Source organism: Triturus cristatus, chromosome 2_2 (genome assembly GCF_964204655.1).
Source record: "Triturus cristatus chromosome 2_2, aTriCri1.1, whole genome shotgun sequence".
NCBI lineage: Eukaryota > Metazoa > Chordata > Amphibia > Caudata > Salamandridae > Triturus > Triturus cristatus.
In genome coordinates, this window is record NC_140582.1 from 1265898393 (window position 1) to 1267022729 (window position 1124337).

At 47.2% G+C, this 1124337-nt stretch overlaps 1 protein-coding gene and 1 long non-coding RNA gene across 3 annotated transcripts; one reads left to right on the top strand and one right to left on the bottom strand.

Moving 5' to 3' along the window:
• Window positions 1-273283: 273283 nt before the first annotated feature.
• On the bottom strand, window positions 273284-927857 carry LOC146863563 (CD5 antigen-like). 2 transcript variants are annotated; one of them, XM_085643024.1, is made up of 8 exons: window positions 927734-927857; window positions 904137-904201; window positions 890056-890124; window positions 847487-847804; window positions 692128-692445; window positions 425599-425919; window positions 350389-350421; window positions 273284-275990 (listed from the first exon to the last, which is right to left on the bottom strand). In XM_085643024.1, the coding sequence occupies exons 2-8, from the start codon at window positions 904189-904191 to the stop codon at window positions 275458-275460; spliced, it is 1647 nt and encodes a 548-aa protein (XP_085499150.1). In that variant the 5' UTR covers window positions 904192-904201; window positions 927734-927857; the 3' UTR covers window positions 273284-275457. The 2 variants fall into 2 exon arrangements, with proteins under 2 accessions (XP_085499150.1, XP_085499151.1); XM_085643025.1 differs by lacking the exon at window positions 890056-890124.
• Window positions 521054-525069, top strand: LOC146863564 (uncharacterized). Its single transcript, XR_014978620.1, has 5 exons — window positions 521054-521141; window positions 521417-521509; window positions 521636-521731; window positions 521822-521884; window positions 522277-525069. It is a non-coding gene; the product is annotated as an uncharacterized LOC146863564 (long non-coding RNA).
• Window positions 927858-1124337: the final 196480 nt, after the last annotated feature.

Genomic DNA, 1124337 nt, shown 5'->3' on the forward strand with positions numbered 1-1124337 from the left:
TGGGTCTGTGCCTGGCAACCCAGGACTTCTGGGGGAGTACACCAATTCCCCCAAAGGAAAACCACTCCTCTAGAGTTGTGCAACAGTCTGCGTGGCACACCAGGACTTCCTGGGGAGCACACAGGCCTCCCTTGAGGGAAAGATACCCCTCCACCAGATCAGGGCTTCATCCTGCAACCGATCTACCAACCTGGAAAACCCCTCAGGTGGCACCGGGGTCAGAGGCAAGGACTCCCTCCCTCTGCACCCCCTTCCAGCATACTGCACCCTCCCACCTGGAGTGGTGCTCTTAGAAAAAAAAATGGTTGGGACACTGCTTACAGTTGTCCCTCCCTCCAGGTCAGACAACACCTGGACCTGACTTGCCAACCCAGGGCCCAACCCCTGCGGCAGAACAACTGCCTGGCCAACCAGAACTTCAAGGGGTGCACACAACATCAACCCCACGGGCAGGACACCACCCATCGATGTCCTTCCCTCCAGGTCAGGAATCGCCTGTACCTGGCCTTCCAACCCAGGGACCATCCCCTGCGTTTGAGCAATTGCCTGGCAAACCAGGACTTCTTGGGGAGTACCAACACCCTCCCCGAGGGTAACAAATAACTCCGGTGTTGCGGGACAGTCTGCCTGGCGCAGATCTCCCGGTCCCTGTCCACCTGACAGGGCGCGAAGATCTCCCAGGACAGAAGTGGTGTCACCATGGTCACTCCTCTGGTGCTCAGCCCTTCTGACTGGCCCCTGACCCACTGGTTCTCCCACTGGGGGCTCCTTCCCCCTCTCACCCCTCAAGCTGGACTTCTGCACCCTCCCCCTAGGAGTGGCACTGCCAGACACAAGAACTGATGGAGGCCTGACTACAGGCACTCCCAGCTCACCTAACACAGGGATATTCCCCACAACTGACGGTCCATCCTGACAGACTAGATTCCCTACCTGGTGTTCCCTCATGGAACCATCCAGTACTGGAGACTGAGGTGGGGGCACTGCGGGACCTATCCCAGTCTCACTCCTGCTCCCACGAGACAGGATGTGAGGCCCTACAACCTCCTTACAACAAGGGGACCTAGCTGCATCACTCCGGACCTCTCCCACCACTCTGGTTTGGAAGACCTCTGAACCACTCCTATTAGGGTCATTCCCTAATGCCTCTACAGAGCCTCTGGTACTCACCCAGAGGTCTGCCTCCTGTGCAAGCTTCCCATGACCAGAGAACTTGCGCTCTAACAGGTGTTGTTTTAGCTCTGGAAAACAGGAACTCACGATATGATCTCCCACAATTGGATTACACAGTTTCACGCAGGTGCTAACCTTCACCTCACAATCCAGTGCCTCACATACGTACCCCACACCACTCTCCTGAAATGGGTGAGACATTACATGACTGTCTCTATCACTCAACCCACACTCTTCTGGGTGGTTCTCACACTCATACACCAGGACTTCAACCACGGGGTAACCCTGTGAGAAGTTGACCTGGCATATGCTGGTCACTAGTTATAGTGGCCACCTTGCACCAGTCCAATTCGACTCTTATGGTAGATAGGTTTAAGACAACCTTTTAAAGAAAGCTATCCTAGTGGTAGCTGTGGAGAGCAGCCTTCAGGCTAAGTCTCTGAGGAATGTAAAGCAGCTTGTTTTACCTTAGAATCTCTTGAATTACTAAATGAAAGGATACCACACAGGTATATATATCAAATATATATGTATTTATTACTAGACACACTCTACTAATCTCTTCATGAGATTAGAAGACAAGTACACATTCAAATGTCAACAGTTCTCAATAAATTAAGCACACATATGGCTGGAGCCCTAGGGGCGTACCAGACCATATACTAAAAAAATGGTTTAACAAACTCGACTTGCAAAATGAAAAGGCCTAGGGCCTTGGGAATCGCTGGGGCTTCACTGCTGCAGTGTTAGCAGGTAAGTAATCAGCCCACGGGAGACGCGTGCAGTGTCTAAACACAGCCGCGGGTTTCCTATTGGTTTCAATGGCAAAAGTCGCGGTTTGTATTTTAAAGTTTTAGGGCACTTCTGGACAGTCAACAAGCTAGCCACTTACAAGGTAAGTATTTCGAGAGCCAACACACACTTGCGCACCGGAGTGCACGAATTACCTCACCCAGGGAAGCCGGGTGCATAGGTGTCTTTTGGTGTCGGGTCGCAGTGCTGTTGTCAATGGAGATCACTGAAGACTTGCTGCTTGTGACGACTGGAGAGGTGTCCGCTGGAATCCGAAGATGGATTGAAGATGGTGAAGACCTGAAAATTGAGGGGACAGTGTTCAAGGTCACTTGCCAGTGACCGGTGGCCAGCAAGATGGATGACCACCGATGTCGCGTCGTTTCAGGTCGCTGATGGAGTTTTGTCTCTTCGCTCACGAGGTCCAGGAGAGATCGACGATGACCAGCAGCTGGATTTGGAGGGTCCCACAACGTCTGCAGCTGATGGAGGTGTCAGCAACCGGATTGGCACCAACAAGCTTTGGCAACTGCAAGTCTCGTGTGGACTGAAGATTGACGATGGTGCAGACCAGCAAGGTCTGATGGACTTACCCAGCAAGGGTAAGTGAGGGCAGGCCCGGAGCAACCAGGAGAGCCCTTGAAGTAGATTAGAAAGTCTTTGGAGGGGTCACTAGCCAACGGGCAAGCAACCGTGAAGACGCCTTCACAGGACAAGTTTCACAGGAGCCCACGGTCACTCGGGATAGGGTAGGCCACTGATTTTCCGATACCAGACCTGCTAGGGACTTGGACTACAGATGGTCCAAAGCACAAGTTCGTAGAATGTTGTTTAGGGTTTGCACTCGAAATCAGTGCATGGATCCCTGGTATTGCTGTTCCTCGTCACCCGTAGGGTCCAGATGCCACAGCTTCGCTGGGGACTCAAAATGGCTGTCAAGAGGTCAGGAAATCTGCTTCAGGGGATGCAGGGACTTTGGACTCTGGCGGGAGCGATGAAGTTTGCAACCGTCGATTCAAGTTACTTGTGCCTGCCAAGCAGGGGAGTCACTCCTTGACTCCAAGGGAGATTCTTCAGTCTTCCAGAGATAGTGGAACGTCGAAGGGCCAGGATTCTTCTTCGTAGAGCGTCGTCCAGGGGTAATCTGAATTGCATTGGCAATGCTTAGTATCTTATAGTAAAGATATGGGAGGGACTAGCTCTATGACCACTCCTCTAGGAGGGTCAGGGTAGTGGGTGGTTACACCCACTTCCCTCAAGCCAGTTTCACGCCAGAGCAGGGGCAGGTAGCCCCTGGACCGGTTTGAACTGGCATATGCACAGAGGAGCCTTTTGCTCCCCCAGTGCAGGACTTCAAAGCACTCTAAGAGTGCACCCACCCAGCTCCAATATACTAAATCCTGTCTGGGAGGTGGTAACACCTCCCTGTGACAGGATGCCTTTTGTTGGGCTTCCTCCACTGCGAGTTTCGGTCAGCAGCAGGAGGGCAGCCCAGTGTCTGTGCTGGTGGCATCCATTTTGTGATGCCAGGGCTCTAGGAGGTTTCTACCGTTTAGTACAGTGGGTACGTCGTCCCCTCTAGAAGGGTGGTATCATACTCCCACACCAGGTACTGGTGTGGGGGTATGATTCCAAGTTGTTTGACACCAAACACGACATGTTTTGATGCAGCCATCCCAAAGTTAGCATTTACCGCGAGGTTATAATGCACTTAAGAGTATATGGTTTAACCACATCCACAAACAACAGCAGAGAATAGACTCTGCCAGCTGCAGAGGGGTCCTGCTCAGGCAAAAGCACCCCCTCACATAGTAAACCAAGCACCCTGCCCACAGGATTGATAGGGCCTGCAATAGGGGTGGCTGATAGGTTTACATGTGTGTGTATGGTGAGATATAGGAACCTATACGTCAGTGAGGAGTGCTAACACTACCTCACACAGGCTGCAGTAGCCGGCCTGTGTTGTCAGATTGAGAATGCTTCCCAGGGGTGGCATAATACATGCGCATCCCCTGGTAGGCCTGTGAAGTACCAATGCCCTAGGTACCTAAGGTACCATATACTAGGGGCTCATAAGGTACCACAGTATCCAATCACTAGTGCATCTAATATGCACACCAAGTTGTTTAGAGAGATCAGTGAGACTGGGGCCCTGATTAGCAGGGACCCAGCCAGACTGTAGCCAGAAACCAGTGTATACATCAGAAAAAAAGTGGGGGCAACATAAGTGCAGATCCTACTCTCCTACAAACCCCTCTCCCTGCACCTCACATCTAGAGTCGGTAGGGTGTCCTTCCCCCCACTAGGACTATGGGCCCCTGTGCTAGTTCCGTAATCCACCTCAGGGACCCTGCACACCAATGGAGCTACCTCATATCTTTGAATCCCCTGGTGTAGATCAACCCCCTCCTTCAAGTCAGGTGCCACATCTCTGGGTGGGTGTACTACACTGTCATCACTACATATCTCAACTTTGCTGCCACCACTGGACCTCACCCTCACTGGTGAGTCCAGACAATTAAAACTGCGCTTAGGGAACAATCTACCCTCCCAAGCTAACTTTTCCTTTACTGCTAGCTGCGCTAGGTGTGCCTCCAGCTGGGCAACCTCTATTTGGAGCCTCTCTAATTCCAGCCGCTTCTCCCTCTCCCTCTGTCTGTCTAACTCCTCTGGGGACCAGGAAGGGGATTGGGCACTGCTCTGGGCACTAGACCCCGCAAGGGACTCCCTACCTATGGGACCCTCCCACCTGTCCACCAACTCCTCTGGGGACCATAAAGGGAATCGGTCACTACCATAGGCACTAAACTCAGCAAGGGACTCCCCATCTCTGAGATATTCCATAACACTTTCTCCATCCTCTTCAAATTCTCCAGAGCCACTCTCAGACCAACTACCCTCTTGGTAAGTGTACTGGGACTCCAAGAATCTCCATCTGTCTTGTTGCCAAAGCCTCAGGGATGTCTGCAAGGATAGCTGAGTCTCCTTCCTACACCATGCTAAACCTCTCTCCTCACAGAACCCCCTTAGCTCCTCTAGACTGTAGGTCAACAGGTCATCTATGTAGAAGGTAGGTCTCATTTCAGCAAGACCCATTGTAGCAATAACTGGCAATATCAATCAAAAATAGAATCAAAACTTCAAAAAACGTATGTGGTTATGTTATGGTCTGCACTCACTAGTAGTGTACACTATAATTACTGTATGCAATCATAAATGCAAGTCCAGATCCTCACCGCTGACCACCAATGTTAGAAATGGGGGTCTCTAGTTGGCAATGGCTGGCCACTGTCCAAGTAGGGACCCTTCTTCCTAAGTCAGAGTAAGCAGCCTACACCCTTTGATAACCCCTGCTCAACCCTGTGGTAACGTAGCACGAGCAGCTAGGCTTATCTCAGAGGCAGTGTGTGAAGCATTTATGACCATACACAGTAATACAATGAGGAACACTACGAATGAACACCACTCAAGTAGTTATAAAAAATAGGTATATTTATATAGACTTAATCACAAGACCAATAACAGTAAAAATCCACAATACTAGAAAAATAGGGTTACTTTAAAAATGCTGCAAAAATAGTTCAAGATGCACAAAATGATGTTCAGTTCAAGGCAGTGGTCTCTGCGACCCTTTTACTCACAAAGTATCTGGATTCTGTAGCAAAGCAACAAAAATGGCGCTAAGGAGTTGTAGCGATAAATTTCCTCACGCTAACCAGCGATGCGTTGAATCCTTACCACAAGGGAGGATGATGCGCTGGGTTGCGGGCAGGAGAAAGCGACAAACTTCTTCACGCTAAGCCGGTGATGCGATAAAATCCTTGCCGCTAAGGGAGGATGATGCACTGAGCCTGTTGCATGTGCGATCTTGCTGCGATAGAAGAAAATGGTGCTCCGCGAGGGAGCGACGATCCTGATGCGATGCGGGGAAAATGGCGAACGCTCGGCGTCCGCACTGCGATGAGCTTGGTGCGATGATTTGGGGTTAGCGATCTTTAGCGAGCGTTTTCAGACCCGCTGATAGGTGATGCAACGATCTTCGGGATAACGGGCGTTTTCAGGCCCGCTGACAGGTGATGCGACGATCTTCGGGATAGCGGGCGTTTTCAGGCCCGCTGACAGGTGATGCGATAATCTTTGGGGTTAGCGAGCGCTTTCAGGCCCGCTGACAGGTGATGCGACGATCTTCGGGATAGCGGGCGTTTTCAGGCCCGCTGACAGGTGATGCGATAATCTTCGGGATAGCGGGCGTTTTCAGTCCCGCTGACGGGTGATGCGATCATTTTCGGGGTTAGCGAGCGCTCGGCGACAGCAGAGCGACGATTTTTCTCACGCTCACCAGCTGCAGCGGCTCGCTAACGGGGGTTAACGACGATTTTCAGCACTCTTTTCTCAGCAGTAGAACTAGAGGCCCTGGAACTCACAGGAGCCTCACCTGCAGATAGAGATCCTCGCTGGGAGGACACAGGAGGCTGGTGGTGGAGTCTGGTGTGCCTGAGACTCCTGCAGGAGGCTAGCTCTCTTCTAGCCCTTGGGCGATTGCTGTAGTCACAAAATAAAAGTTCCTTCAAAGTCCTTTTCCTCTTCTTCCAAGTCCAGTAGTAACCACTGCAGGTCAGTCCAAGAAACAGCACACAAGCACAAGGACAGTCCTTCTCCTGCAGATTCCTGTAGTCACACGGACAGAGTTTCTTCTTGTTGTCCAGGAGCAATACAAATTGTAGGGGTTTGGGCACAGATATTTATACCCCAAAAGTCTTTGTTCTTAGGAGCCACAAGTCTCTGAACCCAGCCAGAACCAGTTCTGCTCTGCCCTGGAGCACTTTGTTTACCAGGCTGCATCCTTCCTTTCAGAAAGAGGGGGTCTGCCCTCAGACGCACAGTGGGAGGTGGAGCCAGCATTCACCTTGCCAGGCACAGCCCTATTCAAGTGCAGGAGCTACCCCTCCCCTCACTCCAAGGCAGATCTCTCTATTAAACCCAGGTCTGACTCAGCCTGCCCTGTCCCTCCAAAACCAGACAGCCAATACACAAAACAGCAGAGCACACTGGAAGGCTTAGGCAAGAAAGTACCTATACTCTAAAAGTGGTAGTTTCAAACACAGAATATAAAAATAACATTCACTAAAAGATGTACTTTAATATTCTGAGCTCAGGCATACTAAATTCATTTTTCTACCATGCTCTGTGGGTCAGTTAGGACTATAGAATGTAATAGCCAAAACCTCCCATTCTGGCCTATGGAGAACAGGTAGCCTTACAGTAGTGAAAAACGAAATTGGGTGTAATTCACTACTAGGACATGCTACACACATCAGGGCATGTCCTACCTTACACATACAATGCGCCCTATCATAAAGGGGGCTTACAGGATGCCAAGGGAAGGTTTAGGGGCTGGGAAGTGGGTGCACTTCACAGCCAAGATGGCTGTTCTGGACTGCACACAGCCACTGCATTGGCAGGTCTGAGACACACTTTACAAGCTGCTTATGTGGGTGGCGCAAACCAGCACTGCAGGCCCACCAGCAGCATTTGGGTTACCAGCCCTGGGCACACACAGGCCACGCTACTAGGGACTAACAGGTAAACCAAATAAGCCAATCAGGGATATACCAATTCACATAGTCATATTTACAAAGGGAGAGCATATGCACTTTAGCACTGATCAGCAGTGGTAAAGTGCCCAGAGTCATAAAGCCAACAAAAACAGGTTAGGAAAAATACAGGAGGGAGGCGAAAAGCTTAGGGATGACCCTGCAAAAAGGGCCATTTCCAACAGCAGGTACAAATGATATCTTCCACCATGGCGTCCATGCCTGGAAACCACAACTTGCATCTAAGACAAGCCTTTGTTTTGGCGACCCCCTGATGCCTGGCATGCGTAAGGTCAATGACCCTCTTTTGCAGGCTTCGGAGAACTACGATCATGGACCCTCGCAGAACCACTCCACGTCACCCTTCACTCAACTCACTTCGTATCCTCCATAGGTGTTGCCGCGTCATCCTCTCATCATCCACTAAACTACTGGATCCATCCAGGAAGTGTTGCCAACTGCGGTCAAGCAGCTTCAAGCAGCGTCCTCTTCACCTTGGCCAGACTCTCACCCTCCACAGTTGTTCTTCCGACTTCCTCCAATGTGAGCGCTATTGGACACGCCTCTTGCGACACCAGTCGAACAAACTCCTTCGTGTGATCCTCATCACTGGACTGCCCAGCCGGTGCAGTCCTAATGGGGTGGCATGAAAAAAAGTCTGCGGGGATGTTGACGCCAGGACAGAACACTACCTCGAACTGGTAAGCCTGCAGCTGAACTGCCCATTTCTCAATCCGGGAAGCGCCGCACCTCACCATTGAACAGATGGATCAACAGCTTATGATCGTTCATGACCCAAAACTCTTGCCAAAAGAGCTACAGATGGAAATGATCGCACTCCCACATGATTGCCAGAGCCTCCTTTTCGATTTGGGCGTACCGCGTCTCCGTGTCTGTCAGGGCTCTGCTGGCATAGGCCACTGGGACCCATTCTCTGGCTGAAGTCTCCTGGAGAAGGACTGCCCCGAGCCCCACTGGACTGGCGTCCACTATCGCTTTGGTGCGTCTGTTGGGCTCAAAGTAAGCCATGATCGTTTTGTCCATGAGGGCTTTTTTGATAGCATGGAACGCCCCTTCTTCTTTTCCGGTTCACTCCCACAGAGTGCCGGTCTTCGTTAGCTTCCAGAGAGGTTCAGAGAGCGATGCCAAGTTGGGGATAAAAAGTCCACAGTATGTGGCCATACCTAGGAAGCTGCGCACCTCGGTGAGTGATGCCGGCCTCGGAGCAGAGCGTATGGCTTGGGCTTTCTTTGGGTCGACTTGGAGCCCGTTCTGTGCGAAGATATAACCGAAGAATTCTACGGACTCCTGATAGAAGGAGCACTTGGCTCGATGCAGGGTCACCCCATTGTCTGCAAGTCACTGGAGCCTGTTCCTCAAATGAACGTGATGATCCTCCAGAGTCTTCGAGAACACCAGGAAGTTGATAACCACCTGCAGCCCTGATAGTGTCTCTCTTATGGCGTTTTGAAACACCTCAGCGGCTGATGACACTCCAAAACTCAGCCTGTGGTACCTTTGCAGCCCCACGTGTGTCGAAATCATTGTGATGTTCCTGTTATCTGGGTGCAGCTCCAGTTGATGGTAGCCGGCCTTGAGGTCCAGTTTTGTGAACCATTTGGCTCCATTGAGATCCGCGACTATGTCATCCATGGTAGGCGTGAGGGGTCGCTGTTAAAGGAAATTTCGTAAGGCCCTAAGCAGGGTTAGTGGTCTATATTTTAGGAGGCTTTAGGTTAAGAGAATAGCTGGATTGTGGGTGTTTTGAATTGTTCTTGGAGGTTGATCCGATATTTCTGAGATGATCAAGTTTTGAGAATTGTGGGGGTTTCGGGGGGCAAGATCACGTTGGTGTAATTCCAAGACACTCAGGTTAATTGGGGGAGGTAAAATGTGGAAGGTGTGGTGTGGGGGAGGGGTTCCACATTTGGGGAAGGGTAGGGGTGGCGGCATAGGGGGGAAAAATGAAGTCCTTGACTTTTTGTTTTTTTCAATTCCACTGTAAAATTATAAAAGTTAGGCTGAATTTGAGGAAGGTCCATAGGTCAAACTTAAGACAAAATCCTAACTTTACTACTACTAAATGCCTTCTGTGAATACCAAAAGTAGTAAGTTTTAGTTTGTGTCTCAGAGTAGTTCTGTGAATTGGCCCCTCTCTTCTTTCACCGCCTGCGGCCGGGGTGTGCCAGTGGTGCTTGTATGGTGGTGGAGTGCAGCGTCCATCTCATCTGCCCGAGCGTTCAACAGCTTGTGTGATCTAGCAAGTGATGCAGTGCAGAGATCTGGGTAACGGGAATCAAGACAAAACTCCGTACCTAATATATCCTCTCTTCTTCACAGACCAAATATCACATTAACACATCCACTCGTACAATCATTGGTGGGGCCCATAACACCAACATTCACACTACGCTTCTCACTGGCCTGCACTTACGGGAGGAATAACTGTTTCCAAGCGCTGACATGAATGGAATACCTAGTAACCTAGAGAAAAAAAGTATTTACATTTCTATACATTTAATACCCTTATTACTGCATATCTTATCCCTAAACATCAAGATACTCCTTCCACGTGATCGACGGATCAATTTAGTTGAGTTGGTATTAACTTAGTCCAGCTAAAGCATTCTCAATGATCCTGATCTACCTCCTTTCAATAAATGACCATTTTCTTGTTAATCAATATTTCCATCTAGTAAATTTATTAATCATTACGCAAATCACAGAACACCATATTTACCTATTCTGGCTATCGGTCGTCCTCTAAGTCACCAAATTTAGTCGTCAGCACGTTACAGTCCCAAAGATCGGGTCAAGGACCAGAGACGTGCAAGTATCGATCAGTGCCCATGGATTTTCGTAAGTCTTTAGGTCATCAAGAAATTGGGCATCAATTCAGTCTGTCAAAGATTCAGGAACACAGCCGTCACGTAGCGTCACCGTCGTCCCCGTCAGCAAAAAGGGAAGTCAACGAACCACACCCTCTCTTTTCTAACGTCATTTATATAATGGAAATAAGGACTAAAAGTTACAATTTGAGAACTTGCGCTCATCCCATTGGTTGTTTGGGATCGTCCGGTGAAGTTTCACACAGTTCATGATGTCATATCATCAGGCATGATCCATCCGGTTCCTTGCATAAGTCCTTTGTTTGAACATTTGGCAAGCATCCCATCGTGACCTTGATTGGGTACACCGAGTCTGGGGTCATGACGAGGCCACTGGTACGTGGGGTTGGCGCAGGCACACTTCACCCGAAACCTCGTGGAATGGTGGCCATCGCGTCGAGCATGTCAGGAGGCCATCTTGATTTTAGGCCCAAAGGATAACTTAAGCGAAACAAACACAAAAAGTAATTCAAACATGGAAATTACGAATAAAATGTTAAACCCTCACTAATTCCCCTATATGCTTGTAATTATCTAGCATATGGCAACATTTAAACCGTTCATATTCACCCAGTGATGTCATCTGGTGCAACATACGATAACTTCACAAAAGCAACATGTATCATGCAATATTCTATTTTTCTATTATTAGTATACATACGTATGTTAATTACAAATGATTTTAGCCATGCAAAATGCAAATCCCACGTATGTTTCATACATTAGTAATGTTGATTAAATTTCACACAAACACATTAATAGTATTATAATGAATAGATTATTCTAATTAGTATGAACATGCAGAATGGGGGGGTCTACAAAATGTTGTACTACCCGCTCCATCAATCCCCCCTTTGGTGATTATATCACCACACCATCAAAATTTTTTATCATTTTTATGGAGTCGAAGTGTGTTCTTGCTTTTATTCATAACTCAGTTTCCCCAGTCTCTTCTCTTTTTGCTGTCTTATACATATTATCCTTAACTTCTTCTAATTCTATTTCTTCAAACTCCCTTTCTTGTTTCCTATCTTTTCTCCTTAAATTTTCTCTTTTTAACTTTTTCTGAATTTTCTTCTTTTTATGGCAAAGACACCCTAATCTTAATATAAATACTAGGAAAATGACACATGTTAATGGAAATAAAATTTTACCTTAAAAGGTACTACCTAGGTTTACTAAGAAATTCTTAATAGCAACTATTTTCTTTCCAATCTTCTCCCAAACACCTTCAACCTCCCGTGTTGCAATTTCGTCATGCAGTTCAGTTATATTTTTAATATACGTTTTCAAATCTTTACTTTCGTCTGGAATGTAAGTACAACAATGTTGAACTTTTAGCATTCCACAGACTCCACCCTCTTTTGCCAATAATATATCAAGGGCAAGTCGATTTTGCATTACCATGGCACGCATGGCAACCATTTCAGTGTTTAAAAATAAAAATCCTCCAGCGGTGCTTGTTGACAAGCGATCCACTACTGTTGAAAGTCTTCTAATTTTGTTTGCATTCAGAGATATTCCCACTGCTGGTATCAATGCTCCAAAGATATCACCCACAATTTCTGACCAAGATTCTCTCTTCCTACGTGCTAAATAACTACCTAAATTATGTACACCATCTTCTCCTCTATCCATATGAAAAATCTTTGGGAAAACCAGGCCTACATAACATGTGCCATACCAATGGTCTGGCAAACGATAATATGCCCTGTTCCCACAAATGAAATATAATCCAGGAAAAACTGGATCATTTCCACCTTTAAATCCCCATCCACCCATGATTCGGTATGTATCATGGCAGTCACTATCACCTACAAAGTAATTATCATATGCAGTTTGATTCCTTCTAATACACAATTTCCCTTTCTGAGGCTAATCTAAAGCCATAGTTGGACTAGCTTCTCCTTTCAAGTGTTTTTCCGTTTCTACATCCCAGACTGTCTTCTCCACTTTTCCTTCAGATACTTTCCTTTGCATTTTCAATCTCCTTTCTTCAACCATATCTAAAAATGTATTTTCTTCTTTCTTTAAACTGCAAGTCAAATTGTTTATAAATATATATTCTAATGTTAGTTCTTTAGTCTCTAAGAACAATTCACCTAATACCTTTGCAGGTTTTACTTTGTTTAGCTTGTTAATTAATTGTACTTGTGAAAATATGTTATCTACATCTGAAAAATAATACTCTAATTTCCCTGTTTGATAAAATAAACTAGCTATTACACTACAAGTTATTCCATAAGTTACTGGAAGGTGGTGATAAGTCACTCCCTCCGAAACAGATGCAGGTAACTGCATACAAACGTAGCAGTCCCATACGTCCATTGTCTTTACATATTCATACAACAATTTCGAAAACACATTATTAGAAAAATCAGTTATTGACCTGTCTTTATGCAAATAGTTTCTATCTATTCTAGTTGGAACTACCTTTTGAATCTTTTCTATATTAGTTTTGTTTTTAATATGTCCTTCTATTGTATCTATTGTAACTTTAAATGAGATCTTCAGAGCTAGTATACTCCACAGAAGCATTAGTAATCCTGTACAACAACAACACATTTTACATCATCTTTTCAAAAATATACATCTACCTTTTCTTCTATCTGTGTTTGCCATTTTTGTTAAAATGAACAGTGTCTTTTGACTTAGCCTCTTCTACTTCACAACTAGTTTGTCTAACCCAAGGCTCTAAGCACCTACTTGGTTCTACCAGTTTTTGTCTTTTTCCCATATTTTATTGTCTTTCCATTAGCAGCTTCCTTGTCTCATTCAGTTTGGCATCTCATCATCTTTCACTTTTCTTTCATGATCTGAATACAGAATGTCCTGAACATCTGCTTCTTCTCCAATATAGGACAAGATAACTCTCAGGATTTCCGATTCTTCGTCCTCCTCAACCACTTCCGGTACAATCACCTCTGGATTTTCTTGGCTATCCGCCTCTTCTTTTACTTCAGGCAGGGCCACATACGTCCATTCTGGTGATTTATACTTCTGGTTAGGTTTCCTCATTCTTTTGCTTTCTTTAGTTACAACTATTTCTTCGTCCTTTGGTTTCTCTTGACTCGTTACTTCATTCACTTGTTCAGCTCTTGGTGAATTTACTCGTGTCAGTCGATATCTCAGTCTTTTTATTTTATTTGGCCAAACGTCGTCTTTTGCTGCTCTTTTCAGTTTACTTCCTTTATCATTCTTTTCAGTTCTCCAAGCTCTCTTTCTTAGAACTCGACCTTCAGGTACTTTCAACAGCTTCTTTTTCCACCACTTTTTTCATTTTCCCTACTTCTGTCCCTCCTCGAATCTCCAGCATGCAATCTTCCTGCTGACTACTTGTCCCTACTTGTAACTGGATGTTGGAATTCCCTACACCTCCTCGGGGGTCTTCCCCAGAAATCTTTCCCTCTCTCTCTGTATCTGGCACCTGTCCATCTAAATTTGTTATTTCAGGTGGAATTTCTCTCAATCTTTCATCTGGAACTTCTCTCTCAGTAATTTCTTTAATTGCCTTTTCACTGTCTTTTTCTTTTCTAGAACATTGAGTTCCTTGTTCAGTCTCTGAGTCTGAGCTGGTATCAGAAATCTGTAGCCTTCTTCTCTAGGAAATACTTCTGGGGACAAAAGTTAGATTTGACTCTGATTCCCAACTTTCCTGGTTTTCTTTTGTTTTTGTCTCTTCGTCATCTGATTCAGTACTAGATTCTGATTCGTCAAAATATTCCTTTTCTGTGCTGTCCACTGGATTTTGAATTCTCAATGTGTGACTTGCATGAATCCAGTTCTTCAGTCCAGCACACTTCACAGCTGTTGTAGTGGTCAAAATAACCTGTCGTGGTTTTCCCCAACTTGGAACCAAACAGTTTCTTTTTCTGTGTTTCTTACCCAGTCTCCTGGGCTCAGATCATGAGCATGCTTCTTTTCAAGGGTGGTGGCATCCGCTCCAACCTGATGAAACACAGAATGAACTGCGTCAGCCAGGCTTTTACAGTAATCCAACACCATGTCATCAGTTATAGGCAACAGCTTGTTGACTGGTATGAACACATGCCGCATCGTTCTACCCATGATGATTTCATGGGAGTCAACCCTGTGGTTCTGTCTGGAATTGATCTAATAGTAATGAGCACTAGAGGCAAGACATCAGGCCATTTCATACCTGTGGCTAAACACATTTTCCCTATCCTGTTTTTAATAGTACCATTCAACTGTTCCACCACACCAGAAGCCTCTGGGCGATAGGCACAATGTAGTTTTTGCTGTACATTCAATGCTTCACAAATCAATTTTATGATCTCATTATGGAAATGTCTTCCTCGGTCTGATTCAATTGTTACTGGGAACCCGAATCTAGGGATAAATTCCCTCAAAAGTAATTTTGCCACTATCATTCCATCATTTCTCCTTGTTGGGAATGCTTAAACCCATCTAGATAATAGACAGATCATAACTAGAACATACCTCAACCTGTTACAGGGAGGCATCTCAATGAAATCCACTTGCATTCTGGTAAAAGGCCCTCCTTCTCGACCTATTGTTCCTAGGCTCACCACTGTCTTTCTTCCAGGGTTGTATTGCTGACATATTAGGCATCTCTGACAAAGACTCTCTGCTACAAGTCTAAATTTTGCATTGTACCAGGTCTGCTTAAATGACCTGATCATGGCATCTCTCCCTATGTGTCCCTGACCATGATACATCCGAGCCATGGCAGACATCATGCTATCAGGCATAATTGGTCTTCCATCCTGATAGACCCACACATGATCCTTTTCCCTTGGTGCACATCCTGCTTTTATCCACTGCTTCATTTCCTCATCTCCTGCTTCTTCCTGCAATTGCCTCACTTCCTCCCAGGTACTTACGGTGTTAGTAAACATCAAGGTGCAAGACTCACTTCCTTCTCCTTCGCCCTGTTTATCGAATTCTGATTACGTGCACAGTATTGAGCCATATAATTGGCGTACTTATTACCAATGGCGATGTAATCACCAGTCTGACTGTGGGCAGCACACTTCACAACAGCCAAATGCCTAGGCAGCTGTATTGCCTCAAGCAATTTTCCAACCACCTCAGCATTCTTAATGGGAGTTTCACTCGATGTCAAAAATCCTCTCTGTAGCCATATTTGGCCAAAGTCATGCACCACACCAAATCCGTACTGGCTGTCAGTTATCACAGTCACTCTCACACTCTTCCCAATCTTGCATGCTCTAGTCAAAGCAACAAGTTCAGCTACTTGAGCCGATTTTACTCCTTTCAGATAGGATGCTTCCATTACTGCTGCAACCGTGCATACTGCATATGCTGCACTCAAAATTCCATCATCTGTTCTCAAGCAAGACCCATCTACAAACATCACAAAATCCCTTTCTGGTAATGGTACATCTTTTATGTCAGGACGTGGTTTGGTACAGAAATCGAGTACATCTAGACAATCATGATCCGCTGCATCTCTGACTTCCACATTCTCAGCATCAGGCAGCAACGCTGAAGAACTCACATTCAAGCATCTCACAAGACTTACATTTGTTGCACCTAATATGACTTTCTCATACTTAGTCAGCCGACTATGTGTCATGTACTGAGTGCGACTCCTTGTTAAAAGGATTGCCACATCATGAGGTACACACACTATCACAGGATATCCCATCACAATTCCTACACTCTGTTCCAAAGTCCAACAGGTAGCAGCCACTGCTTTGAAGCACCCAGGTAATGCTACAGCTACTGGGTCTAGCATTGATGAGAAGTATGCAATTGGTCTCTTCAGTTTTCCATGATTCTGTATTAGCACAGAGAGTGCACATCCATTTCTCTCACTGTAATACAACTCAAATTCCTTTTCATAATCAGGCATACCTAATGCAGGTGCTTCCCACAACCCATTTCTCAAACGCATAAAAGCTGCCAGTTCTTCTTTGTTCAAATCAATGGGGTCTCTCACATCACTTCTTGTTAAACGTACCAAAGGCTTCGCAATCAAAGAGAAATTGCTAATCCACTGGCGACAGTATCCAACCATTCCAAGAAACATTCTCACCTCTCTTTGAGTCATGAAAGTTCTCATTCCTTTTATGATCCTGATTCTGTCTATTGTTATCTTTCTAAGTCCTTTTTCAATATTATGGCCCAAATATTGTACTTCCTTCTTGCAAAATTGTAATTTTGAGGGTGACACTTTAAGTCCTCCATCAGCCAGATGATTCAGCAAGGCTATAGTGTCTATTTCACATGCTTCACGGGTTTTCGACACCACAAGAAGGTCGTTGATGTATTGGACTAACACAGAATTTTCGGCCATTTCTAGACTCTCTAAGGATTTCTTCAATATCTGATTAAATATTGAGGGGCTTTCTGTAAACCCCTGTGGAATTCGGCACCAAGCCAAAATACGTTTGCCGAAACGAAATGCAAAAATCTGCTGACTGTCATGGTGCAATGGAATGGAAAAGAAAGCATGGCATAGATCAATCACTGTATACCATTCTGCATCATGGGGAATCTGATACAAAATCACAGATGGATTTGGTACAATGGGACAACAAGATACAACAATTTTGTTTATCTTTCTCACATCTTGCACTATCCTTAACTTTCCATTAGGCTTTTTCAGTCCCATAATCGGGAAATTACATGGACTACTCATTATTTCTCTCAGAATGCCTTGTTTTATCATCTTTTCAATCACAGGAGTAACTCCTTCAATTATTTCAGGTGTCAATTTATATTGAGGGACATTTGGATAGCTTACTCCTTCCTTTACTGTTATTTTTACTGGATCTACATTTCTCATTAGTCCCACATCTTCTCCTGTGAAATCCCAAACTTCTGCCTTTACGGACTGTTTCAATTCTTTAGGTAATTCATCAGGGTTAAATACAGCGTAAGCCTCAATAACCTCATTCTCTCTATTTCCCATAGTCATGTTATACAACACATCTTCATCAGGGGTCTCAAATGCTTTCCCATCAGGGGTACAGAATATAGTGCAATTCATTTTACACAGCAAATCCCTACCTAACAAATTTACAGGACTTGTATCACACACGACAAAGCGGTGCATTTCTGAGAATTTCCCTATGCTAACTTTCACTGGTTCTGTAAGATAAGTTTTAATCTGTTTGTTGGATACACCAACTACTTGGATCGTTTCATCCGAGAGAGGAAGATTCTTAACATCAGCTGACCTAACAGTTGATCGAGTAGCTCCAGTATCGACTAGGAAAGTACTATTTTCATTATTTATCTTCCCATCTACAAATGGGCCTGTCTGGTCTACTTCTAGAGTTGCGCCAAGTACGCACTCTTTTTCCTCCCTTCGGCACCATCAATAACTCTCTTCTGAATCGCTCTGATCGCGTTGTAGCCAATACTGCGAAACAGCGCTAGCGCGCGGAGCTTGGTTACCTGTTCTTCGTTGTAGAATCCTGTCTCATTACTGTATTTCTGTGAGTTTTTGCTTTGTGGAAAAGGCGGTTTTGGCACCTGATTCTGTTGGGTAACAACCTGCTGCTGTCGCTGCGGTTGACCACTCACCTCATTCTGCACCTGTGGATTCAATGATGCATTTTCATTGTTAGTATTTGGGGGAAATTTACACTCGGATTTCCAATGCCCTACTCTACCACAATTATGACATGGGAATTTCTTTTTAGCTTCTTCTATATTAAAATTTCCCTTACCTTAATTTTGGTCTTGATCCTGTATTATTCGCTTGTTCTGCTAACTGAGCCTCCTACCTCTCTGCCACTTTTACTTGTGCTCACATAGCTTTCTCTTTTAATTTGCGCTGTTTTGCTTCAATCTCATCGCTAAAATATTTTGCATGCCTCAATACTTCATCTATTTTCTTATTTTGCCAAACTACAGTATGGTGTTTGATCATCTCACTAATCTCTGGACGTAGACCATATAAAAATCTGTATACAAAATGACTTTTCATCACCATTGAACTGTTTAAAGGCCAAAATCAGCCTTTCGTATTAGGCATGTACCAACTCCTTGCTTTCCTGATGAGTTCTATCAATTTTCACCCAATCTGTTTCTTTAGGAGGTACTTTATTTTTCAGAAAAGCAATAACCTGTTCATATTTGTTCATAACCTCTGGATCAGGAGCCCCTGTTTTTGGATCCCTAGGGTATTCCTGTGTTGGCCAATTTATCATTAATTTACACTCTGTCCATAAATCTGCTGGCACTACTGTGTCAATTAGGCTATTCAGATCAATCCATAATACTTTAGATAACTTCACAAATCTGTCCACTTGCCTATAGCACTCGACAGGCTTTTCGCGTAGTCGAGGGAAATCATTTGTAAATGACAAAATATCTTGTCTAGTCCATGGAACATATACATATCCTCCTTCTGAAATTTCTCTCATGTGGCATTCTGTTACAACCTTTTCCTTTTCTCTCACCGGGAATGCTGCAAATGTTTTACCTGAGGCATCATCTCGTTTTCGGTACCACCTGCTTCTCCATTTATCTACATCTCCCCATTTACTCAACAAAATAATTATTTCCTTAATCTGTCTTATCCGTCCTGTGGTGTTCAAATTTTCAATATCTTTTTCAGTAAAATCTATTCGATATGGTTTTTGTAAAGCCTTTACCTTTTCAATATCTATACCCATTTCATTTGCTACTTCTTCTAGTCTTTCATGTAGATTTTTCGCTCTCCATGTTACACTTTTGCACAAAAATAATAACACCTCATCCTGATAAGTTTTAAAATTTTCTGTGGGGATAGTTCCTACTATTAACTCTTCCAGTACCATTCGTAGTTTGGCCACATCTATTGATTGGGATTCTTTGTCTTTTCTCTGCAAGCTCCTCAACCGTTCACTCAATTCTTCTGAAGGTGGACCTACTGGTTTCTCTACATTACTTCGTTCAGAGTCCCTTTGTGTCTCTAATAATGATTTCATGGTCATTGTATGTCTTTCCGCTACATTTGGACCTATAAATGGGTTACTCTAAACATTTGGTTCGATCATACTCATTGTCTGTCTCCATGGATTTTCATGTAGGCTCTGTTTTGGCTTCTCAGTCTGTTTATTACTGTTATAAGGAACTGTTAAACATTGTTCACTATCTTTCTGTTTATCAAAAATGGGCATCACAGGGCCTATAGTCACTGGGACAGTAACAGCTTCTAGATTCTTAGTCAGTCAGTCAGTCAGTCAGTCAAAATTACTTTATTCGGTTCAGTGACAAAAACCATAAAAGTGCAATACAGCAAATACATACATCATAAATAACGTTAAAAATAGACAATATAAATATAAAAAGTAGTATAAATAAGACTTAATCAGATTTCATAAGTTAATTAAGTTCAACACTATATCCAAATAATTTTTTTCCTTAATCTCATCGAAATAGCCAGGAATTTAGCTATATTAAATATTTCCCAGGTAGTACCCAACATCTGAAGATATAAAAGAGCAGGTTTGACTTGTCTGAATCCTTTATTTTTTATAAGGGGGATAATAAACTTTTTACGGATAGGGGACAAATGTTTATAAAAAAAGATAAAATGTGTCCTTGATGGAGAATCCGTCACAAGAACAGATCTCCAGATCCCTATCCTTCGTCCACCCCGGGGATTCAGTAAGCAGAAGATGGTATTTATTTAGTCTAAACCTGGTTAATAAAAAACGATGATTCGTGTTATTAACTATGGCCAAATATGGTTCAATACTACTGGAAGTAATAACCAACTGATGAGCCTTTACTGAAGGTTTAAGTAGCTCCTTTTCTTCCCTGGCTAACATTGTCCGCTGCTTATATATATCTTTCGCCCATTTAGCGTCCCCCTTTAATAAGTTATTTGGTTGGTCGAATAGTTCTGGGCGACCTATTGCAATGGTTAGATTCTTAACATAGTTTAACCAGGGGATGGCTTTACCGTGCTCAAGGGATAAACAGTCTTTTATGATCTCACGGTTTAGCTCAAGTTCGGGGTTTAACCAAATTGATAGCCATTTTAGTAATGGAGCTAAGGCTATCCTGTCTACTAGATGATCTATCCCACATTCTTGGTGCACTATGTAAGCGGGGGTTGTCTGAGGGAGGGATGAGATAGATTTAAGAAACTTGTCCTCTACCACCTGTAAATCCTTAACATTTTTAATTCCCCACAAATCAGCGCCATACATAGCTATGGAAATACATTTCGCTACATAAATGTTCAACATAGCCTGCATAGGCTTCACCCCCAATTTACGGCCAAAATCCAAAACTGCTAAAGTTGACCTAGCAAAAGCATTACGTTTAGCTGCCAATTGGGGAGCCCATGTGGACTTATCATCGAAAATAACCCCCAGATATGGAAATCTGGTGACACGGGATAGGACATGCCCTTCACAGAGCATGGTCTTAGCTCTCTTGGGTTTACAACCTACAATCATAACGTGGGATTTAGCAAGATTTACACTTAGATCAAGTCTTTCCATAAAATCAGCAAATGTGTCTAAAAGGCATTGCAGCCCCACTGCTGTATGTGCTAACAGGGCGGCGTCATCTGCATATAATAATGCAGGGATAAAATGCTTGCCCGCGCTTGGAATATCCTTACACGCCTCAGTTAAGGCGGGGCCCAAATCGTTGATATAAAGAGTAAAAAGCGGGGGGCTAAAATACAGCCCTGTCTAACGCCGTTAGTAATTCCGATCTTGCCCGTACAGTTGCCCAAACGGTCAAATCTAACAGTTGCGGTGAGATCTCTGTGCAAATCTGCTAGGAAATACACGATATTTTCATCTACGCCATACTGGAGGAGTAAACCCCACAGTTTCGACCGGTTCACTCGGTCAAAAGCCGAGGACAAATCCATAAAGGCAAGATACAACGTCCCTTTCTTGGCTATGGTATATTTACCTATTAATAGGTGAAGATTTAGGCTTTGATCTATGGTACCACGGCCCTTTCGGAACCCGTACTGTAGACATGAAAGGGTATTCGTGTCATCCAGCCAATCTGTTAATTTGCTCAGGACCACACGCCCCACAACCTTCACTGCCGAGTCAATGAGGGAGATAGGGCGGTAACAACTGGGATCCCCCCTGCTACCTTTCTTAAAAATGGGTATGATCACAGATTCGGACCAAGTGTCCGGAATACCTGCAACACATATCCTGTTAAAAACATTCATCAAAACTATGGCCCATATCTCAGGGTCTGATTTAAAAAGGTCCGCTGGAATGCCGCGGGACCTGGGGCCTTATTGCTCGTCATCTTTCCGATGGCCGCAGCCACCTCACTCTTGGTAACCGATAAAGTATATGAATTCAAAGTGGGGAAAGGGGTATTCAACTCCCCTTTTTTCCACTCTTCGTAGACTGACTTAAAATGTGAACGCCAGAGCTGTTCCCCAATACCACAATCTAATTGGTCATTACAAGGATCGCGAAAGAATGGTTTGTTAACCACAGACCAAAACTTAGCACTATTACGGAGGACGTCTACAGAAGCTAATTCTATCCACGCGTCCTCCCGGATCTTCTTTTTCCTGGTTTCCAGGGTTTTAGTGTATTCTTTCCTTAGCTTGGCTACGTTGGTCCGGTTCACTGGTTTGCAGCTCAAAGCTGCCCTCAGCTTTCTGTTCGCCAGTGAGCAGTTTTTATCAAACCACCCCAACTCAGCCTTATTCTTAACTTTAGCAGGACACCGAAGATCTGCTGAGATCTGCGAACAGATTACAGAATAGATTCTTAGTCAATTCTCTTATCTTTTCAGTTAATTCTAAAGTGGTTTTTGCTAATTCTGCTGAATTCTCACCATTTATCTAATTATCTGACTTTCTCTCTACCTCTCTAATGGAATTATTTTTCTCTAATTCTTGGGACACTGGTTCTGACATAATGATTCATAAAGTTTCTCTCATTGGGGCACTTGGTGTCTACATTTCTGATTCTGGTTGATACGGAGGTGGATTTTTATAAAACATGTCATCAAGCACATCATCCTCCGATTCATGCACTTCATGGCCTCCTGATTCTACATTATGTCTCTTTCTGTACATTTTCTACCTCCAACTTCTTCAGCAGTTCTTACAGGAAACAGACCTTCAGTCATACTTGCATTCCACCACCTTCTCATTCTCTCATCATGTGTGTCATGCCCGTATCTACCAAACATGTACTTATACCTTCCGCCACTCCTCTGTCTCTCTCTGTCATACATTTCATCTTCCCATTTGGTCAATGCTTCAAACTGTGCCAGTCTAGGTCTCGGTTCTAGATTCATCTCTCAAATTTCTCAAAACTGCCAAATTAAATGAACCATGCTCTGAAAATGCCAAGACTCCGTCGTTTCTAGTGTATTTTACCCAATTGTCTAACCAAATACAAGTATGATATCCGTATTTCGCAACCATGAAGGATACAGGGGTTTTCGGTGGAGGAAGTAACTGTCCTTCCCTAGTCACAATCGGTTTGTCCTGTTTAAACCACTTCTTAATTTTCTCAAACCAGGACTTCTTCTCCTTTTCTGGTGGATCGTAATACATCTTTTCTGTCTTCCGTGCATCGCTAGTCTCTCCTTACGACTGTACTGTTGTTCTTGACCAATCGTAGCGCGACTCACACTAACGCACCAATCCGGAGCGTCTACGTCACCCTGTAATTCTCCACTCCTAGCACTGCGTACACTAACGCACCAACCAGGAGCGTCTACGTCTCTAGCTGACTGGCCAATCCCAGCGCGGTCTTTCTGACGTCAGCAGCCGCTACCGCAGCTCCTGCTCCTGTTGACCCCTCCTTTACAAAATTCCTTCGGTAAGCCTTTTACGTCTTTTCAATTCACAAATCTGTTAGTAACGACATAAAAACGCCACCATTGTCCGCTTCGCTTCGCTAACCAAAGACCAGTCAATGACCTTTCTCACAAGAATTCTGTCTTTCCCGAGAGCAGCGCTTACCTCTGCCCTACTATGGAATCGTTACTTCCATTGATAAAGCAGCACATCCCTCTACCTTACCCTTCTAACAAGCCTCAGCTAACCGTTTCTCCAGAATTAAGACACCTAGTTGGAGATCCAATGCTCCTGAGAAATAAAACTAGAGTTTCAAAATTAACTTGAATGCCTTTCCATTCACACACTTTCACACGGAAAAATGTATTACATTCACTACAGAATTATGACATTCGTTAACAAAGTAGCACTTCCCTCTACTTTATCCTTCTAGCAAGCTAAGGAAAACACCTATTACCTTTCCAGTGATAAGCGTTATCGGAATACCTTCTGGACTGCTGGTACCTAAGACCAAAATTTCACAGGTGACCTTCGCTACCATACACTTCTTTCATACAGGAGATATTTCTAATTTCAACACACGACGATGTCACCGAATTGAACCCAGACAAAGCGTTGTGCAACTTCACTCGTTACACGTTTCCCCTGTGTACCTACAGGGCAACAACAATTTTGTCTTTCCCGAGAGCAGCGTTTACCTCTGCTCTACTACGGACCCGTTACAAACTTCCGACTTCCTACCTCCCAGAAGCCGTGCAAACAACATAGAACTCAACGCGACTCAACATAGAGTGTTAATACATAAACCAATACTTTTCAATAATCAATAAGCTATTTACAAGCAATAATCACCAAACCAAAATAATAAAAACCATCATCTTGCTACCAGAAAAACTGATGCAGCGCGGAGATCTGGGTAACGGGAAGCAAGAAAAAACTCCACACCTAATATATCCTCCCTTCGTCACTGACCAAATATCACATTAACACATCCACTCGTACAATCATTGGTGGGGCCCATAACACCAACATTCACACTACGCTTCTCACTGGCCTGCACTTACGGGAGGAATAACTGTTTCCAAGCACTGACATGAAAGGAATACCTAGTAACCTAGAGAGAAAAAGTATTTACATTTCTATACATCTAATACCCTTATTACTGCACATCTTAACCCTAAACATCAAGATACTCCTTCCACGTGACCGACGGATCAATTTAGTTGAGTTGGTACTGATGATTTAGTCCAGCTAAAGCATACTCAAAGATCCTGATCTATTCCCTTTCAATAAACAATCAAACACATTTTCTTGTTAATCAATATTTTTGTTTATCTAAATGATGCAAGAATTTTAGTTCCATCTAGTAAATGTATTAATCATTATGCAAATCACAGAACACCATATTTACCTATTCTGGCTATCGGTCGTCCTCTAAGTCACCAAATTTAGTCGTCAGCACGTTACAGTCCCAAAGATCGGGTCAAGGACCAGAGACTTGCAAGTATCGATCAGTGACCATGGATTTTCGTAAGTCTTTAGTTCATCAAGAAATTGGGCAGCAATTCAGTCTGTCAAAGATTCAGGAACACAGCCATCACGTAGCGTCACCATTGTCTCGGTCAGCAAAAAGGGAAGTCAACGAACCACACCCTCTCTTTTCTAACGTCATTTATATAATGGAAATAAGGACTAAAAGTTACAATTTTGAGAATTTGGGCTCATCCCATTGGTTGTTTGGGATCGTCCGGTGAAGTTTCACACAGTTCATGATGTCATATCGTCAGGCATGATCCATCCGGTTCCTTGCTTAAATCCTTTGTTTGAACATTTGGCAAGCATCCCATCGTGACCTTGCTTGGGTACTCCGAGTCTGGGGTCATGACGAGGCCACTGGTACGTGGGGTTGGCGCAGGCGCACTTCACCCGAAACCTCGTGGAATGATGGCCATCGCGTCGAGCATGTCAGGCGGCCATCTTGATTTTAGGCCCAAAGGATAACTTAAGCAAAACAAACACAAAAAGTAATTAAAACTAATTCCCCTATGTGCTTGTAATTATCTAGCATATGGCTACATTTAAAGCGTTCATATTCACCCAGTGATGTCATCTGGTGCAACATACGATAACATCACAAAAGCAACATGTATCATGCAATATTCTATTTTTCTATTATTAGCATACATACATATGTTAATTACAAATTACTTTAGCCATGCAAAATGCAAATCCCACGTATGTTTCATACATTAGTAATGTTGATTAAATTTCACACAAACACATTAATAATATTATAATTAATAGATTATTCTAATTAGTATGAACATGCAGAATGGGGGGTCTACAAAATTTTGTACTACCCGCTCCATCACAAGCACCAGGATTTCGGCCAGCGTAATCCCAGATTGCTGGAGTATCAGGCAGCGCTGCGTCATCGACTTGCAGCCCTGGATGATTTGCGCTCTTATCTCTTCCCTCTGGTCCGGGACGGTACAGGAACTTGCCAACATCTGAAGTCACGCGTAAAAGACGTTGATTGTCTCAGCCTCACCTTGCCTCGCCTTACGAATTTAAACCTCTCGAAATCAGGGTTGATCTGAGGGTCAAAGTGCCTGTTTAGGGCCGCCACTGCAGCATCATAGTTGTCGTCCACCCCAGTGTTAGGTAAAGTCTCAAACAGATCATAAAGTTCACCTCCCCCATGGCACTTGAGTAGGGACCTCTTCTCTCTTCCATCCGTCTCTCGCATTCCCACAAAGTAGTGGTCTAGCCGTCCGATCCACGACTTCCACTGCGATGCGGCCATAACCAGAACCGCCAACTCACTGAAGGGGGGCAAAGGGCTGCTGTTGCATGTCCAGGCGGCTGCGGAGCATGCTGCGGAGCAGGTTGTGGGGTCTGTAGTGGAAGTGCGGGGGCGTCTGCCCCACCTTGTTCCTGGTTACTCATCCTCCCAGGGGCACGTGTGTGTGCAGGGGCTTGCACAACAGTCAATGTGCTGATGGCAAGGTGTGATGAGCTGTGTAGGGTCTGCCACCCCTGGCTACGTTCAGATCACCCAGGTGTAGAGGATCCCTCCTATAGTGGAGCATGCACGGTCCTCGCTGCTGCCAATGCTTGTTGTGTGGAGTGCATGCTGCCTAGGCCCTTGGTCTGTTCCTTTCTACCTCATGACCGTTGTTCCACTGTGTCCTTCTCTCCTTGTTTTTTTTTCTCAGCTGCCAGTTCGTGGGGTTTGCATCGTCAGGCTGTCGTAATTGTAGCCGTTGTGCTTGGGCTGAGGCGGTGCACGTGTGCACAGAGCCAAAGGACGGTGAAAAGGCAGGCGACCCTCACACGGGCACTCACGCGCTTCCCTCGGTGATTGTGGAGTGCGCGTATGCGAGCGGGCTCTGCGCTGAGGCACTCGGGCCTCGGACGTGGGTCGGAGCTCAGCACTGACCTTCCCGGTGATGGCGCTCGATGTAGCACGGCGTGCTCCTCCATCAGGCTCGTGGGGTGGGCACCGCAGTCGCCGCTCACACCACCACCGCCAGGCCACGCGCATGATCTGTAGGGCATGCACCTGCTATCAGGACACGTGGGGTGGGCATCCGCAGCTTCTGGTGAACATAGCGCCCCAGGGGATGGCTGCACCACTCCACGGCAGGCCGGACAAGCAGTCCGCAGCTAGACGGCAGAGGCATGGGTGGGACCCACCTTCTTCGCCAATAAAGTAACCGGCAGAACACCAGGCGGCCACTCAGGAAAAAGGTAAGCCTCAGCTGCTTATTGGAATGACAGACACACACACACGTACTTCTGTAGTGTGGGCCGAGACCCCGAGCGGTCATGCGCCCTTTTATTATATACCTTTGGGCATGCCCACCCTCTGGGTGACTGTACTAGGTAACATTGTATAGTGTGGGCAGGATGGCTCCGTCACTACAGAGGGTGGCTGAAGCTGCCCTATCTAGTGACTGGAAACAAAGAGGAGTCGGGCACATGGGGGGAACAAAGCGCTGCGGAGCTCTCATAAACGTGTGCACTTTAGGACTGTGGAGTTGTTCTGATTTAACTCAATGCAAGGTCAAAACACGGTAGCATGTGCAATATGTATGGTAACATTGAGAACTTAGCAAAGGGCAAGTGGGAGTGATACTTCTCCAACCCGAGCGACCTATACATGGCAGCATTTCATTAAATATTACATAACACCCGCCGGTAGTGGAGCGATGCTAATGCTCAATGCGTTTCGTCCTATTACAGGACTTCTTCAGGGCTCATCAAGCATCAGTCTTGTACAAATAAGTGTCTCCTTTTCTTAAATCGAGCAAACATCTCACGTTCCTTCTTCGGTATCCCTACAGTACTGTGATCTTCCTGTCAATAGACGCACTTGTCTTTTTGTGCCTTTATAAGATTCTGTTCGTAATGATGCAGCTTCAAGAGCTTTATTTCTTCAATCTTTAATCTTTGGACAAGATGGAATTTGTAGACGAATCTCCTTGAACAGTATGCGGTCAATGTTGACCCATGCCTTACAAGTGTAGTACCAGGAGGGTGTTCTTCACTCAGTTCTGCACCGCCATGCCAGCAGTCACACCGGTCTTTGGAGCAAGTCCCTGTGAATGCCACTGGTTTCAGCAAAACCCTGTTCACATATAATCCACTGCTGTGGGCATGTTTCTCATTTTATTTCTGCCCTGGGCCCCGTCACAGTCCACACACGCAGTGCCTGCTGTAGAGGTGAATTAAGGTTTTCTGGCAGTGTTGTACCCTCTCTGTGCCATAGTGAGGTAACACTGAGAGACCAAAGTTTAAGTGATCTCATGGCTGGCTCTAGGGCAGTACGACCAGTACCACCAAACCGGGTGCTGATTTCAAGGAGCGCAGTGTTTGCAAATTTATTTTATTTTAAAAGCATCTGCTGTGGGGTTCCTTGTCTCCAGCAAATTTCCAGGCAACAGTAGAGATTTAAAAATAACTCAATGATTAATGTTCCTCCTGGAGAGTGATGGGAGTTGTGTCTAGTAGAGGTTTTGACTCATCATTAGCTTAAGGGTTAATATGCCTACTGTAAAGAATTCGTACCATGCAGCTGAAAAGTGCACATAATCTAAATAGGTCAGTGGGTTACTGCTTCTCTAAGAGATATCCTTTTGTTACAGTTTATAAATTGAAAATCCTAATATAGAACTGTAAATTATTAACTGTCATCAAAGAACTGCATGCACAGTTCAAAGTATAGGTTAGAGCATGGATTAATGTTGCAAGAAGGGTTAATTTGGGTAGAATTCAATTCTTAATATTAAAGAGAACCCCCAATTACGGTGTTCCATTTTCAATTCAGAGGTTGTGCTTCTCCAGATGAAGCAGTTTTAAACTATACTGTCGACCCGGATGAACAACATGGCACTCCAACAACTTGCAGTCCTCTGGGCCTGGCTTATCTAACATTTCATATAGGGTGATTTACATACGTAGGATTAATTGCTTGTGGACACAGTGGAGGAAGTGGGTGGAGCTGTAGGAAAGTGGGTGTGGCCTCCGACAATCATTTGAGCACCTGGACTTCATATTTTCCAAATTAAGCACTGGTCTAAGGCCTCTGTACCAGACCTTCCTCCCTAACCAATGTTTGATATAAGCTAAGAAGAATGCAGGCACCCAGCGTGCTTGGTAAGTACTGCAGCGTTAAAACATAAATTGAACTTAAAATTGCCACAACACGCCGTGGTAATGTAACATAACTGTAAAGTGAAAGGCATTCGGGCGCAAAAAAGATCTCGCCGCCATGACGTGATTGGAGAAAAAATAATATGTGTACCGCTTGTAGTTAAGGAAAATGAAGACAAAATACCACTTAAAACAACCCCAACAACAAACATCCTGCAAACATATATTATACAAGCAACCCCCGTAGTCTGTGCAACTGCCTCGCTGACAGAAGACGTACATTTTATGGGACAACTTCAGCCCCAACTGGCAAAAGAAAACGTTAGAAGAATACCCCACAAGACCACACTGAAAACACACGTATCCCTGCATGGAATGCGTAATGTGTTCCAAAAAGTATTGCTAAGCAGCTCCCATCTGTGCTAGACGGCTTTAGCCACCTGGTGATCTTGGCTGAGAAACTATGGGGCATATCAACAAGGGCTTTATCTCTGCTTTTTTGGCTTTAAAAGCCAAAAAAGCAGAGATAAAACTAGCACCCTATCAACAACAGGGTGCTAACATGCAAATTGGCATGTTAGCACCCTTTTACTCTACGCTTCCCCTTGCATCTCTAATGAGATGCAAAGGAGGCGTTCCAGAGTAAAATAATAGGAGAAATGTCGCTAAGCGACATTTCTCCTATTATCAAGAATATCGCTAACCCTGTTAGAGACAAAAAAAGCAGCGCTAACCTCGGTTAACGCTGCTTTTTTACGTCTGGTATTTTTCTGACTTAGCCATGATATCCTATGGAAGGAGGATATCATGGCTAAGTTTGTCTGTCCCTATCAACAATCTAACGTGAGATTATCGCTGGGCTTCCAGCGATAATCTCACGTTAGCCACTTAGCGTGAGGATTTTTCTCACTATTGAGATAAGCGTTGCTAATAGCACGCTATCTCAGCGATAAAAATCCACGCTAGCCAGCGATAATTATCCTAGCGCTAAGTGCGCTTAACGATAATTATCTCCGGTTGTTGTTGATATGCCCCATAAAGAGCAAACAGTTCAAATCACAAACTCATGGGGTTGGCAGCGTAAGAATATAAACAAGACAATGAACACATTTCCCACACTCCGGTGTGTACATATAAACGCCCTCATGCTCAGAAATATTGTCACGAAAGCCAATAAAGTTTCAGACAAAGTTATGCGCTGACACTCACGTGTACACTCAGGATTTGGCACACTCATGCATTTACACTCTCCAACTCACATATGCATGGTTACACGTTATTTTTTTAGTTGAAAAGGAAATTTATTGATATAATATAAAACATTTCAATAAAGTACAGAAATAGGAATACAATCTTAACCGCATAATCTGTTAAGGTAATATGGGAAGAGAGGGGAAGGGAAGAGGGGAGGAAATGACATTCATTTAATATTATTTTTAACATAACCACTTATACAATTATTAATGTCTAGTGAATTGCATAATGAAAGGAAGATTAACGAAAAATAAATGGTTTTGATATAAAAAACAGATATATACACAACTCAAATGAAATCATGGCGGTTTAGGTACTTCAAGTCGGGGATTATGGATTTGTGTTGTATTTGCAGATACATCTAGAAAATGAGTGATAGGAGACCATAGGTATTCTCATTTCAATGCAGGGGAAATGGGGTGAACATCTGCTCTATCTAACCTGTGGTTATAACAAGCCCCATATCACCAGGCTTTAATGGAAATATTGGTGGCATTCTTCCAAGCCCTGGTAATCCGTTGGAAACCAACTGCAAGGAGTCGGTCTATAATATGAACATTGTTTGAGGGCATTCCCTTTCAGAAGATACCCTACCTAGAAATATACTAACAAAAGTGAAAGGGATTTGTGTGTGAAAGATATTATTGATTTGTCTCCAAACTTGTTTCCAGAAGTTATACACATGGGGGCATATAAATAACATGTGTTGTAATTCTGCTGGGGATGTATTACTGGACCAGTAGGCAGGAGAGAGAGTAGGGTTTATTTTATGTAATGAGACAGGAGTCAGTAAACATCTGTTATAAATGTAATATAAAGTTCGGGTAGTATTAGCAGCCCTGGAAGATTTCCTAATTTTAATCCAGACCTTATTCCAGGTAGGAATAGAGAGGGACAGTTGGAGATCAGTTTGCCATGAGAGTTCCACCTCTGTTATATCTCGAGTTACTGAGAAGAGGATAAATGTTTATAAACTTGAGATGGGGATGGAGAAAGAGATAAGACAGAAAGAACAGTAGGAGGGGAAGATGACAAGGTAGTAATGAGTGCCAAACGATTGAAAGTTGACGTATTTAGATGCACACGAGGCAGGCAAAGAAAATCGCGCTTGAGCAACTGTAAAAGTTATACATGCATTATCTTGATAAAGTTGATGTACCCAGTGAAGCCCTTTAACATGCCAATCCTTCTAAAAAATAATTCTATTATTGATTTTAAGATGTTTATTGTTCCATATTGAAGATTTCAAAAATGTGACCTTTAGGAGAAAGTTGATTTGTAAACAAAGCCCTTCTAGATCAAAGATGGACCCTATGCTCTTGCAGCCCTGTTTTTGCCAGCGATGGAATATCGCTGATTCCTGATCCGGTGGCAAGTCCAGGTTATCCACGCTGTAGTTCGTCGGTGAGGGGAAAGAGGCCCACCCCTTCCATACTGCCACCCTGTCCAAGACCTTGTGGGTGGGCGCCCTAACCGGCAAAGAGTACAAGTCCCAGGGCCAGTGCTTATGGGCTAGCCACAGTTAGATCCAGATGTTTTTGCCCGCCACAGACTGGTCCATGAAGTTCCATTGCTTCTCCGATAGCAGCCTATTCCATTCAACTATATATCAAAGGCATGTGGCTTGTTAGTAGGAGCAATCCCAGGCCACCTTGCATTTTCGGCCGTTTAAGCTGCACAAGTGAGAGGCAAGTCCGCTTGCACTCCCTGACAGACTTATTAATGAAGGCTTGCAATTGTGTGAGTGCACGGGGGTGGGACACCATGTGTCCAAATTGACATACATAGGAAATGCATGGAAGAATCTACATTTTCACTCCCGCTATGCATCGAAACCATGGGAGGCTCAGTTTTGAGCAGGCGTCCAGCGCCTCAGTAGTCTCATCCAACAGTGTTGAATATTTGAGCTTCGCTGTACAGGCAAGAGTCGGAGCACGTTGTAGGCTTAGGTACTGTGTATCCCCCTGAACCCAACAGAATGGGAATTGTTGTTCCATAGCCAACACTTCCTCAGGGGTATACACAGACTACCTTTTATGTTCCAAGACAGTTGACATCCAAAATGGCATGTGACATTACTCATCCCCACCTCTTTTGGTAATTTCACAGACATTCATTCAAAAAGAGATGTGAATTGCAAGGGCACTACTCCCCTGGGGTGGCCTGTAGGTGATGAGTATGTGCGCAAATCAATCCGACAATAAGGGTGGGCATGATGTGCCCGACTCACATGTGAGGCTCCCAAGTCGCTGTGGGGGAGTGGGAGTGCAGCTCCGCCTCAGCCAAATAGCCATGTCTTGTCGTTGCACATGTAAGCATGCTGGGTGTGAGATTGTTTGAAGTTGACTTTCATCTCATCCATGGCTTTGCTGGCAGCGTAGGTGGCAGCTCTTCCTCTGCCTTGTGATTTTCCGATCCCGGTCAAGTCTGCAAGGGCAAGGTTGTCAGAGCAGCAGTTCATCTTGGGGATGAGGAGGTTGACTCTCTCGTGGATGTCTTTGTGCCTGATGATGTGTAGTGAATTGTAGGTGTGTGTGAGTAGTTTGCGGCTTACTTTCTCCTTGTCGGTGCTACATTGGATGTTCTGTATGTGTTGCCTCTTGTGTTTGGGATGTGGGATTCGGAAGACAGGTGTGTCTGCAGCTTTCAGGCTGTGTTAGAACTTGTGTAGTGGCCTTTTGTATCTCCCTGCGTAGAGTTTGTTGCAGTAGTCCAGTCTGCTGGGGATGAGTGCGTTTGTGACAATTTTAATGCATCCTGGGGTTATCCATTGTGATGAATTTGGTTAGATCTGTAGACAGCTGTAGCACGCAATGGAGTAGATCTGGCTGGGCAGGATGATGGTGGATTTGGGATGATGCCAAACTTGCCTGCATGGTATGTCAGTGAGGGCGGGCTCACAAGGACAGACAACCACCAGAGGTTGTCCCATGCGGATGTGGATGTAGCGGAGATGAGGAGGTCAGTCTTCTCACAGTTGATCTGTATGCAGAGGTGTGTCATCCAATCTGCTAGTTCCGACATTCATTCCTGGGAGATGTCTTTTGTGTCTTCTGTGTTATTTGTGAGGGGGAGGATGAGCTGTGTGTTGTCTGTGTGGGATGATATGCTTACCCCGTGCTGTCTAACAATGTCAGTGAGTGGGGACATGTGCATATAGCAAAACGTGTGTCTTAGTGATCCTCCATGTGGTACTCAAGCAATCAATCAATCAATCAAATAATTTTTCAAGTGCACTACGTACCCGCAAGGGTTTCAAGGTGCTGAGGGTGCGGAGAGGGGGGGTGCTGTTGCTACTGGTCGAACAGCCAGGTCTTGAGTCATCTCCTGAAGGTTAGAAGGTCTTCGGTTTGTCGTAGGTTGAGGGGGAAGGTCTTCCAGGTCTTGGCGGCGCGGTGGGAGAAGGATCTGCCTCCGGCTGTGGTTCTACGGATGTGTGGGATGGTACCAGGGAGAGGTCTGCGGAGCGGAGTTTCCTGTTGGGTACGTAGAGGGAGAGTCGACTGTTGAGATAGTCCGGGCCGGTCTTGTGGAGTGCCTTGTGTGCGTGGATCCGGAGTTTGAAGGAGATTATTTTATCGACGGGGAGCCAGTGCAGGATCCTCAGGTGGGGGGTGATGTGTTTGCGGCGTGGGACATCGAGTATCAGGCGTGCAGACGCATTCTGGATTCTTTGCAGTCTGTTGATGAGCTTGGTGGTGGCTCCGGCGTGGAGTGCGTTTCCGTAGTCGAGTCTGCTGCTGACAAGGACCTTGGTGACTGTTTTACTTGTGTCTGTCGGGATCCATCTGTAGATCTTGTTGAGCATACAGAGGGTGTTGAAGCAGGTGGAGGAGACTCGGCAGTTGTTGCCTGTGGTTTAGGACATAGGGGTGGGTGAGGGTCCTTTGGCTTATTGCGGGGAAGACGGAGTGGATCCAGATGAGGGCTGTTCCTCGCATCCCCTTGTGGTGGTGTCTGGCATCTGGGGTGTGGTGTGTGAGAGGGTGTTTGAGGCTGCATAGAGGTGTAGTAGGATGTGTTGTCCACAATGTAACACAGGTCAAGTGGCATGCATATTTAAGCATTGTCAGCATGGTGTACGTTCTTGGTGCTGTGCTTGATACCCAAACAAGACTGGGAGTGGTCCATGATGGAGTTCTCTTCAATGTAGCCAGTCAGCTGGGTGTTTATGGGTCTCTCAGTGACTTTGTCCACCATGGGTTGCAGGGAGATGGTCAGATAGTTCATCTTGTCTGTTGGGTCATACTGACAATGAGCCGATTTGTTCAATGTAGAGACCGGTCTTGACGGTCTTCATGAAGGTGTCCAGAGATGGTGTGCATGTGAGCTCTACTGGTGGCTCATTCAATGTCTTGGATGCATGCAGAGATATATTGTCAGAATTGGCACCATTTCACACCCACTTTTCATATTTGCCCCCAATTTAGGACCCATATTTCCGATGTAAGCCCCAATTTCACACCCATTTTTCTGCTTAAACCCACAGTTCACACCCACTTCTCAGATTTGAGCCCCATTCCACACCCCACTTCTCAGATTTGAGCACCATTCGACACCCAATTTTCTGATTTGTCCCCCTTTTCACGGCCTTCACAGTGAAATTTAACACCGAAGTAACCATAAAATTAATTATTTGTCACTTACAAACCCATACATTTCAATTTTTAATAATAAGTACACCCTGTGAATCATGAATTACAGACTATTTGACACAACTATTGATGAATTGTATGCCAGATTTTACTCCTTGTAAAGTCAAGTTGTGCACGATTGACACACTATTGCATCTCTGTGATGATGAAACATACACACCATGATTTTAGTTTTAGACTCTTATTTGCAATTATTATACAATGGTAAAACTTCATAGTGATATACTGATGGGTTCAGTGACTAAATATCGAGGGACATAATATAGAATGCCCAAAATATCGACGACAAAATATAGAAGGACAGAATATCGACTCCCTATCTACAAACAGGTAAGTAGTAAAATATCGATTCCAAAATATAGAGGTGCCAATTCCGATCCTGTAAAACCCGGGTACGAATGGTCGTACGGAGCGTATTCTCCGTCCGATTCGTACCCGGGTAAAACACCTTACAAACCCGCAAGTACGATTCATACAGAAATACCATTTCCGTATGAGTCGTACAAAAGACCGACCGGCAAAAAAATACCCACAATTCCGATCCGGGACATCGCATACGTGACGTTCGGACGGAGTCAGGCAGCGTTTTACGGACCCCAGAGCGTGGGTACGGTCCGTACCACCATTGTAGTGGTGATGTAGGGGTACGCGTGTACGGACCGTACCCACGCCCCAGAGCGTGGGTACGGTCCGTACCACGCATACCCCTACATCACCACTACAATGGTGGTACGGACCGTACCCACGCCCCCCGGAGCATGGCTACGGTCCGTACCACCATTGTAGTGGTGATGTAGGGGTACGCGTGTATGGACCGTACCCACGCCCCCCAGAGCGTGGGTACGGGCCGTACCACGCTTACCACTACGGCACCAGTACATCATGGAGAAAAGGCGTACACACGCCACAAATGTCTGACTAAGGCCTGGACCAGCATATTAGCCGTAGATTTGGGTGGGGGTGTATGACCACGACAGCAGTGTACTGCACCAAGGGGGTGGGTGGCTGCAGAGGACTCCCAGCAGTGTCCAGACATATGAGGTGTGGGTGCATATCACTCCCGGCAGTGTCCAGACATATGAGGTGTGGGTGCATATCACTCCCAGCAGTGGACAGAGACATATGAGGGGTGGGTGCCTATCACTCCCAGCAGTGGACAGACCTATGAGGGGTGGGTGCATATCACTCCCAGCAGTGGACAGAGACATATGAGGGGTGGGTAAAAGCTGATTGGTCGCACACTGCTACACCTACCAAGCGTGTTCCCCCAATGAAAAAGTGGTCCCTGAGGTCAGCGTCGGCGAGTACGCCTATGCCCGAGTCATGAGTGCGAGTATGCGTGGCGTGTGCCATCCCTGGACACGTGTTTCGAGGTTGTTGCCTCTCGTCAGCAGGGAGTAGGAAAAGTGTATGGGGTTGCTGTGTAAGCTGCTAAAATCAATAACAGGTAAATACCTCTCGTAGCGCGCAGGGCGTACACCATGAGCCCGTCGGCCCCACCGGCTCAAGGGAGCCTGAATATAAACTAAAAGCTGATTGGTCGCACACTGCTACACCTACCAAGCGTGTTCCCCCAATGAAAAAGTGGTCCCTGAGGTCAGCGTCGGCGAGTACGCCTATGCCCGAGTCATGAGTGCGAGTATGCGTGGCGTGTGCCATCCCTGGACACGTGTTTCGAGGTTGTTGCCTCTCGTCAGCAGGGAGTAGGAAAAGTGTATGGGGTTGCTGTGTAAGCTGCTAAAATCAATAACAGGTAAATACCTCTCGTAGCGCGCAGGGCGTACACCATGAGCCCGTCGGCCCCACCGGCTCAAGGGAGCCTGAATATAAAGTAAAAGCTGATTGGTCGCACACTGCTACACCTACCAAGCGTGTTCCCCCAATGAAAAAGTGGTCCCTGAGGTCAGGTACTCGCCGACGCTGACCTCAGGGACCACTTTTTCATTGGGGGAACACGCTTGGTAGGTGTAGCAGTGTGCGACCAATCAGCTTTAACTTTATATTCAGGCTCCCTTGAGCCGGTGGAGTCGACGGGCTCATGGTGTACGCCCTGCGCGCTACGAGAGGTATTTACCTGTTATTGATTTTAGCAGCTTACACGGCAACCCCATACACTTTTCCTACTCCCTGCTGACGAGAGGCAACAACCTCGAAACACGTGTCCAGGGATGGCACACGCCACGCATACTCGCACTCATGACTCGGGCATAGGCGTACTCGCCGACGCTGACCTCAGGGACCACTTTTTCATTGGGGGAACACGCTTGGTAGGTGTAGCAGTGTGCGACCAATCAGCTTTAACTTTATATTCAGGCTCCCTTGAGCCGGTGGAGTCGACGGGCTCATGGTGTACGCCCTGCGCGCTACGAGAGGTATTTACCTGTTATTGATTTTAGCAGCTTACACGGCAACCCCATACACTTTTCCTACTCCCTGCTGACGAGAGGCAACAACCTCGAAACACGTGTCCAGGGATGGCACACGCCACGCATACTCGCACTCATGACTCGGGCATAGGCGTACTCGCCGACGCTGACCTCAGGGACCACTTTTTCATTGGGGGAACACGCTTGGTAGGTGTAGCAGTGTGCGACCAATCAGCTTTAACTTTATATTCAGGCTCCCTTGAGCCGGTGGAGTCGACGGGCTCATGGTGTACGCCCTGCGCGCTACGAGAGGTATTTACCTGTTATTGATTTTAGCAGCTTACACGGCAACCCCATACACTTTTCCTACTCCCTGCTGACGAGAGGCAACAACCTCGAAACACGTGTCCAGGGATGGCACACGCCACGCATACTCGCACTCATGACTCGGGCATAGGCGTACTCGCCGACGCTGACCTCAGGGACCACTTTTTCATTGGGGGAACACGCTTGGTAGGTGTAGCAGTGTGCGACCAATCAGCTTTAACTTTATATTCAGGCTCCCTTGAGCCGGTGGAGTCGACGGGCTCATGGTGTACGCCCTGCGCGCTACGAGAGGTATTTACCTGTTATTGATTTTAGCAGCTTACACGGCAACCCCATACACTTTTCCTACTCCCTGCTGACGAGAGGCAACAACCTCGAAACACGTGTCCAGGGATGGCACACGCCACGCATACTCGCACTCATGACTCGGGCATAGGCGTACTCGCCGACGCTGACCTCAGGGACCACTTTTTCATTGGGGGAACACGCTTGGTAGGTGTAGCAGTGTGCGACCAATCAGCTTTAATTTTATATTCAGGCTCCCTTGAGCCGGTGGAGTCGACGGGCTCATGGTGTACGCCCTGCGCGCTACGAGAGGTATTTACCTGTTATTGATTTTAGCAGCTTACACGGCAACCCCATACACTTTTCCTACTCCCTGCTGACGAGAGGCAACAACCTCGAAACACGTGTCCAGGGATGGCACACGCCACGCATACTCGCACTCATGACTCGGGCATAGGCGTACTCGCCGACGCTGACCTCAGGGACCACTTTTTCATTGAGGGAACACGCTTGGTAGGTGTAGCAGTGTGCGACCAATCAGCTTTAACTTTATATTCAGGCTCCCTTGAGCCGGTGGAGTCGACGGGCTCATGGTGTACGCCCTGCGCGCTACGAGAGGTATTTACCTGTTATTGATTTTAGCAGCTTACACGGCAACCCCATACACTTTTCCTACTCCCTGCTGACGAGAGGCAACAACCTCGAAACACGTGTCCAGGGATGGCACACGCCACGCATACTCGCACTCATGACTCGGGCATAGGCGTACTCGCCGACGCTGACCTCAGGGACCACTTTTTCATTGGGGGAACACGCTTGGTAGGTGTAGCAGTGTGCGACCAATCAGCTTTAACTTTATATTCAGGCTCCCTTGAGCCGGTGGAGTCGACGGGCTCATGGTGTACGCCCTGCGCGCTACGAGAGGTATTTACCTGTTATTGATTTTAGCAGCTTACACGGCAACCCCATACACTTTTCCTACTCCCTGCTGACGAGAGGCAACAACCTCGAAACACGTGTCCAGGGATGGCACACGCCACGCATACTCGCACTCATGACTCGGGCATAGGCGTACTCGCCGACGCTGACCTCAGGGACCACTTTTTCATTGGGGGAACACGCTTGGTAGGTGTAGCAGTGTGCGACCAATCAGCTTTAACTTTATATTCAGGCTCCCTTGAGCCGGTGGAGTCGACGGGCTCATGGTGTACGCCCTGCGCGCTACGAGAGGTATTTACCTGTTATTGATTTTAGCAGCTTACACGGCAACCCCATACACTTTTCCTACTCCCTGCTGACGAGAGGCAACAACCTCGAAACACGTGTCCAGGGATGGCACACGCCACGCATACTCGCACTCATGACTCGGGCATAGGCGTACTCGCCGACGCTGACCTCAGGGACCACTTTTTCATTGGGGGAACACGCTTGGTAGGTGTAGCAGTGTGCGACCAATCAGCTTTAACTTTATATTCAGGCTCCCTTGAGCCGGTGGAGTCGACGGGCTCATGGTGTACGCCCTGCGCGCTACGAGAGGTATTTACCTGTTATTGATTTTAGCAGCTTACACGGCAACCCCATACACTTTTCCTACTCCCTGCTGACGAGAGGCAACAACCTCGAAACACGTGTCCAGGGATGGCACACGCCACGCATACTCGCACTCATGACTCGGGCATAGGCGTACTCGCCGACGCTGACCTCAGGGACCACTTTTTCATTGGGGGAACACGCTTGGTAGGTGTAGCAGTGTGCGACCAATCAGCTTTAACTTTATATTCAGGCTCCCTTGAGCCGGTGGAGTCGACGGGCTCATGGTGTACGCCCTGCGCGCTACGAGAGGTATTTACCTGTTATTGATTTTAGCAGCTTACACGGCAACCCCATACACTTTTCCTACTCCCTGCTGACGAGAGGCAACAACCTCGAAACACGTGTCCAGGGATGGCACACGCCACGCATACCCGCACTCATGACTCGGGCATAGGCGTACTCGCCGACGCTGACCTCAGGGACCACTTTTTCATTGGGGGAACACGCTTGGTAGGTGTAGCAGTGTGCGACCAATCAGCTTTAACTTTATATTCAGGCTCCCTTGAGCCGGTGGAGTCGACGGGCTCATGGTGTACGCCCTGCGCGCTACGAGAGGTATTTACCTGTTATTGATTTTAGCAGCTTACACGGCAACCCCATACACTTTTCCTACTCCCTGCTGACGAGAGGCAACAACCTCGAAACACGTGTCCAGGGATGGCACACACCACGCATACTCGCACTCATGACTCGGGCATAGGCGTACTCGCCGACGCTGACCTCAGGGACCACTTTTTCATTGGGGGAACACGCTTGGTAGGTGTAGCAGTGTGCGACCAATCAGCTTTAACTTTATATTCAGGCTCCCTTGAGCCGGTGGAGTCGACGGGCTCATGGTGTACGCCCTGCGCGCTACGAGAGGTATTTACCTGTTATTGATTTTAGCAGCTTACACGGCAACCCCATACACTTTTCCTACTCCCTGCTGACGTGAGGCAACAACCTCGAAACACGTGTCCAGGGATGGCACACGCCACGCATACTCGCACTCATGACTCGGGCATAGGCGTACTCGCCGACGCTGACCTCAGGGACCACTTTTTCATTGGGGGAACACGCTTGGTAGGTGTAGCAGTGTGCGACCAATCAGCTTTAACTTTATATTCAGGCTCCCTTGAGCCGGTGGAGTCGACGGGCTCATGGTGTACGCCCTGCGCGCTACGAGATGTATTTACCTGTTATTGATTTTAGCAGCTTACACGGCAACCCCATACACTTTTCCTACTCCCTGCTGACGAGAGGCAACAACCTCGAAACACGTGTCCAGGGATGGCACACGCCACGCATACTCGCACTCATGACTCGGGCATAGGCGTACTCGCCGACGCTGACCTCAGGGACCACTTTTTCATTGGGGGAACACGCTTGGTAGGTGTAGCAGTGTGCGACCAATCAGCTTTAACTTTATATTCAGGCTCCCTTGAGCCGGTGGAGTCGACGGGCTCATGGTGTACGCCCTGCGCGCTACGAGAGGTATTTACCTGTTATTGATTTTAGCAGCTTACACGGCAACCCCATACACTTTTCCTACTCCCTGCTGACGAGAGGCAACAACCTCGAAACACGTGTCCAGGGATGGCACACGCCACGCATACTCGCACTCATGACTCGGGCATAGGCGTACTCGCCGACGCTGACCTCAGGGACCACTTTTTCATTGGGGGAACACGCTTGGTAGGTGTAGCAGTGTGCGACCAATCAGCTTTAACTTTATATTCAGGCTCCCTTGAGCCGGTGGAGTCGACGGGCTCATGGTGTACGCCCTGCGCGCTACGAGAGGTATTTACAAGTTATTGATTTTAGCAGCTTACACGGCAACCCCATACACTTTTCCTACTCCCTGCTGACGAGAGGCAACAACCTCGAAACACGTGTCCAGGGATGGCACACGCCACGCATACTCGCACTCATGACTCGGGCATAGGCGTACTCGCCGACGCTGACCTCAGGGACCACTTTTTCATTGGGGGAACACGCTTGGTAGGTGTAGCAGTGTGCGACCAATCAGCTTTAACTTTATATTCAGGCTCCCTTGAGCCGGTGGAGTCGACGGGCTCATGGTGTACGCCCTGCGCGCTACGAGAGGTATTTACCTGTTATTGATTTTAGCAGCTTACACGGCAACCCCATACACTTTTCCTACTCCCTGCTGACGAGAGGCAACAACCTCGAAACACGTGTCCAGGGATGGCACACGCCACGCATACTCGCACTCATGACTCGGGCATAGGCGTACTCGCCGACGCTGACCTCAGGGACCACTTTTTCTTTGGGGGAACACGCTTGGTAGGTGTAGCAGTGTGCGACCAATCAGCTTTAACTTTATATTCAGGCTCCCTTGAGCCGGTGGAGTCGACGGGCTCATGGTGTACGCCCTGCGCGCTACGAGAGGTATTTACCTGTTATTGATTTTAGCAGCTTACACGGCAACCCCATACACTTTTCCTACTCCCTGCTGACGAGAGGCAACAACCTCGAAACACGTGTCCAGGGATGGCACACGCCACGCATACTCGCACTCATGACTCGGGCATAGGCGTACTCGCCGACGCTGACCTCAGGGACCACTTTTTCATTGGGGGAACACGCTTGGTAGGTGTAGCAGTGTGCGACCAATCAGCTTTAACTTTATATTCAGGCTCCCTTGAGCCGGTGGAGTCGACGGGCTCATGGTGTACGCCCTGCGCGCTACGAGAGGTATTTACCTGTTATTGATTTTAGCAGCTTACACGGCAACCCCATACACTTTTCCTACTCCCTGCTGACGAGAGGCAACAACCTCGAAACACGTGTCCAGGGATGGCACACGCCACGCATACTCGCACTCATGACTCGGGCATAGGCGTACTCGCCGACGCTGACCTCAGGGACCACTTTTTCATTGGGGGAACATGCTTGGTAGGTGTAGCAGTGTGCGACCAATCAGCTTTAACTTTATATTCAGGCTCCCTTGAGCCGGTGGAGTCGACGGGCTCATGGTGTACGCCCTGCGCGCTACGAGAGGTATTTACCTGTTATTGATTTTAGCAGCTTACACGGCAACCCCATACACTTTTCCTACTCCCTGCTGACGAGAGGCAACAACCTCGAAACACGTGTCCAGGGATGGCACACGCCACGCATACTCGCACTCATGACTCGGGCATAGGCCTACTCGCCGACGCTGACCTCAGGGACCACTTTTTCATTGGGGGAACACGCTTGGTAGGTGTAGCAGTGTGCGACCAATCAGCTTTAACTTTATATTCAGGCTCCCTTGAGCCGGTGGAGTCGACGGGCTCATGGTGTACGCCCTGCGCGCTACGAGAGGTATTTACCTGTTATTGATTTTAGCAGCTTACACGGCAACCCCATACACTTTTCCTACTCCCTGCTGACGAGAGGCAACAACCTCGAAACACGTGTCCAGGGATGGCACACGCCACGCATACTCGCACTCATGACTCGGGCATAGGCGTACTCGCCGACGCTGACCTCAGGGACCACTTTTTCATTGGGGGAACACGCTTGGTAGGTGTAGCAGTGTGCGACCAATCAGCTTTAACTTTATATTCAGGCTCCCTTGAGCCGGTGGAGTCGACGGGCTCATGGTGTACGCCCTGCGCGCTACGAGAGGTATTTACCTGTTATTGATTTTAGCAGCTTACACGGCAACCCCATACACTTTTCCTACTCCCTGCTGACGAGAGGCAACAACCTAGAAACACGTGTCCAGGGATGGCACACGCCACGCATACTCGCACTAATGACTCGGGCATAGGCGTACTCGCCGACGCTGACCTCAGGGACCACTTTTTCATTGGGGGAACACGCTTGGTAGGTGTAGCAGTGTGCGACCAATCAGCTTTAACTTTATATTCAGGCTCCCTTGAGCCGGTGGAGTCGACGGGCTCATGGTGTACGCCCTGCGCGCTACGAGAGGTATTTACCTGTTATTGATTTTAGCAGCTTACACGGCAACCCCATACACTTTTCCTACTCCCTGCTGACGAGAGGCAACAACCTCGAAACACGTGTCCAGGGATGGCACACGCCACGCATACTCGCACTCATGACTCGGGCATAGGCGTACTCGCCGACGCTGACCTCAGGGACCACTTTTTCATTGGGGGAACACGCTTGGTAGGTGTAGCAGTGTGCGACCAATCAGCTTTAACTTTATATTCAGGCTCCCTTGAGCCGGTGGAGTCGACGGGCTCATGGTGTACGCCCTGCGCGCTACGAGAGGTATTTACCTGTTATTGATTTTAGCAGCTTACACGGCAACCCCATACACTTTTCCTACTCCCTGCTGACGAGAGGCAACAACCTCGAAACACGTGTCCAGGGATGGCACACGCCACGCATACTCGCACTCATGACTCGGGCATAGGCGTACTCGCCGACGCTGACCTCAGGGACCACTTTTTCATTGGGGGAACACGCTTGGTAGGTGTAGCAGTGTGCGACCAATCAGCTTTAACTTTATATTCAGGCTCCCTTGAGCCGGTGGAGTCGACGGGCTCATGGTGTACGCCCTGCGCGCTACGAGAGGTATTTACCTGTTATTGATTTTAGCAGCTTACACGGCAACCCCATACACTTTTCCTACTCCCTGCTGACGAGAGGCAACAACCTCGAAACACGTGTCCAGGGATGGCACACGCCACGCATACTCGCACTCATGACTCGGGCATAGGCGTACTCGCCGACGCTGACCTCAGGGACCACTTTTTCATTGGGGGAACACGCTTGGTAGGTGTAGCAGTGTGCGACCAATCAGCTTTAACTTTATATTCAGGCTCCCTTGAGCCGGTGGAGTCGACGGGCTCATGGTGTACGCCCTGCGCGCTACGAGAGGTATTTACCTGTTATTGATTTTAGCAGCTTACACGGCAACCCCATACACTTTTCCTACTCCCTGCTGACGAGAGGCAACAACCTCGAAACACGTGTCCAGGGATGGCACACGCCACGCATACTCGCACTCATGACTCGGGCATAGGCGTACTCGCCGACGCTGACCTCAGGGACCACTTTTTCATTGGGGGAACACGCTTGGTAGGTGTAGCAGTGTGCGACCAATCAGCTTTAACTTTATATTCAGGCTCCCTTGAGCCGGTGGAGTCGACGGGCTCATGGTGTACGCCCTGCGCGCTACGAGAGGTATTTACCTGTTATTGATTTTAGCAGCTTACACGGCAACCCCATACACTTTTCCTACTCCCTGCTGACGAGAGGCAACAACCTCGAAACACGTGTCCAGGGATGGCACACGCCACGCATACTCGCACTCATGACTCGGGCATAGGCGTACTCGCCGACGCTGACCTCAGGGACCACTTTTTCATTGGGGGAACACGCTTGGTAGGTGTAGCAGTGTGCGACCAATCAGCTTTAACTTTATATTCAGGCTCCCTTGAGCCGGTGGAGTCGACGGGCTCATGGTGTACGCCCTGCGCGCTACGAGAGGTATTTACCTGTTATTGATTTTAGCAGCTTACACGGCAACCCCATACACTTTTCCTACTCCCTGCTGACGAGAGGCAACAACCTCGAAACACGTGTCCAGGGATGGCACACGCCACGCATACTCGCACTCATGACTCGGGCATAGGCGTACTCGCCGACGCTGACCTCAGGGACCACTTTTTCATTGGGGGAACACGCTTGGTAGGTGTAGCAGTGTGCGACCAATCAGCTTTAACTTTATATTCAGGCTCCCTTGAGCCGGTGGAGTCGACGGGCTCATGGTGTACGCCCTGCGCGCTACGAGAGGTATTTACCTGTTATTGATTTTAGCAGCTTACACGGCAACCCCATACACTTTTCCTACTCCCTGCTGACGAGAGGCAACAACCTCGAAACACGTGTCCAGGGATGGCACACGCCACGCATACTCGCACTCATGACTCGGGCATAGGCGTACTCGCCGACGCTGACCTCAGGGACCACTTTTTCATTGGGGGAACACGCTTGGTAGGTGTAGCAGTGTGCGACCAATCAGCTTTAACTTTATATTCAGGCTCCCTTGAGCCGGTGGAGTCGACGGGCTCATGGTGTACGCCCTGCGCGCTACGAGAGGTATTTACCTGTTATTGATTTTAGCAGCTTACACGGCAACCCCATACACTTTTCCTACTCCCTGCTGACGAGAGGCAACAACCTCGAAACACGTGTCCAGGGATGGCACACGCCACGCATACTCGCACTCATGACTCGGGCATAGGCGTACTCGCCGACGCTGACCTCAGGGACCACTTTTTCATTGGGGGAACACGCTTGGTAGGTGTAGCAGTGTGCGACCAATCAGCTTTAACTTTATATTCAGGCTCCCTTGAGCCGGTGGAGTCGACGGGCTCATGGTGTACGCCCTGCGCGCTACGAGAGGTATTTACCTGTTATTGATTTTAGCAGCTTACACGGCAACCCCATACACTTTTCCTACTCCCTGCTGACGAGAGGCAACAACCTCGAAACACGTGTCCAGGGATGGCACACGCCACGCATACTCGCACTCATGACTCGGGCATAGGCGTACTCGCCGACGCTGACCTCAGGGACCACTTTTTCATTGGGGGAACACGCTTGGTAGGTGTAGCAGTGTGCGACCAATCAGCTTTAACTTTATATTCAGGCTCCCTTGAGCCGGTGGAGTCGACGGGCTCATGGTGTACGCCCTGCGCGCTACGAGAGGTATTTACCTGTTATTGATTTTAGCAGCTTACACGGCAACCCCATACACTTTTCCTACTCCCTGCTGACGAGAGGCAACAACCTCGAAACACGTGTCCAGGGATGGCACACGCCACGCATACTCGCACTCATGACTCGGGCATAGGCGTACTCGCCGACGCTGACCTCAGGGACCACTTTTTCATTGGGGGAACACGCTTGGTAGGTGTAGCAGTGTGCGACCAATCAGCTTTAACTATATGAGGGGTGGGTGCCTATCACTCCCAGCAGTGGACAGAGACATATGAGGGGTGGGTGCCTATCACTCCCAGCAGTGGACAGAGACATGGGGGTGGGTGCCTATCACTCCCAGCAGTGGACAGAGACATGGGGGTGGGTGCAGAGGACTCCCAGCAGTGGACAGAGACATGTGAGGGGTGGGTGCAGAGGACTCCCAGCAGTGGACAGAGACATATGAGGTGTGGGTGCATATCACTCCCGGCAGTGTCCAGACATATGAGGTGTGGGTGCCTATCACTCCCAGCAGTGGACAGACCTATGAGGGGTGGGTGCATATCACTCCCAGCAGTGGACAGAGACATGTGAGGGGTGGGTGCAGAGGACTCCCAGTAGTGGACAGAGATATGGGAGTGGGTGCCTATTACTCCAGCAGTGGACAGAGGTATGGGGGTGGGTGCCTATCACTCCCAGCAGTGGACAGAGACATGTGAGGGGTGGGTGCAGAGGACTCCCAGCAGTGGACAGAGACATATGAGGGGTGGATGCCTATCACTCCCAGCAGTGGACAGAGATATGGGGGTGGGTGCCTATCACTCCCAGCAGTGGACAGAGACATGTGAGGGGTGGGTGCAGAGGACTCCCAGCAGTGGACAGAGACATATGAGGGGTGGGTGCCTATCACTCCCAGCAGTGGACAGACCTATGAGGGGTGGGTGCATATCACTCCCAGCAGTGGACAGAGACATATGAGGGGTGGGTACCTATCACTCCCAGCAGTGGACAGAGACATTGGGGTGGGTGCCTATCACTCCCAGCAGTGGACAGAGACATGGGGGTGGGTAAAGAGGACTCCCAGCAGTGGACAGAGACATGTGAGGGGAGGGTGCAGAGGACTCCCAGCAGTGGACAGAGACATATGAGGGGTGGGTGCCTATCACTCCCAGCAGTGGACAGACCTATGAGGGGTGGGTGCATATCACTCCCAGCAGTGGACAGAGACATGTGAGGGGTGGGTGCAGAGGACTCCCAGCAGTGGACAGAGACATGGGGGTGTGTACCTCATTATCAGATGACCACAACTCCATGGGTGTATGTAACCATCCCTAAATTTGAACTATGTGGATAGTGCCATAAGAACACATCACTGACAGCAGTGTCCCACTCCCATGAGGATGGATGTCTTTCCCCCACTGCATGACACACCACATGTGGGTGTGAGGACAAATGACACATGCATACCCAACCCTGACGGATGCAGCACAATACACACAGAGAGATCATGCCACAAGACTGTATAGTCATGTCAATGACCAATACACTAAGAGAGCCAAAGGGAACACACACTGTCACGCATATCCCAGGACTGATAGGGATGTACAGGTGCTGGGACAGCCACCAAGATGTTGTCTCTCATGGAAGGAGTAGTGTGGAGTTCCCACAGATACAATGCCCACAATTGTGAGTCAGGTGCCCAAATACCCTGCAGAACAAGTACCATATGTGTGCTAGGCTGGGATTACACACATGCATTGTGCGGAAAAGTGACAATTTCTCCATGAAGGCATGGCAACATACTCAATACACAAGTACAGTAAGTAGCAAGGATGGCACAGATGATGCAGCCGGAGACATTGATGAGCAGGCATGGCCATAGTTGAAGGGATCCGTCACCAACAAAGTAAATGTAGACACAGGTCAGCCACAACAATTGTGCAACTCCCTGCAGGGAAGATGTCAGGTGGCACAGAGGAAGGAACACTCCTTGGGACAATGTCTCCAAACACCAAGAGCATACACGACCATGTGATGGCACGCAGATACCAGGGTCCACCCCATGAGCAGCAGACTCCAACATTTCCCAGACACCTAACACATGTTCACCAATCCAATTCATGGAGCATCAGCAGCAACATCAATACCTGAAAAACTATAGTGGTCAAATGAAAAACAAAATGCTTTATTCAGCATGAAAAAAAGAGTGTGAAAATGTCGATATGTACATTGGCCAGTGGCCAGTCCATAGGCGTAGTCCTGGGGGGGACACATGTGAGCGCATCTCCCCGAGCTTGCCTGCACATACTAAACCTCTGGTTCAGTGACTGGGGGGGGGGCATCATGTGGGGAAGGACCAGGCACCGCAGGGACAGGAGGGGGACGGGTAGGTGTTGTGGGTGCAGGGACGGACGATTCCACCACAGGGGGTGGGGCAGCGCCAAAGGTGGAGGTCAGCATGGCGCTGCACACGTCCGCAAATTCCTCCAGCGTCTCCCCTGCACCCGAAGGAACCACAGGCCCGAAGGAGGGGGGGGTCAGAGGGATGGGTTGCAGCGCTACTGGGGGAGGTGGTGGACAGGGGTGGGGACTCAACTCCCCTACCCGTGGAGTGCCTCGCCCGTTTCCGTGCTGGTGATGCAGTGGGGCTGAGGCCCAGCCCAGCCAAGTAGGCCTCTTTCTGGGACTGTGGGCAGGGGAGCCGAGGGAAGTCACATCGGAGGGACTGGGGAGTGAGGCATGCGGACTTGGACTCTGGCTGCGTGTCTGCCTGTGTGCCCTAGACCCAGGGGGTGTGCCTTCTTCCCCTTGAGTGTGGGTGACAGGAGGTGTGCGCTTGCCCTTCCCTGTTGGTGTGCTGCCTGTGTCTGGTGGGGTGTGTGCCTGTGAATGTCTGAGTGTGCTTGGGACACTCATGGGAGTGGGAAGTGTGGATGGTGCTGGGGTAGGGGGGGGGCGCAGCGCTGCAGGAGACTCACTGCTGCCATCAGTGACGAGTCCATGGACCTCAGCAACATGCGTTGGTCAGACATCGCTGATGACATGCCCTCCATGTAAGACACCATCTGTGTCAGCAGCCTGGTGTGGCCATGGAGGACAGTCAGGATCGATGTCTGCCCAACTTGCAACTGCCGCTGAATGTCCACAGACTCGGCAGTGAGGGCAGCAGGGGGGACAGAGGCAGGGGGTGCGGTGCCTGGCACAAAGGATACACGTTGTTGCCCTACACGGACAGAAGGGACCCGAGCAAGTGGGAGGGCGGTGATGGGAATGGAGGGGGCGGTGACAGTGGGAGTGCTGCTGCCAGCTTTTGTAGCAGCCTCCGCCCCCTCAGGGAGCTCAGCTTCGGACCCGCCAGCGTCGTAGTCAGTGTTGGTACTGGACAGGTCCTCCGCCTGACTCCCCTCGCCCTCCGTGCCACTTGATTCCGCCGACTCCTCAGCAGTGGTGCACCGGTGCCCGATCCCTCCTCATGGTCCGTGCCGGTGTCTCCCTCGGTGTCCCCCGACGATGCTGTGTGCAAGGTGAAGAGACATGAAATAATCAGTCACCTGTGTACATCTGACACATGAGTCCAAACAAAATAGGTCACAGTGCATATCAGGAAATGCATCATGAGTAACATCTAGAATACTCCGCATATATGTAAGCCCTGCACTCCCCATTTGGTCCACCCACCATGCCACCAGAAAAAAAGAACATCATGACACAACAGCAAATAACTCGATATCCAATTATACTGAGAAGCTAGTGTCTGTGAACAGTGGAGCACAGCCAGACTATGAAGGTATGCCACCTCTTCTTCAATGGAAAGAAACAGTGTCGGTGCACCCAAGGCCAAATAACAGACGCCAATGCTGAAGGTGTCCCCACACTCAGAGACCTGTGAGTACTTTTGAAACCCTAAAGAAATACATTGTGATCCCTTGGGAATCACAACACTTTACACAATCGACATGTTTGGAATGTGTGAATGTGCCACTTTTGGAACAGAACACACATGTACCTGGATAACAGAAGTCGCACAAGGAGGTGCACAAATAACTACATTTACACAGTCATTGCATGAGCTGACAGCCTAATGCAAATAAGCCACTGTTAAGAAGAAATGTGGTATCAGGAAGTACATATACATGGCACCACGGTGGTCTGGATGACTTGACACCCGTAAGTTGGTATCAGCAACAACCGAGGACTAACCTAAATGCAACCACACTGTGTGAACATGTATATGTATGATCTAAAATCAATTTCGTGTACAGAACTGTGCCTTTGTGTGAAATGTGCCTGCGTGTCCACCAACAGTGTAATGGCGGTTTGTTGTGCACTTCCTTTGGAGACATCAGTCATGCAGGCATATTATTGTCCTTCAGATCCAAAAATCAAAGTCCAACATTAAAGCAATGGGACATGATGACAAGTGTAGTGAGTGCTAAGGCACAAGACATCTTGACTAACAACTTGAATCATGCCACCTGTCACATGGCCATCCGTACCATGATGACACAGTTGGCAACACATCTGACCCACTACCCGTCATGTGGAGTGGCACACATGTCCAGACACAGGACAATGCATTAGCTAATGGCCCTACAATTGTGTTGGAATAAGGAGCACCTGCACTGAGGATACACCTACATGGGAACCAAGAATGTCCACAAAGATGTCAGCACACACAGACAAAACTACGTAGCATCAGGAGCACACACCAGTGCAAAAAAGGTATGAGCAGGAAACATGTATTTTTACTTTTGACACATGCTGCAAAGCACAAACATTACACCCTGCACAACATGCCTGGGCCACTGCCCGTTGAGTGTCTTTCCAAACAATTATCACACACAGGTCAGACCTGGCAAGGAGACAATAAGGTTTGGACATGTAGACCTTTCCTGCACAAACACCCCCTACTTGAGACAATGTGATTGAGACAGAGCAAGTAGTTACACCTCTTAATCGGGCTTCACCAATATGTGCATCAAGAAATCCTATATGTACTCAACATCAGCTCGTGAGGCTGACCACACATATTTCTGACAAACAACCATCAACAGATAGTTGTACATAGCCACACAGGCACTGCCCAGTGTGAGGATGCACAAGCCTAATGGGGTCACCTTGGACAGTGGACACATGTAGCACACTTTACGTGAATAAAAATGAGGCCATGGAACAATGCCACAGAGGCCAACCTATGCTGAACACACAGAGAATGGGCACAGTGTTTGATGCCACACATGATTCCTAGGAAAAGGTGTCTCATGGGACTGTAGTGGGCACACTGCTCCATGGTCCTGGAATGATCTGACTGTAACAGGAGCAACCGTCCCGGCACTATGCATATCCCCCACTCATGCACATCATGTCTGAGGCCACTACATCTGTCATGCATGCTGCAAGTCTGTTCATTTGAAACCTCACACTCCTATGTTGAGACTCAGGACAGTGCCAACAATTATGGACCCCAAAATGAGTGAACAGGACAGGGCACAGGCAAGGTACCAACACATGTCACAGACCCACCCCCCCCGATCCTGAAAGCATTGTGCACCTTGATTAACTTGCAGCCTAGATGACCATGTGCAATAGTGATTACACACAGACCAGGGAGCACATGTCAAGGAGGGGAAGGGAGGAGGAAAAGCACCGGTTGACTTTGGGGAGCAGGATATGCACAGCACAAATAAACCCTGGCATTGTATCCAGGCGACTGAGCACTTCCAAAAGCTGCTGACACACCAAGCACACATGTACCTACCCCATTCTTGCTGCTGTCTCTCCTGTAACCACCTATCCATCTCAGGGAAGACCACCGCCAGGACACGCTTCATTTGGTGGGTCAGTCGCCGGCACCCGCCGTGTTTTCGGGGTGGTGAGTCGTCCAGCAGTACCCGGGCGTTCCTCCTGGTCCAGCACCGGATGTCCTGCCAGCGTTTCCTTACTTGTGGCAGGCGCCGACTGCGTCCCTCAACCGTATTCACGGCCCTGACGGCCCTCTTCCAAATCTTCTCCTTCTGGGAGGCGGTCACCTGTGAGGATGAGAAAGTGACACTACATCACTACACCTGCACCATGTCACAGAGACACACATTTGCACATCTTTGATTTGGTGAACAGGGCATAGTATGCTGCCAACTAATATCACCTTTGTCATAGAGACATTCGCCTCTGTGTAAACCCCAATGCACTACATGGCATTGAAAGTACACAGGTGGCATGAGGGGTTCAACACACTCCCTGATCATGGCACACACTGTGCATCACAAGCAACACCAGGCTGATGGACAGCACCTCCAAGCAGTCACATGCCCCAGGCCACTGGCGCAACCCCAGCAGTGTACACAGACACACACAGGCACAGACCAATCACCTGCCATTGGCAACAGCGGATACAAACCTCACTCTGCACATGTGCCACTTGCCTGTGGGGTGTCACAGGTGTGGGGCTAGCTCAGCAAGTCAGACACACAGCACGGCTTACTTCTCACATCAGATGGGTAGAGCTGTTGCCTCCTCCATGCAGCTGTGGTGCAACACTCCCCATAGACAAGCACCCACTTGACAAGGAACATTCACACACATCAATGTCCAGGGGGCGTACACATCATTTGGACACTCTCACCACAGCTCCACTTAACTCACACACATCTGTGGGTACAGTCACCTGTCACACCGGGGGGACCACTGATTCACCTCAGGGCAATAGAACAAGAATGCACAAGAGGATTAGCCACGCTGAATGTGCCATGCACCATGCAGTGAATGTCACAGTAAGCACAATGCAAGTGAGGAGTGCACACATGAACCACATCATGCTCTGCATGAGAGACATGAGCCATTCCCCCCCCTGGGACCCACTCTAAACAACATAGCATGTCTGTCACACCTGGACAGAGTGCCAGAAGTGACAGTCACAAAAAAAGGGGCACAGTCAAAGCTAGTGGAGTCAGCACTCACCTGCTCCCCTGGTCTCCCATACAGGCTCGGGTACTGTGGGAGGATCACGTCCAGCAACGCCTCATTCTCCTCTTGGGTGAAAGGCTGGGCCCTCTCCACAGACCTGGACATGGTGCCAGAGGAAGCAATGACAGCAGCAGTGTTCATGAATTAGAGGTTGTGCAGGCAAGTGCCCTCTCATGGGTTCTGCCTGACTTATATCTGCCTTGCTGGCCTATTTCATTTACAGGAGTACAGAGTGATTGGTCAGACTCATTTGCATCCTACGTTTCCTCCAATATCTTTAAACATACACCAGTGACAGCATTAGCATCTTTCAAATTTGCAGCAGCGGATCTCTGAGATATTATCGAAAGACACATTATCGAACTACAAAAATTTCGCAACAAAAATATCGACATCAAAATTATCGAGATTGTATACTTAATTAAAAAACTACACTAATATCGACACAACAATATCGTAATACAACTATATCGATCACACAAAAATCGCACACATCAATATCGCAATACTAAATATCGACATAAATAAATAAATATAACACATGTAAGAAATATCGATAACCAAAATATAGACATCAATAATATCGTTTTTTTACATATATCGACAATTTTAATACAAGTAAAACCAATACTTTAAACAACCTAAATACAATATTTTCCTAAAACATACATTTTCCAATTATATTCAACTTAAACATAAACATAAAATATATAACAATATAAATATTTAACAACATAATAAAAAAACACATAAATAATTATCAAATAGGCATTTCAAACTCATTCTAAAAAATTAATACACATTATAAACAATCATTTTCTATATAATTATTTAAAACTCTCCTCCTTTAAAACTAAATATACTCTTACTTAGCATTTTCCATAAAAGGAAACCAATTAAATAAAAAAAATTCAAAACATCCAATAGAAAGGCCACATACAGAAAGCAACCAATCACCTTCAAGAAACAATTTAAAATCCACTATATAAACCAATTAAAACAAGTCTTCTACTGTGCCTTAAACCAAAGCATTGAAAAAAGAAGAAACTCTGCTAAACCGAAGAAACCTAAATCCTACTACACTTCTAAAAACGTAAGTAAATTACCTTTTCTAACTAAACCGCCAAATTAAACTAAAACACTAATTTCTCTTTACTCAAAAAACTAACTAACTTATATATTCCATCTCTTTATGTTTCCACTACAGATATTACTCTAAACAGCTAAAGAAAAGATTGAACATTGCCAGAAAAGACTCACAAAAAAAGTAGGTATACTATCAAAATACTTTCTAAAATATTAATTAAATCCTACTCAAACCCCAAAACAAATCCATGTTCTCTTTTTTAAGTTTTTAAAAACCTGTATAAATTAACACCTATAGTCTATACCAAACAGCAATACCACCCCACTTAAAAAACTAAAACAACCAAAACAATATGGTGCCGATTACGATCCGGTAAAAAATTTCCCCGTGCGACTCGTATCCGGTCTTTTTACCGTACGAATCGTACAAGTGCCGTACGAACTGGCAATCACGATTCGCATGGTAAAAAGTCCATACGAACCGCATTGGGAATATTTCCCCACACGTCCTCAGGCCGGAAAATGTGTCCGACACGTCCTCGTACGATTTACCGTACAAACGTGAAAAGTCAAGTCCGACCGAGGAATCACGATCCATCCCGTGCGTCTGAGGTTACAACCGTATGGAAAAAACACCGTCCGCACCGAACTCCTATAGCAACCATGGAGACATGTGCCCGCATACGCGCCCAACACTCCCCCCAGCCCCCGTACGTCCGACACGTACCCCCCCGTGTATGTACACCCCCACCCGTCTAGGTACACCCCAGTATGTTCGAGTCGTACCCCCACCCCTGTACGTGTCATACCCCCGTGAACCTACACCCCAGTACGTTCGAGTCGTACCCCCACCCCTGTACGAGCCGTACCACCGTCTATGTACACCCCAGTACGTTCGAGTCCTACCCCCACCCCTGTACGAGCCGTACCACCGTCTATGTACACCCCAGTACGTTCGAGTCCTACCCCCACCCCTGTACGAGCCGTACCACCGTCTATGTACACCCCAGTACGTTCGAGTCCTACCCCCACCCCTGTACGAGCCGTACCATCGTCTATGTACACCCCAGTACGTTCGAGTCGTACCCCCACCCCTGTACGAGCCGTACCACCGTCTATGTACACCCCAGTACGTTCGAGTCGTACCCCCACACCTGTACGAGCCGTACCACCGTCTATGAACACCCCAGTACGTTCGAGTCGTACCCCCACCCCTGTACGAGTCGTACCACCGTCCATGTACACCCCAGTACGTTTGAGTCCTACCCCCACCCCTGTACGTGTCATACCCCCGTGTACCTACACCCCAGTACGTTCGAGTCGTACCCCCACCCCTGTACGAGCCGTACCACCGTCCATGTACACCCCAGTACGTTTGAGTCCTACCCCCACCCCTGTACGTGTCATACCCCCGTGTACCTACACCCCAGTACGTTCGAGTCGTACCCCCACCCCTGTACGAGTCGTACCACTGTCTATGTACACCCCCCACCCCTGTACGTGTCGTACCACCGTCTATGTACACCCCAGTACGTTCGAGTCGTACCCCACCCCTGTACGAGCCGTACCACCGTCTATGTACACCCCAGTACGTTCGAGCCCTACCCCCACCCCTGTACGTGTCATACCCCCGTGTACCTACACCCCAGTACGTTCGAGTCGTACCCCCACCCCTGTACGAGTCGTACCACTGTCTATGTACACCCCCCACCCCTGTACGTGTCGTACCACCGTCTATGTACACCCCAGTACGTTCGAGTCGTACCCCCACCCCTGTACGAGCCGTACCACCGTCTATGTACACCCCAGTACGTTCGAGTCGTACGCCCACCCCTGTACGAGTCGTACCACCATCCATGTACACCCCAGTACGTTTGAGTCCTACCCCCACCCCTGTACGTGTCATACCCCCGTGTACCTACACCCCAGTACGTTTGAGTCGTACCCCCACCCCTGTACGAGCCGTACCACCGTCTATGTACACCCCAGTACGTTCGAGTCCTACCCCCACCCCTGTACGTGTCATACCCCCGTGTACCTACACCCCAGTACGTTCGAGTCGTACCCCTACCCCTGTACGAGCCGTACCACCATCTATGTACACCCCAGTACGTTCGAGTCCTACCCCCACCCCTGTACGTGTCATACCCCCGTGTACCTACACCCCAGTACGTTCGAGTCGTACCCCCACCCCTGTACGAGTCGTACCACCATCTATGTACACCCCCCACCCCTGTACGTGTCGTACCACCGTCTATGTACACCCCAGTACGTTCGAGTCGTACCCCCACCCCTGTACGAGCCGTACCACCGTCTATGTACACCCCAGTATGTTCGAGTCCTACCCCCACCCCTGTACGTGTCATACCCCCGTGTACCTACACCCCAGTACGTTCGAGTCGTACCCCCACCCTTATACGAGTCGTACCACTGTCTATGTACACCCCCCACCCCTGTACGTGTCGTACCACCGTCTATGTACACCCCAGTACGTTCGAGTCATACCCCCACTCCTGTACGTGTCGTACCACCGTCTATGTACACCCCAGTACGTTCGAGTCCTACCCCCACCCCTGTACGAGCCGTACCACCGTCTATGTACACCCCAGTACGTTCGAGTCGTACCCCCACCCCTGTACGAGCTGTACCACCGTCTATGTACACCCCAGTACGTTCCGGTCCTACCCTCAACACAACCTCCTAAGTACGGAGCGCACCCCAGGCCCCAACATCACAACCGCATGTACGAGTCGTACCAACCCACACACAAGGACAGCACCGTACAACCAAATGGCCCGTGTACACACCGTACACACGCTCAAAACGCACGTACGCAACCAGGCCAAAACTAAACAACACAAGAATACACCATACGAATGGCACAAAGCCACTAAACATGGCCAACAAACCCTACAAAAACACCTTCACTGACCTGCAACTGCCAAAGACAAACAGAGGCCCAAAACACCACCACTACTTATAACACACCCACCCAAACTTCAAACACTGCCACACCCACCCATGGACCAATAAAAAGGGCCCACACACACAAACCATGAGCCTTTGCAACAGACTCACTGCTGCCAGACACCACAGAACCATACGACAAGCTACACCACATCTTACACTTGCACACCTTCACACAACCACCTTCACAGACACACCCTCATCACATTCACACACACACACCCACAACCATCCACACCCCCCCCAACATCCACACACACCCCCACCATCCACACCCACACCCCTCACCATGCCCACTACCAAGAATCCTAAGTTCAGTAACCGAGAGTTGGAGGTCCTTGTTGATCAAATCCTCAGAGTCGAGCCACAGATCTTTGGAACATTGGTCAGAAACACCAGCCTGGCAGCAAAAACAGCCATGTGGCAGACTTAATTTAATTTAATTTAATAACGATTTCTAAAGCGCCTGGTGACCCAAGGGCATCCCCGCGCTATAAGAATTGTGATCCTGTTGAGGGGGAGGGAGAGAGGAGAGACACTTATTGAGGGACTCTATTTCGGGAATAGGTGTGTCTTTAATTGAATGCTGTGAATGCTGTTGCGGACACCAGAAGGACCAGGCAGGAATGCCAGAACAGGTGGTACGATCTGCGGAGGAGGGTCCGAGCCAAGAGGCAGGAGGAACACGACCAGGCCAACGCCACCGGAGGAGGGCCCTCCCGCAGAGCCGTACACTACCATCCCTGGGAGGAGAGGGTGATGGCCATACTGCCGGTGGAGGCAGTCGAAGGATTAGAAGGACTCCGCGACCCGGCTGAGTACACAAACAACGCACCTCACATGGGGGGAACGGCATCCACAACCAAAATCACTAACAGGCACGCAACCACCACAAGCCATCGCATGACTCAACCACACTCCATGAGCACGCACATGCCACTGCTGCCACCATGCCCCATGCACCCAGCTGGACAATGTCAAGTCACAGGCCACAGAAGACAACAACACATGACACGGTAACCCGGATGGAGGGAGGCTGGGCACCAAAAATCACATAGTGCAACTCAGAAGCAGACAACAATGCACTCTGCCCATATGGCCTAGGTCACAGCCAGACAAACAGTGTGTCCCAACACAGGAATGACTTGCCAGCAAATGGCGGACGCCTTGCATCAACACATGGGGGTGAAGGCACTGTTTTGCACATGACAGCAGCTAATGAACAGCCAACATTGTGAAAGAGTGGCAGCACACACCACCACAGCAGCAGCGCACAGACACACATCACACCCAATGGGTGCCTGGAGATCAGAAACAAACTCACATCAACAAGCCAAGGGCCATTCAAAGATCTGCTAACATTGTGTGCCCAGGAAGCTGGCCTGAGGTGACAGAGGGTGACACACAGAGGGAGGGAGAGGGGGACACAGAGGGAGGGAGAGGGGGACAGAGAGGGAGGGAGAGGGGGACAGAGAGGGAGGGAGGGGGGGACAGAGAGGGAGGGAGACGGACAGAGGGAGGAGGCTGACACACGGAGGGAGGGAGAGGGGGACACAGAGGGAGGGAGAGGGGGAAACAGAGGGAGGTAGAGGGGGACAGAGAGGGAGGGAGAGGGGGACAGAGAGGGAGGGAGAGGGGGACAGAGAGGGAGGGAGACGGACAGAGGGAGGAGGCTGACACACGGAGGGAGGGAGAGGGGGACACAGAGGGAGCGAGACACAGGGAGAGCAAATCAGCCGTGTGGCGTGTGCGAATGTCTGCTCGTCAGCAGGTAGACTGCGTGCATGTAGACAAGGGTGGCCAGTGCCAGAACCCCCCCTCTTCACCATGGCAAAACACAGGGCCATGTCACAACCTGTTCACGAGCACAAGGACAGCTACCTGGATCATATAAGTGTGTGGATCCACTCCATGTGCACATGTACAGTGCTACACGGAAGGCGCCAATGCATGGCTCGCCACACCTGCCCACTCCACTGCTGACTGCAGTCACACTTGACGCAGCAAGTAAGACTGTGCCACACATAGTTAAAGGGGCCAAAGTGGTGCCCAAGGGACACACCCATGCACAAGTGCACTGTGAGTGGAATGCAAGACAGATCCTAATTCCAAGAGGAAATGTGCCAACTTTGAAACTGATGAAACATGGATGTTGCATGGACCAAAATTAACATTGTCTCTCTCACACACAGGTCAACGTCGTGGTGCACCCCCCAACACTCGGGGGGAACACTCACAGGACCTGGATCTGCAGGAGCCCGATCCCACCGGCAGCGACCACTCTCACCACTCTGTGGACGACCCCGACCAACCTGGCCCCTCTGGTGTCCAACCACCTGCAGCACCTGCGTCAGGTACAACTGTGCCAACCACCACCCCCACTCCTGCCACATCCCAGGAGACACCCAGGATCCCTGCCCCACCACCACAAAGCAGCCAGGCTGGCCAGGAGGGACACGGTGTCCCGGGCACCCAGGAGGAGGCAGGCGACAACGCCTATGCCACCCCTCAGGGGTCCCGGAGACCCGATGTGCCCACAAGGGCAGGCCAGGCGCAAGTGGGCAGGGGTGGTGGGAGTGGAGGACGGCGGAGGCGCGAGCCTGACCAGTTGGCTGGGGATCCGGTATTGTCCCATGTCCGTAACATCCTGGACTCATACCGAGAGGACACCACGGGCATGGCCCAGGTTGTGTCTGTCCTCGAGGGGATCAAGGCACAGCAGGCCCAGCAACATGCCTGTCTACTGCAACACCAACGGAGGATGGAGGACAGACAGGCTGAGCAAGTGACGGTGTTCCAGGGGATTCACGATACACTCCGTCGGATGGCCGACAACATGGGCAACCCTCCATGTGCCAGAAGGCTGAGGACATCACCACCCACAGGGAGGGATCAGGAGGAGGAGGAGGAAACATCCGACGGAGCATCCCAGACGTCGTCACGGCCTGCTGCTGAGGTTCCCCGCAGGAGGGCGGGTGGTCCACGGAAAGGACCGTGAGGGTCGGCGCTACACCACCATCTCCCAGGACACCTGGCCTGGCACCTGGCCCACTGGAGCAACAGCATCACAGCATCAAGAGACATTCTCTGCCACATGGCCCTGCTGGTCACTGGCTGACCAATGTTGACAAAGACTGTGGCATGGACTCTGAGGATTTCCAATGGCAAGGACACCAACTCCCCTACTGAACTTGGATTCCAAAATTCCGGAAAGACCCTCACTTTGCCCCCCCTCCCCCACTAATAAATCACACTATGAAGAGTAGATGCCTGCTGGTAGCATTATTACCTAACATGTGTCTTGTAAAGTCTAAACATGCCTGAGTCATCTTTTGTCTTCAACCATCCACACCCTGGGGCCTGAGTCTGGCACAGGACACATGGGTCACAGTGTATTAGGCAAGACAGACATGGAGCACCATACACACCCGTGATGGGCCCGACCAGCTGAGGGGGTTGCCGAACAACCGTGCTGACACACACATTGAGTACAGCAACAGTCATGCACAGTGGTCAGGGATCCAGTCCAGTGTCCTGGGGGGCACCCAGGTATGTGTAGACAGGTGGCAGAACCATGTCCTGCAAGCCGGAGTCCGGTGGATGCAGAGAATAGGGGCCTGGCCAACGTTGGATGCATGGGGATGGCACATGTCACAATAACAACACAGTCATGGACATCATGCCCAATACACAGTCTCAGCCCACACACACAGCTTGCATCTTGCAACTCGACACATTGACACATAGCCACAATCAGGGAATACTATGCCAGACATGCAGGATGCACCGTGGCAACACACCAGCATTGACTGAGAAGAGGCACCTTGGAGGCATAGGGACACCTTTATTAGTCATGTATTCGGGATTGCAGAGGCTACTCGAAGTACACATGAACACATCATGTGGAGTAACATGTGGGTCCAACACTGGCACCCCCCTTCTGCAGCACACATGCGTGTTTGCCATGGAACTGGCACACAAGCGTCGGCTAACAGCTAAATACCCACAGCTGCACGGAGAGCCTGCCATACACCATAGATCCGCTGATGTCGAAGTCCCACACCATGTCAAGCCAATGCTAACCATATGTGGACGAGGGCAGTGTCACACACATTGATGCCATCATCACAATCCCCTATCCCATCACTGATGCCTGTCAACCAGGCAGACCATCTATTCAGGTGTACACAGCTGCATGTCGTGTCCCATGGGGATGCGACATGGCTGCAGAGGAACAACACATCGACAGGGGCAGTGTGCATACATCGTGAACAACTGCCCCACCCAATACACCCCAGATGCATCCCTTACCCCATGGAGACTTCCAAACGTGTCCGTGCCTGTAACGCTGAGTCAGCCCACGATGTCATGTCCATGAGGAATAGCAGTGCCACAACAATGCAACCAGCAGACGGCATGCGCAGGTACCTGGGGAAGAGAGACACACAAGAAGTCAGCCACAAAAAGCACAGCCACTTGCATGTGCATTTACTCGACACATGTATGGATGACAACATGCTAGGTCACAATTATGACTGGGGAAATACTACCATCACTGCCACCATCACTCCAGTGACACACCCACACACACCTCTGACTCACGTGCCATACATGCAGGTGGAGACACACATCACAATGCATGCCACACGGGGACCAATGCGTGCACACTCAGACACTGGTACTCACCACTAAGCAAAGAAGTCGCGTATGAGCCGAGTCCGGATGTCCTCTTGCGGCTCCACATCCTCCACATCACTAGCCCCATTGCCAAGCCCTTCGTCCTCCACGGGTGGATGCTCCTCGTCATGTTGATCCAGGATGAGTGGCACAGCTCTTTCAACTGCCATGTTGTGCAGCATGCAGCAGACCATGAAGATCTTGCAGACCTTCGCCGGGGCATAAGGGAGTGCACCGCCGGTCTTGTGGAGGCACCGGAATCGGCTCTTCAGCATGCCAAACGTCCTCTCTATCACTCGCCTTGTCCGGCCATGGGCGGTGTTGTAGCGGAGCTGGGCCGGCGTGATGGGGTTGCGGAGAGGTGTCAGCAGCCAAGGCATGTTGGGATAGCCAGCGTCCCCTACATGGGAAGCACATGGTCATCTTTAGAAGTGGTGAAGCGGTCGTGCTGGTAGGCTATACAGAATACAGGACAGACAGACTGTACCCACCAACAACACATGCCCGTTCGTTGCGCAGCTGCATCATCATATCAGGCATCCCGCTACGCCTCATGATGTAGGCATCGTGTGCTGAGCCTGGAAAACGAGCACAGAGATGTGAAATCACCATGTTGGCCTGACACACCACAAGGGCATTGATGGAGTGGTAGTGCTTCCGATTGCGGTACGCCACCTCCCGTGCGTGTGGTGGTACCAAAGCTACATGTGTCCCATCTATGGACCCAATGACATGGGGCATCCCTCCCAGGGCATAGAATCCAAGCTTGACCTCAGTCATCTGTTCAGGGGTTGGGAACTTGATGAAGTCATCCAGGTGAATCAACATGGCCTCTAAGAAATCATGCAGCACACCGCTGAACATGCTCTGGGACATGCCACCAACATGAGCTATGGTATATTGAAAGGTACCCGTGGCAAGAAAATGTAGGGCAGCCATTACCTTCAGCTGGGGTGTTAGTGCCGTGGGATACCTGTGCTGCGGTTGCAGGTGTGGTGCCAGTCTCGCCGTCAACTCCAGAATCAACCGTTGGGGGAAGCGGTAGAGCCGGATGCTGTCATTCTCCTGCATGGCAGCCAAGTCTGGAATTCTCCGGGCAAGAGGCGGCGCTCTGCAGTAATTTGGAAGTGACAAGGAAGAGTGAGTGCACTACGACAACAACTCATGTGTACTGAGCACATGTTAATCTGGCAATACACACATGCTACATAGGGAGTCAGGTATGTGCTACATGGCCAGGACACGTATGGATGCAAGGTGGCACTCCTTCCAAGACCCAGCTACACACGGAGATTGAGAACCTACCCATGCCACGCCATGGGAATAGCTGTGTCCCAGTGCAAGTGAACAGCCAGACGCAAGACAGGAGTGACATACGCCCACACATCAGCAGCAGTAGGATGCCGATTGCAGAGACTGGTAGCGGAACACTGGAGCCACAGGTCACATGACATTACACTAGGACAGCCCACACACCTTGCCATGAAGGTGCACATGTAATGACTCACCACACATTCCTTGTGAGGATGCTGACATGTCCTTGTCACGCTACTCCGTGTCCCATGCATACATGTGCACCTCACATCCGATACCACATGTGGCATGGTGTGCGGAACAGTGTGCAATGACAATCTACACACAGACACATGTTGGTTGCTGCAACGGCTGCAGCTTTTGAGGGTGCTCCAACATCAACCTGATGGGAATCCCCCACACATAAATGACATAGTCACATTGTGCACTGTGGGTAGTGACAAGTCAGGTGTCATAACCCCTGTACCGGGCATCAGGGGACACTTCCGTGTGTTGGTGTCCGTGCCATGCCAGTGACGCTCACCCCAAGTGCGCAGTACGACATGCACACATGTCAAAGGAGTCAAGGCCATGCCTGGCACACATCGCACCATCACACAGTACATCTGTACACATCTCATCATACATCTGGTGCCTTCTCAACTCAGGAGTAATGTTCCACATCACAGGCCGTCACACCTGTGCCCCACACATGTAGTGATGCACAGACGATGCCTCGATGTCAATGAATGGACAAGTATGTCCATCCATGGACAAGTATGTCCACCCTATCCCTACCTGTGTGCCGCCTGTCACCACTGTGATGTGTGAAAACCGCTGTACTGCTGCGAAGAGGGCCTGTGTAAGTTCTCATATCACTATGGGAGTGCTGCCGTATGTGTACCCATCGTGATGGCGAGCGTACAGGCGTGTTTACGGCCCGTACCACTATGGGTGTCCTCGCGTATGCGTACTCGTAGTGATAGGGAGCGTACAGGCATGTGTACGGCCCGTACCACGATGAGTACGCATACGTGAGGACACCCATAGTGATAGGGAGCGTACTGGCGTGTGTACGGCCCGTACCACTATGGGTGTCCTCGCGTATGCGTACTCGTAGTGATAGGGAGCGTACAGGCATGTGTACGGCCCGTACCACGACGAGTACGCATACGTGAGGACACCCATAGTGATAGGGAGCGTACTGGCATGTGTACGGCCCGTACCACTATGGGTGTCCTCGCGTATGCGTACTCGTAGTGATAGGGAGCGTACAGGCATGTGTACGGCCCGTACCACGACGAGTACGCATACGCGAGGCCACCCATAGTGATAGTGAACGTAGTCACGCGTGTACGGGCCATTGCAATGCATTTGGGGTGCCCTAGGGCCCCGGGACGCACCGTACCTGTGTGTGAAGCACAAATTTACATAGGGGACACATGAGGGACAAGTATTAAGGCCTACATGCATGCTGGTTGTCATGGAGACCAAGTTCAAAATTTGATTTTCTTCTGGAAGGTGAACAGCAGAAGTCAGTTGGAATTAAAATACTTTGTTGCAATGTGTTTGTGGAGCTGACATCATGCAGGAGAATGAAACCGATAGAGAACACACAGACTGCTAGGTTTGAAGGGATTGGTGGAAACATAGGATGCAAATGTGAGTGACCAATCACTCTGTACTCCTGTGCATGAGACTGGGCAGAAAGGCACATATAAGGCAGCCAGGTCCCATGAGGGAGTACTTGCCTGCACATCTATGCATTCGTCGACCCATCTGCTACTACTGATTCCCTGGAACCATGTCAAGGGCTGTGGAGAGGACACAGCCATTCACCCTGGAGGAGAACATGGCTCTGCTGGATGTGATCCTCCCACAGTACTCCATGCTGTATGGGCAACCAGGGTATCAGGTGAGTGCATAGGCCACTGGCACAGACTGTCCCTATGTTGTGACTGTGACTTCTGGCATTGTGTCCTGGTGTGACACACATGCCATGTACTGTAGGGGGGGTCCCAGGGGGAGGATGCCTGATGTCTCCCAGCAGTGCCCTGAGACAGGAGGGGTGTGTGCCTATCACAACCAGCAGTGCCCTGAGACAGGAGGGGTGGGTGTGGAGCCCTCCCAGCAGTGCCCTGAGACAGGAGGGGTGGGTGTGGAGTCCTCCCAGCAGTGCCCTGAGACAGGAGGGGTGGGTGTGGAGTCCTCCCAGCAGTGCCCTGAGACAGGAGGGGTGGATGTGGAGTCCTCCCAGCAGTGCCCTGAGACAGGAGGGGTGGGTGTGGAGTCCTCCCAGCAGTGCCCTGAGACAGGAGGGGTGTGTGCCTATCACAACCAGCAGTGCCCTGAGACAGGAGGGGTGGGTGTGGAGTCCTCCCAGCAGTGCCCTGAGACAGGAGGGGTGGGTGTGGAGTCCTCACAGCAGTGCCCTGAGACATGAGGGGTGGGTGTGGAGTCCTACCAGCAGTGCCCTGAGACAGGAGGGGTGTGTGCCTATCACTAACAGCAGTGCCCTGAGACAGGAGGGGTGTGTGCCTATCACAACCAGCAGTGCCCTGAGACAGGAGGGGTGGGTGTGGAGTCCTCCCAGCAGTGCCCTGAGACAGGAGGGGTGGGTGTGGAGTCCTCCCAGCAGTGCCCTAAGACAGGAGGGGTGGGTGTGGAGTCCTCCCAGCAGTGCCCTGAGACAGGAGGGGTGTGTGCCTATCACTAACAGCAGTGCCCTGAGACAGGAGGGGTGTATGCCTATCACAACCAGCAGTGCCCTGAGACAGGAGGGGTGGGTGTGGAGTCCTCCCAGCAGTGCCCTGAGACAGGAGGGGTGTGTGCCTATCACTAACAGCAGTGCCCTTAGACAGGAGGGGAGGGTGTGATGCACAGTGTGAGCCTTGATCATTGATTGTGACATTGCCATCATTCCACCTGTGTACCCACTATGGCACGTACTGCTTGTTCCCTCACCAGAGGATCATGTCCCTATGACAAAGGTGCAATGCGTTGGCTGCATGACATGCCTTGTTGTAACCAGCTAATTTGTTCTCATATGTCTCTCTGTGACATGTTGCTGGTGTATTGATGTGGTGTCACTTGTTCTTCCTCACAGGTAGGCGCCACTGCCAAGGAGCAGATCTGGCTGACCGCCGTCAGTGCCGTGAGGGGTGTGGATGGTCGGAGGTGGAGCCTGTCCCAGGTGAGGAAACGCTGGCAGGATATCCGGTGCTGGACGTGGAGGATTGCACGGGTCCTGCTGGGGGACTCACCTGAGAGCCACAAGAACCGCGGCCGCCGCCGTCTGAGCCACCTCCACAGGCGTGTGCTGCCGGTGGTCTTTCCAGACTTGGAGAGGCGCTTACAGGCAATGCAGCAGCCGGAAGGGGGTAGGTACATGTGCGTTTGTTGTGTGTCACCGGCATTTGTAAGGGCACAGTAGCATGAATTCACTGCCAGGGTTTAAAGGTGCTGTGCAGATCCAGTTTGCCCCAGTATAGCGCTGCGCCCCTGCCACCCTTCCCCTCCTTGCAATGTGTTCCCTGGTCTGTGTGTAGTCACTCCTTCACAAGGTAATGTAGGCTGGCGCTTTGTCCACGAGAACTATGCCTGTAGCATCATGTGTGGGGGTGGTGTGTTACAGGTTTTGGGACCTTGGCTGTGCCCTGTCAAGTTCACTGCATGTGGGTTCCATGTCAGTTTGCACTGATGCTGACTCCAGACATGGGAGTTGGTCTCTCATGTGTCATGCCTTACAGCGCACATGTCCTATGTAGTGGCCTGTGACATGATGTGCATGAGTGTGCGATACGCATAGTGCAGGGATGGTGGCGTGTGTTGCAGTCATTACCATTCAGGAGCATGGAGTTGCGTGGCCACAACTGTCCCCTGGGGCACCTTTTCCTCAGTGTTGTATGTGTCATCATAAACGTGGACACTCTCAGTGTCTACAGCGTAGGTTGTGCTCTGTGCCATTGTCCCCTGGCACCATGTATATAGACGTGCTTTGTACAGGTGTCCACTGTGCAGCCTGACCTGAATGTCCTTCTTCATACTCACAGTTGCCAGTGCCTGTGTGTCTTGTTATACTCATCTGAGTATGGGCACTGGTACCTCATTATTTGTACAGGCGCACCTTGGCTGTTTGGCGTCCAATCTTGCATTTTGCCGGCCACTGTGCTTATCACCCAGACTATGAGATGTTGGTGCCACCTGTGTCTCAACAATTTGCCTCGTGTAGGGGGTGGTTGGGGCGGGCAAAGCCTATATGTCAAATCCTGATTTCTACTTGCTGGGTCTGGGCAGTGTGTGATGTTTGTCTGGACACACACGCAAGGTGCAGTGACCGAGTCATGTTGGGCATGTTTTCAGCATTACCTATGCAGCATGTGTCTCAAGTTCATGGATATGGTCCCTGGTCATCGGTATTTTCGCCAACGCTGTGTGGTGCAGATGCAGTGCTGGATTGTCCCCAGGGCCTGGGTGCTATGTCAGACTCCGTTTCCTGTCTTTAGCTATTGTCTCATGCTCTCCATGGTATTTCAGTGGCATGGTGGCTCAACCAACTGTGTGTTTAATGCCCTACATCGGTACCTTGTTTAGTAGATGTTAGGGATCTTACTTTTCAGGCTATGCAATGTTACCTATGTAGATTGGACTCATGTGACTGATGTGTACAGGTGTCTGATTAATTTCTGTCTCTCCACCCTGCCCACAGCATCGTCGGGGGACACAGAGGGAGACATGGACACAGACAAGGCGGAGGGACCGAGCACCAGTGCCAGCTGTGACATCGGGGCTGGCACATCGAGTGGGACAGAGGCGGAGGATAGTGCGGCCGAGGACCTGTCGACTGGCACGTCAGAATACGAAGCTGACAGGTCCGAGGAGGATGTCTCCGAGTGGGCGGTGGCTGCACCAGCAGCTGACAGTGGAACAACACCTCGCACCGCCCCCTCAGTTCCCATCAGCCGCCTCCCACTTGCTCGTGTCCCTTCCCAGCGTGCCCGGTCACCGCATGTCTCCTTCATGCCAGGCACCGCACCCCCTGCCCCTGTCTCCACTGCTGCCGCCAATGCCGAGTCTGTGGACATCCAGCGGCAGCTGCAGGTTGGTCAGGCTGCGATCCTTAATGTCCTCCATGCCCACGGCAAAACCCTCACCAACATCGAGGCATACTTGGAGGGCATTCATTCATCGCAGGCTGACCAACGCAACTTGCTGAGGTCCATAGACTCCACACTGACTGCAGCAGTGGGTCTCCTGCAGCGCGACCTCCCCCCACCTACCCCTGCCCCATCCACACTTCCCACTCCCATGCCTGTCCCACGTACACCCAGACGTCGGCATGCACCCACATCAACAGACACAGGCACCACACCAGCAGGGAAGGTCCACCGCACTCCTCCTGACACGCACACACAGGGTGAGGTAGGCACACCCACTGGGTCGGGGGGCAAACGTGTGACACGCAGCCATAGTGGGAGTCCGCATTCCACCCAGTCCACTCCCTCCAAATCCCCTCCCCTCAGCTCTCCTGGCCACATCTCCCCCAAGGACTCCTTCATGGCCGCTCTGTCCCTGAGCCCCACAGTGACACCACCATGCAAGCGGTCAAGGAAGTCCTCGGTCAGGGTGGTTGATTCTCCCCCCCTGTCTCCACCCTCCCCTGGTGGCGCTGCGACCCATCCCTCTGACCCCCCCCCCCTCCTTGGGGCCTGAGGTTCCTTCGGGTGCAGGGGACTCCCTGGAGGACCTTGCAAAGGTGTGTAGTGCCATCCTGGCCTCCGCCTTTGGCCCTGCCCCACCCCCTGTGGTGGAGTCCTCCATCCCTGCACCCACAACGCCTCCCCTTTGCCCTGATGCCCCTGCGGTGCCTGGTGCTTCCCCCCCCTGATGCCCTCACCAGTGTGGAAGACGATGGCATGTGACTGTGCAGGCAAGGTAGGGGACACGCATCCCACTGTGTCCCCCATCCAGCTGAGACTCATTGACTGCCCTATGGGCTTTGTGAATATTGAACAGCCTGCGATCCACGGACATTGTGCTCATGCTGAATAAAGCTTATTATTTTTTTCATTATCACACTACTGCTATGCTGGTATTGGTGTTGGTGGGGCTGCTACATGGTTTTGGGTGGTGTTTAAGGGTTTGGGTGTGTGGGATATGTAGTAGTGTGCTGCTCATTGGGGGGACCCTGGGATCTGTGTGCCATCACAAGGTGTTAGCTAACTTTCTTTGTTCATGTAAGCAGTTACTGCATGGTGCAATTGTCCCAGGGTGTATTCCTTCCTCTGTGTACCCTGATTTCTTCCCTGCAGGGTGTTCCCAATGTTTAGCGCAGAGCTGTGTCTACATGAGCTGTGTGTGTGACGGAGCCCTTCTACTTTGGCCATGCATGCAGGGCCATGTCTCCACCTGCAACGATCGTGGCATCCTTGGTGATCACTGTACTTGTGTGTGGAGTCTGTTGACATGAGTTCATGGGGACATGTTCCCTTGTAGGCAGTATGCATGTGGGTACTTCCAGCCTCACACACATGTGTTACACCCCTCCTGTCTCAGGGCACTGCTGGGAGTGATGGGCACACACCCCTCCTGTCTCAGGGCACTGCTGGGAGGACTCCACACCCACCCCTCCTGTCTCAGAGCACTGCTGGTTGTGATAGGCACACACCCCTCCTGTCTCAGGGCACTGCTGTTAGTGATAGGCACACACCCCTCCTGTCTCAGGGCACTGCTGGGAGGACTCCACACCCACCCCTCCTGTCTCAGGGCACTGCTGGGAGGACTCCACACCCACCCCTCCTGGCTCAGGGCACTGCTGTTAGTGATAGGCCCCCACCCCTCCTGTCTCAGGGCACTGCTGGGAGTGATAGGCACACACCCCTCCTGTCTCAGGGCACTGCTGGGTGGACTCTGCACACACACCTCCTGTCTCAGGGCACTGCTGTGAGGACTCCACACCCACCCCTCCTGTCTCAGGGCACTGCTGGGAGGACTCCACACCCACCCCTCCTGTCTCAGGGCACTGCTGTTAGTGATAGGCACACACCCCTCCTGTCTCAGGGCACTGCTGGGAGGACTCCACACCCACCCCTCCTGTCTCAGGGCACTGCTGGGAGTGATAGGCACCCACCCCATCTGTCTCAGGGCACTGCTGTTAGTGATAGGCACACACCCCTCCTGTCTCAGGGCACTGCTGGGAGGACTCCACACCCACCCCTCCTGTCTCAGGGCACTGCTGGGAGGACTCCACACCCACCCCTCCTGTCTCAGGGCACTGCTGGGAGGACTCCACACCCACCCCTCCTGTCTCAGGGCACTGCTGGGAGGACTCCACACCCACCCCTCCTGTCTCAGGGCACTGCTGGGAGTGATAGGCACACACCCCTTCTGTCTCAGGGCACTGCTGGTAGTGACAGGCACACACCCCTCCTGTCTCAGGGCACTGCTGGGTGGACTCTGCACACACACCTCCTATTTCTGGATATGTACGCTTGGAACATACACGGTGGGGTTACGCTCCATGCATTCGAGGTGAGGGTACGAGTCTAGTTACACTGGTGTGGTGGGGGTACGGTCCGTACGTCTGCGGGTAAGGGTACGAGTCGTACTTACACTGGTGGGGTGGGGGTACGCTCCATGCATACGGGGTGAGGGTACGAGTCTACTTACACTGGTGTGGTGGGGGTACGGTCCGTGAGTCCGCGGGTGGGGGTAGGAGTCGTACTTACACTGGTGGGGGTGGGGGTATGGTCCGTACGTCCGCGGGTGAGGGTACGAGTCGTACTTAGACAGGTGGGGTGGGGGTAGGCTCCATGCATACGGGGGTGGGGGTAGGAGTCTTACTTACACTGGTGGGGGTGGGGGTACGGTCCGTACGTCTGCGGGTGAGGGTACGGGTCGTACTTACACTGTTGGCATGGGGGGTACGCTCCGTGCATACGCGCGTGGGGGTAGGAGTCGTACTTACTCTGGTGTGGTGTTGGTACGGTCCGTACGTCCGCGGGTGGGGGTAGGAGTCGTACTTACACTGGTGGGGGTGGGGGTACGGTCCGTACGTCCGCGGGTGAGGGTACGGGTCGTACTTACACTGGTGGGGTGGGGGTACGCTCCATGCATACGGGGTGAGGGTACGAGTCGTACTTAGACAGGTGGGGTGGGGGTACGCTCCATGCATACGGGGTGAGGGTACGAGTCGTACTTAGACAGGTGGGGTGGGGGTAGGCTCCATGCATACGGGGTGAGGGTACGAGTCGTACTTACACTGGTGGGGTGGGGGTACACTCCATGCATACGGGGTGAGGGTACGAGTCGTACTTAGACAGGTGGGGTGGGGGTAGGCTCCATGCATACGGGGGTGGGGGTAGGAGTCGTACTTACACTGGTGGGGGTGGGGGTACGGTCCGTACGTCCGCGGGTGAGGGTACGGGTCGTACTTACACTGTTGGCATGGGGGGTACGCTCCATGCATACGCGGGTGGGGGTAGGAGTCGTACTTACTCTGGTGTGGTGTGGGTACGGTCCGTACGTCCGCGGGTGGGGGTAGGAGTCGTACTTACACTGGTGGGGGTGGGGGTACGGTCCGTACGTCCGCGGGTGAGGGTACGAGTCGTACTTACACTGGTGGGGTGGGGGTACGCTCCATGCATACGGGGTGAGGGTACGAGTCGTACTTAGACAGGTGGGGTGGGGGTACGCTCCATGCATACGGGGTGAGGGTACGAGTCGTACTTAGACAGGTGGGGTGGGGGTAGGCTCCATGCATACGGGGTGAGGGTACGAGTCGTGCTTACACTGGTGGGGTGGGGGTACGCTCCATGCATACGGGGTGAGGGTACGAGTCGTACTTAGACAGGTGGGGTGGGGGTAGGCTCCATGCATACGGGGGTGGGGGTAGGAGTCGTACTTACACTGGTGGGGGTGGGGGTACGGTCCGTACGTCCGCGGGTGAGGGTACGGGTCGTACTTACACTGTTGGCATGGGGGGTACACTCCATGCATACGCGGGTGGGGGTAGGAGTCGTACTTACTCTGGTGTGGTGTGGGTACGGTCCGTACGTCCGCGGGTGGGGGTAGGAGTCGTACTTACACTGGTGGGGGTGGGGGTACGGTCCGTACGTCCGCGGGTGAGGGTACGGGTCGTACTTACACTGGTGGGGTGGGGGTACGCTCCATGCATACGCGGGTGTGGGTACGGGTCGTACTTACACTGTTGGGGTGGGGGGTACGCTCCTTGCATACGCGGGTGGGGGTACGTGTCGTACTTACACTGTTGGGGTGGGGGGTACGCTCCTTGCATACGCGGGTGAGGGTACGGGTCATACTTACACTGTTGGGGTGGGGGGTACGCTCCTTGCATACGCGGGTGAGGTTACGGGTCGTACTTACACTGTTGGGGTGGGGGTACGCTCCATGCATACGGGGTGGGGGTAGGGTCCGTACATATCCGTCCCCACGCTATGTGATGCTTGTGCGGCCCGTACCCAGGCCTTTGCCACGTGGGTACGAGCCGTCCCGCCATTGTTGGGGTGACGTGGGTGTGGGCGTGGTATGACTCGTACCCACGCTCTTCAGGCGTGGGTACGGGACATACCTGTCTGGTTGTGTTGCCGGTTCGCGTCGTGACGGACTTCCGTTGTGGCGGTCGCTGGCTTATCAGGACACGCCCCCACCCCCTCGTAGTGACCAGGGCATGGGAGTCAGGTATGTCCAGGCCATGTGTGCTGTGTGACTTTGGTGGGGGTTTTGTGGCCTGCCCTGGTCCTGCCACCCCCACCCCACCCCACTTTCCCCCCTCCCTTAGTTATTCTGACCTTCTGCGGCGTCTGCGTCGTAACCTGTAGAGGAGGTGGACTGCTATGAGGGCCGGGATGACTCGTAGGTTCGGGTCCATGTCTGTCCGTCGCGTACGGGTCCTCCTTGTTCGCGTCGTCGTCTGTCCGTCGCGTACTGGTGGTCCTTGTTCGCGTCGTCCTGATTTCCCGGCAGTTTTTGGCAGCCGGAAAATATTCTCCGTGCGGGATGACGTCGGTGCGAATCGTGATTCCTGGTTCGTGAATGGCAGGCTGCGAGCGTCCCGACGTAAGGTCGGCGCTTTCCCGGATCGCATTGGTAGGTTTTTTTAGTTCGGTCGGGCTTTTTTACGATTCGTACGGAAATGGTGTTCCCGTGCGAATCGTAATTCCTTGTTTGTAAAAATTGACGACCGGGTACGCGTCGGACGGAGATTATGCTCCGTCCGACGGTTCGTACCCGGTTTTTACCGGATCGTGATCGGCACCTATATGTTCTTTAACTTTCAGAGACTACATCAACTAAACAGCATTTTGTCTACAAAGAACATCTTCATTCAAATCAAATCAAATCAAATCAAATCAAATAATCTTTATTCGGATATTAAAAAATAGCCATAAAAGATACATAATTTACAATCGGGCCTTCAAGGACACAGTATTACTTACATTAATAAATAATTCATATTAAAAACAAGCATCTTAAAAGCTAACAATCGATGTCGTCCTTAAACGGAAAAGCTGTACACTTGTGCTCGATTCATTTCAGGGTATTTTAATTCTTTAGTTACTGCTCCTTTTTAATCCGGTCAACCCAATTACTCCTCTCCCCTGGTTTTTCTCAGCTTGACTGCCAGGCGCAAGAAGTGTACCATGCTGAACAATGTAAAAGGATCAGCGGCAAGCTTGAGAAATAAAAGGGCCACTTTGGCCTGTCCAATATTGGCTCGTTTCAGTATTGTTTTTAAAAACAGTGAGCGTGGGTAAGTAAAATAGGGACACAGTAAGACAAAATGCAGGGTGTCTTGCGGAGATCTAAGATCGCAGCCGCAGCACCCTTTTGAGCTTACATCATGTACAAAACCTGCTGGGACGGCCAGAATGTGGTGCAACAAGTCTAATCTAAATCTAGACATTAGAAATCTATCATGTCTATTGTACATGTTGGCCAAATAGAATTCCATGCCCGGCTTAATTTTAATGAGCTGGTATGATCTCACTGTACTTTTGGACCCTTCTATTGCCTCTCTGGTCCTAGCCAGGTACTGCCTATATGCTTTCTTTATACTACCCTTGTCTCTATTGGCCAGCGTGCTTGGATCATTAAAGCATTTTTCCTGACCCAGCGAGGTCAGAGCATCCCTTACATATCTTAGCCATGCTATTCTAAACCACTTATCCCCTTTCATGCAATCCTGTATGATTAATCTACTCAGGGTTGCCTCAGGGTTAGTCCATATTTTTACCCAACAGGAAATTGGATTAGAGGCAGCCTGATCAGTAAGATAGTCTATGCCCAGTTCCTCGTGGGCAACATACGAAGAGACGCTTGTGGGCACCTGCAGGAACCTTTTTAAAAATGTATCTTCTTCTTTTTGAATGTTCCCCATGTCATGAAAGCCCCAAACCTCGCTTCCATAAAGGGTCTTTGAGCAGCATACTGAGCTATATAAATGGGTAATTTCGTGCGGGGACCAGCGGCCCAATCTTGTTGCGTAATTCATAATAGATCCCACAGCACTCGGAAGTTGACTGCATTTAAGGCTTACTAGGGGTTTAAAACTGAGATCTTGATCAAAAACAATTCCCAGGTAATTAAAAGTTTTTACTTTTTCCAGTGTATGGATGCCTATTGAGAAGCTATAATTCTTGGCTGGTTTTTTACCTACTTCCATGACATAAGATTTGGCTAAATTGGGCACTAAGTCTAAGTCCGCCATGAACCTGACAAACCCATTGATGAGCAACTGCAGGCTCCTTCCTGTGCGGGCCAAAAGGACTGCATCATCTGCATATAGGAGGACTGGTATGCTTCTCTTCCCTATAGAAGGGCAGTCTGCCTCCAGCCCTCCTAGTGCTTTATCTAGCCCATTTACGTAGAGCGTAAATAAAAAAGGGGCCAGGATTGGAACTCCTCTGTCAGATCACCGTCATCTGTGAATCTCAGCTGTGCCGTGGTTTCAAGGTGAAGTGACTGTAGTGCTCGTAACAAACCCAAGTCTATGCCCATCTCAGCCAACATCTCCCACAGCTTCCTTCTGTTGACGCAGTCGAAAGCTGCTGAGAGGTCCATGAACGCTAAATACACAGTGCCTTCCAGAGTGTATTTGGCCACTAGATGATAAAGGTTAAGGCACTGATCTATTGTCGAGCGCCCACTTCTAAACCCATACTGGAGATCGGTAATGATATTATATTCTTTGGCCCATTCCAAAAGGCGATTAAGAATGACTCTCCCCATGATTTTCGCCGTAACATCTATGAGGGATATTGGGCGGTAGCATTGGGGGTCATTTCTGTTGCCCTTTTTAAATATTGGGACGATAACCGCCGTAGACCATGATCTCGGCATGCCCTCCTGACAGGCAACATTTAGTACCCTGGCCAATATTGGTGCCCAAAGTTCCACCTGACTTTTGAATAGGTCTGGCGGGATCGCGTCGGGTCCAGGTGCTTTTCTTAAGGTCAGGCCATCTATTCCAAGTATCACTTCTTCCACCGTGAATGGAATGCACTCACCCTCGGGTAGTTCCAGAGATTTGGATTGCAGCGTTTCTAGGTTGCCCCGATTATATAATTTTGTAAAGTGCGCTACCCACTCCTCCGGTAGGATGTGGGATGCTACCTGAGGCTTATTCGAGTCTTGGAAACATGGGTCATTTATTGTTTTCCAAAAGCTTGTCATGTCACGATGCTCCGCTGCTTCTTTTAGTGACTCCCAAACTTGAGATTGAAGGCAATGCTTCCTTCTATTAATGGCCTTTTTGTATTATTTCCTGTATTCCATGATCGTGCCTCTATCCCTTATATTTTGAGTGCCTGCTTCAAATTTCTGTGGGCCTTCGAGCATTCCATATCGAACCATCTCGGGCAGAGATTGGTCTGCTTTTTCATCTTACGCCTTAAGAGGCTATCAATGTGTTGGGCGGTGCCCTCAAATGCTGTAATCAGGTCAACAATATAAATACAATATTTTCCTAAAACATACATTTTCCAATTATATTCAACTTAAACATAAACATAAAATATATAACAATATAAATATTTAACAACATAATAAAAAAACACAGAAATAATTATCAAATAGGCATTTCAAACTCATTCTAAAAAATTAATACACATTATAAACAATCATTTTCTATATAATTATTTAAAACTCTCCTCCTTTAAAACTAAATATACTCTTACTTAGCATTTTCCATAAAAGGAAACCAATTAAATAAAACAAATTCAAAACATCCAATAGAAAGGCCACATACAGAAAGCAACCAATCACCTTCAAGAAACAATTTAAAATCCACTATATAAACCAATTAAAACAAGTCTTCTACTGTGCCTTAAACCAAAGCATTGAAAAAAGAAGAAACTCTGCTAAACCGAAGAAACCTAAATCCTACTACACTTCTAAAAACGTAAGTAAATTACCTTTTCTAACTAAACCGCCAAATTAAACTAAAACACTAATTTCTCTTTACTCGAAAAACTAACTAACTTATATAGTCCATCTCTTTATGTTTCCACTACAGATATTACTCTAAACAGCTAAAGAAAAGATTGAACATTGCCAGAAAAGACTCACAAAAAAAGTAAGTATACTATCAAAATACTTTCTAAAATATTAATTAAATCCTACTCAAACCCCAGAACATCCTAAACCCCTAAACAAATCCATGTTATCTTTTTTAAGTTTTTAATAACCTGTATAAATTAACACCTATAGTCTATACCAAACAGCAATACCACCCCACTTAAAAAAACTAAAACAACCAAAACAATATATGTTCTTTAACTTTCAGAGACTACATCAACTAAACAGCATTTTGTCTACAAAGAACATCTTCATTCAAATACAACCAAAAACACTTGGTAAGTATATATAAAAAAAATGCTTTTTTGCTATTTTCATTTAAATATATAAAGTACTATTGCATATATTTTCATATACATTTTTTCTAGATTTCTAACACAGCACAATGACAGAAGAAGCCAATTTATATCATCGCAGAAAGGAAAATTCCTATTGTGTTACATGGGTTACACATACACCCAAGAAAAGCAGACGGAACGAAAAGTGAACTGGAAGTGTTCAAAATAATTTTCAAACAAATGCTATAGACGAGCAACAACAAGAGAAACAACTGTACTATATACTAGAGAACATAACCATCCACCCAATATCTCTGAAATAGAAATCAGATCAACCCTTGAAAATATAAAAGAATTGAGCACTGGTTCACAAACTGCTACAAGTGTTATCCTTAAAGAACTATTACCCAGAGTGCCCAAAGAAGCAAGAGGCCAATTACCATCAATTGCTTCTATAAAAAGAACAATTGCTAGGACCAAAAAATCAACCACTACAACAATACCATCACCTAAAACTTTTCAAGATATCATCATTCCACCAGAATTAACTATCACCCACAATAATGAACCTTTTATTTTTTTTGATAACAAAAGTACTGAAAGAAGAATTATAATGTTTGCTACTGCAAACAATATAACTAAACTCCAACAATGCCAAACATGGATGATGGATGGCACCTTTACAATATGCCCAAAACCATTCTACCAGCTTTACACAATACACGGTCAATATCACAACACTTGCATACCTTTAATCTATGCACTATTACCTAACAAACAAAACACAACATATAATGAAATTCTAGGAAAATTAAAACAAGAATCAAACGATTTTTCCCCTCAAAGAATTATCATAGACTTTGAGCAAGCCATGATAAATTCCATTCTAAAACTGTACCCCCATACATCTATCCAAGGATGTTACTTCCATCTAAACCAATGTCTATGGAGACATTTACAAAAATCTTCACTAGGGTGCCGATTCCGATCCTGGAAAAACTGGGTACGAACCGTCGGTCAGAGCGTTTTCTCCGTCCGACTCGTACCCGGGAAAAAAACCCTACAAACTTGCAAGTATGATTCGTACGGAAACACCATTTCCGTACGAGTCGGACAAAACACCGACCGACAGTAAAATACATACGAATGTGGTCCGGGACACCGCGGACGTGACGTCCGGACGGAGTCAGGCATGTTTTTACATACCAGCAAGTATGATTCGTACCGACAGCAGTCCGGACGGCAATATTTTTACGGCACCCAAAAAGTGCCGGAAAAGGTAAGTACGCCGCGATGCGAGCGGTATAGGGGGCCCGGTATGCACCGTCCCCCCCACAGCCCCCGTATGTACGCGCCGTACCCCCAGCCGTACCCCCATCCGTGTACGTACGAGACGTACCCCCACCCGTGTATGTACACCCGTGTACGTACGAGACGTACCCCACCCGTGTACGTACGAGACGTACCCCCACCCGTGTATGCACACCGTGTACGTACCAGACGTACCCCCACCCGTGTATGTACACCTGTGTACGTACGAGATGTACCCCCACCCATGTACGTACGAGACGTACCCCCACCCATGTATGTACAGTGCGTACCCCCAGCGTACCCCCACGGGTGGGGGTACGTCTCGTACATACACGGGTGTACATACACGGGTGGGGGTACGTCTGGTACGTACACGGGTGTACATACACGGGTGGGGGTATGTCTCGTACGTACACGGGTGGGGGTACGTCTCGTACGTACACGGGTGTACATACACGGGTGGGGGTACGTCTCATACGTACACGGGTGGGGGTACGTCTCGTACGTACACGGGTGTACATACACGGGTGGGGGTACGTCTCGTACGTACACGGGTGTACATATACGGGTGGGGGTACGTCTCGTACGTACACGGGTGTACATACACGGGTGGGGGTACGTCTCATATGTACACGGGTGGGGGGACGGCGCGTATGCGGGCACATGTCTCCATGGTTGCTATAGAAGTTCGCTCCGTACGGTGTTTTTTCCATACGGTTATACAATCGGACGCACGGGACGGATCGTACTTGCGCGCTCGGACTTCAGTTTTACGATTCGTATGGAAAATCGTCCGGGGACGTGTCGGACACTTTTCCCGACCCGGGGACGTGTCGGGGAATTTTCCCAATGCGATTCGTATGTATTTTTTCCCATACGAATCGTACTTGCCAGTTTGTACGGTACTTGTACGATTCGTATGGAAAAAAATCCGGATACGATTCATACGGGGAAAATTTCTCCAGGATCGGAATCGGCACCTAAGTGTAGAATATGCCACAAACATAACTTTTGCACATCAAATAAACCTTCTAACAGCCCTAGCTTATGTACCAACCACAGATGTTGCAGAACATTCCAATATTTTATTAGAAAGTCAATTCTACAAGCTAAATGAACTAAAGTTATCTCCCCTCTTAGATTACTTTGAGGATACCTGGGTGGGGAGACTACACAGATCAGGCCATAGACGTCAGCCAAAGTTCCAAATACCTTGGTGGAATGTATATCTAAGTACACTCAACCAACAATCCAAAACTAACAACGCAGTCGAGGGCTGGCATAATGCATTCCTAACTTCTACTGGAAGAACAACTCCAACACTAGAAAAACTACTAATTTCCATACAAAAGGAACAAAGTTTCCAAGAATTAAGAATGCAACAATCTGTCCTACAATTAAAACCAAAACAATCTAGACAAACTACTCAAATGTATAATTACCTACAACAACAGGTACAGCTATACCCATCCACAAGAGGACTTGAGTACTTAAATATAATAGCTCAAACTCTCTTCTAAACCATTTAAAAAAACTAACCCACAATTCTACTAAAACAACTATCACAACATATAGAAACCACTTTATTATATCAAATAATTATTGTGTCTAAAATATATAAATAATTTATATATACATATATTTAGACAACATAATTAAACAAAACAAGTACACAACAACAATAATAAAAATACAATATTTTCCCACCCACAATTAAAATATTTAAATCAACTTACCTGTCTAGTTGCTCCAATACAATAATGACATTTCTTCCAAATAAATCCAGGTAGTTCAAAATCCATAGATATCAAAAATAAACCCAAATAAAATGGAAAATACAACTGTTTTTCGAAAAAATAGTCTAGGCCAAAAAACGACAATCCAATAACCATAAAAATCCTGAAAAATATTAAAAAGATAAATAACCGCTCCTGGAAACCCGAACAATAAAGGAAGTGTAAAATAAATATTAGTAAACACAATTAATACACACTTCCTTTAAAAAAAAACGGTGTTTGAAAGAGACAAAAATATCTTCTCCGTAAAACCTACAAAAGAGAAACAAACATTCCCACCCACACACAAACACACATAATGCACCTAAAAACATCACTACAAACATTATTCAAACACTATAAAACTTTAACACACCTAAATAACAAAACACTAACAAAGCCGCAAACACGGAACACAACGTAAATTATAAAACCGTATACAAACTATTACTAACACCCTAACTTCTAAAACATCACTCCATACACACTTATTACAACATTACTACTTCCAGAAAACACTTAAAACTATTTAATAATAAAGAAAATAACTCTTACCTTCTCAAACGCGAAACAGCTCCCAACCGCGACCTGGATTCTACCAAAATAACCCAAAACAACAGTGAGCGGTTACTAAATAAAAGACCCAAACAAACATAACAACTAAAAAAACACCAAATAAATATCCGAACTATTTATTTAACATTACACATTACTTTAAAAATTAGTAAAACATTTGAATAAAATACTAAAAAAAGAATACCTATTTATTTTATAAACATGAACATTCTTTAAAATTATTTAACTTATAATAATAAATTAATTATATTTACTAATATAATAATAAAAATGTATATATTACAAAAAAAAATTGATGAACATGATATAATTAATATATTGTATCTAGAACATACCAGAACTAAAAATAAAAATAAACTGTTATAACATGTAAAAATTATCAATATTAATTTTCTAATATTAATATTAATAATTAAAACCTATTAATCATATATTTCAAAACATACAATTTCTTATAATTTCAAATAAAGTGTACAAATATTTACAGTATACAATATAAATTAAAAAATGTTAAACAGCTGTAAAAATCAGAATTTTTTATTTTTTTATTTTTTCTTTTAATATATTAATGTCCAAAATATACATTACAAAAATAGATATCCATTATAATATATTTCTTACAATAATACAAATGTTAAATACTAATTATTTTATTACATGTTTATTTCAAAGATTTAGGTGCCGATTCCGATCCGTAAAAAAAATTCCCCGTACGACTCGTATCCGGAGTTTTTACCGTACGAATCGTACAAGTCCCGTACAAACTGGCAAGTACGATCCGCATGGGAAAAAGTCCGGATGAATCGCATTGGGAAAATTCCCCCACACGTACTCGGGTCGGAAAACGTGTCCGACACGTCCCCGGACGTTTTTATGTACAAATGTGAAAACCGAAGTCCGAGCGCGCAAGTACGATTCGTACCGTGCGTCCGAAGTTACAACCGTATGGAAAATACACCGTACGGACCGACCTCCCATAGCAACCATGGAGACATGTGCTCGCATACGCGCCGAACACCCCCCCCCAGCCCCCGTATGTACGCGCCGAACCCCCACCCCCGTAGGTATGGTGCGGACCCACAGCCCCCCCGTAGGTACGGCGCGTGCCCCCACCCCCGTAGGTACGGCGCGTACCCCCACCCGTGTATGTACGGACCGTACCCCCACCCGTGTATGTACGGACCGTACCCCCACCTGTGTATGTATGGACCGTACCCCCACCCGTGTATGTACGGACCGTACCCCCACCCGTGTATGTACGGACCGTACCCCCACCCGTGTATGTACGGACCGTACCCCCACCCTACCTGTGTATGTACAGACCGTACCCCCACCCGTGTATGTACGGACCGTACCCCTACCCGTGTATGTACGGACCGTACCCCCACCCCACCCGTGTATGTACAGACCGTACCCCCACCCGTGTATGTACGGACCGTACCCCCACCCCACCCGTGTTTCTACGGACCGTACCCCCACCCCACCCGTGTATGTACGGACCGTACCCCCACCCGTGTATGTACGGACCGTACCCCCACCCCACCCGTGTATGTACGGACCGTACCCCCACCCGTGTATGTACGGACTGTACCCCCACCCCACCCGTGTATGTACGGACCGTACCCCCACCCGTGTATGTACGGACCGTACCCCCACCCGTGTATGTACGGACCGTACCCCCACCCGTGTATGTACGGACCGTACACCCACCCTACCCGTGTATGTACGGACCGTACCCCCACCCGTGTATGTACGGACCTTACCCCCACCCGTGTATGTACGGACCGTACCCCCACCCCACCCGTGTATGTACGGACCGTACCCCCACCCGTGTATGTACGAACCGTACCCCCACCCGTGTATGTACGGACCGTACCCCCACCCGTGTATGTACGGACCGTACCCCCACCCCACCCGTGTATGTTCGGACCGTACCCCCACCCGTGTATGTACGGACCGTACCCCCACCCGTGTATGTACGGACCGTACCCCCACCCATGTATGTACAGACCGTACCCCCACCCCACCCGTGTATGTACGGACCGTACGCCCACCCGTGTATGTACGGACCATACCCCCACCCGTGTATGTACGGGCCGTACCCCCACCCCACCCGTGTATGTACGGACCGTACCCCCACCCGTGTATGTACGGACCGTACCCCCACCCCACCCGTGTATATACGGACCGTACCCCCACCCCACCCGTGTATGTACGGACCGTACCCCCACCCCACCCGTGTATGTACAGACCGTACGCCCACCCGTGTATGTACGGACCGTACCCCCACCCGTGTATGTACAGGCCGTACCCCCACCCCACCCGTGTATGTACGGACCGTACCCCCACCCGTGTATGTACGGACCGTACCCCCACCCCACCCGTGTATGTACGGACCGTACCCCCACCCCACCCATGTATGTACGGACCGTACCCCCACCCCACCCGTGTATGTACGGAGTGTACGCCCACCCGTGTATGTACGGACTGTACCCCCACCAGTGAATATACGAGACGTACCCCCACCCCACCCGTGTATGTACGGACCGTACCCCCACCCGTGTATGTACGGACCCTACACCCAGCCCCCCTTGTATGTACCGTGCGAAACACCACCACCGATGGACGGTGCGGACCAACACCCTGCCCGTGTTCGTACGCACCCTACCCCAGGCCCACACACCAGCACCCTCACCCAACATCGGGCATGTACGAGTCGTACTAAGCCATAGGAAAAGACAGCACTGTACAATAACATGGCCCATGTACGCACCGTACAGACGCTAAAAACACTCCTACTGAACCAGAACTAACCATAAAAGCACAAGGACAGTCAATCCGAGGCACACAACACCACAAAACATATCCAACAAGGCCAAATACATCCTATACACTGACCTGCAACTGACAAACAGAGAAACAGAGGCCCAAACCACTACCACTGCTTATAACACACCCACCCCAACTTCAAACTCAGCCACACCCACAAATTGACCAATAAAAAGGCCCAACACACACAAACCATGATCCTTTGCAACAGATCCACTGCTGCCAGATCCCAGAGACAACGCACTGCACCATACTTCAACCATCAATACACCTTACACTTGCACCCCATCACACAACCACCATCACGAACATACCCTCATCACATTCACACACACACACCTGCACACCCACAACCATCCACACCCACACCCATCCACACCCCCACCCCCACAACCATCCACACCCACACCCCACACCATGCCCACCAACAAGAATCCAAAGTTCACAAAGGATGAGCTGGAGTCCCTTGTCGACGAAATCATCAGAGTCGAGCCACAGCTCTTCGGAACATTGGTCAGAAGGACCAGCATATCTGAAAAATCTGCCATGTGGGAGAGGATAGTCAATTCCGTGAATGCTGTTGGGTCCACCAGAAGGACCAGGCATGAGTGCCAAGCCAGGTGGTACGATCTGCGGAGGACAGTCCGCCGCAAAATGACAGACAAGCACAACCAGGCCAACATCACTGGAGGAGGGCCGGCCCGCAGACTGGTACACTACCATCCCTGGGAGGAGAAGGTGATGGCCACACTGCCGCTATTGGGAAAACACGGACTAGAAGAAGTCCGAGATCCTGGTGAGTACACAAACAACTCACCTCACATGGGGGGAACGCCATATACAACCCAAATACCAATCATGCACGCAACCCCCCCAAAGACAGCATCGAACACAACCACACTCCAAAAACACACACATGCCACTAGCGCCTCCATGCCCCATGCCCCAAGCAAGGCCATGCCAAGTCACAGGCCACACCAAACACCAACACAAGACAGGATGTCCATGATGCCGGGAGGGTGGGCCTCAAAACTAACATCGAGCAACTCTGAAGCACACAACAATGCCCTCAGCCCATATGGCTAAGGGCACAGCCATACAAACAGTGTGTCCCCACACAGTACTATTTTGCCTACTAATGGTGGTCGCGTTGCAGGACGACATGGGTATGAAGGCACAATTTGCACATAACAGCAGCCAATCAAGACGCAGCACACTGAAAGAGTGTCAGCACACACGCCACAGCAGCAGCGCAGACTCAGACACTCCGCCCAATGGGTGCCCGCAGAGAAGAAACACACCCACATGAACAAGCCAATGGCCTTTGCAAGACCTGCAAACTGTGTGTGCCCAGGAAGCTGGGCTGAGGTGACAGAGGGTGACACACAGAGGGAGGAAGAGGGGCAGAGAGAGGGACAGAGACAGAGGTGGACACAGGGAGACAGACAGAGGGAGGGAGGAGGCTGACAGAGGGAGGGAGAAGGAGAGACAGAGGGAGACGCACAAAGGGAGGAGGCTGACAGAGGGAGGGAGAAAGGGAGATGGACAGAGGGAGGAGGCTGACAGAGGGAGGGAGAAAGGGAGACAGAGGGAGACCAAATCACCCTTGGGTGGTGTGGCCATGTCCTCTCGTCAGCAGGTGGACTGTGAGCATGTAGACAAGGTTTGGCAGTGCCTTAACCCCCCCTTCAACCTTTGATAAACACTAGGCCACGTGTCAATCTGTGCACGAGTACATCCGTGCTGCAGGCACGAACAGAACCTTACACCCAGTATACCTACCCACTGTGTTCGTCAGAACCCTGTCACAAATAGTTAAGCTACCTACCTGCATTCTCAAATAGCATGGAAAAAACACCATTTGGCCACGTACAGTGCAACACGTAAGGCGGCTCTGCATGGCTTGCTACGCCCGCTCACTACACTGCTGACTGCATTCCCAAAAGATGCATCAACTAAGATTGTGTCACACATAGGTAAAGTGTCGACAACTGTGCCCACAGACCTATTTAGAAGAGCAACAGTCATGCGCAGAGGTCAGGGATCATGTACAGTGTCCTGGGGTGGGAGTCCCAGGTATGTGTAGACACGTGGCAGAACCATGTCCTGCATGCTTGAGTCAGGTGGATGAGGAGAATGGTGGGCCAGCCAAGGTTGGATGCATGGAGATGGCACAATTGGGTGTTTGATCACAGTGCCACAAGGTTGTGTTGTGGGTGTGGGCTGCATCCTGAGGGTGTGCGTGGATTGAGAAGGTCATCCTGCAGCTGGCAGTGATCCACTCCCCCCATCTCTGTTGGACGTTGATGTGGCCTGGTCGCCGGATGTAGTAGCAGAGCTGTGCAGATGCACCCTGGATGTGGACAAGTATCATGGGATTTCTAACGCACATGTCCGTAATATGCAGGGTAGGAGTAGACATGGATGCCATAGTTCACCTGGGGGATGGTCTCCCTCTTGCCTTGAGGTGGATGGAACTGGGGATCTTGTGCATAATGCAGAGTGTGCTGCCGCATGAGGCACAGATACTGCTGATCAGCATAGCACATGTCAGCAAGCAATCCATGATGGACACCAGCTCGTTTGCATGGACACTGGGTGCCCTTGCAGCAGGGCCTGCAGCAGCATGTGCCATGTCAAGGAAACAATGCCACAAGTAGCACACAAAGACAAGGATCTCAGGAAGGAACCATGCAAAAGGTGTATGTCAAGGAAGGAATGTCTGGTTCAACCTGGCACACACACACACAATGGATTCACATGCGGCACAGTGGCCGTCGTGGAGACTGACATGCCACAAACCTACACAGCCATGGACATCATGCACAATACAGATTCTAATCCCTGACAAACAGCTTGCATCTTGCTACTATACACATAGACTCATATGCACCATCTCTGAGAACAATGCCAGACATGCCGCATGCACAGTGGCAACAGACCACCATTGACAGAGATGAGGCACCTTGTAGGCAGAGGGACACCTTTATTACTCATGTGTGTCGGAATGCTAATGCAACTCTGTCAACACATACACAGGTCATGTGGATGAACACGTGGGACCAACACTGGCACCACCCTTAGCACCACAGATGCTGGAAATCCATGGCACTGGCACACAAGTGACGGGTTACAGCTAAACACCCCCTGCTGCTCAGGGAGAGCCTGCTATACACCATTGAGCCCCTAATGGGGAATTCACACACCATGTCAACCCGGTGCAACCCGTATGTTTCCGAGGCCAGTGTTACACACATTGATGGCTCCATCACCATCCCATTACAGATGACTGTCACCAAGTCTGACCATCAATTCAGGTGAAATCTGATCCAGGTCATGTGCCCCATGGTGATTCTACATGTATGCTAGGTAACCAAACATGAACAGGAGCAGTGCACACACATTCAAAACAAATACCACTCCCAAAAAGCCGTGCTGCATCCCTTACCCGAAGGAGATCTTCAAACTTGTCCGTGCAGTAACGCTGATTCAGCACATGTTGCTGTGTTCATGAGGAATAGCAGGAGCACAACGATGCCACCAGCAGACAGCATGTGCAAGTACCTGTGGATGGGAGACACACCAGAAGTCAGACAAAAGAAGTACATCTGCATGCATGTGCATGTACTCGACACGTATTAGGTTGTCAACATGCTAGGTGACAATGATGACTCTGGAAAAACATTCTTCTATTGCACCATCACTCGAGTGACACATCCAAACACACCTCAGACTCACTTGGAAGACATGCAGATGGACACACACATTGCAACACATGCCACACACAGCCCAATGCGTGCACACTCAGACACTGGAACTCACCACTAAGCAAAAAAGTCACGTATGAGCCGACTCCGCATGTCCTCTGCCGCATCCTCCTCCTCCACATCACTTGCCTCGTGCCCAAGCCCTTCATCCTCCACGGGTGGATGGTCCTGCTCATCTGGATCCAGGATGAGTGGCACAGCTTTCTCCACTGCCATGTTGTGCAGCATGCAGCACACGAGGAATATCTTGCAGACCTTCACCGGTGCATGTGGGAGTGCGCCACCGGTCTTGTGGAGGCAACGGAATCGGCTCTTCAGGAGGCCAAACGTCCTCTCTATCACTCGCCTGGTCCGCCCATGGGTGTTGTTGTAGCGGTGATCGGCAGCCGTGCGGGGGTTGCGGAGAGGCGTGATCAGCCATGGCATGTTGGGATAGCCAGCGTCCCCTACATGGAAACATCATGGACAAGAGTGGGTCAGGAGAAGCAGTAAGACAGGAAGATGATGTTAAATACAGGACTGCAAGAGTATACCCACCAACAATACATGCTCGTTCGTTGCACAGCTGCAGCATCATTTCAGGCACCCTGCTACGCCTCATGATGTACGCATTGTGTGCTGATCCTGGAAAACAAGCACAGACATGTGAAATCACCATGTTGGCAAGACACACCGCAAGGGCATTAATGGAGTGGTAATGCTTGCGGTTACGGAAGGCTACCTCCTGTGCCTGTGGTGGTACCAAAGCCACATGTGTTCCATCTATGGACCCAATGACATGGGGCATCCCTCCCAGGGCATAGAACTCACGCTTGACAGCTGTCAACTGCTCAGGAGTTGGGAATTTTATGAACTCATCAAGGTGCTCCAACATGGCCTCTAAAAAATCATGCAGAACACGGCTCAACATGGTTTGGGACATCCCACTGACATGGGCAATGGTATGTTGAAAGGTACCCGTGGCCAAGAAATGTAGGGCTGCCATCACCTTCACCTTGGGTGTCAGTGCACCAGGATACCTGTGTAGCGGTTGGAGGTGTGCTGCCAGCCGTGTCGTCAAGTCCACAATCAAACGTTGGGGGAAACGGTAGCGGCGTACACAGTCATTTTCCCGCATGTCAGCCAAGTCCGGAATTGCTCGAGGGAGAGGCGGAGCCCTGCAGTGAATTAGAAGGGACAACGAAGAGTGAGTACAGTACACCACCAATGTCAATGTACTGAGCACATGGTCAACAGGCAATACACATATGCTACATACAGAGTCAGGTCTGTGCAATATGCCCTGGACACGTATGCCAGCCATGTGACACTCCTACCAAGAGACAGCTCCAAACATTCATTCTCAACCTCATAATGCCATGCCATGAAACTAGCTGTGGCCCAGTGTAAGTGAGCAGGCAGACGCATTGCAGGAGTTACAGACAACCAAATATGTGCAGAGGAAGGATGTTTATTGTACAGACAGGTTGCGGAACACTAGAGGCACAGGTCACATGTCATCGAAAATGGACAGACCACACACCTTGCCATGAAGGATTACATTTCAAGAATGATCCCACATACATTGAGAGGATGCAGATATGTCCTTGTTTTGAAACTCCGTGTCGATGCATACACACACACCTTACGTCGGATTCCACATGTGGCCTGGTATGCGTAACACTGTGCCATGGCCATCTACACACAGACGCATGTTGGTTGCAGCAACTGCAGATGCATTTGACCAAACACCTACAGCAAGCTAATGGGAACACACGACACATAAATGACATAGTCACATCATGCAATGCGGGGAGTCACATGTCAGGTGTGAAAACCCCTGTAGCTGGCATCAGGGGACACTTGCGTGTGTTGTTGACTGTGCCATGGCAGTGACGCTTTTCACAAGTGTTCTGTACTACATGCACACATGTCAAAGGAGTGAAGGGGATGTCTGGCACATAGTCCACCATCACACATGACATCTGTACACATCTCATCATACATCTATTGCATTCACAACTCAGGAGTAATGTACCACATTACAGCCTGACACACCTGTGCCCCAGACATGTAGTACTGCACAGACAATGCCTTGATGTCCAGCCTTGGACAAGTATGTCAGCTCTATTCCTTTCTGTGTGCTGCCTGTCACCACTGTCAGGTGTGAAATGCAACGTACATGCGCTCTGAGGACGTGTGTACGTTCCCCATCACAATGGGAGTGCTGCCGTAGGCCTACCCATAGTGAAACGGCCCGTACACGCGCGTGTACGGGCCATTTCACTATGGCTTTGCTCGCGTATGCGTACCCATAGTGATACGCCCCGTACACACGCGTGTACGGGCCGTTTCACTATGGCTTTGCACGCGTATGCGTACCCATAGTGATACGCCCCGTACACACGCGTGTACGGGCCGTTTCACTATGGCTTTGCACGCGTATGCGTACCCATAGTGATACGCCCCGTACACGCGCGTGTACAGGCCGTTTCACTATGGCTTTGCACGCGTATGCGTACCCATAGTGATACGCCCCGTACACGCGCGTGTACGGGCCGTTTCTATGCATTTGGGGTGCTCCAGGGCCCTGGAACTCACCGTACCTGTGTGTGAATGTCCAAATTACATAGGGGACACATGAGGGACAAGTATAAAGCCCTACATGCATGCTGGTTGTCATGGACACCGAGTTGAAAGTTTGAATTTTTTTTCATCAGGTGCCCAGCAAAAGTCGGTTTGAAAGAATCTACTTTGTTGCAAAGTGGTTGTTGAGTTGACATCATGCTCAATAAAAAAAAAAGCTAATCCACTGACTGTGTTAGGTTTAAAGGGATTGGAGGAAACATAGGATGCAAATGTGAGTGACCAATCACTCTGTACTCCTGTGAATGAAACAGGGCAGCAAGGCAGATATAAGGCAGCCAGGTCCCATGAGAGAGCACCTGCCTGCACATCCTTTGATTCAACTACACTGCTGCTGCTCGTGAATCCTCTGGCACCATGTCCAGGTCTGTGGAGAGGGCCCAGCCTTTCACCCAGGAGGAGAACCAAGCCCTGCTGGATGTGATCCTCCCACAGTACCCTATGCTGTATGGTCGACCAGGGGTTCAGGTGAGTGCTGAGTCCACTAGCAAAGACTGTGCCCCTTTTTAGTGACAGTGACTTCTGCCATTGTGTCCAGGTGTAACACACATGCAATGTACTGTAGGGTGGGTCCCGGGTGGGGGAATGCCTAATGTCTCCCAGCCAGAGCATGCTGTGGTGCATGTCTGCTCTCCTCACTTGCATTATGTGTACTGTGACAATCACTGCATGTGGCATTACACATTCTGCCTGTCTTATCCTCCTGGGAATGTTGTTACTACAGTCCTTATGTGAATCTGTGGTCCCCCCAGTGTGACAGGTGGCAGTACCCACAGATGTGTGTTTGTTTAGTGTACATGTGCGGAGAGTGTCCAAATGATGTGTTCGTACTCTGGACATCGGTGTGTGTAAGTCCCATCATGTGGGTGAGTGCATATGTGGAGTGTAGCACCCCAGCTGCATGAGGGATGGATATACCCTGCCCATCTGATGTGAGCAGGGAGCAGTGCTGTGTGTCTGCGGTGATGGGCCAGCCCCACATCTGTGACACCCCCCAGTCTAGTGGCACATGTGCAGAGTGAGTTGTGTAGCTGCAGTTGGCAATGGCAGGTGATTGTCCTGTGGCTATGTGTGTCTGTGTACTCTGCTGAGGGCGCCTCAGTGGCCTGTGGCATGTGCCTGCTTTGAGGTGCTGCACATAATCCTGGTGTCGCTTGTGATGCACAGTGTGAGCCTGGATGATTGATTGTGTCGTACCCCTCATGCCACCTGTGTACTCTACAATGCCACCTAGTGCTTTTTGCCTTCCACAGAGGAAAGTGTCCCTATGACACAGGTGTCATGAGCGTGATGCATTCTATGCCCTGTTAAAACCAGCAAAATTGCTCTAATGTGTGTCTCTGTGACATGTTGCAGGTGTATTGATGTTGTCTCACTTTTACATCCTCACAGGTAGGCGCCTGTGCCAAGGAGCAGATCTGGAAGGACGCCGTCAGTGCCGTGAGGCGGACAGATGGTCGGAAGCAGCGCCTAGCCCAGGTGAAGAAACGCTGGCAGGATATCCGGTGCTGGACGCGGAGGATCGCACGGGTCCTGCTGGGGGACTCACCTGTGAGCAAAAAGAACCATGGGCGCCGCCGTCTGACCCACATCCACAAGCGTGTGCTGGCGGTCGTCTTCCCTGACATGGACAGGCGCTTACGGGAAAAGCAACAGCAGGAAGGGGGTAGGTACATGTGTGTTTGTTGTGTGTCACCAGCATTTGTGAGTGCACAGTTGCATGGATACACTGCCAGGGTTTACATGTGCAGTGCAGTTCCTGGTCCCCAAAGTGTAGCGGTGCTGTCCTTCCTCCCTTCCCCTCCTTGCCATGTGTACCCTGGTCTGTGTGTAGTCACACTTGCAAAAGGTCATCTAGACTGCCAGTTTATCGATGTGCCCAATGCTTGCAGCTTCATGTGTGGGGGTGGTGTGTTACCGGTTTTGGGACCTTGCCTGTGCCCTGTCCAGTTCAGTACTTTTGGGGTCCATGTCAGTTGTCACTGATGCTGACTCCAGACATAGGAGTGTGTCTCTCACGTGTATTGCTATACAGCATGCATCTCCTATTTTGTGGCGTGTGACATGATGTGCATGAGTGTGAGATATGCAGAGTGCAGGGATGGTGGCTTGTGTTGCAGTCATTACCATTCAGGACCATGGAGTAGTGTGGCCACTACTGTCCCCTGGGGCATCTTTTCCTAGGTGTCATGTGTGTAATCCAAAAATGTTGACAATCCCTGTGTCTACAGCATAGGTTGTGGTCTGTGCCATTGTACCCTGGCACCATTTGTGTTAACGTAAACTCTGCTACATGTGTCCACTGTACAGGCTGACCAAATGTCCCTTGTTCATACTCACGGGGGCCAGTGCCTGTGTGTCTTGGTACAATGATCTGATGATGGCCATTTGTAGATGATGTATTTGTACCGGCGCACAAGGGGTATTTTGTGTACAATCTGGATTTCTTGCAGGCCATTTGTTTTTATTCCAGACTAGGAGATGTAAGTGCCTCCTGTGTCTCAAAAATATTGCCTCATGTAGGGGGGGGGTTGGTGCGGGCAAGGCATACATGTCTAGACCTGAGGTCTCCTTGCTAGGTCTGGCCAGTGTGTGATGTTTGTCTGGACATACACTCAAGGTGCAGTGACCCATTAATGTTGGGCATGTTTTTAAGTATTGCCTTTGCAGCATGTGCCTACAGTTAATAGACATGTTTCCTGCTCATCCCTGTTTATGCCAACGCTGTGTGCTGCAGATGCTGTGCTGGATTGGCCCCAGTGCCTGGCTCCTCTGTCCAAATCCATATCATGTTATTTGCTTTTGTGTCATGCTCTCCATAGTTGGTCAGTGGCATGGTGGGTCAACCAACTGTGTGTTGCAGGGCCTACATATGTACCTTGTATTGTAGATGTTACTCATGTTGCTTTTCAGGCTATGCAATGTGACCTATGTGGATTTGACTCATGTGACATATGTATACAGGTGTCTGATTATTTCCTGTCTCTTCACCTTGCCCACAGCATCGTCGAGGGACACCGAGGGAGACACTGGCACGGACCGTGAGGAGGGAGCGAGCACCAGTGCCAGTGGTGCAGAGTTGTCTGGCACATCGAATGGCACGGAGGCCGACGGGAGTGCAGCGGAGGACCTGTCCAGTCAAAACACCACCGACTATGACGCAGACGGGTCCGTGGCTGAGCACTTCGAGGGGGCGGAGGCTGGTCCCACAGCTGACACCAGCACTCCATCACTACCTGCCCCCTCCATTCCGATCACCGGCCTCCCACTTGCTCATGTCCCTTCCCGCCGTGCTCGGTCACCACGTGTCTCCTTCTTGCCAGGCACCGCACCCCCTGCCCCTGTCTCCACTGCTGCCACCAATGCCGAGTCTGTGGACATCCTGCGGCAGTTGCGGGTTGGTCAGACTGCGACGCTTAATGTCCTCCATGGCCACAGCCGAGTGCTCGACCAGATGGAGGCATACTTGGAGGGCATTTCATCGGCGCAGTCTGACCAACGCAACTTGCAAAGGTCCATAGACTCGACACTGACTGCAGCAGTGGGTCTCCTGCAGCGCTACGTCCCACCCCCTACCCCTGCCCCATCCACACTTCCCACTCCCATGCCTGTCCCACGTACACCCAGACGTCAGCATGCACACACCCCACCCGACACAGGCACCACACCAGCAGGGCAGGGCAAGCGCACACCTCCTGGCACGCACACACAGGGTGAGGTAGGCACACCCACTGGGTCGGGGGGCAAACGTAAGTCAAGCAGCCAGAGTGGGAGTCCACATTCCTCACGACCACCACCCTCCAAATCCACTCCCCTCAGCTCTCCTGGCCAAGAGTCGGACACAGGGTCAGTCCATCAGCCCCAGTGTGGCACCACCCCGCAAGCGGTGGAGGCAGGACACCGGCAGGGGAGTTGAGGCCCCCCCCTGTCCACGACCTCCCCCGGTAGCGCTGCGACCCATCCCTGCGCCCCCCCCTCCTTGGGGCCTGTGGTTCATTCGGGTGCAGGGGAGACGTTGGGCGACCTGGCAGCAGTGTGCAGCGCCGTGCTCCAATCCACCTTTGGCGCTGCCCCACCCCCTGTGTTGGAGTCGTCCGTCCCTGCACCCACAACACCTTCCCTTGCCCCCCCTGTCCCTGCGGTGCCTGGTCCTTCCCCCCCCCATATGATGCCCCCCCCCCTGTGGAAGACAGGGTGGTCTGAACTGTGCAGGCAAGCTAGGGGACACGCGTCCCACTGTGTCCCCCTACCAGCTGTGACCAATGGACTGCCCTATGGGCTTTGTAAATATTGAACATTATCCATGCTAAATATTTTTGGATCATGCTGAATAAAGCAATATTTTTTTCCTTAGCTCACTGCTGCTTTTCTGGTATTGCTGTTGGTGGGGCTGCTACATGATTTTGGGTGGTGATCATGTGTTGGGTGTGTGGGAAATGTAGTAGTGTGCTGGTCATAGGGGGGACCCTGGTATCTGTGTGCCATCACAAGGTGTTAGCTAAGTTTCTTTGTTCATGTAAGCAGTTACTGCATGGTGACATTGTCCCAAGGTGTGTTCCTTCCTCTGTGTACCCTGACATCTTCCCTGCAGGGTGTTTCCAATATGTTGTGCTGAGCTGTGTCTACATTAGCTGGGTGTGTGACGGACACCTTCAACTTTGGCCATGCATGCAGAGCGATGTCTCCACCTGCATCATCCGTGGCATCCTTGGTGATCACTGTACTTGTGTATGTAGCCTGTTGACATGACTTCATGTGGACATGTTCCCTTTTAGGCAGTATGCATGTGTGTACTCCCAGCCTCGCACACATGTGTTACATGTACTGCAGGGTCTTTGTGCTCCTGACTGACAATTGTGGCCATTGGATCTGTGGGTACTCCACCCTTTTTCTTTCCATGGGCACTGCTGGGAGGCCTCTGCACACACCCCTCCTGTGTCTGGGCACTGCTGGGGGGACTCTGCACACACCCCTCCTGTGTCTGGGCACTGCTGGGGGACTCTGCACCCACCCCTCCTGTGTCTGGGCACTGCTGGGAGTGATAGGCACACACCCCTCCTGTGTCTGGGCACTGCTGGGGGGACTCTGAACACACCCCTCCTGTGTCTGGGCACTGCTGGGAGGACTCTGCACACACCCCTCCTATGTCTGGGCACTGCTGGGGGGACTCTGCACACACCCCTCCTGTGTCTGGGCACTGCTGGGAGTGATAGGCACACACCCCTCCTATGTCTGGGCACTGCTGGGGGGACTCTGCACACACCCCTCCTGTGTCTGGGCACTGCTGGGAGGACTCTGCACCCACCCCTCCTGTTTCTGGGCACTGCTGGGGGGACTCTGCACCCACCCCTCCTGTGTCTGGGCACTGCTGGGAGTGATAGGCACACACCCATCCTGTGTCTGGGCACTGCTGGGGGGACTCTGCACACACCCCTCCTGTGTCTGGGCACTGCTGGGAGGACTCTGCACACACCCCTCCTATGTCTGGGCACTGCTGGGGGTACTCTGCACACACCCCTCCTGTGTCTGGGCACTGCTGGGAGGACTCTGCACCCACCCCTCCTATGTCTGGGCACTGTGGGGACTCTGCACACACCCCTCCTATGTCGGGGCACTGCTGGGAGTGATAGGCACCCACCCCTCCTGTGTCTGGGCACTGCTGGGAGGACTCTGCACACACCCCTCCTATGTCTGGGCACTGCTGGGGGTACTCTGCACACACCCCTCCTGTGTCTGGGCACTGCTGGGAGGACTCTGCACCCACCCCTCCTATGTCTGGGCACTGCTGTGGGGACTCTGCACACACCCCTCCTGTGTCTGGGCACTGCTGGGAGTGATAGGCACCCACCCCTCCTGTGTCTGGGCACTGCTAGGGGGACTCTGCACACACCCCTCCTGTGTCTGGGCACTGCTGGGAGGACTCTGCACACACCCCTCCTGTGTCTGGTCACTGCTGGGGGGACTCTGCACCCACCCCTCCTGTGTCTGGGCACTGCTGGGAGTGATAGGCACACACCCCTCCTGTGTCTGGGCACTGCTGGGGGGACTCTGCACACACCCCTCCTGTGTCTGGGCACTGCTGGGAGGACTCTGCACCCACTCCTCCTATGTCTGGGCACTGCTGGGGGGACTCTGCACACACCCCTCCTGTGTCTGGGCACTGCTGGGAGTGATAGGCACCCACCCCTCCTGTGTCTGGGCACTGCTGGGGGGACTCTGCACCCACCCCTCCTGTGTCTGGGCACTGCTGGGAGTGATAGGCACACACCCCTCCTGTGTCTGGCCATGTACGCTCCATACATACACGGGTGGGGGTACGCTCCATTCATACACTGTTGGGGTGGGGGTACGCTCCATACGTACATGGGTGGGGGTACGCTCCATTCATACACTGTTGGGGTGGGGGTATGCGCCATACGTACGCGGGTGTGGGTACGGTCTGTACATACACGGGTGGGGGTACGCTCCGAACATACGCGGGTCTGGGTACGCTGCATGCATACACGGGTGGGGGTACGGTACGTACATACACTGCTGGGGTGTTGGTACGCGCCATACATACACGGGTGGGGGTACGGTCCGTACATACACTGTTGGGGTGGGGGTACGCTCCATACATACGCGGGTGTGGGTACGGTCCGCACATCCACGGGTGGGGTGTTGGTACGCGCCGTACATACACGGGTGGGGGTACGGTCCGTACATACACTGTTGGGGTGGGGGTACGCTCCATACGTACGCGGGTGTGGGTACGGTCCGTACATCCACAGGTGGGGTGTTGGTACGCGCCGTACATACACAGGAGGGGGTACGGTCCGTACATACACTGTTGGGGTGGGGGTACGCTCCATATGTACGCGGGTGTGGGTACGGTCCGTACATACACGGGTGGGGATACGCTCCGAACATACGTGGGTCTGGGTACGCTGCATGCATACACGGGTGGGGGTACGGTCCGTACATACACTGTTGGGGTGGGGGTACGCTCCATACGTATGCGGGTGTGGGTACGGTTCGTACATCCACGGGTGGGGTGTTGGTACGCGCCGTACATACACGGGTGGGGGTACGGTCCGTACATACACTGTTGGGGTGGGGGTATGCTCCATACGTACGCGGGTGTGGGTACGGTCCGTACATACACGGGTGGGGGTATGGCCCGTACCCAGGCCTTTAGAATGTGGGTACGGGCCGAACCGCCATTATTGGGGTGTCGTAGGGGTGGGCGTGGTACGACTCGTACCCACGCTCTTAAGGCGTGGGTACGGTACGTACCTGACTTGTTGTGTTGCCGGTTTGCGTCTACATCCACTTCCGTTGCTGGACACGCCCCCACCCCCTCGAAGTGACCAGGCCCTGCAGGTCAGGTATGTCCAGGGCATGTATGATGTGTGACTTGGGTGGGGGTTATGTATCCTGCCCCCCCCTTTGCCCCTGGGTGTTGTTCTGACCTTCTGTGGCGTCTGCGTCAGTGCCTGTAGAGCAGGTGGACTGCTATGAGGGCTGGGATGACACGTAGGTTCGGGTCCATTGCTGTCCGTCGCGTACAGGTGCTCCTTGTGCGCGTCGTCCTGATTTCCCGGCAGTTTTTGGCAGCCGGAAAATATAATCCGTGCGGGGTGACGTCGGTGCGGATCGTACTTCCTGGTTCGTCAACCGCAGCCTGAATGCGTCCCGACGTCATGTCGGCGCTTTCCCGGATCACATTTGTATGCATATTTTCGTCGGTCGGTGTTTTGTACGATTCATACGGAAATGGTGTTTCCCTGCGAATCGTACTTCCATGTTTGTAATGTATTTTTCCCGGGTACGAGTCGGACGGAGAAAACGCTCCGACCGACGGTTCGTACCCGTTTTTTTCCGGATCGGAATCGGCACCTTAATTGTTAAAATATGCCTAATAATAAACAATATTTTCTCTGTAATCAATATACCTTCCAACAACTATAAAAAAAATGCACATTTTCCTTTGCACTATTTAATACAAAAAATGTCAATGTACATTCTGATGTGACTTCTATGCTTTATCCAACAAAAACTAAAATCTACAGAATTATTGTAAACAAAAACAAACTAATTTAACTGTTCCTATTCAACTCTATATTTAATGATAATAACTGCTGTTTAACAAACTTAATTAATTTACTACTCCCACTACACACTTAACTTAATTAATTTACTATTCTCACTCCAGTCTATATTTAATTAGGAAAAACTGCTGGACACTGAAATTAATTAATTTACTATTCCGACTCCAAAATATATTTAATTAGGGTAGGTGCTGGACACTGAACTTAATTAATTTACTATTCCCACTCCAGTCTATATTAAATTAACATAAGTGCTAGACACTAAACTTAATTAATTTACTATTCTCACTCCAATCTAAATTGAATTGTGGTAGCTGCTGGACACTGAACTTAATTAATTTACTATTCCCACTACAAAATATATTTAATTAGGGTAGGTGCTCGACACTGAACTTAATTAATTTACTATTCCCACTCCACTCTATATTTAATTAAGATAAGTGCTGGACACTGAACTTAATTAATTTACTATTCCCACTCCAATCTATATTTAATTAAGATAAGTGCTGGACACTGAACTTAATTAATTTACTATTCCCACTCCGATCTATATTTAATTAGGGTAGGAGCTGGACACTGAACTTAATTAATTTACTATTCACACTCCAATCTATATTTAATTAGGGGAGGTGCTGGACACTGAACTTAATTAATTTACTATTCCCAATCCTAAATATATTTAATTAGACTAGATCATGTACACTGATCTTAATTAATTGACTATTCCCACTCCAATAAAAATGTAATTAGGGTAGGTGCAATATAAATATAAATATATAAAAAAATGGGTTTTTTTAATCATTATTCCAAAATTTTCATAAAACAATACCCACCCTTATCCTCTACAAATCCAACTCCCCAATCAGAAATTTATTTAAAAAAATTATATTTGAAAATATTTTTATAAATAAAAAATGACTCAATATTACAAATTTAAAATACTTTTTTAAAACACACCCCACCCTTATCCCCTATAACCCAACATCCACCTCAAAAAATTAAATATACAAATCAAAATTAATGTAAATATTTGTAAATAATTTTTATAAAATATTACAACAAAAGAAACATGTTTAAACACACCCCACCCTTATCCACTATAACCCAACATCCAACTCCTAAAATTAAATATTAAATTCGAAATTTCATTCTTATTTCTAACTTAATTTTATAAAATATTCCAACAAAAGAAACATGTTTAAAACACTCCCCATCCTTATCCCCTATAACCCAACATACAACTCCTAAATTTAAATATAATATTCAAAATTTATTTCAAAATTTCTAAATAAATGTTATAAAACATTCCAATGTAATAAAACAATTTTAAAACACTCCCCACCCTTATCCCCTATAACCCAACATCCCACTCCTAAAATTAAATATAAAATTAAAAATCTAAATCAAAATTTCTAAATAAATTTTATAAAATATTCCAAAAATTATAAACATTTTTAAAACACTGCCCACCCTTATCCCCATAACCCAACATCCCGCTCCTAAAATTAAATATAAAATTCTAAATTTATTTTTAAATTTCTAAATAAATTTTAAAAATTATTCCTAAATTAATAAACATTTTTATATGTCGATATTCTTACTAACGATATCACTTGCATCGACATATAATAAAAAAAAAACCAATATTTTTTACATCGATATTATCTATTTCGATATTTTTTACATTAGATATTTTTTACTCGATATTTAGGTCCCTCGATATTAAAAAGTCGATATTTAGACTGCTCACCTGCAGCAGCATCTCAAGTCAACAACCACTTTGCAACAGTGTATAATGTGGCCAACTGCTTTTTCCAGACCACATGATGGAAAAATTTAAACTTGAAACTCGGTATCCATGACAACCAGCATGCATTTAGGCCATAATACTTGTCCCTTCTGTGTCCCCATAGCAATTTTCTAATCCCCACACAGGTACGGTGCGTTTCACACGTACCCCTAGGGCACCACTACTATAGTGATACGGCCCGCACACGCGTGTGTACGGGTCATACCACTATGGCGTACACCTACGCCAACATCACTATAGGGATATGACCCCTACACGCGCGTGTAGGGGTCGTATCCCCATAGTGATGTTGGCGTAGGTGTACGCCATAGTGGTACGGCCCATACACGCGTGTGTAGGGGTCGTATCCCTATAGTGGTGTACGCCATAGTGGTACGGCCCGTACACGTGCGTGTAGGGGTCGTATCCCTATAGTGGTGTTGGCGTAGTTGTACGCCATAGTGGTACGGCCCGTACACACACGTGTTCGGGCCGTACCACTATGGCGTACACCTACGCCAACACCACTATAGGGATACAACCCCTACACACGCGTGTACGGGCCGTACCACTATGGTGTACACCTACGCCAACACCACTATAGGGATAGGAACAGTGTGTACACATACGTGTACACACTGGTCGTACACGTACAGCTGTACGGTCCCTACACACACACGCGTACTCCTACACAACCCCAATATAGTGATAAACGGTGCCTTTCACAGCTTACACTGGTGATATGAGGCGCACAGGCAAGGAATGGAGGTGTCAGACTCGCACAAGGCTGTACATCAAGTCATTGTCAGTGCAGTCCTTCATGTGCAGGGCCTAGGTGTGTCAGGCAGTGATGTGGCACATGTCTCCTCATGTTGTGGCACAATAGATGTCTGATGACCTGTGTACACATGTCATGTGTGATGGGGCACTACGTGGCACACTTCACCTTCACACTTTGCACATGTGTGCATGTAGTACAAACATGTCAAGCACTGCATCACGGGGATGGCACAGTCACCAACACCCGCAACTGTCCCCTGATGCCAGGTACACGGATAATTACACCTGACATGTAACTACCAGCGTGCCACGATGTGACTATGTCATGTGTGTGTCATGTGTTCCCATGAGCCTGCAGTTGGTGTTCCGTCAACTGCATCTGCTGTTGCTGCATCCAACATGTGTCTGTGTGTAGGTGTGCATGGCACACAAATACGCACACCATGCCACATGTGGAATCCCACGTGACATGTGTCTGTATGCATCGAACATGGTATTGCAACCTGAGGACATATCTGCGTTGTCTCAATGTCTGTGTTATCAGCATTTGACATGTACCCCTTCATGGAAATGTGTGTGATCTGTCCTTTTTAAATGACATGTGACCTGTGCGTCTAGCTTCCCGCCAGCTGTCTGTATGAGATAACATCCTTCAAATGCAGAAATGTGGATGTCTGTCACTCCTGTAATGTGTCTGGCTGTTCACTTACACTGGCCCACAGCTTGTTTCATGGCATGTCACGTCGACCTTGCAAATCAACTATTGTAGCTGGCTCTTCGTAGGAGTATCACCTGGCTGGCATACGTGTTCTGGATGTATTGCACAGACCAGACTCTGTATTTAGCATATGTGTATTAGCTGTTGAACATGTGCTCAGTTCATTGACATTGGTGTTGTGATGTACTCACTCTTCGTTATTCCTTCCAAATCTCTGCAGGGCACCGCCTCTCCCCCGACCAATGCCAGACCTGGGTGCCATGCGTGAACATGACTGCATCCGAAGATACCGCTTCTCGCAAGAGTTGATAGAGAACTTGACCGCCCGGCTGGAACCACACCTCCAACCGCGACACAGGTATCCTACTGCTCTGACCCCCAAGATGAAGGTGATGGCAGCCCTACATTTTTTTGCCACCGGTACGTTTCAATTCACCATAGCTGATGTCGGTGGCATGTCCCAGACAATGTTCAGCCGTGTCCTGCATGATATTTTAGAAGCCATGTTGGAGCACCTGGATGAATTCATCCATTTTCCCACTAGTGAGCAGTTGACAGGTGTCAAGGGTGAGTTCTATGCCCTGGGAGGGATGCCTCATGTAATTGGGGCCATTGATGGGACACATGTGGCTTTCGTACCACCACAGGCACAGGAGGTAGCCTATAGGAACAGAAAACATTATCACTCTATTAATGCCCTTGTGGTGTGTCTACCTAACATGTTGATTTCCCATGTCTGTGCCCGTTTTCCAGGGTCAGCACACGATGCCTACATCATGAGGTGCAGCAGGGTGCCAGAAATGATGCTGCGGCTGCACGACGAACAAGCATGTCTTGTTGGTGGGTATACTCTGTTTGTCCTCTGTTTAGCGGTATATTTGTATCTTACGGCATCTCCTGACCCACTTCTTCACATGATGTTTCCATGTAGGGGACTCTGGCTATCCCAACATGCCATGGCTGATGACGCCTCTCCGCAACCCCAGAACAGCCGCAGAACACCGTTACAACGACGCCCTTGGGCAGACCAGGCGCGTGATTGAGAGGACGTTTGGACTCCTGAAGAGCAGATTCCGGTGCCTCCACAAAACCGGTGGGTCCCTCCCATTTGCCCCGGTGAAGGTCTGCAAAATCTTCCTTGTGTGCTGCATGCTGCACAACATGGCAGTGGAGAAGGCAGTGCCACTCATCCTGGATCCCGATGAGCAGGATCATCCACCCGTGGAGGATGAAGGGCTTGGGCACGAGGAAAGTGAGGAGGAGGAGGAGGAGGAGGACATCCGGAGTCAGCTCATCCGCAACTTCTTCTCATAATGGTGAGTCCCTGTGTCTGAGTGTGCACGCTTTGAGCCTTGTGTGGCATGTGTTGCAATGTGTGTGTCCAGCTGACTGTGTGCTAAGTGACTTGGAGGTGTGTTCTGATGTGTCATTCAAGTGATGATGTCATTCCACACATTTTAGCTGGGACACTAATTTTTTAATTAGCACTATAGGCCCAAGATATAACCCTCCAATACATAGGAGAATGGAACATCTCAAACCCTTCACACCCCTAGATACCACCAACAGGTTTGAGGTGTTTAGTGGTCTGGAAGATTGCGATTGATGCCATCGAGCCACAGGGAAGAGGGAGAGGGCTTTTGGTGGCGATAGAGGGGGAGATATGGGCGGACGAACGGGGGAAAAAGGTTTAATAGATATTAATACACCCAATGGATACAATGTCACATGTAGTTCTGGGGGTAGTACACGTAATTTTGCCCAGTTTGACTGCAACCTCAAGGCTCTTTCCCCGGCTAACGGAAGTATTAGTCAGATCTTACCATCTCTAGATCCCGTGCCAGGGGAATTATCCCATGTTCACATCTTGTCCCCATCACCCACTGAGGCTGATAGTTTAATGGAACGGGGATATAAGATGGCGAGTTGGAACATTGCGGGATGGAATAACAAGCTAGAACGTCTTGGATGGTCAGAATTTATAACCCAGTTTGATATTCTGTGTCTCCAGGAGACTTGGGCGGCCGAAGATGTCTATCTTGATGGGTATGTTGCCTATAATTGCCATGCCCAACCATCCAACATGGGGAGAGCCAGTGGAGGAATGGTGATATTGCTTTCTGTGAGTCTACCGGTTCGAGTAAAAATACACCGGATAGTCGGTCAACACTCTCAGTTGTTGTGGTTACAAAATAGGAATGGGCGAAATGTTTTAGTTATAAATCACTACAACAATGCCTTTAACCACTCAAATACCGACATGGTTGATGAACTTGAAGCAGAGGTGGAAAGCCTATATGGGTGTAGTGACGTGCATTTTGATATTTTGTGGGGTGGAGATTTTAACATTTACATGTGCCCACTTGCTGGCGATAGGGTGTGTGGGTATGGGGATGATGTGGGGGAAGAACAGCCCCATTTTATGCACTCGGTTTATGGGGATTCTCTTAATTCGTTTTTGTTAAAGATGGATTTATGTATTATGATACCTAGGGTAGACAGTGAGGGTAATTCGGTACCAACCTTTATTGGTAGGAACTGTGCCACGATTATCGATTACCTCATTGTCTCTACCAGTATTGTAGCTAAGTGTTCCTTACCTGTAATAGTAGATCCGGCACTTAGTGATCATACCTGTTTAACAATGTCTCTTTCTTTGTGGGGGGTCAAAGAAATGAGGTTAAATGGTGTAGTGACAGATATAGTCCCACACAGACCCAATGGCCCTAGAATTAAATGGGGTAGGCAAAACGAGGAACAATTACTTTGTACTATCGTGTCAGCTTGTATAGATGAGGTGGAATGCTGTCTTGAACCCGGAAAGAATAATGTTGACATTCTAGTTAGTTTCGACACTATTAATAAAAATATCGCTGAAATTTTAACTGGAAGAATAAAAAAGGGCCCTAGGAGTAATGGGGGATGGTTTAACAGAGAATGCACCAAATCTTTACAAAGACTTAAAGCTGCTCTCAAGGGTAAACCTAGAGATAAGGAAGCAGTTAATACCCTCAGAAGGGAATACACAATTCATCTGAGGGATAGGAAACAGGAATTAAGGGAAGAGGCTTGGAACAATTTGACTAAAGCAGTGGACCTTAAGGATACCAAGCTTTTCTGGTCCACGGTAAATAGCCCCTTCCTTCAAAATGAAGAAGTCCCGGTAATGTCAGCCCAGGTATCTGAGGAACAATGGGTGTCTCACTTTACTAGTATTTTCAACCCCGAAGGACCAGCTGTAGGGGGGGATAATGAAAGCATGGCTTTAACCCCCATACCTCTCAATATTACAATTCTAGAGGTAGATGCAGCCATTCGGGCTAGCAAGGGGGGAAAGGCACCGGGCCCGGACGGGGTACCCGTTGACCTTTATAAAGCTGAGATCTCCATCTGGAGCCCATTGTTAACAAAGGTTTTTAATGCAGCTGCGACGATTGCGGCTCCACAGACCTGGGGGGAATCAATCATTATTCCGGTATATAAAAAAGGGGAGAGGGGCGAGGCAAAAAATTATCGCCCGATCTCCCTCCTTACTGCTTCCCTAAAAATAATGAGTAGAGTAATATTAAGTCGTCTGGAAGAATGGGCAGAAGACAATGGGATCCTTGCAGATTCACAGTATGGATTTCGCAAGGGGCTGGGCACTATAGAACAGTGCATTAACCTAGATCTCATTATATGTAAATATACACGAGCCAAACAAGGCTCGCTGTTTCTTTGTTTTGCCGATCTGTCCAGTGCCTTCGACTTGGTTGACCACGGTCTTCTGTGGTCAACCTTGTTGGACATGGGGGCACCTCAAGATATTATTTATTTCCTGGCCCAATTGTACAGGAATCTGACAGCAAAAATACGATATGGGCAATCAGGGGAGTGTACCCCTAGTGTTAAAATAGGATCAGGTATTAGGCAGGGATGTGTCCTTGCACCTCTTCTTTTCTCCCTTTTTATTAATGCAATTGAGACGGAACTTCGCTCCATAAGTGCAGATGTACCGACTGCTGGTGGCTTGCCCATCCCAATTCTGCTCTATGCAGATGACGCGGTTCTGCTCTCCCAAACCCCTTTAGGGTTGCAAAAACTAATGAATAAATTTGCAGATTTTATCAAGGGGAGAAAATTAAAAATCAATAATTCAAAAACTTTTATAATGCCCTGTGGCAAGAAAATTAAGAACTTAAGGCCCTTTACAGTTATAGATCAAACCATAACAGTGGTGGACAAATTTTGTTATTTGGGTATCACTTTTAATAGTGGGGGGATGTGGACCTCCGAAATGATAAATGTTAGAGCGAAGATGGCTAAGTGCTCTTTTGGCCTATTCAGGTTTGCATCCAAGCTAGGCTCTAGACGGATACTAGACATGTTATACTTATATCGTCATAAATGTGTTGCTCTGGCTCTATACGGATCAGGAGTGTGGGGCCACTGTAACAACAACATGCTCCAGGTAGAGGAGAACAAATTTATTAAAAAACTCCTTTGTCTGCCATCTTCTTCTTCAATAAAGTTGATCCATCAGGAGTCTGGCTTAGAACATCTATCTGACCTGATTAGATTAAGACCCCTGCTAGTATGGAGATCTATTTGGTCGAAGGAACAGACTGGTTTTACTAGAAAGATAATCTCCGATTGTCTAAACTTGGATAAATGTTCCCGTATCCCGTGGCTTAACTATATCATTCGAACATTTGATGATCTTTTTAATTTTAGGGTTTGTGATAACCCTTCCTGTGTTTTAGACATCACGAAGACTGAGATTAAACATGAATTTCTGAGGGTTAGCAGGATGAAGCGTAACGCAGCTACTGTCCAGTTCTCCACACATGTTTTTTATGACAAATATAACAAGGAAGAAATGGGGCCCCCAGGATACCTTAAAATGGTTAATATTCGTTCCCATCAATTTGTGTTAACAAGACTCCGGATGGGAACTGTTCATTTGCTTGTTGCGTATCCCGTAATGAAGACATATACTACTGCCCCTTGTCCGTGTGACGGGACTACTAAACAAAGTACGGAGCATTTTCTACTGTTATGCCCTCTTTATCTCCATCTTCGAAAAATATACCTGAAACCACTTTTTAAAAAACATAAAGTATTTAATATTGTTTCAGCCATGGGACTTTTATTTGGGCTTAACTCACAGGACATCTGTTATTTTACTGCTGTATACATTTTAAAATCGATATGTATGAGGAAAAGCACCGTTTATGAAATGTGATTAATTTAAAATTTGCTGAAACCTCATGTTTTTATACTAATGTATGTATGTACTTTTATGATCATTAATTTATGATCGAATAAAGTTTTTGAATTGAATTAATTAGCATGGTGACAACATCTTCCTGTAGAGTACATGTCCATGTCTGCCGATAACTAGCTCTTTGCTGACTTGTTGTGTGTCTTTCATCCACAGTTTCTTGCGCCTGTCGTCTGCTCCTGTCATCGTTGGCCTCCAGCTATTCCTCATGAGTATTGCAACGTGTGCTGAATCAGCGTTCCATGCACGGACATGGTGAAAAGTCATTTTGGGAAAGGAGTGCAGCAAGGCATTTTGTGGGTGGTACGTGTTTGGGATATGTGGGGACTGCTCCTGTGCATGTTTTGTTCCCATGCATACCTGTCGACTCACCATGGGGCACATGACACGTAGCATGGCTCCCATGAATTGATAGTCACCCTTCCTGACAGTCATCTGTAATGGTTTGTGGATTGTGATGAAGGCATCAGTTGTCCTTCTGACATCCTAGTCTTTGTGTGCAAATTGTGGAATATTTTCAAGGACATGCCGCCTGCTGCTGCGGACCCTGAAGCAAGGGCCCACAGAGAATCCTGATTTGGCAACACACACGCCTCAAAGATGCTCCTCACTTCCTCCCTCCACCCATTTATTTTGCTGTCCTCAGCTTGTCTATGCCACAGTTGCCCCCACGCGGTGGCAAAGGCTGGACCATCAGCACATGCAACGTGCACATTGCACGACCCTCATGTCCTTGCATAACCCACATCACACTACAGTCTGATGTAGCAGCCACACTCCAAGCAATGTCCATCCGAAAATCTACCGCCTGCTGTCAGACATACCCTAAGCGCACACATGACACGTTTGCATGCTGAGTGTGCAACTCCAACTGCCTACACAGTGCTGCCACGCCTTCCAGGCCCTGTCACACCAACCAGGTCATGTCCCTCCTACTCCCCACCGGCTCTGTACCCCAGCAAGGCCATGGGAGTGGGACTCAAGGCTTCAGCATGTGGTATGGTGTCGTCGTCTGGCACATGGCACAGGTATCATCTCTCAGCGTGTCAATCTACAATGTGTTCAGGACCCCCCTCTCCACCATCACATGCGCACAGCACCTCATCAGCTCGTATGCCATTGACAGCCAGGTGCTCCTCACCCTCACCAAAGACGCAGACATTGCCACTTGTAATATTCAGGAATGCATGAGATCCATTGATGAATGGCTGAACATCAGCCACCTGAGGCTGGACTTGTACAGGACTGAGGTAATCATCTGAGGATTGTCCCCTTACAGCTGGGTCAACTGCTTGTGTCCCACCCGCAAGAGCCCTGCACAAGCACCCAGTGGCCACGCACACAAGATGGTGTGCATCATGTATTGCTCGCACACATTTGCCATGCTAGTCCACAGCATCTGTACCTCATGCTGCAACGCCCTCTGCATTATGCACATGATCCACAGATAGATCCACTCCAAGGAAAGACAGACCATCCCCCATGTCCATGACAACATCCGTGTCAAATACTGCCCTTCCCTCTATGGAGCAAGTACATCCAAACTCCCGGGAAACTTGTCCACATCCAGGGTGCATCTGCACATCTCAGCTTCAACATCCTGCGCCCCAGCCACATCACCGTCCACCATAGATAGCTGCAATGGATCAGTGTCTGCTGCAGGATGACCTCCACACTCCCCACCCACACTCAGGAGGCAGTTCACAACCCCGACACAAAACCAACCTTGTACATCTGTCATCCGAGACCCCTTTGGGCTATCTCCATGCATCCGACCTTGCCCTGGCCACCATTCTTCACATCCACCATACTCCAGCATGCAGGACATAGTTCTCCCACCTGCCCACACATACCTGGGACTCCCTCCCCGGGAACCTCCACATGAGCCATGACCTCTACGCCTTAATGATAATCTTCCAAAGAGGTTTGTCCGCACAGTATTGCAAGCACCCCCTCAGCAGCTTGTGGAAATCACAGGTGAGTGTTGTGCTCGAGGCCTGCATTGAATGATACCTTGTGACCCATGTGTGTCCTGTACCAGACTCAGATCCCAGGGTATGGATGGCTGGAGTTAGTTCAACACTCAGGCATAGTTTGACATTTACACACACATATGTTGTGGAATTATGCAACATGACAGCAACGTCTCATGAACCAAATAATATTTTTATTTGCGGTGGGGTACGTGTTTTGGTAGGTGAAATTAGGTGCTCTACCGGGGGGATAGAATCCAAAGTTCACAGGGGGAGATGGTATCCTTGGCATTGGAAGTCATCAGAGTCCAGAGCACAGTGTTGGTCATCATTGGTCAGACTGTGACCAGCAAGTCCATGTGGCAGAGAATGTCATTGGATGAGGTGCTGCTGTTGCGCCAGAGGGCCAGGTGCCAGGCCAGGTGACCTGGGAGATGTTGATGGTCTGTTGACTCTAACGGGCTTTTCCGTGGACGACCCACCTTCCTCCGGGGACCCTCAGATGCAGGCCTTGACGATGTTTGAGATGCTCCGTCGGATGAATCCTCCTCCTCCTCCTCCCTCCCTGTGGCTGGTGCTGGTCTGCGCCTGCTGTCACAGGGAGGGTTGCCCATGTTGTCGGCAATCCGACAGAGTGAATGGCTCATGTCCCTTTGCACCGCCAGGAGCTCAGCCTGTCTTGCCTCCATCCGTCCTTGGTGTTGTTGTTGACTGGCATGTTGCTCGGCCTGCATGTTCTTGATCTCGTTGAGGGTCCCCTGCATCTCTGTGAGTCTTGACACTACCTGGCTGATGCCCCTGGTGTCACGCTGGTATGTGTCCTGGATGTGGCGTATGTGGGACATACTGGTTCCCTTAGCTGGCTGGTCAGGTTCGCGCCTCCGCCAGCCTCCACTCCCCCCACCTCTGCCCACTTGAGCCTGGCCTGCCGTTGTGGGCACATCGGGTCACTTGCGGGGTTGCCTGCCTCCTCCTGGGTGCCCGTAGAACCTTGTCCCTCATGGTCAGACTGGCTCTGTTGTTCAGTGCGAGCAGGGCCCCTGGGTGTCTCCTGGGATGTGGCAGGAATGGGGGTGGTGGTTGGCACAGATGTACCTGACGCAGGTGCTGCAGGGGCTTGGGCACCAGAGGGGCCAGGTTGGTCGGGGTCATCCACGGAGTGGTGAGAGTCGTCGCTGCCGGTGGGGTCATCTTCACGCCGAGCCGGGGACTGTGATTGTTCCCCCCCACGAAGTTGCCCTGTGTGTGAGAGAGAGACAATGTTAATGGTGTTTCATGCGACATCCATGTTTCATACATATTCAAGTTGTCACAGTTCCTTCAGGTAGTTAGATGTGCCTAGCATTCCCCTCAATGTCCACTTGGGGATGGGTATGTTGCGGGGGGCAGATTGAGATGTTCTCCTGAGTGTTTGACCTGTAGAATTTTGGCTAGGATGCTTCTTTGGCTATGGATTGGTCTTGTTGTGTCACATGTCCAGTGTGAGAGTGTGTAAATCCGTTGCCTGCCCCGGGGGTGTGTGCTTGTGTAAGGGGGGTCTGTGTGACCGGGCCTGCTGTTGGGTGTAGTGTGAGTTGGCATTGGGTCTCCCAGGTGATGTGTCTGTCCCCTCATGGTGAATGCTGGCATGACAGTGAGTGTGAGTTCCTGTGCTAGATACCTGTGCTTGTGGAGTTGGTGTTTGAGTGTACAGTGGTCCCAGGAAGGCCTTTTGCTGCATACAGCAGGGCCAAGTGTCAACTACCTTGTCAGTACTTTGCCAGTCCCTGTGCATTGTGCATGGGTATGTACTTATGCCATATGGGCTGAGGGCATTGGTGTCTGCTTCTCATTTTCACAATGTGTTGTGTGAGGCCCACCCTCCCAGACTCCCGGACATCCAGTCTTGGGTTTGTGGTTGGTGTAGCCTGGGACATGGCTTTGCCTTGATTTGTGAATGTTGCATGGAGATGTTAGTGGCATGAGCATGGTTTTTGAGTGTGGTTGTGTGCGGTGAGTGCTTGGGGGAAGTTGCGTGCATTTGGTGTATTTGTGGTGTGGACCCCATTGCCCCCATGTTACGTAAGTTGTTTGTGTACTCACCAGGCTCTGCGACTCCTTCAACTCCATGTACTCCCACCGGCGGAAGCAGGGCCATCACCTTCTCCTCCCAGGGATGGCAGTGTACGGGTCTGCGGGGCAGCCCACCTCCAGTGATGTTACTCTGGACGTATTCCTCATTCATTTTCCTCTTGACTGCCCTGCGCAGATCGTACCACCTGGCTTGGCATTCATGCCTGGTCCTTCGGATGGGCGCAACAGCATTAACCTTATCAACGATCCTCTGCCACAGGCTGGCTTTTTGGGCTATGCTGGTCTGTCTGACCAATGTTCCAAACAGATGTGGCTCGACTCTGATGACTTCGCTGACAAGGAGCTCCAGCTCCGCCCTTGTGAACTTTGGATTCTTGTCTGTGGGCATGGTGTGGGGTGTGGGTGTGGATGGTTGTGGGTGTGTGGATGTGAATGTGACGGTGTGTGTGTGAATGTGAGTGGGGGTGTTTGTGAAGGAGGTTGTGTGAAGGTGTGTGAGTTAAGGTGTATTTAAGGGGTAAGTAAGGTGCAGTTGTTTGTGTGTGGGGTCTGGCAGCAGTGGGACTGTTGCAAAGGCTCATGGGTTGTGTGTGTGGGCCCTTTTTATTGGTCCATTTTTGGGTGTGGCTGTGTTTGAATTTTGGTGGGTGTGTTATAAGAGGTGGTTGTGATTTTGGGCCTCTGTTTGCCTGTTTGGATGTGCCAGGTCAGTCATTGAGATGTATTTTGTCATGTAGACGTGTTTTGTGGTGTTGTGCGAGTCGAATTGACCCTCCTTGTGCTGTTTTACAGTGTCCTGGTTCTGTACGAGTCTTTTTTGCGTAGGTATGGTCCGTACATACGCGATGCTGGGTGAGGGTGCTGGGGTACGGTGTTGGGGTGCTGCGCGTACATGCGGTGGGGGTATGGTGCATACAGGTGCGGGCCTGGGGTACCCTCGTACATGGGGGGGTGCTGCACGTACATGCGGTGGAGGTACGGCGCATACAGGTGCGGGCCTGGGGTACCCGCGTACATGGGGGGGTGCTGCGCGTACATGCGGGGGTACGGTGCGTACTCGGGGGGGTACAGCGCATACAGGTGCGGGCCTGGGGTACCCGTGTACATTGGGGGTACGGCGCGTACATGCGGGGGTACGGTGCGTACTCGGGGGGGGGTACAGCGCATACAGGTGCGGGCCTGGGGTACAGTGCGGACATGGGGGTGTACGGTGCTGACATATTGGGGGGGTGGGGGGTGGGGGGCTGTACGGCTCGTACACGGGCACAAGTTTACCCGTGTACACATGTGCTACTACGTTGGCTCCGTACGGCGCCTTTTACATGCGGTTGTGTATTCGGACGGGCGGTACGAATCGTACTTGCGCGCTCGGACTTCTGTTTTACGATTTGCACGTAAAAATTTCCGGCTCCCTCTCGTACACTTTTCCCGACGCTATTCGGACGTAAAAATGTCCGACTCCCTCTCGTAGACTTTTCCCGACGCTATTCGTAGGTATTTTTCACGTACGAATCGTACTTGCCCGTATTTACGGTACTTGTACGATTCGTACGTAAAAAAATACGGATACGAGTCTTACGCAAAATTTTTTTACAGGATCGGAATTGGCACCAGAATGTTAAAATCTAGTTAGCTTAAATATCGAATTTTTTAAATGTATTAAAAATAATATAAAAGTAGTTAAATATTAAAAACAATCAAATAAAACATACAAAATATAAAAAAGTTTAAAATGTAAACATAATAAAAGTAATGTAAAAAAAGATTTTGTTGGATAGTGAGAGCGTAAAAATTACTATTCCCACTCCAGTGAGTGCAACAGTAGGGAAAATGTTGGATAGCATAGGGGTAAAAATGACTATTCCCACTCCAAAGAGTGCAACAGTAAGGAAAGCGTTGGATAGCGGGAAGGTAAAAATTACTATTCCCACTCCAGTGAGTGCCACAGTATGGAAAGCGTTGGATAGCGTAGGGGTAAAAATTACTATTCCCACTCCAGTGAGTGCCACAGTATGGAAAGCGTTGGATAGCGTAGGGGTAAAAATTACTATTCCCACTCCAGTGAGTGCAACAGTAGGGAAAACGTTGGATAGTGTAAGGGTAAAAATTACTATTCCCACTCCAAAGAGTGCAACAGTAGGGAAAGCATTGGATAGCGGGAGAGTAAAAATTACTATTCCCACTCCAGAGAGTGCAACAGTAGGGAAATCGTTGGATAGTGGGAAGGGAAAAATTACTATTCCCACTCCAGTGACTCCAACAGTAGGGAAAGCATTGGATAGCGTAGAGGTAAAAATCACTATTCCCACTCCAGAGAGTGCAACAGTACGGAAAGCATTGGATAGCAGGAAGAGAAAAATTACTATCCCCACTCCAATGAGTGCAACAGTAGGGAAAGCGTTGGATAGCGTAGGGGTAAAAATTACTATTCCCACTCCAGTGAATGCAACAGTAGGGAAAACGCTGGATAGTGTATGGGTAAAAATTACTATTCCCACTCCAAAGAGTGTAACAGTAGGGAAAGCGTTAGATAGCAGGAGGGTAAAAATTACTATTCCCACTCCAGTGAGTGCAACAGTAGGGAAAGCGTTGGATAGCGGGAGGGTAAAAATTACTATTCCCACTCCAGTGAGTTCAACAGTAGGGAAAGCGTTGGATAGCGGGAGGGTAAAAATTACTATTCCCACTCCAGTGAGTTCAACAGTAGGGAAAGCGTTGGATAGCGGGACGGTAAAAGTTACTATTCACACTCAAGAGAGTGCAACAGTAGGGAAAGCATTGGATAGCGGGAAGGTAAAAATTACTATTCTCACTCCAGTGAGTGCAACAGTAGGGAAAGAGTTGAATAGCAGGAGGGTAAAAATTACTATTCCCACTCCAGTGAGTGCAACAGTAGGGAAAACATTGGATAGTGTAGGGGTAAAAAATACTATTCCCACTCCAAAGAGTGTAACAGTAGGGAAAGCGTTGGATAGCGGGAGGGTAAAAATTACTATTCCCACTCTAGTGAGTGCAACAGTAGGGAAAGCGTTGGATAGCGGGTGGGTAAAAATTACTATTCCCACTCCAGTGAGTGCAACAGTAGGGAAAGAGTTGGATAGCGGGAGGGTAAAAAATACTATTCCCACTCCTGAGAGTGCTCCAGTAGGGAAAGTAATGATTTAATTTTAAAATAAGATTACATTAATTATCAATACCAATAAAAAGTTAATTAAAAATAATTACCAATTAATAAAAATGAATTACCATTGAAAAAAATTAATTACCAATTAATCAAAACTAAATTACCAATTAATAATTAATTATCAATTAATTATCAATACATATAAATAAAAATTAATATTTACTTTAGTACAATTAATTTACTTCCCACCCAATTCCCCTATAAACCCACAACCCACTCCCAATAATAAAAAATGCAATTAACATTATCAATGAATCAATTAATAAAAATTATTTAGCAATTAATAAAAATTAATTAGCAATTCATACAAATTAATTACCCATTAATACAAATTAATTACCAATTAATAATTAATTATCAATTAATTATCAATACACATAAATAAAATTGTTTTTTTTAACTTTATTACAATTAAATTACTTCCCACCCAATTCCCCTATAAACCCACAATCCGCTCCTAATAATAAAAAATACAATTAACATAATTATCAATTAATCAATTAATATAAATTAATTACCAATTAATAATTAATTATCAATCAATTAATTATCAAACCATATAAATATAATTATTATTTAATTAACCATAATTAAATTACTTCCCCTATAAACCCACAACCCGCTACGGAATTAAATCACGCAAAAATTAAATTACATAACATTCATTAGTTAAAAAAAATTAAACATACATTACAAAAATAATACATAATTTTAACACATATACTACCATACATAACACTAAAAAAAAATCGATATTATAGATATCTATATTTTTTAATTTGATATTATGGAAATCTATATTTTAAAATTCGATATTATGGAAGTCTATATTTTTAAATTCTATATTATGGAAATCGATATTTCATACCCCAATTTCGATATTCTGACCTATCTATATTTTGATAATTCGATATTCTGTCCTATCTATATTTTAGAATCGATATTCTGTCCTGTCTATATTTTGGATTCTATATTTTGGTCGTTCACCATACTGATGCAGGAGAGTAACTTGCAGACAGGGTATGTGTGTTGAGTTTGTTTATTGTCACAAACAGTTCTTGAGGTAATTTTCCATATACATGTCTTTGTTTTTGTCAGTCACAATGTGATGTATTTAAGTGAAGTATTTGTTTATTATCCTGTCCCTTCGGGCAATTCCAGCGGCAGTGGCTGTGGGGTATGGGCCACCTCGTTGATCTTCGTAATACATCCTGGTCATCACCCGGTGCAGCAGGCACTTGGATCCAGGGGACATTTGTGCGGACACAAATCTTGTGCAATACACAACATGCTAGTATGATTTTGTTTACCATTTATGGGCTGTACAGCAGTTTGCCACCTGTATTATCCAGGCAACGGAAACGTGACTTGAGCACGCCAAATGTACGCTCCACGATACCACGTGTGCGTCGATGTGCAGCATTGTACTGCCTCTGTGCCTGGGTGATGGGGTTTCGTATTGGTGTCATCATCCACGGGCAGAGAGCATATCCTTGATCACCTATGACATGTAATGGGGATATGGGTACATGATTCATTAGGCATACTATGTTGGCAGTGTTGCCATTTTTTTCTATTGTGATTTTTGCTATTTTTAGACTTAGGTTAGACATGTGTTGCTTCCGGCTATTTAGCGGCATCAATGCTGAGTACATTGCCTCAGCCATCCTTTTTGCTGGTGTTTGCTGCACGGTTGCATAAGTGTCACTACAAGTGTACAAAATGGGAATGGGACCTGCACAAAAACCACAGACACCAACAGGCAGCCTGGCTCTCCTAACATCTAGCCATGGCACTGATCCACACTCCTCGAAGTCACCGCCATGTGAATGTTCAAATGACATAGGCCACGCATGACACAGCTCACATTCAGACATGCATCTCATGCTTATGGCAGACCTGTGACACCACATAAGCCATGCAATTGTATGTCCAGAGCTAAACCAAAGGAACAGACCGCAGCCACCTCACCTGCAGGGCCCACTGGGAACAGTGAAGGTTTGCACACACCATCAACAATACCTTGTGACATAACGTAAACTAACTGTCCTGCGTCATTTGTCACTAGCAGAGCATAAGACTCACATGACACAACTTCTCAAAATCATTTTCCCTATGTGGTTTATTCGACAAGATCAGACTGCCCGCACACTTCACCATGCTGATACACATGGCAAGGCTCACCTCTGCACACTTCTTTGCATTTGTAATGGATTAGCATTTGACAGATCAATTTCAACCCGCAAGTAGTGACCGAATACACATCCACATACTCATCTGGCAACCACATGACACACCATATCACAGGGTTGTGAATGAGAAATATGTGTGGCAGAGTGAGAGAGGAGATGCTACTAGACACCATCAACAGCAGCACGAGCAACACTGCAGTCAACACCAATGGCGCTGTATGGTGGTTTCATGACACATTTTCCGGCCTATGCATGCACATTTGCCACACGCTGCACTTCCTACAATCAAAGTGCATTGTTACAACCTTGGTCAAGACAAACCTCTGAATTGACACACTGATTGTACATGTGTGAGTACTTGTGAAATGTTGGGTCACCCTAATAGGTCACCGGCAACAAGAACTGCAACATGATCATCTTCATCAACAATGCGACCACACACCTAACTGGGATATCAGTCCGGATGACTTTGATTAGGTACATAGATGGCCGGGTACTGGGGGTTACTCTACAACATGGGTACTCACATACTTTCTTTCTGGTCCCAAATTTGCTGTGTGGTTTGTGGCAGTGTGTCGCACAGGTGGGGGTGGGGTCACTGGGGGAGGGGCCGGGCTTGTGAGTAAGGGAACTGACCATGTGGTTGGTCACAGGCCCCTGGTGCGGACACCCTCGTTCACTGAGCCACCAGACCTGGCATACACACATCTCTCTCTCTCTTTCTCTCTCTCTCTCTCTCTCTCTCTCTCTCTCTCTGCCTCCCTTGCTCTGTCTCTGCCTCCCTTGCTCTATCTCTCCCTCCCTCTTTCTCCCTCCCTCGCTCTGTCTCTCCCTCCCTTGCTCTATCTCTCCCTCCCTCCCTCCCTCTGTCTCCCTCCCTCGGTCACCCTGGGTCTCCCTCCCTCTGTTGCCCTCATCCCTCTGTCTCCATCCCTCTGTCTCCCTCCCTCTGTCTCTTTGCCTCTCTCTCTCTCTGTCACCCTCTGTCACCTCCCCTCCTGGCAGCCTGGGCTGGGACAGCTTCCTGGGCACACACACACAGCCACACCCCAGTACTTCACAGGTCTTTCATGGACCATTAACTTGTTCATGAGTTTTTGTTATATTTCACCTTTAGGCGCACATGCATCTCCACTCTGACTACCACTGGACTCGCACAGCCCCCATAGTGCAGAGTCTCTCGGAGACCGCGCTGGTGCGGCAGTGTTTGGTGGCAATCTGCAGACATGGCACACAGGTACAATGTCTGCAAGGTCCACGGCCCAACAAGAAAGTCTTGCCAGGCCACTGGCAGCATGTGGGCCATACCATGAGTAGCCGTGCTCTACACAGTGGAGCTTGTATACCTCATCCTCGTACACAGTACATCAACATGTGCCCATGCTTTTTGTGCCCCCCCAATCAGTACCTAGGCAATGTATTTACATCCTCCCTCTTGATGGGTCAACATGATAGTGTTTTTTGAGCATGTGGTGGGTTCTGTTGGTACTTACCGACAAGCAATGCATTTCCATATGTGCCATCCTGGAAGCGCTGGTTTATGATGCAGTGTCGGAAGATGAATGCATCATGCACACGCCCTGGAAATTTGGCAATGACATTTGTGAACAGTCCGCGGTGGTCCACTTTTGCCTGCACATTCATTGAATGGGTGTGCTTCCTGTTACGGTAGATGTGTTCGATGTCCGCAGGGGGCACAAATGGTACGTGTGTGCAGTCAATTGCACCGATCACCTGTAGTAAGCCAGCAATGGCATGGAATCCTTGCTTAATGGCAATCTGCTCCTGCACAGTGTTGAGGAAGTGAAGGTGCTGAGAACTCAGGCTGAGTATGCCATCCAAGACAGTGGGGAGGAAGGTTGAGAAGGCTGCCTGTGATACTCCACCGACTCTGGCTGTTGTTGGTTGGAATGTCCCAGAGGCCAAAAAGTGCAGCACAGCGAGCAGTTTTGTCTGCGGAGGGATGTTGGTTGTCCGCTGTGTTGGTGGCGTCAGCCTGTGGGCAATGAGGGTGGGATGTGCTGGATGGATGTCCTTTTGAGCCTGTAGTGGGCTATGACTTCCTCTGGCCTTAAGTCTGTGAGGTAGACACGTCTGCGCAGTGCCTGCTGTCTTCTTCGTCGCTGCATGGGTGGTGGTGGTCCTGGTGGTGGTGGCATTGGCGGTGGTTGTTGTTGTTGCTGCATTGGTGGGACTCCAATCTGCATGTTGACTACCTCCATGGCTTCTGTGGCTGTTCTGGGGAAGCTCGGGCCGACTCTCCCTTATATACACCCACTTATCTCCAGTCTAAGGCAGGTTTTTATCAGGTGTTAATAACTGGAGTTAGCGGGAGTTAGCGTGCGTTTTTTTGTAGCTAAGCAGGTTGGGGATATCTTTGATAATAGTGAGCAGCTGTGTTAGCGACTTTTTTCATGGGATTTCAGTCAGGAACGCCTACTTTGCATGTAATTAATGTTAATTATCGCTGGCTTGAAAGGCGATAAAATTCCGGTCGCTATCGCCGGAAAAGTAACGCTAACAGGGGTTAGCGTCGCCTTGTTGATAGGGCGATAAAATTATCGCCGCTTTATCGCCGAAAACTGGCGCTAAGGCGGCGATAATTTTTTATCGCTGCCTTGTTGATATGCCCCTTGGTTTCCCCCTTTTCTCCACAACATGGATACATACCTTTGTTTAAGTCTTTCAGTGTTGAGGCATAGGCCTGAATTAATGTTACCACGGTTCGAGGTCTGTGTGCGCGCTTGCGGAATGCACCTAATTTCCAGAGCATGCCCTGCCAATGAACAAGAGAGCAAAGCCCGGCTGCACTCTCACACAGCACAGACGCCTAAAGTACCAAACAACTATCTTTATTGGCATAAACCATCCAATTTGGTGCATGTAACACAATTTTGTTGTACAGGAAACACAACCTTCTGCCACTGACTTAGCTGTTCTGACTGAAAATGGTCTGTTGAGGCCTGTGTACGAGGTGTAAGGGCACCCGACTCACTGACTGTAAATGAACCCCCCCTTCCCCCACAGAATGTGATGAGGCGCCGAATCTCCACTGTCTCACAGACGTTCATTGACACTGGGCTGAATGGGGGGCCCTTGAAGAGTTGAGGGGCCTGTGAACGAGGTGAAAGGGCACCCGACTCACTGACTGTAAATGAACCCCCCCCCGCAGAATGTGATGAGGCGCCGAGTCTCCACTGTCCCACAGACGTTCATTGACACTGGGCTGAATGGGGGGCCCTTAAAGAGTTGGGGGGCCTGTGTACAAGGTGAAAGGGCACCCGACTCACTGACTGTAAATGAACCCCCCCCGCAGAATGCGATGAGGCGCCGAGTCTCCACTGTCTCACAGACGTTCATTGACACTGGACTGAATGGGGGGCCCTTGAAGAGTTGGGGGGCCTGTGTTACGTTCCTGAATTAGATCATGTAACCAACACGTTACATAGAAAACTCTACAACCGCAGCTTGAACCTGCTGTCGTGTTATTGGGTTCGACCAATGTAACTTGCACAGTGTACTCCAGGGGCGTCGTACCTAGGTCCAGGAGGGCTGTACTATGGCTAGACTTGCTGTGCGAGTATCTCTATAACTGACATATATATATATATATTCCAATAACCAAGCGCTCCTTAACCTCCTTTACGGCGATAAAGACTGCGCTAACTCCTCTTGTTGGTGCAAATGTTTTTTTATTTCTCCCTCTTGTTCATGTCATAACGCGTTTCGCCTTCTTCACATACAGACTGCTTTGCAGTAAGACATTCTATATTTTTTCAACAGTGTCACGTATCCCCAAACATAGAAAAAAGACTTTTGCCATTCATATATACGTTTGTTAAAACCAGCAATTTATCACGTTTTTCCACTAGTAGTCTTCATGCACTAGCCTTCCCAAAAAGAACACTATTGACTACTAAAATTGGCATAAATTAGTCTTCGAATGCTATAAAAAGACAGGTTAACCACTTATTCGACTTCGGTAAGGGCTATTACAATGTCAGCTGACACATTTAAATTAGATGGGTCATAAATTCCATAATTCTTTGGACATGGATCTCAATTATTCATAAAATATGAGTAAAGAGCCGTAAATTACAAATATGGCCAAGTGATAAAAACATACTGCTGAAAACATATATAATCACAGCAATTTCAGGGACTCAATAGAATATGTCAATGTATAAAAATATAAATAAATATATAATATATAAATAGTAGTCTAAAACCAATATAAAAGGTCAACCAAGCATAGTTCAGTCATATGATTATTATATCTGCATAAATGCAAGCTCGCGTGCTCAGTATTGTGAGCCATCCTTTAGGCCTTTATTCCAATGGTTTGCAACACTCAAAAGGTTGATAGATAAGGAAACAAAAAGCCAGCCAAATAACCATTTTGTTAGTAGGGAAAGCTGGGATTTGTGATTAGGCCTCCTGGCGCCTAAAGTTTCCAACCCACCAGTTTGATACAATGGACTGGTGAAAGTCAACCAACAGCTTTCAGCAATGCTCACTGCACAAGATGCGAAAAATTGGAAGTGTAGAGCAACTGGAAGTGTAGGCACTGGTCACATGAGCTGGCAAGTGCACCTAATTAAGTGCTCATCTGATGATATTCAAGTAAAGATATGCAAATTATCCCTTAAACCCATGTGACAGAGAACCTGTGAACTGTACCGAAAGTTGGCCATACAAGTGGCAAACATGATCTATACAACTGCAAATAACATGGCTGCAATGGGAAAATGGAGAATTTTGAAAATGTCCTCAATGAAAATAAATTCCATATTTCAGCAGAAAGTATTAAATAAATATAACTGTTTTTTTTTCTTTTTGTCCTGAAACTCATTGTATTTTATAATTTAGTAAGTGTGCTGGGCACAAAGTACTGGGTGTAATAAAGCATTTTCCAGCACAGTATGGTGCCAATTACGATCCGGTAAAAAATTTCCCCGTACGACTCGTATCCGGTCTTTTTACCGTACGAATCGTACAAGTGCCGTACAAACTGCCAAGTACGATTCGCATGGGAAAAAGACCATACGAATCGCATTCAGAATAATTCCCCACATGTCCTCGGGTCGGAAAATGTGTCCGACACGTCCTCGGACGAATCACCGTACAAATGTGAACAGTGAAGTCCGACCGCGGAATCACGATCCATCCCGTGCGTCAGAAGTTACAACCGTATGGAAAAAACACCGTCCGCACCGAACACCCATAGCATGGAGACATGTGCCCGCATACGCGCCCAACACCCCCCCCAGCCCCCGTACGTTCGAGTCGTACCCCCGTGCATGTACACCCCCGTGTATGTACACCCCCCCTGTATGTACACCCCTGTACGTGTCGTACCCCCCGTGTATGTACACCCGTGTACGTGTCGTACCCCCGTGTATGTACACCCGTGTATGTGTCGTACCTCCGTGTATGTACACCCGTGTACGTGTCGTACCCCCCGTGTATGTACACCCGTGTATGTGTCGTACCCCCGTGTATGTACACCCGTGTACGTGTCGTACCCCCCCTGTATGTACAGCCCTGTACGTGTCGTACCCCCCCGTGTATGTACACCCGTGTACGTGTCGTACCCCCCCTGTATGTACACCCCTGTACGTGTCGTACCCCCGTGTATGTACACCCGTGTACGTGTCGTACCCCCCCTGTATGTACAGCCCTGTACGTGTCGTACCCCCCCGTGTATGTACACCCGTGTACGTGTCGTACCCCCCCTGTATGTACACCCCTGTACATGTCGTACCCCCCGTGTATGTACACCCGTGTACGCGTCGTACACCCCGTGTATGTACACCCGTGTACGTGTCGTACCCCCCGTGTATGTACACCCGTGTACGTGTCGTACCCCCCGTGTATGTACACCCCTATACGTGTCCTACCCCCGTGTATGTACACCCGTGTACGTGTCGTACCCCCCCTCTACGTTCGTGTCGTACCCCCGTGTATCTACACCCGTGTACGTTAGAGTCGTACCCCCACCCGCGTATGCATGGAGCGTACCCCCACCACAACATTCTAAGTACGGAGCGCACCCCAGGCCCCAACATCACAACCGCATTTACGAGTCGTACCAAGCCACACACAAGGACAGCACTGTACAACAAAATGGCCCATGTACACACCGTACACATGCTAAAAACGCACGTACACAACCAGGACAAACCAAAACGACACAAGAATACACCATTTGAATGGCACAAAGCCACTAAACATGTCCAACAACCACTGAAACAACACAATCACTGACCTGCAACTGCCAAAAACAAACAGAGGCCCAAAACACCACCACTCCTTATAACACACCCACCCAAAGTTCAAACACAGCCACACCCACCAATGAAGCAATAAAAAGGGCCCACACACACAAACCATGAGCCTTTGCAACAGACTCACTGCTGCCAGACCCCACAGACAACCTACAGCACCATACTAGAAGCTTTACCACACCTTACACTTGCACACCTTCACACACACACCTTCACAAACACCCCCTCATCACATTCACACACACACCTGCACAACCACACCCACACACCCACAACCATCCACACACACCCCCCCCTCCACACCCACACCCCTCACCATGCCCACTAACAAGAATCCAAAGTTCACTAGCCGAGAGTTGGAGGTCCTTGTCGATGAAATCCTCAGAGTCGAGCCACACCTCTTTGGAACATTGGTCAGACAGACCAGCACTGCAGCAAAAACAGCCATGTGGCAGACCATCGTCGATGCTGTGAATGCTGTTGCGGACACCAGAAGGAACAAGCAGGAATGCCAAGCCAGGTGGTACGATCTGCGGAGGAGGGTCCGAGCCAAGATGACGGATGAACACAACCAGGCCAACGTCACTGGAGGAGGGCCGTCCCGCAGACCCGTACACTACCAGCCCTGGGAGGAGAGGGTGATGGCCATACTGCCGGTGGAGGCAGTCGAAGGATTAGGAGGACTCCGAGACCCGGGTGAGTACACAAACAACGCACCTCATATGGGGGGAACGTCATCCACAACCAAACTCACAAACAGGCACGCAACCACCCCAAGCTATCGCATGACTCAACCACACTCCATGAACACGCACATGCCACTGGCGCCACCATGCCCCATGCACCCAGCTGGACAATGTCAAGTCACAGGCCACAGAAGACACCAACACATGACACGGTAACCTGGATGGCGGGAGGGTGGGCCCCAAAAATCACATAGTGCAACTCAGAAGCAGACAACAATGCCCTCTGCCCATATGGCCTAGGTCACAGCCAGACAAACAGTGTGTCCCCACACAGGAAAGACTTGCCAGCAAATGGCGGACGCCTTGCATTAACACATGGGGGCGAAGGCACGTTTTTGCACATGAAAGCAGCTAATGAACAGCCAACACTGTGAAAGAGTGGCAGCACACACCACCACAGCAGCAGCGCAGACACAGACACTACACCCAATGGGTGCCTGGAGATCAGAAACAAACTCACAGCAACAATACAAGGGCCATTCAAAGAACTGCTAACAGTGTGTGGCCAGGAAGCTGTGCTGAGGTGACAGAGGGTGACACACAGAGGGAGGGAGAGGGTGACACACAGAGGGAGGGAGAGGGAGACAGAGAGGGAGGGAGACACAGGGAGACGGACAGAGGGAGGAGGCCGACATACAGAGGGAGGGAGAGGGGGACAGAGAGGGAGGGAGACACAGGGAGACGGACAGAGGGAGGAGGCCGACACACAGAGGGAGGGAGAGGGGGACAGAGAGGGAGGGAGACACAGGGAGACGGACAGAGGGAGGAGGCCGACACACAGAGGGAGGGAGAGGGGGACAGAGAGGGAGGGAGACACAGGGAGACGGACAGAGGGAGGAGGCCGACACACAGAGGGAGGGAGAGGGGGACAGAGAGGGAGGGAGACACAGGGAGAGCAAATCAGCCTTGTGGTGTGTGGGAATGTCTGCTCGTCAGCAGGTGGACTGCGTGCATGTAGACAATGGTGGCCAGTGCCAGCACCCCCCCTCTCCTCCACGGCAAAACACAGGGCCATGTCACAACCTGTGCAGGAGCACAACGACAGCTACCTGCACCATTGAAGTGTGTGGAACAACTTCATGTGCCCACGTACAGTGCAACACGGAAGGCGCCAATGCACGGCTCGCCACACCTGCCCACTCCACTGCTGACTGCAGTCACACTTGACACAGCAAGTAAGACTGTGCCACACATAGTTAAAGTCGCCAAAGCTGTGCCCAAGGGACATACCCATGCACAAGTGCACTGTGAGTGGAATGCAAGACAGATCCAAATTCCCAGAGGAAATGTTCCAACTTTGAAACTAATGAAACATGGATGTTGCATGGAACTAAATTAACATTGTCTCTCTCACACACAGGTCAACGTTGTGGTTCACCCCCCAACACTGGGGGGGAAGACTCACAGGACCCGGCTCTGTGGGAGGCCGATCCCACCGGCAGCGACGACTCTCACCACTCTGTGGACGACCCCGACCAACCTGGCCCCTCTGGTGTCCAATGACCTGCAGCACCTGCGTCAGGTACAACGGGGCCAACCACCACCCCCACTCCTGCCACATCCCAGGAGACACCCAGGATCCCTGCCCCACCACCACAAAGCAGCCAGTCTGTCCAGGAGGGACAAGGTTCTCCGGGCACCCAGGAGGAGGCAGGCAACACCGCAAATGCCATCCCTCAGAGGTCCCGGAGACCCGATGTGCCCACAACGGCAGGCCAGGCGCAAGTGGGCAGGGGTGGTGGGAGTGGAGGACGGCAGAGGCGCCAGCCTGACCAGTTGGCTGGGGAACCGGTATATTCCCATGTCCGAAACATCCTGGACACATACCGGCAGGACACCACGGGCATGGCCCAGGTTGTGTCCGTCCTCGAGGGGATCAAGACCCAGCAGGCCCAGCAACATGCGGAGCTACAGACCTGTCTACTGCAACACCAACGGAGGATGGAGGACAGACAGGCTGAGCTTGTGACGGTGTTCACGGGAATTCACAGTACACTCCTTCGGATGGCCAACAACATGGGCAACCCTCCCTGTGCCACCAGGCGTAGAACATCACCACCCACAGGGAGGGATCAGGAGGAGGAGGAGGAAACATCCGATGGAGCATCCCAAACATCGTCACGGCCTGCTTCTGAGGGTCCCCGCAGGAGGCCGGGTCGTCCACGGAAAGGACCGTGACCGTCGGCGCTACAGCACCATCTCCCAGGACACCTGGCCTGGCACCTGGCCCACTGGAGCAACAGCAGCACAGCATCAAAAGACATTCTCTGCCACATGGCCTTGCTGGTCACTGCCTGACCAATGTTGCCAAAGACTGTGGCATGGACTCTGAGGATTTCAAATGGCAAGGACACCAACTCCCCTAGTGAACTTTGGATTCCACACACCCGGAAAGCCCCTCATGTCAAACCCCCCCCCCCACTAAAATAAAAAGTCACACCATGAAAGAAGATGCCTGCTGGTTGCATTATTACCTTACATGTGTCCTGTAAAGTCTAACCATGCCTGAGTTCTCTTTTGACTTCAACCATCCACACCCTGGGGCCTGAGTCTGGCACAGGACACACATGGGTCACAGTGTATTAGGCAAGACAGACATGGAGCACCATACACACCCGTGATGGGCCCAACCAGCTGAGGGGGTGGGCGCACAATTGTGCTGACAGACATATTGAGTACAGCAACAGTCATGCGCAGAGGTCAGGGATCATGTCTAGTGTCCTGGGGGGCACCCAGGTATGTGTAGACAGGTGGCAGAACCATGTCCTGCAAGCTTGAGTCAGGTGGATGCAGAGAATGGTGGCCTGGCCAACGTTGGATGCATGGGGATGGCACATGTCACAATACCCACACAGTCATGGACATCATGCACAATACACAGTCTAATCCCACACAAACAGCTTGCATCTTGCTACTCGACACATTGACACATAGCCACTATCACGGAAAACCATGCCAGACATGCCGGATGCACCGTGGCAACACACCAGCATTGACTGAGAAGAGGCACCTTGGAGGCATAGGGACACCTTTATTAGTCATGTATTCGGGATTGCAGAGGCAACTCGAAGTACACATGAACAGTTCATGTGGAGTAACATGTGGGTCCAACACTGGCACCCCCCTTCTGCAGCACAAATGCGTGATAGCTATGGAACTGGCACACAAGTGTCGGCTAACCACTAAACACCCCCAGCTGCTCACGGAGAGCCTGCCATACACCATTGATCTGCTGATGTGGAAGTCCCACAGCATGTCAAGCCAATGCAAACCGTATGTGTCCGAGGGCAGTGTTACACACATTGATGCCATCATCACATTCCACAATCCCATCACTGATGACTGTCAACAAGTCTGACCATCTATTCAGGTGTACCCAGCTGCATGTAATGTGTACCATGGTGATGCAACATGTCTGCAGAGGAACCAAACATCGACAGGGGCAGTGTGCATACATCGTGAACAACTGCCACACCCAATACACCCCTGATGCATCCCTTACCCTAAGGAGACTTCCAAACGTGTCCGTGCCTGTAACGCTGAGTCAGCACACGATGACGTGTCCATGAGGAATAGCAGTGCCACAACAATGCAACCAGCAGACGGCATGCGCAAGTACCTGGGGAAGAGAGACACACAAGAAGTCAGCCACAAAAAGCACAGCCACTTGCATGTCCATGTACTCGACACATGTATGGATGACAATATGCTAGGTCACAATTATGACTGGGGAAATACAACCATCACTGGCACCATCACTCCAGTGACACACCCACACACACCTCTGACTCACGTGCCATACATGCAGGTGGAGACACACATCGCAACACATGCCACACGGGGACCAATGCGTGCACACTCAGACACTGGTACTCACCACTGAGCAAAGAAGTCGCGTATGAGCCGAGTCCGGATGTCCTCTTGCGGCTCCACATCCTCCACATCACTAGCCCCATTGCCAAGCCCTTCGTCCTCCACGGGTGGATGGTCCTGGTCATCTTGATCCAGGATGAGTGGCACAGCTTTCTCAACTGCCATGTTGTGCAGCATGCAGCAGACCATGAAGATTTTGCAGACCTTCGCCGGGGCATATGGGAGGGTGCCGCCGGTCTTGTGGAGGCATCGGAATCGGCTCTTCAGGAGGCCAAACGTCCTCTCTATCACTCGCCTTGTCCGGCCATGGGCGGTGTTGTAGCGGAGCTGGGCCGGCGTGATGGGGTTGCGGAGAGGTGTGATCAGCCATGGCATGTTGGGATAGCCAGCGTCCCCTACATGGAAAGCACATGGACATAAGTAGGACAGGAGAAGCGGTTGTGCTGGAAGTCTACGCAAAATACAGGACAGACAGAGTGTACCCACCAACAACACATGCTCGTTCATTGCGCAGCTGCGTCATCATTTCAGGCACCCTGCTATGCCTCATGATGTAGGCATCGTGTGCTGATCCTGGAAAACGAGCACAGACATGTGAAATCACCATGTTGGACAGACACACCACAAGGGCATTGATGGAGTGGTAGTGCTTGCGATTCCGGTACGCTACCTCCTGTGCCTGTGGTGGTACCAAAGCCACATGTGTCCCATCTATGGACCCAATGACATGGGGCATCCCTCCCAAGGCATAGAATCCACGCTTGACCCCAGTCAACATTTCAGGGGTAGGAAAATGGATGAAGTCATCCAGGTGAATCAACATGGCCTCTAAGAAATCATGCAGCACACGGCAGAACATGCTCTGGGACATGCCACCAACATGAGCTATGGTATTTTGAAAGGTACCCGTGGCTAGAAAATGTAGGGCTGCCATTACCTTCAGCTTGGGTGTCAGTGCCGTAGGATACCTGTGCAGCGGTTGCAGGTGTGTTGCCAGTCTCGCTGTCAACTCCAGAATCAACCGTTGTGGGAAGCGGTAGCACCGGATACAGTCATTCTCCCCCATGGCAGCCAAGTCCGGAATTGGTCGGGGAAGAGGCGGCGCTCTGCAGTAATTTGGAAGTGACAAGGAAGAGTGAGTGCACCACGACAACAATTTATTTGTACTGAGCACATGTTAATCTGTCTATACACATATGCTACATACGGAGTCAGGTATGTGCCACATGCCCTGGACACGTATGGCTGCCAGGTGATACTCCTACCAAGACCCAGCTACACACGGAGATTGTGAACCTCAACATGCCATGGCATGGTATTAGCTGTGTCCCAGTGCAAGTGAACAGCCAGACGCAAGACAGGAGTGACATACATCCACACATCAGCAGAAGTAGGATGTCGATTGCAGAGACTGGTAGCGGAACACTAGAGCCACAGGTCACATGACATTACACTAGGACAGCCCACACACCTTGCCATGAAGGTGTACATGTCATGACTCACCACACATTCATAGAGAGGATGCAGACATGTCCTTGTTACGCTACTCCGTGTCCCATGCATACATACGCACCTTACATCCGATATCACATGTGGCATGGTGTGCGGAACAGTGTGCAATGTCAATCTACACACAGACACATATTGGTTGCTGCAACAGCTGCAGCTTTTGAGGGAGCTACAACATCAACCTAATGGGAACCCCCCACACATACATGACATAGTCACATCGTGCACCGTGGGTAGTGACATGTCAGGTGTGGTAACCCCTGTACCGGGCCTCAGGGGACACTTCCGTGTGTTGGTGTCCGTGCCATGCCAGTGACGCTCATCACAAGTGTGCAGTACGACATGCACACATGTCAAAGGAGTCAAGGGCATGCCTGGCACACATTGCACCGTCACACATTACATGTGTACACATCTCATCATACATCTGGTGCCTTCTCGACTCAGGAGTCATGTGCCACATCACAGCCTTTCACACCTGTGCCCCACACATGTAGTACTGCCCAGACAATGCCTTGATGTCCATCCATGGACAAGTATGTCAGCCCTATTCCTTCCTGTGTGCTGCCTGTCACCACTGTGATGTGTGAAAACCACCGTAATTTCGCAAAGAGGGCCTGTGTACGTTCCCGTATCACTATGGGAGTGCTGCCGTATGTGTACCCATAGTGATGGTGAGCGTACAGGCATGTGTACGGTCAGTAAGTACGCATACGCAAGAACACCCATAGTGGTACGGGCCGTACACACGCCTGTACGTTCACTATCACCATGGGTGTCCTCACGTATGCGTACTCGTAGTGATAGTGAGCGTACAGGCGTGTGTACGGGCCGTACCACTGCGAGTACGCATACGCGAGGACACCCATGGTGATAGTGAACGTACAGGCGTGTGTATGGGCCGTACACACGCCTGTACGTTCACTATCACCATGGGTGTCCTCGCGTATGCGTACTCGCAGTGGTACGGCCCGTTCACACGCCTGTACGCTCACTATCACGATGGGTGTCCTCGCGTATGCGTACTCGTAGTGATAGTGAGCGTACAGGCGTGTGTACGGGCCGTACCACTCCGAGTACGCATACGCGAGGACACCCATGGTGATAGTGAACCTACAGGCGTGTGTACGGGCCGTACCACTATGAGTACGCATACCCAAGAACACCCATAGTGGTACGGCCCGTACACGCGTGCGTACGTTCACTATCACTATGGGTGTCCTCGTGTATGCGTACTCGTAGTGGTACGGGCCGTACACACGCCTGTACGTTCACTATCAACATGGGTGTCCTCGCGTATGCGTACTCGTAGTGATAGTGAGCGTACAGGCGTGTGTACGGGCTGTACCACTGCGAGTACGCATACGCGAGGACACCCATGGTGGTAGTGAACGTACAGGCGTGTGTACGGGCCGTACCACTATGAGTACGCATACGCAAGAACACCCATAGTGGTACGGCCCGTAAACGCATGCGTACGTTCACTATCACTATGGGTGTCCTCGCGTATGCGTACTCGCAGTGGTACGGCCCGTACACACGCCTGTACGCTCACTATCACTACGAGTACGCATACGCGAGGACACCCATGGTGATAGTGAGCGTACAGGCGTGTGTATGGCCCGTACCACTACGAGTACGCATACGCGAGGACACCCATAGTGATAGTGAACGTACGCACGCGTGTACGGGCCGTACCACTATGGGTGTTCTTGCGTATGCGTACTCATGGTGGTACGGCCCGTACACACGCCTGTATGGGCCGTTGCTATGCATTTGGGGTGCCCTAGGTCCCCGGAACGCACCGTACCTGTGTGTGAAGCTCAAATTTACATAGGGGACACATGAGGGACAAGTATTAAGGCCTACATGCATGCTGGTTGTCATGGAGACCAAGTTTTAAGTTTGAATTTGTTCTGGAAGGTGCACAGCAGAAGTCAGTTGGAATGAATCTACTTTGTTGCAATGTGTTTGTGGGGTTGACATCATGCAGAAGAAAAAAACACAATAAGAACCCACTGACTGTGCTAGGTTTGAAGGGATTGGAGGAAACATAGGATGCAAATGTGAGTGCTCCTGTGCATGAAACAGGACAGCAAGGCAGATATAAGGCAGCCAGGTCCCATGAGGGATCACTTGCCTGCACATATTTCGATTCTACCACACTGCTGCTGCTCCTGATTGCCTGGAACCATGTCAAGGTCTGTGGAGAGGTCACAGCCATTCACCCTGGAGGAGAACCTGGCATTGCTGGATGTGATCCTCCCACAGTACCCCCTGCTGTATGGGCGACCAGGGTATCAGGTGAGTGCAGAGGCTACTAGCACAGACTGTGTCCCTTTTTTGTGACTGTGACTTCTGCCATTGTGTCCAGGTGTGACACACATGCTATGTACTGTAGGGGGGGTCCCAGGGGGGGGAATGCCTGATGTCTCCCAGCCAGTGCCCAGAGTCAGGAGGGGTGGGTGCAGAGTCCTCCCAGCAGTGCCCAGACGCAGGAGGGGTGGGTGCAGAGTCCTCCCAGCAGTGCCCAGAGTCAGGAGGGGTGGGTGCAGAGTCCTCCCAGCAGTGCACAGAGACAGGAGGGGTGTGTGCAGAGTCCTCCCAGCAGTGCCCAGACACAGGAGGGGTGTGTGCAGAGTCCTCCCAGCAGTGCCCAGACACAGGAGGGGTGTGTGCAGAGTCCTCCCAGCAGTGCCCAGACACAGGAGGGGTGTGTGCAGAGTCCTCCCAGCAGTGCCCAGACACAGGAGGGGTGTGTGCAGAGTCCTCCCAGCAGTGCCCAGAGACAGGAGGGGTGTGTGCAGAGTCCTCCCAGCAGTGCCCAGAGACAGGAGAGGTGTGTGCAGAGTCCTCCCAGCAGTGCCCAGACACAGGAGGGGTGTGTGCAGAGTCCTCCCAGCAGGGCCCAGATACAGGAGGGGTGGGTGCAGAGTCCTCCCAGCAGTGCCCAGATGCAGGAGGGGTGAGTGTGATGCACAGTGTGAGCCTTGATAATTGATTGTGTCTTTGCCCTCATTCCACCTGTGTACTTTCACTGGCACGTACTGCTTTTGCCCTTCCCCAGAGGAGTATGTCCCTATGGCAAAGGTGCAATGCGTTGGCTACATGACATGCCTTGTTGTAACCAGCTAATTTGTTCTCATATGTGTCTCTGTGACATGTTGCAGGTGTATTGATGTAGTGTCACTTGTTCATCGTCACAGGTTGAGGTTCTGTAGCAATCCGAACCCGTGTATTCAGTATCGTAGTACTGACACGATTGTGGTACCAATGAACCGCAAATGATCTATTATATACATGACAGTGTTTTCGCTGCGCAACTAACATGAATTCACTGAGAAATAGGGCATTATGTTGTTAAGTCATGGCATCCATTTTAGATACGGCATCCATTTTGTTTCTTGCCCTCACATAGACAATGAACGGGCGATGACCCCGGCAGAATCACCTTGTGAAGGACACGTAAGCTCGAGCCCCGAGAAAGGCTGACGCTGCATGACTAGGCAGAGTCAAGCAGCCTCCCTTGCCTGAGGCCAGTCCTGCTATACTGGTTCTCGTGTCCATTGTCCTGACTGAGAGGCCGAAGACGGTAGCCATGCCCGTTTATGATCCATAAACACCTCTTATCCTACTTTTCAATCCTTTGCACCTGGCTCTACTCCTCTCCTTCTGGGCTTTTACAATGGGGAGGTTACGATTTTTATGATGGGGAGGATCGGGCAAAGAATGGAAAACTGACAAGGGGACCTGATCGAATACCAAAAACCTACGACTAATTATTGTTTGATGTATATTTATTGTCTGTTTGGGATACCGGGTTGGGCATGAGAAATTTTCGTGTAATGTTGCCTAAAGACATATTTCGTGTTTTTAAGGCGCAACCCACTTAATGCAATTTGAACAGTCTCGTAGATTCTGCCTCTGTGTGGTTCCTATGAATTCTGTGTCCCTGCAGTAAATAAACCTTGGTCTTTGACGCCACCATCGAGAAACCCGCGTCTCTGTTTATTTTGTGCACCGAGACAGGAAGGAACTCAGGGGTCTTCGGGTGTTGTTTCCCTGACACCTCTGGACTCTTAAAAGTCCAGAACCTCAAATTGGCGCCCACGTGGGGTGACGTCATCCGGTACCGGTCCAAAGCCTGAAAAGTTCGAGGAGCTTCGTGTGAAGATTCCGGAGGGAGGTACCCCGCTTCATCGATCCCTGCATGTCGTAAAAGTGGCCCGACGATCTCTTCCACGAGGGTTCCCGTTCCCAGACGGCTACAGAGGACCGCTGCCCTGACTGTCGCCCTGTCTTGGACCCGAGGTGCAGACCTTAGTACGGCGAGACGTAGACGGGTTCTCCTTGGTGACGTCTTCCACATTTCAGTTAAGTATTAAGTGGGTCGCGCTCAGTTTGGTTGTCTAGATACGTTTGTTTTTGAATTCGTAGATTATCATTGGTTGCTTTTGTTAAGATAATCTTTGTTTTGGTATTGGTTCATTTTGGTAGGCCTAAGTTCTCTGCGCATTTTGGTTGGAATTTGGTTTTGTTTGTCATGACTAACAGTAGTAATTGTTTCTTGTCCTGGTTACGTTGCAACGGGGATTCCCGGTCGGAGGATTCGTGTACGGTTCCTCCGATTGGAACTCCTACATATGAGCTCTATTGTAAACATGGTGTAGGTCCTATCGCTTATAATGAAGTATGGGTCCGTTATACCAGAAAAGATGGTGTCCTTAGTTGGCCACCGCATGGTAGCTTCGAAAGCGAAATTCTAGACAACCTAGAAATGAAGTTGTTTAAAAGGAAAGCCCGGCCGGCAATGTTTGATTCTTTTCGCGTATGGCGTAAAGAAGCCAAACAGAGAGAAATTAGGAAGAGGAAGAAAGAACTGAAAGAGAAAGGGTTGACTTTAATGGAGTCTGCTAGGCAGCTGCATGTCAACGAGACTGAGAAAGCAATGGAGATGGCGAATAGAAAATATAATTTGGCAATTGATAAATGTTACCCTGTATTGCCATCTTGCCCTGCTAAGCCGATAGAGGACCACGAAAAAGATCCTCTGTTGTCTTACCTGTTGAGATCACCTCCACCGTATGCACAGGGTATTATTACAGCACCACAGTTACTACCTGTTGTACAACCAGCTGCTGGTCAGCCTGGAATAGTTGCTCCACTTCCTTTGATTCCAGCTCCTGTCTTTCCTGTGGTTAATGTTCCTTCGGCACCCCCTCTTCCTGGGTCGCCTGTTCCGCCTTTACCTGTCGTTTCGCAAACTGCTTTACCTGCAACACCCACCCTTACTATTTCATCTGCTCCAGCTGCCCTGTTCCCGAACCCTGTAAATATTCTGACTCCGCTTTCTGTTCGTCGGAAAATAACCGACTCTGTAACTAATATCTTAACTCCTCTCTACAGGTCTTTAATTGGGACCCCCGTTTCTGACTCTATACAGAGACGTTGGATTTAACCCAGATCTCTTGACTGGGGGAGTATGTCTGCATTGTCAGCATTCCGTCCATCATTTGTTTGTTGTAACTCTATACAGAGACGTAGCCAGCTTCCTGGTCCCCAGGAACGAGAAATGTTAGATTCGACAGCTCTTAGGTGGATGTCGAAAGCTGCGAAGTATGATGCACGAAGAGTGTTAGATACCTTTATGCAATGGAATGAACCAACTCAACGTTATGTTTTTGACGTGATTGTGCGTGAGGAATGGGATGATGATGACTTAGATTCTGTCCCCTCTGATCTGATAAATGTTCAGCAGAAATTTGCCGCAGGAATGGTGATAGGTCCAGAAGTAGGGGAAGCGATAGAACTGATTTTAGCTTATAGGGATGATTCCCCTCTTCGAGCGCCAAGGGACCCTGATGATTCACCGATTACTAGGAAAAGACGAGGTCAATATCCGATGAGGGAAGTTCCACCGATATGGCGTGATGCAGTTCAAGCTGATGGGGCCAATGGTATTGCAGCTGCTCCGGCACAATTCCAGAGAGTGTGGATACACATCCCCTGGAAGCGGGCCGAAGTATTAGCAGTAAAACAAGCGTTGCCGGACCCGCGTAAAAACCCTGCTGGTTATTATAAAGAGTTAACGCAAACAGTTCAAGCGTGTGTCATGAATTTGGCAGATATTGAAATGCTATTTGGCAATGTAGTGCCACAGCCTATATGGGCCAAGATTCGGCAAGAGAACCACCCAGTCGCCTTAGGAGGTGATTGGGCAGCTATTATAGCGGCATATGCGCAACAAGTTGGCGGTGCTAAACCTGAACCTCTGATTGCTGCCTTACCTGGCAGAATAATTAATCTGATGAAAACGGTGATGCCGGCGTTACGGGTCAACTGGGATAAACTATCAGCATGCAAGCAGAAGAAGGACGAAAGCGTCTCTGACTTCTTCACTAGATTTGAAGAGACCTTCGTAGACCACAGTGGGCAAGATATGAGTATTGAGGGAGGTCAGAGGTTGTTTGTCGACAAGTTTGTGTTTAATTTACTGCCTGAGCTTAGTAACAAGTTAAAAGATTCTGAGAGTGCATGGGCAGTATCGAAGACAGCACAGATACTTGCAACTGCTCAGTATTATGAGAATAGAGAGAAAGAAGAGAAAGAAAAGTCAGAAAAGAAGACAAAAGATTTAAAGACTAAAGTACTATTGCAACTGGCATATCCGCCTCGCTCGAATCAGTCAGATTCACAGCAGCGACCCCAGTTTCAGCAACAGCCACAATTCCAACAAGGGACGTCCCAAAGATTTAATTATGGTTTTCCCCGACAACAGTTAGCATGGAATCAGTGTGCCTATTGTAAAAAGGAGGGCCATTATAAGAACGAGTGTCCAGTACTGCACGCACAGACCAGTGGTGTCCCAGCTCAGAGAGGTAATGGCGGGTTTATGCAAGCTCCTAGAGGTAGAGGACGTGGTACTATGACACCACAGGCCGATCGCCCATCAAATTATTTCGATCAGCGAAATGTACAATCTGCGCAACCGGGTAGATCGTCGCAGTATCATGTTGAGGATTACTATGATCACAATGAAGAGATTCAGAGAAGCGAGTACTAGGACAGCCACAGGCAAAGAGAGGGAGTAGTATCAGTTCCAGTTGATCAGAGTGGACCTTATGTCGCAGTAGTTACATCAGGCGTGGTCGAACCGTTTCTGTTGGATACTGGTGTGGCAAAAAGTTCAATTATGCATGCGAAACTCCCTGGCGCACCTTTGTCTGGCTTAACGAACACTTCAGTAGGTTTCTCAGGCGCCCCTGTTCACAATCTTGTTTCTAGTCCTTTGTCATTCTCTGTTGGGCCATGCGAACTAGAAGCACCCCTTATCCTAACAACCGGTTGTAATGAGAATCTGCTTGGTTTAGATCTGTTGAAACGCCTGCATGCAACACTGTACTGTTCTCCTTCGGGAGCGCAGCTCACATTAGGCAAGAGAGTCATTTCTCCAATGTACATGTTGATGGATAAGCTCACACCGGAGCTGCGTTCTCTCCCTGAGACTCTTTGGGCGACGGGTCCTAACGATGTAGGCCTTTTGAAAATTCCCCCTTATGTGGTAAGTCTGAAAGCGAATGTTAGATTCCCACGAATCCCACAGTATCGAATTTCAAATGAAGGTGAACGTGCACTTTTACTTCTCAGGCTCATGTTATATCTGTTGGACTTGGCCCTTCTGGCAGGTTCACCCCTGAACTTTTTTGCTTTTTACTGGTGACTTGGTGTGGTAATTTTTTGGTTTCTGCGCACTTTCCCTGTGTCCCAGGGTAAAGTGCGTGCGTGCTCTGAGTGCATGTGGTGAGATAGGCCTGCCCTCCCATAGGAATGCATGGGGAATGTATGTGTCCCTAGTAGTTCCTGATGCGTGGGGTGTGCAGGCCCGAGTTTGGTATATGCGGACTCGTGGGAGTGAATGCTGCGCGATGATGTGTGCGGCGTGCATGTACCTAGTGTGGAAGTGCCACTTCTAGAAGTGGGCACTTCGGTGTGCAGTGTGAAATGTGTGCCTGGTCGCGTGATTGGCTGGTCATGTCATGTGACGGGCTAGGGATTCCCCAGAGTCAGGATGAGTCACCCAGTGGTGAATGGGGAGATCAGCAGCTAGATGGGTGGGAGGAGTACACCTGGGTCCTGAATAGGGCAGGGTTTTCCCCACACAATGCTGGCCCAGCCCCCTGTGGTGCGACTGACGACCCTAGCCCTGCCAGTGAATAGAGTGAGGGGCTGAGCACATCACGGGTGCTCCCCAACCAGCTGCGACTGGTTTTCCCCCTCACCCTGAACCCAGAACAAAGGGTTTTGCTGTATAAAAATGGGGCTGTGTCCCCACAGAAGTGGTTCTCTGCCAGGATCCTACCTGAGGGGGGCTGCTGCTGCTGCTGGACCAGAGGACCGCCACTTGGACTACCTCCCTGCCTGGAGGCCCAGTGAGCTGGCTCTGGGTCCAGCCTTGCCCCCCACCCCTGCCCTGCTGCATGCAGGGGAGAACTTTACTGGACTTTGTACCACTGGCACCCTTAACGCGCTGGGAGCGCCTTATTTGGATCTCTAAGCGCCTGGAAGCGCTGAACTGGCCGTGAGCGCTGGGAGCGCTCTCCCTTGTTTTCCTTAGCGCTTGGAGCGCGCTATTTCGAGAAGCCGGTGCCCACCCGGCATTGTGGTGCGTTGGCGGGTGCCCACCCCGCTTATTTGAAAATTTACGTTGCGGGTGCCCACCCCGTTTATTTCCCTTACGTCGCGGGTGCCCACCCCGCGACGTGAAACTATTGCCGAAATCACCGCTGCAGCCCGGTTCGTACCGGAAGTCAGGCAGCACTGACTGGGAAAACCGGAAGTAGAAGGGCGGGAGCCTACCCCGCCTTCGCCGGTGCCGGAGAGTGAGGGAGGCCGCGGTACTGAAGGAAGGAGCTGACGGGAGCCTACCCCGCGCTCCAGTGCCAAGGCAGAAGCTTGAGGAGCGTTGCTGGTCCAAGCGGGGCTCCCCGGTGACGGTGGGAGCCCCGCGCACGCCACGGAAGAAGAGAGCCTCCCGCCGCGACCCGAAGACCGGCGCCTCCTTTCCGGTAAGTGGGGCTCTGGCCGGGAAGGTGTGCAAGGCAGCCTAGGCGGCTGCTGAGCGCGTGGGTGCTCCAACGAGGCACTCCCGGTATGAAGAGAGCCCACGAGGCTCCCACCTGGACGGAGCAGTTCTTTTGGTGCTCAGAGCGCTCCAACTTGGGCACAGATGTTCTCGAGTGCGAGTAGCACTCCAACGAACGGGGGCATTTTGCATGAAAGCCAGTGAGGCTCCCACGTCCTCTGGGGGCATTATTCTTCCGTGTGCTTGAGCCCCTGAGTGGCTCCAACATCCAGGGGCATTTCTGTGGTGTGGTGAGCCCACGAGGCTCCCACGCAGCGCAAACTATTTGTTTAACGAGCCTAGAGGGCTCCCACGTCCCCGCGTTGGTTGTTTTACAGAGCTTGCACGCTCCAACGTCAAGGGGGCATTTCTGTTGTGACTAAGTGGCCCCAGATGGCAGCGGGCCACTCCCACCTTGCCCCGCAGTGATGTTCAGAGCCACGAAGGTTCTAGGGGGCATTTGGTGCATTCGGAGTCCAGGAGAGGTTCCAACCCCTGCCATATTTGTTTAGGAAGGCCCAGTGGGGCCCCAGCATCTCTCCAGTTGCCCAGCACTTAGTGGGCAACTGCTACGTGTAGGTTGTGCTGTGGGCGCCTTGGTTTGCGCAGCCTGCGCCGGCGCGCCCTGACTCTGCTGGACACAGGGCGTCCCCGCCCCTTCAAGGCCAGTTGGCCTAGGGACTGCCACAGTGGTGGATAATGTGAGTTTTTGCGCTATTATTCCTTTCCTGCACCTCTGAATGTGTTTATGCGTCATGTGCTTTGTCTTACACCTCTGAATGTTATGCATCATTTGTTTATGTGTTTAGACCCCTCCAGGTATTGTGATACTTAGGTGGTTGTTTCTCCCTAGTACAGGTGGTGCCAGTGAGGTCCTGATTCCCTGCGCAATATTTTCCTAAGGTGGTTAGGGTTGCGTAGGTGGTACTTACCGGATACCAGTAGTGACTGGTTGTGTGCTAGGTGTAATTTTGCGCAACTGTAATTTTATTTCCTATGTTCTATGTGCTATGTTCTAAGAGTGCTAATTCCGGACAGCGGTCCATGTGGCCCTGTCCCCTGTACATATAATCCCTTGTAAATTCTGCCCGTGCCTGTTGGCACATTGTAGAGTGTGTGTTTTATCTAATGTGTTGTGGTATAATACAAAGGTTACTTTTATATAATACCTTGTGTGGAGTTTCCTTTGTGGTGGGCCTTGGGTGTTGTTGCTGGGTGCGCGCGCAAACGCTTTACACATCGCCTCAGGGATAAGCCTGTCTGCTCGTGCCAAGCTACCAAGGGGGTGAGCAGGGGTTATCTTTGGCGTGTAACTTCCTTGCCCTGACTAGAGTGGTGGTTTCTGCCTGACCTTGGCGCAAGCCTTAGCCAACCAGAAATCGCCATTTCTAACATTGGTGATCAGTGGTGGGATTTGGACTTGTGTTTGCGCTGTACCGCAGCAGCAACTGGCCGCACTACAAAACTCTGCATTTAGATAAATCACATGGTATAGGGATTATTGTTCTAAGTTTGTTTTTAATTGTCATTTCTTTGGAAATGTGTTTTTGTGCACTGTGAGTTAGGTGTCCCTAGCTCGGAAGGGTAGATCATCCCCCTTAGTGCATTGTGTTTCTGGATTCACCAGAGGGTGGGATCCAGTGGTGGCAGCGTAATAGTGTCCTGTACATTTGTCCCCCGCCCTGCGCCCAGAGTTGGTACCTGTGTCACGTGGTGGTCAGGTTGAGGAATCAGAGGTGGTAGAAACTGCCTTACCAGTCCGAGGGGAGGGTTGTGTGTGTGGATAAATGGTGTGTGGCACTAGGCAAGTGAGTGTGAGTTCTCTGGGTTAGAGAGCTTGCTGAATCTTTTTGTGAATTGTGTGCTCCTGTTAGACACAGACCCCTAGGTTCCCTGTGTGATCTTTTCTCTAGAACGTCTGCCAGAATGGAGCCTGCTTTTGATCTCAGTGATCTAATTTATTACAGTATGCAGGAGTTGGAAAGGTTCTGTAGAGAGAGAGGCATAGGGGTGAGAGAGTCAGACACTATGTGTGAACTTAGGGGCCACATGATCCAGTGGGTTAAGAGGCAAAGGGATCTTGAGCGCAGTACGGAAGGGGCCCGGGCCTCACACCTGGAGGGTGGTGGGTCTGTGGGGAGCCCTGAAGATTCAGAAGAGGAGGTAGAGGATGACAATACCTGGACGCCAGTAGAGAGTGAGGACCCCATAGGTAGGGCGTCCCTTGCTGGGTCCAGCGTAGGAGGCAGCGCCTCATCCCTTTCCCTGTCCCCAGAGGAGTGGGAAGATAGGAGGAAAGAAAGGGAGCACCAGCTGGCGTTAGAGAAGCTCAGGTTAGAGCATGCTCAGGCTATGGCGCAGCTGGAGGCCAGGAAGCAACAGCGAGAGACTGAGTGGGTCTTTGCGCGGGAGAGGGTAGAGGAGGCTTAGAGGGCCTCCACCAGAGGCAAAGTAGCTCTGGAGGGTAGACTATCCCCTGCGCGCAGTTTTAATTTTCTGGGCTCCCCAGGGAGGGTTGAGTCCAGTGGTAGTAGCTATGTAGATTTCAGTGTAGGAGATCCCAGTCCCAGTTTCCCCAGTCTGGTACCTGTTCCCCAGGAGGAGGAGTTAAGGTTAAAATTCAGGGGCAGTAGGAAATTGTCTCACCATTCTTGGGAGGAGTTTTTGGGGGAATGCGATGATGCACTGTTTGATTGGGTAAGAGTTACTGCAGCAGATGATTTTGGTGAACTGTATACTCTGGTTATGAAAGAGCAGATGCTCCGTAGTTGTTCGCCAGGGTTGCGCCAACACCTGTTGAGGTATGGCTCTGTTTGTCCATGGGAACTTGCAGAGGAAGCAGACCGCTGGGAAAAGGCCAGAGGTTCTCTAGAGTCATTAGGGAGTGACTCCAAAAGTAGTGGTTCAGGTATCTTCCAACCCAGCGTGGTGGAAGAGGCTCAGTGTAGCCCAGCTAGGTCCCAGGATAGCGAGGAGGGTGTAGGGGCTCACTGCCTGGCTCAGTGGAGCAGGAGTGAGAGGGTGACCGAGGGTCCCCAGACGCACGAAACCCTGCCTCAGGACTTGGATGGTTTCTTGAGGAAAGACCAAGTTGGGGACCTAGGCTGTCCTGTTACTCCACTTGAGGAAGATCTCCTAGTGAGTAGAGGACCTGGAGCACCTGTAACCAGGGCTCCTGTGGTTCTAGAGGCTGGCAGTACAGCTCCGGTAGGGAGGGTACAGGAGTCTAGCATGAGGAGTGATTGGGGGATGAGTTCTCCAGTGGAAGAGCCTGTGGGTCAGGGACTACCCAGTTGGGCTAGGATCCCGTGTAGTGGCCAGGGTGGCACCACTTCTGTTCTGGGGGATCTCCGCGCACTGTCAGGTGAACAGGGGACGGGAGATCAGCGCCAGACAGACAGTCGCTCGACATATGTGGCATTTGATAGCCTCAGGGGGATGGAGTGTAAATCCCCCAAAGTCCTGGAGTGCCAGGCGATTATTCCACCAAAGGTTCTAGGCCGGAGGTTGGGAGGCCAGGTTCAGGATCAGCCTGACCTGAAGGGTGGGACGTCTGTAACCAGCGTCCCGACCGGTTCTTCTTCCAGAGGTACCGCCCCAGTTGGTAGGGAGCAGGGCTCTGGAAGGGGGTGCAGAGGGTGGGAGAGCCCACCTCTGGCCCCGGTACAACCTGAGGGGTTAAACCCTGGGTTGGAATGGCGTTCTAGGTGTACCCCTCGCCGGAGGAGGAGGAACCCTAGGAGAAGAGGTGGGGGGAGGAGAGCCTTCCCTGAGACTCCTGGTCCGCCTGAGGGTGTAGACCCTAGGCTGGAGAACCAGTGGCAGTCTAGTCCTGTCTTGCAGAGAGGAAGAGTGGAGAATGGCCGCTATGTGCCAGGGGTTACTACCCCCCACTCTGTGATTAGGCAAGGACCGGTGGCACCTGGGTGGCCTAGGGCCTGGTCTTGGCCGCGGACAGCTTGGGAGTACCAGTGGGGTAGCCCCGTTGGTCCAGACAGTGGTGTTAGAAAGAGTTCCATGGGTTCACCGTGGCGTAGAACCGGAGGGTGTCCCTGCAGTTGCGGGCCCGCGTCCGTGTTCTATCGCCCCAAGCAGGGAAGTCCATCACGGTGGTGATTGGTCTGCCCTGCGTTTTGGCTGGAAGGGGGTTGTGTTGGACTTGGCCCTTCTGGCAGGTTCACCCCTGAACTTTTTTGCTTTTTACTGGTGACTTGGTGTGGTAATTTTTTGGTTTCTGCGCACTTTCCCTGTGTCCCAGGGTAAAGTGCGTGCGTGCTCTGAGTGCATGTGGTGAGATAGGCCTGCCCTCCCATAGGAATGCATGGGGAATGTATGTGTCCCTAGTAGTTCCTGATGCGTGGGGTGTGCAGGCCCGAGTTTGGTATGTGCGGACTCGTGGGAGTGAATGCTGCGCGATGATGTGTGCGGCGTGCATGTACCTAGTGTGGAAGTGCCACTTCTAGAAGTGGGCACTTCGGTGTGCAGTGTGAAATGTGTGCCAGGTCGCGTGATTGGCTGGTCATGTCATGTGACGGGCTAGGGATTCCCCAGAGTCAGGATGAGTCACCCAGTGGTGAATGGGGAGATCAGCAGCTAGATGGGTGGGAGGAGTACACCTGGGTCCTGAATAGTGCAGGGTTTTCCCCACACAATGCTGGCCCCGCCCCCTGTGGTGCGACTGACGACCCTAGCCCTGCCAGTGAATAGAGTGAGGGGCTGAGCACATCACGGGTGCTCCCCAACCAGCTGCGACTGGTTTTCCCCCTCACCCTGAACCCAGAACAAAGGGTTTTGCTGTATAAAAATGGGGCTGTGTCCCCACAGAAGTGGTTCTCTGCCAGGATCCTACCTGAGGGGGGCTGCTGCTGCTGCTGGACCAGAGGACCGCCACTTGGACTACCTCCCTGCCTGGAGGCCCAGTGAGCTGGCTCTGGGTCCAGCCTTGCCCCCCACCCCTGCCCTGCTGCATGCAGGGGAGAACTTTACTGGACTTTGTACCACTGGCACCCTTAACGCGCTGGGAGCGCCTTATTTGGATCTCTAAGCGCCTGGAAGCGCTGAACTGGCCGTGAGCGATGGGAGCGCTCTCCCTTGTTTTCCTTAGCGCTTGGAGCGCGCTATTTCGAAAAGCTGGTGCCCACCCGGCATTGTGGTGCGTTGGCGGGTGCCCACCCCGCTTATTTGATAATTTACGTTGCGGGTGCCCACCCCGTTTATTTCCCTTACGTCGCGGGTGCCCACCCCGCGACGTGAAACTATTGCCGAAATCACCGCTGCAGCCCGGTTCGTACCGGAAGTCAGGCAGCACTGACTGGGACAACCGGAAGTAGAAGGGCGGGAGCCTACCCCGCCTTCGCCGGTGCGGGAGAGTGAGGGAGGCCGCGGTACTGAAGGAAGGAGCTGATGGGAGCCTACCCCGCGCTCCAGTGCCAAGGCAGAAGCTTGAGGAGCGTTGCTGGTCCAAGCGGGGCTCCCCGGTGACGGTGGGAGCCCCGCGCACGCCACGGAAGAAGAGAGCCTCCCGCCGCGACCCGAAGACCGGCGCCTCCTTCCCGGTAAGTGGGGCTCTGGCCGGGAAGGTGTGCAAGGCAGCCTAGGCGGCTGCTGAGCGCGTGGGCGCTCCAACGAGGCACTCCCGGTTTGAAGAGAGCCCACGAGGCTCCCACCTGGACGGAGCAGTTCTTTTGGTGCTCAGAGCACTCCAACTTGGGCACAGATGTTCTCGAGTGCGAGTAGCACTCCAACGAACGGGGGCATTTTGCATGAAAGCCAGTGAGGCTCCCACGTCCTCTGGGGGCATTATTCTTCCGTGTGCTTGAGCCCCTGAGTGGCTCCAACGTCCAGGGGCATTTCTGTGGTGTGGTGAGCCCACGAGGCTCCCACGCAGCGCAAACTATTTGTTTAACGAGCCTAGAGGGCTCCCACGTCCCCGCGTTGGTTGTTTTACAGAGCTTGCACACTCCAACGTCAAGGGGGCATTTCTGTTGTGACTGAGTGGCCCCAGATGGCAGCGGGCCACTCCCACCTTGCCCCGCAGTGATGTTCAGAGCCACAAAGGTTCTAGGGGGCATTTGGTGCATTCGGAGTCCAGGAGAGGTTCCAACCCCTGCCATATTTGTTTAGGAAGGCCCAGTGGGGCCCCAGCATCTCTCCAGTTGCCCAGCACTTAGTGGGCAACTGCTACGTGTAGGTTGTGCTGTGGGCGCCTTGGTTTGCACAGCCTGCGCCGGCGCACCCTGACTCTGCTGGACACAGGGCGTCCCCGCCCCTTCAAGGCCAGTTGGCCTAGGGACTGCCACAGTGTTAGCTAATGTGAGTTTTTGCGCTATTATTCCTTTCCTGCACCTCTGAATGTGTTTATGCGTCATGTGCTTTGTCTTACACCTCTGAATGTTATGCATCATGTGTTTATGTGTTTAGACCCCTCCAGGTATTGTGATACTTAGGTGGTTGTTTCTCCCTAGTACAGGTGGTGCCAGTGAGGTCCTGATTCCCTGCGCAATATTTTCCTAAGGTGGTTAGGGTTGCGTAGGTGGTACTTACCGGATACCAGTAGTGACTGGTTGTGTGCTAGGTGTAATTTTGCGCAACTGTAATTTTATTTCCTATGTTCTATGTGCTATGTTCTAAGAGTGCTAATTCCGGACAGCGGTCCATGTGGCCCTGTCCCCTGTACATATAATCCCTTGTAAATTCTGCCCGTGCCTGTTGGCACATTGTAGAGTGTGTGTTTTATCTAATGTGTTGTGGTATAATACAAAGGTTATTTTTATATAATACCTTGTGTGGAGTTTCCTTTGTGGTGGGCCTTGGGTGTTGTTGCTGGGTGCGCGCGCAAACGCTTTACACATCGCCTCAGGGATAAGCCTGTCTGCTCGTGCCAAGCTACCAAGGGGGTGAGCAGGGGTTATCTTTGGCGTGTAACTTCCTTGCCCTGACTAGAGTGGTGGTTTCTGCCTGACCTTGGCGCAAGCCTTAGCCAACCAGAAATCGCCATTTCTAACAAAATCGCTCAACTGTTACCTCTGACATACACTGCTGCACCGGACTATCACAAAACTAGAGTTGTGAGAGGTGTTTTCAGTAAAGAAGATACTGCTGGCCAAGAAGCAGGAGACTTCTTCAAAGGTTTCCTTCCATTCTTGGGGCCTATGGCCAACAGTAGAAACTTACGTCAACTAACACGGGTAGTTGAATCCACTATTACCGAAACTGCGGGTGCCCTTAGTAATCTGACAGCTGAGCTTCAAGCGGATCGCCTCATGACGCTACAGAACTGTATGGTCCTTGATGTGTTACTTGCAGATCGAGGTGGGGTATGTAAGATGATCCAATCAAGTTGCTGTGTTTTTATCCCAGATAATGCGCCAACGGTATACAAGGCCATCTCTAAGTTACACAAAATCTCTGACTCCATTCATGTGGAGGAAGGTGACTGGTCATTAATGGGATGGTTCTGGAGTCTGTTATCTGCGTGGGGATGGAAGGTTCTGATAGTCACTGGTGTTGCGTTGGTATTCTTATTCTCGTGCTGTCTCATTGTTCAGTGTGGTCCTGCCTTATGTAGTGTTTGTGTTTCGTCATGCGTAAGAGGACCACCTGTTTTTAGAGATATGCCACGGTAGAAATGGACTCTGACATAGAGTAAGTTATTGCCTATGTAAGGGCAAAAGGACGGTGTGAGGTTCTGTAGCAATCCGAACCCGTGTATTCAGTATCGTAGTACTGACACGATTTTGTACCAATGAACCGCAAATGATCCATTATATACATGACAGTGTTTTCGCTGCGCAACTAACATGAATTCACTGAGAAATAGGGCATTCTGTTGTTAAGTCATGGCATCCATTTTAGATACGGCATCCATTTTGTTTCTTGCCCTCACATAGACAATGAACGGGCGATGACCCCGGCAGAATCACCTTGTGAAGGACACGTAAGCTCGAGCCCCGAGAAAGGCTGACGCTGCATGACTAGGCAGAATCAAGCCGCCTCCCTTGCCTGAGGCCAGTCCTGCTATACTGGTTCTCGTGTCCATTGTCCTGACTGAGAGGCCGAAGACGGTAGCCATGCCCGTTTATGATCCATAAACACCTCTTATCCTACTTTTCAATCCTTTGCACCTGGCTCTACTCCTCTCCTTCTGGGCTTTTACAATGGGGAGGTTACGATTTTTATGATGGGGAGGATCGGGCAAAGAATGGAAAACTGACAAGGGGACCTGATCGAATACCGAAAACCTACGACTAATTATTGTTTGATGTATATTTATTGTCTGTTTGGGATACCGGGTTGGGCATGAGAAATATTCGTGTAATGTTGCCTAAAGACATATTTCGTGTATTTAAGGCGCAACCCACTTAATGCAATTTGAACAGTCTCGTAGATTCTGCCTCTGTGTGGTTCCTATGACTTCTGTGTCCCTGCAGTAAATAAACCTTGGTCTTTGACGCCACCATCGAGAAACCCGCGTCTCTGTTTATTTTGTGCACCGAGACAGGAAGGAACTCAGGGGTCTTCGGGTGTTGTTTCCCTGACACCTCTGGACTCTTAAAAGTCCAGAACCTCAAGGTAGGCGCCTCTGCCAAGGAGCAGATCTGACTGACCGCCGTCAGTGCTGTGAGGAGTGCAGATGGTCACAAGCGGCGCCTGTCCCAGGTGAGGAAACGCTGGCAGGATATCCGGTGCTGGACGCGGAGGATCGCACGGGTACTGCTGGGGGACTCACCTGAGAGCCATAAGAACCGCGGGCGCCGCCGTCTCTCCCACATCCACAAGCGTGTGCTGGCGGTGGTATTTCCAGACTTGGACAGGCGCTTACAGGAGATGCAGCAGCAGGAAGGGGGTAGGTACATGTGTGTTTGTTGTGTTTCACCACCATTTGTAAGTGCACTGTTCCATGGATACACTGCCAGGGTTTAATGGTGCTGTGCAGATCCTGTAACCCACAGTATTGCAGTGCTCTCCTGCCTCCCTTCCCCTCCTTGCAATGTGTTCCCTGGTCTGTGTGAAGTCACTCCGTCACAAGGTTATGTAGCCTGGCACCTTCTCCACGTGTACAATGCCTGCAGTATCATGTGTGGGGGTGGTGTGTAACAGGTTTAGGGACCTTGCCTGTGCCCTGTCCAGTTCTGGTCTTGTGGGTTCCATGTCAGTTGGCACTAATGCTGAGTCCAGACATGGGAGTTAGTCTCTCAAGTGTGAGGCCTTACAGCATGCATGTCCTATGTGGTGGCGTGTGACATGATGTGCATGAGTGTGCGGTACGCATAGTGCGGGGATGGTAGCGTGTGTTGCAGTCATTCCCATTCAGGAGCATGGAGTTGTGTGGCCACTACTGTCCCCAGGGGCATATTTTCCTAGGTATCATGTGTGTAATCCGAATATGTCGACAATCTCTGTGTCTACAGCATAGGTTGTGCTCTGTGCCATTCTCCCCTGGCCAAATGTATATTGACGTGAAATGTAGTACAAGTGTCCACTGTACAGCCTGACCTGATTTTCCTTGTTCATACTCACGGTGGACATTGCCTGTGTGTCTTGTTACAATCATCTGATGATGCCCATTTGTACATGATTATTTGGACAGGCGCACCTTGGGTATTTTGTGTGCAATCTTGAATTGTTGCATCCCATGTGTATTTCACCCAGACTAAGGGATGTAAGTGCTTCCTGTGTCTCCAAATAATTGTCTCATGTAGGGGGTGGGTGGTGAGGGCATGGCCTTCATGTCACAACCTGATATCTCCTTGCTAGGACTGGCCAGTGTGTGATGTTTGTCTGGACATGCACTCAAGGTGCAGTGAGCCAGTCATGGTGGGCATGTTTTCAGTATAACCTATGCTGCATGTGCCTCTTGTTCCTGGATATGGTCCCTGCTCATCCCTATTTCCTGCCACGTTGTGTTGTGCAGATGCAGTGCTGGATTGTCCCCAGGGCCTTGCTCCTCAGTCAAAATTCCATTCCATCTCATTTGCTATTGTGTCATGCTCTCCATAGTTTTCAGTGGCATGGTGGGTCAAACAACTGTGTCTTGCATGCCCTACATATGTACCTTGTTTTGTAGATGTAACTCGGCTTTTGTTTCAGGCTATGCACGGTAACCTATGTAGATTGGACTCATGTGACATATGTATACAGGTGTATGATTAATTTCTGTCTCTTCACCCTGCCCACAGCATCGTCGGGGGACACGGAGGGAGACATGGGCACAGACGGAGCTGAGGGACCGAGCACCAGTGCCAGCGGTGACATCGGGGCTGGCACATCAAGTGGGACTGAGGCGGAGTAGAGTGAAGCCGGGGACCTGTCGACTGGAACAACAGAGTATGAAGCTGACGGGTCCGAGGATGATCTCTCCGAGTGGGCGGAGGCTGCACAAGCAGCTGACAGCGGCACTACATCTCGCCCCGCCCCCTCCATTGCCATCAGCCGCCTCCCACTTGCTCGTGTCCCTTCCCAACGTGCCCGGTCACCACATGTCTCCTTCCTGCCAGGCACCGCACCCCCTGCCCCTGTCTCCACTGCTGCCGCCAATGCCGAGTCTGTGGATATCCAGCGGCAGTTGCAGATTGGTCAGGCTGCGATCCTTAATGTCCTCCATGGCCACAGCCAGGTCCTCAACAACATGGAGGCATACTTGGAGGGCATTCATTCATCGCAGGCTGACCAACGCAGCTTGCTGAGGTCGATAGACTCGACACTGACTGCAGCAGTGGGTCTCCTGCAGCGCTACGCCCCACCCCCTACCCCTGCCCCATCCACACTTCCCACTCCCATGCCTGTCCCACGTACACCCAGACGTCAGCATGCACCCACCACAACACACACAGGCACCACACCAGCAGGGAAGGTCCACCGCACACCTCCTGACACGCACACACAGGGTGAAGTAGGCACACCCACTGGGTCGGGGGGCAAATGTGTGACACGCAGCCAGAGTGGGAGTCCGCATTCCACTAAATCCACTCCCTCCAAATCCCCTCCCCTCAGCTCTCCTGGCCACATCTCCCCCAAAGACTCCTTCATGGCCGCTCTGTCCCTGAGCCCCACAGTGACACCACCACGCAAGCGGTCAAGGAAGTCCCCGGTCAGGGTGGTTGAGTCCCCCCCCCGTCCACACCCTCCCCCAGTGGCGCTGCGACCCATCCCTCTGACCCCTCCCCCTCCTTGGGGCCTGTGGTTCCTTCGGGTGCAGGGGATTCCCTGGAGGACCTTGCTAAGGTGTGCAGCGAGATCCTGGCCTCCGCCTTTGGCCCTGCCCCACCCCCTGTGGTGGAGTCCTTCATCCCTGCACCCACGACGCCTACCCTTCACCCTCCTGTCCCTGCGGTGCCTGGTTCTTCCCCCCCACATGATGCCCTCACCCCTGTGGAAGACGACGGAATGTAACTGTGCAGGCAAGCTAGGGGACACGCATCCCACTGTGTCCCCCATCCAGCTGTGACTTCTGGACTGCCCTATGGGCTTTGTAAATATTGAACTTCCGACAAACAAGATTTTTTGGTTCATGCTGAATAAAGCATTTTTTTTTATTTCCCTTGGAACACTACTGCTTTGCTGGTATTGCTGTTGGTGGGGCTGCTACATGGTTTTGGGTGGTGTTGGGTGTGTGGGAAATGTAGTAGTGTGCTGGTCATAGGGGGGACCCTGGGATCTGTGTGCCATCACACGGTGTTAGCTAGGTTTCTGTGTTCATGTAAGCAGTTGCTGCATGGTGAAATTGTCCAAGGGTGTATTCCTTCCTCTGTGTACCCTGACATCTTCCCTGCAGGGTGTTTCCAATATTTAGCGCTGAGCTGTGTGTACATTGGCTGGGTGTGTGACGGACTCCTTCAACTTTGCACATGCATGCTGAGCGATGTCTCCACCTGCATCATTCGTGGCATCCTTGGTAGTCATTGTACTTGTGTATGTGGACTATTGACATGACTTCATGTGGACATGTTTTCTTTTCTGCGCTATGCATGCGTATACTCCCAGCCTCGCACACATGTGTTACATGTACTGCAGGGTCTTTGTGCACCTGACTGAAATTTGTGGGCATGGTATCTGTGGCTACTCCACCCTTTGCGTTCCATGGGCACTGCTGGGAGTGATAGGCACACACCCCTCCTGCGTCTGGGCACTGCTGGGAGGACTCTGCACCCACCCCTCCTGACTCTGGGCACTGCTGGGAGGACTCTGCACACACCCCTCCTGACTCTGGGCACTGCTGGGAGTGATAGGCACCCACCCCTCCTATTTAACAATATGTACGCTTAGATCATACACGTTTGGGTACGGTTCGTACTTACACTGTTGGGGTGGGAGTAGGCTCCATACGTACGTGGGTGAGGGTACAGGTCGTACTTACACTGTTGGGGTGGGGGTACGCTCCATACGTACGTGGGTGGGGTACGGGTCGTACTTACACTGTTGGGGTGGGGGGTACGCTCCATGCATACGCGGGTGAGGGTACGGGTCGTACATACACTGTTGCGGTGGGGGTACGGTCCTTACATACACGGTTGTGGTTGGGGGTACGCTCCATACGTACGGGGGTGAGGGTACGGGTCGTACTTACACTGTTGGGGTGGGGGTATGGGTCGTACTTACACTGTTGGGGTGGGGGTACGCTCCATACGTACGCGGGTTGGGTACGGGTCGTACTTACACTGTTGGGGTGGGGGTACGGTCCGTACATACACTGTTGCGGTGGGGGTACGCTCCATGCGTACGGGGGTGAGGGTACGGGTCGTACTTACACTGTTGGGGTGGGGGGTACGCTCCATGCATACGCGGGTGAGGGTACGGGTCGTACATACACTGTTGCAGTGGGGGTACGGTCCGTACATACACGGTTGTGGTTGGGGGTATGCTCCATACGTACGGGGGTGAGGGTACGGGTCGTACTTACACTGTTGAGGTGGGGGTACGGGTCGTACTTACACTGTTGGGGTGGGGGGTACGCTCCATACGTACGCGGGTGGGGTTACGGGTCATACTTACACTGTTGGGGTTGGGGGTACGCTCCATGCATACGGGGGTGGGGGTACGGTCCGTACATATCCGTCCCCACGCTATGTGATGCTTGTGCGGGCCGTACCCAGGCCTTTGCCACGTGGGTACAGCTGTCCCGCCATTGTTGGGGTGACGTAGGTGTGGGCGTGGTACGACTCGTACCCACGCTCTTAAGGCGTGGGTACGGGACGTACCTGTAAAGTTGTGTTGCCGGTTCGCGTCGTCAGGCACTTCCGTTGTGGCGGACGCTGGCTTTGCTGGACACGCCCCCACCCCCTCGTAGTGATAGGGCCTGGGGGTCAGGTATGTCCAGGGCATGTGTGCTGTGTGACTTTGGTGGTGGTTTTGTGGCCTGCCCCTGGTCCTGCCCCCCCCCTTTCCCCCCCTCCCTTAGTTGTTCTGACCTTCTGCGGCGTCTGCGTCGGAACCTGTAGAGGAGGTCGACTGCTATGAGGGCCGGGATGACATGTAGGTTCGGGTCCATGTCTGTCCGTCGCGTACAGGTCCTCCTTGTTCGCGTCGTCCTGATTTCCCGGCAGTTTTTGGCATCAGGAAAATATTGTCCGTGCGGGATGACGTCGTTGCGAATCGTAATTCCTGGTTCGTGAATGGCAGGCTGCGTGCGTCCCGACGTCACGTCGGCGCTTTCCCGGATCGCATTTGTATGTTTATTTTCGTCGGTCGGGGTTTTGTACGAATCGTACGGAAATTGAGTTTCCGTGCGAATCGTAATTCCATGTTTGTATATTTTGACGACCGGGTACGCGTCGGACGGAAAATATTCTCCATCCGACGGTTCGTGCCCGGTTTTTGCAGGATCGTGATCGGCACCTATGTCATTTTACCTCTGAACCCGATGACATTGCTTGCTGGCAAAGTAATTCTATGATGGAAAACCTCTCCTTCCTACAATTTGTTTGCTGTCCAAGTTAGTGGAAAAATAGGGAAGGGAAGGCAGAACACACAGCTCAACTAAATCGTTGTCTGGGTCCATCAAATTGAATACTGAGAGTCTTGTTGCTTCTAAATTAGGTTTAATGAAGGGCCGCTGACATCGAGGCACTATCGCTGTCCGCATTCACCACGCTGTTTGAATTCACCAGAGTGAAAGGCTTATTTAGAGAGTCACACGCAGGAACTTGTCTCTTTGTGTAATAACGAGATTATGGTGGCAGCCGGACCCTTTAAACGAGGCTCATGTGGAGGGTACGCTGCAGGGATACAGAATGAATGTAGTGACAGGGACATCTCTCAAAACGAGAAGTCTCCGCCTGCTTCGCTCCTCCCCCCTCCGCTCCACAACAGACCCAGAGGAATAAAGCCGTTTTATTCGCCAAACCAGAGGGTGCGTATTTAAAGGATGCCCCCCTTGCCAAAAGCCACTGGTATTCCCAAAATCAAGCGCTTCTCAGAATCTTCTACTCCACATACCGGGGGGAGGGCTGTAGGGGTCTTCCATAGGCAACAACCCCCTATGTACCTCACGCATCAGAAAGAAAGTTATAACCAGCTGAAGCAGCGCACGTCATGCCTGCGCAAACAGAAACTCCTTAAAGAAAAGAGTGCTCACAAACCTAAGAACATTGTCCCAGTAACAACCGAAGTAAAGGGGCCAGTCACCATAGGAGGGTAGAACTGAAGACAAGGCAGGACCAAGGAGGGACTAACAAGCCTACTAAAGAATCAGAAGGCAGCATTTAGGAAAGACAATGACACCAGCTAATGACAGATATCGGCAGAGAGTGGGCGGGGCTTCTCTGTCGTACTCCACAACAAGAAGTTTCGCAGAGCAGCACATGCGCCCTGACTCAACCCAAAAATGGAAGCACAAACCATTTGTCTCCGAGCCATGCAGCTTCTGCCATCACCACTTCTCCTCCCTTTTTCAACAAGAGCAGTTCAAGCATGAATGGCAAAATATCCTAGTTTTGAAATGTTTTTATATAATTCTGGTTCTGCAATATTCACCGCATAATGCATCATCAGTTGCATAATTTCACAATTTTAGCTGCACGTGTGGTGCTTTTCGGGAGCAAGCGGACTACTTCGAGGGTTAATGATTGTCTTGCTACTAGAATGGCTGAGCTAGAGTGCCTGGGATGAATCAACGTGATTGGACAGAGTCACTACAAAATATTTGTTGTGCTTGGAGTCGGAAAAGGAAGGGAATCTGATGGACAAAGTGTGTTTGGCAGTGAGGGTAGAAAACCCCGGCAGAGCTGCATTTTCATTCTATTGCTGAAAGGTGTTTAATTCCCTTCTCTGTGCAGCATGCAGAGTATTCTACTGAAAGCTCTACTTGTTACTCTTGGGTTCCTGAATCACGTGCACTTGGAATTACCAATCCCATTCCCTTTCCCTGAAAACCTAAATCTTGATCCCTGAAATGATGTGCCCTCAGCAGCAGCTACCGTGTGACAAAGCAGTAAGACTGTGGCGCCCCATCCTTGTGCAGAAGGTGGTAGCTGAGGTCAGGGTTGGTTGTCAACAATCTCTGGCCAGGCTGATGCGGGGGCATAGGAGGGAACGGGCCCAGCAGGCTGTAAAACTATAACATCCTGCGCAAGAGGCTCAGGTAATGGGGGATGCGGGAAGGAACAAGAAAGCTACCACCTGCCAGTGTGTCCAATCTTCGAAGCATGTGTGTGCTTCTGGTCACCAAAAGGGTGGTGTGATTGTGGGAAAACAGCAGGCAAGACCCGCTCCATGGATCACCCTCATGATGGCTGGTACCCCCAGAGTAAACTCTAGGAAGGCTGGTTGGGGCACGGCTAATTGATCTGATAAATTCTGGCCTGCCTGCTCAGAGCTGTTTATGAATAGTCTATCTCTGACGCACAGCATTTTAAATTTGAAGGCGCAGTGGCATGCTCTCATATGTTAGACAATTTTAGCGTGCTGGTGCTGCCTCATTGGCAGTGCGCCTCAATTGCAGTATTGTCAGAGGGGCGCTAGAATGCGTGACTAATGCATTTTATTGCGGTGATGCGGACACTAGCATTAAAATGCGTTAGTCGAAAGCCTGATGTGGCCCTACCCTAACCCATGCCCGAAACTGCGAAAAGTAAAATTATAATAACGTTATTATAATTTTATTTTTCCTGATCAAAGAGAGCATTTGTTAAAGTTTTCATGTTAATCGCAGCGCCCATCATGAGCTGAAATCAACATGAAAACTTGAACAAATGCACACAATCCCCCCGCAGCCCAGCTCTATTAAGAAAAGAAATGCAGCGACATAGCTGCCTGGGTTTCAAATTGCTATGCGGGACGGGTTCAAACCTGCCTTAACACCGTTCACGTGGATCTGTACGTGAGGAAATGCACCGTCTATTCACTTTTTTAAGCAAACGTTTGGAATGATATTTGGCACTGCACCCACACGCATGCCTGGTTACTGGCGCACATAGCCTTGGTTGCAGCGCACATAGACCTTATACTGACGCACACAGAGGAAAAAAATAAGAGGGAACATTGGATAGGATGAGAAGAAACAGGGATGGGATGAGAGGAAACAAGCACGAGATGAGAAGAAACAGGGATGGGGGGATGAGAAGAGCCAGAGATGGGATGAGAAGAAACAGGGAGGGGATGAGAGGAAACAAGGATGGGATGAGAGGAAACAAGGATGGGATGAGAAGAAACAGGGAGGGGATGAGAGGAAACAAGGATGGGATGAGAGGAAACAAGGATGGGGCGAGAAGAAACAAGGATGGGATGAGAAGAAACAGGGAGGGGATGAGAGGAACCAGGGATGGGATGAGAGGAAACAAGGATGGGATGAGAGGAAACAAGGATAAGATGAGAGGAAACAAGGATGGGATGAGAAGAAATAGGTAGGGGATAAGAAGAACCAGGCATGGGATGAGAAGAACGAGGGAGGGGTGAGAAGAAACAGGGAGGAGATGAGAAGAAACAGGGAGGGGATGAGAAAAACCAGAGACGGAATGAGAAGAGCCAGAGATGGAATGAGAAGAAATAGGGAGGGAATGAGAAGAAACAGGGATGGGATGAGAGGAAACAAGCACAAGATGAGAAGAAACAGGGAGAGGATGAGAAGAACCAGGGATGGGATGAGAAGAACCAGGGATGGGATGAGAGGAAACAAGGATGGGATGAGAGGAAACAAGGATGGGATGAGAAGAAACAGTGAGGGGATGGGATGAGAGGAAACAAGGATGGGATGACAAGGGGACCTGATCGAATACCGAAAACCTACGACTAATTATTGTTTGATGTATATTTATTGTCTGTTTGGGATACCGGGTTGGGCATGAGAAATATTCGTGTAATGTTGCCTAAAGACATATTTCGTGTATTTAAGGCGCAACCCACTTAATGCAATTTGAACAGTCTCGTAGATTCTGCCTCTGTGTGGTTCCTATGACTTCTGTGTCCCTGCAGTAAATAAACCTTGGTCTTTGACGCCACCATCGAGAAACCCGCGTCTCTGTTTATTTTGTGCACCGAGACAGGAAGGAACTCAGGGGTCTTCGGGTGTTGTTTCCCTGACACGTCTGGACTCTTAAAAGTCCAGAACCTCAAGGTAAGCGCCTCTGCCAAGGAGCAGATCTGGCTGACCACCGTCAGTGCTCTGAGGAGTGCAGATGGTCGCAAGCAGCGCCTGTCCCAGGTGAGGAAACGCTGGCAGGATATCCGGTGCTGGACGCGGAGGATCGCACGGGTCCTGCTGGGGGACTCACCTGAGAGCCATAAGAACCGCGGGCGCCGCCGTCTCTCCCACATCCACAAGCGTGTGCTGGCGGTGGTATTTCCAGACTTGGACAGGCGCTTACAGGAGATGCAGCAGCAGGAAGGGGGTAGGTACATGTGTGTTTGTTGTGTTTCACCACCATTTGTAAGTGCACTGTTCCATGGATACACTGCCAGGGTTTAATGGTGCTGTGCAGATCCTGTTACCCACAGTATTGCAGTGCTCTCCTGCCTCCCTTCCCCTCCTTGCAATGTGTTCCCTGGTCTGTGTGAAGTCACTCCGTCACAAGGTTATGTAGCCTGGCACCTTCTCCACGTGTACAATGCCTGCAGCATCATGTGTGGGGGTGGTGTGTATCAGGTTTAGGGACCTTGCCTGTGCCCTGTCCAGTTCTGGTCTTGTGGGTTCCATGTCAGTTGGCACTAATGCTGAGTCCAGACATGGGAGTTAGTCTCTCAAGTGTGAGGCCTTACAGCACGCATGTCCTATGTGGTGGCGTGTGACATGATGTGCATGAGTGTGCGGTACGCATAGTGCGGGGATGGTAGCGTGTGTTGCAGTCATTCCCATTCAGGAGCATGGAGTTGTGTGGCCACTACTGTCCCCAGGGGCATATTTTCCTAGGTATCATGTGTGTAATCCGAATATGTCGACAATCTCTGTGTCTACAGCATAGGTTGTGCTCTGTGCCATTCTCCCCTGGCCAAATGTATATTGACGTGAAATGTAGTACAAGTGTCCACTGTACAGCCTGACCTGATTTTCCTTGTTCATACTCACGGTGGACATTGCCTGTGTGTCTTGTTACAATCATCTGATGATGACCATTTGTACATGATTATTTGGACAGGCGCACCTTGGGTATTTTGTGTGCAATCTTGAATTGTTGCATCCCATGTGTATTTCACCCAGACTAAGGGATGTAAGTGCTTCCTGTGTCTCCAAATAATAGTCTCATGTAGGGGGTGGGTGGTGCGGGCATGGCCTTCATGTCACAACCTGATATCTCCTTGCTAGGACTGGCCAGTGTGTGATGTTTGTCTGGACATGCACTCAAGGTGCAGTGTGCCAGTCATGGTGGGCATGTTTTCAGTATAACCTATGCTGCATGTGCCTCTTGTTCCTGGATATGGTCCCTGCTCATCCCTATTGCCTGCCACGCTGTGTGGTGCAGCTGCAGTGCTGGATTGTCCCCAGGGCCTTGCTCCTCAGTCAAAATTCCATTCCATCTCATTTGCTATTGTGTCATGCTCTCCATAGTTTTTCAGTGGCATGGTGGGTCAAACAACTGTGTCTTGCATGCCCTACATATGTACCTTGTTTTGTAGATGTAACTCGGCTTTTGTTTCAGGCTATGCATGGTAACCTATGTAGATTGGACTCATGTGACATATGTATACAGGTGTATGATTAATTTCTGTCTCTTCACCCTGCCCACAGCATCGTCGGGGGACACAGAGGGAGACATGGGCACAGACGGAGCTGAGGGACCGAGCACCAGTGCCAGCGGTGACATCGGGGCTGGCACATCAAGTGGGACTGAGGCGGAGGAGAGTGAAGCCGGGGACCTGTCGACTGGCACAACAGAGTATGAAGCTGACGGGTCCGAGGATGATCTCTCCGAGTGGGCGGAGGCTGCACAAGCAGCTGACAGCGGCACTACATCTCGCCCCGCCCCCTCCATTGCCATCAGCCGCCTCCCACTTGCTCGTGTCCCTTCCCAACGTGCCCGGTCACCACATGTCTCCTTCCTGCCAGGCACCGCACCCCCTGCCCCTGTCTCCACTGCTGCCGCCAATGCCGAGTCTGTGGATATCCAGCGGCAGTTGCAGATTGGTCAGGCTGCGATCCTTAATGTCCTCCATGGCCACAGCCAGGTCCTCAACAACATGGAGGCATACTTGGAGGGCATTCATTCATCGCAGGCTGACCAACGCAGCTTGCTGAGGTCGATAGACTCGACACTGACTGCAGCAGTGGGTCTCCTGCAGCGCTACGTCCCACCCCCTACCCCTGCCCCATCCACATTTCCCACTCCCATGCCTGTCCCACGTACACCCAGACGTCAGCATGCACCCACCACAACACACACAGGCACCACACCAGCAGGGAAGGTCCACCGCACACCTCCTGACACGCACACACAGGGTGAAGTAGGCACACCCACTGGGTCGGGGGGCAAATGTGTGACACGCAGCCAGAGTGGGAGTCCGCATTCCACCAAATCCACTCCCTCCAAATCCCCTCCCCTCAGCTCTCCTGGCCACATCTCCCCCAAAGACTCCTTCATGGCCGCTCTGTCCCTGAGCCCCACAGTGACACCACCACGCAAGCGGTCAAGGAAGTCCCCGGTCAGGGTGGTTGAGTCCCCCCCCCATCCACACCCTCCCCCAGTGGCGCTGCGACCCATCCCTCTGACCCCTCCCCCTCCTTGGGGCCTGTGGTTCCTTCGGGTGCAGGGGATTCCCTGGAGGACCTTGCTAAGGTGTGCAGCGAGATCCTGGCCTCCGCCTTTGGCCCTGCCCCACCCCCTTAGTGGAGTCCTCCATCCCTGCACCCACGACGCCTACCCTTCACCCTCCTGTCCCTGCGGTGCCTGGTTCTTCCCCCCCACATGATGCCCTCACCCCTGTGGAAGACGACGGACTGTAACTGTGCAGGCAAGCTAGGGGACACGCATCCCACTGTGTCCCCCATCCAGCTGTGACTTCTGGACTGCCCTATGGGCTTTGTAAATATTGAACTTCCTACAAACAAGATTTTTTGGTTCATGCTGAATAAAGCAATTTTTTTTATTTCCCTTGGAACACTACTGCTTTGCTGGTATTGCTGTTGGTGGGGCTGCTACATGGTTTTGGGTGGTGTTCATGTGTTGGGTGTGTGGGAAATGTAGTAGTGTGCTGGTCATAGGGGGGACCCTGGGATCTGTGTGCCATCACACGGTGTTAGCTAGGTTTCTGTGTTCATGTAAGCAGTTGCTGCATGGTGAAATTGTCCAAGGGTGTATTCCTTCCTCTGTGTACCCTGACATCTTCCCTGCAGGGTGTTTCCAATATTTAGCGCTGAGCTGTGTGTACATTGGCTGGGTGTGTGACGGACTCCTTCAACTTTGCACATGCATGCTGAGCGATGTCTCCACCTGCATCATTCGTGCATCCTTGGTAGTCATTGTACTTGTGTATGTGGACTATTGACATGACTTCATGTGGACATGTTTTCTTTTCTGCGCTATGCATGCGTATACTCCCAGCCTCGCACACATGTGTTACATGTACTGCAGGGTCTTTGTGCACCTGACTGAAATTTGTGGGCATGGTATCTGTGGCTACTCCACCCTTTGCGTTCCATGGGCACTGCTGGGAGTGATAGGCACACACCCCTCCTGCGTCTGGGCACTGCTGGGAGGACTCTGCACCCACCCCTCCTGTGTCTGGGCACTGCTGGGAGGACTCTGCACACACCCCTCCTGACTCTGGGCACTGCTGGGAGGACTCTGCACCCACCCCTCCTGTGTCTGGGCACTGCTGGGAGGACTCTGCACCCACCCCTCCTGTGTCTGGGCACTGCTGGGAGGACTCTGCACCCACCCCTCCTGACTCTGGGCACTGCTGGGAGGACTCTGCACCCACCCCTCCTGACTCTGGGCACTGCTGGGAGGACTCTGCACACACCCCTCCTGTGTCTGGGCACTGCTGGGAGGACTCTGCACTCACCCCTCCTGTGTCTGGGCACTGCTGGGAGGACTCTGCACACACCCCTCCTGACTCTGGGCACTGCTGGGAGGACTCTGCACCCACCCCTCCTGTGTCTGGGCACTGCTGGGAGGACTCTGCACCCACCCCTCCTGACTCTGGGCACTGCTGGGAGGACTCTGCACCCACCCCTCCTGACTCTGGGCACTGCTGGGAGGGATAGGCACCCACCCCTCCTATTTAACAATATGTACGCTTAGATCATACACGTTTGGGTACGGTTCGTACTTACACTGTTGGGGTGGGGGTACGCTCCATGCGTACGGGGGTGAGGGTACGGGTCGTACTGACACTGTTGGGGTGGGGGGTACGCTCCATGCATACGCGGGTGAGGGTACGGGTCGTACATACACTGTTGCGGTGGGGGTACGGTCCGTACATACACGGTTGTGGTTGGGGGTACGCTCCATACGTACGGGGGTGAGGGTATGGGTCGTACTTACACTGTTGGGGTGGGGGTACGGGTCGTACTTACACTGTTGGGGTGGGGGTACGCTCCATACGTACGCGGGTTGGGTACGGGTCGTACTTACACTGTTGGGGTGGGGGTGCGGTCCGTACATACACTGTTGCGGTGGGGGTACGCTCCATGCGTACGGGGGTGAGGGTACGGGTCGTACTGACACTGTTGGGGTGGGGGGTACGCTCCATGCATACGCGGGTGAGGGTACGGGTCGTACTTACACTGTTGGGGTGGGGGGTACGCTCCATACGTACGCGGGTGGGGGTACGGGTCATACTTACACTGTTGGGTTGGGGGGTACGCTCCATACGTACGCGGGTGGGGGTACGGGTCATACTTACACTGTTGGGGTTGGGGGTACGCTCCATGCATACGGGGTGGGGGTACGGTCCGTACATATCCGTCCCCGCGCTATGTGATGCTTGTGCGGGCCGTACCCAGGCCTTTGCCACGTGGGTACAGCTGTCCCGCCATTGTTGGGATGACGTAGGTGTGGGCGTGGTACGACTCGTACCCACGCTCTTAAGGCGTGGGTACGGGACGTACCTGTAAAGTTGTATTGCCGGTTCGCGTCGTCAGGCACTTCCGTTGTGGCGGACGCTGGCTTTGCTGGACACGCCCCCACCCCCTCGTAGTGACAGGGCCTGGGGGTCAGGTATGTCCAGGGCATGTGTGCTGTGTGACTTTGGTGGTGGTTTTGTGGCCTGCCCCTGGTCCTGCCCCCCCCCCCTCTCCCCCCCTCCCTTAGTTGTTCTGACCTTCTGCGGCGTCTGCGTCGGAACCTGTAGAGGAGGTCGACTGCTATGAGGGCCGGGATGACATGTAGGTTCGGGTCCATGTCTGTCCGTCGCGTACAGGTCCTCCTTGTTCGCGTCGTCCTGATTTCCCGGCAGTTTTTGGCAGCAGGAAAATATTGTCCGTGCGGGATGACGTCGGTGCGAATCGTAATTCCTGGTTCGTGAATGGCAGGCTGCGTGCGTCCCGACGTCACGTCGGCGCTTTCCCGGATCGCATTTGTATGTTTATTTTCGTCGGTCGGGGTTTTGTACGAATCGTACGGAAATTGAGTTTCCGTGCGAATCGTAATTCCATGTTTGTATATTTTGACGACCGGGTACGCGTCGGACGGAAAATATGCTCCGTCCGACGGTTCGTGCCCGGTTTTTGCAGGATCGTGATCGGCACCTATGTCTTTTTACCTCTGAACCCGATGACGTTGCTTGCTGGCAAAGTAATTCTATGATGGAAAACCTCTCCTTCCTACAATTTGTTTGCTGTCCAAGTTAGTGGAAAAATAGCGAAGGGAAGGCAGAATACACAGCTCAACTAAATCGTTGTCTGGGTCCATCAAATTGAATACTGAGAGTCTTGTTGCTTCTAAATTAGGTTTAATGAAGGGCCGCTGACATCGAGGCACTATCGCTGTCCGCATTCACCACGCTGTTTGAATTCACCAGAGTGAAAGGCTTATTTAGAGAGTCACACGCAGGAACTTGCCTCTTTGTGTAATAACGAGATTATGGTGGCAGCCGGACCCTTTAAACGAGGCTCATGTGGAGGGTACGCTGCAGGGATACAGAATGAATGTAGTGACAGGGACATCTCTCAAAACGAGAAGTCTCCGCCTGCTTCGCTCCTCCCCCCTCCGCTCCACAACAGACCCAGAGGAATAAAGCCGTTTTATTCGCCAAACCAGAGGGTGCGTATTTAAAGGATGCCCCCCCTGCCAAAAGCCACTGGTATTCCCAAAATCAAGCGCTTCTCAGAATCTTCTACTCCACATACCGGGGGGAGGGCTGTAGGGGTCTTCCATAGGCAACAACCCCCTATGTACCTCACGCATCAGAAAGAAAGTTATAACCAGCTGAAGCAGCGCACGTCACGCCTGCACAAACAGAAACTCCTTAAAGAAAAGCGCGCTCACAAACCTAAGCACACGGTCCCAGTAACAACCGAAGTAAAGGGGCCAGTCACCATAGGAGGGTAGAATTGAAGACAAGGCAGGACCAAGGAGGGACTAACAAGCCTACTAAAGAACCAGAAGGCAGCATTTAGGAAAGACAATGACACCAGCTAATGACAGATATCGGCAGAGAGTGGGCGGGGCTTCTCTGTCGTACTCCACAACAAGAAGTTTCGCAGAGCAGCACATGCGCCCTGACTCAACCCAAAAATGGAAGCACAAACCATTTGTCTCCGAGCCATGCAGCTTCTGCCATCAGCACTTCTCCTCCCTTTTTCAACAAGAGCAGTTCAAGCATGAATGGCAAAATATCCTAGTTTTGAAATGTTTTTATATAATTTTGGTTCTGCAATATTCACCGCATAATGCATCATCTGCTGCATAATTTCACAATTTTAGCTGCATGTGTGGTGCTTTTCGGGAGCAAGCGGACTACTTCGAGGGTTAATGATTGTCTTGCTACTAGAATGGCTGAGCTAGAGTGCCTGGGATGAATCAACGTGATTGGACAGAGTCACTACAAAATATTTGTTGTGCTTGGAGTCGGAAAAAGAAGGGAATCTGATGGACAAAGTGTGTTTGGCAGTGAGGGTAGAAAACCCCGGCAGAGCTGCATTTTCATTCTATTGCTGAAAGGTGTTTAATTCCCTTCTCTGTGCAGCATGCAGAGTATTCTACTGAAAGCTCTACTTGTTACTCTTGGGTTCCTGAATCACGTACACTTGGAATTACCAATCCCATTCCCTTTCCCTGAAAACCTAAATCTTGATCCCTGAAATGATGTGCCCTCAGCAGCAGCTAACGTGTGACAAAGCAGTAAGACTGTGGCGCCCCATCCTTGTGCAGAAGGTGGTAGCTGAGGTCAGGGTTGGTTGTCAACAATCTCTGGCCAGGCTGATGCGGGGGCATAGGAGGGAACGGGCCCAGCAGGCTGTAAAACTATAACATCCTGCGCAAGAGGCTCAGGTAATGGGGGATGCGGGAAGGAACAAGAAAGCTACCACCTGCCAGTGTGTCCAATCTTCGAAGCATGTGTGTGCTTCTGGTCACCAAAAGGGTGGTGTGATTGTGGGAAAACAGCGGGCAAGACCTGCTCCATGGATCACCCTCATGATGGCTGGTACCCCCAGAGTAAACTCTAGGAAGGCTGGTTGGGGCACGGCTAATTGATCTGATAAATTCTGGCCTGCCTGCTCAGAGCTGTTCATGAATATTCTATCTCTGACGCACAGCATTTTAAATTTGAAGGCGCAGTGGCATGCTCTCATATGTTAGACAATTTTAGCGTGCTGGTGCTGCCTCATTGGCAGTGCGCCTCAATTGCAGTATTGTCAGAGGGGCGCTAGAATGCGTGACTAATGCATTTTATTGCGGTGATGCGGACACTAGCATTAAAATGCGTTAGTCGAAAGCCTGATGTGGCCCTACCCTAACCCATGCCCGAAACTGCGAAAAGTAAAATTATAATAACGTTATTATAATTTTATTTTTCCTGATCAAAGAGAGCATTTGTTAAAGTTTTCATGTTAATCGCAGCGCCCATCATGAGCTGAAATTTACATGAAAACTTGAACAAATGCACACAATCACCCCGCAGCCCAGCTCTATTAAGAAAAGAAATGCAGCGACATAGCTGCCTGGGTTTCAAATTGCTATGCGGGACGGGTTCAAACCTGCCTTAACACCGTTCACGCGGATCTGTACGTGAGGAAATGCACCGTCTATTCACTTTTTTAAGCAAACGTTTGGAGTGATATTTGGCACTGCACCCACACGCATGCCTGGTTACTGGCGCACACAGCGTTGGTTGCAGCGCACACAGACCTTATACTGACGCACACAGAGGAAAAAAATAAGAGGGAACATTGGATAGGATGAGAAGAAACAGGGATGGGATGAGAGGAAACAAGCACGAGATGAGAAGAAACAGGGATGGGGGATGAGAAGAGCCAGAGATGGGATGAGAAGAAACAGGGAGGGGATGAGAGGAAACAAGGATGGGATGAGAGGAAACAAGGATGGGATGAGAAGAAACAGGGAGGGGATGAGAGGAAACAAGGATGGGATGAGAGGAAACAAGGATGGGGCGAGAAGAAACAAGGATGGGATGAGAAGAAACAGGGAGGGGATGAGAGGAACCAGGGATGGGATGAGAGGAAACAAGGATGGGATGAGAGGAAACAAGGATGAGATGAGAGGAAACAAGGATGGGATGAGAAGAAATAGGTAGGGGATAAGAAGAACCAGGCATGGGATGAGAAGAACGAGGGAGGGGTGAGAAGAAACAGGGAGGAGATGAGAGGAAACAGGGAGGGGATGAGAAAAACCAGAGACGGAATGAGAAGAGCCAGAGATGGAATGAGAAGAAATAGGGAGGGAATGAGAAGAAACAGGGATGGGATGAGAGGAAACAAGCACAAGATGAGAAGAAACAGGGAGAGGATGAGAAGAACCAGGGATGGGATGAGAAGAAACAGGGAGGGGATGAGAGGAAACAAGGATGGGATGAGAGGAAACAAGGATGGGATGAGAAGAAACAGGGAGGGGATGAGAGGAAACAAGGATGGGATGAGAGGAAACAAGGATGGGGCGAGAAGAAACAAGGATGGGATGAGAAGAAACAGAGAGGGGATGAGAGGAACCAGGGATGGGATGAGAGGAAACAAGGATGGGATGAGAGGAAACAAGGATGAGATGAGAGGAAACAAGGATGGGATGAGAAGAAATAGGTAGGGGATAAGAAGAACCAGGCATGGGATGAGAAGAACGAGGGAGGGGTGAGAAGAAACAGGGAGGAGATGAGAAGAAACAGGGAGGGGATGAGAAAAACCAGAGACGGAATGAGAAGAGCCAGAGATGGAATGAGAAGAAATAGGGAGGGAATGAGAAGAAACAGGGATGGGATGAGAGGAAACAAGCACAAGATGAGAAGAAACAGGGAGAGGATGAGAAGAACCAGGGATGGGATGAGAAGAACCAGGGATGGGATGAGAGGAAACAAGGATGGGATGAGAGGAAAAAAGGATGGGATGAGAAGAAACAGTGAGGGGATGGGATGAGAGGAAACAAGGATGGGATGAGAAGAACCAGGGATGGGATGAGAAGAACCAGGGAGGCAATGAGAAGAAACAGGGCAGTGTGCGGATAAGTTAATTAAACATGTGCTCTTGAAGGTTCCGCTTTAGTAGCTGGAGTCATTTTACTTTATTCTAGGGTGTGTGTCAGAATGAAAAGACAGGTATAAAGTACTATTTAATGCTTCCAGAAATATCTACTGTGCTAAAAGATGCACCAGCTGCTGGCCCAGTGTCATTTGCCTGTGGCATGCGCTTTCTCATTGATTTTACAAAATGCCAGCTGGCAAGCTCCACGTCACGCTGCAACCAAGGGCCTTTCCAAGCACAGCCCAAGGGCTCTGAAGAGGCTGTGGAAGCGCCACGTAACTGAAAACTGGAACCTGCTGCCCCAGTAATGGGCAGGAAAGTGCCATGTGTGCTCAAGCTGTTCAAAGTAAATACAATCTGGAGTCTCTGCTGAGAGCGCTGCCGGGCCTTGTCTAGCGCAACGTCTGTCTGTTCGTGTGATGTAAACAGTCTCCTCAGGAGATCAAAGGAGAACTCAACTGTCCCACAAAATGAAACCTGCCCGAAGATACTGTTCATCTTTAGTTCTATTACGTATACATTGACAGCTGTCAATCAATCATCTATACACTGCCGAGATTCAAAAGGTACACCTGAGTGTAACACCTACCGCATTAATGAATGGTCCAGAGGGCATCTATTCATGCACTTGGAGTTTGAGGCGATGGCGCACAAGGATGTAGAAAAGGCACATATCTCAATGATAATGCCCTGTGCAGCATGCATTAATTCTGGGAGCAGCAGTACTCTGGTCAATGGTTTTATTTGAAAGGTTTTTGCCTATTGGGTGGGCCTGGGTAAAGGGAAGGATTGATTTTTAATCGGGATCAATTTGAAAAGCGATATAAAGTTGCCTACGCTGGCCTCTTTATAGCGCGTTTTAGATGAAGTTTGGAGAGCCAGGAGTGGGTGGGAGAAGGAGAAGAATCAGGGACGGGATGAAAAGAAATAGGGAGGGGTGGTGATAAGTTAAACTATAAAAAAGGAAGACTAGATGGGTGGGAGATGTGAGAACAAATAGGGACAGGAGGAAGGGGTGAAGAAAGAGGGAGGTGTTGGGTAAAAATTAAATAAGATGAAAAAAGAGCTATGACACGACCAGTGTTACCCGCATCATGGCTCAAAAGTAGTACCCGACTTCCAGATCAAGCAGCAAATGGCCAGCGCAGGGTCAGTAATCAAAGAAAATGAATCTGTACTTGGTCCGTGCACCATGTGAAAAAAAAGAAGTGATGCATGGATGTGACAGTGATGTAAACAAATAATAAGCTGTGGGTGGGTTCCAAGCCCATCATTGCGTACAAGAGGCCGACGAGCGAGAGCGCATGCACTAGCACAGGCTCTCCCAGGCTCGACCTAGAAAAACAAATGAGCCTCCAGTCTTGGTCTAGAATCACATATCAACATAGATACTATTCGATGTCCATACATCCACCACACATAATATATCAAAACATCTTAACCACACTCCCACTCACCCACCATGATATGCACACACGTCCCCAGGACAATCATGTTCCTAGACAGACTCCATTATCTCCTCAAACCACCTCCATCATATTAACAGACCCCCCACCAGATATTCTCTGTAACTCTGTTTATTCTGTAAGTAACTCTGTAACTCTGCGTAGCCTGTAAGTAGCTCTGTAACTCAATGTATTATGTTAGTGTCTCTGTATCTCTGTGTACTCTATGCATAACTCTGTAACTCTGCGTAGCCTGTAAGTAGTTATGTAACTCTATGTACTCTGTTAGTGTCTCTGTAACTCTGTGTACTCCATGCATAACTCTGTAACTCTGTGTACCCTGTAAGTAGCTCTGCAACTCTGTGTACTCTGTAAGTAACTCTGTAACTCTGCTTAACCTGTAAGTAGCTCTGTAACTCAATGTATTCTGTTAGTGTCTCTGTAACTCTGTGTACTCCATGCATAACTCTGTAACTCTGTGTACCCTGTAAGTAGTTCTATAACTCTGTGTACTTTGTAAGTGTCTCTGTAACTCTGTGTTCTCTATGCATAGCTCTGAAACTCTGTGTACTCTGTAAGTAGTTCTATAACTCTGTGTACCCTGTAAGTAGTTCTATAACTCTGTGTACTTTGTAACTGTCTCTGTAACTCTGTGTTCTCTATGCATAGCTCTGAAACTCTGTGTACTCTGTAAGTAGTTCTATAACTCTGTGTACCCTATAATAATTACCTACAACTAAATGCAAATAGCATACTATTGACTTTGTTAATCCTTCAATATGAAACTCAGGGCCGGAAGAAGTGCCCCTGTCCTACTCGGTCTGCAAATAGTCTAGGCACAATATTTACAACTGAATTTAATTTCAAGATCATATTTCTAAAACAGGGGCTTGTTGCTTTCTCCTACTCAAAGTATTAAAGGAAGTCCTTTCATTCATCGTCCTGGTGCAGAGAAAAACTATACTTCAACCCAGCTGTGTGGCAAGACTAAACTACTGTAATGTGATCCGTCGTGGCCAAAAGAACAGACAAGACACTTACAACTGGCTCAAAATGTTGCGGCACGATTGCTGCTGGACCTTACCCAATGTGACTCATGACTCCTTACCCAGGAGAACAACACAGGCTTTCCTACGGAAAAATAGTATTTGCCAAGGTGCTCTTCATCTCTAGGGTCCCTCCTGCTTGCAAGCTCTGTTTCAGGAATATAAGCCTTCAAACTCACTTTGTTTTTTTCAGGATTCCTTCCCTCATATTAGGAGATCTCGACTTCGTGACCGTACCTTTGGCTATCAGACTACATCACTTTGCAGCATCCTTGTTACCATGTGACTCCCTTGCTCCAGGTGACACCCTAGGTACCATGCAATACCCTTGTTCCCATGCAATATCATTTTTCCATGCAACAAACATGTTCCCATGTGACATCCGTGCTCCAGGCGATGCCTTTGTTCCCATGCAATACCCTTGTTCCCATACAACAAACTTGTTACCAAGTGACACCCTTGTTCCAGGTGACACCCTTGTTGCCATGCAACACCCTTGTTCCATGAGACACCCGAGTTCCCATGTGATATTTGTGTCCCCATGCGACACCCTTAGTCACATGCAACACCCTTGTTTCATGCGATACTCTTCTTTGCATGCCACACCGTTATTCCCAATGCAAACCCTTGTTCCATGCGAGACCCTTGTTCTGCGCAACACCCTAGGTCACATGCGATGCCCTTGATCCCATGTGACATGCTTGTTACCATGCAACACCCTTGTTCCAGTTGACACCCTTGTTTCCATGTGACACCCTTGTTCCCACGTGACAGCCTTCTTCCCATGTGACACCTTTGTTCCATGGGACACCCATGTTCTCATGCGACACCCTTGTTCCATGCAACACCCTTGTTCCAGGTGACACTCTTGTTCCCATGCCACATCCTTGTTTATGTGACAACCATATTCAAATGCAACACTTTTGTTCCATACTACACCCTTATTCCCGTGCGACACCCTTATTTCCTTGCGACTTCCTTGTTACTATGCACACATACTTGTTGCCAAGCGACACCCTTGTTCCATTCCACACCCTTGTTCAAAGCCACACCCTTGTTCCCATGGGAGACCGTTTTTATATGCAACAGCCTAGGTTGCATGTGATGCCCTTGATCCCATGTGACACGCTTGATACCTTTCAACACCCTTGTTCCAGGTGACACCCTTGTTTCCATGTGAAAGCCTTGTTCCCATGTGACAGCCTTGTTCCCATGTGGCACCTTTGTTCCATGGGACACCCATGTTCCCATGCGACACCCATGTTCCCATGCGACACCCTTGTTCCATGCGACACCCTTGTTCCAGGTGACACTCTTGTTCCCATGCCACATCCTCGTTTAATTGACAACCATATTCAAATGCAACACACTTGTTCCATACAACACCCTTATTCCTGTGCGACACCCTTATTCCCTTGAGACTTCCTTGTTACCATGCACATATACTTGTTGCCAAGCGACACCCTTGTTACATGCCACACCCTTGTTCCAAGCCACACCCTTGTTCCAAGCCACACCATGTTCCCATACAACACCCTTGTTCCCATGCGGCACCCTTGTTCCCATGGTGCACCAGCTTCCAGTTATACAAGGAAAACCGTTTAAAGATGCTGCTTAACTCTCTCTCTACATGGAATGTCTTCCATATTTGTAGCTAGGCACATTAATCTATACGTACCTACTCGTACTTTATGCCCATTGTTGGACTTGGCCCTTTTTACAGGGTCATCCCTAAACTTTTTGCCTTCCTCCTGTATTTTCTCTGACCTGTTGTTGGCTGTTTTATGACTCTGGGCACCTTAGCACTGCTGATCAGTGCTAAGGTGCATATGCTCTCCCTATGGTAAAATGTATACATTGATTGGTGTCCATGTTTGGCTTATTCGGTTTACTATCAGCCCCTAGTAAAGTGCACCAGGAGTGCCAGGGCTTGTAAATGCGAATGCTGCTGGTGGGCTTGCAGCACTGGTTGTGCCACCCACAGAAGCGGCCTAGTAAAATGTGTCTAAGGTCTGCCACTGCAGAACCTGCGCGGTCTGGTACCGTCGCGCTGACTGCACAAGTGCACCCACTTGCCAGTCCCTAAACCTTCCCTTAACTACATATTAGTCACCCCTCTGGTAGGCCCAAGGGCAGGGTGCATTGTAGGCATAAGGTAGGACATGCCTTGATGTGTGTGGCATGTCTTAATAGTGAATTACAGCCATTTTCGTTTTTCACTATTGAAGGCTACCTGCTCTCCATAGGCCAGAATGGGCTGCTGGAGTCACTACACGCTGTGACCCCAGTGGACTCATAGAGCATGGTAGAATGTCAAGTTTAGTATGCCTGAACTCAGAATAATAAAATACTTCTTTTAGTAAAGTTTATTTTTCTATCCTGTGTTTGTAAATACTACTTTTAGAAAGTTAGTATTTACTGACCTGGCCATTTCAGTCCGCCTCTGCTGTGTGTGTGTGTTCTGCCTAGCAACCGTAAGGAGCAGGGCTGGGGAATTCCAAGAGACAGGCTGGCTGCCAGGTGGTGGGTAGAGAGATTACACCAGGATGGGTGGGAGGAGTACACCTTGACTCTGAATAGACCTGTGCCCTGCCACCACAATGCCGGCTCCGCCCCCTGTGGAGCGGCTGATGTCTCTGCCCTGCTGCTGAAAGGAAAGAGCAGAGTCACCACAACAAAGTGCTCCAAAACTGGACTGAGCCAGGCCCAGGCCCCCTGGCGCTAAAGAACAAAAGAATTGTGCTATAAAAGTAGGAGCCTGGCTCCTAAGAAATCAGATCCTGTTTACGCAACGACGAACCTCTGCCTGAAGGAGAAGGACCTGGAGAAGCTGAAGGAGGAATACTGTCTCTCTGCCTGAGAGACTGGCCTGCAGTGGGTGCCTGTCTGCTGGAAGGAGAGGAAAAGACTGAAAGGAAAGACTTTGATTCAACTTGTGCTGAACTATCTCCAAGGGCTTGCTAGAGAACTTGCCTCCTGAACTGCGCCCCAGGAACATTGGGCGCTACCCTCCCCCCCCTTGAGGAAGAAGTGACTGCCGTGGGTGATTCTGCACCGCTGACCCCGGAGCAACGCGACTTCTGCCGCTGGAGCAGCTGTGAGCATCGTGACGGCCCGCAACCCTAAACAAAGTAAGCAACTGCCCCCTCGAGCCGTAGCTCGCAAAGTAAGGAGGAGATCCCTGTGTCCAAGCATTGAGCCCTGCGACCCCCCCGGGCCGCAGAAATCACTGTGAGGACCTGTGCGCACTGTTCGCCCCAACCGGACGAAGCCGACAGCGCGCTGCGCTGAGATCTCGCCCCCAGGCTGCCCCTCTTGCCTCTGCCCTCGCTGGTGTGCTAGGAAGTTGAGGAGTGCCCCCACGAAGCATCATCGTCCACAGAGGAGCCGGGACCAAGACGCGACGTGGGACACTCATGGTTGACATCTGCAAGCCGCCGCGAACTTCCCCCGTGAAAGAACAAAGGTATTCTGCCAAAGCGCGCTGAGGTACGGTCCGTACCTGCTTTGTACGGTGCGTCCCTGCCTTTACAGTATTGAGGGCTGGGGCGCTGTAGTACGGCCTGTACTGACCTTGGTGTGGTGCGTCTCTGCCTTTGAAGGATTTTGTGCTTTGTGCCCTGGTACGGCCCGTACTCGACTCTGTTTGAGCCGTACCTGAGTTGCCGTCCGTGTACGGCGCGTCCCCATCACTGTACGGACCGTACAGTATTAAAAGCATTGCCGGTGCTCACGCAGGAAGCGTGGGACTTGGTAAGCGAGGCCTGGAAGAAGTTCGATGCGTACCTACGTAGGTACGGGCCGTCTGGTTCAAGGCCGGTGGACGCGTACCTCATGCGAGAAGCGTGAGAAACGGCACGACGTACGGAAATCGTAGTGCGAGGCGTACCTGAAGCGCTACGAAGCGCACAACCCCCCAACAGAACTGATAACAAATAGAACTGTGCCATTTTGAAACCTGTGGACTGCCCTTAAGCCTTTGCAAGTAACTGGAACCTTAATTCACCAAGAGAACTGTATTTGTGCAACCTGCCTGCATGAAACCTTTTATATAAAGACTTCTATTTTTGATAAATACAGCCTTGTGTCTTTGTGTGGTGGGGTGGTGATTATTGTGTGGGACAACTTGAACGCTTAACCTAATGCCCTCTGGAAATCTAGCCTGACTGCTCGCGCCACGTTACCTAGAGGGTGAGCAGGGGTTATTTTTAAAGAGGTGATCCTTTGCCCTGACTTAGAGGAAAGGGTCCCTGCTTGTCGCAAGTGCATTCCTGCGCCAACCAGAGACCCCGGATTCTAACACCCATCGTCAGTAAACTACTTAATAAAACGCAGATATGACAAACAGAGTTCAGGAGGTCACTGCTTCTCTGTGCACGTGCCAGCACAATGCAACTCTCACCCAGATCACTTACAAATGTACGTTTTTTAGAAAAAGGTAAAAACATGTCTCTTCCAGCTGAATCCAACTGCGCTCAGTGCTCTTCCCACTCTGCTCATTCACATGGATTTAGTGATGCACCTAGCGCCAAGAAACCAGTGGTGAACATGCTCTGTCCAAAGTCTGTGTAACAGGACACAGGTCGAGGGTACACATGGGTACACGGGGTCCACCCACTATTTTCACAGCTTGGACCCCTCCACCCTGTTAAGAAGTTGGCCCTCATTCAAATATGCTGAACTCATCCCAGTGTAATTTTCAGACACCAGGAACACGCACGTCGTCTGCTTTCATTCCCAGCAGCAAAGTGCAGGGGGCTAGGGAGCCTTGACATTTGAAATTGCAGCTGGGCCCAAAACAAAGAGGAAATTTGAGGGGCCATCAGCCCTCCTTTTGTTTAAATATCTGGCCTGGTAGCTATTTGGAGCCGCACACTTAGGTGCAAATGTAATGGAGGGGAAACTAAGGTGCCGAGCATGTTATCACTTCACTGGCGAGGTTTGACTTTGATCAGTCCCTGAATATAAGAGATGTGTAAGCACTGTAAGAATTTCAGGTGTGGTGGCCTGTCCCAGTATTCACACAAATAACAATTTAAATACAGGAATAGAATAACAGTATGCAAGGTCCGACTCCCTCTTCCTGTCGAATGAAATACCCCAGATTTCTTGCAGGTGAACACTCCGATGGGGGTTGGACCCTTTTTACGCCAATAACAAAGGGTTTGAAGTGGACAGATGGATTATGACCAGCAAGCCAGGAAAATCACCACATGCTTGTAGTGAGGGAAAACAATGCATAAAAGAGTAGCAACACAAAGTCTATTTTCTGTATCCAACAGGAATTCCATTTTACATGGTACCAGAAAAAGTGGCAGCAAGTCAACTGTTTAAGTTCATCACTACACACAACCATGTTCACCACCATATATGGACAACTCTACAAAACCACTGGTCCCTCCTCACCAGTAATCCCAACATACGGGATACCATCTTAACTTTCCCACAACTGAGATACAAACGGGCACCAAATCTGGGAGACAAATGAGCGCCCCCTTTTTTAGAGGATAAAAAGGCATCTTCTACTTTCCTCCAACAACCAAAAGGCTTCTACACCTGCAGGAATTGTGCAAAACTAAAGAACTGCTAATCAATGGTAGACTTCATAAACTGTGAAAGTACCAATGTGGTCTATCTAGTAACCTGTCCTTGTAACCAGCAGTATACAGGAAGCACCACCAGACCACTCAAAACAAGAATACAGGAGCACTACCGCAATATTCAGAAAGACGATCCCAACTACCACTAGCTGAGCATTTCATAGCACACCACTAGCATCAACGTGCTTTCCATTACTGTGGCTTACTGTAAGTGAACCAGAACCAATGTGGGGATTTGCAAAATTAAAACTGCGACAGCAAGGAAGCGCTCTGATTATCCGCTTTGGTACACTCCAGCTTGGTTTAAATAAAGACGCAGAATGGCATGATTGGCTCTAGTACAGCGATGGACGTTACCTGTCCAATCTGAAGATATGAGGCAGGATGACCTGTCAAACCTCCATAAATGAGCCTACGTGCGGCAAGGACCTTGACGTGATAAAAATAAAGGCATCCCCTATTGGTACTCCTCATGTAAAGAACCAACAAAGTAGCTTTCTTCTGTACTCCTCACATAAACAACTAATAAAGTTTCTTTCTTCCGTATTCCTTATGTAAACAATGAACAAAGTAAGTTTCTTCTGTACTCTTCATGTAAACTACCAATGAAGTAACTTTCTTCTGTACTCCTCATGTAAGCAATCAACAAAGTAACCTACTTCTGTACTCCTCATGTAAACAACCAACAAAGTAATTTTCTTCTGTACACCTCACGTAAACAACCAACAAAGTAACTTTCTTCTGTACTCCTCATGTAAACAACCAACAAAGTAACTTTCTTCTGTACACCTCACGTAAATAACCAACAAAGTAACTTTCTTCTGTACTCCTCATGTAAACAACCAACAAAGTAACCTACTTCTGTACTCCTCATGTAAACAACCAACAAAGTAACTTTCTTCTGTACACCTCACGTAAACAACCAAGAAAGTAACTTTCTTCTGTACTCCTCATGTAAAAAACCAACAAAGTAACTTTCTTCTGTACTCCTCACGTAAGCAACCAACAAAGTTAATTTCTTCTGTACTCCTCATGTAAACAACCAAAAAGTAACTTTATTCTGTACTCCTCACATAAACAACCAATGAAGTAACTTTCTTCTGTACTCCTCATGTAAACAATCAACAAAGTAAGCTTCTTCTGTACATCTCATGTAAACAACCAACAAAGTAACTTTCTTCTGTACTCTTCATGTAAACTACCAATGAAGTAATTTTTCTATGCTTTTCACATATACACCACAGGTTTGGACTGCACTATATGATAGCGGCTATTGATGGAGTATAAGTTCCACCTAGGTCAGTTTTTTACCATAAATCGATAAGCAAAAAAACTCCACAAGTGATGACATTGGATCATTTGAGTGACCACATTTCTGAGACTCATAAACCCTTGATGTCCTACAGCCTTGCATATTGCAAATCCCTGAACTGTCTTACTGTCATTCGACTCACTGTAGGAGAGCATGATCTGCTTCACATGGGTACCCCCACTTTTTGCTGGTGTTTCACTGTTTTTCGACCTTAGTCTGGCTGTGGCCCTGCTAATCAGGACCCCACCCTAGCTGCTTCCTCTCTAAAATGGTTTCCATGTACATTAGCTACATATATAATTGGATTCTGAAGTGCCTTATAAGCCCCTAGTATATGGTATACTATGTATCTAGGGCATAGGTACCTCAGAGACCTACCAGGGGCTGATGCATGTATTATGCCACCCCTGGGAAGCACTCCAAAATGGCACCACAGGTCTGCTACTGCAGCCTGGGTAAGGGTGTGCTTGCACCCCTTACAGTGGTATAGGCTACCTATATCACTACCATTGCACACACATATAAAACCTATAAGTCACTCCTATGACAGACCTTAACAATCCTGAAGGCAGAATGCTTGGTTTTTATGTGAGAGGGTGCCCCTGCATGAGCAGAGCCCCTCTGCAGCATTCAGAGTACCTGTTTGTGGTGCAGCCTGACCATATACTCTTAAGTGCAGTATAACCTCACGGTAAATGCTAACGTTGGGATGGCTGCACGGAAACATGTTGTGTTTGGTGTCAAACGTTTTGAAATACTACCCCCCACCAGTTCTAGAGGGAGAGACATGTTCACACTGGTCTAACCCGGTAGGACTTTATTTATTTATTTTATTTATTTAAAATTTTATATAGCGCACAGTTACCCTCGGGCATCCCAGCGCTTGTCCAGACGCCAATAGTTAACCAAAGGCCAGTTCAGTGCAATCAAGCAGGAAACAGATAAGTTTTGAGGCATTTCTGAAACCGCAAAGTGCAGGTCTCGGAGCGCAGCTTAAAAGGGAGCGCGTTCCACAGCATAGCTGTGTTGACCGAGAATCTTCTCCCACCAGTTCGGGCCCTTTTTACTCTGGGGATTTGGAGAAGAGATTTCAGATCGGAGCGCAACGTTCTATTGGCTTTATAAGGCACCGCTAAGTTCCTGAGAATGGGAGGGCCCTTCCCCTGAAGGATTTTGTGCGCAGTGCAGAGAGCCTTAAATTTGACCCTTTCTCGCACCGGAAGCCAATGCAGGGCCTTTAGGGCCGGTTTAGCTGACTGCATCCTAGGGACGCCCATGAGCAGCCTTGCAGCCGCATTTTGAACCTGCTGGAGTTTATTAAATATTATTTCAGGGGCGCCCAGAAAAATAGCATTACTATAATCTAGTCTCGATGTAATCAGCCCCTGAATGAGCAACTTCCTTGATGTTAGAGGAAGGAGAGGGAGAATTTTGCGGGCTGACCGGAGGAGGGCAAAACAGACTCCTGCCGTTTTTTTCGCCTGGGTCCTAAACGACAGGTCTTGCTCTAGCCAGACCCCCAAACTCTTGATCTCCTCTTTCGAACTGGGGAGCTCTCCCATACAGCTGGGCCAGCTGGTCACAGGGAGCGAAGGGGTCTTACTCCCTAACAGCATTATCTCTGTCTTCGAGCCATTCAGCTTAAGAGATGACTCACACATCCAGGAGTAGACTTCCGACAGGCAGGAGTGCAGTAGATCGGGGTTCTCCACCAGTTGGGATAGGGCGACCACCAACTGCGTATCATCCGCATAACTGACGATTTTAATGTCAAATGGGGCCACAACATCCTCCAGGGGGGCCATATATACATTGAACAATGTAGGGCTGAGGGAGGAGCCCTGTGGCACCCCACACTGGAGGGGAATAGATGTCGACCGATCACTCCCTTCCCAGACCTGGTATGTCTGGCCGCTGAGAAATGACCTAAGCCATTTCAGAGCGATCCCTGACACACCAACCTCTGACAGTCGCTGAATCAACACCAGATGGTTCACAGTGTCGAAAGCCGCACTGAGGTCCAGGAGGATCACTGCCACCGACCCTCCTGAATCCAAAATGCTTCTGGCTTCATCCACGACTGCCAGAAGGGCGGTGTCGGTGCCCTGGCCTGGCCGGTATCTGGTTTGTGAGTCTCGGAGCAGGCCATTAGTCTCGAGAAAACCTGACAGTTGTTGATTCACTAACCTTTCCGCAATTTTACCGAGTCCCGGCAGCAGGGAGATGGGCCTAAAGTTTGTCAGGTCCGAAGGCTCCAGACTTGGCTTCTTTAAAAGCACCTTTACCACTGCTGTTTTCCAGCTCGGAGGCACCAATCCATGGGCAAATGATGCGTTTATTAAGTCGGTAACAGGAACCGCAATAGAAGTTGCTACCTGTTTCAGGAACTTCATAGGGATCGGATCCCTAGGGGAGCCACTTTTCATAGAACCCAACGCCTTAAGGACTTCAGCCATTGATACTGGACCAAAAGTATCTAAATGGGTAGATGCTCCTCTTGGCTGTTTAGCTGTGTCCATTTTATGACCAGGCTGAGGCGACGTAGACTGAGGTAAGGTGCTTAAAATCTTCTCAATTTTCATGTGGAAGTAGTCTGCCAGCTCCTTACACTTCTGGTTGTCATGTGTTACCGCGGGCTCAGGAACTTTAAGAAGTTCCTTTACCACTTTAAAAGTCTCCCTGGAGGAGTTGGAGGCAGATCTTATGCGCTCCTCAAAAAAATGGGCTTTAGCATGGCGAAGAGCAGATTTATAACCCCTCATTGCAGAGCGGTATTCCTCTCGCCTGGCTACCTCCCATTCCTTTCTCCACATCCTCTCCAGCTTCTTACATCCCTTCCTGAGGGTACGTAGCTCGGGTGTATACCACGGGGCAGAGCCAATTCTCTTCTCCCTCTTTGGCACTCTCTTTTTCGGAATTATGGCGTCAAGGGAGGTGGTCAACCACTGATCGAAATTTGCGTCCCCCTTTACCGGGTCAGAATCAGGGGGAGGGCACGTGCCATCCAGTTTGGAAATCCAGTCATTAATCGATAACCTGGACCATGCTCTATCCACCAAATAGGCCTGATGGCCAGATGTAGGCAATGGATCTATTTGCCACGTTGCTGAAACCAGAAAATGGTCTGACCACGGGAGGGGATACGCAGGCCTAGCCATAAAACGGGGGATGTTAGAAAAGATTGGATCAAGTAAGTGTCCCTTATCGTGCGTAGCCTTCGCGTTAATTAAGAACAGCTCACATGCTTTCAGATCGCCCTGTAGGTCTCGAGCTACTAAATCCGCTGGGTCATTAAAATGGAGATTAAAATCTCCCATCACTATGAAATTGGTCGTAGAAGGGGCCAGGGTAGTGACTGTTTCCATTAGGGAGCTAACAAAATTACCCACGCAGCCCGGAGGACGGTAAATCAGTATACCTGACACCGATACCGTATGGGATGTCCACAAGGAGAAATGGCAGCTCTCACAGTCCGACACTAAACCATTCTGAGCCCTGCACACATATGTGTCCCTGTATAGAATCGCAATGCCACCCCCTCGCCCCACCGGTCTATCCAGATGGTATATGAGAAAGCCTGGGGGGAGGGCTTGCACAATATCAGCATCAGAGCTAGACGTTATCCAAGTTTCCGTCAGGAACAGGATATCTAAGTCCAAATCTTGTATAAGGAACTTAACTTCTAACGAGTGTCTTGGAAGAGATCTGCAATTCAGCAGACCTAACGACAGGGCGTTCTTACCTTTGTCCGGATGAATGAGCTGACTCGGCCTGCAGGCAGATAGCGGGCTAAATCCTTTGTAGGCAGGTTTACGGGCAGCGGATTGCAAAGGGCGAAATGCCATAAGATCATCCCGAGAGTATGTCATCCTTATAGCAGGATTTTGGGGCAGAGTTTCTGGCCCTAGGCCCATCTGGGCCTGGACGGGCCCAGACGGGCTGGACTCTGGCGTGACTCCGGCGCTGCCGCTGCGCGTCACCGCTGCGCGTTTCCATACTAACTTTAAATAGGGGCCGCGACTACAGTGCAAATCACTAAAGCGCTCACCAATATGGCGCCAGCGCAACGTCCCTTGACTTTATACTTTATACAGCCCTGACACCACAAAATGGATGCCTCTGCACAGACTCTGTTCTGGCCTCCTGCTGCTGACCGAAACTCTGGCAGGGGAGGCCTGGACAATAGGTTTCCTGTCCCAGGGAGGTGTAACCACCTCCCCAGACGGGCAGATGTGTATTGGGTCTGGGCGGGAGCATCTCTGGTGCTTTGAAGTCCTGCACTGGGGGCACACTTGGTGTCCCTGTGCATAGTCCAGTTCAAACCGGTTGCAGGGGCTACCTGCCCCTGCTCTGATGTGAAACTGGACAAAGGAAAGGGGTGTAACCACCCCTCTTTCCAAACCCTCCCATAGGTGGGTCCCTAGAGTATGTCCAACCCCCAAACTTTGTATAAGTATGGGAACCAAGTTCTTGCAACTTTAGATTACACTGAAGGAGTTGGCCTAACGGCTAGGGCGTTCGACCTCGGACCTGGGGAACTGGGTTCGAGTCTCGGTAATAACGCTGAACATCCTGTGATTCTGGGCAAATCACTTAATCTCCCCGTGCCTAACACAAAATGAATGTGTGTCCTCATGTAATGTAACTGGTGCTCTGTAAAGAGCTCTGATACCCGATTCGGTTGCGGGTCAAGTTCGCGCTATATAAAACTCTGCAAAAAAAACAAAAAAAAACTCTATAATACATATCCTGGACCTTCGATGTTCTATCCTGACTAGAAGACTGAAGAAATCTCCCTTGGAGTCAAGGAGTGACTCCCCTGCTTGGCAGGCACCAAAGAAGCAACTGTCCGGTCTGCAATTCCGAAGCTCCTGATGGATGCCAAAGTCTCTGCATCACCAGAGGTAGATTTTCTGACTTCTCTGAGGCTACCCTGAGTCCACAGCAAAACTGATGGCCGTGGCTTTTGTGGGTGATGAGAAACCGTGACCCCTGGGCACAGCGTACTATTGCTGGTACATTAACTTCCTGTTTATCCTTGAAGTTCTGCTTTGGACTCTGAGTAGCCCCAGCCTTGAGCACTAACTGCACCAAAGATCTCTGGCCTCCACTCCATGAGTGACCGTGGGCCGGGTTCCAGTGCGACTGCTTGAGGCTCTGAGGTTCCGTGTGAGACGGGACGGCACTTTTTGAGTGGTGACGAATATGGATGAGTTTGGTATCTACGAACCGCAAATGATGAGTATAGTGGGTGTACGCAGTTTCGCTATGCAGCCACGTATGGTTTGTCTCATTTTTGGGTTTGTTCATCCGAACCCTCGGGTTCCATTTTAGATACAGCATCCATTTTGTTTCTTGCCCTCAGGTAGCCAGCGAACGGGCTTTTTGTCCGCTTCGTGACCCTGGGACTTTCAAGCTTGCACGAAGGACACGTGTTTCTTTGAGGTGACTTTTACGATGAGGGAAATGACACGAGTAAGGCAGATGGCCCCGCTCAAGGCTCATCTTGCCGCTCCGGTCTATTGTTTCAGCCACGCATACATTAGACACGAGGTCTTTGACCCTTCTATCGAATTTCCTTTATTGCCCCTGACACTTTTTTCTAACCTGTTGTGTATTCTTGTCCTTTCCTTGCATCTGTTTTTCGTACTTCCTCTTAATGTGTTTATGGTTAGGTTGGAATGTGTTTATTGCAGAGGGAATATGTTTTTACAGTTGGGAACCGGCAAGACTGTTGTAATTATGTTCCGGCCTCCTGAAACATGAACGCGACCCTTTTGAAGTTTATTGTGGGAACTGAGTTGTAACCTTTGTTCGCCATACTGTGCTATGGCAAAAACTTGTATAAAAGGAGCGATCCACTTCTACGAATTTGAAGCAGTCTCCGAGAACCTACACGTTGTGTACTTCTTGTGACCTCTGTATCCCTGCAGTAAATAAACGCTGATCTCTGACGTCGCTGGAAGTGTCCCGTGTCTCTGTGTTTGGTACGCCAGAACAGGTAACCCACGAAGGTTTCAGGTGTTGTTCCCTGGCACCGCTGGGTCTTAAGAATAACCCAGTCCTTCAGTTGGCGCCCACGTGGGGCGACATCAACGGTACCGGTCCAAAGCCCGACGATCGTGAGGAACTTCGTGTGAAATCGCCGAGGGAAGGTGCACCCCGCTTCATCGATCCAGTTGTCGAAATAAGTGGCCCGACGTCTTTTCCCGCGAAGATCCCCGCCTCCTGACGGCTGCGACGGACCGATGCCCTGACTGTCGACCTGTTTTGGCGCCTGGCGTAGTCCTTTGTACGGCGAGACGCTCAACGGGCCTTCCTGGTGACGCCATTGTTCTCTCAGTTAAGTATTTGTGGGTCGCTCCCAGTGTTGCTTTGTTGTTTGCATGGTTCCATAGCATTCGTGGTTCTTAGTTGTTGGGTTTTATTTGACGATTGCAATTGCCAAAAACCGAGGGTCTTGCATTTTTTGCGAGGACATCGTAATTCGATAGCCCTTGAAGTTTGTATACTCGGTTAGTGTGCACGATGCCTGGCCGTAGTACTTTGTTTGGGTTTCTCAAATGTTGCAGCATGGATTCCCGGCTGGAGGATTCATGTCCGATACCTCCGGTTGGAACTCCAATTTACGAGCTCTATAGTCGTCATGGCGTGGGTCCTATCGTATATAATGAATATTGGGTCCGCTACACTAAAAATGATGGCGTCCTTAGTTGGCCATCTCATGGTAGTTTCGAGACTACCGTTTTAGATAACTTGGAAGCTAAATTATTTAAAAAGAAAGCTAGGCCGGCCATGTTTGATTCCTTCCGGTTATGGCGGAAAGAGGCCAAGCAGAAAGAAATCAAACAGAATAAGAAAAATAAAAGAGAAGGTGTTATCACGGTGATGCGCAATGCAGAACAATATCAGTTAGACAAAGATGAGAAAGAGCAGGAAGTTAGTGCTCGGCTTCACCATATGGCAGTGGATAAATGTTATCCGGTGCTACCTTCTAATATTGATAAGACAGGAGAAGAAGCGATGGAGGATTCGCTCTTGTCTTATCTGATGAAATCGCCACCTCCCTATGCTCCCGATGTTATGGGTCCCGTTCGTCCACCTCTTCCTCAACCCGCTGTTTTGGCGGCTGCTGGTCAGCCCGCCGTTCCTCCCGTACTTCCGAATCCCCTTGGGCCACAGATCGTACATCCTCTTGTTTCGGCTTCTCTCCCTACTGCGCCTTTCCAAGCCCCTCCTCAGCCTGTCATTTCCGTTGTTCCTGCTGCTGCGTCTACTTCTACTGTTTCCACCCCTATTGTTGCTACGCCTGCATCTTCTTCCTCTTCTCCTTCTGTTCGTAGTCGTCTCTTGACTGCTGTTGCTTCTCTTTATTCTCCGCTTTTCGGGCCGATACTTGGCTCGACTCTTTCAGATGTCGCTCAAAGACGCAGTCAGCTTCCTGATGGTAGAGAACGTGAATCGTTGGTGAAAACGGCACGTAGATGGATTCGTAACCCTGTTAAATACACCCCACGTGTAGTGTTTGAAACGTTTTCTCAGTTTAATGTGCCCACGCAACGATTTGTGTTCGAAGAATTGTGTAAGTCATTGAAAGAGGAGTGGGACGATGAGAAAGCTGATGGTATACCACCTGAGGTTTCCGAGCTACAGCTTCGGTTTGCCACGGGTGTAATCGTGGGTGACAAAGTTCGAGAGGCCCTAGAACGCTTGTTATCCTTTCGATGTACGGTGCAACCTCGTGCGTTGTTTAAGGACGAGACTGCGGAATGGATGGCACAACCTGGTCAATATCCCATGCGGGAAGTTCCCCCGGTATGGATGCCAGGTGATCCTGCTGCTAACCCTCCTGTCCCAGGCCATTTCCAGAGAGTGTGGATACACCTCCCTTGGAAACGATCGGAAGTTTTACAAGTGAAGCAATCCTTGCCTGATCCCCGTAAGAATCCTGCGGGTTATTACAAGGAGCTGTCCCAATTGGTGGATGCTACTGTTATGAACCTAGCCGATATTGACATGTTGTTTGGCAATGTGGTGCCTCAGCCGATTTGGGCGAAAATTCGTCACGAGAATCACGCAGCCGAGCTAGGCGGTGACTGGGCTGCCCTTACAGCGGCAGATGCCCGGCAGGTCGGTGGGGCTAAACCTGAACAGATTATTGTGGCTTTGCCTCAGAGGATAATTACCCTCATGAAAACACTTATGCCAGCGATGCGCGTCAATTGGGACAAATTATCAGCGTGCAAGCAAAAGAGGGATGAAAGCGTTTCTGATTTCTTTACGAGATTTGAGGAAGCGTTTGTTGATCATAGTGGTCAGGACATGGGTTCTGAGGGTGGTCAGCGGCTGTTCGTTGATAAGTTTGTATCGAACTTGTTGCCCGACCTTAGCAACAAGTTGAAGAATTCTGAGAGTTCGTGGGCTGTTTCTACCACTGCCCAAATATTGGCTACGGCCCAATATTACGAAAATAGAGAAAAGGAGGAAAGTGAGCGTGCAGATAAGAAAACGAAGGATCTTAAAACTAAGGTCTTATTGCAGCAAGCCTATCCTCCGCGTTCGAATTTCAGTGATACACAGCAGCTAAACAGATCACAACCACAGTTCTCCAGATCACAGACGCGAAATGTTTCGCCCGCACCTCGCTTTGTGCTGGGATATAATCAATGCGCATATTGTCGTGGGGAGGGCCATCTGAAGTTCGATTGTCCGGTTCTCCGTGATAGGACCACTGGTGTGTCGGCTCGAGGAGGACGTAGTGGTCCTCAACAGGCTTCCCGTGGTAGAGGTCGCGGAGTTACCCAGAATCAGGCCGAACGCTTTGCCACGTCTTCGGACTCGCACAATTGTTTCGATCGGCGCGAACCATCGTCCGGTCGGTCTGCACAGTATCATGTGGATAATTGCTATGTTGAGTGTGATGTTGACGCGGATGGTATCTACTAGGACAGCCATAGACAAAGGAAGGGAGAAGTATCAGTTCCGGTTGATCAGAGAGGGCCTTATGTTGCAGTAGCCACTTTGGGCGTCGTTGAGCCTTTTCTGTTGGACACTGGTGCAGCAAAAAGTTCCATCATGCATTCGAAACTCCCTGGCGCGCCTTTGTCTGGCTTAACGAATGTTTCCGTTGGATTTTCTGGCGCCCCCGTTAGCAATCCAGTTTCTAGCCCTTTGCCCCTTACAATTGGGTCTCATGAGCTAGAAGCTCCTTTGATTTTGACTACTGGTTGTGGTGAGAATCTTTTGGGCTTAGATTTGTTGAAAAGGTTACATGCGACTTTGTACTGTTCTCCTACGGGTGTGGAGCTTACGTTGGGTAAGAGCGTGATTTCCCCTATGTATTTATCGATCGACAAGCTCCCATCGGCATTGAGATCTCTTCCGGACTCCTTGTGGGCGACAGGTCCCAATGACGTGGGCCTGTTGGATATACCACCTTATGTTGTCCAACTGAAAGTTGGTGCGTGTTTGCCACGTATACCTCAGTATCGTATTTCCCTTGATGGTGAAAGGGCACTGTTAGCGATCATTTACGATCTGATCGGTAAAGATGTTATTGAGGAGACACGGGGTAATGTGTGCAATAGTCCCGTGTTGCCTATTCTGAAACGAACGGATCCCTCCAAGCCTCCTGTGTACCGTCTAGTTATCGACTTACGGGAGGTAAATAAAGTCGTTGTTCCGCAGTTTCCTGTGGTGCCAGACATTACAGCTTTACTGACTCTGATTCCAGCCACTGCATCATGGTTCTCAGTGATCGATCTGAAGAATGCGTTCTTTAGCATTCCGATTGCTGAGGAAAGCAGAGATTTGTTCGGTTTCTCATTAGGTGGTCGCAGCTTCAGATTCAAGCGCGCACCACAGGGCTACTGTGAGAGTCCATCAATTTACAGCCAAGCTCTTAAGAGTCAACTTGATGCGTTTGTGTTACCGGCTGGTGCAGCCTTGATTCAGTACGTTGATGATTTGTTGGTCGCTGCTGACACTGAACAGCTCTGTAGAGCCGCTACAGTGTCTCTGTTACAGCATCTCTGTGCTTTACATCATAAAGTGTCACCTTCCAAACTGCAATATTGTTGTCAAGAAGTTACCTATCTAGGTCACTTATTGTCAAAGGCGGGAAGAAGGTTGACCCCTGAACGAATTGCAGCAATTGCTCGAATGACTGTGCCAACAACTCAGAGAGATGTGCGTGCCTTTCTAGGTATCACGTCATACTGCAGACAGTGGATCCCGAACTTTTCACTGTTAGCGAAGCCATTGGTAGCTCTCACGTGCAAGGACGTTTCGACTCCTTTGCCTTGGACGGAGGAATGTCAGAAAAGTTTTTCTGAATTACGTAATGCACTGTGTTCGGCTCCTGTGTTAGGTACTCCTGATTACAGTAAGCCTTTCACATTATACGTCCATGAGAGGGACGGTTGTGCGTTGAGTGTTTTAACGCAACAATTTGGTGATAAGCAGCGTCCGTGTGCATATTTTTCCTCAACCTTAGACCCAGTAGCTAGAGCGTTGCCGAGTTGCTTGAGGGCGACAGCGGCAGCTGCGGCGTCTATTCGACAATCCGCGGGTTTGGTCATGGATAATATGCTCATAGTAATGGTTCCGCATGCAGTTGATACGCTCTTGAATCGGACGAGTGCAAGGTTGTCTGGGTACGAGCTGACCCTTTTGGCAAGTCATATACAGATCAAACGTTGTAATGTACTGAATCCGGCGACATTGTTGCCGATTAATATGGAATCAGATGATGTGCTGCCACATGATTGTTATTTACGGACTGAGGAAGAAACAAAAGGTCGTGTGGACCTGAAAAACACTCCCTTGGCAGATCCCGATGGTACTTTGTATGTGGATGGTTCTTGCTTCAAATTGCCGAATGGCGATGTGACGACTGCGTATGCTGTGGTGACGTTGAGCACGGTTGTGGAAACTGCGAGATTGAACTAGAATTCCGCGCAAGCGGCAGAGTTAATTGCATTGACAAGAGCGTGTGTTCTGTCGAAGGGAAAGCGAGTGAATGTGTTTACTGACAGTCAGTATGCATTTGGTGTTGCGCATAACTTTGGAAGATTGTGGAGAGAAAGAGGATTTATGACATCGCATGGTACGAAGATCCAACACGGGCATCTCGTGAATGATCTTTTGGATGCACTTACGTTGCCTAAACAAGTGGCGATCGTTAAATGCAGTGCACATCGGAAAGTGACGGATGATGTTGGTCGTGGTAATGCATTTGCGGATGAGATTGCTAAGGAAACGGCTAAGAATATTGCGACTCGAATGTATGTTACGAGTTCAGTGAGGTGGCCGACGGAGACTGGTATGTGTGAAAATACTGTTGAGAGTGTGAAAGCAATTCAGAACGAAGCTACTGAAGCTGAAAAGACCAAGTGGAAAGAAAGTACAGGGAAATTGGATATGCATGGATGTTGGGTTGACCTGACGGAATGTCAGAGGTGGATGTTACCAGATGCGTATGTATTAGCTGTTGTGACAATGGCTCATGGGTTGTCACATATTAGTGCGAAAGGAATATGTAAGTTCTTGTCCCCTGTATGGAGGAATGAGGGTATTGCTAAGTGTGCCGAAAGAGTGGTTAAGAATTGTATGGTGTGTTTGATGCATAATCCCGGAAAAGGCACCCCCACTCCGCCTGGTCATTTCGCCCCTCCTGCTTGTCCCTTTGAGGTTATCCAGCTGGACTTTATCCATATGGAGAGATGCAATAACCTGAAGTATGTTTTGGTTGTGGTTTGCGCGTTCTCCAGATGGATTGAGGCCTATCCTCTTAAGGATAACACTGCCCTGTCCACAGCAAAAATCCTGCTGAAGGAGTACTTTCCTAGGTACGGAATGCCACGGATTGTGTGGTCGGATAATGGAAGCGAGTTTGTGGGAAGTGTAATGCAGAGTGTGTGTAAGGGCCTGGGAATTCGACAGAAATTCCACAGTGCTAATCATCCTCAGGCAGCGGGTTTGGTTGAAGGGTACAATGGTACCCTGAAGCTGAAACTCGCTAAGGTTCAAGCTACGACTGGTCTGTCATGGCCTGATGCCTTGCCTCTGGCTCTCCTATCGACCAGAGCAACCGTACACTAGTCTCGAGTAGGGCTTAGCCCATATGAGATTGTGTTCGGTCGCCCTGCGAATATTTGGGGAGTCCCGAGGCCTAGGGCTTTTGATAGTCTTGAGTATCCAATGTTAATTGATTACTTGCATGATTTGACCACTAAACTACGGTTAATCCATCAACAGGTCCTTGACGCTCTACCGGCGCAGACAGAGGGTCCTGGACACCAGCTCCGGCCAGGAGACTGGGTGGTTACCCGAAATTTTGGTCGAAAGCGTAACTTGGAGCCAAGATTCGTTGGACCTTTTCAAGTCTTATTGACGACGAGGACAGCGGTTCGACTGGAGGGTCGGAAAAACTGGGTGCATGCCAGCCACACAAAGAAGGTACCGATCCCCTTACCAACTGACGGTTGGGTGAGGACTGGGATTTCGGCCGCAGAAACTGAGACTCCTTTGCACTTTGTGCCATTTAGCGACGCTCAGCTTGTGGAGGAGGATTCGTCACTGCCAGATCCACATGTGGAGTCATCAGTAGTAGAGAACCCAAGGTCTGACTCGTTGTCCACTTCATCGAACACTGTTGCGTCAGCTGAACAATTGTTTGTAGAGCAAACTCGACCTGGAAGAAGTCGATACTTTCTTCGTTCAAGGACTAATAAAAATTAACAGTACAGTGGTTTTTGACGTTACGAATATTATGGACAATTACATCCTTTCTTTTTGAGTTTTTTGTGCTTTTCCACTGCTAAGAGACTTGTAATAAATTTGAACGTTTCGTGGAAACCTCGCCATCCGGGTCACCGTAGGGCCGTGCGGGTACTCCTTTCTGTTTAGCAGGTTTCTGACGCTAGGTTGGTTACTTTTGTCGATCTCTGGGAACTCCTGGGGATTGATAATCGCTACTCAGAACGAAGTGCGTCAAGTACGTCACGGACGGTTTGGTGAGGATGGCATTCTCTAAGCTGTTGGAAGAAGAAAGGGTGTTGGCACAGAGATCAGAATTATGGAGGGTTGTACGAACAAAATGTTTTTTGTTTCAGGTGTTTCTACTGTTTCTGGCCTTATCTATGTTATTGGTGGGTGGAGTGTATTTCGGAGTGCCGTTGTTCTTGCCTTCTGTTTCACCTACTTTTTCTCCTAACCTAAGCTCCCTCACCACTGTCTCCCCACATTCCTTTCATCCTTTGCCTCAACATGAGCAGGTTAGGCGTGCGGAATTCATGAATAATTCCTTTGTTCAACTTCTACATCAGCATCAGTTGGTGGTGAATACTACCAATTGTTGGGTATGTGGGTTAATGCCACACACCATGGATAGGGGTATTCCGTATTTGGTCCTTCCATACAGCTCCCAGGGTTCAGCTCGAGCATTCCAAACTATGTTCCGTAGTGCACTAGATTCCTACCCCAGTCGAGAGCCACGGTCTGTCAATTTTGGTCCTGGGCCGTACCACAAGCCTTTGGCGATAGCCATAGCAGATCTGGACAGAGATGTTTTTGATGCATCACTCATTCCAGATGAGGAAGTGCAGGCCTATAAGGATCTGAGTGAGACTGAGTATAGTACGTCAGTGGGTGATAGACAGCTTAAGAGCTCGTCCCCAATATGGATTGTACCGCACCTTGGTAATTTCTGCTTGAAAGGTTTGGGTCGAAATCCGAGAGCACAACTTGGGAACAGTGCTTGCACTGATACGTATGTCCTACCGATGCTCTCCTCCCCTGTTTTTCTGACTGCTAAGGGCACCTATTTTGTATGTTATGAACGCGCGTATACATGGTTACCCCGCGACTTTTCGGGTACCTGTTATATTGCGAATCTTTTACCTCCGACTTTCACAGTTGCTTCGGACTACCACAAAACTAGAGTCGTGAGAGGCGTTATTAGCAAAGAGGATACTGCTGGTCAAGAAGCAGGAGACTTCTTTAAGGGTTTCTTGCCGTTTTGGGGACCTATGGTTAATAGTAGGAACCTAAGACAGTTGACCCGTGTGGTAGAGTCGACTGCTAATATTACTGCAAATGCCCTTGGTAATCTAACAGCTGAACTACAGGCGGATAGACTCATGACGTTGCAGAACCGTATGGTTCTAGACGTTGTTCTTGCAGATAGAGGGGGTGTGTGTAAAATTATCCATTCGAGTTGTTGCATTTTTATTCCTGACAATGCTCCAACTGTTTACCAAGCCATCTCGAAGTTGCACAAGATTTCCGAGTCCATACACGTGGACGAAGGTAATTGGATGCTCCTGGGATGGTTTTGGGGCCTGATGTCAACCTGGGGTTGGAAGATTCTAATGATCGTAGGGGCTGTTGTAACGTTTCTGTTCACGTGTTGTCTTTGTGTACAGTGTGGTCCTGCCTTATGTGGCCTATGTGCTGCGACGTGTATAAGGCGGCCATCTGTTACCAAGGAGACGTTGATGAATAGGATGATGTTCCAGCAGCAGCTGAACGATCTGATGAATATTGATATAGATTCCGATCTTGACTAGTGCTTGCCTACATGAGGGCAAAAGGAGCGTCTGAGGTTCCGTGTGAGACGGGACGGCACTTTTTGAGTGGTGACGAATATGGATGAGTTTGGTATCTACGAACCGCAAATGATGAGTATAGTGGGTGTACGCAGTTTCGCTATGCAGCCACGTATGGTTTGTCTCATTTTTGGGTTTGTTCATCCGAACCCTCGGGTTCCATTTTAGATACAGCATCCATTTTGTTTCTTGCCCTCAGGTAGCCAGCGAACGGGCTTTTTGTCCGCTTCGTGACCCTGGGACTTTCAAGCTTGCACGAAGGACACGTGTTTCTTTGAGGTGACTTTTACGATGAGGGAAATGACACGAGTAAGGCAGATGGCCCCGCTCAAGGCTCATCTTGCCGCTCCGGTCTATTGTTTCAGCCACGCATACATTAGACACGAGGTCTTTGACCCTTCTATCGAATTTCCTTTATTGCCCCTGACACTTTTTTCTAACCTGTTGTGTATTCTTGTCCTTTCCTTGCATCTGTTTTTCGTACTTCCTCTTAATGTGTTTATGGTTAGGTTGGAATGTGTTTATTGCGGAGGGAATATGTTTTTACAGTTGGGAACAGGCAAGACTGTTGTAATTATGTTCCGGCCTCCTGAAACATGAACGCGACCCTTTTGAAGTTTATTGTGGGAACTGAGTTGTAACCTTTGTTCGCCATACTGTGCTATGGCAAAAACTTGTATAAAAGGAGCGATCCACTTCTACGAATTTGAAGCAGTCTCCGAGAACCTACACGTTGTGTACTTCTTGTGACCTCTGTATCCCTGCAGTAAATAAACGCTGATCTCTGACGTCGCTGGAAGTGTCCCGTGTCTCTGTGTTTGGTACGCCAGAACAGGTAACCCACGAAGGTTTCAGGTGTTGTTCCCTGGCACCACTGGGTCTTAAGAATAACCCAGTCCTTCAGCTCCTTCGCGATCACTAACCTGTTGGCTAGTGGGTCCCCACAAAGGCAACTCCTCTTCTAAGTGGGCTTGCCTGGTTGCTCCAGATGTGCCCTGACTTACCCTTGCTGGGTGAGTCCCTCAAACCTTGCTGGTCTGCACCAACGTCCTTCTTCTCTTTTCACAAGACTTGCCGTTGCCAAGGCTTGTTGGGTCCATTCTGGTCGCTGACACGGCAGCACTCGACAAACTTCATAGTACAGCTTGAATCCAGCTTGTGGACTTCATCGATGCCTCCTGGACCTTGTAGCTGAAGAGTCAAGATACCTATCAACTCACCTGAAGCACCCGACATCTGTGGGCATTGGTCCATCCTGCCCTTGGTCACTGGAAAGTGACCCAGACTCTGTCCCCTTTGCTTTCAGGTTCCTTACATCCTAGATCCAGGCTTTGATCCCTTCGGATACTTCTCTTCTTCGCGGCAGCAGCAGTTCTTCACCAGCTTCCATTGTAATTGACGATGTGACCCGACACCAAAAGACACCTATGCACCCGGCTTCCCTGGGTGAGGTAACACAAGTTCTCTTGTGCTCCCGTGGGTGCTAGCCCTAGAACTTCTTAAGTCCAAAAGGGTTTGGTCCTAACTCGATTCTAAGTGTCCCTAATCTTTAAATTTCCAACCGCGACATTGTGCATAGAAGCTAAAGGGAACCCGCGGTTGTGTTTACACACTGCACACGGCCCCCGTGGGTCCCCTGTGTCACTACCTTGGGTGCTTCCTTGGGGTCCCAGTGATTCTACAGGTGCTAGGCCTTGTGTCTAATTTAGTCGTGGTTCTAATACTACTTTATTGGTATATGGTTTGGTACGCCCCTAGGGCCCAAACGTGTATTTGTGCTATTACTGTCAATTGCTAACTTGTAAATTAAGTACTTCAAACTCCAGTCTCATAAAGAGACTAGAGGGGTGTGTTTTATCTTAAATAAAAATATATTTTAAATATATACCTGGTGTGGTTGTCCTTTCATTTGATCATTCAAGAGATTATAGACTGGTAAAACAAGCTGCTTTACATTCCTTCAAGACTATGCCTGAAGGCTGCTCTCCATAGCTACCACTAGGATAGCTTTCAATAAAGGTTGTCTTTAACCTATTCACCATAAGGGGTTGCTTGGACTGATACAAGGTGCCCACTAGAGTTATTGGACAGCATATATCAGGCCAACTTCTCACACTCACCACATATCTCAGTCTGGCCATTCACTGATGACCCAAAACCCCACAAAATGCCACTCCCCAAAGTGTCTTACCAGCGGGAATTCGGATTGGATGACACTAGTCACCGCCGTTAAGGGGAACGCTTCTGATTTACTCCAATTTATTTGAAGCCCAGATAGTGTGCTGTGGTGGACTGACTCTCCAAATACTGGGGCTAGGTTTTCGCTGGCGTGTCGGATATAAAGAATGATGTAGTCTGCATAGAGTGGAATCAACAGCGGGCTGGGCTTAAATGCCAACCCCCTGTGAAGGTAGAGCTCTTGCAAGTGTCGTACTAATGGGTCAAGGGCAATGATGAATAATGGGGGCGACAGAGTGCATCCCTTTTTTTGTGCCAACGCATCAAGTAGAAGGGGGGAGTCAGAGTCCCATTCAGTCGGATTCTTGCCATGGGCTGAATATACAGCAAGGTTATGTGCAGTACCGCAAATAGCGTGCACCAGTTCAGGGCCGTTGCCGGTGTGGGATTGTTAGACCTGTCAGCCCTAGGGTGGTCTTTCCCTGTGTTTTTGCCCTTGCCTCATTTTTTTCCACCCTCTTTTTCGTTGGCCTTAGGTCTCCGAGCGCCTTCTCATTGCTAATCAATGCTAAGGTGCAGTTGCTCTCTTCTCCCAACATGGCTGCTACAGGCCCCTGCTACTGCAGAGTGGTATTTTTAGTAGCACCCTAGTTGCCAGGAGCTGGCTGGGACCCTACAACATTGTTGCCGCACCAGCCCGCCTTTTCCCCCCATAGTTAGACTATGGAAGCTCCTGGAACCTTCTAGAATAAGGGCGGGGTCTGCTTTTGCCGCCTTAGAGAGTGGTCATCTGACCTGGGCATACTTAAGGAAAGGAGGGAAACTTTTTAGTCAGTTGGGGCGACGCTGACCTGGGGGAACCTACGCAGGCGGTAGGTCCTAGTCAGGGACCTGTACCACAGGGAGTGACAGGGCTTAGGTGCTGCCTTCTAAGCTGCGTAAGGAACACTGAACTAGCTCACTGATCTGGCCCGGCGGGAGGGGAACCCAGGGACGACCTGCAGAGACTGACTAACCTATCTTCAGTCACCAACTCAAACTACCCCCCCTCAAGAAACTAACTAAGGGTGCAGGAACCAGCAAGCGCCGAAGAAGAAGACCCCCTAAAGTTACCTCAGGACTGCTGGGGGATCGACCAGGTACCGGGGCTGTGACATCCCTGCACTCCCTGTCTCCCCCTGGGACCCCTGAACTTCCCTGCCCCAGCGTGAGGGAACTGTCCTGCCTGTACTGGCGCAGTCCTGCCTGTAGTGAGCTTGCCCCCAAACTGAGGCCCGGACCGAGGAAGCCCCCACCCCTGCCGGGGGCGCTTGAGCTAAACTCACCACCGGGGCCCGCTGAAGAATTCGGGGCCCCGCCAACGCCAGCGCGTCCTGGGCGCTTGCCCCGGTGTGGGCCCAGAGTCTGTCTGCCCCCGTGACGGCCCTCAGCAAGGAGAGGGCTGCCAGAATCCCGAGAAGGCCTCGCTAGGCCTGAAGGCCGTTGCCTCATCTCATGTGACGGGGGCGGTCTGCTGAACGCCGCCCCCGCCGCCTTCTGATAGGTGTAGAGGCCGCGCCCCCGCAGGCCGCGCTGCCATTGGCGACTGCGGGCGTGCCTCTGCTGCGGACACCATCGCCGGTCTCCGGGCCCCAAGAGCCCCCGGAGGGCCCGGGTCCGGCCCCTCAATGGTGCGGGGCTCACCGGCCAACCGGGAGACCCGCTGGAGGCCCCACAACACTTCGCTCCCTGGGCGGTCCCGCAGGGCCTATCACCAAGCCCCCCTCTCGCCCGGACATCGCCGGGAGACACACGCGGCTGGAGGGAGGGGCTCCAAGGAGAGCGAGCCCCCGCCCGGCCGAAGACCGCCGCAAGGGCCCTGCGAGAGGCCGAAGATTAAGGTAACCCCTGGGGAGGAGGGCGGAAGGCCGGAGAGAGGCCCTGGACTCGCCCCTCCCCCGGGGAAGTCTCTCGTTAAGTCCGGTGGGCCCCCACTGCCCCGGAAGGGGGAATAAACCGGCCCATGGCCCACTCAACTCTCGCCCTGTGAAGGGCTAGGCGATTGCATAACAAGCAGGATATTTAGGGGCATAAGGAGTCCGCTAAAGCTACTCCGGTTGGAGAAACTGATTATCCCTGCTTAACTGTTCAATAACTGCCTTAAATGCCCTGCTGAATGCTCTAATGAAATGCCATGCTTGATGCTCTGAGGAAATGCCATGCTTGATGCTCTGAGGAAATGCCATGCTTGATGCTCTGAGGAAATGCCATGCTTGATGCTCTGAGGAAATGCCATGCTTGATGCTCTGAGGAAATGCCATGCTTGATGCTCTAAGGAAATGCCATGCTTGATGCTCTGAGGAAATGCCATGCTTGATGCTCTGAGGAAATGCCATGCTTGATGCTCTAAGGAAATGCCATGCTTGATGCTCTGAGGAAATGCCATGCTTGATGCTCTGAGGAAATGCCATGCTTGATGCTCTAGTTAAATGCTATGTTTAGCGCTTTGATTACTTGCCATGTTTAGCGCTTTGATTAGTTGCCATGTCTAGCGCTTTGATTACTTGCCATGTTTAGCGCTTTGATTAATTGCCATGCCTAGCGCTTTGATTAGTTGCTATGTGTAGCGCTCCAATGTCAATGCCATGGTTAGCGCTCTGATTGACTGCTATGTTTAGCCCTAATGCCCAGGCCGTATTTAATCCTCTAATGAAATGTTTTGGTGAGAACCTGACTTTGATCTAGATAAAGCTGTTTGATTTTTACTCAACTTTACTGGTGTGGTGTCAGTCATTGCGTGCGTTTCCTGCCTCAGTGGATGGGTGTGCTGTATGGTCACTTTACACGTAAGCCTTTGGGTGCCTACCTGCTCGCGCCAAGCTACCCCCAGGGGGACTGGTGACCCCAGTTCCTATAGGGATGAAGCCCACATTTGCGGCTGCAATTATTTGTCAAGCAGGAGGTTGAGTCGCGTGGCAATCATTTTGGCCAGAATCTTATTAGCAAAATTCAGTAGTGAAAGTGGCCTGTACGATCCAAACAACTGCGTATCCTTACCGGGTTTAGGGAGAAGTATAATTACTGTCTCTCGCAGTGTGGGGGCAGTATACCGTGTTCCAGGGCTTCCCTATATACTTTGAGGAGATGTGGTGCAAGTAAATGTTTATACGTTTTATAAAAATACCAATATATTCGTCTAGTCCTGGCGCCCTCATGCCATCCATTGCATCGATTGCTTGAATAATTTACTCCGCTGTTTAGGGTTCCCCCAGGAATTACTGGTGCGCGGAACTAAGCCACACCATTGCTATCTCCTCCAGGTACTGTGCTCTCTCCTGCATGTCATCCGTGACCTGGGTTGTGTATAGGTCCGTATAGTATGCAATAAGTTCATTTTGGATGGCTAGTGTGTCAGTTATTAGAGTGCCTTCCCCATTTTGGACACTAGCGATGTATGGATTAACCCTGGGCGTAGTTCGCAAAGTAGCGCTATGCGTAGCTACGCAAAGTGCACTTCGCATTACGCGAGCTACGTGTAGCACTTCGCGAACTGGTAGTACCCTGTTCGCACTGTGAAAGATGCCGTTTTCAATGATTGCACAGTGCGGACAAGTTTCCGGCACTGCAATCATTGAAAACGGCATCTTGCACAGTGCGAGCTGTAGTTTTCTGCCGCTCGAGTAGATTTTTACTCGAGCGGCAGCTTTCTCAAAGCGGACTGGTAGTTTCTCATCGCGAGCGGTCATGAGCATACGCGACCACTCGCAATGAGAAACCTGACCTCCCCGCGTTGAGAATCTCGCCGGGAGGTTTATTTTCCACGCTCGCAATCGCCAACTTGATGTTGCTGATCGCGAACGAGTAAAACGTCTCGCCGGTATGTCATTTTGCTTGCTCGCGGTCGTCAACTTGACGTTGAGGACCACGAGCAAGCAAAAAATGACCGCTGCACTACGCTACACGTGTTTGCACTGTGCTACGTGCAATTTGCGTAGTGCGAAGTAGCGCAAACTTCGCAAACTACGCAAGCATAGCGTAGTGCTTTGCCCAGACTTAGTATGGATGGATTCTAGGTGGTTGCAGTGATCGTTCAAGTGTACGCCCCGGCCGCTCCCCCTCACCGTATTTCCTGGTGGTAGTATATTTACTTAAAATTGGGTATCCCTATCTGCCGCTTCACGTAACTCTGTTAGTAAGGCTTCACGTCAATGTAAGGTCGCCTGTGCACCCTGGGGCATGTGCTTCCGGTTCACACCTCGAGTTGCTCCTCAAGTTAGAATAGTTTACGCCTCGGTCTTTTAGTAGCGCAGCATGCTTGGAAATGCAAACCCCTCTCACAGTGGCCTTAAATGCTTCCCATAGTGTGGCCCAGGACAACACCAACCCTTTGTTCAGGTAAAAGTACTCTACAATAGCTGCACACAGCTTAGACTGAAATACCTTATCTCTAAGTGCCAACCCCGGGAATCTCCATTGTCTTTAAACTCCGCCTGCTATAGGTATGCAAAGTTTAAGCAAAACTGGGGAATGGTCAGAGAGCGTTCTTGGGAGGTGGCGCATCTCGCTGTACCATGTCATTATATTAGAGGAGAGCAGCCAGTAATCCAATTCTGTCAATGTCTCATGGGGCCACCTAGTGTGTGTAGGATGTTTCCGCTGGATGCCTCTGTCTCCAGATATCCGCTAAATTGTGTATGTCGCAGACCTGTTCCAGCGCAAGGCATACCTGTGTCTTGGGATCTGGGGTTTTGGTCGTGTTGATGCAGCGCGTAAATCTGGGTAACGGGAATCAGAACAAAATCCCGTACCAAAATCCTCCCTTTGTCACAGACCAGATACCACACTAACACATTCGCTCAATGCATTCATTGGTGGGGCCCATAACACCAACACACATACTTCACTTTCTCACTGATCTGCACTTATGGGAAGGATGATTGTTCCAAGCGCTGACATGAAAGGAATACCTTAAGACCTATAAAGGAAAAATTATTTACATATCTACACTAAATATCCTCATTCCTGCACATCTTAGACCTGAACCTTAAGATACTCCTTCCACAATGATCGATAGATCATTTAGTTGGGTTGGAGTGGTGATTTAATCATCTCTAAAGCACATTCAAATCCTGATCTATCCCCTCTCAACAAACGACCAAACACAGTTTCTTGTTAATCAATAATTTGTTTATCTAAATAATGCAAGAATTTTGATTAATCGTTATGCAAGAACAGAACACCATATTTACCTAATCTGGCTATTAGTCGTCCTCTAAGTCATCAAATTTGGTCGTCAGTTTGTCAGAAATCAAAAGTTCTCCATGCAGCACGCTACAATCCCAAAGATTGGGTCAAGGACCAGAGACGTGCAAACATCAATGAGTGCCCATAATTTTCAGGTAGTCCAGAGTTCATCAAGAAATTGGGCAGCTATTCAGTCCATCAAAGATTCAGGATTATAGCAGTCTGGTCGCGTCACCGTCCTCTCCGTCAGCATGGAAATACGCCATTCAGCAGCAGGAAAAGAAGCTTTTTCTTTTTCCTCTCTATTCTACCGCCTTTTATAATAAAAGTAATGTCAAATGTAACATTTTCTTAATTTGGGCTCTTTTGATTGGTTGGTTGAGATCGTCCGTTTCGGTTTCACACAGTCCAATAAGTTTAGGTCATAGGACGTGATCCATCCGGTTCTCTGCATAAGTCCTTTGTTTGAACATTTTGGCACACGTCCCATCGTGTCCTTGCTAGGGTACAGGAAGGCTAGGGTCATGACAAGGCCACTGATACATGTGGTGGCGCCGAACCTCGTGGAACGCTGGCCATTACATAGTGGCATTTTGGTGGCCATCTTGATTTTAGGCCCAATGGTTAACTTAAGCAAAACAAACACAAAAAGTAATTAAAACATAGAAATAGCGAATAAAATGTTAAACCCTCACCAGTTCCCCTATGTGCTTGTAATTATCTAGCGTATAGCAACAATTAAAGCGTTTATATTCACCCAGTGATGTCATCTGATGCAACATACGATAACGTCACAAAGCAACATATATCATGCAATTATCAATAATTTTATAATATTAATATGCGTGCGTATGTTAATAATAAATTATGTTAGCCATGTAAATTGCAAATCCCGTGTATATTTGATACATTAGTAATGTTGATTAAATGTTCATGCAAAAACATTAATATTATCATAATTAATAGATTATTCTAATTAGTGTGAACATGCAAATGGGGGGGTATACAACATTTTGTACTACCAGCTCCATCAGTGTTATCCCATTTGGGGTCTAGAACTAGTTTGCAGTCACCCTCCATGCTTATGTAGTCTGCTTCTACCTGGTCTAGCTGCGCCTGTAGATTGTGAATAAATTCTGGGCTGTCAGTGTTGGGAGCATAAATGTTCATAAGGGCTATGGTGTGCCCATGAGGTGGCCCCCCACTAGAAGAAAGTAACCCTCGCTGTCTTCCCGAGACGTTAATGGTTGAAATTGTATTCGTTTGTGTATGAGGATAGCAGTCCTTCTGGCGTAAATGCTATAGCCTGCAAAATACCTATGTATCCCCCATGTGGTTATGAAGCCCGGTGATTGTGCGGGGAGAGATGTGTCTGCTGCAAAAAGACTATATCTGCCTGGTGTCTTTGCAAGTAATGTAGGATTTGCTTGCATTACGTGCAATGTTCAGTCCCCTGACATTTTAGGTTATTAATGTTAAGTCAAGGTTAGGGCTAATCCTATTGTGATCACTCATATGAGATGTCTTGTGAGTTCTGCTGTCTCCGAGAGGTACCGCTGTGCAGCAAGAACATTGTCCAGAACATATAGAATTTACCCGCAAGTGGTATATTGGAGTAATGCATGATGGTTGCCATTTTTTTTAAACAAAGGAAAAATGGAAACTTTAAGGGAATGTGCAGAGTTTATCTTATGCATCTGAGCATCCAATGTCGTTCAATTGTCCATAGCTATGGTTGGTCTTTCAAGGCTTCACTCTGTGGAGGAGAGGTCGGTTCTGGTTCCGGAGTTACTGTCAGGGGGCGACCCTCGCAGTGTTTCTTTCCTGCATGTTCCTTGAGCCCCAGAGTAGTTGTGACAGAACTCCTGTGCCTTCACTAGGGTGTTGAATAGTCGCACCTTGCCATGTACCATGATCCGAATATGAGTGGGGTATATCATGCCGTATGTGAGTCCCAGGTTGCGCAGGGTGGCCTTGACACCTGTGTATTTACTGCGCACATCCTGGTGAAATATGGATATAGAGACACCGAGGACCCCTGCCAGGTTAATTGCCCCCTTTCTCTGGCCAGCTGTAATGCTGTGTCCCTGTCCCGGTAGTTGAGCAGCTGAGCCATGATGGGTCTCGGGGGCATCCAGGGTTTTGCCGCGGTCCTTGCGTTCGGTGGGCCCTCTCCACCGCAAACATTGTTGTAAAGGGCTCCTTAGCAAATAAGTCCATGAGGAGCTTTTCTATGAAGAGGTCCAAATGACACATGTTTGTGGTCTCTGGGATTCCTAAAATGCATACATTGTTACGCTTACCCCTCGCTTCTAAGTCTTCATTCTTCATTGCGATGATTTTCACTAGTTTTTCCATACGGTCCAGCTTTTTTGTACCTTGTGCTGCTCAGTCTTCAAGATCAAACACCCTGCCTTCCACTGTGTCCAATCATTTATCGTGAGTATCCAATCATGCCCCCAGTGTGTCCACCCATCTAGTGCCTTGAAGCCTCCACGAACTCAAGCATAAGGGTATCCACCCTCGCCGGTTCCACAGTTGCAGGGCCCGCCGCTCCACCATTCTCAGCAATGGCTGCACCAGGGTCCTCTGTGAGACCTTTGAGATTTTCAAATTGTAGGTGCTTCTGCTTGGGTTCCCCCACTGGAGCATTGCCCTGTTTGCAGTTGCCTTCCTTTGACAGCACAGTCTTGAGGTTCTCCCACCACAGCTACTTATTCAAGGAGGGCCTATGCAGGCCACCTGTGTTGGCAGCCTACTCTGGGTCACTGCTGAATTTCTTCTTCTCTGGAGGGGGGCTCTCAGCTACACAGGGCCCGCTTGGCTGACCACAGCCAATCTTGGTTCCCCTAAATGGGTTTTGTGTATGGGAGCGCCTGTCTGCGCATCACCCACCCCTGTGGTCTACTCAGTTTGTCCCTGTGCCAGAGGAGGAAGGGGTGTCTTTCACCACCGATCTCTGGCTGGTCCGCTCATCCCCAACGGTTTTCAAAGGTAGGGGGGCAGGGGTGGCAGGCGGACTCTGCAGTCTACAAGCAGACCCAACGCTGTAGGCCCGCCCAGCTTCACATCCTGGGTTGAGTGCGCCCACACGCTCAGATGTTCCAGCTGAAGCACAGATGCAGGTGCGTTCCGCCGAGCATGGTGTGGAGAGTCAGCAGCTATCCAGTAGTTAGGCCCCAGGGTGTTCACGAGCCACTGTACTCGCCCATGGCCCCTGTCACCGAGGGGCCTCTGGAATTGCTTGGCTCAGCTTATCTGTGACTCGGCACGATCATCCCCACTCCTCCGTCTCTTCTGGCTCTGGGTTTTCTGCAGAGAGGCCCCATCCTCCGGGTTCCTCCACGCCGCTTATTAATTCATGTGCTTCTGCCCCCGGTGCACTGTCCCCGGCCGCCTCATTCGTAGTTGAATGTGTCTATAGGTCGCTGGAGCAGGCGCTCCCCAATTCACCGTAGGGCCCTACCACGCGGGCCGCTCACAGCCGGCCGTGGCCCGCACACAGAAGAGTCACAGCACTTGCTTTCATGGCTCATTTCCATCTGCCACTTCTGTTCCCACAGTTCTTCGCCCCGCACCATCGTCCTCCTATTGATTAGATTCCACAGGCAGGATGTTACCGAGGGGATGGCGTCTTGGCATGGATTACGGGTTGGTTGGCCAAGCTACAGTGCTACACGGACATCATGGTCGGCAACCTGCCCATGCCCTTAGATAGATGGTTATTGGTTCATTTGGCCCTTTGCATTTTCAGGCATATTTAGGATGGTTCAATGGATAAAATCCAAAATGAAAGCTTCTGCGCTTCCGACTTGGAGACTAGCAAATTTGTTTTAATTCATCGTTTTGGATGAGAGTATCTAAGGAAACGTCATGTCGTCTTTGTAATTATCATAGAGAAGCCATTTGTCACATTGTTTGCTGCTGCCCAGTCCTAATGGAAGAGCGTAATAGACATTTGAGACAGTTTTTGTAAATGTAAATTGTAAATTGATACTTGTATAGCACACTACTCACCCGCAAGGGTCTCAAGGCGCTTGTACGAATACCGCTGTGGAATCCATCCTGGCTTTCCCTGTGAGGCATCCACTCCTGGGCACCCCCAAGGTGGAGGCCAGGCATCCTTAGCGTTGTGGGGGCCGTTGTGGAGATTAAGCAAGCTATTGCCCAGAGTTGCAGAGTGGGACTCCATGATTGGAATGGCACCGAGGCGAGAATTATCAGGTCCGTGGAATATTTGAGCCCAAGACCCACCGAGGCGGGGAATTGAACCCTGGTCCCGAGCTAGACCTCTGCATCAGGGTCTGCCGCTCTAATCATTGAGCCACACTTCTCAACGTTTTTAATCTGAACATCATACGACCATGTCGGCAAGCAGTTATAGCCTGTCTCCAAGGGGGAGATTTGATATTCTGCTGTTTTTTTAAAATGTATGTCCACTGCTGAATCCAAACTTGCAACGTGTGAGCTGTAATGGCCACTGACAGGGTTACACGCAGTGTGTAGGCTTCCTATCTACATTGTGTTAGTTTTATTCCAAACAATTAATTTTACTGATATGTATTGAAGGTGCTAAACTAGATGGTTTTCAGTGCGATTATACTTTACTCTTAGGATGAAAAGGATTTTATCAAAGGCACGCGGCACTTTTCCGACTGTTTCGCACAAATTGTTGTTTGGCCAGTGATATTGCTAGTAGTGCACTCTGGGTGTAGTAACAATAAGTACGAGCACCAAGGTTGGAGAATTGTAAACATTGCAGATAGGTGCTCTCCAGATTATCTTTCACTTTCAAGCTTATGAAAATGTTCTTGAGGGTTTTTAACTGTTTGAAGATGGTTTTAAAATGCTATTTATTGATTATGTGTTATTCGGAGATTAAATGGTGCTGTATTGTAAGTCTTTATTAACTGAACAATGAAGGATCATTATTTCATTCATAACCAGGCCCTTAGTTCTGTCAGCACCTGACACCGAGTTAAACACCAATCTTTCTTCTTCCCCGCTGCGGATCACCAGTGAACTCCTATTGTGCTTTATCGCTACCAGAGGAGAATAGAATGACCAGCTATCTCTAGTCTCTGCACATGGAGAAATAGGTGCCCCCTCACATCACCCCTGGGGATAGTCATTCTGGAACATAGGACCCTAAGCTTTGACCAACTCTGTTTTTTCTCTTGTGTCTCCTGCAGCCTTGAGAAAGCCCCAGGCACATTAGCCATAGGGGGCGAAACATGTGTCGGCTGTCTACACGTCTTATTTATATCAAATGGCATATTTCACCCCTATCAGAACATGGAATTACTTACCTTAAAATAAAGGAGCACATAGCAAACAATGACGGGATACTCTTTGATGTACTCTGAAATGAAGGACACCCCTATTCTGTTTTCAAACAACTTAATGCAATTGTTTGATTTTTTTTTTAGCGCTACTCGTCACAATGCAGGGTGTCAGAGCGCTTGACATCACGCATACACTTTATACAATGACAATAAATCATATGTGTGTAAAGCAAAATATAGGATTTGTTACAAAGTGTAAGAGTCACAAGGCCTTCATAGCCCACTGTGCTATATTAGAAGTTTTACAATTTATGAACTGCAAGTAACAAAATGATCTCTGGTTAAAAACAGTAACCCGCTTATCTAGCAACATGAAAATAAAGCAAGCATTGGCATAGCCAATAGGTCTCGCCTTTGGGACCTAATAAGTTGTAAGCTAGAGGTTTTGGCTTGGCCTTTGTTTTTAAGCTATGTTGTAGAGCAGTGTGTCTGCTGTGGAGCATCATGAAAAGTTCTAATACACAGACTGGTGGTGTGCGTTGAATTTTGTAGCACGATGTGGAATTATGTGGTTTGGATTGGATGTATGTGGTGTTATGTAATTAATTATGTTGTTGCGTTGAATTATGTGGTTTGTTGGTGAATTATGCAGTGTGGAATGGAAATGTGTGGAGTTGAATTGTGTGGCGTGGAACTGTGTGATGTCAAGTGAAAAAGTAAATTGATAGATAGATAAGGGAAGGAAGGGAAGAAAAGGGGAAGGAATTAAGAGAAGGAAGGGAGGAAAGATGAGAGGATGTGATAGAGGAAGGGGGAGGGAAGAACAGAGTGAGGGAGAGAAAGCAAGAAGAAAAAAGAAAGCACTTAGTCAAAGGCAGAATTGCAAGATATGGGTGACTGGAATAGATGAAGTTGAAGTAAGGTTTGAGGAAATAAGGCTGGGTATTGGATTAAGGAGTGAAGAGAGTGATTAAGATGGGAAAGAAGGAAGAAGGAGGAAAGGAGGTAATGAAGAAAGATGGGGAGGCAGAGAGGAAGATAGGAAGAAGGGACAGTGGAAGTAAATAGGAAGGAAAGGTTTGAGGGATGGAGGAATCGAGGAAGGGGGAAGAGATTGTTTGAGTAATGAAGAGTGGGAAAAGGAGGGAGGGTGAGGAACGAAGAAAGGTAAGGAGGAAGGAAAGAAGGATGGGGATTAAGGAGGCCAATAAGGAATAGAGGAGCGATGGAATAAGGAGGAGAGAGATAAACTGTGACAGTAGGTCTGGGGTCGGCAGTCAATCAGCCAGTGCTGGAGAGCAGTGGTTGGAAACGCAGCCGTGTATTCTTGGTAAAAGGGCATGGCATACATCAGTTGATGCGCTGCTCAGCCTGTTACTGCTCTTCTGGCCTCTTGTTGCTCTGTATTGTCATTCTGTTAGCCATTGATACCGATCAATAACCTCCATAAAATATAATGAGGAGTGTATATGTTTCACTGATGCAGGAGCTGCTTTGATGCCTCTGCGAACAAACCGCATACTCTTTTCTATACATTTGTGACTTAACTGTCCAATTGCAGGGAGACTCTCTCCGGAGAGACTGTGTTAAGTGCTTGTTCTGCCGTGGCGGCACTTTCAAGTTCGGCATGGTTGTGCTATCTACCTCATATGAGGCCTCGAAAGGACATCTCATATATCTCTCTCACTCACACACACACACGCCACGCTAAATGACAAATGAACAGAAGCCCTAGGGATGAGATGACACCCATTCTGAACATTTAACCTCAAACAGCCACCTACAGCCACAACCGCTGGTACAAAACGAGGGACAGGGAAAGTAGTTCCAAAGCTAATGCTTGTAACATTGCCCCAAGTCTATTCACAAACTATCTACAGTACAGGTTTTACCAGCACACAGTACTTAATACTAAAACACACTGGGCCTTATTTATGAGCACTTGCGTCACTTTTAAGCCGCCGGTGCGTCACTTTTTGTGACACGCCAGCAGGGCAAAAAAAGTGCCATGTTGAGTCATTTTTACAAAGTGACGCATCTAGTGAGATGCGTCACTTTGTAAACCCCTGCGCCACATTATACGTGTGCCAGGTTTAATGTATGCAGGGTGGGCGTTCTGATGCAAGTAAGCCTCGTAGAAGTGACGTAGTGAAATCTATGAGATTTCTCGGCATAACGTCTAGGACGCAAATGCGTAAATATCCTACGCCTGCCTCACAGCCGGCGTAAGACTGACACAGGCACATTTGAAATGGGACTTGCCCATGTAAAAGGACCTATTGATGGAGTTGCGTCACTTTCATGATACACTCCAGCAATGTGTCATTTTTGTGCCGAAAGATATGTCAGAAATACTGACGTATCTATAACTCCTTGCGACATGATGCGTCATACTGTAAATATGACGACTCATTGTTGTTGCAAGGAGGGCACAATGAAAAGAGTGAAAACAGCGATGCGTCACTTTTCATAAATGAGGCCGAGTGTTCATATCAGAATGGAGGATACAACACAGCCGACAAACATAGAAGCTCTGGCAAAGCTACTGCCAAAGCTTTTTAAAGGCATTTCTAACAACCGGATGGAAGGAGGGACAAAAACAAGGGATCCGATTTCAATCAAGAAACACTTTGAGGGTGAAGAAAATTCCACTGTTTATATTTGTTTTCAATAGTGTAATAGTGTTACGCTGCCAAAAGAAAACGTGGACGTTGGTTTGTGGAATTTATGACGATTTTTGAGAAATAAGCTTTTGTTGCAGCTGACAGTCCTACAGGTGTCGCCTGCAGCTGCACTGGTGCAGACTTGTAAGATTGTCATCTTCCTGTCACTACTGTAATTATCCAGAGTGTCTCTCCGTAGGGCACTCAGTGGCGAGCGCCGCCCACCACACAAAGTGCAAATTATGTAACATTTGCTTAGTGACATTTTCAGTTCTAAGAAAAAACAAGCATTAGAACTGTAATAGGTTTTGCATTTGATTGTGTTAGAGCTATTGGTGTTGCAAATGACAATGTCTTTTTCCTATCTGTTTTGGAGTGTATGTATCAGGTGTGTAAAGGAAATATGTGGGTTGAATTGGAATTGTTAGTTGTGGAATTGTGTGGCGTGGAATTGTGTGGTGTGGATTTTTGTTTTGGAGTTTTGTGGGATGGTGCACAGTGGAATTATGAGAATAGTAATTATGTGGTATTGAGTGTATGGGAATTATGTGGAATGGTATTTGGTATTTTGTGTTGTGGAGTGGTATATAGTGAGTTTAATTATGTGGTGTGCTGTAGGCCTGGGTGGTAGATTCCGTTCCATTCGCGGAATTTGCGGAATTTGGGTAATTTCGCGTTCCGCGGAGAACGCGAAATTGCCCAAAAATCTGCGTTCCGCGAATTTTTTGCTTGTTCGCGTTCTCAATATGCGTGTTCGCGAGATATTTCACCCCGAGCACGCAAACAGCGATCGCGAACAGGAAAAAAGTATCGCGAACAAGCAATTCCGCGTTTTCGCGGAATTTCTGCGTGATCGCGGAGATTTTTTACCGTTTCGCGGAGATTTGCGTAACGCGATTACGCAAATTCCGCCCACCCCTAGTGTGCTGTTGAATTTTGTGGTCTGATGTGGAATTCTGTGCTGTGGATTGGATGTATGTGGTGTGTTGTGCAATTTTGTTGTTGAGTTGAATTATGATGTTTGGTGTTGAATTATGTGATGTGTATTGGAAATGTGTGAAACCAATAAATGCTAAGCAATGGGCGGGCTCAAAGTCCCGTGTACACAATATCTTGTGCGCGCTGTTGTATGCGAGACGTAACAACGTAGATCAATTACATGGACAGGAACTTACACTAACCTAATAGGATGAAAGAAGGAGTTGAACAGCACAATAACGGGTACAGTTGATCCTCCGCTCCAAGTACAGCACAGACAAGTGACAACCATGATTTAGTCCAAAAGTTCTGATTTAGAAGAGTGAATATTATGTACATCTGGTTATAGGTACAAGATCTTGGCTTGGGACTGACATGTGCTGTAGACAGTATGACTCCTCAAAGACCTGAGCTGTACAATAATACGTTCAACGCAGAGCTTTCCTCTAAAGGCTCCAGATACAAAGCGAGATGCAGTGAGACCAGTGACGTCAGCCACTGGTGATGACCTCGGGCTGCTTCCAGCCAATCATTTTAGCACATCTGTGACAGCCCTAGGCACATTAGCATCGGCCCTTAGCCAATAGGAAGAGTTCGGCCTGAACTTTTAGACCATGTCCTCACTCAGCAGTGTTTCACTTGCACTTGGCTTCCCCTGTGAAGTCCAGCTTGAGTCTGATGTCCACTGATGAGAGAAGCTGTAGAGCCCACATCTCTTCACAAATAGGCCCTCTTAAGAACAACAGAAACAAGTCGTGAAATGCATGTTTATCTGGTCCAAATATCATTTGGAAAAGAAAAGAACAATGCAGTTAATAATAGAAAATCTACACTGGATGGGATGTATATTTTTGTAAACAACATTTTGAAAACATTATTTACGTCCAAGGACATTTCTGAATATGATGTTCTGACTTACAACCATTGACAGATACAAAAAGTGCCTTGATGTCACTTATTTTAGACAGTCAAGTACCTTCAGTGCATTCAGCTGTTACTTCATAACTCCTATAGAAAATATAAGATGAACACGTTTTTATCTTTCCAATATTAAGCCCAGAAAATAAGGTAGACATGTCAGCAGTTAAAAGCTCAAACCATCGCAGTCCATGTTTAGGACTTCCAGAGATTTCCCTTAAACTAACCTGATGAAGTCAGTGAGGCAGTGTTTAATGACTTCTGTTCTCTGTGTGAGTCTGTGTGAGTTACGGTGTGTGTGTCTGTGTGCCAGTGCGTCTACATGTCAGTCTGTGCCTGTATCTGTCTGTGTGTGTTTGTCTGTGTGTGTGAGACTGTGTGTCTGTCTGTGTGTGTCTGTGTATCTCTAAGTCTGTCTGTGCCTGTGTCTGTCTGAGCGTATTTGTCTTTGTGTGTGAGACTGTGTCTGTCTGTGTGTCTGTGTGTGTGTGTCTGTATGTCAGTCTGTGCCTGTATCTGTCTGTGTGTGTTTGCCTGTGTGTGTGAGACTGTGTGTCTGTCTGTGTGTGTGTGGTTGTGTGTGTGTGTGTGTGTGTGTCTCTGTGCCTGTGAGAAAGTGCCATCTTTCTTGCATGGTATGCCCCCACTTTTTGCTGAATTGCTGAATGCACTTTGACTGGGTGTGCCCTGGACTCCTGCCAATCCGGTGCCCAGGGCCTATGTTCCTTCCCTAAAAACCTCAAACCCAAATTGGCAAACCCTGGCCACATGTCAGCCCCTGGTAAATGGTACCCTAGTTACCCAGGACCTTGTGACCAGGGAAGGCCTCTAAGGGCTGCAGCACTCATTGTGCCACCCTTAGAGGCCCTGTACCCTAACACACACACATTGCCCTTGCAGGCTGAGTGTCTGGGTACAAGACAAAACAAAGAGTCGACACGGCACACATCCCTGTGTGCCATGCCCACCACCTACACTGGCCTGGTAGACATCAGCCACCTCTCTAGCTGGGTGCTCTATGCCAGTGGTGTGGGCACAGGAGCATGAGCCCTGTGCCCCTACAGTAGCCAGGTCCATTCCTGGGCACTGTAAGTGCGGTGCTGCCATTTAAGAGTACATGGTGCTGAGAGCTCGTCAAACACGAACTCCACAGCACCATAATGGCAACACTGAAGACTGAGAAGTTTGGTATCAAACTTCTCAGCACATTAAACCCGCATTGATGCCAGTGTGGGATTTAATGTACAAAGCACCACAGAGGGCATCTTAGAGATGCCCCTGAAACCTAACCTACAATCCACGTCTGGTCTGAGAGGCTTCCTAGGCTGCCACACAGCAGACATGTTGCTGGACCCCTGGGTAGGAGAGCCCCCGCTCTCCTGGGCCTGCAACAATGCACATCCTGGGCGAGGTGCTAGGTCTCCTCCCCCAGGATGGACAGGGGGAAGCTTCAAAGGCATGCCACCTCTGTGAGCTTCCCCAGGCCACTTGCTGCCCCCACTCTGGTGGGAAGCCTATCCGGAAACCCCAAATAAGGACAGGGGATGTGCCAGCCTGCCAACCCCACCCCTCAGGTGGGGGAGGCAAGGTGAAGCACATCTCCGGGCCCTCGCCATCTTGAAGATGGGAGGCCCTGCCCAATCTGGACTAGGCTACCGCCCCCTCCAACAGTGGAGAGGTGTGGTGCAGCGGCCAGGGCAGCTGACTTCGGAGCACAGGGTTCACGGTTCGATCCCTGGCTCCAGGGGCAGCTCAACTCAGCACCATGTGACTCTGGGCAATAGTTCCCTTAATTTCCACAACGGCCCCCAGTGCCTTGAGACCCGTAAGGGTGAGTAGTTTGCACTTTACAAATACGGATTCACTTTCACAGGAGGGGGGCAGAATAGGGGGTGTACCCACCCCAGGACAGGGACCCATTGGTCCCTGCCCTTTACTTACCTGTAACACCCCTAAATCTAGTATTTAGGGGCACCCTGAACCTTCCTTCCTTAGATTCCAGATTCCAAAAAACAAAGAAGAGCAAGAAGAAAGAAGACCTGCCGTGCAGCTGCTAAGAAGAGGAATACACCAACTGCTTTGGCCCCAGCCCTACCGGCCTGCCGACCCTCAAACCTGCACCTGCTACATTCCGGCACCTCTTGTGGCCAGCAACCTCACAAACCCCGGAGGACCTGGCTACCTTTTGGCTCTAAGCACCTGGGACTCCCATGAGCAGAGGCTCTGCTCAAAATCAGCTTCTAATCCCTGGCATTAGCCCGGAACCGTGAACCCTGCACACTCTGCACCCGCCAAGCCTGGCCTGTGCCGGAGTGAACAAAGACCCCGAGGACGTCCCCCCGGTGACTGTGACCCCGAATCCGGCACCCAAGGACTCACTTCAACGCTCCTGATGACGCCTGCAGCCTCAGAACCAGGTACCCCCCCAACCACGATCAACAGAGGGTAAGATTTCCCGACACCAAAAGGCAGCCCTGCACCCGGCGCCCTGCGGCCCCCGGTGCCCAACTCCTGGGTACCTAGCTATCCTCCAGCTACCCAACTTACCTCTCGAAGTGGTGGTGGCACCCGAAGAATCTTCATCCCTGAGCTTGCAACCTTTGTTCAACCTGGATCTTTCCCTTTGAAATCCATTGAGCCCCCGAAGGCTGAAAAGCACCCTGCACCCAGCTGCCCGATTGGCCCTGGCAGTATATCCTCTACACCTATCTACTTCCCCATTTGCCCTGAGCAGGTGACCAGGAGCCTAGCTCCCACAGCCGCGTGGCCTGCTAGTCAGCAGCCACCAACCAAGGCCCCCCTGCCTCCCATAGGATAACATTGGGCCTAACTCACTCTGCACCCGGCTGCCCCTGTGCCGCTGAGGGTGTAACAACTGTACTTACCTGACCCTGGGAGACCCCTGAGTCTGTGCCCAGAACCTTAACTCTGCCAGTCGAGTACTTACCCAAAAGCCGATAACCCAATTTTCCTCCATAGGGTAACATTGACTAGCTTCTTCTGAAGTTTCTTCAAAGTGTGGAGTTTCTAAAACTTAAAATATTCACCTAAAATCAACCGAGCAACGAAAACTAAAATACTCACCTGCTATTAGGAGAGATCCCAGTGCTGGGTCTTGGTGCCCAGCACTGACCCTGAAAAATATTCACAACCGTACTTACCATTAACCCAATTTTCTTCCATAGGAAATCATTGACTGTTTTTCTGTGAAATTTCTTCTGTGTCGATTTTTGCAAACTACAAATATTCTTTGGAAATCGTACCAACTGTGAAAACGTAATTATTTACCTGTTTTAGATAGAGGTCCCAGTACTGAGTCTGGGAGCCCAATACTGGAGAACAAAAGTAACGAGAACATACTATACCTGCAACTTGAATTTTCTCCCATAGGGAATCATTTACTGTCTTCTTTGAAATTTCTTCTGTCAACTTTTAAAATAGCAAAATATTGCCTAAAAATCACAACAGTAACTAAGTAGACTTTTATCACTTGTTTCTAAGAACTGTCCCAGGACTGAATCTAGGATCCAGTCCTGGAGTTACAAACGTAAACCTGAAAGTAATCTATTGCAAATAACTTAAAACTTCCATTGAGCTCAATGCATTATTGTGATTGAAATTTTGTTGCCTATTGCAACAACCTGTAACCAGTATTTACAAAAGTAAATTGCATATTGCAAAAGTATTTACCTAAAGCATCCCATTCTGAGAAAGTATATTTTAATACCTATTGTTGGTTCTAAAATAAAACAAACATATATTTTTAATATAAAACCACTGGCCTAGAGTTCAGTTATTGAGTGTGTGAGACCATTTGCTGACTGTGTGTGTAAAACTAATGCTTTACACTGTCCTCTGATACTGCCTTACTGCTCGACCAAGCTACTACTTTAGAGAGTAAGGTTATATCTAACTTTAACCTCTGCCAAACCTCTGGGGAGTGTGGACTCTGTACACACTGTACCTATTTGGGAACAGTATATACAGAGCCACTTTCTCACATTGTTGGATCAGCGGATGGATACAAGCGTGCATTTGTTGGACTGCTTAGTTACCATCTGATCACACGACAGAACTCTTAAAATTGCCTTTAGAATTCTGATTGGTCTTTTCCAAAATACTAAAAGTCTTGTCAGGGCCTTGCTTAAGTCCCATTAGATTTTTAGAAAAATAAAAGTCACTATAGTCAGGGTAGAGGATTAGAACTGTCAGGTTAGAATGACTCAAACAAACTCAGCTATTAGTGATAATAATAACATGGACCTGGTGGAGGAGCTCGACCTCACACCTTACTTACACTTGTCTTTCAAGGAATTGAGGTCCCTATGCAAACTTAAAAATATACCAATGGGCCTGCATCCAACCAAACTAGGGCTCCAGGAGCTCTTGGCGGAGTATGCTAAGGACCCCCCATCTGAACATGGTGATGGCTAGTCAGATGAGGAAAGGGAAGAAGAGGAGGAGGAGAATGAACCCCCCCCCCGACTCACACTATTCCCTAGGGAAGAGAGGGCCCCCATACCCTTGAATCCAAAAATTAGCATCTGGGAACCTAGAGTTCACACAGGTGAACCTGGTACCAGAGAGATCACTGGGGGACCCACCAGTGAAGAGGACAGCCTTTTAGCAAGGCTGGCCAAAAGATTGGAGCTAGAGTCCAGGCTCCTGGCTCTAGAAAAAGAAAGGAGAGAGATGGGCTTAGCACCCATCAATGGTGGCAGCAATACTAAAAACAAGGATAGGGAGGAAACCTCTGATCCTAAAATCCCCAAAGGTATTGTCCCTAAATTTGAGGAAGGTGATGACATCACCAAATGGTTCACAGCCTTTGAGAGGGCTTGTGAAGAGTAAAGAAACCTCTCTGGGGGCACTCCTGTGGGAACTGTTCTCTGGTAACTGCAGAGACAGGCTGCTGACCCTCTCTGGGCCAGAGGCAGGATCCTATGACCTCATGAGGAAGACTCTGATTGAGGGATTTGGATTCACTACTGAGGAGTATAGAATTCGATTCAGGGGGGCTCACAAAACCCAGACCCAGTCCTGGATTGACTTTGTAGACTTCTCAGTAAAGACACCGAATGGTTGGTTAGCTGGACATGGTGTGCAGGATTCTACTGGATGGTACAATGTGTTCATGAAGGAACATATATAAAGTAATTGCACAAATGAAAAGTTGCATCAGCATTTGGTAGACCTAGGTCTAATTTCTCCCCAAGAATTGGGAAAGAAGGCAGACCACTGGGTCAAGACTAGGGTGACAAGGACAGCCACTGGGGGTGACCAGAAGAAGGTGGTCACAAAACGTCCCCAGGGGAAAGGTGGTGAGAATCCCCTAGATAAAAAGTCTGAGTCTTCCAAAGGGCTCCAAAAACCTGTTCAGGGGGGTGGGACCCAAACTACTCCCTATGTGCCTCAACCCTATAGGGGGAAGAACTTTGATCCCTTAACGGCCTGGTGTAATAACTGTAAGTGGTCAGGGCACCTAACTGTAGATAAATATTGCCCCCACAACAAAGCCCCTAAGGCACCCAGTACAGCTACTCCTGGGGCAGCAAGTATACAGATGGGATCAGAAGTGTACCCTGAGCAAATCTGGGAACACACTGAAGCAAGTCTAGTCTCACTGGGGGAAGTGGAGTTTGCCACTGTAGCTGTGTGGCCACCCAACTTAAAGATGTATTTGCAGTACCCCTGGTTGAATGGAACTAGGGTAGAAGCTCTGAGGGATACAGGTGCCAGTGTCACTATGGTGAAAGACACACTGGTTTCCACTGACCAATATTTGATTGGGAAGTCTTACCCAGTCACCAATGCTGACAGTGTCACCACTAGTCATCCCATGGCCATGGTGACATTAGGCTGGGGGGGGGGTTACTGGCCTGAAACAGGTAGTGGTCTCTCCAAAGTTGCCAGCTGCATGTCTGCTAGGAAATGATCTGGAAACCTCAGCCTGGGCTGAGGTTGAGCTGAAGGCCCATGCAGCCATGCTGGGCATCCCTGAATTGGTGTGTGTGCAAACCAGAGCACAGAGCAAGAGGAAGGGTGAAAAAGTAGGTCTGGAGCCTGAAATAATGGCCCAACCAACCAAGAGAAAAGGTAAGAAGACTGGGGAACCAGCTTCTGTACAGCAAAACATTCAGGACCCCTCTCCACAGGGAAAAGATTTGGATACCCCTGAGGGAACTGAGCCCATGGAGCTTGACCCTTACCAGGTTGAACTCTTGGGCCCAGGGGGACCCTCTAGGGAAGAGCTGTGCCAGGGTCAGCAAGACGGTCCCACTCTTGAAAGCCTGAGGCAGCAAGCTGTTTCAGAAGCAAAGGGAGATGTCAGTGGTTTCCACAGAGCTTATTGGAAAGAGGGATTACTGTATGCTGAGGAAAGAAATCCCACTCCTGGAACCACTAGGAGGGTGGTATTGCCAAAGAAGTACAGGGAGTTCCTCCTAACTTTGGCTCATGACATCCCCCTAGCTGGATATCTGGGGCAATCCAAAACTTGGGACAGGCTAGTTAGTCACTTTTACTGGCCCCAGATGTACCAAAAGGTGAAGGGGTTTGTCAGCTCCTGTGTTACCTGTCAAGCCAGTGGCAAGACAGGTGGCCACCCAAAGGCCCCCCTCATCCCACTACCAGTGGTGGGGGTGCATTTTGAAAGGGTAGGAGTGGACATTGTGGGTCCACTTGAACCTCCCACAGCCTCAGGGAACAACTGTATTCTAGTAGTAGTGGATCATGCTACTAGGTACCCTGAAGTAATTCCACTTAGGACTACTAGAGCCCCTGCAGGGCCCTCCTGGGTGTCTTCACCAGGGTAGGGTTTCCTAAGGAGGTGGTTTCGGACAGAGGTTCCAACTTCATGTCTGCATACCTTACACATGTGGAAGGAGTGTGGAGTGCAGTACAAGTTTACTACACCCTACCATCCACAAACCAATGGCCTTTTTGAGAGATTCAACAAGACATTGAAAGGCATGATCATGGGTCTCCCTGCAAAACTCAAAAGGAGATGGGATGTCCTGTTACCATGCCTGTCTTTTGCTTACAGAGAAGTACCACAGAAAGGGAGTAGGTTTCTCACCCTTTGAACTTCTGTTTGGTCATCCTGTGACGGGACCACTGTGTCTTGTAAAAGAGGGCTGGGAGAGGCCTCTTCAAGAGCCCAAACAAGACATAGTGGACTATGTGCTTGGCCTAAGGTCCAGAATGGCTGAGTACATGGAGAAAGCATCCAAGAACCTTGAGGCCAGCAGGAGCTTCAGAAGCACTGGTATGACCAAAAAGCTGCACTGGTTGAATTTCAACCTGGGCAACTGGTGTGGGTTTTGGAGCCAGTGGCACTAAGGGCCCTCCAAGATAGATGGAGTGGCCCCTACCCTAACCTAGAGAGAAATAGTGAGGTCACCTATTTAGTTGACCTGGGCACTAGCAGGACACCCAAAAGGGTTATCCATGTGAACCGCCTTAAGCTCTACAAAGACAGGGCTGACATCACCATGGGGATGCTGACTGATGAGGAACAGGAAGCAGAGAGTGAACCTCTCCCTGACCTCCTCTCCTACAGCCCAAAAGATGGGCCAATAGATGGTGTGGTCTTTTCAGACACCCTCTCTGCCCAACAGCAGACTGACTGCAAGCAAGTCTTGCAACAGTATGCTAGCCTCTTTTCCCTGACCCCTGGTCTGACAAACTGGTGTACCCATGATGTGGACACTGGTGACAGTGCACCTGTCAAGAACAAAATCTATCGCCAGTCAGACCAAGTCAAGGAAAGCATCAAAGCTGAGGTCAGCAAGATGCTGGAGTTAGGGGTCATTGAACCCTCTGAGAGCCCCTGGGCTAGCCCAGTGGTTCTTGTCCCTAGACCTCATCAACAGGGTGGAAAGAGAGAGATGAGGTTCTGTGTGGACTAAAGAGGGCTCATCTCTGTCACCAAGACAGATGCTCACCCTATTCCAAGAGCAGATGAGCTGATAGATAAATTAGGGGCAGCCCAATTCCTCAGTACCTTTGACCTAACTGTAGGATACTGGCAGATTAGCATGGCCCCAGGAGCAAAAGAAAAGACAGCATTCTCCACACTTGATGGGCATTACCAGTTTACTGTGATGGCTTTTGGGTTAAAGAATGCCCCTGCCACCTTCCAGAGGTTGGTGAACCATGTCCTGGCTGGGCTGGAGTCCTTTAGTGCAGCTTATCTTGATGATATTGCTGTCTTTAGCTCCACCTGGCAGGATCACCTGATCCACCTTGGGAAGGCTTTAGAGGCTCTGCAAAATGCAGGTCTCACTATCAAGGCATCCAAATGCCAGATAGGGCAGGGCACTGTTGTGTATTTCGGCCACCTTGTAGGTGGAGGCCAGGTACAACCCTTACAACCAAAGATCCAGGCCATCCTGGACTGGGTAGCTCCAACAACCCAGACCCAAGTCAGGGCATTCCTTGGCTTGACTGGGAACTACAGGAGGTTTGTGAAGGGATATGGGTCCATTGTGACTCCCCTCACAGAACTCATCTCCAAGAAGATGCCCAAGAAGGTTAACTGGACAGTTAGTTGCCAAAAGGCTTTTGACACCCTGAAAGAAGCAATGTGCTCAGCACCAATTTTAAAAGCTCCAGATTATGCCAAGCAGTTCATAGAGCAGACTGGTGCCTCTGAGCTAGGGACAGGACCGGTCCTATCCCAGACCAATGATGAAGGGAAAGACCAACCTGTTGCTTTTATAAGCAGGAGGCTTCTCCCCAGAGAGCAGCATTGGAGTGCCATAGAGAGGGAGGCCTTTGCTGTGGTTTGGTCCCTGAAGAAGTTGAGGCCATACTTGTTTGGTACTCACTTCCTGTTTCAAACTGAATACAGACCTCTCAGATGGCTAATGCAGATAAATGGGGAAAATCCAAAACTACTAAGGTGGTCCATCTCCCTACAGGGAATTGACTTTGAAGTGGAACACAGACCAGGGACTGCCCATGCCAATGCAGATGGACTTTCCAGGTTCTTCCACATAGATAATGAAGACTCCATAGGGCAAGGTTAGTGTCATCACATTTCGATTGGGGGGGGGGGGGTTGTGTGAGAAAGTGCCATCTTTCTTGCATGGTATGTCCCCACTTTTTGCTGAATTGCTGAATGTACTTTGACTGAGTGTGCCCTGCCAATCAGGTGCCCAGGGCCTATGTTCCTTCCCTAAAAACCTCAAACCCAAACCCAAATTGGCAAACCGGGGCCACATGCCAGCCCCTGGTAAATTGTACCCTAGGTACCCAGGGCCTTGTGACCAGGGAAGGCCTCTAAGGGCTGCAGCACTCATTGTGCCACCCTTAGAGGCCCTGTAACCTAACACACACACATTGCCCTTGCAGGCTCAGTGTCTGGGTACAAGACAAAACAAAGAGTCGACATGGCACACATCCCTGTGTGCCATGCCCACCACCTACACTGCCCTGGCATACATCAGCCACCCTATGCCAGTGGTGTAGGCACAGGAGAATGAGTCCTGTGCCCCTACATTACCCAGGTCCATTCCTGGGCACTGTAGGTGCGGTGCTGCCATTTAAGAGTACATGGTGCTGAGAGCTCGTCAAACACAAACTCCACAGCACCATAATGGCAACACTGAAGACTGGGCTGCCACACAGCAGACATGTTGCTGGACCCCTGGGTAGGAGAGCCCCCGCTCTCCTGGGCCTGCAACAATGCACATCCTGGGCAAGGTGCTAGGTCTCCTCCCACCCTTCAAAGGCATGCCGCCTCTGTGAGCTTCCCCAAGCCACTTGCTGTCCCCACTCTGGCGGAAAGCCTGGCTGGAAAACCCAAATAAGGACAGGGGATGTGCCAGCCTGCCAACCCCACCCCTCAGGTGGGGGAGGCGAGGTGAAGCATATCTCCTGGCCCTCGCCATCTTGAAGATGGGAGGCCCTGCCCAATCAGGACTAGGCTACTGCCCCCCTCCCACAGGAGAGTGGCAGAATAGGGGTGTACCCACCCCAGGACAGGGACCCATTGGTCCCTGCCCTTTACCTACCTGTAACGCCCCTAAATCTAGTATTTAGGGGCACCCTGAACCTTCCTTCGTTAGATTCCAGATTCCTTAAAACAAAGAAGAGCAAGAAGAAAGAAGACCTGCCGTGCAGCTGCTAAGAAGAGGAAGACACCAACTGCTTTGGCCCCAGCCCTACCGGCCTGCCGACCCTTGAACCTGCTCCTGCTACATCCCGGCACCTCATGTGGCCAGCAACCTCACAAACCCCGGAGGACCTGGCTACCTTTTGGCTCTAAGCACCTGGGACTCCCATGAGCAGAGGCTCTGATCAAAATCAGCTTCTAATCCCTGGCATCAGCTCGGAACCGCGAACCCTGCACACTTTGCACCCGCCAAGCCTGGCCTGTGCCGGAGTGAACAAAGACCCCAAGGACATCCCCCCGGCGACTATGACCCCGAATCCGGCACCCAAGGACTCACCTTGATGCTCCTGATGATGCCTGCAGCCTCACAACCAGGTACCCCCCAACCGCGATCAACATAGGGTAATATTTCCCGACACCAAAAGGCACCCCTGCTCCCGGCGCCCTGCGGCCCCCTGTGCCCAACTCCTGGGTACATACCTATCCTCCAACTACCCAACTTACCTCTCGAAGTGGTGGTGGCACCTGAAGAATCTTCGTCCCTGAGCCTGCAGCCTTTGTTCAACCAGGAGCTTTCCAATTGAAATCCATTGAGCGCCCGAAGGCTCAGAAGCACCCTGCACCCAGCCGCCCGAGTGGCCCTGGCAGTGTAACCTCTACTCTAATCTACTTCCTCATTTGCCCTGAGCAAGTGACCAGGAGCCCAGCTCCCACAGCCGCGTGGCCTGATAGTCAGCAGCCACCAACCAAGGCCCCCCTATCCCTCATAGGATAACATTGGGCCTAACTCACTCTGCACCCGGCTGCCCCTGTGCCGCTGAAGGTGTAACAACTGTACTTACCTGACCCTGGGAGACCCCCGAGTCTGTGCCCAGAACCTTAACTCTGCCAGTCGAGTACTTACCCAAAAGACGATAACCCAATTTTCCTCCATAGGGTAACATTGACTGGCTTCTGAAATTTCTTTTAAGTGTGGAGTTTCTAAAACTTAAAATTTCCACCTAAAATCAACCGAGTAACGAAATAGAAAATATTCACCTGCTATTAGGAGAGATCCCAGTGCTGGATCTTGGTGCCCAGCACTGACCCTGAAAAATATTCACAACCGTACTTACCATTAACCCAATTTTCTTCCATAGGAAGTCATTGACTGTTTTTCTGTGAAATTTCTTCTGTGTCGATTTTTGCAAAGTACAAATATTCTTTAAAAATTGTACCAACTGAGAAAACGTAATTACTATCCTGTTTTAGATAGAGGTCCCAGTACTGAGTCTGGGAGCCCAGTACTGGTTAACAAAAGTAACGAGAACATACTATACCTGCAACTTGCATTTTCTCCCATAGGGAATCATTGACTGTCGTCTATGAAATTTCTTCTGTCAGCTTTTAAAATAGCAAAATATTGCCTAAAAATCACAACAGTAACTAAGTCGACTTTTATCACTTGTTTCTAAGAACTGTCTCAGGACTGAATCTAGGATCCAGTCCTGGAGTTACAAAAGTAATCCTGAAAGTAATCTATTGCAAATAACTTTCTCACAGTGCCTGTGTTTATATGTCAGTCTGTGCCTGTATCTGTCTGTGTGTGTTTGTCTGTGTGTGTGAGACTGGGTGTCTGTCTGTTTGTATGTGTCTGTGTGTGTGAGACTGGGTGTCTGTCTGTGTGTGTGTGTTTCTAAGTCTGTTTGCGCCTGTGTCTATCTGTGACTGTGTATCTGTGTGTTTGTGTGTGTGTCTGTGTGTGTGTTTATGTAGTACTGTATGCAGACATACCATAACCTGTGATATGACACTAACTAGCCGTGTTTGAAGCCGCATTGATAGGATGTCTCCTTCCAAACGTTAGGATTGTTGTAATGTTAGAAACACTGAGGCTTGTGGTCTGTGTTAAATCTTCTTGGTCGAGAGTCCTATGTGTCTAAAGTGGTCTGTGCATATATCTACAGCCCGCACCGGGGACCTTTAATGTGTGAAAAATACAAGCTGGCGGCCGGGATGGGAAGAGTACACAAAGAGGCTGTGCTGTGCATTGTTTGGCACTACACACCTTCTCAGCACTGGCAGGCTTCAGAACTGGCATCAGAGAGAAGCGCCTGAGGTTTGAGGCCAGACAGGTGAGCAAACAAGGTACCGGCCTCGGGCAACAATTGTACCAAGTTCTGAAGTGACGCATTCTCCGTGGGTGCATATTTACCCTCTAGTGGCACACAAGAGCGGAGCTTTACACGAGAGCATCTTCCAAGCGCTACAGGCACAGAGCCCGTCACTAGAGGAGGATAATGTATGTGCTGAACCTACAAGCGCTGAGCACGTCACACGTCACTAGTGTAGGTTAATGTACATTCCTGTTCTACAGGCGCAGAGCTCATCACAAGTGTAGGTTAATGTATGTTCTGGTTCAACTAGCGCAGAGCACCTCACCGGTGTAGATTGGTGTGTGTGCTGGTCCTACAGGTGCAGAGCACGTCACTTATGTATACTAATGTGTGTGCTGGTTCTAAATGCGCAGAGCACGTCATTAGTGTAGGTTAATGTATGTGCTGGTTCTACAGGCACAAAGCTCGTCACCAGTGTAGGTTAATGTATGGGATGATCCTACTGGTGCCGAGCACCTCACTGGTGTACATTAGTGTGTGTGCTGATCTTACAGTTGCAGAGCACATCCTTAGTGTAGGTTAAAGTATGTGCTGGTCTTACAGGCATTGATCATATCATTGGTGTATAATAATGTGTGTGCTGGTCTTACAGGTGCAGAGCAAGTCACAAGTGTAGGTTAATGTATGTGCTGGGTCAATTAGCGCAGAGCAGGTCACCAGTGTAAGTTAATGTATGTTATGTTATGTTATTTAAATTTATATCTTGGCGCAACAGGTACCCACAAGGGTTTCCCGGCGCCCAACGGAGGCAACAGCAGAGTATTAGATATGAGTGTACTAATTAAAAAGCCACGTTTATAGGAATTTGTGAAATAATGTGACATTTGTCTGAGTACGAAGAGAGAGCGGGAGAGAGTTCCACAGAACAGGGCTCAAATATGAAAAGGAACGGCCGCCCTGATGGGCAAGGCGAATCCTAGGCACCTGAAATTTAACCTGAGTGGCAGATCGAAGGGTGCGAGAAGGTAAGTAAGGATGGACCAAATTATGCACATACATGGGAGCCGTGCCATGTTTAATTCTGAACATATAGTTCAGAGCTTTAAACTTGATTTGATTCTCAATTCTCAGCCAGTGAAGATCTCTCAAAGAAGCAGAATTAGATGCAGTTCTCGGAATCCGGCAAAGCAATCTGGCCGCTGAATTTTGCACTCTGAAGCTTTCGAATAACGTCTTTATTAGCTCCCAAATAGAGGATGTTACCGTAGTCCAGTCTAGATGTAATGAGAGCCTGGACTACGGTTCTCTGAGTGGGGCTAGGGAGCATCCACACAATTTTTCTCAGCCACTTTAGAATGGTAAAGCATGTTGCAACAACCTTCGTATTTTGGTGACGCATAGATAGTGAGTCGTCAATAATGAAGCCGAGGTTGCGGACCTGATGAGAAGGTTGAGGAACTGCACCCATTTCTGTGGGCCAATGTTGAGGTCCCCAGAGCTCTTTATCTTTCCCCTGTACCAGAACCTCCGTTTTTTCACCATTCAACTTGAGAAAATTGGCATGCATCCGAGATGCTACTTTGCTCAACCCAGCCCGAAGAACCGAGGGCTCTGATTTCTTTTCTGCAGAAAGTGAAAAAATAATCTGAGTGTCGTCAGCGTAAGAAAATAATGACAACCCAGCTTCCTCAACAACCGTTGCCAGGGGTCTAACATATATGTTAAAAAGTAAAGGACTAAGAATGGACCCCTGGGGAACTCCATAAGGGGATGAATGAATCTTAGACTTTGCTGCAGAAGAGAAAACCTGAAACGTACGATCAGTGAGAAAAGATGTTAACCAGTTCAGTGCCGAACCGGTGACCCCCTCTGGATTGTAGAGCCTTTATCAGGACGACATGGGACACCGTATCAAAAGCCGCACTTAAATCCAGTAGGACAAGTGCGACCGTATTGCCTGTATGTACATTTTGGCGCAGCATTTACGTTACGCCAAGAAGAGCCGTCTCCGTAGAATAACCGGTTCGAAAACGGATTGAGAGGAATGTAAAAGCTTGTTCTTTTCAATGAACTGAGATAATTGATCATTAATATGCCTCGCCAAGATTTTAGAAAATACAGGAAGCAAGGAAATTGGCCGATAGCTAGATGACACAGTAGGGTCTGCGTTGACCTTTTTCAGTAATGGAATAACCACTGCTTGCTTCCATTCCAGAGGAACCAAGGACTCCTTTAAAGAAGCATTTAGGAGATCCATAATGATTGTAAGCATTGGCAGGTCCAACTGCTGCAGCACAGAGATCGGAAGGGAGTCACGGGGAGAGCCAGATTTGATACAGCTCAGGTGCAATAATGTCCAATTCTCAATTTCATTGATGGTATTTGCATCAGTCAACTCTTTATCAACAGATGGCAAAGTTAAATGAGTAGGGGTTGATAGTGTTGACATAGAAAATGGTGCTCGATTCTCAGTCAGAGTCGAATATATTACTTCAACTTTATTAGTAAAGAATTGGGCTTGATCTTCACATTGTGTTTCATTCACATTGAGGGGAATGGGCTGAGTGCTGGCACCTGATAGTTCTTTTACCATTGTGAATAAGGTTTTAGAGCAATTCTTGGCATCGGATAAGAGTGATGAAACATAATTAGCACGTGCCGTCCTACAAAGAGAATGATATTCCCTTTTAGCGTGCAAATAGGGAGTTTTGGCTTCGGGGCATAGGCCCTTCTCCACCGTCTTTCCATGTTTTTACATTTGGTTTTCTCAGCCTTTAACAGGTCTGAGAACCGTGGGGCTGGAGGGCGGTGGTTGCTAATCTTCTTACAAGAGGCAGGTAAACAAATGTCTGTAATTTTGAGAATCCAGTCTTGAAATGATGCTAAATCAATCTCAAGATTATTTATGAGAATAGGAGCAGTGTGGCAAAGAAGTTTATTAAAATTGTCAATATCCAGCTTTTTCCAATTCCTTGTTCGCTTTGAAATACCGCAAGGCGCCACAGGCATATTGTACGTAATTGTTAATTTAAAATCAACCAAAACATGATCGGACCAGCACAAGGGGATTGCTGTAGAACATGCAATGTTGGATAAATTAGAAAAAATAGGATCCAATAGATGACCAGCTTTGTGCGCAGGTCCAGAATTGAGAAGTAAAATATTAATAGCTGCCAGATGTGAGATAAGAATATTACTATTAGTACAAGCAGGATCCTCCAAATGGAGACTAAGGTCCCCTAAGATTGAAAAATTTGCGCAAAAGGGGGGAGACTAAATCAGGGAAGTTTGGGACCCAGGGACCGGCAGGGCCAGGGCGTCTATAAACCAATATCCCCGAAAAGGTGAAGTGTGGAGTTAAAGTCAGCTTAAACAACGCAGCTTCACAGCCAGTGGCCTGTAAGTCATCGAACTTGAAGCTATATATGTTTTTATAAATGATGGCAATCCCCCACCTCTTGTATCCTCCCTATCCTTTCTAACTATAACATAGTTAGGGGGCAAAGCAGCAGCTATGTCCGGACCAGAGCTATTATTTAGCCATGTCTCAGTAAGGAACATAGCATCTGGTTGTTTATCCATTAATAAATAAAAAATATCAGCCTGATGTTTAGGAAGGGAATGACAATTAATGCTGAAAAAGAGAAATTCCTTAATAGATGGTAACTTATCTTTCAATTGCGAGTTAATGGGTTGTTTGTAAATGCCAGTTCTACAGGCAGAGAGCACGTCACTAGTGTACATTAATATATGTGCTGGCCCTACAGGTGAGGAGCACGTCACAAGTGTAGATTAATGTATGTGCTGGTCCTACAGGTGCAGAGCTTGTTACCAATGTAGGTTAGTGTAAGTGCTGGTTCTACAGGGGCAAAACACGTCACTAGTGTAAATTAATGTATGTGCTGGACCTCCAGGGTGCAGACCATGTCACAAGTGTAGGTTAATGTATGTTGTGATCCTATAGGTGCAAAGCACCTCAATGGTGTAGGTTAATGTGGTGAACAACCTTTACAACGCAACTGTTACAACGCACTACACCTACAACGAAATTTTTACAACGCAACATCCACTACAACGCATTCCATTACATAGCATGACACTACAACGCATGTTTAAAAACTACCTTTACAACGCATTCCATTACATCTCATACTACCTTTACAACGCATACCATTACAAAGCAATCCAACACTTACCCTACTGTTGCACCCCCTGGAGTTAGAATAGTAATTTTTACCCCTATACTATGCGTTGTAATGGTATGCGTTGTAAAGGTAGTATGCGATGTAATGGAATGCATTGTAAAGGTAGTTTTTAAACATGCGTTGTAGTGTCATGCTATGTAATGGAATGCGTTGTAGTGGATGTTGCGTTGTAAAAAATGCGTTGTAAGTGCATGCATTGTAAAAGTGTGTGTTGTAACAACATACATCCGGTTAATGTGTGTGCTGGTCCTGCAGGTGCTGAGCACGTCATTAGTGTAGGTGTATGTGCTGGTTTTACATGCACAGAGCACCTCACCGGTGTAGGGTAATGTGTGTGCTGGTTCTACAGGCTCAGAGCTCATCACTAGTGTAGATTAATGTATGTGCTGGTTCAACAGGTGCTGAGCACATCACTAGTGTTGGTTAATGTATGTTCTGGTTCAACTAGCGCAGAGCACGTCACCAGTGTAGGATAATGTATGTGCTCATCCTACAGGTGCCGAGCACCTCACTGGTGTAGATTAGTGTGTGTGCTGAAAAAGGCAACTAAAAACCTTGAGGCTAGCCAGGAACTGCAAAACAGAGGTTATCGTTACTTTCTTGTCGCTATGCTGCTTTGCGTGAGGCTTGATAATAGGAGAAATGTCGCTTAGCGATATTTCTCCCTTTATCCTGGGGAGGAAGGCCCACTTTGCATCTCATTAGACATGCAAAGATGGGCGTTAAGGGAAGGTTTCACGCGATAGCATGACCTTGCTGATCAGGCGATAAAATTATCGCCGCTTTTCGTCCGAAAACGGATGCAAAAGCGGCGATAATTTTCTATCGCCTGATTGCTGATGCCCCATAAGTACGTTAGCTTCCCTTCTGCGGCTTCAGTTCACTCAATAGTGAATAAATTCCACTCATGAGAGTTTCTAAAGACCAGTGGGGCATATTATCAAGCACTGCGTTAAAATTATCGGCGCTTTAGAGGCAGTAAACTGCCGCTATAAGCGGTAATAATGGGCTTGATAATATGCCCTTGTGAATTCCAATAGAATCCCATGTTCTGGTGTGAACCTGGGCTTCTATTGGAATTCTCTGCGGCATATTATCAAACCCTTTATCGCCGCATTAGCGGCAGTTTTCTGTCACTAACGCGGCGATAATTTTAACGCCATACTTGATAATATGCCCCAGTATTTTTATTTTCTGTGTTTTGCCATTCAAACAATTCTCGAGAATATTCTTGTATTCATTTGAAATTGTCTTTGAAGGCAATTTCTGGTCCATGAACACTGTTAAGGTGATGTAGACCTCAGTGGTGAATCGGGGCAGTAGCATTCTCCTTTGCTTTAGGGGCTCCAAGTTTTTTCATCTGCTTTACTGATTAGTACCAGAAATGAACAATAATGAGCCACAATGTTTGCTGTGCGCATTTTGCGTCATTTCTTGCCGCTAGCGCCATGACTTGCATGGGCAGGAATCACCAGGCGGATGGGGCTTGGCCCTAAGTGCTGCTTAACCTCTATTAAGTGCTAGTTAAAATGTGTGCAAGGGTTAATTTTGCTATATTTCAGGCTAGTGCACGGGTATAAACGGCACTAAATGAAATGTTTGGTTGGATTCATAAAGTGTATTTGATAATATAAGGGGCACTTTGAAGGACTGCCCATGGAACCAAGACAGCCCAAGAGATGGTGACTATGAGAGGAATGGTTGCAAGCACAGCGCTCTTTGAAACCTTACTTTGTCAGGGTTTTTCTTGGGCACTGCCACCAACCACAAGGTAATGGCAGAGGCTGGGGTACTGCCCATGCAATGGCACTGCCCCGGCTCTGCCACTGGCCTGCCACACTGCCATCATGTCATGATCAACCGGTATTTTCTTACATCCGGTTTCGACATGGCCTTGAAGTGCAGAAGGATGGGGGCGGGAGGTGGGGGGACCAGCAAGCTCAGAACTGGTGAAGCTGTTGAGGAGATGCTGTAAGGGGAGATGCTGTAAGGGAAGATATTGTAAGGGGAAATGCTGTAGGGGAGATGCTGTAAGGGAGATGCTGTAAGGGGAGATGCTGTAAGGGGAGATGCTGTAAGGGGAGATGCTGTAAGGGGAGATGCTGTAAGGGGAGATGCTGTAGTGGAGATGCTGTAAGGGGAGCTGCTGTAAGGGGAGCTGCTGTAAGGGGAGATGCTGTAAGGCGAGATGCTGTAAGGGGAGATGCTGTAAGGGGAGATGCTGTAGGGGAGATGCTGTAAGGGAGATGCTGTAGGGGAGATGCTGTAAGGGGAGATGCTGTAAGGGGAGATGCTGTAAGGGGAGATGCTGTAAGGGGAGATGCTGTAAGGGGAGATGCTGTAAGGCGAGATGCTGTAAGGGGAGATGCTGTAAGGGGAGATGCTGTAGGGGAGATGCTGTAGCGTTTCATAATCCCCTCAGCATGGGGCCTGTCTGTATGGCCTTTCGAAGGAACGAGTTTGGAGATGGGTTTCAGGTTCTGCATGTGCGCGGAGTCCAAAGATGATACCACCTGCTTTCCTGAGCTGGCAAGAAAATCCTTCGGATTACAGTATACTGCACATGCATGTGGTACCAGAAGCCCATTTTCTGGCCCCCATTTCTACACAGGAACAGTGGGGAATGCTGCATATTCAGAGGATTCGGATTGCCTGTCTTGCACAGCGCCCCCCCAAGCTTTCCCTGATTCAATAGATCCCAAATGCTACCCCATTATAAGTTTGTGCACCACTCGCTGGCATCCTCTCCCCACTCGATCCGGAAGGAGGGCCACCCCACGACATCCACTGTGTCTACCTGGGTGTTGTATCCACAGGCTTCGGCTCCCTTGGAGTGTCACTTGGAGGCCGGGAAGGTTCTCCTAGGCAACTTGGTTCCGGATCCTTGGGCTGTGGGACATACCCAGCGTTTCTCTTACTGGTACTGTGCATATGTGTCATCCCAGCAAAGGGAATATGTAGGAATTCCTTAGTGCCAGGGTAAAATTGCAAGGCTCCATTCCCTGAAGGCCTCTAGCATGAACAGGGACAACAGCTGGGCACCACTGGCACCACCAGGCTGATGTCCACAACCACCCCACCACTCTCCAGCCATTACCACACCACTGTTATGTTGTGCCTGTGACGCAACAGGCGCAATACGTAAGGTCATGTGACCTCAACTTAATAAAGTGGTCGCACATGAACGTACGCCAGTAGGGCTACGGCGGCGAGACCAGTAAGCACACCACCTTGGCTCCCGAGTGATTATTTCCCTCGTGAGGCCCACCAGTAATCACCCCCTCGTGTGTCTGTGCCGGCCTCGTTCCAGGTCCGGTACGCAACACAACAGCCACCCCAATAATTACCAATAGTCACCTCTGAGGGCCATAATGGGGGAGATGGGGTGGTGATGATGTTTAAACAAGGGTGGAGTCAGCGCCTTCAACCTGAGTAACAGTGGGCCTAACTTCTCCATTTGCATATATACTTAGATTTTTTTTTAAATGACAACAGATTTGTCTATATTTACAAACATACGTTTTGGGATGTTCACCTACTTCAACAGGTCAACTGACCCGGAACAGCCCACATCTCCACCCCTATTCTGGAATTTGAGAGAAAGAGATTCGACCAGACTAGGGAACGTCTGCATTCTGATGTGCACCTTATGAACTATATATTGTGCAGCAGAATTAAGATTTTAAAATTGCAAAGTCCTTTTTTGCCCACCAAAGTTAAATGTGAACGTGGCAAAATGCTTAGTGCATGCAACCCCATCAGACTTATGTATCATAACCTCATAGCATATAATTCCACAGGAACCGTTGTTTTTCCTATATAACTATTACCCTGGTTCCTTAGTGAGGAAGGGTTCCCCTGTTTTCTCTTGAACTATCAGATTTAATGGCAGATAAAGGTCAAATGGCTCCTCTATTCAGTCCTGCTCTTACATGAAAAGTTGATATGATCTTCGGCATGTAGACCTTTGCATTCTTTCTAAAATGAATCTCCTGTTTCTTTTGCAGCAATTTGTTTACTAATGTTTTGCGTGAAATCATAAGTTTTAAATTCTTCCGTTCCATTGAGTTAGTGTAAACGCGAGGCTCACATAAACGTGTCTAGAGTTGGAAATGGAATCATTTGTTTTCTTGGGATATTATTATAATAAACATTTCTTCATTAGACAAAAATGTTTCTGTCACAATTTGCGACTTTTACCGAAGACCAATTTGCAATTCTCTATTTTTCAAATGTAAATGTTAATGAACTGCATTACATACTCTTATGCGTATATACATACAGTTGATAAATTATTACTTAGAAATTGGAAAATCAATTTTTATCAAATTTAGTCTGTCAAAACTATCGATTCCCATTGCACAATATTAATGTGGGTTCAAACCGATTTTTAGTTCGATGAATTACACTTTTTGGGCAATTGTACATGTACATCCTGTGGATGTTCTGTAGGCGGTAGTAATACTGGCTGAACCAGGATATTACCACTTCAAAATTCCTGTTTTGTAATGATGCATTCTGTTTGTGAAACAGTCGGTTTTCCATGGTGATGCAGATTTTTCACAACAGGGAGAAATATTGAACTGAACATGAAAATCTACAAATACGTAAAGCAAATATTTTCACTGGTCTCTTTTTTTATTACAGTTTGAGTCAAAATGCACTCAGGGATATGTTCTTGTACAAACTGTTAATGATTGCGGACAGTAAATTTAGTAATCACATATCTTTCATCAAAATATATATTTTTTCAACCATGTTCCTTAACCCTATCGCTTCAGAGAAGTCGAATCCTGATCCATTGTCAGGACTAATGAAAGAAATTCAGTGAAGTCGAATCCTGATCCATTGTCAGGACTAGTGAAAGGAATTCAGTGAAGTCGAATCCTGATCCATTATCAGGACTAGTGAAATGAGTTCAGAGAAGTCGAATCCTGATCCATTGTCAGGACTAGTGAAAGGAGTTCAGAGAAGTCGAATCCTGATCCATTGTCAGGACTAGTGAAAGGAGTTCAGAGAAGTCGAATCCTGATCCATTATCAGGACTAATGAAATGATTTCAGAGAAGTCGAATCCTGATCCATTGTCAGGACTAGTGAAAGGAGTTCAGAGAAGTCGAATCCTGATCCATTATCAGGACTAGTGAAATGAGTTCAGAGAAGTCGAATCCTGATCCATTGTCAGGACTAGTGAAAGGAATTCAGAGAAGTCAACTCCTGATCCATTGTCCGGACTAATGAAAGGAATTCAGTGAAGTTGAATCCTGATCCATTGTCAGGACTAGTGAAAGGAATTCAGTGAAGTCGAATCCTGATCCATTGTCAGGACTAGTGAAAGGAATTCAGAGAAGTCGAATCCTGATCCATTGTCAGGACTAGTGAAAGGAGTTCAGAGAAGTCGAATCCTGATCCATTGTCCGGACTAGTGAAAGGAGTTCAGAGAAGTCAAATTGTGATCCAGCGTCAGGACTAAAAAAGTAATTTGACATATTATTGGGGAGTCATAAAACAATATTCGTCCAATTTAGTACTTTTTTGTCTTATCGACTACAAAAATATAGACCTGCACAAATACCGACTCCACAATATCGACCAATATGCCATGGTAAATACATAGAATAATGTGTAAATGTACTACTCTAACCTCACATATACTCACTATAACTATACAGTGCAAGTCGATAATGCGGAGTCAATGTTATTGCAGGTCAATATTAAAACAATGACATTATTATCCCACACCTTAAAGGACACATACAATGCATATTTACGCAGATTTTTAAAAAAATCTTTGCAGAAATATTGCATCACATATATTTGGATGATGCACATTTATTAAATATCCATTTTAAAAAACGATATGGGATCCTTGGAAGGTCAAGGTGAACTAACTTGGAATTACTCACATTTCCAGCGTATTCAGATATTGCCAAAACTATCTTACGTTTTGAAAGATTAAGATACTGTTTTTTTGGAAGAAGGTAAAGGTCTACCGCAAGGTATATATTCCAATTTCTAATCTGTGCGGCAAGGGAGTTTCTTTCAGGGTACTGCTGCATGTTTTAAATCCTGTCAGGCAGTATGGTAAGCCATCACCGTCACATAGCTTCAAAGTCTTTGGTAAAAATTTGAAAAGCTGAATTCAGCCTTGGTCTTCACTGAAGACACAGAAGGTGTTGGACTACTTCTGATGCCCATCAATGCAGATCAGTGTGAGGGAAATTCGGTTGCGTCTTCTCCGTGGTTGGCTTAAGTCTATACCACAACATGTGGATGTACCCTCTGCTTCTTCAGGGTTGTGTTTATCTTTTGTGCGAAGCTTACAATATCATTTGACGCGCACTGCTCAGGCTGCGCATTTCACTTGGAGGTTGGCATTGGGGGCACAAATAACGTTACTCTCTTCATTTTCCCATTTATTGATTTATTATTACTATTTAACAGGAGACATTCGCTTACAAAAGAGAACTCGGACACTGAAATTGTGTTTAAAAACGCGTTTCACACTTTTAACTAACCTATCTCATTTGAAACGGAAACAGCTGAACATATCATGCAACTCTTCATTTTTCATATATTTAATAAATAACCGGTATTGTTTGGAACCCAGCAGAAATAAGGGATTAGGAGAGCAAGGCTGTGCCACCAGGACCCATAATATTGGACTAGATAATTGTGTATTATGGTTAGGACAGCCGCCATCTTTAAATGTTACATGTTTAATACAACGAGATGGCATTTTACATACATCATTCAATATTAATTTATATCATTGTGGCAATGAGCGCAACCACGACCGCGATGCCGTCCACCCGGTAAGCACTGACTGTGTGTCCTACTCCCTGTCCCCTCTTTACCTTCAGCACCCTGTCTCCCGAGAAGGAAAAGATGCCTGCAGACGCACCGGAGAACCAGAGGAGTACTGTTTCTTTAACTGGGAGGTACCCAACGCCGCACACGCCCCCATTGATGACGACGAGGAGAGGGAGCAGACATATCCCGGAAGCCGAGCAGAAGAGGGGTGTGTTTTCACCAGCGAGGAGCGGAGAGAGAGAGGAGAGAATCGAGTGGAGAACGCGGAGGAAGAGACGGAGGACGAGATCGCCAGACATCGAGCAGCGGAGCCGGTAGCAGAGCCAGGAAGCCAACGACCCGGTGACTCGCCCCGCCACGTTTCCGGAGAAGCGTGGCACCAGCAGGTACGGGCTCGTATCGCGGGTTGGGCGGGCCGCCATAGTTTGCCTAGAACCTAGGAGCCGTACCTCTCACCGTACCCTTTCCTCACAACACTCGTCACTTAGGATAGGAGTACTGAGCACGGTGTATGTCCTCCACTCCCTGGCCCCTGTCACGTGATTCCGTTTGAGCACCACACTGACCCTCATCTCCCTTCTGTCCCTTCCCCCCCCCCCTCGTCTACCGGACCGGAGAGCCGCCCTTTCCCGGAGAACACGGCACCCTGGAGAGGAGGAGGAGAGAGAAGACGCCTACGATCCGTCGCCCGGCCAAAGACCCAGACGAGGAGAGCACTCTACCCTATTATCGCCCAATGACACAAAGGACAAGTGTACATAAAACTAATAAAACCTCACTAGAACACCCAGCAGCCTCCGAGCCTCCTTGCGTCCCGCAACAATCATTATGACGCCTAAGTAACTATAGGGCATATCATCAACAACCGGCAATAATTATCGCTAAGCGCACTTAGCGCTAGGATAATTATCGCCGGCTATCACTTATTTTTATGGCAGAGATAGAGCGCTATCAGCAACGCTTATCTCCAGAGCGATAAAAATACCCAAGTTAGCTGCCAAATGTGCAATTATCGCTGGGATTCCAGTGATAATCGCACAACGTTTGGTGCTATGTTGTTGATAGGGCACGGCATACTTAACCATGATATCCACCTTCCATTGGATATCATGGCTCAGTCAAACTAAAAGCAAGCGTAAGGGAAGTAGCGATAACCTCGTTTACCGCTACTTTTCTTATCGCTATGCTTTTTAGCATGCCGATTGATAATTGGAGAAATGTCGGTTAGCGACATTTCTCCAGTTATTTTCGGAAGGAATGCCCACTTAGCATCTCATTAGCGATGCGAAGCTGGGCATTGTTGTAACGGGGGCTAAGTCAGCAAAACACGCAATAGCGTGTCTTTGCTGATAAGGCGATGAAATTATCAAGCGTTGATAATTTTATAGCGCCGCCTTGATGATATGCCCCATAGATTGGAAAAAGCTAAAATGGAGCGTAATACACTATATACTTCGAAAGCAGAATATATGTTACATAGACTTAAGGCTCCAAATTACGAACAAGGAGAAAAAGCTGGCCGTTTACTAGCGGCACGATTAAAACAGAGAGAAGCTATGACAACTATTCCAGCTATTTATAATTCTGAAGGTAAGCTAATAGCTGAGACGCAGAAAATAGATAATACATTCGCAGATTATTTTGAGAAGTTATATAGCTCAGAGGGTGATGACAATCACCACAAAGATAAGGAATTTTTTGATAAAATAACAGTCCCCCGCCTCATTGAACAGAATCGACTCATACTGGCAGGCGAAATAACAAAAGATGAAATTGCACAAGCAATCTCTAATCTTCCATACAATAAAGCACCAGGAGAAGATGGTTTTCATGGGGAATTTTACCGTTGGGTAAAACCAGAAGCACTAGACGCCCCTTATGAGGCCTATAAAGAAGCAGAGGAAACTGGTAGCCTCTCCTCTCTCACAAATAAAGCTATCATAATGGTCCGTCCCAAACCTGAGAAAGATCCTTTATACTGCAGTAACTATCGTCCAATTTCCCTCTGAATACAGATTCAAAGATATTAGCCACCATTCTCGCCAAAAGACTCAAACAAGTTATCGCTAAACTCATACATAATTCTCAAGTGGGATTCATGCCAGGCAGAAATTCTCGTAAACATCTACGCACTTTGGCTCACATACTCTGGCTTTCCAAGGATGCTGGAGAAGACAGAGTAGCCTTATCCTTAGATGCCGAGAAGGCCTATGACCGTATTGAATGGAGCTATATGTTCCGTACACTACATAGGCTGGGGTTAGACAATGAATATATCGCTAAGGTCAAATGGTTGTATGAGATACCATCCGCATAAGTGGATTGTGGGGGTTTCCTTTCAAAATCTTTTTTAGTGCAAAGAGGAACCCACCAAGGTTGCTCTTTATCGCCCCTTGTGTTCCTTCTTGCACTTGAACTGCTGGCTGCGGCAATAAGACAGTGTTCACAAATAGCAGGCATTCCTACACCAGCAGGGATCTCAAAAATACTTCTTAATGCAGATGACATATTGCTCACACTTACTGATCTGCCTAATTCACTCCCTAGACTCATGTCTACCATTTCTCGCTTCTCAATCATTTCTGGCTACAAAGTCAATTGGAATGAGAGTAAAGCTCTACCATTGTCCAGGGGTACAACGAAAGCAGCTATTTTGGGCCATAATTTTCAATGGAAAGTGGACCGCCTGAATTATTTAGGTATTTACATTAACACAGGTTTAGAACGTATGATTCAAGATAACTTAGACCTACTTATTGCCAAAACGAAGTCAGAGTATGAAAAATGGTCCCATCTTAATTTGTCTTTTTGGGGTAGAGTACAGGCAGTGAAAATGATTATAGTGCCCCGTTTCACTTATGTTTTAGGTATGTTGCCTTTGACAGTTAAAATATCAATATTGGGAGATATTGACAAAGGCATTAAAACCTTTTTTTGGGGCTCCCTTAGACCAAGGCTTAAAATTTCAAATTTGATCGCTCACAGGCGATATGGGAGCCTTAGTTTTCGTGCATAGAGCAATAGTACAAGGCCCTCCATTTATCTCAATTGGTTTATCTTTGGCCCAGACAGGATGATCCCCCGCTATGGGTTCTCTTTGAAAGACAAACTGTACAGGCAACCTCAGGTTTGCACATGTTTTCCACTCATAAATCACCTGCTTTACAAACTTCCAACCCTATTATCTGATCTATGCTTAAGATTTGGATACATGCCCACAAACTCCTTAAGAGTAACCCAAGACTGCATGGAAAGGCCTCCATATGGCATAACGCTGATATTAGAATAGGTAAACAGACTATATCCTGGGATATATGGGAGAGAGCAGGTATTCTAACGTTGGATCACTTCCTCACTTTAGAAGGTGAGCTTAAAAATGCTTCAGATAGAATTTCAACTCCCCGCCTCCCAAGAAATACTTACAACTAAAACAAGCCCTATTTCGTAGACTAGGACCATTTCCTTGGATAGTTGAGGATTCCCCAGTGTTACAATACTTAAAAATTTGGGGGAAATTCAAAGGCGCAGTCTCTGGATTTTATAATCTCATAGCACATAAATTACACTCATACCCATTACTAGCACAACTTCATGTCAAATGTCAAGGGTTAATTACTGTAGCTTATTCCGATGAGGAATGGGAGGATGTTATTATGAACATGGATAAGGGAATCAGAGAGGCCAGAAAGAAATGTACTCTTTTCAAAGTTCTTCATAACTGGTACTGGTCACCACGAAAACTCAAGTCAGCAGGTTTACTGTGCCGAGCTACCTGTTGGAGGTGCCCACAGGAGGACTGCGATGTACCACACATTTTATTCCGATGCCCAATTTTGGAGGAATATTGGTCTTCCATAACTGCCTCTCTACACAGAGCTATACAAGTGTCCATTCCTTTAACGGAAAACTGTGTTCTATTACATGATGTTACTGATCTCCCAAATCTCACAAACCACACAAGACGATTAATAGCTATTGCACTCACTGAAGGAAAAAGGTGTATATTAAGACATTGGAGAACATTACAATGCCCTACACATGATGAATGGCAGATTGAAATGTATAAAATAGCATCATATGAAAAACTCATTTATAGATTGCAGGACAATGTTGGAACTTTTTCCAAATTTTGAACCCTTTCCTAGCTAATAAAAATTCTATATCTGGTAATATTTCAGATTTTTCTTCTAATTAGGAACTACAATATGGAATCACTTCTTTTTTTTCATTTCCTTATTAATTGATCACCATCATTATTTATATTCATGCTGTTGATGTTATCATTAGGCCTGTTGATGCTTTAGCCAGTAACGTTGTTTTTTGAATTAGGACCTACTGTTCACCTATTGGAAATTGTTGAGTTAGCGGGAATACCTTCGCTTGAAATATTATATTTGTATGATATTATCGCTACTATCTTTCAACTATCTATAATACATGGTTTACTTCATATCGCATACTATCTTTATCATCTCCTCCCTAGTCCACCTTTCCTATTCTTTCCTTTCCAGGTTTTATGAGTATCTCAGATATTGCATCTTTTGATATCTGTATTATCTTTTTTATATTTAGAGATCTGAGAAGTTAACATTTCATAGTAATTTACTGTGTGGCCATAATTTGATTTGTTTTTACTCCTTTTTTATTGTATTGTTCATAAACTGACATGTACTTCACAATAAAAATATTCAAAAAAAAAGAAAAACAAGAAGGGGAGGTCCTGACTCCTCAGTAAACGCAGCAATATATATATTTTATCTTCCCCTCGCCCTGCACAGAAGGGAAGGCCCTGGTGTCTCTTGTGTGAATGATCCACAAAACATAGACTTAAGCCTGCGCAAAGGAGGCAGACAGACACTGATGGTGAGGTAGTACTTTTTATATGTGCACAGCTTCTTTTAACAACACCTGTGAATTCATTCATGTACCTGCCTAAAGCACTACCAAAGAATTTGCATTATTGCACATTGACACTCATTTTAAATGAACTGCCACCCTGTAATTCTACATTGCAGATTTAGCCGGACTGTTCAAGTAAGTGTAGCCTCATCCTGAAAGTGGCATAGTCAAATAGGAACATCTGATCTAGTGAGGTCGGCTATATCCGTAGCTTACTGTATCTACACGTCAAGACCATGTCCCGTTCTTCCCATGAGAAGAGCTAGACTCCTGCTGGCTAGCTTTTACTTTCAGTTTCCATTTGATCACGTCCTCTCCTCCTCTTGCCACACTGAGAAACAAAATCTGAAAGTAGCATCAAAATCTACTGCATTTAGCAAAATGGGCTCCAACTGATCAGACTATGAACTACTGGGCCGTTGACATTGCAAATCACACTTCGGATAGTTTAAATTTTTTGCTAGCGCTTTTGTGCATTAAGTATGTGCAAGCTTCCCAAGATAGTCTGCTTTTAAGAGACATGGGCATATTCAGATCACCCCTCAACCAGTGACAGTTTGCAAAACTCCTTATAGTGGACAAGTTAGCCAACATCATCTAGAAAGGGTTCATTGTTCTTTGGTCTCAATCGTTCTCGTCTGCCGTGGCAGACTTGTCATGTCATGTGAAGAGGTATCCACCCTATAGGTCATATACTCTGAGTTTGTGGCTGAACTCTTCCAGAGACAGGGTGGCGTGGGAACCCCTCTTTCCAAATCATGTAAAAAGTCAAGTGGTTTTGGATTCTAAGTAGTTTTTGGGTGGGATACCCAAACTTTAGCTGGCACCAGAAAGATTGAGTACACAACTGGGGTCTCCATGTCCCTGCATTATGAAACTGGTTCGAGTGGTGGCTTCTTCGCTAAGGCAGAGGATCGTCGCCCCACTGCTCAAAAGGAAAAATAAATGATAATAACGTATCATTACTATCATTTTATTTTTCCTATTGCAGTCAGTGGCGTGGCGGGGCTGGACAGAGCAGAGGGAAGAGTGGTGTGCACACCCTAAGTGTGCATGAACTGTTTGGCTGGCCTTCATGGGCCGACCAAACAGTTCATGCGCACTTTGCATGTTCCCAACAGGCTCCATTACACAGCCTGGTGAGGAACATGCACAGGCTCCCTGTTCCCATCAGAGCGCCGAACCACAGCGCTCAGACCAATCACAGCGCTGCATTGCAGCATTATGATTGGCTCAGGGGAGTCTGTGGGCCCAGGTGCTTCCTGCTTCCAGCCAGGACAGGAAATTGAAGAGGACAAGGATGGAGGAATGGTTCGGCTGGCCATTAAAGGTAAGTCCATTTTTTAATTATTACATTCCTCTCTCCACCCCGTCCCACCACCCCTGTCCGATAGCTGCCGCTACTGACTGGTTCACAATTCATGATTTATAATTCATAATCACGAACCAATATTTCACTCTTATAGCCGCTTTCCACACTACTATAGAGTGTCAGGATTAAACAACTGAAGCCCGGCTGGAAACCTCTGCCATCCCTTTACATCTACACTAGGAAGCACAATGAGACATGCTGCCAGCGACAAATCTGGGATGAGAAAAGGGCAGAGAAAAACACCAGACCACAGCTCACTCCCAGATAAATTGTCTGTGGAGGAATGGCACACTGCTACCTCCGTATTGAGAAGGTAAGTGAACTCTGTACCAGCTAAAAAACAGAGGAGGTCAAGTAGGTACGTAGGCCATACAAAAGATATCAAAACACAAATGGAACTTGTGTCCGCGGTGGATGTTGCAGTGGTGAGCCTTGGACCAACCAGGAACCAAGCCATGAGCCCCAGGACACTGCGGCAAACACATCAGCCAGCATAGCAAAACAACAAAAGGTAAAACACACTAACAAAGTGAAACAACACTACAGAGGAAACTACTGGGGAAAACCAAAGGAAAACAAAAAGGGAAGAACAAATCAAACATGAGAGGCAAGACCAGGATCCAGATTTAACATTATTTATGCAATGCAGCAAGATAACCTGCTAGACTGTGCTGCATGAAAGGGAGAGGGCAGGAATGCAAGATAAGGCACATTCCTGTTCTGTGCCTGCTCTGGTGCACAATCTACAGCCTATCGCCAATACAGGCACCCTTGCTCCTTGGAGAAAGGATGCCTGCGTTACAGGCAGGATTGTTTTTGTGCAGGAAGGGACACCTTCCGGAGCAAAAGCAACCCTGGAGGCAATTTAATCTTTCTAAGTGTACTGCAGAATGCAGCACACTTAGAACGAGTAAACAACAAGAAGAACTAAAGTTATTTCTCCTTGTTGTTTTTCTGGCGGGGAGATGTACAGTTCAGGTGCATTCCCAGGTCTACCAGTGTTGGGAAATCTGGGAATGCTTCAGAATACATGGCTGAATGCATGGAACACCCACACCCTGCCCATGTAATGCCCCATTACACAGAGTAAGGCAAGGCAGTGACTTGCTGCCTTACATTATTCCAGGTCTACCAAGCCACGCAGGGTCAGCTTCACTCGACTTCACACAACTTCATTCTACAATCCCTCTATTATTCACCAAATACATCCTCTACTGTTCCTGTCAACAAGTTGGGTACTCACCCCGCCTCCCTCAAAAACCTCCCAAGTGAATCCCCAGAATCTCAAGCATGCCACCATCAACTTCACACCCAAGTGAACGTCCACCTCCCGTCTCTACATTGCCTGCGCAAAATAAATCCTTCCTGTAACACAGGCACCATTCACCATAGTGCAAAGTGTGCCTGCGTTGGCGCTGGACTGCAGATTGTGCACCAGTGCAGGCAGAGAGCAGGAATGTGCCATGTCTTGATATTTATGGTGCACTCCTGCCCCCCCCCCTTTTAAGCAGCACAGCAGCTTGTCATGCTGCATTGTATGAAAAGAGCTTCAATCTGGCCCTCTGTGTGGAGCTGCAGGTGGACATTTGCTAAATACTATAATGAGTGTATGCACTTTATGTTGGACAGACACACACATCTACACAAGCACAGCAGCACAACAGATATTAGCACTAGGGTTGGGCGGAATTTGTGTAGTCGCGCTACGCAAATCTCTGCGTAATGGTAAAAAATCTCCGCGAACACGCAGAAATTCCCCAAACACGCGGAATTGCTTGTTCGCGATGCTTTTTTCCTGTTTGTGAACTCTGTTTGTGTGTTCGGGGGAAATATCTCGCGAACACGCATTTTGAGAATGCGAACAAGCAAAAAATACCGCGAACACGCTGAACGCAGAATTTTGGGCAATTCCGCGTTCTTCGCGGAACGCGAAATTACCCAAATTCCGCAAATTCCGCGAGCGGAACGGAATTTACCGCCCAGTCCTAATTAGCACCGGAAACCAAACTAACAACCTGAAAAAACTAAACCTTTCATTCATGACTTCAAACTGGGACACACTCCCTGGTCCTCTCCCAAAGTGACTATGGAAACTCACTTCTGGCCACCACCCGCACAGTTCACTTAGCCCCAATGAGGGCAACACTCTGTGTGCCAATGAGACTAGCACCCGGAAAGGAAAGGTCTGAGCCCACAAATTAAACACCCTGCTGCTCTTCTGGGTCTGACCCACACTTTATAGAAATCACAAATAAAGAAAGAAATATCCCCGAGGCGCTGTGGGAAAACATTTACTCTCTCTATACATAAAACCCGAAGAGATAATTGAAGTGTAAGCACTAATAAATATGTGAATATAATATCATGACACAGTTCCAATTTTGAAATTAATGTATACAATTGTATAGTTTGTCAGGTCCCTGATTAATGTACATCGCTCTCTTGCTAGCCAGCTAGTTCGATACTTCATAAACACCACTATATACTAAATGAACAAGAGATTCATCCCCTTCCTGGCACAGCAAGGAAGCAAAGTTGAGAAATGACCTTTGACCTGTGATACCTATACTGCTTACCTTTGGGACAGTCACAAATGCCTTCTGTGGGTGCTCATTCAGTGAGTGCTGCCCTCGGAGAGCTCCTCCTGTGTTTACTGGAGAAACAGGACCTGCTTTCATACTCCCACTATGTACATACTTCAGTTTACAGAAGGGGGTCATACATGACTAACGAGGCGGGAACACTGCCCCTTACACCTCTGCCTCTCTTAGGGGGGTCATACATCACTAATGAGGAGCGTACACAGCCCCTTATACCCCTGACTCTTTGAGGGGGGTCATAGATCACTAATGAGGATGGAACCCAGCCCCTTACACCTCAGTATCTCTGAGGAAGGTCATACGTCACTAATGAGGAGTAAACACAGCCCCTTATGCAGCTGACTCTCTGAGGGGGGTTCATACCTCACTAACGAAGAGTGAACACTGCCCCTTCCACCTCTGCCTCTTTCAGGGGGGTCATAGATCACTAATGAAGAGTGAGCACAGCCCCATACACCTCTACCTCTATGAGGAGGGGTCATGCATCACTAATGAGGAGAGAACACAGCACCTTACACCTCTGACTCTCTGAGGGAGGTTCAAACATCACTAATGAGGAGAGAACACAGTCTCTCACGCCTCTGCCTCTCTGAAGGGGGACATTAGTCAGTAATGAGGAGTGAATACAGCCAGTTAAACCTCTGCCTCTGAAGGGGGACAGGGGTCACTAATGAGGAGTGAATACAGCCGTTAAACCTCTGTCTATCTGAGGGGGTCATCATGATATAGATTAAGGCAAGTCACAACAAACATAAGCGCTCCGACACTCCGTTTTTCCTCCAAAGTCATTTTACGTTTGTGCAACAAGGATGTGCATTGATGTCAACATCCTTTATTTACTTCTTCAGATCACTCCTCCTCTAGGGTTCACACCACATGACAGCCACGCTGTGGACTGTGTGACTTGAAAGCAAAACAAAAGAATGGTGGAAACAAAAAAGGCATGATGTGTAAATGTTATCTACTTTAGACACAGTCACCACCACTAGCGGGACTTTCTCCCACCACAAATCCCCCAGTAAAAAGTCAACGCTCAGCAAGCTGTAAATGCAGCATTCAAACATGGACTGCAACAGAAGGGCAGGAGGTCTGTTGCATAAACTCATTTAGTGATCATTACAAGGAGGCCCCAAACTGCACCAGGAAGACTCAGGTGACTCTGTATATGGGATGGCTTATCAACCAAAAGTGTGTTCGTCTATGTGAACCACACAAGATGCTCTGCATATCTACATCATTCAGGGGTAACCAGCACTGGCACCTGTGACACTAGCTTCTCTTCAACTTCTGGTACAGATTTGACGGCCCCTTGCTTTAGAGTTCACAAAGACAGCACCAAAAAAGAGGACTAAGATACTGTAATTTCCATGTTGTGTCCATTTCTGCCTGGTTCCCTTAAAAACACAGGTGCATATTTACGAGAGCTTTGCGTCATGGTTGCTCCACTCAATGTGGTACATGCACAACGTAAAGCTCCAAGTAATATTTATGAAGCAACGCAAAGCCACTTTGGGTGGCTTTGGATGTCTTCACAAATATGGAGTAATGCAACAAAATGCATATCCATGTGTTGCCTTACACTCGCAAGGAAGCTGTTCCATGTGCATGGCGGTGGGTGTTTGTTAGACCTGGCACCTTGGCGTGAGTTTCCCTTCCACTTTTTGATGGTGTGCCTCGATTGTTTTGCTGGTGTTGTCCGCTCAGGGCACTGCGCCACGGCTAATCCGTGCCGCAGTGCAAGTGCTCCCTAGGTAAAGTGTACCTGTAATTGATGTTCATGATTGGTTTATTGGATTCACTGTCAGTCCCCAGTAAAGTGCACCAGGGGTGCCAGGGCTTGTGAACGCCAATGCTGCTGGTGGGCTTGCAGCGCTGGTTGCGCCACCCACAGAAGCGGCCTTGTAAAATGTGTCTAGGGTCTGCCACCGCAGACCCTGTGCGCGGTCCGGGACCGTCGCGCTGACTGCGCAAGTGCCCCCACTTGTCAGTCCCTAAACCTTCCCTTACCTACATATTAGCCACCCCTCTGGTAGGCCCAAGGGCAGGGTGCATTGTAGGCATAAGGTAGGACATGCCCTGATGTGTGTGGCATGTCTTAGTAGTGAATTACAGCCCTTGTCGTTTTTCACTATTGAAGGCTACCTGCTCTCCATAGGCCAGAATGGGCTGCTGGGATCACGCCAACGCTGTGACCCCAGTGGACTCAGAGAGCATGGTAGAGTGTCAAGTTTAGTATGCCTGAACTCAGAATAATAAAATACTTCTTGTAGTCAAGTTTATTTTAATATCCTGGGTTTGTAAATACTACTTTTAGAAAGTTAGTATTTACTGACCTGACCATCTCAGTCCGCCTCTGCTGTGTGTGTGTGTTCTGCCTGGCAACAGTAAGGAGCAGGGTGGGGGGATCCCCAGAGACAGGTTGGCTGCCAGGGGGTGGGTAGAGAGGTGACACCTGGATGGGTGGGAGGAGTACACCTTGACTCTTGAATAGACCTGTGCTCTGCCACCACAAAGCCGGCGCCGCCCCCTGTGGAGCGGCTGATGTCTCTGCCCTGCTGCTGAAAGGAAAGAGCAGAGTCACCATAACAAAGTGCTCCAGAACTGGACTGAGCCAGGCATAGGCCCCCTGGCGCTAAAGAACAAAAGAATCATGGTATAAAAGTAGGAGCCTGGCTCCTAAGAAATCAGAATCCTGTTTACCACACAGAACCTCTGCCCGACTAGAAGGAGAAGAAGACGCCGGAGGAGCTGGCCTGCTGCTTGCCTTGCTGAGAAAGGAGAGGAAGAGACTTACTGAAAAGACTTTGCTACTTTGTGCTTGAACATTCTCCAAGGGCTTGATCTGAGCTTGCCCCCTGAACTGAACCCCAGGAACAGTGGGTTCTCTGTGCTTCTTGCTCATCCTCCAATTCGAGCCGTGTGGGCATCCCGCTGGAAAAGAGACTGCGCCCCTCATCGCCCCTCCTAGGGCCGTGACACTCAGAAGCTCGCCTGCCTCAAACCCGTGAGAGCCCCGCTCCGTCCCGAGCCGCTCTCTGTCCCCGGGCCAGGCCGCCTGCATCCCTGTCACCGCCTGCTACTGGAGCGCGCTGACCGCGCTATCACCCCTCCCGCCGGAAGCCGTCCGACGACTGTGATCTACGCCGGGTCATCCAGCTGCACTGACCGTGCCCTGTGACCCCGCTTCGCTATCCCCGGACATCTCAGGCCGCGCCGCCCCCGCTGTGGAGACCCCCCTGCACCGCCGTGCTAAAGGGTCGCTGGCCGCGCCTGCCTACGTGCCCACGCCTGCTGATTGAGGACCCAAGAACACGTCTGAAGCCGAGAGTCGCACCGACCTGTGCCGACTCTCCACATCACTAAGGAAGTTCCAGCATCGGGCTCGGGGCCCGCAACGCCTTATTTCCCCGTTCGCAGGAGTCGATCTCTGTGAGTACTGGAACCACAAGTAACATTTGCAAGAGACTACAAAGTATCCATTTGAAGCTACGAACAACGAACATTTGGCCGCTTTACAACCTGGTGGCATAGCGAAAACGTTATTGGTCTTGTGATAAGTCTGCTGAGATATATACCTATTTTTACATAAAGAAGTGTATTTTTATATATATCCAAGTCTGGTGTCCGTTTCTGGGGGGATTGATGTATTTGCTGTGTGTATGATTGTAAGTGCTTAACCAACAACGCCTGAGGAATCGCCTTGGCTGCTCACGCCACGCACCTAGAGGGTGAGCAAGGGTCATTCGCGAGGGGTTATCCTGCGCCCTGACGTGGAGGAGAGGGTTCCTGCTTGACACAAGGGCAACCTTGCGCCAACCGGAGATCCCCGACTCTAACATTGGTGGCAGCGGTGGGATTTCGGATTTGCACTTGTAATTTGCATACAGTGAATTATTAATCACCAGATAGTGAGAGCAGACCAAATAACGCAGCCACAGGTTTTTATTTGTTGAGACATCTGCCATTACTGCAACCATGCCTAGCTCACTCTCCGCTGGAAGAGCACTCTCTGTGATTTCTGGAATGGATGAGGTGGATTGGGAGAGACTGGAAGGCTACACGGTAGAGCAATTGAAAGGCTACAGTGTAAAATTCCGAGTTCCCCACGCTGGATTCAAGAAGAAGCCCCAGTACACCAAGGCGCTGAGAGCCTGGAAGGAGTCAAGAGACCCACGGAATGCGGGGGACATCGTTCCACCCGACAACCTTGAGGAGCCCAGCAGAGTCCGGTCGCCAGAGGAGCTGGCAGACAGGGCAGCAGACAGGGCGCATGCAATGGAGATGGCAAAGTTGGTAGGACAAATGGAAATGGAAAAGCAGAAGTTGGCCCTGGAGGCACAACAACGCCAAATGGATCATGATATAAGATTGAAGGAGTTGGAGCTGAAGGCGAAAAGTTTGGACACCGCTCCTTCTGGTGGCAGCACTCCACCGGTGCAGGTAGAGTCCAAGGTGTACATCCCCAAAGATGTAGTAAAGGAGTATTTTAGAAAGGATGACATAGGGCAGTGGTTTAGAGCCTACGAGGTGGCCATGTCTTCACACCGGGTCCCTGAGAAAGACTGGGGAGCGGGGTTGTGGGGAAGGTTCCTTGCTGAAGGGCGTGACACACTGTTAGATTTACCCTTAGATCTCCAAGCCTCATACCCCCATATGAAGGAAGCTTTAATGACCAGGTATGGGTTAACTCCTGAGCTATATAGACAGAGGTTCAGGGAGACTAAGAAGATCCCTGAGAGTACGTATGTGGAGTATGTAACCTTTTTCTGCAGAGCACTGGATGGTTGGGTGAAGGGTAGCAAAGTGAATGATTATCAAGGGCTGCTTGATTTAATTGCATGGGAGCACTTGTCCAGTCAATGTTTTCCTGAGCTACGCCAGCACCTGATTGATAGCAAGCTGTCCAACCCGAGGAAGCTTGCTGAGGAGGCGGACCGCTGGCTCAGCACCAGGGTCCACAAGGGTCAAGTGGGAGACTCCGCCAAAGGTGGGCAGGGTCCCCAGCAGAAGAGTGGGGGGGACAGGGGTAAACAGAAAGGGTTCCAAAAAGGCCCCCAAAGTAATCCCCAAGGGAACCAGCAGAAGGGTTCTCAGCCTCCCCCACCTCCACAGCAGAACGGGGCCCCGACAGGTAGACCTGTTCCAAAGGGGCCCTTCAATTGTTATAGGTGTGGTGACCCGGGTCACATTGCCTCTGATCCTAAGTGTCGCCTGTTTGGTAAGACCGCACCCACTGGTGCTCCACCCCGGCAAGTAGCTAGTATTAATTTTGGGGAGGAGGTAGCAGTCCAGGAGGGTGGGGGTCCCGGGCAGATGACCCTAGTCTCGCTAGGAGACAGTGAGATGGTCCCTGAAACCTACTTACCCTCTAACACTAAGAAATATGGGCAAGTAGTGACCATCAATGGAAAGAAGGTGGAGGCTCTTAGAGATACAGGAGCCAGCGTGACCTCGGTGAGGCAACACCTGGTGTCTCAAGAGCAGATTGTACCCAATGCCTACTGTAGGGTTGTCAATGCTGACAACATAGAGAGTCGTTGTCCAATGGCTCAAGTTCCCTTTGAGTGGGGGGAGGTCTCTGGTACTCTACAAGTCGCTGTGAGAACTGACATGCCTGTAGACTGTCTGCTAGGGAACGACCTGGAGAGCTCCCCTTGGGAAAAGGTGGAGAAGACCACGCATCTGAGGATGGTGGGTCTACCCGACTGGGCGTGCGTGACCACCCGGTCCATGGCAGCCAGTAGGGGTGTTGAGAGGGTCCTGGAGCCTGAGGGAGAGGTCCAGGAACCGGCCTTAGGGAGAAGGCGCAGGAGGCGCGGGAAACCGGCCCCCAAAGTTCCCACGGCCCAGGAGGAAGTAGACCCTGAGGGGGATGCTCTGGAGCCTACCGGGGAACAGATTGCCGAGCTGGGAGACCTGCCTGAGCTGACCCATTGGCAGCAAGAAGGAGGTCCCTCCAGGGAGGAATTCTGCAGGGAGCAGAAAGAATGCCCTTCTCTCGTGGGTATGCGGCAACAGGCTGCAGACCAGGCCAATGGTGTTCAGGCCAAAACACACTACGTGTACTGGGAGAGTGACCTCCTGTATTCCGAGCCTAAGGCTGCTGAACCTGGGTCAGCCCGTGTGCTGGTGGTACCCCAGAAGTTCAGAACCTTCCTACTGGGGCTGGCTCATGATGTGCCGTTAGCAGGACATTTGGGGATGGACAAGACCTATGACAGGCTTGTCACCCACTTTTACTGGCCCCAAATGCACAAGAATTCAGATTCCTACTGCAGAACCTGTCAGACTTGCCAGGCAAGTGGTAAGAGCGGAGGGAAGCACAAGGCTCCTCTGCAACCTTTCCCTGTGGTCGGTACGCCATTCCAACGAGTGGGTATTGATATTGTGGGGCCTCTGGACCCCAAGACAGCCCTGGGCAACAGGTTCATCCTGGTCTTGGTGGACCATGCCACCCGGTACCCTGAAGCCATCCCTCTGAGGACAGTGACGGCCCCCGTGGTGGGACGGGCACTGATGGGAATTTTCTCCCGAGTGGGATTCCCTCTAGAGGTGGTGAGCGACAGGGGGACCAATTTCATATCCACGTATATGAAATCCCTGTGGAAGGAGTGTGGGGTAACTTACAAGTTCACCACTCCTTACCACCCCCAAGGAAATGGGTTGGTTGAGAGATTCAACCGAACCCTCAAAGGCATGATCATGGGCCTGGACGGTCCAATGAGGCGTAAGTGGGACGTCCTCTTGCCATGCCTGCTCTTCGCTTACCGAGAGGTGCCACAGAAGTCTCTAGGATTCAGCCCCTTTGAGCTTCTGTATGGTCACCCGGTAAGAGGACCTCTGAGTTTGGTAAAGGAAGGCTGGGAGCAATCTCCCAGGAAACCTCCCCAGAATGTATACAGTTACATGCTGGCCTTCCGAAACCAGACTCGGCGTTTCAGGCAACTTGCTGAGGCAAATCTGGAAGCCAGCCAGGAGGAGATGAAGCGGTGGTACGACCGGAATGCCACTCTGGTAGAGCTTCAACCTGGACAAAAGGTGTGGGTCTTGGCCCCAGTGGAGCCTTGTGCACTTCAGGATAAGTGGACAGGTCCATTTGAGGTTGTGGAGCGCAAAAGTCCTATCACCTACTTGGTGGACATGCGGTCTCCCAGGAACCCTTTGAGGGTCCTACATGTTAACCGCCTTAAGCCCCACTTAGAGAGGACCGAAGTGGGCATGCTGCTGGCCACTGATGATGGAATGGAAGAGGAGACCGAGCCTCTTCCTGACCTCTTAGTGGCCTCTGAGAAAGATGGGTCAGTGGATGGAGTTAACCTCTCACCCACCCTGACGCCCGAAAAACAGGAAGATTGCCGCCACTTGCTGGGGCAGTTTTCAGATAGATTCTCCCTGGTTCCTGGTGTCACAGATTGGTGCGTCCATGATGTGGACACAGGAGACAGCTTACCTGTGAAGCACAAGGCTTACCGGGTAACTGACAGGGTCAGAGCTTGCATCAAGGAGGAGGTCTCCAAAATGCTTGCGCTAGGGGTGGTTGAGTCCTCCAGCAGTCCTTGGTCCAGCCCCGTGGTCTTGGTCCCCAAAGCTGCTGCGCCGGGAGCCACACCTGAACTCCGGTTCTGTGTGGACTACAGAGGACTCAATTCAGTAACGAAGACTGACGCGCACCCCATCCCCAGAGCTGATGAGCTCATTGATCGGCTGGGGGCTGCCCGGTTCCTCAGCACGTTTGATTTAACGTCTGGGTACTGGCAGATCGCCTTGACCGATGGGGCCAAAGAGAGGTCAGCATTCTCTACACCAGATGGGCACTTCCAGTTCCGAGTCATGCCATTTGGGATGAAGAATGCCCCTGCCACCTTTCAGAGGTTGGTCAACCAGGTACTGGTTGGGCTGGATGCGTTCAGTGCCGCCTACCTGGATGACATCGCAGTGTTCAGTGCCACCTGGCCCGAACACCTGCGCCACCTCTGGGAAGTGTTGATGGCTCTGCGCCGAGCAGGCCTCACGATCAAGGCAAGCAAGTGCCAGATCGGGCAGGGTTCCGTGGTGTACTTGGGACACCAAGTGGGGAGTGGCAAGGTGGCACCCTTGCAACCCAAAATTGAGACCATCCTGGCTTGGGAACCCCCCAAGACGCAGACCGCAGTGAGGGCCTTCCTGGGGCTCACTGGGTACTACAGGAGGTTTGTCAAGGGCTATGGAACGATTGTTGCCCCCTTGACAGAGCTGACTTCCAAGAAGCAGCCCAGGAACGTGATTTGGACTGACACCTGTCAGAAAGCTTTCGACACCCTGAAGACTGCCATGTGCACGGCGCCCGTGCTCTTGGCCCCTGACTTCTCCAAGGAATTCCTAGTACAGACAGACGCTTCAGAGCATGGTGTAGGGGCTGTTCTCTCACAGATGACTGAGGAGGGCTGGGACCAACCCGTAGCCTTCATCAGTAGGAGGTTACTTCCACGGGAAAGTAGGTGGAGTGCAATTGAGCGAGAAGCATTTGCTGTGGTCTGGGCGCTGAAGAAGCTGAGACCCTACTTGTTTGGGTCTCACTTCCGGGTTCAGACGGACCACAGGCCCCTCAGATGGTTGATGCAGATGAGGGGTGAGAACCCGAAGCTGTTGAGGTGGTCCATCTCCCTACAGGGTATGGACTTTACGGTGGAACACCGTCCTGGTACAGATCACGCCAACGCTGACGGTCTGTCCAGGTATTTCCGCCTTAGTGACGAGGAACCCCCTGGGCAAGGGTAGTTCTCCCCACATTTCAGCTGGAGGGGACACGTGTTAGACCTGGCACCTTGGCGTGAGTTTCCCTTCCACTTTTTGATGGTGTGCCTCGATTGTTTTGCTGGTGTTGTCCGCTCAGGGCACTGCGCCACGGCTAATCCGTGCCGCAGTGCAAGTGCTCCCTAGGTAAAGTGTACCTGTAATTGATGTTCATGATTGGTTTATTGGATTCACTGTCAGTCCCCAGTAAAGTGCACCAGGGGTGCCAGGGCTTGTGAACGCCAATGCTGCTGGTGGGCTTGCAGCGCTGGTTGCGCCACCCACAGAAGCGGCCTTGTAAAATGTGTCTAGGGTCTGCCACCGCAGACCCTGTGCGCGGTCCGGGACCGTCGCGCTGACTGCGCAAGTGCCCCCACTTGTCAGTCCCTAAACCTTCCCTTACCTACATATTAGCCACCCCTCTGGTAGGCCCAAGGGCAGGGTGCATTGTAGGCATAAGGTAGGACATGCCCTGATGTGTGTGGCATGTCTTAGTAGTGAATTACAGCCCTTGTCGTTTTTCACTATTGAAGGCTACCTGCTCTCCATAGGCCAGAATGGGCTGCTGGGATCACGCCAACGCTGTGACCCCAGTGGACTCAGAGAGCATGGTAGAGTGTCAAGTTTAGTATGCCTGAACTCAGAATAATAAAATACTTCTTGTAGTCAAGTTTATTTTAATATCCTGGGTTTGTAAATACTACTTTTAGAAAGTTAGTATTTACTGACCTGACCATCTCAGTCCGCCTCTGCTGTGTGTGTGTGTTCTGCCTGGCAACAGTAAGGAGCAGGGTGGGGGGATCCCCAGAGACAGGTTGGCTGCCAGGGGGTGGGTAGAGAGGTGACACCTGGATGGGTGGGAGGAGTACACCTTGACTCTTGAATAGACCTGTGCTCTGCCACCACAAAGCCGGCGCCGCCCCCTGTGGAGCGGCTGATGTCTCTGCCCTGCTGCTGAAAGGAAAGAGCAGAGTCACCATAACAAAGTGCTCCAGAACTGGACTGAGCCAGGCATAGGCCCCCTGGCGCTAAAGAACAAAAGAATCATGGTATAAAAGTAGGAGCCTGGCTCCTAAGAAATCAGAATCCTGTTTACCACACAGAACCTCTGCCCGACTAGAAGGAGAAGAAGACGCCGGAGGAGCTGGCCTGCTGCTTGCCTTGCTGAGAAAGGAGAGGAAGAGACTTACTGAAAAGACTTTGCTACTTTGTGCTTGAACATTCTCCAAGGGCTTGATCTGAGCTTGCCCCCTGAACTGAACCCCAGGAACAGTGGGTTCTCTGTGCTTCTTGCTCATCCTCCAATTCGAGCCGTGTGGGCATCCCGCTGGAAAAGAGACTGCGCCCCTCATCGCCCCTCCTAGGGCCGTGACACTCAGAAGCTCGCCTGCCTCAAACCCGTGAGAGCCCCGCTCCGTCCCGAGCCGCTCTCTGTCCCCGGGCCAGGCCGCCTGCATCCCTGTCACCGCCTGCTACTGGAGCGCGCTGACCGCGCTATCACCCCTCCCGCCGGAAGCCGTCCGACGACTGTGATCTACGCCGGGTCATCCAGCTGCACTGACCGTGCCCTGTGACCCCGCTTCGCTATCCCCGGACATCTCAGGCCGCGCCGCCCCCGCTGTGGAGACCCCCCTGCACCGCCGTGCTAAAGGGTCGCTGGCCGCGCCTGCCTACGTGCCCACGCCTGCTGATTGAGGACCCAAGAACACGTCTGAAGCCGAGAGTCGCACCGACCTGTGCCGACTCTCCACATCACTAAGGAAGTTCCAGCATCGGGCTCGGGGCCCGCAACGCCTTATTTCCCCGTTCGCAGGAGTCGATCTCTGTGAGTACTGGAACCACAAGTAACATTTGCAAGAGACTACAAAGTATCCATTTGAAGCTACGAACAACGAACATTTGGCCGCTTTACAACCTGGTGGCATAGCGAAAACGTTATTGGTCTTGTGATAAGTCTGCTGAGATATATACCTATTTTTACATAAAGAAGTGTATTTTTATATATATCCAAGTCTGGTGTCCGTTTCTGGGGGGATTGATGTATTTGCTGTGTGTATGATTGTAAGTGCTTAACCAACAACGCCTGAGGAATCGCCTTGGCTGCTCACGCCACGCACCTAGAGGGTGAGCAAGGGTCATTCGCGAGGGGTTATCCTGCGCCCTGACGTGGAGGAGAGGGTTCCTGCTTGACACAAGGGCAACCTTGCGCCAACCGGAGATCCCCGACTCTAACAGTGTTCACATGCATCTCCCATAACTTTTGATGCATTCGCAGGTTTACAAGGACTTGTAAACCTGAGAATTTTGCCAACATTTCACGCCTCCCCAGAGGAGGCGTAACGAGGAGAAATATCTTTATTTCTCCTTGTTTTTTCCTTTTTCTATGTGTGTTGCATTGTGCAGCACACATAGAAAGAGATAAACGCCTCTATAGATTGTTTTTCTACAGGAAGGTGCCCTTTGCTGCCCGAAAAGAATCATGCCTACAACACAAGCACACTTGCACCATGGTGCAATGGTGTCTGTGTTGGCGCTAGGCTGCCGAAATGTCACCAGCGCAGGGGGAAAGGGCAGGAGTGCACCGTATCAGAGAAATGTGGTGCATTCCTGCCCGTTCCCCGTGGCGTAGGGCAACGTAGCAAGGTAATTCTCCGCACTGTCCTGTGCCACCATTCCCGTAAATATGTCCCACAGGTGCTCCTGCCTGCGCTTGTGGAGTCAATGCAGAGTTCTAAGTGTATCTGTGGCAGTTTGTGGAATCAGCAGTGCCGAATCTGAGCCAGTGGTTGCAGGACATGGTGGGCCCCACCTGCACTCGTTCTTGTGGACCAGAACTTATTTTCAGTAAACAAAGTTTGACCCAGAGGAAGAGAGCAAATAATAATGAAGGAAGAACAAAAAGATAGGGAAATAAAGGAAATAGGAGAAAGAATTGATGAAAAATAACCTGGAAAAGAGAGATAAATGGAGACAGAGAATGCAGGGAGAAGGATGGAAGAGGCATGAGGTGAAATCAAGTCTAGACTGCCATGGTATTTTTGCAATGCTGACATTTGACAGTCCTGATGGGGGACTTCTGTGAAAAACTCTGGGTCCCAGCACTTAGGGGCAGATGTATGAAGACGTCATTCAGTACAATCCTGCAACCAAAGTACTGTGCTGAATTCCAATAGAGGGAAAGAGCAGTATTGTCCCATATCTACTTACAAATGACACTGTAAGTCTCTCTCTCTCTAGTGATCATGCACACTCAGGATGCCTAGCACCACAAAAACATCTTTGCTCCATAGTGCAACGGTATCTGCTTCATATCTAGCATATGTTTTGTACAGGAACGCCCCCCTTCCAGTGCAAAATACTATTTCTAAATGTAGGAAGTTGACTCTGTATCTGGTATCACCACTAGGTGGTTATACCAATACACAGATTCCAGGGGTTCCCCAAAAGTGTACAGGGCTCAACGTAAAACCCAAAGTGCTCTACTAGTAGTAGTGTGGGCGAGCAGCCTCAGGCCTAACATAGAGGAGTGTAAGGCATTTATTGCACAACTGTGATCAATAATGGACACACGACTCAAGAAGAAGATCCGGACCAATTTTAGAAAAATAAGCTTTGTTTGAACTTTATTTCCAGACCAAGGTCTTCGCAATCAGGTAAGTAAGTTTTCATTGAAAAATACTTTTCAGGTTCAGAAGTAAACAGTGCAATTTCAGAACGCTTCAATATTATCCAGTGGAGGAAAACAAATATGCGGTTTAGCAGGCAAGTACGCCATTTACAATTTTGACAAATGAATACAAAGGGAAAAGTTAAATTAGTATCTTACTAAATAGCTACACTGAAACTTTATGTAAAATATGTCTATATATGTGTTTTTACACTTTGTTAAACACATCCGGTATTCGCAGTGTGTCCTTGGCAATTGCACTCATAGATTTCCACAGGCACTATGTAGGAGAGTGACATCGACTGCATAGTTGCCCCCAACTTTTTGCTGATGTTTTGACTGTTTTATAACTCTAGCCAGGCTGTGGCCCTGCTATCCAGGACCACAGCCTATCTGCTTCCTCTCTAAACCGATGTGAGTACCCTAGGTACATACCAATTCGATACTGAGGACACCCTATCAGCCCCTTGTAGATAGTACCCTAGGTACCCAGGGCATGGGTCCTTCAGAGGTCTACCAGGGGCTGCAGCACTTATTGTGCCACCCCTGGGATAGCCATACAAACTGATACCACCAGACCACTACTGTAGTCTGGGTAAGGTGGTGCTTGCACCCCTTACAGGGATATAGGTACCCTGTATCCCACTGAATTACAACACATATATCCTCATAGGTCACCCCTAAAGCAGGCCTTGCTAATCCTACAAGGCAGGGTGCTGAGATATGTGTGAGGGGGAGCCCCTACCTGAGTAGGGCCCCTCTGCAACTTTCGTTAAAACTACTGCGAGGTTGTTTGTAGTGCAGTCACACCATATACTCTTAACCGCATTATAAGTAATCGCGATAGGCTGCACAGAACCATGTCGTGTTTGGTGTCAAACATGTTGGAATCATACCCCCAATCCAGCCATGGGAGTGAGGGCATGATTTTCCCCTGCTAGAGGGGTGATATGGTAAAAGCGGCAGATTTTAGACACCAATTTAAAAGAGCACACGTAATACAAAATGGATTCTACCCGCCACCCACACGACTCTGGCTGCCTGTTGCTGGGCAGAACTCCCGCCACGGCAGCTGGACAATAGGGATATTGTTGCAGGGAGGTGTCCCCACCTCCCCAGACAGACTATGTGGATTGGAACTGGTTGGGTGCACCATAGGATGCCTTTCAGACTTGCACGTAGGCATCTACAGTGCCTACTTCTGCATACACCGCCTGGAACCGGTTCAGGGGCATCCTGTCCCCTGCCCTGGTGGGAAACACACAAAGGGGAGAGGGTGTAGCCACCCTTTCCCGCCTGAACTCTCATTGGTGGGCTCTGATTTAGCTACCCCCTATACCACTGGATAAAGGTGGGTGCAGGGTCCCCAGAGCCTCAGATTAATCTTGGACTTCACAGACTTGAAACTTCAACTTGCTGCCGCACAGCTGAATGAAGAAATCTCCCTTGGGGTAAAGGAGTTACCCCCCTGCTTGGCAGGCACCTGAAACACTGCAAGTGACCCAGTTGGAACTCCGCTGCTCCTACGGACAACGGAGACACCTATCTACTCTGAGGTGGGTTTCTAAGCATCCCAGAGGCGAGTGAGTGTGCATAGCAAGGCTGAGCACCATGGACCCCGTGGGTGCCGAGATCCCCAATACCCCAGGACACCAGCCATCTCTTGCACAGCACACAAACCCGACAAGTGGGGAAGTTGTGCTTTGGTCCATTATTGAGCCTATCTCTCAGCATCATCTGTGCCAAAGGTCGATGCCCTAGCCCACTCTGGCAACCCGTGGGTGCATCTTTATGCACGCCAAATTTCTGCCTCCTGCCGTCCCTTGTCTCTCAACTGGTGGGCCCTGGCGGAGGTCAATCTTCACTTTCAAGAGTTCCCCTGGTTGCTCCAGGCCTGCTGTTCAGTCTCCTTGCTGGAGACCTCGCTCAGACCTCGTGGGTCTGCACCAGTAGCTGTTCTTGATTCTTGCATTGGGTTGCGGTTGCCAAGGCTTAGTGGATCCAATCCAGACACTAACACCGCAGCGACCCTCATCCTGAATGGGACAGTCAACCTCCAGAAGCTGGCCTTCTTTGATGCCTCCTGGAGCCCGTGGCTGCTGATCCAAGCTACCTATCTTCCACCTGGAAGCACCCGACATTGAAGGGCTCTTTCTCCTGAGCCCCCTGGTCACTGTGCCGTGACCCAGACTCTGTCCCCTCTGCTTTCAGGTCCTTCTCTTCAAGATCTACATCTTCAATCTGCACGACATCGACGACGCTTCTTGCTAGCAGCAGTTCTTCACGTTTTCCCATTGAAAACCAGACAGCGACCCGACATCGAAAACGACCTATGCACCCGGCTTCCCTGGGGCAGGTAACAGGGGTACCTCGGTATTCTCGTGGGTGTGGGCCCTCCAAGAGCTTAACTTTAAACTCCTGAACTTGAACTCCTGCTAGAAGTGTTTAGATTCTTGTAATTTCAAACCGCGACATTCTCTATAGGGTTTAATAGAGATCCTGACAGTAACTTATACCACTGCACGCGTCCCCCGTGGGTCCCCTTCCTCACTACCTTGGGTGGTTTCGTAAGGGGCCAGCGACCCTAAGTGCCCTAGGCACTGTCTGTAGAATTGGCTTGATTCTTATACCACTATTTTAATATATGGTTTGGTCCCCCCCTGGGGCGCTATGATTCCAGTGCTATTTATTGTAACTATCGATGCTTGTTTGAATTGTATCTTTACCTCCAGCCTCATAAAGAGACTAGTGGGATTGTTCTTAGAATAAATCCATATACTTTATATATATACCTGTGTGGACTACTCTTTCATTTGGTCATTCAAGAGGTTATCTATGGTAAAACAATAAGCTTAACACTCCTTCAAGACTTTGCCTGAAGGCTGCTCTTCACAGCTACCACTAGGATAGCTTTCTTTAAAGGTTGTCTTTTAACCTATCACCTTAAGAGTCGAATTGGACTGGTGCAAGGTGTCCCCTATAACTAGAGGAGAGCATATGTCAGGCCAACTTCTCACACACTACATGCACAATCATCAAGAACAATTTCTCCACCACTGTGCAAACGTGCCTCCTGGCACACTACTATTTGGGGGATGAAATCCCCTTGGCTATTGATGGTCTTTGGGGGCCAACTACCCCCCGTTACCTCCAGCAAGTCCCACACAGTTAATTTGCAAAGATGGTCTTCTGAGGCCACACCCCCTTTCTCCACCACTCTGCAAACACGTCTCCTGGCATACCACTGGTTGGAGATTTAAATTCTCTTGGATGCTAAGGGATCTTGGGGAACAAGAAGCCCTTGCGGTACTTTCTGTAAGTCCTAGCCAGTGGGATTGCTTAGAGCTGGTCAGAGACCCGCCCCCTTTCCACACCTCTCTGCAAACACCATTGCTACTTAAAAAAAACATAGAAATTCACTGAAAAACAGTCACAGGGCCGTTGCCATTAGGAAATAGAATTTTTAAAAAAAGAAAGGTGATAGTGGCTTTTTCACAATCATAAACATATCGATCTAGTTAAAACCCCCAAGGCTACCCTTAAGGTATAAAAGAACCGAACCTTCACGAGGTAGCCCTGCATGCCGAAGCTCCGACACGCAGTGGTCTGACATCCATTGCGGGTTGTCCAACTCAAGACCAAGACGGGGTCCTTCATTCTCTCAACTCAGGTAATGGGGTTGGCTCTTTCCTAGGAGATTCTTGGCTTTACACCCACATACATGCTAGGTACATTTAGGTATACTTAGATAGGGTCCGCATTGTAGGAGTACGCAAAGATTACTCTTTTTATATATGCCTGCATATATTCATTGCTTTAGCATCATGGTGGAAATGTATCTACTGTTTACTCTGTCGGTGCTTGTAATCTCTTTCATTTGCTTCTGTCTACTGATTGTTGCAGCACATATTTTATACTAGATTGACGCTGCTTCAATAAATGCTTATTGAAAGCGTCCCCAACGTTCATTCTGTGTATCTCTCTGAGATTAAGTGAGCATCAGTGACTGAGCGAAACGAACTGTACTGTTTCCACGATCTCTGAAGGGTCGAGGGTTGTCATGGTCAGTGGTTGCCAGAAACTATTCGCTCCATGGTAGCTTTCAAGAGCTTATAGTGGCATTGGGAGCTAGCTGGTCTATAGGCCAACATATCCTTAGGGGGTGCCCGGAATCAGGCTATTCACCAATCCCTTCATTTTTGTTGTCCAGAAAATGCGTGTATCCTATATTTTTATAGGAACTACACGACATGGGGCCGCCAACGTTTGTTTGGTTCTTATTTAACAGTCAAATCTGAGTAGTTTTGTTGTTCTTTCTCAGAGACCCCGACTCACATTTAACCAGAGACGTCTGGCATGGGAAGGGAAGTCTTCCTCAGCTGAGTAGGTGCACCCTATGCATTGGCGGTAGGTTAAATCAAGCTTGAAGGATTATAGCTTCCCACATTGTGCAAAACCTGATCTCTTTTCCTTACTACTTCCTCCCACGATGTCTATTTATGGAGACAGCTGTATTGGTACAGGAGTAGAAGAGCAGGAAGACGTTCTTAACGTTACAGAAAATTGCAGACATAAGAAATCATTGCAATACGGCCTCCTGGCAATGGGTGGTAGTGTTACCTTCGTGATAGAAGCACATGAAGCATTCAGAACAGAGGTATTCTATTCTTGGGTTAAATTCCCACCTGCAGACACACGCATGCACACAGTTCTTTCATACTCACATTGAAGATGACACACCTCAAGAATACTTTCCATACGTGGACATAGAAGTCCTGTTTACTTACCAAAAGCATATAAATTGGTTTAAAGTGCCCTCCCCACACCACAGCAAATGTGAGACTTGGTCCATTCAGCAGAGAAGGAGCGACTTCGCCGGTCCTAGCTGCTTATACACCTCATCCAGACATTGATACATTGTCAGAAGCATAATTACATACACTTTACAGAGAAGTAGTAAACCTTTACAGAAACCTTACACAGTTTGTAATGCAAACACTTACAATTCAATCTGCAAAGATTTCTCAAGCTGGTCAACCTCAATTGACTGAACCAGCTATCAGCTGACAAATGATGAACGTGATTATGGGAAGAATGCCCACCAATCGGGAGCAAATCCCATTCTGGATAGCACAGAAACTAGCACAGCTCGAAACAGTATTTCCCCATACGAGCCTGCAGGAAACAAACATACTAACAATTTGCTTTCCAATGGGGATGACTCCCCCGATAGAGGAGTATATCACTTTAGGGACAATTTTCGCAGCTGTTTATATCAGAATTCATGCTAGGCTCTCGATAGCAGTTTTACCGGATATATTGAAACAGATACAGAATGAGTACAGGCAGGACCTGACCTGGACTTAGGGATGAAACTGAAGGGCAATTTTGCCCAGGTATCAGCAATTATTTTAAGTAACATAAAAGGGGAGGCAGCAGCGGTAGCTATATGCCAACACCTGAGGGAAGTCACTCCTGTGCAACAGGAGCAAAAACTGCCTAGGATTATTGAAGAAACCTTTGCTTCACTAGGTAGAGATAATTTGAGAGCCACACCTGGGAAACTACAAGTGGCGGGTAATTCTGAAAAGGATGAGTCTATGCAAGCACCCGTTTCATCTCAAAAGAAATGGGATAACAAACAATCAAAAAATAATAAGCAGAATGCATCACAATCACGGGGTGTGCCTCCTCAACAGGAGCCATCTGAAAAATGATACAATCTCAAAAACCATGATAATATAAAAAAACCTGACAGGTATCAGGATACTGATACACGTTCCTCTTGTTCCTCTCAGAATTCATCAAAACACTCGGAGAGAGATGGACATTCAGAACACAGATCAGAAGAGCGAGTCAAGTCGAAAAGGGAGACACATCGCACTTCAGACTACATTATCAAACAAGAAGATAAACCCAAAACTAAAGCTCAATTTAAAAATAAGAAGGTAGCTGGCCTTAAAATAAGAAATGCCCAGGCTACTGAGGACTCTGCATCTGAACGGGGAATAGGCTTGTTGTGGAGTTACTAAAAATACATAGGATATGCACGTTTGTTGGTCAATATAAACTAAGGGCTTGATGTCAAGACTGATTCCGAACACCCCTGCAGGATGTGTCAGCCTATATACCAGCTATCTCACAGTGCCACCATAAGCCCCATAACCTTACCAAGGAACGAAAACTTTCTGGCAACCACTGAACATGACAACCCTGACCCCTCAGGGATCGTGGAAACAGTACAGTACTTTTCGCTCGGTCACTCGTTCTCACTTAGGGCCATATGTAGGTAATTTCTATTTACCGATTCCTAAATACCGAATTTTACCAATTCGGTATTTAAGAATCGGTAAATAGAATGTAGGTAAACAATCGGTAAATTTTACCGATTCGGTAATATTAGTTATTACCGATTCGGTATTTACGGAATCGGTAATAAGGAATACCTTTCCATTCATTCTTATGGGCCTTGAGGCCCATAGGAATGAATGGGAGGCCATTCACTATTACCGATTCAGTAAATACCGAATCGGTAATAGGGGGAGCATATTCAAGGGTGGCAGGGTGTCATATTGACACCCTGTTTCACCCCTGAATCGTGCATGTGTGCACATGTGGCGCACATACATGCCCTAAGGGCATGTATGTCTGCCACATGGCACTTTAAAAAAAGCACAAAATTGCTTTTTAAAAGGTATTCGGTATTTATCACCAACTTGTAGTTGGTGGTAAATAACGAATCCTTAAACCAAAAATGCACTCACTTGAGTGCTCCCTACATAGGATTTAAGGATTCGGTAATTTACCGATTCCTTATCCTTAAATCCAGCCTCCTACATCGCAAAGGGCTAAATACCGGTCGGTAACGGGAAATTTACCATTTTCGGCCGTTACCGACCGGTATTAGCCCACCTACATATGGCCCAAGGTCTTAGAGAGATACACAGATTAAACACTTGGGATGTTTTAAATAATCCTTTATTGAACCAGCTTCATTCTAGTAAAAAAGATATGTGCTGCAACGTGCTTAGACAGAAGCAAATGTAAGAGATTACAAGCATCAGTAAACAGTAGATATATTTCTACCATTGGGCTAAAACAATGAATATATGCAGGAATATATAAAACAGTAATCTCTGCATACTCCTATGATGCGGACCCTCAGTGTACCTAAATGTACCTAACGGATGTATGTCATTACATCACAAGCCATTACAACGCAGTATTTTACATCACGTTCGTTAAAATGCAAGTCCAACTCCAGTCTACGTACAGTAGGGAAGGTGTTGGAATAGTAAATTATACTATTCCTTAGGTTAGAGTGCCATCCAGCGGAAGTCATTGTAATGACTTGCGTTATAATGACCGTGATGTAATGGCATTGCGATACAATGCCCGCGTTGTAAACGATGTTTCCCGTACCTAACATGTATGTCGGTGTGAAGCATGTATGTGTGTGAAGTCAAGAATCCCCTAGGAAAGAGCCAACCCCATTACCTAATGGGAGAGAATGAAGGGCCCCGTCTTGGTCTCAAGTTGGACACCCCGCAAGGGATGTCAGACTGCTGTGTGTTGAAGTTTCAGCATGCAGGACCCAGTGTCAGCGTGGAAGAGTTTCCTCTGGTTACCCAGAGAAGGTGTGGTTCTTTTATACCAAAAAGATGCCCTCAGGGGTTCTACCCAGATCGATATGTTATGGTTGCAATTATGTGAATCAACCTGAATCAATAATTGCAATTATGTGGCCTGTCGTCCAAGGATGACGATAGCGGTGAGTTTTGTACAGAGTTATTATGCAGAGTATGTTATTCCTGTTATGTACCTTATGTGCAGGGGATTAAGATATGATACTAAGAATCCTCATACATAATAAATGAGGCTAGTTTTCAAAGATAACCACCCAACATTTATACAGCACATAACTAGGTAAAAGGTCAGCAGTAGAACCGTTATATAGAGAAAGGTAGGACGAATGTAGGTAAAGGGTCGCTTTTCTACTTAGGCCTAGCTTATGAAATATAACACCCACTCCTTATCCGAAGGTGGATATGGTCAGCTAATGCTAAAATAAGCCAGCTAAAAAGCATAAAAACATTGTTATAAAATCATTGTCTAAAACCATCTAAAAACATGTTAATCTTAAATGCGGTAAAAGGATGCTGTAAAAAATCCAAAAAGCCCTAACAGTTAATATTTGATCAGACTGACTGAGCACATCGAAAGCCATGGTGCTCAGTGAGAGCACAAAAAAGAAAACAAAAAGATGTTTCACATTCCAATATTGCTTGTTTTGGAAAAGGCCGAATTGTTACCATCAAACGGAGAGCCGAATTGTTTATGTTTCCTGTGTGGGAGACGCAACATCACTGTTGCTCTCATTGACAGACAACGGTCCCTCTAGCACCTCATATATCTGGTCAATGGAGCAAAGGTGATCTTCTCAGGTTCCCACAACAGTCGCTGAGGAAGCACTAGACACCTGTGAGCCTGTTGTAGAGCCGGTGTCCATTCGGCCAGGAGCTGAAGCATCCCATGGAGGCTCTAAGAATGCCATCATCAACATAGATACACAAGGGCCTTTAAGAGGTCCAGTAGTATGTCCATGTCTGGCAGTGCAACCGATGAAGGGTCAGACACAAGTCCAAGATGCATTCGTATCTGCAGAATATGCAGAGGAGCACAGGCAAGATGCAGTCAAACCAGACAGGTCTGAATGATAGGAACCAATGCTCACTGAGCTCCCCAAGCGGAGGTGTGCCCAGATGGAGCACCATGCATGCACGACAACGTTGCACCAGTAGGGCTCTTTTTATTTCTCGATGAACTAGGACATCAATTGTGAAGCAGAAAAATGTAAATCAGGATGCCCACTACAAGTAGTAGGACCAGCAGGAACCCTCCAAAAATGCTTCCCAATACGGACTGTATAAATGCTGGAATTACTCAGAAGATCGTCTGAAAGGTGCTAACCAGTCCAGAACCTATACATTTAAATAGGTTCACGATACTCCCCCTCAGCATCAGATATGTTTGAGATATGATGAACCATTTCCCCGAAATGGAGTGGAAAGTTTGTACGGACTAGTGCTTGCATGTCAGATGAAGACTATGCAACCTGGAGATCAAAAGTCTCTAGGGCTGAGGTTAAGGCCACATTTTTCTGAAAAAGCATGGCTTTCAGTCTGCTCAGAGAATCAAACTGTACAAAGGAAACTTTCAACATATGCCATAGTGTTGCCTCCCTAACTGTATGGGCTGGTGGAAACAATACTTCCATACAACAAGTAACCCTGGAGCTTACTGTGACCAGATATGCGATGCCCGGTCGCATCCCACAGCAGCCTTGATCATTCAGCATCAAGTAACTCCAGCTCGAACACCGGATGAATCACGGCAGCTGGGGAGCCCTTCAAATAACAGGACAAGTTTGCAACCAAAGCGTTGAAGGCTCCGTGGAGTGTAATCTCTTTGCAAACAAGAGATCCACTTAAAGCACTTTTACAGTTTGAACTGCTGAGAAATAATTCAGTGTCCCCATTCCTGTACCTAAATCTGTAGGTAATTCCCAGTAATCATGTATGTACCCTTCTCCCAGCGCTTCATACCTGCTTACCGGATGGTACTGGAGACAGAATTGAAATTGGAGAGTCGTGACTGGTAGAGTAATATAGCCACGTTTAACAGCCACTGTGAAATTCCAATGTTTCAATTTGCAACATGGTGTACTTTGCATCTCTTTGTGCCTTTGCCATCTGTCTTTCTGTTAGATTGTATGCAGAAAACAGAGTCATCCTGTTGATGTAACGCCAGGGCATGTGGCCAGATCGCAAGGATTGTAGTGTCCAGCTTAGCAATATAATTGGACCGCAATTGAGACTGCCCAAGTTGTAAAATATAGAAATCTTGTTCCTTTAAATCTATTGCAGAAGACACAATGTTGCCCAGTGAATACATTCTGGACAATAGTGTGTCATACCATTGCCGACCACTGCCAAAGCCTTTCCTAGGTTAACCCTATCTATTTCATGTAATCTCTCAGCAGCCTCCTGTTGGGAGATTTGACATAGCTAGTTGTAAATAGCATACAAGAAGCGCTTACGACGTTGCTTCTGGAGACCTAACAAAAAATCCCTGAGATCCATGTTGTCTGATAGAAGGGACAAGTGTTGCTTCACCTGAGACAGCGTCAAGGTTTTTAGTCACTCTAGGCATAGCTTACCAACACTGTAAGATGTCACCTCCCCAAGTGTTCTGACTGTACATAGCGTGGGTCTGGCCTATGAACACTAAACCCTTCGGTGGTATCCCTGAATCTTGAATGGCACCTATTTGCGTCTATTAACCAAATCAGCCATCCCTTCCAATTGGGGTATAATGAATTGTAAGATCCATTATGCATCACCGCTTCTAGTGTATCCTCACTGTGTAGTATATAATTTTGCCAACCCTCAAAGTGTGTAGGTGAGAGAATCTGAGGTTTGTTCAAGTCCTAAATCTTGGCTAACCCAAGACAAGAAGTCTGTTATGCAGTTTTGTTCAGGAAGGTTATCTGATGTGGTATGAGGCAAGCTCTAAGTAAAGCCTCAGTTCCCTGAACCCGCCAATCCTTAGTCCCCCAGACAGATTTTGTGTCTATAGTGGTCCTCCAAAAGCCGAAACCCTATAAAGACAGCTGGGAAATAAAGGATTCAGAGTATATCAGCTTGGTGTTAGTGAGCATATTTTTCTTCGCATGTGTTTGTGCAAGCCTATAGTAATAAGAAGCCGGGTCTGAAATGTTAAACCCAGAAAACTAAGCAAACTTCTGTGCAAACATTGTTGAACTACATTTTGGTGATGTTGGGCAATGTTCCCATTGATGGTAAGTGAAAACATTTTGTGGGATACTTGCTTTGTGCAATAAATGGGGACCATAGTCCTGGTAAAAAAACATGGTGTCAAAATTAGGTGTACCATTATACAATTCATCATTTTGAAATGCGCCAGATTCTTCTAAATCAGACATCATAGTATGCACAGTTTTAATGTCCTAATCATCACAGAGTGTTCTAGAGCTGATGAAATCATTTAGAGACATTTTAAATGAGTGTGGAATTTTTAAAGGTTCAGTTGGACCATACACATCATAAGAAACTCTGTCCCCAACTATTCCTTCAGTGACTGGAACTGCTGAAATGATCACTAACGACAGGTCTCTCTGATCACGGTGTGAAGATGTATGTGGTTTCAAGACCAAGTTCACATGCTGTACTACAGAGCGTTCTGGGAGGTAATGTCCATTCAGGAGCAAGACAAATACAGTCACTATACCAATCCAAAGTACTAGGAACAGTAGACCAATTGCAATCCAGAGCTGTAGCCAGGGAAAAACAAAGAAAGTATTTTTCAGCCAATGGTAGAACCTACAAATTTGTTGTTTGTAGGGAACAGGCGGTGGAGGTGACTCGGGTTCATTTGGATCCGATGAGAAGTCGCAAAAGTTAATGAAGCAAGCTAAAGCCGTCCGATCTATCTTTGGGAGCTCAGTAGGTTTTGTGGAACTGGCAGATGACTCGTTTCTAGACATATTCACATAGACTGCAGTATTTGGCCAAATTGAGATCTGTGTGTTCAGTTTCAACTGGTCCAAGTTGCATTCTGTTTTTGGTAACTCCTTCACTTTGCAGAGTGGAGTTCTCAAAAGTTATTAGTCTTTAAATCTGACATCCTGTGTGGTAGTGAGAGGAGATCGGTGGCTTTCCAGGGTCCCACGCATCCTACTGTTGAGAATCAGCCACATAGTGTGCTTTGACCAGATCAGTTGAGGCAAATCTCTTGTCTTTGCAACCTGTAAAGGGCGGAAGAAGTACTGTTATTGTTTCTTCGACAGCCAGGAAAGGTACAGGCGTTCTGTATGATGACCCAAATTCTTTCTGTCTGCAATCTTTTCTCTGACCAGATCCCCAACTTTTGGGATACAGGCAGGCCTTGCCGGAACAGGTTTCACTTCTCCAGTGGCGGTGCATTTTACTTGGAAGTTGCTTTGTAATGCCAGGCATTCATTCAGTTCCTGTGAAGCAGCCTAACAATCATTGATGTCAAATGGTTTTTCATCTGCCACTATCGAGGTCAGATACCGACATTCTTATCCTGAACAGGAGCTCATATGGAGTACGGCCCCCTAGGGATTTTCTTGGCATGTTGTTAAGTGTCCTCTGGACCCCATATAGGTGATTGACCCAACTGCCACCCAAGTCTAATACCCTAGCAGTTAAGGATTGCATTATGTCCCAGTTCTTCCTCTCCATGATCAAATTTCCTTTGGGATGATATGGGGAGGAGTACAAAGAGGCCAAACCCAAACTTCCCAAGGTTTCTTCGTAAGCCTGTCAGCTGAAAGCAGGGCCACAGTCAGAGTGTAATGTGCCAATTATGAATGTTCCTATGAAGACTTGCAAATCCTTTATAACCTTCGGGCGTCAGCCGACTGCTAAGGCTAAACCCACAGGAATGTAGAGTATGAATCCACTGCCACCAAGATGTATTTGAAAGCCCAGTAAGATTGTGGGGGGCCGCAGTGGTCCAAATAGACAGAAGCGAGAGGTCTGTCTGATATCAGTAATGGTGTTTGTGGTGGACGTGCTACGGTGAAACCCTTTATCTGCTGACAGATATTGTACTTAAGGACAAAGCTCTACGTCTGATTTGCAAGACCTGCCCACTAATAATGCTGTTTTAGTAGTGGAATAGCCACAGCGAATCCTGCGTGTGGTGTAGCCAGACCCTTGTGTGCAGCTTGAATCAATCCTAATCTGTGACCCATGTTTGGTATTACTCTATCCCTCACTCCTGGAATTTAAGTATATGGAATGTTTTGTGCATCTAACTTGTGGGAGTACATGAGTGGAAAACCTTTAGGCAAGGCAGAGCTTTTACAAATGGCGTTTACAGCTATCATTATCTGTCTGTCTATTCTTGTGCTAGAACGAGTGATTGCAGCAACTGCAGCAGTTTGCACTGTCACCTTGGCGGCTTCATCAGCAAATTAATTCCCTTCAACCTACACGTCAACACGCTGATGAATTAATGCGTGAAATACATGAGCCTGTATCAAGCATTCCTTCAGCTTCGCCACTTGTTCCCAAAGCAGCTTGTACTTTATTGTGCAACCTTTGGAATCTCTAAAGCCATTCTGGCCCCAGTAGTGAAGATATTTATTATATGACTGGACACAATAAAACAAATCACATACAATGAGTGTGGGTAATTCCCGATCCATATTTTTCAGTGCCATTATCAGGGCTTATAGTTTTGCCAGTTGTGCTGTGCAGTCTCCAAGAGACTGCGGCTGTGTATTGCTAGGACGGAACTTGCCATCCTGCATATGTCCCTTCACAATCGCACATGCTGCATAGTATGGCTGTTTACTTCCTACGGCAGGTTGAGCAGAACTGTCTCTATAAATGATCCATTCATACTGATTGAGAGGCAGGATTTCATTTGGAAAAGGATATTCTTGTTCTTAATGCAGAAATGCTTGTGTTTTCAGTGTAGGATCATATCTGTAATCTACATCTGTCGCAGTGGGAGAATTAGCCCATTGTATCCATCATGAGTGAAGTGCTTTTCGTTTGGAATACTTGCTTTGGTAACAGCCTCTAAGGTTGGGATTGAAGTCACAACAATTATGTTTTCCCTGTGATACTGCTCTTTCTCTCACTTCAGCAGTCTGTACGTCTGTGAGTATCTTTTCAGTGGATGTATAACGCATTTCAGCATTCTTGTACAAATGTTATTTGTATGCAATGGGTACAGTTTCATCTTCATTGAAAGTGATATAGGTGTACCCTGCTTCATCCACGACACACAGATCACCAGGCTCATGGAATTTACATGTGTGTGTAAGTGTTTAGAAGCTATCATATCATCCTGTACGGAACAGAGAATTTCCGTGTGTTCTTGTGTTCAATATTTGAACTGAAAAATCAGGTTGGATTTGCTCATAGAATGGTTTTACCATTTCTGCGTAAATCAAAATATATGTTTGGCCAAAATGTAGGAATCCTAAGGCGGATTGTGGAGAGGTGTGGTGCAGCGGCCAGGGCAGCTGACTTCAGACTCATGGTTCGATCACCGGCTGCAGCGCAGCTCAGCACCATGTGACTCTGGGCAATATTGCTTAATTTCCACAACGACCCCCAGGGCCTTGAGACCTGTAAGGGTGAGTAGTTTGCGCTTTAAAAATACAGATTCAGATTTAGATTGTAAACCTTTCAGAGTTTTTAGAGTTTGGAGCAGTGCGCATTTTTCTAAAAAATTTGCTGTCAGCCTTTTCCCTTCACTTGATAACTTATACCCCAAAAATAGAACATCGAGGTGGGCAATTTTCGATTTGTGATAGTTAAATTTGTAGTTCACTGTACCAATCCCCTAAATTATGTTGTTCACCGTGTTCAAGTGCTCCAATAACTCATTGTCTGTCAGATAAATTTCATTTTCATAGGGCAAAGCCTCCTCATCACAATTTTGAAGCAACTCTGATACTCTTGAGGAGAACAACCCAGGGCTATTCTTATACCTTTGGGGCAGTCTACAGAACTGGCTTTGAGTGCCTAGGGTCGAAAATGCTGTCAAATAACTGCTTTCAGGTGCTATATTTTGACAGAAGAATCCATTTGAGATATCTAGTGTTGTTTTTGTATTTTTGGCACACAATGTTATTCATTAACGAGGCACTGTGTGCATTTTGTACTGCAAAAGTTCATGTGTTCAAATGCCTGTTGTCTAAAACTAGATGGTATGAATTGTCAGGTTTCGTTACCGGAAACAAAGGACTGTTCATGGAAGAGGTGCAGTTTCCAATCAGTCCTTGATATTCAAGTTGATATAAGATCACCCTGACTAGTTTCTTTGCATCATGTTTTATTGGGTACTGCCTCTTTGGAGATGGAGTAGATTTTAATGGTATTTCATGATGAGGTGGCTCAGCATCCCACCCTACATGATTGCGGTAAAGTGCCGGAGCTTTAACCAGAGGGATCTTTACAACATGCCAAGAAAATCCCTGGGGGCTGTACTCAATATGAAGTCATGTTCGGGATAAGAATGTGGGTACCTGACCTAGATGGTGGTAGCACAGTGGCAGATGAAAACCATTTGACGTCAATGATTGTATGGCTGCTTTACAGAAACACAATGAATTCTGGGCAGTAGAAAGCAATGTCCAAGTGAAACACACTGCCACTGGAGAAGTGAAAGCTGATCCGGTAAGACCTGCCTGGATCCCAAAAGTTGGAGACATGGTCAGAGAAAAGATAGTGGACAGAAAATAATTTGGGCCATTATACAGAGCGTCTGTACATGTCCTGGCTGTCTAAGGAACAATAATAATACTTCTTCCGCCCTTTGCTGGCTGCAAAGGCAAGAGATTTGTCTCAATTGATCTGATCAAACCACACTATGTGGGCGATACTCAATAGTAGGCTGCATGGGCTCCTGGGTAGCCACTGATCTCCTTTTGCTACCATACAGGAAGTTCAGATCGAAAGACTAATAACTTTTGACGACTCCACTCCGCGAAGTGAAGGAGTTACCAACAACGGAATACAATTTTACCTGTTGAAAATGAGCAACATCAAACTACAAATGACACACAGATCTCAATTTGGCCAAATGCCGTTGTCTATGTGAATATGTCTTGAATGGAGGCATCTGCCATTTCCACAAAACTGCTGAGCTACCAAAGATGGATCGGACTGCGTCTGGCTACTTAATTGATTTACACAATTTCTCATCTGGTCCAAGTGAACCCAAGTTACCGCCACTGCAGTTCCCTACAAACAACAAATTTGTGATTTTACCTTTGGCTGAAAATACTTACTTTGTTTTTCCCTGGATTACAATTGGTCTACTGTTCCTAGTCTTTTGGATTGGTATAGTGACTGCTTTTTTCTTTCTGTTCTTCCATCACACGCACAAACTCTACTCACTAGTGACAGTCCCCACTTTAACCCCAATGCTTCCGAATCAATTACGTTTTAGACAAAGGAAAATGTTTTCTGAAAAAAAAAGCAAAGTTGCTTTTTGGATTGGGATCTGAAAGTTTTTCAACATTTTTGACTCCCATACTTTCATGTGGACCAATCTACTTGCTTTATCTGTCCAGGCCTCAATTGGGGCCATCCTCAAATTGCTCCTAGGTCTCTGTTCACGTTAACTATTGACTACAACTGGCAGTTGGTAAATGTTGGTGTTATTTTCACTCACATCTTAAAATATTCAAATCTCTGGTTCCCCTAACTGAATATTCATGTTTTCTATGTCATTTTGCTTATTAATTCTTTCTATGTAATGGGATTTTTATTGAGTTGTGAATTTGACTTTTTAAATGTTATGATTCTTCAAAATTCTTTACATATTTTCTCTAATTTAAGTCTGCTCCGTGCAATAGCTACCAAGAGCCGAGTTCAATTGTACATTACTGTAACCTTTAACTGGATATAACAAGTTTGTGACTCTTTTACTTGTGGTGGACTCCCATTCACCCAACTAATAATTCACTTTCTCACACTCTACTTTTTCCAAATGTGTGCTAACAATATTCACCTACAGATATGGCTGCACCCAGTGCCGTCACAAGGGGGACGCCCCCAATCTTTGAAGGGCCTTGCTGTACCATTGGTGAATATACTTACCCACTGTGTCCAGTGTCAAGGCCAGAGTTCTCAAGCTGCAGTCCCAATAGCCCTTACATATAGCTAAGATTCTATAGGTATCTATATCTCTTCTATTCCAAAACATGCGCTCAGTGCATTCCTGTTGACCTCAAAGACCTGGTACCTGTTACATGTGTAGCAAAACAACATTTTATCCATGGGTCTGGCAGGCTTCAAAAAGCACTAAAGACAAGTGGCACAAGTAAGATCTCTTTCCTACATAGTGGGGGAATCATTTAAGAAGGATGGAATCCCATCACTCACTGAGGTGGCATGCTTCATCATTTGGGATTTCTCCTCTCAGTTGTAACTCCTAGTGCATCTGAGGGCTACGACCCCTCACTGTGAGGGAGGAGCTCAGGGATGTATTCTTTGAGATGCTATATGAGTATTAGATCTACTAAAATCCAAACAATGTGAAGAATTTTGGTCTTCGGGTGATGGGCGTAGTGCTAGACAAAAATGTGCGGTATGTTCTAAAATTGGCTACCAAGAGAAAAATACTTTTATTAGTTAACTCTCAGTGTCAACGTTAAAAACAGTGCAAATACAGTTTAGAAATATGAACTGATTCTATCTAGTAAATAGGTCTACATGTTTCAGCCTGAGTGATCAGTGAGATCATGGCCTTCTTCAGGACCTAGATGGATATTGTTATTGCGTGATGAATAGTGATACAATGAGATACTAACAATGCATATATTAGCGCAGGCAAAACGCATACAACCAGTTTCCTTAGTTCTGGTGATGTTGCGATATCTTGATCATACCAGTAGATAATGAGTAAGACACCTCACCTCACCTGGCAGCTACTCAAAATGGGAGGCACGGCTCTGTCCGTTGGTACCTCGGATCTTCAGAAGCTGTGACCGAACCGAAACTAAGGAAACTGGTTGTATGCATTGTGAGAAGGTGGCCTGATGTATGCTGTCCACTAATTATAGTGGGCACCTTGTATCAGTCCAAACAACCCCTTATGGTGAATGGTTAAAGACAACCTTTATTGAAAGCTATCCTAGTGGTAGCTATGGAGAGCAGCCTTCAGGCTAAGTCTTGAAGGAATGTAAAGCAGCTTGTTTTACCAGTCTATACTCTCTTGAATGATCAAATGAAAGGACAACCACACCAGGTATATATTCAAAATATATGTATTTGAGATAAAACACACCCCTCTAGTCTCTTTATGAGACTGGAGTTCGAAGTACTTAAGTTATAAGTGAGCAATCATCAGTAATAGCACAAATACATGCTTGGGCCCTAGGGGCGTACTAAACCATATACCAAAAAAGTGGTATAAGAACAACGACTGAACTAGACACAAGGCCTAGAGCCTGTAGAATTGCTGGGACCCCAAGGAACCACCCAAGGTAGTGACACAGGGGACCCACGGGGACTGTATGCAGTGTGTAAACACAACCGCGGGTTCCCGTTATCTTCTATGGGCAATGACGCAGTTGGAAATTTAAAGATTAGGGACACTTAGAATCGAGTCAGGACCAAACCCTTTTGGACTTAGGAAGCTCCAGGGATAGCATCCATGGGAGCACTGGAGTACTCGAGTTACCTCACCCAGGGAAGCCGGGTGCATAGGTGTCTTTTGGTGTCGGGTCGCGTCGTCGATTTCAATGGAAGCCTGCAAAGAACTGCTGCTGCCGTGAAGAGGAGTTTGAGTTTGAGTTTAAAATTATTTATAAAGCGCATGTTCACCAGCGGTTTCATGGAGAAGTGTCCGAAGAGATCCAAGCCTGGATCTAGGATGGAAGGAACCTGAAAGCAGAGGGGACAGAGTCTGGGTCACTAGCCAGTGACCGAGGGCAGGATGGACCAATGCCCACAGATGTCGGGTGCTTCAGGTGAGGGGATGGGTGTCTTGACTCTTCAGCCACGAGGTCCAGGAGGCGTCGACGAAGTCCACGAGCCATATTCGAGCTGCCCACGAAGTTTGTCGAGTGCTGTTCTGTCGGCGACCAGATTGGACCCAACAAGCCTTGGCAACGGCAAGTTACTGGAATTCAGAGAAAGAATTGCGGTGCAGACCAGCAAGGTCTGCAGGACTCACCCAGCGAGGGTAAGTCAGGGCACGTCTGGAGCAACCAGGAAAGCCCAATTAGAAAATGAGTTGCCTTCGTGGGGACCTGCTAGCCAATGGGCTAGTGATCGCGAAGGAGCCTCAAGCGGTCACACTTGAAGCTGGCCCACGGCTCACTGGTGGAGTGGAGGCCAACAATCTTCGGGGCAGGAGGTGCTCAAGGCTGGGGCTTATCGGAGACCAAAGCACAACTTTGAGGAGGACCAGGAAGATAGTGTTGCTGCATAAGTTCACGGAGTCCAGGGGTCACTGTCCCAAGTCACCCACGAAAGTCACGGTCCGCAGCTTTGCTGTGGACTCAGGGTAGCCTCGGGGAAGTCTGGAAATCTACCTCTGGTGATGCAAAGACTTCAGCGTCCGGCGGGAGCTTCAGCGATGCAGACCGATCAAGTTGCTTCTTTGGTGCCTGCCAAGCAGGGGAGTCACTCCTTGACCCCAAGGGAGATTTCTTCAGTCTTTTAGTCAGGATATAAAGTCAAAGGTCCAGGATATATGTTGCAGAGTTTCGTCCAGGGTAATCTAAAGTCCTAGGGACTGGATTCCTATACTTATACTAAGTTTAGGGGATGGACTAACTCTAAGGCCCCACCTATGGGTGGGCTTGGAAAGAGGGGTGGTTACACCCATTTCCTTTGTCCAGTTTCATGCCAGAGCAGGAGCAGGTAGCCCCTGCAACCGGTTTGGACTGGGCTATGCACAGGGACAGCAAATGTGCCCCCAGTGCAGGACTTCAAATCACCAGAGAGTGCTCCCGCCCAGCCCCAAAACACATCTGCCTGTCTGGGGAGGTGGTCACACCTCCCTTCGATATGAAACCTATTGTCCCGGCCTCCCCTGCCGGAGTTTCGGTCAGCAGCAGGAGGCCAGACCCCTGTTTGTGGCAGAGGCATCCATTTTGTGATGCCAGGGCTCAGGAATGTCTTACCGGGTTTGACCAGTGTGAACATGTATTTCCCTCTAGAAGGGTGGAATGCTACCCTCGCCACCAGAACTGGTGGGGGGGTAGTATTCCAAAGCATTTGACACCAAACACGACACGTTTTGATGCAGCCATTCCAAAGTTAGCATTTACCGCGAGGTTATAATGCACTTAAGAGTATATGGTTTGGCTGTATCACAGAACAGCCATAAGGAAGTATTTCCGAAAGCTGCAGAGGGGCTCAGCTCATGCTTGGGCACCCTCTCACACACAACTAAGCACTCTGCCTTCATGATTGTCAAGGCCTGCCATAGGAGTGGCTTATAGGTTTATATGTGTCTGTAAATATGTGTGGATATAGGTAGCCTATACCGCTGTAAGGGGTGCAAGCACACCCTTACCCAGGCTGCAGTAGCAGACCTGTGGTGCCATTTTGGAGTGCTTCAAAGGGGTGGCATATTACATGCTGCAGCCCCTGGTAGGCCTCTGATGTACCTATACCCTAGATACATAGTATACCATATACTAGGGGCTTATAAGGCACTCCAGAATCCAAATAGATATGTACCTAATGTATATGGAAACCATTTTACAGAGAAAGCAGATAGACTGGGGCACTGAATAGCAGGATCCCAGTCCAACTAAGTCATAAACCAGCAAGACACCTGGAAAAAAGTGGGGGCAACCATATAGTCAGATTCTTCCTTCCTACATGCATTTTGCCTGCACTAATATGCACTAGGAGTTACAACTGAGAGGAGAAATCCCAATTGATGAAGCATGCCACCTCGGTGGGTGATGGGATTCTATCCTTATTAAAGGATTCCCCCACTATGTAGGAAATAGATCTTGATTGTGCCACTTGTCTTTAGTGCTTTTTGAAGCCTGCCAGACCCGCGGATAAAATGTTGTTTTGCTAGAGTTTGATAAGGGGAGTAACCTGAGCAGGTCTTTAAACATTCTCCCTTGGACCCTCCCTCGTCTGTTTGGTTTTTACCTGTTACATGTGTACCAGCTCTGCTTTGTTAAAGGTTACAGTCTATGACTGTGATACACATATTTAAACACACACCAGAGCAGTGGGGGCCTTCCCAGAGAGATTACACTCACTCTAACCCTTGTGGACTATGGACTCACATAGTCATTATAAGAGTGACGTAATGTCTTTCACACTGCTGGCGGGTACAACACACTTGTTTTAGGGAGGAATGGACTGGTGGGATGTAACCTGCATAAGCGTTCTCCTGCGCAGTGTGGGCATTGCCTCATCAATATCTTCCCCAGGTTTATGCTATTGTAGAGGCAGCACTTCCCTAGACAGAACCTTTCCTGTAGAAACACTTTGACTCATTTGCATTCTTCAACCCATAAATTACCGTCTTATATGTTCCCTGTTGACTGGAAATGTCCCTCCTCAAGAAGCCCTCCGCAGACCTTACGGACCTCAAAAACTACAGACCCATTTCTCTCCTCCACATCGCGGATAAAGTCCCTGAGAAGATCGTCAACATCCAGTTTACGGACTTCATTGAAGCAACCTCAAGCATTGACTCATCCCAATCTGGATTCTGCAGTGACTACAGCATCGAGACCACCTTCCTCGCTGCCACAGATGACATGCGCACTCTCCTCAACCAGGGCCACGCAGTGGCCCTCATCTTAAAGGACCTCTCTGAGGCCTTCAACATTGTCTCCCACCGCACACTCATCGCCAGACTGCACGACGATGGAATACAGTTAACTGCCGTCGACTAGATCCGGTCTGAAGCTCAACTCAGAGAAGACAGAAGTCCTCGTCCTTGGACCCACCCCCTCAGCATGGACAATACTTGGTGGCCCACTGCCCTCGGCAAATCCCCCCACCACCACGGACCACACCTGGAACCTCTGCCTCATACTCGACTCCTCCTTCACCATGACTCGACAGATCAACGCTGTCTCCTCCCTGTGCTTCAACACCCTATGCATCCTTCGCAAGACCTTTAAGTGGATCCCCTCAGAATCCAGAAAGACTGTCACCCACAAACTCATAACCAGCAGACTGGACTACGGAACCACCCTCTACCCTGGAACTAACAAATCCCTGCTCCGGAAACTCCAGACCACCCAGAACTCCGCTGCCTGGCTCGTCCTCGGCATCCCACAACATGAACACATCACCCAGCACCTACGAGACCTCCACAGGCTCCCCGTTGAGAAGAGAGTAACCTTCAAGCTACTTACTCATGCCTGCAAAACCATCCACAACCCTGGACCCCAATACCTCCATGAAAGAGGCTCCTTCCATGCACCCAAGAGAAACCTCCGCACCGCCGACCTCACCCGCGCCGAAACCCCATGCATCGCCAGAGCCGGAACAGGTAGAAGAGACTACTCCTACATTATGGCAAAAACCTGGAACAAACTCCCGCTGAACATCAGACGTTCCCCGACTCTGCACACCTTCAGGAAGAGCCTCAAGACCTGGCCCTTTGGCTGATTTGGAGCTGCACGCCCCACCCCCAACGCCTTGAAACGCTCACAAATCCCTGATTAATTGATTTCTATATGTTGTGCACTGACATCCAGGCATTGACTATACAGACCATCGAGTACCCCAGAGGTGACTGAGGGCGCTGCCATCTATGAGGATTAATGGATCATGGACCACTCTAAATCCCTTCTCCTAACAAGAGCATCCATTCCACTGACCGTGCCACTGCAGGCATTCACTCAATTTATGGGGAGAACCCAACACCCCACTCTGCCTCCGAGGCCATCCTGCAAGCAGCTCTTGCAAATCACCCTCACCTGCCAGGATCATTACTAGCTCTCCCTGCCAGCAGGTATCACCTTAAGGATACTCTCTGCAAGGCCCTCCACACCACTACTCTGCTCACCTAGCTGAGAAACCGTTCCTTTTAGACCGAGCCCTCTCATGAATCTGGATCTCCACAGCAAGTAGGGTGGCCATCTCCTCCTAAGGGCCCAGCTCTGAAATAATTTTCCCTTTCATATGGGGAAGATCTTTGTTTGACCCATTTTCTATTCGACCACCAATCCAACTTCAGCTTGTTATCTGTCTGTTTGTATAGGTTCTGGTAGCTTGCACCGCCTAATGAAAGTCTGCTCTGTAATATTAGTATTACACTGTACGTCTGACACCACCAGCCACCTGTAATAGGAAAATGGCATAGCCAGTCCACAGTAACACATCACATTGCCTTCTGTTAGGACTGATAGACACAGAAACGCAGGTCACTGAGCACTGAGAGTAGACACAATTAGAGACCCGTTTTTATTAACTTAATTTCCTCTAAATGCACATTCATTATTTGTTTATAATGAAGTGTTTATTCATTGCAACTGTTTAAAGAATACAAATTCCACATTCATTTCTGCATTCAGATCCTTTTTATTAGGTGGACGGAGACCGTGGATTTAACATATGGTTGTGTGGAAGAAATAGAAGGAACACAATACATCCATTACCACACATAAGGACAGAGGGAGTTTCCTCAGAGCTCACATGATAAAGGAAGTCAGCCTTCCGCCTTGTTCTACTATTTTCTAACAGAAATCCACACAGACTTACAAGATCCTCCTTACATACCGCAGGGGTCACTTATCACCTATATTGCACTTATCCTCAAGTGACATCCCCAAACACTTATAAACACACTTAATTATATTTATGGCTTTAGCCTTTACCTATTCTGAAAGCTAGCACACCTCCTGATGCATTGCTTGTTCTGTGTAGAACGCTCTGCAGCCAATGTCTGCACTATAGACCACCCCAAAGATACACAAGCCTTAAGCACAACATAAGGACTTGCTCCAACTAGAAATACTTTCCTCATTGCTTTCGATCCAGCTATTGTCAATCCATAACAACCAACAAAGAGAGCCAGAGGGAGGCAATGGGAGGCAAAGGGAGTCAAACAGAGCCAGAGAAGGCAATGGTACTCAAAGAGAGGCAGAGAGAGGCAATGGGAGGCAAAGGGAGTCAAACAGAGTCAGAGAAGGCAATGGGACTCAAAGAGAGGCAGAGAGAGGCAAGGACAGTCAGAGGGAGACAGAGGGACACAGTGGGAGGCTAGGTGAGTCAAAGAGATCCAGAGGGAGGTAAGGAGAGTCAAACAGAGTCAGAGAAGGCAATGGGACTCAAAGAGAGGCAGAGAGAGGCAAGGACAGTCAGAGGGAGACAGAGGGACACAATGAGAGGTGAGGTGAGTCAAAGAGAGCCAGAGGGAGGCAAGGAGAGTCAAAGAGAGCCTGAGGGAGGCAAAGGGAGTCACAGAGAGCCAGAGAGAGGCAATGGGAGGCAAAGGGTTTCACAGTGAGTCAGAGGGATGCATGGAGAGTCAGAGAGAGCTAGGGAGAACCAAAGAGAGTCATAAGGAGGCAAGGAGAGTCAAAGAGAGCCAGAGGATGCAAAGGGTGGAAAAGAGAGTCAGGGAGGAAAACAACCTCATAAGGAGGGAAAGGAAGGCTAGGAGATTCAAAGAGAGTCAGAAGAGGCAAAGGGAGTCAAAAAGAGTCAGAGAGAGCTAGGGAGAGTCAGAGACAGCAAGAGGGAGTAAAAGAAAGTCAGAAGGAGGCAAGGAGAGTGAAAAAGAGCCAGAGGGAGGCACAGGGAGGAAAAGAGAGTCAGGAAGGTAAAGAAACTCTGAAGGGGGGGAAGTAAGGCTAGGAGAGTCAATGAGAGCCAGAGGAGGCAAGGAGAGTCAGGCACAGTCAGAGGGAGGCAAGGAGAGTCAAACAGAGTGAGGGAAGCAAAGATCCCCAGAAGGAGGGAAAGGGATGCAAACAGAAGCAGAGGGGGCACGGAGAGGCAAAGAGAGTCAAATGAGGCAAAGGAAGACAAGGAGAGTCAGCGAGAGCAAAAGGGATTAAAAAAGAGTCAGAAGGACGCAAAGGGAGGAAAAGAGAGTCAGGAAGATAAAGAAACTCTGAAGGGGGGAAGGAAGGCTCGGATAGTCAAAGAGAGCCAGAGGAGGCAAGAAGAGTCAGGCAGAGTCAGAGGGAGGCAAGGAGAGTCAGAGGGAGTCAAAGAGAGTCACAGAGAGCCAGAGAGAGTCACAGAGAGTCACAAGGAGGCAAGGAGAGTCAGAAGGGAGACTAGGAGAGTCCAAGAGAGTCAGCGGGAGACAAAGAGCCTCAGAGGGAGGCACGGAGAGTCAGAGGGAGACAGAGAAAGTCAGAGGGAGGCAAGGAAAGTCAAAGAGAAAAGAGGGAGGCAAAGAGAGCCAGAGGACGCAAACAGAGTTAGACGGGAAGCTAGGAGAGTTAAAGAGAGCCAGAGGGAGGCACAGAGAGTCAGAGAGAAAGCTAGGAGAGTAAAAGCGAGCCAGAGGGAGGCAAAGAGAGTCAGAGGGAGGCAAAGAGAGTCAGAGGGAAGCAGAGAGAGTCAGAGGGAGGTGTAGGGATGCATCAAACATGTTTATATTTCTAGTTGCTACTGAAGCAGCTCCTTTAAAATGTATTGCATCACCATCCCTGTAATATTGCCAAATTATTATCAGCTGTATTAGGCAGAAATATTTCTACAAGCCTATCTCCTAATTGCCTAATTCAGTGTTATCGTTGATTTTCTGTAAACACACACACAAGGAAACACTCTCTCAGTGAAGGTGATGGTGTATGTGTAGAGGTGCTGCTGAGTCTCAGCATCATAAAATGACAGAACCCTCTCCTCATAGTCCAGGTAAACCCCAAACTTTCGTATTGCCATCATTTCTTTCGGTGTTAGTGGTGGACTTGGCTTCACATTCCAATGAGTTCCAAAATGTGCTAAGAACCAGATATCATTACCAGAGATCCATATGTCACGGTAGGGCTTTTGTGTAGCAGACGGAAGAGCGATTCCGAAAGACATGGAGAATAAATGAAAGAACCCTCTGGGTATTCTTGGAGGCAGGGTTACCTCCCAGTAGTGAAGTCCTGTGATGAAGCTCTGTGATGTCAGGACACATTGGATATGTAGAAACCTCTTGTCATTGATAGTTACTTCTTTCAGCTTATTAAGGAGCGTGACACTCTTTCTATCTGCAGAGATGCCGAGGGAAGAGTGTGCTGTCTCTGGATCAAAGGAGAGAGACTCTAGAAAGAGAAGAAGGGGGTTGAACGGTCTTGAATTTGAACTTTACTTGCACCACCAGCAGACAAGTAGACACAAATGCATAAACACTGCAGATACATAAATTGGAGGGTTCACTAACTGTAATCCTCCCACCAGGAGAGAAGTGAAGACTTTTGAACTTTGAGATGCACATGTGCTGAAGACCACTGTGGAGGTCCTTTAGAAGGGGATCCCTCTCTTCTAGCTTCACCCATTCACCAAGAGACTGGGTGGGAATTTTGATGCAGCCAGATCTTTCCTCCCCACTCAAACCGCTCTTTGTGGTCTCTACCTCAGTGTAAATATATCTCTCTGGAAGTGACATGGTGTTTGTTCTAGATGAGGACCATCCCTCATTGCTGCTTTAAGAGGCTTGTTGAATGGACCAATCTTAGCTTGGTCTCTGAAGGCTACCTTCATGAAGACTCCACTCTGTGTTTTATCAACTACATCACTAAAAATTTATTTATTTTGTTTATAGGGCTCATAAACACTCATGCATTGCACAGTCTCGATAACAACATCTATTTGTTAACAGTTAAAAGACACAAGCACAAAAGCATTAAGCATTACATATTGGACTGGCAGACAAATATATGTAAAAATATCAAGAAATCCATGATGTACAACATTTGAATTAACAGGGTCAACAGTAGGTTTGAGTGTAACTCGTGTAATTGCCTCTAGCCTAATTAGATATAATTACCAGGACATTACATGTAAATATGGGGAGGATTATTAGAAATTGGGTTGTTGGTTGACTGGAGTATGAACCTTAATCAAACAGAAACCACACTCCTAGTCAGGTTAAGTGTCGGGCAAAGCCTAAATTAACTGTGCTCACATCAGTCAGGCTTAACTTAGAGTGTAAAGTATTTGTGCAACACTTTAAACAGTAAAACAGTGAAAGCCCCACACAAAAAGATACCACACAAGTTAGAAAAATTGTTCTGACTTTAATAAATTAAAGAAGTCCAAAACGACTTGAAGTATTAATTTTTAAAGGTTGTAAGTAAAAATAGCGCAAGAAGAGTAAAGCGCTAAAATAAGATATCTGGTCATGTCGTATCAGGACAAAGTCAAAAGTTCAGGACGACCACAATGGAGCGCAGACTGGATACAGGGTCCCAGTTTGGTCCACTGAACGAAAATACCTTAATCCTGGATTAAAGTTGAAAATGCGTTGAGTATCCTGTCAGTGGGGCGTGCAAGGCAAAGACCAGTGTCAAGGATATGTAGAGCAATCAAGGCAATGTGTCAGCTCTGGTGAGAGGGAACGCTCCAATACAGAGATTTATCACTGTCATCAAGGCTGCCGTTGATGGGAATGTGAGGACCCTGCAGCGGGAGGAGCCTTGTGCAGTGTTTTGAGTTCAATCCTTGCAGTAGTGGCGCTGTGTGGGTTCCTATCCATGCGGTGGCGGGGATGCATCAGATCCGATCCCCACAACTCAGCGGTGCGTTGGTTCAGCAAGGAATGCGCCTGTTCAGCTGGAGCAAACACCTGAGGCCCACTTCCAAGAGTCCAGGACTAGGGTGGCTCCACTTGGCAGGGTAGGCTCACAGATGGCAGAGTTCAGGTGTAGAGGCGGGGTGGTTGGAAGTCTTTTATGTCCCTGAGACGTCAGATCAGGAGGCCAGCTAGCTAGCTCTTGGAGTTACTCTGGGTTCAAGTGATGCAGTTCCAGTCCCCCCAACACGGCAAGATGATTGCAGGCTGAAGGGCAACACAACATAGAAGGAGTTCAGCAGAACAACAGTTCAGCAGACTTGCAGTTCTTCAGCAGTACAGCAGTTCCTTTTCTTGGCAGAGTCTTCACAGATCCAGAAGTGTACTGAAGTGGCGGTTTCAGAGGTCCAGTACTTATACCCAGCAGTGCCTTTGAAGTGGCAGAGACTTCAAATACATGCCCTTTACGTGCACAAAGACCCTGCCCTTCCTGCCCTGGGTCCAGAAACAGTACAGGGGGGAATGCAGAACTGTGTGTGGGGACAGAACACCGCCTATTTAAGTGTAAGTAAGACTGGGTCCAGTTCCTCCCTCCTATCCTGCCACGATGGCCCATCAAGTCACACCTAAGCTCCCATTGTGTGTGGCAGTCTAGAGGGAATATACAAAGCCCAACTGTCACTCACTTCAGACAAGTGGTCAAAAACAGGCAATAGGCACCCCATTTCTAAAAGTAGTCTTTTCAGCATGGCAATTTAAAATCCAATTTCACCATAAACTGTGATTTTAAATTGTGATTATAGAGACACCAGATTTGGGATTTGTATCTCTTCCTAATTTGAAATTACACTTATTAAATATAATATGGTAATCCTAATGTTATCCTATGGGAGATATAAGCCTTGCTGTAATGAAACATTACTTTGAGAGTTTTTCACTACCAGAACATGTAAAACTTAAAAGTACATCTGCTGCCTTTTAAATACATTGCACCCTGCCCTCGGGGGTATCCAGGGCCTACCCTAGGTATGATTTATATGTGAAAAATATGAAGGTTTGGGCCTGGCAAGAGGTTTATTTTGCCAGGTCAAGCAAAAAAACAAGGAAAAGACATATCGCATAAAGGAGCAAGGTTTAAGGAAAGATAAAGGAGCAAGGATCAAGGAAAAAATAAAGCGAAGAAGAAGCACACAATCCTCTGGCATCCCATCCTTGCCCTTCACCCAGGCTTTTACTTTCATCCCGGGCCAGCTTTTGCAAAGGGTGCCTCTGCAGCAGTAACCGACCGGGCTTCCAGGCAGGTTTAAAGCAGGTCTCAGGTGGGTCCCTGCAAGGCACCAGCCAGCACCCACACTTCAAGCCTTACCCGGGTTGAGCCAACCACACCCGTCAAGAGATCAGGGAAAGCCAGAGGCAGAGAAAAAAACCGCAAGGTAGGCCTAAGAGGGAAAAAGTGGGACCACAAGGCATGGACCACGCCAACAAGTCACCTGGGTCAGAGCCAGCGATTTACCTAGTGACAGTTAAAACCAAAAACGGAGAACCGTCCATGTCCAAAACTACCATAACCACCGTGGACAGACCCAGTCAAAGAAGGAGACAAAGAAGGAGAGCCGTCCACACTCACTGCATACTGCACAGGTGCCAAAGCTAACAAGCGGGCACTAATCACAGAGTTTTTTAAAGTATGCCGTAGACTTTTTCCCGTGAGCCACAAGAACCACACAGACCATAGGGACTCCAAGAAAAATAATAACAACACAAACCCCCCCAAGTGAAGGCCCTGAGGTCCTCTCCCACAGTAGTTGTCACAATAAAAACAAAGAAATCCAGTGTACGGAATCAAACGATCTCCTCTCCTCATTAGAGTATACCTAAGCTTGCAATCAACCAATCAAGATTTACCAATAACTAAGGCTCTAAACTCACCTGCTATTTCCCAAAGGCACCACCATCAGCTTGTCGAGGCTCTAGTCCATATCCAGCCGGACCCGAGCTGGGATCTACTAATGAGCCAAACGTCCCCTCCAGTCAAACAGCAACCGCAAATGACAACCCAAAAAACTGAGGAAGACCCAACGCTTCTGCTATACAATATCCTAAGTCCATTCGCACCACCCTTTTCTCCATTCTCACTGGCAGCCCTACAATCACCGGAACAACCTGGGTCCGCCATACCTGCGCACAAGACTGCAACACCTTTGCCCTATCACCTGAATTACACAAAATGTTACAGCAAACGGACCGGGAATCACCTCAATACAAACTAAGTGGGTGCTCGCTACACGAAGCTAAAGAGCCCAGACCAGTCCCGGCGACTGCAGCCAGCGCGTTACATAAAAATGAACAATCAAGTAAGATCAAGAACCAATCAGACCAATCGGACCAATCAGACCGATCCCAGATGAAAGCATTGATCGGCTCTCCAACACCCTCCAAATGGCTCCACCTGCTAAATACCATGGAAACTATCGTAAAGCCAACGACATATCAGGCTGACATGGTAGACTACCAATCGAGCTTTTAAACATCTTAGCCATCCACGTTCAGGGAATAGAACAAAAGTTGCATGCTCTCAAAATCATGATTGCGAAGGTCACGCAAGACGGGACATTACAAATTCCTGCCATCGATTTCATAGGGATCGGAAATGATAAACACTAAGGACTTCACAGTCTTAGGCACAGCACAATCTAGTCTCCTCAAGAAATTGTTCTCAATTCCACGCCACACTCCTCAAGCCCAGATACGACTGGAATACAGATTAAAAAAGACAGATACCAGCAAGACAAGGAGCCCTCGTCAAATATTATTGGAAAATGAGAGCAGCAGAGGAAAACACTTTAGCCCACCACAGCTGGAAGGAGGTCGAAAAACAATCCAGGCTGAGTGAGTCAGTATTCCGAGTTTTAAAGCATTCCCTTTCAGCACTAAAGCTAGAGGTTGCTTGACTCACAATAACGGCCTACTCCGAGTTTAAACAAATAGCTAACAAAGCCATCAAGCAAAAATTGCTGTTAACAGACAGAGCCTTCTTAATCCACAAAACACACGCGTGGGCGGTGATGACATCCTACAAATAGTTGAAACCTCAACCGTATTTGTCAGAACACTTCCCAGAACAATATAAGCGGAATCTGACCCTACTGAGACTGGCGTCCTTCCCCTCGAAAGATCTCACCCCAAAATGGAAACGGACTTGGTCGACAAAGGAATGCCGTCCTTGTGGTCACAGAGATGAGTCACTACTCCACATATTATGCATTTGTTCTGCGCTGCTAAACACTCGGAAAACTCTCTTATGGCCAACACTGAGGAGAGAACAAGTAAGGACCTTCAGAGAGGCCGTTATAAATTGCCTGGGAGGCTCGTCTCTCCAATTGTCTTGCAAGGCAATATAGGTTTTGAACCTAGCGGCAAAAGAATTAGACAGGAATAAAAGATGAACTGAACTTGACTATACAAAATCGTCTCGTTCATCTATTTTAAACTCTGCAGTCCATACACCCTCAGCACGAGCACTTTATTATATCCCGGAGAAATATGGATGCCAGTGTGTGGTAAATATTTCATTACCGGTACTATTTTTTATGCGGTAATGAAATATTCACCACATAAATTGGCGCCCGAATAGGGACACTTTCTCATCTCACGCGCCGGAGGTGCGTTGCAGGCCCGGTCTCCTGCCACAGCTGGACGGACAACAACGCGTACCCGCAGGATTTCCTGTATCTCCCTCCGGCCAAGCGGGGGTGACTGAGGCTGCGATCAACACCCAGACGAGGCGGTGAGAAGTGCGAAGTATCCCGACCAGAGCCTAGCTGAGAGAGCAAGATCCGAGGTATACAGAGGCCCACCAGGTTCCGAAGTTCCGAGTCGAGTCGAGTCCAGTCGAGTCCAGTCCGGTCCAGTTCAGTTCAGTTCCGAGGCCTTCCGTTCCGTGCTACCCGGTGAGTACCGTTGCCGGGGAGGCATTCAGACGTGCACATAGGTTGTGCCGGTCAAGACGGGTTTGGGTACACAAATCCGGTCTGCACTGTTTCAGCAGTGTATCTGTACTGTTTAGCAGTATATCTAGTATGTCTTGCATATAATTCAGTATTATCTAGTGTTAGTATTATGTCAGTAACTAGTTTCCTATTAGTTATCATCGTTCGTTAAATGTTAAATGTTAAATGTTTTAATACGTTCTACATATTGTGGTGTGAATGACTGTTCATTATTGTGTTTATTGTATTAAGTGTGTTCAAAATTAAGTAATAAGGTCTAAAAATGCCGCTCTTTTCAAAATTAAGACAGATCAAAACCAGAAAAGGGGTACTCGAAGAAGCTGTTCCCATTCCACCTAGGGACACTCCAGGGTACTTTATGTATCATAAACATGGCTTAGATGCCGTATTATTTCTTGATTTATGAGTGGACTACACCAAAGATTTACCAGAAAGTCAGAGATGGCCCGCAGCTGGGACCTGGGATGCAGATTGCATCATGAGAGTAGAAGAAGAATTATGGAAAAAGAAAGCCAGACAGTCACAGAAAGATGCCATTGAATTATGGCGTAAAGAATCATATAGACGTACAGAAAAAGCGCTCAGACAGGAAGAGAAAGGTAGGGAGAATTCGAATAAAACCCGAGAAAATGTATTAATTGAAGAAGGTACCCGAGTAAAGGCAGAACAAGTAGACAGACAACGAAACACTCTTATGAATGGTATGTATCCTCTTCTGGCCGAAGGGTTACCTCAGGCCACCCCGGAAATACCGAAAAACTTGACACCCCCATTGCTCCCGATAAAAGCACATCCCAAAACAGCAAAAGATATTTTCCTTTCTTCCTATTTAGATGATGTAGCTCCGGAATATGCTAATGTTCCGCCACACGCACCGCCCACTGATGGTGCTCAACGCCAAGATCATCCGTCCGTATCCCCGCAACAACAAACTCCTACGCACATTCCCACAGGTCCATCTGTTTCTACCGTTTTTCCTACATCTGCAGTTTCTATCTTACATCCAACAAATCCTTTCGTGCCTAGCACCTCAGACGGTGCGACAGGAGGTACGACAGAAATTTTTGCCACGCCACCTCGAGGAAATAAATTTTCCCTTAGAGATTTAGCGTACGAACGTACACCCCAACTAGCAACTTCAGACTTGTTTAAAGAGCATCTAGTGGATTGTAGATATGATCCTGTGCCCGGTAGACGGGACGGTATGCTGCTGTCATCACTACGTATACGACGAGCTTCAAGGTATTTAGCGACGCTACCAGGAATGGTGGCACATTTAGACAACATATATCACTTTGTCCAATCAGGGCGAGGCCCTGAAAGTATTGACGAAGCCATGGAATACCAGAAAGTGGATGTACAGAGACAACTGTTACGCTTCTTCATAAACTGTGTGATCAGAAACCAAGACAGGCCCGAGGTAGAACAGAAGGAAATACAAGTACTTACTAGTCCTGGGCAAAAATTTCGTTCCGTTCGCGGAAATTGCGATAATTTGACATTTTTGCGTTCCGCGGAGAGCGCGAAAATGTCAAAAATTCCGGTTTCAGCAGCTTGGCGATAATTTGTTTCTTGCTCGCGCTGTAAAATGATACATTCTCGCGCGCGCGCGATCGCCTTACCTGAATCCCTGCGTTCGCCGACGAGTTTTCTTGATCCGGTCGCGTTCTCCATGAGATGTTGTATTGTTTTTAGCCATTTGCGCTGTCTCGCGACAGTTCGCGCCCGCAGTGACGTCATGCGTCGCGCGATCACGTCTTTCTTCTCGCGATCATGCACCGCGAGAACAACTCAAAACAAGATGGCCGCGCCCGCAAGCAACCACATGGGTAAGTTGGCGACCCGCAACCATGCAGAAAATCTCGCGAACATGCCGGAAAAAAACTTCCGCATCTTCGCGATATTTCTGCTTGTTTGCGATAATTTTAAACATTCTCGCGATAATTTGCGAAGGTTAATTCCGCAAATTCCGCCCACCCCTAGTACTTACCAAATGGGGTCAGAATATATCAGAAGGGAAACACGATAAACAGACATGTGTAGTAGTTATGTGCCGAAAGATCCGCAAAGAAGTAGAACGAATACATACAGAAAGATTAGAGTCAGATCTACATGAATCAGAGGGAGAGGAGGACGAAATGCCTATAGGACAATTAGAAACGATGGCTTATGTAGGTAAAGGAAGATCTTTTAATAAAACCAGATGCTTTAATGATCCGATACATCCGGTACGTCCAGAATGTAACAGAAATGTTCAAGCCCCTATGTTAAATACAAGGTCTCTTGAACACCTATTCCAAGCTGCTGATAAATTACTCCGAGACCAAAGGGGGTACCATATGCTCGATTCCATGGATGAACAAGAATTAGCCAGGTCAGCAGTACAATGGGCTGACAGTCCCAGCAAATACAGTGAAGATGCACTAGCACACACGTTTCAGAACCTTACCCCATACGAACAGCGTTTAGCTGGTATATACATGATTCAACACCTCCTTATATTATATAAAAGCCAACACTCCGATCCTGGACTCTTACCCGACATATTGACCGAATTACTCACGAATAAATGGAGAGGGTCAGGTACTGATTTAATTAAAGAAATTCTAGAATTTCGAAACCAGTATATAGTTTTCGTATGCCCAGAACACGTTCCAATTCCCAATATGGGAAGAAAAATGTATCACATAGATAGACAGAATCCCTTCCGCGAAGTACACCCAATCAGAGGTGAAGATAATAACTTTACACGCGTGTTTGTGTACACGCCTATAACTAAAATTGAATTATTAGAAATGAAGAAAGTAGTACCCAGCCATGACAAGGATCCAGCAGGTTTCCACCGTGAGATAAAGGACATGTTACTTATGGGAGAGTATACCTACCCCGACATTATGAAAATATTGAAAGTGTTAATGCCTGCCGGTGTTTACGAGAAACTCAAAGAAAAGGAATGGGAGGTGGGAGACCAAAAGATAGATTGGACAGCGTCAGAAAACGAAGAAAAGGCCCGAGCTGCAGGATCAGGGCTTGGGGAAAAGACTACAGCACTACCAGGATTACTAGTGCAGGTACTGCCACGTTTATTAACTACGAAAAAGGAGGACTGGGGTGCAATCTCAGCCTGTAAACAAAAGCAAGATGAAGACACTAGTGATTTCTATTCCCGATTTGAAAAATGTTTTGGTATTAATAGTGGCATAAAAGCAAGTAGTGAGTCATATCCACATCTGTTTGTGACAAAATTAGTTGAAAATTCCCTGCCACAAGTTAAGAATAGAGTATTGAAATTTGAGAGTACCTGGCAAGGTAACACCCCGTCACAGATGTTACAGATGTTACAATATCACCACAATAGAATTAGAGAAGAACAAGAACATGAACAAAGACGTATGAAAGATACGAAAATGAAAATGCTTGTTGCTCAGTCAGCTCCAGCTGATGGTCATAAAAAGGGTGATTCCGCAGGTCCGACGAAAGGGACATGCAACTATTGTAAACAACAAGGTCATTATATACACGACTGTCCAGTTCTGAAACATAATATCGCCACGGGTAGAACCCAGGAAAGACCACGTCCACCTAGACAGGATCAGAATCAACAACAAATACCTCAGCATGCACAATCTAGGCCAGCTCCGCAACAGGCAGCTCCACAACAGATCGTAGCACCACCACAAGTGCAGCCTATTGCTGCAACACAAGCAACGACACAACAGATGTACCAGTATGCACAAAATGACTATCCCGATTATCAGCGATACACATGAAATAGCCTAGAGAGGGAAGTTGGCTTACCCCTTATCGAGGTTCCTGTAGATCAAGAGGGACCTTATGTTCATAGTGAACTGTTAGGGGAAGACAGAAAGTTTTTACTTGATACAGGGGCAAGCAGAACAACTATACGACGCAGTGAAGTTCCAGGGGCACCCCTCTCAGGCTCACAGAATATTTCCCTTGGATTCTCAGGAAAGCCTATCATTAATGAAGTAACGCAACCCCTTCCACTTACGGTTGGTCCATTGACACGAACCACAGATTTATTGCTTACTAAATCATGTCCAGAAAACTTGTTAGGTATAAAAACATTGAAAGCTCTAGGAGCTATAATATGTTGTTCTCCGGAAGGAGTACGATTATTTTTACGTGATTTCAAAGGTCACTACATGTCCAGAGACATGGATCACCGGCTGCAGAATTTACCTACACATTTATGGGCACAAGGCCCGACTGATGTTGGTTGCATGAACATTACACCATATCGAGTCACACTAAAAACAGGAGTGGTACTACCACGAATGCGACAATACAAGTTACCACCAGATGCTATTGTGGCTTTGCTGCAAATCATTGACGAGCTCATTGCACAAGGAGTGGTTGTAGAAACCGACTCCAATGTATGTAATTCCCCGATAATTCCGATTCTTAAAAGAACGGATCCAAAAGCACCACCAGTATATCGATTAGTTATTGATCTGCGCGAATTAAATAAATGTATTGTACCACAATACCCCGTGGTCCCAGATATCTCTTCATTACTAACAGCTATTGACTCAGAAGCAACGTTCTTCACTGTAATTGATCTCAAGAATGCTTTCTTTAGCGTCCCAATAGATCCGGAAAGTCAATATTTGTTCGGATTCAGTTTAAATGGACGAAGTTTTAAATTCACACGCGCTCCTCAAGGATTCACAGAAAGCCCCAGCATCTATAGCCAAGCACTGAAACGAGAACTTGACAGTATCCACATGCCAGTTAACACTGCCTTGCATCAATATGTCGATGATCTGCTGATCACCGCCCGAAGCGAACCTGAATGTGAAACAGCGTCACTGACGGTTTTGAAATTTCTGGCCGACAAGGGACACAAGGTGTCCCCTTCTAAGCTGCAATTCTGTGTCCAGCAAGTTGTTTACCTTGGGCACTCGCTGTCCAAGGAGGGAAGACAGCTTACACCTGATCGCATCCAGTTAATTGCTAACATGCTACCACCCAAGACACAAAAGGAGGTGCGGGCTTTTATAGGCCTCACTCCATACTGTAGGCAGTGGATCCCTCAATATGCATTTCTAGCAAAACCACTCATTCAGTTGACAACACAGGAGGCAGCCACATCGATTGTCCTCCCTTGGACTCAAGAACATACACATGCCTTTGAAAGCTTAAAGAAAGCTTTATGCCAAGCACCTGTTTTAGCAACACCATGTTACAGTAAGCCTTTTACACTCTTTGTTACAGAACGCGAAGGTACTGCCTTGTCAGTACTCACTCAGGAACAAGCAGGATCACACAAACCATGTGCTTATTTCTCTAGTACATTAGATCCAGTAGCTCAGGCTCTTCTTGCGTGCCTGAAATCAGTGGCAGCAACAGCTTTAGCAATCAGACAAAGCGATGCCATAGTGTTAGGACATCAATTGTCAGTACAAGTACCACACGCAGTAGAGGTTCTCTTGAACCGCACACAAACACAACACTTGACTATAGCAAGACTCACCGGTTATGAATTAACATTGTTTCAGCCACACATAGAAATCAGACGTTGTAATACATTAAATCCTGCCACACTTTTGCCAGTAAACGGAACAGATACATTAGCACATGATTGTATTGAAGTCATTACTATCACGACGAAACTCAGACAAGACTTGACAGACATCCCTTTATCAGATCCGGACCTAACATTGTATGTGGATGGTTCATGTATGAGAACAAGTACAGGAGAGTTAGTGGCCGCTTACGCAGTCACAACAGACACTGAAATCGTTGAAACAAATTGTATTAACACTTTGTCAGCTCAAGCAGCAGAGCTCATCGCTCTGACACAAGCCTGTATTCAAGCCAAAAATAGGAAAGTCAACATATATACAGATTCACGTTATGCATTCGGAGTCGTCCATGACTTCGGCGTACTGTGGCGAGAGAGAGGTTATTTAACTTCTCACGGTGCCCACATCCAACACGGACCCCTCATTCAAGCTCTATTAGACGCGATTCATCTACCCACTGCAATATCGATTATGAAATGCAAAGCTCATACAAAAGTTACCGATATCATTTCTCAGGGTAACGACCTAGCTGACAGAACAGCTAAACAGACTGCTCAGAATCAGACTCATACAACTGACACGACAAAGACAATAGTCCCGACACCAACACATTGCATGACAGTTAAGGATCCCGCCCTTGATGTAATTGACATACAGACACATGCTACACCAGAAGAAATAAAGAAATGGACTGAATTAGGAGGGATCCAAACGGATCAAGGATGGATGACGAAGGAAAAATCTATATGGTTTCTTCCCGACTCCATGGTTCAAGTCATCATTAACACAATACATAGTCCAGCGCACCTAGGAGAAAAAGCTATGCTAGACAGTATTCAACACATTTGGTTCAACAAACACTTGCGAGCAGCAGCCAAACAGAAAGTACGTACCTGTATGATATGTTGTCAGTTTAATCCAGGTAAAAGCATTCCCGTAGAGCAGGGTGGATTCCAACCTCCCGATCACGCTTTTGAAGTCCTCCAGATGGATTATATCCAGATGGAACGATGTCGAGGATTCAAATATGTTCTCGTAGTTGTTTGTGCTCTTTCCCGTTGGACAGAAGCCTACCCGGTTTCAGATTACACTGCCCCGACTACTGCCAAACAGTTAGTTCGAGAATTCTTCCCACGATACGGTTTGCCACGTGTTGTATACTCAGATAACGGCCAGCCATTCTCATCCGAACTAATGAAACACGTTTCACTTTTGTTAGGTTACCAATGGAAATTCCACTGTGTTCGACATCCCGAGGCAGCAGGTCTTGTGGAACGTCATAATCAAACTCTGAAAATCAGATTGTCCAAAATATGTAGAGAAAAAGGTGTCGATTGGATAGTAGCCTTACCAGTTGCGCTCTTTTACATGAGAATGGTAGCACATTCTCGAACAGGGCTATCCCCGTACGAGGTGATCTTCGGTAGACCACCAAATATGTGGGGGACGCCTATACCTCGCAAAATCACTGATGTTGACTGTAATATGCTGACAGATTACCTGGCTTCCTTGATGTCTGCACTACAATCTTGTCGTTCACAGGTAGCTGCAGCTTTTCCCGATAACACTGAGGTGAAGCCCCATGACGTGGTTCCAGGTGATCTGGTTCTTGTGAGGAACTTCGACCGGAAGACTCAGCTGGAGCCAAGGTGGAAGTCGCCCAAACTCGTCTTGCTGACAACAAGGACAGCCGTGAAGGTTGAGGGACATAAAGGGTGGTTGCACTCGAGTCATATCAAGAAATTTTATGGACTACCGTCCGATGTTAACACTCAGCCCTGCATTCCCTCACAGACAGACTCAAAGCTCCCCTTGGTTGAACAAACGAAAAACGAACTCTATAAACTGAAACTAAGGTCTAGCAAGTCAGACAATTTGATTGTTTAAGTACTCTCCAAGGTGAATCGGTTGAATTTGTCTCTGACATGTATCCTCTAGACCGAAATAGAGAGAGAAATAGACAGATAAAGCTTAAAAAACATGCGTACTGTAAATCGCTTCGTAGTCACTGCACAGTGACATTATTAATTTTGTTTTTTCTAAGTCTTCTGATCATCATTTCTAGTATATTGCTACATATGTATTACCCTATTTCTAAACGTGCTTACAATGTCACTGCTGAACATTCTTTTAGCGAACTACCTCCGCATGAGTTGTCTTATAGATTTGCGCTGCGCAACAACACTTTCATTAGTATGTTACATCATTCCCATCAGACCAGCAATGCTACCAATTGTTGGATATGTGGCCGACTCCCTCCCTATCAGAACTATAAGGGAGTTTTGCCCCTCTTTCCGTACCCGTTCACACACAATGGCTCCTGTGGAGCATGGTTTAGTTTAATTAATTCCCTAGATTCAAATTCAGTAGTTTATCAAGACAACTGGGTATGGGGAAACCTGAACCTAGTTTTGCTTAAAGTCTGCTATCCTAACAAGGAGGGACTTCCCAAAAGAACAGGAACTGATCTAGAAAATGAAGTATATGGATTAGGTACCTTTACACTTAACCTCATGATTCTGAATGTTGAATCTGAAGCTACACCAATCTTGCCCGCTATGTCAGTATTTCCAGCTAAAGGAGAATTATGTGTAAGAAAGAATGGTTCCATACACATGGGCCATAGTAAATGCACCACTGTAATAAAATTCAGTGATCAAGGCAAGTCTACATTTAGAGCTTCTCGTCATTCCTACTTCATATGTGGCCAGACTGCATATATACGTTTACCTCTAGATTGGGATGGTACCTGTTACATAGCATTCCTTCTGCCACCTGTTTTTCTAGCCCCTCCTGATTATCACAGAAATACCCATTTAGTACACAATAGACAGCAGAGAGATCTCCCGATTGTCGATTACACTGAAACGGCATGGGAGCAATACACAGATTTCAATAAAGGTTTCTTTCCCTATATAGGAACAGTCACTAATAGTAAACTGATACGTAGATTAACTAGAACCCTTGAAGCAGTAGTAAACGAGACTACTTCCGCCCTAGGCAACTTAACAGAGGAGCAGTCTGCGATGCGGATTGTTGTGCTTCAAAATCGTCTTGTCCTTGACGTCATCCTGGCCGATAGGGGCGGAGCTTGTAGGGTCATCGGATCAAGTTGCTGTGTTTTCATACCAGAAAACTCGCCGTCAGTATATAAAGCCATAACTCGCCTTCATAAGATTATGAGCCAGATACACCAGAGTCCGGGCACCTGGACTTGGTCCGGTTGGTTCTGGAGCGTGTTGTCAGCCTGGGGATGGAGGATCCTATCCTTCCTAGGTATTGGCTTTCTCATACTATTCAGTTGCTGCTTATGTCTACAATGTGGGCCAGCGATTTGTGGTCTGTGTGCCACATCGTGTATCCCGCATCCAAGTTTTCGTTCAAGATCCCGGAAGAAGAAAGAAGAACAAATGATGCTATATGAACAAATCGATGGATTGATGAAGATCGATATCTCCTGAGGGTCCGTAGGGGACAAGGAGGGAATGAGGCGCCAATTTATGTGGTAAATATTTCATTACCGGTACTATTTTTTATGCGGTAAAGTCTAGTAAGAATAACTCAGTAAATATAAGAGGCAGAATCCGTGGTATTAGAGGTTCTAAAAGGCTTTATTCCTCTACAAAGGAATTACAGTTCGAACTGTAGGCTTCAAATTCCATCACCACGAAGGTTCAGGAAGGGAAGGCAATACATTATTGACAAGTAATGATATTTATATGAAAAGTATTACATTAAGACAGATGCAGGAGGCGTAACAGCTGATAATACAGATAATGATACACATACGTAATGAAAATAGGCGTGCATATAGGCGTAACTAGATACGTCATTAAACATGATGTCACAAGTGGGTGGATCCATAAGAGAATCCTGCAATGTCAGCAGAAAATACTTGGCAGAGATGCGCGCGCAGCCGCATGACGTGTGAGTGACGTGCAACTAGAGGGTGAAGGGGACTTGACATTTAGCTCTACATGTGGAGACAGAAGTCTGAGGGGTCATGTCAACCTAATCCCAAATCATATCTAATATCTTATGTTTAAAGAACTGTATTATCCAAAAGGAAAGGTCTCTATGATGGAATCTATTCTATACTGACTGTTAGTGCGTGTACAAGCGTCTGAGTGTCTACATGAGATGCGAGGGGGCAGGAATCTTCCATGGTAACAGGGGCTATGAATTACTTGCATGAGGACAGTGAGGCCTGGCCCTTTGCACTGTAGCTGGAAGAATGTTTACCTAAACTACTAGACAGGAATGCATCGGATGAGGAGCGGAGCAGATAATCTTGAAGTTTTTGGCAGGCAACAGGCTGGATCAGGCACCGTTAGCCGCGCAGGGAGTAGGACAAAGTTCATGGATACAGATGCGGGCTCGGACTGGAGCTGTCAGAGGCAGAAGGCAGGAAAAGGCTTGATGGCAGAATTCAGGGCCTACTCGCCTGAATCTGTAAAATGTGGAAAGTGAACCACATAAAGTCGGTGGCCTTTCATACTTAGGAAAGGAATATCTGACCCATTCATGGCGAATCTGAAAGAGGACATGTTGACGGTGGACGCACATGTATTTGCGTCTTCATAACTGGAACTGGAGGGAACATACATGTACTTATAGCATGCACATGGAGCCGTTGGGGTCTACGATAGGGGACATAACTGATCACAAAATTCATATTTCCTCATTTTCATATTTCCTCAGGTGTACAGTTTTAAATAACTCATCTAGAGGTTTGCTTCCCTAACAGGGCCGGATTTTAAACAGAAATAATCCTAACACTATTTTACCACTTATACAAATGAGTTTATTGCAATTTTTAAACCAGAACAATTGTTTGATGCTTTATGTACGCACCAAGATGGTTCCTTCCAACCTTTTATGATTTTAAAGAAATCAAATAAAAGTATTTTTTACCCACAGGCTCTGCAGTGGCAGGCCCAAGGCGTGGTTAAAGGGCTACTTTAAGTGGGTGGCACAATGGGTGCTGCAGGCCCACTAGAAGCATTTAATTCACAGTCCCTGGGTACAGGGTGTACCACTTTACTAGGGACGTACACATACTTTTTCATACACACCGTGGCATAGGCGTACTCGCCGTCGCCACTACATTGACCACAGTTCCTTGGGGCAACTTGCTGGTGTGACGAGCAGTGTGCGGCCAATTAAACTTGATATATTACGGCTCCCCTGAGCCAGCGGACTGACGAGTCTTGGACCAGCACCTGCGCGCTGTGAGAGGTACTCTACCTGTTTTTAATTTTTGGCAGTCCACGCGGCACCCCTTTACACTTACCTGCTCCCTGCTGACGAGAGGCAACTACCTCGAAACACGTGTCCAGGGATGGCTAATGCGACACATACTTTTTCATACACACCGTGGCATAGGCGTACTCGCCGTCGCCACTACATCGACCATAGTTCCTTGGGGCAACTTGCTGGTAAGACGAGCAGTGTGCGGCCAACTGGATTTGTTACAGGATGGACAATATCACAGATTCATAATAGTTACAATTGCCATGAACCCATATGTTAGACCTGGCATCATTGGCTTGGGTCTCCCTTCCCCTTTACCCTTCCTAGTGTTTATGTTGGCTGTATTTAGATGCTCTGGGTGCCGTGCCACTGCTAATCAGTGCCACAGCGTGAATGCTCCCTGTATATAAATGACTGTGTGAGCTAGGACAACCATAATGCTTACATATGTGTTGCCTGTTCCCATAGTGAGTTACCCTTCATTTCATTGTCGCTATTATGACACGATCTGTTCGCATAGGCCAGAATAGACTGATTCAGGATTGCTTTTCATTCTCCTATTGGGCCCTAGGAACCTGATAGGACCTTTGAGTTTGATATGTTAATGCTCAGGACAGTGAGGGACACTTGTTAGTAAGGACCGTTTATATTTCCCATGTTGTGAAATGCCTCTTCTGGAAACACGGTAGTTTCTTGGCTAAACTTTACTGTAGGCTGTTGCAAGTATGTGTATTGGCCGTCTGGTTTTGAGGCAGCAGGGCCAGCTGGGTCAGACCTGGCTGGAGAGAGAGATCGGTATTCAGAGCATGGGGAGGGGTGACTCTTTGATCCGAGCAGGGCCGTGCCTGGCAAGGTGAATAATGGCTCCACCTCCCACTGGGTGTCTGATAGCAGATCCCCTTATTCTAAAAGGGCAGGATGTCGCCTCATAAACCAAGTACTCCCCGACCCCACCAAACTGGTTCTGACTGGACTCAAGTGATTTGCGACCTTAGAGAACAAATACTTTTTAGGTATAAAATGCTGCGCTGGAACTTTGTCCGGGTGTGTTCCTTCTGGATGTCAAGACGAAACTCTGTCCGAGCGAACAGAGGAAAGGACTTTGAAACTTTCACCAAGCTTGCCAAAGAAACTACCTGAGGGCCTAAAATCGGGAGCGCCTCCTGCAGAAGGCTCAGGGACATTAGACTTTACCCTGTCAGGTGCCAAAATTCCTGTGCAAGGAATACTACTTGCAGGTGAGGCCTCCGTGGAGTAATCCGGAGTCTCTAGTTCTACTGTGAGGATCGTGGACTGGACATTGTTGAAATCCTTGCTAACCCTGTGTGGGCCAATGCAGCTAAGAGAGAGCTGCCACCGCTGAGAGCCCGCCTGGGTCTGAACCTTTGCAACTCTTGCTAACCCCGTGTGGGCCGCTGTAGCAAAGAGAGAGCTGCCGCCGCTGAGAGCCCACCTAAATCCGAACCTTTGAAACTGTTGCTAAGTCTATGTGGGACGCTGCAGCTAATAGAGAGCTGCCACCGCTGAGTGCCTGCCAGAATCTGAACCTTCAAGCTTTCCGCTGAACTTGGGTGGGATGCTACAGCTAAGAAGCTAAGAGAGAGCTGTAGCCGCTGAGTGTCCACCATTGTGCCAGCCTGGTCGAGATCGTGATCTGCTGTGTGGGCCGCCACAGCTAAGAGAGAGCTGCTGCAGCTGCGTGCCCGCACCCTTGCCAACTTCTACATCCTTGTGGTTCATCCTGTGGGCCACTGCAGCTAAGTGACAGCTGCCGCCGCTGAGTGCCCGCATCCGTGGCCACTGGGCATTGCCGTGATCTGCTGTGTGGGCCGCCACACCTGAGAGTGAACTGCTGCCGCTTTCACCAAGCTTGCCGAAAAAACTACCCGAGGGCCTAAAATTGAGAGCACCTCCTGCAGAAGTCTCAGGGACATTAGACTTCACCCCATCAGCCGCCGAAATTCCTGTGCAAGGAATCCTATTTGCAGGTGAGGCCTCCATTGAATAATCGGGAGCCTCTAGTTCTACTATGAGGATCACGGACTGGACATTGTTGAAATCCTTGCTAACCCTGTGTGGGCCGCTGCAGCTAAGAGAGAGCTGCCACCGCTGAGAGCCCACCTAAATCCGAACCTTTGAAACTATTGCTAAGTCTGTGTGGGATGCTGCAGCTAAGAGAGAGCTGCCGCCGCCGAGAGCCCACCAGAATTTGCACCTTCGAGCCTTCCGCTGAACTTGGGTGGGACGCTGCAGCTCAGAGAGAGCTGTAGCCACTGAGTGGCCACCGTTGTGCCAGCTTGGTCGAGACTGTGATCTGCTGTGTGGGCCACCGCCGCTAAGAGAGAGCTGTTGCCGCTGCGTGCCCGCACCCTTGCCAACTTCTGCATCCTTGTGGCTCATCTTGCGGGCCGCTGCAGCTAAGAGAGAGCTGCCGCCCCTGAGTGCCCACACCCATGGCCACTGGGCATCGACGTAAACTTCTGTGTGGGCTGCCGCACCTAAGAGAGAGCTGCTGCCGCTGCGTGCCCACACCCTTGTCATCTTCTGCATCCTTGTGGTTCATCCTGTGGGCCGCTGCTGCTAGGAGAGAGCTGCCGCCGCTGTGTGCCCGCACCCTTTGCCACTTTTGCATCATCGTGACCAGTCCCGTGGGCCGCTGCAGCTAAAAGAGAGCTGCTGCCGATGAGTGCCCGCACCCTTTGCCCCTTTGCCTCATTGTGATTGTCCTGTGGGCTGCCGCGGCTAAGAGAGAGCTGCTTCCGCTGAGTGCCCGCACCCTTTTTCAACTTTGCAACATCGTGATTTGTCCCGTGGGCCGCCGCAGCTAAGAGAGAGCTGTGGCCGCTGAGCGCCTGCACCTTTGGCAACTTTGCATCATCATGATTTGTCCCGAGGGCCACCGCAGCTAAGAGAGAGCTGCTGCCGCTGTGTGCCCGTACCTTGTCCCCCCTTGTTGAGGATTGTCGCTATCGTCTTGTGGGCCACCGTAGCTAAGAGAGAGCTGCTGCCGCTGTGAGCCCACCATGGAACTGCGCGACGAGAGTCAGCGCCCCCACTAGTCCGGGCTGCCGCAGCCGCGTGCTTCTGCCGCTGAGCGCCCGCCTGTCCCCGAGTGCCTGAATCATTGTGGGTGCACTCTGCGGACCTCCGCAGCTGAGTCTTGTGGTCGCTGGGAGTCCGCCTGTCACCATCTCCTCTTCTTTGAGAAGCTGCGTTCTGTGCTCCCTTTCAATGACAGGTATCTGGTGCGCCGCGGGTAGCGTAGGCCCCGGCCCTGTACTCAGTTAGTGTCACACCTTGGTGAATATGTTGTTGTCTTTTTGAGTCCCTATGGGTTGACGTGACTTACAGTTGTTGAAACTTTTGGAGAGTTTTGAGTTAAACTGTTGGATAAAGATATTATTTTTCTATACTTACCTGAGTTGTGTCCTTTTGTGATGTTATTACTGCCTTGTTGTACGTGATCATAAACGCTTGACACACTGCCTCTGAGGTAGGCCTAGCTGCTCGTGCTACGTTACCACAGGGTTGAGCAGGGTTTGTCGAAGGGGGTAGCCCACTTGCCCTGACTTAAGAAGAAGGGTCCCTGTTTGGTTGGTTGTCTTAGTAGTGAATTGTTGATAGCAGCCATGAGTACTTCTAGAAGAGGAAGGCCAACATCCAATGCTTTGGAGGATCTCACCTTTGAGGAGGAAAGACTAGATACCTATACTGCCAGACAGCTGAAGTCATTTTGTAAGTCCCCATGATAGGTCTCTCTAGGAAGGAGGAGTACCAGAAGGCACTGAAGGCCTGGTGGGAAGCAAGAGAGTCTACTGGGAAAGAGGAAGAGAACGCTGGGGGCAGCAGGATAATGCAGTAGAGGAGTGTGGAGATAGAACATCCTCCAATCTAGGTACTAGTGTATCCCAAAGGAGCCTGACCCCAGAAGAGCTGGAGGACAGGGAGAGAGATAGGAGGCATAGTTTGGAGATGGCTAAATTGGCAGTTCAGAAGGACCTTGAGAGTAAGAAGTTAGATATTGAGAAGAATCAATTGTCAATTGAGCTTGAGAAAATGAGAATGGAGCATGAGAGAATGTTGAGGGAGCTAGAGATCAGAGCGAGGAGTGTCCCGGTCTCCCCCTCTTGTGGCAGCATACCTTTAGTAACTCCTGAGAGTAGAGTTTATATTCCTAAAGATGTCATTAAGGATTGTCAGTGAGGATATTGGGCAATTGCTTGCTGCATATGAGATAGCCATGGTGTCCCACCGGGGCCCTGAGAAGGATTGGGGATCGGGGTTGTGGGGATATTTTGTGAGTGATGGTAGGGATACCCTGTTGGACCTACCTGAGGAGAGCAGGATGGTGTATGCCCATATGAAGGAAGCTTTGATGACCTGTTATGGTCTGATCCCAGAAATGTACAGGCAGAAGTTTAGAACCTGTAAGAAGTTAGAGGGTACCACGTGGGTTGAATATGTGTCTTTTTTCTGCAGAGCAATGGATCACTGGGTAAAAGGTAGCAAAGTGGAAACTTTTGAGCAATTGTATGATTTGTTTGCGTGGGAGCATTTTTCAAGTAACTGTTTTCCAGAGCTACGCCAGCACCTGATTGATAGCAAGCTGACTAACCCTAGGAAGCTTGCTGAGGAGGCGGACTGCTGGGTGAGCACCCGGGTCCGCAAAGGTTTTGTGGGAGACTTCACCAGAGGTGGGCAGGGTCCCCAGCAGAGAAGTGGGGGGACAAGGGTGAACCGAGGGAGTTCCAGAAAAGGCCCCAAAGAAATTCCCCAGGGAACCAAGCAGTGGTGTCCCAGCGTCCCCCTGAAAAGAAGCCAGTGTCCCCGACAGGTAGGCCTGTCCATAGGGGACCACTTACTTGTTTCAAGTGCGGTCAAGTGGGCCACCGGTATTATGATCCCCAGTGTCCCCAGAGGGACCCCAATGCACCCCCTCGTGCACCACCCCGTGCACCATCGCGCCAGATTGCCAGTGTCGCCCTGGGAGGGGAGGATATAGAGGTCCAAGTTGGGTGGGATCCCATAGAGTTAACCCTTGTCTCGCTAGGAGACTTTGAGAAGGTCCCTAACCCCACACTGCCTAATAACCTAAGAAGTACCGGCAGTGGGTGACCATCAATGACCATAGGATGGAGGCTCTCAGGGACACAGGAGCCAGTGTGACTGCTGTCAGCTCCAGGTTGGTGTCCAAAGAGCAGTTTGTCCCCCATGCGTTCTGCCCCATAGTGTCAGCAGGCAACACAGAGAGCCAGTGTGATGTGGCTCAGGTTCCCTTTAAGTGGGGGGGTCTCAGGAACTCTTCAAGTGGCTGTGAGGCCCGCCATGCCTGTAGACTGCCTGTTGGGCAATTATCTTGAGAACTCCCCGTGGGCTACGATGGAGAGAAAGTCTCATTTGGAAATGTTGGGCCTGCCTGAGTGGGCGTGTGCGACCACTCGATCCATGACGGCTCAGAAGGATGTTCAGGAGGACTTGGAGCCTGAAATTATGGCTCAGGCCCCTGCCTTAAAGAGAAGGGATAGGGGGAGCGGGAAACCGCCCCCCGCGGTTCCCACCGTCCCGGAGGGAGCAGACCCTGAGGGGGATGCACTAGAACCTACAGGGAAACAAGTGGCTGAACTGGAGGACCTACCAGAGCTGACCCATTGGCAGCAAAAACGGGGGCCCTCCAGGGAGGAATTTTGTGAGCAACAGAGATCCTGCCCTTCTCTTGAGGGAGTGTGGCGACAGGCCGCCGCCCAGGCAGCAGGTGACCAGACAGGGTCACACTGGATCTATTGGGAGAATGACCTCCTTTACAACGAGCCTTAAGGTTGCTGAGCCTGGGTCAGCCTGAGTGCTGGTGGTACCCCAGCGCTTCAGGACCTTCCTACTCGGGTTGGCTCATGATGTGCCATTGGCCAGATATCTGGGGTATGCCAAGACCTTTGAAGGCTTGTCACCCACTTCTATTGGTCCCAGATGCGCAGGAGCTCTGATGCTCACTGCAGTACATGTGAGACTTGCCAGGCAAGTGGGAAGAGTGGGGGGAAGATTACTGCCCCACTACAGCCCTTTCCAGTTATGAGTACCCCATTCAAAAGGGTGGGTATTGATATTGTGGGGCCCCTGGACCCCAAGACAGCCATGGGCAACATGTTCATCCTGGTCTTGGTGGACCATGCCACCAGGTACCCTGAGGCCATCCCTCTCATGAGAGTGATGGCTCCCGTGGTGGGATGGGCACTGATAGGGATTTTCTCCCATGTGGGATTCCCCAGAGAGGTGGTGTCCGGTAGGGGAACTCATTTCATCTCCAAGTACATGAAGTCTCTGTGGGAGGAGTGTGGGGTGACGCATAAGTTCACCACTCCTTACCACCCCCATGGTAATGGGCTGGTTGAGAGATTCAACCGGACCCTGAAGGGCATGATTATGGGCCTAGGTGAGCCCATGAGGCGTTAGTGGGATGTCCTCTTACCATGCCTGTTGTTTGCCTACCGTGAGGTGCCACAGAAGTCCTTAGGTTTCAGTCCCTTTGAGCTGCTCCATGGGCACCCGGTAAGAGGGCCTCTGAGTCTGGTCAAGGAAGGCTGGGAGCAATCTCCCAGGAAACCTACCCAGGATGTGTTTAGTTACATGCTAGCCTTCAGAAATCAGACTCGGCATTTCAGGAAACTTGCTGAGGCAAACCTGGAAGCCAGCTAGGAAGAGATGAAACGCTGGCACGATCAGAATGCCACTCTGATCGAGTTTCAGCCTGGACAGAAGGTTTGGGTCATGGCCCCAGTGGGTCCCTGCGCACTCCAGGATAGGTTGACCAGCCCCTTTGAGGTGGTGGAGGTCAAAAGTCCTGTTACCTACATGGTGGACTTGCAGTCTCCCAGGAACCCCTTGCGGGTCCTACATATTAACCGCCTGAAGACCCACTTTGAGAGGTTTGAAGTGGGCATGCTTCTGGCCACAGATGCTGGGATGAAGGAAGAGAGCGAGCTCCTTCCTGACCTCCTGTGTGCGGGGAAGCAAGATGGATCAGGGGAAGGGCTGGTCCTCTCCCCCACACTGACTCCTGAGCAGCAGGGTAATTGTCGTCAACTATTGGGACGATTCAGTGATGTGTTCTCCCTGGTGCCTAGTGTCACTGATTGGTGTGTCCATGACGTGGACACCGAGGACAGTCCTCCCATTAAGCATAAGGCTTATCGAGTGACTGAACGGGTAAGGAACTACATTAAGTATGAGGTCACCAAAATGTTTGCCCTTGGGGTGATTGAGTCTTACAGCAGCCCGTGGTCCAGCCCAGTGGTCCTTGTCCCGAAAGCTGCAGCGCCTGGTGCCACCCCAGAACTTCGGTTCTGTGTGGACTATCGGGACATCAATTCAGTCACGAAGACTGACACGCACCCCATCCCCAGAGCTGATGAGCTCGTAGATCGATTGGGGACTGCCAAATACCTCAGCACATTTGATTTGACGTCTGGGTATTGGCAGATTGCAGTGACCGAGGGAGCAAAGGAGAGGTCAGCCTTCTCCACACCCGATGGGCATTACCAGTTCCGGGTGATGCTCTTTGGGATGAAGAATGCCCCTGCCACCTTCCAGAGGTTAGTCTAGTTGGTTGGGCTGGAGGACTTCAGTGCCGCGTCCCTAGATGACATTGCAGTGTTCAGCTCCTCTTGGAAGGACCACCTGTGCCACCTTTGGGAGGTATTGATGGCCCTGCGGAAGGCAGGCCTCACAATCAAAGCCAGTAAGTGCCAGATTGGGCAGGGTTCTGTAGTATATTTGGGGCACCAGGTGGGGAGCAGCCAGGTGGCCCCCCTTCAGACCACAATCGAAAATATCCTGGCGTGGGAACCCCCGAAGACTCAGACGCAGGTGGGGGCCTTTTTTGGACTCACGGGGTACTACAGGAGGTTCATCAAGGGATGTGGCAACATTGTTGCACCCTTGACTGAGCTGACTTCTAAGAAGCAGCCAAAGAAGGTTCACCGGACTGACACCTGTCAGAAAGCTTTTGACGCCCGGCAGACGGCCATGTGCACCGCACCCGTGCTTCGGGCACCCGACTTTTCAAAGGAATTTGTTGTCCAGATGGACACCTCAGAGCATGGTATAGGGGCTGTTCTGTCACAGATCACTGAGGAGGGACTAGGCCAACTGGTAGCCTTCCTGAGCAGGAGGTTGCTTCCCCGGGAACAGAGGTGGAGTGCAATTGAACGTGAGTCATTTGCTGTGGTCTGGGCGCTGAAGAAGTTGAGACCATAGCTGTTTGAGACTCACTTCTGAGTTCAGACAAACTACAGGCCCCTTAGATGGTTGATGCAGTCGAGGGGTGAGAATCCCAAGTTGTTGAGGTGGTCCATTTCCCTACAGGGTATGGATTTCACAGTGGAACACCGCCCTGGCACAGAGCACGCCAATGCTGACTGTCTGTCCAGATTTTTCCACCTTAGTGATGAGAACCCCCAAGGGGATAGTTAGTTCTCCCCACATTTCAGCTGGGGGTGACGCGTGTTAGACCTGGCATCATTGGCGTGGGTCTACCTTTCCCTCTACCCTTCCTATCTTTTATGTTGGCTGTATTTAGATGCTCTGGGCGCCGTGCCACTGCTAATCAGTGTCACAGCGGGAATACTCCCTGTATATAAATGACTGTATGAGTTAGGACAACCATAATGTTTACATCTGTGTTGCCTGTTCCCATAGTGAGTTACCCTCCATTTCATTGTCGCTACTATGACACGATCCGTTCTCATAGGCCAGAATAGACTGATTCAGGATTACTTTTCATTCTCCTATCGGGCCCTAGGAACCTGATAGGACCTTCGAGTTTGATATGTTTATGCTCAGGACAGTGAGAAACACCTTTTAGTAAGGACCTTTTATATTTCCCATGTTGTGAAATGCCTCTTCTGGAAACACGGTAGTTTCTTGGCTAAACTTTACTGTAGGCTGTTGCAAGTATGTGTATTGGCTGTCTGGTTTTGAGGCAGCAGGGCCAGCTGGGTCAGACCTGGCTGGAGAGAGAGATCGCTATTGAGAGCATGGAGAGAGGTAACTCTTTAGTCCGAGCAGGGCCATGTCCGGCAAGGTGAATGATGGCACAACCTCCCACTGGGTGTCAGATAGCAGACCCCCTCATTCTGAAAGGGCAGGATGTCGCCTCGGAAACCAAGTGCCCCCCTACCCCACCGAACTGGTTCTGACTGGACTCAAGTGATTTGCGACCTTAGAGAACAAATACTTTTTAGGTATAAAATGCTGCGCTGGACCTTTGTCCGGGTGTGTTCCTTCTGGATGTCAAGACGAAACTCTGTCCGAGTGAACAGAGGAAAGGACTTTGAAACTTTCACCAAGCTTGCCAAAGAAACTACCTGAGGGCCTAAAATCGGGAGCGCCTCCTGCAGAAGTCTCAGGGACATTAGACTTTACCCTGTCAGGTGCCAAAATTCCTGGGCAAGGAATCCTACTTGCAGGTGAGGCCTCCGTGGAGTAATCCGGAGCCTCTAGTTCTACTGTGAGGACATTGGACTGGATTGCACTGGACATTGTTGAAATCCTTGCTAACCCTGTGTGGGCCACTGCAGCTAAGAGAGAGCTGCCAGCGCTGAGAGCCCGCCTAAATCCGAACCTTTGAAACTGTTGCTAAGTCTATGTGGGACGCTGCAGCTAAAAGAGAGCTGCCACCGCTGAGAGCCTTCCAGAATCTGAACCTTCGAGCTTTCCGCTGAACTTGGGTGGGATGCTACAGCTAAGAAGCTAAGAGAGAGCTGTAGCCGCTGAGCATCCACCATTGTGCCAGCCTGGTCGAGACCGTGATCTGCTGTGTGGGCCGCCACAGCTAAGAGAGAGCTGCTGCCGCTGCGTGCCCGCACCCTTGCCAACTTCTGCATCCTTGTGGTTCGTCCTGTGGGCTGCTGCAGCTAAGAGACAGCTGCCGCCGCTGAGTGCCCGAATCCGTGGCCACTGGGCATTGCCGTGATCTGCTGTGTGGGCCGCCACACCTGAGAGTGAGCTGCTGCCGCTGCCTGCCCGCACCCTTGCCAACTTCTGCATCCTTGTGGTTCATCCTGTGGGCTTCTGCAGCTAGGAGAGCGCTGCCGCCGCTGCGTGCCCGCACCCTTTGCCACTTTTGCATCATCGTGACCTATGTCATGGGCCACTGCAGCTAAGAGAGAGCTGCTTCTGCTGAGTGCCCGCACCCTTTTTCAACTTTGCAACATCGTGACCTGTCCCGTGGGCCGCCTCAGCTAAGAGAGAGCTGTGGCAGCTGAGGGCCTGCAGCCTTGGCAACTTTGCATCATCGTGATTTGTCCCAAGGGCCACCCCAGCTAAGAGAGCTGTGGCTGCTGAGTGCCCACACCCCTTGTCCACTTTGCAACATCTTGATTTGTCCCATGGGCCGCCGCAGCTGAGAGCTGAGGCCGCTGAGCGCCTGCACCTTTGGCAACTTTGCATCATCGAGATTTGTCCCGTGGGCCGCCGCAGCTCAGAGAGAGATCTGCTGCCGCTGTGCGCCCGCACCCTGTCCCCCCTTGTTGAGGATTGTAGCTATCATCTCGTGGGCCACCGTAGCTAAGAGAGAGCTGCTGCCGCTGTAAGCCCACCATGGAACTACACAACGAGAGTCAGCGCCCCCACCAGTCTGGGCTGCCGCAGCCGTGTGCTACTGCCGCTGAGCACTCGCCTGTCACCGAGTCCCCGAATCATTGTGGGTGCACGCTGCGGACCTTCGCAGCCGAGTCTTGTGGTCGCTCAGAGTCCGCCTGTCACCATCATTGCTTCGTTGAGAAGCTGCGTGCTGTGCCCCCTTTCAATGACAGGTATCTGGTGCGCAGCGGGTAGCGTAGGCCCCGGCCCTGAACTCAGTTAGTGTCACACCTTGGTGAATATGTTGTTGTCTTTTTGAGTCCCTATGGGTTGATGTGACTTACAGTTGTTGAAACGTTTGGAGAGTTTTGAAGTAAACTGTTGGATAAAGATATTTTTTTTTTTTACCTACCTGAGTTGTGTCCTTTTGTGGTGTTATTACTGCCTTGTTGTATGTGATCATAAATGCTTCACACACTGCCTCTGAGATAGGCCTAGTTGCTCGTGCTACGTTACCACAGGGTTGAGCAGGGGCTGTCGAAGGTGGTAGTCCACTTGCCCTGACTTAGGAAGAAGGGTCCCTATTTGGACAGTGGCGCTAGCCATGGCCAACTAGAGACCCCCATTTCTAACACCATATATGCCTCATCCCCTATAGGAGGGGCCATGCACAGCTTTATTGCAAAGCTGTGCATATTGTGAACTTCATTTACCCAGTGGCATAGTTTTGTTCTGCATGTGGTCAAAAGGCATGCTGGGGAGAAAGGGTTGGGTGTCTCCAAGCAACAACAGCGACAGTAAACATTCAAGGCCCTTCCCACAACTCTATGCCCCACGGGAAGTATTGAATTGATGAGCAGAAGAATCTAGCTGGATAAAGGGAGTGGGTGGGGAAGTGTGCCCTAGGCGAGGGTGGGTGCAGGACTCATCTGTATAAGGTGAATGTTAGAACCCTATGGGTGAAGGAGGTGACAGCTGGGAGTAGGGAGGCGAGATCTTCCTGATACACAACTATGGTGCAGTGTCATTATTTCCTATGCATATCCAAGTGAAGGCTAAGCCATCCATAAATGGTACAGTCAGGCCAACATTGAGAAAACTCGGCAGGACATAGGAGGGACGCCATATGAGTAAGGGAAGCGGACCCATGGCAGTGAGGTTGGGAAGGGGAGAAAAGGCTAGTTTAAGTACTTTCTTTCTCTGTAGCCATGAAGCTTCCCCAGATTCTCTCAAGTGCTTTGGTTCTATCATTCAGTCGGTAGGTAGTCTGCTCATAAAATGCCACTCTGTGGAGCTCAGTGAGACTCGTGGGTGGCCCCAGTGAGGTAGAATACATACTTTAGCTACTGCCAAAGACATAGCTAGTCAGCAGTGTGTATGAGTGTCTAATCCAGGAAGATCAGAGATGTCAATGAATAGCGCTAGATGCTCAGACAGGAGGACAGCAAGGTGGGTACAGGTTCAAAGGTGGTGCCAGGCAAACATCCATCAACTTTGCAGGTGGAGGTCAAGCGATGCTAGGAGAAAATGTGTCAGTTAGTGAAATTTCCAGCAGTCAGTTGGAAGGAGGCTAAATTTGTTTCTAAGCAATTATAATGAAAACATCTGATCCGTGTATTGAACCCCCTTTGCGTACCAGGGGTCCCAGTAGAAAGGTTTCCCTGTTATTCGTGGTGCCACATTGTGTCTGGCCACAGTCTTAAAGCTCAGATTGTGGGGAGCTGAAGTCTCCAAATATAGGCTCTCATATCTGACTCTATCCCCAGTAGGACCTTCTGGAGAATCATCAGCAGCAGAATAAAGATATCATTAAATATGAGCGCCGCAGTCATTTTGAGCATTTGTAATTTTCCCCAGAGCAAAAGACACAGGAGTTACCATTTTATAAAACTTGTTTAGACTGCTCTTTAAATGGGAGGAGAGGGGAGTGGTAGAAAATTTTGGTTATCTGACAAAAGTCTGCCTGTTCCTGAAATCTGGGAAGATGATGATTTTAGCACTGCAAACCCTTTGTTGATACCATTTGCAGGGATAAAAATAGCAGCACTTTTTTCAATTTTTCTAGCAAAAACAAAAGTTAGCTGTATTTTGAATAATTTCTCAGTCCCCTTCAGAGAAATCCACAAACTCTGGGTACCTTTACAATCCCCAGGATGTTGGAAGCAAAGGAGGCAAATTTGGCATGGATGCCTTATGTGGACAAAAGTTACCGGGGGCCTAAGCGTGAACTACGCCAAATAGCTGAAAAACGTTTTAGCACCGGGGGAAAAGGCCTAGCAGCGAAGGAGTTAAGGTCAACATTAGCCAAGGAGATGAGGTGATAGTGCACCCAAGTGGGTATTTTTTTCTTTAGAAAGTATAGTGTTGGTAGGTTGGTTAGACATGGGCCCCAAGGAGTCCATCTCCTCCTCTACTTGGTATCAGTTGTCAGAAGAGGGGGATTTCCTGTCTTATAGCCGTCCTCTCCAGTTGGTAATGCTGAGATGGCTTCAGCCACCCCTTCCTCTGTAAACACCTCCTCCATGTACGCCTGTCGAGGGAAGGCACAGCAGGGCCAATTTGGTCAGGTGTGGCTTGCAACACTGATGCATACATTGAAGAATAATATTGTAGGAAAGTAGGATCTGCTTCTTATGGTTACCTCCACTTTTTGCTGAATGTAATACTGTTTTTGACTAGTCTGACTGGCATCCTGCTAATCAGGACCCCAGTCTATCTGTTTTCTCCCTAAATTGGTAATGTCATGTACTAGGTATACTCCAGATTGGATACTGGGGTACCCTTGTCAGTCCTAGTATATGGTACCCATGTTCCCAGGGCATAGGTACCCTAGAGACCTCCCATGGGCTAAAGCATGTATTATGCCACCCATGAGAGGCCATGCAAAATGGAACTACAGGTCTGCCATTGCAGCCTGTGTAGGCTGGTGCTTGCACCACTTACTTAAGATATAGGTTTACTATATCTAAGTGTCACTGCACTTAAAACCTATAAGTCACCCCTATAGCAGGCCTTAACAATCGTGAAGGCAGGGTGCTTGAATCTAAGTGAGAGGGTGCCACTGCATGAGCAGGGCACCCCTGCAGCCTACAAAGTCCATTCTCCCGGTTTGTTAGTGAAGGAGCCATTTATGACATATAGGGCCAGATGTATCAAAATTACATTTTGTGAGTCCATAATAGCGAATTTTACAGATTCGCTATTATAGACCCGCAAAATGCAATGTATGTAGGAATCTGGCAATATTTTGCAATTCCTACACATTACTCAATTTGCGAGCCGCAAATAAGGAATGGCTTCCCATTCATTTCTAGGGCCTAGAGGTCCATAGGAATGACAGAAATTGCATGCGCTATTTCAAGGATGCAAGGGATTCAAAAGGACACCCTGATGCACCCCTGAAATGTGCATGTATGTGCGCCACATGGCACTTTGAAAAAATGCAAAAATGCATTTTTATAGGAAATCGCAAATTACCACCAACTTCAAGCTGGTGGTAATTTATGATTCCTTAAAGCATTATCGCAATTTGCGATGGCTACTAAAATAGCGTGAGAAGTTGGCCTGGCATATGCTGGTCACTAGTTATAGTGGCCACCTTGCACCAGTCCAATTCGACTCTTATGGGTGATAGGTTTAAGACAACCTTTTTAAGAAAGCTATCCTAGTGGTAGCTGTTGAGAGCAGCCTTCAGGCTAAGTCTCAGAGGAATGTAAAGCAGCTTGTTTTACATTATAATCTCTTGAATTACCAAATGAAGGGACACCACACAGGTATACATATCAAATATATATGTATTTATTACTAGACACACTCTACTAATCTCTTTATGAGATTAGAAGTCAGGAACATATGCAAATATCAACGTTTCACAATAAGTTAAGCACAAATATGGCTGGGGCCCTAGGGGCGTACCAGACCATATACTAAAAAAGAGGTTTAGGAATGTCGACTTGCAAGGGGACAAGGCCTAAGGCCTGTAGAATTGCTGGGGCTTCACTAATCCACCCAAGGCAGGTAAGTAAAGGACCCACGGGAGACGCGTGCAATGTGAGAACACAGCCGCGGGTTCCCTATTGATTTCAATCGAGCAAGTTGCGGTTGGATTTTTAAAGTTTTAGGGTACTTCTAGAGAGTCTACAAGCAAGCCACTTACAAGGTAAGTAGTTCGAGGGCCTACACCCACAGGAGCACCAGAGTGCACGAGTTACCTCACCCAGGGAAGCTGGGTGCATACGTGTCTTTTGGTGTCGGGTCGCGTCGTCGTTTTCAAGGGAAGCCAAATAAGTTTTGCTGCTTGTGAAGACTGCAGATGTGTCCGGTGGAATCCAAGGCTGGATTCAAGATGAAGAAGACATGAAAGCAGAAGAGACAGTGTTCACAACCACTTGGCAGTGACCCGGGGTCAGGAAGGTGGATGCCCATGGAAGTTGGGTGATTTCAGGTGATCAAGGGTGTTTTGACTCTTCAGCCACGAGGTCCAGGAGGTGTCGACGATGAGCAGGAGCTGGATTCAGGGTGTCCCACAAAGTCTGCAGCTTACTGAGGTGTCAACAACCGCATTGGAGCCAACAAGCCTTGGCAACAGCAAGTCTTGTGGAATGTGAAGATAGTCAGCGGTGCAGACCAGCAAGGTCTGAGGGACTCACGCAGCAAAGTTAAGCCAGGGCAGGCCTGGAGCAAGCAGAGGAGCTCTTTGATTTGATGAGAAAGTCTTCAGGGGACCCACCAGCCAACAACTTTGGTCCTAATTCAGGAATAATCATATTTAATAATTAAAGGTATGGGGGTCAGAGGGGGCATAGCATCTCATACACTTCACATGCGCGAAAGTTTCCTTGAGCAGTGTCCTTGGCCTTTCCATCTTACCGTGGCTGGACAATTTGTGCCCCATGACTTGGATGACTTTTATATAGCCACAAAGAGGACAGTGTGTGGTCTGCCCCTCCTTTGGGTAGCCCACCTATTAATAGGTGGCCACAGGTAGCCCTTCAACTAAAAGCATTAACAGTTGATGTTGGGTTAAGGGTCCCTAATGGAAGGACACAATCTGACCCAAAAGGATGTCACACGTACAATAAAGTGGATCATACAAATAGAATAGACTACTTTCTGCGGCCAACGGTCATTGATAGGACCGCAGTAGAGCGAACAGAAAGTGACCACAATCCTCTTTCTGTGTCTATGCCAACATTATGTACTAAGATCTTTTCAGACATTGGCCCATCACATACACCAGGGATATCATTTTAACTACTGACAAACGCCACTTAAAATGGTACCAGGTGGCTGCTCTTCCTGATATAGTGTCTGCAGTGAATGTTGACCTCAAATCTTTTCTTATACGTTTGAGGAAGGCCACCTTATCATCGCCAATCAGCTGATATCATCTCGCACTGACTTATTTGAAAGAGTAGTTGTGCACTTTTCTATCACCAATACACCTAGAAGCAATAGAACTAGAGGGAAACATTACTGATATACCAAGGAATGTCGCGTATTAAATCTTTCACTGGTTAAAGATATAAAATCCAAGAACACAGCTCAAATTTCCATACTTATGAAAGTCTAGAAGACGGCCCTCTTTAAAGCTAAGTGGAATTGAGACGACCAGAGGTGGAGAGCCTGAAAGGATGAATGTTTTGCTAAGGAATGCACTAAATTCTGGTCATTGGTTGCCCTTGGTTCAGCTATGACTGCACTGGACATTTCTATGAACATTGCTCCTGTAGACTGAGCAGACTACTTTAGTCAATTGTATTCTGCTGATTTTACTAGCCTAGCTCATGAACCGCATCCTGTTCCATGCATCTGGCCTAGTCCCTCTTCTACCCAAATGTTTGCACTCTCTGATGTTGCTCAATCACTCAACATTGTCCCGTGTGGCAGGGCCCCCGGTCTGGACGGTGTCTCGGCTGACTTGTTTATAAGTGATCGGGAAGCCTGGTCTAGTTACATCCTCTTAATTGCTAACACTACTGCAGCAAGGGACCAATCCCTGATATCTGGAAGGGTGCTATTGTTGTACCAATATATGAAAAGGGAGACATATCCTTACCGAGCAACTATAGGCCAATCGGTCTAATAAATTGCCTACAGAAAGGTTTTTTTACAATGTGTTCTGGGTAAAATCAGGACTAGACGTATGATCATAACATCCTTAGCCAGTTTCAAGCTGGATTTCACAGTAAAATGTCCATCATAGATTACGTTTTTTGATTTTTGTTGTTATACTGGAGAATGGTCACATTGGCAAGGGCAACCTTTATGTTGCCTTTGTAGATTTAAAGTCAGCTTTTGACTTAGTTCCTCAGACTGGTCTATGGAAGGCTCTCCCAGACATGGCAATGACTCCCAATATTCTTTCACTAGTGATTTGCCTGCACAAGGATAGCTATGCGCATGTCAGGTGGGGAGATCAAGACCAGTTGATAAATAGGATATCTGTTTCTAGATCTGTGAGCCAGGGCTGCTTACTGGTGCCCACATTGTTTTTGTTATTCATTAGTGGCATAGTCCCCTTCCTAACCCAGGAAGACACGGACGCTTCGCTCTTGGCAGAAACTAAAGTAACGATTCTTTTATTCATGAATGACACTTTGTTGATGTTCAAGACATAGAGCAGACAACAGAAACGTTTGACTTGCTTTGAGAGTTTTGTTCCACACGTGGCCTGGGGATCAACACATCTAAAATTAAATTAGTCCTCATAAATCATTTAAAGGGAACATTGCCTTGGGAGGAATTCCCCTTGAGTTGATGAACTCTTGTGACTGTGTACAGGCATTTCCTCCCAATAGATGGTACTTGACGTGCCCTCCTGCAATAGCGGGCATATTTTGGCTTTGGGTAGCTCTGCTTTCTCTAGGTCTGGGCAGCAACCTTCACTCCATTTGCAGAGTATGCAGTGTTTTCCACACTCCGCGGAGCACACAGAGTTCCAAAAAAATTGATTCCAGACCACCTTCCAGCGAGATTTCTCAACACGGGCGGTCGGAGATGGCCGTGCCCGCTCACATTGAGAAACCTTCTGTTTGCGTGGAGGAAGCAACCACTCAAGTAGAACATCTACTCGGACAGCAGAAAGAATCAGCGCCCTCTTGCACTGCGCATGGTGCAGTTTGCACTGATTTTACAGCACGGGACAAACACCCAGCGCTAAAGATTGGCATGAATGGCACAACCTAATGGAGTCTGCAGATAGCGGAGCTCGGCATAGCACGGTGGAGTTTTTTGGTCACTTTGCGGAGTTCCGCATAGCGGATGCGGAACTCTGCCCAGGCTTAACTTTCTCCTCAACTTAAAGCTCACATATTCTTAGGCAATCCTGCATGTAGGAGAAGTTACACTTGGGATCTCCCCATTCCCACCGGATACAGTCTTCCAAAATGGCCATGTCCTCTGGTTCAAAGGATCACTCTTTCGACCAGGGTCTATCATACCAACCCTCCCTTCTGGTCTAGCTGGCTAGCAGGTGACAAAATGGTCACTCAAAGATCGCACCTTCCTTTCTGGTCACTATCTCCCTTGGGGCCGGTTTGTCTATCCCGCACGTCTGGGGGGATTAGCGGACGTCTTTGTCACTGCTATCCTTTTGTGCCCGCAAAGGTGCCATGTTTCTTCTCCTGCATCTTAATTGAATTTTCAGCAGGCTACCTTGATCTCTTATTTTCTGGTCAGCCCCTCTCCTGCCCTGTCAATCTAGTGAGGTTTGAGTCTCAGGCAGAAACCTCAACTCTAGTTCTGGCTCGGACTCATCTCTGAGCGGCACTCTGTGCCTACCTCTGCTCTTCTCAGGTGGAGAGTGCGTTGCTCTGTGCCTACCGCTGCAAAATCCCAATCCACAAAACCAATCACAGGGTAACCCAAATGCCACTTACACTCATCTACAGTGAAGTCAGACAACCACTGTACCACTGCAACAAGGATCAGGTAGTTGGATGAACACAGGGCAACAGCAACCACAGATAGAAAGCCGGGCCCAACAAAGACTGGGGCCACAGCCACCGGAGGGAGGGGCAACTGCCTTGTCAGGTAAAGGCCTTACACAGTCGCAAAACCCAAATACAAACTAAGTTCAAACCCCAATGAAAAACATACACTCCACGCACGCTTCAAAATCTGTTTCAAAAACAGAAAGCAGTGAGATAACATTAGGAATTCATGCCCTTTACTTGCTTTTAGGAAAACTCAGGGCTGTTGTATGATTTTTCTACCAGGAATCCGCACTAGAGTCCACCATTTTGGACCTGCAGGAGCCTTGGCCTCACTCTGCTGTTGATCCCCCAGAGTGGGGTTGGCTAGCCACAACCCGGGGGGGGGAAGGCAGTCTGAAAAGGGGGCAGAGCCACTCCCTGTCCACACATGTCTTATTGGGATGGGTTTCAATAACCAAATCAAAAGGACCCAATTCTCGGGCCTCTCACCGGGTGACCAAAATTCCTTCAAGGCATGTAGCACCGACAGGAAAGCAGCCTCCAGCCAAATGGCGGCCCCTTTCAGTTCCAAAATGAAGTAATGTTCTAGTGTCGGGAGCCATGTTTCTTGCACACTTGGAATGATGAAGACACCATAACCTCCATAGCACGTGCACAGAGTCTGACAGATTGCAAAGCACTGCATGGTGCACTGGACCCTCATTGTAGCAATATTCTGCCTCCTTCTTTCCCTCAAGGTTTTTCAAACATCCAAAAGCCTGCTCACCAGGTCATGTCCTTCCAAAGCAGCAAAAATATAATTCTGCCAGTTAAAAGTCCCTGTCCAGAGCCGGGGAAGCAGGCCCAAAAAATCTTGGATAAGTTCTGGTCCAAGGTAGAGGGGGATGCTAGGAAGAACAGAATCTGCTAAATTTCATTACAACTTCATGTTAGATACTCAGAAACACACTCACCACTGAATGGTGCCTGCTACACCATCTCAGAAGGCCTTAAACACACCGTCTGGGAAAGGTGATAAGCCCAATGTCAGACAGTACCACATCAGAAACACACGGGGATGTGGAACAACTTTTTGACCCCTTCCAGTGCACAGCCATGGAGACAGCAAATCAGATGAAGACGTAGGGAAGGGCCCTAAGATCCATAAAGAGAACCCTCAAACCAGCACAAATAGAAGCCTCTAGAAAAAGGACCTAGTTAAGTCAACTGGCCCCACTAGGGAAAATCACACTGCATGCCGCGTATCGAGACTGCAGGGGTACACATGTGACCTCAGGGGACATTGCGATGGTCAACAACACCCAATTGCGTCATACCCCCTCTTTATATGTCACCCCATGCCTGTGTAAGTCAAAATACACAACCCACATTGATGTAACACCCCCTTGTATCCTTTTCTGTCATGGTGAGGAGAGTCAACCAACAACCTATAAGTAAAAATTAAGGCGAATCCATGAATAATCACTCACTGCTAAAATTGCACAAATGTATGTAAAAAGCACACCCCATAAAGAAAGACACAGGAACCTCCACTGCAGATTTATGAAGACACATGTAGGGCAAACACCATTTACCACTCAGTTTAAACCACATAGTGCCTTTACAGCATGGGCACTATATTGAAAACATAGTTCCCACACATCGCTTTAGAACGCAAGTCGCTACAATGACTTGCTTCGTGAATACGGTGTTGGGCTAGTGTTGGAATAAAGTCCAACACCTTCTCTATTAATACACCGACTGGAGTTGGAATAAAAAATAATACTATTCCATAGTCCAGTGCCCCACTAAAGCGAGTCGTTGTAACGACTTGTGTGCTAAAGCAATGTGCGGCAACAACGCAGTAATGATAGTGACTGTGTTGTTAAGCAATGTGTGGTTTAAGAGTGCGTGATTCCGTCATACAACTCACATGTAGGGATGCAAATGTTTTCTGAACTAACCCACAAACAACAGCTATATTCCAACAGGTCTGCAATTGAGTCACTGAAGTGGACCACCTTTATAGAAGCCCATCAACTCTTCAGCGACCACTTCCATTATACTAAATAAGACCCAAGTGTGGGAACAAAGACCATGAACTTTTTAAATAAACTCTTTTCGCAAGCTTTTTGAACCTTTCGAAAGTATAGAAAACCCCAATCACCAGAGGACTACAGAAGTCTCCCCTGTTAAATGTTTTCCACATCAGATTAGACTTAAGCCAGATGCCCAACCCATTGTTCACAGGGTTCATCCTTACGCACTTAGTGCTAGAAGTGAGCTTAAGTCAGTCCTCAAGTCATTGTGTGATGAAGGGGTTATCGCACCTGGTGACTCCTCAGAATGGGTATCTCCCATTGTTATTGTCAGAAAAAAATCTGGGGAGGTCAGGTTATGTGCCGAGTTACGCACTTTGAATAAAAACATCTTGATTGGCTGCCATCCCCTTCCCAAGATTTATGAGCTTCTTGACAGTTTGGGTGGGGCAAAGTTTTTTTTTATCATTGACCTTCGTTCAGCTTATCACCAAATACCCCTTACAGTGGATTCTCAAAAGTTGACTACTTTTGTCACACCTTTCGCGGTTTACAAGTATCTCAGGTTACGTTTTGGCCAGGACACCGCAGCTAGTGTCTTTAAGAAGTTGATGGGTAATCTTTTCAAAGACATGCTGGGGGTCCAGGCCTATCAGGATGATAGCCTAGTGTTTGCAGAAAATGTGGAAACACACTTGAACAATTTGACTAAAGTTTTAAGGAAATTAGATGAAGCAGGCATTTTGGTACCCAATAACTGGGTTACTTAGGTCATACCTTGTCAACCAAGGACATCAAACCCAAGTTCTCCCATATCAAGGCCATTAGACATTCTGTTCCTCCCAAAGACAAAGATACCCTTCAGTCATTTTTGAAATTAGCAGAATATTATGCACGGTTTGTTAAGGGTTATGCTCAAACAGTTGAACCATTGCATGCTCTCCTGCGCAAGGGTTCAAAATTTGTTTGGTCTGACGAAGTCTCCTCCTCCTTCAACCAAGTCAAGAAATTCATTGTTGAGGCACCTGCTTTACACACCTTTCAAGATGGCTATAAATCTTTCATCATGGTGGATGTCAGTCTCACAGGGTTGGGTACAGTCCTAGGTCAATGGGTGTCTGGAAAGGAACACAACATAGCCTTTTCTTCAAGAAGGCTCAAACCCTTTGAGACTCATAACAGTACTATTGAACACAAGTCCCTCGTATGTGTTTGGGTAATTGATAAGTTTAAAAATTACATTTTCGGACGTGAATTTGACCTTTTTACTGGCCATAAACCCCTCACTCATTTACTCAATGGTACAGGGCTTATTAAGGCTTCCACCAGATTGGTTAGATTACTTTCGCGTTTACATGAATTTCACTTTTCCATTAAGCACAATGCTGGTGGTAAGAACTTCAGGGCTGACTGTCTCTCACGCATGGCTTATCTCAATGATTCTGATCTTGAGGATTTTGAAGACACAGAGGGGTCGATTCTGATCCTGTATTTTTTTTTTCCGTACGTCTTGTATCCGTAAATTTTTCTGTACGAATCGTACAAGTCCCGCCTGACCCATGAAGTACGATTCGTATGGGAAAAATACATACGGATCTGCCCTTTCCGTACGAATCAGATCGGGAACAGTTGTACGAGACGGACACTTTTCTGTACGAATCCTAAAAATACAGTCCGACCGTACAAGTACGATCCGGAACGGCTTTCCGATTTACGAATTGTATGGAAACGTCCCATACACGGGGAATGACTTGTACATATGCAATGTCGGTGTACGCACCGTACATACGCAATGTTGTTGTACGCACCAATGTTGTTGTACGCACCAATGTTTTTGTACGCACCATACATATGCAATGTCGGTGTACACACCGTACATACGCAATGTCGGTGTACACACTGTACATATGCAATGTCGGTGTACGCACCGTACATACGCAATGTTGTTGTACGCACCAATGTTGTTGTACGCACCGTACATATGCAATGTCGGTGTACACACTGTACATACGCAATGTCGGTGTACACACCGTACATACGCAATGTCGGTGTACGCACCGTACATACGCAATGTTGTACGCACTAATGTTGTTGTACGCACTGTACATATGCAATGTAGGTGTACGCACTGTACATACGCAATGTCGGTGTACGCACCGTACATACTGTTGTTGTACGCACCAATGTTGTTGTACGCACCATACATACGCAATGTCGGCGTACGCACCATACATAAAGCAATGTCGGTATACGCACCGTACTTACACAACGCATGGGGGTGTGTACCTGTACGACTCGTACCCCTGTACCGTACTGAACCACGGACACTGTAAAACAGCACAAGGAGAGTCTATTCGACTCGCACAACACCACAAAACACGTCTACAGTGCACAAAGAATGGAAATGGCTGACCTGGCCACATCCAAACGGCCAAACAGAGGGGCAAACTCACAACCACCCCTTATAACACACCCACCAAAAATTCAAACTGAGGCCCACCCACAAATGGACCAATAAAAGGGCGCACACACACAAACCATGAGCCTTTGCAACAGACTCACTGCAGCTAGAGAGCACACACCAACAACTGCACCCATCCACCTTAACATATACACCTTCACACAACCTCCTTCACACATACCCCCTCTTCACATTCAGACCCACACCTTCACATTCAGACCCACACACCCACAACCATCCACACCCTCACCCCACCCCATGCCCACAGACAAGAATCCAAAGTTCACAAGGGAGGAGCTGGAGATCCTTGTCAATGAAGTCATCGGAGTCGAGCCACAGCTGTTTGGAACATTGGTCAGACAGACCAGCATAGCCGAAAAATCACGCCTGTAGCAGAGGATCGTCGATAGGGTGAATTCTGTGGCACCCATCAGAAGGACCAGGATTGAATGCCAAGCCAGGTGGTACGATCTGCGCGGAGGTCGGTCAAGCGAAAAATGAATGACGACTACACCCAGAGCAACATCACTGGAGTTGGTAGGCCCCGCAGAACAGTACATTTCCATCCCTGGGAGGAGAAGTTGATGGCCTTGCTTCCGCTGGTGCGAGTACATGGACTTCAAGGAGTTCCAGAGCCTGGTGAGTACACAAACAACTTATGTAACATGGGGGTAATGGCATCCACACCCCAACTACACCAAATGCACGCAACTACCCTCAAGCCCTCACCGGCCAGAATCACAGTAAAAAATAACGCTAATGCCACTAACATGTGTATGCCCCATTGAAAAAGCAAGGCCATGCTATGTCCCATGCTACACGAAGCACCAACCCAAGAATGGATGTCCGGTATGCTGGGAGGGTGGGTGTCACAAAACGCATTGTTGAACTCCAAATCAGACACAATTACCCTCATCCCATATGGCCCAGGTACATACCCATGCACCATGCGCAATGCACAGGGATTGGGAAATCACTGACAAGATAGCTGACACTTGGCCCGGGTGTAGGCAGCACAAGGCCCTCCTGTGACCAGTGCAAACACAAACACCAAGACAACAATGTTAGATATCTAGGACAGGAACTCACACTCACTGTCATGGCAGCATGCTCCATGGAGGGACAACTACATCACCTGGGAGCCCCAGAGTAAAATCACACTACTCCCACCAGCAGGCCCTGTCACACACATCCCTTACACAAGCAGACACCCCCAGGACAGGCAATGGATTTACCCACTGTCACAATGGACATGTAACACAACAAGACCAATACATAGCCGAAGAAGCATCCAAGGCAAAAATCTACATGTCAAAGACTCAGGAGAACATATCAATCTGTCCCCCGCAACATACCCATCCACAAGTGAACATTGAGGAGAATGCTAGGCACATACAACTACCTGGAGGAACAGTGCCAACTTGAATGTGTATGAAATATGAATGGTGCATGAAACAGCATTGTTAAGCAGGGCAAAGTTGTCGTTGGTGTCAATGATGACGGTTGCAGTGGTGTGATTACTGCGGAAGATGGTCTTGTGCCGGTTGCCTGGAGCTGTTTGCATGGACAACGTTTGTCAGCTGCTCATTGAGTGTCTTCCTGATGACATTTGCTGGGTAGGGAAGCAGGGTGATGTTCCAGGAGATCCTGCGGTACTGCCGTCCGCTGTTTAAGAAGGGCCTGGGTCTCTGCATGCCTCCAGCTCCCATGGAATGTGGCAAACTCAAAGGAGACACTCATGACGCGCTGGACGTGGGCTTCAAGGATGGGGAATGATGTGGTTGAGATGTTGTGTGGGAAGGGGCCTGATGGAGAGCCAGAGTGGATGGTGCACATGAGCCAGGTAATGTATTTGCTGCTGACGGGAGTCCAGAACCTGAGGGGGGTTTGTCCTGCTGATAATAGTGCTGTCTGCCTCTGTGTGCCAAGGCTGTCATGTATGGCCATGAGCTTGCAGTGGTAGAAAGTTGCAAGGGATTTGATCTGCCTTGCAAGGGTGGGGTGTCTTTTGGATGGAGATCTGCTGTCAGTTCACTCACAATGCTGATGAGCTCCTTCATGTCGTGTGTTTTGGTGCCTCAGCCCTATCTGAAGGATCTCCACTTGTCCTTGCTGATGATATGGTGATGGCTGTGTGTGGCGTTTTCCAGGGCTGTAAGGTAAATGATGGTTCTTTGTGTTGCAAGGTTTGCACAAGAGTCCGGCTAGATCTGTATGAGTCCAGTAGGTCTGCCTTGTCCCAGGTGGCTTAACTGTTGTTGTGCTTCACAGGAAAGTCCGTCAATGTGGCAAGATTGTTGGATCAGTTGCTGATCCAGTGTGTGAGGTTGCAGGGTATGGCGGTGGTGTTGTTTTGAGTGTCCCACACAGCTTGTCTGTGGTGACTTACATCAAGCATCTTTGGGGGATCGGTAGCGGGGTATGGGGCAGTGTGTTGCTTGTCAGAGATGTGGATGCGAATGTTGATGGACCAATGATGGATGGTGGTGTGGTTCTCCTCCAGCAAGAAGTTACTGGCCCCCAGCCACATGTAGCCTGTGGAGGTGAGGGCGTGCGTGCAGATGTACGTGTTGATGGCTTAGCGGAATTGTGGATGTAGGCCTGGAGATCTGTAGATGAGTGTTACTCTGAGGGTTGCCAGGGGGTTGGTGCAAAACTGGATTTGTGACTCTGAGGGTGTACTTGGGAATAAATTGCAATTCATCCTCCGGGATTGTTGGTGGCTTCCCTGCGGGTGATCTTGTATCCGTCTGAGATGCCAATGAAGAAGTTGTGTGCTGAGGATGCTTTTATCCAGGTTACTGTCATGAAGGTGATGTGTGGGGCTGTTGTGTTGAGGAGGTAACAGAGTCCAATGGTGTGCTGGTGGACGGAGCGGGTGTGGAGTAGGAGGCACATGACCTGGTTGTTCTGACAGGGTCTGGTAGGCGGGTCAGCGCTGTGTAGGCAGTTGGAGTTGCACACTCAGCATGCAAAGGTGTCGTGTGTGCGCTTAGGGGTTGCCTGATAGCAGGCGGTTGATTGTCTGGAGGACATTGCTTTGAGGGTGGCTGCAGCATGAGCCTGTTGTGTGACGTGGGTCATGCAAGGACCAGAGGGTCGTGCACTGTGCAAGTTGCAGGCGCAGACGGTCCTGCCTTTGGCACGGCGTTGGCGCAACAGTGGCACAGACAAGCTGCTGGCTGCATTTAGAATGGGTGGAGGGGGAAGGGAGGAGCATTTTGGAGGCGTGTGGGTTGCAGAATCAGGGCACTCGGTGGGGCGGTGCTGCAGGTGAGGCAGCAGCAGGCGGAAGGGGTGAGAAACTAGGCAAAAAGTAGCACACAAAGACAAGGAGGTCAGAAAGGCACAGTGCAACAGGTGTATGTAAAGGAAGGAGTGTTAGGTCACTCATGGGTCACTCTGAGAAAATATATGAACAATCACCAAAAATGATGGCCACAGGATCAGGCAACAAAATGCAGAGCTGCCACACAGGAGACACACCATCAGCAAGCGTTCACGTCCCGTTGTGGGAAGCAATCTGCACAAATACATATACAACCAGGTACTTCATGCACAATAGATATTATTAGCAATGAAGAGCTGCATGCATGTTGCCGAAGTACACATACACCCATATGCTAAATCTTTGTCAATTATGCCATAGATGACGCATGCAAACTGGCAAGAGATCTGCAGTGACAGAGATGAGGCACTTTGGATTGTGCTGAACACCTTTATTCCACAAGCTCACACAAAGGGAAATGCATCCATATGAACAGACTCACAGGTCAGTTGACATAACATGTGGGACATACACTGGACCCCCCCTTCACAACACGGATGACGTAAATCCAAATGAACTGGCACACAGTTAAGGGGATGAGCCAAACATATCCTGCTGCACACGGAGAGGCTGCAATTCCCCATATAGCCTGTTGTTATGATGTCCCACACTATGTCCACCCGTAACATCCGCAATGTTTCAGAGGCAAGGGTTACACACATTGATGCCTTCATCAGACTCCACACTCCACTACAGATGACTGTCAAGAAGGGTGACTACCATGTCATGGGAGTGATGCTACATGTTATATGCTCCATGGTGAGAAGACATGTATGCATGGTACCTTAACATGCACAGAAGCAGTCCCCACACATTCCCAACCCGTACCACCACCAAAAAGCCTTGCTGCAATCCTTACCCAAACTGACATTTCCACATGTCCGTGCATGGAACGTGGATTAAGCACACGTTGCAATCCTCATGAGGAATAGCAGGAGGACAACGATGACACGAGCAGACAACAGGCGCAAAAACCTGGGAATGACAGACACACAAGAAGTCACCTAAAACAATTCTCGCCGCACACATGTTCATTTACGAAACATGAACAATGTTGTACACATGCAAATTTCAAAGAAAGTCTCTCCGGAAAACTGTGTGGCATGACATCATCACTCGAGTGGCACATCAGAACACACAACAAAGTCACTTTGCATTCAGTCAGCTGGACACACACATTGCAACTCATGCCACTCAATGCTACAAGCTTGCACACTCATACCTAGTGACTCACCATTATGAGAAGAAGTTGCGTATGAGCTGACTCCGGATATCATCCTCCTCCTCCTCATCACTAGCCTCGTGACCAAGCCCTTGATCCTCCATGGGTGGATGTTCCTGCTCATCCGGATCCAGGATGAGTGGCACTGTGTTCTGAACTGCAATGTTGTGCAGCATGCAGCACACGAGGAAGATTTGGCAGACCTTCTCTGGTGCATATGGGAGGGACCCGCCTGTCTTGTCAAGGCACCGGAATCGGCTCTTCAGGAGTCCAAACGTCATCTCAATCACTCGCCTGGTCTGCCCGTGTGCATTGTTGTACCGGTGATCTGCAGCTGTTGGGTTGTGGAGAGGTGTCAGCAGCCATGCATGTTGGGATATCCAGAGTCCCTTACATGGAAACATCATGTAAATAAGTGGGTCAGGAGATGCTGTAAGAGCCAAAGATACCGCAACACACAGGACAAACAGAGTATACCCACCAACAAGACATGCTCGTTCGTTGTGCAGCCGCAGCATCATTTGTGTCACCCTGCTATGCCTCATGATGTAGGCATTGTGTGCTGATCCTGGAAAACGTACACAGACATGGGAAATCAGCATGTTAGCAAGACACACCACAAGGGCATTTATTGAGTGGTAATGTTTTCGGTTGCGATAGGCTTGCTCCTGTGTCTGTGATGGTACCAAAGCCACATGTGTCCCATCAATGGACCCAATGACATGGGGCATCCCTCCCAGGGCATAGAAATCACCCTTGACATCTGTCAATTCCTCAGGAGTAAGAAATTTGATGAATTCATCAAGGTGCTCCAACATGGCTGCCAAAACATCACACAGGACACGTCTGAACATTGTCTGTGACATCCCACCAACATCAGCTATGGTCATTTGAAACGTACCTGTGGCAAAAAATGTAGGGTTGCCATCACCTTTATCTTGGGGTCAGCGCAGTAGGATTCCTGTGACGCGGTTGGAGGTGTGGTGCCAGCTTGTTTGTCAAGTCCTCAATCAACTGTCGAGTGAATCTGTAACGGCAGATGCAGGCACGTTCCCTCATGGCAGCCAAGTCTGGCATTGGTCTTGGGACAGGCGGTGCTCTGCAGGACATTGTTTGGAAAATGAAGATTGAGAGTCTGCCAACATCAATGTCAATGAACATAGCACATGCTAAACTGCTACTACACATCAGGTAACTATGGAGTCGAGTGTGTGCAATACATCCAGGACACATATGCGAGCTTGCTTGCACTCCTACGAAAAGCCACATACACCTGTTGATTGTCAAGTCTACATGACATGCCCTGAAATGAGCTGGGGGCCAGACTGAGGGAACAGCCAGAAATATCACCGGAGTGACACACATCCACATAGCTGCATTGGAAGGATGTCATCTCATCCAGACAGCTGACTGCAAGGCACACGCACAGGTCACATGGAATGTCAAATGTACATATCAAACACATTGCAACAAAGGGGTACACGTGACAACAGAAAAACACAGCCATTGAGACAACGCAGACATGTATGCCTGGGAAAATATGATGTCCGATGCACACAGACCCTACAGCCGTGGGAATCCACATGTGGCATGGTGTGCGTAGATGTGTGCCATGGCCATCTCCACACAGACCCATGTTGGATGCACCAACAGCAGATGCAGTTGACGGAACACTAACAGCAAGCTCATGGGAACACATGACACACACCTGACATAGTCACATAGGGGCACGCTGATCGTGACATGTCAGTTGATAGAGTGTCCCTGTCCCTGGCATCAGGAGACAGGTGTGGGTGTTGATGACTGTGCCATCCCACTGCTGCTGTGCATGACACAGTTGGACTACAGACACACATGTGGCAAGTGTCCAGGTGATGTGTGCCACATAGTGCCCCATCACACATGACGTGTCCACAGGTCATCACACATCAATTGTGCATCTAGATGAGATGACCTGTGCAATATCACTGGCTGCCACACCTAGGGCCTGCACATGAAAGTATGCAATGACAAGTACTTGATGGACATCCTTGTGCGACTCGTAGCCCTCCATTCCTGGCATGTGTATGCCTGTATTACCATTGTAAGCATGTGAAACGCACTGTACAACTGGTGCTGTAGGGGTACGTGTGAAACGCACTGTACAACTGGTGCTGTAGGGGTACGTGTTGAACGCACTGTACAACTGGTGCCTTAGGGGTATGTGTGAAACGCACTGTACAACTAGTGCCGTACCTGTACTTGTGAAACTCATTGTACAACTAGTGCCGTAGGGGTACGTGTGAAACGCACCGTACAACTAGTGCCGTCCCTGTACGTGTGAAACGCACTGTACAACAAGTGCCGTAGCGGTACGTGTGAAACACACCGTACAACTAGTGCTGTACCTGTACGTGTGAAATGCACTGAACAACTAGTGCCGTAGGGGTACGTGTGAAATGCACCGTACAGCTAGTGCCGTACCTGTATTTGTGAAACGCACTGTACAACTAGTGCCGTAGGGGTACGTGTGAAATACACCGTACAACTGGTGCCGTAGGGGTACATGTGAAACGTACCGTACAACTAGTGCCGTATGGGTACGTGTGAAATGCACTGTACAACTAGTGCCATAGGGGTACGTGTGAAATGCACAGTACAACTAGTGCCGTACCTGTACGTGTGAAACGCACTGTACAGCTAGTGCCGTAGGGGTACGTGTGAAACGCACTGTACAACTGGTGCCGTAGGGGTACGTGTGAAACACACCGTACAACTGGTACCGTAGGGGTACGTGTGAAACGCACTGTACAACTAGTGCCGTAGGGGTACGTGTGAAACGCACCATTCAACTAGTGCAATACCTGTACGTGTGAAACGCACTTTACAACTAGTGCCATAGGGGTACGTGTGAAACACACCGTACAACTTGTGCCGTACCTGTACGTGTGAAACGTACCGTACAACTAGTGCCATAGGGGTACGTGTGAAACGCACTGTACAACCAGTGCAGTAGGGGTATGTGTGAAACGCACTGTACAACTAGTGCCGTACCTGTACGTGTGAAACGCACTGTACAACTATTGCCGTAGGGGTACGTGTGAAAGGCACTGTACAACTAGTGCCGTAGGGGTATGTGTGAAATGCACTGTACAACTAGTGCCATACCTGTACGTGTGAAACGCACTGTACAACTATTGCCGTAGGGGTACGTGTGAAACACACTGTACAACTGGTTCCGTAGGGGTACGTGTGAAACGCACCGTACAACTAGTGCTGTAGGGGTACGTGTGAAACGCACTGTACAACTAGTGCCGTAGGGGTACGTGTGAAATGCACCGTACAACTAGTGCCGTACCTGTACGTGCGAAACGCACTGTACAACTAGTGCCATAGGGGTACGTGTGAAACGCACTGTACAACTGGTGCCGTAGGGGTACGTGTGAAACGCACCGTACAACTGGTGCCGTAGGGGTACGTGTGAAGCGCACTGTACAACTGGTGCCATAGGGGTACGTGTGAAACGCACCGTACAACTGCTGCCGTAGGGGTACATGTGAAACGCACTGTACAACTAGTGCTGTAGGGGTACGTGTGAAATGCACTGTACAACTAGTGCCGTACCTGTATGTGTGAAACGCACTGTACAACTAGTGCCGTAGGGGTACGTGTGAAACGCACTGTACATCTGGTGCCGTAGGGGTACGTGTGAACCGCACTGTACAACTGGTGCTGTAGGGGTACGTGTGAAATGCACTCTACAACTGGTGCTGTAGGGGTACGTGTGAAACGCACTGTACCTGTGTGTGGATTTCAAAATTACATAGGGGACACATAAGGGACAAGTATTAGGCCCAAAATGCATGCTGGTTGTCATGGATAAAGAGTTTTCAGTTGCAATGTGTCCATCAGGTGTCCTGGAACAGTCAGTTGGCCACAAAATACAATGTTGCAAAGTGGTTGTTGACTTGACATGATGCTCAAAATTTGAACGATGCGAATGCATGTCATTGGTGTATGTTTAAAGGGTTTGGAGTAAATGTACGATGCAAATGAGTCTGACCAATCACTATGTACTCCTCAAAATGAATGCCCCTCAGCAAGACAGATATAAGGCAGCCAGAACCCATGAGAGGGCACTTGCCTGCACAACTTTCGAGTCGACCACACTGCTGCTGTCTCTGCTTCCTCTGGACCATGTCACGTACTGTGGAGAGGGCCCAGCCATTCACCCTCGAGGAGAATGAGGCGTTGCTGGCCTGCCTTCTCCGACAGTACACCAAGCTTTATGGGAGACCAGGGGAGCAGGTGAGTGCTGACTCCACTACCTTTGCCTATGCACCTGTTGTGTGACTGTCAATATTGTGTCCATTTGGGACAGACATGCAATGTTGTTTAGAGTGGGTCCCAGGGGGGGGGGACAAGCTGATGTCTCTCATGCAGAGCATGACGTAGTTCCTGTGTGCACTCCTCACTTACATTGTGCTTACTGTAACATTCACTGCATAGTGCATGACACAGTGCGTGACCGTCCTGACTCTGTTGGACACGGTCGCTCCCTCCTGCCCTGCTCCTCCCTTAACGCTGGCTGGGTATCGTTAGCGCTGCTACTGTGCCTGCTTTGATTGAAGCATTATTCAACTGCGACTCTGCTTGCTTGAATTAACTGTATCTCGCTAGCGCTGTGAGAGTGCCTACATCGTTTGAAACTCGTTATTTTTCTCAGTGCCTTGCTCATAGAGATAGCGCTTTGTCTGTCTGCTTGACTGTCTGCGCCCCGCTACTCACCACAGATTAATTATTTAACTATTCCTCCCCAACCCGGTCGGCTATTGCCTTTGAGCCGCCATTACCTGGGTTGTTGTTTTTGTGGCCGGAGCCCGCCCCCTACACCACGCACCCGCCTCCCAGCAGCTCCTCCCTCCCACTCAGAGGCAAGGCTTCCCCGTGCACATCGCGACGCTGTGACCGTCCTGACTCTGTTGGACACGGTCGCTCCCTCCTGCCCTGCTCCTCCCTTAACGCTGGCTGGGTATCGTTGGCGCTGCTACTGTGCCTGCTTTGATTGAAGCATTATTCAACTGCGACTCTGCTTGCTTGAATTAACTGTATCTCGCTAGCGCTGTGAGAGTGCCTACATCATTTGAAACTCGTTATTTTTCTCAGTGCCTTGCTCATAGAGATAGCGCTTTGTCTGTCTGCTTGACTGTCTGCGCCCCGCTACTCACCACAGATTAATTATTTAACTATTCCTCCCCAACCCGGTCGGCTATTGCCTTTGAGCCGCCATTACCTGGGTTGTTGTTGTTGTGGCCGGAGCCCGCCCCCTACACCACGCACCCGCCTCCCAGCAGCTCCTCCCTCGCCCCTCCCCCTCCACTATCCTTATATGACAGATGCAATAGCGCGCAGCGTTCACGCGCAGCGATCGCGCCCCAGTCGCGCCGAAGGTGCGCCAAAGGTAAGCCCGTCTACGCCCGTCCGTGCCCAGCGCCATTCCCCCTGGTCCTCATAATGCCCACCCCTCCCGCATTACTTACGATGCCACCACCCTCCTAGCCCTCAACCCCGGCCGTTCCCCCAACTGCGTCCAAGCCGCCCCTGGACACACCCATGGACCCTTCTCCTGCAACTCCTGCAAGTTCGACGGCACCAAGAACAACTCCTCATCCACAAACACAAAACATATAACCGACCCCCACCATCTAAAATGCATCCTACTCAACACCCGATCGATCCACAGGCACGCCATTGACCTCTGGAATCTACTAGACACCATCTCTCCGGACGTAGCCTTCCTAACAGAAACATGGATGAATGCCTCTTCAGCCCCAGACATCACCATTGCCATCCCGGAAGGCTATAAGATCATTCGCAAGGACCGTACCGGCCACATAGGAGGAGGCATCGCTATCGTCCATAAGAAATCCATCCGCATCTCAACCAGCTCAGACGTCAATCTCGCCAACTCTGAACACCTTCACTTCCAGATCCACACCGACCCCAAGACCACGCTCAGAGGCACCCTCCTTTACAGACCACCAGGACCCCGCGCACAATTTAGTGAAGACATCACGGACTTCATCACTCCACACGCGCTCCCCTCCGAGGAGTACATCCTTCTGGGAGACCTCAACTTTCACCTTGAAAAGAACAACGACCGCAACACCACCACCCTTTTGGACAACCTCGCCAACCTCGGACTTAAACAACTTGTCACGACCCCCACCCACATCGCAGGTCACACACTCTGAAGTATTCCGGGGTTCCCAAGGCCTACACGCTCCAGAGATTACCCCCATACACAAAAGAACTGTTGGCACGGAAGCTGTAAAAGGCAAAGAACAAGTTTATTAAGACCCCATGGGGTGGTGGTACACTCAAACAGCACCCTTCGGTATTGCAAGAGGTATCACACCGAACACCGGTGTGACCCCGTTTATATACAATTTTGGGGCAATAAAAGATAGGCGGCACAAGTTTAGGACGCAGTTTTAGAGACATACATGGTCATGTTTTGGAATACTGCCAGCTCATTGGAGGGTTTCAAACCCGCTGGTCAGTTAGCGGCACATTCCTGAAGGTATACGGGTCAGTGAGAACTGCGCATGTGTGGCTTGACCAGTACTAAAAATATCCTGTTGCTGGGCAGATGTGAGTGGTCAGTGGAATGGACAAAGGACTAAAGGGCACGTCGGCCACGATGCCGCTCATGATCTAAGATGGCCGCCACAGTATTCAAAATGGCGTTTATCATATACAGCCAAGTTAAGGAGGACAACGTGTAGGTTCAGCTAATCGCTAACACGGACGGGCCAATTACGACAGACGACCCTTTTAGCGTTTAGCTGAATCTACCTCATAATGAACATAGTCTGGATGTTCGTCCTCGATGTCAATTAACATAATTTGTGTCACCTCCTTATGCAGCATCATTTTATCGTGAACAAGAGCTCGTCTCGATGGCAAACAGGCCGATAGGCACATTGAACATAATGCAGGACCACATTGGATACACAAGCAGATAAAAAACATTGCTCCCACAAGTATACAGAAAATTGTCAACAGTTTCCAGCCCCAAGTTGCAATCATGGACCAGAACCATCCAGAAAGTGTCCAAGTTCCATTGTCCGGTTGTATTTCGGCAGCTATTTTATGCAGCTTTGAAATCGCATCATACACAGATGGAGAATTATCAGGCACGTAAACGCAACAGCTGCTTCCAATGATCCTACATGCCCCCCCACGGTCAGCCAAAACAACATCCAGCACCATCCGGTTTTGGAGGGTGACAATTCTGGAAATCTGCAGTTCTTCGGTAATATTCCCCAGGGCAATAGCAGTGTCATTTGCAACAGCCTCAACAACACGTGTCAGGCGTCTGATCTTCCGACTGTTCAGTGCGGCCCCCACAAAGGAGAATAGTCCCAGATTGAAATCCACATATTGTTGCAACGCAGTGTCCGTTTGATCAATGTCCTCTAGTGCAACAGTTCGCTTAACCCTGTTCAAAACAAAGTCATGGTACAGAGTATAGTCATTGTGATACATCGGTGGGGCAATGAATACAGGAGGTAGCACAAACGATACATAACATGTGCCCAACCACCCCACTGGAAGCTGATGGTACCCCTTCGTTCCACAGATGAAGTAGGTGTTTCTGGATGCAACAAATGAAATGCCATTCGGGCTATCGAACGTGAGAGTAACATTACATTCACTTCTCCCCACTGCAATCGTGCCCTTATTTCGGATACATAAATCAGCTTTTGTAGCAATGACATTTATAACATGAGCACTTGATACATTCACATTTCTCTGATTGCTGTATATTCGTGGAGCAGACACATTGTCGGGCTTATACTCTTCCCATTCAAAACGTGTACCCTCAGCCCGTGGAAACCCATCCTTGTCATGGGGACATTCTTTATTTAGGCGGAAAAGCACCCCCCCTTTGGTTGGCCATCTCAAGGTAAAGAGGAGGGTGTACCAGGCATTGCAAGACCCATTATGCGAAAACGGGAGTGGAATAAGTGGGGTGCCCCCTCTCTTCTGGTGCCCAGGCAACATTCCACACACCCAGCAATTAGAGGTATTGGTCATATTATGTGTGTGGTGAAGAATCTGAATGAAGCTGTTATTTAAATACGTTTGACGGTGGCGTTCTTCATGAAAAGGCAAGGTAAAGTGAAAATGTTCGGGCGGTGCCGGGGTAGTCGGCAGCAAATGTTCACGTACAGGCACCACAAGTTCGACTACCCAGGCAATAACAGCTATCACCACAATCGTAAAAACAAAAAGAAAGGTACCCAGTATTTTCTTATCTCGCGATGCCATCGATGCCATAGTTCAAAAAAGTTTTGTACAAAGTCTCAAAGAAAACAAATCGTTCACAGTTTCTCACAAATAGTCTCTGATACACGTACGTGTATACCTGAAAAAAAAGAGAAAAATGCGGTGCTGAACTCCGAGGTAGCCGTTGTTTTCTTCTCCGGGCCAAGACGGGTGTCGCTACTCTGGCAGAACTGATCCCCCCCCCTTGGAATTCCCGGTTTCCGTTTCACAAACCTGGAGCGGTTACCAACCAGTTCAAAAAGGGAAAAATCTTCTTTATCGCGGTCGTAGATTGTAGCGCTCTCTCCCAGCAGCAGCTTGGTCCGGGAAGGCTCCCTCTACTTCGGCCGACGTCACAGCTGGGCTCTTTTCTTTCTCCAAGATCTCTTTATAATCAGTAAGCACAGCAGGAGTCACCAGATCCGGAGAGACTCGGCGACAGTGAGTCGAATGCACCCACCGCTTCCTGTTGGTCACTCGTACTGCGGTGCGGGTTGCCAGAAGGACCTGCTCGGGGCCCTTCCACCTGGGCTCCAGACTGCTTGCTCTTTCAAACGAACGGATCATCACACGATCCCCAGGACGAAGATCGTGTCCCTCTCCAGTAGAGTTATCAGGGAGCGCTTCTCGAACCTGTTGGTGAATGGAGAGCAAATCATTTGTTAATCGTGCCAAATAATCATTCATCATAACACAAGGCACATCATGTATTAATCGCGGCTTGGGCACTCCCCAAATATTCATGGGGCGGCCAAACACCACCTCATAAGGTGTAAGGCCAGTTCGTGAATGGGGCACTGATCTAAGAGACAGTAGTGCTAGCGGCAACGCATCTGGCCATTTCAATGATGTAGACGCCACAATTTTGGCCAGCTTAAGCTTCAACGTTGCATTATACCGCTCGACCAAACCTGCTGACTGAGGGTGGAATACAGCGTGGAACTTTTGCTGAATCCCCAACCCCTTCAGTACATACTCCACAATCTTTCCGACAAAATGGGGCCCATTATCGCTCCACAAAAATTTGCAAACTCCAAAGCGAGGAAAGAATTCCTTAAGCAACACCTTAGCTGTTGTCAAAGCCGTATTGTCTTTCGTGGGGTAGGCCTCAACCCATTTGCTAAAGGCACACACCACCACTAAAACGTACTTCAGGTTATTGCAGCGCTCGAGTTGGATATAATCCATTTGAAGGACTTCAAACGGTGCAGAAGGTGGAACGAACCCTCCTTTCGGAGTATAGGCCCCCTTTCCAGGATTGTGTTGCAAACATACCAGGCAGGTCTGCACTACTCTCTTTGCAGTGTTCGCAATCTCGGGATGTTCCCAAACTCGTGTTAAAAGCTGAGTTATTGCAAGAGCTCCGACATGCGCCAGTCCATGCGTCATCTGGACCATCGCCTGTAAGTAAGCCGCAGGCAATTTCCACTTCTCCATGTCTTTGCTTCTCCAACATCCCTCATCATCTAGCACCCCATCTACTGCCCAAGCCGCAAGCTCAGATTCTGTAGCTGAATTTTGTATATCCCGTATCTCTACTCTAGCATCACTCCATCGTTCAGCCTGCGATTGTACCACGTACATGGGGGAGCTAGTTTGGGACATAGCCGTTTGCCTTGCTATGCTGTCTGCAAAGGCATTTCCTTGGCCCACCTTATCCGTAATTTTCTTATGGGCACTGCACTTCACTATCGCTACTTTTTTAGGGCCAAGCAGCGCATTTAGGAGATCACGCACTAACTCTCCGTGCATAATGTGCTCCCCATGTGACGTCAGAAACCCGCGTTCCCTCCAAAGAAGCCCGAAGTCATGGGCCACTCCAAAGGCGTACCGGCTGTCTGTGTATATGTTCACACATAGGCCAGCACTCAATTCGCAGGCTCTTGTTAAAGCTATCAGCTCTGCTGCCTGAGCCGATTTTTGTGGTATTCTAGCTGTTTCTACCACCGTCTTAAGAGTCGTGATCGCATATGCTGCGGAAGTCGTGCCATCTGGCAGCCTCAAACACGATCCATCAACCCACAGTTCCCCATCCACATCTGGAAGTGGCACATCCTGTAAGTCAACCCGACCCTTTGTCTGTTCCTCAGTCAGGAAAACACAATCATGATGTTTTTCTTCCTGACCCTCTTCGCCCGGATAGGGCAATAAAGTCGCAGGGTTCAAAGTAGCGCATCTCTTCAATGTTATGTGCGGCGCTAAAAGTGTCAGCTCATATCCTGTAAGTCGTGCACTCGTGAGGTATTGGGTCTTTGTTTGATTTAACAGGGCGTCTACTGCGTGAGGAACCAACACCAGCAATTTGTGTGATAACACTATGCCCTCACTCTGTCGTATGGCTACTGCTGTTGCCGCTACTGCTCGAAAACACCCAGGCAGCCCTCGTGCTACAGGATCCAAAATGGCAGAGAAGTATGCACATGGTCTCTGCTTATCCCCGTGTAACTGCACTAACACTGACAACGCGCACCCATCATTCTCGTGCACGTACAATGTGAAAAGTTTCGTGTAGTCTGGTGTTCCTAACACGGGTGCAGAACAAAGGGCCTGTCTCAACTGTTCAAAGGCTTTCTGACATTCGTCTGTCCATTCAAGAGGCATTGGTGTAGTTTTGGACAATAATGCTAGCAGAGGTTTTATGATATGTGAGAAACCCATGATCCATTGTCTACAAAAAGATGTCAACCCTATAAAGGCACGCACATCTCTCTGCGTGCGGGGGACTGGTGTATCTAAAATCGCCTGAATTCGATCAGATGTTAATGCCCTCCCCTCCTTAGACAACAGATGACCGAGGTAGGTCACCTGGGGTCTACAGTATTGAAGCTTTTTCTTGGAGACCTTGTGATTGTTTTGTGCCAAAAAGGACAGCAACGCAAGCGTGCTCTGTTCACATTGTGTATAGGAGTCAGCAGCAAGCAAAAGGTCATCCACATACTGGATGAGCGCAACGCCAGACTGCAATTCGAAGGAATCTAGTTGTCGTTTCAAAGCCTGGCTGTAGATGCTAGGGCTCTCAGTATAACCTTGGGGAACACGACAAAATCTATACGATTTATTATTGAGCGTAAAACCAAACAGATATCTGCTATCTGGGTGAACAGGGATAGAAAAGAACGCATTCTTTAGATCGATAACGCTAAAAGTGGTGGCTGTCGGTGGAACCAAAGTAAGCAACGTCGTGATATCAGACACCACTGGGTATTGGGGAATGACAATTTTATTTATTTCACGCAAATCAATAATAAATCGATAGATCTTGCCATCTGAATCTCTCTTAAGAATTGGTAGAATAGGGCTGTTACAGACATTATAAGGGACCTCCTCCACTACCCCCGCAGAAATCAAATCCTGAACAATATGTGTTAGTGCAATTTCACCTTCCTTCGAGATCTTATACTGTGGCACTCGTGGTAGAGGGGCCCCCTCCTTAACAGTGATATGTATTGGTGGGATACGCATCTCTCCCACATCCGTATCTGATGTCGCCCACAACGTGTGCGGCAGAGAGGCCAAAGCGGGAATATCTAAAATGACACAAAATCTGTCACGTGTAGGGCAGTCATCAGGATCAGGGTAGTTGTCATTCAGAATAACCCGCACTCCTTCTGGAGCGCAGCGTATTGTTGCTCGAAAATATTTGAGTAAATCAATACCCAAGATATTATCTGGGGTATGGGGCGATAACAAAAATTGGCCAAAACTAAAGTACTTGTCAATGCATAGTGCAAGGGGCTTGGACAATGGGCTGGGGGAGGGTGTGCCATCAAACCCTACACACGTAACCATTTCGCCAGACAGGGGAGCCCTCGGAACCAAGTTTTTCGACAGAGCGCTACGAGTAGCTCCTGTGTCGACTAGAAACTGATCAGTAGAACCCAAAATACCCGCTGTTACATATGGACCTTGCTGATCTACTGGCACTTCAACTGATTCCTTACCCCATCCTACGCGATCCTATGCATGCACATAATCCTGATGTTCCACATTCTCTCCTTCCAAAATCTGATATTGATTCCGTCTATCAAACGTATTTCGTTCGTCCTGACCACGGCCCCTCTCCTCAACCTGTCTACGATCACCTCCGCCACCTCTCGCTCCAGTATAACCTCCTCTTGACCTCCCACTGCCTCGACCACGCTGACTACGCTGTTCACGAAGTACCGGACAATCATCGGCCCAATGCCCAAACTCCTTACAATAAGCACACTGATCCTCCGCAATGTCCGTACGACCATACGACGCATTTCCTCCACCTCGTCTACCTCTATCATTCCCTCTACTCTGTGTTCCCCGAACCTGTGCCAACATCACCTTCGTTTTCAATTCCTTCGTCTTTTTCTCTACATTTTCTTTAGCCTCCACTTCCTGCCGCTCATAGTACTGAGCCATAGTTAATAAGGACGCAGGGGTCGCCGTGGCCCAGGAGCTCTCACTCGACTTCAATCGCTTTGCAATCTCTGGTAGGAGATTAGCCACATACTTATCTACAAACAAATGCCGACCCGTATCGTCAGTTAAAGATTGACCACTGTAATCATGAAATGCCTCCTCAAAGCGAGTAAAGAAATCTGAGACTGTTTCATCTGGTTTCTGCTTGCACGACGTTAACATGGTCCAATCTATCTTTTTGGCAGGAACAAGCGTTTTCAATTTATGCAAAATAGCTGCCGGAAGATCTAGAATTAGCTGACAAGGCTTACATGCTGGTTCTCTATCTAAATCTGCAGCATTTATCTCTTTCCAGGTTCCACCCAAAATCGTTTCATCATTAGTTTTACGAATTTGCCTCCACATATCAGGTGGTAAAATTAACCCGAAAAACAAATCTATATCTACAAGAGTCATCACACAAGACGATATAGCCCCCTCTACCCCCTCATAGAATGCCGCTGGGTTCTTTCGGAGATCAGGTAAAGAGTTTTTAAGTGCCATGACATCTGCTCTATTCCATGGTGTATATACCCAATTATACACAAAATATCCCTTCGCATCCTTTGACAATTTATCATCATCCGTACCTTCCCCTTTTGGTGGAACATACAAAGGCGCGGCTTCACGCATAGGCATAACATGCAACGCAGAGCTCTTATCTAAACCACGAAGAGAACACTCCTTAACCGCCCCGTCGTTTCCCGGCTCGGATTCCTTTTTCCTCCGTTTCAGTTCCTGGCGCAAACACGTCGTCTCATCCCGCAGCGCGATCAAATGTTTGAACAGGTCATCCACATCTGTAAGATCAAAATCACCTTTAGCTAAATTCTCACGATATACCGACAAAGCTTTAGGTTCTAACGTTTCAGAAACTTCACGATATGCATTTACAACTTCATCCGCTAAAATGGACAAGAAATACATTAATTCAAGATCCGACCACCCCTGTTTCTCCGCTACCACCTGTTCCTGAGTAACACAATGCTTATTCACTTTACGAGCCCAACCGCGCAAATGAGCGGACCTCTCCGCAGTAAACCTGAGAGCCGATACCCCTTTCTGGCTCACTTGAATCTGCCCCTCATCCTCGGAGTCCGCAGCCGGAGCCGTCGGTGAAACGTACGGAGGCGGTGACCGATCTAACAAAGAAAAATCATCAATTTCATTATTAAGGACAGGATAAAGCGGTCGGCGAATAGGAAACTGCCCAATCGTTTGCAATTTACGTTCCCGTTCCTCCCTCTCTTTCTTCTCCTGCACCTCCTTCTCCTCAAGCTGTAAAGCCTTATCCCGAGCAGCCTTACGCTGCTCTTTATCCGCCAAGGCAACCTCACGCTTCATTCGTTCACGCGCCGCTTTCTCCCACATTCGTACACAATCAAACATATTTTGTCTAGACCTACGTTGAAACATACATTGCTCGACAAATTGGATTTTACTCAAATCGTATGACCCGTGTAGGGGCCATTGCAATTCGGAATCGGCCTTAGTGTACTTATGCCATAATTTACTATACATAATAGGTGGAAGGCCGTGCTTGATATACATGTCCCTATTTGGTGTTCCCTCTGGGGGAGCCGGCTGTGATTCCGCTAACCTAATTGATGCATCATCTCCTAAGCAACACATTCCCCGGAGCTTGCTGAAAACAGGCATGTTCGAAAAGTATCACAAAAGCGTGACACCAGACCAAATGGCACTTACAGTTCTTCACACGATTGTGCCGCTCAAATGAAAAAACAAGGTTAGAGAAACATCTCTACATGCCTGCCTATGTGAAGTGCACTACACATATAAGTTCAAAGATCACAAATTCAAAATGTTAGCTAACTCAGATCAAAGTTCACAAAATTCGGCGAGCGTCCGAAGACTGCCTCACCGATCACAAATCTCAAGACTTCAGTAAGCGTCCGAAGACTACCTTACCGAACACAAATCTCAGGACATCAGTAAGCGTCCGAAGACTACCTTACCGAACACAAAGCTTACCAATTCTCAAAAGTCCAGATTCCAACTGCCAAGGTCTTGTAAGCCAAATCAGCCAAACGGCACTTTCTCAGTGAAGCGGACACTCGAAAACTCAGTCGGAGACCGGCGCCACCTGGAAGGTCAGATCGGAAGGAAAGGAAAAAACACCTTGGCAGCCAAGACTCGGGTCACTCGTGGCAGTGCGCGTCCATGGCGAGTTTCCAAGCCTTCGTCACGACCTCTCCTTCGGGCATCCGAGTCGCCGATGAGTCCCTTCGTGGTCGCCAATTGAAGTATTCCGGGGTTCCCAAGGCCTACACGCTCCAGAGATTACCCCCATACACAAAAGAACTGTTGGCACGGAAGCTGTAAAAGGCAAAGAACAAGTTTATTAAGACCCCATGGGGTGGTGGTACACTCAAACAGCACCCTTCGGTATTGCAAGAGGTATCACACCGAACACCGGTGTGACCCCGTTTATATACAATTTTGGGGCAATAAAAGATAGGCGGCACAAGTTTAGGACGCAGTTTTAGAGACATACATGGTCATGTTTTGGAATACTGCCAGCTCATTGGAGGGTTTCAAACCCGCTGGTCAGTTAGCGGCACATTCCTGAAGGTATACGGGTCAGTGAGAACTGCGCATGTGTGGCTTGACCAGTACTAAAAATATCCTGTTGCTGGGCAGATGTGAGTGGTCAGTGGAATGGACAAAGGACTAAAGGGCACGTCGGCCACGATGCCGCTCATGATCTAAGATGGCCGCCACAGTATTCAAAATGGCGTTTATCATATACAGCCAAGTTAAGGAGGACAACGTGTAGGTTCAGCTAATCGCTAACACGGACGGGCCAATTACGACAACTCGACCCTATCTTCACCTCCAGCAAACATATCTCCTTCAGCCACACCACAGCTCTCCTTTGGACTGACCACAGCTGCGTTCACTTTACCTACAACAAGCCCACATCCTACATCCACCACCAATCCACTCTGCAAAGAAACTGGAACAAAATCACCATCGACCAGATCTCCTCATCGCTTCTGCAAAACCCCCCAGCCCACTCCTCAAACCCAGACCAAGCAGCCACCAACCTCACCCAATGGTTATCCAACAGCGCCGACATCCTAGCACCACTGAAAAAACGACAAATCAAACTAGGCAGCAAGCATGCCTCCTGGTTCAACGATGATCTTCAGAAATCCAAGAAACTCTGTCGCTCCCTTGAGAAGGCCTGGAAAAAAGACCCAACCACCAGCACCAAGGACGCCTTCAAAAACGCCACCCGCATACACCACCAACTGATCCGGAATGCCAAGAAAGCCGCTTTCAAGAACCGACTAGACAACAACGCCCACAACAGCAAGGAATTATTCAACATCGTCAAGGAATTTACCAACCCCTCGGCCAACTCCAACGACATCACCCCCTCTCAAGCCCTCTGCGACTCCCTAGCCTCATTCTTCCACAACAAAATTGCAGACATCCACAACAGCTTCGACAACCGACCCAGAGACCAACCCACCCAACCCCCTGCAGGACCCCCACCCCCCCCGAATAGCCTCAATGACTGGAAGCCAATCTCCACTGAGGACACCATCCGTCTGATTAACTCTATCCACTCAGGATCCCCCACAGACCCATGCCCTCACCACATCTTCAACAAAGCAGACTCCGTCATAGCACCACACCTCCGAGACGTCATCAACTGCTCCCTCAAATCCGGCACCTTCCCGGAAAGCTGGAAACATGCCGAACTCAGCGCCCTTCTGAAGAAACCCACAGCTGACCCCACCGAACTCAAAAACTACCGCCCCATCTCGCTCCTCCCATTCCCGGCCAAAGTCATCGAGAAAGCGGTCAACAACCAGCTCGCCGCCTTCCTCGAAACCAACAAATCCCTCGACTCCTCACAATCCGGCTTCCGAGCCAAACACAGCACTGAAACCGCCCTCATCGCCGCAACAGACGACATTCGAACTCTACTGGACAATGGAGACACAGTCGCCCTCATCCTCCTCGACCTCTCCGCAGCCTTCGACACGGTCTGTCATAGCACCCTTTTACAACGCCTCAGAAACGTCGGAATCCAAGGAAAAGCACTGGAATGGATCACCTCGTTCCTCACCGGAAGAACCCAGAGAGTCCGCCTTCCACCATTCAAGTCAGTGGCCACTGAAGTCATCTGCGGCGTACCACAAGGATCTTCACTCAGCCCCACCCTCTTCAACGTATACATGAGCCCCCTCGCGGTCATCGCACGCCAACATAACCTCAACATCATCTCCTACGCCGACGACACTCAACTGATCTTATCACTCACCAGAGACCCTAACACCGCCAAAACCAACCTGCATGAAGGAATGAAAGAAGTAGCCGAATGGATGAAACACAGCCGTCTGAAACTGAACTCAGACAAAACAGAAGTCCTCATCCTAGGCACCTCCCCCTCCGCCTGGGATGACTCTTGGTGGCCAGAGGCCCTTGGAAAAGCACCCATCCCGACAGACCACGCACGGAACCTGGGCGTCATCCTGGATTCCTCACTCTCGATGAACAGACAAGTCAACGCCGTTTCTTCATCTTGCTTCAACATTCTTCGCATGCTCAAAAAAACATTTCGCTGGATCCCCACCGAAACTAGAAAAACAGTCACCCACGCTCTGGTCACGAGCCGACTGGACTACGGAAACACCCTTTACGCCGGTACCACCGCAAAACTTCAGAAAAAACTCCAACGCATCCAGAACGCTTCAGCTAGGCTCATATTAGACATCCCGCGTAAAGAACACATCTCTGGTCACCTGAAAAGCCTCCACTGGCTCCCCGTCAATAAGAGGATTACTTTCCGCCTCCTAACCCACGCACACAAAGCACTCTACGAAATCGGACCCGAATGCCTCAACACACGACTGTCCTTCTACACCCCCCCCCCGCCAGCTACGATCCTCCAACCAGGCCCTTGCCACTGTACCTCGCATCAACAAAACCACCATGGGAGGTAGATCCTTCTCCTACCTGGCAGCTAAAACCTGGAACTCACTTCCCACTCACCTTCGCCTTACTCAGAACCACCTAGCATTCAGAAAGCAACTTAAAACGTGGATATTTGACAAGTAAGTCCCCACCCTTCCTCAAGCGCCTTGAGACCCTCTGGGTATGTAGCGCGCTATATAAATTTACTGACTTGACTTGACATTCAGCCTGGCAAATCCTTGGTGGCTTTTTTCCCTATTGTCCTGAGGTGATTCAGTGGTCCCCCTGGTGTGACAGGTGACTGTACCCACAGATGTGTATGTGTTGAGTGGACCTGTGGTGAAAGTGTCCAAATGATGTGTACGACCTCATGGACATTGATGTGTGTGAATGTTCCTTGTCATGTGGGTGAGTGTCTATGTGAAGTGTTGCACCACAGCTGCATGGAGGAGGCAACAGATTTACCCATCTGATGTGACAAGTAAGCCGTGCTGTGTGTCTGACTTGCAGAGCTAGCACGACACCTGTGACACCCCACAGGCAAGTGGCACATGTGCAGAGTGAGGGTTGTATCCACTGTTGTAAATGACAGGCGAGTGATCTGTGCCTGGGTGTGTCTGTCTAGTCTGCTGAGGGTGCGTCAGTGGAGTGGGACATGTGACTGCTTGGCACGTGCAGTCCATCAGCCTGCTGTTGCATGTGCTGCACAGTGTGTGGCATAATCAGTGAGTGTGTCGCACCCCTCATGCCACCTGTTGACTTTCAATGCCATGTAGTGCATTGGGGCTTGCACACAGGGCAATTTCTTATTGTGAATGATGCAATTCCTGTCAGCATCCTATGCCCTATTCAACATTTCAAAGATGTTCAAATGTGTGTCTCTGGGACATGAAGCAGGTGTATTGATGTTGTCTCACTTTGTCATCCTGACAGGTAACTGCCTACGAGAAGAGGGAGATCTGGCGGGACATCATCAGGGCCGTGAGATCTGCGGGGGATCGTAGTCGGCAGCTGCCACAGGTCCGAAAACGGTGGCAGGACATCCGGTGCTGGACCCGGCGGATCGCCCTGGTCCAGCTGGGGATCGACCCTCCTCGCCCCCACGGCGGCTGCTGACGCCTGACCACCCACATGACCCGTGTCCTGATGGTGGTCTTCCCTGACCTCGATAGGCAGTTCCAGGAGAGACTGCAGCAAGGAGGGGGTAGGTACATGGCTGTTTGTTGTGTTATGTGTCACCAGCTTTTGGAAGTGCTCTGTAGCCTGGATACACTCCCAGAGTTTATATGTTCAGTGCATTTTCTGTTCCCCAATGTCACCTGGTGCTCTTTTTCATCCCTTCCCCTCCTTGACATGTGCCCCCTGGTCTGTGTGTAATCACATTTGCACATGGTCATCTAGGGTGCCAGTAAATCTAAGTGCACATTGCTTTCCGCATCATGTGGGAGGGTGGTCTGTGACTTGTGTTGGTACCTTGCCTGTGCCATGACCTGTTCACTATGTTGGGGGTCCATATTTGTTGGCACTGATGATCATTCTCAACATAGGAGTGTGGGGTTTCAAATGAACACCCTTGCACCATGCATGACAAATGTTGTGGCCTCAGACATGATGTGCATGAGTGGGAGATATGCATAGTGCCATGACGGTTGCTCATGGTACAGTCAGCTCATTCCAGGAACACGGAGCAGTGTGCCCACTACAGTCCCCTGAGACACCCTGGCCTCCTAATCATGTGTGTCATCCAACACTGTCCACATGCTCTGTATGTTCAGCATAGGTCTGCCTCTGTGGCATTGTTCCCTGGCCTAGTTTGTATTTTTCAAATGTGTGCTACATGTGTCCACTGGACAGGGATACACCATTTTGCTTGTGCATACTCACACTGTTACAACAAACAAATGATGGACGGAATGCTGACAATGCATACATGTTCCCCCAGTCAAGAGATCTGGGTTAAATCCATCGTTCTTTTGCCCACTACACCACCCCAGTTCAGACATGGCCATATGCAAATCAGTCTTGACCCTGTGCCTCATGGGAACAGTCCAGCCCGAACTGCCAAGCCATGTCTTCCCTGGACCGGAATCAAGCATCCTAGGACCGGTTTCTGGCTATCAGCCGTCATCAGCCAGGATAGCTTGACTCCAGTGGCGTAGTGAGCACGGGTCCCACGTCTGGGAATACCCATCCCACTTAGGGCGAAAAGCGTTACAACAAACAAATGATGGCTTCTTTGAAAAAGGTGCCAGCTTCTTCAATGACTTCCTTGGGAGACATATTCCCTGATGGCAGCAGTTACTCTCCTGCAGCGCTCCGTCCCCCCCTACCCTGGACCCATCCACACTTCCCTCTACCATACCTGTCCAACGCACACCCAGACAATCACGATCCCGCACCCCACCAGACACAGCCAGCACACCCCCAAGTAAGGAGAAGCGCACACCTCCTGGCACGCACACTCAGGGGGATGTAGGCCACCCACAGGGTCTGGGGACAGACGACATACACGCAGCCACAGTTGCAGTCCGCAGTCCTCACCCTGTCCCTCCAAAACCACTCCCCTTGGCTCCCCTGCCAAATGCTCACCCAAGCAGCTCTTTCTGGGTGAGCTGGACCTCGCCCCCACTGAGCCACCACACCACAAGCGGCCGAGGAAGTCCCGGGGCATGGGAGTTGAGTCACCCACCACATCCCTCCTACACCACACCCTCCCTTGACCCTGAGGAATCCTCAGGTGCAGGAGTTAGGCTGGACGTCCTTGCAGCGGTGTGCAGCGCCGAGCTTGCCTCCACCTTCAGCGCTGCCCCACCCCCTGTGATGGAGATGTCCACCCCTGCACCCACCATACCCACCCTTCACCCTCCTGTTCCTGCGGTGCCTGGTACTGCCACAGAGGATGCCCCCCCGGTCGACAAACTTTGAGGTTCCTTTGTGCAGGCAAGCTAGGGGTAGACGCGGTCCCCTGCGTCCCCCCTTGGACTTGAAATTTGGACTGGCCATTGGCCTCTGTACATAGTCTATTTTTTGTGTTTTTTTTGGTGCTGAATAAAGCCTTTTGTTTTACTTTCAACACTATTGCATTTCAGGTACTTGATGTTGGTGATGAGGCTCCTGGAGTTGGTGTTCTGGTAATGTGTTAGGGTTCTGAGAAATGTTTTTGTATGATGGTCATGAGGTGGACCATGGTATCTGTGTGCCATCACAATGCCTCTGCAAAGAATCATTGGTAGTGTGTGTTCATTTTGTTTTGAGACATTGTCCCAAGGAGTGTTCCTTCCTCTGCTCTGTGGCACCTGACATCTTCCCTGCAAACAGTTGCACTATTGTTGTGCTGACCGGTGTCAACATTTCCTTTGTTGGTGACGGATCCCTTCAACAATGGCCATGCCTGCTCACCGATGTCTCCTGCTGAATCATCTGTGCCATCCTTGCTAGTCACTGTACTTGTGTTTTGAGTATGTAGGAATGCCTTCAGGGACAAATTCACCCTTTTCAGCACTATGCATGTGTGTAATCACGGCCTACCACACAAATGGTATTTGTAATGCAGGGTATTTGGGCACCTGACTCACAATTGTGGGCATTGTATGTAGGGGAATTCCACCCAATTCCTTCCATGAGAGACCACATCTTAGTGGCTGGACCAGCACCTGGACATTCCTATCACTCCTGGGATGTGCGTGACAGTGTGTGCTCCCTTTGGCTATCTTAGTTTTGTAGGCAGTTACTTGACTATACAGTCCTGTGGCATGATATCAGGGTGTGTATTGTGCTGCATCCGCCATGGGTGGGTATGCATGTGTCCACTGCTGGGAGTCCTCTGCACCCACTCCCATGTATCTGTCCACTGCTGGGAGTCCTCTGCACCCACCCCTCATATTGCAGGCCACTGCTGGTAGTCATATGCACCCACCACCATATCTCTGTCCACTGCTGGGAGTCCTCTGCACCCACCCCTCATATTGCAGGCCACTGCTGGTAGTCATATGCACCCACCCCCATATCTCTGTCCACTGCTGGGAGTCCTCTGCACCCACCCCCATATCTCTGTCCACTGCTGGGAGTCCTCTGCACCCACCCCCATGTCTCTGTCCACTGCTGGGAGTCCTCTGCACCCACCCCTCATATTGCAGGCCACTGCTGGTAGTCATATGCACCCACCCCCATATCTCTGTCCACTGCTGGGAGTCCTCTGCACCCACCTCTCATATTGCAGGCCACTGCTGGTAGTCATATGCACCCACCCCCATATCTCTGTCCACTGCTGGGAGTCCTCTGCACCCACCCCCATGTCTCTGTCCACTGCTGGGAGTCCTCTGCACCCACCCCCATGTCTCTGTCCACTGCTGGGAGTCCTCTGCACCCACCCCTCATATTGCAGGCCACTGCTGGTAGTCATATGCACCCACCCCCATATCTATGTCCATTGCTGGGAGTCCTCTGCACCCACCTCTCATATTGCAGGCCACTGCTGGTAGTCATATGCACCCACCCCCATGTCTCTGTCCACTGCTGGGAGTCCTCTGCACCCACCCCCATATGTCTGGACACTGCTGGTATTCATCTGCAGCCACCCCCATATGGCTGGCCACTGCTGGGAATCCTCTGCACCACCCACCCACCCACCTCCTTGGAGCAGTACACTGCTGGCCTGGACCTACACACACACCAATATGAAGGTAACATGCAGGGCCAGACCGTAACCCCGCATTCCTGGCATGTGTACGCATCGTATCCCAAATGAACTGGTGCCGTAACGGTGTACGGGGGAAACGCACCGTACCCACGCATTCATTGTGTGTGTACGGTCCGTATCACTGTTCTACTGGTGCCGTAGGGGTACGTGTGAAACGCACCTCTACTGGTGCCGTAGGAGTACGTGTGCAACGCACCGTACCCACGCATTCATTGCGTGTGTACGGTCTGTATCACTATTCTACTGGTGCCGTAGGAGTACATGTGCAACGCACCATACCCACGTATTCATTGCGTGTGTACAGTCCGTATCACTATTCTAATGGTGCTGTAGGGGTACGTGTGCAACGCACCGTACACGTCCACTTCCGTTGTTGCGGTATGCAGGGATTGCTGGACACGCCGCCCCTAAGTGACCAGACCCTGCTGGTAATGTATGGGCTCCATATTATAGGTTTGGATTTGGGTATGGGGTATGTATCCTGCCCCTCACCCCCACCCTGGCCCCTGGGTGTTGTTCTCACCTTCTGCGGCGTGTGCGTCGGGTCCGGTGCACCAGCTCGTAGGCTAAGAGGACCGGGATGACACATACGATGGGGTTCATGGCGTGTACGTCGCGTACCGGGGCTGCGTTGCGTAGCGGTTCATGTAGGACTCTGCTTTTCCAGCTGTGTTTGGCTCCCGTAAGAAAAGAGCCGTACGGAGTGCCGTAGGGACGAATCGTACTTGCTGGTCCGGAAACTGCTGCTTAAATACGTCTGGACGTCGCGTACAAGCTGTTCTGGATCAGAATCTTTGTTTTTTTACCCGTATGGTCTTTTGTACGATTCGTACGGAAAAAGGCTTTCAGTACGAATCGTACTTCCTAGGTTGTAAGAAAAGTTTACCAGGTACGAGTCGTACGGAGAAAACGCTCCGTACAACGATTCGTACAGCCTTTTTCCAGGATTGGAATCGGACCCAGAATGTGTTGTGGCAGCTTTAGACGCTGCCAAAGAATGCCCCAACATTACTGAACAGTCATGGTCAGAGGCTTACAGCAAAGAAGAAATTCTCAAACAGGTTATGGAGTACATTGTCAAGGGGTGGATCGAGAGCAGAAAACTTTCTTTTGAGTTGAAAGCTTTTGCCATGGTGGCATCTGAGTTATCCCTTGTCAAGTGGTATGGTCATGCAACACGATTCCTTTCTTCCTCATTCAAGTCCCAGGAAGGACATCCTCAAATCTGCACACAATGGTCATTTAGGTGTTACCAAAACCTCTCAACTAATCAAATTGTACTATTGGTGGCCATCCTTGGAATCCCAGGTCAAAGTTTGTGTTCATTCATGCATTGAATGTCTTTTATCAGATAAAAATGGAAATTGATGAGTACACCATTGCACCCTGTTCCTTTTCCCAACAGACCTTGGGACAAGGTTGGCTTAGATATTTCTGGACCGTATGATGTTTTACCTCATAACATTAAGTTTCTCATTCTCATGGTTGACTACCATTCTAAATGGATTTATCATATGTTCTGTGACTCAGCCCGGACCTCTATTGCCATCTGTTGGACCTGGCCCTTTTGGCAGGTTTTCCCCTAAACTTTTTTGCCTTTTTCCCTATGTAGTGTTAGTGGTTTTAGTCCTCTAGCACTTTAGCACTGTGTCCCAGTGTAAAGTGCGTGCGCTCTGTGTTACATTTAGTGAGACTGGCCTGCCCTCCCATAGGAATGCATGGGGGATATGTGTGTCCATGGTAGTTCCTGATGTGATAAGAGTGCAGGGGCGAGTTTGGTATGTGCGAACTCGTGGGAATAAATGCTGTGCAATGGTGTGCGCAGATTTATTGTGACTGGTGGAGAAGTGCCACTTCTAGAAGTTGGCATTTCTGTGTGCTGTGTGATGTGAATTGCCTGTCTGGCTTGTGATTGACAGGAGCTGAGAGGGCTGGGGAATTCCAGGAGCCAGGGTGAGTCTGCCCGGTGGTGAATGGAGAGATCTGCATGTAGATGGGAGGGAGGAGTTGTACCTGGGACCTGAATGGGGCTGGGCCTTCCCTTCACAATGCTGGCTCCGCCCCCTGTGGTACGTCTGATGTCCCTGGCCTGTCCCGTGAATAGAGAGGGGAGCTGAGCAAAACAAAGTGCTCCTGAACCAGTTGTATCTGGTTCTCCCCTTGTCCTACAGTTGCAGAACAAAGGAAAATGCTGTATAAAAGAAGGGGCTGTGACCCCATGAAAATGTTCTTGTTGTGGACTTGAATCTACCAGGGGCGTGCTGCTGCTGGGGCCCAGGGGAAGGCTTGCTTCCCTGGGCTCTGCCCTGCCCCTGGATGCCTGGATGCCTGGAGGACTGCTTCTTGGGACCCTTCTGCCTTGCTTGGATTCCAGGACCTCTTGTGTTCCCAGCGCCCTGTGAGCGCTTTGCTTTAATTCTTGAAAGGACCTGGACTTTCCCTGAATGAGAAGGAGAGCTTGGGGGCTGCGCTGCACCGCGCTGCAGCCCTTGCTGGAGCAATCCCCACCCCGTTGTGCTTTTACTGCGGTTGCCCACCCCACGTTTTTCTAATATCACGGGTGCCCACCCTGCTGTTCGTGTGCTTTAGCGGGTGCCTACCCCGCAGTATTGCCGCATTCTGGGTTTTTGTTAACGGTGGGAGCCCACCCCGCGTTCTACTGCGAGAATCACCCTGCGGCCCGGGCGAAAACAGGAAGCCAGGCAAGAGATGCCCGGACGTGGGCGGAGCCTCGGGGGAAGCTGGAAGCACCGGAGATTCATCCGGAGCCTAGCAGGCTCCATGGTAAAGTCCCGGGTCCCATGAGGGGGCCCGGGCGAAGTGAAGAGAAGTCTGTGGCCAGGAGGTGTCCGGAGCCCCGTGGGCTCCACGTTGAAGTCCTGGTCCCAGAAGAGGGACCGGGCAAAGCCAGAGATCGCCACATGCTGAGAGGGAGAGGGAGAAGAGACCGGAGGAGTCCGATCCCACAGCCCCGGTGAGTAAGGGCTATCTCCCATGTTGAGGGTGCCGAGGGAGGCACAGGGACACACCTGCATTTCGAGCGGCCCCGCCTGGCAGCGGGCCGCTCCCACGTTATCAGCACATTTGCTTGGGGGGCCCAGAGGGGCCCAGGATATTCCCAGCGTGGCTCCAACATTCGCCATATTCTTCAGCTGCCCTGCTTGCTAGACGGCAGCTGCAACGAAGGGCATAATTAGTGTTAAAAGGCCCAGAGGGGCCCATGGTTATCCCCAGGTGGCATTTTTTTCTTTCAGTTGCCCCGCATGGCAGTGGGCAAACTGCAATGATGAGGTGATTCTAGAGCCCTGTGGGGGCTCCCAGATTGGAGCATGTTTTCGGTGCTCGTGCTCCTGGCAGTTTTGGCACATTTGTTTTAAGGGCCCGTGAGATCCCAGGCCTGTCATTGATATCCCGGCTGCCCAGCAAGTAGTGGGCAGCTGCACCGTTTAGGTTTTTCTTTTTTTTACTTTGGGGGACATGCCTGAGTTAGGAGTGAGATGCACTCCTTTACCCCTGACATTCACAGCTGCGCAACACTTAGTGCCAGCTGCAATGTTTAGGCCTGTCCAGATTGCGCACCCTTGACCTTCGCTGCCTAGGCAGCAGCCCTGACTTTTGGACAGAGGGCATGTGAGCCCCTTTGGGATGGCCAGTTGGCCAGAGGGATTGTTAGGTTTATAGGGCGCCAGGCCCTACTGTGATTTTGGGTGCTAGGAAATGTGATTCCTGTAGAATGATTTACGCACCTGTGTTGATACCTCTAAATGTGTTTTATGATTATGCGGTTGGTTCGCATATTATGGTTTATGCTAGTGAGAGTTATTCCCTAATGTAGTTATACTTAGGAGGTTAGGGTCCAATGCGTTTAGACTGGTGAGATGATTGCCTCATGTGTTTATGATGGTGAGGTTGGCGCCGAAGGTAATTTGCGCCTGGTGTGATGCTGTGCATAATGTACTTTATCTCACAGGCTGATGCTAAGTACAATGATTACCAGTAGTCACTGGTGGTGTTCTATGTTTATGATAAGTCCTACATTTACTATGTTCACTTTGTGATGGTACTGACAGTGGTCCAGTGGGCCCTGTCAGGTGTAAATAATCCCTTGTAAATATGACCTAGTGCCAGGTGGCACCCTGTATAATATGTGCTTACTATTCTAATGTGTTATGACAATACAAAGGCTATTTTTATATATAACCTTGTGTGGAGTTTCTTTTGTGGTGGGCCTGGGATGTTGCTGCTGTGTGCGTGCGCAAATGCTTTACACATTGCCTGACTGCTCGTGCCAAGCTACCAAGCAGGGGTTATCTTTGGCGTGTAACTTCCTTGCCCTGACTAGAGTGGTGGTTTCTGCCTGGCTTTGGCGCACGCCTTAGCCAGCCAGAAATCCCATTTCTAACACCATCAAATGTTTGAAAAATGTTTTTTTCTGTAGAAGGTTCCCCATCTATTATTGTAACTGACAATGGTACACTTTTTGTCTCGCACAAGATGTGTACATTTTTAGATGAAAACGATGTTACTCATTATAAAGTTACTTTTTATTCTCCAGCGTCCAATGGTTTGGTCGAAAGGGTGAACAGGTTAGTTAAGGACGCCATTCAAGCAACCCTTTCGTCTGGTCAAGACATTCAAGATTGTGTTGAGGCTAAATAATGGTCTTAGAATATTTTGCTTCACTGCACTACAGGAGTTCCTCCTCTTACCCTTTTGAGGGGCAGAAACGCCCACAGCAATTTGTGTCCCAATTGGCCACAAACCAAGCATGAAAGGGTGGCCCCTGTAACAAAGGTGTTGTGTCTCGAGTGTTGAATAAGCAAAATCTCATGAAGTCTTAACATGATTCAGGTAAAAAGTTTAATAATATGGAGATGAAAGTCAATGATTGGGTTCTTATCAAAAATCCCCAATAAGTTCCTAAGTGTTTGTCTACATTTTCTGCCCCTGCTCATGTCACCGGGGTAAGCAAAGGTTCAGCACTCCTTGGTAGTAAGGGGTTGGTGGAATAAAAGATCGCTTGTTCATCTTTCTGAATCACAGGTTAAGTCTTTAATGCAGTTGTCTAAACAAGAGGTTGAACATTGTGACTCGACTAGTTGGTTGCGTGATCCCACTTTTTGTGTTTCACCACCTGTGCGAGAACGTGATACTGGGGGAGATTTTCCCTCTCAATGTTCACCCTCATATGTCAGTCAGCATGAAAGTCCTGTCCCTGAGGCTGTTTTGATGTCGCAGGTTTTCCTGTACGATCTGATGATTTGGGATCTCGTAGTAGAAGATTACCCTCCAGGTTCAATGATTATGTTTTGTCATGAATTTGTAACTAGGACTTTTCGTTACTCCTTTTGCATTCTCTTTAAAGTTATGCTTACCATGTTTTTTGCCACATATTTTTCTTCTGCCTCCTTGTTCTTTTCCTTCTGTTCTTAAGGGGCTGGAGAAGTAGCTTCTTACTTACTTTGCTTGGAGGCATCCTCGCTCTGTAGCCAGCGCACGGGTGTCTCTCTCTATATTGTTGTTTGAATATGGTTCCACAATCCGGCTCTGTTCTTTGCGTGTCAGGATTCTGCAAACGTTAATCAGTTGCCAATGTTCCTGGTACGCGGCGGGAGTGCTCGGTCGTGGGTATTTCACTGATTGAAAATAAATCCACGGTTACTTACCTCGAAGTCTTCTCGTCTCCTCCTTACTTGAGTAGCTCAGCCAGTTGTCTTTCTGCCTCACATGAAAGTTTAAAATATCTGGCCCATAATCTTGACTTCTTCGGTGAACCCAATAAAGACATGTACTGCGCCTTCATAAAGGCTGTGGTGGGAGGGAGTGGAGGCAATCAGTGGACGAGGACAAGCACAGAATGCCAGACAGCAGCTCTGACAGCCATTACATTCAATGAGCACCCTAAAACCTCAGGTGCTAGATCAGGGGTACTCACAAACTTTCTGTCGGGGGCCAAAATTACAGTGTGGTTAGTGGCCGAGGACCGCAGTGGTAGGGGTGGAGTCAGTAGGGGCGGGATCAGTGGGGGGCGGAGCTAGAGTAAAAAAAAAAATTCAAAACATCTGTCTCCCTCTCTCTGTCTCCCTCCCTGTCCCCCTCCCCCCCTCTCCCTCTCTCCCTCTCCTTCCCTCTCTCGCCATCTCCCTCCGTCCTCCGTCTCCCTCCCTCTCCCTCCCTCCTCCCTCTCCCTCCCTCCTATGTCTCCCTCCCTCCCTCCCTCCTCCATCTCCCTCCCTCTCTCTCCTTCCCTCCCTCTCCTTCCCTCTCCGTCTCCCTCCGTCCTCCGTCTCCCTCCCTCCCTCCTCCATCTCCCTCCCTCCCTCCTCCGTCTCCCTCCCTCCGCCGTCTCACTCCCTCCTCCAGTCTCCCTCCCTCCCTCCTCCTGTCTCCCTCCCTCTCCCTCCCTCCTCTGTCACCCTCCCTCCTCCGTCTCCCTCTCTCCTCCGTCTCCCTCCCTCCCTCCGTCTCCCTCCCTCTCCCTCCCTCCCTCTCCGTCTCCCTCCGTCCTCCGTCTCCCTCCCTCCCTCGTCCGTCTCCCTCCCTCCCTCCTCCATCTCCCTCCCTCCTCCTGTCTCCCTCCCTCCCTCCTCCTGTCTCCCTCCCTCCCTCTCCCTCCCTCCGTCTCCCTCCCTCCATCTCCCCCTCTCTCTCTCCCTCCTTCTCCATCTCCCTCCCTCTCCGTCTCCCTCCCTCCCTCCCTCCGTCTCCCTCCCTCTCTCCGTCTCCCTCTCTCTCCGTCTCCCTCTCTGTCTCCCTCTCTCTCTGTCTCTGTCTCCCTCTCTCTCTGTCTCTGTCTCCCTCTCTCTCTGTCTCCCTCTCTCTCCGTCTCCCTCTCTCTCCGTCTCCCTCTCCCTCTCCGTCTGTCTCTGCCTCTATCTGTCTGTCCCAGTCTCTGCCTATCTGTCTCTGTCTGTCCCTGTGTCTGTTAGTCTCTATCTCTATCTGTCTGTCTGTTTCTGTCTCTCCCTACTGCCCTCTGTCACCCTCTGTCCCCTTACCCGACTCTCACACCCTGCTGTTCTCTTGTAATTCTTTGTCACCTCTCCCCCCCCTCCGCTTGTGTGGCAGCTGAGGCAGCTTCCCTTCCAGGGCACACACACAGCCCCACCCGAGTACTTCACAGGTCTTTAAGAGACCATTTACATGAGAACAAGGCTTTGTTGTATTTCACCTCTTAGCGCCCCAGCAGCTCCACTCGGACTATCGCTTGGATCCCCGGGCCCCCACAGAGCAGAGTCTGTGTTTGCTGACACCGGTACGATGTCTGCAAGGTCCGCGGGCCACCAAAAAAGGCTTGCCGGGCCGCTGGCGGCCCGCGGGCCGTACTATGAGTACCTCTGTGCCAGATGCATACTGGTGGACCCTCATTGGGGCTGCACCAACGCTCATGTATCCAAACACTAGTTTGTGCATACATTAGGAAAATGTGGAGGGGTCCAGTCATGACACACGACAGGCAACAGATATTACACAGGAAGGGGTGCAAGAAACAAGGCTCGTACACCATGGCTATAGACCATACATGACCTTCTACCAATCAGATCACAGGATTGGGAGTTACCCCTGATAAAAGTAGTAACTCTTTGGGTGGCCATGCCCTCCAGCAAAGTATCCCAAATCTTTGATTAACAACATACAAAGGTATTATCGAGCACCTGCCAAGGGGTTTGTGATACGAGACTCATGTACAGGAACACACACCAGGTCTGTCAGAATGATAAAATGAGGAGCAGGCAAGCATATTTCTTCTAAGGATGGGATTTTTGACCCTACAACACACAGCTGTTATCTGATTCAGGTCATGATAACATAATATCAGCCCATGTTTTATATATGATTTGTTTATTTTCTTTAGTTCATCACATTGTAACTCCTTCATGAGTAAAAGCTCTCCTGTGGGCCATGAACACCTATTTTGAATCCCTCTTGGATATATCCAGTGTACGCATTAGTGCTTACCAGAGTACCCAGAAGTTTCCTCAGTAATCTTCAGGACAAAGATGCTGTTTGTAAAAGTTGTAATTGTTTTTGTTTAAGAAGAAATTCATTTTCATGGTTTACATAAGGATAGGCATAAAGAGTAATCCTTATTTCAAATTTTAAGACACTCTTATCCACCCAACTTCAACGTAACATATTATAATTACTCAATGCATTCTTTTCACTGAGAAAATGGAACTTACCTTTGTAGATGGTTGGGTTCAACTTCCGTGTTTCTGGGGAGAGAAGATGTGTGAAAGGTCAGGGCATTTACACTACATGGTGCTACAGAGCAAAGAAAAGGTAAACTGCAGAAAATGTGAACTTTATCAGTAATCGTGGATATAATGTTTCACAGAAGATATATTTGTCCCAGTTTCCCACCTGGAATTAGTGGGGCTCTTTATAACTTGATGTATTTATCCCAATCTCCTGCCTGGGATTAGTGGGGCTCTTTATAACTTTATGTATTAACCCCAATCTCCTGCCTGGGATTAGTGGGACTCTTTATAACTTTATGTATTTACTCCAATCTCCTGCCGGGGATTAGTGGGGCTCTTTAGTTTGATGTATTTACCCCAGTCTCCTGCCGGGGATTAGTGGGGCTCTTTATAACTTGATGTATTTACCCCAGTCTCCTGCCGGGGATTAGTGGGGCTCTTTATAACTTGATGTATTTACCCCAGTCTCCTGCCGGGGATTAGTGGGGCTCTTTATAACTTGATGTATTTACTCCAGTCTCCTGGCGGGGATTAGTGGGGCTCTTTATAGCTTTATGTATTTACTCCAGTCTCCTGCCGGGGATTAGTGGGTCTCTTTATAACTTGATGTATTTACTCCAGTCTCCTGGCGGGGATTAGTGGGGCTCTTTATAACTTTATGTATTTACCCCAGTCTCCTGCCGGGGATTAGTGGGGCTCTTTAGTTTGATGTATTTCCATTGCCATCTCACCTGTGTCATTTCACCCCCCAGAAGACATGAACATGCCCTCAAAGAAGGTGGTACCCTTGCTGGCATTACTGACACCCTGGCTCCCCTGGGGTTATTGGGTCACCCATCCCTCTTGTGGTACTTGAAAAACAGAGGCACAAAAGACAGGCAATAACTTTAGGGCAAGAATGCGACCATGTTAAAATGGTGTTTCTGCTACATACTACTGATGCCCCCAAAAATATATTTCCTGATGTTCTCTGCCCTAATGCATGTAAAGGATTTCTCTGTGTCTCAAGCTGGAGTCAATAGTATTTTTTAGAATATGGCTGGAACAACATCTCTTTACTAAACGTAGTGGCTGCAGCACAAAGAGGTGGTCTTGGTTACTAATGAGAGGCCTGGCTCGTACAGGTCATTAGACCCGAATATGGTAGGAGGATCTCGATTTTTTAAACAAAAAAAATCATATTTTCTCTATCTCTCGCCTGAAATTACCTCTGCTTCAATAGACGTCAATGGGTAAAACACATTCTCCTGATTATTTATTTTTTAAATCTTCCTCTTACTTCTTCTAAAAATTTGGCATGAAGGCAGGCTGGGGAAACATGCTGCAAGTTACGGAATAACAAACTCTCTGCCTAATACATCAGGAAGTGCTTTTCCTCAGAAGTGCCTCTCAATTGCCTCTTGTTATTGTTATTATTTTTTGTATGTATGTATGAATGGGCAGACTGGCATGGATAAATGAATAAGGATAAATAAATGGAGAAACTTTCACTCTCAGAATATTGTTTTCTCCTTTTGCTGTTCAGCCACCACAATGAGAATACAGATTAAAGCACAAAGTGCCACCACTCCAAGTGCCTGACACTCCAGTTACGAATGGATATCAATGTCATCTTTAGGTCAGACTGGCACAAAAGGGTCTGTGTAAGCTGTGAACATACATAAGCTCTTTCAATCATTAGATTGGACTGGCACAAGAGGCTCTAGGTGAGCAGTGGACATGGGTCAGTACCTTATTTAGAGCAGACTATCATGAGAGCCTCTGTCCGAGCAGTGGACACAGATTAGTGCCTTCATCAGGTCAGACTGGCACAAGAGGGTCTTTGTGACGAGTGGACACAGACCAATGCCTTCTTCAGGTCAGACTGGCACAAGAGGGTCTATGGCAGTGGTGGACACACACCTATGTCTTCATCAGTTCATACTGGCACAAGAGGGTCTATGGCAGTGGTGGACACAGACCTATGTCTTCATCAGGTCAGACTGGCACAAGAGCGTCTATGGCAGTGGTGGACTCAGACCTATGTCTTCATCAGGTCAGACTGGCACAAGAGGGTCTATGGCAGTGGTGGACACAGACCTATGTCTTCATCAGGTCAGACTGGCACAAGAGGGTCCATGGCAATGGTGGACAAAGACCTATGTCTTCATCAGGTCAGCCTGGCACAAGAGGGTCCATGGCAATGGTGGACACTGACCTATGTCTTCATCAGGTCAGACTGGCACAAGAGGGTCTATGGCAGTGGTGGAAACAGACCTATGTATTCATCAGGTCAGACTGGCACAAGAGGGTCTATGGCAGTGGTGCAAACAGACCTATGCCTTTATCAGGTGAGACTGGCACAAGTGGGTGTATGACAGTGGTGGACACAGACCTATGTCTTTATCAGGTCAGACTGGCACAAGAGGGTGTATGGCAGAGGTGGACACAGACCTATATCTTCTGCAGATCAGACTGGCACAAGACAGTCTATGGCAGTGGTGGACACAGTTCTATGTCTTCATCAGGTCAGACTGGCACAAGAGCATCTATGGCAGTGGTGGAAACAGACCTATGTCTTCTTCAGGTCAGACTGGCACAAGAGGGTCTATGGCAGTGGTGGACACAGACTTATATCTTCATCAGGTCAGGCTGGCACAAGATGGTCTATGGCAGCGGTGGAATCAGACCTATGTCTTCTTCAGGTCAGACTGGTACAAGACGGTGTATGGCAGTGGTGGACACGGACCTATGTCTTCATCAGGTCAGACTGGCACAAGAGCATCTATAGCAGTAGTGGACACAGACCTATGTCTTCATCAGGTCAGACTGGCACAAGAGGGTGTATGGCAGTGCTGGACACAGAACTATGCCTTCTTCAGGTCAGACTGGTACAAGAGGGTCTATGGCAATCATATTTTGTCTTTCTCTCGCCTGAAATTACCTCTGCTTCAATAGACGTCAATGGGTAAAACACATTCTCCTGAATATTTAAATCTCCCTCTTACTTCTTTTAAAATTTTGGCATGAATGCAGGCTGGGGAAACATGCTGCAAGTTATGGAATAACAAACTCTTTGCCTAATACATCAGGAAGTGCTTTTCCTCAGAAGTGCCTCTCAATTGCCTCTTGTTATTGTTATTATTTTTTGTATGTATGTATGTATGGGCAGACTGGCATGGATAAATGAATAATGATAAATAAATGGAGAAACCTGTGCCACCACTCCAAGTGCCTGACACTCCAGTTACGAATGGGTATCAATGCCATCTTTAGGTCAGACTGGCACAAAAGTGTCTGTGTAAGCTGTGAACGTAAATAAGCTCGTTCAATCATTAGATCCGACTGGCACAAGAGGCTCTAGGTGAGTAGTGGACATGGGTCAGTACCTTATTTAGAGCAGACTATCATGAGAGCCTCTGTACGAGCAGTGGACACAGATTAGTGCCTTCATCAGGTCAGACTGGCACAAGAGGGTCTATGTGACCAGTGGACACGGACCAATGCCTTCTTCAGGTCAGACTGGCACAAGAGGGTCTATGTCAGTGGTGGACACAGACCTATGTCTTCATCAGGTCAGACTGGCACAAGAGCGTCTATGGCAGTGGTGGACACAGACCTATGTCTTCATCAGGTTAGACTGGCACAAGAGTTTCTCTGGCAGTGGTGGACACAGACCTATGTCTCCTTCAGGTCAGATTTGAACAAGAGGGTCTATGGCAGTGGTGGACACACACATATGCCTTCTGCAGGTCAGACTGGTACAAGAGGGTCTATGGCAGTGGTGGACACAGACCTATGTCTTCATCAGGTCAGACTGGCACAAGAGGGTCTATGTGACCAGTGGACACAGACCAATGACTTCTTCAGGTGAGACTGGCACAAGAGGGTCTATGGCAGTGGTGGACACAGGCCTATGTCTTCATTAGGTCAGACTGGCACAAGAGGGTCTATGGCAGTGGTGGACACAGACCTATGTCTTCATCAGGTCAGACTGGCACAAGAGGGTCCATGGCAATGGTGGACACAGACCTATGTCTTCATCATGTCAGACTGGCACAAGAGGGTCTATGGCAGTGGTGGAAACAGACCTATGTCTTTATCAGGTCAGACTGGCACAAGAGGGTGTATGGCAGAGGTGGACACAGACCTATATCTTCTGCATATCAGACTTGCACAAGACAGTCTATGGCAGTGGTGGACACAGACCTATGTCTTCATCAGGTCAGACTGGCACAAGAGCATCTATGACAGTGGTGGACACAGACCTATGTCTTCTTCAGGTCAGACTGGCACAAGAGGGTCTATGGCAGTGGTGGACACAGACCTATATCTTCATCAGGTCAGGCTGGCATAAGATGGTCTATGGCAGTGGTGGACACAGACCTATGTCTTCATCAGTTCAGACTGGCACAAGAGCATCTATAGCAGTGGTGGACACAGACCTATGTCTTCATCATGTCAGACTGGCACAAGAGGGTCTATGGCAGTGGTGGACACAGACCTATGTCTTCATCAGGTCAGACTGGCACAAGAGGATGTATGGCAGTAGTGGACACTCACCTATATCTTCATCAGGTCAGACTGGCACAAGAGGGTCTATGGCAGTGGTGGCACAGACCTGTGTTCATCAGGTCAGACTGACACAAGAGGGTCTATGGGTAATGTCATCACAGAGCTATACCTTCTTCATGTGAGACTGTCACAGCGAGACAAAGATAAGGGAGAAGAAACAGAAGACCTCCCTTGTAGACCTGGGCAGAGTTGACAGAGTTATGAGTAAACTCTGCTGCGCTACGTAGAGTTCTGCAAGTGGCGGATTGCATTAGCTAGCACGGTTTGTGCTGATTTTTAGCATCAGTTGTTTGTCCCGTACTGTAAAATCAGTGCAAACAGCACCATGCGCAGCGCAAGAGGGCACTGCTTCTTTCTGCCGTTCAAGTAGATGTTCTACTCGAGTGGCAGCTTCCTCAATGTGAATGGAAGGTTTCTCTAAGCGAGCAGTAGGGAGCATCTGTGACCGCCCACGTTGGGAAATCTTGCTGGGAGGTGGGCTGGGGTAAGATTTTCCTCGCTCGCCAACTTAATGTTGGCGAGCGAGGAAAAAACTCTGCTACGTGGAGCGCGGAGTGGCAAAAACTCTGCAAACTCCATCTGCGGAGTGGAAATTTTCACACAGTCCTTCTCCCCTGTAGTAAACCTTTCTAAAATCTCTCCCTAAACAGCTCACGCTACTGCAGAAAGACCAAAAGTTGTATTAATAGTTTTTTTATAGAAAGAACATACCTTATGGAAACAAGTGCATAGATAAAAAATAAATTATTAGGGTCATACTGTAAGAGCGAGGTAGTTTGTATGGGTAATTATATACCTTACATTTGTGTACCATGTAAAATTGACATCATCCTGTATACAAAAGCACACCATGAGAAAGAAACCCATATGAGGGGGTAAAAGCTCGCCCAGCAAGGGGCTTTCTGTGCTTTCAAATAAACTACACTGCACTGCTGTGTACTGCCCTGACCTACATGGCTTAAAGCACTCTACACAATGTGGCTTTTCCTGCAGGGTGTATATACTATTAGGAGAGAACAGTACTCTCTCCCAGTCCAACAGTTATCATCGTTTGGAATCTGAAAAGAGTGCTGGTTTGGGTGATCTCATGGAAGGGTATTTGATTTGGATCTGTTTAACTGAGGCCTGTTTGCGAGACAGCACTTTCAGGTGAAGATGACAAACACGAAAACACCCACCTGAAATTATAACAAGAAACACACAGGCAGGAGAGAGCCTGTGAGGGCAGAGGACACAAACCTATACCTTCTCAATGACAGTCCAATGGGAGGAGTTATATGTTGTGGGATCAGAAACTTTCTCCATTGCAGACAAGCACAAGTAAGGCTATGGGCACTGTGGTCATAGCCCAAGGCCATAATGAATGGAGATACGAGAGGCCAGGTGCATGGGGGTCCCAGGCACAAGGCCATCATACATTGAGAGAGGAGAGACTATGTGCAAGGTGGTGGTGGCAGGGTCAATACCTGTGAGAAGTTGGCCTGGCATATGCTGGTCACTAGTTATAGTGGCCACCTTGCACCAGTCCAATTCGACTCTTATGGTAGATAGGTTTAAGACAACCTTTTCAAGAAAGCTATCCTAGTGGTAGCTGTGGATAGCAGCCTTCAGGCTCAGTCTCAGAGGAATGTAAAGCAGCTTGTTTTACCTCATAATCTCTTGAATTACCAAATGAAAGGACACCACACAGGTATATATATCAAATATATATGTATTTATTACTAGACAATCTCTTTATGAGATTAGAAGTCAGGAACACATTCAAATATCAACGTTTCACAATAAGTTAAGCACAAATATGGCTGGGGGCCTAGGGGTGTACCAGACCATATACTAAAAAAGAGGTTTAGGAAAGTCGACTTCCAAGGGGACAAGGCCTAGGGCCTGTAGAATCCCTGGGGCTTCACTATTCCACCCTAGGCAGGTAAGTAAAGGACCCACAGGAGACGCGTGCAGTGTGAGAACACAGCCACGGGTTCCCTATTGATTTCAATGGAGCAAGTCGCGGTTGGATTTTTAAGGTTCTAGGGTACTTCGAGGAAGTCTACAAGCAAGCCACTTACAAGGTAAGTAATTCGAGGACCAACACACACTAGAGCACCGGAGTGCACGAGTTACCTCACCCAGGAAAGCCGGGTGCATAGGTGTCTTTTGGTGTCAGGTTACGTCGTAGTTTTCAATGGAGACCAAAGAAGATTTGCAGCTTGTGGAGTCTGTGGAAGTGTCTGGTGGAATCCAAGTCTGGATTCTAAAGGTGAAGATGACCTGACAGCAGAAGGGACAGTGTTCACAGTCACTTGCCAGTGACCCGGGGCCAGGAAGATGGATGTCCACGGAAGTCGGGTGATTTCAGGGGATCAAGGGTGTTTTGACTCTTCACTCACGAGGACCAGGAGGAATCGACAATGACCAGCAGCTGTATTCAAAGTTTCACACAACGTCTGCAGCTGACTGAGGTGTTGGCAGCCGGATTAGAGCCAACAAGCCTTGGCAACAGTAAGTCTTGTGTAATATGAAGAAAGTTAGCGGTGCAGACCAGCAAGGTCTGAGAGACTCACCCGGTGTGGGTAAGAGAGGGCAGGCCTGGAGCAACTACGGGAGCCCTTTGGTTTGATAAGAAAGTCTTCAGGGGACCCACAAGCCAATGGGCAAGGGACCATAATGACACCTCATGAGGAAATGCTTTACAGGAGCCCACGGTCACTCAGGATGGGGTAGGCCTCTGATTTTTGGTGCAAAACCTGCTGGAAGATTGGGCCACAAGTGGTCCAATGCACAAGTACATAGAACGTCGAGAAGGAGTTGCACTCAACAATAGTGCATGGTACCCGGGTATTGCCGTTCCTCGTCACTCCTGGGGTGCATTCGCCTCAGCTCTGATGGGGACTCACAATGGCCATCAAGAAGTCAGGAAATCCACTTCCGGGGCTGCAGGGACTTCGGACTCTGGCAGGAGCGGGAAAGTTTGCGACAGTTGATTAGAGTTTTTGGTGCCTGCCAAGCAGGGGAGTCACTCCTTAACTCCAAGGGAGATTCTTCTGTCTTCCAAAGGTAGTAGAACGTCGAAGGGCCAGGATTCTTCTTGAAGAGCGTCGTCCAGGGATATCAATCAATCAATCAAGCATTTGTATAGCGCGCTACTCACCCGGAGGGTCTCAAGGCGCTTGGGGTAGGGGGGTCCGCTACTGCTCGAACAGCCATGTCTTGAGTTGCCTCCTGAAGGCGAGGTGGTCTTGGGTCAGGCGGAGGTGGGTGGGAAGGGAGTTCCACGTCTTGGCGGCCAGGTAGGAGAAGGATCTTCCTCCCGTTGTGGCTCTTCGGATGTGGGGGACGGCGGCGAGGGCGTGGCTGGTCGAGCGAAGCCGGCGGGTGGGAGTGTAGACGTTCAGGCGGTCGTTGAGGTATCTTGGGCCTTGGTTGTGGAGAGCTTTGTGTGCGTGGGTGAGGAGTCGGAACGTGATTCTCTTGCTGACGGGGAGCCAGTGCAGGTTTCTCAGGTGTGCGGAGATGTGGCTGTGTCGGGGGATGTCCAGGATGAGTCGTGCTGAGGCATTCTGAATGCGCTGGAGTCTTTTCTAGAGTTTTGCGGTGGTTCCGGCGTAGAGGGAGTTGCCGTAGTCCAGTCGGCTGGTGACGAGGGCCTGGGTGACCGTCTTCCTGGTTTCGGTGGGGATCCACCGGAAGATCTTACGTAGCTTGCGTAGGATGTTCAAGCATGACGAGGAGACGGCGTTGACTTGTCTGGTCATGGAGAGGGAGGAGTCCAGGATGAAGCCCAGGTTGCGTGCGTGATCTGTAGGTTTGGGTGCGCTGCCCAGGGCAGGGGGCCACCAGGAGTCGTCCCAGGCGACGGGCGACGATCCCAGGATGAGGACTTCCGTCTTGTCTGAGTTCAGTTTCAGGTGGCTGATCATCATCCACTCGGCTACGTCTTTCATCCCTTCGTGTAGGTTGGTTCTGGCGGTGGCGGGGTCGTTGGTGAGGGAGAGGATCAGCTGGGTGTTGTCGGCGTAGGAGATGATGTTGAGGTTGTGTTGGCGTGCGATGGCCGCGAGGGGGATCATGTAGATGTTGAACAGCGTGGGGCTGAGTGAAGATCCTTGAGGTACGCCGCAGATGACTTCGGTGGCTTCTGATCTGAACGGGGGGAGGCGGACTCTCTGTGTCCTTCCAGCGAGGAAGGAGATGATCCATTCCAGTGCCTTCTCTTGGATTCCGACGTTGTTGAGGTGCTGCGCTAGGGTGCGGTGGCAGACTGTGTCGAACGCTGCGGAGAGGTCCAAGAGGATGAGGGCCGCTGTTTCCCCATTGTGGAGCAGGGTTTGGATGTCGTCGGTGGCTGCAATGAGGGCGGTCTCGGTACTGTGGTTGGCCTGGAAGCCGGACTGCGAGTGGTCGAGTGATCCATTCGTCTCGAGGAAGGCGGCCAGCTGTCTGTTGATGGTCTTCTCGATGACTTTGGCCGGGAACGGGAGGAGCGAGATGGGGCGGTAGTTTTTGAGGTCGGTGGGGTCCGCTGATGGTTTCTTCAGTAGGGCGCTGAGTTCGGCATGCTTCCAGCTCTCTGGGAAGGTGGCGGTATCGAAGGAGGCGTTGATGATGTCCCGTAGATGGGGAGCGATGGCCGAGTCGGCCTTGTTGAAGACGTGGTGAGGGCAGGGGTCGGTAGGTGATCCGGAGTGGATGGAGTTCATCGTGCGGATGGTGTCTTCGGTGTTGATCGGGGTCCAGGCGCGGAGGGTGGTGGTGGGGGGCGCTGGTGCGGTCGTAGGGTGCGTCGGCTGTGTGCTGAAGCTGTTATGGATGTCTGCGATCTTGTTGTGGAAGAACGAGGCGAGCGAGTTGCAGAGGTCTTGCGATGGGGTGATGTCGTTGTTTCCGGCGCTGGGGTTGGAGAGCTCTTTGACGACGTTGAAGAGTTCCTTGCTGTTGTGGGCATTGTTGTCCAGTCGTTCCTTGAATGCGGTTTTCTTGGTGCCGTGGATCAGTTGGTGGTGTTTTCGAGTGGCGAGCTTGAGGGTGGTCATGTTGTCTGGTGTTGGGTCTCTGCGCCAGGCTTTCTCGAGGGTTCGGCAGGTCTTCTTGGAGCACTTGAGTTCGTCGGTGAACCAGGCTGCTTTCTTGCTGCCGGGTCTGCTGGGAGGGGTCTTCAGTGGGGCGAGGTCGTCTGCGCAGTTGCTGATCCACCTCGTGAGGTTGTTGGCGGCTTGGTTGGGGTTCGCTGAGCTGGCGGGAGGGTTCTGGCTCAGGGATGCGGCGAGCTGGTTGGCTGTGATCTTGTTCCAGCTTCTGCGGGGGCCCTGTTTCTGGTGGTGGTGGAGCGTGGTCCTTTTGAAGCTGAAGTGGACGCAGCTGTGGTCCGTCCAGTGGAGTCCGGTGGCGTGGCTGAAGGAGATGTTCTTGCTGGAGGAGAAGACGGGGTCGAGCGTGTGGCCGGCGTAGTGGGTGGGGGTGGTCACCAGTTGCTTGAGTCCGAGGTTGGAGAGGTTGTCGAGCAGGGTGGTGGTGTTGCGGTCGTTGTTGTTCTCCAGGTGGAAGTTGAGGTCCCCGAGGAGGATATAGTCAGCGGAGGGGAGGGCGTGCGGGCTGATGAAGTCGGCGAAGTCTTCGCTGAATTGTGTGCGTGGTCCCGGGGGTCTGTAGATGAGGGTGCCTCTGAGTGTAGTCTTGGGGTCGGTGTGGATTTGGAAGTGTAGGTGTTCGGCGGCTGTGAGGGTGTCGTCGGAGTTGGTCGTGATGCGGATGGTGTTCTTGTGGACGATGGCGATACCTCCTCCCATCTGGTTGGCGCGGTCCCTCCGGGTGATCTTGTATCCGTCCGGGATGGCGATGGGGATGTCGGGCGCTGAGGAGGCGTTCATCCATGTTTCCGTGAGGAAGGCGACGTCTGGAGCTGTGGTGTCGAGCAGGTTCCAGAGTTCCACGGCGTGTCTGTGGACGGAGCGGGTGTTGAGCAGGATGCACTTCAGGTGGTTGTTGCTGGTGCTCGTCTTGGCGGGTGCGGTACAGGTCCGGATGCAGGTGAACTTGCAGGATTGGCAGGTGAAGGGTCCGTGGGTGCGTCCTGGGGTGGCTCGGTGGCAGCCGGGGATCCGGCCGGTGTTGAGTGCGTTGAGGGTGGCTGCGTCGTAAGTCCGGCGGGTAGGCTGGCATCTGCGGGGGCCAGGGGGTCTGGCGCTGGGCGCGGTGCAGGCGCGGACGGGCGCAGGCGGGCTTACCTTTGGCGCACCTTCGGCGCACAATCAGCGCGGCCGCAGCGCGCGGACGCTGCGCGTACGCGTGGACACCGCCATAAATGGCGTAGTGGGAGGGGCGGAGCGAGGGAGGAGCAGCTGGGAGGCGGGAGCGGGGTGGCGAGTGTGGAGGGTCGAGGGAACCAGCAGGAGTGGGGGCGGGGCCGCGGGGGAGCAGCGGGGACGGAAGCGCTAGGGGAACAGAACAGAGACAATAACAACAGGGCACAATTCCAACAGGGCAGCACTACGGCGAACGGGGGCAGGGCAGTACACGGGGCAGGCTGAACAGGACAATCAGGACAACAGCACAAAAAAAATGAAACAAATCAGGGCGAAAGTACAGACCACAGTGGGGGCACAATCAGGGCAGCGATGTGAGCGGCAGCAGCAGGGAGCCGGTGACTTCCTGGAGGGGCCACGCGGCGGGTAGAGCGACCAGCACTGACGAGGTCAGACTGAGTCACAGCTCCCCGTCGCCCGGTCTCTCCCCTAAGTTCTCCGTGGGAGGGAGGAGCAGCTGGGAGGCGGGAGCGGGGTGGCGAGTGGGGAGGGTCGAGGGAACCAGCAGGAGTGGGGGCGGGGCCACGGAGGAGCAGCGGGGACGGAAGCGCTAGGGGAACAGAACAGAGACAATAACAACAGGGCACAATACCAACAGGGCAACACTACGGCGAACGGGGGCAGGGCAGTACACGGGGCAGGCTGAACAGGACAATCAGGACAACAGCACAAAACAAATTAAACAAATCAGGGCGAAATTACCGACCACAGTGGGGGCACAATCAGGGCAGCGATGTGAGCGGCGGCGGCAGCAGCAGGGAGCCGGTGACTTCCTGGAGGGGCCACGCGGCGGGTAGAGCGACCAGCACTGACGAGGTCAGACTGGGTCACAGCTCCCCGTCGCCCGGTCTCTCCCCTAAGTACTCCGTGGGAGGGAGGAGCAGCTGGGAGGCGGGAGCGGGGTGGCGAGTGGGGAGGGTCGAGGGAACCAGCAGGAGTAGGGGCGGGGCCGCGGGGGAGCAGCGGGGACGGAAGCGCTAGGGAAGCAGAACAGAGACAATAACAACAGGGCACAATACCAACAGGGCAACACTACGGCGAACGGGGGCAGGGCAGTACACAGGGCAGGCTGAACAGGATAATCAGGACAACAGCACAAAACAAATGAAACAAATCAGGGCGAAAGTACAGACCACAGTGGGGGCACAATCAGGGCAGCGATGTGAGCGGCGGCGGCAGCAGTAGGGAGCCGGTGACTTCCTGGAGGGGCCACGCGGTGGGCAGAGCGACCAGCACTGACGAGGGATATCTGATTTGCAATGGCAAGGTTTCCCTATCTTATACTAAAGGTAGGGGAGGGACTAGCTCTATGACCACTCCTATGGGAGGGTCAGGGTAGTGGGTGGTTACACCCACTTCCCTTTGTCCAGTTTCATGCCAAAGCAGGGGCAGGTAGCCCCTGAACCGGTTTGAGCTGGCATATGCACAGAGGAGCCTACTGCTCCCCAGTGCAGGACTTCAAAGCACTCTAGGAGTGCACCCACCCAGCCTCAATACAGTAAATCCTGTCTGGAAGGTGGTGACACCTCCCTGTGACAGGATGCCTATTTTTGGGCCTCCTCCACTGTGAGTTTTGGTCAGCAGCAGGAGGGCAGCCCAGTGTCTGTGCTGGTGGCATCCATTTTTTGATGCCAGGGCTCTTTCAGATTTCTACCGTGTTTCCACAGTGGGTACATGTCGTCCCCTCTAGAAGGGTGGGATCATACTCCCACAGCCGTTACTGGTGTGGGGGTATGATTCCAAGTTGTTTGACACCAAACACGACATGTTTTGATGCAGTCATTCCAAAGTTAGCATTTACCGGGAGGTTATAATGCACTTAAGAGTATATGGTTTAACCGCATCCACAAACAGCCACAGAGAATAGACTCTGCCAGCTGCAGAGGGGCCCTGCTCATGCAGAGGCACCCCCTCACATTGTAAACCAAGCCCCCTGCCCTCAGGATTGATAGGGTCTGCCTTAGGGGTGACTGATAGGTTTATATGTGTGTGTATGGTGAGATATAGGGAACCTATACCTCAGTGAGGAGTGCTAACACTACCTCACCCAGGCTGCAGTAGCAGGCCCATGGTGTCAGATTTAGTCTGCTTCCCAGGGATGGTATAATACATGTTTTAGCCCCTGGTAGGCCTGTGAAGTGCCTATGCCCTGGATACCTAAGGTACCATATACTAGGGGCTCATAAGGCACCACAGTATCCATTCACTAGTGCATCTAATATGCACTACAGTCATTTTAGGGAGTAAGCAGATAGGCTGGAGTCCTGGATAGCAGGGGCCCGATTCACATAATTAACTTAAGACAAAATCCTAAACTTACTACTTTTGGTATTCACAGAATGCACTTACTACTTTTGGTATTCACAGAATGCACTTACTACTTTTGGTATTCACAGAATGGATTTACAACTACTAACTTTACGTCCGCACTCGGGCCGGAAATTCCGGCCCGGAGGCGGAGCTTCCGGCCCGGAGGTGGGGCTTCTGGTCCAGAGGCGGGGCTTCCGGCCCTGAGGTGGGGATTCCGGCCAGTGGTGGAGATTTAGCCATGGCCAAAATCTCCACCTCTGGGCCGGAAGCTCCGCCTATGGCCCGGAAGCCCAGCCTCCGGGCCGGAAGCTCCGCCTCCGGGCCGGAAGCTCCACCTCCGGGCCGGAATTTCCGGCCCTAGTGCGGACGTAAAGTTAGTAGTCGTAAATCCATTCTGTGAATACCAAAAGTAGTAAGTGCATTCTGTGAATACCAAAAGTAGTAAGTGCATTCTGTGAATACCAAAAGTAGTAAGTGCATTCTGTGAATACCAAAAGTAGTAAGTTTAGGATTTTGTCTTAAGTTAATTCTGTGAATCGGGCCCCTGGATCCCAGCCAGACTAGTCAAAAACCATTCAAATACCAGGAATAAAGTGGGGGCAACTATGTAGTCAGATTCCACCTTCCTACATAACACCGCCCCCCCCAAACGAAAAGAGATAAGGCTAACCTTGTCCACATAAGCCTTTATTTCCTGGCCATACAAGGAAGAACCTGCACTAGCATGGTTGCTCCCTGTCTCATGGTCCACTTGGGAAATCCTACCCCAAGGGGTTCTAGAGTTTCTCCAAAGTCTAGGGAATTTACCTGTATTGTGTTTTGGTACAGAAGCAGGCTGGTGGGGTGTCTGAGTCTGGAAGTGAGGCACTATTTGGGGTGGTCTCAACTTCCTCAGGACACTGGTCACCATGGAAGCCTTTCTGTCCATGACTGTGTCATATCTTGCCCTAAGGGTCAACCTCTGGCTACCTACAGCTGGGGTTTGGGTCCCTCTTGTTGGAATAGTGGAGGGCAGTGGAATATTTGGGGCAAATATGCCGCAGGTCTCACTGTGCCCAACAAAGTCCATCTGGGGGATACCTGTACCTAGGGGTAAAGGGGATCCCTCAGTTTGTAGAGGAATATTCACCTGGCTAGAACTACTCTGCTGTCCCTAATCTGCTGATGAGGGGGTTCCTCTGGACAGGGGCCCACTAAGGGTCCACTGACCTCCCTGACCTCTGCAGCCCTCGGCTCACCGAGGCAGGGTAGAGAGGGGCAGGATACCTGCTCCAGACTGGGTACCACCTTGGGAGGATCCCTGCCATCAGAGATCTGGCCAAGACAGGCCTGACCACTTCTGGGGCAGTTGCTTCACAAGGGGCAGGATTAGTTCCCTTGGAAAGCTGACCCTTACCTTTAGCCTGGTGGGGGAGGACTGTTCCTCACCCCCTATGCTCTCTGTTTGTGTGGAGTTATCCATTGTTTCAGGCTTCACTCCCCTTAATTTCTCCTGGGGTCGAGGTGAGGCCCTCAGGGTCTCATCCACTCTCTCAGGGATGCCTAACATTCTTAAATGGGCATTGTGATCCACCTCAGCCCAGGCTGAGATTTCCAGATCATTCCTCAGTAGACAATCTACAGGCAAGGTTGGGGACACTGCCACTCTCTTTGGGCCAGTGACCCCTCCCCAGCCGAGATTTACCACTGCCATGGGATGGTCTGTCCTAATTCCATCAATATTGGTCACCTGGTATCTAAACTCAGGTAAAAGCTGTTCTAGGGGCACTAGTCTCCTTGTCGCCATGGTGACACTAGCCCCTGTGTCCCTGTAGGCCACAGCCTTCTGACCATTGATCATGGGCTCTTGTCTGTACCTGCCCAAAATATTGGGACACATGGTAAAGTTGGCAAACCCCATGCCACCAACACAGACTAGAGTTGCTTGTGTAGGGAACCTGGTTAGGCCAGAATCCACCTGAGTTCCCCAAGAAAACCCAACTAAGTTTTTGGGTGCACTCCCACCACCTGGGGGATTACTATTGGTAGTAACAGGAGGTGTTGGAGCTGCAATGGGAGGAACATTTTCTTTATTGCCATTCTTTGGACAGCTGGAGTCAGTTTTCCAGTGGCCAGGTTGTTTGCACACATGGCAATATGGTTTCTTATTGGAAGAAGGATTTTGGGACCCACCCCCAGAACTTGGTTTTTGGGGCCCTTCAGAGGACTTTTCTGTACTTTTATTATCCCCACCTTTCTCTTTGAGCTCAGTGGAATCTCTCTTCTGGTCACCACCTTGGTTCTTGGGCCTCACCCTGGTTCTGACCCATTTGTCTGCCTTCTTTCCCAATTCTTGGGGAGAGGTCAGATCAGAGTCCACAAGGTACTGGTGTAAGAGCTGGTTTTGACAATTGTTAAGGATCTGCTCTCTCATTATTAGATTATACAATCCCTTAAAATCAGTTGCTCTACTGCCAATTATCCAACCCTCTAGAGCCTTGGTAGCACAATCTACAAAGTCCACCCAGTCCTGTGTCTGTGCCTTCTGGGTATCTCTGATCTTCAACCTGTACTGCTCAGTGGTTAAGCCAAACCCATCTATTAATGCACTCTTCAGGACTTCATAATCATCAGCATCCTCTTCTCTAACTGTGAGGAGCTTGTCTCTACCTTTATCTGAAAAGGAGAGCCACAAGATTGCTGCCCACTGTTTCTGGGGGACCTGTTGTACCTTACAGGCCCTCTCCATAGCAGTTATCCACTTGTGGATATCATCCCCACTCTGGTAGGGGGGAACAACCTTGGACAGGTTCCTATGATCTGGAATATAATCTCTGATTCTAGGGACACTGTTGCTGCCACCATGGGGCTCTAACCCCTCTTTTCTAGACGCTCGATGGAGCTCAAAGGCTTCTTTATCTAATGCCAACTGCTTGGCCTTAAGGGTAAACCTTGCTTCCTCATACTGCAGCAGTTTGTACATTCTTTCAGTGGAGGTCTCTCTTCTGTTAACGTATGAACTCCTCTGAGGGACAGATTCTCATCCAGAGTGATATGAGTGGTCAGATTCCCTTGAAGGGGGCCTAACCCTCTCTTCTACTCTGTCAGTTCTCTTAGGGAGATTTCCTCTGTGCTAGTCAGATCCTTGTGTATCTGACCCTTCAACTATAGAGTCCAGGTCATCTTGATTTTCATCATCTGACCCAGACACTGTAATTGACCCACTCCCTGATTCAGATCTGTTAGCTCCTAGAGCCAACCTCAGTTCATCTGCTGTCAGCAGATCTATCAGGCCTAGTGTGGAGGGACTCTGTCCTAGCTTCAGGTGTCTTGCAACACACATGGCCTTCATGTCAAAGAAGGTCATGTCCTTATACTGAGGCTGAGTGGACCCACTGGCTCCACCCTTTGAGGACATTCTAGTGTTGTGTAGTGTTGTACTACCTACACTAGTTTGTGGCCTACTGATCCTAGCTTGAGCTGTAGCAAGGGTGTGCTATCCCATCACAAACAGCTCTAAGTTCAGTAGAATTTATTGACACTAAGCTTGACTATTATATGTACCTTGCACCAGTCCAATTCGACTCTTATGGTAGATCGGTTTAAGACAACCTTTTAAAGAAAGCTATCCTAGTGATAGCTGTGGAGAGCAGCCTTCAGGCTAAGTTTCAGAGGAATGTAAAGCAGCTTGATTTACCTTATAATCTATTGAATTACCAAATGAAAGGACACCACACAGGTATATATATCAACTATATATGTATTTATTACAAGACACACTCTACTAATCTCTTTATGAGATTAGAAGTCAGGAACACATTCAAATATCAACGTTTCACAATAAGTTAAGCACATATATGGCTGGGGCCGTAGGGGCGTACCAGACCATATACTAAAAAAGAAGTTTAGGAAAGTCGACTTGCAAGGGCACAAGGCCAAGGGCCTGTAGAATCGCTGGGACTTCAATAATCCACCCAAGGCAGGTAAGTAAAAGACCCACGGGAGATGCGTGCAGTGTGAGAACACAGCCGTGGGTTCCCAATTTATTTCAATGGAGCAAGTCACGATTGGGTTTTTAAAGTTCTAGGGTACTTCGAGGAAGTCTACAAGCAAGCCACTTACAAGGTAAGTAATTCGAGTGCCAACACACACTAGGGCACCGGAGTGCACGAGTTACCTCACCCAGGGAAGCCGGGGTGCATAGGTGTCTTTTGGTGTCGGGTCACGTCGTAGTTTTCAATGGAGACCAAAGAAGATTTGCTGCTTGTGGAGTCTGTGGAAGTGTCCGGTGGAATCTAAGGCTGTATTCAAGGTGAAGATGACCTGACAGCAGAAGGGACAGTGTTCACAGTCACTTGCCAGTGACCCGGGGCCAGGAAGATGGATGCCCACGGAAGTCGGGTGATTTCAGGGGATCAAGGGTGTTTTGACTCTTCACTCACGAGGACCAGGAGGAATCGACGATGACCAGCAGCTGTATTCGAAGTTTCACACAACGTCTGCAGCTGACTGAGGTGTTGGCAGCCGGATTAGAGCCAACAAGCCTTGGCAACAGTAAGTCTTGTGTAATATGAAGAAAGTTAGCGGTGCAGATCAGCAAGGTCTGATTGACTCACCAAGCAAGGGTAAGAGAGGGCAGTCCTGGAGCAACCAGGGGAATCCTTTGGTTTGAAAAGAAAGTCTTTAGGGGACCCACAAGCCAACAGGCAAGGGATCGCAAAGAAGCCTCATGAGGAAATGCTTTACAGGAGACCACTGTTACTCGTGATGGGGCAGGCCTCTCATTTTCACTGCAAAACCTGCTGGAGGTTTGGGCCACATATGGTCCAATGCACAAGTTCGTAGAATGTTGAGAAGGGGTTGCACTTGACAATAGTGCATGGTACCCGGGTATAGCTGTTCCTCATCACTCGTGGGGTCCACTCGCCTCAGCTCTGCTGGGGTCTCACAATGGCCATTGAGACGTCAGGAAATCTACTTCTGGGGCTGCAGGGACTTCGGACTCTAGCGGGAGCAGGAAAGTTTGCAACCATTGATTAGAGTTTTTGGTGCCTGCCAAGCAGGGGACTCACTCCTTGACTCCAAGGGAGAATCTTCTGTCTTCCAAAGGTAGTGGAACATCGAAGGGCCAGGATTCTTCTTTTAGAGCATCATCCAGGGATATCTGATTTGCAATGGCAAGGTTTCCCTATCTTACTAAATTTAGGGGAGGGACTAACTCTATGACCACTCCTATGGGAGGGTCAGGGTAGTGGGTGTTTACACCCACTTCCCTTTGTCCAGTTTCACGCCAGAGCAGGTGCAGGTAGCCCCTGAACCGGTTTGAGTTGGTATTTGCACAGAGGAGCCTACTGCTCCCCCAGTGCAGGACTTCAAAGCACTCTAGGAGTGCACCCACCCAGCCGCATTACACTAAATCCTGTCTGGAAGGTGGTGACACCTCCCTGTGACAGGATGCCTATTGTTGGGCCTCCTCCACTGCGAGTTTCGGTCAGCAGCAGGAGGGCAGCCCAGTGTCTGTGCTGGTGGCATCCATTTTTTGATGCCAGGGCTCTTTCAGATTTCTACTGTGCTTCCACAGTGGGTACATGTCGTCCCCTCTAGAAGGGTGGTATCATACCCCCACAGCAGTTACTGGTGTGGGGGTATGATTCCAAGTTGTTTGACATCAAACACGACATGTTTTGATGCAGTCATTCCAAAGTTAGCATTTACCAGGAGGTTATAATGCACTTAAGTGTATATGGTTTAACCGCATCCACAAACAGCCACAGAGAATAGATTCTGCCAGCTGCAGAGGGTCCCTGCTCATGCAGAGGCACCCCCTCACATTGTACCGTTTTCCACCCTCTCACTAAGGAGCATGCCCTGAACCTATTCGTGAAATGTAAATCCGGCTCTCCTTTGGATCCAGCCCCGGCCTTAATTATGAACGAAATAGCCCCTCTAATTATCTATCCCCTTCTTGAAATATAGAATTCTTCCCTTCTCTCAGGTATGGTCCCTTCCGCTTGGAAACATGCTATGCTTATTCCAATCCCAAAAAAAACTGGCATCGACCCCTTCTGCTTAAGCAATTACCGGCTAATCTCACTCCTGCCCAAGCCCGCTAAAGTGCTTGAGAAAGCAGTCCAAGAGCAACTACCCTACTACCTTGAATCCAACTCTTTATTTCATGATTGCCAATCTGGATTCAGACCGGACTTTAGTACAGAGTCAGCTCTTCTTGAGGTATCCGAGCTGATTCGAGAATGCACGGATAGGGGAGAGGAGGCCATACTGATCCTCCTCGACCTATCCGCAGCATTCGACACCATCTCCCATCCCACACTACTGACTCGTCTTCAAGAGGTAGGTGTCAGCGGAACTCCCCTCACCTGGATCAAATCTTTCCTCACGAACAGATTCCAACAGGTGATGCTGGGTTCTTTCCTCTCTACCAAGAAACCACTGATCTGGGGCGTTCCGCAAGGTTCTGCTCTCAGTCCGCTTTTATTCAATTTATATTTAAAACCTCTAGCAAAAGTGATCGAATCATGGGGTGTCAAAGTAACCTTTTATGCCGACGACACCCAACTAGTGTTCTCCTTCAAAGACCACTCCGAAAAATCTTTCCATAACTTCCGCCAATGCATGGTGAATATTGCTTCTTGGATGTCGGCTAATAACTTAAAACTTAATACGGACAAGACTGAGGTCCTATTTTTTAATCAAAAATCCCCCACTCCTCCCACCCTCTGGTGGCCAACTGAGCTCAACCCTCCCCGGACCCAGTTCAAACTGCCCGTAACCTGGGCTTCCAATTTGACACTGCCCTCTCCTGCAAGACACAAATTAATAAAGTTACCTCAGCTTGCTTTGGAAAGCTTCGCATGATAAAAAAATTCACCCCATACTTACCTATAGACTCTCGTAAAACGGTTGTCCAGTCTCTTATCACAGCTCACTTGGACTACGCAAATAGTCTATATGTAGGTGCCCCGGCGTACCTCATAAACCAACTTCAGAGAGTTCCTAACGCAGCAGCCAGGCTGATCTGCAACATTCCCTACCATCACTCCATTTCCCCCCATTTGATCAAGCTTCATTGGCTTCCAGTGACACTCCGCATTCAATTTAAAGCCTTAATCCTGGCTTTCAGAGCTATGAATGATCGAGGCCCTCTTTACCTGCGCCATAGAATTAAACTCTCACAATCCTCGCGAAACCTTAGATCCAACCACCTCCGCCTGATGATCAGCCCCCGTTTTCGCCTGGCCCGCACAGGAGGTAGAGGCTTTGCAGTGACCACCTCCAAACTGTGGAATCAGCTTCCCACAGAGCTAAGATTCTTGACGTCAGAGCCCCTATTCCGAAAAAAACTTAAGACCTGGCTCTTCTCCCTCCTCTAAATCATTTAATCCCCACATCATCTCACAGACCCTTTGAGAGGTAATATCTTCAGCGCCGGGACACCTCCGCTGGAGGTAGATGAGCGCTCTACAAACTACTAAATAAATAAAATAAAATGAATAAAATAAAATAAATAAACCAAGCACCCTGCCCTCAGGATTGATAGGGCCTGCCTTAGGGGTGACTGATAGGTTTATATGTGTGTGTGTGGTGAGATATAGGGAACCTATACCTCAGTGAGGAGTGCTAACACTACCTTACCCAGGCTGCAGTAGCAGGCCTGCGGTGTCAGATTTAGTCTGCTTCCCAGGGGTGGCATAATGCGTGCTTCAGCCCCTGGTAGGCCTGTGAAGTACCTATGCCCTGGATACCTAAGGTACCATATACTAGGGGCTCATAAGGTACCACAGTATCCATTCACTAGTGCATCTCATATGCACTCCAGTCATTTTAGGGAGTAAGCAGATAGGCTGGAGTTCTGGATAGCAGGGGCCCGATTCACATAATTAACTTAAGACAAAATCCTAAACTTACTACTTTTGGTATTCACAGAATGCACTTACTACTTTTGGTATTCACAGAATGCACTTACTACTTTTGGTATTCACAGAATGGATTTACGACTACTAACTTTACGTCCGCACTCGGGCCGGAAATTCAGGCCCGGAGGTGGAGCTTCTGGCCCGGAGGTGGAGCATCCGGCCCGGAGGCGGGGCTTCCGGCCCAGAGGCGGAGCTTCCGGCCCTGAGGTGGGGATTCCGGCCAGTGGTGGAGATTTAGCCATGGCCAAATTCTCCACCTCTGGGCCGGAAGCTCCGCCTATGGCCCGGAAGCCCAGCCTCCGGGCCGGAAGCTCCGCCTCCGGGCCGGAAGCTCCACCTCCAGGCTGGAATTTCCGGCCCTAGTGCGGACGTAAAGTTAGTAGTCGTAAATCCATTCTGTGAATACCAAAAGTAGTAAGTGCATTCTGTGAATACCAAAAGTAGTAAGTTTAGGATTTTGTCTTAAGTTAATTCTGTGAATCGGGCCCCTGGATCCCAGCCAGACTAGTCAAAAACCATTCAAATACCAGGAATAAAGTGGGGGCAACTATGTAGTCAGATTCCACCTTCCTACATAACCCCGCCCCTCCCAAACGAAAGGAGATAAGGCTAACCTTGTCCAGATAAGCCTTTATTTCCTGAGTGGCCATATAAGGAAGAACCTGCACTAGCATGGTAATGGTCCACTTGGGAAATCCTACCCCAAGGGGTTCTAGAGTTTCTCCAAAGTTTAGGGAATTTACCTGTATTGTGTTCTGGTACAGAAGCAGGCTGGTGGGGTGTTTGAGTCTGGAAGTGAGGCCCTATTTGGGGTGGTCTCAACTTCCTCAGGACACTGGTCACCATGGAAGCCTTTCTGTCCATGACTGTGTCATATCTGGCCCTAAGGGTCAACCTCTGGCTACCTACAGCTGGGGTTTGGGTCCCTCTTGTTGGAATAGTGGAAGGCAGTGGAATATTTGGGGCAACTATGCCGCAGGTCTCACTGTGCCCAAGAAAGTCCATCTGGGGGATACCTGTACCTAGGGGTAAGGGGGTGAGGTTCTGTAGCGATCCAAACCCGTGAATTCGGTATCGTAGTACTGACACGATTTCGGTACCAATGAACCGCAAATGATCCATTATATGCATGACAGTGTTTTCGCTACGCAACTAGCATGAATTCACTGAGAAATAGGGCATTCTGTTGTAAAGTCATGGCATCCATTTTAGTTACGGCATCCATTTTGTTTCTTGCCCTCACATAGTCAATGAACGGACGATGACCCCGGCAGAGTCACCTTGTTAAGGACACGTAAGCTCGAGCCCCGAGAAAGGCTGACGCTGCATGACTAGGCAGAATCAAGCTGCCTCCCTTGCCTGAGGCCAGTCCTGCTATACTGGTTCTCGTGTCCGTTGTCCTTACTGAAAGGCCGAAGACGGTAGCCATGCCCGTTTATGATCCATAAACACCTCTTATCCTACTTTTCAATCCTTTGCACCTGGCTCTGCTCCTCTCCTTCTGGGCTTTTACAATGGGGAGGTTACGATTTTTATGATGGGGAGGATCGGGCAAAGAATGGAAAACTGTCGAGGGGACCTGATCGAATACCAAAAACCTACGACTAATTATTGTTTGATGTCTATTTACTGTTTGTTTGGGATACCGGGTTGGGCATGAGAAATATTCGTGTAATGTTGCCTAAAGACATTTTGCGTGTATTTAAAGAACAACCCACTTAATGCAATTTGAACAGTCTCGTAGATTCTGCCTCTGTGTGGTTCCTATGACTTCTGTGTCGCTGCAGTGAATAAATCTTGGTCTCTGACGCCACCATCGAGAAACCCGTGTCTCTGTTTATTTGTGCACCGAGACAGGAAGGAACTCAGGGGTCTTCGGGTGTTGTTTCCCTGACACCTCTGGACTCTTAAAGGTCCAGAACCTCAAATTGGGGCCCAATGTGGGGCGACGTCATCCGGTACCGGTCCAAAGCCTGAAAAGTTCGAGAAGTTTCGTGTGAAGATTCCGGAGGGAGGTACCCCGCTTCATCGATCCCTGCATGTCGTAAAAGTGGCCCGACGATCTCTTCCACGAGGGTTCCCGTTCCCAGACGGCTACAGAGGACCGCTGCCCTGACTGTCGCCCTGTCTTGGACCCGAGGTGCAGACCTTAGTACGGCGAGACGTAGACGGGTTCTCCTTGGTGACGTCTTCCACATTTCAGTTAAGTATTAAGTGGGTTACGCTCAGTTTGGTTGTTCTTTGTTGCTCTGGTTTAATTCGTAGATTAGCATTGGTTGCTCTTGTTTAGATAATCTTTGTTTTGGTATTAGTTCATTTTGATAGGCCTAAGTTCTCTGCGCATTTTGGTTGGAATTTGACTTTGTTTGTCATGACTACCAGTAGTAATTGTTTCCTGTCCTGGTTACGTTGCAACGGGGATTCCCGGTTGGAGGATCCGTGTTCGGTTCCTCCGATTGGAACTCCTACATATGAGCTCTATTGTAAACATGGTGTGGGTCCTATTACGTATAATGAAGTATGGGTCCGTTATACCAGGAAAGATGGTGTCCTTAGTTGGCCACCGCATGGTAGCTTCGAAACCAAAATACTAGACAATCTAGAAATAAAGTTGTTTAAGAGAAAAGCCCGGCCGGCAATGTTTGATTCTTTTCGCGTATGGCGCAAAGAAGCCAAACAGAGAGAAATTAGGAAGACGAAGAAAGAACAGAAAGAGAAAGGGTTGACTTTAATGGAGTCTGCTAGGCAGCTGCATGTCAACGAGACTGAGAAAGCAATGGAGATGGCGAATAGAAAATATAATTGGGCAATTGATAAATGTTACCCTGTATTACCATCTTGTCCTACTAAGCCGATGAAGGATCATGAAAAGGATCCTCTGTTGTCTTACCTGTTGAATTCACCTCCACCGTATGCACAGGGTATTACAGCACCACAGTTACTACCTATTGTACAGCCAGCTGCTGGTCAGCCTGGAATAGTTGCTCCACTTCCTTTGATTCCAGCTCCTGTCCTTCCCGTGGTTAATGTTCCTTCGGCACCCCCTCTTCCTGGGTCGCCTGTTCCGCCTTTGCCTGTCGTTTCGCAAACTGCTTTACCTGCTACTCCCACCCTTACTATTTCATCTGCTTCAGCTGCCCTGCTCCCGAACCCTGTGAACATTCTGACTCAGCTTTCCGTTTGTCAGAAAATAACCGACTCTGTAACTAATATCTTAACTCCTCTCTACAGGTCTATAATTGGGACCCCCGTTTCTGACTCTATACAGAGACGTAGCCAGCTTCCTGGTCCTCAGGAACGAGAAATGTTAGATTCGACAGCTCTTAGGTGGATGTCGAAAGCTGTGAAGTATGATGCACGAAGAGTGTTAGATACCTTTATGCAATGGAATGAACCAACTCAACGTTATGTTTTTGACGTAATGTGTTCTCTTGTGCGTGAAGAATGGGAAGATGATGACTTAGATTCCGTCCCCTCTGATCTGATAAATGTTCAGCAGAAATTCGCCGCAGGAATGGTGATAGGTTCAGCAGTAAGAGGAGCGATAGAACCGATTTTAGCTTATAGGGATGATTCCCCTCTTCGAGCGACAAGGGACCCTGATGGTTCACCGATTACTACTAGGAAAAGACGAGGTCAATATCCGATGAGGGAAGTTCCACCGATATGGCGTGATGCAGTTCAAGCTGATGCGGCTCATGGTATCGCAGCTGCTCCGGCACAATTCCAGAGAGTGTGGATACACATCCCTTGGAAGCGGGCCGAAGTATTAGCAGTAAAACAGGCGTTGCCGGACCCGCGTAAAAATCCTGCTGGTTATTACAAAGAATCAACGCAGACAGTTCAAGCGTGTGTCATGAATTTGGCAGACATTGAAATGCTATTTGGCAATGTAGTGCCACAGCCTATATGGGCCAAAATTCGGCAAGAGAACCACCCAGTCGCCTTAGGAGGTGATTGGCCTGCTATTGTAGCAGCAGATGGGCAACAAGTTGGCGGTGCTAAACCGGAACCTCTGATTGCTGCCTTACCTGGCAGAATAATTAATCTGATGAAAACGCTGATGCCAGCGTTACGAGTTAATTGGGATAAACTATCGGCATGCAAGCAAAAGAAGGACGAAAGCGTCTCTGACTTTTTCACTAGATTTGAAGAGACCTTCGTAGACCACAGTGGGCAAGATATGAGTACTGAGGGAGGCCAGAGGTTGTTTGTCGACAAGTTCATGTTTAATTTACTACCTGAGCTTAGTAACAAGTTAAAGGATTCTGAAAGTGCATGGGCAGTGTCGACGACAGCACAGATACTTGCAACTGATCAGTATTACGAGAATAGAGAAAAAGAAGAGAAGGAAAAGTCAGAAAAGAAAACGAAAGATTTAAAGACTAAAGTTCTATTGCAACAGGCGTATCCGCCTCGTTCGAATCAGTCAGATTAACAGCAGCGACCCCAGTTTCAGCAACAGCCACAATTCCAGCAAGGGACGTCCCAAAGATTTAATTATGGTTTTTCCCGACAACAATTAGCATGGAATCAGTGTGCCTATTGTAAAAAGGAGGGTCATTATAAGAATGAGTGTCCGGTACTGCATGCACAGACTAGTGGTGTCCCAGCTCAGAGAGGTAATGTTGGGTTTATGCAAACTCCTAGAGGTAGAGGACGTGGTACAATGACACCACAGGCTGATCGCCAATCAAATTATTTCGATCAGCGAAATGTACAACCTGCGCAACCAGGTAGATCTCCACAGTATCATGTTGAAGATTATTATGATCATAATGAAGAGATTCAGAGAAGCGAGTACTAGGACACCCACAGGCAAAGAGAGGGAGTAGTATCAGTTCCAGTTGATCAGAGTGGACCTTATGTCGCAGTAGTTACATCAGGCGTGGTTGAACCGTTTCTGTTGGATACTGGTGCGGCGAAAAGTTCAATTATGCATGCGAAACTCCCTGGCGCACCTTTGTCTGGCTTAACGAACACTTCAGTAGGTTTCTCAGGCGCCCCTGATCACAATCCTGTTTCTAGTCCTTTGCCAATATCTGTTGGGCCATGCGAACTAGAAGCACCCCTTATTCTAACAACCGGTTGTAATGAGAATCTGCTTGGTTTAGATCTGTTGAAACGCCTGCATGCGACACTGTACTGTTCTCCTTCAGGAGTACAGCTCACATTGGGCAAGAGAGTCATCTCTCCAATGTATATGTCGATGGATAAGCTCCCACCGGAGCTGCGTTCTCTCCCTGATACTCTTTGGGTGACTGGTCCTAACGATGTAGGCCTCTTGGAAATTCCCCCTTATGTGGTAAGTCTGAAAGCAAATGTTAAATTACCACGAATCCCACAGTATCGGATTTCGAATGAAGGTGAACGTGCACTCTTGCTGATTGTGAAAGACTTAATACAGAAAGATGTGATAGAGGAAACTAGAGGAAATGTCTGCAATAGCCCTGGTCTGCCGATTTTGAAATGCACTGACCCGTCCAAACCTCCAATTTACCGATTTGTGATTGACCTCAGAGAAGTTAACAAAATAGTGACTCCGCAGTTTCCTGTGGTACCTGATATCACTGCATTATTGACGTTGATTCCTGCCTCCGCTTCATGGTTCACAGTGATCGATTTGAAGAATGCCTTTTTCAGCATTCCGATAGCCGAGGAAAGTAGAGACATTTTTGGTTTCTCCTTAGGAGGTCGCAGTTTCAGATTCAAACGCGCTCCACAAGGTTATTGTGAGAGCCCTTCAATTTACAGCCAAGCATTGAAGAGTCAATTAGATGCTCTTGTACTTCCTCCTGGTGTTGCTCTGATCCAATACGTAGACGATCTTTTACTGGCTGCTGATGACAAGGAAACTTGCAAAACAGCTACAATTTCTTTATTACGTCATTTGTCAGACTTACATCACAAGGTGTCACCTGCTAAACTGCAATATTGTTGCCAAGAAGTGACCTACTTAGGTCATCTTTTGTCAAAGGAGGGAAGAAGGTTGACCCCAGAAAGAATCAAAGCAATTTTGCAGATGACTGTACCAAGCACACAGAGAGAAGTACGTGCGTTTTTGGGTATTACGTCATTGCAGGCAATGGATCCCAAATTTTTCTCTCATGGCGAAACCATTGGTGGCCCTGACTGGAAAAGGTGTTCCGAGCCCTTTGCCATGGTCTGATGAATGTCAACAGAGCTTCTCCGACTTACGTGATGCGCTGTGTTCAGCTCCTGTGTTGGGTACTCCTGACTACAGTAAGCCGTTTACTTTATATGTCCATGAAAGAGAAGGTTGTGCGTTGAGTGTATTAACGCAACAATTTGGTGACAAACAGCGGCCTTGTGCATATTTCTCATCCACATTAGATCCGGTAGCCAGAGCATTGCCAAGTTGTTTGAGAGCTACAGCAGCAGCTGCAGTGTCTATCCGACAGTCTGCTGGACTAGTCATGAACAACATGTTAGTAGTCATGGTTCCACATGCTGTGGATACACTCATGAATCGAACGAAAACTCAGCACCTCACCAGTGCTAGACTATCAGGCTATGAGCTGACACTTTTGGCAAGTCACATTCAGATCAAGCGATGCAACATATTGAATCCAGCAACGCTGTTGCCGACTACTCTAGAGTCGAGTGATTCAGAGCCCCATGACTGTTGTTTCAAAACTGAGGAAGAGACAAAAGGTAGGATTGATTTAAAAGATACTCCGTTACTAGATCCAGACGGCACTTTATATGTCGATGGGTCGTGTTTCAAACTACAGAATGGTGATGTGACGGCCGCGTATGCAGTTACGACTTTGAGTACGATTGTTGAGACTGCAAGAGTAAGTCAGAATTCTGCCCAAGCTGCAGAATTAATTGCATTAACAAGAGCGTGTGTTTTAGCTGAGGGAAAGAGAGTGAATGTGTTTACTGATAGCCAATACGCCTTCGGCGTAGCACATAGCTTTGGACGTCTCTGGAAAGAAAGAGGTTTTCTCACGTCCCATGGGACTAAGATCCAACATGGATAGTTAGTCAGCGATCTATTAGAATCCCTGACCCTACCGAATGAAGTTGCGATTGTGAAGTGCAGTGCACATCGAAAGATTACGGATGATGTTGGCCGTGGGAATGCGTTTGCTGATGAGGTCGCTAAAGAAACGGCCAAGAACATGACGAGCCGAATGTATGTTGCAACGTCTGCGAGATGGATTGCTGAATCAGGGATATGTGAGAATACGATTGAAAGTGTGAAGGCAATCCAGAATGAAGCAACTGAAAATGAGAAGAATGAATGGAAGGAGAAAACTGGTAGAATGGATTCAAGTGGATGTTGGGTTGATTTGTCTGAGCAGCAGCGTTGGATGTTACCTGACGCGTAGTCACGATGGCGCATGTAGCGGCGCACATCAGTTCGAAAGGGATCTGTAAAATGTTAGCTCCAGTATGGAAGAATGATGGAATTACTAAGTGTGCGGAAAGAGTGGTGAAAAACTGCATGATATGCCTGATGCATAATCCTGGCAAGGGAACCCCAACCCCAACTGGTCATTTTGCTCCCCCTTCTTGTCCCTTTGAAGTGATTCAGTTGGATTTTATCCACATGGACAGGTGTAACAATCTTAAATATGTCCTAGTGGTAGTCTGTGCCTTTTCAAGATGGATTGAGGCATATCCGTTAAAGGATAACACTGCCATGTCCACTGCCAAAATCCTCCTCAAAGAATACTTCCCCAGGTATGGTATGCCACGGATTGTTTGGTCGGACAATGGAAGTGAGTTTGTAGGGAAAGTTATGAAGAGTGTGTGCAGGTCTAGGAATTGTACAGAAATTCCACAGTGCGAACCATCCACAGTCAGCAAATTCAAGCTTCCACTGGTCTCTCTTGGCCAGACGCACTGCCTTTAGCTTTACTGTCCACAAGAGCGACTGTACACTCTCGAGTAGGGCTTAGCCCATATGAGATTGTGTTCGCCCGCCCTGCTAATGTTTGGGGAGTCCCTAGGCCAAAGGAATTTAGACAAATTGAATACCCAATGCTGATTGATTACCTTTATGATCTGACTGCTAAACTGAGCCTTATTCATCAACAGGTATTCGAATCCTTGCCTAAACTGCCGGAGAGTCCAGGCCACACATTGAAACCCGGGGACCAGGTCGTGGTGCAGAACTTTGAACGCACCCGAAACCTTCAGCCGAGATTCGTGGGCCCGTTCCAGGTCCTCCTCGCAACCAGAACTGCAGTATGCCTAGCTGGAAGGAAAAATTGGGTGCACGACAGCCATACGAAGCGTGTCCCTCTTCCACTCCCCTATGACAACTGGGTTAGACAGGGATTTGGTGTATCCGAGACAGAACCTGTTCCTAGGCACATCCCTTTCCGTGATGCAGAGTACATAACGGACCACTCACGAACTGAAACACAGAACTTTGACACCTCAGCAGGAACCGCTCTTTTGAATCCTGGACCGAGTGTTGTACAAAGTGAACATTTGTCACCTGTGGAATCGAACATTTCCGCACCTGTAGACCAGCTATTTCAAGATCAGACAAGACCCGGAAAGTACAGATATAATCTACGTTCTCATGTTGTGAACTAATGACATTGCATAATTACCTTTCTGTTTGAAAACTGTTTTGATCTTATTGCATTCCATTCAGTCAGGAAGTTTGCTCTAAATTTTTATCTTTTTGTTTTTTTTTTGTTTCTCTCACCTTGCCGTCTGGGTTACCATAGGGTCGTAACGTGTGCCTTGTTTTAATTTGCAGGGAACCAGACACAAGGTCGGTTTCTTCTGTTTATTTTGGGAACTCCCAGGGTAAACAGAGACAAGTTTTTAACGGGTACAAACCATCCGTTGCGAACGGTTGTAGAAGATGGAGCTTCCTGAACTGCGACGGGTTAACGTCATAAATGTGCACAAGACAAAACTATATGACATATTGTATAGCAAATGTTTTCTAATGCAATGTACTCTGACACTTCTAATTGTTTTGATAACTTTGGTAGGCGGAATTATTTTTGATATTCAGTTGATCTTTACACCTGTTACATCTACAGTATCTCCCCATGTTCCTGTTTCTCCGACTGTTGTTTCTCTTCATTCTTTCCATCCTTTTCCTGCCCACGAGCAAGCTCGACGCTCTGAGTTTATAAATAACACTTTCATTCAGCTCTTGCATCAACATCAACTAGTGGTTAACACAACAAACTGCTGGGTGTGTGGCTTGATACCACATACCATGGACAAGGGCATCCCTTATCTGGTTCTGCCCTTTAGTTATAATGGATCATTCTGGGCATTTCAGACCATGTTCACTTATGCGCTAGAGACCTATCCTCCACGACCTCCGCGGTCCAATAGGTATAACTCTGCTAATAGAGCCTTGGTAAAAGGAATCACTGACATGGTTAGAGATGTCAATAACACTCCGTTCATTCCCAAGGATGAATTGCGAGTTTACATGGGTTGGAATGTTACGGAATATGGCATTACTCTGGGTGAGAAAAAACGTAAAAGCTCGACTCCGATCTGGGTCGTACCCCACCAAGGTCAGGTCTGTTTGCAAGGAAATGGGAGGAATCCGAAAGCTCGACTAGGGAAAAGTGACTGTATCGAAACATATGTTTTCCCGTCACAGTCTTCCCCTGCATTCTTAGCTGCTAAGGGTACCTATTTTGTTTGCCAAGACAGAGCATACACATGGCTGCCTGCTGACTTCTCAGGCTCATGTTATATCGCTCAACTATTACCTCCGACATACACTGCTGCACCGGACTATCACAAAACTAGAGCTGTGAGAGGTGTTTTCAGTAAAGAAGATACTGCTGGCCAAGAAGCAGGAGACTTCTTCAAAGGTTTCCTTCCATTCTGGGGGCCTATGGCCAACAGTAGAAACTTACGTCAACTAACACGGGTAGTTGAATCCACTATCACTGAAACTGCGGGTGCCCTTAGTAACCTGACAGCTGAGCTTCAAGCGGATCGCCTCATGATGTTACAGAACCGTATGGTCCTTGATGTGTTACTTGCAGATCGAGGTGGAGTTTGTAAGATGATCCAATCGAGCTGCTGTGTTTTTATCCCAGATAATGCGCCAACGGTATATAAGGCCATCTCTAATTTACACAAAATCTCTGACTCTATTCATGTAGAGGAAGGTGACTGGTCATTAATGGGATGGTTCTGGAGCCTGTTATCTGCGTGGGGATGGAAGGTTCTGATAGTCACTGGTGTTGCGTTGGTATTTTTATTTTCGTGCTGTCTCATTGTTCAGTGTGGTCCTGCCTTATGTAATCTCTGCGTTTCAACATGCCTAAGAAGACCACCTGTTTTTAGAGATACGCCACGGGATAGAGTAATGCTTCAACAACATATCAGTGACCTGATGAACATAGAAATGTACTCTGACATAGAGTAAGTTATTGCCTATGTAAGGGCAAAAGGACGGTCTGAGGTTCTGTAGCGATCCGAACCCGTGAATTCGGTATCGTAGTACTGACACGATTTCGGTACCAATGAACCGCAAATGATCCATTATATGCATGACAGTTTTTTCGCTATGCAACTAGCATGAATTCATTGAGAAATAGGGCATTCTGTTGTAAAGTCATGGCATCCATTTTAGTTACGGCATCCATTTTGTTTCTTGCCCTCACATAGTCAATGAACGGACGATGACCCCGGCAGAGTCACCTTGTTAAGGACACGTAAGCTCGAGCCCCGAGAAAGGCTGACGCTGCATGACTAGGCAGAATCAAGCTGCCTCCCTTGCCTGAGGCCAGTCCTGCTATACTGGTTCTCGTGTCCGTTGTCCTTACTGAAAGGCCGAAGACGGTAGCCATGCCCGTTTATGATCCATAAACACCTCTTATCCTACTTTTCAATCCTTTGCACCTGGCTCTGCTCCTCTCCTTCTGGGCTTTTACAATGGGGAGGTTACGATTTTTATGATGGGGAGGATCGGGCAAAGAATGGAAAACTGTCGAGGGGACCTGATCGAATACCGAAAACCTACGACTAATTATTGTTTGATGTCTATTTACTGTTTGTTTGGGATACCGGGTTCGGCATGAGAAATATTCGTGTAATGTTGCCTAAAGACATTTTGCGTGTATTTAAAGAACAACCCACTTAATGCAATTTGAACAGTCTCGTAGATTCTGCCTCTGTGTGGTTCCTATGACTTCTGTGTCCCTGCAGTGAATAAATCTTGGTCTCTGACGCCACCATCGAGAAACCCGCGTCTCTGTTTATTTGTGCACGGAGACAGGAAGGAACTCAGGGGTCTTCGGGTGTTGTTTCCCTGACACCTCTGGACTCTTAAAAGTCCAGAACCTCAGGGGAACCCTCAGTTTGTAGAGGAATATTCACCTGGCTAGAACTACTCTGCTGTCCCTAATCTGCTGATGAGGGGGTTCCTCTGGACAGGGGCCCACTAAGGGTCCACTGACCTCCCTGACCTCTGCAGCCCTCGGCTGACTGAGGCATGGTAGAGAGGGGCAGGATACCTGCTCCAGACTGGGTACCACCTTGGGAGGATCCCCTGCCATCAGAGATCTGGCCAAGACAGGCCTGACCACTTCTGGGGCAGTTGCTTCACAAGGGGCAGGATCAGTTCCCTTGGAAAGCTGACCCTTACCTTTAGCCTGGTGGGGGAGGACTGTTCCTCACCCCCTATGCTCTTCAGAGGACTTTTCTGTACTGTTATTATCCCCACCTTTCTCTTTGAGCTTAGTGGAATCTCTCTTCTGGTCACCACCTTGGTTCTTGGGCCTCACCCTGGTTCTGACCCATTTGTCTGCCTTCTTTCCCAATTCTTGGGGAGAGGTCAGATCAGAGTCCACAAGGTACTGGTGTAAGAGCTGGTTTTGACAATTGTTAAGGATCTGCTCTCTCATTATTAGATTATACAATCCCTTAAAGTCAGTTGCTCTACTGCCAATTATCCAACCCTCTAGAGCCTTGGTAGCACAATCTACAAAGTCCACCCAGTCCTGTGTCTGTGCCTTCTGGGTATCTCTGAACTTCAACCTGTACTGCTCAGTGGTTAAGCCAAACCCATCTATTAATGCACTCTTCAGGACTTCATAATCATCAGCATTCTCTTCTCTAACAGTGAGGAGCTTGTCTCTACCTTTATCTGAAAAGGAGAGCCACAGGATTGCTGCCCACTGTTTCTGGGGGACCTGTTGTACCTTACAGGCCCTCTCCATAGCAGTTATCCACTTGTGGATATCATCCCCACTCTGGTAGGGGGGAACAACCTTGGACAGGTTCCTATGATCTGGAATATAATCTCTGATTCTAGGGACACTGTTGCTGCCACCATGGGTCTCTAACCCCTTTTTTCTAGACGCTCCCTGGAGCTCAAAGGCTTCTTTATCTAATGCCAACTGCTTGGCCTTAAGGGCAAACCTTGCTCCCTCATACTGCAGCAGTTTGTACATTCTTTCAGTGGAGGTCTCTCTTCTATTAACGTATGAGCTCCTCTGAGGGACAGATTCTCATCCAGAGTGATATGAGTGGTCAGATTCCCTTGAAGGGGACCTAACCCTCTCTTCTACTCTGTCAGTTCTCTTAGGGAGATTTCCTCTGTGCTCGTCAGATCCTTGTGTATCTGGCCCTTCAACTATAGAGTCCAGGTCATCTTGATTTTCATCATCTGACCCAGACACTGTAATTGACCCACTCCCTGATTCAGATCTGTTAGCTCCTAGAGCCAACCTCAGTTCATCTGCTGTCAGCAGATCTATCAGGCCTAGTGTGGAGGGACTCTGTCCTAGCTTCAGGTGTCTTGCAACACACATGGCCTTCATGTCAAAGAAGGTCATGTCCTTATACTGAGGCTGAGTGGACCCACTGGCTCCACCCTTTGAGGACATTCTAGTGTTGTGTAGTGTTGTACTACCTACACTAGTTTGTGGCCTACTGATCCTAGCTTGAGCTGTAGCAAGGGTGTGCTATCCCATCACAAACAGCTCTAAGTTCAGTAGAACTTATTGACACTAAGCTTGACTATTATATGTACCTTGACTACCTTTAGTGGTTTTCAGTAAGTAATTCAAATAGAGATTTTCTGGTAAACTAATGGCAAGCTTGAATCCCACACGCTGCCCACCAATGTGAGAAGTTGGCCTGGCATATGCTGGTCCCTAGTTATAGTGACCACCTTGCACCAGTCCAATTCGACTCTTATGGTAGATAGGTTTAAGACAACCTTTTAAAGAAAGCTATCCTAGTGATAGCTGTGGAGAGCAGCCTTCAGGCTAAGTTTCAGAGGAATGTAAAGCAGCTTGATTTACCTTATAATCTATTGAATTACCAAATGAAAGGACACCACACAGGTATATATATCAACTATATATGTATTTATTACTAGACACACTCTACTAATCTCTTTATGAGATTAGAAGTCAGGAACACATTCAAATATCAACGTTTCACAATAAGTTAAGCACAAATATGGCTGGGGCCGTAGGGGCGTACCAGACCATATACTAAAAAAGAAGTTTAGGAAAGTCGACTTGCAAGGGCACAAGGCCAAGGGCCTGTAGAATCGCTGGGACTTCAATAATCCACCCAAGGCAGGTAAGTAAAAGACCCACGGGAGATGCGTGCAGTGTGAGAACACAGCCGCGGGTTCCCAATTTATTTCACTGGAGCAAGTCGCGGTTGGATTTTTAAAGTTTTAGGGTACTTCGAGGAAGTCTACAAGCAAGCCACTTACAAGGTAAGTAATTCGAGTGCCAACACACACTAGGGCACCGGAGTGCACGAGTTACCTCACCCAGGGAAGCCGGGGTGCATAGGTGTCTTTTGGTGTCGGGTCACGTCGTAGTTTTCAATGGAGACCAAAAAAGATTTGCTGCTTGTGGAGTCTGTGGAAGTGTCCGGTGGAATCTAAGGCTGTATTCAAGGTGAAGATGACCTGACAGCAGAAGGGACAGTGTTCACAGTCACTTGCTAGTGACCCGGGGCCAGGAAGATGGATGCCCACGGAAGTCGGATGATTTCAGGTGATCAAGGGTGTTTTGACTCTTTTCTCACGAGGACCAGGAGGCATAGATGATGACCAGCAGCTGGATTTGGAGTGCCCAATGACGTCTGGAGCTTACTGAAGTGTCGGCAGCCGGATTGAAGCCAATAAGCCTTGGCAACAGCAAGTCTTGTGGAATGTGAAGAAAGTCAGTGGTGCAGATCAGCAAGGTCTGATTGACTCACCAAGCAAGGGTAAGAGAGGGCAGTCCTGGAGAAACCAGGGGAATCCTTTGGTTTGATAAGAAAGTCTTTAGGGGACCCACAAGCCAACAGGCAAGGGATCGCAAAGAATCCTCATGAGGAAATGCTTTACAGGAGACCACTGTTACTCGTGATGGGGCAGGCCTCTCATTTTCAGTGCAAAACCTGCTGGAGGCTTGGTCCAGTGCACAAGTTCGTAGAATGTTGAGAAGGGGTTGCACTTGAAAATAGTGCATGGTACCCGGATATTGCTGTTCCTCATCACTCGTGGGGTCCGCTCGCCTCGGCTCTGCTGGGGACTCACAATGGCCATTGAGAAGTCAGGAAATCCACTTCTGGGGCTGCAGGGACTTCGGACTCTAGCGGGAGCAGGAAAGTTTGCAACCATTGATTAGAGTTTTTGGTGCCTGCCAAGCAGGGGAGTCACTCCTTGACTCCAAGGGAGTCACTCCTTGACTCCAAGGGAGATTCTTCTGTCTTCCAAAGGTAGTGGAACATCGAAGGGCCAGGATTCTTCTTTTAGAGCATCATCCAGGGATATCTGATTTGCAATGGCAAGGTTTCCCTATCTTACTAAATTTAGGGGAGGGGCTAACTCTATGACCACTCCTATGGGAGGGTCAGGGTAGTGGGTGTTTACACCCACTTCCCTTTGTCCAGTTTCATGCCAGAGCAGGTGCAGGTAGCCCCTGAACCTGTTTGAGTTGGTATTTGCACAGAGGAGCCTACTGCTCCCCCAGTGCAGGACTTCAAAGCACTCTAGGAGTGCACCCACCCAGCCGCAATACACTAAATCCTCTCTGGAAGGTGGTGACACCTCCCTGTGACAGGATGCCTATTGTTGGGCCTCCTCCACTGCGAGTTTCGGTCAGCAGCAGGAGGGCAGCCCAGTGTCTGTGCTGGTGGCATCCATTTTTTGATGCCAGGGCTCTTTCAGATTTCTACTGTGTTTCCACAGTGGGTACATGTCGCCCCCTCTAGAAGGGTGGTATCATACCCCCACAGCAGTTACTGGTGTGGGGGTATGATTCCAAGTTGTTTGACATCAAACACGACATGTTTTGATGCAGTCATTCCAAAGTTAGCATTTACCGGGAGGTTATAATGCACTTAAGAGTATATGGTTTAACGGCATCCACAAACAGCCACAGAGAATAGATTCTGCCAGCTGCAGAGGGTCCCTCCTCATGCAGAGGCACCCCCTCACATTGTACCGTTTTCCACCCTCTCACTAAGGAGCATGCCCTGAACCTATTCGTGAAATGTAAATCCGGCTCTCCTTTGGATCCAGCCCCGGCCTTAATTATGAACGAAATAGCCCCTCTAATTATCGATTACCTTCTTGAAATATGGAATTCTTCCCTTCTCTCAGGTATGGTCCCTTCCGATTGGAAACATGCTATGCTTATTCCAATCCAAAAAAAAACTGGCATCGACCCCTTCTGCTTAAGCAATTACCGGCCAATCTCACTCCTGCCCAAGCCCGCTAAAGTGCTTGAGAAAGCAGTCCAAGAGCAACTATCCTACTACCTTGAATCCAACTCTTTATTTCATGATTGCCAATCTGGATTCAGACCGGACTTTAGTACAGAGTCAGCTCTTCTTGAGGTATCCGAGCTGATTCGAGAATGCACGGATAGGGGCGAGGAAGCCATACTGATCCTCCTCGACCTATCCGCAGCATTCAACACCATCTCCCATGACACACTACTGACTCGTCTGCAAGAGGTAGGTGTCAGCGGAACTCCCCTCACCTGGATCAAATCTTTCCTCACGAACAGATTCCAACAGGTGATGCTGGGTTCTTTCCTCTCTACCAAGAAACCACTGATCTGGGGCGTTCCGCAAGGTTCTGCTCTCAGTCCGCTTTTATTCAATTTATATTTAAAACCTCTAGCAAAAGTGATCGAATCATGGGGTGTCAAAGTAACCTTTTATGCCGACGACACCCAACTAGTGTTCTCCTTCAAAGACCACTCCGAAAAATCTTTCCATAACTTCCGCCAATGCATGGTGAATATTGCTTCTTGGATGTCGGCTAATAACTTAAAACTTAATACGGACAAGACTGAGGTCCTATTTTTTTATCAAAAATCCCCCACACCTCCCACCCTCTGGTGGCCGACTGAGCTCAACCCTTCCCGGACCCAGTTCAAACTGCCCGTAACCTGGGCTTCCAATTTGACACTGCCCTCTCCTGCAAGACACAAATTAATAAAGTTACCTCAGCTTGCTTTGGAAAGCTTCGCATGATAAAAAAATTCACCCCATACTTACCTATAGACTCTCGTAAAACGGTTGTCCATTCTCTTATCACAGCTCACTTGGACTACATAATTAGTCTATATGTAGGTGCCCCGGCGTACCTCATAAACCAACTTCAGAGACATCAGAACGCAGCAGCCAGGCTGATCTGCAACATTACCTACCATCACTCCATTTCCCCCCATTTGATCAAGCTTCATTGGCTTCGAGTGAGACTCCGCATTCAATTTAAAGCCTTAATCCTGGCTTTCAGAGCTATGAATGATCGAGGCCCTCTTTACCTGCGCCATAGAATTAAACTCTCACAATCCTCCCGAAACCTTAGATTCAACCACCTCCGCCTGATGATCAGCCCCCGTTTTCGCCTGGCCCGCACAGGAGGTAGAGGCTTTGCAGTGACCACCTCCAAACTGTGGAACCAGCTTCCCACAGAGCTAAGATTCTTGACGTCAGAGCCCCTATTCCGAAAAAAACTTAAGACCTGGCTCTTCTCCCTCCTCTAAATCATCTAATCCCCACATCATCTCACGGACCCTTTGAGAGGTAATATCTTCAGCGCCGGGACACCTCCGCTGGAGGTAGCTGAGCGCCCTACAAACTACTAAATAAATAAAATAAAATAAATAAAATAAAATAAATAAACCAAGCACCCTGCCCTCAGGATTGATAGGGCCTGCCTTAGGGGTGACTGCTGGTTTATATGTGTGTGTATGGTGAGATATAGGGAACCTATAGCTCAGTGAGGAGTGCTAACACTACCTCACCCAGGCTGCAGTAGCAGGCCTGTGGTGTCAGATTGAGTCTGCTTCCCAGGGGTGGCATAATGCGTGCTTCAGCCCCTGGTAGGCCTGTGAAGTACCTATGCCCTGGATACCTAAGGTACCATACACTAGGGGCTCATAAGGTACCACAGAATCCAATCACTAGTGCATCTAATATGCACTCCAGTCATTTTAGGGAGTAAGCAGATAGGCTGGGGTCCTGGATAGCAGGATCCCAGCCAGACTAGTCAAAAACCATTCAAATACCAGGAAAAAAGTGGGGGCAACCATGCAGTCAGATTCCACCTTCCTACAATGCCATACTAAACTGATACAGGGGAAATGTAGGAAAGCATTACCCACCTAAAATAAGGGTAAACCACTAAAGTGTTCACATAAACCTGAGCTCCACCTCCTGGTAGCAATGGCACAGAACAGACAGGTTTAGTTTAGAAGCAATGTGTAAACTATATACGCAGGACCGAAAGAATAATAAAGTCAAAACACAACACAAGAAAAATCCCTAACAAAATAAGACAAATTCGAATAAACTGTAATAAATTAAGTGACACCAGAGCAACAGAAATACAACAAAGGAACCCAAAGTAATGAATTTTGGAAGTTTAAATATAAAAATTGTTCCCAAAAAATTAAGTGCAACATGTGGTCATCTGATTACACTTGACTAGTCCTAGTTAAGGTTCTTGTAGCCAAAACATTTCTAAGTACCACGTTTCAGGATCTGACAGGTGGAGGCGTACACTTGGACATCTACCAAGGGTCAGGGAATAGCACTTGAGGGTTACTCCGGCAGAGGCCTGCAAAGGGTCTAGGGCTGGTGCAGATGAAATAGGTCATCCAGGCATTTGCAGGAAAAGAGCTCTTGTAGCTTGTCGAGTCCCTGTAGCTTGAACTGTAGGTCAGCCATATGACCCTTGGAGTCCAGTTCTTTGTCCTGGATGCAAGGGAGACAGCAGGTCCAGTTTTCTAGGTCACAAGTAGCAGGTCCAGTCCTCTTCTGTTCTGAGGAGCATACTGGGGGTGCTACCCTCCTGCCAGGCATCAGCCTATGAGTGGTTGAGACTCCTAGCCACTGCAGCCGCTCTCTAAGCAATGGGGTTAAATTACCACTTTTACGGAATTTCCTGTGTGCCATAATGCAAATAATTCTACAGTGCCCCCTCTACTTAAACCGAGATGATAGAATAATTCTTCCCCTGTGCCCACCCCAGAGATGTGGCATGAAAATAGGCAGCCCCTCCTCTGTGGTCACGCTAAACCAGGTTCCTGCCTGACTGAAGTGTTATCTCCACTAGCTTGCAGCAAGGTAGGCCTCTTTGATGTCAATCAAGTTTCTGGGCCCAGGCAGCAGGACATTCTGTGAAAGGAACAACAACGCCTCCCCACACTCATGGCATTTTGTCCCTGCTCAGATGTGGGTCCCAGGCTCACTGTGCCACTGTATTCAAGTTAGCCTGGCTGATGAGGGGATGATACCCCAAAACCAGTCCCAGGACAACCTCACTGACCTTGTCACTGTGCATTGCTCCCCCGCCATACAGCTCCACGTAATAGTGGACTTCCCTCCAGGTCCCAGGTTCTGAGTTTGAGGCCCTCCTCCACCCACAGGCTCCTGCCTGCACCTCATCCCAGGTTGTCCAGTGGTGAGTATTGTCTGTCTTTCTGATTTCTGTATTTCCTTTCTGTCACCTGTATTTTTTGTATTTCTCTACTGTATTTTTCTTTCTGTGCTATTTCTCTTGCTTTATTTCTCCTTCTGTGCCCTTTTCATTCTGTGCTGGTTTTTGTGCACCTTCGTGCTTCCCAATCTTGCTGCTGCCTGCCTCTGCGGCACCGCCCCCTCCCAGCACTGCTTCCCACCTCCCAGCTGACCAGCACCACCACCTCCCCAGTACTGCTGAATGGCGGCTGCTGTTCGCCCGTGTGAAGCAGGCATGCCACTGGCACACCAAAGGTGCACCAAAGGTGTGCCAAAGACAAGCCCTTCTGCACCCGTCCGCACCTTGACTGCACCCAGTTCCACGAACTCAGGTTCCTGCAGCCCCCACTGCTATGACGGCAACACTCTCCATGCACTCAATCCTCAGACGTTCTACAGCCTGCTGCCATCTTGGGACTCTGAAGGACACCCAAGGTCCGTTTACCTGCTGAAACTGCAACTTCTCCTGCCTCCACACACCAGACTCCCTGCTTGCCAAACCCTCGAGTACCGGACCTAAACAACTCAGCTGCATCCTACTCTACAACCGCTCCCTCAAAACACAATCAGCAGAGATCTGGGACCTGCTTGACTCCATCTCCCCCATGTCACCTTCTTCACGGAACCATGGATGAACCCCACCTCAGCTCTGGACATTGCAACTGCCATCCCCGACGGCTACAAAATCATCCATAAGGACTGGCCCAACAGGCCGGGAGGAGGCATCACCATCGTACACAAAAACACCCTTTGTCTCACAATCAGCTCCAACGACCACTCACCCGACATGGAACCCCTCCACTTCCAGATCAAGACCAACCTGAACACCACCCTCTGCATCACCGTTGTCTACAGACCCCTCGGACTCCACCCCACCTTCAGATAAGCCATAGCCGACTTCATGGCTCACCAGGCTCTCACCTTAAGGAACTACATCCTCCTCATCGACCTTAATTTCTACCTGAACAACCTTGTTGACACAACACCTCATCCCTCCTGGAGAACTTTGCCACCATCAGACTCAATCAATTGGTCACCTCTCAAACCCACTAAGCAGGACACAAGCTCAACCCCATCTTCTCCGCAAGCAACAACATCTCTGCCAGACACTCCTCTGAGCTACAGCGGACCGACCACCAGTGCGTCCACTTCTCCTTCACCAAATCCACCACACACCACCACGCCCACCACCATCCTAGCAGAAGCTGACACAAAGTCACAGAAGACCAGCTCACCACATCCCTCAGAAAAACTCTGTGAGTTCATCAAAATGAACCACATCCTGAACCCCTCCCAGTCGGACTTCAGAAGTAAGCACAACACCAAGACCTCACTCCTTGCTGCTGCAGACGACATCCACATCCTCCTCGATTGAGGCAAAACCGAAGCCCTCATCCTCCTGGATCTCTCGGATGCCTTGGACACCGTCTCCCAGCACACCCTCTGTGCAAGACTCCATGACGCCGGCATCTGTAACAAAGCCCTAGAATGGATCTGCTCCTTCCTCACTGGCCGAACACAGAGAGTCAGACTTTCACTGTTCTACTCAGAACCCAGAGAGATCAGCTGCGGAGTGCACCAAGGCCCTCACTGAGCCCCACCCTCTTCAACATCTACATGGTCCCGCTTGCAGCCATTTTCACAAGCCATGGACTCAACATCATCTCCTACGCCGACGACAACCCGCTGATTCTCTTCCTCACAGATGAACCCACAGCCGCCAAGAGCAACTTCCACAATGGGAGGAAGGCAGTCGCCACCTGGATGAAGGACAGCTGCCTCAAGCTCAACTCAGACAAGACTGAAGTCCAAATTCTGGGCTCCACTCCCTCTACATGGAATGACATCTGGTGGCCCAAAGTGCCGGAAATCCCATTGCACCCACGGACCATACACAGAACCTCTGCATCATCCTGGATTCCTCGCTTTCTATGATGCGCCAAATCAATGCCGTCTCATCCTCCTGCTTCCACATGCAACACCTGCTTCGGAAGATTTTCTAGTGGATCCCCACTGAGTCCTGGAAAACAGTCACCCTTGCGCTCATCAGCAACAGACTAGACTACCGTAATGCACTCTATGCTGTCACCAACAAAAACTCCAAAAATAATTGCAGAACATCCAGAACGCCTCTGTCACACTCTTCCTGAACATCCCCCATCACAGCCACATCACTGGTCACCTGAGAGACCTCCACTGGTTCCCGATCAACAAAAGAATTACCTTCAAGCTCCTCACACACACCTACGAAGCCCTCCACAACACCAGACCTGCATACCTCAAACACCACCTCTCCTTCCACACACCTACCACACACCTCTGCTCTGCCCTACTGACCTTGAGTTTTAATTCCTCCTTCCTGATTTTTTCTTCTCTCTTAGCACTTTAGGCATTTATCTTAATACATCACCCTGTTTTAAAATTGTGAAACAGTTGGATTTGACTTGATGTAAACTGACCTTGAGCAATTGGGAATCCGGGTTATTCTTGCGATTGATAGTCGATCTCACTCCCTTGGCCATCTTGGTAGAATCCTTAGGGGCAAAAATTGTGTCATGTACCGATGACACCCAATTGCTGTTCTCCTGGGGAAAGGGCGAGGCTTTCTCAGGAGAAAGTCCGTAACTGTCTTACAGCAACGTTCAGTTGGCTATCCAGTAACCAACTTAAATGTAATGCCGGGAAGACTGAGTTCCTCTTCTTTGGTCAGAGGCTGAGACACCGATGCAGACATTCTGGCCTGAGGATGACCCCCCCCACCGTTAACTCTAAATCAGGTGGTAAAACATCTGGGCTTCAAATTTGATGGACAACTGTTATTTTGTTCCCAAGTTAACTTGGTGGTGGGCTTTTGTTTTGCCCTCCTTTGCGTATTTAGGCGATTCTTTTATTTCTTATCCTTTAAGGCTATACAACAAGTGATGCAAGCCTTGATAATCTTGTACCTTGACTACGGGAACGGTCTGTACATAGGACTGCCTAAATACCTGATCAATACGCTGCAGTTAGTCCAGAAGGCAGATGCACGTACCATCTTTGGGCTCCCACGCAATTCCCATGCCACTTGCCTTCTTCAGAACCTTCATTGGCTCCCGGTTAGGATGAGGATCATTTTTAAAATCCTGGTTGTTACCCAGAAAGCTCTCCACAGAACTGGCCCGGGCTTCCTACAAGATAGAATTAAAATGTATACTCCCCAGAGCAACCTTTGCTCTGAAAATCTCTTTCTAGCCATAGTTCTGCTGATTAGAAAGTCAAGGTCAGGGGGCGGATCTCTCTCATTCCTGGGACATTCTCTCTAGAACAAACTTCCACTGACTCTCAGGTGCGTTAAGGCGACACCTGCGTTCTGGAAAAAACGTAAGACCTGGCTTTTCTCCTGCCTCTAGTCCTGTCCTTCTTTCTTCTTGCTGATGGTCCTACTGCAGTAGCACTAGGACACTCTTCGGAGTAACAGTCGCACTCTATAAATCTCATACATGGACACCCCACGGATCTGCAAGACCACGGCTGGAGGAAGATCCTTCTCCTACTTCACTGCTAGGACCTCGAACTCCCTGCCTCTACATCTGAGACAATCACTGGCTCTGCCTCAATTCAGGAAGGACCTGAAGACCTGGCTCTTCGACTGAACCACAGATCCACCCCCCAACTCAGCGCTTTGAGACCCTAATGGGTGAGTAGTTGTGCTTTAAAAGAACCCTGATTGATTGATTGTTTCTGGTCCAGAGCTGGCCTGGCTTGGCAGTTCGGGCTGGACTGTTCTCTCGACTGGGAGTGAATGTTTGTTTTGTTCCACATTCTGTCCATCATTTGTTTGTCTTTTGCTTTCTCGCCCTAAGTATGCCGGGTATGCCTTAGACATGATTCCTGGGCTCACAGTGACACTGGATTCCAGCTAGCCTGGTGAGCAAAAGAACAATGGATTTAGCCCAGATCTCTTAAATGGGGTTGAATGTTTGATTTGTTCTGCATTTTGTCCTTCACTGGTGTGTCTTTTTGGCAACCCAGGAATGGCAAAAGAAGAGCAGTCACTGCAAGAACAGAGGACTTAGCCACCACTTGGCACCAAACCCTGCCCTCCTACTGGAATCTTGACATTTGCACCGACCTGACTCATCCTAAAGCTTTGAATCCTTCCAAAGCTGTGGAGGATTCTCCAGCATTTCAACAGCCAAGCAGCATCTGCCTTGGGGTGTAGGAGCCATCGTCTGCATTTGCAGGCACTGACCACATGTGTCTGGTAACCCATGCTGTTGTCCATCTGGCCCACCAAAGGAGCAGCACAACAGGAGGAGGTTCTTGAGTCTCCTGGAGGTCAGCCCCTTCTCTCTGCTTCGTTTTGAGATGCTATACTGTCCAGTACCCCCCCTTGTGCCCACAAAGGCTTGTTTGTGTCCATTCTGGGATAGTCCCCAAATATGTTGAATTTGATGACATTACCAAGTGATTTACAACCTTTGAGAGGGCTTGTAAATTGAGAATGTCACAGCAGAAATACTGGGGCTCTCTGCTTTGGGAGTTGTTCTCAGGAAAGTGCAGGGACAGACTCCTGACACTAGATAAGGATGATGCTGAGTCCTCTGACCTCATGACGTCAACCCTGACTGAGGGCTTTGGACTCACCACTGAAAGGTACAGGATATAGTTCAGGGAGACTCACAAGAACCCAAGTCAGCCCTGGAAAGCACTAGGTGGCTGGTTAGAAGGGATTAAGATGCAAGATAATGAGGGGCTCTATAATTTGATTATGAAGGAGTATCTGTTAAGTAAATGTACTTCTGCAAAATTGCATCAGTACTTTAGTGGATCTAGGGTTGGACACTCCCCGGGAGTTGTGGAAGAAGGCGGACCATTGGGTCATCCAAGTCAAATTAGTCCAAAACGTTCAGGGGTTGTTAGTCTCCAGATGGTATCCTTGGTATGCCCTAGCCAGGTCAGACAGCACAATAAAGCTATTTTAATCTCAAAGGGCGTGGTGGATATAGCTATCTTGTCTGTCTGGCCCAGTAACCTGGACAAAAACAGACAAATGCGGCAGATCAATTGGGTTGACGTGGAAGCACTGAGGGATACACGAGCAAGTGTCACCATGGTGACTGAAAGAACTAATATCCCCAGAACAGACTGGTTTCCGGAAAGGAAAATCCACTGCTACAAACTTGTTGGCTCTAACCCTACTTGCAGAGAGGGTTGTCTTAAATAAACAACATTTATATATTTTGGCCGCTTCCTGGAACCTCGCTGTTTTCGTCCTCAGTTTTGCCCTGCCAGAACCACAAGGACCAGTAGCCTTAGCGCGCGGACGAGCTATTTAACCAGCATGCCGGACCGGGGCACCTCGAAGCCGCTCCATGTAAGCAAAGGGTGGGCCTGTCCACGCCCGTCGGAGCCCCGAGGAGACTTGGCTGCCCCCCCCCCTGTGATCTGCGCTAACTGAAGGTATAGTGGTCTGTCCTTAACTATTAACTTTAATAACTCTGGGGTATTGGCATTGACTTCCTGCACGCCAACTTTGCTGTAGACAGCCAGTAACAAGATGAGCAAATGAAAGGGAAAGAGTGTACAACCAAGGTGGAAGTATTGTGGGGACACTTGACCAAATTCTAACTAGGGCAACCTCTGTTCTTGCACACGAGATTGAAAGAACGGAGAAACACCTATCTTTAGAGCATTTTGCCTATAAAAGATCCTCATTGGGGGGTATGGCACACCACATTACCCCTGACCAATCTTTGCTTTCAGACAAAATGATAGAAATAGATCCAGACCCAGAAACACTCATGGGATCATTATACCACGAACCGGAACTGATTTCTAATACACAAAGAGCCTCCACCAGGGCAGCAGTACTATAAAAATCTACGGTATCTATTCCTGACCCTGCTGTAAAGAAAAAGAGGGGGGGGGCCCATAGACCGAAACCAGCAAAGACCTCGAGACCGAATAAAAAAGAGGGAGTGGACACAACAGACCCAGATTTAGGTGACTCAAGCAACTTGGAAACACTGAACCCTGCCCCATGTCCGGCAACGAATGAGGCTATGTGGCAGAGATTAGAAACCTTGGTCTCTACCATGTTAAACCCCATTACATTGAGACTGAGATGTATTGAAGATAAAATAAATAGCCTTGAATCTCAGGCCAAGATCTATTTTATCGCACTAGAGGCATTATTAGTACGGAACGGGTCAACGCCAGATGGAGAACCCCAAATTATCCAAGAGGCAAGCAAAATAGCCCCCAGTACCAAACCTACAAAACCAAAAAGGATGATGACCGTACCCCAAAATTTGGCACACCCCATAGATACTAACTCCGCCACTAGCACTGATGAGACTATCATACTGACAGCCAACATATCTAGTGAATTTGCCCAAAGCTACCCGAGTCTATCCTGTGCTAATGAACTGAATAAAGCGGTTGATAAAATCAATCCATTAATGGATAACTTCAATAGTGCAACAACCGGGCAAAGCAGAATATCACCTGGGGGCAGTCTAGGAGTTAACAAGAAGAATGAAAGACCGTCCTGTGGATCATTGATGGCTGGAACTCAGACTTTAAATTTGCCCCCAGCGGCTGCTCCCCTGGTGGTGGTGTTGGGAAATGGGCCACCACTGCGGGAGGGCCCGGCAGAATCAACAACTCAACTACTGTTTAAAGCAATGCATTGGGTGGTCCAAAATTTGAAGGGGGTGGGGGTCTGGGTGGGAACCTACAAAGTCAAATGATTATGACTAGAAGAGTTACTTGGGTAGGGCCCACAAGGAAAGAAATGTGGAGAGATTGTGTGGTCCTAAACTTTAATAAAGGTTTTATTGCCAGATTCCTTTTGGACAATTTGGGTATCGACTTTGATAGAAATTCCAAAATAACTGTGTGGCCTTTGGTTTTTTCTTTAGACCACTCTTCCGACAAGCAAAAGGGAGTTGCTCCCAATATATGGAGATACAGACAAGGGGGGCCTCATGCCTGATCCCTAGGTTAACAGACTTGAGACTTGAAAATAGATTTGCACCCCTCTCTGACCTAAAAGCTTGTGACTGTCTACAGCTAGTGAAACCAAATTACACAGAGAGCCAGGCCATCTCGGCCCCTGTTACCGGTGATAGACCACAATCACCAATAAGACAACAGGGGATGCAGTCTTAAAAATAGCATCATAGAACGTAGCTGGTAATGTTTCCAAGCTGAGCTACAACAACTGGCTAAGTGTATGGCAAGAGTACGAAATAGTATGTTTCCAGGAAACGTGGGCTGTGGGGCCAGTGCACATCAAGGCTACCACTCCTTCCAGACTAAAAGCAACACCATCTATTTCGGGGAGGGCAAAGGGAGGCATCTTGACATTAATTAGAAATGACCTAAAAGTTAATGTGAAAAAGTGTGACTGTACAAATCCAAACTTCCATATCCTGATGCTGGAGATACAACAGGAAGGGATATGGCTATTAGTACATTTTTATAATAACAGGTTTGGCCCAAACATGCACCTAATTGTGGTTGAGGTCCTTAAGGCAATAGAAAGCATCGTGCACAACCTTAAGGATGTGAATGTTAATATTATTTGGATGGGTGACTTTAATATACACCCCTGCAATTATAACGCTCTCCCGGTCTGTGGACTAGAGGACATGGGTGGTAACCCTATATATCATTTTACTCAAAATGAGTATGGTAACTCCCTAAACAGGTCATTAACCTCTCTAAATATGTAAGTAGTCTGTGATACAGATCTCGATACAGAAAACTCAGGGGGATCTTTCCACCAAAACGGGCAGGAGTCAACAATCGATTATATACTTTTAACGACCTCACTCAGATTAAGGGTTTCCAGGGAAGGAAACTGTTTTACAACTTTTAGTGATCATTCGATTTTATCCATGGAGATGAAAGTATCTATATGGGACATACACAACTATAAGCAAGTTGGAACTCCAACAGTGGCAAGGAAAAATGGAGTCCAATCGAAATTGGCACACATCGATAGATTAAAGATGATTCCAGATGTTATAACAAATACACAAGATAACATATTACTGTGTCTAGCTCCAGGGGCTGATGCAGGGGAGTGGTGCTGGCTTTTTGTGATATCCTAGAGAAGGTAAAACTGGCCCTCACTCGCAAACAAAGTCGAATAAAGAAAAGGAAAGGGGCTGGTTTGACTCACCATGCTCTAAAGCAAGGAAGGCACTGACATGAGCACTGAAATTTAGGGCTAGAGTTACCGAACAGAACCCAGAGCGTCCGCCTTCCCCCATTCTGGTCCGAAGCCTCCAAGATCTTCTGCGGCGTACCCCAGGGATCCTCCCTCAGCCCGACACTGTTCAACATTTACATGGCCCGCTCGCACACGTCGCCCGACAGCACGACCTCAACATAATCTCCTACGCCGACGACACTCAACTGATCCTCTCCCTCACCAAGGACCCCATCACCGCCAAAGCCAACCTCCACGAAGGAATGAAGGCCGTCGCCAATTGGATGAAGACCAGCCGTCTGAAGCTGAACTCGGAGAAGACGGAGGTCCTTATCCTCGGCTCCAACCCTTCAGCCTGGGACGACTCCTGGTGGCCGACGACACTGGGAGCAGCCCCGACACCCACGACCACGCACACAACCTGGGTATCATCCTCGACTCAACGCTCTCAATGACCAAGCAGGTCAACGCCGTCTCCTCCTCCTGCTTCAACACCCTCCGCATGCTCCGCAAGATCTACAGATGGATCCCGACAGATAAAAGACAGTCACCCAGGCCCTCGTCAGCAGCAGACTCGACTACGGAAAAGCCCTCTACGCGGGAGCCCCAACCAAGCTCATCAAACAACTAAAACGCATCCAAAACGCCTCGGCACAACTGATCCTCGACATACTACGCCATGGCCACATCACCCCCCACCTGAGGGACCTGAACTGGCTCCCTGTCAGCAAGAGGATATGCTTCAAGCTCCTCATCCACGCACACAAGGCACTCCACAAGATAGGCCCAGCCTACCTCAACAGACGGCTCTCCTTCTACATCCCCAACCGCCAGCTACGCTCCGCCGACCTCTCACTCGCCACCGTCCCACGCATCCGAAGAACAACCACAGGCGGGAGATTCTTCTCCCACCTCAGCGCCACGACATGAAACACTCTCCCACTGAGCCTACGACAGACCCAAGACCTGCTGACCTTCAGGAAGATGCTCAAGACCTGGCTGTTCGATCAGTAGCTCCCTCCCCCAGCGCCTTGAGACCCTCGCGGGTATGTAGTGCGCTTTACAAATGACTGATTGATTGATTGATTGAAGAAATAAAAACATTATGGACCTCGTATAAACAGGCATGGAAAAATAGAGAAAGGGCCATTAAGGTGGATTTATGGGCAGATCTAGACAAGGCGACTAGTACAGGAAACAGCCAAGATATCTGAAAGCTTGTAAATGCACCTTACTTCAAAAATGATAGTGACCCCACAATTGACACAAACATAGATGAGGAAACATGGGTCTCCTATTTTGAGAATATCTTTGCTTTAAAACCTTATTCTCCAATTACTTCCATGACTGTAGAGCAAAACTCGTATGATCCCCCTTGCATGCTCACTCAACGAAGTCAAGGTAGGACTAGAGTCTTGTAGTATGGGAAAGGCTCTAGGACCAGATGGTGTCCCAATCGATTTCTTCCAAGAAAATCTAGATTTATGGGCACCGCTCCTGACGAATGTTATGAATAGTATAGCCCTGGTAGGTCCCCCTCCATTGTGCTCAACAGGTGTGATTGTACTAATCCACAAAAAAGGACACAGAGATAATCCAAAGAATTATAGACCGATTTCCTTATTGTATACAACATCTAACTTGATGGGCTGCCTCCTCCTCTCTAGGCTAGAGGGGTGGGCTAAGGAAAATAACATCTTGATCCAGGCCCAGTATGGATTTCAGCAGGGAAGGGGTACAGTGGAACAGTGCTTAAACTTAGCACTGATCATAGAAAAATTCACTAGAATGAAGGGCGAAAGGATTTCTATTGCTTTCATGGACCTGACGGCTGCATTCGATTGTGTGGTCCATGTTAAGCTATGGAACATAATGGAGGTGATGGGGGTTGACCAACCCATACTAGACTTCATTAGACAATCGTACCTAAACGCTGTGGCAACAGTCCGTTATACCAAGGACGGAGACTGTACACGCCATTTTATAATTGCTTGGGGAGTAAGACAGGGCTGCGTCCTCGCCCCATCCCTCTTTTCCCTATACACTAATTAAGTCGAGAAAGCACTCACTATGGCCTCTCAAGATGTCCTTGTTTTTGACTCCCAACCGTTACCAAAATTGGATTACGCGGATGGCGCGGTGTTAAACACCAGAACAGGACTTGGCTGACAACAATTGATAAATGCATATGTTTCCTTCATGGATTCACCTCAATTGAAAGTAAACCAAACCAAGTCCTTTGTAATAAAAGTGGGGGCAAAAAAAAGAGATAAAAGGCTGTATCTGCAAGCGAATGCCAAAAGGATAGAGGTGGTGGATTCCTTCCCTTACCTCGGGGTCCTCTTTGATAAAGACCTTTCATGGTCAAAGTTGATGGAAGGAACGAAGTTGGAAATGGATAGTGGCATCGCTGCTGTTGAATCTTTCACTCGGAAACTGGGCGCTAAACCTATTCTACCCATGAAAAATATTTATCAGGCCAAGGTAAAGGCAGCAGCGACCTATGGGACGGGTGTGTGGTACGGTAACATCGACACCATTGCAATCCACTGAAAACAGTTTTTTCAAATCCATAGTGGGCCTTCCTCCTTCGACTTCAAACTGTATTTTACATTCGGATTTGGGCTTACCCTACATTTCTGATTCCATACAGCTAGCCCGATTCTCCTTTGGCACTCAATCTGGCGGAGAGATACAGTGACACTCACCCAAACAATTATGAAGAGTTGTCTAAGCATGGATAAGTGGAAGACTTCAAGAAGGCTCAGCTGTGTAAAATCTGCTCTGAAGCAGATTGGCCTCCCTGAATTGTTTAATAATTCACTGGCTTGCCGAAAGGTCTCCAAACAAAAGGTTGGAAACATATTTTTATGGATATCTGTGTATAAGCGAAAGGAACATTATAAAGAGAAACAAGCGTTCTGCCTATACCGTCAAAATCCCCCATTCCTAGAGGAGGGGTTTTTATATTATGCAATTGTTACTTGACCGCAACATAGATTTATATTGCTGAGATTCCACTTGAACATGATTCCATTGATGCTAGGGTACCCAGAAAAAACGTACAATCACTCAGACTTAAGTATATGCCCATGTGACAATGTCTCACTACAAACAGAGCTACATTTAGTTCTATTCCGCAGGCTCTATAAGAAAGAAAGGAATGACTACCGAACCCCAATTTTAAAACAAAGGAATTTTAACCAGTGTCAGGTGGCACTATAATTTTTAAAATCATTACCCGATCCGTTGACTTGTCATTCGGTAGCGACATTCCTATGGGCCTGCATGAGGAAGAGGAAGGGTGGGGTGTTAAGTTCTCTGAGCTTGCTTCATGTTAATCCAATTGTATAGCATTTTTAACGTATGAGATAATGTTATTGTATTAGGCTTCTTTTTATCTTAGAATTTATGATGAACTAGAGGGGAAAATTCTTCTTGTAAGAAATTATGTTTTTTTACCTGTGCTTTTATGATCATTTTAATTTGGTTGAATAAAGATTGGAAATTGAATATTGCTTTTATTGATCTTAAGGCAGCCTTCGACTCTGTGCATGAAAATTGTTATGGAAAAATCTGTCAGATCAGGGCATTTCAAGGAAATTGTTGAAGGCTATTATCCTTCTGTATACCGACACTTGGGTTCAAGTTAAGTTGAATGATGGCAATTCCTTATCAAGGAAGATTAGAACATATAATGGCCTAAAGCAGGCTTGTGTCCTTGCCCCCTGTTTATTTAATTTATTTTTATCAGACCTTGCTCAGCATTTGGATGTTGTTAATGGGCATGTTCCTAGGATGGGGGGGTGCAAATGAGTTACCTCCAGTATGCCGATGATACTATCCTCGTGAGTCATACTCCTATCGGCCTACAAAGACTCATTAGTGCCTTCGATGACTATATACAACAGAATGGCATTAAACTGAATGTCAAAAAAAACAAAGTGATGACAATTGGCATGGTTAAACAGAAGTTTAATTCCTGGAAGGCCAGAGCAGGTACAATTGACATTGTTAAAATTTATAGATACTTAGGGGTGATGTTTGACAATCATGTGTCTTTTAAATTTTATTCTAAGGATCGAAGGGCCAAGGCTGTGACCTTGATCCATGCTTTTAAATGTTTAAAAAAATCACTGAACTGTTAATCATATGAGTTTATTCTTAAAGTAATCAAAGGCAAGTTACAACCCACCCTAATATATGGTTCTCACATTACTAGAGGGAAAGATGCAAAGGTGCTTGACCTATTGGTTGTCAAGGTCTTCAAAGCAACTTTTGGGGTTGCCAAGTCAGTGAGTCAAACAGGATTAAGACTGGAGTTTGGTCTCCAGAGACAGAGCCTGGTATCAAAAGGAGTGTTTTTAAAATGTATGGTCGCATTGTCAACATCAGCCCCTGTATCTTTAGGGAATATTTGTTGGCAAGAAATAGACAAGTTTGTCTATGCGGCTAAATGGTGGTCTTATATTTGAACTTCCCTAAGAGATATAGGCCTGCAAAGTACACTGCAAGATCTAAAAATGCCCAATTATAAGTTAATTTTAAATAACCTTATCAAAGCTGAATTGTTTAAATTGGATAAAAATGCATTAGCAGAGACAAATTATGCATGGTATGTGATTAATTCATACCAATCCCTGTGTGTTGAGCCGTATCTGAATGTTTTCTTTTCAGCAAAGTATAAAAATACGTTTTTAAGGTTACGTATGGGAATAAACCCAACAAAGGAGGGCACGCAATCTTGGATCAAGCTCTGGCCGGATTCTAACTGTAGATTTTGTGGACGGCCATAGGAAACTCTAGTACATATAGTATGTGTGTGCCCCAAGTTGATTAATCTTAGATGTACAGTTTTGAGACCAAGGGCCCTCCGGGACTAATGGAGTGGCCCTACCCTATCCTAGAGAGAAAAGGAGAGGTCACCTACTTGGGTGACCTAGGCACTTGCAGACGCCTTAACAGGGGTGCCTAAAACCTCTTCATGACAAGGCTAATGTGATCATGTTGATAGTCACTGATAAGAATCAGGAAGAAGAGGGTGAACCTCTCTCTGACCTCCTCTCCCACAACCCGAAAGATAGTCCAGTTGAAGAAGTTGTCCTCTCAGTCATCCTCTCTGCCCAGCAGCAACCTGGCTGCAGGCAGTCCTCGGGCAGTATGCTGAGCTCTTTTCTTTAATCCCTGGTCAGACAACCTGGTGTACCCTGAAAGTGGACACTAGGGACAGTCAGTCTGTTGAAAAGAACATTTATAGACAATCTGACCTAGTTAAAGAACGCAGCAGAGCTGAAATCAGCAGGATGATGGAGCTAGAGGTGATTTGGCCATCTGAAAGTTCCAGGACTAGCCCACTGGTCTTAGTCCCCAAACCTTACTCCAAGGGTGGAAAAACAGAGCTGAGGTTCTTTTTGGACCATAGAGATTTCAATGCTGTCCCTAATACAGATGCACACCCTATCCCAAGAGCTGATCAACGGATTGACAGGCAGGGATCAGTACAATTTATGTACTTTCAGTTTGACATCAGGGTACTGGCAAATTGTCTTGTGGGTCCCTTGCTCACTTTGAGACTGGATTCAAGCTAGCCTGGCTGATGAGGGGTGTTATCCCAAAACCGGTCCCAGGATGCTTGTTTCCGGTCCAGGGAGGACCTGGCCTGGCAGTTCGGGCTGGACTGTTCCCATGAGGCACAGGATCACGACTGATTTGCATATGGCTGGGTCCAAACTAGGGTGGCGGAGTGAGCTATCAACCTATGATGGATTTAACCCAGATCTGTAACTGGGGTTGAGTGTCTGAAAAGTTTCAGCACTACGTCCATCATCTCTTTGTGTTTGCTTTGTTCGCCCTAAGTTGGCAGGATATGCCCAGGCGTGGGTCCCTTGCTCAATTTGCCACTGGATTCAAGCTAGCTGGCTGATGAGGGGTGTTACCCTGAAACCGGTCCCAGGATGCTTGTTTCCGGTCCAGGGAGGACGTGGTCTGGCAGTTCGGGCTGGACTGTTCCCATGAGGCACAGGGTCAGGACTGATTTGCATATGGCTGGGTCCAAACTGGGGTGGCGTAGTGGGAAAAAGAATGATGATGGATTCTACCATGATCTTTGACTAGGGGTGAGTGTCTGAAAATTTTTAGCACTCCGTCCATCATCTACTTGTGTACACTTACAGGCCAGGCACACCCCTGAGGTGGGACACCTGAAGTGGACAACCAAGAAAGGGTTTTCACCATTTTTAAATTGATGAAACTAGGATATCTGGGTCAGGTTTATGACCACTCTCCATAGGAAGTGGTCATGTCGGGTGTGTAGTTATCCCAGGGGTAAGTAGCCCATTGGGTACTACCCTATATTCCCCTAACCGTCCCTAAACACAGTATTTATGGGGTCCCCTGACTCCAGGATGCATATTTGTCTGAAGGGAATGAAGAAGGGTAAAAGAAGAGCAGTCACGGGGAGAACAGAGGATTTAACCACCACTTGACACCAATCCCTGCTGCTGAAACCTCGACAAATGTATGACCTGACTCATCCAAAAGCTGTGCATTCTCCCAAAGTTGTGGAAGACTGCCCAGGACTTCTACAACCAAGCAGCAGCTCCCTTGGGGTGAAGGAGCCATCCCCCTGCATCTGTCCAGTAATCTGTGTTGTTGGCCATCTGGCTCACCAAAGAAGCAGTATGACAGGAGGAGGTTCTCAAGGATCTAGGAGGTCAGCCCAATCTCTCTGGTGAGTTTTGGGATGCTAGACACTCCAGGAGCTCCCTTTCACCAATTCCCTGACTACCGGGACATTTGCACCCACCAAGGCTTGTTAGTGTCCAGTCCGGCCATCACTGTGCTAAAACTTAACTACATGTCGAAGGACTTTAGGACAGATTAGCTCCATATCCTGAGTCACCCTGCTGTTTTGGTTTTCCTCCCTCTACAGGTAGACCAAGAACCGTGATAGCCTCCAACTCTAGATAGCAGCCAGCCAGCACCTCTGCACCCGAGCCCCACAGCTCAAGCACATAAATTCTGCCTGAGTCCTTTTGGGCCAGGAGTCCCCATGAGCACAGCCCCACATTGGGTTCAGCCTGACTTGCCCCCAAATCCCCCTTTTGTAGAGTATTTGCTTTGACAGGTCCCTTTAAACGTTTACCGCCATGGAAACCCAAGACTGCGACTTCAATCCTGCGCAAAGCAAAGGCGGAAAACCTGCACTTCTGGCGACCACCCTGCACCTGCATGACTGCTACTCATCCTTGTCCAAAGACTGACTCCCCATCTCAGAGGGACCCATTTGTGCGCCAAAGGCAACTCCAGACTCCCTTGGATAGTGGCACTAGTTCCCTGATGCCTGCAGGTATGAACAGACTCCCAGAAGCAAAGAATCACTTGCCTTTGGGCCTCCTGAGTGATCGCTCAAGATTAGATGGTCCAGTGCATTGTGGGAAACAAGCTCCCTACCTCCAGCAAGTTTCAGGCAGCTACTGTTTTCCCTGGACCTCTGCACATCAAAGTGGCTTGTAGGTAACCATCTGATTACCACCATCTTTACTCAACACTATAACATGAGGGATCTTTGCAGCACATTCAATCAAATACAGCAGTGGCCACCTTGTCGATCTTTTTCATCCATTTCCTCCCCAGTACCGTCTATGCGGTCCCGTGGCTCCTGCTTCATCACCTAGGATAGCCAGGACAACACTGCACCCAGGCCTCTCGAGCTAGGTCAAATTAAACTGACTGTGTGGCTTGGTCCTGAGACCAGCATCACCTTAACCTCCCGCGGGTTCGAGGTAACTCGACCTGCAAGTGACCGATTGTTACTAGTGTTTTTTCCCATTCACCGCATTGGTAACGTTTTACCTTAGAGAATCGCACTGATTCACAATTGCTTCTAAAATCAATAAAACCGGTTATACTCATCTGATTGTATTAATTTTGGTGTCTGAATTAATTTTAAAAAATCTGCTTTATTTTTATAAATTGATGTTGGTTTTCCTTCGAGTCGTGTTAATTACTTATCGTCCATGTTGGCACTTCAAAATGCTTAACACATGTTCCCAGTGCTTAATTTACTAATTAAAAAGTGCCAGGGCCCTGACCAGGAGGCCACTGCAGCTTGCACCACCCATCTCTGCCAATGACACCAAAACAACTACTGCCCATTTCTCTCACATGCAAGTGCGACAGTGCGGATTATTCCAGGCCCCTAAAGCTAAAGGAATGGCTGGGGAGACAGGTATTAGTAATTGTTGATGTATATTGTATTCAATGAACAACCGTTGTTTTGTTCATCTCTAAATTTAATGAGCAGCACCACCATGTGGCAGACTGTAATAAGTGTGGTGTTGACAATTGAATGCCAGTGCCAAGCACCGAAATCCAATTAAGTGCTAGTGCCGAGCACCGGAATCCACCGGCTAAAATTAGGCACTACATGCTTCTCTAATGAAGACTGACTGCTCTTTGCCGCACTACCAGGACTGAGCTAAGGATCTATTATTGTGAATCCAATGGCCATCTTTGGGGTATTGTGAGACTATTACATAGTGAGGCCTAACCAGCATCACCACATAATATGCCACCTTTGTACATCTCATATCTTTAAAAAGGTTCCACATATCTACTTTTCTAGATTGGGTGGTCACTCCTTTGGCTGCCTGCGAGCCAGACAATGGAACACCCTCCCTCATGGCTTGCTTCATTCCGGATCTGAAAGAATGTTTCTCAAGAGGCTGAAAACGTGGCTCTTAAAATCGCGTTAACTTTCTTGGCCTTTTCTTAGGTCTGCTGTCTCTACACCAGAGTTCTCCTATCTTGGACTTTCAACTTTCGACTTCATTCATTGTAGGAGAGTAGGTTCTGCACTTATGTTGCCCCCACTTTTTTTCTGATGTATACACTGGTTTCTGGCTATAGTCTTGCTGGGTCCTTGCTAATCAGGGCCCCAGTCTCTCTGTTCTCTCTAAACGACTTGGTGTGCATATTAGATGCACTAGTGATTGGATACTGTGGTACCCTATGAGCCCCTAGTATATGGTACCTTAGGTGCCCAGGGCATTGGTACTTCACAGGCCTACCAGGGGCTGCAGCATGTATTATGCCACCCCTGGGAAGCAGACTCAATCTGACACCACAGGTCTGCTACTTCAGCCTGGGTGAGGTAGTGTTAGCACTCCTCACAGAGATAAAGGTTCCTATATCTCACCATACACACACATATAAACCTATCAGCCACCCCTATGGCAGGCCCTATCAATCCTGACGGCAGGGTGCGTTTACAATGTGGGGGGGTGCCTCTGCATGAGCAGGGCCCCTCTGCAGCTACCAGAGTCTATTCTCTATGACTGTTTGTGGATGCGGTTAAACCATATACTCTTAAGTGTATTAAAATGCTAACTTTGGAATGACTGCATCAGAACATGTCGTGTTTGGTGTCAAACAACTTGGAATCATACCCCCACATCAGTCCAAGATGTGGGAGCATGATCCCAAACTTCTAGAGGGGACGACATGAAAAACGACAGAAATCCTATAGAACCATGGCATTACAAAATGGATGCCACCAGCACAGACACTGGGCTGCCCTCCTGCTGCTGACTGAAAGTCGCAGTGGAGGAAGCCCAACAAAAGGCATCCTGTCACAGGGAGGTGTCACCACCTTCCAGACAGGATTTAGTGTATTGGAGCTGGTGGGTGCACTCCTAGTGTGCTTTGAAGTCCTGCACCGGGGGAGCAGTAGGCTCCTCTGTGCATATCTATACAACAAGTGACCTGTTCCCAAGGTGAAGAACCATTCAAACATCTATACCCTTGGTCATAAATTTAAGACAATCTATACAGCATGTGGTCACACCATCTATGCTACTTATGGGTATGATGTCACCAATTTAAAAAGGTAAAGAAAGGAGAGGAAATTCATACGAGGTACAATAGTCTCATTAATCCCAGATGTCTGTCTCTAAACACCCAATAGTAGTGAAAAAGTGTAGGAAAGGAGCGAGGGAGCCTCACGGTAGCACCACCATGGAGGTTTAAGCAGGAAGGTACTCGCCTGCTGCCTCAAGGTCTCATCATCAGCAACCCTCGTTCCGAAAACAAATCGAGTGTAAGGGAAGAGAAATGAATAACAACCTAAAGAGTGCTGAGGTGTGTATAAAGAAAAATGTAGTGCCAAATTGTGCGCACCTAGGAAACCCCACAACTTATATATAAAAGTGAACTAGAACACACTGGCTTACAAATTTATTCCGTGCTGTGTGTCTACTTCAATTTAAAATGCCGACATGTTTCATTGCCTTTGGGTACACTCACGGCAATTTCTTCAGGGCGTGGGGTTTTTTCTCAACCCTGCATTTCCGCCTATCTTTTGATAAAAACTTCTGTAAGAGACAAAGGAAAAAGAGACAAACAACAACACATAGCAACATTAATTGGCAACGGGCAAAGTGTATTATTTCCCTTGTAGCGTATAGGCCATGTCATTTACCGGAATTTTACCCAGCGCGGGTATACCTTTACCCTGGAGCTCTGGTATGCGATAAACTGCATTCGTTCTGGGCTCTTCTGGAAGGCTCCTACTGTGAGCCTGTAACACATAACCATGATTCACAAGCCTATTATTATGGATTTTGACATATCGTAATTCACTATACGTCTATCCTTCCGCTTTGCGCCTCATGCTACTAGTGTCAATGGCGCCTCCCTGTCTTGCAGCTTTCCCGTGTTCACAATATGTTACCATGTCTCAAATTGTAACTGTAGTGGGATGCTGTTTCTTCACTACTATAACCCACTTAGTTGTATTTAAAAGGTTGTATTTTAAAACAAGGGTTGGGAAGGGACCTCCTAGGTATGTTGCCGACCCTCCTGTCTTGCACTCTGTAACCACAAGTCCACTACTCATAATTCTAGCTAGTTAAAAGTGCCCATTATTGTAGAGTTCCGAGGGGCCCTACCTTACCGGTCTCTCATTTTGCTTAACCCACCTTAGTTTCTTGTGCGTCCGGCGTTAGCTCAGCACCGCATCAACCCGGTACACTGTTGCCTGAGACTAAATACACTCTGGCTCACCTCGTGTACAAACCCGGAAGGGAACCGCCCTGCTCAAGGAGTGTCTAGTGAGGTGCTTCTATCTGTGTTGTGCGTCGCCGCCATCTTGGAATGGTGTCCGTAACCAGTTTGTCACTCAACCCGCTACTCGTTCCTGGGGAAATGAGATAGAACGGTATCTCTATCGCTCTTAATAGGTAGCTCATTGGATTTATACCAGCCTGCCATTGGATACTTTACAATTACATCTATTTCTTTACTACAGCTATCAGTCAGTAGATATATATAGTTTGGCTGTACTAATTGTTTAGTGTCACATGGCGCCCTATTGTAAAGGTGTAGTGTCACCGCTCTCCGCTTACACCTTATCAATCCGGTGCGGGTTTAGGCTACACTTCACATTTCTTGATTCAAAACCCCACAACTTTATTGTGAACGAACAACCCCCTAGATGTGACTCACATCAAAACGGGTTAATAGCGAGCGGTGTATTCTATTGTATTCCTATGATTATCGATTCCACACAACATCAGGGTGTATCAATCAGACCTGTCTCACCAAGAGGTAAAAAGTTCTCATTTAGAGTCTGTCCGCTGGTAGTCTCTTGCTGTTTATACTACGTGGTCGAGGTTGGGCCTGGATCTCGATTTCTGGCATACCGCACCACACTAGTTTTGTCTAGCGGAATAGGTGATTGATGGACTATACACTTACCCTATTCCACTCAATAAGGTCATTTAATCCGGTTTTGTCCACCCCTTCCTGATAAATCCAGCGTGCTTCCCTGGTGCTTAATCTGGTCTCCATATTGAATTGGTCCCCCATCACCCTTTCAAGGACCACCCACCGTACATCTTTTGGCATATGTTTTTGGGACTGATAGTGTTGCACCAGTCTGGTGCTTAATTTCCCTGCACGTAATGTACTCAGGTGTTCTTGTATCCTGATTTTGACCTTCCTGCTGGTGAGGCCAATGTAGTGGAGGTCACAGGGACATGTCAGTCTGTAAATGACATTAGATGTGTTGCAATTGCTAAATTGGTTTAAAAACCAGGTGGTATTGTTTGCAAGAGTTACACTTTTGGTGGCAGATGTAAACGCACACACAGAACAGCTCCCACATGGGTAATGTCCCCGCGGGATGTTGGTCTCACGGGGGTCCTGTCTTGGTCTTGTATGGACCAGGCGATCACGGATGTTCGCTGATCGCTTGAATGCGAAGCGGGGAGGTGGCATTTGCATATTCGCAGTGCTTAGCAGATGCCAGTGTCTGCGAATGGTCTGTCGGATTTTAGTAGAGAGTGGACCAAAAGTGGTCACTACTGGAATGCAGTCGCTACTTTTCTTCGGAGTTTTTTCTAATAAAGCAGCGCGCGGGGTGTTGTAAGCTCGCTTTCTTGCTTGTTTGATGACCTTAATTTGGTATGCCCGGTCCTTCAACTTATTGGCTAGCACCTGAGATTGTTCAGAGTAGTGTTGTAAAGTGGAACAATTGCGGCGATACCTCAGAAACTGCCCTACGGGTAAATTATCCCTAAGTGCTCTAGGATGAAATGATCTATAGTGCAATAGGGAGTTTTTGTCCGTTGGTTTTTGATGGACCGTAGTAGTCAGGCCCCCATTTTCGGCCTGTATATCAAGGTCCAGATATACTGCAGTTGTACTGCTCACCGACCATGTGAATTTCAAGCAGCCATCAAGGCCATTGAGCCACGTGAGGAACTCATTGAGTCTCTCTTCTGAGCCTTCCCAAATACATAGAACATCGTCTATGTATCTCTTCCAGAGGGCAATGTTCCTCTGGAAGGGATTGGTGTCTGGGTTGATATGATAGGCCTCAAATTGGCCCACGTAAATACATGCCAGACTAGGGGCGAAGGTAGCCCCCATCGATGTCCCGGATACCTGAAGGTATAACTGTTCCTTGCATGCAAAAAAATTCTTTGTTAGAGCAATCTCAACACACTGGAGAACAAAGGTCTGTGGTGTATCATAAAACCATTCAGAATCTCTCAGGGCTCGTGCTGCTGCCACCAGCGTGGCCTCCTGAGGGATACTCGTATATAGAGATTCTATGTCTATAGTGACGAGGTAGTGGTTGTCAGGTTTATATGATACATTTTCCAGGATTCTTAAAACATCTGTGGTGTCTTGGACGTATGAGGGTTGAGTGATGACGCATTCTCTCAGAAAAAAATCTGAAAACTGGGATAGTGGTTCCAGTAGGGACTGAATGCCCGATACTATGGGGCGACCCGGGGGGGGGCGTTGTGCTTTGTGAATCTTGGGGACTATATAGAACGCCGGAACCCTGTTGGACCCGGCCTCGTGGCGTGGTCCTTAACCCCCCTGGACTGTGGCCGTTCCCCGCCCCGGCCTTCACGGGCCACCCGTCTGAACTGCTCCAAGGCCCTTCACCTGGAACTGCACGTGGTCGCATGCTCTTCAGGGTTCCGCCATCTTGTTGGCATCTACGTCACCCCGTACACCAGCCGGAGCGACCCCGCTCAACCCGGCCTCGACCCCAGCGAAGCCCCGACATCGAGGCACCACGGACTGGCCAGGGGGCGCCGCAGGAACCATTCATCGTCCCCGGCGGAGGACGGTCTCGTTGGGACCCCCAACTGTCCTCCCCTCTCGAGGTGTGATCGCCCTGCAAGCTCCCATGGGCCTGGCGCCTCTCCTGCTGGGCGTCTGGCCACCTCCACCCGGCCACTCCGCCCCCTCGGGCGCAAGGGTCCGGACATCAAAGGGCTCCAGACCTATATCTGGGGCGACCCCACCACAGCTCGGCAGTTGTATCCCGGAGTCGAGAGCCCTGCTGATCGAATCGCGGCTGACCCTACGGAGAAGAACTCTTGTCGGAACCATCACGAGCCCTGCTGACTGCGTCGCGGCTCCTTCTTGTGAACACTTTGAAACCACCTGGAACATCGGAGCCCTGCAGACGCCGTCGCGGCCCCACCTCGCTGAGACCTTCCTCGGAGCCCTGCTGACGACGTCGCGGCTCGAGCTGAGCAGAAACCATCTTGAGAGCCCTGCTGACTGAATCGCGGCTCCCCACGAACTGTACGCCAGAGCCCTGCTGACGCCGTCGCGGCTCGACCCCTCCGAGATCGGAGGTCCTCCAGCTTGAGGATACGAACTGGGCCCCAGGTACCCTCGTACCACATTCCTGCCAAAGACTGTCCCGCTACCCCTACCCTTCTAAAGAGACATTGAGACTTTTGGTGGATCCCTCGATCCCTTCGTGTAAATATTGAACTCGTAACCTTTTATTGATGATAAAGAATTGCTTGTCTTGAGACAACCTCCTTGAGTCCGGTGTGGTGGTGTTACTGTGCCAGTACGTGATAGGAGAAGGATCTCTCAGGAGACTTCTCGGCAGCGCTCGGCTACTTCGTGCAGTGCGAGGGCCCCCCCCTTGGTGGTCTCACCGACTCCTCGGGGTCCGCCTTCCAACATTTGGTGGCCAGCGACGGGATCCGAGCCGAACGCAGTACGTACCAGCCAGTACCCACTAGCTACCCATCCAAACGAATAGCATCATGAGCAGCCAGGAAAACAACGCGACAATGGAGTTCCAGCCCGAACGGCTGGAAGAATATACGCACAAAGAATTAAAACAGTTCTGCAGAGACAAAGGCATTGCAACCACCAGCCTCGGTACCAAGGAAGAGATGCAGAAAGCTCTGAGGACATGGCTGGAGGCCGGGGCAGGCCCCTCCCAGGAAGAAGGGCCCTTGCCCCTGACGGAGACCACAGCAACCGCACTGACCCCGGCAACCGGAGGACGAAAGAGCCTAGAAACCGGCCTCTCCGAAGAAGAAATACGAGAGCGGGAAAAGGTCCGGAGCCACGAGCTAGAGCTCGCCCGTCTGCGACTGGACGGCGAACTCCAGCTGGCAGAAAAGAAACTGGCCCTCGAGCAGCTACGCCTTCAAGAAGAAATAGAGGAGAAGAGACGACACCGGGAGTTGGAGGAAAAGAAGCTCACCCTTGAGCACGAGCGCAGCCTCAAGGAGCTCGAGATCAAGGCCAAGAACGGAGGGACCAACACCCCCAGTACGAGAGACACTCTACCGCCTGCCGAGGCCAAAGTACATATCCCGAAGGAGGTCGTCAAGGAGTATTACAAGAATGACGATATCCAACAATGGTTCAAGGCCTATGAGGTGGCCATGACCTCCCATCGAGTGCCCCGAAAAGACTGGGGCGCAGGCCTGTGGGGGCGATTCCTGAGTGAAGGGCGGGACACGCTGCTCCAGCTACCGGAGGAAGTGATGACCTCCTACGATCACATGAAGGAGGCCCTGCTCACCCGCTACGGGCTAACAGCGGAGATGTACCGCCAGCGGTTCCGAGACTGCAAGAAAATCCCGGGTACCACATGGGTGGAATATGTGGACTTTTTTAGTCGGGCCCTAGAAGGGTGGATCAAAGGCAGCAAAGTAACCACCTACGGGCAGCTGGTCGACCTCATCGTGTGGGAACATCTTTCCAACAATTGCTTCGTGGAGCTGAGACAGCACCTCCTCGACAGCAAAATGACCGACCCGCGGAAACTGGCCGTCGAGGCCGATCGATGGGTCAACTCCCGGGTCCCCCGGAGCTCAATGGGGGAGTACCAGAGGAACCCCAACGGACCCCCACGCCAGCGCGGTGGGGGGGGAGGGCCGAACAGGAACCGAGACCCTCCCGCTGGGGCCCCCAGGAGCCCCCCTCGAGGGCCACCGCAGCCACATCTCTCCCCGAGCCTAGCACGAAGGGTGGGCCCGGCCCGACCCGGACCACGGCCACCAGTGACCTGCTATGGCTGCCAACAAACCGGACACTTTGCCAGCGACCCGGCCTGCCCTCTGAACCGAAGAAACGGGGCCGGCGGGCCCCCGCCCCGGCAGCTGACAGCCGCCGCCTTGGGGGGAGGAGAAGAGGAAGAAGAGGCCCTCGACCAAGAAAACACTGAGTGGGAGCCGGCAGCCATGTCCCTGGTCTGCCTGGGTAGCCGGGAGATGGTACCCTGCACCCCCATCCCAACCAACACCCAGAAGTACCGGCAGCAGGTCACGGTCAACGGACAACGGGCCGAAGCCCTTCGCGACACCGGCGCCAGTATCACCGCTGTCCGCTGCCACCTGGTGACCCCTGAACAGATTCTACCGAATGTGCTGTGCCCTGTCCGGACGGCCGACAACAGTGAAAGCCTATGCCAGATGGCCCTGGTCCCCTTCGAGTGCGGAGGGGTGACGGGCCTGCTGAAGGTGACAGTGCGCGACGACGCCCCGGTCGACTGCCTCCTGGGGAACGACTTGGAGAGTTCCCCCTGGGCTCAAGTAGAACGACGAGAGCACCTCCGAATGTTGGGACTGGCTGATTGGGCCTGCGCCATCACCCGGTCCATGACCGCCCAGGCCCCCCGCTCATCCTCGACCTCCGGGACCGCCCGACCCGAGGGGCTCACACCCCCTCCCGCCAGCAGCGAGGAGGAGGCGGACACCGACCCTGGGTCCAGCGAATCCTCCCCCGAAGAGATGACTTCTCCGAGCGCCCTACCAGGGCTGACGCAATGGCAACACGAAGGGGGCCCCACCCGAGAGCAGTTCCAGCAAGAGCAACAGTCCTGTCCCTCTCTCGAAGGGGTCCGGCAGCAGGTGACCGCGCAAGCCAACGGTGACCAGACCGGCACCCACTGGATCTACTGGGCCGAGGGCCTGTTGTACAGCGAACAGAAAGTAGCAGAACTCGGGGCCAGCCGCGTGTTGGTGGTCCCCCTCCGCTTCCGGGAGTTTCTTCTCAACCTGGCCCATGATGTGCCCCTCGCCGGACACTTGGGGCAAGACAAAACGTACAGTCGTCTGGTGACCCACTTCTACTGGCCCCGGATGCGGAGAGATGTGGACAACCACTGCCGGTCCTGCCAGACCTGCCAAGCCAGCGGAAAGACGGGGGGTCGGGTCAAGGCCCCCCTCCAGCCCTTTCCCGCCGTCAGCACCCCGTTTGAACGGGTCGGAATCGACATTGTGGGACCCCTGGACCCCCAAACCGCCCTGGGCCACCGCTTCATCCTGGTCCTCGTGGACCACGCCACCAGGTACCCGGAGGCGGTCCCGCTCAGAACCATAACGGCCCCTGTGGTAGGCCGGGCCTTGATGGGGATCTTCTCCCGAGTGGGATTCCCCAGCGAAGTGGTGAGCGACCGCGGCACAAACTTTATCTCCAGGTACATGCGGTCCCTGTGGCAACAGTGCGGGGTCACATACAAGTTCACGACCCCATATCACCCTCAGGGGAACGGACTGGTTGAGCGGTTCAACCGAACATTGAAAGGGATGATCCAGGGCCTGGAAGAACCACTCAGGAGGAAATGGGATGTCCTGCTGCCCTGCCTCCTGTTCGCCTATCGGGAGGTCCCGCAGAAGTCCCTGGGGTTCAGCCCGTTTGAACTATTGTATGGACACCCGGTCCGCGGACCGCTCAGTCTGGTCAAGGAGGGCTGGGAGATGAAGCCCCGAGGCGCCCCTCCTGACGTCTACCGATACCTCCTGACCCTCCGAAACCAGACCCGCAAGTTCCGAGCCCTCGCCGAAGCCAACCTCGAGGCCAGCCAGGAGGACATGAAGCGGTGGTACGATCGCAACACTTCTACTGTAGAATTCGAGCCAGGTCAGAAAGTATGGGTCATGGCCCCGGTCGAACCCGGCGCCCTCCAAGACAAGTGGACCGGGCCCTTCAAGGTGGTGGAGAAGAAAAGTCCCGTCACCTACTTGGTCGATCTGGAGTCCCCCCGGAACCCCCTCCGGGTCCTACATGCTAACAGGCTAAAACCCCACTTCGCCCGGACCGAACTGAGCCTGCTGCTGGCGACCGACGAGGGGGGCGAGGACGACTCCGAGCCCCTGCCCGACCTCTTGCAATCCGACATTCACGATGGATCGATCGAAGGGGTCCAACTCGCCTCGTCCCTGACCCCGGAACAGCGCAACGACTGCCAGCGATTACTGCGGGACTACGCAGCCCTCTTCTCTCTCACCCCGGGGGTGACCCACTGGTGCGTCCACGACGTCGACACCGGGGAGAACCCCCCCATACGACACAGAGCCTACCGGGTGCCTGACCGAGTGCGGGCCTGCATCCAGGCCGAAGTAGCGAAGATGCTGGCCCTGGGGGTCATCGAGCCTTCCGACAGCCCGTGGGCCAGCCCTGTCGTCCTGGTGCCCAAGGCCGCAGCTCCCGGCCACCCCCCGGAGTTGCGATTCTGCGTAGACTACCGGGCCCTGAATGGAGTAACCAAGACAGACGCACACCCGATACCCCGGGCCGACGAACTCATCGACCGCCTAGGGGCCGCTCGCTACCTGAGCACGCTGGACCTCACCGCCGGGTACTGGCAAATCCAGCTCACCCCCGGCGCCCAAGAAAGATCCGCCTTTTCGACTCCGGATGGGCATTACCACTTTCGGGTGATGCCCTTCGGAATGAAGAACGCCCCGGCCACCTTCCAGCGACTGGTGAACAAAGTTTTGGCCGGGCTTGAGGCCTTCAGCGCGGCCTACTTAGATGACATTGCCGTGTACAGCAACCACTGGGCCGAGCACCTCCTCCACCTAAAGGCCGTCCTGGCCGCCCTCCAGCGGGCCGGGCTCACAATCAAGGCCAGCAAATGCCAAATCGGCCACGGATCCGTGACCTACCTGGGCCATCAAGTGGGGAGCGGGCAGGTGGCCCCCCTCCAAGCAAAGATAGATGCCATCCAGACCTGGGAACCCCCCACTACCCAGACCGCTGTCCGGGCCTTCCTGGGCCTCACCGGATACTACCGACGGTTTATCCGGGACTATGGGAGCATTGTCGGCCCCCTCACAGAGTTAACGTCCAAAAAGCAGCCCAAGAAGGTACACTGGACACCCCGCTGCCAAACAGCCTTCGACACCCTCAAAACAGCCATGTGTACTGCTCCGGTGCTGCAGGCCCCGGACTACCAGAAGGAGTTCGTGGTACAGACGGACGCCTCCGAGTATGGGATCGGGGCCGTTCTCTCCCAAACTGACGAAAAGGGGCTCGACCGACCAGTGGCCTTCATCAGCCGGCGACTACTGCTCCGGGAGCAACGCTGGAGCACTATTGAGCGCGAGGCCTTCGCGGTGGTGTGGGCCCTCAAGAAGCTCCGGCCCTACCTCTTTGGCGCCCACTTCCGGGTCCAGACCGACCACCGGCCCTTGCAATGGTTAATGCGAATGCGGCGCGAGAACCCCAAACTGCTGCGATGGTCCATCTCGCTACAAGGGATGGACTTTGACGTCGAACACCGGCCCGGCAATGACCACGCCAACGCCGACGGCCTGTCCCGCTTCTTCCGCCTTGACGAGGAGAATCCCCAAGGAGATGGGTGACTCTCCATGCCTTCGGCTGGGGGGGACGCCTGTTGGACCCGGCCTCGTGGCGTGGTCCTTAACCCCCCTGGACTGTGGCCGTTCCCCGCCCCGGCCTTCACGGGCCACCCGTCTGAACTGCTCCAAGGCCCTTCACCTGGAACTGCACGTGGTCGCATGCTCTTCAGGGCTCCGCCATCTTGTTGGCATCTACGTCACCCCGTACACCAGCCGGAGCGACCCCGCTCAACCCGGCCTCGACCCCAGCGAAGCCCCGACATCGAGGCACCACGGACTGGCCAGGGGGCGCCGCAGGAACCATTCATCGCCCCCGGCGGAGGACGGTCTCGTTGGGACACCCAACTGTCCTCCCCTCTCGAGGTGTGATCGCCCTGCAAGCTCCCATGGGCCTGGCGCCTCTCCTGCTGGGCGTCTGGCCACCTCCACCCGGCCACTCCGCCCCCTCGGGCGCAAGGGTCCGGACATCAAAGGGCTCCAGACCTATATCTGGGGCGACCCCACCACAGCTCGGCAGTTGTATCCCGGAGTCGAGAGCCCTGCTGATCGAATCGCGGCTGACCCTACGGAGAAGAACTCTTGTCGGAACCATCACGAGCCCTGCTGACTGCGTCGCGGCTCCTTCTTGTGAACACTTTGAAACCACCTGGAACATCGGAGCCCTGCAGACGCCGTCGCGGCCCCACCTCGCTGAGACCTTCCTCGGAGCCCTGCTGACGACGTCGCGGCTCGAGCTGAGCAGAAACCATCTTGAGAGCCCTGCTGATTGAACCGCGGCTCCCCACGAACTGTACGCCAGAGCCCTGCTGACGCCGTCGCGGCTCGACCCCTCCGAGATCGGAGGTCCTCCAGCTTGAGGATACGAACTGGGCCCCAGGTACCCTCGTACCACATTCCTGCCAAAGACTGTCCCGCTACCCCTACCCTTCTAAAGAGACATTGAGACTTTTGGTGGATCCCTCGATCCCTTCGTGTAAATATTGAACTCGTAACCTTTTATTGATGATAAAGAATTGCTTGTCTTGAGACAACCTCCTTGAGTCCGGTGTGGTGGTGTTACTGTGCCAGTACGTGATAGGAGAAGGATCTCTCAGGAGACTTCTCGGCAGCGCTCGGCTACTTCGTGCAGTGCGAGGGCCCCCCCCTTGGTGGTCTCACCGACTCCTCGGGGTCCGCCTTCCAACACCTTGGTTTTAAATTGATCAGGAATTCGGCTTCTCTATATGTAACCCACTTCTTTTCCTTAGCTTCCGTCACTAATTGGGTGATCATTACTTGTAGTTCCTTGGTAGGGTCCCGTACCAAGGGGCGATAGTTATTACGATTACCCAAGAGCCTGGCCACTTCGATGTCATAATCTTGAGTATCCATCACTACCACAGCCCCGCCCTTGTCGGCCGGCTTGATAGTGATGGATTGATTGTTCTGTATACTCTTCAGTGCTTGCCAATCTACTGAATCTACCCCCCCCGGGTCGCCCCATAGTATCGGGCATTCAGTCCCTACTGGAACCACTATCCCAGTTTTCAGATTTTTTTCTGAGAGAATGCGTCATCACTCAACCCTCATACGTCCAAGACACCACGGATGTTTTAAGAATCCTGGAAAATGTATCATATAACCCTGACAACCACTACCTCGTCACTATAGACATAGAATCTCTATATACGAGTATCCCTCAGGAGGCCACGCTGGTGGCAGCAGCACGAGCCCTGAGAGATTCTGAATGGTTTTATGATACACCACAGACCTTTGTTCTCCAGTGTGTTGAGATTGCTCTAACAAAGAATTTTTTTGCATGCAAGGAACAGTTATACCTTCAGGTATCCGGGACATCTATGGGGGCTACCTTCGCCCCTAGTCTGGCATGTATTTACGTGGGCCAATTTGAGGCCTATCATATCAACCCAGACACCAATCCCTTCCAGAGGAACATTGCCCTCTGGAAGAGATACATAGACGATGTTCTATGTATTTGGGAAGGCTCAGAAGAGAGACTCAATGAGTTCCTCACGTGGCTCAATGGCCTTGATGGCTGCTTGAAATTCACATGGTCGGTGAGCAGTACAACTGCAGTATATCTGGACCTTGATATACAGGCCGAAAATGGGGGCCTGACTACTACGGTCCATCAAAAACCAACGGACAAAAACTCCCTATTGCACTATAGATCATTTCATCCTAGAGCACTTAGGGATAATTTACCCGTAGGGCAGTTTCTGAGGTATCGCCGCAATTGTTCCACTTTACAACACTACTCTGAACAATCTCAGGTGCTAGCCAATAAGTTGAAGGACCGGGCATACCCAATTAAGGTCATCAAACAAGCAAGAAAGCGAGCTTACAACACCCCGCGCGCTGCTTTATTAGAAAAAACTCCGAAGAAAAGTAGCGACTGCATTCCAGTAGTGACCACTTTTGGTCCACTCTCTACTAAAATCCGACAGACCATTCGCAGACACTGGCATCTGCTAAGCACTGCGAATATGCAAATGCCACCTCCCCGCTTCGCATTCAAGCGATCAGCGAACATCCGTGATCGCCTGGTCCATACAAGACCAAGACAGGACCCCCGTGAGACCAACATCCCGCGGGGACATTACCCATGTGGGAGCTGTTCTGTGTGTGCGTTTACATCTGCCACCAAAAGTGTAACTCTTGCAAACAATACCACCTGGTTTTTAAACCAATTTAGCAATTGCAACACATCTAATGTCATTTACAGACTGACATGTCCCTGTGACCTCCACTACATTGGCCTCACCAGCAGGAAGGTCAAAATCAGGATACAAGAACACCTGAGTACATTACGTGCAGGGAAATTAAGCACCAGACTGGTGCAACACTATCAGTCCCAAAAACATATGCCAAAAGATGTACGGTGGGTGGTCCTTGAAAGGGTGATGGGGGACCAATTCAATATGGAGACCAGATTAAGCACCAGGGAAGCACGCTGGATTTATCAGGAAGGGGTGGACAAAACCGGATTAAATGACCTTATTGAGTGGAATAGGGTAAGTGTATAGTCCATCAATCACCTATTCCGCTAGACAAAACTAGTGTGGTGCGGTATGCCAGAAATCGAGATCCAGGCCCAACCTCGACCACGTAGTATAAACAGCAAGAGACTACCAGCGGACAGACTCTAAATGAGAACTTTTTACCTCTTGGTGAGACAGGTCTGATTGATACACCCTGATGTTGTGTGGAATCGATAATCATAGGAATACAATAGAATACACCGCTCGCTATTAACCCGTTTTGATGTGAGTCACATCTAGGGGGTTGTTCGTTCACAATAAAGTTGTGGGGTTTTGAATCAAGAAATGTGAAGTGTAGCCTAAACCCGCACCGGATTGATAAGGTGTAAGCGGAGAGCGGTGACACTACACCTTTACAATAGGGCGCCATGTGACACTAAACAATTAGTACAGCCAAACTATATATATCTACTGACTGATAGCTGTAGTAAAGAAATAGATGTAATTGTAACGTATCCAATGGCAGGCTGGTATAAATCCAATGAGCTACCTATTAAGAGCGATAGAGATACCGTTCTATCTCATTTCCCCAGGAACGAGTAGCGGGTTGAGTGACAAACTGGTTACGGACACCATTCCAAGATGGCGGCGACGCACAACACAGATAGAAGCACCTCACTAGACACTCCTTGAGCAGGGCGGTTCCCTTCCGGGTTTGTACACGAGGTGAGCCAGAGTGTATTTAGTCTCAGGCAACAGTGTACCGGGTTGATGCGGTGCTGAGCTAACGCCGGACGCACAAGAAACTAAGGTGGGTTAAGCAAAATGAGAGACCGGTAAGGTAGGGCCCCTCGGAACTCTACAATAATGGGCACTTTTAACTAGCTAGAATTATGAGTAGTGGACTTGTGGTTACAGAGTGCAAGACAGGAGGGTCGGCAACATACCTAGGAGGTCCCTTCCCAACCCTTGTTTTAAAATACAACCTTTTAAATACAACTAAGTGGGTTATAGTAGTGAAGAAACAGCATCCCACTACAGTTACAATTTGAGACATGGTAACATATTGTGAACACGGGAAAGCTGCAAGACAGGGAGGCGCCATTGACACTAGTAGCATGAGGCGCAAAGCGGAAGGATAGACGTATAGTGAATTACGATATGTCAAAATCCATAATAATAGGCTTGTGAATCATGGTTATGTGTTACAGGCTCACAGTAGGAGCCTTCCAGAAGAGCCCAGAACGAATGCAGTTTATCGCATACCAGAGCTCCAGGGTAAAGGTTTACCCGCGCTGGGTAAAATTCCGGTAAATGACATGGCCTATACGCTACAAGGGAAATAATACACTTTGCCCGTTGCCAATTAATGTTGCTATGTGTTGTTGTTTGTCTCTTTTTCCTTTGTCTCTTACAGAAGTTTTTATCAAAAGATAGGCGGAAATGCAGGGTTGAGAAAAAACCCCACGCCCTGAAGAAATTGCCGTGAGTGTACCCAAAGGCAATGAAACATGTCGGCATTTTAAATTGAAGTAGACACACAGCACGGAATAAATTTGTAAGCCAGTGTGTTCTAGTTCACTTTTATATATAAGTTGTGGGGTTTCCTAGGTGCACACAATTTGGCACTACATTTTTCTTTATACACACCTCAGCACTCTTTAGGTTGTTATTCATTTCTCCTCCCTTACACTCGATTTGTTTTCGGAACGAGGGTTGCTGATGATGAGACCTTGAGGCAGCAGGCGAGTACCTTCCTGCTTAAACCTCCATGGTGGTGCTACCGTGAGGCTCCCTCGCTCCTTTCCTACACTTTTTCACTACTATTGGGTGTTTAGAGACAGACATCTGGGATTAATGAGACTATTGTACCTCGTATGAATTTCCTCTCCTTTCTTTACCTTTTTAAATTGGTGACATCATACCCATAAGTAGCATAGATGGTGTGACCACATGCTGTATAGATTGTCTTAAATTTATGACCAAGGGTATAGATGTTTGAATGGTTCTTCACCTTGGGAACAGGTCACTTGTTGTATAGAAACGTTTGAGTGGGGGATGACCTGTTCTCTGCCCCTATAGCTCCAATTTGTGTTGTGGTCCTCTGTGCATATGCCAGCTCAAACCGGTTCAGGGACTACCTGTCCCTGCTCTGGCATGAAACTGGACAAAGGGAAGTGGGTGTAACCACCCCCTACCCTGACCCTCCTAGAGGAGTGGTCATAGAGCTAGTCCCTCCCCTATCTTCACTATAAGATTGCAAGCATTGCCATTGCAAAGCAGATAACCCTGGACGACGCTCTACAAAGAAGAATCCTGGCCCTTCAACGTTCCACTACCTTTGGAAGACAGAAGAATCTCCCTTGGAGTTAAGGAGTGACTCCCCTGCTTGGCAGGCACCAAAAACCTCAATCAACGGTTGCAAACTTTCCCACTCCCGCTAGAGTTCAAAGTTCCTGCTGCCCCAGAAGTAGATTTCCTGTCTTCTAGACAGTCACTGTGAGTCCTCAGCAGAGCTAAGGCGAGTGGATCCCACGAGTGATGAGGAACAGCAATACCCAGGGACCGTGCACTATTGTCAAGTGCAATCCCTTCGCAACATTCTAAGAACTTGTGCTTTGGACCATTTGTGGCCCAAGCCTCCAGCAGGACTTGCAGTGAAAATCAGTGGCCTACCCTGTCACGAGTGACCGTGGACTCCTGTGAAGCATTTCCTGAAGAGGTGTCTTTGCGATCACTTGCCTGTTGGCTAGTGAGTCCCCCGAAGGATTTCCTATCAACTAAAAGGGCTCCCCTGGTTGCTCCAGGTCTGCCCTCACTCACCCTTGCTGAGTGAGTCCCTCACAGCTTGCTGGTCTGCACCATTGACTTTCTTTAGTCTACACATGACTTGCAGTTGCTAAGGCTTGTTGGCTCCAATCCAGTGGCTGACAATGCAGTCAGCTGCAGACATCATGGGACCCTCAGAATCCAGCTGCTGGTCTTCATTGATCCCTCCTGGACCTCGTGAGTGAAGAGTCAAAACACCATCGATGTCCTGAAATCACCCAACATCCGTGTTCAACCATCTTCCTGGCCACCGGTCACTGGCAAGTGACTTTGAACACTGTACCCTCAATTTTCAGGTCTTCTCCATCTTGAATCCACCTTCGGATTCCACCGTACACTTCTTCAGCCGACGCAAGCAGCAAGTCTTCTCTGGTCTCCATAGAAAACAGCGACGCGACCCGACACCAAAAAAAATCTATGCACCCGGCTTCCGTGAGTGAGGTAACTCGTGCACTCCAGTGCTCAAGTGTGTGTTGGCCCTCAAAATACTTACCTTGTAAGTGGGTTGCTTGTAGGCTTCCTCGAAGTACCCTAAAACTTTAAAAATCAAACCGTGACTTGCACCATTATAATCAATAGGGAACCCGTGGTTGTGTTCACACACTGCACGCGTCTCCCGTGGGCCTGTTACTTACCTGCTTACACTGCAGTAGTGAAGCCCCAGCGATTCTACAGGCCCTAGGCCATGTCATTTTGCAAATCGACTTTCTTATACCACTTTTTTAGTATATGGTCTGGTACGCCCCTAGGGCCCCAGCCCTATTTGTGCTTAATTTATTGAGAAACGTTGAATTTTGAATGTGTACCTGGCTTCTAATCTCAGAAAGAGATTAGTAGAGTGTGTCTAGAAATAAATACATATATATTTGATATATATACCTGTGTGGTGCCCTTTCATTTGGTAATTCAAGAGATTATAAGGTAAAACAAGCTGCTTTACATTCCTCTGAGACTTAGCCTGAAGGCTGCTCTCCACAGCTGCCACTAGGATAGCTTTCCTTAAAAGGTTGTCTTAAACCTATCTACCATAAGAGTCGAATTGGACTGGTGCAAGGTGGCCACTATAACTAGTGACCAGCATATGCCAGGCCAACTTCTCACATTCATTCATTCATCTAATAGTTAACTCTATGCCTTAAAAAATGAATATAACCAAATATCTTTTAGAACTAACAGCATATTGACTGCTAGCCAGTGTTGCTTCCTAAGTATATTATTACAATATAACACAAGTATCTCAAGGATTTAGCAGGTGTTGTTACCATACAAACTTGGTTCAAGGGCAGTGTAGTACTTCACATGAGAACGAGATTACATTACACTTTTTTTAGGCACAGGCAGATTAAGGTCCATATTTACTGACAATTGAAGCTAAGTTGCTGTGTTGCCTTATGTCAAAGGGATAGAGACAAATCTGCCATATTAATTAGGACTTGGCACATTTTGTCTCTCCTCCTGTGCTGGTGCACTTTTGGCTTTTGCTACTTTGCAATAAATTATAGCACAAACCCTGGTTTGCATTGCATAGTGCATCCCACCCCAACACTTGTTAGTAAAGCATTTGTAAATCTGGGCTTAAGTGATTCACCTAGATCCACAGGATATTAAGTGATGGTCAGGACTCGAACCAAGTTTGCCAGTTCAAAATTTGGAAGCTCTGGCCCTTAGGCCATGTCTCCTCCCCCTAAGGATTCCACATTGATCTCTTACCTGGACAGATGACTCCTGGGTCCCTTCTGTTCGTGCAGCTACTGAATCCCCAGGAAGAGTGCTGACAATCATAGAGTGAGGTTTCTTCTCCTGTACATTTTACATCACTCAGCAAGACTGGGAGCTCTCCTTTTCCAAAGCGTACAGTTTCAAAGGTTGCTCCTTTTGTTGACCCACATCCCAGCTGTCTGCAGACCACCTGTGCATCCTTTATATCCCAGTAATCAAAACAGATAGCTCCCCATAGATTGTCATGTTTCACTTCCACTCTGCCCCTGCATGCATCTCCAGAATTCACCAAACGGATCTTATCAGCACCACCTAAGAACAGAAATACCAAAGAGAGCAGACAGTGTGTGACACACAGTATTCAGTTATTAACTCATATTGAATCTCCTATGAATTATATATCTCCTCCAAGTAAACATGTTTTGATATTTTTGATGAACAATTCTACCAAACAAAATTCCTCTTCACAAAGCATGTTTTCACTACAAACGATTAAAGGAACCCAAGTGTACTCTTCTGTGGACTCTCACCTACAATTGAAGTATTTTGAGAAACTGTGACACTTAAGGGCCAATTCACTGATGTAGCTCTACATGTGTAGATTCACGGCCTGATTTAGATATTGGCAGATCTAGTCCCATCATCGATTTTCCATTGGCTTCTCTAGCCACCTATTAGGAGGTCCGCCTGCTCTATATAGATGCTGGTGGGTCGATGGACGATAGCCTATCTGAGCGACACAGTCTCTGCCATATTTGTCCTCCTGCGTTAATGGCCTCCTTGGTAAAAGCGGCTGTCAGAGCGACTACAGGCAGTTTTTCTGCCGGTCAATCATGATGTGCCTTCCTACCGACGGAACTGTGATGTGGAGACATCCACACTTGATTGGCGGTTCATAAGGAATATAAGTCAGAAACTTACCTTTTTCTTTTTTCCACTTCCCTTCCCATCATGAATCCAATCGTACAAGTCCTTCCTTTGCTGCTGCTATTTGACCACAAAGCAAATCAACCCTGTAGTTGCCAGAATCGAAAGTAAGTTTGTTTCCTTTTGAATTGTCTGTTTATATTAGCTCTGGACTCGTGCAATTTTAAATCTGTTTTACAGTATTGTTTTACTGATGTATAATACATATGTGTGTAATGTTGTTGTTTAAGAAATTTAAAGAAACACAACTGTATAATTTAATTTTATTTTCAAATTTGGTGCAGGCTGGCTTCATGATAATGGACACTTACACAAAAATTGACATCAATCAAAGATGATTTTTTTATACAAGTGTGTTTCATTATTTTTCGAAAACTATCAAATTCTAAACATATGCATTACACATTTTTGGAATAATTACATTTAATATATTGTAGAAATTGCACTAGACAAGGAGATTTTTTAAAATTAATTGTAAAATCAATGTTTGTCCTAAATTTAAATAATTTTTTATATGTATTAATGTAACATTTCCCCATGTCTAGTTTGTTTTCTGTATTTTATAAAATGTTAATTTTATTTTTTAAGGTGTAATGCATATGTGTTTATTTATATCTCGCATCAGGTTCAAATAAATGCACCTTCATTAACACTTAAAAAAAATGAATATTTTTTGTTGGTGTAAGTGTCCATTATCATGAGGAAGGCTTTCACCAAAATTTTAATGAACATCAAATTCTTTGTTTACTAGTGTATGGACTCTTGCATTAGAAATGTGTTTAAAAAACTGTTGTATTTCCTCTCATACTGACACATGCATCAAGCAAAAACACACTCGCAAAAATTGCAAATCGTGAAAATAGCCCGTTAGCGACCGCAAAACAACACTTTCCAATGCAGCAACCAAAATACCGAAAATACATGAAATTCGCAAAAAAAGCTTCCGCAAAATTAGCAATTAGCAAAATAGCGAATCCCTAATAGCAAAACATAAATCTGCAACCGCAAATAGCGATTAGCAATTAAAGTATCGCAATGCAATGCATGTAAAATCACAAATAGCAAATATCATGAAAATCGTTATTTAGCAAGAGCAGAATAAGGGGAATCTCAACCAGGAGGTAAAGTTAAAAAAACATTTTTTTGAAAACAAAACACAGGTGCTAGCAATCTGAAAGCCGTTAAAATGCCTCAGGAGACCCCGTAAGCCTTTCACAATGGCAGCCCTCTACGTGCTTGCAAGGAGGATGAGGATCAATGCAGCAGCCCAGCGCAGGAGGAGGATACCGGAGAGGATATTCTGAGTGCACATAACATTGCTGGGACAGACCGATGACAAAATCTATGATGAGTGCAGGCTGAACCGTGCAATGATCATGTGCCTAATTGTAGATTTGGGACCCCTATTGCAGCACCAGACCCGTAGGCCCCATTCCACCCCTGCACACGTACAGGTCCTCCTATGTAGCCTGCACCTACTAGCGTCAGGCAGTTTCCAGGGGGTAGTAGCCATAGCCGGTGGTGTATGCCAAAGCACACTCTCACGCTTCTTCCATAAATTCCTTGATGCCATGATGACAAGGATCCATACACACATCACCTTCCCCACAACCCCACAGGAGTTGAATCAGACAAAACTGGAGTTCTACCAGGTGGCCCAATTCCCCCATGTGATCGGATGCATAGACTGCACGCATGTCCCCATATGTCCCCCAGCAGCCAACAAGTACATCTTCTGGAACAGGAAGTCGTACCACTCCATCAATGTGCAGGCCGTGTGCAAAGCAAAGCATATAATACCAGACATCGTGCCACAATTTCCAGGAAGCACCCATGACTCGTATATATTCTGCCACAGTGGCATCCACATGCGTCTGCTCGGGGGTACATTTGGCGAAGGACACCTACTTGGTACGTACATATAGCTATTTGCTGCATCATTCAACCAAATGTAATTGTATAACTGTGACTAACCCTTTGCTTTCCACCCTGTAGGTGACAGCGCATATGCCGTGCGCGAATACATCTTGACACCATACCTCAACCCAGCCACACCACAGGAGCAGAAGTACAATGCGGCACACATAAGCACCAGTAATGTGATTGAACGGACCTTCGGTATACTCAAAAGTCGTTTCCGCATTCTTCATAAAACTGGTGGAGCGTTGCAGTACAGCTCCGAGACCTGCTGCAGGATTGTGGCTGTATGTGCCATGTTGCACAACATTGCCACCAGAAGAGGCATACACATTGAGATGTCCGACAGTGACTCTGATGGTGACGACCAACCACCCTCACAACACCGACAGCAGAAGGGCAGAGGAGACGTGCACACATCACACAACATCATTTCTGAGGTAGGTAATAATGAGCCATTACAACTCAATGTTGAACGTAAATGTTTTATTAACATGAGCACATGTCAAACTAAAGAAGACTATTTTGCAAATTAGGAAGGTGATTGCATTGGGCTCTAAATTCAAAATAAAATAGTTCTAATCACTGGAGGGCAATCACTACGTTGTAATTGACCATGGTTACACCACCATGGCCAAAAAGGACAATATGCATGGCTAGCGCCTCTTTCCACGTACCCCAGCCTCCTGTCGCCTGCCTCTGCAACATCACCCTGATGTGTGCCTGTGGATGTGGAGCTGTGCGAACTGCGCCTCCTAGTAGTGTTCACTGGCACCGACAGGCTACTCAGGCTCGATGCCTCCTTAATCCCCTCCTTCCCTTCCAAGTTGATGGCACTCACAGTCCCGGAATGGATGTGTTCCACAGCAGTGGTCACTTGTTCTAAGGCCCTGGCAACATCCCCACATAAATGTCCAAGATCAATATGCATTGACACGGAGCGCTGTGCTAGTAGCGCTGTGGTGTTGCTGGGCTTTTTGATGGCCCTTGTATTCGCTGACGTGTGGATCAAGCTCTCGAGATGCCTTCTCCGCTTAGTGCTTTGTCCTGCAAGCACGGCCCGTGTGAGCTCCTATAGGCTCAAGTTTGTCTGCCGATTCCCCTCAGTAACCACTGTTTTTAGCTCACGCACACTGTCTGCCATTGTGCTGATGTTCTTAGCCAACTTTGAGATCTGCATATTTATTGTACCCATGTGTCTCCCATGCAGACACTGCACGCAGAGCATCTGTGACTCCACTCTGCCATACACATTTGGAGTCTGCTCATCACGTTCCGCCATACGGGCCCTGGATCTGCACCGTTTTCCTGGTTGGACCTGTGCTTGTGTTGGAGTTGGTGATGCAACACGTTGCTGGCTGGAGCCTGTAGTGGGTGCTGAAGTCAGCTCGGCTTCCATTGGCTGCAGTGAGGGTCCATGTACCCTGCGTTTTGGTGGTCTGGGTGGTGTGCGTGCTGGGACCACTGGAGTCTCTACATACGTCTCTGCAGGTGTCTCTGAGATGTGGAGCCGATCACTATCCTCGGAGTCTGCCTCAGCTGCATCTGTGATGTCAAACAGTGCAGTGTTAATTTTGTTTGATCCTACTTCTGTTTATCATTTGGCATACTCTGTTCAGATTAAATGACAGATTTAAACACACTGGCTGACATGCAGTGTTGGTATGTTTTGTTAACCATTGTTGATTTCGAATGCCCACTTGGTTGACATGAATACTAGTCCCATGATGCATTTTTTGTATGAGGGGAAATGTGTCATGGAGTTTTACCTGTACACTGTGATTTGTCTGGGGGTATGTGCACGAATATACTGTACGCAAAGGATTAACGCTTGCATGCATCTTACCTTGTGGGGTACTTTCTGTGCCGGATATGTCCAATTTTGTGACTCCAACGACCGCCTCAGGCTTGATGGTTGCCTCAACAAGGTCCTCCAGGGCTGTGTTGGTGGGTGCATTCGATGGTCCCCCTCCTGTACCACCTGCTTCCTTCACCCTTTCGGCTATGCACTCCTTGGCATGTTTACTCAGGTCGTACCACCTTCTTCTCAAATCATCAATGCTGCGGTGTGTGACTCCCACAGCATGTACTTTTTCCTTGATGCGCAGCCATATTCTACGCTTTACTGCCTCTGGCACCTTCAGGGACAGTTTCCCAAATAAATTATCCTGGTACTGCTGACCTTCGGGGAACCACCTTTACAACGCAACTTTTACAACGCTATGCTATTACAACGCATTTTTTACAACGCAAAACTTTTACAACGCATGCTTTTACAACGCGTGTTATTATATGGTAAGTACTGTTACAACGCATATACCTTTACAACGCATTATGTGAAAATGCCTTTACAACGCATTCATTTACAATGCATGGCTTTACAACGCAAGATGTTATATGGTAAGTACTTTTACAACGCATATACTATTACAACGCATTTTTTTTTCTTTGTGTTTCCATTTAAAAATATATTTATCTTGTTTAATTATTTTTAAAAAAGCATTTGTAATTTGACAAAAGTTATTTGTTTTTCAAAATATTAATACTAGAGTATTTTGTCTAGTAGAAATGTTTGGATGGATAGTAGTTAAATTAATACTTGAGTATTTTAAGTATTTATAATAAAGCAATATTAATTTATAAAAAGTGAGTAGTTAATTAAAATAATAAGACTTGAGTATTTTGTCTAGTAGTAATGTTTTGTTGGATAGCAGTTAAATTAATACTTGAGTATTTTAATATTTATACTAGGCCATTTAGTTTAGTAGGAATGTTTTGTTGGATAGTCAAAAAACTAAAAGATTTTTAAAATATTAAAAGTTGATACTTAATAATTACCAAATTTAAGAGTTGACTATTTTTCTAAATTGAATGTGTTTTTAAAAAAAAAAAATGGAGTATTTAATATTATAATTTAAATGAATATGAGTGAGTACCTAATTTAAAATACTAGAGTATTTTTATTACATATGAAAAGACTAGAGTATTTATAAGTACAAAAGACAGTGCCCTTTTTTAAAGTAATGGAAGAGTTTTTTTGGTTTAATTATTATAAAAATAATATAATTTTATTTTTTAAAATAAAAAAAATAATATAAAAATTAAAAGAGTAATATATTTACAAATTTATCATTAATAAAATTTTAAAATTAGAAAAAACATTTATAACTTACTTTTTGTAATAAATTCCCACGCTTTTCCATTGTAGTCTATGAGCGTCTTTGTCCTTCATTTATTTTGGCAGCCTTAGAATATACAACCCGCGGAACAAGAAAAGAAGGTACAGAAAGTGAAGTAAGAGAAAGTTTTGAAGGGAAAAGACAATAGAGTCAAGGTAAGGAACATATTTAGTTAATTTACATTTATTTAATTACAATATTGGTGTTTATTAAAATTATTTTAAAATAATGACAGTAAACAATTTTTGATTTCACATTTTTATTTGTTTTAAAAATCATGAAAAAAATAAGCATATTTTTCATAAATTTTTCAAAGTAAGTTTGATTTTTATTACAAAATATATATATTTTATTTACATATATTAACATTTATTTACAGTAGAATTTAAAAAAGTAGTCCGCCATAAATTGAGATGCACGCGATGACGTAAGGACGTGAGCGTCGACGTAATGCGCCATTTTGCAGAGCATCGGAGGAGGAAGCAGCAGGAAGCTGATCTGCGTCCAGGTAGGAAATGTTTTCAGTTGATATTATAGATTAAACATTTAAAAGGGATACATATATAGTAAGGAAAGAATAAGGGGAGGTTGCTGGAAAACTAATAGATGTTTTAAATGTTGTTAAACATGTCCACATTAATGTCATTAATACATGACTATGTCGGGTCGCTTAAAGTAAGTTAGTTATTTAAAAAAAGTATGTAACTCTTACAAAATTAAAAGTTACTGTTCAGACAGTTGATTTGTTTATTTACGAAGTAAAAAACGTACTGTCGATCTTCATTTCTAAGTTCAAAAATTGTGCGTACTTGTAAATTTTGTAAATGAAAATTGAAATACAAATGATGATTCAGCTGCAAAGTGCGTTTCGGAATATGGTTTGATTTGTATATTATACATCTGTTTGAAATTTGGTGATTGGTTTTGACGGTATTTAAATTGGATTTGTTCGGTAATTTGAAAAATGGAGTTCCGATAATGAAAAGTGGTTCAAATTCGATGGAACAGTTAATTTGTACTAATTGGTTTATTTTGGAGGAAATGAAGATTTGTTTTAAATAATAAAAAAAACCCGACTTGTTTGTTTGAAAAAATTTTTAGAAAAAAAAAATTTGTATGCCAATTGAATTTTAAAAATTACTATAATTTAAAGCAAAGCAGGAAAGTAAGTACATTCATTGTTTTAAAAAGAAAGAATGTTAGAAAGATTTTCCAGGTAGTCTATAGCCACACACAACGAAAACTGTTGCAGAATTGCCAATAGTCTCTCAGACATTTCCCTTGTTTTGACTGTTACTCGTGGGTTTAGACTACCTGCGAGTGTTTGTGCTATTCTCATTTCTTGGAAACTTTGCTCCTTCTTCAAAGTTTCCAAAAATGAGTAGAAGTTAGGATGTGGTTTTCCAATTGTATGATTGAAGGAGTTATGCCACCCCTCAATGGCATTGTTTGTTTTGGCCTCTCCCTCTAAACAACTCGTGTAGCAGTTCCACCACTCCACATGGAATCGTGGCTTCCTCCTGCGACCCGATCTGCTTAGGTGTCCAATCCATGTGTCCTCAAAGTAATTTAGAATGGGTGCCAATTTTTCCTCGTTACTCGTATAATAAACAGATTCTATAATTGCAGTGTAGTACTCGTCCACACTATCGGGAGGAACAAAACAAAGTGCAGTTAATTTTTTAAGTTCAAACTGTAGTTTGCTATCCCGAGAATATTCTGCAACTAGGGATGTTTTCTGTAGTTTACGCCAAAATGCCTGCGAAAAATGGAAGAAACATCCCTGAATTTGGGTATCCGTGTACGTTTTAGTGATCACATTGATCATGCTCAATTCGAAATCAATAATTATTTTTCGAGGACTTGCAGATGTTTTGCTTTTAATCACTGATAAAAGTTCAGTGTATGTTGCAGAAGTCTTATCAGGTAGCAAACTATACACTAAGGGAATTACACTATTGTTAATTTTAGCATGTATAGTGTAAATTTGAGTGAAAGGATGGGGTGTACTTTTAAACGTCCCATCCATCATCCAAATTTCACTCCTTTCTAACTTAGCAAGGTTACGTGGGGTACTAAAAATTAGAATACGTTTCTGAGGGTTTTCGTTGTCATGCAGAAGGAAAGGTTCATCAGAAAAAGAAATAGAAAGATCATGAGGAATTCTAATGTCAGAGAATGTATGTGGTGTAGACAATTGAATATTACTTGCCTGCTTTTGTCTCTGAATAATTCTTCTCAAATTGGGTATTATAGGCATGTTACTAGCAACATGACTGGGGACATGCTGTGCAACCTCCCTTAAAATTGATCCTGTAGAATCATTGGAGGTGCTTGCAATTGCTTTCATCTCATTTATTGTCTCTCTGATTTCTACATCCATTGCAGAGGCAGAGTGGTTATGTTCAGTGGTTTTCACAACCAAATTATCAACAGTAACCGCTCTGCCACTGCAATGGGTAATGTAGTATTGCACGCACCTCCAATGATTTCTAGTTAAACTTATTCTTTCCTTACTATATATGTATCCACCATGGTTTAACAAATTTTTGCCCTTCCTGGATTTAAGGTAGTTGGCTGCTCCAAGGCTAGACATTATCTGAAAAAAGAAGAAAAGTAAAAAAAATTAGCATGATATAATTTACGATTTTTTTACAACATAACTTTTACTCTATCCATTCTTTTGCCTACTGATGCACCTTCATGGAGTAAGAATAGTAAATTGTTACCCCTACACTATCCAACACTTTCCCTACTGATGCACCTTCCTGGAGTTAGAATAGGAAATTGATACCCCTACACTATCCAACACTTTCCCTAGTGATGCACCTTCCTGGAGTTAGAATAGTAAATAGATACCCCTACACTATCCAACACTTTCCCTACTGATGCACCTTCCTGGAGTTAGAATAGTAAATTGATACCCCTACACTATCCAAAACTTTCTCTACTGATGCACCTTCCAGGAGTTAGAATAGTAAATTGTTACTCCTACACTATCCAACACTTTCCCTACTGATGCACCTTCCTGGAGTTAGAATAGTAAATTGATACCCCTACACTATCCAACATTTTCCCTACTGATGCACCTTCCTGGAGTTAGAATAGTAAATTGATACCCCTACACTATCCAACACTTTCCCTACTGATGCACCTTCCTGGAGTTAGAATAGTAAATTGATACCCCTACACTATCCAAAACTTTCTCTACTGATGCACCTTCCAGGAGTTAGAATAGTAAATTGTTACTCCTACACTATCCAACACTTTCCCTACTGATGCACCTTCCTGGAGTTAGAATAGTAAATTAATACCCCTACACTATCCAACACTTTCACTACTGATGCACCTTCCTGGAGTTAGAATAGTAAATTGATACCCCTACACTATCCAACACTTTCACTACTGATGCACCTTCATGGAGTTAGAATAGTAAATTGTTACTCCTACACTATCCAACACTTTCCCTACTGATGCACCTTCCTGGAGTTAGAATAGTAAATTAATACCCCTACACTATCCAAAACTATCCCTACTGATTCACCTTCCTGGAGTTAGAATAGTAAATTGTTACTCCTACACTATCCAACACTTTCCCTACTGATGCACCTTCCTGGAGTTAGAATAGTAAATTAATACCCCTACACTATCCAACACTTTCCCTACTGATTCACCTTCCTGGAGTTAGAATAGTAAATTGATACCCCTACACTATCCAACACTTTCCCTACTGATGCACCTTCCTGGAGTTAGAATAGTAAATTGATACCCCTACACTATCCAAAACTTTCTCTACTGATGCACCTTCCAGGAGTTAGAATAGTAAATTGTTACTCCTACACTATCCAACACTTTCCCTACTGATGCACCTTCCTGGAGTTAGAATAGTAAATTGATACCCCTACACTATCCAACATTTTCCCTACTGATGCACCTTCCTGGAGTTAGAATAGTAAATTGATACCCCTACACTATCCAACACTTTCCCTACTGATGCACCTTCCTGGAGTTAGAATAGTAAATTGATACCCCTACACTATCCAACACTTTCCCTACTGATTCACCTTCCTGGAATTAGAATAGTAAATTGATACCCCTACACTATCCAACACTTTCCCTACTGATGCACCTTCCTGGAGTTAGAATAGTAAATTGATACCCCTACACTATCCAGCACTTTCCCTACTGATGCACCTTCCTGGAGTTAGAATAGTAAATAGATACCCCTACACTATCCAACACTTTCCCTACTGCTGCACCTTCATGGAGTTAGAATAGTAAATTGATACTCCTACACTATCCAACACTTTCCCTACTGCTGCACCTTCCTGGATTTTGAATAGTTAATTGTTACCTCTAAAGCATGGTACATTTTAAAATCTGCTGCACCTTACAATGTTGCTTGAAATTACCTTTTTCTTTCGAAATTGCTTTTCTTGCTGACTCTTGTTCAGTGGTATTGGTGTGTAGGCTTGTGTAGACACTTACAAGGTGATTTGTTGTGGAATCGATAAATAAATGTCTGGAAAAGTGAAAAAAGAAAAAAATTTGGAAACAGAACGATGTTGAGAAATGTGATTTTTAAAAATTTTCTACAAAAATCGCACATGTGATATAAGTTGCAGCACATAACAATTTCCGTAATGCTAAACCATCCTTTAGACATGAAATATAATTCTGAAATGGGGAAATGTAATCATAACTGCATTGATTTTTTTTGGAAAACTTTAGCAATGTGATAGTTAGTGTAGTATTTTTAAGGTTAAGAATCCGTGTTGAAAATAAATACCTTGTTTCGTAGAACTCGCTTTTCTGGATGAGGTGGCTGAAGATGATTTCCTTTGTTGGCTCAAGATTTTAGTTGTGATTTAAAGTTGTTTTCTTTGGGAAAAAAAAAAGAGGAAAAAAAAATAATTAACGGTGGTTACAAATGTTGAAACTGAGTATCTTTAAAATTATACTGACATACAATATAACTAGGACTACATGACACTGTCCTAATCAATGCACCTTACTGCAGTAGAAATAGAGATATGTACCCCTACACTACACAGAAATATCCCTAATGTTGCTCCTTCCTAGAGTAGAAATAGTATATTGTTTCTCTAAACTATCCATTAGTTTTCAAATGAGGTCCGTTCGAGGAGGAATAATTGCAAAAGGAAGGATTAATAATGTATAGTATTAAAAAAATGGAAAAGGTTACATACCTTATCCAGTGGTTTTTTTGTTATCGTCCCTTTAACCTGATGCTTGTAGGAGGTTGAATTTTTTTGGGGGAAAAGATGTTCGCTGTTGGAAAAAAAAAAAAAATAATAATTGTTCCTTTGTCAACGTTGGTTAGAAAAAAAAACAAAAAAAAAACACTTTTGTAATATGAAAAAGGAGTATGAGTAACAATTGGTGAGAGTAAACATACTACACATTTGATGTATTTTTCAACTAAAACATAACAGGTAATTTCGAAACTATTACTAAATTAGTAAAATGCAGAACATTCATGGACTTAGAATACAAATATTTGCCCTAGTAATATGAAACGCTTTTGCAGATGTGGTAACTAACTGAAGTCTTATTAGAAATTGTTACTCCAGCATCATGGTAATTTTTCGTTTATTATGTGGTGAGATTGAGTAATAAAAAAAAACACCTTTGCCAAACATGACTTTAGGAAATTTTTAAAAATAAATTTTACAAGTAAAACCATTACACATAAATAACATTTACCTGAACAATTGAGTTTGTCAATCGTTAACGTGGTGAGGATGCCAAAATAGGTGCAGCTATTGTGGAATGTCAAAATCTTCCGATTTTCTGGTTGTGGAAAATAAAAAACTTGTTTTAATTTTGAGTTTAATTTTGTTGATAATATATTGGAAACATTACATTTGTAAAGTTTTTATTATTAATTAAAATTATATTTTTTGTGGGTTATGAAAATATATTTTTCTAAAAACAAACGTTTAGAAAAATATTAATAACTTACTAGTAGTTGTTCTGCTGTTATGCTTTCACGAGTGAATTCTGTGCTCTCTCTGAGGAGGTCGCAGTGCAGGTGACAGAGGGTCAGCTTATTACGTCTGCTCTCTCTGCTAGTTGATAATCAACTGAGTGCAAAATGGTGTCTCCCTTGTATTTATAAGTTTTACTCTGTGTCACTATTAATTTTTTAAAAAACTGCGTTCGCTGTGTTTTTTTTAATGCTTTGTTTTACTGTGGAAAATGATAATTTAAAAATGCTTTTTAACAAATATTGTTTTCATTCATTTGCTCCGTTTTGGCATCCATTTTGGAACATGTCTTTTGGTATTGTTTACATAGAAACTGTGGTAGGACAAGTTTTACAAGTGAGATGGGTAAAATGGCGCCTATGTGTATGTGTGTTATGTTTCAGTTGGTTTACTTACTTTGCGATCTAATCATGTTAAAAATGTGTTTGTTCTGTTATTTATTGTTTCGTTATTTTTTAAATGCTTAGTAATGTGTGAAAACGGATTTTTTTGGGGAATTGTGAGTATTAATTTGAATACTCGAGTATTAATTTTAATACCCGAGTATTAATTTGGTAATGCGTTTCAGACGATTTACGTACAGTTCTTCTCCACGTTTTAATACACTTCCCCACCCTAAAACCCCTAATTTCCCTGCATCCCGTGCCAGATTTTATTGTACTTTTAATTTAAAAAAAAAAAAAATCGCGTTGTAATGGTATGCGTTGTAATATACTTCGTTGTAACAGCTCTTTTCAGTATTTAAATAGGTTTGGCGTTGTAAGAGAATTCGTTGTAAAGTAATGCGTTGTAGTAGTACTAGCGTTGTAAAAAATGCGTTGTAAAGGTATGCGTTGTAATAGCATGCGTTGTAACGTCATACATCCCTGACCTTCTCAATCAGATGTTCAAGTTCCCTCTCTGACAACTTCAGCTTCCTTTTCCTGGGCGTGGCACTCTCCCCTGCTGTTGGTTTGGCCATCCTAGGTCTGTAAACAGTTGTTGGATACCGATTGTTAGGTGTCTCAGGTCAGCTTCAGTACTCTGCCTCCTCCTCTGAGCTCCTCAGGGCACTGAATGAAGCATGGACTGGATGACTTCCTGATTGTGATGTCATCAGCCTGCTTCCAGTGCGACACGCTATTTGCGAATTTGCTAATAGCGATTTCGCAAATACCGAAATCGCTAATAGCGAGCTCGCATTTTGCGATTTCCTGGCTTAGCGAGTCGCATTTGTGTCCTCTGTATCATTTTAGCGAATATTAGCGGATCGCTATTTTTACCGATTCCCTTCATGCATTCCAGATAGTGATTTTTTCATTGTGAATCCTTATGTTTTGCAATGAAGCAATCGCTATTTCTACTTTTGATGCATGTGCCCCATAGTTGCAAGTAAAAATATGGAATTCACATTTTTATCATTACATTTCTAGGAATTAACAAATTGTAAATGAAAAATAATGTTAGGACAAACTTTGCCAAATAATTTTTTTATTAACAAATAAGATACTTCTCTCATATTTATTTTACATAAAAGGGTAACAAAAAGTATTTATCTTCACAACAGGCAGTTGTAGTGTGGCTCAAAACATGCCTCGTAGATATACTGCCAAAGGTTAACCTCCTCAAGAATTGGCAGCTATTGGGCACAGAGAATGGACTTCAAGGATCTTTTTTGCGGGGTGGGTTTGGGTTTGACAAGGGTTAGGGACAGGTAGGATGTGAATTCAAAAGGAGGAATACAGGTAGGAGGGGTGGAAGAGGATTGTGTTTTGGAGGCAGAGGGAGCTGGAGTGTGTGATGTGCGTGTGTCTGTATGCTTTGCAGTTGTATGTGGGTCTGGTGTATGTTTAGATGTGTAATTTTTGGCAGGTGTTTGGTTTTTGGAAGAGTGTGTGTGTTTGAATTTGGTGGGTGATTTGGACATAGGTGTGCTTTAGTGTGAATATGTTAATTGGGATGAGTGTGCTGTTGAGGTGGTTGGTGTGGTTGTAGTGCGTGTGTCTGTATGTTTTGCAGTTACATGTGGATCTGGTGCATGTTGTGTATGTTTGGATGTGTGTGGTTTGGCTGGTGTTTGGTATTCTGATGAATAGTGTGTTTGGTTTGTGTTGTTTTGCGTGTAGGTGTGCTTTTGTGTGAGTGTGTTGGTTTGGATGAGTGTGCTGTTGAGGTGGTTTGTGTGGTTGTGGGATGTGGTGGGGATTGTGGGGATTGTGGTGGTTGTGGTGTTTGTGGGTGTGCTACTGGCTGTAGGTGTGGAGGTGGTTGTGGTGCTTGTGGGGGTGCTGGTGGTTGTGAGTATTGTGGTGGATTTGGATGGGGTGGTGGTTTTGATGCTGGTGAGTGCAGTATCACTAGTGTGTGCATGTTGCTTGTGTATTTCTTTGTTTGTCTGTGTTTATGTGTGTCTGCAAAGAAAAAGGTTGTACTTCAGATTGGGATGGGGCTTGAGATTTGGGTAGAAGAAGGGACCTGAGTTGGTGTACAAGGTTGGGTTGCTTGGGAGGCTGTGGTGAGTGAGGAGGCTATTTACGCAAGGGATCCCTGCCTTCCAGACATTGGACTGTGAGTTTCGACCAGCTATGGAAGCATTTATTGCATTTGGTAACTAAGGCCCTGGATGTCATTCACAATTGCTGTGTGGTCTACAGAGATGCCGCGTAAGAGGTCAATGGCCTCCTCACTCAGCACATCCGGGGTGACAGGGGCAATGGTTGAGGTGCCTGTGGCGAAGGAAATCCCAGCCCTTTTGGGGGTCAGGTTTGGCCTACTGGGGGGAGCAAGAGAGATGGTGGAAATGATCTCTGGGTGGCAGAAAAAGATGTGGTTGGTACAGTTGCTGTAGGATCCATCACCACTTGGGACTGTTCGCTTGTGGACGCCTTTAAAGATGATGACGAGGTGGTGGCCTCCATTTCAGTCCCCTCAAACTCAATGCTACTGTGTCCATCTGTGTCCGATATCTCACCACCTGAAACACAGGACCCAGCTGCCTCCCTGCCTTCTTGGCCAATGTCCCGTTCACCTGCTCTTGAAGATGCTGAAAAGACATATAGAATAGTGTTATTGTATCTGTGTAAATAGAACTGATCGTGAACTTTTTCTCAAAAACATTTCCCAAAATGTCATGTTTTACCTGCTTAAAGGCTTTGAAACTTTGATTTAATATTATCATTATCTCATGAATGTAGGGAACATCTTCAGAAACCATTTGGTCACAGTTTTGTAATTTCCTTTATTGCTCCTATCTTATTTTTGATCATTTCTCCTAATCATTTTCAATTCTCCCCGGGAACTGTTTAACACCTCTGAGTGGTTCGCTTTGGTTGTTTTGAATACTGAACTTATGTCACAGAAGTCAATATAAAGCAGAAATTCCTTTGAACATTGTGTGTGCAAAAAAAGTTGATGTGTTTCTATTTTAAAAAGTAAAAATTTGAATCAACATGTGTGAATATTTACTGCAATGTTGTACCAATATATGTATAAACTGAAACCCTGTTTATTTTGTTTGGGCATTTCACAATTGCAACACTAACTTCAACTAACTTCAGTATTTTTCAAGGGTTAAAAATAATTTTATGGATCCAGGGCCTTATTTATGAGGCCTTGCATCACTTTTGCGATGCCGGTGTGTCACTTTTTGTGACGCCCCAGCGGCGTAAAAAATGCGCCTTGTTGCATCATATTTACAAAGTGACGCATCTAGGTAGATGTGTCACTTTGTAAACCCCTGCGCCACATTATACCTGCACCAGGTATAATGTATGCAAGGGGGGCGTTTTGGCCAAAAAAGGGTCGTAGAAGTGACGCAGTGAAATCTATATGATTAACTGCGCCATTGCTTGGACGCTGATGCGTCAATATCTTACGCCTGCCTCATGGCAGGCGTAAGACTGACACAGACACTATCAACATGGGACTTGCCCATGTGAAAGGACACATTGCTGGAGTTGCGTCACTTTTGTGACACACTCCAGCAATGCGTCACTTTTGTGCCTACAGATACATCAGAAATACTGACGTATCTGTAACTCCTTGCGACATGATGCGTCATACTGTATATATGACGCATCATTGGTGTCGCAGGGAGGACGCAGTGAAAAGTGATGCATCGCTGTTTTCATACAGCGATGCGTCACTTTTCATAAATGAGGCCCCCAGTACTTAAGTTGCTTAATAAAGTATCACGTCCTAAGTGTTTACTTAACCTCTTCAGTGCCCATGACGAGATAATCTCCTCATGGAGCACGGTTGCGCTGTGCCCATGACGAGACTATCTCGTCATGAACCCCACCCACTAGTGCAACGCCCGGCACAGGAGGGGGAAAGGGCGTGGCACTGAAGGGGTTAAGTTGTTGAAGAAATTCAAAAATTAATTTGTTGGTATTTTCAAATCACTTCCACAGCATAAGTACATATAAAGGGCTTTATACATTTCTAATCCACTTTAGTACAGAGCAAAAGAAATTCACATTTGACTCCAAAATATCTTAAGCTATTTTTAGTGTCATTTTCCATTGTGAAAAAACTTGGCACAATATTACAGTACATTTAAAAGACCCTGGTTTAGATGTATTCTTTGAAATAAAACTGCAAATCACAATATGAAAAAGATTAAACCCTGATATATTTCTAAAATGTCCTAGATAATGAGTCATTTTTTGTGCCTCATGTGGAGTTTTCCAGGTGGAATACTCCAACATATACATGACGGATCATCACATCTGCAAAAGTCTCCTTAATCTATTTTTGATCAATATTAATTTATCAATCTGAAATAACAAAGGACATAAAAAAGATGTTTTGCGGTATGTGTTACTCTGTCACCAATGTGTTTACATTCCTGTCTGTTTTAAAAAAAAAAGTGTATGCCTATCAAATTAATTTTTCAAAAAAACAGACTAGCTTACATGCACATTTGTGAATGAGTAAGACATCATGCAAATCTGTCACTTTTAAAATCAATTAAATTGCATTTTTTAGTAAAAACAGATTTGCAGTGTGTTATTAACAAAAAAGTAGCTATTTTGTCTTTTGTTTCTAGTCACTTTGGCTCACATGCTCACTATTTTTTGTTTATGATACCAACTCACAAATGTAACATTTGGAACATCCACTGTGTTATAAATGCATTTTATGCTATGTCACCTGTGATAGGGCTACCGTAACATCATTCACAATTGTGATGGAGCATCACTCCTGACACAATTATACATTTTGGCCTGTTTGGTACAACTGTCCCTTATAACATAAAACAAACACATGTATAAATATTATTTAGGTAGGCATGTGTCTGCTCACAACAGTCATTTGGTAGTGATCAGAAAGTTATTGGTATTGTTGTTCAGCAAATTAATGACAAAACACATCATCCTACACCATGTGCAAAATGTATACCATGAAGAACATGCTCTTCTTGTGTGTTGTCAACCTTTATGTTGATGGCATATTGGCATAACATAAACAAATAGTTACACATATACATGCAAATACATTACCTACTGGCGGTCGCCAGTAGGTAGTTATAGTTAGGACCTATTTTCCATAGGAAATCCGCAACATTCTATTCCCAATAACTTTGGTGCCGGTTGACGAATCTTGCAGAATTTTTCAAAACTTTTGGCCAAATCTGGTCCACTCCTATACTGAAACTCTCGGGGTGATTCGTCAAGCAGGGGCTGAGAAAAAAGGGGGTCCCAAAACTTGTTTTCCCTATGCAATTTTCCCAAGGAACCTTTAGTCGCAGCTACAGCCCGAACTGCTGAACGGAATTACACCAAATATGGCAAAAAGGTAGCCCTTGGTTCAGAGTCATGCCTTTTGGTTAAGGTGTAAATACGTCCAGAAGTTCCTGAGAAAATCAAAAGTAAAATCACATATATATCTATGGGCGCGGTGGATCTGCGCACCCTGAGCGCACACTGCGCGCATCCTCCCGATCACGAGCTGCATGTTAATTGGCTGTCAACTTGCTGTCAACTCTCCAAACCAGGAAGAGTTGGCAGCCATTTTGTGCCTCGGTAGAACCGGGGCACGAGAACTCCTTTTTCTCAGGGTGCGCTGATCCTACCGATTAAAAAAAAAAAAAAAGTATTTCGTTGGTAATTAGCCCCCGGGGGGCCAAGCCCCAGGGGCAATATTATTATGTGAGCCCTGGGGACTGCCTCCCCCGGGGCTTTATAAAATTATGTATGGGGGCTCACAGCCCCCCCAGCCCTGGGGACTGCCACCCCCCGGGGCTTCAATATTCATGGGTTGGGGGCTCAAATGCCCCCCCCAAGTCCCAGGGACCACCACCCACCAGGGCTTTCCATGCGCAAGTCCGCAAGTGTCGCGTAAAGTAATACGTATGTGTTACGTATGTGCCTGGAGTCGCATAGCGATCGGGCATGAAAATACGCACCCATCGCACATCCTACGCGGATCCTACACAACAATCCCAAAATGGCGGCTAGGTTCCGCGCAGTGATCGGGAAAGGTAAGCTTTGGGTGCGTGACGCCCAAAAAAAAATTGAAAAAAAACAATAAAGAAAATAATATAAATATATTAAAAAGAAATATAAAACAAAAAAAAAACATTAGGATGCCCACCTGTTTCTACCAAAAAGATGCTTTTACTGTTTGGCATGAATGTTTTTAATATGCCTTAATCATGCTAATGTTTTAATAGTGAGAAATGCTTGATCTGTTGCTATTTCTTTATGCCTTTATTGGTTATGCATTTGTATATATATATATTCAATGAAAAAACCAAAGGTTTCACACACGTTATAGTTAGCTGGACATTTTACTCGTAAAAAACCATTGAAATTCCCCCGTTATAGTTAGTTAAGCTAACTATAACTCGCGCGCCTGCAATGCACTGCTGATGACGTCACATATTACATCACTCATGACATGGTCAGTGACATCACTCATGACATCACTGATGACATCTCAAATGACATCACTGATGACATCACTGATGACATCATCCCGTGAATGTGTGTTTTTCTGAAAATTAAATATGTTTTATATATGTATATCTCAAGGTCGATGGAAGAATAAATGGGTATATAAGTGTCTAAATGGATGATTTGTTTTTGAAAAATTGATTGTGTAACTGACTGATTAGGTGTATCATAGTGAATACATGGCTTAGTGAGTAATGTTTAAATATGTATATATCTGTATCAGTCTTTCACTTTGTGTATAAGTGGCTGCATGGGTTGGTGAGCAGCTACATGAGTGTTTATATAGGTTATTAGTTGGTTTTTTGGGTATCAGTATAAGTGTCTGATGTCTGTATGGTTCGATGGGGGGTATTACGTAGTGCATAGGTGCATGAATGAGTGACTCACTGTTTGTATGTGTTGAAGATAGTATGTGTGCAGGACTGCATGGGTGGATGAGTGTGTGTATGGGTGTGTTAGTGAGTGAATGACTGTCTCTACAGTGTTTTTATGAGTAACTACATATGTTTTAAACTAGTATATGTGACTATTGGTGTATATAAGTGAGTATATGTGAGAGTGAGAGATTGCAAGAGTTCCTGTATGAATAAGTATGTGTTTCTATAAGTGATTGTTTAAAAGACTAAGTATGTGTAAGTTTTTGTAGAAGTAAGTGTGGTGGTGTGTGTATAACTGTATATGCAAGTAAATGGATGTTTGATTCTTTATTAGCATGAGTGACTGTGTGTGTGAGTAACTCTACGGATGAGTGGCATTGTGTAACAGGATGTATAGGTGTATGAGTACATATGATGAGTGAGTACATGTATGAGTGACTGTATAGGACTGTTGGTGAATGAGTGGATGTGTATGTGGATCTTAGAATTACTGAAGAGGTTGTTGTAACTGGTATTGGTATGTCCATTGTTTTGAAAAGTTTAGTCTCTATTTATGAATGTGTGTATCAAAGGTTATATCAGGGTGAGAGGAGGTCTGCCACTCTATCACAAGGATGATGTCATCAGTGATGTCATCAGTGATGTCATTTGAGATGTCATCAGTGATGTCATGAGTGATGTCACTGACCATGTCATGAGTGATGTAATATGTGACGTCATCAGCAGTGCATTGCGGGCGCGCGAGTTATAGTTAGCTTAACTAACTATAACGGGGGAATTTCAATGGTTTTTTACGAGTAAAATGTCCAGCTAACTATAACGTGTGTGAAACCTTTGGTTTTTTCATTGAATTTCCAAGGTTTTTTAAATGCTAATTCCTAAGTATAACGTGTGTGAAACCTATGGTTTTTTCATTGAATTAGCAAGGTTTTTTAAATGCTAATTCCTAACTATAACGTGTGTGAAACCCATGGTTTTTTCAGTGAATTTGCAAGGTTTTTTAAATGCTAATTTTTTTTTTTCTTCTATTTTTTTAAACATATTTTTAATTTAATGTTCTAACCTTTTATAAAGACTATGATTAATTTTTTAAAATTCTTTAATATGTTTTTTTAAATATATTTCATAAAATAAACATGTTATAATTTTTTCCAGTACATTTTTTCCTTTTTTTTTAGTTCGCGTACCGTAAGCTTACGGTAAGCGTACGGTTTACGCAACGCCCGTAATTTATCTACGCTGTTTGCGTATAGTTACGCAATTTGCGTAGCCGCGCGTACTCCGCGTGGGACGCGTACGCGTGTACGCTACACGCGCACGTTACACGGAAGTGTCGGGTAGAGACTGTTATGCGCAAGCGCGCAAGCGCGTGTCTTTTTTACGCGCATGCGCACTTTTGCCGTAAGCGTACCGTAAGCGTACCGTAAGCGTACGGTAGGTCATGTGATCATGAAACACAACTTTTGATTGGTTGAAACTACTTTCAGTTCTAGAACTCTCCTACACCACACCCATTCCCCTCATTTCTGCTTGTAATCCCTTAGGAGAAGGAGCTGGGTTGTCTTTGTGATACGATGGCAGACCAGCAGAGCCCTTCTGAGAGTGAGGCTAGCACTAGCAGCACTACCTTGAGGCAGAGAGCGAGGAAACAAAAGACCTCTTATGTATGGGATTATTTTACTTTTCCTGAAGGCCAGCAAAAGGTAAATGCACCCTTAGTAACTTGTAAGCTGTGTAAGCGTGTACTTTCAAGAGGTAATCCTGACAGGAAGTATTCCTTTGGGAATCATACCATGATGAGGCACCTCAGGGATGTACACAGAAGGACACATGCTCGACTTTTTGGAGGTAACCCTTCAGAAAGTCAACCAAGCACATCCACAGCAGCTCAGCCTGGACCATCATCTGCAGGGCTGACTCCTTCTTCTGCAGGTCAGGTGAGCCCTTCATCTGTGGGGGAAGCATCTCCTTTTGCTGGCCCTCTGGAAATTAACCCTCGATTTCTGAGGGTTGATATTCGATGTGCCTCTTGTCATGATCTAATTTGTCATAGGGAGACCAGTGTTTCCCTAGTGAACCTCAAAATAGATCAGCACACTTGTCACAGAGACTAATTTTCCCATTCTTTCTTTCCTCTCTCCCTGCATGAACACAACGGCTCTTATAAGAGCCAACCTTATCTTTCATCTTTTTTTTATAGATGTTTTTAAAAACTTTTTTTTTTTTTTTTACCGTACGCGTACGGTGCGCGTAATTTTTTTTTTTTTTTTTTAAAAACACTAAAAATCAATAATCACATTACAAGGACTTTGAAACACTACAATTATTATTATTGACTTACCATACCCACTCAAAAAAATATTTATTCATTTGTTTTTTTTTTAAAAAATTGCTTTAAAAATGGTTCTAGTTTTCGAAAATTTTCTATATCAATCTGAAAAAAAAGAAAAAAGTATTAATATTTTTTAAACATTTTAAAATACAGTACTCGTATTTACATATTTACCAAAAAATATTTTTGCCTTATTTTTGCTGTTTTCAGAATATATTGCATTTCACTTTAAATTGTGAAAGCAATTACATTCATCATTTAACAGCGGGCAAAAAAAAAATAACAATCTCAAAGATTGTATTAAAAAAGCCCAGAATCTCTTCTCACTTAAACTTAACATTACAGAAATGCATAATATTCTAAAAAAATATCATCAAAAAACAATACTTATTTCTTTAAAATACCGTCTGATATTTTTGTTTCAGAAGTATAATCACAATATTATATCTCAAATAACTCCACAATACATCTGATTCCATTTCCTTTAGGCCAAATAGTAATTTTAAAATTTTTTTTGGATTAAATTTCCAACGGTAATCCAATAAAATTCTAAAGTTTAATTTGTCCAGATCTCACCGATTCTCTGTAACATTTTGGTTCAAGAAATTTTTTTTAATAATTTAATAAGTCCACAATAGAATTGGTTACTTTTCCGCATGGCCAAATAGTAATTTTTAAAATCATTTTTGAAAAAATTTCCAATGGCACTCCAATAACATTCCAAAATTTAAATTGTGCAGATGTTACCGATTATCTCTACATTATTGGTTTTTGAAAGTTTCATTAAAAATTAAAAAAAGTCCACATTACAATTGGTTATCTTTCCATTAGGCCAAATGATAATTTAAAAAATCTTTTTTTTAGAAAATTCCAATGGTAATCCAGTAAAATCGTAAAATTATTTTTTCCAGATCTTGCCATGTCTCTCTAAAATTGAGGTTTCAGGAAGATTAGATAGGAATTTGCTAAATCAAAAGGCAAACGTTGTTTGAAAATCAATTGGGAATCATTACACAGTGTCCAGCCTTTTTCACATTTAAGATAAACTGTGTAATGTCCAGAAGTAACAGTAGGTCCATCATGGAAAATTATTGCAACAGTTACAAAAGTTTTTCCTGAAATTGATAATTGCTGTCCTGTAAACTTCTTTATTAAAGTATCCAATTTTGAACCATCAGCTCTACATCGTTGCATCATTAAAATTACATACTGTCCGTATTCCTTTAAAATTAATGTTGAAAACATGTCAGATTTACACTCACCGCATTTCATGCTATGATTAGCATCTTTAACTAATTTTGCAAAAGTGACTGTTTTACTCTCTGGCAATGTCAAATAAATAAACCTTTCATTATCAACATTAGAGCCACATATATTATAACAGTTTTCACAACTATGTTCCCATTTATAAGAGAGACCAAATACATTTTCAATGGGAACCCCTTCTTCTTCCAGTACCTGAAGAAAATACATCAAGAATTCCTGTGCATCTTGCTGTACATTTTGAGAAAACTGTGTTCGTCCTGAACATATATCTAAAAGTTTTCTAATTTCAGTCGCACTTTCTATTTGAGTTTTATCTTTACTCAGCTTTTGAAAAAGGAGACTCAGCTCAGAACAGAATCTTTTTCCCTGATTTACTATTATCTGCTCTTGCAAACTTTCCAGATAAAATGCAACATTCAGCACTACATTTGCGTAGCAGTTGACACCAGAGCTATTTTCAAAATGACATCCTACAACCTGTTCTTCATTTTCCTTTTTCTTTTTGCTTGCAATTACATCACTCCTCTTTTTTTTCCTCTTCTCTACATCTTCATTACAGATATTCTCATTTTTTCTTTTACGAGAAACTACACGTTTCTCCAACACAGGATACTGACCTAAATGAGGAGCATAGCTTCTTCTTAATCTATTATACTCCTTTACACAGTTTGTATCAGCACTAACTTTTGAATCATCAAAGTCTATCATGAATAAACCTGATAATGTTTTCACTCGTGACAAAGCATCATATGCCATACCTTCTTTGAACACAGTTGAACCAATGTTCACAAATGCACAATCTACAGTCAATCCTTGAGACTTGTGAATAGTTACAGCATATGCTAGAGAAAACGGAAACTGCTTCCTACGTACATATAAGTCTTTCACAAGCATGAAACGAACTGTACAACGACAAATATCTTTAACTTCTTCTATCTGATCAAATTTTATTTTTAAACATTCAATTCCATCTTTTTTCTGATAATTAATAAAACCCACAACTCTTCCCATAGCTCCATTAACTAAACCTTTTTCAACATCCAAATTTCTTCTTAAAAATACTCTACAGTTCATGCAAACATATAGATTTTTTTCTAATCCAGCTGTTTTGGAGATGTTCTTCTCTAGTGAGTCCAATTTATTTTTCAGTTTGCCTGTTACTGTGACAGTAATTCTTCCATCCTCAATTTTGTCCACTGCTTCCAATTTCCTGATCTCTTCCTTTTCCAATTTCAAAAGCTCCTCATTAAATATTGAGCATTCACGTAGAGTTGGCATTAAGCAGATGACACTTTTGTTTTCTGCAATGTTCTTGTATATTTTCTCTGCAACTATTTCTTCCTTTGGAAATAAATTATGTAGCAGCCGACTCTGTAATGCTTTTTTGCCAACTTCTGTGAGTAGTCCAATTCTGATATCTTTCAGAATACTTCCATATTCTTCATCGCTTGCTTGCCTCATATTAGTAGTAAGTTCCTTGTACTCAAAGAAGGACCAAATATTTGTATTTCCGATGCTTCCCAATGACTTCTTCGTGTCTTCATGTGTGACAGTACTAAACACTGGTTGTCCTTTAACTGGAGTAAGTTGCAAAAGATCTCCAAAAACTATGACGTGTTTTCCACCAAATAACATGTCATAGTCTGTCTTCAAAATTTGCTGCATTCTTAAATGCACAAAGGCAAGCATTAAGTTTGATACCATGCTCACCTCATCAATAATGAGAACTTGCATCTTCTTCAATACTCTTGAAACTTCCAAGGATGCTTCTCCAGTTAGCTTGTTGTATTGTATTTTGTTCTCATGCTCCACTGGTAACATTAGCAAACGATGTAAAGTGATTCCTTTTATGTTATATGCTGCTAACCCAGTTGGAGCAGTAACCACACAAGACAAAGTAGAATCTGTTTTTTGCTGTAGGTAGCTTCTGATGACTTTTATAAGGAAACTTTTTCCAGTTCTAGCTTGTCCGCTTACATACATCCTGATTGGATGAAATGATGTGCATGAGCACTCTTTTTTTTCATGTAGAAATCCGTGTTCAATTTTGTTTCTGATCTCTTCATAAATTTGTTGCTGCTCTTGATTCAGTTGTCTTTCCAAATTTTCTAAGTCTATAAATTCTTCTTGAGCTTGATTCATAGCCGTTTCCACTTCATTCATGGCTATTGATGCTTCATTTTCAACGATTGGTTGTCCTAGGGGATCTTGACTGAGTGTTCCTGAACTTTGGCTGTCCTGAGAACTGTCTCTAGCTATTTCTGCTGCAATTGTAGTTTCCTGTTCAATTTCTTCATTTAACATTTGCAGATAACTTGAGAATGTACTGCATTGTATGCTGTCTTTGCAAGCATTAAAAGAATCTTCATAGCTTTGAAATTCTCCCAATAGTTCATCCTCTGTACGCCATGGTTTAAACAACTGTAAAAGAGCCAAGTAGTAAAATTCCTTCTTGTCAGTAGTGTCGCAACTCAGCTTCCTGTGATTTATCAAACTTCCTTTTGTTTGCTTCACCAAACATCCTTCCTCACCAACGACTTTATATTTTCCATTGTTGATGTCTTCTGCGGCTTTCCGTGAATAAATGTAGTTCTGCAGCACTTCATAGAGACACATGTTCTCCAGATGTTGACTTCTCTTGGGATAATATGTGTCCAACATGTTTGATTTCAAAATATCTGTACTTTCTGGGTCATTCTCGGCCAAATATTCAATTTCTCCAACAGATTTCAGTACCCGATTTCTCATTGCTGCAAGGCCTAAACTTGCCCAAATTATTCTTCTTGACTTCGAGTAGAGACTTGCAGAAGATAACCTATCTGAACATTCGTAGGATCCAATTTCTCGATGCGATAACATCTTCAAACTGAAACTGTACAGCTTCTTACTGACAGTCTTCTCGTGAGAAATCTCTTCCCACATTTCCTTCAATTCTGTTTTTTCCGATTTCGTAATGTAAGACGTTACATATCGAGCAACAGCAATGGAATTGTCAGCTACATACTGTATATCCATGTTAGCGTTCCACATGGATAAAATGACTGGGTTGTAGTCATTTATATTTTTGGATTCTTCTTTTCTTTTTAGGTTGTAGGTATTCTTAGGTGATTTCCTTGTGATAGTATGTCTCACAGCTGACATAAAACTGTTGACTCTTCCATTTGAAAGAACAGGTCTAGGAAATCCAAATCGACATTTAGTGTAGTATTTTTCTTTGCTCTTGTATTTCCGTCGACAGTATTTTCCACACCGATGACTTTGGAAACGTAAAACTTGCTCCTTTAACTTTTTCTCTTCTGTGCTTTTTGGTATAGCACATGTTGCATATTCTTCAATGAAAGATAACACTGCTTCATCAGTATCTGTTCCAAACTTTGGGGCATCCTTGATCCACAACAGCATATGAATATGAGGAGCACCTCTTGCCTGGTACTCTTTTCTCCAAAAGAAATCTACTACTTCTCCAAGAGGTGGATTTTTTTTATTGCAGATGAAGGACATCATAGCCTCAAATCTATGATTGAAATATCTGCAAACATTAACCGGATCCAATGAGCACAGTTCTCCTGCTGTCTTGTATTCAATGTTTTTAATGTTTGAATTTGCCTCTCGTAGAAAATCCAGTAAATCATCCCAAGCGTACTCCGCACAGCTTAGGGTAACGAACCATGTTGGTGTTCCTAAATTCCGTAACATGCATTTTAGTTCACCATGGCGTCGGTACCAATATTCATTTGTCCCACGCTGACAAGCCATCAGATTGATCAGTTGTGTTTCCAAATGATCATCTCGGTGCTGCACTTTCTCCATAAAATCCTTAGCAGACACATTTTGTAAATGTACTCCACTTTTTAAAATGTGATTTACTGCATAAGACAGTGCAGACAAGTCGCTTTCAAATAAAAGATGGAACAAATAAGGAATACTTTGTCGAAATCTGGGATCTTCAGCATATAGTCTTGTAGTCCGATACTCAGAAGCTGGAATCTGTTCTGGACGTTCATCGTATCGTCCTCCTTTTCCTTTAGGAAACAGCTGGGGAAAACATCGAGCTTCCAAGCTCTCCTCCCATACACTCACGGGAGTTCCTTTTGCTTTCTTCATCTGAAAGAGATCAATATTATCTCCCATAACTTCTTTTGAATGAAGAGGATGTATGCTAAAATGTTCATAAATTTCTTCTTCCTTTGACTTGTCCACTTTTTCAATTTGTCCAGTTGGTGTTTCTGTGTCTTCTTGTAAATCTTCTTCTTCTTCTTCTTCTATATAAATTGATTCATACCATTTGTTATTCCTTTTCAAATACAAATTTGCTCTTTGTACTTTCCGCACATCTACCAGCTCCTGCCAAAGCTTCTTATTCTTTGTAGGTACACCATTAACCAGAATAATTAATGGTTCAGTTTCCAAAGTATCCGCATCAATAGTTTCCATATTTTTTTTCAAATCCAAGGGCAAATACACCACTCTTCCTTTTAAACCTCTCAGTAAATCAGAAGGAGGTAATTTACCAGTTTTGGGCTCCATACGTACTATGGTCTGGAACGGATGAACACATTGAATGAGTATAGACTCATATGTATTTAATTCAGAAAGTTTAGCAGGAATAGCATCCAATTCTAAATTATTATGTACAGCTCTGGTCGGCATTCTATTTTCCTCTAACTTGTTGTAACAGTATTTACAAATACGCTGATCTTCACCCAAATCAAAACAATTTTCTAGAAATATATATGTGGCAAAATCCTTCCACTTATAATTATCTTCATTTTCACTCTTTCTGTAGAGATCAACATTCCTAGTTTGTTTTCTCTAATGAGTTCTGCGGCAACAAATACAAGTAAAATTTGGTCTTTCATTAGAGACTATTGCAAATTTTGTTATATGATCATTAAATGTGTTACTTACAGAGGGTTCTACATTCTCTTCCACTTCTTCCTCATTTACTGTGTCCTTCTCTGCACTGTTTTGTTCAGGACCAAAGTAACAAAACTGAATTTCATCAACAACCTTCTCTACATCTGATACCGTTCCTCGGAACAGAGCCCTATTCAATTCATTTAACTTTATTGCTGTACTTTTGGCAAAATACAACCGTCTCACAAACTTTCTCATTTCAGTATGATGAACAGCCAGCATCCTAAAATGATGGAAAACACTATTGCACACTTTTCTAGATAGACAAGCCAGAGAATGACCCTGCAAACCAGTATTCTCTCTAACTCTGCATGGATCCAGACTTTGAAGCACCTTAATCTTCTGTTTTATACTTTTTTTACTATATTCTCTTAGAAACTCTCGAAATTTGTCAATAGATTCCTGACGCACAGTGCAAATACTACTACAATTCCAAGTGTACACTGGGGCTTTAGGACGTCTCCCCATAGCCTCATCTGCCATCACTTGTACCTCATCTCTTGGAACCATTATCTCCTTCTCCATTATGCAACCATTTTTTACTTCGTAAGAACAACCTCTGGTGTCAACTGCATGCAGCAAACTATTACTTTGAAAATAGCTCTCTTCATTAAAAAAAGGTTCACTACTTGAACTATGCATCCACTTTCCTAAAAACACTTTACAAAAGTTTGTTCTGTTCAATACTCTTTTCCTTTTGCTATGTGATTTCAGTACATTAACCATTTTGTCTAATGTACGCATCCTATTCAAAATTAAAATGAATAGCTTCCTTTTTAATTCTAATGCCTTTGCTGCAATGGCTTCTATTTCTTTTTTTCTTTTATAAAACTTTGTCTTTTTCTTATATTTCTTCACATCCTTCATCAAATTGGACATAACTCTTCTCTGAAACATTTTTCTACGTATCTCTTTAAACGCTGTTTTTCTATTTATATAAATCTTTTCAGTTGCTGAAGGTATATTTGCATTAACTAAATTGTCAATTTTTTCCTCTCCTTTTTTGTTCAAAACATCCTTTCGAGTACAGACATTTTGTACATTTTTCATTCTTTTGAATATATTTTTTATATATTGTTTTTTCTGCTTACCAGAAGATTTTTTCTTTTTCCCAACATGAGCATCTTCTACTAACTTTGGTCCTCTAGTTGTCTTCAAATATAGGTTTTTTTTGTGCGTTTTTTGAACTCTGGATTTTGTAGGCATCTTAAATTTTGTCCACTGCTCTTCAGGAATACCTGAAAAAAACTAAAAAAAAAATCCTTTATTTTATTTAAATATATTACTACATTTCTTTTCACAATAGTCACAAAACGTAATTTCTTTGCCAATTTGAATGCACACTTACTGCTCTTTTTTTTGGCAAGTTAAAATCACTTTTACAGACTGACACATTATGAAACCACTCTTCAGTTTTTTAAAAAAGCCCATGTCCAGACTGCTTTTTCAGACCACCACCATGTGTATCCTCGGTGACAACCTACACTCCAGCAAGGGCAACCAGCCTTAGTGATGCTGAATGTATTTGCATTACAGACTGAAACCTGAAAACCCCACTCGCTTCTAAATACTGTGCATGATTATACATGGAAAGGAGCTGGGTGTGTGCTAAGAGTCTGCTTCTTCCCCCAAAAAATCGCTCCCCCTTTTTCCTACTAATGCAACTGTGAAATCACCAGAGCAAAACGCAATAAATCTCTGCCTGTAATTCCTATTTCCACACAGAGTCATGTTTTCACATTAGTCCCAAAACGAAATGTCTTTGCCAATTTGAATGCACACTTACTGCTCTTTTTTTTTGGCAAGTGAAAATCACTTTTACAGACTGACACATTATGAAACCACTTTTCAGATTTTTTTTAAAAAGCCCATGTCCAGACTGCTTTTTCAGACCACCACCATGTGTATCCTCGGTGACTGCCTACACTCCAGCAAGGGCAACCAGCCTTAGTGATGCTGAATGTATTTGCATTACAGACTGAAACCTGAAAACCCCACTCGCTTCCAAATACTGTGCATGATTATACATGGAAAGGAGCTGGGTGTGTGCTAAGAGTCTGCTTCTCCCCCCCAAAAATCGCTCCCCCTTTTTCCTACTAATGCAACTGTGAAATCACCAGAGCAAAATGCAATAAATCTCTGCCTGTAATTCCTATTTGCACACAGAGTCATGTTTTCACATTAGTCCCAAAACGAAATTTCTTTGCCAATTTAAATGCACACTTACTGCTCTTTTTTTTTGGCAAGTGATAAACACTTTTACAGACTGACACATTATGAATCCACTTTTCAGATTTTTTTAAAAAAGCCCATGTCCAGACTGCTTTTTCAGACCACCACCATGTGTATCCTCGGTGACTGCCTACACTCCAGCAAGGGCAACCAGCCTTAGTGATGCTGAATGTATTTGCATTACAGACTGAAACCTGAAAACCCCACTCGCTTGTAAATACTGTGCATGATTATACCTGGAAAGGAGGTGGGTGTGTGCTAAGAGTCTGCTTCTTCCCCCAAAAAATCGCTCCCCCTTTTTCCTACTAATGCAACTGTGAAATCACCAGAACAAAACGCAATAAATCTCTGCCTGTAAATCCTATTTGCACACAGAGTCATGTTTTCACATTAGTCCCAAAACGAAATTTCTTTGCCAATTTGAATGCACACTTACTGCTCTTTTTTTTTGGCAAGTGAAAATCACTTTTACAGACTGACACATTATGAAACCACTTTTCAGATTTTTTTTAAAAAGCCCATGTCCAGACTGCTTTTTCAGACCACCACCATGTGTATCCTCGGTGACTGCCTACACTCCAGCAAGGGCAACCAGCCTTAGTGATGCTGAATGTATTTGCATTACAGACTGAAACCTCAAAACCCCACTCGCTTCTAAATACTGTGCATGATTCCACATGGTAAGCAGCTGGGTGTGTGCTAAGAGTCTGCTTCTTCCCCCAAAAAATCGCTCCCCCTTTTTCCTACTAATGCAACTGTGAAATCACCAGAGCAAAACGCAATAAATCTCTGCCTGTAATTCTTATTTGCACACAGAGTCATGTTTTCACATTAGTCCCAAAACGAAATTTCTTTGCCAATTTGAATGCACACTTACTGCTCTTTTTTTTTGGCAAGTGAAAATCACTTTTACAGACTGACACATTATGAAACCACTTTTCAGATTTTTTTAAAAGCCCATGTCCAGACTGCTTTTTCAGACCACCACCATGTGTATCCTCGGTGACTGCCTACACTCCAGCAAGGGCAACCAGCCTTAGTGATGCTGAATGTATTTGCATTACAGACTGAAACCTCAAAACCCCACTCGCTTGTAAATACTGTGCATGATTATACATGGAAAGGAGCTGGGTGTGTGCTAAGAGTCTGCTTCTGCACCAAAAAAATCGCTCCCCCTTTTTCCTACTAATGCAACTGTGAAATCACCAGAGCAAAACGCAATAAATCTCTGCCTGTAATTCCTATTTGCACACAGAGTCATGTTTTCACATTAGTCCCAAAACGAAATTTCTTTGCCAATTTGAATGCACACTTACTGCTCTTTTTTTTTGGCAAGTGAAAATCACTTTTACAGACTGACACATTATGAAACCACTTTTCAGATTTTTTTAAAAGCCCATGTCCAGACTGCTTTTTCAGACCACCACCATGTGTATCCTCGGTGACTGCCTACACTCCAGCAAGGGCAACCAGCCTTAGTGATGCTGAATGTATTTGCATTACAGACTGAAACCTCAAAACCCCACTCGCTTCTAAATACTGTGCATGATTATACATGGAAAGGAGCTGGGTGTGTGCTAAGAGTCTGCTTCTTCCCCCAAAAAATCGCTCCCCCTTTTTCCTACTAATGCAACTGTGAAATCACCAGAGCAAAACGCAATAAATCTCTGCCTGTAATTCCTATTTGCACACAGAGTCATGTTTTCACATTAGTCACAAAACGAAATTTCTTTGCCAATTTAAATGCACACTTACTGCTCTTTTTTTTGGCAAGTGAAAATCACTTTTACAGACTGACACATTATGAATCCACTTTTTAGATTTTTTTAAAAAGCCCATGTCCAAACTGCTTTTTCAGTCCACCACCATGTGTATCCTCGGTGACTGCCTACACTCCAGCAAGGGCAACCAGCCTTAGTGATGCTGAATGTATTTGCATTACTGACTGCAACCTCAAACCCTTAAAGTATTCCTTATTTTTACCAGTACACCTTAATTTATCATGAAAAAATTGTCCATATTATTTTACATGTTCCTCACATTTAAATTTCTCCCAAAACAGAAAATAATAAACACAACTTCTACAAAAGGAATTCCAATTCTATTATTCATTTCTTAATTTACCATATACATCCCCTCTCAAACTCTAAACTCACCTTTAAAATTAGTTAGTTGTGAAAGAAATGTGGCACTCAAACAGCAGATTATCAGAGCCAGGATCTCTGTTCTCTACACCTCTCTCCTCTCAGCAGAACCAGATAATGGCAAACTTTCCCTCTATTTTTCCACACATATACATGTAAGTTTCAAATCTCAGTGCTTCCCCCTTTTTTTCAAATGTAATCACACATTTCTATTGGTTGAAAACCAACCCTTTTCCAAAAGTACCCTGCCCCCAACTTGACTTCTGCCTAGTACCCTTCCCCCAACTTGACTTCTGCCTGCTACCATAGCAACAGCTCATGGAACACTGCTGTGTGGAGTTAGGTCAGAAGTTCGCCACACAATGTTTCAATTCCACAGAGCAAGAGTGCTTGACTTTTCAAACCTAACAGCAAATCCATAGTACTGTTCTTTGGTAACACATTTTTTTGTACCAATACAAAACATGCTTCTATTAATTTACACATACAGCCTAGTTTTTATTCTAGAATGGTATGAAACAGCCAATCAGTTCTTTTTGTTTTGAAAAAAATATGTATGCCTCCATTTCCAAACTGTCTTTCTTTTCATATTGCCATTCTACTGAAAGACACCCCCTGAGTGCATCCAGTTCTCCTTTGAAGATGTTCACAGTGTGGATTGTAGGGCACAGCTATGTCTTCTGGAGTGAAAAGTTTGCAGAGAAAACAGGTATGGTGAGAGACCTTGCTTTGCCAAATGTAGACATTAAATGGATTGGTCAGAGAGGGTTAAAGTGGCACCAATTGATGCCATTGGTGAAACCCTTCATGCAAATCCAACACCCTGACCTCATAATAGTGCACTGTGGTGGCAATGACCTAGGCACTTTGACTGGGGTAGGTCTGGAAATGCTTATGAAGGACACCTTTGCACAACTGTTTTCACTTTTCCCTAAAACTGCCTTTGTGTTTTCCAACATATGCCAAAGGCAAAAATGGAACTGGTCCAATCATTTCTGTCCGCAAATTGACAAAGCAAGAAAGCACGTCAACAAATCTGTTTCTGCTTTCCTCCGTGACTATGGTATGGGTGCCATTTACCACAACAACTTGCGTTATGACATGCAAGACATTTATAGAGGAGATGGTGTGCACTTCAATGATGAAGGGAACAGAGTCTTCCTCTTGAACCTTAGACTCTGCATCGGTACTTACTTGTAGGTACCACTTAAAAAATCACTTCATAAACACAACGGCTCTTTTTAGAGCCCCCTAATATCTAAACTCTTAAATCTGCATTTCATTTCTTTTTTAATTTTTTTTTCTTCCGTACGCTTACCGTAAGCTTACCGTACGCGTACCCCGTGATTTTTTTTAAAATCAATAAATGTTTTCTTTGTACTTTTCTGTCCTTCTTTGACCCCCTCACAAATGTAAGGGGGTCTGTAACTCTCCTCCTTGCCCCCTTTTCTTGTTTTCACTCTTTTTTTTCTGAGTGAAACACACAAAATGGCGGCCGCCGCTTCCTGGTTTCGGCCGATTCGAATGTTTACTAAGATCTAACAGCCAATCAGAATCGCGCTCGCGCACGCCACCGTACGCGTACGGTAAGCTTACGGTAAGCGTACCGTAAGCTGGCTCAGATATATATATTGATTTAAATGCTTTTTTCTCAGGACCTACTGAACAGATTTACACCAAACCTACAAAAGGCACTTCCTTGACCTAGGGACTACCTCTCTGCCAAATTTCTAGTAATTCTGTTCAGCCGTTCGGGCTGTAGCCCTGTCTTAAGGTCCTATGGAAAAATGCATGGGAAAAACGCGTTTTGGGACCCCCCTTTTATCTCAGCCCCCGCTTGACGAATCCCCCCGAGACTTTCAGGGTAGGAGCGGAGCGTAGTGCCCCACCTATTTTGAGAAATTCGCGAGGATTCGTCGACCAGCGCCAAAGTTATTCAAAATAGAATGTTGCGGATTTCCTATGGAAAAGGGGTCCTAACTATAACTACCTACTGGCGACCGCCAGTAGGTAATATATATATTTAGTATACTATGTATACATGTGAAAATGTGTCGGTCCACTTGTTTACCTCGGTGGCACAGAAAAAATGGGTGGAACTCACGTCAGCATGCCAACGAGGTCCTCTTATGGCTCCTATGACGTCATACGTTGTCGCGAGCGGAGCCTTGCTATTATGACATCGTCGTCCATGTGGGAGAGCTAGGAAAGAATTTCCATGAAATGCTGGTGCAGGGGATATTCACCTAAGTGTTCAGGCTAGTCCTTTGGGAGCAACTGTTTATATTGCCACTCCAGAAACCAAAAACCAGTGATCCGAGGACAGAGGCCCTGCAGATGGCACACGAGGTGGGGAGCCCAGTCGTGTGCACCGGCGGGGCAGCGAAGTGACAAGCACCACTTCCCACAGAAAAGGTAACGAGGGCACTGAATAACACAGGATCTTCTCTTTGTTTCTGGCAGGAACAACAAGGTTAAAATGCCCTAGTTCCAAAATGTAGAATTAGTGCAACAACGGGCGTCAAGAGGACCTGCAATGGATGCCGCTTCTGCCTTCCGTACACTGGAGGTGGCACATGGGCCACGCGGTACAGTCATACTGTGGTGGGACGCACACTCGTTGACCTCTCATGGCACTGCTCCACACTTCTTGCATTAGCTGTGTTTTCTGATGACATGTCGCGCCGGCCCCTTCCAGCAGCAGAACCCCTTTAGAACCAAACAGACTCTTCCACTCTCTCACCGGAAGTGAAAACAGGCCACACGGACACTTTCACAATACAACAGCCGGGAATGCACTTTTCGGTAAAAAGAACACATTCCTTCCTCCTAATTTATCAAATAAATGATTCACTGAAGAACAGGGGCCAGCTTTGATCGGTAAACAGCCATTACAATGACTTTTTTACTTCGCGTAACCATTTCAATGCATGAATTACCACACATGCGTTGTACATCGCGAAGTCATCACAACGTATTTTTTTAGAACGCATGGTCATTTACCACGCATGCCTTTACAACGAATTTTGTTGTAAAGGTATGTATGGTAAATGACCATGAGTTATAAAAAAATGTAGACGATCCACGTTGTTGTAAGGAAAGAGAGGCTGTTCCGTTTCCTCACAACGATGTGCACCGCCCCTAAAAGACGACATGAAGCAGGAACCACGATGAGTGAGGGATAAGGGGGATTGGGCATGGGGTGGTGGTTACTTTTCTGGGTTTACGGTAGTGCAGTGGTGTTTGGGTAGTTTAGGGGGTCGTGCTGAGGGTAGTGTTTTAGGGTTCAGGGTAGTGCAGTGGTGTTTGTGTAGTGTAGGGGGTCGTGCTGAGGGTAGTGTTTTAGGGTTTAGGGTAGTGCAGTGGTATTTGTGTAGTGTAGGGGTCGTGCTGGGTGCAGTGTTTTAGGATTTTGGGTAGTGCAGTGGTGTTTGTGTAGTGTAGGGGGTCGTGCTGGGGGTAGTGTTCTAGGGTTTAGGGTAGTGCAGTGATGTTTGTGTAGTGTAGGGTCGTGCTGGGGTAGTGTTTTAGGATTTTGGGTAGTGCAGTGTTGTTTGTGTAGTGTAGGGTGTGGTGCTGGGGGTAGTGTTTTAGGGTTTAGGGTAGTGCAGTGATGTTTGTGTAGTGTAGGGGGTCATGCTGGGGGTAGAATTAGGGTTTAGGGTAGTGCAGTGGTGTTTGTGTAGTGTAGGGGGTCATGTTGGGGGTAGTGTTTTAGGGTTTAGGGCAGTGCAGTGGTGTTTGTGTAGTGTAGGGGTAGTGATATAGGGTTTAGCGTAGTGCAGTGGTGTTTGGGTAGTATAGGGGGTCGTGCTGGGGTAGTGTTTAAGGGTTTAGGGTAGTGTAGTGGGGCTGTTGTAGTGTAGGGTGTCATGCTGGGGGTAGTGTTTTAGGGTTTAGGGAAGGCAGTGGTGTTTGGTTAGTGTTGGGGTCATGCTGGGGTAGATTTAGGGTTTAGGGTAGTGCAGTTGTGTCTGTGTAGTGTAGGGGGTCGTGCTGGGGATAGATTTAGGGTTTACGGTAGTGCAGTGGTGTTTGAGTAGTGTAGGGAGTCATGCTGGGGGAGTGTTTTAGGGTTTAGAGTAGTGCAGTGGTGTTTGGGTAATGTAGGGGGTTGTGCTTTTGGGTAGTGTTTTAGGGTTTAGGGTAGTGCAGTGGTGTTTGGGTAGTGAAGGGGGTCGCGCTGGGGGTAGTGTTTTAGGGCAGTGCAGTGGTGTTTGGGTAGTGTAGGGGGTCATGCTGGGGATAGTGTTTTAGGGTTTAGGGCAGTGCAGTGTTGTTCGGGTAGTGTAGGGGGTGGTGCTGGGGATGGTATTTTAGGGTTTAGGGCAGTGCAGTGGTATATGGACAATGTAGGGGGTGGTGCTGGGTGTTGTGTTTTAGGGTTTAGGGCAGTGCAGTGGTGTTCGGGCAGTGTAGGGGACATGCCTGGGGTGGTGTTTCAGGTTTTAGGGCAGTGCAGTGGTGTTCGTGCAGTGTAGGGGGTCATGCTGGGGGTGGTGTTTCAGGGTTTAGGGAAGTGCAGTGGTGTTCGGGCAGTGTAGGGGGTCATGCTTGGGTAGTGTTTTAGGGTTTAGGGCAGTGCAGTGGTGTTCGGGCAGTGTAGGGGTCGTGCTGGGGTAGTTTTGTAGGGTTTAGGGCAGTGCTGTGGTGTTCGTGCAGTGTTCAGCGCATGCACTGCGTTGCTAGGCGAGACCTAAAAAGCATTGCACCAAGATGGCTGCCAACACTTCCTGGATTGAAGTGTTGGCAGCCGATTAAAGCCAAGCTTGTGCTTGTGTAGTTAGGTCCCGCCCAGATATTGAAAGATTTTTTTCCTTTAATATCTCGAAAACTACTGTACGGATTTACACCATTTAAAAAAATGTCACTTTATGAACCAAGCACAACCTTTTTGACAAATTTGGTGTAATTCCGTTCAGCAGTTTCAGCTGTAACGGTGTCTGAATTGTCCTACGGGAAATTGATTTTTTGACCTTTATTTTTTTAACTTCTCAGGAACTACTGAACGGATTTACACCATTTAAAAAAAAGGTCTCTTTCTGAACCAAGGACTACCTTTTTGCCAAATTTGGTCTAATTCCGTTCAGCAGTTCGGTCTGTAGTCGTGTCTAAATTTTCCTATGGGAAATAACATGGAGAAAACATGTTTTTTGGGACCTCCCTTTTTTTCTCAGCCCCCACTTGGCGAATCACCCTGAAACTTTCAGGATAGGAGCTGACTGGAGAGGGTCACACGTTTTGAAAATTTCGCAAAGACTCATCAACCGGTGCCAGTGTTATTGGGAAAAGAAAAAATGCTTTTCCAGTGGAAACTAGGTCCTAACTATTACTATCTACTGGCGACTGTCAGTAGATAATATATATATATATATATATTACCTCATGGTTGTCGCCAGTAGGTAGTTATAGTTAGAACCTAGTTTCCATAGGTAAAGCATTTTTGTGATTTGCTTTTAACTTTGGTGTCGTTTAACGAATCTTTATTAAATTTTCCAAAAAGTTGCACTTTTCAGGTCAGCTCCAGTCTTGGAAGTTAGGGGTAGGGGTGGGCGGAATTTGCGAAAGTGACTTTCGCAAATTATCGCGAAAATGTTAAAATTCTCCGCAAACAGTCGGAAATATCGCGAAGATGCGGAAGTTTTTTTCCTGCCTGTTCGGGGTATTTTCTGCGTGGTCGCAGCTCGCCAACTTACCCATGCGGTTGCTCGCGGGCGCGGCCATCTTGTTTTCATTCTTCTCGCGGTGCATGATCGCGAGAAGAAAGACGTGATCGCGCGACCAATGACATTACTGCAGGCGCGAACTGTCGCGAGACAGCGCAAATGACTACCAACAATCCAGCATCTTGTGGAGAACTCGACCGGATGGGGAAAACTTGTTGGCGAACGCGGGGATTCAGGTAAGGCGATCGCGCGCGCGCGAGAATGTATTATTTTACAGCGCGAGCAAGAAACAAATTATCGCTAAGCTGCGGAATGCGGAAATTTTTACATTTTCGCGCTCTCCGCGGAACGTGAAAATGTCAAATTATCGCATTTTCCGCGAGCGGAACGGAAATTTAGTTAGGGGGTGATTCGTCAAGCAGGGACTGAAAAAAAGGGGGGTCCCAAAATGCGTTTTCTCCATGTTCATTTTCATAGGAAATTTGGAGACGGGCTACAGCCAGAACTGCTGAACGGAATTACCCCAAATTTGGCAAAAAGGTTGAGCTTGGTTCAGAAAGCAACCTTTTTTTTAAATGGTGTAAATTCGTTCTGTAGTTTTTGATACATTCAAAAAATAAGAGTCAAAAAATCAATTTCCCATAGAAAACTTTGGGCAAGCCTACAGCCGAAACTACTGAACGGAATTACCCCACATTTGGCACATCAGTAGTGCTTGGATGAGAAAGCGACCTTTTTTTAAATGGTGTAAATCCATTCAGTAGTTGCTGAGAAATTCAAAAAATAAAAATGTTGATATCTAGGGCAGGAGGTGGGGAGCCGGCGGTACCTGGGGGTATTGAGCCTTGCCCCCCATGGTCCCCAACGGATAGGGCCAGCCCTGGGGGATGGGGTCCCCGGGGCCAGAAGTGACAGGGAGAGGGCCACGTGACCCCCATCCCTCCAAAAATAAATAAATAAAGGCCGGCCCAGTGGATGGATGGGGTCCCCGGGGCCAATAGAGGCCTCAGGAGGGGGGCCTCGTAGCACCTCTCCTTGAATAAAAAGAAAAATGTGGCCATGCCCCGGGGGATGGGGTCTTCAGGGCCGGGATTGGCCACGGGAGGGGGGCCCACGCGGTCCCCTTCCCGTTTAGATTTTTCTTTTTTTTTAACAGAGGTCAGGCCTTGGGGGATGGGGTCCCCAGGGCCCGAAAAAAGAAGGAGGACCACACAGCCCCCCTTCTAAAAAATAAAAATAAAAAAAGACCATCATTGTGCTGGAGGCCCCGCCCCTCCCAGCAACTCTGTGCAAATGCACCCTGTATCGCGTTTTAAGATGGGGAATTAATTCACCTTCAATATTGGGGGTCCCTGGGGGCCAATCAGCCCACCAGGTACCTCCAGTATGCCCCACAGGGCTGCCTTGCAGAGAGGTGGTCCGAGGCCACGCCCCTTTTTACACCTCTGTGGCGTTTACTGGAGCTACCTGGTGGACTAGTTGGACCCCAGGGACCATCAGGACTCAAGGGGATTCAATCCCCCAATTTACAACGCACCAGGGGGCGAGTTAGTACAGTGGTGCAGGGATGAGGCGTGACCTGATTTGCCAAGTGTGCAAACGCGCCCTGTGGCGCGTTTTGAGTTGGAAGATTAAGTCCCCGTCAATCCTAAGGGTCCTTGGGGGCCAACTAGCCGACCAGGTACCTCCAGTATGCGCCAGGGAGTTGCGTTGCAGAGTGGTGTTCAGAGGCCACGCCCCTTTTTACACCTCTCTGCAACGCAGCTCTGTGGCACTTACTGTAGGTACCTGGTGGGCTAGTTGGCCACCCCCAGGGACCATCAGGACTCAAGGGGAATTAATCCCCCAACTTAACACACACCAGGGGGTGCATTTTGCACAGTGGTGCAGAGAGGGGGTGAGGCCTGACATAGCAAGTGTGCAAATGCTCTCCCTGGCACATTTTAAATTGGGGGATTAAGTCCTCTTAATTTCCTGAGGCTCCCTGGGGGCAAACTAGCCCACCAGGTGCATCCAGTATGCACCAGGGAGCTGTGTTGCAGAGAGGTGTTGAGAGGCCACACCCCTTTTTACACCTCACTGCAATGCAGCTCTTTGGCACTTACTGGAGGTAGCTGGTGGGCTAGTTGTCCCCCAGGGACCCTTAGGACTATAACTCGCGCCCCCGCAATGCACTGCTGATGATGTCACATATTAAATCATTGATGACATGATCAGTGATGTCATTTGAGTGTCATCAGTAATGTCATCAGTGATTAGCTGAACTAACTATAACAGGGGAATGTCTATGGTTTTGTACGAGTGAAATGTCCAACCAACTATAATGTCCCTGAAACCTATTGTTTTTTCAGTAAATTTCTAAGGTTTTTTAAATGCTATTTTCTAACTTACCGTGCCTGAAACCTATGTTTTTTTCAGTGATCTATATATATTTATATATGTCAGAGACGCTATAGTTAGGAAATGGAATTAAAAAAACATTAGAAATTCACAGAAAAACGAAAGGTTACAGAGACGTTATAGTTAGGTTCAGGTTTGACTTGTTCAAAACCAAAGAAATTCAGCAGTTATAGTTAGCTGAGCTAACTATAACATGCGCGCCTACAATGCACTGCTTATGACCTCACATGTAACATCACTCATGACATGGTCAGTGACATCAAGGACTCTTGTGTATTTTTTTAATTGAAAGTATGTTCCCCGGGAAGGTGGAGGTACCCGGGGCCCTTCCGGCCTCCCCGCATTACTTTAAAAAACAAATGTGCTCCGGGGAGGTGGCAGTCCCAGAGGTAGGGGGATCCTTGAGGCCTCCCATTCTTATTGAAATTAGCTCTGGGGAGGTGGCCATCCCCGGGGCAAGCCGGGGTCTGCGAGGCCCCCCATATTGTTTCAATTAAACCAGGGGAGGTAGCGGTCTCCAGAGTGGGTGATGTCCATGAGGCCCACTCCACAAAATTGTAAATGGCCCTTGGCAAGTGGTAGTCCCTGGGGCAGGGACGGGTCCTTTGTGCGTGCCCACATATATAATAGGAGTGCCCTGGAGAGGTAGCGGTCACCCCAGGACATTGTTGGAGATGGCCCTGGTGAGTGGCAGTCCCAGGGCCATGTAGGGCTCCTGGAGGGGGACCATGCAGCCCCCTTCCTTTGCTCACATTTGCCCCAGGGAGTTGCAGGTCCCTGGTCCCCCTTAGTTATTGCATTTTGCCCAGGGATGTGGCATAATTATTAAAATTAGCCCTGGGGAGGTGACGGTCCCCGAGGAATGGGAGTTGCACGACGTCCCCCCCATACTGTTTCAATTAGCTCCGGGGAGGTGGCTATCCCCGGGGACAGGTGGGTTCCGCGAGCCCCCCACATAATTGTAATTAGCCCCAGGGAGGTAGCTGCTGTGTTTACATCATTCCTTGGTCATAGAATGTTCTATGAATGTGGAGTCTAGAATGTGAGTGTGGTTTGGCCAGGGGGCCAGTTAGAGAGACCGGTTAATTACACGCCTGCGTGCATTGTAGCTGCTATATTTATGAATACATTTTATGAGTTTTCACCTACCAACGTGCTTCATTACTACATTCTGTTGGTGATGACTGGGAGAGAGGTAGGCCTGGGCGGTAAATTCTGCTCCGCTCGCGGAATTTGTGGAATTTGGGTAATTTCACGTTCCGCGGAGAGAACACGGAATTGCCAAACATTCCACGATCCGCAGCTTCGCGGAATATTTTGCTTGTTCGCGCTGTAAAAAATGCGTGTTCGTGAGATATTTCTCCCCGATCATGCAAACAGAGTTCGCGAACAGGAAAAAAGCATCGCGAACAGGCAGAACAAGCAAATGAATGAATTTGGCAGCATTGTTGTATAGTCAGCACGGTGATACATACACCTCTTATAGTGTGTTCACTGTGGATACACCAAAACGGTGATATATTCTCCCTGTCATGAGCGTTTTCTCCCTAATTTTACAGTGATACACTCACCAGTAGGGATTTTGGTACAATCAAGAATGGAACTCTCTACTGTGTGTGGTCTGGAATTTATATTAATGCATGCATTTGCATTTTTTTACATGTGCTTTAAGTGAGCAACTTCTTCTTGCAAGTTGTGACTCTAGTTTATTTTTATCCATTATATCTTCCATGCATTCTAGGAAGTTAGTTGTTTGGCGGTATCACCATGTCCAGTATTTTGCCACCTACTTCATTCTTGCAGTGCAAAGGAGATCATCCTATGGAATGGGAGTTATGGTTTCCCGTATTTCTAGCTTTTGTTGATGTGCTGGAAGGGGAAAATTGTACCCTTCAAAAGAAGTTAGCTCTATTGAAACACATTTTAGGGGGAGGGGAGTGGGCCTTAAAGAGTTTATGACATTACCTCCTCTTGAAAATCCAAGCGATTTGGATGTGTTTGAGATAGCTGTGAAACAATGTTCAGGAAGGCATGGACATGAGGATCCCCCCCCCCCCGGAAGAAGAGGGGTCGTCCGAAGAAGGACATGTGAGAGGCAGATGTCCCAGCACATCCCCCAGGGCCTCTAAACCTGTTCTGGACAATGCTCTTTGTGCGCAACTCATTCACCTTGTCCAATCGCACACAACTCACCCACATGACATGGAAGGTTCATGTTGGGCCAATGTAGCAGACAACTGTGGACTTTACTCTGGACATTTCATCTACCAGCACTTCCAACTCCAATGTGAACTTTGGATTCCCAAACCACTGTACAGCACCCACCATCCTGTGCACTTCACTCGCACATGTTTGTAAATAAACTCACCAGTACACTATACTTGCCTCTGTTGTGATTCCAACTTGTCATGTTCAGGGCGAAGTCGATCTGCTACACAACACAGTGCATGCCAAATACTGCAACAATGTGACCAACATAAGGTGAGTCATGGGGATGTGACACATATGAAGGAGACACACCACTATGGCAACACAAAACATACTCACCATGGCCATGTTACTCATCACACACAATGATGTTGACCTGAAACACATTGGCATGCACAGACACAACACCAAGCACAGTCAGTGGTAACAAGTCCACAGGTGAGGTAAGCAGATGTCACTCAGATGTGGGAAGACAGACAATGCACATAACAAAGCGTTGCACAGGTTTATTACACATCAGCAACACGTTTATTTCACAATAGTTGCACGGTAATTCTATGTAACAGTGGACACACGCTCACAATGTGTTGGAAAATGGAAGTCCAGGGATGTGTGGTACATCAGTTGATGGGAATTGTCAACTTCAACACTGGTGATGGCTTCTGGGTGTTGGGGGTCAGTGTTGACCACACAACAGGCAAAGGACCCTGGGAAGGACAGACTAGATACAGTCAAAAGCACAGAAGAACAGGAGAGAAATGCAATACACATGCACAAAACATGTTGCAAAACACCTACACAAACACTAGTTAGCAGTACTACCCTATTGTGGAGTACACACCACCTGAATGGACACATCACAGCACGCATCCAGTCAAGTGGCACACAGACACACTCAGACAGCAACAGAGCTGGCTCAACACATTCTAGGCTACCTCCATACATTCACATAACAACACTGGAAACTCACATTCAGGTGAAGAAGTTGTTGATGAGCTGGGAGCAGACGTTACCATCATCTTCACCATCACTGGCATCTTGGCCCAGGCCGGGATCCTCCACAGGTGCCGGACGTTGGTCGTCGTCATCCTCATCCTGGATGAGAGGCACCTCCTTCCGCACCGCCATGTTGTGTAGCATGCGGTACAAAAGGGGGTGGTGATGGACGGAGCATCTGAACCAATCAAACACTCACACCCAGTCAACAGATCAGGGTTTGATCCATCACCGTTCTTTAGCCCACTCTGCCACCCCAGTTCAGACATGGCCATATGCAAATCAGTCTGACCCTGTGCCTCATGGGAACAGTCCAGCCCGAACTGCCAAGCCATGCCTTCCCTGGACCGGAAACAAGCTTCCTAGGACCGGTTTCTGGCATTTCAGCCGTCTTCAGCCAGGCTTGCTTGAATCCAGTGGCAAAGTGAGCAAGGGACTCACGTCTGAGCATACCCTGCCAACTTATGGCGAACAAAGCGGTACAAAAGGGGGTGGTGATGGACGGAGCATCTGAACCAATCAAACACTCACACCCAGTCAACAGATCAGGGTTTGATCCATCACCGTTCTTTAGCCCACTCTGCCACCCCAGTTCAGACATGGCCATATGCAAATCAGTCTGACCCTGTGCCTCATGGGAACAGTCCAGCCCGAACTGCCAAGCCATGCCTTCCCTGGACCGGAAACAAGCTTCCTAGGACCGGTTTCTGGCATTTCAGCCGTCTTCAGCCAGGCTTGCTTGAATCCAGTGGCAAAGTGAGCAAGGGACTCACGTCTGAGCATACCCTGCCAACTTATGGCGAACAAAGCGGTACAAAAGGGGGTGGTGATGGACGGAGCATCTGAACCAATCAAACACTCACACCTAGTCAACAGATCAGGGTTTGATCCATCACCATTCTTTAGCCCACTCTGCCACCCCAGTTCAGACATGGCCATATGCAAATCAGTCTGACCCTGTGCCTCATGGGAACAGTCCAGCCCGAACTGCCAAGCCATGCCTTCCCTGGACCGGAAACAAGCTTCCTAGGACCGGTTTCTGGCATTTCAGCCGTCTTCAGCCAGGCTTGCTTGAATCCAGTGGCAAAGTGAGCAAGGGACTCACGTCTGAGCATACCCTGCCAACTTATGGCGAACAAAGCGGTACAAAAGGGGGTGATGATGGACGGAGCATCTGAACCAATCAAACACTCACACCCAGTCAACAGATCAGGGTTTGATCCATCACCGTTCTTTAGCCCACTCTGCCACCCCAGTTCAGACATGGCCATATGCAAATCAGTCTGACCCTGTGCCTCATGGGAACAGTCCAGCCCGAACTGCCAAGCCATGCCTTCCCTGGACCGGAAACAAGCTTCCTAGGACCGGTTTCTGGCATTTCAGCCGTCTTCAGCCAGGCTTGCTTGAATCCAGTGGCAAAGTGAGCAAGGGACTCACGTCTGAGCATACCCTGCCAACTTATGGCGAACAAAGCGGTACAAAAGGGGGTGGTGATGGACGGAGCATCTGAACCAATCAAACACTCACACCCAGTCAACAGATCAGGGTTTGATCCATCACCGTTCTTTAGCCCACTATGCCACCCCAGTTCAGACATGGCCATATGCAAATCAGTCTGACCCTGTGCCTCATGGGAACAGTCCAGCCCGAACTGCCAAGCCATGCCTTCCCTGGACCGGAAACAAGCTTCCTAGGACCGGTTTCTGGCATTTCAGCCGTCTTCAGCCAGGCTTGCTTGCAGCAGACCAGTATTATTTTGCACACCTTTGCAGGCTCATATGGGAGGGCCCCTCCGGTCTTGTCCAGGCAGCGAAAGCGGCTTTTCAGGAGGCCGAATGTCTGCTCAATCACCCTCCTGCTTCGACCATGTGCGTCATTGCAGCGCAGCTCAGCTGGTGTCACTGGGTTCCTGAGGGGTGTCACTGAATGCAATGAGGTCCGACGTGGGTGACAATGCGTACGCATTGCACGGGTCATGTCCGAGCCGTGTGTACGATTTGTCATTGAATGCAATAAGGTCAGACGCGGGTGACAATGCGTACGCATTGCACGGGTCTTGTCCGAGCCATGCTTACGCTTTGTCATTGAATACAATGAGGTCCAACGCGGGTGACAATGCGTACGTATTGCACGGGTCATGTCCGAGCCGTGCGTACGCTTTGTCATTGAATGCAATGAGGTCCGATGCGGGTGACAATGCATACGCATTGCATGGGTCATGTCCGAGCCGTGCGTACGCTTTGTCATTGAATGCAATTAGGTCCAATGCGGGTGACAATGCGTACGCATTGAACGGGTCATGTCCGAGCCGTGCGTACGCTTTGTCATTGAATGCAATGAGGTCCGACGCAGGTGACAATGCGTATGCATTGCACGGGCCATGTCCGAGCCGTGCAGACGCTTTGTCATTGAATGCTATGAGGTCCGACGCGGGTGACTATCATGCATACGCGTCGGACAGGCATGGTCCAAGACAGGCGTACGCCTTGGCCATTGAATCATATGGAGACGGGTGCATGTGTATTTTCAAAATACGCGTTGTACAGTCAGTTGAACGAGCTGGGCGCACCCATTGGCTCAGGACTGTCATGGAGACGGATGTGGATTCAAAACTTGTACGAGTTGTGCACTGGAAATTCAGTTGGATGCCTACAACAATGTTGCAATTTCAAGTGTTCAATGAAGTTGAAGATTTGAACGATGCGGAAGGCATGTACGAGTCGTACTTTTAAATGGATTGGCCAGATTCATAGAATGCAACCGTGTTGGACCTATCACTTGGGACACATGGCATAGAGTCTGATTCTGCAGCACAGATATAGGTCTGGCTGGACCCCAGGGAGCTCACTTGCCTGCACTACATGCTACTGGACCACATCCCTGCTACCACTGCTGCTGTCTCTGCATCCTCTGGCTCCTGCCATGGCATGTACACTGGAGAGGACCCCTGCCTTCACTGAGGAGGAGAACCAGGCCCTGCTGGACGGGCTCCTTCCAGAGTACAGAAAGCTCTATGGGACACCAGGGGAGCAGGTGAGTGTGCTGTCCACTGCCTTCCTAATTATGCATGTTGTCTGACTAGCAGTACTAGCAGTGTGTACAGCAGTGGCAAGCATTCTCAATGACTACTTTCATCCACCAAAGTGTGTAGGTACATGTAATGAATAGTTTTCCTGCTGCTAAAGTGCATTATTGCCAGTTTAAACTATCCAGGCATTGTTAACCTGTCAGACATGCATGTGAGTTTTCATCCCCCATGGTTGCACTACCTGTGTAATTTATTTCCCATGTGTGTTAATGTAATTTTCACTTTGGCATCCTCACAGGTTGATGCCCACCAGAAGCAGGAGATATGGCTGATCATTGCCCGGGCTGCTCGTTCTGTGGGGGTCTACAAGCGCTGCATCTGCAACTGCCAGAAGAGGTGGCAGGACCTTCGGGGCTGGACCCGGAGGATAGCTAGAGTCCAGCTGAAGCTGTCACCTCCACGCAGGAGGGGCGGACACCGGACCATGACTCTCCACATGCTCCAGATACTGGTGGTGGTCTTCCCGGACCTAGATAGGCAGCTGAAGGCCAGACAGCAGCAGAAAGGGGGTAAGTCCATGCCTGATCTGTGTACTATGTCTGACATGCAAATAGCAGTCTTTTGTCCAGGTCACACTTCCACATTACATAGGTCTTGTAGTCCCAAAATCAGGTCCCTCATCTGTGTGATGCACCCTCCTCATCTGTTCCACAGGTGTGGCCAATACAGTCTTTTGCTTGTGTCACTAGGGCACTGTGTCCCTGCAGTCAGCTATGTATCAGGTACCAGTCAGCATCAGTTCCCGTGACTCTGTTGTGTGTTTCATGGGTGGTTAAATTGTTTACACAATGCCTGAGATCTGACATGTGAACTGTGTGTGCCCTTAAGATGTGTACCAATTGCTGGTCTGACTCGCAACATGGTTCTGGGGTATTCAAAACAAACAAACACAAGCCGGTTGAAAACAAAACCATGCAGCAGGGGACTCCAATTTTGGGGCATCAGGAGTATGTATATCAAGTATGCTACAATTGCTTAGCCACCTGACTACTGCCCGGGGCAAAACACTGTTTCACTTAGTCCTGCCCAGTCCTGCCCCCTCAAGGGCATTCAGAAACACTCTGTAATTCCACTCCTGTGTATGAAATTGCAGGTTGTGCTTTGTGACATGTGCCCTCAGGTGTGTGCCTCTGTGTCATTAGGGTGTGGCTTGTTGCTACGTACAACTGGGGTGTCCATGATTCAGAGGGTCAGCATGACATCTGCAATGTGACTCTGGGAGTCAAGACCTGTGTGACATATAGGTGTGTGATCATCTGACAGCGCACAATGGTGTATGCAACTCTGTCCCTCATGCAGCTGGGTTATATGCATGGCAGACTGTGATGTGTTAATGTACATGGATTTGTGTTTGCTGAGACTCATATGAATGATTTGCATGATGTGGGGCCTTCTGGGTCCTGGATATGTTGTTTGCATGGGATGGGCAAGTGCGCCGGTCATCTGCAGAGTCAGATATACCCCTGAGCTAGGATTGTGAGTCAGAGCATATTGTTGTTGTCTGGATGTCCTGCCCCTGTGACAGGAGACAGTGTTGACTGACTTTCAGGGCATCCCAGTGCCATGGCATTGAACTTGCTATGAGTGAGCCTGCATTGTGTTCAAGTGTGCACCATGCACCCCATTGTGGCTTTGCCCATCAGGACATGAGTACATCATAGCGTGTGTTGCTGACATGCATCCCAAGCATGTGAACTGAGTCTCTGCCCATCCCTTCATCTGGACACCTGTACTGAGTCAGTCGCAAGAGATGTGCTGTGGGTCTAGTGACATACTCCTACATGTTCACTTGCATGTACAACTAATGTGTGGGTGGTGCATGTTGGCACATTGGTGTGTTAGCATCCAACATGCAACGGACATATGTGTGAAAGTCAAGGAGAGATATGTGTGCCATGTTTGATATTGAGAATGACATTTGTCTCATCCTAAACAGTGTTGGCACTTTGAGCTGTGTTCAGCTGATGATGCCAGGGCTTGCCCTGTGATGTGATGTACTCACTGTGGTGTGTGTAGTTGGTGCAGGTGACTGATGTTGTTCTGTTACTTCCTATTCCTATCCAGATACATCCACGTCCACAGGAGGGGACAGCTCCACGGACCAGGACGAGCCACAGAGCCTTACAGGGACAGAAGGAGAGGAGTCAGGTGGACCCAGTGGCACGGAGGGTGAGTTGAGCCACACAGAGGAGTTGTCAGCACCATCCCCCCCAGCTGAAGGCCACAGCAGCTCTGAGGATGACTCCCCTGTGGAGGCGGGTGTCAGCAGCCACCAAACACCAGCTAGTGAGGCTGGCCTCCTCCCTGACGGCAGCAGTGTCCCTCATCCAACAGTCCCACACCCCTCGTACCCCTGCAGCACCCACGATTCCTAGCACACTACCTGTCCAAAGCACAGAAACCCCCAAACCAAGGGCTAGACGTGCACACAAGCAAGCGCAGGGGACTGATTCCACACTCACAGGGGATGGTTTGCTGACACACACAGTCATCCACAACCACTCCACAGTCCTCCGAGACCTCTCCCTCCCAGCTCTCTTCCCTTGCCTCACCTGCAACGCCATCCCCCCAGAAGCTCTTCCTCTGTGACCTTGGCCTCTTCCCCACCGACCCAGAAGATCCTGATTACAAGGGGAAGAGGAAGTCCCAACACACAGAAGGGAGTGCCCATCACATCCGGTCACCCTCCCCCAGGCGCGGTCAGACAGAACCGCCCAACCGCAAGTCCCCCTGGCGCAAGGAGAGCAAGACCCCCACCAGCACGCTGCTCCAAGGCAAAGTCTCCATCCTCCATCCCCCAGGCCACCACTCTAGAGGTTCCCCCGCCACTCCCTGCCCCGGGTTCCCCCACACACAGATACACCATCCCCAAAATGCTAAGGCCATCCCCCCTAGCACTTGCACCTCCACACCTGGTCAGACAGTTGGTGCCACTGATGTGGGGACTGTGTCCCCACCCCCTGCCCTGCAGACCTCACCTGTCCCCCATTCCGCTCCCATGGATGTAGGCACTGCTTTGGAGTCCACGCCCACCCCGTCTGACTTGGGCACTGCAGTGGTGAGCCAATCCACTCCATCTGACCTGCCCACTGGAGTTGTGCCGGCACCCACCTTATCTGACTTGTGCCCCACAGTTGTGACAGCACCCACCACTTCAGTCATCTCCACTGCAGTTGCAAAAGTCTCACCTGCATCCCCCACCTCTTCACAACCTCCTTCGGCTGCGCCCTGATCCTGTCCCTGTGGTGCCTGGCCTGCCCCCATGTATGCCACTCCAAAGGGATGACCCCGGTCCTTAGCAGTGCAGGCAAGCAAGGTGTGACAGTTGTCACTCTAGTTCACTCCTTGGCATTTTGACATGGACTGGCCATTGGCCTTTTGGTTGCACAGACGTTTCGAATTTCAGATTCTGAATTTGTCACTCTAGTTCACTTCTTGCCATTTGGTCATGGACTGGCCATTGGCCTTTTGGTTGCACAGACGTTTCGAATTTCATATACTGAATTTGTCACTCTAGTTCACTCCTTGCCATTTGGACATGGACTGGCCATTGGCCTTTTGTTGGAACAGACGTTTCACTTTTCATATACTGAATAAAGCTTTTTACTTTGTCCCTGTGAACTTGATTTAGCTGTACATCATGTTGAGGTTGTTTTACATACCCTTGCACCTGTAATGCTTGGTTTACAATGTTGCATACTGCTGTGTTGATGTGATGTACTCCCTGTGGTCCATGGGATATGTATCCTATTCTGGTGGGTATCCATGTCATCCTTTGCAGCTACCTGGGTGTGTCTGGATCAACTATTTGTGTACATCTCTCTGTGAGCATTTCATTGCCATGGTCACATCTGTGGCTCGCACCCCTGCACATATGATGTGCTTACCATTGTCCAAATTGTTTCTTCAACATACTTCATGCTCATCACTACTGGCCCTACAGGTGTGGGCATCATTGTAATAGGAGCAAATGGGTCCTCTGTGCAACTTGCTAGACTATGTTTGGGGTATGTGCAGTTGACTTAGGGGAGACTCCCATACCCAGACTGTTGTGACCAGAGCCTTCATTGTGTGGTAACTGATGGCTGACTGACCAAGTGTTCTGCAGACATGAGTGGGACTTGCGGTGAATATGTTTGGCACAGCTGGGCTCCCACAGGAGTTGTGTCCCCTCAAGTTAGTGTGTTGTCCAGTGATATGGCCTGGGCCCATGGTGTGTGTTTTATGTGCATATGTGTGTGTCCACATCCCTGTTCATACACAGACAGTGATCCCTTGATATGTTCCTGTTGTTGATGCTTGCTGAGTGGTACTGGGTTAATCCCACTACTGTTAATTGGTGTATCATCATTGTGATTTGTCAGTTCTGAGTGTTGATGATGTTGTCAGACACAGATGGGACGCAGTCAGGGTTCCTCAAGGCACTTGTTTGTTCGCAATATCATGTAGTTGTCCCTAGGTGGTAGTTTTCAGTGATTGAGACATTTGTATGTGTGTGTGACTGCTCCCACTTGTCAGGATCACGGCAGCGATGCTGGCAGGTGTCAGCATGGGGGCCTTGTGTTCCTCTTTGGCATCTGCATAGTCCTGGGACTGTGGCAGGGATTCGGAAGGTCACATGACCTTTGAGGTCATGGCCATGTACCGCATACTGTGCAGTGTGTCTGTCATTCCCCAGGGTTGTAAACAGTCCTTGTGTGATGTGTGTGTGCACCTTAGTTCCTGCCAACATTCCTGTGTTTGTCATGGGTGCATGTGCAATGTCACCTGTCCATGTGGACTTCACAGATACACATAGTTGCAGTTCAGGTGTGTGGTGTTGATGGTGGACTGATGTGAATGTTTGCATGGATGGTCCCCTAGCTCCCGTTTGTCCATGGATGAGGGGCCATGCTGAGTGATTTGTGTTTGTGTATGTGTGATGTACGTTTGTGGCACAGGACACATGTCTGGGTTTCCCAGTTTGTACGACATCTGCCTTTGTCATCACAGTGGAGGTGTCATGCATGCTTGTGTCACCCCACCGTCTGTTCCCTGGGGGTAGTGGTGTTGTGTGTCAGTCTCTTGATGTGTTAGTTGGTGTTCATTCCAGCTTGTGTCACATGTGTCTGTTGTGCTTCCTCTCATCTCCCAACGCCTGATTACCCACTGAGAGTGTCCCAATGATGGTTTACTTTTGTATGGCACTGTGTCCACATCTGTGTCACTGTGGTTCAGCCCCTCTCATGTGTTGTGTAGTTGCCTGGGGATACTGTGACACACACACACACACACACACATGTTGTGTCCGATGTACAGTGTGAGTTTGGCTGTTTGTTCATCTGCACCAGTGCATTGGTATTGCTGTTGTGGGCCTTGGTCTTGATGCTGTTTCTGTGATTTTGCATGCTGTCCCTGTGAGTCATTTCACATCATTGTACACATTCATCCTGGTTATTGGGTGCCATTGCTGGCATGGAATGTGAGTTTGTGAGCTGACACCTACAGTCTACACATGTTGTTTTGATTGGTGTGTCTATTTTCGAGATGTGTGCATTGGTGTTGATGCTCACTTCTGCTGTTGTGTCACTGTACGCTGTGTGCATTGTCAGCCCCCATGTGTGGTGCTTGTCTGCACATGACCGAGAGTGTTATGTTTTCACAGCACTGTTAGCCTCCCCACATCTCTGTGTGTATGGGACACAACCACTAGTTTGCCCCAGAAGTGTTTGATGTGTTGGGAGCAGGGATCATACATGCTGTTTGTTATTTGCAGCTTTGACCATGATGACACTTACCTTTTGGTCACTGTGTTGAGGGGGGTTTGGTCCCCATCACTACAATGCTCCACATCTGCTGCATTTTGTGAGCCCCCACTTAACTTCTGCTCTACACAGTGAGGGGGTGTTCTTTTTACATTGCCACAGTGCTATGGTGATGCTTGCCTTGTGTATGTCACACTCATGTGTTGGTCACACATGTGCTGTTACTTACATTGGATGCTCATAGCCATAATCACTGTTGTGGGCATTTGTCATAGACTAAACACTGTTGTCATGATGTCATGGGGGATGTATTTTGCAGACATACCTGATGTTTGCTTATGCTGGATGTGTTGCGCATCATCCATCCTATGGCTGGGGTGGCAGGGGTGATGTGCAACAGGTCCCCTGTGAGTGGGGGTGGCAAGGGTGATGGGCAACAGGTCCCCTGTGAGTGGGGTGGCAGGGGTGATGGGCAACATAAGCCCTATGGCTGGGGGTGGCAGGGGTGATGGGCAACATAAGCCCTGTGAGTGAGGGTGGCAGGGTTGATGGGCAACAGGTCCCCTGTGAGTGGGGTAGCAGGGGTGATGGGCAACATAAGCCCTATGGCTGGGGGTGGCAGGGGTGATGGGCAACATAAGCCCTGTGAGTGGGGGTGGCAGGGGTGATGTGCAACAGGTCCCCTGTGAGTGGGGGTGCAGGGGTGATGGGCAACAGGTCTCCTGTGAGTGGGGGTGGCAGGAGTGATGGGCAACATAAGCCCTGTGAGTGGGGGTGGCAGGGGTGATGGGCAACATAAGCCCTGTGAGTGGGGGTGGCAGGGTTGATGGGCAACAGGTTCACTATGGGTGTGGCTGGCAGGGGTGATGGGCAACATAAGCCCTATGGCTAGGGGTGGCAGGGGTGATGGGCAACATACGCCCTGTGAGTGGGGGTGGCAGGGGTGATGTGCAACAGGTACCCTGTGAGTGGGGGTGGCAGGGGTGATGGGAAAAAGGTCCCCTGTGAGTGGGGGTGGCAGGGGTGATGGGCAACAGGTCCCCTGTGAGTGGGGGTGGCAGAGGTGATGGGCAACATAAGCCCTGTGTGTGGGGGTGGCAGGGGTGATGGACAACAGGTCCCCTGTGAGTGGGGGTGCAGGGGTGATGGGAAACAGGTCCACTATGGGTGTGGGTGGCAGGGGTGATGGGCAACATAAGCCCTATGGTTGGGGCTGGCAGGGTGATGGGCAACATAAGCCCTGTGAGTGTGGGTGCAGGGGTGATGGGCAACAGGTCCCCTGTGAGTGGGGGTGGCAGGGTGGATGGGCAACAGGTCCCCTGTGAGTGGGGGTGGCAGGGGTGATGGGCAACATAAGCCCTGTGAGTGGGGGTGGCAGGGGTGATGGGCAACAGAAGCCCTGTGAGTGGGGGTAGCACGGTTGATGGGCAACAGGTCCCCTGTGAGTGGGTGTGCAGGGGTGATGGGCAACATAAGCCCTATGGCTGGGGATGGCAGGGGTGATGGGCAACATAAGCCCTGTGAGTGGGGGTGGCAGGGGTGATGGGCAACAGGTCCCCTGTGAGTGGGGGTGGCAGGGGTGATGGGCAACATAAGCCCTGTGAGTGGGGGTGGCAGGGGTGATGGGCAACATAAACCCTATGGCTGGGGGTGGCAGGGGTGATGGGCAACATAGTCCCTATGGGTGGGGGTGGCAGTAGTGATGGGCAACAGGGCCCCTATGGGTGGGGGTGTTAGTGGTGCTGGCCATGCAACCCCTATGGTGGGCTGTTGTTAGAGGCCAGGATATAAATCCCCTGTGTGTGTGTGCCACTTTGCGGGTACGTGTCGTTTGTTTATGTGGTAGGTGTCTGACTTACCACCTGCTCCGTCGGCGTCGGTTCCTGATCTGGTCATAGATGTAGAGTACTGGTATGACCTGCGCGATGGGATTCATGATTTGTTCATGTCATACACGCTGCTTGTTGCTCCGTCTCGTACCCGCTGCAAGCTGTTACGTCTCGTAGCCGTGTATTGATTTGTGGCACGAATCGTAGCTGATATGCTTGTTTTCCGGATGCTGTGACGTGCAGTACGTGACGACCCGTCTGGTGCGTAGGAAGTACGCATCGTTCTTGTCATGCCGGAAACTGCTATGGATACTGCTTCCGGGCGACACGGTTCCTCTTTTGGAGTTACAGCTCGGACGGAAAATGGGGCTTGATTCACAGCCTACATGTCGGTCGTGTTTTTGGCAGTTATGCGCATCGTACTTACTCTACAGGATGGACCGGCTCTGGGTACGTGTCGGTCGCAGGGTAAGGCTATGGACAGCTGTCCGACCGGCCATCGGAATCGGCCCATATGTGTTGACCTTAGAAGTATTAACAATGAAATATGGGTAGAGAAACATCTGTTACTTAATCTACATGAATTAGTTTCTACTTTGTCAGGCACAAAAGTATATTCCTTTCTTGATTTGGCAAGCACATAGCATCAGATTGAGCATATGGAAGAATCATGTCATCTGAGTACCTATAGTAGACTGAAACCAACGATGGGATTGAACCTTACCTTTGTGTTCTGTATAATGCCCAAGAAAGGTTTTTAATGTCACGTTTTAGGCTCAATTTTTTACCATTTTTGTTAGCTGAACCAGCGGGTTTTAACCACTCAATTGAGCAGAAGGGTGCCTGCGGCTGCGACAATAAGTCTCCGCAGGACACCCTTCATTTTGTACTTCTATGTCCTCTGTACGCTACCCCGAGACATCGATTTTTAAAGGAAATTTTAAAAAAGGCCAAGTTCACTCGCGCTAAAGATGCATTGATCTTTTTACAGAGGGCCAGTGATCCGTTAACTTTGTGCTCTGTTATTAGTTTCCTGAAGTTTGCACTAAGACTTAGGGTAACCAGAGGCTAGTTTTATGCACGAACCTCATAGGTACAGCGAACAAGGAATTACCTCATGTATATAGTCACAGTCATTGTTCTTGTATAATGATTTAATATTTTTTTAACCTGTATATATATGTACTCTTTTATGATGGTTTTTAACCACCGAATAAAGAACTATTGATTGATTGATTGATTGATTGATTGATTGATTGACTGCATTCGTTACACCTGAGGTAATGTTTCAGTTTAGCAGGATGCCTTTCGGATTAGCTAGTGTTGAGTCGGTTTTCCAGAAGCTGATGAAAAAAACTTTAGAAGGAGTGCATGGAGCTATAGCTTTTCAAGATGACATTCTAGTTTATGGAAAGGAAGGTAAGGATCATAATGCTAAACTAAGAGTTTTTCTTCAAAGGCTGCGACAAAGGGGTTAACACTCAAAGTTTCTAAATGCAAGTTTAAATGTAATGAAGTGGACACAGCATTTCTAATAATAGGATCAAGTCTAAACAAAATCATATGCAAGCTGTTGTAAATGCTCCAGTTCCAAAAACCAAAGAACAACTGTTATCGGGCCCAATTCACAAAAGTAATCTGAGACAAAATCCTAACTTTACGACTTTCAGTATTCACAAAAGGCATTTAGGAGTAGTACAGTTAACATTTTGTTTTAAGTTTGTCTTACGTTTTGCTCTTAAGAAAAAATCCTAACTTAAGTTAAACTTAAGTTAGGATTTTAATGTTTGCATTGTCCAGCATTCCGTCCATCAATTGTTTCTTTTGCATTTGTTGCCCTAAGTGGGAAGGGAATGCCCAGACGTGGGTCCCGTGCTCACTACACCACTGGATTCAAGCTAGCCTGGCTGATGAAGGGTGATGCCCTGAAACCTGTGCCAGGATGCTTATTTCTGGTCCAGGAAGGACCTGGCTTGGCAGTTCGGGCTGGTCTGTTCCCAGAAGGAACAGGGTCAAGACTAATTTGCATTTGGCTGGGCCCAAACTGGGGTGGGTTGGTTAGCAAAAGTATGATAGATTTAGCCTTGTGACTGGGGGTGAGTGTTTGAATTGTCCAGCATTTCTTCCATCAATTGTTTCATTTGCGTATGTTACTCTAAGTGGGAAGGTATGCCCAGATGTGGTTCCCGTGCTCACTACACCACTGGATTCAAGGCTGCCTGGCTGATGCCTTAAAAATGGTCCCAAGCTGTTAGTTTCCAGTCCAGGGAGGACCTGGCTTGACAGTTCGGACTGGACTGTTCCCACAAGTAACAGGGTCAAGACTGATTTGCATATGGCTGGGGTGGTGTGGTGAGCAAAAGAATGATGGGTTTAACCCAGAACCTTGTGACTGAGGGTTAATGTTTGAATTGTCCAGCATTCCGTCCATCAATTGTTTCCTTTGCGTATGTCTCCCTAAGTGGGAAGGGTATGATGAGACGTGGGTCCCGTGCTCACTACACCTCTGCATTCAAGCTAGCCTGGCTGATGAAGGGTGATGCCCTGAAACCCGTCCCAGGCTGCTTGTTTCCACTCCAGGGAGGACCTGGCTTGGCAGCTCGGGCTGGACTGTTCCCACAAGGAACAGGGTCAAGACTGATTTGCATATCGTTGGGTCCAAACTGGGGAGGGGAGAATAAGAATGACGGCTTTAACCCAGATTCTTGTGCCTGAAGGTGAATGTTTGCATTGTCCAGCATTCCGTCCATCAATTGTTTCTTTTGCATATGTCACCCTAAGTGGGAAAGGTATGCCCAGACGTGGGTCCCGTGCAAAATACTCCACTGGATTAAAGCTAGCCTGGCTGATGAAGGGTGATGCCCTGAAACTGATCTCAGGATGCTTGTTTTCGGCCCAGGGATGACCTGGCTTGGTACTTCTGGCTGGACTGTTCCCACAAGGAGCAGCGTTAAGACTGATATGTATATGGCTGGGTCCAAACTGGGGTGGTGTGGTGAGCGAAAGAATGATGGGTTTAACCCAGATCCTTGTGACTAGGGGTGTATGTTTGCATTGTCCAGCATTCCTTCCATCAATTATCCGGCGATAGGCGGCGATAAAAAACAAACGCCCGGAAAATAACGCATGTCCTTGTTAATATCTCCCTAAGAGTTTAAGGACACTTAGAGGGTGACTACGAGTGAACCTATTTAGACTTAGAGGTGTCTAAGCCCGACACCCATGGGAGCACCGGAGTACTCGAGTTACCATTTGACATAGGTGTCAAATGGTGTTCGGTCGCGTCGCTGTTTTCAATGGAAGCTGCTCAGGAAGTGCTGCTGCCGTGAAGAGGAGAAGTGTCTGGAGAGATCCAAGCCTGGATCTAGGATGGAAGGAACCTGAAAGCGGAGGGGACAGAGTCTGGGTCACTTACCAGTTACCAAGGGCACAATAGTCCAATGCCCACAGATGTCGGGTGCTTTAGGTGAGTTGACTCTTCAGCCACGAGATCCAGGAGGTGTTGACGATGACCAGGAGCTGGATTCGAGCTGTCCCATGAAGTCTGTCGAGTGCTGCGGTGTCAGCGTCCAGATTGGACCCAACAAGCCTTGGCAATGGCAAGTCACTTGGAAGCAGAGAAAGGACGTCGGTGCAGACCAGCAAGGTCTGGGGGACTCACCCAGCGAGGGTAAGTCGGTGCACGTCTGGAGCAACCAGGAAAGCCCAACCAGAAGAGTAGTTGCCTTCATGGGGACCTGCTAGCCAACGGGCTAGCGATTTCAAAGGAGCCTTGAGCGGTCGCACTGGAAACAGGCCCACGGTTCACTCGTGGAGTGGAGGCCAGAAATCTTCGGTGCAGGAGGTGCTCAAGGCTGTGGCTACTCAGAGCCCAAAGCACAACTTCGAGGAAGACCAGGAAGATGATGGATCACCAAAAGATCACGGTGTTTAGGGGTCACAGTTCCATGTCACCCACGATAGCCACGGGCCTCAGCTTTGCTGTGGACTCAGGGTAGCCTCGGGGAAGTCTGGAAATCCACCTCTGGGGATGCATGAGCATCAGTTACATCACTCAAGGACACATTCCTTTTGTGCTTTAGGCATGGGGGACCTCATTTATGAAGTTTTCCCTACGGCACAAGAAAAGGGCAGGAATGCGCCGTATCTATAAGATATGGAGCATTCCTGTCCTTTTCCCCTGCACCGGCGCACAATGGGCTGCCGTGCGCCAACAAAGGCACCTTTGCACCATGGTGCAAGGGTGCCTGCGTTGAGGGATGATTATTTTTGTACAGGAAGGGAAGGCTTTCTGTACAAAAATAATCACACAGGCTTTTTTCATATTTCTCCTCGTTGTGCCTCCCTTACACCTCCCCTGGGGAGGCGTAAGCTTTTGGCACTGCCTCAGACTTACGATTTCTCGTAAATCTGGGGCAGTTTCAAAAGGCCATGGATGTTTCTGGGAACGCCCTCAGCAACACCCATTGCACGCCCCTTTAACGAAGAACACTGAGTTAAAGGGACTGATATTTAATAGTCAGAATTAAGTAAAAAAAAGTGGCTTAGTGCTGCCTGATAAATATCACACAGGCTTCTGCGCCACGGAACATCCCAAAAAGTGATGTTCCGGAGGCGCTGGGAGATGAACTGATTTTCCCAGAATCACAGGATGTCGAGCTGATGCCCAAATTCCAACCTGGTTCCCTAGTTGCAAAGTCCGCAGCTCTGACCATAATGCTACATTCTCTCCCCTAAGTGCAACATATACTCAAGTGATAAACTGGATTAAAAAAACGAGATAGTAAATAATTTAAAAGTGAATTGTCGCAATTTGAAATCTCAGAAAATGTGTCCTCATTTTAGTTCCTGCCTAAAATCTCCTCTTTTCAATGTAAGTCAATGAAAGAAATCAATTCCCCAGGTTTGTTTTAAAAAATCATCCTCTTACCAAGTTCAAATATTGGCAAGTATGGTACATTTGATCACTGATGGCAAGCGGAATGGGGTAGGGATGTGGACTTGAATAACAGAGGACAGGAGGAAAGTGGGCAGGTGTCAGCAGTTGCAGCAGCACAATACACCACACAGAGAAAGCGGGATGCCAGAGCAGCACAACGGATCATAGCAAGCAACAGGGAGGGGACAGGGCCATGCACATTGACAACAGAGAGCAGAGGGGAAAGAGGCAAGGGTAGCAAGCTGACCATACTGGACAGACAGGAGGGACAGTTGCAGCCTAACAGACCATGAAGTGCGGGAGGGGGGTGCAGGTGCACAACAAAGAACCAGGCAAGCCTGGAGGGAGGGGATAGGAGTCTCCACATGGAAAATTGAGGGCAGGGACAGGGGCAGGGTAGGGCAGGAGCAGCAAGCTGACCATGGAGGGCTAGAGGGATGGGCACTGGATGCACAACATCCCATGGAGGGCAACAGTGAGAATATAATGGCATACACACAGACAACAGAGGGGAGGTGGGAGAGTGGGGATTTGTCAGGGGCAGCAAGCTAACCGCACAGGGCAGGTGGGAGGGGCTGTGGTTGGCACAGAAGTCCATGAAAGTGGGAAGGTTAGTGGCAGCACAATGGTCATGGTGGGCAAGAGGGAGGGGGCAGGGGCATGTACAAAGGATCCTGGAGGACAGCAGGAGGGTAGGGTCTGGACACAGGCAAGAGAGAGCAGGGAAATGAGCTTAAAAAAAGACCACACCAGGTAGGGAGGAGGAGGAGGTGCAGCACCACAGAGCATGGAGGGCAGAAGGGAGTGGCAGCAAAATGTACATTGGAGGACAGGAAGGAGGGGATAGGGTAATGGAACTCGGACAAGCAGGGAGGAGATGGTAGAGACAGGCTGCAGTTAACTGACCATGATAGGCATGTGGGAGGGGGGTTGCAGCTCAACAGAACATTTAGAGAAGACAGGTGTGGCAGTAACAGGTCCATGGAACATGATGAGAAGAAAAGAGGGAGCAGGGGCAAGCACACAGACATCGGAGGATGGGGAAACAGGGTTGGAGCAGCAATTAAGCACAAAGGCTAAGCAGCAGGAGGGCAAAAGAGGGCAGGAGAAGTGGGCAGGGACATCAAGCTAAAGGGAGGGGACTGGTGCTGTGACTCAGGAAACAGATGGTAGGGAGGTAGATGGGGCAGTAAGATAACTGTTCATGGCAGGCGGGAAGGGAGTTGGCAAAACAACAGCCACACTGGGCTATAATTAGGGAGCAGGGACATGGACTTGGAAAAAGATAGATGGTAAGGAGGAGGGTGGCAGGAGCAGCAAGCCTGTATGGGCTGCACAATGCCAGGCCAGGCCCTTCGTCTAACTCCTCACGACCGTGCATTGTGATGGGCACATGGACCAGATATAGGAGTTCAGGGTATTCCTACCCTGCCCCCATTTCCTTTATAAGAAAGCAGAGTCCCAAGATGGCTGCCAAAACTTCCTAGTTGAAGTGTTGGCAGATCTCAGGATGAGAATGGGGTGGTTCACGAAGCCTCCGCGTCCCTATATACACAAATTAGTTTTTTCTTTAATATCTCCCAAACTGCTGAATGGATTTACACCAATTTACAAAAAGGTTACTTTCTTCAATAACAGCTCCTTTTCTGCCAATTTTGCTGTAATTTCTTTTCAGCAGTTCAGGCTGTAACTGTGTCTAAAATCCCTGTGTGTAATTGCGTGGAGCAAACACATTTTGGGACCTCCATTTTTCACTGCCTCCGCTAGATGGATCACTCCAATACTTTCAAGTCAGTAGCTGAAGTGAACGTCACACTAATTTTAAAATGTTTGCCAGGATTCGTCAAACGGTGCCAAAGTTAGTGGCAAAAGAAAAGATGCTCTTCCTATGCAAACAAGGACCTATCTATAGCTACCTACCGACGCCCACCAGTAGGTAGAAAAAAAAAAATATATATATTATCTACTGGCAGTGGCCAATAGATAGTTATAGTTAGGACCTATTTTCCATAGGAAATCCGCAGCATTCTATTTGGAATAACTTTGGCGCCGATTGAAGAATCTTCGTCAAATTTGCAAAACATTTGGCCAGCTCCGGTCCGCTCCTATCCTGAAAGTCTCGGGATGATTCGTGTAGCGCTGGCTGAGAAAAAAGGAGGGTCCCAAAACATGTTTTCCCCATGGAATTTCGGTAACCGAGGCACAAAAAAGCTGTGAAAAAAACACAAAAACGCAAAAAGGGGGCACGGTAAAAACACCCTGACCCCTTAGGCCTGCTCAGGGGGCCCAAAAATATATATATATTTTTTTTAAAATCGCGAGATGCGCTTAGGATCCGTGCATCCCGCGCTTTGTTTCAATTTAGCCAAGTCCCAGGGGCAATATGTATATTATGATGGGGGGCCCAGAGGGGCCCCCAGCCCCGGGGACAGCCACCACCCGGAGCTTATCTGAATTATGGGGGGGCTCTTAGCCCACCAGCTCCAAGGATCACCATCCCCCGGGGCTTTAATATACAAGGGTGGAGGGGCTCAAAGGCCCCCCAAGCCCGAGGGACCGCCACCCCCGGGGCTTTGTGATAATATATGCGGGAGGCTCTCTGCACCCCCGCAGCCCTGGGGACTGCCACCCCCCTGTGCTTTTTTTTTGAAAAAATAAAACTTGTGTGGGGGGGCTTGAGCCCCCTCACACGCCCCGGGGACCGCCACCTCACCGGGGCACTAATTATTTAAAATAGTGGGTCCGTTATGGACCCCCAAGCCCCGGGGACCACCACCACCCGGGGCTTTAAATTAAGCGGGAGGGGGCCGCGTCGCCCCCCTACTGGAGCCCTCGATGGCCCTGGGGACCGCCACCACCTAGGGCCGGCTCCTGCAGTGTCCCGGGGTGCCCACCCCCGGGACACTGCTGTTTGCAATGGCAGGGTGGGAGCCTTGCGGCTCCACCCTGCCATTGCAAACTGCTTTGCTTCATTGAAGCGAGAGCAAGTAAACCTGCTTTCACTTCAATGAAGCAAAGCAGATTGCTTTTCCATATGGAGAGCAGCATGTTAGCTGCTCCCCATGTGGAAAACCAATGCCGGCTCCCGTAGGAGGTGGGGAGCCGGCTGGGACCGTGGGGGAATTGGGGATCCCCCCACGGCCCCCAACGAGAGGCCAGGCCCCAGGGGATGGGGTCCCTGGGGCCATAAGTGGCCCGGGAGGGGGGCCATGCGGCCCCCTCCCCATTAGGAAAAAAACAAAAATAAAGAAAAACAATGGGGATGGGGTCCCCGGGGCCTTAAGTGGCCTGAGGAGGGGGGTTACGCAGCCCCCCTCCATAAAATATTAAAACATTTGGCCATACCCCGGGGGATGGGGTCCCCGGGCCAAATATCCCACCAGGTACCTCCAGTAAGCGCCACGGAGCTGCGTTGCAGAGTGTTGTAAAAAGGGGCGTGGCCTCTGAACACCTCTCTGCAATGCAGCTCCCTGGCGCATACTGGAGGTACCTGGTGGGCTAGTTGGCCCCCAGGGGACCTCAGGATTGAAGAGGAATTAATTCCCCAACTTAAAACGCGCCACAGGGCGTGTTTGCAGACATGTCACCTCAGGCCGGCCACCTTCCTTCACCATTGTGCAAACGCACCCTGTGGTGCGTTTTAAGTTGAGAAATTAATTCCTTTTCAATCGTGAGGGTCCCTGGGGGCCAACTAGCCCATCAGGTACCTCCAGTATGCGCCAGGGAGCTGCGTTGCAGAGAGGTGTTCAGAGACCACGCCCCTTTTTACACCTGTCTGCAATGCAGATCTGTGGCACTTACTGGAGGTACCTAGTGGGCTAGTTTTACCCTAGAGACCCTCAGGATTCAAGGGAACTTAATCTCCCAACTTAAAACGCGCCATGGGGCGTGTTTACACACTGGTGAAGCGAGGGGATGGGGCCTGAGGTGACGTGTGCAAACACACCCTGTGGCGCGTTTTAAGTTAGGAAAAAAATTCCTCTTCAATCCTGAGGGACCCTGGGGGCCAAGTAGCCCACCAGGTGCTTCCAGGAAGTGCCACTGCGCTGCGTTGCAGAGAGGTGGTTCACGCTGTGCGCCTTTTTACATCTCTCTGCTACGCAGCTCTGTGGCGCTTTCTGGATGTACCTAATGGGTTAGTTGGACTCTACAGAGCCTCAGGATTGAAGGGGAATTATTTCCCCAACTTAAAACGCGCCACAGGGCCCCCTCCCTTCACCGCCACAGCGGTGAAGGGAGGGTATGGAGTAGGAAAGTGGTTCTATATATACTGGACCGAAGTAAAATCAGTCGAACTACGAATTCCGATTTAATCATCTATTATCAGGAGAGACCTCAGTGCTGCATCTTTGAGCTCAGTACTGATCCTGAAAAGTAATTCTAACCGTACTTACCAGTAACTTGAATTTCCTTCCATAGGCTAACATTGACTGGTTTCACTTGGAAATTCTTCTAAGTGTGGAGTTTTGGAACTTTAAAATATTCATCCAAAATCAGCCGAACTACGAATTCCGAATTACTCACATGTTATCAGGAGGGACCTCAGTGCTGCAACTTTGAGCCCAGTACTGATCCTGAAAAGTAATTCTAACCGTACTTACCAGTAACTTGAATTTCCTTCAATAGGCTAACATTGACTGGTTTCACTTGGAAATTCTTCTAAGTGTGGAGTTTTGGAATTTACAAATATTCCTCTAAAATCAGCCGAACTACGAATTCTGATTTACTCACCTGTTATCAAGAGAGACTTCAGTGCTGCATATTTAAGGCCAGTACTGATCCTGAAAAATATTTTTAACCGTACTTACCAGTAACTCGAATCTCCTTCCATAGGCTAACATTGACTGGTTTCACTTGGAAATTCTTCTAAGTGTGGAGTTTTGGAATTTACAAATATTCCTCTAAAATCAGCCGAACTACGAATTCTGATTTACTCACCTGTTATCACAAGAGACCTCAGTGCTGCATCTTTAAGCCCAGTTCTGATCCTGAAAAGTAATTCTAACCGTACTTAACAGTAACTTGAATTTCCTTCCATAGGCTAACATTGACTGGTTTCACTTGGAAATTCTTCTAAGTGTGGAGTTTTGGAACTTACAAATATTAATCTAAAATCAGAAGAACTACGAATTCCAATTTACTCACATGTCATCAGGACAGACCTCAGCGCTGCATCTTTGAGCCCAGTACTGATCCTGAAAAGTAATTCTAACCGCACTTACCCGTAACTTGAGTTTCCTTCCATAGGATATCATTGCCTCCCACCCCTGTTCTTGTTTAATAGTTCAATAGTACTCCCGTTAGTCATTGAGCTGACGAGCTGGCAGATGAAGCACCCGAATGCCTGTGAGAGGTACCTGACCTGAGAAAGATGTTGGCAGCCTACTCAGCAAACCTCAGATTTGAAAGACTGTAATTTCTACTGATGATGGTTAAAGAACCAGAAACACGTGTCTAGAGATCAGCACTATCTGCGCCAACTGTGGCGAAACACTCGAACACTCTTGAAGCAAGTAAGTAACTGAAACTGCATTTACCACAATGCCAGCGGTAAACCTTGCTGGGAGGTGAAGCGGTGTGCTCCCACCCCTGTTCCTGTTTAAAAGTACTCCCATGAGTCATTGAGCTGACAAGCTCGTGGATGAAGAACCTGCATGCCAGTGAGAGCTACCTGACCTGAGAAAGATGTTGGCATCCTACTCAGCAAACCCCACATTTGAAAGACTGTAATCTCTACTGATGATGGTTAAAGAACCAGAAACACGTGTCTAGAGATCAGCACTATCTGCGCCAACTGTGGCGAAATACTCGAACATTCTTGAAGCAAGCAAGTAACTGAAACTGAATTTATCACAATGCCAGGGGCAAACCCTGCTGGGAGGTGAAGCGGTGTGCTCCCACCCCTGTTCCTGCATAATAGTACTCCCGTGAGTCATTGAGCTGACGAGCTCGTGAATGAAGCACCCGCATGCCTGTGAGAGGTACCGACCTGAGAAAGATGTTGGCAGCCTACTCAGCAATCCCCAAATTTCAAAGACTGTTATCTCTACTGATGACGGTTAAAGAACCAGAAACACGTGTCTAGAGATCAGCACCATATGCGCCAACTGTGGCGAAACACTTGAACACTCTTGAAGCAAGCAAGTAACTGAAACTGCATTTACCACAATGCCAGGGGCGAACCTTGCTGGGAGGTGAAGCGGTTTGCTCCCAGCCCTGTTCCTGCTTAATAGTACTCCCCTGAATCATTGAGCTGACGAGCTCGTGGATGTAGCACCCGCATGCCTGTGAGAGGTACCTGACCTGACAAAGATGTTGGCAGCCTACTCAGCAAACCTCACATTTGAAAGACTGTAATTTCTACTGATGATGGATAAAGAACCAGAAACACATGTCTAGAGATCAGCACTATCTGCACCAACTGAACTGTGGCGAAACACTCGAACACTCTTGATGCAAGCAAGTAACTGAAACTGCATTTACCACAATGCCAGGGGTGAACCTTGCTGAGTGCTGAAGCGGTGTGCTCCCACCCCTGTTCCTGTTTACTAGTACTCCTGTGAGTCATTGAGCTGACGAGCTTGTGGATGAAGCTAGCGCATGCCTGTGAGAGGTACCTGACCTGAGAAAGATGTTGGCAGCCTACTCAGCAAACCCCAAATTTCAAAGACTCTAATCTCTATTGTTGACGGTTAAAGAACCAGAAACATGTGTCTAGAGATCAGCACTATCTGCCCAACTGTGGTGAAACACTCGAGCACTCTTGAAGCAAGCAAGAAACTGAAACTGCATTTACCACAATGCCAGGGGCGAACACTGCTGGGAGGTGAAGTGGTGTGCTCCCACCCCTGTTCCTGCTTAATATTACTCCTGTGAATCATTGAGCTGACGAGCTTGTGGATGAAGCTAGCGCATGCCTGTGAGAGGTACCTGACCTGAGAAAGATGTTGGCAGCCTACTCAGCAAACCTCACATTTGAAAAACTGTAATTTCTACTGATGACGGTTAACGAACCAGAAACACGTGTATAGAGATCAGCACTATCTGCACCAACTGTGGCGAAATACTAGAACATTCTTGAAGCAAGCAAATAACTGAAACTGCATTTACCACAATGCCAGGGGTGAACCTTGCTGACAGCTGAAGTGGTGCGCTCCCACCCCTGTTCCTGTTTAATAGTACTCCTGTGAGTCATTGAGCTGACGAGCTCATGGATGAAGCACCCGCATGTCTGTGAGATGTACATGACCTGAGAAAGATGTTGGCAGCCTACTCAGTAAACCCCAAATTTCAAACACTGTAATCTCTAATGATGACGGTTAAAGAACCAGAAACAAGTGTCTAGAGATCAGCACCATATGCGCCAACTGAGGCGAAACACTCGAACACTCTTGAAGCAAGCAAGTAACTGAAACTGCATTTACCACAAAGCCAGGAGTGAACCTTGCTTGCACCTGAAGCGGTGTGCTTCCACCCCTGTTCCTGTTTAATAGTACTCCTGTGAGTCATTGAACTGACGAGCTCGTGGATGAAGCACCCGCATGTCTGTGAGAGGTACATGACCTGAGAAAGATGTTGGCAGCCTACTCAGCAAACCCCAAATTTCAAACACTGTAATCTCTACTCATGGCAGTTAAAGAACCAGAAACACGTGTCTAGAGATCATCACTATCTGCGCCAACTGTGGCGAAACACTCGAACACTCTTGAAGCAAGCAAGTAACCGAAACTGCATTTACCACAATGCCAGGGGTGAACCTTGCTGGGAGGTGAACCGGTGTGCTCCCATCACTGTTCCTGTTTAATATTACTCCCATGAGTCATTGAGCTGACGAGCTCGTGGATGAAGCACCGCATGCCTGTGAGAGGTACCTGACCTGACAAAGATGTTGGCAGCCTACTCAGCAAACCCTACATTTGAAACACTGTAATCTCTTCTGATGGCAGTTAAAGAACCAGAAACACGTGTCTAGAGATCATCACTATCTGTGCCAACTGTGGCGAAACACTCAAACACTCTTGAAGCAAGCAAGTAACCGAAACTGCATTTACCACAATGCCAGGGGTGAACTTTGCTGGGAGGTGAAGCAGTGTGCTCCCACCCCTGTTACTGTTTAATAGTTCTGCGTGAGTCATTGAGCTGACGAGCTCGAGGATGAAGCACCCACATGCCTGTGAGAGGTACCTGACCTGAGAAAGATGTTGGCAGCCTACTCAGCAAACTCCAAATTTCAAAGACTGTAATCTCTTCTGATGATGGTTAAAGAACCAGAAACACACGTCTAGAGATCAGCACTATCTGCGCCAACTGTGGCGAAACACTCGAACACTCTTGAAGCAAGCAAGTAACTGAAACTGCATTTATCACAATTCCAGGGGCGAACCTTGCTGGGAGGTGAAGCGGTGTGCTCCCACCCCTGTTCCTGTTTAATAGTACTCCCTTGAGTCATTGAGCTGACGAACTCGTGGATGAAGCACCCGCATGCCTGTGAGAGGTACCTGACCTGAGAAATATGTTGGTAGCCTACTCAGCAACCCCCAAATTTGGAAGACTGTAATATTTACTGATGACAATTAAAGAACCAGAGACACATGTCTAGAGATCAGCAATATCTGCGCCAACTGTGGCGAAACACTTGAACACTCTCGAAGCAAGCAAGTAACAGAAACTGCATTTACCATAATGCCAGGGGCGAACCTTGCTGGGAGGTGAAGCTGTGTGCTCCCACCCCTGTTCCCGTTTAATAGTACTCTTGTGAGTCATTGAGCTGACAAGCTTGTGGATGAAGCACCCGCATGCCTGTGAGAGGTACCTGACCTGACAAAGATGTTGGCAGCCTACTCAGCAAACCTCACATTTGAAAGACTGTAATTTCTACTGATGATGGTTAAAGAACCAGAAACACGTGTCTAGAGATCAGCACTATCTGCGCCAACTGTGGCGAAACACTCAAACACTCTTGATGCAAGTAAGTAACTGAAACTACATTTACCACAATGCCAGGGGTGAACCTTGCTGGGAGGTGAAGCGGTGTGCTCCCACCCCTGTTACTGTTTAATAGTTCTGCGTGAGTTATTGAGCTGACAAGCTCGAGGATGAAGCACCCGCATGCCTGTGAGAGGTACCTGACCTGAGAAAGATGTTGCAGCCTACTCAGCAAACCCCAAATTTCAAAGACTGTAATCTCTTCTGATGATGGTTAAAGAACCAGAAACACATGTCTAGAGATCAGCACTATCTGCGCCAACTGTGGCGAAACACTCGAACACTCTTGAAGCAAGCAAGTAACCAAAACTGTATTTACCACGATGCCACGGGCGAACCTTGCTGGGAGACGAAGCGGTGTGCTCCCAGCCCTGTTTCTGTTTATTAGTACTCCTGTGAGTCATTGAGCTGACGAGATTGTGGATGAAGCACCAGCATGCCTGTGAGAGGGACCTGACCTGAGAAAGATGTTGGAAGCCTACTCAGCAAACCCAAAATTTCAAAGACTGTAATCTCAACTGATGACAGTTAAAGAACCAGAAACACGTGTCTAGAGATCCCCCCCTCAGCGACCGCGCAGCGGACGCGCGCAGCGGGAGCACCGACTGAGCGCCGAAGGTGCGCCAAAGGTAAGCCCGTCTGCGCCCGTCCGCGCCTGGCCCGCGCCCAGTGCCAGGACCCCTGGCCCCCGCAGACCCCAGCCCACCCGCCGGACCTACGACGCCGCCACCCTCATCGCACTCAACGACGGACGAGTCCTGGGATGCTACCGTTCCACCCCGAGACGCACCCACGGACCCTTCAGCTGCCGCACCTGCAAGTTCACCTGCATCCGGACCCGCCCCACACCAGCACCCGCCAAGCCGAACACCAGCAGCAACCACTTCAAGTGCATCCTGCTCAACACCCGCTCAGTCCACAGACACGCCATCGAACTCTGGAACCTCATCGACACCACTGCTCCTGACGTTGCCTTCCTCACGGAGACCTGGATGAACGCCTCTTCAGCGCCCGACATTGCCATCGCCATCCCAGAGGGCTACAAGATCACCCGGAGGGACCGCACCGCCAACCAGATAGGAGGAGGCATCGCCATCATCCACAGGAACACCATCCGCATCACGACCTACACCGACGACATCCTGACTACCGCCGAACACCTACACTTCCAGATCCACACCGACCCGAAGACCACCCTCAGAGGCACCCTGATCTACCGACCCCCGGGACCACGCACACAATTCAGCGAGGACATCGCCGACTTCGTCAGCCCGCATGCCCTCCCCTCCGCTGACTACATCCTCCTGGGGGACCTCAACTTCCACCTGGAGAACAACAACGACCACAACACCACCACCCTGCTCGACAACCTCGCCAACCTCGGACTCAAGCAACTGGTGACCGCCCCCACCCACCTCGCCGGACACACACTCGACGCCGTCTTCTCCTCCAGCAAAGACATCGCCTTCAGCCACGCCACAGGACTCCACTGGACGGACCACAGCTGCGTCCACTTCACCTTCAAAAGAACGACGACCCACCACCACCAGCAACAGGTCGCCCGCAGAAGCTGGAGCAAGATCACAGCCGACCAGCTCGCCGCTTCCCTGAGCCAGCACCCTCCCGCCAGCTCAGCGAACCCCAGCCAGGCCGCCGACAACCTCACGAAGTGGATCAGCAACTGCGCGGACGAACTCGCCCCACTGAGGACCCCGCCCAGCAGACCCGGCAGCAAGAAGGCCCCATGGTTCACGGACGAACTCAAGAGCTCCAAGAAGAACTGCCGAGCCCTCGAGAAAGCCTGGAGAAGGGAGCCAACTCCGGACAACATGACCACCCTCAAGCTTGCCACCCGGAAGCACCACCAACTGATCCGCGACACCAAGATAACTGCATTCAAGGACCGGTTGGATAACAACGCACACAACAGCAAGGAACTCTTCAACATCGTGAAAGAGCTCTCCAACCCCAACGCCAGAAACAACGACATCACCCCATCGCAAGAACTCTGCAACTCCCTCGCCTCCTACTTCGACAACAAGATCGCGGACATACACAACAGCTTCAACACCCTACCGACGAACGCCACGTCCAACCCGACCGAACCACCGCCCCCCACCTCCACCCTCCGCGCCTGGACCCCGATCTGCACCGAAGAAACCGTCCGCATGATGAACTCCATCCACTCCGGATCTCCGACCGACCCCTGCCCTCACCACGTCTTCAACAAAGCCGACGCCGTCATCGCACCCCACCTGCGGGACATCATCAACACCTCCTTCACCACCGCCACCTTCCCTGAGAGCTGGAAGCATGCCGAACTCAGCGCTCTACTCAAGAAACCAACAGCGGACCCCACCGAACTCAAGAATTACCGCCCCATCTCGCTGCTCCCGTTCCCAGCCAAAGTCATCGAGAAGACCGTCAACAAGCAACTGGCCGCCTTCCTCGAGACGAACGGATCCCTCGACCCCTCACAGTCTGGCTTCCGAGCCAACCACAGCACCGAGACCGCCCTCATCGCTGCCACCGATGACATCCGAACCCTGATGGACAACGGAGAAACAGCGGCCCTCATCCTACTAGACCTCTCCGCGGCCTTCGACACCGTCTGCCACCGCACCCTAGTGCAGCGCCTCAGCAACGTCGGAATCCAGGAGAAGGCACTGGAATGGATCATCTCCTTACTCGACGGAAGAACACAGAGAGTCCGTCTACCGCCGTACAAGTCAGAGGCCACCAAAGTCATCTGCGGCGTCCCTCAAGGATCCTCGCTGAGCCCAACCCTCTTCAACGTCTACATGAGCCCCCTCGCAGCCATCGCACGCCAACACAACCTCAACATCATCTCCTACGCCGACGATACCCAGCTGATCCTCTCCCTGACCAACGACCCCGCCGCCGCCAGAGCCAACCTTCACGAAGGAATGAAAGAGGTAGCCGAGTGGATGTCGACCAGCCGCCTGAAGCTGAACTCGGACAAGACGGAAGTCCTCATCCTGGGATCCTCGCCCTCCGCCTGGGACGACTCCTGGTGGCCCCCCGCCCTGGGCACCGCACCCAAACTGACAGACCACGCACGCAACCTGGGCTTCATCCTGGACTCCTCCCTCTCCATGACCAGGCAAGTCAACGCCGTCTCCTCGTCATGCTTCAACACCCTGCGCATGCTACGGAAGATCTTCCGGTGGATCCCCACCGAGACCAGGAAGAATGTCACCCAGGCACTCGTCACCAGCCGACTGGACTACGGCAACGCCCTCTACGCCGGAACCACCGCCAAGCTCCAGAAGAGACTCCAACGGATCCAGAACGCCTCAGCCAGACTCATCCTCGACATCCCACGACACAGCCACATCTCCGGACACCTAAGAGACCTGCACTGGCTCCCGGTCAACAAGAGAATCACCTTCCGTCTCCTCACCCATGCACACAAAGCTCTTCACGACCAAGGCCCGAGCTACCTCAACAACCGCATCAACTTCTACGCTCCCAAACGACACCTCCGATCAGCCAGTCACGCCCTCGCCGCCGTCCCCCGCATCCGAAGAACGACAACAGGAGGAAGGTCCTTCTCCTACCAGGCCGCCAAGACCTGGAACTCCCTCCCGACTGACCTGCGCCTGACCCAAGACCACCTCGCCTTCAGGAAGAAGCTCAAGACCTGGCTGTTCGGGTAGTAGCAGCACCCCCCCCTCCCCCCCCCAGCGCCTTGAGACCCTCCGGGTAAGTAGAGCGCTCTATAAATGCCTATGATTGATTGATTGATTGATCAGCACTATCTGCGCCAACTGTGGCGAAACACTCGAACACTCTTGAAGCAAGCAAGTAACTGAAACTGCATTTACCACAATGCCAGGGGCGAACCTTGCTGGGAGGTGAAGCGTTGTGCTCCCACCCCTGTTTCTGTTTAATAGTACTCCCTTGAGTCATTGAGCTGACGAACTCGTGGATGAAGAGCCCACATGCCTGTGAGAGTTACCTGACCTGAGAAATATGTTGGTAGCCTAGTCAGCAACCCCCAAATTTGAAAGACTGTAATATTTACTGATGACAATTAAAGAACCAGAAACACATGTCTAGAGATCAGCAATATCTGCGCTAACTGTGGAGAAACACTTGAACACTCTCGAAGCAAGCAAGTAACAGAAACTGCATTTACCACAATGCCAGGGGCGAACCTTGCTGGGAGGTGAAGCGGTGTGCTCCCACCCATGTTTCTGTTTAATCGTACTCCCGTGAGTCATTGAGCTGACGAGCTCGTGGATGAGGCACCCACATGCCTGTGAGAGGTACCTGACCTGACAAAAATGTTGGCAGCGTACTCAGCAAACCCCAAAATTGAAAGACTGTAATCTCTACTGATAACTGTTAAAGAACCAGAAACACGTTTCTAGAGATCAGCATTATCTGCGCCAACTGTGGCGAAACACTCGAACACTCTTGAAGCAAGCAAGTAACTGAAACTGCATTTACCACAATGCCAGGGGTGAACCTTGCTGGGAAGTGATGCGGTGTGCACCCACCCCTGTTCCTGTTTAATAGTACTGCTTGAGTCATTGAGCTGACGAGCTCGTGGATGAAGCACCCACATGCCTGTGAGAGGTACCTGACCAGATAAAGATGTTGGCAGCCTACTCAGCAAACCCCAAATTTCAAAGACTGTAATCTCAACTGATGACGGTTAAAGAACCAGAAACACATGTCTAGAGATCAGCGCTATCTGCGCCAACTGTGGCAAAACACTCGAACACTCTTGAAGCAAGCAAGTAACTGAAACTGCATTTACCACAATGCCAGGGGTGAACCTTGCTGGGATGTGATGCGGTGTGCACCCACCCCTGTTCCTGTTTAATAGTACTGCTTGAGTCATTGAGCTGACGAGCTCGTGGATGAAGCACCCACATGCCTGTGAGAGGTACCTGACCAGATAAAGATGTTGGCAGCCTACTCAGCCAAACCCAAATTTCAAAGACTGTAATCTCAACTGATGACAGTTAAAGAACCAGAAACACAAGTCTAGAGAACAGCACTATCTGCGCCAACTGTGGCCGAAACACTCGATCACTCTTGAAGCAAGCAAGTAACTGAAACTGCATTTATCACAATGCCAGGGGTGAACCTTGCTAGGTTGTGATGCGGTGTGCTCCCACCACTGTTCCTGTTTATTAGTACTGCGTGAGTCATTGAGCTGACGAGCTCGTGGATGAAGCACCCACATGCCTGTGAGAGGTACCTGACCAGATAAAGATGTTGGCAGCCTACTCAGCAAACCCCAAATTTCAAAGACTGTAATCTCAACTGATGACGGTTAAAGAACCAGAAACACATGTCTAGAGATCAGCGCTATCTGCGCCAACTGTGGCAAAACACTCGAACACTCTTGAAGCAAGCAAGTAACAGAAACTGCATTTACCACAATGCCAGGGGCGAACCTTGCTGGGAGGTGAAGTGGTGTGCTCCCACCCCTGTTTCTGTTTAATAGTACTCCCGTGAGTCATTGAGCTGACGAGATCGTGAATGAAGCACCCGCATGCCTGTGAGAGGTACCTGACCTGAGAAAGATTTTGGCAGCTTACTCAGCAAACTCCAAATTTCAAAGAGTGTAATCTCTACTGATGATGGTTAAAGAACCAGAAACACATGTCTAGAGATCAGCACTATCTGCGCCAACTTTGGCGAAACACTCAAACACTATTGAAGCATGCAAGTAACCAAAACCGTATTTACCACAATGCCAGGGGCGAACATTGGTGGTTGGTAAAGCGGTGTACTCCCATCCCAGTTCCTGTTTAATAGTACTCCTGTGAGTCATTGAGCTGACAAGCTCGTGGATGAAGCACCCACATGCCTGTGAGAGGTAACCGACCGGACAAAGATGTTGGCAGCCTACTCAGCAAACCCCACATTTGAAAGACAGTAATCTCTACTGATAACGGTTAAAGAACCAGAAACACGTTTCTAGAGATCAGCACTATCTGCGCCAACTGTGGCAAAACTTGAACACTCTTGAAGCAAGCAAACAACTGAAACTGCATTGACCACAATGCCAGGGTTGAACCTTACTGAGATGTGATGCGGTGTGCACAAACCCCTGTTCCTGTTTAATAGTACTGCTTGAGTCATTAAGCTTACAAGCTCGTGGATGAAGCACCCACATGCCTGTGAGAGGTACCTGACCTGAGAAAGATGTTGGCAGCCTACTCAGCAAACCCCAAATTTCAAAGACTGTAATCTCAACTGATGACGGTTAAAGAACCAGAAACACATGTCTAGAGATCAGCACTATCTGCGCCATCTGTGGCGAAACACTCGAACATTCTTGAAGCAAGCAAGTAACTGAAACATGCATTTACCCCAATGCAGGGGCGAACCTTGCTGGGAGGTGAAGCGGTGTGCTCCGAACCCTTTTCCTGTTTAATAGTACTCCTGTGAGTCATTGAGCTGACAAGCTTGTGGATGAAGCACCCGCATGCCTGTGAGAGGTATTTGAGCTGAGAAAGATGTTGGCAGCCTACTCAGCAAACTCCAATTTTCAAAGACTGTCATCTCTACTGATGACGGTTAAAGTTCCAGAAACACGTGTCTAGAGATCAGCACTATCTGCACCAACTTTGGCGAAACATTCGAACACTCTTGAAGCAAGCAAGTAACTGAAACTGCATTTACCACAATGCCAGGGGCAAACCTTGCTGGGAGGTGAAGCGGTGGGCTCCCACCCCTGTTCCTGAGTAATAGCACTCCCTTTAGTAATTGGGCTGACGAGCTCGTGGATGAAGCACTCGCATGCCTGTGAGAGGTACCTGACCTGAGAAATATGTTGGTAGCTGTAGGAGAGTGGCATCGACTGCATAGTTGCCCCCAACTTTTTGCTGATGTTTTGACTGTTTTATGACTCTAGCCAGGCTGTGGCCCTGCTATCCAGGACCCCAGCCTATCTGCTTCCTCTCTTAAATGATGTGAGTACCCTAGGTCCAAACCAATTGGATGCTGAGGATGCCCTGACAGTCCCTTGTAGATGGTACCCTAGGTACCCAGGGCATGGGTCCCTCAGTAGGCCTGCCAGGGCTGCAGCACTTATTGTGCCACCCTGGGACAGCCATACAAACTGACACCACCAGACCACTACTGTAGTCTGGGTAAGGTGGTGCTGGCACCCCTAACAGGGATATAGGTACCCTATATCCCACCCCATTACAACACATATACTCTCATAGGTCACCCCTATAGCAGGCCTTGCTAATCCTACAAGGCAGGGTGCTGAGGTATGTGTGAGGGGGGACCCCTACCTGAGTAGGGCCCCTCTGCAACCTTCGTAAAATCATTGCTGGGTTGTTTGTAGTGTAGCCATACCATATACTCTTAACCGCATTATAAGTATATCGCGATAGCGTGATAACTTGATAATGGCTACACAGAACCATATTGTGTTTGGTTTCAAACATGTAGGAATCATACCCCCAGTCCAGCCATGGGCATGAGGGCACGATTCCCCCTGCTAGAAGGGCGATAGGGGAAAAGCGGCAAAATTTAGACACCAATTTAAAAGTGCACACGTAGTAAAAAATGGCTACTACCCGCCACCCACATGACTCTGGCTGGCTGTTGCTGTGAAAATCCCAGCCTCGCCAGCTGGACAATAGGGCTCCTGTGGCAGGGAGGTGCTAGTACCTCCCCAGACAGGATATGTGGATTGGAACTGGGTGGGTGCACCATATGTTGCCTTTCAGAGTTGCACGTAGGCTGCTACAGTGCCTACATTCTGCATACACCGCCTGGAACCGGTTCAGGGGCATCCTGCCCATCGCCCAGGCGGGAAACACACAAAGGGGAGTGGGTGTAGCCACCCTTTCCCGCCTCAACTCTCATTGGTAGGCTCTGATCTGGACCCTCCCCTAATCTTGGGGATAAAGGTGAATACTGTGTCCCCAGAGCCTCAGATTAATCTTGGACTTTATAGACTTCACCTTCGACGAGCTGCTGCCCAGCTGACTGAAGAAATCTCCCTTGGGGTAAAGGACTTATCCCCCTGCTTGGCAGGCACCTGAAACACTGCAAGTGACACAGTTGGAACTTCGCTGCTCCTATGGTTTTTGTCGACTTCCAGCAACATTGTGGTGAGTTTCCTAAGCATCCCAGAGGCCAGTGAGTGTGCACAGCAAGTCTGAGCACTGTGGACCGTGTGGGTGCCGAGATCCCCAATACCCCAGGACACCGGCCACCTCTTGCATAGCACACAACCCTAACCAGTGGGGAAGTTGTGCTTTGGCCCATTATTGAGCCAACAACCAAGCAGCAATTGTGCCACAGATCAGTGCCTTAGTCCCCTCCGGTGGCCCGTGGGCTCCCTTTTATGCACTCCAATTTGCTGCCTCCCGCAGTCCCTTGTCTCTTGACTTGTGGACCCTAGCGGAGGTCAATCTCAAAATTTAAGAGTTCCCCTGGTTGCTCTAGGCCTGCTCTATAGTCTCTCCAAAGGAGACCTCTCACAGACCTCGTGGGTCTGCACCAGTAGCTGATTTGTTCATCTTGCGTGGGTTGCGGTTGCCAAGGCTTACTGGATCCAATATGGACACCAACACCGCAGCGACCCTCATCCGACGTGGGAAAAATGCCCTTCAGAAGCTGGCCTTCCTTGAAGCCTCCCGGAGCCCGTGGCTGCAGATCCAAGCTACACCTCTTTCCACTTGAAGCACCCGACATTGAAGTGCTCTTTCCTTTGAGCTCCCTGGTCACTGTGACCCAGACTCTGTCCCCTCTGCTTTCAGGTTCTTCTCTACAAGATCTACAACTTCATTCTTCACGACATCATGGACGCTTTTGGCTAGCAGCAGTTTTGTACATTTTCCCATTGAAAATCAGCCCGCGACCCGACATCGAAAACGACCTATGCACCCAGCTTACCTGGGGCAGGCAACAGTGGTGAACAAAGAATAAACGTTAGAGGGCCCCTGAAAAGCTAAATGATAGGGGAGGAAGGCAGGGGAAAATCAACATTAGAAATAACAGAACCTCCCCCATATGTTTCTTAGTCGGTAACAACTCCCACCAATAATTAATGCCTCATTCAATCACAGAACCATAGAGAAATAACTTTTTAAACAATTTTATTTTTATATAAGCAAAAATGTAAAAAAGAGACTAGTACAATGAACATAGTTTCAATATTTAGCACTGACAAAATGCCAAGTCGAGCCCACAGAGAACAATGATGGGACCAAGAAAAAAAATGTTATAGTATAAAAATGGCACAAAGTGCACTTCATATATCACAATACTACATATGAGACATATACAAAAAACAACATAAAGACAAGCCACCTGAAAAGAAAAAAACAAATCTCAAAAGTAGCACAAGTTATACATATCAATAATAAGAACACCACAAGCGCCGACCCGCGTTTCGGGGTGGACCACAAAGTCCACTAAATCCTTCGTCAGGGCGCAATAGAAGATAAACAGAACAGTGATCTATGTTCTCATCAATAGAGTCTTTTTAGTACATTAAGACCACGTTGAAAACAGGGCTTAGAGACAGGGCTTCTTGGCAACCCAGAGCAAACTCAGACGGCTTCCGCTGGGCAGGAGAGTAGCTATCAAAATTCCAAGGGACCAGTTGGTAGGGACAAAAAGTAACGGAGCCAGTTAAGGAGATACTCCTAAGGGGCAGCTTCGACAGTGACTGCAGATTACGAAGATATAACGGGGTGGAGTAAGGAAAAATGGCTGATCCTGGATGGGGAATGAGCAAGCCCATATCATAAGCGGAGCTAAATCATGTAGCAAATGCGCAATGATCGTCACTTCAGGGGGATCAGAGAAATCCAAATAGGTGCAGCTGCCCCACGGTCTGATGAGCTACGAGCAAGAAACTCTTGTAATTAGAGTTAACATGGCTTAGCTACGTGGTAAATGCAAGGCTGTCATCGCCTCAGGGATGAGGTCAGTTTACGTACGAATGCCCGCCAACTTGTAGAGGGTACGCGGTTTGGAAACAAACGAAAAAACGTCCCGAACACGAATCCTCACTGTGCCGTGACCCAGACTCTGTCCCCTCTGCTTTCAGGTTCTTCTCTACAAGATCTACAACTTCATTCTTCACAACATCATCAACGCTTTTGGCTAGCAGCAGTTTTGTACATTTTCCCATTGAAAATCAGCCCGCGACCCGACATCGAAAACGACCTATGCACCCGGCTTCCCTGGGGCAGGTAACAGTGGTACCTCGGTACTCTCGTAGTAGTGGGCTCCTCAAAAGCTTAACTCTAAGCCCTTGACTTTGAACTCCTGCTAGAAGTGTCCTTAATCTTTTAAAATCAAACCGCGACATTCTCCATAGGCTATAATAGAGACCCCGATAGCAGCTATTTGCACTGCACGCGCCTCCCATGGGTCCCCTTCCTCATAACCTGGGGTGGATTCTAAAGGGGCCAGCGATCCTAAATGCCCTAGGCATTGTCTGTAGAATTGTCGTGGCTCTTATACCACTTTTTTAGTATATGGTTTGGTCCCCCCCTGGGGCCCTGTGATTCCAGTGCTATTTATTGTATCTATAAATTCTTGTTTGAATTGTGACTTTACCTCTAGCCTCATAACGAGACTTGTGGGATTCTGTATAGAATAAATACATATATTTTATATATATACGTGTGTGGACTTCTCTTTCATTTGGTCATTCAAGAGGGTATCTATGGTAAAACAATTAGTTTAATACTCCTTCAAGACTTAGCCTGAAGGCTGCTCTCCACAGCTACCACTAGGATAGCTTTCTTTAAAGGTTGTCTTTAACCTATCATCAATAAGAGTCGAATTGGACTGGTGCAATGTGTCCCCTATAACTAGGAGACAGCATATGCCAGGCCAACATCTCACATTGGTGTGCAGCGGTTGGATTCAAGCTTGCCATTGTTTTACCAGATAACAAATTGAATTTCTAAAGTGAAAGCCACTTGGTACTAAAGGTACATATAAATTCAAGCTTAGAATATAATAAGTTCTACTGAACTTAGGAGTTGTGTGTAGAGGGCTTAGCACACCTTGACTACAACTCAAGAAAGGGTTCAGTAGGCCACACTTAGTGTAGGTAGATACACCAGTACCACTACACTAGACATGTCTTTAAGTTCAGGTGCCCATAAGGCTGTGGAAGGACCCCAAAGGGTCCCAGTCGACAAATATGATAGTCTCTCCTTTCCTGAGCTTAGAGAGATGTGCACCATTAGGAAACTTAAGACTAACAAGGGTGCCAATACTCAACGTCTCAGGGAAATCCTGCTCATAGCAGACTTTAAGCAGGCTTTAGTGTCTGATAGGGTAGACAGGTTGGGTGGGCATCCCTCTGAAGAGGTCACTCCCAGAGTGGACTCTGGTGAGGACCAGGAAGAGGATAATGCTCCTTACCTGGAAGAACAAGACCACTCACAACATGGAGGTGATGGGCCAAGAGGCACTCCCTCCATCCCTAATGGGAGAGTGGTGGGTCCAAATAGAAGGAACAGATCCCCCTCAGAGGGGTCCAACCATTCTAGGAGATCCAAAAGGACCTCTGCCTCTCCTCAGAGGAGAGAATCCTCCCAAGAGAGGAAATGCAGACTGATCCAGTTTGAGCAGGCAAAGCTTCAGCTCAGGAGAGAACAGTTAGCATTAGACAGGGAGTCCCTGGAGCTTCAGAAAGCTTCAAGAAAATGAGGTCTAGAGACCCCTAGTGGCAGTAATGAAACCCCTAGAGTTAGAGAGAAAGCTCCTGACCATAGGAACCTCCATAAGATTGTGCCCCCCTATCATGCAGGGGATGATATCCACAAAGGGATCACTGCTATTGAGAGGGCCTGGAAAGTACAAAGGGTCCCAGTAGAGCAGTGGGCAGCAATCCTGTGGCTCTCCTTTGCAGACAAAGGAAGAGACAAGCTCCTCTCTGTTAGGGAAGAGGATGCAGATGATTATTATATCTTGAGAGATGCATGAATAGATGGGTTTGGCTTAACCACTGATCAGTACACACTTAAGTTCAGAGGCACCCAGAAAGCACAGAATCAAGATTGGGTAGACTTTGTTGATTGTGCTACCAAGGCACTGGAAGTTTGGTTAACTGTCAATAAAGTAAATGATTACCAAGGATTGTATAATCTCATAATGAGGGAGCAGATCCTTAATAATTGTCAGAATCAGCTCTTACACCAGCACCTGGTGGACTCAGATCTGACCTCTCCCCAAGAATTGGGAAAGAAGGCAGACAAATGGATCAGAACCAGGATTAAGCAGAAGGTCCAGCCCTTGGGGGGGTGCAACTAAAAATGAAGATGCCAAGAACTCTGAGAAGGGTGGGGAAAAGGGAAAATACCAGCAATCTTCAACAGGCCCCCAAAAAGCAGCATCTGAGAATACCCAGTCACACAAGGCTAAGCAGCCAAGGAAGCCATGGTGTAAGGTCTGTAAGCAGAAAACCCATTGGACTTCAGATTGTAATAAGGCCAAAGACTCCACAAGCACCACACCTGCCCCTAAGGCACCTGTTCCCCCTAGTCCAGTTATAGGTGTTGGTGCACAGAACAAGGGAATAGTAGGGTTGACCCTGGGATATGGAGAGGACTCTGGCCTAGTCAGAACTCCTACTCTGGCTGTACTAGTATGTGATGGGGACTTGTCCCTGTTTGTGAGCTCCAGTGGTCTGGGCAAATACAAGCCACAGCCTAAAATAAATGGAAGGGAGTCATTAGCTTACAGTGACACAGGAGCCAGTGTCACAATGGTGACTAAGGGCCTTGTGGACCCTAACCAGATCATACTTGGGGAAACTTACCAAGTGACCAATGCAAGCAACGTTAGTACTAACCATGCTCTAGCAGTTGTGAACTTCTCCTGGGGAGGGGTAACTGGCCTCAATAAAGTTGTGGTAAGTGCAGACCTACCTGTTGAATGTTTACTAGGGAATGATTTGGAGACCTCAGCATGGGCTGAGGTGGAGCTAAGTACCCATGCAGCAATGTTGGGTATACCAGCAGAGGTGTTTGCCCTGATAAGGTCAAAAGCAAAGCTGACAGGAACTGAACAGGCCTTGGATCCTGGAAAAATGGACCAAGGACCTTCCAAGAGAAGGAGTAGCAGGGGTAAGGCAGAGCCTTCCCCCCAGGATCAGTCTGTAGAGACTCTTTTAGCAGAAGAGGATCTAGCTCCTGAAGAAGGAACTGCCCCAGATGAACTGGAACCTGATCAGGTTGAGTTCTTGGGGGCAGGGGGCCCTTCTAGGGCAGACTTGAGCCTGGAGTAGCAGAGCTGCCCCACTCTTGAACCCCTCAGACAGCAAGCCGCTGATGAGGCTGCAGGAAATGCCAGTGGAACCCATAAGATATATTGGGATGATGGGCTCCTTTACTCTGAGGGTCGAGACCCCAAGCCTGGTGCAGCCAGGAGGTTGGTCATACCTCAAAAGTTTAGGGGCTTCCTACTCACACTGGCCCATGATATTCCCTTAGCAGGACACCTGGGCCAAAACAAGACTTGGGACAGAATTGTCCCTCACTTTCATTGGCCCCAAATGAGTGAGGACTGTAAGAGCTTTTGCAGCTCTTGCATTACCTGTCAAGACAGTGGCAAGGCAGGTAAGTCCACAAAGGCCCCCCTGATACCATTACCTGTGGTGGGGGTGCCCTTTGAACGGGTGGGGATTGACATTGTTGGTCCCCTAGACCCACCAACAGCATCTGGGCACAGGTTCATTCTGGTCGTAGTGGATCATGCCACCAGATACCCAGAAGCTATTCCACTTAGGACCATCACAGCACCTGTGGTGGCAAGGGCCCTCCTGGGAAACTTTTCCAGGGTGGGTTTTCCTAAGGAGGTATTGTCTGACAGAGGTACAAACTTTATGAGTAGTTACCTCAAGGCAATGTGGAAGGAGTGTGGTGTTAACTATAAGTTCACCACCCCTTACCATCCTCAATGCAATGGCCTTATTGAGAGATTCAACAAGACCTTAAAGGGTATGATCAAAGGGCTCCCAGAAAAGCTTAGGCGAAAATGGGATGTTCTTCTGCCCTGCCTTCTCTTTGCATACAGGGAGGTGCCACAAAAGGGGGTTGGTTATAGCCCTTTTGAACTTTTGTTTGGCCATCCTTTTAGAGGGCCACTCTGTCTAGTGAAGGAGGGATGGGAGTTACCTCTCAAACCCCCTAAACAGGATATTGTGGACTACGTACTTGGTCTCCGCTCCCGGATGGCTGAGTATATGAAGAAGGCAACTAAAAACCTGGAGGCAAGTCAGGAACTACAGAATACCTGGCATGACCAAAAGGCTGTTCTGGTGGTGTACCAGCCAGGGCAGAAGGTATGGGTGTTGGAGCCAGTGGCCCCAGCAGCTCTCCAAGATAAGTGGAGTGGACCCCATACCATTTTGGAGAAGAAGGGAGAGGTCACCTATTTGGTGGACCTTGGGACTCCCAGAAGTCCCCACAGGGTTCTTCATGTTAATAGATTGAAAGCATATGTGGACAGGGCTGACATGGGCTTGCTCAATGCAACAGATGAGGGACAGGAGGAGGAGAGTGACCCTCTCCCAGACTTGCTCTCTCAGAACCCTGACGATGGGTCAGTTGATGGAGTAGCCTTGGCAGGCAGCCTCACTGACCAGCAGCAAGCAGACTGTAGACAAGTTCTTCAGTCTTACAGACATATGTTTTCTCGGACTCCAAGTCAGACCCCCTGGTGCACTCATGAAGTGGACACTGGGGACAGTCTGCCTGTCAAGAATAAAATCTACAGGCAACCTGACCATGTCAGGGACTGCATAAGGACAGAAGTCCAAAAGATGATGGAATTAGGAGTGATTGAGCCCTCAGATAGCCTTTTGGCTAGCCCAGTAGTCCTTGTACCAAAACCTCACACCCAGGATGGTAAGAGAGAGATGAGGTTCTGTGTTGACTACAGGGGACTCAATGCAGTCACTGAGACTGATGCACACCCAATTCCCAGAGCAGATGAGCTCATAGATAGATTGGCCTCAGCCAAGTATCTGGGCATATTTGATCTGACAGCAGGCTACTGGCAGATAAGGTTAGCTGAATCTGCAAAATTCAAAACTGCATTTTCTACCCCTGGGGGGCATTATCAATTTATTGTGATGCCCTTCGGTTTGAAAAATGCACCTGCAACTTTTCAAAGGTTGGTGAACCAAGTACTCTCAAGCCTGGAAGACTTTAGTGCAGCATATCTAGATGATATTGCTGTCTTTAGCTCCACCTGGGAGGATCACCTGATCCACCTGAGGAAAGTTTTAGAAGCCCTGCAAAAGGCTGGGCTCACTATCAAGGCTACTAAGTGCCAGATAGGGCAGAGTCAGGTTGTGTATCTGGGTCACCTTGTAGGTGGAGTCAAGGTTCAACCACTTCAGAGCAAAATCCAGACCATCATGGACTGGGTTGCTCCAAACACCCAGACTCAGGTCCGAGCTTTCTTAGGCCTGACTGGTTATTATAGGAGGTTTGTAAAGGGATATGGATCCATTGTGACCCCCTTGAATGACCTCACCTCTAAGAGGATGCCCAGAAAGGTTCAGTGGACTGTCAGCTGTCAGAAAGCTTTTGATGACCTAAAACAGGCAATGTGCTCTGCTCCAGTGCTCCAAAGCCCCAACTACTCCAAAGAATTCATAGTTCAAACTGATGCTTCAGAGGTGGGGGTAGGTGCTGTGTTATCACAACTGAATGAGGAGGGCCAGGATCAACCAGTAGCTTTTATTAGCAGAAGGTTGACCCCCAGAGAGAAACGTTGGTCAGCTATAGAGAGGGAGGCCTTTGCTGTGGTCTGGGCCTTGAAGAAGCTGAGGCCCTACTTGTTTGGCACTCACTTCCTTGTTCAAAAAGACCATAAGCCCCTCCTATGGCTAAAACAGATGAAGGGTGAAAACCCCAAACTACTCAGGTGGTCCATTTCCCTGCAGGGGATGGACTATACAGTGGAACATAGACCTGGGAGCAACCATGCCAATGCAGATGGCCTCTCCAGATATTTCCACTTAGAACATGAAGACTCAACTGGTCAAGGTTAGTTTAATGTCCCTGCGTTTGGGGGGGGGGGGGTTCTGTAGGAGAGTGGCATCGACTGCATAGTTGCCCCCAACTTTTTGCTGATGTTTTGACTGTTTTATGACTCTAGCCAGGCTGTGGCCCTGCTATCCAGGACCCCAGCCTATCTGCTTCCTCTCTTAAACGATGTGAGTACCCTAGGTCCAAACTAATTGGATGCTGAGGATGCCCTGACAGTCCCTTGTAGATGGCACCCTAGGTACCCAGGGCATGGATCCCTCAGTAGGCCTGCCAGGGCTGTAGCACATATTGTGCCACCCTGGGACAGCCATACAAACTGACACCACCAGACCACTACTGTAGTCTGGGTAAGGTGGTGCTGGCACCCCTTACAGGGATATAGGTACCCTATATCCCACCCCATTACAACACATATACTCTCATAGGTCACCCCTAAAGCAGGCCTTGCTAATCCTACATGGCAGGGTGCTGAGGTATGTGTGAGGGGGGACCCCTACCTGAGTAGGGCCCCTCTGCAACTTTCGTAAAATCATTGCTGGGTTGTTTGTAGTGTAGCCATACCATATACTCTTAACCGCATTATAAGTATATCGCGATAGCGTGATAACTTGAGAATGGCTACACAGAACCATATCGTGTTTGGTGTCAAACATGTAGGAATCATACCCCCAGACCAGCCATGGGCATGAGGGCACGATTCCCCCCTGCTAGAGGGGCGATATGGGAAAAGCAACAGAATTTAGACACCAATTTAAAAGTGCACACGTAGTACAAAATGGCTACTACCCGCCACCCACACGACTCTGTTGCTGGGGAAAATCCCAGCCTCACCAGCTGGACAATAGGGCTCCTGTGGCAGGGAGGTGCTAGCACCTCCCCAGACAGGATATGTGGATTGGAACTGGGTGGGTGCACCATATGTTGCCTTTCAGAGTTGCACGTAGGCTGCTACAGTGCCTACATTCTGCATACACCGCCTGGAACCGGTTCAGGGGCATCCTGCCCCTTGCCCAGGCGGGAAACACTCAAAGGGGAGTGGGTGTAGCCACCCTTTCCCGCCTCAACTCTCATTGGTAGGCTCTGATCTGGACCCTCCCCTAATCTTGGGGTTAAAGGTGAATACTGTGTCCCCAGAGCCTCAGAATAATCTTGGACTTTACAGACTTGACCTTCGATGAGCTGCTGCCCAGCTGACTGAAGAAATCTCCCTTGGGATAAAGGACTTATCCCCCTGCTTGGCAGGCACCTGAAACACTGCAAGTGACCCAGTTGGAACTTTGCTGCTCCTATGGACTTTGTCGACTCCCAGCAACCTTGAGGTGGATTTCCTAAGCATCCTAGAGGCCAGTGAGTGTGCACAGCAAGTCTGAGCACCGTGGACCACGTGGGTGCCGAGATTCCTAATACCCCAGGACACCGGCCACCTCTTGCATAGCACACGACCCTGACCAGTGGGGAAGTTGTACTTTGGACCATTATTGAGCCAAACACCAAGCAGCAACTGTGCCAAAGATCAGCACCCTAGCCCCCTCCGGTGGCCCGTGGGCTCCCTTTTATGCACTCCAATTTGCTGCCTCCCACAGTCCCTTGTCTCTCAACTTGTGGGCCCTAGCAGAGGTCAATCTCAATATTTAAGAGTTCTCCTGGTTGCTCTAGGCCTGCTATATAGTCTCTCCAAAGGAGATCTCTCACAGACCTTGTGGGTCTGAACCAGTAGCTGATTTGTTTATCTTGCATGGGTTGTGGTTGCCAAGGCTTAGTGGATCCAATCCGGACACTAACACAGCAGCGACCCTCAGCCAATGTGGGGCAGTTGCCCTCCAGAAGCTGGCCTTCCTTGAAGCCTCCCGGAGCCCGTGGCTGCAGATCCAAGCTACACCTCTTTCCACTTGAAGCACCCGACATTGAAGGGCTCTTTCCTTTGTGCTCCCTGGTCACTGTGCCGTGACCCAGACTCTGTCCCCTCTGCTTTCAGATTCTTCTCTACAAGATCTACAACTTCATTCTTCACAACATCATCAACGCTTTTGGCTAGCAGCAGTTTTGTACATTTTCCCATTGAAAATCAGCCCGCGACCCGACATCGAAAACGACCTATGCACCCGGCTTCCCTGGGGCAGGTAACAGTGGTACCTCGGTACTCGCGTGGTAGTGGGCTCCTCAAAAGCTTAACTCTAAGCCCTTGACATTGAACTCCTGCTAGAAGTGTCCTTAATCTTTTAAAATCAAACCGCGACATTCTCCATAGGCTATAATAGAGATCCCGATAGCAGCTATTTGCACTGCACGCGCCTCCCGTGGGTCCCCTTCTTCATAACCTAGGGTGGATTCTTAAGGGGCCAGCGATCCTAAATGCCTTAGGCATTGTTTGTTGAATTGTTGTGGTTCTTATACCACTTTTTTAGTATATGATTTGGTCCCCCCCTGGGGCCCTGTGATTCCAGTGCTATTTATTGTATCTATAAATGCTTGTTTGAATTGTAACTTTACCTCTAGCCTCATAAAGAGACTTGTGGGATTCTGTCTAGAATAAATACGTATATTTTATATATATACTTGTGTGGACTACTCTTTCATTTGGTCATTCAAGAGGTTATCTATGGTAAAACAATATGCTTAACACTCCTTCAAGACTTAGCCTGAAGGCTGCTCTCCACAGCTACCACTAGGATAGCTTTCTTTAAAGGTTGACTTTAACCTATCACCTATATTGGACTGGTGCAAGGTGTCCCCTATAACTAGGAGAGAGCATATGCCAGGCCAACTTCTCACAGTAGCCTACTCGGCAATCCCCAAATTTGAAAGACTGTAATCTCTACTGATGACGGTTAAAGAACCAGAAACACATGTCTAGAGATCAGCACTATCTGCGCCAACTGTGGCGAAACACTCAAACACTCTTGAAGTAAGCAAGTAACTGAACCTGCATTTACCACAATGCCAGGGGCAAACCTTGCTGGGAGGTGAAGCGGTGTGCTCCCACCCCTGTTCCTGTTTAATAGTAAAAGCCCATTAAAGGTACGGTTAGATGTTCTGCTTGTAAATCATGTGATCAAGTTTTAGAAGGTGAAACCCTTATACATAATGGCTACGCTATCCAAGCGCAACAGCTATGGAATCGCAAGACACAGAACGTTATCTATCTTATCTTGTGTCCATGCAAATTAGGTTATGTTGGCGAGACATCTAGAGCAGTACATACTCGAATGGCAGAACATTGTTCTGCCATCTGTATGGCAAAAATGTCTGCACCTCTAGTTAAACATTATTTGGATGTGGGGCACAAGCCAGAAGATATCCAGTGGCGCGTGCTTGAGAAAATCCATATTGCAGAAAATAATGGTGGATGTAAAGTCCGCAAAAAAAGAGAAGTTTTTGGGATTTTTGTCCTTAACACATTCCACTGTGGGCTAAACAACGAACTGCCATGGGAGAATGCTATCCGATATGCCATCTGTAAGTAGAGGATACTCATTTTTGTCTGGACCCATATATATTCCTTATTATAACCATATCACATAAATAAATATCGGTGGACACCATGGATTCAGAAATTGTATACTTTAAAAGAAAAACATCCATTGCATATTGATATGAATGGGTCCTGAAATATGTTAGTTTATATTTTCCTTTTTGGAATATATAAGGGGAGGCTCTTAATAATGCCAATACAAACAAGCATTGGCAATGCCAATCGGTCTCGCCATATTGATGAGGTTTGCGTTTTTTTTAGAAATAATGTGTGATAGTATTTTTATATGGTATAATTGTGTGTAATAAAAGCTATGGGATCACTTAGTTTCTTTGTAGAAATTTTTATTTTCATCTAAACATTTGAAAGCATGAAAACAGTAAGTAATACAGTAAATCCAACTAATAATTGGTACATTATTAAAAGTTTGCATTTTGTTAATTTAAACTTATATACAATATGGAAAAATAATTGTTTATGATGAAGTGATAGCATCCATGTTTGTAACCTTGTAATACATTGTCAAGCATATTTTAGCTGAGCTATAGGGCCTCAAGAGTGAAATTGCTTTCAAACAGAACTTGTTATACACACAAAAGCCACATAGCAAACATTTGAAACCATCAAAGCAGTAACTAATACAGTAAATCCAACTAATAAATGTTAACTTATACAAAAAGTTTGCAGTTTGTTATTTTAGACTTATATACAATAAAAAATATTGTTTTTATGATGTAGTGATAGCAAACATGTTTGTAACTTTGTAAGTAAATGAAAGTGGTATTCAGTTGATATTGCTTTTTTTTGTGAATTTGCTGCAGTGCTGATTTGTGGGTAGAGCGTTAGGTTGTGGGTTATTATTATTTAGCATTAAAGAAAATAAAGTGCGTAGAATAATTAAATAATTAGAATAATTTATTGCGCGTGTTGCATTGCATTGCTGCATTACAGGCGTGCACTGTAATTTGGTTTATGTATTTATTAAGTGAATTTCTTTTGGTTTAATGTAGGAGACAAGTACTTTTTACCTTGCTCCTTTTTGCTTTCCCAACTGCTCTGCAGTAGTTCTATTATGAGTTCTAGTGGCAGTTAATATGGAATGGTATGAAAAGGGTAAAGTTGTGTAAAATTGGAGCCCGCAAAGGCACATTTTTATTCCAGTCTAAAATATATGTAGCGAGCTAACTTGCATGTTTATTCCAGAAGTAAATAAATGGAGCCGGCTTACTTACATTTTTATGCTACTGAGTTTAATTTGCGCATTGTGATGTCCCCAGTTTCCCATTTACTCAAATATATTTTGAGCATTTACTAAAATCGCTTATGGACAAAGAACTAACAACTATCTTCGGGCTCTGTGTGCAGTAATTAGCTGCGGCTCCATGAACGCGGACTTGAAGCCACGGATCAACTTTGAAGTTATTTTTTTTTGGTGCATATAAAGCACATGACTTCAAGAACACCTGTGAAGCCCGCATTTCCCAGCGTTTCCCAGATAGCAAAACTGGTTCCTTAGTTGCATTACCGAGGTCTAAATCACATCTATACTAAATGATAAGGCAGTCAGTGGAAGTCATACCAGGGTTAATCTATAACAATAATACACATATATATGTTATGGCCATATCCATTAGAATCTCACATACTAAACACAATCAAATTCCCCATGCATACCAAAACAAACGTGTTCTTGTATAATGTAACCAGTGTTCATAAAAAGCGCGCCCATACCTGCGGGTGTCATTAAAGCAAGAGAAAGTGCAAAAACACACATACACTGCTACACGGGTAGTAGCGAACATATTAGAGTGCGGATCGATAAGAAATCATGGCTAGCAATTTAATAAGCGGCGGCTGTTTGTTAATTAGCTCCGTATATGTCGTACCCGTTCACCTCTCACATAAATGTATAGCGCTGCTTAATTGGTAAACATAATTGTAGTTTCTGCGTGAATCAATATGATGTCCAAACTACTTTTCATCCCAAACACCCGAACCAATCCCTTAGTGCCATTGCTGAGCTTTAAATCGCGTTTATGCTAAATAAGAAAGAAGACGGCTGCAGTGACACAAAATGCAGTTCTGTCCATCTCTCTGCCCGTAGCTTTGGATGCGTTCCCTCTCTCAAAGAATGTCACACGGAGTAGCGCTGCGCATTAAAAATGATGGCGAGCACTTTGCTACTTTGCTGGTAACAGCGCAGCCTCGTCAATCTTTATAAACCAGCAGCAGCTACATTGGTGACATTTAAAGGGGCATGCTAGTATAGCAATATGTGTTCATGTCTGGAACCCGGGGCTATTGCGGCAAATAAAATAGCAACATTAGCAGGGGCGCTGCATGCGCTCGACGACAAGTGTCTGCTTACGGGTTTAAAGGCGTGTGGGGCCCCCGTTTTTTTAAGACTAAATTCCACGGTTTTAAAACAGCACACAATCCCAAGCAGCAGGCGCTCTGCATGTGCTGGACAACAAGTGTCTGCTTACGGATTTAAAGGCATGTGGGGCCCCCGTTTTTTTAAGACTAAATTCCTCGGTTTTAAAAACAGCACCCAATACCAAGTGGCAGGCGTGCTGGATGCGCTGTACATAGAGTGTTTGCGTACAGGTTTAAAGACGTGTGGGGCTCATGATTTGTTTGGATAAATTGCACGCTTTTAAAAAGCCCTCATAACTTGTGCAATATTTTGTTTACGTTGTCACAGTATTTTTATTCTTACAGTTAAACCATAAATAGACATATAATACTACATATCAAGCAGAGATAATTATTAAAAGACATAGGAAAACGAGGCCTACATTTATCACACAAGAAATCTTCAACACAACATTTATAACACAGCACCAGAAGCAGCTAACCTCTGAAAAAGGTTTGTAAACAAACGTCGAGTGCAAAGTGATAAAACCCACGCCCTGCTTCACTTCTAAAGAGAACACAAGGAATTATATGGTGGACCAAAAGGTTTCAATAAAACTTGTGCCTATCCCTGGGAACCACAATAAAGATGTGCGTCTGTACTCAAGAAAGCATGCCATGCAATCTACTTTGCATAAAGTATCACATGTGCAATACGCACAGGGCAAAGGAGTACACCATTTATAGCATACACTTGTTTTCTTACATTTATATGTTTTGCTTTTGATTAATTATCACGCAGAGAGACTGCTTATTTAAAACTAAAGAGCCCTATGGCATAGCGCTCCGCTTGCAGTACTAGCGATTTCACTTGTAAATATGAAAGACTCTTTTACGTAAATCATCTGTCTCTGCTGCAAAAACTGTCAACTCACATCGGCGTGTTCGCCATGCATAACTTTAGCTGTACTTAAAATGTATGTTATACTACAGGGTGTGGACCTATGCTGCCCGGATGCGAAACATTTCAAAACATAAGGGCAGGAGGTGAAAACACTGTAGTTTACGTAAGCAAACGGTGTGCAGCATCAATGGAGGCCCGTGTTCCCAGACAGCAGAAACGGTTCCTCAATGGCATGGCCCCAGTCTAAACTACATTTATGCGAAATCAATAGGGATTTGCACGCAGCGATATCAAATCCAGTTCCATTCACCTCTATGCGCCTAGCTTTGTATCCGTGCACATTATACACAGTACATAAAATCAATCCCCTCGTGCTAACAAAGCGAATGTGTTTCGGGTAATGTAAATAGTGCTGATAAAAAGCACAGCTATATCTACGGGTCGAATCGTCAAAGAATAGAACTTGCAATTTAATAAGCGGGCACTGTTTCAATTGCTGTCCAAGCTACTTTTCATGGAAGCCTCCTCATTCGCAGTAACAATAGAGTTTTTTACACATATGCAGGCTATTTGCAAACACTTGTGAAGTAGTTACTTGTGGCTCCAACAAGACAGACGTCAAGCTATGCAGCTACTTTGAAGTTATTTGGTTTCGGTGTGCCCCTGAAGCATACGATTTCAAGAAGAGCTGTGAAGTACTTGGGTGCGGCTTTAACACCGAGCGATTCGGCCACCGCTTTCCTAGACTAGTCACACAGCACGTCAAAAGATAGAACCTGAGATCACATTCATGTCCCTAAGCAGCTGCGAGTCAGAGCTACATAGGCAAATTATGGAGGAATAAATCGGGGGCAGGCTCATAAACTTAATGAATAAATATAGACTGTGTGCATATAGTGAGCGCCATAATATTATGTGCAGCAGAGCATTTGGCAAAAATACATTGAATTGCTGAAACATCCAGGCACTCCATTAACATCACGGGCTTGAACGGAAAAAAACAAAACAAAACACAGCGCTGCATCGTCAAATTTGATAAATTAGCATCAGCTCTAGTTATATCCAAAGGGTGTCACACATTTAAAAGCATATTTTAAAAGCATATTTTCCTTAAAACAACGCCAGATCAGAAGCAACAGACATACTAAATACATCGCTCACAGGGTACAAAGCATATGTAGCCCTCCTCTGCTTACGGGTTCAAAGGCATGTGGGACCCCCGTTTTTAGAAGGCTAAATGCCACACTTTAAAACAACATCTCATCCTAAGTGGCAGGCGCGCTGCATGCGCTGTACAACGAGTGGTTGCTTACTGTTTAAAAGCGTGTGGGACACTCCATTAACATCACGGACTTCAACGAAAGAAAAAAAAAACATCATCTCATCCTACTATATGTTACGTATGCAGATGTGCCAGAAATCGTGCTATTTCTTACCATGGGTGTAGGGAAGGCCTTGGCTCATGGAAGGTTTGAGTGGATCATGACACTCTCTCATCTCTAGTAAAAAAATAGTATATTACTCCGGGCCGATCGGCACAAAATGCTTATGCCATGGCCTATTGTCATTTAAGAAAAAAAAGCTAATTAACCAGAGCAGGACGGGTAACAGCGATGCAGTCTGGCAAAATCTGATTAATTAGGGCTCTTGCATGTTGGGCAAGTTATGTTCCCCTGTAATTTGAGTGAAACGGGTAATCTGTGATGCATCAAGAAGTGATTGCTCCACTGTGTTTTCCGCTGTTGTGTCAATGGTGTAACCTGATATATAAAAGCTAAAAAAAAAGCTCAAAGGAGCAACAAAGTGAATTCACGGAAGGGACTAGTCACTTCCGACCCCCCCTTGTCCAGTAACCAGTCCCGCGGTGGAAGACGAGTCCCGTGTGGTGGATTGTTTATCCAAAGTGAACTCAGAGACTGACTTCAACGCATACTTACTTGTACACTGTGTGATCCTGGGCAAATCAAGTGATCTCCTTCTGCTGTCCTACAATTACATTACCTGTCACTTTTGGGGGCGGTTACAAACAGGCGAACCCCTAGTATTCGTTAGCGCATCACAAAATGTATGTTTACAAAAGAACATGACGTGTGCGTTGACCGCGCCATCCCTGACCCTGTCTTCTGTAATCTTCAGTTCCCAAAACGGAGCCCAGTCCCCAGTGCAGCTTGTTAATATAATAGAAATACATGAAAAAGAAAATAAAACGATTCCTTTCATCTTCTCATTGAAATTACCCATTTACAGCGCCTAGAAGTACTCTCGATCGAAAAGAGCACTCTTCAAATGTTTACTCATTCATCCCTTCACTTTCATGCACTTCTATACTCACCTAGCCGAGCCCACCCGAGCCCTTTCTCGCCCCAGGACCCCGTGTCTCTCTCCACTCTGCAGCGAAGAGTATTTAGGGATCTCTGAATGAAAGTGGTTGAGCTCGCGCGGTAGAGATACCAAGTACACTGCACCCAGAAAAGCTTGTGAATAAGAACGTTTTTTCCATAGTTGTAAAAACAAACAAGCATTGCGTAGCCCCCCACTATCCTAATGCTGATGGCGGCATGCGCGCTTTGGCTTTAAACATCTGAAGCTTAAGCGCGTGTGCCGGGATTGCTTCAAAAGTAAGGAAAAAGAAACTGGGCATTTTTTTCTATTTCTTTACTTCTGAAATAATCCCGGTACTCGTGCTTTAGCTTCAGATGTTTCAAGCTAGAGCATGGGTACAGCAATTGAAACCACAGTAAACAAATAGGGAAAAAATGGCCACCAGACGTTTCTATCCTTTTATTTATTTACTTTTGTTGTAATGGTGGCACCCGCACGGGTGCCCCATTGTAACAAAAATAAGTAAACAGGGAAGAAAAATGATGCATGTCATCAGTTCCCCCATTTCTAAAACGTTGTCTATAGCTGGAGAGGCTGTGGTTTAGCGGTTAGAGCTGCCCACTAGAAAGCTGGGGGCCAGGGTTCGAGCCTCGGCAGCGGCTCAACATTTATTAATTATTTGCAAATTACGATTATGTAATTACAAATAAATAAACAGGGATCTCGCTGCCCCCGGGAGAAAAGAAAGACAAAACAAGCATCACGTGGCATCCCACTATCCTAATGCTGATGGCAGCACACCGGGATTGCTTCAAAAGTAAGGAAAAGGAAAATGTGCATTTTTTTCTATTTCTTCACTTCTGAAGTAATCCCGGCACTCGTGCCTTAGCTTCAGATGTTTCAAGCTAGAGCACGGGTACAGCAATTGAAATCAAAGTAAACCAAATAGGGAAAAAATGGCGGCCAGACGTTTTTTTCCTTTTATTTATTTACTTTTGTTGTAATGGCGGCACCATTGTAACAAAAGTATGTAAGCAGGGAAGAAAAATACAGCATGTAATCAGTTGTCCCATTTGCTGGAGAGGCTGTGGTTTAGCGGTTAGAACTGCCGACTTGAGACCTGGGGACCAGTGTTCGAGTCTCGGCATGGCTCAACATTTGTTAAGTAATTGAAAATTTCGATCTTCCAATAATAAATAAACACAGGGATCTTGGTGCGCCGGGAGAAAAGAAAGTCACATACCTACCGATAAAACTTGTTAACATGCGACTCTCAAAAGAAATCTTAAAGTCATAACAAAACTTTGCAATAACAAAAATATGTTTATATGTACGTGGACACACGCAGCTGTAAGCAGCAGCCGCTCTGAATACGTTACACAACGAGTGTCTGCTTAAAGGTTTGTAAGGCACTCGTCTTTCTGTATTTGTACAAAAAAGACTATAAAACATCCAGGCACTCCATTAACATCACGGGCTTGAACGAAAAGAAATAAAAACACGTAAACAAGGGCACCATATGTGTGTGTCTAGGGAGCATTCCATCAGCATCACGTGCAGATAAAAAAGTCCGTGCCTGGGAAGCACTCCATTAACGTCACGTGCTTTAACGATGTGTTTCTGCCTAAATCAAGTGCTTTAACGATGTGTTGCCTTGAGAGCATTCCATCAGCATCACGTGGTCAGCATCACGTGCAGAAACAAAGTCCAACAACCAAAGCAACGCCCCTAATACAAGTAAAGGGGCCAATAGCCATAGGCGTGGCTAACAGCTCAAAAGGAGGGACTTCAAACACTTGTAACCAATACCAAGTAGAAACAGTTTGAGAGGCACATTGAAGAACGAATGAGAACAACTGTTTAAAAAGAGTCGGTCAGACACTCACTAAAGTATATACTGCATGTCTCAACGAGACAGCGCAAGCGCTGCCTAGGCGAGACCTAAAAATTAAAGCTTATAGAAGTAAAACAATACAGTTTTATTTTATTTTAATATACTTCCTTCATGACACATATAAAGGGAGATTTTCAATATTGTCAGTATATAAAACATTCGTATTTGTAGAATTAAAACAATAAAGTTTCATTTGGATACAAAAAAAGCTTCACCTTTCGTGAAATATCTCCTCTTCACGTCAGCATAGCAACACGTGATGCGCGTCAATTACGTTATGTCTTTCTACACGTATCTGCGTCATCGCGTAGTAACACATGACCAGTTTACGTACGCACACAATGATTTAAATCCGCACGGTAGCGCGGGTACCAACGTTTGGAGGAAGTCTTTCAGGAACAGAAGAGAACATTGAGGCGCGCCCTTTCTGTACGGTGGTCTTTTATCATTAGGTTGGTAAACACAAACTGCTACCCTCTATTATTGCACTAACAACGCATCTAATTATGATTGCTCACCACGTTTGAAGACTTTGAGACGTGTTTAGATGTAGGGAATAAGTTAACTGAATTCACCAGTGAAAGAGTTTAAACTTCAATGCTAAAATACTAGGAGTCTGCCCATGTAATCGTTCACTTGAGTTGAATGTTTTGTAATTTGCTTTTAAACTAATCGTAATCAATAATTTCGAAATGTATATGATGCTTCTCTGTTTTATAATCTACAGACTTAAATCGAGGAAAAGAATAAAACTCCTCTCCTATCAATCCAAGAAAAGATTATTATGAATTTATGTCAAATCCATTGACATTATAGTTAGGTAGGTAATATTGTGCACTTTTTTATCAGTCCGAATTCCATAGATTAAATATAATCGTTGATGATGACCAATAAAATGAATAATACATTTTTCAAGTTACTTATATGTTATATGTATATCTTTTAGACAATATTGGTCCTATTCGCCGCCTCATCGGTTCCCTCTATAAATATAAAATCGCATACGCCAAGGATGATCGGCAAATAATTACGCTATCATAAGGTATCTATTTGGAGGCCTTATTTTTATGAACTTATAAATCATAATTCATCAATTTATTCATCTTTTTTCTTTTTTCTTTTTTCTTTTTAGTGATTATACACATTTTCTTAATAGAATTCTTCATAAATACAAGTATTTACTCTTCAGTTACCAGTAAGTCAAAGAATCATTCGTGTTCATCTTCTAGGTGTTTAATCTTTATTCTTCACTTTTCTTCTTTCAATTCTTGTTTCAATATATCTTTCTTGGGTATTTCTGCTTTTTACTAATCATTTGTACCCCCCCCCTTTTTTCACGGTGTATATACTGTTTCCGTTAATTCCTATGTAAAGGGTCTATATCTTTCATATATTTTTTCTGTGGTATAAGGTCTATTGTAGAGGCCACTATCTTCTCTCTTTATTCCTTCTACCTTATCATCTTCAGATATAGCTGAAAAGTGTTGTTGTTGTTCTTGGAAGAGCTGATTTTATCTTAAATATGTTGTTGTAAATCAAAAGATTATGGTAATGCAAATACAAATCCAGTGTACCTCTTAATTTCAGGAAAAATTGTGTGGCTTTCCTGACGAAGGCGCTAGTGCGCCGAAACGCGCGTCGAAGACGATTCACTGCCGCATTGGATTTTAATGAATTGTTGATCTATATTGTTTTATTGTATATGTATTTCATTTTTTGTGGTTATTATACACACATTATATGGTGTATGAATTCAACCATTTAGGAAATAACCAGAGAAAATTAGATTTATTTATTTGATGTATTGGAAAAATGTGTTCCTTTTTTTAACCTGTGATTATAAATGGTCTAATGTTTTTTTATATAACAAATTAGTTCTTCTTTATAATAAAGAAAAAAGCTTATTTATAATCATTAAGTGGTACACTGTGCTTTATTAGATCATTTTTGTTTTCTGTTTTTTGAAAAATACATTTATTGTGATATTCATCCTTATGTGATTGCCTAGGAATATATTACCGACTATACCTGTTTAATAGTACTCCCGTGAGTCATTGAGCTGACGAGATCGTGAATGAAGCACCCGCATGCCTGTGAGAGGTACCTGACCTGACAAAGATGTTGGCAGCATACTCAGCAAACCCCAAATTTGAAAGACTATAATCTCTACTGATGATGGTTAAAGAACCAGAAACACTTGTCTACAGATCAGCACTATCTGTGCCAACTGTGGCGAAACACTCAAACACTCTTAAAGCAAGCAAGTAACCGAAACCGCATTTACCACAATGCCAGGGGCGAACCTTGCTGGGAGGTGAAGCGGTGTGCTCCCGACCCTGTTCCTATTTAATAGTACTCCCGTGAGTGATTGAGATGACAAGCTCGTGGATAAAGCACCTGCATGCCTTTGAGAGGTATTTGACCTGAGAAATATGTTGGTAGCCTACTCAGCAACCCCCAAATTTGAAAGACTGTAATCTCTACTGATGACAATTAAAGAACCAGAAACACATGTCTAGAGATCAGCACTATCTGCACCAACTTTGGCGAAACACTCGAACACTCTTGAAGTAAGCAAGTAAGCGAAACCGTATTTACGACAATGCCAGGGGCAAACATTGCTGGGTGGTAAAGCAGTGTACTCCCATCCCTGTTCCTGTTTAATACTACTCCCGTGAATCATTAAGCTCACGAGCTCATGGATAAAGCACCCGCATGCCTGTGAGAGGTAACTGACCTGAGAAAGATGTTGGCAGCCTACTCAGCAAACCCCAAATTTGAAAGACTGTAATCTCTACTGATGACGGTTAACGAACCAGAAACACGTGTCTAGAGATCAACACTATCTGCGTCAACTGTGGCAAAACACTCAAACACTCTTGAATCATGCAAGTAACTGAAACCGCATTTACCACAATGCCACGGGTGAACCATGCTGGGAGCTGAAGCGGTGTGCTCCCACCCCTGTTCCTGTTTAATAGTACTCCTGTGAGTCATTGAGCTGACGAACTCGTGGATGAAGCACCTGCATGCATGTGAGAGGTACCTGACCTGAGAAAGATGTTGGTAGCCAACTCAGGAAAACCCAAATTTCAAACACAGTAATCTCTACTGATGATGGTCAAAGAACCAGAAACACGTGTCTAGAGATCAGCACTATCTGCGCCAACTGTGGTGAAACACTCGAACACTCTTGAAGCAGGCAAGTAACTAAAACTAGATTTACCACAATGCCAGGGGCGAACCTTGCTGGGAGGAAAAGCGGTGTGCTCCCACCTCTGTTCCTGTTTAATAGTTCTCCCGTGAATCATTGAGCTGACGATCTTGTGGATGAAGCACCCGCATGCCTGTGAGAGGTACCTGACCTGAGAAATATGTTGGTAGCCTACTCAGCAACCCCCAAATTTGAAATACTGTAATCTCTACTGATGACAATTAAAGAACCAGAAACACATGTCTAGAGATCAGCACTATCTGCGCCAACTGTGGCGAAACACTCGAACATTCTTGAAGCAAGCAAGTAACTGAAACTGCATTTACAACAATGCCAGGGGCGAACCTTGCTGGGAGGTGAAGCGGTGTGCTCCCACCCCTGTTTCTGTTTAATAGTACTCCCGTGAGTCACTGAGCTGACGAGATCGTGAATGAAGCACCCGCATGCCTGTGATAGGCACCTGTCCTGACAAAGATGTTGGCAGCCTACGCAGCAAACCCCAAATTTCAAAGACTGTAATCTCTACTGATGTCAGTTAAAGAACCAGAAACACGTGTCTAGAGATCAGCACTATCTGCACCAACTTTGGCGAAACACTCGAACAATCTTGAAGCAAGCAAGTAACCGAAACCGTATTTACCATAATGCCAGGGGCGAACATTGCTGGGTGGTGAAGCGGTGTCCTCCCATCCATGTTCCTGTTTAATAGTACTCCCGTGAGTCATTGAGCTGACGAGCTCGTGGATGAAGCACCCCCATGCCTGTGATAGGTACCTGACCTGACAAAGATGTTGGCAGCCTACTCAGCAAACCCCAAATTTCAAAGACTGTAATCTCTACTGATGTCTGTTAAAGAACCAGAAACACGTGTTGAAAGATCAGCACCATCTGGCGAAACACTAGAACACTCTTGAAGTAAGCAAGTAACTGAAACTGCATTTACCACAATGCCAGGGGCGAACCTTGCTGGGAGGTGAAGCGGTGTGCTCCCACCCCTGTTCCTGTTTAATAGTACTGCCGTGAGTCATTGAGCTGACGAGCTTGTGGATGAAGCACCTGCATGCCTTTGAGAGGTAGCTAACTTGAGAAAGATGTTGGAAGCTGTTAGACTTGGGGATCTCTAGTTGGCACAGGTATGCACTTGTGATAAATAGGGACCCTCTCCTCTAGTCATGGTAAGGGGGTACACTCCTAAAATAACCCCTGCTCACCCCCTTGGTAGCTTGGCACGAGCAGACAGGCTTATCTCAGAGGCAGTGTGTAAAGCATTTGTGAACACATACAGTAACCAAGTGACAACACTACAGATGGACACCACACAGGTTTTATATTAAAAATAAGTATTCTTTATATAGATTTACCACAAGACCATTAAATGCCAAAAACACACAATACTGTTACATTAGATGGTAGAATTTTGCTTAGCTCTCTTAAGTTCTTAAATGCAACACTTTAAGTCAATGTACCTTTTAGATGCGACACGCAGGGCAACAAAAGTGTTGCAACGATGTTGATGCAATGAAGTTTTGGTGCAAAGAAATAAAGATGTGAAGATCTTCCAGATGCGATACGCTTCTCCGATGTTGCGAGAAGACTCGACTCGATGCTTCAGCTACAGCGACGTCACCCTTTGGGTGATGCGACGACAGTGGCCTTGGCAGCGGCACTCTTCTCCGACGTTTGCGAGATGCTTCCGCTCGATGTGATGTTGCAGCGGTGACACCCCTTTACGCAAAGCGACGACAGCAGCTCCGATGGTTGTACGCTTCTCCGGGGATGCGAGGCGCTTTTCTTGATGTGGTGCAATGCGACAACTACGATGACTGCGATGGCGACACGCTTCTTCCTCGATCCGAGACTCTTCTCTTGATGCGGTGCAATGCGTCAGCTACGATGGCTGCGATGGCGACACGCTTCTTCGGCGTTGCGAGACACTTCCTGGATGATGCGAGATGCTTCTGCTCGATGCAATGCTGCAGCGGCGACACACTTTACGAGATGCGAAGACAACAGTTCCGACGACGGCATGCTTCTCCCTCTTGAGTCGCGCTACCAGATCCTTGTGACACGCAGTCCCTCAGAAGGCCCAACAACAGCAGCAGGCACTTCCAAAGAACTATGTGGAGCTGGGGGGTGAAGTCTGTTGTTCCTGAGACTTCAGCAGGAGGCAAGCTCTTTTCCAAACCCTTGGAGATCCTTCATAAGTTGAGCAAAAGTACACACAAAGTTCCTTTCTCCTCTCTTTGGCAGTAAGGCAACCACTGCAGGCCAATCCCCCAGGTTCAGGGATAGTTTCCTCCTCAGCTTCTTCTGGTTCCTCCCTCAGCAGAGGTTCTTCTTGTTTTTCCAAAGTGATCTAAATTCTTGGGATCAGGGTCCCAATATTTATACCCAGAAATCCTTTGTCCTCTGAAGGCAGAGGGGCCTTTGCCCAGTCCAAACTAGTTCCTGAGCACTCTGTTTACCAGACTTCTCCTTTCCTTTCACAGCGCAGGGCAGAAACATTAGACGCCCCACAGGAGATGGAGCCAGCATTGTGGAAGGCAAGTACAGCTCTGGAGCACTTTGTAGACAGGATTCCTTCTCTTCATTCACTGAGCAGGGCAGTGACATCAGCCGCTCCCCAGGAGGTGGAGCCGGCATTGTGGAAGGCAGACACAGCCCTATTCAGGTCCTAGGTGCAACTCCTCCCACCCATCTAGATGCAGATCTCTCTATTCACCACTGGGGCACCTCACCCTGCCTCTTGGAATTCCCCATCCCTGTCACTCAAACTCCAGACAAAGGAATACACACAGCCTAGCAGAGGCAGATTTGAATGGATTGACAAAAAAATGCCTACTTTCTAAAAGTGGCATTTTCAAACACAAAATGTTAAAACCAACTTCACTAAAAGATGTATTTTATCATCCTGAGTTCTGGCATACTAAATTCGAATTTCTACCATGTTCATTGAGTCAGTTAGGATTATAAAATGTAATAACCAAACTACCCATTCTGGCCTATGGAGAACAGGTAGCCTTGCAATAGTAAAAAACGAAAAATGGCTGTAATTCACCATTAGAACATGCCACACATATCAGGGCATGTCCTACCTTATCCTTACAATGCACCCTGCCCTTGGGCCTACCATAGGGGTGTCTGATATGAAGAAAAGGGATGGTTTTGGGACTGGCAAGTGGGTGCACTTGCCCAGTCAGCATGAAAGTACCAGACTGCATGCAGGCTCTGCAATGGCAGAACTTAGACACATTTTTAAAGGCTGCTTCTGTGGGTGGCACAACTAGTGCTGCAAACCCACCAGCAGCATTTGGATTACAAGCCCTGGGCACTCCTGGTGCACTGTACTAGGGTCTGACAAGTAAACCAAACCAACCAATCACGGAATCACAAATTATACATCAATTTACAATAGGGAGAGCATATGCACTTTAGCACTCATCAGCAGTGGTAAAGTGCCCAGAGTCATAAAACAGCCAACAACAGGTCAGAAAAAATATAGGAGGAAGGCAAAACGTTCATGGATGACAATGCAAAAAGGGCCAAGTCCAACAGCAGCCTCCTCACCAAACCCCAAATTTGAAAGACTGTATTCTCTACTGATGACAGTTAAACAACCAGAAACACGTGTCTAGAGATCAGCACTATCTGTGCCAAATGTGGCGAAACACTCGAACACTCTTGAAGCAAGCAACTGAAACTACATTTACCACAATGCCAGGGGCGAACCTTGCTGAGAGGTGAAGCGGTGTGCTCCCACCCCTGTTCCTGTTTAATAGTACTCCCTTGAGTCAATTAGCTGACGAGCTCGTGGGTGAAGCACCTGCATGCCTGTGAGAGGTACCTGACCTGAGAAAGAGGTTGGCAGCCTACTCAGCAAACCCAAAATTTCAAAGACTGTAATGTCTACTGATGACGGTTAAAGAACCAGAAACACTGGCTAGAGATCAGCACTATCTGTGCCAACTGTGGCGAAATACTTGAACACTCTTGAAGCAAGCAAGTAACTGAAACTTCATTTACCACAATGCCAGGGGCGAACTTTGCTGGGAGGTGAAGCGGTGTGCTCCCACCCCTGTTCCTGTTTAATAGTACTCCCATGAGTTATTGAGCTGACGAGCTCGTGGATGAAGCACCCTGTTTAATAGTACTTCTGTGAACATGCTTGAATCCATAAGTTGGCAGGGTATGCTCAGACGTGAGTCCCTTGCTCACTTTGCCACTGGATTCAAGCAAGCCTGGCTGAAGACGGCTGAAATGCCAGAAACCGGTCCTAGGAAGCTTTTTTCCGGTCCAGGGAAGGCATGGTTTGGCAGTTCGGGCTGGACTGTTCCCATGAGGCACAGGGTCAGACTGATTTGCATATGGCCATTTCTGAACTGGGGTGGCAGAGTGGGCTAAAGAACGGTGATGGATCAAACCCAGATCTGTTGACTGGGTGTGAGTGTTTGATTGGTTCTGATGCTCCGTCCATCACCACCCCCTTTTGTACCGCTTTGTTCGCCATAAGTTGGCAGGGAATGCTCAGACATGAGTCCCTTGCTCACTTTGCCACTGGATTCAAGCAAGCCTGGCTGAAGATGGCTGAAATGCCAGAGACCGGTCCTAGGAAGCTTTTTTCCGGTCCAGGGAAGGCATGGCTTGGCAGTTTGGGCTGGACTGTTCCCATGAGGAACAGGGTCAGACTGATTTGCATATGGCCATGTCTGAACTGGGGTGGCAGGGTGGGCTAAAGAACGGTGATGGATCAAACCCAGATCTGTTGACTGGGTGTGAGTGTTTGATTGGTTCTGATGCTCCGTCCATCACCACCGCCTTTTGTACCGCTTTGTTCGCCATAAGTTGGCAGGGTATGCTCAGACGTGAGTCCCTTGCTCACTTTGCCACTGGATTCAAGCAAGCCTGGCTGAAGACGGCTGAAATGCCAGAAACCGGTCCTAGGAAGCTTTTTTCGGTCCAGGGAAGGCATGGCTTGGCAGTTCGGGCTGGACTGTTCCCATGAGGCACAGAGTCAGACTGATTTGCATATAGCCATGTCTGAACTGGGGTGGCAGAGTGGGCTAAAGAACGGTGATGGATCAAACCCAGATCTGTTGACTGGGTGTGAGTGTTTGATTGGTTCTGATGCTCCGTCCATCACCACCCCCTTTTGTGGCCAGAGATGCCAATTGGGTTTTAGCTTCAATACAGTTTTAGGGAAGGAACACAGGCCCTGGGCACCCAATTGGCAGGAGCCCAGGGCACACTCAGTCAAAGCACATCAGCAATTCAGAAAAAAGTGGGGGCATACTATACAAGAAAGATGGCACTTTCTCACAGATGGGGCCTGAGGTGATGTGTGCAAACATGCCTTGTGGTGGGTATTAAGATGGGGAAATAATTCCACTTCAATCCTGAGTGTCCCTAGGGTCCAAGTAGTCCACTAGGTACATACCTTCAATGCTCCAGTCAGCATACATATACTTCCAGCAATCACCCTGTCACTCTCCTTGCACTCCTCTAGTGACCCATTCAGCACCATGTACTAATCCATTCACTGCACCAAAACCCAAACACTTATAAATTCACCCAGGCATTCACCTTGCATTACTCTAATCATTCAGTCAGTCCCCAAGTACGCATCGAGTGACCCAGGCCTTAGCACATGGACTGCTTCAAAACCCTATCCACTATGCATGCAGTCTTCTAACAACCTACACACTTGTCTTTCACACCTTCAATTCTCCAGTCAGTATACCTACACTTCCAGAAAACACCCTGTCACTACCCTTGCACCCCTGTAGTGACCCATTCAGCACCATGTTCTAATCCATTCACTGCGCCAAAACCCAACCACTTATAAATTCACCCAGGCACTCTCCTTGCTGTACTCTAATAATTCAGTCAGTACCCAAGTACTCATGCAGTGAGCCAGGCCTTAGCGCAGGGCCTGCTTCAAACACCTATCCACTATGCATGCAGGCCTCTAACCACCTACATACTTGTCTTTCATACCTTCAATGCCCCAGTCAGTATCCTTACACTTCCAGCAAACACCCTGTCACTCCCCATGCACTCCTGTAGTGACCCATTCAGCACCATGTACTAATCCATTCACTGCGCCAAAACCCAATCACTTATAAATTCACCCAGGCACTCTCCTTGCAGTACTCTAATCATTCAGTCAGTACACTAGTACTCATGCACTGAGCCAGGCCTTAGCACATAGACTGCTTCAAATGCCTATCCACTATGCATGCAGTCCTCTAACCACCTACACACTTGTCTTTCACATCTTCAATTCCCCAGTCAGTTTCTATATACTTCCAGCAAATACCCTGTCACTCCCCTTGCACTCCTCTAGTGACCCATTCATCACCATGTACTAATCCATTCACTGCGCCAAACCCCAAACACTTATAAATTCACCCAGGCACTCTCCCTGCTGTACTCTAATAATTCAGTACGTACCCAAGTACTCATGCAGTGAGCCAGGCCTTAGCGCAAGGCCTGCTTCAAACACCTATCCACTATTCATGCAGGCCTCTAACCACCTACATACTTGTCTTTCACACCTTCAATGCCCCAGTCAGTATACATACACTTCCAGCAAAAACCCTGTCACTCCCCATGCACTCCTGTAGTGACCCATTAAGCACCATGTACTAATCGATTCACTGCGCCAAAACCCAACCACTTATAAATTCACCCAGGCACTCTCCTTGTAGTACTCTAATCATTCAATCAGTACACTAGTACTCATCCAGTGACCCAGGCCTTAGCACATGGACTGCTTCAAACCCCTATCCACTATGCATGCAGTCTTCTAACCACCTACACACTTGTCTTTCACACCTTCAACTCTCCAGTCAGTATCCAAACACTTAAAGCAAACACCCTGTCACTCCCCTTGCACTCTTCTACTGACCCTTTCAGCACCATGTACTAATCCATTCACAGCGCCAAAACCCAAACACTTATAAATTCACCCAGGCACTCTCCTTGCTGTATTCTAATAATTCAGTCAGTACTCAAGTACCCAAGTACTCATGCAGTGACCCAGGCCTTAGCACATAGACTGCTTCAAACCCCTCTCCACTATGCATGCGGTCCTCTAACCACCTACACACTTGTCTTTCACAACTTCAATTCCCCAGTCAGTATCTATACACTCCAGCAGACACCCTGTCACTTTCCTTGCACTCCTGTAGTGACCCATTCAGCACCATGTACTAATCCATTTACTGCGCCAAAACCCAAACACTTATGAATTCATCCAGGCACTCTCCTTGCAGTACTCTAACCATTCAGTCAGTACCCAAGTACTCATGCAGTGAGCCAGGCATCAGCACATAGACTGCTTCAAACGCCTATCCACTATGCATGCAGTCCTCTAACCACCTACACACTTATCTTTCACACCTTCAAATACCCAGACAGTATACATACACTTCCAAGAAACACCCTGCTACTCCACTTGCAATCCTCTTGTGACCCATTCAGCACCATGTACTAATCCATTCACTGCGCCAAAACCCAAACAATTATGAATTCACCCAGACACTCTCCTTACAGTACTCAAACCATTCAGTCAGTACCCAAGTACTCATGCAGTGAGCCAGGCCTCAGCACATAGACTGCTTCAAACGCCTATCCACTATTAATGCAGTCCTCTAACCACCTACACACTTGTCTTTCACACCTTCAATTCCCTAGTCAGTATCCATACACTTCCAGGAAACACCATGTCACTCCCCTGGCACTCCTCTAGGAACACATTCAGTACCATGTACTAATCCATCCACAGCGCCAAAACACAAACCCTTCTAAATTCACCCAGGCACTCTCCTTGCAGTACTCGAATCATTCATTCACTACACAAGTACTCATGCACTGACCCAGGCCTTAGCACATGGACTGCTTCAAACCCCTATCCACTATGCATGCTGTCCTCTAACCACCTACTCACTTGTCTTTCACACCTTCAATTCCCCAGTCAGTATCCATACACTTCCAGCAAACACCCTGTCACTCCCCTTGCACTCCGCTAGTGATCCATTCAGTACCATGTACTAATCCATTCACTGCGAGAAACCCAACCACTTATAAATTCACCCAGGTACTCTCCTTACACTACTGTAATCATTCAGTCAGCACCCAAGTATGGATCCAGTGACCCAGGCCATAACACATGGACTGCTTCAAACCACTGTCCACTATGCATGCAGTCCTCTAACCACCTACACACTTTCTTTCACACGTTCAATTCCCTAGTCAGTATCCATACAGTTCCAGGAAACACTCTGTCACTCCTCTTGCACTCCTCTAGTGACCCATTCAGCACCATGTACTAATCCATTCACTGCGCTAAAACCCAAACACTTATAAATTCACCCAGGCACTCTCCTTGCAGTACTCTAAATATTCAGTCAGTATCCAAGTACTCATGGAGCGAGCCAGGCCTTAGCACATGGACTGCTTCAAACCCTTATCCACTATGCATGCAGTCCTCTAACCACCTACACACTTTCACACTTTCACACCTTCAATTCCCTAGTCAGTATCCATACACTTCCAGGAAACACCCTGTCACTCCTCTTACACTCCTCTAGGAACACATTCAGTACCATGTACTAATTCATCCACAGCGCCAAAACACAAACACTTCTAAATTCACCCAGGCACTCTCCTTGCAGTACTCGAATCATTCATTCACTAAACAAGTACTCATGCACTGAGCCAGGCCTTAGCACATGGACTCCTTCAAATGCCTATCCACTATGCATGCAGTCCTGTAACCACATGCACACTTGTCTTTCACACCATCAATTCCCAGTCAGTATCCATACACTTCCAGCAAACACCCTGTCACTCCCCTTGCACTCTGCTAGTGACCCATTTAGTAACATGTACTAATCCATTCACTGCGAGAAAACCCAACCACTTATAAATTCACCCAGGTACTCTCCTTACACTACTCTAATCATTCAGTCAGTACCCAAGTAAGCATCCAGTGACCCAGGCCTTAGCACATTGACTGCTTCAAACCCCTATCCACTATGCATGCGGTCCTCTAACCACCTACACACTTGTTTTTCACACCTTCAATTCCCTATTCAGTATCCATACACTTCAAGCAAACACCCTGTCACTCCCCTTGCACTCCGCTAGTGACCCATTCAGTACCATGTACTAATCCATTCACTGTGCGAAAACCCAACCACTTATAAATTCACCCATGCACTCTCCTTACAATACTCTAATCATTCAGTCAGCACCCAAGTATGCATCCAGTGACTAAGGCCATAGCACATGGACTGCTTCAAACCCCTATCCACTATGCATGCGGTCCTCTAACCACCTACACACTTGTCTTTCACACCTTCAATTCCCTAGTCAGTATCCATACCCTTCCAGGAAACACCCTGTTACTCCTCTTGCACTCCTCTAGGAACACATTCAGTACCATGTACTAATCCATCCACAGCTCCAAAACCCAAACACTTATAAATTCACCCAGGCACTCTCCTTGCAGTACTCTAATCATTCAGTTAGTACCCAAGTACTCATGCACTGAGCCAGGCCTTAGCACATGGACTGCTTCAAACGCCTTCCCACTATGCATGCAGTCCTGTAACCACATGCACACTTGTCTTTCAAACCTTCAATTCCCTAGTCAGTATCCATACACTTCCAGCAGACACCCTGTCACTCCCCTTGCACTCCTCTAGTGACCCATTCAGCACCATGTACTAATCCATTCACTGTGCTAAAACCCAACCACTTATAAATTCACCCACGCACTCTCCTTGCAGTACTCTAATCATTCAGTCAGTATCAAAGTACTCATGCAGCAAGCCAGGCCTTAGCACATGGACTGCTTCAAACCCCTATCCACTATGCATGCAGTACTCTAGCGTGAAAAATAGGGCAAGATCGTCACATTGACATTTAGTTAAAGGCAGAGGTTTCGCTAGGGTCTCAGAGCCGGCAAGCTCTTTAACTAAGCCAAAAAGTGTTCTTGAACAGTTTGTAGCGTCCGAGATGGTTTTGGAGATAAAGCTGGCCCTAGCAGAGTTACAGTTATTGTGGTGTATTATTCATGCTTTTTTGTAGACAACTTTGGAACCAGGCGTGTAGTCTCTTCTCCATCTCCGTTCCAAGGTTTTACATTTAGATTTCTCAGCCTTTAAAGCTTCGTTAAACCAAGTGGCAGAAGGTCGATGGTTATTTAGTTTTTTATTTTTGAGGGGGAGGCAAGAGTCGAGAGCATCTGAAAGCCAATCATATATGTTTCCTGAACGTTTGTCTTCCGTTGAATCGGATGTGGGTGGGTTGGCGCATAGGAGCTTGTTGAGTACATTTATCCATACACTTCCAGGAAGCACCCTGTCACTCCACTTGCACTCCTCTAGTGACCAATTCAGCACCATGTACTAATCCATTCACAGCTCCAAAACCCAAACACTTATAAATTCACCCAGTCACTCTCCTTGCAGTACTCTAATCATTCACTCAGTACCAAAGTACTCATGCACTGAGCCAGGCCTTAGCACATGGACTACTTCAAATGCCTATCCTCTATGCATGCAGTCCTGTAACCACATGCACACTTGTCTTTTACACCTTCAATTCCCCAGTCAGTGTCCACACAATTCCAGCAAACACCCTGTCACTCCCCTTGCACTCCTCTAGTTACCCATTTAGCACCATCTACTAATCCACTCACTGCGCGAAAACCCAACTACTTATAAATTCACCCAGGCACTCTCCTTACACTACTCTAATCATTCAGTCAGTACCCAAGTATGCATCCAGTGACCCAGGTCTTAGAACTTGGACTCCTTCAAACCCCTCTCCACTATGCATGCAGTCCTCTAACCACCTTCACACTTGTTTTTCACACCTTCAATTCCCTAGTCAGTATCCATACACTTCCAGCAAACACCCTGTCACTCCTCTTGCACTCCGCTAGTGACCCATTCAGCACCATGTACTAATCCATTCACTGCACGAAAATCCAACCACTTATAAATTCACCCAGGCACTCTCCTTACACTACTCTAATCATTCAGTCAGCACCCAAGTATGCATCCAGTGACCCAGGCCATAGCACATGGACTGCTTCAAACCCCTATCCACTATGCATGCGGTCCTCTAACCACCTACACACTTGTCTTTCACACCTTCAATTCCCTATTCAGTATCTGTACTCTTCCAGGAAACACCCTGTCTCTCCTCTTGCACTCCTCTAGTGACCCATTCAGCACCATGTACTAATACATTCAATGCGCTAAAACCCCAAAACTTATAAATTCACCCAGGCACTCTCCTTGCAGTACTCTAAATATTCAGTCAGTATCCAAATACTCATGCAGCGAGCTAGGCCTTAGCACATGGACTGCTTCAAACCCATATCCACTATGCATGCGGTCCTCTAACCACCTACACACTTTCTTTCACTCCTTCAATTACCTAGTCAGTATCAATACACTTCCAGGAAACACCCTGTCACTCCTCTTGCACTCCTCTAGTGACCAATTCAGCACCATGAACTAATCCATTCACAGCTCCAAACCCAAACACTAATAAATTCACCCAGGCACTATTCTTGCAGTACTCTAATCATTCACTCAGTACCAAAGTACTCATGCACTGAGCCAGGCCTTAGCACATGGACTCCTTCAAACGCCTATCCACTATGCATGCAGTCCTGTAACCACATGCACACTTGTCTTTCAAACCTTCAATTCCCCAGTCAGTATCCATACACTTCCAGCAAACACCCTGTCACTGCACTTGCACTCCTCTAGTAACCCATTCAGCACCATGTACTAATCCATTCACTGTGCGAAAACCAAATTACTTATAAATTTAACAAGGTACTCTCCTTACACTACTCTAATCATTCAGTCAGTACCCAAGTACGCATTCAGTGACCCAGGCCTTAGCACTTGGACTGCTTCAAACCCCTCTCCACTATGCATGCAGTCCTCTAACCACCTACACACTTGTCTTTCTCACCTTCAATTCCCTATTCAGTATCTGTACACTTCCAGGAAACACGCTGTCTCTCCTCTTGCACTCCTCTAGTGACCCATTCAGCACCATGTACTAATACATTCAATGCGCTAAAACCCAAACACTTATAAATTCACCCAGGCACTCTCCTTGCAGTACTCTAAATATTCAGTTAGAATCCAAATACTCATGCAGCGAGCCAGGCCTTAGCACATGGACTGCTTCAAACCCATATCCACTATGCATGCAGTCCTCTAACCACCTACACACTTGTCTTTCACACCTTCAATTCCCTAGTCAGTATCAAAACACTTCCAGGAAACACCCTGTCACTCTTCTTGCACTCCTCTAGGAACATTTTCAGTACCATGAATTAATCCATCCACAGCTCCAAAACCCAAACACTTATAAATTTACCCAGGCACTCTCCTTGCAGTACTCTAATCATTCAGTCAGTACCCAAGTACTCATTCACTAAGCCAGGCCTTAGCAATTGGACTTCTTCAAACGCCTATCCACTATGCATGCAGTCCTGTAACCACATGCACCCTTGTCTTTCACACGTTCACTTCCCCAGTCAGTATCCATACACTTCCAGCAAACATCCTGTCACTCCTCTTGCACTCCGCTAGTGACCCATTCAGCACCATTTACTAATCCAGTCACTGAGCGAAAACTCAACTACTTATTAATTTCCCCAGGCACTCAGTTCCTTACACTACTCTAATCATTCAGTCAGTACCCAAGTATGCATCCAGTGACCCAGGCCATAGCTCATGGACTGCTTCAAACCCCTATCCACTATGCATGCGGTCCTCTAACCACCTACACACTTGTCTTTCATATCTTCAATTCCCTAGTCAGTATCCATAGACTACCCGGAAACACAGTGTCACTCTTCTTGCATTCCTCTAGTGACACATTCAGCACCATGTACTAATCCATTCACAGCACAAAAAACCAAACACTTATAAATTCACCCGGGCACTCTCCTTGCAGTACTCTAAATATTAAGTCAGTATCCAAGTTCTCATGCAGCGAGCCAGGCCTTAGCACATGGACCGCTTCAAACCCATATCCACTATGCATGCAGTCCTCTAACCACCTACACACTTGTCTTTCACACCTTCAATTCCCTAGTCAGTATCCATACACTTCCAGGGAACACCCTGTCACTCCTCTTGCACTCCTCTAGGAACACATTCAGTACCATGAACTAATCCATCCACAGCTCCAAAACCCAAACACTTATAAATTCACCCAGGCACTCTCCTTGCAGTACACTAATCATTCAGTCAGTACCCAAGTACTCATGCACTGAGCCAGGCCTTAGCACATGACTTCTTCAAACGCCTTACCACTATGCATGTAGTCCTGTAACCACATGCACACTTGTCTTTCACACCTTCAATTCCCTATTCAGTATCTGTACACTTCCAGGAAACTCCCTGTCACTCCCCTTGCACTCTGCTAGTGACCCATTCAGTACCATGTACTAATCCATTCACTATGCGAAAACCCAACCACTTATAAATTCACTCAGGCACTCTCCTTACACTACTCTAATCATTTAGTCAGCACCCAAGTATGCATCCAGTGACCCAGGCCATAGCACATGGACTCCTTCAAACCCCTATTCACTATGCATGCGGTCCTCTAACCACCGACACACTTGTCTTTCACACCTTCAATTCCCTAGTCAGTATCAATACACTTCCAGCAAACACCCTGTCACTCCCCTTGCACTCCGCTAGTGACCCATTCAGCACCATGTACTAATTAATTCACTGTGCGAAAACCCAACCATTAATAAATTCACCCAGGCACTCTCCTTACACTACTCTAATCATTCAGTGAGCACCCAAGTATGCATCCAGTGACCCAGGCCAGAGCTCATGGACTGCTTCAAACCCCTATCCACTATGCATGCGGTCCTCTAACCACCCACACACTTGCCTTTCACATCTTCAATTCCATAGTCAGTATCCATAGACTACCAGGAAACACCCTGTCACTCTTCTTGCACTCCTCTAGTGACACATTCAGCACCATGTACTATTCCATTCACAGCGCCAAAACCCAAACACTTATAAATTCACCCAGGCACTCTCCTTGCAGTACTCTAATCATTCAGTCAGTACCCAAGTACTCATGCACTGAGCCAGGCCTTAGCACATGGACTGCTTCAAACGCCTATCCACTATGTATGCCGTCCTGTAACCACATGCACACTTGTCTTTCACACCTTCAATTCCCCAGGCAGTATCCATACACTTCCAGCAAACACCCTGTCACTCCCCTTTCACTCCTCTAGTGACCCATTCAGCACCATGTACTAATCCATTCACTGTACCAAAACCCAAACACTTATAAATTCACCCAGGCACTCTCCTTGCTGTACTCTAATCACTCAGTCAGTACCCAAGTACTCATGCAGTGAGCCAGGCCTTAGCACATGGACTGCTTCAAACGCCTATCCACTATGCATGCAGTCCTCTAACTAACCAACACAATTATAGTTCTGCACTTATATATTCAATAAAAAAAAATGTCAGTTTCAATATTTTAAAAAACATTTTTATTTCCATTTATATTAAAAATATATAATGTAATTTAAAAAATAAAATAAATAAAAATAAACAGTTCAAAAACTGTAGAAAATCAGTATTAAAAAATACATAAAACTATTATTGTATTTAAAAATTATAATTTAAAAAACCTTCGAAATTAACTTAAAAAAACATAGGTTTCAGACATGTTATAGTTAGGAATTAGCATTTAAAAAACCTTAGAAATTCACTGAAAAAACCATAGGTTTCAGGTCTGTTATAGTTAGCTGGACATTTCACTCATACAAAACCATTGAAACTCACGCGCCCACTGCTGATGATGTCACATATTACATCATTCACGACATCTCAAATGACATCACTGATGACATCATCCACGTGACAATCAGATATACCTCATCATACACTAGTATCACTCACTGTAAAATATAGAGTACCATATTAGAATCCATTGACAAACCAATACAAGTTTCTAAAAACCCACTCAGTGATTCGTAGATCTACACACACATCTAATCACTTACCTATAGATTAACTCATACATGCTGTATATGATCAATAGAACACTATCAAATATACTTGTACACCTATATCGACATTATACACCAGCACACATCCTATTCACTTATGCAGTCATCCTACTCACTTATGTAAACAATGGATCATACTTACATTTAGTCAGCTACACACTTATACAAACACCACTTCATTTATTCATATAGATAGTAACTCATACTTAGTGTGTTATAAAATTACTATTACAAGTATACAGTTATCCATACAGTCACTCATACAATCACTGAGTTTTATGTATGCTTATTTATATACAACAACTGTCACATACACTGCCTTTTATTTTTCTAGTTTCTTGGACATGTACCAATGGGAGAAATATTTGCTCATCATGTGGTAAATATTCTTTTTACCGAAACTGAATTTCATACGGAATCCTTAAAATAAAGTAAAATAGCTCAGAATAACAAGAGGCAGAAATCCGTGGTATAAGAGGTTTCTAAATGGGCTTTATTCCATCCAAAATGGCCGACTCGAGTCGCGGCCTTCAGGTTCCGTCACCACGAGGGTTCAGGAAGTGAAGTACAACACTTTATTGACAAGAAGTAACTTTTATAGGTCATACATTTACAATGAAACAAGTGCAAAAAGGCGTAACAATTGATAAGATAAATTAACATAGTGATACGTAATTGAAACTAGGCGTAATAAGGAGCAAAAAGAAACATGATTGGCTCTCATTATCTTACATAGGTTGATCTATACGATAATACTTAACATGAATGCGTGCGCAGCAGCATGACGTGTGATTGACGTGCAACTAGGGGGTGAAGGGGACTTGACATTTAGCTCTACATGTGGAGACGAGAAGTCTAGGGGGTCATGTCAACCTAATCCCAAATCATATCTAACATCCTATGTTTAGAGAACTATGTTATCCACAAGGAAGGACTCTCGGACAGAATCTATTCTATACTAACTGTATGTGCGTGTACAAGCGTCTAAGTGTCTATATGAGAAGCGAGGGGCAGAAAACTTTCCATGGCAACAGGGCTATGAATCACTTGCAGGAGGACGGAAAGGCTGAGTCCTTTGCTTGTGAGCTAAAGGAAATGTTTACCTAAATCACTAGACAGGAATGCATCGGCTGAAGAGCAAAATAGATAATTCGAAGGTGAAATACAGCTTCTTGGCAGGCAGGCGAAAACTGGCCGAAGCAGGCACCGTTAGCTGCACAGGGAGTAGGACAAAGTTCATGGATACAGATGCGAGCTCAAGCTGAAACTGTCAGAGACAGAAAGCAGGGAAAGGCTTTGAGGAAAGAATCGGGCCTACTTGCCTGAACTGTAAAAATGGAGTACCTTAGCCATATAAAGTCGGTGGCTTTTCATACTTAGGAATTGAATATCCAGCCCATTGATGGCGGATCTGACAGAGAACATGTCGACGGTAGACACACATATGTTTGCGTCTTGGAAACTGGAACTGGAGGGAACATACATGTACTTGTGACATGCACATAGAATCGTTGGGGTCCAAGATAGGGGACATAACTGATCAGGAAAATCCACATTTCCACATTCCCTCCTTGTCCCCTACTTGCCCTTCAAGAGATATCAATCTTCATTATTCCATCGATTTGCTCATGGAGCATCATTTCTTCTTCCTTCTTTTTCCGGCATTTTGAACGAGAACTTTGATATGGAATGCATGATGTGGCACACAGACCACAAATCGCTGGTCCACATTGCAGGCATAAACAACAACTGAAGAGCATAAGAAGGCCAATACCTAGGAAGGATAGAACTCTCCATCCCCAGGCTGATATCACACTCCAAAACCACCCGGACCACGTCCAAGTGCCTGGATTCTCGTGTATCTGGCTTACAATCTTATGAAGGCGTGTTATAGCTTTATATACAGATGGCGAATTTTCTGGTATGAATATGCAGCAGCTGGATCCGATGACCCTGCAAGCTCCGCCCCTATCGGCCAGGATGACGTCAAGGACAAGACGATTCTGGAGAACAACAATTCTCATCACTGATTGTTCCTCTGTCAGATTGCCTAGGGCGGCTATAGTCTCGTTTACTACAGCTTCAAGAGTCTTGGTGAGTCTGCGTATCAGCTTACTATTTGATATTGTACCTATATAGGGAAAGATACCTTTATTGAAATCTACATACTTGTCCCATGCCGTCTCAGTATAATCGACAACTGGGAGATCTCTACGCTCTCTTTTGTGTACTAAATGAACATTTCGATAATAATCAGGGGGAGCTAGGAAAACAGGTGGCAAAAGGAATGCTATGTAACAGGTACCATCCCAATCTAGAGGCAGACGCATATATGCCGTCTGACCACATATAAAGTAAGAATGGCGAGAAGCTCTAAATGAAGATTTCCCTTGATCACTATATTCTACTGTAGTAACGCATTTGCTATGGCCCATGTGTATGGAACCAACTTTTCTCACACATAATTCACCCTTAACTGGAAATACTGACATAGTGGGCAGAATTAATTCAACTTCGGATTTGACGTTCAAAATCATGAGGTTAGGCGTAAAATTACCTAATTTATACACTTCATTTTCTAAATCAGTTCCTGTTCTACTGGGGTGACCCTCCTTATTAGGGTGACAGACTTTGAATAAAACTAGATTCAGATTTCCCCATATCCAATGTTGTTGATAAACTGCTGTGTCTGGGTCTATGGAATTTAGTAAACTAAACCATGCTCCACAGGAGCCATTGTGTGTGAACGGATGTGGAAAGAAAGGCAGAACTCCTTTGTTATTCTGATAGGGAGGGAGTCGGCCACACACCCAACAATTGGTGGCATTACTAGTCTGATGGGAATGATGTAACATACTAATGAAGGTGTTATTGCGCAGCGCAAGTCTATAAGATAATTCATGTGGCGGTAGGTCACTAAAAGAATGTTCAGCAGTAATATTATAAACATGTCTAGAAATAGGATGATATATGTGCAAAATCACACTCGTAATGATTATTAAAACACTCAATAAAAACAGAATTAATAATGTCCTCACACAGTAGCTACGCAGTGATTTACAATACGCCTGTCGTTTCAACATTTCTCTGGTATTTTCTCTACTCAGGTCCAAGGGATACATGTCAGAGACAATTCAACCGCTTCACCTTGGAGAGGACTTAAACAATCAAATTGCTCGACTGTTTGGGCCTAAGTTTTAATTTATAGTTCTGAGAGTCATTTCTTTCAACAAAGGGAAGTTTTGAATCAGTCTGTGAGGGAGTGCAGGGCACAGTGTCTATATCCGAGGATAGTCCATGAAATTTCTTAACGTGACTGGAATGTATCCATCCTTTGCGGCCCTCCACTTTCACGGCTGTTCTTGTGGTCAGCAGGACTAGCTTCGGTGTTTTCCACCTGGGCTCCAATTGGGTTTTCCGATCGAAATTCCTCACAAACACCAGATCCCCCGGAGCAACGTCATGGGGTTTCACCTCAGTGTTGTCAGGAAAAGCTGCAGCTACCTGTGAACGACAAGATTGTAGTGCAGACATCAAGGAAGCCAGGTAATCTGTCAGCATATTACAATTAACATCAGTTATTTTACGTGGTACAGGCGTCCCCCACATATTTGGTGGCCTTCCGAAGATCACCTCATACGGGGATAGCCCTGTTCGAGAGTGTGCTACCATTCTTATGTAAAATAGTGCAACTGGTAAGGCTACTATCCAGTCAACACCTTTCTCCTTACATATTTTAGACAATCTGATTTTCAAAATTTGATTATGTCGTTCCACGAGACCTGCTGCCTCGGGGTGTCGGACACAGTGGAACTTCCACTGATATCCCAACAAAAGTGAGACATGTTTCATTAATTCGGATGAGAAAGGCTGGCCGTTATCTGAATATACAACACGTGGTAGCCCGTACCGTGGGAAGAATTCTCGAACTAACTGTTTGGCAGTAGTCGGGGCCGTGTAATCTGATACTGGGTACGCCTCAGTCCATCGGGAGAGAGCGCAGACAACTACAAGAACATATTTGAATCCTCGACATCGTTCCATCTGGATATAATCCATTTGGAGCACTTCAAAAGGATGATCAGGAGTCTGGAATCCACCCTGTTCTACGGGAACACTTTTTCCCGGGTTGAACTGACAACATATCATACAGGTACGGACCTTTTGTTTAGCTGCTGCTCGTAAATGTTTATTGAACCAAATGTGTTGAATGCTATCTAGCATAGCTTTTTCTCCTAAATGCGCCGGGCTGTGAATTGTAGCTATAATGGCTTGGACCATAGAGTCAGGAAGAAACCATACAGATTTCTCCTTCGTCATCCATCCCTGATCTGTCTGGATCCCTCCTAGTTCAGTCCATTTCTTTAATTCTTCTGCAGTAGCATGTGTCTGTATGTCAATTACGTCAAGTGCGGGATCCTTAATTGTCATACACTGTGTTGGTGTCTGAACTATTGGCTTTGTCATGTCTAATGTGCGATTCTGAGCAGTCTGTTTAGCTGTTCTGTCAGCTAAATCATTGCCTTGAGAAATGATATCAGTAACCTTCGTGTGTGCTTTACATTTCATAATCGATATAGCAGTGGGTAGATGTATTGCGTCTAACAAGGCATGAATGAGGGGTCCGTGCTGAATGTGGGCACCATGGGAGGTTAAATAACCTCTCTCTCGCCACAGTACGCCGAAGTCGTGTACAACTCCGAATGCATAACGTGAGTCAGTGTATACATTAACTTTCTTATTTGTGGCTTGAATACAGGCTTGTGTTAGAGCAATAAGTTCTGCTGCTTGGGCTGACAAAGTATCTATACAATTTGTCTCAATAACTTCAGTGTCTGTTGTGACTGCATACGCGGCCACTAAATCTTCTGTACTTGTTCTCATGCACGATCCGTCTACATACAACGTCAGGTCTGGATCTAACAATGGAACGTCTGTCAAGTCTTGTCTAGGTTTCGTCTTTATTTCAATGATTTCAACACAATCATGAGCTAGTGGGTCTGTTCCAATTACAGGTAATAGTGTAGCAGGATTCAATGTATTACACCGTCGGATCTCTATGTGTGGTTGAAACAATGTCAGTTCATAACCGGTAAGTCTTGCTATGGTCAAGTGTTGTGTTTGTGTTCGGTTCACAAGAACCTCTACTGCATGTGGTACTTGTACTGTCAATGGATGTCCTAATACTATGGCATCGCTTTGTCTGATTGCTAAAGCTGTCGCCGCCACTGATTTCAGGCATGCAGGCAAAGCCTGAGCTACGGGATCTAATGTACTGGAAAAATAAGCACATGGCTTGCGTGATCCTGCTTGATCCTGAGTGAGTACTGATAAGGCAGTACCTTCACGTTCTGTAACAAAAAGTGTAAAATGTTTGCTATAACATGGTGTTGCTAAAACAGGTGCTTGACATAAAGCTTCCTTTAGGCTTTCAAAAGCTTGTGTATGTTCCTGAGTCCAAGGGAGAACAGTCGATGTGGCTGCCTCCTGTGTGGTTAGCTGAATGAGTGGTTTTGCTAGAAATGCGTACTGAGGGATCCACTGCCTACAATATGAAGTGAGGCCTATAAAAGCCCGCACTTCCTTTTGTGTCTGGGGTATTGACATGTTAGCAATTAACTGGATGCGATCTGGTGTAAGCTGCCTTCCCTCCTTGGACAGCGAGTGACCAAGATAAATAACTCGCTGGACACAGAATTGCAGCTTAGAAGGAGACACCTTGTGCCCCTTGTCGGCTAGAAAATGTAAAACTGTCAGAGAAGCCTTTTCACATTCAGGTTCGCTTCTCGCGGTGATCAGCAGATCATTGACATATTGAAGCAGTGCAGTATTGACTGGCATGTGGATACTGTCAAGTTCTCGTTTCAGTGCTTGGCTGTAGATGCTGGGGCTTTCTGTGAATCCTTGGGGAGCGCGTGAGAATTTAAAGCTGCGCCCATTTAAACTGAATCCGAACAAATATTGGCTTTCCGGATCTATTGGGACGCTGAAAAAGGCATTCTTGAGATCAATTACAGTAAAGAATGTTGCTTCGGAATCAATTGCTGTCAATAATGATGATATATCAGGGACCACAGGAAATTGTGGTACAATGCACTTGTTTAGTTCACGCAAATCAATAACCAATCGGTATACTGGTGGGGCAGTAGGATCAGTTCGTTTAAGAATCGGAATTATCGGTGAATTACATACATTGGAGTCTGTTTCTACAACTACTCCCTGGGCAATTAGCTCATCAATGATTTTCAGCAAAGCCACTACAGCATCATGTGGTAACTTGTATTGTCGCATTCGTGGTAGTACCACTCCTGCTTTCAATGTGACTCGGTATGGTGTAATGTTCATGCAGCCAACATCCGTAGGGCCTTGTGCCCATAGATGTACTGGTAAAGTCTGTAGTCGGGGATCCATGTCCCTAGACACATAGTGACCTTTAAAATCACGTAGAAACAACCTTACTCCTTCCGGAGAACAACATATTATGGCTCCTAGTGCTTTCAGAGTTTTAATTCCTAACAGATTTTCTGGGCATGATTTAGTAAGCAATAAATCTGTAGTTCGTGTCAAAGGTCCTATCGTAAGTGGGAGAGGCTGTGATACTTCATTAACAATAGGTTTTCCTGAAAAACCAAGGGAAACATTTTGAGAGCCTGAGAGGGGTGCCCCTGGAACTTCACTACGTTTTATAGTTGTTCGACTTGCCCCTGTATCGAGTAAGAATTTTCTATCTTGACCTAACAATTCACTATGTACATACGGTCCTTCTTGATCTACAGGAATCTCGATGAGCGGTAAGTCAACTTCCCTCTCTAGGCTTGTTCATGCGTAACGCTGATACTCAGGATATTCATATTGTGCAGTCTGATACATTTGTCGTGTTGTGATTTGTGTGGCAGTAGCAGGCAACGGTGGTGCAGCTGGCACAAACTGTATGGGCTGCTGTGAGGCTGGCATGGACTGTTGCTGAACTGGCATGGACTGTTGCTGAACTGGCATGGACTGTCCATGCTGCATAGCTCCTTGTTCATTCTGATCTTGTCTAACTAATCGTGGTCTCTCTTTTGCAATACCTGTAGCTATATTACGTTTCAGGACTGGACAATCGTGTACATAATGGCCTAGTTGCTTACAGTAATTGCAGGTTCCTTTTACAGGAGCTGCAGAATCACCAGAATGTGTCACACCCTTTTTGTGACCCTCTGCTGGTACTGTCTGAGAAACTAGCATTTTCATTTTTGTATCCTTCATGCGTCTATGCTCGTGTTCTTGTTCATCCCTAATTCTATTGTGATGATACTGTAACATTTGTAGCATTTGTGACGGAGTGTTACTTTGCCAGGTACTCTCGAATTTCAATATTCTATTCTTCACTGGAGGCAATGCATTTTCCACTAATTTTGTCACAAATAAATGTGGATATGAGTCACTACTTGCTTTTATACCACTGTTTATACCAAAACATTTTTCAAATCGAGCATAATAATCGCTTGTGTCTTCATCTTGCTTTTGTTTGCAGGCTGTGATTGCACCCCAATCTTCCTTTTTTGTAGTTAATAGACGTGGCAGTACCTGTACTAGTAAACCTGGTAACAGTTTAACTTTATCCCCGAGCCCTGAACCTGCAGTTCGGGCCCTTTCTTCCTCTGCTAATGCTGTCCAGTCTATCTTTTGGTCTCCCACTTCCCACTCTTTTTCTTTCAGTTTTTCATAGATGCCAGCAGGCAAAAGCACCTTTAATATCGTCATAATATCAGGAAAGGTGTACTCTCCCATTAGTAACATGTCTTTAATTTCTCGGTGGAAACCCGCTGGGTCTTTGTCATGACTAGGTACTACTTTCTTCATTTCTAATAATTCCATTTTTGATATGGGTGTGTAAACAAATACACGGTGAAACTCATTGTCTTCGCCTTTTATTGGGTGCACTTCTCGTAAAGGATTTTGTCTATCCATATAGTACGGCGTTCTTTCTCTGTGGGGCAGCGAGAGAGAATCCGGATTTACAAAAAGGACATACTGTTTACGTGACACTAATATCTCTTTAATTAGCTTGTTACTAGAACCTCTCCATCTGTTCGTGAGTAGTTCCGTTAATATATCAGGTAAAGGACCAGGGTCAGCATGTTGGCTCTTATATAATATAAGGAGTTGCTGAATCATATAGATTCCAGCTAAACGTTGTTCATCTGCACTGAGATTAAAAAACGTGTGTGCTACGGTCTCATCACCGTATATTTCAGGACTGTCAATCCAGTGAACAGCTGATCTGGCTAATTCTTGCTCATCCATGGAATCGAGGAGGTGGTAACCCCTTCGTTCTCGTAGTATTTTATCTGCGGCTTGAAACAAATGTTCAGGAGACTTCAGATTTATTACAGGCGTCGGATACGTTCTGCTATTATTTGGGCATACAGAGTGTATGGGATCAGAAAAACATCTAGCATTATCACAGGATCTTCCTCTGCCTACATAGGCTATGGTCTCTGACTGTCTTGCGGAATTCCCTGATTCGGACACTTCATCTTGCTCGAACTCGTCTGTTCCCAATCTTTCTTCATGAATACGCTCTATTTCTCTACGGATTTTTCGGCACATGGCTATTATACAATTTTGCTTATCGTGTCTCCCTTCTGATATATTCTGGCTCCATCTTGTAAGAATAAGCATTGCATTCGGGTCTACCCCCGGACGGTCTTGATTTCTGATCACACAGTTTATGAGGAAACGTAACAGTTCCCCCTGTATCTCTACTTTCTGGAATTCCATAGCTCTGTTAATACATCCTGGATCTCGTCCTGTTTGAACAAAATGGTATATGTTATCTAGATGCGTAGTCATTCCTGGTAACCTTGCTAAATACTCTGCGGCTCGCCTGATGCGTAATGATGCCAGGACCATTTCGTCCTCTTTACCAACCACCGGGTCATATCTACAATTTACAAGGAGTTCCTTAAGCGTACGTTCACTTACGAATTTAGGTGTACGTGAATGCGCTGATTCTTGAAAGACAAGTTTATTTATTCTGGGTGGTGTAAAGGTATTGCTAGCACCTCCCGTGGCCCCATCTGGGGCATCGGGTGTGAATGGGTTCGTTGAACGTGACACAGCAACTATGGGTGTCGATACCACTGTAGAATCGACTGCGGGGACAGATGTGCTTGCCGAAGCTTGTATCGGGACTTGCTGTTGCACGGGGTCGGATACCTGATCCTGACGTTGAACCCCTCCGCCAGACGGTCTATGTAGTGTGGCGTTAGTATACTCGGGAGCTGTGTCGTCTAGATATGAGGAAAGAAAAACATCTTCTGCGGTTCTGGGATGCCCTTTTTGATGTACCTTAATTGGAAATAACGGGGGTGGCAAGTCTTTTGGCATCCCTGGAACAGCCTTTGGTAGTCCTTCGGTTAGAAGGGGATACATACCATTCATAAGAGCATTTCTTTGTCTATTTACTTGTTCTGACTTCACTCGGATACCTTCCTCAATTAATAGATCTTCTTGAACTTTATTTGAACTTTCTTTACTCCTCTCTTCTTGTCTACGTGCTTTTTCTGTACGTCTATGAGATTCTTTACGCCATAACTCAACAGCGTCTTTCTGTGACTGTCTGACCTTTCTTTTCCATAACTCTTCCTCCACTTTCATGATGCACTCTGCATCCCAGGTTCCCGCTGCGGGCCACCTTTGACTTTCCGGCAATCCCTTGGTATAATCTACCCATAGATCAAGAAACAATATGGCATCTAAGCCATGCTTGTGGTACATAAAATGCCCTGGAGTGTCCCTAGGAGGAATAGGAACTGCTTCTTCAAGCACCCCTTTTCTGGTAGTAATCTGTCTTAACTTCGAGAAGAGCGGCATATTGACAACTGATCTGATACTTACTCTTGAATTCACTTAATACGAAAAACACAATAATGAACAGCGAACAAAGAACAATCATTCATACCACAATATGCAAGACATTTGAACACTTTAAACATTAAACATTAAACATTTTAACAATAACCGACAATGATGACAGTCTGCCTAACTAATCACCACGCTGAATTCTTGACAATAACTGAATACTTCGGAATACTTGATTTACTGCTAAACAGTACATATACACTGCTAAACAGTGCCGACCGGATTTGTGTACCCAAATCCGTCTTGACCGGCACAACCTATGTGCGCGTCAACACGCCTCCTCGGCGATGGTACTCACCGAGTAGCTCCTTGAAACGGAAGGCCTCAGAGAATGGACAGGACTCGATAACTGCGGATAGCGGACCCTCTGGACATCGGGATTTCGAAAAACCTGGTGGGCTTCTGTATACCTCGGATCTTGCTCTCTCAGCTAGGCTCTGGTCGGGATACTTCGCACTTCTCACCGCCTCGTCTGGGTTGATCGCAGCCTCAGTCGCCCCCGCTTGACCGGAGGGAGCTTACAGGAAATCCTGCTGGTACGCGTTTATGGTCCGTCCAGCTGTGGCAGGAGACCGGGCCTGCAACGCACCGCCGGCGCGTGAGATGAGAAAGTGTCCCTGTTCGGGCGCCATTATGTGGTAAATATTCTTTTTACCGAAACTGAATTTCATACGGAATCCTTAAAATAAAGTAAAATAGCTCAGAATAACAAGAGGCAGAAATCCGTGGTATAAGAGGTTTCTAAATGGGCTTTATTCCATCCAAAATGGCCGACTCGAGTCGCGGCCTTCAGGTTCCGTCACCACGAGGGTTCAGGAAGTGAAGTACAACACTTTATTGACAAGAAGTAACTTTTATAGGTCATACATTTACAATGAAACAAGTGCAAAAAGGCGTAACAATTGATAAGATAAATTAACATAGTGATACGTAATTGAAACTAGGCGTAATAAGGAGCAAAAAGAAACATGATTGGCTCTCATTATCTTACATAGGTTGATCTATACGATAATACTTAACATGAATGCGTGCGCAGCAGCATGACGTGTGATTGACGTGCAACTAGGGGGTGAAGGGGACTTGACATTTAGCTCTACATGTGGAGACGAGAAGTCTAGGGGGTCATGTCAACCTAATCCCAAATCATATCTAACATCCTATGTTTAGAGAACTATGTTATCCACAAGGAAGGACTCTCGGACAGAATCTATTCTATACTAACTGTATGTGCGTGTACAAGCGTCTAAGTGTCTATATGAGAAGCGAGGGGCAGAAAACTTTCCATGGCAACAGGGCTATGAATCACTTGCAGGAGGACGGAAAGGCTGAGTCCTTTGCTTGTGAGCTAAAGGAAATGTTTACCTAAATCACTAGACAGGAATGCATCGGCTGAAGAGCAAAATAGATAATTCGAAGGTGAAATACAGCTTCTTGGCAGGCAGGCGAAAACTGGCCGAAGCAGGCACCGTTAGCTGCACAGGGAGTAGGACAAAGTTCATGGATACAGATGCGAGCTCAAGCTGAAACTGTCAGAGACAGAAAGCAGGGAAAGGCTTTGAGGAAAGAATCGGGCCTACTTGCCTGAACTGTAAAAATGGAGTACCTTAGCCATATAAAGTCGGTGGCTTTTCATACTTAGGAATTGAATATCCAGCCCATTGATGGCGGATCTGACAGAGAACATGTCGACGGTAGACACACATATGTTTGCGTCTTGGAAACTGGAACTGGAGGGAACATACATGTACTTGTGACATGCACATAGAATCGTTGGGGTCCAAGATAGGGGACATAACTGATCAGGAAAATCCACATTTCCACAATCACCACAACCATAAAGATATTCACTCACCCAAACAACGTTTATAACATGTAGTCTTAACCTCATATACCTACTGAATCAACTATTCACACATCTTTGGGCAGTCACCCCCCCCCACCGAACCACACGCACAAATTCACTCTCCCATACAAATACTCAGTTAACTAATCAATAACTAATATAGACTTTCACGTAACTAGTAACCAACTGGTGCAGCAGTTTACACAACAACTGACAAAATGATACAGATATTCACACAGTTTATTCACTATCCACTATATTTAGTGAGACACTATAAATTAGTCAAGTAAACAGTCAATCACACTGCTACTAAATTCTCCATCCAGATATTTATATATCCACTCATTCTTCAATGCAGATTGCTATATATATAATACATATTTAAATAACGAACCAAACCACATTCACTGGATGATGTCATCAGTGATGTCACTGACCATGTCATGAATGATGTAATATGTGACATCATCAGCAGTGGGTTGCGGGTGCACGAGTTATAGTTAGCAGAACTAACTATAACAGAAGAATTTCAATGGTTTTGTACGAGTGAAATGTCCAACTAACTATAACGTTCCTGAAACCTGTAGTTTTGACAGTTAATTTCAATGGTTTTTTAAATGCTAATTCCTACCTATAACATGTCTGAAACCTATGGTTTTTTCAGTGAATATATACAAATTCTGTGTAGTGTCTCGTTTCCCCGCTCTGGAAACAAATTCATTGTGGCATTCAGTGGATCAGTGAAAGCTTGAAAACTACGAGCGATACTAAGAGGAGGGTTTCCACACAATCAGAGATAAATCTCTCCTGTAAAGAAATTAACACGTTGTGCAATACAACACAGAAATAAATCCCACAAAAAATAATTTAAAAAATAGTGAACAGGCTTCTAGAAGAATATAATAAGAAAAAGGAAATAAAAGGAGAAGAAAAAAAGGAAGGTATAGAATGACAAACAGTAAAATAAACATAAACAAACGGAGGAAAGAAACTCAAGCCGGGCGCAGAGAGCCAATAAGCTCCTGGATAACAATATGGTGTCTATGGATCCTCCTAGCTCCAGCAGCATACATACGGAAGGGAGAAGACAGACTGTACAGAGCCTTATCAGAGAGCTACAATAGGCAAAAATAGTGGAAATTAATAAATGGTGGGAAAAGACAACCCTGGAAAAATATATTGAGTTTAAAAGAGTGCCCAGGGGTCTACGTATTTTAATTATGCCCACACTAAACTATCTAGACCTGGATCTGATAAAACAGTGGCAAATGGACACAAATGAATGCTCTGTAAGATTAATGAAAACATTAAAACTTTGGTGGATGAATTGGATAAACTACCGAATAATGATGAGAGAGAAGAGCTGATGGACGCTATGGAGAAAAAGATAACGAAACATTAAATTGATGTGGAAAAGAGGAAAGCTAGCAAGTTCAATCGCGATCCTATAGATTATGCCAATGGCCAAATCTATACGTTCGCAAGGAAATATGACTCCCTGAGGAACAGAGCCGTAATGGATAAATGCATTAGCTATGACACTCAGGGCACATATGATAGCTCTGACCTGAGCTCTGCAGACGAGGACACAGAGATCTCCAAATTGGATTTTTGTGGGGAAATGCGATTGGCCCAGATGGAGACGCGACAGCGCGGTTGAGCAAGAGGTACCACATGGGGAGGGGAAGGGGACAAAACCCACCCCAAAAACCACTCCAACTAGACGCAGCAAAAGAAGGAGCAAGGCCCAAAAGAGGAGAAGAAAAGAAAAAGCAAAAATAAAAAAGATATCATCAAATAAGGATCTGGTTATAAACATCTCCAGTATGATTTTAAATGCGGATCATATTAGACTCCTCAATAAGGGACTAACTTTCTGTCCAAATTCAAGTATGGACATTCCAAACTTTTGAATCAACCTGTACAAATTCTGTCGCAAAGCTAAACTAAAGAAATAATACGAGGAAAAGCCGGCAACAGTAGGGGGTATAACATGTTCAAAATATATGGAAATTTCCCCCCTTAACCAAAATGACCTGCCAGCCCTCAGAGCTCTGTCCAATCTAGGGAGTGATACTCCAGACAATAGCTTGAACTCCAGTCCAAACATTGAAGGTGACTTAGCAATCTGTCAAAGAGAAGGTATAAATACTCATCGAAGTGGAGAAAGTGGATTGAAATCCCAGTCTAAATTCTGTCCACAATTACCTCCAGGAAATAAAATTGACTTATTTCATGAAATTGTGGTAGAAGAAATCAATCAGCTTTCCATGAAAAAGAGAAATAACAAATAATCATGGAATCTTACATCAAAAGAACAAAAAGCTTTGAAAGATCTGAGGGACAATCCAAAAATCATCATAAAAGCTGCCGATAAAGGCGGCAATCTTGTTATACAAGATCGAGAACAATATATCGCTGAGGCATATAGGCAATTGAGGAACCAGGAACACTATCAAAAATTGGAGAGGAACCCAATGGAACAATGGACTATGGAATACCACACGCAACTGCTAACTTGGAAAGAAAGGGGATTGATCAATTTTGAGGAATATATGTATCTTAAAGTGGACAATCCAGTAACATCAACCATATACTTCCTCCCCAAAGTGCATAAATCACTCATAAACCCCCCTGGCAGACCAATAGTCAGCTCCATGGGCTCTCTTCTAGAAAAAACCTCTCATTACATCGATGTGTTCCTCATGGAATATGTAATATCACTTCCCTCATACCTTAAAGACACAACAGCCTTCCTGAACAGACTGCAAGACATCAATTTGAATAATCATCAGATCATGGTCATAATTTATGTGACTTCATTGTACACATCAATTCTCCATAAAGACGGTTTAACAGCAGTCAGCAGTTTCTTGAAAACAAGATCATTGAGTTTTTTGGAACATTCGGAAATGATTTTGGATATGTTGAGTCATTGTCTAACACACAGGTGCCAATTACGATCCTGTAAAAAAAATCCCCGTACGACTCGTATCCGGTTTTTTTACCGTACGAATCGTACAAGTGCCGTACAAACTGCCAAGTACGATTCGCATGGGAAAAAGTCCATACGAATCGCATTGGGAATATTTCCCCACACCTCCTCGTGTCGGAAAATGTGTCCGACACGTCCTCGGACGATTTCCCGTACAAATGTGAAAAGTGAAGTCCGACCTCGCAAGTACGATCCATCCCGTGCGTCCGATGTTACAACCGTATGGAAAAAACACCGTCCGATGTTACAACCGTATGGAAAAAACACCGTCCGCACCGAACTCCCATAGCAACCATGGGGACAAGTGCCCGCATACGCGCCCAACACCCCCCCCAGCCCCCGTATGTACGAGTCGAACCCCCACCCGTGTATGAACACCCCTGTATGTACGAGTCGAAACCTCACCCGTGTATGAACACCTGTGTATGTACGAGTCGAACCCCCACCCGTGTATGAACACCTGTGTATGCACAGTGCGTACCCCCACCCGTGTATGTATGGAGCGTACCTCCACCCCAACCGTGCATGTACGGCCCGTACCCTCACCCGCGTACGTATGGGGCGTACCCCGACCCCAACCGTGCATGTACGACCCGTACCCTCACCCGCGTACGTATGGAGCGTACCCCCACCCCAACAGTGTAAGTACGACCCGCACCCCCACCACAACCGTATATGTACGACCTGTACCCTCACCCGCGTACGTATGGAGCGTACCTCTCACCCCAACAGTGTAAGTATGACCCATACCCCCACCACAACTGTATATGTACGACCCGTACCCTCACCCGCGTATGTATGGAGCGTACCTCCACCCCAACAGTGTAAGTACGACCCGCACCCTCACCCGCGTACGTATGGAGCGTACCCCCCACCCCAACAGTGTAAGTACGACCCGTACCCCCACCACAACCGTATATGTACGACCCGTACCCTCACCCGCGTATGTATGGAGCGTACCCCCCACCCCAACAGTGTAAGTACGACCCGTACCCTCACCCGCGTACGTATGGAGCGTACCCCCCACCCCAACAGTGTAAGTACGACCCGTACCCCCACCACAACCGTATATGTACGACCCGTACCCTCACCCCCGTATGTATGGAGCGTACCCCCCCACCCCAACAGTGTAAGTACGACCCATACCCCCACCACAACCGTATATGTACGACCCGTACCCTCACCCGCGTATGTATGGAGCGTACCCCCCACCCCAACAGTGTAAGTACGACCCGTACCCTCACCCACATACGTATGGAGCGTACCCCCACCCCAACAGTGTAAGTACGACCCGTACCCTCACCCGCGTACGTATGGAAGGTTCCCCCACCCCAACAGTGTAAGTACGACCCGTACCCCCACCACAACCGTATATGTACGACCCGTACCCTCACCCACGTATGTATGGATCGTACCCCCCACCCCAACAGTGTAAGTATGACCCGTACCCCCACCACAACCATATATGTACGACCCGTACCCTCACCCGCGTATGTATGGAGCGTACCCCTCACCCCAACAGTGTAAGTACGACCCGTACCCTCACCCCAACCGTGCATGTACGACCCGTACCCTCACCCGCGTATGTATGGAGCGTACCCCCACCCCACCAATCTAAGTACGGAGCGCACCCCAGGCTGCAACACCAGCACCCTCACCCAACATCGCGCATGTACGAGTCGTACCAAGCCAGAGACAAGGACAGCACTGTACAACTAAATGGCCGATGTACGCACCGTACATACGCTAAAAATACACGTACACAACCAGGACAAAGCACAACAACACAAGAATACACTATTCGAATGGCACAAAGCCACAAAACATGTCCAACAAGCACAAATACAACACATTCACTGACCTGCAACTGCCAAAATCCCAAACAGAGGCCCAAAACACAACCACTCCTTATAACACACCCACCCAAACTTCAAACACAGCCACACCCACCAATGGACCAATAAAAAGGGCCCACACACAAAAACCATGAGCCTTTGCAACAGACTCACTGCTGCCAGACCCCACAGACAACCTACAGCACCATACTTGAACCTTTACTACACCTTACACTTGCACACCTTGACACACACACCTTCACAAACACCCCCTCATCACATACACACACAAACAACCACACCGACACACCCACAACCATCCACACCCACACCCCCCACAACCATCCACACCCACACCCCTCACCATGCCCACTAACAAGAATCCAAAGTTCACTAGCCGAGAGTTGGAGGTCCTTGTCGATGAAATCCTCAGAGTCGAGCCAAACCTCTTTGGAACATTGGTCAGACAGACCAGCATGTCCGAAAAAACTGGCATGCGGCAGAGGATCGTCGATGATGTCAATGCTGTTGCGGCCACCATAAGGACCAGGCATGAATGCCAAGCCAGGTGGTACGATCTGCGGAGGAGGGTCCGAGCCAAAATGACCGACGACCACAACCAGGCCAACGTCACTGGAGGAGGGCTGCCCCGCAGACCCGTACACTACCATCCCTGGGAGGAGAGGGTGATGGCCATACTGCCGGTGGTGGCAGTCGACGGAGTAGAAGGACTCCGAGAGCCTGGTGAGTACACAAACAACTCACCTCACATGGGGGGAACGTCATCCACAACCAAACTCACAATCATGCACGCAACCACCCCAAAGCTATCGCATGACTCAACCACACCCCAGAAACACGCACATGCCACTAGCGCCACCATGCCACATGCACCCAGCTGGACAATCCCAAGTCACAGGCCACAGAAAACACCAACACAAGACACGGGAACCCGGATGGCGGGAGTGTGGGCCTCAAAAATCACAACTCAGAAACAGACAACAATGCCCTCTGCCCATATGGCCTAGGTCACACCCAGACAAACAGTGTGTCCCCACACAGGAAAGACTTGCCTGCAAATGGCGCACGCCTAGCATAAAGACATGGGCTTGAAGGCACCTTTTTGTACATGACAGCAGCCAATGAACAGCCAACACTGTGAAACAGTGGCAGCACACACCACCACAGCAGCAGCGCAGACACAGACAATACACCCAATGGGTGCCTGGAGATCACAAACACACTCACATGAACAAGCCAAGGGCCATTCAAAGATCTGCAAAAAGTGTGTGCCTAGGAAGCTGGGCTGAGGTGACAGAGGGTGACACACAGAGGGAGGGAGAAGGGGAGAGAGAGGGAGGAAGACACAGGGAGACGGACAGAGGGAGGAGGCTGGCACAGGGAGGGAGCGAGAGGGGGACAGAGAGGGAGTGAGAAAGGGATACACAGGGAGAACAATCCAGCCTTGGGTGGTGTGGGAATGTCTGCTCGTCAGCAGGTGGACTGCGTGCATGTAGACAAGGGTGGCCAGTGCCTGAATCCCCCTCTCTTCTCCATGGCAAAACACTGGGCCATGTCTCAACCTGTGCACGAGCACAACGACAGCTACCTGCATCACATAAGTGTGTGGAACAACTCCATGTGCCCACGTACAGTGCAACACGGAAGGCGCCAATGCATGGCTCGCAACACCTGCTCACTCCACTGCTGACTGCAGTCACAATTGACGCAGCAAGTAAGACTGTGTCACACATAGGTAAAGTCTCAAAAGCTGTGGACAAGGGACATACTCATGCACAAGTGCACTGTGAGTGGAATGCAAGACATATCCAAATACCCAGAGGAAATGTGCAAACTTTGAAATGAATGAAACATGGATGTTGCATGGTACACTAATAATATTGTCTCTCACACACACAGGTCAACATGGTGGATCACCCCCCAACACTGGGGGGGAAGACTCACAGGACCCGGCTCTGCAGGATGACGACCCCACCGGCAGCGACAACTCTCACCACTCTGTGGACGACCCCGACCAACCTGGCCCCTCTGGTGTCCAACCACCTGCAGCACCTGCGTCAGGTACAACTGGGCCAACCACCACCCCCACTCCTGCCACATCCCAGGAGACACCCAGGAGCCCTGCCCCACCACCACAACGCAGCCAGGCCGACCAGGAGGGACACGGTGTACCGGGCACCCAGGAGGAGGCAGGCGACAATGCAAATGCCACCCCTCAGGGGTCCCGGAGACCCGATGTGCCCACAAGGGCAGGCTAGGCACAAGTGGGAAGGGGTGGTGGGAGTGGAGGACGGCGGAGGCGCGAGCCTGACCAGTTGGCTGCGGAACCGGTAAATGCCCATGTCAGAAACATCCTGGACACATACTGGCAGGACATCACGGGCATGGCCCAGGTTGTGTCCATCCTCGAGGAGATCAAGACCCAGCAGGCCCAGCAACATGCAGAGCAACATGCCTGTCTACTGCAACACCAAGGGCGGATGGAGGACAGACAGGCTGAGCTCGTGACGCTGTTCACGGGAATTGACCGTTCACTCCGTCGGATAGCCGACAATATGGGCAACCCTCCCTGTGCCACCAGGCGAAGAACATCACCACCCAAAGGGAGGGATCAGGAGGAGGAGGATACATCCGACGGAGCTTCCCAAGCATCGTCACGGCCTGCTTCTGAGGGTTCCCGCAGGAGGGCGGGTCATCCACGGAAAAGACCGTGAGGGTCGGCGCAACAGCACCATCTCCCAGGACACCTGGCCTGGCACCTGGCCCACTGGAGCAACAGCAGCACAGCAGCAAATGACATTCTCTGCCACATGGACTTGCTGGTCACTGTCTGACCAATGTTGACAAAGACTGTGGCATGGACTCTGAGGATTTTCAATGGCAAGGATACCAACTCCCCCATTGAACTTTGGATTCCACACACCCGGAAAGCCCCTCTTGTCATACCCCCCCCCCAACCTACCCCAACACAAATAAAAAATAACACGATTATGAGATGATGCCTACATTTAGCATTATTACCTTACATGTGTCTTGTAAACTCTAAGCATGCCTGAGTCCTCAAATGACTTCAACCATCCACACCCTGGGGCCTGAGTCTGGCACAGGACAAACATGGGTCACAATGTATTAGGCAAGACAGACATGGAGCACCATACACACCCGTGATGGGCCCAACCAGCTGAGGGGGTGGCCGCACTACCGTGCCGACAGACATATTGAGTACAGCAACAGTCATGCACAGAGGTCAGGGATCATGTGGAGTGGCCTGGGGGGCACCCAGGTAAGTGTAGACAGGTGGCAGGACCATGTCCTGCAAGTTTGAGTCAGGTGGATGCAGAGAATGGTTGCCTGGCCAACGTTGGATGCATGGGGATGGCACATGTCACAATACCCACACAGTCATGGACATCATGCACAATACAGAGTCCAATCCCACACGAACAGCTTGCATCTTGCTACTCTACACATAGACACATAGCCACTATCACTGAAAACCATGCCAGACATGCCATATGCACCGTGGCAACACACCAGCATTGACTGAGAAGAGGCACCTTGGAGGCATCTGGACACCTTTATTGGTCATGTATTCCGGAATGCAGAGGCAACTCGGAGTACACATACACAGGTCATGTGGATGAACATGTGGGTCCAACACTGGCACCCCCCTTCTGCCCCACAAATTCGTGATATCCATGGAACAGGCACACAAGTGCCTGGTAACAGCTCAACACCCCCTGCTGCTCACAGAGAGCCTGCCATACACCATTGATCCTCTGATGTGGAAGTCCCACAGCATGTCAAGCCAATGCAAACCGTATGTGTCCGAGGGCAGTGTTACACACATTGATGCCATCATCACAATCCACTATCCCATTACAGTTGACTGTCAACAAGTCTGACCATCTGTTCAGGTGTATCCAGCGACATGTAATGTGTCCCATGGTGATGCAACATGTCTGCTGAGGAACCAAACATCGACAGGGGCATTGTGCACACATCGTGAACAACTGCCACACCCAATACACCCCTGATGCATCCCTTACCCTGAGGAGACTGCCAAACTTGTCCGTGCGTGTAACGCTGAGTCAGCACACGATGATGTGTCCATGAGGAATAGCAGTGCCACAACAATGCAACCAGCAGACGGCATGTGCAAGTACCTGGGGAAGAGAGACACACAAGAAGTCAGCCACTAAAAGCACAGCCACATGCATGTGCATGTACTCGACACATGTAAGGATGACAACATGCTAGGTCACTATTATGACTGGCGAAATACACACATCACTGGCACCATCACTCCAGTGACTCATCCACACACACCTCTGACTCACGTGCCATACATGCAGATGGACACACACATCGCAACACATGCCACACGGGGACCAAGGCGTGCACACTCAGACACTGGTACTCACCACTAAGCAAAGAAGTCGCGTATGAGCCGACTCCGGATGTCCTCCTGCGGAACCACATCCTCCACATCACTAGCCCCATTGCCAAGCCCTTCGTCCTCCACGGGTGGATGGTCCTGATCATCTTGATCCAGGATGAGTGGCACAGCTTTCTCAACTGCCATGTTGTGCAGCATGCAGCAGACCATGAAGATTTTGCAGACCTTCGCCGGGGCATATGGGAGGGCGCCGCCGGTCTTGTGGAGGCACCTGAATCGGCTCTTCAGGAGGCCAAATGTCCTCTCTATCACTCGCCTTGTCCGGCCACGGGCGGTGTTGTAGAGGAGCTGGGCCGGCGTGATGGGGTTGCGGAGAGGTGTGATCAGCCATGGCATGTTGGGATAGCCAGCGTCCCCTACATGGAAACAATATGGACATAAGTAGGACAGGGGAAGCGGTCGGGCTGGAAGTCAACGCAAAATACAGGACAGCCAGAGTGTACCCACCAACAACACATGCTCGTTCGTTGCGCAGCTGCGTCATCATTTCAGGCACCCTGCTACGCCTCATGATGTAGGCATCGTGTGCTGATCCTGGAAAACGAGCACAGACATGTGAAATCACCATGTTGGACAGACACACAACAAGGGCATTGATGGAGTGATAGTGCTTGCGATTCCTGTACGCTACCTCCTGTGCCTGTGGTGGTACCAAAGCCACATGTGTCCCATCTATGGACCCAATGACATGGGGCATCCCTCCTAGGGCATAGAATCCACGCTTGACACCAGTCAACATTTCAGGAGTTGGGAAATGGATGAACTCATCCAGGTGAAGCAACATGGCCTCTAAGAAATCATGCAGCACACGGCTGAACATGCTCTGGGACATGCCACCAACATGAGCAATGGTATTTTGAAAGGTACCCGTGGCAAAGAAATGTAGGGCTGCCATTACCTTCAGCTTGGGTGTCAGTGCCGTAGGATACCTGTGCTGCGGTAGCAGGTGTGGTGCCAGACTCGCCGTCAACTCCACAATCAATGGTTGGGGGAAGCGGTAGCACCGGATACAGTCATTCTCCCGCATGTCAGCCAAGTCCGGAATTGCTCGGGGAAGAGGCGGCGCTCTGCAGTAATTTGGAAGTGACAAGGAAGAGTGAGTGCACTACAACAACAATTGTTTGGTACTGAGCACATGTTAATCTGTCAATACACATATGCGACATACGGAGTCAGGTATGTGCCACATGCCCTGGACACGTATGGCTGCCAGGTGACACTCCTACCGAGACCCAGCTACACACGGAGATTGTGAACCTCCACATGCCATGGCATGGGATTAGCTGTGTCCCAGTGTAAGTGAACAGCCAGACGCAACACAGGAGTGATATACATGAACACATCAGCAGAAGTAGGATGTCGATTTCAGAGAATGGTAGCGGAACACTAGAGCCACAGGTCACATGACATTACACTATGACAGCCCACACACCTTGCCAATAAGGTGTACATGTAATGACTCACCACACATTCATTGAGAGGATGCAGACATGTCCTTGTTACGCTACTCCGTGTCCCATGCATACATACGCACCTCACATCCGATACCACATGTGGCCTGGTGTGCGTAACAGTGTGCCATGGCCATCTACACACAGACACATGTTGGTTGCTGCAACAGCTGATGCTTTTGAGGGAGCACCAACATCAAGCTAATGAGAACACCCCACACATACATGACATAGACACATCGTGCACCGTGGGTAGTCACATGTCTGGTGTGGTAACCCCTGTAGCGGGCCTCAGGGGACACTTGCGTGTGTTCTTGACTGTGCCATGCCAGTGACGCTCATCCCAAGTGTGCAGTATGACATGCACACATGTCAAAGGAGTGAAGGGCATGCCTGGCACACATTGCACCGTCACACATAACATCTGTACACATCTCATCATACATCAGGTGCCTTCTCGACTCAGGAGTGTGGTGCCACATCACAGCCTTTCACACCTGTGCCCCACACATGTAGTACTGCCCAGACAATGCCTTGATGTCCATCCATGGACAAGTATGTCAGCCCTATTCCTTCCTGTGTGCTGCCTGTCACCACTGTGATGTGTGAAAGGCACCGTACATTCGCTCAGAGGGCCTGTGTACGTTCCCTGTCACTATGGGAGTGCTGCCGTATGTGTACTCATAGTGATAGTGAGCGTACGCACGCGTGTACGGTCCGTATCACTATGGGTACGCATACGCGAGAACACCCATAGTGATAGTGAGCGTACAGGCGTGTGCACGGTCCGTACCACTATGGGTACGCATACGCGAGAACACCCATAGAGATAGTGAGCGTACAGGCGTGTGTACGGTCCGTACCACTATGGGTACGCATACGCGAGAACACCCATAGTGATAGTGAGCGTACAGGCGTGTGTACGGTCCGTACCACTATGGGTACGCATACGCGAGAACACCCATAGTGATAGTGAGCGTACGCACGCGTGTACGCTCACTATCACTATGGGTGTTCTCGCATATGCATACCCATAGTGATACGGACCATACACACGCCTGTACGCTCACTATCACTATGGGTACGCATACGCGAGCGTACCCATAGTGATACGGACCGTACGCACGCGCGTACGGGCCGTTGCGATGCATTTGGGGTGCCCTAGGGCACCGGTACGCACCGTACCTGTGTGTGAAACTCCAAATTACATAGGGGACACATGAGGGACAACTATAAAGGCCTACATGCATGCTGGTTGTCATGGAGACCAAGTTTAAAGTTTGAATTTTTCCGGAAGGTGCACAGCAGAAGTCAGTTTGAATGAATCTACTTTGTTGCAATGTGGTTCTGGAGTTGACATCATGCTGAAGAAAAAAACACTATAAAAAACCACTGACTGTGCTAGGTTTGAAGGGATTGGAGGAAACATAGGATGCAAATGTGAGTGACCAATCACTCTGTACTCCTGTGCATGAAACAGGCCAGCAATGCAGATATAAGGCAGCCAGGTCCCATGAGGGAGCACTTGCCTGCACATATTTGGATTCGACTACATTGCTGCTGCTCCTGATTCCCTGGAATCATGTCAAGGTCTGTGGAGAGGGCACAGCCATTCACCCTGCAGGAGAACCTGGCATTGCTGGATGTGATCCTCCCACAGTACCCCATGCTGTATGGGCGACCAGGGTATCAGGTGAGTGCAGAGGCTACTAGCACAGACTGTGTCCCTTGTTTGTGACTGTGACTTCTGGTATTGTGTCCAGGTGTGACACACATGCTATGTACTGTAGGGGGGGTCCCAGGGGGGGGAATGCCTGATGTCTCCCAGCCAGAGCATGCTGTGGTGCATGTCTGCTCTCCTCACTTGCATTGTGTGTACTGTGACAATCACTGCATGTGGCATTACACATTCTGCCTTTCTTATCCTCCTGGGAATGTTGTTACTACAGTCCTCATGTGAATCTGTGTTCCCCCCAGTGTGACAGGTGGCAGTACCCACAGATGTGTGTTTGTTCAGTGTACATGTGCTGAGAGTGTCCATATGATGTGTTTGTCCCCTGGACATTGGTGTGTGTGTGTAAGTCCCCTGTCATGTGGGTGAGTGCATATGTGGAGTGTAGCACCCGGGCTGCATGAGGGATGGATATACCCTGCCCATCTGATGTGAGCAGGGAGCAGTGCTGTGTGTCTGCGGTGATGGGCCAGCCCCACACCTGTGACTGAGCCCCCCCGTCTAGTGGCACATGTGCAGAGTGAGGTATGTCACAGCATTTGGCAATGGCAGGTGAATGTCCTGTGCCTGTGTGTGCCTGTGTACTCTGCTGAGGTAGCATCAGTGGCCTGTGGCATGTGACTGCTTTGAGGTGCTGCACATAATCCTGGTGTTGCTTGTGATGCACAGTGTGAGCCTGGATCATTGATTCTGTCGTTGCCCTCATTCCACCTGTGTACTTTCAATGGCACGTACTGCTTTTGCCCTTCCCCAGAGGATAATGTCCCTATGACAAAGGTGCAATGCGTTGGCTGCAGAACATGCCTTGTTGTAAGCAGCTAATTAGGGCTAATATGTGTCTCTGTGACATGTGCAAGGTGTATTGATGTAGTGTCACTTGTTCATCCTCACAGGTAGGCGCCTCTGCCAAGAAGCAGATCTGGCTGAACGCCGTCAGTGCCGTGAGGAGGACGGATGGTCGCAAGCGGCGCCTGGCCCAGGTGAGGAAACGCTGGCAGGATATCCGGTGCTGGACGCGGAGGATCGCACGGGTCCTGCTGGGGGACTCACCTGAGACCCATAAGAACCGCGGGCGCTGCCGTCTGACCCACATCCACAAGCGTGTGCTGGCGGTGGTCTTTCCAGACTTGGACAGGCACTTACAGGAGAAGCAGCAGCAGGAAGGGGGTAGGCACATGTGTGTTTGTTGTGTGTCACCAGCATTTGTAAGTGCACAGTTGCATGGATACACTGCCAGGGTTCAAAGGTGCTGTGCAGATCCGGTTACCCACAGTATAGCGGTGCTCTCCTGCCTCCCTTCCCCTCCTTGCAATGTGTTCCCTGGTGTGTGTGTAGTCACTCCTACACAAGGTCTAGGCTGGCAGTTTATCCACGTGACCAATGCCTGTAGCATCATGTGTGGGGGTGGTGTAACAGGTTTTGGGACCTTGCCTGTGCCCTGTCCAGTTCAGTACTTGTGGGTTCCATGTCAGTTGGCACTGATGCTGAGTCCAGACATGGGAGTTAGTCTCTGAAGTTTCATGCCTTACAGCACGCATGTCCTATGTTGTGGCCAGTGACATGATGTGCATGAGTGTGAGATACGCACGGTGCAGGGATGGTGGCGTGTGTTGCAGTCATTCCCATTCAGGACCATGGAGTTGCGTGGCCACTACTGTCCCCTGGGGCATATTTTCCTAGGTGTCATGTGTGTCATCACAAAAGGTGGACACTCTCAGTGTCTACAGCATAGGTTGTGCTCTGTGCCATTGTCCCCTGGCACCATGTTTATTGACGTACAATGTAGTGCAAGTGTTCACTGTACAGCCTGACTTGATTTTCCTTGTTCATAATTACGGTGGCCAGTGCCTGTGTGTCTTGTTACAATCATCTGATGATGCCCATTTGTACATGATTATTTGGACAGGCGCACCTTGGGTATTTTGGGTCCAATCTTGCATTTATGCAGCCCCTGTGTATTTCACCCAGACTAAGAGGAGTAAGTGCTACCTGTGTCTCAACAAATTGACTCACGTAGGGGGTGGTTGGTGCGGGCAAAGCCTACATGTCAAAACCTGTTGTCTCCTTGCTAGGTCTGGCCGGTGTGTGATGTTTGTGTGGACATACACTCAAGGTGCAGTGAGCCAGTCATGGTGGGCATGTTTTCAGTATAAGCTATGCAGCATGTGCCTCAAGTTCATGGATATGGTCCCTGCTCATCCCTATTTCCTGCCACGCTGTGTGGTGCAGATGCAGTGCTGGATTGTCCCCAGGGCCTGGCTCCTCTGTGAAAATTCCATTTCATGTCATTTGCTATTGTGTCATGCTCTCCATAGTTTTTCAGTGGCATGGTGGGTCAACCAACCGTGTGTTGCATGCCCTACATATGTACCTTGTTTTGTAGATGTAACTCATCTTTCTTTTCAGGCTAGGCACTGTAACCTATGTAGATTGGACTCATGTGACATATGTATACAGGTGTATGATTAATTGCTGTCTCTTCACCCTGCCCACAGCATCGTCGGGGGACACGGAGGGAGACATGGGCACAGACGGAGCGGAGGGACCGAGCACCAGTGCCAGCGGTGACATCGTGGCTGGCACATCGAGTGGGACTGAGGCGGAGGAGAGTGAGGCCGAGGACCTGTCGACTGGCACCACAGAATATGAAGCTGACGGGTCCGAGGATGATCTCTCCGAGTGGGCGGAGGCTGCACCAGCAGCTGACAGCGGCACAACATCTCGCCCCGCCCCCTCCATTGCCATCAGCCGCCTCCCACTTGCTCGTGTCCCTTCCCAGCGTGCCCAGTCACCGCATGTCTCCTTCATGCCAGGCACCGCACCCCCTGCCCCTGTCTCCACTGCTGCCGCCAATGCCGAGTCTGTGGACATCCAGCGGCAGTTGCAGGTTGGTCAGGCTGCGATCCTTAATGTCCTCCATGGCCACAGCCAGGTGCTGAACAACATGGAGGCATACTTGGAGGGCATTTACTCATCGCAGGCTGACCAACGCAACTTGCTGAGGTCGATAGACTCGACACTGACTGCAGCAGTGGGTCTCTTGCAGCGCTTCATCCAACCCCCTTCCCCTGACCCATCCACACTTCCCACTCCCATGCCTGTCCCACGTACACCCAGACGTCAGCATGCACCCACCACAACAGACACAGGCACCACACCAGCAGGGAAGGTCAAACGCACACCTCCTGGCACATAGACACAGGGTGAAGTAGGCACACCCACTGGGTCGGGGGGAAACGTAAGACACGCAGCCAGAGTGGGAGTCCGCATTCCACCAAATCCACTCCCTCCAAATCCCCTCCCCTCAGCTCTCCTGGCCACATATCCGACAAAGACTCCTTCATGACCGCTCTGTCCCTGAGCCCCACAGTGACACCACCCCGCAAGCGGTCAAGGGAGTCCCCGGTCAGGGTGGTTGAGTCCCCCCCCCTGTCCACACCCTCCCCCAGTGGCGCTGCGACCCATCCCTCTGACCGCCCCCCTCCTTGGGGCCTGTGGTTCCTTCGGGTGCAGGGGATTCCCTGGAGGACCTTGCTAAGGTGTGCAGTGCCATCCTGGCCTCCGCCTTTGGCCCTGCCCCACCCCCTGTGGTGGAGTCCTCCATCCCTGCACCCACGACGCCTACCCTTCGCCCTCATGTCCCTGCGGTGCCTGGTCCTTCCCCCCCACATGATGCCCTCACCCCTGTGGAAGACGACGGAGTCTGACTGTGCAGGCAAGCTAGGGGACACGCATCCCACTGTGTCCCCCATCTGGCTGTGACTTCTGGACTGCCCCATGGGCTTTGTAAATATTGAACTTCCTACAAACAACAAGTTTTGGATCATGCTGAATAAAGCCATTTATTTTTTTCCTTAGAACACTACTGCTTTGCTGGTATTGCTGTTGGTGGGGCTGCTACATGGTTTTGGGTGGTGTTCATGTGTTGGGTGTGTGGGAAATGTAGTAGTGTGCTGCTCATAGGGGGGACCCTGGGATCTGTGTGCCATCACAAGGTGTTAGCTAAGTTTCTTTGTTCATGTTAGCAGTTACTGCATGGTGACATTGTCCCAAGGTGTGTTCCTTCCTCTGTGTACCCTGACATCTTCCCTGCGGGGTGTTTCAAATGTGTTGTGCTGAGCTGTGTCTACATGAGCTGGGTGTGTGACGGAGCCCTTCAACTTTGGCCATGCATGCAGAGCGATGTCTCCACCTGCATCATTCGTGGCATCCTTGGTGATCACTGTACTTGTGTATGGAGTCTGTTGACATGAGTTCATGTGGACATGTTCCCTTTTAGGCAGTTTGCATGTGTGTACTCCCAGCCTCGCACACATGTGTTACATGTACTGCAGGGTCTTTGTGCACCTGACTGACAATTGTGGCCATTGGATCTGTGGGTACTCCACCAATTTTATTTCCATGGGCACTGCTGGGAGGACTCTGCACTGACCCCTCCTGTGTCTGGGCACTGCTGTGTGTGTTAGGCACCCACCCCTCCTATGTCTGGGCACTGCTGGGAGGACTCTGCACCCACCCCTCCTGTGTCTGGGCACTGCTGGGAGGACTCTGCACCCACCCCTCCTGTGTCTGGGCACTGCTGGGAGGACTCTGCACCCACCCCTCCTGCGTCTGGGCACTGCTGGGAGGACTCTGCACCCACCCCTCCAATTTTTGGATATGTACGCTTAGGACATACACGGGTGTGGGTTCGCTCCATGCATACGCGGGTGAGGGTATGTGTCGTACATGCACGGTTGGGGTGGGGGTACGGTCCGTACATACACGGTTGGGGTGGGGGTGCGCTCCATACGTACGCGGGTGAGGGTACGGGTCGTACTTACACGGTTGGGGTGGGGGGTACGCTCCATACATACGTGGGTGAGGGTACGGGTCGTACTTACACTGTTGGGGTGGAGGTACGCTCCATACATACGCGGGTGAGGGTACGGGTCGTACATTTACGGTTGTGGTGGGGGTACGGGTCGTACTTACACTGTTGGGGTGGGGGGTACGCTCCATACGTACGCGGGTGAGGGTACGGGTCGTACTTACACTGTTGGGGTGGGGGGTTCGCTCCATGCATACGCGGGTGAGGGTACGTGTCGTACATGCACCGTTGGGGTGGGGGTACGGTCCGTACATACACGGTTGGGGTGGGGGTGTGCTCCATACGTACGCGGGTGAGGGTACAGGTTGTACTTACACGGTTGGGGTGGGGGGTACGCTCCATACATACGCGGGTGAGGGTACGGGTCGTACTTACACTGTTGGGGTGAAGGTACGCTCCATACATACGCGGGTGAGGGTACGGGTCGTACATATACGGTTGTGGTGGGGGTACGGGTCGTACTTACACTGTTGGGGTGGGGGGTACGCTCCATACGTACGCGGGTGAGGGTACGGGTCATACTTACACTGTTGGGGTGGGGGGTACGCTCCATACATACGCGGGTGAGGGTACGGGTCGTACATGCACGGTTGGGGTGGGGGTACAGTCCGTACATACACGGTTGGGGTGGGGGTGCGCTCCATTCGTACGCGGGTGAGGGTACGGGTCGTACATATATGGTTGTGGTGGGGGTACGGGTCGTACTTACACTGTTGGGGTGGGGGGTACGCTCCATACATACGCGGGTGAGGGTACGGGTCGTACTTACACTGTTGGGGTGGGGGGTACGCTCCATACGTACGCAGGTGAGGGTACGGGTCGTACTTACACTGTTGGGGTGGGGGGTATGCTCCATACATACGCGGGTGAGGGTACGGGTCGTACATGCACGGTTGGGGTGGGGGTACGGTCCGTACATACACAGTTGGGGTGGGGGTGCGCTCCATTCATACGCGGGTGAGGGTACGGGTCGTACATATACGGTTGTGGTGGGGGTACTGTGGAAATGTGGATTTTCCTGATCAGTTATGTCCCCTATCTTGGACCCCAACGGTTCTATGTGCATGTCACAAGTACATGTATGTTCCCTCCAGTTCCAGTTTTGATGACGCAAACACATGTGCGCCCACCATCAACGTGTCCTCTGTCAGATCCGCCATGAATGGGCTGGATATTCGATTCCTAAGTATGAAAGGCCACCAACTTTTTATGGCTAAGTTACTCCATTTTTACAGTTCAGGCAGAGTAGGCCCGATTCTGTCCTCAAAGCCTTTCCCTGCTCTCTGCCTCTGACAGCATCAGTTTGAACCCGCATCTGCATCCATGAACTTTGTCCTACTTCCTGTGCAGCTAACGGTGCCTGCCCCGGCCAGTTTCGCCTGCCTGCCAAGAAGCTGTATTTCACCTTCGAATTATCTACTTTGCTCCTCAGCCGATGCATTCCTGTCTAGTAGTTTGGGTAAACATTTCCTTTAGCTCCCAAGCAAAGGGCTCGGCCTTTCTGTTCTCATGCAAGTAATTCATAGCCCTGTTGCCACGGAAAGTTTTCTGCCCCTCGCATCTCATATAGACACTTAGACGCTTGTACACGCACTCACAGTCAGTATAGAATAGATTTTGTCCGAGAGTCCTTCCTTGTGGATAACATAGTTCTTTAAACATAGGATGTTAGATATGATTTGGGATTAGGTTGACTTGACCCCCCAGACTTTTTGTCTCCACATGTAGAGCTAAATGTCAAGTCCCCTTCACCCCCTAGTTGCACGTCAATTACACGTCATGCTGCTGCGCGCGCATCTATGCCAAGTATTATCTTATATATCCACCTATGCACAACATTATGACCAATCATGTTTCTTTTTACTCCTTATTACGCCCATTTTCGGTTACGCACTTATAGCATCGTTTCTCTTATCAATTGTTACGCCTTCTACATTGGTTTCATTGTAATGTATGATCTATAAAAGCAATTTCCTGTCAATAAAATATCGTACTTCACTTCCTGAACCCCCGTGGTGACGGAACCTGAAGGCCGCGACTCGAGTCGGCCATTTTGTAATAAAGCCCATTCAGAAACCTCTTATACCACGGATTCTGCCTCTTATTATTCTGAGCTATTTTATTTAAGACTCCGTATGAAATTCAGTCCAGGTAAAAGAATATTTACCACATAATGGCGCCCGAATAGGGACACTTTCTCATCTCACGCGCCGGCGGTGCGTTGCAGGCCCGGTCTCCTGCCACAGCTGGACGGACCATAACGCGTACCAGCAGGATTTCCTGTAGCTCCCTCCGGTCAAGCGGGGGCGACTGAGGCTGCGATCAACCCAGACGAGGCGGTGAGAAGTGCGAAGTATCCCGACCAGAGCCTAGCTGAGAGAGCAAGATCCGAGGTATACAGAGGCCCACCAGGTTTTTCGAAATCCCGATGTCCAGAGGGTCCGATGTCCACAGTCATCGAGTCCAGTTCATTCTCCGAGGCCTTCCGTTTCAAGGAGCTACCCGGTGAGTACCATCGCCGGGGAGGCGTGTTGACGCGCACATAGGTTGTGCCGGTCAAGACGGATTTGGGTACACAAATCCGGTCTGCACTGTTTAGCAGTGTATATGTACTGTTTAGCAGTATATCAAGTATTCCGAAGTATCTAGTTGTTGTCGAGAATTCTGCTTGGTGATTAGTTATGCAGACTGTCATCATTGTTGGTCATTCTTAATAATGTTTTACGTTCAATGTTTAATGTGTTAAAATGTCCTGCATATTGTGGTATGAATGATTGTTCATTATTGTGTTTTTCGTATTAAGTGTGTTCAAGACCAGGTATCAGATCAGTTGTCAATATGCCGCTCTTTTCGAAGTTAAGACAGATTACTACTAGAAAAGGGGTGCTTGAAGAAGCAGTTCCTATTCCTCCTAGGGACACTCCAGGGCATTTCATGTATCATAAGCATGGCTTAGATGCCATATTATTTCTTGATTTATGGGTAGATTATACCAAGGGATTGCCAGAAAGTCAAAGGTGGCCCGCAGCGGGAACCTGGGATGCAGAGTGCATCATGAAAGTCGAGGAAGAATTATGGAAAGAAAAGTCAGACAGTCACAGAAAGACGCTGTTGAGTTATGGCGTAAAGAATCTCATAGACGTACAGAAAAAGCACGTAGACAAGAAGAGAGGAGTAAAGAAAGTTCAAATAAAGTTCAAGAAAATCTATTAATTGAGGAAGGTATCCGAGTGAAATCAGAACAAGTAGATAGACAAAGAAATGCCCTTATGAATGGTATGTATCCCCTTCTAGCCGAAGGATTACCTAAGGCTGCTCCACAGATGCCAAAAGACTTGCCACCCCCATTATTTCCAATTAAGGTACATCCTAAAGGACATCCCAGAACCGCAGAAGATGTTTTTCTTTCCTCATATCTAGATGACGCAGCTCCCGAGTATGCTAACCCCGCACCACATAGACCGTCTGGCGGGGGGGTTCAACGTCAAGATCAGGTATCTGTCCCCGTGCAACAGCAAGTCCCGACACAAGCTTCGGCAAGCACATCTGTTTCCGCATCTGTCTCCGCAATCGATTCTACAGTGGTGTCCACACCTATAGTTGCTGTGTCACGTTCGACGAATCCATTCACACCCGACGCCCCAGATGGGGCCACGGGAGGTGCTAGCAATACTTTTACGCCACCTAGAATAAATAAACTTGTTTTTCAAGAGTCAGCGCATTCACGTACACCCAAATTCGTAAGTGAACGTGCGCTTAAGGAACTTCTTATAGATTGTAGATATGACCCTGTGGTCGGTAAAGAGGACGAAATGGTCCTGGCATCATTACGCATCAGACGAGCCGCAGGGTATTTAGCGAAGTTACCAGGAATGACTGCGCATCTAGATAAGATATATCATTTTGTTCAAACAGGGCGAGATCCAGAATGTATTAATAGAGCTATGGAATTCCAGAAAGTAGAGATACAGGGGGAACTGTTACGTTTCCTCATAAACTGTGTGATCAGAAATCAAGACCGACCGGGGGCAGACCCGAATGCGATGCTTATTCTTACAAGATGGAGCCAGAATATATCAGAAGGGAGACACGATAAGCAAAACTGTATAATAGCCATGTGCCGAAAAATCCGTAAAGAAATAGAACGTATTCATGAAGAAAGATTGGAAACAGACGAGTTCGAGCAAGATGAAGTGTCCGAATCAGGGGATTCCGTAAGACAGTCAGAGACCATAGCCTATGTAGGTAGAGGAAGATCCTGTAATAATACTAGATGCTTTTCTGATCCCATACACTCTGTATGTCCAAATAATAGCAGAACGTATCCGACGCCTATAATAAATCTGAAGTCTCCTGAACATTTGTTTCAAGCCGCAGATAAAATACTCCGAGAACGAAGGGGTTACCACCTCCTCGATTCCATGGATGAGCAAGAATTAGCCAGATCAGCCGTCCACTGGATTGACAGTCCTGAAAAATACGGTGATGAGACCGTAGCACACACGTTTTTTAACCTCAGTCCAGATGAACAACGTTCAGCTGGAATCTATATGATTCAGCAACTCCTTATATTATATAAGAGCCAACATGCTGATCCTGGTCCTTTACCTGATATATTAACGGAACTACTCGCGAACAGATGGAGAGGTTCTAGTAACAAGTTAATTAAAGAAATATTAGTGTCACGTAAACAGTACGTCCTTTTTGTAAGTCCGGATTCTTTCTCGCTGCCCAGCAAGGAAAGAATGCCGTATTACATGGATAGACAAAATCCCTTACGAGAAGTGCACCCAATAAAAGGCGAAGACAATCAGTTTCACCGTGTATTTGTATACACACCCATAACAAAAATTGAATTGTTAGAAATGAAGAAAGTCGTACCCAGTCATGACAAAGACCCAGCGGGTTTTCACCGAGAAATTAAAGACATGTTACTGATGGGAGAGTATACCTATCCTGATATTATGACGATATTAAAGGTACTAATGCCTGCTGGCATTTATGAAAAACTGAAAGAAAAAGAGTGGGAAGTGGGAGACCAAAAGATAGATTGGACAGCATTAGAAGTAGAAGAAAGGGCCCGAACTGCAGGTTCAGGGCTCGGGGATAAAGTTAAAGCATTACCAGGTTTACTAGTACAAGTACTGCCACGTTTATTAACTACGAAAAAGGAAGATTGGGGTGCAATCTCAGCCTGTAAACAAAAGCATGATGAAGACACAAGTGATTATTATGCCCGATTTGAAAAATGTTTTGGTGTAAATAGTGGTATAAAAGCAAGTAGTGAGTCGTATCCACATTTATTTGTGACAAAATTAGTAGAAAATGCATTGCCTCCAGTGAAGAATAGAATATTGAAATTCGAGAGTACCTGGCAAAGTAACACTCCGTCACAAATGCTACAAATGTTACAGTATCATCACAATAGAATTAGAGATGAACAAGAACACGAACAAAGACGTATGAAGGATACAAAAATGAAAATGCTAGTTTCCCAGACAGTACCAGCGGATGGTCACAAAAAGGGTGTGACACATTCCGGAGATTCAGCAGTTCCTGTAAAGGGAACATGCAATTACTGTAAACAACTAGGCCATTATGTACACGATTGTCAAGTCCTGAAGCGTAATACAGCTATAGGTATTGCAAAAGAAAGACCACGACCACTCAGACAGGATCAGAATGAACAAGGAGCTACGCAGCATGGACAGTCCATGCCAGCTCAGCAACAGTCTATGCCAGCCTCACAACAACCCATACAGTTTGTGCCAGCTGCACCACCGTTGCCTGCTACTGCCACACAAACCACAACACGACAAATGTATCAGACTGCCCAATATGAATATCCTGAGTATCAGCGTTACGCATGAACTAGCCTAGAGAGGGAAGTTGACTTACCCCTTATTGAGATTCCTGTAGATCAAGAAGGACCTTATGTACATAGTGAATTATTAGGTCAAGACAGAAAATTCTTACTCGATACAGGGGCAAGTCGAACAACAATAAAGCGTAGTGAAGTTCCAGGGGCACCCCTCTCAGGCTCTCAAAATGTTTCCCTTGGTTTTTCAGGAAAGCCTATTGTTAATGAGGTATCACAGCCACTTCCACTTACGATTGGTCCCTTGACACGAACCACAGATTTATTGCTTACCAAATCTTGTCCAGAAAACTTGTTAGGTATAAAGACATTAAAAGCCCTAGGGGCTATTATCTGTTGTTCTCCGGAAGGAGTGCGATTGTTTTTACGTGATTTTAAAGGTCATTACGTATCCAGAGACATGGATCGCCGATTACAGACTTTACCAGCACATCTGTGGGCACAAGGCCCTACTGATGTTGGTTGCATGAACATTACACCATACCGAGTCACATTAAAGGCAGGAGTGGTACTACCACGAATGCGACAATACAAGTTACCGCAAGATGCTGTAGTGGCTTTGCTGAAAATCATTAACGAGCTAATTGCCCAAGGAGTAGTTGTAGAAACAGACTCCAATGTATGTAATTCACCGATAATTCCGATTCTTAAACGAACTGATCCTACTGCTCCGCCAGTATATCGATTGGTTATTGACTTGCGTGAACTAAACAAGTGCATTGTGCCACAATTTCCTGTGGTCCCCGATATCTCATCATTATTGACGGCAATTGATTCCGAAGCAACATTCTTTACTGTAATTGATCTCAAGAATGCCTTTTTCAGCGTCCCCATAGATCCGGAAAGTCAATATTTGTTCGGATTCAGTTTGAATGGGCGCAGTTTTAAATTCTCACGCGCTCCTCAAGGATTCACAGAAAGCCCCAGCATCTATAGCCAAGCACTGAAACGAGAACTTGACAGTATACACATGCCAGTTAATACTGCACTGCTTCAATATGTCGATGATCTGCTGATCACTGCTAGAAGCGAACCCGAATGTGAAAAGGCTTCTCTGACAGTTTTACATTTTCTAGCCGACAAGGGGCACAAGGTGTCTCCTTCTAAGCTGCAACTCTGTGTCCAGCGAGTTATTTATCTTGGTCACTCGCTGTCCAAGGAGAGAAGGCAGCTTACACCAGATCGCATTCAGTTAATTGCTAACATGTCAATACCCCAGACACAAAAGGAGGTGCGGGCTTTCATAGGCCTCACTTCATATTGTAGGCAGTGGATCCCTCAATATGCATTCCTAGCAAAACCACTCATTCAGTTGACAACACAGGAGGCAGCCACATCGACTGTCCTCCCTTGGACTCAGGAACATACACAAGCTTTTGAAAGCTTAAAGAAAGCTTTATGTCAAGCACCTGTTTTAGCGACACCATGTTACAGCAAACATTTTACACTTTTTGTTACAGAACGCGAAGGTACTGCCTTGTCAGTACTCACTCAGGAACAAGCAGGATCACGCAAGCCATGTGCTTATTTTTCCAGTACATTAGATCCCGTAGCTCAGGCTTTGCCTGCGTGCCTGAAATCAGTGGCAGCAACAGCTTTAGCAATCAGACAAAGCGATGCCATAGTGTTAGGACATCCATTGACAGTACAAGTACCACATGCAGTAGAAGTTCTTGTGAACCGAACGCAAACACAACACTTGACCATAGCAAGACTTACCGGTTATGAACTGACATTGTTTCAGCCACACATAGAGATCCGACGTTGTAATACATTGAATCCTGCTACACTCTTACCTGTAATTGGAACAGACCCACTAGCTCATGATTGTGTTGAAGTTATTGAAATAAAGACGAAACCTAGACAAGACTTAACAGACGTTCCATTGTTAGATCCAGACCTGACTTTGTATGTAGATGGATCGTGCATGAGAACAAGTACAGGAGATTTAGTGGCCGCGTATGCAGTTACAACAGACACTGAAGTTATTGAAACAAACAGTATAGATACTTTGTCAGCCCAAGCAGCAGAACTTATTGCTCTAACACAAGCCTGTATTCAAGCCACAAATAAGAAAGTTAACATATACACTGATTCACGTTATGCATTTGGAGTCGTACATGACTTCGGGGTGCTTTGGCGAGAGAGGGGTTATTTAACTTCTCATGGGACCCATATTCAGCATGGGTCTCTCATTCATGCTTTGTTAGACGCAATTCATCTGCCCACTGCTATATCGATTATGAAATGTAAAGCACACACGAAGGTTACTGATATCATTTCTCAAGGCAATGATTTAGCTGACAGAACAGCTAAACAGACTGCTCAGACTCACATATCCGACATGACAAAGCCAATAGTCCCGACACCAACACAATGTATGACAATTAAGGATCCCGCGCTTGACATAATTGACATACAGTCACATGCCACAACAGAAGAAATAAAGAAATGGACTGAACTAGGAGGGATCCAGACAGATCAGGGATGGATGACGAAGGAGAAATCTGTATGGTTTCTTCCTGACTCTATGGTCCAAGCCATTATAGCTACAATTCACAGTCCGGCGCATTTAGGAGAGAAAGCTATGCTAGATAGCATTCAACACATTTGGTTCAATAAACATTTACGAGCAGCAGCTAAACAAAAAGTCCGTACCTGTATGATATGTTGTCAGTTCAACCCAGGAAAAAGTGTTCCCGTAGAACAGGGTGGATTTCATACTCCTGATCATCCTTTCGAAGCTCTCCAGATGGATTATATCCAGATGGAACGATGTCGAGGATTCAAATATGTTCTTGTAGTTGTCTGCGCTCTCTCCCGATGGACTGAGGCGTACCCAGTATCAGATTACACTGCCCCGACCACTGCCAAGCAGCTAGTTCGAGAATTCTTCCCACGGTACGGTTTACCACGTGTTGTATATTCAGATAACGGCCAGCCTTTCTCATCCGAATTAATGAAACATGTCTCACTTTTGTTGGGATATCAGTGGAAGTTTCATTGTGTCCGACACCCCGAGGCAGCAGGTCTCGTGGAACGACATAATCAAATTTTGAAAATCAGATTGTCTAAAATATGTAAGGAGAAAGGTGTTGACTGGATAGTAGCCTTACCAGTTGCACTATTTTACATAAGAATGGTAGCACACTCTCGAACAGGGCTATCCCCGTATGAGGTGATCTTTGGCAGACCACCGAATATGTGGGGGACGCCTATACCCCGTAAAATAACTGATGTTGATTGTAATATGCTGACAGATTACCTGGCTTCCTTGATGTCTGCACTACAATCTTGTCGTTCACAGGTAGCTGCAGCCTTTCCTGACAACACTGAGGTGAAACCCCATGACGTAATCCCGGGCGATTATGTCCTTGTGAGGAACTTTGACAGAAAGACTCAACTGGAGCCCAGGTGGAAGACACCTAAGCTAGTCCTGTTGACCACAAGGACAGCCGTGAAGATCGAAGGAAGAAAAGGTTGGATCCATTCAAGCCACATCAAGAAATTTCATGGACTTCCTTCAGATATAAACAGTCCTCCTCGTGTGTCTTCACCCATTGACTCAAAGTTACCTCTGGCTGAGGCCAGTAGCACAGACCTCTACAAACTAAAACTTAGACCCAGGCCGTCGGACGATTTGATTGTTTAAGTCCTCTCCTAGGTGAAGCGGTTGAATCTGTCCCGACATGTATCCCTTAGGTCTGAATCATGAACAATCAAGAACAATGTTGAAACGACATACATACTGTAAAGCACTGCGTAGCCACTGTATAGTGACATTATTAATTTTGGTTTTTTTGAGTTTTATAATAATTACTGCAAGTATATTGTTGCATATGTATTATCCTGTTTCTAAACATATTTTTAATATAACTGACGAACATTCTTTTAGTGACCTACCGCCACATGAATTATCCTATAGACTTGCGCTGCGTAATAACACTTTCATTAGTATGTTACATCATTCCCATCAGACTAGTAATGCCACTAATTGTTGGGTGTGTGGCCGACTCCCTCCCTATCAGAATAACAAAGGAGTTCTGCCTTTCTTCCCCCATCCGTTCACACATAATGGCTCCTGTGGAGCATGGTTTAGTTTACTAAATTCCATAGACTCAGACACAGCAGTTTATCAACACCATTGGATATGGGGAAATCTGAATCTAGTTTTATTCAAAGTCTGTTACCCAGATAAGGAGGGTCACCCCAGTAGAACAGGAACTGATCTAGAAAATGAAGTGTATGGATTAGGTAATTTTACACCTAATCTTATGATTCTGAATGTCGAATCCGAAGTTGAACTAATTCTGCCCACTGTGTCAGTATTTCCAGTTAAGGGTGAATTATGTGTAAGAAAAGTTGGTTCCATACATATGGGCCATAGCAAATGCGTTACTACAGTAGAATATAGTGATCAAGGTAAATCTTCATTTAGAGCTTCTCGCCATTCCTACTTTATATGTGGTCAGACCGCATATATGCGTCTGCCTCTAGATTGGGATGGTACCTGTTACATAGCATTCCTTTTGCCACCTGTTTTCCTAGCTCCTCCTGATTATTATCGAAATATTCATTTAGTACACAATAGAGAGCGAAGAGATCTCCCAGTTGTCGATTATACTGAGACGGCATGGGACAAGTATGTAGATTTCAATAAAGGTATTTTTCCCTATATAGGTACAATATCAAATAGTAAGCTGATACGTAGACTAACCAAGACTCTTGAAGCTGTAGTGAATGAGACTATAGCCGCCCTAGGCAATCTGACAGAGGAGCAATCAGTGATGAGAATTGTTGTTCTTCAGAATCGTCTTGTCCTTGACGTCATCCTGGCCGATAGGGGCGGAGCTTGTAGGGTCATCGGATCCAGCTGCTGCATATTCATACCAGAAAATTCGCCATCTGTATATAAAGCTATAACACGCCTTCATAAGATTGTGAGCCAGATACACGAGAATCCAGGCACTTGGACGTGGTCCGGGTGGTTTTGGAGTGTGATATCAGCCTGGGGATGGAGAGTTCTGTCCTTCCTAGGTATTGGCCTTCTTATACTATTCAGTTGCTGCTTATGCCTGCAATGTGGACCAGCGATTTGTGGTCTGTGTGCCACATCGTGTATTCCATATCAAGGTTTTCGTTCACAATCCCGGAAGAAGAAAGAAGAAGAAATGATGCTCCATGAGCAAATCGATGGATTAATGAAGATCGATATCTCTTGAAGGGCAAGTAGGGGACAAGGAGGGAATGTGGAAATGTGGATTTTCCTGATCAGTTATGTCCCCTATCTTGGACCCCAACGGTTCTATGTGCATGTCACAAGTACATGTATGTTCCCTCCAGTTCCAGTTTTGATGACGCAAACACATGTGCGCCCACCATCAACGTGTCCTCTGTCAGATCCGCCATGAATGGGCTGGATATTCGATTCCTAAGTATGAAAGGCCACCGACTTTTTATGGCTAAGTTACTCCATTTTTACAGTTCAGGCAGAGTAGGCCCGATTCTGTCCTCAAAGCCTTTCCCTGCTCTCTGCCTCTGACAGCATCAGTTTGAACCCGCATCTGCATCCATGAACTTTGTCCTACTTCCTGTGCAGCTAACGGTGCCTGCCTCGGCCAGTTTCGCCTGCCTGCCAAGAAGCTGTATTTCACCTTCGAATTATCTACTTTGCTCCTCAGCCGATGCATTCCTGTCTAGTAGTTTGGGTAAACATTTCCTTTAGCTCCCAAGCAAAGGGCTCGGCCTTTCTGTTCTCATGCAAGTAATTCATAGCCCTGTTGCCACGGAAAGTTTTCTGCCCCTCGCATCTCATATAGACTCTTAGACGCTTGTACACGCACTCACAGTCAGTATAGAATAGATTCTGTCCGAGAGTCCTTCCTTGTGGATAACATAGTTCTTTAAACATAGGATGTTAGATATGATTTGGGATTAGGTTGACTTGACCCCCCAGACTTTTTGTCTCCACATGTAGAGCTAAATGTCAAGTCCCCTTCACCCCCTAGTTGCACGTCAATTACACGTCATGCTGCTGCGCGCGCATCTATGCCAAGTATTATCTTATATAGCCACCTATGCACAACATTATGACCAATCATGTTTCTTTTTACTCCTTATTACGCCCATTTTCGGTTACGCACTTATAGCATCGTTTCTCTTATCAATTGTTACGCCTTCTACATTGGTTTCATTGTAATGTATGATCTATAAAAGCAATTTCCTGTCAATAAAATATCGTACTTCACTTCCTGAACCCCCGTGGTGACGGAACCTGAAGGCCGCGACTCGAGTCGGCCATTTTGTAATAAAGCCCATTCAGAAACCTCTTATACCACGGATTCTGCCTCTTATTATTCTGAGCTATTTTATTTAAGACTCCGTATGAAATTCAGTCCAGGTAAAAGAATATTTACCACAGTACGGGTCGTACTTACACTGTTGGGGTGGGGGGTACGCTCCATACATACGTGGGTGAGGGTACGGGTCGTACATACACGGTTGGGGTGGGGGTACGGGTCGTACTTACACTGTTGGGGTGGGGGGTACGCTCCATACATACGCGGGTGAGGATACGGGTCGTACATGCACGGTTGGGGTGGGGGTACGGTCCGTACATACACGGTTGGGGTGGGGGTGCGTTCCATTCGTACGCGGGTGAGGGTACGGGTCGTACATATACGGTTGTGGTGGGGGTACGGGTCGTACTTACACTGTTGGGGTGGGGGGTACGCTCCATGCATATGGGGGTGGGGGTACGGTCCGTACATATCCGTACCCACACTATGGAATGCTTGTGCGGGCCGTACCCAGGCCTTTGCCACGTGGGTACAGCCGTCTCGCCATTGTTGGGGTGACGTAGGTGTGGGCGTGGTACGACTCGTACCCACGCTCTTAAGGCGTGGGTACGGGACGTACCTGTATTGTTGTGTTGCTGGTTCGCGTCGTCAAGCACTTCCGTTGTGGCGGACGCTGGCTTTGCTGGACACGCCCCCACCCCCTCGTAGTGACCAGGGCCTGGGGGTCAGGTATGTCCAGGGCATGTGTGCTGTGTGACTTGGGTGGGGGTTTTGTGGCCTGCCCCTGCTCCTGCCCCCCCCTTTCCCCCCCTCCCTTTGTTGTTCTGACCTTTTGCGGCGTCTGCGTCGTAACCTGTAGAGGAGGTCGACTGCTATGAGGGCCAGGATGACACGTAGGTTCGGGTCCATGTCTGTCCGTCGCGTGCAGGTACTCCTTGTTCGCATCATCCTGATTTCCCGGCAGTTTTTGGCTGCGGGAAAATATTGTCCGTGCGGGATGACGTCGGTGCGAATCGTACTTCCTGGTTCGTGAATGGCAGGCTGCGTGCGTCCCGACGTCACGTCGGCGCTTTCCCGGATCACATTTGTGTGTTTATTTTCGTCGGTCGGGGTTTAGTACGAATCGTACGGAACTGGTGTTTCCGTGCGAATCGTACTTCCATGTTTGTATTTTGTTACGACCGGGTACGCGTCGGACGGAGAATATGCTCCGTCCGACGGTTCGTATTCGGTTTTTACAGGATCGTAATTGGCACCACAATGTTTTTCTCTTCAATGAGGAGATATTTCTCCAGAGACAAGGTATGGCAAAGGGGACGTCATTCACTCCAACCTATGCAAATCTATTTATGGCAGTCTGGGAAGAAGGCATTCTACAGAGCAGGTACAAGTTGAATATTGAATCATGGATGAGATATATCAACAACCTATTTGTGATATGGGAAGGAGATCTGTTGAGTCTTGAAGAATTCATCCAAAGCTTGAACCAAAATGATTACAATCTATCGTTCACATCCACCAACAGTAAGACACAAGTGATCTATTTGGATGTAGAAGTGTTTATACAAAAACAGAAGCTCTGTACCAAACTCCATAAGAAACCGACTGCCACAAATAGTATTTTGCATGCGAATAGGGGACATCCACAACATCTCAAGTGGAGCATCCCATATGGAGAGATGCTCCGCACCAAGAGGAATTGCTCTGAAGCCAGCGACATCGAGGAACATCTAGAAGAAACCAGCACTAGATTTCTGGCAAGAGAGTACCCATTGGATGTCATTGAAGGTGCTAAAAGTAGAGTGATGGAGAAATCGAGTTCAGAACTACTAGATGAACAAGAAGAGTTGGAAAATGACGATACTACCCGGATTATCCTAGATTTTAATGTGGAAAATAAGTGCCTAAGGAAGATCATAAAAAAGCACTGGAGTATATTAATGCTTGATTAATCATTACAGAAAAAGTTACCATCTACTCCAAAAATAACATATAGGAAGACTGCCTCACTGGGCGAACTATTGACACATAGTCACCTGGAAACAATCAAAAAAGAAACAGGGACATGGTTAACTACTCCCGGATTTTGGAAATGTTCCAAATGTAAAGCCTGTGAATATGGAACTAATACACAATCATATCTACTGTCAAATGGAAAGAAAGAAAGGATCACTGCACATATCACGTGTGAATCCAAATACGTGGTATATGTTTTAGAATGTTCTTGTAAAAAACTTTACATTGGGAGTACCATTAACAGATTGAAACTACGGATCTTACAGCATCTCCGAGCAATAAAAAATAAAGATCTTGCACTTCTCAGAAAAACACCAGGGAAATGTTCAAGGACTGAGATACTTTGGTGCTAAAATGATAAAACAAAAAGACAGAGGGGGTGATAGAACCCTGGAGCTCAGAAGAACGGAGTCTAAATTCATTTTATCACTGGGGACAGAAAAACCATACGGCCATAATCTGGATGCTGAACTGCATGTTCATTTATAAGTACTATCAATTTTATCCATAAATTTGCTCAGAAGGAAATGAAGGAATAAAACGCTGGGGCAAGCAAAAAGAAAGAAGTTTCCGTAATGGTATCCAATTAAATCACTGGTAGAAGCACCTTTCATATCACTTTCCAGATAATGAACTAAGGAATAAAGAAAATTTTTAGGGAAGAGTTGATAAAAGAATATACCACGAGGTGGAAAAGGAAACAAAAAGAACTAGAAGACTACTTTTTGAAGAAATGTTAGAAACATGGATTTAATTAAGTAATTGAAGAAATGCCCCAAATGAATTTGATTGACAATTATATATTTTTTACATATAAATGTTCTTTTGATACTCAAGAGTAATATAAAACACTTGGGAGAGACATTTTAGAATTGCAATTTTGCACAATATATTTGCACATTGCATTTGTCACTTTATGAATATCATGCCATGAGAATTATGATCATTTAGAGACAAGCTAGAAGGAATTTCAAATTGCACAATGTACTTGCACAATGCACTTGTCACTTTCTTTGCCTTATTCCTCCCCCAAAAAAAGTCTCATGAATTATTGAAGATCTGATTATTTATATAAAAAGTATATGTATAAATATATTCTTTATATATGACACATGTCACTTTACTCTTCAGATAATATTACAAGTTTAGGATGTATTTGGGGCGACCCATAAACTTTCTTCTAGTTTTATTAAATACTTAATTATCTGTATATTAATTTTCTTAAAAGATTTTCTTGTGTCAGTTTCTCTCCTTTTCCTCACTCTTTCTCTCTTTCTCTTTCTCTCTCTCTCCTTTTTTATTTTCACCTTTACTCCCTTTGAACAGTAGATTAGAAAAACAGGCAGTTGCAAAAACTTATTTGAGTTCCTAGCACCTAATTTTAGTACTTTACTAATAATGTTGTAAAAAAATGTTCGCTATCATAAAAAAGTAAACATCTTGATCAAAATGAAAAAGATATGTAAATAGAAATATAAAATGGTAGTTAGTATAAGACAAACTACCAACCTTTATGTGTGGATTTTCGGTCTAGTCTATTTCTTAATGGAAACAAACAAGGGATCTTTGCACTTAGTCACTTTAAATAGACAGTTTAGACAGTGTGGACTCTATGGTCCAGTTGAAGGCATCTGCTGAAACGCATCGACCGTCCTCTTTTGTTTGCACATGTGTTAAAGGATTAAAAAATACCTTAATTTAACTGCTGTGGACTCCTTCTGTGCCGTGGATGTTCTGGTTGGGAGACTTCTGCCGAGTTGTCTTGACGATATATATATATATATATATTCACTGAAAAAACCATAGGTTTCACACACGTTATAGTTAGGAATTAGCATTTAAAAAACCTTGCAAATTCACTGAAAAAACCATAGGTTTCACACATGTTATAGTTAGCAGGACATTTCACTCGTGAAAAACCAATGAAATTCCCCCGTTATAGTTAGTGCACGCAACTATAACTCACACGACCGCAATCCTCTGCTGATGACGTCAGATATTACATCACTGTATTTAGACACTTATTTACCCATGTCTTCTTCCATTAATTTTTATCTATACTTATATTACAAATATTTTTTTATCAGAAAAACACATATGTCATCAGTGATGTAATATCTGACGTCATCAGCAGAGGATTGCGGTCGCGTGAGTTATAGTTGCGTGCACTAACTATAAAGGGGGAATTTCATTGGTTTTTCACGAGTGAAATGTCCTGCTAACTATAACATGTGTGAAACCTATGGTTTTTTCAGTGAATTTGCAAGGTTTTTTAAATGCTAATTCCTAACTATAACTTGTGTGAAACCTATGGTTTTTTCAGTGAATTTGTACGGTTTTTTAAATGCTAAGTTATTTTTTTTTTTAATTTTTTTTTTTAATGGATTTTTTGCCGTGCGCGTACGGTAAGCTGACGCTACGCGCTCCGTACGTCATAAGTACGGTGCGCTTACGTGATACGTACGTGACGTACGTACGCATGCGTACTTCTTCGGCAACGCGTACACGCATGCACGTTGCGCGGAACCAACGTCGCGGTTACGCGGGTGCGTGTAATGCGCATGCGTGAGTGCATCATACGTACACGCTCCGTAAGCGCTCCGTAAGCGCATGTTTACGTCACGTTTGCACATGCGTACTTGTTCACGAGCGCGTAGCGTAAGCTTACGGAGCGCGTAACGTAAGCTTACGGAGCGCGCACGGTAGGTCATGTGATCCACAAAGGACACTTTTCATTGGTTTAAACTACTTTCAGTTCCAGAAACTTCCAACACCACACCCATTCCCCTCATTACTGCTTGAGATCCCCTAGGAGAAGGAGCTGAATTGACATTGAGATACAATGGCAGAACAGCAGACCTCTTCTGAGAGTGAGCCTAGCAGCACCATCATCATACAGAGAAGGAGGAAACAAAAGGATTCTTTTGTGTGGGAGTATTTTACTTTTCCAGAGGGGCCGAAAAAGGTCAATGCTCCATTGGTCACTTGCACACTTTGTGACCGTGTTTTATCTAGAGGAAATCCAAGGAAGAAGTATTCCTTTGGAAATCACTCTATGATGAGACACCTTAGGGATAAACATCCCAGGACTTTTGCTCGACATACTGGAGAAAACTCTTCAGTAAGTCACCGGAGCCCAACCTCAGAAGCTCAGCCGAGTACATCATCGGCAGCTCAGCTGAGCCCTTCCTCTGAGGTGGGAGCATCACCTTCTTCAGCTCCTCTGGACATTAACCCTCGATTTCGGAGGGTTTCAATGAGGTGTACAACGTGTTGTGGTCTTATTGTTTTTGGGGAGACCAGTGTTTCCCTTATTAACAATAAGATAGACCAGCACGTTTGTAGACGTTCATAATATTCCCATTCTTTCTTTCCTCTATCCCTGTATTAACACAACGGCTCTTTTAAGAGCCAACCTTACCTCACAATTTTTTGTATTTTTTTTTAATCTCTCCTTTTTGAAAAAAATGTTTTACCGTGCGCGCACGGTACGCGTAGTTGCGGAATCGTTACGCGAAGTTCGTGGAATTTTTCCGTTTACGCCGTGCGCGTACGCTGCGCGCATTCCGCGATTTTTCGAAAAAAAATTACAATTAATTTTTGCCCTTGGGGGTCCCCTGACAAAGGCTAGGGGGTCAGGAACTGTCCACACTGCCCCCTTTTCACGTTATCCACCTTTGTTTTTCACCCCCTCAGAGTGCGAGAGACAAAATGGCGGCCGACACTTCCTGGTTTCGACCGATTCGAATGTTTACTAAGATCTAACAACCAATCAGAATCGCGCTCGCGCACGGTGGCGTGCGCGTACGATAAGCTTACGGTACGCGCTCGGAACGCGCCTATAGATATATATATTGATTTAAATGCTATTTTCTCAGGAAATACTGAACAGATTTACACGAAACCTTCACAAGGCATATCCCTGACCTGAGGGCTACCTCTCTGCCAAATTTCAAGTAATTCTGTTCAGCCGTTCGGGCTGTAGCTCGGACTAAATGTCCTATGGAAAAATGCATGAGGAAAACGCGTTTTGGGACCCCCCTTTTTCTCAGCCCCTGCTTGACGAATCCCCCTGAGACTTTCAGGGAAGGAGCGGAGCGGAACGCCCCACCTATTTTGAGAATTTCGCGAGGATTCGTCAATCGGCGCCAAAGTTATTCCAAATAGAATGTTGCGGATTTCCTATGGAAACACGGTCCTATAACTATTTTCTGGCGGCCGCCAGTAGATAATATATATATATATATATATATATATGAAGAAAAGTCCTGAACTCCCAATCGAACTGGGGAGTCTAGAAACAGGTACGGACCACGAAGCCCACACGTTGTTGTTTGTCCAATGAGAGTACGCCAAGCAGTTTAAAGTTTCATTTCATTTCTGATTTATTCCATATAAGTCAGACAAGTGTCCGCCTCAGACGCGTTTCGATCGCCTCCGCGATCACATATATATATATATCAAAAACTTTTAAACTCCTGCAACTTCCAGCCTCCAGGCGGCGAAGAAGGAGACCAGACCCCGCAGTATATATATATATCACCAAACCATCTCTGTACTAAGGGGCCACCGTGTAGGAACGGAGTGTCCTGCATCTGACATCACAACAAAAACAAATGGCAATGCTCGACATCAGAGGAAACCGAGTTCTTTTATTTGACGCAGGGCGGCAGTTTAAAATCAGTTTACCAGACGCGTTTCAGCCGTGTGGCCTTATTCATTATATATATATATATATATATATATATATATATATATATATATATATATATATATAATGACCAACCTTCTGTTTAATATGTGCTGGGAGCTGTATTTTTCTTGACTACTGTGGCGTAAAGCAATCTTCAATTTAAAGTCATGTGGTTACTTGAACAAGCAACTTGCCTTACCTGTGAACAATAGCGCTGAAATGCGTATGGATTATTAAGGCATATGCACGCTGTCACTTCTGAATAAAACATTTGTGAATTCCTGAGATGGCATCTGCTCCTTTTGTTTTTTTGATACATATCTACATGTACACACACACACACGCAACACAAACTTTCATGACTATACGTAAACCAGCATCAAAGATATAGGCAAGCAAGCAAAGATTTTGCTATGAAAACTAGGTCCTAAATATAACTACCTGCTGGTGACTGCCAGTAAGTTATCTAATATATTTACATATATATTAACTGAACAAAACATAGGTTTCAAGAACGTTATAGTTAGTTGGACATTTCACTCGTACAAAACCATAGACATTCCGGCGTTATAGTTAGTTCAGCTAACTATAACTCCCGGCCCCTCAAGGCACCGCTGATGACGTCACATATTACATCATTCATGACATGGTCAGTGACATCACTGATAACATCACTGATGACATTTCAAATGCGTATGGATTATTAAGGCACATGCACGCAGTCACTTCTGAATAAAACATTTGTGAATTCCTGAGATGGCATCTGCTCCTTTTGTTTTTTGGATACATATCTACATGTACATACACACACACGCAACACAAACTTTCATGACGATACGTAAACCGGCATCAAAGATATAGGCAAGCAAACAAAGCTTTTGCTATGTAAACTAGGTCCTAACTATAACTACCTGCTGGTGACTGCCAGCAAGTTATCTAATATATTTATATATATATTAACTGAAAAAAACATAGGTTTCAAGAACGTTATAGTTAGTTGGACATTTCACTCGTACAAAACCATAGACATTCCGGCGTTATAGTTAGTTCAGCTAACTATAACTCCCGGCCCCTCAAGGCACTGCTGATGACGTCACATGTTACATCATTCATGACATGGTCAGTGACATCACTGATGACATCAATGATGACATTTCAAATGACATCACTGATGACATCACTGATGACATCATCCAGTGACTGCGTGTTTCTGTAAAGTTTAATTTTGTTTTATATATATATATATATACCTCTGACCCTGTTTACCAGGCAGGTCGCTCCCCTCACTGCCACGCAGCCCCCTGTGTGACCACTGACCGCTGCTGCATTGTGTCTGCCTGCGTTGACTGTGCCCTCCTTCTCTTCTGTACCCACGAGTGAGTGATTCTCCCCCACTGTACCTGTGTATTTTGCTGCCTTGATTGTTCCCCTCTCCTTTGGTGCCCAGATTGTGTCCCTTTTTTTCTTCTGTCATTCCCCGCATCTCCCCCTCGCTGCCCGTTTCCCGCCGCCGCGTCCCGTAGCTCTGCCCCCCTCGCACCCTATTGGCCGCCGCGTCCCATAGCTCCGCCCCCCTCGCACCCTATTGGCCGCCCCGCTCCCACCTCCCAGCTGCTCCTCCCTCCCTCTCCCACTCATATGGAGGCCGCGCAGCGGCCGCGCCTAAGGCAAGTCCGTCTGCGCCCGTCCGCGTCTGGCCCGCGCCCAGCGCCAGACCCCCTGGCCCCCGCAGATGCCAGCCCACCCGCAAGCTCTACAACGCCGCCACTCTCATCGCTCTCAACACCGGCCAGAGCCCCGGCTGCTGCAGAGCCACCCCAAGACGCACCCACGGACCCTTCACCTGCCAATCCTGCAAGTTCTCCTGCATCCGGACCAGTACCGCACCCGCCAAGCCAAGCACCAACAGCAACCACCTGAAGCACCTGAAGTGCATCCTGTTCAACACCCGCTCCGTCCACAGGCACGCAGTGGAACTCTGGAACCTGCTCGACACCACATGCCCAGACGTCGCCTTCCTCACGGAAACCTGGATGAACGCCTCCTCAGCACCCGACATCGCCATCGCCATCCCCGACGGATACAAAATCACCCGGAGGGACCGCGCCAACCAGAATGGAGGAGGCATCGCCATCGTCCACAAGAACACCATCCGCATCACGACCAACTCCAAAGACACCCTCACAGCCACCGAACACCTGCACTTCCAGATCCACACGACCCCAAGACCACCCTCAGAGGCACCCTCATCTACAGACCCCCGGGACCTCGCACACAATTCAGCGAAGACATCGCCGACTTCATCAGCCCTCACGCCCTCCCCTCCACTGACTACATCCTCCTCGGGGACCTCAACTTCCACCTGGAGAACAACAACAACCGCAACACCACCACCCTGCTGGACAACCTCGCCAACCTCGGACTCAAGCAACTGGTGACCACCCACACCCACTACGCCGGCCACATGCTCGACCCCGTCTTCTCCTCCAGCAAGGACATCACCTTCAGCCACGCCACTGGACTCCACTGGACAGACCACAGCTGCGTCCACTTCAGCTTCAGAAGGACCACGACTCACCACCACCCGCAACTGGTCCCCCGCAGAAGCTGGAACAAGATCACTGCCGACCAGCTCACCACAACCCTGAGCCAGAACCCCCCCACCAGATCAGCGAACCCCAACCAAGCCGCCAACAACCTCACGAAATGGATCAGCAACTGCACAGACGACCTCGCTCCACTGAAGACCCCCCCCGCCAGACCCGGGACCAAGAAAGCATCTTGGTTTACCGACGAACTCAAGAGCTCCAAGAAGAACTGCCGGGCCCTCGAGAAAGCCTGGCACAGAGACCCAACTACAGACAACATGACCACCCTCAAGCTCGCCACTCGAAGACATCACCAGCTGATCCACGCCACCAAGAAATCCGCATTCAAGGAACGACTGGACAACAACGCCCGCAACAGCAAGGAACTCTTCAACATCGTCAAAGAGCTCTCGAACCCCAGCGCCGGAAACAACGACATCACGCCCTCGCAAGACCTCTGCAACTCGCTCGCCTCGTTCTTCCACAGCAAGATCGCAGACATACACAACAGTTTCAGCACACAACCAACGCACCCTACGACCGGAACAACGCCCCCCACCACCACCCTCCGCGCCTGAACCCCAGTCAACACAGAAGACACCATCCGCACGATGAACTCCATCCACTCAGGATCTCCAACCGACCCCTGCCCTCACCACGTCTTCAACAAGGCCGACTCCGTCATCGCACCCCACCTGCGGGACATCATCAATGCCTCCTTCGACACCGCCACCTTCCCAGAGAGCTGGAAGCACGCCGAACTCAGCGCCCTACTGAAGAAACCATCAGCGGACCCCACTGACCTCAAAAACTACCGCCCCATCTCGCTCCTTCCTTTTCCGGCCAAAGTCATCGAGAAAACCGTCAACAGACAACTGGCTGCCTTCCTCGAGACGAACGGATCCCTCGACCACTCGCAGTCCGGCTTCCGGGCCAACCACAGCACCGAGACCGCCCTCATCGTAGCCACCGACGACATCCGAGCTTTGCTCGACAACGGGGAAACAACGGCCCTCATCCTCCTGGACCTCTCCGCGGCATTCGACACGGTCTGCCACCGCACCCTAGTGCAGCACCTCAACAACATCGGTATCCAGGAGAAGGCACTGGAATGGATCATCTCCTTCCTCGCCGGAAGAACACAGAGAGTCCGCCTACCCCCGTTCATATCCGAGGCCACCGAAGTCATCTGCGGCGTACCACAAGGATCATCACTCAGCCCCACCCTCTTCAACGTCTACATGAGCCCCCTCGCAGCCATCGCACGCCAACACAACCTCAACATCATCTCCTACGCCGACGACACCCAGCTGATCCTTTCCCTCACCAACGACCCCGCCACCGCCAGAACCAACCTACACGAAGGGATGAAAGACGTAGCCGAGTGGATGACGAACAGCCGCCTGAAACTGAACTCAGATAAGACGGAAGTCCTCATCCTGGGATCATCACCCTCTGCCTGGGACGACTCCTGGTGGCCCCCTGCCCTTGGCAGTGCACCCAAACCAACAGACCACGCACGCAACCTGGGCTTCGTCCTGGACTCCTCCCTCTCCATGACCAGACAAGTCAACGCCGTCTCCGCATCATGCTTCAACATCCTACGCATGCTACGTAAGATCTTCCGGTGGATCCCCACCGAAACCAGGAAGACGGTCACCCAGGCCCTCGTCACCAGCCGACTAGACTACGGCAACTCCCTCTACGCAGGAACCACAGCCAAACTCCAGAAACGACTCCAGCGCATCCAGAACGCCTCAGCACGCCTCATCCTGGACATTCCCCGACACAGCCACATCTCCGTACACCTGAGAAACCTGCACTGGCTCCCCGTCAGCAAGAGAATCACATTCCGACTCCTCACCCACGCACACAAAGCTCTCCACAACCAAGGCCCAAGTTACCTCAACGACCGCTTGACCTTCTACACTCCCACCCGCCAGCTTCGATCAACCAGCCACGCCCTTGCCGCCGTCCCCCGCATCCGAAGAGCCACAACAGGAGGAAGATCCTTCTCCTACCTGGCTGCCAAGACGTGGAACTCCCTCCCCATCCACCTCCGCCTGACCCAAGACCACCTCTCCTTCAGGAAGCAACTCAAGACCTGGCTGTTCGTGCAGTAGCGGATCCCCCTCCCCCAAGCGCCTTGAGACCCTCCGGGTGAGTAGCGCGCTATACAAATGCTTGATTGATTGATTGATTGATATATGTATTATGGTGTCTATATGGAGGATATAGAAGGTACGTGACTGACTGTATAAGTGAGTGATTAAATGTGTCTTACTGAATGCATGGGTTAGTGACTAAACTGTGTGAAAGTCTGTATCAGTCTGTCTGTTGTTGTGTAAGCTGCTGTATGTGTTGGTGAGTAGCTGCATGAGTGTTTATATGGGTTAATGATTGTTTGCCTGAGTATTTGTATGGCTCCCTGAGTGTGTGTGTGGGTGGATGGGAGGTGTGTGACTCTGTGCATAGATGTGTGAGTGGTTGATTCACTGGGTGTATGGGTTCAAGAGTGCATGTGGAAGCAGCTGTATGGGTGGGTGAGTGTGTGTATGGGTGTGTTGGTGATTGAATGGATATCTCAGTGGTACATGTGCAAGTAACTATATATGTAAAAGGCAGTATATGTGAGTGATGGTTTATATAAATAACTATATGTGAGAGTCAGTAATTGTGAGAGTGGCTGCATGGATGAGTGTGTATTTGTATCAGTGATTCTATACGAGAGTAATTATGTGTTAGTATCTGTATGAATACGTGAGGTTGTGTCTGTATAACTGTATAGGTGAGTAAATGGAAGTATGATTGAGTCTTTGCATGACTGACTAAGTGTGTGAGTAACTCTGGACGTGTGGCAATCTGTGTGTGTCTGTATAGGTGTATGAGTGCATATGATAGTGTTGTATCGATGAGTGACTGCATGTATGAGTGACTGTATGGGTGAATGAGTGGATGTGTGTGTAGACCTAGGAATCAGTCAGTGCATATTTAGTAACTGGTATTGATATGTCTATTTTTTCGAAAATGGTAGTCTGTATTTTAGAGTGGGTGTATCAATGGTTATATTCAGGTGTGAGGAGGTGCATCAGATTTTCACGTGGATGATGTCATCAGTGATGTCATCAGTGATATCATTTGAGATGTCATCAGTGATGACATCAGTGATGTCACTGACCATGTCATGAATGATGTAATATGTGACGTCATCAGCAGTGCATTGCGGGGGCACAGGCTATAGTTAGTTGAACTAACTATAACTGCAGAATTTCTATGGTGTTGTACGAGCGAAATGTCCAACTAATTATAACGTTCCTGAAACCTATGGTTTTTTCAGTTAATTTCTACGTTTTTTTAAATGCTAAATTCTAACTATAATGTGCCTGAACCCTATGGTTTATTCAGTGAATTTCTATGCTTTTTAAATGCTAATTTCTAACTATAATATGTCTGAAACCTATGGTGTTTCCAGTGAATTTCAAAGGTTTTGCAAATGAAAATTTGTAAGTCTAATAATGTACCTCAATCCTATGTTTTTTTAATTTTCCATATTTATATACATATATATATATATATTCACTGAAAAAACCATAGGTTTCAGGGGTGTTATAGTTAGCTGGACTTTTCACTTGTACAAAACCATTGAAATTCCCCCGTTATAGTTAGTTCAGCTAACTATAACTCGCGCGCCCGCAATGCACTGCTGATGACATCACATATTACATCACTCATGACATGGTCAGTGACATCACTCATGACATCACTGATGACATCTCAAATGACATCACTGATGACATCACTGATGACATCATCCAGTGAATGTGTGTTTTTCTGAAAATTAAATATGTTTTATATATGTATATCTCAAGGTCGATGGAAGAATAAATGGGTATATAAGTGTCTAAATGGATGATTTGTTTTTGAAAAATTGATTGAGTAACTGACTGATTAAGTGTATCATAGTGAATACATGGCTTAGTGAGTAATGTTTAAATATGTAAATATCTGTATCAGTCTCTCACTTTGTGTATAAGTGGCTGCATGGGTTGGTGAGTAGCTACATGGGTGTCTATATAGGTTATTAGTTGGTTTTTTGAGTATCAGTCTGAGTGTCTGCATGGTTCGGTGGGGGTATTACGTAGTGCATGGGTGCATGAATGAGTGACTCACTGTTTGTATGTGTTGAACACAGCATGTGTGCAGGACTGTATGGGTGGATGAGTGTGTGTATGGGTGTGTTAGTGAGTGAATGACTGTCTCAATAATGTCTTTATGAGTAACTACATATGTTTTAAACTAGTATATGTGACTATTGGTGTATATATGTGAGTATATGTGAGAGTGAGAGATTGAAAGAGTTCCTGTATGAATAAGTATGTGTTTCTATAAGTGATTGTTTAAAAGACTAAGTATGTGTAAGTTTCCGTAGAAGTAAGTGTGATGGTGTGTGCATAACTGTATATGCAAGTAAATGTATGTTTGATTCTTTATTAGCATGAGTGACTATGTGTGTGAGTAACTCTAAGGATGAGTGGCATTGTGTAACAGGATGTATAGGTGTATGAGTACATATGATGAGTGAGTACATGTATGAGTGACTGTATAGGACTGTTGGTGAATGAGTGGATGTGTATGTGGATCTTAGAATTACTGAAGAGGTTGTTGTAACTGGTATTGGTATGTCATTTGTTTTGAAAATTTTAGTCTCTATTTTTGAATGTGTGTATCAAAGGTTCTATTAGGGTGAGAGGAGGTCTGCCACTCTATCACAAGGATGATGTCATCAGTGATGTCATCAGTGATGTCATTTGAGATGTCATCAGTGATGTCATGAGTGATGTCACTGACCATGTCATGAGTGATGTAATATGTGACGTCATCAGCAGTGCATTGCAGGCGCGCGAGTTATAGTTAGCTGAACTAACTATAATGGGGGAATTTCAATGGTTTTGTACAAGTGAAAAGTCCAGCTAACTATAACACCCCTGAAACCTATGGTTTTTTCAGTGAATTTCTGAGGTTTTTTAAATGCTAATTCCTAACTATAACGTGCCTGAAACCTATGGTTATTTCTGTGAATTTCAAAGGTTTTTTAAATGCTAATTTCTAACTATGCCTACAGAGATAGGACATGTGAAGAAAGAAGAAAAAATGCACAGAAAGAAACAAAAGAAGTGCAGAAAGAAGCAACAGAAGTCCTCAAATACGAAGATAAGTGCAGGAAGAAGGATAACGTGCAGAAAGAACAAAAAGAAGAGCAGAAAGAAGCCTTGTTGCAAAATCATCCTGTACCCTCAACTTTTTCAGACGGATACTGGTGGTAACTGAGTCTGACTAACCAGTCCTAGAGCCAGTGCTATGTTAAAAGACACTTAGAATACAGTGAAAACACCTACATACACTAGGGAACATTATGCGTTGGGGTCCCCCTGTGATTAGCATGACCTCCTCTGTAAGCCCCTAGTATTAAGGGTGGGCGTAGTTCGCGAAGTAGCACTTCGCGAAGCTACGCAAAGTGAAGTTCGCACTACGCGAGCTACGCGTAGCACTTCGCGAACTGCGAAGTAACATGTTCGCACTGTGCAAGATGTTGTTTTCAATGATTGCACAGTGCGGGCAAGCAACCGGCACTGTGCAATCATTGAAAATGGCATCTTGCACAGTGCGAGCTGTAGTTTTCTGCTGCTCGAGTAGATTTTTACTCGAGCTGCAGCTTTCTCAACGCAAACTGGTAGTTTCTCATCGCGAGCGGTCGCGAGCATACGCGACCCCTCGCAATGAGAAACCTGACCTTCTCGCGTTGGGAATCTTGCCGGGAGGTTTATTTTCCATGTTCGCGATCGCGAACAAGGAAAAAGTCTCGCCAGGATGTCATTTTGCTTGCTCGCGGTCGCGAGCAAGCAAAAAATGACCGCAGCACTACGCAACACTACGCTACGCGTGTTCGCACTGTGCTACGTGCAGTTCGCGTAGTGCGAAGTAGCGCGAACTTCGCAAACTACGCGAGCGTAGCGTAGTGCTTCGCCCAGGCCTACCTAGTATATAATAGGGCATGGGGATTAAAACTACCTCTTAAAACAGGCCACAGGGCGTTTTTGCACACTTTAACTCAAGCCCCGTCCCCTCCCTTCACCACTGTGTAAACACGCCCTGTGTCCGTTTTTAGTTGGGAGATTAAGTTCATTTGAATCCTGAGGGTCCCTAGGGTCCAACTAGCCCACTAGGTACCTCCAGTAAGTGCCACAGAGCTGCGTTGCAGAGAGGTGTAAAAAGTGGCACGGCCTGGACCACCTCTCTGCAATGCAGCTCAGTGGCGCTTACTGGAAGCACTTGGTGGGCTAGTTAGCCCCCAGGGGCCCTCAGTATTGAAGGGAAATTATATCCCCAATTTAAAACGTGCCATAGTGCATGTTTGCACACGTCACCTCAGGCCCCGTCCCCTCCCTTCACCACTGTGTAAACGCACCCTGTGGCTGTTTTAAGTTGGAAGATTAAGTCCCCTTGAATCCTAAGGGTCCCTAGGGTCAAACTAGACCACTAGGTACCTCCAGTAAGAACCACAGAGCTGCGTTGCAGAGAGGTGTAAAAAGGGGCTTTGCCTCAGAACACCTGTCTGCAGCGCAGCTCCCTGGCGCATACTGGAGATGCCTGTTGGGGGTGCGTTTGCTGAGTGCTGCACGGAGGGGGCATGGCCTCCGGCACGATGCCACTCTTTTATTTATTTTAATTTTTTAAGAAGGGGGGCTGTGTGGTTCCCCTTCTTATTCTAATTTATTGGCCCTGATGACTCCATCCCCCAGGGCCTGTCTCCTAATTATATTTTTTTGACCCCAATCCCCAGGGCCGGCCACTGTTTTTTATTATTTTTTAAAAATATATATTTATAGACACACCTAGGACATGCTGGACAAACCGTACGTACCTATCACCATGACGATTTGCGTGATATTCATTAAAAGGCGACTATGCATGCAATGAATCCACGTGGAATGTATTTACACCACTAGTGAAGCTCTGACATGTCTGATGCCCTACCGTGCCTAATCCCGGTAGACACCCTTGTTGTTTATTTATACAAACATGGGTAGCTATTGACGGGCACATTTAATACACATGCACACCAAGCCATTCAAAGGGGATTCGACAAAAATTTGTCCAAAACTATGCAAGAAAACCCCCTCACGGTCAATAAAACACACATCCACTGCCGGATGTGTAATACTTTTTATTTTACTCTCTGGAAAGGGGACGAACATCACTTGAGAGTCACAGCGCGCTCCTGACAGAGCCCAATGCTGTGTTACACCCACCATTGCCTGCCGAGTGCCACACACCTCTGTGTTGTATTCCACTAGCTAGTTCATATGCTATGACACTCTCTAGCCCATGTGCACTGTAACACCACCCCGTGAATATGTCATGCCACACTTGTCTTCGCACGGGTTATATTTCCCCATCTAACGTGCCTTCCTCGATGCCTCTGTTATAACGCACAGTGCTATGCCATACATATTACAATCTGGGATCCATATCTTTGTCACAGTGCATATGCAACGTTACACTCCCCAGAACATATTTTATATTACAACTTTAGAGACTAGTTAGGTTACACAACACTGCCCTGTGCATATTACACTCCAAGGCGCATATCGCATAGCACGCGCTAGTGCCTGTGCTATCTCGCGCTCTCCAATGAATCTGTCATTGCGCACAATGTATTGCATATTATATTTCACGCCCGGTTCATCTTATATCACACTTTTTGGTGCATAGTTTATACCATACACTATATCTAGTTTTCATTTTCAATCGTGCTCTCAGGACTATGTTCTATATAACACTGTGTTCACCTACCCTTTTCACAGGCATTACATTTTGCGATAGGGGGTGGAGGGTCAGGGGGTGTTTCTGCCAAGTGAGCCCGGAGTCACAGTCACAAACGTCCTCTTCTTCCTGAATAAAAGTGAGATTATGCTGCATACTTGTTCATATTTTAAGTAGTTCGCACAGACACAATGTTTTAAAAACAATAAAGTTCCTAATACCCGCCTTCTCTGAACAGTTAGCTTGCTGCCCCATCCCCCGCCTCCCTATCTTCTGTTGTGTGAATCCATGGCCTAGCCTCCTCCCTCCTGCCATGCATGGTCTGATGTGCTGCCACTGCCCTCAATTTAGTATGATGTACCAGTCTACTCCTCCTGTCCTCCATTGCCCAATTCTATGCCCCATCATTGACCTCCTGCTTAAACTCTGTGCTTAGCTTGCTGCCCCTATTCTCCTCCCCCCTGCCCTCCGATGTCTTTGTGCATGCCCCTGCTCCATCCTTTTTGCCCACCATGTCCCATGGACCTGCCACTCCTATCTACTCTGAGTGTTCTGTTGAGCTGCCACTCCCCTCCCACCTGCCTAGCATTGTCAGATGACTGTAACCTGTCCCTGCCACCTCCACCCTGCCTGTCCACATGCCATGCCCCTATCCTCTTCCTCCTGTCCTACATGGTCCATTGTACTGCCACACCCTTCTGCCCTCCCTGGTCTGTTGTGCTGCAACTGCTCCTCCTGCCTGCCCCGTGTGGTCTGTTGTGAGGCCCCTTCCCCTGAACTTTCTTGTCTGTGCACAGGTCCTGACCCTCCCTTCTATCCTCCATCGTCCTTTGTGCATGCCCCTGCACCCTCCTTCTTGCCCATCATAGCCATTGTGCTGCCACTAACCCTCCCACTTGCCATGCATGGTCTTCTGTGCTGCCATGGCCCCTCGGACCTTCCCTGTGTGGTCAGTTAGCTGCCCCTGACCCCCTCCCACCTTCCCTCCATGGTCTGTGTGTATGCCATCACAGTCTCACTGTTGCTCTTCATGGTGTGTCTTGCTTCTAGTGCCCATCCTGCCTGACCTCCATGGCTATCTTGCTGCTCCTGCCCTGCCCCCTTGCCTCCAGCCCTCTGTTTACATGTGCAGACCCCTACTCCCTCCCTCCTGGCTTGTCTGTTCCATTGTAATGCCCCTGATCCGTCCCTCCTGCCCTTTATGGTCTGTTATGCTGCAGCTTTCTCTCCTGTCTGTCCATTATGGTCAGCTAGCTACCATTACCTCTTGCCCCTCTGTTCTCTGTTGTCCATGTGCATGGTCCTGTCCCCTCCCTCTTGCTTTCTATGGATTGTTGTGCTGCACTCCCGTCCTGCATGCCCCGTGTGGTGTATTGTGCTGCTGCAAACCCTGATGCCTGCCCTGCAGGGTCAGTTTGGTGCACCTCTCCATGTCCCTCCTGTCCTCTGTTATCCAAGTCCATGTCCCTATCCCATTTCCTTCCATGATCCAATGTACCATACTTGCGAACATTTTGAACTTGGTAAGAGGGAGATTTTGAAAAAAAAACTGGGGTATTGATTTTCCCCTTTGAGTTACATTGAAAAAGAGGAGATTGTAGACAGGAGACAGATCAAATAAAGCCCATTTGAGCTTAAACACATTGGACGTTTCCTGGCTGAATCGGGTCTGTTGTTATGTATGGTTGTACTACCATTGCCTCTTCCTTCTGCCCACAATGGTCTATTACATTGCCACAGCCTCTCTTGCAAGTCCTGTATTGTTGGTTTGTTGCCCTGCCCCCCTTTCCACTGCCCTCCATAGTCTGTTGTGCTTCCACGGCCCTTCCTGCCTGCTCAATGTGGTTAAATTGTTGCCTATGCACCCTCCTACCTGCCTTCAATTTTCAGAGTCCGTGCCCCTGGCCTCTGCCTCTCAACAGTATCCTAATGAACAACTAGATTGCTAACATTCTATATTTATTACAAAAGTGTGCAACGCCTGACATCATCTTGATGTAATCAAAACTGTAATACCTAGAGCATTTCCTTTAGAAATTACATATATGAGAGGGTCTTATTGGCATCAAAATTATGGTTAGTGCTCTAAAAGACTAAAATAAGGACATATTTTCTGAGTTTTCAAATAGCGACAATGCACTTTTAAATTATTTGTTATCTTTATGTTTTTTTTATCCAGTTGACCACTTGATTAAATGTTGCACTTAGGGGAGAGGATGTGGTGTTACTTCCAGAACTGCAGACTTTGCAACTGGGGAACCAGGTTGAAGTTTCTGCTTCAGCTCGACATTCTGTGATTCTGGTCAAATCACTTAGTCTCCCCATGTCTACAACCAAAATGAATTTGTTCTTGTGTGATGTAACCAATGCTCATGTAAAGCACTCCAATACCTGACAAGTCTGCACTATATAACACTGCAAAAACACAAAATAATAAGTGTTTTGCACACTTCTGTCATTGGGCTATATTTGGGTTACATCTGGGTGATTTTGGGCTACATTTGGGCTCTTGTGTCTCCGGTGGCCATCTTGGGAGATTTATTTGTTATGAAGTTTCCTAATTTCCTCATGTACTGCAATCTCCTCAGTAGGAAATGCTTTCAGTTTTTTACTTTGATTCCATCATGAAGGTATTCAGATATGTCACACATTTGCCATAAATTCTGAATGTTAGCACTCTAGTTGCTCATTAGATCACTGTAGTAAAACTACTGTTCACCATGGAAGTCTGCTCCTGGTATTAAAAGTGCATGTTTCAGTCTGCATGTCAGAATATTTTAATGAAATAGAAGAGGATTTGAGAAGTCACTCAAAATGTGCCCTCATTTTCTTTCTTCAGCATTAATCATAATTTCTATGGCAAAATGAACCCCCTCATTGTGTTCCTTTTTAAATTAAATGTTTTAAGTGTTGCCAGTTTATTCCAATCAAGATGGCTTCAGGTGTGCCATACTTTTGTCATAATGAAGACAGTAAGCGCTCTAGTTGTTTTTAAGAACATTCTGGGACATTCTGTCATTGGGCTATACTTGGGCTACATCTAGGTGATATTTGGGCTACATTTGGGCTCTTTTGTCTCTGGTGGCCATCTTGGGAGACTTATTTGTTATGAAGTTTCCTAATTTCCTCATTTACTGCAGTCTCCTCAGTAGGAAATACTTTCAGTTTTTTACTTTGATTCCATCAAGAAGGCATTCAGATGTGTCACACATTTGCCATAAATTCAGAATGTTAGCACTCTTTTTGCTCATTAGATCACTGTAGTAAAGCTACAGCTCACCAGGGAAAACTGCTGCTGGTATTGAAAGTGCATGTTTCAGTCTGCATGTCAGAATTTTTTAATGAAATAGAAGAGGATTTGAGAAGTCACTCAAAATGTGCCCTAATTTTTCTTTCTGCAGCACTAATCATACTTTTTATGGAAAAATGAACACCCTCATTTTGTTCCTTTTTAAATTAAATGTTTTAAGAGTTACCACTTTAATCCAAGCAAGATGGCTTCTGGTGTGCCATACGTTTATCATAAGTAGGACTGTTAGCGCTCTAGTAGTTCTTTGGAACAATCTGGGAAACTGCAGTAGAACACAAAGGAATCAACTGACAGTCTCTGCCCTTGTTGGATGTACATGTTTTACTGAGAATGTCAGACTTCATTCACACATGACTGAGAAAGATAATGTGAATTTACAGAAAATAAGCTCTCAGTTTAGCTTATAGATCACCTTCCAAACCTCTGTGGTAAAAGCATGAGAAAATATTTTTCTCTCAATCATGATATCCCAGCAGAAGGCTTTTTCACATGGTGAAATCACCTTAGAACATACCACAATTCCTAAAATGAGTATGGTACCATCAACAAATGATTTATAATGTAACTAAAGTCTTAAAACCTTCTATTAACTGCAATGCTTTTTAATGAGGTGCTGTCATGTATATTGGTCCCAAGATGGCTGCCAACACTTCTTGGATGAAGTGCTGACAGCCAATCAGATCTCAGGATGAGATGTGTGGTTAGGCTCCACCCACATATATATATGCTTTTAAATGCTATTTTCTCAGGAAATACTGAACAGATGTACACCAGACCTGGAAAAGACACTTCCTTGACCTTATGGCTACCTCTCTGCCAAATTTCAAGTAATTCTGTTCAGCCGTTCGGGCTGTAGCTGTGTCTAAAGGTCCTATGGAAAAATGCATGGGGAAAACGTGTTTTGGGACCCCCCTTTTTTCTCGGCCCCTGCTTGACGAATCACCCCGAGACTTTCAGGGTAGGAGCTGAACGGAGCGCCCCATTAGTTTTGAAAACCTCGCGAGGATTCGTCAACCGGCGCCAAAGTTATTCAAAATAGAATTTTGAGATTTCCTATGGAAACTAGGTTGTAACTATAACTATCTACTGGCGACCGCCAGTAGATAATATATACATATACATATATATGTAAAAAAATTGTGACTAATTTTTAGTTAGGAAAACTATATTCATTCTTTTGAAAACAAAAAAAATATTATACAGAAGTCATGCACCCTTCCGCACCCTACACGATGGCTGCGCGCATTCCAGTAGCCATTTTGAAAAGTCGCGCTGTGGTCACGACTTCGGTATAATTTGTAAAGTATGAAATATCTTTAAATTAATTATAAATACAAGTTTTCCTTTAAGTGTTTGGCTAAATGTATTAATAAATGTATTATTAAAGTATTATTTTTGATATATTTTTTCGACTAAAAATTATTTGATTATTATCGGATTTGGAGGTTAGGAGGGATGGCCATTTTGCTCGATCTGTTTTGCAAGATTTTTTGGTCTAGTCAGGTGGACACCCTCCTCCAGGTGAGGTACGGCTTGAGGATTCTATTCAAATGGTGAGGAATAAACAGGCAGAAGTATCCATCAGATGAGCAAGTTACTTACCTTCGGTAAAGCTTTTTCTGGTGGATACTGTATCTGCCTGTGGATTCCTCAGTGTCCCACCGCCTCCCCGTTGTCCACCTGTTTCTACAAAAAAGATGCTTTTACTGTTTGGCATGAATGTTTTTAATATGTCTTACTCATGTTTATGTTGTAGTATAGTGAGAAATGCTTGATCTGTTGGTGTTTCTTTATGCCTTTATTGGTTATGCATTTGTATATATATATATATATATATATATATTCACAGAAAAAAACATAGGTTTCAGGCACGTTATAGTTAGGAATTAGCATTTAAAAAACCTCAGAAATTCACTGAAAAAACCATAGGTTTCAGGGGTGTTATAGTTAGCTGGACTTTTCACTTGTACAAAACCATTGAAATTCCCCCGTTGTAGTTAGTAGGCCTGGGCGAAGCACTACGCTACACTCGCGTAGTTTGCGAAGTTCGCGCTACTTCGCACTACGCGAACTGCACGTAGCACAGTGCGAACACGCGTAGCGTAGTGTTGCGTAGTGCTGCGGTCATTTTTTGCTTGCTCGCGGTCCTCAACGTCAAGTTGGCGACCGCGAGCAAGCAAAATGACATCCTGGCGAGACTTTTTCCTTGTTCGCGATCGCGAGCATGGAAAATAAACCTCCCGGCGAGATTCCCAACGCGAGAAGGTCAGGTTTCTCATTGCGAGGGGTCGCGTATGCTCGCGACCGCTCGCGATGAGAAACTACCAGTTCGCGTTGAGAAAGCTGCAGCTCGAGGAAAAATCTACTCGAGCAGCAGAAAACTACAGCTCGCACTGTGCAAGATGCCATTTTCAATGATTGCACAGTGCCGGTTGCTTGTCCACACTGTGCAATCATTGAAAACAACATCTTGCACAGTGCGAACATGTTACTTCGCAGTTCGCGAAGTGCTACGCGTAGCTCGCGTAGTGCGAACTTCACTTTGCGTAGCTTCGCGAAGTGCTACTTCTCGAACTACGCCCACCCTTAGTAGTTAGTTCAGCTAACTATGACTTGCGCGCCCGCAATACACTGCTGATGACGTCACATATTACAACACTCATGACATGGTCAGTGACATCACTCATGACATCACTGATGACATCTCAAATGACATCACTGATGACATCATCCAATGAATGTGTGTTTTTCTGAAAATTAAATATGTTTTATATATGTATATCTCAAGGTCGATGGAAGAATAAATGGGTGTATAAGTGTCTAAATGGATGATTTGTTTTTGAAAAAATGATTGTGTAAATGACTGATTAAGTGTATCATAGTGAATACATGGCTTAGTGAGTAATGTTTAAATATGTAAATATCTGTATCAGTCTCTCACTTTGTGTATACGTGGCGGCATGGGTTGGTGAGTAGCTACATGGGTGTCTATATAGGTTATTAGTTGGTTTTTTGAGTATCAGTCTGAGTGTCTGCATGGTTTGGTGGGGGGTATTACGTAGTGCATAGGTGCATGAATGAGTGACTCACTGTTTGTATGTGTTGAAGACAGCATGTGTGCAGGACTGTATGGGTGGATGAGTGTGTGTATGGGTGTGTTAGTGAGTTAATGACTGTCTCAATAGTGTCTTTATGAGTAACTACATATGTTTTAAACTAGTATATGTGACTATTGGTGTATATAAGTGAGTATATGTGAGAGTGAGAGATTGAAAGAGTTCCTGTATGAATAGGTATGTGTTTCTATAAGTGATTGTTTAAAAGACTAAGTATGTGTAAGTTTCCGTAGAAGTAAGTGTTGGTGGTGTGTGTATAACTGTATATGCAAGTAAATGTATGTTTGATTCTTTATTAGCATGAGTGACTATGTGTGTGAGTAACTCTATGGATGAGTCACATTGTGTAACAGGATGTATAGGTCTATGAGTACATATGATAAGTGAGTACATGTATGAGTGACTGTATAGGACTGTTGGTGAATGAGTGGATGTGTATGTGGATCTTAGAATTACTGAAGAGGTTGTTGTAACTGGTATTGGTATGTCCATTGTTTTGAAAATTTTAGTCTCTATTTTTGAATGTGTCTATCAAAGGTTATATTAGGGTGAGAGGAGGTCTGCCACTCTATCACAAGGATGATGTCATCAGTGATGTCATCAGTGATGTCATTTGAGATGTCATCAGTGATGTCATGAGTGATGTCACTGACCATGTCATGAGTGATGTAATATGTGAAGTCATCAGCAGTGCATTGCGGGCGCGCGAGTTATAGTTAGCTGAACTAACTATAACGGGGGAATTTCAATGGTTTTGTACAAGTGAAAAGTCCAGCTAACTATAACACCCCTGAAACCTATGGTTTTTTCAGTGAATTTCTGAGGTTTTTTAAATGCTAATTCCTAACTATATCGTGCCTGAAACCTATGTTTTTTTCTGTGAATTTCAAAGGTTTTTTAAATGCTAATTTATAACTATGCCTACAGAGATAGGACATGTGAAGAAAGAAGAAAAAATGCACAGAAAGGAAAAAAAGAAGTGCAGAAAGAAGCAACAGAAGTCCTCAAAGACGAAGAAAAGTGCAGGAAGAAGGATAACGTGCAGAAAGAACAAAAAGAAGAGCAGAAAGAAGCCTTGTTGCAAAATCATCCTGTACCCTCAACTTTTTCAGACGGATACTGGTGGTAACTGAGTCTGACTAACCAGTCCTAGAGCCAGTGCTATGTTAAAAGACTAGGGAACATTATGCGTTGGGGTCCCCCTGTGATTAGCATGACCTCCTCTGTAAGCCCCTAGTATATAATAGGGCAGGGGGATTAAAACTACCTCTTAAAACAGGCCACAGGGCGTTTTTGCACACGTTAACTCAGGCCCCGTCCCCTCCCTTCACCACTGTGTAAACACGTCCTGTGTCCGTTTTTAGTTGGGAGTTTAAGTTCATTTGAATCCTGAGGGTCCCTAGGGTCCAACTAGCCCACTAGGTACCTCCAGTAAGTGCCACAGAGCTGCGTTGCAGAGAGGTGTAAAAAGTGGCACGGCCTGGACCACCTCTCTGCAATGCAGCTCAGTGGTGCTTACTGGAAGAACTTGGTGGGCTAGTTAGCCCCCAGGGGCCCTCAGTATTGAAGAGAAATTATATCCCCAATTTAAAACGTGCCATAGTGCGTGTTTGCACACGTCACCTCAGGCCCCGTCCCCTCCCTTCACCACTGTGTAAGCGCGCCCTGTGGCTGTTCTAAGTTGAGAGATTAAGTCCCCTTGAATCCTAAGGGTCCCTAGGGTCAAACTAGACCACTAGGTACCTCCAGTAAGCGCCACAGAGCTGCATTGCAGAGAGGTGTAAAAAGGGGCTTGGCCTCAGAACGCCTGTCTGCAGCGCAGCTCCCTGGCGCATACTGGAGATGCCTGTTGGGCTAGTTGGCCCTCAGGGACCCTCAGTATTGAAGAGGAATTAATTCCCCAACTTACAACTCGCCAGGGGGCGCGTTTGCAGAATGCTGCAAGGAGGGGGCTTGGCCTGCGGCACGATGCCAGTCTTTTATTTATTTAAATTTTTTAAGAAGGGGGGCTGTGTGGTTCCCCTTCATATTCTAATTTATTGGCCCTGATGACCCCATCCCCCAGGGCCTGTCTCCTAATTATATTTTTTTGACCCCAATCCCCAGGGCCGGCCACTGTTTTTTATTATTTTTAAAAAATATATATTTATAGACACACCTAGGACATGCTGGACAAACCGTACGTACCTATCACCATGACGATTTGCGTGATATTCATTAAAAGGCGACTATGCATACAATGAATCCACGTGGAATGTATTTACACCACTAGTGAAGCTCTGACATGTCTGATGCCCTACCGTGCCTAATCCCGGTAGACACCCTTGTCGTTTATTTATACAAACATGGGTAGCTATTGACGGGCACATTTAATACACATGCACACCAAGCCATTCAAAGGGGATTCGACAAAAATTCGATCAAAACTATGCAAGAAACCCCCCTCACGGTTAATAAAACACACATCCACTGCCGGATGTGTAATACTTTTTATTTTACTCTCTGGAAATGGGACGAACATCACTTGAGAGTCACAGCGCGCTCCTGGCAGAGCCCAATGCTGTGTTACACCCACCATTGCCTGCTGAGTGCCACACACCTCTGTGTTGTATTCCACTAGCTAGTGCATATGCTATGACACTCTCTAGCCCATGTGCACTGTAACACCACCCCGTGAATATGTCATGCCACACTTGTCTTCGCACGGGTTATATTGCCCCATCTAATGTGCCTTCCTCGATGCCTATGTTATAACGCACAGTGTTATGCCTTACATATTACAATCTGGGATCCATATCTTTGTCACAGTGCATATGCAACGTTACACTCCCCAGCACATATTTTATATTACAACTTTAGAGGCTAGTTAGGTTACACAACACTGCCCTGTGCATATTACACTCCAAGGCGCATATCGCATAGCACGCGCTCTCCAATGAATCTGTCATTGCGCACAATGTATTGCCTATTATATTTCACGCCCGGTTCATCTTATATCACACTTTTTGGTGCATAGTTTATACCATACACTATATCTAGTTTTCATTTTCAATCGTGCTCTCAGGACTATGTTCTATATAACACTGTGTTCACCTACCCTTTTCACGGGCATTACATTTTGCGATAGGGGGTGGAGGGTCAGGGGGTGTTTCTGCCAAGTGAGCCCGGAGTCACAGTCACAAACGTCCTCTTCTTCCTGAATAAAAGTGAGATTATGCTGCATACTTGTTCATATTTTAAGTAGTTTGCACAGACACACGTTTTAAAAACAATAAAGTTCCTAATACCCGCCTTCTCTGAACAGTTAGCTTGCTGCCCCATCCCCCTCCTCCCTATCCTCTGTTGTGTGAATCTATGGACTAGCCTCCTCCCTTCTGCCACGCATGGTCTGATGTGCTGCCACTGCCCTCAATTTAGTATGATGTACCAGTCCACTCCTCCTGCCCTCCATTGCCCAATTCTATGCCCCATCATTGACCTCCTGCTTAAACTCTGTGCTTAGCTTGCTGCACCTATTCTCCTTCCCCCTGCCCTCCGATGTCTTTGTGCATGCCCCTTCTCCATCCTTTTTGCCCACCATGTTCCATGGACCTGCCACTCCTATCTACTCTGAGTGTTCTGTTGAGCTGCCACTCTCCTCCCACCTGCCTAGCATTGTCAGATGACTGTAACCTGTCCCTGCCACCTCCACCCTGCCTGTCCACATGCCATGCCCCTATCCTCTTCCTCCTGTCCTACATGGTCCATTGTACTGCCACACCCTTCTGCCCTCCCTGGTCTGTTGTGCTGCAACTGCTCCTCCTGCCTGCCCCGTGCGGTCTGTTGTGAGGCCCCTTCCCCTGAACTTTCTTGTCTGTGCACAGGTCCTGACCCTCCCTTCTATCCTCCATCGTCCTTTGTGCATGCTCCTGCACCCTCCTTCTTGCCCATCATAGCCATTGTGCTGCCACTAACCCTCCCACTTGCCATGCATGGTCTTCTGTGCTGCCATGGCCCCTCGGACCTTCCCTGTGTGGTCAGTTAGCTGCCCCTGACCCCCTCCCACCTTCCCTCCATGGTCTGTGTGTATGCCATCACAGTCTCACTGTTGCTCTTCATGGTCTGTCTTGCTTCTAGTGCCCATCCTGCCTGACCTCCATGGCTATCTTGCTGCTCCTGCCCTGCCCCCTTGCCCCCAGCCCTCTGTTTACATGTGCAGACCCCTACTCCCTCCCTCCTGGCTTGTCTGTTCCATTGTAATGCCCCTGATCCGTCCCTCCTGCCCTTTATGGTCTGTTATGCTGCAGCTTTCTCTCCTGTCTGTCCATTATGGTCAGATAACTATCATTGCCTCTTGCCACTCTGTTCTCTGTTGTCCATGTGCATGGTCCTGTCCCCTCCCTCTTGCTTTCTATGGATTGTTGTGCTGCACTCCCGTCCCGCATGCCCTGTGTGGTATGTATGGTTGTACTACCATTGCCTCTTCCTTCTGCCCACAATGGTCTATTACATTGCCACAGCCTCTCTTGCAAGTCCTGTATTGTCGGTTTGTTGCCCCTGCCCCCCTTTCCACTGCCCTCCATAGTCTGTTGTGCTGCCACGGCCCTTCCTGCCTGCTCAGTGTGGTTAAATTGTTGCCTTTGCATCCTCCTACCTGCCTTCAATTTTCAGAGTCCGTGCCCCTGGCCTCTGCCTCTCAACAGTATCCTAATGAACAACTAGATTGCTAACATTCTATATTTATTACAAAAGTGTGGAACGCCTGACGTCATCTTGATGTAATCAAAACTGTAATACCTAGAGCATTTCCTTTAGAAAATACATTTATGAGAGGGTCTTATTGGCATCAAAATTATGGTTAGTGCTCTAAAAGACTAAAATAAGGACCTATTTTCTGAGTTTTCAAATAGCGACAAAGCACTTTTAAATTATTTGTTATCTTTATGTTTTTTTATCCAGTTGACCACTTGATTAATGTTGCACTTCGGGGAGAGGATGTGGTGTTACTTCCAGAACTGCAGACTTTGCAACTGGGGAACTAGGTTGGAGTTTCTGCTTCAGCTCGACATTCTGTGATTCTGGTCAAATCACTTAGTCTCCCCATGTCTACAACCAAAATGAATTTGTTCTTGTGTGATGTAACCAATGCTCACGTAAAGCACTCCAATACCTGACAAGTCTGCACTATATAACACTGCAAAAACACAAAATAATAAGTGTTTTGCACACTTCTGTCATTGGGCTATATTTGGGCTACATCTGGGTGATTTTGGGCTACATTTGGGTTCTTTTGTCTCCGGTGGCCATCTTGGGAGATTTATTTGTTATGAAGTTTCCTAATTTCCTCATGTGCTGCAGTCTCCTCAGTAGGAAATGCTTTCAGTTTTTTACTTTGATTCCATCAAGAAGGCATTCAGATGTGTCACACATTTGCCATAAATTCAGAATGTTAGCACTCTTTTTGCTCATTAGATCACTGTAGTAAAGCTACTGCTCACCAGGGAAAACTGCTGCTGGTATTGAAAGTGCATGTTTCAGTCTGCATGTCAGAATTTTTTAATTAAATAGAAGAGGATTTGAGAAGTCACTCAAAATGTGCAATAATTTTTCATTCTGCAGCACTAATCATACTTTTTATGGAAAAATGAACCCCCTCATTTTGTTCCTTTTTAAATTAAATGTTTTAAGAGTTACCACTTTAATACAAGCAAGATGCCTTCAGGTGTGCCATACGTTTATCATAAGTAGGACTGTTAGCGCTCTAGTTGTTCTTTGGAACACTCTGGGAAGCTGCAGTAGAACACAAAGGAATCAACTGACAGTCTCTGCCCTTGTTGGATGTACATGTTTTACTGAGAATGTCAGACTTCATTCTCACATGACTGAGAAAGATAATGTGGATTTACAGAAAATAAGCTCTCAGTTTAGCTTATAGACCACCTTCCAAACCTCTGTGGGAAAAGCATGAGAAAATATTTTTCTCTCAATCATGATATCCCAGCAGAAAGCTTTTTCACATGGTGAAATCACCTTAGAACATACCACAATTCCTAAAATGAGTATGGTACCATCAACAAATGATTTATAATGTAACTAAAGTCTTAAAACCTTCTATTAACTGCAATGCTTTTTAATGAGGTGCTATCATGTATATTGGTCCCAAGATGGCTGCCAACACTTCTTGGATGAAGTGCTGACAGCCAATCAGATCTCAGGATGAGATGTGTGGTTAGGCTCCGCCCACATATATATATGATTTTACTTTTGATTTTCTCAGGAACTACTGAACAGATTGACTCCATATATGCAAAAGGCACATCCCTGAGCTGAGGACTACCTCTCTGCCAAATTTCAAGTAATTCTGTTCAGCCGTTCGGGCTGTACCTTGGACTAAAGGTCCTATGGAAAATTGCATGGGGAAAACGTGTTTTGGGACCCCCCTTTTTTCTCAGCCCCTGCTTGACGAATCCCCCCGAGACTTTCAGGGTAGGAGCGGAGCACCCCACCTATTTTGAAAATTTTGCGAAAAGAGGTGGCGATAGTTCGTCAACCGGCACCAAAGTTATTCCAAATAGAATGTTGCGGATTTCCTATGGAAACACAGTCCTAACTATAACTATCTACTGGCGACCGCCAGTAGATACTATATATATATATATATATATATATATTACCACGGTGTAGTCCCAATGTTGACGCTGGCGCTCTCCTGTAAGGCGGTGCAACTTTTCCGGCAGGGACAAGCCGGTTTAAATTTTACATTAGATATAATTTCGCCGCCTCGCAACAGCCAAAATTATTATTTAAAGACGCACTCACTCATGTATTTTCAGTTCAAGGCGGCTTTATTACAAAATCGCTGCCGTACTCAACGCGTTTCACCTCTCCAGAAGGCTTGATCACGGGATATTATCTCAGTAAAGCAGACATCTTTTATTTCTACAGATGCCTATATACTTCCTGTTTTTCTTGTGATGCATTGTGGTTAGTGTAGTGTAATCGTTAAATCACCTACAAATGTGCAAATTGCTAATTGTGATTATAATTTTTAAATGTGTGTGTTATTTAAGTGCTCAATTAAAACCTTTTAGTCTGTTTGGTTCTAAATATTTTGAGTGCATTATATAAGAAACAAATCATTCCAATTATGCTCTCTAGTGACTTTTCATTTGCATTATTTACAGTCATTGTTGTTTTTTCCTTTCTTTTTTTCTTTCTTCCTTGTTTTCGATTTTGAGTTCATTTCTTTTAACTCTCACTGGTGAGTTGTTATTGCTATTCCTCATCTGTTCAATTTCTTGAAAGATCTTCTCCATTTCGTTTTTTATAGATGTACAAATAATTCTTCATTTTGATTTAATCCTCTGGGGTCAAGAGTTCTAAATGTTACAATATGGCGTGATTCTTTTTGTCTGAGGGTTTTTATTCGGTCTCCACCTCTCTCAGATTCCAAGACTTGTTCCAGGGCGCAGAATTTTAATGACTCCCATTTTCCGTCATGGTATTTCTCCATGTGTTTTGCAATGGCATTTGCCCGATCTTTGTGGGTTGTGGCCCGAGTGTGTTCCAGGATTCTCTTTTTTACCTCAAAAATCGTGCTTCCAATGTAGCGTTTTTTACAAGGACATTCTACCATGTAAACTACATGGGTACTCTTGCATGTCAGATGCTGTCTGATTTGCCATTTTTTGCCTTTACCAATGTCCAATGTTTTCGTTGGAGTTGCAATTTTACACACTTTGCATTGTTTGCAAGGCCAGAAACCTTCTCTTTGCAGCCAAGTTGTTATGGGTGCTTCCTGAAAGTGGCTATGAAAAATGTTGTCACCTATGCTCTTTGCTCGTCGATATGTTATATTTGGGTGGTCTCCGATGATTTTTGATACGGTCGGATCTAGTTTCAGAATTTCATAATGTTTTTTGATGATTCCTGACAATTTATTGTTTTCTGCACTTTGTGTAGTTATCAATCTTATTATTGTTTGCTCCATTTCCTTTCTTTTTGGTGATTTCAGTAGGATATTCTTTCGATTCTGAGTTTTCACACTATCCAGACTTTTTTCAATCACCTTTTTTGGATACTTTCGATTGAGGAATCGAACTCCTGCTTGCTGGCTATGTTTTAAAAATTCAGTGTCTTCGGAGCAATTTCTTCGCAATCTTAGAAACTCTCCGTATGGAATACTCCATTTGAGCAATTCTTTGTGGAAACGTTCGCCATACAGAATTGCATTTGTAGCCGTTTTCTTTCTGTGTAGGGTAGTTTGAAGGGAATTATTTTCCACATAGATTTCTGTGTCCAAGAATTCCACTCGTTTGGAGTTGATTTCATACGTGAAATTGGTGGAAAGCTTGCAGAAGTGGTCCCAAAATGGTTTGCTAGATGAAGATGAATATCGATATTTGAATAAAAAACATCAAACTATGGCAACTTTTTATTGCCTTCCCAAAATTCATAAAAATCAAGCTAACCCTCCTGGAAGACCAATAGTGTCTGCAAATAACTCATTATTGGAACCAATCTCGGATTATGTTGACCGCTTCCTGGCACCTCTAGTAAAAAATCTCAGTTCCTATCTGAAAGACACAACAGATCTTTTAAAGAAATTGGAGACAATTACTTGGAATACAACTTACAAACTAGTAACAATGGATGTGGTATCGTTATATTCTAACATCAAACACACCATAGGAACTGAAGCCTGCAAATTTTTTCTGGGAAAAAGAAACATCCAATACAAAGAACATAATGTTATGTTAAATGAAATGATTTCTATGTGCCTAAAAACCAACATCTTTTTGTTCAACAAACAAATGTTTAAACAAATAAAAGGATGTGTAATGGGCCTCTCATTTTCGCCAAACTATGCGAATTTAACCATGGGTTGGTTTGAGCAAAAATTGGCATGGAATACAGCAAACTATGAATTTCGAGAAAAGATAGTTCTATGGCTTCGGTTTATAGACGATCTTTTGATTATTTGGGACGGCACCAAATCTGAATTCAACACCTACTTTGAGAAATTGAACAACTGTTCAATGAATTTAAAATTCACGTATGAAATCAACTCCAAACGAGTGGAATTCTTGGACACAGAAATCTATGTGGAAAATAATTCCCTTCAAACTACCCTACACTGAGAGAAAACGGTGACAAATGCAATTCTGCATGGCGAAAGTTTCCACAAAGAATCGCTCAAATGGAGTATTCCATACGGAGAGTTTCTAAGATTGCGAAGAAATTGCTCCGAAGACACTGAATTTTTAAAACATAGCCAGCAAGCAGGAGTTCAATTCCTCAATCGAAAGTATCCAAAAAAGGTGATTGAAAAAAGTCTGGATAGGGTGAAAACTCAGAATCGAAAGGATATCCTAAAGATATCCCCAAAAACAAAGGAAATGGAGCAAACAATAATAAGATTGATAACTACACAAAGTGCAGAAAACAATAAATTGTCAGGAATCATCAAAAAACATTGGGGAATTCTGAAACTAGATCCGACCTTATCAAAAATCATCGGAGACCACCCAAATATAACATATCGACGAGCACAGAGCATAGGTGACAAAATTGTTCATAGCCACTTTCAGGAAGCACCCATAACAACTTGGCTTCAAAGAGAAGGTTTCTGGCCTTGCAAACAATGCAAAGTGTGTAAAATTGCAACTCCAACGAAAACATTGGACATCGGTAAAGGCAAAAAATGGCAAATCAGACAGCATCTGACATGCAAGAGTACCCATGTAGTTTACATGGTAGAATGTCCTTGTAAAAAACGCTACATTGGAAGCACGATTTTTGAGGTAAAAAAGAGAATCCTGGAACACACTCGGGCCACAACCCACAAAGATCGGGCAAATGCCATTGCAAAACACATGGAGAAATACCATGACGGAAAATGGGAGTCATTAAAATTCTGCGCCCTGGAACAAGTCTTGGAATCTGAGAGAGGTGGAGACCGAATAAAAACCCTCAGACAAAAAGAATCACGCCACATTGTAACATTTAGAACTCTTGACCCCAGAGGATTAAATCAAAATGAAGAATTATTTGTACACCTATAAAAACGAAATGGAGAAGATCTTTCAAGAAATTGAACATATGAGGAATAGCAATAAAAACTCACCAGTGTGAGTTAAAAGAAATGAACTCAAAATCGAAAACAAGGAAGAAAGAAAAAAAGAAAAGAAAATACAACAATGACTGTGAATAATGCAAATGAAAACTCACTAGAGAGCGTAATTGGAATGATTTGTTTCTTATATGATGCACTCAAAATATTTAGAACCAAACAGACTAAAAGGTTTTAATTGAGCACTTAAATAACACACACATTTAAAAATTATAATCACAATTAGCAATTTGCACATTTGTAGGTGATTTAACGATTACACTACACTAACCACAATGCACCACAAGAAAAACAGGAAGTATATGGGCGTCTGTAGAAATAAAAGATGTCTGCTTTACTTAGATAATATCCCGTGATCAAGCCTTCTGGAGAGGTGAAACGGGTTGGGTACGGCAGCGATTTTGTAATAAAGCCGCCTTGAACTGAAAATACACGAGTGAGTGCGTCTTTAAATAATAATTTTGGCTGTTGTGAGGCGGCGAAATTATATCCAATGTAAAATATAGATATATATATATATATATATCAATCATCCGATTATTTTTCCTCAAAATAATCACACAGCACACCAAGGGATTCTTCAAATGGGTCTCCTTTATTGCGACGAGACACCTGTCTACGCGTTTCGATAGGTTGACGCTACCTTGCTCACGACATAGTTTTTTCATTTACAATGGTTTAAAAACATTTTAGATAGTAAGAAGGGACTATTCCGATTGAATTCCACCTTAACCTTTTTTTGTTTCTTTTATCACCAAAGGTGGTGCCATCTTGGAATGGTTATACCAATGTGTGTTGTCTCAAGCAAGTGCTAAAAAACAAACATTTTACACAGTATTTTCTTTGTTCAACCAACCCTTGCAAGTAATTAAATCTTAATTACTCCATTATAAAGTGCAAATGCATCTTACAACATTTAAGGGAAAGTTAAAAGTAATGATTCAAATAAAGCGATATTCATGTTCCATTTTTGCTACATCCTACGTTTCCTTCACGTAACCGTTTCTTCATATTCACTTGGTTACAAAGTGCAAGTGCTTATGTAAACCATCACTCATTCTAAAATTATTACAATATATATATATATATATATATATATATATTTAGTATACTATGTATACATGTGAAAATGTGTCAGTCCACCTGTTTACCTTGGTGGCACGAAAAAAATGGGTGGAACTGACGTCAGCACGCTGACGAAGTCCTCTTATGGATCCTATGACGTCATACGGTGTCGCGAGCGAAGCCATGCTATTATGACATCATGGGAGAGCTCGGAAAGAATTTCCACGGAATGCTGGCAAAGGGGATATTCACCTCAGTGTTTAGGCTAGTCCTTTGGGAGCAGCTGTTTATGTTGCCACTCCTGAAACCGAAACCATTGATCCTAGGGCAGAGGCCCTGCAGATGGCACACGAGGTGAGGAGCCCAGTAGCGTGCACAGGTGGGGCAGCGAAGTGACAAGCACTACTACCCACGGAAAAGGTAGCGAGCGCACTGAATAACACAGGATTTTCTCTTTGTATCTGGCAGGCACAACAAGGTTAAAATGCCCTAGTTCCAAAATGAAGAATTAGTGCTACAACGGTCTTCAAGAGGATCTGCGATGGATACCGCTTTTGCCTTCCGTACACTGGAGGCGGAACATGGGCCACGCGGTACAGTCATACTGCGGTGCGATGCACACTCGTTGACCTCACTCGTTGACCTCTCATGGCACTGCTCCACACTTCGAGGACAACGCTTTACATTGGCTGTGTTTTCTGATGACGTGTCGCGCTGGCCCCGTCCAACAGCAGAACCCCTTTAGATCCAAACAGACTCTTCCATTCTCTCACCGGAAGTGAAACCAGGCCACGCGGACACTTTCACAATACAACAGCCAGGAATGCACTTTTCAGTAAAAAAAACACATTCCTTCCTCCTAATTTATCAAATAAACGACTCACTGAAGAACAGGGGCCAGCTTCGATCGGTAAACAGCCGTTACAATGACTTTTTTACTTTGCGAAACCATTACAACGCACGCACTACCACGCCTGCGTTGCACATCGTAAAGTCATTACTACGCTTTTTTTAGAATGCCTGGTCATTTACCACGCATGCCTTTACAACATATTTTCTTGTAAAGGTATGTATGGTAAATGACTATGAGTTCTAAAAAAATGTAGACGATCCACGTCATTGTAAGGAAAGATAGGCTATTCCATTTCCTCACAACAACGTGCACTGCCCCTCAGAGACGACATGAAGCAGGAACCACAAGGAGAGAGGAACCACGAGGAGTGAGAGGTAAGGGGGACTGGGCATGAGGTGGTGGTTACTTTTCTAGGGTTAAGGGTAGTGCAGTGGTGTTTGGGTAGTGTAGGGGGTCTTGCTGAGGGTAGTGTTTTAGGGTTTAGGGTAGTGCAGTGGTGTTTGTGTAGTGCAGGGGGTCGTGCTGGTGGTAGTGTTTTAGGGTTTAGGGTAGTGTAGTGATGTTTGTGTAGTGTAGGGGTCGTGCTTGGGGTTGATTTATGGTTTAGGGTAGTGCAGTGGTGTTTGTGTCATGTAGGGGTCATACAGGGGGTAGTGTTTTAGGGTTTAGGGTAATGCAGTGGTGTTTGTGTAGTGTAGGGGGTTGTGCTGGGGGTAGTGTGTTTGGGTTTAGGGTTGTGCTGTGGTGTTTGGGTATTGTAGGGGTCGTGTTGGGGTAGTGTTTTAGGGTTTAGGGTAGTGCAGTGGTGTTGGTGTGGTGTAGGGGGTTGTGCTGGGGGTAGTGTTTTAGGGTTTAGGGGAATGCAATGGTGTTTGGGTAGTGTAGGGGGTTGTGCTGGGGTAGATTTAGGATTTAGGGTAGTGCAGTGGTGTTTGGGTAGTGTAGGGAGTCTTGCTGGGAGGGAGGGTGTAAAGATCCACTCCAACAACAGGATTAATGTAGGTGATCTTTATTTGTAGTATGTAGAACATGTACCTCCAGCTTACTCTTCCAGCTTTACAATAACAACTTCCCCCACTTCAAAGATCAACATTCTACCCTAGCAACATGTCTTACATTCCGCCATTGAGAAGACTCTACACATCTTCCCCCTTATATATTCCATAATAATAAAAGAAGAATCACACGATAAGAAAATGTGAGTAATAATTATACAGTTAATATAGTCACAACAGAAGCGACATTAATCTTGTACATTCAGATCAGGAGTATTACATTTAGAAATATTACCTACGCTCCAAGCAGAACCATCAGCCAAGATGAGAATGTCCCTTTTTACCACTTTAACTTGTATCGGTTGAGAAAATTTGCTTTCACCTTTTATGACAACTCCCCCTCGTTTTATAACAACCCAATCTCCAACTCTTATATCATGATTCTTGACACCTTTATTGATATTGTAATACCTCGCAGCAGCTTCTTGTCATTCCGCAACATCATCTTTCACCACATTACGATCAACCCACACACATTCTTTGTTCTTAAGCCAACCTGGGACTTCCGTCCCTTAAGAGAGACAAAAGGAGACACTCCTGTCACGGAGTGTGGTGTCACCCTATACGACCACACCAGTTTTTTAATTTCTTCTGACCACGACAAACCATTAGAAATAGAGAGTTGTATGTTCTCCATTATCAAGCGATTAATTCTTTCCACCAAGCCATTAGCTTGAGGCCTGAATAATGCAACCCTCACATGATTGATTCCCATTTTGCAGAGAAACTCTTGCATTCTTTTAGAAACCAACTGAACCCCATTGTCTGACACAAGTGTCTTGGGTATTCCCTCATTCATAAATATTCTTTCCATAAACCCGATCACTTTCTCAGGTTCGATGCAATCGGTGCTCTCAACAACAAACCATTTAGAGTGATAGTCTATCAAGATCATCAAGAATTTGCTACGTGAACCAAGTTTGAAAATGGGGCCTAGAAAATCAATTGCCACCCTTTCCCACGGACGCCTAGGAAACTCAGAACACGCAAGCGGCGGTTGCCTTATGACTTTCGTCTTGTCACTTCTGGCACACACATAAAAATCCCTGACAACTTCTTCTATATCATTGTCCATACCTGGCCACCAAAATGACTGCCGGACACCCCTTTTAGTCATGTTCCTGCCCAAGTGTCCTTCATGAGCAATGTTCGTTATCTTACCTCTGAGACTAATTGGTGGTACTAACTTGTTTCTTCTCCATAATTTCCCTTCACTCACACTTAGCTCAGTTTCAACATTCCAATAACTCTTGAAACGGATATCCTGACTATGACTGTCCTTCCATCCTGCTGATACACATTTCATAACATCTTGTAACACTACATCATTCAACAAACTAGTCTCCCATTCTTCTTTATCAAACGCTTGCTCATCAGTGCACTTAATCACATCTACTCTATCATCCACATCCACATCAACGACATCCATAGGCATCCTGGACAAGTAATCCGCTACAACATTACTTAACCCCTTCATGTATTCCATTTCAAAATTGTATTCAATCACCGATAGAATCCACCTGGAAATTCTTGGTGTAAAATTACCTTCTAAGCCTCTTTCACCTTTAAACAAATGTACTAAAGGTTTATGATCAGTGCGGACTTTGAAAGGTAACCCCCAGACAAAATAGCGGAAATGCTTAATGCCCCAACAACAAGCTAAAGCTTCTTTCTCTATTACATAATATGATACTTCTGCACCTTGCAGCCTTCTGGATGCAAATCCAATAATTCTTTCATCACCATTATATACCTGAGTCAAAACAGCACCAATGCCAACCGCACTGGCATCTGTAGTGATAAACGTTTTTGCATTCACATTGAAGTGTCCAAGCGTAGGAGCATGGAGTATACAGCATTTTATCGAATTAAAAGCCTCATCACACTTTTTGTTCCAAATACAACACCATTCTTCATCAATTGTCTCAAAGGTTGTACTATCTCTGTAAATCCATTCACAAACTTGGAACAATACTCTGCTAGTCCCAGGAAGGATCTCAGTTGTTCTTTATTGACTGGAATGGGAGCATCACTAATGGCTAACACAATGCTTTTCTTAGTCCTGATCCCTGATTCGGATATCTCATAACCTAAATATGTTACGGAACTTTTCCTTAGTTGGCACTTTTCTCTCTTTATTGTTAGCCCATGACTCTCCATACGTTTTAGAACCTCATCCATTACCTTATCATGATGTTCACTACTTTTCCCTACGACTAGCACATCTTCTTGAAAGAACAGAACATTGTCTAATCCAGAAAACACTTGCTGCATAACCCTTTGGAACACCGCCGAAGCAGATGCCAAACCAAACGGCATCCTGCAATAGCGAAAGGCTCCTAGCGGTGTCACAAATTAAGTAAGATGCCTTGATTCCTCACAAAGATCAATTGGGTGGTAAGCTGATGACATATCTATCACACTGAAAACAACACCAACCCCCATAGCAGTCAACATCTCAGAAATGTTAGGTAGCGGCTGTCTATCTACCCATATATTGCGATTCAAATCGCGCAAGTCCACACACAAACAAATTTTATTACCATCCTTGGGGGCGACCACTATGGGCGCCGACCACTCTGAAGCCTCAATGGGTTCAATAATCCCTTGATCTAACAATTTGTTCAATTCATGTGGAAGGGCCACCCTCATTAGGTGAGAAACATTTCTTACTTTATGAGCAATCGGTACGGCGTTTTTCTTTAAAATCATCTTATGAGAAAAATGTACAAGTTTTCCTAACTTGTCAGAGAAGAAGTTGGAGAATTTCTCCATTACATTCGTCTCATAATTATCAATATTGTGAACAAAAGTGGATTTAACTGGCTCGCTAGCGTTTGGATTTAGCATTATGCCAAGATCTTTTTGATGACGCCAACCAAGCAAATTAGATCCTTGCTTCGTTAAGTATACTTGCCCATAAATGTTTTCTTTTGCAAAGCTTATTAACATCCACTTAAAGCCTAATATCTCTATTGTCCTACGACCATAGCACTGGCTTTAATGTCAGGAATATCCGAGTCTTCCATCTTACTCTTCTCTCCCCATACTTTGAGATACATGTCTTTAGACAACAATGTATATAGGCTTCCAGAGTCAATTAACATTCTCACATTGTTCATGTCTAAACCAATAATAGAATGAGGCTTTTCCAGCTTATCAGTGCTTTCGATAGGGACGTTAGCACTATTGACAACATTACAACTTCCTTCATTAGGGAGAGATAAGCCATCCACACACAGCATTAATTCATGAATGCTTTCATAAGTATCGTCGATCTCTTGTACATATTGAGTTTTAGAATTGCAGACCTTAGCTAAATGTCCCCTTTTTCCACATGCTCTACAAACAGTATTTCTGGCCATGCAGTTGGTGCTTGAAGCTATATGGCCAGGAGCACCACACCGATAACATTTAAGACCACGTGTAGAGGTCGCTGGCATCATATTTCTTGAACATGCAGCGGTCGCAGGTATTATCTTACTTGTATGGAAATTTTCTATGGACTTATCAGGAGGTCTAGATTTCGTTTTCCCTATGCTTTTTACTGTTTTAGTTTCATCAATACAAGCATGGATCTCTGACCCTTTAGAATTTAAGTCTTTTGACGTTACCTCCTTTTGTACTATTGAACTACTACATTTCTCCATTTCTCTTATCGAAAGATCGGTATGTTCAAGCCCTTTCGCTATTTGTATTGCTTCTTCTAGCGTACAATCTTTGATAAGGAGTTTTTTGCGTACCCTTTTATTATTAGAGCATCTTACAATTTGGTCGCGTATGAGTGAATCCCCCAATCCTTCGAAGCGACAAGTTAGAGAGAGTCCCATTACAGCAGCTACATAAGTTGCCATGTCTTCATCCGATTTCTGTACTCGACAAAAAAATGTGTGTCTTTCTAGCACAACATACATTTTGGTAATAAACCTCACTTCTAACATTTGCATGCTCATTTCATAAACATTAGTAGGTTGACCATCACCCATCCCTAGGGAAATCTCTGGCAGATCTTCATATAAACGCCGCCCTTCTACACCCAGGTGACGAAGCAAAATGGCTTGTTTGCGTACTTATATATTTGTCCGTCCTAGTTGCCAGGATATATGTTAAAAATAATTTTTTTCCATTCCTTCCAAGGAATGGAAGGATCGTAAAGAGAAGATGAGGGACAATCGGAAAATTTAAAGTGAGTACAACAAATAGATCGATAAACAAATTGTATGGCACAGTACAATGAAAATTCACCTGTGGAAGAAATAAGTGTCATTAAAATAACAAATTAAAATAATAAATTACTGTCTATATCTTAGAGCTTGATAGTCTAGTCACTGCAGAAATCGCCAATGAACCCTCCTGTCGAAAACGAAGAACACGATGAAAGTCTCGGTTTCAGGAAGTAAAACAAACTTTGCTTGGATGTTTTCCCAACTATCTAAAATGGCCGCCGTGCGCGCTGTGCGTGTTGCGCTTCGTTTTCCTTAGGCTGATTGGGCACACAATTCAGGAAGTCTCTGACGCTCTTCGCGTGCATGTATCACGCGCATAGATGGGAATGCCGGTCCGGAATCGAAAGACGCAGCAGCAAACGAATTCCACGGAGATGGTCAGTAAAAATGTCAGTTGATATATGCCACAATCAATCAGCAATTTTTCATGTGGAGTTCGAAGTTTGCACACTAAAAATCAATTGCGCATATAATGTTAAGTTCAACTCTCTTGCGTTGCATGCACCACGAATCAAGGATGATAATGCGTACTCGATTCCGATTTATCCAGTGAGGGCGAAAATCACACACGACATCAAGTTCACTTCTCTCGCTTGCTCACACACACGAAGCAGCGAAGACAGCGTGTATTTAGTTCTAGTTGTTCAGTAACGGCAGGAAATGTAAAACTCAACGTGTCGAGATGAATATGCCGAGTAGATAATATGAGAATTAAGCATAAAAGAACCATAAATTCAAGCGTCTCATGTAGTGTTAGACAGGTCACTTCAACTGTTGAACGAAGTAAAGATTGTTGACATCGAAACCTCTTTGATAATTATGAATGTCAGAAACGCCAAAGATGTAAAAAAAAATTGAATTCACACAAGACACAAAGTACATACCCTGACTTTAGTATCTTGATAAATTATCCAAGGAACACAGCTTCTTTTTCCTAGAACAGTGGGTTCTTCTTTATGTGAAACTTGACAATTAATCCAGGGGTGAAAGTACTTGCAGTCTGCCCCCTTCGCAGATCGAGTCCATCGTCACCAATGTAAAGATCCACTCCAACAACAGGATTAATGTAGGTGATCTTTATTTGTAGTACGTAGAACATGTACCTCCAGCTTACTCTTCAAGCTTTACAATAACATCTTACCCCACTTCAAAGATCAACATTCTACCCTAGCAACATGTCTTACATTCTGCCATTGAGAAGACTCTACACAGAGTTTTATGGTTTAGTGTAGTGCAGTGGTGTTTGGGTAGTGTAGGGGGGCGTTCTGGGGTAGTGGTTTAGGGTTAAGGGAAGTGCAGTGGTGTTTGGGTAGTGTAGGGGGTCATGCTGGGGGTAGTGGTTTAGGGTTTAGGGTAGTGCAGTGGTGTTTGGGTAGTATAGGGGTCGTGCTGGGGGTAGTGTTTTAGGGTTTAGGGTAGTGCAGCGGTTTGGGTAGTGTAGGGGGTCATGCTAGGGGTAGTGTTTTAGGGTAGAGCAGTGGTGTTTTGATAGTGTAGGGGTCGTACTGGGCATAGTGTTTTAGGGTTAAGGGTAGAGCAGTGGTGTTCGGGTATTGTAGGGGGTCATGCTAGGGGTAGTGTTTTAGGGTAGAGCAGTGGTGTTTGGGTAGTGTAGGGGGTCGTGCTGAGGGTATTGTTTTAGGGTTTAGGATAGTGCAGTGGTGTTCGGGTAGTGTAGGGGGTCCTGCTGGGGGTAATGTTTTATGGTTTAGGGCAGTGCAGTGGTGCTCAGGTAATGTAGGGGGTTGAGCTGGGGATAGTGTTTTAGGGTTTAGTGTAGTGAAGTTGTGTTCGGGTAGTGTGGGCTGTCATGTTGGGGTTAGTGGTTTAGGGTTGTGCAGTGGTGTTCGGGTACTGTAGGGAGTGGTGCTTGGGGGAGTGTTTTAGGGTTTAGGGTAGTGCAGTGGTGTTTGGGTAGTGTGGGGTGTCAAGCTGGGGGTGGTGTTTTAGGGTTTAGGGCAGTGCAGTGGTGTTCGGGCAGTGTAGGGGGTCTTGTTGGAGGTGGTGTTTCAGGGTTTGGGGCAGTGGTGTTCAGGCAGTGTATGGGGTTGTGCTGGGGTGTTTTTTCAGGGTTTAGGGCAGTGCAGTGGTGTTCGGGCAGTGTAAGAGGTTGTGCTGGGTGTGGTGTTCAGGGTTTAGGGCAGTGCAGTGGTGTTCAGGCAGTGTAGGGGGTCATGCTGGGGGTGGTGTTTCAGGGTTTAGGGCAGTGCATTGGTGTTCGGTCAGTGTAGGGGTCGTGCGGGGGGGGTGTTTCAGGGTTTAGTGCAGTGCAGTGGTGTTCGGGCAGTGTAGGGGGTCATGTGGGGGGGATGTTTCAGGGTTAAGGCAGTGCAGTGGTGTTTGGGCAGTGTAGGGGGTCATGCGGGTGGTGGTGTTTCAGGGTTTAGAGCAGTGCAGTGGTGTTCGGACAGTGTAGCGGGTCATGCTAGGGCTGGTGTTACAGGGATTAGGGTAGTGCAGTGGTGTTCGGGCAGTGTAGGAGGTCATGCTGGGGCTGGTGTTTCAGGGTTTAGGGCAGTACAGTGGTGTTCGGGCAGTGTAGGGGGTTGGGCTGGGGCTGGTGTTTCAGGGTTTAGGGCAGTGCAGTGGTGCTGAGGCAGTGTAAGGGGTCATGCAGGGGGTGGTGTTTCAGGGTTTAGAGCAGTGCAGTGGTGTTCGGGTAGTGTATGGGGTCATGCAGGGGGTCATGTTTCAGGGTTTAGGGCAGTGCAGTGGTGTTCGGGTAGTGTAGGAGGTTGTGCTGGGGGTGGTGTTTCAGGGTTTAGAGCAGTGCAGTGGTGTTTGGGCAGTGTAGGGGGTCGTGTAGGGGCTGGTGTTTCAGGGTTTAGGGCAGTGCAGTGGTGTTTGGGCGGTTGTAGGGGGTCGTGCAGGGGGTGCTGTTTCAGGATTTATGGCAGTACAGTTGTGTTTGGGCAGTGTAGGGGGTCATGCTGGGGTGGTGTTTCAGGATTTAGGGCAGTACAGTGGTGTTCGGGCAGTGTAGAGGGTCGTGCTGGGGCTAGTTTTTCAGGGCTTAGGGCAGTGCAGTGGTGTTCGGGTAGTGTAGGGGGTCGTGCTGGGTCTTGTGTTTTAGGGTTTTGGGCAGTATAGAGGTGGTGTTCGGGCAGTGTAGGGGGTTGTGCTGGGTCTTGTGTTTTAGGGTTTTGGGCAGAGCAGTGGTGTTCGGGCAGTGTAGGGAGTCATGCTGGGGGAGGTGTTTCAGGGTTTAGGGCAGTCGTGTTCGGGCAGTGTAGGGGTCTTGCTGGGGGTGATGTTTTAGTTTTTTTTTAGGGCAGTGCAGTGGTGTTCAGGCAATGTAGGAGTCATGCTGGTGTTAGTTTTTCAGGTTTTAGGGCAGTGCAGTGGTATTCGGGCAGTGTAGGGGGTCGTGCTGGGGGTGGTGTTTCAGGTGTTCGTGCAGTGTTGGGGGTCGTGCTGGGGGTGGTGTTTCAGGGTTTAGGACAGTGCAGTGGTGTTCGGGCAGTGTAGAGGCTCAGGCTGGGGCTAGTTTTTCAGGGTTTAGGGCAGTGCAGTGGTGTTTGAGAAGTGTAGGGAGTCTTGCTGGGGGTGATGTTTCAGTGTTTAAGGCAGTGCAGTGGTGTTCAGGCAGTGTAGGAGTCTTGCTGGGGGTGGTGTTTCAGGTTTTAGGGCAGTGCAGTGGTGTTCGGGCAGTGTAGGAGGTCACGCTGGGGCTAATGTTTCAGGGTTTAGGGCAGTAGAGTGGTGTTCGTGCAGTGTAGGGGGTCGTGCAGGGGGTGGTGTTTCAGGATTTAGGGCAGTGCAGTGGTGTTTGGGCAGTGTAGAGGGTCGTGCTGGGGCTGGTGTTTCAGTGTTTAGGGCAGTGCAGTGGTGTTCGGGCAGTGTAGAGGGTCGTGCTGGGGCTGGTGTTTCAGTATTTAGGGCAGTGCAGTGGTGTTCGGGCAGTGTAGAGGGTCATGCTGGGGCTGGTGTTTCAGGGTTTGGGCAGTGCAGTGGTGTTCAGGCAGTGTAAGGGGCCGTGCTGGAGCTGGTGTTTCAGGGTTTAGGGCAGTGCAGTGGTGTTCGGGCAGTGTAGAGGGTCGTACTGGGGCTGGTGTTTCAGGGTTTAGGGCAGTGGTATTTGGGCAGTGTAAGGTGTGGAGGTGTGGAGAAGTGTGGCTCACTGGTTAGAGGCGGCAGACCCGTAAGCAGAGGACGGCCCGGGACCAGGGTTCAATTCCCGACGCGGCAGGGTCTTGGACCAGGGTCAGCGGACTCGATAATTCTCGCTTCGGTGCCTACTCTAGTCAGGGACCACACTCGGTAACTCTGGGCATTAGCTTGCCTCATCTTCACAACGGACCCCCAGACCGCCAGGGATGCTTGGTCGCACCTTGGAGATACCCATTAGGGACCATCTCTCAGGGTGAGCCAGGACGGGTTCCCCAGCAGTCGAAGCGCAGAGATACTCCTCCGGGAGTCGATTCTAGCGCTATATAAACCCACAATTCAATTAAATTAATTAATTAAATTAAATTAAGGGGTCATGCTGGGACTGGTGTTTCAGAGTTTAGGGCAGTACTGTGGTGTTCCGGCAGTGTAGGGGGTCATGCTGGGGCTAGTTTTTCAGGGTTTAGGGCAGTGCGGTGGTGTTCGGGCAGTGTAGGGGGTTGTGCTGGGTCTGGTGTTTCAGGGTTTTGGGCAGAGCAGTGGTGTTCGGGCAGTGTAGGGGGTCGTGCTGGGGTTGGTGTTTTAGGGTTTTGGGCAGAGCAGTGGTGTTCGGCCACTGTAGGGGGTCTTGCTGGGGGTGATGTTTCAGAGTTTAGGGCAGTGCAGTGGTGTTCGGGCAGTGTAAGGGGGTTGTGTTGGGACTGGTGTTTCAGGGTTTAGGGCAGGGCAGTGGTGTTCAGGCAGTGTAAGGGGTCATGCAGGGGGTGGTGTTTCAGGGTTTAGAGCAGTGCAGTGGTGTTTGGGTAGTGTAGGGGGTCATGCAGGGGGTCGTGTTTCAGGGTTTAGGGCAGTGCAGTGGTGTTCGGGCAATGTACGGGGTTGTGCTGGGGCTGGTGTTTCAGGGTTTAGGACAGTGCAGTGGTGTTCAGGCAGTGTAGGGGGTCATGCTGGGTGCAGTGGTTCAGGGTTTAGGGCAGTGCAGTGGTGTTCAGCACATGTAGGGGGTCATGCAGGGGGTGGTGTTTCAGGATTTAGGGCAGTTCAGTGTTGTTCGGGCAATGTAAGTGTTCGCGGTGGGGCTGGTGTTTCAGGGTTTAGGGCAGTGCAGTGGTGTTTGGGCAGTGTTGGGAGTCGTGCTGGGGCTAGTTTTTCAGAGTTGAGGGCAGTGCAGTGGTGTCAGGGTAGTGTATGGGGTCGTGCTGGGGCTGGTGTTTCAGGGTTTTGGGCAGAGCAGTGGTGTTTGGGCAGTGTAGGGGGTCGTGCTGGGGGTGGTGTTTCAGGATTTAGGGCAGTGCAGTGTTGTTCGGGCAGTGTATGGGGTCGTGCTGGGGTGGTTTTTCAGGGTTTAGGGCAGTGCAGTGGTGTTCAGGCAGTGCAGGGGGTCATGCTGGGGGTGGTGTTTCAGGGTTTAGGGCAGTGCATTGGTGTTCGGGCAGTTTAGGGGGACATGCGGGGGTGGTGTTTCAGGGTTTAGGGCAGTGCAGTGGTGTTCGGTCAGTGTAGGGGTCGTGCAGGGGTGGTGTTTCAGGGTTTAGTGCAGTGCAGTGGTGTTCGGGCAGTGTAGGGGGTCATGTGGGGGGAGATGTTTCAGGGTTAAGGCAGTGCAGTGGTGTTCGGGCAGTGTAGGGGTCATACGGGTGGTGGTGTTTCAGGGTTTAGAGCAGTGCAGTGGTGTTCGGACAGTGTAGCGGGTCATGCTGTGGCTGTTGTTTCGGGGTTTAGGGGAGAGCAGTGGTGTTCAGGCACTGTAGGGGGTCATGCTAGGGCTGGTGTTACAGGGATTAGGGTAGTGCAGTGGTGTTCGGGCAGTGTAGGGGGTTGTGCTGGTGCTGGTTTTTCAGGGTTTAGAGCAGTGCAGTGGTGTTCGGGTAGTGTATGGGGTCATACAGGGGGTCATGTTTCAGGGTTTAGGGTAGTTGAGTGGTGTTTGGGTAGTGTAGGAGGTTGTGCTGGGGGTGGTGTTTCAGGGTTTAGGGCAGTGCAGTGGTGTTCGGGCAGTGTAGGGGGTCGTGCAGGGGGTGATGTTTCAGGGTTTAGACCAGTGCAGTGGTGTTTGGGCAGTGTAGGGGGTCATGCAGGGGCTGGTGTTTCAGGGTTTAGGGCAGTGCAGTGGTGTTCGGGCGGTTGTAGGGGGTCGTGCAGGGGGTGGTGTTTCAGGGTTTATGGCAGTCCAGTTGTGTTCGGGCAGTGTAGGGGGTCATGCTGGGGTGGTGTTTCAGGATTTAGGGCAGTACAGTGGTGTTCGGGCAGTGTAGAGGGTCGTGCTGGGTGCAGTGGTTCAGGGTTTAGGGCAGTGCAGTGGTGTTCAGGCAGTGTAGGGGGTCATGCAGGGGGTGGTGTTTCAGGATTTAGGGCAGTGCAGTGTTGTTCGGGCAATGTATGTGTTCGCGGTGGGGCTGGTGTTTCAGGGTTTAGGGCAGTGCAGTGGTGTTTGGGCAGTGTTGGGGGTCGTGCTGGGGCTAGTTTTTCAGAGTTGAGGGCAGTGCAGTGGTGTCAGGGTAGTGTATGGGGTCATGCTGGGGCTGGTGTTTCAGGGTTTTGGGCAGATCAGTGGTGTTCGGGCAGTGTAGGGGTTCGTGCTGGGGGTGGTGTTTCAGGATTTAGGGCAGTGCAGTGTTGTTCGGGCAGTGTATGGGGTCGTGCTGGGGTGGTTTTTCAGGGTTTAGGGCAGTGCAGTGCTGTTCAGGCAGTGTAGGGGGTCATGCTGGGGGTGGTGTTTCAGGGTTTAGGGCAGTGCATTGGTGTTCGGGCAGTGTAGGGGGACATGCAGGGGTGGTGTTTCAGGGTTTAGGGCAGTGCAGTGGTGTTCGGTCAGTGTAGGGGTCGTGCAGGGGTGGTGTTTCAGGGTTTAGTGCAGTGCAGTGGTGTTCGGGCAGTGTAGGGGGTCATGTGGGGGGAGATGTTTCAGGGTTAAGACAGTGCAGTGGTGTTCGGGCAGTGTAGGGGGTCATGCGGGTGGTGGTGTTTCAGGGTTTTAAGCAGTGCAGTGGTGTTCGGACAGTGTAGCGGGTCATGCTGTGGCTGTTGTTTTGGGGTTTAGGGGAGAGCAGTGGTGTTCAGGCACTGTAGGGGGTCATGCTAGGGCTGGTGTTACAGGGATTAGGGTAGTTCAGTGGTGTTCGGGCAGTGTAGGAGGTTGTGCTGGTGCTGGTTTTTCAGGGTTTAGAGCAGTGCAGTGGTGTTCGGGTAGTGTATGGGGTTATGCAGGGGGTCATGTTTCAGGGTTTAGGGCAGTGCAGTGGTGTTCGGGTAGTGTAGGAGGTTGTGCTGGGGGTGGTGTTTTAGGGTTTTGGGCAGAGCAGTGGTGTTCGGGCAGTGTATGGGGTCGTGCTGGGTCTTGTGTTTTAGAGTTTTGGGCAGAGCAGTGGTGTTTGGGCAGTGTATGGAGTCATGCTGGGGGAGGTGTTTCATGGTTCAGGGCAGTGGTGTTCAGGCAGTGTAGGGGTCTTGCTGGGGGTGATGTTTTAGGTTTTTTTAGGGTAGTGCAGTGGTGTTCAGGCACTGTAGGAGTCATTCTGGTGTTGGTGTTTTAGGTTTTAGGGCAGTGCAGTGGTGTTCTGGCAGTGTAGGGGGTCGTGCTGGGTTTGTGTTTTAGGGTTTTGGGCAGAGCAGTGGTGTTCGGGCAGTGTAGGGAGTCATGCTGGGGGAGGTGTTTCAGGGTTTAGGGCAGTGGTGTTCGGGCAGTGTAGGGGTCTTGCTGGGGGTGATGTTTTAGTTTTTTTTAGGGCAGTGCAGTGGTGTTCAGGCAATGTAGGAGTCATGCTGGTGTTGGTGTTTCAGGTTTTAGGGTAGTGCAGTGGTGTTTGGGCAGTGTAAGGGGTCGTGCTGGGGTGGTGTTTCAGGTGTTCGTGCAGTGTAGGGGGTCATGCTGGGGTTTGGTGTTTCAGGGTTTAGGACAGTGCAGTGGTGTTCGGGCAGTGTAGAGGGTCATGCTGGGGTAGTGTTTTACAGTTTAGGGCAGTGCAGTGGAGTTCGGGCAGTGTAGGGGGTAAGGCTGGGGCTACTTTTTCAGGGTTTAGGGCAGTGCAGTAGAGTTTGAGCAGTGTAGGGGGTCTTGCTGGGGGTGATGTTTCAGGGTTTAGGGCAGTGCAGTGGTGTTCAGGCAGTGTAGGAGTCTTGCTGGGGGTGGTGTTTCAGGTTTTAGGGCAGTGCAGTGGTGTTTTCGGCAGTGTAGGAGGTCGCGCTGGGGCTGGTGTTTCAGGGTTTAGGGCAGTACAGTGGTGTTCGTGCAGTGTAAGGGGTCGTGCAGGGGGTGGTGTTTCAGGATTTAGGGCAGTGCAGTGGTGTTCAGGCAGTGTAGAGGGTCATGCTGGGGCTGGTGTTTCAGTGTTTAGGGCAGTGCAGTGATGTTCGGGCAGTGTAGGGAGTCATGCAGGGAGTGGTGTTTCAGTATTTAGGGCAGTGCAGTGGTGTTCGGGCAGTGTAGACAGTCATGCTGGGGCTGGTGTTTCAGGGTTTGGGTAGTGCAGTTGTGTTCAGGCAGTGTAAGGGGTCGTGCTGGGGCTGGTGTTTGAGGGTTTTGGGCAGAGCAGTGGTGTTCGGGCAGTGTAGGGAGTCATGCTGGGGGAGGTGTTTCAGGGTTTAGGGCAGCGGTGTTCGGGCAGTGTAGGGGTCTTGCTGGGGGTGATGTTTTAGTTTTTTTTTAGGGCAGTGCAGTGGTGTTCAGGCAATGTAGGAGTCATGCTGGTGTTGGTATTTCAGGTTTTAGGGCAGTGCAGTGGTGTTCGGGCAGTGTAGAGGGTCATGCTGGGTTAGTGTTTTACAGTTTAGGGCAGTGCAGTGGAGTTCGGGCAGTGTAGGGGGTCAGGCTGGGGCTACTTTTTCAGGGTTTAGGGCAGTGCAGTGGAGTTTGAGCAGTGTAGGGGGTCTTGCTGGGGGTGATGTTTCAGGGTTTAGGGCAGTGCAGTGGTGTTCAGGCAGTGTAGGAGTCTTGCTGGGGGTGGTGTTTCAGGTTTTAGGGCAGTGCAGTGGTGTTTTCGGCAGTGTTCCAGGTCGCGCTGGGGCTGGTGTTTCAGGGTTTAGGGCAGTACAGTGGTGTTCGTGCAGTGTAAGGGGTCGTTCAGGGGGTGGTGTTTCAGGATTTAGGGCAGTGCTGTGGTGTTCGGGCAGTGTAGAGGGTCGTGCTGGGGCTGGTGTTTCAGTGTTTAGGGCAGTGCAGTGATGTTCGAGCAGTGTAGGGAGTCATGCAGGGAGTGGTGTTTCAGTGTTTAGGGCAGTGCAGTGGTGTTCAGGCAGTGTAGAGGGTCATGCTGGGGCTGGTGTTTCAGGGTTTGGGCAGTGCAGTTGTGTTCAGGCAGTGTAAGGGGTCGTGCTGGGGCTGGTGTTTGAGGGTTTAGGGCAGTGCAGTGGTGTTCGGGCAGTGTAGAGGGTCGTACTGGGGCTGGTGTTTCAGGGTTTAGGGCAGTGCAGTGGTATTTGGGCAGTGTAAGGGGTCATGCTGGGACTGGTGTTTCAGAGTTTAGGGCAGTGCAGTGGTGTTCGGGCAGTGTAGGGGGTCATGCTGGGGTTAGTTTTTCAGGGTTTAGGGCCGTGCATTGGTGTTCGGGCAGTGTAGGGGGTTGTGCTGGGTCTGGTGTTTCAGGGTTTTGGGTAGAGCAGTGGTCTTTGGGCAGTGTAGGGGGTCGTGCTGGGGTTGGTGTTTTAGGGTTTTGGGCAGAGCAGTGGTGTTTGGGCAGTGTATGTGGTCATGCTGGGGGTGGTGTTTCAGGGTTTAGGGCACTGTTGTTTGGGCACTGTAGGCGGTCTTGCTGGGGGTGATGTTTCAGAGTTTAGGGCAGTGCAGTGGTGTTCGGGCAGTGTAAGGGGGTTTTGCTGGGACTGGTGTTTCAGGGTTTAGGGCAGGGCAGTGCTGTTTGGGTAGTGCAGGGGGTCGTGTTTCAGGGTTTAGGACAGTGCAGTGGAGTTCGGGCAATGTAGGGGGTTGTGCTGGGGCTGGTGTTTCAGGGTTTAGGACAGGGCAGTGGAGTTCAGGCAGTGTAGGGGGTCGTCCCTGGGGCTGTGGTTCAGGGTTTAGGGCAGAGCAGTGGTGTCAGGCAGTGTAGGGGGTGATGCAGGGGGTGGTGTTTCAGGATTTAGGGCAGCGCAGTGTTGTTTGGGCAATGTAAGGGTTCGCACTGGTGCTGGTGTTTCAGGGTTTAGGGCAGTGCAGTGGTGTTTGGGCAGTGTCTGGGTCGTGCTGGGGCTAGTTTTTCAGGGTTTAGGGCAGTGCAGTGGTGTCAGGGTAGTGTATGGGGTCGTGCTGGGGCTGGTGTTTCAGGGTTTTGGACAGAGCAGTGGTGTTCGGGCAGTGTAGGCGGTCGTGCTGGGGGTGGTGTTTCAGGATTTAGGGCAGCACAGTGTTTTTTGGGCAGTGTAAGGTTTCGTGCTGGGGCTGGTGCTTCAGGGTTTAGGGCAGTGCAGTGGTGTTCGGGCAGTGTAGGGGGTCGTGCTGAGGCTAGTTTTTCAGGGTTTAGGGCAGTGCAGTGGTGTTCGGATAGTGTATGGGGTCTTGCTGCGGCTGGTGTTTCAGGATTTTAGGCAGAGCAGTGGTTTTAGGGCAGTGTAGGGGGTCATGCTGGGTCTTGTGTTTTAGGGTTTTGGGCAGAGCAGTGGTGTTCGGGCAGTTGAGGGAGTCATGCTGGGGGAGGTGTTTCAGGCTTTAGGGCAGTGGTGTTCGGGCAGTGTAGGGTGTCTTTGCTGGGGGTGATGTTTTAGGGTTTAGGGCAGTGCATTGGTGTTCAGGCGGTGTAGGAGTCATGCTGGGGTTGGTGTTTCAGGTTTTAGGGCAGTGCAGTGGTGTTCGGGCAGTGTAGGGGGTCTTGCTGGGGGTTGTGGTTCAGGTGATAGGGCAGTGCAGTGGTGTTCGTGCAGTGTAGGGGGTCGTGCTGGGGGTGGTGTTACAGGGTTTAGTGGAGTGCAGTGGAGTTCAGGCAGTGTAGGGGGTCAGGCTCTGGCTAGTTTTTCAGGGTTTAGGGCAGTGCAGTGGTGTTTGAGCAGTGTAGGGGGTCTTGCTGGGGGTGATGTTTCAGGGTTTAGGGCAGTGCAGTGGTGTTCAGGCAGTGTAGGAGTCATGTTGGGGGTGGTGTTTCAGGTTTTAGGGCAGTGCAGTGGTGTTCGGGCAGTGTAGGAGGTCGTGCTAGGGCTGGTGTTTCAGATTTTAGGGCAGTGCAGTGGTGTTCGGGCAGTGTAGGAGGTTGTGCTGGGGCTGGTGTTTCAGGGTTTAGGGCAGTACAGTGGTGTTCGTGCAGTTTAAGGGGTCTTGCTGGGGCTGGTGTTTGAGGGTTTAGGGCAGTGCAGTGGTGTTCGGGCAGTGTAGAGGGTCATGCTGGGGCTGGTGTTTCAGGGTTTAGGGCAGTGCAGTGGTGTTCGGGCAGTGTAGGGAGTCGTGCAGGGAGTGGTGTTTCAGTATTTAGGGCAGTGCAGTGGTGTTCGGGCAGTGTAGAAGGTCGTGCTGGGGCTGGTGTTTCAGGGTTTAGAGCAGTGCAGTGGTGTTCAGGCAGTGTAAGGGGTCTTGCTGGGGCTGGTGTTTGAGGGTTTAGGGCAGTGCAGTGGTGTTCAGGCAGTGTAGAGGGTCGTGCTGGGGCTGGTGTTTCAGCTTTTAGGGTAGTGCAGTGGTATTTGGGCAGTGTAAGGGGTCGTGCTGGGGCTGGTGTTTCAGGGTTTAGGGCAATTCAGTGGTATTTGGGCAGTGTAAGGGGTCATGCTGGGGCTGGTGTTTCATGGTTTAGGGCAGTACAGTGGTGTTCGGGCAGTGTAGTGGGTCGTGCTGGGGCTAGTTTTTCAGGGTTTAGGGCAGTGCAGTGGTGTTCGGGCAGTGTAGGGGGTCGTGCTGGGTCTGGTGTTTCAGGGTTTTAGGCAGAGTGGTGTTCGGGCAGTGTAGGGGGTCATGCTGGGTGTGGTGTTTCAGGGTTTAGGGCAGTGTTGTTTGGGCACTGTAGGGGGTCTTGCTGTGGGTGATGTTCCAGGGTTTAGGGCAGTGCAGTGGTGTTCAGGCAGTGTAGGAGTCATGCTGGGCGTGGTGTTTCAGGTTTTTAGGCAGTGCAGTGGTGTTCGGGCAGTGTAGGGGGTTGTGCTGGGGGTGGTATTTCAGGGTTTAGGGCAGTGCAGTGCTGTTCGTGCAGTGTAGGGGGTCGTGCTGGGGTGGTGTTTCAGGGTTTAGGGCAGTGCAGTGGTGTTCGGGCAGTGTAGGGGTCATGGTGGGGTAGTGTTTTAGGGTTCAGGGCAGTGTAGTGGTGTTCGGGTAGTGTAGGAGGTCGTGCTGGGGTAGTGTTTTAGGTTTTAGGGCAGTGCTGTGGTGTTCGTGCAGGGTCAGCGCATGTGCTGCATCGCTAGGTGAGACCTAAAAAGGAACGCACCAAGATGACTGCCAACACTTCCAGGATTGAAGTGTTGGCAGACAATTAGTGCCAAGCTTGTGCTTGTGTACTTAGGTCCCGCCCAGTTATATAAAGATTTTTTCCTTTAATATCTTAAAAACTACTGAACGGATTTACACCCTACCTTTTTGCCAAATTTGGTGTAATTCCGTTAAGCAGTTTCAGCTGTAACCGTGTCTAAATTTTCCTATGGGAAATTCCTTTTTTGACCTTTTTATTTATTTCTCAGGAACTACTGAACGGATTTACACCATTTAAAAAAAAGGTCTCTTTCTGAACCAAGGGCTACCTATTTACCAAATTTGGTGTAATTCCTTTTAGCAGTTTGGGCTGTAGTCGTGTCTTAATTTTCCTATGGGAAATAACATGGAAAAACACATTTTGGGACCCCTCTTTTTTCTCAGCCCCCACTTGGCGAATCACCCCGAACCGTTTAGGATAGGAGCTGACCGGAGCGGACCACAAGTTTTTAAAATTTCGTGAAGATTCTTCAACCGGCGCCAAAGTTATTGGGAAAAGAAAAAACACTTTTCCTTAGTGGTTCCCAAGCTAGGTTCTCACATCCTGCCTTTTTTTAAAGCAATTGCCACAGGAGGAATGGTGAGGAGGGGTCGCACTTACCTCCCTTGTTAATTATTTTGTGGCCTTCATGGAGTTCTGTGTGCTGGGTGGTGAAGACTGCTCAGCACTGCAGAAAAAAAAGTAAACAGTCTCCCCATAGTGATTGTTTTCAATTTCTTTACTTTTTACTGTTTTTACTGTTTTATTAGAAGTGCCTCATGACTAAAGTGGCGGCATGAACGAGCGCTTTCTAACTGTGGCCTGCAGAGCCAAGAGTCAGGTAGCATTTTCAAGAAACAAAGAAAGAAAGGAAATTTAAAGACGAAACCCTCCATGTTTATTGCGGCCTATTAGATTAAAATTGCACCCTTTGACAATTTGCGCTTAATTAGCAATTCACTAAATCACTTAAAGGTGGAGGGGCTGACTGTAGAACAGCCCCCCCTGAAATCTGATTGCTCCATCAGGAGGAGATGTTTTCAGTGTATCCTTTCTGAGAGTCTTTGTAGGAGACATATGAAAAAGATTTTCCTATCGGGCAATCGGTCTATAACTTTTGGGATCATTCCTATTACCCTTTTTAGGTCTCGCCTGACCCAGCGCACGCGCTGGTCTGGCGAGACATTTAGGGCTCCAAAAAGTGCTCCCAGGCCAGCCTAGACCTACAGTGCATGTGCGCGGGCGCGCGTGTCGCGCTTTACCGCTATTACTTTCACTTTTGCGGCCGCATGGCAGCTTTGATGTTCTCCGTGAGGCTTCAATAGATTGCAGCAGTTAAAACAAGCATTGGCATAGCCAATAGGTCTCGCTTTTGAGACCTTATAATTGTTTAGCTATGCAACTGTTGTATGGCTAAACACTTATAAGGTCCCAAAGGCGAGACCTATTGGCTATGCCAATGCTTGTAATCAAAGGCGATTACTGTGTAACGATGTTTGCATCATAAAAGCTGTTGGACAGGCCACACGAAGGGCTTGCTCCCTCCCCGCACGACAGGGCCCGAGCTCCGGCCCACCAGGCATAACCCACGAAAAGCACCCGTACCCCGTCTCCCGACGGATCTTCTGCCCTCGGACCTCTACTCATCACGGGGCCCAGCCCCACCGGCTTCCCCGGCCGGTTCAAGCCGCCATCTTGGGCCCTGCACCACGAGGCCGCGTGGCCTCGCCCCGACCCTAACCCCGGGCCTGACCGGCCCCGACATCCCGGCACCACCATCCACCCAGGAGGTGAGCGGACCACTTGGCAGGTCAATGGGAGGACGAAGTGTCAAGAGCTCTTCCCCCGCCAGGTGCCGATGGCCCCCAGCTCCCCCAGGCGCTGGCTCCACCCCCTGCTGGGTGTCTGGACACCTTCATCCCGGGCCCTCCGACCTCCAAGTGCGAGGGTCCGGACATCAAAGAGCGCCTGCCCTATAACTGGGGCAACTCCGGAGCAGGAAGGCAGTTGTATCCTGGAGTCAAGAGACACCGAGAGAACTCAGCCTTGACGGACTACTGGCGCTGCCGTAGCCCGCTCTTGTGAACCATCGTCCTGCCTGCTGGCGCTGCCGCGGCCTTCTACAACATCCATCCTCGTCGGGACCTGCTGGCGCTGCCGCGGCCCGTTGTAACGACCATCCTCACCGGGACCTGCTGGCGCTGCCGCGGACCGTACATCGACCATCTTTCCGGGACCTGCTGGCGCTGCCGCGGGCAGTTGTAACGACCAACCTCCCCGGGACCTGCTGGCGCTGCCGCGGACCGTACATCGACCATCGTTCCGGGACCTGCTGGCGCTGCCGCGGCCCGCACCAACTAAGCTCGAGGATTGTGAGCTAATCATCATCTCATCCAAACTACCTGACTGGTAGACAGACTGTCCCGCTACCCCTTACCCTGCTTTGAGAGACTTGAATCGAGGGGACCCCTGAGTCCAGACCTCCTTGTACCATTCAACCGTACCTTAAGAAGTGCTTATAAAGAACACTGAACCTTATCCGTGTGTGGTATCTGTCTGTGGGGGGGGGGAAGTTACTTGTCTGTACGATCGCTGGAGACGGCTCTCCCCGGAGACCTCTCCTCCTGACCCCGGCCGACCCTCCCGGTCCGTCTATCCTTTCTAACAAAAGCATTAAAACTAGCCCAGGTTGCAGGATCCCACCTGCTGCCTCGCAGTAACCACAACATTACAAGGAGATCATTAATTCAGCTTTATCTTCTCAGTTGGAAAGCCAAACAGGCTCTCAAAATAATACACCTGAACTCCCCCAGGCAAGCAGGGAGACAGATATACCTACAGACATAGCACATTTTTTTTTTCTTTTCTCATTATTAACCAGCTCATTTTATATTTTAAGCAATATTACAGCTCAGATGACTGTATTAAAATGCTTTAACTGTTAAGCCTTATCTAGATTTCCTGCGTGTATATTGGTATTTGAAGTATAGCAGACATGAGTTTGGATGACGCTGAATTTTATAATAGCAGCCATTAAACCAAAATATTGCTTTTATTGCCATTTGGAATTTGGTGAATCTGTCCCCAGATCGTTGCCTGTCCTTATTAATTTTAGTGGGCGCGGGCTGTCCTCAGTGGGAACAGCTTCCACAGTGAAGGTGGATTTCGATTTTTAAATACCTCTCAGACTGAGCCCTTTAGGGAAGCCCCCATAAAGACACAGGAACACAAATATTAGGTTTAGAATGTGATTTGTATAGGGTGCTCTGCTGTTGCACTTAGTCACAAAGGCTCAGCGTTTGCAGTGTTACAAACCTCTGGGTAGCTTTTCCAGAAACATGGAGGAGGAAGTCACGGGGATGCCCTCTTGATGATAAAGAGGGCAGCCATTTAACAGAGACTGCAGGAGATTGCTGGGGCTGGCAACATTCATGACTGTGAAAGCATCAAATACCAATAAATGCAGAGGACTGTATATAATAAAATACAAAATCTCTCCCCGGTTTCTTTGGCGGTAAACCCCTTCGCACCCCATCGGAGGCTGGAGTTTTATGCTAGGCCGGAAGCCAGGCATTTGCAGCCTTTTCTACCTGCTCACTTTAACTTGTATGATCCCGCCACAAGGAGGGGCACGTTTACAGGTCAGCCTTTCAGAAGCACAAATACTCTGCCTCCTGTAAAAGTCCCCTTTATTCGGTAACCGCCAGAGAGATGTTTTAAGAGCTCTTCAGCCAGGGCTTTGTGCTCAGATGGCTCTATTTTAGTCCAAAACGAGGTCACAGACATCTAGGGCTGGCAGTCGCCCTACTCGATGCACGAAAGGCGCCTGTCATCCTGGAGTTCACTGTCGACCTTTGGGGCATATCAACAATGGCTTTATCTCTTTAAAAGCCAAAAAAGCAGAGATAAAACTAGCGCCCTATCAACAACAGGGTGCTAACACGCAAATTGGCATGTTAGCACCCTTTTACTCTACGCTTCCCCTTGCATCTCTAATGAGATGCAAAGGGGGCGTTCCAGAGTAAAATAATAGGAGAAATGTCGCTAAGCGACATTTCTCCTATTATCAAGAATGTCGCTAACCCTGTTAGAGACAAAAAAAGCAGCGCTAACCGCGGTTAACGCTGCTTTTTTACGTCTGCTAATTTTCACACTTAGCCATGATATCCTATGGAAGGAGGATATCATGGCTAAGTTTGTCTGTCCCTATCAACAAGGTAACGTGTGATTATCGCTGGGTTTCCAGCGATAATCTCACGTTAGCCTGTTAGCGTGTAGATTTTTATCGCTATTGAGATAAGCGTTGCTAATAGCACGCTATCTCAGCGATAAAAATTCACGCTAGCCGGCGATAATTATCCTCACGCTAAGAGCGCTGAGCGATAATTATCGCCGGTTGTTGTTGATATGCCCCATTGCTCGCAGACCCTTCGCGGCCCCCTTGAGAGCACACCACAAAACATGCGCAGAGATGTTCTCAAATGTAAAATGAGATTTATGGCCGTAATGCGGTTATGCATCCATTCTGTATGGTTCAAAGGGCTGGATAGCCATATCAGACACAGGTCGAAGGGGGTCACGCGCCTACTGCGCACAATGTTTGCATAAACACCACACAAGTAAATACAGACTAGCATAACAAAAGCCAGCTATTCAGTGGAGCTACCAGTGAAAGGCGCTGCACGATAAATAACCACCCCCAAAGTACTAACGTTCGGGGTATTCACAGACACACAGGGGTACATCTTTCCACACTTAAACCGCCCACCAAATTTACATCCAAATGGCTCAGGGGTAAGCGGTGAATAAACTGTTGGAATGTCCAGCAATCTGTACAGATTCAATAGGATTTGTGTAGGAAGGCAGCATCATTTGCAGCCAACATAATCATATAACAGAAAAGACTACAGCAACGACTATGAAGAGAATCACTGCCCTACTCATGGATGGAGTATGCAAGTGTGGAAATAAGACAGCACATGCCATGTCTTCATACGAAGCCGGGTGCACTCAAACACCCAAGCAGTATTAAAGGACGCACTTCACATATGGGTCTCCCTGCTCCAAACCGATGCTATGGAGGTGAATGTGTGGGGGACTTTGCAACGCGTCTGTGTGCCCTAAATAACTGCAGAAGTCCCTGCAAGTGGGATCCGAGCAAGATTGCATCCTTGCGTTTTGGGATCTGACCTCCATCCCACAGAACAGAACCAGAGCTCTGCCCTCCCCATCCCTGTCAACATGCAATAATAAAAGGCTGCCTCCCAACACGATTCCCATCAGGATGGAGCCCCAGTTACCTTATAACACTAAACATCCAGTCCTTTCCATTTCACAGCCCATCATGGAGCTTTACACAGGCTATATAAGGCACACTATGCCAATATCGCCCACGCGTAACACTGGGTGAACATTAGACTCCATGCTTCACCAGCTAAGAAGATATGATGACAGTACGGTTATCCCAGCAATTTCACTTCTAAAGTAATAACTACATGGTTTATTGAGCCAGCGTTTGTATGCGAACATGGTTCCTTCGGCCATCTAGGCTCAAACAAGAAACATGCTCCAACTACTTACCATACTTCTCAGTTCATCCTCCCTGGACCCGCCTTCAACCTCCAAACAAGCAAAATGAATGCCAGTGGCTCGAAAAGCAGGGTTGTGGCGACTTATAGGTCAATCCGGCGATCTCTGAAGGCTGGTCTGACAGGTCAGTGTTTGGGCCAATTTTTAGGTCTCGCCTATTCTATCCCGCAGGGATGGATAGGCGAGATTATAGTAAGCAGTCCGAAAAGTCTACCGAGCTGCGGATCGCGTACAGTTCATGTGAACACTATCAACCGCGCATTATCAACAACTGCCACAACCATGCGCATTCTTTACAGCTTCCATTTTCTACCAGACACTTCGTGCGCACACGCCGCGCTCTCCCTCTGTTGCCACATGCATTCAGCTCACCAGGCTGCACACCCCCTCACTCTCCACATGGTCGCACGCCTTTTCTTTGATCTCCGCTGCGCGTTCTTACAGGCTCCTCTCCGCCCACACGTCTCTCCCCTTCCGTGTAGTTCTGCCACGCCTTCTTTTTTTCGCATTTTTTTGGGGGGGCTTTGTGTGACTGACTACTTGACCTTGTGCCTGTGAGTTTTGCATGCGACTAATATATTTATTTACTTTGAATGTTTTTATTTTTTTTAACCGCCTACGCGTCTCTCTTCTTCCATGTAGATCCCCTCCGCCTTTTCTTTCTCGCATCTTTTTCTGATTTTCGGCTTTGTGCGACTGACTACTTGAACATGTGCCTATGAGTTTTGCATGCGTCTATTATATTTATTTACTTTGAATGTTTTTTTTAATTTAACTTTACGCACCCAAACACGTTCATTGTTTCCTTTCCTTCTCACGTTCTTATACGGAAAAAAAAATCACTCTCTCCACAAACAGCACTTTTATCCTGTTTCGCCTCTCTGTGTTTTGCTGCCTGCCCTCGTCTTCAATAGTTTCCAGCCTCTGTGTTCTGCTTTACGCATCCAAACACGTATGCTTTTGTCTGAGTTTCCTGCTTACATTTTCATGCAAAACAAACAAAAAATCACTCTCTCTACAAACAGCACTTTAATCCTTTTATTCTGTTTTGCCTCACACAATGCCCTACACACATTAGATCACATAAAATGCCACCTCACACACTGCCCTACACACATTAGACCCCCCAAACTGCCACCTCACACACTACCCTACACATATTAGACCCCACAAAATGCCAACTCACACACTGCCCTACACACATTAGCCCCCTCACACTCTGTACCCCCTCACCCTCAAATAAATAAGAATACAGTTTACTTCCAAGGCACTGCAGTCATTTACGCGAGCCGGTGTCAGATTGTGTATTTTTTTCAATACTAATACAGCCTTTAAAGAAAATAGAAATACAGTTTACTGACAAGTCACTAACCAACACTGCCCCCCTCTCACACAGACAGAGACCACACACACTGCCCCCTCTCACACAGACCACAAACACTGCCCCCTCACACACACCACTCACACTTACCTCTCCACAAAGACCACTCACACGTACCCCTCCACACAGACCACACACACTGCCCCCTCACACAGACTACACACACTGCCCCCCTCACACAGACCACACACACTGCCCCCTCACAAAGACTACACGCACTGCCCCCTCTCACACAGACTACACACACTGCCCCCCTTTCACACAAACCACACTGACCCCTCCTCACACACTGACCCCTTGACACACTGCCCTCACATACACTGCTCTCACACATTACCCACTCACAGTACTTTAGGTCACACACACTGTGCCCTTACACCCCGCACACACACACAGCCCGCATACAATTCCCCCTCACACACTGCCCTCTTACACACTGCCCCCTAGTTCGTACGATGTCAGTGGGTGCCTTTTCTAAATTTTAACAAAAACACAAACGTTACAGGATCAAAGCGTTTCTAAAATGCATCATTAGATTTTTGGGTTTTTTCGTCGGTTAATGTCTATTGGTGCTAGGTGTTTTGTGCTTAAATTAGAATTATTGTATAACTTTTTTTAACAAATGAACAAAATTCAAACTGCCCCCCTCTCACACAGACCACAAACACTGCCCCCTCACACATACCACTCACACTTACCCATCCACACAGACCACTCACACTTACCACTCCACACAGACCACACACATTGCCCCCTCACACAGACTACACACACTGCCCCCTCACACAGACCACACACACTGCCCCCTCACACAGACCACACACACTGCCCCCTCACACAGACCACACACACTGCCCCCTCACACAGACTACACACACTGCCCCCCTCTCACACAGACTACACACACTGCCCCCTCACACAAACCACACTGACCCCTCCTCACACACTGACCCCATGACACACTGCCCCCACATACACTGCTCTCACACATTACCCACTCACAGTACTTTAGGTCACACACACTGCACCCTTACACCCCGCACACACACACAGCCCGCACCCTTACACAATCACACTGTGCCCTCATACAATTCCCACTCACACACTGTCCTCTTACACACTGCCCACTAGTTCATACAATGTCAGTGGGTGCCTTTTCTAAACTTTAACAAAAACACAAACGTTACAGGATCAAAGCGTTTCTAAAACGCATCAGTAGATTTTTGGGGTTTTTCGTCGGTTAATGTCTATTGGTGCTAGGTGTTTTGTGCTTAAATTAGAATTATTGTATAACTTTATTTAACAAATGAACAAAGTTCACACTGCCCCCCTCTCACACAGACCACAAACACTGCCCCCCTTCATTCATACCACTCACACTTACCCCTCCACACAGACCACTCACACTGCCCCCTCACACAGACTACACACACTGCCCCCTCACACAGACCACACACACTGCCCCCTCACACAGACTACACACTGCCCCCCTCACATAGACTACACACACTGCCCCCCTCTCACATAGACTACACACACTGCCCCCTTCTCACATAAACCACACACACTGACCCCTCCTCACACACTGACCCCTTGACACACTGCCCCCACATACACTGCTCTCACACATTATCCACTCACAGTACTTTAGATCACACACACTGCACCCTTACACCCTGCACACACACACTGCCCACACCCTTACACACTCACGCTGTGCCCTCATACAATTCCCCCTCACACACTGCCCTCTTACACACTGTCCACTAGTTCGTACAATGTCAGTAGGTGCCTTTTCTAAATTTTAACAGAAACAAAACCGTTACAGGATCAAAGCGTTTCTAAAACGCATCAGTAGCTTTTTGTTTTTTTACATCGGTTAATGTCTATTGGTGCTAGGTGTTTTGTGCTTAAATTAGAATTATTGTTTAACTTTATTTAACAAATGAACAAAGTTCACGTGGACGTTGCGGTCTGAAAATGTTGTGGCGCGCGCGCGCCGCGCTCTCCCTCTGTTGCCACACGCATTCAGCTCACCAGGCTGCAAACCCCTCACTCTCTGTATGGTCGCAAACCTTTTCTTTGATCTCCGCAGCACGTTCTCACAGGCTCCTCTCCGCCCACACGTCTCTCCCCTTCCGTGTAGTTCCGCCCCGCCTTCTCTTTCTCGCAACTTTTCCAGAATCTCGGCTCTGTGTGACTTATTACTTGACCTCCTGCCTCTCTGCTTTGCATTCATCTCTTATATTTATTTACTTTTGAATGTGTTTCATTATTTTACTTTACGCACCCAAATACGTATGCTTTTGTAATTACTTTCATTCTTTGCTTTCCTACTTACATTCTGATGAAGATCACTCTCTCCACTAACAGCACTTTTATTCTGTTGCGCCTCGCTGTGTCTTGAGGTCTGCCCTCGCAAGTCGCCTGCAACTGGTCCTTCACATACACTGGCCCCTCGCACACGGACCACACACACTGCCCCCCTCGCACACAGCCCACACACTGCCCCATCTCATGCAGACCACACACACTGCCCCCTCTCACACAGACCACACACACTTCCCCCCTCTCATACAGACCACACATACTGTCCCACTCTCACACAGACCACACACACTGCACCCCCCTTGCACTCTGCACCCCTCACACTCTGCACCCCCTCATACTCTGCACCCCCTCACACTCTGCACCCCCTCACACTCTGCACCCCCTCACACTATGCACCCCCTCACACTCTGCAACCCCTCACACTCTGCACCCCCTCACAACTTTGCACCCCCCACTGCACCCCTCACACTCTGCACCCCCCCACACTCACCCCCCCCCACACTCTGCACCCCCTCACACTGCCCCACTGACACACTGCAACTATACACTATGCACCCTCATACATTACCCACTTACACTACTTTAGGCCACACACACTGCACCCTTACACCCCGCACACACACACAGCCTGCACCCTTACACACTCACACTTTGCCCTCATACAATGCCCCCTCACACACTGCCCTCTTACACGCTGCCCCCTATTTTGTACGATGTCAGTAGGTGCATTTCACTTTTTTTAAAAAGTCACAAATGTTACAGGAACAAAACGTTTCCAAAACGCATTTTAAGCATTTTTTTTTGTTTTCGGTCAATGTTTGTCGGTGCTATGTACTTGGTGCGAAAGTTAAAACTATTGGAATTGTAAATGACAAAGCTATTAATTTAGCTATTTTCAAAACCAACACATAAATACAAAATTTGGCATTAACAATACCAATAGCTCAAACTTTCCTAATGCGAGACCTATTGCATTGCAAATGCTTGTTATATAAAGGAATAACAATGCTTCCCTTCCGTTAGACCTGACAGGTATTTGCCTGGCACCCTCCATTTTTCTGACCTCGTTTTTGCTGGTATTAGAGCTCTGTGCACTTTACCAATGCTGACTGGTGTTTAAGTGCTTGTACTCGCTCCCCTAAACATAGTGATATTGGTTCATCCCCAATTGACATATTTAATTTACTTATAAGTCCCATGTAAATTAAGCTACATGTCCCAGAGCCTGTAAAGTAAATGCTACTAGTGGGCCTGCAGCACTGATTGTGCCACCCACTTAAGTTGCCCTCTATCAATGTTTCACGCCTGTTATGGCAGAGAAGGTGTCTGCAGTTTAAAGATGAATCTCTTGCCAGGTCTAAACCTTCCCTTTTCATACACACAAGCCACACCTTTGGGAGGCTCTGGATAACCCAGTGGGCAGGGTGCAATGCATTTAGAAGGCAGGACATGTACTTTTAAGCGGCTGTATGATGGACTCAAGCATGCCTTTACCATGCATGCCTTTACAACTTGATCAATACAACAAATGAATCGTTACCATACATTCCTTTACCACGCAAGTCGTTACAATGACTTACCTTAGGGAAGCACTGGACTTTGGAATAGTATAATTTACTATTCCAACTCCAATCTGCACGACAGAAGGGAAAGTTTTGGACATCAAATTCAACCCCAGTCCAACAATGCATTCCCTAAAGCAAGTCGTTGTAAAGACTAGTGTGGTGAAGACATATTAATTGTTGAGACTGCTTTGTAAAGTCACTGTGTGGTTCCGACTGCATGTGGAAGGCTGTTTCCCCTTTTAAGTTTTACATGTCCTGGTAGTGAAAAAATATCAAAGTTGTTTTTCACTACAGGAAGACCTACCCCTCCCGTAGGATAACATTGGGATTACCTCATTACATTTTACAGGTGTCATTTCTAATTCTGACCACATGTCTGCGGTGGATGACAGCTGGGCTTTGTGTATTCCCCCTAGCCAGCCACACACACCATGTGAGGTTAGGTAAGACTTGATGGGCCATCCTTGGAGGATGGGCAGGAGGAGCTGGACCCAGCCTCATTTACACCTGAATAGGCTGTGTCATGTCCCCACACAAAGGGCTGCATACCCTCCTGTAGTAGGTCTGGAGCCTGGGCAGGAGGGGCAGGACCTCTGTGTACTTCAAAAGCCTGTCTTTGATGTCTCCCCCACTTCAAAGGCCAAACTGGGTATGAGTACTGGACCTCTGACACCACCACTTCACTACACTTACGGACCTATGAAAACAAGAGTACTGAAGACGGAAAAACTTTTAATCATTGTTGAGGTGAGCATGGTCTCAAACTTAATGCTTGCCTTCCTTCGTACAAGAATGCATCAGATTCTAAGGACACATTATGATTGTTGGAAGTCATTCTTTTGCCCTGCCCACCCCCATTTTTTGTTGCATGATACTTGTGTTAACTGACTCTGACTGTACCCTGGGCTCTGCCAACCAGACCCAGAGCAAGTGCTATGTGTAAAAAGGTACATGCTATAAGGCACACTTACAATTGGCAATGACAGGCCGTATAAGTCCCTCGTAGATAGCAGGGGCAGAGGGTGCAAACTACCTATAAATCTCTAGTATTTAATAGGGCATGGAAGTGTAGAGGCCCAGCAGATTACCTGGACTTGCATGTGTGAGCTGCTGTGTGCCTGCTGTCCTTTTAAAAGCAGTCCCGCCTTGCAGCATGTCTTCAAAAGTAAGTTCTCACAATGGTATTGACACGTCCTATAAGTCCCTAACATGTAATAGGGCATGGACGTTTAGAGGCCCAGCAAGTTTCCTGCACTTGAATGTGTGCAATGCTGAGTGCCTGTTTTCATTTTAAAGGCAGCCTGACTTTGCAGACTGTCTTTAAATATAAATTGTGTGCAAACTCAACTTTGGTGGTTTGGGCAATTTAAAGGTGATAATCTACCTTATTGTTCCATCTTAGGCAGCCCCAGGGTCCTCCCTAGGTTTCCCAAGGGTGGGGGGTCATGTAACTATAAGCAGGGCCCTTATAAAATATGTTCTATATACCCTGGTCAGGGAAAAATGGCCCATTTTGCATTGTAAATACTTATCCCCGTAGGCTAACATTGCAATATTTTGTTCAGTCATGTAGATTGCTAGGAAAGAAGTTACAATATTATTCAAGGACTTTAAAGATTGTAATTGATAAAGCCAAAAACTTGCCACTGTTGAATGTATTCATCATAACAAGTACAGAAGAGAAGTTATGTACCGTTCCCTTCTGTAAGCCAAAATCCAGCCTTCCAGTAGTCTCTGCTGATTGGTCAGCCTTAAAAGACTAAGGGGCATGTTCTCAAGAACGTGTGATAACCATCGCAAAATCAGCCTAACGCAACTCTCCACATCGCAGTTGACCGCGGGAAAATAACGCTGTGGTAACGTGGTATTCCCAACCCGGCGGCACCATGCGATAGTAGCAGAATATCGCACCAAATGTCCGCCTAAAAATTAACGCAACGCCGAAAAAATGCGAAACACTAACCCGAAAAAACCTGCGATGCCCCAAATCACGATACAAAAATAAGTAACAACCAGCGACAGGCCTGCAATTCCCATGTGTCATGAGGGAAAATGCACTATAAAAGCAAAAAAAAAGAACACATCAAAACCAAATCAAACTTCTTATCACCATGGATGCACCCAGACCGAGTGCAGAGGACAACCTGAACCCCGAAAGCCCAATGGAGGACCAGCCAGGAACCCTGTGAGGAAGAAGAAGACGGGGTTCAGTCCGCAGGAAGATCGGATCATCGTCACGGAGGTGATAAAACACTACAAACAACTGTTCATCACCTCAACTGCATCATTGGCAACACAAATGGAAAAATGGCAGTCCATCGTCACCAACCTGAATGCAGTCGGAGTGTCAAGGAGGTCGATGGGGGAGGTCAAGAGGCTCTGACATGAAGTGCACAGCCAAACCAAGGAGAAACTCGCTGCCAACAGGAAGGCAGCTAAGGCGACTGGAGGTGGGAGTCCTGCCCCACAGGAGGAGCTAGATGAGCTGGAGGAAATGGGGCCACGGTCATCGGTGACCTGACCTGACCTGGTCAGTGCCGGTCGCTCCACCCGCCGTGTGGCCCACCTGTGTGTGCCCAGTCCCCGTTGCCGCCGCCACTGCCGCCACCGCTAGTAACTTTTGTTTGCTTTGCCTGTATTCTGTGATAGTATTCTGTTCTCTCCATGCTTGTGCCCCTGACTGTTGCCCCTGATTGTATTCTGCTCTCTCCGTGCCCTTGATTGTACTCTGCTCTCTCCGTGCCGTTGTGCCCCTGTTCCCCCCCCTGGTTTCACTACTGTGCCTGATTGTAATTCTGTTCTCTCCGTGCTGTTGCCCCTGATTGTATTCTGCTCTCTCCGTGCCCTTGATTGCTTTTGCTCTCTCCATGGTGTTGTGCCCCCTGTCCACTGTTGTGCCCTTGATTGAATTCCGGTCCTCTCCTCTCCGTGCTCCCGCTGACCCACCCCGCTCCCCGCTCCCTGCCGCTGCTCCCCCACGGCCCCACCCCGCTCCTTCAGCCTCTCCTCGCATCGCTCCCCTCCCCACTCGCCACCCCGCTCCCGCCTCCCAGCTGCTCCTCCCTCCCACTGAGTACTTAGGTGAGGTCCGCGAGGCAGGGAGCTGTGACCTGACCTGACCTGGTCAGTGCCGGTCGCTCCACCCGCCGCGTGGCCCACCTGCGTGCACCCAGTCCCCGTTGCTGCCGCCACTGCCGCCACCGCTAGTAACTTTTGTTTGCTTTGCCTGTATTCTGTGATAGTATTCTGTTCTCTCCGTGCTTGTGCCCCTGACTGTTGCCCCTGATTGTATTCTGCTCTCTCCGTGCCCTTGATTGTACTCTGCTCTCTCCGTGCCGTTGTGCCCCTGTTCCCCCCCTGGTTTCACTACTGTGCCTGATTGTAATTCTGTTCTCTCCGTGCTGGATCCCCTGATTGTCTTCTGCTCTCTCCGTGCCCTTGATTGATTTTGCTCTCTCCGTGCTGTTGTGCCCCCTGTCCACTGTTGTGCCCTTAATTGAATTCCGGTCCTCTCCTCTCCGTGCTCCCGCTGACCCACCCCGCTCCCCACTCTCTGCCGCTGCTCCCCCGCGGCCCCACCCCCACTCCTTCAGCCTCTCCTCGCATCGCTCCCCTCCCCACTCGCCACCCCGCTCCCGCCTCCCAGCTGCTCCTCCCTCCCACTGAGTACTTAGGTGGGGTCCGCGAGGCGGGGAGCTGTGACCTGACCTGGTCAGTGCCGGTTGCTCCACCCGCCGCATGGCCCACCTGCGTGTGCCCAGTCCCCGTTGCCGCCGCCACTGCCGCCACCGCTAGTAACTTTTGTTTGCTTTGCCTGTATTCTGTGATAGTATTGTGTTCTCTCCGTGCTTGTGCCCCTGACTGTTGCCCCTGATTGTATTCTGCTCTCTCCGTGCCCTTGATTGTACTCTGCTCTCTCCGTGCCGTTGTGCCCCTGTTTCCCCCCTGGTTTCACTACTGTGCCTGATTGTAATTCTGTTCTCTCCGTGCTGTTACCCCTGATTGTATTCTGCTCTCTCCGTGCCCTTGATTGCTTTTGCTCTCTCCGTGCTGTTGTGCCCCCTGTCCACTGTTGTGCCCTAATTGAATTCTGGTCCTCTCCTCTCCGTGCTCCCGCTGACCCACCCCGCTCCCCACTCCCTGCCGCTGCTCCCCCGCAGCCCCACCCCCGCTCCTTCAGCCTCTCCTCGCATCGCTCCCGTCCCCACTCGCCACCCCGCTCCCGCCTCCCAGCTGCTCCTCCCTCGCTCCGCCCCCTCCACTCTCCATTTATGGCAGAGTCCGCGCGTGCGCGCAGCGTTCACGCACAGCGGGTGCGCCCTATGCGCGCCGAAGGCGCGCCAAAGGCAAGCCCATCTGCGCCCGTCCGCGCCTGGACCGCGCCCAGCGCCAGACCCCCTGGCCCCCGCAGATGCCATCCCACCCGCCGGACATACGACGCCGCCAACCTCAGCGCACTCAACACCGGACGCCTCCCCGGATGCCACCAAGCCACCCCAGGACGCACCCACGGACCCTTCACCTGCCAATCCTGCAAATTCACCTGCATCCAGACCCGCAACCCACCCACACCCGCCAAGCCAAGCACCTACAGCAACCACCTTAGTGCATCCTGCTCAACACCCGCTCCGTCCACAGACACGCCGTGGAACTATGGAACCTGCTCGACACCACATCCCCGGACGTCGCCTTCCTCACGGAGACCTGGATGAACGCCTCCTCATCACCCGACATCACCATAGCCATCCCGGATGGCTACAAGATCTTCTGGAAGGACGGCGCCAACCAGACTGGAGGAGGCATCGCCATCGTCCACAAAAACACCATCCGCATCTCGTCCAACTCCGAAGACACCCTCACAGCCGCCGAACATCTTCACTTCCAGATCCACACCGACTCCAAGACCACACTCAGAGGCACCCTCATCTACAGACCCCCAGGAACCCGCACACAATTCAGCGAAGACATCGCAGACTTCATCAGCCCACACGCCCTCCCCTCCGCCGACTACATCCTCCTAGGGGATCTCAACTTCCACCTGGAGAACAACAACGACAACAACACCACCACCCTACTGGACAACCTCGCTAACCTCGGACTCAAGCAACTGGTGAACACCCCCACCCACTACGCCGGACACACGCTTGACCCAGTCTTCACCTCCAGCAAGCACATCTCCTTCAGCCACTCAACCGAACTTTACTGGTCAGACCACAGCTGCGTCCACTTCAGTTCCAGAAAGAACACAACTCACCACCTCCCGCAACAGGTTCCCCGCAGGAACTGGAACAAGATCACCACCGACCAGCTCACCGCGTCACTGAACCAAAACCCTCCCGCCAGATCAACGGACCCAACCAAGCAGCCCACAACCTCGCACAATGGATCACCAACTGCGCCGACGACCTCGCACCCCTGAAAACCCATCCCAGCAGGCCCGGAAGCAAGAAAGCCCCGTGGTTCAACGACAACCTCAAGAACTCCAAGAAGAACTGCCGCACCCTCGAGAAAGCCTGGCGAAAGAACCCGACCACAGAAAACATGACCGCCCTCAAGCACGCCACCCGCAAACACCACCAGCTGATCCACACCACCAAGAAGACAGCACTCAAGGAACGATTAGACAACAACGCACACAACAGCAAGAAGCTCTTCAGCATCGTCAAAGAGCTCTCCAACCCCAGCGCCGGAAACAACGACATCACTCCATCACAAGACCTCTGCGACTCACTCGCCACGTTCTTCCACAACAAGATCGCAGACATACACAACAGCTTCGGTGAACAGACCACGCACCCAACCACAGAACCAACGCCCCCCACCACCACCCTCCGCGACTGGACCCCAGTCAACACCGAACACACCATCCGGACGATGAACACCATCCACTCCGGATCACCAACCGACCCATGCCCTCACCACGTCTTCAACAAGGCCGACTCCGTCATCGCACCCCAACTCCGGGACATCATCAACTGCTCCTTCGACACCGCCACCTTCCCGGAGAGCTGGAAGCACGCCAAACTCAGCGCCCTCCTGAAGAAACCATCGGCAGACCCCACCGACCTCAAGAACTACTGCCCCATCTCGCTGCTCCCGTTTCCTGCCAAAGTCATCGAGAAGACCGTCAACAGACAGCTGGCCGCCTTCCTCAAGACAAACGGATCCCTCGACCACTCACAGTCCGGCTTCCGAGCCAATCACAGCACCGAGACCGCCCTCATCGCAGCCACTGACAACATCCGAACCCTGCTCGACAATGGGGAAACAGCGGCCCTCATCCTCCTGGACCTCTCCGCAGCGTTCGATACTGTCTGCCACCACACCCTAGTTCAACGCCTCAGCAACGTCGGATTCCAAGAAAAAGCACTGGAGTGGATCATCTCAGTCCTCGCCGGAAGAACCCAGAGAGTCCGCCTCCCCCGTTCAGATCGGAGGCCACCGAAGTCATCTGCGGCGTACCACAAGGCTCATCACTCAGCCCAACCCTCTTCAACGTGTACATGAGCCCCCTCGCAGCCATCGCACGCCAATACAGCCTCAACATCATCTTCTACGCTGACGACACCCAGCTGATCCTCTCCCTCACCAACTACCCCGCCACCGCCAGAACTAACCTTCACGAAGGGATGAAAGAAGTAGCCGAGTGGATGAAGAACAGCCGCCTGAAACTGAACTCAGACAAGACGGAAGTCCTCATCCTTGGATCAACACCATCAGCCTGGGACGACTCCTGGTGGCCCCCGGCCCTAGGCAGCGAACCCAAACCAACGGACCACGCGCGCAACCTGGGCTTCATCCTGGACTCCTCCCTGTCGATGACCAGACAAGTCAACGCCGTCTCGTCTTCATGCTTCAACATCCTACGCATGCTCCGAAAGATCTTCAGATGGATCCCCACCGAAACCAGGAAGACGGTTACCCAGGCACTTGTCACCAGCCGACTAGACTACGGAAACACCCTCTACACTGGAAACACAGCCAAACTGCAGAAAAGACTCCAATGCATCCAGAACGCCTCCGCACGACTCATCCTGGACACCCCCCGCCACAGCCACATCTCCGGACACCTGAGAGACATGCACTGGCTCCCCGTCAGCAAAAGAATCACGTTCCGCCTCCTCACCCACGCACACAAAGCCCTCCATGACCCAGGCCCCAGGTACCTCAACAACCGCCTGACCTTCTACACTCCCACCCGCCAACTATGCTCGACCAACCACGCCCTCGCCGCCATTCCTCGCATCCGAAGAGCCACCATGGGAGGAAGATCCTTCTCCTACCTGGCAGCCAAGACCTGGAATTCCCTCCCCATCCACCTCCGACTCACCCAAGACCACCTCTCCTTCAGGAAGCAACTCAAGACCTGGCTGTTCGAGCAGTAGCGGACCCCCCCCCAGCGCCTTGAGACCCTCCGGGTGAGTAGCGCGCTATACAAATTTCTTTATTGATTGATTGATTGAGTGTGGAGATGGTGCAAGGGATTGGGGGTCTGGACACAGCTCGATATGACCTGACCCAACAGCGACAGGGTGAATAATGACCAGGGACTGGGGGGACAGGGGGAGACGGGCACAATGGCACACATGCACAATCATGAGCAGCACACTGTACACCCACAATGAGTGTGGAACATGTCCCTGATACCCTTGGCACACTGCAGCACACATAGAAACACCAAGAAGGCCCCTGTCCACAATGTGCACAAATAGGCCCGCCTTCATATCACCAATTCCACTACCTACCCATGCACATGTGCTGAATCCAGAAAAGCAGCGGCTCCGTGAGCCACACTGACAATGCAAGGGACACTGCATGACAGATAGCATGGCCGCAGTCACAATACATGACAAGGTGCATGAGACGACATTGAGGTGGTTGAGTGTGCACCACATATGTAAAGTAGCAGATCACACTCTGACAAATCCATGTGCACATACAACCCATGACGTCAAAAACACATCTGCAGACAAACAATGCACAAGAGAACATTTTTCTAGAAGCACAATTCACACAAGTCGCAAACATCCCAGCACCCGAAGGGATAAGGGGCCGCCAAATCAGAGCTGCAGGGGCGACTCTCTAACAATGCAGCACACACACATAGCAATCACAATACATCAACGTGGACGACAATGGGGTACAAAGTGCAACCCTTACACCACAGGACAGAGGACACAACTGATGCCGCTCTTGCATAGAAACTGACCCATCACATCTGGCATTACATGACACTGTGAGATTATAAGGTACGAGTACAACCACACATCGGTCATGTAATCGAAATGTCCACTGCCTCACATTAAATAGCCAGCTTCACCAAAACAGTCAAAATGTACATTGTCATGCGTCCAAATGTAAACATCTACAATGCGTAAACATACTTGGAACACACTGTTAACCTGCATCTCCCCTTTACATTGCAGAGGGACAATCAACGCCTCCTGCAGAGCAGACCACGCATCTCTACAGTGACAATGAAGAGGACACCCTGCACATCTTCCCAGACACCGTCCAACGGATAATTGACAGCCTCCACACCCCACCCCCAGGAGCAGGGCAGCCCAGCTGCATCAAGCTGACCCCACACCCTGCACAGACCACACTGCAGGAAGCACACACCACCATTGCTGCCACTGAGCCTGTACCAGATGACTGCTTTAGGAACCTCAACACACACATCTCTGCCCCCTGATGTGTCATTGGCACACAGTGATGCAGCCCTATCACCTTTGCACCCTGATGTGCCAGTGGCACACAGTGATGCAGCCCTATTACCTTCACAACCTGATGTGCCTGTGGCACACAGTGGTGCAGCCATAACACCACACACACACCTGACACATCGTACACATAACCCGTCTCAGATGAGTAATATGAGTAGGGTAATGACTCTGTGAGGAAGGAGGTAGTACCATCCATCCATGCCACATGTCCTGGCCCTGCCTGGCTCAGCCCTATGCATCATGTCCTGGAACAACACCTCCCACTGTCTCCCGAAACACTATGTGACATTCACCTGGACCCAGACATGGCCTGCCATATCTGCTCCGGTACCAATGGCACAGCAATCCGGCTGCGGACTGAACTCTTCCTCTTCATATTAACTTTGCATTCCCCCGAGGACTCTAGTTGCACCACCACTGGGAAACCATGTCATGTGGGCTTGAAATGGCCATGGACTGTTCCAGCTCCCAAACTCCCCAAAATGTGAATAAAACATTCCAAAGCACACAGATGTGTCATGTCTATGTTCACGCACGCATAAAAGTATGGATGAATGTAGGGACATTGACTGCACTAAAAGGTACATCCTGTTAAATGTCATCAATGCGCATGTTTGACCCTCACCCACCTGACCAATTAGATGACTGTGAAGGTGTGAACTAGCGGTGGCATTATTGCACATGATCAACAATCTCTTTACCCCCAAACGTAGCCCCACTGCCATGTGTTACTAAGGGCTGTGTGTAGAAATGTCAAATTCGGTAGAAGTCCTGAAGTGGTGTCCCCATCACATGTGACAACAAAATGTCTCTTTGCATACCTGCTCACACACATCTGTGTGGACTCAGTCTGTTTTGATAGATAACCTTGATAAATGGCAAGAAGTTGGACACCATACTCACATTGCTGGAGACACGTAAGAGCACAGGTCTGCTAGCACCTATCCCAAACACAATGTCTGTCTCACAGAGGTGGAGCTGTCAATAGGGACTCACCCCCAATACACAAGTGTCAGTCGAACCCTCCGTGTGCATGGACAATGCACATGTAGGCACATGATTTCTCTTTATAATCAACACTCATCACAGTTGCACACTAGTGTAGTTGCATAGACTTTATTAGCATGTGCGTGTCAGTACGGAGAGGGCAAGGGCCACAACATGCAGGCCAATGTTTAAACCACTTACAGACAGCTCAGTAACATGTTGAGGTGCAAGAAATGGGGTGGCAAGAATGAACACAAAACATCACGGATGTCGATGGTCACAGCCCACCTTGCATTGCTGGACGCGTCATGTGATGTTTGGCGTCTGCTCATTGCCCCGTGTCAGGGGACATGACTCACAGCCCATTGGATCTGCATAGTGCTGTACCACCGGACTGCCCCGACTGTGTGCTCTGCTGACAGTGAGCAGGTGAAAGGGTACTACAAGGTCACATGTCATACTACATTGCCATGCGTGTACTCTCCCCCAACAGTTTCTCAGATCTTGGAACATTGCAAAATCACGCTGTGCAGCCCCGCCAATGGAACTGCATCACCTTGCACAGGTGTGTGTACACACATAGGTCCACGCACATGCATTCTGAGTCCAGGCGAAGGCAGACATGTCCACTGTTGTGGTGGGATATGTGACCAATCCTCCAAGATTTTACTAGGTGTGGGGACCTGTGCTGTGGGTGACAATCAGTTGTGGCTGCAGGAATGTAGTTACTCTTCCATGAATGCGAGCGCAGCTTCAAGGGCAATCTGTTCCAAGAGTACATCGTTGTCAAGTTCAAGGAACATGAGGGCGATCCCATCCATTAACTGGTCCAGGCAGCGGTTCTCTTTCCACTTCGCTTCTCCGATCCGCAAAACAGCCCAATAGAGGAGCGCCTCGATGTGGTCACTGCACACAAGGAGTTGTTCAATTTCCCATGCCCAACTGCCTGCACAGACGCCAAATATCAAGGCATCCCATGCACGGGTATCACGGTTACACTCCTGTTCGTGGGCCAAAAGGGGGCGCACACACAAGTCATAATCCAGTTCAGCTACTGTTGTGTTGGATAGGCAGACTTCCATGGGCCACTAGAATGTGCATGATTGACAGTGGAGCCAGGGCTGAACGCAGGTGATGTACGCAAGAGGGAAACTCAGACGGAAACTGATGCGCAACATTGCCAGTGGCAGTGATCCCAACAGATGCAGCATTCATGCACTGTACAGTTCCACGTGACAGGGGTTGTGCATGTGCCAGGGATTGCCAGACATTGACTTTGTTGGTCTCGTAGCACCGGCACTCTTCTGACAGGTGGCAGTAATGTGGATGATATGCCACTGCTCGGAGCAATGAGTCATATTTGTTTGCAACATTTGGACTTATGTTTTTTTTAAAGTTATGTGTCAAGGGCATCCCATGCAGGTGTACCTCAAGCAGGGACAAGTGTGTGTGGGGTGTGGACAAGTTGGTCTTTCATTCGCATAGTTCGTGGTGTGGGAGTCGTCAGGTTCTGGTATGGTATCTCTCGCAGGGAGTGCTAGCCGCATTCAAGGCCAAGGTCAGGGGTTCAGCTGTCCTTCCGCCTTGTGTATTGAGGCAAAGGGGCTTTCATACCTAATGTTAGTCTGACTAATGCTTGCATTTTTTAAATGTGATGTGGGCTTCGCGTTGCAATTGATGTCAGGCCTGTGATTTAGTGTGCAACACAAGCGATACACACACAACAGTTGGCATGTATGAGCCAAGAGCCGGATTGGCCTTGCACTCTTTGTACAATGTCTCTCTTTCTCTCTCTTTCTCTCTCACCCTCACTCTCACTGTTTCTCTCACTCTCTCTATCTCTATATCTCTCTCTCTTTTGCTCGTTCTCTCTGTCCTTTGATGAGCGCATGACACACTTTCTTATCTGGGATTTTGTTTTGCAGGCTGTAACTTACAGATTGTCCTGAGTAGACCCGCCATGACACTTCAGAATGGTTGCTTTGTGTTTATTCAGAATAGAACAAATTATTTGGGAATTATATAATGAATGTATGATTCTCATTGTTATGACCACACATGTTTGTTAGGTGTTTTAAGTGTGCAACATCAGGCACATTGTTTTGATCATGATTTTGTAATGTTGATGTGACATATCTTTGTCTGGCATATCTTTGTCTGGGTGGTGCCCGGAGAGGGGCCACAGGGGGGGTGGGGTTCTGGGGGGTTGTTGTTGCCCTTTTGGGCTACGGGATGCATGGTCAGTGGCTCCATGGCATCTGTTGTTCTTCAGGTGTGGCTCTGGGCTGAGCTTCCTTTGATGGTGCAGGTTGTCGTCCGTCTCTGCACCAGGTCAGAGCAGGTGTTAGTTTCCTGCTGCTAACGTGCCTTATTGCATGTTTTGTGATCTTATCACCAATCTTGCTGGTCGTTGAGAATGTTGTGGAGTGGTGTTGTCACTAGGTTTTGCACGGGAACGCCTCCTCTGCAAATCTTTAGCGTTAGTTGCCGGGGCAATCTCCGGCGATTGTTTTTGCGACTGCTATCGCAAATAAACTGGTAATATGAGCTGTTAGCACCAGCTTGTGAATAGGGCGATAAATTTATCGCGACTTTGGCTGCGATAAAGTGCCGTTAACTCGTCGATTGCTCCTTGAGAGTATGCCCCCAAGCCAGGCTGGTTTGATAAGGTGATAAGTGGCCTGGCAGGAATAGAGCTTATTTGATGGCGAGAGCTCTATAGCTGAGGAGGATGGGCCCTGCAGATGGGGTTGGATAAATCAAACTAAGCTCAAAGAGAGAACAGATCAGTAAGGAATGCCAGGGCCACCGTCCCCCATACTCTGTGCCAAAGCCAGTTGACAGGTTTAAGAACAGGAATTTGCAGAGGTTAGGGGGAGGAGAGCTAATGGTTATGAGCCACGCTATGGGTTGGTCTAGCTAGCTCTTACTCCTCTGGGGAGAATTCATCCATGTTAGATTTTGGAAGTGCAGTACTTTGTGGGACAAGAAGATGCCACATTTCGGAGGAAGTTGTCATTGTTTTAGGTTGCATCCAGCATCTTGTTGGACAGAGGTGCCCCCTGCTTTTTGCCACAGAACACTGAATACATATCTGAGGTCTGCATAGTCTCTCAGATGGGTTGCCTGAAACTACAAGGAAAGGAAGGACTTTAATCTGAGTATGCACCCATAGGGCTTGTTAGAAATGGGGGTCTCTAGTTGGCAATGGCTGACCACTGTCCAAGTAGTGGCCCTTCTTCCTAAGTCAGAGTAAGCAGCCTACACCCTTTGATAACCGCTGTTCAACCCTGTGGTAACGTAGCACGAGCAGCTAGGCTTATCTCAGAGGCAGTGTGTGAAGCATTTATGACCATACACAGTAACACAATGAGGAACACTACAAATGGACACCACTCTGGCAGTTATAAAAAATAAGTATGTTTATATAGACTTAAGACAAGACCAATAACAGTAAAAATCCACAATACTAAGAAACTAGGGTTACTTTAAAAATGCTGCAAAAATAGTTCAAGGTGCACAAAGTGATGTTCAGTTCAATGCAGTGGTCTCTGCGACCCTTTTACTCACAAGGTATCTGGATTCTGTAGCAAAGCAACAAAAATGTCGCTAAGGAGTTGTAGCGATAAATTTCCTCACGCTAACCAGCGATGCGTTGAATCCTTACCGCAAGGGAGGAAGATGCGCTGGGTTACGGGCAGGATAAAGCGACAAACTTCTTCACGCTAAGCCGGTGATGCGATAAAATCCTTGCCGCTAAGGGAGGATGATGCGCCGAGCCTGTTGCGTGTACTATCTTTCTGTGATAGAAGAAAATGGCGCTCCGCGAGGGAGCGATGATCCTGATGCGATGCGGGGAAAATGCCGATCGCTCGGCGTCCGCGCTGCGATGAACTTGGTGCGATGATTTTTGGTTAGCGAGCGTTTTGGGGCACGCTAACAAACAATGCGACAATCTTCGGGTTAGCGAGCGTTTTCAGGCCCGCAGTGTGGCGATTAAATATCTTGGGTTAGCGAGCGTTTTGGAACCCGCTGACAGACTCTGCGATGATCTTTGGGTTAGCGGGCGTTTTCAGGCCCGCAGACAAGTGATGCGACGTACTTGGGTCAGCGGGCGTTTTGGGGCCCGCTGACAGGTGATGCGATAATCTTCGGGGTTTAGCGAGCATTTTCAGGCCCACCGACAGGTGATGTGCCGATCTCCGGTAGCGAGCACTCGGCGGCAGCAGAGCGAAGATTTTCCTCACGCTCTCCAGCTCCAGCGGCTCGATAACAGGGGTTAGCGATGATTTTCAGCACCCTTTTCTCAGCAGTAGATCTAGAGGCCCTGGAACTCACAGGAGCCTCACCTGCAGATAGAAATCCTCGCTGGGAGGGTGGTGGAGTCTGATGTGCCTGAGACTCCTGCAGGAGGCTAGCTCTCTTCTAGCCCTTGGCTACAGTAGTAAACACTGCAGGCCAGACCAATAAACAGCACACAAGCACAAGGACAGTCCTTCTCCTGCAGATTCTTGTAGTTACACGGACAGAGGTTCTTCTTGTTGTCCAGGAGCAATACAAATTGTAGGGGATTGGGCACAAATATTTATACCCCCAAAGTCTTTGTTCTTAGGAGTCACAAGTCTCTGAACCCAGCCAGAACCAGTTCTGCCCAGCCTTGGAGCACTTTGTTTACCAGGCTGCATCCTTTCTTTCAGAAAGAGGGGGTCTGCCTTCAGACGCACAGTGGGAGGCGAAGCCAGCATTCACCTTGCCAGGCACAGCCCTATTCAAGTGCAGGAGCTACCCCTCCCCTCACTCCAAGGCAGATCTCTCTATTCAACCCAGGTCTGACTCAGCCTGCCCTGTCCCTCCAAAACCAGACAGCCAATACACATAATAGCAGAGCACACTGGAAGGCTTAGGCAAGAAAGTACCTATACTCTAAAAGTGGTAGTTTCAAACACAGAATATAAAACTAACCTTCACTAAAAGATGTATTTTAACATTCTGAGCTCAGGCATACTAAATTTGTTTTTCTACCATGTTCTGTGGGTCAGTTAGGACTATACAATGTAATAGCCAAAACCTCCCATTCTGGCCTATGGAGAACAGGTAGCCTTACAGTAGTGAAAAATTAAATTGGGTGTAATTCACTACTAGGACACGCTACACACATTAGAGCATGTCCTACCTTACACATATGATGCACCCTATCATAAGGGTGGCTTACAGGATGCCAAGGGAAGGTTCAGGGGCTGGGAAGTGGGTGCACTTCACAGCCAAGATGGCAGTTCTGGACTGCACGCAGACACTGCAGTGGCAGGTCTGAGACACACTTTACAAGCTGCTTCTGTGGGTGGCACAAACCAGTGCTGCAGGCCCACCAGCAGCATTCGGTTTACCAGCCCTGGGCACACACAGGCCACGCTACTAGGGACTAACAGGTAAACCAAATAAGCCAATCATGGATGTACCAATTCACATGTCATCTTTACAAAGGGAGCATTCGCGCTGTGGCACTGAATGGCAATGGCACAGCGCCCAGAGCATCTATAACCAGCAAAAACAGAGGAGACAGCGAAAAGTGGAAGGGAGACTCACGCCAATGGTGCCAGGTCTAACAGGCCTGGACACTGAATGACTGTGCCTGCTGCATAATTTGGTACTACAGATCTAGGGCTGTGCCTTGGTTCACAAAAAATTAAATAATAGATTCCCTGCAGCTACAGGTTAACAGAGCCCACCTGTATCATCTCCACTAAGAGTCTCTATCCTGGAGTGCGGCCAGTGGACTTTTAAGGATTTGACCCGGTGCATGGTGGAAATTGTGGTCCAGGCCTTTCAGAGACCATCCAGGAGATTCCAGACCTTTGGATTTGTGTTTTGGACTCTTTGAACATACAAGGATACCTTCAGGAAGCCCATCCTGAAGTTTGGAGAACTTTGGATAACTTTTGGCAAAAAGCTCCATAGGGTGACTGACCCGACCGTGAGACTCAACCGACTACCTTCAAACTTGACCTGGACAGGATTTCAGGTTTGTCCTGCTAAAACCTACAGAGCTCTGGACTTCCAGGATTTGTAAATTCAAGCCGGTAAACCCTCTCCGAATCCAGACTGCTGAGGAGGGTCGAGCACCATCGGAAAAACAAAATTCCAGAAAAGTTTCTAAATGTGACAGTAAAATTTTGACCTGGGCTTCCCGCTTACTGAATGTGTGAGAAGTTAGCCTGGTATATGATGTCCACTAGTCATAGTGGGCACCTTGCACCAGTCCAAACAACCCCTTATTGATGTTAGGTTAAAGACAAGCTTTATTGAAAGCTATCCTAGTGGTAGCTATTGAGAGCAGCCTTCAGGCTAAGTCTTGAAAGAATGTAAAGCAGCTTGTTTTACCAGTCTATAATCTCTTGAATGGCTAAATGAAAGGGAACCACACAAGGTATATTTATAAAATATATATTTATTTATTTCTAAACACACCCTACTAGTCTCGTTATGAGGCTAGAGGTCCAAACACATAAGTTACACTTCAAATATTACAGTAAAATAGCACAAATACACCTTAGGCCCTAGGGGCGAGCCAAACCATATCCTAAAATAGAGGTATAAGAACCATGACTTAACTAGACACAAGGCCTAGAGCCTATAGAATCACTGGGACCCCAAGGAGCCACCCAAAGTAATGACACAGGGGACCCAGGAGGGCCGTGTGCAGTGTGAGAACACAGACGCGAGCTCCCGTTAGCTTTTTATGGGGAAAGTCGCGGTTAGATTTTAAAGATTAGGGACACTAAGAAATAAACTAGGATCAAACCCTTTTGGGCTTAGGAAGTTATAGGGTCAACACCCACGGGAGCAACAGAGTACTCGAGTTACCTCACCCAGGGAAGCCGGGTGCATGGGTGTCAAATGGTGTAGGGTGGCGTCGTCGTTTTCAATGGGAGCTGGCGAAGAAGACTTCTGCCGGGAAGATGCGAACTGTCTGAAGAGATCCAAGCCTGGATCTAAGATGAGAAGAACCTTAAAGCAGAGGAGACAGAGTTTGGTTCACTAGCCAGTGACCACGGGCAAGATAGGCGAATGCCTAACAATGTCAGGTGATTTCAGGTTAAGAAGGTGAAGCTTGACTCTACAGCCACGAGGACCAGGAGGCATCGAGGATGACTAGGAGCAGGATTCGAGCTGTCCCACGACGGATGTCGAGTGCTGCAGCATTGGTGCCTGGATTGGACACAACAAGCCTTGGCAACAGCAACCCATGCAGAAAGGAGAAAGATGCTTCGGTGCAGACCAGCAAGGTCTGAGGGACTCACCACGCAGTGGGGAGTCAGGTCATGTTGGGAGCAACCAGGGAAGCCCAAGGAAAATCAAAGTTGCCTTCACAGGGACCCACCAGTCGACGGACCAGGAATCACAAAGGAGCCTTGTGCGCAAATGCAAGAAGTGGACTCACGGAACACTCGTGGAGTGTAGGCCCAAAATCTTTGGTGAAGATGCTATTCGTGGTGTGGGCTATGAGTATCCCAAAGCACAACTTCGAGAGATGTCGGGAAGTCAATGCACTTGCAAATGTGCACGGTGATCAGGAGTTCTGGTTCCATGTTACTCACGAGGGCTGCTGCTGAGGACTCGGGACGACCTCTGAGAAATCTGGAAATCCTCTTCCTGAGCTGCAAATACTTCGGAGTCCGGCAGGAGCTTCGGAGATGCAGTCCAGCAATTGCTTTGTTGGTGCCTGCCAAGCAGGGAAGTCACTCCTTGACCCCAACGGAGATTTCTTCAGTCCTTTAATCTTCGGTAGAGCATCAAAGTTTCAGGATTCAGTTGCAGAGTTTCATCCAGGGAAGTCCTGTTGCCAGGGATTCCTTACTTAAACCTAAGAAAGGGGTTGGACTAACTCAGGGGACCCACCTATGGGAGGGTTTGGAAATAGGGGTGGCTACAACCATTTCCTTGACTGGTTTCATGCCAAAGCAGGGGCTGGAAGCCCCTGAACCAGTTTGAGCTGGACTATGCACAGGGACACCAAATGTGCCCCCAGTGCAGGACTTCAAAGCACTCTGAGAGTGCTTCCACCCAGTCCCAATACACATCAGCCTGTCTGGGAGGTGGTTACACCTCCCTGGGACAGGAAACCTAATGACCAGGCCTCCCCTGCCGGAGTTTCGGTCAGCAGCAGGAAGCCAGACCAATGTCTCTGAATGCAGCATCTATTTTGTGATGCCAGGGCTCTTTTAAGTTGGTACCAGGTATACCGGTGCTGTCATGTCTCTCCCTCTAGAAGGGTGGGATCATACTCCCACACCAGTTACTGTTGTCGGAGTATGATTCCAAGGTGTTTGACACCAGACACAACATGTTTCCGTGCAGCCAGTCCAAGTTAGCATTTACCATTTTTTTTATAATGCACTTTAGAGTATATGGTCAGGCTGCACCACTGACAACCCCGGAGAAGAGATTCCGAAGGCTGCAGGGGGCTGAGCTCATACCTGGGCACCCTCTCACATATAACCAAGCACCCTGCCTTCAGGATTGATAAGGTCTGCCATAGGGGTGACGGATAGGTGCAGTGAAAGTTGAGCTATAGTGAACCTATATATCAGTAATGGGTGCATGCACCACCTTACCCAGGCTGCAGTAGCAGACCTGTGGTGTCATTTTGGAGGGCATTCCAGGTGTGGGATAATACATGCTTCAGCCCCCGGTAGGCCTCTGGGGTACCTATGGCCAGGGTACATTGTATACCATATACTAGGGACTCACAAGGGTACCCCAGAATCCAATCTGGAGTGTACCTAAAGTATATGGAATCAATTTAGAGAAGAAGCAGCCAGGCTGGGGTCCTGAATAGCAGGGCCCCAGTCAGACTAAAGTAAAAAAACAGTGATACAGCAGCAAGAAGTGGGGGTAACCATGTGAAACGGATCCTACTCTCCTGCACAATCCCACCCACAAATGCAGGGACATTAAACTAATCTTGACCAGTTGAGTCTTCATGTTCTAAGTGGAAATATCTGGAGAGTCAATCTGCATTGGCATGGTTGCTGCCAGGTCGATATTCCACTGTATAGTCCATCCCCTGAAGAGAAATGGAACACCTAAGAAGTTTGGGGATTTCAGCCTTCATCTGTTTTAGCCATAAGAGGGGCTTATGGTCTGTCTGAACAATGAAGTGAGTACCAAACAAGTATATCCTCAACTTCTTCAGAGCCCAAACCACAGCAAAGGCCTCCCTCTCAATGGCTGACCAACGTTTCTCTCTGGGGGTCAACCTTCTGCTTATGAAAGCTACTGGTTGATCCTGACCTTCATCATGCAACTGTGACAGTACAGCCCCTACCCCCAAATCAGATGCATCTGTTGTTTGTACAATGACATTTTTTGAGTAATCAAGACTTTGCAGAATGGGAGCAGTGCACATGGCCTGCTTCTGGTCATCAAATGCCTTTTGATAGATAACTATCCACTGAACCTTTTTGGGCATTTTCTGAGAGGTTAAGTCATTCAGGGGTGTCACTATTGATCCATACCCCTTGACAAATCTTCTGTAATACCCAGTCAGGCCTAAGAAGGCTCTCACCTGAGTCTGGGTAGTTGGAGCTACCCAGTCCATTATGGTCTGGATTTTGCTCTGCAATGGTTAAACCTGGCCTCCACCTACAAGGTGGCCCAGGTACACAACCTGACTCTGCCCTATCTGGCACTTAGTAGCCTTGATAGTTAGGCCTGCCTTTTGCAGGGCCTCCAAAATATTCCTTAAGATGGACCAGGTGATCCTCCCAGGTGGAGCTAAGGACAGCAATATCATCTAGATATGCTGCACTATAGTCTTACAGGCCTGTAAGGACTTGATTAACCAACCTTTGGAAAATGGCAGGTGCATTCTTCAAACCAAAGGGCATTACCACAAAATGATAGTGCCTATTAGGGGTAGAAAATATTGTCTTTGGCTTTGCAGCATCAGCCAGTCTGATCTGCCAGTAGCCAGCTGTCAAGTCAAATGTGCTTAGAAACTTGGCTGAGGCCAAAGTATCTATTAGCTCATCAACCCTTGGGATGGGATGGGCATCAGTCCTAGTGACTGCATTGAGGCCCCAGTAATCCACACAAAACCTCATCTCTCTCTTGCCATCTTTGGTGTGAGGTTTAGGCACAAAGACTACTGGACTAGCCCATGGGCTTTCTGAGGGTTCAGTGACTCCCAAATCCAACATCTTTTGGACTTCTGTCCTTATACAGTCCCTGACATGATAAGGTTGCCTGTAGATCTTATTCTTCACAGGCAGACTGTCCCCAGTGACCACTTCATGAGTGCACCAGGTAGTCTGACGTGGAGTCAGAGAAAACATGTCTGTACTGGCTGAGAAGTTTTCTGCAGTCAGTTTGCTGCTGGACAGTGAGGATGCCTGCCAAGGCTACAACATCTACTGATCCATCATCAGGGTTCTGAGAGAGCAGGTCAGGGAGTGGGTCACTCTCTTCCTTCCGTCCCTCATCAGTAGCCAATGAGCAAGTCTGCCCTGTCAACATATGGTTTTAATCTGTTGACATGAAGTACCCTATGGGGACTTCTAGGGGTTCCAAGGTCTACCAAGTATGTAACCTCCCCTTTCTGTTCAACAATTGTATGGGGGCCACTCCATTTGTCCTGGAGGACTGCTGGGGCCACTGGCTCCAACACCCACACTTTCTGCCCTGACTGGTAAACAGCCCTCACATCCTTTTGGTCATACCAGGCCTTTTGTAATTCCTGGCTAGCCTCAATGTGTTTAGTTGCCTTTTTCATATACTCATCCATTATGGAGCAGAGACCAAGTACATAGTCCACTATGTCCTGTTTAGGGGGTTTGAGAGGTAATTCCCGTCCCTCCTTCACCAAACACAAAGTACCCCTAACAGGATGGCCAAACAAAAGTTCAAAAAGGCTGTAACCAACCCCCTTTTGTGGCACCTCCCTGTAGGCAACCAAAGGCAGGGCAACAGGATGTCCCATCTGTGCCTATGCTTTTCTGGGAGACCTTTGATCATGCCCTTTAGGGTTTTGTTGAATCTTTCAACTAAACCATTGCATTGTGGGTGATAGGGTGTGGTGAATTTGTAATTCACTACACACTCCTTCCACATTGCAGTCAAGTAACTGGACATGAAGTTTGCCTCCCTGTCAGATTCTACCTCCTTAGGAAAACCCACTCTTGAGAATATACCCAAGAGGGCCCTTATCCTCACAGGTGCTGTGGTGGTACTAAGTGGAATGGCTTCTGGGTACCTAGTGGCATGGTCCTCCACCACCAGGATAAATCTGTGCCCAGATGCTGTTTGAGGATCCATGGGACCAACAATGCCAATCCCCACCCTCTCAAAGGGAACCCCCACCACAGGTAATGGTATCAGGGGGGCCTTTGTGGTTCCACCTGCCTTGCCACTGGCTTGACAGGTCACAGAGGACCAACATAACTCCTTAGTGTCTTCAGACATATGTGGCCAATGAAAGTGAGGAACAATTCTGTCCCAAGTCTTGTTTTGACCCAAGTGGCCTGCTAAGGGAATATCATGGGCTAGTGTCAGTAGGAAGCCCCTAAACTTCAAAGGTATTACCACCAACCTCCTGGAAGCACCAGGCTTGGGGTCTCTACACTCTGAATAAAGGAGTCCATCATCCCAATAGATTTTATGGGTGCCACTAGCATTCCCAGCAGCCTCATCAGCAGCTTGCTTTCTGAGGGGTTCAAGAGATGGGCAGATTTTCTGCTCCGGGCTCAGATCAGCCCTGGAAGGGCCCCCTGTCCCAAAGAACTCAACCTGGTCAGGTTCAAGCTTCTCTGGGAGAGTTCCTTCTTCAGGCTCAAGATCATCTCACTCAGGAGACTGATCTGCATTCTGAGTCAAGGGGAAGGCACTGCCTTAACCCTACTGCTCCTCCTCTTGGGAGGCACCTGGTCCATTCTTCCAGAATCCAGGGCCTGTTCAGTGTTAGACATTTTGGCCTGTGGCCTAGTCACAGCAAAGACATGTGCAGGGATCCCTAGCATTTCTGCATGTGTCCTGAGCTCCACTTCAGCCCAAGCTGAAGTTTCTAGATCATTGCCAAGCAAGCATTCAACAGGGAGTTTTGCACTTACCACAACCTTTTTGAGGCAATTTACCCTTCCCCAGGATAAATTAACAACTGCCAAGGAATCGTCTGTCATGACATTGCTAGTATGGGTCACTTGGTACATTTCACCAAGTATAATCTGCCCAGGATCCACAAGATCTTTTGTCACCATTGTGACACTTGATCCTGTGTCCCTGAATGCCAAAGCATCTTTTTCATTAATCAAAGGCTGCTGTCTGTATTTGCCCAAGTTACTGGAACTCACACAGGAGGACATATCCATGCCTCCATCACACATCAGGACAGACTGAGTTGGAACTCTGACTAGGCCAGAGTCCATCTCAGAACCCAGGGTTAGCCCTACTACACCCTTATTCTAAACGTTACCCCCACAAATTGTAGCTGTACTAGGGGGAACAGTTGCCTTAGGGGCAATGGTTGCTGGAGTTGAGTCTTTGGATTTGAAGCAATCACTTGTCCAGTGAGTCTTCTGTGTATAGATTTTGCACCATGGTTTCTTTTGGCCCTTTCCTTCCTTCCTTTCCTCACAAAGGAGCAACGTTGGATTTACCATCTTTCAACGCCCATTCATGGGCTAAATGACAACATACTGTGGAACAGCCTCAACCGCTGATCCCCCAGAGAATCTGCATACTCTACCCCAGATCCAGCAACCATACTCTGCCGGGTTGACGCCTCCTTCTGAGCCCGATTGCATTAGCCCATCTCCTCATGAATGGAACTGTACCCTCTGATTAAAATGGACTGGCCATGGCCACCTTGGGTGATAATAATGACCCTCCTTAATCTACTGGGCCTCCCCCTTCAGAGCCAAACCTTCACCACGTGCGTGGACACTAGGCCCCAGCCTACCGGCATGTCCTAGCTAGTCCCAACGCACGCCTGAAACTTTTACGACGTGTCCACCGCATCTCATTTAATGTGAGCACCCGCAAGATACCCTATCGGCCAGACATATGCACTAGAAACATGATTGGCAGCGCGTCCGATTAAGCGGGAGCACGGCCTATACGGGACTATCCCATCAGAGCTGACCCCCGCTGACCCCGATAAGGCCACTCAGAATGCGCCACCCTATTTGCGGCACTATACTCTGTGTCATGTGAAGGGTGCCAACACGCACTAGATAACTGTCACGTAGCGAGCATAACAGCTCAGCATACACTCTACTGAGCCACCGCATTAGTTACCAACTACTGGGTTGGAATACACACGTTGACAGCAACTTTATTCATTCCTTTTCTAATTCCCAAGTGCCCCCCCTCAATGCCACACACTTGTATCCATTTTCTCCACCCCCGATGGCCACTATCAATTTAAGGTCATGCCCTTTGGCATGAAGAATGCCCCCGCCACATTCCAACGCCTTGTGAACCAGGTCTTGGCAGGGCTCGAAGAATTCAGCGCTGCCTACCTGGACGATATCGCTGTATACAGCCGCCACTGGTCCGACCACCTCCGTCACCTCCAAGAGGTCCTCCAAGCCCTCCAGCGGGCCGGCCTCACCATTAAGGCCGGCAAGTGCCAAATTGGCCAAGGGTCTGTGACCTACCTTGGGCACCAAGTGGGAAGCGGGCTGGTGGCCCCACTACAACTTAAGATTGCTGCCATCCAGTCCTGGCAGCCCCCCGTCACCCAGACCGAGGTCCGAGCCTTCTTGGGGCTCACCGGCTACTACCGGCGGTTCGTGAAGGACTACGGCAGCATCGTGGGGCCCCTCACGGGACTCACATCCAAGAATCAACCGAAGCGGGTCCACTGGACTCCTGATTGTCAAGCGGCCTTCGAGGAGCTGAAGGCCGCCCTGTGCACCGCCCCGGTGCTCCAGGCCCCCGATTACAGTCGGGAATTTGTGGTGCAGACCGACGCCTCCGACCACGGCATCGGGGCCGTCCTCTCTCAGCTGAACCCCGAAGGTCATGACCAGCCGGTGGCCTTCATCAGTCGACGTCTCCTGGCCCGAGAACAGCGTTGGAGCACCATCGAGAGGGAGGCATTTGCAGTGGTGTGGGCCCTCAAAAAGCTCCGACCCTATCTATTCGGTACCCACTTCCGGGTACAAACCGACCATCGACCCCTGCAATGGCTGATGCAGATGCGGGGGGAGAACCCAAAACTCTTGCGTTGGTCCATTTCCCTGCAGGGAATGGACTTCACTGTGGAGCACCGGCCAGGCCAAGACCACGCCAACGCGGATGGCCTGCCCCGCTTTTTCCGCCTCGACGAAGAGAGTCCCCAAGGAGATGGGTGACTCTCCCCGCCTTCAGCTGGGGGGGACGCATGTTGGACAGGCCACACAGAGGGCTTGCTCCCTCCCCGCACGACAGGGCCCGAGCTCCGGCCCCCCAGGCCTACCCCCGTGACAAGCCCCTGTACTCCGTCTCCCGACGGACCCTCTGCCCTCGGACCCCTACTCATCACGGGGTCCAGCTCCACCGGCTTCCCCGGCCGGGTCAAGCCGCCATCTTGGGCCCTGCACCACGCGGCCGCGTGGCCTCACCTCGACCCTAACCCCGGGCCTGGCCGGCCCCGACATCCCGGCACCACCATCCACCCAGGAGGTGAGCGGACCACTTGGCAGGTCAATGGGAGAACGAAGTGTCAAGAGCTCTTCCCCCGCCAGGTGCCGATCGCCTCCAGCTCCCCCAGGCACTGGCTCCACCCCCTGCTGGGTGTCTGGACACCTTCATCCCGGACCCTCCGACCTCCAAGTGCGAGGGTCCGGACATCAAAGGGCACCAGCCCTATAACTGAGGCAGCTCCGGAGCAGGAAGGCGGTTGTCTCCTGGAGTCGAGAGACACCGAGTGAACTCAACCCTGACGGTCTACTGGCGCTGCCGTAGCCCGCTCTTGTGAACCATCGTCCTGCCTGCTGGCGCTGCCGCGGCCTTCTGCAATCTTCATCTTCCTGGGACCTGCTGGCGCTGCCGCGGCCCGTTGTAACGACCATCCTCACCGGGACCTGCTGGCGCTGCCGCGGACCGTTCGTCTTCCTGGGACCTGCTGGCGCTGCCGCGGCCCGTTGTAACGACCATCCTCACCGGGACCTGCTGGCGCTGCCGCGGACCGTTCATCTTCCTGGGACCTGCTGGCGCTGCCGCGGCCCGTTGTAACGACCATCCTCACCGGGACCTGCCGGCGCTGCCGCGGACCATACCACCTAACCACCAAGCTCGAGGATTGTGAGCTCATCATCATCTCATCCGAACTTCCTGATTGGTAAATAGACTGACCCGCTACCCCCTTCCCTACCTTACGAGACTCTAATCGAGGGGACCCCTGAGTCCGGACCTCCTTGTACCATTCTACCGTATCGTAAATAAGTACCTATAAAGAACACTGAACCTTATCCGTGTGTGATATCTGTCTGTGGGGGGGAAGTTACTTGTCTGTACGATCGCTGGAGACGGCTCTCCCTGGAGACCTCTCCCCCTGACCCCGGCCGGCCCTCCCGGTCCGTCTACCTTTTCTAACACTGAAAACATGCCCAACATGACTCGGTCACTGCACATTGCGTGTGTGTCCAGACACATCACACACTGCCCAGACCCAGCAAGTGGAAATCAGGATTTGACACATAGGCATTGGCCGCCCCAACAAGACCCTACACGAGGCAAATTGTTGAGACACAGGTGGCACCAACATCTCATAGTCTGGGTGATACACACAGGGGCAGGCAAAAAGCAAGATTGGACGCCAAACAGCCAAGGTGCGCCTGTACAAATAATGAGGTACCAGTGCCCATCCTCAGAAGAGTATAACAAGACACGCAGGCACTGGCAACTGTGAGTATGAAGAAGGACAATCAGGTCAGGCTGCACAGTGGACACCTGTACAAAATAGCACGTCAATATACATGGTGACAGGGGACAATGGCACAGAGCACAACCTACGCTGTAGACACTGAGATTGGCCACGTTTATGATGACACATACACCACTGAGGAAGAGCTGCCCCAGGGGACAGTAGTGGGCACACAACTACATGCTACTGAATGGTAATGACTGCAACACACGTCACCATCCCTGCAATATGTGTATCGCACACTCATGCACATCATGTCACAGGCCACTACATAGGACATGCGCGCTGTAAGGCATGACACATGAGAGACCGACTCCCATGTCTGGAGTCAGCATCAGTGCCAACTGACATGGAACCCACATGCAGTGAACTTGACAGTGCACAGGCAAGGTCCCACAACCTGTTACACACCACCCCCACACATGATGCTACAGTCATTGTTCTCGTGGACAAAGCGCCAGCCTACATTACCTTGTGAAGGAGTGACTACACACAGACCAGGGAACACATTGCAAGGAGGGGAAGGGTGGCAGGGGCACAGCGCTATACTGGGGCAAACAGGATCTGCACAGCACCTTTAAACCCTGCCAGTGAATTCATGCTACTGTGCCCTTACAAATGCCGGTGACACACAACAAACACACATGTACCTACCCCCTTCCGGCTGCTGCATCGCCTGTAAGCGCCTCTCCAGGTCTGGAAAGACCACCGGCAGCACACGCCTGTGGAGGTGGCTCAGACGGCGGCGGCCGCGGTTCTTGTGGCTCTCAGGTGAGTCCCCCAGCAGGAGCCGTGCAATCCTCCGCGTCCAGCACCGGATATCCTGCCAGCGTTTCCTCACCTGGGGCAGGCTCCGCCTCCGACCATCCACACCCCTCACGGCACTGACGGCAGTCAGCCAGATCTGCTCCTTGGCAGTGGCGCCTACCTGTGAGGAGGAACAAGTGACACCACATCAATACACCAGCCACATGTCACAGAGAGACATATGGGTACAAATTAGCTGGTTACAACAAGGCATGTCATGCAGCCAACGCATTGCACCTTTGTCATAGGGACATCATCCCCTGGTGAGGGAAAAAGCAGTACGTGCCACAGTGGGTACACAGGTGGAATGATGGCAATGTCACAATCAATAATCAAGGCTCACACTGTGCATCACACCCACCCCTCCTGTCTCAGGGCACTGCTGTGAGTGATAGGCCCCCACCCCTCCTGTCTCAGGGCACTGCTGTGAGTGATAGGCCCCCACCCCTCCTGTCTCAGGGCACTGCTGTGAGTGATAGGCCCCCACCCCTCCTGTCTCAGGGCACTGCTGGGAGTGATAGGCCCCCACCCCTCCTGTCTCAGGGCACTGCTGGGAGTGATAGGCCCCCACCCCTCCTGTCTCAGGGCACTGCTGGGAGTGATAGGCCCCCACCCCTCCTGTCTCAGGGCACTGCTGGGAGTGATAGGCCCCCACCCCTCCTGTCTCAGGGCACTGCTGGGAGACATCAGGCACCCCCCCCTGGGACCCCCCCGACAGTACATGGCATGTGTGTTACACCTGGACGCAATGGCAGAAGTCACAGTCACAACATAGGGACAGTCTGTGGCAGTGGCCTATGCACTCACCTGATACCCTGGTCGCCCATACAGCATGGAGTACTGTGGGAGGATCACATCCAGCAGAGCCATGTTCTCCTCCAGGGTGAATGGCTGTGTCCTCTCCACAGCCCTTGACATGGTTCCAGGGAATCAGTAGCAGCAGCTGGGTCGACGAATGCAAAGATGTGCAGGCAAGTGCTCCCTCATGGGACCTGGCTGCCTTATATGTGCCCTTCTGCCCAGTCTCATGCACAGGAGTACAGAGTGATTGGTCACTCACATTTGCATCCTATGTTTCCACTAATCCCTTCAAACCTAGCAGTCTGTGGGTTCTCTATCGGTTTCATTCTCCTGCATGATGTCAGCCCCACAAACACATTGCAACAAAGTAGAAGAATTCCAACTGACTTCTGCTGTGCACCTTCCAGAACATTTTCGAATTTTGAACTTGGTCTCCATGACAACCAGCATGCATGTAGGCCTTAATACTTGTCCCCTATGTAATTTGGAGCATCACACACAGGTACGATGCGTTTCGGGGCCCTAGGGCACCCCAAATGCATGGCAACGGCCCGTACATGCATGCCTACGCTCTCCATCACTATGGGTCTGCACGCGTATGCGTACTCCTAGTGATAGTGAGCGTACATGCGAGTGTACGGTCCGTACCACTACGGGTACGCATACGCGTGCAGACCCATAGTGATAGTGATCGTAGATGCGTGTGTACGGCCCTATCACTATGGGTCTGCACGCGTATGCGTACCCGTAGTGGTACGGACCGTACACACGCATGTACGCTCACTATCACTATGGGTCTGCACGCGTATGCGTACCCGTAGTGGTACGGACCGTACACACGCATGTACGCTCACTATCACTATGGGTCTGCACGCGTATGCGTACCCGTAGTGGTACGGACCGTACACACGCATGTACGCTCACTATCACTATGGGTCTGCACGCGTATGCGTACCCGTAGTGGTACGGACCGTACACACGCATGTACGCTCACTATCACTAGGAGTACGCATACGCGTGCAGACCCATAGTGATAGTGAGCGTACATGCGTGTGTACGGTCCGTACCACTACGGGTACGCATACGCGTGCAGACCCATAGTGATAGTGAGCGTACATGCGTGTGTACGGTCCGTACCACTACGGGTACGCATACGCGTGCAGACCCATAGTGATAGGGCCGTACACACGCATCTACGATCACTATCACTATGGGTCTGCACGCGTATGCGTACCCGTAGTGGTACGGACCGTACACACGCATGTACGCTCACTATCACTATGGGTCTGCACGCGTATGCGTACCCGTAGTGGTACGACCGTACAAATGCCTGTACGCTCGCCATCACGATGGGTACACATACGGCAGCACTCCCACAGTGATTTGGGAACATGCACAGGCCCTCTCAGCAGCAGTACGGCGGTTTTTACACATCACTGTGGTGATAGGCGACACACATGTAGGAATAGGGCGGACATACTTGTCCATGGATGGACATACTTGTCCAGGAATGGACATCAAGGCATCGTCTGTGCATTACTACATGTGTGGGGCACAGGTGTCACAGGCTGTGATGTGGAACATGCCTCCTGAGTGGAGAAGGCACCAGATGTATGATGAGATGTGTACATGTGTACTGTGTGAGGGTGCAATGTGTGCCAGGCATGCCCTTGACTCCTTTGACATGTGTGCATGTGGGACTGCGTACTTGGGGTGAGCGTCACTGGCATGGCACGGACACCAACACACGGAAGTGTCCCATGATGCCCGGTACAGGGGTCATGACACATGACTTGTCACTACCCACAGTGCACAATGTGACTATGTCATATATGTGTCCGGGATTTACATCAGGTTGATGTTGTAGCACCCTCAAAAGCTGCAGCCGTTGCAGCAACCAACATGTGGCTGTGTGTAGATTGTCATTGCACACTGTTCCCAACACCATGCCACATGTGTTATCGGATGTGAGGTGCACATGTATGCATGGGACACGGAGTAGCGTGACAAGGCCATGTCAGCAAACTCACAAGGAATGTGTGTTGAGTCATGACATGTGCACCTTCATGGCAAGGTGTGTGGGCTGGACTAGTGTAATGTCATGTGACCTGTGGCTCCAGTGTTCCGCTACCAGTCTCTGCAATCGGCATCACACTTCTGCTGATGTGTGGGTGTATGTCACTCCTGTCTTGCGTCGGGCAGTGCACTTGCACTGGGACACAGCTATTTCCATGGCGTGGCATGGGGAGGTTCTCAATCACCGTGTGTAGCTGGGTCTTGGAAGGAGTGTCACCTTGCATCCATACGTGTCCTGGGCATGTAGCACATGCCTGACTCCCTATGTGGCATGTGTGTATTGCCAGATTTACATGTGCTCAGTAGACATGAGTTGTTCTCGTAGTGCACTCACTCTTCCTTGTCACTTCCAAATTACTGCAGAGCGCCTCCTGTTGCCCGAAGAATTCCAGACTTGGCTACCATGCAGGAGAATGACAGGATCCGGCTCTACCGCTTCACCCAACCGTTGATTCTGGAGCTGACGGCGAGACTGGCACCACACCTGCAACCGCAGCACAGGTATCCTACGGCACTGACACCCCAGCTGAAGGTAATGGCTGCCCTACATTTTCTGGCCACGGGTACCTTCCAAAATACCATAGCTCATGTTGGTGGCATGTCCCAGAGCATGTTCAGCGGTGTGCTGCATGATTTCTTGGAGGCCATGTTGATTCACCTGGATGACTTCATCAAGTTCCCAACCCCTGAACAGATGACTGAGGTCAAGCGTGGATTCTATGCCCTGGGAGGGATGCCCCATGTCATTGGGTCCATAGATGGGACACATGTAGGTTTGGTACCACCACACGCACGGGAGGTGGCGTACCGCAATCGGAAGCACTACCACTCCATCAATGCCCTTGTGGTGTGTCTGTCCAATATGGTGATTTCACATGTCTGTGCTCGTTTCCCAGGGTCAGCACACGATGCCTACATCATGAGGCGTAGCGGGATGCCTGATATGATGATGCAGCTGCGCAACGAACGGGCATGTGTTGTTGGTGGGTACAGTCTGTCTGTCCTGTATTCTGTATAGCCGACCAGCACGACCGCTACACCAGTTCTAACGATGTCCATGTGCTTCCCATGTAGGGGACGCTGGCTATCCCAACATGCCTTGGCTGCTGACACCTCTCCGCAACCCCATCACGCCGGCCCAGCTCCGCTATAACACCGCCCATGGCCGGACAAGGCGAGTGATAGAGAGGACGTTTGGCATGCTGAAGAGCCGATTTCGGTGCCTCCACAAAACCGGCGGTGCACTCCCTTATGCCCCGGCGAAGGTCTGCAAGATCTTCATGGTCTGCTGCATGCTGCACAACATGGCAGTTGAAAGAGCTGTGCCACTCATCCTGAATCAACATGACGAGGACCATCCACCCGTGGAGGACGAAGGGCTTGGCAATGGGGCTAGTGATGTGGAGGATGTGGAGCCGCAAGAGGACATCCGGACTCGGCTCATACGCGACTTCTTTGCTTAGTGGTGAGTACCAGGGTCTGAGTGTGCACGCATTGGTCCCCGTGTGGCATGCGTTGTGATGTGTGTCTCCACCTGCATGTATGGCACGTGGGTCAGAGGTGTGTGTGGGTGTGTCACTGGAGTGATGGTGGCAGTGATGGTAGTATTTCCCCAGTCATAATTGTGACCTAGCATGTTGTCATCCATACATGTGTCGAGTAAATGCACATGCAAGTGGCTGTGCTTTTTGTGGCTGACTTCTTGTGTGTCTCTCTTCCCCAGGTACCTGCGCATGCCGTTTGCTGGTTGCATTGTTGTGGCACTGCTATTCCTCATGGACATGACATCGTGGGCTGACTCAGCGTTACAGGCACGGACACGTTTGGAAGTCTCCATGGGGTAAGGGATGCATCTGGGGTGTATTGGGTGTGGCAGTTGTTCACGATGTGTGCACACTGCCCCGGTCGGGGTTTGGTTCCTCTGCAGACATGTGGCATCCCCATGGGACACGACATGCAGCTGGGTACACCTGAATAGATGGGCTGCCTGGTTGTCAGTCATCAGTGATGGGATAGTGGATTGTGATGATGGCATCAATGTGTGTGACACTGCCCTCGGACACATACGGTTAACATTGTCTTGACATGGCGTGGGACTTCCACATCAGCGGATGTATGGTGTATGGCAGGCTCTCCGTGAGCAGCTGTGGGTGTTTAGCTGTTAGCCGACGCTTGTGTGCCAGTTCCATGGCTATCACGCATTTGTGCTGCAGAAGGGGGGTGCCAGTGTTGGAGCCACATGTTACTCCACATGATGTGTTCATGTGTACTTCAAGTTGCCTCTGCAATCCCAAAAACATGACTAATAAAGGTGTCCCTATGCCTCCAAGGTGCCTCTTCTCAGTCAGTGCTGGTGTGTTGGCACGGTGCATCCTGCATGTCTGGCATGGTATTCCCTGATTGTGGCTATGTGTCAATGTGTCGAGTGGCAAGATGCAAGCTGTGTGTGTGTGCTGAGACTGTGTATTGGGCATGATGTCCATGACTGTGTGGGTATTGTGACATGTGCCATCCCCATGCATCCAACATTGTCCATGACCCCATTCTCTGCATCCACCGGACTCAAGCTTGCAGGACATGGTTCTGCCACCTGTCTACACATACCTAGGTGCCCCCCAGGACACGGGCCAGGATCCCTGACCTCTGCGCATGACTGTTGCTGTACTCAATGTGTCTGTCAGCACGGTTGTTCGGCCACCCCCTCAGCTGGTTCTGACCATCACGGGTGTGTATGGTGCTCCATGTCTGTCTTGCCTAATAAACTGTGACCCATGTGTCCTGTGCCAGACTCAGGCCCCAGGGTGTGGATGGTTGAAGTGAACAGATGACTCAGGCATGTTTAGACTGTACAAGACACATGTTAGGTAATAATGCTACCAGCAGGCATATACTCTTAATAGTGTGATTTATTATTGGGGGGGGGGGACAAAGTGAGGGGCTTTCCGGGATTAGGTAATCCAAAGTTCAGTAGGGGAGTTGGTGTCCTTGCCATTGGAAATCCTCAGAGTCCATGCCACAGTCTTTGTCAACATTGGTCAGCCAGTGACCAGCAGGGCCATGTGGCAGAGAATGTCTCTTGATGCTGTGATGCTGTTGCTCCAGTGGGCCAGGTGCCAGGCCAGGTGTCCTGGGAGATGGTGATGTAGCAGCCACCCTCACGGTCCTTTCCGTGGACGACCCGGCTTCCTGCGGGGAACCTCAGCAGCAGGCCGTGACGACGTCTGGGATGCTCCGTCGGATGTTTCCTCCTCCTCCTCATGATCCCTCCCTGTGGGTGGTGATGTTCTCCGCCTTCTGGCACAGGGAGGGTCGGCCATGGTGTCGGCCATCCGACGTAGATCAGCGTGAATCCCCTGGGACGCCGTCACTTGCTCAGCCTGTCTGTCCTCCATCCTCCGTTGGTGTAGCTGTAGACAGGCTATTAGCTCCGCATGTTGCTGGGCCTGCTGGACCTTGATCCCCTCGAGGACGGACACAACCTGGGCCATGCCCGTGGTGTCCTGCCGGTATGAGTCCAGGATGTTACGGACATGGGAAAATACCGGATCCCCAGCCAACTGGTCAGGCTCGCGCCTCCGCCGTCCTCCACTCCCACCACCCCTGCCCACTTGCGTCTGGCCTGCACTTGTGGGAACATCGGGTCTCCGGGACCCCTGAGGGGTGGCATTGGCGTTGTCGCCTGCCTCCTCCTGGGTGCCCGGGACACCGTGTCCCTCCTGGCGAGCCTGGCTGCATTGTGGTGTTGGGGCAGGGATCCTGGGTGTCTCCTGGGATGTGGCAGGAGTGGGGGTGGTGGTTGGCACGGTTGTACCTGACGCAGGTGCTGCAGGTGGTTGGACACCAGAGGGGCCAGGTCGGTCGGGGTCGTCCGCAGAGTGGTGAGAGTGGTCGCTGCTGGTGGGATCGGTCTCCTGCAGATCCGGGTCCTGTGAGTGTTCCCCCCCAGTGTTGGGGGGTGCAGCACGACGTTGACCTGTGTGTGAGAGAGAAAATGTTAATTTTGATCCATGCAACATCCATGTTTCATCCGTTACAAAGTTGGCACATTTCCTCTTGGAATTAGGATCTGTCTTGCATTCCACTCACAGTGCACTTGTGCATGGGTGTGTCCCTTGGGCACCAATTTGGCCCCTTTAACTATGTGTGGCACAGTCTTACTTGCTGCGTCAAGTGTGACTGCAGTGAGCAGTGGAGTGTGCATGTGTGGCGAGCCATGCATTTGCGCCTTCCTTGTAGCATTGTACATGTGCACATGGAGTGTGGATCCACACACTTATATGATGCAGGTGGCTGTCCTTGTGCTCGTGTACAGGTTGTGACATGGCCCTGCGTTTTGCCATGATGAAGAGGGGGGGTTCTGGCACTGGCCACCCTTGTCTACATGCACGCAGTCCACCTGCTGACGAGCAGACATTCCCACACACCAAAGGACTGATTTGCTCTCCCTGTGTCTCCCTCCTTCTCTGTCCCCCTCTCCCTCCCTCTCTGTCCCCCTCTCCCTCCCTCTGTGTGTCAGCCTCCTCCCTCTGTCCATCTTCCTGTGTCTCCCTCCCTCTCTGTCCCCCTCTCCCTCCCTCTCTGTCCCCCTCTCCCTCCCTCTGTGTGTCAGCCTCCTCCCTCTGTCCGTCTCCCTCCCTCTCAGTCCCCCTCTCCCTCCCTCTGTGTCCCCCTCTCCCTCCCTCCGTGTGTCACCCTCTGTCACCTTGGCCCAGCTTCCTGGGCACACACTGTTAGCAGATCTTTGAGTGGCCCTTGGCCTGTTGATGTGAGTTTGTTTCTGATCTCCAGGCACCCATTTTGTCTGCTGTGTGTCTGTGCGCTGCTGCTGTGGTGGTGTGTGCTGCCACTCTTTCACAATGTTGGCTGTTCATTAGCTGCTGTCATGTGCAAAACAGTGCCTTCACCCCCATGTGTTGATGCAAGGCGTCCGCCATTTGCTGGCAAGTCATTCCTGTGTTGGGACACAGTGTTTGTCTGGCTGTGACCTAGGCCATATGGGCAGAGGGCATTGTTGTCTGCTTTGGAGTCGCACTATGTGATTCTTGGTGCCCAGCCTCCCGCCATCCGGGTTACCGTGTCATGTGTTGTTGTCTTCTGTGGCCTGTGACTTGACATTCTCCAGCTGGGTGCATGGGGCATGGTGGCAGCAGTGGCATGTGCCTGCTCATGGAGTGTGGTTGAGTCATGCGATGGCTTGTGGTGGTTGCGTGCCTGTTATTAATTTTGGTTGTGGTTGCAGTTCCCCCCATGTGAGGTGCGTTGTTTGTGTACTCACCCGGGTCTCGGAGTCCTTCTACTCCTTCAACTGCCTCCACCGGCAGTATGGCCATCACCCTCTCCTCCCAGGGATGGTACTGTACGGGTCTGCGGGAGGGCCCTCCTCCGGTGGCGTTGGCCTGGTCGTGTTCCTCCTGCCTCTTGGCTCTGACCCTCCTCCGCAGATCGTACCACCTGTTCTGGCAATCCTGCTTGGTCCTCCTGGTGTCCGCAACAGCATTCACAGCATCGACGATGGTCTGCCACATGGCTGTTTTGGCTGCCTGGCTGGTGCTTCTGACCAATGTTCCAAAGATCTGTGGCTCGACTCTGAGGATTTGATCAACAAGGACCTCCAACTCTCGGTGACTGAACTTTGGATTCTTGGTAGTGGGCATGGTGAGGGATGTGGGTGGGGATGGTGTGGGTGTGGGGGGTGTGTGGATGTTGGGGGGGGGTGTGGATGGTTGTGTGTGTGTGTGAATGTGATGAGAGGGTGTTTGTGAGGGTGGTCGTGTGAAGGTGTGCAAGTGTAAGATGTGGTGTAGCTTGTAGTCTGGTTCTGTGGTGTCTGGCAGCAGTGAGTCTGTTGCAAAGGCTCATGGTTTGTGTGTGTGGGCCCTTTTCATTGGTCCATGGGTGGGTGTGGCAGTGTTTGAATGTTGGGTGGGTGTGTTATAAGGAGTGGTGGTGTATTGGGCCTCTGTTTGTTTTTGACAGTTGCAGGTCAGTGATTGTGTTATTTTAGTGGTTGTTGGCCATGTTTAGTGGCTGTGTGCCTTTCGAATGGTGTATTCTTGTGTTGTTTTGTTTTGTCCTTGTTGTGTACGTGCGTTTTGAGCGTGTGTACGGTGTGTACATGGGCCATTTGGTTGTACGATTATGTCCTTGTGTGTGGCTTTGTACGACTCGTACATGCGGTTGTGATGTTGGGGCATGGGGTGCGCTCCGTACTTAGGAGGTTGTGTTGGGGGTGCGACAGGAACGTACTGGGGTGTAGGTACACGGGGGGTATGACACGTACTGGGGTGGGGGTACGACTGGAACGTACTGGGGTGTACATGGACGGTGGTACGACACGTACAGGGGTGGGGGGGTGTACATTGACGGTGGTACGACACGTACAGGGGTGGGGGGGTGTACATTGACGGTGGTACGACACGTACTGGGGTGGGGGTACGACTCGAACGTACTGGGGTGTACATGGACGGTGGTACGACACGTACAGGGGTGGGGGGTGTACATTGACGGTGGTACGACACATACTGGGGTGGGGGGGTGTACATTGACGGTGGTACGACACGTACTGGGGTGGGAGTACGACTCGAACGTACTGGGGTGTACATGGACGGTGGTACGACACGTACTGGGGTGGGGGTACGACTGGAACGTACTGGGGTGTACATGGACGGTGGTACGACACGTACAGGGGTGGGGGGTGTACATTGACGGTGGTACGACACGTACTGGGGTGGGGGGGTGTACATTGACGGTGGTACGACACGTACTGGGGTGGGGGTACGACTCGAACGTACTGGGGTGTACATGGACGGTGGTACGACACGTACTGGGGTGGGGGTACGACTGGAACGTACTGGGGTGTACATGGACGGTGGTACGACACGTACAGGGGTGGGGGGTGTACATTGACGGTGGTACGACACGTACTGGGGTGGGGGGGTGTACATTGACGGTGGTACGACACGTACTGGGGTGGGGGTACGACTCAAACGTACTGGGGTGTACATGGACGGTGGTACGACACGTACTGGGGTGGGGGTACGACTGAAACGTACTGGGGTGTACATGGACGGTGGTACGACACGTACAGGGGTGGGGGGTGTACATTGACGGTGGTACGACACGTACTGGGGTAGGGGGGTGTACATTGACGGTGGTACGACACGTACTGGGGTGGGGGTACGACTCGAACGTACTGGGGTGTACATGGACGGTGGTACGACACGTACTGGGGTGGGGGTACGACTGGAACGTACTGGGGTGTACATGGACGGTGGTACGACACGTACAGGGGTGGGGGGTGTACATTGACGGTGGTACGACACGTACTGGGGTGGGGGGGTGTACATTGACGGTGGTACGACACGTACTGGGGTGGGGGTACGACTCGAACGTACTGGGGTGTAGGTTCACGGTGGTATGACACGTCCAGGGGTGGGGGTACGACTGGAACGTACTGGGGTGTAGGTACAGGGGGGTATGACACGTACTGGGGTGGGGGTGTGGCTCGAACGTACTGGGGTGTAGGTACACGGGGGTATGACACGTACTGGGGTGGGGGTACGACTGGAACGTACTGGGGTGTAGGTACACGGGGGGTATGACACGTACTGGGGTGGGGGTGGGGCTCGAACGTACTGGGGTGTAGGTTCACGGTGGTACGACACGTACTGGGGTGGGGGTACGACTGGAACGTACTGGGGTGTACATGGACGGTGGTACGACACGTACAGGGGTGGGGGGGTGTACATTGACGGTGGTACGACACGTACTGGGGTGGGGGGTGTACATTGACGGTGGTACGACACGTACTGGGGTGGGGGTACGACTGGAACGTACTGGGGTGTAGGTACACGGGGGGTATGACACGTACTGGGGTGGGGGTGTGGCTCGAACGTACTGGGGTGTAGGTACACGGGGGTACGACACGTACTGGGGTGGGGGTACGACTCGAACGTACTGGGGTGTAGGTTCACGGTGGTACGACACGTCCAGGTGTGGGGGTACGACTGGAACGTACTGGGGTGTAGGTACAGGGGGGGTATGACACGTACTGGGGTGGGGGTGTGGCTCGAACGTACTGGGGTGTAGGTACACGGGGGGTATGACACGTACTGGGGTGGGGGTATGACTGGAACGTACTGGGGTGTAGGTACACGGGGGGTATGACACGTACTGGGGTGGGGGTGGGGCTCGAACGTACTGTGGTGTAGGTTCACGGTGGTACGACACGTACTGGGGTGGGGGTACGACTGGAACGTACTGGGGTGTACGTGGACGGTGGTACGACACGTACAGGGGTGGGGGGGTGTACATTGACGGTGGTACGACACGTACTGGGGTGGGGGGTGTACATTGACGGTGGTACGACACGTACTGGGGTGGGGGTACGACTGGAACGTACTGGGGTGTAGGTACACGGGGGGTATGACACGTACTGGGGTGGGGGTGTGGCTCGAACGTACTGGGGTGTAGGTACACGGGGGGTACGACACGTACTGGGGTGGGGGTACGACTGGAACATACTGGGGTGTAGGTACACGGGGGGTATGACACGTACTGGGGTGGGGGTGTGGCTCGAACGTACTGGGGTGTAGGTACACGGGGGTACGACACGTACTGGGGTGGGGGTACGACTGGAACGTACTGGGGTGTAGGTACACGGGGGGTATGACACGTACTGGGGTGGGGGTGTGGCTCGAACGTACTGGGGTGTAGGTACACGGGGGGTACGACACGTACTGGGGTGGGGGTACGACTGGAACGTACTGGGGTGTAGGTACACGGGGGGTATGACACGTACTGGGGTGGGGGTACGACTGGAACGTACTGGGGTGTAGGTACACGGGGGGTATGACACGTACTGGGGTGGGGGTGTGGCTCGAACGTACTGGGGTGTAGGTACACGGGGGGTACGACACGTACTGGGGTGGGGGTACGACTGGAACGTACTGGGGTGTAGGTACACGGGGGGTATGACACGTACTGGGGTGGGGGTACGACTGGAACGTACTGGGGTGTAGGTACACGGGGGGTATGACACGTACTGGGGTGGGGGTATGACTGGAACGTACTGGGGTGTACATGGACGGTGGTACAACACGTACAGGGGTGGGGGGGTGTACATTGACGGTGGTACGACACGTACTGGGGTGGGGGGTGTACATTGACGGTGGTACGACACGTACTGGGGTGGGGGTACGACTGGAACGTACTGGGGTGTAGGTTCACGGTGGTACGACACGTCCAGGGGTGGGGGTACGACTGGAACGTACTGGGGTGTAGGTACACGGGGGGTATGACACGTACTGGGGTGGGGGTGTGGCTCGAACGTACTGGGGTGTAGGTAGACGGGGCTATGACACGTACTGGGGTGGGGGTTCGACTGGAACGTACTGGGGTGTACCTAGACGGGTGGGGGTATACATATACGGGGGGTACGTGTCGGACGTACGGGGGCTGGGGGGAGTGTTGGGCGCGTATGCGGGCACATGTCTCCATGGTTGCTGTAGGAGTTCGGTGCGGACGGTGTTTTTTCCATACGGTTGTACGCTCGGACGCACGGGATGGATCGTGATTCCTCGGTCGGACTTGGCTTTTCACGTTTGTAAGGTAAATCGTCCGAGGACGTGTCGGACACATTTTCCGACCCGAGGACGTGAGGGGAATGATTCCCAGTGCGGTTCGTATGGACTTTTTACCATGCGAATCGTGATTGCCAGTTCGTACGGCACTTGTACGATTCGTACGGTAAAAAGACCCGATACGAGTCGCACGGGGGAATTTTTTACCGGATCGTGATCGGCACCATAATCGTGGCCACGAGAATCCCGACTCGTTGACAAATAAGGCGATTCATTGGTTAAGGTATGTCAGGGGTTGCCGCTCAGTAATTAGAGAAGATATTATTGGAGCTACCAGACTTACCTCACCTAGGGTACCTGTTGATTGCATTGAACTAACCCTAAAAAGTAATGACCTCGCAGAAAATCTTTTTGCCTTGGAGTTCAGGTCTAGCTCCCCTGAGGGCTCTTCTATCCAATTAAGGAAATATATTTCGTATGATCTAGGGGGGTCGAAGTGTGATCAACTGAGTGATGGAAAGGAGGGTGGATCATCCTTGGAAAGTATTGACTGACTAGGTAGTGTGGGGGGCACAGGTTCCTGGGACTCTAGAGAGGGGTTGATGGATAATGAGCATCACGTGCCTATGATGGGTGGCCCTTGCATTGGCCCCTATACTACCCCTGTCCATCAAGTGGATAAAGATTTTAATAACTATCTTCTTACAACTGTCCCAGAGACGAGTTTGGGGTCTGTCTCATTCAATAATAGCCCAACCCCTGAATTCCAAGTTACTATCCCTGGTATCAATTGTCCTCCCTTGGTCGGAGGTTCTTTATTCTCGTGGAATATTGCTGGATTAAATGTTAAACTGTCCATTATGGACTGGGTTGCGTTTATTAATAAAAATGATATATGCCTATTCCAGGAGACTTGGCTTTTAGAACCACGTTTTTGCGTGGGCTATTTAAATTTCCATATTCCGGCCATAAAAGGGACCCATGGGCGACCATCTGGGGGTTTAACCATTTGGCTGAGACGAGAACTATGTTTAAATAGCAAGTCTCTCCCTACTGGGAATAGAGATATCCAATTGTTAAGGTTAGAGCTTGGATCCGTAGGCACAATTGACATATATAATGTGTACGTAAGGGGCTCTAGAGGTGCAAAATCTCCAGTTTTAGACAAACTAATGTGCCTGTTTGATCTTTACTCAGCCGATACCTTTATTATTGTCGCAGGTGATTTTAATGTAACATTTGAACCGCTTGTAGAACCCGAGTGGGATACCCATGACAATGAAGAGTCACATTGGGGCGTTCCCCCTCTAGAGTTGCTTCCCATAAAAAGGTGGCCAGAAGTAGTAATACAGATTAACTCTCTGTGCATGGAGAAGGGCTTGAGGGCCCTGAATGGTAGGATGCCCAGTGAACGTGAGGGTGCCCATACATTTAACAATGGTCAAAGTAAGAGTCGAATCGATTACATCCTTGCCGATGTGAAATTATGGCACTCTCTTGTTGATATGAAGATATTAGCCCTTCCAGAGAGTGACCATAACCCCCTTTGTTTAACCCATAGGTGGTGGAAGACAGATTGTGGCCCCCTAGTGGCAAGGGAGACGTGTACTTTAGATGTTGTGCCATCTAATGATATGCGACGGCTGAGGTGGTCCCGCTTAATGGAGAACCCTACTGCCCTGCTAAGTATTCTAGCAGAGGTTGATGGTTCTATACATGCAATAGAACAAATTCATTCTTTCAATGGAGATATGAGGGAAGTAACAATAGCCCACAATAGCCTTTTTGTCAGTCTGAAATCTCATTTTGTAAAAAAACTGTAACCCGGTCCAAGAGCTGTTCATCGCCAAGCCAGTTGGTATAATGGGGAATGCAGGCAGTCAAGGCTATTGCTTGGGAAAGCTTTGAAGGAAGGCGATGTAGGCACGGTGCGACTCTGTAGAAAAAACTACAAAAGTAGTATCTCCAGGGCGAAACGCCAATGGGATGAACAGAAGTGGCAGGGTCTTCTTGAAGCAAGTGTCCAGAACAACAGTAAACTATTTTGGAGTATAGTTAAGTGGGGATCAGGTGGGCAGCCAGAGTGTCCCCAAAACAATGTCTCCCAGGGGAGGTGGGTTGAATATTTTAAACCCCAGTACGCCTCCCTCCCCGAAGCAACTGAAAGTTTTGGGTTGTCCCCTGTATTTACTTTGGAAGATAATTTTACTAGAGTTGAAGTGGAATTGGCGCTCGCTGGTGTGGCGTCTGGAAAGGCCCCTGGCCCGGATGGGGTTCCAGCAGATGTCTTCCTATATGATAAGGTTAAATGGAGGAGATACATCCAATTGATTGCTAATGCGTTGGTGCAGGGTGCACCAATCCCTAGCTCATGGAAAGCGGCCGAGATAATCCCGGTGTACAAAAAGGGGGATCGGTCGCTTCCAGAGAACTATAGGCCTATTAGCCTGATTGATGCTATCCAGAAGATTATAGGTAGGCTGATTTTAAATCGTGTTCACCCTTGGGTAGCAACAAATAACATCTTGTCCCCATTCCAGGCGGGATTCTGACAGCATATAAGTACTGTTGATCAGGTATTCCGCTTTGTTCTCCTCTATTGGAAAATTGTGATTCTGGGCAAGGGGAATCTGTATGCTGTGTTTGTGGACCTAAGGGCTGCCTTTGATCTAGTCCCCCGTCCCAAACTTTGGATGACGTTGAAAGATCTGGGTCTTCATCGTGGACTTTTGTCCTTAATACAGAGGCTCCATGATGACAACTCTGCTAGAATTAGGTGGGGAGGTCAGGGTATGATGACAGAGGACTTCCCGGTGCAAAGGGGGGTTAGACAAGGCTGTGCAATGGCCCCAACTTTATTTTCACTATACATTAATGATATAGCTGAACGCCTTTTAAAAGCGAACACTGACGCTCCTACTCTTCCCAATTCTAATGTTCGCGGATGATACGCTTTTAATTGCTAAGACACCTTGCGGTCTCCAGCGAACATTAGACATCTTTGAGAATTTCTGTGTGGAACGTGGCCTTGAAGTTAATGTAAAAAAAAACAAGCTCATGGCTTTCAGTCCACACAGATTGTTTAAAAATAAATTTTTATTGTTCAACCAATCCTTAGAGCAAGTACAGGCTTTTAACTATTTAGGGGTCATCATACAAAACAATCTTAAGTGGAAACATCAGAAGGAATTGGCTACCTTAAAACATAGGCAGCTTGCAGGAGCAATATTTGGCGAATTCAAAAATCTTTAACGAAACCGATTAGACCCGTGCTCCAGGTTTATAGTGCCAAAGCTGTAAGTGCAGCACTTTATGGTGCCGCACTGTGGGGATACGAGAACTTGTCTTCCTTAACCATCTCGGAAAACAAGTTTCTGCGTAGTATCACTTCTCTCCCACAAAGCACGCCCATAGTTCCCCTAAGACATGACCTGGGAAAGAATCCCATTGCAGATACAGCTAGATTACGTCCCATCCTCTATTGGCGTAGATTGTGGACAACCCCGGCATTAGCCCAGTATGCAGAGGGCTTTCTTGATGTAATGTCCTTGGTTGGTTCCCGTAATATTGGATGGTTCAAAGAACTTAGAAGATCTCTTGTGGCTCTGGGAATGAGTGATCCTTGGGAGAATCCCTCGGGTGTCTCTTTTCCATCAAAAACATTGTTGAAGGAGAAATATTGGGAGTTGGTTAACGCTAAGGTATTGTCAGATAGTAACTCCCTTTCTCTATCTGATGGTTTTTTTAACATAAAACCCGCTACAAGATTAGAATTCTTCTGGTATCTTGCTACGAAAGTTCTAGATAGGAAATTATATTTCCAGATGCGGGTGGGATCGCTGCCTCTAAGATCATTCACTGCTCGGTGGGACATTAATAGTAACAACCTATGCTCTGTTTGTAAGTCCCACGAAGAAACAATAGCCCATGTGTTTTTTGCATGCCCTGCCTATTTGGTTCCAAGGCGTGTTTGGTTGAGACCTATCTGCAAATCATTGGGCACAGACAATGTGGTGAAGCAGGAAGAATTCTCCGTACTAGTACTGACCCGGTCATTGTCGTGGCTGTGGCTAAATTCCTGGGGTGGGCATGGATTATAAGAAACCAGAGTATCCGCCAGTAAGGTGCCAGTTGTGCCAGATGTTTCCCTTCACGATCTATTTCGAAACTGTATAGCTTTGTATGTATTTTAACTTTTGTATATATTTTTATGAGGTCTTTTTTTTTTTTTTTTTCCTCTCTCCTTTTTTTCTTTTTTTTTTTTTAACCTTGTACATTGTTTTATCCTGGCCTTTTATGCATTGTTAATGTTGTTAATGATTGTGTAAGTCCTGTACTTGCCTTGATTTGCTTTTATGACTTTTGTCGAATAAAGCTGTTTTGGATTGGATTGGATTGGACACCCAGGCACACACTTGTACCATGGGCACTGTGATCAAGGAAGGCCTCTAAGAGCTGCAGAACCTATTGTGAAACCCTTAGAGGCCACGCAAACTAACACCCACACACTTCCATTGCAGGCTGCGTGTTTTGGTACAGAGAAAGGTAAAGTGACGAGTCGACATGGCACAAATCCTTGTGTGCCATGCCTGCAACCCAATGCCTGTGGCCTAGGAAAGTCGCCCCTCTAGCAGCGTGCACGAGCCCATAGGTGAGGGTACAGTTGCATGAGCACTGTACCCCTACAGTGTCTAAGTCCATTCTTAGACATCGTAAGTGCAGTAAATCCATATAGAGTATATGGTATGGGAGTTGGTCATCACAAATTCCACAGCTCCATAATGGCTTTACTCAAACCTGGGCAGCTTGGTAGCAAATGTCTCAGCAAATTGAACCCACACTGAAGCCAGTGTGGGATTTAATGTAAAATGCACTCAGAGGGCCACTTCGAGATGCCCCCTGAAAAACTACCAGCCCTGTTGTAGTTCCTGAATGGCTACCCGCCATTTGCCAACACCAGACAGGTTTCTGGAACCCTGGGTAGAGGTCCTTTGCTCTCTGGGTTCAGAAACAAAGCCCATCCTGGGGAGAGGTGCCATGCATCCTCCCCTAGGATGGGCTCGGGACATGATGGGGAAGATTCAAAGGCCTGCCGCCTTTGTTAGCTGACCCTGTCTTTTGTTGTCCCCAGCAACTTGCTCCCACTGGTTCTGACCCACAGAATCGGTGGGAAAACCAAGTTAGGAGAAGAAGTGTGCCCACCTTTGCCATCCCCACCCCTCAGGTGAAGGAGGTGAGGTGAATCACACATCTCATTCCCCTCCATCTTGACGATGAGGGGACCCAGCCAATCAGAGAGAGGCTTATGCCCCCTACCACTGGAGGGTGGCACATTAAGGGGTGTACTCACCCCAAGGAAGGTACCTACTGGTTCCAACCTGCACACCCCTGTAATGCCCCTACATTTAGTATTTAGGGGCCACCCTGAACCGTGCTTTCTCAGATAAGAGAAGAAAAAAGAAGAAGGACAGAAGAGCCGTGCTGAAGAAGGAAGAAGAGGCACCAGCCATACCGTCTGTCCTGACTTCAACCAGCAGACGACGTAACCCAGCCTGTCCAGCAGTCAGCAGCCATCCAGAACCCAGAGAACCTGCCTTGCCTTCCTCTGAACGACTCTGTCTCCCGCGAGTACCGGTTTGCTAAAACCAAGACTCCAACAGAGAACCCAAATCCAGGTGGCTCTGCGGTTCTGCACCACCATTCTGCACCACTCTGCACCCGACACCAATGGCCCAAGTTTGAGTGGCTCAACACCACCCAGCAATCCTGACCTGGGATCTGGTTATTCCGACCTACCTCGAGCTTCAGACTGATGCCTGCAGCCTAATCCTGATCGTGAGAGGAGCTAGTAAGAAAACTTGATGCCTAAAGGACACCCCTGCACCTGACACCTCACGGCCTTTGTGTCCCACCCAATGGTGTCCAGGCATCCCCCAAGAATCCAACTCACCTCTCTGGCCAGTGGTCACCCTCAGGAAACCTCCTTGCCAGAGCCTGCAGCTCTTCTTCCAAACCAGAGAGCGCCATTGAAATCCACAGGGCTTCTGACGTCTCCTTGGCACCCTGCATCCAGACGCCTCCATGCTGCTGCAGGTGCAGCTCATGTTCTGATTGTTGGCCCCTGCAATTCTGATCTTAATCCCCGGAGCTTTGCTCCCATAACCGAGGGACCTGCTGATAAGCAACTCTTGACCGACGGCCCCTCAGCCCTATTGGCTAACATTGGGCCCCTGTACTCTGCACCCTGCGCCCCAGTGCCACTGGTGACTCTCTTTGAGTGCGAACCTGAACCTTGGGGAACATTGGTTCTAACTCCAGACACCCAGCATTGTAAGTTGTTTACTTGCCTGCAAACCAATAACACGATTGTTCTCCATAGGAATCCATGTTAGGATTTTTCTCCTAAAAATGTTGTAAGTTGTGAACTAACGTTGGCATGGAAACCAAAGTAACTTTCTTTTGAACCAAAAACTGTCATACTTACCTGTATTTTGTAAGCTCCAGGGTGTGCTATCTCGGCATATCACCAAGAGTAGTTAAAGTAACTGAAAGTTAATCTTACAGTAATCCAAAGTAATCTTAATGTCTTCTGAACTGTTTAAAAGCAAATACAAACCTGTAACAATTTCAATTTCATCTACAATTGCCTTTTCTTGTAAAGGTTTGCCTTTGAAAGCATATTCTACTTACCTGTGCCAGGTCCTGCTTGGTTCCAGAAACAAAACATAAGTATATCTTTTTTATACTTACCTATTTGGTCTGGATTCAGTCTTTGAGTGTGTGCCATCAGTTCCTATCTGAGTGAATGCAATAAATGTTTAACAGACCCTCCTGATAAGCCTAACTGCTCAACCACAGTACCACAAGCTGTCAGCGATTGTCTAATTAGCTACTGCTATACCTCTGGAGATCCACTGGACTCTGTGCACACTATACCTTACTTTGTCATAGAATATACAGAGCCAGCTTCCTACAGTCTCTATCCAAACACTTTGTGATAATTTACTGGTCTTTCTCTTAACAAAGGCATTCTGCAAAGACCACCATAGTTGTGTGACTTGGGCCTCTTTTTGTTCCTTTACATGAGTGGGTGCAGGTGTTAAAAGAAGGCTGTATAGGCTTAGCCAGCGCATTACAAAACTCAAGTAAGTTCTCAAATAAAGGATTGTTTACATTGCCTGAAGATGAGTCAACAACCAATTGAATTTGCATCCTTAATTTCTCATGTATAACTTGATCATTGCATAAATCCTATTAGAATGAGATCTTTTGATCCTGAACAATGGGGACCAGTAGTTAGAAGTTCACTTTACAACCAAAGGCCAATTGTTAATTGAAGATGATCACTCCCGAGACTTGAGCCTCATGTCATACCAGATACAGATTTAGAACCAAGGTAGTGTAGAAAGGCATAATCTAATGGAAACCTAGGAGTTTCCAGCTGCCATGAAAAACTTTCAGATGGGCGGTCATCGAACCTGCAATTGATTTACGTCACATTTCATTCTAATGCACATTTGAGTAATAGAGGTGCCCGCTTATCACTCCTTATATTTAGAAGTACAGGGTCTAAACATATTGAGAGCAGAAAAGCTACACTCCTGATAACTAGATGAGGAGATGGTAGCAATAAATTATCCTACAATTAACAGATGGCATTTGGAAATAAATTCTGTGCATTCAGAATGGCTGTCTTAAGAATTGAAATGTCATTCTTAAAGTCACAAGTGAGTGAAAAATAAACATTGCAAACTAGGTATTCCACACATTTACCATGAACATCTGTGACTGAACAATACATCATCAATGCAAAATTCAAATACAAAAACACTTTGGTAGACTGCAACAAAATGACTGATTTCAATAAAAAACACGGACCCCCCTTTGGCATGCCGCTTTAAAGGAGGAACTGCTGTAACCAAATAGACCTATTTCAAACTCGGTATATTACTGGGTTTCCTGCAAATCAAAAGAGAGACAAAAATGTATATTAGGTAGTTTGGAAAAAGTTAGCAAAGGATTTGCTGGTACAGTGAAATTGGGGGTGTGCGAAATCCAAGTCATTTGCTTTTGTCTAACTACACTCACTCGTAGATGGAGTCTTACAATATCCTGCACTCACTCATGGATTGTTTCTTGGTCGCAGTGATCCTACTGTATCCTGCAGTCACTTGAGGATGGATAGTCGTTCTGAATGATGTTACTGTTTCCTGTATCCTGTATACTGTAAACACTTGGTGATGGATCGTCGGTCTGTATCCTACGCTCACTCGAGGATGGATAGTGGGTCTGAATGATCTTACTGTATCCTGTGCTCACTCAAGGATGGATAGTGGATCTAAATGATCATATTGTTTCCTGCACTCACTCGAGGATGGAAAGTGGATCTGAATGATCTTACTGTATTCAACACTCACTTGAGGATGGATCGTTGTCTGAATGATCTTCCTCTATCCTGCACTCACTCAAGGATGGATAGTGGGTCTGAATGATATCACTGTATCCTGCACTCACTCGAGAATGGACAGTGATTCTCTGTGATCCTATTATATGGCGTACTCATCATTGAATAAATCTCGTCTGTGCTATGATAATGTGTATAGAACCCGCTCATGATTAGCACTGGCCTGTGTTACTGCTTACAGTAGCAAGCCATAAAATGCATCATTAGTAGCCTTTTGCTTTTTATCACATTATTGTAGTCAGGTATAAATTATAGTCCTGTAAGAATAAAGAATTTGCTTGCATTGTCTTTGTATTTCTTACCAGTACAAGTCACTCCTGCATCCCTTCCTGTTGCACAGGTATTGAATTCCCAGCCTTGCTGTGCACACTTCCAAAGAGTGTCCTCATCTCCCTGGCATTGAATGTTGCTAATCAGTACTGGAAGAGAACTCTTTCCAAACGAGGAATTATACATGTAGTCCTGCACCCGTGCACAGCCCAGCTGTCTGCAGGCAACCGAAGCCTCCTGTTGTCCCCAAGAGTCATCATCACACACTGACCCCCAAACACCATTGTGCTTGAGTTCAACTCTTCCTGAACAACGGGACATCCCATTCACCAAGCGGATCTCATCTGGTCCTGGAAAGAAAGAAGTAGTGTCAATTACTATCCAAGAACTCAATAAACCTGCGACTCATGTGAAAGATGATACAATGATGTGCTTTGTTTAGTAATGCAACATCTAAAGGAATAACTGAATATGAAGCAGTATTTATTGTTGGTTTATAAACGAACCTCAGGAACACAGTGGTGAAGGCAAGTCACAGAAGAATCACATCAGAGAGCATGTTCCATGCACGATATGAGTATCAATCAATCAATCAATTAATCAAATCTTTATGTCGAATTTAAAGCCAATCCATAAAAGAACAAGACAATAAGGTCGCAAAAATACCAATGACATCATACAAATACATCAAAAGTAAAAACTCATCCAAAATCACAAATGGTTCCAGGGTATATCATAACCATAACATCTATTGTTTATTATTCATAACCATAAAACGTCCAACATTTGGAAAACAAATATTTAGTAACTCATTGAGTTGCGCATATGAATGGCGATTTTAAAAACCTAGCAACTGCAGAACACAACAGGGGACTGGATGACATATATCAAAATTAGAGTGCAGGGTTGCACTGATGAAAATCATTTAGTTTTAAAATTGGTAAAAAAATGTTAATTGAGGGAACACATGATATTTACAGACAAATGTGGCAAGGTCAGAGTAGAAACCTCATCACAGATTAAAGTAGACACTGAGTCACAATGGCCAAGGAGGAAACACAGACGGCTCCTGATGGTATCCAACTGAAAGTTTGTTGGGAACGAGCTTTCTGTTGTATTTTTCATACATCTAAACAGGATTCCATCCCAATATCAGTTTTTCATTCCAAACTCTAATAGCTAATTTGAAAGCAGCTTTAGTCCCTGACAATGTTTTTTTCAATATTCTTTCTCTTCACTCTCCAACCTGCAAAAAGACATATATAACTTTTTGACTCGTTCAGTGTCTCCTTTAACAATCAAGTGTGGGGAAGTAAACATTTCAGGTCTGTCCAATACTTCTGTACTGTTCTTAACATATTTTAGCCACTCATTTTAAGGCCCTACTCACAGGCGTAAAAGTCAGTGATGAACATGCATTTGAAATTGGCCTGCTCATTTGCCCAAATTAAAATCCAAAGAAGAGCTGCTAGCCTGATGGAACCCGCAATGTAAGGAAGCTCCAGATCTTCAAGTATATAAAAGTGCAGACTGGATGGTGGAAGTCCAAGCAGACATCTATAATATCGGCTCCCCTCCTGTAGCATTTTTAGACAAGATGGCTGCCCCATAGGATACAACTGGAATGTACTTGGGATTTTAAATTTTGAAGATAGGCAGCACAGCTTTTTACCCACCTTTCTGACTAAATCAAAGACTACCCTCGCAGACTGATTAAAATAGAGACGCCTGTGCGAGATGCAAGTTAACCCGGAGTTCCGGACATCGAAGATCAACCCTATATATGAGAAATCATTTACTCTCATAATCGGTTTTCTGTTCATAGTGAGTTGTCTAACCTTATGGCATTGTTTACCACAGACCTTGAAAGGAGTTTTAGAGATTTTAGTTTCAATATTCGGGTTGTCCACTAGCTTAAAAAAGTGATCAACAAATTATCTTGGACTATTGGGGTAGGTGCAATTAAGGCAGCATCATCTGCATATAGTAGTGCCGAAATAGAAGTGCAGAAACAAACCAGGGCCCCAACTTTGACAGGTCCTTGCCAGTAGCGATTAGAAAATTGCTCACCCTGTTAATATTAGGGGTGGGCGGTAAACTACGCTCCTCCAGCAGAGTTTGTGGAGTTTTGGCCACTCTGTGCTCAGCTTGGAGTTACGGTAGTACTTCTCCAAATACCTTGTGGCAGAGTTTTTTCTTGTGTGCGACTCGCCAATGGTAAGTCGCGAGAGCAAAAAAATCAAGTGCTAGACCACCTGCCAGTAAGATTTCTTAATGCGGGCGGTCGTAACAGGTCGCTACCGCTCGTGTTGAGAAAGCTGCCGCTTGTGTAGAAAATCAACTCTAGCGGAAAAATGCAGCTCCTTTTGGCACACCGCGTGGTTCCGTTTGTGCTGACTTTTTAGCGTGGGACCAGCTTCCAGTGCTAAAAATCAGCGTAAGCAGAGTGACGTACCACAACTCCACTGCTTGGGGAACTCCGCTGAGTCTTGCTGAGTTTTTGGGTAACTCTGCATAGCTCCTTGGAGTGAAACTTCTCAAGTTCCACATACCCCTAATTAATACACAGATCAAACAATATGAGGGCAAGGACACAGCCTTGACAAACCCCTCTGGCTAGCCTGACTTGTTTTGTGCACTACCCCTCTGGGCCAGAAGCAGTCACCCCACTGTGAAGTGCCTGTGAAAAATTCACAAGAGGTTTGGGTAGGCCCATATGTATTGAAATGTCCAATAGCTTTGATCGGTTGACACAGTTAAAGACACCTCTTAGATCAATAAAAGAAAGGTATACATAGTTCCTTTTTTGGCTACAGAGTACTTTTCAGTGGTTAGGTGCAAGTACGAGCATTGACCTTGAGTCCCCAATCCTTCTCTAAATCCAAACAGCACCATAATAATATTGCCTTATTCTCATTTGCCCAGGCCTCAATTCTGTGTAAAATAATACGCCCTAAAATTTTGGCCTCTAAATCGAGTATAGAGATCGGCCTGCAGCATTTAGGGTCACATGTATCGAAACTCCATTTTGCTTTACTTAAATAGTGAATTTTAGGTTATCGCTATTTAAGGAATGTAAAATTGTATGTAAGAAAATAGGGTTTACCTAATAGCGAGTACTAAAGATTTGTAATCACAATTAGGTAATCGCTATTATGTAATACTACTCCATTCTTTCCTATGGGGCCTAAAGGCCCATAGGTGCAAATGGGTTTGCATTACCGAATCTGTGTTTACCTAATGGTAATCACAAATTAGGTAATGCAATACCAAGTGTGACTGGGGGCCTAAGGCCCCCCTGAAGCACCCCAAAAAAGAAATGCGTACGTGCAAGGAGCACAAATTCCCTAGAGGCATGTGTGCCACATGACACTTTGAAAAATACATTTTTAAAAATGTGCACATTGTTACACCAACTCGATGGTAAAATCATGTTCTAACTGCACAGTTTGCATTTAGAAACTTCTTGCCACATTTGTGATTACCTAAAATTGCGACTACAACGCATATCATACACCTTGAAAAGCTCTTATGCTTTCGCAAATGGGCAAAGATACCGAATTGCACCGTTTGCAAATGCAAAACTATTTGATACATATGGCCCTTAGGTTCTTATCTATTGTCCTTCTTAAAGATACAAACAATAGTAGCTGTCTGCCATGAAGCTGGAATACTGGTGACACAGCAGCTTTCAAAACATTCATTATGATAGGCCCCCAGAATTGGGTATTTAATTTATACAGTCCATAGAGGGCCCATCAGTTTCCGGGCCTTGTGAGCAGGGCTACCTCTAATGGTGTCTACAACCTCTTCAACAGAAAAATGAATGTTCATCAGGCAAGTCATGGGAGCCTCCTGTACAGCATTATTACTGTCCATGCCGAAAGAAAAAATATTAATAAAATGCTCCACCCAACCTTTGGCACTAATATTGGTAGCATGCCTGTTGGAGTTATCACAACCACTTTTCTTAGCACTCACAATTTTCCAAAAGGCACCAGAACCTTTGTCTTTACAGGATTTAATCAAAATTTACAAGGTTTTTTCCTGTCTTTTTTCATTCCACACACTAATTGTTAACTTAGAAGCAGCTTTAGCCCTGACAATGATGGCTTAATTTCTAGAAACACCATTAACAGCACAACATGGCATATATTTTTTAGCTATTCTGCATTCTTTTTTGGAACCATCTTTGGGAAGATCTTTTCTTGTTTGGAACTGAGCTCTCTTTATGGAATATTAAGTTTAAATGAAGCGTCGGTGATAAATGGGCAAGATCAATTGAAAGTCAGCAAACAATCATTTATTGGATCAAAACTGGCCCTAATGATGGAAAAAAGCAGGGTCGGGAAAATGAATACCTCTCCCTCTGAGTCTCAACCCTTTCAGTGGTCTGCGGGTTCTTAATTCCTTTCTCAGCAGACAATCTGTGCCTGTTGGTATGAAAATTAAGAAGTCATTTGGGTTATGGTCACTGACACTCTTTTTGAGAGTCCTCCAGGATTAAGAGAATACCTTCATATACTCTGAGATGGAGACATAGTCAATGATTGTGCCCTGTCCCCAGCCTACAACAGTAGCCCTGATATTGGTCTGATCCTCCAATGTTTCTGCCACATTCAGGAGGCCAAATTGTAAGACATATCTATAAAGCTTAGTCCCCTTGATATCTACCCTATCCTGAATCGAAAAGGGATTATTCTGAGTAGTATTAGTTGCAATTTTAGCATTAAAGGCCTCCAGGATAATATTGAAGTCAATGGTCATTGGAGACAGCGAGAGATCGATTCTTTAAAACAGTTAAAACATGAAAAGATTGTTGCGATCACCCTCCTTATTCTGCGTGTTGACTGAGTTGTCGAAATGAATGAAATAAATATTAAAAGTGCTGGGAAGAACAACCCAAAGGACTTGAATTCTCCTATTTTTAAAAACAATTAGTTCAGCCTTGCAAGCCCTCAAAATCTGAACCTTCCCTGAGCTAAGCCACTATGAGAGAGTAGAGCTAAACTGAAACTTTGATATCCATCCCAGACAATATTTCCGTGTACCAAGTTTAATGGAAGATCACAATAACATATTTCTCAACAATTGCTAACTAGTCATTGTTTGGTTGCTTTGACTTAAAAACATAAATATCCCTGCACAGCAATTTTGACAACAAATTTCCCATGGATTTAATAATGCTGATCAATGCCAGACTGACGGCTAGGAGCCTCATTTACTTATTTTTTGGCCTAGGACAGAGCAGCAAGTCTTCCTTCTGTGCTGTCCTACATCAAAAGAAAAGGGCAGCAATGCGCTGTATCTATAGGATACAGCGTATTCCTGTCCACTTTTACTGCGCTGACGCTCAAATGGCTGCCTTGCCCTTAGACAGGCATCCTTGCGAATGATTGTTTCTTGCAGGAAGGGACACCTTCCTGCATTAAAACAATCAATGGAAGCAATTTCCTCTTTCTATGTGTGTTGCTGAATGCTAATCTCTCATATTGCACATGCACGGGGAACAGGGCGAATGGAAGAAAGAGAGAGACTGCCTCCAGAGTCAGGCGTCCTTCTGAGCGCTTCTATTTCTATGCTTCCTAAGGTCTTCTCAAGGTGTTTCTTTTATAAGATCCATAACAACCCCTACATAGGAGGACAATAATATGCTTAAAATAATCTAAACATTTCCAAACAACTACTTCTCTAAAACTCACTCTCTTTCATATCAATCATTTACCTACCTTAGCTCATCTTTAGGATAGCTCCTCTCTGTTACAGCGTTGTAATGCCCTTTTGTTTCTTTAGAAAAGTAGAACTCATATATGGATTATTGGTTTTGTCTTGTGTATCTTTTCAGAGACTTCCTTAGTTTGTAATACGCAGTCCTTGATATAAATATATTTATGGTATGAGTTTCCAGAAAGATAAAAGGGAAATCTTCTGTCAGAACTTCTTCTTGGATAATAGTCTTTCTTTTGAGAATCTAGGCTAATGACAACTCAGTCTCTCTCATATGATTATTTCTTACTGTCGTTCTTCCTTATAGCTGCAGTGTGATAATTATTTCCTCAGAGAAAACTGCTCGTGGAGAGTTTTGTTCTTCTTCCTCAAAAAACAATACTCTGTAGAAATGGGGAATAACCCCTGGTGTGTACATCTTGTAACTCAAAGGTGGAACCTGAAAAATTCGAAATAACTATTCAAAATGTCTTCTGAGTAAGCAAGACTGGGAAACGGCACTCTCCTCGGTGAAGAAGGCAGTTGAAGTGCGCGTTCTTATGTGGATGCATGCAAGAAGCAGAGACAAGGGCGAAGCAGCATAACAGTACTAGAACGCTCAATTAGTCTTTTGTGGAGAGTGAGCATGCAAACACCAGGAGCAATCTTTTGAGCAGCAGCATGAGATCACGAGAAGACATATTTGTGATCTCCAGCAGTTCTTCATCCGAAGTGAGCAGTTTCTGATGCTAGCTACTGTGTTCCTGAGAGTACCCCTCTTCAAAGAGTATTTCTCCAAAAAAGGTTTGCTGGGAAATAAGAGATGAAATTGCTTCACTTATCGTGGGACGTGAACATTTTGAGAGAGTTCCCAAGACCTTTCTTCAGGACCAAAACCTTACCACTAAATTAGGTCGTAAGGCCTTCCCTTTTTGAATTTTGAATTAAGAATCTGCTGACTTCTCAGAACCCAACCAAACTGAATCTGGAGGAAATGTCACTCTTAAGTTTAGAGGATTTTTTTTTAACAGAGCAACATGAAACATTGGATGAATCCGTATTTGGGAGGGCAATTTGAGTTTTACAGTAACAGGATTTATTATTTTGTCCACTCTAAAGGGGCCTAAATATCTAGGTTGATTTTTTAAAATCCCTTTTAAGTGTTAATGTTGAGTAGATAACAAGGCCTTGTCTCCTTTATTATTGTTTGGGTTTTTTCTTCCCTTTTTGTCAGCATGAATTTTATAGGAGGCCTTAGCTTTTTATAAGTGTTCTTTAGCAGATTGATAGGCCTTCTGAATTAATTTGCTAAAATGATATACTGCTAGAACTTTGTCAACATATGGGTGTCTTCCAGACTTTAAATACAATGGATAATAACCGGTGGAAGCATGAATCGCAAATATTGTACACAAATTCCACAGTGCAAATTAACGCTGGCTACTCTCCATCGAGGTCTAAAAGTTTTAGGCGTAAGTATTGTTCAAGCTCCTGGGTGATAACTAGTAGAGCATCTAGAATCTATTGCAAGCCTTTTCATAAATGTCTCCTCAAAGTTTGAAGTGTAATGGGCCCCGTCGATCAGAATTTACAACCACTGGGACCATGTGGCCTGACTATGTGCTGGGGAATGATTTGGGCTAGATGAGGAGCACTAGGAATCTTTTGAAGAGGAGTGAAATAACTCATCTTTGATATACTAGGATGGTATTATAGCCCTAACTAGACAGTAAATCTACTAGCATATCCACTGTGACTGTGTGCCAAGGGTACGGTGCAATAGGGAATGGTAGAAGTTCCCCTCAGTTTTACCCCTGAGGCATCTATCGCAAGTTTGAACATGTTCTCTTATTTGAGGATTCATTTTAGGCCACCAGAAATGTCTCTTTACTAGGTCTGTCGATTTAAAATCTCCTTTATCACTTGCCAGCTGATCATCATGACAAATCCCTAAAGCCAACTCTTGTAATTCTTTAGTGGGTAGGTAGAGTATTTCTTTGAAATAAGGGAGATTATCCAAACTTTTTCTTTCTGCATTTTCCTTTGCCCACTCTAGCATCTCTTCCTTTGACATTGACTCTTGCACCTTTGTCCTAAATTCAGGCAATTGTAAGGCACAATCAAATCTTTCTGTAGGAATAATCAGAGTAATTTCCTTTGTATATGTCCTTGGTTGAGTATCCATTATTGAAAAGGCGTCTGCTTTTCCATTTTCCGAGCCATGTGGATCTGTGATTGTAAAGTTAAACCCTGCAAAGTATAATGACCATCTCAATTATCTTAGAGTTAAGGAGTTAAGGTTCGGACAGATTTTAGAAATTGGAGGATTTAATTGTGAGAAGTTGGCCTGGTATATGCTGTCCACTAGTTATAGTGGGCAATTGCTCCAGTCCAAAAAAAAACCTTATTGATGATAGGTTAAAGACAACCTTTATTGAAAGCTATCCTAGTGGTAGCTATGGAGAGCAGCCTTCAGGCTAAGTCTTGAAGAAATGTAAAGCAGCTTGTTTTACCAGTCTATAATCTCTTGAATGGCTAAATGAAAGGCAACCACACCAGGTATATATATAAAACATATGTATTTATTTCTAAACACACCCTACTAGTCTCTTTATGAGGCTAAAGGTCCAAACACATAAGTTACACTTTATATATTACAGTAAAATAGCACATCTACACGTTAGGCCCTAGGGGCAAGCCAAACCATATACTAAAGTAGTGGTATAAGAACCACGACTTAACTAGACACAAGGCCTAGAGCCTGTAGAATCACTGGGACCCCAAGGAACCACCCAAGGTAGTGAAACAGGGGACCCAGAGGGGCCATGTGCAGTGAGAGAACACAGCCGCGAGCTCCCGTTAGCTTCTATGGGGAAAGTCGCGGTTAGATTTTTAAAGATTAGGGACACTTAGAGATGAGCTAGGACCAAACCCTTTTGGACTTAGGAAGTTCTAGGGTCAACACCCACAGGACCACCTGAGAACTCGAGTTACATCACCCAGGGAAGCGGGGTGCATAGGTGTCAAATGGTGTCGGGTCGCGTCGTTGTTTTCAAAGGGAGCTGGCAAGCAAATGCTGCTGCCGGGAAGATGCGCAGTGTCCGAAGAGATCCAAGCCTGGATCAAACTCGAGAAGAACCTGAAAGCAGAGGGGACAGAGTCTGGGTCACTAGCCAGTGACCAGGGGCACGATAGGTGAATGCCCACCGATGTCGGGTGATTTCAGGTAAAGAAGGTGAAGCTTGACTCTTCAGCCATGAGGACCAGGAGGCGCCAAGGATGACCAGGAGCTGGATTCGAGCTGTCCCATGAAGGATGTCGAGTGCTGCAGTGTTGGTGCCTATATCTCTGTAAGGGGTGCCTGCACCACCTTACCCAGGCTGCAGTAGCAGACCTGTGGTGTCATTTTGGAGGGCGTTCCAGGGGTGACATAATACATGCTTCAGCCCCTGGTAGGCCTCTGGGGTACCTATGCCCTGGGTACATAGTATACCATACACTAGGGACTTATAAGGGCACCTTAGAATCCAATCTGTTATGTACCTAGAGTACGTGGAATCAATTTATAAGGGAAAGCAGATAGGCTGGGGACCTGAATAGCAGGTTCCCAGCCAAACTAATTCAAAAACCATCAAAACAGCAGGACAAAAGTGGGGGCAACCATGTAGTCAGATTCCACCTTCCTACATAACCCCCCAAACGATAAGAGATAAGGCTAACCTTGGCCCGTTGAGCCTTTATTAACTAAGTGTCAAAGGCTCACCTTCAGCTTCCCGCTGGTTGCCGTTGTCTTGCACAGGAACAGAAGCTGCTAGTTTCCCGACTCCCGCTACCAATCACTCAGTCCCAAGGAATGTCTTGGGCTCTAACTGATCGGCAAGGGGGAAGGGGGAATTGGATAAAATAACAAACGAGAGAAGAGACTGGTTCTGGACCTTCTGGTTTTCCTATCTGGAATTCTTCTTCAGCTATCTCTCTGCTACTGAAGATTCCTGAGGTAACTAAGCACACAACATTTTATTATTATTATTCCTCCTCTACTCTACCCTGTCTCTTTTCTTCTTTCCTCTAATGGTGTTTCCTACCTACCCAGGTATCCTGAACTCTGTGCCTCTCTTCTTGTTCCACTCTGCCTTTTTCTTCTTTCTTGTTATTGATGTCACTAATTATCTGTAAAACATATATTCGTTATTATCCCTGTTTATCTTGTAGTCTTAATATCTTTTAACCCTCTCTTTTTTGACCTACCATCAATCTTTCTTCTCGTGATTTCTCTTCTTTCTTTTCTGCTTCTAGTTATACTAATAACTGTAGACTTCTAGAGGAGTCTTTATGCTTGAACTTCTCCTGTTGCTTCCTCTCCTATGGTTACTGCGGATTGTTATGACTCTGGTAAGTCTTACACCTTACTTTCTTAGTTTGGCTGTTCTATAGTCTTTAATATGTTTTTTCCCTTAAGAACCTTCACTGTAAACTGCAATATACTTCTTTTCTTTTCAGGACTCGGTAAACTGATCTCAGCTGTCCCTGGTAAGTCTTTATTTATTGCGTCACCCAACTCTACTTATCATTTAATGTGACCTTTGATAAACTATCAATATTCACTTAGCTTTCTTCTGTCTTCTCTTCTGGTGCAGTAGAAGTCGTGTCTCGTTTCCTGGAGCGACGAGGGAAAAACTCCGAACTCTACTCTCAGTAAGTTGCCTCTACGGATTCTGCGACTTTTTCTGTTCACTTCGGTAAGTATCGACACAACTCTCTTGCGTCACTCTGGAAAACTTCTTCGACAAAGTATTCTCTTCAGAACTGGGAACTCTCTCTAACACGTCTTCTCTGAGGAAAAATCTTGGTGAAGTGCGCACTACCTCAGGCGCGCGCGTCACATCGTCTCTCTCTAGATCTGTTAGCAACTAGACCGCCGACCCCAGCGTCTGCGCAGCCATTTTGGAAATGCGGGCATGCCACAAACTCAACCATTGAAACCCATTCAAGACTGAAGCGTCCATAGAACTTAATTCCTTGCGCTTCGTTTTGTAACTCACATTAGGGATCCTGACACTAAGTGGCCATATAATGAAGTACCTGCACTAGAATGGTTACCCCCTGTCTTATGGTCCACTAAGCTATCCCTCACCCTAAGGGTATGAGAGGGTCTCCACCATGGGGAATTACTACCTGTGGTGTGTTTTGGTAAAGACAAAGGCTGGTGAGGTGTCTGAGTAGGGAAGTGAGGCCCTAATAAAGGTGGTCTTAGCTTCCTTAGATCAGTGGTCACCATGTATGCCTCTCTTTCCTTGACTGAGTTGTACTTTGCTCTAAGGGTCAACCTTTGGCTGCCTACAGCTGGAGGTTGGGTCCCTTTGGGTGGAACACTGGAGGGACAGGGCAGGTTTGGAACCATTTAGTCCCTGGTTTGCCCTTGCCCAACAGAGTCCTTCTGGGGGAGGTCCCTAAACAAAGGTATGGGTAGATCCCTTAGTGTGTTGAGGAATTTTCACCTGGCTAGGGCTACTAGACTGGGTGCCCGTAATCTGTTGATGGGGGGTTCCTCTGGACAGGGGGCCCTGTGTCGTCCACTGACCTCCCTGACCTCTGCAGCCCTGGGCTGACTGAGGCAGGGTAGAGAGGGGCAGGTTACCTACTCCAGACTGGGTACCACCTTGGAAGGGTCCCCTGCCATCAGAGGTGTTGCCAGGACAGGCCTGACTACCTTTGGGGCAGTTCCTTCACTAGGGGTAGGATCAGTTCCCTGAGGAGGCTGACCCTTACCTAAAGTCTGGAGGGATTAAGACTTTTGTTCAACCCTTGTTCTCTCTAGTGGAAGAGAGTGGGCCATTCTTTCAGGCTCCATTACTCCATAATTTCCTTGGGGTTGGGCTGTGGCCACCACAGCCCCATCAACTTTCTCAGGGAGGCCTAACATTCTTAAATGGGCCTGTATCTCAACTTCTGCCCGGGCTGAAATTTCCAGATCATTGCCCAACAGGCAATCTACAGGCAAGTTTGGGAACACTGTAACTCTCTTTGGGCCAGTGACCACTCCCCAGCTGAGATTGGCTATGGCCATGGGATGATCTGTCCTGACAATATCTATGTTGGTCACCTGGTATTTAAACTCAGGTAAAAGCTGTTGAGGGAGGACTAGTTTCCCTCTCACCATGGTGACACTAGCCCCTGTGTCCCTGAATGCCAAAGCTTTTTGACCATTGATCAAGGGCTCCTGTCTGTATTTTTCCAAAGGGTTGGGACCCATGGTAAAAGTGGCAAATCCCATACCACCATCACAGACTAAGGAGGCTTGTAAGGGGGACCTGTCTAAACTAGGGCCCACCTCTGTTCCCCATGAGAATGCACCTAATTTTGTGGGTGCAATACTACCGCCTGAGGGATTACTACTGGTAGTACCAGGAGGGGTGGTAGTATTAGTTGGAGGAACATTTTCTTTATTGCCAATCCTAGGGCAACTGGGATCAGTTTTCCAGTGGCCAGGCTTTTTACAAACATGGCAATATGGTTTCTTTTCAGAAGGGGAAGGAGTTTGGGACCCACCCCCAGAAGAGGACTTTTGGTTCCCTGTAGGGGGCTTATCTTTAGATTTATCCCCACCTATCTCTTGGGACTTGGTAGAATCTTTCTTCTGGTCACCACCCTGATTCTTAGGCCTTACCCTGGTTCTGACCCATTTGTATGCCTTCTTTCCCAATTCTTGGGGAGAGGTCAGATTAGAGTTCACCAGGTACTGGTGTAAAAGCTGTTTTTGACAATTAGTAAGGATTTGCTCCCTCATAATCAAATTGTACAATCCTACAAAGTCATGCACTTTGCTGCCATGTATCCAACCTTTCAGAGCCTTAGTAGCACAATCTACAAAGTCAACCCAGTTCTGAGTCTGAGCCTTTTGGGTGTCTCTGAATTTCAACCTATACTGTTCAGTGGTTAGGCCAAACCCATTAATCAGAGCACTCTTCAAGACTTTGTAATTTTCAGCATCCTCTTCTCTGACAGTGAGGAGCTTATCTCTACCTTTGTCTGCAAAGGAGAGGCATAAGAGTGCTGCCCACTGCTCCTGGGGGACCCTTTGAACTTTACAGGCCCTTTCCAGTGCAGTAATCCATTTGTGGATGTAATCCCCACTCTAGTAGAAAGGGACAATCCTATTTAGGTTTCTTTGGTCATGAGACCTCTCCCTATCACTAGGGATTTTGCTGCCACAATGGGACTCTAGTCTCATCTTTTTTCTAGCTCTGTAGAACTCTAGGGACTCCCTTTCTAGTGCTATCTGCTGCTTTTTGATTTTAAGCTGGGCTTCCGCATACTTCAGCAGTCTCTCTCTCCTCTCGTGGGAGGTTTCCCTCCTATGAGCAGAGATAGAAGTCCCTATAGATGAACCAGAATGATTAGACTCCACTGAGTGGGATCTAGACCTTCTAGGGCCAACACCAACTCTTCCAGAAGGGACAAAGAGGGGACCATTGTGGCCCTCCCCCTCATCTTCCAGGGGAGCTGGACATCCCAGGTCAAGATCATTGTCATCCTCCTGGTCAGCATTAGAGGTCAGGTCATGGGGAATTTTACCCCTAGGCCCTTCCTCATGTGCTGCCCCACCCACTCTGCCTATACCTTCAGACCGTATAGGTCTTCTGAGATCATCCAGCCTGAGTACCTCTATGAGGTGTTGGATGGTTGGACTTATGCCTGTCTTCAGTCTCCTAGTACTGCATAATGCTCTCAATTCCAAGAATGGGAGGTTATCATACTTGGAGGGAAGAAGCCCATTGGCTTCTGGCAGGGACCCACTGGTTCCTGGCCTTGAATACATCACTAGTGAGGTGTGATGTATGCACTAACTACTCTAGTGTCGCCTACTAAACTCTCTTGAGTTGCAGAAAGGATGTACTAAGCCCTTGACACACAACTCTAAGTTCAGTAGAACTTACTGTATTCTAAAGCTTGTATTATATGTACCTTGGGTACTTTTAGTGGTTTTCAGTTAGTCACTCAATTGAGATTATCTGATAAAACAATAGCAAGCTGGAATCGCACACGCTGCACACCAATGTGAGAAGTTGGTCTGGTATATGCTGTCCACAAGATATAGTGGGCACCTTGCACCAGTCCAAACAACCCCTTATTGATGATAGGTTAAAGATAACCTTTATTGAAAGCTATCCTAGTGGTAACTATGGAGAGCAGACTTCAGGCTAAGTCTTGAAGGAATATAAAGCAGCTTGTTTTACCAGTTTATAATCTCTTGAATGGCTAAATGAAAGGCAACCACACCAGGTATATATATAAAATATATGTATTTATTTCTAAACACACCCTACTAGTCTCTTTATGAGGCTAGAGGTCCAAACACATAAGTTACACTACCAAACCATACACTAAAATAGTGGTATAAGAACCACAACTTAACTAGACACAAGGCTTAGAGCCTGTAGAATCGCTGGGACCCCAAGGAACCACCCAAGGTAGTGACACAGGGGACCCATAGTGGCTGTGTGCAGTGTGAGTTCAAAGCCGCGAGCTCCCGTCAGCTACTATGGGGAAAGTCGCGGTTAGATTTTTAAAGATTAGGGACACTTAGAGATGAGCTAGGACCAAACCCTTTTGGACTTAGGAAGTTCTAGGGTCAACACCCACGGGAGCACCGGAGTACTCGAGTTACCTCACCGAGGAAAGCCGGGTGCATAGGTGTAAAATCGCCTCGGGTCGCATCGTCGTTTTCAAAGGGAGCTGGCAAGGAAGTGCTGCTGCCGGGAAGATGCGAAGTGTCTGAAGAGATCCAAGCCTGGATCGAAGATGAGAAGAACCTGAAAGCAGAAGGGACAGGGTCTGGGTCACTAGCCAGTGACCAGGGGCATGATAGGCGAATGCCCACCGATGTCGGGTGATTTCAGGTGAAGAAGGTGAAGCTTGACTCTTCAGCAACGGGACCAGGAGGCATTGAGGATGACCAGGAGCTGGATTAAAGCTGTCTCATAAAGGATGTCGAGTGCTGCAGCATCGGTGCCCGGATTGGACACAATAAGCCTTGGCAACAGCAACCTAGGCAGGAAGGAGAAAGATGATTCAGTGCAGACCAGCAAGGTCTGAGGGACTCACCACATGGTGGGAAGTCAGGGCACGTCTGTAGCAACCAGGAAAGCAAGAGGAAAATTAAAGTTGCCTTCACAGGGACCCACCAGTCGACGGACCAGGGATCGCAAAGGGACCTCATGTGGAATCACAAAATGGAAGCCCACAGATCTCTCGGGGTGACTAGGCCGCTAATCTTCAGCGGATTCTTTGCTTGAGGTGGGGGCTACAAGTATCCCAAAGCAAGACTTCAAGAGACGTAGAGAAGTCAATCCACTTGCAAATGTGCACGGTGACCAGGAGATCTGGTTCCATGTTACTCACAAGGGCTGCCGGTCTCAGCATTGCTTGAGACTTGGGTTAGCCTCTGAGAAGTCTGGAAATCCTCTTCCTGTGCTGCAGGTACTTCGGAGTCCGTCAGGAGCTTTGGAGATGCAGACCGGCAATTGCTTTGTTGGTGTCTGCCAAGCAGGGGAGTCACTCCTTGACTCAAGGGAGATTTCTTCAGTCCTCTAATCTTGAGTAGAGCGTCAAAGTTCCAGGATTAAGTTGCTGAGTTTCATCCAGGGATAGCTAAAGTCCTGTTGCCAGGGGTTCCTTACTTATACCTAAGAAAAGGGTTGGGATAACTCAGGGGACCCACCTATGGGAGGGTTTGGAAAGAGGGGTTTCATGCCAGAGCAGGGGATGGTAGCCCCTGAACCAGTTTGAGCAGAACTTCAAAGCACTCTGAGAGTGCTCCCACCCAGCCCCAATACACATCAGCCTGTCTGGGAGGTGGTTATTGTCCAGGACTTCCCTGCTGGAGTTTCAGTCAGCAACAGGAGGCCAGACCTGTGTCTGTGGCTGTAGCATCCATTTTGTGATGCCAGAGCTCTTTTAAGTTGGTACCGGGTATACCGGTACTGTCATGTGTCTCCCTCTAGTAGGGTGGGATCATACTCCCACACCAGTTACTGGTATGGGGGTATGATTCCAAGATGTTTGACACCAAACACAACATGTTTCCGTGCAGTCTATCTAAAGTTAGCATTTACCATTTGGTTATAATGCACTTAACAGTATATTGTCAGGCTGCACTACTGACAATGCCGGAGGATAGATTCTGAAGGCTGCAGAGGGTCTCAGCTCATGCCTGGGCACCCTCTCACATATAACCAAGCACCCTGCCTTCAGGATTGATAGGGTCTGCCATAGGGGTGACTAATAGGTATCTCTGTGCAGTGATAGGTGAGATATAGTGAACCTATATCTCTTTAAGGGATGCCTGCACCACCTTATCCAGGCTGCAGTAGCAGACCTGTGGTGTCATTTTGGAGGGCTTTCCAGGGGTGGCATAATACGTGCTTCAGCCCCTGGTAGGCTTCTGGGGTACCTATGCCCTAAGTACATAGTATTCCATATACTAGGGACTTATAAGGGCACCTCAGAATCCAATATGTTATGTACCTAGAGTACATGGAATCAATTTATAAGAGAAAGCCGATAGGCTGGGGACCTGAATAGCAGGTTCCCAGCCAAACTAAGTCAGAAACAAACAAAACTCCAGGAAAAAAGTGGGGGCAACCTTGTAGTCAGATTCCACCTTCCTACATTAATGGTCAATGAACACTCTAACGACATGACAAGCTCCAAGTTGGTATGGCCACCATTCCTGAAAGCCATCTTTCATAGCCAGCAATTCTTTCTCAGCAATAGAGTAGTTCACTTCAAGGGAAGTTAGTTTCCGAGAGAAGAAGTCCACAGGATATAGTGGCCCAGTACTCTTATGTCGTTGTGATAACACTCCACCAATAGCCAAATCAGAAGCATCAGCTTCAACATAAAATGGTTCCTCAGAATCTGGGTGAAGTAAAATTGGTACTGTGGTAAAGGCTCCCTTTTGAAACTGAAAGGCTTCTTCTCCTTCTGTAGAACTTCAAAAAGAAATCCTTTCTTTGGGAGACTTGTTGTTGGATCAATTCTTTTAGAAAATTGCTTTATGAAGCAACAATAGTAGTTTGCAAATCTGATGAAACTTTGATACTACTTTACCATCTTTAGGAGAGTGCCAATTCAAAATTGCTTGGTTCTTGGCTGGGTCCATAGAAATCCCTTTAGCAGATAACTTGAATCTAAAAAATGTAACTACTTCCACATGCAAGTCACACTTTTCTAACTTGACTTAAAAGTTATTTTCTAACAATTTCTTGAGACTGGCCCTCTTGTGTTGCACATGTTCACTTAGATAATTTGAGAAAATTAAGTGGTCATCTATATATACCACAGCAACTCTGTCTACAAATTCTCCCAAAACATCATTGACAACGTGTTGGAAGGCAGCTCTACATAAACCGTAGGTCATCACTTGGTATTTATACAACCCAAATCTAGTGCGAAAAGCAGACTTCCACTCATCTCCTTCTGCCACACAGATTAAATAGTAAGCACCACAGAGATCCAACTTTGTATAGATTTTGGCTTCTTTAACTTGATTTAACAGCACAGAGATAAGTGATAAGGGAGTTCTGATTTTTAACTGTTACTATTTTCAAGGCTCTGTAGTCAATACAAAGTCTCAGCACTCCATTCTCCTTGGGACGAAGAAGACAGGTGAAGAGATGGGCGATTTAGAGGGACAAATAAATATAATAGCAAGATATTTCTCGAGGTATTCATTTGAGAATTATTTTTCTTTTTCAGTGAGTGCATAAATTCTGCTGTAAGGTAGATTTGTTCATGTCTCGAGGTCAATTTTTCACTCATATGGTCTATGAAGAGGTAACTTTCCACTTCTGCCTTATCAAAAACCGTTGCCAAGTACACATACTTGAGTGGGACTTTTGCTTTCTCTAAAGTAGAAATCATGCTCAATTGCTTAACTAGAAGCATTCATGAATCATTCATCTACCTTATTTAATATTTAGGCGAGTTACAGCTATGTAATGTTCTTTCTTTTCTTTAGAAATTTACTACTCACATATGGATTATTGGTTTCTTCTTGTGTGTCTTCTCAGAGTATTTTGTAGTTTGTATTACACAGTCTTTGATATAAAAATATATATGGTATGATTTTTCAGAAACAGAAACGTCAAATCTTCAATCAAAACTTCTTCTTAGTCTTACTTTTAAGAAAATAGGCTAATAACAATTCAATCTCTCTCACGTGATCATTTCTTACTGTTTTCCTTCCTTATAGCTCTGGTGCTATAATTGTTTCCCCAGAGAAAACTGCTTGTGAAAAGTTTTTTTCTTCTTCCTCAAAACACTACTCTCTAGAAATGGAGAATAACCTCTGGTGTGCACTCATTGTAACAGAGTTAGAGCCAGAAAAATTCAGAATAACTATTCAAACACTTCTTCGGAGTAAGCTTGACTGAAAAATATTACTATTCTCATTGAAGAATGCAGTAAAAGTGATTTCATATTTTAATCATAAAAGCATTACAGGCATTACAAAACAATCATCATGCTGTGTAGTTCCAAAAAATACATTTGATCTGTGCGTTTGTTGGACAACATAAACTAAGGGATTGGTGTCTAGACTTATTCTGGACACCCCTGCAGGATATGCCGGCCTATAGACCACCTAGCTCACAGTGCCTCCATCAGCCCCCTAACCTTACCAAGGAGCGAATAGTGTCTGGCAACCATCTAACATGACAACCTTTCATCCTTCAGAGATCGTGAAAACAGTACAGTACTTTTCGCTCAGTCAATCATGCTCACATAGGGGCATATTATCAAGCCAGGCAATATAATTATTGCCACTTTAGCGGCAGAAAACTGCTGCTAAAATGGCGATAATGGGCTTGATAATATGCTCTATGGAATTCCAACTGAAGCCCATGTTAAATGTGAAGGACGTCTAACATGGGCTTCAATTGGAATTCCATTGAGCATATTATCAGGCCCATTATCGCCGTTTTAGCGGCAGTTTTCTGCCGCTATAGCGGCGATAATTTTATCGCCTCTCTTGATAATATGCCCCTTAGTCTCAGAGAGATACACAGAATAATAAACAGTGGGGATTTTTTCAATAAGCATTTATTTAACCAGCGTCATTCTAGTAAAAAACATATTTTGCAACAATCAACAGATAGAAACTAACGTAAGAGATTACACGCACCAACAGAGTAAAAAGAAGGCAGAATTCTACCATGGTGCAAAGACAGCAAATATATGCAGGTATATAAGTCTGTGAGGTGAACTCCGCACCTCTCGTGGAGTTAGTGGATTTTTCTGCATTCCGCATTGCGTAGAGGTCACGGAGTTCCGAAAAACTCTGCAACGCATTCGTCAATGTCAAGTTGGCGAGCACGAGCGAAGAAAATCCACCTCCCGATGAGATTTTTTCTTGTTCGTGATCGTCAACATCAAGTTGTTGAGCCCGAGCGTGGAAAATCAATCTCCCTGCAAGCTTTCTCAATGCGGGCGTTCAGATTTCTCATTGCGAGTGTTCGAGTATGCTCGCGACTGCTCACGTTGCAAAACTGTTCGTTCACATTGAGAAAGCTGCTGCTCCAGTGGAAGAACGGAAGCAGCGCCTGCTTGCGCTGTGCATGGTGCCGTTTGTGAAGATTGCACAGTGTGGACAAGCATCCAGCACTGAAAATCACCACGGACGGCATTTTTCTATCGTACTCTGCCACTTGCAGAGCACCGCGTAGCGCGGCTGAGTTTTATTTGCACTTCACAGACTTCCGGGTAGCTGGGTAACAGGTTAGCGCTGGAACCGTTAGGAAGAGCAAAGTAGGACAAATATAGGTGAAAGGTCACTTTAAAACTTAGGCCTAGCTTATGAAACAAAGCAATCCTAACAGAACTTCACTAGTATATTTAGTACAATTCACATTTTGCCCTGGGGAGGTGGCGGTCCCCAGGGAATAGGGGTTGCTGTGAGGGCAAACTCCACACTATTATTTCAATGAAGTGTGATGTGCGCAATTGGTATGCGACCAGTCCGCGATTCCTGCTCCCGCGCATTTGCGATACATGCGCATTACCGTATGAGATGCTTGCGCGGTTGCGGGTCCCGCGTGACGTCATATACATGCTTGGGCGTGCTGGGTGCGCGACTCCCGCAAAAAAATGTATGTTCCAAAATGATATGTATGTGTCTTTAATATACTTATTAGGGCAAGAGATTATCTAAGATATTCATAAAAATGATATATTTGTACTAATAATAGACTTATATTATTTTTAAATATATTTTCGCGAGGTCGGGTGCGTGCATGGTGAGTGCAGAGAACCAGGTCAGCAAAGCTGCTGTAGAGCCAGAGAAACCAGGTCAGCAGAGCCATTGTAGAGCCAGAGAACCAGGTCAGCAGAGCTGCTCTAGAGTCTAAGAAACAGGTCAGCAGAGCTGCTCTAGAACCAGAGACCCAGGTCAGCAGAGCTGCTCTAGAGTCCGAGAACCAGGTCAGCAGAGCTGCTGTAGAGCTAGAGAAGCCAAGTCAGCAGAGCTGCTTTAGAGGGAGAGAACCAAGTCAGCAGAACTGCTTTAGAGCCAGAGAACCAGGACAGCAGAGCTGCTCTAGAGGCAGAGAACCAGGTCAGCAGAGCTGCTTTAGAGCCAGAAAACCAGGTCAGCAGAGCTTTTAAGAGGGAGAGAACCAGGTCAGCAGAGCTGCTTTGGAGCTAGAGAACCAGGTCAGCAGAGCTGCTCTAGAGCCAGAGAACCAGGTCAGCAGAGCTGCTTTAGAGCCAGAGGACCAGGTCAGCAGAGCTGCTCTAGAGGCAGAGAAACAGGTCAGCAGAGCTGCTTTAGATGGAGAGAACCAGGTCAGCAGAGCTGCTTAAGAGCCAGAGAACCAGGTCAGCAGAGTTGCTCTAGAGCCAGATAAACCAGGTCAGCAGAGCTGCTTTAGAGGGAGAGAACCAGGTCAGCAGAGCTGCTTTAGAGCCAGAGAACCAGGTCAGCAGAGCTTGTTAGAGGGAGAGCACCAGGTCAGCAGAGCTGCTTTAGAGCCAGAGAAACCAGGTCAGCAGAGCTGCTCTAGAGCCAGAGAAACCAGGTCAGCAGACTTGCTTTAGAGGGAGTGAACCAGGTCAGCAGAGCTGCTTTAGAGCCAGAGAACCAGGTCAGTAGAGCTGCTCTAGAGCCAGAGAACCAGGTCAGCAGAGCTGCTTTAGAGCCATAGAACCAGGTCAGCAGAGCTGATTTAAAGGGAGAGAACCAGGTCGGCAGAGCTGCTCTAGAGCCAGAGAACCAGGTCAGCAGAGCTGCTTTAGAGCCATAGAACCAGGTCAGCAGAGCTGCTTTAGAGCCAGAGATCCAGGTCAGCAGAACTGCTTTGGAGCCAGAGAACCAGGTCAGCAGAGCTTTTTAGAGGGAGAGAACCAGGTCAGCAGAGCTGCTTTAGACCCAGAGAAACCAGGTCAGCAGAGCTGCTCTAGAGCCAGAGAAACCAGGTCAGCAGAGTTGCTTTAGATGGAGTGAACCAGGTCAGCAGAGCTGCTTTAGAGCCAGAGAACCAGGTCAGCAGAGCTGCTCTAGAGCCAGAGAACCAGGTCAGCAGAGCTGCTTTAGAGCCATAGAACCAGGTCAGCAGAGCTGCTCTAGAGGCAGAGAACCAGGTCAGTAGAGCTGATTTAGAGGGAGAGAACCAGGTCAGCAGAGCTGCTCTAGAGCCAGAGAACCAGGTCAGCAGAGCTGTTTTAGAGCCATAGAACCAGGTCAGCAGAGCTGCTTTAGAGCCAGAGAACCAGGTCAGCAGAGCTGCTCTAGAGCCTAAGAACCGGGTCAGCAGAGCTGCTCTAGAGCCAGAGAACCAGGTCAGCAGAACCGCTATAGAGGCAGAGAAACCAGGCCAGTACAGCTGCTTTAGAGTGAGAGAACCAGGTCAGGAGAACTACTTTTGAGGGAGAGAACCAGGTCAGCAGAGCTGCTTTAGAGCCAAGGGACCAGGTCAGCATAGCTGCTCTAGAGCCAGAGAACCAGGTCAGCAGAACTGCTTTAGAGCCATAGAACCGGGTCAGCAGAGCTGCTTTAGAGACAGAGAACCAGGTCAGCAGAGCTGTTGTAGAGCCAGAGAACCAGGTCAGCCGAGCTGTTCTAGAGCCTAAGAACTAGGTCAGCAGAGCTGCTCTAGAGCCAGAGAACCAGGTCAGCAGAGCTGCTGTAGAGCCAGAGAAACCAGGTCAGCAGAGCTGCTTTATGGCGAGAGAACCAGCTCAGCAGTGCTGCTTTAGAGCCAAGGGACCAGGTCAGCATAGCTGCTCTAGAGCCAGAGAACCAGGTCAGCAGAGTTGCTTCAGAGCCAGAGAACCAGGTCAGCAGAGCTGCTCTAGAGGCAGAGAAACAGGTCAGCAGAGCTTCTTTAGATGGAGAGAACCAGGTCAGCAGAGCTGCTTAAGAGCCAGAGAACCAGGTCAGCAGAGTTGCTCTAGAGCCAGAGAAACCAGGTCAGCAGAGCTGCTTTAGAGGGAGAGAACAAGGTCAGCAGAGATGCTTTAGAGCCAGAGAACCAGGTCAGCAGAGCTTGTTAGAGGGAGAGCACCAGGTCAGCAGAGCTGCTTTAGAGCCAGAGAAACCAGGTCAGCAGAGCTGCTCTAGAGCCAGAGAAACCAGGTCAGCAGACTTGCTTTAGAGGGAGTGAACCAGGTCAGCAGAGCTGCTTTAGAGCCAGAGAACCAGGTCAGTAGAGCTGCTCTAGAGCCAGAGAACCAGGTCAGCAGAGCTGCTTTAGAGCCATAGAACCAGGTCAGCAGAGCTGCTCTAGAGGCAGAGAACCAGGTCAGTAGAGCTGATTTAAAGGGAGAGAACCAGGTCGGCAGAGCTGCTCTAGAGCCAGAGAAGCAGGTCAGCAGAGCTGCTTTAGAGCCATAGAACCAGGTCAGCAGAGCTGCTTTAGAGCCAGAGATCCAGGTCAGCAGAACTGCTTTAGAGCCAGATAACCAGGTCAGCAGAGCTTTTTAGAGGGAGAGAACCAGGTCAGCAGAGCTGCTTTAGAGCCAGAGAAACCAGGTCAGCAGAGCTGCTCTAGAGCCAGAGAAACCAGGTCAGCAGAGTTGCTTTAGAGGGAGCTAACCAGGTCAGCAGAGCTGCTTTAGAGCCAGAGAACCAGCTCAGCAGAGCTGCTCTAGAGCCAGAGAACCAGGTCAGCAGAGCTGCTTTAGAGCCATAGAACCAGGTCAGCAGAGCTGCTCTAGAGGCAGAGAACCAGGTCAGTAGAGATGATTTAGAGGGAGAGAACCAGGTCAGCAGAGCTGATCTAGAGCCAGAGAACCAGGTCAGCAGAGCTGTTTTAGAGCCATAGAACCAGGTCAGCAGAGCTGCTTTAGAGCCAGAGAACCAGGTCAGAAGAGCTGCTCTAGAGCCTAAGAACCGGGTCAGCAGAGCTGCTCTAGAGCCAGAGAACCAGGTCAGCAGAACTGCTATAGAGGCAGAGAAACCAGGCCAGTAGAGCTGCTTTAGAGTGAGAGAACCAGGTCAGCAGAACTACTTTTAAGGGAGAGAACCAGGTCAGCAGAGCTGCTTTAGAGCCAAGGGACCAGGTCAGCATAGCTGCTCTAGAGCCAGAGAACCAGGTCAGCAGAGTTGCTCTAGAGCCATAGAACCGGGTCAGCAGTAGGGGTGGGCGGAATTCGCGTAATCGCGTTACGCAAATCTCCGCGAAACGGTAAAAAATCTCCGCGAACACGCAGAAATTCCGCGAACACGCGGAATTGCTTGTTCGCGATGCTTTTTTCCTGTTCACAATCGCTGTTTGCGTGCTCGGGGAGAAATATCTCGCGAACACGCATTTTGAGAACGCGAACAAGCAAAAATTTCGCGAAGTCGCGGAAAGCGGAATTTTGACCAATTTCGCGGTCTCCGCAGAACGCGAAATTACCCAAATTCCGCAAATTCCGCGAACGGAACGGAATTTACCGCCCAGGCCTAGTCAGCAGAGCTGCTTTAGAGCCAGAGAACCAGGTCAGCAGAGCTGTTGTAGAGCCAGAGAACCAGGTCAGCCGAGCTGTTCTAGAGCCTAAGAACTAGGTCAGCAGAGCTGCTCTAGAGCCAGAGAACCAGGTCAGCAGAGCTGCTGTAGAGCCAGAGAAACCAGGTCAGCAGAGCTGCTTTAGAGGGAGAGAACCAGGTCAGCAGAGCTGCTTTAGAGCCAAGGGACCAGGTCAGCATAGCTGCTCTAGAGCCAGAGAACCAGGTCAGCAGATCTGTTTTAGAGCCATAGAACCGGGTCAGCAGAGCTGCTTTAGAGCCAGAGAACCAGGTCAGCAGAGCTGTTGTAGAGCCAGAGAACCAGGTCAGCAGAGCTGCTCTAGAGCCTAAGAACTAGGTCAGCAGAGCTGCTCTAGAGCCAGAGAACCCAGGTCAGCAGAGCTGCTGTAGAGGCAGAGAAACCAGGTCAGCAGAGCTGCTTTAGAGGGAGAGAACCAGGTCAGCAGAACTGCTTTAGAGCCAGAGAACCAGGCCAGCAGAGCTGCTCTAGAGCCGAGAAACCAGGTGAGCAGAGTTGGTTTAGAGGGAGTGAACCAGGTCAGCAGAGCTGCTTTAGAGCCAGAGAACCAGGTCAGCAGAGCTGCTCTAGAGCCAGAGAACCAGGTAAGCAGAACTGCTTTAGAGCCATAGAACCAGGTCAGCAGAGCTGCTCTAGAGGCAGAGAACCAGGTCAGTAGAGATGATTTAGTGGGAGAGAACCAGGTCAGCAGAGCTGCTCTAGAGCCAGAGAACCAGGTCAGCAGAGCTGTTTTAGAGCCATAGAACCAGGTCAGCAAAGCTGCTTTAGAGCCAGAGAACCAGGTCAGCAGAGCTGCTCTAGAGCCTAAGAACCTGGTCAGCACAGCTGCTCTAGAGCCAGATAACCAGGTCAGCAGAGCTGCTTTAGAGCCATAGAACCAGGTCAGCAGAGCTGCTCTAGAGGCAGAGAACCAGGTCAGTAGAGCTGATTTAGAGGGAGAGAACCAGGTCAGCAGAGCTGCTCTAGAGCCAGAGAACCAGGTCAGCAGAGCTGTTTTAGAGCCATAGAACCAGGTCAGCAGAGCTGCTTTAGAGCCAGAGAACCAGGTCAGCAGAGATGCTCTAGAGCCTAAGAACCGGGTCAGCAGAGCTGCTCTAGAGCCAGAGAACCAGGTCAGCAGAATCGCTATAGAGGCAGAGAAACCAGGCCAGTAGAGCTGCTTTAGAGTGAGAGAACCAGGTCAGGAGAACTACTTTTGAGGGAGAGAACCAGGTCAGCAGAGCTGCTTTAGAGCCAAGGGACCAGGTCAGCATAGCTGCTCTAGAGCCAGAGAACCAGGTCAGCAGAACTGCTTTAGAGCCATAGAACCGGGTCAGCAGAGCTGCTTTAGAGACAGAGAACCAGGTCAGCAGAGCTGTTGTAGAGCCAGAGAACCAGGTCAGCCGAGCTGTTCTAGAGCCTAAGAACTAGGTCAGCAGAGCTGCTCTAGAGCCAGAGAACCAGGTCAGCAGAGCTGCTGTAGAGCCAGAGAAACCAGGTCAGCAGAGCTGCTTTATGGCGAGAGAACCAGCTCAGCAGTGCTGCTTTAGAGCCAAGGGACCAGGTCAGCATAGCTGCTCTAGAGCCAGAGAACCAGGTCAGCAGAGCTGCTTCAGAGCCAGAGAACCAGGTCAGCAGAGCTGCTCTAGAGGCAGAGAAACAGGTCAGTAGAGCTTCTTTAGATGGAGAGAACCAGGTCAGCAGAGCTGCTTAAGAGCCAGAGAACCAGGTCAGCAGAGTTGCTCTAGAGCCAGAGAAACCAGGTCAGCAGAGCTGCTTTAGAGGGAGAGAACCAGGTCAGCAGAGATGCTTTAGAGCCAGAGAACCAGGTCAGCAGAGCTTGTTAGAGGGAGAGCACCAGGTCAGCAGAGCTGCTTTAGAGCCAGAGAAACCAGGTCAGCAGAGCTGCTCTAGAGCCAGAGAAACCAGGTCAGCAGACTTGCTTTAGAGGGAGTGAACCAGGTCAGCAGAGCTGCTTTAGAGCCAGAGAACCAGGTCAGTAGAGCTGCTCTAGAGCCAGAGAACCAGGTCAGCAGAGCTGCTTTAGAGCCATAGAACCAGGTCAGCAGAGCTGCTCTAGAGGCAGAGAACCAGGTCAGTAGAGCTGATTTAAAGGGAGAGAACCAGGTCAGCAGAGCTGCTCTAGAGCCAGAGAACCAGGTCAGCAGAGCTGTTTTAGAGCCATAGAACCAGGTCAGCAAAGCTGCTTTAGAGCCAGAGAACCAGGTCAGCAGAGCTACTCTAGAGCCTAAGAACCTGGTCAGCACAGCTGCTCTAGAGCCAGATAACCAGGTCAGCAGAGCTGCTTTAGAGCCATAGAACCAGGTCAGCAGAGCTGCTCTAGAGGCAGAGAACCAGGTCAGTAGAGCTGATTTAGAGGGAGAGAACCAGGTCAGCAGAGCTGCTCTAGAGCCAGAGAACCAGGTCAGCAGAGCTGTTTTAGAGCCATAGAACCAGGTCAGCAGAGCTGCTTTAGAGCCAGAGAACCAGGTCAGCAGAGCTGCTCTAGAGCCTAAGAACCGGGTCAGCAGAGCTGCTCTAGAGCCAGAGAACCAGGTCAGCAGAACCGCTATAGAGGCAGAGAAACCAGGCCAGTAGAGCTGCTTTAGAGTGAGAAAACCAGGTCAGGAGAACTACTTTTGAGGGAGAGAACCAGGTCAGCAGAGCTGCTTTAGAGCCAAGGGACCAGGTCAGCATAGCTGCTCTAGAGCCAGAGAACCAGGTCAGCAGAACTGCTTTAGAGCCATAGAACCGGGTCAGCAGAGCTGCTTTAGAGACAGAGAACCAGGTCAGCAGAGCTGTTGTAGAGCCAGAGAACCAGGTCAGCCGAGCTGTTCTAGAGCCTAAGAACTAGGTCAGCAGAGCTGCTCTAGAGCCAGAGAACCAGGTCAGCAGAGCTGCTGTAGAGCCAGAGAAACCAGGTCAGCAAAGCTGCTTTATGGCGAGAGAACCAGCTCAGCAGTGCTGCTTTAGAGCCAAGGGACCAGGTCAGCATAGCTGCTCTAGAGCCAGAGAACCAGGTCAGCAGAGCTGCTTCAGAGCCAGAGAACCAGGTCAGCAGAGCTGCTCTAGAGGCAGAGAAACAGGTCAGCAGAGCTTCTTTAGATGGAGAGAACCAGGTCAGCAGAGCTGCTTAAGAGCCAGAGAACCAGGTCAGCAGAGTTGCTGTAGAGCCAGAGAAACCAGGTCAGCAGAGCTGCTTTAGAGGGAGAGAACCAGGTCAGCAGAGATGCTTTAGAGCCAGAGAACCAGGTCAGCAGAGCTTGTTAGAGGGAGAGCACCAGGTCAGCAGAGCTGCTTTAGAGCCAGAGAAACCAGGTCAGCAGAGCTGCTCTAGAGCCAGAGAAACCAGGTCAGCAGACTTGCTTTAGAGGGAGTGAACCAGGTCAGCAGAGCTGCTTTAGAGCCAGAGAACCAGGTCAGTAGAGCTGCTCTAGAGCCAGAGAACCAGGTCAGCAGAGCTGCTTTAGAGCCATAGAACCAGGTCAGCAGAGCTGCTCTAGAGGCAGAGAACCAGGTCAGCAGAGCTGCTGTAGAGCCAGAGAAACCAGGTCAGCAGAGCTGCTTTAGAGGGAGAGAACCAGGTCAGCAGAGCTGCTTTAGAGCCAAGGGACCAGGTCAGCATAGCTGCTCTAGAGCCAGAGAACCAGGTCAGCAGAACTGTTTTAGAGCCATAGAACCGGGTCAGCAGAGCTGCTTTAGAGCCAGAGAACCAGGTCAGCAGAACTGTTTTAGAGCCATAGAACCGGGTCAGCAGAGCTGCTTTAGAGCCAGAGAACCAGGTCAGCAGAGCTGTTGTAGAGCCAGAGAACCAGGTCAGCAGAGCTGCTCTAGAGCCTAAGAACTAGGTCAGCAGAGCTGCTCTAGAGCCAGAGAACCCAGGTCAGCAGAGCTGCTGTAGAGGCAGAGAAACCAGGTCAGCAGAGCTGCTTTAGAGGGAGAGAACCAGGTCAGCAGAACTGCTTTAGAGCCAGAGAACCAGGCCAGCAGAGCTGCTCTAGAGCCGAGAAACCAGGTGAGCAGAGTTGGTTTAGAGGGAGTGAACCAGGTCAGCAGAGCTGCTTTAGAGCCAGAGAACCAGGTCAGCAGAGCTGCTCTAGAGCCAGAGAACCAGGTAAGCAGAACTGCTTTAGAGCCATAGAACCAGGTCAGCAGAGCTGCTCTAGAGGCAGAGAACCAGGTCAGTAGAGATGATTTAGTGGGAGAGAACCAGGTCAGCAGAGCTGCTCTAGAGCCAGAGAACCAGGTCAGCAGAGCTGTTTTAGAGCCATAGAACCAGGTCAGCAAAGCTGCTTTAGAGCCAGAGAACCAGGTCAGCAGAGCTGCTCTAGAGCCTAAGAACCTGGTCAGCACAGCTGCTCTAGAGCCAGATAACCAGGTCAGCATAGCTGCTCTAGAGCCAGAGAACCAGGCCAGCAGAGCTGCTCTAGAGCCGAGAAACCAGGTGAGCAGAGTTGGTTTAGAGGGAGTGAACCAGGTCAGCAGAGCTGCTTTAGAGCCAGAGAACCAGGTCAGCAGAGCTGCTCTAGAGCCAGAGAACCAGGTAAGCAGAACTGCTTTAGAGCCATAGAACCAGGTCAGCAGAGCTGCTCTAGAGGCAGAGAACCAGGTCAGTAGAGATGATTTAGTGGGAGAGAACCAGGTCAGCAGAGCTGCTCTAGAGCCAGAGAACCAGGTCAGCAGAGCTGTTTTAGAGCCATAGAACCAGGTCAGCAAAGCTGCTTTAGAGCCAGAGAACCAGGTCAGCAGAGCTGCTCTAGAGCCTAAGAACCTGGTCAGCACAGCTGCTCTAGAGCCAGATAACCAGGTCAGCATAGCTGCTCTAGAGCCAGAGAACCAGGTCAGCAGAGCTGCTTCAGAGCCAGAGAACCAGGTCAGCAGAGCTGCTCTAGAGGCAGAGAAACAGGTCAGCAGAGCTTCTTTAGATGGAGAGAACCAGGTCAGCAGAGCTGCTTAAGAGCCAGAGAACCAGGTCAGCAGAGTTGCTGTAGAGCCAGAGAAACCAGGTCAGCAGAGCTGCTTTAGAGGGAGAGAACCAGGTCAGCAGAGATGCTTTAGAGCCAGAGAACCAGGTCAGCAGAGCTTGTTAGAGGGAGAGCACCAGGTCAGCAGAGCTGCTTTAGAGCCAGAGAAACCAGGTCAGCAGAGCTGCTCTAGAGCCAGAGAAACCAGGTCAGCAGACTTGCTTTAGAGGGAGTGAACCAGGTCAGCAGAGCTGCTTTAGAGCCAGAGAACCAGGTCAGTAGAGCTGCTCTAGAGCCAGAGAACCAGGTCAGCAGAGCTGCTTTAGAGCCATAGAACCAGGTCAGCAGAGCTGCTCTAGAGGCAGAGAACCAGGTCAGTAGAGCTGATTTAAAGGGAGAGAACCAGGTCGGCAGAGCTGCTCTAGAGCCAGAGAAGCAGGTCAGCAGAGCTGCTTTAGAGCCATAGAACCAGGTCAGCAGAGCTGCTTTAGAGCCAGAGATCCAGGTCAGCAGAACTGCTTTAGAGCCAGATAACCAGGTCAGCAGAGCTTTTTAGAGGGAGAGAACCAGGTCAGCAGAGCTGCTTTAGAGCCAGAGAAACCAGGTCAGCAGAGCTGCTCTAGAGCCAGAGAAACCAGGTCAGCAGAGCTGCTTTAGAGGGAGCTAACCAGGTCAGCAGAGCTGCTTTAGAGCCAGAGAACCAGGTCAGCAGAGCTGCTCTAGAGCCAGAGAACCAGGTCAGCAGAGCTGCTTTAGAGCCATAGAACCAGGTCAGCAGAGCTGCTCTAGAGGCAGAGAACCAGGTCAGTAGAGATGATTTAGAGGGAGAGAACCAGGTCAGCAGAGCTGCTTTAGAGCCAAGGGACCAGGTCAGCATAGCTGCTCTAGAGCCAGAGAACCAGGTCAGCAGAACTGCTTTAGAGCCATAGAACCGGGTCAGCAGTAGGGGTGGGCGGAATTCGCGTAATCGCGTTACGCAAATCTCCGCGAAACGGTAAAAAATCTCCGCGAACACGCAGAAATTCCACGAACACGCGGAATTGCTTGTTCGCGATGCTTTTTTCCTGTTCACAATCGCTGTTTGCGTGCTCGGGGAGAAATATCTCGCGAACACGCATTTTGAGAACGCGAACAAGCAAAAATTTCGCAAAGTCGCGGAAAGCGGAATTTTGACCAATTTCGCGGTCTCCGCAGAACGCGAAATTACCCAAATTCCGCAAATTCCGCGAACGGAACGGAATTTACCGCCCAGGCCTAGTCAGCAGAGCTGCTTTAGAGCCAGAGAACCAGGTCAGCAGAGCTGTTGTAGAGCCAGAGAACCAGGTCAGCCGAGCTGTTCTAGAGCCTAAGAACTAGGTCAGCAGAGCTGCTCTAGAGCCAGAGAACCAGGTCAGCAGAGCTGCTGTAGAGCCAGAGAAACCAGGTCAGCAGAGCTGCTTTAGAGGGAGAGAACCAGGTCAGCAGAGCTGCTTTAGAGCCAAGGGACCAGGTCAGCATAGCTGCTCTAGAGCCAGAGAACCAGGTCAGCAGAACTGTTTTAGAGCCATAGAACCGGGTCAGCAGAGCTGCTTTAGAGCCAGAGAACCAGGTCAGCAGAGCTGTTGTAGAGCCAGAGAACCAGGTCAGCAGAGCTGCTCTAGAGCCTAAGAACTAGGTCAGCAGAGCTGCTCTAGAGCCAGAGAACCCAGGTCAGCAGAGCTGCTGTAGAGGCAGAGAAACCAGGTCAGCAGAGCTGCTTTAGAGGGAGAGAACCAGGTCAGCAGAACTGCTTTAGAGCCAGAGAACCAGGCCAGCAGAGCTGCTCTAGAGCCGAGAAACCAGGTGAGCAGAGTTGGTTTAGAGGGAGTGAACCAGGTCAGCAGAGCTGCTTTAGAGCCAGAGAACCAGGTCAGCAGAGCTGCTCTAGAGCCAGAGAACCAGGTAAGCAGAACTGCTTTAGAGCCATAGAACCAGGTCAGCAGAGCTGCTCTAGAGGCAGAGAACCAGGTCAGTAGAGATGATTTAGTGGGAGAGAACCAGGTCAGCAGAGGTGCTCTAGAGCCAGAGAACCAGGTCAGCAGAGCTGTTTTAGAGCCATAGAACCAGGTCAGCAAAGCTGCTTTAGAGCCAGAGAACCAGGTCAGCAGAGCTGCTCTAGAGCCTAAGAACCTGGTCAGCACAGCTGCTCTAGAGCCAGATAACCAGGTCAGCAGAGCTGCTTTAGAGCCATAGAACCAGGTCAGCAGAGCTGCTCTAGAGGCAGAGAACCAGGTCAGTAGAGCTGATTTAGAGGGAGAGAACCAGGTCAGCAGAGCTGCTCTAGAGCCAGAGAACCAGGTCAGCAGAGCTGTTTTAGAGCCATAGAACCAGGTCAGCAGAGCTGCTTTAGAGCCAGAGAACCAGGTCAGCAAAGCTGCTCTAGAGCCTAAGAACCGGGTCAGCAGAGCTGCTCTAGAGCCAGAGAACCAGGTCAGCAGAATCGCTATAGAGGCAGAGAAACCAGGCCAGTAGAGCTGCTTTAGAGTGAGAGAACCAGGTCAGGAGAACTACTTTTGAGGGAGAGAACCAGGTCAGCAGAGCTGCTTTAGAGCCAAGGGACCAGGTCAGCATAGCTGCTCTAGAGCCAGAGAACCAGGTCAGCAGAACTGCTTTAGAGCCATAGAACCGGGTCAGCAGAGCTGCTTTAGAGACAGAGAACCAGGTCAGCAGAGCTGTTGTAGAGCCAGAGAACCAGGTCAGCCGAGCTGTTCTAGAGCCTAAGAACTAGGTCAGCAGAGCTGCTCTAGAGCCAGAGAACCAGGTCAGCAGAGCTGCTGTAGAGCCAGAGAAACCAGGTCAGCAGAGCTGCTTTATGGCGAGAGAACCAGCTCAGCAGTGCTGCTTTAGAGCCAAGGGACCAGGTCAGCATAGCTGCTCTAGAGCCAGAGAACCAGGTCAGCAGAGCTGCTTCAGAGCCAGAGAACCAGGTCAGCAGAGCTGCTCTAGAGGCAGAGAAACAGGTCAGTAGAGCTTCTTTAGATGGAGAGAACCAGGTCAGCAGAGCTGCTTAAGAGCCAGAGAACCAGGTCAGCAGAGTTGCTCTAGAGCCATAGAACCGGGTCAGCAGTAGGGGTGGGCGGAATTCGCGTAATCGCGTTACGCAAATCTCCGCGAAACGGTAAAAAATCTCCGCGAACACGCAGAAATTCCGCGAACACGCGGAATTGCTTGTTCGCGATGCTTTTTTCCTGTTCACAATCGCTGTTTACGTGCTCGGGGAGAAATATCTCGCGAACACGCATTTTGAGAACGCGAACAAGCAAAAATTTCGCGAAGTCGCGGAAAGCGGAATTTTGACCAATTTCGAGGTCTCCGCAGAACGCGAAATTACCCAAATTCCGCAAATTCCGTGAACGGAACGGAATTTACCGCCCAGGCCTAGTCAGCAGAGCTGCTTTAGAGCCAGAGAACCAGGTCAGCAGAGCTGTTGTAGAGCCAGAGAACCAGGTCAGCCGAGCTGTTCTAGAGCCTAAGAACTAGGTCAGCAGAGCTGCTCTAGAGCCAGAGAACCAGGTCAGCAGAGCTGCTGTAGAGCCAGAGAAACCAGGTCAGCAGAGCTGCTTTAGAGGGAGAGAACCAGGTCAGCAGAGCTGCTTTAGAGCCAAGGGACCAGGTCAGCATAGCTGCTCTAGAGCCAGAGAACCAGGTCAGCAGAACTTTTTTAGAGCCATAGAACCGGGTCAGCAGAGCTGCTTTAGAGCCAGAGAACCAGGTCAGCAGAGCTGTTGTAGAGCCAGAGAACCAGGTCAGCAGAGCTGCTCTAGAGCCTAAGAACTAGGTCAGCAGAGCTGCTCTAGAGCCAGAGAACCCAGGTCAGCAGAGCTGCTTTAGAGGCAGAGAAACCAGGTCAGCAGAGCTGCTTTAGAGGGAGAGAACCAGGTCAGCAGAACTGCTTTAGAGCCAGAGAACCAGGCCAGCAGAGCTGCTCTAGAGCCGAGAAACCAGGTGAGCAGAGTTGGTTTAGAGGGAGTGAACCAGGTCAGCAGAGCTGCTTTAGAGCCAGAGAACCAGGTCAGCAGAGCTGCTCTAGAGCCAGAGAACCAGGTAAGCAGAACTGCTTTAGAGCCATAGAACCAGGTCAGCAGAGCTGCTCTAGAGGCAGAGAACCAGGTCAGTAGAGATGATTTAGTGGGAGAGAACCAGGTCAGCAGAGCTGCTCTAGAGCCAGAGAACCAGGTCAGCAGAGCTGTTTTAGAGCCATAGAACCAGGTCAGCAAAGCTGCTTTAGAGCCAGAGAACCAGGTCAGCAGAGCTGCTCTAGAGCCTAAGAACCTGGTCAGCACAGCTGCTCTAGAGCCAGATAACCAGGTCAGCAGAGCTGCTTTAGAGCCATAGAACCAGGTCAGCAGAGCTGCTCTAGAGGCAGAGAACCAGGTCAGTAGAGCTGATTTAGAGGGAGAGAACCAGGTCAGCAGAGCTGCTCTAGAGCCAGAGAACCAGGTCAGCAGAGCTGTTTTAGAGCCATAGAACCAGGTCAGCAGAGCTGCTTTAGAGCCAGAGAACCAGGTCAGCAGAGCTGCTCTAGAGCCTAAGAACCGGGTCAGCAGAGCTGCTCTAGAGCCAGAGAACCAGGTCAGCAGAATCGCTATAGAGGCAGAGAAACCAGGCCAGTAGAGCTGCTTTAGAGTGAGAGAACCAGGTCAGGAGAACTACTTTTGAGGGAGAGAACCAGGTCAGCAGAGCTGCTTTAGAGCCAAGGGACCAGGTCAGCATAGCTGCTCTAGAGCCAGAGAACCAGGTCAGCAGAACTGCTTTAGAGCCATAGAACCGGGTCAGCAGAGCTGCTTTAGAGACAGAGAACCAGGTCAGCAGAGCTGTTGTAGAGCCAGAGAACCAGGTCAGCCGAGCTGTTCTAGAGCCTAAGAACTAGGTCAGCAGAGCTGCTCTAGAGCCAGAGAACCAGGTCAGCAGAGCTGCTGTAGAGCCAGAGAAACCAGGTCAGCAGAGCTGCTTTATGGCGAGAGAACCAGCTCAGCAGTGCTGCTTTAGAGCCAAGGGACCAGGTCAGCATAGCTGCTCTAGAGCCAGAGAACCAGGTCAGCAGAGCTGCTTCAGAGCCAGAGAACCAGGTCAGCAGAGCTGCTCTAGAGGCAGAGAAACAGGTCAGTAGAGCTTCTTTAGATGGAGAGAACCAGGTCAGCAGAGCTGCTTAAGAGCCAGAGAACCAGGTCAGCAGAGTTGCTCTAGAGCCAGAGAAACCAGGTCAGCAGAGCTGCTTTAGAGGGAGAGAACCAGGTCAGCAGAGATGCTTTAGAGCCAGAGAACCAGGTCAGCAGAGCTTGTTAGAGGGAGAGCACCAGGTCAGCAGAGCTGCTTTAGAGCCAGAGAAACCAGGTCAGCAGAGCTGCTCTAGAGCCAGAGAAACCAGGTCAGCAGACTTGCTTTAGAGGGAGTGAACCAGGTCAGCAGAGCTGCTTTAGAGCCAGAGAACCAGGTCAGTAGAGATGCTCTAGAGCCAGAGAACCAGGTCAGCAGAGCTGCTTTAGAGCCATAGAACCAGGTCAGCAGAGCTGCTCTAGAGGCAGAGAACCAGGTCAGTAGAGCTGATTTAAAGGGAGAGAACCAGGTCAGCAGAGCTGCTCTAGAGCCAGAGAACCAGGTCAGCAGAGCTGTTTTAGAGCCATAGAACCAGGTCAGCAAAGCTGCTTTAGAGCCAGAGAACCAGGTCAGCAGAGCTACTCTAGAGCCTAAGAACCTGGTCAGCACAGCTGCTCTAGAGCCAGATAACCAGGTCAGCAGAGCTGCTTTAGAGCCATAGAACCAGGTCAGCAGAGCTGCTCTAGAGGCAGAGAACCAGGTCAGTAGAGCTGATTTAGAGGGAGAGAACCAGGTCAGCAGAGCTGCTCTAGAGCCAGAGAACCAGGTCAGCAGAGCTGTTTTAGAGCCATAGAACCAGGTCAGCAGAGCTGCTTTAGAGCCAGAGAACCAGGTCAGCAGAGCTGCTCTAGAGCCTAAGAACCGGGTCAGCAGAGCTGCTCTAGAGCCAGAGAACCAGGTCAGCAGAACCGCTATAGAGGCAGAGAAACCAGGCCAGTAGAGCTGCTTTAGAGTGAGAAAACCAGGTCAGGAGAACTACTTTTGAGGGAGAGAACCAGGTCAGCAGAGCTGCTTTAGAGCCAAGGGACCAGGTCAGCATAGCTGCTCTAGAGCCAGAGAACCAGGTCAGCAGAACTGCTTTAGAGCCATAGAACCGGGTCAGCAGAGCTGCTTTAGAGACAGAGAACCAGGTCAGCAGAGCTGTTGTAGAGCCAGAGAACCAGGTCAGCCGAGCTGTTCTAGAGCCTAAGAACTAGGTCAGCAGAGCTGCTCTAGAGCCAGAGAACCAGGTCAGCAGAGCTGCTGTAGAGCCAGAGAAACCAGGTCAGCAAAGCTGCTTTATGGCGAGAGAACCAGCTCAGCAGTGCTGCTTTAGAGCCAAGGGACCAGGTCAGCATAGCTGCTCTAGAGCCAGAGAACCAGGTCAGCAGAGCTGCTTCAGAGCCAGAGAACCAGGTCAGCAGAGCTGCTCTAGAGGCAGAGAAACAGGTCAGCAGAGCTTCTTTAGATGGAGAGAACCAGGTCAGCAGAGCTGCTTAAGAGCCAGAGAACCAGGTCAGCAGAGTTGCTCTAGAGCCAGAGAAACCAGGTCAGCAGAGCTGCTTTAGAGGGAGAGAACCAGGTCAGCAGAGATGCTTTAGAGCCAGAGAACCAGGTCAGCAGAGCTTGTTAGAGGGAGAGCACCAGGTCAGCAGAGCTGCTTTAGAGCCAGAGAAACCAGGTCAGCAGAGCTGCTCTAGAGCCAGAGAAACCAGGTCAGCAGACTTGCTTTAGAGGGAGTGAACCAGGTCAGCAGAGCTGCTTTAGAGCCAGAGAACCAGGTCAGTAGAGCTGCTCTAGAGCCAGAGAACCAGGTCAGCAGAGCTGCTTTAGAGCCATAGAACCAGGTCAGCAGAGCTGCTCTAGAGGCAGAGAACCAGGTCAGTAGAGCTGATTTAAAGGGAGAGAACCAGGTCGGCAGAGCTGCTCTAGAGCCAGAGAAGCAGGTCAGCAGAGCTGCTTTAGAGCCATAGAACCAGGTCAGCAGAGCTGCTTTAGAGCCAGAGATCCAGGTCAGCAGAACTGCTTTAGAGCCAGATAACCAGGTCAGCAGAGCTTTTTAGAGGGAGAGAACCAGGTCAGCAGAGCTGCTTTAGAGCCAGAGAAACCAGGTCAGCAGAGCTGCTCTAGAGCCAGAGAAACCAGGTCAGCAGAGTTGCTTTAGAGGGAGCTAACCAGGTCAGCAGAGCTGCTTTAGAGCCAGAGAACCAGCTCAGCAGAGCTGCTCTAGAGCCAGAGAACCAGGTCAGCAGAGCTGCTTTAGAGCCATAGAACCAGGTCAGCAGAGCTGCTCTAGAGGCAGAGAACCAGGTCAGTAGAGATGATTTAGAGGGAGAGAACCAGGTCAGCAGAGCTGCTCTAGAGCCAGAGAACCAGGTCAGCAGAGATGTTTTAGAGCCATAGAACCAGGTCAGCAGAGCTGCTTTAGAGCCAGAGAACCAGGTCAGCAGAGCTGCTCTAGAGCCTAAGAACCGGGTCAGCAGAGCTGCTCTAGAGCCAGAGAACCAGGTCAGCAGAATCGCTATAGAGGCAGAGAAACCAGGCCAGTAGAGCTGCTTTAGAGTGAGAGAACCAGGTCAGGAGAACTACTTTTGAGGGAGAGAACCAGGTCAGCAGAGCTGCTTTAGAGCCAAGGGACCAGGTCAGCATAGCTGCTCTAGAGCCAGAGAACCAGGTCAGCAGAACTGCTTTAGAGCCATAGAACCGGGTCAGCAGAGCTGCTTTAGAGACAGAGAACCAGGTCAGCAGAGCTGTTGTAGAGCCAGAGAACCAGGTCAGCCGAGCTGTTCTAGAGCCTAAGAACTAGGTCAGCAGAGCTGCTCTAGAGCCAGAGAACCAGGTCAGCAGAGCTGCTGTAGAGCCAGAGAAACCAGGTCAGCAGAGCTGCTTTATGGCGAGAGAACCAGCTCAGCAGTGCTGCTTTAGAGCCAAGGGACCAGGTCAGCATAGCTGCTCTAGAGCCAGAGAACCAGGTCAGCAGAGCTGCTTCAGAGCCAGAGAACCAGGTCAGCAGAGCTGCTCTAGAGGCAGAGAAACAGGTCAGTAGAGCTTCTTTAGATGGAGAGAACCAGGTCAGCAGAGCTGCTTAAGAGCCAGAGAACCAGGTCAGCAGAGTTGCTCTAGAGCCAGAGAAACCAGGTCAGCAGAGCTGCTTTAGAGGGAGAGAACCAGGTCAGCAGAGATGCTTTAGAGCCAGAGAACCAGGTCAGCAGAGCTTGTTAGAGGGAGAGCACCAGGTCAGCAGAGCTGCTTTAGAGCCAGAGAAACCAGGTCAGCAGAGCTGCTCTAGAGCCAGAGAAACCAGGTCAGCAGACTTGCTTTAGAGGGAGTGAACCAGGTCAGCAGAGCTGCTTTAGAGCCAGAGAACCAGGTCAGTAGAGATGCTCTAGAGCCAGAGAACCAGGTCAGCAGAGCTGCTTTAGAGCCATAGAACCAGGTCAGCAGAGCTGCTCTAGAGGCAGAGAACCAGGTCAGTAGAGCTGATTTAAAGGGAGAGAACCAGGTCAGCAGAGCTGCTCTAGAGCCAGAGAACCAGGTCAGCAGAGCTGTTTTAGAGCCATAGAACCAGGTCAGCAAAGCTGCTTTAGAGCCAGAGAACCAGGTCAGCAGAGCTACTCTAGAGCCTAAGAACCTGGTCAGCACAGCTGCTCTAGAGCCAGATAACCAGGTCAGCAGAGCTGCTTTAGAGCCATAGAACCAGGTCAGCAGAGCTGCTCTAGAGGCAGAGAACCAGGTCAGTAGAGCTGATTTAGAGGGAGAGAACCAGGTCAGCAGAGCTGCTCTAGAGCCAGAGAACCAGGTCAGCAGAGCTGTTTTAGAGCCATAGAACCAGGTCAGCAGAGCTGCTTTAGAGCCAGAGAACCAGGTCAGCAGAGCTGCTCTAGAGCCTAAGAACCGGGTCAGCAGAGCTGCTCTAGAGCCAGAGAACCAGGTCAGCAGAACCGCTATAGAGGCAGAGAAACCAGGCCAGTAGAGCTGCTTTAGAGTGAGAAAACCAGGTCAGGAGAACTACTTTTGAGGGAGAGAACCAGGTCAGCAGAGCTGCTTTAGAGCCAAGGGACCAGGTCAGCATAGCTGCTCTAGAGCCAGAGAACCAGGTCAGCAGAACTGCTTTAGAGCCATAGAACCGGGTCAGCAGAGCTGCTTTAGAGACAGAGAACCAGGTCAGCAGAGCTGTTGTAGAGCCAGAGAACCAGGTCAGCCGAGCTGTTCTAGAGCCTAAGAACTAGGTCAGCAGAGCTGCTCTAGAGCCAGAGAACCAGGTCAGCAGAGCTGCTGTAGAGCCAGAGAAACCAGGTCAGCAAAGCTGCTTTATGGCGAGAGAACCAGCTCAGCAGTGCTGCTTTAGAGCCAAGGGACCAGGTCAGCATAGCTGCTCTAGAGCCAGAGAACCAGGTCAGCAGAGCTGCTTCAGAGCCAGAGAACCAGGTCAGCAGAGCTGCTCTAGAGGCAGAGAAACAGGTCAGCAGAGCTTCTTTAGATGGAGAGAACCAGGTCAGCAGAGCTGCTTAAGAGCCAGAGAACCAGGTCAGCAGAGTTGCTCTAGAGCCAGAGAAACCAGGTCAGCAGAGCTGCTTTAGAGGGAGAGAACCAGGTCAGCAGAGATGCTTTAGAGCCAGAGAACCAGGTCAGCAGAGCTTGTTAGAGGGAGAGCACCAGGTCAGCAGAGCTGCTTTAGAGCCAGAGAAACCAGGTCAGCAGAGCTGCTCTAGAGCCAGAGAAACCAGGTCAGCAGACTTGCTTTAGAGGGAGTGAACCAGGTCAGCAGAGCTGCTTTAGAGCCAGAGAACCAGGTCAGTAGAGCTGCTCTAGAGCCAGAGAACCAGGTCAGCAGAGCTGCTTTAGAGCCATAGAACCAGGTCAGCAGAGCTGCTCTAGAGGCAGAGAACCAGGTCAGTAGAGCTGATTTAAAGGGAGAGAACCAGGTCGGCAGAGCTGCTCTAGAGCCAGAGAAGCAGGTCAGCAGAGCTGCTTTAGAGCCATAGAACCAGGTCAGCAGAGCTGCTTTAGAGCCAGAGATCCAGGTCAGCAGAACTGCTTTAGAGCCAGATAACCAGGTCAGCAGAGCTTTTTAGAGGGAGAGAACCAGGTCAGCAGAGCTGCTTTAGAGCCAGAGAAACCAGGTCAGCAGAGCTGCTCTAGAGCCAGAGAAACCAGGTCAGCAGAGTTGCTTTAGAGGGAGCTAACCAGGTCAGCAGAGCTGCTTTAGAGCCAGAGAACCAGCTCAGCAGAGCTGCTCTAGAGCCAGAGAACCAGGTCAGCAGAGCTGCTTTAGAGCCATAGAACCAGGTCAGCAGAGCTGCTCTAGAGGCAGAGAACCAGGTCAGTAGAGATGATTTAGAGGGAGAGAACCAGGTCAGCAGAGCTGCTCTAGAGCCAGAGAACCAGGTCAGCAGAGATGTTTTAGAGCCATAGAACCAGGTCAGCAGAGCTGCTTTAGAGCCAGAGAACCAGGTCAGCAGAGCTGCTCTAGAGCCTAAGAACCGGGTCAGCAGAGCTGCTCTAGAGCCAGAGAACCAGGTCAGCAGAACTGCTATAGAGGCAGAGAAACCAGGCCAGTAGAGCTGCTTTAGAGTGAGAGAACCAGGTCAGCAGAACTACTTTTAAGGGAGAGAACCAGGTCAGCAGAGCTGCTTTAGAGCCAAGGGACCAGGTCAGCATAGCTGCTCTAGAGCCAGAGAACCAGGTCAGCAGAACTGCTTTAGAGCCATAGAACCGGGTCAGCAGTAGGGGTGGGCGGAATTCGCGTAATCGCGTTACGCAAATCTCCGCGAAACGGTAAAAAATCTCCGCGAACACGCAGAAATTCCGCGAACACGCGGAATTGCTTGTTCGCGATGCTTTTTTCCTGTTCACAATCGCTGTTTGCGTGCTCGGGGAGAAATATCTTGCGAACACGCATTTTGAGAACGCGAACAAGCAAAAATTGCGCAAAGTCGCGGAAAGCGGAATTTTGACCAATTTCGCGGTCTCCGCAGAACGCGAAATTACCCAAATTCCGCAAATTCCGCGAACGGAACGGAATTTACCGCCCAGGCCTAGTCAGCAGAGCTGCTTTAGAGCCAGAGAACCAGGTCAGCAGAGCTGTTGTAGAGCCAGAGAACCAGGTCAGCCGAGCTGTTCTAGAGCCTAAGAACTAGGTCAGCAGAGCTGATCTAGAGCCAGAGAACCAGGTCAGCAGAGCTGCTGTAGAGCCAGAGAAACCAGGTCAGCAGAGCTGCTTTAGAGGGAGAGAACCAGGTCAGCAGAGCTGCTTTAGAGCCAAGGGACCAGGTCAGCATAGCTGCTCTAGAGCCAGAGAACCAGGTCAGCAGAACTGTTTTAGAGCCATAGAACCGGGTCAGCAGAGCTGCTTTAGTGCCAGAGAACCAGGTCAGCAGAGCTGTTGTAGAGCCAGAGAACCAGGTCAGCAGAGCTGCTCTAGAGCCTAAGAACTAGGTCAGCAGAGCTGCTCTAGAGCCAGAGAACCAGGTCAGCAGAGCTGCTGTAGAGCCAGAGAAACCAGGTCAGCAGAGCTGCTTTAGAGGGAGAGAACCAGGTCAGCAGAACTGCTTTAGAGCCAGAGAACCAGGCCAGCAGAGCTGCTCTAGAGCCGAGAAACCAGGTCAGCAGAGTTGCTTTAGAGGGAGTGAACCAGGTCAGCAGAGCTGCTTTAGAGCCAGAGAACCAGGTCAGCAGAGCTGCTCTAGAGCCAGAGAACCAGGTAAGCAGAACTGCTTTAGAGCCATAGAACCAGGTCAGCAGAGCTGCTCTAGAGGCAGAGAACCAGGTCAGTAGAGATGATTTAGTGGGAGAGAACCAGGTCAGCAGAGCTGCTCTAGAGCCAGAGAACCAGGTCAGCAGAGCTGTTTTAGAGCCATAGAACCAGGTCAGCAAAGCTGCTTTAGAGCCAGAGAACCAGGTCAGCAGAGCTGCTCTAGAGCCTAAGAACCTGGTCAGCACAGCTGCTCTAGAGCCAGAGAACGAGGTCAGCAGAACCGCTATAGAGGCAGAGAAACCAGGCCAGTAGAGCTGCTTTAGAGTGAGAGAACCAGGTCAGCAGAACTACTTTTGAGGGAGAGAACCAGGTCAGCAGAGCTGCTTTAGAGCTAAGGGACCAGGTCAGCATAGCTGCTCTAGAGCCAGAGAACCAGGTCAGCAGAACTGCTTTAGAGCCATAGAACCGGGTCAGCAGAGCTGCTTTAGAGCCAGAGAACCAGGTCAGCAGAGCTGTTGTAGAGGCAGAGAACCAGGTCAGTAGAGATGATTTAGTGGGAGAGAACCAGGTCAGCAGAGCTGCTCTAGAGCCAGAGAACCAGGTCAGCAGAGCTGTTTTAGAGCCATAGAACCAGGTCAGCAAAGCTGCTTTAGAGCCAGAGAACCAGGTAAGCAGAACTGCTTTAGAGCCTTAGAACCAGGTCAGCAGAGCTGCTCTAGAGGCAGAGAACCAGGTCAGTAGAGATGATTTAGTGGGAGAGAACCAGGTCAGCAGAGCTGCTCTAGAGCCAAAGAACCAGGTCAGCAGAGCTGTTTTAGAGCCATAGAACCAGGTCAGCAAAGCTGCTTTAGAGCCAGAGAACCAGGTCAGCAGAGCTGCTCTAGAGCCTAAGAACCTGGTCAGCACAGCTGCTCTAGAGCCAGATAACCAGGTCAGCAGAGCTGCTTTAGAGCCATAGAACCAGGTCAGCAGAGCTGCTCTAGAGGCAGAGAACCAGGTCAGTAGAGCTGATTTAGAGGGAGAGAACCAGGTCAGCAGAGCTGCTCTAGAGCCAGAGAACCAGGTCAGCAGAGCTGTTTTAGAGCCATAGAACCAGGTCAGCAGAGCTGCTTTAGAGCCAGAGAACCAGGTCAGCAGAGCTGCTCTAGAGCCTAAGAACCAGGTCAGCAGAGCTGCTCTAGAGCCAGAGAACCAGGTCAGCAGAACCGCTATAGAGGCAGAGAAACCAGGCCAGTAGAGCTGCTTTAGAGTGAGAGAACCAGGTCAGGAGAACTACTTTTGAGGGAGAGAACCAGGTCAGCAGAGCTGCTTTAGAGCCAAGGGACAAGGTCAGCATAGCTGCTCTAGAGCCAGAGAACCAGGTCAGCAGAACTGCTTTAGAGCCATAGAACCGGGTCAGCAGAGCTGCTTTAGAGACAGAGAACCAGGTCAGCAGAGCTGTTGTAGAGCCAGAGAACCAGGTCAGCCGAGCTGTTCTAGAGCCTAAGATCTAGGTCAGCAGAGCTGCTCTAGAGCCAGAGAACCAGGTCAGCAGAGCTGCTGTAGAGCCAGAGAAACCAGGTCAGCAGAGCTGCTTTATGGCGAGAGAACCAGCTCAGCAGTGCTGCTTTAGAGCCAAGGGACCAGGTCAGCATAGCTGCTCTAGAGCCAGAGAACCAGGTCAGCAGAGCTGCTTCAGAGCCAGAGAACCAGGTCAGCAGAGCTGCTCTAGAGGCAGAGAAACAGGTCAGCAGAGCTTCTTTAGATGGAGAGAACCAGGTCAGCAGAGCTGCTTAAGAGCCAGAGAACCAGGTCAGCAGAGTTGCTCTAGAGCCAGAGAAACCAGGTCAGCAGAGCTGCTTTAGAGGGAGAGAACCAGGTCAGCAGAGATGCTTTAGAGCCAGAGAACCAGGTCAGCAGAGCTTGTTAGAGGGAGAGCACCAGGTCAGCAGAGCTGCTTTAGAGCCAGAGAAACCAGGTCAGCAGAGCTGCTCTAGAGCCAGAGAAACCAGGTCAGCAGACTTGCTTTAGAGGGAGTGAACCAGGTCAGCAGAGCTGCTTTAGAGCCAGAGAACCAGGTCAGTAGAGCTGCTCTAGAGCCAGAGAACCAGGTCAGCAGAGCTGCTTTAGAGCCATAGAACCAGGTCAGCAGAGCTGCTCTAGAGGCAGAGAACCAGGTCAGTAGAGCTGATTTAAAGGGAGAGAACCAGGTCGGCAGAGCTGCTCTAGAGCCAGAGAAGCAGGTCAGCAGAGCTGCTTTAGAGCCATAGAACCAGGTCAGCAGAGCTGCTTTAGAGCCAGAGATCCAGGTCAGCAGAACTGCTTTAGAGCCAGATAACCAGGTCAGCAGAGCTTTTTAGAGGGAGAGAACCAGGTCAGCAGAGCTGCTTTAGAGCCAGAGAAACCAGGTCAGCAGAGCTGCTCTAGAGCCAGAGAAACCAGGTCAGCAGAGTTGCTTTAGAGGGAGCTAACCAGGTCAGCAGAGCTGCTTTAGAGCCAGAGAACCAGGTCAGCAGAGCTGCTCTAGAGCCAGAGAACCAGGTCAGCAGAGCTGCTTTAGAGCCATAGAACCAGGTCAGCAGAGCTGCTCTAAAGGCAGAGAACCAGGTCAGTAGAGATGATTTAGAGGGAGAGAACCAGGTCAGCAGAGCTGCTCTAGAGCCAGAGAACCAGGTCAGCAGAGCTGTTTTAGAGCCATAGAACCAGGTCAGCAGAGCTGCTTTAGAGCCAGAGAACCAGGTCAGCAGAGCTGCTCTAGAGCCTAAGAACCGGGTCAGCAGAGCTGCTCTAGAGCCAGAGAACCAGGTCAGCAGAACTGCTATAGAGGCAGAGAAACCAGGCCAGTAGAGCTGCTTTAGAGTGAGAGAACCAGGTCAGCAGAACTACTTTTAAGGGAGAGAACCAGGTCAGCAGAGCTGCTTTAGAGCCAAGGGACCAGGTCAGCATAGCTGCTTTAGAGCCATAGAACCAGGTCAGCAGAGTTGCTTTAGTGCCAGAGAACCAGGTCAGCAGAGCTGCTCTAGAGCCAGAGAACCATGGGGCATATTAACAATGCGGCGATAGAAAATTATCGCCGCTTTTGTGGCTGTTTTCGGCTGAAAAGCGGCGATAATTTTATCGCCTTATCAGCAAAGACACGCTAACGCGTGTTTTGCTGATTTTGCTCCCGTTTCCAGCACGCCTAACTTTGCATCGCTAATGAGATGCAAAGTAGGCGTGTCTGTGGAAACAACTTGGGTAAATATCGCGAAGGCCGCTTCGCGATATTTACAATGCAGGGAAGCGATTATTTTAATTGCGTTAAGTATGCCTTATGCAGGAATTTAATATCTGTTAAATTCCTGAGTAAGGCATACCTAACATGGGAGGTGGATTCATGTGATACAACCACATGGTCGTATCATCAAGCATATTGCCGTTTTACATGGAACATCGCTGGAAAACCAGCGATGTTCCATGGAAAATAGCGCTATTGCTGGAATATACATCGCCATGGCGCTAAGCGCTGTTAATACAACGCTAGCCTGGCGAAATATTCCAGCGATGGAAAAAAATGCGCTATGCAAGGTCAGCGAAAATTATCGCTGCCTGTTGCAAATATGCCCCCATGTCAGCAGAACTGCTTTAGAGCCAGAGAACCAGGTCAGCAGAGCTGCTTTAGAGCCAGAGAAACCAGGTCAGCAGAGCTGCTTTAGAGAGAGAGAACCAGGTCAGCAGAGCAGCTTTAGAGCCAGAGAACCAGGTCAGCAGAGCTGCTCTAGCTGACACTGACTGACTGACACTGACTGACTGACACTGACTGATTGGCACTGACTGACACTGATTGACTGACACGGACTGACACTGACACTGTCTAACACTGATTGACTGAAACTGACTGACTGACAATGACTGACACTGATTGACTGACACTGACTGAGTGACACCGACTGACTGACACTGAATGATTGACACTGACTGACACTGATTGACTGACACTGACACTGACTGACACTGACACTGTTTGACACTGATTGACTGAAACTGACTGACTGACAATGACTGACACTGATTGACTGACACTGACTGAATGGCTGACACTGACTGACACTGATTGACTGACACTGACTGACTGACTGACTGACATTGATTGACTGACACTGACTGACACTGATTGACTGACACTGACTGACTGACTGACACTGACTGACTGGCACTGACACTGACTGATTGACACTGACTGACTGACTGACACTGACTGACTACTCTCTACTACTCTACTACTCACTATCTACTACTCTCTATTACTCTCTCTCTACTACTCACTCTCTACTACTCCCTCTCTACTACTCTCTACTACTCACTCTCTACTACTCTACAACTCTCTATTACTCACTCTCTACTACTCACTCTACTACTCACTCTCTACTACTCTCTACTACTCACTCTCTACTACTCTCTCTCTACTACTCACTCTCTACTACTCTCTACTATTCACTCTCTACTACTCTCTACTACTCCCTCTACTACTCTCCTACACTCCACCACTCACTCTGTACTACCCTACTACTCACTCACTTCTACGCTCTACTACTCTCTCTCTACTACTCTCTACTACTAACTCTCTACTACTCACTCTCTACTACTCTCTACTACTCACTACTACTCACTATCTACTACTCACTCGCTACTACTCTCTACTACTCACTCTCTACTACTTCTCTCTACTATTCACTCTCTACTACTCACTCTCTACTTCTCTCTGCTACTCACTCTACTACTCTCTACTACTCTCTACCACTCACTCTCTACTACTCACTCTCTACTACTATCTACTACTCTCTCTTTACTACTCACTATCTACTACTCACTCTACTACTCTCTACTATTCACTCTCTACTATTCACTCTGTACTACTCACTCTGTACTACTCACTCTCTACTACTTGCTCTCTACTACTCTCTACTACTCACTCTCCACTACTCACTCTCTACTACTCGCTCTCTACTACTCTCTACTACTCACTGTCTACTACTCTACTACTCTCTACTACTCTCTCTACCACTCACTCTCTACTACTCAACTACTCACTCTCTACTACTCTCGCTCTACTACTCACACTCTACTAGTCACTCTACTACTCTCTACTACTCACTCTCTACTACTCTCTCTCTACTACTCTCTCTACTACTCACTCTCTACTTCTCTCTACTATTCACTCTCTACTACTCACTCTCTACTACTCTCTACTGCTCACTATCCACTACTCACTCTCTACTACTCGCTCTCAACTACTCTCTATAACTCACTCTACTACTCACTCTCTACAACTCTGCTTCTCTCTCTTACTCGCTTTTCTTCTCACTATCTACTACTCTCTCTACTACTCACTCTCTACTACTCTCTACTACTCACTCTCTACTACACACTCTCTACTACTTGTTCTCTACTAATCGCTCTCTGCTACTCTCTAGTACTCACTCTACTACTCACTCTCTACTACTCTCTACTACTCACTCTCTACTACTCTCTCTCTCTACTACTCACTCTCAACTACTCACTCTATACTACTCTCTACTACTCACGCTCTACTGCTCTACTACTCTCTACTACTCTCTCTCTACTACTCACTCTCTATTACTCACGCTCTACTAGTCTCTATTACCCACTCTCTAATACTCTCTCTCTACTACTCACTCTCTACTACTCTCTCTCTACTACTCTCTACTACTCAGTCTACTACTCACTCTACTACTCACTCTCTACTACTCACTCTTTACTACTCACTCTCTACTACTCTCTACTACTCACTCTCTACTACTCTACTACTCCCTATCACTCCCTTTCTACTACTCACGCTCTGCTACTCTCTATTACCCACTCTCTAATACTCTCTCTCTACTACTCTCTCTCTACTACTCTCTACTACTCTCTACTACTCACTCTACTATTCACTCTACTACTCACTCTCTACTACTCACTCTTTACTACTCACTCTCTACTACTCTCTACTACTCACTCTCTACTATACTCTCTCTACTACTCTCTACTACTCACTCTACTACTCACTCTCTGCTACTCTCTACTACTCTCTCTCTGCTACTCACTCTCTACTACTCACTCTCTACTACTCTCTACTACTCACTCTCTTCTACTCAATCTCCACTACTCACTCTCTACTACTCTCTACCACTCACTCTCTACTACTCTCTACTACTCACTCTACACTCACTCTCTACTACTCTCTACTACTCTCTACTACTCACTTTCTATTACCCACTCTCTACTACTCTCTACTACACACTCTCTAATACTCTCTACTACTCACTCTCTACTCTCTGCTCTCTATTACTCATCCTCTACTCTCTACCTCTCTCTATTTAAAAAACCTTAGAAATTCACTGAAAAAAACATAGGTTTCATCGACGTTATAGTTAGCTGGACATTTGACTTATAAAACCAGAGAAATTCGCCCGTTATAGTTAGTTGAGCTATGAACCATGAACGAACACTGGAAAGCTACACAGCCCACAAGAACGCCACTCGCAGACACCACCACCTTATCAGATCCGCCAAAAGGACATCCTTCAAAAGACTACCTAGACAACAATGCACACAACAGCAAAGAGCTCTTCAACATCGAGAAGGAACTCTCCAAAGCCAGCTCCAACACCAACGACATCCCACCTTCATAAAACCTGTGTGACTCGCTGGCCACTTTCTTCCATCGCAAGATCACAGACATCCATGACAGCTTCAACGCCGTCACCATCCCGGCAACCACTGAGACCCCCGCTCCCACGATCACCAACAGCACCAACCGCCTGATTGCCTGGACCAACATCAACGACGACACCATCAAGATCATGAACACCGTCCACTGCGGATCCCCGGAAGACCCCTGCCCACACCACATCTTCAACAAAGCCAGCAGCACCATTGCACCCCATCTCCGGAAAACCATCAACATCTCTTTCGAGACAGCGACTTTCCCGGAGAGTTGGAAGCACGCAGAGATCAATGCCTTACTCAAGAAACCCAAGGCGGACCCCAAGGACCTCAAGAACTTCTGACCCATTTCCCTGCTCCCCTTCCAGGGGAAAATCATCTAAAAGGCCGTCAACAAACAACTAACCAGCTTCTTCGAGGTGAACAGCATCCTGGACCCATCCCAGTCTGGGTTCCGCAGCAACCACAGCACCGAAACAGCCCTCATCGTCGCCACCGATGACATCAGGACCCTGCTAGAAAATGAAGAAATTGTGGCCCTCATCCTCCTGGACCTGTCAGCCGCCTTCGACACGGTCTGCCACCGCACACTATGAACACGCCTCTATGACGCCGGAATCCAAGAGAAGGCCCTGGACTGGACCTCCTCCTTCCTCTCCGGCAGAACACAGAGCATCTGCCTCCCCCTTCCTCTCCGAAGCCACGGGGATCATCTGTGGAGTACCCCAAGGCTCATCCCTCAGCCCAATACTATTCAACGTCTACATGGCACCGCTCACCTACATCGCATGACAGCACAACCTCAACACCCAGCTGATCCTCTCCTTCACCAAGGACCCCCACACCCCCAAAATCAACCTCCACAAAGGAAAGGAGGCTGTTGTGGACTGGATGAGGAACAGCTGACTGAAGCTGAACTCGGACAAGATGGAGGTCTTCATCCTCGGATCCACCCCCTCGGCCTGGGACGACTCCTGGTGTCTGACTGCACTAGGAACACCCCCAACACACACCGACCACGCACGCAACCTAGTGGTCATCCGCGACTCTACCCTCTCCATGACGAAGCAGGTCAACGCCATCTCCTCCTCCTGCTTCAACACCCTCCGCATGCTTCACAGGATCTTCAAGTGGATCCCCACCGAAACAAGAAGGACGGTCACCCAGGCCCTCATCAGCAGTAGACTGGATTTTGGAAACACACTCTTCGCAGGAGCCCCGGCCAAACTCCTGAAACGGCTTCAACGCATCCGGAACGCCTCCGCACACCTGATCCTCGACATCCCTCGCCGCAGCCACAACACACCCCACCTGAGAGACCTGCACTGGCTCCCTGTCAACAAGAGGGTAACCTTCAAACTCCTCACCCATGCACACAAGGTACTCCACAACACCGGACCAACGTACCTCAACAGCCAACTCAGCCTCTACACCTCACCCGCCAGCTCCGCTCAGCAGACCGCGCCCTCGCCACCATTCCCATCATCTGAAGAGTGACCACCGGTGGCAGATCATTCTCCCACCTCGCCGCCAAGACATGGAAAACCCTCCCCATCTGCCTACAGCAGACCAAAGACCTTCTGACCTTCAAAAGACTTCTCAAGACCTGGCTCTTCGAACGCTTACCCCCCCAGCGCCTTGAGACACTCATGGGTATGTAGTGTGCTTTACAAATGCTATGATTGATTGATTGATTGTAATTGGGTATGTGATTGATTCTTTGCATGACTGACTAGGTGTCTGAGTAACTCTATGGATGATTGGCGGAGTGTGACTGTATGTATAGGTGTATGAGTGCATATTATAGTACTGTATTGATGAGTAACTGCATGTATAAGTGACTGGATGTGTGTGTAGACCTAGGAAATAGTGGGTGGTATGTAGTAGCTGGCATTGTTGTGTGTATGGTTTCAAAAAAAGTAGTTTGTATTTTAGAGTGGGTGTATCAAAGTTTATATTAGGGCATCAGTATGTGCATCCGATTATCACGTGGATGATGTCATCAGTGAAGTCATCAGTGATGTCATTTGAGATGTCATCAGTGATGTCATCAGTGATGTCACTGACCATGTCATGAGTGATGTAATATGTGACATCATCAGCAGTGCATTGCGGGAGCGTGAATATAGTTAGCTCAACTAACTATAACAGGCGAATTTCTCTGGCTTTATATGAGTCAAATGTCCAACTAACTATAACGTCCCTGAAACCTATGTTTTTTTCAGTGAATTTCAAAGGTTTTTTAAATGCTAATTCCTAACTATAACGTCTGTAAAACCTATGTTTTTTTCAGTGAATTTCAAAGGTTTTTTAAATGCTTATTCCTAGCTGTAAGATCTGTAAAACCTATGGTTTTTTCATTGAATTTTGAAAGCTTTTTAAATGTTAATTTCATATTTTAATATTTATAAATCCTATAATTTTTCTGGTTTTTTTTATAATATTTTGGAACTCTATTATCCTTTTTTTGTACTTTAAAAATGATGTAATGTTTTATATCTTCCAAAAAAATAAGTATTTCTTTTTTTTTGGGGGGAGAAAACTGGGGTCCCGTACCAAGATCCATCAGCATGCGAATCCGATCCTCCATACTGCTAAACTCATAAATGATGTGCATTTCGTATCCGACGGGATCGTGGCACCGCGTCCCACGTAACAACATATACGTATGAGGTCGCGCCAGCTGCTACTTTGGTATGCGTCAGGTATGCAGTACCAAGCCACACTTTATGTCATGTAAGTATGGGGTTGCGCACGCTGCATGTTTCGTATGAGACGAGTGCACGCTGCCAGGCCCTGTGTTACGTCATAGGCATTATGGGGCCAATTCACAGAACTAACTTAAAACAAAATCCTAAACTTACTACTTTTGGTATTCACAGAAGTTAGGATTTTGTCTTAAGTTTGTCTTAAGACAAACTTAAGAAAGACTTAAGACAGACTTAAGACAAACCTAAGACAGACTTAAGACAAACTTAAGACAAAATCCTAACTTAAGTCTATCTTAAGTCTGTCTTAAGTCTGTCTTCAGTTTGTCTTAAGTCTGTCTGAAGTCTGTCTTAAGTTTGTCTTAAGTCTGTCTTAAGTCTGTCTTAGGTTTGTCTTAAGTCTGTCTTAAGTCTGTCTTAAGCTTGTCTTAAGTCTGTCTTAAGTCTGTCTTAAGTATGTCTTAAGTCTGTCTTAAGTTTGTCTTAAGACAAACTTAAGACAAAATCCTAACTTCTGTGAATACCAAAAGTAGTAAGTTTAGGATTTTGTCTTAAGTTAGTTCTGTGAATCGGGCCCATGGTGTTGCTTCGGGTACGCCATTCCCTCATTTTTTTTATGTCTCAAAACTATATCTAAATAAGTTTAAAGTGTATATGAGAGCAAGTGATAATCTAAAATATTTTAAACATTTATATATTTCTAACTGTAATAAAATTACATTATGGTAAATATAGTTTCTCAAAATCGCGTCTGGTGCAAACTCATTGCGCGCTCGGTGCGCGATTGCCATGTGACCTTAAAAAAAAGCATTTGATTGGTTCATAACATTTCCCATTGTAACAGTTGGAGGACCCCACCCATTTGAGTCATTCTTTCTACAGCGTTTAATGAGAGACTCCTCTTCTGCTTACAGAGCTTTTTTGACAAGTTTTTTGCTGTGTGCACATATCTTATACTACACACAACATGCAACGATCATCTTGATCAATATTCATTGTCTGTACAGTAGCCTTCCTCGTGTGATGGCCATGCATCTGAAACGCTACATCAAAAAACAAATGTGTGTTACAGGATGCCCCTGGTGTGTGTGTGTACGCATTATTGTGCTGCCTTTCGGCCTGGGTATTAGTGGCTCGAAGGGGTATCATCAGCCATGGGCAGAGTGCACATCCTAGATCACATGTGACAAACAGTAAAGAGTAATGTGTAGATTTGTGTTGCAGTATGCTCTGCTGTCAGGCTTTCCCAGTATAGTAGTGTGTCATATGTGAAACTTTCAGATTCACATTTGACATGCATTGCTTAACTGTAATGAGCATTATCACTGTGTCTGACGTAGCCTCACTGCTGATCCTCCCTCCATCCGAGCACATTCACATGTGTGCGCTTCGCGATAGCAACACTTTCAATAATACCGCACACCATTGACATGCATGTTTGCGCATATCCAGAAGCTTGACAACGACATGTGATGTTGACCATTCAATGTTTTCTGACAGCATCTCATTAGCAATAGTTGCCTCCCTCCCAGTACATGCTACATTAATGTAAATTGCAGATTGTACGACGTCAAAACTGCAAAAGGGACACACACATAAGTACACTTCCTGGCCATGCAGGAACTGAACAACGCCCAGGTCCCCGGAATAATTATTCACACCCCTACACTGGCCTGCCGTACACAAGCTCAGCCCACTTTGTGTACGTATAAATAGAATACCGACACCGCCACATGTCCCTGTTCTTCCACACTGCCTCAGGTGATATGGCCGCATCCACCTTACATTTCACAATGCCCAATAAAAAAAAGGGATCCATGAGGTGTACACCATACTGGCAATCAAAACTCGATGTGAATTGTGAACTCTGCTAGCCGTCGTGTTTGGACACACAACAATGACAGCAGGTGAGCACTGGGGCCAGGGTGCACAGGGGCTACAATTGAACACGGTGGGGAGGGAGGGGTAGGGTGCATCAGCCTGGGTCCGCAGGTGCGAACAAGCGATGTTGCCGTGCGTAATGATGTGATCTCTAACCTCATTTAATCACATCTCTGTCTCCTTTTAAGGACCTGCTGGACCGTACTGTAGGCCTGAGCCAGTGGGCAGCGCTGCCCTACAGACACGTGGATTTGGATTTTGGGGCACTCTAGTGAGCTGATTACTAAGTGTACATGCACACAGGCTTGCGCCACTGCATTACACGCGCACTTTATGCTTCTAGCATGCGCTCTGTTCCTTTGTATGTGAACGTTGGCATAACATATTATTACTTAACCTTGTGTATTCTAGCGCACTCCAACTCCTCTTTGAACCACGATTACCACTAACAGTTGGTAGATCGTACTAAAAGAAGGAAGGATGCACTCAACGGATGTTCTCTATTAAGCTTGAAAGAAACCTTCATTTACCTCAAGATGTTTCCAACATTATATTATTTCTCCCTTTTCAGACACTGAGTTAGTTGCACCAAAATGCGCTCAGCAGGTTCTCAGCCCGTGATGATGCACTGGACATTCTGACGTCTTCCAAGGCACCGTCCCAGACCGGAGACCTGCTGTGACACCCTGAGAGAGGCACCTCGGAGTCGGAGCTTGCACCGGCACGTTCTTGGACACACCGATGGTGGCAGGTGAGCAGTAAAGCCTCGGTGCGCAGGAGCTGCAATTGAGCAAAGTGCGGAGGAAGGGGCTGGGGTGCAGCAACCTGGGTGCACAGGTGCAGGCAAGCGATGTTGCCATAGATAATAATGTAATCTCTGGCCTCATTCATATTTCTGTTTAATTTTAAGGAATTGCTGGACCGCACTCTCTCTCGCGGACCCCAGCATCCCAGACACACGGGTGACGGGAGGTGAACAGTGAGGACTGGGTACAGTAGGCTGATGCTCTGTCTCTTCCTCCCTCTGTTCTTTTGACTCTCCCTCACCTTCTCCCTTCCACCCACTCGCTCTCTGTCCCATTCTCACTTTCTTCCTTTCATTCTGACTACCTTTCTTTCTCTCTTGGACATGGCACACATACTTATGTTTTTTTTATGTCTTGAAGGTTTTGCACGCTGCTTCCAGAGGAGTCCCAACCACCTATTTCATGTTATACTGTTGTTTTGAATAAAGTTGTGTTTCAATTTATTTCTGTTGTTTTAATAAAGGTTATTTTTTTACCAATAAATAAGTGAGTGTATGGGTCTTCTTTTACTGACAACACTTGTCTGTAGTTTATAGTGAAAATCGGCAGTTGATAGGAGGTTATGAGGGAAAACATTTGTAATTTTGCGGTGCACCTACCAAATATAAACCAACAGACTATTACATAAATGAAGCCTGGGTAATTCTACAACTGCAAGGGTTCTATGAGTGTATCACTTTAAAACACCATGACTACTGCCTGTGTGATTACAGAACCAATAAGGCACTGCCTAGGGCCACCGAGGCTTCAGGGACTGGCGAGGCCCCCCTGCATATTTAAGTAAAGCCCCGGAGGGTGGCGATCCCCGGACTTGAGTTGGCCTCGAAGCCCCCCAAACAATTAGTAAACAATACCCGGGGAGGTAGCGATCCCCTAGGCTGCAAAACGTCTCTGTGCCCTCCCGCGCCTAATTTACATGTGAGATTATGGTCCCCAGTGCTGCAGAGACCCTGCAATATAATAATAGGATTGGCCCCGGAACATTACTCACCAGGGGGCTCATTTAAATGAATGTATGAGACCCCGCTTCATTTTCTTTTCTCCATTTTTACCATCCGGATCCACTTTATTGAAGCAATACAAGGTTTTCCTCCTTTCGCTTCAACGAGGCAAACAAGGATTTGCTATCAAAGGGTGGAAGGCTTGCTCCCGCCCTGTAATAGCAAACACAAATGTCCAGCTGATGCACACCCCAGGACATTGTATGAGCTGCGCCTGGGAGGTGGCGCTCCATAGGGCCATGATGCATTGGTTACTGCATAACTACAGAGTTAGTATGAACGCATACTAACACTACTTGCACACGTGTAGTACAGCGACCAGAGTGTAGTGAAGAGGCAGAGGAAGCCCAAAATCCAAAAATATAAATCCTACCAGAGGCCGGATGACATAGTTCGATGAGCCGACGACCCTGGGATGAGTAGAACCAGCTTCACGAAGAAAACGGGTCTTCAGCAGAATGCAATGAAGCTAGAAATATTGGTGAGCGCTCCCTTCTTTTTACCTTCTCCCGCTCGTTGTTAAATTTATGTAGAGAAGAGGCGGACAGCAGTGGATCCGATAAGTAGATTTATTGCAGGAAAAGAAGAGAGCTTAAACAGCCACCAACAGGAGCAGACAGCAAGACAACCGTCTTCTCCAGCACCGTGTACAAACTCCCCAAGATTCCCCTTATGACAGCCCTACATTCTAACATTACATACTTACATTCTAGTGGCATTACATACTAACATTCTACTATGACTTACATTGAAATGCTACACAGAGCACATGACTTTACAGCAATGAGCTCATGCTTTCATCCACGAGTCTTGAGACCTGTAGGGGTGAGTAGTTCGCTTTCCACTCGCTGTATTGTATTGTACAAACGCAAACTAACACTACTTCCACAGGTATGCTACAGTGCCCAGAGCACATCACTTTACAGCAATGAGCTCACGGTTTAATACCCGAGTCTATAGACCAGTAGGGGTGAGTAGTTTGCTTCCCACTCCCTGTATAGTATAAACGCATACTAACACTACTTACACAGTTATACTACAGCGGTCAGTATGATACAGCGCTCAGAGCCCATCACTTTACAGCAATCAGCTCGGTTTTATCCCTGAGTCTTCACTCCAGTAGGCGTGAGTACTTCGCTTCCCACTTCCGGTATAGTATAAGCAAACGATAGAGGTCAGTAGTTCGCTTCACACTCCCTGTATGGTATAAAGGCCTACTAACACTACTTGCACAGGTATGCTACAAAGACCAGAGCACATCACTTTACAGCCATGAGCTCACAGTTTAGGCTCTCGGTTTCATACCCGAGTGCAGCAGCATCTCCTCTCAGCACCATGAGCAACACCGCACTTTCAGACCAGAAGGAGTGACTACTTTGCTTCACACTCCCCCACAGAAGTTACAGTGCTCCTGTCCTCCTGTTTCCTACTCTTTTGGCCCTTTTTTCCCCTTACTCGTTTCAACGGAATCACAAAATGGCTGCCAACACTTCCTAGTTGCAACAGCTCGCAGCCAATAAGTGGCAAGCTTGTGCTCTAACGCCTCAGCCAATTAGATTGCAGAATTCCCAAATATCGATATCTGCAAATTTTGATATTTCTCCAAAACTACTGAACGAATGCATAGAAGGACCCTTTTACATGCTTCAACCAAAGCAATACAGCACTACTCCTAGGTAAGCCAAGGATTTCTTTCAGGCCAGTTCTTTAGCAATCTAGCTTGGGGACGCCCATCGCCAAAGCCAGTGTAAGGTTGGGTTCAGCTGAAACTGGGCAGTCATTGGGTGAAATATCCAGGTCCACTCTAAATAAGTATTTCTACAAATAAGGGAAAAGGGGCGCATGTAGGTCCAACATACATCGTTCAGTATTTCTCCAAAACTACTGAACGAATTTAAACCAAATAAATAAACACCTGTAGCCTTGTCTAAAGTTTCCTATTAAAATTGAATGGAGAAAACACGTTTTGGGACAACCCTTTTTTCTCAGCCCCCCCTTGATGAATCACCCCAAAACTTTCAACATAGGAGCTCATATGTACAAAGAATTTGTTTGGACAATTTCATGAAGATTCATCAAACGACGCCAAAGTTCTAAGCAAAACAAAAAATGCTCTTCCTATGGAAACTTGGTCCTAACTATAACTACCTTTGTGATGTGGTAAAGGCAATTCTCGTCTGGATATATATATATATATATATATATTTTCACTGAAAAAACCATAGGTTTCACACATGTTATAGTTAGCTGGACATTTTACTGATAAAAAACCAATGAAATTCCCCCGTTATAGTTACTGTAGGCAACTATAACTCACGCGACCGCAATCCTCTGCTGATGCTAATACTGTATTTAGACACTTATTTGCCCATGTCTTCTTCCATTAAATTTTAGCTATACATATATTACAAATATTTTTTTTTCATAAAGACACATATGTCATCAGCAGAGGATTACGGTCGCGTGAGTTATAGTTGCCTACAGTAACTATAACGGGGGAATTTCATTGGTTTTTTATCAGTAAAATGTCCAGCTAACTATAACATGTGTGAAACCTATGGTTTTTTCAGTGAATTTGCAAGGTTTTTTAAATGCTAAGTTACTTTACGCCATTCGTGGCGTGCGCGCCCAGTTAACGCAGTTCGTTCCGTGCGCGCACCGTGCGCGCACAGTGAGCACGCGGTGCGCTTCGCGCACCGCGGCCCACTTTACGCAGTTAGTGCCGTGCACGCACAGTGGTCACGCGGTGCGCTGCGCGCACCGCGTGCCCACGTTAAGCGGGATGGGCCATGTACGCACGATGCGCTTCGCGCACCGTGCGCACATGGGGGACATATTTTGCGCATCTTTGTGAAATGTATTCTTTGTTAACTTCTTAGATGTTATATGCCATGGACAAATGGTGCCCTTCGGGCACCATTTGCACACGGGGTGGGGAGAATGTGGATATTTTTTTTTTTTTTACAATTTTTTACCGTACGCGTACGGTAAGCGTAATCGGCGATTTTCCGGAAGAAAACATTTTTTTTTTTTTGGGCTTGGGGGTGGTTTGGGGACCCCTGTATCAATGCTGGGTGGTTAGGATCTCATGAAACTGCCTCTTTACACATTTTTGGGGTTCGTTTTTGCTGCCCAACACAGGAAGCGAGAGAGAAAATGGCGGCCGCCGCTTCCTGGTTTCGACCGATTCGAATGTTTACTAGGGGTGGGCGGAATTTGCGGAATTAACCTTCGCAAATTATCGCGAGAATGTTTAAAATTATCGCAAACAAGCAGAAATATCGCGAAGATGCGGAAGTTTTTTTCCGGCATGTTCGCGAGATTTTCTGCATGGTTGCGGGTCGCCAATTTACCCATGTGGTTGCTTGCGGGCGCGGCCATCTTGTTTTGAGTTGTTCTCGCGGTGCATGATCGCGAGAAGAAAGACGTGATCGCGCGACGCATGACGTCACTGCGGGCGCGAACTGTCGCGAGACAGCGCAAATGGCTAAAAACAATACAACATCTCATGGAGAACGCGACCGGATCAAGAAAACTTGTCGGCGAACGCAGGGATTCAGGTAAGGCGATCGCGCGCACGCTAGAATGTATTATTTTACAGCGCGAGCAAGAAACAAATTATCGCCAAGCTGCGGAAACCGGAATTTTTGACATTTTCGCGCTCTCCGCGGAACGCAAAAATGTCAAATTATCGCAATTTCCGCGAACGGAACGAAATTTTTGCCCAGGCCTAATGTTTACTAAGATCTAAGAGCCAATCAGAATCGTGCTCGCGCACGCCACCGTACGCGTACGGTAAGCTTACGGTAAGCGCACCGTAAGCGCACCGTAAGCTGCCACAGATATATATTGATTTAAAGGCTATTTTCTCAGAATCTACTGAACAGATTTACACCAAACCTACAAAAGGCACTTCCTTGACCTGGGGACTACCTCTCTGCCAAATTTCATTAAATTCTGTTCAGCCGTTCGGGCTGTAGCCCTGTCTAAAGGTCCTACGGAAAAATGCATGGGAAAAACGCGTTTTGGGACCCCCCTTTTATCTCAGCCCCCGCTTGACGAATCCCCCCGAGACTTTCAGGGTAGGAGCGGAGCGGAGCGCCCCACCTATTTTGAAAAATTCGCGAGGATTCGTCGACCGGCGCCAAAGTTATTCAAAATAGAATGTTGCGGATTTCCTATGGAAACGTGGTCCTAACTATAACTACCTACTGGCAACCGCCAGTAGGTAATATATATATATATATATATATATATATATATATATATATATATATATAATACCTACTGGCGAGTTATAGTTAGGACATATTTTCCATAGGAAATCCGCAACATTCTAGTTGGAATAACGTTGGAGCCGATTGACGAATCTTCGCAAAATTTTTCATACTTTTGGCCAGATCCGGTCCGCTCCTATCCTAAAAATTTCACGGTGATTCGTCAAGCAGGGGCCGAGAAAAAAGGGGGGTCCCAAAACACATTTTCCCCATGCATTTTCCCATAGGACCTGTTGACGCAGCTACAGCCCGAACTGCTGAATGGAATTACACCAAATTTGGCAAAGACGTAGTACTCAGCTCAGACTCATGCCTTTTGCTTAAATGGTGTAAATCCGTTCAGTAGTTCCTGAGAAAATTAGAGTTAAAAAGATAGATATATCTGGACGGAGCCTAACCACACATCTCATCGTGAGATCTGATTGGCTGTCAGTATTTCATCCAAGAAGTGTTGGCAGCCATCTTGGGACCAGTATACATGATAGTACCTCATTAAAAAGCATTGCAGTTAATAGAAGGTTTTAAGACTTTAGTTACATTATAAATCATTTGTTGATGGTACCATACTCATTTTAGGAATTGTGGTGTGTTCTAAGGTGATTTTACCATGTGAAAAAGCCTTCTGCTGTGAAATCAAGAATCATGTTTGAGAGAAAACTATTTTCTCATGCTTTTCCCACAGAGGTTTGGAAGGTGATCTATAAGCTAAACTGAGAGCATATTTTCTGTAAATTCACATTATCTTTCTCAGTCATGTGAGAATGAAGTCTGACATTTACTACAGTGCAAGTAACTGAAACTGCATTTACTACAATGCCAGAGGCGAACCTTGCTGGGATTTGAAGCGGGGTGCTCCCACCCCTGTTCCTGGTTAATAGTACTCCCGTGAACATGGAGAGACCTCTGTGCTGCATCTTTGAGCCCAATACTGATTAGGCCTGGGCGGTAAATTCCGTTCCGCTCGCGGAATTTGCGGAATTTTGGTAATTTCGCGTTCGGCGGAGAACGTGAAATTGCCCAAAATTCTGCTTTCCGCGACTTTGGGAAATTTTTTCTTGTTTGCGTTCTCAAAATGCGTGTTCGCGAGATATTTCTCCCCGAGCCCGCAAACAGCAACTGTGAACAGGAAAAAAGCATCGCGAACAAGCAATTCCGCGTGTTCGCAGAATTTCTGCATGTTCGGGGAGATTTTTACCGTTTCGCGGAGATTTGCGTAACGCGATTACGCAAATTCCGCCCACCCCTAATACTGATCCTGAAAAGTAATTCTAACCGTACTTACCAGTAACTTGAATTTCCTTCCATCGGCTAACATTGACTGGTTTCACTTGGAAATTTTTCTAAGTGTGCAGTTTTGGAACTTTTAAATATTCATCTAAAATCAGCCGCACTACAAATTCCGATTTACTCACCTGTTATCAGGAGAGAACTCAGTGCGGCATCTTTCAGCCCAGTACTGATTCTGAAAAGTAATTCTAATTCTAAATTCACCCAGGCACTCTCCTTGCTGTACTCTAATCATTCAGTCAGTATAGAAGTACTCATGTAGCAAGCCAGGAATTAGCACATGGACTGTCTCAAACCCCTATCCACTATGCATGCAGTATCCTAACTAACCAACACACTTATAGTTCTGCACTTATACATTCAACAAAAAAAACAATATTTCAGTTTCAATATTTTAAACATTTTTTTTTCCATTTATATTAGAAATATATAATGTAATTTAAAAATTAAAATATGTAAAAATAAACAGTTAAAAAACTGTAAAAATCTGTATAAAAAATACATATAACTGTTATTACATTTAAAAATTATCATTTAAAAAACCTTCGAAATTCACTGAAAAAACCATGGGTTTCAGGCATGTTATAGTTAGGAATTAGCATTTAAAAAAACCTTAGAAATTCACTGAAAAAACCATAGGTTTCAGGGCTGTTATAGTTAGCAGGACATTCACTCGTACAAAACCATTGAAATTCCTCCGTTATAGTTAGTTGTACTCACTACAACTCGCGCCCCCGCAATCCACTGCTGATGATGTCACATATTACATCATTCATGACATGGTCAGTGACATCATTGATGACATCACTGATGGCATCTCAAATGACATCACTGATGATAAAATAAAAAGTATTACACATCCGGCAGTGGATGTGTGTTTTATTAACCGTGAGGGGGGTTTCTTGCATAGTTTTGGTCGAATTTTAGTCGAATCCCCTTTAAATGGCTTGGTGTGCATGTGTATTAAATGTGCCCGTCAATAGCTAACCATGTTTGTATAAATAAACGACAAGGGTGTCTACCGGGATTAGGCACGTAGGGCATCAGACATGTCAGAGCTACCCTAGTGGTGTAAATACATTCCACGTGGATTCATTGTATGCATAGTCGCCTTTTAATGAATATCACGCAAATCGTCATGGTGATAGGTACGTACGGTTTGTCCAGCATGTCCCAGGTGTGTCTATAGATATATATATTAAAAATAATAAAAAACAGTGGCCGGCCCTGGGGATTGGGGGTCCCTGGGGCCGATTAAGGCCTTGGGAGGGGGGCCACGCGGCGCCCTTCCAAATTTTTTTTTTCAAAAATATATAATTAGGAGACAGGCCCTGGGGGATGGGGTCATCAGGGCCAATAAATTAGAATAAGAAGGGGAACCACACAGCCCCCCTTCTTAAAAAATTAAATAAATAAAAGACTGGCATCGTGCCGGAGTCCACGCCCCCTCCTTGCAGCACTCTGCAAATGCTCCCCCTGGCGAATTGGAAGTTGGGGAATTAATTCCTCTTCAATACTGAGGGTCCCTGAGGGCCAACTAGCCCAACAGGCATCTCCAGTATGCGCCAGGGAGCTGCGCTGCAGACAGGTGTTCTGAGGCCAAGCCCCTTTTTACACCTCTCTGCAACGCAGCTCTGTGGCGCTTACTGGAGGTACCTAGTGGTCTAGTTTGACCCTAGGGACCCTTAGGATTCAAGGGGACTTAATCTCTCAACTTAGAACAGCCACAGGGCGCGTTTACACAGTGGTGACGGGGCCTGAGGTGACGTGTGCAAACACGCACTATGGCACGTTTTAAATTGGGGATATAATTTCCCTTCAATCCTGAGGGCCCCTGGGGGCTAACTAGCCCACCAAGTGCTTCCAGTAAGCGCCACTGAGCTGCATTGCAGAGAGGTGGTCCAGGCCGTGCCACTTTTTACACCTCTCTGCAACACAGCTCTGTGGCACTTACTGGAGGTACCTAGTGGGCTAGTTGGACCCTAGGGACCCTCAGGATTCAAATGAACTTAATCTCCCAACTAAAAATGGACACAGGGCGTGTTTACACAGTGGTGAAGGGAGGGGACGGGGCCTGAGTTAACGTGTGCAAAAACGCCCTGTGGCCCGTTTTAAGAGGTAGTTTTAATCCCCCTGCCCTATTATATACTAGGGGCTTACAGAGGAGGTCATGCTAATCACAGGGGGACCCCAACGGATAATGTTCCCTAGTGTATGTAGGTGTTTTCACTGTATTCTAAGTGTCTTTTAACATAGCACTGGCTCTAGGACTGGTTAGTCAGACTCAGTTACCACCAGTATCCGTCTGAAAAAGTTGAGGGTACAGGATGATTTTGCAACAAGGCTTCTTTTTGTTCTTTCTGCACGTTATCCTTCTTCCTGCACTTTTCTTCGTCTTTGAGGACTTCTGTTGCTTCTTTCTGCACTTCTTTTTTTTCTTTCTGTGCATTTTTTCTTCTTTCTTCACATGTCCTATCTCTGTAGGCATAGTTAGAAATTAGCATTTAAAAAACCTTTGAAATTCACAGAAAAAACCATAGGTTTCAGGCACATTATAGTTAGGAATTAGCATTTAAAAAACCTCAGAAATTCACTGAAAAAACCATAGGTTTCAGGGGCGTTATAGTTAGCTGGACTTTTCACTTGTACAAAACCATTGAAATTCCCCCGTTATAGTTAGTTCAGGTAAGTATAACTTGCGCGCCCGCAATGCACTGCTGATGACGTCACATATTACATCACTCATGACATGGTCAGTGACATCACTCATGACATCACTGATGACATCTCAAATGACATTACTGATGACATCACTGATGACATCATCCTTGTGATAGAGTGGCAGACCTCCTCTCACCCTAATATAACCTTTGATACACACATTCAAAATAGAGACTAACATTTTCAAAACAATGGACATACCAATACCAGTTACAACAACCTCTTCAGTAATTCTAAGATCCACATACACATCCACTCATTCACCAACAGTCCTATACAGTCACTCATACATGTACTCACTCATCATATGTACTCATACACCTATACATCCTGTTACACAATGCCACTCATCCATAGAGTTACTCACACACATAGTCACTCATGCTAATAAAGAATCAAACATACATTTACTTGCATATACAGTTATACACATACCACCACACTTACTTCTACGGAAACTTACACATACTTAGTCTTTTAAACAATCACTTATAGAAACACATACTTATTCATACAGGAACTCTTTCAATCTCTCACTCTCACATATGCGCACTTATATACACCAATAGTCACATATACTAGTTTAAAACATATGTAGTTACTCATAAAGACACTATTGAGACAGTCATTCACTCACTAACACACCCATACACACACTCATCCACCCATACAGTCCTGCACACATGCTGTCTTCAACACATACAAACAGTGAGTCACTCATTCATGCACCTATGCACTACGTAATAGCCCCCACCGAACCATCCAGACACTCAGACTGATACTCAAAAAACCAACTAATAACCTATATGGACACCCATGTAGCTACTCACCAACCCATGCAGCCACTTATACACAAAGTGAGAGACTGATACAGATATTTACATATTTAAACATTACTCACTAAGCCATGTATTCACTATGATACACTTAATCAGTCAGTTACACAATTAATTTTTCAAAAACAAATCATCCATTTAGACACTTATATACCCATTTATTCTTCCATCGACCTTGAGATATACATATATAAAACATATTTAATTTTCAGAAAAACACACATTCACTGGATGATGTCATCAGTGATGTCATTTGAGATGTCATCAGTGATGTCATGAGTGATGTCACTGACCATGTCATGAGTGATGTAATATGTAACGTCATCAGCAGTGCATTGCGGGCGCGCAAGTTATAGTTAGCTGAACTAACTATAACGGGGGAATTTCAATGGTTTTGTACAAGTGAAAAGTCCAGCTAACTATAACGCCCCAGAAACCTATGTTTTTTTCAGTGAATATATATATATATATATATATATTATCTACTGGCGGTCGCCAGTAGATAGTTATAGTTAGGACCGTGTTTCCGTAGGAAATCCACAACATTCTATTTGGAATAACTTTGGCGCCGGTTGACGAATGCTCGCGAAATTTTCAAAATAGGTGGGGCGCTCCGCTCCGCTCCTACCCTGAAAGTCTCGGGGGGATTCGTCAAGCGGGGGCTGAGAAAAAAGGGGGGTCCCAAAACGCGTTTTCCCCATGCAATTTTCAATAGAGACCTATAGTCCAAGGTACAGCCCGAACGGCTGAACAGAATTACTTGAAATTTGGCAGAGAGGTAGTCCTCAGCTCAGGGATGTGCCTTTTGCATATATGGAGTCAATCTGTTCAGTAGTTCCTGAGAAAATTGCAGTTAAAAGCACATACATATCTATAGCCGCACACCGTACGCGCACCGTGCGAGCACCGTGCGCGCACCGTGCGAGCACCCTAACGTGCGCAAGCGTAATTCTGATTGGTGGTTACTTGTTAGTCAACGTTCGAATCGGTCGAAATCAGGAAGTGTCGGCCCCCATTTTGTTTGTTTTCAGTGCGAGAGTGAAAAAGGAAGATGGCGAACATGAAAAGGGGGCAGGGTAGAGAGTTCCTGACCCCCTAGCCTTTGTCAGGGGGTTCTTGAAGGACCCCGAAGGCAGAAAAAAACATTTTAAATTTTTTTTTTAAATCGCGGGGGTGCGAGTGTGTAAAACATATAAAGGGGGCAGAGTGGAAATACTCTGACCCTCTAGAGGTGCTTAGGGGGTCCCAGAAGGACCCTCTGGTGCCCCCTTTTAAAAAAAAAAAACGGCGAAATGCACACACGGTGCGCGCATCCTATCGCGTTGGATGTACGGATCCTCTCGCGGTGGGTTCGCGGATCCAAGGAAAAAAAAATGAAATTGTTGGGAGATAAAGATTAACCTTAAGTGTTTTGTTCTTGATTGGCTCTAAATAGAGCCGTTGTGTTGAGCGAGAGTTTTTGGTACTTATAAGTAAGTACCTATACAGAGTCTAAAGTTGTTGAGGAAGACTCTGTTTCCTTCATCAGTAAAGTGTACTCCATCTCTCCTATACATCTCTTGCATATGAAAGCGCAGATTGTTATTGTAAATGGACCCCATTCTATAGTCTCGGAGAAAAGCAGAAACAGATTTATTCACATGTTTCCTAGCTTTCTCAATCTGTGGACAAAAATGATCGGACCAGTTCCATTTCTGCCTTTGGCATATGTTAGAGTACACAAAGGCAGTTTTAGGGAAAAGTGAAATCAATTATGCAAAGGTGTCCTTCATAAGCATTTCCAGACGTACCCCAGTCAAAGTGCCTCGGTCATTGCCACCACAGTGCACTATTATGAGGTCAGGGTGTTGGATTTGCATGAAGGATTTCACCAATGGCATCAATTGGTGCCACTTTAACCCTCTCTGTCCAATCCATTTAATGTCTACATTTTGCAAACCTAGGTCTTTGTGAATGCCTTTGTTTTCTGCATACCTTTGGCTCCAGAAAATGTAGCTGTGTCCCACAATCCACACTGTAAGCATCTTGTAAGGAGGTCTGGATGCACTCAGATGGTCTCTCTAAATGAAATGGCAGTTTGGAAAGTAAGATGTTTCTAAAATGGTGGCTAAGATGCAATTTTGAAAAAAGACAAGAAATCATTATTTGTTTGATAACCTTCTACACTGAAAGGTAGGGTGCATATTTCTGTTTTTTAAACGCATGATTCTTATTGGTTAACAAAAACTGATTGTAAGGAACATTATATATGATAAGCTGATATGTTGAGAAGTCAAGCACACTTGCTGTCTTGATTAGCAACATTGTGTGTGCTGAACTTCTGACCTGTGTCCTCAGTACAGTGTTCCATGACCTGTTTCTATGGTAACGGGCAGAAGGCAGATTGGGGGAAGGGTTGAAGTTTATGTCATTTGGAAAGGGTTGAAATGTGTAACCAATAGAAATGTGTGTTAGCTTTTGAATTTATGTGGGAAGGAGTGTGATTTGATGTTTACATGTATATGTGTGGAAAAAAAGAGGGAAACTTTGCCATTCTTTGGTTCTGCTGACAGGTGCACAGTGCAGAGATTCTGTATAAGAAAATCTGGTGTGTGACTGATATCTGGTGTGTGACTGATATACTTCTTAATCTACAAAACATCTTGAAAGGTGAGTTATTTAATTGTGAGGGGATGTATGTAGACTATTTTGATTTTAACCAGACTAATGTATTTGTTCTGCTAAAGTGTAGGGAGTGCCTTTTTTCTCTCTACAATCCTATTGACAGTGTGTGTGCATGTAGAAACCATTCTGTGATAAACATGTGTGTTTTTCATGTGTTTGCAGACAGATAACTGTGCTGTTTTTATATTTTGGGAGAATTAGAAACCAGACATTTTTTATGAATTTGTGAAAGGAGTTATGTTATGTTTCTATACTAAAATGTAGTACTTCTTCTAGATGAAGAAATGTGTTTTGGTATGGTGCAAGGGATAGTGTTGTTTCTGTAGAATCACACAGTGAGTCTGTGTGCATTTGGGAACCACTGTGAGAGAAGTATTTAGTAATATCTTGTATTTTGTGACAGATAACTGTTTTAAAACCTGTTATGTTGTCAAGTTTTAGTAGCATTAGAAGCCAGTCTTTGCTTATGAATTGATTAAATGAGTCAGGCATTGACACTAAAGTGCAGTTGTGAAATATGTAGATTGTGTGCAGTTCACTTACCTCTTTCACTGTAGTGAATGAGTTTTGGTAAACTCCTAGGGATAGTGGTGCTTGTCTAGAATCACACTGTGAGTCTGTGTACATTTGGGAATCACTGTGAGAGAAGTGTTTGGTAACATCGTTTATTTGCTGACAGATAACTGTTTTAAAACCTGTCATGTTGTCAAGTTTTAGTAGCATTAAAAGACAGTTATGGCTTATGCTTTCATTAAATGAGTTAGGTATTGACAGTAAAGTGTAGTTGTGAAATATGTAGATTGTGTGCAGTTCCCTTACCACTTTCAGTGTAGTAAATGAGTTTTGGTAAACTCCTAGGGATAGTGGTGCTTGTCTAGAATCACACTGTGAGTCTGTGTGCATTTGGGAACCACTGTGAGAGAAGTGTTTGGTAACATTGTGTATTTGCTGACAGATAAATGTTTTAAAACCTGTCATGTTGTCAAGTTTTAGTAGCATTAGAAGACAGTTATGGCTTATGCTTTCATTAAATGAGTTAGGTATTGACAGTAAAGTGTAGTCGTGAAATATGTAGATTGTGTGCAGTTCCTTTACCACTTACACTGTAGTGAATGAGTTTTGGTACATTCCTAGGGATAGTGGTGCTTGTCTAGAATCATACTGTGAGTCTGTGTGCATTTGGGAACCACTGTGAGAGAAGCGTTTAACATCGTGTATTTTCTGAAAGATAAGTGTTTTAAAACATGTCATGTTGTCAAGTTTTAGTAGCATTAGAAGCCAGTCTTTGCTTATGCGTTGATTAAATTAGTCAGGCATTGAAATTAAAGTGCAGTCGTGAAATATGTAGATTGTGTGCAGTAAGTTTACCACTTCCACTGTAGTGAATGAGTTTTGGTAAACTCCTAGGGATAGTGGTGCTTGTCTAGAATCACACTGTGAGTCTGTGTGCATTTGGGAACCACTGTGAGAGAAGCGTTTGGTAACATTTTGTATTTGCTGACAGATAACTGTTTTAAAACCTGTCATGTTGTCAAGTTTTAGTAGCATTAGAAGACAGTTATGGCTTATGCTTTCATTAAATGAGTTAGGTATTGACAGTAAAGTGTAGTTGTGAAATATGTAGATTGTGTGCAGTTCCCTTACCACTTTCAGTGTAGTGAATGAGTTTTTGTAAGCTCCTAGGGATAGTGGTGCTTGTCTAGAATCACACTGTGAGTCTGTGTACATTTGGGAACCACTGTGAGAGAAGTGTTTGGTAACATTGTGTATTTGCTGACAGATAAATATTTTAAAACCTGTCATGTTGTCAAGTTTTAGTAGCATTAGAAGACAGTTATGGCTTATGCTTTCATTAAATGAGTTAGGTATTGACAGTAAAGTGTAGTCGTGAAATATGTAGATTGTGTGCAGTTCCTTTACTACTTACACTGTAGTGAATGAGTTTTGGTAGATTCCTAGGGATAGTGGTGCTTGTCTAGAATCACACTGTGAGTCTGTGTGCATTTGGGAACCACTGTGAGAGAAGCGTTTGGTAACATCGGGTATTTGCTGACAGATAAGTGTTTTAAAACATGTCATGTAGTCAAGTTTTAGTAGCATTAGAAGCCAGTCTTTGCTTATGCGTTGATTAAATTAGTCAGGCATTGACATTAAAGTGCAGACGTGAAATATGTAGATTGTGTGCAGTACCTTTACCACTTCCACTGTAGTGAATGAGTTTTGGTAAACTCCTAGGGATAGTGGTGCTTGTCTAGAATCACACTGTGAGTCTGTGTGCATTTGAGAACCACTGTGAGAGAAGTGTTTGGTAACATTGTGTATTTGCTGACAGATAACTGTTTTAAAACCTGTCATGTTGTCAAGTTTTGGTAGCATTAGAAGACAGTTATGGCTTATGCTTTCATTAAATGAGTTAGGTATTGACAGTAAAGTGTAGTCTTGAAATATGTAGATTGTGTGCAGTTCCTTTACCACTTACACTGTAGTGAATGAGTTTTGGTATATTCCTAGGGATAGTGGTGCTTGTCTAGAATCACACTGTGAGTCTGTGTGCATTTGGGAACCACTGCGAGAGAAGCATTTGGTAACATCGTGTATTTGCTGACAGATAACTTTTTTAAAACTTGTCATGTTGTCAAGTTTTAGTAGCATTGGAAGCCAGTCTTTGCTTATGCGTTGATTAAATGAGTCAGGTATTGACACTAAAGTGCAGTCGAGAAATATGTAGATTGTGTGCAGTTCCATTACCACTTCCACTGTAGTGAATGAGGTTTGGTAAACTCCTAGGGATAGTGGTTGTTGTCTAGAATCAGACTGTGAGTTTGTGTGCATTTGGGAACCACTGTGAGAGAAGCATTTGGTAACATTGTGTATTTGGTGGCAGATAAGTGTTTTTAAACCTGTCATGTTGTCAAGTTTTAGTAGCATTAGAAGCCAGTGTTTACTTATGCATTGAAAAAATGAATCATGCTTTGACACTAAAGTGCAGTACCATGTAGTATTGTCTTCACTGCACCAGAACTGAAATATTAAAATTTTTACCCAGGCACTGTCCTAGAAGTAGTCTGATGATTTAGTTAGTTTCTAAGTACTTATGTTGTGAACCATTCATTACCAAATAGACTGCTTCAAATGTCTATGCAGTATGCATGTAGTTCTCTAACCACCTATACAGTTGTTTTTCACACCTTCAATTCCCTAGTCAGTATGCATACACTACCAGGAAACACCCTGTCACTCCCTTTGCAGTCTTCTAGTGACTCATTCAGCACCATGTAGTAATCCATTCACTGTGCCAAAACCCAAACACTTATAAATTCACCAAGACACTCTCTTTCCAGTACTCTAATGATTCAGTCGCTGCCTAAGTATTCATGCACTGAGCCAGGCCTTAGCACATGGACTGCTTCAAACCCCTATCTACTATGCATGCAGTCTTCTAACCACCTAGACACTTGTCTTTCACACTTTCAATTCCCTAGTCAGTATCCATACAGACCAGCAAACATCCTGTCACTGCCTTTGCACTCCTCTAGTGACCCATTCAGTACCAAGTACTAATCCATTCCCTGTGCGAAAAGCCTACCACTTATAAATTCATCCAGGCAGTCTCCTTGCTGTAGTCTAATCATTCAGTCAGTACCCAAGTACTCATGCAGTGAGCTAGGGCTTAGCAATCAATCAATCAATCAAGAAAGCTTTATTCGATTTTGAGATTTAAAATCATAAAAGCGTACATCAAAAAGCATACATTAGGAAAAAATATTCATGCATATATATACAGATAAAAAGTTTAAAAATGATTTGTTTATGCATAATCAAAGTCAATCAGAATAATCCCCTGTTAATGAAAAAGTTTGTCAAGTTACAGAAGATGCATATTAAAATTAGTGCATTGAGCTCCAAAACTTAATAGCCAGCTTTAAAAAGCTCGTTAGTGCAGTAATAATACATTCATTGTCCAGCTGTAATAACCTAAACATGGCCAGTCTACAAGTGCGAATTCCCCAGGACTTTAAAAGTGGTTTCAGAAATGTCCCCCTGGGCAGCTGATAAAATTTACAAAAAAGAACACAATGAATGTTGGATTGGGCAGAGGTATCATCACAAGGGCAGGGTGGGAGTTCATTAGACCAAGAGTTGCAGAGAGGGAAAGCAATCATACGATAAAAGTTTCCAAATCTAAGGCGAGTGAGAAGCATTCGGGCATAGCAGGAAGGCTGAGTTAATAAGTAGTTTTGGAGGCCTTCTTGCATGGTTATTTTTTGATAGTTGAGAACTGTGTTTTTTGTTTTTTCCAGGTTCCATCTTTTAGTTATAAGATGGTTTAAGGCCAGCTCTCTTAGGGTCTTCCTGGGAACCATTTCCATGGTAGAGGGCCTCATAAAAAACTCAGGGTGGCCAAGGTCAACCATCATGTTTTTTACATATGTAAGCCATTTGATATTGGTTAATCCGTCGAGGTTGAGACAGTCAGTGATCAAGTCTCTGTTTAGTTTGGTCTCCGGAGTAACCCAAATCTTATGCCACAAGAGTATAGGCGCAATTTTAATAATATCTAAGATATACAGCAAACCCAATTCAATATGTATAAAATAAGTCGATGTAGATTTTGAAACTCCTAATAAGTAGCCCAAAAATTGATTTTCTGTTTTTTGTAATAGTTGTGCATTTTCAATACCCCAAAGACCAGCTCCATAGGTGGCGGTAGAAATACATTTAGCCTTGTAAAGAACAATCAGCTCTTTCACTGGTCTGCCACCTAATTTAGCTGAGAACTGTTTAAGGGCGCCAATAGCTCGGGTGAGGGCCAAATTTCTGGCATTTACCGCTGTATGCCAATTTCCACTCCTGTCGAAATGTATTCCAAGGTAGGAGAAATGGTCCGTGGTCTCGATCCTGTTGCTATCTAAAAAGATTGAGCAAGGCACTTTCTTTGTTCCCGGACCACAAGCCATTGTGTATGTTTTTGCAATATTAATTTTTAACCCTTGTTCATTCATATAAGTTGCAAACTTCAAGACAGCCCTCTGAAGGCCTATCTTGTTCCGGGACATGATGGCGGCATCATCAGCATAAAGGAGTATTGGGGTTGGAGCTCCTAGAATTTTTGGGTAATCATGCTGTGATTCTATTAAATATTGGCCATAGAATTTATGTATAGGGTAAAGAGAAGGGGGGCTAGGATGCACCCCTGTCGTACCCCTCTCTTGATAGGAAATTTATCAGAACACTCGCCTTTATTTCCGTAACGGACTCTAGCACCTGCGTCGCTATACAGAGTTCTTATAAATACTAGAATGTTGGAATCTAAGCCCATTTCAGATAATATGGACCATAATATCTCATGGTTCACGCAATCAAATGCGGAACTCAGGTCCACGAATGTAACAAAAAGATTTCCCTTTTTTGCCTGCGTATATTTTGATAAAACTAAGGCCAAATTTAAACTCTGTTCTATGGTCCCTTTTCCTGGACTAAAACCATACTGTAAGTGGGATAATACATTATTTTCCTCTGCCCAAAGTTGAATTCTATTTAAAATTGCCCTTGCTGCTACCTTCATTAGAGCATCTAGGAGTGAAATTGGACGGTAGCAGGTTGGGACGTTTCTGTCTCCTTTTTTAAAAATAGGGACGACTATAGCTTCAGACCAAGATGGTGGGAGCCCATGTCGATTAAAATTATTTAAAACATTCGTTAACAGGGGAGCCCAAAGGTCAATTTCTGCCTTATAGACATCAATCGGGACGCCGTCAGGGCCGGGGGCTTTGCCTGAAGGACTATCTTTAATTGCTTTTGTAATCTCCATACAGTTGAAGGAGATGCCTATTGGGAATATAATCGGTAGAATTGTAGGTGGTTGAATGATTACCCCATCAATCAGGGGGTTACCGTAGTTGGGGTTTTCTAATTTATCATATAAGTTTTTAAAGTGATTTACCCAAGTTTCCCCATTAATGGCCATATCTATAACATCTGTCTGGTTTTGCTGTAGATAGGGAGCATTGACCGCTTTCCAGAAAGCTGTATTGTCCCTGGATTTAGAGGCTTCAATTAAGGCCGACCAAGCCTCTTTCTTTAGAGTTTGTTTCCTAGTTTTTATGGCCAAATTGTACAGTTTTCTGGCCTTACTGATCTCAGCAGGTGATTTGATAGTTTCATGCAGGGCCCTTTTTAGGGCTTGAAGAGCTTTAGTGCAATTTTTATCAAACCAACCGTGGCCAATTTTAGTGTTAGGTTGATGCTCTCTAGTTAGTAATTTTCTGAGTTCAAATTGAATTTTTAAGAAGGGAGTCAAAAGTACTGATGACTCCTCTGTTTCTGTCAGACAGGCAAGTATATCAGGTAGGCTGGATCCCATTAAAGTATGTAGAAAAATGGCGGGATTAACCCTATCCCATTTTATAGAATAGCCATTTTTTGTGGCTAAGTATATATTGGGATGGTATTTAGGCGTATCTGCAGGGATCTCCTGTGTCTTTCTAATTTTAAGATTAAAAGCAATTGGGTAGTGATCACTGAAGAAAACGTTAAGTGTTTCCCAGGCAATGACTAATCCTTCATTGGGTGGAGATATAAGGGTAAAATCAATGGTCGAATTGCATCCCCGCCCATGAAAAGTTGGTTTAAAGGGAGTATTTGGGATGCAAAGTTCGTTAATAAAAGACAAGTTAAAATGGAAAAGCATGTAATTAAGAGTATCGCCCCGTTTTGAATGAACAAAATGAGTAGGGTTGTCGTCCTTATGTTTACCAAGGCCGCAAATGCCATTGGAAACATGTGGGCAAATAGTGCAATTGAAGTCACCCAACCAGATCAGCACCGGCTCATCTTTTTTCTGGGTCTTGATAGCATTGACACTCGACATAAGATTATCGATCTGGCTTTCTAGATTGCTGCTGGGGATATTATTATAAAAGTTTATGAGGGTTAGAAATTTTTCCCGCCCCCAACTAACATTTAAAATCTGGTAGTACTCAGTAAATATATATCTCAATACCTTTATGCCCTGCGTTATTAGAACATATGTGGTCAAACCTCCTTTATTTCTCCCCTGTAAGGTTATTTGTGCAGGAGCATGGAAGGTCTGGTAACCTGGGATGTGGAGTTCGTCTGTAGCCCACGTTTCCTGGAGGCAGATAAAGCTATAACATGTAACTATATCTAGCCAAGGTTGGTGTGATATTTTATTTGAAAGGCCTGCAACGTTCCATGAGATGATGTTATCAGCATCCCCTATTTCCCTCATAAAAGGAGCATTTTTTTTTTTGGCTCTGATTTTAATAGTATGGGGGAGAGGGGGACTGGGATGGGTTGGGCAGTCACAATTAGAAGTAGTAGCAGGGTGTAATTTGTCGCCACTGGCTTGTGGCTGATCAATGAGTGCCACGCGGTTTGGGGTTCCCATATTACAAGTGTTAACAATATCCATTCCATGGTAAGAAGTGGCAGCATGGATATTAACAGTCAAAGTGGGAACTACACGTAGATCAGATTCCAAGCTAGGTTCCATCTGTCAATCAGGGTCTTCTAGATCTGTAAGTGCCTCAAAACGGTTTGTGACTGGTACAGACCAGGTTGAGTACTGGGGTAGGCTATGTTTGTGCTGATGTTGGTAAAGGGAAGGCCTGTCTGGAAAGAGTGAAAGAGAGGGAGAAGCATTCCAGCGACTAAAATTTCTAGGGTGTTGAACCAGAGGGACAGAATTAATAGATCTTGGATATTGGGGCTCTGGAACTGTTCTTATATTTCTAGGCGGCCTACGGATGGAATTGTTACCTTGAAGAGTGAGAAGGGATTGAGGGTAGAAGTAACTCAAAACACGAGTAGATATTCCTTCCACTCCTCTTTCTAGAAACCAATCCGCTATGTAAGTGACTACTTTCTGATCTTTAAAGTTTATAGTCACAATATCACCCTCTATATCTTTGGGCCTACACCCAAGCCAGGTCAGCCTTCGCACAAATAAAATCTCACCATTAAGATCTGAGGGCAGAGGTCTGTTCTTGCTTAACCAATATATTACTTTGTTTTTAAGTTCCACAAACCCCTCCTTCTTTCCTGGACCTAATTTTGGCACACCCGTAAGTATGATAACATAGGGGGCAGACTCAGGTGGTAAATCAATATACTCATCCATTCTATCAAAAGACTGTCGTGAATTTGGCGCCCTGGAGGTTTCTAGTGTTTTTCCCTTCTAGTGTGTTTTGCGGGACTACTTTTTCCCTCTCTTCTAAGGAGGTAGACACATTTTCAGAAACAGTTAAAGTGGCTGGGGGCTGAGTGTTTGTTTCATTAGGCAATGAGACATCTCTTCCAAGTATCATATCTGGTGATTTCCTCTGGTCAACAGTTGTTTGAAAAATAACCAGATCTTTCAGTAAGGAACCATTTGAGGAAGTTATAGCTGTTAAGGTGTCTAGTTGCTCAGTTAGCCTTTTTATTCTCTCAGAGAGAGGTAGAAGAAGTGACTTCACAAGATGTTCGAGTCTCTGGAATAGACCGTCATTGGGGTCAGGCACAGAAGGTAGCACAGTGACTTTGCATTTTGAAGGACTGGAGAGTAACCTCGGTGCTTTAGAGCAACTACCTATTACTCCTGCACCGCCCCTCTTTCTTTTCAGGGTTGCCACAAGTCTGGGGTTTTTAGAGGAATTCATTTTCCTAGTAGGCCTTGATTTTAATTTAGAAGGCGTATTCGGTAGAACTCCTTCCATAGCGGGGTGTGGGGAAGCATTCGCACCTGTATTAATGATGGTTAAGTCCCTCAGAGAGTCTGCTGACGGTGGCAGATCCTGAAGAAGTATCGGAATACCCGGATCACTAGTTGAAGCAGAGATATTGACCAAATTATGTGTAGGGCTCCCGGTTTTCCGTATTTACGGATTTATACATATAAATACAGACGGAAATCGATATTTCCTTTGTCTGTATTTATATTTATAAACGGTAAAATACGAGTAAATGTTGCCGCGCTGCCTTGCCTTGTGGTCGGCAGAACTGCTGAGTCAGGGAGGGAGCTGGGAGCCTCGACAGGCAGACTGTCCCGTCCCCTGAGGACTGATAACACAGCCACGCAGATTCTTATCAGTGCAATCGTTGATGCTGCCAAATGTTATCCATGCACACACACACACAGAGGCGCAACTAGAGCCAAATTTCGGGGGTGCTAAGCAAAAATGTGGGGGGGGCTGAATCTTTAAACTGTAGGCAGAGTGGCGCTGATTTCGGGGGTGGGGGGGCTGAATCTAGGCAGAGTGGAGCTGCAGGGGCTGTTAGAAGGGGTGAAACAACAGCGAGGCCTCATTAACATGCAAATGGTCTTTTTAAAGACCTGTGAAGTGCTCGGTGCGGCTTTGTGTCTGCCCGGGATCTGTCTCATCCCGGGATTCCACACATGAGGGGGGGGGGTGGGGGCTGAAGCCCTTCGAGTCCAATGGGTGTTGCGCGCCTGCGACGCACACATACACAACATTTCGCCATGCCCCCCAGCACTAAACACGAACAATGGAACACGCAGAAGCCCCCAATCACAAAGCCCACAGCTGCACTCCCGCCTCAGCCTTTGCAGGGCAGGCTGACAATGATAATGTGTAACCCCATCTCTGCTCTCAGCTCTGCATAATTTATTTATAGATGCAATATCTATTGCTTGCATCTATTTAGGAATGCCCTTTTTTAAATAAAATGCTAGGAAGTGAAACGCTATACGTGCTGCCTTAAAGATTAATTAATAAGCCCTACATAGAAAAGCTGCAGCGGGCTCAAACAAAACGTAATAGGCGAAAGATGGTTAATTGCTTATTTCTGCTCTGGGAGAATTAATTCTGTCATCAAGTTTGTTATTACTGCCAAGTCATAAGTGGCAACCGCACAGTGTAAACACTGTAATTTAACTGTATATCATAGAGGTCTTGCGGAGGCCATGTAGGTGAGAAGAGAATGTTTCAGAATTAAATTACTTCCTTGGTCTTTTTGAAGCCAGTTTAATTTACTTAAAGAAATGCTGCCCGTTTACTTGCATTTCTAATTTTTGTGTCTCAGAGTATCCTCGCTGAGGCTTTGGCAGTGACTATAGCTCTTTTAAATGAAGTGTGCCTTAGTTGTCAATGCTTCAACATAATTTCAGAGTGCAGCACATGGGCAGGAGTCGGGTAACGAATTGTACAAATGCTGGTGAATGTTCTTTGCTGAAAGTTGAGGTCAATGAATTTTCCCGTTTGTTTAGACCCCATGAGGCTAAAAATGTGAGGGGTTTATTACATGGTTTTGTTAAGACCTCTGGGGCAGGTTTCAGAGGGGTGAAGCTCTAACAGAATATTGTGGCCATTCCGGTATCATCAGCAAATATTGAACGGGTTTTCAGTGGTCTTCACTTCATTAACAAACCAGAAAGAGCCTCAATGCCCTCAAAGTCTCTTGAAATGCACATGTGCTTGTACTACAATGGCAAAGTTTTCAGCTGAATGTATTGTGTTGCCCAATAACAACCGGGCGCAGGTGTGCCTTGTCAATGTAAATAAATGTGGAAAAATACTAGCTGTAGCGTCGCCTTTTGCTTGTGGCAAAAATAAATGTGGATAAATACAGAAAAAAAGCCCAAAAAATAAATATGGATAAATACAGACGGAAATGGCAAAAAAATAAATACCATAAAACCGGGAGCCCTAATTATGTGTTACAGGTGTAGGAGACGGAATCAATTGAATGGTACCCAGAGAGGAGCGTTTATCCAGGGGTAAACCATGGGACAGACGGCGTTCCGTGTCCGCTATTTCATTGTCCAACTTAGAAACAGCTTTGGCCAGAAAGTGATCAAGGGTCCCTTTCCGTGGGCCTCCCGCTAATGTAATCTTGCCTTTGGATGGTTGTATGGGCGGTGTTGCAGGCATACTTTAAATGTAGGCACGAACAGTAGAAGGGCACAAATATACACGCTTACTTTTAACACAAGAATTACAGGGTTCGAGGTGTTTGCCACACGGTACGTAGCAGGTCTTATGGTATGTCTTACTTACAAGAACCACGGGGAGTGGCCCGGTCCGGCCTCCTCCGGCCCCGGACGGCCACAGACGGTCCCGCCCTTGTCCCGGGCTTCTCCCGGCGCTACCCGCGCGCGATCCCGCGACGCGGGAGCGGCGTCGTGATTTTATGCGCCTCCTGGCGCGCACCGCTCGCTCACGTGGTACGTGGCCGCTAGAGCTCCTGGGTCTTGTGGTCCGGTCTCCCCACTGCGGCCGCGCAAGATGGAGATGCGGCGGCGGGAGACCGGAGCGGCTTCAGGCAGCAAGGGAGCAGGGGCAGACAGCAGGATCCACAGGTCGTCAGAGCCAAGATTTCTACTTGCCAGGTAGGTTGTGGCGGAAACAAGGAACCCGCTCTGCCGCAGCGGCGTCGTGATTTTATGCGCCTCCTGGCGCGCACCGCTCGGTCACGTGGTACGTGGCCGCTAGAGCTCCTGGGTCTTGTGGTCCGGTCTCCCCACTGCGGCCGCGCAAGATGGAGATGCGGCGGCGGGAGACCGGAGCGGCTTCAGGCAGCAAGGGAGCAGGGGCAGACAGCAGGATCCACAGGTCGTCAGAGCCAAGATTTCTACTTGCCAGGTAGGTTGTGGCGGAAACAAGGAACTAGGGCTTAGCACATGGACTGCTTTAAATGCCTATCCAGTATGCATTCAGTTCTCTTATCAGATACACAGTTGTCTTTCGCACCTTCTATTCCCCAGTTAGTATTCATACACTTCTAGGAAACACCCTGTTACTCACCCAGTGTGTCTCGTTTTAGTACTGTAATCATTCAGTCAGTTAGCATGTAGTCTTTTAGTGAGGTAGGCTTTAGGGCATGAACTGCTTCAAAGTAGTATGCACTATGTATGTAGTGTTTTAATCATCATCACACTTGTGGTTCAGGGGTATAGTTTCTTAGTCAGTTTTTATATAAAATGTGTTTGTACAGTAATGGAATACTGTAAATTTGAAAGTTATTAATATACATTTATTTGTGATTCTTTTTTGCAGATACTGTTTTTCAACGTTAAAATCGAGAAATTATGCCAGAAAAAAAAAGAAAAAGAAAAGAGCAGAGACAAGAGGATTATTTGAAGAAACATCAACCACAAGTATTGAATGTACAAGATAATGTGGCTAAAAGGAAAAAATCTTCTGGTAAGATCACGAAGCAATTTATTAAAAATGTTTGTAGGAGCAAACAGAATGTAGAGAATGCTGCAGTTTCAGAGATTTTTTTAAGTAAGAAAAAAAATCAAATTAGGAGGAAAAGTAAAAAAGCAAATGTTCAGTCAAAGGAGATAAAGTATGGTAAAAGAAGACAAAATCAGTATAAGGAATTACGCCAAAAAATATTTTACAAGAGAGTAGTTCATAATTTGCTGAAAGATGTGAAGAAATATAAAAAGAGAGCTTTATTTTATAAAAAGATAAAGCATATTGAAAGCATTGTGGAAAAGGCTTTTGAAGTAAAAAGGAAACTGTTTATTTTATTGTTAAACATAATTCGATCACTAGATAAACCAATATATGTAATGAAGGCCAAAAGTAGGAGGAAAAGTGTTATTAATAAAAAAAAAAATTGTGATGTCTTTTTGGGAGAACGGAAACACAGTTCTAGTTCAGAGCCTTTTTTTAATGAAGAGAGTTATTCACTAAGTGAAAAATTATTGTATGCAGTTGACACCAGTGGTAGAGGTTATGAAGTTATTGATCGTTGTCCAATGGAGAAAGAGAAAATGGTTGAAAGAAATGCAGAAGAAGTGATAGCTGATGAAGTTTTAGGGAGACGTGCTAAAAAGCCTGTGTACACTTGGGATTGCAGTAGTGTTTGACGTGTACGACAGGAATCTACTGAAAAATTATGTAGCTTTTTACGAACCTATACTAAAAAAAGTGTAAAACAAAAGATTAAGCTGTTGCAAGGACTAGACCCTTGCAGAGTGAGAAAACATACTGGTTTGCAAGGTCATTCTCTGGCATGTCTTTCTAGGAAAGTTTGTGAAAGTGTTTTTCACCATTTCAGAATGATGGCAGTACATCATACTCAAATGCGGAAGTTAGTGAGAAGGTTGTATTATGCAAAAAGTCCAGCACTAAAGTTAAGTGAGTTGAACAGTGCTCTTTTGCGTGGGTCAGTATCAGATGTGAAGCAGGTCTGTGAGGATATTGAGTTTTGTTACTTTGGGCCTCAGCAAGAGAGTGAAGAAACTGACATATTAGTAGAACAAAATGTTGAAGACAATGTACAACCCGTAATTACAGAAAAATATGAGGATGAATTCACAAAGTTTAAGGTAATTTCAGGTGAAAGACCAAATGTTTCTTGTATTTGTTGTCGGCGAAGTCACTATAATAATCAGACTAGGGGTGTAAATCTGTATTTAAAAAGTGAAATAGAAAATAATGATAAGTGGATGGAATTTGCAACTTATTTGTTGGTAGAGGATTGATTTGATTTGGGATGTGAGCAGCGTATTTGCAAATATTGTTATAATAAATTAGATGAGAATAAAATGCCTGCTAGAGCTGTTCATAATAATCTAGAGTTGGTTGCTATTCCTCCAGAGCTGATAGATTTAAATACGTATGAGTCTATTCTGATACAATGTGTTCACCCGATCCAGGCTATTGTTCGTATGGAGCCCAAAACAAGTAAATTACCTCCATCAGAATTGCAAAGAGGATTGAAAGGAAGAGTTGTGTATTTACCATTAGATTTAAGGAAAAATGTTGAAACTATTTGTTAGAAATGAGGGGGCTCTGGTTGACGCAGGTGTGAACCCACAACAAGCAGGGACCCTTTACTTCTTGTCAGGGCGAAGGATGACTCCCCAGAATAACCCCTGCTCACCCTCTAGGTGCGTGGCGCGAGCAGTCTAGGCTAAGTCTCAGGCGTACACAGTTAAGCAAATGCAATTACACATACAGTAAACCCCCTGCATGCACCACAAATGGACACCAATCCAGTAGTATATAAAAATAAGCTTTTATGTAGTTTCAGCAGAGTTAAATACAAGGCCCAGTAACGTTGGACTTGATGGGGCCACAATTCTTAGGAATACGGTAAAGTTCTCTTTGTACGAAAAGTTCTTTAGGCGGGCACAAGGTGACTGTAGGCCTCAGCACACTCCGGCTGAAGCGGCGACCGGGAAGCACACGGCAGATGACAGGGAAATCAGAACGTTGCGGACCCTGGATCCGATGTGAGTTCGTGGTCGGAGTTGTAAGTACAGTACCTTGTCTCTTGACGCAAAGGTGGGTGCGGGATTTCAGCGGCTCTTCGGCAGAAGAGCGTGGCGGCGTCCGGGGCTCCCACACTTCACGATGGGGGTCTGATCTTCAGGCTCACGACCAGAGCGGGTGTTGCAGGTGGCGGGTGAACAAAGCGGGGCAGCCGGGCACGCAGATGCGTCCGGGCCGTCCGAGGCTGGGAGATGCTCACAAACGCCGATTCCGGCGGGAGGGTGAAGGTGCACAGCGAGCCTCCAGCGAGCGAGGTGACAGGGCAGCCCAACACAGCGTAGGGGGAGCGGCTCCGATCGAGCGAGGCTCTTCCCAAGGCGGGGGCGGCTAAGCAGTCCTGGTCACGGCTCAGGGAGGGACTGCGGCACGAGGGTCACAGCTCCGGCGAGGGAAAGGACACCACGGTCTAGCAGCAGGCGAGTGAAGATCAGGTAGAGCCCAATGGTCCTGGGGCTCCGTTCAGGGGGCAAGCTCAGTTCCAAGCCCTTGGAGATCGTTTTGGAAAAGCACAAGTCTTGAAAGTAAAAATAAAGCAAAGTCTTCAGCAACAGTTTCTCTTCTCCCCTTTGGCAGCGAGGTCACCACTGCAGGCCAATCCCCCAGGATAGGGACAGTCTTCCTCCTACAGCTTTCCCGGTGCCTCCTCCTCAGGCAGAGATTCTTCTTGGTCAAAAGCGGATCTAGTTTCTTAGGAGCAGGGCTCCTCCATTTATACCACAAATCTTTTGTTCTCCCAGGCCAGGGGGGCCCTTGCCTAGTTCAGTCCGGTTTCTGAGCACTTTGTTTTCGTGATGCAGGCTTCTTCTTTCAGAGTGCAGGGCAGAGTCATCAGACGCTCCACAGGGGGTGGAGCCGGCATCGAGGTAGCGGAGCACTGTCCTATTCAGAGCCTAGGAGCACTCCTCCCACCCATCTACCTGTCGATCGTCCTATTCATACCAGGCTACCTAGCCCTGCCCATCGGGGTTCCCCCAGCCCTGTCACTCACACCAGCCAGACATCAGATACACATCACGCAGAGGCGGCTGAAATGGTTAGGCAAGCAAAGGCCAACTTTCTAAAAGTGACATTTGCAAACCCGGAATATTAAAATAAACCTTGCGAAAAGATGTACCTTAACATTCCGAGTTCAGGCATACTAAACTCGATCTCCTACCATGTTCCCTGGGTCGGTTGGGATCATAGGGTGTAATAATCCCGGCCGCCCATACTGGCCTATGAGAACAGGGTAGCCTTACAGTAGTGAACAACAAAATGGCGGTCATTCACTACCAGGACATGCCACGCATCTAGGCTTGTCCTACCTCAGGCTCACAATGCACCCTGCCCGTGGGCCTACCAGAGGGGTGACTAACATGCAGCTAAGGGAAGGTTTCGGGGACCGGCAAGTGTGGGCACTTGTCGGTCGGCGCGTCAGTACCAGACTGCACGCAGGTTCTGCAGTGGCAGACCTTAGACATCTTTTACCGGCCGCTTCTGTGGGTGGCACAACCCGTGCTGCAAGCCCACCAGCGGTGTTTGCATTTACATGCCCTGGCGCTCCTGGCGCACTTTACTGGGGTCTGATAGTAAACCAAACAATCCAATCATGGAATCCAACCAACATATACAATTTACAAAGGGAGCACTCGCACCGCGACACTGGTTGGCAGTGGCACAGCGCGCTGAGCGGCCAACACCGTAAAATCACATGAGGCACAGCGACAAAAAGAGGGAGGGAGACTCACGCCAAGGTGCCAGGTCTAACACGTGTCCCCTCCAGCTGAAAGGTGGGGAGAACTACCCTACCCCAGGGAGTTCCTCACCACTAAGGCGGAAAAATCTGGACAGACCGTCAGCATTGGCGTGATCTGTACCAGGGCGATGTTCCACCGTGAAATCCATCCCCTGTAGGGAAATGGACCACCTCAACAGCTTTGGATTCTCACCCCTCATATGCATCAACCATCTGAGGGGCCTGTGGTCCGTCTGAACCCGGAAGTGAGACCCAAACAAGTAGGGTCTTAGCTTCTTCAGCGCCCAGACCACAGCAAATGCCTCACGCTCAATAGCACTCCATCTCTGTTCCCGTGGAAGTAACCTCCTGCTAATAAAGGCTACGGGTTGATCTAGGCCCTCCTCATTAATCTGTGAAAGAACAGCCCCCACACCATGCTCTGAAGCGTCTGTCTGAACGATAAACTCTTTGGAGAAGTTGGGAGCCAAGAGCACGGGCGCCGTGCACATAGCAGTTTTCAAGGCCTCAAAAGCTCTCTGACAGGTGTCAGTCCAGATCACCTTCCTGGGCTGCTTCTTTGAAGTCAGCGCTGTCAAGGGGGCAACCATGTTGCCGTACCCCTTGACAAACCTCCTGTAGTACCCGGTGAGACCTAGGAAGGCTCTCACCTCCGTCTGGGTTTTGGGCGCCTCCCAATTCAGGATGGTTTCTATCTTGGGCTGAAGGGGTGCCACCTGGCCACTCCCAACTTGGTGTCCCAAGTACACCACGGAACCCTGCCCGATCTGGCACTTACTCGCCTTGATCGTGAGGCCTGCCTTCCGCAGCGCCATCAACACTTCCCAGAGGTGACGCAAGTGTTCCTCCCACGTGGAGCTGAACACGGCGATGTCATCCAGGTAGGCTGCACTGAACGAATCCAGCCCAGCCAACACCTGGTTGACCAATCTCTGGAAGGTGGCAGGGGCATTCTTCATCCCAAATGGCATAACCCGGAACTGGTAGTGCCCATCTGGGGTGGAAAATGCTGACCTCTCTTTGGCCCCCTCGGTCAAGGCGATCTGCCAATACCCAGACGTTAGATCAAACGTGCTGAGGTAGTTGGCAGCCCCTAGCCGATCGATGAGCTCATCAGCTCTGGGGATGGGGTGTGCGTCAGTCCTAGTGACTGCATTGAGTCCTCTGTAGTCCACACAGAACCGGAGTTCGGGTGTGGCTCCCGGCGCGGCAGCCTTTGGGACCAAGACCACGGGGCTGGCCCAAGGACTGCTAGAAGACTCAATGACCCCGAGGGCAAACATCTTGGAGACCTCCTCCTTGATGCATGTCCTCACCCTGTCAGTCACCCTGTAGGCCTTGTGCCGTACAGGAGGGCTATCCCCAGTGTCCACATCATGGACGCACCAACCAGTGACACCAGGGACCAGGGAAAACAGATCAGAAAATTGTCCCAGCAACTGGCGACAATCATTCTGTTGCTCAGGGGTCAGGGTGGAAGAGAGGATGACACCATCCACTGACCCATCTTGCTCCTTGGCTGACAGGAGGTCCGGAAGAGGTTCTGTCTCCTCTTCCATCCCCGCATCTGTTGCCAAGAGCATGCCCACTTGGGACCTCTCCAAGTGGGGCTTGAGGCGGTTGACATGTAGGACCCGTAAGGGGTTCCTGGGAGTCTTCAGGTCCACCACGTAGGTAACAGGACTCTTTCGCTCCACCACCTCAAAGGGACCGGTCCACTTATCCTGGAGCGCACATGGCTCCACGGGGGCCAAGACCCATACTTTCTGCCCAGGCTGAAGCTCTACCAGAGTGGCATTCTGGTCGTACCACCGCTTCATCTCCTCCTGGCTGGCTTCCAGATTTGCCTCAGCAAGTTGCCTGATACGCCTAGTCTGATTCCTGAAGGCCAGCATGTAGCTATATACATTCTGGGGAGGTTTCCTGGGAGATTGCTCCCAGCCTTCCTTGACCAGACTTAGAGGTCCTCTGACGGGGTGACCATACAGAAGCTCAAAGGGACTGAACCCCAGAGACTTCTGTGGCACCTCACGGTAAGCGAAGAGAAGGCATGGTAAGAGGACGTCCCACTTGCGCCTCATGGGTCCTTCTAGGCCCATTATCATGCCTTTGAGGGTTCGGTTGAATCTCTCAACCAACCCGTTTCCTTGGGGGTGGTAAGGTGTGGTGAATTTGTAGGTTACACCACACTCTTGCCAAAGAGATTTCATGTACTTGGACATGAAATTGGTACCTCGGTCAGACACCACCTCTAGAGGGAATCCCACTCGGGAGAAAATTCCCATCAGTGCACGTCCCACCACGGGGGCCGTCACTGTCCTCAGAGGAATGGCTTCCGGGTACCGGGTGGCATGGTCCACCAGGACCAGGATGAACCTATTGCCCATCGCTGTCTTGGGGTCCAGTGGCCCTACAATGTCAATCCCCACTCGCTGGAACGGGGTACCGACCACAGGGAATGGCTGGAGAGGAGCCTTCTGCTTCCTCCCACTCTTTCCACTTGCCTGGCAAGTCTGGCATGTCCTGCAGTGAGTATCTGAACTCCTGCGCATTTGAGGCCAATAAAAGTGGGTGACAAGCCTTTCAAAGGTCTTGTCCTGCCCCAAATGCCCTGCCAATGGCACATCGTGAGCCAGCCCCAGTAGGAAGGCTCTGAAGTCCTGGGGTACCACCAGCGCACGGGCTGACCCAGATTCAGCAACCTTAGGCTCTGTATACAGGAGGTCGTTCTCCCAGTAAATGAAATGCGATCCTGACTGATCACCTGCGGCCTGGGCTGCAGCCTGCTGCCGCATACCCACGAGAGAAGGGCACTCCTTCTGTGCCTTACAAAAGTCCTCCCTGGTGGGACCCCCTTCCTGCTGCCAATGGGTCAGCTCCGGTAGGTCCCCCAGTTCAGCTATCTGTTCCCCTGTAGGCTCCAGGGCATCCCCCTCAAGGTCTGCTTCCTCCTGGACCGTGGGAACTTCAGGGGCCGGCTTCCCGCGCCCCTTTCCCCTTCTCTCTGAGGCCGGCTCCTGGGCCTCCCTCTCAGGCTCCAGGACCTCTCGAGTACCTTTACTGGCTGCCATGGACCGGGTGGTGACACACGCCCAATCCGGCATACCCAACATCTCCAGGTGAGCACTCCGCTCCACCTTAGCCCAAGGTGAGCTCTCCAAATCGTTCCCTAACAAACAGTCTACAGGCATGGCGGGCCTCACAGCTACCTGAAGAGTACCAGAGACCCCCCCCCACTCAAAGGGAACCTGAGCCACCTTGCAGTGTCTCTCTGTGTTGTCAGCGGCAACCACGGGATAGAATGCATTGGGGACCACCTGCTCCTGAGACACCAGGTGACACCGGACAGCTGTCACACTGGCTCCTGTATCTCTAAGAGCTTCCACTCTATGGCCATTTATGGTCACCCACTGCCTGTACTTCTTAGTGTTCTCAGGCAGCTGGGTTGGCGGGACCACTTCACGGTCTCCTAGCGAGACCAGGGACATCTCTGCGGGACCCCACCCACCTTGGACATCCCTCTCCTCCCCCAAGGCTACACTAGTCACCTGCCGGGGTGGAGCACCAGTGGGTGCTGGTTTACCAAACATCGGACACTTTACATCAGAGGCAAAATGCCCCAAATTGTTACACCTGTAACATCTTACGGGCCCCTTCTGAACAGGAGGACCTGTCGGGGCCCCGGTCGGTTTCTGGGGTGGGGGAGGCTGAGAACCCTTCCCTTGGTTCCCTTGGGGATTATTTTGGGGCCCTTTTTGGAACTGCTTCTGTTTACCCCTGTCCCCCCCACTCTTCTGCTGGGGACCCTGCCCACCTTTGGCGGAATCTCCCACGGTACCCTTGTGGACCCTGGTACTGACCCAGCGGTCCGCCTCCTCAGCAAGCTTCCTCGGGTTAGTCAGCTTACTATCGATCAGGTGCTGGCGTAGCTCAGGAAAACAATTACTGGACAAGTGCTCCCATGCCATTAGATCAAGAAGCCCTTGATAATCATTCACCTTACTACCCTTTACCCAACCATCCAGCGCTCTGCAAAAGAAAGTCACATACTCTACATACGTACTATTGGGAATCTTCGTGCAACCCCTGAACCTCTGTCTATATAACTCAGGGGTCAACCCATACCTAGCCATCAAGGCTTCCTTCATATGGGAATAGGAATTACGAACATCAACAGGCAAATCTAACAGTGTGTCCCGCCCCTCACTCAGGAACCTTCCCCACAACCCCGCTCCCCAATCTTTCTCAGGGACCCGGTGGGAAGACATGGCTACCTCGTAGGCTCTGAACCACTGCCCGATGTCGTCATTCCGGAAGAACTCCTTCACTACATCCTTAGGAATATAAACTCTTGGTTCCGCCGATCCTGGCGGTGTGCTGCCACCAGAGGGATTAAGCTCCAGACTTTTTGCTTTCAGCTCCAGCTCCCTCAGCTTCATGTCATGCTCTAATTGTAGTTTCTTTTCTTCCATGGCTAATCTTTGTTTTTCCATATCCATCTGCCCATGGAGTTTTGCCATTTCCACCTCGTGTGCCCGGGTTGCTGCCCTGTCCGCCAACTCTTCTGGCGACAGGCCTCTGCCGAACTCATGGACACTTTCTGGGGGAATCACTTCCACCTGATTCTCTGGTGCCTTTGACTCGTACCAGGCCCTCAGCGCCTTTACGAATTGGGCCTTGTTTTTTAATCCAGTTTGGGCAATCCTGAACTTGGAGCAAAGACCTTTCAAGTCTTCATTGGTACGATCATGAAGTGCGCCTTCCTCCCAATCTATGTCTTCAAATCCAGAGATTATGGAAGCCGCCCCTCCGGCAGAGTGTGAACCAGGCATGGCTCCAACAACGGAGATTCTTGGCAAAACAAAAACAAATGCTAGCCTTGTGGCTGTGTTACTGGTCTGCTCTCACTACGTGGTGATCAGTGATTCACTATACGCAAACCACAAATGCAAATCCGTAAATCCCACCGCTGCCACCAATGTTAGAAATGAGGGGGCTCTGGTTGACGCAGGTGTGAACCCACAACAAGCAGGGACCCTTTACTTCTTGTCAGGGCGAAGGATGACTCCCCAGAATAACCCCTGCTCACCCTCTAGGTGCGTGGCGCGAGCAGTCTAGGCTAAGTCTCAGGCGTACACAGTTAAGCAAATGCAATTACACATACAGTAAACCCCCTGCATGCACCACAAATGGACACCAATCCGGTAGTATATAAAAATATGCTTTTATGTAGTTTCAGCAGAGTTAAATACAAGGCCCAGTAACGTTGGACTTGATGGGGCCACAATTCTTAGGAATACGGTAAAGTTCTCTTTGTACGAAAAGTTCTTTAGGCGGGCACAAGGTGACTGTAGGCCTCAGCACACTCCGGCTGAAGCGGCGACCGGGAAGCACACGGCAGATGACAGGGAAATCAGAACGTTGCGGACCCTGGATCCGATGTGAGTTCGTGGTCGGAGTTGTAAGTACAGTACCTTGTCTCTTGACGCAAAGGTGGGTGCGGGATTTCAGCGGCTCTTCGGCAGAAGAGCGTGGCGGCGTCCGGGGCTCCCACACTTCACGATGGGGGTCTGATCTTCAGGCTCACGACCAGAGCGGGTGTTGCAGGTGGCGGGTGAACAAAGCGGGGCAGCCGGGCACGCAGATGCGTCCGGGCCGTCCGAGGCTGGGAGATGCTCACAAACGCCGATTCCGGCGGGAGGGTGAAGGTGCACAGCGAGCCTCCAGCGAGCGAGGTGACAGGGCAGCCCAACACAGCGCAGGGGGAGCGGCTCCGATCGAGCGAGGCTCTTCCCAAGGCGGGGGCGGCTAAGCAGTCCTGGTCACGGCTCAGGGAGGGACTGCGGCACGAGGGTCACAGCTCCGGCGAGGGAAAGGACACCACGGTCTAGCAGCAGGCGAGTGAAGATCAGGTAGAGCCCAATGGTCCTGGGGCTCCGTTCAGGGGGCAAGCTCAGTTCCAAGCCCTTGGAGATCGTTTTGGAAAAGCACAAGTCTTGAAAGTAAAAATAAAGCAAAGTCTTCAGCAACAGTTTCTCTTCTCCCCTTTGGCAGCGAGGTCACCACTGCAGGCCAATCCCCCAGGATAGGGACAGTCTTCCTCCTACAGCTTTCCCGGTGCCTCCTCCTCAGGCAGAGATTCTTCTTGGTCAAAAGCGGATCTAGTTTCTTAGGAGCAGGGCTCCTCCATTTATACCACAAATCTTTTGTTCTCCCAGGCCAGGGGGGCCCTTGCCTAGTTCAGTCCGGTTTCTGAGCACTTTGTTTTCGTGATGCAGGCTTCTTCTTTCAGAGTGCAGGGCAGAGTCATCAGACGCTCCACAGGGGGTGGAGCCGGCATCGAGGTAGCGGAGCACTGTCCTATTCAGAGCCTAGGAGCACTCCTCCCACCCATCTACCTGTCGATCGTCCTATTCATACCAGGCTACCTAGCCCTGCCCATCGGGGTTCCCCCAGCCCTGTCACTCACACCAGCCAGACATCAGATACACATCACGCAGAGGCGGCTGAAATGGTTAGGCAAGCAAAGGCCAACTTTCTAAAAGTGACATTTGCAAACCCGGAATATTAAAATAAACCTTGCGAAAAGATGTACCTTAACATTCCGAGTTCAGGCATACTAAACTCGATCTCCTACCATGTTCCCTGGGTCGGTTGGGATCATAGGGTGTAATAATCCCGGCCGCCCATACTGGCCTATGAGAACAGGGTAGCCTTACAGTAGTGAACAACAAAATGGCGGTCATTCACTACCAGGACATGCCACGCATCTAGGCTTGTCCTACCTCAGGCTCACAATGCACCCTGCCCGTGGGCCTACCAGAGGGGTGACTAACATGCAGCTAAGGGAAGGTTTCGGGGACCGGCAAGTGTGGGCACTTGTCGGTCGGCGCGTCAGTACCAGACTGCACGCAGGTTCTGCAGTGGCAGACCTTAGACATCTTTTACCGGCCGCTTCTGTGGGTGGCACAACCCGTGCTGCAAGCCCACCAGCGGTGTTTGCATTTACATGCCCTGGCGCTCCTGGCGCACTTTACTGGGGTCTGATAGTAAACCAAACAATCCAATCATGGAATCCAACCAACATATACAATTTACAAAGGGAGCACTCGCACCGCGACACTGGTTGGCAGTGGCACAGCGCGCTGAGCGGCCAACACCGTAAAATCACATGAGGCACAGCGACAAAAAGAGGGAGGGAGACTCACGCCAAGGTGCCAGGTCTAACACTATTGGTGTAGATCATGCAGAAAATGAGCCACTAGTCATTCTAGTTAATGGTGTTCCTACTAAGAATAAGAAAATCTGGCAAGAGTTAGTGGATGTTAGAAAAGTGCAAAAGGCATCATTGTATCTGTTACAAAATAATGAGTACTATAGAAATGTGTTTGTTGGAGAAGAAGAAATAGATTTAGCAGAAGATAGTGAAACATTAAGTGGACAAATTGACAAAGTGGACATGTCCAGATGTGAAGAGATCTATGAACATTACAGTGTACATCCACTTCATTCCAAAGAGGTGATGGGGAATACAATTGAGTTGTTTCAAATGAAAAAAGCAACTGGAAGTCCCATGAGTGTATGGGAAGAGAGCTTAAAAGCTCGTTGTTTCCCGCAGTTGTTTCCAACAGGAAAAGGTCGACGATATGATGAACGTCCTGTGCAGATTCCTGCATCTGAATATCGGACAACAAGATTATATGCAGAAGATCCAAGATTTCGACAATGTATCCCTTATATGTTTCATCTTCTGTTTGAAAGTGACTTGTCTGGACTTTCATATGCAGTAATTCACATTTTAAAAACTGGAATGCATCTTCAAAATGTAACTGCAAAGGATTTTATGGATAAAGTGCATCAGAGAGATGATCATTTAGAATCTCAGTTGATTAATCTGATGGCATGTCAGCGTGGGACTAATGAATATTGGTACCGTCGACATGGAGAACTGAAATGCATGCTACGGAACTTGGGAACTCCTACATGGTTTGTTACACTAAGCTGTGCTGAGTATGCTTGGAATGATTTACTTGAATTTCTTCGAGAGGCAAATTCCAAAATAAAAAATATTGAATACAAGATACCTGGAGAATTGTGCTCTTTGGATCCTGTCAATGTATGCAGATATTTCAATCATAGATTTGAAGCTATGATGTCTTTCATCTGCAATAAAAAGAATCCTCCTCTTGGAGAAGTTGTGGATTTCTTTTGGAGAAAGGAGTATCAAGCAAGAGGTGCTCCTCACATACATATGTTGTTATGGATCAAGGACGCCCCCAAATTTGGAACAGATTCAGATGAAACTGTTTTGTCTTTCATTGAAAATTATGCTACATGTGCCGTACCCAATAGCAGAGAAGATAAAAACTTAAAACAACAAGTCTTACGATTTCAAAGCCATAGGTGTGGAAAATACTGTCGACGAAAGTACAAGTCAAAGGATAAGTTCTACACCAAATGTCGTTTTGGATTTCCACGTCCTGTATTAGCCAAAGGAAGAGTGAACAGTTTTATGTCAGCTGTACGACATACCATCACAAGAAAGTCTCCGAAAAACACCTACAACTTAAGAAGAAGCGAAGAATCAAAATACTTAAATGACTACAATCCAGTTATTTTATCCATGTGGAACGCTAACATGGATATTCAGTATGTTGCGGACAATTCCATTGCTGTTGCTCGATATGTAACGTCTTACATTAATAAATCAGAAAAGACTGAATTGAAAGAAATGTGGGAAGAGATTTCTCACGAGAAGACTCAAAGTAAGAAATTATACAGTTTCAGTTTGAAGATGTTATCGCATCGTGAAATTGGAGCATGTGAATGTTCAGATCGGTTATCATCTGCAAGTCTATATTCCAAAAGTAGAAGAATCATTTGGGTGAGTCTAGGTCTTGCAGGAATGCGAAATCGGGTACTGAAATCTGTTCAAGAAATTGAATATTTAGCAGAAAATGACCCTGAAAGTACAGATATTTTGAAAACCAATATGTTGAACACATACTATCCAAAGAGAAGTCATCACCTTGAGAACATGTGTCTCTATGAAGTGCTGCAAAACTACACTTCTAAACGGAATATTACAGAGAACATCAACGATGCAAAATATGGAGTGATTAGTTCCGAAGGATGTCTGATGAAACAAAGGAAAGGAAATTTAATTAATCACAGAAAACTGAGTTGCGACACTGCTGACAAAAGGGAATTTTATTATTTAGCCCTTTTGCAAATGTTCAAACCATTGCGTTCTGAACTGGAATTACTTGGAGATTTTCCCAGCTAAGAAGATTCATTTAATGCTTGTAAAGATAGCATACAATGCAGTGCTTTTGCAAATTATGTTAAATGTTGAATGATGAAATTGATCAAGAAGCTACAATTGCAGCTGAGATTGCTAGAGACAGTTCTCAAGACAGTCAAAGTTCTGCTGTACTGAGTCAAGATCCACTAGGACAACCAATTGTTGAAAATGAAGCAGCGATTGCAATGAATGAGGTGGAAACAGCAATGTATCACGCACAAGAAGATGCAATACAGTTAGGAAACTTGGAAGAGCAACTAAATGTTGAACAGAAACAAATATATCAGCAAGTGAAGGAGCATATTGACCATGGATTACTTCATGAAAAGAGAGTGTGCTCATGTACATCATTTCAACCTATCCGAATGTATGTGAGTGGTCAAGCTGGAACAGGAAAAAGTTTCTTAATTAAAGTAATTACAAGTTATCTGCAAAAAACAACTGAGTCGCATTTGTCTTGTGTTGTCACTGCTCCAACTGGGTTGGCAGCACATAAAATTAAAGGAATTACTTTACATCGTTTACTAATGCTGCCAGTAGAGCATGAGAACAAATTGAAATACCACAAGCTATCTGGAGAAGCTTGTTGTGAAGTTTCAAGAGTGCTGAAGAAAATGAAACTTCTCATTATTGATGAGGTGAGCATGGTTTCAAACTTGATGCTTGCCTTAGTGCATTTAAGAATACAGCAAATTATTAAAACAGAGTATGATGTGTTATTTTAAGGAAAACACGTCATAGTTTTTGGAGATCTACTGCAACTGACTCCGGTAAAAGGACAACCGGTATTTAAAACACTTGCCCATGAAGATACCAGAAAGTCTCTTGGCAGTGTTGATAATGTGAACTTTGGAGTAATTTTGAATACAAAGAACTGACAACAAATATGCGACAGGCAAATGATGCTGAATATGGAAGTATTCTTCAAGACATAAGAATTGGAATTCTATCAAAAAAAGGGAAAGAAGCTTTGGAGAGTCGATTACTTTGCAATGTCTTTCCAAATGAAAATGCAGTTGCTGCAAAAGTGTACGTGGAAATTAAGGGTGGGCGTAGTTCGCGAAGTAGCACTTCGCGAAGCTACGCAAAGTGAAGTTCGCACTACGCGAGCTACGCGTAGCACTTCGCGAACTGCGAAGTAACATGTTCGCACTGTGCAAGATGTTGTTTTCAATGATTGCACAGTGCGGACAAGCAACCGGCACTGTGCAATCATTGAAAATGGCATCTTGCACAGTGCGAGCTGTAGTTTTCTGCTGCTCGAGTAGATTTTTCCTCGAGCTGCAGCTTTCTCAACGCGAACTGGTAGTTTCTCATCGCGAGCGGTCGCGAGCATACGCGACCCCTCGCAATGAGAAACCTGACCTTCTCGCGTTGGGAATCTCGCCGGGAGGTTTATTTTCCATGCTCGCGATCGCGAACAAGGAAAAAGTCTCGCCAGGATGTCATTTTGCTTGCTCGCGGTCGCCAACTTGACGTTGAGGACCGCGAGCAAGCAAAAAATGACCGCAGCACTACGCAACACTACGCTACGCGTGTTCGCACTGTGCTACGTGCAGTTCGCGTAGTGCGAAGTAGCGCGAACTTCGCAAACTACGCGAGCGTAGCGTAGTGCTTCGCCCAGGCCTAGTGGAAATTGCTAAAAATAGGTCAGTGATTTGCTTAATGCCAACACTGCGTGAGTGTTCAATATTCAACGAAGAATTATTAAAATTGGAAAATGAAGAAATTGTGAAAATGGAAACCATCGATAAAATACTACATGAAGGAATCACTATAATTTTGACGGGTAAGTTGAAATCAAAACTAGATTGTTTAGAAAAAAATATATCTAAAACTGCTGGTTTGGAAAAGACACTCTATGTGTGTGTAAACTGTCGGGTAATTTTAAGGCGTAATTTGGATGTAGAGAAAGGTTTAGTTAATGGTGCAATGGGCAAAGTGGTGGATTTTGTGAATTATCAGAAAAAAGAAGGAATTGAATTTTTATAAATTAAATTTGATCAGATTGATGAAGTTAAAGAAATTGGTCGTTGTTCAGCTTGTTTTTTGCTTGTTAAAGATTTATATGTCCGTAGGAAACAATTTCCATTTTCTTTGGCATATGCAGTGACTATTCATAAATCTCAAGGATTAAGTGTAGACAGTGCATTGGTGAACATTGGATCTACTGTATTTAACCTCTTCGCTGCGGCGGAAATTCCGCCGCAGCGCTTCCGCGGTGCTGGCATTCCGATCGCGGGCGTGGTCATGACGTCTCCCGGCCGTCGTCCGCACACGCCCACCGTGAGCTCATGACGGCCGGGAGACGTCATGAGCATGGAAGAGGTTAAAGAGGGTATGGCATATGTTGCTTTGTCGTGAGTCAGAACATTATCTGGTTTGTTTTTGATTGATTTTGATGAGACAAAGGTTACTGCAGATGCAAACTGTGTAAAAGAGTAAAATAGGTTAAGAAGGGTGTATGCTCCAAATTTAGGTCAATATCCTGTATTTGAAAAGCGTATGGTTGGTCGAAAAAGAAAGTTAGAGAATATCTGTTATGAAGGTATCAAGAAAAGAAAAGACGAAGATAATGTTGTGATTGCAGGTAAAAAGAAATTGGACACTTGAAGAGATTGTTGGTTATCAGTTTGAAAATAGTTCTGGTGTCAACTGCTATGCTAATGTCGTGGTCAATGTTGTTTTCTATCTGGAAGGTTTACAAGCACAAATTATGCAGAATCGGGAAAAAAGATTTTGTTCTCTGTTGCATTCTGTTTATGAAAAATTGACAACAGATAGAAGTAAAATACAATCTGTTTCAGATGTTCGTAATCTTTTGGATGTGTGTTCTGGTTCTACACAATTTACACAAAATATCCAACAAGAGGCTCAGGAAATTTTAATGTATATGCTTACCATTTTTGAAAATGAAGGTGTAGAAATAGAAAATATTTTTGGCATTTCTTACAAATGGGAACATAATTGTGAAAAATGCATGTATACATGTAGCACCAATGTAGACACTGAGAGATTTCTGTATTTAACATTACCAGACTGTAAATCAGTGTCTTTCAATACATTAGTGAAAGGTGCAATTCAAAACATGGAGTGTAGCCAATGTAAATCAGAAATGTTATCCACATTATTTTTAAGAAAATATGGAGAACACATAATTTTAATGATGCAACGTTGTACAGCTGACGGAAGAACATTGGATACTTTAATAAAACAATTTGTAGCAGCACAACTATCAATATCAGGAAGGACTTTTGTAGCAATTGCAATAATTTTCCATGATGGTCCTTCCACCACATCTGGACATTACACTGCCTATCTAAAATGTGACAAAGGCTGGACACATTGTAATGATGCCCAGTTGGTTTTCAAACAACTTTTGCCTAGGGAATTGCAAAATTCCTACCTAATATTTTTAAAGCCAAAGTTTTAGGAAGATAATTAACTCTCTGAGGAATTTATTATTATAATTTAATAGGACTGCCATTGGACAATTTACATAAAGAAGTGCAAAAATACCATTTGGCCTCAAGGAAAGGTATATTTTTGAATTATGGACTTTTTGGTGGTCATTTGTTCGGTGATTATTTTAATGCGGCAACATTTACAGTTTTTATAAGTTAAAGTTATAAAATTTTGTAATCTGTAAGTATTTAATATATGTATGATTTGTATTTTCTGGTACTTTACTGAGAATAGCATGTTGTTTTTTTTTTTACAATCTTTCTGATTGTTTTTTTTTTGCCCGCTGTTAAGTGATGAGTTCTATTGAAATCACTATTTCTAGTGAAATTCAATATATTCTGAGAACAGCAAAAAAGGCAAATAAATTACTTTGTGGACATTATGGTGTTGATTCCGATCCGTCAAAACCCGGGTACGAACCGTCGGACGGAGCGTTTTCTCCGTCCGACTCGCACCCTGGAAAAACACCATACAAACATGCAAGTACGATTCGTACGGAAACACCATTTCCGTACGAATCGTAAACACCACCGACCGACAAAAAAATACCCACAATTCTTATCTGGGACACCGCGGACGTGACGTCCGGACGGAGTTAGGCAGCGTTTCACGAACCAGCAAGTACGATTCGTGCCCTCGTCACTCCGCACGGACAATATCTTACGGCAGCCAAAAACTGCCGGGAAATCAGGACGACGCGCAGAAGGAGCACCTGTACGCGATGGACAGCCATGGACCCCAACCTACGGGTCATCCCGGCCCTCATAGCAGTCCACCTGGTGTACAGGAACCAACGCAGACGCCGCAGAAGGTCAGAACAACACCCAGGGGCAAAGGGGGGGGCAGGGGCAGGAAACAGAACCCCCACCCAAGTTCAAAATCATACATGCCCTGTACATACCTGACCCCTAGGGCCTTGTCACTTCGGGGGTGGGGGCGTGTCCACCCAGGCCTGCGTCCGCCACCATGGAAGTGGACATGGACGCGAACCGTCAACACAACAATTGTGGTACGCACCGTACCCACGCCTTAAGAGCGTGGGTACGGGTCATACCACGCCCACCCCTACGTCACCCCAACAATGGTGTCACTGCCCGTACCCAGGCCTTAGGGACGTGGGTACGGGCCGTATCCCCATTGTTGTGGTGACGTAGGGGTACGTACCGTACCCATGCCATTAGGACGTGGGTACGGGTCGTACCACGCCTACCCCTACGGCACCCCAACAATGGCGGTACGACCCGTACCCACGTCCTAATGGCATGGGTACGGTACGTACCCCTACGTCACCACAACGATGGGGGTACGGCTCATACCCACGTCCCAAAGGCCTGGGTACGGGCCGTAACGCCATTGTTGGGGTGACGTAGGGGTACGTACCGTACCCATGCCATTAGGATGTGGGTACGGGTCGTACCACGCCTACCCATACGGCACCCCAACAATGGCGGTACGACCCGTACCCATGTCCTAATGGCATGGGTACGGTACGTACCCCTACGTCACCACAACAATGGGGGTACGGCTCGTACCCACATCCCAAAGGCCTGGGTACGGGCCGTAATGCCATTGTTGGTGTGACGTAGGGGTAGGCGTGGTACGACCCGTACCCACGTCCCAATGGCATGGGTACGGTACGTACCCCTACGGCACCACAACAATGGCAGATACGGCCCGTACCCATGCCTATAGGACGTGTGTACGGGTCGTACCACGCCTATACCTACATCACCCCAACAATGGCGGTATGGCCCGTACCCATGCCTTTGGGACGTGGGTACGGGCCATACCCCCATTGTTGGTGTGCCATAGGGGTACGTACCATACCAATGCCTTTGGGACGTGGGTACGGCCCGTACCCCCATTCTTGGTGTGCCGTAGGGGTGCGGCCCATACCCAGGCCTTAGGATGTGGGTACGGGTCGTACCACGCCAGTGGACAGACAGTGAGGGTTGTGTGGCCATCAGCCCCAGCAGTGCCCAGACATAGGAGGGGTGGGTGCAGAGTCCTCCCAGCAGTGCCCAGACATAGGAGGGGTGGGTGCAGAGTCCTCCCAGCAGTGCCCAGACATAGGAGGGGTGGGTGCCTAACACGCCCAGCAGTGCCCAGACATAGGAGGGGTGGGTGCCTAACACTCCCAGCAGTGCCCAGACATAGGAGGTGTGGGTGCCTAACACTCCCAGCAGTGCCCAGACATAGGAGGGGTGGGTGCATAACACTCCCAGCAGTGCCCAGACATAGGAGGGGTGGGTGCATAACACTCCCAGCAGTGCCCAGACATAGGAGGGGTGGGTGCAGAGTCCTCCCAGCAGTGCCCAGACATAGGAGGGGTGGGTGCCTAACACTCCCAGCAGTGCCCAGACATAGGAGGGGTGGGTGCAGAGTTCTCCCAGCAGTGCCCAGACATAGGAGGGGTGGGTGCAGAGTCCTCCCAGTAGTGCCCAGACATAGGAGGGTGGGTGCAGAGTCCTCCCAGCAGTGGACAGAGACATGGTGGTGTGTACACCTTCCTACAATTAGCAAAACTCCATGGGTGCATGAAGGCATACACAAAGTGCGACTATATTGAGAGTGGCATGCCAACACATCACTGACAGCAGTGTCCTACTCCCATGAGGGTGGATGTCCATCCCCCACTGCATGACACACCACATGTGGTTGTGATGACAAATGACACATGCATACCCACCCCTGGTGCTGGCAGCACAATACACACACTGAGAGCATGCAACAAGACTGCATATTCATGTGCCACCCCACTAAACTAAGAGACCCAAAGGGAACACACACTGTCACACACATTCCAGGACTGATAGGAATGTACAGGTGCTGGGGCAGCCAACAAGTTGTTGCCTCCCATGGAAGGAAAAGGGTGGAGTACCCACTGATACAATGCCCACAATTGTCAGTCAGGTGACCAAATACCCTGCAGAACACGTAACACATGTGTGCGAGGCTGGGAGTACACACATGCATAGTGCGGAAAAGGGAACATGTCCACATGAAGTCAGGTCAATATACGCCATACACAAGTACAGTGACCACCAAGGATGCCACAAATGATGAAGGTGGAGACATTGCTGAGCCTGCATGGCCAAAGTTGAAGGGATCCGTCACACACCCAGGAAATGTAGACACAGCTCAGCACAACAATTGGGAAACACCCTGCAGGGAAGATGTCAGGGTCCACAGAGGAAGGAACACACCTTGGGACAATGTCACCATACAGTAAGAGCTTACATGACCAAAGATTATTTGCACAGACCTTGGGATGGCACGCAGATGCCAGGGTCCACCCCATGAGCAGCACACTACAACATTTCCCAGACACCTAACACATTATCACCACCCCAAATCATGGAGCAGCACCACCAACAGCAAGACCAGAAACGCATTAGTGTGCAAATGGAAAATAAAATGCTTTATTCAGCATAAAAAAGTTTTGCAAAATAAATGTCCAGTATATAGGGCCCATAGGCCAGGCCATGTGCAAAGTCCTGGTGGGAGACACTTTGGGACGCGTCTCCCCTAGCTTGCCTGCACAGTTCACTCTTCCATATCATCCACAGAAGGGGGGGCATCATGTGGGGGGGAAGGACCAGGCACCGCAGGGACAGGAGGGGTAAGGGTAGGTGTTGTGGGTGCAGGGACGGACGACTCCACCACAGGGGGTGGGGCAGCGCCAAAGGTGGTGGTTAGGATGGCGCTGCACACGGGCGCAAGCTCTCCCAAGTGTCTCCCCTGCACCCGAAGGAACCACAGGCCTCAAGGAGGGGGGGGTCGGAGGGATGGGTTGCAGCGCTACTGGGGGAGGGTGTGGACAGGGGGGGACTCAACTACCCTAGCCGGGTACTGCCTCCACCGCTTGCGGGGTGGTGTCACCCTGGGGCTGAGGGACACACTGGCAGTGAATGTCTCTTTGTCCGACTGTTGGGCAGGAGAGCTAAGGAGAGTGGTTTTGGAGGAAGTGGGTCGTGAGGACTGCGGAGTCCCACTGTGGCTGCGTGTCTGCCGTTTTCCCTCTGACCCAGTGGGTGTGCCTACTTCCCCCTGTGTGTGCATGACAGGAGGTGTGCGCTTGCCCTTCCCTGGTGGTGTGCTGCCTGTGTGTGGTGGGGTGCATGCATGGGGACGTCTGGGTGTGCTTGGGACAGGCATGGGAGTGGGAAGTGTGGATGGTGCAGGGGGGACGGAGTGCTGCAGGAGACCCACTGCTGCAGTCAGTGATGAGTCTATGGACCTCAGCAACCTCCGTTGGTCAGACACCGCTACTGACATGCCCTCCATGTACGACACCATCTGTGTCAGCAGTTTGGTGTGGCCATGGAGGACATTAAGCTGCGATCTCTGACCAACGTGCAACTGCCGCAGAATGTCCACAGACTCGGCATTGACGGCAGCAGGGGAGACAGGGGCAGGGGGTGCCGTGCCTGGCACGAAGGAGACATGTTGGCGCATAGCACGAACGGAAGGGACCCGAGCAAGTGGGAGGCCGGTGATGGGAATGGAGGGGGCGGCGAGAGATGGAGTGCTGCTTTCAGCTCTGGGAGCAGCCTCCGCCCCCTCTGGGAGCTCAGCCTCAGACCCGTCAGCGTCATAGTTGGTGGTGGGACTGGACAGGTCCTCCGCCTCACTCCCCTCGGCCTCCGTGCCACTCGCTGCACTAGACTCGCCATCACTGGTGGCAGCGGTGCTGGATCCCTCCTCAAGGTCCGTGCCAGTATCTCCCTCGGTTTCCCCTGACGATGCTGTGGGCAAGGTGAAGAGACAGGAAAAATCAGACACCTGTATACATATGATACATGATTCAAAACTACATAGGTCACAGTGCATAGCATGAAAAACAACATGAGTAACATCTACAATACTACGCACAAATGTAGGCCCTGCACCACACAGTTGGTTGACCCACCATGCCAGTGGGAAACAATGGAGAGCATGACACAACAGCAAATAACATGATATCAAATTAGACAGAGGAGCCAGTCCCTGGGGACAGTCGAGCACAGCATCTGGACCACACACCGTAGCCAAAAAAGGGATGAGCAGGAACCATGTCTCCTAACTTTTGGCACATGCTGCTTAGCAAATACATTAAACCATGCCCAACATGACTGGGTCACTGCATGTTGAGTTTATGTTCAGACAATCATCCCACACAGGCCAGACCTGGCAAGGAGACATAAGGTTTGGACATGTAGGCCTTTCCCGCACAAACCCCCCCACCTGAGACAATGTGATTGAGACAGAGGAAGTACTTACACCTCCTACTCAGGGATTACACACATGCCCTTCAATGAATCCTGAGTGTACACAAAGTACCCCTCGTGCGCCTCTCCACACATATAATTGACAAACAACCATCAGCAGATAGTTGTACCAAGACACACAGGCACTGGCCACTGTGAGTATGCACAAGCCAAATTGGGTCACCCTGTACAGTGGACACATGTAGCACACTTTACGTAAATACAAATTAGGCCAGGGTACAATGCCACAGAGCCCAACCTATGCTGAAGACACAGAGAATGTCCACATTGTTGGATGACACACATAATACCTAGGAAAAGGTGCCCCAGGGGACTGTAGTGGCCACACTCCTCCATGGTCCTCTATGGATATGACAGCAACAGAAGCGACCGTCCCTGCACTATGCACATCTCCCACTCATGCACATCATGTCCGAGGGCACAACATTGGTCATGCATGCTGTAAGGCAGTACACTTGTAAGACACACTCCTATGTCGGGACTCAGCATCAGTGGCAACTAACATGGACCCCACAATGACTGAATTAGCCAGGGCACAGGCAAGGTCCCAACACATGTCACACACCTCCCCCACACATGATGCTGCAAGCATTGGGCACTTGAATTAACTGGCAGCCTAGATAACCTTGTGCAATAGTGACTACACACAGACCAGGGTACACATGTCAAGGAGGGGAAGGGAGGAAGAACAGCACGGGTTGACTTGGGGGAACAGGATATGCACTGCACATATAAACCCTGCCAGTGTATCCATGCGACTGGGCACTTCCAAAAGCTGGGGACACACAACAAACACACATGTACATACCCCCTTCCTGCTGCTGCTTCTCCTGTAAGCGCCTATCCATCTCTGGGAAGAGCACGGCCAGGACACGCTTCATGATGTGGGTGAGGCGGCGGCGCCCACGGTTCTTATGACCTTCTGGTGAGTCCCCCAACAGGACCCGGGCGATCCTCCTGGTCCAGCACCGGATATCCTGCCAGCGTTTCCTCACCTGGGCCAGGCGCCGCTGTCGTCCCTCCACCGACCTCACGGCCCTGACGGCCTCCCTCCAGATCTCCCCCTTGGCATAGGCGCCTACCTGTGAGGATGACAAAGTGAGACAACATCAACACACCTGCTACATGTCACAGAGACACACATTTGAACAATTTGGCTGGTGTGAACAGGGCATAGTATGCAGCCAACTCATTGCACCTTTGTCATAGGGACATTATCTTCTGGGGAAGGCCAAATGCACTACGTGGCATTGAAAGTACACAGGTGGAATGAGGGGTGCCACACAATCAATGATCCTGGCTCACACTGTGCGTCACAAGCTACACCAGGATTATGTGCCGCACCTCAAAGCAGTCACATGCCCCAGGCCACTGACGCAACCTCAGCAGAGTACAGAGACACACACAGGCACAGGAGGACAATCACCTGCCATTGGCAACTGCGGGTACAAACCTCACTCTGCACATGTGCCACTTGACTGGGGGGTGTCACAGGTGTTGGGCTAGCCCAGCACGTCAGACACACAACACTGTTCCCTGCTCACATCAGATGGGTAGGGTATATGCATTCCTCATGCATCTGGGCTGCAACACTCCACATAGACACTCACCCACATTACAGGGGACTTACTGTCAGGAATCACGGGAGGTTTCCTCCTTCTACTCCCACTGTGGCTACCATTTTCTTTACAAACCCATTTGAAAGCAAGTAACCTTTTTAGTTGGAGCAATTGCTGGCATCGCAGAAATTCCAACATGGCTGCCAACTTTCCGATTTCTGCAACTGCTTACTGCAGTTTAGCAGTCTAGTGTTTCTTAGTACCAACTGCCTGAAGAATGTTCTCCAACATTCCTCAGTGCACTTCACTGAAGAGATTAACCAGAGAGCACCTGTTTACCAGTCGTCGTGGAAGATAGTTAGGGTAGAAGCGGCACCTCGGGGTTAGATTCGCCGGTCACCTTACACTTCAAGAATCAGGTTAGCATTGTAACCAGTTGTGAAATATCATATTTCTGAGAGAGGCTTTTTTCGTGATAAAAATTAACTAATTGAAAATCTAGTCATGTAATAAAAATCGTTAAGGAAATAAGAAACAGAAGTCCTTGCTAAGAACCCCTCTAGGTAGTCTATAGTATTTATGACGTACTTCTCAAGTGTGAGCGTTCTGTTATTATTTAACGCTGCACACACTCAGAAGTACCTTGGAGTTTGAATTCAAGGTTATCTCCTGTAAATTAGTACCATTTGACCAGAGCGAGCTTCTTGAACAGCTGGCGCTTGTTTGCTCTAGTCTTTGAAACCTGAGACGGAGGCAGCGGAGTCAGTCTCCTCTCAGCCCTAAACACGAACAACAGGAAAACGCTTGCGTATTTATAAGCAGTGTTACACGGACGATTATTCGAAGCCTTGCTTGAGGGAAGGTTATTCCAAACTAAAATTGTCCTTCATATTTAAAGAAACGCGAGGGAGTCTCGGCGTTAGTCACCATAGAACTTCCAAATTCAAAGGTGACATTGGTACGCGTGAGCAGCAAATAAACGCGTTACCCCTAAGAACCTCCTAATTGTTTGAGGCGCTTTACTAGCTTAAAAAAGATAACAAGAAGAGTCCAATTAAAACTCCAATAGGTCAGCACTTCCACCTCTTGGGCCATAACGTTAATAAGTAGCCAACTAAACAATAGAGGAGTATTCTTGGACATTACTAAATAGAAGTCAGAATCGAAATCCCGGCAACTTTCATACAAGGCTTCACCAGATTCTCATACAGTGAGTGGAAAGAGAGGAGGGTTTAAGCGGCCACATACACACGATAGAATTAGAAAATACTCACCATAATTTTTTTCTCTCGCTTCAGTATCGAATAGAAACCAGAGAGACACAACCTGTAAAAGAAAAGAATAGAGAACAGTGTGAAGACGTCTCCTCATACAAGCTACACATGAGAGAGATAGAAGAGAGGCAAGCCCAAAAACACTATCCTGGTAAGATAAGTTATCTATAGTTAAAAAATACAGTAAGTTATAAAAGCAATAAGGGCAGTTAATGATTTAAGATAAATGTTATAGCCTGAAGAAAAGAACAAAAGAAGACGAAGCAGACTTGGCAGAGTTTTTGGAGCTGTCTCTTCTTGTCCCATTCCCCTTTCCCCCCTGGGAACTTACCTGCAAAGGATGTCTACAAATACCTAGCGGGAAGTTCTTAGAGGGGCATTGGTATCTAGCTTCAGTCTGCTCCTGTGCAGTCCGGTGCCCTTAGAAGACACCCTCTGACAGAGTGAAGTGCCCACGTCAGTTCAAGCACCCGAGCAGAATGGCAGAAGGATTAGATTTAAAAAGATTAGGAGAAATTTTGAGTAGTATACAAAGGGATTTGGAGGCAGTCAGGGAGGACAATAAAGCAATGAAACAAGAGATCTTAACATTTAAGGCAGGAGCGTCAGGTTTAGGAATAGGGCAAGATACCACCCCCTTTGGAAACCAAAATCCTAATCCTAGTACTTCCTCCTTTGCCCCCACTCAAGTCATCCATTCATTGTCCCCAGTAATTCCTCTAGCTCCTCCAGAGAGGTTTAATGGAGACCCACAAAAGACCCAAATTTTTTTAACTCAATGTTCCCTCCATTTTATGTGCCGCCCAACAATTTTCCCCGATGCTCAGTCCAGAGTGGCATTCATCTTATCCTACCTCAGTGGGGACGCCGCTTCATGGTCAATGCCATTAGTAACAAAGGATGACCCAATACTCTATAATTTGGAAGATTTCAAGAAAGAATTTCTTCGAATTTTTGACCGAAGAACAGCATCACAAGCTTCAGATAACGAACTGTTAGAGTTAAAACAGGGAACCAAGGAACTTGTGGCTTACCTAGCCCAGTTTAATAAATTAGTAGTGGAGACCAACTGGCCAGAAGATAAACAAGCAGCAGTGTTTTACAGAGGGTTGCGAGATGAACTGAAAGATGCCCTATCGCAGATCCCAAATCGTCCTACAGACATCTCAGCGTTGATAGACTTAACCTTGGAAATAGACTATCGATTAGGTGAACGGAAAGGAGAACGAAGAAGAGAGTTTAGACCTAGCATTCCTCGCTTTGATCGAACCAAGACAGAATCTTCTCGGTCGGCGGAAGGCGCTTCTGGAACTGAGCCCATGCAAATTGGAGTAGTCAGAGGTCCACTCTCTAAGGAGGAAAAAGAGAAGAGAAGATTGAACAAACTATGCCTGTATTGTGGTGGAAGTGGGCATTTCGTTAAGAATTGTCTGAAACGGCCCAAGTTGCCGACCAAGGAGAAGGGAAACTAGAGGCTCCACAGGTAAGCGGAGTTGGACCTGTGGATGCGAATGGAGCCACAACTCCACCAATCCACCAATTGGCAAACACATTACAAGTTTCGTCACCCCATCTGATAAAGACAGTGACATTAAGGTTCAGAGGGAATATTTTGAACGGAGTAGTTGTCATGGTGGATTCGGGAGCAACCGGAAATTTTTGCGACCTCAAATTTGCTGGCCAAATCGGATTGCAAGCTGTCAAAAAGGAGAAAAGCGAGAAAGTTCGTGCTGTGGATGGTACTGAGTTAACTTCAGGACCAATTACTAGTCACACTGAATTCGTTCATATGACCATGGGTGAAGGACATCAAGAGACATTGCAATTCAATTTAATAGACGCTCCCCAATTTCAATTGATTCTAGGACTCCCGTGGTTAACGGAACATAACCCCTTAATTGATTGGGGAGCCAGAACCATTCAATTAAATTCTGAATATTGTAAAGGACATTGTTTTGAAGAATTGCCAAACCCTACAGAAATTGGAGCGGTTACACCGTTATGCTCTAATGGCAGTTCCGTATGTGTGATTCAAACTCTGGAGATACCAGAAGTATATCAGGATTTTGTAGATGTTTTTGATGAGAACAAGGCAGAAATGCTACCGCCCCATAGGCCCTATGATTGCAAAATTGATTTGGAGCCTGGTGCTAACTTGCCTTGCAGCAGAGTATACGCCTTAACTGAAAAAGAAAATATCCACCTGAAAGACTATCTAACGAAAAATCTGGAGAACGGATTTATTAGACCTTCCCAGTCCCCAGTCTCTTCCCCCCTTTTTTTTGTTCCGAAGAAGGGAGGAGATCTCAGGACCTGCATAGACTTTAGGGCCATCAATAGAATCACTGTAAAAAACCGTTACCCTTTGCCTCTTATATCAGTACTGATCGATCAAGTAAAGGAAGCCAAAATCTACACTCGTCTGGATCTACGAGGAGCGTACCATCTCATTAGGCTACGGGAAGGCGATGAATGGAAGACTGCGTTCAGGACCAAATTTGGACTCTACGAGTACTTAGTGATGCCGTACGGTCTCTGTAACGCACCTGCGGCCTTCCAGTATTTCATCAACGATGTGTTAAGTGACTTCATTGATCGGTGTGTCATAGTCTACATAGATGACATTTTGATTTATTCACAATCGACTGCAGAACATCATGATCAGGTCAGAGCTGTCTTGCAACGTCTACGCGAGAACTCCCTCTATGTAAAATTGGAAAAATGTCTATTCAACACCGATACTGTGGAGTTTTTGGGCTTTGCGTTGTCCCCTAATGGAGTTCAAATGGACCAACAGAAGGTGCGAGCAATCACTGACTGGAAATCTCCTACCTGTATCAAGGAAGTTCAAAGTTTTATCGGATTTTCCAATTTTTACAGAAGATTCATTCATGGGTTTTCCTCCAAAATTTTGCCTCTAACCCGTCTCCTAAAGAAAGGTGTTCCGTTCCTGTGGTCTGAAGAGGCGGAGCAAGCCTTTCAGTTGATGAAGAACAGTTTTATCACAGCACCAGTATTACTCCATGCGGATCCTTCTGAACCCTTCTATTTGGAAACGGATGCTTCGGATTTAGCCATTGGAGGAATACTTTCTCAGAGGCACAAAGACACCGGGCAGTTACATCCAGTGGCCTTTCGCTCCCGCAAACTCAACCCTGCGGAATGCAACTATACAATTACAGAAAAGGAACTCCTGGCTATTAAAGATGCCTTCAAAGATTGGAGGCATTACCTAATGGGGGCTAAACACACTGTAACGGTGTTTACGGACCACCGCAATCTGAAGTTTTTGCGTTCAGCTCGCACTCTTACTCCACGCCAGTTGCGTTGGTCACTGTACTTCGCGGATTTTGATTTCGTTATCACCTTCCGTCCGGGTTCCAAAAACGGGAAGGCTGATGTTCTTTCCAGACTGGATACTGAAAATCAAACAACTGTCATTGAAAATCAACAAATCATACCCGAAGAAAAATTCATCGGATTAATTGCAGTGGAACCTTTTGAGCAACTTGTTCGCGATTCATTGTCTGATTGGGATATGGAAACCTGGGCCTCTGAAGATCCACTTCGTTCCATCCGCCATGGCCTCCCTTACCACGATTCCACTCTGTATTTACCCACCAATGAACTTCGACTAAAGGCTATGCAGGAATGTCATGATAACCCTCTGGCCGGTCACAAGGGCATTCTAAAAACCGAAGATTTACTCAAACGACGTTTTTGGTGGCCATTCATGTGCCGAGATGCCCGTCAATATGTCCTAAGTTGTGAACTCTGTGCACGGGGTAAATCAGTTAGACAAGCTCCTAAGGGTCTTTTGCAACCTATGCCTACCCCTCCATGTCCTTGGCACACGGTTTCCCTAGATTTGATTGTAGATCTACCTTCCTCTCAGGGCTATGACACCATTCTGGTAGTGGTTGATACCTTCAGTAAAATGGCACATTTTATACCTTCTAAAGGTACACCCACCTCTAAACAACTGGCACAACTTTTCAATCAACACATAATTCGCCTTCATGGCATTCCTAAGGTAATCATTTCGGACAGGGGTTCCCAGTTTCTCTCACGTTTTTGGAAGGCTTACACCAAGGGCCTTCATATCGATCATCGTTACTCTACTAGCTTTCACCCAGAAACCGATGGTCAGACTGAACGTGTTAATCAGGAACTTGAACAACACCTCCGATTATATCTGCTAGACGAGGAGGGCGATTGGCCTGATCATTTATGGACTGCTGAGTATGCTTACAATAACGCCCTCAATGTCTCCACAGGTCACTCCCCTTTCTTTATCAATTCAGGCAGACATCCTAATTCCTATGCTAATTTTGACAATGCTAACACTCCTGCTGTCGAAGACATTGCCCAACAGTTTACTAGGATCCACCACACTGTAACCCAGAATTTAACAATAGCTAAAACTCGTTACAAACACTTTGCTGATCGTAAACGAAAACAGGCACCTGAGCTTCATGTAGGTGATTTAGTCTGGTTGTGTACCAAAAACCTAAAACTCAAGGGTCCACGTAAATTTCAACCCCGTTTTATGGGTCCCTATCCAATCGAGAAGGTTATTAATCCTGTCACTTACCGACTATCTCTCCCTAGTTCCACTAAATTTCATCCAGTCTTTCATGTCTCTTTGCTAAAACCTACCCACCCGGGTTTGCGTAGGTCCTCTCCTCCTGAGCCATTAATACTGCATGGTGAGCCTGAGTATGAGGTCAAACGGATTTTGGATTCCAAATTCATCCATAATGAACTCTTTTACCTGATTGACTGGAAGGGTTACGGTCCGGATGAACGTTCTTGGGAAAAGAGTGCTGATGTCCATGCTCCTCGTCTAATTAAAGCCTTCCATGCCAAATTCCCTGATAAACCTCATCAGGAGGAAACCCCGTTGGGAGGGGGTACTGTCAGGAATCACGGGAGGTTTCCTCCTTCTACTCCCACTGTGGCTACCATTTTCTCATTACAAACCCATTTGAAAGCAAGTAACCTTTTTAGTTGGAGCAATTGCTGGCATCGCAGAAATTCCAACATGGCTGCCAACTTTCCGATTTCTGCAACTGCTTACTGCAGTTTAGCAGTCTAGTGTTTCTTAGTACCAACTGCCTGAAGAATGTTCTCCAACATTCCTCAGTGCACTTCACTGAAGAGATTAACCAGAGAGCACCTGTTTACCAGTCGTCGTGGAAGATAGTTAGGGTAGAAGCGGCACCTCGGGGTTAGATTCGCCGGTCACCTTACACTTCAAGAATCAGGTTAGCATTGTAACCAGTTGTGAAATATCATATTTCTGAGAGAGGCTTTTTTCGTGATAAAAATTAACTAATTGAAAATCTAGTCATGTAATAAAAATCGTTAAGGAAATAAGAAACAGAAGTCCTTGCTAAGAACCCCTCTAGGTAGTCTATAGTATTTATGACGTACTTCTCAAGTGTGAGCGTTCTGTTATTATTTAACGCTGCACACACTCAGAAGTACCTTGGAGTTTGAATTCAAGGTTATCTCCTGTAAATTAGTACCATTTGACCAGAGCGAGCTTCTTGAACAGCTGGCGCTTGTTTGCTCTAGTCTTTGAAACCTGAGACGGAGGCAGCGGAGTCAGTCTCCTCTCAGCCCTAAACACGAACAACAGGAAAACGCTTGCGTATTTATAAGCAGTGTTACACGGACGATTATTCGAAGCCTTGCTTGAGGGAAGGTTATTCCAAACTAAAATTGTCCTTCATATTTAAAGAAACGCGAGGGAGTCTCGGCGTTAGTCACCATAGAACTTCCAAATTCAAAGGTGACATTGGTACGCGTGAGCAGCAAATAAACGCGTTACCCCTAAGAACCTCCTAATTGTTTGAGGCGCTTTACTAGCTTAAAAAAGATAACAAGAAGAGTCCAATTAAAACTCCAATAGGTCAGCACTTCCACCTCTTGGGCCATAACGCTAATAAGTAGCCAACTAAACAATAGAGGAGTATTCTTGGACATTACTAAATAGAAGTCAGAATCGAAATCCCGGCAACTTTCATACAAGGCTTCACCAGATTCTCATACAGTGAGTGGAAAGAGAGGAGGGTTTAAGCGGCCACATACACACGATAGAATTAGAAAATACTCACCATAATTTTTTTCTCTCGCTTCAGTATCGAATAGAAACCAGAGAGACACAACCTGTAAAAGAAAAGAATAGAGAACAGTGTGAAGACGTCTCCTCATACAAGCTACACATGAGAGAGATAGAAGAGAGGCAAGCCCAAAAACACTATCCTGGTAAGATAAGTTATCTATAGTTAAAAAATACAGTAAGTTATAAAAGCAATAAGGGCAGTTAATGATTTAAGATAAATGTTATAGCCTGAAGAAAAGAACAAAAGAAGACGAAGCAGACTTGGCAGAGTTTTTGGAGCTGTCTCTTCTTGTCCCATTCCCCTTTCCCCCCTGGGAACTTACCTGCAAAGGATGTCTACAAATACCTAGCGGGAAGTTCTTAGAGGGGCATTGGTATCTAGCTTCAGTCTGCTCCTGTGCAGTCCGGTGCCCTTAGAAGACACCCTCTGACACTTACACACACACCAATGTCCAGGGGACGAACACATCATTTGGACACTCTCACCACAGGTACACTCAACTCACACACATCTGTGGGTACAGTCACCTGTCACACTGGGGGGAACACAGAATCACATCAGGACTGTAGAAACAACATTCCCAAGAGGATTAGCCAGGCTGAATGTGGCATGCACCATGCAGTGATTGTCACAGTAAGCACTATGCAAGTGAGGAGTGCAGACATGCACTACAGCATGCTCTGCATGGGAGACATGAGCCATTCCCCCCCTGGGACCCACTCTAAAGAACATTGCATGTCTGTCACACCTGGACACAATGCCAGAAGTGAGTCACAAAAAAGGGGCACAGTCTAAGCTAGTGGAGTCAGCACTCACCTGCTCCCCTGGTCGACCATACAGCCTGGGGTACTGTGGGAGGATGACATCCAGCAATGCCACATTCTCCTCCAGGGTGAATGGCTGGGCCCTCTCCACAGACCTGGACATGGTGCCAGAGGAATCACAAGCAGCAGCAGTGGTGTGGAATGAAAGGTTGTGCAGGCAAGTGCTCTCTCATGGGACCTGGCTGCCTTATATTTGCCTTGCTGGGCTGTTTCATTTACAGGAGTACAGAGTGATTGGTCAGTCTCATTTGCATCCTACGTTTCCTCCAATCCCTTTAAACCTTCCCCAGTGTGGGCCTTTGCATGATTCAAAATTTGAGCATGATGTCAAGTCAACAACCACTTGGCAACATTGTATATTGTCTCCAACCGACTTTTGCTGGCCACCTGATGAATAATTTGAACTTGAAAATCGGTCTCCATGACAACCAGCATGCATTTAGGCCCTTATACTTGTCCCTCATGTGTCCCCTATGTAATTTTACTATACACACACAGGTACGGTGCGTTCCATGCCCCTAGGGCACCACTACTCCAGTGATACGGTCCGTACATGGGTGTGTAGGGTCCGTATCACTATGGTAGTGTTGCCGTAGGCGTACGCCACAGTGATACGGTCCGTACACGCGTGTGTAGGGTCTGTATCACTATGGTAGTGTAGCCGTACATGTACGCCACAGTGATACGGTCCGTACATGCGTGTGTAGGGTCCGTATCACTATGGTAGTGTAGCCGTATGTGTACGCCACAGTGATACGGTCCGTACATGCGTGTGTAGGGTCCGTATCACTATGGTAGTGTAGCCGTACGTGTATGCCACAGTGATATGGTCCGTACACGCGTGTGTAGGGTGCGTATCACTATGGTAGTGTAGCCGTACGCGTACGCCACAGTGATACGGACCTTACACACGCGTGTACGGACCGTATCACTGTGGCGTACACGTATGGCTACACTACCATAGTGATACGGACCCTACACACGCGTGTATGGACCGTATCACTGTGGCGAACACGTACAGCTACACTACCATAGTGATACGGACCCTACACACGCGTGTACGGACTGTATCACTGTGGCGTACACGTACGGCTACACTACCATAGTGATACGGACCCTACACACGCGTGTACGGACCATATCACTGTGGCGTACACGTACAGCTACACTACCATAGTGATACGGACCCTACACACGCGTGTATGGACCGTATCACCGTGGCGTACGTGTACGGCTACACTACCATAGAGATACGGACCCTACACACGCCCTCAGAGCGTGTGTACGGTGCGTTTCACAGCTTACACTGGTGACAGGAGGCACACAGAAAGGAATTGAGCTGTCATACTTGGCCAAGGCTGGACATCAAGTCATTGTCAGTGCAGTCCTACATGTCTCGGGACTAGGTGTTTCAGGCTGTGATGTGGGACATATAGCCTCATGTTTGAACCCAATAGATGTGTGATGAGCTGTGTACACATGTCATGTGTGATGGTGCACTATGTGCCACACATCCCCTTCACACCTTTGACATGTGTGCATGTAGTACAGACTTGTTGAGCAATGCATCACTGGCATGGCACAGTCACCAACACCCGCAACTGTCCCCTGATGCCAGGTACACGGATAATTACACCTGACATGTAACTACCGGCGTGGCACGATGTGACTATGTCATGTGTGTGTCATGTGTTCCCATAAGCTTGCTGTTGGTGTTCCATCAAATGCACCTGCAGTTGCTGCATCCAAGATGTGTCTGTGTGTAGATGGGCATGGCACACCATTATGCACACCAGGACATATGTGGAATCAGACGTAACGTGTGTATGTATGCATCCAACATGGACTTGCGAGACAAGGACATATCTGCGTAGTCTCAATGTATGTGTGATCTGTCTTGACATGTACCCCTTCATGGCAAGGTGTGTGGTCTGTCCTTTTTCAAGGACATGTGACCTGTGCCTCTAGTGTTCCGCAACCTGTCTGTATGATAAACATCCTTATTCTGCACATATGTGGATGTCTGTCACTCCTGTAATGCGTCTGCCTGTTCACTTACACTGGCCCACAGCTAGTTTCATGCCATGTCATGTTGAGCTTGAGAATCCACGTTTGTAGCTGGCTCTTGGTAGGAGAGTCACCTGCCTGGCATACGTGTCCAGGATATATTGCACAGACCTGACTCTGTGTGTAGCATATGTGTATTGGCTGTTTAACATGTGCTCAGTACATTGACATTGTTGTTGTACTGTACTCACTCTTCGTTGTCCATTCCAAATTACTTCAGGGCTCCGCCTCTCCCCCGACCAATGCCAGACTTGGCTGCCCTGAGGGAACGTGACTGTATACGCCGCTACCGCTTCACCCAACGGTTGATTGCGAACTTGACAGCAAGGCTGGCACCACACTGTGGAAATGTGGATTTTCCTGATCAGTTATGTCCCCTATCTTGGACCCCAACGGTTCTATGTGCATGTCACAAGTACATGTATGTTCCCTCCAGTTCCAGTTTCCAAGACGCAAACATATCTGCGTCCACCGTCAACATGTTCTCTGTCAGATCCGCCATCAATGGGCTGGATATTCGATTCCTAAGTATGAAAGGCCACCGACTTTATATGGCTAAGTTACTCCATTTTTACAGTTCAGGCAAGTAGGCCCGATTCTGTTCTCAAAGCCTTTCCCTGCTCTCTGTCTCTGACAGCTTCAGCTTGAGCTCGCATCTGTATCCATGAACTTTGTCCTACTCCCTGTGCAGCTAACGGTGCCTGCCTCGGCCAGTTTCGCCTGCCTGCCAAGAAGCTGTATTTCACCTTCGAATTATCTACTTTGCCTTTCAGCCGATGCATTCCTGTCTAGTGATTTAGGTAAACATTTCCTTTAGCTCCCAAGCAAAGGACTCGGCCTTTCCGTCCTCATGCAAGTAATTCATAGCCCTGTCACCATGGAATATTCCCATCCTCTCGCATTCAAGTGTAGACACTTAGACGCTTGTACACACACGCACAGTCAGTATAGAATAGATTCTGTCCGAGAGTCCTTCCTTGTGGATAACATAGTTCTCTAAACATAGGATGTCAGATATGATTTGGGATTAGGTTGACTTGACCCCCCAGACTTCTCGTCTCCACATGTAGAGCTAAATGTCAAGTCCCCTTCACCCCCTAGTTGCACGTCAATTACACGTCATGCTGCTGCGCGCGCATCTATGTTAAGTATTATCTTATAGATCCACCTATGTATGATAATCAGAGCCAATCATGTTTCTTTTTGCTCCTTATTACGCCTAGTTTCGATTACATATTTACTATGTCATTTCTCTTATCAATTGTTACGCCTTCTACATTCGTTTCATTGTAATGTATGACCTATAAAAGTTACTTCTTGTCAATAAAGTATTGTACTTCACTTCCTGAACCCTCGTGGTGACGGAACCTGAAGGCCGCCACTCGAGTCGGCCATTTTGGAATAAAGCCCATTCAGAAAACCTCTTATACCACGGATTCTGCCTCTTATTATTCTGAGCTAATTTACTTTATTTTAGATTTCGTATGAAATTCAGTCTAGGTAAAAGAATATTTACCACATAATGGCGCCCGAATAGGGACACTTTCTCATCTCACGCGCCGGCGGTGCGTTGCAGGCCCGGTCTCCTGCCACAGCTGGACGGACCATAACGCGTACCAGCAGGATTTCCTGTAGCTCCCTCCGGTCAAGCGGGGGCGACTGAGGCTGCGATCAACCCAGACGAGGCGGTGAGAAGTGCGAAGTATCCCGACCAGAGCCTAGCTGAGAGAGCAAGATCCGAGGTATACAGAGGCCCACCAGGTTCTCGAAATCCCGATGTCCAGAGGGTCCGCTGTCCGCAGTCATCGAGTCCCGTCCATTCTCTGAGGCCTTCCGTTTCAAGGAGCTACTCGGTGAGTACCATCGCCGGGGAGGCGTGTTGACGCGCACATAGGTTGTGCCGGTCAAGACGGATTTGGGTACACAAATCCGGTCTGCACTGTTTAGCAGTGTATATGTACTGTTTAGCAGTATATCAAGTATTCCGAAGTATCTAGTTATTGTCAAGAATTCTGCTTGGTGATTAGTTATGCAGACTGTCATCATTGTCGGTCATTTTTAAAATATTTAATGTTTAATGTTTAAAGTGTTCAAATGTCTTGGTATGAATGATTGTTCATTGTTCACTGTTCATTATTGTGTTTTTTCGTATTAAGTGAGTTCAAGAGTAAGTATCAGATCAGTTGTCAATATGCCGCTCTTCTCGAAGTTAAGACAGATTACTACCAGAAAAGGGGTGCTTGAAGAAGCAGTTCCTATTCCTCCTAGGGACACTCCAGGGCATTTTATGTATCACAAGCATGGCTTAGATGCCATATTATTTCTTGATTTATGGGCAGATTATACCAAGGGATTACCAGAAAGTCAAAGGTGGCCCGCAGCGGGAACCTGGGATGCAGAGTGCATCATGAAAGTGGAGGAAGAGTTATGGAAAAGAAAAGTCAGACAGTCACAGAAGGACGCTGTTGAGTTATGGCGTAAAGAATCTCATAGACGTACAGAAAAAGCACGTAGACAAGAAGAGAGGAGTAAAGAAAGTTCAAAGAAAGTTCAAGAAAATCTATTAATTGAGGAAGGTATCCGAGTGAAATCAGAACAAGTAGATAGACAAAGAAATGCTCTTATGAATGGTATGTATCCCCTTCTAGCCGAAGGACTACCTAAGGCTGTTCCAGAGATGCCAAAAGACTTGCCACCCCCATTATTTCCAATTAAGGTACATCCTAAAGGACATCCCAGAACCGCAGAAGATGTTTTTCTTTCCTCATATCTAGATGACGCAGCTCCCGAGTATGCTAACCCCGCACCACATAGACCATCTGGCGGAGGGGTTCAGCATCAGGATCAGGTATCTGTCCCCGTGCAACAGCAAGTCCCGACACAAGCTCCGGCAAGCACATCTGTTTCCGCAACCGTCTCCGCAATCGATTCTACAGTGGTATCGACACCTATAGTTGCTGTGTCACGTTCGACGAATCCATTCACACCCGACGCCCCTGATGGGGCCACGGGAGGTGCTAGCAATACTTTTACGCCACCTAGAATAAATAAACTTGTTTTTCAAGAATCAGCGCATTCACGTACACCCAAATTCGTAAGTGAACGTACGCTTAAGGAACTCCTTATAGATTGTAGATATGACCCGGTGGTCGGTAAAGAGGACGAAATGGTCCTGGCATCATTACGTATCAGACGAGCCGCAGAGTATTTAGCGAGGTTACCAGGAATGACTACGCATCTAGATAAAATATATCATTTTGTCCAAACAGGGCGAGACCCAGAATGTATTAACAGAGCTATGGAATTCCAGAAAGTAGAGATACAGGGGGAACTGTTACGTTTCCTCATAAACTGTATGATCAGAAATCAAGACCGTCCGGGGGTAGACCCAAATGCAATGCTTATTCTTACAAGATGGAGCCAGAATATATCAGAAGGGAGACACGATAAGAAAAACTGTATAATAGCCATGTGCCGAAAAATCCGTAAAGAAATAGAACGTATTCATGAAGAAAGATTGGAAACAGACGAGTTCGAGCAAGATGAAGTGTCCGAATCAGGGAATTCCGCAAGACAGTCAGAGACCATAGCCTACGTAGGCAGAGGAAGATCCTGTAATAATACTAGATGCTTTTCTGATCCCATACACTCTGTATGTCCAAATAATAGCAGAACGTATCCGACGCCTGTAATAAATCTGAAGTCTCCTGAACATTTGTTTCAAGCCGCAGATAAAATACTACGAGAACGAAGGGGTTACCACCTCCTCGATTCCATGGATGAGCAAGAATTAGCCAGATCAGCCGTTCACTGGATTGACAGTCCTGAAAAATACGGTGATGAGACCGTAGCACACACGTTTTTTAACCTCAGTGCAGATGAACAACGTTTAGCTGGAATCTATATGGTTCAGCAACTCCTTATATTATGTAAGAGCCAACATGCTGACCCTGGTCCTTTAGCTGATATATTAACGGAACTACTCGCGAACAGATGGAGAGGTTCTAGTAACAAGTTAATTAAAGAAATATTAGTGTCACGTAAACAGTATGTCCTTTTTGTAAGTCCGGATTCTTTCTCGCTGCCCCGCAAAGAAAGAACGCCGTATTATATGGATAGACAAAATCCCTTACGAGAAGTGCACCCAATAAAAGGCGAAGACAATCAGTTTCACCGTGTATTTGTATACACACCCATATCAAAAATTGAATTGTTAGAAATGAAGAAAGTAGTACCAAGTCATGACAAAGACCCAGCGGGTTTCCACCGAGAAATTAAGGACATGTTACTGATGGGAGAGTATACCTATCCTGATATTATGACGATATTAAAGGTGCTCTTACCTGCTGGCATTTATGAAAAACTGAAAGAAAAAGAGTGGGAAGTGGGGGACCAAAAGATAGATTGGACAGCATTAGAAACGGAAGAAAAGGCCCGAACTGCAGGTTCAGGGCTCGGGGATAAAGTTAAAGCATTACCAGGTTTACTAGTACAAGTACTGCCACGTTTATTAACTACGAAAAAGGAAGATTGGGGTGCAATCTCGGCCTGTAAACAAAAGCATGATGAAGACACAAGTGATTATTATGCCCGTTTTGAAAAATGTTTTGGAATAAATAGTGGTATAAAAACAAGTAGTGAGTCGTACCCACATTTATTTGTGACAAAATTAGTAGAAAATGCATTACCTCCAGTAAAGAATAGAATATTGAAATTCGAGAGTACCTGGCAAAGTAACACTCCGTCACAAATGCTACAAATGTTACAGTATCATCACAATAGAATTAGAGATGAACAAGAACACGAACAAAGACGTATGAAAGATACAAAAATGAAAATGCTAGTGTCTCAGACAGTACCAGCTGAAGGACATAAAAAGGGTATGACACATTCCGATTCAGCAGGACCGGTAAAAGGGACATGCAATTATTGTAAGAAGCCAGGTCATTACGTACACGATTGTCCAGTTTTAAAACATAATATCGCCATAGGTAAAACACAAGAAAGACCACGGCCACTCAGACAAGATCAGAATGAACAAGGAGCTATGCCGCATTCCCAGGCCATGCCAGCCGCACAACAACACATACAGTTTGTGCCAGCTGCACCACCGTTGCCTGCTACTGCCACACAAACCACAACCCGACAAATGTATCAGACCGCACAGTATGAATACCCTGAGTATCAGCGTTATGCATGAACCAGCCTAGAGAGGGAAGTTGACTTACCCCTTATCGAGATTCCTGTAGATCAAGAAGGACCCTATGTACATAGTGAATTATTAGGTCAAGATAGAAAATTCTTACTCGATACAGGGGCAAGTCGAACAACTATAAAACGTAGTGAAGTTCCAGGGGCACCCCTCTCAGGCTCTCAGAATATCTCCCTTGGTTTTTCAGGAAAACCTATTGTTAATGAAGTATCACAGCCTCTTCCACTTACGATTGGTCCCCTGACACGAACTACAGATTTATTACTTACTAAATCATGCCCAGAAAATCTGTTAGGAATTAAAACTCTGAAAGCCCTAGGAGCCATAATATGTTGTTCTCCGGAAGGAGTAAGGTTGTTTTTACGTGATTTTAAAGGTCACTATGTGTCTAGAGACATGGATCCCCGACTACAGACTTTACCAGCACATCTATGGGCACAAGGCCCTACTGATGTTGGTTGCATGAACATTACACCATACCGAGTTACACTCAAGGCAGGAGTGGTATTACCACGAATGCGACAATACAAGTTACCGCAAGATGCTGTAGTGGCTTTGCTGAAAATCATTGATGAGCTAATTGCCCAAGGAGTAGTTGTAGAAACAGACTCCAATGTATGTAATTCACCGATAATTCCGATTCTTAAACGAACTGATCCTACTGCTCCGCCAGTATACCGATTGGTTATTGATTTGCGTGAACTAAACAAGTGCATTGTGCCACAATTTCCTGTGGTCCCCGATATATCATCATTATTGACAGCAATTGATTCCGAAGCAACATTCTTTACTGTAATTGATCTCAAGAATGCCTTTTTCAGCGTCCCAATAGATCCAGAAAGCCAATATTTGTTCGGATTCAGTTTAAATGGGCGCAGCTTTAAATTCTCACGCGCTCCCCAAGGATTCACAGAAAGCCCCAGCATCTACAGCCAAGCACTGAAACGAGAACTTGACAGTATCCACATGCCAGTCAATACTGCACTACTTCAATATGTCGATGATCTGCTGATCACCGCGAGAAGCGAACCCGAATGCGAAAAGGCTTCACTGACAGTTTTACATTTTCTAGCCGACAAGGGGCACAAGGTGTCTCCTTCTAAGCTGCAATTCTGTGTCCAGCGAGTTATTTATCTTGGTCACTCGCTGTCCAAGGAGGGAAGGCAGCTTACACCAGATCGCATCCAGTTAATTGCTAACATGTCAATACCCCAGACACAAAAGGAGGTGCGGGCTTTCATAGGCCTCACTTCATATTGTAGGCAGTGGATCCCTCAGTACGCATTTCTGGCAAAACCACTCATTCAGTTAACCACACAGGAAGCAGCCACATCGACTGTTCTCCCTTGGACTCAGGAACATACACAAGCTTTTGAAAGCTTAAAGAAAGCTTTATGTCAAGCACCTGTTTTAGCAACACCATGTTATAGCAAACATTTTACACTCTTTGTTACAGAACGCGAAGGTACTGCCTTGTCAGTACTCACTCAGGAACAAGCAGGATCACGCAAGCCATGTGCTTATTTTTCCAGTACATTAGATCCCGTAGCTCAGGCTTTGCCTGCGTGCCTGAAATCAGTGGCAGCAACAGCTTTAGCAATCAGACAAAGCGACGCCATAGTGTTAGGACATCCATTGACAGTACAAGTACCACATGCAGTAGAAGTTCTTGTGAACCGAACACAAACACAACACTTGACCATAGCAAGACTTACCGGTTATGAACTGACATTGTTTCAGCCACACATAGAGATCCGACGGTGTAATACATTGAATCCTGCTACACTGTTACCTGTAATTGGAACAGACCCACTAGCTCATGATTGTGTTGAAATTATTGAAATAAAGACGAAACCTAGACAAGACTTGACAGACGTTCCATTGTTAGATCCAGACCTGACGTTGTATGTAGACGGATCGTGCATGAGAACAAATACAGGAGATTTAGTGGCCGCGTATGCAGTCACAACAGACACTGAAGTTATTGAGACAAACTGTATAGATATTTTGTCAGCCCAAGCAGCAGAACTTATTGCTCTAACACAAGCCTGTATTCAAGCCACAAATAAGAAAGTTAATGTATACACTGACTCACGTTATGCATTCGGAGTTGTACACGACTTCGGCGTGCTGTGGCGAGAGAGAGGTTATTTAACTTCCCATGGTGCCCACATTCAGCACGGACCCCTCATTCATGCCTTGTTAGACGCAATACATCTACCCACTGCTATATCGATTATGAAATGTAAAGCACACACGAAGGTTACTGATATCATTTCTCAAGGCAATGATTTAGCTGACAGAACAGCTAAACAGACTGCTCAGACTCGCACGTTCGACATGACAAAGCCAATAGTTCAGACACCAACACAGTGTATGACAATTAAGGATCCCGCACTTGACGTAATTGACATACAGACACATGCTACTGCAGAAGAATTAAAGAAATGGACTGAACTAGGAGGGATCCAGACAGATCAGGGATGGATGACGAAGGAGAAATCTGTATGGTTTCTTCCTGACTCTATGGTCCAGGCCATTATAGCTACAATTCACAGCCCGGCGCATTTAGGGGAGAAAGCTATGCTAGATAGCATTCAACACATTTGGTTCAATAAACATTTACGAGCAGCAGCTAAACAAAAAGTCCGTACCTGTATGATATGTTGTCAGTTCAACCCAGGAAAAAGTGTTCCCGTAGAACAGGGTGGATTTCAGACTCCTGATCATCCTTTTGAAGTGCTCCAAATGGATTATATCCAGATGGAACGATGTCGAGGATTTAAATATGTTCTTGTAGTTGTCTGCGCTCTCTCCCGATGGACTGAGGCGTACCCAGTATCAGATTACACGGCCTCGACTACTGCCAAACAGTTAGTCCGAGAATTCTTCCCACGGTACGGTTTACCACGTGTTGTATATTCAGATAACGGCCAGCCTTTCTCATCCGAATTAATGAAACATGTCTCACTTTTGTTGGGATATCAGTGGAAATTCCACTGTGTCCGACACCCCGAGGCAGCAGGTCTCGTGGAACGACATAATCAAATTTTGAAAATCAGATTGTCTAAAATATGTAAGGAGAAAGGTGTTGACTGGATAGTAGCCTTACCAGTTGCACTATTTTACATAAGAATGGTAGCACACTCTCGAACAGGGCTATCCCCGTATGAGGTGATCTTCGGAAGACCACCAAATATGTGGGGGACGCCAATACCACGTAAAATAACTGATGTTAATTGTGATATGCTAACAGATTACTTGGCTTCCTTGATGTCTGCACTACAATCTTGTCGTTCACAGGTAGCTGCAGCCTTTCCTGACAACACTGAGGTGAAACCCCATGACGTTGTTCCGGGTGATCTGGTGTTTGTGAGGAATTTCGATCGAAAGACCCAGTTGGAGCCCAGGTGGAAAGCACCGAAGCTAGTCCTGCTGACCACAAGAACAGCCGTGAAAGTTGAGGGCCGCAAGGGCTGGATACATTCCAGCCACATCAAGAAATTTCATGGACTATCCTCGGATATAGACACTGTGCCCTGCACTCCCTCACAGACTGATTCAAAACTTCCCTTTGTTGAGCAGAATGACTCTCAGAACTATAAATTAAAGCTTAGGCCCAAACAGTAGAGCAATTTGATTGTTTAAGTCCTCTCCAAGGTGAAGCGGTTGAATTGTCTCTGACATGTATCCCTTGGACCTGAGTAGAGAAAATACCCGAGAAATGTTGAAACGACAGGCGTATTGTAAATCACTGCGTAGCTACTGTATGAGGACATTATTAATTCTGTTTTTATTGAGTCTTTTAATAATTATTACGAGTGTGATTTTGCACATATATCATCCTATCTCTAGACATGTTTATAACGTTACTGCTGAACATTCTTTTAGTGACCTACCGCCACATGAATTATCTTATAGACTTGCGCTGCGCAATAACACTTTCATTAGTATGTTACATCATTCCCATCAGACTAGTAATGCCACCAATTGTTGGGTGTGTGGCCGACTCCCTCCCTATCAGAATAACAAAGGAGTTCTGCCTTTCTTTCCACATCCGTTCACACACAATGGCTCCTGTGGAGCATGGTTTAGTTTACTAAATTCCATAGACCCAGACACAGCAGTTTATCAACAACATTGGATATGGGGAAATCTGAATCTAGTTTTATTCAAAGTCTGTCACCCTAATAAGGAGGGTCACCCCAGTAGAACAGGAACTGATATAGAAAATGAAGTGTATAAATTAGGTAATTTTACACCTAATCTTATGATTCTGAATGTCAAATCCGAAGTTGAACTAATTCTGCCCACTATGTCAGTATTTCCAGTTAAGGGTGAATTATGTGTAAGAAAAGTTGGTTCCATACATATGGGCCATAGCCAATGCGTTACTACAGTAGAATATAGTGATCAAGGTAAATCTTCATTTAGAGCTTCTCGCCATTCTTACTTTATATGTGGTCAGACGGCATACATGCGTCTGCCTCTCGATTGGGATGGTACCTGTTACATAGCATTCCTTTTGCCACCTGTTTTCCTAGCTCCTCCTGATTATTATCGAAATGTACATTCAGTACACAATAGAGAGCGAAGAGATCTCCCAGTTGTCGATTATACTGAGACGGCATGGGACAAGTATGTAGATTTCAATAAAGGTATCTTTCCCTACATAGGTACAATATCAAATAGTAAGCTGATACGTAGATTAACTAAGACTCTTGAAGCTGTAGTAAACGAGACTATAGCCGCCCTAGGCAATCTGACAGAGGAACAATCAGTGATGAGAATTGTTGTTCTTCAGAATCGTCTTGTCCTTGACGTCATCCTGGCCGATAGGGGCGGAGCTTGCAGGGTCATCGGATCCAGCTGCTGCATATTCATACCAGAAAATTCGCCATCTGTATATAAAGCTATAACACGCCTTCATAAGATTGTGAGCCAGATACACGAGAATCCAGGCACTTGGACGTGGTCCGGGTGGTTTTGGAGTATGATATCAGCATGGGGATGGAGAGTTCTATCCTTCCTAGGTATTGGCTTTCTTATGCTCTTCAGTTGCTGTTTATGCCTGCAATGTGGACCAGCGATTTGTGGTCTGTGTGCCACATCGTGCATTCCATATCAAGGTTTTCGTTCAAAGTGCCGGAAGAAGAAGGAAGAAGAAATGATGCTCCATGAGCAACTCGATGGAATAATGAAGATTGATATCTCTTGAAGGGCAAGTAGGGGACAAGGAGGGAATGTGGAAATGTGGATTTTCCTGATCAGTTATGTCCCCCATCTTGGACCCCAACGGTTCTATGTGCATGTCACAAGTACATGTATGTTCCCTCCAGTTCCAGTTTCCAAGACGCAAACATATCTGCGTCCACCGTCAACATGTTCTCTGTCAGATCCGCCATCAATGGGCTGGATATTCGATTCCTAAGTATGAAAGGCCACCGACTTTATATGGCTAAGTTACTCCATTTTTACAGTTCAGGCAAGTAGGCCCGATTCTGTTCTCAAAGCCTTTCCCTGCTCTCTGTCTCTGACAGCTTCAGCTTGAGCTCGCATCTGTATCCATGAACTTTGTCCTACTCCCTGTGCAGCTAACGGTGCCTGCCTCGGCCAGTTTCGCCTGCCTGCCAAGAAGCTGTATTTCACCTTCGAATTATCTACTTTGCCTTTCAGCCGATGCATTCCTGTCTAGTGATTTAGGTAAACATTTCCTTTAGCTCCCAAGCAAAGGACTCGGCCTTTCCGTCCTCATGCAAGTAATTCATAGCCCTGTCACCATGGAATATTCCCATCCTCTCGCATTCAGTGTAGACACTTAGACGCTTGTACACACACGCACAGTCAGTATAGAATAGATTCTGTCCGAGAGTCCTTCCTTGTGGATAACATAGTTCTCTAAACATAGGATGTCAGATATGATTTGGGATTAGGTTGACTTGACCCCCCAGACTTCTCGTCTCCACATGTAGAGCTAAATGTCAAGTCCCCTTCACCCCCTAGTTGCACGTCAATTACACGTCATGCTGCTGCGCGCGCATCTATGTTAAGTATTATCTTATAGATCCACCTATGTATGATAATCAGAGCCAATCATGTTTCTTTTTGCTCCTTATTACGCCTAGTTTCGATTACATATTTACTATGTCATTTCTCTTATCAATTGTTACGCCTTCTACATTCGTTTCATTGTAATGTATGACCTATAAAAGTTACTTCTTGTCAATAAAGTATTGTACTTCACTTCCTGAACCCTCGTGGTGACGGAACCTGAAGGCCGCCACTCGAGTCGGCCATTTTGGAATAAAGCCCATTCAGAAAACCTCTTATACCACGGATTCTGCCTCTTATTATTCTGAGCTAATTTACTTTATTTTAGATTTCGTATGAAATTCAGTCTAGGTAAAAGAATATTTACCACAACACCTCCAACCGCTACACAGGTATCCTACTGCACTGACACCCATGATGAAGGTGATGGCAGCCCTACATTTCTTTGCTACGGGTACGTTTCAATATACCATAGCTCATGTTGGTGGCATGTCCCAGACCATGTTCAGCCGTGTCCTGCATGATTTTTTAGAGGCCATGTTGGTTCACCTGGATGAGTTTATTCATTTCCCAACTCCTGAGCAGTTGACAGTTGTCAAGCGTAACTTCTATGCCCTGGGAGGGATGCCCCATGTCATTGGGTCTATTGATGGGACACATGTGGCTTTGGTACCACCACAGGCACAGGAGGTACCCTTTTGCAACCGTAAACATTACCACTCTGTTAAATGGTAGCGGCAGTTTCAGTCGATAACCTTTCAAGTATTTGCCCGGCGGTAATCGCCTCTCATACCACTCGATGATTTTACCAATAAAAGAGGCAGGCGCCGGAGACTGGAAGGCAGGAAACAAAGTTTTATTCCGTCGGAGCAGAACACATCAGATCAGACAGCAAGGTATCGTCACGAGGTGCTCTAACCGCATCTCTGAGACCTGGTCTCTTATACACCGGTTTATTGCTTTATTACATATAGTACATTCTTGAGATTCTCTTGATGCCTGAAAGAACATCCCCTGAAGCCCCGGCTCAGATCCGATCCCACACATAGTTACAGTAGAGGTTCCCACCCTACCCGCAGTGGGAGATGGCTATCGCGCAGCAGGGAATTCCGCTAATTCCCGGGGGTATGTGCAACCGGCCGGGTCTCAGGGGGTAGGGGCTTTGATCTACTGTAATCCCTTTGATGCGGGGTGTTTCCCTTACAGTAGGGGCAATAAACTGCATCCGCAGGGCTAGGTGATGGCCTGGGACCAGTTCGGACAATGGGGCGCAGAGGAAGGGGGTTATCAAAGGAGAGGCATGACCATGTATGGGATGTCGGTCGGATGTGGTTCCGTAGCAGGGTCGCGCAGAAGGAGAGGGTTTATGGCCTGTATGAGAGAGCGGGGGTGGCCGGCGCGCGGGGGATGCTCGCAGCGCCGGGGGAAAGCGCTGGCGATCGAGAGTGAGCGGGGAGAGAGAGAGGGGTGCCTAAAATGGCGACCGTGCATTTGCTATGCGTGGCGCTGGGGAGAGGCAAGATGGCGCAGATAATGTTCAGTTTGCACGCTAAATTTCCACAGTCCTCCCTTTTAACATGTCTCGCCAGCTTGCCTAGTTTGGATCTATCCCCATAATACCCCGTACCTCCACCTCATTCAGAGCTTTCATCCGCTCTGTTTCAAAGTCCAAAGTCTTAGGGCAGATGCAGTTCATAAAAAGCGAACATAAAGGTGGCAGACACTGAATCCCCAAGCAACATCCACATAGTATCACGATTGGTATGAGGATAAATGAAAACAGCCTCCATCCCCAACCTTTAATAGTGTCCCAAAACCAACTTCCCAGTGACCATTCTTCTTGCTCTTGATGGACCTCTGTGGACAGTCTGTGGAGGTGTTCAATTGCTTTGTAGACTGAGGGTGAGTTATACGGTACGTAGGTACAACAGCTGGACCCAATGATGCGGCATGCTCCTCCGCGATCAGCCAGAACCACATCTAGAACAAGGCGGTTCTGGAGAGCCACCAGGCGGACGGCCTGAAGTTCAGCGGTGTTGTTGGCGAGAGCGCCAGCTGTAATGTTCATTGCTGTTTCGACTGCCTGGGTTAAGTGGCGGATGGCACGGCTGTTTGCCATCGGACCCCAGAGCGGAACAAGACCCTTTACTGCGTCCATGAACTGTGCTCCGGTGGAGTCGGCTTGTACAATGTCTTTGGCACGTTTCTGTCGGTGATGGTTTGCTGGAGCCACATACGTCGGAGGAAGGACAAAGGCGATGTAGCAGGTGCCTCCCCAACCTTTCGGGAGCCAGGTGTAGGCCTTAGTACCACAGACAAAGTACATATTCGGGGAGGCAACAAAGGAGGGTGGGTCAACTGAGTCCAATGTTCGGGTGATGAGGCAGGAGCTGTGGCCCACCAGCTGTGTCCCCAGGCCTTCGAGGCATACAGATCCAGTGATGTTGATGACGGACAGGGCCACTGTTAGGGTGGCGGCTGTCCGTTTTCGGAGGTAAGAGAAGGTGGGTCTGGCTGGATTGTTGAACACTTGCATTTCAATTCGTTCTTTGGCGGGGATGTCCATGTGAAAGGAAGTGTTCGATCTCAGAGGGCAGAAGAGGGCGGAGGTTCTACCAGTTTTGTTCAGCCAGAACCCATGGTAGAAGTGTGACATGGTTCTGCCGGAAGTGGCATTGTCCTTGTAGCTCTCCTGCAGGAGGATCAGCCAGGCGAGGCAGGAACCATGGACAGAAAAAGGTGAAGGGATGAAAGGGATTGAGTGCCCAGTGGCATGGGGCAGCAATCCACAGATCCAGCAGTTAGTGGCGTTGGTGGCAAGATTGTGTTGGTGGAGCAACTGCACAAAAGAGTTATTCCAGAACTCCTTACGCCTTTCTCGGAGTTGGGGTGAAAGTGAGATCAGATGGTGTTCTTTCGTGGTGGTAGGTTGAACGGTGGTCAGCAATGTCTTATGAGCGGGTGTGCTCTCCTCCATGATCCAGAAGGTGACCACGAGGAGAAGGCAAAAGAGAAGGGAAATGAAAAGTGCTATTGTCTTAAAGCTGTGCATTCGGTCAGTCTTTGGGTTTTTGTAGTGGATCTTCAGACGTCCGGTTGCTTCCATCATCTTCATGTCGGGCGCTTCCATCACCTTCAAGAGACTCGGTAGCGGGCAGATCCACAGACTTTGTTTTAGTTTCTCTCCTGGTGGCCTTTGAGGTGACTAGGCTACCGTTCTGAGATTTCCACTTAGCCTGTGGTCTGCTTAGCCGAAGTTCTCTCCTTTCGTCGCAAGTTATACCCTTCTTTGGATGGCACAGTGGGATCGGGATATTCAATCAATTCAAGTGTCTCTGTATCCGGGCAGCGGCTCAGGGATGGTCGGTCTTTGTCCAGAAGTTCCTCTTGGGCGGTGATGTTGTCCGTGGTTGTCAGGGTCGGTGGTATCTTCTTGCAGTGGTGTGCATGCAGCCAATTGCGTTTCCCCTCCACTCGAAGAGCTGTTCGGGTGGTGATCAGGACTTGCAGGGGGCCCGTCCACCGGGGCTCCAGACTCTTGGTGCGCTGGAAGTTATGCACTAAGACGAAGTCACCGGGTTGGATGTCGTGTCCCGGGCCCCTGGAAACATCGGGAATGGCGTGCAGCACCTGCTGATGGATAACAGACAACGTCTTAGTTAGGTTATACAAATAGTCAGACATGAGGACGTCCGGGACGTCGTGGATGGATGTTGGTTTTGGTGCAGTCCAAAGGTTCATGGGCCGCCCAAAGACGACCTCGTAGGGGGTTAAGTGGTGTTTGGTGGGGGTGGAACGCATTGATAGCAATGCTAGGGGGAGAGCGTCTGGCCATCTTAGTCCTGTGGTGGCGACTATTTTTGCTATCTTAAGCTTCAATGTGGCATTGTGTCGCTCAACCAGGCCTGCAGATTGGGGATGGAAGACCGCATGGAATTTCTGTTTTACACCCAACCCCTTTAAGATGAGTTGGATAACTTCGGCTACGAAGTGGGGGCCGTTGTCGCTCCACAAAATTCGACAAAGGCCGTATCGGGGGAAGAATTCCTTCAGCAGTACTTTTGCGGTAGTCATAGCGGTGTTGTCATGGGTTGGGTAGGCTTCCACCCACTTGCTGAAGGCACACACAACGACAAGTACATACTTTAAACCTTGGCACCTTTCTAGCTGGACATAGTCCATTTGTAGGACTTCAAAGGGGTGATTGGGGACCCCAAACCCTCCCCGGGGTACAGCAGTTCCTTTCCCAGGGTTGTGTTGGAGGCATACTAGGCATTGTTGGACCAGACGTTTGGCTGAGTCTGATATTCTGTCGTTGTGCCAGACTTTGGAGATGAGTTCGATCATGGGGGCAGACCCTCTGTGTGCGGGGGAGTGTGCCATGGTCAGCATGGGGATCAAGTATGAGTCGGGTAGCAACCATTTGTTCGAGTCTCTAGTTCGCCAACAACCGTCATCGTCCTTCAATCCCACCCGGGCCCATTCAGTTAATTCGTGTGGTGTGCTGGCTAGTTGGATATCCCTAATCGTTTCCCTAGCATCCTTCCATTTCTCAGTTTGTGACCTGGTCACGTACATGCGGGTCGTGGACCTATTCTCGGCTGTGGTTCGGGCAGTAATGTCAGCTAGTGCATTTCCCTGACCTATAATGTCTGTCACTTTCTTGTGTGCTTGGCATTTGATCACAGCTAACCGTGTGGGGAGGAGGACTGCTTCGGTCAGGGCAGAGACTAGATCTCCATGCAGAATTGGTGTGCCATGAGAAGTCAAGAATCCCCTCTCTTTCCATAAGAGCCCGAAGTGGTGAACTACCCCAAAGGCATACTGACTGTCTGTGTAAATGTTTGCGGTTGTCCCTGCTGCCAGGATGCAGGCTCGTGTGAGGGCAATTAGTTCAGCCGCCTGTGCGGATCGCTGTGTGATGCGGGCTGTCTCAACAACTGTTCGAGCTGTGGTGACTGCATAGGCAGCTGAGGTGGTGCCATCAGGGAGCTTGATGCATGAGCCATCCACCCACAGTTCTCCGTCAGGGTCCGGGAAGGCAGTATCCCGGAGGTCAACCCTACTCTTGGTTTGTTCGTCAGTGAGGGTCACGCAATCATGTATAGGGGATGCATTGGGGTCAGCGTCAGGGAGAGGTAGTAGAGTAGCTGGATTCAGAGTGGTGCATCGTCTCAATGTGATATGGGGTGCAAGCAGAGTCAGTTCATAACCAGTCAGTCGTGCGCTAGTCAGGTGTTGAGTCTTGGTTTGGTTCAGGAGGGTATCAACAGCATGGGGTACTAGCACGGTGAGGGGGTTCGAGAGCACGATCCCCTCACTTTGCCGGATAGAGACAGCAGCGGCGGCTACTGCTCGAAGGCAGGCGGGCAAAGCTCTGGCTACGGGGTCAAGAGTGGCAAAGAAGTAGGCACAAGGGCGTTGCTTAGGGCCTATGGACTGGGTTAGGACAGACAACGCACATCCCTCCCTTTTGTGGGTGTAGAGGGAGAAAGGTTTAGTGTAGTCTGGGGTTCCTAGGACTGGGGCCGAGCAGAGGGCGTCTCGTAATTCTTTGAAGGAGGATTGGCATTCGGGTGTCCAGGGGAGGGGGAAGGGGGTATCTTTAGCCAGCAGGGAAAGCAGAGGTTTTACGATAAGACTGAAATTTGGCAACCACTGTCGACAAAAGGAGGTGAGGCCCACTAGGGACCGCACTTGCTTCTGAGTTTTGGGAACAGGGGTTTCTAGAATGGTTTGAATTCGGTCAGGGGTAAGTTTCCTCCCGTCTTTGGATAGTAGGTGGCCTAGATACGTTACTTGGGGCTGGCAGAATTGCAATTTCTTTCTGGAGACCTTGTGACCGTTCTCCGCAAGGAAGCGGAGGAGGTGAATGGTGGCTGTGACGGCAAGTGGAGCGGTGTCGGCCGCCAAAAGAATGTCATCGACGTACTGTATCAACACCACTCCATCGGGTAGTTGGACTGCATCCAGTTGCCTCTTGAGGGCTTGGCTGTAAATACTGGGACTCTCAGTGTAGCCTTGGGGTGCCCTGCAGAATCTGTATGAACGGGCTTTTAAAGTGAATCCGAACAGGTAGCGGCTGTCTGGGTGGATGGGGATGGAAAAGAATGCGTTCTTGAGATCAATAACAGTAAAGATGGTGGCAGTGGATGGAATCAGGGTGAGGATGGTGGTGATGTCTGAGACCACGGGGTACTGGGGTATGACTACTTTGTTAACCTCTCGCAAGTCAACAATGAAGCGGTAGGCTTTCTCATCCCCCTCGCCTTGCTTCTTTACAATGGGTAGGATAGGGCTGTTGCAAACATTACTCACTACTTCTTCTACCACTCCTGCCTCGACTAGGGACTCGATGATTTCCACCAATGCCTTCTCGCCTTCGGGTGATATCCGATACTGTGGAAGCTTTGGGAGCACTGCGTCCGGTCGGACGGTTATGTGTACCGGGTCGATCACCATGCGTCCTACATCTGAGTCGGTTTTAGCCCATAGATGTGAAGGTAATGTGTCGAGTAGGGACATGTCAGCATCGGTTATAGAGAGCATACACCGTGTGTGACAGGGTCTGGACAGATCTGGGTTATCGTGTAGGATGACTCGAACTCCGTCTGGGGAGCATCTGATGGTAGCTCGAAAATGTTTTAGCAAATCAAGTCCCATAATAGCATCGGGGGTGTTGGAGGAGAGCAGAAAGGTCGTGTCAGTGGTGTTATCTTCTAAGTCAAAGGAGATTGGTGCTGATAAGGGGTTAGTGGAGGGCGTTCCATCGAAGCCTATTGAGGTTACATGTGAGCCAGACAAGGGTGCCCTAGGGATCAGTCGTTTGGATAACGCACTACGTGTCGCCCCAGTGTCTACCAGGAATGGGGATTTTGTGCCCAAGACCTTAGCAGTGACGTAAGGGCCTTGCTGGTCAACACGGAGTTCGACTGGATCCCTCCCTTGCCCCTGGCGGTCCTATGCGAAGTCATGGGTGCTTTCATAGTCGGACTGCTGACACTGGTTTTGTCGGGGGCGATCAAAGGTGTTTGGTCTGCCTGGCCTGTCGTTGATGGTGTTGTTCGTGTGCCCTCGTCCCTGTCCTCTATTTCTGGGGTCATATGCTGTGTCTCTGGGGTCCCTATTCTTGTTCATTTCCAGAAGGACCGGGCACTGGGATTTCCAGTGTCCGAACCCTCTACAGAACGCGCATTGATTCCCATCTAAGTCTCTCCGTCCGTTGTAGGGTGTAGGTGTATGGTCTCTAGGGGGTAGCTTTCTAGGGGCGGTTGGTTGGTAATTCTCTTTTGGAGGTTCCCTTCCTATTGTCACCCCTTGCAACTGTGCTATCATCACCCTCTCCTTTAATTCCTTTTTCTTCTTCTCTGACGCCCTATCGTTCTCGTTCTTCTGGTTTTCGTAGTATTGGGCCATCTGGAGAATTGCTGCGGGTTTGGAGGCTGCCCAACTACTCTCGCTGGTCTGTAGCTTCTGGGAAACTTCTTGTGACAGACCCTTTACATAATTCTGGACAAAGAGGTGGTGTCCGGTTGCGGTGGTCATGTCTTGGCCACTGTAATCGGAAAACACAGTCTCGAATCGGGAGAAGTATTCAGACACATCTTCCTGGGGTTTCTGACGGCAAGCCGTCACTATCGACCAGTCTACCTTTCTTTCTGGGATTAGAGTCTTCAGCTTTTGTACAATCTTGTCTGGGAGCTCTAAGATGGCTTTCGGGGGTTTCTGTCCTGGTTCTCGCTGTTTATCTATGGTATCGAGTTGTACCCAGGTATATCCGAACGGCTCAGCGTGGACAACTTTCCGGATTTGTTTCCACACATCAGCCGGCAGACATAGCCCAAAGAACAAGTCGATATATGCTAACGTCATTATCGTTGAGCCTAAGGCTGTACCCAATTCTGTGTAGAAGGCAGTAGGGTTCTTTCTTAAGTCGGGTAGAGTCTTTCTTAAAGTCAAAATATCTTGCCGGTCCCACGGCTGATAGACCCAGTTATATACAACCCTTCCCTTCGCATCTGGGTTGTTGATGTCGTCGTGTGTTCCCTGACCCCGTGGGGGGACCCAGTAGGGGGCAGCTTCTTTAATGGGCATCATGGCATCGGCCCTTCCTCCCTGGGGCTTAGTTGCTATGGGGGTTTCTGTTTTGGTGGTCTGTCCATGTTCTTTAAGGTGTCGGTAGACCTCGAGTGTACGAGTGAAGAGGTTCGTTACATCGCCCTCTCTTTCTTCCCCAATGTCTACCTTCCTATATAGGGCCGCTAAGCCTTCGGGACCTTTATCGTGGTACCTATCCTCATATGCATTCAGGGCGTGATAACAGAGCCGTACGACGAAGTGTCGTCTGCGGCTGTCGGCATACGAGTTATACACGTCTGTTATATACTCCTCACTTTCTTTTCGTTCCACCAGCGTCCCTACTATCTTGTCAATTCCTGCTCGTTCATCCTTAGTTAATCGATTCATTCTGGTGGACTCTTTCTTTCCTATCTCATGGTCGTCTAGCGTTGTAGTCGACGTTGGGTTCGGCACAAGAGGCTCAGCCGGCGCGGAGGCCGTGAGGGCCGAGGCCCCTGTACTGCTTTCGCTCGTGTTCGGGGGTTGTGGGTGTTGCACTATTGATTGGGAGGGTGCATACGGAGGGGGCATGTAAATGATCGGGGGACCTAACAGTAATTCATCATTCGTTCGCTGCTTGGAGGACAACTCAGGGTAGAGCAGAGAAGGGGTCCTAACAGCGTACTGGCCTGAGGTTTCGGGCTCCTGTCTTAGTTTAGTTTCCCTTCTCTCCTTTATGTCTTCTTCTAACTTTCTAGCGGCAAGGTGAGCTGCCTTTCGTAATTCCTTTTCTGCTTTTACTTCTTCCCTCTTTTTCCGTTGCGTCGCTTCTTTGCGCCACATGCCAATACTGTCAAGCATAGTAGGCGTCGTCTTATTGCTACGCAGAGCTATTTCTAGCGCTTCTATCTTATGGTCGTCGAAGGATCCCATCAGTGGCCACTGACTTTCGGGGTCCTTCTTGGTATATTTATGCCACAGCTTGCTATAGGCTACGGCGACTAGTCCATATTTAGTGAACATGTCCTTATTAGGGGTGCCTTCCAGTGGAGCCGGGTGGTTCACCTCTAATAAGCGGTCCGGGCAGAACCAACTACCAATCAGTGGGGAGAAGATAGGCATGACGGGTTTCAACGGGGACAAAAGTCAGCACTACCTATCTTTTCACTGCTTGCAAAGACTAGACAGAATATCTCTATTCTTCGTTATTTGTAAGCAGAGAATACCTCCAAAGAACCAATATCGAACAACTAGTGTTCGGACAATCAATCAATCAATCAATGGGGAGATAAAGATAGGCACGACGGGTTTCAACGGGGACAAAAGTCTGCGTTACCTACCCTTCACTATTTGCAAAGACTAGACAGAATATTCCTATTCTACGTTATTTGCAAACAGAGAATATCTCAAAAAGCACTATTCTTCAAAACAATCAATGTTCGGACAATCAATCAATGGGGAGATAAAGATAGGCACGACGGGTTTCAACGGGGACAAAAGTCTGCGTTACCTACCCTTCACTATCTGCAAAGGGAGAGAGAGAGAGTATTTCTACTCCTCCCCGTTTGTAGACAGCGAATATCTCAAAAAGAACAATCAATGAGCAATACTAGTATTTCCAAAGCGTCAAACAATCAATCAATTATTTCTCAATTTGTCGTGTATCACGACCTTACCCGGACCGCGTGGACAGTTTCTCGCCTTCCGCCTCCAGCGCCCGATCGTCCTCTACTCTCCGTATTTGCCGCGGCACTCCTGATGGTTCCCAGTCAGGACCGTAGATCACTCGAGAGAGGTCTGCTCGGAACCAGTGAAGTTCGGATGATCGGCTGCCAGACGAGGGTCTATTGGGCAGGAGCTCTCCCGATCGTTGCAGTCGTTCACTCTGTCGTCGGGACCTCTCCCACTGGATCCACGTGTCGCTGATGGGCCCCACGTTTGGGACGCCAATTGTTAAATGGTAGCGGCAGTTTCAGTCGATAACCTTTCAAGTATTTGCCCGGCGGTAATCGCCTCTCATACCACTCGATGATTTTACCAATAAAAGAGGCAGGCGCCGGAGACTGGAAGGCAGGAAACAAAGTTTTATTCCGTCGGAGCAGAACACATCAGATCAGACAGCAAGGTATCGTCACGAGGTGCTCTAACCGCATCTCTGAGACCTGGTCTCTTATACACCGGTTTATTGCTTTATTACATATAGTACATTCTTGAGATTCTCTTGATGCCTGAAAGAACATCCCCTGAAGCCCCGGCTCAGATCCGATCCCACACATAGTTACAGTAGAGGTTCCCACCCTACCCGCAGTGGGAGATGGCTATCGCGCAGCAGGGAATTCCGCTAATTCCCGGGGGTATGTGCAACCGGCCGGGTCTCAGGGGGTAGGGGCTTTGATCTACTGTAATCCCTTTGATGCGGGGTGTTTCCCTTACAGTAGGGGCAATAAACTGCATCCGCAGGGCTAGGGGATGGCCTGGGACCAGTTCGGACAATGGGGCGCAGAGGAAGGGGGTTATCAAAGGAGAGGCATGACCATGTATGGGATGTCGGTCGGATGTGGTTCCGTAGCAGGGTCGCGCAGAAGGAGAGGGTTTATGGCCTGTATGAGAGAGCGGGGGTGGCCGGCGCACGGGGGATGCTCGCAGCGCCGGGGGAAAGCGCTGGCGATCGAGAGTGAGTGGGGAGAGAGAGAGGGGTGCCTAAAATGGCGACCGTGCATTTGCTATGCGTGGCGCTGGGGAGAGGCAAGATGGCGCAGATAATGTTCAGTTTGCACGCTAAATTTCCACAACTCCATTAATGCCCTTGTGGTGTGTCTTGCTAACATGGTGATTTCCCATGGCTGTGCTCGTTTTCCAGGATCAGCACACGATGCCTACATCATGAGGCATAGCAGGGTGCCTGAAATTATGCTGCAGCTGCGCAACGAACGAGCATGTCTTGTTGGTGGGTTTTGGACTTGGCCCTTCTGGCAGGTTCACGTCTGAAACTTTTTGCTTTTTATTGTGACCTGGTGTTAGTGATTTTTGGTTTCTGCGCACTTTACCACTGTGTCCCAGGGTAAAGTGCGTGAGTGTAGTGAGGTTGGCCTGCCCTCCCATAGGAATGCATGGGGGAATGTATGTGTCCCTGGTAGTTCCTGATGCGTGGGGAGTGCAGGTGCAAGTTTGGTATGTGCGGACTCGTGTGATGAAATGCTGCGTGATGATGTGTGCGGTGTCCATGTAGCTAGTATGGAAGTGCCACTTCTAGACGCTGGCATAAAGGTGCAGTGACTGCCTGTCGCGTGACTGGCTGACTGAGGTCATGTGATGGGCTAGGGAATCCCCAGAGTCAGGAGGAGTCACCCAGTGGTGAATGGGGAGATCAGCAGCCAGATGGGTGGGAGGAGTACACCTAGGACCTGAATAGGGCTGGGCTTTCCCCACACAATGCTGGCTCTGCCCCCTGTGGTGTGACTGATGACCCTGGCCTGTTCTCTGAATAGGGAGAGGGGCTGAGCAAAACAAAGTGCTCAGGAACCAGTTGTAACTGGTTCGCCCCTTCCCTGCACCTTGAGACAAAGGTAAACCTGTGTATAAAATGGGGCTGTGACCCCAAGTAAAATGTTCTCTTGATGATCCTAGTTTGGAGGGGGGGCATGCTGCTGCTGCTAGGCGCCAGGAGAGACCGCCACTGGGGACTGCCTCCCTGCCTGGAGGGCCCTTTGAGCTGGCCCCTGGGCCCATCCCTTGCCCCCCTGCATCCCGAAGGACTTCTTCCTGGATTGGGAACCTTGCCTTCTTAAATTTGGAAGCGCTCCCCTGGTTAATCCTGGACTGGTGCCTCTAGCACCCTGGGAGCGCTGTTGCATTTATTTTACTAGAGCGCTGGGCTCTTTACCCGCCAAAGAAGCGCATCCCGTGGCTGCTTGCAGCGCTGAGCAGGTGGACCTTGTCGAGGGAATCCCAACGTAGGGATTCCCCCGGTTGTGCTTTCGAGCGGGAGCCCACCCCGCTGATTATGCTGTGCACTACGCAGGAGCCTACCCCGCTTATTTAATTATTTGTATAGCGGGAGCCCACCCCGCATACTGGTGCTGTCGCGGGTGCCCACCCCGCTTATTGCCTTGGTTTAATGGAGGGAGCCCACCCCTCATTGCCGTAAAGAGAATCACCGCCGTCGGCCCGGGTACCTCGCAGAAACTGTTCGCTGGTGCCCGCCTATGTCACAGACCTGCCGCGCTGGGATTGGCTCTAGCGTTGCAGGTTGCCAGGCAACAGGAGGCTCGCCCTAACGGAGCCGCGCTGCGTCTCCACGAAGCACCCGGCGTCCTCCTCCCCCGCCCTACAGCCAGAGACGACAGAGCGCCCGAGAGCTGAGGAGCGTGACCGGAGCCGGCGGAGAGGGGAGAACTGACGTGGTGGTGCGGGAACTCGCTGCTGGCGGCCCGCGCATTAAAGGTGAGTGCGGCCGCAGTTGCGGGCTGCTCCGACGGGGGCAGCACTGACGAGAGCGCTAGTGGCGCTCCAACAAAGAGGGGCATCTGTTTTTCTGATAAGAGCGGCCCCGGAAGGCAGCGGGCCGCTCCAACGTTGGTCCCCACATTTATTCAGAGCCCACGAGGCTCCCATGCTTTTGGGGGCATATTTGTTTGAGAGCCCCAAAGGCCCCCACGTTAAGCGGGCATACTTCCGGGCACATTGTGTAAGAGCCTAGAGAGGCTCCAAAGAGAAGTGCAATCTCTGTCTTAGAGCGCTAGGCCGCTCCACGTTACGGGGGCAGATTGTTTGTTTAGAGCCTGTGAGGCTCCAGCGAGGCACATTGGTTGAAGAGCCCTATGAGGCTCCCTCGTTGGCCCTATCATTTGTTCAAGAGCCCAGAGAGGCTCCAACGCAGGGCATATGTTTCAAAAGGCACAGGGGTGCCCCAGCATTTTCCCAGCTGCCCAGCACTTAGTGGGCAGCTGCAACGTGTAGGCTGTGCTCAGTTGCTCCTGGGCGCTTGGTGTTTTGCCTAGACTGTGTGCGCAGTCTTGCTCTGACTCTGCTGGACAGGGCGTCCTAGCCCCAACAAGGCCAGTTGGCCTAGGGACAGTCACAGGTGGTGACTTCTGTGAGTTGGGTGCAATTGTGTTTTCCTGCACCTCTGAATGTGTTTTTATGCATCATGTGCCTTGTTTTTACACCGCTGTATGTATGTTATGCATCATGTGTTTTCCTTCCCTACACCTCTGAATGTGTTGTGCTGCATCATGTGTAATGTGCTTAGACCCCTACAGGTATTGTGATACTTAGGTGGTTGTTTTTCTCCTAGTACAGGTGGTGATAGTGAGGTCCTGGTTCCCTGCGCAATATTTTCCTAAGGTGGTTAGGGTTGCGTAGGTGGTACTTAACAGTTACCAGTGGTTACTGGTTGTGCGCTACATTTTCTAATTGGTGCTACAGTGATTATATGTGCTATGTTCTAAAGTGATATTTCTACAACGTGCTAGTTCCAAAAGTGCTTATTCCTGACAGTGGTCCAGGTGGCCCTCTCTTGTACATATCCCCTGTAAATTCTGCCCGTGCCTGTTGGCACATTGTAAAGTGTGTGTTTTTATCTAATGTGTTTTGGTATAATACAAAGGCTATTTTTATATAATACCTTGTGTGGAGTTTCTTTTTTGGTGGGCCTTGGGTGTTATTGCTGGGTGCGCGCGCAAACGCTTTACACATTGCCTCTGGGATAAGCCTGACTGCTCGTGCCAAGCTGCCAAGGGGGTGAGCAGGGGTTATCTTTGGCGTGTAACTCCCCAGCCCTGACTAGAGTGGTGGTTTCTGCCTGGCTTTGGCGAAAGCCCTAGCCAACCAGAAATCCCATTTCTAACAGTGGGTATACTCTGTTACTCCAGTATCTAGCGTCATCTTTCTGTCTTACTGCTTCTCCTGACCCACTTCTGTCCATGATGTTTCCATGTAGGGGACTCTGGCTATCCCAACATGCCATGGCTGATCACGCCTCTCCGCAACCCCAGAACGGCTGCCGATCACCGGTACAACAACGCCCATGGGCAGACCAGGCGAGTGATAGAGAGGACCTTTGGCCTCCTGAAGAGCCGATTCCGGTGCCTCCACAAGACCGGCGGAGCACTCCCATATGCACCGGTGAAGGTCTGCAAAATCTTCCTCGTGTGCTGCATGCTGCACAACATGGCAGTGGAGAAAGCTGTGCCACTCATCCTGGATCCAGATGAGCAGGAACATCCACCCGTGGAGGATGAGGGGCTTGGTGACGAGGCAAGTGATGTTGAGGAGGAGGAGGAAGAGGACATCCGGAGTCGGCTCATACGCAACTTCTTTGCTTAGTGGTGAGTTGCAGTGTCTGAGTGTGCACGCATTAAGCCTTGTGTGGCATGTGTTGCAATGTGTGGGTCCATCTGCATGTATGGCAAGTGAGTCAGAGGTGTGTTTGGATGTGTCACTTGAGTGATGGTGTAATGAAAGAATGTCTTTCATGAGACACTATTTTCACATAGCATGTTGACAACCTTATACGTGTCGAGTACATGCCCATGCATGCGGATGTGCTTCTTTTGGCTCACTTCTTGTGTGTCTCTCATCCACAGGTATTTGCGCATGCTGTCTGCTGGTGGCATTGTTGTGCTCCTGCTATTCCTCATGAATACAGCAACGTGTGCTGAATCAGCGTAACATGCACGGACATGTCGAAAATTCTCCTTAGGGTAAGGGATGCAGCACAGCTTTTTTGGTGTGCTAGTTGTTTGGATTGTGTGTGCACTGCTCCTGTTCATGTTTGGTTACTTTGCATACATGTAGAATCACCATGGGGCACATGACATGGAGCTGGATTCACCTCAATTGATAGTCACACTTGGTGACAGTCATCTGTAATGTGATTATGGATTGTGATGAAGGCATCAATGTGTGTAACACTGCCCTCGGAAACATACGGGATGCACCGGGTTGACATAGTGTGGGACATCCCCATTAGAGGCTCAATGGTGAATAGCAGCCTCTCCGTGAGCAGCACGGGGTGTTTGCCTCAAACCCGTCACTTGTGTGCCAGTTCTATGGATTTCCTGCATCTGTGGTGCAAAGGGGGGTGCCAGTGTAGGTCCCACATGTTCATCCACATGACCTGTGCATCTGTTAATATAGATGCATTTGCCTTCCGGCAAACATGACTAATAAAGGTGTCCCTCAGCCTCCAAGGTGCCTCATCTCTGTCTCTTGCCACTGTGAATGCGGCATGTCTGGCATAGTTATCACAGATTGTGCATATGAGTCTATGTGTAGAGTAGCAAGATGCATACTGTGTGTCAGGGATTATGATATTTATTGTGCATGATGTACATGGCTGTGTAGGTATTTTGGCATCTCAGTCCCCACAACGGCCACTTTGCTGCATGTGCATCCATTGTCTGTGTGTGTGCCATGTTGAACCAGAAACTCCTTCCTTATCATACACCTTTTGCAGTGGTCCTTTCTGACATGCTTGTGCTTGTGTGCAACTTGTGGCATGGTTTTCAGGACATGGCGCCTGCTGCTGCAGGCCCTGCAGCAAGGGCACACAGAGTTTCTATATTTGCCCTCACACACACGCCTCTAAGACGCACCCCCTTCCTCCCTCCACCCATTCATATTGGTGTAATCTGCTTGCATGTGCCACATCACACTACACCATGATGTTGAGGCCACCCACCAAGCAATGTCCATCCAATACATCTGTTGCATGCACTCAGGCATGCACTCATCGCCCACACAACACCTTTGCATAATGAGTGTGCAACTCCAACTGCCTACACAGCGCTGGCACGCCTTCCAGGCCCTGTCACACCAACCAGGTCATGTCCCTCCTACTCCCCACCGGCTCTGTACCCCAACAAGGCCATGGGAGTGGTACTCCAGGCTTCTGCATGTAGTATGGTGTCGTTGTGGGACACATGGCACAGGTATCATGTCTCAGCGTGTCAGTCTACAATGTGTCCAGGATCCCCCTCTACACCATGACATGCGCACTGCATCTCATCATCATCTGGTGTCCCATTGCCAGCCAGGTGTTCCTCACCCTCCCCAAAGACGCAGTCCTTGCCAGTTCTCATATTGAATAATGCATGGTATCCATTGGCAGATGGCTGAACATCGGCCACCTGATGTTGGACTTGTACACGACTGAGGTGTTCATCTGCGGATTGTCCCCTTACAGCTGGGTCAACTGCTTGTGTCCCACCCGCAAGGGCCCTGCACAGGCAGACAGTGTCCATGCACACGAGCTGGTGTGCATCATGGATTGCTTGCTCACATGTGCTATGCTGATCACCAGCATCTGTACCTCAGGCTTCAGCACACTCTGCATTATGCACAAGATCCACAGTTAGATCCACCTCAAGGCAAGACAGACCATCCCCCAGGTCAACTACAACATCCGTGTCTAATCCTACCCTGCACTCTAGGAGAAGTACGTTACAACTCCCATGATACTTGTCCACATCCGGGGTGCATCTGCACAGCTCTGCTTCAACATCCGGCGACCCAGCCACATCACGGTCCAACAGAGATAGCTGCAATGGATCACTGTCAGCTGCAGGATGACCTTCAAAATCCACGCCCACACTCAGGATGCAGCCCACCACCATGACCCCAACACAACCTTGTGGCACTGTCATCCAAGACCCCATTGTGCCATCTCCATGCATCCAACCTTGGCCTGGCCACCATTCTCCACATCCACCTGACTCCAGCATGCAGGACATAGTTCTCCCACCTGGCTACACATACCTGGGACTCCCACCCCAGGACACTCCACATGATCCCTGACCTCTGCGCATGACTGTTGCTCTTCGAAATAGGTCTGTCCGCACAGTTGTGCAGGCACCCCCTCAGCTGGTTGGGCCCATCACGGGTGAGTATGGTGCGCCATGTCTGTATTGGATGATACATTGTGACCCATGTGTGTCCTGTGCCAGACTCAGACCCCAGGGTATGCATGGTTGGAGTTACTTCCAAACTCAGGCGTGGTTTGACTTCCCAACACACACATGTTATGGAATAATGCAAAATGACGGCATCATTTCGTTATTTTTTTGATTTTTATTAGTGGTGGGGTACGTGTTTGGGGGGATGTAAAGAGGTGCTCGCCGGGTGTCTGTAATCCAAAGTTCACAGGGGGAGTTGGGATCCTTGCCATTGGAAGTCATCAGAGTCCATGCCACAGTCTTTGTCAACATTGGTCAGACTGTGACCAGCAAGTCCATGTGGCAGAGAATATCATTGGATGGATGAGGTGCTGCTGTTGCGCCAGAGGGCCAGGTGCCAGGCCAGGTGACCTGGGAGATGGTGATGGTCCGCTGACCCTCACGGTCTTTTGCGTGGACGACCCACTTTCCTCCAGGGACCCTCAGAAGCAGGCCGTGACGATGTCTGTGATGCTCCGTCGGACGAATCCTCCTCCTCCTGATCCCTCCCTGTGGCTGGTGGTGATCTTCGCCTGGGGGCAGAGGGAGGGTTGCCCATGTTTCAGCAATCCGACGGAGTGAACGGCTCATGTCCGTTTGCACCGCCACGAGCTCAGCCAGTCTTGCCTCCATCCATCCTTGGTGTTGCTGTTGACTGGCATATTGCTTGGCCTGCAGGTTCTTAAGCTCATTGAGAGTCTCCACTACTTGGCTGATGCCCCTGGTGTCACACCGGTATGTGTCCAGGATGTTGCGGACGTGTGACATAACGGGTTCCTCCGCTGTCTGGTCAGGTTCGCGCCTCCGCCGTCCTCCACTCCCACCACCCCTGCCCACTTGAGCCTGGCCTGCCGTTGTGAGCACATCGGGTCTCCGGGACCCCTGAGGGATGGCATTTGCAGGGTCGCCTGCCTCCCCCTGGGTGCCCGGAGTACCTTGTCCCTCCTGGTCAGACTGGCTGCGTTGTTGTGTGCGAGCAGGGCTCCTGTGTGTATCCTGGGATGTGGCAGGAATGGGGGTGATGGTTGGCACAGTTGTACCTGACGCAGGGGCTGGAGGTGCTTGGGCACCAGAGGGGCCAGGTTGGTCGGGGTCATCCACGGGGTGGTGAGAGTCGTCACGCCGAGCCTTGTCCTGTGACTCTTCCCCCCAGTGTTGGGGGGAGATCGACAACATTGCCCTGTGTGTGAGAGAGAGACAATGTTAATGGTGTTTCATGCGACATCCATGTTTCATACATATTCAAGTTGGCACAGTTCCTCTGGGTAGTTGGATATGTCTAGCATTCCTCTCACAATGCACTTCTGGATGGGTATGTTGCGGGGGACAGATTGATATGTACTCCTGGTTATTTGGCCTGTCTAATGAGTGTTGGGATGATTATTTGGCTATGGATTGGTCTTGTTGTGTCACATATACATTGTGGGACTGCCAATTTGCGTTGGCTGCCCCGGGTGTGTGTGCTTGTGTAAGGGGGGGGTGTGTGTGTTGGGTGTGGTGTGATTTGTCATTGGGTCTACCAGGTGATGTGTCTATCCCCTCATGGTGCATGCTGGCATGACAGTGAATGTGAGTTCCTGTGGTAGGTAGGTGGCATGTGGATTGCCTTGTGCTGTCTACAGCAGGGCCAAGTGTCATCTACCTTGTCTGTACTTGGCAAGTCCCTGTGCATTGTGCATGGTGCATGGGTATGTCCCTTGGCCACAGCTTTCAACACTTTTCCTATGTGTGACACACTCTTTGTTGTTGCATCATTTTTTAACGCAGTGAGCAGTGCAGCGAGCGTGCGTAGCGAGCGATGCAGAACCGGCTTACGTGTTGCACTGTACGCGGCCAAATGGTGCTTTTTCATATCTATTGGAGAATGCAGGTAGGTAACTTATGCATTCGTGACTGGGTTCTAACATAAACAGTGAATAGGTATACTGGGTGCAGGGTTAGGTTTGTGCCTGCAGCAAGGATCTACTCGTGCACAGTTTGACACATGGCCCAGTGGTTTCCAAATGTAAAAGGGGTGTTTCACGCACTGCCAGACCTTGTCAACATGCACACAGTCCACCTGCTGACGAGCGGACATGGCCACACCACCCAAGGGTGATTTTGTCTCCCTCTGTCTCCCTCTCTCCCTCCCTCTGTCACCCTCCTCCCTCTGTCTGTCTCCCTCTGTCTCCCTCTCTCCCTCCCTCTGTCACCCTCCTCCCTCTGTCAGTCTCCCTCTGTCACCCTCTGTCGCCCTCTGTCTCCCTCCCTCTCTCTCCCTCTCCCTCCGTCTGTCTGTCACCCTCTGTCACCTCAGCCCAGCTTCCTGGGCACACACACTTTGCAGGTCTTTCAAAGGCCATTGGCTTGTTCATGTGGCTTTGTTTAGAATCTCCCGGCCCCCATTGGGCAGAGTGTCTCTGAGTCTGAGGTGAGTTGTTTGTGTACTCGCCAAGCTCGGCGACTCCTACTACTCTGTGTACTCCCACCGGCGGCAGCGTGCGCATCACCTTCTCCTCCCAGGGATGGTAGTGTACCGGTCTGCGTGGCGGGCCACCTCCAGTGATGTTCCCCTGGTTATATTCGTCTGTCATTTTGCGGCGGACCGTCCTCCGCAGATCGTACCACCTGGCTTGGCATTCATGCCTGGTCCTTCTGATGGGCGCAACAGCATTCACCCTCTCGACGATCCTCTGCCACATGGCTGATTTTGCTGATACGCTGGTCTGTCTGACCAATGTTCCAAAGAGCTGTGGCTCGACTCTGATGATTTCGTTGACAAGGATCTCCAGCTCCGCTGTTGTGAACTTTGGATTCTTGTCTGTGGGCATGGTGTGGGGTGTGGGTGTGGATGGTTGTGGGTGTGTGTGTGTGGTTGTAAAGGTGTGTGTGTGAATGTGATGAGGGGGTGTTTGTGAAGGTGGTTGAGTGAAGGTGTGCAAGTGTAAGGTGTAGTCAAGGTTCAAGTATGGTGCTGTGGGTTGTCTGTGGGGTCTGGCAGCAGTGGGTCTGTTGCAAAGGCTCATGGTTTGTGTGTGTGGGCCCTTTTTATTGGTCCATTTGTGGATGTGGCTGTGTTTGAAGTGTGGGTGGGTGTGTTATAAGGAGTGGTTGTGTTTTGGGCCTCTGTTTACCTGTTTGGCTGTTGCAGGTCAGTGTATTGGATGTATTTTGGCTTGTTGGACGTGTTTTGTGGTGTTGTGCGATTCGAATAGACTCTCCTTGTGGTGTTTTGCAGTGTCCTGGTTCAGTACGTGTGTTTTTCGCGTCTGTAAGGTGAGTACATCGGTAATGTTGTTGTACAGTGCTCACATTTGCTATGGCTTGGTATGACTCATACATGAGCACTGCTGGGTGAGGGTGCTGGTGTAGGGGCCTGGGGTAGGGTGCGTACAGGCACGGGCAGGGTGTAGGGGCCTGGGGGTACATGCCGTACATACGGGAACCGAGGGTACGGCGCGTACATCCGGGGGGCTGGGGGTACGGCGCGTACATACGGGGTGCTGGGGGTACGGTGCGTACCCCCACCCCGTATGGATGGTGCGTACCCCCACCCCGTAGGTATGGAGCGTACTCCCACCCCCGTAGGTATGGTGCGGACCCCCATCCCATGTAGGTACAGAGCGTACCCCCACCACCGTGTAGGTACGGAGCATACCCCCACCCCCGTATGGACGGTGCGTACCCCCACCCCCCCTATGGACGGTGCGTACCCCCACCCCATAGGTATCGAGCATACCCCCACCCCCGTAGGTACGGTCCGCACCATACATATGGGGGTGGGGGTACGCTCCGTACCTACGGGGTGGGGTGGGGGTACGCTCCGTACCTAGGGGGGTATGCTCCATACCTACGGGGGTGGGGGTACGCTCCGTACCTATACGGGGTGGGGGTACGCTCCGTACCTACAGGGGTGGGGTGGGGGTACGGCACGTACATGGGTGGGCTAGGGCTACGGCGCGTACTTGGGGGGGTGGGCTGGGGGGGTGTTCGGCGCGTATGCGGGCACATGTTTGGACGTCTCCATGGTTGCTATGGGAGTTAGCTCCGTACAGTGTTTTTTCCATACGGTTGTGCATTCGGACGGACGGGACGGATCGTACTTGCGCTCTCGGACTTCAGTTTACCGATTCGTACGTAAAACTGTCCGGGGACGTGTCGGACACTTTTTCCGACCCGAGGACGTGTCGGGGAATTTTCCCAATGCGATTCGTATGGATTTTTTAACATACGAATCGTACTTGCCAGTTTGTACGGGACTTGTACGATTCGTACGTAAAAAAATCCGGATACGATTCGTACGGGGAATATTTTTAACGGATCGGAATCGGCACCAAAGTGTGAGTATATCTTTATGAATCAGGACCTCAGAGTCAGAAATTGCTCAGTTATGATCAGGTTTGTGTGCTGCAGACCTTTGCAGAACAATCCTTATCAAACCACAACTTTAGGCCTGATTTGCATTTTGGTGAACAGGGTTCCGTGACATAGTCGCCTGTCTGCAAAACAGACAGTCCACCCATGCTGTTTAGAGTCTAGAGGACTGTAATGTTTCCAACTGAGGTGCCCCTGCTGGCTCCGCCAACGGGAAACCCAACACTGATGGCCCATCGGAGTTGCGGACTTCAGTGTAAGTGCATCAGACTGACTGCTATATTTAGGGTGAATGGTCAGTTGTATTGTTTTCTGTTTCAGATCGCAAAGTAAACCCGGGCACTCCAGAACAAAAAAAACTCTCGGGATGTGTGAGAAATTATTCCCCCCCCAAAAAAACACTTTGTTTTTGGGAAATAAGAAAGCTTGGTGAGCGGTTACCATGTTTAGCTGGCTGCTCACAAATCTTTCAGGGCCTTCAGAGGAGATGCCATGACCACGGCACTTCTGTAGGCAAAGAGATTTCTGGTTGGCTAGTCGAGATCACAAAAGATTGTTATTCTATATGCTGCTAATTTATTATCACCTTTTACTTGTTTTCATTTTTACTATATATAAATTAACAAAGCCTCCTAAAATTATAGAATGGATGAAGGAAATCACCATCTTTTGTGTGATTTCCTCCCATTAGTTTTCCCTATTTGTTTTGTTGGCTTTAGAAGTCCTGTACAATTTACCACTGCTCATCAGGGATACAGTGTTTCTTTTTTCCCTTCAAACATGAATACATTGCCTTGTTATTGATTGGTGCATTTACCTTGCATGTAGGTCTCTAGTATAAAGCGCAAAATGTGCACCCAAGGCATGGAAGTTAAATACCACTTGTGGACTGTAGCACCTGTTGTGCCATACTCTATAGTGGCAAATGCAAAAATAACTTAGAGCTTTTCCTGTGTAGACTGACTGCTGCAGTGGATAATCTGCAGTGTGACCTGTCAATATAACCAGCATTTGGCTGGAGAAATTCTTCAATTTAATATAAATAAGTTACCCTAGTGTAGCCCTTATAGCCCACTAGGCAGGGTAAATGAAATGTAAAAGTAGAGGAAAAGTTTAAATTTAAAGTTAACATTTTCTTACAGTGGCTAGCGCCCAAACGCTATTTTCACTGTAGGAAGGCTCTAGCTGAGAAATGCTGGGAAGTAATATTAAATGGTAATTTGGCTATTTTTGGTTAGGGGCCCACTATGAAAATGAACAAACAACATGTTTTAATATTTATTAAAAGCTCAACTTAATGGTGAAATCAATTGTTAATAAATATTAAGGAACATTTGGAAAGCTGCCTTTTCGTTGCCCAAAGCACCTGGAGGCCAAGGCCCAGATTTACTAAAGACTTGTGTTGTCCTTGAGTCACACAAGTCAATGGAACGCAATGCAAGTCCTCAAATAATATTTGCTAAGCCTCACAAGGGTCAATTTGGGCCACCTTTTGTGACTTTGTATAGACATGAAACGCAATTCAGCAGCTTGTACTGGCTTGCATTATATTTCACTGTGGTAGGTATGTCATGGGTTGAGCATGGATGTTCCCATGCATCCATCCATGGGATTTGACGCAATCTCAGATTTACTAAAATCAGTAAACCTGGGATTGCACCAAAATGGTGCACCTATTGAGGCTGGCGTAACGAGGATAAATATTTATCATTCTGCAACACACATAGAAATTGCCTCTTAGGATTGTTTTTGTGCAGGAGGGAACCTTTTCCTGCACAAAAACAATCCAACCTGTAAAGCAGGGGTCCTTGCTTCATGATGAAAGTGCATCTACCTTGGCACCAGGCAGCACACAGTGTGCCAGCGTTGGAGGGAGCAGATGAGCACTGAATCTTAGTAGATATGACACATTTTTGCTTCTATTTTAGGCAATGCAATGCTGTACGTTCCCTTACTTCACAGCGTTGCATACAACTTTAGTAAATCAGGCCTACAACTTCCATTACCTCTTCATCAATGGACCATCAAGTGCTTAGCCCTGATGAGGTGTGAAAACTGCTCTCAAAGCACAGACAATGGTTTGGGGGTGGATTAGTGTTTTTCTCTTCCTCTGGCAGGAAGGGGTGGGTCTAGTAACTTACTTATCTTCATTGGGTTCTCCCCTGTCACAAGTAAATGTTAAGTGGCACCTGGAAAGGACCCAGCTTGTGTCCTTATGGGCAGCCTAACACAAAATCCATTGGAAGGAAACCTACCTTCAGAATGGGTTTGGGGTGACCAGAGAGGAAGGGACTGTCTATTGCTTTGGCCACACCTCTTGGAGGGTACGCAGGCTCTGCACAAAGGCAGAATGGTTTCCTCATCTTGGATTGTGAGAGTGAGGGGCACTCTGGGATTATTTGAAACAGGACAAACAGGAACTGCTGCAATGGTGAATTGGGTTATCCCCGGGTTCCTTTACCCATCGGTTAGGGAGGATCTAGGAGTCACTCTCACCCACTACAAATATGTCACCTCCAGCCACTCACTTCATAATGCTTCTTGGACATATGGAAGAACAGACGAGGACTGGGCACCCAGTGTCTGGCATGAAGGGATACCTGAAGGACTGGACCTGCTCCCCCTTGTACCCAGGATTAAGAAGTGAACTTCAAAGGCCAGTTGGCTGACCTACTGTGTATCCAGAGAGCCACAACAAGTCGCAAGAGGCCTTTTAACTGATGTTCACAGCTGGCCAGTAGCAGTTAGACCCTGCTGGTGACCTCTGTTGCCTTTAGTCATGGCCCATAAGTGCTGTCCTGAGGTCCTGAGACCCTTGAGAGTGTCTAAATGGACTTCTCCTTCCACCCTTAAACAGCTGGGGCTTGGCATCTTTTTGGACTTCTAAAGAGGACCGGGATGAACCACCCCAACCAATCTTCCCAAGTTATGAAAACGTCTGATTAAAAGGACCATTTAAAAAGAGTTTTCTGGTCTCATGAAACCTATGATCAGATACAGCCTGGTGCTGTGTCCTGCTGGAGGATTCTTGTAGGAAGGTGGAATCTGACTATATGGTTTCCCCCACATTTTGCCTGGTGTTTTGTCAGTTTATGACTTAGTTGGGCTGGTATCCTGCTATTCAGGGCCCCAGTCTATCTGCTTTCTCTGTAAAATGCTTTCCATGTACATTAGGTGCATCTCTAATTGTATTCTGGAGTGCCTTATAAGTCCCCAGTATATGATATACTATGTACTCAGAGCCTAGGTACCTCGGAGGCATACCAGGGGCTGCAGCATGTATTATGCCACCCCTGGGAAGCACTCCAAAATAACACCACAGGTCTGCTACTGCAGCCTGGGTAAGATGGTGCCTGCACCCCTTTTTGTGGAAAAGGCTACCTATATCACTACCATTGCACATACATATAAAACCTATTAGTCACTCCTATGGCAGGCCTTAACAATAATGAAGGCAGAGTGCTTGGTTTTTATGTGAGAGGGTGCCCCTGCATGAGCAGAGCCCCTCTGCAGTGTTTGGAGTACCTCCTCTGATGCTGTTTGTGGTGCATCATACTCTTAAGTGCATTATAACCTCGCGGTAAATGCTAACTTTGGGTCGGAAACATGTCATGTTTGGTTTCAAACACTTTGGAATACTACCCCCCCACCAGTTCTGGCAGCAGGGGTAGCATTCAACCCTTCTAGAGGGAGAGACATGTACACACTGGTCTAACCGGTAAAAGACTTTTCAGAGCCCTGGCATCACAAAATGGATGCCACTGCCACAGACACGGGTCTGGCCTGCTGCTGCTGACCGAAACTCCAGCTGGGGCAGCCTGGACGATAGGTTTCCTGTCACAGGGAGGTGCAACCACCTCCCCAGACAGGCAGATGTGTGTTTGGGCTGGGCGGGAGCACTCTCTGGTGCTTTGAAGTCCTGCACTGGGGGCACACTTGGTGTCCCTGTGCATAGTCCATTTCAAACCGGTTATAGGGGCTACCTGCCCCTGCTCTGGTGTGAAACTGGAAAAAGGAAATGGGTGTAACCACCCCTCCTTCCAAACCCTTCCATAGGTGGGTCCGCAGAGTATGTCCAACCCCCTATCTTAGTATAAGTATAGGAACCCAGTCCTTGAGACTTTGGATTACCCTGGATGAAACTCTGCAGCATATATCCTGGACCTTCGACTTTCTATTTCAACTAGAAGACTGAAGAAATCTCCCTTGGGGTCCAGGAGTGACTCCCCTGCGTGGCAGGCACCAAAGAAGCAACTGTCCAGTCTGCAACTCTGAAGATCCTGCTGGACACCGAAGTCTTTGCATCACCAGAGGCTACCCTGAGTCTACAGCAAAGCTGAGGCCCGCGGCTATCGTGGGTGATGTGGTACAATGTCCCCTGGACACCGTGAACTTTTACTGGTACATCATCTTCCTGGTCTTCATTGAAGTTGTGCTTTGGGCTCTGAGTACCCCTAGCCTTGAGCACCAACTGCACCAAAGATCTCTGGCCTCCACTTCACGAGTGACCTGTGGGCCAGTTTCCAGTGCGACTGCTTGAGGCTCCTACACAATCGCTAGTCCATTGGCTAGTGGGTCCCCACAAAGGTAACTCCTTTTCTGATTGGGATTTTCTGATTGCTCCCGATGTGCCCTGACTTACCCTTGCTGGGTGAGTCCCCCAGACCTTGCTGGTGTGCAACGACGTTGTTCTTCTATTTCCACTTGACTTGCCGTTGCCAAGGCTTGTTGGATCCATTCTGGTCGCCGACACCGCAGCACTCGACAGACTTCGCGGGACAGCTCGAATCCAGCTCCTGGTTGTTGTAGACACCTCCTGGACTTCGTGGCTGAAGAGTCAAGACACCCGTCAACTCACCTGAAGCACCTGACATCTGTGGGCATTGGACTATCGTGCCCTTAGTCACTGGTAAGTGACCCAGACTCTGTCCCCTCTGCTTTCAGGTTTCTTCCATTCTCGATCCAGGCTTGGATCTCTTCGGACACTTCTCTTCTTCACGGCAGCAGCACTTCTTTGCCAGCTTCCATTGAAAACGACGCCGCGACCCGACTCCAAAAGACACCTATGCACCCGGCTTCCCTGGGTGAGCTAACTCGAGGTAACTCAAGTACTCCAGTGCTACCATGGGTGTTGGCCCTAGACACCTCTAAGTCCAAAAGGGTTTGCTTGTAGTCATCCTTTAAGTGTCCTTATCTTGTAATTTTCAAACCGCGACTTTCCCCGTAGAAGTTAACAGCGATTCGCGGCTGTGTTCTAACAATGCACACGTCCCACGTGGGTCCCCTACGTCACTACCTTGGGTGATTCCTTGGGGCCCAAGTACTTCTAAAGGCTCTAGTCCTTGTGTCTAGCTCAGTCGTGGTTCTTATACCACTTTATTGGTATATGGTTTGGTATGCCCCTAGGTCCCAAACGTGTATTTGTGCTTTTACTGTTGAATACTGACTTGTAACTTAAGTACTTTGAACTCCAGCCTCATAAAGAGACTAGAGGGGTGTGTTTTATCTTAAATACATATATTTTTAAGATATACCTGGTGTGGTTGTCCTTTCATTTGGTCATTCAAGAGATTATAGACTGGTAAAACAAGCTGCTATACATTCCTTCAAGACTTAGCCTGAAGGCTGCTCTCCAGAGCTACCACTAGGATAGCTTTCAATAAAGGTTGTCTTTAACCTATCACCATAAGGGGTTGTTTGGACTGGTACAAGGTGCCCACTTTAATTAGTGGACAGCATATACCAGGCCAACTTCTCACAATTCTGAGATTAAGTCTTAAGGTAAAAATCTTGACCAGAAGTTGGCGGCAAAAGTATCCAACCACAGGACTCCCCTGGGTGCGACATTTAAACTTTTCCTTCTCTGAGCTATCAGTGGGACCATGTCCAATGCATATCCGACTTCATGAGGTCTTCTTCTGAAAAGACTGCTGACTTGCCTCTCTTAAGGTGGGAGAGGTGTGGCGCAGCAGCTAGGATGGCTGACTCTGGAGCGCGGGGCTCATGGTTCAATCCCCAGCGCCAGAGGCAGATCAGCTCAGCATCATGTGACTCTGTGCAATAGCTCACTTAATCTCCTCGACGGCCCCCAGCGCCTTGAGACTCTTATGGGTGATTAGGTTGTGCTTTGAAAAAAATACTGAGTTACTTAAGGATTTCGTCTTCCATTTCCTTGACTTAGTCCCAAGGTAAAACCTCCGACTGGGTTTAACATGGTTGGTACATCCTATCTGCTCTCCAGGTAGGCCTGAAATCACTCTTAGGTCCTTGTCTATTCCAACCCTTCAGTACAATTGGAGCTTTGTGCTTTCTAACACTATTTGTCTTGGTTTTGTGTTGTTATAGTGTTTATTTTTATATTTTACTCTACTTTTCTAATTTTAAATTTGTATTGCTTGGTGTTTTGATTTTGCTATTGTTGTGATACTGCATATTAACTTTGCACCATGAGCTATATCCATCCTGTCTACACTGTGCCATACCTACCAGGGGCAGAGCGCAAAGTTAATTTAGTGACTTTCAGGGTTCACCCTGACGAGTGTTGTGATTTTTACTTGAGGTGGGAAGTCACCCACCACAAACATTGATACAATTTCTTACAGTGGAGTTCTTGTGTGTGCTTCCTTGGGAGGAAAGGTGTTCCAACAACCCACAAACCAAATAAATGTGTTTTTGACTGTCTCTGGTAGGAGTATTGATGTCTTATCCAATACACATAGGGCTAGATGTGCGACCATTCACTTTTGTGAATCGCAAATTGCGTGGAATTGCGACTCGCAACTTGCGACTTGCAAAAGTGCATGTACAACAGTGTCTTAGACACTGTTTGTGATTCCCAATGGGGTCGCAAATTGCATGACTCATTAATATTCATGAGTCAAGCGCAATTTGTGACCCCATTGGGAATGGCTAGCACTCACAGGGATGGTGGCCTGCTGGGGTCAGCAGACCACGAAGTCTGGGACTGCTTTTTCAATAAAGCAGTGTTTTTTTTTAAAATACAGGCCGTTTTTCTCAAAGAAAGATGGGGTGCATTTAAAAAAGAAAAATCAACTTTTCAGTTTCATTAGGTCTCGCTGAGCCCAGCGCATGTGCTCGCTAGGAGAGACATTTTGTATGTGTGTTTTTTAACTGCTGCTGGCTGGCCTAGCGCTTGCGTGGACGTGAGCATGCACGCGCGCAGCCGCCGTGCGCTAGGCCAGCCAGCAGCACTGCATCATCGTGATCACTTTCACTGCGATCGTGATCGCGATGACTAACACGCCTTATCTTCATGTCCCATCTGTCTTTCGGCACTTTGCTTGGCCACCAGCTTGCGGACCCGCGCGCAGCCCCCATATGGCCATTCAGAGGCACTTTTACAACAGCTCCTGGAGACCGTGAAACTGACGCAGCCGCGCGATCTTGATCAAGTTTCACTTTCACGGCCGCGTCAGATTCTGATATCTTTCACTTTTGCGTGCTCAAGTGCTTGTCTTAGTCTGCTCCCTGGCCTGGGGTCCATGACTCCTCATAAATGCCGCTGGCCTGCACTGATCTTTTATTGCAAAACCTATACTCGCATCTTCAAAAAAGGTAATCCTTGAAAACGCTTTATAAATGGTTTAGTTGCTTTATGCCAGAATGTTGTAGCTATCTATTTGAAAGTGTTTGAGTTAAAGCCTTAACTGTTGTTGTTCTATGCCTATAGGTTTGTGAAAACATTTGCTAAAGTGGAATGCTTTTTGACACCCAACGCTGTAGTGTGCTTTTGCCCCTGTTTTGGCCGTCAGAAGATTAAGAGCTTTTGCTGTGGTAATAGATCAATTGAAAATAATGTGACTAGATGGGGATTCTTTAAAAGAGCACATGTAATACAGGACACGTCTACTTTCCTTAAGTCTGGTTTTAGTTCCTTCGGGCATTTATTTTTCCAGTGAATTCTGGTTATTGCAATTGTGATATTTTCATTCTAAAAACCTAACACTATGTACTAAACGGCAAGTCAAAACACCCATTGGCAACCCCAATAGGTCTGTATTATATGAATGCACTGTCAAGCCAGAACTAAAAACCCATGACTGTTCTCCTCCTCCCATCTGTGCTGCTACCAGACAAAAATGCAAATAATTATCTGGTTATCTAAGAAACTTTTATAGCCTTACAATGGCATGTGCTTCCCCCTGGAAGTTCAAGCTCAGGCAGCTGGTTCATTTAACAAAATGATCACATGGAGGGCAAGCACTTTTTTTGGAAGCATACATCTGCCCAAGCAAAATATGTACTCGTGGCTCTCAGCATGTGGGCGGAACCAAAGCCCCTCTCCTGGTGATACTCACATAATTGTCTGGCGACAACTACGCTTTCACATGAAGGCATAAACAGGACTGGACAGCTCGAAATTGCATCAGTTTTCTACGTGCCATAAAGTATCGCACATGAGAAACACAAAAGCCACACATCTAGACACTGCAAACATACAAATATTACTCATACGTAAACATACTGAAAATGTAGCAGCTGTGCTTGTGGTCTAGGCCCAGTTCCCTTAACATAGTTCTCAGAACCTCGAGCTAGTGGATGGGACCTATTTCAGACAGCCAGGATTCCAAACCTTGCAACCTCATCAGTCGATGGGTGGACACTTGGAAGGGGTGACCTTAGCCGTGCAGTGCTGCTGCCATCTTGTTCACCATGTGATATAACTTGCACTCCATGCATTGCTATCGCAGCAAGCCCTTCCGATCTCACTGTGCACTCTGAGTGCATCATATACTTGAGACCTCTCACCAGAACTCGTATAATGTTATGCTGTCCTAGGGCCGTAACACACAGTGTGACAAGGAGTGCAGAGGAGCTGGTGCAGACTGTTTGCCCCGCTGGAACACTTTGTTTGTATCGAAGGGAACGCAGACACTTGTGTTTCTATATTTCTTACATTGATCTGGCCAGCGCAAAATGTGTAATGGCGGATTCACAAGGGGGACTTTCCTCATTTGTATGTGGGCGTGGCTCCATGCAAAGGACAGGACACCTTTGCAGCCTTGGTGTAGTATAAATGCAGCTGCCAGGGCAATCATTCTGTAAGGAGTTGTAACTGAGTGTGTGCCACGAGGTGGAAAGAATCCCCCCAAGCAGGTAGGTGCAGTTAAACAGTATGCCCACCTATGTGGGGATCCTTGACCCCTCTTGAATATATGGCAGGGTCTGCTCAAGGTCCCGTTTGAAATGTGTCTCTCACTTATGTGCTCTCCACTGAGAGCATTCGCGCCTGTGCATATTTCTTTAAAACATTGGAAGTACTACCCTGTTTGCACTGGGAGCACATCATTAAAAGTGTGCTGAGGAGCAGACAGTACTTCCATTGTAAAGACCCTGGTCTCTCACTCTGTAGTCCTGCCACAGCATACCATCCCTGGCTGCCAGCACTGTCTGCAGTCTCTCCATTTCTCAATCCACTTGGAGCACATCATGTTCTCAGCACCACTGCCCCCAGAGGACAGAAAACGAACAAGCAACTCAAAATAACAATACGAGTTATGCTATGTTCGTTGTAAGGACATTTACGAGCAGCAGACTTGAATACTGCGTAGCCCTCCACAGAATACAAGAAAGAGAGGTTTCTTCTTCAAGCCAATAGGTAAACAGCATCTCTGAATTTTACTAACTCTTTGTCGAAATCATCAATAAAATCGGGCTACAGCGCAGAAAAATCTACAAACTCTCCTTTAGAAGTGTAAGTTGCTCCATCGCCATTACACTTTTATTCCTTCTGAATAATTGTATGCGGGTAGTGACATGAGAAACACAAACTATATATATCGAAATCGAACCGAAATGATGGCTTTGTAAGTTAAATGATCACTGCTAATATCTGCACTGCTCTGCAAGTCAAATGTTCAAATCCCTGCAAAACAGACAGCCTTTGTGCATTTCGAGGTCGGCAATTTGATCACCATTAATCTGGTATAGTAACACTGCGCATTTGCAGGGCTTACAAATGGGAAAACACCACATACACACACACACAACCACACACACATAAACACACACATACTCACACACACACACAACCCCACACACACACAACCACACATACACAACCACACATGCAAAACCACACATACATAACCACACACACAACCACACACACACAACCACACACACAACCACACACACAACCACACACACAACGTCACATACAACCACACACACACAAACGCACACACACACACACAACCACACACACATAAACACACACAATCACACACACACAAACAAACACACACAACCACACCCACACCCACACCACCAACCACACCCACAACCACACACATTCACACACACACACAACCACAACCTCACACACACAACGACAACCACACACACAAAGGGAAGAGATAACTGCAGCAGGACCTTTGGCTCGGTCAGGACAGCAGAAACACCAGAAAAGGAACCCCTCAGCATGACCTGGGCAGCAAGAAAATGACACTGGAGACATCATCATCCTATGAACAATAGTGTCATCAATGATCTAATCCAAATGTAAACTGTGACAAATAGCATCCCTATATATTCCAGTACCACAACGACAGCAACAAGCATTGGCATAGCCAATAGGTCTCGCCTTTGGGACCTTATAAGTGTTTTGTCATGCAACAGTTGTTGTTGCACCAAGGATATTGTGCTGCATAAGTAAATACTTATAAGGTCCCAAAAGCGAGACCTATTGGCTATGCCAATGCTTGTTTTTTAAGAGCAGGCAGTGGTCCCTCTTAAAAAATATTTTCTCACAGTCTTATAAAGGAGAAGGGGTCCCCAGGGTACCCCTTCACATTTGCGAGTGGTTTACCACCAGCTTGAAGAAGGTGGAAAACTGCGAGTGTTTTGCGAGCTCAAATGCGTTTTCAAAACAATAGTACATGCCATTGAGAATCACTATGAGGAAGGGATACCCCTTCCTAATAGCAAGAGTCGCAAATGCTATTTTGTGAATCAGTGACTCGCAAAATAACGTTTGTACATGCTTGGACCCTTTTATGTGGTCTCAAACAGGCCGATCTCCCATTTGTGACTCCAAAAAATGGTCGTACATCTGACCCATAATGTCCTGCTAAATTGTGGGAGGTGTGCGGGTTAAGGAAGATCTACTTGGCAGCATTTAAAGGTTGGACCTGTTTAAAAGTAGCAAAAATGATCATACGGAAGCCACGCGAGATACTGGCAGGTGGTTGGTTTGGGTTGGAAATGCTATGGTTTTGTGGATTCTGTGAAAAACAATACAATCAAAATCCAATTTCACTATAACCATGTTACCTTAAAATGCCCTAAAGTCAACCTTACTTCCAACGTATTTCTGGGCTCACAGCCTCTGGTTACAGACCAGTCCTCGTGTCCACCATCTCTGTGGACCATGTTTCCTCCTCATTCTGCTCCCACTTGCGCCTCGCCACACTGCAATGCTCTCCAGTTTACTGTACAGCACTCTGCTACTTTGTTGTTAGCTTTGCTTTACAAAGATGCAGAGACATTGTTTACATCTCTTACCAGGAAGTGAGATCTCATAATACTGATTGTTTCTTACCTGTGCAGCGCACTCCTGCGGACTTCGTGGTATCGCAATCCTGGGGTATCTTGGTGGTGTAGGGACACTCTGAGAGCCTGTGTTCATCTCCATTGCACTGTACATTTGAAATCAGTACTGGCTCATATCTATTTTTAATAAATGAAGATCCGGTTGTTGCTGAAACTGGAACTCCACATCCCAGCATTCTACAGACCACTGCAGCATCCTTCATGTCCCACTGGTGGTTACACACTCTTCCCCATTTAGGGAATTTAATCCGCAAAAACCCAACACAGGGATCCTTGGAATGCGTCAGTACAACTGGCATAAAGTAAGCTGCAGAAACAGAAGAAATGCAAATCATTCTCATTCTATAAACCCTTTCACTGCCTGGATATTTACAAACCCCTGTGCCAGAGTGTTTGCTAAAATATCAGCATTAGAACTTTCCAAGCATGAGCTCACACAATACACTTATAAAATAGTACATTTTTTCGTTACATTCAGGGCGACCTGCTGGCGTGTAAACCTCTTATCAATATCTCTTTTCACCCTTCAGTTTTACTCACACAGGAACGTACCTCTGCCATGGAATGACCCAAATCAGCATTCGCCTGCATCCTCAGGGTGTGGTTTCCCATATGTTTGAGTAGAAATCCACACTAGACACTCAGGAATCTTTTTAATACTAGGCAAGTTCATGGGTGACACCAGTGGTGTAACATTAGCCCCAGCAGCCCCAGGGTGTGCGGGGGTGACTGCTCTAGGGGCCCCCTCTGGCACTGTGCACAGGTTGCAGCTCCCTGTTCTGAGAGCTCCTGTCTGGGTCCAGAGCATAGGGGACCCCTCCATGATTCAGCACTGGGGGGCTCCTGCAGTATTTGCGTTTCGGGGTGTGACAGCACTGAGGGAACCTACAAAACTCCAGACATTGATCCAAACTGGACAGAAAGGAATTGATGCGGATCGTGCTCGCAGAATCCCATGTTTTGAGTGACATAAAACTTCAGAAACTCAAACAAATGCCTAAAGTCCTCCCATAAAATATTCCCTATTATTTTCTGATAAAAACAGTACCATGCGTTATGTAAGAGGGCCTTTTGCATGAGGCTGGAATGTGCCAACATTGTGACCTTGTGAAGACCACATTGAAGTATCCTGACTTCACATTGTCATGGACTTGATCTGTTCCTGTGTGTTATGACACACCTACATGTGAAGAAAGGACACTGATTGGATAGTTTTTCAACCTAATAAAAAAATCAAACCACCATTGAGCTCCTCATTGGGCCACAGATGTGGGTGTCTGTGATCCAGACAGGAGTCCCACTGGGTGCATTCATTCACAGAACAAGAAAACCATAAATAAAATGACATATTTTTTAAAAATCAAAAAACACCATCTCATGAGGTCATCGAGCTTAAAACCCTTGCTCCACTATATACAAGAGTCTCCTGCGAGTCAGTTCTCATGGTTCTCATGGAAAAGCTCTGTTGAGACCCCCCTAACAGGCAGCATAATCCAGTCCGGCACAGCAGAGTATGCAGTGGAGAAAAGTAGTGCATCTTCCATCATCTCACATTCGAGTTTGCAGGATGAACAGAAGTCTACTGCAGGGCTCAGTGCAGAAATATTTAATCATTTACTATGAAATGCATTTACACCAAGGGTCCCACATCTAAACTTCAAGTAAAGCTGCTTTACAAGAGAAGCTGAATTATAACTGAAAAGGGCAGTGTAATGTGGCCTCTACTAAGTTAGTTGCAGGAGTACAGTATTTACGTGTATCAAGCATGCCTAACCATGCAGTGTGCCTTAATCTTATTAATATAAAGTAAAGCATTAGACGTCTAATCAGTCGCTTCACTGTAGAAATTAGAGAAATCATAGAAATCATGTATCAGAGTGATCTAACAACTAGAAATAATACGAAAAGTCGTAGTTCTCATGGATTGTTTCTGTAAAATTGTTTTAAATATATTGCATAGGTGCTGTGAGTTAATTATTAACATTGTACTTTTATGTGCACACTCAGATATACATTTTACGTACACAAGAGACTTGCGTTTGCTGTGTATTTGAATGTTCTATTAAGTTAGCTTATCCAAAGGCCTTAAGCATTTGGGATTTCAGTGTCTAACCTTCAACGTGAAAGATTTTCTTGTGCTGCAATGTGCTTTTCCTTGCAGGTGCGCTCACATGATTCCATAGTCGGAGAAAGTGTTCTTGTGTGCTAGAGGTAGCCGGGTTTGGGAGGAGAGCTTTTGCCAAGGACAGGAACAGCTAACGATCTGAGGAGAAGCCTCGGTTCATTTTGTACCAGAAGGAGCACAACATCCAAGGACGAGAAGAGCGAATGATCTAAGGAGAAGCCTCTGTTCATGGTGTATCAGGAGGAGAGAAACATCCAAGGACAAGAAGACCTAACGACCTGAGGAGAAGTCTTGGTTCATTTTGTACCAGAAGGAGCATAATATCCAAGGACAAGAAGAGCAATAATCTAAGGAGAGGCCTCAGTTGATGGCGTACCAGGAGGAGCGCAACATCCAAGTATGAGAAGAGATAGCAAGCTGAGGAGAAGCCTCTGTTAATGGTGTATCGGAAGGAGCGCAACATCCAAGGACAAGAAGAACTAAAGAGCTGAAGAGAAGACTCTGTTCATGGTGTACCAGGAGGAGCAAAAGATCCAAGGACAAGAAAAGCTTACGAGCTGAGGAGAAGCCTCTCTTCATGGTGCATCACAAGGAGCACAACATCCAAGGACGAGAAGAGCTAATGATCTGAGGAGAATCCTCAGTTCATTTTGTACCAGAAGGAACACCAAATCCAAGATCTAGAAGAGCCAATGATCTAAGGAGAAGCCTCTTTTCATGGTAAATCAGGAGGAGCGCAACATCCAAGGACGAGAAGAACTAACGAGCTGGAGAGAAGAGTCTGTTCATGTTGTACCATCATGTTGTACCAGGAGGAGCACAAGATCCAAGGACGAGAAGAGCTAACGAGCTGGAGAGAAGCCTCTCTTCATGGTGTACCAGGAGGAGCACAAGTTCCAAGGACGAGCAGAGCTAATGGGCTGAGGATGAGCCTCTCTTCATGGTGCATCAGGAGGAGCGCAACATCCAAGGACGAGAAGAGCTAATGATCTAAAGAGAGACCTCAGTTCATGGTGTCCCAGGAGGAGCGCAACTTCTAAAGACGAGAAGAACTAACGAGCTGGAGAGTAGAGTCTGTTTATGGTGTCCCAGGAGGAGCACAAGATCCAAGGACGAGAAGAGCTAACGATCTGAGGAGAAGCCTTGGTTCATTTTGTACCAGAAGGAGAATAACATCCAAGGACGAACAGAGCTAATGTTCTAAAGAGAGACCTCAGTTCATGGTGTACCAAGAGGAGCGCAACATCCAAGGACGAGAAGAGCTAACGAGCTGAGGAGAAGCCTCTGCTCATGGTGTTTCTGGAGGAGCGAAACATCCAAGGTCGAGAAGAACAATCGAGCTGGAGAGAAGACTCTGTTCATGGCGTACCAGGAGGAGCACAAGATCCAAGGACGAAAAGGGCTAACAAGCTGGAGAGAAGCTTCTGTTCATGGTGTACCAAGAGGAGCACAAGATCCAAGGACGAGATGAGCTTATGAGCTGAGGAGTAGCCTCTGTTCATGGTGTATCAGGAAGAGAGCAACATCTGAGGACAAGAAGAACTAACAAGCTGTAGAAAAGACTCTGTTCATGGTGTACAAGGAGGAGCATACGATCTAAGCAAGAGAAGAGCTAATGAGCTGGAGAGAAGCCTCTGTTCATGATATACCAGGAGGAGCACAAGATTCAAGGACAAGAAGAGCTTATGAGCTGAGAAGAAGCCTCTCTGCGTGGTGCATCAGGAGGAGCGCAACATCCAAGGACGAGAAGAGCTAACAATCTGAGGATAAACCTTGGTTCATTTTGTACCAGAAGGAGCATAACATCCAAGGACGAGAAGAGCTAATGATCTAAGGAGAGGCCTCAGTTCTTGGTGTACCAGGAGGAGCGCATCTTCTAAGGACGAGAAGATCTAACGAGCTGAGGAGAAGCCTCTGTTCATAGCGTATCAGAAGGAGCGCAACATCCAAGGACGAGAAAAGCTAACGAGCTGGAGAAAAGCTTCTGTTCATGGTGTACTAGGAGGAGCACAAGATCCAACGACGAGAAGAGCTAACGAGCTGAGGAGAAGCCTCTCTTCATGGTGCATCAGGAGGAGCGCAACATCCAAGGACAAGAAGACCTAACAATCTGAGGAGAAGCCTTGGTTCATTTTGTACCAGAAGGAGAACAAGATCCAAGGACGAGAAGAGCTAACGAGCTGAAGAGAAGCCTCTCTTCATGGTGCATCAGCAGGAGCGCAACATCCAAGAACGAGAAGAGCTAACAATATGAGGAGAAACCTTGGCTCATTTTGTACCAGAAGGAGCAAAACATCCAAGGAGGAGAAGAGCTAATGATCTAAGGAGAGGCATCAGTACATGGTGTACCAGGAGCAGCGCTACATCCAAGGACGAGAAGAGCTAACAAGCTGAGAGAAGCCTCTGTTCATGGTGTATCAGGAGGAGTGCAACATCCAAGGATGAGAAGAACCAACGAGCTGGACAGAAGCCTCTGTTCAAGGTGTACCAGGAGGAGCACAAGATCCAAGGATGAGAAGAGCTAACAATCTGAGGAGATACCTTGGTTAATTTTGTACCAGAAGGAGCGCAACATCCATGGACGAGAAGAGCTAACAATCTGAGGAGAAACCTTGTTTCATTTTGTACCAGAAGGAGCATAACATCCAAGGACGAGAAGAGCGAATGATCTAAGGAGAGGCCTCAGTTCATGGTGTACCAGGAGGAGCACAACATCCAAGGACAAGAAGAGCTAACGATCTGAGGAGAAGTCTTGGTTCATTTTGTACCAGAAGAAGCATAACATCCGAGGACGAGAAAAGAAATGATCTAAGGAGAGGCCTCAGTTCATGGTGTACCAGGAGGAGCGCAACATCCAAGGACAAGAAGAACTAACGAGCTGAAGAGAAGACTCTGTTCATGGTGTACCAGGACAAGAACAAGATCCAAGGACGAGAAGAGCTAAAGAGCTGGACAGAAGCCTTTGTTCATGGTGTACCAAGAGGAGCACAAGATCCAAGGATGAGAAGAGCTAACGAGCTGAGGTGAAGCCTCTCTTCATGGTACATCAGGAGGAGTGTAACATCCAAGGACAAGAAAAGCTAACAATCTGAGGAGAAGCCTCGGTTCATTTTGTACGAGAAGAAGCATAACATCAAAGGACGAGAAGGGCTAATGATCTAAGGAGAAGCCTCAGTTCATGGTGTACCAGGAGGAGTGTAACATCCATGTACAAGAAGGGCTATCAAGCTGAGGAGAAGCCTCTGTTCATGGTTTATCAGGAGGAGCGCAACAACCAAGGACAAGAAGAACTAACGAGCTGGAGAGAAGACTCTGTTCATGGTGTACCAAGAGGAGCACAAATGCCAAGGACGAGAAGAGTGAATGAGCTGGAGAGAAGCCTCTGATCATGATGTAAAAAGAGGAGCACAAGATCCAAGGACGAGAAGAGCTAACGAGCTGAGGAGAAGCCTCTCTTCATGGTGCATCAGGAGGAGCGCAACATCCAAGAACGAGAAGAGCTAACAATATGAGGAGAAACCTTGGCTCATTTTGTACCAGAAGGAGCAAAACATCCAAGGACGAGAAGAGCTAATGATCTAAGGAGAGGCATCAGTACATGGTGTACCAGGAGCAGCACTGCATCCAAGGATGAGAAGAGCTAACAAGCTGAGGAGAAGCCTCTGTTCATGGTGTATGAGGAGGAGTGCAACATCCAAGGATGAGAAGAACCAACGAGCTGGACAGAAGCCTCTGTTCAAGGTGTACCAGGAGGAGCACAAGATCCAAGGATGAGAAGAGCTAACAATCTGAGGAGATACCTTGGTTAATTTTGTACCAGAAGGAGCGCAACATCCATGGACGAGAAGAGCTAACAATCTGAGGAGAAACCTTGTTTCATTTTGTACCAGAAGGAGCATAACATCCAAGGACGAGAAGAGCGAATGATCTAAGGAGAGGCCTCAGTTCATGGTGTATCAGGAGGAGAGAAACATCCAAAGACAAGAAGACCTAACGATCTGAGGAGAAGTATTGGTTCATTTTGTACCAGAATGAGCATAACATCCAAGGACAAGAAGAGCAATAATCTAAGGAGAGGCCTCAGTTGATGGCGTACCAGGAGGAGTGCAACATCCAAGTATGAGAAGAGATAGCAAGCTGAGGATAAGCCTCTGTTAATGGTGTATCAGGAGGAGCGCAACATCCAAGGACAAGAAGAACTAAAGAGCTGAAGAGAAGACTCTGTTCATGGTGTACCAGGAGGAGCACAAGATCCGAGGACGAGAAGAGCTGATGACCTGGAGAGAAGCCTCTCTTCATGGTGTACCAGGAGGAGCACAAGTTCCAAGGACGAGCAGAGCTAATGGGCTGAGGATGAGCCTCTCTTCATGGTGCATCAGGAGGAGCGCAACATCCAAGGACGAGAAGAGCTAATGATCTAAAGAGAGACCTCAGTTCATGGTGTCCCAGGAGGAGCGCAACTTCTAAAGACGAGAAGAACTAACGAGCTGGAGAATAGAGTCTGTTTATGGTGTCCCAGGAGGAGCACAAGATCCAAGGACGAGAAGAGCTAACGATCTGAGGAGAAGCCTTGGTTCATTTTGTACCAGAAGGAGAATAACATCCAAGGACGAACAGAGCTAATGTTCTAAGGAGAGACCTCAGTTCATGGTGTACCAAGAGGAGCGCAACATCCAAGGACGAGAAGAGCTAACGAGCTGAGGAGAAGCCTCTGCTCATGGTGTTTCTGGAGGAGCGAAACATCCAAGGACGAGAAGAACAATCGAGCTGGAGAGAAGACTCTGTTCATGGCGTACCAGGAGGAGCACAAGATCCAAGGACGAGAAGAGCTAACAAGCTGGAGAGAAGCTTCTGTTCATGGTGTACCAAGAGGAGCACAAGATCCAAGGACAAGACGAGCTTATGAGCTGAGGAGAAGCCTCTGTTCATGGTGTATCAGGAGGAGAGCAACATCTGAGGACAAGAAGAACTAACAAGCTGTAGAAAAGACTCTGTTCATGGTGTACAAGGAGGAGCATACGATCTAAGCAAGAGAAGAGCTAATGAGCTGGAGAGAAGCCTCTGTTCATGATGTACCAGGAGGAGCACAAGATTCAAGGACGAGAAGAGCTTATGAGCTGAGAAGAAGCCTCTCTGTGTGGTGCATCAGGAGGAGCGCAACATCCAAGGACGAGAAGAGCTAACAATCTGAGGATAAACCTTGGTTCATTTTGTACCAGAAGGAGCATAACATCCAAGGACGAGAAGAGCTAATGATCTAAGGAGAGGCCTCAGTTCTTGGTGTACCAGGAGGAGCGCATCTTCTAAGGATGAGAAGATCTAACGAGCTGAGGAGAAGCCTCTGTTCATAGTGTATCAGAAGGAGCACAACATCCAAGGACGTGAAAAGCTAACGAGCTGGAGAAAAGCTTCTGTTCATGGTGTACTAGGAGGAGCACAAGATCCAAGGACGAGAAGAGCTAACAAGCTGAGGAGAAGCCTCTCTTCATGGTGCATCAGGAGGAGCGCAACATCCAAGAACAAGAAGAGCTAACAATATGAGGAGAAACCTTGGCTCATTTTGTACCAGAAGGAGCAAAACATCCAAGGAGGAGAAGAGCTAATGATCTAAGGAGAGGCATCAGTACATGGTGTACCAGGAGCAGCGCTACATCCAAGTACGAGAAGAGCTAACAAGCTGAGGAGAAGCCTCTGTTCATGGTGTATCAGGAGGAGTGCAACATCCAAGGATGAGAAGAACCAACGAGCTGGACAGAAGCCTCTGTTCAAGGTGTACCAGGAGGAGCACTAGATCCAAGGATGAGAAGAGCTAACAATCTGAGGAGATACCTTGGTTAATTTTGTACCAGAAGGAGCGCAACATCCATGGACGAGAAGAGCTAACAATCTGAGGAGAAACCTTGTTTCATTTTGTACCAGAAGGAGCATAACATCCAAGGACGAGAAGAGCGAATGATCTAAGGAGAGGCCTCAGTTCATGGTGTACCAGGAGGAGCACAACATCCAAGGACAAGAAGAGCTAACGAGCTGAGGAGAAGCCTCTGTTCATGTTGTGTCAGGAGGAGAGCAACATCCAAGGACAAGAAGACCTAACGATCTGAGGAGAAGTCTTGGTTCATTTTGTACCAGAAGAAGCATAACATCCAAGGACGAGAAGAGAAATGATCTAAGGAGAGGCCTCAGTTCATGGTGTACCAGGAGGAGCGCAACATCCAAGGACAAGAAGAACTAACGAGCTGAAGAGAAGACTCTGTTCATGGTGTACCAGGACAAGCACAAGATCCAAGGACGAGAAGAGCTAAAGAGCTGGACAGAAGCCTTTGTTCATGGTGTACCAAGAGGAGCACAAGATCCAAGGATGAGAAGAGCTAACGAGCTGAGGTGAAGCCTCTCTTCATGGTACATCAGGAGGAGTGTAACATCCAAGGACAAGAAAAGCTAACAATCTGAGGAGAAGCCTCGGTTCATTTTGTACGAGAAGAAGCATAACATCAAAGGACGAGAAGGGCTAATGATCTAAGGAGAAGCCTCAGTTCATGGTGTACCAGGAGGAGTGTAACATCCATGTACAAGAAGGGCTAGCAAGCTGAGGAGAAGCCTCTGTTCATGGTTTATCAGGAGGAGCGCAACAACCAAGGACAAGAAGAACTAACGAGCTGGAGAGAAGACTCTGTTCATGGTGTACCAAGAGGAGCACAAATGCCAAGGACGAGAAGAGTGAATGAGCTGGAGAGAAGCCTCTGATCATGATGTAAAAAGAGGAGCATAAGATCCAAGGACGAGAAGAGCTAACGAGCTGAGGAGAAGCCTCTCTTCATGGTGCATCAGGAGGAGCGCAACATCCAAGAACGAGAAGAGCTAACAATATGAGGAGAAACCTTGGCTCATTTTGTACCAGAAGGAGCAAAACATCCAAGGACGAGAAGAGCTAATGATCTAAGGAGAGGCATCAGTACATGGTGTACCAGGAGCAGCACTACATCCAAGGACGAGAAGATCTAACAAGCTGAGGAGAAGCCTCTGTTCATGGTGTATGAGGAGGAGTGCAACATCCAAGGATGAGAAGAACCAACGAGCTGGACAGAAGCCTCTGTTCAAGGTGTACCAGGAGGAGCACAAGATCCAAGGATGAGAAGAGCTAACAATCTGAGGAAATACCTTGGTTAATTTTGTACCAGAAGCAGCGCAACATCCATGGACGAGAAGAGCTAACAATCTGAGGAAAAACCTTGTTTCATTTTGTACCAGAAGGAGCATAACATCAAAGGACGAGAAGAGCGAATGATCTAAGGAGAGGCCTCAGTTCATGGTGTACCAGGAGGAGCACAAAATCCAAGGACAAGAAGAGCTAACGAGCAGAGGAGAAGCCTCTGTTCATGGTGTATCAGGAGGAGAGAAACATCCAAGGACAAGAAGACCTAACGATCTGAGGAGAAGTATTGGTTCATTTTGTACCAGAAGGAGCATAACATCCAAGAACAAGAAGAGCAATAATCTAAGGAGAGGCCTCAGTTGATGGCGTACCAGGAGGAGCGCGACATCCAAGTATGAGAAGAGATAGCAAGCTGAGGATAAGCCTCTGTTAATGGTGTATCAGGAGGAGCGCAACATCCAAGGACAAGAAGAACTAAAGAGCTGAAGAGAAGACTCTGTTCATGGTGTACCAGGAGGAGCACAAGATCCGAGGACGAGAAGAGCTGACGACCTGGAGAGAAGCCTCTCTTCATGGTGTACCAGGAGGAGCAAAAGATCCAAGGACAAGAAAAGCTTACGAGCTGAGGAGAAGCCTCTCTTCATGGTGCATCACAAGGAGCGCAACAACCAAGGACGAGAAGAGCTAATGATCTGAGGAGAATCCTCAGTTCATTTTGTACCAAAAGGAACGCCAAATCCAAGGTCTAGAAGAGCCAATGATCTAAGGAGAAGCCTCTTTTCATGGTAAATCAGGAGGAGCGCAACATCCAAGGACGAGAAGAACTAACGAGCTGGAGAGAAGACTCTGTTCATGGTGTACCAGTGGGAGCACAAGATCCAAGGACGAGAAGAGCTAACGAGCTGGAGAGAAGCCTCTATTCATGGTGTACCAGGAGGAGCACAAGATCCAAGGACGAGCAGAGCTAATGGGCTGAGGATAAGCCTCTCTTCATGGTGCATCAGGAGGAGTGCAACATCCAAGGACGAGAAGAGCTAATGATCTAAAGAGATGCCTCAGTTCATGGTGTCCCAGGAGGAGCGCAACTTCTAAAGACGAGAAGAACTAACGAGCTGGAGAGTAGAGTCTGTTTATGGTGTACCAGGAGGAGCACAAGATCCAAGGACGAGAAGAGCTAACGATCTGAGGAGAAGGGTTGGTTCATTTTGTACCAGAAGGAGAATAACATCCAAGGACGAACAGAGCTAATGTTCTAAGGAGAGACCTCAGTTCATGGTGTACCAAGAGGAGCGCAACATCCAAGGACGAGAAGAGCTAACGAGCTGAGGAGAAGCCTCTGCTCATGGTGTATCTGGAGGAGCGAAACATCCAAGGACGAGAAGAACAATCGAGCTGGAGAGAAGACTCTGTTCATGGTGTACCAGGAGGAGCACAAGATCCAAGGACGAGAAGAGCTAACAAGCTGGAGAGAAGCTTCTGTTCATGGTGTACCAAGAGGAGCACAAGATCCAAGGACGAGAAGAGCTAACGATCTGAGGAGAATGCTCGGTTCATTTTGTACCAGAAGGAGCATGACATCTAAGATCGAGAAGAGCTAGAGGTATAAGGAGAGGCCTCAGTTCATGGTGTACAAGGAGGAACGCAACATCCAAGTACAAGAAGAGCTAGCAAGCTGAGGAGAAGCCTCTGTTCATGGTGTATCAGGAGGGGTGCAACATCTGAGGACAAGAAGAACTAACAAGCTGTAGAGAAGACTCTGTTCATGGTGTACAAGGAGGAGCATACGATCTAAGCAAGAGAAGAGCTAACGAGCTGGAGAGAAGCCTCTTTTCATGATGTACCAGGAGGAGCACAAGATTCAATGACGAGAAGAGCTTATGAGCTGAGGAGAAGCCTCTCTGCATGGTGCATCAGGAGGAGCGCAACATCCAAGGACGAGAAGAGCTAACAATCTGAGGATAAACCTTGGTTCATTTTGTACCAGAAGGAGCATAACATCCAAGGACGAGAAGAGCTAATGATCTAAGGAGAGGCCTCAGTTCTTAGTATACCAGGAGGAGCGCATCTTCTAAGGACGAGAAGATCTAACGAGCTGAGGAGAAGCCTCTGTTCATAGTGTATCAGAAGGAGCGCAAAATCAAAGGACGAGAAAAGCTAACAAGCTGGAGAAAAGCTTCTGTTCATGGTATACTAGGAGGAGCACAAGATCCAAGGACGAGAAGAGCTAACAAGCTGAGGAGAAGCCTCTCTTCATGGTGCATCAGGAGGAGCGCAACATCCAAGAACGAGAAGAGCTAACAATCTGAGGAGAAGCCTCTGTTCATGGTGCATCAGGAGGAGAGCAACATTCAAGGACAAGAAGACCTAACGATCTGAGGAGAAGTCTTGGTTCATTTTGTACCAGAAGGAGCACAAGATCCAAGGACGAGAAGAGCTAATGATCTATGGAGAGGCCTCAGCTCATGGTGTACCGGGAGGAGCACAACATCCAAGGACGAGAAGAGCAAACGAGCTGAGGAGAAGCCTCTGTTCATGTTGTGTCAGGAGAAGAGTAACATCCAAGGACAAGAAGACCTAACGATCTGAGGAGAAGTCTTGGTTCATTTTGTACCAGAAGGAGCCTAACATCCAAGGACGAGAAGAGAAATTATCTAAGGAGAGGCCTCAGTTCATGGTGTACCAGGAGGATCGCAACATCAAAGGACAAGAAGAACTAACGAGCTGAAGAGAAGACTCTACTCATGGTGTACCAGGACAAGCACAAGATCCAAGGACGAGAAGAGATAAAGAGCTAGACAGAAGCCTTTGTTCATGGTGTACCAAGAGGAGCACAAGATCCAAGGATGAGACGAGCTAACGAGCTGAGGTGAAGCCTCTCTTCATGGTACATCAGGAGGAGCGCAACATCCAAGAACGAGATGAGCTAACAATCTGAGGAGAAACCTTGGTTCATTTAGTTCCAGAAGGAGCATAACATCCAAGGACGAGAAGAGCTAATGATCTAAGGAGAGGCCTCAGTTCTTGGTTTACCAGGAGGAGCACAACATCTAAGGATGAGAAGAGCTAACGAGCGGAGGAGAAGTCTCTGTTCATGGTCTATCAGGAGGAGTGCAAAATTCAAGGACGAGAAGAACTAACGAGCGTTAGAGAAGACTCTGTTCATGGTGTACCAGGAGGAGCAGAAGATCCAAGGACAAGAAGAGCTAACAAGCTGAGGATAACCCTCTCTTCTTGGTGCATCAGGAGGAGCGCAACAGCCAGGGACGAGAATAGCTAATGTTCTAAGGAGAGGCCTCAGTTCATGGTGTACCACGAGGAGCACAACATCCAAGGACGAGAAGTGCTAACAAGCTGAGGAGAAGCCTCTGTTCATGGTTATCTGGAGGAGAGCAACATCCGGACAAGAAGAACTAACGAGCTGAGAAGAAGCCTCTTTTCATGGTGTACCAGGAGGAGCACAAGATCCAAAGACGAGAAGAGCTAATGATCTAAGGTGAGTCCTCAGTTCATGGTGTACCAGGAGGAGCGCAGCATCCACGTACGAGAAGAGCCTGCAAGCTGAGAAGAACCCTCTGTTCATGGTGTATCAGGAGGAGCGCAACATCCAAGGACAAGAAGAACTAACGATCTGGAGAGAAGACTCTGTTCATGGTGTGTTAGGAGGAGCACAAGATCCATGGACGAGAAGAGCTAACGAGCTGAGGAGAAGACTCTCTTCATGGTGCATCAGGAGGAGCGCAACATCCAAGGATGAGAAGAGCTAAGGAGGAGAAGCCTCGGTTCATTTTGTACCAGAAGGAGAATACCATCCAAGGATGAGAAGAGCTAATGATCTAAGGAGAGGCCTCAGTTCATGGTGTATCAGAAGGAGCAAAACATCCAATAACGAGAAGATCTAACGAGCAGAGGAGAAGCCTCGGTTCATGGTGTATCAGGAGGAGCACAAAATCCAAGGACAAGAAGAACTAACGAGCTGGAGAGAAGACTCTCTTCACGGTGTACCAGGAGGAGCACAAGATCCAAGGACGAGAAGAGCTAACGAGCTGAGGAGAAGCCTTGGTTCATTTTGTACCAGAACTAGCATAACATCCAAGGACGAGAAGAGCTAATGATCTAAGGTGAGGCCTCAGTTCATGGTGTACTAGGAGGAACGCAACATCCAAGGATGAGAAGAGCTAATGAGCTGAGGATAAGCCCCGGTTCATTTTGTACCAGAAGGAGAACAACATCCAAGGATGAGAAGAGCTAATGATCTAAGGAGAGGCCTCAGTTCATGGTGTACCAGGAGGAGCACAAGATCCATGCACGAGAAGAGCTAACGAGCTGGAGAGAAGCCTCTGTTCATGGTGTACCAGGAGAAGCACAAGATCCAAGGACGAGAAGAGCTAATGAGCTGAGGATAAGCCTCTCTTCATTGTGCATCAGGAGGAGCGCAACATCCAAGGACAAGAAGAGCTAACGATTTGAGGAGAAGCCTCGGTTCATTTTGTACCAGAAGGAGAACAACATCCAAGGATGAGAAGAGCTAATGAGTTAAGGAGAGGCCTCAGTTCATGGTGTACCAGGAGAAGCACAACATCCAAGTATGAGAAGAGCCTGCAAGCTGAGAAGAATCCTCTGTTCATGGTGTATCAGGAGGAGCGCAACATCCAAGGACAAGAAGAACTAACGAGCTGGAGAAAATACTCTGTTCATGGTGTACCAGGAGGAGCACAAGATTCAAGGACGAGAAGAGGTAACGAGCTGGAGAGTAGATTCTGTTCATGGTGTACCAGGAGGAGCACAAGATCCAAAGACGAGGAGAGCTAATGAGCTGTGGAAAAGCTTCTGTTCATGGTGTACTAGAAGGAGCACAAGATCCAAGGGCGAGAAGAGCTAACGAGCTGAGGAGAAGCCTCGGTTCATTTTGTAAAAGAAGGAGAACAACATCCAAGGATGAGAAGAGCTAATGATCTATGGCGAGGCCTCAGTTCATGGTGTACCAGGAGGAGCGCAACATCCAAGGACAAGAAGAGCTAACAAGCTGAGGAGAAGTCTCTGTTCATGGTGTACTAGGAGGAGCACAAGATCCAAGGGCGAGAAGAGCTAATGAGCTGGAGAGAAGTCTCTGTTCATGGAGTACCAGGAGGAGCACAAGATCCAAGGACGAGAAGAGCTAACGAGCTGAGGAGAAGCCTTGGTACTTTTTTTGCCAGTACTATCATAACATTAAACGACGAGAAGAGCGAATGATCTAAGGAGAGGCCTCAGTTAATGGTGTAGCAGGAGGAGCGCAACATCCAAGGACGAGAAGAGCTAACGAGCTGAGGAGAAGCCTCTGCTCATGGTGTATCAGGAGGAGCGCAACATCCAAGGACGAGAAGAGTTAACAAGCTGGAGAGAAGCCTCTGTTCATGGTGTACCAGGAGGAGCACACGATCCATGGACGAGAAGAGCTAATGAGCTGAGGATAAGCCTCACTTTATGGTGCATCAGGAGGAGTGCAACATCCAAGGACAAGAAGAGCTAACGATCTGAGGAGAAGCCTCAGTTCATTTTATACCAGAAGGAGCATAACTTCCAAGGACGAGAAGAGCTAATGATCTAAGGAGAGGCCTCAGTTCATGGTGTACCAGGAGGAGCGCAACATCCAAGGACGAGAAGAGCTAACGAGCTGAGGAGAAGCCTCTGCTCATGGTGTATCAGGAGGAGCGCAATATCCAAGGATGAGAAGAACTAACGAGCTGGAGAGAAGACTCTGTTCATGGTGTACCAGGAGGAGCACAAAATCCAAGGACAAGAAGAGTTAACAAGCTGGAGAGAAGCCTTTGTTCATGGTGTACCAGGAGGAGCACACGATCCATGGACGAGAAGAGCTAATGAGCTGAGGATAAGCCTCACTTTATGGTGCATCAGGAGGAGTGCAACATCCAAGGACAAGAAGAGCTAACAATCTGAGGAGAAGCCTCGGTTCATTTTATACCAGAAGGAGCATAACTTCCAAGGACGAGAAGAGCTAATGATCTAAGGAGAGGCCTCAGTTCATGGTGTACCAGGAGGAGCGCAACATCCAAGTACGAGAAGAGCCTGCAAGCTGAGAAGAACACTCTGTTCATGGTGTATCAGGAGGAGCGCAACATCCAAGGACAAGAAGAACTAACGAGCTGGAGAGAAGACTCTGTTCATGGTGTATTAGGAGGAGCACAAGATCCATGGACGAGAAAAGATAACGAGCTGAGGAAAAGACTCTCTTCATGGTGCATCAGGAGGAGCGCAACATCCAAGGATGTGAAGAGCTAATGAGGAGGAGCCTCGGTTCATTTTGTACCAGAAGGAGAATAACATCCATGGATGAGAGGAGTGATTGATCTAAGGAGAGGCCTCAGTTCATGGTGTATCAGGAGGAGCAAAACATCCAAGGACGAGAAGAGCTAATGATCTAAGGAGAGGCCTCAGTTCATGGTGTACCAGGAGGAGCACAACATCCAAGTACGAGAAGAGCTAACGAGCTGAGGAGAACCCTCTCTTCATGGTGTATCAAGAGGAGCACAACATCCAAGGACAAGAAGAACTAATGAGCTGGAGAGAAGACTCTGTTCATGGTGTACCAGGAGGAGCAGAAGATTCAAGTACGAGAAGTGCTAATGAGCTGAGGAGAAGACTTGGTTCATTTTGTGCCAGAAGGAGCGCAACATCCAAGTATGAGAAGAGCCTGCAAGCTGAGAAGAATCCTCTGTTCATGGTGTATCATGAGGAGCGCAACATCCAAGGACAAGAAGAACTAACGAGCTGGAGAAAAGACTCTGTTCATGGTGTACCAGGAGGAGCACAAGATTCAAGTACGAGAAGAGGTAACAAGCTGGAGAGTAGATTCTGTTCATGGTGTACCAGGAGGAGCACAAGATCCAAGAACGTGAAGAGCTAATGAGCTGTGGAAAAGCTTCTGTTCATGGTGTACTCGAAGGAGCACAAGATCCAAGGGCGAGAAGAGCTAACGAGCTGAGGAGAAGCCTCGGTTCATTTTGTAAAAGAAGGAGAACAACATCCAAGGATGAGAAGAGCTAATGATCTATGGCGAGGCCTCAGTTCATGGTGTACCAGGAGGAGCGCAACATCCAAGGACAAGAAGAGCTAACAAGCTGAGGAGAAGTCTCTGTTCATGGTGTACTAGGAGGAGCACAAGATCCAAGGGCGAGAAGAGCTAATGAGCTGGAGAGAAGTCTCTGTTCATGGAGTACCAGGAGGAGCACAAGATCCAAGGACGAGAAGAGCTAACGAGCTGAGGAGAAGCCTTGGTACTTTTTTTGCCAGTACTATCATAACATCCAACGACGAGAAGAGCTAATGATCTAAGGAGAGGCCTCAGTTAATGGTGAAGCAGGAGGAGCGCAACATCCAAGGATGAGACGAACTAACGAGCTGGAGAGAAGACTCTGTTCATGGTGTATCAGGAGGAGCACAAAATCCAAGGACGAGAAGAGTTAACAAGCTAGAGAGAAGCCTCTGTTCATGGTGTACCAGGAGGAGCACACGATCCATGGACGAGAAGAGCTAATGAGCTGAGGATAAGCCTCACTTTATGGTGCATCAGGAGGAGTGCAACATCCAAGGACAAGAAGAGCTAACGATCTGAGGAGAAGCCTCAGTTCATTTTATACCAGAAGGAGCATAAATTCCAAGGACGAGAAGAACTAATGATCTAAGGAGAGGCCTCAGTTCATGGTGTACCAGGAGGAGCGCAACATCCAAGGACGAGAAGAGCTAACGAGCTGAGGAGAAGCCTCTGCTCATGGTGTATCAGGAGGAGCGCAATATCCAAGGATGAGAAGAACTAACGAGCTGGAGAGAAGACTCTGTTCATGGTGTACCAGGAGGAGCACAAAATCCAAGGACAAGAAGAGATAACAAGCTGGAGAGAAGCCTTTGTTCATGGTGTACCAGGAGGAGCACACGATCCATGGACGAGAAGAGCTAATGAGCTGAGGATAAGCCTCACTTTATGGTGCATCAGGAGGAGTGCAACATCCAAGGACAAGAAGAGCTAACGATCTGAGGAGAAGCCTCGGTTCATTTTATACCAGAAGGAGCATAACTTCCAAGGACGAGAAGAGCTAATGATCTAAGGAGAGGCCTCAGTTCATGGTGTACCAGGAGGAGCGCAACATCCAAGTACGAGAAGAGCCTGCAAGCTGAGAAGAACACTCTGTTCATGGTGTATCAGGAGGAGCACAACATCCAAGGACAAGAAGAACTAACGAGCTGGAGAGAAGACTCTGTTCATGGTGTATTAGGAGGAGCACAAGATCCATGGACGAGAAAAGATAACGAGCTGAGGAAAAGACTCTCTTCATGGTGCATCAGGAGGAGCGCAACATCCAAGGATGAAGAGCTAATGAGGAGGAGCCTTGGTTCATTTTGTACCAGAAGGAGAATAACATCCATGGATGAGAGGAGCTATTGATCTAAGGAGAGGCCTCAGTTCATGGTGTATCAGGAGGAGCAAAACATCCAAGGACGAGAAGATCTAACGAGCTGAGGAGAAGCCTCTGTTCATGGTGTATCAGGAGGAGCGCAACATCCAAGGATAAGAAGAACTAACGAGCTGGAGAGAAGATCCTCTTCACGATGTACCAGGAGGTGCACAAGATCCAAGGACGAGAAGAGCTAACGAGCTGGATCGAAGTCTCTGTTCATGGTGTACCAGGAGGAGCATAAGATCCAAGGACGAGAAGAGCTAACGAGCTGAGGAGAAGCCTTGGTTTATTTTGTAACAGAACTAGCATAACATCCAAGGACGAGAAGAGCTAATGATCTAAGGTGAAGCCTCAGTTCATGGTGTACCAGGAGGAATGCAAAATCCAAGGATGAGAAGAGCTAATGAGCTGAGGATAAGCCCCGGTTCATTTTGTACCAGAAGGAGAACAACATCCAAGGATAAGAAAAACTAATGATCTAAGGAGAGGCCTCAGTTTATGGTGTACCAGGAGGAGCACAAGATCCATGGACGAGAAGAGCTAACAAGCTGGAGAGAAGCCTCTGTTCAAGGTGTACCAGGAGGAGCACAAGATCCAAGGACGAGAAGAGCTAATGAGCTGAGTATAAGTCTCTCTTGATTGTGCATCAGGAGGAGCGCAACATCCAAGAGCAAGAAGAGCGACTGATCTGAGGAGAAGCCTCGGTTCATTGTGTACCAGAAGGAGCATAAAATCCAAGGACGAGAATAGCTAATGATCTAAGGATAGGCATCAGTTCATGGTGTACCAGGAGGAGCGCAACATCCAAGTAGGAGAAGAGTCTGCATGCTGAGAAGAAGCCTCTGTTCATGGTGTATCATGAGGAGCGCAACATCCAAGGACAAGAAGAACAAACGAGCTGGAGAGAAGACTCTTTTCATGGTGTTCCAGGAGGAGCACAAGATTCAAGGACGAGAATAGGTAACAAACTGGAGAGAAGTCTCTGTTCATGGTGTAAGAGGAGGAGCACAAGATTAGGCCTGGGCGAAAATTTCATTCCGTTCGTGGAAATTGCGATAATTTGACATTTTCGCGTTCCGCGGAGAGCGCGAAAATGTCAAAAATTCCGGTTTCCGCAGCTTGGCGATAATTTGTTTCTTGCTCGCGCTGTAAAATAATACATTCTCGCGCGCGCGCGATCGCCTTACCTGAATCCCTGCATTCGCCGACAAGTTTTCTTGATCCGGTCGCGTTCTCCATGAGATGTTGTATTGTTTTTAGCCATTTGCGCTGACTCGCGACAGTTCGCGCCCGCAGTGACGTCATGCGTCGCGCGATCACGTCTTTCTTCTCGCGATCATGCACCGCGAGACAACTCAAAACAAGATGGCCGCGCCCGCAAGCAACCACATGGGTAAGTTGGCGACCCGCAACCATGCAGAAAACGAGCTGGAGAGAAGACTCTGTTCATGGTGTACCAGGAGGAGCACAAGATCCAAGGATGAGAAGAGCTAACGAGCTGGAGAGAAGCCTCTGTTCATGGTATACCAGGAGGACCACATAATCCAAGGATGAGATGAACTAATGAGCTGAGGATAAGCCTCTATTCATGGTGCATCAGGAGGAGTGCAACATCCAAGGACCAGAAGAGCTAACGATCTGAGGAGAATCCTCAGTGCATTTTGTACCAGAAGGAGCATGACTTCCAAGGACAAGAATAGCTAATGATATAAGGAGAGGCCTCAGTTGATGGTGTACCAGTAGGAGCACAACATCCAAGTACGAGAAGAGCCTGCAAGCTGAGAAGAAGCATCTGTTCATAGTGTATCTGGAGGAGCGCAACCTCCAAGGACAAGAAGAACTAATGAGCTGGAGAGAAGTCTCTGTTCATGGTGTACCAGGAGGATCACAAGATCCAAGGACGAGAAGAGTTTATGAGCCAGAGAGATGCCTCTGTTCATGGTGTACCAGGAGGAGCACAAGATCCAAGGACGAGAAGAGCTAACGAGCTGAGGAGAAACCTCTCTTCATGGTGCATCAGGTGGAGAGCAACATCTAAAGACGAGAAGAGCTAACAATCTCAGGAGAAACCTTGGTTCATCTTGTATCAGGAGGAGCGCAACACCCAAGGACAAGAAGAACTAACGAGCTGGAGAGAAGACTCTGATCATGGTGTATCAGGAGGAGCACAAGATCCAAGGACAAGAATAACTAACGATCTGAGGGTAAGCCTCTCTTCATGGTGCATCAGGAGGAGAGCAACATCCATGGACAAGAAGAACTAACAAGCTGGAGAAAAGACTCAGTTCATGGTGTACCAGGAGGAGCACAAGATTCAAGGACGAGAAGAGCTAACGAGCTGAGGTGAAGCCTCTCTTTATGGTACATCAGGAGGAGCGCAACATCCAAGAACGAGATGAGCTAACAATCTGAGGAGAAACCTTGGTTCATTTTGTTCCAGAAGGAGCAACTAACGAGCTGGAGAGAAGACTCTGTTCATGGTGTACCAGGAGAAGCACAAGATCCAAGGATGAGAAGAGCTAACGAGCTGGAGAGAAGCCTCTGTTCATGGTATACCAGGAGGAGCACAAGATCCAAGGACGAGATGAACTAATGAGCTGAGGATAAGCCTCTATTCATGGTGCATCAGGAGGAGTGCAACATCCAAGGACCAGAAGAGCTAACGATCTGAGGAGAATCCTCGGTGCATTTTGTACCAGAAGGAGCATAACATCCATGGACGAGAATAGCTAATGATATAAGGAGAGGCCTCAGTTGATGGTGTACCAGGAGGAGCACAACATCCAAGTACGAGAAGAGCCTGCAAGCTGAGAAGAAGCATCTGTTCATGGTGTATCTGGAGGAGCGCAACCTCCAAGGACAAGAAGAACTAATGAGCTGGAGAGAAGTCTCTGTTCATGGTGTACCAGGTGAATCACAAGATCCAAGGACGAGAAGAGTTTATGAGCCAGAGAGATGCCTCTGTTCATGGTGTACCAGGAGGAGCACAAGATTCAAGGACGAGAAGAGGTAACGAGCTGGAGAGTAGACTCAGTTCATGGTGTACCAGGAGGAGCACAAGATGCAAGGAGTAGAAGAGCTAATGAGCTGGAGAAAAGCTTCTGTTCATGGTGTACTAGGAGGAGCACAAGATCTAAGGACAAGAAGAGCTAACAAGCTGAGGAGAAGCCTCGGTTCATTTTGTACCAGAAGGAGAACAACATCCAAGGACGAGAAGAGCTAATGATCTGAGGAGGGGCCTCAGTTCATAGTGTACCAGGAGGAGCACAACATCCAGGTACGAGAAGGGCTAGCAAGCTGAGAAGCTTCTGTTCATGGTGTATCAGGAGGAGAGCAAAATCCAAGGAAAAGAAGAACTAACAAGCTGGAGAGAAGACTCTGTTCATGGTGCACCAGGAGGAGCACAAGATCCAAGGATGAGAAGAGCTAACGAGGTGGAGAGAAGTCTCTGTTTATGGTGTACCAGGAGGAGCACAAGATCCAAGGATGAGAAGAGCTAACGAGCCGAGAAGAAGCCTCTGTTCATGGTGTATCAGGAGGAGCGCAACATCCAAGGATGAGAAGACCTAACGAGCTGGAGAGAAGACTCTGTTCATGGTGTACCAGGAGGAGCACAATATCCTAGGACGAGAAGAGCTAACGAGCTGGAGAGAAGCCTCTGTTCATGGTGTACCAGGAGGAGCACAAAATCCAAGGACGAGAAGAGCTAATGAGCTGAGGATAAGCCTCTCTTCATGGTGCATCAAGAGGAGCGCAACTTCCAAGGACAAGAAGAGCTAACGATCTGAGGAGAAGCCTCGGTTCATTTTGTACAAGGAGGAGCATAACATCCAAGGACGAGAAGATCTAATGATAATAAGGAGAGGCCTCAGTTTATGGTGTACCAGGAAGAGCGCAACATCCAAGTACGAGAAGAGCCTGCAATCTGAGAAGAACCCTCTGTTCATGGTGTATTAGGAGGAGCACAAGAACCAAGGACGAGAAGAGCTAATGTGGTGAGGAGAAGACTCTCTTCATGTTGCATCATTAGGAGCGCAACATGCAAGGACGAGAAGGGCTAAGGAGGAGAAGCCTTGGTTCATTTTGTAGCAGATGGAGAATAACATCCAAGGACGAGAAGAGCTAATGAGCCGTGGATAAGCCTCGGTTCATTTTGTACCAGAACTAGCACAACATCCAAGGACGAGTAGAGCTAATGATCTAAGGAGAGTCCTCAGTTTATGGTGCACCAGGAGAAGCGCAACATCCAAGGACTAGAAGAGCTAACGAGCTGAGGAGAAGCCTCTGTTCCTAGTGTATCTGGAGGAGCGCAACATCCAAGGATGAGAAGAACTAACGAGCTGGAGAGAAGACTCTGTTCATGGGATACCAGGAGGAGCACAAGATACAAGGACGAGATGAACTAATGAGCTGAGGATAAGCCTCTATTCATGGTGTATCAGGAGGAGTGCAACATCCAAGGACCAGAAGAGCTAACGATCTGAGGAGAATCCTCGGTGCATTTTGTACCAGAAGGAGCATAACTTCCAAGGACGAGAATAGCTAATGATCTAAGGAGAGGCCTCAGTTGATGGTGTACCAGGAGGAGCGCAACATCCAAGGACGAGAAGAGCTAACGAGCCGAGAAGAAGCCTCTGTTCATGGTGTATCAGGAGGAGCGCAACATCCAAGGATGAGAAGACCTAACGAGCTGGAGAGAAGACTCTGTTCATGGTGTACCAGGAGGAGCACAATATCCTAGGACGAGAATAACTAATGAGCTGAGGATGAGCCTCTATTCATGGTGCATCAGGAGGAGCGCAACATCCAAGGACGAGAAGAGCTAACGATCTGAAGAGAAGCCTTGGTTCATTTTGCACCAGAAGGAGCTTAACATGCAAGGACGAGAAGAGCTGACAAACTGAGGAGAAGCCTCTGTTCATTGTGTACCAGGAGGAGCGCAACATCCAAGAATGAGAAGAGCTAAAGATCAGAGGAGAAGGCTCTGTTCATGGTGTATCAGGAGGAGCTCAACATCCAAGGACATTCAGGAGAGTAGCTTACCCATTAATATCGGGGGATTGTGAGCGTCAGACTTTCCAATAATCAAGTTGGCATGTAATTTTAAAATACATTAGACAACAAGCATATTGGGGAATGAGGGGTAATTAAGGGGCGGTGGAAAGGGAGAGTAACACAGATTGGTAGGGATACTAAATGAGAGAAAGCACAGTATTTTGTAAAATAACCAACAGACACCTCACCAAACCTGACTGAAATTAATTGTTCCCAACTATTCACCACAAAATAAATGTATTAGGGTGGTTAACACTCCAAAAACCCCTCCTGAAGCTTTGCCCCTGAGGAAGTTCAGGTGCTTGAGTGCTGGATGGGGAACTAAGCAAACCCAACAATTCTCACTGAAAGTTACTGAACGTGATGATGTGGAATTCGTGAATATCCCGTAGGTTAACTGGTGTTCACTTCTTTAGAATTTAGATCAGATCATTTTCTGACTTTGAGAGGTCGAGACCTCTCTGTCCTATTGCCCAATGACAAGTGGAAGGCTTTATGCTGGACACTTATTCCTTTATTTCAAGACTTCTACTAAGGTCTCCTCTTTGCTGACACCTTTCTGGAATATAAAATGTGATGATCCTTTTCCTGTTCTTCACTTTGCTTAGTTAAGGTTTCAACTGATGACTTATGCTCACTCCGTGGCAGGAACAAAGACTGGAGCTTCTTAAGAAGTAAGTCGAATTTGATTCTTTCTATTTGAACCATTCTGATTTCACATATACCATATGCGGACTGCTGGGATTTGTTTATTTTCCTAATTTACTGATTAACTTTAAGCGCTTATGATGATTTGAGATACTGGCTCTATAAAATTGCTAACTAATTTGTAATAAATCATACTAACCTTCAAGACCAAGTCCTGGTCCTTATCGTAGAGCCAAATTGGTCACACTGTTTTTGAATTTCTTTAAATGTGCCTGTTCAGGTAACTCCTCTTTTAATCAAGCCTACGAAGAAGATCTTTCGACCAGGAACAATTCTTAGAATAAATTTGTGTGCCATGACCCAAATCAATCACAACCTGTTCCTCTGGGCAGGCCAATACTCTTCCTTAATGAGTTCTGTAGTAAAAGAGATAGCCTCTCTCAGAGTGTTTCAACCAACCAACCAAACAAGGTATGCATGCACAACCTTAAAACTTAGGGGCATGTCTATGAGAATGTGTTTCATCGCAGCAAGTCAGCTTTCTGCACTGTGCAGCATCACAGGTAAAGTCAGAAATTTGTCATATTTCAAAGAATATGACACATTCCTGTCCTTGCCCGTGCACTGGCACTATTTTGCTGCCTAGCAACAATGTAGGTACCCTTGCACCATGGTGAAAGGATGCTTTTGTTGCATGCAGAATAATTTTTGTGCCGCGAAGCACATAGGCAGAGGTACTATTGGAAAGGGGAGAATCCCTAGTGATTTTCAGCAGGAGGGCGATCCCCAGGCAGAAATCCACCAGTAGACACCAGAGAGGGGGGAATGGCCCCTTGGGCAAGATTCTTTGCTCCCCCCCAATATTTTTTGACATTTTCAGTCCTTCTGCTCCCCCTGGGCTCAAAGCGCACTAGACACAAGGGATTTTTTGTTTTGAATATGTAGGGGTGGGGACTGCCCAAAATACCTCCACCCAACCAAACACTTATGGAACAGTCTTTCGGGCCCCCTGGGGGCATATGGGGGACTAGCTCCTGATCTGAATCCCCTGGGAGGGTGGGGGGTTTAAAGCACACTAGGCACCAGGGACTTTTTTGTTTTGCCCACCACTGCCCAAAATAGGCATGCCAATGCCCCCACCGCACCAAATATTAGGAATGAGGGATTATTTCTATATAAATTTAGGGGTGAGGGCTGCCAAGATTGGGCATGTCAGTGCCCACCCAAAAAAAATAGCCACAGTCTTTCTGCCCCTACCACAGCTAGGCAGATTTCGAACAAAGGGTCAGTTTCCATTGGAAAAATGTGATATGTCCATGCTGCGTTTTGGGTTGTTTCCTGTCGCTGGCACTAGACCTACCTACACAAGGGAGGTACCATTTTTATCAGCAGACTTGGGGGAATGTTTGTGGCACCTCACACATTCCAGAACTTTCCATCACAGAAATGTGAAGAAAATATTGTTTTGACAGATTTTGAGGTTTACAAGGGATTTTGGATGTGAGAGCCACACAAGTTACCCCATCCTAGATCCCCCTGGGTGTCTAGCTTTAAAAAACGCACAGGTTTGCTAGGTGTCCCTAGGTGCCTGTTCACCTAGCACCCACAATCCAGAGATAGGCAAATTGCAAAAAAGGGCCAGTTTTCACTGGAAAACTATGATATGTCCACATTGCGTTTTGGGACGTTTCCTGCTGAGGGCACTAAGCCTAACCACACAAGTGAAGTACCATTTTTATCGGCAGACTTGGGGGAATCCTGGTTGGGCACTGAGTCTACCCATACAAGTGAGGTACGATTTTTGTTGACAGACTCGGGGGAATGCTGGTTGGGTGGAAGTTTGTGGCTTCCCTCAGATTCCAGAACTTTACATCGCAGAAATGTGATGAAAATATCTTTTCTTTGACAAAGTTTAAGGTTTGCAAGGGATTCTGGGTAAGAGTCGAATTGGACTGGTGCAAGGTGGCCACTATAACTAGTGACCAGCATATGCCAGGCCACCTTCTCACACCAGAGATCTTCTATTATAATATAATACCTATTCTTAGCAAGGGGAGGGCAGGCCCTATAAGCCTTTTCCCTATTGTCCTGTTAGTATGACATCTCACTTTATGATTAATGGATTATCTTCTATGCTGACTATATTCTTGTTGTGGCTCGTTTATTGCATGTTAGAGCACGTTAGTTAAAATAAACATTTTAAACTCTTTCGTGTCTCTGTTGAATTTTATTGTGGACAAGAGCAAGAGAAAGAGCGAAAGGATGTGTCTTGTTACTGCTATTCCTGAGGCATCTGGGAGTGTTGTGTTCTGGAGTATCTAATCGCTTGTTTCTCTGTGAGTGAGTAGGAGAGCAAGTGAGGCACTAAAGCCAGTCGGTCCTGGGCTTATGGTACTCAGGTGGTAGGATGACTCAGTCCCTGCTTACCAAAGTCCTATAATCCTATGCATAGTTCTGTTCTTGGGCAGTATCCCTTCAACATGGCACTACCAACGTTTGGTCTGGTACTTATTCACGAGACCCCTGAGTACTGCTTGTGATTGTCCACAATCCCTCTCGGGTTTATGGAGACGTCCGTGATGGGGGGGCTTGGCCTCCTACATTTTAATGTTTATAGGTTATTCATGCTTGAATTTTAAAAGGTTTCTTTTTCAACCCTAATTTATTTTCTCTTGTTTGTGTTATGGCACAACCAGTCTCGATTGCCGTGCCTAACCATGCGGCGGTTAGAGCGTATTTAACTGGCCGCGGAGTCCCTGTTGCGGGGGCTGATATTGCCGTTGTATTTGAGGTGGATCCTGCCTTTCGTAATGAAGTTTTCTATTCTTGGGTTACCTTTCCTGCGGTGGATGGAAATGATCATTTCTTTCATGAATATACACCAACAGCGGTTCCTAACACTTATCGTCCCTATGCCATACTTGAAGTTTCGTTGACAGCCTGGGAGCATACCATTTGGTCTAATGGTGCCCTCCCCCACCCTTTTGCAGCCGTTCACCTCGGCTCCTTATCTGTTGATGGGGGCACTCGGCCAGTTTTGGCTACTAATACACCGCATTCAAATTATTTGAATACTACTCTCGCAGAGCTGCGTAATTTACATACGCAATTGATCGATATAGATAGACGTGTCGTCCGCACATCCCAGTTCATGGCACCTACATTGTTTAACCTCTCTCTTCTCCCACTTATCTGGTCCTTGAAAGAGGGGAAGGTGTGTTCTTTCAACTATACAGATGACCTTCAAATAATGTTCACCATTAGTAACACTCCTGAATCGTTTTTTAAAATTTCAAACTCCTATGCTGCACATCCACAATTGGATGAACAGCAACTATTTAAAACTTAACCCGGACAAGACAGAACTTATCCTGACAAGGGGTATCCATAATCCATGGAGCTCACATCTCTGGCCTGCCGAACTGGGATCTTCTCCCACTCCATCCCCCTCTGCTAAGAGCCTTGGGGTGACAAGTAATTGTGACCTCACGATGAAAACTCAAATTGGATCAGTCATTTCAACCTACTTCTCTCATTTAAAGGAGATAAGAAAGATCAGTAGACTTCTCACTCAGGAAGCACTGATACAGGTTGATCTAGCCATGGTCATATCTCATATAGACTATGCCAATTCCCTATACTTGGCATACCACTATATTTAACTAAAAGACTGCAATTGGTGCAGAACAGGCTGCTAGACTGATCTTCCACCAGCCCAGATGGTAACATGTCACCCCTCTCATGAGGAGGTTGCATTGGCTTCCCATTCCACAGCGATGGGCCTTTAAAGTTGGCTGCATTATCTTCAAGTCCTTGTATGGCAGGAGTCCCAAATTCATCGACAGCCTTATTCAAAGGCATCAGTGATGTCACTGACCATGTCATGAATGATGCAATATGTGACATCATCAGCAGTGCATTGCGGGCGCGTGAGTTATAGTTAGCAGAACTAACTATAACGGAGGAAGTTCTATGGTTTTGTACGAGTGAAATGGGCAGCTAACTATAACACCCCTGAAACCTATGTTTTTTTCTGTGAATTTCTAAGGTTTTTTAAATGCTAATTTCTAACTATAACGTCTCTGAAACCTATGTTTTTTTCAGTGAATTTCAAAGGTTTTTTAAATGCTAACTTTTAAGAGTGATAGTAGTTATATCTATTTTTTGTACTGATTTTCTACAGTTTTTAAACTGTTTATTTATAAATATTTAATCATTAAATAACATATATTTTTCTGAAAATTGCAAAAAAACATTTTTTAATTAAAACTGAAATATTGATTAATTTTTTTGTTTTCATTTTTTATTTTAATATATTTATATCATTTTCTTTAAAAAAAAAAACAATTTTTTTTTGCAGTCGCGCACTCAAAGTCTACACATCACGGTAGGTGCGCGCATTCTAGCTGCCATTTTAGAAAAGTCATGAAGGATCCGCGTATGGTGTGCGACAGCTGCGTGTTTTTCAGTTACATCATATACATTTAATATCACGTGATATGCGCAATTGGTATGCGACCAGTCTGCGACTCCTGCTCCCGCGCATTCACGACACATGGGCATTACGGTAGAAGATGTTTGCGTGCGTGCGGGTCCCACGTGACATCATATACGTGCTGGGGCGCGCTGGGTGCGCGACTCCCGCAAAAAATGTTTTCGTTCCAAAATGATATGTATGTGTCTTTAATATACATATTAAGGCAAGAGATTATGTAAGATATTCATCAAAATAATATATTTGTACTTATAAGAAACTTATATTATTTTTAAATATATTTTCGCGAAGTCGGGTGCGTGCGTCGTGAGTGCAGAAAAAACCAGGTCGGCAGAGCTGCTGTAGAGCCAGAGGACCAGGTCAGCAGAGCTGCTCTAGAGTCAGAGAACCAGGTCAGCAGTGCTGCTGTAGAGCCAGAGAAACCAGGTCAGCAGAGCTGCTTTAGAGGGAGAGAACCAGGTCAGCAGAGCTGCTTTAGAGCCAGAGAACCAGGTCAGCAGAGCTGCTTTAGAGCCAGAGAAACCAGGTCAGCAGAGCTGCTTTAGAGGGAGAGAACCAGGTCAGCAGAGCTACTCTAGAGCCAGAGAACCAAATCAGCAGAGCTGTTTTAGAGCCATAGAACCAGGTCAGCAGAGCTGCTTTAGAGCCAGAGAACCAGGTCAGCAGAGCTGCTGCAGAGCCAGAGAAACCAGGTCACTAGAGCTGCTTTAGAGGGAGAGAACCAGGTCAGCAGAACTGCTTCAGAGCCATAGAACTGGGTCAACGGAGCTGCTTTAGAGCCAGAGAAACAGGTCTGCAGAGCTGTTGTAGAGCCAGAGAACTAGATCAGCAGAGCTGCTCTGTAGCATAAGAACTAGGTCAGCAGACCTGCTGTAGAGCCAGAGAACTAGATCAGCAGAGCTGCTCTGTAGCATAAGAACTAGGTCAGCAGACCTGCTGTAGAGCCAGAGAAACCAGGTCAGCAGAGCTGCTTTAGAGAGAGAGAACCAGGTCAGCAGAGCTGCTTTAGAGAGAGAGGACCAGGTCAGCAGAGCTGCTCTAGCTGACACTGACTGACTGACACTGACTTACTGACACCGACTGACTGACACTGACTGACACTGATTGACACTGACTGACACTGATTGACTGACACTGACTGACTGACACTGATTGACACTGACACTGATTGACTGACACTGACAGACTGACTGACACTGACTGACTGACATTGACTGACATTGACTGACACTGACACTGACTGACTACTCTCTACTACTCTACTACTGACTCTCTACTACTCTCTCTCTACTACTCACTCTCTACTACTCACTCTCTACTACTCTACTACTCTCTACTACTCACTCTCTACTACTCACTCTCAATTACTCACTCTCTAATACTCTACTACTCACTCTCTACTACTCACTCGCTACTACTCTCTACTACTCACTCTCTAATACTCTCTACTACTCACGCTCTACTACTCTCTACTACTCACTCTCTACAACTCTCTACTATTCACTCTCTACTACTCACTCTCTACTACTCACTCTACTACTTTCTACAACTCTCTACCACTCACTCTCTACTACTCTACTACTCACTCTCTACCACTCTCTACTACTCACTCGCTACTACTCTCTACTACTCACTCTCTACTACACTCTCTACTACTCTCTCTCTCTACTACTCTCTAGTACTACTCTCTACAATTCACTCTCTACTACTCACTCTCTACTACTCTCTACTACTCACTCTACTACTCTCTGCTGCTCTCTAGCACTCACTCTCTACTACTCTACTACTCTCTCTCTGCTACTCACTCTCTACTACTCTCTTGCTATTACTCTCTACTACTCACTCTCTACTACTCACTCTACTACTCTCTACTACTCACTATCTACTACTCTCTCTCTACTACTCACTCTCTACTATTCACTCTCTACTACTCACTCTCTACTACTCGCGCTCTACTACCCACTCTCCACTACTCACTCTCTACTACTCGCTCTCTACTACTCTCTACTACTCACTCTCTACTACTCACTCTCTACTACTCTCTACTACTCTCTCTGCTACTTACTCTCTACTTCTCACTCTCTACTACTCTACTACTCTCTACTACTCGCTCTACTACTCACTCTCTACTATTCTCTACTACTCACTCTACTACTCTCTCCTACTCTCTACCACTCACTCTCTACTACTCTACTACTCACTCTCTACTACTCTCTCTCTACTACTCACTCTCTACTACTCACTCTCTACTACTATATACTACTCACTCTGTACTACTCTCTACTACTCACTCTGTACTACTCACTCTCTACTACTCACTCTACTACTCTCTACTGCTCACTCTCCACTACTGATTCTCTGCTACTCACTCTCAACTACTCTCTACAACTCACTCTACTACTCACTCTCTACTACTCTACTACTCTCTCTACTTCTCACTCTCTACTACTCTCTCTACTACTCACTCTCTACTACTCACTCTCTACTACATACTCTCTACTACTTGCTCTCTGCTACTCGCTCTCTACTACTCTCTAGTACTCAATCTAATACTCACTCTCTACTACCCTCTACTACTCACTCTCTACTACTCCACTACTCTCTACTACTCACTCTCTACTACTCACGCTCTACTACTCAACTACTCTCTACTACTCTCTCTACTACTAACTTTCTACTACTCACTCTCTACTACTCTCTACTACTCACTCTCTACTACTCTCTACTACTCACTCTCTACTACTCTCTCTACCACTCTCTACTACTCACTCTCTATTACTCTCTACTACTCACTCTCTACTACTCTCTCTCTACTACTCTCTACTACTCACTCTGCTTCTCACTCTCTACTACTCTCTACTACTCACTCTCTACTACTCACTCTCTACTACTCTCTACTACTTTCTACTGCTCACTCTACTACTCACTCTCTAATACTCACTCTCTAATACTCACTCTCTACTACTCACTCTACTACTCTTTACTACTCACTCTCTGATACTTTCTCTACTACTCTCTACTACTCTCTACTACTCACTCTCTACTACTCTCTACTACTCTCTCTGCTACTCACTCTCTACTTCTCACTCTCTACTACTCTACAACTCTCTACTACTCACTCTCTACTATTCTCTACTACTCACTCTACTACTCTCTCCTACTCTCTACCACTCACTCTCTACTACTCTACTACTAACTCTCTACTACTCTCTCTCTAGTACTCACTCTCTACTACTCACTCTCTACTACTCTATACTACTCACTCTGTACTACTCTCTACTACTCACTCTCTACTACTCACTCTCTACTACTCACTCTCTACTACTCTCTACTGCTCACTCTCCATTACTGATTCTCTACTACTCACTCTCAACTACTCTCTACTACTCACTCTACTACTCACTCTCTACTACTCTACTACTCTCTCTACTTCTCACTCTCTACTACTCTCTCTACTACTCACTCTCTACTACTCACTCTCTACTACACACTCTCTACTACTTGCTCTCTGCTACTCGCTCTCTACTACTCTCTAGTACTCACTCTAATACTCACTCTCTACTACTCTCTACTACTCACTCTCTACTACTCCACTACTCTCTACTCCTCACTCTCTACTACTCACGTTCTACTACTCTACTACTCTCCACTACTCTCTCTCTACTACTCAATCTCTACTACTCACTCTCTACTACTCTCTACTACTTACTCTCTACTACTCTCTACTACTCACACTCTACTACTCTCTCTACCACTCTCTACTACTCACTTTCTACTACTCTCTATCACTCACTCTCAACTACTCTCTCTCTACTACTCTCTACTACTCACTCTGCTACTCACTCTCTACTACTCTCTACTACTCACTCTCTACTACTCACTCGCTACTATTCTCTACTACTCACTCTCTACTACTCTCTACTACCATCTACTACTCATTCTACTACTCACTCTCTACTACTCTCTACTACTCACTCTCTAATACTCACTCTCTACTACTCACTCTCTACTACTCACTGTACTACTCTCTACTACTCACTCTCTGATACTCTCTCTCTACTACTCACTCTCTACTATTCACTCTCTACTACTCACTCTCTACTACTCGCTCTCTACTACTCACTCTCCACTACTCACTCTCTACTACTCGCTCTCTACTACTCTCTACTACTCACTCTCTACTACTCACTCTCTACTACTCTCTGCTACTATCTCTGCTACTCACTCTCTACTTCTCACTCTCTACTACTCTACTACTCTCTACTACTCGCTCTACTACTCACTCTCTACTATTCTCTACTACTCACTCTACTACTCTCTCCTACTCTCTACCACTCACTCTCTACTACTCTACTACTCACTCTCTACTACTCTCTCTCTACTACTCACTCTCTACTACTCACTCTCTACTACTATATACTACTCACTCTGTACTACTCTCTACTACTCACTCTGTACTACTCACTCTCTACTACTCACTCTACTACTCTCTACTGCTCACTCTCCACTACTGATTCTCTGCTACTCACTCTCAACTACTCTCTACAACTCACTCTACTACTCACTCTCTACTACTCTACTACTCTCTCTACTTCTCACTCTCTACTACTCTCTCTACTACTCACTCTCTACTACTCACTCTCTACTACACACTCTCTACTACTTGCTCTCTGCTACTCGCTCTCTACTACTCTCTAGTACTCAATCTAATACTCACTCTCTACTACCCTCTACTACTCACTCTCTACTACTCCACTACTCTCTACTACTCACTCTCTACTACTCACGCTCTACTACTCAACTACTCTCTACTACTCTCTCTTCTACTAACTTTCTACTACTCACTCTCTACTACTCTCTACTACTCACTCTCTACTACTCTCTACTACTCACTCTCTACTACTCTCTACTACTCACTCTCTACTACTCTCTCTACCACTCTCTACTACTCACTCTCTATTACTCTCTACTACTCACTCTCTACTACTCTCTCTCTACTACTCTCTACTACTCACTCTGCTACTCACTCTCTACTACTCTCTACTACTCACTCTCTACTACTCACTCTCTACTACTCTCTACTACTTTCTACTACTCACTCTACTACTCACTCTCTAATACTCACTCTCTAATACTCACTCTCTACTACTCACTCTACTACTCTTTACTACTCACTCTCTGATACTTTCTCTACTACTCTCTACTACTCTCTACTACTCTCTACTACTCACTCTCTACTACTCTCTCTGCTACTCACTCTCTACTTCTCACTCTCTACTACTCTACAACTCTCTACTACTCGCTCTACAACTCACTCTCTACTATTCTCTACTACTCACTCTACTACTCTCTCCTACTCTCTACCACTCACTCTCTACTACTCTACTACTCACTCTCTACTACTCTCTCTCTAGTACTCACTCTCTACTACTCAGTCTCTACTACTCTATACTACTCACTCTGTACTACTCTCTACTACTCACTCTCTACTACTCACTCTCTACTACTCATTCTCTACTACTCTCTACTGCTCACTCTCCATTACTGATTCTCTACTACTCACTCTCAACTACTTGCTCTCTGCTACTCGCTCTCTACTACTCTCTAGTACTCACTCTAATACTCACTCTCTACTACTTTCTACTACTCACTCTCTACTACTCCACTACTCTCTACTCCTCACTCTCTACTACTCACGTTCTACTACTCTACTACTCTCCACTACTCTCTCTCTACTACTCAATCTCTACTACTCACTCTCTACTACTCTCTACTACTTACTCTCTACTACTCTCTACTACTCACTCTCTACTACTCTCTCTACCACTCTCTACTACTCACTTTCTACTACTCTCTACTACTCACTCTCTACTACTCTCTCTCTACTACTCTCTACTACTCACTCTGCTACTCACTCTCTACTACTCTCTACTACTCACTCTCTACTACTCACTCTCTACTATTCTCTACTACTCACTCTCTACTACTCTCTACTACCATCTACTACTCATTCTACTACTCACTCTCTAATACTCACTCTCTACTACTCACTCTCTACTACTCACTGTACTACTCTCTACTACTCACTCTCTGATACTTTCTCTATTACTCTCTACTACTCTCTACTACTCACTCTCTACTCTCTTACTCGCTCTCTACTCTCTACCTCTCTACCTCTCTCTCGTCTACTCTCTACCTCTCTACCTCTACCTCTCTACCTCTACACCTCTACCTATACACCTCTACCTCTCTGCCTCTCTGTACATGCACACATATGCACATATATATATGCATATGCATTTATATATGTATGTTTATTACCTACTGGCGGTCGCAAGTAGGTAGTTATAGTTAGGACCCTGTTTCCATAGGAAAACCGCAACATTCTATTTGGAATAACTTTGGCGCCGGTCGACGAATCCTCGCAAAATTTTCAAAACTAATGGGGCGCTACGCTCCGCTCCTACCCTGAAAATCTCGGGGGGATTCGACAAGCGGGGGCTGAGAAAAAAGGGGGGTCCCAAAACGCGTTTTTCCCATGCATTTTTCCATAGGACCTTTAGACACAGCTACAGCCCGAACGGCTGAACAGAGTTACTTGAAATTTGGCAGAGAGGTAGTCTACAGGTCAAGGAAGTGCCTTTTGTAGGTCTGGTGTAAATCTGTTCAGTAGTTCTTGAGAAAATAGCATAAAGGAACAATTAATAGATTACCTTTCACAACGTAGCGCATAATATGTCCTCCGTGTGCGGACGGTGCGCGAAGCGCATCGTGCGTACATGGCCCACCGTGCGTGCACGGCACTAACTGCGTAAAGTGGGAGCGCGGTGCGCGAAGCGCACCGTGCGCGCACAGAACAAACTGCGTTAAGTGGGCGCGCACGCCACGAACGGCGTAAAGTAACTTAGCATTTAAAAAACCGTACAAATTCACTGAAAAAACCATAGGTTTCACACACGTTATAGTTAGGAATTAGCATTTAAAAAACCTTGCAAATTCACTGAAAAAACCATTGGTTTCACACATGTTATAGTTAGCTGGACATTTTACTCATAAAAAACCAATGAAATTCCCCCGTTATAGTTAGTGCAGGCAACTATAACTCACGCGACCGCAATCCTCTGCTGATGACATATGTGTCTTTATGAAAAAAAAATATTTGTAACATGTGTATAGCTAAAATTTAATGGAAGAAGACATGGGCAAATAAGTGTCTAAATACAGTATTAGCATCAGCAGAGGATTGCGGTCGTGTGAGTTATAGTTGCCTGCACTAACTATAACGGGGGAATTTCATTTGTTTTTTATGAGTAAAATGTCCAGCTAACTATAACATGTGTGAAACCTATGGTTTTTTCAGTGAATATATATATATATACATATATAAACATATAATCTGCATATCTATATAAATTCATGCAAACACATACATATACATATATGCATACATATGCATGGTATGTATATGAAATTTTGAAAAACACTAATAAAAGCAAAGCTAAAAAGCCACCTAATTATAAACAGAATTGCTTTAACTTAAACGAGGGCGAGACCTATTTCATTTTCAATGCTTGTTTACTTTGGTTCCATCAAGAAGGCATTCAGATGTGACACATTTGCCATAAATTCTGAATGGAAGCACTCTAGTTCCTCATTAGATCACTGTAGCAAAGCTACTGCTCACCATGGAAGTCTGCTGCTGGTATTCAAAGTGCATGTTTCAGTCTGCAAGTCAGAACTTTTTAATGAAATAGAAGAGGATTTGAGAAGTCAAAATGTGCCCTAAGTTTTCTTTCTGCAGCACTAATCATGATTTCTATGGCAAAATGAACCCCCTCATTTCGTTCCTTTGCAAATTAAATGTTTTAAATGTTTCCACTTTATTCCAATCAAGATGGCTTCAGGTGTGCCATACCTTTGTCATAAGTAAGACTGTTAGCGCTCTAGTTGTTCTTTAAAACACTCTGGGAATTCTGTCATTGGGCTATACTTGGGCTACATCTCGGTGATATTTGTGCTACATTTGGGCTCTTTTGTCTCTGGTGGCCATCTTGGGAACCTTGTTATGAAGATTCCTAATTTCCTCATTTACTGCAGTCTCCTCAGTAGGCATACTGTCAGTTTTTTACTTTGATTCAATGAAGTAGGCATTCAGACGTGTCACACATTTGCCATAAATTCAGAATGTTAGCACTCTAGTCGCTCGTTAGATCACTGTAGTAAAGCTACTGCTCACCAGGGAAGTCTGCTGCTGGTATTGAAAGTGCATGTTTCAGTCTGCATGGCAGAATTCTTTAATGAAATAGAAGAGGATTTGAGAAGTCACTCAAAATGTGCCCTAATTTTTCTTTCTGCAGCACCAATCATACATTCTATGGCAAAATGAACCCTCTCATTTTGTTCCTTTTTAAATTAAATGTTTTAAATGTTACCACTTTATTCCAATCAAGATGGCTTCAGGTGTGCCATACCGTTGTCATAAGTAAGACTGTTAGCGCTCTAGTTGTTCTTTGGAACACTCTGGGAAGCTGCAGTAGAACACAAAGGAATCAACTGATAGTCTCTGCCCTTGTTGGGTGTACATGTTTTACTGAGAATGTCAGACTTCATTCTCACATGACTGAGAAAGATAATGTGAATTTACAGAAAATATGCTCTCAGTTTAGCTTTATAGATCACCTTCCAAACCTCTGTGGGAACAGCATGTGAAAATAGCTTTCTCTCAAACATGATTCATGATATTCCAGCAGAAGGCTTTTCACATGGTAGAAACACCTTAGAACATACCACAATTCCTAAAATGAGTATGGTACCATCAACAAATGATTTATAATGTAACTAAAGTCTTAAAACCTTCTATTAACTGCAATGCTTTTTAATGAGGTGTTATCATGTATATTGGTCCCAAGATGGCTGCCAACACTTCTTGGATGAAGTGCTGACAGCCAATCAGATCTCACAATGAGATGTGTGGTTAGGCTCCGCCCAGATATGTATATGATTTTACTTTTGATTTTCACAGGAACTACTGATTGGATTTACACTATATATGCAAAAGTAAGGGTGGGCGTAGTTCGCGAAGTAGCACTTCGCGAAGCTACGCAAAGTGAAGTTCGCACTACGCGAGCTACGCGTAGCACTTCGCGAACTGCGTAGTAACATGTTCGCACTGTGCAAGATGTTGTTTTCAATGATTGCACAGTGCGGACAAGCAACCGGCACTGTGCAATCATTGAAAATGGCATCTTGCACAGTGCGAGCTGTAGTTTTCTGCTGCTCGAGTAGATTTTTACTCGAGCGGCAGCTTTCTCAACGCGAACTGGTAGTTTCTCATCGCGAGCGGTCGCGAGCATACGGGACCCCTCGCAATGAGAAACCTGACCTCCTCGCGTTGGGAATCTCGCGGGAGGTTCCTTTTCCATGCTCGCGATCGCGAACAAGGAAAAAGTCTCGCCAGGATGTCATTTTGCTTGCTCGCGGTCGCCAACTTGACGTTGAGGACCGCGAGCAAGCAAAAAATGACCGCAGCACTACGCAACACTACGCTACGCGTGTTCGCACTGTGCTACGTGCAGTTCGCGTAGTGCGAAGAAGCGCGAACTTCGCAAACTACGCGAGCGTAGCGTAGTGCTTCGCCCAGGCCTATGCAAAAGGCACATGCCTGACCTGAGGACTACCTCTTTGCCAAATTTCACGTAATTCTGTTCAGCCGTTCGGGCTGTACCATCGACTAAAGGTCCTATGGAAAAATGCATGGGGAAAACGCGTTTTGGGACCCCCCCTTTTTCTCGGTCCCCGCTTGACGAATCACCCCGAGACTTTCAGGGTAGGAGCTGAACGGAGAGCCCCATTTGTTTTGAAAATTTCGCAAGGATTCGTCAACCGGCGCCACAGTTATTCAAAATAGAATTTTGAGATTTCCTATGGAAACTAGGTTGTAACTATAACTGTCTACTGGCGACCGCCAGTAGATAATATATAGATAAATTTTATATAAACAATGAGGAAATAAGGAAGAGAAGGTAAAAGAAGAAAGGAAGAGGAATGGGGAAGGGGGAAGAAAGGGAAAAGAAAAAAAAAAGATTTTTCTTATTAAAAGGGTAAAATGGGGGGAAAAGAGTTCATGCATATAAATATTTATCTAGGGGAGCCCTCATTCTTCCTTTTTTTGGTGGATAACACATTGGGAGTAAATAGGCAGAGGAGTAGGAGGCCACAGACGCCACATCTGGACAACAACCAGTCCAGGTAAATAGGGGTTGGGTTCTCCAAGGGGGGTGCAGGGTGTGGGGTTCTAGGGTGGGGGGAATGGGAGCGCATGGGGCTAGTTAATAATAAAAACACCTCATTCGTCATATTCGTCATACTTATCATAGGTTATGTTGACCAGAAAGTTTTAGTTAGGGTAGGATTGACTGATGGGTTAAAATCAAGATGTAACTGCTGCTTCACCTTGAAGGGCCTGGAAATGAATTCTCTGCAGATACTATCCGGGAATGTAAATGGCTTGAAGGTGGGGTCGCGTAGAAGAAGAATCTCACAATATCTGAGAGATTCCCCCGCCAAAGTTTTGGTTATCCAGGAGACACATCTTCTTGAGGCGGAGACGAGAGACATATTGAAATCACAGAAGTGGGTGGACTCCTATGTATGCACAGATCAGACAGCAAATATTAGGGAGGTATGGATCCTTTTAAAAAAATCAGCCAAAGCACAGATTTTACAACATATGGGGGACCCAAGGCGAAGATGGTTAATATTGAAAGTCACTGTTAGAGAGGTTCCTTTTACATTAGTTGGCTACTACGGCCCGAACCATGATGATCCCTCCAATCTCCAAACTATTTTCTCGTACTTATTGGACTTCCCCGAGCCGGTGATATGGGCAGGAGATTTCAATCTTTTTGGATTCTAAATTTGATAAGTCCCCCAATAGCAGAGCAATCTCTTCTACGAGATCAAGGATATCCCTCCTAACAATAATCTCGCAATTGGGCCTTAGAGATATCTGGAGAGAAAGGTTAGGGCAACAGATGGGTGTATCATTTAGGAACCTGAAGTATAGACACAAGTCACGGATTGACTACATATTGATTAGTCATACTCTTAGAGACAAAGTAAAGGATATAACATACTTGCCATCTCATTTGTCCGACCATTCCAGTATTTTACTGACGCTACAGAGCCTAGGCACCCAACGGGTTAGAGTGTGTTCCTTTGACCGTACTCTCCTAGTAGAAGAAAATGAGTTGAGTTTCCTCTCTCGAGAGACAAACCATTTTTTAGAGACCAACTTGGGAACTGCAGACATATGACAGTTTGGGATACCCTCAAGGCTTTTTGGATTGGGGGTTTGGAGGAAATAATGAGGAAGGTAGAAACAAAATTAAATGCCCAAGAGGGAATCGGTCAGAAGGAAGGTCTAGAAATTAAAAGGAAATTGAAGGAACATATGTAGTCGGTTCTCCAGGGGCGGCTTATGCGTAGGTGGGAAGTGAGCAAGATGGCCTATTTTGAGTATGGGGAAGGAGCTGGAAAATTACTAGCTTGGAAGATCAAGGCTGACCAGCTCCGGAACCATATTAAGGAGATTTCAGTGGGTAATGGAGAATCCCCCATCTTCTCAGATGTAGCAATAGGACGGGCCTTCCTGGATTATTTCCAGGAAATATATAAAGAAACCTCCACAGGCGATAATTCCAAGGCAAAATCTTGGCTGGAGAATATCGCTCTAACACCTATCAGCTCCAAACAACAACTGGATTTGGGGCAGTCCATTACACAGGAGGAAGTGAGGAAAGCATTGGCAAGTGGGAAAAGGGGCAAGGCGGCTGGCCTGGATTGGCTTCCAATAGAACTATACCGTTCACTTGGAGAGAATTTAATACCAACAATAACTCTCCTATTTAATAAAATCTTTATGGATGGTATCAGTCCACCGGTAACATGGAATGATGCTACCGTAGTCCTTATTTTGAAACCGGGTAAAAACCCCTCCAGATGTGGGTCTTATCGGCCCATATCACTTCTAAATGCTGATTATAAAATCTATACAACTATTTTGACTACAATATTAGGGGAGGTTGCTGGAGAAATTCTTCACCCCGACCAAAAGGGGTTTGTGAAAGGGCGACAGTTAGCAGACCTCACTTATGATTTGGTCGGTGCAATAGACATTGCCTCTGCATGTTCGCTACCCCTCGCAGCCCTGACTCTAGATGCCACCAAGGCTTTCGATAGGGTGAACTGGATGTACCTATCGGAAGTCATGGAGAAATTCAATCTGGGCGCAACATTCTGTTGGGCTATACAGTCAATCTATAAATCTCCATCGGCCGAGCTCTTGGTGAATGGTTGCATTACAAAGCCATTCGGTATAACTAGAGGAACTCGACAGGGTTGCCCTCTCTCCCCCCTGTTGTTCGACATGTATATTGAACCATTTGCACAGAAACTAAGGGACAACCCCGATATCGAATCATTCAGTTACGGGGATTGGGAGAGAAGGGTGGCCCTATATGCGGATGACATTTTGATTCTGTCCTACCGGTAGTAATTAACCTGGCGGAGGAATTTGGCAGGGTGTCTGGCTATGAGATAAGTGCGGGCAAGACAGAAATCATGACTTGGAATATCCCGAATCCTGCATTTCAGACAAGCTGCAGTATGCGTTATCTCGGCATCACAATCATCCAGGATATTAATAAACTTAATAAACTTGCAGATACCAACCTATCACGAGTACTTCGAGATTGTCGTAAACAAAGTAAGTCATGGATACATCTTCCCTTATCCATTCTGGGTAGAGTCAACTTAGTCAAAATGTCTACATTGCCCAAGGCCACTTTCCTCTTTAACACAATCCCTCTTCATTTTGATAAAGACACCAGACGCAGCGGCAGCAGCGGGGGTCCAGCGGACTACGATACCTTGAGAAACCACACGACCCAGGAGACAGCGGGTCTCACGGCAACCCGAGGCCACGCCCCCTGACACCAGGGCTGTATTTAAACTCCTCGCGCCTCCCGCTTCGCGGGAGACGCAGCGGCAGCAGCGGGGGTCCAGCGGACTACGATACCTTGAGAAACCACACGACCCAGGAGACAGCGGGTCTCACGGCAACCCGAGGCCACGCCCCCTGACACCAGGGCTGTATTTAAACTCCTCGAGCCTCCCGCCACGCGGGAGACGCAGCGGCAGCAGCGGGGGTCCAGCGGACTACGATACCTTGAGAAACCACACGACCCAGGAGACAGCGGGTCTCACGGCAACCCGAGGCCACGCCCCCTGACACCAGGGCTGTATTTAAACTCCTCGAGCCTCCCGCTTCGCGGGAGACGCAGCGGCAGCAGCGGGGGTCCAGCGGACTACGATACCTTGAGAAACCACACGACCCAGGAGACAGCGGGTCTCACGGCAACCCGAGGCCACGCCCCCTGACACCAGGGCTGTATTTAAACTCCTCGAGCCTCCCGCCACGCGGGAGACGCAGCGGCAGCAGCGGGGGTCCAGCGGACTACGATACCTTGAGAAACCACACGACCCAGGAGACAGCGGGTCTCACGGCAACCCGAGGCCACGCCCCCTGACACCAGGGCTGTATTTAAACTCCTCGAGCCTCCCGCCACGCGGGACGCGCGCGGGCGGGCGCCGGGCTAAGCCCGGGCAAAGGGCGGGCCGTCTGTGGCCGTCAGGGGCCAGAGGAGGCCAGGCCGGGCCACATCTCTTTCCTGCACACTGCAAGATCCAAGGATGGGTAAGCGGAAACTACTTAATACCCAGGACCAGGGGGGAGCTAAAGCTAAAGTGCCCAGAAAGTCGGGAACTATTATTTCATATTTAACCTCAGCTGTGGGGGTATGAACCTCAGAAATAGCGCAAGCTGAGAGGGAGCTGGGTCTTGATGCCACCCAAGACCAACAGTCTGGCCTTCCGCAGCCGATAGGGAGAATCCCTATCCCATTGGAGCCGGTTGTTGTGATTGGTCCTCCAGCTCCTGCGCTGGTTCATCCTGTTGTTCCCGGAGACACTACGGCCACCATCCTTCCCTTGATTTCTCCCCAACCTACGCCACAGCAGGCTGCTGCAAGAAAAAGGCCAACTAAACCTCTTTTAAAGGGCGTTAAGAGGTCGAGTAAAAAGCAAAACAAGCGGGACTCTGTACCCATTTGTACTGTACCAGAGGGTAGCCCTGCGACCATGGACTCCCTTTATTCCTCTATTCGGGACATGGTGGAGAACATCTTTTCAAGTCGACTTGAGGAGATTCTTACCAGCATAGCAAAAGACATTGTTGACACCTTGAATTTATGTGTTGCTAGCCTACTAGAAAAATGTGTTAAGATTGACTCTGCCCTTTCAGCATTAAATAAGGCCCGTATTACCCCTTATAACAGTACCTCACCTATTTTGACTGATGTCCCAATAGATGACCAAAATAGTTTTTCAGCAAAGGGTCCCTCTAGTATTGTGTCTACAGTTGTGCCCCACAATCTGAGTAATGACGTGACAATTTTAAAAACATCAGACGCAGTGGACCAGTTGATCGGGCAGGCTAGGCCTCTAAAACAAACTAGGCCTCAGGTGAAATCTGTTAGCGGCCATATTCCAATTAACTCGCCCACCTTACCTTGCATTAATCTCCCTCCTGAGGCTGGCCCGTTGGTGGTCATTTTGGTCAAGGTCCCACCTTTAGCACCTGGTAAGGTTGAAACAATCAAAGAATTATTGTCAGTCACTAGGAAATGGTGTGACCAGAATTCTTCTGGCTATGACAATATTTCTCACCATATTCTAACAGCCAGGCGGGTCGGTTGGATCGGAGGCACCCAGAAAAAACTTAAAGGGGACTGTGTAGTTGTAAATTTTAATAGTTCCTATGTCGTACCACGTATGCTATGGGATGCCTCAGATATGGATGGGGAGATTGGTAATATTAGGGCTGTCCCTCTAGGCTTTTTCTACCCACCGCTCCCCAGTTTCCCTGGAACCTGTGAGAGTACCCGCTATCCACTATGCCCAGAGTTCACTTTGGCTCCCTTGCCTTGTGCTGTATCTACCAAAGAGACTGCCCCTTGGTGTTTCCCTAAAGCACCAGCTAAGGTCAATCCCGGAATTAACTGGAGAGATAGGCCCCCAGAGGCTGTTGCTACATTTAACAGGTTCTCACCCTTGTCCCAGCTAGATTTAAATGACTGACTAGACCCTCCAGCACCAACAACTAGTAGTACTGTAAAGGAAAGTGCCATTATAGTAGACTCTGGAGTCCACATTAGGATCATGAGTTGGAATATAGCTGGGTTACGTTCCAAGCAAGAAGACGAAAATTGGTTAAACTATGTTGCAGGTTTTGATATTATTGCTCTTCAGGAGACATGGGCTAGGGACAACAACCTGTGGATTGATGGATTTAAATCCTATTGCCTGCCCGCTTTACCATCAGCAGCGGGCAGGGCAAAGGGAGGGCTGTTGTTCCTTTTTTCCATAAAACTTAAGGCGGAGATAAACCAGATAGTCACTGCCTCATCAAATTGTCAATTTATGGAATTTATCACTGAGTCTCAACCTAAAACACTGTTTATCAATTTTTATAATACAGGGGATTGTGTACCTGTGAATGAGCACCTTAGTTTCTTAACAAACTTTTTAGAGTTGTATAATGCACGTCAAACCACATCTGTACATATTATTTTTATGGGTGATTTTAATATTCATCTCTGCGATTTTAATTGTAAAATCGTTGACCCCTTTGGCCCGCCCCACTCGGTTCCCCCACACTTTGAACATTCAACTAAAGGTGAGGCACTTGAAGAGCTCCTCCAAATGGCGGATCTCTTTGAGCCATGTTTTTTATCTAAGGCTGAACGGGCAGCGACATTTGAGGCAAGGGATAGCGAATCAATCATTGATTATATTTTCTTATCCCCTACACTCTTAAGGTGGGTCCATAAGTATAGTGTCTTTCGCCTTCCTTTTAGTGATCACAATCCAGTGATTTTAGAACTCGACAAGGCTTTTTGCTTTAAAGTGGCCCCACTGGCGATAGTCTCCTCTGCTACCCTGGTCACTAGTGATAAGGGTAGGAAAGTAAAGTGGTCCAGAGTAGTTCCAGAGGATTTTTTGGATAGCTTGATGGCGAGGAGAAATGATGAGTTCAGGAAGTGTATGGACCCCTTTAATACGGGTGGTGAGACAATAGTTGCTTTTGACTCAATCTGTAAACAGGTCTCCTCTGATCTAACTGTACTTAGCATTCCGCGCAGTCAACAGGGAAATAAGTGGTTTGATGCTAGTTGTTCTAGGGCTCACCGAATTTTATTAACTGCCCTAAAAACACTGCCTCGTGATAAGGCTTTAATAGCCACCCTTAGGAGAGACTATAAATCTATAATTCAGCGCCGGAAAAACGATTTAAAACAAGAGGCCTGGGACGCTTTGTCCTCGATTGAAGTCCTTAAGGATAGCGCAAAATTCTGGAACATAGTGAACAGCCCTTTTTTAATAGGGAACGATAACGCCCCACTCGACATTAACATCCCAGAGGGGGAGTGGCTGACTCACTTCGAAGGAATTTATGCGAGTGACCTGACCCCTGAGCCTTTTAAGGTCCCCGATTCCTTTTTTCCCCTCAACCAGTTGATATTTAACAAGAATGATGTGGGGAAGGCTATAAAAGACTCTGCCTCTAATAAGGCCCCGGGACCAGATGGTGTCCCATTGGATCTTTTTAAAGGGAATATTGAGATCTGGAGCACGATTTTAACAAATGTTTTTAATGATAGTGTTGAGAATGGGTTCCCGGTATCCTGGTCCAAATCAATTATTGTACCGGTTTTTAAAAAGGGGGACAGGGGCGATCCGAGATGTTATCGGCCCATCTCACTAATCGATTCAGCGGTTAAAATATTGGGTAAAGTGGTTTTAAATAAAATCTCGGACTGGGTGACGGAGAAGGGGATTCTATCAGAGATACAATATGGCTTTAGGTCAGGCAGAGGTACTATGGACCAGTGCCTTAACCTGTACCTTTTAATTAATAAATATACTGTAGCCTCTAAAGGGTCCCTATATTTAGCATTCATGGATTTATCCACAGCCTTTGATCTGGTGAACAGATCAAGGCTGTGGACGATCCTGTTGGACCTAGGGTTAGACCCCTGCCTGGTGCATTTCTTAGCGGATCTGCACCAAGATTTGTATGCTGCAGTGAGGGTCTCCCACGAGGGAAAATGCACACGTCACTTTAAATCGGGCAGAGGGGTACGCCAAGGATGTATCCTAGCCCCCCTGCTCTTTACCCTATATATTAATAGACTAGATGTAATTCTAGGTAAAGCCAGTTTGGACACTCCGCGTATAGGGAGCAACACTCTTCCTGCTCTTCTATACGCGGATGATGCTGTCCTCCTGGCCCGTACCCCGCTGGGTCTACAGAGATTATTAACCTCATTTGGGGACTTTATGAGCTCACTGGACCTCGTGGTGAATAGTTCTAAATCTCATGTGATGTCCCTGGGCAGCCAGAAAAATAAAGTTAAAAAATTTTACTGCAAAGGAGTGGAGGTCACTAGAGTCAAGGTATTCACCTACTTGGGGGTCATATTTGATGATAGAGGTTCGTGGGCCCCTCAGCTTACTGCTAAAAAGAATAGTGTGGGTAGAGCATCTTCAGCCATATTAAGTTTTGCACGACGATTGGGTGGAAAACCTAGTGACGCAGTTCTTGCTATTTATAGGGCGAAATGTCTAGCCATAGCAGCCTACGGTGCCGCCATTTGGGGGTATAAAAAGGCGGAGGGAATTCAGATTGTAGAAAATAAATTTTTCCGTTCACTTCTCTCCGTCCCCCAATCATCTCCAACTTTCTCAATCCATCAAGAATTGGGGATGGGTTTTGTTTCTGATCATTTAAGTTTGGCCCCCCTTACATTTTGGTTGAAAACATGGTTGAACCCTGAACTTTCCCTTAATAGACTTATTCTAAAAGATTGCTTGGCCCTAGACAGAATGGCTAAGATCCCCTGGCTCTTGTACATCAAGAACATGTTTTATAAATTAGGACGTCCGGAGATTTACGAGAACCCAGAATCTATTATTAAGGGGGACATTGGCTGGGTTAAAGTCCAGTTTTTAAATATAAGAACTCAAGAGCGGGAAGATGAGGAGCTCACAAAAACATCAGTAAGGGCTCATTTTTTACTGATATCCTCTCCCCAGATTGAGCCCTACCTTAATCTGGTCAGGAATCACCATCATCGCTGGTTGCTGACCAGATTCCGTTTCAACCAAATTCATTTTGTTTTAGGGAGCGTTGAGGGATGGAGCAAACCTATAGATGCAGCTTTTTGTAATTGCGACGGCCATTCATTTCAAGATACTGCGCACTTCACCTTTTTTTGTAAATATTATGTTGAAAGCAGAAGGAAGTATATCATACCATTGTTGCGAGGGAGAGGTTTTTATCAAGTTAAACCTGCTTTGATGTATCTGCAATTATTAAATTCCCCCTGGATTATTTTTAACATTGCTAACTTCCTGGTTGCTGCAGCTCGCGCAAGGAAAAAAATTTGATGTACAGCCTACCTTATGAATTTAGTGTTATTTGTATTTGTCGGGATGGATTTTTATAATGTTGTTATTGTATTGTACTTGTGTTTTTAACAATGTGTAATACTGTGATGTACTTTTATGATTTTAATTAATCGATTAAAGTGGTTTTGATGATGATGATGATAAAGACACCATAGGAAAATTCCAACGGGAAATCAATTATTTTATCTGGGAATATAAGTCTACCAGAATTGCATGGAAGCAACTAAGACGAAGGAGGGAAAAGGGGGGGTTGGTGCTACCGGATCTGCAATATTATGCTTGGGCATTCCAACTTACTCACTCTCGTATGTTGTTGAAAACGCCAAGTGACAAAGGGAGTGGAGCTATGTTTCTGGCCATACTGAAAGGGGCAGCGCCGACGCCGGAAGGGTTTATGTACAAATTAGGCGATCAAATATTCTTCAAGAAAATCAAACTTAAAGTCCTGCAGGGGTTTGCCATGATTTGGGCAGAATTAAGGAAGGCGACAGGTCTTAGATACTTCTCCAAACTGGCCCAACTCTGGGATTCTCCAGGATGCCCAGACTGCCTCCGTGATAGGCTGACTATTCCACTTAGAGACGCTGGAATTAAACTATGGGGAGATCTAATCAGTAATGAAACACTTATCTTATGGGAAGATCTAGAAACGTTAGTGGGTAGCTACCTTTCAAGATTCAAATACATCCAGTTACATAGGTGGGCACAATCCCAGCTCAAAAAAGAAAAATTCATAGGCAGAGGAACTAGTTTGGAGCAACAGCTTGTAGAAAGGCCAGCAGGTAAAAAGGAAGTTTACTATTGGTATTGGGCCATAGAACAGGAGATCGATGGAGAATTTAAGATGGCTAATGAGCTGTGGAGTAGATTGCTGCCTAATGAACAGTGTGACCATTTATGGCAGGAATCTTTCAAAATCCTCTTCAACATAGTTAAACCAGCATGGTTGAGGAGGAACCATCTATTCACGGCTCATCGTGCATACCTATGCGCCCTTAGATTATCAAGAATCAGTAAAAGTACACAAGTTAGTAGCAAAAAATGCGGATTGCTTGAAGCCTCGAACCTTCATATGTTTAGAGACTGCCCCTCCATCCAGACATTCTGGGAAGAAGTACAAAAAACATTGGAGAGTATATTGGGGTAGCAATTACAATCGACCTAGAATTAATAATTTTCGGCTTATATACCCAGATAGTACATCCAGCCAGACTTCTCCTATTCTATTCAATTCTTCTGGCAAGAAGACAAATTTGTAATCTTTGGGTAGATTTTGCCCCTCCTACTCGCTCGGACTGGCTAACTTCCTTATATGAAACATCTAAACTGTACATGGCCAGAGTGTGTAGCAGGAAAAATATCGCATACTGGGACTTGCTGTTGCTCTGGAGATCATTTTTTTTTCTTCTTTTTTTTCCCTTCTCTCTGTGGTCCTATGATTATGCCAACTGGACACTCCCAGGACCAAATTGGACATGCCCATGGTTAATGTGCATGGAGAGAGTCCATGAGGTTTTTTTAACAATCTGGAGTGGTACCTAACCTCCCCAAATCAACATATGGGAAGTGCTCTTGGGTCTGACAACATACCCCTCTAGGCTACGGGCTGAGGGCATCGAGAGAATCCGAGGGAAGAGCCCGCGTTATCCTAGCCTATTGACAAAGGAGACTGCATAGACGGTCAGCACGTAATGGGTTTTGGCGAATGAGGACGAAAAAAAACAAAGAAAAAACAAAAGAAAGAAAGAAAAAACAGGTTAAAGTTTAGAGATACCCAAAAAGCACAAAACCAAGACTGGGTTGACTTTGTTGACTGTGCTGCTAAGGCTCTGGAAGGTTGGTTATTGGGCAGTAAATTGTGTGACTTCATAGGATTGTACAATCTGATAATGAGGGAGCAGATTCTTAATAACTGTCAAAATCAGCTGTTGCATCAGTACCTGGTAGACTCTGATCTGACCTCTCCCCAAGAATTGGGAAGGTAGGCAGACAAATGGGTCAGAACCATGGTGAGGCAGAAGGTACAGAACCAAGGTGGTGACCCGAAGATTCAGGATTCTAAGAACTCTGACAAGGGTGGGGACAAGGGTAAAGACCAGAAGCATTCTCAAGGGCCCCAAAAATCTTCTTCTAATGGGGAGTCACAGTCAAACAAGGGAAAAGGCCAAAAGAAACCTTGGTGAAAAATCTGAAAACAGAAAACTCACTGGACCAGTGACTGCACCAAGTCCAAAGAATCTGCTCCAGCCACCATTGCCCCTAAGGCGACTGTTTCCCCTAGTGCAGCTACAATAGGTGGTGGCAATGCCCAGAATAAGAGTGTAGTAGGGTTGACCCTGGGTTCTGAGATGGACTCTGGTCTAGTCAGAGTTCCAACTCAGGCTGTGCTTGTCTGTGATGGGGGCATGGATAGGTCCCCCTCTGTGAGTCCCAGTAATCTGGGCAAATACAGACAAAAGCCTTTAATAAATGGGGTAGAGGCTTGGGCATTCAGGGACACAGGAACAAGTGTCATAACGGTGACAAAAGATCTTGTGGATCCTGGGCAGATTATACTTGGTGAAATGTTCCAAGTGACCAATGCTAGCAATGTCAGAACAGACCATTCTCTGGCAGTTGTTAACTTCTCCTGGGGAAGGGTAACTGGCCCTAAGAAGGTAAGTGCAGACCTACCAGTACAGTGCTTGCTTGGCAATGATCTAGAGACTTCTGCTTTGTCTGAAGTGGAGCTCAGGAAACATGCAGAAATGTTAGGGATCCCTGTTCATGTCTTTGCTGTGACTAGGTCACAGGCCAAAATGTCTAAAGCTGGACAGGCCCTCCCAAGAGGAGGAGCAGTAGAGTTAAGGCAGAGCCTTCCCACCTGACTCAGAATGCTGATCAGTGTCCTCAGGGAGATGATCTTGAGCCTGAAGAAGGAACTGCCCCAGAGGAGCTTAAACCTGACCAGGTTGGGTTCTTGGGTACCGGGGGCCCTTCCAGGTCTGATCTGAGCCAGGAGCAGAAAACCTGCCCCTCTCTTGAACCCCTCAGGAAGCAAGCTGCTGATGAGGCTGCTGGGAATGCTAGTGTAACCCATACCGTTAATTAGGATGATGGACTCCTTTACTCAGAGAGTAGAGACCCCAAGCCTGGTGCATCCAGGAAGTAGGTTATACCTCTGAAGTTTAGGGGTTTCCTATTGACACTAGCCCATGATATTCCCCTAGCAGGACACCTGGGTCAGAATAAGACTTGGGACAGAATTGTCCCTCACTTTCACTGGCCCCACATGTCTGAAAACACAAAGGAATTTTGTCACTTCTGTGTGACCTGCCAAGCCAGTGGCAAAGCAGGTGACACTGCAAAGGCCCCCCTGATACCACTACCTGTGGTGGGGGTGCCCTTTGAAAGGGTAGGGATTGACATTGTTGGTCCCATGGATCCCCAAACAGCATCTGGGCACAGATTTACACTGGTGGTGGTTGATCATGCCACCAGGTACCCAGAGGCAATTTCCTTAAGGACCAATATAGCACCTGTGGTGGCAAGAGCTCTCTTGAGTGTATTCTCAAGAGTAGGCTTTCCTAAGGAGGTAGTATCTGACAGGGGTGAAAACTTTATGTCTAGTTACTTGACTGCTATGTGGAAGGAGTGTGGTGTGACTTACAAGTTCACCACACCCTATCACCCACAATGTAATGGTTTAGATGAAAGGTTCAACAAAACCTTAAAGGGCATGATTAACCCCTTCGCCGCGGCAGGAATTCCGCCGCGGCACTGGGGGCGTTTGGGGGCAGTTGCGGTGGCGCTGTGCTCGTGACAGAACCACTCCGTCACAAGCCACAGTTGAGCTGTGCTCATGACGGAGTGGTTCCGTCACGTCTCCGCCCACTGCGCTAATCGCCCGCACAGGCGGGGAATTAGCGCCGCGTGGGCGGAGCGGCCGCCAACGGCCGCAGCATGACGGAACCACTCCGTCATGAGCACAGCGCAACCGTGGCTCATGACGGAGTGGTTAAAGGACTCCCAGAAAAGCTTAGGCAAAAAAGGGACCTACTCTTGCCCTGCCTTTTATTTGCATACAGGGAGGTGCCTCAAAAGGGTGTTGGCTGCAGCCCTTTTGAACTTTTGTTTGGTCACCCTGTCAGGGGTCCATTGTGCTTGGTGAAGGAAGGATGGGAGTTACCTCTCAAGCCCCCAAAGCAAGACAAAGTGGACTATGTACTTGGTCTCTGCTCCAGGATGGCTGAGTATATGAAAAATGCAAACAAAAACCTTGAGACTAGCCAGGAACTGCAAAAAGCCTGGAATGACCAAACGGCTGTACTGATTGTTTACCAGCCAGGACAGAAAGTGTGGGTGTTGAAGCTTGTGGCCCCAGCAGCCCTTCAGGACAAATGGAGTGCCCCCATATACTTGTTGAACAGAAAGGGGAGGTTACCTACTTGGTAGACCTTGGAACCCCTAGGAGTCCCCATTGGGTATTTCATGTCAACAGACTCAAACAATATGTTGACAGGGCAGACATAGGCTTGCTCATGGCTACTGATGAAGGACAGGAGGAAGTGAGTGACCCGCTCCCTGACCTGATTTCTCTGAACCCTGATGATGGGTCAGTTGATGGTGTAGGCTTGGCAGGCAGCCTCACTGCCCAGCAGCAAACTGACTGCTGAAACCTTCTCAGCCAGTTCAGACATGTGTTTTTTCTGACTCCAAGTCAGACCACCTGGTGCACTCATGAAGTGGACACTGTGGACAGTCTACCTGTGAAAAATAAGCTCTACAGGCAACCTGACCATGTAAGGGACTGTATAAGGACAGAAGTCCAAAATATGTTGTATTTGGGTGTGATTGAAACCTCAGTTAGCCCTTGGGCTAGTCCAGTGGTCCTGGTACCTAAACCTCACACCACGGATGGCAAGAGAGAAATGAGGTTTTGTTTCGACTACAGGGGTCTCAATGCAGTCACTAGGACTGATGCCCATCCCATCCCCAGGTCAGATGAGCTAATAGATATTTCAGCCAGTAGCTTTCATAAGCAGAAGGCTGACCCCTAGAGAGAAATGTTGGTCAGCCATTGAAAGGGAGGCCTTTGCTGTGGTTTAGGCTCTGAAGAGGTTGAAGCCATACTTGTTTGGTACTCACTTCCTAGTTCAGACAGACCATAAGCCCCTCTTATGGCTAAAACAAATGAAGGGTGAAAACCCCAAAATGGTTAGGTGGTCCATTTCCTTACTGGGGATGGACTTTACAGTGGAACATAGACCTGGGAGCAGCCATGCCAATGCAGATGGACTCTCTAGGTATTTCCACTTAGAACATGAAGACTCAACTGGTCAAGGTTAGTTTAATGTCTATGCATTTGGGGGGCGGGGTTGTGTAGGAGAGTAGGATCTGCTTCACATGGGTACCTCCACTTTTTGCTGGTGTTTCACTGTTTTTCGACCTTAGTCTGGCTGTGGCCCATGAACTCCAAAATGGCACCACAGGTCTGCTACTGCAGCCTGGGTAAGGTGGTGCTTGCACCCCTTACAGTGGTATAGGCTACCTATATCACTACCATTGCACACACATATAAAACCTATAAGTCACTCCTATGGCAGGCCTTAACAATCCTGAAGGCAGAGTGCTTGTTTTTTTGATGAGATGGTGCCCCTGCATGAGCAGAGCCCCGCTGCAGCGTTCAGAGTACCTCCTATGATGCTGTTTGTGGTTCAGCCTGACCATATACTGTTAAGTGCATTATAACCTCGCAGTAAATGCTAACTTTGGGGTGGCTGCACGGAAACATGTTGTGTTTGGTGTCAAACGTTTTGGAATACTACCCCCCTGCCAGTTCTGATGGTGGGGGTAGCATTCCACCCTTCTAGTAGGGAGAGACATGTTCACACTGGTCTAACCCGGTAGGACTTTCTACAGTCCTGGCATCACAAAATGGATACCTCTGCCACAGACATGGGTCTGGCCTCCTGCTGCTGACCGAATCTCCAGCAGGGGAGACCTGGACAATAGATTTCCTGTCCCAGGGAGGTGTAACCACTTCCTCAGACAGGCAGATGTGTATTGGGGCTGGGCAGGAGCACTCTATGGTGCTTTGAAGTGCTGCACTGGGGGCACACTTGGTGTCCCTGTGCATAGTCCAGTTCAAACCGGTTGTAAGGGCTACCTGCCCCTGCTCTGGTGCAAAACTGGACAAAACACTCCCATAGGTGGATCCCTAGAGTAAGTCCAACCCCCAAACTTTGTATAAGTATGGGAACCCAGTCCTTGCGACTTTAGATTACCCTGGACGAAACTCTGCAAAATATATCCTGGACCTCCGATGTTCTACTTTGACTAGAAGACTGAAGAAAACTCCCTTGGGTTCAAGGAGTGACTCCCATGCTTGGCAGGCACCAAAGAAGCAACTGACCTGTCTGCATCACTGAAGCTGCTGCCTGACGCCAAAGTTTTTGCATCACCAGATGTGGATTTCCAGACTTCCCCGAGGCTACCCTCAGTCCACAGCAAAGCTGAGGCCCGTGGCTATTGTGCGTGACGTGGAACCTTGACCCCTGAACACCACCAACTTTTGCAGCAAAACTATCTTCCTGGTCTTCCTTGAAGTTGTGCTTTGGACTCCGAGTAGCCCCAGCCTTGAGCACCTCTTGCACCAAAGATTGCTGGCCTCCAATCCACGAGTGACCCGTGGGCCAGTTTCAATTGTGTTCGCTTGAGGCTCCTTCGAGATCACTAGCCCATTGGCTAATAGGTCCCCACGAAGGCAACTCCTCTTCTGATTGGGCTTTCCTGGTTGCTCCAGATGTTCCCCAACTTACCCTCGCTGGGTGAGTCCCCCAGACCTTGCTGGTCTGCACCGACGTCCTTACTCTGCTTTCAAGTAACTTGCCATTGCCAAGGCTTGGTAGGTCCAATCTGGTCGCCGACACTGCAGCACTCGACGGACTTTGTGGGTCAGCTAGAATTCAGCTGCTGGTTATCATCGGCACCTCCTGGACCTTGTGGCTGAAGAGTCAAGACACTCGTCAACACACCTGAAGCACCCGACATCTGTGGGCATTGGTCCATCCTGCCCTTGGTCACTGGTCAGTGACCCAGACTCTGTCCCCTCTGCTTTCAGGTTCCTTCCATCCTACATCCAGGCTTGGATCACTTCGGACACTTCTACTCATCACGGCAGTAGCACTTCTTCTCCAGCTTCCAGTGAAATCAATGATGGGACCCGACACCAAAAGACACCTATGCACCCGGCTTCCCCGGGTGAGGTAACATGAGTACTCCGGTGCTCCCGTGGGTGCTAGCCCTAGAGCTTCCTAAGTCCAAAAGTGTTTGGTCCTGACTCGATTCTAAGTGTCCCTAATCTTTAAATTTCCAACCGCGACATTGCCCATAGAAGCTAACGGGAACCCGCTGCTGTGTTTACACACTGTACACAGTCCCTGTGGGTCCCCTGTGTTACTACCTTGAGTGGTTCCTTGGGGTCCCAGCGATTCTACAGGCTCTAGGCCTTGTGTCTAGATCAGGCGTGGGTCTTATACCACTTTATTGGTATATGGTTTGGTACGCCCCTAGGGCCCAAACATGTATTTGTGCTATTACTGTTGATTGCTAACTTGTAAATTAAGTACTTCAAACTCCAGTCTCATAAAGAGACTAGAGGGGTGTGTTCTATCTTAAATACATATATTTTAAAAATATACCTGGTGTGGTTGTCCTTTCATTTGGTCATTCAAGAGATTATAGACTGGTAAACAAGCTGCTTTACATTCCTTCAAGACTTAGCCTGAAGGCTGCTCTCCATAGCTACCACTAGGATAGCTTTCAATAAAGGTTGTCTTTAACCTATACCAATAAGGGGTTGTTTGGACTGATACAAGGTGCCTACTATAATTAGTTGACAGCATATATCAGGCCAACTTCTCACATACTCAACCCCACTTTTAAAGATTTGGGGCCTCATTTATGAGATTCCTTGCGCCTCCGGAACGTCATTTTTCGTGAAGTTCCGTGGCGCAGAAGCCTGTGTGATATTTATCAGGCAGCACTAAGCCACTTTTTTTGGCTTAATGGTACCTGATAAATATCAGTCCCTTTAACTCAGTGTTCTGCGTTAAGGGGGCGTGCAATGGGTGCTGCTGGGGGCGATTCCAGCAACATCCACGGCCTTTTGACACTGCCCCAGATTTATGAGAAATCGTAGGCCCGAGGCAGCGCCAAAAGCTTACGCCTCCCCAGGGGAGGCATAAGGGAGGCACAACGAGTAGAAATATCTTTATTTCTCCTTGTTTTTCCTTTTTCTATGTGGGCTGCATTCTGCAGCACACATAGAAAGAGGAAAACGCCTCTTGTGGTTATTTTTGTACAGAAATGTTTCCCTTCCTGTACAAAGATAATCATCCCTGCAACACAGGCACCCTTGCACCTTGGGAAAAGGAGAAGAATGCGCTGTATCTTATAGATACGGTACATTCCTGCTCTTTTCTTTTGCCATAGAGAATCGCAGCTGGAATGCCTGCTGCGCTACCCTAGGGCAAAACCTCATAAATGAGGCCCTTGGTTCCCTGTTTGGGGGTCATTATCCCAAAGCAAAGTTAAATGCTTGTACAAGAACAATTTTCGCCCGCTCCTGGATATTCTCTTCAAGGCCCCTGCATATCCACCAGATCTCAGCACCTTTCAAGAGCCACCATCCAAATTCTTTTACTCCTGCCTGGGATAACAATACATTACACAGCGTCACTCACCACTGTCTACTTATAGTTACATCAGACTTTTCATACGAAGTGAGTTTTTTGTTTCCCTAATAACTACGACGCCATTTGACAAATCTTCATGAAACCTTCCCAAAAAGGATCATCGCCCTCAGCTACTTCCTCCAAATGGTTTCATGGTGATCCATCAAGCATGGATCGAGTAAGTGGGTGGTCCCAAAATGCAAATTCCCTATGCAATTTCCACATGGAATTTTAGACAGTGCTAAAGCGGCTGATCACACGTAAACCATATTTTGCGTAAAGCTTGATAGTTAGCCAGAAAGCGTGCTTTTTGTGATTTGGTGTAAATCAGTTCAATAATTTTGGAGCACTTAAGGTTAAAAATGAATAGATTTATTGACAGTTGGGCTGAAGTAGAATATTCAAGCCTCTAATTGACTGAGGGGGCTTTTTGGAGTGAGCTTTACACATACATATTATCAAAGTTACATTTTACGGAAATGCACCCAAACAACATCCTGGGCACCCTGAAAATCATGTTCATGTGGCAGCTGTGATACCATCTAAACCAACCGTCTTTATTCTGTAGATTACATTGTGAGGGTCATGTGATATAAAGACTAGTTCCTGGGGTTTCTAATCACAACAATAATGCCCCCTCTGAAACCATCACTAAGGCCTTTAACAAGCGGCACCAGTGCTTGTTGGGTTCAAGATTCTTGCATGGATCAGTCTTTTTATTGAAGCTTGCCTTGTAAACCTCTGTCTGCAGAGGGCCTCAGCAGAGAGGTACTCTCAGAAGGATTTAGCGTGTTGTTTATACCAACAAGAAAACTTTGGCAGAATGTGTGTAACAAAGAGGCAGTGTAGGTGTGTGTGCTGACGGTGGCACACCTCAGACAGTGATGGGCCTGTAAATGGTTCTTGGCTTCTCTGCGACTTCACCTCACAGACCCTCCCTCACTCCAGACATCAGCCTCCTGATCTCTGGGAAACACTTGGCAGTATTGGTGGTCCTCAGCTTTCTATTCTAGTTTCATAATTCCCACAGCTATGAAGAAAGTGATTCTCTGTGCAGAAGTACTCCTTCCTTTAGCAGGAATGCACAAGTTCTCTCTCTCTCACTTTCTCCCTCTCTTTCCCACACTTTCTCTTCCTCACTCTCTCTGTCCCCTCTCTCTCTCTCTCTCACTTTCTCCCTCTCTCTCTCACACACTTTCTCTCTCACTCTCTCTGTCTCCTCTCTCTCTTTCTCTCTCCCTCTCTCTCTCTTTTGCTCTAAGCATTTCTCTCTCTTTTTCTCTCCCTCTGTCTCCTCTCTCTCACTCTTTCTTTGTCTCTTCTCTCTCTCTCACTTTCTCAGAAATATAACATGTCATATACATCAATATTAAAATACAGTAGTAGGAAAAAAAACACTCACCTCGAGCAAAACAAGTGCCGAGCACTTGAAAGTAGAACATGACCTTCAGCAACATTTTCAAGAGTCTGAAAATAGGAAAAGACAATTTAACATCAGTGTCAGATGGTTTCAAAGGTTCCTTTGACTTACTCAGAACACTTGAGTGTATCTTTACTAGTTACACTAGTATTTCCACTGGTTGATTCTCTGTGGATTAATGAACGACTGCTCTTTCTGTTTCTGCTAGCCACTGAGTCTCTTACCTTGTCCTTGATCCCATCCTGTACCTGAATCTCTTCAGTGCAGATTATACAGAGCAGGAGACAATCTCGGACCAGTAGATGTTGAATGAGACCCACTGGGGCACCCCAGCCATGTCAGGGCCTCTGTCCCCTCAATCTAGAACCAGCGTGATGGTGAATGAGACCCAATGAGGTATCCTGAACCATGTCAGGGCCTCTAGCCCCTGAATATAGAACCAGAATGATGGTGAATGATACTCACTAGGGTACCTTGGCCCTGTCAGGGACTCTCTCCTCTCAATCTAGAACCAGCGTGATGATGTTGAATGAGACTCACTTGGGTACCCTGGCCACGTCAGGGTCTCTATCCCCTCAATCCAGAACCAGCGTGATGGTGAATGAGACACACTGGGGTACCCTAGTCCTGTCAGACAAATACCACCACCACCAATACCACCACCACCAATTCTACCACCACCAATTCAACCACAACCACCACCAATACCACCAACAACACCAATGCCACCACCATCACCACTAATACCACCACCAATTGCACCACAACCACCAAAACCACCATCAATACCACCACCAACACCAATACCACCACCATCATCACCAATACCATAACCAATGCCACCAATACCACCACCACTAATACCACCACTATCACCACTACCACCAATACCACCACCAATACCACCATCACCAATACTACCACCCCCAATACCACCACAACCACCAATATCACCTCCACCAATACCACCACCACCAATACCACCACCACCACCAATACCACCAATAGCACCACCACCACTACCACCACCACCAACACAACCACCAATACCACCACCACTAATACAAATTCCACCACTACCAATACCACCAATACCAATACCAATACCACCCCCACCAATACCACCACCACCACCCCAATACCACCACCACCAACAATTCCACCACCACCAAAACCACCACCACATCAATACCACCACCAATACCACCACCAATATCACCACCACCAATAACATCACTACCACCAATACCGATACCACCACCATTACCAATAATACCTATACCTCCACCACCAATACCAATAACAATATCTCCACCACCAATACCAACACCACCAATACCACCACCACCAATACCAATACTACTACCACTACCATTACCACCACCACCACCAATACCACCACCACCAATATCATTAATACCATCACCACTAATAACACCAATACCACCACCACCAATACCACCACCACCCATACCACTGATACCATCACCAATACCACCACCACCAATACCACCACAAGCCATACCATCACCAATTCCTCCACCAATACCATCACCAATACCACCACCACCAATACCACCACAAGCGATACCATCACCAATTCCTCCACCAATACCATCACCACCAATACCACCACCAACTCCAATACCACCACCACCAATACCACCACCACTAATACCAATAATACCGCCACCACCATTACCAATACCACCACCACCACCATCAATACCAATACCACTACCACCAATACCAATACAATCACCACCAATACTACCAACACAAACACCACCAAAGCCATCAATATCACCACCACTAATATCATCACCACCACCAACACCACCGATATCACCAATACCGATACCAACACCATTACTAAAACAAATACCACCACCACCAATAACAATACATCCACCACCAATACCTCCACCACCAATACCACCTCCACCAATACTACCACATACCAATACCACTACCAATACTACCACCACCACCAATGCCACAACCACCAATACCACCACCACCAATACCACCAATGCCACCACCACCAATACCACTGATACCATCACAAATACCACCACCATTAACACCAACAGCAATACCACCACCACCACCAACACCACCACCAACAGTACCCCATCCACCAATACCACCACCACCACCAATACCACCACCACCAATACCACCACCAACACCAATACCAACACCAATACCACAAACACCAATACCACCACAATACCACCACCACCAAGGATGCCACCAATATCACCACCACCAATATCATCACCACCACCAATACCAACAATACCACCACCATCAATACCACCACCATTTACCCACCACCAGCAATACCACCACCACCAATACCACCACCATTACGACTACCACCACCAATACCACCACCACCAATACCACCATCAATACCACCAACACCACTAATACCACCATCACCAACACCAATACCACCAATAATAACACCACCACCACCAATACCACCACCACCAATACCACCAATACCACCGATGCCACCACCATTACCAATACCACCACTACCGATAACAATACCTCCACCACCAATACCACCACCACCAATACCACCACCACCACCAATAACATCAATACCACCACCACCAATATCATCAATATTGCCACAACCAATACGACCAATACTATCACCAATACCACCAACACCAATACCATCACAACCACCAATACAACCACAAATACCACCACCACCAATACCACCACTAATACCACCACCAATATCACCAACAACACTAATACAACCACCACCAATACGACCACCACCAATTCCACTACCATCACCACCACCAATACCAGTACCACCACCACCAATACCAATACCAACAACAATACCAACACCACCACCACCAATACTACCACTACAAAGACCACCAATATCACCACCAACAATACATCACCATCACCAATACCACTAATACCGATACCACCACCATTATAATACCACCAACACCACCACCACCAATACCACCACCACCAATACCACAACCACCACCAATATCACCACCACCAATACCATCAATACTACCACCACAAATAACATCAATACCACCACCACCAATACCACCACCACCAATACCACCGATACCATCACCAATACCACCATCATCAATACCACCACAAAAACCACCACCACTAATACCACCACAATACCACCAACAACACCAATACCACCACCACCAGCACCACCACCAATACCACCACCACCAATACTAATACCACCACTACCAATACCGCCACCACCAATACTGCCACCACAAAAACCACCAATGCCACAAATACCACCACCACCACCAATACCACCACCACCAGTACCCACACCACCAATACCGATACCACCACCATTACCAATACCACCAACACCACTACCACTAGTATCACCACCACCATTAATACCACCACCACCCACAACTATACCTCCACCACCAATACCACCACCACCAATACCACCACCAACAATATCACTACTAATACTACCACCACCAGCAATACCACCAAGACAACCAATAACACCACCACCAATACCACCACTACCAATACCACGACGACCACCACCAATACCACCAACACCACCAATACCAATACAACCACCACCAATACTGCCACCACAAAGACAACCAATGCCACCAATACCACCACCACCAATACCACCACCACCAGTGCCCCACCACCAATACCACCACCACCAATACCATTAATACCACCACCACCAATAACATCAATACCACCACCACCAATACCACCAACAACACCAATACCACCACCACCAGCACCACCACCAATACCACCACCACCAATACTAATACGACCACCACCACCACCAATACCGCCACCACCAATACTGCCACCACAAAAACCACCAATGCCACAAATACCACCACCACCACCAATACCACCACCACCAGTACCCACACCACCAATACCGATACCACCACCATTACCAATACCACCAACACCACTACCACTAGTATCACCACCACCATTAATACCACCACCACCCACAACTATACCTCCACCACCAATACCACCACCACCAATACCACCACCAACAATATCACTACTAATACTACCACCACCACCAATACCACCACCACCACCAATAACACCACCACCAATACCACCACTACCAATACCACGACAACCACCACCAATACCACCACCACCAATACCAATACAACCACCACCAATACTGCCACCACAAAGACAACCAATGCCACCAATACCACCACCACCAATACCACCACCACCAGTGCCCCACCACCAATACCACCACCACCAATACCATTAATACCACCACCACCAATAACATCAATACCACCACCACCAATACCACCACCACCAATACCATCACCAATACCACCACCACCAATACTACCAACAACAATACCACAACCACCAACAATACCACCACAAATACCACCACCACCAATACCACCACTAATACCACCACCAATAACACTAACAACACCAATACCACCACCAATACCATCACCACCAATACCACCACCAACACCAATACCACCAATACCACCAATACCGATACCACCACCATTACCAAAACCACCACCACAAATACCATTACCACCAATACCAATACATCCACCACCAATACCACCACCACCAATACCACCTCCACCAATAGTACCACCACCAATACCACTACCAATACTACCACCACCACCAATACCACAACCACCAATACCACCATCCCCAATACAAATAATACCACCACCACCAGTACCACCACCAATACCACCACCAATAGCACCACCACCAGTACCACTGAAACCATCACAAATACCACCACCACTAATACCAACACCAATACCACCAATACCACCAATACCACCAGTACCCCATCCACCAATACCACCACCACCACTAATACCACAAGCACCAATAACACCACCAAAATCACCACCACCACCACGGCCAATCAATACCAATACCACCACAACCAATACCACCTCCACCACCACCAATAACACCACCACCACCACCAATACCAATACCACCACCACCAATACCACCACCACCACCAATACCATCACCAATACAACCACCACCAATACCACCACAATACTGCCACCAGCAATGCCACCACCAATATCACCACCACCAATATCATCACCACCACCAATACAATGAATACTATCACCACCACCCCCAATACCACCAATACCACCACAAATACCACCAATACCAACACCATCATTTCCCCCACCACCAATACCAACACCACCACCTTCATTACCACCACCACCACCAATAACACTGTCAGGAATCACGGAAAGTTTCCTCCTCCTTCTGCTTCCGTGGCTTCTATGCTCTTATAGCAAACTCAGAAAGCAGTCAATCCTTTGAGTTGGAGTGCTTGTTGGCATCGTAGAAATTCCAACATGGCTGCCAACTTGCTGCAATAGCATATTGCTGTTAGCAGTCTAGTCTTGCAGTGAATGACAGTTGGTGAGGTGTGCTCCAACACTCCATGGTGCACTTCACCGAAGATTCCTCAGGAGCAGCACCTGTTTCTGCGTCGTTAAAGCTAGTCAGGGTAGTGGCGTCTAAACTCGGGGTTAGTTCCGTCGGGTTAATATCTCAGGTTAGTTGTAATGTCAAGTGTTATTAACGTTTTCTGAATAAACATAAAAAAACTCAAGAATTGTAATAAGAAAAGGCTTGAATGTTATAACCTCAGCTTGTAGTAATATATAGGAGAACAATGATAAATTAATGTAAATACTTCTGCTGAAGAGAGCCAGAATTAACTTGAAGGAAAAAACTGTAATGAAAACATAGTAAGGAAACGCGGGCGACATCAGGATTACCAACACGATGAAATGGTCTAGCCATTTAGCTAAAATGCTCCTTAACCATAAGAGGATGGCGGGGGCAATACTAAACAGCGGCTCTCCTTTAGCAGACCAGTAGTCTCGGCCCTTGAGGTTTACGATGGGAACGCTCTACCCTCAGCACTAGCAGCTCCAGAACTAGCTCTATTATGTTTTAGCAGCACTAGCTCTATAATGTTTTAGCAGCACTAGCTGTATTATGTTCTAGCAGCAATATCTCTATTATGTTTTGGCAACATTGGCTCTATTATGTTTTAGCAGCACAGGCTATATTATGTTTTAGCAGGACTAGCTCTATAATGTTTTAGCAGCACTAGCTCTAATATGTTTTAGCAGCACTAGCTGTATTATGTTTTAGCAGCACTAGCTGTATTATGTTTTAGCAGCACTAGCTCTATTATGTTTTAGCAGCACTAGCTGTATTATGTTTTAGCAGCACTTGCTGTATTATGTTTTAGCAGCACTAGCTGTATTATGTTTTAGCAACACTAGCTGTATTATATTTTAGCAGCACTAGCTCTATTATGTTTTAGCAGCAATATCTCTATTATGTTTAAGCAGCACCAGCACTGGCTCTATTATGTTTTCGCAGCACGATCTCTATTATATTTTACCAGCACTAGCTGTATTATGTTTTAGCAGCACTAGCTCTATTATGTTTTAGCAACACTATCTCTATTATGTTTTAGCAGCACTGTCTCTATTATGTTTTAGCAGCACTAGCTCTACTATGTCTTAGCAGCACTGGCTCTATTATGTTTTAGCAGCACTAGCTCTATTTTGTTTTAGCAGCACTGGCTCTATTATGTTTTAGCAGCACTAGCTGTATTATGATTTAGCAGCACTATCTCTATTATGTTTTAGCAGCACTAGCTCTATTATGTTTTAGCAGCACTAGCTGTATTATGTTTTAGCAACACTATCTCTATTATGTTTTAGCAGCACTGTCTCTATTATGTTTTAGCAGCACTAGCTCTACTATGTCTTAGCAGCACTGGCTCTATTATGTTTTAGCAGCACTAGCTCTATTATGTTTTAGCAGCACTGGCTCTATTATGTTTTAGCAGCACTAGCTCTATTATGTTTTAGCAGCACTGGCTCTATTATGTTTTAGCAGCACTAGCTGTATTATGTTTTAGCAGCACTAGCTGTATTATGATTTAGCAGCACTATCTCTATTATGTTTTAGCAGCACTAGCTCTATTATGTTTTTGCAGCACTAGCTGTATTATGTTTTAGCAACACTATCTCTATTATGTTTTAGCAGCACTGTCTCTATTATATTTTATCAGAACTGTCTCTATTATGTTTTAGCAACACTAGCTCTATCATGTTTTATCAGCACTGGCTCTAATATGTTTCAGCAGCACTGGCTCTATATTGTTTTAGCAGCACTAGCTCTATTATGTTTTAGTAGCACTAGTTGTGTTATGTTTTAGCAGCACAAGCCCTAGCTCTATTATGAATTAGCAGCACTAGCTCTATTATGTTTTTGCAGCACTAGCTCTATTATGTTTTATCAGAACTGTCTCTATTATGTTTTAGCAGCACTAGCTCTATCATGTTTTATCAGCACTGGCTCTATTATGTTTCAGCAGCACTGGCTCGATATTGTCTTAGCAGTACTAGCTCTATTATGTTTTAGAAACACAAGTTGTTTTATGTTTTAGCAGCACAAGCACTAGCTCTATTATGGTTTAACAGTACTAGCTCCATAATGTTTTAGCACCACCACCACTAACTCTATTATGTTTTAGCAGCATTAGCTCTATGGTATTTTAGCAGCACCAGCTGTATTATGTTTTAGCAGCACTAGCTGTATTATGTTTTAGCAGCACTAGCTCTATTATATTTTAGCAGCATTAGCTCTATTGTGTTCTAGCAGCACTAGCTGTATTATGTTTTAGCAACACTAGCTGTATTATGTTTTAGCAGCACTCGCTCCATTATGTTTTAGCAACACTAGCTGTATTATGTTTTAGCAGTACTAGCTCTATAATGTTTTAGCAGCACTAGCTCTATTATGTTTTAGCAGCACTAGCTGTATTATGTTTTAGCAGCAGTAGCTGTATTATGTTTTAGCAGCACTAGCTCTATTTTGTTTTAGCAGCACTGGCTCTCTTATGTTTTAGCAGCACTAGCTCTATTGTGTTTTAGCAGCACTGGCTCTATTAAGTTTTAGCAGTACTGACTCTATTATGTTTTAGCAGCACTAGCTGTATCATGTTTTAGCAGCACTAGCTGTATTATGTTTTAGCAGCACTGGCTCTATTATGTTTTAGCAGCACTAGCTTTATCATGTTTTAGCAGCACTAGCTCTATTATGTTTTAGAAGCACTAGCTCTATTGTGTTTTAGCAGCACTAGCTCTATTGTGCTTTAGCAGCACTAGCTCTATTAAGTTTTAGCAGTACTGACTCTATTATGTTTTAGCAGCACTAGCTGTATCATGTTTTAGCAGCACTAGCTGTATTATGTTTTAGCAGCACTAGCTGTATCATGTTTTAGCAGCACTAGCTCTATTATGTTTTAGAAGCACTAGCTCTCTTATGTTTTAGCAGCACTAGCTCTATTGTGCTTTAGCAGCACTAGCTCTATTAAGTTTTAGCAGCACTGGCTATAATATGTTTTAGCAGCACTAGCTATATTATGTGTTAGCAGCACCAGCTCTATTATGTTTCAGCAGCACTGGATTTATTATGTTTTAGCAGCAGTAGCTGTATTATGTGTTAGCAGGACTAGCTCTATTATGTTTTAACAGCACTGGCTCTATTATGTTTTAGCAGCACTGGCTCTATTATGTTTTAGCAGCACTGGCTCTATTATGTTTCAGCAGCACTGTCTCTATATTTTTTTAGCAGCACTATCTCTATTATGTTTTAGCAGCACTAGCTTTATTATGTTTTAGTAGCACTAGCTGTATTATGTTTTAACAACACTATCTCTATTATGTTTTAGCAGCACTGTCTCTATTATGTTTTAGCAGCACTAGCTGTATTATGTTTTAGCAACACTAACTCTATTATGTTTTAGCAGCACTGTCTCTCTTTTGTTTTAGCAACACTATCTCTATTATGTTTTAGCAGCACTTGTTGTGTTATGTTTTAGCAGCACCACCACTAACTCTATTCTGTTTTAGCAACACTACCTCTATTATGTTTTAGCAGCACTGGCTCTATTGTGTTTTAGCAGAACTAGCTCTATTATGTTTTAACAGCACTGGCTCTATTATGCTTCAGCAGCACTAACTCTATTATGTTTTAGCAGCACTGGATTTATTATGTTTTAGCAGCACTAGCTGTATTATGTTTTAGCAGGACTAGCTCTATTATGTTTTAGCAGCACTAGTTGTATTATGATTTAGCAGCACTATCTCTTTTATGTTTTAGCAGCACTGGCTATATTATGTTTTAGCAGCACTAGCTCTATTATGTTTTAGCAGCACTATCTCTATTATGTTTTAGCAGCACTGGTTCTATTATGTTTTTGCAGCACTAGCTGTATTATGTTTGAGCAGCACTAGCTGTATTATGATTTAGCAGCACTATCTCTATTATGTTTTAGCATCACTAGCTCTAATATGTTTCAGCAGCACTAGCTCTATATTGTTTTAGCAGCACTATCTCTATTATGTTTTAGCAGAGCTAGCTCTATTATGTTTTAGCAGCACTAGCTCTATTATGTTTTAGCAACACTATCTCTATTATGTTTTAGCAGAACTGTCTCTATTATGTTTTAGCAGCACTAGCTCTATCATGTTTTCTCAGCAGTGGCTGTATTATGTTTCAGCAGCACTGGCTCTATATTGTTTTAGCAGCACTAGCTCTATTCTGTTTTAGCAGCACTAGTTGTGTTATGTTTTAGCAGCACAAGCACTAGCTCTATTATATATTAGCAGCACTAGCTCTATAATGTTTTAGCAGCACTTGTTGTGTTATGTTTTAGCAGCACTGGCTCTATTATGTTTTAGCAGCACTATCTCTATTATGTTTTAGCAGCACTAGCTCTATTATGTTTTAGCAGCACTGTCTCTATTATGTTTTATCAGCACTAGCTCTTTAATGTTTTATCAGCACTGGCTCTATTATGTTTCAGTAGCTCTGGCTCTATATTGTTTTAGCAGCACTAGTTGTCTTATGTTTTAGCAGAACAAGCACTAGCTCTATTATGTTTTAGCAGCCCTGGCTCTATTAAGTTTTAGCGGCACCAGCTCTACTATGCTTTAACAGCACTAGCTCTATAATGTTTTAGCAGCACTAGTTGTATTATGATTTAGCATCACTATCTCTTTTATGTTTCAGCAGCACTACCTCTACTATATCTTAACAGCGCTGGCTCTATTATGTTTTAGCAGCACTAGCTGTATTATATTTTAGCAGCACTATCTGTATTATGATTTAGCAGCACTTTCTCGATTATGTTTTAGCAGCCCTAGCTCTATCATATTTTATCAGCACTGGCTCGAACATGTTTCAGCAGCACTGGCTATATATTGTTTTAGCAGCACTATCTCTCTTATGTTTTAGCAGCACTAGTTCTATTATGTTTTAGCAGCACTAGCAGTATTATGTTTTAGCAACACTATCTCTATTAAGTTTTAGCAGAACTGTCTCTATTATGTTTTAGCAGCACTAGCTCTATCATGTTTTATCAGCACTGGCTGTATTATGTTTCAGCAGCACTAGCTCTATTATGTTTTAGCAGCACTAGTTGTGTTATGTTTTAGCAGCACAAGCACTAGCTCTATTATGAACAAGCAGCACTAGCTCTATTATGTTTTAGCAGCACCAGCTCTATTATGTTTTAGCAGCACTAGTTGTGTTATGTTTTAGCAGCACAAGCACTAGCTCTATTATGAACACGCAGCACTAGCTCTATTATGTTTTAGCAGCACCAGCTCTATTATGTTTTAACAGCACTAGCTCTATAATGTTTTAGCAGCACCACCACTAACTCTAATATGTTTAAGCAGCATTAGCTCTATTGTATTTTAGCAGTACTAGCTGTATTATGGTTTAGCAGCACTAGCTGTATTATGTTTTCGCAGCACTATCTCTATTATATTTTAGCAGCACTGGCTCTATTATGTTTTAGCAGCACTGGCTATATTATGTTTTAGCAGGACTAGCTCTATTATGTTTTAGCAGCACTAGCTCTATTATGTTTTAGCAGCACTAGCTCTATTATGTTTTAGCATCACTAGCTCTATTATGTTTTAGCAGCACTAGCTGTATTATGTTTAGCAGCACTAGCTCTATTATGTTTTATCAACACTAGCTGTATTATGTTTTAGCAGCAGTAGCTCTATTATGTTTTAGCAGAACTAGTTCTATTATGTTTTAGCAGCACTAGCTCTATTATATTTTAGCAGCACTGGCTCTATTATGTTTTAGCAGCACTGGCTTTTTTTTGTTTCAGCAGCACTATCTCTATCACGTTTTAGCAGCACTTAATATATTATGTTTTAGCAGCACTAGCTCTGTTATGCTTTAACAGCACTAGCTGTGTTACGTTTTAGCAGAACTAGTTATATTATGTTTCAGCAGCACTAGCTCTGTTATGTTCCAGCAACACTAGCTCTATTATGTTTTAGCAGCACTGGATCTATTATGTTTCAGCAGCACTATCTCTATTATGTTTTAGCAGCACTATCTGTATTATGGTTTAGCAGCATTATCTCTATTATGTTTTAGCAGCACTAGCTCTATTATGTTTTAGCAGCACTAGCTATATTATATTTTATCAGCACTATCTCTATTATGTTTTAGCAGCACTGTCTCTATTATGTTTTAGCAGCAGTAGCTCTATTATGTTTTAGCAGCACTGGCTCTATTATGTTTTAGCAGCACTAGCTCTATTATGTTTTAGCAGCCCTGGCTCTATTATATTTTAGCAGCACTATCTCTATTATGTTTTAGCAGCACTGGCTGCATTATGTTTTAGCAGCACTAGCTGTATTATGTTTTAGCAACAATATCTCTATTATGTTTTAGCAGCACTTGCTCTGATATGTTTAAGCAGCACCAGCTCTATTATATTTTAACAGTAATACTTCTATTATGTTTTAGCAGCACTGGCTCTATCATGTTTTATCAGCACTGGCTGTATTACGTTTCAGCAGCACTGGCTCTATATTGTTTTAGCAGCACTAGCTCTATTATGTTTTAGCAGCACTAGTTGTGTTATGTTTTAGCAACACAAGCACTAGCTCTATTATGAATAAGCAGCACTAGCTCTATTATGTTTTAGCAGCACTTGTGTTAAGTTTTAGCAGCACCACCACTAACTCTATTATGTTTTAAGCAGCATTAGCTCTATTGTATTTTAGCAGCACTAGCTATATTATGTTTTAGCAGCACTAGCTGTATCATGTTTTAGCAGCACTAGCTCTATTATATTTTAGCAGCATTAGCTCTATTGTGTTTTAGCAGCACTAGCTGTATTATGTTTATCAGCACTAGCTGTATTATGTTTTAGCAGGTTCAGTGACTTAATATCGAGAGACAAAATATCGACTACACAAAATATCGACGACAAAATATAGAAAGACAGAATATCGACTCCCTATCTACAAACAGGTAAGTACCAAAATATTGATTCCAAAATATAGAATGTTAAAATATAATTAGCTAAAATATCGAATTTTTTTAATGTATTAAATATAATATAAAAGTAATAAAATTTTAAAAACAATTAAATAAAACACACATAATATAATATAAACATGTAAACATAATAAAAGTAATGTAAAAAAAGTAGAGATTTTGTTGGATAGTGAGAGCGTAAAAATTACTATTCCCACTCCAGTGAGTGCAACAGTAGGGAAAGCGTTGGATAGCGTAGGGGTAAAAATTACTATTCCCACTCCAGTGACTGCAACAGTAGGGAAAACGTTGGATAGCGTATGGGTAAAAATTACTATTCCCACTCCAAACAGTGCAACAGTAGGGAAAACGTTGGATAGCGTAGGGGTGGGCGGAATTTGCGAAATCCACTTTCGCAAATTATCGCGAAAATGTTTAAAATTGTCGCAAACAAGCGGAAATATCGCGAAGATGCAGAATTTTTTCCCGCATGTTCGTGAGATTTTATGCATGGTTGCAGGTCGCCAACTTACCCATGTGGTTGCTCGCGGGCGCGGCCATCTTGTTGTGAGTTGTCTCGCGGTGCATGATCGCGAGAAGAAAGACGTGATCGCGCGACGCATGACGTCACTGCGGGCGCGAACTCTCGCGAGACAGCGCAAATGGCTAAAAACAATCCAACATCTCATGGAGAACGCGACCGGATCATGAAAACTTGTTGGCGAACGCAGGGATTCAGGTAAGGCGATTGCACGCGCGCGAGAATGTATTATTTTACAGCACGAGCAAGAAACAAATTATCGCCAAGCTGCGGAAAGCGGAAATTTTGACATTTTCGCGCTCTCCGCGGAACGCGAAAATGTCAAATTATCGCAATTTCCGCGAACGGAACGAAATTTTCGCCCAGGCCTAGTAAAAATTACGATTCCCACTCCAGAGACTTCAACAGTAGGGAAATCGCTGGATAGCGGGAGGGTAACAATTACTATTCCCACTCCAGAGGGTGCAACACTAAGGAAAGCGTTGGATAGCGCAAGGGTAAAAATTACTATTCCCACTCCAGAGAGTGTAACAGTAGGGAAAGCGTTGGATAGCGTACGGGTAAAAAATACTATTCCCACTCCAGAGAGTGCAACAGTAGGGAAAGCATTGGATAGCGGGAGGGTAACAATTACTATTCCCACTCCAGAGAGTGCAACAGTAGGGAAAGCATTGGATAGCGTAGGGGTGAAAAATTACTATTCCAACTCCAGTGAGTGCAACAGTAGGGAAAGCGTTGGATAGCGTAGGGGTACAAATTACTATTCCCACTCCAAAGACTGCAACAGTAGGGAAAGCGTTGGATAGCGGGAGGATAAAATTAACTATTCCCACTCCAGAGAGTGCAACAGTAAGAAAGCGTTGGATAGCGCAAATGGAAAAATTACTATTCCCACTCCAGTGAGTGCAACAGTAGGGAAAGCGTTGGATAGCGTAGGGGTGAAAATTACTATTCCCACTCAAGTGAGTGCAACAGTAGGGAAAACGTTGGATAGCGCAGGGGTAAAAATTGCTATTCCCACTCCAAAGAGTGCAACAGTAGGGAAAGCATTGAATAGCAGGAGGTTAAAAAATACTATTCCCACTCCTGAAAGTGCAAAAGTAGGGAAAGTAATGATTTAAATTTAAAATAAGATTACATTAATTATCAATACCAATAAAAATGTAATTAAAAATAATTACCAATTAAGAACAATTAATTACCATTTAAAAATATTCATTAACAATTGATAAAAATGAATTACCAATTAATAATAATTAATTACCAATTAATAATTAATTATCAATTATCAATACACATAAATAAAAAAAATTATATTTACTTTATTACAATTAATTTACTTCCCACCCAATTCCCCTATAAACCCACAACCCATCCCAATAATAAAAAATACAATTCACATTATTATCAATTAATCAATTAATAAAAATAATTTTGCAAATAATAAAAATTAATTAGCAATTCATACAAATTATTTACCCATTAATACAAATTAATTACCAATTAATAATTAATTATCAATTAATTATCAATAAACATAAATAAAAAAATAATTATTTACTTTATTACAATTAATTTACTTCACACCCAATTCCCCTACAAACCCACAACCCGCTCCTAATAATAACAAATACAATTAACATAATTATCAATTAATCAATTAATATAAATTAATTATCAATTAATAAATAGTAATTACCAATTAATAATTAATTATCAATCAATTAATTATCAAAACATATAAATATAATTAATATTTAATTAACCATAATTAAATTACTTCCCACCCTATTCCCCTATAAACCCACAACCCGCTACGGAATTAAATTACGCAATAATTAAATTACATAACATTCATTTGTTTAAATAAATTAAACATACATTACAAAAATAATACATCATTTTAACAAATATAATACCATATATAACACTAAAAAAAAAATTGATATTATGGTAATCTATATTTTAAAATTCGATATTATGGTATTCTATGTTTTTAAATTCTATATTATGGAAATCGATATTTTGTACGCCAATTTCGATATTCTGACCTATCTATATTTTGATAATTGGATATTCTGTCCACTCTATATTTTAACTTTGATATTCTGGGCAGTCGATATTTTGGAATCGATATTTTGGGTGTTCACCGTTTTAGCAGCACTAGCTCTATTACGTTTTAGCAACACTAGCTGTATTATGTTTTATCAGCACTAGCTCTATTATGTTTTAGTAGCACTAGCTCTATTATGTTTAACCTCTTCAATGCCCGTGATGAGCTGGTCTCGTCATGGGCCGCGGTTGCGCTGTGCCCATGACGAGACCAGCTCGTCACAAACCCCGCCCGCTAATGAAATGGCCGGCACAGGGCGGGGAAAGGGGCGGGCACTGAAGGGGTTAAGCAGCACCAGCACTGGCTCTATTATGTTTTCGCAGCACTATCTCTATTATATTTTAGCAGCACTAGCTGTATTATGTTTTAGCAGCACTAGCTCTATTATGTTTTAGCAGCACTGGCTCTATTATGTTTTAGCAGCACTGGCTATATTATGTTTTAGCAGGACTAGCTCTATTGTGTTTTAGCAGCACTAGCTGTATTATGTTTTAGCAGCAGTAGCTGTGTTATGCTTTAACAGCACTAGCTGTGTTGTGTTTTAGCACCACTGGCACTATTATGTTTTAGCAGCACTAGCTCTATTATGTTTTTTCAGCACTGGCTCCATTATGTTTTAGCCGCACTAGCTCTATCATGTTTTAGAAGCACTACCTCTATTATGTTTTAACAGCACTTGCTCTATTATGTTTTAGCAGCACTGGCCCTATTGTGCTTTAGCAGCACTAGCTCTAATATGTTTTAGCAGCACTGACTCTATTATATTTTTGCTGCCCTGGCTCTATTAAGTTTCAGCAGCACTAGCTCTATTATGTTTCAGCAGCACTGGATTTATTATGTTTTTGCAGCACTAGCTGTATTATGTTTTAGCAGGACTGGCTCTATTATGTTTTAGCAGGACTAGCTCTATTATGTTTTAACAGCACTGGCTCTATTATGCTTCAGCAGCACTATCTCTATTATGTTTTAGGAGCACTGACTCTATTATGTTTTAGCAGCACTGGCTATATTATGTTTTAGCAGGAGTAGCTCTATTATGTTTTAGCAGCACTGGCTCTATTATGTTTTAGCAGGACTAACTCTATTATGTTTTAGCAGCACTGGATTTATTATGTTTTAGCAGCACTAGCTGTATTATGTTTTAGCAGGACTAGCACTATTATGTTTTAGCAGCACTGGCTCTATTATGTTTTAGCAACGCTGGCTCTATTATGTTTTCGCAGCACTATCTCTATTACATTTTAGAAGCACTAGCTGTATTATGTTTTAGCAGCACTATCTCTATTATGTTTTAGCAGCACTGGCTCTACTATGTTTTAGCAGCACTGGCTCTACTATGTTTTAGCAGCACTGGCTATATTATGTTTTAGCAGGACTAGATCTATTATGTTTTAGCAGCACTGGTTCTATTATGTTCTAGCAGGACTAGCTCTATCATGTTTTAGCAGCACTATTTCTATTATGTTTTAGCAGCACTGGATCTATTATGTTTTAGCAGCACTAGCTTTATCATGTTCTATCAGCACTAGCTCTATTATGTTTTAACAGCACTAGCTCTATAATGTTTTAGCAGCACTTGTTGTGTTATGTTTTAGCAGCACTAGCTGTATTATGATTTAGCAGCACTATCTCTATTATGTTTTAGCAGCACTAGGTCTATTATATTTTAGCAGCACTATCTCTATTATGTTTTAGCAGGACTAGCTCTATTGTGTTTTAGCAGCACTAGCTCTATTGTGCTTTAGCAGCACTAGCTCGAATATGTTTTATCAACACTAGCTGTATTATGTTTTAGCAGCAGTAGCTCTATTACGTTTTAACAGCACTGGATATATTATGTTTTAGCAGCACTAGCTCCATTATGTTTTAGCCGCACTAGCTCTATCATGTTTTAGAAGCACTACCTCTATTATGTTTTAACAGCACTTGTTTGGTATTTGGTATTTGGTAGGGGTATTTGTATAGCGCAGCGTTCGCTCCGGAAGGAGCATCTTGGCGCTGAGAATCCTTGATGACCGGTCCGGAGACAGAAAGGGGTTAGATGGCTGCTTTAGTGAGGTCATCGGGGAGGCTGAAGATCCAAGTCTTCAGAAACTTTCTGAATGGTTTTTCTTGGGTTTGTTGCCTGAGGTGTTTGGGCAAATTGTTCCATGCTTTGGTGGCCAGGTAACTTAAGGTTTTATTATGGTTTATTATGTTTTAGCAGCACTGGCCCTATTGTGCTTTAGCAGCACTAGCTCTAATATGTTTTAGCAGCACTGACTCTATTATATTTTTGCTGCCCTGGCTCTATTATGTTTTAGCAGCACTGGCTCTATTATGTTTCAGCAGCACTATCTCCATTATGTTTTATCAGCACTGGATTTATTATGTTTTTGCAGCACTAGCTCTATAATGTTTTAGCAGGACTAGCTCTATTATGTTTTAACAGCACTGGCTCTATTATGCTTCAGCAGCACTATCTCTATTATGTTTTAGGAGCACTGACTCTATTATGTTTTAGCAGCACTGGCTCTATTATGTTTTAGCAGGACTAACTCTATTATGTTTTAACAGCACTGGATTTATTATGTTTTAGCAGCACTAGCTGTATTATGTTTTAGCAGGACTAGCTCTATTATGTTTTAGCAGCACTAGTTGTATTATGATTTAGCAGCACTATCTCTTTTATGTTTTAGCAGCACTGGCTATATTATGTTTTAGCAGCACTAGCTCTATTATGTTTTAGCAGCAATATCTCTATTATGTTTTAGCAGCACTGGTTCTATTATGTTTGAGCAGCACTAGCTGTATTATGATTTAGCAGCACTATCTCTATTATGTTTTAGCATCACTAGCTCTAATATGTTTCAGCAGCACTAGCTCTATATTGTTTTAGCAGCACTATCTCTATTATGTTTTAGCAGAGCTAGCTCTATTATGTTTTAGCAGCACTAGCTCTATTATGTTTTAGCAGCACTATCTCTATTATGTTTTAGCAGCACTGGTTCTATTATGTTTTTGCAGCACTAGCTGTATTATGTTTGAGCAGCACTAGCTGTATTATGATTTAGCAGCACTATCTCTATTATGTTTTAGCATCACTAGCTCTAATATGTTTCAGCAGCACTAGCTCTATATTGTTTTAGCAGCACTATCTCTATTATGTTTTAGCAGAGCTAGCTCTATTATGTTTTAGCAGCACTAGCTCTATTATGTTTTAGCAACACTATCTCTATTATGTTTTAGCAGAACTGTCTCTATTATGTTTTAGCAGCACTAGCTCTATTATATTTTAGCAGCACTAGCTCTATAATGTTTTAGCAGCACTTGTTGTGTTATGTTTTAGCAGCACCACCACTAACTCTATTATGGTTAAGCAGCATTAGCTCTATTGCATTTTAACAGCACAAGCTGTATTATGTTTTAGCAGCACTAGCTCTAATATATTTTAGCAGCATTAGCCCTATTGTGTTTTAGCAGCACTAGCTGTTTTATGTTTTAGCAGTACTCGCGATATTATGTATTAGCATCACTATCTCTATTATGTTTTAGCAGCACTAGTTCTATCATGTTTTATCAGTACTAGCTCTATTATGTTTCAGCAGCAATATTTGTGTTATGTTTTAGCATCACAATCACTAGCTCTAGTATGTTTTAGCAGCACCAGCTCTATTATGTTTTAACAGTACTAGCTCTATTATGTTTTAGCAGCACTGTCTCTATTATGTTTCAGCAGCACTGGCTCTATTATGATTTAGCAGCACCAGCTCTATTATATGTTAGCAGCACTAGCTTTGTTATTTTTTAGCAGCACCAGCACTAGCTGAATTATGATTTAGCAGCACCAGCTCTATTATGTTTTATCAGCACGGACTCTATTATGTTTTAGCAGTACCAGATTTATTATGCTTTAGCAGCACTAGCTGTGTTATGTTTTAGCAGCACCAACTCTATTATGTTTTAGCAACACTAGCTTCATAATGTTTGAGCAGCACTAGCTGTACTATGTTTTAGCAGCACTGGATTTATTATGTTTTAGCAGCACTGGCTCTATTATGTTTTAGCAGCACTAGCTGTGTTATGTTTCAGCAGCACTGGCTCTATTATGTTTTAGCAGCACCGGCTCTATTATGTTTTAGCAGCACTGGCTCTATTATGTTTTAGTAGCACTAGCTGAAATATGTTTTAGCAGCACTAGCTTTATTCTGTTTTAGCAGCACTAGCTCTATTATATTTAAGCATCACTGGATGTATTATTTTTCAGCAGCATCTGCTCTATTATGTTTTAGCAGCACTAGCTCCAATATGTTTTAGCAGCACTAGCTGTGTTATGTTTTAGCAGCACCAGCACTAGCTCTATTATGTTTTTTTAGCAGCACCAGCTCTATTATGTTTTAGCAGCACTAGCTCTATTATGTTTTAGTAGAACTAGCTCTATTATGTTTTAGCAGCACTGGCTCTATTATGTTTTAGCAGCACCGGCTCTATTATGTTTTAGCAGCACTGGCTCTATTATGTTTTAGTAGCACTAGCTGAAATATGTTTTAGCAGCACTAGCTTTATTCTGTTTTAGCAGCACTAGCTCTATTATATTTAAGCAGCACTGGATGTATTATTTTTCAGCAGCATCTGCTCTATTATGTTTTAGCAGCACTAGCTCCAATATGTTTTAGCAGCACTAGCTGTGTTATGTTTTAGCAGCACCAGCACTAGCTCTATTATGTTTTTTTAGCAGCACCAGCTCTATTATGTTTTAGCAGCACTAGCTCTATCATGTTTTAGCAGCACCTGCTCTATTATGTTTTAGCAGCACTAGCTCTATTATGTTTTAGTAGTACCTGCTCTATTGTGTTTTAAAAGCACTCGCTCTATTATATTTTAGCAGCACCAGCTGTATTCTGTTTTAGCAGCACTAGCTCTATTGTGTTTTAGAAGCACTAGCTCTGTTATGTTTTAGCAGCACTAGCTCTGTTATGTTTTAGCAGCACTAGCTGTAATATGTTTTAGCAACACTATTTCTATTATGTTTTAGTAGAACTAGCTCTATTATGTTTTAGCAGCACTGGCTCTATTATGTTTTAGCAGCACTAGCTGTATTATATTTTAGCAGCACCGGCTCTATTATATTTTAGAAGCACTGACTCTATTATGTTTTAGCAGCACTAACTCTTTTATGTTTCAGCAGCACTAGTTCTATTATGTTTCAGCAGCACTGGCTCTATTGTGTGTTAGCAGTACTATCTTTATGGTTCATACCTGAACTCCTGCTTACAAACTTGAATGTCGAGCACGTGTAAACCATTCCAAGAGTTTTGCTTATGTTTCTGAATCGGAAATGTTTTTGAAAGGGCCCTGGTTGGCAGTCTCGTACATGTAACTGCACATATTAAATTTGCAATCATTATGAAAAGTATTTTCCTTGCGTTAATGAATAAGTTATAAGAGTGGGAACATCAGCTGTAAAAAGACTGAGCGTGGCCAAAGTGCAGGGCGGTCCATAATTCCAGGGGTTACTGACCTTTCCAATGCTCCGTTGGAAATATTCCATTTCAAGCTTGGACACTGCTTTTACGCGATGGAGGTTCTACCTCATTGAATTAGGCACTTATATAAAACATGCAGAATCCTGGCACCTATGGAACGCTACAAAGCTATGAGGACCGGCAACTATGAACCAACCGCCATCACCCAATGACAAAATCTGACCAAAAACACAACATACACGGCTGCACCTCTTCTTCCATTGAGCGTTCCGATGCTAAATGGGCCCGACCCATAATGATCTTGCTTCGTGTGTGTGATTGTCCTTGTAGCAGGTACTCTTGACTTACTTCTGTATTGCAAGGGCCAGTCAGGCTCACTCATGGCTTAGTCAACAATAAGCCATACGTGCTCTTACCCATAGGTCACAGCAGAATGTTTCTGATTTGGGCCCAGTCATCACTATCCAGTAAGGTACAAAGTCACCGTTTCCACACCTAGACTTGCACGAGGATCAATAGTGGGCCATGAGGCTTTGCTGTACCACCGACCTGTTGTCATTTTCAAAGCCTTTCACAAGATAGGGGCCCCCTACCTCAGGGAAAGATTCCAACATTATACACCTCAACGCACCTTGAGGTCATCTGCTCAACTTCTGACCTCCACGCCTAAAGTCCTGCTGTCCCGGATTGAGGGAAGATCCTTTCAAGTGGTAGCCTCTCGCTCATGAAACACTCACCCCTCTCTCTTAGACAGGCACAGGACCTCCACACCTTTAGGATGACATTAAAGACCTGCTTGTTCCAACGGTAGGGTCCGGCCTGCCTTCTGCATTGGGTGTTTCTCTCTGTTAGCTGTTATGTGGTCTCTTTGCTTCAGCACCGGGACACTCCTGGGAGTAGCCGCGCGCTTTATAAATACCATATAACATAACCTAACAGAGGTGTGTGACAACCCCAATCTCTAAGGTGTTTCCAAAAGTAATTAAAGCAACCATATGATATTTAGGAGGTTTGCTCACTGCCTTTTGTTGAAGAACAGTCAAATCTAGATTAACCATTATGGCTTGACGCCATAAATACTCACCCAGCCCAGCTGTGCAAACACCAGCTGTGCAAGGGCTATAGCTGCACCGAGACTAATCCATGACAGCTTAAAAACAGTCTCAAGCGTTACCAATGCTCACATGTTCTTCTTGAACACTGTAACCAGCACGTCTCCTCCCAAATCTCGGTTTCCAATTTTCACTATCCGCTACCATTGCGGGTTAAAAAAAAAAACCCAGCTGAAAATATCTGTTTCGTTTCGCTATTGAAATAAAAGCAAACACGTCTCCATAGGCAGAGGTGGCAATGTTTCGGATCATAAGCTCAGTCTCCGTGGGTTTATTGGGCGCTATGATCGTGTGTTGAAATTTAAAATTACCGGGTATCTTCTGGCCACAGGAGGCTGTTTCTCTCACACGTTGGCTACACCTAAGCAATCGTATTACTCCGGACATTACAAAAGCAAATGAGGTAATACTGACATACTTAAGGTATATTTTTGAAAATGCCCGTTCGCCTCTGCGTTTTTGGATTTGAATAAAAGAGGTGTGTGGTACTTACTATCGACCTAGGAAGGATGAGGGGTTGATTCATCAAACCGGGGGCCATTTGAATCACTCCACAGCACATAATAGAAGTCCATAACACCTTTAGGGTCACCTCTGTGGGGAATGTTCCTTCTTAGAGACACACCCATTAAAAAATATAGTTACCAAACACATATTGAGGGAAGTAACTAGTGGCTGAATTTTGATAAAAGGGGAGGGAGGTGATGTAAATGGCAAACGTTGAAAGACAATACAGGTGCAGGAGAAAAGCATCAATCCTGTAAGACTGCATGAATCCACAAGAAAGCACCAGAGTCGACCGACCACGAAACATGATAACATACGGGCTCCGCTCGAGTGCAAAGTCTCTTATTTTAGCATGTCCCACACCAAAGATGAAGACTTGTCCTGAGCAGGGAAATTATTATTTGGGGGGACGTCATGTCATTTAGACAGACATCTCTGGATACTTTGGAATATGTAATACCAGCCTTCCAGTTGAATGCGCATCTTGGTGACTTTGACTTTGGTTTTGACGAAGATAGCATTTGAAGGCATATTAAACACAGATCAGGAAGAGAGAGTTTTAACTGCACATTCTCCTCACTTTATAAAATATTAAGATGTGCAATAATTCTCCACTAGGTGGCGCTTCACATCTAAATTCATTTTTAAAGCACATGTACCTGCACATAAAATCCCACAAGATTAATACATTTATTTCACGTTGGCTTGAATTTTAAAAAAAGTCAGTAAAATGGGAAAAAAATCCACATTTACAACATTTGACTGCTTCTGAACCAGGCAACATTAGAAGCATAGGGGCTTTTTTATGAGCCCTTCGTCACTTTTGCGCCGCCGGTGCGTCACTTTTTGAGATGCACCAGCGGCGTAAATAATGCGCCATGTTGCGTCTTAATTGCAAACCCCTGCGCCACATTATACCTGCACCAGGTATAATGTATTCAGGCAAGGCGTTCTGACGCAGTAAGCCTCGTAGAAGTGACACAGTGAAATCTATGAGATTCCACTGCGCCACTTCTAGGACGCAAATGCGTCAATATCTTACGCCTGCGTCATAGCAGGCATAAGACTGACGCAGGCACATATGCTTCATAAAAATCACAAATAAATAAAGAAGCATCTCTGAGGTGCTGTGGGAAACCATTTACTATCCTTATACCTAAACCCAAAGAGATGTGTGGAGTACAGTGCACTTGTAATATCATTATGCAGTTCAAATGTGTAAATCCCTGATTAATGTACACAATGGATAGTTTCCCAATCAATGTACATTGTTTTCTTGTTAAACAGCTAGGTCAACCCCCTGCTTGGCACAGAATGAACACAGAAGTGAGACATGACCTTTGACCTGTGATATCTAGGCTGCTTACCTCTGTGACCGTCACAAATGCCTTGTGTGGCTGCTGGTTCAGCAGGTGCGGCTCTGGGAGAGCAGGAACAGGATCTTCTTTCATACTCCCACTGTGTACATAATTCAGTTTACAGAAGGGGGGGTCATACTTTAAGGAGTGAACACAAATCCTTGCTCCTCTGACTCTCTGAGGGCGGGGTCATCATCAGATAGATACTGCCAGCCAGAACAAACAAAAACGCTCCAGCACCTTGTTCTTTCTCCAATGTCATTTTAACATTTGTGCAGCACAGACATGAATTGATTCCAAAATACTTTATTTACATTGCATCATCTTCAGAGCACTCATCCCTGAAGGTACCTAACACATGACAGCAGCGCTGCGATCCACGAGCAGGAAAATGTGTGGGCATCGTCCCTCATGGCAGCAGCCAGCCCCTCCCCCTGAGGACAACTTAAAAAAAATTGTAATTAAAGAAAAATTATAATTGATATAAAATTGTCCGGGGGTCAGCCCTTTCACACACGAGCCGACCACCCGTGGGCACCAATTTCCTTTGGGGGAAATATATATATATATTCACTTACAGGTTCCAGGGTTGTTATAGTTGGAAATTAGCATTTAAAAAACCTTAGAAATTCACTGAAAAAAACACAAGTTTCAGGGACGTTATAGTTAGTTGGACATTTCACTCATACAAAACCAGAGAAATTCAGCCGTTATAGTTAGTTCAGCTAACTATAACTTGCGCCCTCGCAATCCAGTGCTGATGACGTCACATATTACATCATTCATGACATGGTCAGTGACAACACTGATGACATCACTGATGACATCTCAAATCACTAGGCTTGGGCGGTAAATTGCGTTTCGCTCACGGAATTTGGATAATTTTGCATTCTGGAAAGAATGCAGAATTTCCAAAAATTCTGCGATCCGCGGCTTCGCGGAATTTTTTGCTTGTTCGCGCTTTCAAAATGCGTTTGTGCAAGATATTTCTCCCCGAGCATGCAAACAGTGTTCGGGAAGAAGAAAAAAGTCATCGCGAATGGGCAGAACAAGCAATTCCGCATGTTCACAGAACTTTTGCGTGCTCGCGGAGATTTTTTACCATTTTGCAGAGCTTAGCGTAGCGCGATTACACAAATTCCACCCACTCCTACAAATGACATCACTGATGACATCATCCCGTGACTGTCTGTTTCGGTAAAGTTTAAATATGTTTAAATATATATAGGCCAATGTGTATTGAAGAATGAGTGGGTGTATGAGTGTCTGAATGGATGATTTAATAGGTATGTGATTGACTCTATAAGTGAGTGATTAACACCTTCGATGCTCATGAGGGAATGGTTCCATAACTAGCAATGGTGCCCCTGTGCTCATGACAAACCATTCTCTCATGAGGAAAGGGGCATGAAATCCCCCAGCTGCAGAGAGCAGAGGGATTTCCTTCTCTCCCATAAAGCCTTGGGAGCTGAGGAAGAGCTCCTCCAGCTCGCAAGGCCCCCTCCATGGTTTCTGTGCAATGACTATCAGCACGCAACTCGCGCTGTCATCATTACACAGAAACCAAAACTGAAATTAGCCTTTTCCCCCCACAAAAATAACAGCCTTCTTGCTCCCCATAGGGGGAGATGGGGCAGTAGCCCCCAATCTGCCCTCCCGGGGGGGCATAAAGCCCACTAGACGCCAAGGATTTTTTTGGGCAAATTTAATTAGGGTGGGGGCATTGGCATGCCCTTTTTGGGCAGCCCCCACCCTAATGAAAATTTGGCCCAAAAAAAACTGGCATCTAGTAGGCTTTCTGCCCACCCTTGGGGGCAGATGGGGGCATTAGTCCCCAATCTGAACACCCCTGGGGGGCAGAAAGCCCACTAGTCCACAGGGATTTTTTTGGGGCAAATTTTGATTAGGGGGGGCTGCCCAAAACAGGCATTCCCATGCCCCTTTCCCTCCCCTGCAAAAATTACAGCCTTCCTGCCCCCCGGGGGGCATATGGGGCAGTAGTTGCCAATCTGCCCCGGGTGCAGAAAGCCCACTAGACGCCAGGGATTTTTTGGGGCACATTTTTATTAGGGTGGGGGCTGCCCAAAATGAGCATGCCAATTCCCCCACCCACAAAAATGACAGCCTTTCTGCCCCCCTGGGGGGAAGATCGGGGCAGTAGTCCCCAATCTGCCCCCCCCCCCGGGGGGCAAAAGCCCACTAGACACCAACGATTACGCAGGCTTTTTTTATACGTGGGGGTAGGGGCTGCCCAGAAAGGGCATACCAATGCCCCTATCCCCCCAAAAAATAGCCACAGTGCTTCAGCCCCTTTTGAGGCATATCTGGGCAACCACACCCTCCGATTTCCCCTCCAGGGTGGCAGAAAGCCAACTAGGCACATATTTGTTTTTAGCACTGTGCCTACCTGTGGATTTTGGGCCCTAGCACTGCTAACACATAGGGAAACCTAGCAAACCTGTACATTTTTGAAAAACGAGACACCCAGGGGAATCAAGTATGGGGTGACTTGACTGGAACTCACAAGGTTCTGTTACCCAGAATCCCTTGCAAACCTAAAGATGTGTCAAAAAAACACATTCTCCTCACATGTCTGTGGTGGAAAGTTTTTTAATCTGTGTGGATCTACAAAATTCCACTCACCCCGCATTCCCCAAAGTCTTCAGAGAAAATGGTACCTCACTTGTGTGGGTAGGTCAAGTACCCAGGATAGGCAAGGGCCCAAAACCTAGTGAAGCAACATCTAAATTACCTATCACAACCCAACCTGGTTTTGCACGAGGAGTCACCTGTTTTTTTGGCCGCAGGCTTAGTGGCCATCTAGGGAAACCTAACAAACCCATACATTTCTGAAATCTAGAGACCCACGGGATTCCAGGGAGGTATGGCTTGTGTGGATTCCCAACGTTTTCTTACCCAGAATCCCCTGCAAACCTCACATTTAGCTGAAAAAAATCACTTTTTCCACATGTTTTTGTGTGGGGAAAATTGTGGCATCACTGGACTGACACAAATTTCCTACCACCCAGCGTTCCCCCAGGTCTCCCGATAAAATGGTGCCTCATCCATGTGAAAGGCCCAAGTACCTGCGACAGGCAAGGGCCCAAAACGTATTGAGGTGACATCAAAATGGCCTGGTTTTGCAAGGGCCCACTGATGCCACAACTTTCCCACACAAAAATGTGTGAAAAAAGTAATTATTTCAGCTAAATTTCAGGTTTGCTGGGGATTCTGGGTAAGAAAACGTTGAGGGATCCATGCAAGCCATACCTCCCTTGAATCCCCTGGTTGTCTAGTTTTAAGAGATGTGTGGGTTTAGTAGGCTTCCCTAGGTGGCCGCTGAGCCCCGGGCCAAGAAGTCATGGGACTCCCCTTGCAAAACCACGTTGGTTTGAGATTGGTAATGTTGATGATGCCTCAATAGGTTTTGGTCCCTTGCCTGTCACGGGTACTTGACCCACCCATGCAAGTAAGGTACCATTGTTCTTGAAAGTCTTTGGGGAACTCGGGGTGTGTGGAAATTTGTGGATCCACGCAAATTCCATAACTTTCCACCACAGAAATGTGAGTCAAATTTGACTTTTTGGAAAATATTTTAGGATTGCAAGGGGTTCTGGGTAACAGAGCCTGTTGAGGGCCAGTCAAGTCACCCCATCCTGGATTCCCCTGAGTGTCTAGTTTTCAGGTTCAGGTTTCATATGTCTTTATTTCGACTTAATATCATAAAAGACGGTACACACAAGGACAATAATATATACATACATTACATTGCATTAAAACATTAAAAATCGCCTATATTCAGCATTTAAAAAAAACATTAAACAAAATATTATAGACTTGATATATGAAGAACCCTTATATTACGACAAAACAAGAAAATCAGGCTACCTGGAAATGTCTGGCTCTAATGACCCAAGCCCACCCAAGGAACTTTGCAACTCCTACTACCACAGTCTCCGAGGTATTGGTTTGCAGAGTCCACAAGGCCTCTGAGCTCCTTCTCAATTTCAGCATTTGACAGATGGGACTAATCCATCTATGCCTAGGGGCATGATAGGCAGGGCATGCAAAAAAGAAGTGCCCCACACTCTCCTTGTGGTCACTACACCAAGGACAAAATTCATTTGAAGCAGACCAATTCCTAGAAAAAGACCTTACAGGTAGGGACCCAACTCTAAACTGATGGTATAACTTTTTATCCAGGCTCTTAGTAATAGTGCCCCAATAGTTTTCCAAAGAGGAATCGGTTTTAAATACCAAAAATCTACCTGTTAGGGTAGCAGCACCTGACCGTGCAACAGAAAGGGATCTGGCAGAAGCCCAATAAAGTGCTTTAAAATCTTGTTTAGGGGGAATACATTAGAACCCGGGGAAACCCAGAGTTGACTAAGACCCATATCTTCCAAATATAGTTTCACCTCACGTAGCCATGGTATATTCGCAGAGCCCAGAGATGATCTAACTTCCGCCAATTCACTGGCAAAAAGACTGAGATCCGGCGACGTCCAGAGCCGTCTCCACAGTGCGACTAACCGATATCGAGCCATCTCATTAATGGGCTTACAGCCCATATCTAATAAGAGGGGTTTAATCGGTGTGGATTGGGGGAGTCCTACCAGTTTGCGCATAAATTAGTTCTGGACTTTTACCAAGGGGGTTAAATCCATTTACCCCATAAATCAGCCCCATACAAAATGGCAGAGCTAATTTTGGCCTCATAGATCTTAAGTACAGGTGTAACCCGTTTAGTTGAGGACATTTTTTGCTCCTGGATTAGACAGCCCGAGAGGCGGGCAAATCTTAATTGAAGGGCTACAACCTGGGGTTTCCAACGTAGGCGATAGTCTAAGGTTACTCCAAGGTAGGTCAAAAGTTCCACTTGTTCAAGACTTACACCATTCATACTAATGTGGCTTTTAATGGGGCGATTTTTCGTTAAGACCATAAATTTGGTCTTGCTCACATTAATTTGCAGATTATTAACTTGACAAAACTCCTCAAACCTATTTATTGCTATTTGCAGCCCCCTTCGTGTCTTTGAGAGGAGTAAAGTATCATCTGCAAAGATGAGCATAGGGAATCTTGTCCCACCCAATATAGGAGCATCAGTCGGGGTGTTATCAAAAAACTTCACCATCTGATCAATAAACAATAAAAAAAGGATGGGTGCCAGAACGCACCCCTGGCGAACACCTCGCGTTACGGGGAAACTATTTGTCAACTGTCCTTGGGCTCCCCACCTCACCCTGGCAAAATTGCCCTCATGCAATCTAATAATAAGTTCAAGGAGATCCAGCGGTATCCCTAAGTTGCCCAAGACTGCCCACAATTTTGCCCTAGGCACAAGATCAAAAGCGGACTTAAGGTCCACAAAGGCGGCATAAATGGATCCTCCGCCCAACAGCACCACCTTCCAGTAAATCAGAGTAAATCTGAAGACCTGGTAGATGGTGCTGGTACCTGATCTAAAGCCAGCCTGTAGTGGGGAGAGAATGTTCTCCATCTCCATCCACCCTTGAACTCTAGCAAGGACCATTCTAGCAAAAATTTTCTGCACAGAGTCGATGAGGCTAATAGGGCGATAATTCCCCGGGACCGAACGGTCCCCCTTTTTAAAAATGGGAATAATTTCCGCCCTTTTCCAAGACTCTGGGATCCTAGCCCCCCTTGCTATGGCATTTGCAATCTGAGTTATATAGGGAATCCAGAGTTGGAGATCTGATTTAAAAAGGTCTGCCGGGATGCAATCCATCCCGGGAGCTTTCCCTGCTTGAACCAGACATAGGGCTAACTCTGTATCAGTATTCGTAAACACTAATGGTTTGCCAGGAGAAGTGGGCAGAGATATCCTGTTCCCTGGGTCATTATGAAATTCTAGGTCTGGGTCCTTAAAATGGGATGAAAAAAAATCCACCCATGCTTCCACAGGGACATCATTTATTGGGGTTTGTGAATCAGTATTCCTACCCCATTTCACTACTTCCCAGAACTTAACCTGATTTGAGGATAGACAAGCCTCATAGAGGTTGGTCCAATGGTTCTCATCCCACTCCCTCTTTGCCTCCCACTGGGCCTTCTTGTACATTTGGCGAGCTAATTTAATATCAGAAGTCACCCTGGATTTAATAGCTTTTATTAGCCCATTATGTGCTTCCCTACATTTTTTATTGTACCAATTTTTGCGGCGACCTGTAGCATTGGCTTTTCCTTGCTTTATAGGAAGAGTTAAAAGGGCCTTAAGCTTAATAAAGCACTGTTCATGAAGGTTACAGATTTGATTTGGTGCCTCCAAATTTGGGGAAAAATTCAATATGGCACTCAGGGTAGATGCAACTTCCAACGATATGCCATCTAACAGGGCTAGGTCCGCCACTACCCTACACCATTTAAGCCTCCTATCATTAATCAGAATAGCATCAGCTGTAATACACTGGGCTGGAGGGGACCTTCCGGGCCCACCTGGGAGCTTTAACCTTAAAAACAATGGATTATGGTCACTCTCCGGACGAACCACAACTTCCATGTCCTCCAGGAGGGACCAGTACTCCATTTTAACCAAAATATAATCGATTCGCCTTTTGCAGACCCCGTTATCAAAAGTAGGAAAACCGGCCTTATCCGAGGGGGTGCGACCATTTGCTGCTCTCAAGCCCCACTCCAGGCACAATCCTGACCAGTGTAATGCTGCCTCTGTACCCTTTTTAATATTGTTCAGAGACAACGACGGGATATTCCACACTACATCCTCATCAAATCCCAGACTCACATCCTCACATAATAAGGGTTCAAAGGTGCAGTTTAAATCCCCAGCTATAAGAATTATTTTGTCTCTCCCAAGCAATTCACGGAACGAGTCTAACTCCTCTATGATTTTCGGTGAGCGCCCACCTGATTGTCCTCGGGCGTAAACATTAATAACAATAATGGCCTGATGGTTCTCCTTACATAACCTAATCCCCAAAATATCCGGGTTATTCACTAAAATTTCTGTCGGGCTATAACCAATAGATTGCCTGACCCAGATTACCAGGCCCCCTGACGCTCTACCTCTTGTACCCTGTATGGCTGGTTTATAGAAATTTAAGAAACCTGCCCTAAATATTGGATCAGGGGCCCAGCTCTCTTGGAAAACCAAAATGTCAAAGGTATCGATTAAATCTGCCCAATCCTCTGAACCGATCCGCCCCTTCAGCCCAGCTGTATTCCATGAGGCAATCTTAAGTACCGTATCCTGACTGGCAGGAACTACTAAATTCAGGACACTCGGCTCTATTCCTATCTCCCCACCATCGGAGGAATAGGAGCCACCCTTCATATTGCCATCCATATCACTTTCAATAGCCATCCCCGACCCCTTCTCAGGAGGACCACCCTCCTGACAAGTTGGACAAGCCATACTGTGGGCACCAACTACCACCTTAGCATGGTTACTGGGGTGGCCCCCTCCACCAGATACGGGGGGGGAAGTCAATCGATACCCTCCAAACCAGATAACGGTTCGAAGCGATTACACAATTGGGGAAAAAAAGGAGAATATAGAACCCCTTCTGATGATAGTCTCCCGACAGTTCTTCGAGATATTAGAGGGTTATAGTAGGGCACACCATGTCTTTTGGGATAAAAATAACTAAGTCCCAGTGACTGCACGTCTCCCAATCTCCCATACCTAGCTTCCCTGCGTATAAAATCCACCACCCATGGGTCTTTAAAATTTATGATAACGCAATCCCCCTCCAGATCCTTCGGACAATGACCTACCCAGATTACTCTTCTCGCGCTCAAGATCTTCGTAGCAGAGAAGGGTGGAAGGGGTCAATGTTTATTTAACCAATAAACAACTTTATTTTTGAGATTCCCATGAGACTCCGGTAAACTCCCCAAAACTGGAGCTACACCTGTTAAAATGATCGTGTAGGGGGTAGCTTCTAGGGGTAAGTCAGTACTGAGGGGGCCCGGTTTGGTGACATTCTGCGGGTGGGTGGAATAATTTTTTGTGACACTCCCCGATGCACCAATACTTGGTTTAGTCTGTGTAGTTGGATTATGGCTCCCCCTCACAGAATCCTGAGGTAAAGTAACATCGGTAGGCTTAGAGGTACTTGGCTGGGGCAGAGGTGTGGGTATAAAACATGCCTTCATTTGAATCGTATCCTGGGCAGTAGAAACCGATTTGGGCAAAATATCATTATTTGGGCTCCCACCCCTGGAGACCGTGGAACCTATATTATTAGAGGCAGACCGGATTTTAGTTGGTATAGCAGAGGCTAAATGGGTCCGCTTAACAATAGCAACAGGACCCTGTGATTAGATGGAATAGAAATTGGCGATGCAACTTGAGCATTTACTAACTTATTTAACAATCCAGAGTTAGTATTAACAACATTCTCAAGTGCATCTAATTTAGAATTCACAAGTCTAGTTCTTTCTAGTAGGGGAAGCATAAGAGTTTTTAATAATACCTCCATTTTACCTAAAAGGTCATCAACATTATTATTATTGCTTCCAAGGCGGGAATCTAAGATCCTAGGTAAATCATGGGAGGGCGGCAGTGTGGCATTAATAGCCAATACGAACTGAGAGCCAGGTGGCTGTGGTGTACTATTTGTTTTAAGAATTTTTGAGACTCCACCCCTCTTGCGACCCCTTACTTCTCTTCCTCTTGCGGGGCAAATTCCTCGAGGATTCCCCATTGAAGGATGAGTCCAATAATGGTGGGCTCACTAATAACGCACTTCCCCCACCCCTACCAACAACAGAATCTCTAGCATTTGAATCACTGTCGAAGGAATTAGAAGGCAAATCCTCAGCCTCAGAGTGGACATCCACCAAAACTGTAAACAAAGGAGCATTAGATCTCGTAAGAGGTATTTGGGGGCTAGCCACTGAGGCAATAGGGCCTAGGGAAGAACGTTTCCCTGTAATAAGATCAATAGAAAGTCGTTTCTCAGCAAAGGCAATCTCCTTCTCTAGGATTCCTGTTGCTTTTATTAAAAATGCATCCAAAGGACCAGTAATTACCCCACTCGAAGTCTGCAGTTGGACATTTCGCTCCTTCCTTGAACGTAAAGACATAATTCTAACCGACTAGTATAGCATAAACAACAAAGAAGGATAAATAAGCAAGCAAACCAAGGGGGGTGTCCCAACCCAAACTCGGCCAACCACGGACGGCCACAGATGGTCCCGCCCTTGTCCCGGGCTTCTCCCGGGACGCTCCCGCACGCTTCCGCTCAGCGAGGAAGATGGCCTGATGAAATAGGGGTAGGTAATGGCTGGGGGGGGCGGGGCTATCAGGGAGAGCGGCCCAGGTGTTTTGTAGCAGGGTAGGAGGGACTCCTGGGAGATGGAGTCCCTGGTTACAACGCTCGCAGCCCTGCAGCAGCAACCGCACAACCCACAGCAGACTCCAATGGCCCAAATCCTCCTCCGTCCAAAGTCCACAGAATCAATCAGGGAACAAGATGTGGGGCCTTCAGGAACAGCGCACAGGCAGCAGTGGAAAACTGGACCACGGAGACCCAGCAAGTAAGCAGCAGCAGAGTCCCAGTAAGGTTAGGGAGGCAGCGAATTTTATCACCGTAAGTTGGGGCGGGGCTATCAGGGAGAGCGGCCCAGGTGTTTCATAGCAGGGTAGGAGGGACTCCTGGGAGATGGAGTCCCTGGTTACACCGCTCGCAGCCCTGCAGCAGCAACCGCACACCCCCCAGCAGACTCCAATGGCCCAACCCCTCCTCCGTCCAAAGTCCACAGAATCAATCAGGGAACAAGACGTGGGGCCTTCAGGAACAGCGCCCAGGCAGCAGCGGAAAACTGGATCACGGAGAACCAGCAAGTAAGCAGCAGTCTAGTTTTCAAACATGTATAGGTTACTAGGTTTCCCTAGGTGCCGGAAGAGCTAGGGTTCAAAACCTGCAGCAAGGCACCTTGCCAAAAAAGGGTCATTTTTTGTCCATGTTGCGTTTTGCGCCATTTCCTGTCGCGGGCACAAGGCCTACCCACACAGGTGAGGTATCCATTTTCTCAGAAGACTTCGGGAAACGTGGGGTGGGTGGAAATTTGTGGATCCACGCAGATTCCAGGACTTTCCACCATAGAAATATGGGGAAAATGTGATTTTTTTTACAATATTTTAGGTTTGCAAGAATTTGGGGTAACAGAACCTGGTGAGAGCCAGTCAAGTCACTCCATCCTGGATTCCCCTAGGTGTCTGGCTTTCAAAAATGTATAGGTTTTCTAGGTTTCCCTAGGTGCCGGCAGAGTTAGGGTTCAAAAACTACAGCTAGGCACTTTGCAAAAATAGGGTAATTTTTCATTCTGAAATTGTGGCGTGTTCACCTTGTGTTTTGAGCCGTTTCCTGTCGTGGGCACTATGCCTACCCACACAAGTGAGGTACCATTTTTAGTAGGATACTTAGGGTAATTTAGATTTGTAAAGCGAATGCTATTACTCAGTGACTTTCGATGCATTTCTGCCTTCCAAATGAAAGAGAATTTGTAAAAAATAAGTCATTTTTAAAAATGACCTATAATTCTCATGCTAGTATGAGTATTCCCAATTTCGGAAATGTGCAAATATCTACTGTTTTTAAACTCTACATTTTGTTCCCATTTCAGAAATAGGTGTCTTTCATACCAATTTTTCCATGTATACATTTTCCCAGAATAATTGCTATATACCCAGTACATAATAAAAAAACATTGTAAGTCGCTACTCAGTTTTTGGCTCTGGGTTCATCGGGTTCTTGGTGAACCTACAAGTTCTATATATCCCCACAACCAGTAATGTCCAGCGGATGTAACCTTATATTGCTTTCAAAGGACTGTCATATTTAGAAGAAGTTACAGGTGAAAATGTTGACACAAAAGGCTGTTTTTTTTCAACTACTTTTACATTTTTCCTATATTTAACTGTTAGTTTCTATAAAGAAACCTTGAAGGATCTACTCAAATTACCCCTTTCTGAATTCAGAATGTTGTCTACTTTTCAAAAATGTATAGCGTTCCAGGATCCATTATTGCTTTCATACCCATTTCTACCATTAACTGGAAGGAGGTTGAAAGCACAAAAAATAGCAAAAATAGGCTGTGTCCCATAAAAATGCCAAAACTATGTAAAAATTTTGGATTTTCTGACAAACGTTTGTCATTCCCTAAAAGGTGGAAAAGTTATGATTTCAGCCCCACAAACCCTTTTTTGATACCATTTGCAGGGAAAAAAACAGATGCTTTCATTTGGAGAAGTTTTTCCCATTTTTCCCCCAAAAAACCAAACATTTGCTGTATTTTGTATAATTACTGGGTCCCCTCAAGGGAAATCCACAAACTCTGGGTACCGTTAGAATCCCCATGATGCTGGAAGAAAAGGATGCAAATTTGACAAGGATACCTTTTGTGGTCAAAAACTTACAGGGGCCTAAGCGCCGAATTCCCCCAAATAGCCAAAAAAAGGCTTAGCATGAGGGGAAAAGGCTTAGCAGCGAAGGGGTTAAACGTATCTTACTGAATGCATGGGCTAGTGACTAAACTGTGTGTATGTCTGTATCAGTCTGTCTGTTGGTGTGTAAGCGGTTGCATGGGTTGGTGAATAGCTACATGAGTGTCTATATGGGTTATTGATTGGTTGTCTGAGTATCTCTATGGGTGCGTGAGTGTTTGTGTGGGTTGGGGGTGTGTGACTGTGCATAGATGTTGAGTGGGTGATTCACTGGGTATATAAATTCAAGAGTGCATCTGTGATGGACTGTATGGGGGTGAGCGTGTTTATGGGTGTGTTGATGAGTGAATGGATGTCTCACTGGTACATGTGTGAGTAACTACACGTGTGAAAGGCTGTATATGTGAGTGTTGGAGTATACAAATGCCTATATTTGAGAGTGAGCAATTGTGGGAGTGGCTGTGTGGATGAGTGTGTGCGTGTATCAGTGATTGTATAAGAGTGTAAGTATGCGTTAGTATCTATACGAGTAAGTGAGGTGGTGAGTGTATAACTCTATAGGTGAATAAATAGGAGTGTTGTTAATTCTGTTCATGACTAACTAGGTGTGTGAGTAACTCTATGGATGAGTGGCAGTGTGTGTGTGTCTATATAGGTGTATGACTGCATATGATAGTCCTGTACTGATGAGTGATTGAAAGTATTAGTGACTGTATGGGTGAGCGAGTGGATGGGTGTGTAGACCTAAGAATCGTAAGTGGGTATGCAGTTATTGGTGTTGTAGTATCTATGGTTTGAGAATAGCAGTCTGTGATTTAGAGTGGCTGTATCAAAGGTTATATTTGGGTGTGAGAAGATGCATCAAATTATCACGTGAATGGTGTCATCAGTGATGTCATCAGTGATGTCATTTAAGATGTCATCAGTGATGTTATCAGTGGTGTCATTGACCATGTCATGAGTGATGTAATATGTGTCGTCATCATTAGTGCATTGCGGGGCCGTGAGTTATAGTTAGCGGAACTAACTATAACTTCTGAATTTATCTGGTTTTGTACGAGTGGAATGTCCAACTAACTATAACGTCCCTGAAACCTGTGTTTTTTTCGGTGAATTTCTAAGGTTTTTAAAATGCTAATTTCTAACTATAACGTCCCTGAAACCTGTGTGTTTTTCAGTGAATTTCAAAGGATTTTTAAATGCTAATATCTAACTATGCCTACAGAGGTAGGACATGTGCAGAAAGAGGAATAAAGGCACAGAAACAAGCAAGAGAAATGCAGAAAGAGGCAACAGAAGTACGGAATGACGAAGAAAAGTGCAGGAAGAAGCAAGAGATGTGCACAAAGAGCCAACTGAGGAGCAGAAAGAGGCCTTATTGCAAAGTCATCCTGTGCCCCCAACTTTTTGCTGACGGGTACTGGTGGTAACTGACTCTGACTAACCAGGCCTAGAGTCAGTGCTATGCTAAAAGCCATACACTAGGGAACACTATGCGTTGTGTTACCCCTGTGAACGGCATGACCTCCTCTGTAAGGCCCTAGTACATAATAGGGCAGGGAGATTAAAACTACCTTTAAGTCAGAGGTGCAGAAAGACGCTTCTTCAAGTAGTAGTCACATTTGCAGAGCGGTAGGGAAAGGGTGCTGGGCCTCCGGCCAGCGCTTAGGAATTCCACTGCATAGGATTTAGAGCAGGTACCAAACGGGCTTCTTGGCCCCCAAAGTCCCTCCGGAGTAAATTGGATTTCATCCCCATCCCTTAGTCAGGAGGCGCGTTTTCAGAGTGTTGGAGAAAGGGGGGCATGTCCTCCTTAGACATCTTAGCAATCCCACTATGTGGGACTTACTGTAGGTAACAAGAGGGGTAGTTGGCACCCAACGACAACCTTGGGGGTTAATTACCCATCCTATTACCTCTAGAAAGTCCCACACAGCATGATTGCTAAGTTCTCATAGCAAGTCACCCCCCCCCCCTTTGCCCACCACTCTGCAAACCAGCTCCCTGGTGTGCTCTTGGGAATATATTTAAGTCCCCTTCGCTGCTGGGGGTCCTTAAGTGGCCAACTAGCCTACGTCTTACCTCCAGTAAGCCCCACACAGTGGGATTGGTGAGAGGTGGACAAAGTCCACGCCCCCTTTCCCCGCCACTCTGCAAATGCACCTCGTGGCACGTTCTAAGTTGGGGTATTAAGTCCCCTTCATTCCTAAGGGTCCCTGGGGGCTAGCTAGCCCACCAGGTACCTCCAGTAAATCCCACACAGCTGGAATGCTGAGAGTGGTCTGAGGCTATGCCCCCTTTTTACACCACTCTACAAATGCAGCTCCTGACGCACTGCTGCTCCAGGGATGAAGTCCACTTGTGTCCTGAGGTCTTCAGACACAAGAGGACCTTATTACCCCACCACAAGTGCACCAAGAGGCACGTTTGCAGAGTTGTGTAAAAAGGGGCGTGGCCTCAGATCACCTCTCTGCAACACAGCTCTGTGGCACATACTGTAGGTACCTGGTGGGCTAGTTGGTCCCCAGGGACCCTCAGGAATGAAGGGGACTTAATACCCCAACTGAGAACGTGCCAGGGCGTGTGTTTGCAGAGTGCTGCAGGGAGAGTGCGGGGCCTCCGGCGAGGTGTCAGCTTTTTTTTTCTTTCATTTTTTTAGAAGGGGGCTGTGTGGCCCCCCTTATTATACCATTTGTCTGACCCTAGGGACCCCATCCACTAGGGCCTGACCTCTTTTTATAAAAAAAAAACATTTAAAACGGGAAGGGGGCCATGTGGCCCTACTCCGAGGCCAATTTCGGCCCCGGGGACCCCATCCCCTGGGGCATGGGCACATATTTATTAACTGTTTTATTGGTATTTTTAAGGGGGGCTGTGTGGACCCCCTCCTGAGGCCATTATTTACCCCCGTGACCCCATCGCCCGGGGCTGTGCTTTTATTTTAATTTATAATTTTTTTAATCAGGGAGGGGGCCACGTGGCCCCCTTCCCCGGCCACTTCTGGCCTCGGGGACCCCATGCCCCAGTCCGGCTCTTTGCCTTGGGGAGCATGGCATGGTCCCGCCGGCTACCCACCTCCTGCAAGAGCCGGCATTGCTTTTGAGCAAGGGGAGCTGCTGATGTGCAGCTCCCCTTGCTCAAAAGCAATCATCTGCTTTGCTTTGCTTCTTTGAAGCAAGAGTAGGTTTCCCTGCTCTCACTTCAACAAAGTAAAGAGTTTGCTATGGCAGGGCAGGAACCGTACTCCCACCCGGCCATAGCAAACAGCAATGTCCCCAAGGTGGGCACACCGGGACAATGCAGGAGCCGGCCCTGGTGGGTGGTGATCCCCAGAGCCATCAAGTGCTCCAGGAGGGGGGCCACACGGCCCCCTCCATCCATTTGCATTGCCTCAGGGAGGTGGTGGTCCCCGGTGCCGAGGGTTCACAACTGACCCTTGTATTTAAATATTCAATGCCCTGGGGAGGTAGTGGACCCTGGGGAAGTGTGGGGAGGGGCTGGAGCCCCCACACACTTTTGTTTTTAATTTCAGCCCGAGGGAGGTGGCGGTCCCCAGGGCTTGGGAAGCCAGCGAGGCCCCCCACGTTTTAAATTTTAATACCCCGGGGAGGTGGCGGTCCCCTGGCCTGGGGGGTATGGAACCCCCAAGCATTTATAAACAAAGCCCTGGGGAGGTGGCAGTCCCGGGTGCTGCGGGGGGCCACGTGCCCCCCGCAGCTTTTTTAGGTCTTGCTGAGCCCAGCGCATGCGCTGGCTCGGAGAGACATTTTGCATGTGAGTTTTCAAAGTGCTGCTGGTTTGCCTAGCGCTTGTGTTCACGCGAACGTGCACACATGAACTGCTAGCCTTCAGCAGAACTTTAAAAACTCGTGCGTCATCGTGATCGCGATCACTTTCAGAGCGATCGCGATGACGCACGTTTTCAATGCTTGTTTTCCTTAACTTTGGGTATAATCACGGCACCCGTGCTTTACTTTTAACGTTAAAAGCAAAGCGCGGGTGCCGCGATTATACCAAAAGTAAAGAAATAGATGTTTTTTCTATTTCTTTACTTTTGGTAAAATCGCGGCACCCGCGCTTTACTTTTAATGTTAAAAGTACAGTGTGGGTGCCGCGGCTGCCTGGCGAGCGCTTGTTCCTTATCTTTTAAAAAAAAAAATCTAAGCCATCCTTATGGGTTTAATATACGGCTTAGTCAAAGCCAATAGTACCTTTTATTTGTATCAGAAATACAAATATTTTCTTTTGAAGGGCATTATTAAAAGGGTTTCTGTGTCTCTTCTGCTGCAATTGTCTCCCAGGAAGCATCTGTTCTCTTACGTTAAGTTATATGCAATGGATATTTATTTTGTATGTTAAAGTTTTACTATAAGCATATAGCCACCACGTGCACGCAGCAGCATGCTGTTTTTATGGCATGTGCGTGAAATAAAGAAAAAATGTAATGTAACAACTGAACCAGTACACCAAGGCCAGATCTGCAGGCGTTGCCAGTGTTTGTTATGTTTCCAAGAGGTTCTTGCGAGAGTTGTAATAGTGGTGGCTGAACTCTTGTAATCACCCGGCCCTGCCGGTACTGCGTGCAGTAATTAGCAGTATTTTTGTTTACAACAGCTGTGGCGCAGCCTGCAGCCTTCACACTGCATATAACTCGGAGACTCCCACCTGGGCGTTAACTCGAGGAAAGTGCCAGCGAAGCATCTGTGCACCCGTGACACCATCTTGTAGTGGTACCTGTATCGCAGGAGCAAAAAATGTTTGTATTTGTTTTTGCTAAAGTGGAAAGTAACTTTCTATACATTTAGGGGCAGATTTATGTTGGACTTGCGACACTTTTACGCCGCCGTTGTGTCACTTTTGTGACGCAGCGACGGCGTAAACCTTGCGTCAGGTTGCGCCCTATTTACATCGTGACGCATCTATGGAGAGGTGTCACGGTGTAAAGCCCTGCGCCACATGCAACCTGCATCAGGTTTCATGTGGGCATTTCTACTCAGGGGGGGCGTTCTGTCGCAGAAACGCCCCTGAAAAGTGACTCAGTCAAATCTACAAGATTTCACGGAGTCACTTTTCCAACGCTGATGCGTCAAAACCCTGCGCCTGCTTGAAGCAGGCGTAAGGCTTGAAGCACCACGTTATAGATAGGGCAAGTTGGAAGAGTGCTGGAGTTGCGTGCCGCACGCGACACTACTTCAGCACTGCGCCAACTTTATGCCCCAGATGCGGCACACATCTGTTTATTCCTGCGCCATGATGCGCCACATTGTAAATGCAGCGCATCATGGGTGGCGCAAGGGTACACTTGCGTGCTGCATCTTTCCTGGCGCATCCCTGCTGATTTGCAGAGATGTGCATGGGAGATGTCCCCCATGCACTCACACAGGCACACCACTCCCCGTACACTTACACAGGTAGAACTCTGAACTCCTACAGATGGACCACGTCCCCCATGCACTCACACAGGCACACCACTCCACGTACACTTACACAGGTAGAACTCTGTACTCCTACAGGTGGACCCCGTCCCCCATTCACTCACACAGGCACACCACTCATGTGAGTACACAGCCCACCGTATACAGCTCACCCTACACTTCACAGGTAGAACTCTGTAATCCTACAGGTGGACCCCGTACCCAGGCACTCACACATGCACACCACACCCTGTACACTTACACAGGTAGAACTCTGTACTCCTACAGGTGGACCCCATCCCCAGACACTCACACACGCACACCACTAAACCGGGTAGCTCACCGTACACTTGCACAGTTAGAACTCTGTAGTCATAGAGACCGACCTGTCCCCCTTTACCATGCACTGACACAGGCTCACCACTCACCCTGCACTCACCGTATACACAACTCAACGTACACTTACACAGGTAGAACTCTGTAGTCAGAGATCGACCCCGTCCCCCTTTATCACACACTCACACAGGCACACAACTCACAAATGCACACCATTCACCCTGATTAACAGCTCACCATACACTTTCGCAAGTAGAACTCTGTACTCATAGAGACAGACCTTGCCTACCTTTCCCCATGCCCTCACACAGTCGAGCCACTCACCCTGCACTCATGCAGGTACACAGCTCACCCTAGGCTTACACAGGTAGAACTCTACCCCTACAAATTGATCCCGTCCCCCTTTACCATGCACTCACACACACACACACACACACACCACTCACCACTCACTCGGGTACACAGCTCACCGTACACTTACATAAGTTGAACTCTGTACTCCAAGACAGATCCTGTCCCCCTACCCCCATACGCACACACGGTCTCGCCACTCACACTTGTACACAGCTCACCGTACACCTACACAGGTAGTACTCTGTAGTCATGCAGACGGGCCTTGTTCCCCTTTACCTCACAGACACCACTCATCCCTCGCTTACAGGCATTACACATAAATTGGACAAATACCACTTTGCATTCCTCATTGCTTTGGTTCATTGAGTATACATCGTACGGTGATCTTGAGCGACCCTTTTGAAAACAAAGTCTTTGAACAACCCTTGGTTTAGAAATGGGTGGCCTGAGGCTGCTTCTTTCTAATCCAACACCATATCAACCCTCTTCCTATGCAACCAAAACAAGCAGGTGACTGGTTGAAGATTACATGTGAAGTTAAACGCTTGGGCCATGCTGCAGTGGAGGAAAAACCATTGGTAACTGCGAGGGCCTCCAAAGGCCAGTATACAAATCTTCAAATTCTTGTCACCCAAACGGAGGTCGCGGCACACTAATCTGCCTCCCAGATGTACCACTCATAATTTAACTTATCAAATGGACCTCACTCAATATTTTTCACAGGGATGGACAGTTTTTCCCCCCAAAATTGCACCCTGGATGCCAAAATGACCAGAACTTAAAACTCTTTGAAAACTGTGATTAAACACCTGGTCACACCAAAGCAATCCAAATCTAAAACATTATAACCTGCCGAATATAACCACCTTGGAAATGGCTAAATGCAATACAATATTTTTCTTCAGGGAGAGGAAAGGCCAGGAGAACTGCTCCATGTCACTCTGTGCCCATGACGTCAATGGAGGCTCCTGCGTTAGGTGCTGGATTCCACTGAGCCACCACACTTCTAAATGACATGTTGGCCACGCTCTTAGTATGTCGGAGGTAATGAATTATAATTGTGTTTCCGTTGTAGGTCTGGTAATTGAATACAAAATAGAGCTGGAACCTGCAGCGAAAGGCGCTTCCATTATCCACAGGTACTCTTGGATAAAAATGAATCACCGCTGCTCTTAAACCTCTTGGGTCATATGGACCATGTCTTGTAAAGAACTGCGTTCACTTACCAAGCTTGCAATGGTCTCCAACTGTGTTAGTATTGGTGTCGGATAGTGAGTGTGGCGTGACCTCCTACCCAATCCTTGACCTCCATGCACACTAGTTATTTTTGTAAATGATAGTTTGTTCACCTTCACATTGTATGAATACAGACTTCCATTGGCTCTCACATGTCCCACCAGCGCACGTGGCCCATGCAAAAAATCTCTAGGTCAGAACGTTACCTAAACCAACGGGACTCTACCCACTGTGCTTCATTACCGCTAGCGCCAACTGAATGCACCATGGCTGCATGGAGAAGGTATGGAATAGAGTCAGTTTCTCTATCAAGATGCAAATTTGTAAGTGAATGCCTAAAACATTGTCAAACCTATCAATTTACCGTCTCATTATGTCACACACTGATGTCAACCCAGGAAAATGACATACCATGGACTGATGCAGTGTGTAAAACAGCAAGTCCGGCTGGAGTCGGAAACCAGTTGGAACAACCAAAGGTGGATTACCACTGCGAGAGCCACTGAACTCAATAGAAAGCACAGCAGCAGGTGCATGAACCCTGCGAGAGCCACTTAAATCCATAGAAAGCAGAGCAGCAGGTGCATGACCCCTGCGAGAGCCACTGAAACCAATAGAAAGCACAGCAGCAGGTGCATGAACCCTGCGAGAGCCACTGAAACCAATAGAAAGCACAGCAGCAGGTGCATGAACCCTGCGAGAGCCACTTAAATCCATAGAAAGCAGAGCACCAGGTGCATGAACCCTGCGACAGCCACTGAAACCAATAGAAAGCACAGCAGCAGGTGCATGAACCTTGCGAGAGCCACTGAAACCAATAGAAAGCACAGCAGCAGGTGCATGAACCCTGCGAGAGCCACTTAAATCCATAGAAAGCAGAGCAGCAGGTGCATGAACCCTGCGACAGCCACTGAAACCAATAGAAAGCACAGCAGCAGGTGCATGAACCCTGCGAGAGCCACTGAAACCAATAGAAAGCACAGCAGCAGGTGCATGAACCCTGCGAGAGCCACTGAAACCAATAGAAAGCACAGCAGCAGGTGCATGAACCAAGCGAGAGCCACTGAACTTAATAGAAAGCACAGCAGCAGGTGCATGAACCCTGCGAGAGCCACTGAAACCAATAGAAATCACAGCAGCAGGTGCATGAACCCTGCGAGAGCCACTGAACCCAATAGAAAGCACAGCAGCAGGTGCATGAACCCTGCGAGAGCCACTGAAACCAATAGAAAGCACAGCAGCAGGTGCATGAACCCAAAGAGTATGTTTACAAACCAGCCTTTCGACCCATGCTGATGAAATCTGCCAGCTGCTGAATTGATAACCTGAACACCAACCCTGAGGATGAGACCTTGCCCCACAGCACTAAGAAGTAATATTATAGTTATATGGGAAGTGAAACCATGGACAGACTGGGCTTTGCTTAAGCAGATGTTTTATGGGCACAACTGAGTGACTGTTTCCACTGTACCTTGCAACTGCTGTCCCAAATGCAGGATAGTAGCATTGTGAAGTTAAAAAGGAATGTCATTACTTAAAGTAATGCATGTGTGAAAGGGATGGGCTAGTTTAATGACCATACGTCCCTGGGTCACAGCACGCTAAACAAGGCAATGAAGTCTACCATGGAGGCAATGACCTTACCTCCTTGGGGCATTGCACACTAAACAAGGCAATGAAGTCTACCATGGGTGAAATGACCTTACCTCCCTGGGGCACTGCACGCTAAACAAGGCAATGAAGTCTACCATGGGTGAAATGACCTTACCTCCCTGTGGCTTTGCACGCTAAACAAGGCAATGAAGTCTACCATGGGTGAAATCAGCCAATTCATTGGGCATATCAAGTTATATTGGTCTGAGATAATCCCCCAGAGGGTCTGGCATGGAACAATATCAGGCGATGCTATTGAACATTACACAGAAGGGTGAACTGTGCCATGAACTGGTTCACCAGGCAGAGGAACTTTGGTTTCATTAGGCATGTCTTAATAAATTCAAGCAATGTGGGGTAACTCTATAAGGATGGGTACTCCTGTCGGAAGTTGGGATGGACTTGTTCTTCATGTACCTGCAGGAGGTGCTTGAAGCTGTGGGTTGCATGTGATTAGAGAGCCTGCCATAGTGGGGGAGGCCGGAGGTGCAGCGCCCATATCCGAGCCATTGGTGCAGTGAAAGGGCTGATCCAGTGGTAACTTTGGTAAATTTCCTGTAATAAACCTGCAGCAAAATCTTTTTTTTCCACCAAACCAGGTGTTGTCTGTGTCATTTCATTCATCGTGTGCTAAGCAGTGTCTACCAATTTTGCTGGGGAAGTTTTTTGATATCAGCACTATGCTACTGGCCTGTTGGCCCCACACACTGGAGAGCCCACCCTATTAGGGTCTTGTTTCCCAGGCTGTTATTTCATGCAAACGAGAGACATGCAAAGCGCAAAAGTCACAGTAACCAAGGCTCAGATGTACTATGGACTTATGTTGTCTCTGCGTCATGGAAGTCCAAGAAACTAAAATAGCACAATGTGAACCGCTCATTGGTGGGGAACTAAATTCATCAGGGGCATTGGTTTGTTTTTATATAAACACCCCCTGTTTTTCACTTTTGTAAAAAAACCCTGAACATGCCAATGAGGACACCTTGAGCTGGTAGCACAGCCATCACCGAGCTTCCTCCAAAGTAATGTTGCAGTTTACTGACCCACTTTCAATGAAAAGGTTCCATGGTGGACAGCATTACGTGTTTTGGGAGGCCATATGGGGCATGCAGAGGTGCGGTTGGTGCCACCCCAGTGGCCCACAAGCCTCTCTGATGACTCTAGATGAGTCCCTAACATGTAATGAATTTTATTTCTCCCATCAGCCCAAACAAATCAACCTTTGATTCCAATTCTCATCTCCCCTATTGAGCAACAGATGCAGCATAATAAATAACTACCAGACACTGTTATTTCTTTGCAATTCTAGGTTGTGTCTGAAGATTTCCCTTTCCTGCGTCACACTTCAAGGAAGAAGGTCACAATCAGTTTACCGTAGAACGTCCGTGGGACAAGACTCATTGTAGAATAAAGGCAGTTCACTTTGCCCTGATTGCCTCTTCCTTTGCAGAAAGAGGTCCTTCCGCCCGTCCCTTCTTCCACTTCACATGTACCTCGGGGGTAAACATGTTTCCATATCATTTCCACTTGGTGTATTATATACAGTGAAGACCAGCACATACATTAACCTATACTAGTGACCTGCTCTGTGCTTGTAGCTCCCTTGAGGGTGAGCTCTTGTCTAAAGCTTTGCTCTGGTGTGCCTCTAATGGGTAAACATTTACCCACGGAGAATGCTTCCCTTCAAACCGTGGTACAGTTGTTGCCTGAGGCCGTTCCCTTGTTTGCATTCCTGTCTGGCATCAAACCTTAGGCGTGTCTCTCTGATGCCAGTTCTGGACCCTTCCAGTGCTGAGAACATGTATAGTGCCAAATAATGCACAACAGCCTCCTTGAAGACGCTCTTTCTATCCCGGCTGCCAGCTTGTACTTTTCATACACTAAAGGCCCCCGGTGTAGACTGCGATGCAGTGGACTGTGGTTATATGCTTACGCCATTTTAGACACCTCTGACTCTCTCCCAGTAAGATTTAACACAGACCACAGGCCTCAGTGTTTCTAACATTACAACAAATCCTAACACTTGGATGAAGACGTCCTATTTATTCTGCTTCAAACAAGGCTAGTTAGTGTTATATCACAAATTATGGTATGTCAGTGTTAGATTTGGGGGTCTCTAGTTGGCACAGGTAGGTACTTGCGACAAATAGGGACTTTTGCCTCTAGTCAGGGTAAGGGGGTACACTCCCGAAAAAACCCCTGCTCACCCCCTTGGTAGCTTGGCACGAGCAGACAGGCTTATCTCAGAGGCAGTGTGTAAAGCATTTGTGACCACATACAGTAATCCAGTGACAACACTACAAATGGACACCACACAGGTTTTATATCAAGAATAAGTATACTTTATATAGATTTACCATCAGGCCATAATCATAAATACACAATACTATTACTTTAAGATGGTAGTTTTTAGCTTAGTTCAGTTCAGTTCTTAAGATGCAACACTTTGCTTCAATGTACCTTATGATGCGTTGCGCTTCCACGACAAGCAATGTCGCAGCAATGGAAATGCGGCAAAGTTCTGGTGCAAAGAAATAAAGATGTGAAGATCTTCCAGATGTGGCACGCTTCTCCGGGGATGCGAGAAGTTCTCGGTTCAATGTGTGGACTGCAGCGGTGACACCCTTGTTCAGAAGTGCGACGGCAACAGCTCCAACTGCGACACTCTTCTCCCACGATGCGTGAAGCTTCTGCACGATGCGACAACTACAGTGGCGACATCCTTGTTCAGAAATGCGACGGCAGCAGCTCCGACGGCGGCGCGCTTCTCGGGGATGCGAGGCGCTTTCTCCGATGCGGTGCAATGCGACAGTTCCAGCGGCGACACTCTTGTTCAGAAGTGCGACAGCAGCAACAGCGATGGCGACGCGCTTCTTCCTCGTTGCGAGACTTTTCTCTCGATGCGGTGCAGTGGGACTTAAGACAGACTTAAGACAGACTTAAGACAGACTTAAGTCAGGACTTTACCTTAAGTTTGTCTTAAGTCTGTCTTAAGTCTGACTTAAGTCTGTCTTAAGTTTGTCTTAAGTCTGTCTTAAGTCTGTCTTAAGTCTGTCTTAAGTCTGTCTTTTGTTTGTCTTAAGACAAACTTAAGACAAAATCCTAACTCATGTGAATACCAAAAGTAGGAAGTTTAGGTTTTTGTCTTAAGTTAGTTCTGTGAATCTGCCCCTCCCCTTGTGCCCTATGGAACTCCTCCTTGGTGGGTCCTCCTTCCACATGCCATCCAGCAACCTCAGGCATATAAGTAAGGAAAACAATGTCCTCCTCGGTGGACTCTGGGGTGGTCACCACAGGTGCCCCATCCATCTCACTGGAGTTACATTCTGGGGTTGGATTCCCACACCCTCTGACTTTACCCTTCTTAACAGCTGTCTGGGCCACTATTCCTAGCTTTAGCCCTTCTTGACTCCCTTCCTGGCATCCATGGACGTTGTTGCTGCACAGATCCACTCAGGTAACCCTGACACCATCACATTAGGATCAAGGTCCAGTACCTTCCAGCTAGTGTGCTCCAGGTCATTACCTAACCAACAGTCCACAGGCATGGCAGGGCTCACTGCAACATTCAGAAGACCTGAAATCCCTCCCCTCTCAAATGTAACTAGGGCCACTGGACAGAGATTCTCTCTTTTGTCAGACACCACAGCCTGGTGGAATGCATTAGGAATTACCTGCTCTAGGGAAATCAGCTGACTCCTTACCATAGTCATACTGGCTCCTGTAACCCTCTGAGACTCTTGCCCATTGAAAGTGACCCATTGCCTACACTTTGTAGTATTGGAGGGCACATGGAAGCTTGCTATCAACCAGGCGTTGCTGCAGCTCTGGAAAACAAGTATCAGGAATGTGCTCCTTCAAAAACAAGTTATACAACCCTTCATAATCATTAATTTTGCTGCCCCTCACTGAGCCCTTCAGTGCATTACCAGCATAGTCTGTAAAATCCACCCATGTTTGAGTAGAGAGTTTGTGAGTAGCCTTGGTACCTCTCAGCTGTCAACCCAAATGTACTGACTAAAGGGGAGAAGCACTCGCACTTTAGCACTGGATTCCAGTGGTAAAATGCTCAGAGTCCTAAGGCCAAATAAAAAGCATCAGGAAATTTGAGAGCCAGAAAGTTGGGGAAAAGGCCACTCTAAGGATGAAAGGTCTCACAGTGTGTTTGTGCGTGTGTATCGGTCTGTTTATCTATTTATGTGAGTGTTTTTCTGTGTGTGTGTGTGTGTGTGTGTGTGTATGTATGTGTGTCTGTCCATGTGTGTGTGCTCTTCTGTGTGTGTGTGTGTGTCTTTGTTTCTGTCTGTGTGTGTTTGTGTGTGTGTGACTGTCTGGATCCTGTATCTGTCTCTCTGTGTGTCTGTATGTGCCTGTGTATTTCTGTCTGTGTGTGTGTTTTTCTGTCTGTGTGTCTATCTGTGTGTGGCTGTGTGTGTGTCTGTGTGTTTGTCTGTGTGTATATCGATTGATTAAAGGGTTGGCGGATCGGCTACTTGATAAACACAGATTAAAGGTCTTAATATACAAGGTTGAACCGTGTGAGATATTAATGGACGATGTCTATATACATTGGACAGTAATGCTTTTTCAATCCCTATAAAGATATACAGGGAGAAACATTGCATTAAGTGCAAGAACTGATTTGTTTGAGCGCGTCGATTGACTTATTGCAAAACGTGACGGTTATCTATTTGGGCCCAGTTATTTTTCTGGTGTTCGATTCAATATTCATGCCTTGAAAAAGTCTTAGAATAAGACGAAACACGTGTCGGCTGGCAAGTTGTATGCTGGAAATCTTTTATTCATCTATAACTCTAATAAAGACTGCTGAAGAGCAAAGAAGATCGTCTGATTCTTCTGGATTATTGTCTGAAGTGATCTCATTGGAATTGTTACTGTCCATGACGAGGATACATATATATGTCCAAAGGATATCAATAACAGTTTATGGTGTGCTATATATGCCTATGTTTTTTGTGAAGTTTGGTTGTACACCTAGGTGTGCTATTAACACCTTTTGGTCGTGCAGGGTTTTGGGTAACCCTGGGCGTAGTTCGCGAAGTAGAGCTACGCGAAGCTACGCAAAGTGCACTTCGCACTATGCGAGCTACGCGTAGCACTTTGCGAACTGCGTAGTACCCTGTTCGTACTGTGCAAGATGCCGTTTTCAATGATTACACAGTGCGGACAAGCATCCGGCACTGTGCAATCATTGAAAATGGCATCTTGCACAGGGAGAGCTGTAGTTTTCTGCCGCTCGAGTAGATTTGTACTCGAGCGGCAGCTTTCTCAAAACGGACTGGTAGTTTCTCATCGCGAGCGGTCATGAGCATACACGACCACTCGCAATGAGAAACCTGACCTCCCCGCATTGAGAATCTCGCTGGGAGGTTGATTTTCCACACTCGCGATCGCCAACTTGATGTTGCTGATCGCGAACGAGGAAAAAGTCTCGCCGGGATGTCATTTTGCTTGCTCGCGGTCGCCAACTTGACGTTGAGGACCGCGAGCAAGAAAAAATGACTGCTGCACTACGCTACGCGTGTTTGCACTGTGCTACGTGCAATTCACGTAGTGCGAAGTAGCGCAAACTTCGCAAACAACGAGAGCGTAGCATTGTGCTTTGCCCAGGCTTAATAAAATGTCTTTACTTCCAAAATGTACTTATCTGTTTAATAACATTCCTCTAGCATTCCAAAAGCGTATTTGCTTAGAATTCAAGGCAAGATTTCGTCTTTTATATGGGCAAGTAAGTTGATTCATTTATCTTGGAAAAAACTAAGGCGCAAACTGCAGCATGGGGGTATGGGCTTACCTGATTTACAACTCTATTGTTGGGCCTACCAGTTAAAGAATTACAGGATGCTATTGCTTTCCCCAGATAATCCATTAATAGGGAGCATGTTCACTGCCATGTTAGCTGGCACAGAGACATCAGGATTCATGTATAAATGTGGCTCCTTTAAATTCTTCAAAAAAGTGCGCTTGAAGACTTTAGAAATGGCGACCAAACTATGGTCAAGTTGTCGTGACTGTTTGGGCCTCTCATACTACAGCGAGTGGGCGCCTGTGTGGGGCTCCCCAGGAACTCCGGAGTGCTTCCTAGATTTTTTAGCTCATCCTCTGTTAGAGGCTGGTGTCATGCACTGGAAGGATATAGTCTCAAGCAATGAATGTTTTTCTTGGGATCATTGGAACATCATCACTAGAGGCACCCTGTCGAGGTTTAAATTCTATCAGATTGCTTCCTGGTATAAGAACCAATGTTGGCCGCCTTTTGAGGAATGTCCAATGGAAAGTGACTTACAAGACGTGGCCCCAAGGAAAAGGAGGTGGCTCTTTGGTATGGGTACCTTCTAGCTGCAGCAGACAGGAAGATCGACAAGCCAATTGGAGTCTGGGAAAACTACTTGCCGAGAGAGGAGCTAGACCAATTATGGCAAGTATCAATAGACACTCTTTATTCAATAATCAAATCTGCTGCTCTCAGAAAGAACCACTACTTTACAATTCACAGGCTATATTGGTCTCCCCTCAAAATTTCAAGAATGAGTGGCGGTGGAGAAGCAAGATGACTTAGGTGCGGCTCCTTGAATGCAGATGATATCCACATATTTGTCTCCTGTTCCAAGCTACATGAATGTTGGAAAAATGTGGGTAAGAGTATCTCGAGGGTGTTGGGCTCAGACGTAGAGGTAAGCCCATCTCTTATACTTTTTGGGATAACCCTTAAACCTGGGGGGAGGCAAGACATGAATGTATTGCAATATCAGCTGGTGTTTTATATGATCCTTCTGGCCAGGAGAGAGATGCAAACTGTGGCGTCAGACGGCTCCACCCTCTTGGAATGCCTGGTGGAATTCAGTTATTTATGTTAGAGCTCTGGATCAAAGGGTGAATACCTACAGAGGGAGGCCCGCTACTGGAATTTGTTGGATGAGAACACAACGGATAGTAGATTAGACTAGCTTAAGGTCAAATTCCAATGATTAAAACCTCTTGGTCAGCTCATGATGTGTACTTTGGCCGGTCCCCGAAGGAACAACAGCTGAGACTGAAACCACCAAGTCATCAGCATCAGTGGTGCATCAGGTCGAGAGGTTGCTATGGCTACGGAGGTTATATGAGGACATTTAAAAAAAAATATCAACAGCTTTTGAAACTAACTACCACTCGTGGAATATGGAACTCCATTAGAAACATTACATGTCGCATGCAAAGGCATGCGGCAGAGTACAAGTAATTTAAAGAAACACCGTCATAATATTAAACAGAGATTGCAACACACCCCCCTTATTAAACAAAAGAAGGAAACATGAAGAAACAGACAAAGAAAACACAACCAGAAAAAAAAATATACAGCATAAAATAATAATAATGCAGTTACGTGAAATTTGCATATCTTTTTGGTATGTTAATAATATGTCTAAAATCTTTGACTCTGGTAGCAACAGAAACATATTTGTCAAGATTGGCATCAACGTCAGGTTGATTTTTTCTTGTAGGGTTAAGCATGGGACACTTAGCCAACCTTTTCACATTCAAAATTTTCCCATCTTGTGTCATTACACTATTGGTAAAAACTCTTTTAATTTGAATTGGCTCACTGAACTTATTAGCGCCTTTACTCATCAAACATGGTTTGAGACTCTTTACCCAATCTCCTACTTGAAAAAATTGTGATCTTGTTTTCCATTTATTATCATACCAATTTTTGGTTTTAAATTGTTTGTCTTCCACACGTTTAGCAATATCACTTATATTCTCTTTATTAGAGACAAAATGATGCGATTTCTCTCTCAACCACCACGGTAATATTTGTGATGCAGGATTTCTTCCTTTTAAAAATCTAAAAGGACTCACCTCAGTGGTGGTGTGAGGTGTTATGCTGTAGGTCCACAAACGTTCTCTTAAAGCACTTACCCAATTCACACCAAATTTTACGGATTCAACAACGAAACTCTTTAGAACTCGATTAAAACGTTCCACCTGACCATTTTCATGTGGTTCATACCGTGAGGTGAACCTGTGAATGATATCACACCCTTTGAGGAGATTAGCCATTTCTGAAGAAGTCAATTGAACTCCATTATCTGTGACTAAACATGACGGGCATCCTTCTCTGGTGGAAATGCCTTTGAAAAAATTAATAACTGCATTGGTGGTGGCTTTTGGGACAAACTTTACTTCAGGCCACTTTGAGTGATAGTCAATGATCACTAAAGCATACCCTGAGGATTCTGGTAGCATGTGAAAAGGGCCTGAAACGCAATCTTTTCCCATGGTTCAGATGGACATTTAACTATCTTAAGTGGTGGAGTGTGCACCTTAAGCATCCTCTCACTTGAGACACAATCGGGACATTCTCTAACAGTTCTGTCAATAAATTTGTCTATTCCCGGCCACCAAAAGTATGTTCTTACTAAGAGTTTCATAGAGGATATGCCTGAATGAGTTCTATGTGCAATATGTAAAATGACTTCATGCATACCCTCTGGAGGAATACATATTAGAACATTGGAACGTTGGCAGCTCCATTGAAGACAATGGAGCGCTCCGGGCTAATACTGGCCGGTATAAGCCCGGAGCTCCAACATTCCAATGATTGTCTTTGTTCACAGCTCTGGCTGTGAACAAAGACTTCAGGGAGCCTGAGGGGATTTCAATCCCCTCGCGCTCCCTGAAGGGCTTTGTTTTGGTAGAACATTCTGCCCTCTAGTGGCAGAATGTTCTAATAGCCTTATAGCCCTTTGTAGCAGGGCTATACCGCTGTTAATGGCCCGCTGCTGTTGTTAAAGTCCCTCGCCTTCGGCTCGGGCCTTTAACGCTGCAGAGGGCCATTAACAGCCGGTATAGCCCGCTACGGCGGGCTATAAGGCTATATTACTGACTTGAAAATGAAATCACTTTCTAACTCTAGCTCCTCCAATACATTGTAAAATGGTAAAAGTTCTGTCTTTTTTTGCCCAGCCATTTTTTATGTATTCTTTTAATTTTAGCAAAACACACAAAATGATGGACGGAATGTTGCACATTGGCAAAACATTCAGCCCCAGTCACAGATCTGGGTTTAATCCACTGTTATTTTGCTCACCATGCCACCCCATGGTCACACCAGAACATTGACTTCTATTGGAATTCCCAAGGGCATATTATCAAGCCAATTATCGCCGCTTAAGCGGCAGTTCTCTGCCGCTCAAGTGCCAATAATTTGTAATGCCGTCCCTGATAATTTGCCCCTTAGTCGTGTGCCCTTTATTGCAAAATGCGATGCAGAGCACACCATGAAATCCATTCAGTCATCCAAAGGCAACTTACCTGCATTCACACACATCCCTGTCCATAATACCCACCACCCTCTCCCGCCCCGCGTCAACGCATGGCATGTACTATTTTCTCTTGCAAATTTAAAAACTCTTCATGTCTGCGAATGCTAGATCTTCAAATCTAACAATTGCGCCAACCTAGGGACATATTACCAAGTTCAGCATTAAAATTATCGCTGCATTAGCGGCAGAAAACTGCCACTAACGTGGCGGCAATGGGCTTGATAATATGCCCCTGTGAATTCCCATAGAAGCCCATGTTCAGACCAGAACATGGACTTCTATGGGAATTCACAAGGGCCGATCATCAAGCCCAACACCGCCGCTATAGTGGCAGTTATCTGCCGCTAAAGCCGCAATCATTTTAACGCTGATCCTGACAATATGGCCCCTAGTCCCTCTCCCCTCACTATGGTGTTCAATTTTCTGAGCCTAGGATCCTTGGCTTGTCACTATGACATGTCTCCTCTACTACCTTTAATATTAAGAACCATGTAAAAAAGGGATTAACAACCAATTTACAACACAGGCCATATAAACAAACATCACCAGCACAAATCCATACGAAAGTCTATTTCACAATCCGTAAGTAAGTAAGTAAGTAAAATTTTTATTGTGTATGGTTAATTAAAACCTTTACAAAAAAGTAAAATTCAAAAGAGCTTATTCCATTTAAATAAATAATTTAAAAAACATTTGCAGATTTTTTTTTTTTTTTTTGTAGAAATGAAGTCCAACTTTCATTGTCTATTTTCAAAGTCATTTATTCCAATAAGACTTTAGGTTTTGCCCAATAGGTCACCTCTTTTTTCATTTTCCTGCAGAAGGCGACTAGTTTTCTGAAAAAATCTGGTGGCCCTGCAGGCTGTCTGCAATTGTTGTCTGTTCAATACTAACATAGCTGCCGACCGACATGTTCTAATTTGAAAAAGGCGGAATATCTGTAGGAGATAATACCGTCTCAATTTACTCAGAAGAGGACAGATGCACAGGACATGGTTCAAAGTTTCTTCAGAGAGACCACAAAGCCTGCACAGTGCTGTTGGCCATGTTTGCTGCCATGCCGGGATCTGATCTTTTGTGGTATAGGTTCCCAGCCGTAGTCGTAGTAGCATTTGTTGCGTGGATGGTGTTATATAGCTAACTAGATACGGTTGCGGGTTGCATCTCTCATACGTAGCCAATACCATCCAGCCGTGTTTTTTCTTTGCCAGAGCTGCTTTATCGGCCATCCAGGATTTATGTTTTGCAGCTCCATTGGCTATTTTTTTAAAGGCCGCAAAGGTATGTTTGGAGTTCCACGTCTCTTGCATGTCTAAGCTTTTCAATGATTCTTCCAGTGTTGTTTTCCAAGCCTTTTTTCCTTTTGTTTGATTGTTAATTTCAGACCAGCAGTGACCCATCAGTGTGTCTTCTTGAGCTGCTCTTAATTTCCAGCACGTTTTTATTGTGGCGGCTTGTCTAGCATGGTGCTGATTTAATAACCCGAATTCAAGGCGTACCTGCGCCTGAGATGCAAACTGCGGAATTTGAAAAAGATGTTTAAACAACACTGACTGTTGGAGGTTCAGGAAATTAGCGTCTTTGCCTCTGTATAGGTCGGAGCCATACGTGAGGGATGGTAAAAATTTGGCAGCAATCACTTTCAGCAGGTATTCGTTCGATGGGCATTTTAATTTAGTTAGTAGTATGTTTAAGGCGAACCGCAGTTTGTTTGCCTGGGCTTTTCTGTACAGGGTATGTTCTCTCAATGACCATCTTGAGTCAACCAGTACTCCCAAATACTTGTAGGTGGAACTTTGCTCTATATTATGCCCAGCAATGTACCATCTGAATGTTTGCTGTCCTGGGTGAGACGCAAAACAGACCACTTTCGTTTTTTTGTAGTTAAATTGCAGCCCATGCGTACTGATATATTTGTGCAGCCTTGTTATAGCTCGTTGGAGACCCAACGGGGTCTGGCTGCAAAGGACTATGTCATCAGCATACTGCATACTCCTTATTTTATGTTGGGCTAAATTTGGAGGGTCTGTTTGGATCTCTGAGATGCTCTTGTCAAGGTCCGCAGAAAAGATATTGAAAAGAGTGGGGGCCAATACACATCCCTGCTTGAGGCCAATGTAGGTAGGGATTTTTGGTGTTGTTCTGTCCCCGTTGCCAAGTTTTATCTTAACCCAGGTAGATGTGTACAAGTTTATAATGGCCCGTAACAACTTCGGAGGTATGCCCCAGCTGGCCATCTTTTCCCATAGGATCTCCCTTGGTACTGTGTCGAATGCCGCTTTTAGGTCGACAAAACAGGTGTACAGTTTTGTAGATTTAGCCTTTGCTTTGTCAACAAGAAGATTCAGCGCTGTCAGGTTACATGACGTGTTGGTTCCAGGCCTGAACCCTGTCTGGGTGATTGGGAGTATGTTGTTACTACTAACCCAATCTTCCAATGCTTTCAAAAGATTGGATGCATATGCCTTGGCTTCTACGTCTATAAGCGCAATCAGTCTGTAATTTGCTGGATCTGAGCGCACACCTGTTTTGAAGATTGGGTGCAGGATGCTCCCTCTCCATGAAGGGGGAATACTTCCTGATTGAAATGCATGGTTGTACAACGGGGTAAGGTATTCTGCCCAAAACCATTGGTCATATTTAAAAAGCCCATTCGGCAAGCCGTTCGGACCCGGCGCGCCTTTTGACTTTAGTTTTTTCAAGACCATTTGGACTTGGCATTGTGTAATCCAATTTACAACAAAGATTTGATCTTCTTCATGCTTTTCATTCAGCAGGTGATTGGAGGGAAGTTGATTCCTTTCATGTGCACAGGTCATTTGGGTTTGCTCTAGATAGTGGATCCAGTCTTCCTGTAATATGTTTACGTTAAAATCGAGGGCTACTCCATTGGCTACTTTGTTTATTTCTGCCCAAAATTTCCTGTTGTTATTGGATTTGCTGGCTTCTAATAATTGTAGCCAGATTTCTGTTTGGTGTTGTTTCTTTACGGTCCATACTTCTTTTTTGTATTTTTGCCTCAGAGTATGTATTTGCCTCTTAACGTCATCACCCCTCTTTATGACTTTCCCTTTAAGTTTTCTGATTTCCTGATTGAAAATCCTTTTTTTGCTCCCTATTGCTCCCAGGTGCACTTTATGTATCTTGGAGGATTTTCTTTTGTTGGTCTGATTGTTTTGTCCAAATTTATCCGTCAGAGTTACGATCATTTTTTCCCAGTTATCCTGGTATGCTGATGGGGTTTTTTCGTCGTCTTCTGCCGACGTGGTTTTAACGTGATCCATAATTTCACCTACATTCTTTCCATTCCAAACTAACCGGTTAAGATTGTAAAGGTTCGAGGTTACGGTCAGATCTTTGATTGCTGGGGCCCTTGAATGTTGTAATCCGATCTCTATTACTTGCGCACTATGATCACTCTCCAGTTTGTGGATTATTCTATAAATAAGTACTATTTGTAGTACTTCAAGGTCAACCATTGTATAATCCAGTATAGATTGAACCTTTTTATCAATTCTGGTTGAGGATGCCGGCTGGTCCTGTGGAAATCTGCCATTCAAGGTGATCAATCCAATTTCGGCCAACATCTGTGCACACATCTTGCCATATTTATCTTTTTTACGATGGTCTATTATTGTTGGGGGGATTAGTTTCCCGTGCAAGTTGTGTCATTGGCTTTCATAGGCAGGATCTGATTGTAGTAGAAACATGTTTAGGTCACCAGAAACCACCAAACCAACCTGTGGATAAGTGGCTTGCAAGGATTTAAGAAGTGCTTTAAGAGTCAAAATGTTCTCTAATTTGCTCTTTGCTGCCAGATGTATATAGATATTGCATATGATCAGTGATCGACACTCTTGCAAATCCTGATGTCCTGAACTGGGGTCAAGGGGGAGAGAAATTTTGATACATTGGATCCATGTTTGACCTGACTCAATTGACTGAAGTGACCATGGGACATTGGTGTTCAAATAAATCGATAGACCTCCCGCTGCCCTGCCCTTTCGACCTCTTTTGATGGCATATTGTTGAATTTCTTTGAAGCCATTTAAGTGTTCCGGGGAGATAGACCAAGTCTCTTGGAATAATATAATGTCAAAATGTTTGAGGAAAGCTATTAGTTCAGGATCATTTATTTTTCCTCCAAGTCCGTTTATATATTTCACAATCCCTCAAGGCATATCACTACCCATGTTGCCCTATACTCCTTGATAGCCTTAGCAGTGCATAATCTGTGGTATCCAGAAGGTAAACACTAAAACACAATATACAGGCTGCCGCTTTAGATTCACCCATCATGCATGTCTACAATAGTGTCGAATGGTCACATCTACGGGCTATAAAGGCCCTACCCTGGTACCGGCTCACCTGGCTCAGTGTTGACATCGCTCTCGCTGTCTCCGTCCACCAATGTTCGAAAGAAATGGTCCCATGCCCTAGCTGCCTCAAGTGATCCCTTGCTCACTGTACCCTTGACCAGTAGTAGCCTAACTATCCCATTACACTCTGCCCATTTGGTGAACTTGCACTCCCATTGATCTAAACTCGTGTCCCCACTTGCCTTCCAGTGCATCGTAATATCCCCTCATGGCCACTAATAATCCCCTATCCATAAACTTGTGGCAAGCCCAATCTGAGCCGTGTGTGGGAAGCAATGTAGGATACAAGCCCCCATGACAGATCTACCTCCCTGTATGTCACCACCTTCAATAGTGTTATCACTACGGTCCAATAAGTAGCCTGAAGTGGTCACCCCCAAATCATGTGAGGGAAGTTTGCCCCCTCTCCCTGAACCCTTGTGCATGCCTATGAGTCAGTGTAGAAACATGCATTGACTTTTTGCCGGTGTGAGGTAAAGCACTGTAAAACATTAAAAATAAGCCTTTGGAAGCGTGTGCCTGCTGCACCTCCATGCTTACTCTACAATCTCAGCACAAGCCCTTTCCGGTATCTCTCTCCCTACATCTACCTCCCAGTTCAATTAAGTATGTCCAAAGGGGGCAGCTCAACGTGACCCATGCGCATGTACAGGCATGTGACTGCCTTAAACTTTACAGCTGCTGTCAATATTTATTGGCACCCTAAAGAAAGCTCAGGTCCTGCTTGGTCCCTTTTACAATGCGCACGAATATCCGCTGTGATCGCTGCATGGAGTATGTAGTCCCCCCTTCTAAAATCAAAGCGCTCATGCAGAGTCTAGAAGGTCAGCGCCTGGTATTATGCACGAAACGGCCCACCACTGCCACACACACTCCACATGTGGGACCAAATCTGTGGGTAATGGGTGTGGACACTGTCTGCTCAGACAGCAACAACAATTGCTTTACATGCTGCACCATACTCTGAAAGGGTAAACCAAAAGAAGTGCAGGAAGCAAGATTAAACATGACAGACGCAATGCACACAACACAAATCGCAAGGAGACAAAGCGACTTAGAGGCACATGTGTCCTACACAGTGCAGCTTTGTAGAAAAAGCACGGCGTATATAATCAAGGACGTTCTTAAAATTATCGCCACTTCAGTGGCATGAAACTGCCACCAAAGCGGTGATAATGTGCCTGATAACATGCCGCAGAGAATTCGAATAGAAGCCCATGTTCACACCAGAACATGTGCTTCTCCTGGAATTATATGTGGCACATTTCCAAGAACATCATAAAGCGCTGATAACACCATGGACGTCCATGATAACATGCCCCCAAGTAGGCTCCCATTGCCAATGTGCCAAAAGTGGGCACTCATCACACATCACTAATAGCACACTAAACACATGCACAGTTGCAAGCCCCTGAAAAGCTGCAACTCCTTGAGCCACACTGATAATGCATGTGATAGGACATGATGGATAGCATGTCTGCAGGAGAAAAAGATTCACATGGTGCAGGAGACCTCACTGATGTTGCGGAGTGTGGAACTCATCCTCAAGGGAGCATGTCACACCCTGGCACAAACTTATGTACACACAACCCCTGATTTGAACAAGACACTTGATGACCTACTATGCACAAGTGTCACACAGATTTCCACATGTCTGCATTGTACATACACAGAACTCAAAGGACCATTTCATGAAAGGGACAAGGGGCAGCTAAACAAAGGCAGCAGGTGCCACCATCACACAATGCAGTATACACACATACTAATTGGAGTACATCAACATTGCCTAATAGGTGTTGCGGACTGCATCAGTCACATAACACAAACCAGGACACAACAGGTAGCATTAGAGTGTAGACACTGTCAAGACACATTCCTCACCCAGGCAACTTGTGATATTACAACGTACAAGTACACCCACACATCCGTGATGTCTCTGAAATAATCACCATCCAGAAACTAGCATGCATGTTGCACAAAATATCTATAATGTACAGTCTCCCTCAGTCTGATTGTTAAGTCAAAAAATGCATGCCCATACATGGATACCACTGTTAAAGTGTATCTCCCATGAACATTTCAGAGGGAGCGACAACACCTCCTGGACAGCTGGACGACCCACTCCACCACGATGACTCGTCCCAAACACCAACCATCAATGTGGACAAGTTTCAGCGTCTCCTCGATTCCTTCAACACACCAAATCCAGGAGCAGGGCTACCCACCAGCATTGCGCACAGCCCACCCCCAGCACAAACCACCCAGCAGCAAGCACCTCCCACCACAGCTGCCTCCCAGGACCCAGCCAACACATATGCGGCCTTTCACATCGTGGTGCTGGAGGTCCAACGGGAGACACGGGACTTTGTGCGGGTGGGCTTGGAGAGCCTGGCAGCCAAGTTTGTGGAGCTCAGCGGGTGTCTGAATTGCCTCAATAACAACATGGCGAGGATGCCAGACATCCACACATCCCTCAATAACATCCAATGCTCCCTGGATGACTTTGCTGGGGTCCTGATCCGGAGAGCGGACACACTGTCCCTGCAGGATAGCTCTAGCAGTGGTTTTGCTGCATTATCCCAACTGGCCGGGGTAATGGAGCCCAGGGAGCGGAGGGAGCTCCAACAGCTGGCTGCCATGGCTCAACACCAGCGTAATCTGGAACAGACATGGCAGGCCATGCTTCTCCACATGACATCTTTACCGCCCCACGGTCTTGCGACATCTGCTGCTTGCACATCCACATCCTCAGCTCCGCACCCTAATGTGTCTGTGCCTCACAGTGCTGCTCCCACCATACCACCACCCACATGTGAGACACACGACACATCATCGGACGAATCTGAGGATGAAACTGCCACCATGGTGATGCGCATGTTCAGCTAGCAGTGATGTACAAAGGCCTGTTGGTTTTTACATAACATCATTTCACTGCCCTTCCTCTCCCACTGTCTGCCGACGTCCATCAACACCTAGCGTGGACCCACACATTGACCCACAGCAAATCTCCTCTTGTTCATTGATAATGGCACTGCTAAATCCGCCTCCTCCCCTGGCTCTGTCGCTCACAATGGACTGCTACTCCAACAGGCATCCTGCCAATCCCATGTCCTATGGTCCAGTTCTGGTCAATGCACAACCTGTTTTTTGTAAATAAATTCACTTAAATCACACAGGTGCGTGTTTCCATGAACAATCTAGTATTTAACTTAGGCAATACGTAAGGGGCAGAGAATCAGGTTTAAAGCACTCTGTGTAACTTTTAAAATTCTCAAGTTAGCTTCTCCTCCCATTCTCACCCAGACTATTCTCCATTATGTTCCTTCTAGATCTCTCCGATCTGCAGGGTCCAACTTAGCTATTGTTCCGCGTTTTAAGAAAGCGCGTATAGGTGGTCGTTCCTTTACGGTGTTGGCTGCCACCCTGTGGAACTCACTGCCTGCTTCTCTCCGTGCTATTCCGGACCTGCTTCTTTTTAGGAAATCTTTGAAAACCTTCCTATTCTCTAAAGCCTAGTCTCTGCCGCTCTAGTTATCTCTGTGATGTTGTGTTTTCCATCTCCAAAGCACCAGGACGCCTCTTTGCTGCGGCAGCTGCGCGCTATACAAATTTAAATAACATAACATAACATAACAATTCACAAGAAGGTCCAGCAAGGCTAATTCAATCAATATACATGTGTCACCTGACACGGATAGGCAGTGAGATGGCCGTGTATGGGCAAAAGCAATCTAGATAATTTTCCTATGACAACATCTTTAAAGTGCACCACTAACACGTGAGTGTCTCAAGGAGCGGGGGGGTGGGAGTCTGCCACTGCTTGGAAATCCCGTTCTTGAGGAGTCACATTAATGTCAGCATGTGCTGTGCCTGCCACAGGAGGGTGGGGGGAGTGTTCCAGTTCTTTGCATTGAGGTGGCATAATAATATTGTGCAGGAGTTAGCTGTCCAGATGCGGGGGACTGTGGCGATTGCAATGTCAGCGTAGCGGACCTGCTGGATTGGGGTGCAGAAGCTGAGTCTTCTGTTGAGGTATGCATGTCCGGTGTTGTGGAGTGGCTTGTGTGCATGCTTCTTGCGCGTGGAGGTGATACACTTGTTGGCGGTGAGCCAGTGCAGGTCTCACAGGTGGGGTGTGATGTGCTGTCGGCGAGGGATGTTGAGGACCAGGTGTGCAGAGGCGTTTTCAATGCGTTTAAGTTGTTATTAGAATTTGGTCGAGGCTCCTGCATAGAGGATGTTACCGTATTCCAACTTGCTGCTGCTGAGTGCCCGTGTGACTGTTCCCCATGTTTTGGTGGTAATCCACCTGTTGAACTTGACAAGCATCTGGAGGGTGATGAAGCAGGAGGACGAGACGGCGTTTACCTGCTTTGGCATGGAGAGAGTAGAGTTGATGTTGAACCCCATGTTGCATGCGTGGTTGGTTGGTGCTGGATCTGTTCCCAGGGCGGCCGCACACCAGGAGGTGTATCATGCATAGGGAGTGGATTCGGTGATGAGCATTTCTGTCTTGTCTGATGTTCATCTCCTTTTGGCAGTTCTTCATCCGCTCAGCAACGTCTTACAGTCCTACATGGTGTATGGTTGTGTAAGTGAGGGTGGCCATGGTAATGGAGAAGATTAGCTGACTGTTGTTCTCATAGGAGATGATGTTGAGGTTGTGCAGTCGGGTGACGTGTGCGAGTGGTGACATGTACATGTAGAACAATGTTGTGTGAGGGATGAGCCCTTGGGTAATCTGCAGAAGATTACTGTGGACTCTGAGCAGGAAGGGTGGAGGAGGGCGGACTGGGTTTTGCCATAGAGGAAGGAGTTGGTCCAGTCACGAGCCTTGTCTCAGATCTCGTTGTCGTGTATGCGTGTGCATAGTGTGCAGTGCAAGACAGTGTTGAAGGCAAATCACAGGTACTGGTCAATGAGTGCTTCTCTTTCACTGTTGTCCTCTGTGGCATTATGTCATTGGTGGCGGAGATGTGTCCAGTTTACTGCAGGAGTTGCCGCTGAAACGCAAATGGGATGGATCCTGGATGCTGTTCCCATAGAGTTAGTGGGTCAGTTGTCTGTTGATGGTCTTCGCAATGACACCTCAGAGGAATGGTAGCAGGGAGCTGGGACGTAAGTTGAGGCGGTCCTTGGGTCAGTCTTTTGTTTGTGGAGTAAGGGGTTGATATCGGCGTGCTTCCAGCTCTACCTCAATGTTGAATTTACGAGGGAGATGTTGATGCTCATCTGGAAATGGGGTGCAATGGTGGGGCTGGCTTTGGAGCAGATGTGGTGTGGGCATGTGCCTGACTTTGATTCGGAGTGGATGTTGTACCAGATGTGCATTGTGTTTGTGTTGTTTACGTTGGTCCAGGAGAGCAGGGGGTTGGTGCGTATGGGATCTGTGGTGATGGAGGTCTCAGTGCTATTCGTGGCAGTCGTGGCATTGTAGCTGTCGTGGATGGCTAGACCCTTGCGATGGACGAAAGTATAAAAGGAGTTGCACAGGTCTTGCGAAGGTGGGATGGTGTTGGTGTTGGAGCTGGTGTTGGATAGTTCTTTCACTAGGTTGAATGTGGTCTTTGAAGGAGGCCCAATTGCGTATCTGATGAGGTGATGGTGTCTGCGTGTGGCGTCTTTGTGGGTTGCGTAGCTGTCCACTGTCTGTTCACACAGCAATTTCTTCACTAGCTCATGGCAGGTCGGCATTGAGGTCTGATGTTCTGCATTGAACCAGCTGGCTTACTTGCTGGTGTGTCTGTTGGAGTGTGTCTTAATCTGGGCGAGTGTGTTTGCACAGTTGCCGATCCCTTGTCTGAGGTTCTGGGCGGTGGAGTCAGTGTCGGTGGCTGTGCTCCAGGCACGGCTGCTGGTTAGCTGTGCTTCTGTGACTTTGCTCAAGCAGTGCCAGTGGATCTGTTGGATGTGGTGGCGCATGGTGTCTTCATGGAATGCGAAGTTGATGCATTGATGGTTGTTCCAGTGGAGGTTGGGTTGGTGGTTGGAGTAGACGTGGGAGCTTGCGGATAATATTTGGTTAAGCGTGTGGCTGTTGTGGTGGGTGGGTGTTGTGACAAGTTGTATGAGGCCAAGGTTGGCCAGGGTGTCGAACAGGGTGGTGGATACGGTGCCGTTAATGTACACGAGGTGGAAGTTCAGCTCAACGTGAAGGATGTAGTCTGTCGATGTGAGGGTGTGTGTACTGACAAAGTTGGTGAAGGAGTTGCAGAAGTGTGTTAGGGGTGTGGAGGCTATGTGGACATGGTTTACTGTGAGGGTGGTTTAGGGATTGCTGTGGATCTGGACGTGCATGTGTTTGGCGTTGATGAGGATGTTGTCATTGTTGGTTGAGACTCTGAGAGTGTCCCTGTTGACGATGGCAATTCCTAGTCCTACTCCGTTGGTGCGGTCCCTGTGATTGATCTTGTAGCTGCACAGGATGGCTATGGCGAGGTAGTGTTCTGAGGAGGGGTAAAATTAGGTCACTGTCATGGAGTCCATGCCTGGGGAGGTTGAGTTGAGTAGGTCCCAGAGTTCACTTGTGTGTTGGCATCTGTGGCAGGTGTTGGGGACAATGCATCTGAGGTAGTTGGCTTCCAACACAGTGGGTGAATTTGCAGCGCAGGAAGGCGCAAGGGGCTTGTAAATCTGCCCCCTAGTATTTAGAGGCACCCTGAACATTCCTTCTCCAGATTCCGAAAAAGCAAGGAAGAGCAAGAAGAAAGAAACTGCCGTGCAGCTGCTAAGAAGGGGAAGACACTGACTGCTTTGGCCCCAGCCCTACAGGCCTGTCGACCCTTGAACCTGTTCCTGCCACAGCCCAGACCCACTTGTGGCCAGCAACCTCACAAACCACGGCAGACCTGGCTACCTTGTGACTCTGATCATCTGTGAGTCCCATGAGCAGTAGCTCTGCTCAAAGCAAGTTTCTAACCCCTGGCATCATCCCGGAACCACAAACCCTGCATACTCTGCACTGGACAAGCCTGGCCTGTGTCGGAGTGGACAAAGACCCCGATGACATCCCCCCGGCGACTGTGACCCCGAATCTGCCCACCAAGGTCTCACCTTGACGCTCATGACGATGCCTGCAGCCTCAGAACCAGGGACCCCCCCCGACCACTATCAACAGAGGGTAAGAGATCCCAAGACCAAAAGTCACCACAGCACCCGGTGCACTGCGGCCCCCTGTGCCTGACTCCTGGGTACATACCTACCCTCCAACTACCCAATTTACCTCCCAAAGTGGTGGGGGCACATGAAGAATCTGCGATCCCGAGCTTGCAGCCTTTGTTTGTCCAGAGGCTTTCCCATTGTAATCCATTGGGCGCACGAAGGGTCAAAGGCACCCTGCACCCACCCGCCCGAGGGGCCCTGGCAGTGTAACTTCTACTCCTACCTACTTCACCATTTGCCCTGAGCGATGGTTATAAGTGTTTAAAATAGAGAGGGGTTAGAAGCACTAGAATGGATTTTGCTAAGAAGCGATTTGGAAGAGACACAAAAATTGTTCATCATGGAACTCATGCAATTTGCATTATACTACAGCTATTTTGAATGGCAAGGAAAATTCTATAACCAAGCCAGCGGAACATCTATGGGCTTCGGGGGGGCTCCTTCGTATGCCAACATTTTCATGAACAAATTCGAGACCGATTACATTCTAGAGAACCCTATGTGGACTAAAGGGATCGTCATGTATAAAAGATACATCGATGACCTATTTGTAATTTGGAAAGGATCTCATCAAGAACTTGAAAACAACATCTCTATTTTAACCCCTTGAGTGCCCCGCCCTTTCCCCGCCCTGTGCCAGCCCTTTCATTAGCGGGCGGGGTTCATGACGAGATAGTCTCGTCATGGGCACAGCGCAACAGCGGCCCATGACGAGACCATCTCGTCATGGGCACTCAAGAGGTTAAACACTTATAACGATCGCATAAAATTCACCCATTCCATTGATGAGAAATCTATTGCTTTCTTGGATGTTAAAGTGAAACTGGATCACAATCAGATCATCACTCAAGTTCACACTAAAAAGACGGATAAAAACTCGTGTCTGTTATTCCAGAGTTTTCACCCAGAGGCTCTCAAGAAACATTTACCAACTTCCCAATACATCAGAATGAAACGCATCTCATCGAACAATGAAGATTTACAAATAATTCTTGATGAACAAACGGTGAAATATCGCCAAAGAGGCTATCCTGAAAACGTGTTAAAGACATCTTTAGATAAGGTGTTAGTGCAATCACGTGATGATCTATTGCAAGAAAAAACAATTAATCAAAAGAACAAGACTGTATGCGTCTTAAAATATTCCACAGAATCATTGAAGATTAAAAAAGCCATCAATAAACATTGGCGCATTATACAAATGGAACCTGATTTGAAAGATTTATATGATGACAGAATAACCTTCGCATTTCAACGATCCAAAAATTTGAAAGAGATATTGAACACACCAAAGAAAATCACGAAGAAATGGCATGGTATGCTTCAATGCCACAACTTCATACATTGTGGGAACGTTATTGTTGGCAATAAATTCACCCACCCCACTAAAGGTTATCCCATAGCTCTCAACCACACTAGTACGTGTGACACGGCCAATTGCATCTATGCCATCAAATGCCCGTGTGGCAAAGAATATGTTGGTCAAACTGAAAGGAAAATCAAAATCCGCATCACAGAACACAAGAGCAACATTAGGTTGAAGAACCTCAAGTCTTCTGTAGCATGTCATTGGATTGAGGCTAAACATCAAATCTCTCAACTAGGCTTCACCATACTTGAAACGATCACACAACGCCGAGACCAGGATCCCATCAAACAAAGATTAAGAACGGAGTATTTTTGGATAAAAAAATTGAACTGTACCCATCCTAATGGGATTAATGATCGCATAGAGTATGCATGTTTTTTATAATATACTTAAAGGACATCACATTGGCAAGAGGAACATTCTGGTCCGTATATCATGTGTAACGTTTTGTTTTTTATTTGAGTGTTATTTTGCATATTTTATTGTCCATGTGTTAATATTGTCTCTCTTTTAACCTCCATTTTGTATATTCAGTGGTTTCTTCTGAACCTTCGACATTTCAGCACACATTTTTGTCCATTTACATCACGCGACTTTTTTCTATCCACATCACATTACTTTATTGAATTCAACGCGCTAACACTAGTTAAGCCGCTGCTCCCCCGATCACGTGAGACACACGCTTATGTGTGATACAAAATCATTGGCCTTCCACTTATACTTCACCATCAGCCTTTCCTCCCGTATCATGTGACTATGATCTCATTATATAATTCGACCTATCACATTCCACTTTATAACAGTCATTGCATCAGCGCGGAAATTGAACATCGACAATAGAGTTTCAACGGCAACTGAGACCCGCCGGTCCCTAGTAAGTGGTTTATGAAATACATGTTTAGACGCGTAGAATGGAATTTAACTATAGACACTTTAACTTTGAACCTTAACTGCTATTGTTTGTTAAAACTGGCTCGCTCAATACATGGGTTATTTTCACTTGGTCGTCCCTATACACGTCATTATATAATCATTTTTACCACATTGTACAGACAGTTTCTTGTTCAAGTCCTCTAACTGCTTTTTGCTATTCATCACAGTTTAAGTTTGTATTAAAAACTCCACGAATCGTATACCTAGATTTCGGATATAATAGATGCACATTTTACTTTTAAATCCGGATGTGGCAGATGTATATTTTGCTTTTCACTTGTGTGCCAATTAATTTATTGCGCTCATTTTTGCACTGTGTAGTGAACTTAATGGTCCTGTTTCATTTGTTATAGACCCCTGAAGAAGGGTCAGATTCGATTGACCCGAAATGCATTGGGTGGATGTCTAATATTGAACACAAAGAACGTTTTGTCAAAAGATGATTATGGATATAATATTCAAGTGATTCATGAACTAATGAATTTTTGAAGTTCAATCTTATGGAGTAACTTTTCGTTTCAATCAATAAATTGAACTATGTGAAGAAACCTCAGTGTTTCATTGAATACAGTGCGCACTTGTTCAGTGGGAAGGTGACACTCCCCACAACATTCTGTACATTTTAAAGACACGGTTGGACTCCGTGTGACACAAGGAGCACCGACATGAGTTTTTGAACCATCAATTATATTTGGGAGTGCACGGGGATAATCTAGTTTTGCTTTTAAGATTACAAGGGTGTCATCATACATTGACACATGTATCAATGACTGTTGATGGACAAACTCACAACTCTGAATGAGATGCATTGTACTCCTTTACACTACCATATTAGACACAGTACGGAAAGGCTGAATACCTCTGCACATCATAGGCAATTGACATGCGATACACACCCATACTGCTAACCAACAACGTGCTACATTTGGCACAGACCCTCATGACCACGCAACATGCCAATATTTCTTGTCACTACTCACCAGTGGCATGTGGGTCCCGGAAACGGTCAATGTCCCCCTGGGTGATCGGTTGACGTCCATCTGTGAGAGGACAAATGCAAATAGGTGTTGTTAGGAAACCCCAGCAAACGTTTCATATTCACAATGTGAATTGTTACAGTGACAAACAATGCTATATCCCTGTGGTGTTGACTTCATGTTGGCCACATGACTGGGCCTACTTTGAATGGCATCCACACACGAACATGTGGAAGCAGAGGCTGCACAGCCAAAACATCACTGCTGGCCGAGCTGCACATCTGAGTTGTTTCAAGCAATATCAAGGCACCTCATCCACACAGAGCGCCAAAAAAACTCATCATCCTTGACTAATTGCTGCGGCATTCAGCACTGTCTCACAAAGCCCGCCAATATGCAGACTCCACAACAAAGGGATCCAAGACAAGGCCCTCAAGTGGATCTGCTCCTTCCTCAACGTACATACGCGTGGGTCAGAAACCCATCCGTTGTCTTGAAGCCTCCAACAACCAGCCGTGGAGATCCTCTTTCAGCCCTACAATCTTTCATATCTACATGTCTCCGCACGCCACAATCGTGTTTAGCTATGGACTCAACATTGTATCATAGGCATACGACTGGCAACTCCTCCTCGACACATCCAGCCAACACAACTCCAGCAAACACAAGTATTGCGAATCCATGGCAGAGCTTGCTAGATGAATGTCAAAAAGCTGCTTACAAGTGAGCAACAACAAAAGATAAGTACCCATCATGTGCCAAAACATCCACGCATGTAATTACACAGGCTCCTCACACGGCATGGGGAAACCACACCCCAACACGGCCAAAGCACGTGACATGTAATCCATCATGGACTCCGATGTCCAAGATAATTGCAATATCTATCTAGTCTCATCATCGTGCTTCCACACACTCTGCCTCCTATGTCAGACACTCAAATGACTCCTACTCAAACACACATAGAAACTCACTCATGCCCTGTGCAATAGCTCACCCTACTACCGCACCACAGTCCATGACAGATTTTACATGAATGACATCCGCAAGCTGCAGGACATCTCAAATGCAATCACAGGACTGATCCTCACACTGCCAGGACCCTGTCACCCCTCCCAACACCTGCGCACACTCCACTGTCTCCACATCAAAGCTAGAGTCACATTCAAGATGTGCACCCAGGCTCACACAGCCATCCACAACACTGGGCAAACATACCTTAACGTCCAACTCTATTTTATGGCACATCAAAGGACCCGCCGATCCAACCAGCTGGCCTATGCCGTGTTCCCCCGCCCCAGAGGGACCAGATTGTGAGTCTGCTCCTTTTCCTACCTTACCTGTGGCAAACTTCCGCTACACCTCTGACAGGCAACGTTGCTCCCCATCTCCAACACTAACTCTGAACATTGCTCTTCGACAGATACATCCCTTGCTATACTTCAACATGCAAACACCACCGTGCCCCTGCAATGCTTCCTGCTGAGTATCTGCTCACATTAAGCATGTGTATTTTGGGATGTTTAACACCGGAGATCTCCATTCCTATGTGGTTTTTCCAGTGGCAAACGTAATCTACGCGGTCATTGCAAAGTCAATCGTCACTCCACCTTGCACTGCATGGCGCACATTAATAATGTGTATTTTGATTGACTATCCCAACACCTTCCGTACTGTTGCACACACTGTAGTGGGAAGAGTGAGTCATGCAAATCCAAGGTCAAGGCCATCATGCGCAAGTATTTTTCGCAAGTCGCATTGCATTAACCACGTTGTTACAGTGTCATGGTCTTGGGACAGCATTAAGACTTCTTCTCTTCTTCTCACACACGTCACTCATATATGTATGTAACATTAGTTGTGGACAACAAGGGAATTGGTACTTACCACCCTGGATGCCAGGCATGACTCTGGTGTAATCTAGCAGGTCCTCCTCCCGCGCCAGCATGTCCTGACAGTGGTGTTTCAACTGGTGCACGGTCCGGTTAACCTTAAAGCAGCGGAGCATCTGCGCCTGCACACGCTCCCACCGCAACTTGCGCACTGCCACACCATAGCCCTGGAGGATACGTCCTCCCCTCTCCAGCATCAGAGGCAGGTAGCACCGCACCAGCCACAGGAAGCCCCCCAATGCCCCCTCCGACATCCGCCCTGACCTTCCAACCGCCAGCATCTCCACACACCCCAGTTCTCACCCCAGACTACAAAAGTGTGGCTCAATGATTAGAGCGGCAGACCCTGATGCAGAGGTCTAGCCCGGGACCAGGGTTCAATTCCCCACCTCGGCGGGTCTTGGGCTCAAAAATTCCACGGACCTGATAATTATCGCCTCGGTGCCTATTCCAATCATGGAGTCTCACTCTGCAACTCTGGGCAATAGCTTGCTTAATCTCCACAACGGCCCCCACAACGCTAAGGATGCCTGGCCTCCACCTTGGGGGTGCCCAGGAGTGGACGCCTCACAGGGAAAGCCAGGATGGGTTCCACAGCGGTATTCGTACAAGCGCCTTGAGACCCTTGCGGGTGAGTAGTGCGCTATACAAGTATCAAAAAAAAAAAAAAAAAAAAAAAAAAAAAGAAAACCCAAGAATGACAAGAAAGGAAAATAACCCACAACAAACACAACAAGACTGAGGACAGTAGACAGAAAAAGTAATTAAAATGTGAAATAATCCAAAAAAACATGTTAGACAGGACACAGCAACACAGCAACACTCCAAACTACACCCTCCACCAGCACAATCCCAAAAACATCTCCTCACTCAGCCAAATCCAACACAATGTGCTCAAAAGAGAAAGTGAATGTGAATACCACACACATGGAGACAGGAAGCAGGCATATATCACTTCCTGTGTGTTAGAGGCATTTTTTGTACAAAGCGACAAGAAACTGCACGCTAAGGGGCCGCTAATGTACTCTGGCTGATACTGTAATGTGTATGCGGCCCGTTTTCATGAAATGCGCTCATAATCTGAACGCTAAGGGGCCGCTGATGTCATCAGGCTGAATACTTACGATCAGAATCTGCATGCTAAAGGTCCGCTAATGTCCATAGGCCTACTGTAATGAGTATGCATCTAGTTTAATGAAATGCGCTCAGAATCTGCACGCTAAGGGGCAGCTAATGTTATCAGGCTGAACACATGCGACCAGAATCTGCACGCTAAGGGCCCGCTAATGTCCATAGGCCTACTGTAATGTGTATGCGTCCAGTTTAATGAAATGCAATTAGAATCTGCACGCTAAGGGGCAGCTAATGTCATCAGGCTGAATACATGCGACCAGAATCTGCACGCTAAGGGCCCCCTAATGTCCATAGGCCTACTGTAATGTGTATGCGTCCAGTTTAATGAAATGCGATCGGAATCTGCACGCTAAGGGGCAGCTAATGTCATCAGGCTGAATACATGCGACCAGAATCTGCACGCTAAGGGCCCGCTAATGTTCATATGCCTACTGTCGTGTGTATGCGGCATGTTTCATAGTTTTCAATGGGTTTCCTCACGTTAAGAGGCTGCTAATGTCCTGATGCTGATACAGTATTGGGGAGTGTGTCCAGCCATGTCCTTTTAAATGCGCGGAGGACATATCATTGTGTTTGTGATGAGAATCTCACGGCCCGAAATTTATATAGCAATGATGGACATTCAGGCCAAAACTCTGGTCACAGCACAATAATACAATGTGAAGATAGGTTTGCACAATGAAGGCCGACTCCATTTGAGGGTTACCTATTTTTATAGGAAGGCAGGCTAATGTGGCCAACCCAGCTTGCTGGCTACATCCGGATGTCGAACGTGCAAGCATTGTGGGCATTTACACAGCGTTTAAACCGCCACCCAGATGCCGGACGCATACCAGAAGAGCAAACAAGCCACTAAGAGTGTATACCATTTTCCAAAGAATAAGCATGTAAAACAGAGAAGTGAAACAATCATGAACAAGGGAGAAAAGACACCCCTCCCCCAATAACCCTCCCACAACCCCACCTTCCGCACTAGTTGCAGCCTACCTAGTTGATAGCAAGCATACACAATATGTGTGGAAGGGAGCCCCCTCGTCACTCCACAGGGTGAGCGGCGGAGGATGATTACCCCATCGGTGCAATGCGTCAGACCTGCAAGTACTTTGGGCATGTGACTTCCCTCATATCTCTCGACAATGAAATCACAAAGGGGCAACACAGAGTTGCAATATCTCTCACCATTTCCTCTGCAGCCCGAGACAGATGCTCCCGAGCTAATAGGTTCCTTAGATGTTGTAACCAGGACAGGAGCCCTGGAACTGCCACAGTACCCCACTGTGATGGATAACCGGCCTGTCCACCAGCAACGCTGGGACTATTTGCCTACCCCTGAGGGATGTTAGTGGGAAGGCCTTCGGATGTGAGAGGCTGAGGAGAGTGTACTCCGGTGCGCCAGGCATTGCAATGTTGCACGCTGTATCTATGTTATCTAAGGACTCACCCCAATATCTCTGCAATTTTGGACAATGCCAGAGTAAGTGCACGAGGGTACCAAGCATCCCCAACAGCAGCGATCTGGCTTGCTTTTATCCCAGACATGTAGTTGCACAGGTGTGAAACACCAATGAGAGCAAGCCTTGTAGGGGGTTCCAGCCCCCGCTATACTGTGCGCAGTGTGGTGTGTGCAATACAGGAAACGTTCCCATTCCTAGGCTTAAATTGGCCTCCACAGCTACATTTCCAACAAAACCTGCACTTTTGTGCACTGACCACTCAGACTAGTGAGAAGTATTTTGTACAGCTCAGATATGAGGGAATGTTTGTCCTTGTTACGCGCTAACCACTTCGCATATGACGTAACCAAGGTATAGTCCCGTGACCCAGTGTGTTATTTGGCATTATGAATACACAACAGCAGCGGGAAATTCATAATCCTGTATGGGCCACAGATTTGGCACATGCCCTTCTAGATCAAAGATAGACCCTATGCTCTTGCAGCCCTGTTTTTGCCAGCGATGGAATATCGCTGATTCCTGATCCGGGGGCCAGTCCGGGTTATCCACGCTGTAGTTTGTCGGTGAGGGGATAAAGACCCACCCCTTCCATATTGCCACCCTGTCGAAGACCTTGTGGGTGGGTGCCCTAACCGGCAAAGACTACAAGACCCAGGAACAGTGCTTATGGGCTAGCCACAGTTAGATCCAGATGTTTTTGCACGCCACAGACTGGTCCATGAATTTCCATTGCTTCTCCGATAGCAGCCTATTCCATTCAACCATATATCAAAGTCATGTGGCTTGTTAGTAGCCACCAATGAGGGGCAATCCCAGGCAACCTTGAATTTTCGGCCGTGTAAGCTGCACATGTGAGAGGCAAGTCCGATTGCCCTCCCTGAAAGACTTAGTTATGATGGCTTGCAATTGTATGAGTGCACGGGGGTGGGACACCATGTGTCCAAATTGACATACTTCTGAAATGCGTTGAAGACTCTACATTTTCCCTCCCGCTATGCCTCGAAACCATGTGAGGTCAGTTTTGAGCAGGAGTCCAGCGCCTTATCTGTCTCAAGCAACAGTGTTGGATATTTGAGCTTCGCTGTACAGGCAAGAGTCGGAGCACGTTGTAGGCCCAGGTACTGTGTATCCCCCTGCACCCAACAGAATGGGAATTGTTGTTCCATAGCCAACACTTCCTCAGAGGTATACACAGACTACCTTTTATGTTCCATAACAGTCGACACCCAAAATGGCATGTGACATTACTCATCCCCACATCTTTGGGTAATTTCACAGACATTCATTCTAAAAAGAGATGTGAATTGTAAGGGTACTACTCCCCTGGGGTGGTCGGTAGGTGATGAGTATGTGCGCAGATCAACCCGACAATAAGGGTGGGCATGATGTGCCCTACACGTGAGGCTCCCAAAGTGCTGTGGGGGAGTGGGAGTGCAGCTCGACCTCAGCCAAATAGACATGTCTTTTAGTTCCGCATGTAAGCATGCTGGGTGTGAGATTGTTGGAAGTTGACTTTCATCTCGTCCATGGCTTTGCTGGCGGTGTAGGTGGCAGCTCTCCCTCTGCCTTGTGATTTTCCGATCCTGGTCGAGTCTGCAAGGGCAAGGTTGTCAGAGCAGCAGTTCCTCTTGGGGATGTGGAGGTTGACTCTCTCGTGGATGTCTTTGTGGCTGATGATGTGTAGTGAATTGTATGTGTGTGTGAGTAGTTAGCGGCTTACTTTCTCCTTGTTAGTGCTACATTGGATGTTCTGTATGTGTTGCCTCTTGTGTTTGGGATGTGGGTTTCTGAAGACAGGTGTGTCTGCAGCTTTCAGGCTGTGTTAGAACTTGTGTAGTGGCGTTTTGTATCTCCCTTCGTAGATTTTGTTGCAGTAGTCCAGTCTGCTGGGGATGAGTGTGTTTGTGCCAAATTTAATGCATCCTTGGGTTATCCATTGTGATGGATTAGATTTGGTCGGTAGACAGCTGTAGCATGCAGTGGAGTAGATCTGGCTGGGCAGGATGATGGTGAACTTGGGATGATGCCAAACTTGTGTGCATGCTCTGTCAGTGAGGGCGGGCTCACAAGGGCAGACAACCACCAGTGGTTGTCCCATGCGGATGTGGATGGAGCGGAGATGAGGAGGTCAGTCTTCTCACAGTTGATCTTTATGCCGAGGTGTGTCATCCAATCTGCTAGTTCCGACATTCATTCCTGGGAGCTGGCTTTCGTGTATTCTGTGTTATTTGTAAGGGGGAGGATGAGCTGTGTGTTGTCTGTGTGGGATGATATGCTTCCCCGTGCTGTCTAGCAATGGCAGTGAGTGGAGGCATGTGCATATAGCAAAACGTGTGTCTTAGTGACGCTCCATGTTGTACTCCAGGAGAGGGCTTTTCCTCGTATCCCCTTGTGGTGGTGTCTGGCATCTGGGATGTGGTGTGTGAGAGGGTGTTTGTGGCTGCATAGAGGTGTAGTAGGATGTGTTGTCCACAATGTGACACAGGTCAAGTGGCATGCATATTTAAGCATTGTCAGCATGGTGTACGTTCTTGGTGCTGTGCTTGATACCCAAACAAGACTGGGAGTGGTCCATGATGGAGTTCTCTTCAATGTAGCCAGTCAGCTGGGTGTTTATGTGTCTCTCAGTGACTTTGGCCACCACGGGGTGCAGGGAGATGGTCAGCTAGTTTGTCTTGTCTGTTGGGTCATACTGCCAATGAGCTGATTTGTTCAAAGTAGAGACCGGTCTTGACGGTCTTCCTGAAGGTGTCCAGAGATGGTGTGCATGTGAGCTCTGCTGGTGGCTCATTCAATGTCTTGGATACATGCAGAGATATATTTTCAGGATTGGCACCATTTCACACCCACTTTTCACAATTGCACCCAATTTAGGACCCATATTTCCGATTTGAGCCTCATTCAACACCCACTTCTCAGATTTGAGCAACATTCCACGCCCAATTTTCAGATTTGTCCCGAAAATGTAACACCGAAGTAACCATGAAATTCATTATTTGGCACTTACAAAGCCATAAATTTCAATTTTTAATGATTAGTACACCCTGTGAATCAGGGTTTGCATGCTATTTGACACAACCATTGATGAATTGTGTGCCAGATTTTACACCTTGTAAAGTAAAGTTGCGCACGATTGACACCCTATTAACTCTCTGTGATGATGAAACAGACACACCAGGATTTTATTTTTGGACTCTTACTTGCAATTATTGTACTATGGTAACATTTCATAGTGATATACTGAGGCAGGAAAGTAACTTGCAGACAGGGGGTGTGTATTGAGTTTGTTTATTGTCACAAAGAGTTCTTGAGGTAATTTTACATATACATGTCTTTGTTTTTGTCAGTCACAATGTGATGTGCTCAAGTGAAATAATTGTTTATATTATTATCCTGTCCCTTCGGGCAATTCCAGCAGCATTGGCAGTGGTGTGTGGGCCACCTCATTGATCTTCGTCATCATCTTGGTCATCGCCCAGTGCTGCAGGCACTTCAATCCAGGGGGCATTTGTGCAGACACAAATGTTGTGCAATACACAACATGCTAGTATTATTTTGTTGACCATTTCTGGGCTGTACAGCAGTTTGCCACCTGTAATGTCCAGGCAACGGAATCGTGACTTGAGCACGCCAAATGTACGCTCCACGATCCCACGTGTGCGTCGATGTGCAGCATTGTAGTGCCTTTGTGCCTGGGTGGTGGGGTTTCGGATTGGTGTCATCATCCACGGGCAGAGAGCATATCCTTGATCACCTATGAGATGAAATAGGGAGATGTGTACATGATTCATTAGGCATACTATGTTGCCAGTGTTGACATATTTTGCGATTTGTCTTTTTGCTATTTTTTTCTTAGGTTAGACATGTGTTGCTTCTGGCTATTTAGCGGCATCAATGCTGAGTACATTGTCTCAGTGTTGATCCTCCAACCATCCTTTTTGCTGGTGTTTGCTGCACGGTTGCATAAGTGTCACTACAAGTTTCCAAAATGAGAATGATACCTGCACAAAAACCACAGACACCGACAGGCAGTCTGGCTCTCCTAACATCTAGCCATGGCACTGATCCACACTTGTTGCAGTCAGCGCCATGTGAATGTTCAAATGACATAGGCCACACATGGCACAGCTAACATTCAGACATGCATCTCATGCTGATGGCAGACCTGTGACACCACACAAGCCATGCAATTGTATGTCCAGAGCTAAAACGGAGGAACAGACCACAGCCACCTCACATGCAGGGCCCACTGGGGACAGTGAAGGTTGGCACACACCATCAACAATAACTTGTGACACAAAGTAAACTTACTGGCCTGCGTCATCTGTCAGTAGCAGAGCATAAGACTCACATGACACAACTTCTCACAATCATTTTCACTATGTGGTTTATTCAACAAGATCAGACTGTCCACACACTTCCCCACGCTGATACACATGGCATGGCTCACCTTTGCACACTTCTTAGCATTTGTAATGGATTAGCATTCGACAGTTCAATTACAACACACAAGTAGTGACCGAATACACATCCACTTACTCATCGGGCAACCACATGACACACCATATGACAGGGTTGAGACTGAGAAATATGTGTGGCAGAGTGAGAGAGGAGATGCTACTAGACACCATCATCAGCAGCACCAACAACACTGCAGTCAACACCAGTGGCGCTGTATGGTGGTTTCATGACACATTTTCCGGCCTATGCATGCACATTTGCCACACTGCACTTCTTACAATCAAAGTGCATTCTTACAACCTTGGTCACGACAAACCGCAGACTTGACACACTGATTGTACATGTGTGAGTACTTGTGAAACGTTGGCTCACCCTAATAGGTCACCGACAACAAGAAGTGCAACATGATCATCTTCATCAACAATGCGACCACACACCGGACTGGGATACCAGTCCGGATGACTTTAATTCGGTAAATGGATAGCCAGGTACTGGGGGTTACTCTACACCATGGATACTCACATACATTCTCTCTGGTCCCAAATTTGCTGTGTGGTTTGTGTCACTGTGTCACACGGGTGGGGGCGGCGTCAGTGGGGAAGGGGGCAGGGCTAGTGTGTAAGGGAACTGACCATGTGGTTGGACACAGGCCCCTGGTGCGGACACCCTCATTCACTGAGCCACCAGACCTGGCATTCACACATCTCTCTCTCTCTTTCTCTCTCTCTCTCTCTCTCTCTCTGTGGAAATATGGATTTTCATGATCAGTTATGTCCCCTATCTTGGACCCCAACGGTTCTATATGCATGTTACAAGTACATGTATGTTCCCTCCCGTTCCAGTTCTGAAGACGCAAACACATGTGCGTCCACCGTCAACATGTCCTCTGTCAGATCCGCCATGAATGGGCTGGATATTCGATTCCTAAGTATGAAAGGCCACCGACTTTATATGGCTCAGTTACTCCATTTTTCAGTTCAGGCGAGTAGGCCCCGATTCTGCCACCAAGCTTTTCCTTTTCTCTCTGCCTCTGACAAGCTCAGCTTGAGCTCGCATCTGTATCCATGAACTTTGTCCTACTCCCTGTGCGGCTAACGGTGCCTGCCTCGGCCGGTTTTGCCTGCCTGCCAAGAAACCGTATTTCACCTTCGAGTTATCTGCTTCGCTCCTCAGCCGATGCATTCCTGTCTAGTAGTTTAGGTAAACATTTCCTTCAGCTACCAAGCAAAGGGCCCGGCCTCTCTGTCCTCATGCAAGTAATTCATAGCCCTGTTACCATGGAAGGTTTCTGCCCCTTGCATCTCACATAGACACTTAGACGCTTGTGCACGCACACACAGTCAGTATAGAATAGATTTTGTCCGAGAGTCCTTCTTTTGTGGATAACATAGTTCTTCAAACATAGGATGTTAGATATGATTTGGGATTAGGTTGACTTGACCCCCCAGACTTCTCGTCTCCATATGTAGAGCTAAATGTCAAGTCCCCTTCACCCCCTAGATGTACGTCAATTACACGTCATGCTGCTGCGCGCGCATCTATGCCAAGTATTATCTTATAGATCCACCTATATATGACATCATAACCAATTATGTTTCTTTTTACTCCTCATTACGCCCATTTTCGGTTACGCATGTGAATTATCATCTTTCTTATCAATTGTTACGCCTTCTGCATTTGTTTCATTGTAATGTACATTCTATAAAAATGATTGTCTGTCAATAAAATATTGTACTTCACTTCCTGAACCCCCGTGGTGACGGAACCTGAAGGCCGCGACTCGAGTCGGCCATTTTGGAATAAAGCCCATTCAGAAACCTCTTATACCACGGATTCTGCCTCTTATTTTTCTGAGCTATTTTATTTAGATTCCGTATCAAATTCAGTCCCGGTAATTAAATTATTTACCACATGATTGGCGCCCGAACAGGGACACTTTCTCATCTCACGCGCCGGTGGTGCGTTGCAGGCCCGGTCTCCTGCCACAGCTGGACGGACCATAACGCGTACCAGCAGGATTTCCTGTAGCTCCCTCAGGACAAGCGGGGGCGACTGAGGCTGCGATCAACCCAGACGAGGCGGTGAGAAGTGCGAAGTATCCCGACCAGAGCCTAGCTGAGAGAGCAAGATCCGAGGTATACAGAGGCCCACCAGATTTCGAAGTCCCGATGTCCAGAGAGTTCGATGTCCGCAGTGTCCGAAGTTGTTGAGTCAAGTCCAGTCCAGTCCCGTTCCGAGGCCTTCCGTTCCGAGCTACCCGGTGAGTACCATTGCTGGGGAGGCGTTCTGACGTGCACATAGGTTGTGCCGGTCAAGACGGATTTGGGTACACAAATCCGGTCTGCACTGTTTCAGCAGTGTATATGTACTGTTTAGCAGTATATCAAGTATTCCGAAGTATCTAGTTATTGTCGAGAATTATGCTTGGTGATTTAGTTGTGCAGACGATCATCATTGTTGGTCATTTTAAAGGTTAAAATGTTTAATGTTTAATGTTTAATGTGTTAAACGTCCTGCATATTGTGGTATGAATGGTTGTTCATTATTGTGCTTTTTGTATTAGGTGTGTTCAAGATTAAGTATCAGATCAGTTGTCAATATGCCGCTCTTTTCGAAACTAAGACAGATCACTACTAGAAAAGGGGTACTCGAAGAAGCCGTTCCTATTCCTCCTAGGGACACTCCAGGGCACTTCATGTATCACAAACATGGCTTAGACGCCATATTATTTCTTGATTTATGGGTGGACTACACCAAAGAATTACCAGAAAGTCAGAGGTGGCCCGTAGCTGGGACCTGGGATGCAGAATGCATTATGAAAGTAGAAGAAGAGTTGTGGATGAGGAAAGCTAGACAGTCACAGAAAGACGCTGTTGAATTATGGCGTAAAGAATCGCATAGACGTACCGAAAAAGCATTAAGACAGGAAGAGAGAAGTAAAGAAAGTGCCAATAAAGTTCAAGAAAATCTGTTGATTGAAGAGGGTACACGAGTAAAAGCAGAACAAGCCGATAGACAAAGAAATGCCCTTATGAAAGGTATGTATCCCCTTCTGGCCGAAGGATTACCTAAGGCTACTATGGAGATACCAAAAGACTTGCCACCCCCATTGTTTCCAATAAAGGTACACCCCAAAGGACATCCCAGAACCGCAGAAGATGTTTTTCTTTCCTCATATTTAGATGACGTAGCTCCCGAGTATGCTAACCCCGCACCACATAGACCGTCTGCTGGGGGGGTTCAACGTCAAGATCAGGTGTCTGTATCTGTGCAACAACAAACTCCGGCACAAGCTTCGGCAAGCACATCTGTCTCCGCATCTGTTTCCACAGCCGATTCTACAGTTGTGTCCACACCTGTAGTTGCTGTAGCACGTTCAACGAATCCTTTTGCGCCCAGTACCCCAGAGGGGGCTACCGGAGGTGCTACTAGCGGTTATTCTACACCACCCCGAATAAGTAAACTCACTTTTCAAGAACAAGTACATTCTCGTACGCCCAAACTTATAAATACCCGCATGCTTAAGGACCTTTTAGTAGATTGTAGATATGACCCGGTGCCCGGTAAAGAGGACGAAATGGTTCTGGCATCATTACGTATCAGAAGAGCTGCAGGGTTTTTAGGGAAGCTACCAGGAATGACTATGCATCTGGATAACATATATCATTTTGTACAAACAGGGAGAGACCCTGAATGCATTAACAGAGCTATGGAGTATCAGAAAGTGGAGATACAGGGGGAATTGTTACGTTTTCTCGTAAATTGTGTGATCAGAAATCAAGACCGACCGGGGGTAAACCCGGAAGTAATGCAAACTCTTACGAGATGGAGCCAGAATATATCAGACGGAAGACATGATAAACAAGGAAGTATAGTAGTCATGTGCCGAAAAATAAAGAAAGAATTAGAACGAATGCATGAAGAGAGATTGGAGGTAGATGGGTTTGAGCAAAGCGAAGGGGGAGAATCAGAAGATCCCGTAAGACAGACGGACACCATAGCCTATGTAGGTAGAGGAAGGTCCTGTAATAATACTAGATGTTTTTCTGATCCAATACATTCGACATGTCCAGATAATAACAGAACTTATCCGACGCCTATAATAAATCTGAAGTCTCCCGAACATTAGTTTCAAGCTGCTGACAAGGTACTCCGAGAACGAAGGGGTTATCACCTCCTCGATTCTATGGATGAACAAGAATTAGCTAGGTCAGCCGTTCACTGGATTGACAGCCCCGGAAAATACGGTGATGAGACAGTAGCACACACGTTTCTGAACCTCAGCCCAGATGAACAGCGTTTAGCTGGAATTTATATGATTCAGCAACTTCTTATATTATATAAGAACCAACATTCCGATCCTGGTCCCTTACCTGATATATTAACTGAACTACTCACGAATAGGTGGAGAGGTTCGGGTAATAAGTTAATTAAAGAAATACTAGTATCAAGAAAGCAGTACATTCTTTTCGTAAGCCCAGATCCTTTCTCGCTGCCCAACAAGGAAAGAACGCCGTATTACATGGATAGACAGAATCCTTTACGAGAAGTGCACCCAATAAAAGGCGAGGACAATAATTTTCATCGTGTATTTGTATATACACCCATATCTAAAATGGAATTGTTAGAAATGAAGAAAGTGGTACCCAGTCATGACAAAGACCCAGCGGGTTTTCACCGAGAAATTAAAGACATGTTACTGATGGGAGAGTATACCTATCCTGACATTATGACGATATTAAAGGTGCTGATGCCTGCTGGCATTTATGAAAAACTTAAGGAAAAAGAGTGGGAAGTGGGAGACCAAAAGATAGACTGGACAGCATTAGAAACCGAAGAAAGAGGCCGAGCTGCAGGTTCAGGGCTCGGGGATAAAGTTAAAGCATTACCAGGTTTACTAGTACAGGTTCTGCCACGTTTATTAACTACGAAAAAGGAAGATTGGGGTGCAATCTCAGCCTGTAAACAAAAACAAGATGAAGACACTAGTGATTTCTATGCCCGATTTGAAAAATGTTTTGGTATAAATAGTGGTATAAAAGCAAATAGTGAGTCATATCCACATTTATTTGTGACAAAATTAGTGGAAAATTCCTTGCCTCAAGTGAAGAATAGAGTATTGAAATTCGAGAGTACATGGCAAGGTAACACTCCGTCACAAATGTTACAAATGTTACAGTATCATCACAATAAAATTAGAGATGAACAAGAACACGAACAAAGACGTATGAAGGACACTAAAATGAAAATGCTAGTTTCCCAGACAGTTCCAGCGGATGGTCACAAAAAGGGTGTGACACATTCCGGAGATTCAACAGTTCCTGTAAAAGGAACATGCAATTACTGTAAACAACTAGGTCATTATGTACACGATTGTCCAGTCCTGAAGCGTAATATAGCTGTAGGTATTGCAAAAGAAAGACCACGACCACTCAGACAGGATCAGAATGAACAAGGAGCTCCGCAGCATGTACAGTCCATGCCAGCTCAGCAGCAGTCCATGCCAGCCTCACAACAGTCTATACAGTTTGTGCCAGCTGCACCAGCGCTGCCTGTTGCTGCCACACAAACAACAACACGACAAATGTATCAGACCGCACAGTATGAATATCCTGAGTATCAACGTTACGCATGAACAAGCCTAGAGAGGGAAGTTGACTTACCCCTTATTGAGATCCCAGTAGATCAAGAAGGACCTTATGTGCACAGTGAATTATTAGGTCAAGACAGAAAATTTTTACTTGATACAGGGGCAAGTCGAACAACAATAAAACGTAGTGAAGTTCCAGGGGCACCCCTCTCAGGCTCTCAAAATATTTCCCTTGGTTTTTCAGGAAAACCTATTGTTAATGAAGTATCACAGCCCCTTCCACTTACGATTGGTCCCTTGACACGAACTACAGATTTATTGCTTACCAAATCCTGCCCAGAAAACTTGTTAGGTATAAAGACATTGAAAGCTCTAGGGGCTATTATATGTTGTTCTCCGGAAGGAGTAAGATTGTTTTTACGTGATTTCAAAGGTCACTATGTGTCCAGAGACATGGATCACCGATTGCAGACTTTACCCGCACATTTATGGGCACAAGGCCCTACTGATGTTGGTTGCATGAATATTACACCATACCGAGTCACATTAAAGGCAGGAGTGGTACTACCACGAATGCGACAATACAAGTTACCACCAGATGCTGTAATGGCTTTACTGAAAATCATTGACGAGCTTATTGCCCAAGGAGTGGTTGTGGAAACTGACTCCAATGTATGTAATTCCCCGATAATTCCGATTCTTAAACGAACTGATCCAAAGGCCCCGCCAGTATATCGATTGGTTATTGATCTGCGCGAACTAAACAAGTGCATTGTGCCACAATTTCCTGTGGTCCCCGATATCTCATCATTACTGACAGCCATTGACTCACAAGCTACATACTTTACAGTAATTGATCTCAAGAATGCTTTTTTCAGCGTCCCCATAGATCCGGAAAGCCAATATCTGTTCGGATTTAGTTTAAATGGACGAAGCTTTAAATTCACACGCGCTCCTCAAGGATTCACAGAAAGCCCCAGCATCTATAGCCAAGCATTGAAACGAGAACTTGACAGTATACACATGCCAGTTTGCACTGCACTGCTTCAATATGTCGATGATCTGCTGATCACCGCTCGAAGCGAGCCTGAATGTGAAAAAGCATCACTGACGGTTTTACAATTTTTAGCCGAAAAGGGGCACAAGGTGTCCCCTTCTAAGCTGCAATTCTGTGTACAGCGAGTTGTTTATCTTGGTCACTCGCTGTCCAAGGAGGGAAGGCAGCTTACACCCGACCGCATTCAGTTAATTGCTAACATGCCAATACCCAAGACACAAAAGGAGGTGCGGGCCTTCATAGGCCTCACTTCATATTGTAGGCAGTGGATCCCTCAATATGCATTTCTAGCAAAATCACTCATTCAGTTGACAACACAGGAGGCGGCCATATCGACTGTCCTCCCTTGGACCCAGGAACACACACTAGCTTTTGAAAGCTTAAAGAAAGCTCTATGTCAAGCACCTGTTTTAGCAACACCATGTTACTATAAACATTTTACACTCTTTGTTACAGAACGTGAAGGTACTGCTTTGTCAGTACTCACTCAGGAACAAGCAGGATCACGAAAACCATGTGCTTATTTCTCTAGTACATTAGATCCCGTAGCTCAGGCTTTGCCTGCGTGCCTGAAATCAGTGGCAGCAACAGCTTTAGCAATCAGACAAAGCGATGCCATAGTGTTAGGACATCCGTTGACAGTACAAGTACCACACGCAGTAGAGGTTCTTGTGAACCGAACGCAAACACAACACTTGACCATAGCAAGACTTACAGGGTATGAACTGACATTGTTTCAGCCACATATAGAAATCAGACGTTGTAATACATTGAATCCTGCTACACTTTTACCTGTAATCGGAACAGACCCACTAGCTCATGATTGTGTTGAAGTTATTACCATAACAACGAAACCCAGACAAGACTTGACAGATGTTCCATTGTTAGATCCAGACCTGACGTTGTATGTAGATGGATCATGTATGAGAACAAGTACAGGAGATTTAGTGGCCGCGTATGCAGTCACAACAGATACTGAAGTCATTGAAACAAACTGTATAAATACCTTGTCAGCCCAAGCAGCAGAGCTTATTGCTCTGACACAAGCCTGTATTCAAGCCACAAATAAGAAAGTTAACATATACACTGATTCACGTTATGCATTCGGAGTTGTACATGACTTCGGGGTGCTGTGGCGAGAGAGAGGTTATTTAACTTCTCATGGCACCCACATACAGCACGGGTCCCTCATTCATGCTCTGTTAGACGCAATTCATCTGCCCACTGCTATATCGATTATGAAATGCAAAGCGCATACGAAGGTTACTGATATCATTTCTCAAGGCAATGATTTAGCTGACAGAACAGCTAAACAGACTGCTCAGACTCGCACATCCGACATGACAAAGCCAATAGTTCCGACACCAACACATTGTATGACGATTAAGGATCCCGCACTTGACATAATTGACATACAGACACATGCTACAGCAGACGAAATAAAGAAATGGACTGAACTAGGAGGGATCCAAACGGATCAGGGATGGATGACGAAGGAGAAATCTGTATGGTTTCTTGCTGACTCTATGGTCCAAGCTATCATAACTACAATTCACAGTCCGGCACATTTAGGAGAGAAAGCTATGCTAGACAGCATTCAACACATTTGGTTCAACAAACATTTACGGGCAGCAGCTAAGCAAAAAGTCCGTACCTGTATGATATGTTGTCAGTTTAACCCAGGTAAAAGCATCCCCGTAGAGCAGGGTGGATTTCAGCCTCCTGATCACCCTTTTGAAGTCCTCCAGATGGATTACATCCAGATGGAACGATGTCGAGGATTCAAATATGTTCTCGTAGTTGTCTGTGCTCTTTCCCGTTGGACTGAAGCATACCCAGTATCAGATTACACTGCCCCGACTACTGCCAAGCAGCTAGTTCGAGAATTCTTCCCACGGTACGGTTTACCACGTGTTGTCTATTCAGATAACGGCCAGCCTTTCTCATCCGAACTGATGAAACATGTTTCACTTTTGCTAGGATATCAGTGGAAGTTCCATTGTGTCCGACACCCCGAGGCAGCAGGTCTCGTGGAACGACATAATCAAACTTTGAAAATCAGATTGTCCAAAATATGTAGGGAGAAAGGGGTTGATTGGGTAGTAGCCTTACCAGTTGCACTCTTTTACATGAGAATGGTAGCACACTCCCGAACAGGGCTATCCCCGTATGAGGTGATCTTTGGCAGACCACCAAATATGTGGGGGACGCCTATACCCCGTAAAATAACTGGTGTTGACTGTAATATGCTGACAGATTACCTGGCTTCCTTGATGTCTGCACTACAATCTTGTCGTTCGCAGGTAGCTGCAGCCTTTCCCGACAACACTGAGGTGAAACCCCATGACGTAGTTCCGGGGGATCTCGTCCTAGTGAGGAATTTTGACCGAAAGACTCAGCTGGAGCCCAGGTGGAAGACGCCCAAATTGGTCCTGCTCACCACAAGGACAGCCGTGAAGATCGAAGGCAGGAAAGGATGGGTGCATTCAAGTCATATCAAGAAATTTCATGGACTTCCTTCGGATGTAAATAGCCCACCTCGTGTGTCTTCACCCATTGACTCAAAACTACCTTTGGCTGAGGCCAACAGTCAGGAACTTTATAAACTGAAACTCAGGCCTAAACCGTCGGACGATTTGATTGTTTAAGTCCTCTACAAGGTGAAGCGGTCGAATCTGTCTCCGACATGTATCCCTTAGACCTGAATCATGGAAAATCGCGAAAAATGTTGAAACGACATGCGTATTGTAAATCACTGCGTAGCCACTGTATAGTGACGTTATTAATTTTGTTTTTCTTGAGTTTTATAATAATAACTGCAAGTATAGTGTTGCATATATATTATCCTATTTCTAAACATGTTTTCAATATAACTGATGAACATTCTTTTAGTGACCTACCCCCGCATGAATTGTCCTATAGACTTGCGCTGCGCAATAACACTTTCATTAGTATGTTACATCACTCCCATCAGACTAGTAATGCTACTAATTGTTGGGTGTGTGGCCGACTCCCTCCCTATCAGAATTATAAAGGAGTCCTGCCTTTCTTCCCACATCCGTTTACACATAATGGCTCCTGTGGAGCATGGTTTAGTTTAATCAATTCCATAGACTCAGACACAGCAGTTTATAAAGACCATTGGATATGGGGAAATCTGAACCTAGTTTTACTCAAAGTCTGTTACCCTGACAAGGAGGGTCGCCCCAAAAGAACAGGAACTGATCTAGAAAATGAAGTATATGGATTAGGTAATTTTACACCTAATCTCATGATTCTGAATGTCGAATCCGAAGTTGAACTAATTTTACCCACCATGTCAGTATTTCCAGTTAAGGGTGAATTGTGTGTAAGAAAAATTGGTTCCATACATATGGGCCATAGTAAATGCACTACTATAGTAGAATTCAGTGATCAAGGAAAATCTTCATTTAGAGCTTCTCGCCATTCCTACTTTATATGTGGTCAGACTGCATATATGCGTTTGCCTCTAGATTGGGATGGTACCTGTTACGTTGCATTCCTTTTACCACCTGTTTTCCTAGCTCCTCCTGATTATTACAGAAATATTCATTTAGTACACAATAGAGAGCGGAGAGATCTCCCAATTGTCGATTACACTGAGACGGCATGGGACAAGTATGTAGATTTCAATAAAGGCATCTTTCCCTATATAGGCACAATTTCAAATAGTAAGCTAATACGTAGATTAACTAAGACTCTTGAAGCTGTAGTGAATGAAACTATTGCCGCCCTAGGCAACTTGACAGAGGAGCAATCTGCGATGAGGATTGTTGTTCTTCAAAATCGTCTTGTTCTTGACGTCATCCTGGCCGATAGGGGCGGAGCTTGTAGGGTCATTGGATCAAGCTGCTGCGTATTCATACCAGAAAATTCGCCATCTGTATATAAAGCTATAACCCGCCTTCATAAGATTGTGAGCCAGATACACCAGAATCCAGGCACTTGGACTTGGTCCGGGTGGTTTTGGAGTGTGATATCAGCCTGGGGATGGAGAGTTCTATCCTTCCTAGGTATTGGCCTTCTTATACTGTTCAGTTGCTGCTTATGCCTGCAATGTGGACCAGCGATTTGTGGTCTGTGTGCCACATCGTGTATTCCACATCAACGCTTTCACTCACGATCCCGGAAGAAGAAAGAAGAAGAAATGATGCTCCATGAACTAATCGATGGATTAATGAAGATTGATGTCTCTTGATGGGCAAGTAGGGGACAAGGAGGGAATGTGGAAATATGGATTTTCATGATCAGTTATGTCCCCTATCTTGGACCCCAACGGTTCTATATGCATGTTACAAGTACATGTATGTTCCCTCCCGTTCCAGTTCTGAAGACGCAAACACATGTGCGTCCACCGTCAACATGTCCTCTGTCAGATCCGCCATGAATGGGCTGGATATTCGATTCCTAAGTATGAAAGGCCACCGACTTTATATGGCTCAGTTACTCCATTTTTCAGTTCAGGCGAGTAGGCCCCGATTCTGCCACCAAGCTTTTCCTTTTCTCTCTGCCTCTGACAAGCTCAGCTTGAGCTCGCATCTGTATCCATGAACTTTGTCCTACTCCCTGTGCGGCTAACGGTGCCTGCCTCGGCCGGTTTTGCCTGCCTGCCAAGAAACCGTATTTCACCTTCGAGTTATCTGCTTCGCTCCTCAGCCGATGCATTCCTGTCTAGTAGTTTAGGTAAACATTTCCTTCAGCTACCAAGCAAAGGGCCCGGCCTCTCTGTCCTCATGCAAGTAATTCATAGCCCTGTTACCATGGAAGGTTTCTGCCCCTTGCATCTCACATAGACACTTAGACGCTTGTGCACGCACACACAGTCAGTATAGAATAGAGTTTGTCCGAGAGTCCTTCTTTTGTGGATAACATAGTTCTTCAAACATAGGATGTTAGATATGATTTGGGATTAGGTTGACTTGACCCCCCAGACTTCTCGTCTCCACATGTAGAGCTAAATGTCAAGTCCCCTTCACCCCCTAGATGTACGTCAATTACACGTCATGCTGCTGCGCGCGCATCTATGCCAAGTATTATCTTATAGATCCACCTATATATGACATCATAACCAATTATGTTTCTTTTTACTCCTCATTACGCCCATTTTCGGTTACGCATGTGAATTATCATCTTTCTTATCAATTGTTACGCCTTCTGCATTTGTTTCATTGTAATGTACATTCTATAAAAATGATTGTCTGTCAATAAAATATTGTACTTCACTTCCTGAACCCCCGTGGTGACGGAACCTGAAGGCCGCGACTCGAGTCGGCCATTTTGGAATAAAGCCCATTCAGAAACCTCTTATACCACGGATTCTGCCTCTTATTTTTCTGAGCTATTTTATTTAGATTCCGTATCAAATTCAGTCCCGGTAATTAAATTATTTACCACATCTCTCTCTTTCTCTCTCTGCCTTCCTCTCTCTGTCTCCCTCCCTTGCTCTGTCTCTCCCTCCCTTGCTCTATCTCTCCCTCCCTCTATCTCCCTCCCTCAGTCACCCTCGGTCTCCCTCCCTCTGTCACCCTCATCCCTCTGTCTCCATCCCTCTGTCTCCCTCCCTGTGTCTCTTTGCCTCTCTCTCCCTCTGTCACCCTCTGTCACCTCCCCCCTGGCAGCCTGGGTTGGAACAGCTTCCTGGGCACACACACACAGCCACACCCCAGTACTTCACAGGTCTTTCATGGATCATTTACTTGTTAACTAGTTTTTGTTATATTTCACCTCTTGGTGCACATGCATCTCCACTCTGACTATCGCTGGACTCGCACAGCCCCCATGGTGCAGAGTCTCTCGGCGTCCGCGCTGTTGCGGCAGTGTTTGGTGGCACTCTTATGAAATCTGCAGACATGGCACACGGGTACAATGTCTGCAAGGTCCACGGCCCAACAAGAAAGTCTTGCCAGGCCGCTGGCAGCATGTGGGCCATACCATGAGTAGCCGTGCTCTACACAGTGGAGCTTGTATACCTCATCCTCGTACACAGTACATCAACATGTGCCCATGCTTATTGTGCCCCCCCAATCAGTACCTAGGCAATGTAGTTACATCCTCCCTCTAGATGGGTCAACATGATTGTGTTTTTTGTGCATGTGGTGTGTTCAGTTGGTACTTACCGACAAGCAATGCATTTCCATATGTGCCATCCTGGAAGCGCTGGTTTATGATGCATTGTCGGAAGATGAATGCATCATGCACACTCCCTGGAAATTTGGCAATGACATTTGTGAACAGTCCGCGGTGGTCCACTGTTGCCTGCACATTCATTGAATGGTGTGCTTCCTGTTGCGGTAGATGTGTTCGCTGTCCGCAGGGGGCACAAATGGTACATGTGTGCAGTCAATTGCACCGATCACCTGTGGTATGCCAGGAATGGCATGGAATCCTTGCTTGATGGCAATCTGCTCCTGCACAGTGTTGGGGAAGTGTAGGTGCTGAGGAATCGGGCTGAGTATGGCATCCAAGACAGTGGGGAGGAAGGTTGAGAGGGATGCCTGTGATACTCCACCGACTCTGGCTGTTGTTGGTTGGAATGTTCCAGAGGCCAAGAAGTGCAGCATAGCGAGCACTTTTGTGTGCAGAGGGATATTGATTGTCCGCTGTGTTGGTGGCGTCAGCCTGTGGGCAATGAGGGTCAGGATGTGCTGGATGGATGTCCTCTTGAGCCTGTAGTGGGCTATGACTTCCTCTGGCTTTAAGTCTGTGAGGTAGACACGTCTGCGCAGTGACTGCTGTCTTCTTCGTCGCTGCATAGGTGGTGGTGGTCCTGGTGGTGGTGGCATTGGCGGTGGTTGTTGTTGTTGCTGCCTTGGTGGGACTCCAATCTGCATGATGACTACCTCCATGGCTTCTGTGGCTGTTCTTCGGAAGCTCAGGCCGACTCTTCCTTATATACTCCCACTTATCTCCAGTGTAAGTCAGGTTTTTATCAGGTGTTAAAAACTGGAGTTAGCGGGAGTTAGCATGCGTTTTTTGTAGCTAAGCGGTTTGGCGATATCCTTGATAATAGTGAGCAGCTGTGTCAGTGACTTTTTTCACTGGATTTCAGTCAGGAACGCCTACTTTGCATGTAATTAGCGTTAATTATCGCTGGCTTGAAAGGGGAAACATCCACTAGTACGCAGACATTTCTTCGCTTACCGTTACTACGCAAGCGTTAGTACGCATGCGATGTAACAACGCGTCCCTTTAGTACGCATGCTGTTACATCGCATGCGTTGTACAACGCATGCGTAGGGGGCGGGTACTAGTCACGGCGGACATTTGCACGGAGGAAGCTGGTGGAAGCATGAAGGGGGAGAAGATTTGAACCACGTGTGGTAAGAGGTAAGTGGGGCTGTGTGGGGTCGTGTAGGGGCTGTGTAGGGTAGTGCAGGGTTGTGTACTTATGTAGTGTTTTAGGGTTTAGTGAAGTGTCGTGGGGTTAGTGTTTTAGGGTTTAGGGTAGTGTTGTGGGTTATTGAAGTCTAGGTTAGTGTTTTAGGGTTTAGTGTAGTGTCGGGGGGTTATTGTTTTAGGGTTTAGGGTAGTGTTGTGGGTTAGTGTAGTCTAGGGTAGTGTTTTAGGGTTTAGTGTAGTGTTGTGGGGTTAGTGTTTTAGGGTTTAGGGTAGTGTTGTGGGTTAGTGAAGTCGAGGGTAGTGTTTTAGGGTTTAGTGTAGTGTCAGGGGGTTAGTGCTTTAGGGTTAAGGGTAGTGTTGTGGGTTAGTGAAGTGTAGGGTAGAGTTTTAGGTTTTAGTGTAGTATGACACGTTATTTCGCATACCATTATTATTACTAGGTAAGTTTTTACTTCGCATACATTAACACTTTCATTGTAATGGTATGCAAAGTAAAAACTTGCGTAGTAACGGTTATTGCTAAGTAATAACCGCGTAGTAAAAGCATGCGAAGTAATGGCATGCATAATAACGTCTCATATTCACTTGAAAGGCGATACAAATTCCGGTCGCTATCGCCGGAAAAGTAACTCTAACAGGGGTTAGCGTCGCCTTGTTGATAGGGCGCTAAAATTATCGCCGGAAACTGGCGCTAAGTTGGCGATAATTTTTTATCGCCGCCTTGTTGATATGCCCCTTGGTTTCCCCCTTTTCTCCACAACCTGGATACATACCTTTGTTTAAGTCTTTCAGTGTTGAGGCATAGGCCTGCATTAATGTTACCAAGGTACAAGGTCTGGTTGCGCGCTTGCGGAATGCACCCTTATTTCCAGAGCATGCCCTGCCAATGAACAAGAGAGCAAAGCCAGGCTGCACTCTCACACAGCACAGACGCCTAAAGTACCAAACAACTATCTTTATTAGCATAAACCATCCAATATGGTGCATGTAACACAATTTTGTTGTACAGGAAACACAACCTCCTGCCACTGACTTAGCTGTTCTGACTGAAAATGGTCTGTTGAGGCCTGTGTACGAGGTGAAAGGGCATCTGACTCACTGACTGTAAACGAACCACCCCTCCCAGAATGCAATGAGGCGCCGAGTCTCCACTGTTTCACAGACATTCATTGACACTGGGCTGAATGGGGGGCCCTTGAAGAGTTGGGGGGCCTGTGTACGAGGTGAAAGGGCACCCGACTCACTGACTGTAAGCGAACCCCCTCGCAGAATGCGATGAGGCGCCAAGTCTCCACTGTCTCACAGACGTTCATTGACACTGGGCTGAATGGAGGGCCCTTGAACAGCAGGGGGGCCTGTGTTACGCTCCTGAATTAGATCATGTAACCAACAAGTTACATAGAAAACTCTACAACCGCAGCTTGAACCTGCTGTCGTGTTATTGGGTTTGACCAATGTAACTTGCACAGTGTACTCCAGGCGTGTCGTACGTAGGTCCAGGAGGGCTGTACTATGGCTAGACTTGCTGTGCGAGTATCTCTATAACTGACTTATATATATATATATTCACAGAAAAACACCATAGGTTTCAGGGGTGTTATAGTTAGCTGCCCATTTCACTCGTACAAAACCATAGAAATTCCTCCGTTATAGTTAGTTCTGCTAACTATAACTCACGCGCCCGCAATGCACTGCTGATGATGTCACATATTGCATCATTCATGACATGGTCAGTGACATCACTGATGATGTCACTGATGACATCTCAAATGACATCACTGAAGACATCACTGATGACATCATCCACTGAATGTGGTTTAGTTTGAAATTTAAATATGTATTATATATACCAATCTGTATTGAAGATTGAGTGGATATATAACTGTCTGGATGGAGGATTTAGTAGCTGTCTGACTGTCTTTTTAAGTGAGTAGTTAAACGTTTCTCACTTAATACATGGATTAGTAACGAAACTATGTGAATGTGTGCAGCACTGTCTCTGTTGTTGTATAACATGCTGCCTCAGTTGGTCACTAACTACATGAGTGTGTATATTAGTTATTGATTAGTTGGGTGAGTATTTGTATGGGACACTGAGTTTGTGTGTGGTTGGATGGGGTGTGTGTAACTCTATGCATAGATGTGTGAATGGTTGATTGACTAGATGTATGGGTTTAAGAGTGCATGTGGAAACAGTTGTTTGGGTGACTGAGTGTATTTATTTGTGTGTTGGTGAGCGAATATATGTTTAGTTGTACATCTTCAACAAAGTAAAAAATAAAAGGCATTGTATGTGAGAGTTGGTGTATATAAATAAGTTTGTGTAAGAGTCAGTGATTGTGAGAGTAAATATATGAATGAGTGTATAATTGTAATGGTGCTTTTTTAACATATTAACGATGAGTTACTATGTGTTTGAATAAATGAGGTGTTGTTGGATAATTGTGTAAGTGAGTAAATTTAAGTGCAATACATTTTTTTCATGAGTGAGTAGGATGACTGCATAACCGACTAAGATGACTGCTGATGTGTCAATGTCTATATATGTGTAAAAGTGCATTTGATAGTGTTCTATTAATTAATGACTGCATGTATAGATAATTCTGTTGTTGAATGGGTAGTTGTGTGTGTAGACTTAGGAATCAGTGAGTGGGTATGTAGTAACTGATATTGGTGTGTCAATGGTTTCAAATATGGTACTCTGTATTTTACAGTGAGTGATGAAAGGTTATAATAGTGTATGATGTGGTGTATCGGATTGTCAAGTGGATGATGTCATCAGTGATGTCATTTGAGATGTCATCAGTGATGTCATCAGTGATGTCACTGACCATGTCATGAATGATGCAATATGTGACATCATCAGCAGTGCATTGCGGGCGCGTGAGTTATAGATAGCAGAACTAACTATAACGGAGGAATTTCTATGGTTTTGTACGAGTGAAATGGGCAGCTAACTATAACACCCCTGAAACCTATGTTTTTTTCTGTGAATTTCTAAGGTTTTTTAAATGCTAATTTCTAACTATAACGTCTCTGAAACCTATGTTTTTTTCAGTGAATTTCAAAGGTTTTTTAAATGCTAACTTTTAAGTGTGATAGTAGTTATATCTATTTTTTTGTACTGATTTTCTACAGCTTTTTAACTGTTTATTTATAAATGTTTTATTCATTAAATAACATATATTTTTCTGAAAATTGCAAAAAAACATTTTTTAATTAAAACTGAAATATTGATTAATTTTCTTGTTTTCATTTTTTATTTTAATATATTTATATCATTTTCTTTAAAAAAAAATCATTTTTTTTTTCGCTGTCGCGCACTCAAAGTGTACACATCACGGTGGGTGCGCGCATTCTAGCCGACATTTTAGAAAAGTCATGAAGGATCCGCGTATGGTGTGCGACGGCTGCGTGTTTTTCAGTTACATCATATACATTTAATATCACGTGATATGCGCGATTGGTATGCGACCAGTCTGCGACTCCTGCTCCCGCGCATTCGCGACACATGCGCATTACGGTACAAGATGTTTGCGCGCTTGGGGGTCCCGCGTGACATCATATACGTGCTGGGGCGCGCTGGGTGCGCGACTCCCGCAAAAAAAATGTATGTTCCAAAATGATATGTATGTGTCTTTAATATACATATTAAGGCAAGAGATTATGTAAGATATTCATCAAAATAATATATTTGTACTTATAAGAAACTTATATTATTTTTAAATATATTTTCGCGAAGTCGGGTGCGTGCGTCGTGAGTGCAGAAAACCAGGTCAGCAGAGCTGCTGTAGAGCCAGAGGACCAGGTCAGCAGAGCTGCTCTAGAGTCAGAGAACCAGGTCAGCAGAGCTGCTGTAGAGCCAGAGAACCCAGGTCAGCAGAGCTGCTTTAGAGGGAGAGAACCAGGTCAGCAGAGCTGCTTTAGAGCCAGAGAAACCAGGTCAGCAGAGCTGCTTTAGAGGGAGAGAACCAGGTCAGCAGAGCTGCTGTATAGCCAGAGAAACCAGGTCAGCAGAGCTGCTCTAGAGCCTAAGAGCCAGGTCAGCAGAGCTGCTTTAGAGGGAGAGAACCAGGTCAGAAGAGCTGCTTTAGAGCCAGAGAACCAGTTCAGCAGAGCTGCTTTAGTGGGGAAGAACCAGGTCAGCAGAGCTGCTCTAGAGCCTAAGAACTAGGTCAGCAGAGCTGCTCTAGAGTCAGAGAACCAGGTCAGCAGAGCTGCTGTAGAGCCAGAGAAACCAGGTCAGCAGAGCTGCTCTAGAGCCTAAGAGCCAGGTCAGCAGAGTTTCTGTAGAGGGAGAGAACCAGGTCAGCAGAGCTGCTGTAGAGCCAGAGAAACCAGGTCAGCAGAGCTGCTCTAGAGCCTAAGAGCCAGGTCAGCAGAGTTTCTGTAGAGGGAGAGAACCAGTTCAGCAGAGCAGCTTTAGAGCCATAGAACCAGGTTAGCAGAGCTGCTTTAGAGCCAGAGAACCAGGTTAGTAGAGCTGCTTTAAAGCCAGAGAACCAGGTCAGCAGAGCTACTCTAGAGCCAGAGAACCAAATCAGCAGAGCTGCTCTAGAGCCAGAGAACCAGGTCAGCAGAGCTGCTTTAGAGCCAGAAAACCAGGTCGGGAGAGCTACTCTAGAGCCAGAGAACCAAATCAGCAGAGCGGCTTTAGAGCCAGAGAACCAGGTCAGCAGAGCTACTCTAGAGCCAGAGAACCAAATCAGCAGAGCTGCTCTAGAGCCAGAGAACCAGGTCAGCAGAGCTGCTTTAGAGCCAGAGAACCAGGTCAGGAGAGCTTCTTTAGAGCCATAGAACCAGGTCAGTAGAGCTGCTTTAGAGCCAGAGAACCAGGTCAGCAGAGCTGCTCTAGAGCCAGAGAACCAGGTCAACAGAGCTGCTCTAGAGCCAGAGAACCAAATCAGCAGAGCTGCTCTAGAGCCAGAGAACCAGGTCAGCAGAGCTGCTTTAGAGCCAGAGAACCAGGTCGGGAGAGCTACTCTAGAGCCAGAGAACCAAATCAGCAGATCTGCTTTAGAGCCATAGAACCAGGTCAGCAGAGCTACTCTAGAGCCAGAGAACCAAATCAGCAGAGCTGCTTTAGAGCCAGAGAACCAGGTCAGCAGAGCTACTCTAGAGCCAGAGAACCAAATCAGCAGAGCTGCTCTAGAGCCAGAGAACCAGGTCAGCAGAGCTGCTTTAGAGCCAGAGAACCAGGTCAGGAGAGCTGCTTTAGAGCCATAGAACCAGGTCAGCAGAGCTTCTTTAGAGCCATAGAACCAGGTCAGTAGAGCTGCTTTAGAGCCAGAGAACCAGGTCAGCAGAGCTGCTCTAGAGCCAGAGAACCAGGTCAACAGAGCTGCTCTAGAGCCAGAGAACCAGGTCAGCAGAGCTGCTGCAGAGCCAGAGAACCAGGTCAGCAGAGCTGCTTTAGAGCCATAGAACCAGGTCAGCAGAGCTTCTTTAGAGCCATAGAACCAGGTCAGTAGAGCTGCTTTAGAGCCAGAGAACCAGGTCAGCAGAGCTGCTCTAGAGCCAGAGAACCAAATCAGCAGAGCTGCTTTAGAGGGAGAGAACCAGGTCAGCAGAGCTGCTTTAGAGCCAGAGAACCAGGTCAACAGAGCTGATTTAGAGCCAGAGAACCAGGTCAGCAGAGCTACTCTAGAGCCAGAGAACCAAATCAGCAGAGCTGCTTTAGAGGGAGAGAACCAGGTCAGCAGAGCTGCTTTAGAGCCATAGAACCAGGTCAGCAGAGCTGCTTTAGAGCCAGAGAACCAGGTCAACAGAGCTGCTCTAGAGCCAGAGAACCAGGTCAGCAGAGCTGCTTCAGAGCCAGAGAAACCAGGTCAGTAGAGTTGCTTTAGAGGGAGAGAACCAGGTCAGCAGAGCTTCTATAGAGCCAGAGAACCATGTCAGCAGAACTGATTCAGAGCCATAGAACTGGGTCAACGGAGCTGCTTTAGAGCCAGAGAACCAGGTCTGCAGAGCTGTTGTAGAGCCAGAGGACTACATCAGCAGAGCTGCTCTGTAGCATAAGAACTAGGTCAGCAGAGCTGCTCTAGAGCCAGAGAACCAGGTCAGCAGAGCTGCTTTAGAGCCAGAGAACGAAATCAGCAGATCTGCTTTAGAGGGAGAGAACCAGGTCAGCAGAGCTGCTCTATCTGACACTGACTGACTGACACTGACGGACTGACACTGACTGACACTGATTGACACTGACTGACCCTGATTGACTGACACTGACTGACTGACACTGATTGACTGACACTGACTGACACTGATTGACTGACACTGACAGACTGACATTGACTGACATTGACAGACACTGACACTGACTGACTACTCTCTACTACTCTACTACTGACTCTCTACTACTCTCTACTACTCTCTCTCTAGTACTCACTCTCTACTACTCACTCTCTACTACTCTCTACTACTCACTCTCCACTACTCTACTACTCTCTACTACTCACTCTCTACTACTCACTCTCAACTACTCACTCTCTACTACTCTACTACTCACTCTCTACTACTCACTCGCTACTACTCCCTACTACTCACTCTCTACTACTCACTCTCTACTACTCACGCTCTACTACTCTCTACTACTCACTCTCTACTACTCTCTACTATTCACTCTCTACTACTCACTCTCTACTACTCACTCTACTACTTTCTACAACTCTCTCCCACTCACTCTCTACTACTCTACTACTCACTCTCTACCACTCTCTACTACTCACTCGCTACTACTCTCTACTACTCACTCTCTACTACACTCTCTACTACTCTCTCTCTCTACTACTCTCTACTACTACGCTCAACTATTCACTCTCTACTACTCACTCTCTACTACTCTCTACTACTCACTCTACTACTCTCTGCTGCTCTCTGGCACTCACTCTCTACTACTCTACTACTCTCTCTCCACTACTCACTCTCTACTACTCTCTCTCTACTACTCTCTACTACTCACTCTCTACTACTCACTCTACTACTCTCTACTACTCACTCTCTACTACTCTCTCTTTACTACTCGCTCTCTACTACTCACTCTCCACTACTCACTCTCTACTACTCGCTCTCTACTACTCTCTACTACTCACTCTCTACTACTCACTCTCTACTACTCTCTACTACTCTCTCTGCTACTCACTCTCTACTACTCACTCTCTACTACTCTACTACTCTCTACTACTCGCTCTACTACTCACTCTCTACTATTCTCTACTACTCACTCTACTACTCTCTCCTACTCTCTACCACTCACTCTCTACTACTCTACTACTCACTCTCTACTACTCTCTCTATACTACTCACTCTCTACTACTCACTCTCTACTACTCTATACTACTCACTCTGTACTACTCTCTACTACTCACTCTGTACTACTCACTCTCTACTACTCATTCTCTACTACTCTCTACTGCTCACTCTCCACTACTGATTCTCTACTACTCACTCTCAACTACTCTCTACTACTCACTCTACTACTCACTCTCTACTACTCTACTACTCTCTCTACTACTCACTCTCTACTACTCACTCTCTACTACACACTCTCTACTACTTGCTCTTTGCTACTTGCTCTCTACTACTCTCTAGTACTCACTATAATACGCACTCTCTACTACTCTCTACTACTCACTCTCTACTGCTCACTCTCTACTACTCTCTACTACTCACTCTCTACTACTCTCTACTAGTTTCTACTACTCACTCTACTACTCACTCTCTACTACTCTTTACTACTCACTCTCTAATACTCACTCTCTACTACTCACTCTCTACTACACACTCTCTACTACTTGCTCTCTGCTGCTCGCTCTCTACTACTCTCTAGTACTCACTCTAATACTCACTCTCTACTACTCTCTACTACTCACTCTCTACTACTCAATATCTACTACTCACTCTCTACTACTCTCTCTACCACTCTCTACTACTCACTCTCTACTACTCTCTCTCTACTACTCTCTACTACTCACTCTGCTACTCACTCTCTACTACTCTCTACTACTCACTCTCCACTACTCACTCTCTACTACTCTCTACTACTCACTCTCTACTACTCTCTACTACTTTCTACTACTCACTCTACTACTCACTCTCTACTACTCACTCTTTAATACTCACTCTCTACTACTCACTCTCTACTACTCTACTACTCACTCTCTACTACTCACTCGCTACTACTCCCTACTACTCACTCTCTACTACTCACTCTCTACTACTCACGCTCTACTACTCTCTACTACTCACTCTCTACTACTCTCTACTATTCACTCTCTACTACTCACTCTCTACTACTCACTCTACTACTTTCTACAACTCTCTCCCACTCACTCTCTACTACTCTACTACTCACTCTCTACCACTCTCTACTACTCACTCGCTACTACTCTCTACTACTCACTCTCTACTACACTCTCTACTACTCTCTCTCTCTACTACTCTCTACTACTACGCTCAACTATTCACTCTCTACTACTCACTCTCTACTACTCTCTACTACTCACTCTACTACTCTCTGCTGCTCTCTGGCACTCACTCTCTACTACTCTACTACTCTCTCTCCACTACTCACTCTCTACTACTCTCTCTCTACTACTCTCTACTACTCACTCTCTACTACTCACTCTACTACTCTCTACTACTCACTCTCTACTACTCTCTCTTTACTACTCGCTCTCTACTACTTACTCTCCACTACTCACTCTCTACTACTCGCTCTCTACTACTCTCTACTACTCACTCTCTACTACTCACTCTCTACTACTCTCTACTACTCTCTCTGCTACTCACTCTCTACTACTCACTCTCTACTACTCTACTACTCTCTACTACTCGCTCTACTACTCACTCTCTACTATTCTCTACTACTCACTCTACTACTCTCTCCTACTCTCTACCACTCACTCTCTACTACTCTACTACTCACTCTCTACTACTCTCTCTATACTACTCACTCTCTACTACTCACTCTCTACTACTCACTCTCTACTACTCTATACTACTCACTCTGTACTACTCTCTACTACTCACTCTGTACTACTCACTCTCTACTACTCATTCTCTACTACTCTCTACTGCTCACTCTCCACTACTGATTCTCTACTACTCACTCTCAACTACTCTCTACTACTCACTCTACTACTCACTCTCTACTACTCTACTACTCTCTCTACTACTCACTCTCTACTACTCACTCTCTACTACACACTCTCTACTACTTGCTCTTTGCTACTTGCTCTCTACTACTCTCTAGTACTCACTATAATACGCACTCTCTACTACTCTCTACTACTCACTCTCTACTGCTCACTCTCTACTACTCTCTACTACTCACTCTCTACTACTCTCTACTAGTTTCTACTACTCACTCTACTACTCACTCTCTACTACTCTTTACTACTCACTCTCTAATACTCACTCTCTACTACTCACTCTCTACTACACACTCTCTACTACTTGCTCTCTGCTGCTCGCTCTCTACTACTCTCTAGTACTCACTCTAATACTCACTCTCTACTACTCTCTACTACTCACTCTCTACTACTCAATATCTACTACTCACTCTCTACTACTCTCTCTACCACTCTCTACTACTCACTCTCTACTACTCTCTCTCTACTACTCTCTACTACTCACTCTGCTACTCACTCTCTACTACTCTCTACTACTCACTCTCCACTACTCACTCTCTACTACTCTCTACTACTCACTCTCTACTACTCTCTACTACTTTCTACTACTCACTCTACTACTCACTCTCTACTACTCACTCTCTAATACTCACTCTCTACTACTCACTCTCTACTACTCACTCTACTACTCTCTACTACTCACTCTCTGATTTTTTCTCTACTACTCTCTACTACTCACTCTCTACTCTCTATTACTCGCTCTCTACTCTCTACCTCTCTACCTCTATCTCTGCTACTCTCTACCTCTCTACCTCTACCTCTCTACCTCTACACCTCTACCTATACACCTCTACCTCTCTACCTCTCTATACATGCACACATATGCACATATATATGCATATATATGCATATGCATTTATATATGTGTGTGTATATATATATATATATATATATATATATACATATATAAACATATAATCTGCATATCTATATAAATATAAATTCATGCAAACATATACATATACATATATGCATACATATGCATGGTATGTATATGAAATTTTGAAAAACACTAATAAAAGCAAAGCTAAAAAGCCACCTAATTATAAACAGAATTGCTTTAACTTAAACGAGGGCAAGACCTATTGCATTTTCAATGCTTGTTTACTTTGGTTCCATCAAGAATGCATTCAGATGTGACACATTTGCCATAAATTCTGAATGGTAGCACTCTAGTTCCTCATTAGATCACTGTAGCAAAGCTACTGCTCACCATGGAAGTCTGCTGCTGGTATTCAAAGTGCATGTTTCAGTCTGCATGTCAGAACTTTTTAATGAAATAGAAGAGGATTTGAGAAGTCAAAATGTGCCCTAAGTTTTCTTTCTGCAGCACTAATCATAATTTCTATGGCAAAAGGAACCCCCTCATTTTGTTCCTTTGCAAATTAAATGTTTTAAATGTTACCACTTTATTCCAATCAAGATGGCTTCAGGTGTGCCATACCTTTGTCATAAGTAAGACTGTTAGCGCTCTAGTTGTTCTTTAAAACACTCTGGAATTTCTGTCATTGGGCTATACTTGGGCTACATCTCGGTGATATTTGTGCTACATTTGGACTCTTTTGTCTCTGGTGGCCATCTTGGGAACCTTGTTATGAAGATTCATAATTTCCTCATTTACTGCAGTCGCCTCAGTAGGCATACTGTCAGTTTTTTACTTTGATTCAATGAAGAAGGCATTCAGATGTGTCACACATTTGCCATAAATTCAGAATGTTAGCACTCTAGTCGCTCATTAGATCACTGTAGTAAAGCTACTGCTCACCAGGGAAGTCTGCTGCTGGTATTGAAAGTGCATGTTTCAGTCTGCATGTCAGAATTCTTTAATGAAATAGAAGAGGATTTGAGAAGTCACGCAAAATGTGCCCTAATTTTTCTTTCTGCAGCACTAATCATACATTCTATGGCAAAATGAACCCTCTCATTTTGTTCCTTTTTAAATTAAATGTTTTAAATGTTACCACTTTATTCCTATCAAGATGGCTTCAGGTGTGCAATACGTTTGTCATAAGTAAGACTGTTAGCGCTCTAGTTGTTCTTTGGAACACTCTGGAAAGCTGCAGTAGAACACAAAGGAATCAACTGACAGTCCCTGCCCTTGTTGGATGTACATGTTTTACTGAGAATGTCAGACTTCATTCTCCCATGACTGAGAAAGATAATGTGAATTTACAGAAAATATGCTCTCAGTTTAGCTTATAGATCACCTTCCAAACCTCTGTGGGAAAAGCATGTGAAAATAGTTTTCTCTCAAACATGATTCATGATATCCCAGCAGAAGGCTTTTTCACATGGTAAAATCACCTTAGAACACACCACAATTCCTAAAATGAGTATGGTACCATCAACAAATGATTTATAATGTAACTAAAGTCTTAAAACCTTCTATTAACTTCAATTCTTTTTAATGAGGTGTTATCGTGTATATTGGTCCCAAGATGGCTGCCAATACTTCTTGGATGAAGTTTTGACAGCCAATCAGATCTCACAATGAGATGTGTGGTTAGGCTCCGCCCAGATATGTATATGATTTTACTTTTGATTTTCACAGGAACTACTGAACGGATTTACACCATATATGCAAAAGGCACATGCCTGGCCTGAGGACTACCTCTTTGCCAAATTTCACGTAATTCTGTTCAGCCGTTCGGGCTGTACCTTCGACTAAAGGTCCTATGGAAAAATGCATGGGGAAAATGCGTTTTGGGACCCCCCCTTTTTCTCGGTCCCCGCTTGACGAATCACCCCGAGACTTTCAGGGTAGGAGCTGAACGGAGCGCCCCATTTGTTTTGCAAATTTCGCGAGGATTTGTCAACCAGCACCAAAGTTATTCAAAATAGAATTTTGAGATTTCCTATGGAAACTAGGTTGTAACTATAACTATCTACTGGCGACTGCCAGTATATAATATATATTCCAATAACCAAGCGCTCCTTGACCTCCTTTACGGCGATACAGACTGCGCTCACTCCTCTTGTTGGTGCAAAGGTTTTTTTAATTCTCCCTCTCGTTGATGTCATAACGCGTTTAGGCCTTCTTCACATACAGACTGCTTTGCAGTAAGACATTCTATATTTTTTCAACAGTGTCACATATCCCCAAACATAGAAAAAAGACTTTTGCCATTCATATATACGTTTGTTAAAACCATCAATTTATCACGTTTTTCCACTATTACAATGTCAGCCGACACATTTAAATGAGATGGTTTGTAAATTCCATAATAGTTTGGACATGGATCTCAATTATTCATAAAATATGAGTAAAGAACCGTAAAATACAAGTATGGCCAAGTGATAAAAACATGCTGCTGAAAACACATAGAACCACAGCAGATTCAGGGGCTCAAAAGAATATGTCAATGTATAAATATATAAATAAATATATGATATGTAAATTGTAGTCTAAAACCAATATAAAAGGTCAACCAAGCATAGTTCAGTCATATGACTATTATATCTGCATAAATGCAAGCTCGCGTGCTCAGTATTGTGGGCCATCCTTTAGGCCTTTATTCCAATGGTTTGCAACACTCAAAAGGTTGATAGATAAGGAAACCAAAGGCCAGCCAAATAACCATTTTGTTAGTAGGGAAAGCTGGGATTTGTGATTAGGCCTCCTGGCGCCTAAAGTTTGCAACCCACCAGTTTGATACAATGGACTGGTTAAAGTCACCCAACAGCTTTCTGCAATGCTCACTGCACAAGATGCGAAAACTGGAAATGTAGGCACTGGTCACATAAGCTGGCAAGTGCTCCTAATTAAGTGCTCATCTGATGATATTCAAGTAAAGATATGCAAATTATGCCTTAAACCCATGTGACAGAGAATCTGTGAACTGTACCGAAAGTGTGCCTTACAAGTAGCAAACATGATCATACAACTGCAAATAACAGAGCTGCATTTGTAAAATGGAGTATTTTGAAAATGTCCTCAATGAAAATAAATCTACATATTTCAGCAGAAAGTATTAAATAAATATAACTGTTTTGTCTTTTTGTCCAGAAACTCATTGTATTTTATAATTTAGTAAGTGTGCTGGGCACAAAGTACTGGGTGTAATATGGCATTCTCCAGCACAGTATGTCTTTTTACCTCTGAAGCCGATGACGTTGCTTGCTGGCAAAGTAATTCTATGATGGAAAACCTCTCCTTCCTACAATTTGTTTGCTGTCCAAGTTAGTGGAAAAATAGGAAAGGGAAGGCAGAATAAACAGCTCAACTAAATCGTTGTCTGGGTCCATCAAATTGATACTGAGAGTCTTGTTGCTTCTCAATTAGGTTTAATGAAGGGCTGCTGACATCGAGGCACTATCGCTGTCCGCATTCACCACGCTGTTTGAATTCATCAGAGTGAAAGGCTTATTTAGAGAGTCTGAGGAAATTCGATTTTCAATCTCGCTTGTATTCAGCCACCATTTTGTGTCCCGCCGCCATTTTGTGTTGCCCTCACTCAGGCAGCACGGCGAACAAAGTTTTTCTGTTGGTCTTACTGCGACGTGTCAAATAACCCCCTGCCTCTGTTTACAAAACTGATGTCAGGGACTGGCCGAGTCCACTAATCCTCGTCTGGTTTGACTAATCCCTGTCTCGACTATCTGTTGGTTCGCACCATTCTCTCCTGACTTTATCTTATCTTCTGGCCTTCGCTATTTTCTACTTGTATTCTCTCATTTCACAACTGTCCTCCGCGGCATACAAATGTGTCCTGCCACCTGCAAGTCGAATTGTAGACACTACCACTGATTAACTTGTAGGGAGGGTTGACAAACACAGTTGGAAGAGAGGCTTATTTGGGTTACTTGATATCTTGTTTTCAAACTCTTCTCATTGGTTATATCTTGTTTTCAAACTTTTCTCATTGGTTAACCATGTATGCATTGGGAGTGTTCTTTGTAAATCTGTATGCTATCTGTGTGCTATAAAAGATTGTGCCCCACGGAGTAAAGTGGCAGTCTCCTAAGAACATACCGAGTGTACTTCTGGGACAACTGTGCTTAGCTGCAGCTAATAAACCCGATCTTCTACGCCTAACAGAGTGTCCCGTGTCTCTGTTCAACAAGGCAGGTGAACTCAGGAGATTAAGGCGTGCCCTGCGCCGCCAGGCCCATAAGGCCCTGGTACTTCAAGTCACACGCAGGAACTTGTCTCTTTGTGTAATAACGAGACTATGGTGGCAGCTGGACCCTTTAAACGAGGCTCATGTGGAGGGTACGCTAAAGGGACACAGAATGAATGTAGTGACAGGGACATCTCTCAAAACGAGAAGTCTCCGCCTGCTTCGCTCCTTCCCCCTCCGCTCTACAACAGACCCTGAGGAAAAAAGATGTTTTATTCGCCAAACCAGAGGGTGCATATTTAAAGGATGCCCCCCCCGCCACAAGCCACTGGTATTCACAAAATCAAGCGCTTCTCAGAATCTTCTACTCCACATACCGGGGGGAGGGCTGAAGGGGTCTTCAATAGGCAACAACCCCCTATGCACCTCACGCACCAGAAAGAAAGTTATAACCAGCTGAAGCAGCGCACGTCACGCCTGCGCAAACAGAAACTCCTTAAAGAAAAGAGTGCTCAGAAACCTAAGAACACGGTCCCAGTAACACCGAAGTAAAGGGGCCAGTCACCATAGGAGGGTGCAATTGAAGACAAGGCAGGACCAAGGAGGGACTAACAAGCCTACTAAAGAACCAGAAGGCAGCATTTAGGAAAGACAATGACACCAGCTAATGACAGATATCGGCAGAGAGTGGGCGGGGCTTCTCTATCGTACTCCACAACAAAAAGTCTCGCAGAGCAGCACATGCACGCTGACTCAACCTAAAAATGGAAGCACAAACCATTTGTCTCTGAGCCATGCAGCTTCTGCCATCAGCACTTCTCCCTTTTTCAACAAAAGCAGTTCAAGCATGAATGGCAAAATATCCTAGTTTTGAAATGTTTTTATATAATTCTGGTTCTGCAATATTTACTGCATAATGCATCATTTGCTGCATAATTTCACAATTTCAGCTGCACGTGTGGTGCTTTTCGGAAGCAAGCAGACTACTTTGAGGGTTAATGATTGTCTTGCTTCTAGAATGGCTGAGCTAGAGTGCATGGGATGAATCAACGTGATTGGACAGAGTCACTACAAAATATTTGTTGTGCTTGGAGTCGGAAAAGGAAGGGAATCTGATGGACATAGTGTGTTTGGCAGTGAGGGTAGAAAACCTCGGCAGAGCTGCATTTTCATTCTATTGCTGAAAGGTGTTTAATTCCCTTCTCTGTGCAGCATGCAGAGTATTCTACTGAAAGCTCTACTTTTTACTCTTGGGTTCCTGAATCACGTACACTTGGAATTACCAATCCCATTCCCTTTCCCTGAAAACCTAAATCTTGACCCTTGAAATGATGTGCCCTCAGCAGCAGCTACCGTGTGACAAGGCAGTAAGACTGCGGCGCCCTGTCCTTGTGGAGAAGGTGGTAGCAGAGGTAAGGGTTGGGTAACGACCTGAATCTCCCAAAGTCCATTTTCCATGGATTTCTTTTCTTTTTGAGAGGTAAAGCAAGGTTCATTGGCGGTGAGACTAGTTAAACGACGAAGATTCAAAAAGTGTGGCAAAGCAGATCATATCCAAAGCAAAGTGTTTTGAAATATATAAGCGATTATTGCTTTAAACCCCGATCAAACAAACCGAATGTCTGAAAATATGGATTAGAAGCTTGTTTTTTAAACGCCTCCTACCTCTGCTGGTCGCACTTAAACACTTGTGTGCCGCTCTGACGACAATCAAGTCCCGGGCTTAAGTGACAAGACCAATACTGTGCCTCTGGTTCAGAAAAGCACACATGTTCAGAGGGCACGGCAGGGGCTGAGAAGTTGACTGTTTGTCAACGATCTCTGTCCAGACTGATGTGGGGGCATAGGAGGGAACGGGCCCAGAAGAGTTGTAACACTATAACATCCTGCGCAAGAGGCTCAGGTAATGGGGGATGCGGGAAGGAAAAAGAAAGCTACCACCTGCCAGTGTGTCCAATCTTCGAAGCATGTGTGTGCTTCTGGTCACCAAAAGGGTGGTGTGATTGTGGGAAAACAGCTGGCAATACCCGCTCCATGGATGACCCTCGTGATGGCTGGTACCCCCAGAGTAGACTCTAGGAAGGCTGGTTGGAGCACGGCTAATTGATCTGATAAATTCTGGCCTGCCTGCTCAGAGCTGTTCATGAATATTCTATCGCTGACGCACAGAATTTTAAATTTGAAGGGGCAGTTGCATGCTCTCATATGTTAGACAATTTTAGCGTGCTGGTGCGGCCTCATTGGCAGTGCTCCTCAATTGCGGTATTGTCAGAGGGGCGCTAGAATGCGTGACTAATGCATTTTAATGCGGTGATGCGGACACTAGCATTAAAATGCGTTAGCCGAAAGCCTGATGTGGCCCTACCCTAACCCAGCCCTGAAACTGCGAAAAGTAAAATTTAAATAACATTATTATAATTTTATTTTTCCTGCTCAAAGAGAGCATTTGTTAAAGTTTTCATGTTAATCGCAGCCGCCCATCATGAGCTGAAATTTACATGAAAACTTGAACAAATGCACACAATCACCCCGCAGCCCAGCTCTATTAAGAAAAGGAATGCAGCGACATAGCTGCCTGGGTTTCAAATTGCTATGGGGGACGGGTTCAAACCTGCCTTAACACCGTTCACGCGGATCTGTACGCGAGGAAATGCACCGTCTATTCACTTTTTTAAGCAAAAGTTTGGAGTGATATTTGGCACTGCATCCACACGCATGCCTGGTTACTGGCGCACATAGCCTTGGTTGCAGCGCACATGGACCTTATACTGCCGCACACAGAGGAAAAAAATTAGAGGGAACATTGGATGGGATGAGAAGAAATAGGGAGGGAATGAGAAGAAATAGGGAGGGAATGAGAAGAAACAGGGAAGGGATGAGAGGAAACAAGCACCAGGTGAGAAGAAACAGGTAGAGGATGAGAAGAACCAGGGATGGGATGAGAAGAACCAGGGATGGGATGAGAGGAAACAAGGATGGGATGAGAGGAACCAGGGATGGGATGAGAAGAACGAGGGAGGCAATGAAAAGAACCAGGGATGAAATGAGAAGAGCGAGGGAGGTGATAAGAAGAAACAGGGCAGTTATTTTACTTTATTCTAGGGTGTGTGTCAGAATAAAAAGACAGGTATAAAGTACTATTTAATGCTCCCAGAAAGATCTACTGTGCTAAAAGATGCACAAGCTGCTGGCCCAGTGTCATTTGCCTGTGGCGTTCACTCTCTCATTGATTTTACAAAATGCCAGCTGGCAAGCTCCATGTCACGTTGCAACCAAGGGCCTTTCCAAGCACAGCCCAAGAGCTCTGAAGAGGCTGTGGAAGCGCCACGTAACTGAAAACTGGAACCTGCTGCCCCAGTAATGGCCAGGAAAGTGCCATTTGTGCTGAAGCTGTTCAAAGTAAATACAATCTGGAGTCTCTGCTGAGACCGCTGCCGGGCCTTGTTTGGCGCCACGTCTGTCTGTTCGTGTAATGTATCAGTCTCCTCAGGAGATCAAAGGAGACCTCAACTGTCCCACAAAATGAAACCTGCCCGAAGATACTGGTCATCTTTAGTTCTATTACGTATACATCGACAGCTGTCAATCAATCATCTATACACTGCCGAGATACAAAAGGTGAGGCACACCTGTGTGTAACACCTACCGCATTAATGAATGGTCCAGAGGGCATCTATTCATGCCCTTGGACTTTGAGGCGATGGCGCACAAGGATGTAGAAAGGGCACATATCTCAATGATAATGCCCTGTGCAGCATGCATTAATGCTGGGAGTGTCAGGGATGGTCAGTCAAGTACTAGAGCCCGTCCTGTAGGGAGAAGAGGTCTCCGTTACCTGTGTGCCAGGATGCGTAGAGTCATCCCAATCAGGCAATTGGCATTGCTGCTTCGTAGAGTTTCCGCTCTCAGATCGCGGGATTTCAAGATGGCCGCCACTGAGGAATGAAAGGTTGGCGATCTAGTGTTTTGGACAGCCTTCGCTCTGTGGCTGTTTAGCTCACGCTCTTCATCTGCGTGGTGCACTTCAACCGTTTTTTCTGAGGAGAGCAGTCCGCTTTGGTTCCTCACTCCTGCTCCTCAGCCTAGACCCGTTTTTGGCACTTTTTCGACAATTCTTTCGTGCCGCTCCATTTATAGAAGCAGCAAGAGTTCCAGAGCAGTGTAGCTTGAAGTTGGGGAATAGTTCACAGAAGTTCCAGTCATTCCCACTTCGAGTCTTCGTTCTAAAATATGGTGAGAATTATCGGAAGGGGTTTCAGTATTCCAAGTAAGTTTGTTTTATTATCTAATAAGGATTCTGCGAATTCCCAAGAGAAGGAACTATGATAGTGTGACTTGTAGCTGTCATAAGAAGTTACTACAAGAAAAGACGACGAGAACTGTTTCTTCCAAGATATAAGGTTCTAGAGGTTTTTTAGTAGCATAAAGGAGGACTGGTAGTCACAGTGAATTGCACTATTTCAGTAAAAAGAGGAACAAGCAGTTCAGTGCATTTTGGAAACCAGAGACACAAGACCTGATTTAATCTTCTATGTATGTATGGTTATATGTATATATATATTCACTGAAAAAAAACATAGGTTTCAGAGACGTTATAGTTAGAAATTAGCATTTAAAAAACCTTAGAAATTCACAGAAAAAAACATAGGTTTCAGGGGTGTTATAGTTAGCTGCCCATTTCACTCGTACAAAACCATAGAAATTCCTCCGTTATAGTTAGTTCTGCTAACTATAACTCACGCGCCCGCAATGCACTGCTGATGATGTCACATATTGCATCATTCATGACATGGTCAGTGACATCACTGATGACATCACTGATGACATCTCAAATGACATCACTGATGACATCACTGATGACATCATCCACTGAATGTGGTTTAGTTTGAAATTTAAATATGTATTATATATATACCAATCTGTATTGAATATTGAGTGGATATATAACTGTCTGGATGGAGGATTTAGTAGCTGTCTGACTGTCTTTTTAAGTGAGTAATTAAAAGTGTCTCACTTAATACATGGATTAGTAACAAAACTATGTGAATGTGTGCAGCACTGTCTCTGTTGTTGTATAACATGCTGCCTCAGTTGGTCACTAACTACATGAGTGTGTATATTAGTTATTGATTAGTTGGGTGAGTATTTGTATGGGACACTGAGTTTGTGTGTGGTTGGATGATGTGTGTGTAACTCTATGCATAGATGTGTGAATGGTTGATTGACTAGGTGTATGGGTTTAAGAGTGCATGTGGAAACAGTTGTTTGGGTGACTGAGTGTATTTATTTGTGTGTTGGTGAGCGAATATATGTTTAGTGGTACATCTTCAACAAAGTAAAAAAATACAAGGCATTGTATGTGAGAGTTGGTGTATATAAATAAGTTTGCGTAAGAGTCAGTGATTGTGAGAGTAAATATATGAATGAGTGTATAATTGTAATGGTGCTTTTTTAACATATTAACGATGAGTTACTATGTGTTTGAATAAATGAGTTGTCGTTGGATAATTGTGTAAGTGAGTAAATTTAAGTGCGATACATTTTTTTCATGAGTGAGTAGGATGACTGCATAACCGACTAAGATGACTGCTGATGTGTCAATGTCTATATATGTGTATAAGTGCATTTGATAGTGTTCTATTAATTAATGACTGCATGTATAGATGATTCTGTTGCTGAATGGGTAGTTGTGTGTGTAGACTAAGGAATCAGTGAGTGGGTATGTAGTAACTGGTATTGGTGTGTCAATGGTTTCAAATATGGTACTCTGTATTTTACAGTGAGTGATGAAAGGTTATAATAGTGTATGATGTGGTGTATCGGATTGTCAAGTGGATGATGTCATCAGTGATGTCCTTTGAGATGTCATCAGTGATGTCATCAGTGATGTCACTGACCATGTCATGAATGATGCAATATGTGACATCATCAGCAGTGCATTGCGGGCGCGTGAGTTATAGTTAGCAGAACTAACTATAACGGAGGAATTTCTATGGTTTTGTACGAGTGAAATGGGCAGCTAACTATAACACCCCTGAAACCTATGTTTTTTTCTGTGAATTTCTAAGGTTTTTTAAATGCTAATTTCTAACTATAACGTCTCTGAAACCTATGTTTTTTTTCAGTGAATTTCAAAGGTTTTTTAAATGCTAACTTTTAAGTGTGATAGTAGTTATATCTATTTTTTTGTACTGATTTTCTACAGTTTTTTAACTGTTTATTTATAAATATTTTATTCATTAAATAACATATATTTTTCTGAAAATTGCAAAAAAATTTTTTTTAATTAAAACTGAAATATTGATTAATTTTCTTGCTTTCATTTTTTATTTTAATATATTTATATCATTTTCTTTAAAAAAAAATAAAAAGATGTTCGCAGTCGCGCACTCAATATGTACACATCACGGTGGGTGCGCGCATTCTAGCCACCATTTTAGAAAAGTCATGAAGGATCCGCGTATTGTGTGCGACGGCTGCGTGTTTTTCAGTTACATCATATACATTTAATATCACGTGATATGCGCGATTGGTATGCGACCAGTCTGCGACTCCTGCTCCCGCGCATTCGCGACACATGCGCATTACGGTACAAGATGTTTGCGTGCTTGCGGGTCCCGCGTGACATCATATACTTGCTGGGGCACGCTGGGTGCGCGACTCCCGCCAAAAAAAATTATGTTCCAAAATGATATGTATGTGTCTTTAATATACATATTAAGGCAAGAGATTATGTAAGATATTCATCAAAATAATATATTTGTACTTATAAGAAACTTATATTATTTTTAAATATATTTTCGCGAAGTCGGATGCGTGCGTCGTGAGTGCAGAAAACCAGGTCAGCAGAGCTGCTGTAGAGCCAGAGGACCAGGTCAGCAGAGCTGCTCTAGAGCCTAAGAACTAGGTCAGCAGAGCTGCTCTAGAGTCAGAGAACCAGGTCAGCAGAGCTGCTGTAGAGCCAGAGAACCAGGTTAGCAGAGCTGCTTTAGAGCCAGAGAACCAGGTCAGCAGAGCTGCTTTAGAGCCATAGAACCAGGTCAGTAGAGCTGCTCTAGAGCCTAAGAACCAGGTCAACAGAGCTGCTTTAGTGGGGAAGAACCAGGTCAGCACAGCTGCTTTAGAGCCAGAGAACCAGGTCAGCAGAGCTACTCTAGAGCCAGAGAACCAAATCAGCAGAGCTGCTTTAGAGCCATAGAACCAGGTCAGCAGAGCTGCTTTAGAGCCAGAGAACCAGGTTAGCAGAGCTGCCTTAGAGCCAGAGAACCAGGTCAGCAGAGCTGCTTTAGAGCCATAGAACCAGGTCAGTAGAGCTGCTCTAGAGCCTAAGAACCAGGTCAACAGAGCTGCTCTAGAGCCAGAGAACCAGATCAGCAGAGCTGCTGCAGAGCCAGAGAAACCAGGTCGGTACCTGATTTAGAGGGAGAGAACCAGGTCAGCAGAGCTGCTTCAGAGCCATAGAACTGGGTCAACGGAGCTGCTTTAGAGCCAGAGAACCAGGTCTGCAGAGCTGTTGTAGAGCCAGAGAACTAGATCAGCAGAGCTGCTCTGTAACATAAGAACTAGGTCAGCAGAGATGCTCTAGAGCCAGAGAACCAGCTCAGCAGACCTGCTGTAGAGCCAGAGAAACCAAGTCAGCAGAGCTGCTTTAGAGCCAGAGAACCAGGTCAGCAGAGCTGCTCTAGCTGACACTGACTGACTGACACTGACTGACTGACACTGACTGACACTGATTGACACTGACTGACACTGATTGACTGACACTGACTGACTGACACTGATTGACTGACACTGACTGACACTGGTTGACTGACACTGACAGACTGACTGACACTGACTGACTGACATTGACTGACATTGACTGACACTGACTGACTACTCTTTACTACTCTACTACTGACTCTCTACTACTCTCTACTACTCTCTCTCTACTACTCACTCTCTACTACTCACTCTCTACTACTCTCTACTACTCACTCTCTACTACTCTACTACTCTCTACTACTCACTCTCTACTACTCACTCTCAACTACTCACTCTCTACTACTCTACTACTCACTCTCTACTACTCACTCGCTACTACTCCCTACTACTCACTCTCTACTACTCACTCTCTACTACTCACGCTCTACTACTCTCTACTACTCACTCACTACTACTCACTCTACTACTTTCTACAACTCTCTACCACTCACTCTCTACTACTCTACTACTCACTCTCTACCACTTTCTACTACTCACTCGCTACTACTCTCTACTACTCACTCTCTACTACACTCTCTACTACTCTCTCTCTCTACTACTCTCTACTACTACTCATAACTATTCACTCTCTACTACTCACTCTCCACTGCTCTCTACTACTCACTCTACTACTCTCTGCTGCTCTCTAGCACTCACTCTCTACTACTCTACTACTCTCTCTCTACTACTCACTCTCTACTACTCTCTCTCTACTACTCTCTACTACTCACTCTCTACTACTCACTCTACTACTCTCTACTACTCACTCACTACTACTCTCTCTCTACTACTCACTCTCTACTATTCACTCTCTACTACTCACTCTCTACTACTCGCTCTCTACTACTCACTCTCCACTACTCACTCTCTACTACTCGCTCTCTACTACTCTCTACTACTCACTTTCTACTACTCTCTACTACTCTCTCTGCTACTCACTCTCTACTACTCACTTTCTACTACTCTACTACTCTCTACTACTCACTCTACTACTCACTCTCTACTATTCTCTACTACTCACTCTACTACTCTCTCCTACTTTCTACCACTCACTCTCTACTACTCTACTACTCACTCTCTACTACTCTCTCTCTACTACTCACTCTCTACTACTCACTCTCTTCTACTCTATACTACTCACTCTGTACTATTCTCTACTACTCACTCTGTACTACTCACTCTCTACTACTCACTCTCTACTACTCTCTACTGCTCACTCTCCACTACTGATTCTCTACTACTCACTCTCAACTACTCTCTACTACTCACTCTACTACTCACTCTCTACTACTCTACTACTCTCTCTAGTTCTCACTCTCTACTACTCTCTCTACAACTCACTCTCTACTACTCACTCTCTACTACACACTCTCTACTACTTGCTCTCTGCTACTCGCTCTCTACTACTCTCTAGTACTCACTCTAATACTCACTCTCTACTACTCTCTACTACTCACTCTCTACTACTCACTCTCTACTACTCTCTACTACTCACTCTCTACTACTCTCTACTACTTTCTACTACTCACTCTACTACTCACTCTCTACTACTCACGCTCTACTACTCTACTACTCTCTACTACTCTCTCTCTACTACTCACTCTCTACTACTCTCTAACTCACTCTCTACTACTCTCTACTACTCACTCTCTACTACTCTCTCTACCACTCTCTACTACTCACTCTCAACTCCTCTCTACTACTCACTCTCTACTACTCTCTCTCTACTACTCTCTACTACTCACTCTGCTACTCACTCTCTACTACTCTCTACTACTCACTCTCTACTACTCACTCTCTACTACTCTCTACTACTCACTCTCTACTACCCTCTACTACTTTCTACTACTCACTCTACTACTCACTCTCTACTACTCTCTACTACTCACTCTCTACTACTCACTCTACTACTCACTCTCTGAAACTTTCTCTACTACTCTCTACTACTCTCTACTACTCTCTACTACTCACTCTCTACTCTCTATTACTCGCTCTCTACTCTCTACCTCTCTACCTCTCTCTCTACTACTCTCTACCTCTCTACCTCTACCTCTCTACCTCTACACCTCTACCTATACACGTCTACCGCTCTACCTCTCTGTACATGCACACATATGCACATATATATGCATATATAAAGCTAAAAAGCCACCTAATTATAAACAGAATTGCTTTAACTTAAACGAGGGCGAGACCTATTGCATTTTCAATGCTTGTTTACTTTGGTTCCATCAAGAAGGCATTCAGATGTGTCACACATTTGCCATAAATTCAGAATGTTAGCACTCTAGTCGCTCATTAGATCACTGTAGTAAAGCTACTGCTCACCAGGGAAGTCTGCTGCTGGTATTGAAAGTGCATGTTTCAGTCTGCATGTCAGAATTTTTTAATGAAATAGAAGAGGATTTGAGAAGTCACGCAAAATGTTCCCTAATTTTTCTTTCTGCAGCACTAATCATACATTCTATGGCAAAATGAACCCTCTCATTTTGTTCCTTTTTAAATTAAATGTTTTAAATGTTACCACTTTATTCCAATCAAGATGGCTTCAGGTGTGCCATACCTTTGTCATAAGTAAGACTGTTAGCGCTCTAGTTGTTCTTTGGAACACTCTGGGAAGCTGCAGTAGAACACAAAGGAATCAACTGACAGTCTCTGCCCTTGTTGGATGTACATGTTTTACTGAGAACGTCAGACTTCATTCTCACATGACTGAGAACGATAATGTGAATTTACAGAAAATATGCTCTCAGTTTAGCTTATAGATCACCTTCCAAACCTCTGTGGGAAAAGCATGAGAAAATAGTTTTCTCTCAAACATGATTCATGATATCCCAGCAGAAGGCTTTTCACATGGTAAAATCGCCTTAGAACATACCACAATTCCTAAAATGAGTATGGTACTGGTGCAGATCAGAGCTTCCGAATCCCCTCTACTTCCACGGACGGAATGATTTCACAGTCACACACGCATACACACATCATACGCTGGTGGGGCCCATTACACCAACATTCACTCTAAATCACACTATCCGTGCCCTGTAAAGGAGAAAACACCTTCTACATATGCTCTGTCTAATCTGCCTATACTTTGAGGTCAATGCGACCAGCTAGTTGCGGAAGATCTAGAGAAATACATTTCCAAGAATACACAATTGAATCAAATAAACATGACCAGAAATAACCACCCGAGACAGAAATTCAAACAGATTGTTCATTTATCTAATGTTTCAAGAAAAGCCAATTCAATGCAAATTCAATTTTCTCATAATTACCTATTCTGTCTAAATGTCAGATCCTTAGTCAGAACCGGTCCTGCAGTCATGTAGAGTCTCCGTCCTCTCCTTCAGCATAGGGACCTCGCATCATCAGCTCGGGAAGAAGTGGCGCTAGACCTCTCTAGTCTACGTTCTTTTATACTGTAAATTACATTCTAAAAAGTATCATTTCTTTATTCAGAACGGATGAATGGCGGAAATAATGTCGTCTTGCAACATGAGCAAAAGTTCCCAAATATTGTCTGTCTTCAACGATGAATAGAAAATGTAATGTCCATAATTTTATCCGTTACTTCTACGGATGTTTTTCCCAGATAAAATGTATCATCTTATGAGACCACCGAAAGTTCATGTAGTCAGATTTATTCAGTTGCTACAATTTTCTCATCCAGGCGTTTTTGGCTGTCAGCCTGGATTTGTCGTCATGTTCATGGCTTCTTAGTTCGACAAGAGGGCAAGGTCACAGGCAACGCGAAGCCTTCTTGCAAAATTTTCCATTAGGTCATCTACTCGACTGCAGGCTGCAGGAGGTGGCCATCTTTCAGTAGGCCACAATTATCAAGTTAAGAGTAAAGAAACACAAAACATAATTACTGCATAGAAATGATTAAACAGTGTTATTCCCCAGCTAATACCCTTATGTGTGTGTATTTATCTAGCCATTTGCGACATCATAAGCTATTAATGTATATTAATTATAAGCGCAAAACACCATAACATCACATAAGCAACATCGTTTTCTGTCAGTTTGCTCACCAACTTAGTTCACTTGTTATTTAGCCATGCAATAGCATTCCCACGTGTAATTCTCTTGTTAATAAGGTTGATTAGTCAACATTCGACAAACTATTAATCATTAATAGTTATTCCGTAATACTTTTAATTATAACATGCGAAAATGAAACAGGTATTCCGTTCTGGAGTAAAAACCCTGCTCCATCAATCCCCCCTTTGGTGATATATAATCACCACAAAAATCAAAACCCCAAAAATCAATTTAGTTTCCCCTTTTAGAAGAGTTTGAAATGTCTTCTTGTTCTTGCTTTAGACCCTAGTTTCCATCTCATCTTCCTTTTTAGTTTCTATATACATGCTTTCTCTCAATTCTTCAAGTTCTATTTCTTGTGGATCTCTTTCTGATTTCTTTTGTCTCTTTTTAACATTTTCTTTTACTATTTTCTTTTTATTTCTTCTATATCTACAACATATACATCCTAATCTAAGAATCAATAGTGCAACTATTACACAAGTTAATGGAAATAATATCTTACCAAAAATGGTACTACCTATTTTTGCTACAAAGTTCTTAATAGCAATCATCTTATTGGCCATTTTAGTCCAGATACTTTCAGCTTCCAGTGGTACTAATTCTTCATGCAAATCAGTAATATTTTTGCTGTAAACTTTTAGATCTTTACTTTCGTCAGGAATGTAAGTGCAACAATGTTGAACTTTCAGCATTCCACAGACTCCACCCTCTTTTGCCAACAGAATGTCAAGGGCACGTTGATTTTGCATCGCCATAGCGCGCAAAGCAACCATTTCTGTATTTACCAAAAGAAAGCCTCCAGCGGTGCTTGTTGACAAGCGATCTACCACTGTTGATAGCTTCCGAATGCCATAGGCATTTAAAGAAATTCCCACTGCTGGAATCAAAGCTCCAAAAATATCTCCTACAATTTCTGTCCATGTTTCTCTTCTATAGCGTGTTAATATGTTAGAATGTTCAGCATCATCTACTCTATCCATGTGAAAAATCTTTGGAAAGACCAGGCCAACATAACATGTACCAACCAATGGTCAGGCAAACGGTAATAAGCCTTGTTCCCACATATATAATACACTCCCGGAAAAAAACTGGATCTTCTCCTCCTCTAAATCCCCATCCGGTTGCAATAAAGTATGTATCATGGCACTCCCTAGTCCCTATGAAATAATAATCATATTGGGATCTCTTCCTGCTAATGCACAGTTTTCCTTTCTGTGGGGCATCTATAGCCATAGTTGGACTGGCTCCATTTTTCAACTCCTTTTCTTTCTCAATATCCCACATTGTGTCACTTATTTTATGCCCTTCTGCTTTCTTGTGCATGTTCAACCTTCTTCTCTCAACCATGTCTAGAAAATTCTTCTCCTCTCCTTTCAATTTGCAAGTTAAATTGTTTCTAAAAACATAGGTTAATTCTTTGGTTTCTAAAAAAATCTCACCTAAAGTGTTAGCATCCTTTGCAGGATTCAGTGCTTTATTCATTGGCAACTGCCCAAGAATATTATCTATATTAGACATATTGTAATCTAATCTCCCTAACTGATAAAATATACTAATCAATACACTACAGAAAATTCCATACGTAGCCGGAAGATGATGATAAGTCACTCCTTCTGAAACAGAGGCAGGTAATTGCATGCAGACGTAGCAATCCCTTACTTCCATTGTCTTTACGTACTGATACAACAATTTAGAAAAGACATTGCTAGAAAAATCATTAATTGACCTATCCTTATGTATGTGTACATTGCTAGTTCTAGTCGGTACTATTTTCGGTGAACTTTTCCCTATATTAGTTTTGTTCTCAGTATGACCCTCTAAAGTGTCTATAGTGACTCTAAATGAAATCAGTAGAGCAAGCACGCTCCAAAGCAGCATTAATAAACCTGTACAGCAGCAGCACATCTTGCACCATCTTTTCAGAAAGGTACATCTACTTTTATTCTCAGTGTTAGCCATTTTGTAAATTGGACCGTGTCTTTTGACTTCGCCTCTTCTACTCCTTTACTGAACTTTTAAGGGCAGCAAGTACCCACCAGATTATTAGACTCTACTAATGTTAGTATTTCTTCTTCTTCTGTTCTCCAATTGAACTTTCTTTGATTCACTCAATTTGGATTTTCATCACTTTTCACTGTTGCTTCATCATCATCAAACTGTATTAAGTCCTGAACATCCGTCTCTTCTCCAATGTCGGACAAGATAACTCTCAGGATTCCCGCAGCTTCTTCTTCAGCAACCTCCTTCAGTAAAGCCTCCTCTGGACTTCCTTGGCTGTCCGCCTCTTCTCCTTGTTCAGGCAGTGCCACATACGTCCATTCCGGTGACCTGTACCTCTGGTTTGGTTTTCTTATTCTTTTTGCTCTTTCAGGTATCTTTGTTTCTTCTTCTTTGGTTGGGTTTTGACGTGACACTTCGTTCACCTGCTCAGCTCTTGACGAGTTAACTCGTGTCAGCCTGTACCTCAGTCTCTTTATCTTATTTGGCCAAAGATCTCCTTTAGCATTTCTCTTTTGCTTTCCTTCTTTATTGTTTCTTTCTCCAAGCCAAGTTCTCTTTCTCAGAACTCGTCCTCCATGTGTCTCATTGTCACTTTCATCAGACTCTGTTTCAGTTGCTACTGGTTCATTAACAGTTTTCTTTTCTCTAGCAACTTCTTTTTCTCCAACAGTCTCTTTTTCCACCACTTGAGATTTGCATATTTCTGTCCCTCCTCAGGTCTCCGACACGCAATCTTCTTGCTGTCTACTTGTCCCTTCACCTAGCTTGTTGGTGCTGTTCCCTACACCTCCGCGGGGTTTTTCCGCAATCTGTCCCTCACTGTCTTTGTCTGTCCCTTTGTCTTCAATATTTATCTCAGGTGGAACTTGTCCAACTTCCTCATGTGATTCAGATGCCTTTTCTGTTGGAATGTTCTTTTCTTTTCTTTCTTTCTTTTTGTGTTGGTCTCTGTCAATTGGAACCTCAGGCAATTCTTCTGAGTCTGAACTTGCTTCTGCAGTTTGCACTGTTCTCTTCAGAACCTCTTCAGGTGGGATGAAAGCTTCACTTGATTCGCTCTCCCCACTTTCAGGATTCTTTTTCCTTCTTACTGCCTCACTGTCTGCATCATCACTGGAATCAGATTCTTCAAAGTATTCTTTTCCAGTACCATCTCTTGGATTTGGAACTCTCAGTGTGTGGCTTGCATGTATCCAATTCTTCACACCAGCGCACTTCACAGCAGTCGTTGTGATCAAGATGACTTGTCTTGGCCTTCCCCACCTTGGAACCAGGCAATTCCTTCTTCTGTGGACTTTTATCTAGGGGTGGGCGGAATTTGCGGAAGCGACTTCCGAAAATTATCGCGAAAATGTTAAAAATCTCCGCAAACAAGCAGAAATATCGCGAAGATGCGGAAGTTTTTTTCCGGCATGTTCGCGAGATTTTCTGCATGGTTGCGGGTCGCCAACTTACCCATGTGTTTGCTTGCGGGCGCGGCCATCTTGTTTTCAGTTGTCTCGCGGTGCATGATCGCGAGAAAAAAGACGTGATCGCGCGACGCATGACGTCACTGCGGACGCGAACTGTCGCGAGACAGCGCAAATGGCTAAAACAATACAACATCTCATTGAGAACGCGACCGGATCGGGAAAACTTGTCGGCGAACGCGGGGATTCAGGTAAGGCGATCGCGCGCGCGCGAGAATGTATTATTTTACAGCGCGAGCAAGAACCAAATTATCGCAAAGCTGCGGAATGCGGAAATTTTGACATTTCCGCGCTCTCCGCGGAACGCGGAAATGCCAAATTATCGCAAATTCCGCGAACGGAACGGAAATTTTGCCCAGGCCTACTTTTATCCTTACCCAGTCCCCTGGGCTCAGAGCATGGGCTGGTTTCTTTTCAAGTGTGGTGGCGTCTTCTCCAACCTGGTGAAACACAGAATGAACTGCATCAGCCAGGCCTTTGCAGTAAACCAAAATCATGTCATCAGTTATAGTCATTAGCTTGTTCACTGGTACAAATGCATGCCTCATAGCACGTCCCATGATAATTTCATGTGGACTCAAACCTGTTGTTCTGTCTGGAGTAGACCTAATGGTCATCAGGACTAGAGGCAAGACATCGGGCCATTTCATTCCTGTGGCTAAGCACATTTTGCCAATCCTGTTTTTGATAGTACCGTTCATCTGCTCAACAACCCCAGAAGCCTCTGGTCAGTAAGCACAATGCAACTTCTGCTGTACACTCAATGCTTCACAAATTAGACCCATGATTTCATTATAAAAATGTCCTCCTCTGTCTGATTCAATGGTTACTGGGAACCCGTACCTTGGGATGAATTCTCTTAGCAGTAATTTAGCCACTGTTATCCCATCATTTCTTCTTGTTGGGTACGTCTCCACCCACCTTGAGAACAAACAGACCACCACCAGGACATACCTCAACCTGTTGACTGGGGGCATTTCAATGAAATCTATCTGCCTTCTTGTGAAGGGTCCTCCCTCCCTGCCTATTGTTCCTAGGCTCACCACTGTTTTCTTTCCAGGATTGAATTGCTGACATATCAGACATCTCTGGCAGAGACTTTCTGCTATCAGTCTGAACTTTGGACTGTACCAGGTTTGCTTAAAGGCTCTTATCATAGCATCCCTCCCCAGGTGTCCTTGGCCATGATACATCCTTGCCATTGTTGATAGCATGCTGTTAGGCATGAGTGGTCTTCCATCCCTGTAGACCCACACATGATCCTTTTCTCTAGGTGCACAACCTGCCTTCACCCAATCTCTCATTTCATCATCTTCTGCCTCATCCTGCAGCTGTTTTACTTCCTCCCATGTCCCCACTTCATTAGTAAACATTAATGAACAAGAAGACATGTCCCTTTCTTTGCTCCTGTTAATTGAGTGATTGTTCCTTGCACAATATTGTGCTATGTCATTGGCAAACTTGTTACCAACTGTTACAAAATCGTCACCATGACCATGAGCCGCACATTTTACAACTGCTAGTTCTTTGGGCAGCTGTATCGCCTCTAGCAGTTTTCCAACCACTTCAGCATTCTTTATGGGAGTTCCACTTGAGGTCAGGAAACCTCTTTGTAGCCATAGCTGGCCAAAATCATGGACAACTCCGAAGCCATACTGGCTGTCAGTCATCACAGTCACTCTCACACTTCTCCCAATCTTGCAGGCTTTTGTCAGTGCCACCAATTCTGCCACCTGAGCGGATTTAACTCCTTTCAAGGGTGATGCTTCCACAACTTCCGAGACTTTGCACACAGCATATGCAGTACTCAATGCTCCTTCCTCTGTTCTCAGACAAGATCCATCCACAAACAACACATGATCACTTTCAGGCAATGGCAGATCTCTTATGTCTGGTCTTGGTTCGTTGCAGTAATCAAGTACATCCAGGCAATCATGATCAACATCATTTCTCACTCCCACACATTCAGCATCAGGCAACAGTGTCGCTGGATTCACATTCACACATCTCTCCAGACTTACATTTGTTGCACCAAGAATGATTTTCTCATATTTACTCAGCCGACTATGAGACATGAACTGTGTCCGGCTCCTTGTTAAAAGGATTGCCACATCATGAGTTACAAATACCCGTACAGCGTATCCCATTATGATTCCCTCACTTTGTTCCAAACTTTTGCAAGTAGCAGCTACTGCTTTGAGGCAACCTGGCAAACCCACAGCTACTGGGTCAAGAGTTGCTGAGAAATAGGCAATTGGCCTTCTCAGACGTCCGTGTTTCTGGATTAACACTGAAAGTGCACATCCATTTCTCTCACTACAGTACAATTCAAATTCCTTTTCATAGTCAGGCATCCCTAGGGCAGGGGCTTCACAAAGTCTGTCTTTCAGCTCTCTGAATGCATCCATTTCTTCTGGGTTTAGTTCTAATGGGTCTTTCACCTCACTTTTGGTCAATTTAATCAATGGTTTGGCAATCAGGGAAAAATTACTTATCCACTGAGGACAGTAACCCACCATCCCCAGGAACATTCTCACTTCTCTTTGTGTCATTGGGGCTCTCATTCCCCTAATGATTTTGATTCTATCAATAGTCACTTTTCTCAGGCCCTTCTCAATATTGTGTCCCAGATACTGGACTTCTTTCTTACAGAACTGCAATTTGGCTGGAGATACCTTTAATCCTCCATCTGCCAAGTCATTCAGTAATGCAATGGTATCTACTTCACAAGCTTCACGTGTTTTTTATGCCACAAGCAGGTCATCAATATATTGGACCAAGACTGAATTTTCAGGCATTGTCAGACTTTCCAGAGATTTCTTTAGCAATTGATTAAATATTGAGGGGCTCTCTGTATACCCCTGTGGGATTCGGCACCATGCCAAAATCCGCTCTCCAAATCTAAATGAAAATATCGGCTGGCTGTCATGATGCAATGGGATTGAAAAGAAAGCATGACACAGATCAATTACCGTGTACCATTCTGCATCATGAGGAATCTGATACAAAATCACTGATGGATTTGGCACAATCGGACACCATGGCACAACAATCTTGTTAATCTTTCTCAAATTTTGTACTATTCTGAACTTTCCATTAGGTTTCTTCAGTCCCATCATCGGTGAATTACATGGGCTGCTCAATATTTCTCTTAACACCCCTTGCTGGATCATCTTTTCAATTAAGGGTGTTATTCCTTCAATTATTTCAGGTGTCAATCTGTATTGCGGTATATTTGGGTAAACCACTCCCTCTTGTACAGTAATCTTTACTGGATCTACATTTCTCATCAGGCCCACATCTTCTCCAGTAAAATCCCAAACTGCTGCTTTCACTGTCTGTTTCAACTCTGGGGGTCATGCATCAGGATTAAATATTGCATATGTTCCCAAAGCCTCACATTCTCTGTTATCCATGGTCATTCTGTATAGCACATCCTCATCAGGTGTCTCAAAGGTTATTCCATCTGGAGTACAGAAAATAGTGCAATTCATTTTGCACAGCACATTCCTGCCTAACAGGTTCACTGGACTAGTGTCACACACCACGAATCGGTGCATGTCTGAAAATGTCCCTATTCTAACCTTAACTGGTTCAGTAAGTAGTGTTTTGATCTGTGTGTTGGACACACCAACCACTTGGATCGCTTCATCCGAGAGAGGAAGATTCTTTATATCAGCTGACCTGACAGTTGATCTCGTGGCCCCAGTATCAACTAGGAAGGTGATGCTTTCACCATTAATTTTCTCGTGTACAAAAGGTCCTGCCTGATCTATTTCCAGAGTTGCGCCAAGTACGCACTCCTCTTCCTCTCTTCGGCACCGTCAGAAGTCTCCCTCAGAGTCACTTCCCTCATTTTTCAGCCAGTACTGAGATACAGCGCTTGCGCGTTTTGATTTGATTACCTGTTCTTCATCGTAGAACCCCGATTCTTGGCTGTACTTCTGGGATCCTTTTCTCTATGGTAAGGGTGGTTTTGGCACCTGATTCTGCTGCTTATCAGCCTTCTGCTGTTGCCGATGCTGACCACACCCCTCACTCTGCACCTGCGAATTCAATGATGAATTATCATCGTTAGTGGACGGTGGATTCTTACACTCGGATTTCCAGTGCCCCAATTTTCCACAGTTGTGGCAGGGGAACTTTTTCTTTGCTTCCTCTATATTCCCTTTTCCTTTTCCTGGACCAAACCTGGGTTTATTTCCTGGGTTATTTGCCTGTTCAACCAGCTGAGCTTCCTGTCTCTCTGCAACTTTCACCTGTGCCCACATTGCCTTTTCTTTTAGTTTTCTCTGCTTTGCCTCAATCTCATCACTGAAGTATTTTGCATGTCTCAAAATTTCATGAATCTTCTTACTCTGCCAGTCCACGATATGCTGCCGTATCATTTCACTGATCTCAGGCCGCAAACCATACACAAATCTCTACACAAAATGACTCAGATCCTTGTCACCCAGGTGTTCATCTCCACTGAACTGCTTAAAAGCTAGTATCAGTCTTTCATAGTAAGCATGGACTGATTCTTTTAATTCCTGATGTGTTCGGTCTATTTTAACCCAGTCTGTCTCCTTGGGGAGTACTTTATTTTTCAAGAAGGCCATAACCTGCTCATACTTTTTCATTACCTCCGGGTCTGGAGCTCCTGTCTTTTGATCTCTCGGGTACTCCTTAGTGGGCCTGTCTATGACTATTTTACATTCTGCCCACAGGTCTGCTGGTACAATTATATCAAACAGACTATTCAGGTCAATCCACAGTACTTTTGACAGCTTTACAAATCTGTCGACTTGTCTGTACCACTCCACAGGCTTTTCCCTTAATCGAGGGAAATCATTCGTAAATGATAAAATATCCTGTCTGGTCCATGGGACATGTACGTATCCTCCTCCTGGAATCTCTCTCATGGGGTAAGCTGTCACTGCCTTCTCTTTTTCTGCTAGGGGAAATGCGGAGTAGGTTCTATCCACTCCATCCTCTTGCTTTCGATACCATCTGTCTTTCCATCTTTCTACATCTCCCCATTTCCTTAACAAGGCAATCATTTCCTTAATCTGTCCTGTTCGGCCTGCATTGTTCAGATTCTCAATATCCTTGTCTGAAAAATCCACTCGGTATGTTTTCTGTAAAGCTTTCACCTTATCCATGTCAATTCCCACTTCACTGGCTATTCCTTTCAACTTGTCGTGTATGTTCTTTGCTCTCCATGTAATACTCTTACATAAAAAGAGGATCTCCCCTTCCTGATAATTCTTCAGTGTTTCTGTAGGTATGGTTCCTACTATCAATTCTTCCATTTCCATACGTAGCCTAGCTACATACATTCCCTGTGACTCTTTCTCCTTTTTCTGTAATGTTTTCAGCCAGTCATTCAAATCTTCAGCAGTTATCACAGATTTTTCCGCACCCCCTGGTTCTGTCACCCTTTGCGGTTCCAAAATTGATCCTCTGTTCCCTTCCATACATCCAGAATTCAAACTTGAGTTAGTCTGCACACTCATTTCTCCTCCACATACGGTATGTCTCCACTGATTTTCTCCTGTTCTCCATTGTGTTTCTCCCGCTCTCATTTCTGCCTGTTCTGGAGGTACAACTAACCTATTGCCCACGTATGGCACCGTCAAACCATTTTCACCCGTCCTCTGCTTGTCAAAAATCGGCATAACCGGGCCTATTGTCACAGGCACTGTAACAGCCTCAAGATTCTTAGTCAGCTCCCTGATTTTCTCTGTTAGTTCAGATGTAGTTCTTGCTAGTTCTCTGGTCTTTTCATTTTCAAGTTCATTCTCTCTCTCTATCTCTCTTTCTCTCTCTCTCTCTCTCTCTCTCTAATTCTCTTTCTCTCTCTCTCTCTCTTTCTCTATCTCTCTATCTCTCTCTATCTCTCTCTCTTTCTCTATCTCACTCTCTTTCTCTCTCTCTTTCTCTTTCCCTCTCTCTTTCTCTTTCCGCCAGAGAACAACCGCTTTTCAGCTCAGGGGCTGTAGCCTCTGTCTTTATGATCCGCAGGGTGTTTCTTATTGGGGTAACTGCTGTTCCTACCTCCGGTTCTCTTCTATACAGGGGTGGTCTTTTGTAGAGCATGTCCTCTAAGATATCATTATCAGACTCATTTGCCCCATATCTTCTGGTCTCTACATTATGTGTTTTCTCTGTACATTTTCTCGCCTCCTGATTCCTCTGCTGTTCTTACAGGATATAACCCCTCGGTCATACTGGCATCTCGCCACCTTCTCATTCTGTCATGATGTGTTTCCCGATCATACTTTCGCCCAAACATGTATCGGTAGCTACCCCCACCCCTCTGCTTTTCTCGTTCATGCATTTCGTCTTCCCATTCAGTTAATGCCTCAAATTGCGTCGGCCTAGGCCGAGGCTCTAGGTTCATCATCTACTCTCGTAAGTTCCTCAGTATGGCCAGATTTAATGAACCATGTTCTGGGAACGCTAACACTCCATCGTCTTTAGTGTATTTGACCCAGTTATCTAACCAAATACAGGTATGATACCCATACTTCGCAACCATGAAGGATGCCGGGGTTCTTATCGGGGGCAATAACTGTCCTTCCCTTGTCACTATGTCTTTATCCTTGTCAAACCAGGTTTTAACCTTACTAAACAAGGACTTTTTCTTCTTTTCCTCAGCATGGTAATACATCTTCTTATTTTCCACTAGCTGTTTACTCTTACTACAGCTGTATGATCTTTTGTCCAATTGCAGCGCGACTCACACCAATGCACCAATCCTGGAGCGTCTACGTCACTGATTTAGTCCATGAATCCCAGCGCGACTCACACTAACGCACCAATCCTGGAGCGTCTACGTCACCCTGTATGTCTCCCAATCCTAGCGCGGCGTACACCAACACACCAATCTCTGCGCTTCCTCCGTTCTAACCTACTGTCCAATCACAGCGCGGTCCTCCTGACGTCAGCAGTCGCTGCAGTCGCTTCTGCTCCTGTCTCCTGTTTCTTCCGTCTACCCCTCCTTTACAAGACTACTTGGTAGACTTTGTTTCAACTTCTACGAGTCTGTTAGTTACAACATACAAACATCTCCATTGTCTGCTTCGCTAGCCACAGAACAGCAAAAGACCTTTCCCACGAGAATTCTGCCTTTCCCGAGAACAGCGCTTACCTCTGCCCTACTACAGAATCGTTACTTCCGTTGATAAAGTAGCACATCCCTCTACTTTACCCTTCTAACAAGCATCAATTAACTGTTTCCCTCCGAATGCTCCTAAGAGTTTCACAATTAACCAGAATGCCTTCTCATTCACGCACTTACACACCAGAAAATGTAGTACATTCACACAGAATTCCGTCTTTCCTGAGGACAGCAAACAGTCTGTCCTACTACAGAATTATATCATACGTTAACAAAGCAGCGCTTACCTCTGCCCTGTCATTCTAACAAGCTCTGAGAATACCTATTACTTCTCCAGCGGTAAGCTTTAACGGAATAACTTACGGATCCCTGGGACTTAAGACCCGAGTTTCACAGATAACCTTCGCTATCATATACCCTTCTTTCACACAGAAATACGTTTCTAATGGCAACACACGGCGATGCTACCTTGTCGAACCCAGACAATGCGACGCGCAACTTCAATTGTCACACGTTTTCCCCTGTCTGCATACAGGGCCAACAATCCCGCCTTTTTCCGAGAGCAACACTCCCTCTGCTCTACTACGGAACTGTCACCGACTTCCTACATCCCAGAAGCCGTTCACGATACATAGAACTCAACACGACTTCAACATATAGTGTTAGTACAAATATCAATCAATTATCAACAAGCCTATATACACGCAATTTCGCCAGATCAAGACAATAGCTAACCATCATTCTGCTACCAAGAAACTGGTGCAGATCAGAGCTTCCGAATCCCCTCTACTTCCACGGACGGAATGATTTCACAGTCACACACGCATACACACATCACACGCTGGTGGGGCCCATTACACCAACATTCACCCTAAATCACACTATCCGTGCCCTGTAAAGGAGAAACACCTTTCACATATACTCTATCTAATCTGCCTGTACTTTGAGGTCAATGCGACCAGCTAGTTGCTGTAGATCTAGTAAAATACATTTCAAAGAATACACAATAAATCAATAAACATGACCAGAAATAATCACCCGAGACAGGAATTCAAACAAATTGTTCATTTATCTAAAATTTCGAAAAAAGCCAATTAAATGCAAATTTCATTTCTCTCATATTTACCTATTCTGTCTAAATGTCAGATCCTAAGTCAGAACCGGTCCTCTGTAGAAGTTTTAGAGTCTTCTGTCGTCATGTAGAGTCATCGTCCTCTCCGTCAGCATAGGGACCTCGCATCATCAGCTAGGGAAGAAGTGGCGCTAGACCTCTCTAGTCTACTATTATTTATACTGAAATTTACATTCTAAAAAGTAACATTTCTTTATTCAAAACGGATGACTGGCGGAAATAATGTCATCTTGGTACTTTTTCGATATTATATGGGAGGTTCTCACACATAGATTGTCCCAAATAATGAATAGCAGAATTGAACGTCCATGGCTAATTCGCAACATCTACGGATGTCTCTACTATTTGAATTTGTTTCAAAAATGGGTTCACACTAAGTTCGTATCAATTTTTCCGTCTTTCAGGGGCTTTTGGCAGATGTCCCAGACTTGTCATCATGCTTATGGCTTTTCAGTTCATCGGAGGTGCAAGGTCACAGGCAGAGCGAAGCCTTTCTGTAAATTTCCAGCAACTCCAATGCAGGCTGTAGACGGCAGCCATTTTCGGGTAGGCAACAATGGGCAACTTAAGCAAAAATAAACATAAAATAGAATTACTGCACGGAAATGATTATACAGTGTTATTCCCCTGCTAATACCCTTATGTGTGTGTATTTATCTAGCCATTTGCGACATTAAAAGCCATTAATGTATATTAATTAAAAGTGCAAAACATCATAACATCACATAAGCAACATCGTTTTCTGTCAGTCTGCTCACCAACTTAGTTCACTTGTTATTTAGCCATGCAATAGCATTCCCACATGTAATTCTCTTGTTATTAAGGTTGATTAGATAACATTTGACAAACTTTTAATACTTAATAATTAATCAGTAGTATTTTTAGTTATAACATGCTAAAATGAAACAGGTATTCGGGTTTAAAGTAAAAACCCTGCTCCATCATGTGCTCCTTCAAAAACAAGTTGTACAACCCTTCATAATCATTAATTATTTTGCCCCTCACAGAGCCCTTCAGTGCATTACCAGCATAGTCTGTCAAATCCACCCATGTTTGTGTAGAGAGTTTGTGAACAGCCTTGGTACCTCTCGGCTGTCAACCCAAATATATTAACTAAAGGGGAGAAGCACTCGCACTTTAGCACTGGATAGCAGTGGTAATATGGGTTCCATGTTTAAATATCGGAGTAAAAAATATAGTTCACAAAAATATCGATGTAAAAATATTGAATACAAAAATATCGACTCCCTATACTTAAACAGGTAAGTACAATAATATCGAACCTAAAATATCGAAGTAAAAAATATAGATGTAAAAAATATTGACTTAAAATATATATATATAACTTAAACAAAATAAATTAAATAATATTAATATTTTTAACAAAATAAATTACATTTAATATATATTTTAACTAAATCGAACAAATAAACGTAATAAAAAAAAATATAAACACCCAACTATGGTGCCGATTCCGATCCTGTAAAACCCGGGTCGTACGAAGCGTATTCTCCGTACGACTCGTACCCGGGAAATGCCCCTTACAAACCAGCAAGTACGATTCGTACAGAAATACCATTTCCGTACGAATCGTAATAAAATACGTGCGGCGAAAAAATGCCCACAATTCCGATCCGGGACATCGCGTACGTGACGTCCAGACGGAGTCAGGCAGCGTTCTACGAACCAGCAAGTACGATTCGTGCCTACGTCACTCCGCACGGATCATTTTGTACGGCAGCCAAAAACTCCCGGGAAATTGAGGACGACGCGAAGAAGGAGCAGCGGTACGCGACGGACAGCCATGGACCCCATCCTACGTGTCATCCCGGCCCTCCTAGCCTACGACCTGGTGCACCGAAACCGCTGCACATGCCGCAGAAGGTCAGCACAACACCCAGGGGCAAAGGGGAGGCGAGGGGCAGGAAACATAACCTCTACCTAATTTTAAAAAAACATGTACTGTCCATACATTACCTCCAGGGTCTGGTTACTTCGGGGGGCGTGTCCACCAATACCCGCGTATGCGTACCCGTCACCACTACAATGGTGGTACGGCCCGTAACCACGCCCTCAAAGCGTGGGTACGGCCCGTACCACCATTGTAGTGTTGATGTAGGGGTACGCGTGATACGGGCCGTACACACGCTCTGAGGGCGTGGGTATGGCGCGTACACCTACATCACCACTACAATGGTGGTACGGGCCGTACCCACGCTCTGAGGGCGTGGGTACGGCCCGTACCACCATTGTAGTGGTGATGTAGGGGTACGCGTGGTGCGGGCCGTACACACACTCTGAGGGCGTGGGTATGGCCCGTACCACCATTGTAGTGGTGATGTAGGGGTACGCGTGGTACGGGCCGTACCCACGCTCTGAGGGCATGGGTACAGCCCGTACCACCATTGTAGTGGTGATGTAGGGGTACGTGTGGTACGGGCCGTACACACGCTCTGAGGGCATGGGTACGGCCCGTACCACCATTGTAGTGGTGATGTAGGGGTACGTGTGGTACGGGCCGTACACACGCTCTGAGGGCATGGGTACGGCCCGTACCACCATTGTAGTGGTGATGTAGGGGTACGCGTGGTACGGGCCTTACACACACTCTGAGGGCGTGGGTACGGCCCATACCACTATTGTAGTGGTGATGTAGGAGTATGTGTGGTACGGGCCGTACACACGCTCTGAGGGCATGGGTACGGCCCGTACCACCATTGTAGTGGTGATGTAGGGGTACGCGTGGTACGGGCCTTACACACACTCTGAGGGCGTGGGTACGGCCCGTACCACTATTGTAGTGGTGATGTAGGAGTACGTGCCGTATCCACGCCCTCAGAGCGTGTGTACGGCCCGTACCACGCATACCCCTCCATCACCACCATGGGGCACATGCCATGTTGCATGACTCCCATGTATTGATAGTCACCCTTCGTAACAGTCATCTGTAATGGGACTGTGGATTCTGATGAAGGCATCAATGTGTGTACAACTTCCCTCTGAAACATATGGGATGCTACGGGTGGACATAGTGTGGACATAGTGTGGGACATCGCCATGAGAGGATCAATGGGAATTGCAGACCCTCCGTGTGCAGCAGGGGGTGTTTGGCTCACCCACTTCACTTGTGTGCCAGTTCAATGGATTTACAGCATCTGTGTTGTGAAGGGGGTGTCCAGTGTAGGTCCCACATGTTCAGCCAAATTACCTGTGAGTCTGTTCATATTGATGCATTTTCCTAGGTGTGAACCTGAGTAATAAAGGTGTTCCTCACCCTCCAAGGTGCCTCGTATCTGTCAATGCAGGTCTCTTGCCACTTTGCATGCGGCATCTCTGGCATAGTTGTCAAAGATTGTGCATATGAGTCTATGTGTAGTTTAGCAACATGCATGCAGTTCTTCAGGGATTAGAATCTCTATTGTGTATGATGTCCATGGTTGTGTATGTATTTGGGCATGTTGGTGACCACAACGGACCGTCAACACCTGCTGAGGGTGTGTATCCTGTGCGCAGCTCGTCCTTCAGTTTAATGATCCGGTGTCAGTCATCTTTGGTGATTGTGCATCCATTGTCTCTGGGTGTGCCATGGGAAACCGGACACTCCTTCCTTTACATACGCCTGTTGCAGTAGTCCTTTCTGACATCCTTGTCTTTGTGTGCAACTTGTGGCATAGTTTCCAGGACATGCTGCCTGCTGCTGCGGACCCTGCAGCAAGGGCACACAAAGTTTACTGATTCGGCAACACACACACCTCAAAGATGCTCCTCCCTTCCTCCCTCCACCCATTCATTTGGCTGTCATCAGCTTGTCTGTGCCACTGTTGCGGCCACAAGGTGCCAAAGGCTGGACCGTCAGCGCATGCAACGTGCACATTGCACGACCCTCATGACCTTACATTACCCACATCACACTACAGTCTGATGTTCCAGCCACCCTCCAAGCATTGTCTATCCGGAAAGCTACCGCCTGCTCTCAGGCATACCCTAGGCACAATCACAACACCTTTGCATGATAAGTGTGCAACTCCAACTGCCTACACAGCACTGCCCCGCCTTCCAGGTCCTGCCACACCAACCAGGTCATGTCCCTCCTACTCCCCACCCGCTCCGTACACAAGCAAGGCCATGGGAGTGGGACTCAAGCCTTCTGCCTGTAGTATAGTGGCATCATCTGGCACATAGCCCAGGTATCATCTCTCAGTGTGTCAATCTTCAATGTGTCCAGGCCCCCCTCTCCGGCATCACATGTGCACAGCACCTCATCATCAGCTCGTATGCCATTGACAGCCAGGTGCTCCTCACCCTCACCAAAGATGCAGCCATTGCCAGTTCCAACATTCAAGAAGGCATGAGATCCATTGATGAATGGCTGAAAATCAGCAACCTGAGACTGGACTTGTACAGGACTGAGGTAATCATCTGAGGATTGTCCCCTTACAGGTGGGTCAACTGCTTGTGTCCCACCCGCAATAGCCCTGCACATGCACCCAGTGCCCACGCACACAAGATGGTGTGCATCATGGATTCGTCACTCACATTTGCCATGCTAATCACCAGCATCTGTACCTCAGGGTGCAACACCCTCTGCATGATGCACATGATCCACAGATAGATCCACTCCAGGGAAAGACAGACCATCCCCCAGGCCCATGACACCAGCCGTGTCAACTACTGCCCCGCCCTCTACGGAGCAAGTACATCCTAACTCCCGAGAAACTTGTCCACATCCAGGCTGCATGTGCACACCTCAGCTTCAACATCCCGCGCCCCAGCCACATCAACGTCCACCAGAGATAGCTGCAATGGATCACTGTGTGCTGCAGGATGACCTTCAGACGCCCCACCCACACTCAGGAGGCAGGCCACAACCCCAGACCCCAAACCAATCTTGGCCGTCTGTCATCCGAGACCCCGTTGTGCCAACTGCGTGCATCCAACCTTGCCCTGGCCACCATTCTTCACATCCACCGTACTCCAACATGCAGGACATAGTTCTCCCACCTGGCAAGACATACCTGCTACTCCCTCCCCGGCAACATCAACATGAGCCATGACCTCTACGCCTTCACGATACTCTTCCCATTTGGTCTGTCCGCACAGTAATTCATGCCCCCCTTCAGCAGCTTGAGACCATCACGGGTGAGTATTGTGCTCCATGTCTGTATAGTATGATATATTGTGACCCATGTGTGTCCTGTCCCAGACTCAGATTCCAGGGTATGGATGGCTGGAGTTAGTTCAACACTCATGCATAGTTTGACATTTCCCCACACGTAGGTTGTGTACTCATGCAAAATGAATGCAACATGTAATTGTAGAAATTAAGATTTATTCTCGGTGGGGGGCCTGTTTAGTGTGGACAAATAGGTGCTATACAGTGTGCATGGAATCCAAAGTTCACAGGGGGAGATGGGATCCTTGTCATTTGGAGTCATCAGAGTCCAGACCACAGTGTTGGTCATCATTGGTCAGACTGTGACCAGCAAGTCCATGTGGCAGAGAATGTCATAGGATGAGGTGCTGCTGTTGTGCATGAGGGCCGGGTGCCAGGCCTGGGAGATGTAGATGGTCCGCTGCCTCTCACGGTCTTTTCCGTGGACGACCCACCTTCCTTGCGGGACCCTCAGATGCAGGCCTTGATGATGCTTGGGACGCTCCGTCGGACGAATCCTCCTCCTCCTCCCTCCCTGTGGCTAGTGCTGGTCTTCGCCTGGTGGCACAGGGAGGGTTGCCCATGTTGTCGGCGATCCGACGGAGTGAACGGCTTATGTCCGTTTGCACCGCTAGGAGCTCAGCCAGTCTTGCCTCCATCCGTCCTTGGTGTTGTTGTTGACTGGCGTGTTGCTCGGCCTGCTGGTTCTTAATCTCGTTGAGGGTCCCCACTACCTGGCTGATGCCCCTGGTGTCACGCCGGTATGTCTCCAAGATGTGGCGTATGTGTGACATACCGGTTCCCTCAGCTGGCTGGTCAGGTTCGCGCCTCCGCCTGCCTCCACTCCCACCACCCCTGCCCACACGAGCCTGGCCTGCCGTTGTGGGCACATCGGGTCTACTGGACCCCTGAGGGATGGCATTTGCAGGGTTGTCTGCCTCCTCCTGGGTGGCTGGAGAACCTTGTCCCTCCAGGTCAGACTGGCTCAGTTGTTCTGTGCGGGCAGGGCTCCTGGGTGTCTCCTGGGATGTGGCAAGAATGGGGGTGGTGGTTGGCACAGATGTACCTGACGCAGGTGCTGCAGGGGCTTGGGCACCAGAGGGTCCAGGTTGGTTGGGGTCATCCACAGAGTGCTGAGAGTCGTCGCTGCCGGTGGGATCATCTTCCTGCCGAGCCTGGGCCTGTGATTGTTCCCCCCCAGTGTTGGGGGGAGATCCATGACGTTGCCCTGTGTGTGAGAGAGAGACAATGTTAATTCTGTTTCATGCGACATCCATGTTTCATACATGTTCTGGTTGCCACAGTTCCTCCAGGTAGTTTTATGTGCCTAGCATTCACATCAATGTTCACTTGTGGATGGGTATGTTGCAGGGGACAGATTGAAATGTTATCCAGGGTCTTTGACATGTCACATTTGGCCTTGGATGCTTTTTTGGCTGTGGCTTGATCTTGTTGTGTCACATGTTCATTGTGAGAGTGTGTGACTCCATTGGCTGCCCCGGGGGTGTGTGCTTGTGTAAGGGGTGAGTGATCATCCATCAGCCCGACGCTGTTCAACATCCACATGGCCCCCCTCACACAAGTGGCCCGCCACCACAACCTCAAAAACATCTCCTACGCCGACGACACCCAGCTCCTCCTCTCCCTCACCAAGGACCCTCAAACATCCACGAGGGTCTGAGGGCCATCGCCGACTGGATGCAGAGCGGCCATCTGAAACTGAACTCGGACAAGACGGAGGTCCTCATCCTGGGACCCACACCGTCAGCCTAGGACGACTCCTGGTGGCCGATCGCTCTGGGGACATCACCGACACCCACCAAACACGCACGCAACCTAGGATTGATCCTCGCATCCTCCCTCTCCATGTCCAAGCAGGTCAACGGCGTCTCCTACTCCTGCTACGACACCCTACGCATGCTCCGCCGGATCTACTGGTGGATCCTGACTTAAACAAGTAGAACAGTGACACAGGCCCTCGTCAGCAGCTGACTGTACTACGCCACTGCACTCTACGCAGGACTCCCATCCACACACCAACGGCGGCTTCAACTCTTCGGAAACGCCTCGGCACAACTGATCGTCAACGCCCCCCGCCACAGCCACATCACCCCCCTCCTGAGAGACCTGCACTGGCTCCACATTGACAAGAGGATCACCTGTAAGCTCCTCAGCCACGTACACAAGGCACTCCACACCGCCGGACAAGCCTACCTGCACATCGGACACAGCTTCTACACCCCTACCCACCAGCTCCGCTCCGGCATCCTCACCCTGGCAGCTGTCCCCCGCATCCAACGTACGCCCGCCTGCAGCAGATCCTTCTCCTACCTCGCCGCCAAGACCTGGAAGACCCTCCCAACCCACCTACGACTGACCCAAGACCTACTTGCCTTAAGGAGACTCCTCAAGACCTGGCTCTTCGAGCAGTGGTAGAACCCCCCCTCTGCGCCTTGAGATCCTGACAGGTAAGTAGCATGCCTTACAAGTACCCTGATCGATTGTTGATTGCTTGACGGTGCCTGCTGGTGGGTGTAGTGTGATTTGGCAGTGGGTCTCCCGGGTGATATATCTGTCCCACCATGGCGCATGCTGCCATGTCAGTGAGTGTGAGTTCCTGTCCTAGATTTCTGAGCTTGTTGTGTTTGTGTTAGAGTTTGCAGTTGTCACAGGAGGGCCTTGTGCTTCCTACAGCAGGGCCAAGTGTCAGCTACCTTGTCAGTACTTTGCCAGTCCCTGTGCATTGTGCATGGTGCATGAGTATGTACCTGGGCCATATGGGCTGAGGGCAATAGTAGCTGTTTCCGAGTTGTACAATGTGTTTAGTGATCCCCACCCTACCAGCATCCCGGACATCCTGTCTTGGGTTTGTGGTTTGTGTAGGCTGGGACATAGCATGGCCGTGCTTTGTGAATGGGGCATACTCATGTTAGTGGCATGAGCGTTGTTTAGAGTGTGGTTGTGTCAGGTGAGGGCTTGAGGGTAGGTGAGTGCATTTGTTGTAGTTGGGGTGTGGATGTCATTCCCCCCATGTTATGTGAGTTGTTTGTGTACTCACCAGGCTCTCGCACTCCTTCGACTCCATGTACTCCCACCGGCGGAAGCAGGGCCATCACCTTCTCCTCCCAGTGATGGTAATGTACCGGTCTGGGGGGCAGCCCACCTCCTGTGATGTTACTCTGGGCGTATTCCTCGTTCATTTTGCGCTTGACTGCCCTGCGCAGATCGTACCACCTGGCTTGACATTCATTCCTGGTCCTTCTGATGGGTGCAACAGCATTCACCCGATCAACGATCCTCTGCCACAGGCTAGTTTTTTGGGATATGCTGGTCTGTCTGACCAATGTTCCAAAGAGCTATGGCTCGACTCTGATGATTTTGTTGACAAGAATGTCCAGCTCCACCCTTGTGAACTTTGGATTCTTGTCTGTGGGCATGGTGTGGGGTGTGGGTGTGGATGGTTATGGGTGTGTGGGTGTGAATGTGTAGGTGTGTGTGTATGTGTAGAGGGGGTCTGTGTGAAGGAGGTTGTGTGAAGGTGTGCAGGTTAAGGTGTATGGGTGCAGTTGTTTGTGTGTGATGTCTGTCAGCAGTGGGTCTGTTGCAAAGGCTCATGGTTTGTGATTGTGGGCCCTTTTTATTGGTCCATTTGTGGGTGTGGCTGGGTTTGAACTTTTGATGGGTGTGTTATAAGAGGTGGTTGTGAGTTTGGGCCTCTGTTTGACTGTTTGGATGTGCCAGGTCAGTCTTTTAGTTGTTTTTTGTCCTGTAGACGTGTTTTGTGGTGTTGTGCGAGTCGAATTGACCCTCCTTGTGCTGTTTTACAGTGTCCTGGTTCAGTACGAGTCGTTTTCGCGTATGTAAGGTGCGTCCATAGCTATGTTGTTGTACAGTGATCACATATGCAATGGTGTTGTACGATTCGTACATACGCGATGCTGGGGTACGGTGTTGCGGTACGGTGCGTCCAAGTACAGGGCTGGGGTGGGGGGTACGGGGCGTACTTATGCGGGTGCTGGGGTGGGGGGTACGGCACTTACATACGCGTGTGCTGGGGTACGGTGCATACATGCGCGGGTGCTGGGGTGGGGGGTACGGCACGTACATACGCATGTGCTGGGGTACGGCGCGTACATACGCAGATGCTGGGGTGGGGGTGGGGTACGGCACAGACATACGCAGGTGCTGGGGTATGGCGCGTACATACGCGGGTGCTGGGGTGGGGGGTGCGGGGTGTACATATGCGGGTGCTGGGGAACGGCGCGTACATGCGTGGGTGCTGGGGTACGGCGCGTACATGCGTGGGTGCTGGGGTGGGGGGTACGGGGCGTACATACGTGGGTGCTGGGGTACAGCGCGTACATGCGCAGGTGCTGGGGTGGGGGTGTACGGCGTGTACATACGGGGGTGCTGGGGTATGGCGCGTACATGCGTGGGTGCTGGGGTGGGGGGGTACGACGCGTACATACACGGGTGCTGGGGTACGCGGGCGTACAGGTGCGGGTGCTGGGGTGGGGGGGTACGGCGCGCACATACGCCGGTGCTGGGGTACAGCGCGTACATGTGCGGGTGGGGTGGGGGGGCCGTACGACTCATACCCCGGTCCCAAGTGTACCCGGGGTAGGGGTCGTACAAAGTTCGCTCCGTACGGGACATTTTCCATATGCTTGTGTATTCGGGACGCCGGTACGGATCGGACTTGTGCGCTCGGACTTCAGTTTTACGACTCGTACGTAAAACTGTCCGGGGACGTCTCGTAGACTTTTCCCAAAGCAATTCGTATGTATTTTTACGGTACGAATCGTACTTCGCCATTTGTACGGGACTTGTGCGACTCGTACGTAAAAAAAATACGGATGCGAGTCGTACGGGAAATAATTTTACCCGATCGGAATCGGCACCTATGTGTGCATATACATTTTATTAAATATAATCTTTATTTAATTTATAAACCTTTTAAATTATATAAAATATATACATATATATTTTAATAATTTAAAATAAAATAAAACATCCGATAATTAATGAACACATTAAACTATAAAACATACATTTCATAACACAATAATTACAATAACAGGGAAAGCGTTGGATGGCGTAGGGGTAAAAATTACCATTCCCACTCCAGTGAGTGCAACAGTAGGGAAAGTGCTGGATACCACACCAATAAAAAATAAAAAAACATATTTATTAAATATAATTTCCATTATTAACATGAATAATATTGAAATGTCAATATATTATTATTAAAAAAGATAATAAACAATCATTAATTACACATTGTTTAACACTATAACATCCGAAACACAAACCTAAAATTAATTACACAATTACAATTACGAATTACTAATTAATTATTACAAATTAATTAACAAATTACTTCCCACCCTTCTCACCATTTGCACCTATAAATAACACAACACACACCTAAAATAATTAAACAATTACCATAATTAATTATCAATTAATTAATTAAAATAAATTAACAACTAATTATCAAACAATTATTAATTAATTACTGTACACATTTAACTCAATAACATCACAATTACACAATTATGAATAAATATACATTATTGAATACATTTCATATAATTAAATTAGTTCTCACCCTATTCCCCTATAAACTCACAACCCGCTACGGAACTAAAAACACAAAATTGTATTTAGAAAAAAATATTAACTACTAACATTTTAACACATATAATAAAAATGCAAACAATTCTCATACAAAATACTAAAATAGATAACATTAATAATAAATCGATATTTTTAACAACTACATTTTTGTAAACAATATTTAACACTTCGATATTTTGCAATCGATATTACTTACCTAACAATCGATATTCTTGACCACGATATTTTTTCCATCGATTTTTCTGTACATCAATATTTATACATTGATATTCTAGCTCTGTACCGGTAAAAATGCTCAGAGTCCTAAGGCCAATTAAAAGTATCAGAAAATTTGAGAGTCAGAAAGTTGGGGGAAAGGCCACTCTAAGGATAATAGGTCTAACAGTGTGTTTATGTGTGTGTATCTGTCTGTTTATTTATGTGAGTGTTTTTCTGTGTGTGTGAGCGTGTTTGTGCATGTGTGTGTGTGCTAGTCTGTGTTCGTGTGTGTCTTTGTGTCTGTGTGTGACTGTGTCTGTGTGTGTGACTGTCTGGCTGCCTGTGTCTATCTCTCTGCGTGTCTGTCTCTCCATGTCTCTGTATGTGCCTGTGTATGTCTGTCTGTGTGTGTGTTTTTCTGTCTGTGTGTGTCTGTGTCTGTGTGTTTGTGTGTCTGTCTGTGTGTCTATCTGTCTCTGTGTGTGTTTTTATGTGTGTGTCTCTGTGTGTATATTTCGGAGTATGTGTCTGTCTTTGTATGTCTGTCTGTGTGTGTGCCTGTCTGTTTGTCTTTGTCTGTGTGTGTGTCTGTCTGTGTGTGTCTATATCTGTCTCTGTTTGTGTCTGTGTGTCTATCTGTCTCTCTGTGTGCCTGTCTGTGTGCCTGTCTGTCTGTGTGTCTATCTGTCTGCGTGTTTTTCAGTGTATGTGTGTGTGTCTGTTTGTCTGTGTTTGTGTGTGAGTAGCTGTTCATATGTCAATCACATAAAGCAGTGGCGGCTGGTGACATTTGAAAGTGGTGGGCGTAAAATGATCACAGTACTGCACCGAAGTGTGCGAGCGTAGCGAGCGAGCCTAAACAACCTACGGGGGGTTCGGGGGTCCTCCCCCTGAGAAAATTTTGAAAAGATTGTGAATAAATGTAGCATTTTTAAGCAAATATGAGGAAGCAGGAAGGTTAATAATGCAATACACCCAGCTTATTACATTATCTAACCAATGCATTTGTATGTTAAACTGGTACCAATAAGGCAACATCTTTGCAGAGACTGTTAGTATGTAAAAATGTCAAAAGAATAAAGTATTAGATAATATACTTCATTACGCTGCAGACTTTTTTTTGCTCCATAATTTCGTTAACATTGTGGCGTAATTTTTTCCTCCACTGCTGCATAATTCCAGGGCCCAAAGCAGGTAGCACACTACTGCTGAAACAAGGCCAATAGAGGTCCCAAAGGGTGAGGTGGACTGGCCTCAATGGTCCTGTGACCTCAGTGACGGAGTCAGTGCCGCTCTAGGATGTGCTGCTTAATAGGCCTGCCCGCAAGACAGGAGGCGAACTTCGGAATGGATTGTGGTGGACAGGCCTTCAAGGTTAACCCACACTTGCCTCCGCTAGGGTCTAGGATCCACCTGCAGGTGCTAAGACACCAGGGCTTCTAAGGTCTAGCAAGGCCTTATAGCATGGGAATGTGCTCCCTCAGGAGAGTGGTCTGGTGGACTGGTCATGAAGGCTGAAACTGGTTCGCCAGTTCCAAATTCAGCAGCTCTGGCAGTAGTGCCACATCCTCTCCCACACTGAACACGTTACTGCCCCACTGAGAAAAACTTACACTTCCTTCAGCTCAGCTACAACCCAATTGTGCCCCGCTATAAACACCTGGATGCGACTCAATTCAAATTATGCACTAGACGACAGTAATATGCTACCGGGAAAAAAAAGTAACAACATCCTGGAAAAAGCAAACACTCAAAAGGGAATGCAAAATTAGGTAAAGTATAAAGCAGGTACAATAAACAACATGGTTACCTTAAAGCTTTTACACTCATTCAGAAATCACTGAGTGATTTTGCCTGAAAAGTCAAGGACATGGCTACAGGGCCTAGAAGGTACCAGTTTGTGTCCATTGCGTATATCCTTACAAAACGTAAGAAGTATGGTTTAAAAAGACCACTTCCATGAACACATAGGTGCGGTACACATTTTGTTTTCCAATCCACCCATCAACCAGGTATTGCAGTACCTCTAGGAATGAAATGAAATCTCTTTGTTTTTTAAATCCACTTCCCATCTCGATGCATCCTTTGTTCTTTGAAATGTCTCAAACTAAATCACTCACACCGATCCTTCCAGAGCGGCTATATAAATGCTTTAAACATAATGAATAATGCAGGTATACAATGCAAAATGTTCCTACGGTGCCAGCAGTTGCAGATTGATTAAAGCTCGTAACAATCGGCGTTTATTCTTGGACAGGTGAACCATAAACAAGTAGTGCATTTTAATCTGCAAAAATGACTTTCGACTTTGGATTTCATTAGGGTATTCATTATAGTTTAATGTAACTGTATTGCTCTTTAGATTCCCACTAATATGTTTCTGGTACAATACACTCATATCTGAACGTTGTGATGGTCTGAGGAAACCATGTCTTGTCTGTTTTATTATGTGGCGAAATCTATCGCCAGAGGCCTGAATCTAGTCTCCCTGTGCACTGTCTGTTGATGAAGCCGAAGCCGGCTTATGAGTTAATAATCACGTGCAAAACTATGTTTTTCAAACGATTTCTTTACTATTTGTAAAAAACAAACTAGCGGTGCTGTTGTTTTCTTAGTGAATTTCCTAGCTTACATCCGGATGCATTTCGGGTGACAAAGTACCTTTGCCGGGGTGGTAGGGAGGAAGAGGGCAGGAGTTTAGCTGAAACAGAACAAATTAATTGCAAAACAATTATGGCATAAAAAACGAAAATTAAATGAAAGAGAAAAACGAAATAAAGTACTAGCAGCATCTCCCCTGTCTTATCCAGTACCACACAAATCACATCGTACATGAATACGCCCAGAATCTTATGTCTATACACCTATCATCATACTATAGTACACCCACCACAATATGCCAACATATACAAGTGCTCATAGAATCCTTGCAAGGCCCATCTGACACCAACCCAGATGAGATCACCGGCTTCTCGGCATCAAAAAATCACCAATTGCTTCTCACTCCGTAAGGGAGACAACGCTCACTCAGTCAGGAATACGTGTGATATCAACAAGAAGCTTTACTCCATAGCAAGATACGTTTCGCCCATCACTTGCCTTGATCACATGATTTATACATCCAATCGCTGTGTCTTAAAACAAAATTATGTACGAGAGTGTAAAAACATACTAAGGCATTCTTACACCGTGCATAATGAAAATACAGACACATATACAAAATTGTATAAGGATAACTCATCGTTTCACATGTTGAATATTTACTTTACAGTCCATATATAATACAGTAGAAACCCAAATTAGTCATGGTATGTCTATTTTATGCTCATCTGCCCAACTGGCATTACACTCCCCGAAACGCCTCTCCCGCATTGCGATAAGCTAATGACTGGAGAAAATAGCACTGTGTCTGGATAATAATAATCACATACTCGAATCATGAAGGCGCAATGGTTACTACTAGTCAAATCCCAACCGATGCAAGAGTAGAAAGAACTGTATGTTTACTTTCCCGCCTCAGTGCATTATGATAGCCGAGGAGGGGGGTGGGTGGGGGTTTAAAATGATAAAACTTACCAGGCATCTTCTCCTCCAGTCCCGAGTTGCATCACGTCCCCTCTGCAACGTGGTGGACCGCCGTGGACGAAACTTCTCCCAGCTCTTTCTTTTGCCGCTCAACAGGAAATACCAATCAGGAGACTGGATGGGCTGGGCGGCTGGCATTTCATAGGGCATGGGGCGACTTTACGAAAAACACGTCACCGCCCGAGCAGGAGCCTATCTCCAGACTCCTGCACTACACTAGGTATGCGCAGCATGCCTAATGCTTTGTTAATGTGAGTGAGGGGCTTTGCTCCTCTCTCACATGCGCAGACAGTCCATCTTCTAGACTCCTGCTATCGGCTGCGTGCGCAGTGCCACTGCCTTGACACATGCGCACTTTCACCCCTGAAGCACAGGCCGGCCCGGAAATGTAAACAGACGAATTGTAAAAGCTGTCAATTCGTCTGCTTACATTCCTGTTGGCCGAACTGCTTGTAGGGCGCTGCCCCAACGCCCCTAATGGACCATCCGCCACTGACATAAAGCCAATTGCTTTGTTTTCATGGTTTACATGGTCCAGTAATGGATTGACCAGCTCTAGAGCCCTAACTGGTGGACTTTTGCATGGTGTAGAAATAGGTTGCCTTAGCTCCACTTCCCCCTTTAAAGCCTGTAGATTCATTAACCCCTGTGAGAAGTTGGTCTGGTATATGCTGTCCACTAATTAAAGTGGGCACCTTGCACCAGTCCAAACGACCCTTATAATGATTAGGTCAAAGACAACCTTTATAGAAAACCATCCTAGTGGTAGCTATGGAGAGCAGCCTTCAGGCTAAGTCTCGTCTAGAAGGAATGTAAATCAGATTGTTTTACTAGAACAGAACCTCCTGAGGAGAACCACACAAGTGTTATATAAAAAATATGTATTTATTACTAAACACTCTCTACTAATCTCTATACGAGATTAGAACATAAAGCACACAATACTTAATCAATAGAACTTCAGTAAATAGCACAATACACAGCGGGCTCCAGAGGGAGACCGAACTAAATACTAAGAAAGTGGTATAACAACAATGAGTTCAATAGACAGTAGAATCACTAGGACCCCAAGGAACCACCCAAAGGAGTGACACAGGGAGCCCACGGAGGACGGGTGCAGTGTGGGAACACAGACGCGTGCTCCGTACAACTCTATGGGAAAGTTGTGGTTGGAAAAATACAGTTTAAGGACACTTCGGAGAGGACTTCAAGCAAACCCTTTGGAACATAGAAGGTTCTAAGGCCAGCCCCCTTGTGAATAACGAGGTACCCATGTTACCTATCCCAGAGGTGCCGGTGCATAGTGTTTAAGTGGTGTCGAAAACCGTTGTGGTTTTCAGTGGCGTAATGCGAAGAAGTGCTGCTGCCGGGAAGATGAAAAGTGAGCCTGAATCCGAGATGAGAAGAACCTGAAAGCAGAGAGGACAGAGTGTGGGTCACTTCAGGGTGACCAGGGGCTCGATAGACGAATGCCCACCAATGTCGGGTGCTTCATGTGTGAAGAGAGGATGCTTGACTCTGCAGCCACGGGGACCAGGAGATGTGGACGATGACCAAAGTCCGGAGGTGAGCTGTCCCACGAAGGATGTCAAGTGCTGAGGGGTCAGTGACCGGATTGAACACCAACAAGTCTTGGCAAAGGCAAACCACGCGGGCAGAGGAAACAGGTTATGGTGTGGACCAGCAAGGTCCAGAGGACTCTCCAAACTATGGGGAGTCAGGGCACTTCTGGAGCAACCAGGTAAGCCCAAGGAAGATCAAAGTGACCCTTGCCAGGACCCACAGGGCAACGGACCAGGGATATGGAGGGGACCTCAAGCTAATTCACAAAGCACCAGCCCACAGAGCACTCGTGGAGTGGAGGCTGGTGATCTTAAGTGGAAATGCTGCTCAGGGTTGGGACTACACGTAGTCTAAAGCATAGCCTCACGGATTGCCAAGAAGCATATGCTGTTGTAAAAGCACACAGTGCACAAGGGTTCCAGTTGCACGGTCCCTACGAGGGATACTGGTCTCAGGATTGCTGAGAGAGCAGATCGACCTCAGGGACATTCGGGAACCCACCTCCTGTGTTGCTGAAAATCCTTGGAGTCCTCAGGAGCTCGGGAGATGCAAACCGGTCAGATGTGCCTAGGTGCCTGCTGCTGCAGGGGAGTAACACCTTTACTCCAAGGGAGATTCTTCTGTCATCCAGCAAAGTGTAGACCGTCAAAGTACGTGGTTTCTGTTGCAGTGTTTAGTCCAGGTAAAATCCAAAGTCCTGTAATCAGGTTTCCCACTTTATACCCGGGGAAGGGGTTGGACTGACTCGGGGGACCCTCCTAGGGGAGGGACCGGACAGAGTGGTGGTTACACCCATGTTCTATGTCTAGTTTTGCACCAGAGCAGGAGCAAATGGCTCCTGCAACTGGTTTGAGCTGGACTATGCATGGGGACACCAAATGTGCCCCCACCGGTGCAGACTCTCTGGCACTCTCAGAGTGCACCCACCCAGCCCCAATACACTAAAGCCTGTCTGGGAGGTGGTCACACCTCCCTGTAACAGGAAACCTATTGCCGGGCCTTCTTCTGCTCGAGCTTGGCTCAGCAGCAGGAGGGCAGACTCGTGTCTGTGGCTGGAAACATCCATTTTGTGATGCCCAGGTCGAGAAAGCTGGTACCAGGTAGTCCGGTGATCCACATATGTCCCTCTAGGAGGGTGGAATCATACTTCCCCCTCTAGTTACTGGCGGGGAGGTATGATTCCAAAGTGCTTGACACTAAACACAACATGATTCTAAGCAGCTGTTTTAAAGTTTGCATTCACCGCAAGGTTATAATGTACTTAAGTATATATGTTTTGCTGCATCACAGACAAGCCCGGGAATAGATTCCAAAGGCTGCAGAGGGGCCCTACTCATGCAGGAGCACCCTCTCACACAAAACCCAGCACCCTGCCTTCACGATTGTTAAGGCCTGCCATAGCGGTGACTGATAGGTTTATATGTGTAGTGATTTAGAATAGATATAGGGAACCTAAATATAAGTAAGGGGTGCATACACCTCCTTACACAGGCTGCAGTAGCAGACCTGTGGTGTCAGTTTGAATGGCCTCTAGTCTCAGGGGTGGTACAATACATGCTTCAGCCCCTGGGAGGCCTCTGGGGTACCTATGCCCTAGGTAGATGGTGTACCACATACTAGGGACTGATCTCTGGTAAGGCTGCTTGTCCCACATTGCACTATCCGTGCACAGCTCATTATTTAATATCTGCGAGTGTCATCCCAGCACTAAACCCAGGTAGGCCTGGGCCAAAATTCCGTTCCGTTCGCGGAAATTGCGATAATTTGGCATGTCAAAATTTCCGCATTCCGCAGCTTAGCGATAATTTGTTTCTTGCTCGTGCTGTAAAAAAATACATTCTTGCGTTCGCGCGATCGCCTTACCTGAATCCCCGCGTTTGCTGACAAGTTTTCCCGACCCGGTCGCGTTCTCCACGAGATATTGGATTGTTGGTAGCCATTTTGCGCTGTCTCGCAACAGTTTGCACTCGCATTGTCGCGCGATGACGTCATTTGTTGCGCCAACACGTCATTCTTCTCGCGATCATGCACCGCGCGAGTATGAGAAGATTGAGATCTCGAACACGTCATTCTACATCGCGAGCGAGAGGGTGAGGACGCGGGCACGTCTAATCGAACGCGAACAGGAGAAAGAGACCCCAAACACGTCATATCCAACGCGACAGGGACGAAGAGATTGCGATCATGTCATTTTCGACACGCCGGCGGAAGTAATGTGAAGCTCGAGAACTCGAACATGTAAAATTTTCAATTTGGAGAGGAATATCAGCTCTAGCAGCATGAAACCTTCTGCAAATGCTGATTTTGGATGAAAACAACTCCTTACATTGACATTTGGCTGTCCTTTTTTGTGCAAGGAGTCCTTTTTTAAAAAGGTGGAGAGAGAGAGGAAGTGACACAGAATCTCCAACTTACTGTTCCTGTCCAGCAGGCTCCTCCCAGTGCATTGTCCATCTCCTGCTCATTCTGCCTTTGGATTTGGAGCTGGAAAGATCACTCTTTTTGTCTGCTGCATCATTGCAATTGGATTTGAGGATTTTTGGAATAGGATATTTTACAAGTAAGTGGTTGTTGTGTCTGTTTGATTGTGGACATTGCAGTTGTTGTACTTGTAACTACAATTTATTTTTGTTAATTATCATCATTCCTTTTTTTTTTTTATTTTGTGGGTAGTAGTAGTAGTAGGCCCGAGCTAGCCATGGGCATGGCCTCATGGGTGTGTGTGTGCATGATGAAGCAACTGTTCCTTTTGGTGTTTTTTGAATGTATTTAATTTTCAAGCACATTTAGGGCATGGATGGCATTGGATTAAGTTGGGGAAGTGTGCTTTTTGGGGGTGGCCTTTCTGATGTTGTTGGGCCTGGCCATGTGGTTGGCGGCCATTTTGAAGCCTAGGCCTGCAAGCTTGCCTGGCCTTGTCTACCAACAGGCCTGCTTTCATCCACTAGGATCAGAGCAGGTAGCCACAGCTTTATTAATCTAGTGTTTTCTGTGTGGTCTGTTGAATTTAGACATCATTTAGCGCATGGATGGTATTGGATTGAGTTGGGGAAGTGTGTTTTTTGGGGTGGCCTTTCTGATGTTGTTGGGCCGGGCCATGTGGCTGGTGGCCATTTTGATGACTAGGCCTGCAAGCTTGCCTGGCCTTGTCTGCCAACAGGCCTGCTTTTTCATCCACTAGGATCAGAGCAGGTAGCCACAGCTTTATTAATCTAGTGTTTTCTGTGTGGTCTGTTCAATTTAGACATCATTTAGGGCATGGATGGCATTGGATTGAGTTGGGGAAGTGTGTTTTTTGGGGTGACCTTTCTGATGTTGTTGGGCCTAGCCATGTGGCTGGTGGCCATTTTGAAGCCTAGTCCTGCAAGCTTGCCTGGCCTTGTCTGCCAACAGGCCTTCTTTTTCATCCACTAGGATCAGAGCAGGTAGCCACAGCTTTACTAATCTAGTGTTTTCTGTGTGGTCTGTTGAATTTAGACATCATTTAGGGCATGGATGGCATTGGATTGAGTTGGGGAAGTGTGTTTTTTGGGGTGGCCTTTCTGATGTTGTTGGGCCTGGCCATGTGGCTGGTGGCCATTTTGAAGCCTAGGCCTGCAAGCTTGCCTGGCCTTGTCTGCCAACAGGCCTGCTTTTTCATCCACTAGGATCAGAGCAGGTAGCCACAGCTTTATTAATCTAGGGTTTTCTGTGTGGTCTGTTCAATTTAGACATCATTTAGGGCATGGATGGCATTGGATTGAGTTGGGGAAGTGTGTTTTTTGGGGTGGCCTTTCTGATGTTGCTGGGCCGGGCCATGTGGCTGGTGGGCATTTTGATGACTAGGCCTGCAAGCTTGCCTGGCCTTGTCTGCCAACAGGCCTGCTTTTTCATCCACTAGGATCAGAGCAGGTAGCTACAGCTTTATTAATCTAGTGTTTTCTGTGTGGTCTGTTCAATTTAGACATCATTTAGGGCATGGATGGCATTAGATTGAGTTGGGGAAGTGTGTTTTTTGGGGTGGCCTTTCTGATGTTGTTGGGCCTGGCCATGTGGCTGGTAGCCATTTTGAAGCCTAGGCCAGCAAGCTTGCCTGGCCTTGTCTGCCAACAGGCCCGCTTTTTCATCTACTAGGATCAGAGCAGGTATCCACAGCTTTATTAATCTAGTGTTTTCTGTGTGGTCTGTTGAATTTAGACATCATTTAGGGCATGGATGGCATTAGATTGAGTTGGGGAAGTGTGTTTTTTGGGGTGGCCTTTCTGATGTTGTTGGGCCTGGCCATGTGGCTGGTGGCCATTTTGAAGCCTAGGCCTGCAAGCTTGCCTGGCCTTGTCTGCCAACAGGCCCGCTTTTTCATCCACTAGGATCAGAGCAGGTAGCCACAGCTTTATTAATCTAGTGTTTTCTGTGTGGTCTGTTGAATTTAGACATCATTTAGGGCATGGATGGCATTGGATTGAGTTGGGGAAGTGTGCTTTTTGGGGGTGGCCTTTCTGATGTTGTTGCGCCTGGCCATGTGGCTGGTGGCCATTTTGAAGCCTAGGCCTGCAAGCTTGCCTGGCCTTGTCCGCCAACAGGACTGCTTTCATCCACTAGGATCAGATCAGGTAGCCACAGCTTTATTATTTTAGTGTTTTCTGTGTGGTCTGTTGAATTTAGACTTCATTTAGGGCATGGATGGCATTGGATTGAGTTGGGGAAGTGTGCTTTTCGGGGGTGGCCTTTCTGATGTTGGTTGTCTTAAAGACATGCTTTTGTTGTATGTGTCTGGTCACTGGTGTGTTGTTGGTGTGCAATGCATGCACCCTGCAGACCTTTTTGGGGCCTGTGAATGTTCTTATTTACATTTTGTTGCATTAAAAAGGCAGAGCAGTGTGCTTTAGCATGCATCCTTTACCTGGCTTTTATAGGCCTTTTGTCAGCTCCTGGTGTTCTGTTCTCCAGGCCCCCTGCTTGTTTGTGATTTGTGAGTATCCATGTGGGTGGTGGCCTTTTTTGGTGTTTGGACTGGGAGTTATTAGTGTCCTGCTTTTGCCATAGGCCTGCATGGTTTTCCTATTGGCTATTTGGCTTACTGCTTCCATCCATCCACCCCCTTTGCCAGCTGCAGCTCCATGGATGCTGAGATGCTCAAATAATTTAATGGCAAATAGGGTCCACCCCACTTCCAATACATTTGTATTTTGGTGGTTACTATTAACTTTCCTATCCTTACTGAGAGTGTAGTGTGTGGCTGTACACAGTAGTATAACAGAGCCCTAGTTAAAAAAAAAGTCATAAATGGCTAGACTATCTTTTGTTTGCACTAGTACAGTACTAAGTAACTGAACCACAACAACAAATGCAACATTTCACTGATGTTCTTTTCCTGGCTTATTTGCTTTTAGGTGCACAAAAGACAGAGTAGGAGGTGTCATCAGCATCACCCGGCTACCCGTTGTACTGCCAGCCAGACAGAAGTCCTGCTGCGCATCACGTCCACGTGTGACCAGAACTTGTTGTGCATCTGCATCCTGCCTGACATCTGAAGAAGATGGCCCCAAAGAAAGGTACCACGTCCAGTACCAAGAAAGTTGCTGGTGAGAAGAAGGAACAGAAAAAGGAAGTGCCATTAACCACGACTGGTGGTGTGCCGGCCAATGTTTTTTTTGGCACCCAAAAAGTTACGCCTGAAGCAGCGTTGTCCGGGAACCAAGCTGGGAGCAGCACAGCGGTCCAACCACACCAACCTAGGCACAAGGGCTTTAGTGTCACAGAGGTAGCCAGTCTACTAACGAGCAGCGATGTTGAAGAAATGTCATTACCGCAAAGTAGTACACAATCAAGTTCAACGCAGGCGCAAACTCAGCAGATCAGTGTGCAGCCGCAACAAGAACAGCAGCAGCCGCCGCAACAAGACCAGCAGCAACCGCCGCAACAAGAACAGCAGCAGCTGCCGCAACAAGAACAGCAGCAGCCGCCGCAACAAGAACAGCAGACGTAGGGGCATTTCAGGAAATCGAGCTTCCTGCAGACAAAGTGGAGCAAAGTGAAACCACTGTTTCAGAAGATCTATTGTCTTCCAGACCACCAGCAAGGAAAAGGAGGCTTAGTCCATCATCTTCTTCTTCAAGCCCCGCTTCTGATGATCGTGATGCCACTTGGCTCCCACCAGCTCAGTCTGAGAGTGATATACGCCACAAGACAATGCTTCTGAAAAGGAAGGTCCCAGAAAAACTTAGAGTTATGGAGGTAGATGTAGAAGAGGGGGGTGATGATGTTGATGAAGACGAGCCAGTCATCACACACATTACTCCCGCCCCAAAGGGATTGGAGACCAACATTCTCACCCTATCCAGAAAGGCTGCTCCTGAGCGGGATGTAGCACGGATATCACCAACACAGGTTACACCACCACTACCTCCAGCTGCCATATTTTCCAAGGCCCGGCAGGGACCTACATCCAGCTCAACCATCTCAGTAGGTAGGGGTAGTAAAAGTCACAGTCTAGGTGCACAGGGTCACATTTCAAGCACCCCCTCAAGTTCATCTGGTGTTGAAAGTGGCACATCCAGCAGTGCCAGAAAGTTCTCCTCCCTAGTTTGGGACTTCTTTTCTGTTAGCGCCAAGGAGGAGAACATTGCTATATGCTCAATTTGTCGGCAAGGTGTTTGGCATGGTAAGCTTGGTACAAACTATGGTATCGGAGGACAAGCAAGTCATCTAAGAATACACCACACTATTGTGTGGGATGATCACCTACTTAAGTTAAAAGAAAGTAGAAAAACTCAACCCATTGAAGTTGGTCAGGATGAATCAGAGAGCGATATTATTGCGGTGGCAGGTGAAGAAGAAGGAGGCATTTCTAGCCCTGTCCCCAGTAGTGCAGTGGTAACGCCCACATCCTCCTCAGCAACATCAGAGTGGCACCGCAGTAAGAGCCATACTCAGAGTGTGGGTGAGACACCAAGGCAACCGGCGGCGAGTACCTCAATGAGACAATCTGTGTCGTTGAGCCTTAGTGGGTTAATGAAAACAGCACCACTAAGGAAAGTAAGCAAGCCTACCATTGAGAGCATGTTTAGGTTGGAGGGGCAGTTTCAACGCAACCACCCATCGGCACGATTGTACAATGCAAAGCTGGCTAAAATGTTAGCGCTGGACCTTCTTCCATTTTCATTTGTGGAAGGGGTGGGTTTCCTTGAATTTGTGTCTGCCATCTGCCCGAAATGGAAAGTTCCCAGCCGGTCCTATTTCGCAAGAATTGCTGTTCCGGCACTACATCATGATGTGCTGGAATTGGTTGGACAAGCTTTGCAGCAGAGTGCTGTGCACAATATCCACCTGACAACAGACATGTGGACCAGTTGCCAAGCCTCAGATTACATGTGCATCACTGCACACTGGATCTCTTTTGTGGGGGTTAGAGATAAACTATCTGCAGGAAGTACTGTTGACACAGCTGCAATTTTCGAAGGTACTCGGAAACATGCAACTGTAGCCATGTTTGCCATGGAGAAATCTCATACGGCTGAAAACATTTTACACGAGTTTCGCAGCAAGGTTTTGAAATGGCTGCGGCCCAGAGGGCGTGCTATTGGTTTTGTTGCCACAGACAATGGCAGTAATGTACTTAAGGCCATGGAACTTGGTTCCTATTTCAGGGTTCCGTGTTTGGCGCACTGCATAAACATTATAGTTCAAGACCTTCTGAAAAAAGAACCCATAGTCAGCAATTTACTGGCCATCTGCCGAAGAATATGCACTCATTTCAGCCATTCTTTTAAAGCTCGGAAGCAGCTGAGGGTTATCCAACGTGAACTTAGGATGCCAGTCAAGGCACTCATCCAGGAGGTGGCAACACGTTGAAACTCAACGTATTACATGCTTGATCGTCTGTATGAGCAGTACAGGTCACTCCATGAATATGTCTGGAACAGAAGAGGGGATGCTACTGTTAGAGGCATGAACCTTGACATGGAGCAATGGAGCCTAATTAAATGCCTGACTGAGATGCTGTCTCCTTTTGAGGTCTTCACACGTGAAGTCAGCAAGGAGGACTGTACAATGGGCCAAGCTATCCCATTATTGCAAATGCTAGAGCATGAGCTGAATAATGTGTCTGAATCATACAAAGGTGTAGAGGACAGAGGGCAAGCCCATGACTTGGTGGAGAGCTTACCCCGGCGCTTAGCTGAAAATGTAAGGATACAAAATAAAATTTTGTCACAAGATCATTACATTTGTGCCACAATTCTGGATCCACGTGCAAAATTAGGACTACTGAAGACATTCCTTGCTTTTTCCGACATTGATTTTGCCTGCTACAAAAGTTGTGTAGCTGAAGCAGCCAGTAAGTTGGAAAACGAAGGGCTGCTACTTAAAGGCCCGCAAGATCAACCCACAACAAGTACTGAAGCAGGCCATGCAGAATCAAGTGGAACTTCGTCGGCTGATGGCAGTGCGTTTGGCTCACAATCACAACACTCACCATCACTATCGACTACAGAAACAATAACTGGATCATTAGGCCGAGTACAATCATTCTCATTACAGGATTGATATGTAAAGAGGGGCCTTTGTAAGCACAGTGCTGATGCACAGAAAAAACAGCACAAAAGCTTACCAGCAGCAACCCTGAACATTGAGCGAATGGTCCAGGCCTATCTGGACGACCCAACAGAGGTGTACGTTGATCAAAACCCATTGGAGTATTGGTATAGGAAAAGGTCTGAATGGCCACAGCTCAGCAGGCTGGCGATAAGCTATCTGGCTTGCCCTGTCGCAAGTGTCTCTTCCGAACGTGTTTTCAGTGCTGCTGGTTCCATTGTAACATTGAGAAGGACCAGTCTATCTCCAAAAAACGTGGAGAGGTTAACAATGATCAAAATGAATCAGCACTTCATACCACCGAATTACACAATACATGAATCAACGGAGGAAGATGAGGACAGCGGCTCAGGTGACGGAAGTATTGTGTCAGATGATTACCTACTATTGGCTGAACCCCCAGAGTTTGAGGACGAGCTATACTTCCCTGACGATTAGGCTCGCACTTACTGTCTTCCTCCCTTTTTTCCCCCTTTGTTTATGTGTCTGTCGTTCCGGTTATAAACTTGTGAATCACAACAAATCCATTACCACCGTCTTCTACTCTTCTAATTTAATATACAAGTTTCAGGTGTCTGCTATTTGACAGTAAAGTCCTCCGAATCCAGCTCCTCCGCTCCATCATACTGAATCTCCTGCTCAATTCCATTTCCCTCATGAATGATGATTGGATGATGGCAACAACAAATTAAAACTTTCCTAGTTCTTCCAAAAGAAGTGGAGCATGAATCAGATGACTACTATAGCTATCCTCCTTTCAGAGCCGAGAGAGACTGGCCATTAACTGAAAATAAGATGGAACAGGTAATGATTGATACCATGCATTGGACGCAGAGTCGCAGACTGAATGATTGAGATTTTGTTGTGTTTGTTGTGCATGAATTTATGTCATTGTGCACTGCCACTAATCAACTTTCTACAGAACACACTCAACTTAACTCAAGGTGAATTCAATTTTCCCCTTCTTGCAAATAAGAAATGTGTACTTCTCCTGCAGCTTGGTGATACATTGCTTTTAATTCTATACAGGAAGGGGACTCACTCAATCTGCGCAATGAGTATGATTGACACAACAGCACCGTCCATCGTGATGATGGCGAAATAGACTGCCCGTTAACTTAAGATGAGATGGAACAGGTAATGATTGATGCCATGCATTGGCCGCAGAATCGCAGACTGAATGATGTAGATTTTCTTGTGTACTTTGCGCATGAATTTATGTAATTGTGCACTGCCACTAATCAAGTTTCTACAGAACACACTAATGTTCCCCTTCTTGCAAATAAGAAATGTGTACTTCTCCTGCATCTTGGTGATACATTGCTTTTAATTCAATACAGGAAGGGGACTCACTCAATCTGCGCAATGCAAATGACTGTGACACAACAGCACCGTCCATCATGATGATGGCGAAGGAGATGGCCCGTTAACTCAAGATGAGAAGGAACAGGTAATGAATGATGACAATTAATGGCATGCATTGGACACCTGACTCTGAGCGATTGGTCTTTGTGTTTTCGTTGTTTGTTTGTTGTGCACAAAGTGATGTCAAAGTGTACTTGTAATCTATCTTTCTGTACACAAGAAAGAATGACTTAAGTCAGTAATATTTATATTTCTACTCTTGTTGTGTCATAAAATTTTTACTTATACTGCAGGCCGATCTTCACAGTCAGTCAGTAAAAGTATCAGAGATGATGATGAAGTCAGGAGGACGTTTCATGAGTGGCATAAAATGGAAAAGCCTAAAGGTAAACACGTCAACAACAACCACAGCAGACCCAAATGTCTGTGTAGAAGTTGAATAGAGTGTAGCGGTGGGATGACTGCAGTGCATTTTACTAACTTAAACTGTAAAATGCTATGTTTGGAATGGATAATGTGCTTTGCGTTTGTCCAACTCTTTGAGAGAAAAAAAAGGACTCTAAAGTGTTAACGTAGGATGTGCTACTGCTAAGCACTGTGGGCCTGCTCTCTCCTGTTACTGTTGAAGGTCAATGCTGGAAACAGACTAGAGTAGAGATGATGCATACATGCCACCTCGGAAAGTGTTCTTGTTGCACTACACCATAACTTGTGCATTTGTTTCATCATTGTTTCTCAATATCCCCTTTGGTTTTCCCATCTACAAATACAGGCCGGGCCTTGCCCTATACTTTGGAAAACATTACAATGCATTCTTACCTTACCAATAAATAAACATTTTTTTTCCAGCCGGGCAGTGGTGAGTGGCGAGGTGACACACCCAAGATTGATGGATGAGAGGAGCAAGAGGAATGCCGAGATGCAAATCCAGTCCACATTTTTTACCAGGATAACACAGTAACAGTATCCACTTTAATCTTCTTTTAGATAATTTGATTAATATTTTGTATACAATCTTTACAACAGTGTGTTCTTGGAGTTGTTATTATCATAAATCATCATTAGGTTTGCTCTGTGTTTACGTTTCTTCCCTACCAATATTTAAAATTTCTATTTGCTATCTGTGAAAGTATTAAGGCCGGAACAACCGAACAAGAACTAGAAGTGTATGTAATCTGGGTCTCTCATCATCATGCATGCATTGCCTTTTTCTCTCTTAACATATGGATATGGTAGACTTCAATGATTGTCATTTGTTTGTCTATGTATGCATAATGTTTTTCTATGTCAAACCTTTCCCAAAAACCCCCTTCCCAACCATTCAACAAACCCTAACCCTCTTCCCCCGGGCTGTGTGACTTATTGTCGAGGTGTAACTAAATTAAATGTACACCAATACTTAATCACACACTTGCTGGGGCGGATGTGGTGAAAGCAACACTACTTCAATTTCAAGGCAGAGCGATGATCTTCTTCTGCTTGGCCACCCATGAGTAGGATATTTCAGAGGTTATTTTATTTAACAAAGGAACATATACCTCAGCATGAATTGCCGGCATTGATTGTATTTGTTTGTTGTCATTCCTCATACATCACTAACTGTTAGGCTGTAGGCCTAGTCAAGTGACTCAACACAACTATAGTTTGTAACTCTGTCTAGTAGGCTATCCTAACCACCATTCTGTTTTTTTGTCAAATATTTGAGCATATTATTGTTGCTCGGTAAGTTCTGTACTGTACTTCATTCAACTACTCCTCTAACAGTCTCTCAAAGGCGATTGACTGTCTCCTTTTCTTTTTTTGCAAATGCTGCCGCCCTGCCAGTGTCTACTACTACTACTATGCTACCACCACCACCACCCCAATCATGGCATGTATGAAAAAGGAAACCATCTTCACCATGCAGCCAGTGCTGTGCCACAGTTGGACATAAACATCAAGCACCGGTAAGAGAGAAGTTTGGGGGAGGCAGAATTAATAATGGACATGTTGTCAATGATTTCATTTTCACTCACCAGTACAAAGAATGCATAGACTAGAGGACAGACTGAAAGTACTAGAAGGACCAGTCAATGAGTGAGGTGTGTCGCATCTATCTGTTTGTGTCTTATACAGTCAGCCAATTATTGAAATCAAACACAGGCTATGGGCGGCCATGCACCAGCAAGGAAACAGTGTGATGTAAAACAGTTACCCCACCTACAACATTGCACGTAATATAGAAAAATATATTTAATTTACCCTAACAAAAATAAACTAAACCCACAAAAGCTGACCCACCCCCCTCCCTAACCGCAACCAATGTCCATAGAAGTCAGTAACGCCCAAAGAAGTTCCCACCCACCCACCCAAACAAGAATTAAAAAAGGGGCAGAACAGGATGACAGGGACTAAGTGGTGAGGCGGGACTCAAGGAGGACACGCATCTGGCGCATCTCACCCTCTAAATGGTTGACGCAGCATCTAAGGGTGCGGCAGTTGCTGCCACAGTGGGGGGGGCAACGGAGATGGCACGGTGGCGGCAGGCAGCCGCCAGACGTTGGCGCCGTACCGCTGTAAAGCGGTGGCTGGGGCACGGGCCACTGGAGGAGGCTTCAACAATTGCAGCCGCAGTCTCCTCCTCCTCCTCGGCTAAGACCACCAGCCGCCGATATTCTCGCTGGATTGCCTCCAGCTTCCGGCGCCGTGCCTTGGCGGCCAACTCCTTCCGATTTTGTTTCGGAGTAGCTGTGTATTAAAAAGAAAAAAACAAGACAATTGTAAAATATACTCTTAGAAAAACAGTAGGACAAGGTAATTATTTATACACATAGTGGCATGGTAGAGTAGCACTATAAAATAAAGCACAGTAGTACATAACATTTTAAATGTCGCCCGTCCTTCTTCCTTCCACCCGTCTTTCACTTTTTAGTTGAACAGTGCACCAGGTGCTCTTCTCCATAAAACTTTCAAAGCGGAGTTGAAATCAGATAGATGAGGCCATTGGTTACTTAATACTCCAGCTCCTATGCCAATTAAAGGGAATTCTAGTCTTCTAGGTCACTCTTCAAACGTCCCCAACAACTCATACTTACTTACGACATCGGATAGCGGGCGGACTTTGTCCGCCAGCCATCCTCATGCTATAAAGGTTGGGGGTCCCGTGGGGACAATTAATTAGGATTATGCGCCCGGCACAGTGGCGGGCGCATCCTATTTTTTTTTACATTCTGGTTGGCTTTGCTGAAAGCAATGATAAAATGTTGTGCTGCTTTTCCAAGCACAACATGACGGGCCCCGCACGGAGCCTGTCACGTTTTGCTTTGAAAGGCGGGGGGGTACCATAGCATAGGTAGGTACCCTCCATGGGGGCACCCAAGCATACTCTGCAATGTCACTCTGCATGCCTTTCCGTGGCGGACGGCAATGCCGCCACGCAAAGGCATTCCAAAATGCAGATTATATGGCTGGCGGTGTGTTCAGAGAGACACCACCGGCATATTGAACCCTTTTCCGCCTGGTCGACTTGTGGGGGGTCTGAATATTTTCTACAGGGATGGTGGGAGGTTTGCCCCTGCGGTGTAGGCAGTGAATTCCAGCCAGCCCGGCGGGGTCAATACGCCCACCATCCTAATGGGGCCCTAAGTCACAACTGTACAGTATACATATACATACAGTACACCCTTGCAGTGAGTGTACTGTCAAGTTCAACAATAGTTAAGGATTATGAATCTAACTTACCACCGCCTGCCACTGGTGCTGCCACTCCCCCTACCGCTCCATCGTCGGTATCGGCAGCAACTGCCGCATCCTCGCCCTCTGCGTCGCCTTGTTCGCTGGCCCCGGCAATGGTGGTCGGTAGTGCGCCTAGAAAACATTACACATTTATTAGTTGTCATATACACCTCCCACTGTTAGTCCATATTGCTTATCCATAAATGCTACACTTTTTGGCACGGCTGAGAAATGCTTGCAAGTTGCAATATACTAACGCACACCATTTCATTGTTCGCATTAGACGCAAGATTCCCTTCTACGAACCAGAGCTTCTAAATGATGCAACAACTACCAGTACTAGGTTCTTCTAAGGTGAGGGGTTCCTTCACTCACATCTTCATTTATAAATTTATATAAACTAAATTCCTAGGGAATGGTGGTGCTTCCTGCCTTCCACCACTGTTCAGTTATCATGATTTAATTCCCAACTGTATAAGTGTAACAATGTATATTGTTTTAATGTTATTGATTTTCCGGTTGGTGCTGCATTTATTAGAAAACAGTGTACCAACCTTCTCAAATTGAAATAAACATTTTGAACTTACATAGACTTGGTGGTATTTAGTGTGGACTAACTTACACGAGTGAGCAAATTAAAGTAAGGGTGTGCATGTGAATTGCTTCCACGACTGAGAAGTTGGGTGTGTTATGTTCTGGGCTGTCTACTTGTTGGGTATCTTGGGGGGAGGCTTCCGAGACCTAATAGTTATGACAAGACAGTACTATAGTCAAGCAGTGGAATTGTGGTGGGTGCGGAATTTCTGATTGAGGTGTGCAAGGAAGGTCCAACCCACCATCACCAACATCCTATTTTCTGGTGCAAATGTCTGTGTATGTGCAAGATACCTACAACAGTAGTATGTCCTATAGGGTATCATATCAAAATAGTAATAAATCTGGTAGGGCTGTTGTTGCTGTGAATTTTCAAAGCTTCAACATCAATAAGAGTAAAAGTAGTACAAGACAACGACCCAACGGATTGTACGAGCTACTGGTGAATATGAGTTTTATATTACAACCTTTCACTAAGAGTGGCACTGGCCAACTGGGCAAGACTAGCTACTACAGTACAGACAGACTGATAGTATGTAGTAGTAGTAGTACTCAGAGTCATCATAGCGGAGGCAGGGATAAGATTTTTGAAACCGTACAGATCGAAGGATAATTGGTGGTAAAAAAAAAGCATTTGGAAACAAACATCTGGTCAACAAGTAATATCGGGGGATTCGCAGTTCCACTACTTAAGTTACTATTTATCAACAGTAATCCAGTCTTCCATTCTGATTCCAGAATACTAAGTTACAAATAAGCCTAAGTACAACGTACCACCCAACCTAGCCCACCTATTCCAGGCATGCCAATTGTATAATAAGTATGCATTTCCACTGTATTCCTCAACAATGCATATGGTCAAATCATGGAGGACACATGAACATGACTAAATTTTTTGTATACACCAAATTTGGGTTTGATTTATTGATGCTGATCTGCTAGTGCTAAGTAACTGCTAAGCCTACCACCACTCGTTGAACAAACTAGAAAATGTTCTAATAAAGACTGCCGTACTAACAGCACGTCACGTAACTGAGTGAGGGGGCATCACGCATACCACTAACAAATTAGAAGCTCATACAAAGTACCTAAACCTAAGTATCAATCCGCCCCTATCTATTAGTGACAGGACAAAGTAAGGAGTGGACTGGAGTCACTGTAGCATTACGTAATTTAATTTCTCTAAAATAAACTCGTAAAGAATCACGCTAAGCAAGCGCAAACGCAAAGCTGCAAACAAGTAAGATTAGTAGTAGCGCAGAAGAGCACCTGTGTCAAAAAAAATCACAGACTTTTAAACGTAATTAACCTGGAATGTAAGCAGCAACATTCTAGCTGGTTGGAAGAAAAAAAAGATATTCGCAATATATAACACAGAGCAGAAGAACAGACAAAAAGTAGTAATAATTAAATAGGTATTCACCAAGCCCCGGGACCTCCACTCCCAGCAGGTCCAGCAGGTCCTGCTCACGGTCCAAGATGTCGGACCACCGGTGCGTCAGCTGCGCCTGGGTGCGCCGGACACCAGAGAAGCGTGACACTGCCCGGCGCACCTTCCCCCTCCGCTGCCGACGCTCCCGGAGGCCGTACCCGGACCCATGCCTGCCACCTGCTGCCAGGGTTGAGGGGAGGTGGCGCTCCCCAAATAAGGCCTGTGCCTGCACCCATTGTGGGCGCCGCCTTCAGCAAGGAAGGCGGTCGCGGCTCTGGCTGCGCCGGCGAACAGCCCTACCCTTGGACATGGTTCTGGCGACGGGGCGGGAAAGAAAAGGTAAAATAAATAAAGGAGTAAAGGAAATAAATAGCAGGCAATAGAAAGAGAAAAAGTAGCTAAAAAACCAAAAAAAAGTAGACAAAAACCAAAAATATAGAAGCAGGAAAATATTTAGAGAAATAATAAGTAATAAAGATCCATAAAAAGTGGCTATAAATAAAGGATTGAAAAGATTTTGGGAGGATTCAAAATCAGGCCCCAGAACCATGCAATAGAGTGAAAAACAAGATGGCCGCGCCCATTGCGACCACATGCGCAAGTTTGCGCGATATTTTCTCCCCGAGCAAGCAAAAAGCAACGCGATCAAGTAAAAGCGGTCACGAACAGGAAATATCAACCGCGAACGGGCGCGACCATGCATTGCGCGATCCGGAACAGGAAGTGAGCATCGCGAGAGGGCGGGACAAGTGAAAACAAGATGGCCGCACCCGTGAGCAACCGCATGGGTAAGTTGGCGACCCGCGATCACGCAAAAAATACCGCGAACAGGCGGGAAAAAACTTCCGCGTCTTCGTGATATTTCCGGCGTGTTTGCGGAGATTTTCAGCATTTTCGCGATAATTTGCGAAAGTTAATTTTGCAAATTCCACCCACCCCTAAACCCAGGGCAACAATCTGCTTAAGCATTTTAAAGTGTTTTAAACCTTTTAATCTTTTTTACTATTTGATTTATGCACGTCTTTGCACCGCGCTCTATCCCGCACTTTGCACTTTATTGAGAGGCATCACTCTCCTTACCTGTTCATCGACACGGTCACAAACTACAGTTCCCGGCCATCCTCCTCGCCCCGGTCCACCACGGCTGTGTGCCGTTTAAGTGGAGGGTGTGTTTGGAGGCATCTGGGCAACTCGCAGGGCACTTCCGGCTCGGGAGAGGGCGGAGCAACGTTCCAGCCTACTCCCCTACTTTACCCCAATGTGCCAGGGTTTGCGCAGCGGACACGCCGCAGGTGTGCTGAAGGCATGCCTAATGCAAGCCCGTCTGCGCCCGTTCGTGCCTGGACGGGACCAGGTGACAGGCCCCCTGCCCCTTTCAACCTTGCACCAAACACTGCCCACTGCTACACAAGAGACATACTCCTGGCTATCTCGCAAAATGTAGCTAATGGCAACTCACTATGTACAAAAGCCCCCCCAGAACATAAGGAGGGCCCTTTCTCCTGTCGTGGCTGCCAATGGAGCAGTACAACCTGTTGTGTTGGGGCCCTAGGCCCTCATGCTGGTAATCATGGACACAGGACACATGGTTGGGTAGTGTGTTAACTGGCCCCGAGCACGTGCGCTCGGCCCTTTTTATTAGCAGCGTCACCTGACCCAGTGACGTCTGTGGTGGGTGGGTGTACAGTGTAGGACACACTGCTGAACACTAGAACGTGTCCATGCTAGGACACTACATTCCTCCCAATTTTTAATAACAAAAACCCAGAGTCAAATGTCCAACCTAGGGGAGAAAGAAATATATATACAGATGTAATACAGTGACTAAACTTCTGCAGAGTCGCTCACGCTTCAGCAGCCTGGAGTCACAGACGATGTTCTTCCTGTCGCGGACGATGTTCTTCCTGTCGCGGACGATCACCAGTTCACTGTGGCACCAGTCATGGGTGCTCGATGGAGTTAGTCTGTTTGACGGCTCTGCCTTGAAGTTGCTCTCACAGTCTTTTCTTCGCTTTACTTTCTTGGCGACAAACACAGTTAAGTTCTTGTGGTTCACCGCTAGATGTTGCCGTTTGTCTTTTAGTCCAGTCCTTTTCTTTATCTGTGGCGTGTGTTCTGTTTTGCAGAAAGACGGGTTATTCGCAAGACACCCCTCTCACCAGGATGCCCCTCTCACAGGTGTTCCCCTGCCACGGGATATCCTTGAGGCCCTCTTCCTCAGATCTGGCCTGGGTTAAGTGTCCTGTATCGTGTTACTCCCATGCCGATAAGTACGGGTGCGGAGGAGACGACAGGTCTCACCTCAGATTCCGCAGTCAGACCTGGAGGGTGGCTGTTGGCTCCTGTCTTTAGCACGCAAAGTCTTCATCCTCCTGAGACCTTTGCTGAAGGGCGGCTGATGACCATCTCTCGTCGCGGGGATACTCTCTCTCACCGGCATCCCTGAGGCCTTTGCCCCTGAGTCACCACGGCTGGCATTGACCAGTGTCCGTGTAACCCCAAAGGTGGGTGTTTCGAATGGTCCGGCCTGCTCACCTCTGCAGATCCCAGGTGTGCTGAAAGCATCATCAAACAGATGGTCTTTTCTCCGTGCCACGGGTGTTCTTCAGGACTTGCGCACTGTGTTCTGACGCTTGTCACCTTCCTTGTCTTTTAGGTGTGAGTAGTCTTGCCACACTCTTCTCTCCTTCCTCTATTTCTTTCTCCGTGAGGATGTCATGTCACTCTGACTTCTCCTTCTTGCAGTGGCAACCGTGCCACTCAGATCTTTCTTTCCCCTTTTCCTTTAAGTGGCAGACGTGCCACTCCGATGTCATCTTCCTTCTCTTCTTGTAGTGGCAAACGTGCCACTGCGATATCGTCTTTCTTCTTTTCTTGTAGTGGCAAACGTGCCACTGCGATATCTTCTTCCCTTCACGACCCACTCTGGACCATTTCTGTTCTCTTCTTGGTCTGGCCAGGCTTCTCCATGCAGCGCGCGCACTCTGCACGTGTTCCCCCTGGTCTTGTCCTCGTCCGAGAACACTCTCTTCATCTTCCTCAGCATTCCGAGTTGGGGTCGTGACCTTCTCTTCACCTTCTGCTTTTCACCAGTTACTTTGGTTGAAGTTCGTGGGGCCATACTCATGGTCCGCTTCGTTCTTCTCCTGTTCACCAGTTACTTTGGTTCTTCTTGAGCTTCTTGGACCACTTGACGGTCCGCGCTGCCGATCACTGGCAGGATATCTTCGGTCTTGTCGTCAGACCTCTTGCTTTGTAGCTTCATTGACCCGTGCGTCGGTCACCTCCTTGTGCAACTCCTGGCGAGTCGGCTTCTGTGGTGCGACCATTTGGCTGGTCGGCTTGACCTTTGTGGTGCGACCGTTTGGCAGGTCGGCTTGGCCTTTGTGGTGCGACCATTAGGCTGGTCGGCTTGACCTTTGTGGTGCGACCGTTTGGCAGGTCGGCTGGGCCTTTGTGGTGCGACCATTTGGCTGGTCGGCTTCACGAGGTGTGTCGTGTCGTGTGACTACCTTTGTCCGCTGCCTTGTCAGGCGCTGGTGCGTGCTACTCTTCGTACCGTCGTGGTACATCTTCAGTGTAGTGTTGCTCCTTGTACCATGATCACTTGATGTGGTGGCTTCTTGGCGCCACTGGGTGTTGCTCTGCATCCTTGCCCGCCAGTGTCGGATACTTGCTGCGCCCATCCTCTTCAGTGGGTTCCTCTCCTGTAGGCGCTGCAGTGCACCTTCCGCGTCCGGGGTACATCTGCGCTGAGTCCGTTTGTTCTCTCGAGGGTTCGCTCCACCTGATGCGGCGACAGCGCAGTCCTCGCTGGGGTGGATGTGGCTTGACACCATTTCCTTTTCTTCCTCCTTGTCGCTGCGGGATGGCGCTGCATCCCTGTGGCACACTGTCTCTTCACCCTTGCAGTTCTGTCGCATTCCTGCGCCTCTGGCACATTCCTGTGCGCCTCCGCCGCATTCCCGTGCGCTCACCATCGCGCATCCGTCAGACCTCGCGGTACGTGCCTTGCTGCCTCTTCTTCTTTGCGCTGCGATCCGTCGGTCTCCTGTGGCTGCTGGATTCACTTGGCTTGCTGTAGGCTTGTTGATTTTCTTGTTTCTGCAATACCACCAGTGGCCACTGGGTGGCAGTGTTGCTTTTCTTTGGCTTCAGCAGCAACCTTCTGCGCTGCCAGAACTCTATGCCTTGTTTTCCTTTTCTCCAGGCTTCACTCGTGAGTAGGAGGGCTGGAGGGGAGCTGGAGCCAGGCAGACCAGTGAAGTGCAGGAGAGGAGCTGGGCAGCAGGTAAGTCTTTTCATTTATTTTATTCTCAGGCAGGTGAGGGGGGCACAGGCAGTGTCAGTGGGCAGTCTGGAGGATGAGGCATCACTCGTGAGCTGGGGCAGGGTATTGCTCATGTGGATGGTATTTATCTTCCCCAGCACCAGCCGGGCACAGTCGCTTTGTGCACACGTGATCGGCACTTCTCTGCTGCCACTTACTTATTCTGCCTGCCGCTCTACTCGCGCTGCAGGCCTCACTGGGGTGCTTCTTTGTCCTCGTGCACGCTTCCTGCGGGAGACACAGACACCGGAGGCTGCTCTTCGCCCATGCCCCTCCTTGTGTGCATTTTGCCCTCCCCGCCCTCGGCAGCTCCTTCCTTCGCTCGCTGGCCGGGGCGGGGGAGGGGTGCTGCTGCTCTGCCGGGCGGTGTGATTTAAACAGGGGAGACAGGTCCCTGCTCCGTGCTGCGGGTGGGCTCCGCTTGTACTTTCAAACAACGGCCTCGGGCCGCACGCCAATTCTTTCTGTCCCTCCCGCCCCCGCAGCCTCACTCGGCAAGCATGCCGCGCGGGGAGCGGGCGGGGAGACGGGATCACGATGCGGCGTTTGAGGGTGGGCTCCTCTTTTATGCCGGTGCCGCTTCTACTGTTCGTCGCGGGTGGGCTCCGCTTTTACTTTTAAAGTTCAGTCCGCCCCTTCCCGCAGCCGGTCTCCTCACCTTACGGGCCGCGCGGGAAGGGGGTGCAGGTGCCACATGGCCACGGCCAGTCGCGGGTGGGCTCCGCCTCAGTCGGGACTCGTCTTCACTCCTCTGCTGCGGGGTGGGCACCCGCTTGGCTACGCTCTTTAGTTTACCGCGCAGCTCCTCACCGTCCTCCACGCGGGTGGGCTCCGCGTGGTCGCCGCCACTGGCGGGGGTCGCAGCCGATGCGGGTGGGCTCCGCTCGGCTTGCCTTCACTTCCTGGCACAGCGGTGGGGTCGGGGTGGGCACCCGGCCTCCGCCAGTAGAATGACGGCGTCGCGGCCGATTCGGGTGGGCTCCGATCGGTCCGCTTGTCTTCGGGGCGCTTCCCCCTCCACCAGGGTTACGGCGGCCGGTGCCTGAGGCGCAGGGTGGGCTCCCAGTCGCCACCAGTCACGCTGCGGGCTATGCTTCGCCCTGCCAGCTTCTCGGCGCGTCGCGCCGTCACCCGGGGGGTGTGCTCACCGGGCAGTCCTCTTTCCCCCTTTTGTTATCGATGGTGCGCCGATCGGGGGCTGCACACGCGGGTGGACGTACCCGCCTCGTCGCCAATGTTGTGTTGGGGCCCTAGGCCCTCATGCTGGTAATCATGGACACAGGACACATGGTTGGGTAGTGTGTTAACTGGCCCCGAGCACGTGCGCTCGGCCCTTTTTATTAGCAGCGTCACCTGACCCAGTGACGTCTGTGGTGGGTGGGTGTACAGTGTAGGACACACTGCTGAACACTAGAACGTGTCCATGCTAGGACACTACACAACCCAACAAAACTGGCCGCATACAGAAACTGACCTGCTCGCAGGTACAAGTAGCACAACCGTGAGATTACGAACTCCTCTCATTTCAGCTATCTAAAGATGGCCACTCAATACTTGCTGGGGCAGTAATCTATAATCCTCCAGGTCATCAAGCTGAACTCAGCACTAGTTTACTTACCCAACTCCTCCTGGTATGCCTGAAACATGAGAACTACATAGTAACAGGGGACTTCAACGTGCATTTTGAGAAAGCAAACATCCCGTCTGTAACACAACTTGAAAATGACATGCAAATTCTTCAACTTAATCAATGGGTCAAGGAACCTACAGACACGGCAGGGCACACATTAGGTTTATTATTCTCCAATATAGAATCCACATTTATCCAGGAGATTAAATCTGTGCCCTGGACTGAACATTCACTTATATTCTTTTCACTTAGCCTGTCGATAAATCCAACAAAAGCTGCTAAACCCCCGCAGGTGGCCAAGAGAACCTGGAAGCTAGTTACCCAAAAATCCCTCAAGTCCCATTTCACCCCCAATAACGCGAAGACCCTAAGGTGCTCCTTTAGTGAACACAGGAGCAGCAAATCTCGAAACAGAAATTACAAAAACATTAGATCTATACGTACCCAAGTTAAAACATAAGCAGTCACAAAGATCCAACAATGAGAAGTGGTACGCACTCGAACACATGGCACTTAAAAGAAAGTGTAAAATGACTGAACACCAATGGAGACTGTCAAAGCTGGAAATTGACAGATTGAAGTATAAATCTGAATTTAGGATTGATACTAACGCTATCAGAAAGGCAAAAAATACCTATTTTGAGCAGAGAATCAATGAGAACTGCAACTCTGCCAAAGAGCTGTACAAACTAGTAAGGGAACTTAGTAAACCCGCAAGTATGTCCCAAATACTGCCCCCCTCAAAAGAAGCATTCAAGAAAATTTGTAATTTCTTCTTGGACAAAATAGGTAAAATATATGCTTCTTTCAGTCCGAACTCCACAACAGACGGAATCAATTGAGGGAAACGGACCCCACATTCTGAGGCTTCATCTAGGCTGGGCAACTTCTCTCCTATAGCAGAAGCTGATGTCTTAAAAGCAATGGGGGAAGTTAAATCAGGATGCCCTTAGACCCCTGCCCCCATTTCATCTTTGTGCAAATTGCAGATGTGCTTTGCCCCTATGTTACGCAGCTTTACAACAACTCTCTCAACGCTGCCACCTTCCCCAAAATCTGGAAACAGGCGGTAGTGACCACCCTCCCTAAGAAAGCAGGAACAGATGTCCACAACCCTGAAAACTACCAGCCAATTTTCCAACTACCATACCTCTCCAAAGTTTTGGAGAGGCTGGTAAATAGACAATTATCTAACTACTTAGGGGCAGATTTATGATAACTGGCGCATCCCTGCATATCAGCAGGGATGCGTCAGTTATTATGCGCCACAGCTGCGCCACCATGGATGCACCGCATTTATAATGCGGCGCACCATGGGGCAAAAACGGCACAGATGCGTGACGCATCTGTGCCGTAAAAGTGGCGCATTGCTGGAGTTGCGTCGCAAGCGCGACGCAGCTCCAGCAATGTTCTGGGGGGCCCTATCTGTACAATGCTGCGTCAATCCTTACGCCTGCTTCAAGCAGGCGCAGGGTTTTGATGCAGCATGGGCCTAAAAGTGACTGAGTGAAATCTTGTAGATTTCACTCAGCCACTTTTAGGAGGCGTTCCTGCGCCGGAACGCCCCCACCTGCCCTGGAACGCCTACATGTGGCGCAGGGCTTTACAACGTGATGCATCTCCCAGATGCGTCACGTTGTAAATACCCCGCACCATGGCGCAGGATTTGCGCCGCTGCTGCATCACAAAAGTGACGCAACGGCGGCGCAAAAGTGGCGCAAGTGCAACATAAATCTGCCCCATAGAGTCAAACGAACTGTTGGACCCCACGCAGACCGGCTTCAGGGCTGCCAACAGGACTGAGGCAACACTGCTGGCTGTCCTAGACAATATCAGATCTCGGACTGACCAGGGGGGAGCGGTAGCACTGATCTTGTTGGACCTTTCGGCAGCGTTCGACACGGTCTCACACAACAGACTGCTGGGAATCCTGCACGAAAACGGAATCCATTCTAAAGCACTAGACTGTCTCAGCTCGTTCCTGATCATTAAACCCAAATGGTACAACTGGGTCATTTTCTTTCTAAACCCAGCGCCATTGGCTGTGGTGTACCGCAGGGAGCTTCTCTGAGTCCCACACTATTTAACGCATATTTGTCATCTTTGGTGAAAATCTGTAAGAAATGGGGTCTTGGTGTCTGCTCCTATGTGGATGACACGCAGCTGATGGTAGCTCTCGATGAAAGGCCTGATACCACCAAAGCAAAGCTGAACAACTGCCTTTTAGAAATGGCACAATGGATGTCATACCATTGTCTGAAGCTAAATGCAGGGAAGTCTGAAATCCTGCTCTTTGGAGGAGCCAACGTAATATGGGATGCTACCTGGTGGCCACAAACCCTGGGAGATGCCACAGCTCCTAAGCAATGCGCAAAAAACGTAGGCATCCTCATTGACAACTCCCTTTCCATGAAGGGCCATGTGCGGGCCCTCTGTGGAAGGGGTTTTGCAACCCTGAAATTACTTAGGAGACTTTTTCCCTGGATCCCATTGGACTGCAGAAGAACTGTCACACAGGCCTTATTCATAAGTAAGCTCGACTACGGAAATGCCCTTTTCGTTGATATGGCGGAATACTTTTTACACGCCTGCAGGTGCTTCAAAATACTGCAGCCAAACTGACGTGTAATAAAGGCAGACTGAGCTCAGCATCTAAGTGCATGAAAGATCTACACTGGCTACCCATGTGACAAAGAGCAGTGTTCAAACTACTCAGTCACACACACAAAGCTCTGCATCAACGTGGCCCTAGAATTCTACAGAATAGAATTGAATTCCATGTCCCCACAAGGAGCTTACGTGCATTCCATCAAGCACTGGCTAGGACGAAGCGCATAAAGAAAGCGAGAGCGGGTGGACGCTCATTCTCATATCTGGCAGCAAAAAAATGGAACAAACTCCCACAAGACTTACGTCTCACGACTGACTATTTAGTTTTTAGGAAAAAAATTAAGAACCATCTATTTCCTAAGGCCTAACCCCGAACAGAGCATGTGATCAGACTGGCAGCACATCCACAACCTCTCGCTACATAACGCCGTGATATCCTCCGGGATGAGTGTCGCACTCTATAAAAAAATAAATATATATATATATGGGTACCCCATAATATAATCTGGTGTGTACCTAAAGTACATGCAATCAATTTACAGGAGAAAGCAGATAGACTGGGGTCCTGAACCCAGTCAGACTCAGTTGAAAACAGTGATACATCATCAAAAAAGTGGGGGTAACCATAAGAGGCAGATCTTACTCTCCTACAACCCCATGTTATCAGTCCTCTAGCATTGTAACCCAAGGAAGCATGTGATTGATTGAAAAAGTGAAATTATCAGAACTGCTACAACTATGTGGCAATAAAGGGGCAAGCCATGCTGCATTAAAGGCAAATCATGTGCACACAGTTCCTTCTTGTGACACCCATCTGTTGGCTGAGATACCTTGGGCCTTACCCAGTTTGGTATATCGATGGTCCACGTGCAAACCACACATCAGTCATATTCGAGTCTTCCCGACATTTGCCCTTAGGAGCAACATTGTTTTAAACAACATTTGAAGAGCCATCCCGCTACACACAACTCCATGAATCCAATATATCTGAATAGGCATCCAACCCTATTCAATTAGAAAACTGAGCATCATTGTGACCCACTTGAAACGTGATATTCAACTTACTGGTCACCACATGTGAGGGTTATAGTATATGCACCAGCATTATAAGACACTGCTGCATACCACAACATAAGTGGGTTAGGTACTTAATTTCATTGATATTTCATTGATATTTCTTGATATATTTTCATTAGATGTTCCCAGCTGTTGGCTTGCATGTGCAAACCAGCTCATGACAGGGTGCCAGTCACGGGCGGCTCCTCCGCTATGGCAGAGGAGCGTCGCCCCGCTGCCCGTGGCGGCAAATGAAAAATAAAATGATCTTAATGCAGATCATTTCATTTATCATCCCACAGCTGAGTCGTGGGGGGTGGGGCTACAGCACTGCAACAGGGGAGGAGGAGTGGTGGGCCCTGCTGTCAGTGCACATGAGGGTTTGGCCAGCTGTCTCAGGCCGGCCAAACCCTCATGCGCACTGTCATCTCTCCAACCCAGCTGTATTGCTGGGTGGAGAGATCAGCTGGCATGGGCTCCAAGCTCCCAATGGAGTGCAAAACCAGTGCACTCTGCCCAATACCTACGCTGCTCTCACGGTGAGAGCAGTGTTGGGATTGGCCGCAGGAAAGCTGGGAGCTTCAGCCTGTTCCAAGAGGAGATACCCGGGGAGCAGCAAGCGGAAGACCAGCAGGTACGTTTTCTTTTTTTTTAATTATTTTGCCCCCTCATGCTGCCCCCTCCCCCTGTACTCCCCCCTCATGCTGCCCCCTCCCCCTGCACTCCCCCCTCATGCTGCCCCCTCACCTGCACTCCCCCCTCATACTGCCCCCTCCCCCTGCACTTCCCCCTCATGCTGCCCCTCCCCCTTCACTCCCCCCTCATACTGCCTCCTCCCATGCACTCCCATCAAGTATAATCTGCCCAGGATCCACAAAATCTTTTGTCACCATTGTGAGACTTGCTCCTGTGTCCCTGAATGCCCAAGCTTCTACTCTATTAATTAAAGGCTGCTGTCTGTATTTGCCCAAGTTACTGGGACTCACAAAGGGGGACATATCCATGTCCCCATCACTGACAAGCACAGCCTGAGTTGAATCTCTGACTAGGCCAGAGTCCATCTCAGAACCCAGGGTCAACCCTACTACACCCTTATTCTGTGTATTCCCACCACCAATTGTAACTGCACTAGGGGGAACAGGTGCCTTATGGGCATTGGTGGGGGCTGGAGTATTTTCTTTGGCCTTGGTGCAGTCACTAGTCCAGTGAGTTTGCTGTTTAGAGATTTTGCACCAAGGTTTCCTTTGGCCTTTAACCTTTCCTGACTGTGAATCCCCACCTGAAGTTGATTGTTGGGGCCCTTGACAAGACTTCTGGTCTTTACCCTTCTCCCCACCCTTGTCAGAGTTTTTGGAATCTTGCTTCTTTGGGTCACCTTCTTGGTTCTGTACCGTCTGCCTCACCCTGGTTCTAACCCATTTGTCTGACTTCTTTCCCAATTCTTGGGGAGAGGTCAGATCAGAGTCTACCAGGTACTGGTGCAACAGCTGATTTTGACAGTTATTAAGAATCTGCTCCCTCATTATCAGATTGTACAATCCTTGGAAGTCACATACTTTACTGCCCAATAACCAACCTTCCAGAGCCTTAGCAGCACAGTCAACAGTCAACCCAGTCCTGATTTTGTGCTTTTTGGGTATCTCTGAACTTTAACCTGTATTGTTCAGTGGTTAGGCCAAACCCATCTATTAAAGCACTTTTCAAGACTTTGTAATCATCAGCATCGTCTTCTCTTACAGTGAGGAGCTTATCTCTACCTTTGTCTGCAAAGGAGAGCCATAAGATTGCTGCCCACTGACCTTGAGGGACCTTCTGTACTTTACAGGCCCTATCCAAGGCAGTTATCCATTTGTGGATGTCATCCCCACTCTGGTAGGGAGGGACAATCTTACTTAGGTTTCTATGGTCATAAGACCTCTCCCTATCTCTAGGGAAATTGCTGCCACCAAGGGACTCTAGTCCCTCCTTTTTACTAGCTCTGTAGAGCTCCAGGGCTTCCCTATCTAAGGCCATCTGCTGCTTTCTGAGGTTGAACTTCTGTTGCTCATACTTCAGCAGTCTCTCTCTCCTCTCCTGGGAGGTTTCCCTCCCTCTATGAGAAGAAACAAAGGTTCCTAATAAGGAGTTAGACTGGATAGATCCCCTTGACAGAGATCTATCCCTTCTAGCCCTGTGTTCAGGCCTACCAGGAGGAATAAAGGAAGTGGCATTATGGTCATCATCCTCATCCTGGAGGTCTGTGTTCACCAGAGTCTGGTCATTGCCACCTGTCTGGTCAGCATTTGAGGTAGGGTCAGGGGAATTATTACCCCTAGGCCCACCCTCAGGTGCTGCCCCACCCACACTATCTACATCATCAGGCACACTAGGCCCTGTGATATCATCCAGCTTAAGTATCCTTATGAGATGCTGGGTGGATGGACTTTTGCCTGTCTTCAGCTTCCTAATGGAACATAAAGCCCTAAGCTGAGCAAAGGAGAGATCCTCATATTTATAGGTAAGGAGCTCACTGGTTCCTGGTAGGGACCCACTGGTTCCTGGCTGGTTAGACATTACTAAAGTGGTGTGGTGTATTGCACTACCTACACTAGTGTGGCCTACTAAACTCTCTTGAGTTGTAGAAAGGGTGTGCTATCCCTTAACACACAACTCTAAGTTCAGTAGAACTTACTGTAGCTAAACTTGATATTATATGTACCTCAGGTACCTTTAGTTGTTTTCAGTTGATCAATTCAATTGAGATTATCTGGTAAAACAATAGCAAGCTGGAATCCCACACGCTGCACACCAATGTGAGAAGGTGGCCTGATATATGCTGTCCACTAGTTCTAGTGGTCACCCTGTATCAGTACAAACAACCCCTTATGCTGATAGGTTAAAGACAACCTTTATTGAAAGCTATCCTAGTGGTAGTTATGGAGAGCAGCTTTCAGGCTAAGTCTTGAAGGGATGTAAAGCAGATTGTTTGACCAGTCTATAATCTCTTGAATGATCAAATGAAAATACAACCACAGCAGGTATATATTCAAAATATATTTATTTAGGTTAAACACACTCCTCTACTCTCTTTATGAGACTGGATTTCAAAGTACTTAAGTTACAAGATAGCAATCATCAGTAATAGCACAAATACTCGCTATATACCATATACCGAAAAAGTGGTATAAGAACCACAACTGAACTAGACACAAGGCCTAGAGCCGGTAGAATCGCTGGGACCGCAAGAAACCACCCAAGGATGTGACACAGGGGACCCACGAAGACTGTATGCAGTGTGTAAACACAACCGCTGGTTCCCATTATCTTCTATGAGCAATGTCGTGGTTGGAAATTTAAAGAGGGACATTTCTAATCGAGTCAGGACCAAACCCTTTTGGACTTAAGAAATTTTAGGGCCAGCACCCACGGGAGCACCGGAGTACTCGAGTTACCTCACCCAGGGAAGCCGGGTGCATCGGTGTCTTTTGCTGTTGGGTCGCGTCTTCAATTTCAATGGAAGCCTGCAAAGAACTGCTGCTGCTGTGAAGAGGAGAAGTGTCCGGAGAGATCCAAGCCTGGATCTAGAATGGAAGGAACCTGAAAGCAGAGGGGACAGAGTCTTGTTCACTTGCCAGTGACCGAGGGCAGGATGGACCAATGCCCACAGATGTTGGGTGCTTCAGGTGAGTTGATGGGTGTCTTGACTCTTCAGCCACGAGGTCCAGGAGGCGTCGACGAAGTCCATGAGCCAGAATCGAGCTGTCCCACAAAGTTTGTCGAGTGTTGCGGTGTCAGCGACCAGAATGGACCCAACAAGCCTTGGCAACGGCAAGTCACTGGAATTCAGAGTAAGGACTGGGGTGCAGACCAGCAAGGTCTGAGGGACTTACCCTGCAAGCGTAAGTCAGGGCATGTCTGGAGCAACCAGGAAAGTCCAAGCAGAAAAGGAGTTGCCTTCGTGGGAACCTGCTAGCCAACGGGCTATTGATCGCGAAGGAGCCTCGTGCAGTCGCACTTGAAACTTGCCCACGGGTCACTCGTGGAGTGGAGGCCAGCAATCTTCAGTGCAGGAGGTGCTCAAGGCTGGGGCTACTAGGAGCCCAAAGCACAACTTCGAGGAGGACCAGGAAGATAGTGTTGCTGCAAAAGATCACGTTGTCCAGGGGTCACGGTTCCACGTCACCCACGATAGCCACAGGCCTCAGCTTTGCTGTGGACTCAGTGTAGCCTTCGAGAAGTCTGGAAATCCACCTCTGGTTATGCAAAGACTTCAGCGTCCGGCGGGAGCTTCAGCGATGCAGACCGGTCAGTTGCTTCCTTGGTGCCTGCCAAGCAGGGGAGTCACTCCTTGACCCCAAGGGATATTTCTTCAGTCTTCTAATTAAAGTAGAACGTCGAAGGTCCAGGATATATGTTGCAGAGTTTCGTCCAGGGTAATCTAAAGTCCTAGGGACTGGATTCCTATACTTATAGTAAGTTTAGGGGATGGCCTAACTCTAAGGCCCCACCTATGGGTGGTCTTGGAAAGAGGGGTGGTTACACCCATTTCCTTTGTCAAGTTTCATGCCAGAGCAGGGGCAGGTAGCCCCTGCATCCGGTTTGAAATGTACTATGCACAGGGACACCAAGTGTGCCCCCAGTGCAGGACTTCAAAGCACCAGAGAGTGCTTCCGCCCAGCCCCAATACACATCTGCCTGTCTGGGGAGGTGGTGACACCTCCCCTCAACAGGAAACCTATTGTCCAGGCCTCTCCTGCCAGAGATTCGGTCAGCAGCAGGAGGCCAGACCCGTGTCTGTGGCAGAGGCATCCATTTTGTGATGCCAGGGCTCAGGAAAGTCTTACCGGGTTTAGCCAGTGTGAACATGTCTCTCCCTCTAGAAGGGTGGAATGCTACCCCCGCCACCAGAATTGGTGGGGGGGTAGTATTCCAAAGCGTTTGACACCAAACACAATATGTTTTGATGCAGCCATTCCAAAGATAGCATTTACCGCGAGGTTATAATGCACTTAAGAGTATATGGTATGGCTGTATCACAGAACAGCCATAAGGAAGTATTTCTGAAAGCTGCAGAGGGGCTCAGCTCATGCTTGGGCACCCTCCCACACAAAACCAAGCACTCTGCCTTCAGGATTGTCAAGGCCTGCCATAGGAGTGGCTTATAGGTTTATGTATGTCTGTATATGTATTTGGATATCGGTAGCCTATACCACGATAAGGGGTGCAAGCACACCCTTACCCAGGCTGCAGTATCAGACCTGTGGTGCCATTTTGGAGTGCTTCCCAGGGGTGGCATAAGACATGCTGCAGCCCCTGGTAGGCCTCTGAGGTACCTATGCCCTAGGTACATAGTATACCATATACTAGGGGCTTATAAGGCACTCCAGAATCCAATTAGATATGTACCTAATGTACATAGAAACCATTTTAGAGAGGAAGCAGCTAGGCTGTGGTCCTGATTAGCAGGGCCACAGCCAGACTAAGGTCGAAAAACAGTGAAACACCAGCAAAAAGTGGGGGTACCCATGTAAAGCAGATCCTACTCTCCTACAGCCCATCACCCTGTTCCCCTTCCCAGTATATGATTTTGAGAAGGCAATCAACCAATAACTCACCAAACACCTGAAAAGCAACAACCTCCTTGACCATTCTCAATCTGGATTCCAAGCCAACCACAGCACCAAGACAACCCTGAGCGCAGCCAATGACGACATCAGAGTCCTCCCGAACCGCGTCGAAACAGAAGACTTCATCCGCCTGAACCTGTCAACCACCTTCAATACTGTCTCCCATCACATGTTGATCAACAGACTCCATCTCATCGGAATCTAAGGAGACACCCTCAAATGGATTGCCACTTACCTCACAGGAAGAACCCAGAGAATCAGTCTCCCACTGTTTACTCAGAACCTAAAAAGATCACCTGCGGCAACCCCCAAGGATCGTTCCTCCGCCCAACCCTCTTCAAAACACACATGAACCCCCTGACCAGCACCAACAAATATTATATATGATATACCAGCATTCGTAAAGTGCACAGCTACCTCCGGAGAGGTGTCCCGGCGCTGGGGGCCGTCGCTGGGCTAACCTGCCACCAGCGCCCGGGATCGAACCTTGAGCCCCTGTGCTGCACCACACATCTTCCCTCATCACATGGACTCAACATCATCTCCTATGCCGACAACACCCAGGTCATCAGCTCACTGTCTGAAGACCGCTCCAACAAAAGAACAAACTTCAACAATCTATGATGAACGTCACTGACTGGATGAAGGACAATTGTCTGAAGCTCAACACAGAAAACATGGAAGCTCATATCCTTGGAAACAACATCTCACCATGGAATGACGCATGGTGGCCCGTGGAACTCAGCCCATCCTCCCGCACCGACAGACCTCACCCGCACCATCAGTATCATCCTGGACAGCAAGCTTTCCATGACGAAACAAGTAAATGCAGTCTCATCGGCCTGCTTCCACATGCTCCGCAAGGTCTTCAAATGGCTCTCAGTCATCATCAGAATGACCGCAATGCAGGCCCTTGTCACCAGCAGGCTCGACTCCAGGAATGCAATCTAAGTAGGAATTATCCCACACCTCCTAAAGAGACTAAAGACAATACAAAACTCAGTGGCTAGACTCATCCTCGATCTACCCAGACAATCCCACATCACACCCTACCTCAAGAAGCTACACTAGCTCTCTATCCAGAAGAGATGCCAGTTCAAGATGTTAACTAGGTTTGGGCGGAGTAAGCGTACCAGCGCTATCCGGAACTCCGCGAAGTTGCAAAAAAACTCCACCGCGCTATGCAGAGTTCAGCAAGCGGGCGGAGTTGCTTGTCTCGCCTGTTCGTGTGACGTTTTCCGCTGTACGTCAATGTGCGTGTTCGGGTGGAAATATCGCACAAACTGCACCATGCGGTTGCACATGGGCGTGGCCATCTTGTTTCTTACTCTGTTTATGGTGACTGGGCCTACTTTTTCATCCTTCCTTAATCTCTGTAATCCTTGGCTTTTAAAACATTTTTCCCATCTTTTTTATTTACAATATTTCCCTTTTTCTTTCTAAGTGTGTATTTGTGTTTTTCTTTCTACTATGCTGTTTTTTTTAATGCGTTTTGTACTTAATTTTTTAGCTTTCCTACTTCCTTACTATTACTCAGCCCTTTACTTCTTTTTCCCCCGTTTCTTTTTTTTCTCTCTTTCCCCCCAACCCCATGGCAGATAAGGATGCACCAAGGCGCAGCAGCCTGCCTTGCAGAAGGCTGCGCCAGACAGGGGTGCAGCCCCGTGCCCTGTTTTTGGAGGTGGAGGTGGCAGCACTGTTTTTTTATTTCCAGCGCCACCTCCCCTTCACCCTGGCAGTAGGTGGAAGGCCTGGGACTGGGTATGGGATGCAGGGGTGCTAGCAGCGCTGGTCGAGGGTGTGCCAGGCAGTTTACCGCTGCTCTGGGGTCAGGCACACCCATCAGCAGTTGGCGCACCGCTGGTCCGGTATACTGGACCGAGAGCAGGACTTGCTGGACCTGCCAGGAACTGAGGTTGCGGGCTAGGTGAGTAATTATTAAAATTATTCATGTTTATTATTACTTGTGTGTTCTGTGCCATAGCTAATATTTTTTTCCCCAAATAATAGCAAGCATGCTGCTCACATGCAGGGAAGTTACGTTTTCAAATATTATGTAATAAAAATAATCTGTTATTCTAGACAGGTGCTTAGCTTACTTGGCGCTACCCACCTAACCTAGTTGTTGAATAATACTTTTTGCCATTCACTTGGACTGATGTGATTAATGATGATTATGTAAGACGTTCTGTAATTAGTTATTTGTAATTTCGTAACCGCATGGTACATACCAATTCCACAAGGACTGTGCAGGGATTTTTGTGAAAAACAACTTCCATTTCTCAAAGGAAGCGTGTGCTGCAGGCCTTTTTCGCCTGCCACACAAGCTTCCATTGACAAATGGAGGTTTGCGACTGCCCTATGGCCTATGAGCGATCGCATCGATTCGTAGTAGACTAGTGCGGTCGTCATGACCGCTGCGCCAATATCAGGTTGGCTGGTTCCAGAACCGCAATGGCGTACACCCAACATCACTGTGATCATTATAATAAGGTGTAGGAAAGTGGGTTTCTGTTGCAGTAACCCCCCACTTTGTGCCAGACTATTGATGCACTTTTAATTGGTGTGCCCTAGGTCCCTATCAATCTGGTTCCCAGGGCCTGTGTTCTTTCCCCAGAACAAACCCAATTGGCATCTCTGGCCACAGGTCAGTCCATGGTAAATGGTACCACTGGTTTCCCAGGGCACTGTGGCCAGGGAAGGCCTCTAAGGGCTGCAGCACTTATTGTGTTACCCTTAGAGGTCCTGTACCACTACACACACACACTGCCTTTGCAGGCTAAGTGTTTTGGTGCAGTGAAGAGTCGACATGACACACATCCCTGTGTGCCATGCCTACAACCCACTGCCCTGGCCTAGATCAGCCACCCCTCCAGCTGGGTGCACTATGCCAACGGTGAGGGTACAGGTGCATGAGCCCTGTACCCCTACAGTGCCCAAGTCCATTCTTGGGCATTGTAAGTGCAGTGCTGCCATTAAGAGTATATGGCACTGGGAGTTTGTCTTTACGAACTCCACAGCACCACAATGGCTACACTGAAAACTGTGAAGTTTGATATCAAACTTCTCAGCACATTAAACCCACACTGATGCCAGTGTGGGATTTAATGTAAAATGCATTTTGTGTGGCCTAGAGTGTGCGGTTATGCACACAGGCACCATCTGGCTTTCCTCGCATCGCTCACGGGCACCCTTCCAGCGCGCGATCACTTTCACTTTCACGGCCGCGCGGCCAATGCTTGTTGTAGTATTTCCAGCGCGTCACACCCGCTTTAACTTTAATAATAGCTGCCTTTTCACAGCACATGCAGAGGTCGTCTTCGGTAATGGCACCGTTTTTTTAGGACTTGTGCCCTGGTTGTACATATGCATTTGGCCCACCAGGCTTTCTGTAGTCCTCGATCAGGGCATACCTGCTGGGGACGTCTACCATATCACGTGTCTCTCTGCACGTACCGAACTCTCATTCCGCTTGCCTGCAGTACATCTGTGTCCTGTTTCCGCAGACTACTCTCTTGCCCCTGAAGTCTACTCTCCCCCCCTTCCTGCTATCTGTGCAGTCCTCTCCGGCTTCCGTACCATACTTTCTCATTGTCTCTCTCTCTTTCTCTCGCTCTCTTTCTCTCGCTCTCTTTGCTTGTCTTGCTGCAGACCTCTGTGCCTACCTTACAGACGTGAAGAAGGAAGTGTATTAAAGATGGAGAGGGGAGAAGTACTCGCCATGTTTGTAGGTGGAGTTTAGCGGTGGGTGAAATAGTGCAATTGTTTCCACGCATAAGTCTATTTTTTCAAAAACATGCAAATTGTGTAATTCATGTTTGACAGTCTTATGCATGAAAACTCTATGTGAGGAATACTCTTGTGCTTTAGATGACGTGAGGTACTCGCACATTGTACTCTCCATAGAGTTTCTAAAGTCGCACAGTGAACTTTGCTAGCTCATGGCATGACGCCACGGCACTCATCCAAATTTCACACACCCTGCAAGACAGTTTATGCTCAAGCCAGTCTTCCGCAAGCTAAACTTACACACAAAATGTATGAAGAACACACTTTAAGAAAACCTGAGTAAGCTGGATTTAACGAGGTCATCGTAGTCTGCTCTTTCACTCATTCTCAGTATTGTGCTCATTCTGTCTCCATGCTCTGCCCCCTCACTCCAGTCTGCTGCAGCACTCGTTCTCCATACTGTGCCCACTCTCCTGTCACCGTGTTAGCTCCCACACTGTCCCCTGCAGTCTGCTTGTTCACGAGTTACTTATCAACCAGAGATAATTTAGATAGCTACAGAAAACGTTTAAAAGTTTTTTCTTCTTGCATTTACTGTTTTAACTATGTATTGATAAGGGAGAAAAATGCTGGCTTTAGGTCATCACCCTAATTACAGTCCACCTCCCAGACAGGATTTAGTGAATTGGAGCTGGGTGGGTGCACTCCTAGAGTGCTTTGAAGTCCTGCAATGGGGGAGCAGTAGGCTCCTCTGTGCATAAACCAGTTCAAACCGGCTCAGGGGCTACCTGCCCCTGCTCTGGCGCGAAACTGAACATAGGTGGGGTCGTAGAGCTAGTCCCTCCCTTCCTTTCAGTATAAGTTAGGAAACCCTTGCCATTGCAAACTAGATATCCCTGGATGACGCTCTGAAGAAGAATCCTGGACCTTCGACGTTCCATTACCTCTGGAAGACGGAAGAATCTCCCTTGGAGTCAAGGAGTGACTCCCCTGCTTGGCAGGCACCCAATCTTGCAATCAACGGTCACAAACTTTCCTGCTCCCACCGGAGTCCGAAGTCCCTGCAACCCAGCAGCCCAGGAAGAGGATTTCCTGACTTCTCCAAGGCCATCGTGAGTCCCCAGTGACGCTGAGGCAAGTGGACCCCACGAGTGACGAGGAACCGCAATCCCTGGGTACCATGCACTATTTTCGAGTGCAACCCCTTCACGACATTCTACGAACTTGTGCATTGGACCACGTGTGGTCCAAGCCACCGGCAGGATTTCCACTGAAGATCAGAGGCCTACCCCATCCCGAGAGACCGTGGGCCCCTGTTGAGTGAATTTTCCCAAGGTGTCTTCGCGATACCTTGCCAGTTGTCTGGTGGGTCCCCAGAAGACTTTTCTACAGCTCCAAAGGGCTTCCCTGGTTGATCCATGCCTGCCCTGACTTACCGTCGCTGGGTGAGTCCCTCAGACCTTGCTGGTCTGCACCACTGACTTTTTATCCTTTCCACGAGACTTGCTGTTACCAAGGCTTGTTGGCTCCAATCTGGTCACTGACACCGCAGTAAGCTGCAGACTTTGTGGGACACGCCGAATCCAGCTTCTGGTTATCGTCGACACCTCCTGGACCTCGTGGCTGAAGAGTCAAGACACCAGTGGATCACCTGAAATCCCCCGATGACTGTGGGCATCCATCTTCCTTGCCCTGGGTCACTGCCAAGTGACTTTGAACACTGTCCCCTCTGCTTTCAGGTCTTCCTTCTTCTGAATCCGGCCTTGGATTCCACCGGATACTTCTCCTCTCTTCACAGGAAGCAAGTCTTCTTTGGCTCCCATTGAAAACGACGCCGCGACTCGACACCAAAAGACACCTATGCACCCGGCTTCCCTGGGTAAGGTAACTCCAGCACTACGGTGCTCATGTGGGTGTTGGCTCCAGAACTACTTACCCTGTAAGTGACTTGCTTGTGGACTCTCCCGAAGTATCCTTAAACTTTAAATTTCTAACCACGACTTGTTCCATTGAAGTCAATTGGGATCCGCGGCTGTGTTCTCACACTGCATGCGTCTCCCATGGGTCCTTTACTTACCTGCCTTGGGTGGATTAGTGAGGCCCCAGCGCTTCTGATGGCCCTAGGCCTTGTCCCCTCGCAAGTCGTTATCTCTAAGTCTCTTTTTAAGTATATGGTCTGGCACGCCCCTATGGCCCCAACCATATTTGTGCATAACTTATTGTGAAATGTTGATTTGTGCATATTTTCCTGACTTCTAATTTCATAAAGAGATTAGCAGAGAGTTGTTAGTAATAAATACATACATATTTAATATATATACCTGTGTGGTGTCCTTTCATTTAGTGATTCAAGAGATTATAAGGTAAAACAAGCTGCTTTACATTCCTCTGATACTTAGCCTGAAGGCTGCTCTCCACAGCTACCACTAGGATAGCTTTCTTTAAAAGGTTGTCTTAAACCTATCTACCATAAGAGTCAAATTGGACTGGTGCAAGGTGGCTACTATAACTAGTGACCAGCATATGCCAGGCCAACTTCTCACAAAAAGTTAGATGCTTTGCTTCATGTCATAGCACGAGGCCAAAGGTCATGCAATGTTGCTTCCTTTGATTTCATGGGGTCCTGAGGTTACGCGATGTCACTTCCAAAGATGTCATCAGGTCAAATAATTTGCAATGTCACTTCTGGTGACATCATCAGGGTGGGTCAAAGAGTAGGTGATGTCACTTCCTGTGATGTCACCAGGTAAACGTTCGTGTGATGTCACTTCCTGTGACCTCAGGCCTGGGTCACATGGCATGTGATGTCACTTCTGCTACCCCTGGCATTTTGATGAATTGATGTCCGTTTCTCTTTCTTTAACAAAAGATAAATAAATAGCATCATAAAAATCTCCTTTTTAAACTACGACAAATTTGCTGAAAATATAGAGAGAACTGGACCTGAAGGTCTTGGAGCGGTTTACCAGAACACCAGTTACATTACACAAGGTCATACGCTCGGTTTACAGGCATGTGGAGATTAAGTTATTTGCCCAGAATCACATAAGGTTGAGCCAATGCAATGACCTAGATTCCGTAATGAAATCCTTTAAACTGAAAAACAGCCCAAAAGTGCATCGCCCCACAAAAGCACAGCGTTGTGCATGTCAATTACAAGGAAATGTGCAGCGCATGGGTGAACATTGGCTGTAACAGTCTCGAAAATATACTCCCAACAATTATATGTTCAGCACTGCCAAGTGCCACACATTGCGGGTTAGGCTAACGCATTGTAATGCCTTTTCCCGCATCACTGCACTGGCATTCAATATAATGGATTTAGTGCCCTTAATTGGTAAAGGAACTGCAGTGCTTGTGTCCGAGCACCTTTAGCACCCAAGACTGAATAGCTCTGCTGTGTGTGCTGCCGGCAGCCAGATTATGTGCCAGGCCCAGGGTTGAAGAGGGCAGGGAATGTGGTTGTCATGGATACACATTCATTTCTGCCTGGGTCCCACGTGCTTAGCTTCTTTGCTGGAGTTTAGCTACACGGTGAGTTGCTGTGAAAGCAAGGAAATGTCCTCCCTGTGGTGCCCAGAACAGGTCCACAGGCGGTTACAGTACTGGCACCCGATATGCCGGATGAACCGACCATCAGTGCTACAAAGAACGGACCGGTATGGAGAGATTTGAGGCTCCCGGGGATCAGCCCCTTAGTCCCTGCCTGATTAAATGAGATATATCAGGTGGGTGAGATGCTGTAAAATAAATATATAGGGCCATAATGAGGTAAAGCAGTGCAGTCCCGCAGCGCAGTCCCGCAGTGCAGTCCCGCAGCGCAGTCCCGCAGCGCAGTCCGGCTAGCCATTTGGCTGCACCGTGCTGCGTTACATCCGAAGCAATGGGATGCATCATATTTACAACAATATGACATATCCTTAAGCCCTCCCCTACAATGGCGCACAATTGGCAGTCATGCGCCAACGCAGGCACCCTTGCACCATGGCGCAAGTGTGCGTGCATTGCGGGGATGATTGTTTTTGTGCATGAAGAGATACCTTCCTGCACAAAAAGAATCACAAGAGGTGTTTTTATATGTGCTGCAAAATGCAGCACACATAGAAAGAGGAAACAAGCATTGGCATAGCCAATAGGTCTCACTTTTGGGACCTTATAAGTATTTAGTTATGCAGCACAATATCTTTGGTGCAACAACATCAACTGTTGCATGGCTAAACACTTTTAAGGTCCCAAAGGCGAGACCTTTTGGCTAAGCCAATGCTTGTTTTCCTCTACTCATTGCACGGAACAGGCTACTATTTGGGAGCTGATGTTTGAGTGCAGTATTACTAAGGTTGCTTCACCTCAAAGAGGTTCTGAGATAGAGGCGATGGACGGTGATTGGAGTCATGTTTTCCCACCCCCAGGCTCAACATTGGTGTGGACACCTGTGGGCCCTGGGGATAACTGGCACATTTCACCCTTTGCAGTAGTGCTCAGTCAGGCTGCTTGGTTTCTTTCCGACAGAGAGTGGCCTTCGGCTACAAGAGGCCACGCAAGGAAGGCACACGCTTCATAGCCCAGGTAATGGTCTGAGATCACTTGATCTCTGCTATTCTTTGCTGCCACATATCATGTCTTGTCGGCAAGAGGAGTGTATGTGGGCAGGTGAGGAAACTCACACTTTACTTTTTCATTTACAAACTAGCATCTTTACCTCTGTTTCAACTTAAAAATGTACCAAGAGTAAGCAAACATAAAACAGTAGTACCCTTCATCAGTCTCTGAACAGGGGAGTGCCTCTTTCTATTTAATGTAACAAATACTATGAACATCTTAAAAGCCCAGTGTAAGTGCAAAAGACAGCCTAAGTATGCACAGTGCCCTGATTTCCAGTACAAATTAACCAAACAATTTGCAGCAAACATATGGAGCAATTAAAGAGTGACTAAATGCTCAATTTTTCTAGTTTTGAGCTTTCAGAATATTTTGGCATTTTCTCTTACAATGTGTCTTCAACAATCCAGGCATATAGCCATATTACTATTTTATAAATATACGTTTTTTTCTGTTGAAGGTATGTATTTAATTCCTTATTTGGGGGGAATTAAATGAATACTATGCCAGCTATACAATGAACAAAAGGCAAGGTGAAGTGCAAAGATTTACTGACAGAAAGATTCCTCCCAAAAATCCTTTGGGGATGGCAGAAGGTGAGTCCCATGTTAGATGTGTACTAACGCCTCCCCCATCCATAAGATTTAACTAGGTGCGGTTCAAAATATATTTGTTATTTTTATATGCTCTTACAGAAAAAAAGCCTGCCTCCTCCAATCGGGCCAAACTTCGGCGTGACTGCTCATTCACATCCCTGTTGAAGTTAACAGTGATGCATACCAACTGAACACTCTTTGGGTATTAAGGTCCTACCCTCTTGAGAGGCCTTTCAAACATAATCAGTTTTAGTTGATGGATTTGAGAAAACACTCTTTAAAAATGACAGTTCTAGCACTATTTCGCTTTCATATTTAAGGAGGGAGTTGGGAAAATTCCAAATCTTCCACTGAATTGAACCGAAGCTAAGATGCAGTTTGCCTCTCTTAAGCCCATTGTGCTTGTGTTCAGGAGGAGCTTTGAAGGTCTTAAAGTTCTGCTGACGGGCGGGTGTCTCAGGGCCTCAGGGTGAGTTGAATGCCCATGGAGCTTAGAGTAAACAGAAGCCTCATAGGAACACATGGTAAACATGATCCCAATGACTATGGGGCAGAAGGATCTTCCAGGGCAAGATCTACATGGCCTGAGGGTAAATAGGACTATCAGTGTGTTGTAAATTAAGGCAGAATGTGATTAAGCATTTACTGAAAACATTAGTGTTTCCCTTTTTATCGTGTTTTCCCCATTATGTTGGCCGAAGTCCGGACTCCATTTTGTATTGACATGCTGCCATGTGTTCACCACGAGGAGAGTCCGACTTCTGTGTTAGTTGCTCTTGTAATCTGCCTAGCAACAGGTTATAAATAGCTCTCCCTTGTCCGTCTGGCGCATGCCCAGACTTGACCACATCTGTTATAATTAGCTTTGCTTGACCATGTGTTTTCGCGGGCCCAAGGAGTGTGTTAGCTCCGCCCATGTATTGATTTGGTATCGAGAATGACCCTAAATGGTAATGTTCTTCAACTCTGTGGTATCCACCCACTCATGAGCCCCTTCGCTGTGTATAAAAGGGGACTGTGTATGCAAGTTCTTTGTGCTACTCCTTGCAATACTGAAGAGTGTTGTGTGGATTGTAGGACCACCCTTAAGGGTTAATAAACGATGTTTTTGTACTCTGCAGTTTCCGTGCCAACTTCCTTATAGATTTCGTTACAGAAGAGCGAACCCTTGTCTCTTGCGGGCCTAGCTGGGGCTTGTATTCATCAATTGGCGCCCGTCACGTGGGGCTCATCGGCGACTCGGATGCTCGAAGGACTGGTCGCGACGAAGGTGAGGAGTTTGGCCAGGGACGTGATCACTGCCAGCGGCGTCTTAGCCTTGGCATCCCGAGGTTTTTCTTCCTTCCCTTCCGAGCTGACCATCTGGGTGGCGCCGGTCATCGACTGAGACCTCTTCTGTCGGTCCTGCCGTGAGAGCCGTTTGGGCGATTGTGGAGCTTGGCAGTTGGAACCTGGACTCTTGATTGGTAAGAACCGTTGTACGGTACTTGCTCCGAGTTTTGAAGCCTGGTCTGGCTATTTGAGTTTGATTGATGGTGACTAGTCATATTTTGAATTTGTCTTTGTGAAAATATATGCGTTGCAACACATATAGGCAGGTAATGTGGAGAAATTTCTCCGGAGCTGTGTAAACTTTGAACGGCGCAACGATTAAGTGCCATTTTTCTTGATAATACTGCATATTTTGCATTATTCCTAGCATGCCTGCTTTTAGCGCACTTCGTAAGTGGTGCCGCTGTCTTGGGAACCGGTTGAACCTCGAGGAATCTGCTCCAGCTCCCCCAGAGGGGACTCCTAATAGGGATATGTACGTGAAGCATGGTCTTTCTTCCATAATGTACAGCACGTTATGGAGGAAATATACTAGGAAGGATCCTGAGTTGCGATGGCCTTTGTATGGATCGTTTGATATACGTAAGATTGAGTATGTGGAACAGTGTATGTGTAAGCGACGTGCTCGTCAGGATATGTTTGAGTGTGTGCGATTATGGGTGAAGGAAGTGCGTGAGCGAGAGAAACGTGAGAAAGCGCTGTTTGATAAGGAGCAGCGAAAGAATGATCATGTGCGAGCGCAGGAAGCGAAGCGTCGGGAGGATAAAGAGCAAACGGACAGACAAGAGAAAGAGCGTAGGCTACAAGTTTCGGGTCAATATGTTGTTCGCCAGCCGCTTTATCCTGTCCTTAATAATCCTGATGACGATTTTTATTTACTAGATCGCTCTCCGCCCCCTTATGTTGGCGCATCTGCTCCACGGCCGCAAGATTCTGGCCCGGCTCCGGGTAAGGTCGACACACGGTCCATGTTATCGGCCGAGCATATGGCTGAGCTCCGGAAACTTTCCCTTCGTGCACTTAAGGGCAAGATGTCTATGGATGAGTTGTTCCATGCTTGGGGGTCGTGGCAAGATAGAGAGAGGGTGTATTTTCTGTCTCATTTTTCAGAAGAAGTAATCGCAGCTTTCCGAAAATATTCTAGTGTCTTTGAGCCTGACGACGTGTCTTTGGATGCCGGAGCATTACGTAATGGTGTTTTTTCTCCCCCTAAGGCTTCTGAGGCGGCTCGGCGGCTGTTCGCTTTGCGGGACGAGGTACTGGCCCTTAGAGAGAAAGCACGTCAACAAACGGAGGAGGAGAAGCAGTCGGATTCGTCTGCAGCAGGGGGCCACCCATCCGCCTCCCAGTCAGATAAGGATGACATAGTGCATGCTAAACCAATGCGAGAGGCGGCGCCTTTGTATGTTCCTCCTAAAGGAGCGGGGACTAGCTCGGATGTAAACTCCGCCGATGCAAGGGGATATTTTGTATATAACTGGGTTTATACTCCATGGCATAGGGCCGAATGTTATGGCATTAAAGAATGCGCTGCCTGACCCCCGCAAGAATCCAGCGGCCTTCTATGAAGAAGTCGAGGGGGCCTTGAATTCTTGCATTATGACCTTGGCGGATATAGACCTGTTCTTTGGCCTTATCCTACCGCCGGATACGTGGCGCTCTGTCCGGAAGGTAGATGATGCGGTTGCCTTCAAGGCCCGGTGGTCTGACCTTGAGGATGAGGATAGGGAACGGAAGCCCGCACAGAAACCACCCCAGAATATTTTAGATCTCCCTGCGGCTATTGTGGCTAAGTTGAAGACGATTATCCCCCCTAAAAAGATTGACTGGAACATGTTGGCAGCATGTAAACAGAAAGTTGACGAGTCAGTCGCGGACTTCTTTATGCGTTTTGAGGAAACGTTCCATGATTTTAGTGGCCAGTCGCTTACTGACGACACGGGCCGCCACCTTTTCGCGGACAAATATGTGGCTAATCTGCTGCCGGCAGTTGCGGCCCGGTTAAAAGCGAGTGAGAGTTCTTGGTCCTCCGCGACACCGACGGCCCTTCTGACCATTGCCCAGTATTATGAGCGTCAGGAGCACGAGGCGAAGGGCCAGGAGGAGAAGAAATCGAAAGATCTTAAAACCAAAGTGATGTTAGCACAAGTATATGGCCCGCCCCGCCGGGGTAATAATAATAGAGGAAGGGGCGGATCTTATGGTCCCCCTTCGGGCCGATCTGATTTGAATAGGAACCAGTGTGCGTATTGCAAGCAGTTGGGCCATTGGGCCAGGGATTGCCCAGCGTTGCGTGCTTCGCGTCAGGGGCACACTCCGGGTGGGCCGAGAGGTAGAGGGGGCTTCTCGAACTTTAGAGGGAATTCCAACGATAATGTCCGTTTCGATACTGCCGGACAGCACCGAGATAGCTCAAATGTTTTCGATCGCCAGCACCAGTATCATGTATCGGACAGCGATCGATTGGGATACCACGATTCTCAGCATGCATAGGAATGCGTAGGATGGGGGTCCGAATCAGTTGAGGTGCCGGTCGATCAGACGGGTCCTTATGTATCGGCTGAGGTTTTAGGTTCTACTGATCAGTTCCTAGTGGATACAGGAGCGACACGTAGTGCATTGTCTAGGTACTTGGTTCCGGGGGCTCCCCCATCCGGCTCAATAGTTACATCGGTAGGGTTTGACGGTACACTTTCCCGAAGCCCTCTTTCACAGCCCCTTGCATTTAAAGTTGATTGTTTTTCTGCGCCTTGTCCGTTTCTGCTTGCTCCGTACACACCGGATAACATTATGGGCCTTGATATGTTAAAGCATTTTAGGGCTACAATTCGCTGTTCCCCTGAGGGTGTGAGGGTGATTTTAAATGACAACTACCCCCGATCTGGGCGGATGTGTACGATCTCAGAGGATGCGTTGCTGGCTACCCTCCCCCAAACTTTATGGGCAACATCGGACACAGATGTCGGACAAATGGTGATTCCTCCGGTCCACATTAGTGTCCAGGAGGGGGCGGTGCTACCGCGCCTCCCACAGTATCGTATTTCCCAGGAGGGCGAGGAGGCTCTCATACAGATTGTGCAAGACTTGATCGCAGTGGGGGTAGTGGAAGAAGTTCCCTATAATATCTGTAACAGTCCGATTCTCCCTATTCTGAAAAAGGACACGGATACAAAGGTTTATCGGTTCATAATTGATTTGAGGGAGGTGAACAAGATCGTGATACCTCAGTACCCGGTGGTTTCTGATATCACGACGTTGCTTACCTTGGTCCCGCCTACGGCGACCGTGTTCTCAGTGATTGATTTGAAAAATGCCTTCTTTTCTATTCCCATTCACCCTGATAGCCGATTTCTTTTTGGGTTCACATTAAACAATAGATCTTATCGTTTTTGTAGAATTCCCCAAGGCTATACAGAAAGCCCTAGTATTTACAGTCAGGCTTTGAAGCGACAGTTGGATTCCTTTGCCTTACTCGAGGGGGTCGCCCTCATTCAATATGTTGATGACATCCTGTTGGCGGCTGACACCCTGGAGTTGTGTGAGAAAAGTACGATAGCCTTACTTTCTTTTTTAGCGTCCCACAATCATAAGGTCTCTAGGAAGAAATTGCAATTCTGTAGACCAAAGGTGACTTATTTGGGTCACCTTTTGTCTAAGGAGGGACGTGCACTCACACCAGATCGTATCCAAGTAATTTTGGATACACCAAGGCCATCCACGCAGAAGGATGTGCGTGCATTTTTGGGTCTTGTTTCCTTTTGTAGACAGTGGATATTGGGGTTTTCACACATAGCTAAGCCATTACTAGCGCTCTTGACAAAAGACACGCCCATCCCGATCCCCTGGTCAGATGAATGTGACGCTGCTTTTCAGCAATTAAGACAGGCCCTTTGTTCAGCACCAGTGTTAGGGACCCCTGATTATGCAAAACCCTTTTCGTTGTATGTGCATGAGAAAGATGGATGTGCATTATCAGTCTTAGTGCAGATGCACGGCGATAAGCAGCGCCCTTGTGCATACTTTTCGGCTGTGCTTGATCCTGTCGCCCGAGCATTACCAGGGTATTTTCGCTCGGTTGCGGCGACAGCTGTGTCAATACGCCAAAGTGAGGGAATTGTATTGTCCCATAAACTGTTGGTGTTAGTTCCCCACGCTGTTGATGCCCTGCTTAATCAAACAAAGACGCAGCATTTGACCAGTGCCCGTTTAACGGGATATGAGTTGACGCTTTTAGCTCCTCACATTCTGTTAAAAAGGTGCGTGACATTAAACCCGGCCACATTGTTGCCATACCCCGAGACCCAGCCTGAGGCACAGAAAGCGCATGATTGTATTCTTGTGACTGAGGAACAAACAAAGGGTCGTATTGATCTCCAGGATACGCCCTTTTCAGATGTAGATGGAGAGTTGTGGGTGGATGGATCATGCCTGAAGCTACCAGATGGTACGACTTCAGCAGCGTATGCAATTACCACGTTACAGACGATAGTGGAGACAGCACGCATACCACAGAAATCAGCTCAAGCAGCGGAACTGATAGCGTTAACACGAGCGTGTGAGCTCAGTACAGGATTGTGTGTGAATGTTTACACAGACAGCCGCTATGCCTTCGGAGTAGCGCACGATTTCGGCCTACTCTGGAAGGAGAGAGGGTTTCTAACGTCACATGGGGTACAGATAATGCATGGGGAGTTAGTTCACAACCTTTTAACTGCATTGACATACCCAAAGAAAATCGCCATTGTTAAGTGTAGCGCCCATAGGAAAGTGGTTGATAAGGTTGGAGAAGGGAATGCGTTAGCGGATCGAGTAGCACGGGAGACTGCGATGCAGCCCGGCACTACTGCCATGTATGTAGTGAAGGCACAGGTGGAGAGATGGCATGATGCGAAGGAGCAAGTGCGAGAAATACAAAAGACCGCTTCTGACAAAGAGCGGGAACAATGGGCTAGCGAAGGAGAACTGGATGACGAGGGTTGCTGGAGAAATAAGCAGATGGATAGATGGAAGTTACCCACGGCTTTTGTACAACCTATGGTCCAGATGGCACATGGGCTAGCACATGTTGGAGCTTCCGCAATTGTGAAATTGCTTACCCAAGTCTGGGAGCATCCAGAGATTGCTAGCACAGCAAAGAGGGTGGTGCAGACCTGTATGATCTGTCTGAAGTATAACCCAGGGAAAGGTACGCGAACTCCAGCAGGAGGATTTGCGACACCCACTGCACCCTTTGAGGTTCTGCAGATGGATTACATCCAGCTTGAGCGCTGTAACAATTTGAAGTATGTTCTAGTAGTGGTTTGCGCCTTCAGTAAATGGGTTGAGGCGTACCCTGCGAAAGACAATACTGCAATGACTACAGCGAAGCTATTGCTGAAAGAGTTTTTCCCCCGATACGGCGTCTGTAGACTTCTGTGGAGTGATAATGGCCCTCACTTTGTAGCAGATGTTATAAAGTATGTCTTGAAGGGCCTAGGCATCACCCAGAAGTTCCACGCCGTGTTCCACCCTCAGTCTGCAGGACTAGTCGAGAAGTATAATGGTACACTGAAGCTTAAGATTACCAAAATTCAAGCTTCAACATCTTTGACTTGGCCAGACGCCTTGCCACTGGCGTTATTGTCAATTAGGTCGGTGCCACACTCTCGAACCGGCCTTACACCCTATGAGATTGTATTTGGACGCCCAATGAATATTTGGGGTCCACCAAGGCCTAAGGCTGTGTATGATGTACCTTGTGTGATGATGAGTGATTATCTGGCACAGTTAACGGATAACTTGGTTTCTATTCATCAACAGGTCCGAGAGGCGCTCCCTGATCGGTCTACCGGTGAAGGACATGGTCTCCGGCCTGGGGATCATGTCATGCTGAAGGTCTTCGACAGAACGAACAGTTTGGAGCCGAGATGGGTCGGACCTGAGCAAGTCCTTCTTGCAACGAGGACGGCAGTGCGAGTCTCGAACAGGAAGAATTGGATCCATTCCTTGCACTGTCGAAAGGTACCGCCCGGATTGGTGGAGTCTGCCGTGCTGACCGATCAACGAGACATCTTAGCAGCAGAAACAGGCCGTGCTGCAGAGCCAAACGATACTGAGGAGCTTTTTCCGGACCATACGACTTCTGGAGGAAGGCGATATCATCTGCGACCAAGGAAGTGAGGTTTCCAGTACCGGGACATACTGTCAGAACGGCCCTTGGGTTAGTGAAACGGAGAGCCGATGAGGCAAGGGGGGGGGATCATCCCTGCATTAGTGTAGTGACACCCGTCTTGGCCCGCTGGTGAAGAAATCAACCGCTGCCCAAGGGGAAGAGTTCTGACAGACTTTTAGTTCCAGGAAGATATCAGGGTATTATTTCCTTTGACATGGAGAAGAAGAAAATTCTTTGTGCGTTGGGGTTCATGCTAACAGTAGCTATTGTAGGTATAACCACATGGTTTGTGGAGGAGGCAACTCCTGCTCGAAAGACGCTTGTGTTGACGACTCCAGTGCCTGCGGAGCACTATTTTTACACATTGCCATACCAAGAGTTGAAGCATCGGCAATCCTATTTGAATAACACTTTCATTCAGATGCTGCATCACACCCACGTTGCTACAAACGCTACGAACTGTTGGATATGTGGGATGATGCCAGCCCATCAGAAGAAAGGAGGTACGCCATTCATACCACTTCCTTTCTCTCACAATGGCTCCTGTAGAGCATGGTACACTCTGTTGTTTGCCACTCGAAAACCGACAGTGGGACGATTGCTTTTTAGACTTAATAAGGAATGTCATCAGGACAAGAATGGATATCCACAAGCGAATGGGACAATTTGGGAATGGGAAGAGTACCGACCGGACAATGAATCCATTCCCTATATCTTCACGAACACCAGAGACACTGCGGGAAGAGATAAATTTGTAATTCAAGTAGCACAAGCTCAAGCGGACTTGTGTGTCCAGAGTGTGGGTTTTATCCCTGTTGGTGTCAGTGATTGTATAACTGTTCTAAACATTGATGGGTTGAACAATAGCACCTTCCTAGCATCCCATAATACCTACTTTGTATGTGGAAATAAAGGTTATTACCGTTTGCCGGCTGGGTGGTCTGGGGTATGCTATGTATCATTCCTATTACCTCCTGTATTTTTAGCACCCGCGTCATATCACAAGGATTTAAAACTGTTGAATAATGTGACTGTAAATAGATATAAACGTACTCTATCCATTGACGAGGTGGATCAAACAGATACCAGTTTGCAACAGTATATTGATTTTAATTTAGGATTGTTCTTCTTTGTTGGAGCTGCTTTGAATAGTAGGAAGATCCGAAGATTAACAAGGGTGGTAGAAGCTGTGACTAATCAGACTGCTGCTGCTCTTGGGAATCTTACGGAAGAATTACAGATTACCAGAATTGTTGCATTGCAGAACCGTATGGTATTGGATGTAATGCTAGCTGATCGAGGAGGAGCCTGTAAAATTATTGGAAGTAGCTGCTGTGTGTTCATTCCTGATCATACGCCATCCGTTTATAACGCCATTAATAAGCTGCATAAAATAGCAGCTGAAATCCACACGGAAAACGGCACTTGGTCCTTTTCTGGATGGTTTTGGGCATTGGTTACTGCCTGGGGATGGAAGGTCTTAACTGGTCTCTGCATTATTATAGCAATTCTGTTCTTTCTCTGTATGTGTATTCAATGTGGACCATTGTGCTGTTCTGTATGCATTTCATTCTGCATTCCAGATAAGAAAGCTATTGCCGATGTTGCCCGCCAGAAGGGTCTAGCTAAAGAGGTTAAAGGAATGATGATAATTGACATATACGATGATTATTCTTGGAAGCCAGATGTCTTCAGTAAATGCTGAAAGGGTCGTCTGTTGTAAATTAAGGCAGAATGTGATTAAGCATTTACTGAAAACATTAGTGTTTCCCTTTTTATCGTGTTTTCCCCATTATGTTGGCCGAAGTCCGGACTCCATTTTGTATTGACATGCTGCCATGTGTTCACCACGAGGAGAGTCCGACTTCTGTGTTAGTTGCTCTTGTAATCTGCCTAGCAACAGGTTATAAATAGCTCTCCCTTGTCCGTCTGGCGCATGCCCAGACTTGACCACATCTGTTATAATTAGCTTTGCTTGACCATGTGTTTTCGCGGGCCCAAGGAGTGTGTTAGCTCCGCCCATGTATTGATTTGGTATCGAGAATGACCCTAAATGGTAATGTTCTTCAACTCTGTGGTATCCACCCACTCATGAGCCCCTTCGCTGTGTATAAAAGGGGACTGTGTATGCAAGTTCTTTGTGCTACTCCTTGCAATACTGAAGAGTGTTGTGTGGATTGTAGGACCACCCTTAAGGGTTAATAAACGATGTTTTTGTACTCTGCAGTTTCCGTGCCAACTTCCTTATAGATTTCGTTACAGAAGAGCGAACCCTTGTCTCTTGCGGGCCTAGCTGGGGCTTGTATTCATCAAGTGGACAGGAGGGCGAGAGGGACTGCAAGGACAGCCGAGAGCGAGCAGCAGTGCGAGGGATCTGATACCGAGCAAGAGTCTCAGGGGACACAAGAATGGACATGCGCTGAAGGGTTCCGAGTGTAACTGGATATTTTAGGACACAACTGACGATGAACAAGAGCCTCGATGAGTGGCATGAGTGAGTGACAGCATTTGCATCAGACCCTCCACCTCAAAGGGCATCTTCCTGCTGATTTGGTGGGAGCAGGGCTCACTGGTCCCTGAGGGTGGACAGAATTCTCCAGAACTTTAGGTATGATCCTCTGGAGACCTGTTGGTACCAGGGAAATAAGGACACCTGAGGATGAACAGGAACGTTGGGAGCTGAAGACAGTTCAGGGACCTGAGGGTGAGTACTGGAAAGAGGCTTTAGGGTGAGCGACTGATTATGGAACCTGAGGTTGAGATGAGTGTCATATGTGGGTTATAGCATGTGAAACATTGTGGTTCCAGTCTTGACTAAAGTTACTGGCCCTACAAGCTTTAAAACCCTTTAATTATCACAAAATGTTCCCAACATTCTCCACGATCCTTGCGAAGCACTGCATTCTGTGAATCAGGGGCACTTTTTGGGATGCTGGGGCCTATTTCCAGTCCAAATCCCACCCTGAGCAGTGGCGTCTGAGACCAAGAGATTCTGGGCAAATATGTCGCATTTCCCAGGCAGATGGAGTTGTCACCGATTGCAATTTGTTTGCTATATGTCTATAAAACTTCGACCTTTCTGGTGTCTTCTATTTGAATATTTCAGGCGCCTAGTCAGGTTTTGGGTTTGGGGTGTGAGTGACTGCCTACATTGCAGCAACGAGAGACCACCTAGCCAGGGTTTGAATAGGACGTAGATATCGGGCATTCCCCCCATCACAGGAGCAGCACCTCGAGCTGCAGGGCATGCAGTGTCACCTTAAGTATTTTGGGGCACTGGGCACAGTGATTCCACAAAAGGGGCTCTCTGACAAAGTTGGGAACAAAAAGAGCCTGATCAATAGTAGAGTATCGCTGCAGTTCAAAGGTCAGGGCTGGTAGGCTTCTTCCCCTCAGATGCTCTGCCAAACAGATGGGAAGTCCCACACCCTTGCACACAGGTTCACACTGAGGTGTAAACAAGCTGCTTCCACAAACTATGTTCAGCTCTCGCCAGGAACGGTTCCAGGAATGGGATTTGTGTCTCAGGTCTATGGCTTACTTGCAGTGATCACTTACAGCACAAACTATGTTAATCCCTTTGCGTCGGGCAGAAGACGTGTTCAGTGGCCCATATAAACACGGGATCTCTCGCGAAGGCCACTGCACAGGTATAAAGTGTTTGCACTGCAGTGTGAAGATGGACGGTGAATTAATGAGTCTGTTGCAGCAACCGCCACTTGGCGAACTAGACACCCGCAAGTTTCAAACAATTGTAGTAATCAAAGACGGATCTCTTCCTCAGACAAATGGAGAGGAAAGGCCTGTCGGACCTCATATGCCACCTTCGCCCAACCCATCCGAGGCTGTGCCACGCACCTTCTACATATGTCAATTAACTCAATGACTAATAGACGTTGATGTGGGCGTCCTGCCGCGTGCGGTAAGGGCCCAGTGACTCCCATAAAGTAAACAAGCATTGGCCGCGCGGCCGTGAAAGTGACACGGCCGTGCGGCCAGAGAAAGTGAAAGTGATTGCAATCGCGATCAACGGTGGAAAGACAGATGGCTGCTGTGCACGTTCACGCTCACATGCGTGCAAGCTTTAGGCCACCAAAAGCCTGTGGCAGCACTTTGACAACCCACCTACTAAATGTCTCGCAGAGCAGCACATGCGCTGGCTCAGGCGAACCTAAAAACGAGGAGAAATAAAAGTATTTCTCCTTGTTGCGCCTCCTCATGCCTCCCCGGGGAAGGCATTGGATTCCGACGCATTGCCAAGTTTACGAAAGGCTGTAAATCTGGGAATACCGCAGAATCCATGGGAGTTACCTGGGAATACCCAAAGCAACACCCATGTGCATATCCATGGCACACAGCACTTTATTATCGTATCATATATAGTGTGTTTTATTTTCAGTTTTTCCAGGCGTGTCCTTCTTTGTTTGCACTTGATCATTGCGCCTGAAGAAGGTGAGACACATATCCTGCTCATGCACCGAAACACGTGTCGGCGCTGGAGTTCTTCTTGTCAACCTGTTGTGTTCTTCTCCCCCTCTACAATAATTAATATGCTGAGAAGAAATTGGATTCCAAACATGGATTGTATCATCAACTGATTTCTGTGTTCATTTTGTTAATTGATCCTTTTTGTTTCATCCCTGTGGATCTCACAGAACTGTCAATTTCTCTTGTTGTGTGGGGGGAATTTGCTTCCATGCTTCATGTATATATTGTTATTTTGTAAATGTTGAATCCTTATCTTGTAGGACGTACGATCATGTCAGGGTATGCTTCTGTTTGGTGCAATGAATGTGTGTGAGTCATGTAGGATGCGCTTGTATTATTTTTCGGTGTAATACTTACTGGGTTTTTAGATAAATTGCAAAACCATATTTATTAAATAAATGTGACATTTTTCACATTTAATGTTTTTGTGGATTATATTTTGGGAGGCCGGTATTTCATGTTTGCAGTGCTCATATCAGTGACTATTAGCACATTTGATTTTGTACACAGGCAGATACATTTTGTCTTGATTGAATTTCTGCAACATGGACAGGAGCATTGCACACTTCCTTTGCACAGGGACACATGCTGTAACACATATCATTTTGGCCTCCAGGGAATTGCATTCTGGCACTTGCAGTTCTCCCTTTTAAACAGCACTGGAAATGTACACAATAAACTTCAGGAACCCATAAACGGAGGGTTAAGTTGTGGCATCTTAAAATGAACAGTGAAGAGGGGCAGAGTCATGAGACGTCAGCTCTGACAGTCAACTTATGGTTTTGTTTTTTTAAAAACACTCTCATAATGAAATTGCAAGTTTACAAAATTGATGGTAAATGTATCTCACATAAATGATGACATATAGGCTCCATTTAAAAGAAAACCTTATGTGGTTAAAGCACCTGCATCACAGATCTTTGCAAATTTTGGTGTATCATACTGGTAAGATAACTGGCAGTTAATGTACTTGCTCGAGAGATGTGTGTGCAGTCTAGTCGTAGGCTGGACTCATCATAAAACAGCATAGAGGATTAATGTGTATACTGTAAAACACATTGGGGCATATTCTCAAGAATGCGTGTTAAACATCGCAAATTCAGCCAAACGCAACTTCTCATATTGCGGTCCATCGCTGGAAAATAACACCGTGTCAACGTGGAATTCTCAACCCAGCGGCACCATGCTATAGTCTCACGATAACGCGACAAATGGCCGCGTTAAAATCAACGCGAGGCCGAAAAAAGGAGAAACCCCAATGCGAAAAAAGTGCAGATGGCCCAAATCGCGATACAAAAATCAGCGAAAACCAGCAACAGGCCACCAATTCCCACGCCTCTTGCGGGAAAATGCACTATAAAAGCAGTGAAAATATATATTTTTTAAAAACTGCGTAGCACCATGGATGCATCCAGACTGAGTACAGAGGACAACGTGGACCCCACAAGCCCCCCGGAGGACCAGCCTGGGACCTCGGGGTCAGGGAAGGGCAAGGGCAAGAAGAAGAGGAAGACAAAGTTCAGTCTGCAGGAAAACAGGATCCTGATAACGGAGGTGATAAAACACCATCAACTACTGTTCGTCACCTCCACTGTGTCACTGGCAACTAAAAATAGAATATGGCAGACCAATGTGGATGATGTGAATGCAGTCGGAGTGCTCAAGAGGGCAATGGAAGAGGTCAAGAGGCACTGGAATGATGTGAAGTGCAAAACCAAGCAGAATCTTTCAAACAACCGTAAGGCAGCAATGCAGACAGACGGTGAGAGTCCTGCGCCACAGGAGGAGCTGGACAAGATGGAGGAATTGGTGTCCACAATCATCAGTGGGGAGACGGTGGCAGGACTTGGGGGCCCGACACTGCTCAACATGACTGGACACAATAGCAACAGGGTGAGTAACGACCAGGGACTGGGGGGACGGGGGGAGATGGGCACAATGGAACACATGCATATTTAAGTACAGCACATGTGCCGACAAACCATGCCCAAGACCCGCAACTCCCACCAAGAGACCAATGCACCCAAGTATGCATCATCTCAGCACTGTATAGGCACAGAAGCCAGAGGCTGATGCATGTAAGGTATAAGGGGCAGACAAATCAGAGCTGCATGGGTGACTCCCCCAAAATGCGGCACACACACATTACATGCAGAGCACATCAACATTGACGACGATGTGGTACAAACCTCAACACGTGCACAACAGAACAGAGGACACAACTGGTGCCGCATGTGCGCAGAAACTAGCCAATCACACCTGGCATTGTAGGCAAATGTGAGTTGACAATATACAAGTAAAAACACACATCCGTGATGTTGTCGAAATGTCCACTGTCCCGCATCAGATAGGCAGCTCCCCCCAAACACATGTACTCTGCCATGCAGTCTGAATGTAAACACGTACAATGCGTCAACATACATGTGCACACAATGTACAAACGCACCTCCCCTTCACATTGCAGGGTGACATCCAACACCTCCTGCAGAGCAGGCCGAACCTCTCTTCTATGATGGCGAAGGGCACCACGACACCTTTGACTCTGATGTCCTGCAACAGCTGGTGGACACCCTCCGCAGCCCACTTCCAGGAGCAGGGCAGCCCAGCTGCTATGAGGAGAACTCACCCACTGCACAGAACACACAGCAGGCAGAACCAACCATCACAGCTGCCTCCCTGGACCCCCACAATGAACACATGGCCTTCCAATGCTGTGTTTTGGAGTGCCAGGAGAAGCTGGCTGAACAGGTGCAGGTGGGGTTCGACTGCATGGCAGCAAAACTAGATGCCATACGTGGGTGTCTAAGTCCCTTCAGGGACCAATCACAGTCCCTAGCGGACACCCACAGTCCACTCCATGCTCTCCAATGAACCATGGCTGACATCGTTAGAGTCCTGACTCTGCGACAAGAACGACTGTCTAGTCAGAGTGCCTCCAGCGAGCTCGCCCGGGTGTTGGGACACATGCGGAGGATCATAGTGAACATGGAGCGGACACAGGTGGAAAGAGCGGCTGCCACGGCTGCACACCAGCGAGAGGTAGCTGGGTCCCTCAGTGTCCTAAAGACCTTCCTCATGGCATTGCTGCCACAAGTTCTGGCACTGATACATGCTGCTGCTGCTTTGACATCCACATCTACGGCCCCTGAGGTGTCAGTGCCCACAGTGCTGCAGACATAACACCACCACCCACATGTGAGGCACATGAAACAGCAGAGGACGAAGATGCAGATGAATCTGCTTCCGTGGTCAGAAGGACGCAGTAGCATTCATCTCCACCATGTTGCCTGTTTCTGCTTAGTTCTACCCTCTGCATCATCACCTTCCACTGTCCCCGATGCACTCTGCGACACTCACCTTGGACCTCGACATGGACTGCCATATTCTGTTTTGTCACCACTGACACAGCTATCAGAACGCGGACTGAACATTTCCTCTTCTGATGTCCCAATCATTCCCTGAAGGACTCTGGCTGGCCCTCCATGGGCCAAGACTGTAAAGTGGGGCTTGCATGGCCCTGTACTGCTCCAGCTGCAACATTCCAATGAATGTGAGTAAACATTCATATTCACATAGCTGTGTCAAGTCTATGATCTTTCAAGTATGGCTGAATGTAGGTACAGTGATTCCCCCCTATGTCCATGTTGCTCATGTTGTGAGACTTGGGTCACAGGGTGACACATTGCCAATTGCGGTATGGGTGGCGCCTACACTACTACGGAGACACACACATTAGTTACTTCCTTGTCTAGCCCAGGATGTAACCACGCCCAATGCCCTGGGGCCATTGTACACACCCTTACGCTGGACTAGCATACACCAGGACAGCCCACTCTGCTTACGCTCACAGGGGGTGATGACTACGCTACATGTCCCAGGTCTTCCCTTTCGGGAGCTGCTGCTCACAGGTCTAGTTGTCTGCATGCCACAGCCACTCCCTCACGGCTGGTTTACACCCACACCACACCCATCCAGCACAGGTATCACAGGACATGTGACCCTGCCAATAAGAAGGGCCTTGCACACGTGCTGGACGCCATTTCCACTGTCTTTCGGGGTGTCTGCGTGTTGGTGGTTTTTATGCATGTGGGCCTAGGGCACTACCATATCACATTCCCCATTGCCGGAGGTGATATTACAGCATCCGCACCACGGGACTCAATCAGAAAGGGACCATGACTTGAGGTGCACAGAGTTGGTGGCATCCATGGCTCTTTGCCCGGAATGGGCCTACCGCCACAGGAGGGTGACTTTCGGTGCACTGAGATAGGGGCACCATGAATTGCTGAGCGGGTGTGCAGCCTGCGATGATGCACCGTCCTGGAGGTCCGGACTGGTGAGGATCTGTGTGGGCCCTGCTTGACTGCAGTGTAGGCTTGAACAAGCAGGCTGCTTGTGGCGACCGCCACATGCCGTGGCCTTACGGTTCACAGAGCTAGTGGCCCCTATAGGGCTGAGCGGGTGTGCACCCTGCGATGATGCCCTTTGCACTGGTATGTTGCCTGGCATTACGAAATCAAGACCCAGACTCACGTGTGTGACCTTGTGGAGGCTGCCAAGGTCGTGCGCCCCGGGCTTGGAGCTTTCCCCTGAACGTGGTGGGCCCTCTTTGAGACAAGCCATTGGTGAAAGGTGAGCAGTGAGGCCTGGTTCCACGGTGTCGGCACTCTCTCTCCCTCTTTCTCTCTCCTGCTCTCCCTCTTTCTCTCTCTCTCCCTCTTTCTCTCTCTCTCCCTCTTTCTCTCTCCCTCTTTATCCCTCTGTTATTTGTTTTGAGTATATTTTTAATAAATGATTTATGTTGCATTGGAATTTGGATGTATGCTTCTCCTTTGTCTGTCCACACACAAATGTTCTTTTTGGTCTATGTGCGAGATCATGCCAATTGTTCGGAACATGTTTACTTACGGTTGATGTGGGATGTCTTTGTCTGGGGAGGTGCAGGGGGTAGGGCACGGGAGGGGGGGCGGGCATGGGGGTGATGGCAGTTGGAGTTGTGGCTCTCTTGGGTGTCCGAGCTGCATGATCAATCGCTCCATGGCATGTTTCTCTTCATATGTGGCTGTGGGCTGGGCTCCCTTTGATGGTGCAGGTTGTCATCCGACTTTACACCAGGTCAGAGCAGGTGTTAGTTTCCTGCTGCTAACGCGCCTTATCGCATGTTTTGTGATCTTATCGCCGATCTGGCTGGTCATTGAGAATGTTGTGGAGTGGTGTTGTCGCGAGTTTTTGCATGCAAACACCTACTCTGCATCTCATTAGCATTAGTTGCCGTGGTCATCTGTGGTGATGTTTTTTGCGACTGCTATCATGTATAAGCTGGTGATATGGGCTGTTAGTGCTGGAGTGGGGTTTTCTTTAAAAATATTGTATACCCTCTCCATTTTGCATGTTTTCATTAACAAGAATAATTAATTAATAGTAATTGTACTAATTGTTTGCTGTGTGAATTGACCAACATTACTAATATAAGAAATACACATGGGAATTGCATTTGCATGGCCTAATTAATACGTACACTAATTTTCGAACGCATGTTAATGATTGATAATTAGAAATTGCGTGATTATATGTTGCTTTCGTGGTGTATTTGTGATTCGTGCTGTACTAATGTGAATATAATCTGCATTAAGTTTTACTTTCTGCTAGATAAATACACACACATAAAGGGTTTAGTGAGGGAATAACATTTTATTAGTCATTTCCATGTATTAATTACGTTTTTGTGTTTCTTTGCTTAAGTTGACCATTTGGTGGCCACAAAATGGCCGACATCCCTATCAGACGAATTGACTTCATTTGTGAACGTCTCTGGGTGAAGTGCGCATGCGTCACCATCAGCAGCAGTGGCCTCTGAACGACCCTAAACTCGACTGTACCCACCAAGGACACACCGGGCTACCAGCCAGCTGCCCCGAAAAGAAACAATAAAAGTTACTGCAACAAGGAATAATGAACTATATCTAAAGAAACATTTTCCGTGTGAGAATTTGGTGGAACTGATCTCATCAACCAATCACGAATATTCAAAATATCATTTGTTACTTTGTAGAATGTAATTTTACTATAAAAGATGGTAGAATAGAGAGGTGGGGAGCGAGACCCTTCAGAAGATTTTCGATTTCCTGATGTTATGCTGACGGAGAGGACGGTGACACTGCAGGACAGCTATTTCCTAAGACTGACAGTATGAACTGATGACCGAGATTTTGACTTAGAGGACAACTTTTAGCCAGAATAGGTAAATATGACAGTCTACTGCTTGGTTAAACAAAAGATTCAATTTCAATTATTTAGATAAAAATTTAAGATTTATTACAAGAACTGTGTTGGGTCGTTATTATGAAAAGTGTATTTGTGTAAATAAATTATAGATTTAGTTATCACTTCAACCAGCAGCTAAGCTGATTCATGGCCTATTCATGGGAGGAGTACTAAAAGGTGAAGTTTAGGCCTTAAAAAAAATATAGAGAAAGGTAGGGAAATCTATTAGGGATAAATGAGTACTTCCTTCCATTACAGCGAATGGAACAACCACCTCTTTGCTAACAGGTTAATAGAGGATGAATGTTGGTGTTATGGGCCCCACCAGCGAATGTAATGATTGAATGTGTCTGTGCGATCTATGACCTGTGACGAAAAGAGGGATTTTGCATTCTGCGCTGCAACAGTTTTTCTTGGTAGCAGAGCTATGGTTAGCTACTGTTATGGTTTAGTTATCATTGCTTGTAAATAGCTTATTGATTATTTATTGGTATTGATTTATTTACTAATACTATATGTTGAGTTGCGTTGAGTTATTTGTTGTTAGCATGGCTTCTGGGATGTAGGAAGTCGGAAGTTTGTAACAGTTCCGTAGCAGAGCAGAGGTAAGCGCTGCTCTGGGGAAAGACGGAATTGTTGTTGCCCTGTAGGTACACAGGGAAAACGTGTGACAAGTGAAGTTGCACGATGCATTGTCTGGGTTCGATTCGGCAGCTTCATTGTGTGTTGCCATTAGAAATATTCTCTGTGTGAGAGAAGTGTGTATGATAGCGAAGGTTACCTGTGAAACCAAATGGCATACCGATAACGCTTATCACTGAAAAGGTAGCAGGTATTCTCTGAGCTTGTTAGAAGGACAAAGTAGAGGGAAGCGCTGCTTTGTTAACGAATGTCATAATTCTGTAGTACGGCAGAGGTAAGCGCTGTTCTCGGAAAAGACAGAAGTCTGTGTGAATGGTCTACATTTTTCCCTGTATGACAGTGTATGTATGAAAAAAGGCATTCCGATTAATGGCGAAACTCTAGAGTGTTTTAATTCTAGAGAAGCGATTAGTTAATGCTTGTTAGAAGGGTAAGGTAGAGGGATGTGCTACTTTATCAACGGAAGTAACGATTCCGTAGTAGGGCAGAGGTAAGCGCTGCTCTCGGGAAATACGGAATTCTCGTGAGAAAGGTCTATTGCTGTTCTTTGGTTAGCGAAGCGGACAATGGAGATGTTTACGTGTTGTTACTAATGGAATTGTAAAAGTTGCAATAAAAGTTCACTGAGCGGACTTGTAAAGGAGGGGTAGACAGGAGCAGAGCTGCCGCAGCGGCTGCTGATGTCAAAATGACCGCGCTGGGATTGGACAGTCGGTCAGAAGTGCAAAACGCCCCGGATTGGTGCGTTAGTGTAAAGCCACGCTAGGATGGGAGAAGTACAGGGTGACGTAAACGCTCCCCATTGGTGCATTAGTGTAAGTCGCGCTGGGATTAGAGGACTGTGACAGTGATGTAGACGCTCTTGATTGGTGCATTAGCGTGAAGTCGCGCTGTGAGTGGACAGAATAGCGGTACAAATGTCCTGGTTTGGTAAAGTTAAAAAGTGGTTTAAGAAAGATAAACAGGTCAAAACTAGGGAAGGACAGTTACTTCCTCCACCGAAAACTCCCGCATCTTTAATGATTGCGAAATATGGATATCATACTTGTATTTGGTTAGATAATTGGGTAAAATATACCAAGGACGATGGAGTCCTGGCATTTCCAGAACATGGTTCCTTTAATTTGGCTGTTTTAAGGAATTTACACGAAAAGATGATGTATCTAGAACCAAGACCTAGACCGACGCAGTTTGAGGCATTGACGGAGTGGGAAGACGGAAAGCAAGAGCGAGAAAAGCAAAGAAATGGTAGAAGTTACAGATATTTGTTTGGCAGGTCATATGGACATGAAACGCATGATGATAGAATGAAAAGATGGAGGAATGCAAGTATGACTGAGGGTATGTTTCCTGTAAGAGCGGTAGGAGAGAATGAAGGACGAAAATGTGTGGGAAAAAGGAATAATGTGGAATCAAGAGGTTACGGAGCAAATGAATCAGATGATGATGTACTGGATGATGTGTTTTATAAAAATCCACCACCGTACCGACCAGAACCAGAAATGTTGACAACAAACGCCCCAATGAGAGAAACATTACGGATTATCAAGACTGAGACTATGTCACCAGATTTAGAAAAGAGGAACTCCATTAGAGAAGTAGAAAAGAAGTCAGAGAATAGAATAAGTAGTGAAAATTCATCAGAATTGGCCAAAACAACCCTAGAATTAACAGAGAAAATAAGATAATTAACTATAAATCTAGAAGCTGTAACAGTTCCAGTGACCATAGGTCCAGTAATGCCCATTTTTGAGAAGCAAAAGGATAGCGAACATTGCTTGACGGTACCTTACCGGAACCATAATTTGGTTGAGAGTTCAGAACGGAGTCAAATTGAGAATTCATGGGGACCGACAGTAAATATGTTTGAACCAAATGTTTCAAATAATCCATTTATAAATCAGAGATATGCTAAAAGGAGTAGAACGACAGTAGAAACTTTGTTGGAACCCCTGAGAAATCCAGAACAGAGTAGCATAGAGAACCCGGTAGGACCTTCTGTGGAAGAACTAAGTGAATAGTTGAGAGGGTTACAGAAACAAGATAAAGAATCCAAGTCAATAGATGTGGCTACATTACGGATGGTATTGGAAGAATTAATTGTAGGGACTATTCCCATAGAAAAATTGAAAATTTATCAGGATGAGGAGTTGTTATTCCTATGCAAAAGCGTGACATGGAGAGCGAAAAATCTGCATGAAAGACTAGGAGAAGTTGCGAAGGAAATAGGTATAGATTTTGATAAGGTAAAAGCCTTACAGAAACCCTATCGAGTTGATTTTACTGAAAAAGACATTGAAAATCTGAACACCACAGGACAGATAGGCCAGATTAAGGACATCATCAGTTTATTAAGAAAATGGGGAGACGTGGATAAATGGAGAAGTAAATGGTATAGAAAACGTAATGATGCCTCAGAAAAGACAGTTTCGGCATTCCCTGTTAGAGAGAAAGAAAAGGCAGTAACTGAATACCCCATGAAGGAGATTCCAGGAGGAGGATATGTACATGTCCCATGGACAAGACAGGACATTTTGTCATTTACGAATGATTTCCCTCGACTACGCGAAAAGCCCGTCGAGTGGTACCGGCAGGTAGACAGATTTGTAAAATTATCAAAAGTACTATGGATAGATTTGAATAGTTTATTTGATATAATAGTACCGGCAGATTTGTGGACAGAGTGCAAGTCAATGATCAACTGGCCAACTCAAGAGTACCCTAGGGATCCTAAGACAGGAGCTCCGGACCCTGAGGTAATGAAGAAGTACGAACAGGTTATGGTATTTTTGAAAAATAAAGTGCCCCCTAAAGAGGCAGATTGGGCAAAAATTGATCGAACACATCAGGAAGGAAAAGAGTCAGTACATGCATACTATGAGAGGCTAATTCAAGCCTTTAAGCAGTTCAGTGGAGATGAGAACCTGAGTGATAAGGATTTGAGTCATTTCGTATACAGATTTGTATATGGTTTACGCCCAGAAATTGGTGACATGATAAAACAGCATACGGTTGATTGGCAAAATAAGAAAATAGATGAAGTATTGAGACATGCTAAATATTTCAGTGATGAAATTGAGGCCAAACAGCGAAAATTAAAAGAAAAGGCAATGTGGGCACAAGTAAAGGTAGCTGAAAGGCAGGAAGCTCAGTTGGTCGAACAAGCAAATAACCTAGGAACTAGACCGAGATTTGGCCCAGGAAAGGGGAAAGGTAATATAGAAGAAGCTAAAAAGAAGTTTCCATGCCATAATTGCGGTAGGTTAGGGCATTGGAAATCCGAGTGTAAATTACCTCCAAGTACTAATAATGAAAATGCATAATTGAATCCGCAGGTGCAGAATGAGGTGAGTGGTCAACTGCAGCAACAGCAGCAGGTGGTTACCTCACAGAATCAGGTGCCAAAACCACTTTTCCCGCAGAGCAGAAACACTCAGAAGTATAGTAATGAATCGGGATTCTACAATGAAGAACAGGTAAATAAACCGCCACGCGCTCACGCTGTTTCACAGTATTGGCTGCAACGCGATGAGAGTGACTCAGAGGAAGGCTATTGACGGTGCCGAAAGGAGGAAGAAGAGTGTGTACTTGGCGCTACTCTAGAAGTAGACCGGACAGGACCATTTGTAGATGGGAAGGTTAATGATGAAAATATTACTTTTCTAGTGGACACTGGAGCCCCTCGATCAACTGTTAGATCAGCTGATGTTAAGAATCTTCCTCTTTCAGATTAGACAATCCAAGTGGTTGGTGTGTCCAACAGACAGATAAAAACATTTCTGACAGAACCAGTGAAAGTTATTATAGGGAAATTTTCAGAGATGCACCGCTTTGTCGTGTGCGACACCAGTCTGGTGAATTTATTAGGTAGGGACCTGTTGTGCAAAATGAATTGCACTATATTCTGTACTCCAGATGGAATAACATTTGAAACCCCAGATGAGGATGTGCTGTATAAAATGACTATAGCTAACAGGGAAAATGAGGTTACTGAGACTTACGCAATATTCAACCCTGATGAACTACCTAAAGAACTAAAGCAGTCAGTGCAGGCAGAAGTGTGGGATTTTACTGGAGAAGATGTAGGGTTAATGAGAAACGTAGATCCATTCAAAATAACTGTGAAGGAAGGAATAAGCTATCCAAATGTTCCACAGTACAGATTGACACCTGAGATAATTAAAGGAGTTACCCCAATAATTGAGAAAATGATCAAACAAGGAATTTGAAGGGAAATAATGAGTTGTCCATATAATTCACTACTGAATAATTTGGCAGACGGAGGGTTGAAAGTGTCACCAGCAAAATTACAGTATTGTAAGAAAGAAGTACAGTATTTGGGACATAAAATCGAGAAAGGACTGAGAAAAATAACAATAGACAGAATCAGAATCATAAAAGGAATGAGAGCCCCCATGACCCAAAGAGAGGTGAGAATGTTTCTGGGAATGGTGGGGTACTGCCGTCAGTGGATTAGTAATTTTTCCCTGATTGCAAAACCATTGGTACGATTAACAAGGAGTGATGTAAAAGATCCCCTTGAATTGAACAAGGAAGAATTGGCAGCATTCAAACGATTGAAAGAGGGTTTGTGTGAAGCACCAGCACTAGGCATGCCTGACTATGAGAAAGAGTTTGAGTTGTATTGCAGTGAGAGAAATGGATGTGAACTCTCTGTGTTGATCCAGAAGCATGGAAGGTTGAGGAGACCAATTGCATATTTTTCATCAATGCTTGACCCAGTGGCTGCAGCTTTACCTGGGTGTCTGAAAGCAGTGGCTGCAACATGTCGAAGTTTGGAGCAGAGTGAAGGTATTGTGATGGAATATCCGTTGAAAGTGTTTGTACCTCATGATGTGGCGATTTTCTTGACAAAGAGACGTACTCAGTATATGACACATAGTCGGCTGACTAAGTATGAGAAGGTCATATTAGGTGCAACGAATGTGAGCCTTGCGAGATGTGTGAATGTGAATCTTGCAACTTTGTTACCTGATGCTGAGAATGTGGAAGTGAGAGATGAAGCAGATCATGATTGTTTGGATGTGCTTGAGTATAGCACGAAACCACGACCAGATATAAAAGATATACCTTTGCCAGAAAGTAATTTTGTGTTGTTTGTTGATGGGTCATGTTTGAGAACAGATGAAGGAGTGCTAAGCGCAGCATATGCAGTGTGCACGGTTGCAGCAGTGATGGAAGCATCCTATTTGAAAGGAGTGAGGTCAGCCCAAGTAGCTGAACGTGTTGCTTTGACCAAAGCATACAAAATTGGTAAAAGTATGAGAGTGACTGTGATAACTGACAGCCAGTATGGCTTCGGGGTTGTCCATGATTTTGACCAACTTTGGCTACAAAGAGGTTTCCTGACCTCAAGTGGAACTCCCATAAAGAATGCTGAAATGGTTTGAAAACTGCTTGAGGCGATACAGCTGAATAAAAAAATTGGCTGTTGTGAAATGTGCTGCCCATAGTCAAGGTAGTGATTACATCACTACTGGAAACAGGTATGCGAACGATATGGCACAGTATTGTGCACGGAATCAGAATTCGGTCAATCGGGCCACGGAAAGAGAAATGTCTTCTTGCTCAGTAATGTTTACTAACATTGTGGGAACTTGGAAAGAAGTGAGACAATTACAGGAAGATTCAGGAGATGAGGAGATGAAACAGTGGATAAAAGCAGGTTGTGCACCAAGAGAAAAGAACCGTGTGTGGGTCTGTCGAGATGGAAGACCAGTGATGCCTGATAGCATGATGTCTACCATGGCACGGATGTATCATGGCCAGGGACACATAGAGAGAGACGCCATGATTAGGTCTTTTAAGCAAATCTGGTACAATCCAAAATTCAGACTTGTAGCAGAAAGCCTATGTCAGAGATGCCTAACATGTCAGCAATACAATCCTGGGAGAAAGACAGTGGTGAGTCTAGGAACCATAGGCCGAGAAGGCGGGCCTTTTACCAGAATGCAGGTTGACTTTATTGAAATGCCTCCATGTAACAGACTGAGGTATGTTCTGGTTATAGTCTGCCTGTTTTCTAGGTGGGTGGAAGCATTTCCAACAAGAAAAAATGATGGGATGACAGTGGCTAAGCTACTTTTGGGAGAATTCATCCCCAGGTTTGGGTTCCCAGTGACTCTTGAATCAGACAGAGGAGGACATTTCCATAACGAGATTGTAAAATTGATTTGTGAAGCATTGAATGTACAACAGAAACTACATTGTGCCTACCGACCAGAGGCTTCTGGTGTGGTTGAACAGATGAATGGTACAATCAAAAACAGAATTGGGAAAATATTTTTAGCCACTGGTATGAAATGGCCTGATGTCTTGCCTCTAGTTTTAATGACAATTCGAGCAATACCAGACAGAACCACAGGGTTAAGTCCTCATGAAATAGTCATGGGACGAGCGATGAGGCATGTGTACATTCCAGTCAACAAGCTGATGACAATAACTGATGACATGGTGTTGGAATACTGTAAAGGCCTGGCTGACGCAGTTCATTCTGTGTTTCATCAGGTTGGAGCGGATGCCACCACTCTTGAAAGGAAGCCAGCCCATGATCTGAGCCCAGGAGACTGGGTAAGGATAAAAGTCCACAGAGGAAGAAATTGTTTTGTTCCAAGGTGGGGAAAACCAAGGCAAGTCATTCTGACCACAACAACAGCTGCGAAGTGTGCTGGAGTGAAAAACTGGATCCATGCCAGCCATAATTTGAGGATACCAAATCCAGTTGACAGCAAAGGAAAAGAGTACTACGACGAATCAGAGTCAAGTACTCAATCGGATAACGAAGAGCCAAAAACACAAGAAAATCCTGAAAGAAAAGAATCTGATCAAATATTGGTCTCTAGAAATATCTCTCTGAGAAGACGATTGCAGATTTCTGATATCAGTTCACATTCTGAAGACGAACAAGGGAGACAAGGTCCCAGAAAAGAACACAGAAAGAAAAAAGGAAACGACAACGAAGAAGCAGTAAAAGAAATTCGAGAGAAGGAAGTTTCAGATGATAGACCAAGAGAAATTCCACCTGAAATAATAGATCAAAGTGAAAAAGGGACAGGTACAGAGAGAGAGGGACAGATTGCGGAAGACCCCCGAGGAGGTGTAGGGAACTGCAACATCCAGCTAGGTGAAGGGACAAGTAGCCAGCAGGAAGATTGCGTGTCGGAGACCCGAGGAGGGATAGAAGTAGGGAAAAGAAAACAAGTGGTGGAAAAAGAAGTTGTTGAAAGGAAAAAGCAAGTTGAAACAGAATCTGAAGAGAGTGAAAATGCGATACCAGAAGGTCGAGTTCTAAGAAAAAGGGCTTGGAGAGATGAAAAGAATAATAAAGAAAGTAAACAAGAAAAGAGTTAAAAAGGATGAAGTGTGGCCAAACACAATAAAGAGATTGAGATATCGGCTGACACGAGTGAAATCACCAAGGGCAGATCAGGTGAATGAAGTGACAAGCCAAGAAAAATCAAAAGAAGAAGAGACTAATCAAGATAAGGAGGAGGGAAAAAGAACAAGGAAACCTAACCAGAAGTATAAGTCACCGGATGCGCGCCGAGTGTGGCTAACATCTACATGGGCGAGTGGGAATTAAAAAATATCTTTAATGAAACAGCCCCGTTTTTTGAAAATGTTTTTATATGGAAGCGTTTCATTGATGATATTTTTTTTATATGGAGAGGCGACATTGAGACCCTCCAAGACTATATATTGTGGCTCAACGCAAGTGATGAAAACTTAAAATTTACGGCAAATTACAGCACAAAATCAGTGGAGTTCCTTGATATTAAGATTGATGGTTCAGAAGGTAACATACAGGTGAGCCTTTTCAGGAAACCCACGGCAAAGAACACCATTTTACAATATTGTAGTTTTCACCCTAATTGCCAAAAAGATTCCATTCCATTTGGGGAGTTCCTGCGTATTCGCCGTAACTGTACGAACATGGAGGACTTCCACAAACATGGAGATGCTTTAAAAAAACGACTTTTACTTCGAGGTTACCCACATCGATTGGTAACACATGCTTTTAAAAGGGCAAAATATTACAATCGAGATGCACTCTTACAAGGTACGAAACGAACATCTCGTGATCAAATCACGTGCGTCATCAATCACTCAACTTTAAATTTCAAAATAAAAAATGTGATCAATAGAAATTGGAGGATTTTAAATACAAACGAAAATGAGATTCAACTCGCGCAAACTTTGGTGGCATACGGCAGGAATCGAAATCTCAGAGATCTTCTGGTCCATACTCGCAGTGATACGGGCAGGTCCATACAGCAAATGACCATCACTGGTTTACCGATGGTTTTGGGTAATCATAGATGTGGCTCATGCCATGCGTGTAATGCAGCACTAGTCACAGCATCCCTGTGTTACAAGGAAGTTAAGATTAGTCTGAAACATCTTACAAACTGCACAAGCAGCAATATAATCTACATACTATTTTGTCCATGTGGACTTGCATACGTGGGAGAAACGAGACGAGAATTTCGTTACAGGTTTAGTGAGCATAAGTCCGTGATAAGAACAAAAAAACTGACTGCACCGATAGTACAGCATTTCCTAGATAAACAACATCTAGAATCAGAGTTACAGTGGTGTATAATAGAAAAGGTACAGAACAAAGTAGGTCAGGCTATAGAACTCACGCGTAAAAGACGTGAGACTTTTTGGATTTTCCATCTAGACTGCATATGGAATGGACTCAATGAGGATATTTCGTGGTTTGTCACGAAACGATAAAGTTGTGTTCTGATAAGTTATTTTGTGTCTCTTTAATAACTTAACTGCAAATATCCCGTTAATTTGGTGATATCTTGAGTCCACCTTAGGATGGTACATTTCCTTATATTATCTGGGGTGGCGGACCCATAACCAGGCAATATATCTTGGTCTGTCACGTTATTACAGATTTGTTTCCTGATCAGCTATTCTGGTATCCTTTGTACTAACTTAAATTACTCCTCTAATATAGTGACATCTTGAGGTCACTTTAAGATAGAACAACTTCTCATGTCCGCCGGGGTGGCAGTCCGGTGAACAGTCGACATCTATAGGAGATTAGATGCTCTTGTTCCTGAAGTACTCCTTAGTATTTTTGAATTATTTGGCAGGGGTTCCGTTGTAAATCATTTCGACATTGCAATGACATGTGGTCATGCCTTCATAAATTTGCCAATGTTTGACATGGCTGTTCTCGCCGCTCAAAGCTATATCAAGCAGACTTGGTTTTACCTCCATTTAAGAATGTGTCCATCTATTGGTAATAGTAGCCCTTTATGCATTTCGGTTTGGTTTTATCAGTATTCGTGGCAATAGCGGGCTTTTGTGTATTAGATTATGATTTCACCCTCCTAACTCTATTAACGTATTTTATTTATCACTAGTATAAGATGACACCTGAACTCCTTTAGACTTAGTCCCTTGTCTATCTTTAGACCTACATAGGTTTTGTTATTGTTTTAAGATGGCGCCCAATTTATACAACGAGGCAGTCCTGTTTCTATGCAAATGATTTCAGATCGCGAAAGCGTCTAGTGACCTCTCGCGTTATGTGATTGACGGAGCTATTTAAACTCCGTTTAGAAGTATCAGCGACCTGGTGAATTTCACCTGGAACGCGTGAAGATCTACTGGCGAAGTAGTTTAAGGTATGGGGACTGGGAGACCGTTGCCGCATTTGGGTTATAAACTGGAGCCTCTCTCGTCTTCTCAGAGGGAACATTTTAGTTTTCTCTGTTTCCGACAGCCTATCTCATTAGGGGTTAGTTTCAATCCCCCTTGCCTAGAGCAGCTGAGTAGCTGTTTGTTCTTGTTTTATACTGAAGGCAGGTCCGCATATATAGGTATCTGTGTAACCTCAATGTATTTTCGCATGTCGATTTTTACGGGGTTGCTACAATCTGTGTCTTGGGTTGTATCCAGAGACTATATTGATCTTTAATTATACTTATTGCCAAAGCAACTTTAATTCAGAGTTAGTTTTTAGCTCGAGAGTCAACTATACCTTTAGATATCATGGATAGTACAGGGTAACTGTCGTAGTCTTTTCGTCATGTACGCCATCTTATTTTCATTATTTTGATAATTGATTTGAGGGCACTGCACATTAGATATACGTTTTTGCTTCATTACTTTGAATCTTTCATGCGCATACCAGACTTAGGTTGAGATCACTTCCATATATAATAGATGAGTGGGAATCATCCGCTTATAGTCTTATGAGACTTGAATTTGACAGGGTCCAGTATATATACGGGCCTTTTTGCCAGTTTAACATACTGTGAGAACTATGTCAAGTGCGACATTGTCGCTGTATATACGTGTCGTTCTTGATATCTAAGTATATGGGAAATTTAAAATTGTGAGACTAATTAAATGTTATCACTTTTTTTAAGAGAATACTCGCCAACATTCAAGCCTACACGTGATTTTATAACAAGGCTGATTTGACGATTTCAAATTTTGGAGAGGAATCAGTAGCGAATCTCTGGTACATTCGTTTGGAACAAACCTACCCGTAACCGTAACTGAAAATCTTGAAGCACTAAAAAATCGGATACGGAGTTTGCATACCACGAACTATAGGGATCCTCTTCGGGTAAGGATAGACAGGAAACTGGGTGTCTTATAAAAGATGTATATAAATTTATCTCTAAAACAGAAATTCTAAATCAATTTATTTTTTTCATCCAGAGAGACGCCTTTGATAGAGTCCCTTTGATTTCACGTTGCTATGGAAACAATTTTACAAATTTTGGCGAATAAAGTTGAGAAAGTGCCTTCTACCATCTGATTGTGTGAGTAAGAACCAAGGAGTCTGTGTTGTATTAAGATTATGAAATGTATTCACTTTCTTTTGGTAATAATGGTATGGTGACACTGGGCACTTGGGTATTGGTGGGTCCTTTGATCGACAGATGCTTTGTATATACATGTTTGGCCCTTTTAAGAATGTTTGTGGATAAATTTAAGTTGTGCGTTGGTGACAAGTAAATTTTGCTTTATATATATTCTTTAGGTCCCTTGACAGCTATGTTGCGGATGGAATTGAACTGAAATGAAGGTGGTTCAATCATCTTTCCATACCACCGAAACGCGCGTCGACCGCTGACTGAGCTGTTTTGCTCTGCTATACTACACCTTATTGGTCGGAAAGGAATTAACTGTTATATACCACCGTGTCCTATGCACAGTTGTTTTTTATATAAACTTTTGTGAGAGTATGTATGTTTCGTATGAATGTGATATGCATGTATTTATTTGAGTCATTTATAGGGACATTCTATTCGTTTATTTGTAATTGTTGTTTTGACTATATGCTGTTTTGCTAATAATTTATTTTCTTTCTTTCTGTAAAGTGTATGAATTAGGAATCTATAGTTTGTTGAAATATCTAAAAAAGATTACTTATCTTGAAAAAAATTACTTTAAAAAAAGTGATACATATGAAAGATAAAATTATAAATGTTTTGGATAAGAACTTTTTGAAGAATGAAATGAATAAATTAATGAAAGAATTCATGTCTCTTGTCACTATTGTGAATTTATACAAGTAGTTACACTGGTATTAATTACCCTTTTCGAAAAGTGTTAAGGCTATGAGGGAACTTGTTTAGTTGTAAGTCACCGGAATGGACGTACGTGGCTCTGCCGGAAACGGAAGAAGAGGCAGATAGTCAAGGAAATCCAGAGGAGGCTGTACTGAAAGTGGTTGAAGAAGAGGAAGAAGCGGGAATCCTGAGAGTTATCTTATCCGACATCGGAGAAGAAGAAACAGAAGATCAGGAAATTCTGTATTTGGATGAACAGAAAGAAGTGAAAAACGATGAAATGCCAAACTGAGAAAATCTAGAAAACTACTGATGAATGAATAACAATTAAGTCAAACGATAGATAGGTAGAACCAAGTAGGGCCCTAGAGCCTAAGGTTAGAAAAACTAGTTGTGAAGTAAAAGAGGCTAAGTCAAAAGACACGGTCCAAATTAACAAAGATGGCTAACATAGATAATAGCAAAAGTAGATGTACATTCATGAAGAGATGGTGTAAAATGTGTTGTTGTTGTACAGGATTATTAATGCTTCTATGGAGCATACTTGCTCTTTTGATTTCTTTTAAGGTCACTATAGATACACTAGAGGGACACACTGAGAACATTACTAACATTAAGAAGATTGAAAAAGTAGTTCCGACTAGAATAGATAATAATTATTTACATAAAGATAGGTCTATTAATGATTTTTCAAATAATGTGTTTTCAAAGTTATTGTATCAACATGTAAAGAACATGGACGTAAGGGACTGCTACGTATGCATGCAGATACCTGCATCTGTGTAAGAGGGAGTGACTTATCATCACCTTCCAGCAACGTATGGAATAGCATGTAGTGTGATAGCTATTTTATTTTACGAGACAGGTAAATTAGAATATTATTTTTCAGATGTAGATAACATTTTTGTGCAAGTACCTTCTAATAACAAACTAAACAAAGTAAGACCTGCTAAGGTATTAGGTGAAATTTAAAAACTAAGGAGCTAACATTAGAATATATATTTAAAAATAATTTGACATGCAGTTTGAAGAAAGAAGAAAGGACATTCCTAGACATGGTCGAGGAAAGGAGATTAAAAATGTGAAGAAAGGCATCTGAAGGAAAAGGGGAGAAAACAGTCTGGGATGTAGAAATGGGAAAACATATGAAGGGAGAGTCTAATCCAACTTTGGCTTTAAATTGGCCTCAGAAAGGGAAACTGTGTATAAGGAGGAATCAAACGGCGTATGACAATCATTTTCTAGGGAATAGTGAGTGCCATGATACATACTGAATCATGGGTGGATGGGGATTTAAAGGTGGAAGAGATCCAGTTTTCCCTGGACTTTATTTCATCTGTGTGGAACAAGGCATATTATCATTTGCCAGACCATTGGTATGGCACATGTTACGTAGGCCTGGTTTTTCCAAAAATCTTTCACATGGACCGAGGTAAAGATGGTGTACATAGTTTAGGTAATCGTTTAGTACGTAGTAAAAGAGAATCTTGGGCAGAAATTGTAGGTGACATTTTTGGAGCATTGATACCAGCAGTGGGAATATCTCTGAATGCGAACAATATTAGAACATTATCAACAGTAGTGGATCGCTTGTCAACAAGCGCCGCTGGAGGATTCTTATTGGTTAATACTGAAATGGTTGCAATGCGTGCTATGGTAATGCAAAATCGACTTGCCCTTGATATCTTATTGGCAAAAGAGGGTGGAGTCTGTGGAATGCTGGAAGTGCAACATTGTTGCACTTACATTCCAGACGAAAGCAAAGATCTGAAAGTTTACATTAAAAATATTACTGAATTGCATGACAAAATTGTACCACTGGAGGTTGAATGTGTTTGGGAAAAGATTGGGAACAAAATTGCTGCTATTAAAAATTTCTTAGTAAAAATAGGTAAAATATTATTTCCATTAACATGTGTGATTTTTGTGTGATTAATAATAAGATTAAGTTGCTTGTGCTGTAAAAATAAGAAGAAAAAGAATAAAATAAAAAGAGAAAAACTAAAAGGAAAAGAAAAGGATCCAGATACAGACTTAACAGAGATAACTTTAGAATAATGGAAAGAAAGTTTGTATAAAAATGCAAAAAGAGATGAAGAAGAAACTGAATTATAATTAAGAGCAAGAATACATTTCAATTTTCCGTAAAAGGGTGAAATAAATTAGTGTTGTTGTGGTGATAAAATCACCAAAGGGGGGATTGCTGGAGTGGGGTTTTCTTTAAAAATTATATATCCTCTCCATTTTGCATGTTTACATTAATAAGAATAATTAATTAATAGTAATTGTACTAATTGTTTGCTGTGTGAATTGACCAACATTACTAATATAAGAAATACACGTGGGAATTGCCTTTGCATGGCCTAATTAATACGTAAACTAATTTTCGTATGCATATAAATAATAGACAATTAGAAATTGCATGATTATGTGTTGCTTTCGTGATGTATTTGTGATTTGTGCTTTATTAATGTGAATATAACCCGCATTAAGTGTTGCTTCTGCAAGATAAATACACACACATATGAGTATTAGTAAGGGGGTGACATTTTATTAGTCATTTCCATGTATTAATTACGTTTTTGTGTTTCTTTGCTTAAGTTGACCATTTGGTGGCCACAAAATGGCCGACATCCCTATTTGACGAACACAACTCCATTATGAAGGTCTCTGGGTGAAGTGCGCATGCGTCACCATCAGCAGCAGTGGCCTCTGGACGACCCTAAACTCGACTGTACCCACCAAGGACACACCGGGCTAACAGCCAGCTGCCCCGAAAAGAAACAATAAAAGTTACTTCAACATGAAATTATGAACTATACCTAAAGAAACATTTCCGTGTGAGAATTTGGTGGAACTGATCTCATCAACCAATCACGAGTATTCAAAATACTGCTCGTTACTTTTTGGGATGTAATTTTACTATAAAAATAGTAGAATAGAGAGGTTGTGGAGCGATACCCTTCAGAAGATTTTCGATTTCCTGACGTTATGCTGACGGAGAGGATGGTGACACTGCAGGACAGCTGTTTCCTAAGACTCTGACAGTATGAACTGATGACCAAGATTTTGACTTAGAGGACAACTTTAGCCAGAATAGGTAAATATGATGGTCTACTGCTTGATTAAACCAAAGACTCGATTTTCAATTATTTAGATAAAAATTTAAGATTTATTACAAGAACTGTGTTGGGTTGTTCTTATGAAAAATGTATTTATGTAAATAAGTTATAGATTTCGTTATCACTCCAACCTGCAGCTAGCTGATCCATGACCTATTCATGGGAGGAGTGCAAAAGGTGAAGTTTAGGCCTGAATAAATATGGATATATGAGTACTTCCTTCCATTACAGCGAGTGGAACAATCACCTCCTTGGAAACAGGTTGTTAGAAGGATGAATGTTGGTGTTATGGGCCCCACCAGCGAATGTAGTGATTGAGTGTGATCTATGATCTGTGACAAAGGGAGGGATTTTACATTCCGCACTGGATCAGTAGCTCCAACTGCCTGGCCCAAGCATTCTAAACAAGTATTACATAGAATACATTGACAAGTACAAAGTGACATTCCAACATTTTTTTATAAAGAAAGTGCACTGAGAAATAATGCACAGACACCACATGTCGGCAGTCATTTTTTGACTCAGTTGAAAGGAGTAGGGGGAAAAAGAGAAAAAATGTATAAGAGGGTATAGTAGGAACACTGTGGACTTAGTTTAAGCAGTCTGTACGGTGCAGAGGCAGGGAGTTTGAATGTTGAATAGGCTGTGGAAATCACGTCCACAGAACAACGGTGCTGGTATTGTGGCAAGGTTGCGTAGGGTCTGGAAATCCCGTTGGGAAAACAAAGCACTGTATTGCGGCATGCAGTGTGTAGGGTGCACACACAGGTAGTGTGAATGTTGCGTAGGCCGCGGAAATAACGTCCGCAAAACAAAGATTTGCGGTATTGCGGCAATGTTCAGTATTCTGTGGAAATCATATCGGGAAAACAACAATGTGCCGCATTGCGGCCTTACTTTAATATAATGCACAGTAATGTTTACTTATAATGCGGTATTCACTTTTATCACGGATAGTGTCACTTTGTTAGAGGAAATTTGATATTATGTGGGAGGGCGTGTTCTCTCGCTGTGCGCAGAACACAATTAACGTTTAATTGGCTGAGGTGTTCCAACAACGAGCTTAATGTTCATTGGCTGCGAACTATTGAAAGTAGAAGTGTTGCCAGCCATTCCCTCCCTCTCCACTGAGTAGCAGGGACATCTGATTGGCTGACATGTTCCAAGCAGGACCTTCCCAAGATTAATGTTCATTGGCTGTAAACCATTGAAAGTAGAAGTGTTGGCAGCAATTCCCTCCCCCACCGTGGAGTATCAGGGACATCTGATTGGGTAACGTGATCCTAGCAGGACCTTCCCAAGCTTAATGTTCATTGGCTGTGACGCTTTTTTGCAGGGGTTCTGCTCATGCACAGAACTATGCGCAGGAAACGAGGACCTCAGTGAATTGTGGTGTACCAAAAACTCACCTCCGTACCCAGAACCCCTATCCGACCAGCAACAGGGTCCCATTCGTTCTCCGTATCATCTCGAAGCTACCAATGATTAGACAACCCAGAACAACTGACTTAGAGTACTCTCAGGAATGGTGGGAATCAGAAACATCTTTTCGTTATTATTCTCATATCAGTCCACAACAAGAGTAATCAGAGACACAGTAAAGTTTAAAATGTTTATTTTTTAACTATGTGCCATAAGGTGCAGTACTTTGGCTAACATAAGCAGGCAAATGATTAAAAACAAAACCATCAACATTGTTGCAATACCATAGAAAATGAAGGGAGAAATCATATTACAAATGATAGTGGAATACAACTGCCCTCCCTTCGCTAGTAAGCTAGTTTTATGAAACTACTATAAGGTCTCT

Bases quoted from the DNA above. Each gene is read 5' to 3' on its own strand.
- LOC146863563 (XM_085643024.1), bottom strand. From the start codon at position 904,191: ATGTTGCTGAAGGTCATGTTCTACTTTCAAGTGCTCGGCACTTGTTTT. The intron at 425,920-692,127 runs GTAAGAAATACA...TTCTGTTCTTAG, and splicing joins TGCAGGAGTGACTTGTACTG to GTGGTGCTGATAAGATCCGT. The intron at 275,991-350,388 runs GTAAGTTCCATT...TTCTCTTTCTAG, and splicing joins GAACCCAACCATCTACAAAG to AGTCTCTCTCCTTTGATCCA.